At 38.8% G+C, this 835,812-nt stretch overlaps 394 protein-coding genes and 13 non-coding genes across 407 annotated transcripts; 216 read left to right on the top strand and 191 right to left on the bottom strand.

The window, feature by feature from the left end:
• Positions 1 to 8,377: 8,377 nt before the first annotated feature.
• SPAR_B03950 (arsenic resistance protein) lies at positions 8,378 to 9,592 on the bottom strand (the record flags this gene model as incomplete). The annotated part of the gene is made up of 1 exon (XM_033908997.1): positions 8,378 to 9,592. One exon carries the CDS (start codon positions 9,590 to 9,592, stop codon positions 8,378 to 8,380), a length of 1,215 nt encoding a protein of 404 aa, XP_033764888.1.
• A 251-nt stretch (positions 9,593 to 9,843) lies between these two features.
• SPAR_B03940 (Arr2) lies at positions 9,844 to 10,236 on the top strand (the record flags this gene model as incomplete). The annotated part of the gene is made up of 1 exon (XM_033908996.1): positions 9,844 to 10,236. The coding sequence occupies one exon, from the start codon at positions 9,844 to 9,846 to the stop codon at positions 10,234 to 10,236; it is 393 nt and encodes a 130-aa protein (XP_033764887.1).
• A 211-nt stretch (positions 10,237 to 10,447) lies between these two features.
• On the top strand, positions 10,448 to 11,332 carry SPAR_B03930 (Arr1; the record flags this gene model as incomplete). The annotated part of the gene is made up of 1 exon (XM_033908995.1): positions 10,448 to 11,332. The coding sequence occupies one exon, from the start codon at positions 10,448 to 10,450 to the stop codon at positions 11,330 to 11,332; it is 885 nt and encodes a 294-aa protein (XP_033764886.1).
• Positions 11,333 to 14,897: 3,565 nt separating this feature from the next.
• On the bottom strand, positions 14,898 to 15,260 carry SPAR_B03920 (SRP1/TIP1 family protein; the record flags this gene model as incomplete). Its single annotated transcript, XM_033908994.1, has 1 exon — positions 14,898 to 15,260. One exon carries the CDS (start codon positions 15,258 to 15,260, stop codon positions 14,898 to 14,900), a length of 363 nt encoding a protein of 120 aa, XP_033764885.1.
• A 2,289-nt stretch (positions 15,261 to 17,549) lies between these two features.
• On the bottom strand, positions 17,550 to 18,956 carry MAL33 (transcription factor MAL33; the record flags this gene model as incomplete). Its single annotated transcript, XM_033908993.1, has 1 exon — positions 17,550 to 18,956. The coding sequence occupies one exon, from the start codon at positions 18,954 to 18,956 to the stop codon at positions 17,550 to 17,552; it is 1,407 nt and encodes a 468-aa protein (XP_033764884.1).
• Positions 18,957 to 21,080: 2,124 nt separating this feature from the next.
• PHO89 (Pho89p) lies at positions 21,081 to 22,805 on the top strand (the record flags this gene model as incomplete). Its single annotated transcript, XM_033908992.1, has 1 exon — positions 21,081 to 22,805. One exon carries the CDS (start codon positions 21,081 to 21,083, stop codon positions 22,803 to 22,805), a length of 1,725 nt encoding a protein of 574 aa, XP_033764883.1.
• A 495-nt stretch (positions 22,806 to 23,300) lies between these two features.
• On the bottom strand, positions 23,301 to 26,972 carry PCA1 (cation-transporting P-type ATPase PCA1; the record flags this gene model as incomplete). The annotated part of the gene is made up of 1 exon (XM_033908991.1): positions 23,301 to 26,972. One exon carries the CDS (start codon positions 26,970 to 26,972, stop codon positions 23,301 to 23,303), a length of 3,672 nt encoding a protein of 1,223 aa, XP_033764882.1.
• A 1,047-nt stretch (positions 26,973 to 28,019) lies between these two features.
• On the bottom strand, positions 28,020 to 30,614 carry SUL1 (sulfate permease; the record flags this gene model as incomplete). The annotated part of the gene is made up of 1 exon (XM_033908990.1): positions 28,020 to 30,614. The coding sequence occupies one exon, from the start codon at positions 30,612 to 30,614 to the stop codon at positions 28,020 to 28,022; it is 2,595 nt and encodes an 864-aa protein (XP_033764881.1).
• Positions 30,615 to 31,385: 771 nt separating this feature from the next.
• On the bottom strand, positions 31,386 to 33,080 carry VBA2 (Vba2p; the record flags this gene model as incomplete). Its single annotated transcript, XM_033908989.1, has 1 exon — positions 31,386 to 33,080. The coding sequence occupies one exon, from the start codon at positions 33,078 to 33,080 to the stop codon at positions 31,386 to 31,388; it is 1,695 nt and encodes a 564-aa protein (XP_033764880.1).
• Positions 33,081 to 34,909: 1,829 nt separating this feature from the next.
• CTP1 (Ctp1p) lies at positions 34,910 to 35,809 on the top strand (the record flags this gene model as incomplete). The annotated part of the gene is made up of 1 exon (XM_033908988.1): positions 34,910 to 35,809. One exon carries the CDS (start codon positions 34,910 to 34,912, stop codon positions 35,807 to 35,809), a length of 900 nt encoding a protein of 299 aa, XP_033764879.1.
• A 118-nt stretch (positions 35,810 to 35,927) lies between these two features.
• BSD2 (Bsd2p) lies at positions 35,928 to 36,896 on the bottom strand (the record flags this gene model as incomplete). Its single annotated transcript, XM_033908987.1, has 1 exon — positions 35,928 to 36,896. One exon carries the CDS (start codon positions 36,894 to 36,896, stop codon positions 35,928 to 35,930), a length of 969 nt encoding a protein of 322 aa, XP_033764878.1.
• Positions 36,897 to 37,100: 204 nt separating this feature from the next.
• SNF5 (Snf5p) lies at positions 37,101 to 39,755 on the bottom strand (the record flags this gene model as incomplete). Its single annotated transcript, XM_033908986.1, has 1 exon — positions 37,101 to 39,755. The coding sequence occupies one exon, from the start codon at positions 39,753 to 39,755 to the stop codon at positions 37,101 to 37,103; it is 2,655 nt and encodes an 884-aa protein (XP_033764877.1).
• Positions 39,756 to 39,969: 214 nt separating this feature from the next.
• On the top strand, positions 39,970 to 41,421 carry APM3 (Apm3p; the record flags this gene model as incomplete). The annotated part of the gene is made up of 1 exon (XM_033908985.1): positions 39,970 to 41,421. One exon carries the CDS (start codon positions 39,970 to 39,972, stop codon positions 41,419 to 41,421), a length of 1,452 nt encoding a protein of 483 aa, XP_033764876.1.
• A 151-nt stretch (positions 41,422 to 41,572) lies between these two features.
• On the bottom strand, positions 41,573 to 42,856 carry SPAR_B03820 (uncharacterized protein; the record flags this gene model as incomplete). The annotated part of the gene is made up of 1 exon (XM_033908984.1): positions 41,573 to 42,856. One exon carries the CDS (start codon positions 42,854 to 42,856, stop codon positions 41,573 to 41,575), a length of 1,284 nt encoding a protein of 427 aa, XP_033764875.1.
• Positions 42,857 to 43,132: 276 nt separating this feature from the next.
• APE3 (aminopeptidase Y) lies at positions 43,133 to 44,746 on the bottom strand (the record flags this gene model as incomplete). The annotated part of the gene is made up of 1 exon (XM_033908983.1): positions 43,133 to 44,746. One exon carries the CDS (start codon positions 44,744 to 44,746, stop codon positions 43,133 to 43,135), a length of 1,614 nt encoding a protein of 537 aa, XP_033764874.1.
• A 336-nt stretch (positions 44,747 to 45,082) lies between these two features.
• On the bottom strand, positions 45,083 to 45,517 carry HAB1 (Hab1p; the record flags this gene model as incomplete). The annotated part of the gene is made up of 1 exon (XM_033908982.1): positions 45,083 to 45,517. One exon carries the CDS (start codon positions 45,515 to 45,517, stop codon positions 45,083 to 45,085), a length of 435 nt encoding a protein of 144 aa, XP_033764873.1.
• A 286-nt stretch (positions 45,518 to 45,803) lies between these two features.
• SPAR_B03790 (metallo-dependent hydrolase superfamily protein) lies at positions 45,804 to 48,200 on the bottom strand (the record flags this gene model as incomplete). Its single annotated transcript, XM_033908981.1, has 1 exon — positions 45,804 to 48,200. The coding sequence occupies one exon, from the start codon at positions 48,198 to 48,200 to the stop codon at positions 45,804 to 45,806; it is 2,397 nt and encodes a 798-aa protein (XP_033764872.1).
• Positions 48,201 to 49,023: 823 nt separating this feature from the next.
• On the top strand, positions 49,024 to 50,496 carry SSH1 (Ssh1p; the record flags this gene model as incomplete). The annotated part of the gene is made up of 1 exon (XM_033908980.1): positions 49,024 to 50,496. One exon carries the CDS (start codon positions 49,024 to 49,026, stop codon positions 50,494 to 50,496), a length of 1,473 nt encoding a protein of 490 aa, XP_033764871.1.
• A 241-nt stretch (positions 50,497 to 50,737) lies between these two features.
• Positions 50,738 to 51,178, bottom strand: MRPL27 (mitochondrial 54S ribosomal protein mL41; the record flags this gene model as incomplete). The annotated part of the gene is made up of 1 exon (XM_033908979.1): positions 50,738 to 51,178. One exon carries the CDS (start codon positions 51,176 to 51,178, stop codon positions 50,738 to 50,740), a length of 441 nt encoding a protein of 146 aa, XP_033764870.1.
• A 637-nt stretch (positions 51,179 to 51,815) lies between these two features.
• On the top strand, positions 51,816 to 54,452 carry DUG2 (glutamine amidotransferase subunit DUG2; the record flags this gene model as incomplete). Its single annotated transcript, XM_033908978.1, has 1 exon — positions 51,816 to 54,452. The coding sequence occupies one exon, from the start codon at positions 51,816 to 51,818 to the stop codon at positions 54,450 to 54,452; it is 2,637 nt and encodes an 878-aa protein (XP_033764869.1).
• Positions 54,453 to 54,726: 274 nt separating this feature from the next.
• On the top strand, positions 54,727 to 56,646 carry SAF1 (SCF ubiquitin ligase complex subunit SAF1; the record flags this gene model as incomplete). The annotated part of the gene is made up of 1 exon (XM_033908977.1): positions 54,727 to 56,646. The coding sequence occupies one exon, from the start codon at positions 54,727 to 54,729 to the stop codon at positions 56,644 to 56,646; it is 1,920 nt and encodes a 639-aa protein (XP_033764868.1).
• Positions 56,647 to 56,829: 183 nt separating this feature from the next.
• PAF1 (Paf1p) lies at positions 56,830 to 58,164 on the bottom strand (the record flags this gene model as incomplete). The annotated part of the gene is made up of 1 exon (XM_033908976.1): positions 56,830 to 58,164. One exon carries the CDS (start codon positions 58,162 to 58,164, stop codon positions 56,830 to 56,832), a length of 1,335 nt encoding a protein of 444 aa, XP_033764867.1.
• Positions 58,165 to 58,511: 347 nt separating this feature from the next.
• Positions 58,512 to 59,114, bottom strand: DPB3 (DNA polymerase epsilon noncatalytic subunit; the record flags this gene model as incomplete). The annotated part of the gene is made up of 1 exon (XM_033908975.1): positions 58,512 to 59,114. One exon carries the CDS (start codon positions 59,112 to 59,114, stop codon positions 58,512 to 58,514), a length of 603 nt encoding a protein of 200 aa, XP_033764866.1.
• A 249-nt stretch (positions 59,115 to 59,363) lies between these two features.
• On the top strand, positions 59,364 to 61,781 carry PPS1 (tyrosine/serine/threonine protein phosphatase PPS1; the record flags this gene model as incomplete). Its single annotated transcript, XM_033908974.1, has 1 exon — positions 59,364 to 61,781. One exon carries the CDS (start codon positions 59,364 to 59,366, stop codon positions 61,779 to 61,781), a length of 2,418 nt encoding a protein of 805 aa, XP_033764865.1.
• Positions 61,782 to 62,276: 495 nt separating this feature from the next.
• RIF1 (DNA-binding protein RIF1) lies at positions 62,277 to 68,045 on the top strand (the record flags this gene model as incomplete). Its single annotated transcript, XM_033908973.1, has 1 exon — positions 62,277 to 68,045. One exon carries the CDS (start codon positions 62,277 to 62,279, stop codon positions 68,043 to 68,045), a length of 5,769 nt encoding a protein of 1,922 aa, XP_033764864.1.
• A 177-nt stretch (positions 68,046 to 68,222) lies between these two features.
• On the bottom strand, positions 68,223 to 69,806 carry CHK1 (serine/threonine protein kinase CHK1; the record flags this gene model as incomplete). The annotated part of the gene is made up of 1 exon (XM_033908972.1): positions 68,223 to 69,806. The coding sequence occupies one exon, from the start codon at positions 69,804 to 69,806 to the stop codon at positions 68,223 to 68,225; it is 1,584 nt and encodes a 527-aa protein (XP_033764863.1).
• A 230-nt stretch (positions 69,807 to 70,036) lies between these two features.
• Positions 70,037 to 71,347, top strand: UBX7 (Ubx7p; the record flags this gene model as incomplete). The annotated part of the gene is made up of 1 exon (XM_033908971.1): positions 70,037 to 71,347. One exon carries the CDS (start codon positions 70,037 to 70,039, stop codon positions 71,345 to 71,347), a length of 1,311 nt encoding a protein of 436 aa, XP_033764862.1.
• A 253-nt stretch (positions 71,348 to 71,600) lies between these two features.
• On the top strand, positions 71,601 to 73,049 carry HSM3 (Hsm3p; the record flags this gene model as incomplete). The annotated part of the gene is made up of 1 exon (XM_033908970.1): positions 71,601 to 73,049. The coding sequence occupies one exon, from the start codon at positions 71,601 to 71,603 to the stop codon at positions 73,047 to 73,049; it is 1,449 nt and encodes a 482-aa protein (XP_033764861.1).
• Positions 73,050 to 73,282: 233 nt separating this feature from the next.
• EFM2 (S-adenosylmethionine-dependent methyltransferase) lies at positions 73,283 to 74,536 on the bottom strand (the record flags this gene model as incomplete). The annotated part of the gene is made up of 1 exon (XM_033908969.1): positions 73,283 to 74,536. The coding sequence occupies one exon, from the start codon at positions 74,534 to 74,536 to the stop codon at positions 73,283 to 73,285; it is 1,254 nt and encodes a 417-aa protein (XP_033764860.1).
• A 450-nt stretch (positions 74,537 to 74,986) lies between these two features.
• BIT2 (Bit2p) lies at positions 74,987 to 76,624 on the top strand (the record flags this gene model as incomplete). Its single annotated transcript, XM_033908968.1, has 1 exon — positions 74,987 to 76,624. The coding sequence occupies one exon, from the start codon at positions 74,987 to 74,989 to the stop codon at positions 76,622 to 76,624; it is 1,638 nt and encodes a 545-aa protein (XP_033764859.1).
• Positions 76,625 to 76,802: 178 nt separating this feature from the next.
• Positions 76,803 to 77,219, top strand: SDH8 (Sdh8p; the record flags this gene model as incomplete). Its single annotated transcript, XM_033908967.1, has 1 exon — positions 76,803 to 77,219. The coding sequence occupies one exon, from the start codon at positions 76,803 to 76,805 to the stop codon at positions 77,217 to 77,219; it is 417 nt and encodes a 138-aa protein (XP_033764858.1).
• Positions 77,220 to 77,778: 559 nt separating this feature from the next.
• MRPL37 (mitochondrial 54S ribosomal protein mL54) lies at positions 77,779 to 78,096 on the bottom strand (the record flags this gene model as incomplete). The annotated part of the gene is made up of 1 exon (XM_033908966.1): positions 77,779 to 78,096. One exon carries the CDS (start codon positions 78,094 to 78,096, stop codon positions 77,779 to 77,781), a length of 318 nt encoding a protein of 105 aa, XP_033764857.1.
• Positions 78,097 to 78,379: 283 nt separating this feature from the next.
• REI1 (Rei1p) lies at positions 78,380 to 79,561 on the bottom strand (the record flags this gene model as incomplete). Its single annotated transcript, XM_033908965.1, has 1 exon — positions 78,380 to 79,561. One exon carries the CDS (start codon positions 79,559 to 79,561, stop codon positions 78,380 to 78,382), a length of 1,182 nt encoding a protein of 393 aa, XP_033764856.1.
• Positions 79,562 to 79,859: 298 nt separating this feature from the next.
• TSC10 (3-dehydrosphinganine reductase) lies at positions 79,860 to 80,822 on the bottom strand (the record flags this gene model as incomplete). Its single annotated transcript, XM_033908964.1, has 1 exon — positions 79,860 to 80,822. The coding sequence occupies one exon, from the start codon at positions 80,820 to 80,822 to the stop codon at positions 79,860 to 79,862; it is 963 nt and encodes a 320-aa protein (XP_033764855.1).
• A 213-nt stretch (positions 80,823 to 81,035) lies between these two features.
• On the top strand, positions 81,036 to 81,635 carry YPT10 (Rab family GTPase YPT10; the record flags this gene model as incomplete). The annotated part of the gene is made up of 1 exon (XM_033908963.1): positions 81,036 to 81,635. One exon carries the CDS (start codon positions 81,036 to 81,038, stop codon positions 81,633 to 81,635), a length of 600 nt encoding a protein of 199 aa, XP_033764854.1.
• Positions 81,636 to 81,669: 34 nt separating this feature from the next.
• SHM1 (glycine hydroxymethyltransferase SHM1) lies at positions 81,670 to 83,142 on the bottom strand (the record flags this gene model as incomplete). Its single annotated transcript, XM_033908962.1, has 1 exon — positions 81,670 to 83,142. The coding sequence occupies one exon, from the start codon at positions 83,140 to 83,142 to the stop codon at positions 81,670 to 81,672; it is 1,473 nt and encodes a 490-aa protein (XP_033764853.1).
• A 216-nt stretch (positions 83,143 to 83,358) lies between these two features.
• On the top strand, positions 83,359 to 83,676 carry MIC12 (Mic12p; the record flags this gene model as incomplete). The annotated part of the gene is made up of 1 exon (XM_033908961.1): positions 83,359 to 83,676. One exon carries the CDS (start codon positions 83,359 to 83,361, stop codon positions 83,674 to 83,676), a length of 318 nt encoding a protein of 105 aa, XP_033764852.1.
• Positions 83,677 to 83,867: 191 nt separating this feature from the next.
• TAE1 (N-terminal protein methyltransferase) lies at positions 83,868 to 84,566 on the top strand (the record flags this gene model as incomplete). Its single annotated transcript, XM_033908960.1, has 1 exon — positions 83,868 to 84,566. The coding sequence occupies one exon, from the start codon at positions 83,868 to 83,870 to the stop codon at positions 84,564 to 84,566; it is 699 nt and encodes a 232-aa protein (XP_033764851.1).
• A 191-nt stretch (positions 84,567 to 84,757) lies between these two features.
• Positions 84,758 to 86,758, top strand: RGD1 (GTPase-activating protein RGD1; the record flags this gene model as incomplete). Its single annotated transcript, XM_033908959.1, has 1 exon — positions 84,758 to 86,758. The coding sequence occupies one exon, from the start codon at positions 84,758 to 84,760 to the stop codon at positions 86,756 to 86,758; it is 2,001 nt and encodes a 666-aa protein (XP_033764850.1).
• Positions 86,759 to 86,943: 185 nt separating this feature from the next.
• On the bottom strand, positions 86,944 to 89,010 carry SPAR_B03560 (uncharacterized protein; the record flags this gene model as incomplete). Its single annotated transcript, XM_033908958.1, has 1 exon — positions 86,944 to 89,010. The coding sequence occupies one exon, from the start codon at positions 89,008 to 89,010 to the stop codon at positions 86,944 to 86,946; it is 2,067 nt and encodes a 688-aa protein (XP_033764849.1).
• Positions 89,011 to 89,238: 228 nt separating this feature from the next.
• SHG1 (Shg1p) lies at positions 89,239 to 89,667 on the top strand (the record flags this gene model as incomplete). The annotated part of the gene is made up of 1 exon (XM_033908957.1): positions 89,239 to 89,667. The coding sequence occupies one exon, from the start codon at positions 89,239 to 89,241 to the stop codon at positions 89,665 to 89,667; it is 429 nt and encodes a 142-aa protein (XP_033764848.1).
• Positions 89,668 to 89,676: 9 nt separating this feature from the next.
• Positions 89,677 to 90,516, bottom strand: POP4 (RNase P/RNase MRP complex subunit; the record flags this gene model as incomplete). Its single annotated transcript, XM_033908956.1, has 1 exon — positions 89,677 to 90,516. One exon carries the CDS (start codon positions 90,514 to 90,516, stop codon positions 89,677 to 89,679), a length of 840 nt encoding a protein of 279 aa, XP_033764847.1.
• Positions 90,517 to 91,291: 775 nt separating this feature from the next.
• Positions 91,292 to 92,008, top strand: RIB5 (riboflavin synthase; the record flags this gene model as incomplete). The annotated part of the gene is made up of 1 exon (XM_033908955.1): positions 91,292 to 92,008. The coding sequence occupies one exon, from the start codon at positions 91,292 to 91,294 to the stop codon at positions 92,006 to 92,008; it is 717 nt and encodes a 238-aa protein (XP_033764846.1).
• Positions 92,009 to 92,316: 308 nt separating this feature from the next.
• Positions 92,317 to 92,770, top strand: RCF3 (Rcf3p; the record flags this gene model as incomplete). The annotated part of the gene is made up of 2 exons (XM_033908954.1): positions 92,317 to 92,379; positions 92,471 to 92,770. 2 exons carry the CDS (start codon positions 92,317 to 92,319, stop codon positions 92,768 to 92,770), a joined length of 363 nt encoding a protein of 120 aa, XP_033764845.1.
• Positions 92,771 to 92,850: 80 nt separating this feature from the next.
• On the bottom strand, positions 92,851 to 94,932 carry MTC4 (Mtc4p; the record flags this gene model as incomplete). The annotated part of the gene is made up of 1 exon (XM_033908953.1): positions 92,851 to 94,932. The coding sequence occupies one exon, from the start codon at positions 94,930 to 94,932 to the stop codon at positions 92,851 to 92,853; it is 2,082 nt and encodes a 693-aa protein (XP_033764844.1).
• Positions 94,933 to 95,125: 193 nt separating this feature from the next.
• TRS20 (TRAPP subunit TRS20) lies at positions 95,126 to 95,653 on the top strand (the record flags this gene model as incomplete). The annotated part of the gene is made up of 1 exon (XM_033908952.1): positions 95,126 to 95,653. The coding sequence occupies one exon, from the start codon at positions 95,126 to 95,128 to the stop codon at positions 95,651 to 95,653; it is 528 nt and encodes a 175-aa protein (XP_033764843.1).
• Positions 95,654 to 95,760: 107 nt separating this feature from the next.
• Positions 95,761 to 96,126, bottom strand: SRB6 (Srb6p; the record flags this gene model as incomplete). Its single annotated transcript, XM_033908951.1, has 1 exon — positions 95,761 to 96,126. The coding sequence occupies one exon, from the start codon at positions 96,124 to 96,126 to the stop codon at positions 95,761 to 95,763; it is 366 nt and encodes a 121-aa protein (XP_033764842.1).
• A 212-nt stretch (positions 96,127 to 96,338) lies between these two features.
• DUT1 (bifunctional dITP/dUTP diphosphatase) lies at positions 96,339 to 96,782 on the bottom strand (the record flags this gene model as incomplete). The annotated part of the gene is made up of 1 exon (XM_033908950.1): positions 96,339 to 96,782. The coding sequence occupies one exon, from the start codon at positions 96,780 to 96,782 to the stop codon at positions 96,339 to 96,341; it is 444 nt and encodes a 147-aa protein (XP_033764841.1).
• A 289-nt stretch (positions 96,783 to 97,071) lies between these two features.
• On the bottom strand, positions 97,072 to 97,995 carry MRPS5 (mitochondrial 37S ribosomal protein uS5m; the record flags this gene model as incomplete). The annotated part of the gene is made up of 1 exon (XM_033908949.1): positions 97,072 to 97,995. One exon carries the CDS (start codon positions 97,993 to 97,995, stop codon positions 97,072 to 97,074), a length of 924 nt encoding a protein of 307 aa, XP_033764840.1.
• A 762-nt stretch (positions 97,996 to 98,757) lies between these two features.
• On the bottom strand, positions 98,758 to 100,329 carry SPO23 (Spo23p; the record flags this gene model as incomplete). The annotated part of the gene is made up of 1 exon (XM_033908948.1): positions 98,758 to 100,329. The coding sequence occupies one exon, from the start codon at positions 100,327 to 100,329 to the stop codon at positions 98,758 to 98,760; it is 1,572 nt and encodes a 523-aa protein (XP_033764839.1).
• A 1,016-nt stretch (positions 100,330 to 101,345) lies between these two features.
• Positions 101,346 to 102,458, top strand: ARO4 (3-deoxy-7-phosphoheptulonate synthase ARO4; the record flags this gene model as incomplete). The annotated part of the gene is made up of 1 exon (XM_033908947.1): positions 101,346 to 102,458. One exon carries the CDS (start codon positions 101,346 to 101,348, stop codon positions 102,456 to 102,458), a length of 1,113 nt encoding a protein of 370 aa, XP_033764838.1.
• A 415-nt stretch (positions 102,459 to 102,873) lies between these two features.
• On the top strand, positions 102,874 to 104,532 carry HIS7 (imidazoleglycerol-phosphate synthase; the record flags this gene model as incomplete). Its single annotated transcript, XM_033908946.1, has 1 exon — positions 102,874 to 104,532. One exon carries the CDS (start codon positions 102,874 to 102,876, stop codon positions 104,530 to 104,532), a length of 1,659 nt encoding a protein of 552 aa, XP_033764837.1.
• A 352-nt stretch (positions 104,533 to 104,884) lies between these two features.
• Positions 104,885 to 106,330, top strand: ENP1 (snoRNA-binding rRNA-processing protein ENP1; the record flags this gene model as incomplete). Its single annotated transcript, XM_033908945.1, has 1 exon — positions 104,885 to 106,330. The coding sequence occupies one exon, from the start codon at positions 104,885 to 104,887 to the stop codon at positions 106,328 to 106,330; it is 1,446 nt and encodes a 481-aa protein (XP_033764836.1).
• Positions 106,331 to 106,552: 222 nt separating this feature from the next.
• RRT2 (diphthamide synthase) lies at positions 106,553 to 107,716 on the bottom strand (the record flags this gene model as incomplete). The annotated part of the gene is made up of 1 exon (XM_033908944.1): positions 106,553 to 107,716. The coding sequence occupies one exon, from the start codon at positions 107,714 to 107,716 to the stop codon at positions 106,553 to 106,555; it is 1,164 nt and encodes a 387-aa protein (XP_033764835.1).
• Positions 107,717 to 107,953: 237 nt separating this feature from the next.
• On the top strand, positions 107,954 to 111,163 carry ISW1 (chromatin-remodeling ATPase ISW1; the record flags this gene model as incomplete). Its single annotated transcript, XM_033908943.1, has 1 exon — positions 107,954 to 111,163. One exon carries the CDS (start codon positions 107,954 to 107,956, stop codon positions 111,161 to 111,163), a length of 3,210 nt encoding a protein of 1,069 aa, XP_033764834.1.
• A 133-nt stretch (positions 111,164 to 111,296) lies between these two features.
• GPX2 (glutathione peroxidase GPX2) lies at positions 111,297 to 111,785 on the bottom strand (the record flags this gene model as incomplete). Its single annotated transcript, XM_033908942.1, has 1 exon — positions 111,297 to 111,785. The coding sequence occupies one exon, from the start codon at positions 111,783 to 111,785 to the stop codon at positions 111,297 to 111,299; it is 489 nt and encodes a 162-aa protein (XP_033764833.1).
• Positions 111,786 to 112,525: 740 nt separating this feature from the next.
• ALG7 (UDP-N-acetylglucosamine--dolichyl-phosphate N-acetylglucosaminephosphotransferase) lies at positions 112,526 to 113,872 on the top strand (the record flags this gene model as incomplete). Its single annotated transcript, XM_033908941.1, has 1 exon — positions 112,526 to 113,872. One exon carries the CDS (start codon positions 112,526 to 112,528, stop codon positions 113,870 to 113,872), a length of 1,347 nt encoding a protein of 448 aa, XP_033764832.1.
• Positions 113,873 to 113,933: 61 nt separating this feature from the next.
• SPAR_B03380 (5'-deoxynucleotidase) lies at positions 113,934 to 114,650 on the bottom strand (the record flags this gene model as incomplete). The annotated part of the gene is made up of 1 exon (XM_033908940.1): positions 113,934 to 114,650. One exon carries the CDS (start codon positions 114,648 to 114,650, stop codon positions 113,934 to 113,936), a length of 717 nt encoding a protein of 238 aa, XP_033764831.1.
• A 610-nt stretch (positions 114,651 to 115,260) lies between these two features.
• VVS1 (Vvs1p) lies at positions 115,261 to 116,727 on the top strand (the record flags this gene model as incomplete). The annotated part of the gene is made up of 1 exon (XM_033908939.1): positions 115,261 to 116,727. The coding sequence occupies one exon, from the start codon at positions 115,261 to 115,263 to the stop codon at positions 116,725 to 116,727; it is 1,467 nt and encodes a 488-aa protein (XP_033764830.1).
• A 735-nt stretch (positions 116,728 to 117,462) lies between these two features.
• THI2 (Thi2p) lies at positions 117,463 to 118,815 on the top strand (the record flags this gene model as incomplete). The annotated part of the gene is made up of 1 exon (XM_033908938.1): positions 117,463 to 118,815. One exon carries the CDS (start codon positions 117,463 to 117,465, stop codon positions 118,813 to 118,815), a length of 1,353 nt encoding a protein of 450 aa, XP_033764829.1.
• A 537-nt stretch (positions 118,816 to 119,352) lies between these two features.
• ERT1 (Ert1p) lies at positions 119,353 to 120,945 on the top strand (the record flags this gene model as incomplete). Its single annotated transcript, XM_033908937.1, has 1 exon — positions 119,353 to 120,945. One exon carries the CDS (start codon positions 119,353 to 119,355, stop codon positions 120,943 to 120,945), a length of 1,593 nt encoding a protein of 530 aa, XP_033764828.1.
• Positions 120,946 to 121,990: 1,045 nt separating this feature from the next.
• On the top strand, positions 121,991 to 124,186 carry SPAR_B03340 (uncharacterized protein; the record flags this gene model as incomplete). The annotated part of the gene is made up of 1 exon (XM_033908936.1): positions 121,991 to 124,186. The coding sequence occupies one exon, from the start codon at positions 121,991 to 121,993 to the stop codon at positions 124,184 to 124,186; it is 2,196 nt and encodes a 731-aa protein (XP_033764827.1).
• Positions 124,187 to 124,777: 591 nt separating this feature from the next.
• On the bottom strand, positions 124,778 to 127,330 carry PRP5 (DEAD-box RNA helicase PRP5; the record flags this gene model as incomplete). Its single annotated transcript, XM_033908935.1, has 1 exon — positions 124,778 to 127,330. The coding sequence occupies one exon, from the start codon at positions 127,328 to 127,330 to the stop codon at positions 124,778 to 124,780; it is 2,553 nt and encodes an 850-aa protein (XP_033764826.1).
• Positions 127,331 to 127,602: 272 nt separating this feature from the next.
• ABD1 (mRNA (guanine-N7)-methyltransferase) lies at positions 127,603 to 128,913 on the top strand (the record flags this gene model as incomplete). The annotated part of the gene is made up of 1 exon (XM_033908934.1): positions 127,603 to 128,913. One exon carries the CDS (start codon positions 127,603 to 127,605, stop codon positions 128,911 to 128,913), a length of 1,311 nt encoding a protein of 436 aa, XP_033764825.1.
• Positions 128,914 to 129,032: 119 nt separating this feature from the next.
• On the bottom strand, positions 129,033 to 132,383 carry VHC1 (Vhc1p; the record flags this gene model as incomplete). Its single annotated transcript, XM_033908933.1, has 1 exon — positions 129,033 to 132,383. One exon carries the CDS (start codon positions 132,381 to 132,383, stop codon positions 129,033 to 129,035), a length of 3,351 nt encoding a protein of 1,116 aa, XP_033764824.1.
• Positions 132,384 to 132,691: 308 nt separating this feature from the next.
• ARC40 (Arc40p) lies at positions 132,692 to 133,846 on the top strand (the record flags this gene model as incomplete). Its single annotated transcript, XM_033908932.1, has 1 exon — positions 132,692 to 133,846. One exon carries the CDS (start codon positions 132,692 to 132,694, stop codon positions 133,844 to 133,846), a length of 1,155 nt encoding a protein of 384 aa, XP_033764823.1.
• A 170-nt stretch (positions 133,847 to 134,016) lies between these two features.
• On the bottom strand, positions 134,017 to 134,304 carry DAD3 (Dad3p; the record flags this gene model as incomplete). The annotated part of the gene is made up of 1 exon (XM_033908931.1): positions 134,017 to 134,304. The coding sequence occupies one exon, from the start codon at positions 134,302 to 134,304 to the stop codon at positions 134,017 to 134,019; it is 288 nt and encodes a 95-aa protein (XP_033764822.1).
• A 298-nt stretch (positions 134,305 to 134,602) lies between these two features.
• PBP2 (telomere maintenance protein PBP2) lies at positions 134,603 to 135,844 on the bottom strand (the record flags this gene model as incomplete). Its single annotated transcript, XM_033908930.1, has 1 exon — positions 134,603 to 135,844. One exon carries the CDS (start codon positions 135,842 to 135,844, stop codon positions 134,603 to 134,605), a length of 1,242 nt encoding a protein of 413 aa, XP_033764821.1.
• A 347-nt stretch (positions 135,845 to 136,191) lies between these two features.
• Positions 136,192 to 137,109, top strand: SWC5 (Swc5p; the record flags this gene model as incomplete). The annotated part of the gene is made up of 1 exon (XM_033908929.1): positions 136,192 to 137,109. One exon carries the CDS (start codon positions 136,192 to 136,194, stop codon positions 137,107 to 137,109), a length of 918 nt encoding a protein of 305 aa, XP_033764820.1.
• Positions 137,110 to 138,747: 1,638 nt separating this feature from the next.
• COQ21 (Coq21p) lies at positions 138,748 to 138,948 on the bottom strand (the record flags this gene model as incomplete). The annotated part of the gene is made up of 1 exon (XM_033908928.1): positions 138,748 to 138,948. One exon carries the CDS (start codon positions 138,946 to 138,948, stop codon positions 138,748 to 138,750), a length of 201 nt encoding a protein of 66 aa, XP_033764819.1.
• A 392-nt stretch (positions 138,949 to 139,340) lies between these two features.
• On the top strand, positions 139,341 to 139,757 carry OM14 (Om14p; the record flags this gene model as incomplete). Its single annotated transcript, XM_033908927.1, has 1 exon — positions 139,341 to 139,757. The coding sequence occupies one exon, from the start codon at positions 139,341 to 139,343 to the stop codon at positions 139,755 to 139,757; it is 417 nt and encodes a 138-aa protein (XP_033764818.1).
• A 323-nt stretch (positions 139,758 to 140,080) lies between these two features.
• ROT2 (glucan 1,3-alpha-glucosidase ROT2) lies at positions 140,081 to 142,945 on the top strand (the record flags this gene model as incomplete). The annotated part of the gene is made up of 1 exon (XM_033908926.1): positions 140,081 to 142,945. One exon carries the CDS (start codon positions 140,081 to 140,083, stop codon positions 142,943 to 142,945), a length of 2,865 nt encoding a protein of 954 aa, XP_033764817.1.
• A 137-nt stretch (positions 142,946 to 143,082) lies between these two features.
• Positions 143,083 to 143,997, bottom strand: SLX1 (endonuclease; the record flags this gene model as incomplete). Its single annotated transcript, XM_033908925.1, has 1 exon — positions 143,083 to 143,997. One exon carries the CDS (start codon positions 143,995 to 143,997, stop codon positions 143,083 to 143,085), a length of 915 nt encoding a protein of 304 aa, XP_033764816.1.
• A 170-nt stretch (positions 143,998 to 144,167) lies between these two features.
• Positions 144,168 to 145,754, top strand: MCX1 (Mcx1p; the record flags this gene model as incomplete). Its single annotated transcript, XM_033908924.1, has 1 exon — positions 144,168 to 145,754. The coding sequence occupies one exon, from the start codon at positions 144,168 to 144,170 to the stop codon at positions 145,752 to 145,754; it is 1,587 nt and encodes a 528-aa protein (XP_033764815.1).
• A 245-nt stretch (positions 145,755 to 145,999) lies between these two features.
• SPAR_B03210 (uncharacterized protein) lies at positions 146,000 to 148,690 on the bottom strand (the record flags this gene model as incomplete). Its single annotated transcript, XM_033908923.1, has 1 exon — positions 146,000 to 148,690. One exon carries the CDS (start codon positions 148,688 to 148,690, stop codon positions 146,000 to 146,002), a length of 2,691 nt encoding a protein of 896 aa, XP_033764814.1.
• A 328-nt stretch (positions 148,691 to 149,018) lies between these two features.
• Positions 149,019 to 150,653, top strand: TDP1 (tyrosyl-DNA phosphodiesterase 1; the record flags this gene model as incomplete). The annotated part of the gene is made up of 1 exon (XM_033908922.1): positions 149,019 to 150,653. One exon carries the CDS (start codon positions 149,019 to 149,021, stop codon positions 150,651 to 150,653), a length of 1,635 nt encoding a protein of 544 aa, XP_033764813.1.
• Positions 150,654 to 150,957: 304 nt separating this feature from the next.
• Positions 150,958 to 152,589, top strand: PCS60 (Pcs60p; the record flags this gene model as incomplete). The annotated part of the gene is made up of 1 exon (XM_033908921.1): positions 150,958 to 152,589. One exon carries the CDS (start codon positions 150,958 to 150,960, stop codon positions 152,587 to 152,589), a length of 1,632 nt encoding a protein of 543 aa, XP_033764812.1.
• A 463-nt stretch (positions 152,590 to 153,052) lies between these two features.
• Positions 153,053 to 154,150, top strand: PDB1 (pyruvate dehydrogenase (acetyl-transferring) subunit E1 beta; the record flags this gene model as incomplete). Its single annotated transcript, XM_033908920.1, has 1 exon — positions 153,053 to 154,150. One exon carries the CDS (start codon positions 153,053 to 153,055, stop codon positions 154,148 to 154,150), a length of 1,098 nt encoding a protein of 365 aa, XP_033764811.1.
• A 481-nt stretch (positions 154,151 to 154,631) lies between these two features.
• Positions 154,632 to 156,314, top strand: SPAR_B03170 (uncharacterized protein; the record flags this gene model as incomplete). The annotated part of the gene is made up of 1 exon (XM_033908919.1): positions 154,632 to 156,314. One exon carries the CDS (start codon positions 154,632 to 154,634, stop codon positions 156,312 to 156,314), a length of 1,683 nt encoding a protein of 560 aa, XP_033764810.1.
• A 737-nt stretch (positions 156,315 to 157,051) lies between these two features.
• PYC2 (pyruvate carboxylase 2) lies at positions 157,052 to 160,594 on the top strand (the record flags this gene model as incomplete). Its single annotated transcript, XM_033908918.1, has 1 exon — positions 157,052 to 160,594. One exon carries the CDS (start codon positions 157,052 to 157,054, stop codon positions 160,592 to 160,594), a length of 3,543 nt encoding a protein of 1,180 aa, XP_033764809.1.
• A 310-nt stretch (positions 160,595 to 160,904) lies between these two features.
• Positions 160,905 to 161,465, bottom strand: ATG12 (Atg12p; the record flags this gene model as incomplete). The annotated part of the gene is made up of 1 exon (XM_033908917.1): positions 160,905 to 161,465. The coding sequence occupies one exon, from the start codon at positions 161,463 to 161,465 to the stop codon at positions 160,905 to 160,907; it is 561 nt and encodes a 186-aa protein (XP_033764808.1).
• A 232-nt stretch (positions 161,466 to 161,697) lies between these two features.
• YBP1 (Ybp1p) lies at positions 161,698 to 163,710 on the top strand (the record flags this gene model as incomplete). Its single annotated transcript, XM_033908916.1, has 1 exon — positions 161,698 to 163,710. One exon carries the CDS (start codon positions 161,698 to 161,700, stop codon positions 163,708 to 163,710), a length of 2,013 nt encoding a protein of 670 aa, XP_033764807.1.
• A 286-nt stretch (positions 163,711 to 163,996) lies between these two features.
• HPC2 (Hpc2p) lies at positions 163,997 to 165,960 on the bottom strand (the record flags this gene model as incomplete). The annotated part of the gene is made up of 2 exons (XM_033908915.1): positions 163,997 to 165,864; positions 165,948 to 165,960. The coding sequence occupies 2 exons, from the start codon at positions 165,958 to 165,960 to the stop codon at positions 163,997 to 163,999; spliced, it is 1,881 nt and encodes a 626-aa protein (XP_033764806.1).
• Positions 165,961 to 166,314: 354 nt separating this feature from the next.
• Positions 166,315 to 167,901, bottom strand: SDS24 (Sds24p; the record flags this gene model as incomplete). Its single annotated transcript, XM_033908914.1, has 1 exon — positions 166,315 to 167,901. The coding sequence occupies one exon, from the start codon at positions 167,899 to 167,901 to the stop codon at positions 166,315 to 166,317; it is 1,587 nt and encodes a 528-aa protein (XP_033764805.1).
• Positions 167,902 to 168,122: 221 nt separating this feature from the next.
• On the bottom strand, positions 168,123 to 168,947 carry MET8 (bifunctional precorrin-2 dehydrogenase/sirohydrochlorin ferrochelatase MET8; the record flags this gene model as incomplete). Its single annotated transcript, XM_033908913.1, has 1 exon — positions 168,123 to 168,947. The coding sequence occupies one exon, from the start codon at positions 168,945 to 168,947 to the stop codon at positions 168,123 to 168,125; it is 825 nt and encodes a 274-aa protein (XP_033764804.1).
• Positions 168,948 to 169,420: 473 nt separating this feature from the next.
• Positions 169,421 to 171,460, bottom strand: NGR1 (Ngr1p; the record flags this gene model as incomplete). The annotated part of the gene is made up of 1 exon (XM_033908912.1): positions 169,421 to 171,460. The coding sequence occupies one exon, from the start codon at positions 171,458 to 171,460 to the stop codon at positions 169,421 to 169,423; it is 2,040 nt and encodes a 679-aa protein (XP_033764803.1).
• A 757-nt stretch (positions 171,461 to 172,217) lies between these two features.
• On the top strand, positions 172,218 to 173,180 carry AME1 (Ame1p; the record flags this gene model as incomplete). The annotated part of the gene is made up of 1 exon (XM_033908911.1): positions 172,218 to 173,180. One exon carries the CDS (start codon positions 172,218 to 172,220, stop codon positions 173,178 to 173,180), a length of 963 nt encoding a protein of 320 aa, XP_033764802.1.
• Positions 173,181 to 173,308: 128 nt separating this feature from the next.
• ERV15 (Erv15p) lies at positions 173,309 to 173,737 on the bottom strand (the record flags this gene model as incomplete). Its single annotated transcript, XM_033908910.1, has 1 exon — positions 173,309 to 173,737. The coding sequence occupies one exon, from the start codon at positions 173,735 to 173,737 to the stop codon at positions 173,309 to 173,311; it is 429 nt and encodes a 142-aa protein (XP_033764801.1).
• Positions 173,738 to 174,071: 334 nt separating this feature from the next.
• On the bottom strand, positions 174,072 to 174,143 carry SPAR_Btrna13E. The gene has a single exon. It is a non-coding gene; the product is annotated as a tRNA-Glu (tRNA).
• Positions 174,144 to 176,958: 2,815 nt separating this feature from the next.
• Positions 176,959 to 177,030, top strand: SPAR_Btrna12C. The gene has a single exon. It is a non-coding gene; the product is annotated as a tRNA-Cys (tRNA).
• An 820-nt stretch (positions 177,031 to 177,850) lies between these two features.
• Positions 177,851 to 183,355, top strand: DUR12 (bifunctional urea carboxylase/allophanate hydrolase; the record flags this gene model as incomplete). Its single annotated transcript, XM_033908909.1, has 1 exon — positions 177,851 to 183,355. The coding sequence occupies one exon, from the start codon at positions 177,851 to 177,853 to the stop codon at positions 183,353 to 183,355; it is 5,505 nt and encodes a 1,834-aa protein (XP_033764800.1).
• Positions 183,356 to 183,527: 172 nt separating this feature from the next.
• FTH1 (Fth1p) lies at positions 183,528 to 184,925 on the bottom strand (the record flags this gene model as incomplete). Its single annotated transcript, XM_033908908.1, has 1 exon — positions 183,528 to 184,925. One exon carries the CDS (start codon positions 184,923 to 184,925, stop codon positions 183,528 to 183,530), a length of 1,398 nt encoding a protein of 465 aa, XP_033764799.1.
• Positions 184,926 to 185,231: 306 nt separating this feature from the next.
• Positions 185,232 to 186,446, bottom strand: KTR3 (mannosyltransferase KTR3; the record flags this gene model as incomplete). Its single annotated transcript, XM_033908907.1, has 1 exon — positions 185,232 to 186,446. One exon carries the CDS (start codon positions 186,444 to 186,446, stop codon positions 185,232 to 185,234), a length of 1,215 nt encoding a protein of 404 aa, XP_033764798.1.
• Positions 186,447 to 186,685: 239 nt separating this feature from the next.
• Positions 186,686 to 187,813, top strand: LDH1 (triacylglycerol lipase; the record flags this gene model as incomplete). The annotated part of the gene is made up of 1 exon (XM_033908906.1): positions 186,686 to 187,813. The coding sequence occupies one exon, from the start codon at positions 186,686 to 186,688 to the stop codon at positions 187,811 to 187,813; it is 1,128 nt and encodes a 375-aa protein (XP_033764797.1).
• A 313-nt stretch (positions 187,814 to 188,126) lies between these two features.
• On the bottom strand, positions 188,127 to 190,907 carry COS111 (Cos111p; the record flags this gene model as incomplete). The annotated part of the gene is made up of 1 exon (XM_033908905.1): positions 188,127 to 190,907. The coding sequence occupies one exon, from the start codon at positions 190,905 to 190,907 to the stop codon at positions 188,127 to 188,129; it is 2,781 nt and encodes a 926-aa protein (XP_033764796.1).
• Positions 190,908 to 191,774: 867 nt separating this feature from the next.
• On the bottom strand, positions 191,775 to 194,312 carry MCM7 (DNA replication licensing factor MCM7; the record flags this gene model as incomplete). The annotated part of the gene is made up of 1 exon (XM_033908904.1): positions 191,775 to 194,312. One exon carries the CDS (start codon positions 194,310 to 194,312, stop codon positions 191,775 to 191,777), a length of 2,538 nt encoding a protein of 845 aa, XP_033764795.1.
• A 1,100-nt stretch (positions 194,313 to 195,412) lies between these two features.
• MIN7 (Min7p) lies at positions 195,413 to 195,616 on the top strand (the record flags this gene model as incomplete). The annotated part of the gene is made up of 1 exon (XM_033908903.1): positions 195,413 to 195,616. The coding sequence occupies one exon, from the start codon at positions 195,413 to 195,415 to the stop codon at positions 195,614 to 195,616; it is 204 nt and encodes a 67-aa protein (XP_033764794.1).
• Positions 195,617 to 195,893: 277 nt separating this feature from the next.
• Positions 195,894 to 196,529, bottom strand: DER1 (derlin; the record flags this gene model as incomplete). The annotated part of the gene is made up of 1 exon (XM_033908902.1): positions 195,894 to 196,529. The coding sequence occupies one exon, from the start codon at positions 196,527 to 196,529 to the stop codon at positions 195,894 to 195,896; it is 636 nt and encodes a 211-aa protein (XP_033764793.1).
• Positions 196,530 to 197,588: 1,059 nt separating this feature from the next.
• BEM1 (phosphatidylinositol-3-phosphate-binding protein BEM1) lies at positions 197,589 to 199,250 on the bottom strand (the record flags this gene model as incomplete). Its single annotated transcript, XM_033908901.1, has 1 exon — positions 197,589 to 199,250. One exon carries the CDS (start codon positions 199,248 to 199,250, stop codon positions 197,589 to 197,591), a length of 1,662 nt encoding a protein of 553 aa, XP_033764792.1.
• A 559-nt stretch (positions 199,251 to 199,809) lies between these two features.
• KTR4 (putative mannosyltransferase) lies at positions 199,810 to 201,204 on the bottom strand (the record flags this gene model as incomplete). Its single annotated transcript, XM_033908900.1, has 1 exon — positions 199,810 to 201,204. One exon carries the CDS (start codon positions 201,202 to 201,204, stop codon positions 199,810 to 199,812), a length of 1,395 nt encoding a protein of 464 aa, XP_033764791.1.
• A 379-nt stretch (positions 201,205 to 201,583) lies between these two features.
• On the top strand, positions 201,584 to 203,983 carry TAF5 (chromatin modification protein; the record flags this gene model as incomplete). The annotated part of the gene is made up of 1 exon (XM_033908899.1): positions 201,584 to 203,983. One exon carries the CDS (start codon positions 201,584 to 201,586, stop codon positions 203,981 to 203,983), a length of 2,400 nt encoding a protein of 799 aa, XP_033764790.1.
• A 266-nt stretch (positions 203,984 to 204,249) lies between these two features.
• On the top strand, positions 204,250 to 204,903 carry SPAR_B02960 (uncharacterized protein; the record flags this gene model as incomplete). Its single annotated transcript, XM_033908898.1, has 1 exon — positions 204,250 to 204,903. One exon carries the CDS (start codon positions 204,250 to 204,252, stop codon positions 204,901 to 204,903), a length of 654 nt encoding a protein of 217 aa, XP_033764789.1.
• Positions 204,904 to 206,908: 2,005 nt separating this feature from the next.
• Positions 206,909 to 208,573, top strand: PGI1 (glucose-6-phosphate isomerase; the record flags this gene model as incomplete). The annotated part of the gene is made up of 1 exon (XM_033908897.1): positions 206,909 to 208,573. One exon carries the CDS (start codon positions 206,909 to 206,911, stop codon positions 208,571 to 208,573), a length of 1,665 nt encoding a protein of 554 aa, XP_033764788.1.
• Positions 208,574 to 208,959: 386 nt separating this feature from the next.
• On the top strand, positions 208,960 to 210,228 carry MSI1 (Msi1p; the record flags this gene model as incomplete). Its single annotated transcript, XM_033908896.1, has 1 exon — positions 208,960 to 210,228. One exon carries the CDS (start codon positions 208,960 to 208,962, stop codon positions 210,226 to 210,228), a length of 1,269 nt encoding a protein of 422 aa, XP_033764787.1.
• Positions 210,229 to 210,427: 199 nt separating this feature from the next.
• On the bottom strand, positions 210,428 to 210,799 carry AIM4 (Aim4p; the record flags this gene model as incomplete). Its single annotated transcript, XM_033908895.1, has 1 exon — positions 210,428 to 210,799. The coding sequence occupies one exon, from the start codon at positions 210,797 to 210,799 to the stop codon at positions 210,428 to 210,430; it is 372 nt and encodes a 123-aa protein (XP_033764786.1).
• A 288-nt stretch (positions 210,800 to 211,087) lies between these two features.
• MED8 (RNA polymerase II mediator complex subunit MED8) lies at positions 211,088 to 211,759 on the top strand (the record flags this gene model as incomplete). Its single annotated transcript, XM_033908894.1, has 1 exon — positions 211,088 to 211,759. One exon carries the CDS (start codon positions 211,088 to 211,090, stop codon positions 211,757 to 211,759), a length of 672 nt encoding a protein of 223 aa, XP_033764785.1.
• A 298-nt stretch (positions 211,760 to 212,057) lies between these two features.
• On the bottom strand, positions 212,058 to 213,191 carry RIM2 (Rim2p; the record flags this gene model as incomplete). Its single annotated transcript, XM_033908893.1, has 1 exon — positions 212,058 to 213,191. One exon carries the CDS (start codon positions 213,189 to 213,191, stop codon positions 212,058 to 212,060), a length of 1,134 nt encoding a protein of 377 aa, XP_033764784.1.
• Positions 213,192 to 213,691: 500 nt separating this feature from the next.
• Positions 213,692 to 214,574, bottom strand: RPL21A (60S ribosomal protein eL21; the record flags this gene model as incomplete). The annotated part of the gene is made up of 2 exons (XM_033908892.1): positions 213,692 to 214,163; positions 214,564 to 214,574. 2 exons carry the CDS (start codon positions 214,572 to 214,574, stop codon positions 213,692 to 213,694), a joined length of 483 nt encoding a protein of 160 aa, XP_033764783.1.
• A 782-nt stretch (positions 214,575 to 215,356) lies between these two features.
• RPS9B (40S ribosomal protein uS4) lies at positions 215,357 to 216,363 on the bottom strand (the record flags this gene model as incomplete). The annotated part of the gene is made up of 2 exons (XM_033908891.1): positions 215,357 to 215,937; positions 216,357 to 216,363. The coding sequence occupies 2 exons, from the start codon at positions 216,361 to 216,363 to the stop codon at positions 215,357 to 215,359; spliced, it is 588 nt and encodes a 195-aa protein (XP_033764782.1).
• Positions 216,364 to 216,803: 440 nt separating this feature from the next.
• Positions 216,804 to 217,226, top strand: NTC20 (Ntc20p; the record flags this gene model as incomplete). Its single annotated transcript, XM_033908890.1, has 1 exon — positions 216,804 to 217,226. The coding sequence occupies one exon, from the start codon at positions 216,804 to 216,806 to the stop codon at positions 217,224 to 217,226; it is 423 nt and encodes a 140-aa protein (XP_033764781.1).
• A 201-nt stretch (positions 217,227 to 217,427) lies between these two features.
• On the bottom strand, positions 217,428 to 218,279 carry GDT1 (putative ribosome biosynthesis protein GDT1; the record flags this gene model as incomplete). Its single annotated transcript, XM_033908889.1, has 1 exon — positions 217,428 to 218,279. The coding sequence occupies one exon, from the start codon at positions 218,277 to 218,279 to the stop codon at positions 217,428 to 217,430; it is 852 nt and encodes a 283-aa protein (XP_033764780.1).
• Positions 218,280 to 218,560: 281 nt separating this feature from the next.
• PCH2 (Pch2p) lies at positions 218,561 to 220,358 on the bottom strand (the record flags this gene model as incomplete). The annotated part of the gene is made up of 2 exons (XM_033908888.1): positions 218,561 to 218,704; positions 218,808 to 220,358. The coding sequence occupies 2 exons, from the start codon at positions 220,356 to 220,358 to the stop codon at positions 218,561 to 218,563; spliced, it is 1,695 nt and encodes a 564-aa protein (XP_033764779.1).
• Positions 220,359 to 220,937: 579 nt separating this feature from the next.
• Positions 220,938 to 221,774, top strand: MBA1 (Mba1p; the record flags this gene model as incomplete). Its single annotated transcript, XM_033908887.1, has 1 exon — positions 220,938 to 221,774. The coding sequence occupies one exon, from the start codon at positions 220,938 to 220,940 to the stop codon at positions 221,772 to 221,774; it is 837 nt and encodes a 278-aa protein (XP_033764778.1).
• Positions 221,775 to 221,952: 178 nt separating this feature from the next.
• On the bottom strand, positions 221,953 to 223,626 carry SPAR_B02840 (uncharacterized protein; the record flags this gene model as incomplete). The annotated part of the gene is made up of 1 exon (XM_033908886.1): positions 221,953 to 223,626. One exon carries the CDS (start codon positions 223,624 to 223,626, stop codon positions 221,953 to 221,955), a length of 1,674 nt encoding a protein of 557 aa, XP_033764777.1.
• Positions 223,627 to 223,918: 292 nt separating this feature from the next.
• On the bottom strand, positions 223,919 to 224,869 carry YPC1 (phytoceramidase; the record flags this gene model as incomplete). The annotated part of the gene is made up of 1 exon (XM_033908885.1): positions 223,919 to 224,869. One exon carries the CDS (start codon positions 224,867 to 224,869, stop codon positions 223,919 to 223,921), a length of 951 nt encoding a protein of 316 aa, XP_033764776.1.
• A 1,292-nt stretch (positions 224,870 to 226,161) lies between these two features.
• SMP1 (Smp1p) lies at positions 226,162 to 227,520 on the top strand (the record flags this gene model as incomplete). The annotated part of the gene is made up of 1 exon (XM_033908884.1): positions 226,162 to 227,520. One exon carries the CDS (start codon positions 226,162 to 226,164, stop codon positions 227,518 to 227,520), a length of 1,359 nt encoding a protein of 452 aa, XP_033764775.1.
• A 688-nt stretch (positions 227,521 to 228,208) lies between these two features.
• RPS6B (40S ribosomal protein eS6) lies at positions 228,209 to 229,270 on the top strand (the record flags this gene model as incomplete). Its single annotated transcript, XM_033908883.1, has 2 exons — positions 228,209 to 228,214; positions 228,566 to 229,270. 2 exons carry the CDS (start codon positions 228,209 to 228,211, stop codon positions 229,268 to 229,270), a joined length of 711 nt encoding a protein of 236 aa, XP_033764774.1.
• A 989-nt stretch (positions 229,271 to 230,259) lies between these two features.
• SPAR_B02800 (Glr1) lies at positions 230,260 to 230,817 on the bottom strand (the record flags this gene model as incomplete). Its single annotated transcript, XM_033908882.1, has 1 exon — positions 230,260 to 230,817. The coding sequence occupies one exon, from the start codon at positions 230,815 to 230,817 to the stop codon at positions 230,260 to 230,262; it is 558 nt and encodes a 185-aa protein (XP_033764773.1).
• A 565-nt stretch (positions 230,818 to 231,382) lies between these two features.
• On the bottom strand, positions 231,383 to 232,714 carry SPAR_B02790 (TDT family transporter; the record flags this gene model as incomplete). Its single annotated transcript, XM_033908881.1, has 1 exon — positions 231,383 to 232,714. One exon carries the CDS (start codon positions 232,712 to 232,714, stop codon positions 231,383 to 231,385), a length of 1,332 nt encoding a protein of 443 aa, XP_033764772.1.
• Positions 232,715 to 233,935: 1,221 nt separating this feature from the next.
• DTR1 (Dtr1p) lies at positions 233,936 to 235,654 on the bottom strand (the record flags this gene model as incomplete). Its single annotated transcript, XM_033908880.1, has 1 exon — positions 233,936 to 235,654. The coding sequence occupies one exon, from the start codon at positions 235,652 to 235,654 to the stop codon at positions 233,936 to 233,938; it is 1,719 nt and encodes a 572-aa protein (XP_033764771.1).
• Positions 235,655 to 236,279: 625 nt separating this feature from the next.
• FZO1 (mitofusin) lies at positions 236,280 to 238,847 on the top strand (the record flags this gene model as incomplete). The annotated part of the gene is made up of 1 exon (XM_033908879.1): positions 236,280 to 238,847. The coding sequence occupies one exon, from the start codon at positions 236,280 to 236,282 to the stop codon at positions 238,845 to 238,847; it is 2,568 nt and encodes an 855-aa protein (XP_033764770.1).
• A 369-nt stretch (positions 238,848 to 239,216) lies between these two features.
• On the top strand, positions 239,217 to 240,572 carry EHT1 (medium-chain fatty acid ethyl ester synthase/esterase; the record flags this gene model as incomplete). Its single annotated transcript, XM_033908878.1, has 1 exon — positions 239,217 to 240,572. One exon carries the CDS (start codon positions 239,217 to 239,219, stop codon positions 240,570 to 240,572), a length of 1,356 nt encoding a protein of 451 aa, XP_033764769.1.
• Positions 240,573 to 240,725: 153 nt separating this feature from the next.
• On the bottom strand, positions 240,726 to 241,664 carry ECM31 (3-methyl-2-oxobutanoate hydroxymethyltransferase; the record flags this gene model as incomplete). Its single annotated transcript, XM_033908877.1, has 1 exon — positions 240,726 to 241,664. One exon carries the CDS (start codon positions 241,662 to 241,664, stop codon positions 240,726 to 240,728), a length of 939 nt encoding a protein of 312 aa, XP_033764768.1.
• A 362-nt stretch (positions 241,665 to 242,026) lies between these two features.
• Positions 242,027 to 242,980, bottom strand: SWD3 (Swd3p; the record flags this gene model as incomplete). The annotated part of the gene is made up of 1 exon (XM_033908876.1): positions 242,027 to 242,980. The coding sequence occupies one exon, from the start codon at positions 242,978 to 242,980 to the stop codon at positions 242,027 to 242,029; it is 954 nt and encodes a 317-aa protein (XP_033764767.1).
• Positions 242,981 to 243,215: 235 nt separating this feature from the next.
• UMP1 (Ump1p) lies at positions 243,216 to 243,662 on the top strand (the record flags this gene model as incomplete). The annotated part of the gene is made up of 1 exon (XM_033908875.1): positions 243,216 to 243,662. One exon carries the CDS (start codon positions 243,216 to 243,218, stop codon positions 243,660 to 243,662), a length of 447 nt encoding a protein of 148 aa, XP_033764766.1.
• Positions 243,663 to 244,010: 348 nt separating this feature from the next.
• SMY2 (Smy2p) lies at positions 244,011 to 246,221 on the top strand (the record flags this gene model as incomplete). Its single annotated transcript, XM_033908874.1, has 1 exon — positions 244,011 to 246,221. The coding sequence occupies one exon, from the start codon at positions 244,011 to 244,013 to the stop codon at positions 246,219 to 246,221; it is 2,211 nt and encodes a 736-aa protein (XP_033764765.1).
• A 170-nt stretch (positions 246,222 to 246,391) lies between these two features.
• On the bottom strand, positions 246,392 to 247,012 carry SEC66 (Sec63 complex subunit SEC66; the record flags this gene model as incomplete). Its single annotated transcript, XM_033908873.1, has 1 exon — positions 246,392 to 247,012. One exon carries the CDS (start codon positions 247,010 to 247,012, stop codon positions 246,392 to 246,394), a length of 621 nt encoding a protein of 206 aa, XP_033764764.1.
• Positions 247,013 to 247,288: 276 nt separating this feature from the next.
• Positions 247,289 to 249,031, top strand: NPL4 (nuclear protein localization protein 4; the record flags this gene model as incomplete). The annotated part of the gene is made up of 1 exon (XM_033908872.1): positions 247,289 to 249,031. The coding sequence occupies one exon, from the start codon at positions 247,289 to 247,291 to the stop codon at positions 249,029 to 249,031; it is 1,743 nt and encodes a 580-aa protein (XP_033764763.1).
• Positions 249,032 to 249,376: 345 nt separating this feature from the next.
• On the top strand, positions 249,377 to 251,458 carry SSE2 (adenyl-nucleotide exchange factor SSE2; the record flags this gene model as incomplete). Its single annotated transcript, XM_033908871.1, has 1 exon — positions 249,377 to 251,458. The coding sequence occupies one exon, from the start codon at positions 249,377 to 249,379 to the stop codon at positions 251,456 to 251,458; it is 2,082 nt and encodes a 693-aa protein (XP_033764762.1).
• A 301-nt stretch (positions 251,459 to 251,759) lies between these two features.
• On the bottom strand, positions 251,760 to 253,001 carry PEX32 (Pex32p; the record flags this gene model as incomplete). The annotated part of the gene is made up of 1 exon (XM_033908870.1): positions 251,760 to 253,001. One exon carries the CDS (start codon positions 252,999 to 253,001, stop codon positions 251,760 to 251,762), a length of 1,242 nt encoding a protein of 413 aa, XP_033764761.1.
• Positions 253,002 to 253,492: 491 nt separating this feature from the next.
• POP7 (ribonuclease P/MRP protein subunit POP7) lies at positions 253,493 to 253,915 on the top strand (the record flags this gene model as incomplete). The annotated part of the gene is made up of 1 exon (XM_033908869.1): positions 253,493 to 253,915. One exon carries the CDS (start codon positions 253,493 to 253,495, stop codon positions 253,913 to 253,915), a length of 423 nt encoding a protein of 140 aa, XP_033764760.1.
• A 279-nt stretch (positions 253,916 to 254,194) lies between these two features.
• Positions 254,195 to 255,562, top strand: TYR1 (prephenate dehydrogenase (NADP(+)); the record flags this gene model as incomplete). Its single annotated transcript, XM_033908868.1, has 1 exon — positions 254,195 to 255,562. One exon carries the CDS (start codon positions 254,195 to 254,197, stop codon positions 255,560 to 255,562), a length of 1,368 nt encoding a protein of 455 aa, XP_033764759.1.
• A 146-nt stretch (positions 255,563 to 255,708) lies between these two features.
• UBS1 (Ubs1p) lies at positions 255,709 to 256,542 on the bottom strand (the record flags this gene model as incomplete). Its single annotated transcript, XM_033908867.1, has 1 exon — positions 255,709 to 256,542. The coding sequence occupies one exon, from the start codon at positions 256,540 to 256,542 to the stop codon at positions 255,709 to 255,711; it is 834 nt and encodes a 277-aa protein (XP_033764758.1).
• A 425-nt stretch (positions 256,543 to 256,967) lies between these two features.
• Positions 256,968 to 257,519, top strand: ARL1 (Arf family GTPase ARL1; the record flags this gene model as incomplete). The annotated part of the gene is made up of 1 exon (XM_033908866.1): positions 256,968 to 257,519. The coding sequence occupies one exon, from the start codon at positions 256,968 to 256,970 to the stop codon at positions 257,517 to 257,519; it is 552 nt and encodes a 183-aa protein (XP_033764757.1).
• Positions 257,520 to 257,969: 450 nt separating this feature from the next.
• Positions 257,970 to 259,727, bottom strand: EXO5 (Exo5p; the record flags this gene model as incomplete). The annotated part of the gene is made up of 1 exon (XM_033908865.1): positions 257,970 to 259,727. The coding sequence occupies one exon, from the start codon at positions 259,725 to 259,727 to the stop codon at positions 257,970 to 257,972; it is 1,758 nt and encodes a 585-aa protein (XP_033764756.1).
• Positions 259,728 to 260,032: 305 nt separating this feature from the next.
• Positions 260,033 to 260,230, bottom strand: YSY6 (Ysy6p; the record flags this gene model as incomplete). The annotated part of the gene is made up of 1 exon (XM_033908864.1): positions 260,033 to 260,230. One exon carries the CDS (start codon positions 260,228 to 260,230, stop codon positions 260,033 to 260,035), a length of 198 nt encoding a protein of 65 aa, XP_033764755.1.
• Positions 260,231 to 260,905: 675 nt separating this feature from the next.
• TOS1 (Tos1p) lies at positions 260,906 to 262,282 on the top strand (the record flags this gene model as incomplete). Its single annotated transcript, XM_033908863.1, has 1 exon — positions 260,906 to 262,282. One exon carries the CDS (start codon positions 260,906 to 260,908, stop codon positions 262,280 to 262,282), a length of 1,377 nt encoding a protein of 458 aa, XP_033764754.1.
• Positions 262,283 to 262,732: 450 nt separating this feature from the next.
• CSH1 (mannosylinositol phosphorylceramide synthase catalytic subunit CSH1) lies at positions 262,733 to 263,860 on the bottom strand (the record flags this gene model as incomplete). Its single annotated transcript, XM_033908862.1, has 1 exon — positions 262,733 to 263,860. One exon carries the CDS (start codon positions 263,858 to 263,860, stop codon positions 262,733 to 262,735), a length of 1,128 nt encoding a protein of 375 aa, XP_033764753.1.
• A 661-nt stretch (positions 263,861 to 264,521) lies between these two features.
• Positions 264,522 to 265,418, bottom strand: CDC28 (cyclin-dependent serine/threonine-protein kinase CDC28; the record flags this gene model as incomplete). Its single annotated transcript, XM_033908861.1, has 1 exon — positions 264,522 to 265,418. One exon carries the CDS (start codon positions 265,416 to 265,418, stop codon positions 264,522 to 264,524), a length of 897 nt encoding a protein of 298 aa, XP_033764752.1.
• Positions 265,419 to 265,799: 381 nt separating this feature from the next.
• On the bottom strand, positions 265,800 to 266,843 carry IFA38 (ketoreductase; the record flags this gene model as incomplete). Its single annotated transcript, XM_033908860.1, has 1 exon — positions 265,800 to 266,843. One exon carries the CDS (start codon positions 266,841 to 266,843, stop codon positions 265,800 to 265,802), a length of 1,044 nt encoding a protein of 347 aa, XP_033764751.1.
• A 500-nt stretch (positions 266,844 to 267,343) lies between these two features.
• Positions 267,344 to 268,993, bottom strand: AMN1 (Amn1p; the record flags this gene model as incomplete). Its single annotated transcript, XM_033908859.1, has 1 exon — positions 267,344 to 268,993. One exon carries the CDS (start codon positions 268,991 to 268,993, stop codon positions 267,344 to 267,346), a length of 1,650 nt encoding a protein of 549 aa, XP_033764750.1.
• A 2,274-nt stretch (positions 268,994 to 271,267) lies between these two features.
• ICS2 (Ics2p) lies at positions 271,268 to 272,035 on the top strand (the record flags this gene model as incomplete). The annotated part of the gene is made up of 1 exon (XM_033908858.1): positions 271,268 to 272,035. The coding sequence occupies one exon, from the start codon at positions 271,268 to 271,270 to the stop codon at positions 272,033 to 272,035; it is 768 nt and encodes a 255-aa protein (XP_033764749.1).
• Positions 272,036 to 272,386: 351 nt separating this feature from the next.
• SLI15 (Sli15p) lies at positions 272,387 to 274,483 on the top strand (the record flags this gene model as incomplete). Its single annotated transcript, XM_033908857.1, has 1 exon — positions 272,387 to 274,483. One exon carries the CDS (start codon positions 272,387 to 272,389, stop codon positions 274,481 to 274,483), a length of 2,097 nt encoding a protein of 698 aa, XP_033764748.1.
• Positions 274,484 to 274,662: 179 nt separating this feature from the next.
• On the bottom strand, positions 274,663 to 275,820 carry CNS1 (HSP70/90 family co-chaperone CNS1; the record flags this gene model as incomplete). Its single annotated transcript, XM_033908856.1, has 1 exon — positions 274,663 to 275,820. One exon carries the CDS (start codon positions 275,818 to 275,820, stop codon positions 274,663 to 274,665), a length of 1,158 nt encoding a protein of 385 aa, XP_033764747.1.
• Positions 275,821 to 276,582: 762 nt separating this feature from the next.
• RPB5 (DNA-directed RNA polymerase core subunit RPB5) lies at positions 276,583 to 277,230 on the top strand (the record flags this gene model as incomplete). The annotated part of the gene is made up of 1 exon (XM_033908855.1): positions 276,583 to 277,230. The coding sequence occupies one exon, from the start codon at positions 276,583 to 276,585 to the stop codon at positions 277,228 to 277,230; it is 648 nt and encodes a 215-aa protein (XP_033764746.1).
• A 154-nt stretch (positions 277,231 to 277,384) lies between these two features.
• Positions 277,385 to 278,128, bottom strand: RIB7 (2,5-diamino-6-(ribosylamino)-4(3H)-pyrimidinone 5'-phosphate reductase; the record flags this gene model as incomplete). The annotated part of the gene is made up of 1 exon (XM_033908854.1): positions 277,385 to 278,128. One exon carries the CDS (start codon positions 278,126 to 278,128, stop codon positions 277,385 to 277,387), a length of 744 nt encoding a protein of 247 aa, XP_033764745.1.
• A 207-nt stretch (positions 278,129 to 278,335) lies between these two features.
• On the bottom strand, positions 278,336 to 279,193 carry SPP381 (U4/U6-U5 snRNP complex subunit SPP381; the record flags this gene model as incomplete). Its single annotated transcript, XM_033908853.1, has 1 exon — positions 278,336 to 279,193. One exon carries the CDS (start codon positions 279,191 to 279,193, stop codon positions 278,336 to 278,338), a length of 858 nt encoding a protein of 285 aa, XP_033764744.1.
• Positions 279,194 to 279,579: 386 nt separating this feature from the next.
• On the bottom strand, positions 279,580 to 280,530 carry APD1 (Apd1p; the record flags this gene model as incomplete). The annotated part of the gene is made up of 1 exon (XM_033908852.1): positions 279,580 to 280,530. One exon carries the CDS (start codon positions 280,528 to 280,530, stop codon positions 279,580 to 279,582), a length of 951 nt encoding a protein of 316 aa, XP_033764743.1.
• Positions 280,531 to 281,067: 537 nt separating this feature from the next.
• Positions 281,068 to 284,235, top strand: TBS1 (Tbs1p; the record flags this gene model as incomplete). Its single annotated transcript, XM_033908851.1, has 1 exon — positions 281,068 to 284,235. The coding sequence occupies one exon, from the start codon at positions 281,068 to 281,070 to the stop codon at positions 284,233 to 284,235; it is 3,168 nt and encodes a 1,055-aa protein (XP_033764742.1).
• A 185-nt stretch (positions 284,236 to 284,420) lies between these two features.
• On the bottom strand, positions 284,421 to 285,455 carry ARA1 (D-arabinose 1-dehydrogenase (NAD(P)(+)) ARA1; the record flags this gene model as incomplete). Its single annotated transcript, XM_033908850.1, has 1 exon — positions 284,421 to 285,455. One exon carries the CDS (start codon positions 285,453 to 285,455, stop codon positions 284,421 to 284,423), a length of 1,035 nt encoding a protein of 344 aa, XP_033764741.1.
• Positions 285,456 to 285,735: 280 nt separating this feature from the next.
• YSW1 (Ysw1p) lies at positions 285,736 to 287,574 on the bottom strand (the record flags this gene model as incomplete). The annotated part of the gene is made up of 1 exon (XM_033908849.1): positions 285,736 to 287,574. One exon carries the CDS (start codon positions 287,572 to 287,574, stop codon positions 285,736 to 285,738), a length of 1,839 nt encoding a protein of 612 aa, XP_033764740.1.
• Positions 287,575 to 287,978: 404 nt separating this feature from the next.
• RTC2 (cationic amino acid transporter) lies at positions 287,979 to 288,905 on the bottom strand (the record flags this gene model as incomplete). Its single annotated transcript, XM_033908848.1, has 1 exon — positions 287,979 to 288,905. The coding sequence occupies one exon, from the start codon at positions 288,903 to 288,905 to the stop codon at positions 287,979 to 287,981; it is 927 nt and encodes a 308-aa protein (XP_033764739.1).
• Positions 288,906 to 289,391: 486 nt separating this feature from the next.
• On the bottom strand, positions 289,392 to 290,228 carry MRPS9 (mitochondrial 37S ribosomal protein uS9m; the record flags this gene model as incomplete). The annotated part of the gene is made up of 1 exon (XM_033908847.1): positions 289,392 to 290,228. The coding sequence occupies one exon, from the start codon at positions 290,226 to 290,228 to the stop codon at positions 289,392 to 289,394; it is 837 nt and encodes a 278-aa protein (XP_033764738.1).
• Positions 290,229 to 290,652: 424 nt separating this feature from the next.
• Positions 290,653 to 291,708, bottom strand: ADH5 (alcohol dehydrogenase ADH5; the record flags this gene model as incomplete). Its single annotated transcript, XM_033908846.1, has 1 exon — positions 290,653 to 291,708. One exon carries the CDS (start codon positions 291,706 to 291,708, stop codon positions 290,653 to 290,655), a length of 1,056 nt encoding a protein of 351 aa, XP_033764737.1.
• Positions 291,709 to 293,323: 1,615 nt separating this feature from the next.
• On the top strand, positions 293,324 to 294,637 carry SUP45 (translation termination factor eRF1; the record flags this gene model as incomplete). The annotated part of the gene is made up of 1 exon (XM_033908845.1): positions 293,324 to 294,637. One exon carries the CDS (start codon positions 293,324 to 293,326, stop codon positions 294,635 to 294,637), a length of 1,314 nt encoding a protein of 437 aa, XP_033764736.1.
• Positions 294,638 to 294,867: 230 nt separating this feature from the next.
• MAK5 (ATP-dependent RNA helicase) lies at positions 294,868 to 297,177 on the bottom strand (the record flags this gene model as incomplete). The annotated part of the gene is made up of 1 exon (XM_033908844.1): positions 294,868 to 297,177. The coding sequence occupies one exon, from the start codon at positions 297,175 to 297,177 to the stop codon at positions 294,868 to 294,870; it is 2,310 nt and encodes a 769-aa protein (XP_033764735.1).
• A 278-nt stretch (positions 297,178 to 297,455) lies between these two features.
• BMT2 (25S rRNA (adenine2142-N1)-methyltransferase) lies at positions 297,456 to 298,469 on the top strand (the record flags this gene model as incomplete). The annotated part of the gene is made up of 1 exon (XM_033908843.1): positions 297,456 to 298,469. The coding sequence occupies one exon, from the start codon at positions 297,456 to 297,458 to the stop codon at positions 298,467 to 298,469; it is 1,014 nt and encodes a 337-aa protein (XP_033764734.1).
• Positions 298,470 to 298,869: 400 nt separating this feature from the next.
• SPAR_B02400 (Ira1) lies at positions 298,870 to 299,631 on the top strand (the record flags this gene model as incomplete). The annotated part of the gene is made up of 1 exon (XM_033908842.1): positions 298,870 to 299,631. The coding sequence occupies one exon, from the start codon at positions 298,870 to 298,872 to the stop codon at positions 299,629 to 299,631; it is 762 nt and encodes a 253-aa protein (XP_033764733.1).
• Positions 299,632 to 299,696: 65 nt separating this feature from the next.
• Positions 299,697 to 308,144, top strand: IRA1 (GTPase-activating protein IRA1; the record flags this gene model as incomplete). Its single annotated transcript, XM_033908841.1, has 1 exon — positions 299,697 to 308,144. One exon carries the CDS (start codon positions 299,697 to 299,699, stop codon positions 308,142 to 308,144), a length of 8,448 nt encoding a protein of 2,815 aa, XP_033764732.1.
• A 162-nt stretch (positions 308,145 to 308,306) lies between these two features.
• On the bottom strand, positions 308,307 to 309,827 carry ATG42 (carboxypeptidase C; the record flags this gene model as incomplete). Its single annotated transcript, XM_033908840.1, has 1 exon — positions 308,307 to 309,827. The coding sequence occupies one exon, from the start codon at positions 309,825 to 309,827 to the stop codon at positions 308,307 to 308,309; it is 1,521 nt and encodes a 506-aa protein (XP_033764731.1).
• A 327-nt stretch (positions 309,828 to 310,154) lies between these two features.
• On the top strand, positions 310,155 to 311,729 carry SPAR_B02370 (uncharacterized protein; the record flags this gene model as incomplete). Its single annotated transcript, XM_033908839.1, has 1 exon — positions 310,155 to 311,729. One exon carries the CDS (start codon positions 310,155 to 310,157, stop codon positions 311,727 to 311,729), a length of 1,575 nt encoding a protein of 524 aa, XP_033764730.1.
• Positions 311,730 to 311,932: 203 nt separating this feature from the next.
• Positions 311,933 to 312,472, bottom strand: SPAR_B02360 (uncharacterized protein; the record flags this gene model as incomplete). The annotated part of the gene is made up of 1 exon (XM_033908838.1): positions 311,933 to 312,472. One exon carries the CDS (start codon positions 312,470 to 312,472, stop codon positions 311,933 to 311,935), a length of 540 nt encoding a protein of 179 aa, XP_033764729.1.
• A 271-nt stretch (positions 312,473 to 312,743) lies between these two features.
• Positions 312,744 to 319,850, bottom strand: MEC1 (protein kinase MEC1; the record flags this gene model as incomplete). Its single annotated transcript, XM_033908837.1, has 1 exon — positions 312,744 to 319,850. One exon carries the CDS (start codon positions 319,848 to 319,850, stop codon positions 312,744 to 312,746), a length of 7,107 nt encoding a protein of 2,368 aa, XP_033764728.1.
• Positions 319,851 to 320,203: 353 nt separating this feature from the next.
• Positions 320,204 to 320,641, bottom strand: CKS1 (cyclin-dependent protein kinase regulatory subunit CKS1; the record flags this gene model as incomplete). Its single annotated transcript, XM_033908836.1, has 1 exon — positions 320,204 to 320,641. One exon carries the CDS (start codon positions 320,639 to 320,641, stop codon positions 320,204 to 320,206), a length of 438 nt encoding a protein of 145 aa, XP_033764727.1.
• Positions 320,642 to 321,186: 545 nt separating this feature from the next.
• Positions 321,187 to 323,670, top strand: HSL7 (protein arginine N-methyltransferase; the record flags this gene model as incomplete). The annotated part of the gene is made up of 1 exon (XM_033908835.1): positions 321,187 to 323,670. The coding sequence occupies one exon, from the start codon at positions 321,187 to 321,189 to the stop codon at positions 323,668 to 323,670; it is 2,484 nt and encodes an 827-aa protein (XP_033764726.1).
• A 374-nt stretch (positions 323,671 to 324,044) lies between these two features.
• On the top strand, positions 324,045 to 325,835 carry AGP2 (Agp2p; the record flags this gene model as incomplete). The annotated part of the gene is made up of 1 exon (XM_033908834.1): positions 324,045 to 325,835. The coding sequence occupies one exon, from the start codon at positions 324,045 to 324,047 to the stop codon at positions 325,833 to 325,835; it is 1,791 nt and encodes a 596-aa protein (XP_033764725.1).
• Positions 325,836 to 326,196: 361 nt separating this feature from the next.
• Positions 326,197 to 328,314, bottom strand: CCZ1 (Ccz1p; the record flags this gene model as incomplete). The annotated part of the gene is made up of 1 exon (XM_033908833.1): positions 326,197 to 328,314. One exon carries the CDS (start codon positions 328,312 to 328,314, stop codon positions 326,197 to 326,199), a length of 2,118 nt encoding a protein of 705 aa, XP_033764724.1.
• Positions 328,315 to 328,604: 290 nt separating this feature from the next.
• Positions 328,605 to 329,882, top strand: SHE3 (She3p; the record flags this gene model as incomplete). The annotated part of the gene is made up of 1 exon (XM_033908832.1): positions 328,605 to 329,882. The coding sequence occupies one exon, from the start codon at positions 328,605 to 328,607 to the stop codon at positions 329,880 to 329,882; it is 1,278 nt and encodes a 425-aa protein (XP_033764723.1).
• A 255-nt stretch (positions 329,883 to 330,137) lies between these two features.
• Positions 330,138 to 331,118, top strand: OPY1 (Opy1p; the record flags this gene model as incomplete). The annotated part of the gene is made up of 1 exon (XM_033908831.1): positions 330,138 to 331,118. One exon carries the CDS (start codon positions 330,138 to 330,140, stop codon positions 331,116 to 331,118), a length of 981 nt encoding a protein of 326 aa, XP_033764722.1.
• A 249-nt stretch (positions 331,119 to 331,367) lies between these two features.
• On the top strand, positions 331,368 to 332,402 carry ATG14 (Atg14p; the record flags this gene model as incomplete). Its single annotated transcript, XM_033908830.1, has 1 exon — positions 331,368 to 332,402. The coding sequence occupies one exon, from the start codon at positions 331,368 to 331,370 to the stop codon at positions 332,400 to 332,402; it is 1,035 nt and encodes a 344-aa protein (XP_033764721.1).
• A 269-nt stretch (positions 332,403 to 332,671) lies between these two features.
• VMA2 (H(+)-transporting V1 sector ATPase subunit B) lies at positions 332,672 to 334,225 on the top strand (the record flags this gene model as incomplete). The annotated part of the gene is made up of 1 exon (XM_033908829.1): positions 332,672 to 334,225. One exon carries the CDS (start codon positions 332,672 to 332,674, stop codon positions 334,223 to 334,225), a length of 1,554 nt encoding a protein of 517 aa, XP_033764720.1.
• Positions 334,226 to 334,429: 204 nt separating this feature from the next.
• On the bottom strand, positions 334,430 to 334,636 carry MEO1 (Meo1p; the record flags this gene model as incomplete). The annotated part of the gene is made up of 1 exon (XM_033908828.1): positions 334,430 to 334,636. One exon carries the CDS (start codon positions 334,634 to 334,636, stop codon positions 334,430 to 334,432), a length of 207 nt encoding a protein of 68 aa, XP_033764719.1.
• Positions 334,637 to 335,113: 477 nt separating this feature from the next.
• On the top strand, positions 335,114 to 336,601 carry TPS1 (alpha,alpha-trehalose-phosphate synthase (UDP-forming) TPS1; the record flags this gene model as incomplete). Its single annotated transcript, XM_033908827.1, has 1 exon — positions 335,114 to 336,601. One exon carries the CDS (start codon positions 335,114 to 335,116, stop codon positions 336,599 to 336,601), a length of 1,488 nt encoding a protein of 495 aa, XP_033764718.1.
• A 523-nt stretch (positions 336,602 to 337,124) lies between these two features.
• On the top strand, positions 337,125 to 338,306 carry PTC4 (type 2C protein phosphatase PTC4; the record flags this gene model as incomplete). The annotated part of the gene is made up of 1 exon (XM_033908826.1): positions 337,125 to 338,306. The coding sequence occupies one exon, from the start codon at positions 337,125 to 337,127 to the stop codon at positions 338,304 to 338,306; it is 1,182 nt and encodes a 393-aa protein (XP_033764717.1).
• Positions 338,307 to 338,800: 494 nt separating this feature from the next.
• TFC1 (transcription factor TFIIIC subunit TFC1) lies at positions 338,801 to 340,750 on the top strand (the record flags this gene model as incomplete). Its single annotated transcript, XM_033908825.1, has 1 exon — positions 338,801 to 340,750. The coding sequence occupies one exon, from the start codon at positions 338,801 to 338,803 to the stop codon at positions 340,748 to 340,750; it is 1,950 nt and encodes a 649-aa protein (XP_033764716.1).
• Positions 340,751 to 340,981: 231 nt separating this feature from the next.
• Positions 340,982 to 341,515, top strand: MRPL36 (mitochondrial 54S ribosomal protein bL31m; the record flags this gene model as incomplete). Its single annotated transcript, XM_033908824.1, has 1 exon — positions 340,982 to 341,515. One exon carries the CDS (start codon positions 340,982 to 340,984, stop codon positions 341,513 to 341,515), a length of 534 nt encoding a protein of 177 aa, XP_033764715.1.
• A 652-nt stretch (positions 341,516 to 342,167) lies between these two features.
• On the top strand, positions 342,168 to 344,165 carry GRS1 (glycine--tRNA ligase; the record flags this gene model as incomplete). Its single annotated transcript, XM_033908823.1, has 1 exon — positions 342,168 to 344,165. The coding sequence occupies one exon, from the start codon at positions 342,168 to 342,170 to the stop codon at positions 344,163 to 344,165; it is 1,998 nt and encodes a 665-aa protein (XP_033764714.1).
• Positions 344,166 to 344,605: 440 nt separating this feature from the next.
• On the top strand, positions 344,606 to 345,094 carry CBP6 (Cbp6p; the record flags this gene model as incomplete). The annotated part of the gene is made up of 1 exon (XM_033908822.1): positions 344,606 to 345,094. One exon carries the CDS (start codon positions 344,606 to 344,608, stop codon positions 345,092 to 345,094), a length of 489 nt encoding a protein of 162 aa, XP_033764713.1.
• A 110-nt stretch (positions 345,095 to 345,204) lies between these two features.
• Positions 345,205 to 346,197, bottom strand: MUD1 (Mud1p; the record flags this gene model as incomplete). Its single annotated transcript, XM_033908821.1, has 2 exons — positions 345,205 to 346,102; positions 346,190 to 346,197. 2 exons carry the CDS (start codon positions 346,195 to 346,197, stop codon positions 345,205 to 345,207), a joined length of 906 nt encoding a protein of 301 aa, XP_033764712.1.
• A 289-nt stretch (positions 346,198 to 346,486) lies between these two features.
• TEF2 (translation elongation factor EF-1 alpha) lies at positions 346,487 to 347,863 on the bottom strand (the record flags this gene model as incomplete). Its single annotated transcript, XM_033908820.1, has 1 exon — positions 346,487 to 347,863. The coding sequence occupies one exon, from the start codon at positions 347,861 to 347,863 to the stop codon at positions 346,487 to 346,489; it is 1,377 nt and encodes a 458-aa protein (XP_033764711.1).
• Positions 347,864 to 349,113: 1,250 nt separating this feature from the next.
• TKL2 (transketolase TKL2) lies at positions 349,114 to 351,159 on the top strand (the record flags this gene model as incomplete). The annotated part of the gene is made up of 1 exon (XM_033908819.1): positions 349,114 to 351,159. The coding sequence occupies one exon, from the start codon at positions 349,114 to 349,116 to the stop codon at positions 351,157 to 351,159; it is 2,046 nt and encodes a 681-aa protein (XP_033764710.1).
• Positions 351,160 to 351,620: 461 nt separating this feature from the next.
• On the top strand, positions 351,621 to 355,799 carry LYS2 (L-aminoadipate-semialdehyde dehydrogenase; the record flags this gene model as incomplete). The annotated part of the gene is made up of 1 exon (XM_033908818.1): positions 351,621 to 355,799. One exon carries the CDS (start codon positions 351,621 to 351,623, stop codon positions 355,797 to 355,799), a length of 4,179 nt encoding a protein of 1,392 aa, XP_033764709.1.
• A 132-nt stretch (positions 355,800 to 355,931) lies between these two features.
• On the bottom strand, positions 355,932 to 358,301 carry RAD16 (DNA repair protein RAD16; the record flags this gene model as incomplete). Its single annotated transcript, XM_033908817.1, has 1 exon — positions 355,932 to 358,301. The coding sequence occupies one exon, from the start codon at positions 358,299 to 358,301 to the stop codon at positions 355,932 to 355,934; it is 2,370 nt and encodes a 789-aa protein (XP_033764708.1).
• Positions 358,302 to 359,774: 1,473 nt separating this feature from the next.
• CYC8 (transcription regulator CYC8) lies at positions 359,775 to 362,744 on the top strand (the record flags this gene model as incomplete). Its single annotated transcript, XM_033908816.1, has 1 exon — positions 359,775 to 362,744. The coding sequence occupies one exon, from the start codon at positions 359,775 to 359,777 to the stop codon at positions 362,742 to 362,744; it is 2,970 nt and encodes a 989-aa protein (XP_033764707.1).
• A 299-nt stretch (positions 362,745 to 363,043) lies between these two features.
• On the bottom strand, positions 363,044 to 363,398 carry SUS1 (Sus1p; the record flags this gene model as incomplete). The annotated part of the gene is made up of 2 exons (XM_033908815.1): positions 363,044 to 363,123; positions 363,197 to 363,398. The coding sequence occupies 2 exons, from the start codon at positions 363,396 to 363,398 to the stop codon at positions 363,044 to 363,046; spliced, it is 282 nt and encodes a 93-aa protein (XP_033764706.1).
• Positions 363,399 to 363,778: 380 nt separating this feature from the next.
• Positions 363,779 to 364,474, top strand: YSA1 (ADP-ribose diphosphatase; the record flags this gene model as incomplete). The annotated part of the gene is made up of 1 exon (XM_033908814.1): positions 363,779 to 364,474. One exon carries the CDS (start codon positions 363,779 to 363,781, stop codon positions 364,472 to 364,474), a length of 696 nt encoding a protein of 231 aa, XP_033764705.1.
• A 1,050-nt stretch (positions 364,475 to 365,524) lies between these two features.
• Positions 365,525 to 366,874, bottom strand: ALG1 (chitobiosyldiphosphodolichol beta-1,4 mannosyltransferase; the record flags this gene model as incomplete). Its single annotated transcript, XM_033908813.1, has 1 exon — positions 365,525 to 366,874. One exon carries the CDS (start codon positions 366,872 to 366,874, stop codon positions 365,525 to 365,527), a length of 1,350 nt encoding a protein of 449 aa, XP_033764704.1.
• A 509-nt stretch (positions 366,875 to 367,383) lies between these two features.
• Positions 367,384 to 367,827, top strand: CMD1 (calmodulin; the record flags this gene model as incomplete). Its single annotated transcript, XM_033908812.1, has 1 exon — positions 367,384 to 367,827. One exon carries the CDS (start codon positions 367,384 to 367,386, stop codon positions 367,825 to 367,827), a length of 444 nt encoding a protein of 147 aa, XP_033764703.1.
• Positions 367,828 to 368,085: 258 nt separating this feature from the next.
• Positions 368,086 to 370,950, bottom strand: AIM3 (Aim3p; the record flags this gene model as incomplete). Its single annotated transcript, XM_033908811.1, has 1 exon — positions 368,086 to 370,950. One exon carries the CDS (start codon positions 370,948 to 370,950, stop codon positions 368,086 to 368,088), a length of 2,865 nt encoding a protein of 954 aa, XP_033764702.1.
• Positions 370,951 to 371,245: 295 nt separating this feature from the next.
• On the top strand, positions 371,246 to 371,983 carry IML3 (Iml3p; the record flags this gene model as incomplete). Its single annotated transcript, XM_033908810.1, has 1 exon — positions 371,246 to 371,983. The coding sequence occupies one exon, from the start codon at positions 371,246 to 371,248 to the stop codon at positions 371,981 to 371,983; it is 738 nt and encodes a 245-aa protein (XP_033764701.1).
• Positions 371,984 to 372,541: 558 nt separating this feature from the next.
• On the bottom strand, positions 372,542 to 373,108 carry SND3 (Snd3p; the record flags this gene model as incomplete). Its single annotated transcript, XM_033908809.1, has 1 exon — positions 372,542 to 373,108. The coding sequence occupies one exon, from the start codon at positions 373,106 to 373,108 to the stop codon at positions 372,542 to 372,544; it is 567 nt and encodes a 188-aa protein (XP_033764700.1).
• Positions 373,109 to 373,798: 690 nt separating this feature from the next.
• VID24 (glucose-induced degradation complex subunit VID24) lies at positions 373,799 to 374,890 on the top strand (the record flags this gene model as incomplete). The annotated part of the gene is made up of 1 exon (XM_033908808.1): positions 373,799 to 374,890. One exon carries the CDS (start codon positions 373,799 to 373,801, stop codon positions 374,888 to 374,890), a length of 1,092 nt encoding a protein of 363 aa, XP_033764699.1.
• Positions 374,891 to 375,124: 234 nt separating this feature from the next.
• Positions 375,125 to 376,114, bottom strand: YMC2 (organic acid transporter; the record flags this gene model as incomplete). Its single annotated transcript, XM_033908807.1, has 1 exon — positions 375,125 to 376,114. One exon carries the CDS (start codon positions 376,112 to 376,114, stop codon positions 375,125 to 375,127), a length of 990 nt encoding a protein of 329 aa, XP_033764698.1.
• Positions 376,115 to 376,477: 363 nt separating this feature from the next.
• Positions 376,478 to 378,103, bottom strand: SIF2 (Sif2p; the record flags this gene model as incomplete). The annotated part of the gene is made up of 1 exon (XM_033908806.1): positions 376,478 to 378,103. The coding sequence occupies one exon, from the start codon at positions 378,101 to 378,103 to the stop codon at positions 376,478 to 376,480; it is 1,626 nt and encodes a 541-aa protein (XP_033764697.1).
• A 397-nt stretch (positions 378,104 to 378,500) lies between these two features.
• EXO84 (exocyst subunit EXO84) lies at positions 378,501 to 380,762 on the top strand (the record flags this gene model as incomplete). The annotated part of the gene is made up of 1 exon (XM_033908805.1): positions 378,501 to 380,762. One exon carries the CDS (start codon positions 378,501 to 378,503, stop codon positions 380,760 to 380,762), a length of 2,262 nt encoding a protein of 753 aa, XP_033764696.1.
• A 367-nt stretch (positions 380,763 to 381,129) lies between these two features.
• Positions 381,130 to 382,002, top strand: FES1 (Hsp70 nucleotide exchange factor FES1; the record flags this gene model as incomplete). The annotated part of the gene is made up of 1 exon (XM_033908804.1): positions 381,130 to 382,002. One exon carries the CDS (start codon positions 381,130 to 381,132, stop codon positions 382,000 to 382,002), a length of 873 nt encoding a protein of 290 aa, XP_033764695.1.
• A 231-nt stretch (positions 382,003 to 382,233) lies between these two features.
• On the bottom strand, positions 382,234 to 384,312 carry MMS4 (Mms4p; the record flags this gene model as incomplete). Its single annotated transcript, XM_033908803.1, has 1 exon — positions 382,234 to 384,312. One exon carries the CDS (start codon positions 384,310 to 384,312, stop codon positions 382,234 to 382,236), a length of 2,079 nt encoding a protein of 692 aa, XP_033764694.1.
• Positions 384,313 to 384,506: 194 nt separating this feature from the next.
• On the bottom strand, positions 384,507 to 388,871 carry VPS15 (ubiquitin-binding serine/threonine protein kinase VPS15; the record flags this gene model as incomplete). The annotated part of the gene is made up of 1 exon (XM_033908802.1): positions 384,507 to 388,871. One exon carries the CDS (start codon positions 388,869 to 388,871, stop codon positions 384,507 to 384,509), a length of 4,365 nt encoding a protein of 1,454 aa, XP_033764693.1.
• A 230-nt stretch (positions 388,872 to 389,101) lies between these two features.
• SPAR_B01990 (uncharacterized protein) lies at positions 389,102 to 389,794 on the bottom strand (the record flags this gene model as incomplete). Its single annotated transcript, XM_033908801.1, has 1 exon — positions 389,102 to 389,794. One exon carries the CDS (start codon positions 389,792 to 389,794, stop codon positions 389,102 to 389,104), a length of 693 nt encoding a protein of 230 aa, XP_033764692.1.
• Positions 389,795 to 390,122: 328 nt separating this feature from the next.
• RXT2 (Rxt2p) lies at positions 390,123 to 391,418 on the top strand (the record flags this gene model as incomplete). The annotated part of the gene is made up of 1 exon (XM_033908800.1): positions 390,123 to 391,418. One exon carries the CDS (start codon positions 390,123 to 390,125, stop codon positions 391,416 to 391,418), a length of 1,296 nt encoding a protein of 431 aa, XP_033764691.1.
• Positions 391,419 to 391,525: 107 nt separating this feature from the next.
• PBY1 (putative tubulin tyrosine ligase) lies at positions 391,526 to 393,787 on the bottom strand (the record flags this gene model as incomplete). Its single annotated transcript, XM_033908799.1, has 1 exon — positions 391,526 to 393,787. The coding sequence occupies one exon, from the start codon at positions 393,785 to 393,787 to the stop codon at positions 391,526 to 391,528; it is 2,262 nt and encodes a 753-aa protein (XP_033764690.1).
• Positions 393,788 to 394,880: 1,093 nt separating this feature from the next.
• Positions 394,881 to 396,284, top strand: SPAR_B01960 (histidine phosphatase family protein; the record flags this gene model as incomplete). The annotated part of the gene is made up of 1 exon (XM_033908798.1): positions 394,881 to 396,284. The coding sequence occupies one exon, from the start codon at positions 394,881 to 394,883 to the stop codon at positions 396,282 to 396,284; it is 1,404 nt and encodes a 467-aa protein (XP_033764689.1).
• Positions 396,285 to 396,726: 442 nt separating this feature from the next.
• On the top strand, positions 396,727 to 398,130 carry PHO3 (acid phosphatase PHO3; the record flags this gene model as incomplete). Its single annotated transcript, XM_033908797.1, has 1 exon — positions 396,727 to 398,130. The coding sequence occupies one exon, from the start codon at positions 396,727 to 396,729 to the stop codon at positions 398,128 to 398,130; it is 1,404 nt and encodes a 467-aa protein (XP_033764688.1).
• Positions 398,131 to 398,337: 207 nt separating this feature from the next.
• Positions 398,338 to 398,667, top strand: TIM12 (Tim12p; the record flags this gene model as incomplete). Its single annotated transcript, XM_033908796.1, has 1 exon — positions 398,338 to 398,667. One exon carries the CDS (start codon positions 398,338 to 398,340, stop codon positions 398,665 to 398,667), a length of 330 nt encoding a protein of 109 aa, XP_033764687.1.
• A 661-nt stretch (positions 398,668 to 399,328) lies between these two features.
• On the top strand, positions 399,329 to 399,628 carry NHP6B (high-mobility group nucleosome-binding protein; the record flags this gene model as incomplete). The annotated part of the gene is made up of 1 exon (XM_033908795.1): positions 399,329 to 399,628. One exon carries the CDS (start codon positions 399,329 to 399,331, stop codon positions 399,626 to 399,628), a length of 300 nt encoding a protein of 99 aa, XP_033764686.1.
• A 450-nt stretch (positions 399,629 to 400,078) lies between these two features.
• Positions 400,079 to 400,855, top strand: POL30 (proliferating cell nuclear antigen; the record flags this gene model as incomplete). The annotated part of the gene is made up of 1 exon (XM_033908794.1): positions 400,079 to 400,855. One exon carries the CDS (start codon positions 400,079 to 400,081, stop codon positions 400,853 to 400,855), a length of 777 nt encoding a protein of 258 aa, XP_033764685.1.
• A 158-nt stretch (positions 400,856 to 401,013) lies between these two features.
• Positions 401,014 to 402,078, bottom strand: RFC5 (replication factor C subunit 5; the record flags this gene model as incomplete). Its single annotated transcript, XM_033908793.1, has 1 exon — positions 401,014 to 402,078. One exon carries the CDS (start codon positions 402,076 to 402,078, stop codon positions 401,014 to 401,016), a length of 1,065 nt encoding a protein of 354 aa, XP_033764684.1.
• Positions 402,079 to 402,792: 714 nt separating this feature from the next.
• Positions 402,793 to 405,612, top strand: IST2 (Ist2p; the record flags this gene model as incomplete). Its single annotated transcript, XM_033908792.1, has 1 exon — positions 402,793 to 405,612. The coding sequence occupies one exon, from the start codon at positions 402,793 to 402,795 to the stop codon at positions 405,610 to 405,612; it is 2,820 nt and encodes a 939-aa protein (XP_033764683.1).
• A 1,027-nt stretch (positions 405,613 to 406,639) lies between these two features.
• Positions 406,640 to 406,897, top strand: SPAR_B01890 (uncharacterized protein; the record flags this gene model as incomplete). Its single annotated transcript, XM_033908791.1, has 1 exon — positions 406,640 to 406,897. The coding sequence occupies one exon, from the start codon at positions 406,640 to 406,642 to the stop codon at positions 406,895 to 406,897; it is 258 nt and encodes an 85-aa protein (XP_033764682.1).
• A 1,924-nt stretch (positions 406,898 to 408,821) lies between these two features.
• AAC3 (ADP/ATP carrier protein AAC3) lies at positions 408,822 to 409,745 on the bottom strand (the record flags this gene model as incomplete). Its single annotated transcript, XM_033908790.1, has 1 exon — positions 408,822 to 409,745. The coding sequence occupies one exon, from the start codon at positions 409,743 to 409,745 to the stop codon at positions 408,822 to 408,824; it is 924 nt and encodes a 307-aa protein (XP_033764681.1).
• A 1,104-nt stretch (positions 409,746 to 410,849) lies between these two features.
• RPL19A (60S ribosomal protein eL19) lies at positions 410,850 to 411,529 on the top strand (the record flags this gene model as incomplete). The annotated part of the gene is made up of 2 exons (XM_033908789.1): positions 410,850 to 410,854; positions 410,962 to 411,529. The coding sequence occupies 2 exons, from the start codon at positions 410,850 to 410,852 to the stop codon at positions 411,527 to 411,529; spliced, it is 573 nt and encodes a 190-aa protein (XP_033764680.1).
• Positions 411,530 to 411,733: 204 nt separating this feature from the next.
• Positions 411,734 to 414,661, bottom strand: MIS1 (trifunctional formate-tetrahydrofolate ligase/methenyltetrahydrofolate cyclohydrolase/methylenetetrahydrofolate dehydrogenase MIS1; the record flags this gene model as incomplete). Its single annotated transcript, XM_033908788.1, has 1 exon — positions 411,734 to 414,661. The coding sequence occupies one exon, from the start codon at positions 414,659 to 414,661 to the stop codon at positions 411,734 to 411,736; it is 2,928 nt and encodes a 975-aa protein (XP_033764679.1).
• Positions 414,662 to 415,132: 471 nt separating this feature from the next.
• On the bottom strand, positions 415,133 to 416,596 carry TEC1 (Tec1p; the record flags this gene model as incomplete). Its single annotated transcript, XM_033908787.1, has 1 exon — positions 415,133 to 416,596. The coding sequence occupies one exon, from the start codon at positions 416,594 to 416,596 to the stop codon at positions 415,133 to 415,135; it is 1,464 nt and encodes a 487-aa protein (XP_033764678.1).
• Positions 416,597 to 418,577: 1,981 nt separating this feature from the next.
• Positions 418,578 to 419,131, top strand: UBC4 (E2 ubiquitin-conjugating protein UBC4; the record flags this gene model as incomplete). Its single annotated transcript, XM_033908786.1, has 2 exons — positions 418,578 to 418,624; positions 418,732 to 419,131. 2 exons carry the CDS (start codon positions 418,578 to 418,580, stop codon positions 419,129 to 419,131), a joined length of 447 nt encoding a protein of 148 aa, XP_033764677.1.
• Positions 419,132 to 419,717: 586 nt separating this feature from the next.
• On the bottom strand, positions 419,718 to 419,789 carry SPAR_Btrna11D. The gene has a single exon. It is a non-coding gene; the product is annotated as a tRNA-Asp (tRNA).
• Positions 419,790 to 419,798: 9 nt separating this feature from the next.
• On the bottom strand, positions 419,799 to 419,870 carry SPAR_Btrna10R. Its single transcript has one exon. It is a non-coding gene; the product is annotated as a tRNA-Arg (tRNA).
• A 632-nt stretch (positions 419,871 to 420,502) lies between these two features.
• On the top strand, positions 420,503 to 424,495 carry SPT7 (SAGA histone acetyltransferase complex subunit SPT7; the record flags this gene model as incomplete). The annotated part of the gene is made up of 1 exon (XM_033908785.1): positions 420,503 to 424,495. The coding sequence occupies one exon, from the start codon at positions 420,503 to 420,505 to the stop codon at positions 424,493 to 424,495; it is 3,993 nt and encodes a 1,330-aa protein (XP_033764676.1).
• A 381-nt stretch (positions 424,496 to 424,876) lies between these two features.
• Positions 424,877 to 427,153, top strand: SEC18 (AAA family ATPase SEC18; the record flags this gene model as incomplete). The annotated part of the gene is made up of 1 exon (XM_033908784.1): positions 424,877 to 427,153. One exon carries the CDS (start codon positions 424,877 to 424,879, stop codon positions 427,151 to 427,153), a length of 2,277 nt encoding a protein of 758 aa, XP_033764675.1.
• Positions 427,154 to 427,491: 338 nt separating this feature from the next.
• Positions 427,492 to 430,359, top strand: RPG1 (translation initiation factor eIF3 core subunit a; the record flags this gene model as incomplete). The annotated part of the gene is made up of 1 exon (XM_033908783.1): positions 427,492 to 430,359. The coding sequence occupies one exon, from the start codon at positions 427,492 to 427,494 to the stop codon at positions 430,357 to 430,359; it is 2,868 nt and encodes a 955-aa protein (XP_033764674.1).
• A 657-nt stretch (positions 430,360 to 431,016) lies between these two features.
• On the bottom strand, positions 431,017 to 432,629 carry ECM33 (Ecm33p; the record flags this gene model as incomplete). Its single annotated transcript, XM_033908782.1, has 2 exons — positions 431,017 to 432,248; positions 432,575 to 432,629. The coding sequence occupies 2 exons, from the start codon at positions 432,627 to 432,629 to the stop codon at positions 431,017 to 431,019; spliced, it is 1,287 nt and encodes a 428-aa protein (XP_033764673.1).
• Positions 432,630 to 433,453: 824 nt separating this feature from the next.
• On the top strand, positions 433,454 to 433,942 carry SLM4 (Slm4p; the record flags this gene model as incomplete). The annotated part of the gene is made up of 1 exon (XM_033908781.1): positions 433,454 to 433,942. The coding sequence occupies one exon, from the start codon at positions 433,454 to 433,456 to the stop codon at positions 433,940 to 433,942; it is 489 nt and encodes a 162-aa protein (XP_033764672.1).
• Positions 433,943 to 434,409: 467 nt separating this feature from the next.
• On the bottom strand, positions 434,410 to 435,474 carry ECM8 (Ecm8p; the record flags this gene model as incomplete). The annotated part of the gene is made up of 1 exon (XM_033908780.1): positions 434,410 to 435,474. One exon carries the CDS (start codon positions 435,472 to 435,474, stop codon positions 434,410 to 434,412), a length of 1,065 nt encoding a protein of 354 aa, XP_033764671.1.
• Positions 435,475 to 436,428: 954 nt separating this feature from the next.
• Positions 436,429 to 439,359, bottom strand: PFF1 (Pff1p; the record flags this gene model as incomplete). Its single annotated transcript, XM_033908779.1, has 1 exon — positions 436,429 to 439,359. The coding sequence occupies one exon, from the start codon at positions 439,357 to 439,359 to the stop codon at positions 436,429 to 436,431; it is 2,931 nt and encodes a 976-aa protein (XP_033764670.1).
• A 305-nt stretch (positions 439,360 to 439,664) lies between these two features.
• RDH54 (DNA-dependent ATPase RDH54) lies at positions 439,665 to 442,439 on the bottom strand (the record flags this gene model as incomplete). Its single annotated transcript, XM_033908778.1, has 1 exon — positions 439,665 to 442,439. One exon carries the CDS (start codon positions 442,437 to 442,439, stop codon positions 439,665 to 439,667), a length of 2,775 nt encoding a protein of 924 aa, XP_033764669.1.
• A 540-nt stretch (positions 442,440 to 442,979) lies between these two features.
• HSP26 (chaperone protein HSP26) lies at positions 442,980 to 443,624 on the bottom strand (the record flags this gene model as incomplete). Its single annotated transcript, XM_033908777.1, has 1 exon — positions 442,980 to 443,624. One exon carries the CDS (start codon positions 443,622 to 443,624, stop codon positions 442,980 to 442,982), a length of 645 nt encoding a protein of 214 aa, XP_033764668.1.
• Positions 443,625 to 444,596: 972 nt separating this feature from the next.
• Positions 444,597 to 445,229, bottom strand: SPAR_B01740 (uncharacterized protein; the record flags this gene model as incomplete). Its single annotated transcript, XM_033908776.1, has 1 exon — positions 444,597 to 445,229. The coding sequence occupies one exon, from the start codon at positions 445,227 to 445,229 to the stop codon at positions 444,597 to 444,599; it is 633 nt and encodes a 210-aa protein (XP_033764667.1).
• Positions 445,230 to 445,700: 471 nt separating this feature from the next.
• Positions 445,701 to 446,414, top strand: ALG14 (N-acetylglucosaminyldiphosphodolichol N-acetylglucosaminyltransferase anchoring subunit ALG14; the record flags this gene model as incomplete). Its single annotated transcript, XM_033908775.1, has 1 exon — positions 445,701 to 446,414. The coding sequence occupies one exon, from the start codon at positions 445,701 to 445,703 to the stop codon at positions 446,412 to 446,414; it is 714 nt and encodes a 237-aa protein (XP_033764666.1).
• A 748-nt stretch (positions 446,415 to 447,162) lies between these two features.
• Positions 447,163 to 449,031, top strand: TAT1 (amino acid transporter TAT1; the record flags this gene model as incomplete). Its single annotated transcript, XM_033908774.1, has 1 exon — positions 447,163 to 449,031. One exon carries the CDS (start codon positions 447,163 to 447,165, stop codon positions 449,029 to 449,031), a length of 1,869 nt encoding a protein of 622 aa, XP_033764665.1.
• An 858-nt stretch (positions 449,032 to 449,889) lies between these two features.
• Positions 449,890 to 451,719, top strand: BAP2 (branched-chain amino acid permease BAP2; the record flags this gene model as incomplete). Its single annotated transcript, XM_033908773.1, has 1 exon — positions 449,890 to 451,719. One exon carries the CDS (start codon positions 449,890 to 449,892, stop codon positions 451,717 to 451,719), a length of 1,830 nt encoding a protein of 609 aa, XP_033764664.1.
• Positions 451,720 to 452,834: 1,115 nt separating this feature from the next.
• TIP1 (putative lipase) lies at positions 452,835 to 453,455 on the top strand (the record flags this gene model as incomplete). Its single annotated transcript, XM_033908772.1, has 1 exon — positions 452,835 to 453,455. The coding sequence occupies one exon, from the start codon at positions 452,835 to 452,837 to the stop codon at positions 453,453 to 453,455; it is 621 nt and encodes a 206-aa protein (XP_033764663.1).
• A 1,388-nt stretch (positions 453,456 to 454,843) lies between these two features.
• NRG2 (Nrg2p) lies at positions 454,844 to 455,506 on the top strand (the record flags this gene model as incomplete). The annotated part of the gene is made up of 1 exon (XM_033908771.1): positions 454,844 to 455,506. One exon carries the CDS (start codon positions 454,844 to 454,846, stop codon positions 455,504 to 455,506), a length of 663 nt encoding a protein of 220 aa, XP_033764662.1.
• Positions 455,507 to 455,869: 363 nt separating this feature from the next.
• On the top strand, positions 455,870 to 456,967 carry ECM2 (Pre-mRNA-splicing factor ECM2; the record flags this gene model as incomplete). Its single annotated transcript, XM_033908770.1, has 1 exon — positions 455,870 to 456,967. The coding sequence occupies one exon, from the start codon at positions 455,870 to 455,872 to the stop codon at positions 456,965 to 456,967; it is 1,098 nt and encodes a 365-aa protein (XP_033764661.1).
• A 427-nt stretch (positions 456,968 to 457,394) lies between these two features.
• CNM1 (Cnm1p) lies at positions 457,395 to 458,615 on the top strand (the record flags this gene model as incomplete). The annotated part of the gene is made up of 1 exon (XM_033908769.1): positions 457,395 to 458,615. One exon carries the CDS (start codon positions 457,395 to 457,397, stop codon positions 458,613 to 458,615), a length of 1,221 nt encoding a protein of 406 aa, XP_033764660.1.
• A 369-nt stretch (positions 458,616 to 458,984) lies between these two features.
• On the top strand, positions 458,985 to 459,612 carry SPAR_B01660 (uncharacterized protein; the record flags this gene model as incomplete). The annotated part of the gene is made up of 2 exons (XM_033908768.1): positions 458,985 to 459,000; positions 459,083 to 459,612. The coding sequence occupies 2 exons, from the start codon at positions 458,985 to 458,987 to the stop codon at positions 459,610 to 459,612; spliced, it is 546 nt and encodes a 181-aa protein (XP_033764659.1).
• Positions 459,613 to 459,868: 256 nt separating this feature from the next.
• Positions 459,869 to 460,801, top strand: TRM7 (tRNA methyltransferase TRM7; the record flags this gene model as incomplete). The annotated part of the gene is made up of 1 exon (XM_033908767.1): positions 459,869 to 460,801. One exon carries the CDS (start codon positions 459,869 to 459,871, stop codon positions 460,799 to 460,801), a length of 933 nt encoding a protein of 310 aa, XP_033764658.1.
• A 198-nt stretch (positions 460,802 to 460,999) lies between these two features.
• Positions 461,000 to 462,778, bottom strand: SPAR_B01640 (lysine--tRNA ligase; the record flags this gene model as incomplete). The annotated part of the gene is made up of 1 exon (XM_033908766.1): positions 461,000 to 462,778. The coding sequence occupies one exon, from the start codon at positions 462,776 to 462,778 to the stop codon at positions 461,000 to 461,002; it is 1,779 nt and encodes a 592-aa protein (XP_033764657.1).
• Positions 462,779 to 463,130: 352 nt separating this feature from the next.
• Positions 463,131 to 464,993, top strand: ORC2 (origin recognition complex subunit 2; the record flags this gene model as incomplete). The annotated part of the gene is made up of 1 exon (XM_033908765.1): positions 463,131 to 464,993. One exon carries the CDS (start codon positions 463,131 to 463,133, stop codon positions 464,991 to 464,993), a length of 1,863 nt encoding a protein of 620 aa, XP_033764656.1.
• Positions 464,994 to 465,462: 469 nt separating this feature from the next.
• Positions 465,463 to 468,789, top strand: AKL1 (serine/threonine protein kinase AKL1; the record flags this gene model as incomplete). The annotated part of the gene is made up of 1 exon (XM_033908764.1): positions 465,463 to 468,789. One exon carries the CDS (start codon positions 465,463 to 465,465, stop codon positions 468,787 to 468,789), a length of 3,327 nt encoding a protein of 1,108 aa, XP_033764655.1.
• Positions 468,790 to 469,080: 291 nt separating this feature from the next.
• Positions 469,081 to 469,323, top strand: TSC3 (Tsc3p; the record flags this gene model as incomplete). The annotated part of the gene is made up of 1 exon (XM_033908763.1): positions 469,081 to 469,323. The coding sequence occupies one exon, from the start codon at positions 469,081 to 469,083 to the stop codon at positions 469,321 to 469,323; it is 243 nt and encodes an 80-aa protein (XP_033764654.1).
• Positions 469,324 to 469,623: 300 nt separating this feature from the next.
• UBP14 (ubiquitin-specific protease UBP14) lies at positions 469,624 to 471,972 on the top strand (the record flags this gene model as incomplete). Its single annotated transcript, XM_033908762.1, has 1 exon — positions 469,624 to 471,972. One exon carries the CDS (start codon positions 469,624 to 469,626, stop codon positions 471,970 to 471,972), a length of 2,349 nt encoding a protein of 782 aa, XP_033764653.1.
• A 318-nt stretch (positions 471,973 to 472,290) lies between these two features.
• On the top strand, positions 472,291 to 473,391 carry MUM2 (Mum2p; the record flags this gene model as incomplete). Its single annotated transcript, XM_033908761.1, has 1 exon — positions 472,291 to 473,391. One exon carries the CDS (start codon positions 472,291 to 472,293, stop codon positions 473,389 to 473,391), a length of 1,101 nt encoding a protein of 366 aa, XP_033764652.1.
• Positions 473,392 to 474,736: 1,345 nt separating this feature from the next.
• On the bottom strand, positions 474,737 to 474,808 carry SPAR_Btrna9Q. The gene has a single exon. It is a non-coding gene; the product is annotated as a tRNA-Gln (tRNA).
• A 1,860-nt stretch (positions 474,809 to 476,668) lies between these two features.
• Positions 476,669 to 478,174, bottom strand: MRX18 (17-beta-hydroxysteroid dehydrogenase-like protein; the record flags this gene model as incomplete). The annotated part of the gene is made up of 1 exon (XM_033908760.1): positions 476,669 to 478,174. One exon carries the CDS (start codon positions 478,172 to 478,174, stop codon positions 476,669 to 476,671), a length of 1,506 nt encoding a protein of 501 aa, XP_033764651.1.
• A 188-nt stretch (positions 478,175 to 478,362) lies between these two features.
• Positions 478,363 to 478,446, bottom strand: SPAR_Btrna8L. The gene has a single exon. It is a non-coding gene; the product is annotated as a tRNA-Leu (tRNA).
• A 300-nt stretch (positions 478,447 to 478,746) lies between these two features.
• Positions 478,747 to 481,446, top strand: PRP6 (U4/U6-U5 snRNP complex subunit PRP6; the record flags this gene model as incomplete). The annotated part of the gene is made up of 1 exon (XM_033908759.1): positions 478,747 to 481,446. The coding sequence occupies one exon, from the start codon at positions 478,747 to 478,749 to the stop codon at positions 481,444 to 481,446; it is 2,700 nt and encodes an 899-aa protein (XP_033764650.1).
• Positions 481,447 to 481,904: 458 nt separating this feature from the next.
• On the bottom strand, positions 481,905 to 482,939 carry YRO2 (Yro2p; the record flags this gene model as incomplete). The annotated part of the gene is made up of 1 exon (XM_033908758.1): positions 481,905 to 482,939. The coding sequence occupies one exon, from the start codon at positions 482,937 to 482,939 to the stop codon at positions 481,905 to 481,907; it is 1,035 nt and encodes a 344-aa protein (XP_033764649.1).
• Positions 482,940 to 485,266: 2,327 nt separating this feature from the next.
• SPAR_B01550 (regucalcin) lies at positions 485,267 to 486,343 on the top strand (the record flags this gene model as incomplete). The annotated part of the gene is made up of 1 exon (XM_033908757.1): positions 485,267 to 486,343. The coding sequence occupies one exon, from the start codon at positions 485,267 to 485,269 to the stop codon at positions 486,341 to 486,343; it is 1,077 nt and encodes a 358-aa protein (XP_033764648.1).
• A 319-nt stretch (positions 486,344 to 486,662) lies between these two features.
• RFS1 (flavodoxin-like fold family protein) lies at positions 486,663 to 487,295 on the top strand (the record flags this gene model as incomplete). Its single annotated transcript, XM_033908756.1, has 1 exon — positions 486,663 to 487,295. The coding sequence occupies one exon, from the start codon at positions 486,663 to 486,665 to the stop codon at positions 487,293 to 487,295; it is 633 nt and encodes a 210-aa protein (XP_033764647.1).
• A 494-nt stretch (positions 487,296 to 487,789) lies between these two features.
• REG2 (protein phosphatase regulator REG2) lies at positions 487,790 to 488,875 on the top strand (the record flags this gene model as incomplete). Its single annotated transcript, XM_033908755.1, has 1 exon — positions 487,790 to 488,875. The coding sequence occupies one exon, from the start codon at positions 487,790 to 487,792 to the stop codon at positions 488,873 to 488,875; it is 1,086 nt and encodes a 361-aa protein (XP_033764646.1).
• Positions 488,876 to 489,241: 366 nt separating this feature from the next.
• On the top strand, positions 489,242 to 491,668 carry REB1 (DNA-binding protein REB1; the record flags this gene model as incomplete). Its single annotated transcript, XM_033908754.1, has 1 exon — positions 489,242 to 491,668. The coding sequence occupies one exon, from the start codon at positions 489,242 to 489,244 to the stop codon at positions 491,666 to 491,668; it is 2,427 nt and encodes an 808-aa protein (XP_033764645.1).
• A 577-nt stretch (positions 491,669 to 492,245) lies between these two features.
• RPS11B (40S ribosomal protein uS17) lies at positions 492,246 to 493,226 on the bottom strand (the record flags this gene model as incomplete). The annotated part of the gene is made up of 2 exons (XM_033908753.1): positions 492,246 to 492,671; positions 493,182 to 493,226. The coding sequence occupies 2 exons, from the start codon at positions 493,224 to 493,226 to the stop codon at positions 492,246 to 492,248; spliced, it is 471 nt and encodes a 156-aa protein (XP_033764644.1).
• Positions 493,227 to 493,699: 473 nt separating this feature from the next.
• On the bottom strand, positions 493,700 to 494,227 carry FMP23 (Fmp23p; the record flags this gene model as incomplete). The annotated part of the gene is made up of 1 exon (XM_033908752.1): positions 493,700 to 494,227. The coding sequence occupies one exon, from the start codon at positions 494,225 to 494,227 to the stop codon at positions 493,700 to 493,702; it is 528 nt and encodes a 175-aa protein (XP_033764643.1).
• Positions 494,228 to 494,543: 316 nt separating this feature from the next.
• Positions 494,544 to 495,548, top strand: ZTA1 (NADPH:quinone reductase; the record flags this gene model as incomplete). The annotated part of the gene is made up of 1 exon (XM_033908751.1): positions 494,544 to 495,548. One exon carries the CDS (start codon positions 494,544 to 494,546, stop codon positions 495,546 to 495,548), a length of 1,005 nt encoding a protein of 334 aa, XP_033764642.1.
• Positions 495,549 to 495,959: 411 nt separating this feature from the next.
• GIP1 (protein phosphatase regulator GIP1) lies at positions 495,960 to 497,882 on the top strand (the record flags this gene model as incomplete). Its single annotated transcript, XM_033908750.1, has 1 exon — positions 495,960 to 497,882. One exon carries the CDS (start codon positions 495,960 to 495,962, stop codon positions 497,880 to 497,882), a length of 1,923 nt encoding a protein of 640 aa, XP_033764641.1.
• A 1,669-nt stretch (positions 497,883 to 499,551) lies between these two features.
• On the top strand, positions 499,552 to 499,625 carry SPAR_Btrna7V. Its single transcript has one exon. It is a non-coding gene; the product is annotated as a tRNA-Val (tRNA).
• A 709-nt stretch (positions 499,626 to 500,334) lies between these two features.
• Positions 500,335 to 502,050, top strand: TCM62 (Tcm62p; the record flags this gene model as incomplete). The annotated part of the gene is made up of 1 exon (XM_033908749.1): positions 500,335 to 502,050. One exon carries the CDS (start codon positions 500,335 to 500,337, stop codon positions 502,048 to 502,050), a length of 1,716 nt encoding a protein of 571 aa, XP_033764640.1.
• Positions 502,051 to 502,434: 384 nt separating this feature from the next.
• Positions 502,435 to 504,504, top strand: QDR3 (Qdr3p; the record flags this gene model as incomplete). Its single annotated transcript, XM_033908748.1, has 1 exon — positions 502,435 to 504,504. The coding sequence occupies one exon, from the start codon at positions 502,435 to 502,437 to the stop codon at positions 504,502 to 504,504; it is 2,070 nt and encodes a 689-aa protein (XP_033764639.1).
• Positions 504,505 to 504,768: 264 nt separating this feature from the next.
• On the top strand, positions 504,769 to 505,962 carry CST26 (putative acyltransferase; the record flags this gene model as incomplete). Its single annotated transcript, XM_033908747.1, has 1 exon — positions 504,769 to 505,962. One exon carries the CDS (start codon positions 504,769 to 504,771, stop codon positions 505,960 to 505,962), a length of 1,194 nt encoding a protein of 397 aa, XP_033764638.1.
• A 141-nt stretch (positions 505,963 to 506,103) lies between these two features.
• On the bottom strand, positions 506,104 to 508,113 carry FAT1 (long-chain fatty acid transporter FAT1; the record flags this gene model as incomplete). Its single annotated transcript, XM_033908746.1, has 1 exon — positions 506,104 to 508,113. The coding sequence occupies one exon, from the start codon at positions 508,111 to 508,113 to the stop codon at positions 506,104 to 506,106; it is 2,010 nt and encodes a 669-aa protein (XP_033764637.1).
• A 397-nt stretch (positions 508,114 to 508,510) lies between these two features.
• On the bottom strand, positions 508,511 to 509,407 carry FIG1 (Fig1p; the record flags this gene model as incomplete). The annotated part of the gene is made up of 1 exon (XM_033908745.1): positions 508,511 to 509,407. One exon carries the CDS (start codon positions 509,405 to 509,407, stop codon positions 508,511 to 508,513), a length of 897 nt encoding a protein of 298 aa, XP_033764636.1.
• Positions 509,408 to 509,854: 447 nt separating this feature from the next.
• ATP3 (F1F0 ATP synthase subunit gamma) lies at positions 509,855 to 510,790 on the bottom strand (the record flags this gene model as incomplete). The annotated part of the gene is made up of 1 exon (XM_033908744.1): positions 509,855 to 510,790. One exon carries the CDS (start codon positions 510,788 to 510,790, stop codon positions 509,855 to 509,857), a length of 936 nt encoding a protein of 311 aa, XP_033764635.1.
• A 768-nt stretch (positions 510,791 to 511,558) lies between these two features.
• Positions 511,559 to 514,450, bottom strand: CHS2 (chitin synthase CHS2; the record flags this gene model as incomplete). The annotated part of the gene is made up of 1 exon (XM_033908743.1): positions 511,559 to 514,450. The coding sequence occupies one exon, from the start codon at positions 514,448 to 514,450 to the stop codon at positions 511,559 to 511,561; it is 2,892 nt and encodes a 963-aa protein (XP_033764634.1).
• A 445-nt stretch (positions 514,451 to 514,895) lies between these two features.
• Positions 514,896 to 515,801, top strand: SCO1 (Cu-binding protein SCO1; the record flags this gene model as incomplete). The annotated part of the gene is made up of 1 exon (XM_033908742.1): positions 514,896 to 515,801. The coding sequence occupies one exon, from the start codon at positions 514,896 to 514,898 to the stop codon at positions 515,799 to 515,801; it is 906 nt and encodes a 301-aa protein (XP_033764633.1).
• A 243-nt stretch (positions 515,802 to 516,044) lies between these two features.
• Positions 516,045 to 517,277, top strand: CSG2 (mannosylinositol phosphorylceramide synthase regulatory subunit; the record flags this gene model as incomplete). Its single annotated transcript, XM_033908741.1, has 1 exon — positions 516,045 to 517,277. One exon carries the CDS (start codon positions 516,045 to 516,047, stop codon positions 517,275 to 517,277), a length of 1,233 nt encoding a protein of 410 aa, XP_033764632.1.
• Positions 517,278 to 519,398: 2,121 nt separating this feature from the next.
• PDX3 (pyridoxamine-phosphate oxidase PDX3) lies at positions 519,399 to 520,085 on the top strand (the record flags this gene model as incomplete). Its single annotated transcript, XM_033908740.1, has 1 exon — positions 519,399 to 520,085. The coding sequence occupies one exon, from the start codon at positions 519,399 to 519,401 to the stop codon at positions 520,083 to 520,085; it is 687 nt and encodes a 228-aa protein (XP_033764631.1).
• Positions 520,086 to 520,383: 298 nt separating this feature from the next.
• HMT1 (protein-arginine omega-N methyltransferase HMT1) lies at positions 520,384 to 521,430 on the top strand (the record flags this gene model as incomplete). Its single annotated transcript, XM_033908739.1, has 1 exon — positions 520,384 to 521,430. One exon carries the CDS (start codon positions 520,384 to 520,386, stop codon positions 521,428 to 521,430), a length of 1,047 nt encoding a protein of 348 aa, XP_033764630.1.
• A 229-nt stretch (positions 521,431 to 521,659) lies between these two features.
• EDS1 (Eds1p) lies at positions 521,660 to 524,419 on the bottom strand (the record flags this gene model as incomplete). Its single annotated transcript, XM_033908738.1, has 1 exon — positions 521,660 to 524,419. One exon carries the CDS (start codon positions 524,417 to 524,419, stop codon positions 521,660 to 521,662), a length of 2,760 nt encoding a protein of 919 aa, XP_033764629.1.
• Positions 524,420 to 524,541: 122 nt separating this feature from the next.
• On the bottom strand, positions 524,542 to 524,781 carry SPAR_B01350 (uncharacterized protein; the record flags this gene model as incomplete). The annotated part of the gene is made up of 1 exon (XM_033908737.1): positions 524,542 to 524,781. The coding sequence occupies one exon, from the start codon at positions 524,779 to 524,781 to the stop codon at positions 524,542 to 524,544; it is 240 nt and encodes a 79-aa protein (XP_033764628.1).
• Positions 524,782 to 525,099: 318 nt separating this feature from the next.
• On the bottom strand, positions 525,100 to 526,188 carry RPL4A (60S ribosomal protein uL4; the record flags this gene model as incomplete). Its single annotated transcript, XM_033908736.1, has 1 exon — positions 525,100 to 526,188. One exon carries the CDS (start codon positions 526,186 to 526,188, stop codon positions 525,100 to 525,102), a length of 1,089 nt encoding a protein of 362 aa, XP_033764627.1.
• Positions 526,189 to 526,397: 209 nt separating this feature from the next.
• On the bottom strand, positions 526,398 to 528,065 carry RKM3 (protein-lysine N-methyltransferase; the record flags this gene model as incomplete). Its single annotated transcript, XM_033908735.1, has 1 exon — positions 526,398 to 528,065. One exon carries the CDS (start codon positions 528,063 to 528,065, stop codon positions 526,398 to 526,400), a length of 1,668 nt encoding a protein of 555 aa, XP_033764626.1.
• Positions 528,066 to 528,612: 547 nt separating this feature from the next.
• Positions 528,613 to 529,986, top strand: CDS1 (phosphatidate cytidylyltransferase; the record flags this gene model as incomplete). Its single annotated transcript, XM_033908734.1, has 1 exon — positions 528,613 to 529,986. One exon carries the CDS (start codon positions 528,613 to 528,615, stop codon positions 529,984 to 529,986), a length of 1,374 nt encoding a protein of 457 aa, XP_033764625.1.
• Positions 529,987 to 530,352: 366 nt separating this feature from the next.
• Positions 530,353 to 531,930, top strand: YPK3 (putative protein kinase YPK3; the record flags this gene model as incomplete). The annotated part of the gene is made up of 1 exon (XM_033908733.1): positions 530,353 to 531,930. One exon carries the CDS (start codon positions 530,353 to 530,355, stop codon positions 531,928 to 531,930), a length of 1,578 nt encoding a protein of 525 aa, XP_033764624.1.
• Positions 531,931 to 532,323: 393 nt separating this feature from the next.
• Positions 532,324 to 533,466, top strand: ETR1 (enoyl-[acyl-carrier-protein] reductase; the record flags this gene model as incomplete). The annotated part of the gene is made up of 1 exon (XM_033908732.1): positions 532,324 to 533,466. One exon carries the CDS (start codon positions 532,324 to 532,326, stop codon positions 533,464 to 533,466), a length of 1,143 nt encoding a protein of 380 aa, XP_033764623.1.
• Positions 533,467 to 534,442: 976 nt separating this feature from the next.
• On the top strand, positions 534,443 to 535,627 carry OLA1 (Obg-like ATPase; the record flags this gene model as incomplete). The annotated part of the gene is made up of 1 exon (XM_033908731.1): positions 534,443 to 535,627. The coding sequence occupies one exon, from the start codon at positions 534,443 to 534,445 to the stop codon at positions 535,625 to 535,627; it is 1,185 nt and encodes a 394-aa protein (XP_033764622.1).
• A 283-nt stretch (positions 535,628 to 535,910) lies between these two features.
• On the bottom strand, positions 535,911 to 536,816 carry SCO2 (putative thioredoxin peroxidase SCO2; the record flags this gene model as incomplete). Its single annotated transcript, XM_033908730.1, has 1 exon — positions 535,911 to 536,816. The coding sequence occupies one exon, from the start codon at positions 536,814 to 536,816 to the stop codon at positions 535,911 to 535,913; it is 906 nt and encodes a 301-aa protein (XP_033764621.1).
• Positions 536,817 to 538,473: 1,657 nt separating this feature from the next.
• On the top strand, positions 538,474 to 541,980 carry CHS3 (chitin synthase CHS3; the record flags this gene model as incomplete). The annotated part of the gene is made up of 1 exon (XM_033908729.1): positions 538,474 to 541,980. One exon carries the CDS (start codon positions 538,474 to 538,476, stop codon positions 541,978 to 541,980), a length of 3,507 nt encoding a protein of 1,168 aa, XP_033764620.1.
• Positions 541,981 to 542,134: 154 nt separating this feature from the next.
• On the bottom strand, positions 542,135 to 542,668 carry POA1 (ADP-ribose 1''-phosphate phosphatase; the record flags this gene model as incomplete). Its single annotated transcript, XM_033908728.1, has 1 exon — positions 542,135 to 542,668. One exon carries the CDS (start codon positions 542,666 to 542,668, stop codon positions 542,135 to 542,137), a length of 534 nt encoding a protein of 177 aa, XP_033764619.1.
• Positions 542,669 to 543,054: 386 nt separating this feature from the next.
• FUR4 (uracil permease) lies at positions 543,055 to 544,956 on the bottom strand (the record flags this gene model as incomplete). The annotated part of the gene is made up of 1 exon (XM_033908727.1): positions 543,055 to 544,956. One exon carries the CDS (start codon positions 544,954 to 544,956, stop codon positions 543,055 to 543,057), a length of 1,902 nt encoding a protein of 633 aa, XP_033764618.1.
• Positions 544,957 to 545,731: 775 nt separating this feature from the next.
• GAL1 (galactokinase) lies at positions 545,732 to 547,318 on the bottom strand (the record flags this gene model as incomplete). The annotated part of the gene is made up of 1 exon (XM_033908726.1): positions 545,732 to 547,318. One exon carries the CDS (start codon positions 547,316 to 547,318, stop codon positions 545,732 to 545,734), a length of 1,587 nt encoding a protein of 528 aa, XP_033764617.1.
• A 673-nt stretch (positions 547,319 to 547,991) lies between these two features.
• On the top strand, positions 547,992 to 550,091 carry GAL10 (bifunctional UDP-glucose 4-epimerase/aldose 1-epimerase; the record flags this gene model as incomplete). The annotated part of the gene is made up of 1 exon (XM_033908725.1): positions 547,992 to 550,091. The coding sequence occupies one exon, from the start codon at positions 547,992 to 547,994 to the stop codon at positions 550,089 to 550,091; it is 2,100 nt and encodes a 699-aa protein (XP_033764616.1).
• Positions 550,092 to 550,823: 732 nt separating this feature from the next.
• On the top strand, positions 550,824 to 551,924 carry GAL7 (UDP-glucose:hexose-1-phosphate uridylyltransferase; the record flags this gene model as incomplete). Its single annotated transcript, XM_033908724.1, has 1 exon — positions 550,824 to 551,924. The coding sequence occupies one exon, from the start codon at positions 550,824 to 550,826 to the stop codon at positions 551,922 to 551,924; it is 1,101 nt and encodes a 366-aa protein (XP_033764615.1).
• Positions 551,925 to 552,684: 760 nt separating this feature from the next.
• On the top strand, positions 552,685 to 555,435 carry KAP104 (Kap104p; the record flags this gene model as incomplete). The annotated part of the gene is made up of 1 exon (XM_033908723.1): positions 552,685 to 555,435. One exon carries the CDS (start codon positions 552,685 to 552,687, stop codon positions 555,433 to 555,435), a length of 2,751 nt encoding a protein of 916 aa, XP_033764614.1.
• A 302-nt stretch (positions 555,436 to 555,737) lies between these two features.
• CPP1 (cysteine-rich palmitoylated domain-containing protein CPP1) lies at positions 555,738 to 556,109 on the bottom strand (the record flags this gene model as incomplete). Its single annotated transcript, XM_033908722.1, has 1 exon — positions 555,738 to 556,109. One exon carries the CDS (start codon positions 556,107 to 556,109, stop codon positions 555,738 to 555,740), a length of 372 nt encoding a protein of 123 aa, XP_033764613.1.
• A 762-nt stretch (positions 556,110 to 556,871) lies between these two features.
• MNN2 (alpha-1,2-mannosyltransferase MNN2) lies at positions 556,872 to 558,665 on the top strand (the record flags this gene model as incomplete). The annotated part of the gene is made up of 1 exon (XM_033908721.1): positions 556,872 to 558,665. One exon carries the CDS (start codon positions 556,872 to 556,874, stop codon positions 558,663 to 558,665), a length of 1,794 nt encoding a protein of 597 aa, XP_033764612.1.
• Positions 558,666 to 559,011: 346 nt separating this feature from the next.
• GRX7 (glutathione-disulfide reductase GRX7) lies at positions 559,012 to 559,623 on the top strand (the record flags this gene model as incomplete). Its single annotated transcript, XM_033908720.1, has 1 exon — positions 559,012 to 559,623. One exon carries the CDS (start codon positions 559,012 to 559,014, stop codon positions 559,621 to 559,623), a length of 612 nt encoding a protein of 203 aa, XP_033764611.1.
• Positions 559,624 to 559,897: 274 nt separating this feature from the next.
• Positions 559,898 to 559,970, bottom strand: SPAR_Btrna6T. Its single transcript has one exon. It is a non-coding gene; the product is annotated as a tRNA-Thr (tRNA).
• Positions 559,971 to 560,839: 869 nt separating this feature from the next.
• On the top strand, positions 560,840 to 561,148 carry SPAR_B01170 (uncharacterized protein; the record flags this gene model as incomplete). The annotated part of the gene is made up of 1 exon (XM_033908719.1): positions 560,840 to 561,148. The coding sequence occupies one exon, from the start codon at positions 560,840 to 560,842 to the stop codon at positions 561,146 to 561,148; it is 309 nt and encodes a 102-aa protein (XP_033764610.1).
• Positions 561,149 to 561,232: 84 nt separating this feature from the next.
• SPAR_B01160 (uncharacterized protein) lies at positions 561,233 to 561,604 on the top strand (the record flags this gene model as incomplete). The annotated part of the gene is made up of 1 exon (XM_033908718.1): positions 561,233 to 561,604. One exon carries the CDS (start codon positions 561,233 to 561,235, stop codon positions 561,602 to 561,604), a length of 372 nt encoding a protein of 123 aa, XP_033764609.1.
• A 1,234-nt stretch (positions 561,605 to 562,838) lies between these two features.
• IPP1 (inorganic diphosphatase IPP1) lies at positions 562,839 to 563,702 on the top strand (the record flags this gene model as incomplete). The annotated part of the gene is made up of 1 exon (XM_033908717.1): positions 562,839 to 563,702. One exon carries the CDS (start codon positions 562,839 to 562,841, stop codon positions 563,700 to 563,702), a length of 864 nt encoding a protein of 287 aa, XP_033764608.1.
• A 362-nt stretch (positions 563,703 to 564,064) lies between these two features.
• HHT1 (histone H3) lies at positions 564,065 to 564,475 on the bottom strand (the record flags this gene model as incomplete). The annotated part of the gene is made up of 1 exon (XM_033908716.1): positions 564,065 to 564,475. The coding sequence occupies one exon, from the start codon at positions 564,473 to 564,475 to the stop codon at positions 564,065 to 564,067; it is 411 nt and encodes a 136-aa protein (XP_033764607.1).
• A 647-nt stretch (positions 564,476 to 565,122) lies between these two features.
• Positions 565,123 to 565,434, top strand: HHF1 (histone H4; the record flags this gene model as incomplete). The annotated part of the gene is made up of 1 exon (XM_033908715.1): positions 565,123 to 565,434. One exon carries the CDS (start codon positions 565,123 to 565,125, stop codon positions 565,432 to 565,434), a length of 312 nt encoding a protein of 103 aa, XP_033764606.1.
• A 1,240-nt stretch (positions 565,435 to 566,674) lies between these two features.
• On the top strand, positions 566,675 to 568,321 carry FLR1 (Flr1p; the record flags this gene model as incomplete). The annotated part of the gene is made up of 1 exon (XM_033908714.1): positions 566,675 to 568,321. The coding sequence occupies one exon, from the start codon at positions 566,675 to 566,677 to the stop codon at positions 568,319 to 568,321; it is 1,647 nt and encodes a 548-aa protein (XP_033764605.1).
• A 1,617-nt stretch (positions 568,322 to 569,938) lies between these two features.
• On the top strand, positions 569,939 to 572,152 carry DSF2 (Dsf2p; the record flags this gene model as incomplete). The annotated part of the gene is made up of 1 exon (XM_033908713.1): positions 569,939 to 572,152. One exon carries the CDS (start codon positions 569,939 to 569,941, stop codon positions 572,150 to 572,152), a length of 2,214 nt encoding a protein of 737 aa, XP_033764604.1.
• A 298-nt stretch (positions 572,153 to 572,450) lies between these two features.
• On the bottom strand, positions 572,451 to 573,944 carry UGA2 (succinate-semialdehyde dehydrogenase (NAD(P)(+)); the record flags this gene model as incomplete). Its single annotated transcript, XM_033908712.1, has 1 exon — positions 572,451 to 573,944. One exon carries the CDS (start codon positions 573,942 to 573,944, stop codon positions 572,451 to 572,453), a length of 1,494 nt encoding a protein of 497 aa, XP_033764603.1.
• A 447-nt stretch (positions 573,945 to 574,391) lies between these two features.
• RCR1 (Rcr1p) lies at positions 574,392 to 575,033 on the bottom strand (the record flags this gene model as incomplete). Its single annotated transcript, XM_033908711.1, has 1 exon — positions 574,392 to 575,033. One exon carries the CDS (start codon positions 575,031 to 575,033, stop codon positions 574,392 to 574,394), a length of 642 nt encoding a protein of 213 aa, XP_033764602.1.
• A 240-nt stretch (positions 575,034 to 575,273) lies between these two features.
• On the top strand, positions 575,274 to 576,575 carry GPI18 (GPI-anchor transamidase GPI18; the record flags this gene model as incomplete). The annotated part of the gene is made up of 1 exon (XM_033908710.1): positions 575,274 to 576,575. The coding sequence occupies one exon, from the start codon at positions 575,274 to 575,276 to the stop codon at positions 576,573 to 576,575; it is 1,302 nt and encodes a 433-aa protein (XP_033764601.1).
• Positions 576,576 to 576,711: 136 nt separating this feature from the next.
• COQ1 (trans-hexaprenyltranstransferase) lies at positions 576,712 to 578,133 on the bottom strand (the record flags this gene model as incomplete). The annotated part of the gene is made up of 1 exon (XM_033908709.1): positions 576,712 to 578,133. The coding sequence occupies one exon, from the start codon at positions 578,131 to 578,133 to the stop codon at positions 576,712 to 576,714; it is 1,422 nt and encodes a 473-aa protein (XP_033764600.1).
• A 236-nt stretch (positions 578,134 to 578,369) lies between these two features.
• RER2 (ditrans,polycis-polyprenyl diphosphate synthase) lies at positions 578,370 to 579,230 on the top strand (the record flags this gene model as incomplete). Its single annotated transcript, XM_033908708.1, has 1 exon — positions 578,370 to 579,230. The coding sequence occupies one exon, from the start codon at positions 578,370 to 578,372 to the stop codon at positions 579,228 to 579,230; it is 861 nt and encodes a 286-aa protein (XP_033764599.1).
• Positions 579,231 to 579,658: 428 nt separating this feature from the next.
• On the top strand, positions 579,659 to 582,001 carry NTH2 (alpha,alpha-trehalase NTH2; the record flags this gene model as incomplete). The annotated part of the gene is made up of 1 exon (XM_033908707.1): positions 579,659 to 582,001. One exon carries the CDS (start codon positions 579,659 to 579,661, stop codon positions 581,999 to 582,001), a length of 2,343 nt encoding a protein of 780 aa, XP_033764598.1.
• A 1,644-nt stretch (positions 582,002 to 583,645) lies between these two features.
• Positions 583,646 to 583,960, top strand: ECM15 (Ecm15p; the record flags this gene model as incomplete). Its single annotated transcript, XM_033908706.1, has 1 exon — positions 583,646 to 583,960. The coding sequence occupies one exon, from the start codon at positions 583,646 to 583,648 to the stop codon at positions 583,958 to 583,960; it is 315 nt and encodes a 104-aa protein (XP_033764597.1).
• Positions 583,961 to 584,221: 261 nt separating this feature from the next.
• On the bottom strand, positions 584,222 to 584,614 carry HTB2 (histone H2B; the record flags this gene model as incomplete). The annotated part of the gene is made up of 1 exon (XM_033908705.1): positions 584,222 to 584,614. One exon carries the CDS (start codon positions 584,612 to 584,614, stop codon positions 584,222 to 584,224), a length of 393 nt encoding a protein of 130 aa, XP_033764596.1.
• A 694-nt stretch (positions 584,615 to 585,308) lies between these two features.
• HTA2 (histone H2A) lies at positions 585,309 to 585,707 on the top strand (the record flags this gene model as incomplete). Its single annotated transcript, XM_033908704.1, has 1 exon — positions 585,309 to 585,707. The coding sequence occupies one exon, from the start codon at positions 585,309 to 585,311 to the stop codon at positions 585,705 to 585,707; it is 399 nt and encodes a 132-aa protein (XP_033764595.1).
• Positions 585,708 to 585,981: 274 nt separating this feature from the next.
• Positions 585,982 to 593,463, bottom strand: UTP20 (Utp20p; the record flags this gene model as incomplete). The annotated part of the gene is made up of 1 exon (XM_033908703.1): positions 585,982 to 593,463. The coding sequence occupies one exon, from the start codon at positions 593,461 to 593,463 to the stop codon at positions 585,982 to 585,984; it is 7,482 nt and encodes a 2,493-aa protein (XP_033764594.1).
• Positions 593,464 to 593,938: 475 nt separating this feature from the next.
• Positions 593,939 to 594,020, bottom strand: SPAR_Btrna5S. The gene has a single exon. It is a non-coding gene; the product is annotated as a tRNA-Ser (tRNA).
• Positions 594,021 to 594,763: 743 nt separating this feature from the next.
• Positions 594,764 to 597,682, bottom strand: PDR3 (drug-responsive transcription factor PDR3; the record flags this gene model as incomplete). Its single annotated transcript, XM_033908702.1, has 1 exon — positions 594,764 to 597,682. The coding sequence occupies one exon, from the start codon at positions 597,680 to 597,682 to the stop codon at positions 594,764 to 594,766; it is 2,919 nt and encodes a 972-aa protein (XP_033764593.1).
• Positions 597,683 to 598,023: 341 nt separating this feature from the next.
• Positions 598,024 to 598,566, top strand: LDB7 (Ldb7p; the record flags this gene model as incomplete). The annotated part of the gene is made up of 1 exon (XM_033908701.1): positions 598,024 to 598,566. One exon carries the CDS (start codon positions 598,024 to 598,026, stop codon positions 598,564 to 598,566), a length of 543 nt encoding a protein of 180 aa, XP_033764592.1.
• A 221-nt stretch (positions 598,567 to 598,787) lies between these two features.
• On the top strand, positions 598,788 to 602,513 carry SLA1 (cytoskeletal protein-binding protein SLA1; the record flags this gene model as incomplete). Its single annotated transcript, XM_033908700.1, has 1 exon — positions 598,788 to 602,513. One exon carries the CDS (start codon positions 598,788 to 598,790, stop codon positions 602,511 to 602,513), a length of 3,726 nt encoding a protein of 1,241 aa, XP_033764591.1.
• Positions 602,514 to 602,965: 452 nt separating this feature from the next.
• HIR1 (Hir1p) lies at positions 602,966 to 605,488 on the bottom strand (the record flags this gene model as incomplete). Its single annotated transcript, XM_033908699.1, has 1 exon — positions 602,966 to 605,488. The coding sequence occupies one exon, from the start codon at positions 605,486 to 605,488 to the stop codon at positions 602,966 to 602,968; it is 2,523 nt and encodes an 840-aa protein (XP_033764590.1).
• A 425-nt stretch (positions 605,489 to 605,913) lies between these two features.
• ALK2 (protein kinase ALK2) lies at positions 605,914 to 607,941 on the bottom strand (the record flags this gene model as incomplete). The annotated part of the gene is made up of 1 exon (XM_033908698.1): positions 605,914 to 607,941. The coding sequence occupies one exon, from the start codon at positions 607,939 to 607,941 to the stop codon at positions 605,914 to 605,916; it is 2,028 nt and encodes a 675-aa protein (XP_033764589.1).
• Positions 607,942 to 608,185: 244 nt separating this feature from the next.
• On the top strand, positions 608,186 to 609,028 carry LAA2 (Laa2p; the record flags this gene model as incomplete). Its single annotated transcript, XM_033908697.1, has 1 exon — positions 608,186 to 609,028. One exon carries the CDS (start codon positions 608,186 to 608,188, stop codon positions 609,026 to 609,028), a length of 843 nt encoding a protein of 280 aa, XP_033764588.1.
• Positions 609,029 to 609,334: 306 nt separating this feature from the next.
• SCT1 (bifunctional glycerol-3-phosphate/glycerone-phosphate O-acyltransferase SCT1) lies at positions 609,335 to 611,593 on the bottom strand (the record flags this gene model as incomplete). Its single annotated transcript, XM_033908696.1, has 1 exon — positions 609,335 to 611,593. The coding sequence occupies one exon, from the start codon at positions 611,591 to 611,593 to the stop codon at positions 609,335 to 609,337; it is 2,259 nt and encodes a 752-aa protein (XP_033764587.1).
• A 271-nt stretch (positions 611,594 to 611,864) lies between these two features.
• On the bottom strand, positions 611,865 to 613,070 carry FMT1 (methionyl-tRNA formyltransferase; the record flags this gene model as incomplete). Its single annotated transcript, XM_033908695.1, has 1 exon — positions 611,865 to 613,070. One exon carries the CDS (start codon positions 613,068 to 613,070, stop codon positions 611,865 to 611,867), a length of 1,206 nt encoding a protein of 401 aa, XP_033764586.1.
• A 294-nt stretch (positions 613,071 to 613,364) lies between these two features.
• Positions 613,365 to 616,046, top strand: RRN6 (Rrn6p; the record flags this gene model as incomplete). Its single annotated transcript, XM_033908694.1, has 1 exon — positions 613,365 to 616,046. One exon carries the CDS (start codon positions 613,365 to 613,367, stop codon positions 616,044 to 616,046), a length of 2,682 nt encoding a protein of 893 aa, XP_033764585.1.
• A 1,268-nt stretch (positions 616,047 to 617,314) lies between these two features.
• Positions 617,315 to 617,385, top strand: SPAR_Btrna4G. The gene has a single exon. It is a non-coding gene; the product is annotated as a tRNA-Gly (tRNA).
• A 100-nt stretch (positions 617,386 to 617,485) lies between these two features.
• Positions 617,486 to 617,559, bottom strand: SPAR_Btrna3I. The gene has a single exon. It is a non-coding gene; the product is annotated as a tRNA-Ile (tRNA).
• A 2,519-nt stretch (positions 617,560 to 620,078) lies between these two features.
• ACH1 (acetyl-CoA hydrolase) lies at positions 620,079 to 621,659 on the bottom strand (the record flags this gene model as incomplete). Its single annotated transcript, XM_033908693.1, has 1 exon — positions 620,079 to 621,659. One exon carries the CDS (start codon positions 621,657 to 621,659, stop codon positions 620,079 to 620,081), a length of 1,581 nt encoding a protein of 526 aa, XP_033764584.1.
• Positions 621,660 to 622,275: 616 nt separating this feature from the next.
• Positions 622,276 to 623,337, bottom strand: FUS3 (mitogen-activated serine/threonine-protein kinase FUS3; the record flags this gene model as incomplete). Its single annotated transcript, XM_033908692.1, has 1 exon — positions 622,276 to 623,337. The coding sequence occupies one exon, from the start codon at positions 623,335 to 623,337 to the stop codon at positions 622,276 to 622,278; it is 1,062 nt and encodes a 353-aa protein (XP_033764583.1).
• Positions 623,338 to 624,204: 867 nt separating this feature from the next.
• Positions 624,205 to 628,947, top strand: PEP1 (type I sorting receptor; the record flags this gene model as incomplete). Its single annotated transcript, XM_033908691.1, has 1 exon — positions 624,205 to 628,947. The coding sequence occupies one exon, from the start codon at positions 624,205 to 624,207 to the stop codon at positions 628,945 to 628,947; it is 4,743 nt and encodes a 1,580-aa protein (XP_033764582.1).
• Positions 628,948 to 629,315: 368 nt separating this feature from the next.
• Positions 629,316 to 629,793, top strand: POP8 (ribonuclease P; the record flags this gene model as incomplete). The annotated part of the gene is made up of 2 exons (XM_033908690.1): positions 629,316 to 629,362; positions 629,439 to 629,793. 2 exons carry the CDS (start codon positions 629,316 to 629,318, stop codon positions 629,791 to 629,793), a joined length of 402 nt encoding a protein of 133 aa, XP_033764581.1.
• Positions 629,794 to 629,875: 82 nt separating this feature from the next.
• APN2 (DNA-(apurinic or apyrimidinic site) lyase APN2) lies at positions 629,876 to 631,438 on the bottom strand (the record flags this gene model as incomplete). The annotated part of the gene is made up of 1 exon (XM_033908689.1): positions 629,876 to 631,438. One exon carries the CDS (start codon positions 631,436 to 631,438, stop codon positions 629,876 to 629,878), a length of 1,563 nt encoding a protein of 520 aa, XP_033764580.1.
• A 225-nt stretch (positions 631,439 to 631,663) lies between these two features.
• Positions 631,664 to 633,388, bottom strand: RFT1 (glycolipid translocation protein; the record flags this gene model as incomplete). Its single annotated transcript, XM_033908688.1, has 1 exon — positions 631,664 to 633,388. One exon carries the CDS (start codon positions 633,386 to 633,388, stop codon positions 631,664 to 631,666), a length of 1,725 nt encoding a protein of 574 aa, XP_033764579.1.
• A 308-nt stretch (positions 633,389 to 633,696) lies between these two features.
• Positions 633,697 to 634,131, top strand: HAP3 (Hap3p; the record flags this gene model as incomplete). The annotated part of the gene is made up of 1 exon (XM_033908687.1): positions 633,697 to 634,131. The coding sequence occupies one exon, from the start codon at positions 633,697 to 633,699 to the stop codon at positions 634,129 to 634,131; it is 435 nt and encodes a 144-aa protein (XP_033764578.1).
• A 380-nt stretch (positions 634,132 to 634,511) lies between these two features.
• PIM1 (ATP-dependent Lon protease PIM1) lies at positions 634,512 to 637,913 on the top strand (the record flags this gene model as incomplete). The annotated part of the gene is made up of 1 exon (XM_033908686.1): positions 634,512 to 637,913. One exon carries the CDS (start codon positions 634,512 to 634,514, stop codon positions 637,911 to 637,913), a length of 3,402 nt encoding a protein of 1,133 aa, XP_033764577.1.
• Positions 637,914 to 638,245: 332 nt separating this feature from the next.
• MCM2 (MCM DNA helicase complex subunit MCM2) lies at positions 638,246 to 640,852 on the top strand (the record flags this gene model as incomplete). The annotated part of the gene is made up of 1 exon (XM_033908685.1): positions 638,246 to 640,852. One exon carries the CDS (start codon positions 638,246 to 638,248, stop codon positions 640,850 to 640,852), a length of 2,607 nt encoding a protein of 868 aa, XP_033764576.1.
• A 336-nt stretch (positions 640,853 to 641,188) lies between these two features.
• Positions 641,189 to 643,237, bottom strand: NCL1 (tRNA (cytosine-C5-)-methyltransferase; the record flags this gene model as incomplete). Its single annotated transcript, XM_033908684.1, has 1 exon — positions 641,189 to 643,237. The coding sequence occupies one exon, from the start codon at positions 643,235 to 643,237 to the stop codon at positions 641,189 to 641,191; it is 2,049 nt and encodes a 682-aa protein (XP_033764575.1).
• A 592-nt stretch (positions 643,238 to 643,829) lies between these two features.
• Positions 643,830 to 644,267, bottom strand: RRN10 (Rrn10p; the record flags this gene model as incomplete). The annotated part of the gene is made up of 1 exon (XM_033908683.1): positions 643,830 to 644,267. The coding sequence occupies one exon, from the start codon at positions 644,265 to 644,267 to the stop codon at positions 643,830 to 643,832; it is 438 nt and encodes a 145-aa protein (XP_033764574.1).
• A 441-nt stretch (positions 644,268 to 644,708) lies between these two features.
• Positions 644,709 to 645,127, bottom strand: LSM2 (Sm-like protein LSM2; the record flags this gene model as incomplete). Its single annotated transcript, XM_033908682.1, has 2 exons — positions 644,709 to 644,942; positions 645,074 to 645,127. The coding sequence occupies 2 exons, from the start codon at positions 645,125 to 645,127 to the stop codon at positions 644,709 to 644,711; spliced, it is 288 nt and encodes a 95-aa protein (XP_033764573.1).
• A 1,249-nt stretch (positions 645,128 to 646,376) lies between these two features.
• Positions 646,377 to 647,106, bottom strand: RPL19B (60S ribosomal protein eL19; the record flags this gene model as incomplete). The annotated part of the gene is made up of 2 exons (XM_033908681.1): positions 646,377 to 646,944; positions 647,087 to 647,106. The coding sequence occupies 2 exons, from the start codon at positions 647,104 to 647,106 to the stop codon at positions 646,377 to 646,379; spliced, it is 588 nt and encodes a 195-aa protein (XP_033764572.1).
• Positions 647,107 to 647,939: 833 nt separating this feature from the next.
• SPAR_B00780 (uncharacterized protein) lies at positions 647,940 to 648,260 on the top strand (the record flags this gene model as incomplete). Its single annotated transcript, XM_033908680.1, has 1 exon — positions 647,940 to 648,260. The coding sequence occupies one exon, from the start codon at positions 647,940 to 647,942 to the stop codon at positions 648,258 to 648,260; it is 321 nt and encodes a 106-aa protein (XP_033764571.1).
• A 256-nt stretch (positions 648,261 to 648,516) lies between these two features.
• Positions 648,517 to 649,641, bottom strand: SPAR_B00770 (uncharacterized protein; the record flags this gene model as incomplete). Its single annotated transcript, XM_033908679.1, has 1 exon — positions 648,517 to 649,641. One exon carries the CDS (start codon positions 649,639 to 649,641, stop codon positions 648,517 to 648,519), a length of 1,125 nt encoding a protein of 374 aa, XP_033764570.1.
• Positions 649,642 to 651,006: 1,365 nt separating this feature from the next.
• SPAR_B00760 (uncharacterized protein) lies at positions 651,007 to 651,291 on the top strand (the record flags this gene model as incomplete). The annotated part of the gene is made up of 1 exon (XM_033908678.1): positions 651,007 to 651,291. The coding sequence occupies one exon, from the start codon at positions 651,007 to 651,009 to the stop codon at positions 651,289 to 651,291; it is 285 nt and encodes a 94-aa protein (XP_033764569.1).
• A 505-nt stretch (positions 651,292 to 651,796) lies between these two features.
• On the top strand, positions 651,797 to 652,753 carry PET9 (ADP/ATP carrier protein PET9; the record flags this gene model as incomplete). The annotated part of the gene is made up of 1 exon (XM_033908677.1): positions 651,797 to 652,753. One exon carries the CDS (start codon positions 651,797 to 651,799, stop codon positions 652,751 to 652,753), a length of 957 nt encoding a protein of 318 aa, XP_033764568.1.
• Positions 652,754 to 653,093: 340 nt separating this feature from the next.
• On the bottom strand, positions 653,094 to 654,107 carry SHE1 (She1p; the record flags this gene model as incomplete). The annotated part of the gene is made up of 1 exon (XM_033908676.1): positions 653,094 to 654,107. One exon carries the CDS (start codon positions 654,105 to 654,107, stop codon positions 653,094 to 653,096), a length of 1,014 nt encoding a protein of 337 aa, XP_033764567.1.
• A 365-nt stretch (positions 654,108 to 654,472) lies between these two features.
• Positions 654,473 to 655,618, bottom strand: HEK2 (Hek2p; the record flags this gene model as incomplete). Its single annotated transcript, XM_033908675.1, has 1 exon — positions 654,473 to 655,618. One exon carries the CDS (start codon positions 655,616 to 655,618, stop codon positions 654,473 to 654,475), a length of 1,146 nt encoding a protein of 381 aa, XP_033764566.1.
• A 512-nt stretch (positions 655,619 to 656,130) lies between these two features.
• On the top strand, positions 656,131 to 657,168 carry RIB1 (GTP cyclohydrolase II; the record flags this gene model as incomplete). Its single annotated transcript, XM_033908674.1, has 1 exon — positions 656,131 to 657,168. One exon carries the CDS (start codon positions 656,131 to 656,133, stop codon positions 657,166 to 657,168), a length of 1,038 nt encoding a protein of 345 aa, XP_033764565.1.
• Positions 657,169 to 657,434: 266 nt separating this feature from the next.
• On the top strand, positions 657,435 to 661,988 carry STU1 (Stu1p; the record flags this gene model as incomplete). The annotated part of the gene is made up of 1 exon (XM_033908673.1): positions 657,435 to 661,988. One exon carries the CDS (start codon positions 657,435 to 657,437, stop codon positions 661,986 to 661,988), a length of 4,554 nt encoding a protein of 1,517 aa, XP_033764564.1.
• Positions 661,989 to 662,228: 240 nt separating this feature from the next.
• Positions 662,229 to 664,346, top strand: POL12 (DNA-directed DNA polymerase alpha subunit POL12; the record flags this gene model as incomplete). Its single annotated transcript, XM_033908672.1, has 1 exon — positions 662,229 to 664,346. The coding sequence occupies one exon, from the start codon at positions 662,229 to 662,231 to the stop codon at positions 664,344 to 664,346; it is 2,118 nt and encodes a 705-aa protein (XP_033764563.1).
• A 277-nt stretch (positions 664,347 to 664,623) lies between these two features.
• SPAR_B00690 (pyridoxal phosphate homeostasis protein) lies at positions 664,624 to 665,397 on the top strand (the record flags this gene model as incomplete). The annotated part of the gene is made up of 1 exon (XM_033908671.1): positions 664,624 to 665,397. The coding sequence occupies one exon, from the start codon at positions 664,624 to 664,626 to the stop codon at positions 665,395 to 665,397; it is 774 nt and encodes a 257-aa protein (XP_033764562.1).
• Positions 665,398 to 665,555: 158 nt separating this feature from the next.
• On the bottom strand, positions 665,556 to 668,633 carry APL3 (Apl3p; the record flags this gene model as incomplete). Its single annotated transcript, XM_033908670.1, has 1 exon — positions 665,556 to 668,633. The coding sequence occupies one exon, from the start codon at positions 668,631 to 668,633 to the stop codon at positions 665,556 to 665,558; it is 3,078 nt and encodes a 1,025-aa protein (XP_033764561.1).
• A 322-nt stretch (positions 668,634 to 668,955) lies between these two features.
• MRPL16 (mitochondrial 54S ribosomal protein uL16m) lies at positions 668,956 to 669,654 on the bottom strand (the record flags this gene model as incomplete). Its single annotated transcript, XM_033908669.1, has 1 exon — positions 668,956 to 669,654. One exon carries the CDS (start codon positions 669,652 to 669,654, stop codon positions 668,956 to 668,958), a length of 699 nt encoding a protein of 232 aa, XP_033764560.1.
• Positions 669,655 to 670,115: 461 nt separating this feature from the next.
• URA7 (CTP synthase URA7) lies at positions 670,116 to 671,855 on the top strand (the record flags this gene model as incomplete). Its single annotated transcript, XM_033908668.1, has 1 exon — positions 670,116 to 671,855. The coding sequence occupies one exon, from the start codon at positions 670,116 to 670,118 to the stop codon at positions 671,853 to 671,855; it is 1,740 nt and encodes a 579-aa protein (XP_033764559.1).
• Positions 671,856 to 672,270: 415 nt separating this feature from the next.
• MIN6 (Min6p) lies at positions 672,271 to 672,450 on the bottom strand (the record flags this gene model as incomplete). The annotated part of the gene is made up of 1 exon (XM_033908667.1): positions 672,271 to 672,450. The coding sequence occupies one exon, from the start codon at positions 672,448 to 672,450 to the stop codon at positions 672,271 to 672,273; it is 180 nt and encodes a 59-aa protein (XP_033764558.1).
• A 523-nt stretch (positions 672,451 to 672,973) lies between these two features.
• On the top strand, positions 672,974 to 673,729 carry ERD2 (Erd2p; the record flags this gene model as incomplete). Its single annotated transcript, XM_033908666.1, has 2 exons — positions 672,974 to 672,995; positions 673,092 to 673,729. The coding sequence occupies 2 exons, from the start codon at positions 672,974 to 672,976 to the stop codon at positions 673,727 to 673,729; spliced, it is 660 nt and encodes a 219-aa protein (XP_033764557.1).
• A 133-nt stretch (positions 673,730 to 673,862) lies between these two features.
• PRE7 (proteasome core particle subunit beta 6) lies at positions 673,863 to 674,588 on the bottom strand (the record flags this gene model as incomplete). Its single annotated transcript, XM_033908665.1, has 1 exon — positions 673,863 to 674,588. The coding sequence occupies one exon, from the start codon at positions 674,586 to 674,588 to the stop codon at positions 673,863 to 673,865; it is 726 nt and encodes a 241-aa protein (XP_033764556.1).
• A 972-nt stretch (positions 674,589 to 675,560) lies between these two features.
• Positions 675,561 to 677,489, top strand: FUI1 (uridine permease; the record flags this gene model as incomplete). The annotated part of the gene is made up of 1 exon (XM_033908664.1): positions 675,561 to 677,489. One exon carries the CDS (start codon positions 675,561 to 675,563, stop codon positions 677,487 to 677,489), a length of 1,929 nt encoding a protein of 642 aa, XP_033764555.1.
• A 1,047-nt stretch (positions 677,490 to 678,536) lies between these two features.
• Positions 678,537 to 679,331, bottom strand: ECM13 (Ecm13p; the record flags this gene model as incomplete). The annotated part of the gene is made up of 1 exon (XM_033908663.1): positions 678,537 to 679,331. One exon carries the CDS (start codon positions 679,329 to 679,331, stop codon positions 678,537 to 678,539), a length of 795 nt encoding a protein of 264 aa, XP_033764554.1.
• A 1,164-nt stretch (positions 679,332 to 680,495) lies between these two features.
• On the top strand, positions 680,496 to 681,869 carry COR1 (ubiquinol--cytochrome-c reductase subunit COR1; the record flags this gene model as incomplete). The annotated part of the gene is made up of 1 exon (XM_033908662.1): positions 680,496 to 681,869. One exon carries the CDS (start codon positions 680,496 to 680,498, stop codon positions 681,867 to 681,869), a length of 1,374 nt encoding a protein of 457 aa, XP_033764553.1.
• Positions 681,870 to 682,242: 373 nt separating this feature from the next.
• PSY4 (Psy4p) lies at positions 682,243 to 683,601 on the bottom strand (the record flags this gene model as incomplete). The annotated part of the gene is made up of 1 exon (XM_033908661.1): positions 682,243 to 683,601. One exon carries the CDS (start codon positions 683,599 to 683,601, stop codon positions 682,243 to 682,245), a length of 1,359 nt encoding a protein of 452 aa, XP_033764552.1.
• A 393-nt stretch (positions 683,602 to 683,994) lies between these two features.
• On the top strand, positions 683,995 to 688,137 carry EDE1 (Ede1p; the record flags this gene model as incomplete). Its single annotated transcript, XM_033908660.1, has 1 exon — positions 683,995 to 688,137. The coding sequence occupies one exon, from the start codon at positions 683,995 to 683,997 to the stop codon at positions 688,135 to 688,137; it is 4,143 nt and encodes a 1,380-aa protein (XP_033764551.1).
• Positions 688,138 to 688,796: 659 nt separating this feature from the next.
• MOH1 (Moh1p) lies at positions 688,797 to 689,213 on the bottom strand (the record flags this gene model as incomplete). Its single annotated transcript, XM_033908659.1, has 1 exon — positions 688,797 to 689,213. One exon carries the CDS (start codon positions 689,211 to 689,213, stop codon positions 688,797 to 688,799), a length of 417 nt encoding a protein of 138 aa, XP_033764550.1.
• A 702-nt stretch (positions 689,214 to 689,915) lies between these two features.
• On the bottom strand, positions 689,916 to 690,912 carry SEC17 (alpha-soluble NSF attachment protein SEC17; the record flags this gene model as incomplete). The annotated part of the gene is made up of 2 exons (XM_033908658.1): positions 689,916 to 690,764; positions 690,883 to 690,912. 2 exons carry the CDS (start codon positions 690,910 to 690,912, stop codon positions 689,916 to 689,918), a joined length of 879 nt encoding a protein of 292 aa, XP_033764549.1.
• A 364-nt stretch (positions 690,913 to 691,276) lies between these two features.
• On the top strand, positions 691,277 to 693,292 carry PIN4 (Pin4p; the record flags this gene model as incomplete). The annotated part of the gene is made up of 1 exon (XM_033908657.1): positions 691,277 to 693,292. The coding sequence occupies one exon, from the start codon at positions 691,277 to 691,279 to the stop codon at positions 693,290 to 693,292; it is 2,016 nt and encodes a 671-aa protein (XP_033764548.1).
• An 855-nt stretch (positions 693,293 to 694,147) lies between these two features.
• Positions 694,148 to 696,664, top strand: SAS3 (histone acetyltransferase; the record flags this gene model as incomplete). The annotated part of the gene is made up of 1 exon (XM_033908656.1): positions 694,148 to 696,664. The coding sequence occupies one exon, from the start codon at positions 694,148 to 694,150 to the stop codon at positions 696,662 to 696,664; it is 2,517 nt and encodes an 838-aa protein (XP_033764547.1).
• Positions 696,665 to 696,829: 165 nt separating this feature from the next.
• Positions 696,830 to 698,407, bottom strand: TOD6 (Tod6p; the record flags this gene model as incomplete). Its single annotated transcript, XM_033908655.1, has 1 exon — positions 696,830 to 698,407. The coding sequence occupies one exon, from the start codon at positions 698,405 to 698,407 to the stop codon at positions 696,830 to 696,832; it is 1,578 nt and encodes a 525-aa protein (XP_033764546.1).
• A 753-nt stretch (positions 698,408 to 699,160) lies between these two features.
• SPAR_B00520 (3'-5'-exodeoxyribonuclease) lies at positions 699,161 to 700,417 on the top strand (the record flags this gene model as incomplete). The annotated part of the gene is made up of 1 exon (XM_033908654.1): positions 699,161 to 700,417. One exon carries the CDS (start codon positions 699,161 to 699,163, stop codon positions 700,415 to 700,417), a length of 1,257 nt encoding a protein of 418 aa, XP_033764545.1.
• A 453-nt stretch (positions 700,418 to 700,870) lies between these two features.
• PTC3 (type 2C protein phosphatase PTC3) lies at positions 700,871 to 702,277 on the bottom strand (the record flags this gene model as incomplete). The annotated part of the gene is made up of 1 exon (XM_033908653.1): positions 700,871 to 702,277. One exon carries the CDS (start codon positions 702,275 to 702,277, stop codon positions 700,871 to 700,873), a length of 1,407 nt encoding a protein of 468 aa, XP_033764544.1.
• Positions 702,278 to 702,618: 341 nt separating this feature from the next.
• Positions 702,619 to 703,236, top strand: PTH2 (aminoacyl-tRNA hydrolase; the record flags this gene model as incomplete). The annotated part of the gene is made up of 1 exon (XM_033908652.1): positions 702,619 to 703,236. One exon carries the CDS (start codon positions 702,619 to 702,621, stop codon positions 703,234 to 703,236), a length of 618 nt encoding a protein of 205 aa, XP_033764543.1.
• A 90-nt stretch (positions 703,237 to 703,326) lies between these two features.
• Positions 703,327 to 704,607, bottom strand: SHP1 (protein phosphatase regulator SHP1; the record flags this gene model as incomplete). Its single annotated transcript, XM_033908651.1, has 1 exon — positions 703,327 to 704,607. The coding sequence occupies one exon, from the start codon at positions 704,605 to 704,607 to the stop codon at positions 703,327 to 703,329; it is 1,281 nt and encodes a 426-aa protein (XP_033764542.1).
• A 195-nt stretch (positions 704,608 to 704,802) lies between these two features.
• IAI11 (Iai11p) lies at positions 704,803 to 705,335 on the bottom strand (the record flags this gene model as incomplete). Its single annotated transcript, XM_033908650.1, has 2 exons — positions 704,803 to 705,098; positions 705,167 to 705,335. The coding sequence occupies 2 exons, from the start codon at positions 705,333 to 705,335 to the stop codon at positions 704,803 to 704,805; spliced, it is 465 nt and encodes a 154-aa protein (XP_033764541.1).
• A 172-nt stretch (positions 705,336 to 705,507) lies between these two features.
• CMC2 (Cmc2p) lies at positions 705,508 to 705,920 on the top strand (the record flags this gene model as incomplete). Its single annotated transcript, XM_033908649.1, has 2 exons — positions 705,508 to 705,541; positions 705,625 to 705,920. 2 exons carry the CDS (start codon positions 705,508 to 705,510, stop codon positions 705,918 to 705,920), a joined length of 330 nt encoding a protein of 109 aa, XP_033764540.1.
• Positions 705,921 to 706,047: 127 nt separating this feature from the next.
• YEL1 (Arf family guanine nucleotide exchange factor YEL1) lies at positions 706,048 to 708,108 on the bottom strand (the record flags this gene model as incomplete). The annotated part of the gene is made up of 1 exon (XM_033908648.1): positions 706,048 to 708,108. The coding sequence occupies one exon, from the start codon at positions 708,106 to 708,108 to the stop codon at positions 706,048 to 706,050; it is 2,061 nt and encodes a 686-aa protein (XP_033764539.1).
• A 526-nt stretch (positions 708,109 to 708,634) lies between these two features.
• On the top strand, positions 708,635 to 710,725 carry SKT5 (Skt5p; the record flags this gene model as incomplete). The annotated part of the gene is made up of 1 exon (XM_033908647.1): positions 708,635 to 710,725. One exon carries the CDS (start codon positions 708,635 to 708,637, stop codon positions 710,723 to 710,725), a length of 2,091 nt encoding a protein of 696 aa, XP_033764538.1.
• Positions 710,726 to 710,819: 94 nt separating this feature from the next.
• KIP1 (Kip1p) lies at positions 710,820 to 714,155 on the bottom strand (the record flags this gene model as incomplete). Its single annotated transcript, XM_033908646.1, has 1 exon — positions 710,820 to 714,155. One exon carries the CDS (start codon positions 714,153 to 714,155, stop codon positions 710,820 to 710,822), a length of 3,336 nt encoding a protein of 1,111 aa, XP_033764537.1.
• Positions 714,156 to 714,881: 726 nt separating this feature from the next.
• Positions 714,882 to 715,667, top strand: PRX1 (thioredoxin peroxidase PRX1; the record flags this gene model as incomplete). The annotated part of the gene is made up of 1 exon (XM_033908645.1): positions 714,882 to 715,667. The coding sequence occupies one exon, from the start codon at positions 714,882 to 714,884 to the stop codon at positions 715,665 to 715,667; it is 786 nt and encodes a 261-aa protein (XP_033764536.1).
• A 250-nt stretch (positions 715,668 to 715,917) lies between these two features.
• SEF1 (Sef1p) lies at positions 715,918 to 719,358 on the top strand (the record flags this gene model as incomplete). The annotated part of the gene is made up of 1 exon (XM_033908644.1): positions 715,918 to 719,358. One exon carries the CDS (start codon positions 715,918 to 715,920, stop codon positions 719,356 to 719,358), a length of 3,441 nt encoding a protein of 1,146 aa, XP_033764535.1.
• A 785-nt stretch (positions 719,359 to 720,143) lies between these two features.
• Positions 720,144 to 722,387, top strand: UBP13 (ubiquitin-specific protease UBP13; the record flags this gene model as incomplete). The annotated part of the gene is made up of 1 exon (XM_033908643.1): positions 720,144 to 722,387. One exon carries the CDS (start codon positions 720,144 to 720,146, stop codon positions 722,385 to 722,387), a length of 2,244 nt encoding a protein of 747 aa, XP_033764534.1.
• A 241-nt stretch (positions 722,388 to 722,628) lies between these two features.
• PRS4 (ribose phosphate diphosphokinase subunit PRS4) lies at positions 722,629 to 723,609 on the bottom strand (the record flags this gene model as incomplete). The annotated part of the gene is made up of 1 exon (XM_033908642.1): positions 722,629 to 723,609. One exon carries the CDS (start codon positions 723,607 to 723,609, stop codon positions 722,629 to 722,631), a length of 981 nt encoding a protein of 326 aa, XP_033764533.1.
• Positions 723,610 to 723,991: 382 nt separating this feature from the next.
• Positions 723,992 to 725,281, bottom strand: AST1 (Ast1p; the record flags this gene model as incomplete). Its single annotated transcript, XM_033908641.1, has 1 exon — positions 723,992 to 725,281. One exon carries the CDS (start codon positions 725,279 to 725,281, stop codon positions 723,992 to 723,994), a length of 1,290 nt encoding a protein of 429 aa, XP_033764532.1.
• Positions 725,282 to 725,303: 22 nt separating this feature from the next.
• Positions 725,304 to 725,656, top strand: SPAR_B00380 (uncharacterized protein; the record flags this gene model as incomplete). Its single annotated transcript, XM_033908640.1, has 2 exons — positions 725,304 to 725,401; positions 725,518 to 725,656. 2 exons carry the CDS (start codon positions 725,304 to 725,306, stop codon positions 725,654 to 725,656), a joined length of 237 nt encoding a protein of 78 aa, XP_033764531.1.
• Positions 725,657 to 725,809: 153 nt separating this feature from the next.
• On the bottom strand, positions 725,810 to 726,058 carry KTI11 (Kti11p; the record flags this gene model as incomplete). Its single annotated transcript, XM_033908639.1, has 1 exon — positions 725,810 to 726,058. The coding sequence occupies one exon, from the start codon at positions 726,056 to 726,058 to the stop codon at positions 725,810 to 725,812; it is 249 nt and encodes an 82-aa protein (XP_033764530.1).
• An 852-nt stretch (positions 726,059 to 726,910) lies between these two features.
• Positions 726,911 to 727,513, top strand: RPS8A (40S ribosomal protein eS8; the record flags this gene model as incomplete). Its single annotated transcript, XM_033908638.1, has 1 exon — positions 726,911 to 727,513. The coding sequence occupies one exon, from the start codon at positions 726,911 to 726,913 to the stop codon at positions 727,511 to 727,513; it is 603 nt and encodes a 200-aa protein (XP_033764529.1).
• Positions 727,514 to 728,197: 684 nt separating this feature from the next.
• Positions 728,198 to 729,265, top strand: AAR2 (U5 snRNP complex subunit AAR2; the record flags this gene model as incomplete). The annotated part of the gene is made up of 1 exon (XM_033908637.1): positions 728,198 to 729,265. The coding sequence occupies one exon, from the start codon at positions 728,198 to 728,200 to the stop codon at positions 729,263 to 729,265; it is 1,068 nt and encodes a 355-aa protein (XP_033764528.1).
• A 275-nt stretch (positions 729,266 to 729,540) lies between these two features.
• SSA3 (Hsp70 family ATPase SSA3) lies at positions 729,541 to 731,490 on the top strand (the record flags this gene model as incomplete). Its single annotated transcript, XM_033908636.1, has 1 exon — positions 729,541 to 731,490. The coding sequence occupies one exon, from the start codon at positions 729,541 to 729,543 to the stop codon at positions 731,488 to 731,490; it is 1,950 nt and encodes a 649-aa protein (XP_033764527.1).
• Positions 731,491 to 731,724: 234 nt separating this feature from the next.
• On the top strand, positions 731,725 to 734,943 carry ILS1 (isoleucine--tRNA ligase ILS1; the record flags this gene model as incomplete). The annotated part of the gene is made up of 1 exon (XM_033908635.1): positions 731,725 to 734,943. One exon carries the CDS (start codon positions 731,725 to 731,727, stop codon positions 734,941 to 734,943), a length of 3,219 nt encoding a protein of 1,072 aa, XP_033764526.1.
• Positions 734,944 to 735,256: 313 nt separating this feature from the next.
• Positions 735,257 to 735,610, top strand: ATG8 (ubiquitin-like protein ATG8; the record flags this gene model as incomplete). The annotated part of the gene is made up of 1 exon (XM_033908634.1): positions 735,257 to 735,610. The coding sequence occupies one exon, from the start codon at positions 735,257 to 735,259 to the stop codon at positions 735,608 to 735,610; it is 354 nt and encodes a 117-aa protein (XP_033764525.1).
• Positions 735,611 to 736,227: 617 nt separating this feature from the next.
• NUP170 (Nup170p) lies at positions 736,228 to 740,748 on the bottom strand (the record flags this gene model as incomplete). The annotated part of the gene is made up of 1 exon (XM_033908633.1): positions 736,228 to 740,748. One exon carries the CDS (start codon positions 740,746 to 740,748, stop codon positions 736,228 to 736,230), a length of 4,521 nt encoding a protein of 1,506 aa, XP_033764524.1.
• A 571-nt stretch (positions 740,749 to 741,319) lies between these two features.
• Positions 741,320 to 742,945, top strand: PET112 (glutamyl-tRNA(Gln) amidotransferase subunit PET112; the record flags this gene model as incomplete). Its single annotated transcript, XM_033908632.1, has 1 exon — positions 741,320 to 742,945. The coding sequence occupies one exon, from the start codon at positions 741,320 to 741,322 to the stop codon at positions 742,943 to 742,945; it is 1,626 nt and encodes a 541-aa protein (XP_033764523.1).
• A 100-nt stretch (positions 742,946 to 743,045) lies between these two features.
• Positions 743,046 to 744,125, bottom strand: SPAR_B00290 (uncharacterized protein; the record flags this gene model as incomplete). The annotated part of the gene is made up of 1 exon (XM_033908631.1): positions 743,046 to 744,125. One exon carries the CDS (start codon positions 744,123 to 744,125, stop codon positions 743,046 to 743,048), a length of 1,080 nt encoding a protein of 359 aa, XP_033764522.1.
• A 734-nt stretch (positions 744,126 to 744,859) lies between these two features.
• ALG3 (dolichyl-P-Man:Man(5)GlcNAc(2)-PP-dolichol alpha-1,3-mannosyltransferase) lies at positions 744,860 to 746,236 on the top strand (the record flags this gene model as incomplete). The annotated part of the gene is made up of 1 exon (XM_033908630.1): positions 744,860 to 746,236. One exon carries the CDS (start codon positions 744,860 to 744,862, stop codon positions 746,234 to 746,236), a length of 1,377 nt encoding a protein of 458 aa, XP_033764521.1.
• A 300-nt stretch (positions 746,237 to 746,536) lies between these two features.
• On the top strand, positions 746,537 to 748,786 carry CDC27 (anaphase promoting complex subunit CDC27; the record flags this gene model as incomplete). Its single annotated transcript, XM_033908629.1, has 1 exon — positions 746,537 to 748,786. The coding sequence occupies one exon, from the start codon at positions 746,537 to 746,539 to the stop codon at positions 748,784 to 748,786; it is 2,250 nt and encodes a 749-aa protein (XP_033764520.1).
• Positions 748,787 to 749,132: 346 nt separating this feature from the next.
• On the bottom strand, positions 749,133 to 752,072 carry BOI1 (Boi1p; the record flags this gene model as incomplete). The annotated part of the gene is made up of 1 exon (XM_033908628.1): positions 749,133 to 752,072. The coding sequence occupies one exon, from the start codon at positions 752,070 to 752,072 to the stop codon at positions 749,133 to 749,135; it is 2,940 nt and encodes a 979-aa protein (XP_033764519.1).
• Positions 752,073 to 753,345: 1,273 nt separating this feature from the next.
• Positions 753,346 to 754,737, top strand: SPAR_B00250 (uncharacterized protein; the record flags this gene model as incomplete). The annotated part of the gene is made up of 1 exon (XM_033908627.1): positions 753,346 to 754,737. One exon carries the CDS (start codon positions 753,346 to 753,348, stop codon positions 754,735 to 754,737), a length of 1,392 nt encoding a protein of 463 aa, XP_033764518.1.
• A 1,852-nt stretch (positions 754,738 to 756,589) lies between these two features.
• TEL1 (DNA-binding protein kinase TEL1) lies at positions 756,590 to 764,953 on the top strand (the record flags this gene model as incomplete). Its single annotated transcript, XM_033908626.1, has 1 exon — positions 756,590 to 764,953. One exon carries the CDS (start codon positions 756,590 to 756,592, stop codon positions 764,951 to 764,953), a length of 8,364 nt encoding a protein of 2,787 aa, XP_033764517.1.
• Positions 764,954 to 765,009: 56 nt separating this feature from the next.
• AVT5 (amino acid transporter) lies at positions 765,010 to 766,386 on the bottom strand (the record flags this gene model as incomplete). The annotated part of the gene is made up of 1 exon (XM_033908625.1): positions 765,010 to 766,386. The coding sequence occupies one exon, from the start codon at positions 766,384 to 766,386 to the stop codon at positions 765,010 to 765,012; it is 1,377 nt and encodes a 458-aa protein (XP_033764516.1).
• Positions 766,387 to 766,604: 218 nt separating this feature from the next.
• MRP21 (mitochondrial 37S ribosomal protein bS21m) lies at positions 766,605 to 767,138 on the bottom strand (the record flags this gene model as incomplete). The annotated part of the gene is made up of 1 exon (XM_033908624.1): positions 766,605 to 767,138. One exon carries the CDS (start codon positions 767,136 to 767,138, stop codon positions 766,605 to 766,607), a length of 534 nt encoding a protein of 177 aa, XP_033764515.1.
• Positions 767,139 to 767,335: 197 nt separating this feature from the next.
• MAP2 (methionine aminopeptidase) lies at positions 767,336 to 768,601 on the top strand (the record flags this gene model as incomplete). Its single annotated transcript, XM_033908623.1, has 1 exon — positions 767,336 to 768,601. The coding sequence occupies one exon, from the start codon at positions 767,336 to 767,338 to the stop codon at positions 768,599 to 768,601; it is 1,266 nt and encodes a 421-aa protein (XP_033764514.1).
• Positions 768,602 to 768,782: 181 nt separating this feature from the next.
• SCS22 (phospholipid metabolism-regulating protein SCS22) lies at positions 768,783 to 769,401 on the top strand (the record flags this gene model as incomplete). The annotated part of the gene is made up of 2 exons (XM_033908622.1): positions 768,783 to 768,816; positions 768,902 to 769,401. 2 exons carry the CDS (start codon positions 768,783 to 768,785, stop codon positions 769,399 to 769,401), a joined length of 534 nt encoding a protein of 177 aa, XP_033764513.1.
• A 193-nt stretch (positions 769,402 to 769,594) lies between these two features.
• On the bottom strand, positions 769,595 to 769,987 carry RPL32 (60S ribosomal protein eL32; the record flags this gene model as incomplete). The annotated part of the gene is made up of 1 exon (XM_033908621.1): positions 769,595 to 769,987. One exon carries the CDS (start codon positions 769,985 to 769,987, stop codon positions 769,595 to 769,597), a length of 393 nt encoding a protein of 130 aa, XP_033764512.1.
• A 1,056-nt stretch (positions 769,988 to 771,043) lies between these two features.
• Positions 771,044 to 771,712, top strand: ROX3 (Rox3p; the record flags this gene model as incomplete). The annotated part of the gene is made up of 1 exon (XM_033908620.1): positions 771,044 to 771,712. The coding sequence occupies one exon, from the start codon at positions 771,044 to 771,046 to the stop codon at positions 771,710 to 771,712; it is 669 nt and encodes a 222-aa protein (XP_033764511.1).
• Positions 771,713 to 771,878: 166 nt separating this feature from the next.
• MRX3 (Mrx3p) lies at positions 771,879 to 772,727 on the bottom strand (the record flags this gene model as incomplete). The annotated part of the gene is made up of 1 exon (XM_033908619.1): positions 771,879 to 772,727. The coding sequence occupies one exon, from the start codon at positions 772,725 to 772,727 to the stop codon at positions 771,879 to 771,881; it is 849 nt and encodes a 282-aa protein (XP_033764510.1).
• A 142-nt stretch (positions 772,728 to 772,869) lies between these two features.
• Positions 772,870 to 775,134, bottom strand: BRN1 (condensin subunit BRN1; the record flags this gene model as incomplete). The annotated part of the gene is made up of 1 exon (XM_033908618.1): positions 772,870 to 775,134. The coding sequence occupies one exon, from the start codon at positions 775,132 to 775,134 to the stop codon at positions 772,870 to 772,872; it is 2,265 nt and encodes a 754-aa protein (XP_033764509.1).
• A 266-nt stretch (positions 775,135 to 775,400) lies between these two features.
• BNA4 (kynurenine 3-monooxygenase) lies at positions 775,401 to 776,831 on the bottom strand (the record flags this gene model as incomplete). The annotated part of the gene is made up of 1 exon (XM_033908617.1): positions 775,401 to 776,831. One exon carries the CDS (start codon positions 776,829 to 776,831, stop codon positions 775,401 to 775,403), a length of 1,431 nt encoding a protein of 476 aa, XP_033764508.1.
• A 396-nt stretch (positions 776,832 to 777,227) lies between these two features.
• Positions 777,228 to 778,865, bottom strand: ATP1 (F1F0 ATP synthase subunit alpha; the record flags this gene model as incomplete). Its single annotated transcript, XM_033908616.1, has 1 exon — positions 777,228 to 778,865. One exon carries the CDS (start codon positions 778,863 to 778,865, stop codon positions 777,228 to 777,230), a length of 1,638 nt encoding a protein of 545 aa, XP_033764507.1.
• Positions 778,866 to 779,428: 563 nt separating this feature from the next.
• Positions 779,429 to 779,520, bottom strand: SPAR_Btrna2F. The gene has a single exon. It is a non-coding gene; the product is annotated as a tRNA-Phe (tRNA).
• A 1,609-nt stretch (positions 779,521 to 781,129) lies between these two features.
• On the top strand, positions 781,130 to 784,456 carry ECM21 (Ecm21p; the record flags this gene model as incomplete). Its single annotated transcript, XM_033908615.1, has 1 exon — positions 781,130 to 784,456. The coding sequence occupies one exon, from the start codon at positions 781,130 to 781,132 to the stop codon at positions 784,454 to 784,456; it is 3,327 nt and encodes a 1,108-aa protein (XP_033764506.1).
• Positions 784,457 to 784,656: 200 nt separating this feature from the next.
• Positions 784,657 to 785,304, bottom strand: SFT2 (Sft2p; the record flags this gene model as incomplete). The annotated part of the gene is made up of 1 exon (XM_033908614.1): positions 784,657 to 785,304. The coding sequence occupies one exon, from the start codon at positions 785,302 to 785,304 to the stop codon at positions 784,657 to 784,659; it is 648 nt and encodes a 215-aa protein (XP_033764505.1).
• A 574-nt stretch (positions 785,305 to 785,878) lies between these two features.
• On the top strand, positions 785,879 to 787,339 carry RTG3 (Rtg3p; the record flags this gene model as incomplete). The annotated part of the gene is made up of 1 exon (XM_033908613.1): positions 785,879 to 787,339. The coding sequence occupies one exon, from the start codon at positions 785,879 to 785,881 to the stop codon at positions 787,337 to 787,339; it is 1,461 nt and encodes a 486-aa protein (XP_033764504.1).
• A 795-nt stretch (positions 787,340 to 788,134) lies between these two features.
• Positions 788,135 to 791,251, top strand: SEA4 (Sea4p; the record flags this gene model as incomplete). The annotated part of the gene is made up of 1 exon (XM_033908612.1): positions 788,135 to 791,251. The coding sequence occupies one exon, from the start codon at positions 788,135 to 788,137 to the stop codon at positions 791,249 to 791,251; it is 3,117 nt and encodes a 1,038-aa protein (XP_033764503.1).
• Positions 791,252 to 791,721: 470 nt separating this feature from the next.
• On the top strand, positions 791,722 to 795,177 carry PKC1 (protein kinase C; the record flags this gene model as incomplete). Its single annotated transcript, XM_033908611.1, has 1 exon — positions 791,722 to 795,177. One exon carries the CDS (start codon positions 791,722 to 791,724, stop codon positions 795,175 to 795,177), a length of 3,456 nt encoding a protein of 1,151 aa, XP_033764502.1.
• Positions 795,178 to 795,536: 359 nt separating this feature from the next.
• On the top strand, positions 795,537 to 798,569 carry SRO77 (putative Rab GTPase-binding protein SRO77; the record flags this gene model as incomplete). Its single annotated transcript, XM_033908610.1, has 1 exon — positions 795,537 to 798,569. One exon carries the CDS (start codon positions 795,537 to 795,539, stop codon positions 798,567 to 798,569), a length of 3,033 nt encoding a protein of 1,010 aa, XP_033764501.1.
• A 298-nt stretch (positions 798,570 to 798,867) lies between these two features.
• Positions 798,868 to 799,458, top strand: MIX23 (Mix23p; the record flags this gene model as incomplete). Its single annotated transcript, XM_033908609.1, has 1 exon — positions 798,868 to 799,458. The coding sequence occupies one exon, from the start codon at positions 798,868 to 798,870 to the stop codon at positions 799,456 to 799,458; it is 591 nt and encodes a 196-aa protein (XP_033764500.1).
• Positions 799,459 to 799,784: 326 nt separating this feature from the next.
• Positions 799,785 to 799,868, bottom strand: SPAR_Btrna1L. Its single transcript has one exon. It is a non-coding gene; the product is annotated as a tRNA-Leu (tRNA).
• Positions 799,869 to 802,601: 2,733 nt separating this feature from the next.
• Positions 802,602 to 803,687, top strand: ADH7 (NADP-dependent alcohol dehydrogenase; the record flags this gene model as incomplete). The annotated part of the gene is made up of 1 exon (XM_033908608.1): positions 802,602 to 803,687. The coding sequence occupies one exon, from the start codon at positions 802,602 to 802,604 to the stop codon at positions 803,685 to 803,687; it is 1,086 nt and encodes a 361-aa protein (XP_033764499.1).
• Positions 803,688 to 804,636: 949 nt separating this feature from the next.
• On the top strand, positions 804,637 to 807,132 carry RDS1 (Rds1p; the record flags this gene model as incomplete). Its single annotated transcript, XM_033908607.1, has 1 exon — positions 804,637 to 807,132. One exon carries the CDS (start codon positions 804,637 to 804,639, stop codon positions 807,130 to 807,132), a length of 2,496 nt encoding a protein of 831 aa, XP_033764498.1.
• Positions 807,133 to 807,540: 408 nt separating this feature from the next.
• SPAR_B00040 (aldo/keto reductase) lies at positions 807,541 to 808,653 on the top strand (the record flags this gene model as incomplete). The annotated part of the gene is made up of 1 exon (XM_033908606.1): positions 807,541 to 808,653. The coding sequence occupies one exon, from the start codon at positions 807,541 to 807,543 to the stop codon at positions 808,651 to 808,653; it is 1,113 nt and encodes a 370-aa protein (XP_033764497.1).
• Positions 808,654 to 811,129: 2,476 nt separating this feature from the next.
• SPAR_B00030 (zinc-binding alcohol dehydrogenase family protein) lies at positions 811,130 to 812,260 on the bottom strand (the record flags this gene model as incomplete). The annotated part of the gene is made up of 1 exon (XM_033908605.1): positions 811,130 to 812,260. The coding sequence occupies one exon, from the start codon at positions 812,258 to 812,260 to the stop codon at positions 811,130 to 811,132; it is 1,131 nt and encodes a 376-aa protein (XP_033764496.1).
• Positions 812,261 to 819,549: 7,289 nt separating this feature from the next.
• On the top strand, positions 819,550 to 821,121 carry SPAR_B00020 (IMP dehydrogenase; the record flags this gene model as incomplete). Its single annotated transcript, XM_033908604.1, has 1 exon — positions 819,550 to 821,121. The coding sequence occupies one exon, from the start codon at positions 819,550 to 819,552 to the stop codon at positions 821,119 to 821,121; it is 1,572 nt and encodes a 523-aa protein (XP_033764495.1).
• Between the last annotated feature and the right edge of the window lie 14,691 nt (positions 821,122 to 835,812).

Below are 835,812 nucleotides of genomic sequence, written 5' to 3'. Positions count from 1 at the left end.
CAACCCACACACACACCACACCCACACACCCACACACCACACCCCACACCCCACCCACACCCACACCACACCCACACACCCACACACCCACACACCCACACACACTTTTCACATCTATCTTTACTCTCGCTGTCACTCCTTACCCGGCTTTCTGACCGAAATTAAAAAAAATGAAAATGAAATCCTGTTCTTTAGCCCTACAGCACTTATACATAGCCCTAAATAGCCCTAAATAGCCCTCATGTACGTCTCCTCCAAGCCCTATTGACTCTTACCCGGATGTTCGACCAAAGGCTACTTACTACCTTTATTTTATGTTTACTTTTTATAGATTGTCTTTTTATCCTACTCTTTCGCACTTGTCTCTCGCTACTGCCGTGCAACAAACACTAAATCAAAACAGTGAAATACTACATCAAAACGCATATTCCCTACAAAAAAAATTTCTTACAATATACTATACTACACAATACATAATCAGTGACTTTCGTAACAACAATTTCCTTCACTCTCCAACTTCTCTGCTCGAATCTCTACATAATAATATATCAAATCTACCGTCTGGAACATCATCGCTATCCAGCTCTTTGTGAACCGCTACCATCAGCATGTACAGCGGTACCCTCGTGTTATCTGCAGCGAGAACTTCAACGTTTGCTAAATCAACCCAATGTGGTAGCAACCACACCTCCGAAATCTGCTCCAAAAGATACTCCAGTTTCTGCCGAAATATTTTATTGTAGAACAGCCCTATCAGCATCGACAGGAATGCCGTCCAATGCGGCACTTTAGATGGGGTAACTCCCAGCGCAATCTGATCTCGCAAGTGCATTCCTAGACTTAATTCATATCTGCTCCTCAACTGCCGATGATGCCTGCTAAACTGCAGCTTGACGTACTGCGGACCCTGCAGTCCAGCGCTCGTCATGGAACGCAAACGCTGAAAAACTCCAACTTTCTCGAGCGCTTCCACAAAGACCGTATCGTCTTTTGCCTCCCATTCTTCCTGGCACTTTTTCTCGTCCCAGTTCAAAAAGTACTGCAGTACCTCTGTCTTCGATTCACGCAAGTTGCTCCATACTTTATAATACAACTCTTTGATCTGCCTTCCAGACATGCGGAAAACTTGGCTCCCTTGCTTGCCTCTTGTCGAATCCAATACACTAATTGTTTCTCTTCTTCTAGTAATGGCCAGGTACCAAGCATAATTTCTCTGTATCTGAGAGTAGATCTCTCTCCTTTTTACGCTAAAATATTTCAAATATCCTACAGGGTCCCCATGATATGGCTCGATGTCTTCCAAGTATTCTTTGTATTCCTCGTCATTTCGCAGCATTCTCTCCACAGCTAGTGCTTCCCAAGCCATCCTCCGATACGATACTTTCTGGCCAGCCCAACAGACACAGAGCTCGAACATCTTTTGACAGCCCTTGCATAATCCGTATTGTGTGAATACGCCCTCTGGGCAGAAGTATATGTCAATACCATAGAGGAAAAGATGTTTAATTTCGTCAGACCGAAATCCAAGAAACTGTAAGACATTCATATTCTCGGAAGTATTGGGAAATTGTGCTTTCAGTTTCTTTCTCTCTAGCAAAACCATTTGACTCCCTTTCCGCTTATACGGCTCTTTGTTAATGTCGGTGACTGGATGGAATCTATTATCCTCAGCATTGCCATCTTTATTGGCGTCCTCCTTGGCACTAGCGTTGGTACTTTCAGTGGTAGTAGCATTAGTGCTGGAGTTGGTGCTAGCAGTGGTAGTAGCACTAGTGTTGGAGTTGGTACTTTCGGTGGTAGTAGCATTAGTGCTGGAGTTGGTACTTTCAGTGGTAGTAGCATTAGTCCTGACGTTGATGCTGGCAGTGGTAGTCGCATTAGTGCTGGAGTTGGTACTTTCAGTGGTAGTAGCACTAGTCCTGACGTTGATGCTGGCAGTGGTAGTAGCACTAGTCCTGACGTTGGTGCTGGCAGTGGTAGTAGCATTAGTGCTGGAGTTGGTAGTCGCATTGGTACTGGCATTAGTGCTGGAGTTGGTAGTCGCATTGGTACTGGCATTGGTAGTCGCACTAGTACTAGCATTGGTAGTCGCATTAGTCCTGGCGTTGGTACTAGCAGTGGTAGTCGCATTAGTACTGGCGTTAGTACTGGCATTAGTACTACCATGAATGCACGTGTTGCTGTCCTCATCACTGCTGCAATACTTTCTGTACCTGTCACTGCTATTGCTCTCCTGGAAGCTAGACGGTAACGCAACGATCGACATGGAAGCTGTCGCCTGATTTTCAGCCAATCTGTCCATTCTTTCTATCAGTTCCACTGTGTCAGCAGACAGGTCTGTCCTGGAGCCACAGCATCCAACATGCTGGCCCTTTTTTCCTTTCTTTGATTCAAGTCCATAGAACTCGCGTACCTGTTCGGTTATACAGCCTTCCTTAATTGGTGGTAATTCACCCTTACGATTCCTTGCCGCCCAACTGTTTTTTCTAGATAATAGATAACAGAGGCCCCCATCTCTTAGTCTCCCTACGCCTTGAATGAGCTCAATAATATTAAGTCTATTATCAAGCATGATCACCATCATCAATTGCTTAATGTCAATTCCTTCAGTCACTAATTTCGTTCCGATGAGAACTCGCATGCTACCGTCAGTGACAAACTCCTTTGTGCGAGACACCTTTTCTGCAGCACCCAGCTTCCCGTGTATCCATACCACCCTAAAATACTTTCTCCAAGAGCAGGCCAATTCTTCCACTTGGTTGGTTGTGCTTGCAACTACAATGGCCTTCGACTCTGGTTCAATTTCAAACAGGGCTAAAAGAAGCTTCAGTGCTTCTTCGGGCTGTGATTCCACTTTCTTCCAAATTTTATGAACATGCCCTAAAGGCACCTCGGATTTCTCCTTGATTAGATTAAACATCCGTGTTGGATAGCTGGATAGACCTCTGCTGAGATCTTCCGACCGTTTGAGCTCGTTGATGTCCATCGATTTCTTGGCCAGTCCCGTAAGCCCAAGACGCTGCAACGCAGCATCAGCTACAGCCTCAGGGGCTGTGCCGCTCAAAAAGATTGCTTTCTCAAAAGCGTCAAAATCAAGGTTAGTTATGCCCCCAAATTGCGACTGCCGGTAGACCTCCGTTTCAAAGTTGTGAAACTCATCTACAATGAGATAACCCAATTTTACGTTGTTGGTCCTAAAGGTGCACTCAACAATATTCTCCCACGCAGCTATCCTGTCTGTGAAATTAGTGCTAGCAAGATCATCGTAGATCCCCACGTATAAATCAGTAACGCCATCGTAACCTTCTTCAATAAAGTTTCTTACAGGGGCCACATTCAAGCAACCGCATCGGCCCAACCTGATCATGCAATTAGCAAGCAACACTGTGTACGGTACAAACAGAAACGACACATATTTCACGTCGCCCTTAGACGCCAGTGCTATCAAGGGGAGATGAAATAACTCCGTCTTACCATAGCCCGGTGGGGCCTGTACTGCCACAGAGGGTGTGTCTGCCATGTATATTTCATGACATAAGCGCAACTGATGCAAGTCCCTGAATTCAAAGGAGCTGCCAAAGAGTTTCTGGCCTGCGACGAGGATATCGTTTGTACTCTTGGGCTCTCGGGGCCTTTTTCGCGTTACTCTTGAAATTTTTTGATGATGATCTGAACTCGCCGCCTCACCTGCCACTACGTCTTCCGCATTCCGAGTACTAGAGAATGAACAATGGTAGTCGCTTTCAAGGCCTAACCATTGAATCCAGCGCTCGGAAGCTCGTTCCTGCAATAAAGTGGCGGTCGTCCCACTGACACTAGTTAACGAAAAGGAATCCACACCGTAAATATTTCGCCCTGTTTGAACGGAATGATTGGCCATGAGTTCACTCGTCGCCGACTCGTACAAATCTGTTTCAAATCTGCTACCTACGCAGTGCCGTCCTAGGGCAATCAACCCCTGACGCATCTCCCGAAAATTCAGCTTCTGAGGTGCATTCTTCGGAAGTTCCCTCATGTACTGCCGAAAAGTTGCGTATTCAACCAGACAGCCCTTCGCGGTATTCAGAAACATGTAGGAATACAAAACTATCCTCGAAATGTCTCGATTTGTTACTTGATCTGGATCCTCAAATCCCACCACATCCATCCAAGGATCATGATTAAAAGCGTCATAACTGTTACCAAGCGCACATATTTGCATTTGCCTTAGCACAGTGACAAAATAAAACACGTAATCTGAAGTGAGTCCGTCAAGCGTCTTTAGTCGAGGCTCCGATGAACCGTTCTTGTTGTAATCAGTGTACAGTTGGATGCGTCTTGTTGTATCGTCGACGTATACGTTGCGCTGAGGACCGGCAAAAGCGAGTAGCTGAAGCTCTGGATAACGGTAAGGGTATCCTACGGCAAAATGGACCATCCACATAAGTGGCACCGTAAGCTCGTCAATTGCAACAGTGACTTTATTTTTAAGAGCCGCGGTCATTTTGTTAGTATCTCTTCTCAACTTGGGCAGCACAATTTCACGATATTTAACAGGTATCATTTGAAGAAAAGAATCGTTTTCCAGATACTCGTCAATTCCTCGCTTTGGCTCTCTGAACAAAACTTCTCGATTACGCAAAATGAGGCCGGCAATATCAACCACTGTAGGCATATAAAAGCAGTTGTTCAACTCTCCCCAAAGGTTATCGAACTGAGCCTTGCATGCAAAGTAAAAGCCGCGGACATACTCGCGATTAAAAAGTTTTCCACATACTGATATACCATCAGAAGAAGGTACCAAAGTTATTCTATAAGAGTCCTTCAGCGTGGTTTCCCGCGCTACTTCGTGGTACAGAATTTTGATCCATTTCCACATTGCAACGCCGTTGTTGTCATCAAATATATCTAAATCCCTTGCGGTACAAGCACAAGACGACACCAATAAAGCTTTCACGGCATCTAGTGTTTTTCTGAGTCTTCGTGGAGTGTTAGGACTGCGCAACTTACATACTTTCAAGCCATGCTCGTCCACAGAGGGAATAATGGGTTCTTCATTCGTAATAGATCGATCCTCTTCGTCACCAGCGCCACCACGGGGACCTGCCCCAAAATTAAGCGCACATGCTCGCAAGATAATATGCAAAATATCACCCAATCGGTCTTTTTTGTTCATCATATCGTTACATATCTGTGAAAAGTATTTTATCTCAGTGGGTTTACGTGGGCATAGATCACGCTTCAGCCGCTCTGTGTCGACCTTCTTTTCACCAGGTAGACTTGCTTGATATGCGGAAAAAATCGATAGCTCATCTACGTGTAGTAACAAAAACATATAGGGTGCCAAATTGTATCCATATTTCCTTATGGTGCTTTTCTGAAGATTCCTTACAATAGGTGTGCCAGAAACAAAGTTGGTGAAAGTACGCATCGTAGAGCTGTCGTTCGGCCTGGCACTTGCTGTTTCGTAACAACGTTCCAGGACACGGAAACTCAACTCATTATAGTATCCTCTGTTGAGGTAAAAAAGAGAAAGGGTATCGTAATCCTTTCTATTGAATTTCAAAGTATGCACTTGAAACAACGTGTAGACCATCAAGTTGATTTTCTTGGGAATAAGATACTTTGAAGGGATTGGTCCGCCCTGGAAATCTGGTTCGTCTTCAACAAACGTCAGGAACTTTTGTACATTTTTCCCGACCATGACGGAAATGACTATTTTTTCAAAAGACCTTTTCCTATCCATTGCACCAGTTCTGAATTTTACCACTTTGATTAGACCAGACTTTTCGTCTTCGTAGAATGACCGCACTTCCGTGGGGATCGATTCAAATAAAGTTATTGAGGGACAATGTACCAAGTCGTTTTTGTTATTTAGAGCCGACTCAAACTCGTCAAAGTTTGCTTTTTCAAACTTACGCCTATCGGAAACTTTCATTTTATTTTTGTAAGTTTCGAAATTAACAATAGTATGTTGATTGTTATGCTTTTTGACAAGAAATCCATCAATATAAACAAAAGATTGTCCAGTTTCCGTCTTATCATCATCTAAGAATGTAATAATTAAGCTATTGAGAAGATGCAGAATCTCTAGCAGCAGCAAAGAAAATTCAGTTAATAAGAAATCTCACTAAGATAAGGGACTGTCTGTCCCCTTCAAGCACAACATAGAAAACAGAAGGATGTCTCATTCATCCTTGATTTCCGGCCTGCAAAAATAAAGTACTCGGTACGTACTTTCGTTTTCAATTTCCATGGTGCACAGTATCTTAACTATCTGCTTAGTCGAGGAGAACCAGGATTCTGTTCGTTGCTCAGCCGCTTCGTGGATATTCTCTTGGATACTTTAAACATGGACCTACGCTTAGCCTGCGCTTAGCCTACAACTTCTTCCGCTCTCGAAAAGACCAATATAATAAAAAGTTATAAATTACATTTCCTTATTAGGTATACGACCTCGCGCTTCGAAGTAGAGGAGCCCTTTTTGGCGTACCTACATATGGCGCGTCAGACAGACAAACTTCCCCCAAAAATGTATTACCCCGCCGAATAAGAAAACAGACCCATTCACCAACGACGTATCAAATTACTTCCTTGGTGCAATGTCCCACTATAAAAAAATTCCTTGACGCTAGATCGTTGGACTAAAATCTGCGTCACAATCGCCTAAACAGGAAATAATGCCTATTTTCGTACAAGGTTACTTCCTAGATGCTATATGTCCCTACGGCCTTGTCTAACACCATCCAGCATGCAATACAGTGACATATATATACCACACCCACACACCACACCCACACACCACACCCACACCACACCCACACACACACCACACCCACACACACCACACCACACCCACACACCACACCCACACCCACACTACCCTAACACTAACCCTAACCCTAACCCTAACCTTCACTCCATCCCTTCCCTCACTCCATCTTACCCTCCTCTGTCTCTTCTCATTTTTCCCCCCTCTTACCCTACCTCTCCCACATCACAATCCACGGCACTTACCTCATCACCCCATGCCCTGCCCCATTCTCCCACTCCACTACTCCTAACCACCATCCATCATCCGAGTATTCATCACCGCTCCCCAACCACCATCTACCCCCTTCCCAATATCTAATATCCAACTCTCACTACCACTTACCCTACCATCCATCTACATTCCCCCATCTACCGTGTGGTACTTACTATAACGCTACATACCACATGTAAACAGATCAAACGTAAACAAATCTAATGTAAACAATCAAACGTAAACAATACAAGAAGTAACTTACCCTGCCACACTATCAACCTCTCCACTATACCTTTCACATCCCCCAAACAATACCACCTCCAACTATCACTACCACATACCTAAATCTACCATACTCACCTTTTATTTATTTAACGATATCGCATATGCATACGGACGCTATAGAACACATCACCCCCAACTTACCCCGCCATAATACTCTACACACCAAGGCCATCCATCTCTCACTCGATCAGTACCATATACAACACCACATCACCATACACGGCACTTGCCTCAGCGGTTTATACCCTGTGCCATTTACCCATAACACCCACGGTTATCCACATTTTAATATCTATAACTGATCACACAACCTCAATTATCATATAAATACTCTCAACTTCATGCTTTATAACGTTTTCATACAAATATCCACTACCCATTTTTATATGTACTCATATAAATACCACCAAATAATCACCACTAAAATCACCTAAACATAAAAATATGCACACATTAACGCAGATGCTATAATATCTTTACTTCACCTCTTCATCCTAATGACTTCAACTTCGTGCATTATAAAATGGCAGCTACACATACTTATGCAGGTACTATGACATAAGCTTACCCTGTCCTATTTCACCACGTTAATTTTAATTAGACACTAGATTCACGAATTCCATTATAATACGAATGATCTATGAAGCCATTGTCGTACCATCACCATGTGCTATTCCATCGGGCTTGCAATACTTGAGATTAAAGCATTACTCATCTTGCAGGAAAATCTCAAGAATGACATACAATACGCAATAATAATTTTTCAGCGAGTTACTAATTCAAAGACATTGTATTTAGAAGTGATGTACATAACGCTGTTTGCCACTTGAGTTCATTAGACTTTCAAAAATGCAATAAAAAGATTACGCCCCTTCTTACTGAACTTCAATACTGTGCGGAGTTTTTGAATGATGCGGGATGGCTTGAACAAACCCATTTTTTCATCCTAACCATCACTAAGATCAATCAGTTGTCCTTCAAAAAAAATTGTCAATTTTATCTGTTTTTAGGGTGAACTTGCATTAATATAGAGTTATAAGTGGCATCATTCATTGGTGCGCAAGTAATTCTTTGGTGAGTTAACAGTTAATTTCTATTGTTCCATATATAATATGGTTTGAGGATCCTCGCGACTATTGCCAAAATTAATAAAATTGGAACTTCTAGCAACGGCCCAAATGTTGCAGCTATTGCTTGCTTGCTATTGTTACCATATAAGGAAATAGCAATTGCCAGGGATAGTTCAAAATTATTTGAAGCCATAGTGAAGCATTGCGTCATCGTAATAGAAAAGCTAGCTTCACAAGACTTTCTTCCCCAGACCCTCTTTAAAAGTAGTTCTTGGTCACAACTACATTCTCTTTGTGTATCACTCCTAGATATTGATAAGTACCTCATTAATGCGAAGGTCGAAAACCATGCAATAAAGAAGTAAAGCACCAATGGGACAAAACACAATATTGCAGAACCAATTTCGTGGATAAATTGATAACCTCTACTAATAAAAATAACAAATAAAGTGTAATGAAATCCGATCGTTGCCCATGGAGAAATAAATCTCAAAATGTACTTTTCATAATTACTTTTACCAACTATGGTAAGACTTGCCAAGCGTATGGTAATGCCAATTCCCAGTGGTATGCCGAGAAAAACTCCGACGGACTTTGCAACCTCTTCGAATAATACCCTATTTGAAGTATTCAGGTGGTCATGAGAAATAACATAACAGTAAAATATCTGCAATGGTGCATATAATACCATCTGTAAAAGCGAGTTCGTAATAACAAGCACGACGCAGAGATCATTGTCTCCTCCAGCAATCTGATTCCAAATCAGCACCATGGCAATGCATCTAGCTACTCCGATCATAATAATGCCTTGACGGTATTCCTTATAATCGAATAGCGCCATCCACGCCAATGCTGTCATCAACAAAGGACCGACGACCCAATTCAAAAATAACGAGAGGGCTAGTTGCTTCCTTACATAGCTCTTGTAGAAGTACTTGTGAATAGACTCCCAGGAAACTTTACAGATTGGGGGAATCATCATTACAATCATACCAACAGTCAAAGGAATGGACACTCCCATCAGATTGGGATGACCTTCAGCGTCAAAAGTGTGACGGGAAGAAGGCACATAGACGGAAATTATTACTGCAATGATTATGGAGAGAATTATAGTAAATGGCAACATCAAGTCAAGCCATGACAATGACTTGATGGTAATCAGTATATCGGTGCGATTCACCATATTAACCTTAGAAGGTACCGAATTTTCACTTTTTTGATCTTCTGACATTACTCTACTTACGCTGATGATTTGTTGATTGGGTTCTCTTGAATTACAACGAGAGCATTCATTTATGTTCTTTTCCGTTTACATTATAATTACGTAAGGATCGTTGCCGCTAAAGTTGATTATTAATCAAACAAAAAGATAATTAGGAGCTTTCAAAATTTGATTTTAAATCAACACTTTTGAAAAGTTGGTATAAAAACTAATGTATAACAAACTAATATTGAGGAAAATTTGATAACCCAGTAAGCGTAATGGTAAGTTTCATAACCTCTAGGCAACTCGAGGGTCTAATTGAAAATCAGAGGAAGGATTTCCAAGTTGTTGATCTTCGGAGAGAAGATTTTGCACGTGATCATATTACAAACGCTTGGCATGTTCCAGTAACAGCACAGATTACAGAGAAGCAACTGAATCAATTAATTACAGGTCTATCGGATACTTTCTCAAATTCTCAATTCGTCAAAGTGATATTTCATTGTACTGGGTCCAGGAATAGGGGACCAAAAGTTGCTGCTAAATTCGAAACCTACTTACAAGAACAAGATATTACAAGTAAGTTTGAGAGTTGCATCCTCGTTGGAGGTTTCTACGCTTGGGAGACCCATTGTAGAAGGAGTAACCTTAAATTGATTGCTAGTGGTTGAGCTGCTCAACTTTTATTGTTCCAGCATTAAAGTAAAAGTCTTTTCAATATTTTATGTACTGCAAAACTTTTTAATTCCATTTTTTTTTTTTCGTTTCTTTTCTTGTTATCTTTGCAAAATCATATTAGTATATAATTCTAGAATGCGGATGGTCTTTAAGGAGCGGCCGTTGAAAAAACATGTCAAAACGGAAGATAAGTGACCTAAGATAATGGCAAAACCGCGTGGAAGAAAAGGCGGTAGGAAGCCTTCACTTACTCCACCTAAAAATAAGAGAGCTGCGCAACTTAGAGCATCCCAAAACGCATTTAGAAAACGAAAGTTGGAAAGATTAGAAGAACTAGAGAAGAAAGAAGCTCAGCTAACGGTAACAAATGATCAAATTCACATATTAAAGAAGGAAAATGAACTTCTCCATTTTATGCTGAGGAGTCTTTTGACTGAGAGGAACACGCCTTCTGATGAACGGAACATTAGTAAGGCCTGTTGTGAAGAAAAACCGCCCACATGTAACACTCTCGATGGTAGTGTGGTTCTTTCCTCCACATATAATTCCCTTGAAATACAGCAATGCTACGTATTTTTCAAGCAACTGCTCTCAGTGTGTGTTGGAAAGAATTGTACAGTGCCGTCACCGTTGAATTCCTTTGATCGGTCCTTCTATCCCATAGGCTGTAGAAATCTCTCAAATGACATACCAGGCTATTCTTTTCTAAATGATGCAATGAGTGAGATTCATACATTTGGTGACTTCAATGGGGAACTTGATAGTTCCTTTTTGAAGTTTAGTGGGACTGAAATAAAGGAGCCAAATAATTTCATTACTGAAAACACTAATGCAATAGAAACAGCGGCAGCAAGCATGGTGATTAGGCAGGGTTTCCATTCAAGACAGTATTATACAGCGGATGGTTTTGGAGGGGACGTTCTATTAAGTGCGATGGATATTTGGAGTTTTATGAAAGTACATCCAAAGGTTAACACATTTGACCTTGAAATTTTGGGAACAGAACTTAAGAAAAGTGCTACCTGTTCTAATTTTGATATTTTAATTAGCCTCAAGCATTTCATTAAGGTCTTTTCGTCAAGATTATAATATTGTTCCTGTAAGCACAGCACAACGTTGTCTTTTTTATAGTTAATATATAAGTTAAAAGCCGAATTTTTCATTTATTTATATACATGGTGTGAATATTATTACGGTCAGATATTTTCGCTTATTTATGTACTTGCATGCATTTAGATTTTATTGGAAAAAGTATTTATTTATCGTCTATCGACTAGTATTCACGTTACTAGTATATTCTGTATAGTTAATGATAGAGCCTTTATTTAAAATGGAAATCCAATAACTATTTCAAAATCAAATTATATGTCAAAGATGTTCAACAAATTGGGAAGGCAAGACGCGAGCACTAGGTCTGATACCCTTTTAACGCCTTGACATACACGCGTCTATTTCCTTTTTCTTGTCGAGGTATTGAGGTATTGACCAATGCTGAATGCTTGATAATGTAATTAGGGATCGTGTACGACAAGTTTCAGCAATTGTTAGGGTGTTATTTTCATTGTTCCCGATTATGAGCACAATATGGCGGTCTTCTACTAGGATAACTTGGGCGTATGTTCCACTATACTAAAACCATGATTTTATCAATGTAGAACAAATGTTGAAAATTTGGTTCAAATACAAACATTTATTAAAACACTATAATACGATCGATGTGGAGTGTTTAATGAATATTTTTCATGTTCACGTTTATATAATTCCTGTCCAAACGCTTTTCGTCGATTAACTTGGAATTCTTCATAACATTGATTCGAACCCTTAATTATCCATTCACCATGGAAAAGGTTTGAGAAAACTCTTTATAACTTTGTTGTAAACATATTATAGTAAAGTAGAAGAGCCTCTGCTGTGCATGGTTAAGTAAAATTGCAATGTACGCGCAAGTATACATATATTGTAATTGATCGAAAAGAAGTTAAGAAATGTTTAATTACTAATGATTAATGGAAAGGAAAGGTCGTTTCTCATTTCGTTTTGTCATGATGTTCACGAAAAGGGATATCAAGTAATCGAGCAACGCAAGTTAAACAGTTGCCAATTTGGAGCTGATTTTTGATGGAATTTTTTGGAGTATTACAAATTGAGTTATCGTCCTTGGTATGGACGTATCCACCATCTTCCATGGCAGTTTGTTGGTCAGTTTTAGGTTTTTTTACGTAAGGAAGAATGCAATTAGTAGGTCACAGAACATAAGCGATAATGATTTCCAATTTCTGTATGTACTTATAAGCGTTCGTCAAAGCAGCTCTTTTAAGATTGCCCGAGTATAAGTTTAATAAAATATAAAGAATCATACCATTGGATGGATACAAAACAAAAAACAGGGGGACCTACCAATTTTGAATCATTTCAGATTGTTCTGACACTACCAGTCAAAGTCAATGGGTCCAGGGTACAACTCAGGGGGGCAATCCATTAAGAGAACATCAATGAGATTTTTTTGAGAAATTGGTGAACAATCGGATAATTTTGGGATTCCATAGTTGTTGCAGATTATAATATTAAGTATACAGAATATACTAGAAATTCTCCTCGAGGATATATAAATCCACAAAAGGGCGTTGATAATTCTACATAATAGTATCATTATTTCTTCTTCCATTTTATATGTTGTCATTCATTTTTTCCTATTACATTATCAATCCTCGCGTCTCAGCTTCCACTAAATTTGATGGCTGTTTCTCAATCCTTATGTCATCTTCTTACACCGCATGTGATAATATACTACTAACATGAATACTAGTAAATAGGTGATATTGGAAATTCATTCCAACAACATGGATGTTTTATGAGTCCTTCAAATCCTTGGTGTTTCGTACCTGAATATTATTATGGTTACCATTCATGGTTTGGTGGAAAATATCCACCAATTTGATTTACCTATTTATAGTTTCATTTCTTCTTTTTTTTCTAGGGTCAATATTTGTACCCGTTACTGCGGTACTTTCTTATAGACGTTCTTTATCTAAACAACTCACTCAGTTTTCCAAAGAAATTGCTAAAACTACACCAGGCAGGCACATCCATGATTGGGAAGTTATTGCTATAAATCTAAATTCGTACTTTTATGAAATCAAAGCTTGGAATACTAAGTACTTTTTTTTCAATGCTGCGGACTGCCAAGAAGCGTTCAGAAGAGCTCTTCTCGAACCGTTCTTTCTGAAGAAGGACGAAGCTGCCAAGGTTAAGTCATTTAAAGGTTCCGTTCCTTACACCGAAGAGGCCTTGCAAGTTTATTTTACGGAAATAGAGAAACTGTGGAAGATGTTTAATACAGAGAAAGCATGGAGCCCCGTTGACCTCGAAGACGTTCAGTCTCCCAAGTAAGCTCACCGGTTTAAGCTTACCTGGGGTTCCCAAGGGGATATTCAGTCTCGATTGTTTGCCTCTCTTCCTTTCTGTACCGTTCACTATCTACGTGACAAGAAATTGTGGCCTTCTACATCGTATTTTGTTTCCTGGGGGAATATCATTCACCAAGGTAAGTTGTTTCAAAAATCAGAGGGTTTCGACTATGAAAACGGAACACAAGATGCAGTTCTTGTCAACTATTATAAATGAACAAGATAGTAGTGTTAATGGTTGGGATGAGATTGCAAAGAAAATGAATGGGTACTTGTTTGAAATGAAAGTTTGGAGGAACGAAAGGTTCTTTTTCGACGGGGTTGATTGCAGACGGTTTTTTGACCACCACTTTTACAGTCTTTTATCTCCGAAGAGATCTCTCTTTGATAAATTGTTGGACGTGGAACTTTGGCCATATATTAAAGAAGCACACGTATCCCGCAGCGACGAGTCTTTAGTGAAGAAATGAGCATGCCCTTTTCAAACCAAAAATTTGTAGATTCGTACTTCATAAGATCTAACTACCATATTTTATACCCTAAAATCCAGGTTAACGCTTATGTACACAGCGTGGCGCGGTCCAGAATATCATCAATAAACCGGCAAAAATTACGACAGCTCAATCCTCAAATGATAAATAGTTTTACTGTGTATTAGTTACAATCGGACTCTTTCACACAACGCTTTTTTTTTCTACATTTTTGTTAATCAAGAAATGTATTGAAAGCTCTAAGATCAAGTATTGTACCGAATACTAAATTAAAACCCTCCTGCCCCGAAAAGAATCCATGATCTACAACTTTAATCTTAAAAGTGACACATGTGCAACGAACAACTCCGAGGCGACGCCCTAAAAAAAGACGCGATCTATTTTTAGGGGAAAGATGAAAGAAATTAAAGCCATATAATTGTGATTTGAATATAAACTCTTGTATTAATGATGGCATCGACTGGTTTTCTAGAAGGATAACCCAAAATACCAGCATTTTTCTACACATTAATACCCACGCCGCTGAAGCGTACCCACGTCGAAAAGTGCCACAAAAGGAAGAGAGAATTTACGTCTCTAATCTCATCCTGCCCCACCAAATTGTTCATAAATACAGCAATTGATCAGTAGTAATACTATTAATATACGCTTACATATAATCAACTATTTATACTATCAAAAAAAAAAAAAAACTTTTTTTTTAGTTTTTTCGTTACTTTTCAGTCTATAAAGTTTCATTCGTAAAGGCGCTTATCTCTAGTTAGCGATGGTGTAGATGCCGTCCTTGGATAGAGCGCTAGAGATAGCTGGCTTTAATCTGCTGGAGTACCATGGGACACCAGTGATCATTCTGGTGACTTGGTCAGGGGCAATACCAGTCAACATGGTGGTAAAGTCACCGTAGTTGAAAACGGCTTCAGCAATTTCAACTGGGTAGGTTTCAGTTGGGTGAGCGGCTTGGAAGGAGTAGTATTGGGCCAAGTGGGCTCTGATATCAGAGACGTAGACACCCAATTCAACCAAGTTGACTTTTTCGTCAGATTGAGCTAAAGTGGTGGTTGCAGAAGCACCGGCAGCGATGGCGGCGACACCAGCAGCGATTGAAGTTAATTTGACCATTGTATTTGTTTGTTTTTTTAGTACTTATGTAAGCTTTAACTAGAAATAAAGAAATGAAGGCGTATACCTCAGAGATAGATTACTAAAGCAGGCCTATTTATATGAATTTCTTGCCAACTTTCCATGCACAAACGAGTTATCTCCTGGCAGTCATCTTTCATCTGAAATGCCTCAATTCGCTACTGTTATCCCACACTTATTGTTATTATTACTATGGAGAAGCTTCTGTACTTGAACGATGCTTTTTTCATAGGTTCCGTATACGAGCCACGCGCTTCAATTGCCTATACTCTATATTGCATTTCCAAGGCACAAGAATGTTCCCTCACAGCGGAGCCACCTCCAAAGAGGCCCTCTAGGGTGCCTTCAGAAGTGCAGCTGCAGCTTTTGGCCAAGAGTAATAAAAAGCCAATTCCGAACTTGCTTTGAATCCTCGTTCAGAGGTCAGCTAATCTTGACGCTAAACGGTTGCTACGGGGAAACCGTAGATTTCCTTTTTTTCTTAAAATAGTAAAAATGAAAGATTTATCAAGTATCGGAGTCGTATACTGTAGGGGTTTGTAGTCTTATACACTGCCAGCAAAGTTGTTGACGAGACAAATGTACATTCAGGGTGCTACGAAGCGCTAGTCCTGAAACGGCGGCAATTCTACTAGACTAAGCCTATTATGTCGCTAAATTAATTCGAGAACGGCACCAGAGCTTCACATCTTAGGGGACCTTTGCCGCCGTCGGTGCTATGTTTCCTCCTTTTCTTATGAGATAAAGAGAAACAAAAAATGGCCGCAGGCATACAGAAATTCTGTCTTATGGTGGCATGCTGAATATTTTCCGTTGGCATGAAATTGATAGGTAGTTTAATGTTAATAATATAGAAAAGCTTCTTGCTTTCTTATTCACCGATTCAATATGTCTCTCTTTCTAATGACCTAGTTTGCTTCAAAGAACTTGCAGTCACTATGGAGATAAGCAAATATCCATATTTAGATTATAGGCTCATTGGCAAAGAATAACCGCGCTCCTCCGATTCGTGGTTACAGCCGAAGATCCAGTCGCATAGGCGACATAGATTTGTTCGAAGATAAGAACGAAAAGGAAGGATATGGCTAAAGAAACATCTGCAATGCTTTTATTAAAAAAAACCTTCGTTTCTTCAGACTCCTTGCTCAAACAGATACCTATTTTATGTTCTCTGTATCATGAACGCACCCACTGACACCGATTTCCTCCTCGTTGATAACGTAAATCAAGTTATACGTTTTACGTTTCCCTCTATAGGTGCAATTGTGTATGTTCAAGGATCTGCAGTACCGTTAGAAGACTGTAAAAATACAAATGGAAGATTCATATATTCAATGGAAACTAGAGTGACTGAGATAAGAAAGGCTTCGAAGTAAAGGGCTGTAACTGCAACTGCTCGTGAGGATGCACACGAGTTTACAATGATGATTTCTTTCAGAGGGGTGGGCAGCTACTAAACTAACAGGAGTGGACATATCTCTTTGAGGGATTTTCTCCACCAAGCAACAATTCGTATCCCATAATTATCGCCGAATACAAATGCGGATTTGTAAGTTCACCATCCGAACCATGCGTCGCAATTTCTGAAGTCGAACTTGGGGAAGACGGTATTCTAGTAGTCGAACAACTCAGAGGATACTGTAGCCATACTACTCTATTCTTCAGTTTTACTGTCTTTTATGTATTGATCGAGAGACGCCAATACAGTGGAATATGGAATATCGACGCTAACATCTGCACCAGGTCCTTGTCTCTTAGCTTTTTCATTTGGGGAGCTGGAGTTATTTTTGTTTCAATAATAACTTGAAATTCACATTATACACATTAAAATATCATAGATGGCCTTTCTGTAATCTTCATTTTCCCAATTCAAGTCAACTTGGCGACTTGCAAACAAACGCAGGTATAATCATTGCGTCTTTTTGTCAAATGTCCAAGCGAGACCACCAAAGAAGGATTTCTAGTTGTTTGGAGGAATTGGCTTCCCTTCGTCGTCATAGCCCTTGGGAGGTCTCCAGAAGAACCAAATATGCTTTAAATCGGTAGGAAATACTTTACACGTCATCCCACCCATATTTGTTAGAGATTCTGAAAAAATTTGTATGTCTTCTCCTTAGTAAGTCTATCAAGTAACGTTTCTACACGTTATGTGGTCTATCTCTTACCGAAAAGCAACTCAAGTAGCTAGTTCTTCTTCTCAATCTCATAATTTTGCAACAACTGTAAATGTTAGTTTGTAGAATTTTCTTCATCAAAAGATGAACCATTTTAAGAAACTGTATCAGAATTATCTCTCATACTGTCATTTGATCCCAAAAATTTAAACAGCGGAAGGGTGATAAAAGCACTTTGACATTTACTCACAAAACTCTCAATCAAATTACCATCGTAGTGTTTTAGAGAGAAAACAAACTTCGATATTTCACATAAAGCGTCCAAAGCTTCTGATTCCGTATTTTTGTCATGCTGGTTTACAACATCCACTAATGCGTTGGCTATTTCTAGTGCCTTCATTGGTATCACAGGACCATGGACTACATACAAGTTGTTTGGAGTTAAGAATATGTCGTCCAGCATATCCTTTGCAATTTCGACTAATATGTGAGCATTATTAGCATTTGAGAAAAACTTGGTACCATTCATCTGAAACACTAGCTTCCAAGCCAGCGCCCTAATCCAATGTCGAGAAAATGAAATGTCCACGTAGCCATAAGACCATGGTTCTATTTCAAGGGATGCTGTGTGAAGCTCTTTCCATATTTTTTTCAGTGAGTCTTCAGTGCAAGAACTGCTAGTAGATTCCGTAGCCAAAGCATCAAAAAAGCATTTTCCTGGCACAGTAAATACTCTAATCATCTCAAAAAAGCTATCCAAAGAAAGTCGGGGGTCCGTTACGAACTCTGGCTGAGGTGGAGCTATTGTGGTATCCAAACTTGTAACACAATGAACATATACGGAATAGTATCTCTCCGTCAAGAGAAGCAAATAATACACCTTGCGTAGAAGCTGTTGTTCCCGAAATGATAGTAATTCGTAGGCTTTTTCACGATGTAACCCTGCTACTATAACAAGGCCAATAGCTTCACGACAAAGTCTATATGAATTTCTTACATCAGAAGACTGTGAAAAACAACGTAGCAAGCAATAATATGTCATAATTCGAAATATGTCTCTGCCACTAAGGTCATCAAATTGTTGGCGAGATGACATACAGAGAACCGCTAATTGCTTTCCAGTAAACGAATATCCTCCCTCAGATTCTAATTCGCTTTGTAGATCGCTAAGAGTGGCTGCTGAAAGAGCTACGAGGAACCAATAAACGTAATGGTCATTGTATTTTTCGTCCAAAAGCTTGTGAAGGTCATCATAAGGGAGTAAAGGCCAGATAACGTATAGATTGTCGTGATAAAGCCTCAAACACTGATCAATCACCTTTTTCGGAACCTTCATTGATATTTCTGCCGCTGTCGTACAGCTTTTATTATTTATAAATTTTTGGGCCTCTGGTATATAGTTTAAGCTTCTAGTTCCAATAGGCTTCGGGCCTCTTTTTTTTAATGGTTGCTGATATGTGCATTTGAAATTGTGCTCAATACAGCGACTACACGGTTTTTTACCATCACACTTTACTCGACGGACACGACAATAGTCGCATGCATACTTGACTAAAGTCATATTTAGAACATAAATATCTTCAAGATGTTCTCGCTCAATGTTTGATATTCATATTTACACTCCAGTATTTTCCCGAGAAAAGAAATCTTTTGAAATGATTTTTTGTTCTTATTTAATCTACTGAAAAATGGCGGTACGGACAATAAAATCCGGGGGCGGGGTAAATTGCGCATGGCCGTGGAATGGCAACGCAAAGTGAACGAGAAAATTCGAGTACGAAATAAAAGCAGGTCACAGGTTTTCCTTAGTGGTTTTAGATGAATCATCGAAAAAGTGAACTTTTTTTAAGATCTTCTTTAAAAACCATTCAGGGATACAGTCCCGGCTTCATCATCTTGCCGGCCCGATTTGGTTACCTAGTATTAACCTTCATAAAGTAGTCTCGTAGTATCGTATTATTATTATTTGAATTTTGCAAGTATTATTCGTCATAAAATATCTTGAACAAACAAAATAGAAGATATATTATTCAACCAAGTTGTCGTGTCTCTTGTTATTAACTTACTGTTTTATAACCTCACCGTTTGGCACCAGTATATAATCCAATGGAAACAGCAGAATACATATTATTTGCAGCTTAATATGGGAGAACCGTGAACCTGAATAGATATTAGCCTTTTTTTCCAAATTATCTTAAAAACATTATTTTGTCAAGAGGTATATTTAATCTTCACATCTACTTGCCTAACTTCTTCAACATGTCTTTCCCATATACATTTTTTTCCACATATATAGTCAACGTTGCTATGCGAATCTATGTCACTGAGAAGGGATAGGATTATATTAAGCATGACTATTGCGCTAGACTGCGACCTGAAGATCTTCATAAGTCTCTTGCATTTTCGTATCCCCTCTTCCCACCACAGTAACTCCAGTAATGTCGGAACGTCCAATTTCTATGATAGATAATCACGACCCAACATCAGAAGTAACGTGACAGTTTCTCATCCAGGTATTAATATGGTCCTTTACCTTCAACATTTCTCAGCTCGGCCGCTGAAATAATATTCTATGGGGCGCCATAGACCGATGCATGCGGCGCTTGAACTCTCTCTTGGAATAATAGTTCCACTATTGAAGGAGAAAATCATCTGTTGAATAGATTCTGTTAAACCGCGTAGCCCTGCTATCAGCTTTCTGACATGATGGGCTCTTACCTCTTTGAAATTTAACTGTACGTTGACTTCACATTTGTACAATAAGGAAGAAATTTCTGTACAAATGACATGCTAACGTATCGATTGTATCACAAGATCTACGAACATTTCCAGTGCCCGGTATATGCTATATATCTATTTCTATAAGACGGGCCTTATAATTTCTTCTGACAGAGATGCATGGTTTAACAACACCAAACTAACTGCTATAGGTTAAGTTTTGACTATAAATATTTATGCTGCTATACGAGCACTGTGTGCTCATCACCCGAACATTTGGCGAAATATTTACTATCTTATCCCTTACATCAGTTTAATTTTACAATTCCATGCATCTTTCTTTGGCGAAACCGGAAAATCTAGTTTCAGAAATCTCAGTTTCACCCGCAAAAAGTTTAAATTTCACAGATCGCGGCACACCGAGAACAGAACGGCTTCGACCATAAGGGTGTGTGGCTGTGCTATAGACAATTTTTTTCTTTTTTCTGTATTTCGTCATCCCCACGTTGTGCCATTAATTTGTCAGTGGGCCCTTAAATGTTGGAAAATTGCTAAAAATTGACCCGAGTCGTCGAAAGGCTCTAAAAATGTGCCGTACAAATGAGTTTATGTAATCTAAATAAATTGCATATGACAATGCAGCACGTGGGAGACATAGCGTAATAAGTATAATTTATCAATAGTAGATGTCACAGCCACTTCGAACCCTTCCATTATGTAAATCATTAGATTAACTCAATCCGTTGTAAATTTCTTTTACGACGTTTAATAGTTTGATATCTCCAAACAATTCTTGTAACTAAGCCCGGTTTTCAATATGAATAAAATTCTATATAAATCAATTAAAAACGATCTTTGACATTAGGATTCCTTTACATAATATTATCATAAAAATGAGTGACATAGATCAAAGGTAAGAAAACTGGAACATATCTAATCAAAGCAATATAAACAAGGATCAGCAAAAATGGCTTTACATCAGTTTGATTATATTTTTGCCATAGCGATGTTATTTGCATTTTTGGACGCCTTTAACATCGGGGCGAACGACGTTGCGAACTCTTTCGCGTCGTCTATTTCTTCTAGATCTCTAAAATACTGGCAAGCCATGGTTTTAGCGGGCCTCTGTGAGTTCTTGGGTGCTGTTCTGGCAGGTGCTAGAGTTTCTGGTACCATTAAGAATAATATCATAGACTCCTCTATTTTTACCAATGATCCTGCTGTTTTAATGCTTACTATGACTAGTGCTTTGATTGGCTCATCATGTTGGTTAACATTTGCTACTGCAATCGGAATGCCAGTCTCTACCACACATTCTATTGTTGGTGGTACAATTGGTGCTGGTATCGCGGCCGGTGGAGCTAACGGTGTTGTTTGGGGTTGGAGTGGTGTTTCTCAGATTATTGCGTCGTGGTTCATTGCTCCAATCTTAGCGGGCGTGATTGCTGCTATAGTTTTCTCAATTTCTAGATTTTCTGTCCTTGAGGTTAAGTCCTTGGAGAGGTCGATTAAGAATGCTTTACTGCTGGTTGGTGTTTTAGTATTCGCCACTTTCTCTATCTTAACAATGTTAATTGTCTGGAAGGGTTCTCCAAATCTACATTTAGACGATTTATCTGAAACTGAAACTGCAGTGTCTATCGTTCTCACAGGCGCAATCGCTTCGATCGTTTACTTCATTTTTTTCTACCCATTTTACAGAAGAAAGGTTTTAGACCAAGATTGGACTCTAAAGTTGATTGATATTTTCAGAGGTCCATCTTTTTACTTCAAGTCCACTGACGATATTCCTCCAATGCCAGAAGGCCATCAACTAACAATTGATTATTACGAGGGTAGAAGAGATCTTGGAACAACTGTTTCCGTTGAAGACGAAGAAAATAAGGCAGCCAGTAACTCTAATGATTCCGTTAAAAACAAAGAAGATATTCAGGAAGTGGATTTGGTTAGAACAGAAACTGAACCAGAAACAAAGCTGTCAACTAAACAGTACTGGTGGTCATTATTAAAGCAAGGACCTAAGAAGTGGCCTTTGCTATCTTGGTTAGTCATTTCTCATGGTTGGACTCAAGACGTTATTCATGCTCAAGTTAATGATAGGGATATGTTATCCGGTGACCTGAAAGACATGTACAAGAGATCAAAATTCTACGATAATAGGGTAGAATATATCTATTCAGTTCTCCAAGCTATTACAGCAGCTACTATGTCCTTCGCTCATGGAGCTAATGACGTTGCCAATGCTACCGGTCCCTTGTCTGCTGTTTATGTGATTTGGAAAACTAATACTATCGGGGCTAAGTCAGAAGTTCCCGTATGGGTATTAGCTTATGGTGGTATTGCCTTAGTTATTGGTTGCTGGACTTATGGTTACAATATTATCAAAAACTTGGGTAATAAGATGATTTTACAGTCTCCATCAAGAGGTTTCTCAATTGAATTAGCTGCTGCTATTACTACTGTTATGGCTACCCAACTAGGTATCCCTACATCAACTACTCAAATCGCTGTTGGTGGTATCGTCGCCGTTGGTTTGTGTAACAAGGACCTCAAATCAGTTAATTGGAGAATGGTGGCCTGGTGTTATTCTGGTTGGTTTTTAACTTTGCCAATTGCCGGTTTGATTGCCGGTATCATAAATGGTATCATTTTGAATGCTCCTCGCTTTGGCGGAGAATACCAAATGACATAAACATAGCATGTTTTGGTTATGAATTCAGTTTTACAATACTGGAACAATTTTGTTGCTTAATGACTTTAGTGTTATAACATTCTCTACTTAAACCTTAAAGGCGCATTATTTTTTTAATTTATCAGTTGATCTGCTATTACTTGACACGCCTATGTGTATTTTGTTTTTATATAAGTTCCACAATTAAATAAATAATAAAATACCAAAGTGTCAAAAAGGAAGAAAGAAGAAAAGAACACTAATTCCTACATGTATATACCGATTACAAAGCATATTTAGAATTTTTTTTTTTTAGAAATTATTCGAAGGACTTATTATCTGACGTGAAGACGTTGTCAATAAGGAGGCTTCTGGTCTTCTTGTTTCCCTCCTGTTTATCGTCTACTCTACGTGTATTCATTACATCGATACAAAAGAGACAACAAAGCATTTCTTGTCACCCATAAGTATCCGGCTTACTCTAGCAAAATGTGATAGGCTGAGTTAATATTCAGACTAAATACTTGCATAACGCAGAAGAGTGGCCACAAAGATTACAGGGAGAATACTAACTAGTTCCCCCAAACCTGCATACTCTGGTGGAATATGAAAGTCAACAAAGGCACCGGCCGCCAAAAGAATGGCAAATAAGTTGTAAGTAAAACTCCATATGAAATTCAATTTGACCTTGAACATGGCTTTGCGACTCACAGTCATCATGGTCAAGATACTGTTAAGTTTCGGCTTTAACATAACGACGTCAGCAGCTAGCTTGGCAACCTCACTTCCTTCATTGATATGAACTCCAATTGTCGCTTGAGCCAAAGCGATTGCGTCGTTTGTTCCGTCACCGCAGAAAACAACAACCGGTCTTTTTGATTGCGAAGAATTGTCAAAATTTCTTCCTTCGACAATGTCCTTGATATATTCACCCTTTTCTGCAGGAGTTGCGTGAGAACGAATATTGGAGCTTTCAATTTCAAGACGAGCAGCCAGAGAACGAACAGCTCCATCGTCATCCCCTGACAAGATGTGCAGTGAAATCCCTCTTTGGCGTAACGAATTAATAGTGGAAACAGCATCTGCCCGTAAAGAGTCTTCTAATGCATAGACAGCAGTGAGTGAACCGTTTACACTGAAACAGAAAACGGAATATCCTTGATCAAGGGCTTCTCGAACATCAGGGTCATCGCTATGACCAAGCCAACGACAGTTCCCTCCCTGTAGCTTCAAGCCAGAGTGTGAACACCCTTCTACGCCCTTACCAGTTACAGCTTTTGTATCAGAAACATTCTGTGCAGAAACGCTTTGCTCTTTGAGATATGACGCTATTGCGATAGAAACTGGGTGTTTAATTCCTTCAGTCAAACCAAGTAATAAAGACTGAGAATTTAGCCGATCATTCCCGATAATTTCACGTACAACAGTAAGTTTTCCTTCAGTTAAAGTACCTGTTTTATCAAATACAACATGAGAAGTGTTGTGAGCAGCCTCTATACTCTCTGCTGACTTAAAAATTACTCCCCTTTTCGCTGCGACTCCACTTGCAATAACAAATACCATAGGGACGGCAAGTCCAATTGCACAGGGACATGAAACAATGAGTACCGTAATAGCATATATTGTGGCCTGGATTACGGCATCGGAACGTGATTGCTTTTTCACATTGATTCCAACTCCTATCCAGACAAAAAAGGTGACGACGGTGATTCCAATGATAGTTGGCACGAAATAACTTGCAATTCTATCAGCAAAATTTTGGATCTTTGGCTTAGTTAATTTTGCTTCATCAACCATTGTGGCTATGGTGCTAATGGTGTTGTTCCCTGGAAGCTTAATTAGCTTTACGAACAAAGTACTAGTGCCATTTACCGATCCGGCAACGACAATGGATTGGCATTTTTTTGGCACTGGCATGGATTCGCCCGTAATCAATGCTTCGTCGACTTCGGAAGATCCAGAAATGACTGTTCCATCAGTTGGAATTTTTGAATCAGGTAAAACCTTGAAAATATCGCCATATTGGAGAAGCCTGATATCAATTTCTGTCTCGTTACCAGCTTCATCAACGAGGATAGCAGAAGAGGCCTGTAAGGAACGTACTGATATTGACTTCACAGCCTTGTGTCTGGCTAGCTCACTCACAAAGCGACCAACCATGATCAGCGTTACAAGCAAAGAACTAGTTTCAAAAAACTGCTCAGTAGATAATGGGCGTCCCGTAACGAAATATCCAAATGACACAATCGAAAAAATGTAGGCGGCGCTAGTACTCAAAACTATCAAGAGATCCATTTCAATAAGCCTGGAAAATATCAAACTCTTCAAAGCATTCGAGTAAAATGGTCCCGCAATAACAAATTGGATAATAGTTGCAAGCCCCATTGATATGGACATAGTCAAGACTTTTTCACGAAGATGTGGAGTCCAAGCCATCACGAGAATCGGAATCGTCAATATTATGGAGAGAGCAGTCACATAGCCTACACGAACTAAGTGCTTCCTCCCTACTTCAACGGTTGGGTGAGCACTAGGCAGAGCAAGATTAACAGGTACGTTCCATCCTTTATTGACAAGATCTCTGGCACCTATAACCTTGGAGTCAAAGTACACACGAACGATGTTTTTCTCAACAATCTTCAGCTCTGTGACGCCTTGTGGCCATTTCTCATTGACGAAATCTTTTGCTATAGAAGGCGCAACAATATCTATAGTAGAACCATGATTCAAAATTTGTTCGTATTTGAATTCTGTAGTTTTGCCCAAGTGCCTAATAACATCCTTGACAGATCCCTGAGCAAGATCGAGATCAAACTCAGCTTGTGATAATATCAGGCTTGTCTTCAAATTGTGAACACAAGTAAGGGCGTCAAAAGATCTCTTAAGTTTTGTTTCACAGCCAGTACAAGTCATTCCCGAGACACTAAGAACGACGTGTTCGGTACCAGTAGATCCTGCTTCAAGATTAAGATGACCCATTTCTGTAATTGGTTCTACAGATACGATTTTTGGTACTTCAGTGGAGGAGCGTCCAGAGATAGCTGGAGTAATAGCGCAATCCTTGATTGTATTGCAACAACTTTTTGAACAAACAAATTCCCCATGGGCAGTGTTATTGCTTAACTTGTTTCCGTCTCTTTGGGTCCTTTTCCTTGTTAGACGTTCAGAGTTGTTGCGGTAAGAATACTTCGCCTTTATAGAAGCATCGTCCCCATTGCAAAAACGGACCTTTGGGAGACAGCAAGATTCCTTTCCCAAAGTACGCAAATAGTTACAGATGCAACCTAAATTTTTCAAAATTGAGGAATAACGATTGTATATTGTAGAGTAATGCTCGTTTAAGGATTTCTCGCTTAGACTGTCACTAGAGCAACTGCCAGAATTTCCAACATCAGTGTTACGGTTAAACATTTTCTTTTCAGAGCTGCGAGATGCAAGGCGTTCAACACATGAAATGTTGCAGCATTCAGCTTTACTGGAAAGCTCAATCTTCTTTCTGCCTACTCTGCAACCTCTTTTCTTGAGTGTAGAGTTTTTCGATTCAAAGCAAAAGCTACCCTTCCCAGCGTGTTGATTAGAGTTATCAGCTTTGAAGTGAGGTATTTCCCTGGTATCGTGAGTAGACTGTTGATCGTCGCACTTGCTTGAAACAACTTCAAGGCCGGTCAACAATTGTTCTTTACAACATCCAGCTTCGCAGCTGTCTGTAATTTCCTCGACCATTACAGAAGAACTCTCAACACAGCATTTATCAACACAAGACTTCTCTGGATATTTGCCGCCCTTATGAGCATCTCCACGATAGCTTTCTACATCTAATGCAGCCGTAGTTTCGTTCCCCTTGTTAGCACGACATTCATCAGCACAGGACCCATCTGAGTAGTTGTGGCCTGTTTGATTATCTCCACAACAGCTGTCTACATTTAATGCAGCCTCAATCCTATTCTCCCTCCGATCGCACATCCCCTCAGACTCACTCAAACATTCTTGAGGGTCCATTTTGGCCTGATTAGCACAGCGTCCATGGGAAGAGAGTCCTAGATCGTCATTAGCATGCATTTCTACGGGCCCATTACAACATTTGCCTCTGTTACCTTGCATAGTATCTGTTAATATTTTCTCACTATTTACTGCTCTACGCTCGCAATCGCTGGTATCCAAGCCGAAGTAAACTTTTTTTGGTTTCATCATTAACTGCAGTAGCTTTTGAGCTCTTTCATTGTGTGAATTTTGGAAGCATCCCTAGAAGCGTCCTGTCTTTTATATGTCTAGTTGCACCCAATTTATGCCGAATGAAGGCTTTTCGTATGATATAGAGGAAATTCCTTAGTTGCGCCAACATTTTTTGATTAACAAAACCCACACATGTGCTGATCTTTATTCATTTCTTAGAAACGCCTGGTATCTGATCCATTTCCGGAGAACTCTTCAAAATCAATTTCAAAAGAGATGGATCATCGAACACTTTACTGGCTGTTTTTAGAACTTGCTGCTGGGATCATCCGCTGGAAGAGATAAAATAGGGAATAAATTTTCTTCCAAATAGAAATAGTACTTGCTTCATAATATATTGCTCGAAAATTGAAATTGCGCAACGTACAGCATAATAAAGATACACGCTTTGCAAAATTGCTATTGTACTAATACGGAATTTTGAGGTGGTCTTCAATATGTATCACCTGATGAAATGTTTTAAGTTGAATAGTTAAAATTTCAGGGTAACTTTAATAATTCATATCCATAGGTCTAGTAGTTTAGTCTCAAATTCATGACACAGCGTAATTCTTGCCATTATGGTACATGAGTTTGTTTAAGCTCTGTCTACTTAAAACGATAAAGTCATTTCAAAAAATTAAGAGGAATATCGAACCATTCGGAATGGCCTTAAGGGCTTGAATAGATTCGCTGTTTCTGCGCGTTGCTTCCTTGTAGATGCATATTTTTTCGCACTCTCAATGGAGACTTGTAAAAGGTAAGCAGCTTACTTGTGGATAGTTTCCTTTTGTATGTCATAAGCTACAACAAATGTCTCATTCTCGTATATTAAGGCTTCCGGGAAGTAACAATATGCGCAGCAAAATTAGTTTTCGCTTTTCGCCATTTGAATATCCTCTGAATCACGAATATTAGAGTTATTTGAAGGTAAGCTTCATTCATAATACTATTAACTTTTTATGTATAACTGACAGTATTCAAAGGCGAATATTCAAACTACGTACTGCTATTCCTTTAATACTATACATCCCACCTAGAAAAATCGGGTATATCGATATGAAAAAACGGTAAATTTGTCCCAGTCGCAGCACATAATGTTTCATAGTTACTGTAAGAAGTGCTTATACGGCTGTCTTCATCAGTATAATCCACATCATCCTTTAAAACTTTTGCAACGTGAAAACTAGAATGGCCAGCGATAATAGAGTCGTCACTGAACTCCTCATTTGTAGTTCCGAATTTAACACTCAATAGACTTCTTTTAATCCATGGTGATATAATTCCGGCAAAATGAAATTCGACTTGTCTATCTGCATACCTATTTACAGCCTTTCTCAGGTCAACAAGACTTTGAACAGCTGTTGAATCTACTTGGGCAACTTGGGAAAAATCTAGGCAGACAACTTTCAGTAGAGGCTTTTCATATGATTCTCCGTTACTGCTGCCATTTGAAATCGGTAGCTCATTATCTGTCGTTGCTGAATGACGTTTAAACTTAAATAGCGCTTTGAGAGAATGTGGCATTTTCCACTCACCAGGATCATTCCATGGTCGGTCGGACTTTTTCCTTAAGCTTACAAGTTGGCCCCGCCTTGTTTCTTCCTTAATGCGATCAAATATAATGTCATAATGCCTCGAACAGTTTACGTAAGTAAAACTATCACCCAAACGATAAACTATGACACCCGGTGGTGGCGGGCGAACTGTGGTGTTGCGGTTCAATTCTCGTGAGTATCCATGATCAAATGGAACCCACTTTACACTAAATTTATACTCAGGAGCTGGTAAAACCTCAAAGGTAGACTTCCCTTGTTTACTCAGTTCATTAGGTAATTCATTAGATGATATCACAGCGTCAACGCCGTTTTGTACTGTTGGATTTAATACTTCTGCCACCTCAACACGGCCAAGGAATTTGCCGGCAGGGAATGCCTGTTTCAATAGTAACATTGCGCATGACCAACACATTGCGAAATATATACCGTTTTCAATAGATGAAAACACTGTAATGAATACCGTGACGATGAATGAAATGCAATCTAACGGGTTGGTCTTCCAAAAGGTCCAGGTGGTTTTGTATGAGGCTAGTAGGTCAGAAACAGCATGAATAATAACCGCTGATAATGTCGCTTTGGGAATGAAAAAGAAAGCGTCAGTTAAGCAATAAAGTGCTAATAAAACACAACCTCCTGTGAATACCCCAGAAAATGGGGTGCGCACATTACATTTTGCTTTCAAAGCAGATCTGGAAAATGACCCTGTTGCTGGGTATGAGTGGAAAAATGTTCCTATCAAGTTTGTCACACCAATCGCAATAAGTTCTTGGTCAGGGACGACTTTATAGTCGTTAATTCTACCAAAGGACTTTGAAATAGCGATGTGTTCTAACACCAGAACAATAATTGAAGCAGGTATCTCTGAACTCATATTAGATAGCAAACCTTCTGGGATTTTCATAACTCCCACCTCGTTTAAACCCGAGGGAACTGTCCCTAAAATACTGATAGGACGCTCGCTTGAGGACTTGTTCCTTGTTATACTCCACGATATGGCAGTGAAAACAATTATAACGACGGCGTTTCTCATAGCTTGTGCGTAGAAATAGAAGGATTTCAGTCTATTTGCCACCTTTGGTTGATTTCGATAATATCTGTCTGCCAAAGTTATACCAAATGTCCCGCACCACCATTTCCATACATATAGGATCACCAACGGAATCAAACCAAAAACAGCGTCTAACTTTGTGTTTGGTAAGTGTTTTAGGGAGTTAATTACAACCTTATACGTTGCTTCTCTAGTATTCACCAATGAGTTGTATCCCATAAGAGCAGGAACCTGGCCCCAAATAATATTGAATGCGGAACCTGTCATGAAACCAGCAACGGCATTTAGAGAAATCAGTTCCACCAAAAAGCCCAAGCGCAGTATACCCAATCCAGTTGCGACAACCCCACAAAGCAAACAAAGTGTAGTTGCAATGATAGGAGCCGTAACTTCCGTCTGATCCTCGGGATATTTTTTCAAAACCTCAGCAATGACTTTGGCTGTTTGTAGCGACATAACAGCGACTGGGCCAATACAAACGTCTTTCGATGTCGCAAACAAAGAGTATATAAAAGCACCAATAAAAGAGGAGTATAAACCATATTCAGGAGATAAACTTGCTATTTGTGCATATGACATAGATTGGGGTACAAGCACACACCCAACTGTGATTCCTGCAACCAAATCTGCATAGCCCCATGCAAAGTTATAGTGAGGGAACCATTTTATAATGGGAAAAAGAGAGATGAAATAGCTCCCCGCTGATTTCACGGTTAGGTTATTTTTGATGGAATGATCGTAGTATTCCTTTAAAGTAACTGTGCTTTCCTCATACGCTGGAATAGAATCGTACAAGACATCTGGTAGCTCGTTTTTTGTTATCTCAAACTTCTGCTTACTATTATTAACCTTCCAATTTTGCTCATCATCATTCAGAAGTCCCCCTCTGTTTTCTGTCGCCTCGGATTCTCTATATGTACGATATTCTGATTCAAAAACTTCGATATCGGCATCCTCCTGATTATCCAAAACTTCAGTTGAGCTCTTATGTGAAATATTCTTTCCGAGCATTCCAAAGATTTTTTTATTATTAAAACTATTGATTTGATTTGGAGACGTTGTATGTCAGCTAATAGACTTTTATATAATTGGATTGACGATTTTGGATCGAAAATGTTTTCACAATAGGAATACTTAAGTTTAAATAAATACAAGATTCATGTGGAGCAGAACACATTTTAGTTCATCTATTTATATTATTCTTTTTCTCTGTTTCTTTTTTTCAAAATGAAAAATTTCAAATGACAGTGTTCATGAAAATATGAATGGCAGAAGTGCTCGAAGTCTAGTTTGGATCTAATTTGGCAAACCTGATTGTTATCGCCTGCTGCGTGGAAAAAGGTGTGGAGCTTTCCTGGGATCTGTGACTCAAATTCCGATTTGCAAAAATTGCAAAGCCGCACTGTGGTTTCAACAAAACTGCAAAAAAAGTCAGATTTGAATAATTACACGAGATCTTTATAAAAAAGTGCACTCGGGCTGGTGATAACACAGAAAAGTGGGGGAAACTTTACAGTAAGGTTTTCTGATACCTTTTTGATTGGTTTGGGAGCGCTTTAGGTTTTTCACAGCCACATCTTATTCGTGGTTTATTAAAGTAGTATGTATTTACTTGAAGTTTACATAGTAAAATAAGAATATAGAAAAAGTTGTGATCGCTAGCGTTTCAACACTGTTGGCCAATTGGAAGCATTGCAACCCCCTCAAAATACTAGAAATCTTAATGAAAAGTAGAATGCCTAGTCCAATACTGCTAATGTATTGACCAACGGTATATATTGTTTATTTTCTCGTTTTAGGCTTCGCCAAATTGTCTTTAAGTATGCCCAGTGTTAATGCCAATAAAGAAAGCAGTGTAGACAGTAGGTGAGCCCTTTTTGTTGCCGCGTCAAAACTATTTATGACTGTGTCCTTTACTTCGCCATGTAAAGATCCAATGTATGAAGAGTTTGCGCTAAGCTTGACTATTAGTTTCTTTATCTTGCTTTCATCCATTAGACCTTTTAAATTACTACGCAAAAAGCTCGCAAAAGATAATTGAATAACACCAGCTGAAATTGCAACACCCCATACAGATCCAATGCTCCGGAATAGATATAAAGTTGATGTCGCAGTAGCTTGGTCACTCTTAGGGAACATAAATATGAAAGTAAACAAGGTCGTAGGAAAAGTAATTCCCTGTCCCAGATTTACAGGGACCAAAAATAACCCAATTAACCAGTTTGGAGATGTTTTTTCAATAAACATAAACAAAAAGTTACCCAAGAACATCAGAGAGATACCAATGTAGAGTAATAATCGTAGACAGTTGTACTTGCTCATGGAAAACCCTGTTATAAGACTGCCTACTGGAGTGAATAAAGAAGGAATCGTGAGACGTAATCCAGCTTTTGCCGTGGAATCTCCAAGTACAATCTGAAAGAATAATGGTAAAGTAAAAAGATATGCGTAGCTGGCGAAACCGACAAGTATACTTATCAAAAGTACAACGAAACTATAGGAGGAACTGACTAACTCCATAGGAATAATCGCTCTAGCACTTGTTTTCCTTTCATGCAATATAAACAATAAAAGAATGATTACGCTGCCAACTAATAGCAGTAAGACAGATGGACTAGTCCATGATAGTTTTGAAGTGGAGCACCCCAAGCTCAGGTAAAGAAGCTGTAACGTGAGACCAGTTATAATAAGAATTGAGCCCATAACATCTATGTCCGTGAGGATTTTTTTGGGGTTTTGAAAAATGCTAGAATTTTGATGATTATATTCTTTCTGATTAGGTACATAAAAGTTCATTAATATGGAACTAACCACAGATATTGGTACTTGAATGAGAAAACACCATCTCCAACCAATACTTGAAGCGATGGTGCCGCCAAAAGATGCTCCACATATGGCACCAAACCCTAAAAGCAAATTCTGAAATGCCTGAAAAATTCCTCTTTTCGAACTTGGAATGACGTCTGAATTTACAATTGTAGAAAGGGTGATCAAGCCACCACCTCCTATGCCAGTCAATGCTCTCATAAAACTAAGCATGTAGATGTTTCTCGAAAAACTACAGGCCAAACATCCAATAGTAAAAGCCCCATTAGCAAAGAAAAGGCAGTTTCTTCGACCAAGTGCATCAGAAAAGGACCCGTAAAGAGGTTGAAAAGATGTTGATGTAATTAAATACGCAGTGGTGATCCAATTTGAAATGCTCATTTGGTTAAATTCGTTACCAATCGTTTGATACGTCGATGCCGTGACAGTTCCGTCAAATCCTGACAAAAAAACATTAGAAAAAAGAGTGGCCTCAATAATCCATAGATTTGGGATTCTTGAAAGTGCCATATCTTCGTCTTTGTCCAAGTCTTCATCGAGGTCTTCAGCTCCTTCATTGTACTCAACAAAAGGAATTTCGTCCCCTTCGATACTGCCATAGTTTCCATCCCCGTTTTTCGGTAATGATTTGTGTCTGACAGATTTCAACATTGCAAAAAAAATTGATCTTGAAATCAATATTCCATTTACTACATTTTTGGGTCGTTTTGTACCATTGGGAAGCAATTTGGCCAACCTTGTGTTTTTATAGTGGTAACTAATACATATATTCTCGAGATTGTACGTTTGTATGATTTACACCCAATCACCTAATGACAATTTGGAGAGAAGCCACACAAACATTTACATCGAATCACTTCCCGAGCCTTAGTATGTGGCTGCCTCACGTTAAAATATGACACACCCGCACCTAGAAGAGGTATAGGAAGAGGTGTAGTATTAGTTTATGAGCAACGCTTATCTATATGATATCAATACGCTATGGTATGCTATCCCAGTCATCTTTTATATTTTGTTCATTATTTCACGTTTTAGTATTCCATGTATATAATCTTAAAAAAAGGATCTCACACCCTAAGTAAGGCCATTTAGCTCGCTACCTTAAAATATCGGATTGACACGGTAGATATAGTTTTAACCCACATTTTTTGAAGTAAACTATTTTCAGATTACTGTCGAAATAATAATACGAAGAAGGCGCTTTGCTGAACAGTAAGAATCTAGACTTGGCCACGAATTTTGGAAAATTGATTGCTGTGGTACTATTCAAAAATGTGCATTGCTCTATTGGGTGAAATAAATAACCACTAACTAAAGGGAGACTAGCCTTGCAAGAAGACAGCTGCCGGCATATTGATTTGGTGCGAAGTCCTGTTTTGCTGATTGTTGATCCCACTTTCACCTCGAGCCTTGAGAGCTTCAAATCACTGCTGCCACATTCGCTCAGAACACTTACCTTTAATTGCATTTTCCATCATTTCGAACTTTAGCTATTAAGCCATTAAAATCATCACTTGGCTGGGAAAATATTTTATCGGAAAATCTTTTCTATAAGCCTCCCCAACTGATTAGTTTTTGAATTTATCCTATCGGAGTATGAAGAAACTACATATGCAGATAAATTCTCCACTAGTAACTGCAAAAATGCTTTGTTTACTCAAGTACCGTTGACTGAGTTTCCAGTTCTAGGCCCTCTGGTCGTGCAACAAAAGAGATGTTACATAGGAACAACAGAAGTAGTGAGTGAATAATGAAATAAAAAAAAAAAAAAAAGAATATACCAGGGCCAATACTGCTAAAGCTGCTAGGCTTTCAAGTCTTTAGAATTGCATTCCATTACACTTCATCAGATATATCAAACAAAAAACAATCCAAAACTAGAGGATATGAATGTGTTAATTTACATTCAACATGACAGGGTCCCCCACCGATACTAATCTTGCTGAAATGAACCTTCTTGCTAGGAGGTAAATTGGCTCTTGACTTACTAATGGATTAGTCTAGCACGTTATGTTAATGTAAATGTGCCAATGAATTACACTTTGTATATCTTTGCTTCTTGAATTTTCGCGCGTAAGAGTTTGCCCTGATTTACCACATTTATGTTCATCGTTAATAAAGCCGCCTACAAAGATCACAATGCAGAAACCCTTCTGGTTGAAATCCTCAACTAATGCTTCTAAACTATACAGGATCCGTTAATCATTTTTGACACCTCATTTTTTTCAAATCTTTACTATTTTCTCTTATTTTCATTCAGCTAGTCTTTATTGATGAGTCAAGAATATGGAAGAATTCCTGCGGAATTTTAGGTAATTAGAAATGAAAAAAAAAAAAAAGAATAACAATAAAATCTAGTTGCACTTTAGTATGATATATAAAACGCAAAATAACCGAGCCAACATAAGAATTAAAAATACTTCGATGTTACAATGAAAGAACTCCAAAGTAGAACCTAAACTAGAACCTACAACTTAGTGATGTCTAATAAAGCAACAAAAAGTGACGTGGATCCATTGCACTCGTTTTTGGCAGGGTCCCTAGCCGGTGCTGCTGAAGCATGTATAACATACCCCTTTGAGTTTGCCAAAACAAGGCTGCAATTGATTGATAAGGCTTCCAAGGCGTCAAGAAATCCTCTAGTGTTGATATATAAAACTGCGAAAACTCAAGGCATTGGTTCCATTTACGTTGGATGCCCTGCATTTATTGTCGGTAACACCGCTAAGGCGGGTATTAGATTTCTTGGGTTTGATACTATCAAAGACTTACTTAGAGACCGTGAAACTGGAGAGCTAAGCGGTACAAGAGGAGTGATCGCTGGGCTAGGAGCGGGGCTATTAGAAAGTGTTGCTGCAGTGACGCCTTTTGAAGCAATCAAAACTGCCTTGATCGACGATAAACAATCTGCTAAACCAAAATACCACAATAATGGGCGTGGCGTGATACGAAATTATTCATCATTAGTTCGTGATAAAGGGTTTTCTGGCCTTTATCGTGGTGTTTTGCCAGTTTCTATGAGGCAGGCTGCAAACCAAGCCGTTAGGTTGGGTTGTTACAACAAGATTAAGACCTTAATTCAAGATTATACAAATTCGCCAAAAGACAAACCGTTATCATCCGGTTTAACCTTTATAGTGGGTGCATTTAGTGGTATAGTGACAGTCTATTCCACTATGCCTCTTGATACTGTGAAAACAAGAATGCAAAGTTTAGATTCCACCAAGTATTCCTCTACCGTAAATTGTTTTGCAACCATATTCAAAGAAGAAGGGTTAAAGACGTTTTGGAAGGGTGCCACCCCTAGACTAGGGAGATTAGTCCTGAGTGGTGGTATTGTTTTTACAATCTACGAAAAGGTTCTAGTTATGCTAGCCTGAAATGTATTATTGTGTACAGTATATCATCTAATGTTTTTTTACTCGTTATAAGTTTATTTACCTCTTGCGATCATTAAAAAAGTTACATAATACTTTTTATCATAATGAAGAAGACAGCTTATGCTTGATTTTGACTTTGATTGAGATATTTCTTCTCCATTTTTTTCACTTGAATGTAGTCGTATATACTTTTCAAAGTAATAAATGCACCAAGAAATGCCACAAAAATAGCCAGCCATGGTATATTTTGTTTTTCTTCCTCCAAACCATGATTCAAATGTGATTCAAATTTGTCTTGCGTCGTTATTTGTGAATTTAGACGAACATCATCGAATTCATTTGGATCCTCTAATTCCATTCTATTTAAGCTTTTATTTTTGCCAACTTTGGAAGTAACATCGTTGGGAATCATTGAATAACCATATCCAATAAAGGTTAGCCCCAAACCAAATCTTGAGCCTTGCTTTGCTGCGTGCGATGTGTGTAAAATGTAGGTTATTAAAAACCCAATGAACTGGAAACTCGTGCTTACAATAATATTCCATAATAAATTTGCTATATTTCCTACGGGGAGGCCCTCGATGCATATTTCATCGTAATAAATATCTGAATTGTTCAAATCCATTCCATAATACGAGGGGGCCATATCAGCAGCTGCTTCATCGTACGTAGGTGGTATATCTTGTTCGTTATTACGTTCAGTTTCTGTGGTATCTGGTTTTGCGCTTAAGTTGCTAAAGACACCATCAAACATGGCACCCTGTTGTAAATCCGAAGACTGTTGTGTACGTTTCTTAAAAAGTCTATCAAGAATATTAAAATGTCTTCCTATTTTGCCTATATGCCTGGCAGCTTGTTCCCTCAACTGGTGTGGTACTAGCCTTTCCGTTGTACTGTTTCCTCCGCTGCTGCTTCCCTCATCCTCTATGCTATCTTCTTCCTCGTTAGATCCTATCTCTGTTTCTCCTTCTACGCCGGTTTGTGTGTCTCTAGCTCGCTCGGCGTTTCCAAAATTTATGTTATCAGCAGATGAACCTGCATGAAGAGTACTCATTTCCTGCCCTATAAGTGATTCTTGCTCCGGCATAGTACTTCAGTTTCCTAAGCTTCGTGTCCTTGCCCTTCTCATGCCCTTTTTATGTATCCAAATTGGAAGATTTTTATAAAGGTTATATACTATTCTTACAAAAAAGTAGGCGCAAAGGGACTCCGCATCGTATAACACGATGATTATACAAATTATTTCACAATCAAGTTCACCTCCGGTTTATTTTATATGTGAGTATATATTCTATGTGTTCTGTGTATTGCTGTTACTACTACTGTTAATATCATTGGTTGATAATGTTGTTTCACTATCATGAGATGCTACTGGAGGTGGCATGGGCGCACTGGGTGTTGGCACCGATTTACTAGCCGCTCCAACTGGGATCACTGGCTGTAATGTTGGATTGGGGGGATTAATGACAACGCGATTGGCAATCGGGTTTGGAATTGAAGAAATGGTCACCCCAGCGCGAATGTTATTATTCAATTTAGCTTTCAGCGACTCTGGACTTGGAAGCATTGGATTGGTGCTGCTATTTGCGTCGTTTGCCGCTGCAGCGAGCTCTTCCATGGTGTTATCTTTCTTGGGTACTTTGATAGAAAGTAATAGCGAGTGTCCTGGAATATGGTCAATAATATAGCAAGGGAGTGAAACCGGATTGGGCCTATCTGGCCGGCTTTTATACGTAGTTGTGTTTCTTAATTCGTACGACTCCACAGAGGGACCTACGTCAACACCACCGGGCATTAAAGTACTTGGTACTGGAGTCCTAAAGGTTCGTGGAATATCTGCAATATCTGGCAGCAAAATCTCTCCTGGTGGCAACGATGAAACATTCCCTGCTGCTGCTGTGTTGTGGGCGCCATTCATAGACGTACTATTTGCTGATGTACCAGACAGTGCGAGCATACCACGTCTATTAGATCTACCTTGTCTTCTTTTCCTTCTGGTATCTCTATCCTTATCTTTATCCAATCTTTCTAATTCTGCAGCTGAAATCTGTAATAGGTTTGGGGTAAAAATTTTGCTTTCCGCTGCAGGCCTATAAACATCATCAAGGGTGATCGTTGGCAGCATTCTGCTTCTAATGTCATCATCTTCTATTGCTGACCCATCGAAATTGTAACCCAACAGTACCAGCGATTTATGATACATATGAACCTGCTCTCTTATGGAGTGAGCAATGGCAGTCACAAACTCGCCAGGTAATTCTAATTCTTGACACATGGATTCTGCAAATTCTTCTGGACAGTTATCACTATTAGAGATGTCCCACTCAAACTGATCGATCAGCTGGTTTTGTCCCACGACAATATCCAGCTTGATTCTAATCCTCAAGTCGTCACCACCCAGGCGGTCCTGATTCAACTCTATGTATGGATTTCCTTGAAACTCTTGGATTTGTTCCTGTATAGATTGACATATAGTATCAATATGTTGCTCCCTGGTAGCGTCCTCAAATCGGTAATCTCGTAACATATCATCCACAAAGTCTTCAATTTTGATTAACTTGTCATTCTTGTTCCATAACAAAGTGTCTCTTAGAAAGAATCTGTCACGGTCTTGGTCGAACTCCAATCTTATAGGAACTAATTGCTCTGACGTTTCATTCATGGCTTGTTTATAGACTTTCAACTTATCTTCAAGGTAATGCTTTCTATTACCAACTTCTACTTGTGGAATAACTCTTGTGGTTGTATTTGTAATCCCATTACCATATCCTGAATAACCATTTCCCCATATACTCGCTGATGGAATCTTCTGAGATGTGCTTGTGATAGATTTCATTCTAGTGTTCTTCAAATCTTGATAATATTTCAGCGTATGCCACAGTCTACTAATATACTCTTTATTACTAAAACCATAAATACTAAACGGATCGTAACCATTAGTTTCTCTTACTAACGAGAACTTGTTAATTTTGTCACGCTGAATAATTTGTTCGTATAACAAAGTATCAGTGTCTGCTTCTTTGTCTGACCAATAGGTTGGGTATGGTAGTTTGGTTTCTGGCGGATCGTACTGAATGGTTTGGAACTTGGGCAAGTTCAATTTAGGAAGTTGAGGAAGTTGGCCAACAGTTGACTGAACATTGGTTGGGGGTTGATCACTCATGGATCTAACTGGAGGAACCTGCTGGGCTTGGGGTATTCCTTGTTGCTGTTGCTGTTGCTGTTGCTGTTGCTGTTGCTGTTGCTGTTGTTGTTGTTGTTGCTGCTGCTTCTGCTGCTGTTGTTGTATTTGCACTTGATGCCTAAACTGTTGCTGCTGTTGCCGTTGCATTTGGTTTCTAAGTTGCTGCTGCTGTTGCTGTTGAACCAACAGTTGCCTCTGTTGTTCTAGCTGAGTTTGAGCCGTTTGTTGCCCCCTCTGCTGCTCAATTTGGCGTTGCACTTGTTGCTGTGCAACTGTGATTGCATTTACAACCTGCGGATTATTTTTTGCTATGGCCTGTTGTCTCAATTTATTCAAAACTTGTTGTTGTGTGGCCAGAGGCAACTGAGCAATTTGTGGGGGTAAATTGATAGGTGCTGGAGCCAAAGGCATTTGGCTGATTTGGGGATGTATATTATGTGGTGCTGGAGCGGGAGGTGTAGAAGTCGCTGATTGATTAGCCATGGGCTGAGATTGTTGTGGAGCAGGAGGGGGTGGAGGTGGTGATTGATGCGTTTGCGACGGCGGTGAATTTTGTTGTTGTGATTGTTGTTGGTGTTGTTGTAGGCGACTCATCAGTAACTGCTGGTGTCGTTGCTGAATCATCTGCAATTGTTGTGGTGTGAGACTCTGGTACAGCTGTTGTGGAATTTGCGCCATATTAAAAGATGGAGTTCCAATGTTGCTGAATATATTGCCAATACTATTCGGAACGCTGTTGGTACCCTGCGGCTGATTATTCATTGTTGCTTTGTCTAGTTCTTTACCGTTTGTTCCCTTGATGATGCTTTATTTTGGTGTTTATGTTTGAAATTTCAGTTTCTTTCAAAAGCGACGAAAATTGAGATTTTGGTCAAAGAATAAGAAGATATTTATTTTAACGTAGGCGATAACAGAAATTTGGCAGTAACAAAGGCAGTAATAAAGGCAGCGAACTCTTCCAATCCGACCAAAATAGATGTATTTATCATTCTATATTACAGATATAAAGAACAAACTTGTTTTCCAGTATCTTTTAGGCGCAACAGCTCCCTCGTTCAAACACCTGTGGACCCGCGTTCAATCCACATGCCCTCAATTACTCGAAGATAGCAGTAGTGATAATTATTTAGATCATGCAATGGTTGGGAGAGATCTAGAGGTCTATAAATATTTTTCGGTCACAAATAAGCTCAATTATTGGTGCTTAGCCTCCACTTCCAAATCAAAAGGGCCACTTGATTGTTTTACCTTTTTGGAGACTATAGATCGTATCCTGTTAGAGTATTTTGACAAGGATCAATTGAGCATCAAGAAGCTTGTTAATAATTATGATAGAATCAGTTTGATCTTTAATTGTTGCATCGAAGCCGGTGAACCGAACGTCAGTGATATGCTCTACGTTAATAAAATCAAAGAAGCTGTTCCTGAAAGATCGGATTTATCGAAGTTCATAAGTTCTACGGCCCATAATTTACAGCAGGCTGTGCAACTCCCACAACAAAGACAACAGCAGTTACAACAAAATCAGATTTCTCGTGGTAGTATTTCACTAGTCGAAAATGAAGAGATTGTTCCCTGGAGAACCTCAAGGGCTAGCAAACATGAGAATAATGAGCTTTATGTGGATTTGTTAGAGAGGTTCCATGTTGTTTTTGAAAAGAAAAAATCTCATCTAAGGTTGATCACTGGAAATATTCATGGAACAGTGGACGTAAGATCTTATTTGAATGACAATCCCCTAGTTTCAGTAAAGTTAAACACAATGGGGAATGATATAGGTATACCCAGTTTGCATGAGTGTGTTGAAATCAATGATGGTGTGTTTTCTCCCTCCAATATAGCATTTATACCACCAGATGGGAAGTTCAGACTATTAGAGTATTCCGTCGACTTGAATTCTCAAGTAAAGCAATCCGGAGTAAGGATGAATTCTATTGGCTTGATGTCGTTACACTTCCAAAATGGACTGGGCAAAGATTCCGATGAATTTGAGCTCTCATTAAATATTGAAAATTTCAAAAAAGTTCCACAGATTGATGACCTAAAATTGGATTTACAGTTCAATGTTGAGAATGCTGATCCAAGTGAAGTAGCATATAAGATCAAAATTTTGCGCAATACGCATGGCCGTTTTGAAAATAGCATCATTATGGGGCAAGGGCAATGGATTTTTGATAAATCAACTGCTACAGGAACGGTACCTGTACTACGTGGCTGCATTGAATATGAAAGTGCTGGACCAAATGACACAAGAAATATTGATTTACAGACAGTCTCACTAGAATATTCGTATTTGGGACAATCAGCAAGTGGAATCTATGTAGAGGCCATCGATATCATATCTGGATTAACAATTGGCAAAAACACAAAACTGTACAAGGGTGCAAAGTATAAGACCCAAACAGGCGATTTTCAGGTAAGGCTGTAGATATATATGTCTAAAATTTCATGCAAAACTAAGTACACTATAATGAGAAAATAAGTCTTGGGATAAAAAAAGAATATGTAACTATGCTGAAAAAAAATATTAATTTGACTTTCATTCACGAAAACTCTATACAAAGGAATGAAAAGTTGTATTAAGTTGGATTAGCCCACTGTAAAACGTAGATTGCACCTGAGACAACAATAATACTTACGGGCAAACTCAAGACGGCGTACCCCCAAAATAGAATGTCAGCCATTTCTGCTTCGAAGAATTCATTCAGTTGAGTGATTTGAGTTAATTGAATTGCAGGAGGGGAAACAGTCAAAAGAAATCCAACAACAAGGAAGATTGGATCATCCAAAATACTCACGTTTATGTACTTAACAGCAATAGCTATAATGGGCAGAAGGAAGCAAGAAGGTAAAATCATTCTTCCAATGATGGAACCGATCAACAACTTGTTATGGTGAACTGTCTTTGGGAAAACTTCCGCAGAAGGATATAAGTTAGAACCAAGGACAACTAGGATCAACGGAATGGAAACAGAACCCAGTTGCGTAACAGCCTCAGCAAATGTATTATTGATAAACCCATCTTCCATGAACAGCTCCCTCTGTAATGGGCCAATCGCCGCCACAACAACAGCAAAAATCATGGAGTATAATGGAGGATTTAAGTTTGCTCTGACTCTCTCGATTATAGCACATGATTTTTGCCAAATCTTATCACCAATGGAACTAGAACTCAAAAAAGATGGGTTCAAACGGTTATTTTCTTGCTCAAGGAGTTCTTGTTCCTCTTGTTCTTCATTTACAAGTTCTTCGTTATCAATGTTCGGCGTCCTTTCCAATAAAGATTGCACTTGAGAGGGTGGCATATGTTGAGTGTTCTCTCCGGACCACTTCATCAGCTTGTTATAACCCCAACTCCATCTTAGCATTTGACCAATTTGTTGGAAAATCAGTAAGTATAAAATACCCCTTGACGCGACGTTATCTCTGCTATCATTGGGAATTTGGTCCCATGTCAAGTTAGGCAGAGTATAAGCCAAAGATAAGGTCAAGGACACAGGCAGAGAGTTACTGTTCCCAAAGACAGAGTTTGCCACAACAAAATTCGTTTCATCTCTATCCAAGTCCAGGATACGGCTCATTATTTTTCCAGAAATAAATGAGATACCAGTAGTCAAACCAAAAAAAACTGGAATGATGGCTATTTCGAAGATTTTGGCCATGGAAAGGGATTTGGCCAACTTACTGAAAATAAGACATGGTGTAAAAAGGTCCACATTCAACAAAGAGATGATTTTTTGACTTTGTTTGGGTAGCAGCCCAGAACTAGCACTCCAAAACCCGGCGAGTGCAATAATGACAACCTGTAAAACAGACTCGAAGACCAAGTAAGCCAAATGAACAAAACTGAATGTTTCAACCATATAGTAGAAATGCAGAGTAGTCTATAAGTGATATGGTTTGTCAGGTATAATAAGTTAAAAAAGAATTTCACACGTTTCTTTCATGATTAATTTATAATTAATCCTTGTTTTAACTTTTTATATCACAATTTCAGGTTTTTTCCCTACCTTTTTTCACTTTGATAACTTTGATAAGGAGGCTGTGGTCCCCTAATGCACGTGCAGGTAAAAAAAAGAGGGTTTTTATTTTCTTTTAGATAGTTATACAGAAATACTTGATTTGAATAGTAAGTACACTTAAATAATCAAGAAGTCGGCCCTGTACTTGAATTGTGGTTGTTGAGTGTTCAAGACGTCCACCTCTTCGTGCTTGTGGGTTTCTCTCTTTGGGAAACCCTTGAAAGAGTCAGCATAGGTGGCCACAGAGTGAGCAATCAACTTGGTGTTAGTAATAAATGCATCCCAGGATAGGTTGGAGACATCGTCGCATAATTGATGGTAGCATCTGTCTAAGATTTTCCCGTTGTCGATGTTCTTCTTCTCGGCACCAGTGGCAATACCACCTGCTGGAATTCCGTTCTCGATAAACCCGACATAATCTGATCTGCCGTCAAATGGAACCAAAGTGTAGTTCAAATGGTGAGCCTTGTAATAGTCTATGTACAAGTTCTTCAACTCTTCGGACCCCTTAGGGTTCACTTTGTTGTTTGCATCATAAATTTCGTATTCGTAGTTTGGAGAAGCCATCATATCATAGTCCATAAATACTCTGATCTTCGAGTTTTCTTTTTTGGTCAGGTTGTAAGCGTAAAAGTTAGAGCCTAATAGACCTTCTTCTTCAGCAGCCCACCATGCGAAACGGACTTTGTTATTGATTTTGAAATGAGTCAATTGCTTAGCGACGTTCAATAGTGAAATAGTACCGGAGCCATCGTCGTTGATACCTGGACCCTCCTCAACAGAGTCTGAATGAGCACCAAGAGCAACAATGTTATCAGGATCACCGTGTTTTGTGTCAGCAATGATATTTTTAGTCTTAATCAACTCCACGTAAGAGTCCATGGCAAAATACAATGAGTAATTGATGTTCAATGCAATATTAGCAATCAATTCTTTACCAACCTTATATGGAACACCGACAGTAGCGACGGTGTGCTTCGTAGGTTCACCTAATGTACCGTGTAGCCCATCTTTAGATTTAGGTTCGTTGTCGTAAATGACCACGGCAGTGAAACCGAACTTACCAGCCAAATTGCTTTTGTCACCGAATGGGCATTTACCTCTTTCAATGAGGGCAATTTGCTTGTCGTTATGGCCTGGTGGAACTACGGAAGCGTAATCCTTTTCTTCGCACCCTAAGTTAGGAATTTCCACTAGCTTACCAACAAACCCGTCCACAGGTGGAGACAGTGCGAAAGCTGTGGTGTTAGCAAAACTTTTGCCTGTTTCAGCGTCAGAAAGGTTGAAAGAGATGACCTTACCAGATAAAGCCTCGAATTCTTGCAAAGAAACATCGTAGTAGTCTTGCATATCATCGAAGGCATTCAATATGTATTCCATAGTCTTATTATGACCCTTGGACCCGATGACACGGGTGGGGTGGCCGTATTCTGGAGTAGAATAATTGGCTAAATGGTAAAGGTCCCAAGCAGTAGCATTCAAATCGTCCACATTAATCTTATCTTGCAATTTTTCACTTTCTACATGGGGTTTCATGAAGTAAGGAATATGTGGCTTAGGAATGTTGGCACCAACGACAGAATTCTCATCGTCGTTTAGTTGTGGAAGATAATTCTCAATTGGCTCTTCTTGTTGGAAGGCTTCCTGGAAGAATTGAGGGATGACAAAGGCAGAGCCTAGATTAGCAGCATAAAACGCAGCGATAGCCAATTGCTTCAAAGAAAAGTGCATGGTTAGCGTTTTTTTTTCTGGCTTCTTCTGCCAACCGTTGAAGGGCTGAACATGGTTTTGTTCCCATTTATTGTTCCTCGCTTTTATATTAAAAAAAAGGAGAAATTTTCTCTCAAGGGCCCCTTCTTCATGAGGGTTAATTTAAGGGAAATCAAGCTGTATTAATAGCAATTAATAGAACTAATCGATATATTCAATGTGACTTTTATTATTAATAGTATATGATATTGACTTTTAAAACTATATATTAAACGAAGCACGAAATATTGAGAACACTCTTTCTGACGACGAGAACGGTGATTATATCAAAATATATAATGAAGGAGCCCACTTGCATTATTTCTTGTACCCCAAGTAGCTCCTTCTGGTGCTACACTTTAGGATTCTGCTTTGCTTGTCATCGAACCTATTGAATTCCAAGGAGTCCTCTAGTGAATACGCGTCCTGGTGCCACGTTGAGTCGTCATTATCCAATCTGTGTTTATTGGCGGCAAGGCCCGTTTTCAGCTCGTTCAAATTTATGCATTGATTTTTGATGCTTTTCTTATCAATGGCAACCTTACCCAAATTCTTTCTGTTTCTGGTCAGAATTGTAGCCATTTCCCTATCAGAAATGTCTGCTTCCATGCTATCGTCAGTGGAGCTTTCCAAGGATTTGATGTTTATGAAACCATTGTTTTCATTGCAATAGATTATTTCAATGGGGGAAGGCTCTTGCTTTTTAAAGGAGAATAGACTATCAAAATACGAAAACCTGGAAAATATAGTCATTGTCAACTATAGGCGAGCTTACAGATCTTAAATTGTTATGTTATAAATTGAGTGATAACGCTCTTATTTGAGGCTTGTGCTTTTTGATTTATTATCAAATTCAGAAATGAATAAAAAAACGAAGAAAACGTGTTGTTCTATTTACAGTATCTATTTACTTATTTATATATATATTCCTTTAGTTTTACTTATCTTTACCCTTGACCTTTTTTTTTTGTGTGTGTGGGGAAGGGCGGTACATAATATTAGCGTCACAATATGCCCCCTCGAAGAAACATGAGCGAATTCACACAATTATGAGTCGCCACTCCCCTGCGAGAGTATCATTGCGATACCGACGTCTAATGATGGGCACGTTGTGCTGCAAACTTGTATCTGGCTTACAATCATACCAATTGTCTACGAAACCGGTGTTCTCCACGAAATAATCATGGCTGGTAAGGGAAATGCCGAGCCATTTGATCTTGAGGGTACTCGCAAACCCACTAGTTATAACACTGTTTCTTAGCAATTCGCATAAATCAGCTGAATGCAAACGGTATATACTAGCGGCGACACTGTACTCTTCTATAATGGGTTCTCTGGTGTAAGAATTGTTGTAGAGAATAGATTCTGAGCTCAGCGATATCTTGAACCCCATTTCAAAAAACTTCATGAAAGGATTCTTTTTATAAGGTTTTGAAGGCTCTAGGACAAGCCCCGTGGGCGCCTGATCCTGCACCACTGTAGGCTTCGAATCTACTATCGAATTCAAAGGCGCCACGACCATGGGAATCTGACTTAGATAGAAAAGATATACCAGTGATGGCGGCGCATTCCAAAGATTCTCTGCATTTAAAAAACCACCACTGGCTAGCAAAAAATTGTTTAAGATAGTTTCCGTGTGTTCTGTGAAGTTCAGTGTACTACTAAATTGCGAAGTTCGATTCATTGAGGTGGAGGAACATGAACTTCTCAAAGTGAAGGTATTTTGATGAAGCGCCTGACGAATATTGTTTAGCTTTGTTAGATTGACGTAGACGTAATACATATATTGTGATATGGTCGGATTATCACCATCAGATGTCCAATTTTTTGGCAAGCAACTAACGGTTGTGAAATTTTTCCAAATATAGCTGTCTGTATCTTGAATGCATAAATCAATCGAAGATATTTGTGAGAGAAACTTCAAAAGAATAGGCCCTAATGACTTGTGTAGATAATTTTGAGCGTTAAAAAGTGGCTCAAAGATAAGATTTAGATATTCCTGAAAATTCTTAACCTTGCCAGTACGATACAGTTCTGGATATATTCTGGAAATGCGGATATTCCAGCGAATATTGCTGGAAAACAAGTTGTAGTGGCTCAGCCAATTTGCGAAGACCATCCACCAATTATCCACATCTGAATTACCGTAATGCAAATAAAATTGAAAGTCTACGGAAAGTTGACATAATTGATATTTAGACTCCTCTTGCGGTTTTACTAAAAAAATTTGTAGCAGTTCGGCTAGATATTCACCATTAATATAGTTATCAAACTCCAAAAATGTCCTCGCAATCAAATAGTGCTGGAATTGTCTATTGTGTGGGTCTGCATGTATTTCAAATTCGTTATTAATCAAATGATATTTTGTGAGATAAATAACTTTATACCATTCTAAAAAGGAATCGTCAATGATTTTCAATCCATTAGAGAACTGACTACTCTCCTCGAAATCTACCTTGAACAATTGACTTAACGTTATATGATCACCGCTGGAAGTTTGATGGATAATCTTGTCTGGCTCTTTTCTCAACTTCGTCCAAATAAACTCAGTCAATCGCCACTGTGAGAAGCAGCCGCTCAACAAAAGATTCAGATCAATCTTTCTACAGTTGTAAAAATCCTTATGTGGCACCCTCTTACTTTGTCTCGTTTCTTCCTTAGAATGTAGATATTGAAAAATGGGGAACTTATTGGCAAGATACTGTAACCTTTTTTCGCTAAATCTAGATAGGCTTCTATCTTTTATAATTTTCAAGCACCATTCGAAATCTTGCCTAAATTCTTTAAAAGAGGGGACATTTACTTGATCACTGAACAATTCAGTCGTATAATTGTCATCCGAGAGGGGGCTCAGAGTATTGTCTTCTCTAAGGTCAAGAAGGCGCCTCATTCCAGAAAAATTTTCTTTTATAGGTTTAAGACGTTTCTCAGTTACTGTTGAATGAAACCGAGGACATGATAAAGCATCTTGTTTACTTATAGTTAGATAATTTCGCCTTAACTTACACATTTCCAACAGGCATTTGCGCTCAATACGGAAATGCGTTTTCTCAAAGAAATAACTTGGAAGGTGAGCTAACGATGAATATTCTAGATTCTTTGCTTTTAAAGGTTCGACGGGAGGTTGCGTTTCTGGTGGCATTGCCATAGGTGAGCCCATCTCCATCTGCATATCAAACTTCGTATTTAGTGGAACCATATCAAGATCATCCAAATGCAATGCAACATCATTAATGCTATCGCCCAGCTCAAATGCTCGACGATTTCTTTCTCGTGCTTGTGACGTGATTCCTACTTCTCCATCGAAGGCTAAACCCTGATCCGATGTACCGTCATTTCCATCCAAGTCGTCCAGGCGTATCGGTGAAGTGGAGGGGCTTTCCTTGTAAGAGTCGCACACCCCAACGAAAAAAAGCGATCTATTGTTCTGTACCATTATTCGCGCAATATTCTCATACATTCTCCTTTCCCTGTATTATGCACTAAGGATGCCGCTTGTCCTGCTTTATACCGTTTGTATCTCTCAAACACGGGCGCAAATTCTTTGCGACCCCCGTATTTAGCCGCCAAGGCGATTTTGGCGTCCAATGAGAATAACCGTGAATAGTACGAAAACAGTACAAAGAAATCATCATACATCTATACTAAATTATTAACAGACACTGCGGTGACGTTGATGATATTCTTTCATAGCGAAAAGTACAAAGTTGCAAAAAAACCTCTTTTCTTCGTTGGCACTCGTTTCGTTAAATTCCACTACAATTTATATTCAACTCGCATCCATCCCTATGCTTTCCTCTGCTCTCAAATACTTTACAAAGTGCATCGGAACTACCTTCGTCTTAGGTTTGATCATACTTCTGTCTTGCTTAATGCAACCATATAGAGGGGCGCTAACTATATCATTAGGCACGGAGTATATCTATATCACTTTACACGCTATTGTGGGAAAGGAAAGAACTGAAAAATTGAAAAAAAAATGTCGGGTAGAGGGCAAAGCGGAAGCAGGGTTTGTTTTACACCGACAAAATAGTTATCCTTTGTTCGCTGGCCAACATAGTTTTGATACATGTCATTCGGTCCTTCACTGAATTAATATAATTTTATAAAAGCAAGATCGAATAGACTGAAGAATAGCTTGCTCTTTTTTTTTTCTTTGCTTGGGTTGGGTGGTTTTTTTTAGCTTATTAAATTGAATCCATTACTCGTACACATTTTTTAGCACTTCCTTTACCCCCGCCACTTTCAATTGTTTTAGTATGTCTGGTTTTCGTCTAATTGATATCGTTAAGCCTATCCTACCGATTTTACCGGAAGTCGAATTACCCTTTGAAAAATTACCATTCGATGACAAGATTGTTTATACCATTTTTGCTGGTTTAATTTACCTTTTTGCACAATTCCCGCTCGTTGGTTTGTCCAAGACCGCCACACCCAACGTTAATGACCCCATTTATTTCTTAAGAGGTGTATTTGGTTGCGAACCAAGAACATTGTTGGAGTTTGGCCTTTTCCCCAATATTTCCAGTGGGTTAATCCTACAATTATTGGCTGGTTTGAAAGTAATTAAAGTCAATTTCAAGGTCCAAAGTGATAGAGAACTATTTCAGACTTTAACGAAAGTTTTTGCGATTGTTCAGTATGTTATTTTGACCAACATTTTCATATTTGCTGGCTATTTTGGTGAAAATTTATCTGTGGTCCAGATTGGGTTGATCAACTTTCAATTGGTCGGTGCTGGCTTGTTCACCACCCTGTTGGCTGAAGTCATCGATAAAGGATTTGGGTTTTCCTCTGGAGCTATGATAATCAATACCGTAGTTATTGCCACCAACTTGGTAGCTGATACCTTTGGTGTCTCTCAAATTAAAGTTGGCGAAAACGATCAGACCGAAGCCCAAGGTGCCCTAATCAATTTGATTCAAGGTTTAAGATCAAAGCACAAGACTTTTATTGGTGGTATCATTTCTGCGTTCAACAGAGACTATTTGCCAAATTTGACAACTACTATTATTGTTTTGGCTATTGCCATTATTGTGTGTTATTTGCAAAGTGTTCGTGTTGAATTACCAATCAGATCAACAAGGGCTCGTGGTACAAACAATGTTTACCCAATCAAGCTGTTATACACTGGCTGTTTGTCTGTTTTGTTTTCTTACACCATCTTATTCTACATCCATATTTCTGCTTTCGTTTTAATTCAATTAGTGGCCAAGAATGATCCAACTCACATTATCTGCAAAATAATGGGTCACTATGAGAATGCTAATAATCTTTTAGCGGTTCCAACCTTCCCATTATCTCTTTTGACTCCACCAACTTCTTTCTTCAAAGGTATCACCCAACAACCTCTGACGTTCATCACCTATTCGGCTTTTATAATGATTACTGGTATCTGGTTTGCCGATAAATGGCAAGCTATTTCTGGTTCATCTGCTCGTGATGTAGCCTTAGAGTTCAAAGACCAAGGTATCACTTTGATGGGACGTAGAGAGCAAAATGTCGCTAAAGAATTAAACAAAGTTATTCCGATCGCTGCTGTAACGGGTGCATCCGTTTTAAGTTTCATCACTATTATCGGTGAATCTTTGGGTTTGAAAGGCAAAGCTGCAGGTATAGTTGTTGGCATTGCCGGAGGTTTTTCTCTATTAGAAATCATTACCATTGAATATCAACAAAGTGGTGGCCAAAGTGCTTTGAATCAAGTCTTGGGTGTTCCAGGTGCTATGTAAACAAAGAAAAGAAAAAAGAAGACCAAATTCCCTCTGCTACACGCATTTATATACGTACGAACATTTTGTTCTTCTTTTAGATTTATATGTATCTATATTTAACTCTAAGAAATATGCCACATTGTGCAATATCTAGGCCATATTTTGTTGAATTGCTTTGCAATCTTCTGCACTATTTTTATCTACATCTAAAGTCGAAAACTACTATTTACACGCATATTGAAAGAGAATTATAAATAATTTAACCACGCTCCTTATAGCATGAAGTGTCAGTGGCCCCTTGGCTTTGTACCTTCCCGTTTATTATGTATTCCTTTATCTTTAACAATTGTAAATGTGGATCCAATGGTCCGCCACTAAATCCCTTGAATTCGTGTTTCAGAGGTGGCACATTAGCGTTAACATAGGGCTTTAACTCAAAGTTAACTATATCCGGGGTTACATAGGTCCTAACTTTTTTCCAATTTATGACATAGCCACCAAATTTCGTATGTCTACCAATCCCCGAAGCTCTTGTCCCCTTGTACATCGTTTTATTGCCTTGCTTTGTGGTTAATGGCACTCTTTTATTCCCAACTTTTGATAACCCATAAAATAATTCACCATCTCTGTATTTCTTCCAAGGTCTGGTAAGAGCACTAATGGAGGTCTTACTGAATTGTGTAATAGGTGAACCTTTCATTTTAGTGTATTTGCTTTCCTCACCTCCAAGGTACTTTTTTGGGCCCTCGTAGTTTGTCCAAGCAAAGATTATTATGTTCTACGCCAATAGTTCTGTCCTTTGCATGAATTCTAGCTTTTCAAAAATAATCCGTGGAACGTGATGATAATAATGAACTTCGAAAATTATCATCAAATAGCCGCCAACAAGTTGTAGTAGTGCAACGTTGGAACCTTTCCTGCAAATATCAGGCTCTTTTTGGACACCACAAATCTTGCAAATAATTATAACAGTACTTAAATGTTAATATTCCCCTCCTTTTCTATAGTTAAGGGTGTTTTTCCATTATCTAAAATGTCCATCTGATTTTCCACATATTGTTTCATGATAAGGGAGCCCTTAATTTATCGTTATAATTACTGCCAAAATTAGAAGCTCACTAAAAATGGTGCCGAATCCTTTCTTTTTATTCATAGGAAGAAATATCGACTTTGCCATAAAACATGAGTGATAATCGCATTGTGCGCCGCGAAAAGCTGTGGCACCAATATCAATAGAATGTGTGTAACTGAAGTATTTAAATGAAAAACCTATTTCAAGAAAGGGAAGACCCCGATAAGGCAAAGGCCAGGAAGAGCAAGAAAGTAATTGTAAGATCATGTACGATAGCAGAGGTGTCGCATTGCATTCTGAACTAATTCATAGATGGAATCACGCTTTTTCCATATTGTCCATTGTTGCATTTCCAAAAAAAAGATTGCTGTTTGCCGGTAGCCAGGACTCTAAAATTTTGGTGTTTGATCTTCCCACGTATAATCTAATACATACCATTAGATTAGGCGAATCGCAAGAAGAGACGCATACCAGGTCTTCGGTATTGTGCTTGGCAAGATCAGAAGATGAAAACTTTTTATTTTCAGGCGGTGCAGATTCTTTAGTGAGGATTTGGTCCATTGGCGAAAAGACCATTAGAGATGACTTCCTACCTGTTACTGAAATAGCCACTGTTTACTCAGTGACCGATATTGGTGATATTTTTTCATTGGCGTATTTGGATTCGTTGGAAACTATTGTGTTTGGCTGCCAAAATGCAAGCTTACTCTATGTTGAGAACTTGATTCAGAAAATTGAGAAAAAATCTTCTGATAGAGTAGAAAATATCAATAGATTACCACATAGAAGATATGATAAGTTTTTTGATTCGCTGGGCCCCACCGGGTGTAGTTCGAATTCATTATCTCAAACTTCATTGACCTTTCTACAGGAAAACTGTGGCGCTGCCATCATAGAGGTTCCCTCCGAAAACATTATTAAATATGCACATTACGGGTTTGTTTATTCTATTAACAAACTGTGTCCCAGGTTTAACCAACTATTGGAAAAGAGTTCCCAGACTTCTGGTGCAGAACACATAATTTCGTCTGCCGGTGATGGGATAAGCAAGCTCTGGGAGTTTTCTAAAGATAAACAGCACAACACTGTTAAAATCTCTCTGATTAACGATAAAATCGACAATGAAGATAGTGTCATATCTCAAACCATCGAGTTCCCATTTTTATATTGCGGGTTAACTGATGGGATTATAAAAATCTGGGACTTAAATACGCAGCAACTAATCTCTACCCTGAAAACAAAGCATGAATCAGATGTAATTTCAATATCGGTTTATATGGACCATGTATTTGCTATTGATGAATCAGGTATCACACATTTTTACCAGAACCAAGTTAATCATTGGAACCCACAGCAAGGCAAAATATTGAGCTCAGAGATCTTCAGTAAATCGATTGCTGGATCTGTTAGTTTGTTAACGGGAGGTAGTGATGGATCATTGACCCTCTGGGATATAACATCGTTGTTATCTGCAGTACCTCTCTCAAGCAACACACCTATCAATGCATCATCTACACTAGAAACCACCAATTCATGGGCTGCTTATCAGCCTGCCTCTTTAAATAATGAGGAGATGTTAAACACTCTGAGAGAACTCATTTCTTTCCAGACAGTGTCTCAGTGTAAAGATACTGCTAATACCTTGTCATTGAGGCGTTGTGCAATCTACTTGCAGCAATTATTCTTGAAGTTCGGAGCTACGAACTCCCAATTATTCCCACTACCTGACGGCGGCAATCCTGTCGTATTTGCATATTTTCAAGGGAATGGGAAAGTTTCGCAGGTTAAAAGTGCTAAGAAAAAGCGAATTTTATGGTATGGACATTATGACGTTATATCATCCGGAAATACATTCAACTGGAATACCAACCCATTCACTTTAACTTGTGAGAACGGATACCTAAAAGGTCGTGGGGTATCAGATAATAAAGGACCATTGGTGAGCGCTATTCATAGTGTAGCGTATTTGTTTCAACGGGGAGAACTAGTGAACGATGTTGTATTTTTAGTGGAGGGAAGCGAAGAGATTGGATCTGCTAGTTTGAGGCAAGTTTGCGAAAAGTACCATGATATTATTGGGAAAGATATTGACTGGATTTTATTAAGTAATTCTACATGGGTTGATCAAGAACATCCGTGTTTGAATTATGGATTGAGAGGCGTTATTAATGCGCAAGTAAAAGTCTGGAGCGACAGGCCCGATGGACATTCTGGTCTTAATGGTGGTGTTTATGATGAACCTATGGTTAATCTAATGAAAATTGTATCCAAACTACAAAATGACCGAAATGAAATTCTGATTCCAAATTTTTATTCTCCGTTGAAGGATTTGACTGAAGAAGAATATCAAAGATTTCAGAAAATCACTAAGCTTGCCAATATCGACGAAAGTACTACTGTTCAGGATTTAATTACTAACTGGACTAAGCCTTCGTTATCCATGACAACCGTTAAGTTTAGTGGTCCTGGTAACATTACGGTTATACCCAAAAGTGTCACCATGGGCATTTCCATCAGGTTAGTCCCTGAGCAAAGCGTTGAACAGGTCAAGAAAGATCTCAAAGTATATTTAGAAGAAAGCTTCAAGCAATTAAACACTCAAAACCACCTAGAAATCAAGGTTTTGAATGAAGCAGAAGGTTGGTTAGGTGACCCAACAAATCATGCATACCAAATATTAAAGGATGAAATCACCGCTGCTTGGGACGTAGAACCATTGCTAGTGAGAGAAGGAGGTTCTATTTCCTGTTTGAGAATGTTGGAAAGAACATTCGATGCACCAGCGGTTCAAATACCATGTGGTCAATCAACTGACAATGGACATTTAGCTAATGAAAATCTCAGAATCAAAAATTGGTCCAACTTAACTGAGATATTGTCTAAAGTCTTTAATAAGTTATAAGCTACTACAAAAAGATGATGTAAAAGTGCTAAGGATATACTAAATTTGCATATATAAGCCTTTACGTAATGACAATCAATAAATTTGTATCTAATGTCCGTACTGTTTTGAAGGTACTGCTAAATGTGCCTCTCGGGCGCTTCGCCGAGACCCTTTTATTTAGCCCATGACGATGATTAATGGATAAAGGCCGTATAAAAGCCCCAACCCCTTTTTTGAAATACTGTTTTATATCTAAAGGATATACTCTAAATTACGCACCTGAAAGCACATTATGAGTGAAACTGAGAGTAGAGAAAAGGAGTCTGAAGTAGGATTGCCTCCAGACATCGTCCAGGCTACATTACCGTTCTTAAGTAGTGATGACATTAAGAACCTCTCGCAAACAAATAAATATTATAATACATTACTAGATTTTGACCACTCTAAAACCTTGTGGCATGAACTATTTCATAAGGCATTTGGAACGCTAAAAACAAATGACGAGCCTTTCCAGTGTCGAAATTCGGCGGAATTTAAGACCTGCACAGAAACCATTCTGAGAGAAGCATACCCCACTTTGTCGTGGCAAGATTTATACCAATTACGAGCATACGATGCAAAGTTTCACAGTTGGGGTTATTTAAAACATGGAAGATTGGGATATACTGTCAGTTCTAATAATGAACTGCCCGTCACATCCCTTAATGGGCCGAGTCCGCGGTTCAAATATGGTGTCAATACCCCCACGGAAGTTCCTTGGTTTAACAGTAGGACAAGATCTAGAACTTGTAACTTCACTCCTTCGGAGGACCCGTTAAGCGCCATCAAGAAGGATGGAGACGAAATCATAGCTCAAGTATCTAGTGGCGGTTTTTCTTTCCAAATATTGACTGAGTCAGGTAACCTGTATAGCAGCGGATCCACTTTTTCTGGGGGGTTGAAAGGACCAGGTCCCAGTGGTTCACAGCACGACTATAACCCCTTTAGAGAAATGATTCATAATATGGAAAGATCGTATCCGCGGATCACAAGCCGCAGTAACGGAAGTACTGTCAATACCACAGGTACATTTTCTGGAAGAAGACTGGGCGGTAACCACCCATCCACTGCTAATGAACCAGGACATACACAGTCAACTCCAGCTCAAGACATTACCACAGGTAGGGGACAAGCGCTTGCTCCCTCTCCTGGAGGGCGTCATAATGGTGCCCCTAGAACTACCATTCCTTTAATGGGGCCGCATGAGAATATTTACAGTGAGATAGAGATGCTGGAACGAAGTGCTAACAAAGCTGTACCAGGAAACAATCATATCAGGAGAATGTTCGCAAGAAATTCCTTCCCATTGTATAGTGGTAGCGATGAAAATTTGGAATCGTTCAGTGATATTCAGTTTGTCGCGGTAAGCTCTGGAAGAAGTCATTTTCTAGCAATGGATACAGATAATAATATTTATTCTTGGGATTCTACGGAATGTGACCAAGGTGTTAAAATCGAGTTCGCTAACTTACCTAGTCGTGCTACGAATCCTATTTTGAAAATCGCTAGTGGTTGGAATTTTAATTGTTGCTATATATACAAGGTCGGGTTGGTAGCATGGAGGGAAAGAGAAGCTATTAAAAAGGGTGAGAGCTTTGCCTTTGCAAAATACGAAGTTGTACCAAACACCAACGATATTAACGGCGATTCTAGGATCGTCGATTTTGCATGCTTACAAGATAACTGCGTTTTCTTCATTAATAACAACGGCGATAAATTATGGAAGTACCACAATGGATTGAATCACATGGTAGATTTAAACATTGTCGGAAGACTATGTAAAATTAACGTTTGTTTTGCTTCGCTAGTCCTCTTCACCGATTCCCACTGTTATACTTTGAAGATTACGAATGGCGACGTCGATAAAGATAGTTTAACAGAACTAGACATTGATGAAAACGTTATATCTGTTGCGAGCGGTGACTATCACATGGTGGCACTAACCGAATGCGGTCATTTGTATTCTTGGGGTATTGAAAGTCAAGATTGTGGGTGCTTAGGGTTAGGTCCGTCTGAAAAAGTGGTTAACGAGCTACACATTGGCAGTTGGGAGGGGCAAAGAAATATTAGGGTGGTCAAGCCCACGAAAATAGAACTACCTGAAGACTATATTTGCGTCAGTGTAACTGCTGGTGGCTGGCAAACCGGTGCATTAATCATTAGGAAACATTGAACTTCTATGTTAATTCGATTTAGCATTATGAGTTCCTTTTAGGTGTTCGTTGTTCCCTTATTACATTGAGTAATGCATGTTTTATTAATGCATATTTATAATATTTACTTTGGCTTTTTATTTTCTAACAAATATAAAAAGAACTACAAGTTAAAATCAATTCTCCTTTCGCTTCTTAATTATTTATTCTTCTTGCAAAATTTCTTTCTCTTCCTCTGATTTTTGTTCAGCATGAACAGCATCTGAAGCTTCGGGTATATCAACTGGACGGTTTTCATCTTGTTTGTTTGCTTCATCATTACCATTCTCCCCTTCTTGTTGAGGAGCCTCCGTTTTGAATTCACCTTCTGGTTCCTTTTTAACATCTTCTGGTTCCGATTGTTCCGGTTGTACCGGTTGTTCCGGTTGTTCCTCCTCTTCATCGTCTTCCTCGTCTACTGTGGCGAAATTTATAGGGTCAAACTTCATTCTTAACTTATCCCTTATGTTAGCTTCCTTGGTGCTAGGGTTTCTTAAAGTGACGTTTAATTGGTCTATGTCCTGTTCTTTCACCAAAGGTTTGATGATGTCGTTTACTCTCCTACGCCTTAATTCGATCCTTGAACGTAGGGGTTTATAGTAAGCTATGCCGTCTTTATCATTCAAACGTATGGCTAACTCCGTCATTGGCTTTTCAGCCACTTGTTTCATGTCATAGTCTCTTATCCTCTTGAATTTGTATATTTTGCCTTCATGAGAGTCATCATCCATTTCGTCCATACCCTTTTCCAATTCATTTTCCAGAATAGCAGAGTCTTTGTGATCGGTCGCATACATTGAAATCCATTCGTCCTCTTCCAGCTCTACCGGTCTGAAGATTCCTGTGTTCAAAGCCTTCTTTTCTTTAGTATCCAATGATGCGCTGCCCATGAATTTCAAGATAAAATAGACTTGGTCCATTGACGCCGTATCAGGCAGTAGGTCCCATTTTTTAACCATTTTGACACCCTTCTTCACCGGATGTTGCCATGAATCCGTTTTACTGAATGTTCCCTCCACCCTACTAATTATATGATTGGCGTCAAGGTTTTCATCATCCGAATCTTCATCATTCAAACGCCTTTTCCTTTTCAAAGATGTGGTGTCATGGGCTGCAATTGTGTTGGAAACATATTCAGTGCGTCTTAAGAAAGTGACCTTTGATATGTCGGTCTTGGTCAACCTGTCTATTCTAGGGTCTCTCAGCAAAATTCGATCATCTTTGTCTAATTTGACATTATCAAAGCCGTAAAGCAGTTTAGAATCTAATTTGTTCAGTAGGCCTGGGAACTTCATTAAATCAACCGGCATACCTAAATCCTCATCTTGTTGAATAAGATTGCCGACGTTTGTTTTGATGTATAGTGAGTTTATTAATTGCGAGGAGTCTGAATTTGTTTCCGGAGCCTCTGGGTAAACCAGAAGTTTGGGAGGTAATTGTGGTACAGGCAAGCTGTTTTGGTATTTTATTGGTGCAATATATTCCTGTTTTTTGGACATTTTGATCCGCAATAGTATTATAGACACTATTCTATGGGTTGAATACGTTTTTAATCTATAATTAATAACGTATCAAAAACACCAGTATTAGTTCATCCAATGTTACTATCGTTACATTTTTCTTTTTCATTCGGAAGAATGAATTAGGCTCTTCGTGTGGTGTGATTTTATACCGAAAAGCCCTTGTATTTCTTTTATAGTATAGCAACCACGCCCTATAAAATATAAACTACTCCTAAGCTTTTTTGCAAAACTCTTTTTGGAATTGTAAGTTCTACATTAGGGTTCATATTACATATGCATATATATAATATAATGTGTTGTATAGTAGTTTCGTGATTGTAACACTAAGCATCTGTGCTCTTCGCATGATCCGTTTCGAAATCAGATGAGTCGGAGTGCTCTCCTACGTCTAGCGTGGATTTATACTGAAATCTTGACAATAAGCTTGTCACACTGGGCTTGGATTTATCATTTTGGTAGTCTTTACTATCGTCTAGAAGTTCTTCCTCGTTTACGGGCTCTTCTTGTTCAGATTCTTCGCTTTCTTCTTCATCTTCTATACCCCCATCTTCATGCAGCTCTGGCTCCTCTTCAGCAGCCTCCTGGTCGTCCCGACCCGGTTGCCTTTTTAGTTCTCTTTTCTTGTCCAGTGCGCTATTCTTCTTTAGTTGTTTAATAACGTCCTCAAGAAACCTGAAATTTTCTTTTTTTTCGACACATTCTTCTATGGAATTTAGGCTTAGTCGTAGGCTTGTCTTTCCTTTTGAGTTCAGTTGTGCTAAGACCAGCGATTCTTCAACCAGGTTCTGTACAAATAACTCGGCAGCAAACGCAGTAGCTGATACGGCTGCGTTAGATGTAATAACGTATTCGGGATCGCATTTGGCAATCTTCTTTACTTTAGATATAGGAAAGGCAGGTGCTTTTTCTTTAACTAAATCGGACATTTCTTTGCAACACCGTTGACGCTTGCTTATTTTTATTAGTTGGAACAGGCAGATGTTAAAGTCACTAATTTCGCGTAATAAAAATAAATGATTACTTCAAAAGCATATTGAAAACATAACTGCAAGAGATTTTAAGGTTCAAAAAGAGAAGTAGAAGAAAAACGAAGAAAAGTGAAAAGAAGCACCAACCATAAAAAAGATATTGTCGTTGAGGTAGAAGGGGTGGGTATAGAAAACTAGAGAACAACCATGGTTTTGGAAGTGCCCTCAATCACACCTGGTGAGCTGCATGACCTTATGCGACTACATCAGAGTGCGAAATGGCCTGAATGCAAAAAAATGTTCCCCTGGGCACATGATATCTCCTTTGGTCAACCACCAGATTTTCCTCATTCCCTTGCAATAGTCAAATCGCAATCAGATGCTAGCAACTCTGCACTTTTGCGTAGTTCTCTCGAAGTAAATGATATCTTCCAGTCCTGGAAAATCCATACTTCTTTCCATAGAGAAGGCGGCCGCTGTGCAACAGATAATGAATTAGATGGTTACCACTATCCCAATAACACTAGGGAACTCCTGAAATTGCTAAAGTTCCAGACACGACAACTGGAATTGCAAGTGGATGATGTAGATTTGGAAAACGCCGCCACCTACTGTCATGATCATAGCATTTTACCATTTCTAAAAGTAGATCCTCGTGGACTATCATTAGAACTTAAGAGGGATTCTAGAAATAAGGTCGGGTCTAGTACCGTGCTAAAACCGAGTAGGCAAGACGTTTGGGGAAGAAGAGGTCTATTTAGAAGATTCGATCTTCAATGTGCCAAGATGATAGAAATGGTTGATAATATAGTAATTTATTGTACACGAAATGGTGATACCACAAATACGCAAGGAGACTCTGCGGCAATGGGTTCACACGAAGGAGATTGCCCTAATTGTACGACACTTGCACTACTTTTACGGATCTGTTTAATGTTTGTTCAAAAAGGTTATGCGGGCTGTGAAGGATCACTCTACAAGACGAATCTATCTATTTGTACCTATCGAAACTTCAATACAGATATACCTCAAAGTTTGATCGGCACACCTTTATTAGACAAGATTTTTAAGAATACTCCTTTAAATCTAAGTTCGTCACCCAGTGAAATAGAGTGTTTTAATAACATCGATAAAAATATGGTTTTGTGCGAAAAGTTAGAATTGAACAAGTTGACTTCAGCTACACGATTGGAGGAAACGGGTTTGATTTGCGGTAATACCACTGACTGGCATAATTATCAAATTATTAAAAAAAGCAATATACCTCTGCCCGACCGCTCCCAAGAGAATGCAAGCATAGTAACATTAAGACCTTTAACTTATGATCCAGACAATCCCACGGCTTCCATCTCTCGATTATATAACGTGCCAAATACAAAAGAGACGTGGAAATTGATCATAAAATGTACGTCAAATTCATCAATGCCGTTGTTAACAAAAATCAGATCATATCTGGATTTCCTATTAGATGATGATGCATCCAAATCACAAAGCTATTTGCATTTAACTTTCCCTGCCTCAGGTACTATAGGCTTAGGAAACCTGAACATTCAGTCTGTGGAGATTCTTTTAAATGTTTGTTTTCTAATATTTCAAGTATCCCAAGTTCAAGACCAATTCACGTTTATGTATTGCAGCGATGGATATACAGAAACTTCGTTATTACTAACAGCGTATATTATATTCCACTTTGATATTCCGTTACAAGATGCTCTTCTGAGAATCCATCCGAGGCCATTTTTCCTTTTTCCATCAGACTTGCAAATTTTAGGTCATTTGCAACCCATCTTGCGTGAGTTTAGTCCGCAAAGAGGAGGTAATCTAGAATTATATTCCAATGCAGTAAAATTCAGAGATAGAAGTTTCCAACTGCACATTTCCTCAGAACTTTTCAGCAGCATATTTTTTATGAAGATTCCTCCTGAGTCTAATTTTGTTAATTTGAAGGGCCCGCTGCCATCCCGGATTCTGCAGCACTTGTATTTGGGATCCCTCGATCATGCGCAGAATCCTGATTTACTTAAGTCTTTAGGAATTACACATATAGTTTCTGTTGGTGAAGTGGTTTCATGGACACTGAATAGGGAGAAGGTTGTTCACCCTGTAAGACCACATCGCGCAATTACTATGACGAACACTAATGAGGTTATGGGTGGTGCTGCATCTAATAAAATTAGAAACAGAGCAGGCACCACAATCAACGATAGGCAAGAAAATGGCAGTAACATAGTAATAAGTGAAAATTCTGGTTTTCAAATTTGCCAGATCGAAAATCTAGATGACAACGGCAAAGATCCGCTTTTCCATCAGATAGATAAAGTCTTAGATTTTATTAGCAATTCCGAAAAAGCGGGGGGGAAAGTTTTGGTGCATTGCATGGTCGGAGTCTCCAGGTCCGCAACGGTTTGTATTGCTGAATGTATGAGGTATCTCCACTGTGACTTGGCAAGTGCGTATCTATTTGTGAGGGTAAGAAGGCTGAACGTTATTATTCAGCCAAACTTGTTCTTCGTATATGAGCTGTTCAAATGGTGGAAAAAGCATTATAATTACGAAAAAGATAAAACTATGGACTGGCACATCATCTGCAGGGGTATTGCTGAAGTTAACATGAAATACACATGAACTTTTGTTATATATGTATACGTCTAAGTGTATAATTAATACGAAATTACCAATTTTAAAGAAAGTATTTAAAATTAACAACTTAAACTACGTACAAAAGAACCGCTGTTATCCTTTACAAATCATAAAAAAGAGCCTCGACAATTATTTATATAGCAATGGTAACTATTTCGACTTTAAATTGTCAATAGTCTTCATTTCTGATAAGGAATCGCATGTCAGAAGAAAGGAAGTGGATTTCATACCATTTTCAACCTCAGTTCTTTGTATTTTTCTTCTTCTGTCATATTTACTATAATAGAAAGCTACTATAATTGACCGACGCGTTGATTTTTATTTATTGGCGACTCATCGTTAGCAAGAAGGTTGAAAGCAATTACGCATTCTTATAGCAGTTTGAGGCAGCTTGCCAGCACCAATATTTAAGGAGTTAGAAGGGAATATATCCATATTCGTCAACGCTATTGCAGAGTCCCTTTTGTGGCTAATTTTGCAATGTCCAAAGATTTCTCAGATAAAAAGAAACATACGATAGATCGAATTGATCAGCATATCCTCCGTAGGTCCCAACACGATGCACATTCCAATGGAAGTTCTCCGTGGATGAAGGTAAACTTACCACCACCTCCATCTCCACAAGCTCAAATGCATATACGAAGCGATCTATCACCAACACCGAAGAGACGAAAGCTAGCGTCTTCAAGCAATTGTGAGAATAAACAATCTGATTTATCAACAACTAACACGAATTCATATTCAGAAGATGCAGGAAATAGACTAATGCAGAGTCTTCCCGAGTTGTCCGCCTCTAATAGTGATAATGTATCTCCGGTTACAAAAAGTGTAGCTTTTTCTGATAGACTAGAATCATCACCACTTCATCACGTACCGGGCTCCTCACCTAAACCTTCCCCATCAAGCAAACCAGGAAAATCAATTTTGAGAAACAGAATGCCTTCGGTGAGGACAGTAAGTGACTTGAGCTACAATAAACTCCAATACACTCAACACAAATTGCACAATGGTAATATTTTCACATCACCTTATAAGGAAACCATCGGATTAAATCCTCATTCTTTAAATTATTGGGTGAGCGGTGAGATTCATAGTTTAATCGATAATGAAAGTGTTTCAGAGTTCAAAGAGATTATAGAGGGCGGATTAGGCATCCTGCGCCAAGAATCTGAAGAATACGTCGCGAGGAAGTTTGAGGTGTATGCAACATTTAATAATATTATACCCATTTTAACTACTAAAAATGTTAACGAGGTTGATCAGAAATTCAACGTTCTAATTGTGAATATAGAAAGTATTATTGAAGTATGCATACCACATCTACTGACGGCACAAGATACATTACTAAGTAGCAGCGAAAAAAAAAATCCATTTGTGATTAGACTATATGTTCAAATAGTTCGATTCTTCGGTGCTATTATGTCCAATTTCAAGATCGTAAGGTGGCTAACGAAAAGGCCGGATTTGGTTAATAAATTAAAAGCTATTTACAGATGGACCACCGATGCACTAAAAAATGAAAATTCAAATAAGATAATTATAACGGCACAAGTTTCTTTCTTAAGAGATGAGAAATTCGGTACTTTTTTTTTGAGCAACGAAGAAATCAAGCCTATCATCAGTACTTTCACTAAAATAATGGAAATCAATAGCCACAACCTGATATACGAAAAATTGCTGCTTATAAGGGGATTTTTAAGCAAGTATCCAAAATTAATGATTGAGACAGTAACTTCTTGGTTACCAGGTGAGGTCTTACCTAGAATTATCATCGGAGATGAAGTTTACTCCATGAAAATTCTCATAACTTCAATAGTTGTTTTACTAGAACTGCTAAAAAAATGCTTAGATTTCGTTGATGAGCATGAAAGAATTTACCAGTGTGTCGTGCTATCTCCAATAACCGAAACAATCCCGGAAAAATTCTTATCTAAGCTACCGTTGAACTCAAGTGAGACCGCTGATTTGAGTAAAGTGACAATTGGTCATCTTCTGACAAAACAGATAAAAAACTATATTGTGGTTAAAAACGACAATAAGCTAGCAATGGATTTGTGGCTTTCAATGACTGGGTTGCTATATGATAACGGAAAAAGAGTATATGATCTGACATCAGATTCCAACAAGGGTTGGTTTAGTTTGAATAATCTGTGCTTTATCAATAACCAACCCAAGACCCGCTTAATGTCCATTAAAGTTTGGAGAATTATTACCTACTGCATCTGCACAAAAATATCATTGAAAAATCAGGAAGGAAACAAAATGTTACTGTCACTTTTGCAAACCCCTTTTCAAATGACGTTGCCATATGTGAATGATCCAAGTACTAGAGAAGGAATCATCTATCACCTTTTAGGTGTTGTTTATACTGCATTTACAAGTAATAAAAATCTGTCAGCAGATATGTTTGAATTATTTTGGGACCATCTAATAGCACCAATTTATGAAGATTATGTTTTCAAGTATGATTCTATTCACTTACAGAATGTACTCCTCACAGTTCTACATTTACTAATTGGGGGAAAGAATGCAGATGTTGCGTTGGAAAGAAAAAATAAAAAGCATATTCACTCGATGAGTGTAATAGCCTCGGAAGGTGTGAAACTCAAAGACATATCAAGCCTGCCCTCGCAGATCATCAAGTCTGCATACGATAAAATCATGAAAGTTGTGTTTCAAGCCGTTGAAGCAGCTATTTCTAATGTTAATTTGGCCCACGATTTGATTCTTACGTCTTTGAAACACCTTCCAGAGGATAAGAAGGATCAAATCCATTTGGAAGCATTCAGTAGTCTGATATTAAAAGTTGCTCAAAATAATAAAGATAAGCCTATTTTTCGCGACTTTTATGGGGCTGTAATTCCATCCTTTGTTTATGCATTTTTGGACCTGTTTTTAAGGAAACATGATTCATCATTGATAAATTTCAATATTCAATTTTCAAAAGTTGGTATTTTGCAAGGAAACATGACTCTAGACCTCTTGAAAGAAGTTATCCGGAAAGCTCGAAATGAAACGTCTGAATTTTTGATAATAGAAAAGTTTCTAGAGTTGGAAGATAAGAAAACTGAAGTATACGCTCAAAATTGGGTTGGATCAACGCTACTACCACCAAATATATCCTTCAGAGAATTTCAGAGTTTGGCCAATATTGTGGATAAAGTCCCGAATGAAAACTCCATTGAGAATTTTTTGGACCTGTGTTTGAAACTCAGCTTTCCAGTTAATCTGTTTACACTACTTCACGTATCCAAGTGGTCAAACAATAATTTTATTTATTTCATTCAAAGCTATGTTTCAAAAAACGAAAACAGATTGAACGCGGATCTCATTACGCTTCTAAAAACTTCTTTACCAGGGAATCCTGAACTGTTTTTCGGACTACTCCCATTTTTGAGGAATAACAATTTTATTGATATATTGGAGTATTGTATTTGTTCCAACCCAACTTTGTTAAACTCCATCCCCGATCTAGATTCAGATTTCCTAATAAAACTATTGCCACGGAGTAGAGCATCCTATTTTGCAGCAAACATGAAATTATTCAAATCTTCTGAACAGCTTACACTAATTCGTTGGCTGTTGAAGGGCCAACAGCTTGACCAGCTAAATCAAAATTTTTCAGAAATCGAAAGCGTTTTACAAAATGCCCCTGATAGCGAGCTAGAAAAATCAGAAATAATCGGAGAGCTTCTTTGTCTGACAACCAGAAACCCTATTGAACCATTATTTAGTGGCCTATTGTATTTTTGTTTAAAGAATAGCATGACGGACCATTTAGATGAGTTCTGTGGAAAAGTGACTGACGAAGTACTTTTGAAAATAAATCCGGAGCTGCTGTTAAAATTACTGACGTATAATGACAAGCCAAATGGGAAGTTACTGACAGCAGTTACTGAAAAGATTGGGAATGCAGATAACGATTATATATTGGAGCTGCTTGAAAAAATCATTGCGCAGAAAGAGATCCAACTTTTGGAGAAATTAAAGGAGCCGCTATTAGTTTTCTTTCTAAATCCAGTTAGGTCCAATAAGCAAAAACATGAGAAGAGTGCGAATATGCTCCGTGAATTGGTCTTGCTATATCTGACTAAACCGCTTTCTAGAAGTGCGGCCAAAAAATTTTTTTCCATGTTAATTAGTATATTACCGCCAAATCCTAACCGTCAAACTATTGATATGGTTGCTCTATTAATTGACCTCATCAAATCACATAATCGTAAGTTCAAAGATAAAAGAACCTATAATGCGACATTAAAGACGATAGGTAAGTGGATACAGGAATCGGATGTAGTTCATCAAGGAGACTCAAGCAAAGAAATTGACACGACACCTAACGCTAACTCGACATATGTACCACATGGAGAGAGCGAAAAGGAGGTTTCAAACTTACACAGAAAAGCAGATTTTGAAGATATTCAGGTTCCCGCTACGCAGGGGATAAAGGACCCTCCCTCTTCATATCAATTATCTTCCCAACTTGATGCAAAAAATTCCGGGACGATAAAACTTAAAAATATTCCAATAATGAATTTAGCACAGCAAGAAACACTTGCTAAGCGAAGCAGGTCATTTGCTGATGAAACACTAGAAGAAGTGGATAATGAAAGCGCCAGAGAAATACATCAGCAGATGAAGAGTACGCAGTTAGATGAAAACACTGTCAATCGTACCAGCATCCATTTTACTAAAAGCGATGAGACGGAAGTTAGCGAGCTTCATGAAGATGACAACGATACGCACTCCTCTGGAGCGAACGCATACAAACAGACAGAAGTTTTCACTGGTGAACTCAGGGAAGTAACAAATAAGTTCTTTAAACCGAATCCTGATCACAACTCGGTTAATAGTGATAATTTTCTGCAACGTTCTGCCGAAGAAACACCTATATCTGAAGACAAAACTTCGAAAGGTCATGAAGAGGCGGCGAACGTTTTACCTCCTGAGGAGGAAGCGGTGTCACTAAGCACTGAAGTTGTACGTACTAATGTCAAGAGCGTGGCTAACGAAGAATCTTTGTTAACCCTAAGAAATAGCCAAAAAATAGATCCGAAGTGTAGTGAACGTTCATTAACGGCCACTTTAAGTCTTGACAAGCAAACCGTAACAGAAAAGAAGGGAAATGAACAAGAGGAAAAAGATCAAAGCCTGGAGAAGAAGGAAAGTATGAATATCATTGATAATGAAAGTCCTACAGAAGACAATATCACACAAAACAAAACTGTGAAGAAAACCGCCTCTCATAATAATGAGAATGAAGACAAAAACTGGACTTATAATGTTGAGCAAACCTTGCCAGCTATGAACGAGGGGATGGGTGATGGAATTCATACCTCGAGTGAGGCCATATTTCTCAATAATTCAAAACAAACGGAAAAATCAAAAGCGGATGCCTTGCATTATAATGAAGATGAACATGGTATGGCTACGGGAGAGAACCGTCAATCAGATGAAATAAACAGTGTGAACCAAAATGCCAAGAAAATAGACAGCATCCAAATTCAAAGTGTCGAAGAAGAATCTAGGAAAGCTGTTACGATCGAAGAAAGTCTCAGCGAACGCTTAGAAGGTTGCGGAACACTTGAGCCCATTAAAAATCTGGAGGGACAACTTAAAGAAGATAAGAAAGCCAATATTAATGACGATTTTGTTCCAGTTGAAGAGGATGGCAGAGACGAGGGCTTTTTAAAAGCGATGGAGCAAGTAGCATCTAAAGAGACAAGTCTTCTGAAAGAACAACCTGAAGTGGCAGATATTTCAGTGTTACCGGAAATACGTATACCCATTTTCAATTCACTAAAAATACAGGAATCAAAGAGCCAAATAAAAGAGAAATTGAAAAAAAGATTGCAAAGAAATGAGTTAATGCCGCCAGATTCACCTCCCCGCCTCGCAGCAAATACGAATATCATAGGACGCAATGGCTTAGGCACAGCGCCCAAAGCAATAGGTGGAAAAGAAGAAAAACATGGCGAAATTCAATTGGCCCAAGCGCACACAGAAGCTGATGCTGATCCTTCATTGGTGGGAGATGGCAACGAAGACGCTACATCTAGGGAGGCTACACCCTCACTGAAGGCACACTTTTCCTCGAAAAAGTCGAGAAGGTTGGTAGGCAGATTGAGGGGGTTCACACCAGGGGACTTAAACGGGATATCTGTGGAGGAAAGAAGAAACTTGAGGATTGAATTACTAGATTTCATGATGAGGCTCGAATATTACTCAAACAGGGACAATGATATGGGCTGATTGTTTGTAGAATAGATCGAAACGGCAATAAAGTAACTACAATATTAAAACCTCGCAAATAATATATAGTTACAACGACACACAGAAATGAAGTGAAATATATAATACGTAGAAAGAGGGAAATTTTTTTTTCAATTAAAACATATTAACCTTTATTTTAGGTCCAAAATCTTTGTTTTAGTTAGGAATTAGGATAATATCCCTACAAATAATTGAAATTTTTTTGAACAATCTTCTCCATTCTAAAGGGTCACCAGTTTTTCTTTCAAATCCGACATTTTTTAACTCTTCTTCAATCTTGATGATGGAAATGCTACCAGATAATTGATAACCCCCATTACTTTTGGTTTTAATATTTATAATGAGCGGGAAAACGTTATCATAGCTCAATGATTCGCACAACCTTTCAAAATTTGCAAAAAGATCGGGCTTTACTCTAATATGAGATAAAGTCAAAGCTTTCTCCAAAATCGGTAGCAAAATATCCATAGGTTGCATAGTATAAAATTTAGTAAGTTTATTCGGATTGAATTGTAAACGGCGTTTAAGTAATTCAGTACAGTTATTTTCATCAGAATGAAACTGTAAAGCAGCTATATCATGGCTTATGAATTGCGTCCACTTAGCCTCTTGCGTCATAAATGTACCGCTATTATCGTTCATATTTGAATCATATAAAGTGAACGCACGCTGTGTATTCGAAACTGCCTTGAAATGCGCTGAATCGTGTTCGAGTTCAGCCAACTCGTTACCAATTGGTTGAGTGGAAATGTACTTGTTGTTAGAGTTCACATCTTGAGTGAACTTCAAATAATTTTCGTTACTCAGTGAGACTTTTAGATGAGAAAACAGTTTTTTAGCCAAGAGTTCAGGGTCGTTACAGAGGCCATCATCTCCAGAAAACGAAACTCGACGTAATACCCAAGGGTGTAACTTTAAAGCATTCAGTGTCACCCTCTTATTTGGGTCAGGTTGTAGAATTTTTCGGAGTAGGTTTAAGTGAGTAAATTCTATCTTTGACCAGGGTCCCAAGTTTAAATTTCCATCATTTTCAATAAAGAAGACAAAATCTTCGTTTTCTAATGAAGGTATTTCCCAAGGCGTTTGGCCAGTCAACAAAACGAACAAGAGGATACCAATAGACCATACGTCTGTTCGATCTGCGTAATAACCCTCTTCAGAATATAATACTTCAGGGGCCATGTAGGGAGGAGACCCCCTTTGATCCATGGATATACGTAATGTACCATCTTTCCTCTTGAATTTGGAGGCAAGCCCAAAATCAGCTAGCTTCAAATTTCCATTTTTATCGAGTAAAATATTTTCAGGCTTGATGTCTCGATGTGCAACTCCACATTCTATGTGCAGGTAATTAATAGCACTAACAAGCTGTTGAAAGTAAAATTGGGCCACATCAGAATCGACTCCGATGTCAGGTTCAATCTTATCGAATAGGTCACCACCATCTGCCATCTCCAGTATTATCCACATATATTCTTTCGAGACATTACAATCGATGAGTCTCAAAACATTAGGATGCTTAGAACATTTCGATTGCAAAACAACTTCTTTTGTAATGTCCTTGTCACTGAGTCCCATTTTTTTGCAGGTTGGAACATGAACAAATTTGACGGCCAGAATAATGGAGGGATCCATTTGAAGATGGGCATTTTTAACGCAGGCAAATGCGCCCTGGCCCACTGTATCTCCTAAAACAACATCTTTGATATGCGGCAAAGGTGATATCTGCGAGAGACTCATGACAATCCGTGCTGCTCATATACAGCAACTGGTGTTAAGATACCTCTCGTGCTTGAAAAAATTTAGAGTTTTCATTTGCCATACAATTATTAAAATGACTTTTAAAGCCGCTCTTTATTAACTTCGGCGGGCCTCGTAGTAACGTTGAAAATTTAAAAGGGAGCTTGGCTGAGGTTGAAAGAAGTACTTACAAAGAAGCGAGGATATCTAAACCAAACCGCAGGAATCAAATGTTAGAAGCACTGTTTAGAGATTCTGTGGAAGAAGCAATAAACGACTCCATCAAGCAAGGCGTTGTGATGGCCGTTTACAACACTGCCCGGGATGATCAATGGCTAAAAAGTTGGTTCAAGGAAGATGAAGTCGCGTTGGATGTTTTAGCGGAACATAGTATTTGGTTGAAATTGGTCAAAGATAGCGAGCAGTTCCAGTTATTTGAGCAAGTGTTTCCCAATGTGGTTGTACCCAGTATATATTTGATACGTGCCGGAAAGATAGAATTGATCATTCAAGGCGAGAATGACCGACATTGGGAGAAGTTATTAACGTGCATAGGCATCCAAGATAAGGTTTCGCATGAGAATTCGCCCAGGGAAACGAATCCAGGTTTGGCTAAAGAAGAAAAGCCATCCAGAGATGTCCGCAAGAAAAACGCAAGAGAAAGGATTGCTGAGACTACCTTAGAGATCCAACGTCGTGAACAACTGAAACAGAGGAAGCTAGCTGAGGAGGAAAGAGAGAGAATTATAAGACTTGTTAGGGCAGACCGCGCAGAAAGAAAAGCCCTAGATGAAACACATCACAAGACTCTCGATGACGATAAGCCATTGGATGTTCATGATTACATAAAAGACGCACAGAAGCTACATAGCAGCAAATGCGTCTTGCAAATTAGAATGACTGACGGCAAGACTCTGAAACATGAGTTCAACTCGTCAGAAACATTAAATGACGTTAGAAAATGGGTGGATCTCAACAGGACAGATGGAGACTGCCCGTATTCATTCCATAGGGGCATTCCTAGGGTGACATTTAAGGATTCCGATGAATTGAAGACGCTAGAGGCGCTAGAACTAACCCCCAGATCAGCATTATTACTTAAACCTCTGGAAACCCAACATTCTGGGCTGTCTGTTACCGGGATGGAGGGACCAGGCCTTTTGGGCCGTCTCTATAAGGGATTTTCTACATGGTGGCGCAACGATGAAGGTCGTGAAGTAACACCACAACGTGAAGAAATGTCCGAGCCCAATCGTCACGAAACTAGATCTTCGACTTCTTTACCCAGGACCGCTTCATCGAACCCTTTCCAATACGACAATGTTCGGGAACCTGTCCAATCCTCTGCGCATGCATCACCATTGCTGACACCTAGCGGAACGAGGTACCCATCAGAAACTAATCTAACTGCATCACGTTCTGTCTCGCCAAATATTTTCCAATTTGTTAACAACGATCATCAAGAAGACCCTGAAGACCCAACGACCTTTAATGGTAACAACGTCCATTTAGAAAAGAAGAAGGACGAAGATAAAAAATAAACGACTTGGTGACTTCAGCACAGTTTATTACTAGTATTAGACATAAATTTTTTGAGCAGATTATATACAAAAAATATTTAGTAATTTTATTTACATGAATTTTCGTTATAAATAGATTTTTATCTCTTTTTTCTGTTTCAATTGCATATGGAAAAATCTTAGGCTAAGTTGCTATAAGCAGCCTAATTGCGGGATCAAAATCAAGCAAGTTTTTATTATAACCACCGCAAAGGAACTCAGCGAATTAAAAATAATGAGTGAGAAAGAGACAAATTATGTGGAAGATCTTCTTACACAATTAGAAAATGAGCTTAATGAAGATACCTTGTCTGAAGATATCGACGCACTACTAAGGAAATGTTCTTTGAATTTGGTGACTGTTGTCTCCCTTCCAGATATGGATGTTAAACCACTACTGGCTACGATTAAGCGTTTTCTAATGTCTAACACATCGTATGAGTCATTAAATTACGATTATCTTTTGGACATAGTGGACAAGCTGGTTCCTGTGGTTGATTTTGACGACGTGCTAGAAGTTTACAGTGCGGAGGACTTAGTGAAGGCCCTGAAGTCAGAAATAGATCCATTACGGGTGGCAGCATGTAAAGTCATTGAGAATTCTCAGCCAAAGGGTTTATTTGCGACTAGCAATATCATTGATACTCTATTGGATATTCTATTTGATGAGAAAGTGGCGAATGATAAGCTCATTACAGCCATCGAAAAAGCGTTGGAAAGATTGAGTACAGATGAGTTGATTAGGCGTCGATTATTTGATAATAATTTACCGTACCTAATGAGTGTAAAGGGTAGAATGGAAACGGTTTCGTTTGTCAGATTAGTTGACTTCTTGGCTATTGAGTTTCCATTTATCAGCGGCGCTGAGTTCAAGGATATCTTATTTGGCTTTACTAAGGAGGAGGTTTTGAAATCCGTGGAAGATATCCTTGTATTCATCGAATTGGTTAATTATTACACTAAATTCTTGTTTGAAATACGAAATCAGGATAAATATTGGGCTTTAAAACATGTCAATAAAACATTGCCAATATTTGCTCAGCTTTTCGAAGATACAGAGAACTATCCAGATATCAGGGCCTTCTCTATAAATTGTCTTTTACGGCTATTCGCAGAGGTTTCTCGGATTGAAGAAGATGAATATTCTTTATTCAAGGCCATGGACAAGGATTTTTTGAAGATTGGGTCTGAAGCGAAATTGGTAACCGAGTGGTTGGAATTAATTAATCCACATTATCTGATAAAGTATCATAAAGATGTGGTCGAAAGCTATTTTCACGTCAGTGGCTATAGTATGGGATTGTTGAGAAATCTTGCAGCAGATGAAGAATGTTTTAATGTTATAAGGAACAAATTCAATGCTGAGATTATTTTAAAACTACCGTACTTGGAACAAATGCAAGTAGTAGAAACCTTGACGAGATTCGTATACACATCGAAGTTTTTGCTCAATGAAATGCCAAAGGTGATGGGCAGTTTGATAGGTGATGGAAGTGCAGGTGCTATTGTAGATCTTGAGACTCTACATTATAGAAATTCTGCCTTGAGAAATCTACTGGACAAAGGCCAGAAAAACCTGGGGATATGGTATGAACCTTTAGCGCGAGAATACTCTATGGCAATCAACGGAAAGAATTATTCCAAAGGCAGTGAAGCCAAGATTGCAGATGATTATATTGCATAAGCACAACTATGAAACTGACCTATATTAATTAATGTAGTACCAGTATAGATTGGTGTTTGGATGAGGCAATAATTCGGCAAGATGACACACTCGATTTTCTTTTCAGAAGTTCTATAAACCTGGTATGCAAACTTTGGAGAGCACTTATAATTTATATCTCAATATCTATGTAGTATGCATGTTGTTAGCAGAAAGAATGATTATTCCCTGCAAGCGCGTTCATTTTCTTCCTTCTAATTGCGAACGATTTGTCTATATAAATATTTAACGACGCCCCAATCATCCATACCCTCTGAATGCCCTTCTTCAACTACCTTGAAATTATTTTCCAGGAGTAATAATTTCAAAACTTCTCGTTCTCTTGCGTACTTTGCCCTCAATGGTATTTCTAGATGGCAAGTTCCTGATGGCGCCAAGAACTTCGATATCATGTTAACTACCCATTCTGGATGCTGAGGCGAATATATCGGGTCGGCGACCAATATGATGTCGAATTCATTTTCATGCCCAAATTTGTCAATGAAACTTTGTGGATTAGTCCAGTCCAATGTTTCTGCTTGAACAAAATCCTGTAAGTTATTTAGTGACACGTTTTTTTTCAAGTTCGTTACAATCTCAGGTAAGTCTGTCACGAAGATTTCTATGTTATCAGTTCCATGAAGTTCTCTCCATTTTAAGGCCCATGAAAGTCCTACTAAACCTGTACCCGCTCCTAATTCTAATACTTTAATCTGTTTGGTGTCGCTGTTCGCTGCGAAGTTCAGATTCGTGGTGAGTAAGTGATCTACGACTAATTGCGAAAGTATTAGAGATGACCCCCATGTCTTCCAACCAAGGTTATCGGCCGTTAAAGAGGGTTCATAAAGCGGTATAGCATTGGTCAGATTTTTTAATTCAAAATATCTTATTATGGATGGTTGGGCTGTTCTCCCGCAGTTTTCAGATATCCTTGAACTCAATTCCTTAAGAAGCTGTTGTACCGTTTCATCATTAAATCCGCAACAGTTATTGTATTTTTTCAATACACTAGTATAGTAGCTCAATAATAGTTCTTTGGATACCATAAATCTCAGCATCGGAATCTTATTGCATATTTTTTTCAACGAGTTTAACCGCTTGTTAGGCCATTCTTCCGTATACCAGCCTAGAAGTCTTTTCAGCAGATCGGGTTCCAGCCCATGACTCTCGCAAATCTCCAGTACAGATTTATCCTTCCCTGTTTCCTGATTGAAATTTACTTGTCTATTGGGCCTTAGAAGAACTAATATACAAAGGATAACTTCTGGAGGAGCATACCTTACGGAAGGCAGATCTAAATTATCTATAATGGTGTCATCATCGTCGCTCTCTTTTTCATCTACATTTGCTAATGTTCCGTCACGTTGTTGCTGTGAAGAAAGCTCCTCTAGCTCTTTCTCCGCTAGATCGAACTGTAAAGGCTCAACCTGGATTTCATCAGGAGTGTACAAGTCAAGAGGATCGAACATAGTAAGATATCCGCGATTGAACTCGTAATTTGAATAACTCAAATACCTAAAAAATAATTAGTGATGTTTCACTATTATCATTTTGTAGCTCATCGCGAAATTGATGAAAAAATTTATGATTGGAAAAAAAGATACTAATATTAGAGTACAAAAATTTTAGTGTACCTCAATATAGGTGCATACACTACCAGCTCAAATCAATACCGGTGATACCGTTTTCCATACCTATTCAACTATACCACTATATGGCGAATGAAAGCTTAAAAATAAACAAGTAAGAGCACTTTATCCATTTTATACGCTCCCTTTGTTAACAATTTTTCAGCGATCTTTGCGGGCTTTAAATTAAGGTCAAAATTAAAGGGAGAGAGAGATAGAAGATAGTGAATAAAAATACGGGTCATAACAAGCACAAATACCCCGGAGAGTCTTAAACTACAGAATCAAGCAATGGCAACGGACCTGAATCGTAAAAGAAGTGCCACCTCAGGCGCACTGGGCGTCACAAACCCCAACATAAAACCAACTAACCGCAAACCAGCTAGGGTTTATAGCGTTTCTTCTGATATAGTACCGCAAGCGCTGACACATCCCGATGAAGATGTACACTTGAAAATATCTAAATCTCCTCATGATACAGCTCCCAGGTGGTCGCAAGTGGGGTTTCAGTCTATATTTCATGATGGTTCTAATGCAAGGCGCTCGACGGATTCAATTGAAGAGGAGTACAGTCAAGGCACGGAGAATAACGATGGTCATTCTGAAGTAGGCTCATCAAGTAGTAATCGAATGGAGGGAAACACCACATCTAATGATAGCTTATTTTCATCCAACTCAAGGGGCAATAAAAAGCGACTGTCCATGTTTACTAATTCAAAAGAAAATATGAGAAATCGAAGCAGGAGCTGGTCAAAAAACCATAACACCGTTATTAACGGTGCGAGTAGTAGCAGCGTAAGTAGGAGTGCCTCTAAGTTGTTTCACACGAAATCTAATATAAGTGTGAACAGTTTGCAATCTTCGCTGTCAACAGGCCATTCTCATTCAAACAAAGGCAATAATGTCTTTAGTAAGATGGCGAAAAAGCTTTTACCCTACAAGCCGCATAATTCCATAGGCAAGGACGACACCGAACCCGCAGTTCCCAGCCCATTTAGTAAATTTCTGCATTCTTCGTATGGTAAACATAGGTCGCCCGTACAGTTTATCCATACTTCTACTGGAGGTCTGATTGACTCTGGAAAGTCTGTATATTCTTTTAACCCTAGCATTAACAACAACCCTAATGACACAGCTCTGTCGCTAATCCAAGACGATACCTTCGATGCAACTAACGTTTCTTTGTTACATGATTTACTGAAAAACTTGCCCTCCTTGATAGCAAATTATAAGAGCTTCACCGTACAGGAATTATATGTTTTGGAGGGGAATATCTGGGGTATATATTGCAGTATAGTTGTGGAGCTATTTAAAAACAAGAGGGTGTGGCAACTGCCAGCCAAAATTGAAGATATTGACCGGTTACTAGAGTTTTATATCACTTTGAAAACACAAACCAAGGCAGCCGTTACACACTCGAAATTTTTGGCAGAAATCGAGGAGTTTATTACTACTTCATTGTACATTTTAGAGAACCAAATCGTATTCAATTATGCCAACGAAGACACCGTAAATACAGCTCTGAAAAGAGTCGGCATAATTTGGAAGGTGTTTTACCAACAGGTTTACTACGATATGATGGCAGTGTTGCTGCCCTTCGAGAAAAGTTTTCAGAAAGATAATAACTACTGGCTTGACGGATATCTACCGGAGCCTTCAAGGTATGTTCCCTCAATCGATGTCCTATTATTAAAGTGTTTTAGGGACTCCATCATCCTTCCATATTACGAAAGCTTCCTACATACAAATGACGGTGCCAGTAAGAGTTTTCAAAGGTACATTTTCAGTGAGGAAGAACAGAACGGTGTCACAGAGGAAGATAAACTGACATTACTGCAGTGCTTTGGAATCCTGAATACCATAAAAGGTAATAGCAGAAACCAAAAAATTATTGGCGAACTTCTTGAGGGCATACGCATGAGTATATAATGTAATATTTTATTTAATAAATAGTGGCATATAAATTGCATTTCATTTTTCTTGTTCCAAAAGTCCGGAGAAATAGATGCCTTTTCCGCCTTATAAAAGGGGCCAAAAGGGAAAAGTGCAGATCATATCAGCTTGGTAAAAAAAGCAGAAAGAGCCAAGTAAAAAGGAGATAAAACTAATGTTGTGCGCAATTAAAATCATATCTTATCGGTATTCTTGCACAGAAGCTTCAACGTTACTGCGTGGGCGCCCACTTAACATGGCAATCCGAAAAATAACTACTGAAAGGATCCCTGGCCCTCCCAAGTTGCCAAGAGAAGAGCAGGAAGAGTTTGAAAGACTGCAGAAGATCGCCACATCACAAGAAGCAATAGACCAGTATAATGCACGGGCCACGGGCGATCATACAAAGGAAAGTTTGAACTCACCACTTTTGACCAAAAACGATATCGGATCATTCTCGCCTGAGTTTTCCAAGACTATACCTGAATTTGAAGGCGATGTTAACCCCAAGACTGGTGAAATTGGAGGGCCCAAGCAGGACCCGTTGAGGCATGGCGATTATTCGTTTAACGGAAGAGTCACAGATTTCTAGATATTTGGTTTGGACCAATTTTTAATAATACTATTCTTATTTGATGAAACTACGTACGTAACGTTTAATTTTATTTTCAATATGTATGCTATTGTGCTAAGTTTTGAATATATATATATATATATATACATTATGAAACATATACGTTCCGCGTTTGTTTAAAACTTCTTTCTCGTAAGCGTCTTTCGAATTCTTTTCGAATAAGAATTGAACCTACTTCGCATCTTCTTCGTGGAGACAGTCTTTTTGGTGTTTTTAAGTTTTAATTTCGGCGTGTTTTTGATTCTTAGACTGGGTACATTCATACTCATCTTAGCCATGATTGTCCAATATGGCTGACTTTTGTTTCTAACAAGTTTTTGGTAACCTGAAAGACTCAACTTTTTACGTTTTGTTTGTCTCTTCTGGTTTTATTGGGCGAGGATATGTGAGAAATATCATAATTTTTTGTGTGCCAAATAAAGCATTATGCTAAGAAAACACATACATATTTACACACATGTACACATATATTTATTTACAAGGATATCAAGCTTGGTTCTGCTCTATTAACCAGGGCTCAAAGTTGGCTTAGGAAATTGTTTTGCTTGATTCTCTGCCTGTTGGCCTTCCTGATGTTCTTTCTTCTATTTAAGAGAGCCTCTCCCTCTGAGTCCTCAGTTGCATGCTCCACAGCGTGCTCACTATCTAATACGCTCCATAACCAATTTGGATACTCCTTGTCTTCAAGAGCCACTGCGTCTTTGCCGCTTTTCCATATGTTCAAATTCAGCGATGTTCCCGCAGGACACGATGACACCACTGATTTAACCGTCTGTTTATTGTATATAACACGGCTTGTCGATACCAACCTGTAGCCCAAACTGCGCGCCAACATGTCTTCAGTCTTCAGCACTTTTTAATTTTGTTGAAGATGTAGCTGTTTCGAAAGGTATCTTAGTTCTTTCACTTTAGAGATTTTTGCGCTAAACAAGGGCGCACGAATACCCGGCACCATGCATCTATCATATGAAGAGAATTTTTGAACAAGCACTTCAAAGCACGATTCAATGACTATAACATTGCTATGGAGGGGGGGAATAGAGAACTATCTAATGTACAAATGGTGAAGCCGTATATATGTGACAAAATAACCAAAAAAAAAAGTGGTGCAAAACGTATTACTGCAGAAGTTGATCTCTGTAGTGTGGTTGGTTATTGACGAATTTGGCACTTCTCTTGTCGAGCCTTTTCTTGTCGAACCTCTCAGTTTGCCAAACACGCTGTTGTGCCTGTACGCCCTTCTTGTCGAACGCAGGTAAGAAAGACCTCGTCTCCGCAGCGACCAGAGTACCTTGACCTTCGGTCAGTATCACTTCGGGCTTTAAGTCTTGCTTGTAGTATCTTTGCAAAGATCTGTGGCCAACTTTGATGCCTGTCGGTAGGTGCAGTTCTATACCGTCATTGTATAAATACTCTTGTGGCAGGTCTTCGTTGTCGCTTCCAGCTTCGTCGCTATCCACATCTTCCCAGTCATCTTCGTTGTCTGGTGCTGTGTTGTTACCGAAGTTTGCGTACGAGCTTGTGAAATCGTAAAATTCAGATATCTCCAGTCTTTCATCCTCGCTTTCGTAGGGGATCTTGCAGTGTCTCTTTGCCAGCATGTGCTGTCTCACAGCGGTCAATGTTCTACCTTGGTAATTACAAACAATACAAATGTTACCAAGACCAATCTTCTCTGACATGTACTTTACCAACCCGGTCTTGTCAACTAGATATTTTTGTTCTGGGATATAAAACCCGTGGGTCCTAAACATGTGTTCTAGATTTTCCTCAACATCCTTGAAGTGATTGTTATGTTCACAAAATAAACATTGCTCCAGGGGAATATCCACTCTATTGCGTAATTTTTCCTGCATTACTCTTTCCGCCATTTCTTCCTCAGTCAACTGATCAAGCTCCTCCTGCTCTGGTTCTTCCTTTTTCTTGTTCTCCTCATTTTCTTGCAAAGAAAGCTTGCTCATGTCAGGTGTCTCTCCATCTTGGCTCTTTTGTATGTTTTCAAGCATATTAGCCCTGGCGATTTCCAATAGCTTCTTTTTCTTTTCGAGCAATGCTTGCTTCTCCCTTCTTTTCAACTCCTTTTTGGTAACAGGTTTCTCTTTGTCAACAGCCTTGGTACTACTAGCAGCAGCTGCAGACACTTTTGAATCAAATATCTCAAATGATATCGGTGGTAATTGAGCAACACGTCTTTTCAAATTGTAGCGATGCCAGTCGGACTTCATGTGGGCCCGCTGCTCCTCGCTTGCATTAAACGTCAAGACACATGAATTACATGTATAAACACCACTGCTGCTCATCGTAGTCTTAATGATATGCTGTCTTCTTGACTTCTAATGAATGGCATCCTATAATCTTGTACTAAAAGTAGGAAGAGAAAAATTTTTTTTTTCACCTCATCGCATCGGTGCCCATAAGAAAAACTTTCAAATAATAGCAAGGAAAGAGGATAAAATAGGGAAAAGTTGCCGTAGTAATGTTATAATTAATGTTTCTTATATATTTATACATGTACAAATAACTGCTCCACTAGGGGTTGTCTTGAAAGAAATAAAGGAGAATCGTGGAAAATATCAGGAATTGGGGGAGAATGTGCTCTCAATTGGCCTTCTTGCCATCATTTTCACGAAACCATTTCCTGATATACCAGGAACAGCCAACCATGTAGAAGGGCACTACTAGAATGTTTGATAAGACACCAAAAATCCACTGCAACGGAACAAAGCGGCTTTTCTTTGCGGTGAGCCCAAGGTCCATCCCCATCATCATCCATCCGACAAAATCTGTAAAGACATCATCATCGCCTCTAGCCAGTGACTTGGCAATAATATCACATGCTTGTTTACATGGAATAGCGTCTGAAGGACCTTCGATCAATTTTGTAATTTCGGGTTTTGTTACCTGTTCTAGAGTGAAACCCTCACTTTCAAAGTTACCGGGGTACACACAACTGATACGGAAGTTCGTCAACTCTTGTCTTAGAATTGCTACCAGAGATTTGATTGCAGCCTTCGCAGGCGCATACTGCGAATAACCCACAAATGGGTAAAGAGCGGTAGCGCTGGAAAAGATGATGAGGTGGTGTTCCTTGGTTTGCTCTGCAAGAGCAATCTGATGGGCCACGTTCAAAGTTGTTTTATAGTTGATGTCCATACCCAGGTTCAAATCATGTCCGCTCAACCCGCGAAATAACTTAGGAACGGCCCCTCCTGCACAGCATAAAGTTTGTGTAGGGAGCAAATTCAAGTCTCTCAAGACATTAAACAAACATTCCACGGATTCATAGCAGGACAAGTCGCATGGGTAGTAAAACAACCGTTGCTCAAGGTCCAAGGGCGCGGCCAATTTATGTTGCACCTGGCCCTCGTCAGTAGTTTCCCTTCTTAAGTGAGCTTCAATCCTAATCTCGTTACATGTATCCAGTAGTTTAGCCTCTGACCTACTGACGATAATAATTTTTGTGTTTTCAGCCTCATTATAATATTTTTTGGCAAATTCCTTCCCCAGACCTTGTGAACCACCAGTGATCAACACAACTTGGTTCTCTAACGTAAACTTCATCACCTCCAAAGGATTATACTTACAATTTGTCTTTTCGAGGCAATCTTATATAGTCGCTTCTACGAAACACAGAGAAACTTCTCTTCATTTTTCAATTTTTTGTTTTTTTTTTGTCGTTTATTGTTTTTTAGCCTTACGTTTCACGTTAAGGAACAATGATAGTAAAAATACTCCAGAAAATACAAATAACACAAAGCACGGAGGACTACGAGTATGGAAGCAACCATCAAAGTGGTGCTGCTAGGAGATTCGTCAGTGGGGAAGACCAGTATAGTGACTAGGCTCAAATCGGGCAAGTTCCTAGCAAAACATGCGGCTACGATAGGTGCGGCGTTCATCACCAAGACAATCGAAGTTCCTTCTAATGGCGCCTCTGCGGAAAAACGTATTCATATGGAGATATGGGACACAGCAGGCCAGGAACGGTATAAATCACTAGTGCCGATGTATTATCGAGATGCAAATATTGCTTTGCTCGTATTCGAATTGGGTTCTGTATCCAGTCTGCAGTGTGCAAAGACATGGTTTCAAGATTTACAGGACCGTGCGCAAGGAACGCAAGTGATCCTCGTTGGAAATAAGTATGATTTAGTCTGTGAAGAGCATTCAGGCGAACTGGCTATACCGGCGGAGTTACAGGGTCTGCCGTACGTTGCCGTCAGCGCAAAGACAGGATACAATTTCGATGCGCTGAATAAAATAATAATCAGTTTGGTTCCCGAAAATCAGTTCAAGATATTGCCAAAGGACAATGAACAGGGAAATATACTAGAAATAAATAAGGAAAGAAGCGGCGGCGGTTGCATATGTTGATACATAAAGGTATATGTTTTTAATTCAAAATTACTTAGGCATCACCTGGGACAGGATATTGACCCACCCAGTTGGAAATTTCTTTAGACAAGGTAGCGACTTCACTAGATTCATTACACAACTTCTTGAACTCATTGAGCCTTGATCTTGCATCTAGTTTTGTTGTTGGTTCCAAAGTTTTCAAGTTTTCAGCCAACTTAACAGCAGAATCAATGTACTTGGCGACTTGAGAAAACTCTTCACGACCAAACCCTCTGGTGGTCATTGCTGGAGTACCGATTCTCAGACCAGAGGGGAAGAGAGCACTTTTATCACCTGGGATGGTGTTCTTATTAGCAGCGATATTCAAAGCGCTCAAGATAGTTTCCACACGGGCACCATCCACTTGAGTACCAGACAAGTCAATGACAATCAAGTGATTATCGGTACCGCCAGAAACCAACTTATAACCCATCCTGGTTAGTTCCTGAGCAAACCATTTGCTGTTATCGACAATTTTTTGTTGGTATTCTTTGAATTCAGGAGACATGGCTTGCTTCAATGCTACTGCCATCGCACCGATAGTATGGTTATGAGGGCCACCTTGATGTCCTGGGAACACGGAGAAGTTGATTTTCTTTTCCAACTCATATGGGATTTCTTTGCCCTTTTTGGTGACAGATTTGATACCCTTTCTGAAGAAAATCATAGCACCTCTTGGGCCCCTCAAGGACTTATGGGTGGTCGTGGTAACAATATCAGAGTGTTCAAAAGGAGATGGAACAACATTGGCAGCCACCAGACCAGAAATATGTGCCATATCACTCATCAAGTACGCGCCACATTCTTTAGATATTTCCTTAAATCTAGCGTAATCTATTAATCTCGAGTACGCGGAAGTACCGGCAACAATCACTTTTGGTCTGAATGCCTTGGCCAACATTTGCAAGTTATCATAATCGATCAGCCCGGTAGTGTGGTCAACATGGTATGGCATACTTTGGAAGTACTTGGAAATGAAAGAAATTGGCGTTCCTGACTTCAGTTGGTACCCGTGAGACAAGTGACCACCATCTGGCAAATCCAATCCCATTAATCTTTCACCGATGTTCATGATAGCAGAGTAAACGTACAAATTGGCAGGTGCCCCGCTTAATGGTTGAACGTTAACGCCCCATTTGGCAGGATCTAACCCGTAAAGTTCCAGAGCTCTTGCTTGACACAAGGATTCGGACTTATCGATGATTTCATTACCACCGTAGTATCTTTCACCTGGATAACCTTCAGAGTACTTGTTTTGCAACTCAGAACCTAGCAAATCCATGACGGCCTTCGAAGTAAAGTTTTCTGATGGGATAAGGGTGATAGAGTGCTTTTGTCTGTGACGTTCTTGTTGCAAGATGTTAAACATCTCTGGATCTCCTTCTGAGACTGGTTTGGAGACTAGCGATTGTGCACCACTGGTGAGTAACCCACGACGATGAACGGTTGCCATACATTTGGCCAATGCAGAGGCTCTGGATAACATGATTGAAAGACTGTGAGACTGGGTGTGGAAGTGTTGGCTTGATGATTCTTGATAGGTTGCTCTTCTCCCAGAGGGCGATGGCTTTTAATATTTTTTTCTCATCCACCACCAATAAGCGAAATGCCCAAAAAAAAAAAAATGAGTCTCTTTATGTTCTATTTTGGTGAGCAGGGGGGATGAAAGTGGACCAAGAATCAGTGAATAACGGAGAGAATCATGTTAAAACTGGGTCCGTTAGCAAGATCTGTAAAGTGGACTCTCTCTGTGGGGGTAATCGGCTCTGTTTTCTATCTTTACCGATTCAGTAACAATGGCTACTTCTATGATCACGATGCTACATGGTTAAAACAAGATCATCAGGTACAATACCTGATGGATAGAAAAGAAGTGGTACCTGGGGGGGCCAAGCGCAAACAAGTTGTGATGGATAATGGCACTGCATGGACCAGAACCATGGGGGAGAGCATGAAAGACATTTGGAACGAGCAAATAAGAAACTCTGTCGATTGGATCTATTCCTGGGGTAAGACCTAACGAGCTTCCCGTTTTCCCTATTGTAACGAACATACTCATGTATATAAACTATATTAACGACTCTGTGTAGAAACTTTATACTCAGAAAAAATATGAGAAGAAAAATTTAATTCTTATTTAACATTTTTCACTCTGGTAGAATACATGGATGCGAAGACCATCTCCAAGAAAAGAATACATAAACAATAACGATGGATGTGCCTGCAGATGCCCATATCAAATACGAAGATGCCATCGACTATTGGACAGATGTGGATGCTACCGTGGACGGTGTTCTGGGTGGATACGGGGAAGGAACAGTAGTGCCTACAATGGATGTACTAGGGTCCAACAATTTCCTGCGTAAACTAAAGTCTAGGATGCTTCCTGAGGAAAACAATGTGAAGTATGCTGTAGACATTGGTGCAGGTATTGGACGTGTAAGCAAGACCATGCTTCACAAGCACGCCGCAAAAATAGACCTTGTAGAACCGGTAAAGCCATTTGTCGAGCAAATACAAGTTGAACTGGCTGAGCTGAAGGATAAAGGCCAAATTGGACAAATCTACGAAGTGGGGATGCAGGATTGGACGCCTGATGCCGGCAAGTACTGGCTTATCTGGTGTCAATGGTGCGTGGGACACTTACCAGATGCAGAACTCGTGGCATTCCTGAAAAGATGTGTTGTTGGTTTGCAACCTAATGGGACAATCGTAGTAAAGGAGAACAACACACCTACACATACCGACGATTTCGACGAAACGGATTCTTCGGTCACAAGATCAGACGCTAAATTTAAACAAATCTTCGAAGAAGCAGGTCTAAAGCTTATCGCCAGTGAAAGACAACGTGGGTTACCAAGAGAGTTGTACCCCGTGAGGATGTATGCACTCAAGCCCATCTCGAACTAGAATCACAGATACACGGACTTATATAGATACGCCCTTTTCTTGTGCCGGCATTGCATTATTTGTGCCATTATATAGACTTTTTTTCGATATTTATGGAAAAAGAACCTAAAAAATAAAGAATGTGAATAAAATAGTATGTAATGTAAAAACATACGTTCTCGGAAGACTGAAAGAAAAACAATATACATAAGATGGAAGAGACTGCAAAGAAACCAACTAGTACCGCAGTAAGTGCGAGGTCGTCACATAATGGTGGCGGTGAAGATTTGGCGCACCTTTTCAATGCGCCAGAGATCAAGAAGGTGCTAAATTCCGATGTGGCAATTAATGCTTTGTTGAGTCGTTTGAAGCAGTCGTTGTTGACTTGCGAAGAGTTTATGAAATTTATTAGAAAGAAATACGTTTTTGAAGAAGAACACGTCCAGGAGCTTTCCAAGCAATACAAGCATTTTTTTAACGTCGACGGTTCCACATATTCATCCTTAAAAAAGATGATTCACGAAGTGTTGGGGTTCGATGGCAAGATGGCCCAGGTGAAGCAGAGTTATATCACTGCCTTACAGAAAATGTATTCAGAGATTAGTAGTCTTTTATTGACGATGACGAAACTAAGAAAGTCTGTCAAGGAGAACAGCAAAAGACTAGAAAAGGATGTTTCCGATGCTATACATAGCGCAGAAAAGGCGCAGTCTCGCTACAATTCGTTATGTCAAGATTGGGACAAATTAAGAATGACCGATCCAACAAAAACAAGACTGACCTTGAGAGGGTCTAAAACTACGAAAGAACAAGAAGAAGAATTGTTAAGAAAAATCGATAATGCCGATCTTGAATATAAGCAAAAGGTAGATCATTCTAATTCTTTAAGAAACACGTTTATAACGAAGGAGAGGCCTAGAATTGTTCAAGAATTGAAAGATTTGATCCTAGAAGTAGACACAGCGATGACTATCCAATTGCAGAAATACACGATATGGACAGAAAATTTAATCTTAAATACAGGCGTTACAATAAGCCCATTAGACTCCACTAAATCGATGAAGTCATTTGCTGGCTCTGTTTCCAACGAACGTGATCTTTACGGGTTTCTGAACAAATATAATCAAACGGGAAAACATTCCCTATTGATTAACAAAAACTTGATCCCGGTATCATATAAAAAGCATCCATCAATGAACCATGGCCAGAAAAATAAGAGTCCTCCAAAATTTGCCGTGGATCCCTCAAGAAACTCCATCCCGAAAAGAATGATCTCTACCCATAATGAATCTCCATTTTTGAGCAGTAGTAATAACGCCGCGGCTGTTCCGGGTGCCAATTCTAACAGTGCTACACCGTCATTAAATACCAACAAACAACTACCACCCACTATGGGTTCATCTATCTCTTCTACCAACACCGCGGCTGGCGCTATGTCGCCGTCCTCTTCCATTGTAACAAGTGACACCACATCATCTATAACAAAGACTTTGGATCCTGGTAACAACAGTCCGCAAATCCCAGAAGAACTGATTAACTCTTTGGATTCGGACCGCCCGATTTCTCACATTCAAACGAACAACAATATGCCACCCGGTGTTCAGAAAAATTTCAAGACATTTGGTGTACCGCTAGAATCATTGATAGAATTCGAACAAGACATGGTCCCTGCGATAGTGCGCCAGTGCATATACGTCATTGATAAATTTGGTCTTGATCAAGAAGGGATCTATAGAAAGTCGGCAAATGTACTTGATGTCAGCAAGTTGAAGGAGGAGATTGATAAGGATCCTGCAAACATTTCCATGATTGTACCATCAAAGCCACATTCTGACTCGGATATTTATTTAGTAGGATCACTACTGAAAACTTTTTTTGCATCGCTGCCTGATAGCGTATTACCGAAGGCTCTATCTTCGGAGATCAAGGTTTGTCTGCAAATAGAAGATCCGACAACAAGAAAAAATTTTATGCATGGGCTAATTTATAATCTACCCGATGCACAATACTGGACGTTAAGGGCCCTTGTTTTCCATCTGAAAAGGGTGTTGGCACATGAAGCCCAAAATAGAATGAATTTAAGGGCTCTTTGTATAATTTGGGGACCTACTATTGCGCCTGCAAATCCAGATGATGCAAATGATGTAAATTTTCAAATTATGGCAATGGAAGTATTATTGGAGGTCTCGGACCAAGCTTTCGAACCCGAATAAGCATATTGCTTATAATCCTTCTATCCCATCTCTAACTTCCAGTTGTACGTACGTTGACGTTGTTTATCAAATATAAGTAAAAAAAAAGGAAAAATTATATACTGAGAAAAGAAGTATTCTGTTGTACTATTTCATAATAATTTGCTGCAGAACAGGTCAAGTTACAACTCACTGTCTTACTGTTGTTAGATAAGCCTTATAACCGACGATTTCTGACCAGTATTTTTGTACTTAAAATTAAACGTGTAAAACTTTTGCCCTTCTTCGTTCTCTTTCAACAATAACAGCTTCAATTTTGTTAGCCTATTCAAATTGTTCAATAGGATCTCATTTCGTTTACCTGTCGGTAAAACAGCTAATTTTTCTTGTATGGTAATTAATGATAAGGAATCAGCTTCATTATATAAGTACAATATGCTTGTGGTGCACATGTTAGAAACAAGTTTCAGATGCGTACCCTTTGTATTGTTGATAACAATCGGTAGTTCAATTTCAAAAAGGTGGAATGCAAATGCATCTTGCAAAACTTGGCCCGTCTTCAATTGCTTATTCGCGAGATCGGGCCAACTATTCGCAAATGACTGGTTAGGCCAAAATGGTTCATTGAAGCCTTTGTTTACTTCAGAAAGTGAACTAAATTCTTTCTGGGGCAAAAGAATGACGCCTGAAGAGGTTTTATCATCACTTGTTAGTGTTACATTTTTGAGTGATTCTATGCTAGACTTAATCAATTTGTCTACCGCATGAGCCAAAGAGGGTTCTAGAATCTTGAGATATTCTATAACCAGTCGTTCCAAGCAACCTTCCTTGAAATATAGCTGAGCAAACTTCGTACCGTAATATAAAATCCTTTTAAAAATACTTGGCAAGTAATAAATCCGAAAAAACTTTCTTTTCTCAGGTAAGTAGTATCGCAGTAATGATAATATTGCGTATATCTTATGAGAATCAAATATAGCTGATGTATCAAATGTAAGGGTTTGCTCATTCGTGTATATCTTCGGATATAGTTTGTCTTGCCACAAAGGTTCATCATTATCAACAAAATGTGAATATTCATCGATAGGCGAAAGAAGCACATTAGTTTTGCTACCATCCTTTGAAGCAGAACGAACCATATTCAGACTTTGTTTTCTATTTTGAATTTTTAATGATGTCATCAACGAGTTGTAATTATTCTTAAATTGGGAATTCAAGTACTTCATCACTTGAATATGAAATTCTTTAACGCCATTGATCTTTCTCTTGAAGTTTTTCCTCAATAAGCGCAAGAAATATATACCATCTCCCTTCGTTCTTACTTGTTCCCGATTAAAATAAGGAAACATATCATTAAAAATGAGGGCACGAATCAAGCTTTCGACCTTATCATTACTATCCCACTTTAAAGATCGTACGCGCGCAAAGTCTTGAACTAACGTGTCCTTACCGTAATGCTGGAATGCGCTGAATATATTCTGAAGGTCATCTAACCTAAGAACAATAGAGGAAATGGAGGAGAAAACAAGATTTTTGAATGTCCAGAATAATTCGGCACCGTCTATCCTAACTTGCTCTCCAGTGAATGCATCTATATAATTGGCGACATAAACGAGCTTTTCCCAAGGCATAATGAGTTCTTCCAGAGGTTTGCTGGATTTTTGAAGATCAAAATTTTCGTAAAAGTCCACCAAGCATTCTTTGAGTTTGCTGCGAAATTGGCACATGAAGTAGTGTTGTCTTTCAATATCTGAATCCCATTTCCAAGACGAATAATCAACCATTAGCCTGTAAAAAATTTGAAACTCGGATCCATTATCTATCCAATGTTCTTTTCTAATAAATTCATCCAAAGATGTCGCCCAAAATCTTAAGAGTGTCAAGCCGGTAGTTTGTGCTTCGGTTTCTAAGTGATCGATCGCTGCAAACTTTAACTCATAGTATATCTTCATGCCACAATATTTCTTTATTTGTCCACTTAAAGCTTGAAAACGAGTTTGATATACAAAATTTAAATGGAGGAATTGCAGAACATCAGTTTCTGAGGAAAACTCGGGAGATAGAGATGTAACATTGGAAAGTAGAGCTTTCTTGATGGATTTATATATTACTGTTTTACCACTGCGGGCTTTATGATGAAAGCGAACGGTACTTTTTGAGGATGCAATGATCTGGGCCAATTTTTCTGACTTCATGGCAATCTGCCTTAAATTGCCAGTTGCTAGGTGGCTTATAACATCTCTATATCTGGCAACAGCCTCCTCAACCGACATGAGTATAAAGTAAACTACGCCTTAAGCTGAGGTCATGCACCGTTTGCCGCTCCAACATTGAACACTTATCGTTGTATTAACTCAATGACCTTTTTTTTTGCTTTATTTTTCTTACTTACATCTTGCAAACGAGAGGTACTAGAGAAATAATATCTAGGAAAATCTGTTCTTTATTTAGTGAAACCATAACGCAGTCTAAGGGAGTGAAGGCCAATTTAGGATCAGAAAATGGCTTATAATGAAGAAGATAGTAAAAAGTTGTCAGAAAAGTATAAGAAAGAGGGACATTTTGACAAGCTGAAAAGAGAAATATTATCCAATCCATGGGATAGTACAGAAAAGAATAGTGAATCATTTGAGCAAGTGCTTCGGGAAAGAGTTGCCAGTACCGTAAAAGAAATGGTTAACGAAGACGAAGAATTAATATTTAAAAATCGAGGGCTGACCAGTGCTTTGATTGAATCACAGTTGGTCAAAGACAAGTACTCAAAATTGAGTAGTAAAATAGATATGGATAATGGTGATGCTACGAAGAGGTTTGAATTAGACGAGTATGTACACTCCAAGTTACAGGATCCCAAACTATTGGAAATGATAAAGGGACAACTTCAGGAAACGTTGGACTCTTATGAAGAGGAAACAATTGGACATACGTAATAGTTCTTACTAATTCTGTATATAATATAGCATATCATCGCAGCGACGACTTTTGAACTTCCTACCCGCACGATCAACACTTCTGTATTTGAATCTATCGCCAAGAATACTATACCTCAATGCCGAATCATCGTCATCCGATATTGAGATTTCAAATTGAAATACCGTGCCCTTTTTTGGTATGCACTTTATTTGGTCTATCAGATTGCCCTTGATAATCATTATGAAAAATTTTTGAGAGTCCCAGACCACAATGCCTTGAAGGCCTATTAGAGTCTTATTTTTGCTCTTTGTGACACGTAACAGTGCACCATTATAGTCTGCCATAGATAATTTTAATAATGCTGATGACCCATTGAACGTTTTTAAGTTCTTTGTAATATTCAAAAGTTCTCTAATATAGTTAACCCATAGTTCCTTATACATCGGTACGAAACTATCGTATTGTGGTAACGATTCATATATTGTTGGGTGCTTCTCTTCTATGTAGTGTAGAAGATCTTCCTTATTAGCGATCTTATTTTCGTGTGCTAATTTCAGACATTTTTCCGTACTTTTTTTACAAGTGTTGATGTATTCTCTTAATGCGATTTTAGAGTTCTTGTTGATTCTTCGGTAATTTTTTTTTTCCAGCTGCTTGTCTACGCTTTCTGACTGAGAAGCCTTTTGCAAATTGTCAAGGTTTAGCTTCGATTTCCTTTGTTGTCTCTGAAGCTTAGAAGTCAATCCGCCATCGGTTGGTAGCAACAACAACGTATCTTGAAATCTCTTTTCATTAAAGGGTTTTTCAGGATCCTCCAGGCATTTCGTGAAAAGGCATTCTTTAATAAACGTCTGAGTTCTATCCATTGCAGAAAATACAGAGGCCCAAGTAGGGATTATTTCTTCAGTGTTTACAGATCATTGTTCTCCGTCTATACAAAGTCATCGAGTATATTTGCCATAGCATTTTGAATATCATTTTTCATCAATCATGGGACCGGGTAATAAAACGCATGAATTCGATACAAAAGTAACAGCAACAAGACCACCACAACCGCAACCGCAACCGCAACCGCAACCACGGAGAATAAATTTCTTTAACTGCTCCCAACGCTGCCATCAATCCTTAGTTTTGCAAACCTGTGCACAAATTTTTTGTAGAAATCCAAAATTGCGCATTTTTTGTCGTATCCAAAGATTTACTTTGATTCTAAAAGTGATATTGTGCTGGTAAAAACTATTCACCCTGCCATAATATCTCTATTATCAAAAAGCTCAAAAATAACCTATATATTTTTATGATGTTTTGATTATAACCACCAATTTTAATTAGCTTTCGCCGCATATGTATTAACGCCAACCATGGTTCATTTCTGTTGCCTCTTAAGGAGCGATTCTTAGTAATTATTTTAGGCTCCAAGTATGCTGTGAAAATACCATCGTCTTCAAGGTTGATTCATATAAAACTAAAATAGCCGCCCATGTGCTGGCCGGGTACCAATTCTTTTCTTTTCCTTTTTTCTGTAATTTCCACGGAAGTTAGTAAACCATCTGTTAGTCATATTTCATATCCAAACAGTATAAAAGGACGCTCTTTCCGATGTACATGTCAAATAACGGGTGAGATCGTAACTATAGCACAATGTTCACTGGTATCGTAGAATGCATAGGGACCGTTTTGGAAAATAATCCGTACGATGACTCTGAAAGTGGAGGCCAAGGTGTCTCTATTACCATCGGCAGTGCGGGAAGTATTCTTACTGATTGTCACATTGGAGATTCAATAGCCGTGAATGGGGTATGTCTCACTGTAACCGAGTTTGATAATGAGTCCTTCAAGGTTGGGATATCACCAGAAACTATGAAACGAAGCAACGTCGCTTCCTGGATCCAAGGCACCAAAGTTAACTTAGAGAGAGCGGTATCTCAAGACGTGAGGTTCGGTGGCCATTATGTACAGGGCCATGTAGATACTGTTGCTAATATTGTCTCAAGGAGACCTGAAGGCAATTCGATTATTTTTGGGTTTCAATTAAGAGACCAAGAGTATTTTAAGTACATAGTAGAAAAAGGGTTCATCTGTATAGATGGAACCTCCTTGACCGTAACGAAAGTTGACGCACTTTCGGAAGGTGGTGCCTTCTATATTAGTATGATCAAACATACACAAGACAATGTTATCATGCCCCTGAAGAAAATTGGTGACGAAGTTAACATTGAAGTAGATTTGACTGGGAAGATTATTGAGAAGCAAATCCTATTAACTTTGGAAAACCAAATATCAAAGAAAGATAGCACTCTAAATACCATGATCGCAAATATTATTGAAGAGAAAGTTAGAAGCTATCTAAATAAATAAGAAAAAAAATTCATAGATAGATTTTGTAAACGTATTTTGGAAGTTATCTGTTGATTCTCTCCGAAATTCATCTCCCAAATATATAACTATGGCAAGATTATATCACTTGAGACTGTTAATTGAGTACCTATGCAACACTTCTCTCAATTGTGTTTTACCATATTTCTATTGATTCACGTGACCCAAGGTTCCACTTTTTTCATTCACAATATTTTCCCCACCTTTTTTACGCCAGTGTGAAAGCACTTTTAAAGTCACTACCACTGTAACCAGCTGTCCCTAAATACAACAACACAGAAACCGCTATCATGGGTAGTAACGTTCTCCCCATTCATTATGACCCCAAAACTGTTAAACAACTAACTAAAGAAGTATGTAAAAATTTACTTATCCATCCCTCTCTTGTTCACCACGGAATACATTGCTAACAAAAGTTTATTTCACTTTCTTTCTCATCCGTAGATTACAGTTGCATCATGTATAGGAGCTGCTCAAGGTGCCCTCTTCAGTATTGCTACAGCGCTGCTGTTGAGAAGATTTTCATCGGTATATAAAAATGTCAGAACTCAAGTACGTGTTTTTTATCACTGTTCTTGGATTTCGATGGGTGCTGTTTTCAGAGCAGATAAGCAATTGCTTAAATTCCAGACAAATTATTATCGAGAGGAACAGAAAAGAAGAGAAAAGATTTTGGATGAAGCTGCAGAGAGAGGCCTGTTTCTGGAAGATGAGAGTTTGAACTCTTCTCGGTCAACCACATGAAAAGCTATTTTCATGTCTACTTATATATTCATATGTATCATCGCAGATGGATTCTCTCTATAAATATATCAATCCATAACCTACCATAACAATGCCTTGATAATTTTTAGAACTAAACATATTGTGAACCGAATGCTTCTCAAGACGCTGAACAAAAACCAAATTGTCCAAAGGACTACAACAATGCCAAATTCCAACAACCCATATATGGTTTTGGTCATTTTTTGGGCTCTCATTACTTTCACCGTCACATATCTTTCTGTATTTTCTTGGAACATTTTCAACTTCAATGTAAGTGTTGTATTTATATCACTAAGAATTCTGTCGCTCGATGATATCAAAGTTTCTACACGAATTGAATAGTCGTTTAAGAGTTTTGATGTCCAATCATTGCCTAGCTTTAAAACTTTATTCAATTCATTATCATACTGGGTCAACGCGTCCGCAGTCTTCCTAATATTTGTATCTGCATCTTGTGTGATCTCAATTTCGTTTCTACGCGCAATTTCTCTCCTCTTCACTATATCATGTGTCTCTCTCCTATGTTGCATCATAGCCACAGTGCTCATAATATACCTGGTATCATGCCAGTATCTTTGCAACTGTTCGTCAACCTGTAAGGAATCACTTATTATCCTCACAGGTTCGCTACCATGACTGGTAGTCTTTTCCCTAGGCACACCATCGTAAGTACTACTAACACCATTCGGTAATTCTTTGTCACTTTCAAGAACTTGCTCCCCTTCTTTTAACGATTTGTTGCTGTTTTTCCCCCTCAAGGTATGAACGGGCACTTCACTTAGCAAACTTTGCCGTATTATAGCATCTTTGTCATTATCAACCGGCGTCTTGTAAGTTTCAATATTTCCAAAAGTAATTCCCATGCTACTTTTGCTACTGCTGGTATTAATACTCGCTCCATTATTGCTGCTCCTTCTACTGGCGCCTCCATTGCTAATAGCGGGAGTCAAAAGTACCTGTTTTTCAGTAGCAGGGGTATTTTTCTTGGGTGATCTAGACCATCCTTTCGATGTTTTACTAATGATTTTTTCGAGGCCGTTCATTCTCGATTTCTCGTCTTCCGGAGGGCCTGCTGATTTTGAACGATAATGTTTATAATTTCTGTTCCCACCACTCCCACTGGTGTTACTACTTCCACGACGGGCACTTTCAAGGCCACTGCCCTTCACTTCGATGATCAATGATCCTTGATCTGATGAAGTGTTCGTGACTGTATTAGTTATCGGTACTTCTAAATGAGTATGGCTTAAATTTGGATCAGATTTCTTGTTCCTTGATATCTGAGCTTCTGGGGTAGTTGTAACCTTTGTTACCACGTTATTATTGTTATGGTTACTCTTGTCCTCTTCATTAGTAATCATCCTCTTTGAAGTCAGTGATTGAGTATTTGAATGCACAGAATTGGCCGTGCGAACTCTGGAGTGATGTCGTAAGTGTCTTCTAGGATGAATGTGGTGACTGTGCTGCCGGCGGGATGAAGAGGATCCGCTCGATTCCGTGGAAGGACTATAAGACTGGAACCAAAGCTTACCTTGAGGATCCACTAATTCTTCCCAGTGTGAGGTCCTCCATGTCAAGTCCATATACTTCTCGTTTATATCCACGAACCACGGCATTTTCCTGTTGGGCTTTTTAGAAAACTGTTTAACGGCAATAATAGGGTGCTTTGTAGTATAAAACTCTCTAGTAGGTAGTTCATGATGTTTCTTTTTTAATTTGCGATTTCTGATAACTTGTAATGGGTTGTACACTCCTTCAACACCTTCATGGTGATTCTGGGAGCTATCAATTGAAATACAACGTTCCAGTATACTATAATAATAGTCTAAATATATTCTTACTCTGTCTGCTTTTATCCTTGTGCTTCTTGATATTGGAGGTATTGGGCTTACTGAATTCTCTTGCTGATTCTTGAGGTACTCGGTGCCCAATTCAGATGTCTTTGCCGATATTGGTACACCCTCAGAAGAAGCGGTTAGTGGTCTACTAAAATTCAGGTCGTCCATTAATCCAAACTTATTATCAATGAGAAGTTTGGTAACCAATTTCATCTTCTGGGGGTTTACTGTCTCTGTTTTCGTATCGCTTCTTCCATTTTGTTGCTGTTCAGCCTTATGGTGGTGCTCATTTGGATGAGTCATATTTCATTAGTTCAAAGTGCCTCCCCCTCCTCTGTTCAAACGTAACTTTTTTATTTTGATATCTCCTTTGCCTCTTCAAAGTCTTACTCATCAGCTTTTTTCAAATAATAACAATATGTATCAAGAGAAAAAAAGAGAAGATAAACACTAATACCGATGGACAATAAAGAAATACATACAAAGATCATTTGAGATGCCTCAGTATTTTGCTATTATCGGTAAAAAGGATAATCCAGTTTACGAAATCGAGTTTACCAATACAGAAAATCCGCAAGGCTTTCCTCAGGATTTGAAAGAATTAAATCCATTTATACTGCATGCATCACTAGATATTGTTGAAGACCTTCAATGGCAAATTAATCCAACCTCACAATTAAATGGAAACGGCGGAAATGGAGCCAATGGTGGTGGTGGGTTCCTTCGATCTAGAACTGTAAACAATACTGATAACTGTTATTTAGGTAAAGTTGATCATTTTTATGGACTAGCCATAACGGCTTATATTAGCTATGGTGGTATGAAGTTCGTAATGATCCACGGAAACTCTGCCAACAGCAGCGTAGTCATTGACGACAATAACATAAGATCGTTTTATCAAGAGGTACACGAACTATACGTAAAGACACTAATGAACCCGTTTTATAAGATCACTGACCCTATAACGAGCCCGGCATTCGATTCGAGGGTAAGGACGTTGGCGCGTAAGCACCTTTCCAAATGATGGGAAAAGGCAGATGCGGAGACTTTATGGTATATATATATATACATATATATATGTGGTATGTAATTATGTTTTTTTGGCCAAATCTTTGATAAATATCCACCTTTCTATGTTGTTTGCTCTGCCACAAACGTTTCTATACAGTTATCTAGTAATTTCTTTATCTGTTTCTCGTCAAAACGAGTCTCCTCCGAATGTTCTATTACAGGAATTTGGTTCAGTAGCCATTTCTCTTTTATCGATCTGGTTAGGCTCAACAAGTCTTGGACATTTTTGATCAATTGCATAGTCTGGTTATTTACCATCATCACACTGGTCGTGGCTACCGCGAGCTCGGAATTCTCTTGTGCAAATGAATCCTCGTCGTCATCATTTCTATCGGCTATCGTGGTCATATTTATCAGTTCTGCCAGTTTCACGGACAGAATCGTCCTTGTTTGTTCGAGTTTCTCATATAATGCCTGGTTGCTCATCCTGTTGTAACAAATGAGAGTACAAGATGCCTGCCATCACAATCTCATTATGATTGGCTTAGATCAATACGTGCTACCGTTTGACCGGTAAATAGATCAATGGTGGTACAATTTCCTTAACATTGGAAGTTTCAGCGATACAAGCCGGGTCACACTCAGTTTATCGTGATATTATAATACATTATACAAGTGGGCCATAGTATATACATAAACTAGTTACCAGTGCTACCAAAGCCGCCGGCCCCTCTTGCACTTTCCTCTAGGGAGTCCACAACAATGATCTGGGCGTCGTCGACAATTTTTTCGAGAATTAATTGGGCTACGCGATCACCTTTTTTGATGGCGAAATCTCTCTGTGAGTGATTAAATAAGACTACTTTAACTTCACCAGTGTAATCTCTGTCGACAACACCAGCACCGGTTTGAATACCATTTTTCACTGCTAGGCCTGATCTTGGCGCAATGCGACCGTAGGTACCGGCAGGTACAGTGAACGATATGTCGGTGGAAACCATACCTTGGCCCATGGCCGGAATGGTAATATCTTGAGATGCGTAAATATCGTATCCTGCGGCAGTGGCAGAACCCTTGGTGGGCACAGTAGCATTATCTGAACGTAATTGAATTTTTAATACTTTATCGCTAGTGGTAGTCATTTTCTTACCTTTGGCTTGCTATATCAGTACAATTACCTCACTCGAGAAGTTAATTTTTCTATTGATGAATTAAATAATAACGCGTAACATTTTTCTTTTTATAGTTTTCGATAATAAATCAGAAATTATGGAGAAAAAAATAAAACTTAGGTAAAAAAAAAAATACATATATAGAAAGGAAAATTGAATATGCTCCCTGACTCATTAAATTGAATATTTACAGGTATTATTATCGCCGTATTTACTTATGTAAAATAATAAAAAATGGCGTTTGTATGTACGTAGTATTTCAGCTTGAATAGTAAACTTTCCTGACATCGACAAGTTTTTTGCCTCTACCCAGGGCAACCTCATCCAATGTCTTTTGAGCTTTCGTGAAAGCCTCGATGGTACCTTTGGCTATATTCATATCGTTTCTGGATTTGTATACCTTCCCACTTAAATCTTTGATACCTGCACATTCACAAATCTCGAAAATTACATGATTTACACGTAACCCAAACCCCGGTTTTGCACTTCTTAAATGTAGCTTCACACCATGGTACCTAAAATCTATATCACCATAAATGGTTCTGTTTTCGTATCTTGGTATTTCCTTCAAGTTCCTTACTGCATCCCAATGGGCTTTGAAGATAGCTTTGGACATTTCTTCACGAGATTTACCCTCTCCTAGACCTACCATACCGTTTTTGTCACCAACTACAACCAGGGCATAAAAAGACGCTATTTTACCCTTACCGGTCTGATTTGACACTCTTTTCATCACGAGCGGTTTCATAGTTAACTTTCTAGTTATATAATCCGGATCCACGCCTGTTTGCTTGTGTAGCCCGGCAGCTATGTCAGCACTTTTCGATTTCCGACCACCATCGTTGGGTAAACTAACTCCTGGAGGCAGAATGTTGCCTTCGCCCGGTAATGGTTGCTGTACTTGATCCCATCTAAAGGTGGTGAAGTTATTATCCTCTTCTTGAGCGTGGAGATGGGGCATGCCCGGTTTGTAATCCCAGAAGGGATGTATCTTGGTAAAGTCGTCCAAGTATGGTGGTGCAAATTCCACGTTACGAGACACTTTGAACTTAGTATCTTGTGGTATCGTTTGTTGAGCAAGTTTTATGGACTTTAGCAGACTTTCAGGATAGTATCTCGATAATAGCGACTCATCATAGTGTTGTAGATAACGAATGCTTGTCGAGAATTGTCTTTTGAACATCTTCACCGGTCAATCTATGAAATACGCTTCTGGTCTGGCTTTACTGTCTGCTTTGACAATAAATAGTGGTAATTCTTTCAATTGTGCTCGTATCGTCTTGTCAATTCGCCTTTTTTTTTTCATTTTGAGGAACTTTACCTCCGCGATAAAATGAAAGCATACCATGTAGTAAATGTATGGGATGTATATATGGGTATTGTTTGCTTCCTTACTTGAAGATTAATGATTCAGTTGTAAAAAATTTCCGATTGATATGGAGAGAATCCAACACTTTTTATACTTTTAGTAAAAATTAAGCTAACGAAAGCTCACATAATCTAGCGTTTACACTAAGAGAATCCAGTGTAGTGTTTTTGGGCTTCTACTTGCCATACTTTAGTTTCTAAATATAAGATGTTTCAAGTAATTATTCCCTCCTGACATAACAGAGGAAAATATTAGTAATTGTTGCAAAGCCCCCTCTTCTTCAGAGTGGGTGGCGCTTACATATTTGAGCGAATCAAAATATCACACATACACCAGTCGATACAGAACGGACGTGAGAAACTATTACTTAACAGGTTTACTTGGGAGGCTTCTCAAATTGTAAAAATTTTATTATAGATATCAGCGTACTAGATACTTACAAAAGGAGAAACTCGTAAATTTATTGTTACGTGAATACATAGTGGAAAAAGAAACCAAAATGAAAATGGTATATGTATATTATGCAAATGGAAAAAAAAAGATAGATAAGGGCATTGCTCTGAGGTGACCGAATATTCACAAGCCATTCGTACCTGCTACCATAGAATATAGTGGCGGTTCATCTCGTAAATCACTAATACTTTCAAATTTTTCGTATTTGGGTAACAAAGAGCTAGTTGAAATATCACTATCGCCAACCAAAATCGGGAAATTTACTGTAATTCGATAGTTTTTACGCACTTCAAACCCTTCCGCCAATTCGTTCCTGCTATAGTTTATCCTGAACAAGAGTAAATGAGTCACTTTGAGGGCAGCATAATTGGGATAAAACGAACTTGGCTCACAGTAGAATGTTTTAAACCAACTCGGTAGACCATCCGCATAGTCTGGAATAACGACGTCATCAAAGCAAAACCCAAAGATAGTCTTGTCAGAATCGAAACTTTGGCTCTCCACAGTTCTTAATAAGTACTCGGACTTTTTAATGTAAGGCTCCCGCAGTATTTTCTTGGTTTTCGAATCAATACTTGGTATTGCCATTCTCTGTGCAACTGTCAAGGAGGCATCCTGTAACTCAATTGAAGAATCTGTCTTTGCAATTGACAATATCATTTGGAAAGGCATACCAATTTCAATCAACTTGGAATTTCCAATGACAGATACTACCACATCACTTGCAGTATTGTACGACCTTAATTGAAACGTTTCAAATTTGAGCATACTCGTTGAAGGAAGTACTCTTTTAACTTTAATTTCCTCTGTTAAAATGATTTTATCTGTGATATTTTCATTCTTTAAAAACTTGAGTATGTTTTTGGGCTTATTTGGTATTCTCATTATTGATGTGGAGCTTTCTATTCGAAAGTGGGTCTTGCCAAAGAAGGAAGAGAAACTGGCTGGGAAAGTGTTAGCTTGAAGGGTAAAAGTGAATGGGTAATCGTACGTCCCTTTTGTCAATAAAATTTTCTTGTCATTTAATGAGTGATGAATGACTTTCAACTGCTGTTTAGGGTAAGTAGAAGATTCAAAAAACCCTGTGTGATTAAGTTCTCTGATAATTTTGTTATTGCTGGAGTCTTTGCCGGTTTCTGAATCAACAAAACATGCATATTCCTTGGTGAAACATTTCACAGAGATTGAATGGGAAGTAATTAAAAGTGCGTGATCTTCCCTATCAATATTTATCCTAATCTTTCCCTTTATTTGTAAAGGAGTTACACTTTCTCTTTCATTATTTGTCGAGATATTATCCAACGATGAATCGTAATACAACGGATATTCAGCATTCAATTGTAAATCAGAGAACATTAATGTTTTGTACTTATTATCCAAAAACAATTCAATACTGTAACCACATTTTCTATCTACAGAAGATTTTACATAGGGATTTTCGTACAGCCGTAGCGAATCGTAACAATACTCGAGATCTTCCTTAGCCTTTTTGATTGTAGTACCGCCGTTTTTTAATTTCTTCAACTGAATTAATTTTTTCGGCAATTCACTAGTGACGCCTTCACTTCCCAAATGCTGTTTTATTTGGCTTTGTGTAGAATTCTCAGTGAGAGTAGTGGATCTACTTGGTATATTTTCCGAGAACACCTGTGAAACTTCGGAATTAAGTGACGAAGATGAAGTCGAAAACAACATAGTCAAAAAAAAAAAAGGTAAGATTTATTTGTCTGGTTTGTTTGGTTTGTTGCTATATAATAATACAAGCAAATAGGTATTTGAATATTTAAGAAGAAATCTTGAGGTGGCATTATTTTCCTCTTTATTAAACAGTAAGTAGCCGCCCAAAAAAATTGCGACGTCGCCATTTGCAATTTTGTGACACAAAAACAAAAAAAAAGAAAAAAAATAACAGAACAAGATTCTATTGTGCAGATTCAATGTTTATGATTTAGTTACATACACTCTTGAATGTCACAGCTGAGCAGTCCGTATAAGTCGCATAAAACCACACGAATTGGCCCCATATGGATGATAAGCATAGTTCTAACACAATTCTAAAGCCAGTGTATACCTGTACAAAGGTTTTTAACTCTAACTGCTAGTAAAGGGTTAACTCAGAAAGTGAAGGACACATGACCACTGGCACGCAATATAAATATTGAAGCACGTGACCAGTAGCAAATTATGTACTCGTATATGATGTATATCTATTTTATTGACATTCTTTCATTGGCCATGAGGCTGCGTGAAGAAAGCTGTAAAGGTCTCACGGAATACTGCGTAGTTGCAGTACCGTCAGGCAGGGATGTTGCTTAATATAAGGGCGAAGGCATGGCAGAATCACTTTACAACGTGGCCCCACCCGCTGCACCCTGCGCATTTTGTACGTTGCTGCGAAATGACTCAACGATGAAGTGAAAAAAATTTGCTTGAAATTTTGAAAAAAAAAATTTGTGCGGGACGTTTTGTTAGCTCATTGAGCACATCGTGATTGAATCCAATAAATGTTTAATTTCATATTAATACTGAAACTTTTTTCGTACTTCCTCTTCCTTTCATTAGTGTCTTATTCATATACTGTGTTAATTCTCTTTCATCACTTTTAGCATCCGTATAACAGTAATCAAGAATAACTAGAAGAGGCTCTCTTTATATTCGTTTATTTTATATACTTAATCGCTAAAATTAGTAATTACAAGAATCTACTAGAAATGAGTGAATCTCCAATGTTCGCTGCTAATGGCATGCCAAAGGTAAATTCAGGTGCTGAAGAAGATGTCAGAATTTTGGGTTACGATCCTTTAGCTTCTCCAGCTCTCCTTCAAGTGCAAATCCCAGCCACACCAACTTCTTTGGAAACTGCTAAGAGAGGTAGAAGGGAAGCTATAGATATTATTTCCGGTAAAGACGACAGAGTTCTTGTCATTGTCGGTCCTTGCTCCATTCACGATCTAGATGCTGCTCAAGAATATGCTTTGAGATTAAAGAAATTGTCTGATGAATTGAAGGGTGATTTATCCATCATTATGAGAGCATACTTGGAAAAGCCAAGAACAACTGTCGGCTGGAAAGGTCTAATTAATGACCCTGATGTTAACAACACTTTCAACATCAACAAGGGTTTGCAATCCGCTAGACAATTGTTTGTCAACTTGACTAATATCGGTTTGCCAATTGGTTCTGAAATGCTGGATACCATTTCTCCTCAATACTTGGCTGATTTGGTCTCCTTCGGTGCTATTGGTGCCAGAACCACCGAATCTCAGTTGCATAGAGAATTGGCCTCCGGTTTGTCCTTCCCAGTTGGTTTCAAGAACGGTACCGATGGTACTTTAAATGTTGCCGTGGATGCTTGCCAAGCCGCTTCTCATTCTCATCATTTCATGGGTGTTACTAAGCATGGTGTTGCTGCTATCACCACTACTAAGGGTAACGAACACTGTTTCGTCATCTTAAGAGGTGGTAAAAAAGGTACCAACTACGATGCTAAATCCGTTGCCGAAGCTAAGGCTCAATTACCTGCCGGTTCTAACGGTCTAATGGTTGACTACTCCCACGGTAACTCCAATAAGGATTTCAGAAACCAACCAAAGGTTAATGACGTCGTCTGTGAGCAAATAGCTAACGGTGAAAACGCCATCACTGGTGTCATGATTGAATCCAACATCAACGAAGGTAACCAAGGCATTCCAGCTGAAGGTAAGGCCGGCTTGAAATACGGTGTTTCTATCACTGATGCCTGTATAAGTTGGGAAACTACTGAAGACGTCTTGAGAAAGTTGGCTGCTGCTGTCAGACAAAGAAGAGAAGTTAACAAGAAATAGATGTTTTTTAATGATATATGTAACGTACATTCTTCCTACTACTACCAAGTCGGTATTATTTAATTGTGTTTAGCGCTATTTACCCACTAACTAGAAACTCGATTTTTAAAGGCAAAATTCAGTGTCCTTTCACTAGTTTTGCAGATGTCCTGCTATCAGCTACTTCCCTGCAGAAAAGAAAAATATTTGAGTCATATCATCGTCTAGGAAGTGTTTTTCTCTCTCTCCACGGATAGTTAAGTGATCATGAAAAAATGAAAAATTCATGAGAAAAGAGTCAGACATCGAAACATACATAAATTGATATTCCTTTAGCTTTTAAAGACTACTCAATCAAGTTTAATAGAAGAAAGAGGAAGGTTGAGATAGGTATATCCAGTTTAGGTTTCAATTATTTAATAATAAAGGTAAAGAAATGCCAGTCGTTCACGTAATTGATGTTGAAAGTGGTAATCTACAATCATTAACTAATGCAATCGAGCATTTGGGTTACCAAGTGCAACTGGTGAAATCACCAAAGGATTTTAACATAGCAGATACATCAAGATTGATTTTGCCCGGTGTCGGAAATTATGGCCATTTTGTCGACAATTTGTTTAATAGAGGATTTGAAAAGCCAATAAGAGAATATATTGAATCTGGAAAACCAATAATGGGCATTTGCGTCGGGTTACAAGCGCTCTTTGCTGGCTCTGTGGAAAGTCCTAAGAGTACAGGTCTGAACTACATTGATTTTAAGTTGTCCAGATTCGATGACTCAGAAAAACCCGTTCCAGAAATAGGATGGAATTCTTGTATTCCTTCAGAAAATTTATTTTTTGGATTGGATCCATACAAGAGATACTATTTCGTCCATTCCTTTGCTGCTATCCTGGATGCAGAAAAGGAAAAAACATTACAAAATGACGGTTGGAAAATTGCAAAAACCAAGTACGGTTCAGAGGAGTTCATCGCGGCAATTAACAAAGAAAATATATTTGCTACTCAGTTCCACCCAGAGAAATCTGGTAAGGCTGGTTTGAACGTTATTGAGAACTTTTTGAGGCAACAAAGTCCTCCTATTCCAAACTATGGCCCGGAGGAGAAGGAACTTTTAATGAATGACTATTCAAACTACGGCCTGACACGCAGAATTATTGCCTGTCTTGATGTACGTACTAATGATCAGGGTGATTTAGTGGTTACTAAAGGTGATCAATACGATGTGCGTGAAAAGAGTGATGATAAAGGTGTTAGAAATCTTGGTAAGCCTGTCCAATTGGCACAGAAATATTACCAACAAGGTGCGGATGAAGTAACATTTTTGAATATAACTTCTTTTAGAGACTGCCCTTTGAAGGATACTCCGATGCTAGAGGTCCTGAAACAAGCTGCAAAGACAGTGTTTGTTCCATTGACAGTCGGCGGAGGGATCAAGGATATTGTCGATGTTGATGGAACCAAAATACCTGCTTTAGAAGTCGCAAGTCTATACTTCAGATCTGGCGCTGATAAGGTGTCGATCGGTACGGATGCAGTCTATGCTGCCGAAAAATATTACGAGTTAGGTAACAAGGGAGATGGAACATCACCGATAGAGACAATCTCAAAGGCATATGGTGCTCAGGCGGTTGTTATTTCTGTTGATCCTAAGAGAGTATATGTAACTTCACAAGCAGATACCAAGAATAAAGTCTTTGAGACAAAATATTCGGGTCCTCATGGACAGAAATATTGCTGGTACCAATGCACAATCAAAGGTGGGAGAGAATCCAGAGACCTTGGTGTCTGGGAATTAACAAAAGCATGTGAAGCCCTAGGTGCTGGGGAAATTTTACTGAACTGTATAGACAAAGATGGCTCTAATTCTGGTTATGATTTGGAATTGATAGAACATGTTAAAGACGCAGTCAGAATTCCAGTCATTGCTTCAAGTGGTGCCGGTGTACCCGCACATTTCGAAGAAGCTTTCCTAAAGACCCGCGCGGATGCTTGCTTGGGTGCAGGTATGTTTCACAGAGGTGAATTCACTGTTAACGATGTAAAGGAATATTTACTAGAGCACGGATTAAAGGTTAGAATGGATGAAGAGTGATGTAGTTGGTCATGTATACTTCATAATTGGTTTCGTCTATATACACAATAATGATAGATGTTAAAAATCAAATATTCTGCAACATAAGAAGGTGCGCAGTTTCGAAGTATTTTACAGACTTATGTAGTTGTATTATTGGTTTCAGTAGGAGTAGATGTAGAACATATAATTTTCACACTTTTTCTTTTTTTTTTTTTAGCGAGACATCGGGAATGAAAATTTTTAAAAAATCGATGAGCTCCCACTTCTTCAACATTGACAAAAGGAAACTTGCACCAAGTTTGTTGTAATACGACACTTATCTCGCTCTAAAAATAGCAAATCAAACCGTATACTAGAACGATTAAGTATAATGGCCAGAGCATCTTCTACTAAAGCTAGAAAACAGAGGCATGATCCACTTTTAAAGGATTTAGATGCAGCTCAAGGTACCTTGAAAAAAATCAACAAAAAGAAGCTAGCACAGAGTGAAGCTGCAAATAACGAAGCTGCAAATGACGAGGATGGCTACATAGACTCTAAAGCATCAAGAAAGATTTTACAGTTGGCTAAGGAACAACAGGATGAAATTGAAGGTGAAGAACTTGCTGAATCAGAAAGAAAAAAGCAACTTGAAGCCAGGTTTACCACAATGAGCTATGACGATGAAGACGAAGACGAGGATGAAGAAAGTTTTGAAGAAGACATTTCAGATTTTGAACCAGAAGGTGATTTTAAAGAAGAGGAAGAGATAGTTGAGATTGACGAAGAAGACGCTGCGATGTTCGAGCAATATTTCAAGAAATCAAATGATTTTAACTCTCTAAGTGGTAGCTATAATCTTGCAGATAAGATCATGGCCTCTATCCGAGAAAAGGAGAGTCAACTTGAGGATATGCAAGATGATGAACCGCTTGCTAATGAACAGGATACCTCAAGAGGCAATATATCATCCGGTTTGAAAAGTGGAGAGGGTGTTGCACTTCCAGAGAAGGTCATCAAAGCATATACCACGGTGGGCAGTATTCTGAAAACTTGGACCCACGGTAAATTGCCAAAACTATTCAAGGTTATCCCATCCTTACGAAATTGGCAAGATGTCATATATGTCACCAACCCCGAAGAATGGTCACCACACGTTGTTTACGAGGCAACTAAATTGTTTGTATCCAACCTAACCGCTAAAGAATCTCAGAAATTTATTAATTTAATCTTACTTGAACGTTTTCGTGATAATATCGAAACCAGTGAAGATCACTCCTTAAACTATCATATATATCGTGCGGTGAAAAAGTCACTTTATAAGCCAAGTGCTTTTTTCAAAGGTTTCCTATTTCCATTGGTTGAAACAGGCTGTAATGTACGTGAAGCCACAATTGCGGGAAGTGTGCTTGCCAAGGTCTCCGTTCCTGCTTTACATTCTTCAGCTGCCTTGAGTTATCTTTTAAGGCTACCGTTCTCTCCCCCTACAACTGTTTTTATCAAAATTTTGCTTGACAAGAAGTATGCCTTACCATACCAAACGGTTGACGATTGTGTGTATTACTTTATGAGATTTAGAATTTTAGATGATGGCAGTAATGGGGAAGATGCTACAAGAGTACTTCCAGTGATATGGCACAAAGCCTTTTTAACATTTGCACAACGTTACAAGAACGATATTACCCAAGATCAAAGAGATTTCTTGTTGGAAACTGTTCGTCAAAGGGGCCATAAAGATATCGGTCCCGAAATTAGAAGAGAACTATTGGCAGGAGCTAGCAGGGAGTTTGTTGACCCACAGGGAGCCAACGATGATTTAATGATTGATGTCAATTAATGTTGAAATATCAATTATCCATTAATTTATATCGATCCGTTTTCCACTTCCAGCAAACCTTTCTCTGAATCATGTATAATAAGTAGAGAATATAGAATAAAGAATTATTGTTCAGGCAAGTCCACTTCCATTAATTTATAAACATAATCTATCCAAAACAGTTGAGAATAACCTAGATATATATGAGTCCATATATATTGCCGACTGAAAAGTTTTTTTGTTTCAGACTGTCCATGTTTGAAGAGAATTATCATAAAATGAGCATGTTGCGATCAAAGAGTTTGACCAGTCCCCGCCATAACACATTGAATCATGGCCCTTCTTTAAATAATGCTGAATTTGAAAATACTCATCCGAACTATCATTCATAGCCACGACCTTGGCACCGTCATACATGCAGCAAACTAAAAGTCGGTCGGAGCTATCGTGGGAAGAGTGTCTATGATCAATGGGCGACTCAACGAATCTCCAAACACCGCCGCCAAGGTTACACTCTAATTTACTGACTGTTGGAACGTTTTCACCAGGAAACATAGAGTCACCCATCATCCTTAAGTCTAGAGAACGAATAGTATCATCATACGATCCGGTTATTATGGATGTGGGCTTGTTATTTCGAAAGTTGGGTTGACTACATTTGATTCCAACAACACCAGCATCATGAATACGACCATTACTCCAAATGAATTCCTTGGAACGCAAATCGTGAGCCATAATTGTCGAATCATCACCTCCTGTAAATACAACGTCTTGGAAAGGCTGTAGAGAGCCGATTTCCGCAGTCCAACACTCGAGTTCGTGCGGTTTCAGAAATTGTTCCGGTTCAACATGGATGACTTTTTCGGTTGCACCTTGAACTTCGTAGTCTATTTTGCCTAGCTTTGAGTAAGCTTGAGTGACTGCTGAGGCTGTAAATTGTATGGATAATGTCCTTATATCAATAATAGCGGCTTCGCCGACCGTATTTGTTACAACTAATTTCTTACAATCAAGTGGGGAAAAATGGCACGAAGCAATGAGAACATCTTTTTCAAAAAGTTGCAAATTTGCAACTACACGAATATCTAGTTCCTTCGTTTCAAAATCACCATTATCTGTGCAACCGATTTTCCATAGCATGATATTTCCCGTTGAATGGGCAGTGCATATTAATGCATCATCGAAGGGAGATAACTTCAAATCTAAAATGGCACCATACGTATTATACGAGAATAAAAGTTTAAGATCCATTGTGAAGACATCCAACGAACCTGACCTGTATCCAGTCGACTTGTCTAAGTCATACGTCCCAACAAGGATGATCTTGTTCCTGAATATTCTCAAACAGCACGGTGGTAATTTTGTTTTCACTGCATTGAGTACCTCTGATTCTTGAATAGAGACCATATGTACAGCGATGCGAAAATCTGCTAGAAGAGGATGTGAAAGTGCCTCATTATGGCTATACGTTTAGTATGTTTCCCATTGCAAATTTTCACTTTTTCAAATTCTATATTAGAAGAGGAAAAAAACACGAAAACAATTCCTTCAATAAAAAGGACAGAGACAAGAACCTCTTCAAAATTATTCTTCCAATATTGCTACAAGGAAAAAAAATACAGTGATTTATCACCTGGTTGAATTATGACTGCTTCAGAAGAATACCTGGAGAACTTAAAACCGTTCCAAGTCGGTCTCCCTCCACATGATCCTGAATCGAATAAAAAGCGCTACTTACTGAAGGATTCTAATGGTAAAAAATTTGATCTAGAAGGCACAACAAAAAGATTCGAACACCTGCTATCCTTAAGTGGTTTATTCAAACATTTTATTGAAAGTAAAGCCGCTAAAGATCCTAAATTCAGGCAGGTCTTAGATGTATTAGAGGAAAATAAAGCAAATGGTAAAGGCAAAGGCAAACACCACGATGTTCGTAGACGAAAGACTGAACATGAAGAAGATGCGGAATTGCTGAAAGAAGAAGATTCAGATGATGATGAGAGCATTGAATTCCAATTTAGAGATTCCCCTGCTTACGTGAATGGCCAATTGAGACCTTATCAGATCCAAGGTGTCAACTGGTTGGTGTCTTTGCATAAAAACAAAATAGCGGGTATCCTCGCCGATGAAATGGGTCTAGGTAAGACTCTGCAAACTATTTCATTTTTGGGATATCTTAGATACATCGAGAAAATTCCAGGTCCGTTCTTGGTTATTGCGCCTAAATCTACTTTAAATAATTGGCTGAGAGAAATCAATAGATGGACCCCAGACGTAAGCGCTTTTATTTTACAGGGTGACAAAGAAGAAAGAGCTGATCTAATTCAAAAAAAACTTTTAGCTTGTGACTTCGATGTCGTCATTGCTTCTTATGAAATTATTATAAGAGAAAAGTCGCCTCTCAAGAAGATTGACTGGGAGTATATTATTATTGATGAGGCTCACAGAATTAAGAATGAAGAGTCAATGCTTTCGCAAGTTTTAAGGGAATTTACTTCACGTAATAGGCTGTTGATTACTGGTACTCCTTTGCAAAACAATTTGCACGAACTGTGGGCGCTACTAAATTTTTTGCTACCAGATATTTTTTCAGATGCACAAGATTTTGATGATTGGTTCTCTTCCGAAAGCGCAGAGGAAGATCAGGATAAAATTGTTAGACAGCTACACACTGTTTTACAGCCGTTTCTACTGCGTCGTATTAAAAGCGATGTGGAAACATCCTTACTGCCCAAGAAGGAACTGAATTTATATGTCGGTATGTCCAATATGCAGAAAAAGTGGTACAAAAAGATTTTAGAAAAGGATTTGGACGCTGTCAACGGATCCAATGGCAGCAAGGAATCCAAAACAAGACTGTTGAATATTATGATGCAACTTAGAAAATGTTGTAACCATCCATATCTATTTGATGGTGCTGAGCCAGGTCCACCTTATACTACGGATGAGCACTTGGTTTACAACGCTGCCAAACTTCAAGTTTTGGATAAATTACTGAAGAAGTTAAAGGAAGAAGGATCTAGAGTTCTGATCTTCAGTCAAATGTCAAGGTTATTGGATATTCTCGAGGATTACTGCTACTTTAGAAATTATGAATATTGCAGGATTGACGGGTCTACCGCTCACGAAGATAGAATCCAAGCCATTGATGATTATAACGCCCCCGATTCGAAGAAGTTTGTTTTCTTGTTGACGACACGTGCTGGTGGGTTGGGTATTAATTTAACATCAGCAGACGTTGTTGTTTTGTATGATTCTGATTGGAACCCACAGGCAGATCTACAAGCAATGGATAGAGCTCATCGTATTGGTCAGAAGAAGCAGGTCAAGGTGTTCCGTTTGGTCACAGACAACTCCGTGGAAGAGAAAATTTTAGAGAGGGCTACCCAGAAGTTAAGATTAGATCAACTAGTTATCCAACAAAATAGGACCTCTTCAAAAAAGAAGGAGAATAAAGCAGACTCGAAAGATGCTTTATTATCCATGATTCAACATGGTGCCGCTGATGTATTCAAAAGTGGTACATCTACCGGTTCAGCTGGTACACCTGAACCAGGTTCGGGAGAAAAAAGAGATGATATTGATTTGGACGAACTTTTGCTGAAATCTGAAAACAAAACGAAGTCATTGAATGCTAAATATGAAACTTTAGGCCTCGATGATCTACAAAAATTTAACCAAGATTCGGCCTATGAATGGAATGGTCAGGATTTCAAGAAGAAAACACAAAAGGATATTATAAGTCCGCTACTACTCAACCCCACCAAACGTGAACGTAAGGAAAATTATTCTATTGATAATTATTATAAAGATGTTTTGAATACCGGAAGATCGTCGACACCATCACATCCCAGAATGCCTAAGCCCCATGTCTTCCACTCTCATCAATTACAACCTCCCCAGTTGAAAGTTCTATACGAAAAGGAAAGAATGTGGACGGCGAAGAAGACTGGTTATGTACCGACCATGGATGATGTAAAAGCAGCATATGGTGACATTTCTGATGAAGAAGAAAAGAAGCAAAAATTGGAATTGCTAAAGTTATCGGTTAGCAACTCTCAACCATTAACTGAAGAGGAAGAAAAGATGAAGGCTGATTGGGAGGCCGAAGGATTTACGAATTGGAATAAACTTGAATTTAGAAAATTCATCACAGTATCTGGTAAATATGGCAGGAACTCCATTCAAGCCATCGCAAGAGAATTGGCCCCCGGTAAAACATTGGAGGAAGTACGTGCATACGCTAAAGCCTTCTGGTCTAACATTGAAAGAATTGAAGATTATGAGAAATTCCTGAAAATAATTGAGAATGAAGAAGAGAAGATCAAGCGTGTCAAAATGCAACAAGAGGCTTTACGCCGAAAGTTATCTGAATATAAAAATCCATTTTTCGACCTGAAATTGAAACACCCTCCTTCTTCCAACAATAAAAGGACATACTCTGAAGAAGAAGATCGTTTTATTCTTCTCATGTTATTTAAATACGGCTTGGATAGAGATGACGTATACGAATTAGTTCGCGACGAAATCAGGGATTGTCCTCTGTTCGAATTAGACTTTTACTTCAGAAGTAGGACGCCTGTAGAATTAGCCAGAAGAGGAAACACATTACTGCAATGTCTGGAAAAGGAATTCAACACAGGAGTTGTATTGGATGATGCCACTAAGGACAGAATGAAGAAGGAAGATGAAAATGGTAAGAGGATAAGGGAAGAATTTGCAGACGAGACCGCTAATGAAAAGGAAAATGCTAACGGGTTAGAAAGTAAAAAAGCGAAGATCGAAGATACATCGGATATTGGAACTGAGCAGTTGGTAGTAAAGAAAATTCCAGAAAACGAGAACACTATTTAGACTTTTGTTTTTGAAAAACTCAATTTTTCCAATATATCTTACATGTTTCTAAAAAAGATAAATAAATAAACATAATAATCTATAATTTTATTACTTACTCTTTTGAATAATCGTTTGATTAAAACAAAGAAGTTCATTTACTTAGCAGGCTTTGGATTTCTTGATCCAAGGACGATGGTTTTGTTAATGAAGAAAACCTTTGGACAACATTACCATTGAAATCCACTAAAAACTTCTCAAAATTCCATTTAATACCCTTGAAACCTAGCAAACCTGCTTTTTGGCTTTTCAAATAATTATAAACGGGATCAGCATTGTTTCCGTTAACATCAATTTTCTTCATAATGGGGAATGTAACACCATAATTCAATTGGCAGAATTCCGTAATTTGCTCATCAGAACCTGGTTCTTGCTTCCCGAACTGATTGCATGGGAACCCCAAAACAACAAGCCCCTTATCTTGGTATTTTTTGTATAGTTCTTCCAATTCTTTATACTGTGGGGTGAAGCCGCACTTGGAGGCAACGTTGACTATGAGAACTACTTTGCCCCTCAGTTGATCAAACTTGAAAATTTCACCTTTCTTGTCTTGGCATTCTAAATCATAAAAAGAAGTGGACATTTTTATTATTACTCTTCACTGTTAATTGTATCCTTGTCAAGGTCGATTATACAAGGATGTGCAAGTGTGCTGCGTTACATTACATAGTAGCATATAGTAGTTCTTTATATATCAATAAAATAACAGAAGCATTTGCTCATTCTTAGTGCAGGCTGATTTATAAGCCTTATACTATTGCGGGGACATTGGTACTAATGCCGTTCATGATATATGTGGCAGATACTGGTGTCTTTTACTCTTTGTCATCGCAATTACTAATTGTCTAGATATGGCCGGCCGAATAGCCAACAAGAAAAACATTAAACACTCGAAAGAAAAATCGCTTGGAAAACACTAGTAGGTAGTTTACCATTTTAAAGGACTGTGCCTATCAGAAATAGTCAAGATTTGTGTATATACTCGTTGCGTAGTCCATAAGTAACGTCAGTATTTTGCTTTTGTTTTTTAGTAGGTGCTGAGTTAATTTTTTTACATTTATACGTCCCTGGTGCAAAAGAATAGAGGTTGAAACGTAAATTCTTTAGCTACTATGTACTCAATGTCACAATAGTACAGGTTTTCTTCATCTCCTGTCTATGTTTCTTTCTTTCTTTCTGTATTGCCTTCAAACCTCGAAAAATGGCTTCTCACTAAACAGCGCGAAAAATAAATTGTTAACATGTGTATCTAACTGTCAGATGTGTAAATAAAAAATTGATTGAGTAGAGTAAGGCGTAGACCGGTAACGAAGGGCAGACGATATGTTGCGACTTTTTTCACTGGTGGTGACCACATGCTTAATCTACTATTCCAAAAACCAGGGCCCATCTGCTCTTGTTGCGGCTGTGGGATTTGGAATAGCAGGGTATTTAGCTACAGATATGTTGATTCCACGTGTGGGCAAATCCTTCATCAAAATAGGCCTTTTTGGTAAGGATTTGAGTAAACCTGGCCGTCCGGTGCTTCCAGAAACAATTGGTGCCATCCCTGCTGCAGTTTATTTATTTGTAATGTTCATTTACATTCCCTTCATTTTCTATAAGTATATGGTCATTACCACCTCAGGCGGTGGCCATCGTGATGTATCAGTGGTTGAAGATGACGGCATGAACTCTAATATTTTTCCTCATGATAAGTTGTCTGAATATTTGAGCGCTATCCTATGCTTGGAAAGTACGGTACTATTGGGAATTGCGGATGATTTGTTTGATTTACGTTGGAGACATAAGTTTTTCTTGCCTGCCATTGCAGCTATACCACTACTAATGGTTTATTATGTGGATTTTGGTGTTACGCACGTGCTCATTCCAGGATTCATGGAACATTGGTTGAAAAAGACTAGCGTTGATTTGGGGCTATGGTATTATGTTTATATGGCATCAATGGCAATTTTTTGCCCCAACTCTATCAATATCTTGGCCGGTGTTAATGGTTTAGAGGTTGGCCAATGTATAGTGTTAGCCATTTTGGCGCTGTTGAACGATTTGTTGTATTTTTCGATGGGGCCATTAGCCACAAGAGACTCCCATAGATTTTCTGCTGTGTTGATTATCCCATTCCTGGGTGTATCTTTAGCGCTATGGAAATGGAATCGTTGGCCTGCCACAGTTTTTGTGGGAGATACGTATTGTTATTTTGCCGGTATGGTTTTCGCAGTCGTTGGAATATTGGGGCATTTCTCAAAGACGATGCTCTTGTTGTTCATTCCTCAGATTGTCAATTTTATTTATTCATGTCCTCAGTTATTCAAATTGGTTCCTTGTCCGAGACATAGGTTGCCTAAATTCAACGAGAAAGATGGTTTAATGTACCCATCAAGAGCAAACTTGAAAGAAGAACCACCAAAGAGAATTTTCAAACCAGTCCTGAAGTTACTATACTGTCTTCATTTGATTGACCTCGAATTTGACGAAAATAATGAAATCATCAGCACCTCTAATATGACGTTAATAAACTTGACATTAGTATGGTTTGGCCCAATGAGGGAAGACAAATTGTGTAATACGATCTTGAAGTTGCAATTCTGTATTGGAATTCTAGCTTTACTTGGAAGGCACGCTATAGGTGCTATCATCTTTGGACACGACAACCTATGGACTGTACGTTGAAGATTATGTATTGGTAATTACTTTGTACTTTTCGGATTGCAAAAGTTGGTATTTATGATAACTATTTATTTATCGATTGGGTCAAATCAGCAAAGAATTTTCGACGCTGCATGACAAGGTCACTGGTCCAGCTCTTCACTTCGTCGGTTTTTATGCTAGCCACGGCCCCAAAGAAATCATCGAAATTTTTAGTTCCTTTGTACTCCCTCTCGTATTCAAAACATTGTACAAGCATTTCATATTTATCGATATCTTTCACGTACCTAGCTTCCAATGAGGTGACGTTTTCATAAGCCAACCAATCGTCCATAATTTCCTTTGCTGCGATCTCATTGTATGGATTGATCAGGACTTCACATAAATACTTTATGGTTTCCCATTCTCGACGATGTTTTTCTTCCTTCCCAATAGGGTCGACTGGAGTGATATCGCCAACTAAAGATTCGGCAATATCGTGCACTAAGGCGATCCGGACACATTTATCGCGGTTAACCCTCGGATCCTTGATGAGCATGGTGATTATTCCTAGCCTGTACATGTGATCTGATATGCTCTCACATTCTTTAATGCCGAGATCAAGATAACCGGTTCTTTTCTGGATTTTCAATTGCTGTACCACGTTCAAAAAGGCCAGAATATAACTTGGATGGGGTTTAGAGAGCTCATTTTTCACATATTGGGGGACTTGGCTTTCAGGCTTCCATTCAGTGGTTAAACATGTCTTTCCTGCTTCAACTGAAGTAGAGCATGACTTTTTATCTGTGACCGTTGCTGTCATAATTTTTTGATGTAAAACTTTCTTTAACAATTGTTTTTCTATGAGAATATAAGAAGTGCAGAAGGTTTAATAAAAGTAAAAGAGGATTTGTGCGGGGAAAAAACCATTCAGTACGTCTCTTCAGGCTTTATAATCGTCAGTAAACTGTCTAGGATAGTAACAACGATAAACCCATATTTACAGATCGAGACTTTTCCTTTACACTTTTTAGTAATGTTTTTTTTTAAAAATGACAAATAAACGAAACAAATTTTTACCATCAAGACCGAAAAAATGCGATGAGCGTTTAGATTGACGAAAAGTGTAAATGATTTAACTAAATATATATATATAGGAGAAAAAGAGCTTAACTCCTGGGCACGGTGCTCAATGCGCTTGACGGGGCTACTACTAGCAATGATGGCCGTCCTCTAAAGCTAACTTGCTTGTATGGTTTACTTCATAGGCGTAGTGTAAGGCTGTCCGAGAAAAGATGAAGCGTGAGGGATGAATCGATTTTCCCTTAAAGTTACTTCCTAATTAAGGGAATAACAGGAGAACAAGAGTTGCTAAAAATCTTTTCCTCTTGGAAGAACAAGAAAACAAAGAGACTGAGAGACAACAAACGGTCATGGCTGAAACTGAAAGATTAATGCCTAACGGTGGCTCTCGCAGGACAAATCCTTTAATTACGGGCCATTTAATCTTGGGCACGATAGTGGCTTGTCTGGGGTCGATCCAGTACGGATACCACATAGCAGAGCTGAATGCGCCTCAAGAATTCTTATCGTGCTCCAGGTTTAACGCACCAGACGAGAACATCTCATACGATGACACTTGGGTTGGGCAGCACGGACTCAAGCAATGCATTGCCTTAACCGATTCTCAATACGGCGCAGTCACGTCTATATTTAGCATAGGCGGGTTGTTTGGGTCGTACTATGCCGGTAACTGGGCTAACCGATACGGAAGAAAGTACGTGAGTATGGGCGCCTCGGCCATGTGCATGGTTTCTTCCCTGCTACTTTTCTTTTCCAACTCGTACTTGCAGTTACTGTTCGGCAGGTTTCTGGTGGGCATGTCCTGCGGCACTGCCATCGTGATCACGCCTTTGTTTATTAATGAGATTGCGCCTGTGGAGTGGAGAGGTGCCATGGGGTCTATGAACCAAGTTTCTATCAATCTAGGTATCCTGCTGACCCAAACTCTAGCACTCAAGTACGCGGACTCGTACAACTGGAGGTGGCTCCTCTTTGCCGGTTCCGTGATTGCGGTATCAAATCTTTTAGTTTGGCTCAAAGTGGACGAGTCTCCAAGATGGCTACTGAACCACGGATTTGTTTCAGAAGCAGAGATTGCTCTATTCAAGTTGCGTCCAGGAACGTATCAACAAGCAAAACAAGAGATCCAGGATTGGCAGCGTAGCCATGCGCACAACCGCGATCCTGAGTCAAGCGAGGAGACTCATTCAGGACCCACACTATGGAAATACGTGACCGATCCCTCGTACAAGAAGCCGCGCACAGTTATATTCGCCATCCTGTCGTGCCAGCAATTTTGCGGCATCAACTCTATTATCTTTTACGGCGTAAAAGTGATCGGCAAGATCCTGCCAAACTACTCGATTCAAGTCAATTTCGCGATCTCCATCCTCAACGTCGTCGTCACGCTAGCAGCATCTGCGATCATCGACCATGTCGGGCGCCGCCCACTATTGCTTGCCTCGACTACGGTGATGACCGCCATGTCGCTACTTATCAGTGCAGGTCTCACCTTGGGCGTGTCCTTTCTGCTGGTCGCGGCCACTTTTGTCTACATTGCCGCGTTCGCCATTGGCCTCGGGCCCATTCCCTTCTTGATCATTGGTGAACTGTCCTATCCACAAGATGCCGCTACAGCTCAAAGCTTTGGTACCGTGTGCAATTGGCTCGCCACCTTTATAGTCGGATACCTCTTCCCGATAGGCCACGGCCTCATGGGCGGCTACGTATTTATGATCTTCGCCGCCATCGCCGCTCTGTTTGCTACCTATGTATACAAGCGGGTACCTGAGACAAAGGGCAAGACTACGTACAGCGAGGTCTGGACTGGCTACTGAGCTGCTCGCACCATATATATACCTACCTTTCTTTTTTTTTTTACTTTGTTTCTTTTTTTTTTGCTACTCATCTCTTTTCTTCTCCTTCCCTACAACAAAGGCCATATGAATATTTGTATTCATAAACATGGTATGTATATGTATGTACCTAACGAAGCAAACCAAGTAAATTATTGATCCATGAGATCCATGTGGCGGAAACGATGACTACCGCATGTGCCGCCGAGCCAAAATAGGACACGCGCGTCAAGAGTCACTTGCCCGCGAGCGTTTATCTGCATATTTTATTGAGCCCAATATTCGGTTCTGCGTCTTAGCGGCATAAATGCATCCGGCAAGACTGCCGAAAAAAGGAATATACAATGGCAGCCCTCTTGGCGCATTTGATGTATGCGCATTTCCAGCCAATCTGCGAATGCATCCGTGCCAAAATGAGACGGCATTTAACTTGGAAGAGTCGGGCTTCCTGCATCAGATGGGTATCGTTTACCACAGTGTTTTGACTCACGCAGAATGCTCGCACGCAGGTGCTCGCAGAAATAAATAAATATATATATACATATATATACATATATAATTTGTATGACAGGTGGGTGCACATTTCTCGGTCGGAACAATTTTGGGGTACTAATACTACAGATTAGGACTACAACACTTTGTGCACAATTCAGAGCGTTTTCATTTTATTTTACCACGTATATACATAGTCTATATATATATTGGCACTCGAACTAAATGGTCAATAGTAAGAAGCATCAGAGGAGCAAGAAAGTAGCGTCGTCCTCCAAGGCGCCCCCCACCAAGGGTAGGACATTTACTGGATGCTGGGCATGTAGATTTAAAAAGCGCAGATGTGACGAGAACAGGCCCATCTGTTCATTGTGCGCCAAACATGGAGATAATTGCAGTTACGATATCAGACTTATGTGGTTAGAGGAGAACATCTACAAGGTACGCAAGCGTTCACTGATCAGTTTATTGCAGGCTCGCAAATCGAAATCGAAACCGTTATACCAGAAAATATCAAAATCCAAGTTCAAAGAAATGACCCATTTTAGACAACTATCACCCCCAACAAGTGACTGCGAGGACAGCACGCAGGAGCCCCGTAAGGAAGCTACGCTTCCTAACGATAATACGTTCACCATAAGCGTACGGAGATTGAAGATATACAACAATGCTGTGGCCTCTGTCTTTGGCAGCACGACGAATAGAGATTATACCCAAAAACGCATAGACAAGAAATTAGACGAATTGCTGAATATGGTGGAAGAGGACATATCCGTTGTTAACCCCAATTGCTCCAAGCACGGGCCCTATTCAGTTTTCAGGGCCAATCCGACTGCAGCTGCCTCTACTGTTACGGGCCAGCTGCCGTCGCCAGGTCATTCCATGTCATCGGCGGAAGAAACCACTACTACTATGCTGTCTTCGCCGCCAGAGGACAGCACCTCCTTGATCGATATAATCCAAGGCAAAATCTTTGGAATCCTATGGTTTAATTGCTACGGAAATATGATATTGAACCGACAAGAATACACGACGTGGTTCATCAATAAGATGAGGAACTCATTGACCACGGAGTTTATACGCTTCCTGGGGAAAATCATTGACGACCCGGACATCAATATGGCCTCGTGTCTGTTCAAAGAGTGCATCACTCGTTGGAGTTGTGTCGATTGGCAATCCATAGCTATAACAATGCTGGTCATCATTCATGGTTATACCTGCCCCAACTTGACAAAGCTTCTAAGAGTGTGGTTTCTTCAACAAAAATTATTAAGGTTTTCAATGTATCCACTAGTCAACTTCATCATAAACAACACGCAAGATTTAGATGTCCTGTACCATTGCAATGGATTGCTGGGCAATGCCGACTTGTTCGAGGATCCGTACCAGGACGAACTTACATCAGAGTTACATGTCTTGGTCACGGAGCGCCTAGTGAATAGCTGGAAGGATACGATATTGCAACAACTCTGCTCTTGCCAAGATACTACGCTTTCATGTTCCCAACTACGGTACTGGCAACTACAGCTGAAGTGTAATGAACAATTTTACAAGGACGTATATGCTATGCAGGACTAGGCCCATTGAGCCTTTCCTTTTCCTTCTCCCAAGAAAAGAGATAAAAGCTTTGCTTGGATGTTATGCCCATTTATAATGATATTTTTTTTCCCACTTTTTAGATAGAATTCATGGTAGTTTGTTATATACATATGTATAGATATATGCACGAAAAAAATTTTTTTTAAAGTTATCACAATGAGATATAGATTTGCTATCAGCCAGCTTGAAACGTTTACTCTACTGCTATCTTTGTCTTTGGTGACATTTATCGGCTGTTTTTCCTTCTCAACTTATACTTTATGTAAGCCGTGCAGTGGTGGCACCAAAAAAAAAAATGCAGAGGAAAAGAAACGAAAAGCAAATGAGTTGTGATTTACTATACCAAAAGAGAGTTACCACATAGAAAACTAAACAAGAGCCGTTACAACGGCATTCCACTCTTAGATAAAATTGCTAATTATATAAATTCGAGAAACTCTCGGGCTGTTTTTATCTCTCTCAAATACAACAGCACACGAAGGTATAGAAATAAAAATACATTGATGAATCATTGTGATGTGCACTTCAGATGACAACGATTACAAAACATCTTCTGCCCCAGATACTCCTGCAGAGGCAAACTGTACTCTCGAAAAAAGGAGGAGAAAGAAGAGAAAGAACACAAACGTGGCATGCGTGAACTGTTCGAGATTGCATGTTTCATGCGAAGCCAAAAGACCATGCTTACGATGTATCAGCAAGGGCCTCACAGCCACGTGCGTCGATGCTCCAAGAAAGAAAAGCAAGTACTTGGCAGGAATACCAAACAGAGAACTTCCGATGAATATACAGCCGGACCACCCACCTCGCAAGATCATGATACCCATTTATAACAACTCCAACAACAACAGCGTCGTCAATATAAACAACATGGGAGAACAGCAAAAATTTACCAGCCCACAGCATATAGTTCACAAGGCCAAGTTTCTGTCGAACGCTGCGGATTCCGAGTACTCAATTCTCTCGAATATCATTTACCAAGACACGTTGTCCAACAAGATTCCTATTGACATCTTGTACTCCAATACCAATTCCACATCCAACTCCACTATAGGCAATAGTAGTAACAATAGTCCCACGGGCATAAATACCAGTCCTGAAGAAATCGAAATGGAGAAAATTCGCCAGCTGTACAGCGAACAGCGAGCAAACATGGCCCCTCGTCCATATCCATCTTCCAATCAAAACGTTTATTCTATTATACTGGGACCCAATTCAGCCAAGATTGTAGCCTCACAAGTTAATCTGTTTGCAAACCATTTCCCTTTAGTGCCCGTTGATTCAGCAGATAAATCCTTAAACTTTAAAAGGTTACTGCCACGGGATCCATCCGAAAAGAACCCCCAGATTAACTGGGACTCAAGCATCAACCAATATTACTTGAATAGTGAAACAGTAACATTCCCCGAACTGGCTATCCCCTTAAAGCGGAGGAAAAATCACTTGGTCTCTGTATCCCTGGAAAGCTGTTCACCGGACGCTACTAATATCAAAAGCAATGTGGAATGGGAACATTCATTACGATATTCAACTCCAATGGAAATATACACCTCCATAAACGCTCCTTTTTCGCATACACCTGGATTTCACCATCTTTTGGTGTACCTAAAGCATCGATTCAACCAGCAGGATCTGGTGAAGATGTGTCGGTCCATCGCCGAATTCCGGCCCATTTTCATTGCATGTTCTGTGACTTTAACTGAAGAGGACATGATTTTCATGGAGCAGTGCTACCAAAGAACTCTATTAGAGTATGTAAAATTTATCGGACAGATTGGTACACCGACATGTATCTGGCGAAGAAATGGACAAATTTCTTATGTCAATGAGGAATTTGAAATTTTATGCGGATGGACAAGAGAGGAGTTGCTAAACAAGATGACGTTTATTGTGGAGATCATGGACGATGAAAGTGTACGGGATTACTTCAAGACGCTCTCTAAAGTCGCGTATAGGGACTTCAAAGGATCGGAGAAGATGAAAGTTTGCAGACTTTTAAGTCCTATCAAGGGCAAGATAGTTCATTGTTGCTGTATGTGGACATTAAAAAGAGATGTCTCTGGGTTGCCCCTCATGATCTTGGGGAACTTCATGCCCATACTCAATTGACGATCATCTGAACTTTTTTTTTTTTTTTCATTTTTACCATCTTGTGTTATATAATACCTATGCATGGACCAAAAGTAAGTCAAAAATCTTCTTCTGAAAGTATCAACAGGTTGCAGAGTTTTACTTTGGGATATGGCCAGTTTCGTAAGCACCTGCTCATTCTGGTCGATATCCAAATGCTGGAGCACATATTATGATGTATCCCTATTGTGTATGTGGCGGCCTTTAACGAATCTTCCGATATTAGGTAGCTCCGTTTTTTTCCCTTTTTTCTTGATTTTCTTCTTCCTTTTTGCTCTTTTTTTCACTCATCTGTTGTCGAAAAAAACATCTGGCGTATACCATCAAAAAACTCAACCAATTGAGCTAGTTTCACTTTCTGTACGCATGGGTTTACAGCTTTTCACAAAGCATGTCTCACACGACACCGCCTTCCACCTTACATAACCAACTGCGGAAAAAATAGCATGCCACATGGCACCTAAGTGGAAAACTAGCGGTAGTTCTCTTCATATTGTTTGCTTCGCTGTTCATTTTCTCGAAAAAAATTTCTCTTCTTTTCTTGCCTTGAAAATATGCAAAAAAAAGCTTAAACTCACAGGCAAGTTTTCTCATATTGTTTTTCCGTCCGAAGGGACGTGTGCCTGCTGTTAACTACTCGTACAAGAGAGGCAATTTCATAGATCCTTCTATTCTGCGGTAATTTCTAAGCGGGAAACAGCCCGCACGCGCTTTGTGTGGACCAAAAGAAACGGGTTTGTGTTTCGGCGAAAAAAAGAAAAGAAAATTTTTTTCAATCTTGCTCAAGCTATGCCATGACATCTCGAAGAAAGTCAAAATAGGGCAATAAAGAAACTTTGTCGTTCAGTAGTCAACTTACATATGGCATTGATTATATCTATAGAAACCCTTTTCCTTCCATTCTTTTCTCAGTTTTTTTTCCTTGAATACAGTACGTTCTAAAGTTGGATCGAGGTTTTAAAAAGGTGTGGTTAGCTTAATATTTCTTACTCTAATTGCTTTCCTATCTTGCAGATCTCATCCTATGATCCGTTTAGCTCAGCAAACACAAGTACTGAAGGGCAAACCCCCAAATCAGTTTGTTCCACACCAGACAAAGAATTCGCTGACTCATCCGATGAAATTTAACGGTACAATCGCTATGGAACACCATGAACACAACTATGCCATTCCTTACACACCTGCTACTTTTAATAATCCAGCCCTCGCTACGTATCAGGTGAGCCCAGCCAACCATTTTGTTCCTCACTTTGGTGGCAACATTGGAGCCAACAATAACAATCGTGTAGCTCAAAATAACAGCAATAATAGTAACAATCATCATAACAATAATCGTAATCATCACAACAATAACAATCGTAACCATCATCAAAATAACCATCATCATAACAAGTACAGTAACTCCAACCAAGGCAACTCAATTAGTCCAGACTCCCCATGGTTTCATAAGGTTTGCGCCTTCGAAGATTGCGTTTCACAGACACTTTACATGTCGCAGACTCCAAGGCGTCAAAACATGAAACATCATTCGGAACATCCAAATTCCAACGCTAATCCATTATTTTGGGATTCTATAGGTAGAGCGATGGGGTTGTATCATGATCTACTCACTACACCAGAATTGAATTCGGATCGTGTTTCTAAACTTGTGCACCTACTTCACAATGGGTTGAGAGCTAATAGAAACCAATTGACGAGAATGAACAAGAAACCTGATTACGACTCTCAATCTTTCCACAAAGAAATGACGAACTATCTCTGCAAATCTTTGAGAGAGATCTCGGAAGATGTTCTGAACGGCAAGGTGGAGTTGAACGAATACGGTGCTATGCATTTAATAACTGCGTTTAAGGAGCTTCTGTTGTTTGAGGAAGCTGTCGATATATGGAAGGCCGCCATCAATGGCCAAAATACCTACACATCTAATATTTTTCTGAATCCAAGAGTGGTCGGTGTTATATTACCTATCTTATACGACAATGGTGTTTCTTATCCAGAAATTCAAGCTCTATATGAAAAATCCTCTTCGATGATTAATTATTTCCATCCAAATCTTTCTGTTGGGATGATCAGAGCCTCTTTATCTGCTAGCGAAAACGATATGGCTCTCAAACTATTTCAAAAATTATGTCAAGAATCAACTGAAATGAAATACGGCTATTTGATAGAAACACATCTTTCCTTCATTGGTGAATGCAAAGACTTGAATGTCGCGCAAACCTTTTTTGACAAAGCTTTAAATGATGAAATGCCATACAAGATAGATTTGCAAGTTTCTTACGTGAAATCCTTTTTAAGAAACATTTGGAGCCAAACCCGTGATTTTAACCACATTTACCAAATCTGGTATAAGTCTTCTCTTCATTATGGTAGGAATGTCAACCATGGTATTTCTTCATCTTTGAATGACACTTTTTTCGACATTTTTTTTGAAAATTATGCTGTGGACAAGATGCAAGGTTTTCGAACTTTACAGAATGTTATTCAAACTTACAACAACATCAAGCATATAGATGAACCTTTTTTCAACATCATCTTGGCTAAATGCACTGTCTGGCATGACCGCAGTATTTTGGAATACATCGATAAGAGTTACGAGGCTTATCACATCCCCAAGACCATAGTTGCTTATAGAATCCTATTAAAGTCTATGGGATCTGTCGATGATGCTTCAAATACAGAAATTCTTCAAAGATGGATGGATTTAATCCGCAAATCAGATGAAATTGGCCAAAGATTCATTGCCAATGCGGATTGGGCAGCTTTGAGAGATGCTACTGTCACATGGACTCAAAATGACAGAGATTCTAAGAAAAGTAACATGAACAGTGCACAAATAAGCAGAACTGCAACTCCTTCGCCATCTTTAACGCCAATGGATACGCCAACATCTGAGCATTTGTTCAACAATCCTCAAAACCAAATGGACTTCTACTCTCACCCAGCATTACAAGCGGCGACTGCTTCTGGCGCGTTTGATGAATTTGCTGCAGACGCTACTTCTTCATCGATGCCCGTTGACGGCAGAATGGTTTTGTATTTGAAAATTGTTAAACGTTATTCTCCATATTGCCGTGATTCCAGACAGCTGGCCAGATTAACCACAGGCACCGCTGTCAAATATTCCGTGTTGCAAGAGGTTTTGAACCAATTCCAAGCCTTAATCGTTAACGATATTCCTATTCCTGAATTACATAATTTGAAGCCAACGTGTGTTTAAAGTTAATATCCTTTCACTTTCCACCTTCTTTCTCCAGAACAAAAAAGAAAGAAGAGTAAACAATTTCAAATTTATATTCCCTATGAATTGATGTGATAAACTCACCATTATTAATATTATTATTCGATTATCAGATTTTCCCCTCCTTATTTTTATCGTTATTTCATTATTTTTTATTTGTCATATCACATCTCAAACCAAACAAAAAATTATTATTATATTCTTCAAGCCTACCATTTTCTTGATAAATTTTTTTGAAGTTACTTTTATTCCATGTTTTGTTTTATCTGCTTTTCCGCTTTTATTTTCCTCTTTTAATAATTTATCTTTTTCAAAGCATCTACCGTTCATTATATCCTATGAATTCTCATTGACTTTTTTCCAATTTTATAAATTCCATTTTATTCGAATCGATAAAAATTTCAAAATCTTTTTTTACATCATATATTATATATTATTTTGTTTTTTATTTTTCCTAATAATACTCTTTTTTTTTTTATGGTTGAATATGCTTTAAATTACCACCCTGAAAACTTTCCCACATTTCCAGAAGAAAGTATATAGCTCCATAAACTGCGTTAATTTCCAAAATTAGTACTTCGTACTCTTCAGAGACAAGCTTGCAGCCTTTATAACTCCCTCCTTGACTTTTTGCTCCAGCAACTCAATACTTAATTGTATGTCTTTCTCATCTTGGCCTTCGATCAATAAGTAAAGTTTCGGCTCATCGGTTTCATTCTTTGGCTCCTTTCCTTCAGGGTAAAATTTACCCTTGTTGGTTATACTACATCCGGTTTCGTGCTTGATAAATAATAAGGTCGTGTTCTTTGTCGCTTCCCATCTCACAATTTGGGGCAAATCATTAATATGAACCTTGGCGTAAAAGATAAGTGTCCCGTCTGTCGTGGGCTCTTTGAACAATTCATACTTGAGTTTCGGAATTAGTGCAGATGACTCAGGCTCATTGTCATGTTCTGCACGAAGATTGTTATTTTTCTTTTCCAGTTCATCGCTCTTCTTGTCACCTTTTTCTAGTTCCAAATCAGTATTTTGAGCTTCCTCTCTTTTACTTTTAATATTCTCAAGTCCTTTGCCGCCGAACCCTTGCGACAACCTAAACTTACCCTTTTTCATACCGAATTCAAATTTGCCACTCATTTCGTGAAGTTCTTTTACTTGTAGAGGATCTGAAGCTTTCAATTCATCGTCACGCATGGATTTGCTCAATATATAAGCACCTGACAATTCATCATGCAACAGGAGCGTAATGGCAGTGCCTGAGCGACTTCCTCTGGCAGTTCTTCCAGTGGTATGAACATATTGCGCAAAAGTTTTTACGGCATTATAAATAATAACCACTGACACTTCAGGAACATTTAAACCTCTTGAAAGAACCTCCGTACAGAGAAGAATACTGTTCTTTTCTCTTTTGAACTTCTCTAAATTCATAAGCCTTTCTTGATATGGCTTACCTGCATGAATAGTGCAAGTCGCGATTCCAGCATTCAACAGCTTTTTTGAAATAAAGTCACATATCTGCTGACTTGATACGAATATAATGGCTTTAGCATCAACTTCCTCAACATCACTTGACTCTCCGTCAACTTCAGTTTGAACTTCGTCAACAAATTCACTGCGCCCATGGATAAGCTGTAATAGATTATCAAATTTTTCATCTTCTGAATGGCATATCTTAAACTTTTGTTTCACGTTTTCGTTTACCAGTCCCTTTGAATTGATCGTAATAGATATTGGAGATTGTAAAACTCTTACAGCAAAACTGCGTAGTTTGTTCGGAAAAGTTGCACTGAATAGAACGCACTGCTTATCCGGTCGAACAGTTTTCATGATTTGGGTGATTTGAGGTTCAAAACCTAAATCGAACAACCTGTCTGCTTCGTCCATTATTACAAACGTTATTCTTTTAGTACTGAGTAATTTCCCATCATTTAGAGTTAATAGATCAATAAATCGACCAGGTGTGGCAACAACAATCTCAGCACCTCTTTTAAGCTCAGTGATCTGCTTCTTCATTTCAGAACCACCCGTACAGCATACGGATCTAATGGATGCATCTGCTCCTGTAAATTTAGTGACTTCTTCATGTATTTGTAAAGCTAGCTCTCTAGTTGGGGCCAGAACTAAACCCATCGGTCCTGTTTCGTGCTTTGACAATGGTCGTTGAGCCTTAACTTGTCTTAGCAACGGTAAAAGATAGGAGATGGTCTTACCGGAGCCAGTTTTCGATATTCCTATGACATCACGGCCTGACATGATAGCGGGGAGCGCCTGAGATTGAATAGGTGTTAAGGAGCCAAAGCGTAACTTTTCTGTAATTAAAATCATAGTATCCGTTGAGAGTCCCAATTGTGACCACTTTGTAACTGGTTTGGGGCACCCTGTTCCCTTTATTTTGATATTATCCAGACTGAGTCTGAGCTCCTCAACTTCTACCTCTGTCATTGAGGAAATAGTTTCAGATTCTATATAAAAGTTTTTTTGGAATGGTTCAAGCTCTTCTGGGGAGTAATAAATTTGCTTTACACGTTTTTTTGCTTTCAGTTTAGCAATTTTCGCTATGTTAGAACTATCCGTATTATCCTCAACATTCTCGTCATCGGCTCCCTCAAGTGCAACTAGTTGATCCTCTACATCAAGAATGTCACCTCTGTCGTACGTGCTTTTGATAGTACTAACCTCTCCCTCCTTTAATGATGTCATAAACTCATCAAGTGGATCTTTTTCATCATCATGTTCTGCTACTTTCTGAAGGTGCTCCTTCGATCGAAAAGCATGTCCTATTTTAGCATCATCGTCATCACTAAAATCGAAGGATATTTTCTCCCTCACCTTATTTCTCTTTGACTTTTTCTTCGAGGGCTTAACCGACATACGCTCGTCAGGCTTTCCAAATTCATTTTTTCTTTTCCGGAGCTTTTCTTTTACTTGTTCTTGTCTTTCCGTAAACTTGTCAGCAGTCCGCTGAGCCCCTAAACTGTTAGTAACAATGTTATTGCGTGAAGTTTGATTCTCTTTCTGAGCATCAAATTGTGCTTTTTTTTGTTTCCATTTTGCTAATTTTTTTCTCCTTTCCTCCAATAAAGACTCCCTATTAATATTTTGCTTCGAATCAATAGTTTCCATACCTCAAACAAACCCAAGCAACAGAAATATGATTTCCCTTTTTGGATCATTTGACGCTGTATTATATTATGAAAAACTTTGACACCTTTAGTTCAGTTCATCTACTCTATGTGACTTTAATTAATTTATTGAATCCGGGTAATGGTAAATCAAGAGGTCCAACATGAATTTAAAGATTTATTATTGTAGTATTTCACACAGAACTTTCTTCGATTAGTGTGTCAGGTATTGTGGCGACGAGTTAACCGTTATTCGTGTTAGAAAAGCAAAAAATGTCAATCAAACCAGAGAAGCCAATATGGATGTCACAGGAAGATTATGACCGTCAGTACGGCTCAATTACTGGTGGTGAATCATCCACCGTCCTAGAAAGCGACTCCAAAATTACTGCCAATGCGCCTACTGATGGTAATGGATCATCGCCGATTTTGCAAATCAGCTCTGCCCTTACTCCTAAGGCGTCAGCTTCACCCATTGAAACGGAGCCTGGGTTTAAAATTCAAAAGAGAAGGCATGAAAGGTATGATCAAGAGGAAAGATTACGTAAACAGCGTGCTCAAAAGTTAAGAGAAGAGCAATTAAAAAGACATGAGATAGAAATGACCGCAAATAGATCCATAAATGTTGACCAGATTGTCCGAGAGCACTATAATGAACGTACAATAATCGCCAATCGGGCTAGGAGGAATCTATCACCTATTATTAAACTTCGTAATTTCAACAATGCAATCAAGTATATGCTAATCGACAAATACACGAAGCCTGGAGACGTTGTTTTAGAACTCGGATGTGGAAAAGGCGGTGATTTAAGAAAATATGGCGCGGCAGGTATTTCACAGTTTATTGGTATTGATATTTCCAATGCATCTATCCAAGAAGCTCATAAGAGATACCGGTCCATGAGAAATCTAGACTACCAAGTTGTCCTAATTACTGGTGATTGCTTTGGTGAATCATTAGGCGTTGCAGTAGAGCCCTTTCCAGACTGTAGATTTCCGTGTGATATCGTTTCGACGCAATTTTGTTTGCATTATGCCTTTGAGACTGAAGAAAAGGCAAGAAGAGCTTTACTAAATGTGGCCAAATCACTCAAAATTGGTGGCCACTTTTTTGGCACTATCCCTGATTCCGAATTTATCCGTTATAAACTGAATAAATTCCCCAAAGATGTGGAAAAACCATCTTGGGGAAACTCCATTTATAAAGTGACATTTGAGAATAATACATACCAAAAGAATGATTATGAGTTCACATCTCCTTATGGCCAAATGTATACTTATTGGCTAGAAGATGCTATAGATAATGTCCCTGAGTACGTTGTTCCTTTCGAAACCCTAAGAAGTTTGGCTGATGAATACGGTTTGGAATTAGTATCGCAAATGCCTTTCAATAAATTTTTCGTCCAGGAAATTCCCAAATGGATGGAGAGGTTTTCGCCTAAAATGAGGGAAGGATTACAAAGATCTGATGGTAGATATGGTGTTGAAGGAGATGAGAAGGAAGCTGCTTCGTATTTCTACACCATGTTTGCATTCCGCAAAGTAAGACAGTATATCGAACCTGAAAGCGAAAAACCCAACTAAAAGAAAATTGAATAGAAACAATAACCCCATTATGAAGCATCTGTATTTCGGCCGTATTACAAAATTTATATATCTAGTAAATAAGACCTGGGAAAATGCATACCAATATATGTGTTATTCTATAATGCAGTAGTTACAGTCATGGTTTGCGAATTGATTAACATGCATGGCGGTAAACCTTCCAACCAAATATCCAAGTCTTCGACATATTGTAAACTTGCATCATGATCTTCATGTGTTCCAAGGGCTGGAATCGGTAGCGTTGAAAAGATCAAATCCGAACTCCTTGACATTTGTGTCATCATATCGTTCAGGATCAAATGTTGAGCAGTACTTGGAAGATCATTAAAACCTAAATTTTGCATTGCTGTAACTAGACTATCTTTAGAACAACAGGGTGATAATTCGGGAAGAACAGGTTTCTTTGATTTGTTTCCGTTCCCGATACCGTTCCCATTTGAGAGATCCGGTTCGGCAATTGGGATCAGGGTTGGCTGTTCACCGGTACCATCTTCCACGACTCTCGTCCTTGGCAAAGTATTACTCGAGAAAACGGGCCTTAATGATTGTGTTGACACATCACTTTGTAAATTCTTTACGAGCAAGTTTGTTCTGTCGGAACCAGTCTTCGATCTAGTCGTTAAATCCTTACCTACTGGAACGTTAGTCGATGCTGAGAAGGCATCGCGGATTGATGTAAGATCTGTATCCAAATCAGAATCCTCACTCTCACATGGAGTATCAATGCGGTTAGTCGGCATGCTCGCATTCATTGTAAATGAGACACCCAATTTCTGAACTCCAGAAGTATATTTTCTCGATTGTGTAAATTGCCTTGCTATCGTTTGAGATTCAATAGTTGAAAATCTCCGCTTTGGTTTCAATGTATCACGAGCTTCAACCAAATCTTTCCACCATTCATTATCAGCCAATTTCGAGTTGACATAATCGAACACGATTGGGTCTCCCTTCACAATTGTGTTGTATACTCTGAATTGATCCAGAGACACTACCAGAACTTCCGCATCGATTCTTAGAACCTGTAATAATTTTTTCATTCGCTGAACTTCGTTCGTTCTGTGATATTCTTGTTCAACAAATAAAATAACTCGAAGCGAGTGCGTGTGCTTCCATTCAGGAACAGTTATCAAAATGGCAGCCAATTGTAGTATAAGTGTATAAGTATCAAAGTTAGTAGTGATAGACGCAGGTTGATCACCCTTTGCCTCAACTTTTCCGCACATTTGAATGGGATAAAGATCTATAGTTTTTTTTGGAAAACAACGGTCCCTTTTGTTTGGTATCTCTAAATTCTTGAATCCATGCGCTATGGCAATATTGGATTGCATCAGTGATAGATCTTCAACAATTTGAACCCATTGTTGTACGTTAACTTTGGTTTCATTTTTACACTCATCTGTAGGCAATGGAACATTGATTCTAATATCAGAGCATGAGCTACCTGGCACGGTAGCTTTTATTTCTACCGGTTTCTGATTGGTATTGTTGTTGCTATTTTGTGGCCTGTGCTTTCTATAATTTTCGAGGTCAAAGAAACCAACAACGGTAATGTTTGGTTTCATACCTCCCAATCCTGAACCAATAAAAACATTCCTGATTCCCCATATAAGGGAGGGACCAGTCCCAACTTGGACAAAGGCCTTTATTGCTGCCATGTCTCTGATCTTCATCCAAGCCTTTTGTTGGGTTTTTAGTTCATTTAATTGTTTCGGAAAATCCGCAGTTACCGCTACATGGCCTAAGATATACAAACCACCTTTTTTCAAATGATTGCAAAACCTTATCAAGTTCCAGCTCGTCCTTGGGTTATCTACAAATAGCAATATTTGAGGCCTCCAGTATTTAATATTGTCTTGACGCAGGCGAAGTAAATATTTTCTTACTTGATGATAGATTAAACTTTGCGACACATCACCCCAAGATTTCGGTGGTGAAAAGTAATGAATAAATAAGAAAAGCAAAATCATAGCCAAAAACAGAACAGATGCTGAAATGCCATCAACAATTAACATTGCAACAACAGAAAGTAATGCGCCGGCTGCTGTGGTATATCTGTTGAAGTACTTGAAAGAGGGCCTAAAATTTGGAGCTGATGAAATACCTAACAGGAAGCACGCCAAATTCATGACCACGAATGTCATCAAGAATGTCATGGTGATAAAGGTGGCAATCTTATTGACATCTGAAAACAAACATAGCTGCGTCAGAATCCAAGTAAAAATCAATGAATATAACGGTTTATCAGCAAAAATCTCCAAACCTGGAATAATGTTATCCTTTGCAATGGCTTCTAGCACATAAGCAGCTCCAAGCATCCCTACAATGATGGAGAAAAGAGATGTGGCCATTTCACCCATAAATATAACCCACTGGACGGAACTGATCGTCTGTATAATCTGCACTTCACCATATAATGATTTTCTTGGAATGGAACAACCCATGGAGAAGACAACAACAGCATAACAGATAAAGGTGAATAGTAAACCCCATAAAGTGCCCTTAGGAATGGATTTGGAAGGTTTTCTTAATTCGCTTGACATTCCTGCGCCCGCAAATATACCAGCAGTAGCGGGAAAGAAAACCCCAAATAAATCATTGAATGTCTCCTTACCTTTGAGTAGGGAACCTGCTGCACCCTTTGTCAAGTGAGGGAAGAGGTTGTCATGGAAGGTTTGCCATGCAGGGCCGGTATAACTGATACCGCCTTCAACGAACGGTGACCTAATCAGCGCAGACAATGGGATGGAAAATATAGAAGCAGCTAGTACCAAAAAAAGAATGTTCCCTGCTCTTGACACTGTTTGCGAGCCAACAAAAGCCACAGAAAAACATAGGAAAAGTATTATTGTGGCATATGTAAATTCGTACCAATGACCTCTCGGTAGTAACTCCCCCAAAGCCGCAGGAGGCTCGCCTTGGCCAGAATATCCCAAGTTATAAAGCAGAGGTTCGATAATACCCACTGCATTCATACCTGCGTTAAACACCTGCCCCAGAAAAAAAACAAGCCCAATAGATCCACCAAATTCAGGCCCTAAACTTCTTGAAATCATATAGTAGGCACCCCCTCCCCTAACAGTCCCGTTTGTAGATATAGCAGATATACTTAGCGTCGTGAGAAGATTAATGGTGTAACTCAACAACAGAAGACCGATGGTGCATATAATGCCTAACTGACCCAGAATGAAGCCAAAACGAAGAAACATAAGGATAGACAATACATTCAATGCAGTAGGCACAAACACTCCACCGTATGTTCCTAACTTGTCCTTGTTTGGATTATCGGGATCATATCTGGAAGAAACTTTTTGGCATTCAGGGGTCGCCTGATAATTGAAATATGTTTGACTTATTCGTCTAGCAGACAACAGTGAAGACGATTCATTTGAAGAAGATATTGCCGATGGTGGCCGATGTGTACCTGGGATCTGATAAAACCTACTAACCATTAATTCTACAGGGGAAGCCTATTCTAAAAGAGAATTGGCTAACAAAAACACTATCTCTATCACTCCTTCGGTAACAAACACAGTCATTTCTTAGATCTCTATGTTACTCTTTAACAACAATGTTGATAATAAATCCTTCGTTATCAGTTGCACAATTATCGAATCTTCTTGTCACCCGCCCGCGCTTTGCCTATAATGAAAAAGGGTCAAATAAGTGCAATTTTAGTCGAGAAAGCTTCCAGACAAGAAACAAAGAGAAAAAAGGAAAAGTAAACAAAATCAAAAGTATATTAGTCGAGAGTCTCCTAATGTCTTTTTCCAATTCTAAAGACAAGTCTGTTGTTGCCGTCTATAAATTGGTCAAGGCGCCAATTTATTCCCATTGCTTTTCTCAAGATAAATCTGTTTTAGCCGTTACGTGCGAAACAGATTGTCTTGTGTATAGAGTTTCAAACAACTCCTCTCCAGTTTTATTCGCCACCTTGAAAGATCATGATAAAACTATTACCGCTGTGGACATTTCGATACATGGCCGTATTGTTACTTGCTCCCAAGACCGTAATGCTTACGTTTGGGAGCCATTGAGTGATGGGACATACAAGCCCACTTTAGTGCTTCTACGTATTAACAGAGCAGCTACTTCAGTTACATGGGCACCAAACGGTTATAAGTTTGCGGTTGGGTCCAGTGCTAGAATAATTGCCGTTTGTTATTACGAGCACGAGAATAATTGGTGGGTATCCAAGCACATCAAGAAACCCATCAAATCTACTATCAATTGCCTGTCTTGGCACTCCAATGGAGTGCTATTAGCTGCTGGTGGTACTGATGGGTTTATGCGTGTTTTCAGTGGGTTCATCAAGGGTTTGGATTCCAAGGAATCCGTCGCCGGATCACCCTGGGGCCAGAAATTCCCTTTTGGTTGTTTGATCAGGGAATGGTATCAGGGTTCTTATATCCATGATGTTGAATGGAGAAGTCAAATGGAAAGAATTGCTTATGTAGCGCATGATGGTACTTTGAATGTTGTCGATTACCAATCTCCAGTGCAATGTGTCAATGCTCCGGAGGGGTTACCATACAGATCACTAGTGTGGATCAACGACCACGAGATTATTTGCGGGGGGTACTCTTGTCATCCGGTATTATTCAGCGAAGCCTCTGAAGGCTGGAAATTTGCGAAGAACCTAGATAAATCTGACAATGGCAAGTCTTCAACCTTGACCGGATCAGGCAACACTAACGAGCTAAGTGGTAATGATGATGAAGGTTCAACTTTTGGTATTTCCGCATTGAGGAAGTTCAAAGAATTAGACTTAAAGGGTAAAGTTAGCACAGATGTCCAAGAAAGCGCACATGAAAATGCCATTGTGGAACTAAGACCTTTCGCAGTATCCAACGGCCAAATCACTCAAGTTTCCTCTTGTGGACTAGATGGTAAGATTGTCATTTATACAATTTAAGTACATATATATATATATATTGTTATGTGTATTTCTTACTTCGTAATGCACCTTAAGTTTGAATCATGTTTCTTTTTAATTAGCATATATATACTATATTATTACAACTCACAGCGCAATGTAGTGTGCTGTAAAAAAATAAGGCATCAGGAACAATTCCTCGCACCAGATCACTGATTAGAATTGCTACCCAAAGACTCTTGTTCTTGCTTTCTTTGCAAAATGAGCGAGTACACGCTGCCTTTTAGCAATGTCCCAACTAAGCCGATCTTGACCTCTATGTCCCTCATTTCTTGTAGTATCTCATCTGGCGATACAGTTTCTTGCTGTGTGTGCTGTTGTCGGTGTTGCGAGTGGTTTAGTTGCTTTATTGTTTCATCCAGAGCTTTTAGATCTAGAGAAAGCTGTTTATATTTGTTCAATACTTCTTGTTGTAAAGGTGAAAGGGTATGTTCCATACTGTGACTACAACGCTGTGCTCGTTTCACAGCTTCTTTGACTGGCAACTTTAAGCTCTTTTGTTTTATGCTTCCTGAGTTCTTTATTTACTAGTAACTGCTGCAATAGCGCGTAGCGAGCCTAAAAAAATACATACATAATCTTTTGATCAATTTATTACAAAAAGAAATAATTCCGTGTACATATTTCTATTGATATTTATATATCTATACTCATTCGATTTATTGCCTTGTTTCTTTTTGCTTTTTTATTTTTGTTTTTACATTTTTCTATGTGCTTTCTTGACTAGCAGTACTTTTAGAGAGGTGATCTTCTTTTACGTTCAGCATTTGATCTATCAATTTCAATTTTATTACCAATCAACATAATGGCAGCTTGAGAAGCCATGAACGTACCCCTTATTGTAAGCCTTCTCTCCGGAGAGCCTTCTACAGGATCTTGTATAATGATCGAACAACCTGTGGATTCCTTGACCGAATTTATATGTTTTCCATCTTTGCCAATGACATTCCCCACAAATTTCTCATCTATGAATATTTCTTGCTGTACGAAGTTCATTAATAAATGGTTGCTGGGTCCCGGACTGATAAGGGGCCCGTCCAAGACTGTCACATTAGGAATAACGAAATTTGGTTGAAAAGCAGTTGCGTTTGCCACGCTAGCGGTGGTATACTGCGGTGTGGCCATACTCAACAAAGTAGATGATACAGGTAAATTTTTGTTGGGTCTGTAGGTAAGTAGTTTATCGTTTGGATGATATTGGTGGTTTCTTTGATGAAGAATGGCGTTCGCTTGGCTATGGTCTATTAACACTGAGTTGAACTGAGTAGGCTGATAATATATGGACCTCTTCAATTTTTTCTGCGGAAATTCCATCTGAAAGTTTAACAGAGTTTGACTAACGTAGAAAGTGGCGATATGGATAGCATCGGGCACCCCGTTGATGGTTAAAATTCTGTCGTTAGACAGCAACAATTGATTCGGAGATGCAAATAATTTTGCTGCACTCAAATCCTCAATTTCTCTCAATCGAGACCCACGCTTGCCAATTATACAACCCATGAGATGGTGAGGAATCAGCAGGTTGATGGAGACCTCAATGTCTTCTCCGCCGTCTTCGCTTCCATGTTCTTCTAGCAGCGCTCTCACTATCATTCCGTATGCCTTGGCCACATCATCGCAAGTACCCCTCACATAAACAATTCTTTCAGGAACACCCCTGATGTTATTTGATACGTTTATTCTGGCAGAGGTTTCTGACTTTATTCTGGATATGGTGGCGCCTTTGTGTCCTACTATCAGTGAAGCGTGTTTGACAAGGCACAGCATTCGTAAATGCACGTGAGAGGGGACATTATCAGGGGAATCGTGGTCGTTTCCAGAGTGGCCGTCAGCATCCTCCAGGGCCACTCGTTTGATCTCTGCCTCCAGTTGTTCCTCACTGGTGTCATCACCCTTTTTCCGCTTGAGAGTATTGGGGGAAACGAGTACAGTAGCTGGTGTAGTAGAGAGCGATGGTTTTGTAGTCTCCGTCGACATAATTGCGGTAAGAAGTATTGGAGAGAAATTATTTTATGGTGCTTTGGAGATTGCAATTGTTAGAGTAGATGTGGCTATAGATAAGTACGAATATGAAAACGGTTACTGGTGCGGCTAATGATTAGGTGTATATTTATCGTTGACAAGCATGTGCGTGTTTTCTTTTGTATCATAATATTTCGTGTAAGTACCATATCGGGGAAAGACAAAAAAAAGTGAATTTAACAGCGAAGATTAAGAATTAAGAATAAGATTAATTAACAAATAAGACAAAGAGACAATAACTAAGTAGAAACTCTGCAAGAGAAATAAAAACGCCTCAAGAAAAAAATACCACTAGCAAATAAATGCCAGAAGTAGAGACAAAGATTACACCCAACGAAGAAGAGGAGGAAGAGGATGACTACATTGAAGAGGAGGACGAGGACTTCCAGCCTGAAAGAGACAAATTGGGCGATGGTAGTGACGATAGCGACGCCAGCGATGGTGGTGATGGCGATGACGATAATGAGAGCAAAGGCAAGGGCAGAAGCAAAGTGGACTATTCGCGTATAGAAAGCGAGAGTGGCGGACTGATTAAGACTAGAAGAGCTCGGCAAGCCGAAGAAGAATATGCGAAGACACATAAATATGAATCGCTAGCTGTGGAGTCGATCCCCGCAAAAGTAAATAGCATCTGGGAAGAGTTGCAGCAAGCGAGTCGGGATCGTTTTTTGAGCAGTTCTGGAAAAGTTGGTTCTGTTTTAGGCAGTTCCAACGAGTCTGGGTCGACGACGGCCGTGCAACAGGAGGACAAGATCCTCATCGAAAGAAACTATAAGTTCGCCGGAGAAACTATTAATGAGAAAAAGTGGGTTCCTCGTAGCAGTGCGGAGGGTCAAGAATATCTAAATAGTTTAAAATTCAAGCAGCAGGCGCAGCAGGCGCCTGCTGCTCCTACTCAACCAGACAAGACAATTGAGACTAGTCTCAGTGAGAGCCGGAAACACTTGCGGCGGCCACTAAAAAGGCCGCCGCTGTTGGAGCAGATCATCTCTGGTGGGCTACGACCTAAGCTAACGACGCTGGAAAAGTCCCAGCTGGACTGGGCTAGCTATGTAGACCGTGCTGGGCTTAACGATGAGTTAGTTCTGCACAACAAGGATGGATTTTTGGCCCGGCAAGAATTTTTGCAGAGGGTTGGGTCTGCGGAGGATGAGAGGTACAAAGAGTTGCGCCGCCAACAGCTTGCTCAGCAGTTGCAGCAGGATGGCGGAGCTTCTTAGACAAAGGTATTATATGTATTAAATAACATATCTTATATATATATACCTAAACATTTTTAACCGCCGAGGTCTTCGCACTTGCTCTACGTGAATAGTGATATAGATTGTGCGCATGCAAGATAATGTAGTGTATGGGTGTGGGTGGCAAAAAATACAAGCTAGCCTCCATCTTCTTTTTTTTTTTTTTCTTTTTTTTTTCCCGTTTCCGATGGGCCACTCGGTGGAAACATATAAAAAGGACTCTACAATCTTTTTTCACCGATGAGTAGTTTGCTTCTTTTCATATGTTGTCCGGTTCTATTTATTCTTGATTCTTTCTTAAATCCCCACGAATCTCTTTGCCTTTTGGCTTAGATCAAGTGTAGTATCTGTTCTTTTCAGTGTAACAACTGAAATGACCTCAATGAGGCTCATTACCTTTTAATTTGTTACAATACACATTTTTTGGCACCCAAATAATAAAATGGACGGGAAGGGACTTTCCAGGCGGGCTGTTTTCCGCTAATGTCAGGTCTCACTCCTTTTTCCGTTATTTTCTTCGCTTATGGTTTCTTCATAGGGCGTTTTTATGATGGTTTTTCGAAATTGGTTTTTGAGACGGTGGCGGCTTAAGGTTATTGCTTTCGTTTTTCTCCAGTTGTTTTCTATTTGCTTTCTTTTTTTTGCTTTCTGTTTTCTTTAAGCCTGGGTTTTCGCTCCACGATCTTCCCTGTCTTTCCGAGCTGTTTATGTTCAAAGTGGAATTTGGTTTTTCTTTAATGGGGAAAGTTGTACTATAATAGACGAGGAGATGACATTTATAGTAAGGGGCGCTAGTGTGGATGAATCGCTCTGGTTGTGGCTCTCTTCACTTGTCTTTTTCTTCCAGCGGTGCTGCACTGGGAAGTTTTTCGATCTTGTTTCGATTTTTGGTTTGCAAGAGAAAGTGTCTTTTGATTCTTTTTTTGATGTAATAGGATGAGCTTGCTTATCCCCCAAGAATCGGCCAACGTTGTTAATATTCCTTTTGCAATGCCCTGGGTTTTGAGGGAGTGTAGGGTGGAGTGGGTTCGCGGTAAGTGTGTTTCATTGCTAACGTACTGGTGCCTTTCTTATTATATTTTTTCCCAGTTTATTTTGTACTGTTTTCTCATAGGGGAAAAAGCTTTTTCGCGGGATATAAATGTATTGCAGGTTTGCTAAAGGGGAAGAGAGGGATCTGAGAGCACTGCTGAGAGAGTTCTGAAAGAGAGAAAGAAGGAAGCGAAGGAAGGCGCTTGCTGGGAAGAGGCGAGAGCAATAACTGCTTCCATTGTTTCAAGGCCAATTTTACTAACCAGTTTTGTCATAGAAGCGTTCTTTTTTGGAGGGATTGAAGAATGCGGCGGAATGAGGAAAGGACTTGATGGTTGACGGTCTGTTTCTAAAGTTAGAGACGTCGCGATCCTCGCACTTGTGGAGTCGTTCTCGGCTTTTACTTTCGGTTGCTTGATGTTTCTCTTGTCTTCCCGTTCGCCCTTTTATTATTTTTTTTATTTTTTTTCCTTTGACTTTGCATGAATGAGTTCATTCATAAAGCAAAAGGAGATTCTATGTACTGCGCATTCAAAATATGTATGTATATAAATGTATGTATGTATGTGTGTGTGTGTTTGTGTACTAATTTGTAGCATGCTCTTTCCTGGCCCGTTGTGATAGAGCTTTAGCTGCTTCCCATTGTCTGTCACGAGTCCATTGACTCAACACGGTGGACGTACGCACGTACCCACACATGGCCGAATTGGCCCTTGCGAATGAGTTCCTAACTACTCCTCTTGCTGCACTCGCCACACACCATAACTGGTATAATCCGTTTCTCATCCTAATCTTTTTTTCCCCTGTTCTCTATTCCTTTGTTGCTTATCTGCCCTCTCGTTCTCTCCTTCTGTTTTTGCCTCAACTCCTCAAATCTCTACTATCCCACTTACTACGTTTTATTTTTTTACCGTCCCCTTCCCCTGCCTTACTACCCCGGGCCAGCGGCCAATGACGCCGCCGCTACCTCCTCTCCCGTTAATCGTCCCTGCGTATATAAACTGTCGATCAATGTGCCCACTTCAACCGAAACCGCCGACGTGCCTCTTTTCGAATAATTACAAACAAAACATATCCATCCAGCATCGTATAACATGTCTGCAACGTATGTGCACTAATATCGGAAACGTTTCCCCCAACCTTTTCTGCCTGTTTCGTTTGACTAACATATATCGTCTATGACCATCTTTCTTTTCGCCAGTGCTAAACACGACAATAACGCTAGCCCAAATGCCAACTCTGACGACGGTCATCACCACAACAACAAGAAGGAATGCGCCATTGAACATCTGAAGGCACAGTTAAATAGCGCATCTGCAGTCGCTTGGGGTTACCTCCAAGCTTTTGTCAATAAGACGCAAGACGTGGCTAAGGTCTGCCTTCTAGAACTGCAAAATCCCGTTGTCTTGGTCAACTTATTGCTGCACTCTTCAGTGGTATGTTATTTATGTAACGGGTACGCAAACCACAACGTGAGATTCTTGAAGGGAAAACCTAACTCCACAGTCTTAGCGACAACCGCCGGCGCTCTGGGTCTTTTGACGCTGGACGGCATAATTTCAAAGAAGTACTACTCCAGATTCGACAAGAAATAATGACAAACTATTTAATAATAATAACATCCTTCCACACACAATCACATACCACTTTATATACATATGTTTTTATAACTACTACTGCTAACTTATTGCAAGGAAATTGTTTTCCTTTTCACGGTTAAGTGATATGTCTTTGTTATATAACAGTTTTCTGTCTTTCATCCTTTTCTTTTCAAGTACCCTAATTTATTTTTACCCGCACTGCAACATTTTCGTACTACGTAATTAGAAAGTTATAACTCAGAGGATCATATGGCTTGGGGGTGATCTGATTATTTTGCATCTCTCAAAATAATGATCTTTAACCAATCGCATTCAGTATGGTCCTCTTGAAATGGTTCGTGTGCCAATTGGTCCTGTTTACTGCTTTTTCGCATGCGTTTACCGACTATCTATTGAAGAAATGTGCGCAATCTGGATTTTGTCATAGAAACAGAATTTATGCTGAAAATATTGCCAGATCCCATCACTCTTATTACAAATTGGACGCCGAATCTATTGCTCACGATCCTCTGCAGAATGTTCTTCATGCTACCATAATTAAGACTATACCAAGATTGGACGGCGATGATATAGCCGTCGAGTTCCCATTTTCTCTCTCTTTTTTACAGGATCACTCAGTGAGGTTTACTATAGACGAGAAAGAGAGAACGGTTACCAACAGCAGCGGGCTGTTAATCTCTCCACAACGGTACAATAAAACCTGGCAGCACGCATTCGACAAGAAATTTCAGGACGAGGTGAACAAGACCAACTTTCCAGAGTTACACTTCCTTAAGCAAGAACACACTGTGAATTCGTTTTGGTCGAAAATATCATCATTTTTATCACTTTCAAACTCCACTAATAACAAAGTTCATCTTCGAAATGGTGATGTGTCCTTGGAAATTCTCACTGAACCCTTTCAATTGAAAATATACTGGCGAAATGCGCTGAAACTTATTGTAAACGAACAAAATTTCCTCAACATTGAACATCACAGAACTAAAGAGGAAAATTTCGCACACGTGCTGCCAGAGGAAACTACTTTCAACATGTTCAAAGACGATTTTCTGTATTCAAAGCATGATTCTTTGCCTTTGGGGCCTGAATCGGTTGCACTAGATTTCTCTTTCATCGGGTCTACTAATGTCTACGGTATACCAGAACATGCGACGTCACTACGGCTGATGGACACTTCGGGTGGGCGAGAGCCTTACAGACTTTTCAACGTTGATGTTTTTGAGTACAACATCGGCACTACCCAACCAATGTACGGTTCCATCCCATTCATGTTTTCATCTTCGTCCACATCCATCTTTTGGGTCAATGCCGCTGACACTTGGGTGGACATAAAGTACGACACCAAGCAAAATAAAACTGTGACTCATTGGATCTCGGAAAATGGTGTCGTGGATGTAGTTGTGTCCCTGGGGCAAGACATCCCGACTATCATCGACAAATTTACCGATTTGACTGGCAGACCGTTTTTGCCGCCAATGGCCTCCATTGGCTACCACCAGTGTAGATGGAATTATAATGATGAAACGGACGTTCTCTCAGTGGACTCTCAGATGGATGTCCATAGGATTCCTTACGATTTTATTTGGTTGGACTTGGAGTATACTAACGACAAAAAATATTTTACTTGGAAGCCAAACTCTTTCCCCAATCCAAAAAGGCTGCTATCCAAATTAAAAAAGTTGGGAAGAAATCTTGTCGTGCTGATCGACCCTCATTTGAAGAAAAATTATGAAATTAGCGACAGAGTAATCAATGAAAATGTAGCGGTCAAGGATCACAATGGAAATAACTATATAGGCCATTGCTGGCCAGGTAATTCCATATGGATTGATACCATGAGCAAGTATGGCCAGGAAATATGGAAATCCTTTTTTGAAAAGTTCATGGACCTGCCAGCTAATTTGACAAATTTGTTCATTTGGAACGATATGAACGAGCCTTCGATTTTTGATGGCCCAGAAACCACAGCTCCAAAGGATTTGATTCATGACAACTACATTGAGGAAAGATCCGTTCATAACATTTATGGCTTATCAGTGCATGAAGCTACTTACGACGCGATAAAGTCGATTTATTCACAATCCGACAAGCGTCCCTTTCTTCTAACGAGAGCATTTTTTGCTGGCTCTCAACGTACTGCTGCCACATGGACTGGTGATAATGTGGCCAATTGGGATTACTTAAGGATTTCTATTCCTATGGTTCTTTCAAACAACATCGCTGGTATGCCATTTATCGGAGCCGACATAGCTGGCTTTGCTGAGGATCCTTCGCCTGAATTGATTGCACGTTGGTATCAAGCAGGCTTATGGTACCCATTTTTCAGGGCACACGCCCATATAGATACCAAGAGAAGAGAACCATACCTTTTCAACGAACCCTTGAAGTCGATAGTTCGTGATACCATTCAGTTGAGATATTTCCTATTGCCCACCTTATACACTATGTTTCATAAATCAGGCGCAACTGGATTTCCTATAATGAATCCAATGTTCATTGAACACCCTGAATTTAGTGAGCTGTACGATATCGACAACCAATTTTACTGGAGTAATTCTGGCCTTTTAGTTAAACCTGTTACGGAGCCCGATCAATCAGAAACGGAAATGGTTTTCCCACCTGGTATATTCTATGAATTCGCATCTTTGGTCTCTTTTACGAACGATGGTACTGATTTGATAAAAAAGAATGTTTCTGCACCATTAGACAAGATTCCGTTATTTATTGAAGGCGGCCACATTATCACTTTGAGAGATAAGTATAGAAGATCCTCAATGTTAATGAAAAACGATCCCTATACCATAGTGATAGCTCCAGACACAGAAGGTCGTGCTATTGGAGATCTTTATGTTGACGATGGAGAAACTTTTGGCTACCAAAGAGGTGAGTACGTAGAAACTCAGTTTGTCTTGGAAAATAATATCTTAAAGAACGTTCCAAGTCATATTCCTGAAAATTTGATTGATATCCACTACGATACTTTGAGAAATACCAATATTGAAAAAATCATCATCGCGAAGAATGGCTTAAAACATAATATGACATTGACAGACCGCATTACAGTCAAACAAAATGGCAAAGAAAGTTCATTTTCGACTAGATTTTCACATGAGAATGATAATAAGATAACCATTCTGAATGCATCGCTTGATATAACTGAAAATTGGGAACTTGTTTTTTGAGAGAAAAAAGGAAAGGTATACGTTTATGCCTCTAATAAGCTCTTTCTTACAAAGTAAACGTAAAAATATCCGTGAAATATAACATATACAAATAACCATTATCTATAAAAAAAGAGAGTCGCGGATTGTGACGAACTCTACTTCCCGTGAGCTGACCTCATTCTTGTAGAAAACTTCACTAGAGTCGTCCATTCGCAAAATGTATCACAATTCGGACATTTCCCACCTCTAGGTATCAAGTTTCTTCTCCCTTCTATCAACTGTTCATCATCTAGAAAGTATCTGTGAAGACATTTTAAGTGGTTAATACATCCACAGTCGTTATTGTTGCAAAGCGCGACAAATGGCTTCAAATTTTGCTCTTCAGATGTGTAGTCAATCTCCTTCTCACAGATTCCACATCGTACTACCCCTGTAGTTAATTTCTTTTCGAATATTTCGAATATTTTTTTTTCATCTCCAATGACCTTAGTATAAACAGTCTCCACCACTTTTAAATTCTCATCACTATGATCCATGAGAATATCTACGGTTTTTCCCTTTGGTTCTTCAAGAGCATTTTCATTTATTTTCACGTTTATCTGAAATATTTCACTTTCGATCAAAAATTTATCCTGTTTCCAGATTTCCCAAGCTTTCATATTAAAAATTTCCACTATTAAGTTCATCCTTCGAAAAAATTCATGCTTTAAAAGCAACTTCACTAGTGCAACTTTGTGATGTAAGGTTCTCCCACCTGATTTATGCTTTACAATACGATCTTTTTCGGCTATATAATGCGTTTGGTAACCATGTTGCCATGCATGTTCAAACTGTAAAGCTGCTATCTTGCTTGGGAAGCCCCGCACAATCATTAGCATTTCCCAAGGCCTTGAACCGTCACGTTTAGTTCGATACGCCCCTCCAACTGTTAATTTCCCATTATGCTGTCTCAAACGTCGCACTGGGTTAGGAGTTGATCCTACGTAAAATGATTGTCTCTTGTTGATCGATTGCAACAGATAACAGCAATAAAAGTGAGGAAACTGATGCTCCTGTATTTTCTGCGACATGGTATCTTTCTTATCATTTTGATGTTTTTTGAAAAAAGAGCACTAATTGTGACAATCTTTTTTCGATAGTAGAAATAAAATAGTCATCTATGGTATATTTTAAAATTCAAAAGAAAAGCAAACGGCTCATCAGCAAAACCCCATAGGACAAGAAGTTTTAATTATATTTCATGCTCATGTTGAAATCTACAGGCCAAAACTTCTTTAGAGCCTATTCTAGTAAAATTGGGCGATATGCAGCTACTGCATCAGGGAAATTGGCACAGTCTCGTTTATCGAATATACCAACTCCTAAAACACTGAAGAAATTTCTTGATGAGTATATTATTGGTCAAGATATTGGTAAAAAGGTTTTAAGCGTAGCGGTTTATAACCATTATTTGAGAATTAATGATAAACAAAAGAAAGGAGATTTAAAAAGACAGAAAGAATTGATGGAACTAGAAAGACTCACAAATGATAGGGATGAACCAATTTTCAGCGGGAACAGTGAATCAAAAGCTGGTTGGAGGAATCTTCAAAGACAATTTAATACAGCAGGCAGAGAGGTAGCCGAAGACTTAGAGTTAAGCAAAAGTAATGTCCTTGTCGTTGGCCCTTCAGGCTCTGGTAAGACTTTATTGGCAACGACATTGGCAAAAATATTAAATGTTCCCATTGCAATTACTGACTGTACACAATTGACTCAAGCCGGTTATATAGGTGAAGATGTTGAAGTATGCATTGAAAGGTTACTCGTAAATGCTGAATTTGATGTTGCGAGAGCAGAAAAAGGTATCATTGTTCTTGATGAGATTGATAAACTAGCCAAGCCAGCCGCAAGTATTGGCACTAAAGATGTGTCCGGAGAGGGGGTTCAGCAGTCATTATTGAAAATCATTGAAGGCCATAAAGTGGAAATTACCGTTAAAAGGCCTGTTAAGCATGACATTGACGGACAGAAAAATCAAACCACAACAAAGAAAGATGAAGTATTTGTTGTGGACACTTCAAATATTCTTTTCATGATTATGGGCGCTTTTGTTGGTTTGGATAAGCATATCGTTAAGAGGATAGAAGACATGAAAAAGCTACAGAAGACGGGAGACTCTGTTGAATCATCAAATAGCAAAGAACTTGAAAAAGAAAGAATGAAGAAGTTCAGGTTTAGCAATACACTTGAGCAGGTCGAATTAGATAACGGAAAAAAAGTGTGTGCTTTAGACTTGACCACTCCAACAGATTTGGTTAGCTTTGGTTTAATTCCTGAATTGATCGGAAGAGTTCCAATTATAACTGCTCTACAGCCTCTACAAAAAGATGATTTATTTCATATATTGAAAGAACCTAAAAATGCTTTGTTGGATCAATATGAATATATTTTCAAACAATTTGGGGTAAGATTGTGTGTTACGCAGAAGGCGCTAAAGAAAGTTGCGCAGTTTGCTCTCAAAGAAGGAACAGGCGCCAGAGGTTTGAGAGGAATAATGGAAAGGCTGCTGCTGAACGTTAATTATGATTGCCCGGGTTCTGACATTGCATATGTCTTAGTTGATGAAGCTACTGTCGATTCGTTACAAGAAACAGAGCATTCTTTGGCTTCCCAAGTGGATGTAAAGTACTATTCTAGTGACGATAAGGAAAGTTTGATTCGTGACGTTTTTGAAGAAGATAAGAAGCTAGGAGCTATGTTAGACAAAGAGTTGGGCTATGCGGCTAGCATTCATACCCCAACAAGTCCTAGGAGAAGTTTAACCGAAGAAAAAAAAGATGAATGATATAGAATATATAAATATAAATGTAATAAATTCAATAAATTTAGTAAATGAACAAGTAATCTTCTTACGAGATTGTGCCATGGGAGGTAAAAAATTAATAAATATTCGCGAAAATGTTTCAAAATTAGTTTTATGGTACTGAGGGACTGCTCATTTATCATAATACTTTTTGGCGAGTAGTAAAATATAAACTAGAAGTAGTTATTGAACAATTTTATAAAAGAAATGATTGATACGGCGACGGATTATTTGGTATACGGCAGTTTAGGCTTTTGCGCCACCACGTATAAGGTTCTGAAGCAGCCGGCGTTGTCATCAATTTTTCCCATATGTTCCTCCACGTATCTTTTGAAAAGAGTGGTAGGGTCGGTATCCTTTGGAGGACAACTACTATCTGGTAACTGCCTTCTTAACATGTAATCCCACATATCTAAAGAATTAAATTCATTCAAAAAACCCATATCTGTTTTAAAGTCACCAGTTTTCAAACTTAGGACAGAGGACTTAATTCCTGTAAAGCCTACATCCTTAAATGTCCTCGTTAAATGCTTCGTTGGGTGGATATGTAACCCTTTATTTATCGCATCAATAGCCATAGCATCAAACGTCTTATCCCTTTCCTTTGTCGTCAAAAACTCTTCTGATGTATTGTTTGCCTTGTCAGCATCGGCATTACCAAGGATTCCGGTATAGTATGTATTTGAAATCCTTAAATCTGGAACAATTGCGAGCGCGTACCCGCCGGGAATTATTGACCTGTATATTTCCCTAAGCAGAGCTTTCCATTTATAATAACTTAGACTTGTCCAGACCCATGGGCATATTACAGCGGGTATAGTGTCTGATGCGAATGGCAGCCTCAATTTTAAATATTCTTTACCATAAATGGCTGCGCTTTTTGCCCTATCCAGTCCTTCACTTGGAGTAGAGTTTTCTGAATTAGAGGAAACAGGTGATGACAAAGGTGGTTCTTCTTCGGGCTGAGATTGCGTATTTGAGGACCTCTTCACTTCCTTAGGCAAAACAAATTGTGTTGGTAAATCGATTTCTTTGTAGTTGCTCAAAGTCCGGCAGAAAAAGTTCTCCAGCCATTCATTTTGAAGTGCTTGATTAGTTGATTTAACGTGGTGAGCTTTGTCTGTTCGAGGGGGACTAGAGAGGTGTGACTGTGGTTGAATCTTCGGGGAAGAAGAGGAAGATATGCTAGGTGATATTGAAGGACTTGTATTATGCGAAGTCGATGCAAGTTGAGAATGTTTTCTCTTAAAAAAATTGACGAAACCTGATTTTTTATTACCCTTGGTAGGGCTCTTCTTCCTTTTGACAACATCTGCCCCCGATGATGGCAATGATAAAGATCTAGTTGAAGCAAATGGGTCGCTTAAAGGATCTTCATCAACTCCATGATTGAAGTTGTTTCTGGAAATACGTTCTTTTGCGTCATCTGTAAAGAACTTTCTGTTCATACAGTCAAACATATACTCTGAAGCATTGGAAGAATTCAATTCAATAACTTCCTGTTCATCAGAGACTATTTTTGCTCTTGAACCCTTTCTTGGTAGATAATTTTGCAAGTTTGTCAAATATTCAGGAGCAATACCATCGTTGCCAATGTTCTTATTCTGGGTATCATCGTTACTACTGTTAATCATCCAGGGGGATAAATCCAATGGGAAGTCTGCGATGTTCAAGCTTGGTTCATCATACGCTAGCTGCCAGCCACCCAGGGTTTTATGCAACGGTCTTATTAATAAGATGTCAATTTCATCCAATGGATCCGATATTACTGGTCTTGGGGAGTTTGATTCTATATCTAATTGTTGAATATATAATGTAGGGTCACTGATCTTATTGCTGGTGGTGCTGATTGTTGGATTCGAATGTTGCCTTGTAGTTGGTTTTCTTTTTATTAGTTCTTCCACTACTTCAGATGAAAAGAAAAATGAATTTGATTGTAGTAAAAATTTCTGGGACTGAGCCAACCATAATTGAATCAGGGATTCAATTTCAGAATAATCTTTCAACGGGTCAAACGATGGAAAGCATTTAACTTCAGTTTCTATGCTTATGGTGTTTTCGATGTTAAATGGATAACATTCAAATGCATATTTCCTAGATTCCAAGTATTTTGTTAGGAAATCAATGTACGACCGTAATCTTTTCTTGGCAAAAATTAAAGAGTCCTTTGGCGAAGAGTCCATGTTGAAAGATAGGAACAAGTCCATCCTATTGAAGAGCTCATTATGATTCGGATCATACATTATTTGTTTGAATTCGCCGTCTATGCAGATATTGATTAGATTATGATTTCCTGAAGCGGTTTTGATTAATAGAGAAGAATCAGATGCCGGTAAACTGTTCCAGTCCCATTTTTTTCTAGAATGGAGTTTCTTGACGACGTTCGAAGTGGCACCGTGTAGACCACCACCTCCCCGGCCATTACCAACCATACTAGATACAATGAATCGCGGCGTAGAGGAATCAGGTGAGTAGTTAGCTTTCAGTTCAGATGTCGGAGTTCCACTTCTATGACTTGATTTACTATTGTTTGCATGGGGATGATGTAGACCTATTTTGGAAAGCTGGGCAGATTTGAGTTTGGATACGGAGGAAGATGCAGCGGAATCTGATGATCTTCTTGACGAGTTTGAAAACAAGTCATCTGCCAATTTGAAATTTGGCAAATGTAAAGGCGAATCAAAGGAGGAGAGCTTATCTGAATGGTGGCTTACTTGTGGGGAGTGCGATTCTACTGAAGCACTTGATTGTGTGGTTCCCTCTCTATTTTCCTTTTCTTGTTTCCCCTTTTCCTTGTCAGCATTTTTATGTTCAACAGTCGTTGAACCGGCATGGTTAACGACCTTGTTACCGCTTGTGCCAGCCAACCCCCTATCATTCTTATTATCAATATTTTTTGCGTCCTTAGTGGAGCCCATTATATTTACTTTATTAGGTTATAAAAAGTGGCTATATGATGGAAAAGAACAAAAGGAGACTAAACAATCCTTCGATATGCGTCTCTTTATAATTACTACTACTTCTTAGACCTTTCTCCGTAGCTGCTGTTTGTTTCAGGTGATGTGAGCAAGGTGTTTCAGTCTTCTTGGTAAGTATGGGTATGGATCCCTTCTGATGTATTTTCGGCGGCCGCACTAAACTGCGAAAATGGTGACTTAATAAAAGGTTTATACAAAGTGGGAAATAATGCAGAGAAACGGTGGGCCCAGACAAGAGAGATGGTAATGAGTGTTCAAACGATTAGCCATGTCACAGAAAACAATGTTGAGTGGAACCAAGAGAAAAAGATCGGAAGTTGCGGAGAAAGTGGCACAACGATGGAAGAGCGTCAGATATAGTGGTGAGATTGAAAAAAAGACTCCAGGTGGCGATAACAATAACAACGACGACTGCGTCATAGTCAGCGAATCAAACATAATTGATTTGACTGATCCGGAGAAAGATTTAGATGCAACGGTAGGAACAAATGATACAGCAAAAAGTGCAGTTTTCAAGCTAATGAAATCTGATTTCTATGAAAGAGGGGACCTTGTGGGAGAAGTAGACGATATGATTACATTGAATGATATTTTTTGCACTGAAAAGCTCAAAAGAAGCATACTTTTCAGTTTCCAATACGAACTTGATTTCCTGTTGAGACAATTCCACCCTAATGTAGAGAACATAACCATTGTAGGTCAAAAAGGGACTATCATGCCTATCGAAGCCCGTTCTATGGATGGAGCACTCGCAGGGATGTTGCAAAAGGTTAAACTTATTGAAATAACAATGCCTCCATACGCTTCCCATCACACCAAGCTGATTATAAACTTTTACGATAACAACGAATGCAAAATATTCCTGCCGTCTAACAATTTTACGGCAATGGAAACTAATCTGCCTCAACAGGTGTGCTGGTGCAGTCCCGTTTTGAAAATAGGAAAAGAAGAGCTTCCCGTACCGTTCAAAAAAAGCTTGACAGAATACCTCAAGTCATACCACATGAGAGACATTGACGAATTAATTACAAAAAGCGTAGAAGGGGTCAATTTTGCTCCGTTGAGCGAATTAGAATTTGTATATTCTACACCCTCCAAATTTCAGTCGTCGGGTTTGCTATCGTTTTACAATAAACTGGAAGCACTTTCGTCTGGCACAAGTACCAGTGATACTGCAAAGCATTATCTATGCCAAACTTCATCAATAGGGACATCTCTATCAAGAACGCGGGACGAAAACTTATGGACACATCTGATGATTCCTCTGTTTTCGGGAATCATGCCCTCCCCAGTGGAGAGCACCACTGGAAGAAGAAAAGCAGGAATATTGCCAACCGATGTATTGATGAATGAGTATTCTCAGAAAAAGATCAAACCGTACATTATTTTCCCCACCGAACAAGAGTTTGTCACCAGTCCCTTAAGGTTATCCAGCTCTGGGTGGTTTCATTTCCAATATCTTCAGAAAAGGAGTTATTACGAGATGCTGCGAAACAAATTCAAAGCCTTTTACAAGCAGGACCCTGTTACGATTACCAGGAGACGAGGAACCACACCTGCGCACTCTAAGTTTTACATGCATTGTACAACCAAGTCCACGGAGCCCTGTGATGCATCGCAAGTATTCAAAGAACTAGAATGGTGCCTCTATACTTCAGCAAACCTCAGTCAAACAGCATGGGGTACCATCTCAAGGAAACCACGCAACTATGAAGCAGGAGTGCTTTATCATAGTCACAGATTGGCAGGCACCAAGAAGGTCACCTGCCGTAGCTTTACACGTGATCAAAAAGACGATGCGGGTACCACTACCCAGGTGGCCGTGCCATTTACGCTACCAGTCGTACCATACGACTTGGCTGAGGATGATTGTTTTTGCCTTGCTCGTCACGAGCAGGATTAGCTTGTAAAAGTTGTGATCATGCTGTTCATTTTGATATCACTATATGCTGCCCCAATTAGCAATGATTTGATCGTTCTAGACGACTGTATTTCGGACGTAGCATTTTCATCTCGGGCCGAAAGCGTCTTTAACTATTCCGAACTGGAGCTTCCGAGTCCTTTATTCGGGTTTTTCTATTTTTTTCAGGATAAACTGTATATAACAGATAGTATCAGTAAAAGATATTTCAAAATAGGCTTCTGCTTTTAGCTTGCTCCCACTGTGTTGCAAGAGTTTATACACGTCGCTCCACGTTTTTGCTACAATGTCAAGTGCCATTACCGTTACTGCTTCGTTCAACGATACTTTTAGAGTGTCTGATAATGTTGCCGTTATTGTTCCTGAAACAGACACTCAGGTGACCTACAGAGACCTATCCCATATGGTGGGTCATTTCCAAACCATATTCACCAATCCTACTTCTCCACTGTATGGGACGGTCTTCAGACAAGATACAGTGGCAATATCCATGCGTAATGGGCTGGAATTTATCGTCGCCTTCCTCGGTGCCACTATGGACGCCAAAATTGGCGCACCTTTGAATCCTAATTATAAGGAAAAGGAGTTCAATTTCTACTTGAATGACTTGAAATCCAAGGCTATTTGCGTCCCTAAAGGCACTACAAAGTTACAAAGCTCTGAAATTCTAAAATCTGCCTCCACGTTTGGATGTTTCATCGTAGAACTGGGCTTTGATGCTACCAGGTTTAGGGTAGAATATGATATATACTCTCCAGAGGACAACTACAAGAGAGTCATCTACCGGTCTTTGAATAACGCCAAGTTCGTTAATACGAACCCTGTTAAATTCCCCGGGTTCGCTCGTTCTAGCGATGTTGCCCTGATTTTGCATACCAGTGGTACCACATCTACTCCAAAAACGGTGCCTTTGTTACATTTGAACATTGTGAGAAGCACGTTAAACATTGCTAACACTTACAAGCTAACGCCCTTGGACAGATCTTATGTTGTGATGCCTCTTTTCCACGTCCATGGGTTAATTGGTGTTTTACTTTCTACTTTTAGAACGCAAGGTTCTGTTGTAGTTCCCGATGGATTCCATCCGAAGTTATTCTGGGACCAATTTGTTAAATATAACTGTAATTGGTTTAGTTGTGTCCCCACAATAAGCATGATTATGCTGAACATGCCCAAGCCAAATCCTTTCCCACACATTAGGTTCATCAGATCGTGTTCCTCAGCTTTGGCGCCTGCAACCTTCCACAAGCTGGAAAAAGAATTCAATGCACCCGTCTTGGAGGCCTACGCGATGACCGAAGCGTCACATCAAATGACTTCAAACAATCTGCCTCCAGGAAAGAGAAAGCCCGGCACAGTGGGTCAGCCACAAGGCGTCACCGTCGTCATTCTAGATGACAATGACAATGTCTTGCCCCCAGGTAAAGTTGGTGAAGTTTCCATCAGAGGTGAAAACGTCACTTTAGGATATGCTAATAATCCAAAAGCTAACAAGGAGAACTTCACCAAGAGGGAGAACTACTTCAGAACCGGTGACCAGGGTTATTTCGACCCTGAAGGGTTTTTGGTTCTTACTGGCAGAATCAAAGAGCTTATCAATAGGGGTGGTGAAAAGATTTCACCAATCGAACTCGACGGCATTATGCTCTCGCATCCAAAGATTGACGAAGCCGTTGCATTTGGTGTTACCGATGATATGTATGGCCAAGTAGTTCAAGCCGCCGTCGTCTTAAAAAAGGGAGAAAAAATGACCTACGAAGAACTAGTGAACTTCTTAAAGAAGCATCTCGCCGCCTTCAAAATCCCCACCAAGGTGTACTTTGTTGACAAGCTCCCAAAAACTGCCACAGGCAAGATCCAGAGGAGAATTATCGCGGAAACCTTTGCCAAGAGCAGCAAAAATAAGAGTAAGTTGTAGGCAGGATACTGCGCTATTTTATGCTCTTCGAATGCTTTTATCTATCCGTTTATATACACCAATACTTAAGTATTTATCTATCTAATAAGACAACAGTATTTTATCATGCCTAAGCTGATTCTTTTTCGTCGCGGCTGTTTCCGGGGTCTGTTTTCCGAGACTTCGAAGTGGGAGACCATGTAAAAGAGACGAGTCTTCAACTAAGAAGTTCTCCGTCATTGAAAGTCCTGTATTCACACATTTGCAATAAAGAAAGGTGTATTCACATATACAGATTAACCATTGCAACAGCGACTCTTGATATTATCTTTGTCAAGTTCCTACCTTCTGTTAGACTAATTCAGTATCATTTACCACTCGGACGTTAAATTCCGCCTCCCCCATATCAGTTCCTGTATTTGTTCATTGATAATCGATTGCAGTTTAGTAAGTCCTTTTACCTTTGCAAATAATTTTTTTCAACATGTTTTCTAGACTGTCAACATCCTTGACCAGAAATGTCGCACGTCGTGCCCCAACTTCTTTTGTAAGACCCTCTGCAGCAGCAGCATTGAGATTCTCATCAACAAAAACAATGACCGTCAGAGAGGCCCTGAATACCGCTATGGCGGAAGAATTGGACCGTGATGACGACGTTTTCCTTATTGGTGAAGAAGTTGCGCAATATAATGGTGCTTATAAGGTGTCTAAGGGTTTATTGGACAGATTCGGTGAACGTCGTGTGGTCGACACACCTATTACCGAATATGGGTTCACGGGTTTGGCCGTTGGTGCCGCTTTGAAGGGTTTGAAGCCAATTGTAGAGTTCATGTCGTTCAATTTCTCTATGCAAGCCATTGACCACGTCGTCAACTCCGCTGCAAAGACTCACTACATGTCTGGTGGTACTCAAAAATGTCAAATGGTCTTCAGAGGTCCTAATGGTGCTGCCGTGGGTGTTGGTGCTCAACATTCGCAGGACTTTTCTCCTTGGTACGGTTCTATTCCAGGGTTGAAGGTCCTTGTTCCTTATTCTGCAGAAGATGCTAGAGGTTTGCTAAAGGCCGCCATCAGAGATCCAAACCCTGTTGTGTTTTTGGAAAACGAATTGTTGTACGGTGAGTCTTTTGAAATCTCAGAAGAAGCTTTATCGCCTGATTTCACCCTGCCATACAAGGCTAAGATCGAAAGAGAAGGTACCGATATTTCCATCGTTACATACACAAGAAACGTTCAGTTTTCTTTAGAAGCCGCTGAAATCTTACAAAAGAAATATGGTGTCTCTGCGGAAGTTATCAACTTGCGTTCCATTAGACCTTTAGATATTGAAGCTATTATCAAAACTGTCAAGAAGACAAACCACTTGATCACAGTTGAATCAACTTTCCCATCCTTTGGTGTTGGTGCTGAGATCGTCGCCCAAGTCATGGAGTCTGAAGCCTTTGACTACTTGGATGCTCCAATCCAAAGAGTTACGGGTGCAGATGTCCCAACACCTTATGCCAAGGAATTAGAAGATTTTGCTTTCCCAGATACTCCAACCATCGTCAAAGCAGTTAAAGAAGTCTTGTCAGTTGAGTAAGTATACTTCAATTGAGTAGGAAGGAAAGAAAGAAGGAAATTGGATTTTTTCCTCTCTACCCTAAACTTTCTGGCCTCTCAGCAGAAGTAGTAGTACCAATGAGAAAACATAAATAATATTTTGCTAATCAAGACATGTATGGCGTACTGGTTATTAGTAGGTATATAACTGCAAATACACACACACACACATACAATGTATATATTTCGTTTTTACAGAATTGAATGAGATAAGTACTGTGTACATCGAATGAGTTATTGATTCATGGCTATATTACATATATGGCTCATTTTTCTTTTTTTTCCTTTGGACGACAGGCTGAATGAAAGAAAAGAAAATAAAGATACTCTGGCATGCGAAAATGGATAAAAAAATAAATCGGCTATAATGTACAAGCTAATGGAAACAGAAACAAGAGGTTGACGTTTGGTTTGGTGCAAGTATAACACTGTAGCTATAGGAAGATAACACACAAGTAGTCATGGAACCTAAGCGAAAGAGTGGGTCACTTGCCAAGCATGACCTGCCGCAATTCTATCTTTTAATTATGTTATATTTGGCTCAAGGTATACCTGTGGGTTTAGCCTTCGGTACGGTACCGTTTCTACTCAAATCCTTGGCGAAGGAGACCTCGTTTACATCATTGGGAATTTTCTCTATGGCTACCTATCCGTATTCTTTGAAGATTATATGGTCACCGATAGTAGATTCACTGTACAACAAGCGCATCGGTAGAAGAAGATCGTGGATCATTCCAGTACAATTTGTTAGTGGATTTGTGTTATGGGTTTTAGGGTGGTGCATATCTCAGGGCATAATCTTCGACGGTGTTGATGATGCGTTCCATAATCGTGGTAATGGTACTCTACACAGTGTCAGTATAAATAATTTGACGTGGTGGTTTGGCCTGTTGGTTTTTCTGTGTGCCACTCAAGACATTGCAGTTGATGGTTGGGCGTTGACAATTTTGTCCAAAGAATCTCTATCCTATGCCTCCACCGCACAAACCGTAGGTTTGAATATCGGTTATTTTATGTCATTCACCATTTTTCTGTCATTGAATTCGTCTGATTTTGCTAACAAGTATTTCAGAAAAATTCCACTAGATCACGGGTTCATCAGCCTTGGTGGATACATGAAATTCTCGGGCATACTTTACGTTGTAATAACCATATACATCATATTTTGCACCAAGGAGGAACCCTACGTGGAGTATTTGCCCAAAGTGGAGCCAGCAAATTCAAGTAACGGAGAGCCAAAACTCATAAGTATTGAGTATGACGATGGCGATGTGGTGTCAGCTCAGAATACAAGTAGCATAAAGTACATTTACCGCTGCTTTATAAAAGTGTTAAAATTGAAGTCAGTGAGAAGTCTTGCCTTCATTCACATGATTTCCAAATTCGCCTTCCAATGTAACGAAGCAGCTACAAATCTGAAACTATTGGAGCAGGGCTTCAAGAGAGAAGACTTGGCTGTCACAGTTCTTATAGACCTGCCGTTCGAAATCATATTCGGATATTATGTTGTCAAATGGAGCTCTGACAGGGATCCCATGATTCGTGACAGTAGAAGATTAAGAAACAGCATGAGCACTAATAAAGTCGTCAAGTACCTAGTTGGGGATGCTGGCGTTTTAACACCATGGCTGTGGGGCTTTTTGGGCCGTCTTGCAGCTGCAGTCTTGGGGAGTTACGTAGTGAAGCAATTCCCCAAGGAGGGTGAAATATCCACCAGCTATTTTTGCCTTGTGATATTCCAGCACCTGTTGGGCTCGTTCATGAATACTGTCCAGTTCATTGGAATTTCGGCCTTCCATACAAGAGTTGCAGATCCCGTGCTGGGCGGTACATACATGACGTTGTTAAACACCTTGAGCAACTTCGGCGGGACATGGCCGCGGTTGATCATTATGTCTCTGATCAACTACTTCACCGTGTATCAGTGCACTGTCCCCGACACGAACAAAGTATATGTGACTCACGGTGGCAGCATGCAAGCATGCACTGAACTCTTGAATGGCACCGTGACCATCCTGCGTGACGGCTATTACATCACCAATCTTATATGTATTGCCGTCGGACTTTTTTTATATTTCGGGTATTTGAAAAGGAAAATCCTTCATTTACAAAGTCTGCCGATCAGTTCCTGGAGATGTACATAAGGGCCTCTTAGACAAAAGGTTATAACACTTTACGTTCAAGAGAATTTTCACGAGTATTATATTATTTTTTAGACACTTTTTTTATTTATCTTAGGAAACAAAAATCAAAATAATTGCCAACATAGATCAATTAATAAGAATCGTCATTTTCTCCTATATAGAGGGAATGTATATTATACGACCCTCCTTATACATCACCTGATCAGTTAAGACCCTGTTATGGTAAAAGGAATATCGAATATTCATCACTAGCAACGAATGTATTACCCGACTTCGGCATTTGCCGCTGATAGCAAACCGTACAGGCACAGCCAGCTCTTTTGTGATTGGCAGAGAGGGGCCCTTCCTGCGGAAGACGCCGCAAAGGCACATATGACTAACCTTTTTTTTTCGCAATTAATTTTCTAATAGTTTTTCACTTTTTTTTGCACTTTTGGCAGTTACGTCTCGAGCTATTTATTATAAGAGTGAGAACCGGCGCAGGGAGTGTTAGGTTAGAGGTATCCCCATCGGATATTTCCTATTGTGTTTCTGTGATTTTTAGTCTTTTTTCTTTTTTCTTGCTTTCAGCATCTTTACTTGATTACATACATAAACAAGTCCCTCTATTCTTTTAAACTCGTGTAGCTCATTATCTGGGGCCCGTCATTTGAGTTTTTTTTTTTCCAATTGTTATATTGCAAGATAAGAACAGTTACTAAGACAGAAAGTGAGAGAAACAGAGAACAAAATAAAAAATGAGCAGTAGCAAGAAATTGGCCGGTCTTAGGGACAATTTCAGCTTGCTCGGCGAAAAGAATAAAATCTTGGTCGCCAATAGAGGTGAAATTCCGATTAGAATTTTTAGATCCGCTCATGAGCTGTCCATGAGAACCACCGCCATATACTCTCATGAGGACCGTCTTTCAATGCATAGGTTGAAGGCCGATGAAGCGTACGTCATCGGGGAAGAGGGCCAGTATACACCTGTGGGTGCGTACTTGGCCATGGACGAGATCATCGAGATTGCAAAAAAGCATAAAGTGGATTTCATCCATCCAGGTTATGGGTTCTTGTCTGAAAATTCGGAATTCGCCGACAAAGTGGTGAAGGCCGGTATTACTTGGATTGGACCTCCAGCTGAAGTCATTAACTCTGTAGGTGACAAGGTCTCTGCCAGACACTTGGCAGCAAGAGCTAATGTTCCCACTGTTCCCGGTACTCCAGGACCCATCGAAACTGTGCAAGAGGCACTTGACTTCGTTAATGAATATGGCTACCCGGTGATTATTAAAGCCGCTTTTGGTGGTGGTGGTAGAGGTATGAGAGTCGTTAGGGAAGGTGACGACGTTGCTGATGCTTTTCAGCGTGCTACGTCAGAAGCGCGCACTGCTTTCGGTAACGGTACCTGTTTTGTGGAAAGATTCTTGGACAAGCCAAAGCATATTGAAGTTCAATTGCTAGCCGATAACCACGGAAACGTGGTTCATCTTTTTGAAAGAGACTGTTCTGTGCAAAGAAGGCACCAAAAAGTTGTCGAAGTAGCTCCAGCAAAGACTCTGCCTCGCGCAGTCCGCGATGCTATTTTGACAGATGCTGTTAAATTGGCTAAAGTGTGTGGTTACAGAAACGCAGGTACTGCTGAATTTTTGGTTGACAACCAGAACAGACACTATTTCATTGAAATTAACCCAAGAATTCAAGTGGAGCATACCATTACTGAAGAAATTACTGGTATTGACATTGTTTCTGCGCAAATTCAAATTGCTGCGGGTGCAACTTTAACTCAATTAGGTCTTTTACAGGACAAAATCACCACCCGTGGTTTTTCCATCCAGTGCCGTATTACCACTGAAGACCCTTCCAAGAACTTCCAACCGGATACTGGCCGCCTGGAGGTCTATCGTTCTGCCGGTGGTAATGGTGTGAGATTGGACGGTGGTAACGCCTATGCTGGCGCCACTATCTCTCCTCACTACGACTCAATGCTGGTCAAATGTTCATGCTCTGGTTCCACTTATGAAATTGTCCGTAGGAAGATGATTCGTGCCCTGATCGAATTCAGAATCAGAGGTGTCAAGACCAACATTCCTTTCTTATTGACTCTTTTGACCAATCCGGTCTTTATTGAGGGTACATACTGGACGACTTTTATTGATGACACACCACAACTGTTCCAAATGGTTTCGTCACAAAACAGAGCGCAAAAATTGTTACATTATTTGGCGGACTTGGCAGTCAACGGTTCTTCTATCAAGGGTCAAATTGGCTTGCCAAAATTGAAATCAAATCCAAGTGTTCCTCATTTGCACGACACTCAGGGCAATGTCATCAACGTTACAAAGACTGCACCACCATCCGGATGGAGACAAGTGCTCTTAGAAAGGGGACCAGCTGAATTTGCCAAGCAAGTCAGACAGTTCAACGGTACTCTGTTAATGGATACCACCTGGAGAGACGCTCATCAATCTCTACTCGCAACTAGAGTCAGAACCCATGATCTAGCTACAATCGCTCCGACAACCGCACATGCCCTCGCAGGTGCTTTCGCTTTAGAATGTTGGGGTGGTGCTACATTCGATGTCGCAATGAGATTCTTGCATGAAGATCCATGGGAACGTCTAAGAAAATTAAGAGCCTTGGTGCCCAATATTCCATTCCAAATGTTATTGCGTGGTGCCAACGGTGTAGCTTACTCTTCACTGCCTGACAATGCTATTGACCATTTCGTCAAGCAAGCCAAGGATAACGGTGTTGACATATTTAGAGTTTTTGATGCCTTGAATGATTTAGAACAATTGAAAGTTGGTGTGAATGCTGTTAAGAAGGCCGGTGGTGTAGTTGAAGCTACTGTTTGTTACTCTGGTGACATGCTTCAGCCAGGTAAGAAATACAACTTGGATTACTACTTAGAAGTTGTTGAAAAGGTAGTTCAAATGGGTACTCATATCCTAGGTATTAAGGATATGGCAGGTACTATGAAACCGGCTGCCGCCAGATTATTAATCGGCTCCTTAAGAACTAGATATCCAGATTTACCAATTCATGTTCACAGTCATGACTCTGCAGGTACTGCTGTTGCGTCCATGTCTGCATGCGCCCTTGCAGGTGCTGATGTTGTTGATGTAGCTATCAACTCAATGTCAGGGTTGACCTCCCAGCCATCAATTAATGCATTGCTGGCTTCATTGGAAGGTAACATTGATACTGGAATTAACGTTGAGCATGTTCGTGAATTAGACGCATACTGGGCCGAAATGAGACTGTTATATTCTTGTTTCGAAGCAGACTTAAAGGGTCCAGATCCAGAAGTTTATCAACATGAAATTCCAGGTGGCCAATTGACTAACTTGTTATTCCAAGCTCAACAACTGGGCCTCGGTGAACAATGGGCGGAAACCAAGAGAGCCTACAGAGAAGCCAATTACTTGTTGGGTGATATTGTTAAAGTTACTCCAACTTCTAAGGTTGTCGGTGACTTAGCCCAATTCATGGTTTCTAACAAATTGACTTCCGACGATATTAGACGTTTAGCTAATTCTTTGGACTTCCCTGATTCTGTTATGGACTTTTTTGAAGGTTTAATTGGTCAACCATACGGTGGGTTCCCAGAGCCATTAAGATCTGATGTATTAAGAAACAAGAGAAGAAAGTTGACATGTCGTCCAGGTTTAGAATTAGAACCATTTGATCTCGAAAAAATTAGAGAAGACCTGCAAAACAGATTCGGTGATATTGATGAATGTGACGTTGCTTCTTACAATATGTACCCAAGGGTCTATGAAGACTTCCAAAAGATCAGAGAAACATATGGTGACTTATCGGTACTACCAACCAAAAATTTCCTAGCACCAGCAGAACCTGATGAAGAAATTGAAGTCACAATCGAACAAGGTAAGACTTTGATTATCAAGTTACAAGCTGTTGGTGATTTGAATAAGAAGACTGGTCAAAGAGAAGTATATTTTGAATTGAACGGTGAATTAAGAAAGATCAGAGTTGCTGATAAGTCACAAAACATACAATCGGTTGCTAAGCCAAAGGCTGACGTCCACGATACACACCAAATCGGTGCACCAATGGCCGGTGTTATTATAGAAGTTAAAGTACACAAAGGCTCTTTGGTGAAAAAGGGTGAATCGATTGCTGTTTTGAGTGCCATGAAAATGGAAATGGTTGTCTCTTCACCAGCAGATGGTCAAGTTAAAGATGTTTTCATTAAAGATGGTGAAAGTGTTGACGCATCAGATTTGCTTGTTGTCCTAGAAGAAGAAACGCTACCCCCATCTCAAAAAAAGTAATGTTAACTCGTTAATTACATTTTATGACATCCAAAAATACTAGCCGTACTATATATGGCGTATATTTTATCTAGTTATGTTCCCATGTATATTTAAATACCAAACAGAAAAGAATCAAACACTTCCGATGAAATACGTGCTAACTGTATTTCCTTGTTAGTGCTTTCTCTTACTACGTTTTCATTTCTTTATCATTACAATAAAATATGAGTTAATAACGCCCAAATATACTACTTTGTCAAATAGCGTATATAATTTCCGAGCGACTACGGATTTCTTATTTCTTAAATTATTTTAGCACTCAGAATATTCAACCAAACGCTACCGATGCACAATAACTTACAATAAGCTCATCATTGGTTTTAAATTGCATCCAAAGCTCTCCGATATTTTGTTGTGGACTTGGCGCAAACGAATTATTTATATAACAATAAACATGGTCCATCTTCAGTCGTCTTTTGAGAAATAAAATAACCATCGCAAAAGACTGTGACATTGATATTTTGCAGACAGAAGGTTTCAACTGTCCAATGGATCCAATGGGTTGAAATTTTATCTGAATCTTTTGGATATTTATTTCTTCTTTATGGCTCTTATGTTCGCTAGTCTGTGCATTTATCTTAGTCACCTCTCTCTGCTCATAAGTACCATTGGAAGAACTTTCAACTTGTTGGTCAACAGAAATGTCACTTGCCAATCCCAGCTGAGACAACCTTCTGCTAAAAAGTTCCAGTCTATTTTGAACGGTATGAGAAGATGACCTTAGTTCTTGATTATTTCTTGATCTTTCCATGGCCGTCCCATTGTTTGTGGATATGATGGAGCTTTCGTCACTTTCTGTTTCATTTTCGCTCTCCAGGATCCTACTCATACTGTCATTGGTTCTCTCGACTGTAGGTTGTACAGCTAAGGATACACCTTTATTTGTCGAGCTGAAGCATCTTTCTGTCAAGTGTTAAGCGGGCATCCTTCATAAGGACGATTCCTTAAATTTGAGAATGTCAAGGAAAAAAATAAAGACTGACTGCCGGTGAACACTGTTAGCAAGTAAACATTAAAGAGAGAAGGTCACCCCAGATATTCAATACAATACTCAGACACCAATGGAACCAATTGATGACTTGCTTTTTGAGCTAGCTGACGCGTTCAAAACTCAGAAGGAGGATCTTCTTGAGCTGGTAACATTGATTGATATATATGGTGAGCAAGTTGACCAAGAGGGAAGCTATGAAGAAAAGACCAAATTTGTTGAAACTTTGACCACATTGTTAGAGGATAATCCGAGTATTACCGGTGAAATCGGTTGGGATTTGCCAAAAGGATTATTGAAGTTCTTGTCAAAAGATAATGTCGATGTAAATAAAAGATTAGGTACGAATATGATTGTACAAGGTGTAATGAAGTGTTTTTACGCTATCTCCATCCATGGCGAGCCTAAAAAATGTCTAGTTACCGGGCTGGAGTTACTTTCATACATTTCTGTGCAAGATTTTTCCAAGAGTGGTCAACAGAATAAGGAAGACTTTGTTAACGAAAAGACCAATACGTTGGCCTCTGAAGAAGTAATTGAGAATTTTTCTAATCCATACTATGGGGAAAGGAAGGTTTCAAGTGAATTCTTTTTGAAGTTGAAATCCTACATTTTATTTGAATTCATAGGGGCAAGTCTCAAAAGAATTTCTACTTTGTTTCCTTCAAAATATTTGGGAGCTGCCGTGACAACAGTTGAGAAATTCGTGTATAGCCATGCAGACACTTTTGAAGATGCTCTTTTCCTTCTTCGTAGGGTGTACACATTCTGCAGAAACTATATCCCCCCCGACCCACCAAAAGACATACAATTGAACGAAGACTTTACTCAAGAGATGTTTGATAAAGTTGTAGAGGAAGAAAGTGAAATACAAGTCAGGCTGTTGCGTAGGCTCTGTACTTTTGGGATTTCAACGCCTATTAAGACTATTGCTACTAACACCGACGTAAAATACTATTGCGCGCTAAATCATCAAAAGTTTGAATTATCGACATATTATACTGAATATCTTGAGTTATTTTCCAGGTATTACCAAATGGCGTTTTCGCTTGATGTTGATATAGAAGAGGAATTCCAGAGTGTGATAAAAGAATGCAGGATTATTTACAAGTCTGTACCTCAGGAGACTTCTGCTGTTAACGATGAGGCAAAATTGGTTTTGGAAAGAATGGTGTATAAACTGGCTTATACGTTTGAAGTACAAAAAGCCGCAAAAGAAAGAAATGTTGGCTTGGACTTTAATGGCGTTATATTGTTCTCTGGTATCAACTATTTGGAAACCAATCAACATTTAGTAAAAAAAATGAATATAACTGATGCTATTTATCTCTACTTGAGATTCACAACACCATCATTATTTTCCAAAGTTTACTCTAACGTAGCAGTTGAATCAGTTAGTCGTTACTGGCTATGGTATGCTATTACAACCGAGCCCTTGGAGGATGTAAAAACAGAATTGAAGAATCTTTCAGTGTTCGTTACGAAAACATTATTACATGTTCTACTTCAAAAGAATTGTGTTCAAGTCAATCATCAGTTAAGAATGATAACCTTCACTCTTCTAACCAGATTACTATGTTTGGTTCCTGAAAAAATTGCATTTGACTTTATCCTTGATGTGCTTAAGACATGCCCTCTTGCATTGGCTAAGACGTCCGTATTGTGTGTTCTTAAAGACCTTTCAAGGCAGCGCATTTCTACGACAGATGACAATTCTGAGACGAAATTAATTAGTGAAAAATTATCAAAACTGGGGATTAATGATGATAACAAGTCTCAGCAAAGTAACATTAGATACTATATTCAATTAGATTCTTCCAGAATGAAAGCTATTCATGATTGCTGTCTGCAGACTATCCAAGATTCATTTACGGGGGATGCTAAGAAGAGCGATATTTTATTACTGCTGACTTACTTGAATATTTTCATCGTGTTAAGAAAAACATGGGATGAAGATCTACTGAAGATTGTTTATTCAAAAATTGATTCTAATTTGAAATCAGTTGGACCTGATAAGCTTCCGAATTACAAGGAAATTTTGGATAAAAATGAATCTTTAAATGATTATTTGATTGATATAAAATGAAGTTCTTACTTATTTCATTTTTTCTCCTCTAGATACCCAAGATGCCATTCTTGTTTCCGGTTTTATAGCCAAGTTTATAGAGTCTTTAAAGTGAAAATTATCTATTATTTAAGATAATATTAACTGACATAGACATAAATGGATAAAAATAAAACATTCGGCGAGGAAAAATCTTCATATAAGCTGATTATACGTCGTCAAAAGATAGCCTCACCTTTATATATATATATATATATATATATATATAGTTCTTCAGGTATTTTGGTGAAAATCCTAGACAGAATGCTTATTTATTCTTAACACCACCTCTTTTCATGGTACCATTTGCACGCTCCAGACTTGCATAGTGACCTTTCTCGATTAATGGACCAAAGTAAACAAAAAAACCGTCCTTGGTGGCAGCACGTTGTTCCTCCCATAATAACTCTGAATCATCGATGAAAGGATCTTCAACGTCATATTTACCAATCAAATTTTTACCTTTCATAGGATGTGACTTTTTTTTCGGAGAATTTGTGGTAGTTACAGTGTTAGTTTCCGTATCTATTTCTCCTTCGTCTTCCTCCATGTCCTCATCGTCATCAAGTTCTATTACATCACATTCTTCATCTTTTTCCTTTTCTAGTGAGCCATTAGATTGATCGGACAATTGCATTAATAAATTTCTTTTAGAATCTTTCAGTTGCGCTAGTTCTTTGTTTTTCGGATGATATTTCTCTTTTATTAGAGTTGAGAGATTAAAAATAACCTGACCGTTTTCATCTAAGTAGTCGTTTGTATCAGCCTGATACAATGGAATGTCAATCAATATTGAGGGCTCCTTTGCTTTGGTTTCTGTTGCTTGTAGAACTTTTGGTGAGTTGACTGTTGGTGCAGCTATTAGTCTTTTTGGGGATTTTGCAGTTGGGTCCTTTTTAACGCCGTTGGTAGAGTTTTTTGAATCAGTGCCATTTCCACTTTTATCTTTTTCTTTCTCAGAGGCTTTAATAGATGATAAAGAGCTGTTCTCCTTCTTAATAGTACTCGGCTTGGAGCTGGTATTTGATTCTTTCTTTATAGTTGATGTAGTCCTATTCGACGCGGTTTTTTTCCTAGTTGAGTCGTTATTGTTACTAGTACTCTTTTTCGATGCCTTGGTCACTGGCTTTGGTAGTATTGCTGAAACTGAACTTGATTTTTTAGCTTTTTCAGGTGCAGGCTTTTTACTAGAGTTAACATTAGAATCACTGTTTGAAACTGAGCTATTACTACGTTTCAAAGATACTTTTTCCACTGGAGCTTTTGTTAGAGCAGCTTTCAAAGAGTGAATGGACTTGTTAAATTTTCCTAGAGATTGTGCGGTGCTTTCAACATCCAAATTTACGGGAGAACTAGTTTTTGCTATGAGGATCCCTGGCGTATTATCACCTAAATGAGGATCCTTTGCAAGGGATCCATCCATATTTTGCGTAGGCAAAATAACTTTGGGGGTTAGGGATTTATTTCTGGGAGAGTTTGGGGATTTTATTAGCGATTCTACACTGTTTGCGTCTGTATGGAGTTCTGTGTAAGCCGATGGAATATTATTGATAGTAGCATTGTTGCCATTTTTGTTGCTTTTAGAATCGCTTATATGCGAACTTGTGCTATCGTCATTGGATGATATAGTTAACAAGGATGATATTTTTAGCTGATTAGCAGCAAAAGAAGAAGATCCTCTTTCTGGGGCGTTTCTATTATCTATACTTCTATTGTTCTGTCTTCTTTCCTCTGTGTCAGTCTTATCCGTCGATATAGCAGAGGATGGTGAATGCTGATATAATTCTATAGTATTTTTACTAAATCGATTTGTTGGTATTCCCATCGAGTTTGTACTGGAGGAAGGAGGCCCTGATGGAGGAGTTGAAGAGGAAGTAGAAACTATAACGGGAGAGGGAGACGCACCTTTCACGTAGTTTCTATTCTTTGCTAATTCTTCAGCGATGTTTGGTATTTTCCTGTTCGTTTTCTTGTTTGAAAGTTTATTTAAAAGATCTTCAGAGTCACCTTCTGTTTCTTCTTTAATATTGTTGCTATCGGTGTTCAAAACTTGAACTTTAGTATCTGAGTGCGTTTGCGTTTCGCTGCTTGATATTGACGGCTCATTATTACTCTTGGAGTTATTAAAGGCAGTCGCTATTATGAATTTAGTTGTTAGTAAAAATGAACTAAATAAACCTAACGAAGGGCGGATCATAGGAAATGAAGCCTGGACATACTTTTTGGGTCCATCTTTAATTGGTTTGAATATGGTTGTGCGGGTTGGTACTATTCCTTTAAAGTGTTTCCAAAAGTAACGATAATTCTCATCTGTCTGTGCATCAAACGTATACTCGCTTGACATATTTTGCTTTGAATTTCCCTGGCAAGAGAAAAAGACATACATATACGCGAGAGTAACAAAAATTAGAGTTCGAAAAGTTGAATATACAGAATAGAATATATAAATGTTTTCTAACGATTATATACGCTTAAATGTCTTCACAATATTTAAAACCATATAAATGAACAATACTTCTCTTTTAGTCATCGTAAAAGATTTTTTAGAAAAAGCAAGAACAGCGAGAAAAGGCAACGTTACAACCCTCACATGGCAATGCTGCCTCTCTGTCTTCTTGCCGATTGAGGATCCACTTCTTTATTTCCCGTTTGTTTTCTTGCTAATAAGTTGATGATGTCTGTCAATGAGACCACACCGATCAATTTACCTGTTCTATATTCCTTTTCAAATAGATTTGGTGTGTTTGTCGAAGGGGCGGGACCTGGTGGCGGAATCGCGATGGCTGAGGAACGTGGGGATGGCGGATCTTCCATTGCTGTCATCAATGGGGAGTGGGAGCTGAGAGATGTTGAAGAAGATGACTTTGACATTGGGGTGGCACCATTGGCTGACGATTGAGCAGTGGAAGAAGCTGCATTGGCTGCAGTGTTAGCAGCTGTTAAATTCGTGGATGACGCCGAGTTTGACGACTCTGGCGGTTGCACGATCCATAATCTGTGAGACTTTGTAGCAACTAATTTAGCAAGAGTCCTTGCTAGTGAACTGCTGGGGTATACGTGAAAAATAGGGAAAGAATCTTTGCCCGTTTCTAGCCCTCTAGAATTTAGGATGACAGAAATGAAATGGCGACATGTCTTGTGTAGTAAGGGATATTGGGAGGTTCTTGTGACATGTTTTACGTCGGTTACCGATATGTTACCTAACAAATTACCTTGTTTGTCGATTACTGCAATGGAAGAAATTCTTTCCACGTGCATTTTATAAAGACCCATAATCAATGGTTCCTCGCCTTGAATGGAGATGACACGGGATTGCCTCGAAGTTGGTTTGGATTGGATGTTAAGAACACCGATGTGCAAATCTTGTAGCGAGGAGTTTAATAGAGGTTCTAGACTTGTAAAAGACCTAGCGTTATCCCAAAGGTACTTTATCAAACGACGTTGAGATAAGATACCTTTAACTTTGGTCATCTCTTCGTTTGTTATCGCCACACGATGGACACCCGAACCGAGAATCCCCATAACCGTGGACAAGCTCTCATTCTCCGGCAGCTTATAGAATGGGTTTTTAGGGGTTAGTTTTACCATTTCGCCAACTGGTACGGGCTTACCGTTTTGGCAATCCGCAGTGAGCTGTTTGTTGCTGACGGTGATTTTATTCAAAACCAACAAAAGATACGAATTAAGGTCATTGTAGTCAAAAGTAAAACAGTTCATGTCACCGGGGAAGGACTCCACAGGGATAGAGTTTAGGTGATACTTGATCAAAGTGTTGAACGCCTCCTCTACCGATATAGAACCTGGAACGAAAATAAGTTTATTCTGTTCGATCAATTGCGACAACGGTATATGTTGCCATTTTTGGGCATGCACACATGACAGACATTGCGATGGAGTTTGGGTCATAGGAACAGCTGATAGTTTGAATTGAGGCTTTTCATCGCGCAAGGGGGCAGGTGTAGCGGCGGGGCCAGGAGCAGGCGCTGCCGCTGCTACTGCAGTCGGCGGCGTAGATTCTTCTGGCTGTTCTTTGTCGTCTGCATCATTCACTTGAACGTGGGGCAGTAATGGCGGAGTAGACAACATCTCTACAATGGACGCATGTCTAGATGTTGGAAGGTTATTGGAAGAATTGTTCTGGCTTGGGGGGAAGGTGTTCGAAGTAGAAGTCATGTTGTGTGAAGGAAGAAACAGTAATTGCTCTATAAATGTTTATAGCTATTATAGTTAGATTGTGTGCCTGATCTTGCCTAATAGAATAGAAGAAAAGCTGATCTGGGTAGGCATTGCTATTCGTTCCCAACCCCTATACATGCGAATTATATACAAAATCCCAGTAGATTTTCTCTACACAATAGAAAGGACGCGCCCCTTAAAAGAGGAGGCCCTGTCGCTCAAGACGAGCAGTATTCGCTAAGCAACCGCTCTCTGGGAGGGAACTGCAACGAACAGTTCTGTTCTTGGAACATGGTCTTGAAAAGATCTAGCAGACGTTCCACATCAATGTTATGGCAGTACTGAATGCCGAAGAGGTCTGTGCAGCGTTTGGCCCAGTCCATGCGGTACTTGACATCTTTGTCGTCTGGAGCCAAGAGCCTAATGCCTCTTCTCAACTCACCTAGTTTGACGACAGCGTCCTCCAGCGCCAGGTCCCCCATTTGTGTGAATAGATTACGGATCTCGTCTCTTACCAGAGCGCCAAAGCGCGGAGAGAGGCCATTGGTAGAGATCAGAATCTGCAGACGCTCTCCCACCTCCAGGTTGGCACCAAAATAAAAGTCACAGAGTTCTGGTTTGTCTGCTACATTGACCAGCTGCTGCTTACCGAACCTTTCCTTACAAAGGTGGTATATTCTTGCACTCTCAGGGTGATCTGGTATGCAGGTCAGTATTATATACCAGGCGTCGTTCTCATCATCAAGGTCGAGGTATTCGTCTTTGAATTCACCGCTGATGTATTCGTAAATTTCATTCTTTGAGGAGTTCCAGTTCGGATTAACAAAGCGTTTACCGTCTTCTCTATATTCAGGATGATCCTCGTTTTCAATGAATTTTCCAAACTTCGGAATAATAGATTTGTTTAGGTCAGGGGATACCAAAGTCAGCTTGCAACCTGTGGGTATTAGTTTATATAACCTTGTCAAGCCGACCTCTCCGCCGCCGATTAGTAGTATTCTCTTGTCCTTTAATTGGTGGGCTAGCTGCAGCGATTTGACCATTTTTGACTTTTTGTACTATTTTCTTTCTTATTGTGCGCAAACCATGAACAGTATATGTCAGAGATGTCTACCATAGCCTTTTATTGAAATCTATGTACACGTATATACGTATATATATAGGTGTACATGTTCATCTTTTACATGCCATTGCCCGTAATCATCGGACTTTGTAGGATTTTCACATTTTTTCCATCAACCGGCTATTATAACACGTGAAATTATGACGCCAGCTTTTTGCATATAAAGCTAGAAAACACGCTGAAACGGAACTGTTTGAGTAAATAAATGTACTTAGATAGATAGAATAAAAATAGATAGGTAGAAAGAGAAAAAACAAATTGATTAGAATTATAGATCGACAATTAACTAGGTTGTAACTGAAAATGTCATTAATAGAAGAAAAGTAAGAACGTAGAAACGCAAATAAAACTGTGGAAACGAGTAAAAATTTTCTTTTTTTTTTTCTCTTGTGCTCAATGTAGAAGAGAAGGATGAATTGGCGGAATATTGTTCCTATTAGGATGCTTGTTCATGATGTTTGATTTTGAGTTACTGGCATTCGGGGCCATATTTAAGGGAGGAGTCATCATCCTGGACACCTCATACATATTCGCATTGTTCCCCAATCCATATGGTGCTGGACTTACGTTCATGTTCATGTTCAGGTTAGAATTCATGTTCATGTTAGTGGTAGGGTGCATGTTCATGCTTGTGGCCATCTTATTGCTGTTGCCATTGGGCAGTTGCATAGGAATTGGCATTGCATTCCCAAATTGTGGCATGTTATTATTAGCACTGGAGAGTTGGTTGCTCATGGGAGGGAGCGAGTATGAAGGACTTGAATATTGGTGTGGGTACATTGAACCGTCTTCTTGAATATATGAGACATTAGATCTCTGCGGATTAACTAGGTCGCCATGGCTGCCATTCTTGTTACTGTGATAATCGTAATTATTGTAGTTGTAATAATTGTTGTGCGCCATCTGCTCCACAGGAAAGTTACTATCCCGTTGCTGCTGTTGCTGCTGTTGTAAAAAGAGTCGCCTTTTATCTTCTGCATACTGTTCAAGGATTTGTTTGGAGTTATCAATAGAAGAAGTTGCTGATGGCGGTCTCAGGCCATTTGAGGGCAAATACTGGCCTGCCCCCATGACGGTCGGAGCCGCTTTAGCATTTGAACTGGATGGACGTCCCCACGATAGCCTTATTGGACTGCCCCCCACAATGAAGCCTTGTAGGCCTTGTATTGAAGCTTCAGCATCAATTCTCTTCTCGAATTTAACAAAGCCACAATTTTTGCCATTGGGAATCCTGACATTTAAAATAGGCCCAAACGGTTTGAATAACGAGCGTAATTGAAATTCGGTGGTTTTTGGCATTAGCCCTCCCACAAATACAGTAGTATTAGTCGGATCAGTGTTGTAGGTGTTTGAAGGTAACGAATCACTTGCACGTATGTTTGAATTGCCGCCCTCATTCAAATGCATTGGAGGTGCGTTTTGCAGGGCATTGAGAGGAAGCATATTGCTATTATTTTGAATGAGATTATTTGCGGTCTTTATCAAGAGGGGACCATTACTGTCCTCCTGCTCTAGTTGCTGATGCTGTTGATGCAATTGCTGCTGTTGCTGTTGTTGCTGTTGCTGCTGTTGCTGTTGCTGCTGTTGCTGCTCCTGCAACTGCAACATCATATTATTTCTTGGTGTGGCATAAGCAACTCTTAAAGCTCTTCCTTGAAACCATTTCCCGCTCATCTCAATCAGAGCTCTGCGACGTTCATCTTCATTACCGAATCTGACAAATCCAAAGCAACGAGATGATCCTGTCAAAGGGTCCGTCATCACACGAACCGTTTTTACTGATTTGAATCTGGTTTGGAAAAGGGATAATAAATCAGCTTCGGTGGCCGTGGGTGAGAGATCACCAACAAATAAAGAGAATTCTGGAGTGGATGGTATAGAACTTTGTAAAGTGGCACCTGACGCCCAGTTCAATCTAAAAGTTCTTTTGAATGTTGGATTTGTTTGAGAGTTGGTTGTTGGAGAATAAAAATTAGGTAAAGGTGTGGCATTTAGTGATAGAGCAAACTTAGCGTCCTTCTGCGTTTCAAATTCAACAAAACAGTATCCGGCATGATGTAATTGAGTGGTGGAAGGATCAATGAAGGAGATTCCATTAATATTAATCATTTGAGAATTATCTAACTGATCAGTGCTATTCGACGCAGGTTGTTGATTTTCACCATTTTCCTCGCTTGTATTGTTATTACTACTTGAGGTGGAGCTACAAGGAATCAACAAATTTTTTTTGGCTCTAATTAATTTGACGATAACTTTTTTGTTCAGTTTTGACCATATCTCCTCGATGGTCGCTTCGTCGAAGGACGGATCTAAATCGCCCATCCATAACGTTCTTGGGGGTTCAGTAGAAGTCTCCACAGTGGATGAAGGGGGCAATGGAATAATATATGGATTATCCGGTCTTTGGGAGGCGTTAGTGTTATTAGGCATCATTTGAGAATTTTTTTAAGCAGAAGACGATGACGAAGGGTATAAAAAAAGCTGTAATATTTGGAAGATCCAATAATAGTAAAATAGTATAAATCAGAACGAAAGGAAAAGAAAAGAGCCTCCTTTTTTAATATTGAAACAGGAATAGAATATCAAAAAATAAACCGAAAAAAAACTGTAATTACAATGTATGGAATGTATGGCAATATAACAGATTCGATCACGAAAAATCAGAATACTTGGAACTAGGATGTAACACGCAGATGGTTTTCTGTAAAATGACAAAGAATCAAGGAAAAAAAAATAATGAAAAAGAACGGTAATCCCTTTTATTGCTTCTTTGTGGGCTGCGTCTTTGTATATTGTTCTAAAAAGGACGGGTTATGACAAACAAATTAAACTACAATTATGCTTCTTTTCACTTTTGGTAGAGTGTATGAAGGTGAAAAACTGTAAGCTTGATGAAGATTTGGTCTTGAATACAAGTTTGGGGAACATTTTTTGGAACGGCACTATCGCCCCTTCACAGCCGTTTGAAGCCGGTAAAAAAAACTTTTATCGTGTCATACGGATAAATTAAATGGTATCCGAATGTTGTGAAAGGGCCAGTAGGATAGATAATGAGTGACTTCACTAGCTATTCTAACAAAGATCAACGTCGTTCCAGTGGAAAAGCAGCTACTTCCATCTCTTTACGTGATCTGTGCTGTCCTGTATTGTTTTGACTACTTGCAGGTTTGTGTAAAGGAAAACCCCCAAAATGGATAGAGACACTAAACTGGCTTTTAGGCTAAGGGGCAGTCATTCAAGAAAGACAGACGATATAGATGATGATGTTATTGTATTTAGAACCCCGAATGCGCTTTATAAAGAGGAGGACTCGCCCATTCAATCACCTGTTCAACCCCTTTTGTCTTCACCAAAACGTGCAAATTCTTTTGAGTTTCCTATTGATGCTACTAACGTAAATGCGCAGGATCGCTATGAACATGAGTATCAGCCCATGGATGCAGAAGACTACCCCACGGTCGAAAGTCCTACAAATGAATCGCCGCAAAGTGTGAGGGATGATGAAGATCTCACTACTCGGTATAATTTCGATGATATACCTATTAGACAGCTATCATCCTCCATCACTTCTGTAACCACAATTGACGTGCTATCTTCTTTGTTTATAAATTTATTTGAAAATGATTTAATTCCACAAGCCTTAAAGGATTTTAATAAAAGTGACGATGATCAATTTAGGAAGCTATTGTACAAATTAGATCTGCGGCTCTTTCAAACTATATCAGATCAAATGACTAGAGATTTGAAAGACATACTGGACATAAATGTATCGAATAATGAGCTCTGCTATCAATTAAAGCAGGTACTTGCTCGAAAGGAAGATTTGAATCAGCAGATAATATCGGTACGAAATGAAATCCAAGAGTTGAAAGCCGGTAAGGACTGGCATGATTTACAAAATGAACAATCTAAATTGAACGACAAAGTGAAGCTGAATAAAAGGTTAAATGATTTGACATCTACTTTGTTAGGCAGATACGAGGCGGGTCGCAACATCAGGAGCCAGGATAGCGAGGACGATTCAATACGGGATGACTCAAATATTTTGGATATCGCACATTTTGTAGATTTGATGGATCCGTATAATGGACTTTTGAAAAAAATTAATAAAATTAATGAAAATCTTTCTAACGAATTACAACCAAGTCTATAGAGAACTGGTTCAAAATATACATGTATGTTACTTCTTTTGTATTACGGAAGTTGTGTTATAACGCCATTTCTATATGAAGGCGTACTTTATAGATACGTACTAATCCTTTTTTTTTCCTGCTGTCGTTACTAACTTATCAAGTTTGCATCGTTCTCAAGTAACGCTGTGACCATTCTATAGAAATAGAAAAAAAAAATGAGAAGGTAGAAACCCAACTTTAAAAAGCATTCAATTTTGCACCTACCCAGTATTCTGAAAATGTCCGTCGCATCTAGTAGATATGTTTTCTTGTAGACTTTACTAGTGTTATATGCCAGGACGGGGGCATTCAAGAGAAAGACGAACCAGTATCCGTTGAAGAGAAACAATATAGAAATGAAGGCGTGTAAAATTGCCTCCGGTACGCCCAATATATTCACCTTCTTACACAGTTCGATTGAGTTGATGTAATCTGCTTCCAAATCGCCATATAATATAGTAAAGTATATTTGACAAATGCAATTCAAACAATTCAGTATAAGGCCTGTTACGAACAACGATAATCCAGTTCCTGACATTTTAACTCTCTTGTAGCCTTGTGCTTCTTCTTGCTAGCAGTCAGCCTTTTATTTTGGCAAAAAAATTCATATAGGAAATGTGCATAAGAATCAAGATATGGATGGATGTCTTCGGATCTTCAACAATGTAGTTGAAAAATTATTCGTGGTCGACGACAATATTTCTAAATCATTGCAGTAGTCGATAGAAGTGAAATGTTTTTGAATCAGGTTGAGTAGACGTTTGGTGGATGTACTTTGCCCTGGAGGATGAAATAATATAGTGAGGCAATACCACGTTAGAAGACAAGTTTGCTTATATACAAGCAAAAAGGTTCAGAACAAAAAAATTCTACTCCGATACGGGGAGTCGAACCCCGGTCTCCACGGTGAAAGCGTGATGTGATAGCCGTTACACTATATCGGATGGCAATTTACATTAAAGTTCAATTTAAAGAATGCCTAGTATAATGTTAACGTGAAGTGCTCTCTTCCTGCAAAGAATCTTGTTCGAGTAATCTTAGCCGAAGGCCTTTCTCCTGCCTGCAGAATAAGAACTCTGGATTTTTTCAAGGAATTCATCTGATGGCTGACAGGCCACAGCTAACACAATTTCAAAGTATCTGTCACCACAGGAAGAGAACCAGCATGAATCTTCTTCTGATCTTCTCTATACTATTCCACATCATCAGCGTAATGTCAACTCAGTTAGTCGACTGTGATGGCACATTAGCCTTGATACCTGACGATGTCATTTTTAACTCGTGTGTTAGACGGGATCGTATACACACCCAAAGAAGATGGTTTTTACAACGACACGGCCACCACATATTATGTTTCTGCCACCCTGGGTGATCAAAGTTGGTCATCTGTCGGTTATGACAATAAAGCAAGCCTATATGAGCACGAGAGGTATGTTTTCAAACTTCTTGCCCAAGAAGGAATCATCGAATTAGTCGACAGTTGGGAATATTGGGCACTTAAATTCTTGGAAGAAATGGATCCTGAGTGTACACGTGAGTCGGTTTTGGATGGGAATTACCTATTATCTATCGACTAGTATTCAATCACTAGTAGATTATCATATACGGTGTTAGAAGATGACAAAAATGACGAGAAACAGTCATTAATTTTAGTGGAAGCAGAAATTCAAGGATTGATAATGTGATAGGATAATGAATGAAAACATATAAAAGGAGAGAAGATGAAGTAATATTATGATGTAGAACTACCGATTCTCTTTTGTGGATTCCTATATCCTCGAGGAGAACTTCTAATATATTATGTATACCTAATAATGGAGTCTTTATCAACAATGAAATCCCAACAATTATGCAATTATTCACTAAATTCGCAGAGAGTTATTGAAGGTCCTTTGACCAACAAGTAGAAGTGACCATTGTTATAAAAATACCGTAGCAAAAGCATGAGCGGAGACCATCGTGCCGTGGTACCAATCGAATCGAATTCTGTAGTTCTTTACAGAATTCGCACACAAATTAGGTTAAAACAGGAATGGGCATATATCGATATCTATAGCTTGGCAGAGCCAGAATTATTGGCATTTCTTATCAAGGCCAATGAAGACCATTGTACTGTTATTTGAGCGGACCCCTTTATTTGAGAAAAAAGGCGACCCAACTGCAACTGATTTGATTGAACAGGATTTAGTTAGACTGAGAGTGTCCACATATATGGAAAATGCTAAAGAAGAGGATATCTTGAATTTTGTCATGTTAGGATTAGGCCTCACCTGGGAATGATAAAAATTTCTAGTATTGTGTATTCAAATATACTTAAACAGTATTTTTTTTTTTAAATACATAGTCCACCACAACCGCCACCCAAGAAAGGAAACTTCTAGTTTGCCTTCAATGTCCCGAAAAATAGTCAAAATCAATGGAGACTGTGTTTGCTAATAACAAAGCCCTTTGGTCCAAATTAGTTCTTGAGAACTTACCATTTCAGCGGGAAAGGTATCATTAAAGCATCTCTGGGAGTCAAAGCTAACGGCATAAACACCAGCATCGGTAAACGTTTCCCTTCCTAAACCAATCAAATTTCTATTCACACTAGCCATTCTCTTACCCTCAGCATCTGTTACGGGGAAATCAAATGATAAAAACGGTGCATCTATTTTACCAAATTGGTCAAATATAGATCCTTCTGTTCCATCTTTCTGGAATAATTCGTAACGACGCCTCTATAGATGCCAATCCCGAATGGCCTCTCCCACTATTGTTCCTTCTTTACCTTCATGGTAACGAGAGGGTACACTGTCATTGTCAACATACAAAGAGGGAGGCATTATAGTATTGATGTGAGAATTAATAAAGGAAACGGGCCTTTTAATTGTCATTATTAAACTTCCCCAATTATCAAAGACATCCACTAAAAAAGGTCGAAGTAGACGACGAAAGTGACACATTCTGGCCTTTATTGTAAAAAAATCCCTTTCCACCATTGACGCTATTTTGTTTCGGTTCACGTCCATTATAGCATACCGATGAGCATGCTGGAAAACTGAGAAGGCGCTACAACTAACAAGCAATGTCTTTTTGAGGCAATGGAAAGTAATAGTGATGTAAGCTTTTGTCCAGTAAATGAGAACGATGGTAGATTTGATTAAACAAAACTGAAAAAAATCAAGGTTTATTTCTTCTTTGGAAGATATAGGGTTATTTATATAATGAAGGCATTTGATAATTCAAGGTTAAGGGCCGCTGAAGAATCTTTGAAAATGGATGCGTTGAAGAACTCCATTAAGCAAATAATGGCTAACCTGTTCGAGATGACTAGTGACGGATGTTATAGTTCGTGCTTAGAATTTACATGGCATGAGTTGAAGGGGATGTCGTTATTATGGGGGTGGTTACCGAGTTAGCGTATTAAGAGACGTACTACTCATAAGCGAATTTGGATCCCGTTAAAGGCAGGTTTGGAGATGACAAAGGTGGACTTGTTCATCGGGTCCGATGATGAAGATGAACTAAAAACTCAGAAGTAAATTGTTCTTGATGACATTTCGATTCCACCAATTATTCTTAGTATACCTTCCATACGTTAAACAGTAACGACTATTTTGCAGGTGAAATATTAGCAATTACTTAAACTAGTATCCACTAGCTTCATCTGGAACGATCGAAAACACACAGTTCAGAGTAGCGTTTCATCTGCGATATAGTTGTTACTAACAAATTATCTTACCTAGTTTCGACCATTACACTTCCATGTAATTGAAAGCTCGTATGGCGCAGTGGTAGCGCAGCAGATTGCAAATCTGTTGGTCCTTAGTTCGATCCTGAGTGCGAGCTTCTTTTCTTTTTTTCAATCCATATATAGATTAATCTGTCTAGCTGTTCTCTACTCAAAGGCAACATTGTATTCTACTAGGTTTACGTCGCGTTCTTTGCTTTTTTTGCCCCAACAATGTCGAACACGTTAACCCAATAACTTGCTGCAGATAAGGCTACTAAGGGTATTGCCAATACCCTTTTTGAAATCGGTAGATCTCTCATGGTCACCGCAGAACGCCAAGTTGTTAGCTAATTGCAACGGCACGCATCTTTGGCTGTATCTCGCCTCACCTTTCACGCGCTTTTCCGGATTTTTTTTTTCTTATCAGATAAGATAAAAAAACGTACAGTAAATAAGCTTCAGATAAGATAAGCAGGCCAGCGTTCCTAGCCCTGCCGAGAAATGTGCGTTTATAGTTTGGTAGCTCTTCCTTGATTGACGGTCTATAATGGAGCCAATATGCGTTCATTCCCCTATTTCATAGGGCATGTTGCTCACAGTTAGCGCAAGCCATTGAGATAAGAGACAAGATGTTTTTGCCTTTTCCTGCTTCTTAACTCGAATTAGCTTTCGTTAGACGTTGCTAGAAATCGAATGTTTGTATTTAAACAGTAGGGTTGATGGGGCATGAGATGCGTACACTCACTCACTTCTGGATATCAGCCTCTCTCAGCTAAACTTTTTTTTTCTTGGATCATATAGCCTCAAGTTGTCATTAGCTTATACTAATATATTAGGTGAGAAGCTGATATACTCCACATTTTAATTTACATTAATATAAAAGATAAAATAATATCTTTGATATAGTTACAATAAAGTCCTGTTTTAATAAAAAAAATGACAGTTAGCTCTGAAACTGCCGCTGAAATTTCGTTAGGTTGGTCGGTCCAAGACTGGATTGACTTCCACAAGTCATCGAGCCCTCAGGCTTCATTAAGACTTCTTGAATCACTATTAGACTCTCAAAATGTTTCGCCAATCGATAATGCATGGATATCGCTGGCCTCAAAGGAAAATTTATTGCACCAATTCAGAATTTTAAAGAGCAGAAAGAATAAAGAAACTTTACCTCTCTACGGTGTTCCCATTGCAGTTAAAGACAACATCGACGTTAGAGGTCTACCAACGACTGCTGCATGCCCATCTTTTGCATATGAGCCCTCCAGAGACTCTAAAGTAGTAGAATTACTAAGAAATGCAGGTGCGTTAATCCTGGGTAAGACGAACCTGGACCAATTTGCCACAGGATTAGTTGGCACACGGTCTCCATACGGGAAGACACCCTGCGCTTTTAGCAGTGAGCATGTATCTGGTGGTTCCTCTGCTGGGTCAGCATCAGTGGTTGCTAGAGGTATTGTGCCAATTGCATTGGGTACCGATACAGCTGGTTCTGGCAGAGTCCCAGCCGCTTTGAACAACCTGATCGGTCTAAAGCCGACAAAGGGTGTCTTTTCCTGCCAAGGTGTAGTTCCTGCTTGTAAATCTTTAGACTGCGTTTCCATCTTTGCATTGAACCTAAGTGATGCTGAGCGCTGCTTCAGCATTATGTGCCAGCCAGACCCTGAAAATGATGAATATTCTAGACCGTATGTTCCCAACCCTTTGAAAAAATTTCCAAGCAATGTAACGATTGCTATTCCTAAAAACATCCCGTGGTATGGGGAAACCGAGAATCCTGTGTTGTTTTCTAATGCTGTCGAGCACCTATCCAAAACGGGTGCTAACGTCATAGAAATTGATTTCGAACCTCTTTTAGAGTTGGCTCGTTGCTTATACGAAGGTACTTGGGTGGCGGAGCGTTATCAAGCCATTCAATCATTCTTAGACAGTAAACCACCAAAGGAATCTTTAGACCCTACCGTTATTTCGATCATAGAAGGGGCTAAGAAATACAGTGCGGTAGACTGCTTTAGTTTTGAATACAAAAGACAAGGCATCTTGCAAAAAGTGAGACGACTTCTCAAATCCGTCGATGTCTTGTGTGTGCCCACGTGTCCCTTGAATCCTACTATGCAACAAGTCGCGGATGAGCCAGTCTTAGTCAACTCAAGGCAGGGCACATGGACTAATTTTGTCAATTTGGCAGACTTGGCTGCCCTTGCTGTTCCTGCAGGGTTCCGAGACGATGGCTTACCAAATGGTATTACTTTAATCGGTAAGAAATTCACAGATTACGCGCTGTTAGAGTTGGCTAACCGCTATTTCCAAAAGATATTCCCCAACTATTCCAGAACCTACGGCACTTTTACTACTTCCTCAGTAAAACCAGCAAACGATCAATTGGTCGGTCCAAACTACGACCCATCCACTTCCATAAAATTGGCCGTTGTAGGTGCTCACCTTAAGGATCTCCCTTTACATTGGCAATTGGAAAAGGTCAATGCAACATATTTATGTACAACAAAGACGTCAAAAACTTACCAACTTTTTGCTTTGCCTAAAAATGGACCCGTTTTGAAACCCGGGTTGAGAAGAGTTGATGGTAATGGGTCTCAAATAGAATTGGAAGTTTACAGTGTTCCAAAAGAGCAGTTCGGTACTTTTATATCTATGGTCCCTGAGCCACTAGGAATAGGTTCGGTGGAGTTGGAATCTGGTGAATGGATCAAATCTTTTATTTGTGAGGAGTCCGGTTACAAAGCTGAAGGTACAGTTGACATTACAAAGTATGGTGGATTTAGAGCATATTTTGAAGCGTTGAAGGAAAAAGAGTCCCAAAAGAAGAAGTTATTTGATACCGTGTTAATTGCCAATAGAGGTGAAATTGCAGTTCGTATTATCAAGACATTGAAAAAATTGGGTATTAAATCGGTTGCAGTTTATTCTGACCCCGATAAATATTCTCAACATGTTACTGATGCAGATATTGCTGTGCCCCTTCATGGCACAACCGCAGCACAAACATATCTAGACATGGATAAGATTATAAACGCCGCTAAGCAAACTAATGCACAAGCTATTATTCCTGGATATGGTTTCTTATCGGAAAATGCTGATTTTTCTGACGCATGCACCAGTGCTGGTATTACCTTTGTAGGTCCTTCTGGAGATATTATTAGGGGTTTAGGGTTAAAACATTCTGCTAGACAGATTGCGCAGAAAGCTGGCGTTCCTTTAGTGCCAGGCTCTTTGCTTATCACTTCAGTCGAAGAGGCTAAAAAAGTCGCAGCGGAATTGGAATACCCAGTAATGGTGAAGTCAACTGCTGGTGGTGGTGGTATTGGTTTGCAGAAAGTCGATTCTGAAGAAGATATCGAGCATATTTTTGAAACCGTGAAACATCAAGGTGAAACATTTTTCGGCGACGCTGGCGTATTTTTGGAACGATTTATCGAAAATGCCAGACATGTTGAAGTTCAACTTATGGGCGATGGTTTTGGGAAGGCAATCGCTTTGGGCGAACGTGATTGTTCTTTACAGCGCCGTAACCAAAAAGTCATTGAAGAAACTCCTGCTCCAAATCTACCGGAAAAAACAAGACTGGCTTTGAGAAAGGCAGCTGAAAGCCTGGGATCTTTATTGAATTACAAGTGTGCTGGTACAGTTGAATTCATTTACGATGAAAAAAAGGATGAATTTTACTTTTTAGAAGTTAATACAAGATTACAAGTTGAGCATCCAATCACAGAAATGGTTACAGGATTAGACTTAGTCGAGTGGATGGTTAGAATTGCCGCTAATGATGCACCTGATTTTGACTCTACAAAGGTTGAAGTTAATGGCGTTTCAATGGAGGCTCGTTTATATGCTGAAAATCCATTAAAAAATTTCAGGCCTTCTCCAGGTTTACTTGTCGATGTGGAATTTCCTGATTGGGCAAGAGTGGATACTTGGGTTAAGAAAGGTACTAATATATCTCCCGAATATGACCCAACATTGGCCAAAATCATCGTTCATGGAAAAGATCGTAATGACGCAATTTCTAAATTAAACCAAGCGTTAGAAGAGACGAAAGTGTACGGATGTATTACTAACATTGACTACCTGAAATCCATCATTACCAGTGATTTTTTTGCTGAAGCAAGGGTTTCCACGAACATTTTGAATTCTTACCAGTATAACCCAACCGCCATCGAAATTACTTTGCCTGGTGCGCACACTAGTATTCAGGATTACCCCGGCAGAGTTGGGTACTGGAGAATTGGCGTTCCTCCCTCTGGTCCAATGGATGCATATTCGTTTAGATTGGCTAACAGGATTGTTGGTAATGATTATAGGACGCCTGCTATTGAAGTAACCTTGACTGGTCCATCCATCGTGTTTCACTGTGAAACTGTCATTGCTATTACTGGTGGTACCGCTCTATGTACATTAGATGGCCAAGAAATTCCTCAACACGAACCAGTTGATGTTAAGAGAGGATCTACTTTATCCATTGGCAAGTTGACAAGTGGTTGTAGGGCGTACTTAGGTATCAGGGGCGGTATTGACGTGCCCAAATACTTGGGTTCTTATTCCACTTTCACTCTAGGAAATGTCGGGGGGTACAATGGAAGGGTGCTGAAACTTGGAGATGTACTATTTTTGCCAAGCAATGAAGAAAATAAATCAATTGAGTGTCTTCCACATAATATTTCCGAATCATTAATTCCCCAAATTTCCGAAACTAAGGAGTGGGAAATTGGTGTGACATGTGGTCCACACGGGTCCCCAGATTTCTTTAAACCTGAATCCATCGAAGAATTTTTCAGCGAGAAGTGGAAGGTTCATTACAATTCTAATAGGTTTGGCGTCCGTTTGATTGGACCTAAACCTAAATGGGCAAGAAGTAGCGGTGGCGAAGGTGGTATGCATCCTTCAAACACTCACGATTACGTTTATTCGTTGGGTGCGATCAATTTCACGGGTGATGAGCCGGTTATTATTACTTGTGATGGTCCTTCTTTAGGTGGCTTTGTGTGCCAAGCAGTTGTCCCAGAAGCAGAACTGTGGAAGGTTGGACAGGTTAAACCCGGCGATTCTATTCAGTTTGTACCACTCTCTTACGAAAGCTCGAGATTCTTAAAGGAATCCCAGGATGTTGCAATTAGGTCATTGGATGGTACTAAGTTAAGACGATTGGACTCTGTGTCAATTTTACCCACCTTCGAAACGCCTATCCTCGCACAAATAGAAAAAGTAAGTGAGCTTTCACCAAAAGTTGTATACAGACAGGCAGGTGATCGTTATGTTTTGGTGGAATATGGTGATAATGAAATGAACTTTAATATTGCCTACAGGATAGAATGCCTGATCTCTCTTGTTAAGAGAAATGAGACTATTGGTGTTGTTGAAATGTCTCAAGGTGTTAGATCAGTTTTGATAGAATTTGATGGTTACAAAGTCACCCAAAATGATTTGCTTGAAGTATTGGTGGCATATGAAACTGAAATCCAATTTGACGAAAACTGGAAGATAACTTCTAATATAATCAGATTACCGATGGCTTTTGAAGACTCCAAGACTTTAGCATGCGTTCAAAGGTACCAGGAAACAATCCGTTCGTCTGCTCCATGGTTACCAAATAACGTTGATTTCATTGCCAATGTAAACGGTATCTCAAGAAAAGAGGTTTATGATATGTTGTATTCTGCCAGATTCATGGTTTTAGGCTTAGGCGATGTTTTCCTAGGATCGCCTTGCGCTGTTCCATTAGATCCTCGTCACAGATTCTTGGGGAGCAAATACAACCCAAGTAGAACATACACGGAAAGAGGCGCAGTCGGTATTGGTGGTATGTATATGTGTATATATGCTGCTAACAGTCCTGGTGGGTACCAATTAGTAGGTAGAACCATCCCAATTTGGGATAAGTTATGTCTGGCCGCTTCGTCTGAGGTTCCGTGGTTGATGAATCCATTCGATCAAGTTGAATTCTACCCAGTGTCTGAAGAAGATTTGGATAAAATGACTGAAGATTGTGATAATGGTGTTTACAACGTCAACATTGAAAAGAGTGTTTTTGATCATCAAGAATACATGAGGTGGGTCAATGCAAACAAAGATTCTATCACAACATTCCAAGAAGGCCAGCTTGGCGAAAGGGCTGAGGAATTTGCCAAGTTAATTCAAAACGCAAACTCTGAACTGAAAGAAAGTACTGCTGTCAAACCTGATGAAGAAGAAGACTTCCCAGAAGGTGCAGAAATTGTATATTCTGAGTATTCTGGACGTTTTTGGAAGTCTATAGCATCTGTTGGGGATGTTATTGAAGCAGGTCAAGGGCTACTAATTATCGAAGCCATGAAGGCGGAAATGATTATCTCTGCTCCTAAATCGGGTAAGATTATAAAGATTTGCCATGGTAATGGTGATATGGTGGATTCTGGTGACATAGTGGCCGTTATAGAAACGGTCGCATGAATAACTTTCTGTTAATATCTAAAATCAAACAAACAGCTATTTTGTCTTTATAGCATGCCTTTCTTTCTAGCTATTTCTAATGACGAATATATATTTATGTACATAGTATTTACTCAAAAAATTTGTATGAAAAGAAGCCTGAAATTATTATGTAAATGCGTTCGTTATGTTTTTAGTTTGCTGAACCACTGCTATCAATTATTAAGGGCACCGAACTATCTTTCGACCGTCTTTGACTGTCTGGTTCTGATGTACTAGAGTTGAGCTCAGAAGTATGATGTTTGAGATCTAGCGAGGCCTTAGCTATGCTCAATCTTTTCATAATACGTTTCTTTTGCCAGCTGATAGGTATATATGGGATGTATCCGTATTTTTCTTCTATCATTAGCAGTTTCAGGGCACATATTAAAACTAGCCAGTAGACGTTGTAGCTGATTACAGAGCCGACAGTAGCACTATTTGTCCAGCCAAAAATGGCGGTGAAAATCATCCAACCTCCATCTTTTTCACCATTACAACAATTAACATGCCAAACAGAACGAGATATATCGTACGAACCAGGTCCGTTTCCCACCTCACTCATGTCTTGGCCGTTACATTTGTTGACATAGTCTTGCAATTCGAGTTGCCATATACCTTTAGAAAACAAACCAGCCGCAATCAAGTAAAGGAAGCAGGTGGCGACTACAAGACATATCTTGAGTGATAAAGAACTTGAGTACCTGAAGAAAAAAATACCGAATACCGTACTAATTGCAGTAGCGAGAACCATAGACAGAGGAATTGATGATAGTGGCTGGTCAATACCGATACCTCCAATAAATACAACAGCTTCTAACCCTTCTCTCAAAGTTGTTATAAATGGTAATATGAAGAAGGAGTACTTTTCACTGAATTTTACGCCTTTTCTAGCGTTGTTTCCCAACAAGTTATTGTCCTTTGAATAAATGATAGAGGCTAATTTCACTCTGAACTTCTCTCTCAACTTCCCCATTCTCAAGAAAAACAATCCCATCACAGAAATAATAACGGATGCGACAAGACTTAATACACCTTCATAATAATGTTCACTCAGTGTCCATAAGTCGGTACCGATATGATAAAAGATACTGACAAACGCACCTCCGATTAGCATACACAACAGCAAACCAAATGCGCCGCCCGCAAGAATTTGTATCTTTAATTTCTGATATAGTTTAACGTTGTCAGCCGTATGTTCATCGGGTTCGCGGTCCTGATCTCTAAGCTCATTAGAGTACTCGAAGATTTCTTCTTCTTCCTCCACATTAAGTGGTCTCGATTTATTACTATCAGCCGCAGCGGACGTTCCAATAGCATTACCGTCTAAACGCCCTGCTTGTAAGAAGGCCGTGGTCGAATCTGCGTTTGCGTTCGTGTTTGGGCTTGGAAGAGCCGCAGAAGAAGAGTTTCCTTCAACTGGGCTGTCGTCATCAACAGACAGGCCTTGTTTGACAATCGTCAATAAAATCGAAACAATGACAACAATTTCTAAGGATTCCCTTAGGAAAATGAAGAATATTTGGAAAGAAAAGTAATTCTCAAACGTCATGGTGACTAAGAATACAAATACTGTTGTTGTTCTCTATTTCGTAGAGTTTTTACTCTTCAGTAGAGGGAAAAAAATCAGGAAGATGCTTGTTTCTTTATAATGTCAAATTTGTGTTTTTGTAGGCTGATTTAGATGCAATTTTGCTTTCCTCTCGTCATCTCCGGCCGCACCGCACCCATTTTTGAACTTAAAAAGGCACTAGAATAGAAAAAGGTGGCTATTACATTGAGTTATGTGTGTATATAGATACATGTTGACGTTCAGCACCTAATTTGGATGGCGCAGGCGGTACTAATAGTTTACTTCTCAAATTCCAGGTGGGAGCTTGTAGTTTCCCGCCGAAAAGTACTTTCTAGTGCAGAAGTAGCTGGGAGACCAGGTGACGTCCTTGCCAGGCTCGCAGGTACACTTGTTTTGTAGTCTAATATCCTGTTCAATGGGACAAGATGTGAAATCTGGATGGTGAAATCCAAGACCATCAAAGAAATGGATTTCTGACTTGTCCAAAAACAAAGAAGCAGCGATGGAGTGCACTGGCGCATCACCCCATCTTTCGTAGAAGAATCCACCAGACTTGTCTAAGTAATCAAAGTATTCTTTGTATGCATCGGATCTGAAGAAGTCTAAAGATCCGATTTCGAAGTTCGTCCAGAAATGACACATATTGTATGTCTCACCATCGTCATTAGAAATAAACTTCATGAGGTTATTCTTGTTTAAGAATTTAGGATTTTTTTTCACAAACTTCTTTGTCGTTTCCCACAAGGTTGGAATTGTACGTTCATACTCACTTACGGAAAGAATGAATCCGTACTTTTTGTTATTTACTTTTAAAAACTTGAATATGTCATACTGAATATCACAGAATAGAGTGATATCGGTATCCACTCTCCAAAACCATTCGTACTCTTCCAGTAATTGGTGTCTCCATATAAACCCTGACTGGAAACGGCACATGTGACGGTAAGGCACAGAAGCACCATACGGAATATCCAATTTGCCCATTTCAAGTCTTTTCTCATCAAATTTCTTAGTATTGATCCAAGATGGAATGGACCAGTGGTCCTTCGGGATTGTGCCATACTTTGTCTTTCCTGAAACCAATGCACTGGTAACACGTTTAAATTCATCGCTAAAGGGTTCGTCATTCAAAAACACCCAATCGTAATGGTATCTATTATTAAATCTGTCTTCAACGTGTCTAATGGATTTTACTAAGTTCCATAAATCAGAATTTCTGGCCAATGTGACCATAACAGCCTTTTCTTTCTTGCCATCGTCCACAGGATGGATTACGCCCTGTGACTTGTCAGTAAACGGCATCAAGTAATCCTTACGGGCTACATGACTGACACTGGGACTTTGAGCTAGTGTTACTTCTGAGGACTTTGAGCCACTCATGAAAAATAATACGGACAACACTACAATGAGCCCGATGAAAGATGCTCTGATCCCCTTCTGGTATTTTCTAATCAGCAATGCCGATTTGGGCATTAGCTTCTTCTTGTGGTGCACAGGCATAATGGTGCGCTGGATATCAATGGTGTTGATGCCGGCAGACGAGAGCTGACCTGCTTTATGCAAAATTTGACCATCAGTTACATTATTTTCTTCGAAAAGTTTCAAGAGGACGCGTCATTCTTTTAACCCGGCAGTGTTTAAGGGTCTATTAATCATGAACTGACAAGATGCAAAGCAGCATTTGGATTGCAAATCAACGTTTAAATAAGGTTTGAAACGCAAGATTTTGTCTCTTAGTAATGAATATGCAAGAAAGTGCAGAATCAACAGAAAGTTGGTCCTGTGAACCTCTTTCTGGAAGGGCGCTAGGAGAAATTGTTCAAGATGCGGAAAATTCAGCTGATTTGGTGACTTATATTCGCAAACCAGAGATAGATTTGGACTTTAGGCTAAAGTTTATTGCTGAACATGAGGAGTTCTTTAATGTTCAACTATCGGATCGAGAGTCAAGAATAAGAACGTGCCACAACTTGAGTGATGAAGGTATACGGAGTGATAGTCTTTTCGTCTTCGTGCCTGGGCTGGCTGGCAACTTAGAACAATTTGAACCTTTGCTCAAGCTGGTGGACTCTGATCGAAAGGCATTTTTGACATTAGATTTGCCCGGCTTTGGTCATAGTTCGGAATGGAGCGACTATCCCATGTTGGAAGTAGTGGAACTTATTTTCGTTCTTGTATGTGATGTATTAAGGAAAAGGTCTACTGCGGTGCCGAAAAATGATGATGCAAATCCATTTGATGGCCGAAAGGTAGTGCTTGTAGGCCATTCTATGGGTTGTTTTCTGGCATGTCATCTTTATGAACAGTACATGGCTGATACAAAGGTGGTAAAAACGCTAGTTTTGTTGACTCCCCCAAAAGCTCATATCGAGCAGCTTTCTAAGGATAGGCACATTTTCCAGTGGGCCCTTTATGGTATTTTCAAAATGCCATGGTTATTTGACATTTATAGAAACAGATTTGATCAAGTAAAAGGTTTGCAAAGTTCCGGCATCAAGCAGTATTTTTACCAAGAAAGTGATGATGTCAAGCTGAAATACAGGAAGCTTTGGCAATTTAAAAATAACATAAGCAATAAAAGTAGAACCATCATTGGTTATTTACTCGGATGGGTAACCGTCGATTGGGTTAAATTCAATGGTCTATTGACGCAAACGGATATGAAACAGAAAATTATAATATTTGGCGCAGAAAGAGACCCTATAGCCCCCATTAAAAATTTGGAATTTTACAAAGAAACAATAAATAAAGAATGTCTCCGTAAAGTGATTATTCTACCTGATTGTTCCCATAATTTATGCTTCGATCGCCCGGAATTAGTGTGCGAAGATTTTCAACGAGAAGTAATTGATGAAGCAGAATTGTAGAAATTTCCTATTTCTACATCGTCTAGCTGGATTTGCATGTGCTCCGCCATATGAATTGATTAAAACAAAAAGAAAAAAGGAATTAAGACCAAATTGTTCAAGTTTTTCATAATATACTTTATATTGTACAGCTTACAAGCAAAATCAAATGTAGTGTCTATGTATGCAAAAAGAAATAGGGAACGAAAAATAAATATAAATAAATAAAGCCATGGAATGTAAGAAGGCTATGCAAAAAAAGGAAAAAAATAAAAATAAAAAGTATATGGCCAAATAAAAGAGCATAACGTAAGCTGTTGGAAAAGAGCAGCTGTTACAGGATACTTTCATCACAGTAGTTATTTTCGCCAACATTCCTTCTTAGATCAACTCTTCTCAACTCCTTTAACCTACTTAGCAAGTCGTGTGTAATACTGTCTATTCTCAAGGTTGGTTTTCCTACTTTGATTTTGTCCATATCAACGTCATCATTCACACATAATTTAACGACCAAAGAAACATAATTTTTGGAAACTTTTCTGAGCCAAAATGAAGTTGGCTTTCCTGTTTTCAATATGGTTAGCCTGAATTGTAGAGATTCTGCTTCGGGATTGGAATCGGAAGTAGCATCAGCTTCAGATCCGACTCCATATCTGATATCAAATAAGTTTGATATTTCGAGAATATCAGGGTCTCGAGAACAATAGCTTTTTATATATAGCTTCTCGGATTTGATATTGAAAAGCTCTTCTAATCCTAAATCGTCTGATTTTGAGAGCTGATCCATTACCATCAACGCAACAAATTCATGCAACTTGGCACTACAAGCCCAGGAAAAATTTCTGTCCAAGCCAGAGTCTCGGAAACTGAATATGTGCCGTTCGTAAGAGTTATTATCCATAGACTTATAATCCAGATGCTGGCGAAACGTCCTCATCACGAAGTACTTTACCATGTATTGTCTGCACCAGACAATGTCATTCATTTTCACCTTACTTAAAAAGCTGTAGCCACCTTTTTCTTCATTTCTATCGCAGATTATTTCAAAAATTGCAAAAGGGTTCAATTTCTTTAATATGACGTTCTTGTTCTGGCTCAAAGTATTGTTACGTCTGTGTTCCTCTCTTGTTTTAGTTTGTGCATCGATTGGGGGTGGATAATCTACCCAATTTGCCTGACCACCAATCCAATTTGACGGATTGGTACCTAAACTTGAAGAACGTGAGTGTTTCTTGCTTAACCCCTCATAATACTCATAGCCTTTGCCGGAATCAGTCATATAAACAACTTCTAAATCTTGTTCAGGTCCTGCAGAGATACTTGACTCCTGGACAGCGGGCAATAGTGAGGATGTCATTCTTCTTCTTTCGGTTCTTTGGTTGATTAATTTAAAATCGGTACAAATAACCAAATTGGAAAGGTTTAATTCGACAAGGTTAGGACACATGTTCAACATATGTAAAATATAACCCAAGGGCAAATCTTTGTAAGGAGCGTACTTTAAAAGAAATTTGTTGGCATACGGATGGTGAGTACTGAATGGCTGTTCAATACTAAATTTTAATGTTGAAGGACGATAATTGGATGGATGCCCCGAGTCGTGCTTCGTATCCTTAAAGTCATCTTCGGGTTTATCCCTCGAGTTCTTCATGCCGATCGCATTAGCTGTTCTTGCCTTTCTGTTTCTTGAACTCAGCTTCATTCTGAACCAGGAAGACGACGTAATGTCAGAAATTGGCTTTTGTTTCTGAGGAGATGACCTTGTGGACTTCGCAGGAGTTTTTTTCAATGATCCAGCGGTAGAGACTCTTGTCAGATTACTACCAGAAGATATATTACCATTACTGGTATTCGAGGTTGTTGAAGATAATGAGACATGAGAAGTGTTATAGATGGATGACATGATGCTGGTTGTTATGGAAGCGACGGAACTATTAGAACGTTGCCTCCTTGTGGAGTGAACACCGGTAGAATTTCCAGAAGATGTAGAAGTGATAGAAGAAGAACGAGAGACGACTTTTTTCAATTTAAAACTGTTCAACAGAGGAGAACTATAGAGCGGCTCATTTCTATATCTCCAATCTCTCCAACCAGCCAATGCTAAGTCTTCAATCTCTCCGCTATTTGGAGCGTCGTCTCTAATTGATCCGCTATTAACATCATCCTCATTAGAAATGGTAGATGTTGGGGTGGCCGGAGGGAGATTCAAGGTTGTGTTAGTAGATCTACGACGACGGCGTCTGTGACGCCTTGAGTGGCTATCATCGTCTAAACCTTGAGAATCCTTCGAATCTTGACCTATAATTCCCGGCTTCAGACGTGATAGGTCCAATACTTTCACGTATGCCCCGTTATCCGGATGTAATCTTAGTGAAGTGACAAACTGCGCCACTCTGTAAGTGGAAGTGAAATAAGGTAGCCTATAAAGGACGATCTTTGTCGCTTTATAGAATTTTTTTGAGACGTATAGACATCTGACTAGCGTCTTTTGGTCACGGCCTAACTCGAATTCGGAAAGTATTTTGGCAATTATTTCAACCGGCAAATCGTTGATATCGGCAAATTTGCCCCAAGCATGGTATTTTCTTTTTCTCAGCTTTTCGAGTCTAGAATTTTCATGTTTACCAGAATGGGAAGTCTTCAAGGAAAATATGGAAAATGAATCGGATGAAGCACCATGATCGTACAATTTGTTCATAAATTTTTTTGAAGAAGTGGAGATTAAGGATTTATACTTCTTCTTAATCCTTGATTTCCTTGAGTTCATTGTTACAATTGTTTCGTTGTCTAAAGAAGTAACGTCGTCACTGCGTCTTTGCCCTATAGAGGCCGAATCATCTGGAGCGCTAGTTTGATTTTGATTACTGAGCGGAGATTTGAACGTCGATATGGGCGATTGACTCATTGATCTGGAGCAATTTGAGCCATGGCGCTGTTTAGTCCTAGATTTTTGTGAGGTAGATGATAGTTTACCAACTGTAGTAGGGCCTTTTCCGGCATTATTGCCACTACTGCCGCTATTATGGTACAACTTATCGTAAACGGAGGTGCCGTAACGAGAATAATTGTTGGACACAATATTGACGTTTTGAAGTCTTGAAGCAGCACTTGACATCAATATACTCGACTTTGTTTAGCGTTTTTTTTTCTTCTTTCCCCCTCTTGCTTCGAGTATCTATATAGTTCCTCCCCGCAAATATTCTTTAGCTAAAAATACTATCGCCCGGATCTCCTAGAATGAAAAAATCTTCAATTTTAACCTGGTAGCCCTGTATGCAAACCAAATAAAGAGCACTACGGTGCTGAATAAACAAGTTTATAACGTACTTATTACAGCTTGGGTTTGAGACTAGTTATATATATAAATATATATAGATATATTTATATATATTTGACAGTAGGGATGGAGATCGATGAAGGTTGCCTTCACATGTTAATGGATGAAAAAAAATTTTTGCTGCCTGCGAGTCCCCTGAAAGTCCTCTTGGCGCGATAACAGAATGGGTGCCGGCAGGTATCCCATATTCGGATTATTATCAAGCGCCACGGACCATTCTGAGAACAATCCTTTCATTTTCTGGAAGAACTCCGCACGGTGTGCTCTTAGATATTCTCAGGGGCTGACGGCACCCTGTAGCACGGCTTTCCACAGGCACATCTGAGCAACATTAGCTGGCCCTATTCCGCTTGAAGATAATTTCCTTTCTCCGCAAAAAAAAAAACACGAGTTGGGCCGCGGTGCACGGACATGTGCAGTCATAATGTTAAGTCCGAAATGTGTGGGGTCTGTGACTGGCAAAGGCGATGAATAATATTAGTAGAATAATAATAATACAGAATACATATTTTGAAAACTAAGCTTTAGAAGAAAGTTAGAAAAGGTAAATTGGAACGTGAAGGCATATAGAAAGAAAAAAGAAAGAAAGAGGGGTAGAATGAAGATCCCTGTCGCTCTTTTTTTTTTTTTTTTTTTTCAGAACTTTCAAGCGTCCTGTAGATCGATATCAGAATCTTGCGCGCTTGTGTTGGGGGAAGTGGCCGTTTGTGGTGAGAGTTTAGGCGTGCCCATTCGTGAATCTTCGTGATCTGTGTCCATGGTGCCGTCATCCACGAATTTCAAAGTATTACCTTCGTTGATTAAATGCCAGACATTCAAATAAGAATATTCTTGGATACAGTTGCTTAATTGTAGCATTGTGAACCCTCTCAGTCTTATAGTTTTCACAATATTTTCATATGATAGCGTGTTTTTGCCAGTTTCTTGTAGCATTTTCTTAATAATTGTGAAGATTTTTGTTGTGGGGCTTTCATCTTCTTTAGATTTGTTGGTTTCTTGATACAATGATTCTTTAGAGACTCTGACCAATCTTAGGGCTTCTTCTACATCATCTATATCCACCGTGTCAGCCAACCTTAACTTCGCTAGCGCTTGAGATAATCTTATGATACCTAGTAAAGTTCTCGGAGTGGCTTGACCGAAGGAAAATTTAGAATCCATTTCTCTCTTAGAGTCTTGTCTTAATCTGATGTAAGCTTGCACCACATAATCGTTTACAACTTCACTCATCACAGGTCTCTTTGTCTTAGAATAGGCAATGTACTCTCTCATTTTAGAGGGTTCTACTGGAGTGAAGTCCAAATCCGGTTGTTTATTATGCATATGCACATATGTAACGTGCTCAGCTAATTTTTCGTCGTCATCTCTACTTGGTATATCTAACATTAAGAAGAGAATATCAAATCTGGATAGTAAAGCGGCTGGCAGGTTGATATTATCCAAAGGTGATAATCTAGGGTTGTATCTACCATATAAGGGATTTGCTGCCGCTAAGATTGATGTTCTGGCGTTCAAAGTTGTATTGATACCGGCTTTGGATATCGAAATGGTTTGTTGTTCCATAACTTCATGGATTGCAGTCCTGTCACTTTCATCCATTTTATCAAATTCATCGATACAACAAATACCGTTATCAGCAAGCACTAAGGCACCACCCTCTAGAATCATTTCATCTGTGACAGGATCCTTCATGACCGCGGCGGTCAGACCAACCCCAGATGAACCTTTACCGGTGGTATACACTCCACGTGGTGATATTTTACAGATGGCCTTCAGTAGTTGGGATTTAGCAACACCGGGATCACCCATTAAACAAACATTAATATCACCTCTGATTTTCATACCGTCACCTACCCTTTTATCAACACCGCCGACAAGTAGTAACAGCAATGCCTTCTTAACGTCTAAGTTACCGTAAATTTCCGGTGCAATAGATTTTGCTAGCCTGTTGTATACGTCACCAGAAGCGATTAATTCCATAACCCTCTCTTCTACATCAGAAGTCAGGCTGAAAGAGGCAAATTTCTTCTTGTGTTGACGAACATACTGTGCCTCTAAATAAGTTTCTGTCAGCAAGCCAGCTTTTAAAGCTTTGAAACCGGTGTAGGGTGCTGGCAAGAAAATACCAGTGACATCGACAATATCACCAGGCGATAAAGATCTTACCAACGTCCCGTTAACGTGGATATTTAGTGACCTAGGAATGTGGCCCACAGGCACTTGTTGTGATAACTCTTGAATCTTACACTCTTGAAAGGCGCTAAATTTGGAAGCTCTCGTACTCATGAACAATTGGCCCTTTGTTTGATTTTGGGAACATTCTTCGGAAGTACATTCAGACAATGGAGTGAAAGTACGAGAATTGACCTCTTGGAACACTTCGTACCCACATTGGTCGCAAGTATATGCAATAACTTCCACAGCGGGTTTGACATCAGAAACCCTGGTGATAATACCTCTGACGGTAATCAATTGGCCTAAGAAGTCACCTTTAATCTGCCTAACAGATAGTGGTTTGGAGCTGATTGCTTTCTTCCTGTAACGACGAGCATAATTTTGTGATAAAGGTTTAAAATAAAGGAAATAGCGTCTGGTTAAATTAGGAGGGAATAGTTCAGTTTCATCCTCTACAACTTCTCTCAGCGCATCATTCATGGAAGAGGGTGGATCCGCTGTAGTGTCCATAAGGTTTTCGCTTCGAATCTCATTGGTTCTGTCCGAGAGCATTCTCTCATTCCTTAACCTCCTTTGGTTTAGAATAACATCAAGAACGTCGTCCTTGTAATCAATTTCCTTTGTTGGTAGCGGCATGTTGTTATCAATGGCACGGCAAAATAACTCAGTGAAGTGATTAGCGTTTTGCTGAATGGCAGACACAAGATCATCTGCCTGTGTGCCCTGGAGAAACTTTTCGTTCTGATACTGTAAAATATCATCCAAATCAATAATCACAGAATTCAGTTCCCTATTAGCCACTTTTTGCAGCATCGCCATGTACTTAGGGCCCTTTTCCAATAGATCTTGTTCGATGTTTTCAGCATCCACATTTTCATTCTCGTTCTCGTTTCGTTGTGCTTCAGCAGACAAGCTGTCCTGCTTGAAAGTCACCAAGAAATCACCGATTTCATTGAATAGATTGTTATAGTCGACAGGAAGTTGAATTGATGGAAGTGCCGCACTCATAGTCTTGTCTATCTATGTTGAGTTCTTCCTGCAAGATTCAAACTAATTTGATTATCTAAATAGTGATTATATTGGTCTTCCCAGACGTAACTTGTTAATAGAGATAATGTATGCAGCTTGCTACTGTATTACTTCTCGCTCTGGCCCTTTGCTTGTTTCTCACTGTCATGAAAAAAAGAAGGAAAACGATTAAATCATTTGCATTTATTTTCCCTATAAGGAAATTTCCTTTTTTGGTAAATTAGTTCAAGAAAAATTTTTCTCGAGGCCGAAAAAAACGCGAAGCTTACACAATGTATTATCAGTGAATAATAAGAAGTACTCAAGGGTTGGGGAGGCCTCGGCCTGTCTTGAAAAAGTATACAAGAAGCTCTTATGGAACTGCGGTAAGTGGCTATGTTGTTCTAGCAGGTATCCCGTGGTAATAGTTTATTTGTGATCTTAATATTCACACCACTTTAAAATTTATTTACTCTTGCCCCTCAACTTCTCGTAAGGTATGTTTCTTTGTTTCTATTCTGCTCCTCTCTGACAACATTATAAGCTTCACAGTTACCTATCTCGCTCTTTTCCTCTTACTCGTAATCAGTGAGGTGAACCCATATGGTACCTTCCCCTCATCTTTGTACGAAGCATAAACAAAAGCACGGAAAAAGGGGAAGCTAAAGAAAGTGAACACCAGTGCGTCGCATTGTTTTCTGTGATGAAAATGATAATAAAAAAGGTAATAGAAAAGGCAATTTTAAGTTTTTGTGCCGTATCGGCCTATCACAATAGAGAGCCCGCCCTTTTACTAAGGAAGGCAGTTTTTTTGCAACTCTCCGGGAATTTCTTCGCCACTGCAAGGAAGACAATAGCTCGAGAAAGTCTTTATTGCTGGAATTATCCTTAATTACCATAGCAACAGAAAACTTTTCCTAGTGTCCAGATTTACATAAGCAAGGTATATAAGAGGCCATCACTAAACGGACACCAAGTTTGTGCTTCTTCCTTTTTCATTTCATTCTTCTCTTTCGTATTTTACTTTTCCCTGTGGCAATACGAAAACTGAAAATTTTCAATAATACATAGAATATATCAGACAATTTCTAGAACCAACAATGCTAGCCATCAAAGCATTTTCACAAGTTTCCAAATCATACAAGGCTAGTGCTCCTAATAAAAAGCTTACGACGTTGTTCTATGTTGCTTACATCACTCTGGGACTAACAACGCCTTTCCTTTTACCGGCTCGAATGGCCTCTAAAGACACACACTGCTACAAAGAAGGATTTTGTTCTCAACGATCATACACTAGGTTTTAGGGTTTCTTTCAACAATATACGTTATTATTAGGGAGAAAATTGCCGAAGCTTTGTCGGCCACATATTTATTCTGCATTTATACATTTAAGACGGGTTCTTCACTTTTTCTAAGCTTGTGGGGTGCGGTTTTAGCTGCATTGCTTCCACATCTTTCATTCATTCTAATCAACAATTCATTTATCCTTTGCGTATTCTATATACTTAATTATGCTAAAGCATGTGTATTTGTCGAGTGTCACTTTTTTTATTAGTCGTAAGTAAATACAAACTGCGTTTCTTAAGGTGTTTCGATGTCACGGAACCAGTCGTACGGAGATTTGCATAAATCTATGCCATAAATCATCCCTATTATATCATCCATGTAGTAAATTATGTGACCTGGCATGAAATTCATGGCAATTTCTAACCAGCCCCGCTGATATACAAAATACATTACTGCATTCATGTAAATGGGGAATATAGATGGTGAAATATCAATGCCTCCGAAAAGGCGTATGTTCATTTGGTTTCCATTCTTTTTAAGTTCATAGTACACGAGATTCTCATGCAGTAACACCCCGAGCGATGATGCGGGTTGTTCAATACTGGTCATCTTGACCAGTATTACCAAAAGTAAAAATATCACCCAACAGAATTTTCTTCTTAAATTGAATGAGTTTTCCAAAGTTGACAAGTGATTGGCACTGACAAAGATATTTATCATAGATATCCAATTAAATCCGCCGTAATCGAATATCGAATAAATCAGTCTGCCGTATTGTCCTTTTTTGAATACTAAATCGTACTTGTACACCACCTTTGCTGAATCTATGATCCGGAGACTTGTGAGACCTGATAGTACAAGACAACCTATTGTCCATAATCTCGTGATCAAAGGGATGTCCCCTAGAAGATTTAGTATCACAGCATCCATTGTCGTTTAGTCTTAACTTTCTTTTTGTCAGCGATGAAATCTTCGCTGTAATGCTTCTAATCCTTTATATAAACTATGTGCAGTAAAACAATAGGAATGTCGATTCTCTTATTAGGTGTCTGTCTCTTTCGTTATACCTTGTGTTTGTCAACATATATTAAATTAGGGACTCACATCTATCTTTGGCCATTTATGGTTTATATGGATGGATGAAAAAGGACAGCGGGCGCAATTCATGCGTCGGCAAACTACGAAGAAAAAGGAAATTAAGATCATTCTGTACAATAAGCCTTATAAAAATGCAGTACTCCTAATATATTATACGTACAAAACTCGTGTAATAAGCATGAAAAGTTTTGAAAATGGTATATGTTCGAGGTTTACGGTAGAATCGGTTCGTTTCTGCATGATTAGAAGTGATTATCATTTGAATCTTTTCCTGTCGCAAAATAAAATATAGAAAGAAAGCATAAAATCTCTATGCTGTGGTACATAATCTCAGTTAGCATCAGGAACAGTGCTAGGACAAAATATACGCCATTCATTAAGCTGAACCGTAAACACATTAATCTTTGATATTCTTGCAAATATAAAAGCATACTTAAGGATATATATCCTAATACTTTTCTTCTTTTCTCCTTTCCTTTCTTCTGAATTCTACAGGCATGTAGTTTTAATTATTCATAATTCTTACGTTTCTGTTGAGCGGAATAGTTTGGCTTTTTTATGTATCGGTTTAGCTAGTAGTATATTTTCTGCCACTGAATAAATTTGTAGGAATTTAAGCTTAGTTAGAGAACTTAACATTTTGCACAAAAATATCAATAAAGAATATTTCCAAGTGTCTGAGAAGTTTAAGCAACTTTCTATATACATATGTGTCCTTATTTATTTTTATTACAAATCACGCTGTTTTTAAAGAATTGAATAACAATTTAATATTATTACTGTTCAAGAGGAGTTTATTACTCTCGCAAATCATCATGAAGCTGATGATAACGTTTATCCTATGTGCATCCGCCGATTAAAGAAGAAACATGCCTCTTCTTTCTTCCAACACTAGATTGGGATATCATGGACAGAAATTTTCAGTCTCGCTTGGATAATGTTACTGACTTGTGAGTCAGTTTTAATCTCCTCCCCACTACCATCAGATAATTTGGTTTGTAATTTAAAATTATCTGTATCAATCCTTGGAGCGATTTTACTGCGAAGTTCTTTATAGGTTGTGTCACTCTTCAGCATTAAGGCGAAAATATCGTCTTTGTAATAGAATTTAATTTTGGTCGTTTTCAGCCCAGAGTTTGATTGGGCTGATGTCTGCTTGGAGCCAGATAAAGATAAATCTGAGAGTTTCTTATTTAACTTCAAGTCTTCGCCAGTTAAAGTGTTGTCTTGGTTAATTGAAGCAAAATTGGAAGCTTGAGATGCTGTCGCAAAGGTTGCTGTATCGTTTTCTTGCAGTGTTTTGATATTGTTTTGATTTTCATCTCTTTCAAATTCTCTGTCGAAACCGTTGTCCAAAACAACGAATAAGGAATGAACCATTTCTGAGCGAGATATATAATCGGGAAGATTTACTAGGTCTGCCACATATATATTTAAGTCCTCCTTTCTTTTTTTGGTTATACTATTCGTAACGTATGGGACGGGTCCAGGGATATAGGGCATTATACGTTTGGACCATTGTCCACCTGCATCTCTTAACTTACCGGCCTCTGCTGGGAACGCATCTAAAAGTTGAACCTGAAGATCGTAGAAATCCTGATAATATCTTTTCAGTTGCCTCGTCTTACCGTTAGATAATTCACAGCAAACTAGAAACCAGTACTTCTCATCCTCTAGTCCAAAGGATTCAACAGACGCTTTCACTAATAGTTCACCCTCGACCAGCTTTTCGCTCTTGTTCTGAGTTTTTGTAATGGATTGCTGCTGTTGTTGTTCCACAGAGCCAAGGCTAATATTACTAGCTTTGTACCTTGCAATATTGCTTTTCCATTCTTGAACAGTTGGTAGGTTAACTGACTTAATGTCTTCTATTACGTCATTACCTGTTGCGTACCCCGTGGCAATATCTATGATGCTAACAAATCCAACGGGAACGAGGCCGGGCCCCCCAAGTCGACCAATTGGCTTAGCAATGAACCATTCACAGTTATGATGTGCGCAAATAAACAAATTTTCTCCCACGTAAGTAGTCAATTCATCAGCTTTTTCTGCCTTAAAATCATATAAAACAATGGCGTACAACGAACCCATGTTTAATGAATCATTCGTAACTTTCCGAGTCGAACTATTGGATCCATTTACAGAGGAAGGTTTAGTTCTATCAAACACTTCAAAATAGGTTTTAGGGACAACACCTTGTTTTCCAGTAGAAGGATTCGAAGCTTTGTACCAATCCTTCTCATCTCCAGATACGTAAAAAAATTCACCTTCCATGAAGGATAGCTCCTTCGAAGTTTGTGCCTGATAAGTGTATTTGGCTTTTATAACTTTCTCTGGAGAAGTAATATCTTTAGAATTATGTCTGTTCTTTGGTGAAGAGTCCCGCTGGCTCTTCACTGGAGTTGAAGATGAGGAAAGGTACCTCACTGGTACTGTTTTAATATGCTTTATAACCCCCCCATTATCATGAGAAGGTGTGGAAATGTCTGACGATGTAATTCTGCCCTTCGACCCATTACTATCTCTTTTTGAGAGTTTGAAGTTTTTCAGCATTAATATGGCTTTCTTGAAAATTCCCTTTCACACAGTGCTTTACAAAAATGTCCTGTAACGATTTTAATCTTAACGTGCCTTTTGCGAAGTAATATCTCACAGACGAAAAGTAAAAATGGAACAATTTTCAAAACAGTCAACGTGTTTCCATGTGGGATTAGTATGTTAGCGAAAACAAATACTGATTAATATGGCATATTAAATGATGGCTGTATTGTCACTTTCTTTTTTTCCTGTTCGTAAATGAATGGGGCCCTTCGCCATTTGTCCGTTTAGGGTAATATTAGTTAAGAAGCCGTTAAGGCCCGGGAAGAATGTCGAATAACAATAGACAAGAGATGTTCGAAACTTTTTGCATTTCTGTTTAGTGTACTGTATTGAAATAATTACTTCATTTCCCAATGAATGTCTGCCTGTATTTATCTTAATTTGCGGCATTATAAACTTTTCTTAATTCCATACTATATATCTATCTATGTGTGTCCCGGATTGAATCATAAATCTCTCGGTAGGATGGCATTCTCGCAAATAGATACAGGATTTTTAAAAGTAAATTTCTTCAATACATTCCCAACTCTTCGTCATTCATAGAGTGCCTGATCCATGATGCCTGACAATTTTGATCGTCTAGATTACTCCAAGGAGTAAATTTACCTGGTATGCAGTTTCCATTACACCTATCTGAATCTTCTGGACAAGTTGGACAATTTGTATATGGAGTATGGTAATAGCCTATATCCCTGAACCAATGGATGCGCGATTTATCGGCAAATAAAGCAAGTGCCAAACTTCTTACAGGGGCATCACCCCACCTTTCATAGTAAAATCCACCCTTCTCTTCAAGATATTGCATATACTGTTCATAAGGTTCTGACCTCAAAAATTCTAAATCGACTATTTCAAAATTGGTCCAGAAATGGCAAGTCGAGTACCCTTGAGTATAATCATAATTATCTGGATTTTGAGAGTTATCTTTTAGCCATCCGAAAGCTCCATTGGCATTCAAGTAGTTTGGATGCTCCTCAACAAAATCCATAGTCGACGTCCATAGCGTTCTGATAGTTTGGGGACTATCATAAAGGTTCAGAACAAACCCATAAATCTTGTCATTCATGCTCATAAATTGAAAGACATCGTATTTGATTTTGCAATAGAAATTAACCTTTGGTTCCAATCTCCACACATATCTATATTTAGATAATAGGGGGTGATGGTAAAATTCTTTGGAATAGAAACGACACATGTTGTGATAAGATTGCACTTCAGCGTACTGAATTTTTTCTTCACCCAATTTGTCCATTTCTCTGTCGTATCTCTCCCTATCAATGTTATCAGGCATATTCCAGTCATTTGGATCAATGGTGCCAAATTCTATTAAGCGGTCATTAGGGAGAATACTCTTTATTTTATCTTTGAATTCGTCCGTAAATTCCTCATCGTTGAGGAAGGTATAGGGGTATCCAAAATTCTTATTGTATTCTTCTTCTAGTTGTTGAATAGAAGATATTATACCATCTAAATCAACATTCCTCACCAAACTCAAAATTGTTCCTTTTGCCTTGCCCGATAATGGATCCCCGCTGCGTACCAAATTGTCCACTTTTGGCTCAGAAATTTCCTCAGCTAAAAACTCATCGTACAACTGTTTATTCTCAGCAAGAACTTCATTCGGGTCAAAACTGTCCTTATCATAAAGAGGCTCACGTAGCCTGTCGAATATGCCATCTAACACTTCAGCGTCATGATCAGGAAGTTCTGCGGTGCTTTCAGTGCCTCCTGCAATGCTTTTGTAGGTTTCCCGGAGAGAAGCATACTGCGACTTGGCACTGTCCTTGACTGCTTGCAAGTAGTTCTCATTCGAGGTTAAAATGTAAAGAGCGACGGTTATGATAATTGATATTAGGATAATTACTGAAAGTACCGGTTTCAATATCCTCTTTGAAAGAAATCTCATGCCAAAGTATAAAATTATCTTGTTGGGTCTGGACTGAGGTTTATCTTTACTATGGCGACCTGCTATACAATATACAGCCTTTCTACACCGTAAAGTTATTTTCACATCGAATACCTCAAACTATCCCATTGCTTGCAATTAGAGAAAGCCTTATAAAGCTCCCTCAATTGTACGAAATTCTCCCCTTAGCCGGGTAAAACCCAGTGAATATCACCTTATACGAGTTTGATGAAATGTTCAAAGCAAAAAAGTTTCAAGATTTCACATAAAGACTACAAAGTGGCAGAAAGATGAATGAAACAGGCAAAAGGGTGAGAAAAGAGAAGGAGAAAAGATACGAGGATCACCGGGTTCAAGTTGAGACACTTGAAAAATAAGAATGTCACAGAAGCAGAGTACGAATCAGAATCAAAATGGCACACATCAGCCGCAACCCGTAAAGAATCAACGATCCAATAATTCTGGCGGCGCCAATTCCGGGCAGCAGCCACAGCAACAGAGTCAAGGCCAGTCTCAACAGCAGGGGAGATCCAATGGCCCATTTTCGGCCTCAGACTTGAATAGAATCGTTCTAGAGTATTTAAATAAAAAGGGATACCACCGTACAGAGGCCATGCTGAGAGCCGAGAGTGGGCGTACGCTGACACCTCAAAACAAACAATCACCAGCAAACACTAAAACAGGCAAATTTCCCGAACAATCATCAACTCCTCCAAACCCCGGGAAGACCTCTAAGCCCATAAGCAATCCAACTAATTTGTCATCCAAAAGAGACTCAGATGGTGGTATAGTATCCAGCGGACGACTAGAAGGGTTTAACGCACCTGAAAATTATATGCGTGCATATTCAATGTTGAAAAACTGGGTGGATTCGTCTCTAGAAATTTATAAGCCGGAACTAAGCTACATCATGTATCCAATATTCATTTATTTATTCTTAAATTTAGTGGCCAAAAATCCTGTTTACGCTCGTCGTTTTTTTGATAGATTTTCTCCCGACTTTAAGGACTTCCATGGCTCAGAAATCAATAGACTATTCAGTGTCAATTCTATTGACCACATCAAGGAAAACGAGGTCGCAAGCGCTTTCCAGTCTCATAGGTATAGGATCACTATGTCTAAAACTACTTTGAACCTTCTTTTATATTTTCTGAATGAAAATGAGAGTGTTGGAGGTTCATTAATAATTAGTGTAATAAATCAGCACCTAGACCCAAATATCGTAGAATCGGTAACCGCTAGGGAAAAATTGGCTGATGGTATAAAAGTCCTCAGTGATAGTGAAAACGGAAACGGGAAGCAGAACCTAGAAATGAATTCCGTTCCTGTCAAGCTGGGTCCTTTCCCAAAAGATGAAGAATTTGTTAAGGAAATTGAAACGGAACTGAAAATCAAGGACGATCAAGAGAAACAACAAAGCCAACAAACTGCAGGTGAAAACCACAGCGAAGCCAACACTAGAACCTTATTACAAGAATATAAAGCCATGAATAACGAAAAATTTGAGGATAATGCTGGCGAAGATAATAAAGATAAACTGAAAGATAAAACCGCCAAAGATGAAGAAAAGAAAGAGAACGAGTTGAAGGTGGATGGTGAAAAAAAAGATAACAATTTATTCTCACCAGCACGTGATATTTTACCTTTACCACCAAAGACGGCGCTAGACCTGAAGTTAGAGATTCAGAAGGTCAAAGAATCTCGTGATGCCATAAAGCTAGATAATTTGCAGTTGGCCCTACCAAGCGTATGCATGTATACATTCCAAAACACAAATAAGGACATGTCATGTTTAGATTTCAGTGATGATTGTAGAATTGCAGCCGCCGGCTTTCAAGACAGCTATATCAAGATCTGGTCACTTGATGGCTCGTCGCTAAATAACCCTAACATCAAGTTAAATAACAACAATTACAAGGATGATGACCCAACGTGTAAAACTTTAGTGGGGCACAGTGGTACAGTGTATTCAACAAGTTTCAGTCCGGATAATAAATATTTACTTTCTGGTTCTGAAGATAAAACCGTCAGGCTATGGTCAATGGACACTCACACGGCACTAGTAAGTTATAAAGGCCATAATCATCCCGTGTGGGACGTAAGTTTCTCTCCGTTAGGCCATTATTTCGCCACTGCATCGCATGACCAAACCGCAAGGCTGTGGTCTTGCGATCACATATATCCATTAAGAATATTTGCAGGACATTTAAATGATGTTGATTGTGTGTCATTCCATCCGAACGGTTGCTATGTATTTACTGGATCTAGCGATAAGACGTGTCGAATGTGGGACGTTTCTACAGGTGACTCCGTTAGATTATTTCTTGGACATACTGCACCTGTCATTTGTATTGCCGTTTCTCCAGATGGAAGGTGGTTGTCCACTGGTAGCGAAGATGGTATTATTAATATATGGGATATTGGCACGGGCAAAAGATTGAAACAAATGCGCGGTCATGGTAAGAATGCCATTTATTCTTTATCTTATAGCAAAGAGGGAAACGTACTTATTAGTGGAGGTGCCGATCACACAGTTCGTGTATGGGATTTGAAAAAGGCCACTACTGAACCAAGCGCAGAACCAGATGAGCCATTTATCGGATACCTGGGTGACGTAACTGCATCTATAAACCAAGATATAAAGGAATATGGACGCAGAAGAACAGTAATACCTACAAGCGATTTAGTAGCGTCATTCTACACTAAGAAGACACCTGTTTTTAAGGTCAAGTTCAGCAGAAGCAATCTGGCCCTTGCAGGAGGTGCCTTCAGACCATAATTTAACACTGAAGGAAAAACAGGATGAAGTGATATGTAATAAGTATAAACTAGTCCGATATGTAACTATTAGATGCTTTTTTTCGACGTTGTATTTGGCCTTCTCGGCGGTTATATTACAGGTTTTCATCTTTCGCCCACTTTCCGCTCCGTCATCGGCGCAAAGAAAGACAAAAAAAACAGAAAAATGAAGATGCAACAGGTTGAAAGGAACTTCTAAAAGAAGTATGATTAAATGTGTGAAATTGCCGCAAACACAAACCAATAATGGGAGTGAAGCAAACCCCACCATTTCAGGTGAAAGTGAGCGATGCAGATTCCACTGGCAGAAGGAAATCTAATAGCCGGGAAGACAGCCCTAAGCTGGAACAATTAAAAGCAAAGCGAGACAAAGGCAAAGGAAAGGGATCTTCAGATCCCGCTGCTTCTGCAATGGGCGGTTCCAACGTATTACCAAGCAAGAACCTAAGTACACCCCCAGCAATGAACCCGTTGACCACCAGCGTTAGCAGGGGTAATACTGCGTACGAAAGAAGCGTAAATGGCAGCCGTATAACGATGCACTCAAACTTGGCACCCACGGAGACGCAAGATGTGTCATGGTCCGAAATCGATACTCTGGATGATGTGAAGAAGATGGCGAAAGAACCTATCGTCAACGACGGGTTCCCACTGGATTTTGAGAACGATCTCACGCAAATGCGTAGGTCACACGCCCAGTTGCTGCGCTTAATGAGGGAAAGAAATCAGCGACTAAAGTATTCCAAGCTGGGGAGCCCTCCTCGAAACGATCAACATGGTACTACCGCGAATAATGCTCAAGGACCAGAGGAGGTATTGAATGACCCGGAAATCGCACTTGACGGTGAGAAGTACGTAAGCCAGCTGGTCGACAATATTAGGGACCTTCACCGATGCTGATGACGTGTATGGGTTGATAACATTTATAGGATGCTAAAGTCCTGTCAAAAATACAGGAAGCCATGGATCTGATTATTGGCGTTATTGTCATGTTCCATCTGGCTTGATTGAGATGAGGGACATTTGTCAACATTCGCAATCGTTTGAAACCGTACGGGATAGTGCCTAGCTTGAAATATGTATTGTTATCCTAGCGTTGTAATAAGCCTCCTAATCAATACGCCGGGTTGGAAATGACATCCATTTTTGTCGTTTTGCTTTATCTAATGGTCCTCCTTATTTGAGACGTTCTCGCGTCAACAAACTGGTAGTTAACTTTCTAACCGAGATGGAAGAGTTCCTGTAGTGGAAGTGGCATGATACCACTTGTATTGGTTTCTACATTTTTTTTTGCTTATTGATGCTAAATAAGACACTGCCGTGTAATTCAAGGCGCTAGTTCTAAGCATCAACAATAGTAAATATATTTCACTGAAGATCGGGGCATTTGCTGTGCACCCTTTCGTGTATGCCGATGCTATGCAATATTGGGTATTATTGGGATAAAGTGTCGCATTTACCGGCGGATGTTTGCATCGCCATGTAAGTGGGAATATTTGGATGGGCCACAAGCTACATTCCATTATCTACAACTTCAACAGATCCTAAAAAAATTATACTAAAACAAGGCCACTTTATCCTCGACATAAGTTCTATGTGGGGCTGAAGACGAGGAAGATTTCGGCCCAGCTGCGAAAACCCAGGCTGCCATATACAGTACTTCGCTGGTCATTTCTGACTTCTTTTTAAAACGCTATCCCTTCTTTGGTAGTATTATGGGCAGAGTATTTTTCTCTTCGGAAGAAACATAAAACAAGAAGGAAAATTTTACCATTGGCGATCCTACTTCACGCTTATATCACCTATTAAATGTTTTCATCTGCAGTAAGCAAGAGATGTGATAGGACTTCAACTATTGGAGGTTTTGAATGTACCGCTAAATCAACATAAGATGCTAAACCAACAAAAAATAACATTATCTACTTACACTTCGGTCACTTCGAATCATTTAACATAGGTATTGGAATTATTGCGAGTAGTTGGTTCCCAATCATATTCTTACTTCTTTTCATGCACAAGACGTCGTACAAGAGAATACCAATATACATTAGACTCATGCTCGCAGTCAAAAAGGACATAAGAGGAAAATGTAGCGTGCTGGCGTAGCCGCTTTTTGATATCTTCCCACTCCGCCTTGATATCCTTGACTTAAAACATTCAAGTGTTTACTGCAATCACCTGCATGTGCCTTTTTGGCTTACTTAAAAACTAAATACCTAACTACTCCGCTTGGTACCAAATATCCGAGTTGGTTATTCTGTACAAATACCTACTGGTGGAGCCGACTATTATAATGAGGATACCCGGAAGTGCAGTCGACATTTGGTAAAAATACCACGGAAGTACGAGCTTACTTTACCTTATGTCATCTACGATGACACAAAACGATAAGATACTTATGATACTTATGATGCGCCAGCATAATATGAAAAAAGAGCGTGCCGTACCATATTCTGTCACCGCCGGAACAATACGCCAATTAGAGGGTAAGAGCCAAAATCAAAAGAAATAGTGGTCCCTGTGTGTGGGTGTATTGCATTATAGGAAGCCACACGGGCACCCTGAAATTAGAGGAAGCTGATGGTTTTTTAGTTTACAATCATCACCATCTGCACGCTGTTATAATGTCCCATCTCTATATATATTCATTGACGGCATTCTATTTTCTTGGTATTGAAATGAGCGTTTTTTATTATTACAATTGGTTTTGCAGACGGCACTTTCCTTTCCTTTTGTTTTGTTTCTTCTTTCCTTTTTTTTATTGTTCTCATATCTTAAAAAGGTCCTTTCTTCATAATCAATGCTTTCTTTTACTGAATATTTTACTTGCATTCAGTGAATCTTAATATCATATTTTCCCCTTAGTCTTGCAAAATTGATTTAGAATCAAGATACTAGCCTAAAAATGTCCAATAACTCATTCACTAACTTCAAACTGGCCACTGAATTGCCAGCATGGTCTAAGTTGCAAAAAATTTACGAATCTCAAGGTAAGACTTTGTCTGTCAAGCAAGAGTTCCAAAAGGATGCCAAGCGTTTTGAAAAATTGAACAAAACTTTCACCAACTACGATGGTTCCAAGATCTTGTTCGATTACTCGAAGAACTTGGTCAACGATGAAATCATTGCTGCGTTGATCGAATTGGCCAAGGAAGCCAATGTCACTGGTTTGAGAGATGCTATGTTCAAAGGTGAACACATCAACTCCACTGAAGACCGTGCTGTCTACCACGTCGCATTGAGAAACAGAGCTAACAAGCCAATGTACGTCGATGGTGTTAACGTCGCCCCAGAGGTCGACTCCGTCTTGAAGCACATGAAGGAGTTCTCTGAACAAGTTCGTTCTGGTGAATGGAAGGGTTACACCGGTAAGAAGATCACCGATGTTGTTAACATTGGTATCGGTGGTTCCGATTTAGGTCCAGTCATGGTCACTGAAGCTTTGAAGCACTACGCTGGTGTCTTGGACGTCCACTTCGTTTCCAACATTGACGGTACTCACATTGCTGAGACCTTGAAGGTTGTTGACCCAGAAACTACCTTGTTTTTGATTGCTTCTAAGACTTTCACCACAGCTGAAACCATCACTAATGCTAACACTGCTAAGAACTGGTTCTTGTCCAAGACTGGTAACGAACCATCTCACATCGCTAAGCATTTCGCTGCTTTGTCCACCAACGAAACCGAAGTTGCCAAGTTTGGTATTGACACCAAAAACATGTTCGGTTTCGAAAGTTGGGTCGGTGGTCGTTACTCCGTCTGGTCCGCTATTGGTTTGTCTGTTGCCTTGTACATTGGTTACGACAACTTTGAGGCTTTCTTAAAGGGTGCCGAAGCCGTTGACAACCACTTCACCCAAACGCCATTGGAAGACAACATTCCATTGTTGGGTGGTTTGTTGTCCGTCTGGTATAACAACTTTTTCGGTGCTCAAACCCACTTGGTTGCTCCATTCGACCAATACTTGCACAGATTCCCAGCCTACTTGCAACAATTGTCAATGGAATCTAACGGTAAGTCTGTTACCAGAGGTAACGTGTTTACTGACTACTCTACTGGGTCCATTTTGTTTGGTGAACCAGCTACCAACGCCCAACACTCTTTCTTCCAGTTGGTTCACCAAGGTACCAAGTTGATTCCATCCGATTTCATCCTGGCTGCTCAATCCCACAACCCAATTGAGAACAAATTACACCAAAAGATGTTGGCTTCTAACTTTTTCGCTCAAGCTGAAGCTTTGATGGTCGGTAAAGACGAAGAACAAGTCAAGGCCGAAGGTGCCACTGGTGGTTTGGTCCCACACAAGGTCTTCTCTGGTAACAGACCAACCACTTCTATTTTGGCTCAAAAGATTACTCCAGCTACTTTGGGTGCTTTGATTGCCTACTACGAACATGTTACTTTCACTGAAGGTGCCATCTGGAACATCAACTCTTTCGACCAATGGGGTGTTGAATTGGGTAAAGTCTTGGCTAAAGTCATTGGCAAGGAATTGGACAACTCTTCCACTATTTCTACTCACGATGCTTCTACCAACGGTTTGATCAACCAATTCAAGGAATGGATGTGAACCGTTCGCTCTTGATATATACCTAAAGAACATTAAAGCTATATTATAAGCAAAGATACGTAAATTTTGCTTAAACTATTATACACATATCATATTTCTATATTTTCAAGATTTGGTTATATAATGTACGCAATACAAAGGAAATAAATTTTTATACATTACTTTTACAAACAGCGTTCCAGTATCTCAGAACATAATACTACTACTGCATTCATGTAGATTCATTGTTTTTAGCGTCGCGAAGACTTTATTGTGTCGCGAAAAGCAAAAATTTTAAAAATTAGATCAACTTTAACTTATGAGAAGGTGCTTATCAACTGTTCAAAAGGGAGATACAAGATCCGATTATCTGACGAACGATATATTTCAGAACTTTGGCTTCAAAGATGAATAAGTGCGTGGAGGACACAACTAATGAAGCCTCCAATATCCCTATCGATTTGCAAGAAAGATACTCGCATTGGAAGAAAAACACTAAACTACTTTATGATTACCTAAACACAAACTCAACGAAGTGGCCGTCCTTAACGTGCCAGTTCTTTCCTGATTTGGATACCACTTCGGATGAGCACCGCATCTTGTTATCCTCTTTTACATCTTCCCAAAAACCTGAGGATGAGACCATATATATTAGCAGAATATCCACTCTAGGCCATATAAAATGGTCATCTTTGAATAATTTCGATACGGACGAGATGGAGTTCAAACCGGAGAACTCAACGAGGTATCCCTCCAAACATTTAGTGAACGATATCAGTATTTTCTTTCCAAACGGGGAATGCAATAGGGCAAGATATTTGCCTCAAAATCCAGATATTATAGCCGGGGCCTCTTCGGATGGTGCAATCTACATATTCGATAGAACGAAACACGGCTCTACTAGGATAAGACAGTCCAAAATTTCACATCCCTTCGAGACCAAACTATTCGGTTCACACGATGTTATCCAAGATGTGGAGGCGATGGATACTTCTTCGGCAGATATAAATGAGGCCACATCATTGGCCTGGAACTTACAACAGGAGGCGCTTTTACTATCTTCTCACTCCAACGGCCAAGTACAAGTTTGGGACATTAAACAATATTCGCACGAAAACCCCATAATAGATTTACCCTTGGCCTCAATAAACAGCGATGGAAGCGCGGTGAACGATGTGACTTGGATGCCAACACACGATTCCCTATTCGCTGCTTGTACTGAGGGGAATGCCGTTTCACTATTCGATCTAAGAACTAAGAAAGAGAAACTAAAGAGTAACTGTAAAAAACACGATGGCGGTGTGAACTCTTGTAAGTTTAACTATAAGAACTCTTTAATCTTAGCATCTGCCGATTCAAAAGGCAGGATAAATTTATGGGATATTAGAAACATGAATGAAAGCCCAATCACTACCATGGAGCATGGTGCTTCCGTTTCGACTTTGGAATGGAGTCCAAATTTCGATACTGTATTGGCAACAGCTGGTCAAGAGGATGGGTTAGTTAAGCTATGGGACACTTCCTGTGAAGAAACTATGTTTACACATGGTGGTCACATGCTCGGTGTGAACGACATCTCGTGGGACGTCCATGACCCTTGGTTAATGTGCAGTGTGGCAAACGATAACTCAGTTCACATATGGAAACCCGCAGAAAATCTTGTGGGATATTCGTGACCTTAATATCTTTATGAAGCCAGATAGGCTAATGGCCCTTTTTCCTATTTCATATTCAACCATCTGATAGACGAATATATAAACATAAATAGAGTTTATACATATGCTCAAGATTTGCTACTGCAGACACTAGGCTCACGTGTCATGCACTTTTTACTATTGCACTTTCGCAAAAGTGGTAGGTGATTATTTTTGCTTTTCATTTTGGTATTTTTATATTCCCAAGGTTTCCCAGTCTAGGTTGAACTTCGGTTCGTCTTTTGAAAGTTTCAGGATTGTAAGGTATATTTCTGTAATGTGGTGGCGCAATGCCCCTCTGATTCCAATCTTTATCGTAGAATATGCTTCTTATGCCAAGTTCACCATTCTCCTTTTCGGGGCCCAGTGTATGTCCACGAGCAGCTTCTAAGCGATCTTTTGATCTAGCCTGCTGAGGCGGTTCCTCTTGATTTCTATCTCGGTCTATGGATAGCAATTCGACTTGTTTTCGTACTTTTTTTCTGTTTGGGTGTTGAACCTTGGATATTCTTTTCTCCGTTGAGTTACTGTTTGGGTCCTTTCTTCGATCCATTTAGCTCAAGCGTGTATAATATACAATGGTGGAACACGAAGATGAAGATTGTCGGATGACTTTGAAACAATAAATTTCCCTGATATTCGAAGAGAATCATAAACTTGCTAAAGCTCCTTTAGGAAGCATCGTAAAAGTACTTTTGTTTAAAAAAGAAAGCGAAATTTAGGAATACAAAAATCGCCTTGTTGAAGTTTAGAATTTTAAGATCCAAATATCTCATAAATACTGGAGAATCCCAAGAAAGAAGAAGAACAAAAGAAGAAAAGCAAGAAAACGGCGAGGAATATGTCACAATCTTCTACATCACTGGTACCAGAAGGCAACCAGGGCTCCCTTCAAGAAGACGTCAATTTTGATTTCAATGGTGTACCTGGCCAGGCTCTAGATGCCGTGCGTATGCGTTTGGCTCAATTAACCCATTCATTGAGGAGAATCAGAGACGAAATGTCCAAAGCTGAGTTACCACAATGGTATACACTCCAATCACAGCTAAACGTCACATTATCGCAGCTCGTTTCTGTAACTTCTACCCTACAACATTTCCAAGAAACTTTGGATTCGACAGTGGTTTACCCGTTGCCTAAATTCCCAACTACTTCTCATGAAAGTTTAGTCACTACCCTTTTGAGGAAAAAGAATATTCCTGAAGTGGACGAATGGATGAAATATGTTAAAGAAACATCCGGAATAACCACAGCTTTGTTAAAAGATGAAGAAATAGAAAAGCTATTGCAACAGGACAAAGAAATAACAAATTGGGCACGCAGTACGTTTAGAAACGAATATGGAAAACACGATTTCAAAAATGAAGAATCCCTGAGCGAAGAACATGATTCACTTCTTGTACGAGATAGCAAGCCCTCAAAACCTTTCAATGTGGATGATATCCTAAAGTTCACCTTTACAGGGGAAAAGCCAACTATTGCGGGGTCTGCTTCAACATCGCCTACTAGCTGAATTTACTCGACGTTACTGGTATTTTAAAACATTTCATTACTACTAATTAGCTGGTAATAATATTTACAAGTATAAAATGAACTAATTTACGGGACGAATTAAATAAGGATCATCAATATGTTACGATAAATAATGCGAAGTAAAAGAAAAGGAACGAAGGGGACCACATCTAAGCAGGTAGCTTTCTATAACTTTGACAGAATTTATGCCCCCTATAAAATGCACTTTATGCATTGCTTTTTTCTCACGAAGTGTCGCTTGACCCATGAGTGAATCTAAACTTTTTTAGATTACGGGGTTACGATAGTAGCCTTATAACAATTTCCCACGTACCAAACATAATTATACTGTTCGGAACTGTTCTCATCAAGTGCGGGGTCAACCCGCTATACATTGAAAAGAGTCCCTCCTCCTTAATTATAACTTTGAAACTTTGTATTAAACCTGTATACTTTCGTTTACCATTCTCCTTGGGTGTTTGTCTTAATCTTGTCCTAACAACCTCGTGCGGATATGTTGCTATACTAGCTACAAATTTCGCAAGGCCAGCGCTCCCTGATCTTTGGCACCACTCCTTGACTTTCTCTGATTTGCTTTTTGCACCTTCGGCTTGGTATCCAAATTTCTCAATAGATCTTTCCTTTATTAAACGCTTCATTTGTTCATATAATAGCCATTGAAGTATTCCTTCAACAGAACCCAAATAGGAAGCACTTAAACCTTTGTATAGACCGGTGAAACCCTCATTCCTTATAACACTTTTCAAACAATCCCAAGAGTTCTTATACTGCCGAACTGACGTTTTCCCGGCTTTATCAAGCTGCACTCTCGTTTTAATCAACCAAATAGGATTAGTTGCCGTTGCCGTTGCCCAACCTGCAGTTGCAGCAGCCATCAAATGAATCATAGGCGTTTCTTGGCCATTATTGAACGCTTTAGCATACATATCTTTAGTGGTGCCGTAAGTAAAGAAATTGATGCTTCTCGCTGGAATAACCCCGACTAAATTAGGGCCCAAACCCTTAAACAAACTTCTAAAACCCTCCTGTTTATACACATTGCCTATAATTCCCAATGTTTCCTTGAAGTGAGTTCCAGCTTGAATGACATAATTAATACTCTTCGGACGAGTAGACCCTTTACTGATGTTAACGGCTTTCGATTTGTATGCTTTCAAAAATATATCACTTTGTAACCGAGTTTTCACCAAATCAAAGGGACATGTAACAACTGCACCTGCCATACCTCCTATACCACCGGCAACAAAATGCACCCATGGCTTTACTGTTGGATGATTTTCAATTTCGGATTGCTTCGAATCTAATGGAATTTGTGTAGCTTCCTTATAATTAGAGCCCTTTTCATCACTTGCTAAATATGGAACCGATTCAATGGCGTCCTCTTCCCATTCTTCTATAGATTTTTTAGGCATCTTAACCTCTTAAAAAATAATGGGACTTTTAAAATGATCAACTAGCTATGTAAGTAGGTGACTTTGACACAACAGGCGTAGGGTACGTATAGACAAAACTGTCCGATTTCTGTTTCCCAGTTGACCGTACTTGAAGTAGTAGTTTCTATATTGAACAAGGCTATCTCTTTATACAAGGGGAATCTTCTACGTGTAGCTTAGACTTTTACCACCATTCTTTTCGATTTGAATTTTGACCAGAGGTTAATTTTTCACTAAAGACAGCCCGAAGCGAAGAATCCAAAGCGATGCTCAAGCCAAGAAATATCTAATTAGCAAGAAATAAAAGTCTTAAATATTTCCTATAGTTCAAAAGAACAAACAAAAGAAATGATCTAAATGTACAAATTATGGATATTAGACACAATTTATTTTTTTATATATTATATATTTAAAAATAGACAAAAAATAAAACCTAAAACCTGAAAATCTTTTACGATACAAAACCAGCATCGGGTAAATTAGATGAAAGTTTCGTATGGAACTGGAGCCAAAGTTTGAGGAACGTTACCTTCAGTAGAAACGATACGGGATTCTCTTGGTTGAGCTGGTTGTCTCTTCAATTGGACAGCAACACCTTGGGCCTTAGCTTCAGCACGCTTAGCAGCGTTGGCCTTAACTCTTTCCAAAAATTCTTGTCTACACTTGGAGTGCTTGATGTGTTCAACTCTTAAGTTCAATCTCTTCTCTAGATATCTGTTACCGACCATCTTGTTGATGATAACACCAACAGAAGACTTAGTAACGTTGTAGACAACACCAGTCTTACCTTGGTAAAACTTGTGTGGCATACCCTTTTGGATAGAACCATTGGCTTTGATGTCGACAATGTCACCAACCTTGTAGACCTTCAAGTAAGTAGAAAGATGGACGGCACCATGCTTTCTGAAGTCACGTTGGAACATGTAACGAGTACGAGATCTGTAACCGTGTCTATATTATAAGGAAATAAATCAAAATAAAGATTTATAAAAAATCATGTTAGTAATCTATTGTTTTGTTCGATTTTTGACATGGACTCAACACATAACTGAATGTCCGAAGAGTGAACCTTCCGATTATCTACTTCCCTATTACACTCCTGCTGCTAAAATAATTTCAGAACAAAGACCGTCTAATTAAATTGTTCGAAGCCCTGTAAAAGCCATCATATCGCACAGTTTTCTCGAAATCAATGGAGAATCATCACTTCGCTTAATATTTTTGTTCTGATGGTACGTTTGTTCTATTCATGCCAGACACTTCTTCAAATTTCTTTACTTCCATCAGGATATGTTCTGTTTGAGGTACCATGTTTAGTCCATCGGTAGATTCATAGGATTAAATGACATACGATTTACCCATTGTTGCTAGTTATTTTTGTCTTGGTTCTCTTATTCCAAAGTTCAATCGATAATACCTTGAATTGCACCGCACCTTCTATATTACCTTCTACCAGACATAATGCTCCGTTCATGACAAAATTTCACTGAAGCGCAGAGACCGTCTGCCTCTCTAGCTCTCGTATCGTGGTCCCTACTTGCTGTTGGGATCCCAGCAGGGCTACCAACTACACTGGGCCAGCACATCAAAGGAGCTTCGGTGACCATGGCTTCTCTCCGGTGTGGACATGTTCGGACCTCACTTAGAAAGAAATGGCGAATATAAAAGCATTTTTTTCTCCTATCAAAATGGTGTCAGGATGACCGAGATGTACAGGTGTAAAGCTGTCAGACGAACGAATGGAATATAATAATCTCTATCATTGGGATACGTTAAGGTCACAAGGTTTAATAGAGGTTAAAGTTAAACGGCACCTGGTGAAGCAGCCGACCTCCTTGATGATTTCGCTTTAAAACATAAACGGTGCTTTTTTTCTGACAAAAGAGCTTTTCGAGTCAGAACGTAAAATCCCATAGCTCTACAAGGTTGCTCTTGGGATCTCAAACCTCGCCAAAATCTCCTAGCTACTTAGATTAGATACTGAGTAATGATTGTATCATCCAATAGCATTTTGCAGAGAGCGTACCGCTCAGACAGCTCTACTCACTCTCAAATGAAATAAACATGAAAGAGTAAAATGAAAAATGATCCGTGATTTGAAAAGTTATAAAAATTATTATACAGTTATAAAATCAGCGAATTATTTATTCTTCGTCTTCGGCTTCTTCAGCAGCTTCACCGGAAGCTTCAGCCTTTCTAGCAGCATTTCTTCTAGCAACTCTACCTGGTCTAGCACCACCGAATGGAGAGGTTGGAGCGAAGTCAATGTGCTTTTCAGAGTCCAATCTGACCATGAAAGATGGAATGTTGACGATTTGCTTACCAACAGCAATGTGTCTTTGGGTGATCAAGACTCTTGCGTGGTGGACAGACTTGGCCAAACCCAACTTGTAGACTTGAGTTTGCAATCTTCTTTCCAAGAAATCTTCAACCTTCAAAGCCAAAACATAATCCAACTTCTTCTTGTCTTCGGACAAGACACCAACTCTAACCAATCTTCTGATCAAGGCATTACCTTCGAACAATCTCTTTGGGTCCTTTTCGTCTCTAGTCAACAAGTCTCTAGCAGCACGACGAATCTTAGATAATTGGAAAGAAATTCTGTAAATTTCTTTCTTGTTCTTCAAACCGAATTCACCGGCCAACTTCAATTCAGCGTCCAAACGAGAAGATTCGTAAGGTCTCTTTGGAGTAGAGTAAGTCTTAGAGTAAGTTCTTGGAGCTCCTACAAAAAAATAAAAAATAAAATTGGAATGCTTGTTAGTCAAAAGTTTCCCTGTAAAGAAAAATCCGCAAGGGTCCCAAGAAAGTGCTCATAAATATTGTAGAGATATGATTAAGAACGTATAATTAGATGTCTGCATTGGAAAATGAAATGCCTTCATATAATCGTGAGAGATGTTCCGTATTAGATCACCTTGCCTCTCTAATGCATCCCTGTTTAACTGAAGTGTCGGGAGTTCAGTGTAAATAAAGATATACTTATGGCAGGAAGTAATTCAGGCCGTTTGTGGTACTCAATGGAGGTATTTTTTTAATTTGAATTTCATATTCTCACATATTTATGAGGACCCGAACCTCTTTGTAAATCAACGAGTCAGAGTGAACAATTTCCCTCTTCTTCGATGTAGTTTTAATACGTACTTGGCATTGTTGCTTAGTCTTAGTTGTCTTGTTACTTTCTTTCTTTTCTGTGCTAATGAACAATCAAGTTAGATAAACTTGATGAAATTTAAGCATAATGCTTAATGAGATTGAGTGTCAAGCTACATGTGGACAAAGCGCGTCTACTTGAAGCGGCCGTTTTATGATTTTTTTAAGTAACCTATGTTTAGCGGGTTTGGAGAATGTACAGATGTTCAAATGTACGGATTATACCGTCGCAGCGAGGAACCTCCTGTCTTCCTATGAAATAATTAAAACCTGCAGATTTAGAAGGTCAGGATGTTTTCAACTAGACTATTAAGAGTATGGAAAAAATGTTCAAGTGCTTCCGAAAAGCCTATTCCATTGCATCTGCATTCTTTTCCGACTTTTATAATTCGAAAGGAGGTCAAAATCTTTGTACTAGTACTTTCTATTATAATTAATATGCCCTTTCTACGAGATTTATCACTGAAAAGGAATCAAAGATTAAATCAGTTACGATCCCGCGTCAACCAGTCCAGGAAAACAAACGAAGGTGAGACTAGTGATTTTGTAAGTTCGGACGTATTAAATGAACCTGTGAATGACACCGTGGCTCAAACAGCGCAAGCTTCCAAATCATCGAATATTTTCGAGCAAAAAACTATTGAGGAAAGAAAGCAAAAAGAAAGTCATAAGCCAATTATCATTGTCCAGAAAAATGAGCACGAGCTAAGAATCGATAAGGTTTGCGAAACCAGCGATCTCAAAGCTAAATTGGCGCCTAGTATGGAAATGCTCGAGAAGAAAACTAATGAAAAAATTAAGGGAATAATAAGGAAAAAGATACTGCAGGAACCCGACCGTGATAATAATAACAGCAGTTGATCCATTGACAAATTGTATGCTCAAGTCTTCATTTAGTTGGCTGACAAAAAAACGATAGAGTTAGCAAAAAAAGCTGCTTCAAATAAATATCGGCCGTACACAAGTTACGTATGTCTATAAATATTCTTTTCAAGATTCACGCTTAAATAATGAAGAGTAAAAAAGAGAGAATCCAACAAGAATACAAGTACAAATGCGATTTCAATCCTGGGTTGTGAATGCTTGATATATATACATCAAAGCAAAGATGAAGAACAACAACGAACTAGCAAGAGTAATTGTTCTTATGCTGATTCTTGTTGCTAACAATTTCCCACCCACCACTGCTAGGCCAGTGCAAATGGCATGACCAATAACAGCACCCGCAATAACATACCAATAGTCGCTGTCAGTTGCCATGGCAATAATACTAATCTGTGAACGATCACCTAGCTCTCCTAGGAAAACCATTAGGAAAATTTGAACCCAAACTGGGGAAAACATAAACGATGCTAATTCACGAATTCTGTGCACTATTTTTCTACCACTCGGAACGTTCTTCAGCTGTTTATCATAAGCAGTCTCGCCACCTTTCTCAACATCGTCCATGTCCTTGTTGATATCTCTAATGGCAATTTCTTCCTCCACTTCAGCCATTTCTTCTTCGACGCCTGCATCCTTAGACATCTCCAAACCTTCCATAGTCAATTTGTAACCGAACACCAAGAATAAAATACCAGCAAAAAATGCAGTATAGCGTTCAGAAAGAAAGGCAACCACTGAGTGACCCACCACACCAGAAAGAACGGTCATAATAGCAAGGGAGCTAGCTGCTGCTGAAAATACCAAAAGTCTTTTATGACGCATAGCCATCAAGGCCGCAATCAAGAAAGTTTTGTCACCAATTTCAGAAAGCCCAATCATAGTAATAGACATTAAAAAAGATTTTAGATGCGAAGAAGTCTCAGGTTCCATAGACGTATCTGCATCGGCAGCAGCAGTAGCAGCAGTAGCAGCAGCAGCAAGCAGTGGTAGGAGAGCCATTATAGATGCCTTCTTTATCATATTTCCCATTGAATACTCGATGACCTCGTGTTTGTATCTTGCTCTGTAGAACCTAACTTTAACTTTATGTAGATTCCACAAACAAGGTTATAGGACTTTTGATTTTAAAATAAGGGTTTCATAAACGTATGGTTCACAGTATACGTTGATCATAAGAATACATAGTAAAAATTTTTGAGCATGAAAGCGAGCAACAACAAAACTTTGGAATATAGGGTTCGCGTAAGTATGCTGCTGCATGAGGATGAGACAAAAGAAAGAAGCGAAAAAAAGGAAAAATGGCCATTCCATTACTTCCGCGCTGCGCCCAGCTTCCGCACTGACATAGCTAATGCCAGAATAAACTCATCGTCATCTACAGGAAATGTCCGGAAGTATTCGGACAGACACATCAAAGGTAATTTCCTTGTTGTTCTACCACTAATATCGAGAGTCTACATTAATCACATACTCATTGTTGACAAGGGTGGTTAGTGAAAAAGTTTCTAGATGAAGAAAGAAAGAAAAAATGGTAAAGGTAGAATAAAAAGAACATACCGAGCACTTGATTGCAATTTTCCGCAGAACGTCCTGATATTTGTCGAAGAACGAGAATCTGGAAGATCTTGCGTGAAAGAGAATTATACCTAAAGTTATCATCTCCTTTATACAAACCCTTAGAATATGGAGAATGCCCTCAGCTGTTGGATTTCCAATATAAAAAACTCCATCTGCTCGATCAACAAAAGCATCATCCAATGAATCTAGTAAATTAGACGTGGCTAATGCCAGGAAGTTATGATATTTTTTCAGCCTGTCAAGTTGCGTAAGCAAAGTGTTCACAACGCGGATTCCATCTGTTGATTCATTCCTATTTGACAGATTTGTTCTTGAACTTGCTATTGCTTCAACCTCGTCTATCAAAAGACATATAAAGGTCCCATGTTTCTCATTGACCTTTAAAAGCTCCTCAATGTCTTTAAATATTACTGATATATTTTTTGATGATTCTCCAAACCATTTAGAAAAGATGCGTGAACAAGACAATTCTATTATAATTCCCTTATAGCTTGTATCGATGGTATCGTAAGCAGCAGAAAATTCTCGCCTCACAGATAGTTTTTGGCAAAGGGCTTTACATAACGTTGTTTTACCTGTTCCCGGAGGGCCATGAACAAGGAGTAATTTATTATTTGTTATTAACGTTTTAATGTCTTCTTGATTGAAGTCGCCAGTTTGTTTGAATCTCGCTATCTTAAGGGATATAGTTGCGTAGCTATATAGTCTTTCTTTAATATTATTACCAAAATACAACGATTCCCATTGCCCTTCGAAATTTGTCCCCGGAAGATATGATATATTCACGAGGCTTAGTGTTTGCTTACTTAGTGGAGTGTCAAAATTTCCCGCTGAATTAGTACGAGTGTTTAAGGTTTCTCCTTCAAAATCGTCACCTTCATCAACTTCTAAGTCAATTTTGTCGAATTCTGTGGACAGTATGCTCCCATTTTTCACTTCCCCTTGCTCTTCCAGGCAGCAAAAAGGATATATTATGAATTTGTCGACCGGACCCACCTGATAAGTGTTTAATTCGTCGATCCCTTCTGATTCCAAAATAGAATCTATGTGCTGATCCAAATTTATTTTCTCATGAAAGTTCAATTTAATGGGGACGTAAGCGACAGACAGTTGCTCTATAGAAATTTTTTTGACAAACAAAGATAGGAACAAATTATCCTGTCCCTCATTTACTGTCCTAGCAGTACCACTTATACTTGAAAACTGATGTAACAAAACTTTCGCTAAGCTTCTAATCAAATGTTGTTGCGCCTCAGTTGGTGGATCCCTAATTTCGATGCTTCCTTGTCCTTCTCTCATCAACTCTTGACTCGTTATAATAGAAGTCTTCAAACGATTTTTTGGGAAACTTTCCAACTTCCTCTTGACAACTGCTTTTAAAAGATTCAAAAATTCCCCTAACTTTTTGCTGCTATCTTGTTTCGAGTCAAAACCAGATTGTAGGGAAGAACTTTGTTCCTCCTCTCTAAACATACACCTGATAACCCTCAGAGATGATCCTCGCACTTGTAGATCAACGACGTAGTTCATATTATTGTTCTATGTTTTCACTTTGAGATTAAAGTATCGTTATGAAATCATTGTCATTCTCTTTCTACTGCCTCGCATTTCGTAGATTTGCCGCCCATCTCATAGCCAACAGACAAGTTAAGAATATATCCTTTTTGATGAGAAAGAATATAATTTGTCAACCAATAAAATAAGCAAAGTATGGTGCACAGTACTATGTATTCACTAATTCAAGAACACCGATGAGGAGAAAGCCTTGATACTACATATGATATTATAAGTACTATGAAATATACTTCCTACTTAATTAACAGGGTCATACACCAATAAAGTGAAAGAAGGTTCACAAACATTGGTCTGCGCAGAATACTGAGAATGGAAAGCTTTTAGTTACGAGCAACCTTTTGGTGTTCGATACGGATATCGTGATCTTTAGAGTTCATTAATCACTCCCACTTATTTATTTTTCCGTAAATTATTCTACCGGCCTTCTCCCAATATTTCAAAATAAAAAATTGAAAGCTAACAGTACTTGAATAATAGGAATGGCAAGGTAACTCCCTCAACAAGCAGGCTAAACCGTTCAACTATACTTATGAGATGAGTGTACTAAGATCTACATGCTTTCTCTCCCCTGCGAAATTGTTGTTAATATCATTTAACAAACAGCGATTATTTTCAACTTCGAGGTTAATTTTGAACAACGAAAGTGAAACTACGAAGAAGAAAGATAAAAACAAGCAGCAAGATTTTAATCCTCGGCATCTGGGCGTCGCTGCTGACATATTTATTCCCACAGCTTACAAGAACCTTCCAAACGTATTTGCCCATCCTCTCATTGTTGCAAATGCATTAATCAGAAGACTTTACACATTCGGTTTGAACTCTGTTCAAGTCGCATTGTTTCGGTTCCAGTCAGGCATTAAACCATCTTTTTTACTCTGGAAAAACAAAGCCATAGAGACGTATATTAACGTAAACACGTCGTTTGCCCATAAAAATCTGTCGGACATCAAAGGACTAGTTTCATTATGGGTTCAAGAAGCTCTCGAGGCTAGGTCCCGTCAACTACCAGGTAATGCTACTCTGGATTGGCAATTGATAAAATTTAATGCAGTTCCCAAATTAGTTTCAGTACAACCCATCATGATTCCCGGAATGCCGTTGGAACACTTACAGTTGGTTTACAAATTTGATACAAAACAAAGACTAATTAAAGTCAATCAACAAACCAAGAAGAGTGAGATATTAGATCGTGACGTTGTAGACTACATTGCCTTTTTGTGCGATGCGACAACTAATGATGTGATCCTAATGGGATCTTTGTTTGAAAGTAAACCAAATGATAAATTACCGAAAAGCTACGAAGATGATGCTAAAGTTGCCATACACAGAATGAAAGTTAATGGAGATATATATCGTTTACCTCCAAGCTAAGGCGAAATGTATATAACGCGGAAGCTATCGGAAAATCTGTAAATAGTCAATACTTCCTTTGAGTTTCTTACTCCATATACCATTTACATATTCGGTAAAAATCATTCATTTGCTGTCACTCTAAAGTGTATATTAAATGTGTTAAACATTTCCGTAAAACTGTCGAGACGTCTCCCTCTCATTGATGTACTAACTCTCCCATTTTTACCCATTTTTCCGTTGAATTGTCATAGAATAATGTTTCCGATAAATCGGTTTTCCCAGAGCAACTTTTGAAGTAAAATCTGTGGAAAAAATCCCCTAAACAGGCAAGAATACTCCTGTTATGGGTAACACTACCTTGAACATAATTGATATCGCTTAACTCTCTCTTATTTTCTGGAGACTGGGATCTCGCAAAGCTTTCTACGCTATCCAAACCATGAGCGCTGATTTCTTTTAATACCAAGGAGCTATTAGAATACATTCTATATTTGAGAACGTTCTTCTGAGACCTTTTTTTACTGTATTCTGTATCAGAAGGACAGTCCTCTTTAACCGTTGTTATGTTGTGAGGAATAAGATGATAAAGTATTTTTTTTGAACCTGTACCAAAAATAGAGTGCAATAATCTCAATTTTTTTGAACTGTAACGGAGTTCAACGACAAGATTATTAGGATCAAATTGATATTTCGAAACTACAATTATGGAATCACCATGTATATCCTGTGGCAGAGTAAAATGGTGCATATTGTTTGTTGTATCTACTGCCTCAGGCTTCAGAAGTTGAAAAGCGCATTTTCTGGAACCCCAGATATTATCACCAACGTTTGGGTTGAGAATAAATGATGTATACACAGTCATTTCGTGATATACTGAATAATTGAGTGTAGCAATCACTTCATTAAAATAGTTGTTTGTAGCACAATTCGAATTAACTGTGACTTTGTCATCAAACTTTCTCAAAACAAGTTCTCCCTCATGATTTTTACAAGTGGTTCCTAACTCATTTTTCTTCATCTGTAAAAATGACACCAACTGTATTTTTTCCTTATGGTGAGGAAGACATATCGCTTTTGGTATCTTACCTTTTGAACCGAAATTGTACCCTAGAACGTCCTCATTTTCCCTTACTGCTGTAAATAGTGGCGAGTCTGTAATTTCTCCCTTGTCTATTCTATTTTCAGCAGAATCAATACCTCCCAACATTTCTTGGATTTGAGAACATGAACGATTTATCCGTTTAGGGTTTTTGTTGCGTCTACTAGAAATCTTCTCTATAAGTGCGCATATGTCTTCATTAGGAATTTGGGACCAATTCTGATTCTTTTTATCGGTTTTTTGATTACCAATTTTTTGAGGATATTTAACTTTCTGCAATGGTGCAAGTTGACCCCTAGTTTTATGTTTTTTACCTGATATGTCTTCCAGAATTTTACAAATTTTGCTCGTACTAAGTTGTGACCAGTCGTGCCCTCCCTCAAAGTGACAGTCCTCCTGTTTAAGGCATGGGGTAGCTTTCATTGATAGTTCTACTTTGTTTCCGGGATTCAGTATCCCACTATTGTGTTCAGACACATATTTTTTGTCTTCACCTATGCTCGTATTGGCCCGTTGATTCATAACAGATTGAGGGGCATCCATCAGAATTCCTCCTTTTCGGTAATAAGGACACATATTTGTTGCAATCGAATCCGTCGTTTCCTCATAGTTTGTATACTTTTCATGTTCAGATATTGCATACTCTGCGTTAGAATTGAATGTTATTATTGGCCTCTTCTGGTTTTTTAATCGTCTTTTACCATTCTGCTCGTATTGAAAGTTCGACTTTCCAGAAACTGAAATATTATTCAGCACATTATTTCGATCCATGTCATCTGACAGTTTTGCTCAGTATCTGTGTGACGATGATTGAACACTTTGTTTTGTTTATTTACTTTCATCAATCCGAGTCGTTTTGCCGCCGACGGCTTTGAGACCCGCACAAAGTTTTTTCACCAGATTAGTAAGCTTAGTCATTCAAACGTCGCTGTTCGCAAAACAAGGGCCCAAAAGATCTTTCTAAATGTATCTTGTTCGTAGTTCGTCATTAGATTGGACATTATATAAAAAAATCAAAAATAAACATGTCTATACATTTCAATTATAAATTATGCTAGGATTATTACCTTTTCTTTTTAGCCTCAAGTGATTGATCTTCTACGTATGGCCCAAATAGTTCAAGTGAATATCTTGTCGAGGGGTTGCGTCCTTTCCATATCAATTCAGGGAAAACCTTCCATCTCCAGATGAATAGGTAATTGCAGCTGACATTCAGCGTGATGACCCTTAAATGTTCTAAAGAAACAATGTAGAAATAAATTCCCATGCCAGTCAGTATATGCCACCATCCGTGCGGCTCAAGCAGTACACCAAGTGGTAAAGCCAGGATGCTTCTTCTAATGTGCACCCAGAATGAACAAAAGTGGATATCAAGTAGCCACGATACGTAGCCAGATAGGAACAATATTGCACCGAGTGCCATTGAAGCCTTGAGATTTCTTTTAGCAAGCGGATCATGGACGTATCTGTACGTTAGGCTTCCTGCAGTAGCAGCAACAACTACAATCTGTACGCCAAACAAAATTTGATGGATATCGACATTCTTATAAATAACGTAGAGTATGCTTGCTGTTGTAACGGCCAGGGCAATAATGATACCAATAAATATCTGTTCAAATAAAGGAACCTTCTTATGATTATCTCCATTGAGCAACGCCTCTTTGGCTTCGCATACCAAACTCCATGTTGGAATGCACATGGCATATATCATGGGTAATTCATCCAGTAACTGGAATCTATACTTCAAGGTCATATGAAATAACCATGATCCCACCCCGACCAAACCGTATCCGAATCCAATAAGTAAAAATCTTTTCTCTAGTTTATTCTTGTATGCAGAGTAAGTTGTGTAAATCGCCGACAGTATGAATACGCTGTTGGTCAAAGTGTTTGACCACTCGGCAATATAAGGAGAAACGACGTAGTTCTCTTCACACCAGTCAATAGTCGAGGTTGTTTCTCCCCAAAAACCGGGTACAGAATTCTCTGGATAGTTCCAACGAAATATTCCCATTAACTTTTCTTTTCTTAAATAAAATTTCTGCTCCTATTTGCAAATTGCTCTCTGTAAGTATCGGGCCTTATAAAAACCCCTTTTACAATATCTATATATATATATATATAATAATCCGTAAAGTCCAAATATGTAAGTAGCTTTCCCTATGAGCGATAAAAACTAAGTGCTACCCGAATTCTATTTAAGAATATATAACCGGAGACAGGGATTTTTTATGTCATGGGGTCATAGTATAGCGATGAGACAGTAAGAGTTTTTAGCAAACAAAAAAGTTACAGGGGCCGGATCTCCTTTAATCGGCATAAATATTTTCCGATGTCTCGCGTTGAAAAAAACTTGCGTGATAATCCGTCCTAGTGAGATTGGAAGAAGGGGCGTGGGGCGGGGCGGGGCTAACTTTGTGTGGAACCCACGCCTTTATAACTTTGCTATTATGCTACCTCGGCCGAAACTTCCATCGAAAAAAGGTATACGATCAAGTTGCCAAGTATTTTTTTTCGTTTTCGTTTAAAGTCAACATTGCCGAGAAGGCTGATGGTTGGTGACACGACAAAAAAGAATTTGTAGAAATACCATAAATATTTATACACTGTATGTCATGAGTGTAGCAATTTCTTTTTTTTACGATGGTGGTGTTTGTAAAAAATACAGAGAATTATCATTTTACTGTTCTGAAAAAGAAAAAGAAATAAAAATCCTTGCTACATTTGGTTGCGGAGCCAAGACCTTGCCCTAGAGTTGTCAGAAAAAAGTCCTGACGCTCACAATTACATATGCCAAGCTTTTGCACCGCATGGTTATTGCTTTTCTATTAGTGCTTACGTAAATGCAGCCTATCGTTGTATCTGTACCATCTACGATGATAGTGGCTTGCAAAACGGCTTGATATACAGTTGGTACGAATTTTTTTTGCACTGCTATTGCCTTCTTTTTTTAGTAACAAGCGGCGTCTTTGTTCCTTTTGCAAAAATAATCTCGCTCGAGTAATTGGAGGCTTGGCAAAACTTAAATCTCCACGCATACCCGGCTTCCTATGTTCGTGAAGGACTCAAAAACATGAACTATCCTTATCCATCTTTCTTGCCCAAAAAAGCTTTTAACCAAGCTATAAAATACTGCATCATTTATTTGCACCTTTCTTTATCATTCTCTCGAAGGTAGAAAAATAAACGAACCAAAATTGAAAGACAGACTATTTTTTCGAGCAAGCCTATCTCATCAAAAAAAAAAAATAGAATAAAAAAGCTATCGATAAGTAAAAGCAATTATTTTTAAAGACTTTTTGCTAAATGGGTAGAAGAAAAATCGAAATTGAACCTATCAAGGATGATAGAAATCGTACAGTGACTTTTATAAAGCGAAAAGCAGGGCTATTTAAAAAGGCTCATGAATTGTCTGTGCTTTGCCAAGTAGATATTGCTGTCATTATTTTAGGATCTAATAATACATTCTACGAATACTCTTCTGTTGATATGAGCAACTTGCTTACTGTTCATCAGAATAACATCGATCTTCCTCATAATATCATAGAACCTTCCGATTATGGTGACTATGTGAAAAAACCACGTGTTGTTCTGAATGAAAGAAAACGTAGGCGAAGAAGAGCAGCCGTGTTGCAACCAGCTTCCCGTTCTGGGAGTAGTACTGCTTCCAGTCAGGATTCTTCCAGTATACAAAACAATCGGAATCTAAGCGCTCCGTCAGCGCCAAATGACGCCGGAAATACCTGTGTAAGTACACCATTGGTACATTACGAGGGAGGAATATCCCGAAGTGGATCCAGTAATTCTAACTGTACAAGGAATAATGCAGAATATCCAGTGTTCCAAGACTGTTTACACCCTGGTGGAAATTTTCATGCTAATAATTATAAAGAGAGTGTCGATCAACAACTTCTTGCTAACGAGACTCTTCATAGAGACTTTATGAACAAGAGGATTAGGTTGGATACACGACCACTTCTTCCTGGATCTAACCAGTCTAGTTATCATAACTTTTACCCGTCGCCCTATGAAAATTTGCCAAAGCCTTCGTTACCTACCAGTTTAGTGGGCAATATTCCACCCTTTCAATCTCAATTTGTACAAGTCATTCCGGCAAATACTAACCTGACTGGGAGAACATTTAATGGCACGGGTGATAATGAGACCATTGAAACAAGGCAAAAGATACCTCCAGCAGTTACTATTTCAAATGCTTCAGATGGTCCCGCTCCAGTGCAGACGATGGTCCACCACCTGAACCAACTAAACAGCAATAGAGGAAAACTCTCAGGGAAACCTTATTTAAAGTTAAGCATCCCTGGGGCCACAAGTGATCCCTGCCAGAAGTCACCAGTGGTGTATTCAGCAACCGCATCACCGAAGACGGATTTACAACCCACTCCTGAACATGTGCTTAGCAGCAACATGTCCTCGCCCCTTTCTCGTTCGAAAATTTTGGCGTTAAAGAACAATGATGTAGACGGCTCATATCATAATGGCCGGTGTGCCAGCACACATGTAAATAACAAAGCATTCTTTCTGAAGCCGCCAATTGGTAGACCGCCTAAATTTCCGAAAAGTCCGTCTTCTTCTATTGTGGTTTTCCCTTCCTCAGTAGCTAGTTCAAGTGTGAAATCGACAAATTCGACGAACTCTCCCGATTAATGAATCGCTTGCCAACGGTTTTCTATTACCGGAAGTATTCACCTGATTATATATGTTTGCATATTCAAGGAAACATCTTTCAAGTTGGGAATGTAGACACTAATGCCGCTCACACATACTTCAGATGCAGTGACACATATTCCTAGCAATCTACTGCAGTATTCTACGGCCCCATCCCAATACTGCTGCTGTCAACTTCTCACTCTAATTATGTAAAAAAACATTTCAATAAGCTAGGTAGCAAATATAGCAAATATTGCTTTGATTTGAGAAAATTTAGAGGTATCCTTACAGTTAGTTTTAACAAGAATAAATCATTTCCTTACTTTTCTAGAGCCTGCCCTTTATTTATTTTTCTTCTTGCATCCATACATCTTAGAAATCCGTACCTCTTACATTTTCTTTTCTTTTCAGCGCCTCCTACAATCAGCTTTTAATTCTCCCACCATCCCGTCGTCTCGAGTAATTCGTTCGGCGTGGTTAGGCCTAGGGTAGGCGGAAATCCTAAGTGCTTCGAGAGCCGGCACGATGTGGGCTGACTTGGTTTGGAGGGCACAGGAGCTGAATGCCTGATGGGAGAAAAATTCGTCTTTATGAAAAAGTAGTCTTAATTTGGATATATTGCCCTTTAAAACATTCGGAAGTCACTAATTTAAACCATCCAGTGCGAACAGACGACTGAGCCATCATGAAGGTATGTGATATTACCTAATTCTTTGAATTCTAATGGATCAGCAGGTGCTGAGCAGGCTGTCCTTGGCTGTTTAATAAGCCTATACCAACAAATTAGTAAACCGTACCAAAAATTGTCAACTTCAAACGAAATAATTCATTCTAACGCAAATACCAAAGCTTTCCAAAGGAAAATAGGCCGCTAAGTTCAAATTAAAGAATGGAAATGACATTTACAAAAAGCACTTAGTAATATCAATCAAACTAAAAAAAAGAACTTACAACAGAAGGACAGAGCAGGAATTCGTTGGAATCTACTATGAACTATATCGGCTTCAGAGATTTTTACTAACAAAAGGAATATTTATAACAGTTGAACATTTCTTACCCAGTCAACGGGTCTCAAAAGACCTTCGAAATTGATGATGAACACCGTATCCGTGTTTTCTTCGACAAGAGAATCGGTCAAGAAGTCGATGGTGAAGCCGTTGGTGATGAATTCAAGGGTTACGTCTTCAAGATCTCCGGTGGTAACGACAAACAAGGTTTCCCAATGAAACAAGGTGTTTTGTTGCCAACCAGAATCAAGTTGTTGTTGACCAAGAACGTTTCTTGTTACAGACCAAGACGTAATGGTGAAAGAAAGAGAAAGTCTGTCAGAGGTGCCATTGTTGGCCCTGATTTGGCTGTCTTAGCTTTGGTCATTATCAAGAAGGGTGAACAAGAATTGGAAGGTCTAACTGACACCACTGTTCCAAAGAGATTGGGTCCAAAGAGAGCTAACAACATCAGAAAGTTCTTCGGTTTGTCCAAGGAAGATGACGTTCGTGATTTCGTCATCAGGAGAGAAGTCACCAAGGGTGAAAAGACTTACACCAAGGCTCCAAAGATCCAAAGATTGGTTACTCCTCAAAGATTGCAAAGAAAGAGACACCAAAGAGCTTTGAAGGTCAGAAACGCTCAAGCTCAAAGAGAAGCTGCTGCCGAATACGCTCAATTGTTGGCTAAGAGATTATCTGAAAGAAAGGCTGAAAAGGCTGAAATCAGAAAGAGAAGAGCTTCTTCTTTGAAGGCTTAAATTTAGAAAGCAGTGAAAATAAATTCTTTTGTTCAAAAACTCCTTTCTTATTCTGTATTTTGTGTGTTTCTAAGCTTAAAATCAAATAACTTTATTTTTTATATAATTAACAAAAAGAAAAATAATCATATGTACTGTAAACGAGAATTGATATGAATTCTCAATTGAGTATCCCAACCGGTCACCTTTGGCTAAAAGTTATGTAAAAAAGAAATAACAAAATTGCTACGTGTTTCAAGATGCTATATAAAATGGTTTACAAAAGTTCAGTATAGCAGCAACAGATCGGGTATCCAGTTTCATCGCTTCATCTCACAGTAACCAATTCTTCTGCGCTAGTTGGATGAATAGCAACACAATTATCAAAATCAGCCTTGGTGGCACCCATCTTTATAGCAACACCAAACCCTTGCAAGATTTCTGCAGAGGAAGTACCAACAATGTACAGACCGACAACCTTCTCATTTGGCCCCACACAGACAATTTTATATCTTGTAGGCGATTTTTCACTCAACATAGCATAGTACATAGCGGTGAATTTAGAATTGTAGACTTTAATATTCTCCTTACCGTATTTTTCAATGGCTTCCTTCTCAGAAATACCAATGGAACCGGCTTCTGGGTGTGAAAATATTACACTGGGGACGTTTTCATAATCAAGTTTGTCATTGCGAAATTTCTCAGGACCAAACAATCTATTAGATAGCTTTCTACCTGCTGCAATGGCGACGGGAATCAATTCAACTTTTCCAACAACGTCGCTAGAGAATAAATGTTAGGGAAACATTGGTATTTTGATATTCATCAGCGGTGATTTGGTCATGAGAGTTCAGCTTTATACCTATGTTTTCTGAACTCATACCGAAATGTGATTTACGTCCAATTGTCCAAATTAATTCGTCAACGTCATCGATGGACTTTGAGTCATTCATATGTATTTTCAATTTGTTGGTTTCTTCATTCTTCTCCACCTTAACAATTTTGGGTAGTTAATGAACATTGATGCCCTCGTTTATGTAATGGTCGGTAATGGTGCTCTGGATGCATTCATCAAATTTTCTCAAGACAGTTTCACCCCTAATGACCAAGTGCGTTTCGGAGCCTAGCCCACGGAAAACACCTGCTAACTCAATACCAATATAACCAGCACCAACGTCAACAACTTTCTTGGGTTGCTCTTCTAACCTGAAGAACCCGTCAGAATCAGTACCTAGTTCGAAACCTGGTATGCTTTCAGGGAAAATAGCCTTTCCGCCGGTTGCGATTAAAATATGATTAGCTGAGTAAACTTCAGTGGTATTATCTCTTTTCTGCACTTCAACGTTACCGTCCTTATTAAACCTGGCCCACCCAAATACAACATCCACTTTTTCTTTATCCAAATTTTTCTGGTATATACCGTTCAATCTATGGACATAAGCGTCCCTTTTCTGCTTGATTTCTGGCCAATTAAATGACAAATGCTCTTTATCTAATGGAAGATTCTGATATAATCCATACTCCTTTGCATGGGATACTCTAGTAGCCAGGTCAGAAGCATACCACATGACTTTCTTAGGGACACAATCCACGCTAACACAGGTGCCACCAAGTGTCTTAGCTCCTACTAGTAAGGTTTTTGCACCATAAGATGCAGCCCTTCTTGCGGAAGCAACACCTCCTGAGCCACCCCCGATAACGGGATATTCATAGACATTGTTCTTTCTGTAAAATTCTAAATGATTGTTTAGTTGCAGAATGCATGAAGTTCTGTAAATGAATGTATAAATATATATGAAAGAAAACCGTAAAATAAGATTGAAGAATGAGAACCGCCTGAGAAAAATCAGAAATGCTTCTTATACTTTTTTAGCCTCACTTCAACATTAAATTCCAAATGAAAAACTCCGAAATCCTCGAAAAATTGACGAGGGTCGTGCTTACTAAGAGACGTCAAGAAATATCACGCACCTTGACAACGACAGGAAGAGGGAAAAACAGCGAATGCTGTGCAAACGAATTAAATTATTTACTGAGACAGCTACGTGAAATGCTTGACAATTATGTATACATAACACAACAACTTATGCTAAACGCGTGGAATCTAGAGCCGAGTTTGATTCTTCCACGCTTTCAATGCTGTTTGTTATACGGAGAAATGATCGTTTTCTCCGTATCTGACACTGAAAATAGTGAAGATTTACTGGCGGCATGAAGGACCTTTTTTGAATACCCATGCAATGTGCATAAAAGGCATAGAATTGACCAACAAACGCAAACACCGCCGTATATGGTTCCTAGGACTCTGAATGCATATAGTGGAACGTACTGATCATATTGCACGTATAGCTCTTCGTTTCCTCGAGACATAGTACCCATCGTGAAAGTCATTCCCCAAAAACCTTTTTGAAAGGTATAAACTCTCTTCACTTTCCCTGTCTCACTTTCAATCTCTTTTTTATTGTAATACGACAGAATTGAAAGGACGGAAATCACAGTAAAAAAGTAGCCCATGGAAAGCAACCCTATAGCAGAGATAATGCCTAGAACTTTGAAACACCATGGAACCGCAATAGCCAGTATTTCTTGTTCTCTAGTAACGTTATCCGTTTGGTAATATTTGTCCACATACTTTTTTATATTGTCTGTAAGCAACAAAACCCCAAAACTGCCTTGGCCCATCGGCCCCAAAAGCAGGAACAGCGTGGAAACCTGCGTCATCGGCGGTATCTTATTGATATAAAGACTCCAGAAGTATATCGCCATCAATATGAAAATGAAGATAATGGCATGTAGCCAGGTCAAGGCACATATTACCAACGTTATTAGTTGAATATTTCTATTGAACGCATGACCAAATATTTCTGACATTGTGAATGTTCCACAACTTGAAGCGACGACGATTAGCGGAACGATATCTAGCAGCAATACAATTTTCATGTTCTCGGATGCCATTCTGATATTATATGAAGGATAATTCCCAATCCCTTCCAAAGAGTAATAATCATGCCAAATGAGGAATGTGATACCCCAAGCTATTACTAAACAGACTGCCAGATCATACCACCACAGGAAATAAACAAATACCATCAAGTTCTTGGAATTAGTAGGGCTTTTCGTAGTGTACTCTTTTGACAGTGCTCCTAAGAAATTTATAATTGTAACTAATCCCATGGGATAAGTACCCCAAAATAAATTGTGCTTCATATTTCTGAAAAAGTCATTGAAATATTCTCTGAAGCTTTTCTCCATGATATAAATAATCAAATGTAACAGTTGCAGGGCCTGTACAGCAATGAAAATAAGGCACGTGATAGCGAACATGATATATGAGCATATTCTTAACCATCTTGCAGGATATGGGAAGTTATATAGAACATTCGATGAAATACCGACACCCATGACCATAACAAACATGAAGGGATCGAACAGCCTCATGACAGCAAGTATCCAATTGGCAGCCATTTATATTCCACTTTTTTTCTTCTATACTATAAACCGTCTTCAAAATACGCGTATTGTCTGAGCTCAACCAACAATTGTTATTGAGGGAAGAAGTTTGGTTTATATTATTTATACCTGAGGAGTCCATGCAGTAAAGATCATAGGTTATAAATGTAACAAGACAAGGATATATATGCTGGTTGACTATTCTATTAGAACCTTTGTTTAAATATATCAAGTACCCATCTTGAGCAAAAAATAAGCGCAAGAATTCCAAGACAACCCCAATATGCCAAACACGGCGATGAGTCTTCTGCTTTTTAGATTCATGCACTTGCAGCTTTTCCGCTACAGGCGCGGTACAAGGATAATAAAAACTTGATAGTTTGCAAAAAAATTATCAGTCGATGGAAGGGAGACATCGCTATTGTTGCCTTATACGATACGCTGCGAAAACGATAATAATTTCTTATTTTGTCATCCTTGTGGGAGACTCAATAGGTTGAATGATGTAGCACGGCAAAGTAGAAGTGCCACTTTGACGCCATACCCCTTCTCTTTTGTCATATTTGATTATTTGTATACAGCCAGTAACACACAAAGAAAATGACAGAACGAGTAAAAATCGACTTGTTGGATAACTTAAATTGGCTATTTGTTATTATACAGAATTAAATAGGATTTAGAGAGGGTGAGAAAGAAAGAAAAAAAGAAACCACTAATAGTGAGAAAGAAAATCAAATGTAAATGATAATCCTATCAGCCCAAAAAGATTAGAATGCCGTGTACGCACATCCATATTTTATATTCATATGTTTTTTAGAGTACATGCAAAAGAAAGAATAAGAAGTAGAGAAATCAACGGAAATCAGTCTTACCGGCACCACGCTTACCGCTGAATAGATGCTTTGATAAGGAAACAGCATTGTGTCTATCAGATTCACCTTGCTTGGCATGTCTGTTTCTTTCTCTTCTTTCCATCTTGGCCATTCTTTCAGCCTTGGATCTCATGGAACCATCAGCAACACCATCCAAAAATCTATCGGTTTGTCTTAACTTGACACCATTGTTGGCTTAATTTAATATAATTAACCATAACTTCGATTTTTTTCTTTGATAAACCACTTGAGGCATTGTGTTTTTTTGAGTTTTTGGTTGTTATGTATGATAAATACCCTAATTTCCATAAACAGGAGGAAATTTTTACAAAACTAAGTTCAATAGCTAAATATAAACTATTTCTTAAAATTCTTTTGCAGTATATTTTCTTTGGAAAATGAGTAGATATAATATACCAATCAATGAAACTAAACTGCAGATACCCAACCCTGTAAAACACCATCCAATTCCCATTGCGTTACAAAGTTGTAAAATAATGGCAGAACTAATGGCAGCGCCGACATTTCGAAAGAAGCTGCTAACAGCGACAGTCCCAGCGGCTCTTTTAGGGAATAACTCAGTTAAATATGTCATTGAGGTATTGCTGCACCAGGTCATACCAAAAGCGGTGAGGGCGGAAAAAACCAAAAGAACCACAAAATGGTAATGAAAGAAGATCGCCCATCCATATCCAACTGTACCGCATATTGTTAGTAAAATTCCAATCAGATTCAGTAGTAGACGAAACTCTGCAGGAAATTTCTTTTCAGGGTGATTTTTAATCCAGCGCAAACGAAGATAATCTGAAAGATGACCACCAGATTGAGATCCCAGTAACATGGCTACGCCAGGGCAGACATAAGCAGCGCCAATCTCCAACATAGTAAAGTTGTAGTCATTTTCAAGATAATAAGAAAACGTGACACTGAAGGCGTAGTAACTAGAAAACAGGAGTGCAGTACTGACGGATGTAATTATTATTGGAGGACATTTAATCATTTTCCAATATAGTGTCAAACCTGCTTTAGGTGGTTTCGGAAATTTCTGTTGGAAAAAAGCGTCATCAGTGACTGGTTTACGAATACCCATGTCCGGGAACAGACGCCAATACGATGTTTCATTACTTTTGAAAGATGAAAGTCCATTATTTTCAGATTCATCCTTTTTTTCACCCCATTTAGGATCTCCATTGCCAACTATACAACGCAATGTTTCTGGAAGTAAGGCAGTGACCAATATCAATGCTATTCCCGCCATAATAGAAGTGAAACCAAAAAGCCATCTCCAGTAATTCCCTTTCATTAAAATTAGCCCAGCAACAATGGGTGCTATAATAGGGCCCATGTTTGGACCCATCATGAAATATGCTATTGCCTTTCCCCTGTGTTTTGGAGGAACAACGTCTGTTACAGTGCCAGCCCCCAAAGAAATCACAGAGCTGGAAGCGAAAGCTTGGAAAATTCTTAAAACAAAAAGCGCCGCAATATTCACCGGCACTGCAGCCAGCAGTATATTAACAATTAACATTAGTGACAACGACACCATATATAGAAATTTTCTCCCACCAAAATCGGCAAGTGCGCCCCAAAAGAGTGGACCAACGGAAAAAACGGCCATAAATACAGAAACTGTAGCGTTTATGGTTGTTGCGCTTACATTATATTCCCTTTGTAGCAGCGGTAATGCTGGTATATATATATTTCCTGACATTGGGCCCAAGAATCCTATAAAAATGATAATTCCAAATATAACTAGTCTTCGATCCTTGGTAAAATACGTGTATGGAATGTTTGCTTGAGAACCTGGAGAAGGGTCTCTTGACTGGGAGTTTGATGACTTTATAGCTACTTCCTCCTCTTTTGTATTTGCTTTTTGGGCCGATAATGACGGGGAAGAATCAGGATGTTCATGAAACACACGATTATCTATATCAATCTTCTTTTGATTTACACGATCCCAGCTTTCATTGATTACATCATCTCCTAAATCTTGTAGCGAATGAAATGTCGAGCGGCTAGTTCCGCTATCTTGTGAATTTATTTGCAGGTCCAAATTTCTCTTTTGAAACGATTTGCTTTCCATTACTCTCTAATTCTTCTTCCAGTTCTTGAAATTCTTTTTTAGGAAATTACCAAGAATAGCTTTTCTAGTGACATCTTCCTAGCCTTATCAATATTCTCTCATATATTTTCAAAATTACAATTGTTGTGACAAAGGAGTTTGTGTCGTTTTTCACCAAATGACAGATTGTCTGGGTTGAAAGTATCCAAAAGAAAAATTAACATGAAAAGATATCAGAATATGTCTTACAAGCAGCGATAGACTCGACAGCAATTGAAAATTCACAATACTCTTTCCCTACACTTGGAAAATGGTACAAATAACAGCGTTTTATAATATATTTCAGGTTAATCCCTTATACGATAAGATAGCTTGGTATTACTAATACGTGGCGCTAGTAAAATAATTCGCGCTAACACCGAACGGAGGTTAATATACAAAAGTTAATGAGCAGTCCGGGTAAATATAACTATTCATGGCAAGAATACGGCCGGGCTAATATTAGGTGAGGCGAACGATGCCATCATTGAAACAAGATAAACCAAGACTACAGATTCTATTAGCAAATAAAGAAAAATAAACCCAAACACAGCAACATCGTATAGCAACTTGGAATAGAGGCGGAACGATAGGCTTTTCTAACAACATGTCGGAGGGAAAACAACAATTCAAAGGCAGCAATAAACAGCACAAGAGCTCCACAGATCAGGACGATGATGCAGCCACAATGGTACCACAAACTCTTACATACTCACGCAACGAAGGTCAGTTCTTAAATAATAATCTTTGTGGGCCAACTGATGACCATACCACATTGTTTGATGGTGAAGAAGGTCATAGGGAAGATGATTTGCTGCCCTCATTACGTACTTCCAGCTCCAAGGCTCATTTAATTTCTTCACAACTTAGCCAGTGGAATTATAACAACAATAGGGTACTTTTGAAAAGGTCAATATTAAAGACACAAGCTTTTATGGATCAGCTTCAAGAAGAAAATAATATTCGCCCGATCTTTATTGCTGCAAATGATGAGCGGGAAAAATTACATGTCCTACAATTGAATATCAAGCTAGATGGACATTATAGTACCAAAGAAAAGAATAGTTTCAATATTGAGAAGAAAGCTCTATCAAAATTATTTCAATCTCAAATCGAATCAGTCACAAATCATTTAAATGCGTTGAAAAAAAGAGTAGATGATGTTTCTTCTAAAGTATTCATCACAGGTGACGTCAATACTGGTAAATCAGCTCTTTGCAACTCTCTATTGAAGCAGCGTTTACTACCCGAGGATCAACTACCATGTACCAATGTATTTTCTGAGATATTAGAGGCCCGGGAAAATGACGGCATTGAGGAAGTGCATGCTATACCATTAAATATTGCTCCCACTCTTAAGGAAGCCATTGATATGTACTCAATACAAAATCCAAAAACTTACGAAATCCACACCTTGAAAGAACTCCCCAATTTGGTTCCCCAAAACGAAAAATATGCGTTATTGAAGATTTACATAAAGGACGATAAAAGGCCTGCTTCCACTAGTTTACTGAGAAATGGGACTGTTGATATCTCATTGATTGACTCGCCTGGGTTGAACATGGATTCGTTACAAACCGCCGAAGTAATGTCCCGGCAAGAAGAAATCGACTTGGTTATTTTTGTTGTAAACGCAGAAAACCAGCTCACGCTATCCGCAAAAGAGTTTATTTCTCTGGCTTCTCGTGAGAAGAAATTGATGTTTTTTGTTGTTAAAAAATTTGACAAAATCAGAGACAAGCAACGTTGTAAGGAGTTAATTTTAAAGCAAATCCGTGACCTATCCCCAGAAACACATAAACGTGCAGCTGATTTTGTCCATTTTGTTTCTAAAAATGGAGATGAAATGCCACATTATAATAATGGAAATGACAATGAAGATCATGGTGACGGAAAACCTGACGACGATCCATATTCTAACAGCGATCCAGATCCGGACTTTGACAGTCTAGAAGATTCATTACGCAATTTTGTTTTGAAGAAAAGATCACTTTCCAAATTGTTACCTGCTAAGACTTATTTATCGAAATTATTAAGCGATATAACAATGATTTCCAAGTCCAACATGAAAATGTATAGTGAAGAAGAAATAAAAATCGACGAACAACTGGAAACATTAAGACCTGAAATACTAACCGCCAGAACAAAGTGTAATGATTTAACAACTTCTGTTGATCAAATGGCCGAGGGAACAATTACAATGACCTATAACAATACTAAAGAAGCGCTTCTCAATGCGTTAGATGTCCCACTGCACGAATATCCGAAATACCAGGGTCTCGCACAAATTTATGACTTCATATTTTCAACAGAGGCGTTCATAGCAAACCAGATTGATGAATCAATAAGTTTAAGTGAATCGTTTGCCAAGCAAAAGACAGATGCACTAGTAAAAAAGATTTATGAAATCGGAAAAAATGAACTTGGTGATGATTTCATGTGTGAACGTGTTTTCAAAAGTGAATTAATGTTTAGAAAAAGAAAGCATTTAATAGGAAAAAGGCTAAGAGTATCTTTGTCAATAACTGATTTGTTTGCTCCAAGTTGGAAGGGATTTTTGTCCTATTTAAGCTGGCAAAAACCTGTCACAGCACAGCTACCAGATATAGAAGGACAAACGAACGAGGATCGGAATAGCATAATGAAGTCTTTGGGCTTGAAAAATTATCCTTTGACACAATACTGGTCAAGGCCATCATTACTCTTCACGTCAAAAATTCCTACCCTAACACTATACTTCCTTGGGAGTACAAAAGTCGTAGGTAACATTATATTAAACGGTATAAAATTGTCATCGTGGAGCTCACTCAAGAAGTTGTCAGTTCCGGTTGCAGTAGTAGGCTCCTTATTGGGACTTACCTATTTAATTCATGACCTTCCTCGTGCCTTACCAATGAATCTTTCCAGTAAATACAAAAGAAAGCTGCAGGAACTAGACTACATTCATCTTAACGCTCAGAGAACCTCAAATGAAGTACGTGATGTTTTACGTGTACCCACGCGTGAAATTCTAAGGTCGTGTGAAATAATTATGGATAAGAAACAGGTCACTAAGAAAGAATTGGAAAGCAAAAAAGAAAATAACTCGCTATCGATCAAATTCTTCGAATCATTATACGAAGGAACCATGGCTCAAAAATTAATGGTGGAGGAAATAAATCTAGATATCGATTAGATATTCTTGTAAATACAAAGTCTTTTCATATCAATATACATAAAGTTAGTATTCTAAACAGATCCATATTTATCACGTTACACGAATGCACATAAACGTTAAAAGGACCCTTCTGTATCTGTTTAATGATTTGCAAAACCCTGCGGAAACGGAACAAAAAATGAGCAACCTCGTTCCGGTTCCGAGATCCTTTTTTTCAAATCTTGCGCATGTGCAGATTTAAAAAAGGCGTCAGATATCGGATGTCCCTAGAAGTATAGCTCCTCGAGTATTTCCTTCGTTGATTATTAATACGAGCTGTTTTCTAAAATTCGAATATTATTTCTATTACTGTTGCGTAAAAAAAAAAAACTAAGAAAAGTTTCAGATATGTCAGAAGTTTCGAAATGGCCAGCTATCAACCCGTTCCATTGGGGATACAATGGTACTGTTTCACATGTCGTCGGTGAAAATGGTTCCATCAAACTAAATTTAAAAGACAACAAGGAACAGGTTGAATTTGACGAGTTCGTTAACAAATATGTCCCAACGTTGAAGAATGGTGCTCAATTTAAATTGAGTCCTTACTTGTTCACAGGTATTTTGCAAACCCTGTACTTAAATGCTGCTGATTTCTCTAAGAAATTTCCTGTATTCTACGGCAGAGAAATTGTCAAATTCTCGGATAATGGAGTTTGTACCGCTGACTGGCTCATGGATTCCTGGAAGAAGGATTACAAACTCGATCAAAGTACTATGGGTTTCGATAAGAAAAAATTTGGTGAAGACGAGAAGGAGACGCATCCAGAAGGGTGGCCTCGTTTACAACCACGTACAAGGTATCTGAAGGATAATGAATTGGAAAATGTAAGGGAGGTTGATCTGCCCTTAGTAGTTATCCTACATGGTCTTGCTGGTGGTAGTCATGAGCCTATCATAAGATCTCTTGCTGAAAACCTCTCTCGGAGTGGGAGATTTCAAGTGGTGGTACTAAATACTAGAGGCTGTGCACGTTCTAAAATTACAACCAGAAATTTATTTACGGCTTACCACACAATGGATATTCGTGAATTTTTGCAAAGAGAAAAGGAGAGATATCCAAATAGAAAATTATACGCTGTGGGATGCTCCTTCGGTGCTACGATGTTGGGAAACTATCTGGGAGAAGAAGGCGATAAATCTCCTTTATCTGCAGCTGCTACCCTGTGCAACCCTTGGGATCTTCTCCTTTCGGCACTTAGAATGACCGAGGATTGGTGGTCAAAGACTTTATTTTCCAAAAATATTGCCCAATTCTTAACAAGAACTGTTCAAGTTAATATGGGTGAACTAGGAGTTCCAAATGGCTCCCGTCCTGACCATCCTCCCACAGTCAAGAATCCATCTTACTATATGTTCACACCTGAAAATCTAATAAAGGCAAAAAGCTTTAAATCGAGTCTGGAATTTGATGAATTGTACACTGCGCCTGCTTTAGGCTTCCCAAATGCTATGGAATATTATAAAGCGGCCAGCTCAATAAGCAGAGTTGATACAATTCGGGTTCCTACTCTAGTTATCAATTCAAGGGATGATCCTGTTGTCGGCCCGGATCAACCTTACTCAATCGTGGAAAAAAATCCTCGTGTTTTGTATTGTAGAACCGACTTAGGAGGTCATTTAGCTTACCTAGATAAAGACAATAATTCGTGGGCTACCAAGGCGATTGCAGAATTCTTTACTAAGTTTGATGAATTAGTTGTATGATGTCCCACAATTTTTTCCAAACCACTTTCCTATGTACTTATACAATAGATGATCTATGGTCCTTTATTGTATGTTATATATTGTTTGTGTCTTCAATATACTTGAAATTCAAAATTTTTTCTTTCTCCATGCGATAATTTTTATTTAATTCTTTTATTTTTCATTAATTGAAGAGAGAAATTCATTCCAAAGTTCCTCTTTAACTTTGAAAGTATGAGTACCTCTTTCGGGAAATGTTCCATCCTCTACATTTGCTATGTACTCCTTTAGGCCCTGAGTCGCAATATCTGACATATTTACAGTTTGCTTGACAAATTTTGGGACAGAATCACCTTGCATCCCAAGAAGGTCAGATATAACCAAAACTTGTCCGCTAGTACCATTACCTGCGCCGATACCTATTGTTGGTACGGAAAGTTTGGATGTTATGAATTGAGCCATTTTATGAGGGACACATTCAATGAGAATAGACCAGCAGCCAATTTTTTGTAGATGCATGGCTGTTTCGTACAACTCCTGCATTTGTGACAGACTTTTGTTACCTTGCACTTTATAGCCTCCAAGCGAATGAACTTTTTGCGGCGTTAATCCTATATGAGCCATAACAGGGATACCCCTGGAGCACAACTCTTCAATAAATTTCATCGTATATTTGTCTTTGGTGTACGAACCAACTTCTACTTTGACAGAGGTGACTTTGCTGTGCAATTTCATGATATCTATGGCATTTTTTAAGCCATCAGATATGCCTGACTCAAACGTACCGAATGGCATGTCTACCACCACCATGGAAGAACCTTCGGCTCTGCACACAGAGGCGACATGGTATTTGAATTCATTCAATGAAAGCGTAATTGTGCTATCATACCCCAATGAAGTCATCGCCAAAGAATCTCCGATTAAGAGTAAATCACAATTGGCCCTGTTAACCCACGTAGCAGTAATGAAGTCATATGCAGTGCACATGGACAAAGGCGTACCAGTAATGTATTTGTTCCTGATATCCTGAATCGTGTTGTATTTGATGACGTTCTTTGCTGTGGAAAAAAATCGGTTGGGGAAAGAACATAACTGTCTTTTCATTATATTCATACTGGGTGTGAAAAACTTCCCTGACTTTATACCAAGCTAATTTAGTAACAAGATTATGGTTAGCTATTGATGCAGCGTGTATTCTATACAAAGCTTTTGTAGAAGCTGGCCTAAGGTGCGAGTTCTTCGAGGTGTGAACACTTAATGTTAGAAGTTGCCCGAGCTTTCCTTGGTAATTTTTAAGACAACTTACTCATCACGTAAAGCAACAGTGAGTGAAAAATAAAAAAAAAATAGTTGGAATAAAATAAAAAAATCTCACTGATAGCCCGATCCCTTGAAACTTTTAGACGTCTATTATATATCTATATATACTCTTGTGTTACATCCTTACGGAGTATTTGTTGTCGTGTACATAATGCTCATTCTTCAACCCATCTCCATAAACAGCAATCTCCATTCAATGCAAGGGAGCACATTGTATTACCGAAGCAGTGTATGCTCATCACAGGGCTGCTGTGATGATACGAAGAACCGTCAAGCAATTGTAAGAGGCTTTTAGTATCCGAATTCCAACAATATATATCGCCGTTTTCATAACCGCTGATCACCAGAGGAGCGGATCCATCTTCGGGATTTAAGAAATCCATACCGCAGGAATGATGCAGCACACCCTTTTCGAGGGGCTGGACCTGGAAAGTACGAACTACGCAACCCCCGATGCAATCCCATATTTTCACCACGCCATCCAGTGATTTCACCAAGAGATACCTTGCGTTTTCTGAAAATTTAACTTGAGAGATAGGCACTACACCGTTCTCTCTTTTCCAATCCTTGTCATAAGTCAACGTTTTCAAACAGTGGCCTGTCTCAGCGTCAAAGATCCGTATGAGCCCGTCATACGAACCTGAACTCAAAATGGAAGAATCATTCATGGGTACATCCACCGACACAACTGCTTCTGAGTGTGCAGATATTGTTTTCATCAAAGACCCGTTCAGTGTGTCCCATATCTTGATACTTTCGTCCATTGAGGACGTAAATAGCAAGTTTCCCTTTCTATTGAATGTAAGAGATATCACAGGCGCCGTATGCCCGACAAAAGTGTGCAGCAGCCCATAAGATAGATGGATTATCTCCACAGAAAAATCATCCGATGCAGTAGCCAAGCATTGTCCATCAGGAGACCAGCATAACTCTGAGAACGGCCTGGCATGTGATGTGACTAGTGTTTGTGATACGGCTTGTTTGTTGGCGTCGTATATCAGGATGTTAAGTCCCTGCGTTATGGCAAGAAACTGCCCATCAGGGGAAATTTTTGCACAGGTAGCTTTCAATCCATCCTGCGTTGCCACAGAAGCAACAAACTGGAACATGACAGCATATAATTGACCACTTGCATGAATGAGCTTGGGCTTAAACTATCGAGTAACTACCGCCAGTAGTGCGCAAGCTCTTCTTAATGGCCTTGCTTTTTTGCCCTCTCTCCGGGTGACTACCCGGTGGCAATTTTATCTACTTGAGGTTATTAAAGCATACTGTGTAGTTTTCTGATCACTAGAGGGAGTGTGCATTGATAAGACAAGATTAGAAATAGCCTGCATACTAACTATGAATATCGTACCACAAGGTAACTTTAAATCTCAAGTCTCCACGGATCAAGACGGAAGTGTTCTTTCTTCTGCGGTGCCCTCCTTGCCAGACGCATTACGCCAGCAAGAAGGCGGTGCAGTACCTCTTTCCACACAATTGAATGACAGACACCCATTAGAGTTGACATTGAAGCACTGGGAAACCACACAGCGCCAAAGACAAATGGAACAGTATCGACAAATATTTGGCATTGCCGAACCCATGAAAAGGACAATGGAAATGGAAATTGTTAATCGTACCGACTTCAACCCTCTTTCAACAAGCGGTAGCATACACCGTGATATACTACTGAACAAAGAGTGCAGCATGGATTGGGAGGACGTCTACCCTGGCACCGGCCTACAAGCCAGCACTATGGTGGGCGATGACGTTCACAGCAAAATCGAAAAGCAATTGGGCATTTAAACTAATGTCAAGTCCTTTATACACCTGTTACGTAAATCGTCGAAAAGATTAGATTAGTGTCATATTACTTATACTACATAGTTCTGCCTCTATATTTTTAGTGCCCCAGATAGTCCGCAATTACCCTATGCCTTTTTTTCCAGTCGCACTGAAAAATTTTTTTCTCATATTTTCATTTATAGGTTGATTTGATTTGATGGGCCTTTTAGAAATTCTCACAGTACTACAAATACCCACACACGCAGTTTAGCGGCTTCTCCGAGTTCATCACTTCCATTTGTACTCTTTGAACTTTTTTCTTCCTTTCCTCCTTCCCCCATATAATCAACCTCTTAGCCCATATCAGTAATGATAGCACCAGACTCACAAAGATTATTTGGTTCCTTTAATGAACAGTTTAAGGACCTAAAACTCGATTCTATGGATACAGAAAAGAACAGCACTAACAGAACTTCCACCGGCGTGGACTCCTCCCAACCCGGTGTTAATAACAATACAAATGGTGCTGTTGCTGCGGGCATGAATACTGCTCCTGGATCTACGTTTAGGTCGAATACACCTCTTTTAGGAGGTCGACATCCACTTAGTAGGACTTCTTCCTTGATTGATTCTATTGGTATACAGCGTGCGGCGTCACCCTTCACTTCCGTCAAAGAACCCTTCATTCCTCAAAGCTCAGGAGTAATGGGTTCCTCATTCTGGCACGGCGACCATCCTGAATCGCGGGTTAGTACACCTGTTCAGCAGCATCCACTATTGCAGAGAAACGACTCTTCCTCGTCCTTTAGTTATGCTGCTAATCTTGGAATGAATCTGAGTACACATTCATTGGCTGTTGATATTACTCCATTGGGAACACCAACTGCTGCTCAATCTCATGTCAACTTATTCCCGTCATCTGATATTCCTCCAACCGCGAGCATTAGTGGAATCACACAGCTGTCCACACCAGTTTCAGTTGAATCCAGCTGGAGATACATAGACACTCAGGGACAGATACATGGTCCGTTCACCACCCAGTTGATGTCGCAATGGTACATAGGTGGTTATTTTGCTTCAACTCTTCAAATTTCAAGATTGGGCAACACTCCGGAAACGCTAGGAATAAACGATATTTTCATCACCCTTGGCGAATTAATGACAAAGCTCCAAAAGTATGACACGGATCCATTCACTACTTTCGACAAAATGCACGTTCAACCAAGCAATACTGACTCTATCAACCTAGCCTTAGCCCCATACACAAGCGATACTGCCACAATTACCACTGACGCTATTAAAGCTGCCGAAAACGATATTTTCAAGCCATTGACACATGAGAATATCTGGGATATGGATGGAGGTACTATCCCCAAGGGAGTTGACATTAAATTAGGCTCAGTTACCGCCATTGGTCAAAAAAATGAAACGTTCAAACCAGACAAGTCTACTTCTATTCCGGAGAAAGGTAAAAAGGAAAAATCTGAGTCCGTAGCAAAAGCATTGGAAGAACAAGAAAAACGGAGCGAAGAACTTAAAAGGAAGGAAGAAACTCGCTTATTAAAAAAACAGAAGCAAAAAGAAGATGAGTTATTGAAAAGACAAAAGGAACAAAAGGAATTATTGAAAAAACAGAAAGAAAAAGAAGCATTGGAAGCAAAAAAGCAAAAAAAATCTGAAAAGACCGAAAGAGACACGCAAACACATACAGAAGACTTCAAGACATCAAAGGATTTGTCTTCATTGAATTCCTCGAGCGCAAAGTCAATACCATGGTCTTCCAAGGTCATAGTTAATACTGCCGTCGACACCTCAATCAAAAATGACGTAACTAGCACTGAAAAGAATAAGGGAGAAATCTTAGGTCTACAGCAGAGGAATAGCAAAGAAGAAAAGCAAAAGCAGGAACTGAAGTCCGTGCTTAACTGGGCTAACAAGTCCAACCCACTACCAGATCAAACTATTGATATCAAATCTCAGTTTCAAAAAAACCCAAAGGATGTGAAAGAGTCACCTTCATTGAAGGAGTTGAAGGACCCCAATTTTATAGAAGAGCAGAAGAAATTATGGGAAAAGGTTCAGAGCTCTTCCAGACAAATAAAGTCCACAACTTGGACTACGGTGACTTCTAAAGCGAAAACGCCTATTGGCACCGTTGTGTCTCCATATTCAAAAGCCAATACTGGTTCAAACTCTTCAACAACGATGACAACTACTATAACTTCTACTACCACTACATTTGCCAGTATGAATAATGTTTCTCCCCGTCAGGAGTTTATCAAATGGTGTAAATCACAAATGAAATTAAATTCTGGAATAACAAATAATAATGTCTTAGAACTATTATTGAGTTTACCTACGGGACCAGAATCCAAAGAGTTGATTCAAGAAACAATTTACGCAAATAGTGACGTTATGGATGGTAGGAGATTTGCTACTGAATTTATCAAGAGACGTGCTGAATGCGAAAAACAAGGTGGTGATCCGTTAAGTTGGAATGAAGCGTTAGCTCTTTCAGGCAACGATGATGACGACTGGGAATTTCAAGTAGTTAGCAAGAAGAAGGGTAGGAAACACTGAAAAGAAAAGTTACCATGATCTTTTCTTCTCACTGTTTGCACACTACTTTATCAATATTGTTATTGTACATACTTTATAACTATTTTTTAACGCAGATAATGACAAATTCTATACAAATATTTAAAAAAATACCGAATCAGTAAATGGAAATCGCTGTACACATGCAGGTACTAATTGGTTAATCTTCCTTCATTATTTATCTTCAGCTCCCACTCTTTAATACAGACTTCTTTACGTTTCAAGATTGATTGATAACGTCTGGAAAGAGCTTGATTAAAGCAAATTTCTTTACAAACCATAACGAACAATTGCACCCAACCTGGTTGTAGTTTTTCGGCTTCTTGTAAAGTATCTTTAAATTCCAGTTCAATTAATTTAACTTCAGTTTCAAATCTCTTCCAATAATCTTCCCCGATTGACCCATTTTTATATAAAAGATTGATTTGGGGAGCCAATTCTTTCAATTTTAATGATCGTCTAACAGATTCTGCACCTCTGTTCAATAAGGCGGCCTTCAAGACCTTTTCATGGATTTTTTCATTTTCACTCATTTCCTTTATCTGAAAATACAGATCATGAGCATCATTTTCATCAAATATCGATGGTTGTTCGCTAATTTTTTTGGCCTGGTTCTTCCTGTAGTTTGAAGCGAACATCACAAGGGACACTACCAGAATAAAGACATATATGAGTGGGGTGTAAACAGAGACTGATTTCGTCTCCACAATTGGTTCCTCCGTTTCAAAAAACGTACCATTGTTAGAGAATTTCGTTTCATTAAATTCTGACATATTAGCAACCCCAACTAGTTTGTGCGTGCCTCTTTCCTGTACTTGGGTTCCTCAAAATAGCCATTTCATTAATATTCCGTCAATTTTTTCACGTATAAGTTCAACTTTTAGACGTGTCCCTAAAACTTTTGACGTATCTCGGCGGGTAATGAGATTGCGTTTACCCATTTAAGGAACGCCCTCATTAAACAGGATGGAAGAGTGGCAAATAGGATAGCAGTGTGAAGAAAATTTTTCTAAACTGCTGAAATACACCGATTCTCACCTAAAGAAAGTATGCTTATCAGATTTAGAACAAAAAATGGTACACACAGAGTTTCTTGCCAAGAAAACGACCTTTTCGGAACAGTAATTGAAAAGTTGTTGGGTAATCTGGATCCCGATGCCGATGTCGATACATTCACTGTTTGTGAGAAGCCCGGTCAAGGTACTCATGCCGTTTCCGAACTGGTTAATCGAACAGTGGCGGATTTAGGGTTAAAGCACGGTGACATGCTGCTCCTCAACTATTCGAACAAGTCCGCTAATGAGAAAGATGATGTCGATGTTGGAATCGGATCCGTAGACATTGGCAACAAGAACAAGCGTCAACACGAATGTGGTCCGCTAAAGATCAGAGAACTTGGTGTAGATGAGGAACTAGAGAAAGAAGACGGCTTAATTCCTCGCCAAAAATCGAAATTGTGCAAGCATGGTGATAGGGGTATGTGCGAATACTGCTCGCCTTTACCCCCTTGGGACAAAGAGTATCATGAGAAAAACAAGATCAAACATATATCGTTTCATTCATATCTGAAGAAATTAAATGAAAATGCTAATAAGAAAGAGAACGGCAGCTCTTACATTGCCCCCCTCACTGAACCAGATTTCAGAATCAATAAGCGTTGTCATAATGGCCACGAACCATGGCCTCGGGGAATTTGTTCTAAATGTCAACCGTCAGCAATTACGTTACAACAGCAAGAATTTAGAATGGTTGATCACGTCGAATTTCAGAAAAGTGAAATAATCAATGAATTTATTCAGGCATGGAGGTACACAGGTATGCAAAGATATGGCTATATGTACGGGTCCTACTCCAAATATGATAACACACCTCTAGGTATAAAGGCCGTTGTCGAGGCAATATACGAACCCCCTCAACATGATGAGCAAGACGGTTTGACCATGGACGTCGAACAGGTTAAGAGTGAAATGCTACAAATTGATAAACAGGCTCAGGAAATGGGGCTTTCACGTATTGGCCTAATATTCACAGACTTATCTGATGCAGGAGCTGGCGATGGGTCTGTTTTTTGTAAAAGACATAAGGATTCATTTTTTCTTTCATCATTAGAAGTTATCATGGCCGCTAGGCATCAATCAAGACATCCTAATATAAGTAGGTATAGCGAACAAGGATTTTTTTCTTCCAAGTTTGTCACTTGCGTCATATCTGGTAATTTGGAAGGTGAAATTGATATTTCGAGCTACCAAGTGTCCACAGAAGCTGAAGCATTGGTAACTGCAGATATGATCTGCGGGTCCACCTTTCCTTCAATGGCATACATTAACGATACTACCGATGAAAGATATGTACCCGAAATATTTTACATGAAGTCAAATGAATATGGCATAACAGTAAAGGAAAATGCCAAGCCTGCATTTCCAGTAGACTACCTTTTAGTGACGCTGACCCATGGGTTCCCTAATAGCGATGCGGAAACAAATTCGAAATTCATTACATCCATCGGATTTCCATGGAGCAATCGACAAGCTATGGGGCAATCTCAAGATTATCAAGAATTAAAAAAGTATTTATTTCATGTGGCTTCAAGTGGGGATTTCAATCTTTTACATGAAAAAATTTCGAACTTTCACTTGCTACTATATCTAAATTCCCTACAGATACTCTCTCCAGACGAATGGAAATTATTAATAGAGTCTGCTGTGAAAACTGGATGGGAAGAATCACTACTGAAGCTTGTCTCCTCGGCTGGTTGGCAAACATTAGTAATGATCCTTCAGGAAAGCGGCTAAGACAGTGTCCGCAAGATCTGAGGTTTTAGATAGAAAAAATAAGAATGCACGGAAGGTAAAATTGAGTCTTTTTATTTTAAAACTATGTAAATCATCTTTTAAAATTGTAGACGTTTCCAGAACGTCCCTTTTAAAAGTCACTTCATACGATAAACTTTAAGGAACAATAACTGGGAGTCACTTTCGTAATTTGGTATATATTAGGGTACTTTTCATTCAAACCAAAGATCTCAACCATTTGAGGATTTCGATTTTATGGAACCTTAGATTGGTTTTGGAAATATCCTTAAAAACTTTTTTTTTTTTTTCTTAGCCTGTAACAGACGTAACCAAAGAGTTAATAAGATGAGCACTCCATTCGGCTTAGATTTAGGCAACAATAACTCAGTACTGGCAGTTGCCAGGAATAGAGGTATTGACGTCGTTGTCAATGAAGTTTCTAACAGATCTACGCCATCCCTGGTCGGCTTTGGCCCTAGAAATAGGTATTTAGGTGAATCTGGTAAAACTAAGCAAACGTCCAATGTTAAAAATACTGTGGAAAACTTGAAAAGGATCATTGGTCTGAAGTTCAAAGACCCTGAGTTCGATATCGAGAACAAATTCTTTACTTCAAAATTAGTACAACTGAAAAATGGTAAAGTTGGTGCTGAAGTCAAGTTCGGCGGTAAAACACACATATTTTCAGCTACTCAACTAACTGCTATGTTCATCGATAAAGTTAAGCACACTGTTCAACAGGAAACGAAGTCATCAATCACTGATGTCTGTCTTGCGGTGCCCGTATGGTATTCCGAAGAACAACGTTATAACATAGCTGATGCCGCTAGAATTGCAGGATTGAATCCTGTAAGGATTGTCAATGATGTCACTGCGGCAGCTGTTTCGTATGGTGTCTTCAAAGATGATCTGCCTGGTCCTGAAGAAAAGCCGAGAATAATTGGCTTGGTGGACATTGGGCATTCTACTTATACCTGTTCTATTATGGCTTTCCGCAAAGGCGAAATGAAAGTATTAGGTACTGCTTATGACAAGCACTTTGGTGGTAGAAATTTCGATCGTGCAATCACTGAACATTTCGCTGATCAATTTAAGGATAAGTACAAGATTGACATTAGGAAAAATCCGAAAGCTTACAACAGGATTTTAATCGCTGCTGAAAAGTTGAAAAAGGTACTCTCCGCGAACTCTACTGCTCCTTTCTCCGTTGAATCTGTTATGGACGACATTGATGTTTCTTCTCAGTTGAGTCGCGAAGAACTAGAAGAATTAGTAAAACCTCTGTTGAAACGTGTGACGTATCCGATTTCTAATGCCTTGACTCAAGCTAAATTAAGCGTCAATGATATTGACTTTGTAGAAATAATTGGCGGTACAACACGTATCCCAGTTTTAAAGAAGTCAGTATCTGATGCTTTCGGTAAACCTTTATCATCTACTCTAAACCAAGATGAAGCTGTTGCTAAGGGAGCTGCTTTCATATGCGCCATTCACTCGCCAACTTTAAGGGTCAGACCATTTAAATTTGAAGATATTGATCCATATTCAGTGTCCTACACTTGGGATAAGCAGGTTGACGACGAGGATCACTTGGAAGTTTTCCCTGCTAATTCCTCATATCCATCAACGAAACTAATCACTTTACATCGTACAGGCGACTTTCACATGAAAGCGATATACACTGATCCTTCAAAACTACCAAAAGGTTCTTCCGCAACTATTGCTAAATGGAGATTCACTGGTGTCAGTGTTCCTAAAGGTAAAGATTTTGTTCCTGTAAAAGTTAAGCTAAGATGTGATCCTTCTGGCTTGCACATTATCGAGAACGCTTACACAATGGAAGATATTACAGTTCAAGAACCAGTACCTTTACCTGAAGACGCACCAGAGGACGCTGAGCCTCAATTCAAGGAAGTTACTAAAACGGTTAAGAAGGACATGCTAGGTATGACTGCGGAAACATTTGCGCTGAACCCAGTTGAATTGAATGATCTAATTGAAAAAGAAAATGAATTAACAAACCAGGATAAGCTGGTTGCTGAAACCGAGGATCGCAAAAATGCTCTTGAAGAGTACATTTATACTCTTCGTGCCAAGCTCGATAATGAGTACTCTGATTTTGCATCTGATGCAGAAAAACAGAAATTGAAAAACATGTTGGCCAGCACCGAAAATTGGTTATACGGGGATGGCGACGATTCTACCAAGGCGAAATACATTGCTAAATATGAGGAATTGGCATCATTAGGGAACGTTATTAGAGCTAGGTATGTAGCGAAGGAGGAAGAAAAAAGACAGGCACTGAGAGCGAATCAAGAAACTTCCAAAACGAATGATATCGCTGAAAAATTGGCCGGACAAAGAAGAGCACAAGCTGCAAGTGATGATAACGATGATGACAATGATGAAAACATGGACCTTGATTAATCGAAAAAATCTTTGTATTGAATTGTTTATTCCTTTATTTGTTTCTTGAATGAATTACCAGTACTTCATTATATGCCTTTATACATTGCTCCTATATTCTATCTTTTATTATAAAAATGATAAATCTTTCTACGTAAACCGTTATAAGAATTTCATGAAATTTATGACAACATACACAATTACACACCACCTTATCAAGTTTTTTATTTTCATATGCTTCAACATATGGGAAAATTCCCGATATAATGATAATGTCAAGCAGTCGATTATTTTTGCAGTTTAGAGACTTATAGCTATATTATTACAGGTGAAAGAGGCGTCGTTTCCATTTCCTTGACCTGGTAAAACTTTCTGAGGAACTGTATTGTCCAATTTCTCTCCATGCTGAATCAGAATATACCCAATCAGTTCCGTCCCAGACGTCATTAATCCAATGCCAATTATCGGGTAATTCTTCTTCACCAAGCTTATGGGTTGGCAAACAACTTTTCATGGTTAATGTTCCTTCAGTATTCTTAACTTCTATGGAGTAATTTTGCCTTTCATAGGGCAGCAAGTTTGTACTCCAATTTTTACTTTGATACCACCTTCTCTGATTTTCGTGTATTTCAATTTCTAATATTTTTAGGTCTTGATTGTCAAAGTTATCTTTTTTCTCATTAAGCAAAAGCTGTAGAATGTGGATGTGGTCTTCACCCTCCTTGCCTTGGAGTAATCTAGGTAACACCTCTACCAGTGGCACCGTGATCGCTCCCTCTTGAGATAAAATAATGATATGTTTCATGTTTAAATGATTTGGTAACAAATTCGAAATTTTGAAACTTTTGATCCCCAAATAATAGAAATTTCTAACAGGAGTAAATCTCCAAAGTAATCTTAAGGTAGCCTGAAAACTAGTCGTGTGGTACACCAAGCCAGCGATAATAAAAAATCTAGTATAAGCTCCTGGTGATATGTATCTCATGATAATAATTTGAAAAATTGTACCCAATAGGAATAATCTGCAAAATAACCTCTTGTTGGAACACTTCTCATTGACGCCATTAAATGAAAACTTCAGTTTTTTCCAAATGTTTAGCTCGTTTCTTAGTACCTCTAGTTTGCCCAACACGGACTCTAATAGCACCACAATCTCATCCAACGTAGGAGGCTCGGTGTCTCTTAATGAAGTTATTAATGAAACAACGTAATACATGAACGATAAAAAAAGGAATGCCCCGCTTATAATGCCTAACCAGAGTCTAAAAATCTCAGTAAATGGCTGAACATAACTCACCTCTATTTCAATGGGGATAAAAAAACTTATGGTCAGCCATATGCTAGTTAAATAAATGAACGTCAAACATTTATCGTCGGATAGCCACATTATATTCGCTAGCGCATTGTCGAATAGTAGCAATAATGGATATGCGTGGAACAGAGTGCTAGATATCATTGGGGGTGTGATTTGGATAAGAGAGGGCTTTTGCCCATGATTATGTATAAACTTCGCCTTGACCTTTTTATTTTCACTCTGCACTTTGGCTTTAGAATTTGTGTCCATTTCTTTCCCTAAAGTTAGCAAAACGATGTCAACTAGACGAAACCAAAAATCAATAGAAGAAAAAGAGAAAATAAGAAGCAACTTCAAGTGATTGTACTTGCTTCATCAATTCTGTTTGGCCTTGAAGTTGATGTTCCAGTAACTCTTGAAAAGAAGCATAAAAGGGTACTGTTTCGGAGATAATTTCTTTACTTCCATACCAGGCTGTTGAATTGAATATGAAAAATGGCAACAATAATGTCCAAAATTTTCAGATTAAATTAGTGAAGATCTCAAACAACTTAATATAATGGGGTTGGATCACCATGGGTCATACTTAAATGGTCTTTTTCATGTCATTTCCAAAAAATGCCTTTTTTTCATTTTTTTTCTTGCAATTGATCGTTCGACTAATTGTTTAATTTTACTCTTTGTAGAGAGCTACTTCATTATTCATAAATAAACAACAAGATTGAAGGATAGAGAAGGGGAAAGTGAAGTCTGCATCTAAGATGGCACTCAAGGAGAATACCAAAATCTATCCTACTAAACGAGTAAGGAAGCATTCATCGTTGAAGACCCTAACACATAAGCAGATACATACAACAATCTTCGTTAAGTCGACAACACCATATGTTAGTGCGCTGAAAAGAATTAATAAGTTTCTCGAAAGTGTCCGTAGGCACGGATCATCCTATGTTACCGTTTTGGGTATGGGCAAAGCTGTAGAAAAGACACTGGCATTAGGTTGCCATTTCCAAGATCAAAAGAACAAGAAAATAGAGGTTTTCACCAAAACTATAGAAGTTATTGATGAAGTAATAACTGAAGAACAAGCAGATATCGAGATCAAAAGCGATGTTGAAGATGATGATAAAGAAACCCGACTTAAAAAAAGGACTCTAAGCGGTGTAGAGGTCCGTATTTATGTATAGCATGTCTTTCTTTTTTCGCTTTCCTTTTGTTGTATACTATCTATGGCTAATATTTTATCAAAAATATTAATTACTGTTAGTTTTACTTAAATAGCGTTATCAGTGTATGAAGTTTAGAACTTCAGCTATGTGTCATTTTTTATTTTTTTTTGAGGCCTTTAATGAAAATAAGCTTCGAAGAAGGTGATACTAGAATATTTCAAATCGAGAAAAGTTTTCTAAGTAACAAGAACATCAAAGCCCTCGAAGGAAGGACGACTCCATATCCATTTGAAAAATATGGTACCGGAGGATAAGATCGAGCAATGGAAAGCCACAAAAGTCATTGGTATAATTGGTCTAGGTGATATGGGCCTATTATACGCCAATAAATTTACAGATGCTGGATGGAAAGTAATATGTTGTGATAGAGAAGAATATTATGACGAACTGAAAGAAAAATATGCTTCTTCCAAATTCGAACTAGTGAAAAATGGACATTTAGTGTCCAGAAAAAGTGACTATATTATCTATAGTGTTGAGGCATCCAATATTAGTAAAATTGTCGCAATGTATGGACCATCTTCTAAAGTTGGAACAATTGTGGGGGGTCAAACGAGTTGTAAGCTGCCTGAAATCGAGGCTTTCGAACAATATTTACCCAAGGATTGTGATATTATTACCGTTCATTCTCTTCATGGACCCAAGGTTAATACTGAAGGACAACCGTTAGTTATTATCAATTATAGATCACAGTATCCTGAGTCTTTTGAGTTCGTTAATTCTGTGATGTCATGTTTAAAGAGTAAGCAAGTTTATTTGACATATGAAGAGCATGACAAGATTACTGCTGATACACAAGCCGTGACGCATGCTGCCTTCTTGAGTATGGGTTCTGCGTGGGCAAAAATAAAGATTTATCCTTGGACTCTGGGTGTAAACAAATGGTACGGCGGGCTAGAAAATGTGAAAGTTAATATATCATTAAGAATATATTCCAACAAGTGGCATGTTTACGCAGGATTAGCCATAACAAACCCAAGTGCACACCAGCAAATCCTTCAATATGCCACAAGTGCAACGGAACTATTTAGTTTAATGATAGATAACAAAGAACAAGAACTTACTGATAGGTTATTAAGAGCTAAGCAGTTTGTATTTGGAAAACATACCGGTCTCTTACTGCTAGATGATACAATCCTGGAGAAGTATTCGCTATCCAAAAACAGCGTTGGTGACAGCACCAATTCCAAGCCAGTGCCGAATTCGCATTTATCATTGTTAGCGATTGTTGATTCGTGGTTTCAACTTGGTATTGATCCATATGACCACATGATTTGTTCGACGCCTTTATTCAGAATCTTTTTGGGTGTGTCCGAATATCTGTTTTTAAAACCTGGTCTATTGGAGCAGACAATCGATGCAGCTCTTCATGACAAGTCATTCATAAAAGATGATCTAGAATTTGTTATTTCGGCTAGAGAATGGAGTTCGGTTGTATCTTTTGCTAATTTTGATATATACAAAAAGCAATTTCAGAGTGTTCAAAAGTTTTTTGAACCAATGCTTCCAGAGGCTAATCTCATTGGTAACGAGATGATAAAGACCATTCTGAGTCATTCTAAGGAGCGTTCGGCTGTTAAAAAAATAAATACAGAAAGTTTTTGATGCCGTTTTCCTATAATATTAGGCCTTCTTTTGTGAGAAGGAATGGATTTATATACCTGAATAAAAATATATACTGTGACAAATGTCCATGCAAAAAATCTCGATAAAAGAAGAAAAATTCTACTCTCCTGTAGATATTATACCCCTTAGATTCTTTTCCTCTTTGTGTAATGCTCATTACTGCGATTCTCGTTTATTTCGTCTGGACATGTCGATGTTCTCGACCTTTTAGAGCTTACTACCGGATGAATACTGTCATCATCACATGCAAGTAGATTTCTGGTCATGAAGTCGATAGTATTGTAGTCATGTGTCTTTTTGTTATTGTTGTTATTATTAAGAGTAGACGATATACCAGTCTTTCCTATGCTGTTGTTAATATAAGGATTTTTGTTGTTGTCTTGTACATGAAAGTTGTGACTTTGAGAGTTGTAAAACGACATAAATTCATTAACACTGTTACTATTACTATTGCTGATATTAAGGTTCTTGGAATAACTCTTTACTATAGAATAGTCACCTGGTTGCAGAGTACCTATCAGTTCTGGGAAGTAAGATTTAAAGTCCTTGTAAATAATTCTATTCCACGCCTTGTTGAATTTTACCATTGAGGGTGAATACTGTAAGTCTTCTGTTGCTTGAATATGAAAAAGTGGTTGCCATATATGGGAAAGTAAATCCTGCAATCCCAAGTCTTTCGATAGAAGATAGTTTAAGTGTGTCATCGAAACTGTCCTGTTGATTGGAAAGCAAGAATTCGGAGACAGACATTTCATGATAATATATGGGTCCTGGTCATTTCCACCAATATAAAGCAGTAAATAAACTTCCAAAGAAGTCCTGGGCTCGTACATTACTACATGCCAAAGATGTAAGTCTGAATCATGGGGCCTTACATGAAAAAGGCCCTGGGTCTTTTCAGGATGGCGCATAAAATACTTCCAGTCCTTTAGCAATTTCCTGGTTAATGGGTGAGCCATAATTGGTGGCCTTCTATTTTAAATACAAAACGGGTTGTTTAGCTCTTATACCGCCTTCTAGCACTACACCACGATAAAGGCAAACTTCTTTTGATGCACTCTAATAATATTAAAAATGCCATCTATGGGATATTTGAGAAGAGCAGGTTAAATACTTTCTATGACAATAACAAAACCAACTGCGCTAATCAGGACGGGTAACAAAGTCCTTTCAATTTGAAATTTTGAATAAAACTGTTTTGCCTATGAAAGTTAGATTTACGACGATTAATATTAGCCAGAATGTTCCTGAAACATTTGAGTAGGACAGGATTGTGTCGTTCGTTTGTATTTACGAAACGGTGAATAATAAGGTCTTAAAATCCAGAGGAAAAATAAAAAGAGATTAAAGAAGAAATTTCTAGTAAAGTGAGTTTTAGATCAAGATGGGTAACATTTTCAGTTCGATGTTTGACAAACTATGGGGTTCAAACAAAGAATTGCGTATATTGATTTTGGGGTTAGATGGTGCAGGTAAAACCACTATCTTATACCGTTTACAAATTGGTGAAGTCGTCACTACAAAGCCAACCATCGGTTTCAATGTAGAGACGCTAAGTTATAAAAACTTGAAATTGAACGTTTGGGATCTCGGTGGTCAAACGAGTATCAGGCCCTACTGGAGATGTTATTACGCAGATACTGCCGCAGTCATTTTTGTGGTTGATTCGACTGATAAAGATCGTATGTCCACAGCCTCTAAGGAACTTCATTTAATGTTACAGGAAGAAGAATTGCAAGATGCGGCACTGCTGGTTTTCGCAAATAAACAAGATCAACCGGGTGCATTAAGTGCAAGCGAAGTCTCCAAAGAACTGAACCTTGTAGAATTGAAGGACAGAAGTTGGTCTATTGTAGCCTCAAGTGCAATTAAAGGTGAAGGTATTACTGAAGGTTTAGATTGGTTGATTGATGTTATAAAAGAGGAACAATTATAGCGATAAGGATTTTCAAGAAAAAGTGAAGATGCACACTCTTTAAATGGCATTGAATATACATATAATTTGTTTTGTAACTGATTATCAAGGAGCTCTATCCAAAAACAATGAAATTATTAAGTGTATATATGTTTCTCTTTGGATTTAATTTAACATGCAGTTATACGGCTCCAATGAAGGAGAAGGCCGCATCGAATATCTAATGCTCTTGATAAAAGTTGAATATATATATTTTAATCAAAATTGTCATATGAATTCTGACTCACTTACAAACAGGCAAAAAAAAGGGATTTTCCAAAACATGCGGATGCAGCTATGAGGTTTAAATACACAAAGGATTCATGTGCTTTATGCTTTAAATAAACTGATGAAGGTACTTCGGATTCGTCAGTTTATTCACAAAATAACGAAGTTTTACTGACTAGAATGAATATTGTTACAGCAGCTATATTACTCCATACTTGATTCAAGAATGATTTTTTTTAATTCTTTTCCCAGATCAACAAGTTTCAATTTACTTTTATTTTTCCAGGAACAAACGTGCCTGTAATCACAAAATTTACAATAAGTGTTGAAGTTTTTTTGGGTAGGTTCAATTGGATGCATATCTCTATGACCAAACCAAACCATTGCAGAATCACGAGCATGGGTTTCCAGTTTTACTGGATCGTATGGGAAGATGATATTGTGGAAGTTATCGTTATGGTAATAATATTCAATCATTAAATCATTCGAAACGAGGTTGCCCACGATATAATAGATCTGTGATAATCTTGCCGCGAAATATTTCAAAGTTAGAGGAGTCTTCCACTTTGTATAGAAATATTCATAATCTCGCAAAGATATGCATTTTGTCGGCTCCGAGCTATCTTCTTCTTGTTCGATTGGCACGTTGAAAGATGTGGGACCTCGGTCTAGTAAATCATTGAATGCCGTCATATCGAATGTATTAGAGCCTTTGGTGTCACTATCGAAAGCAACGTGATTTATCGGTTGCCCATACAGGAGGTTCTTCACATCATTAGCAAAGAGCGGGTTTGTTAGTATTAAAGTCAAAATCTTTGTAGGATTTATGGGCGCATCAACATCGAGCCCTCTTCTCTGGGCGTTAATTAAAAAGCTATGGTAGGTTTGTGTCATGTCTTGACTAAGGTGGAAAAAGAAGAACTTGTAATACATTGTCTGTAATTTAGATGATTCTATAACGGATTCAATTGATGGGGTTTTTGGTACTGACCTTGTCTTAATATCAGAGATAAGAACCTCGTTATTTGATTTCAGGTGTTTTAAGTTTAGTAGCAATTCAGCGAGAACATTACCCCAGCTTTGATGTTCCGTATCAAGATGAACCATGCCTTTCTCTACTTGATGACTGTGCTTGTTTCTAAGAGTTAAATGATCAATAATACCTGATATTATAACATTTTCTTTTGTCTTACTATCATTGTTCAGCAACTGCTGTATTAGTTTACCGTCTTGTAAGTTGATGAAACCATGACAAACTATTTCTCTTGCATGACCATCGCCTCTGGTGAATAAGGAGATTAACCTATTGATAGAGTTAAACCAGTTGTCTAACAAGGCATCCATTTCGCCATCAATGTCCATAGATAACTTTGTCAGCGCAAGGAAATCGTGGGTAAAACTATTATACTGATTTAATTCAGGATGCGTCTCGTCCTCCAGTGATTTATGGATCTTCTTACCTTTTTGCACTTGAAATTTTAAATTCAGTAGTTGGTTAGACAAATTCTGTGAATAAAAATCATAAAAGTTTCTTAATTCGCACCAATTCTGCGTGGTACATAATTGTGTGACGGACAATCTTTTTTTCTTTAGCTGATTTAATTGAATATCAATATATGGATTTCCTAGATCTCTAGGAAATCTGTAATTGATAAATGAAGGATTTTCGGGATCTCCTCCAAATAATTCTTTAACATTGGCCAATTTTTCACTCAACAATACCCCTTCCTTAGTATTTGCCTCTTTTGTCTCACCGATGTTATCGAAAAATGGCAAATTATTAATTCTATCAATGTCCGAGGCATTGAGAATACCGCTTGGATCATCAGTTGGAACATCGTACGTATGGTTCTTTTTTGAAGACAATACAGATGCTCCATCTAGGGATTTATCTTTTAAATGCACAAACCTCCTAGGGTGAATTAAAAATCCATACCTATTATTTAGTGCGCGGTTTAGCATACGATAAGTACGAAAGAAAAGCAGAGAACCTACTCGAGAAAGTTAAGAGAAACAAATGGTGTCTACGAAGCTTTTCTGTGCACAATAGCAAGGCTCTACTTCACATTCATCTATATGCTCACACTATTAGTACGGCAAACCACAACAGCACTTGAATTACATTCTCTTATTTTCGCATCCATAAATGACGATGCGGGTAATACTGACTTATGCTCGCTATTACTATTATTATTACTATTCAAAAATCGCTTATTTATTTACGTAATTGCTTCCATGTATACTTATATATGCAATTTGCTTCCGCTTCATAGGATATAGCTGATTAGTTCCAAAACACCGCCACCTACGAGGAGAAACAGAAGAATGCCCAACCAAGTTTTAGATATCATAGGTGGGGTTTTGTCAGTTTTGCTCTCCTTCTTCTTACCATACTTTCTGTACTTTTCGTTATTCTTGTTAAACTTGGCATTAGCCAATCTTTGTTTTGGTGTCTGTACGGCCATTGCAGATGTTGTCCTCTATCTGCTTGGATCTCGGCACCCTGCCACTCTCACTTATACTGCTGTGCTGTAATTATACTTGATATAACGCAAGTAAGTGCAGATGGCGACAAGAAAAAGCAACGTCAAATCATAATACACGAGATCACGTACCACGGTCTGCGCCTCACTTTCTCTTTTCTTTTCGCGTTGGCGACTTTCCTTTTTCGTTGGCGATTTACTGCTGGTTTTGTTTATTTTTCCGCGCTTTCTCGTCGTACAGCGAACGTGGAAAATTCGAAACTTGGGATTTTCATTTAAATATACCACGAATGCAGATGTGATTCATCACAAACGTTCCTGTCTTGGCAATAAAGAAATTTTTCTTGCTTAGCCTTGTTTCACTTCCATTATTTTTCAGATTTATTTCAGTTTTGTTTTCGCATCTGCTTTCTTTTATATCTTTCGAACTTTACTAGTTAATCCTTCTTATCTCCAATATTTTTCTGTTCTATATTAATATTACTTTTTCTTTTAAGTTGCAAAAAGAACCCAGAATCAAAAACTCAAACCAACTTAACCTATCCAACTTCTAGTCACTCCTTCAATAGAACATCTTTTTTTTCTCCTTTTTCCCTTTCAAATTTATCCTTCATAAAAATATCAGAAAGCTTAACAGGAAAATTGAAACGAAAAAATATGTTACAAAAACTTTCCATCACCGCGTTGGTCGGTTTGTTTTCTTCAGTTGCGTCACTCGTCAACGCTGATTGTACTTACTCTGGCGGTAATTACTATTGTGCTCAAACAGATGCCATCATTTACTCTAACGTTGGTTTATCCGCTACCTATCAAGATGTCACCAATATGGATGAATCTTCTTGTGCTTGTACCCAAGCCGACTTCACCTCGTCTGGTAGTTTAGCTCCCTTCAATGAGGAGCTATCCATTCATTTCAGAGGTCCAATCGAATTACTACAATTCGGTGTTTACTACCCAAATGGTGAGTCCAATGCTTTGAAGAAGAGATCAGAAAAACAGTTGATCGAGTCCTGTAATGAACAAGGAGAAACTGTCGTCTCCAGACACAAGCATCAACATAAGAGAGAGGTTGCCGTTGAATATGTTCAAGTTACTTCTACTGTTTACGTCGACGGTAATGGTCAAACAGTCACAGCCGATTCTACCAATACCGTTGTCGGCCCTGCTGTTCCTTCCGCTTACACCAAAGTTTCTACTGTTCTGTCCAGCAGTGCTCAAGCAGTTGAAACGAGCGAAAGCCAATCTTCTACCTCTTCCTCCAGGACCACCTCTTCTGCTGCTGCTGCTTCTCCATCTTCATCCTCATCCTCATCTTCCAACACTAACGGTGACTGGTCAAGAGGTTCCTATTTTGTCCCAGGCTCTACCAGCAACTGTACATTTATGAACAACCAAGGTGGGACTGCTGGTTCTGGTGTCTGGTCCAGTTGTTTCGGTAACTCTATCTCCTTTGCCGCTTCAGACGGTGTTTCTGGTGCTGCCTCTGCTCAAGCTCTTGGTGATGTGACCATTAAATCTGGTAATGAGTTCATGATTTTCTCTGGTGAAGAATGTTCCGGTAACAACGGTGATTGTGGTTACTACAGAGAAGGTATTCCAGCTTATCATGGGTTTGGTGGAGCCGATAAAATTTTCGTCTTCGAATTTTCCATGCCAAGTGACACTAGCGGTTCTGCTTACAACCAAGATATGCCAGCTATTTGGTTATTGAATGCGAAAATCCCAAGAACTTTGCAATATGGTGATGCATCTTGTTCTTGCTGGAAAACGGGCTGTGGTGAGATGGACCTTTTCGAAATTTTGACTGCTGGTTCTGATAAATTGATTTCCCACATCCATGACGGCCAAGACGGCGGTACTCAAGATTACTTCGACAGACCAACTGATGGTACTTTAAAGGCTGCCGTCATCTTTAACTCAAGTGATAAAACTATTCACATTATTGAAGTTGACGAAAGCTTTGATGCTACTTTAAGCGATGATGTTGTTGACCAATGGTTGAGCAAGTCTGGTTCTTCCGCGGCCTTGCCATAGTTCAATTATTTCTTATCAATCAATAAACCTTTTCTTTCTTTCATTTATGTTTCACTTACTATCTGTTTCCTTCCCCTCTATTATAGTTATTTTTATTTAGGGGTTCTGTCCACTTCTTTGTAGTGAACAGATTGTGTTATTTTCCAAGAACAATACATTATTGTAAAAAAAAAAATCAAAAAAAAAAAAAAAAAAAATTTTTATTCTTGAAAGTTTAGAGCGTTGCACTCTTTCTATCTTTATCTTTATATATACTATTAAAAACCAAGCTTCTGGACAATGTACTATTTTTGAACCGAATTTTTTCCTCTTTGGTTTTTATAGGGATGCATGTTACTTGTAATTCTTAAATACTAAAATTTTAATAACCTGTTACATATCTATATGCCATTGTCTTTTGAAAATATATCCAAGCTAATAAATTTGTACGGGAGAATCGTGCTAATTCAATCAGGTCAAGTCGGTAAATTTAGCGTGATTCTTTTCTATATCAAGGAAAACGCTGTCGTAGGGGATGTTAGAGTCTTTTCTTAGTCTTTTACCCTTCGAGGTATATTCGTGACGTGCGAGCGTCCGACTCTTTTCTCTGTCCTTGAATGATGTTAGTTTCCACTTGCGCAACTTGAACTTGTCACTCAACCACTGAATGTAATAACGTTTGTTGTTGAATGGTCCAGAGCACAGCCAAGTATAAAAGGTATATTCACCGTATAATATGAAAAAGCCAAAAATGAATCCAGTAACCACGCAAGATAAGATATGATTCTCCAGAGTTTTCATAAAATTTGCGTCGCCCGTATGCCAGGAGGAACCTTTAGATATTGAAAAGAAAGAATTATGATGCATTTTATAGTCAGCAGGTTGTAAGATCCTTACCGCACCATTTTCGGCCGTATTAGACCATCTCTTATATTGCTTCCAAACCACACTAATGAATAAGGGGCCAGTAGAGCCCATGATGGTCATATATGGAATATACCAGTTTTTCTTGTAGTGCTTCAATGATTTGATGACTTTCAAGAAGAATGGGTGTCTTGGAACAGAGCCCATCACATCATTGGACACCCCTGTAGGCGAAGTTTTCCTTAAAAATGCTGGCACTGTCAACAAAGGGTCTAGCCTTCTTTCGCAACCATCATCCAAGTCAATGTAAATACCACCATAATGTGAAAGAATGAAATACCGTATTGCATCTGCCCTCTCAATCGGATACTCATAACTTCTAAAGGTGTCCAGAAACCATGGGTACTCCTGTTTAATAAAACTATCAGACATATCATCCGTCCATAAAATGTAGGTATAGTCGGGGTGTAAATCAATACACTTCTGCCTGCCTTTTACCCACTGTTCTGGGATATCGTTCGTTTTGTAGGTTTGATGAATGATTTTCGGTATAAGTTGAGGGGGAGACTCATAGAGCGTTGAATTGAAACCCTTGGGCGGGTTCAGCTCTTCATCTGTTAGCGCATCTTTGAAGGTATCATCTATACACAACGTCAACAAGTCAAATGTGTAATGTATTATCGAGAAAAGTAATGCAATGTTCGCTATTATAAGAATTTTCAACTCCTTCCTCATCTCGTATTGATTGGTTAACTATAATTCCTCTGGTACTGTTTTAAGTTTGTACCGCTTCGCACTATTTTGCTCGCCTGTCGAAATTATATAATATACCGTTCACCGCTCCCTGAAGAAGCTGATAAAAATCGTGTTGCGATGTAAATAATGAAGGAAATAAAAACAATATCCGTCTCTGTTATTCAATGGTAACAATGAGACTCTTCAAATTGCAGAAAGCAATAAACCTGCGGAGGTCAAAAGTAAGAACAGAAAAAAAAGAAACAAGGGCGAGTCAGAAGCGAAACGGCTTTTAACAAGTGAACTCCTTATAGTCAAACAAGTTCAGTCGAAGCCCCGACATTCAATGCGTTATTTCGTTTTATTTTCGTTTGTCTTTCCTTCTTCGCCTTTTTTTTTTTTTTTTTTTTTTTTTTCACTTTCCTTGGTAGTACGACCACGGCAGTACGTCATGGAACGCGCCCAGCTTTCAACCCCTGAAAACCTCTGACCTTTCTTTCGCGTGTCTAAGTACTTCCGTATTTGGTGATGTAAACAGTGCCTCGGTGCTGTAACCCGTCATAATTTCAAAATTAAGTATTGTATTCTGCTATATACTATACTAGACTATACTGTGGATGCAGTAGCATTTGTAATATAATAGCGAAGTAAGTTTTAATGCTTATGATTCTTGGAAGTAGGGGTGGATGGCTGCTCTTCTGGCGCTGATCCGGTTAATAGGGTCATATGCAAGCAACTTATCCAACAGATCGATACCGCGTGGATCCAGACTTGGTACAACTTGTGATAGGTCTTTCCTGCGCCATTGAGGAAAGCTTGACTTGAAATCGGGCAAGTAGACAATATCTGGCCATATAGCTTCGTTCGGCGTTCCCAATACTCTGAATATCTTGAAGATCTGATCGATCTCACTATCACCACTAAAGATTGGTTTCCTATTACACATTTCGGCAAATATACACCCGATGGACCATGTATCGACACCTGTACTGTACTGCTTCCCACCTAGCAAGACCTCTGGTGCTCTATACCATAGAGTAACAATTTCATGAGTGTAAGCTCTCAGTGGAACACCGAAAGCACGCGCTAAGCCAAAATCGCCTAGTTTTAAATTTCCATCTTTATTAATCAATAAGTTCTGCGGTTTTAAATCACGATGTAGGATACGATGCGAGTGGCAGTATGCAATACCCTTACAAAGTTGCATCATAAATTTCTTGACAATATCAGCTCCTAACGGTTGATCCTTTGGAATGCCCTCCATGTATCTTTTCAGGTCCAAATCGAGAAACTCAAAAACAAGATATAGCTTATGTGCATCAGAGTGAACAATATCGTATAATCTTACAATATTATCGTCTTTCAATTCCTTCAATAATGAGATTTCTCTGATGGCGGTACTAGGAACTCCCTCGTCTTCACTCTCTAATCTGATTTTCTTTAATGCGACCACTCTTTGGCCTTGCCCTGGCCTTAAATCCAATGCTTTATAGACAACACCGTAGGTACCTTCACCAACTTTTTCAAGTCTTTTGTAATTTGCTAGTTCACCGCTCATGCTCGAGGTTGAATGATTTTATTTGATCTGTGCTAATTTTCCACCGTAGCTTCTGTGTTTGCTTGAATCTATTCCTTGCAATATGATATCCTGGAAAAGTAGTATTGAATTTTTTTTGGACAGTTAGTGCTTCCACTAAATTTTTTTTGAAATTACTTGTTTTTTTTCTCTTTGAATCCTTCTTGTTTTCCAAATTTTTCTCTTTTTTCTCCCATTTAGGTTCGTTTTTATATTTGGCGTTTGTTGCCCCAATAAGGATATACATGTATATATTCGAGCATAAACAAGAAAAAGCACAAGCAACTTTTGTTCATCAATATAAGTATACAGATATATATATATTCTTTATGTTTGTATGAGAATTATCTCTGGAAAATAAATCTATTCCTTTTTAACCTGTCTTGCGGCTTTTTTCAAGGCCCTAATTCTGATGGATTTATGGAAGGTATAATTAATGGAATTAACAATCTTCGAATAAACGCCAAATGTCTCTGTAATTACAAATTGATACACTGCGTGGGCCCAGTATGGGGTCATAGTAGCATATCTGTCTTGAGAGCCGCAGCGTCTTCCAACACTTTTCAAAGTGGATTTGACAAACTGTTGTGGATTCGGAATCATTAAAGAGGATCTTCTAATTTTAGACATGGAGCTAGTGACCAAATATGAAATGATCAATTCAACATCGATAGCATCTTTAGATAATTCTCCAGCTAAAGAGTTAGACCAGCTTTGCAAAAACGACTTGGAACCACTGTACGTAGCCAAAAGCGGAGTAGGAATTAGACCACCAAATGAACCCATGGTTAAGACTAACCCGCGAGTACCCGCATTCTTCTTTTCAGCTTTCACGGTTTCTACAATTCTTGGTACGATGATTTGTGTGATTAATAGCGTAGCAGTGTTATTGATCGTGATAATGTCTCTAAGCTCCTTTTCTTCTGTTTCCAAAAACGGAACAGGAATGGAGTGTGATTGGCCAACATTATTGACCAAAACAGTAATTGGCAAGTGCGCACACAATTCCTTGATAGATTCATAATTGGTTTCAGTGTCTTCTGCAATATCAATGGCTAGAATCTTAACAACAACGTGATGTTCATCTTCCAATTCTTTCTGTAAAGCCTCCAATTTAGATTGCGTTCTTGAGATCAATATTAAATTGAAACCACGTTTGGCCATTTGCCTGGCAAATTCTTTGCCAATACCATCACTAGCACCGGTGACAACACAGTATTTACCAGTTTTGGCACCATACTTGTCGAAACTGACTGCCGGTAGTAAAAACAGATCAAAAATAAGAGCTAAAAATCTTAGTGATAAGGTTGTACATTTCAAGACACCCAGTCCGAAAATAACCCATAAAAGCCCATTGATACATTTAAATCTTTCCCCAGCCTCTTGAAGCTGTTGCACAAAAGTCATTTCTTAAACTGTATATCGACACAAAATGATTGCTTTGGAGCCTGTTCTTCTACGTCTATTTCTTTTCAGTCTCTTATGAAAGCTGCATTTTCGTAACGCTTTTATTCATGAAGTCTCTAAAGAAAGCGAAAAACAAAAAAAGGGCTCCCGCGCATTTAAGATGGAATATCCGAAAACATTAAAAAAGGTCATTGAGCAACCATGCCCATAGATGACTTCCAAATCTGAGACGTTAATCCGTATTAATGTTAACGCGTAAGGTTTTCCGAGATTTCCATACGTCAATGGTTTTATGAAGGTATTCTGGTTTCTTTGGTACTTTTGGAATTTGGAGGAAAAAGAACAGAACAGTAAAAATGCTAGTTAAATCTATGTATTCATTAAAGTTGGTGTTGCAAAAAAAGTTACAATTATAATAATATTATCAGTTAAAAAGTGCGTAGAACTAATAGTGGCTTATTGTATATTATTTACAAGCCAAATTACAAAAAATCATCTAGTCACGCATGATTCTGTATTTCGTCATCTGCATTAACCCAAGCTGTCATATCTTTTAAGGCAATCAAGGAGTTAATCCTCTTAACCCTGTTTTCTTCTTCATTGATCAGTTTCGTAATACGCTCACACGCTTCAATTAGAATGGGGGCATCTAGTGATTTTTTCCACAAGTTATACTTGACGAAATGCCTCACATCGGTTATTTTATCCAGGTTTCTGATCTCTAAAACAGCCAAGTTTGGAAATGAGTTCAAAGCAAAAAGAATGGGCAAGGAGTAATCAGTTAAAAGACGACAGGAATTTAAAGACAATCTTTCAACATTTTTGCCATTCAATCGAGCAAATTCCCAAATACCGGCATCATCAATATCACAACCAGCAAACCCCACAGTTTCGACTTGTGTATATTTGCCTAGTGCGACCAGTGAGACACTGGTAATTAAATTTCCGTGCCTATGTCTGCCAATGTTGAATGTTTTCAATTTCGGACAGTTCAAAGCAATACAGACAACCCCTGAATCACTGACGTTGTCACATGCTCTTAAATCTAAGTGCTTTAGGTTTGGTATGCTTTGTGATAGCCTTAGTAAAAAGTTATCATCTATGTTTTTATTACCTGGAATTGTGAGCTTTTCAAGCTTTTGAAGATTATTGAACCAGCTTAATGGGGGAGTTATCCTAGGGCAGACGTAAAATTCTAACCACTTCAAATTTTCACATTCCATTTTTCTGGAAAGTTTTTCTATATCTGGTTGTGTTACTTGATGTAATTTGTGCAATATAAAATGAGACGGTTTCATGATCTGTGTCGTCTCTTGGGAAGCTCTTAAAAAATCCTTAAAATTATGAGCACTTTTAAAATGTAAGCTCTCAAAAAGAAAAGGCCTAGTTATCTTAAGCCATAATCTGTTAACCATCATACAGCTAAACAAGGCACCTTGCTTCTTCTCTTTGTGTCTGACTAACGGTGGATCCCGTAGCTGTTGGGTCTGTGACCATGCTTTTTTGGCTCTTTCTTCGTCTTTATACATAAGCAGAGAGTGCTCATAAGATTGCGGATTTCTTCTCAGGCATGGTCTTTCCTTCGGTATGTTTGCAGATTCCAGAGAAACCGTCATCTTTATAATATTTTCCACGATCTCAGGAATTTCGAAGACCGCATGACTTTGCTGATTCTGAGTTGTTAAGGGTTGCACTAACTTCAATTCGGAGAATTCATCAACAAGAACATTTTTAATTTCCGTTGGTGTCACTATGGAAAGGCTGGTTGCAGAAACAACTCGAGAGGTTGCCCATGCATTTTCCGTAGCTGTATTCTTTAATGGTGTAGCCTCTGGAGTTGAGATGTACTCACTACAGGTTTTATTGTTAGGTGTAGTCTGTACACTACTTTGAAGAAAACTTTGATCAGTTATTAAAGACAAATCTGGTCTTGCTAGTTCCAATTTGTTTGAGCCGGGTCTACAGTTACTTTGATGAAGGTGGCCTCTATACTTCCTTACAATATCTTTGAAAGGCTTCTTCATTTTAAGAGATGTGAAAGATGAACTTGGTGACATTTTTTTTAAAGGCCTTGTACATGGAGATTCAAGGGACTGGATGTCTCTACCCCTTTTGAAGGAGCCATTGCTGCTCACACGTTCTAATTTCATTTAACGGGTGCTTCACCAAAAGAAGAGAAAATGAATAAATTATCAAACGAAGGGAATTACTAGTTCTGAGGGAAAGGAATGGATGGATATTAAACCAAAAAGGGATATTAAACAAAATTCAAAGAATAAAAGGAAAAAACCGGTACGAGTTCCAGAAGAGGTTGACAGAGAAAAAAAATAGTATGGTAAATAAGTTATTTTTGTATAGTTAACACATATAGGTTTTAAAACTTTTTAACGTTTTCACTAGTTCCCTTGGGCCTTAATCTCGTACTTCGAAGTCTGAAGAATATAGTCTACAGGACCCTTATAAAGAAGGGTTGCTATATATATATCCATAACTATACTCCCTCTCTTTCGTACGCCTGAAGATATTCAATTACTTGAAACAAACTTGAAGAATGGTTACTGAACAAAGGACAAGCATAAACACCCCAAGACAAGGCGATACAAAAAACACCAGCAACAACAAGATGATTGATGAGACATCTTAGGCTCAATAGAAGAAACAAGCGAGAAAAGCGGAACCTCAAAACTGAAGATAAAGGAAATTCTTTTCTTTCAATTAAGCTTTTTGTTACCATTTAGGAAACTTCCACGGTGTCATAATCCTGTTTGTTTGTTTACTTCTGCAAGTCAATGAAAATCCTGCGGACGACAGCAGATGATGACCAAACATTGCCCTATTTTGCCCAGCAGAAAAATTTTGCGAAGTGAAACGGAAAGTGCGAGGCCGTACTTGCACTGTGAAAAGCTTCGGGCAGTGCGCAGCAAAAAATAAAAAAAAATGCGTGAAAATGAGAAACACATTTTAACATGGTCCCCGTGCCTTTGACGTGCCCTGACAATTACGGTTAACATTCCACCACGTCAAACGAGGATAATATGTTCGATGCTTGGAAATAGCGAATGTCACATCCTATGTATAATAGTACTGTGAGTAGTAATATCCCTCCACATCAAAGTTGTGTGGCCTGTGGGTGCATATGCGGCTAGTTTCTCCAATAAAACTTAAGCAATGTTAACTTCATAATTATAGCCAACCCAACCCAACCCCCTCCAAATTTTCACCTAAAACCGTCACAAAATGAGGCGACCCCGCCACCTATCACTGATGTATTTATTAACACGTTCGCATCCGTTTATTCCTTTCTCCGGCCGTTCAGTGCCGGCTTGACAAGCCTCCGCGAAAGAACAAAAAAAACACAGCAAAAAAAAAAATGGGAGAATTGAGCTCCCGTAATTTCCATACGCCAAAAAAGGACTACGTACCGTCTCGTCTCTCTTCCCCTCGCATAAATAAGATTGTGGACCAAGAACGAACAGCCATATAGTGAACCTATATAATCATTCTTATTCTGTTATGTTCGAGAATAGCTGATGAAATCGGAAATAACTCCGGAAAATATCATGAAAAAGAGGGTTATTTCCATTTGCGTGGCACTGCTATAGAGTTCTTCAATAGCACAACTCGTGACTGTTGATATGCAGTAGACTTGTAGAGAGGGTTGACCAGTCCAACCTAGAATTTTTTTCTTTTTGAGAGCAAATAATATACCTCTGCGGAGATTATTGCTGGATCATAGCGCTCTCCTCACTTATCTCCTCTCGCGCATCTAGACCCTGCTAGTCGTCGTTTCTTATTTGAAGCGTTAATTGCCCTCTCTTTTCGTCCGTAGCACGCAAAAAGAAAATAGGGTACAGTTTACATGTCGTTAATATGCATGTGATTAACAATCCAGCCCGGTACTTTATTTGCTATGACACTGCATATGCGTAGGGAATTCACGATTTGGTCATCAATGATTGCGACGGTATCGGGGTTCATATGATCAACATGTTCTTTCAACTGTTCTTCGTTTCTTCTTTTTTTTTTTTGTACGACTGTTTATGTGTTAAAGAACGCATCCACTCCTACGTTAGGCCGCTATACTTTTATGTTCGCTAATCTCATGCCAACCTTGAGTTTATACCTAATTATATGCCACGTTAATGCACAAAACCCCTCGTAATAAACTTTTCTAGGAAGACTTTCTTTTTCCATTCGATGCATTTGGTTACATATCTGTCGGGAGAGAGCCCTAATACTGCAAGTCCGGAGGCATGAAAACTTGATATTCAAATGAACATTTGAGTATAAATATTTGAGACCCATTTTATCGTCTTGAATTAATCCTTTCACAAATATGTAAACGTCAAAACGCACACTTTGTAAATTCATACTTGACACCTCTTTCGTTATTACTTCACCGAAGTTTCCCTTTCCAGCAAGATATGGGCAAATTTGAGCAAAGAGAAAAAGAAAGAATAAGCACTTTTAGTTTCCCTAACACGGGCAGTCAATCTAGCACATCCATTAAATCACTTGGTAGCCCACTCTATGGACGTTTTAGCTCCCTCTCTTCAACAGAATCTCAGTTTGACCGTAGCAAACAACCACATGAGTATGAAAAGAACTTTTATTTTGAAGAATCTCAAGGTGAAGCTCTGTTCAATAAGCTAAAGACCTACTCTTTCCCGGAAGACAAGGATGGGGTGAAAACAAGGAGAAATTCCTCCATATGTCCAAAAAAGCCTAACGCAGTATCACCTTTGAGGGTAGAAAGCAATGAATTCTCACTACACTCGCATTCACGTTCATTATCACATGAATTTGCAAAGTCGTCAGGACGAAGGAAAAGTTACCACAGAAAAAGTCATGCAATCTCATTCAGCAGGTCTTGTAAACCAGATTTCATTGACGAATATGATTCCAACTCAAGCACAAGCTTCAATTCAAGAAAAACTTCATTGACAAGTTCTTTTTTGGACAAAGATTATAATTCTTCACCGGATACTTCATATACCCACCAGGTATCTCCCAAAAACACAATAATAAATACTAATGAACAATTAAGAAGAAACGCCAGCGGCAGGTTCGGAAGTTTAAAAGAATTTGCTGAAAAAAATCAAATAAACATTGAGGGCAAGATTTTTGCTCATAAAGCGGAAACTGGAGACATATTGCAACCACTAATTGACTTGGATATTGACAATGAATGACTGGATCATTCGTCTCGCATTTTTTTTTTTTTTTTTCATATGTTTTGATAAATAAAGGACTTAAGTTTAGTTTTGATAATATAAAATAAAAATATAAAAATAAATCATGTAAAGAAAGTTTTGTTTCGTTGTTTCATTATACCACCATGTTAAGGCTATTACTTTCTATGCGCGGAACACTCTACTTCATCGTGTTCTGAAACCGATCTTCAAGTTTTGAATCTAGCTTTCGCGAATTAAAAAATAGAAAACAAACAAAAACTCGTTTCAAATATAGCCAATGATACAAACAAAACCTCTTAAAAATACATCTTCGACTAGCCAAATTTAAAAGGTTCGGAGCTTCAAACAATGGATTGGGCAATCAAAGCAGCTAGGAAGAAAACTCAAAGAAAACCAGGCTCTACCCGTTCAATCATAGAAACTCTCGATGATCTAAATAATATAACAACTGACGCACATGCAGAAATAAATCATCGGTTACAGGAAAGTAGCGAGTGGCTAAGAAATAATATTTATATGAATAAGGTCAAGCATGAAGACAAAAATATAGAAGAATCTTTAATTAGCCCTGAAAATACGCATAACAAAATGGACGTCGAATTTACAAAAGTGAAAGAGGAGTATGAACTTTCTAATTCGCAAAAAGATGCCGCAAAAGATGTTACTAAGACACCTAGAAATGTTTTACATAATGATAAAAGCATAACACCTAAATCGCTCCGCAGAAGGGAAGTCACGGAAGGAATGAATAAATTCAGTATCCATGATACCCATAAAAGCCCAATCGAACCTATGAATAGCATTAAGGCCAACGCCAACGACAGCGAAAAATCCTCACCATGGTCACCTTATAAAGTGGAAAAGATTCTAAAGGAATCCTCCAAGACTTCTGAATCACCGCTCAACATCAAACGCCTCGATAATCAAACATGGGCGGCTAAGGAGGAGGTGGGGGATGGACCTGTACTGCACACCTCAAAGAAAGTTGAACCCGTAAAGGTGAGACCTCCACCAACTTCTGAGACAGCAAGATCACAAAGAAGGTCGAATATGTTTGTTCCACTGCCGAATAAAGATCCTCTTATTGTTCAACACATTCCTCCAATAAAATCTTCAGGGTCAATACCAAAATTGCGAATAGCAAAGGAATCACCAGTTGCATTGAAAAAGAAATCTACGATAAACAGCCCTGCCTTAAGAGCTACGGAAAACAATGACACTGCGGGATCTACAAAAGCATCCAGTGTATTCGATAGGTTATCATCTATTCCAACAAAATCGTTTGAAAACAAAATTTCTCGTGGAAACGTTGGCCACAAGTACTCCTCTTCATCAATCGATCTAACAGGCTCCCCCATGAGAAAAGTTTCTCAAAGCTTTAAGCCAGTCAACTCCACAGATACTGATATGCAAGAAGCGTTAAGAGACATATTTTCAGTAAAGAATAAAATAACTAAAAATAATTCACCCAAAGGAAAGAATTCTCGAAAATCTTCTATTCCGAGGCTTGATAAGACCTCTTTAAAGTTGACTACACACAAAAAACTAGCTATCATCGCAGAACAGAAAAAGCAGTATAAGCACTCTAGTGAGGCTCATAAAATTGATTCCAGGCCGCGTAGTACATCCCCAACAAAAATAAATATCGATTCGAACTCGCCATCCAAGGACATTACAAATCGTTACCAAAGCCCTATAAGAGGCTACTTGAGGCCGACAAAAGCATCTATTTCGCCCAATAAAAATAAAAATTTAGCGACTTCACAAACGCCACATCGTTTGAAAATCAAAGAGAAAACATTAAGAAAACTATCACCGAATATTGCAGATATTTCCAAACCGGAGTCCCGTAAATCCAAGAATTACCGACTTACAAACCTTCAACTGCTTCCACCAGCAGAAGCAGAACGAGATGATTTGAAAAAAAAGTTTGATAAAAGGCTATCAGGGATTATGAGGTCTCAACAGGAACATCATCGGCGTAAACAAGAAAAACAAAAAAGAATGTCACATTTGGAACAGGATCTAAAAAAGCAAACAAGCTTTAGCAATGATTACAAGGACACACGTCTAAAAGAATCTTTGCCACCTTTCGATAACCATGTGCGGGATATCACTAACAAAAATACTACATTTAATACCGAAAATATACTAGCGACAATAAATACAGTTGACCATCGAGAAATAATCGGAAATGTTACTCCGAAGGTAGCCTCCGCCAATGATTCTTTACCCGAGATAAATACAGATTCTGAAGATGAGGCTAGCGTGACTTTGGCGGCATGGGCTAAATCCCCGTATTTACAAGAGCAATTATTAAGACAGCAAGATATAAATCCCCAGACTATTTTTGGACCGATCCCGCCTTTACACACTGATGAAATTTTCCCTAATCCTAGGTTAAACAGGTTGAAACCACGCCCAATTGTGCCAAAAAGACCTTGAATTCAATCAATAAAGAAAAGAAAAAATTCAGACCGGTGAACATAGAATCGAATACACTTTAATACTCTATTATTCGGACCTGCATTGTTAGAATATCGTCCACTTTTTTTTCTTTTTTCTTCTTGCTTTTCTATTTATATCTTGAATTTTGCGTTACATATTTTTAACTATTTGACACTTCACATAGATCTTCTTTCTAAGGCTTTTTGTTTATCCCACTTGGAAATCCACTCTTCACTTTCCGCCTTTGGTACAATATAAATTTTCAAAGCGTTATCGAACAATGGTACATCTGGCGATTCCTTCTTCAAGATATCGTGAAAGGTCACTTTCTTACCAGCTTTAATCAAACCGCCTGTCTTTGTTTCCATAAACACCAACACTTTCTTTGAAGTAAAGTTTTGCTTACCTTCTTTTTTGAACCTCTCTTGTGGCCCATCCATAACTAGGTCAATAAGTTCTTGCACTGTAGTTAACTCACTTACTTCACCTACAAAATCAAATTCATCTTGTGTGGGGTACATTATTAAAGCGGGATAAATTAATTGAGATTCAAAGTCCATTGGATCCTCCAACCTTATCTTACCCTCATTCAGTAACTCCACTGGAGAGCGAGTTTTGATATTAGTTATGTTTCTTAACGTCATTGCGCTCTCTAACATGATTTTCTTGTTTTCACGATCCTGAACTTCTTGTTGTTTTTTTTCCTCTTTTACTTTCAGTTCTTGTTCTTTTTTCTCAATCACTGATAACATATTCAAAATCGACTTGTTTTCTGGGTCAATTCTTTCATTGGCAAATATTGCAGCAGATTTGGCCTCCTCCAATTTATTCAATTGAAAAAAGGCTTTGCTTGTACGATAGTAGCATTTAACGTTCTTAGGGTTAATACTTAAGGCCTTACTGCAGTCTTCGATGCACCTCCTGTAATTTTTCAGCTCTAACTCACATGCTGCTCTATTGGCATACAATGATTCATTTATAGCTTTATCTTCACATTCCACCGCTATGCCCTTTGTGTATAGCTCCCTTGCGTCCTTGAATCTTTTTGATTTGTACAATTCGTTACCTTGCTTCTTGAAATTTTCAGCAATTTCGTGTGGCTCACCTTCATAAGCTAATGCCTTTAAAGCTTCTAACTCCACATTTTCACCACCCACACCGTCTGTTTCATCCAACTTGGTCATAAAAAAAGGCATTCTGTTCATTTCTTTCAAGATCTCATCTGAGGTTTTATCTTTAAATTCGGACAGCTGGGGTGGAAGTTCAGGATCACCTGGTCCTGGCACATACTTTTGAGGTTTGGTATATCCTGCATTTGGATTAGTGGGGCTCATCTTCCATGCAAAATCAGCCGACTCTCTCTTTCACTTTGCTGGAATCTAATGCTCGAGACCTCACTTTTATTGGAAACTACTCTTGTATGCAAGCTCATCGCTTCTTCAATGTGGCGAAGATTACCTACGTTATTTTTCCTTCTTTTTTTTTTTCGTTTTTCTCACTGCGTTAAGAAAAAGATGAGGTGAAACTATTTTGTTCTGTGAACTATTAATACACACCGCAGAGTTAGCAGTGAAACCACTTCAGATACTTGAACAGAGATACAAATGCATATGTTTCAGGATTTGAGTCTCTGATCTCACTATTCGCGCAAGTAAATTTGAAAACACGGATTCTCAGCACATATGATGAGAAATATCTTGATATCGCTCTGTAAACGAGTTAGCGTACTCTTATGACGACTTGAGACTAGAATCGCTATCAAATATTTGATTATATACAAAGTAGAGCCTTTGACCTCTACTCAATACGCAGACGCTTAAACCTGAAGTGACAAACTTACTTGTCGTTGCCCTCCATTCGACTCCTACTGGAGGTCTTTTTCGAGCAATTGCTGATCGCGGAAAGGGAAAAATTTTTCTTTTCTCTTGAAAAATTTTCAATCATATATATTATACAAAACGACGCAATTCGGTAAAGAAGATTACAAATATTGCTAACGAGGGTCAATAGATTGCGAGCCAATTTAAATTCAAATCGAATCAGTAGAGTAACTACGGAATTTGTGCCCAGGTGTATATTACTATTAAACTAAGAAAATGGACCAAGAAAATGAAAGAAATATCTCAAGATTATGGAGAGCATTCAGAACTGTAAAAGAAATGGTTAAAGACAGAGGTTATTTTATTACTCAAGAAGAAGTTGAATTGCCTTTGGAAGATTTCAAGGCCAAGTACTGTGATTCGATGGGCAGACCACAACGTAAAATGATGTCTTTCCAAGCAAATCCAACCGAAGAATCTATATCAAAGTTCCCAGAAATGGGCTCTTTATGGGTAGAATTTTGTGATGAACCTTCCGTTGGTGTAAAGACAATGAAGACTTTCGTTATACATATTCAAGAAAAAAATTTTCAAACAGGTATCTTTGTTTACCAGAATAATATTACACCAAGTGCAATGAAATTGGTACCTTCTATACCACCAGCCACCATTGAAACATTTAATGAAGCTGCCTTAGTGGTTAATATTACTCACCACGAATTGGTTCCAAAGCATATCAGATTGAGTACTGATGAGAAGAGGGAGCTTTTAAAAAGGTACAGATTGAAGGAATCCCAACTACCAAGAATTCAAAGAGCTGATCCTGTGGCCTTATATTTGGGGTTGAAAAGAGGGGAAGTAGTTAAAATTATAAGAAAGAGTGAAACCTCTGGTCGTTATGCCAGTTACAGAATCTGTATGTAGAGCGGCGTTTGGCTTCACTCCTTCCATAATAAAAAAAAATAACAAGAATATGTACAATTAGAAATAAATAATCTGCAATAAACCAATCACAAATACGAAGATTCATAAAGCACCATTTTTTATTAAATCGGGAAAACGCTATGCGGAAGAAGCTTCAACAATGTCGGTCATCAGCCGGTCTTGCACAAAGTATTACATCGGTAGTGCCTTTCCACCATGATATATCCTTTAAATTGACTGTTTGGGGCGGGCTAACTTCAGTGCCCGAATTACCCAAAAATGTTGACCCAATAGTTATTATGAGACTGTTGATGATGTCGCTCCTAAGCAACAATTGATTTATCACATTGGCGCCTCCTTCAACCATTATTGACCTTATATTAAACTCTTTTTTCAGTATCTCAAACAATTTTTTCCAATCGATCCGTTTAGTAGCTTCATTTATTGAGCATATTGCGTATTCGACATGCTCTTCTTTTATAATGGGGTCACTTGTGACAACAACAATTGGCGGTTTACCTTGCTGTTTATTGAAAAGTTCTTGCATTTTTGAACCATCAAATCGCCACTTTTGCTTTGTGTCTAAAATTATTGGTCTAGGGGAATTTTCAGCTGAATTAGGACCCCATTTACAATTCAATCCAGGATCATCAACTAACACTGTTCCACTTCCTATAAGTATTCCATCGTGATGATATCTCAAATAATGCGTCATCGTTTTCGTCTCAGGATGTGAAATTACGGTTCTTACTCCGGGGCCTCTAGATATTCTTGCGTCGAGCGATTGAGCATAAGTTAATGTGACAAAGGGTTGAATGGTATTTTCTGTTTGGACAGCATTCGGGAGATAATTTTGCAAAAATTGTGGTAAATCTCCACACAATGGTGTCAAAGACATATTCTCTAAAAAAGATGATATCGAGGAATAAAAGTTATTATTAAGTTAGTACTGTAACTCAGTCTGATTGTTTTCATCGCATTCAAAGCCAGCATTAATGGTTCTGCGAAAAATTTGATATCTCCATCTCTGCCTTTTTTTTCTGTTTCGGGATTTTCCCGACATCAGCCAATTGAAGGACATGCGACTTGACTGTGTGATGCGGCGTTATATAATAGAATATTCACTTTCTTGATGATCCCTGCCATCCTTTCTTAGATCGCCAAATTCAATATTTTTAGCCTTTTTGATCTTGTAACGGTTGTTGCCATGTGACTTTTTGGCTTTCTCAGTCAACCTCTGTTTTTTATAATCAAATTGCTCCTTTTCCCTGTCAGGGTTGACATCGTATTTGGTATGCCTATCTTTGTCTTTTTGCATCGCTGCAAATCGTTTTGCTTCGTATTCTTCTGATTCTCTCTGCTTGGCAACCTCTTCTCTTCTATGCTTTTGCTTACGTTCGTTCTGCCTGTCAAGCCATTTCTGCCTCTCCTTTTCTGAATCAACCTCATCGTCATCATTTAAGAGCATACATTGCTTGATCAATTCCTCGTTGGTGCTATAATTGGTGTCAATCCGCAGCTTCATCGTCTCGTAGTTCTTTGCTACTTGATTAGCTTTGTCAATGTTTTTCATCACATTTTCTTTCTTTGTTTGCACAACGTGTGCCTCACTTTGAATACTCGGCGATTGATCGATCGTAGTAGCTTGTTGCCAGTTATTGGCCTTTTTCTTCATAAACAAAGGTCTCGGTAAAGGTTTCATATCGTCATCATCGCTTGAATCACTGCCGTCGTTACTTTCTTCACTTTCGAGACTGGCATCACTTTCATTCGACTCTTGCTCATTATCGGGAAGGTGGTTCTTTCCTGGATCTTCCAGACTTTTGGATGCTAAACCACTGTCCTTTAGTGAGGCTGGTTTCTTTGATAAAGATGCGTTTTCGTCTAAATCTTCCTCATCCACTGAAGAGCTTTCATCTCCTGAGCTTGTTTCAAGTCTCCTCTTGAAATGCCTAAAACTCATTGTACTTTATTTGGATCAGTAACACATAGAAATCACTTAGTCTAGCGGTGGCACTTTAATTTGTTCTTTCCTTCGCTAGAAAAACAGTGAAGGCTTACTTTTCTTAATACAAGGCGAAATAGCGTATTACAAAAATGATGAAACGAAATGATGAACAACAATGGAAAACAAAAAAAAAGTTCAGACACGAAAATAAAATCGGTTAGAACATGCTCAAAAGGCCTTCGAAGCATGAAAAGTAAAAAAAAATCACTTTTGCAAATAAGACTTCTCGTTATCATATTATCATTCCCAGTATATAAAAGTGCTTTGAACTATGTACATTTGAGAGCTACTTTATTAGCAAATTATATGGCGTCAAAAGATTTTATTTTGTTGAACAAGCCTTACCAGCTTTGATATTTCTTAATACAACGAACTTTCTCAGGAAATGGCAGCGTTGGTTCTTCCGGAACGATGAGGTGTTCGACAACTGAAGGAACTATAGTTGGCGTTACTCTCCCCAACCAAATTAAGGTATTTGGATTTCGTAAATAAATTTGAACATTTGCAGCAAACTTATGGCCACCAACATGATTAACAAATGCGATCTTGACCCCGTCTGGCCTGTAATCCGAATTGTCCCTGTATAGGCCATGCTCCTGCAATTTACTATCGAAAACTTTCTTTAAATAAGGAGCTGTAATCCCACATCGTTTATCCCTTGTAGTATGCGAACATAGGAATACAAATGCACGTTCACGTGCAACGGAAACGTTTGGTCGTGTTTCTAGCAACTTCTCTCTTGAAATATTCTTGTTTAATAGGTCAGGAACTAAACCATCCAGCGTTGCTTCGACGTCATCTGATCTAAGGTCATTAAGCCAAACGAAGTAAGGCAAAATAAGTACATTGTTCTTGGTTCCCCGCATAACTTCAATATCCATAATATCTTTAGGTAGAGATGAAACTGCACAGTTTAGCGTCTTTCCTGTACCCACCTCGGAAAATTTACCTGAATTCTTATCACACCATTTAGAAATTCTGTACTGCACTGATTTTGGGTCCTCCAGGCAGGCATCATGCTGCCAATCGATTTGAGACGTAGGAACAACAAAGTGAATCTTCGGCGTTTTAGAGGAATTCAACAGGGGGGTTTCGTGCTCGATCTTCAGTTTCGCAAAAGTCCGCTCTCCTTCTTCAATTTCCGTTCGACAATCACCAGAGCAATCATGTTGGTCAGCAGCGTCATCACGTTTGCATATCTTAATCGATTGAGAAATTTGGTCCCTTCCCTTCGTCGTCAATTGTGAAGATTCATCACCACTTTTTTGCTTGAAAATATTCAAAAAAGCCATAATCTACAAGATAGAGATATCTTTCTCTTGGCCGCCTCCTTGCCTCGTCCGAATATGGTCAAGAACTTTCTCTTCTTATACTTCGAGAAGAAAAAAAGCTACCGCTCTCTATTACTATTTAGTCAAAATTTGACTTCACGTTATCGTATAATCCCAACAACCTGGATTAAAAGGCACTATTAGTGCAAAGAATGGAACTTTCCCTCTTCTGTTCACTTATTTATAAGGAAACTTTAAGCCCTTATTTCCATCTTTTATTTCCGTTTTTATTTCCGCTGCCGTTAGTGAAAACCTTCTTTTTATATCTGTAGGATGTTCTCTATATCCCAAAATTCTAATTTGCCCTTTGAAAATATGTAGAATCCCCTAAAGGGTCCACATTTTCATTCCTGACCCTACTCCGCCAGAAAGTGTTGATTTATCATAGCTATTTTCAGCCACTGCTAAACTCTACTTAAAATAGAGTAAACTTTATATTACAGCTATTTTTTTAAGTTAAAAGTATTCACAGATACAAGAGGAGTTTTGTAAATAAATATGGATTCTGGTTTTACAAGTGGTCATGAAAGTATGGATGATGCGAAAAAACAAAGTTCTGACTGGGCTAATAGCCAGCAGCAAGATCACAGAGTCGAGAATACAGGAATCTTAATGGGCTCCACTGTTCCTGCCATTCCTCCGGTACTATCAAACTTTCCGCCTGCTTCAAATGGTCCTCTTATGTCGCCTCAGATGAGCCCTTTTCCAGGTCATCGTTTGAGGCATCACCCATTAGCTCATATGATACCTGCCGATAAGAATTTTCTGGCTTACAGCATGGAGTCTTTCAAAAGTAGAGTAACTAAAGCATGTGATTATTGTCGGAAGAGGAAAATTAGATGTACGGAAATTGAGCCAATTTCTGGTAAATGTGGAAACTGTATCAAGTATAATAAAGATTGTACGTTTCGTTTCCATGAAGAGTTGAAAAGAAGGCGAGAAGAAGCTTTGAATAATAAAGAAAATGGGAAGTCAGTTAAGAAACTGAAGTTGGATAAGGAAAACAAGTTGAAAGATGAAAGTTTTGATGCCGCCGCGCGATCGAGCAATACTTCTTCTACAGGTAGTCCGCCCAAATTACAGCCCACCTTATCACAGGAAGAGATTGGAGCTTCTGCCGCCAAAAGCGCAAGCGATAAAGAAGATAATTGGTCGGATTTTGTTCCCATTGACAAGACGGTTCTTGAGAAACTTGAACTCAACCATACGAAGGTTTCTGGGAAGGTTTTTGTTTTAGAAGAAATCTGTAAGAATATGAAGGGAATAATAGAGAAACTAGTTAAAGAAAGGAAAGTCGACACCATTGATAAAGAGTATATGAAAAGGCCTAAAAGAAAGCAATATTCAAAGGCCTTAATAACAAAACAAAAAATGTTTCATTTCCGGCAAAATGTTTTATCACATTTAACTGACGAAGAATTTCTTTCGACCATCAATGAAATGTTCACAACCACTTTCAAATACTCTATTTTACAAACCAAGCTGGTGCTTGATTTTTCTTTCCGATCTGCATCATCCCCATCTAGCGACAATATATTGTATCCTTTGCCCCGTTTAGCGATTGCAAAGCGTTTGCTTAAAAACATAAAATGTCCATCCTTAGCTTCTCTCCTGCATATAGTTGATGTTGATCAATGCTTGGAATTTGCCGACATGCACTATTATCCTGCCAAAGGAAGATTGACCCCATCACAGGCATTTTTGCTAAATATTTGCCTGTGCCTTGGAGCGACTGTGACAAATTTCGAAGAGAAGCAGGAGCTAGTTGATGAAGGTACTCATGAAACGTACTGTTTTGAGAAATTTGAATTGTGGAGGCTCAGATCTTTCACATTTCTCAATTCTGTCTATTATTATCATAAGCTATCTGTGGCACGCGCAGATATGACGGCATTAAAGGCGTTGCTGTTACTGGCAAAGTTCACCCAACAAAAAATCAGTGCATCTTCAGCCGTTAAAGTACTTTCCGTTGCGATCAAAGTGGCTTTGGATTTACGACTCAATTTACATTCCACCTATGAGGATCTAGAACTTGATGAAATTATTAAAAGAAGACGCTTGTGGTGTTATTGTTTTTCAACAGACAAATTCTTCTCTGTAGTATTGTCAAGACCGCCATTCCTCAAGGAGGAAAATACAGATGTGTTAACAGATGAAAGTTATGTTGAACTATTCAGGGATAAAATTTTACCGAATCTTTCTATAAAATACGATAATGCAAAAGTAGAAGGAGTGAAAGATATTATCTCCGTTGTGAACCTACTCGCAGATCACCTTGAATATACACCATACATTCAATCATATTTTTTATCGAGGTTATCTCTTATAGAGTCTCAAATATATTACTCATGTTTTTCTATCAGAACAACTCTAGACGATACACTAGATGAAATCATTGATAATGTGCTGGAAAACCAAAAGTCGTTAGATAGAATGCGAGATGATTTGCCCATTATATTATCACTAGAAAATTACAAACAAAACATGAGGATTTTGTCTTTGGAGTCCCCTAAGTTAGATTTTGAATTAAATTGTTGTACTACTATTCTGTTACATCTCAGATGGTATCATCAAAAGATAACCTTGAGTTTGTTTGTTATATCCATCATTAGAGACAATTTAGACCAGCGAGAAAGTTCCCGCCATGATATAGCTGAGATTATTAGAAGATCAAGATTGAATTTCAAACAAAACTGCATCGAGGTATTGAATATTTTGAAAGATTTTGAATACTATCCTAATGTTCAAAATGAATTTTTGTATTTCTCTCTTACAACAGTTTTTTCCATGTTTCTGTATTTGTCAGAAACTATGGTAAACGACGAGAACGCCATGGAAACTGGTTATATAATTGGATTATTGAGGGATACTCATACCCGTATGCTAGGATCTGAAGAGCGTTATCTTTCCATACACAATCTGAAATGGCAGACATCTCTTTTTTTTTATACTTTTTTTCTAAGAAGTACCATGGAAAAGTTTAACCTCACAAGTAAATACGCAAAATTTTATGCCTTTGACTCAAACTACTATGCGGCTATTCTCGACAAGTTGGTTAAGCATACGAGAGACTCAAAAGATGATATGGTCGAGCTCTTGAAAACTTCATTTATTAATAAAGAGAAGATGGCTGCATTTGGGAGTTTTGTTACAGAAGACCAGGAGAAAATGGAGGTGTCATTCAACCTTTTCAATGAAATAACAATTCAGGATTTGAACTTTTTGCAGTATTCAAGCATTCCGAAATTGTGGGAAAATAAAACTCTCAATTCTGGTGAAGAATTTAATCGTATTAATGGTATCAATACTGGCAATAATGATAATAGTGACGATGATAAAGGCAACAATAATAACAACAATAGCAACAACAGTAAAATTAACAATAAAAATAACAATAAAAATAATAATAATGATGATGACAATGATGATGACAATAACAATAATAATAATGATGATGAAGAAGACGATGATTATGACAGATCCTTATTCCCAACAGGTTTAACTTCACTGCTTGATGAGACATTTCCCGAGCGTGCGGTGAATGAGTATAGTGATGAGAACGAAAGGTCGAACAAATTATTCGGAAAGATTGAAGGTCATTTAGAGCACGGTGTGTTCTTTTACGATCGAGATTTCTTCTTCAAGAATGTGTGTGTAAAAATGTAACAATATAAAGGACATTAGAGTAGTTTAATAAACACATACATATGCGTGTGTATGTATTTTCAGATATTTAAATATTCTAAACCACATCTGAAAGGCAAATTGTCTGGTTGAGGTGGTTACACAATAAATTTCTTTTTGACAAACATTGAGAAACAAACTAGATAAGTGAAAAGAATTTCATGGGCTTAGTACTTTAAATTTTCCAAGTTTGGTCCGTTACCAGTAAACTCTGGAAGGATGGCTGCAAATGGCTCATCGATGAACCTGACGGGGTATTTCTCACCGAAGACGTTCAACTCTTGTAATTCATCCTTTGTCAAGGAAGCAAATTCAATGCTCGAGGAAATCCTAACTGGATTCAGGGATCTTGGAATTACGATAGTGCCTTGTCTGATATGGTAAGAAATTAACAAGTCATTTCCTGTGACATTGTACTTTTCAGCAAGCTTCTTCACCAGTGGGATTTTAAGGTTTGGTGCGCCGTGGGAACCTAATGGTGAGTAAGCTGTTAGCAGAATATCGTGCATAAAGCAGAACTTTCTCAATTCCATTTGTGGTAAATGAGGGTGGGTTTCCACTTGATTGACAGTCGGCTTAATTCTGCACTCCTTAATGAGACGCTCCAAGTACTCAATGGAAAAATTTGAGACACCAATGGCTCTAACACGATGATCGTTAGGATCAAGGTAAATTTTTTCCAATTGCTTGTAAGTCTCCAAATAGTCACCCTTGGAAGCGTACATTGTTTTTCCAGAATCATCAACTGGAGTCTTCACTAGTCCGCTAATCCCTTTAGGGTCCTTGATCTTTTCAAAACATAGCGGCCAATGTTGCAAGAGCAAGTCGACGTAATCTAGGCCTAAGGCTTTTAAAGATTCATTCAAAGATCTGTCCACTTCGTCCCATAGGACAGGCCACACTTTTGTAGTTATAAAAAGATCTTCCCTTTTAATAGATCCATCTTCTAATAACTCTTTGATAGCTTCACCTACGAATGGTTCTGTCTCGTAGGCCCAGGCAGTATCAATGTGTCTGTATCCGGCTTTTATTGCAGCCTTTACGGCTTGTTTTGTTTCAGCTAGCTTTTCATGAGGATTTGCTGTCCCTAAACCCAATGCTGGGATACGAACACCATTGTTAAGTGAAAAGTATATTTCTGTAGTCTTTGGATGCAACATTTTTTCAACAATGCTTTCGGTTGATGTTACGGCAGAAGACATGACAGCAGTTGATTAGATTCAAGATGCTTTTATCAATTGAAGACGGAGTTAGTGCAAATAAGTCCTGGTGCTTGATATCCCCCTCTTTCCTTTTCCCCCCCTGTATTATAGGGCGCATCTTATATACCATATTTTTTCTAGGCGGTGATAAGAGTAAAGCGGATTTGGGTGGATTTAAAATCGGCGATAAACGAGTATTAAGCGATCTATAATTTTTTATTAAGAGATAATTAGTTACTTAATGGCTATATACTAGTTGCATTTTTAGTAATCAAGATCGTTACGATTTTAAGGTGGGGTCGTCATTCTTTCTGTCTTTTATCAACTTTGTGCCCTCCTTTTTCTTCAAATGTTGCATCAGTGTTTTGATATAGTTATCCTTGTCTTCCAGCATCATTCTTAATCCGCCTATTGTTTCCTTCTGAAAATTGGCAGATCTTTCATAGAACCTGAAGTTCATTGTCAATTGGTCTACTAACGAGAAGTTGAAATTTGCGAACAGTGGGCCCAGTTGTCTCTTGAAGCTATTTTCTTGCAAGCGCAATGAGGAGTCTTCGAAACAAGTTTTTATGTTGAGCGCACTACAGTAGGTGTCAATCTTAATGATATTATCCTCATTTTCCTTTAAATTATTGCCATAAACATTGTGGAATTGCAAAACCTCGTTAAGGCTTTTCAGTAGTGTCAAAAAGCGGTCGATAGTATACCTATTCAAATCTATTCTAAGGCTGTTAGTCCTTATCTGTTTTTTTTTTTTTTCAAGAGATCTCTCTAGACCAAATATTTTCTTTTCTAAATGTTTTAATCTAGTTTCATTATTTCTCGTTTCTCTTGGGAGATATTTCGAAGGTTTGAAGGCGGATTGCTGTGATTTTTTTGAAGTCTCGTTGACATTCAATTCCAAAATGCCAAGACCTGTATTAGATTTCGTAATATCCTCATTTTCGTTTTCATCCATAGATGCATACTCCCTTGTCTTATTATTCGCACTTTTGTTTTTCAACTTTTTCATCTCTATAGTAAGGTCATTCTTTTTCTTATTGATGGATTCAAGCTTAGTTTTCAAGAGGTTAATTTCCTGCTTTTGTTCAAGATTTTCGTGCTTTAACTTTGAAATTTTCAAATTTTCCAATTTCAGCTTTTCCAATTCGTCTTGCTTCTCTTGTGTGCACATTTTATACTTTGAGATTTCATTTGCAATACTTTCTATAATGTTTTCGCTCGATTGATAGAGCTCTTCCTCCGAAGAAACACCTGGTTTCCTCCCTGAAGCAAAATCAATCTCAATGTTCATAGTAGCCAACTTTTTGCTCAGATAGTCAATCACATATCTCCCGCCATTATGGAAATCATTCTCTTCTGTTATATTGGGCTGGGATGTAAATGTATTTGGCGTCTGGAACACAAATTTGTACGGACCTTCAAGAACGTTCTCCGGAGGAGTGGCGGGAGAAAATTCATCCTCATTTTCATCGCTATATTCTTCAAAACTTTTTTCATATTCCATTTTTAGGCCTTTATTATTAGCGCTTTTAGTTGAACGTTGATATTTCGAAGAAATTTTCTCAGGACTTTTCGATTGTACAACGTGTGAGTTAGCGTCAGTAAAACGAGATTCATTCTCATCATCCGAAGAGAATTCAACCGGCAATAGTAAGCTCTTCTCATTACTGTATTCTTTCCCATCATTTGGACCCTTGAAAATACTGTTCCTGATTTTTTTCGTGAAGCTTCCTTTTTGGATGTCACCAGTATTATGGGAATTTTCTCTCTTTGTACATATATTGCTTGCTTTTCTCCAAAATGACGCATCGTCTTCATCTTCCGACATGGATCCATCCTTATTTGAGTTTGTTTGTTTGAAAAAAGATCTGACTCTTCTTCCTAGTTTCCTTTCTTCAAAAGTTTTTTGTGAGCTTTTGTCACTTGAATAGACATCTTTGATGCTACTTTCGACTCTATCACTACAACCTCCTTTTTGGTCGGCTGTCGGTTTTAAAAACCAGTTTCTTAGTGTGCTATTTTTCTGTAAGATACCAGAATCTGACGTTAAAGCAATATTGGAAAATCTGCCGCATTTGGCTTCGCTACCTTCCACAGTATCGGCTAAGTTTGACATGATGTTATTTTTGTATGTATCCTTATATACGTTGATACACTACTGCAATAAGGACCCTTTCTTGTAATACTTCAAACTGATTTCAACTTTTTTGTTTTCGTTAGTGTGCTTAAGTTGGAAAATTATTGAATTGCTGCAGTGGATTGATGAATTTGTCCTCTTCCTGTCACTTTTTTTCTCTATGGACAGAGACACCCCAGAAATTGCATAACTCGTTTTTGTGTTAGTTTTGTGTTTCTTTTCAGACGCGCGTCAGCAAAGGGCATCGCCAAAAAACGACTGATGTGATGGAGCTAGCGATTTTGTTTCTCCATGATATGAAGATACTAGTTCTTTGGGCCATAGCCAATGTGCATATTCATAAGCTCAAGTTTTAAGCTGAAAGCTTAATAGAAGCCTAGCAGTTAATTATCTATTAGTATTTTCTCGTACTTAGGTTTGGCATAAAGGAAAAATTGAATAAAAACCGTGAAGTCCATCAACAACGTACCAGCGCTACCGATAAGCCAAGATGCGTTTAAGACTAAATATTCAGGATCCATTGACACTGAAAGCACTGATATTATGAAAGAAGTATTCCCTAAGCATGCAAATAAAAAGAATAGAAATGAGACGCCTTCGCATGATTTTCTTTTGAAGTTAAGAATAATCTGAGGAATCCTAGAGCCCAAGTATAGTATCGCACTTAAATATCCTAAAATTTGGGCAGGTAAATTGATCTTTTCAAAAGCAGGCTTTCTGTTGGGAGTATCGTTATCCAGGCCAGAACAATAAGATATATACCATGAAAAAACTCCGGCAATGATTACACCTGAAACAATTAGCAAGTCATTGAAAAAATTCTCTCTCTCCTTTACGGCGACTACCTCTCTGCCGAGCTCAAGCGAGCTGTATGATTGGCTGTCTTCTTCCTCTGTCCTTGGTAAAAGTGGTTCATATTCATTAAAAACGTCTTGTAAGACAGTCTCGTTTATCGGGTTTGCTGGAGACAAATGTACAGGATCAACATTTTTTTTAACTTCTTGTAAAATGCCCTTCTTCTCTTTATCATACCACATGCACTGTATTAACAAAATTAAATCTGCCAATGTATAGTACGCGGCTAAGATTATCATGGTTGGGAGTAAGTTTTGCATCATAGCTCCCATGACGTTAAATATGTCACCTAATAACCATAACACAATAAAAAGCAGTGACAATCCCTCTGCGGACTGTCTTCGAAAGTTTTCATATATCTGTGGTACGAACACAACAATCCAGCAGGATATTGATATAGAACCAGATATCCCACTGATGTTTTTACCATTCAAAATGACCGGGATCAGCTTCATGGCAGGAAGTAGGGATGCTATTTTGGGGCTACTACTTCTGCGTTACAAAGAAAGTGTTGTGAGATATGTGAAGGAAAATAGTTTTATTTATATGCTTGAACCCGTGATATTTGTGTTGTGAATGGTTTATGATATGACTCTTTTTATGGTTGACGGTCATACCGAAATCTATTGTGATTTGCATCTTATAATCTTCTTCTTTTTTCCTATGGAATTTGGGTCATTGCTCCTTAGCCCCTTCAGTTCGCGGGTGGAAGGACAATGAAAAAACCGATACAGTATTATGTGCAGCAAGTTGAAGAAAATACCAAATGAACAATATTTGAATACATATAAGTTTATTTACAGGAATAACAAACGAGAGTTGCGTTTCCAAATGCCGGGCGGTGTTGTATGCAAAATATATATGTCTCTTTATGCATGAGCTAAGAAAACTCCGAGTACACACACTTCCGCTCGAAACTGAAGCAAAAAGACGCACTAAAACTATCTCTTGACCCATGTTGGCATCTTTCTTGCCTTCTTTTTTCCTGGCTTCTTTCTTTCGACGTGCCTATAATCTCTTGTTAAAACGCCAGCTTTATGTAATCTTGACTTTAATAATGGATTGAATACAACCAAAGCCTTCGCAATGGCATGCATGATTGATTCAGCTTGACCCGTAGGTCCACCTCCAGATGTTGTCGCAAAGATGTTATACTTTCCAACTGATTCAATAACTTGAAGTGGATACATGATTGATTCTCTATCTTTCATTTTAAGGAAGTAATCATTAAATTGTCGACCATTAACTAATATCTCACCTGTGCCTCTGACAACGAAGACTTTTGAAGTGGAACTCTTCCTCTTTCCAATGGCCATACTTCTCCCAAACTCATCTAAAGTCTTGACCTTGATATTATCTGAAAAAATAGAACTCTTCTTATAATATTGGGATAGTTCGGATGTGATTTCATCATTGGTAAGCTGAGGATCAATGTTGTGTAGTTTATTCAGCATATATAAAAGCTGAGTATATTGTGTGGGCTTTAATCTCGTACCACCACCTATTAAGGCGTATTCATCAAAAGAAATCCAAGGAGCCTTCGTTTGTTGTACTTCATTGTTGTTCTGAGATGGAAGTTTTATGTATTTCCTTAAAAGTCTTTCTAGTCGATTGATACGATCTTCATGGTTAGGATTCGCCGAATAAAATGTGGGTAGCTTCGGGACAATCCTTTTAGGCAAGTCATCCTCGGTATTTTGATAAATAGTCCTAAAAGACATTCTCAAAGGGGCAGGAGCCAGAGCTGCCCTTCGAAATAAAGAAAGCCTTGAAAACATTGCGCTTGCTTCAAACTCTGTCCACAATGGGTAAACTAGCTAACCAATTTTTATTTCTCTTTGTTTCAAATTGCAAACTTTGAATTCCTTTTCGTTAATGGGTTATTTCAGATATGTACTGCACACAGTACCGCCTAACAATGATCATTTTATACGGAAGGTTCCTTTAAAAGACATTATGTATCTTACAAAGCAAAGGAATCGCGAGGATTAAGTTATTAAAGCGTTTGCATCGGGTCTTGTTTGCACAGCATAACAATAAACTTCTGCCGATTCCCGTAAGATATAGAATCACCTCACTAATTCTTGATATTCAAATGTGGAATAACCACACTATTATAAGTAAATCGTAAAAAGTCAATATTTACAAAATGCATCATTCATATAAAAGTAATAATATATTCATCAAAATCGTTACAAAAGATCATTTAGAAGTTTCAACAACATACCTACCAGCAATTTCACCCTTTTCCATCTTTGCAAAAATTTCAGGAACATCTGATAGGCCAGCTAGGTGGATTGGAGATTTGATCAAACCCCTAGCGAAGAAATCCAAAGCCTCTCTTGTATCAGCTCTGTTTCCGACACAAGATCCGACGATAGAAATGGATTTTACGACTTGATTGAAAACATCAGACTTACAATAAGCATGAGCTGGCATACCAACCAATACGACCGTACCATTGGGTCTACAATACCTCGTAGAAGCCTCAATAGCTGCTTCAGAAACAGACACATTGATGACCCCGTGAGAGCCGCCGTTTGTGGCTTTAATTACAGCATCAGCAATGTCCTTTTCCTTCGTGAAGTCGATAAATATTTCTCCGCCTAATTCTTCAAATAACTTTCTTTTAGCCTCACCACCATCGATACCAATGACTCTGTAACCCATAGCCAGGGCGTATTGGATTGCCAGAGAGCCTAAACCACCACAAGCACCGGATATAGTGACCCACTGACCTGGTATCACATTGGCTCTTTTCAACGCCTTATAAACCGTGATACCTGCACACAAGATGGGTGCAACTTCTGCAAGATTGACGTTTGATGGAATATGGGCAGCTTGAACGGCATCAGCAGTTGCATACTCTTGGAAAGTACCATCATGTGTGAAGCCAGTACCATCTAAATGAGGACATTGAGATTCGTTACCCACTTCACAATATTCACAGGACATGCAAGTCCCATTCAACCATTTTATACCTGCAAGATCCCCTACCTTCCAGCCCTTGACATTAGATCCCAACTTAACGACAACACCTGCACCTTCGTGACCGCCAATCAATGGAAACTTCAATTGAAATGGCCAATCACCATGCCATGCATGTAAATCACTATGGCAAACACCGGAATATTTAACGTGAACCAGAATTTCGTTAGGTTTAGGCTCTGGGACTGCGACGTCGCTATATTCCAATTTGCCGTCTGTCTCATAAAAGACAATGGCTTTCTGTTTTTTAGGAATGGCTTGAGAAGACATGGTGTTTAGATTGTGTTAATATATGGTAGAATAACCTTTTCAGGTAATTTCCGACAAAAAGCACTTATGGAAGACAATAAAACGATAGTTTCCGCCAGAAGTATTCTGAGTCCCTCTTTTATATTCGTGGTATGCTATGTAAAACTTGACCTAATCAAGACAAAGGAACGATCCCCGCGTCACCAGATGTCACAATTGATACATTTCATTGTCACATGCTTTTTGACTCATTCTCCGCGGAAGAACTTTTCACAATGCCGCTGGCTCTGTTGTCGTACCCGCTAAAAAAAGATACCAGAGCAAACACATAGTATTCAGTAAGTGCAATATCAGCAAACCATATATTGGACCCCAGTCTTGTAGATATCAGTCATCGTTGCAATACTTGAATGGTATACCATTACCCCATGCAGAAATTTTAGATCTACTGAACAATCGAGCAAAAGCTCGGATATAGATCTTTACGGCTGCCTTGAGGCTGTCATAAGGCTGTTACTTGTAGAATATATTATATGCTGCTTCTTCGTGCGCTAGTGAGAATTAGTAACTGGTTGGAGCCATTTTCATAACAACATCCAGAAAACTTTTCTTTTATTAGTTGCAGCTCTGCTCCATTTTCTCAACCCTCTTCCTTTATCTGGAATTTAAGAAAAAAATCATATTATATTAGAGAAAGATATACCTTCTGGTATGTATGGGACGGTGTGCCTATTGACTGGTGTTCCGCATTAATGCTGTTTTCCATTATAGTAAATATAAGTCCCATTTGCATAAGTAGTTAAATCTGTCTTTGATAAATTGAAGAGCACGTATTTAAAGCCAGTAGAAAGTTGGATGCAAGATATTTTGATGCACCAAAACAAAAATTAAACAAATATAGGGACTTAATATTTTTTTCAATTCATCATCGTTTATTTTTGGTGGCACTACCTTTTAGTAAAGGTCATTAATGAAAGCACACAAATTGCCGAAATCAAGAAAGCAAATAATTACCAAACTTTAGTTAATGTAGTCATTAAATTTTCTCATCTAATAATGAATTTATCTGTTCAGCAGATATAATGGCAGTCTTGAGACATGACAGAGTTGAAAAGCTAAAATACTGAGCGATACGGGTTAAACCTTGTCTGCATTACCTCCAAACGTTGTTCCGAATACCTAGCTGGATTTTGTAATTGTATTAAGGGAATAGTGAACTGGTTGGAGAGGCATCCCGTCAAAGGTCTACTATTTAAACGGCAGTAATCGTATCATAATATATTTTAACATAGATCCTTATAAGTTTACACTTGGTCTTTTGGCCTAGTTCTTGACTATAATTTGTTGCAACCACATATTCGGAAAATACTTTGGAATCACTTGCTCCTCTATCGTTATACGTTTCCAGTATCACCGTTTGATAGCGCCGCTTTGTTACCCGAATTATGCTGTGACCCTGAATGAAAAATTTTTTCAGAAGTTCCAGTGCTAAGCGTCAATCAATGAAATACATCATTGCATTTTTAACTTGGATACTGTTAGTGTGACCTTTAAGGACGCCTTTTTCCTCTTATTCACTTCGGTTTGTCTCCTTATTAGCACTAAAGAAGTAGATAAGAAAACACTTTAAAAAATAATGGATAACGAGGTTGAGAAAAATATTGAGATCTGGAAGGTCAAGAAGCTGGTTCAATCTTTAGAAAAGGCCAGAGGTAATGGTACTTCTATGATTTCTTTGGTTATCCCCCCTAAGGGTCAAATTCCACTTTACCAAAAAATGTTGACAGATGAATACGGTACTGCGTCGAATATTAAATCTAGAGTTAATCGTCTTTCAGTTTTATCCGCTATCACTTCCACTCAACAAAAGTTGAAGCTATATAATACCTTGCCTAAGAACGGTTTAGTTTTGTATTGTGGCGACATCATCACCGAAGATGGTAAGGAAAAAAAGGTCACTTTTGACATTGAGCCCTACAAGCCTATCAATACATCCTTATATTTGTGTGATAACAAATTTCATACAGAAGTCCTTTCAGAATTGCTACAAGCTGACGATAAGTTCGGTTTTATAGTCATGGATGGTCAAGGTACTTTGTTCGGTTCCGTTTCTGGTAATACAAGAACAGTTTTACATAAATTTACCGTTGATTTGCCAAAAAAGCATGGTAGAGGTGGTCAATCTGCTCTTCGTTTTGCTCGTTTAAGAGAAGAGAAAAGACATAATTATGTGAGAAAGGTCGCCGAAGTTGCTGTTCAAAATTTCATTACTAATGACAAAGTTAACGTTAAAGGTTTAATTTTAGCTGGTTCGGCTGATTTCAAGACTGATTTGGCCAAATCCGAATTATTCGATCCAAGGCTTGCATGTAAGGTTATTTCCATTGTGGATGTTTCTTATGGTGGTGAAAATGGTTTCAACCAGGCTATCGAGCTTTCTGCCGAAGCGTTGGCCAATGTCAAATATGTCCAAGAAAAGAAATTACTGGAAGCATATTTTGATGAAATTTCTCAGGACACTGGTAAATTTTGTTATGGTATAGATGACACTTTAAAGGCTTTAGACTTAGGTGCAGTTGAAAAACTAATTGTTTTCGAAAATTTGGAAACTATTAGATACACATTTAAAGACGCTGAGGATAATGAGGTTATAAAATTTGCTGAACCAGATGCCAAGGACAAATCCTTTGCTATTGACAAGGCTACCGGCCAAGAAATGGATGTTATCTCCGAGGAACCTTTGATTGAGTGGCTAGCAGCTAACTACAAAAATTTCGGTGCCACTTTGGAATTTATCACAGATAAATCTTCTGAAGGTGCTCAATTTGTCACCGGTTTTGGTGGTATTGGTGCAATGTTGCGTTACAAAGTTAACTTTGAACAATTAGTTGATGAATCCGAGGATGAGTATTATGACGAAGATGAAGGATCTGACTATGATTTCATTTAAATAACATAAAAAGGGGGAGAAAAATCAAATCAAAAAGAATTTAATCACTTAATGCCAGATTTAAATTGAATTCGCTTTTAATTTTTTGTACAATATAATATATACTTGGTAAACCTTTTGCTCTATAATGAGCTAATTCCTTTGTCGAAAGTACATAGTGAGTTTAGAGGACCGTGTATCTTATGTAGAAGTTACAGTGAAAGGAGGCTTTCTCTTCAAAAGCTTCAAGATTAATTATTTTTCTTTTTCTTTTTCTTCAATGTTTCTAAAGCGTCCATCTTTTCATGACCAATGATAGAATTATGACCTCTTTTTTTGACCAGGTTATCAGCCAAGTTCACCAGCCCACCTGTTAAGTATTTTTGTCTTCTATCTTTACGTATAGGCTCTGATAATAATTCGTTCAACTCAGCTCTCATTGCTTTTACTTTGTCCTTATTTATAGTCTTTTGCATTTTCTTATTTTTATTTTTTAGTAGGAAAGTGTCTGAATTACTCTTCGATATATCGTCTTCATCGGAATCGACATCAATGCCTAACTCATCGGCAGCTTTCTTTAACCAGTTGTCATCTTTTCTTAGGGAATTGGAAGCGATTTCGTGATCAGCCAGCTCGCCTGATAATCTACTTCTTTCTCTAAGTTGTGAAAGTATGTCGGTCTCGATTGGTAACAAGGGTACAGTGTTTTGCCACTTAATAGTTTTTCTGTTAATTGGCTTAGACTTTAAATCTGTCGAAACACTATTTTTTGTAGCCAGAGTTTTTCTCAACTTTCTTAATGGACCCATAGATTCTTGAGGTGAACATATCATGGCAGAGACACCTTCAGAACCTGCTCTTGCAGTTCTTCCCGATCTATGAATATAAATGTCAGTAGACCGTGGCAAGTGGTAATGAATAACGTGCTGTACACCCGGAATATCCAAACCTCTAGCAGCAACATCACTTGCAATCAGAACTGTTGAAAGTTGAATAAAATTTGGGTTCGAGTGATTAATTGTTTTTTGTTTGGCGCTTTGTTGCTTGAATCTTTCTAAGCTTTTCAAACGATTCTTTTGTGTCATAGAAGAATGAATTTGGAAGGCTGGGATGCCTAGGTTATTCAAATATACGGTCAGTTTCTTCACAGAGTCAATGGCGTTGCAAAAGATTAAGGTTGTGCCCGGGAACATCGTTAAAAAGTAATAGCAATATAGGTCACGCTCTAATGGAGGACATTCCATTAATGATTCTCTGATTTGAGAGCTTACTTTTGACTCAGGATTTGTATCTATTATAACTGGTTTTGAGTTGAACTGAATTTTATTCATTAAATGGTGTATTACAGCATTTAACTCATCTTCGTTGTTTTTGAACTTTCTATCCTTAACTTGACGGGAGGAAGACAGCTTATCAAATAAGTCAATGGAGAAAGTTGCAGAGAAGATCAAAGTTTGCCAAATTTTGTTAGTACCTTCGGAGTTCTCTTTGTTTTTCCTCCTTTCTACTGATAAATGTTTAATAATTTTTTCGAATTCGTCAAAATGGCCGTCTTGTAATAGTCTATCGGCCTCATCAAGAATTAAAGTATCGACTTTCGAGAATCTTTTGATCAAAGCGTTGTCTTTTTCCAACAATTCCAAAAATCTACCTGGTGTTGCAATGACAATTTGACCACTATTATCGTACTTCAATAGACGTTGTTGTTTTTGGATGGAGAGCCCGCCTGTTAATGATAATATTGAGTACTGGGATTTTGCTAGAACAGGCTCACAAATTTTTCTCAAGTGATCAGTGACTTGGTGCGCCAATTCTCTGGTGGGAGTGAAGATTAACGATATCGGTTTCTTGTTTTTCTGAGAGAAATTACTAATCAGTTTCTCTACAATCGGAATACCATAGGCTAAAGTTTTACCTGAACCTGTAGAGGCTTTTCCCATGACGTCTTTACCTTGCAGAATAACGGGAATAGATTTTTTCTGAATTTCTGTTGGTCTGAGAAAATTTAAATTCTGCAGACTTTGTAAAATAGTCATTGAGAGTGGTGCAAGATTTGTCCATTCAGGTAAATTTACAGGAGAAATGTCATCGATATTAATATCTTTGTTGAAAACATTTTCTTTCAAAACATCTTCATCCACATCCTCGTTGCGGTCTGTTAACTTTGAATTCTCAATATCATTTTGCTCATCTTCATCGGAGGATGAATAAGATGCTGCACTCAGTTCTCCTTCTTTGATATCATCCAAGTTCTTGAATTCAAGAAGTTCGGATTCTGAATTCGATCCGGATTCATTTTCTACAAATTCCTGCTTATCCTCAACTTCTTCCCTATTGTTATCTTTTACCACACCTGAATCATTTTTAGCGACAAAATTTACCTTACCATTTACGACTTTAACATCCACTCCATCAATTTCTTCCAAGCCATAAAATCCACCGAAGTCATCTAAAGTGTCCGGAATGTCTACGGGTTTCCAATTCAGTTTGGATTCATCTACAATTATTTCCTGTGGCTTTGTGACGGATTTTTTTCTTTGAGGAGCCCTTTTCTTACCCATGGCAGAAAACTTGATTATGCAATTATTTGACCAAAGAAGTTTTGGGTGAGGTTATGACAATAATGATAGGCAGGTTTGTGAATACAAATTTTTAAATAGATGTTCTCATAAGCTCATCGCTGGAAAAGTTTTTCAAAGAAAAAGAAAAATTCGGACTGTACTAACCTTGCGGCGGGTTTGTGAGGTGAAAAAATAAGAACAAATTATAGTATCGATGAGCTAAATGTGGCCTCGATGACAATGTTACGTCAGCTTTGTGGTACTAGCAGCAAAGTAGAATGCATTCAAGAAAGGCTAAGAGTATTACGGGCAAGAGGAATCAAGTAGGAAGTAATGTGACGAGAGTGATCAAGCCACAGAAGACAAGAAGGATAATAAGAAGATTCCACCATTTGATCAATAAGCGTGAATCAATATGCCAGTTTTTACGCCTCAATAAAAATTTAGACGAGTCCAACGACGAAAAGAATGATAAAATTATTAGATTAAGTATTAAAGGTGATGCAAGACTGAGCAAGCACTATGAAGACGGTAAATCGCAATCATTCAATGATGCGATGGAATCGCAACTGCTAAGGCTGCATTCATTAATTAAAAATGAGGCCAAGTCAAAGAACGCTTGTGACCTAACTGTGATGTACACATTGCTTGGTTACATAATGAATCAAATTGATAAGTTAGGAGGACTGGAAACCTACCAAATTGCTAGTCAAAATGGACAATTAAAGGAACGGGGAGGAGACACGTCCAAGTTACTCGAGAAATGGATCAGGCCGTCATTTGAAAATCACTCTGGAGCCATGGCACTAGAAATTGGTTCATTAAGCCCTGAAAATCGTATATCACGCTGTGCCCTTTTTCAAGAAGTAGTTCGTATAGATTTAGAGGAGCACGAAGGCGTTATTAAGCAAGATTTTATGGAAAGACCTCTACCAAAAAATGAAAACGACAAATTCGACCTGATATCATGTTCCTTGGTGCTGAATTTTGTCAAAAATCACAGGGACCGTGGTGCAATGTGCCATCGCATGGTCAAATTTCTGAAGCCACAAGGCTATGTCTTTATTGTTCTGCCGCAAGCATGCGTGACGCACTCAAGATACTGCGACAAAACACTGTTACAAAACCTTCTCGGATCTATTGGACTCACAATGCTCCACAGCCATCAAAGTAATAAGTTGTATTATTGCTTGTATCAGTTGCAGACGCTTTTACCACAGCCGAGTAGCTTTTCCAAGAGGATCAAGGTGAACGACGGCCCTGGGCTGAACAATTTTGGCATTACCCTCTAGACAAGCCGACACCGCCTGGAAGTTTTTCATAAAGGGATACAATATAGAAAGATGTGTAAAAACTTAAGTAAAAGATGGGCAAATGAACACTGTTCGAAGGAAGACTACAGAAGTTACTGCTCATACAAAACTGATATACTAAAGGTTTTTTGCTTTGCACTACAATTGAGACGATTAACTGGATTTTCTTCTTCCGCTTATTACACAGTATCGGCATCAGTTTACTTACGCCTTTGATCATTTTATTGGTGTTGGGCTCAAAGTACTTTTCAACGCGAGATTAAGTTATTTAACGAAAGCTTATAGAGCCAGATAATCATCTTTTGCTCTGCAAATAGTACCTCAAAATAAACATTTTCCTATAGCATAATATATTTAGAAGAATAAAGTTCTTCGTAAAATGAATCAAAGCGATCCACAAGATAGAAAAAATCCACCTATGGAATACTCTTTAACCAAACATCTCTTTTTTGATAGGCTTCTACTTATCCTTCCCATAGAATCTAATTTGAAGACGTATGCTGACGTGGAAGCAGATCCAGTTTTCAATTCATGTAGGTCCATCATTTTGAATATAGCCATCACTAAAGACTTGAACCCTATCATTGAAAACACATTAGGTTTAGTTGATTTGATTGTGCAAGATGAAGAGATCACTTCTGATAACATCACCGATGATATCGCCCATTCTATATTGGTTCTTTTGAGATTACTAAGTGATGTTTTTGAGTATTACTGGGACCAAAACAACGACTTCAAGAAAATTAGAAACGATAATTATAAACCGGGGTTTTCAAGTCACAGACCAAACTTCCATACGTCTAGGCCAAAGAACACGAGGATCAATCCAGCTTTAGCCACGGTTTTGCTATGTAGAATTTCTAAGCTGAAGTTCAATACAAGAACTTTAAAGGTTTTACAGAACATGTCTCACCATCTTTCTGGCAGCACCACTATTTCAAAATCTAGTATTTTGCCCGATTCACAGGAGTTTTTGCAAAAGAGGAACTATCCGGCATATACTGACAAAATAGATTTAACAATAGATTATATTCAGAGATTCATATCTGCCTCCAATCATACAGAGTTCACGAAGTGTGTCAAGACAAAAGTTGTTGCGCCTCTATTCATATATCGCACACCTCAACCGAGTTGGGCGTAGTAAACCACCTGGATCTATTTGGTTGCGCATATTTGACCGATAAGAATTTATTAGCATATCTAGATATGTTACAGCACTTGTCAAGTTACATGAAGAGAACTATATTTCATTCACTTTTGTTATATTATGCTTCGAAAGCTTTTTTATTTTGGATAATGGCAAGGCCAAAAGAATACGTCAAAATTTATACCAATCTAATATCATCAGATTATAATAGCCCGTCTTCTTCATCTGATAATGGTGGTTCAAATAATTCTGATAAGAAATCTATATCCCAACTAGTCTCACTCTTATTCGATGACGTCTATTCCACCTTTAATGTATCATCTTTATTAACCAATGTCAACAATGACCATCACTACCATATTCATCATTCTTCTTCGTCATCAAAGACGACCAACACTAACAGTCCAAACTCTGTATCGAAAACATCTATAAAGCAGTCGAGTGTAAATACTTCTGGTAATATTTCTCCGTCCCAGTTTTCTACAGGAAATGACACATCTCCTACTTCCCCTATGGCATCATTGAGTACACCTTTAAATTCAAACATCATAGGGTTTCCGTTATCCCCAATCGCTTCAACATTAGCACAGGCGAATACTTCAACCACAGCTGCAACAACGAAAACAGATACAAGTACGCCCTCTACTACGAATACAAATGTCAATAATAACAGTAATAATAGCACTAATCTTAATAATATTCCACAACACATATTTTCCTTAGATGACATTTCATCGTTTAACTCAAGTAGAAAATCCCTCAATCTGGACGATAGTAACTCCTCATTTCTTTGGGATACTTCTCAGCATTCCAATGCATCGATGGCAAATACGAATATACATCCAGGAGTGAATAATGCTCAGTCTCAAAACGCACATTCCTCTTTAAACTATATGGAAAATATTATGGAGCTATATTCCAACTATACAGGATCAGAACTGTCTTCGCATACAGCCATATTAAGGTTTTTGGTGGTCCTGACCCTATTAGACAGTGAAGTATACGATGAGATGAACTCGAATTCTTATAGAAAAATTTCGGAACCGATAATGAATATTAATTCAAAGGACTCTAATACTTCGAGCTGGGGCTCAGCATCCAAGAATCCAAGTATTAGGCATCTCACCCATGGCTTAAAGAAACTTACTTTGCAACAAGGCAGGAAACGTAATGTTAAATTTTTGACATACTTAATTAAAAATCTTAATGGTGGACAATTCGTTTCGGATGTTTCCTTAATTGATTCTATTAGGTCCATTCTATTCTTAATGGCAATGACGTCTTCTATATCTCAAATTGATTCAAATATTGCCTCAGTCATTTTTACGAAGAGATTCTATAACTTGTTGGGTCAAAATTTAGAGGTCGGTACCAACTGGAATTCTGCCACCGCAAATACCTTTATTTCTCATTGTGTTGAAAGGAATCCCCTCACTCACAGACGCTTGCAATTAGAGTTTTTTGCAAGTGGTTTACAGCTAGATCCTGATTTATTTTTAAGGCATTTACAATTAGAAAAGGAGCTCAACCACATAAACCTTCCCAAAATATCGTTGTACACTGAAGGATTTAGAGTATTTTTTCATCTTGTAAGCACCAAAAAACTTCATGAGGAAATTGCGGAAAAAACGTCCTCTTCGTTAAAAAGATTGTTCTGTATAATTGCTGATATTTTGTTGAAAGCAACCCCTTATTTTGACGATAACGTAACCAAGATTATTGCTTCTATATTGGATGGGCATATTTTAGATCAATTTGATGCTGCCAGGACACTTTCTAATGATGATCATGCCAATTTTGATGCCGCTACTAGCGTATATACTGAGCCAACAGATATTATTCATAATTCTTCGGATGTCTCGTTAGTCTCTTCGCTTTCCCAGTCACCTTTATCAATCAACTCAGGAAGTAACATTGCCAATACACGCACATGGGAGATTCAATCAATTTTACCAACCTTGTCAAACAGGTCCAGTGCTTCTGATTTGAGCTTGTCTAATGTTTTGACTAATCCATTGGAGACGCAACAAAGTAATAGTGGAAACCTGTTAGCCCATAGACTATCCGGGGTTCCTACTACTAAGAGATACGCTTCACCGAACGATTCTGAAAGATCACGACAAAGTCCATATTCTTCTCCCCCGCAATTACAACAAAATGATTTGCCTTCTCCGCTTTCGGTCCTCTCCTCAAGTGCTGGATTTCCCTCTAGCCATTCGATTACAGCAACACCCACCATTTTGAAAAACATCAAATCTCCCAAGCCAAACAAAACAAAGAAAATTGCTGATGATAAACAATTGAAACAGCCTTCTCATTCCAGGGTAGTACTGAGTGACAATGATGAAGCAAGGAAAATCATGATGAATATTTTTAGCATTTTCAAAAGGATGACAAACTGGTTTATACGCCCAGACGCTAATACTGAATTCCCGAAAACTTTTACAGATATTATAAAACCACTTTTTGTCTCTATACTGGATTCTAATCAAAGACTACAAGTGACGGCGCGGGCGTTTATTGAAATTCCATTAAGTTATATAGCTACTTTTGAAGATATTGATAATGATCTTGACCCAAGAGTGCTTAACGACCATTATTTGTTATGTACATATGCCGTGACTTTGTTTGCTTCCTCACTGTTTGATCTGAAGTTAGAAAATGCTAAGAGAGAGATGCTACTAGATATTATTGTTAAGTTTCAACATGTCCGTTCTTATTTGTCAAATTTGGCGGAAAAACACAATTTGGTCCAGGCAGTCATTACGACGGAAAGGTTAACGCTGCCATTATTAGTAGGTGCCATTGGAAGTGGAATTTTCATTTCGTTATATTGCAGTCGTGGAAATACCCCACGCTTATTAAAGATTTCTTGCTGTGAATTTCTACAATCTTTGAGGTTTTACCAAAAATACGTCGGAGCCTTGGATCAATACTCCATTTACAACATAGATTTTATAGATGCTATGGCTCAAGACAATTTTACTGCGTCAGGATCAGTTGCTTTCCAACGTCGTCTCAGAAATAATATTCTAACTTATATCAAAGGATCCGACTCAATACTTTTGGACTCAATGGACGTAATTTACAAGAAATGGTTTTACTTCAGCTGTTCGAAATCAGTGACACAAGAGGAATTAGTAGATTTTAGGAGCCTGGCCGGTATTCTAGCATCGATGTCAGGTATCCTTTCTGATATGCAAGAATTAGAAAAAAGTAAGAACCTTTCGGCTAATGGCGAAGACAGTTCATCTTTTGATTCGCGAAATCCTGCGTATGAAGTTCACAACAGACTCAAATTTGAATTAACGAAAAAAATGAATTACTTTGTTTCAAAACAATGTCAATGGTTGAATAATCCCAATTTATTAACAAGAGAAAATTCGAGAGATATATTAAGCATCGAATTGCATCCGTTATCTTTTAACTTATTGTTTGACAACTTAGGACTAAAAATAGATGAACTGATGTCGATCGATCTTTCAACGCCGCATGAGGATTCATCATTCGTTTTACTGGAGCAGATTATAATCATAATAAGAACTATATTGAGGAGGGATGATGACGAAAAGATAATGTTACTCTTTTTAACAGACTTACTTGATGCGGTTAATAAGTTGACCGAAATAGTGGAAAAAATTTCTGTTAAGTCATCCAAATATTATAAGGGAGTTATTCAAATGTCGAAGATGTTCAGAGCATTTGAACATTCTGAAATGAACCTAGGTATCTCAAACCATTTTCATTTGAAGAATAAATGGTTAAAATTAGTTATTGGCTGGTTCAAACTGTCCATTAATAAAGATTATGATTTTGAAAACCTGTCAAAACCATTAAGGGAGATGGATTTGCAGAAGAGGGACGAAGATTTTTTATATATCGACACTTCTATTGAATCCGCAAAAGCATTGGCTTATCTGACACGCAATGTTCCGCTAGAAATACCGCCTTCGAGCTCAAAAGAAGACTGGAACAGATCGTCGACAGTATCATTTGGTAATCACTTTACTATCTTGTTAAAAGGTCTGGAAAAAAGTGCAGATCTGAATCAGTTTCCAGTTTCATTGAGGCATAAGATTAGTATACTTAATGAGAATGTAATCGTAGCACTAACAAACCTATCCAATGCCAATGTCAGCGTTTCTCTCAAATTCACTTTACCAATGGGTTATTCTACAAACAAGGATATCAGAATCGCCTTTTTAAGAGTTTTCATCGATATCGTGTCCAACTATCCAATTAACCCTGAGAAGCATGAAATGGATAAAACGTTGGCTATAGATGACCTCCTGAAATATCTAATAAAGAACCCAATACTGGCATTTTTCGGGAGTTTGGCGTGTTCGCCTGCTGATGTTGATCTATATGCTGGTGGATTTTTAAATGCTTTTGATACACGAAATGCGTCTCATATCCTTGTTACTGAGCTTCTGAAACAAGAAATTAAACGGGCCGCAAGGTCTGACGATATCCTGAGAAGAAATAGCTGTGCAACGAGGGCTTTGTCGCTTTACACTAGATCTAGAGGTAACAGGTACTTGACGAAAACTTTGAGACCTGTCTTACAAGAGATAGTTGACAATAAGGAGTCTTTTGAAATTGACAAAATGAAACCAGGATCCGAGAACTCTGAGGAGATGCTAGATTTGTTTGAAAAATACATGACAAGACTGATCGATGCAATTACTAATTCTATTAATGATTTTCCAATCGAATTAGTTGATATATGTAAAACAATTTACAACGCTGCGAGTGTCAATTTTCCCGAATACGCATATATCGCGGTGGGTTCATTCGTTTTCTTGAGGTTTATTGGGCCCGCTTTGGTCAGCCCTGATTCGGAAAATATCATTATGGTGACGCACGCTCATGATAGAAAGCCTTTTATTACGTTGGCTAGAGTTATCCAAAGTTTGGCAAATGGCAGGGAGAATATTTTTAAGAGAGATATCTTAGCTTCAAAAGAAGAATTTTTGAAGACCTGCAGTGACAAAATATTCAATTTCTTGTCAGAATTATGCAGGATACCGACTGACAATTTTATTGTCAATGTAAGAGAAGATCCAACGCCAATAAGTTTTGATTATTCATTTTTGCATAAATTCATATATCTTAATGAGTTTAACATACGAAAAGAAATTATCAAAGAATCCAATTTACCAGGGGATTTTAGCTTTTTGAAGAATACGGTTATGTTTAACGACAAAATTCTTGGCATATTAGGACAACCTAGCATGGAAATAAAAAATGAAATTCCCCCCTTCGTAGTCGAGAACCGGGAAAAATATCCTTTACTATATGAGTTCATGAGCCGTTATGCCTTCAAAAAAGTGGATGTAAAAGAAGAAGAAGAGGATAATGCACCGTTTGTACATGAGGCAATGACATTGGACGGTATACAAATCATAGTTGTAACCTTTACCAACTGCAAGTACAATAATTTTGTGATGGATTCGCTGGTCTATAAAGCTCTACAGATATATGCAAGAATGTGGTGCTCTAAACACTACGTGGTTCTTGATTGCACGACGTTTTATGGGGGCAGAGCTAATTTTCAAAAATTAAATACTCTGTTTTTCAGTTTGATGCCGGAGCAAGCTTCAAGAAACTGTATGGGATGTTATTATTTCAACGTCAACAAATCATTTATGGACCAGTGGGCCACATCATACACGGTAGAAAATCCATATTTAGTCTCAGCGATCCCGCATTGTTTCATTAACAGCAACACAGATCAAAGTTTGATTAAGTCCTTAGGGTTGAGTGGTAGGAGTTTAGAAGTTTTGAAAGATGTAAGAGTTACTTTGCATGATATTACCCTTTATGACAAGGAAAAGAAGAAGTTCTGTCCCGTGTCTTTGAAGATAGGAAACAAATACTTCCAAGTCTTACATGAGATTCCGCAGTTGTACAAGGTTGACTTAATAAAAAAGACATTTAGCATCAAATTCAACAATGTCTATAAGATATCAAATTTAATTTCGGTTGATGTCTCTAGCACCACAGGTGTCTCTTCAGAATTTACGTTAAGCCTTGACGATGAAGAAAAGTTGGTCTTCTGCAGCCCCAAGTACCTAGAGATTGTGAAAATGTTTTATTATGCTCAATTAAAGATGGAAGAAGAATTTGGTACGGATTTTTCGAACGATATTTCATTTTCAACATCCTCTTCCGCAGTGAACGCTTCCGATTGTAATGTAAAAGAAGTTGGCGAAATCATATCACATTTGTCGCTGGTGATCCTTGTGGGCTTATTCAACGAGGATGATCTCGTCAAGAACATATCGTATAATCTTCTCGTGGCAACACAAGAGGCATTCAATTTAGATTTTGGAACAAGGCTTCACAAATCCCCAGAAACATATGTACCAGATGATACCACTACGTTTTTGGCCTTAATTTTCAAGGCATTTTCGGAATCTTCAACTGAACTAACTCCGTATATATGGAAGTATATGTTGGATGGCCTTGAGAATGATGTCATTCCTCAAGAACATATTCCTACGGTTGTCTGTTCATTGTCATACTGGGTGCCAAACTTATACGAGCATGTATATTTGGCAAATGACGAAGAGGGGCCGGAGGCGATTTCACGTATAATCTATAGCTTAATCAGGTTGACAGTGAAAGAGCCAAATTTCACGACAGCTTATCTCCAACAAATATGGTTTTTACTGGCATTAGATGGTCGTCTCACGAACATCATAGTTGAAGAAATAGTAAGCCATGCACTGGACAGAGATTCAGAAAACAGGGATTGGATGAAAGCTGTCTCGATATTAACCAGTTTTCCAACAACAGAGATTGCTTGCCAGGTAATAGAGAAGTTAATCAATATGATTAGATCATTCCTACCTTCTCTAGTAGTAGAGGCTTCCGCACACAGTTGGTCTGAGCTTACTATCTTATCAAAAATTAGTGTGTCGATCTTTTTTGAGTCTCCTTTACTTTCCCAGATGTATTTACCTGAAATTCTTTTTGCTGTGTCTCTATTAATTGATGTCGGTCCTTCAGAAATAAGGGTTTCATTGTACGAGTTGTTGATGAATGTTTGTCATTCTTTAACTAACAATGAATCTTTACCTGAAAGGAATAGGAAGAATTTGGATATAGTATGTGCAACTTTTGCACGTCAAAAGTTAAACTTTATTTCCGGTTTTAGCCAAGAAAAAGGTAGAGTTTTACCAAATTTCGCCGCTTCCTCCTTCTCCAGTAAGTTCGGAACATTAGATCTTTTCACCAAGAATATTATGCTATTGATGGAATATGGTTCCGTCTCAGAAGGCGCTCAATGGGAGACGAAATACAAGAAGTATTTGATGGATGCGATTTTTGGTCACCGGTCGTTCTTCTCCGCGAGAGCTATGATGATTTTGGGTATAATGAGTAAGTCGCACACATCCCTTTTCCTCTGTAAAGAACTTTTAGTTGAGACCATGAAGGTCTTCGCAGAGCCGGTTGTGGATGATGAGCAAATGTTCATTATTATAGCTCATGTCTTTACTTATAGCAAGATTGTTGAAGGATTAGATCCCTCTTCAGAATTAATGAAGGAGCTATTTTGGCTTGCTACAATATGTGTTGAATCCCCCCATCCCTTACTCTTTGAGGGAGGTCTACTATTCATGGTAAATTGTCTGAAGCGGCTGTACACAGTCCATTTGCGACTTGGTTTCAATGGCAAATCCTTAGCCAAGAAATTAATGGAATCTAGAAATTTTGCCGCTTCGCTTTTAACAAAGTTAGAGTCATACAATGGATGTATATGGAACGAGGATAACTTCCCGCATATTATTTTGGGATTCATTACAAACGGTTTATCCATCCCTGTCGTTAAAGGAGCCGCATTAGATTGCCTGCAGGCCCTTTTCAAGAACACATATTATGAAAGAAAGTCCAACCCAAAATCCTCAGATTATCTTTGTTATCTTTTCTTATTGCATTTGATTTTAAGTCCTGAACAACTTTCTACCTTATTGCTTGAAGTCGGCTTCGAAGATGAGCTGGTACCTTTAAACAATACGATGAAAGTTCCACTAACTTTGATCACCTGGCTAAGTTCAGACTCAGAGAAGTCTAATATAGTCTTATACCAAGGGGCGCTATTGTTTAGTTGTGTTATGTCGGACGAACCTTGTAAGTTCCGCTTTGCTCTATTAATGAGATATTTGCTTAAAGTCAACCCTATTTGTGTCTTCAGGTTCTATACGTTGACTAGAAAGGAACTCAGGAGGTTATCAACTTTAGAACAATCATCTGAAGCAGTTACTCTCTCCTTTGAATTGATTGGGATGCTTGTTACGCACAGTGAGTTTAATTATCTGGAAGAATTTAATGACGAAATGGTCGAGCTCTTAAAAACGAGAGGCTTATCGGTTGTGAAGCCGTTGGATATCTTTGATCAGGAACATTTGGAGAAGTTAAAAGGAGAGGGTGAACATCAAGTTGCAATTTATGAGAGAAAAAGATTAGCAACAATGATACTAGCAAGAATGTCGTGCTCCTAATTTAAAACTAGAGTAATACGGCGATTATATATGTTCATTTTTTTTTTAATTATATTTTGTTGTATAATTGCTGGATTGAAATTTAAGACTGAGTTAAACTTATGTACGATAAGATATGATGATAGGAAGGTTAAAAACGAGACATACTCAGAGCACTAACTATCAATTCTCAAGGCGAAAAAGACTCGAAAATCCACGGTTACCAGAAATCCAGCTGTTTACCATTTGCAAACTTGCCTCCGGTTGGTCATAGGGCACCATATGACCTGCATCATATATTCTTAGAAAGGTGAAAGGGCCATAGTTCTTGACTTGCCCTAACTCTTCGCCTGTTTCTTTACTGACCCATGGCCTTAACATTCTTCTCTGGTACCTAGGTTTATTAATCCACTCTAACTCGTTGGTCCAAGCATGGTTTCCCAACCAATTGCAAATATAGTCCTTATCACCCGCATAAATTAGTACTGGAATGTTGTGATTTAATAATTCAGCAACGTATTGTTGAAATGGTTTGCTTCCATCACCAGTAAACAAAAATCCAGTGAAAACATCATTGTCACAACCAGAATAATTATGCACGTCGGACCCTAGTGTTTCTTGAACTTCAGGGAAATTCATATACTGATCAACATAACGAAGGCCGGTATAACACATACCATCAGTACTATCATCTTCACAAGGCCCTCTAATATCATAGACATTGAGTCCTGTCTTAGCGTATGGTTCCAAAAGTGCAGAGTCACAGTAAGTAGTGGCAAGTATGCATGGTAAACTTGATTTAGAAGCATAGCATAGCTTGTTCAATCTACGACAACGGCCTGCAGCATTATTCATCTTCTCACATTCTTCTGATGAAAGAACAGGGCGATAACCACCTTTTCCGCATGCCATTGGTTCATAATAGTCTGCTTGAACTAAAGGATCCGTGATGCCATTACCAATCATAATAGAAGTTAAATTAAACGTTCTTTCAGGGTTCTTGACAACAATCTCATGTGCGATCTGTGGAATATAATGACCTGCATAAGATTCGCCTGCGATGTGGAAATCGTTGGAACGCAAATGAGGAAACGCTTCAAAAAAAAGTTCCAAGAAAATGTACGCATCTTTGCCTGCTAACTTTGTAGAGGAGACTTTTTCGTCACCATAGGAAAACCCGACTCCCAGTGGCTGTTCTAGGAAGATCATCGAAGCATTATTATTCCAAGAATAAGGATTGTGGATTGGTTTCATGTCAGAGCCAATTGATGAGGGTCCTAGTTCAAATAGCAGCCCAGTAAACGAGGAGCAACCCGGTCCACCATTCAACCAAAGAATAATTGGATCATTGGCAGGATCATTCCTACTTTCGAAAAACCAGTAAAAAAAATGCTTGGAATCTTTGTAGTCCATGTATCCCGACCATTGTTTGACAGTGTCAATTCCTAGTTTAGATGGGTCTACAGTTCTAAGTCTCAGACTGTAATCAGCATCCATAGGCGAAATAAAGGTTGTAATCAGTGGATCATCAGAATCGAAGCGGTTCACTTTGAGTGTTTGTTGTGTATTCTGTGGGAGCTTTAACTGCTTACCAAAATTGGCAAATGTGATACCATCCTCAAAAAGAGAAAATGCCTCGCAGAGTGAGGCAGACTTGATGCCTATAAGAAGTTGAAGCACGTAGACCAAGTTTAGATACTTCATTGTGTGCCAGTGTCACTTTTTGTATAGCTGTCTTAATTAACAATGCAGGATGATATCCCTCCTCCTTATATAACCTTTTTCCCCTGATAATTTGAGATAACGAAGCGTTATCTCGCCCTTCGCAGAATGCTAGCGCCGCCCCAGCCATTTGTAGGAAATTTCCTAAATCGCTCACATTGTAAACAAGAACATCTTAGAGAACTTCAAGTAATTTTAGAAAAAACGATTGTACTAAACGATTTTAAAACCAATTATCTAGTAATCCACGGATTGGAGATAGCCTTAGGCACCAAACCAACCCATTAAGCAAGAGGTTAAAGTTAAAGGATGGAGAAAGATCAGATGCACCCTAGGGTGCTAGAGTCAATAGACACAAACTCATTATCTTTGCTTTCATCCAATACCAGTTCAAATATGAATAGCAACACCAACAACAAACTCAGCATTATTACTAGTGATATTTCCACAGGGTCAGTACTTTCCAGGCCCGTGACTCCTCCAGTGGTTCAAGATATAGACAATAACTCCATGTTGCAATGGCAATTTGAAAAGAAAGAATTTATCTTCGACAGCAATAGCACTCCCTCTAAGCAAGTAAAATCGTTGCAGAGAACATCCCCATATCAAAGCCATAGTCAAAATCAAAATCAAAACCAGCAGTTGATAAATGTAAGAAAGCGTCGCTCACAATTGATAGGTGCCAAGCCTAAGGTTCCATCCAAATTGTACCAATCCGTTTCCAAATTAGATCTAATTGATGACAAAAATTTCACGTCATTGCCAATTGCGCCACCATGCAATATCGAAACTAATGAAGAAGACAGCGAAAACAACGAATACAATAGCAACAAGAAACGGCCCAGGTTGAATCCTATAAATGAACTGCGAGTACATAGCAACAAACGTAATAGGTATGTGAGTTATGGGCCGAGTTTAGACACAAAAAACTACGAGTTAACAGAAAGTATTTCTCAGGATACACCACCACTCGTCCTGGTTGAAGATTACATACCGTATACCCAAAATAAATTAACAAAAAAAATGGTGTCTATTTCAGATTTGAAATCAAAACTGAATAAAAGAAGAGATAATCATATTCCACTTAGAGTGAAAAATTCCTATTCCGAAATCAACAAGGAAACCAATAGAAATAGTCTTGAACCGAATTCATTAACACTGATACCCCATATATTAAAGAATGCTGAAGAGGACAAGGATGAAAATAATAACCCTTTGGAGTTTATTAAAGAGGAAGCTGAAACAAGTGATATTTCCATACCAAATTCAATTGAAAATATGGTGGTTAACTTGGTTAATATCCCATCTTCAAATAAAAGTTACGATGATCTTTATTTGTCGGAATTAAATGTTCACTCCCAGCTGAGGAAATGTGTCATCTGCGAAAAAGCCCTATATGAAATTAGTTCGAGGCTCTTAAACTCAGGCCACTACAAAGAAATTGTATGTGAGCAATGCACAGTTAGATATGAAGAAGCCGCTAAAATTTTTGAAAACTGCGAGTTTGAATCATCTATGGATGAATCAAATGTAAGCAGCGGTACTTTTAGTGATCTAGAGAACTCAGCAGAATCATTCCATTTATCGACAGATGCTCCAATAAAAATAAGTAAACACAAAGATGATTACAAGATGAACCTCAGAAAGGAAATATCGAGAAAAAAGGATAGTTTCTCTAAAGAACTTATAGAACGATTACAGTTGCAGTTGCTAGAAAATGATAAACCAAGTAACAATAATTATAACAAAGATGCAATGGGTTCGAAATCAATGAATTGGTTTTTGGAAGCACGAAGAAAATTGAAGTGGAAGTGGAGAATAAATGGCTTACTACCGCATTTCTTACGTAGTCAAAACAGTGATCGTTTGAATTTTCAATCCTGAAGGCACCTTCGTGGGAGATCACTGAAAAAAAAAGATTGCACTGGTTCTGTGTATCTTTTGAAGGGCAAAACAATTACTATATATACGAAGAGCTTATGACTAAATAACAGTTATACTAATAACGGGTAAAAAATATTCTACGGTGTTAAAACATAAAAAATCAAGTAACATTTTATAAATCTATTTTTCTTTATCTACATTTCTTAATCCAAATTCAAATCGTCCTCTAGACTTTCATTAGCAAACGCAATTAAAGAAGTAACTGCCATTAAATGATCTTCTTCCTGTTTCAATCCACTTATAGTTAAGCAAGCATAGGGGTAATCACTTTTCTCAGATTGTATTAGGACAGCTCCTCCATGGAAAGCGTATTCTTTTGAGTCCACAAAAAACTTTTCTTCCGGTGTTTTGTCCCCTTTTTTACAACCCATGTAGAAACTTGAATGACCGAATCTAATTGCTGTTTTCTTCTTTCTTTGAATCCAAAAATCATTGTCCAATGCACTTCCGCCGTAGGTTACTGTGCGAAATAAGCAATGCCCATTTGGTAATGAGATATCAATTGCAACTGGTTTTTCTGGAAAATTCTCCTTAACTGCATTTCTTACGTAAGTCCCTAAATCAAAGGCATCTTGATATGTGAAAGTAGACAAAAAGCACCGTTTTTCCATATCTTCGAGCTCTTCTAACGGAACCTCACGAGAAATCAATCTTTCCAATAATTTCTTGTCTAAAATCACCATAATAATTTGCTCCGCAGATTTTCTTTTTTGTTTGGCTCCTATAAATAAGGTTTTGAGTTAGCTTGCTCTCCTTTTGTTATGTGAGATAGTCCTTTGTATTAATATATACATATATATTATGCTAACTTATATGGTGTCAACATCCCTGTTCGAAAGGATAGTGTGCCAAAAAGCGGGGATAAGGATTTCTTAACTCCGCCGGAGAAAATGATCTGCATTGATGGCTAGATCAAGGGAAAGTTGGTTTGTTACCGAAAATGATACGAATTACCTACCAAAATGGAAGCCAACCAATATACATCTTGCTTAAATTTTCTTCTGATGTTGCTTCTTGGATCAATGTTTCTGTTTGGCCAGCAACACTTAAAACCAGGCCATCCTGCGGATCTATACCGCGGATTTTGTTTCTTAAAACTTTTAGTGCTTTTTGTATTGAGTGGTCCATGTTTCTATCGTACATGATTGTTTCTATCACGTTCATTAACGCTACTTCATTTTTTCTCATTAAAGCCAATGTGACTTCGCTAGATTTCTTGAATGTTCCTTCTGTCCCAATTATGCCTAATGCATCTAGTAAATTTGGCGTTAGCCTAAAGGGAACAATTTCTGGAACAGGTAACCTCTTGCCTTTTTCAAATAAACAGTCAAAGTCTACATGAAGAACTTTACCGGTCTGTATATCGAGTAATATATTTTCACAATGCCTATCACCTAGACCTAATATATGTCCAACCATCGCCATGACGGCGTAAGATCTGGCATACGTATTCCTGGCATTGAACCAATTAATTGGGTCAGGAAAATTTTCTAGAAACCATTGATATAGAATTGGAGAAAATTTTTCTACCTGCTCCATATAAAACTCTAGTTTCCCATCTGGCGCGGTGTGCTGCCACCTATCGTGCAGGCTTTTCAGGCTATACTTAATTTTTAGACTTTCATACTTCGTAGAAAGGATAGATCTTAAAGTAACAACATTTGGTACCATTTCTAATATCCCACAGTCTTCTCGAAGGGATAGTACTGAGTAAATATTTATGCCTAGGTTTCTTTTTCTTGAAGCTATGTCTTTACTTAGAAGAAAATCCATTGTTGTTGCGAACTGCATATATTGATTATCTTGTCGGACATCTTCCTTCTTACACATGATTCCATAAATGTTGCCATCTGATCCTATTATATTCAATTGTTTGGGTTTCTTTAGTGAGGAAAAAACCTTGTAAGATGATCCAAATCTAATTATAGTAACAACCGGCCTAAATGGTTGGTAGCCCCTCATTGAGTTAGACTCTAGTGGTGATATGATATCTAAATTTTTTCTTACCGGAACAACCATTGCAGACGGAGCCATATTCATGTCAAATTTGAAGTCTTTTTCTAAAGATTTACCTGATCTATTTGTGACGCTTTTGACATCTTGCAAACAAACGCGAGTTAACGCTTTCGTTAAATCAAAAGCACTAGAAACCAAATCCTGAGGATTTTGTGAATGCTGTCTATACTTTTCTAAAATATGCTTACCACGAAGAACTCTTTTTGAAGAATTAGAATTCACAAGGGCTGAGATATACCATAAAATATGAGATGGGTATTCAACAGCCAAACTCAAAAGTATGTGCATTATTATCTGGGCCGATGATTGATGAGAATGTAGTAACCTAGACAACAACTGAGTCAAAACAAAGTACCAAATGTATGTGGGGCAATGCTGCAACGCTTCCTCAACATGACTACATATATCCTCTGTAGCCTTACTCAACATTTCCTTCCTGTTTCCTGGAGCTTCAGAAATTGATGCGGCAGCAATATCAAGCCAAAATGTGATAACTTTCGGTAAATTTTCTCTTACTTTAGCCGTGTTCTTTTCAAACGCCAATAAAAAGTAAGATATTGCCCTATACTCAAAACGACCATTAGTAATATAACCTTCTGCTTTTTTGCGCTCAAGTAGTCTGCTATAGTATAAGCCAATAGAGTAATAGGGTTTATCCCATTTAGAATCAATCTGAAATATATCCTGATATTGTTTAATAATTTGTTCAGACGCCGAATTGTTCGAAAGGTCTAACCACTCGGTAAACTTCAATAGTACGGCAGCACGATCACGAGCGTGGACTGATGAATTTTCTTGATACTTCTCATGTATTTCTTGTACTATTTTTAATGCTCTATCATTCTCACCTTGCTTCCATAGTATTTCAGCAAATTCCAGTTCTGCCTGAGGCAATCGCCTCTCCAAACAATGCATCAATGATTCGGAAGCTATATCTAACCTAGCGTTGTTTCTCGCTAATTGGGCTAAAGTGAAGAATGTTTTTCCTAAGTCAACGTCTGCCTGGTCATTCAGCTTTAATTGGTCAAATGACTTTCTCATTGACAATATGTAATGATTGGGCACGAAGTCAGCCCCAATACGTTCCATTCGATAATCAAGTATGGTAGTGTTACTTTTGTACTCAAATTTATCTTTGGCGGAAGATAACAAACTGAGGTCGTATAAACTGTGTAATTTCATCAATAAGTTTTGCTTCTTTAACAGAGTCGTCTCTTTAGACGACGTTATGAAGTTTGTTCCGACAAGCCTAAAGGAATTGTGGATGTATTTTTGAGTCCTCAATGGATCACCATTTGAGATAGCAAGCAAGGCTTTAGCAATGTTGTATTGCAAAAGCACTTCTCTATCATCAATGTCTCTCAAGCTCTCTATTTTTTCCACCCAATCCTTTAAAGTTTGAACGTTACCTTCTAGATTTGCAGCTTCTAGGCCTATACTATACCATTCTTTTACCTCCGGAGACAAAGAAATTTTTCCATCTGAAGAATGGAAAGAAGAGCTCGATATTATTTGAGAATAGAGTTGATGGTCATACATAGACTTTAGCATTCTGGTGGTAGTTTTAGGATCATCTGAAAATTTGCCAAGAACATTGAAGCAGTCTTGCGCAAGTTTCCAGTTTTCAGAAAATTGTAATTCTTCAATTTTAGATACTAAGTTTCCCGTAGCAAAGGTTCTTAGTACACCATCGAGTGAGTCAATGTCTCCGATTTCTTCGTAAGTGATCTGTAGATTTTTCAGTAGTTGTCCATTTTGATTTTTATCATGAGGATTCTGTCGGTAGCACTGTTCAAGGTATAGAGCAGATCTTTCAAAAGAATCTGTCTCCAAAGAGCGTTGAGCCAATAAATCCGAAGGAGTTGTTTGCAAAAATTCTTCTATTCTCAAAAGCATGTAAGTCGTTTTTGTATCCTTAATAATGAAAGTGCCATGTAGTTTACTGTAATTTTGTTTAAACTGAGTTGCCCATTTTTTGCAATATTCAAACACTCTGAAAATTGATTCATAGCACATTCTTAACGAATCGACTTGCAAGTTATTCATCCCTTCCAGATTGCACGTAAAAATGCTGTCAAATTCAATGATAATTCCATTTAAAATATCCGCGTATGGAGTTCCCTTCTCTGCTTTGATAATAATATCCAGAGAAATATAAGGTAGCAAAAAATTTGATAGTGAGCCATCGTCCTCTCTAATCAAAGAAGAAAACACATGTAATGGATGGTTTTCAGTTGTACCTGTTTTTAATAAATCTAATGTAAATCTTTTCACCCAGATTTTGTACCCTTCCTTAAAGTTATTAGAGGGATATTTAAGCGGGACATATTCTTTCCAGGATTGCGCAAGGTATAAGGAAGATAAAAGCGGATAGATAGTTGTCTTGGAGACGGAATTAAACTTTTCCCATAGTTTAGCTTCATTTGGATATAATTCCTTCTGATTCATATCCCATGACTCTGAACTTAGACCACAGTATTTTAATGATTCCTGTATGACAAGGGCAACAAATAATTGCTTGCTAGGATTCTCACTTTGCCAAAATGCAGGAACGAGAATATCGTTAATAACCCATATTAAGAACTTGATAGTTTGAATGCTGTCGTTCAGGTCATAAACTTCGTTTTCTGAATATGTAGTTCTTTTAAACTCATGTTTTGTAACGTCTAAGACACCAATCATACTGATGCATTTGGCGCATTTCTCGCATAATTCTTTGTCCAAATTTCTAAACTTGTGAGAAGTGTCTAGTAAAGCGCCTAGAACCAAAGTTATATCAGAAGTTTGTCCAACCTTCTTCGGTGAAAAATCAATCGATCTTTCTGTTTGCTTTCTCCTAAGATAGACCTCTATGTCGTCTAAATTTTGGTTTATGACGTACTTATTACTGCTTTTCAAGTTATTGGCAAATATGGGTATAAGGTCCGTGGTGCTTCTTATTTTATTCACCATTCTTGCGAATTGGCCATCACGAGCTAAAATACCTAATTCAGGCTTTCCCACTAAAGCTAAAGTAGTGTACGGTTTTAACTTCAAAATCAGATCTGACTTCTCTTTGATTAAGGTATCCAGTATACTGTATACTATATTTCGAAGCTTCCCATTGAATTCAGACCATTTTTGAAGTATGAATGCAATTAAGCTATCTATAACGGTAGAGAGCTCTTCATCATTGAGATGGCGAACCAACAAATGCCAACATCTAAAGGCCTCGTATCGGACTTCCTTAAGTCCAAGTCCTGTTTGTAAACAAATACTAATCTGAGCTAATGCGGAAATTATGGATTTTTTTGGTGCATATATAATAAGAAAGGAAATACCGTTGATTACCCTTAACTTTTCGTAGTAAGTGGTGCGACCTTCAACATCGTGTATGTCACTCGAAAAAACTTGGAAAATACCTAAAATATTGTCCTGTAGTTTCTTTTGGAACGCTTTTTCCTGATCGTCTGTCCAGTTGTTCATATTTTTGTACTTTGAACCATGTCTTTTGTCCTTTTCAAAGTTTGTGATTAAAAATCGTAAAGAGCATAAGATCATATTAGCATTTTCGCTGTCACTTGCGTCTTTGGTAGCACTGTTTTTGTAAAGCTTTGTTATTTCAGCTAAAGTTTTATAATCAGGAAGGTATGCAGTAATATATCCCTTGTCAAAAGTTGGGGCTCTGTTCAGAAAAAGAGTTTCCAAGATATCCAAAGAAAAAAGACCATGTTTCACCAACGCTACGGCAAATATCTGCCTACTGTTTTTTTTCAATAAATTAACCTTCACCTGATTAGTTAAACTTGTATCACCATCACACATAATCTTGGCAATTTCACTCAATACATCACTTTTATATTGAATAATTGCATAAGGAATGATGTATCTCTGAAAAATATCAAGAATCGTTTTAGAGGAATAGCCCAATAATTCGATTAGATTTTGAAAGCCAACCTTCCTTTCCACAAGATTTTTCCCCAATTGTCTTAGTAATACAGGTAAAATAGGTGATAATAATTGATATGGTGTTTTCTTCAAGACTTTCGCCATATTTTTAATTTGCAAGGTCATCATTATTCGTAGACTATAATCATCGGAATTGAAGATGTCAATCAGTTTCAAAAGTAGTGTATCAAATACATCATTAGAAGTCGTCAATGTTAATTGCGTCCAAGCAATGACTAAATTTTCTTTCATCACTGGCAATTTTTGAGATTGCAGGAACCTTATTAGCGTCGCAGTATGTTCATCTTCGGAATTATGAGAGTCTGATATGTTGAATAAAGGTATAATCCTAGTACTTAATAGACGTAGGTATCTTTTAGAATTCATAAAACACTTTTGAACCAGTCCAAAAGCATTATTAATTTGGCCGTTTCCATCTGTAAGTTTTGGCGGTTGAAAGTGTGAGAATATTCTATGTAGAGAAAATAAGATGCCGCTTAACAAAGATTCACTAAATTCGTCTATTTTCGGGTGGGATAGAAAGTTTGATTGAAGTATCTTGAAAATTTCTGATTTACTTCCTGCCTCTGGTCTATTTGAATTTATTCGCTCAAACGGGTTGCCAGTTTTCTCAATATCGCATAAATGACAAACGTACCAGTTGTCCATATTCTTTGTAGAGTTTGTTAGACTGGCAGAAAACTTCTCTGATTCTAGACATGCTAAGCGTCCGAGGACTATAGTCCATGATGTTAGCCTTGTTATATTGTTTGTCTTGAAACAAGTTTGAATGGACACAGACGCTTCGTTTAAAATTAACTTGAGGTCGTTGCCGGTTCTTTGGAAGAATCCAGGACTTAGTTGGTTCACACGGTATTTGAGCAAAGTCTCTCTTTGTGTCTTATTAGACTTCTTTAGTATTAATAATCTTAGTTTCTCCAGCTGTTTATATCGATCATCAAAGGGAGAAGTGACATTTTTCAAACTCGAGTCCGGCTCCGATTGGTAAACCCAGATGTTATATTTATTATCATACTTTAAAGCCCCAGCAGGTAGAGATCTTCTTTTCAAATCGAAATATACAATGGATAGGGCTTTATTGGTTAATTGAGTGAACGGAAAAGGTTCAGTTTGTGAAAAATCTGCCCACTGCTCAATGGGGAAGTGGTCTACAAAGCATTTTGAGAAATCGTTAGAAATGCAAAGAGAATATAGCCGAAGAATTCCTTTTGCCATTGTGGGATCATTATCCAAGAGCCCATACTTGTTGTCCAAAAAATGATGCATAGTAGTCAATGCAAATTTTAACTGTTCACAATTAACTAAAGCTGGTGTATCCAGGGCTATGGCAATCGTTCTATTGCAAACATAGTCCACAACCAGAGAAACATATTTGAGTTGGATTTCAGCATATTCTAATGGTGGCAGTTGGCAGGAATCAAATACATAAAGAACGATCCTTACCAGTCGTTGGAAGTTTAAGTCAAATTTTGTGAACCCCAAAGAAGAATCTAAGAACGCTATGGAGTTCCCAAAAGTACTATGCTCAGAAGTGAACCAGTATAATAGAATGTATAGACTTTTCAGTGTTTCATAAAACTTGAGAAGCTCCGTGTCACCCAACAGGACTTCTGTTAAGGCCTGTTCGTAAAGATTCATGATATTCTCAAAATGGGCAGTAAGCTGAAACTTAGTGGGTTCTCCATAAAATTTGACACAAGCTTTGCACCAGCTGCCTAATTTTCTCCTCATAAACCATATTCTATGGTGATTGTCATAGTTCAGAACGGATATACTGAGGAAATCGTCTACCAGCCGTTGTATCTCAAAGTTTCCGTTAGAATCTTTCATAACAAGTAGGAAGGGGTTGTACTCTAACAACAGGGCAAGGGCAGAAACAGTTTTCGAAAAAATAGTATCATTTTTCATAATGTTGTTTCTTCTTTGATCTTTTAGGTTTCTTATAAGGGTGTTCAGAATTTTCAAACTCTTGGCGTACTCCTGGGAAGAAGATGGATCCGTGGGCACTTTTTTGATCTGTACCTTCGAACCCACCCCCGAGTTCAGGTCTTTTATTGCCAATATCAGTTCGTCAAGGTATTTGACGTGTGATTCCATACAGTCTTGCGCACCTTAATATGGTATGTGTCGTTGTTGTTGTCCAGCCTTGCTTTGCCTTCTTTAATCATCTCTCTCTTCAAAATTGTCCGTCGGCGGGTATTTTTTTTCTAATTCACTAGTTTTGAGCGTGCGCTCCACTTATCTATCTGACTTATATAAAGGAAAAGAAAGAAGTATACTTGAGGGATATTCAGTATATAAATTTATTTATATTAAAATAATGCTTGTTAGTGGAAACTATTATCCACGCTTTTTTTTTTTTCTGTTTGCTTGCTTGCTTTTTCTATTATGATAAGTACATATTAGGCTCTTTGAAATGAAATAATTTTCAAAATCAAAGTATATCAGAGCTAGGAGATTTGGGGTGGGACTTGCATATCGTTCGAAATCGATTGTGTTTGCTGTTGCTGTTGCTGTTGCTGTTGCTGTTGCTGTTGAGCGGCAGCAGTCGCTGCCCTCAGTTCAGCCTCGTAGTTCAGCGGCCTTTTGAATAGTAAAATGTGCGGTTCTGGCGCATGACATTCATAATGCTCCCACCCCAAGGACTGTGTGATTCCAAGACCTCTCCATTCGTCTTCCGTCAATATGCGCAGGGTCCCCACTTCCGAATTGAAGTAATCCGATGGAATGACTTTTAGCATGGCCTTAGGTAACATCACGTGCCTGTATTCATAGTTATCGTCTGAGTACCGCGGAGAATAGTGAATGGAATCCTGAAACTCCAGCACTCGTGCTCTCTCCTGGTCGGTAAGTTTTCTGCCCTGGAAGGCGTGATAGTGATGATACATAGCACTGTAAGATGAGAGTAAGTGCGTGCAAATCTAGTTGTATCCAACGCGGCCAGCAGTTCCAAGAACTTACGAAAAAGTTGCAATGTATACTACAGATGTTCACTTTACTACCACCCGCTGTCCTTTCATGCATTAAAGCTCCATTCTTTATTTATCTCACACCACGAGACAAGAAAAATCACTCTTCATTACCCGCCTTTTGCGCCCTAGAACAAACTTTCGGGCTTGAGAATTGTTTTATCTGAAAACTGTTCGAACCCTCACTTTGTACAGGGTCCGCCCAAAAAAAAATAAACAATCAAAAATGGAACCCGAAATAGCACGCAATACAGCGTTTTTATATTTTTTGAAACAAATGGCTTTATACACTGTGCATGTATGACTTAGAAAAATCACAATTTCGAGTAGCTTGTGATCCTGTTTCCAAGCCCTATAGGAACTATTGCAAATTGCGTGTGTGAAAGTGTGTGCGTGGAATTGTGCGGGCGTTCCTCTTCTTTTATACATATAATTTTTATATATACAAAGGGTTCAGTTTGCATATGCATAGTAACGTATTTGTTGGTGTCAAACCAGGGTTTAATCATAAAAAACACAGCAAAAAGTCACGTTTCCTAGATAATGTATCTAGTCATGCGCCGGAACTGCCTAGTAACTACGATTATGTTTTGCTCCCTATAACAACGCCAAGATATAAGGAGATAGTTGGGCAAGTTTTCAAAGAATTCCAAAGACAATCCATACAGAACTGGAAACCGCTTCGAGTTCCCGAGCCGCAGTTGCAGGATATCTGCATACCTCCGTTCAATGTCAACAAGCTAGACAATGACGACACGCCGTCTTATATAGGGCTGTTATCCTCTTGGCTAGAGTTGGAGAGTCGTGATCCTACTGTAAGAGATCTTGGCTTAAAGGTCCTTCTAAACGAATGTAAGTACGCAAGGTTTGTTGGAATCAATAAGCTAATATTGGCGCCTCCACGCGACCTGTCCAATCTGCAATTGTATGGGCAGATGATTTATAGGCTTCTGCAAAATCCGGTCGTCTTCACTACACCTGCATTAACCATATCCATCTCTCTGCCACTTTACGAAGACAGCGATCCATTGGCAACTTGGGAACTGTGGAATACCGTGCGAAAACTATGCGAATACCATCCATCATTGACTATCTCTTTGGCTTTGCCAAGAACCAGGACGCCTTCTTATGTGCTGAACAGATGGTTAGCCGAACCCGTCTCGTGTCTTTTGGTCTCTTCATCCATATTTGCCAGTAATCAGTACGATTATCCCGTCTTACACAAGTTCAATCAGAATTTGATTTTAAAGTTCCAGAAAATTAATGGAGATTCACAAATTTTGGGTAATGAATTATGCGTGATATTGCATGGGATGGAGAAATACGCTAACGATGTTAAGGGCGGGGAATCTGCCTATTTGGAATATATAAATTATTTATTGAAAAGGGGTGACAAAGTATTAAACTCCAATGGTAATCGTCAACTTTTGCTTCAAGAGGAGTCTAGGATAATGCCGCCTTTGAAGCCCCATTCAGATAATTTATTAAATTCCACATATTTGACCTTTGAAAAAGATTTGGTGAAATACGACCTTTACGAATCCGCCATATTGGAAGCGCTTCAAGATCTTGCTCCACGAGCGAGTACCAAGAGGCCATTAGTGGTTCTGGTTGCCGGTGCAGGGAGAGGACCCCTAGTGGATCGAACTTTCAAGATAATATCAATGTTGTTTATGGACAGTAAGGTTTCTATAGTTGCCATTGAAAAAAATCCACAGGCATACTTGTATTTGCAAAAAAGAAACTTTGACCACTGGGATAACAGGGTGAAATTGATCAAGGAGGATATGACTAAATGGCAAATCAATGAGCCGTCAGAAAAGCGTATGCAGGTAGATTTGTGCATAAGTGAACTCCTGGGTTCATTTGGTTGTAATGAACTATCACCCGAATGTCTTTGGTCTGTTGAAAAGTATCATTCGCACAATGACACGATCTTTATACCGAGATCATACTCTTCCTACATCGCACCAATTTCATCGCCATTATTTTACCAAAAACTTTTACAAACAAATCGCTCTTTGGAGGCGCCTTGGATAGTCCACAGAGTGCCATACTGCATATTATCCTCGAGGGTAAACGAAGTTTGGCGGTTCGAGCATCCCATGGCGCAAAATGATGTTGGCCAAGAAGATGATGATTTCACAGTCAAGTTTTCTCAAAGTTCATTGAATGAATTTAAGATAAAGCACCGTGGTGAAATCCATGGCTTTATTGGGTTCTTCTCGGCAAACTTATATAACAATATATTCTTGTCGACTTTGCCCAATGATAGCACAGTCCGCTTGAAATTCAGTGAAGAAACGCTAATGAATACCAGACAAGAAGAAAATCTAATCAAAAAGTGTGATCATACCCCAAATATGACCTCATGGTCTCCAATAATTTTCCCTTTGAAACAACCAATACCCTTTATAGATGATTCCGAACTTTCTGTGTTGATGTCACGGATACATTCGGATACAGAACAAAAAATTTGGTATGAATGGTCTTTGGAGAGTTTCATATATCTTATGTTGTCAAATTACAATTCAGTGGTTGCTGCAACAAGCATCACTATTCCCAGATCTATGGTTACTGATGACATTAAAACGTCAGGCCATAATCGCCATTATTCAGCGACAACCAATCAAAAGTTAGATAATCAAATTGATCTTGATCAAGACATTGAAAACGAAGAAGAGCAGGGGTTCTTATCCAATCTGGAAACCGGTTGGCAAAGTGTACAAGATATTCATGGACTCAGCGAAACTGCTAGACCGGGCCACCTAAGTTCTATCAACAAGCCTATGTTTGACCTCAAATCGACTAAGGCACCCGATTCTTCTAACGAATCACCAAGACACGAAGACCTCGAGGAAGATGCTCCAGAAATTCATGTCAGAGTCAAGACTGGTGCTTCGACGTTACATAATGTCTGCGGCAGAGCCTTTTCCCTGCCTTTGTGATTTCTGCATTCTATACTATATACTGCGACAACAAATAACTATATCCATACGTCCCGAAAACCATAAGTCAGCGTCATTGATTAAGCGGGGTGTCGGCGCCGCACCGTAAAGCTACATGTATAAAAAAAGAACCCTTTTTAGAACTGTTCAATGGCAAACGGATCTCGACATGTTGCCTGCTTTAATTTATGTAATTCAGGAGTAAAGGTATCGTTAGTTCACTATACATCGTATCACCATACATCGTATTGAGATTATCTCGTGTTAGCTCCCTTGCTTTACGATACTAATAGGGATAATTTAAAACAATAGTCTTTCTTCAGCCCTGCCCCCTAAGATACGCCTACATTTTGCTTCCAGAACTTTTGCCATACATGACAAAGGAACGTATGACCATCGATTACGAAAACGACGATGATTTTGAGTATGATAAAAACAAATACAGGGCAACAACCACTCGAATAAAGAGTATCGAACCTAGTGAAGGATGGTTGGACCCTTCTGAGTCAGTAGCTCGCATAAGCACTATACCCGAAGCGGGAGAAGTGCACGTTGATGAACATGAGGATAGAGGATCATCTATTGATGAGGATTCAAGGACTTATCTTTTATTTTCCACGGAAACTCGACGTAAGCTAGAAAATAGACACGTTCAGTTGATTGCTATTTCCGGTGTCATTGGTACGGCGCTATTCGTGGCCATCGGAAAAGCTTTATACCGTGGAGGGCCCGCCTCTTTATTATTGGCATTTGCTCTTTGGTGTGTTCCAATACTTTGCATTACGGTGTCTACAGCAGAAATGGTCTGCTTTTTCCCTGTAAGTTCCCCCTTTTTGAGACTAGCTACGAAATGTGTTGATGATTCATTGGCTGTCATGGCTAGTTGGAATTTCTGGTTTCTAGAATGCGTACAAATTCCTTTTGAAATCGTTTCTGTTAATACAATTATACATTACTGGAGAGATGATTATTCTGCTGGTATTCCTCTCGCTGTTCAAGTCGTTTTATACCTGCTTATTTCGATTTGTGCGGTCAAATATTACGGTGAAATGGAATTTTGGTTGGCTTCTTTCAAAATCATTCTTGCACTTGGCTTATTTATATTCACATTCATCACCATGTTGGGTGGAAACCCTAAGCATGATCGCTACGGGTTTCGCAATTATGGCGAGAGCCCATTCAAGAAATATTTTCCCGATGGCAATGATGTCGGAAAATCTTCAGGTTACTTCCAGGGGTTTTTAGCTTGCTTGATTCAGGCATCGTTTACCATAGCTGGTGGTGAGTATATTTCCATGTTAGCGGGGGAAGTCAAGCGGCCAAGAAAAGTATTGCCCAAGGCATTCAAACAAGTGTTCGTGAGATTAACATTTTTGTTTTTAGGGAGTTGTCTTTGTGTTGGGATTGTGTGTTCCCCAAATGATCCTGACTTAACAGCAGCAATTAATGAAGCAAGGCCTGGTGCCGGTTCTTCACCTTATGTCATCGCAATGAATAATCTGAAAATTAGAATATTACCTGACATTGTTAATATAGCCTTGATAACAGCTGCCTTTTCTGCCGGTAACGCTTACACTTATTGCTCGTCTAGAACATTTTATGGTATGGCATTAGATGGTTACGCGCCAAAAATCTTCACTAGATGCAATAGGCATGGTGTGCCCATTTACTCTGTGGGCATATCTTTAGTATGGGCGTTGGTCAGCCTTTTGCAACTGAATTCTAATAGTGCGGTTGTGTTGAATTGGTTAATTAACTTGATTACTGCCTCCCAACTGATTAATTTCGTCGTCCTTTGTATCATCTATTTATTTTTCAGAAGGGCCTACCGTGTCCAACAAGATTCCTTACCCAAGTTGCCATTCCGTTCGTGGGGCCAACCATATACTGCCATCATCGGCCTGGTTTCGTGCTCCGCAATGATTTTTATACAGGGCTACACCGTTTTCTTTCCTAAATTATGGAACACACAAGATTTTTTGTTCTCGTATTTAATGGTGTTCATCAACATTGGTATATATGTGGGTTACAAATTTATTTGGAAACGTGGTAGGGATAACTTCAAAAATCCGCATGAAATTGACTTTTCCAAAGAGCTAACCGAAATTGAAAACCATGAAATTGAAAGCTCCTTCGAAAAATTTCAATATTACAGCAAAGCATAATGCAGTCATGCTATTATATTAATAAACTGTCTGCATCAAATTTATTGCCGGATTAATATTGTGATCCGTCGGATATGTTTGCTTGCACTTTTTTGATCTTTTCCTTCGATAAGGTTGGTCTTTCTTATATTCATATTACTTGAAGGGCGTTTTTTATGATCTTTTCACTGTCTTTCCAATAATTATTTGATTTTTTTTTTTGTTTACTATTGATATTTATTCGTCTTTCATTGTTACCTCGTCATTTTTTGGATCTGTATGTAAATAATTATGCTATGATCCCCATTTTGCCCATTTTTCTCATTTTTTTTAAAATCGCCTATTTACTTCTATATTTATCGAATGCTGAACCTTACATTTTTCAAATCTCTCTAGATTCCCACCAATCCGTCACGTCACGCCCTAGACTTTGGAACAATGAACTTCCTTTGGAGGCACCTGAACTAAAACGGTTTCTTTGTTTTATAGCCTTCGTCGCGCCATCATTGTGGAACCAGTTTTTGATGATGATAATTAATTTCGAGTTGGTTTCTTTGATGTAACATAAAACGCCATTGTTTAATTTTAATAACCTTTCTTCCTGAAAGTATTCTGGGTCTCTCTTCGAGTTCTGTAAGCTGACCAAGAACTGTAAGACGTCAATCTGTAAGTCCCATAACTTTTCCGCGCTCATTAAATTTAAAAAGTTTAGATATTTTCTTTTGAATGTTTGATTATTATCGTTTACTCCGTTTTCACATCCTTGTGTAATATTTTTTTTGCTGCTAGCATTGAAACCGCCCATGATAGTTATTGGATTCCAATTAGCAAGCGATAGTGAGTTTGAATTATCGTTTATGAACTGATCTATACCATTGATTGCTAGTTGCAAAGTTGAAATATTCTCATCCGAAGTCATTTTTGGAGACCCAAATGGAACAGATGAGTCAATTTCACCAGTGGCACTGTCTCTGATCACATAAGCGAAGGATTCCACGTTACTAAAATTTTGAGAGTTTAAAATTTCATTGTTCAGGGATTTCATACTCTGACACAATTGGAAACTCAGATCCTTTAGATAGTCCCTTTCACAGATCTTGTTGAAGTGCGGTTCACAGACAATAACAATTAAAAAATCGTCAAAATACCAAAATAGACAATTATAAAAACCCTCACTGTTTTTCGAGTTTTCGAAATTCAAATTCAGCTTTAGGGCTTGGTATGATGATGGTAACAGGTCGGAATTCAACGGGGATATTAAGAAACCAAATCTCGAGTTATCTATCGTTCCCCCAACAGTTTCTGATTCTGTCATCAATGTGGCATTCGAATTTGTGTTATCATCAATACTTGAGTATTTATTGTTGTCGGCATTTTTGTTGGATGATGGCATAAACGGCCAATGGGGCTTCGGTACATATTCCATTATCATGGATAAGCTACTCGAAACACCAGTTGTGGCACTCACTTCGTGTATGGCGTCGTATGCAAACGAAATGGGGAGTGTTACATTATGTAGCACTCTTTCCGATAGGGAAAGTTCGTTTGTATTGTTTTGCGAAGCGTCTTGGTGCACCTGCCGCTGCTCCTCTTGTGGTTCTTCTTCTCCTTCTCTTTCACCTGTAGTTTGACTTCGCTCTTGTTCTTCTTCTACTTGTAGCTCCTCTTTGAAATGGACATTTCCTGTTAATATATGGCTTGATATTTCGCCATAGGTGCAGTGCAAATGGTACAACCAATTAGAAATATCCGGTAATGTGTTCAGATCACTGGTAAAGTTCCTTACTAGTCCATACGTTTTACTTCCTATAGATTCCTTATTATCTGCCTTGGTGCGCTTCGGCAAGTGATAAACCAAAATGTCTTTTAGTCCCAAGTAACTCCTTTTATCTAACAGTATTTTTTGCAAGATTATAGCATCCCATGATTCTTTGATAGTTTTTTTGTCTACTGGGTTATAAGAGGCATGCTGGAAATTCGCCTTCTTATAGAAACCGGGCCACACTACAGTAAATGACCTGTTTGTTATGGTTTCTAAATTTAAATAAATATCATTCCAGAACGGGATAACAAATTCGTTCAACAAATCCGTCAGTTTATTGAAGTCCTTGTTAAATCTGCTAAATGGCCCATTGAGTAGTTTGAAAAATTTGTAACTAAGCCATAAGTAAGCATTGAAATATTGAAAAGGTATCGTACTCTGAGTATCATTGATATCTGAAATTGCTAGACTGATGAAAAATCTTGATTCCACTTTAATGCAAAAAATAATATCATTGTTCAGCTCTATAATTTTTTCCAAATTCTTGCCGTCATTATTTGAGCTTGAACTTGTAAGTGACCAAATGCCCTGAATTACTCCTATGATGGACAGCTTTTCGTTTAAAGAGGGTACCGATTCAGTACTGCCAAAATAATGGAACAGCAACAACTGCTTAAAAGTGTCATCTTCGTTGGTAGATCTTGATGGATCAAAAACCGTAATATATCGTAGCCTCATATCCTCCTTCCATGCATCAATCAAATAGTTGTGCGATTTACCACTTATGTTTGGTTCCACTTCAAATGAAACAACTTCCTATTGTTGTTATTGCATGTTATTGTCATCGCCATAAGTAGTCTGAATAGTTACCCGCGTGTTTCGCCTTTTGTTCGGGCGAAAGCTTTATTACTATTATTGCTTTTTGTTTATTGATTTGTTGCTATGTGTATCTGTATTTCGAAAGGGTTTCCAAACAGTAGCTTGTCTATCAAGCACATCAAGACTCATCGACACTACTTCTGCGTAAGATGTCCGACCAAGACAATACTCAGGCTTCCCCAAGTAAGTTGGCACCTCACCATAATATTTTCATGGCGAACTTGGAAAGTTCCCCCACAAAAGATAGAAATACTACTAGCCAAAATGCTTCATCCTCCAGAGTCATTGAATCACTTCACGACCAGATTGATATGTTGACAAAAACAAATTTACAATTGACTACGCAATCTCAAAATTTATTGAGCAAGTTGGAATTAGCACAATCCAAAGAATCAAAACTATTAGAGAATTTAAATCTTCTGAAGAACGAAAACGAAAATCTCAACTCGATATTCGAAAGAAAGAACAAGAAGCTAAAGGAACTAGAGAAAGATTATAGCGAATTGAGTAACCGTTACAATGAACAAAAGGAGAACATGGATGAATTGGGTAAATTGGCGAAAAATTCTAGTGCCGTCGAAAAATCATGTTCTGAAAAATTACAAAATATGGAAATCAACTACAATTCACTACTGGAATCACAAAATCTCTACAGAGATCACTATTCTGATGAAATTTCCAAATTAAATGAAAAAATCAGTTTGTTAGAGTTAGAATTAAGTAATCAAAATTTAAACTATGGCTCAGACACCAGTTCAAATTCAGATATAGAATTGAATTTAAATAAATTCAATGACTCTGTTAAAGATTTGAAATTTCTGGAAACAGAAAAGGATTCAAAATTAAGCAAGATAATCTCTCACTCTTTGGATGAGTTAAACCTACAAAGTTGGCTAAATCTCTACCAGACAAACGAAAATCTGATATCAACTTTTGCCGAAAAGATGGATTTGAATGACGTTTTGAAAAAAAATGATGAGAGGATGAGTAATAAAGGTGCGGTAGTTCAAAACCTGAAGAAGAATGTGCAAGCTCAGCTCGAAAGTAACAACGCTGACACTTCGAATAATAGCAACGCAGTGGACATGCTTCCTATTAAGATGGTCAAATTAAGAAAGACACCGAACCCAAACGATTCATCCTCCAATGGTAATAGCAGTAACAATAAAAGAAGAAGTTTCTATACTGCGTCACCTTTGCTGTCATCGGGCTCTATTCCCAAATCTGCATCCCCGGTTCTACCTGGTGTCAAAAGGACAGCCTCCATCAGAAAACCGAGCTCAAGCAGTGGTAAAACAAACGTAACGCATAATAACGATCCTAGTACATCTCCCACAATCTCAGTGCCTTCCGGTGTTACAAGAACTGTTTCCTCCACCCATAAGAAAAAGAGAAATAGTATGGTTGTCCACGGGAATCAAACATAAAATATGTCGACACAAAGGGGTATCCATATAGGATTCACTTAGATAACAGAACAAAAGTAAATAAATAGATGCCTCTCAGGTTTTATAGACACGAATCCGTATTTTTTACTTTCGGTCACTCGCAACGATTTTTCCCTACTATTATGTGGCTGAAATTAAACGAACAGGCCAAATATAGTATGCAATACCAAGCTGGTAGATGAATTAACCATAAATAATTACGCTGACTTTGCCTTGGTGAATTTCATAAGACCAATGATAGCAGGCGCGACTGCACCGTCAAGCCAGCATGAAATTTTGATCGCATCGAATCTCGTCAAAAAGCCATCAACATCTCAAAATAAAACGCCGACAGCACAATCTGGTTCAGGTAACAATGGAGCTGCTGATGGTATGCCGCAGGGTTACCATCAGCATCAGCATCACCACCATCGTCATTTGTGGTGGCCTCGCACAACAGATCATCAATATTGGTGCGTCTTGAGGAAAAATCAGTTTGCTTATTACAAAACCCAAGATGAAAGAGAGGCGATAAGTGTCATACCGAGATTTGACATACTTAATTTCAAGATAAGCGAGCTCGATGGAATATTAACAGTTTACACTCCATCCAAGGACCTAATATTCAAATTTCCGCGGGGGCAAAATGAGAAGGTCGGCATGGAACTAATGCACAATTGGAAAATTGCCCTTGAGAAATTCCTTTCTAGTCCCAGTGGCAATGAAAGTGTCATTACAGGTAGCGATTATGATGAAGAAGAGGATGAAGATGACTTAATTGTAGTCGACGAAAAGGCGGGTCCTTCTAGCAGTAAACATTCTTGTAATTTGACGATGGATGAGCAACTGTCTCGTGAAGACAAAGAGTTTTATAGGATGTTCGATCCTAGGAACGCGGAGCACCAGGTTTGTTCAGGGATTCTTTACACTAAAGTTAAAAAGAAAAAATTGTTCAATAGGGCCAAATGGCAAAAGTTCAATGTGGAATTGACCAATACTTCGTTCAATTTATACTCTTTCAAGACCGGCAAGTTAAAGAAAAGCATTAAACTCGATAAAATCATCGATTGTATTGAACTTGATAATAATGCGAAGATGACGAATGATGACACAAATTTTGCGCTAATTACATTTGACGAAAGGTTATCCTTTAAAGCCGCTAACGATCAAGATATGGTGGATTGGATAATAAATTTCAAGAGCGGCATCCTAATAAGAAAAAAAATTAAAAGTTGAAAATATATAGGCAATTTCGATGCTGAATATGTATTGATTTTTTTTCTCTTGTACTATTAAATAATGTCTGTAATCGTTTATCTTATTTCTAGTTAGAAACTACTTATTTATTTGTAATTTATTGATAATAAGCATTTTTTTCTTCGTTGAAAATCAAGGGAAAGGACTAAATTCAAGAGTGCTTAAGAGAGAATAACGAATAGAAAAAGGGAAGAAAAAAAAACCTGGTAACTAGAATCTTAGTATGACATGCATTGCCCAATATGTCACCATAGAGCACATGTAGTATACTGTGCGCATTGTATTAATACGAGCCCAAGCCTGCTACTGAAATTGAAACTGGATTTAATTTTCTTAAAGGATGAGAATAAGGTACTTAATGGGAAGGTCGAACGAATACTAAACGAGGCCATGAACTATGATCAGTTGGATGTCAAAGCATTGGAGAAAAGGAAAGACCCCTTGACGAATAGTCTCATGAAGTTAGATGTTTTACGAATGAAAAAGAATAACAACCTTATTAAGCACAGGATAGAGCAGCTAAATGAGCGGATTTATAGTAAAAGAGATGATATTAGCAAATTAAAGGTTGAAATAGACAATTATAAACGCTATAAGGTGGAGGCTGGTACGGACAAATTAAGAGAGCAAGTGGAGATTAATGATGCAAAGAACAAGCTAACACAAGTATCCAAGATTTGTGAATCGGCTAGAGATTACAAGCTCAATCTGTTAAATAACTGGTTTGTGATCCAGAAACTGCAAGATAATTTCCAAATACCGTTCTCTATTGCCTTTCAACCGCTAATATCGTTGAAAAACTTCCGTGTTTTACCTCTTGCTATAACAAATGATTCCATTAATATCATGTGGAAGTATGTTACCTTCTTCTCCGATATTCTTATGATTAAACTGCCCTATACCAACAACAGCAATGGACAACCCATGTTTGAATTTTCCGATGGCATACAGTCAGTAGTACAAAGATTGATCAAGCTTATCATAAATATTTTACAAATATGTAGACATTTGAAACTCGTACCCTCGACACCCATGGACATTCCGTGGCTACTGGACCAGTACGATGTGGATGGGCTGTTCTATAATATGGTGAAACGGAACAAGATGAAGTGCCGGTCCGTCTCGCTGTACTGGACTTTTGGGATGTTGTACTCTATGGTTTTGGATAACATGAATAACCCGAGAAGAGGTCATCCTGCGAGACGGACCGCACCACCTCCGGCACTCACAGGACCTCATGACCGATGGTACGTGGTAGGCTAGAGAATATTAGTGCGCACTTTTTTTCCTGCCGTGTGTATAAAGTTGCATGTAGTCAGTCATAAACAATAGCAGCCAGAGTAATAAGCATTCGGGTAAGAACCAACTCAGTTTTTTAGTTGTTTTTTTTTTTTTTTTTTTTTCACCCCGTTGAAAGAAAAGGATAAGAGATAAAGGACTAAATGATTTTAGTATAGATAGACAACCATTGTTGACAAGGTTGCGATTGTAAAAGTAGACAGTGCACCAAGAGAGAAGTAAATATTGCAGGAATGGTTTTGTCTGATAAGGAGTTATTTGCCATAAATAAGAAAGCCGTCGAGCAAGGTTTCAAAGTGAAGCCTAGATTGAACTATAATACGGTCAGTGGTGTGAACGGTCCATTGGTCATTTTGGAAAAAGTCAAGTTCCCACGTTACAATGAAATTGTTAATTTGACATTGCCAGATGGAACCGTGAGACAAGGTCAAGTTTTGGAAATTAGAGGAGATAGAGCCATTGTGCAAGTGTTTGAAGGTACATCTGGTATTGATGTCAAGAAGACTACCGTGGAATTCACCGGTGAAAGTTTGAGAATTCCTGTGTCTGAAGACATGTTGGGTAGAATCTTTGACGGTTCTGGTAGACCCATTGACAACGGTCCTAAAGTTTTTGCAGAGGACTATTTGGACATTAACGGTTCTCCTATCAACCCATATGCTCGTATTTATCCAGAAGAAATGATTTCTACTGGTGTTTCTGCTATTGACACAATGAACTCAATTGCCAGAGGCCAAAAGATTCCAATTTTTTCCGCATCCGGTTTACCACATAACGAAATTGCAGCACAAATCTGTAGACAGGCTGGTTTGGTGAGACCCACCAAAGATGTTCACGATGGTCATGAAGAAAATTTCTCCATCGTGTTTGCTGCCATGGGTGTTAACTTGGAAACTGCTAGATTTTTCAAACAAGATTTCGAAGAAAATGGGTCTTTGGAAAGAACTTCATTATTTTTAAACTTGGCTAACGACCCTACCATTGAAAGAATTATTACTCCAAGATTGGCCTTGACCACGGCTGAATACTTGGCTTACCAAACCGAACGTCATGTTTTGACCATCTTGACCGATATGTCATCGTATGCAGATGCGCTAAGAGAAGTTTCCGCTGCTAGAGAAGAAGTTCCAGGTAGAAGAGGTTATCCTGGTTACATGTACACAGATTTGTCCACGATTTACGAAAGAGCTGGTAGAGTAGAGGGCCGTAACGGATCCATCACTCAGATACCTATCTTGACAATGCCTAACGATGATATCACGCATCCAATTCCGGATTTGACAGGGTACATTACCGAGGGTCAAATCTTTGTTGACCGTCAATTACATAATAAGGGTATCTACCCACCAATCAACGTCTTGCCTTCGTTGAGTAGATTGATGAAATCTGCCATCGGTGAAGGTATGACCAGAAAGGATCACGGTGACGTTTCTAACCAATTGTATGCCAAGTACGCCATCGGTAAGGACGCTGCCGCCATGAAGGCCGTCGTCGGTGAAGAAGCGCTATCCATTGAAGATAAATTATCTTTGGAGTTTTTGGAAAAGTTCGAAAAGACCTTTATCACACAAGGCGCCTACGAAGACAGAACCGTTTTTGAAAGTTTGGACCAGGCATGGAGTTTGCTAAGAATCTACCCTAAGGAGATGTTGAATAGAATCTCCCCAAAGATTCTTGACGAATTTTACGATAGAGCCAGAGACGATGCCGACGAAGATGAAGACGATGCCGACACAAGAAGCTCCGGTAAGAAGAAGGACGCCAGCCAAGAAGAATCTCTAATTTAAGAGGACGGTTGCTGAAGAAAAAAGCTTTTTTTTATTTTGTCCGTTTTTTTTCTGTAAAACCCAAAGATTTGAATCTATAGCTTTTAAACGTATATAGATGCCTATATGTGTGTTTTTGTTTTTTTACGTACGTATACCCACCTATATATGCATAATCCGTAATTTGAAAGAAAAAAAAAAAAAAGGAAAAGACCAAAGAACACATCAAGCGTGAGGAATGCTGTCCAACTGGTGGAGTCGCTTGATTTGCTCTTTCTGTTCTGGGTCCAACCCGGTCTCGAAGAACATCAGCACCACGCCCGCAACGACAAAGAACATAGCAATACACTTGCATACGTGAGCATAGTCGAGCGGTTGCTCCTGCGATTGATGTTGTTGTTCTTGTTTCTGCTTGTCAGGGGTGATAGCCATATCTTGGTGCTCTTTGTTACGATTGTCCTGTTCCACCTGCATCAGAATAAAGAACAAAAGAACAAGGAACAAAGTCCAAGAACGTCAGCGCTGCTTATAAGGGGACTGACAGGGGATCGGGCCTAGAGCTTGAGCGCGCCAGGGAGAGGGAGCCCCCTGGCCCGTGCCGTGGACGGAAGGCCCCTCATCCGCAGGCTGATAAGGGTCACCCCGCTGGGCAGGTCAGGGCAGGGGCTCTCAGGGGGCGCCAGGGACAAACTGCACTGAGGTTCTAAGACACATGTATTATTGTGAGTATGTATATATAGAGAGAGGTTAAGGCGTACAGCCGGGTGGTGGAGATTGATTAAACTTGGTGTCGTAACTTGTCAATTGAGTTTCTGTTAGTTTGTTCTTGGATAAGCACGCAACTAAGTAGGCAATAAAACAAGCTAACGAACTAGGTACTCACTTACACACTTATTAAGACACAGAACTATGACTACGGATAACGCTAAGGCGCAACTGACCTCGTCTTCAGGGGGTAACATTATTGTGGTGTCCAACAGACTTCCCGTGACAATTACTAAGAACAGCAGTACGGGTCAGTACGAGTATGCAATGTCGTCCGGGGGGCTGGTTACAGCGTTGGAAGGGTTGAAGAAGACTTACACATTTAAGTGGTTCGGATGGCCCGGGCTGGAGATTCCTGACGATGAGAAGGATCAGGTGAGGAAGGACTTGCTGGAGAAGTTTAATGCGGTACCCATCTTCTTGAGCGACGAAATCGCGGACTTACACTACAACGGGTTCAGTAACTCTATCCTATGGCCGCTATTCCACTACCATCCTGGTGAGATCAATTTTGACGAGAATGCATGGTTGGCGTACAACGAGGCTAACCAGACGTTCACCAACGAGATTGCTAAGACTATGAACCATAATGATTTGATTTGGGTGCATGACTACCATTTGATGTTGGTCCCAGAAATGTTGAGAATCAAGATTCATGAGAGGCAACTGCAAAACGTTAAGGTCGGGTGGTTCCTGCATACGCCATTCCCTTCAAGTGAAATTTACAGAATCTTACCTGTCAGACAAGAGATTTTGAAAGGTGTCTTGAGTTGTGATTTGGTCGGGTTCCATACATACGATTACGCAAGACATTTCCTGTCCTCTGTACAAAGAGTGCTTAATGTGAATACATTACCCAATGGGGTGGAATACCAGGGCAGGTTTGTTAATGTGGGGGCCTTCCCTATCGGTATCGACGTGGACAAGTTCACCGATGGGTTGAAAAAGGAATCCGTGCAGAAGAGAATCCAGCAACTAAAAGAAACTTTTAAAGGCTGTAAGATCATAGTTGGTGTCGACAGACTGGATTATATCAAAGGTGTGCCTCAGAAGTTGCACGCCATGGAAGTGTTCCTGAACGAACATCCAGAATGGAGAGGCAAGGTTGTTCTTGTACAGGTCGCAGTGCCAAGTCGTGGAGACGTGGAAGAGTACCAATATTTAAGGTCTGTGGTCAATGAGTTAGTCGGCAGAATAAACGGTCAGTTTGGTACCGTGGAATTTGTCCCCATCCATTTCATGCACAAGTCCATACCATTTGAAGAGCTGATTTCCCTATACGCTGTGAGCGATGTCTGTTTGGTTTCGTCCACTCGTGATGGTATGAACTTGGTTTCCTACGAATACATTGCTTGCCAAGAAGAAAAGAAGGGTTCTTTGATCCTGAGTGAATTCACAGGTGCCGCACAATCTTTGAACGGTGCTATCATTGTAAATCCCTGGAACACTGACGATCTGTCCGATGCCATCAACGAAGCTTTGACTTTGCCCGATGTAAAGAAAGAAGTTAACTGGGAAAAACTTTACAAATACATTTCTAAATATACTTCTGCTTTCTGGGGTGAAAATTTTGTCCACGAATTATACAGCACATCATCAAGTTCAACAAGCTCTTCTGCTATTAAAAACTGATGACCTCGATGCAAATCAGACAACCTCTTTTCTTGGCTTGGTTTTCTCTGACTTCTCTTCTTTCCACTGGTTTTTTTTTATACTTCCTATATAAAATTATATAAATAATATAACTGAAACGCCACACGTCCTCTTTTATACGCTCACGCCTGTCTCTGAGGCTATTATTGAAACCTACACATTTAGCTTTCCACCGTATAGGCCTCTTTTCCTCTCTCTTTCTTTCCCGCGCTGATCTCTTTCTCGAAAGAGCATGAATAAAAAGAAAAATGAAATCAAGAAAAAAAAGCCATAAATTATCCCAGATTTTTCCCATTGTCGTTGCCCAAACCGCATAACGAAGATATTGACCACATAAACAATTGAAATTGAATTTCTAGTTCTACGTCGCTTTCAACTGCATCTCTCTTTTCCTTCCCAGCACGGAGCCCTTACTTCTTCTTTTCTTCCCCATCGCCTTTTTGCCTCTATTCTCCCCTATATAGCCATTCTAGAAAGTAACTTCAATTGGAAGAAGACAAAAATGGGTCAATTGCTTTCTCATCCCTTGACGGAGAAGACCATAGAATATAATGAGTATAAAAACAACCAGGCGTCAACTGGCATTGTTCCACGATTTTACAACTGTGTGGGGTCCATGCAAGGCTATCGTTTGACTCAAGAAGATGCACATCTAATCAGAAATGAAAACTCCATTGTGTACGTACGATTTTTCAACCCATTCATAGATAAGTACGAAACGCTGTCGTTGAACGTCTTCGCAGTATTCGATGGCCACGGTGGAGATGATTGTTCCAAATTTCTGAGCGGGGGCCGTCACCATCGCGATGGTAATGGCAGTAGCAACGGTAATGGCGACACCAATGCTGGTTTGATTAAATGGATTGCCTATAGTTTTGAAAACCATCATTACACTTCTTCAACGAACAATGACTCATCAAAATTTAAAAGATCCTTCAATACGTTGGAAGGACTCGTTTCTCAAGTTCTCAAGGACGCTTTCATATTGCAAGATGAAGAGTTATACCGACATTTTTCCAACAGTTCGTGTGGATCTACAGCAGTAGTAGCATGTATCATAAACGAGGAATCACTGTATGTGGCTAACTGTGGTGATTCTCGATGTATTCTTTCCTCTAAATCCAATGGCATAAAGACGATGTCTTTCGATCATAAGCCGCAACACATAGGTGAATTAATACGTATAAACGATAATGGTGGTACTGTCTCTCTTGGGAGAGTGGGTGGAGTACTGGCTCTCAGTAGAGCATTTAGTGATTTTCAATTCAAAAGAGGTGTCACTTACCCACATAGAAGGACGAAACTAACAAATATTACTCAGAATTCAACTCACGGAACCCCACCACAAGAAGCACAGGTTACTGTTGAACCAGATGTGCTGATGCACAAGATTGACTATTCCAAGGATGAGTTTTTAGTACTGGCTTGTGACGGTATATGGGATATTTATAACAACAAACAGTTAATTCACTTCATAAAGTATCATCTGGTATCAGGAACGAAGTTGGATGCTATAATAACAAAATTGTTGGACCATGGGATAGCGCAGGCGAATAGCAATACTGGTGTCGGCTTTGATAATATGACTGCCATCATTGTGGTGCTAAATAGGAAAGGTGAAACGTTGCAAGACTGGTTTAATAAAATGAAGACCCGTTTGGAAAGAGAAAGGGGTTTGGCGTAAGTACAAGCTTTTATCTTTCTTATTCTTTCTTCGTACATATCTGAACGTTTGCTTAAGGTGCCTGTGTATTAGTGTATACGATCAACTCTTGGGAGGTGAAATAACAAAAATACCTAAATACGATCTCATTATCACTCTTTTTTACGCTATTATTTTACTACGCTTTTTAGTTTTTTAGAAAACTGATGCAACTCTTTTAAATGAGATGATTATATACATATGTGTATATGAATATGAATATGATTATTGACCTTTGGTTTATTTTCAAGAAATTCTCATGTTCATGTTTAGTTTTTCAATTGCTATAATTCGTTGTTTTTTCAGAAAAAATCCTCCTTCACTTCTAAGGTTCTGAATCAACCTTAATAAAAAAGTTCGATAAATAACATCCTAAAGAAAGGAGCTGAAAGACAAAACAGGAAAGTATACAAAAGGAAAAACATATTTTAACCTTTATAGTTTGGAAGAGTGGAAATAACTTGCAAGCTGTAAAAATGTCGGCGGAAGAGCCTCTTGCCACACTTTCATCAATTCCAGATTCTAGCGCTGACCAAGCACCACCGCTAATAGCAGATGAATTTACATTGGACCTGCCCAGAATTCCAAGTTTAGAATTACCACTTAATGTCTCCACAAAACACTCTAGTATACAAAAGGCTATAAAAATGTGTGGGGGCATCGAAAAAGTGAAAGAAGCTTTTAAAGAACATGGCCCCATCGAGTCTCAGAATGGGTTAGAACTGTACTTGAACGATGGTAATGATAGAGACGGGTCCAAGAGCTACTTTAATGAGCACCCTATAATTGGTAAAAGGGTTCCTTTCAGAGACGAGTCTGTAATCCTAAAATTAACAATGCCTAAGGGAACGTTAGCTAAAAATAATAATAGCGTCAAAGATTCTATTAACTCCCTAAAAGATTCGAACAAGTTGAGAGTCACTCCCGTTTCCATAGTAGATAATACTATAAAATTTAGAGAAATGTCAGATTTCCAAATCAAACTGGATCATGTTCCTTCTGCAAAAGAATTTAAAAGTAGTTTTGGTTCTTTGGAATGGAATAATTTAAAAAGTTTTGTCAATTCTGTTCCAGATAATGACTCTCAACCCCAGGAAAACATCGGGAATTTGATTTTGGATCGTAGCGTTAAAATTTCGAGTACAGATTTTCAGTTGCCGCCTCCTCCTAAGTTATCAATGGTTGGTTTCCCTTTACTTTATAAATATAAAGCTAATCCATTTGCAAAAAAAAAAAAAAACGGTGTCACAGAAGTGAAGGGAACATATATCAAAAACTATCAGTTGTTTGTTCATGATCTCAGCGATAAGACAGTTATCCCATCCCAAGCTCATGAACAGGTATTGAACGATTTTGAGGCGGCTAAGAAAACAAAAGTCTATCCAGGCACTAAAAGTGACTCCAAGTTTTATGAATCACTGGAGGAATGCTTGAAAATTCTGAGAGAACTGTTCGCCAGGCGTCCAATTTGGGTTAAAAGACATCTTGATGGAATTGTGCCGAAGAAGGTACACCATACTATGAAGATAGCACTAGCGCTCATATCTTATCGTTTTACAATGGGGCCTTGGAGAAATACATATATCAAATTTGGCATAGACCCTAGAAGTTCTGTAAAATATGCTCAATATCAAACGGAATATTTCAAGATTGAAAGAAAATTATTATCTTCTCCCATAGTGAAAAAAAATGTTCCCAAGCCGCCACCCTCGGTGTTTGAATCAGACACTCCAGGTGATATTGACAGCAGGTTCCAGTTTGACGGAAAAAGAGTACCGTGGTACTTGATGTTACAGATTGATTTATTAATTGGTGAACCAAATATTGCAGAAGTTTTTAACAATGTCGAATATTTAGATAAGGTAAATGAATTAACTGGATGGTTTAAAGAATTAGATTTGGTCAAGATAAGAAGAATAGTAAAGTACGAACTTGGCTGCATGGTTCAAGGAAACTATGAATACAATAAGTACAAGTTGAAGTACTTCAAGACAATGCTATTTGTTAAGGAATCCATGGTACCCGAAAACAAGAACGCAAAAGATGGAATGGGTGTTAACACCAATAAAGATGCAGATGGGGATATAAATATGGATGCAGATAGTCAAATGTCCTCAAATGCTGTAAAGGAGGATAAGGGTATTGCTGATGGCGATGGTTATGATGATAACGACGCCATAACTGAGGAGCCAGATGACGCTGCTTTAGAGAATGAAGAAATAGACACTGATCAGAACTTGAAAGTGCCTGGTAATATAGACGATGAGGTGGATGATGTTGATGCAGATGAAGAAGAACAAGAAGATTTTGATGTTAAAACAGCGAGCTTTCAAGATATCATTAATAGAATAGCTAAACTCGATACGAAAGTCGCTGAAACAATGAAAAGCGAGCTCAAGGGGTTTGTTGATGAAGTCGATTTGTAATAGATAGGGCTTTTTTATTTGAGTATCAAATACACAATAAAATCATAATAACTGTAGCATTTATAATCTTAATAGTTTTGTTTCAGAATCGTAGAGAGCGATGTCTCGCACAATATGGAACAAAACTACATAACCAGAACGAAAGGGTATTCTATTATATCTAGAAGTGAAGAATAGCGCTAGAAGAGCCAGAGAGTCAACCTAAACGAACGCAAGTTTTTTTCAGTCCCAATGCTGAAGTTTATATTCGCGAAGCGATTTGCTTCTACAGGGTCATATCCTGGTTCCACAAGAATCACTTTGCCAAGAAGGCCTGCAAAAAAAATTCGGTTGGGGAAGTCACGACCGGCTATTTATCACCAATTCGATGTCAAAATGGAGTTGAGTGATGGCAGTGTAATTATCCGGAAATCACAATACCCAAAGGGTGAAATCAGATTGATTCAAGACCAAAGAAATAATCCGCTGTGGAATCCTAGCAGGGATGACCTAGTCGTCGTGGATGCTAACTCCGGTGGCAGCCTCGACAGATTCAAGAAGAGGTATAGTTCTTTGTTTTCTGTCGATTCCGCACCCATAAGTTCTGGCCCTGAAGAACCTGAAATATCTAAAGAGAGTAAAAAGGAAGCACAGGTTGAAAAGGAAGAGAAGAAAGAAGTTTCAGAAAAAACATTTGGTATGGATGACTATCTATCGCTGTTAGACGATAGTGAACAACAAATCAAATCAGGTAAGTTGGCCAGTAAGAAGAGAGACAAGAAATAAATGGTGTTTGCTCCTTTTGGTTTTCTATTATCCACCAATTTATATTCCTTTTGAGCCTAAAGATCAACCACGTCTATTGAAGACCATGTAAACAACCCTTGTATATACCGCAACATATATAAATACGTATACATATGTATATATTGACAACAAAGATTCTGCGAACGCTTGGTTTGGCGCTATCGCAATAGATGGATTACAATGGCCAGCATGCGACGATGAATTCCTAATTTTGGAATAAATACATACACCAGTCAAACAAAATAAACAAATCAGATGAGGATCGTAAATTGGCCACGCAAATGAACTAATGATAAAACTCAAATAGGCTGCAGTAATACGCAGCAGCAGCAGCAGCAGCACTATAGTGATCATTTTCTACGCCTCGCAATGTTACAGCGCAGTGGAAAAAAATTGAAAATTTTTACTCTTCTCGAGTGTTGAATCACTGCTGCGATACTTATCAGGTACTTTGTATACATAATTTTACTTGCAATTAGGACTCGAAAACCTGTTCAATTACTTTTGAGGATTTCTTTTGTTTTGGTTCCTTTTTTGCACTCGTGTTGATTTTCAAGAAAAATTGTCGTTCTTTAATATCAGTAGACGATTTTACTCTCAGATTGTTAAAAAATCGGTTAAGATTAAAAGAATGAGTGTGGAAGATATCAAGAAGGCTAGAGCCGCTGTTCCATTTAACAGAGAACAGTTAGAAAGTGTTTTGAGAGGAAGATTTTTTTATGCCCCAGCTTTTGACTTGTACGGTGGGGTTTCTGGTTTATATGACTATGGTCCACCAGGTTGTGCATTCCAAAATAACATCGTTGATGCCTGGAGAAAGCATTTTATTTTAGAAGAGGATATGTTGGAAGTCGACTGTACTATGTTAACTCCATATGAAGTTTTGAAGACATCAGGTCATGTCGACAAATTTTCTGACTGGATGTGTAGAGATTTGAAGACTGGTGAGATTTTTAGAGCTGACCATTTAGTCGAAGAAGTCTTAGAAGCTCGCTTAAAAGGTGATCAAGAAGCTAGAGGTTTAGTCGAGGATGCTAATGCAGCTGCTAAGGACGATGCCGAAAAGAAGAAGAGAAAGAAGAAGGTTAAACAAATTAAGGCAGTAAAATTGGATGACGATGTTGTCAAAGAATATGAAGAAATTTTGGCCAAAATTGACGGTTATTCTGGCCCAGAATTAGGTGACTTAATGGAAAAATACGATATCGGTAATCCAGTCACTGGAGAAACTTTAGAATCTCCAAAAGCTTTCAATCTGATGTTTGAAACTGCTATTGGTCCATCTGGTCAATTGAAGGGTTACTTAAGACCAGAAACTGCCCAAGGTCAATTCTTGAACTTTAACAAATTATTAGAATTTAACAACAGTAAGACTCCCTTTGCTTCTGCCTCTATTGGTAAATCATTTAGAAATGAGATTTCCCCAAGGGCTGGTTTATTAAGAGTTCGTGAATTTTTAATGGCAGAAATTGAGCATTTCGTTGACCCATTAGATAAATCTCATCCAAAATTCAATGAGATCAAAGACATCAAGCTTTCCTTTTTACCTCGTGACGTCCAAGAAGCTGGTTCTACTGAACCAATTGTCAAGACTGTTGGTGAAGCAGTTGCTTCGAGGATGGTTGATAATGAAACTTTGGGTTACTTTATTGCTAGAATTTACCAATTTCTGATGAAAATTGGTGTTGACGAATCCAAGTTGAGATTCCGTCAACATATGGCCAATGAAATGGCGCACTATGCCGCTGACTGTTGGGATGGTGAATTGAAAACCTCATATGGGTGGATTGAATGTGTCGGATGTGCTGATAGATCTGCTTACGATTTAACTGTTCATTCCAAAAAGACCAAAGAAAAATTGGTTGTTAGACAAAAATTAGAGAATCCAATTGAAGTCACAAAATGGGAAATTGATTTGACGAAGAAATTGTTCGGTCCAAAATTCAGAAAAGATGCACCAAAGGTTGAATCCCACTTATTGAATATGTCTCAAGATGATTTGGCTTCTAAAGCTGAGTTATTGAAGGCAGACGGCAAGTTTACTATAAAGGTTGATGGTATTGATGGTGAAGTCGAGTTGGACGATAAATTGGTTAAAATCGAACAAAGAACAAAGGTTGAACACGTTAGAGAATACGTTCCTAGTGTTATTGAACCATCTTTTGGTATTGGTCGTATCATCTACTCGGTTTTTGAGCACTCTTTCTGGAACAGACCAGAAGACAATGCTAGAAGTGTCCTCTCCTTCCCACCTTTGGTTGCTCCAACAAAGGTTCTGTTGGTTCCCTTATCTAACCACAAAGATTTAGTTCCTGTTACTACTGAAGTCTCCAAGATCTTAAGAAAGTCTCAAATCCCATTCAAGATTGATGACTCTGGTGTTTCCATTGGTAAAAGGTATGCTCGTAATGATGAACTAGGTACTCCATTTGGTGTTACCATTGACTTTGAATCTGCTAAAGACCATTCCGTCACTTTGAGAGAAAGAGATTCTACCAAGCAAGTTAGAGGTTCTGTCGAAAATGTCATCAAGGCCATCCGCGATATTACTTACAATGGTGCTTCTTGGGAAGAAGGTACTAAGGGCTTGACTCCTTTTGTCGCCCAAGCTGAAGCTGAAACTGACTAAATAAATGACTTAATTTTAACTATATATCGCCAAACATGTAAATTAAAAAACGAAGCGAGAAATGTATACATGTATGTATGTATATATAATTTGTTAACTACTATTACGTATGACAAGATGTGGTTATGTACTTTCTATTAACACACTTATCTTGGGAGTTCATAAACGAAATGCAACAATTACGGCAGCTGTATATTTAGCCATACCTTACAGCTATTTGTAATTCTCATAGTAACTCTGCGCATGGTCGGAGAAGTAAAAAAAAAAAATGATGTCAAGAAAAAGCGAAAGATTTCCGGCCTTGTAGGGGCCAAAACATTAACGTACATCAACTTTTCCTGTAATTGCATCATTACAAGAAGAAAAAAAAGGAATCCTTCTGAACAACTCTCTATACAGGATCACCAAATAAACTGCGTGTCCTATAAGTAACTGCCAAAATGTCTTCTCCTCAGGCCGTCAAGGATTCAGCTAAAAAATTAGTTAATTTACTGGAGAAATATCCAAAGGATCGTATACCCCACTTGGTCTCATTCAAGGATGTACAAATAGCAAGATATAGACGTGTAGCGGGCTTACCCAATGTAGATGACAAAGGAAAATCTATAAAAGAGAAAAAACCCTCTTTAGATGAAATAAAGAGTATTATTAATAGAACTTCAGGCCCATTAGGGCTAAATAAGGAGATGTTAGCTAAAATTCAAAATAAAATGGTCGATGAAAAGTTCACGGAAGAAAGTATCAACGAGCAAATTCGTGCCTTGGGCACTATAATGAGTAATAAATTCAGAAACTATTACGATATTGGCGATAAGCTTTATAAACCTGCGGGAAATCCCCATTATTATCAACGACTAATAGATGCCGTTGACGGTAAGAAAAAGGAAAGTCTACTCACAGCAATGAGAACTGTAATATTTGGTAAGTAAAGAGCATATCATTTCTTAAGCTTGTAAATACATATTTATTCATAATGAAAACCATTATTCAATCTATCTTTGGGATTCTTTATTTAAGGTGTACCTCCCCTCAAAGGATTCTACTTAGCAAATCCTATGGTAACATCGCTGTTTTGTAGCTTATAAATAGAGCCCAACTGATTCTTCATTTTCGTAGCATCAGTAACGGTTCGGTATTCGACGAAAGCTAGGTTTCGAACGCTAACTAATCTGATTTCAACTAGGGCTTCATTGCCAAATATTTGTGATAATAACTGCTCTGTAGTGCCGCTTGGTAAATTTTGCACAAGAAGAACTTTGTTCGGTGGGTTTTCCATTGTATCTGAAACTTTGGCCCGCTTAAGAGGTTCCTGTGATTGTTTTGGCTTCTCTTGTTGAGACTGTATATTTTCCAATCTATGAGTTTTGAATTCTTTAACAATTTTATTGATCTCAGCCTCTTCTATTTTTTTCAATCTCAGCTTATGCTTCAGACGTCTAACTTGCCTCTTAAGCTTGAACTTCTTCGCGTACATATCATCACTGCGTAACTTGCGTTTAAGTTTTCTTGTTTTAAGTACCTTCTTCAAGCCAAGGTAGTGGTCTTTTCCATTCTTTTTTTTTTTTTGCATTTCTATTGAAAGACCCAACAACGAGTTTGTTCGAGCCTTTTCTATTCTAATTTTACGACCCTGGAACTTTAATTCTGTTGTCGTATATTTGTTTAGAAACCCATTTGCTTCATCTTGAGTGGCAAAAGTTAAAAATGCCTGGTTCGACATCTTTGATGACCTTGAAATGGAAACTTCGAGAAGGCCTATTTGATCATCTAGTAACATGAGCGGTTGTGAATCCGTTTGAGCCGTTAGCAATTTGTTGCGAGGAAGGGGCAATGATGAATTTATAGCATACTTGTTGTTGGGATTGATGTACTTCAAAAGCAATCTGGTATAATTTTCTTTATTTACTGGCCTATTGGGTAAATTTTGAAAGTACAGTCTGTTTTTATTGGTCATACAGTTTAGATAAAGAGAATGTTAGTAGAACGAAGATTTTAGAAACGTGAATTACAAGGTATGCACATACGCTGACATAGCTTCTTTAGGTTTGGGTGACTGCGTTTTATTGGTACTACCTTTTTCGTTTTTTCTTAGTTTTTGAGTAAAGTGGAGTTTACTTCAAAATCTTCCCTCTTTCATCTTATAAAAAAGCCTCTTACTTAACTAACAACGAGATGAAGGACAAATTGTCAGATGAGGAAGAAAACACAGACCCCACTATGTGAAAAGAAATGATAAGCACATAGATAAAAATACTTAATTAACTAATACATAAAAATAAGAGGTATATAAAAATATTATATGGAAGCAATAATTATTACTCTTATTTCTTAGCAGCCTTTTGAGCAGCCTTGGTAACCTTAGCGGCCTTTTCAGTCTTGTCGACAGACTTGATAACACCGACAGCGACAGTTTGTCTCATGTCTCTGACAGCGAATCTACCTAATGGTGGGTATTCACTGAAAGCTTCAACACACATTGGCTTAGATGGAACGAACTTGACCAAAGCAGCGTCACCGGACTTCAAGAACTTTGGATGGTCTTCCAATTTCTTACCGGATCTTCTGTCGTTCTTTTCCAACAATTCGTCGAATCTACAAGCAATGTGAGCAGTGTGACAATCCAAAACTGGAGAGTAACCAGCAGAGATTTGACCTGGATGGTTCAAAACAATGACGGTAGCGTTGAAAGAAGCACAACCCTTTGGTGGATCGTTCTTGGAGTCACCACAGACGTTACCTCTTCTGATTTCCTTGACGGAAACATTCTTGACGTTGAAACCAACGTTGTCACCTGGAACACCTTGTTCCAATTGTTCGTGATGCATTTCAACGGACTTGACTTCAGTGGTAACACCGGCTGGGGCGAAAGTAACAACCATACCTGGCTTGATAACACCGGTTTCAACTCTACCGACTGGCACAGTACCGATACCACCAATCTTGTAAACATCTTGCAATGGCAATCTCAATGGCTTGTCAGTTGGTCTAGATGGTTGTTCAATGGCGTCAATGGCTTCCAACAAGGTCTTACCCTTGACGACACCGGCCTTGGTTTCCTTTTCCCAACCCTTGTACCATGGAGCGTTGGTGGTAGCTTCAATCATGTTGTCACCGTTCCAACCAGAGATTGGGACGAATGGAACAGTCTTTGGGTTGTAACCAACCTTCTTGATAAAGTTGGCAGTTTCCTTGACAATTTCTTGGAATCTGGATTCGTCCCATTTGACGGAGTCCATCTTGTTGACAGCAACAATCAATTGTCTAACACCCAAGGTGAAAGCCAACAAAGCGTGTTCTCTGGTTTGACCATCCTTAGAGATACCGGCTTCGAATTCACCGACACCACCAGCAATAATCAAGATAGCACAGTCAGCTTGAGAAGTACCAGTAATCATGTTCTTGATGAAATCTCTGTGACCTGGAGCATCAATAACGGTAACTTGGTACTTTGGAGTTTCGAACTTCCACAAAGCAATATCGATAGTGATACCTCTTTCTCTTTCAGCCTTTAACTTGTCCAAAACCCAAGCGTACTTGAAAGAACCCTTACCTAATTCAGCGGCTTCCTTTTCGAACTTTTCGATGGTTCTCTTGTCAATACCACCACACTTGTAAATCAAATGACCGGTAGTGGTAGACTTACCAGAATCGACATGACCGATAACGACAACGTTAATGTGAGACTTCTCTTTACCCATGTTTAGTTAATTATAGTTCGTTGACTCTATTCCTAAACACAAATAATCCTTAAAAGAAACCTAGAAGGGAATAAACGAATAGAACAAATAGAGAGGAAAAATGCAAACGCAAGAGAATTTATATATTAGAAAGGGAGAAAGAAAAAATGAAAAAAAAAAAAAATTAGAAAAAGCCAGAAATAGCACTAGAAGGAGCGGCACCAGAAAAGAAGGTGATGGAACTAATTAAGCTATATATAGTTAACTACCGGCTCGATCATTTCTACCTCCAGCATAGTCGAAGAAGAAAATTTTTTTCTTGAGGTTTCTGTCAGCAACTCGTATTTCTTTTCTTTTTTGGTGGGATCATAGAGTTCCCACGTTCTCTTGTACGACAGCGTCACAAACAACCCTGCAGGTAGCTGACGGCGGTGTGGGTTTTATAAATGTGTGGGTGATATATAATGTACGGGGCATAATCCGTACCTAGGCGGTCTCGACAAATCCCGTTTTGATGTGGTCACAAGCGGCAAAAGGAAGCGCCTGCGTTTGACATCTATGACGTACAAGAACACACACACACACACACACACACACATATATATATATATAGTATAAAGACACCAGTAGTGAACTCACCACACACCAGCTTCAACACGATTGATAAAACAATGGAAAATCGGGCGATTAAAAAAGCTACGACATAATAAAATGATCACCTTCCCTGATTAACTACGAAGCGTCGCCCTCTTTTTATAATTATAAGACAGTAATATATATATATATATTCGTATGGTTATTCTCACTTGCTTTAAACTCAATTCTTAGCAGTACCCCTCTCTCTCCTATGCTGGAAATAATTTACTTTTGATTCATATGTGCCATGTTTCGAATAGGGAACGGAATATATAACGTCATTTCTCGGAATGTGTGGGTGGACCTTATTCTGCATGTTTTACTTTTCTCGTCATATTGGCGATGACAAGAAGGGCAAGCTCGTCTCCCCAGGTTTAAAGGGTAGCATTAAGGAACACCTTCTACTTCTCCTTGTTGAGAGGAGTGCCAAATAAGGAGTGTCGAATATAGGGAGCTTTACTCAATGTCAAGAAAGTAAATCAGGTCATGTTCGGGTATATAAACGAGTGTAAGAATACTGAATTTTTCCTTTGATTTCAATCGTCCATTCTATCAGGTTCTCCCCCAATATATTCCTTGATTTGTAATCTCTGCGTAGACGGTTATATCTAGTTAAACAAAAAAAAAGAAAAGTAATGGCACAGTTCTCCGATATTGATAAACTTGCCGTTTCCACTTTGAGGTTGCTTTCGGTTGACCAAGTGGAAAGCGCGCAATCTGGCCATCCAGGTGCACCACTAGGATTGGCTCCTGTGGCCCATGTAATTTTTAAGCAATTGCGTTGTAACCCCAACAATGAACATTGGATCAACAGAGACAGGTTTGTCCTATCGAATGGACATTCATGCGCTCTTCTGTACTCTATGCTTCATCTGTTAGGATACGATTACTCTATTGAAGACTTAAGGCAGTTTAGGCAAGTAAACTCAAGGACACCGGGCCATCCAGAATTCCACTCAGCAGGGGTGGAAATTACTTCTGGTCCATTAGGCCAAGGTATCTCAAATGCTGTTGGTATGGCAATCGCGCAGGCCAACTTTGCCGCTACTTATAACGAAGAAGGTTTCCCCATTTCTGATTCATATACGTTTGCTATTGTGGGGGATGGTTGCTTACAAGAGGGTGTTGCTTCAGAGACCTCTTCTCTAGCAGGACATCTGCAGTTGGGTAACTTGATTACATTTTATGACAGTAATAGTATTTCTATTGACGGTAAAACCTCGTACTCGTTTGACGAAGATGTTTTGAAGAGATACGAGGCATATGGTTGGGAGGTCATGGAAGTTGACAAGGGCGATGACGATATGGGATCTATTTCTAGCGCCTTGGAGAAGGCAAAACTATCAAAGGACAAGCCTACTATAATCAAGGTGACCACCACGATTGGCTTTGGGTCCTTACAACAGGGCACTGCTGGTGTCCATGGTTCTGCCTTAAAAGCAGATGATGTGAAACAGCTGAAAAATAGGTGGGGGTTCGACCCGAATAAATCATTTGTAGTACCTCAAGAGGTGTATGATTACTACAAGAAGACTGTTGTGGAACCTGGTCAAAAACTTAATGAACAATGGGATCGGATGTTTGAAGAATACAAAACCAAATTCCCAGAGAAAGGTAAAGAATTGCAAAGAAGATTGAACGGTGAACTACCAGAAGGTTGGGAAAAGCACTTACCGAGGTTTACTTCGGATGACGATGCTCTGGCAACAAGAAAGACATCTCAGCAGGTGCTGACAAACATGGTCCAAGTCTTGCCCGAATTAATCGGTGGATCTGCCGATTTGACGCCTTCGAATCTGACAAGATGGGAAGGCGCGGTAGACTTCCAACCTCCCATTACTCAACTAGGTAATTATGCAGGAAGATACATTAGATACGGTGTGAGGGAGCACGGAATGGGAGCCATTATGAACGGTATCTCCGCATTTGGCGCAAATTACAAGCCTTACGGTGGTACGTTCTTAAACTTCGTCTCTTATGCTGCAGGAGCCGTTAGGTTAGCCGCCCTGTCTGGTAATCCGGTCATCTGGGTTGCAACACATGACTCTATAGGGCTGGGTGAGGACGGCCCAACCCACCAACCTATTGAAACCCTAGCTCACTTGAGGGCTATCCCAAACATGCACGTATGGAGACCCGCCGATGGTAACGAAACTTCCGCTGCGTACTATTCTGCTATAAAATCTGGTCGTACGCCATCTGTTGTGGCTTTATCAAGACAGAATCTTCCTCAGTTGGAACATTCCTCCTTTGAAAAAGCCTTGAAGGGTGGCTATGTGATCCATGACGTGGAAAATCCTGATATCATCCTTGTATCAACAGGTTCGGAGGTTTCCATTTCTATAGATGCAGCCAAGAAATTATACGATACTAAAAGGATCAAGGCAAGAGTTGTTTCGCTGCCAGACTTTTATACTTTCGACAGACAAAGTGAGGAATACAGATTCTCAGTTTTGCCAGATGGTGTTCCAATCATGTCCTTTGAAGTATTGGCTACGTCAAGTTGGGGTAAATATGCTCACCAATCCTTCGGGCTAGATGAATTTGGTCGTTCAGGTAAGGGGCCTGAAATTTATAAATTGTTCGATTTCACAGCAGACGGCGTCGCGTCAAGGGCTGAAAAGACAATCAATTACTACAAGGGAAAGCAGTTGCTTTCTCCTATGGGAAGAGCTTTCTAAACGTGAAAAGTGAGCAATGTCTTGCCCACCTCACACTCCCTGGGTGGCAGTTACTTACTGTCTGCAATATATAAACATATTTACTTGTTTCCCTTTTTTTCTTCCTTCATTACATCTATATATTCTTTGAAGACTGATTATTCGATTTCCTTCGTACTGACCTGACCGCCTCTAGAAATCACACAGTTTTACTGAGGAAAACTGTTCATTATTTTTGCCGGCGGAATTCCGTTGTCAGTTTACCCAAAAAAATTCCGGCGGTTTTTCGCGTGTGACTCAATATTGGATATCTGCCTAATATGAACATGAATATCGTCCAAATGCATTTGAAGACTTGCTAGAGCAGCTCAAGATATATAAGCGACAAGCTGCCAATGATAAAAAATATCTTTGCATAATACCTTTCTTGGAATTTCCGTAAAATCACTAATTATAAAGGAACATCCTAAAGTCACTTACTAATGACTAACGAAAACGTCTGGATAGAGAAGTTGGACAATCCAACCCTTTCAGTGTTACCACATGACTTCTTACGCCCACAACAAGAACCTTATACGAGACAGGTTACATATTCGTTACAGCTGCCTCAGCTGGATGTACCTCATGACACGTTCTCCAACAAATACGCTGTCGCTTTGAGTGTATGGGCAGCATTGATATTTAGAGTAACCGGCGACGACGACATTGTTCTTTATATTGCAAATAACAAAATCTTAAGATTTAACATTCTACCAACATGGTCGTTTAATGAGCTATATTCTACCATCAACAAGGAGTTGATTCAGCTCGAGTCTATTGAAGCCAATTTCTCCTTTGATGGCTTGGCTGAAAAAATTCAAAGTAGCCAAGGTCTGGAAAGGACACCTCAGCTGTTCCGTTTGGCCTTTTTGGAAAACCAAGATTTCAAGTTAGACGAATTCAAGCATCATCTGGTGGACTTTGCTTTGAATTTGGAAACTAGCAACAATACGCATGTTTTAAACTTAATTTATAACAGCTTGCTGTATTCAAGTGAAAGAGTAACCACTGTTACAGACCAATTTACTCAATACCTGACTGCTGCGCTAAGTGACCCATCTAATTGCATAACTAAAATCTCTTTGATTACTGTATCATCCAAGGACAGTCTACCTGATCCAACGAAGGACTTGGGCTGGTGCGATTTTGTTGGTTGTATTCACGACATTTTCCAAGATAACGCTGAAGCTTTCCCAGAGAGAACCTGTGTTGTGGAGACTCCAGCACTAAATTCCCACAAGTCCCGCTCTTTTACTTATCAGGATATCAATCGCACTTCTAATATAGTTGCCCATTATTTAATTAAAACGGGAATCAAAAGAGGTGATGTAGTAATGATCTACTCTTCTAGAGGTGTGGATTTGATGGTATGTGTGATGGGTGTCTTGAAAGCAGGCGCAACCTTTTCGGTTATCGACCCTGCATATCCTCCAGCTAGGCAAACAATTTACCTAGGTGTCGCTAAACCACGTGGTTTGATTGTTATTAGAGCTGCTGGTCATTTGGATCAACTGGTGGAAGATTATATCAACGATGAATTGGAGATTGTTTCAAGAATCAATTCTATTGCTATTCAAGAAAACGGCACCATTGAAGGTGGTAAGTTGGGTGAAAGCGGTGACATTTTGGCCCCATATGAACAGTTCAAAGACACCAGAACAGGTGTCGTGGTGGGGCCAGATTCTAACCCAACCCTATCTTTCACATCTGGTTCCGAAGGTATTCCTAAGGGTGTTCTTGGCAGACATTTTTCTCTGGCTTATTATTTCAATTGGATGTCCAAAAAGTTCAACTTAACGGAGAGCGATAAATTTACAATGCTGAGCGGTATTGCACATGACCCAATCCAAAGAGATATGTTTACACCTTTATTCTTAGGCGCCCAATTATATGTTCCTACTCAAGATGATATTGGTACACCGGGTCGTTTAGCGGAATGGATGAGTAAATATGGTTGCACAGTTACCCATTTAACGCCTGCCATGGGTCAATTACTTACTGCTCAGGCTACAACGCCATTCCCTAAGTTACATCATGCTTTTTTTGTAGGTGACATTTTAACAAAACGTGATTGTCTAAGGTTACAGACCTTGGCAGAGAATTGCCGTATAGTTAATATGTACGGTACCACTGAAACACAGCGTGCAGTTTCTTATTTTGAAGTCAAATCAAAGAATGACGATCCAAACTTTTTGAAAAAATTGAAAGATGTCATGCCTGCTGGCAAAGGTATGTTGAACGTTCAGTTATTAGTTGTTAACAGGAACGATCGTACTCAGATATGTGGTATTGGCGAAATAGGTGAGATTTACGTTCGTGCAGGTGGTTTGGCTGAAGGCTATAGGGGATTACCAGAATTGAATAAAGAAAAATTTGTGAACAACTGGTTTGTTGGAAAAGATCACTGGAATTACTTGGATAGGGATAATGGTGAACCTTGGAGACAATTTTGGTTAGGTCCAAGAGATAGATTGTACAGAACTGGTGATCTGGGTCGCTACCTACCAAACGGTGACTGTGAATGTTGCGGTAGAGCTGATGATCAAGTTAAAATTCGTGGGTTCAGAATCGAGTTAGGAGAAATAGATACGCACATTTCCCAACATCCATTGGTAAGAGAAAACATTACTTTAGTTCGCAAAAATGCGGACAATGAACCAACCTTGATCACATTTATGGTCCCAAGATTTGATAAGCCTGAAGACTTGTCTAAATTTCAAAGTGATGTTCCAAAGGAGGTCGCAGTAGATCCTATAGTTAAGGGCCTGATTGGTTACCATCTTTTATCTAAGGATATTAAAACTTTCTTGAAGAAAAGGTTGGCTAGTTACGCTATGCCTTCCCTGATCGTAGTCATGGATAAACTACCACTGAATCCAAATGGTAAAGTTGACAAGCCTAAGCTACAATTTCCAACTCCCAAACAACTAAATTTGGTAGCCGAAAATACAGTTTCTGAAACTGATGACTCCCAATTTACCAATGTTGAACGCGAGGTTAGGGACTTGTGGTTAAGTATATTACCTACCAAGCCAGCATCTGTATCACCAGAGGATTCATTTTTCGATTTGGGTGGACATTCTATCTTAGCTACCAAGATGATTTTTACCTTGAAGAAAAAGCTGCAGGTTGATTTACCATTGGGAACAATTTTCAAATATCCAACCATAAAAGCCTTCGCTGCGGAAATCGACAGGATTAAATCATCAGATGGATCATCTCAAGGAGACGCCACCAAAACTGTTACCGCAGACTATGCGGACGATGCCAAGAAATTAGTTGAGACCCTACCAAGTTCGTATCCCTCTCGCGAATATTTTGTTGAACCTAATAGCGCTGAAGGCAAGACAACAGTTAATGTGTTTGTCACTGGTGTCACGGGATTTTTGGGCTCCTATATCCTTGCAAATTTGTTGGAACGTCCTTCAAAGCATTACAGTTTTAGAGTTTTTGCCCACGTAAGGGCTAAGGATGAAAAAGCTGCATTTGAAAGGTTACAGAGGGCAGGGATCACGTATGGAACTTGGAATGAAAAGTTTTTTTCAAATATTGAAATTGTATTGGGTGATTTATCTAAAAGTCAATTTGGTCTCTCAGATGAGAAATGGACAAATTTGGCAAACACGGTGGACATTATTATTCATAATGGTGCGTTGGTTCACTGGGTTTATCCATATGCCAAATTGAGGGATGCGAATGTTATTTCAACCATCAATGTTATGAACTTAGCAGCCGTTGGTAAGCCAAAGTTCTTCGACTTTGTTTCCTCCACTTCTACTCTTGATACCAAATACTACTTCAATTTGTCAGATAAACTTGTTAGCGAAGGGAAACCAGGCATTTTAGAATCAGACGATTTATTGAACTCTGCAAGCGGGCTTACTGGTGGATATGGTCAATCCAAATGGGCTGCAGAGTATATCATTAGACGTGCAGGTGAAAGGGGCCTACGTGGATGTATTGTCAGGCCAGGTTATGTAACAGGTGCATCTGCTAATGGTTCTTCAAACACAGATGATTTCTTACTAAGATTTTTGAAAGGTTCAGTCCAACTGGGTAAGATTCCAGATATTGAAAATTCCGTGAATATGGTTCCAGTGGATCATGTTGCTCGTGTTGTTGTTGCTACATCTTTGAATCCTCCCAAGGAAAATGAACTGGCCGTTGCTCAAGTAACGGGTCATCCAAGGATATTATTCAAAGACTACTTGTATACTTTACACGATTATGGTTATGATGTCGAAGTCGAAAGCTATTCTGAGTGGAAGATGTCGTTGGAGGCATCTGTTATTGACAGGAATGAAGAAAATGCATTGTATCCTTTGCTACACATGGTCCTAGACAACTTACCTGAAGGTACCAAAGCTCCGGAGCTGGACGATAGGAACGCTGTAGTATCCCTAAAAAAAGATATCGCATGGACAGGTGTCGATTGGTCCAATGGAATGGGAGTTACTCCAGAAGAGGTTGGTATTTATATTGCATTTTTAAACAAGGTTGGATTTCTACCTCCACCAACTCATAATGATAAACTTCCACTGCCAAGTATAGAACTAACTCAAGCCCAAATAAGTCTAGTCGCTTCAGGCGCTGGTGCCCGTGGAAGTTCCGCAGCCGCTTAAGATTGAGCATTGCGTATGATATGTCCATGTACAATAAATAAATATGAAGCAAGAAAAAGAGTAAGCTTTTTTTTTTGGAAGGCACGTAAAAAACTTAGAAGATAATATATAATGAAGAAAGTAAAAAACTTATTAGTTATTGAATAAGAATTGTAAATCCGCTGGCGTTAGTCTGCTGATAGCAGCTTCATCTTGGTTTATGGTAGCATGAATCATATTTGCCTTTTTCTCCTGTAATTCAATAATTCTTGCTTCTATGCTATCCTCAATGCAAAACCTTGTGATCTTAACAGGCCGATACTGACCAATTCTATGAACTCTATCACCACTTTGCCATTCAACACTAGGGTTCCACCATGGGTCTAAAATAAATACTTGAGAAGCTTCACAAAGATTCAAAGCAACACCACCGGCCTTCAAACTCACCAGGAAAACCTCGCATTGAATGTTGTTCATGAAATACTTAATGGTTTCATCTCTTTGCGTCGGAGACATACTACCCTGAAGCTTCACTGTTTGGAAACCAGCCCTTTTCAATCTCCACTCTACCAGGTCCAGCATACTTGTAAACTGGGAAAACACAATAGATTTAATCGTTCTCTTGTTGCTCCTCAGTTTGTACAGTTCTTCCACGAGGGCTTCAATTTTCGTTGATGATTGCCACTTACCACTCATGTTTAGGCGACTAACTATACTTTGCTTTTTGAAGGATTCAAGGTCCACTTCCAAAGCAGGTTGAGATAAATCGATACTTAGTCCGATATGACAAACAGGACAAGTAAGTTTATTGTCGTTCTCCATGAAAGATTCCACGTATTCTTTGATGCATAAACGACAGAACTTGTGGTGACATTTGGATTCAATAGGCTCTTCAGCTTCATCATTACACAATTGGCAGATTACCACACCAAGATCATCGCCGGACAAATTTTTTAGTCTCTTCAAAACTAAATCCGGATGATCTGCCAGTTGTCTCATTCTTGTAATCAAGGTAAAAATGTTTGCATAATTGTTAAGAACAACACCTTCCTCAACAAAGGAATTATATTTCCTTTTGGAATCAGTGTATAAACTTCTGTAAAGATCTTTCTCCTCTTCATTAAAGAAGTCTCTCCTCACGGTGACGATTCTGGGCGGTAGACCCAGATCATCTGCTCTTTCCACTTTGGTTCTTCTTAACATGATGTTTTTCAATAATGTTTGAATGTTATTAAAAGATTCTAAACCAGGACCTTCTACACCAAATTTCTGAATGTTTTTCAACATGAAATGGTTGAAGAAATTCGTGTGTTGCATAATGACGTGACTGCAGTGATCACAATGCATGCGATCCGTGAATTTCCAGTCCTTCGATGCGCAATCACATTTGGTACAAAAGTACTTTGTGAAAGGGTTGATATTTAAGAACCTGATTAAAGAATACATCTCACCAATTCTATTTTGCAACGGGGTACCTGACAGACACCATCGTTTTTGTGTTTTTAAGTTGTTCACAGCCCTGGCGGTATTACTTTGTCTGTCTTTGATATTGTGTGCCTCATCCAGAATGACTCTATAGAAGTCGATGTTGTGCAGTACAGAGGGCTGCTTGAAAAGTCCATTTTTCCTTCTAAACCCGTAGTTTTGCTTTCTGAATACTGATTCCAACACCGCGTAAGTGGTCAGTACAACATCGTAGCCTTGTAAATCCTTGATATCCGTGGTTTTGGAAGCTCCGTGATATATGTATATTTTCAATTGTCCCTTCGTGTGTTGTTCTATTTCGTTTTTCCACTGCATCAGCGCCACGGTGGGGGCGACTACTAGAGACGGAGACTTGGTCAAATCGTTCATTAACAGGGCGATAGTCTGAATAGTCTTACCCATACCCATTTCGTCTGCCAGAACACCGCCCGCATAAATGCTTTCCTCTTGAGATATAAGCCAATGAAGACCTTCCAACTGGAAAGGTAGCAATTTGATGGTCATACCGTCTGGCTGCTCGGATCTTTGAGCGACATATGGAGGTGCATTTCTCAAATCAGAAAAAACATTCCTCAGTTCAGGATGATATTCATATAATCGTAAAGTGTTCCTTTCATACGGAGTTATCTTCGGTGGCTTTTTCTTGGTAACCTTTTTTTTTTTCTTCCTGGCAGTTGTTTTCCTCTTCTTCGTTAATGGTTCATCGTCATCCGAAACATCAGGCTCGTCCTTGATTTCTGTTATCTTATCATTTTCATCTTTGATCGCATGGATATTCTCATCAGTGGCGGTCCGTTCTTTATCAGAAGCTGTTAGGTCTATGATGAAGTCTTTGTCGTCATCGTCGGGTGATTTCACTAGCGTAGCATCGTCACGGTATTCTTCATCTTGGCTGTCCTTTTCGTTTTCGCTTTCTCCTTTCAGATGCAAAGTTTTTGATTTTTTCATTGCTGCCTCGTCATCGCTTAGCTCATTATAGTTAACACTTTTCTTCGTACTTCTTGTACGCCTTCTACGAATAAAACCTCCTTCTTGCATGACTTTTTAGTTGGTACACAAGCTACACGGTTAAGTCTATCCAAAATCACCAAGATTTGAAAGCACCACACAGCATTACAGCGTTACACTGTGGTTTTTTTTTCAGTCCTTAAGGCCCTATCCTATCTATGCACTCATTTTTTATGATATTAATCCGAAGTTTTGGAAAAAAAAGAAAAAGGGTAAAAAAGAAACGGAGGCGCAGGGGGGAGGAGGAAACAACAGCAAGGCAGAAGCCGTTGCTGTTTCCCTAGCAACCATGGTGAAAAGAAGGGTAACAAAACCATTCGAGGAGTGTGCCATTAAGTGCTGTATGGGTTGATGACGTTGGCGGCTAAAATCAAACGGGGACGGGGATGGGGATGGACTACTTTCACAATTTTCCTTTTTGTTGATTTAACGTAGTAACAATTATGGATTGGCCATTTTGACAAACTCTTTAACAGTCTGAACGTTTTGACAACTGACCAAACTTTAAAACCAAAAAACCCAAAATCGGTTAGCATGGAGCCATTTCAGTCGCCCATGCTTTTAAGTTAAGGAAACAATTCATATAGCGAGGATAAAAAGTAAAGCACACCTGACCAGAGTTTTTAGCTGGGCGGCAAAACAAAGCTATCATGGCTGGCCGCCGCTGTGTACGTGAAACGTCACTGAGGACGAATGGTGCAGCTCACCCGGCTTGGCTGAGTCACCCTCATCCGTCGACGTCACTCCTCGTTTTTACTCTTTCTTTTTTTCCCCTTTTTCTTCTTTCGTGCACCGCTCAGGGCACGAAAAAAGCTTATTTTTTTTCGTGCACACTCCGTCCGTGATTGTTGTTCCGCATCTTTTTTGTGTTTGTGCGTTTGCCAATGCTAAAATGGCAATTGCCTTATAACGTGGCCATGTCATGCCGTGTCCTCTCGTTTCGTAAAACTTACCACACGTACCGGACGTTCCGTCCTGTCTCGTATCGCACGGGTGCCGTATCGGCTCTAGCCATTTTCTCTCTCTCTCTCTCTCTCTTTCTTTCTCTTCTCTGCGCTACTCCTTCCCGGTCGTTGCTACTCCCGTCGCTAGCCATTGGTCTCCCGCGTACTGTACTCCATCTTTTTTTGGCGTTTTTCCCCTATCCTACTCGAACAAGCTTTCTTTAAATTTATTTATTTTTTCTTTTCTTCGGTCGGTCGTTCTTTTCTCTTCCGATTATCAAAGCAAAAGCGCATTTTTTTCTTTGTCTTTTTGTTTTTTGTTTCCTGTTCTCTGTTCTTTTGCAAACCACGTCAGGAGTTCAATTGAAAGAACAAGAATCAACAAAGCCAAATACGACAACGTCACTCACCTTTGAACCAGAGGCGTATTCCCGTTACCTCTTTCCCCCATATTTCTGTTTTTATTTTTCACTGCTAGAAGCGTTTAGATTAGTATTACAACTACAACTACAACAACAACAACAAACAAATCACGACCGGAAAAAAAATTTTAGGAAAAATGAATCCGGGCGGTGAACAAACAATAATGGAACAACCCGCTCAACAGCAACAGCAACAGCAACAGCAACAGCAGGCAGCAGTTCCCCAGCAGCCACTAGACCCACTAACACAATCAACCGCGGAAACTTGGCTCTCCATTGCTTCTTTGGCGGAAACGCTTGGTGATGGCGACAGGGCTGCAATGGCGTATGACGCCACTTTACAATTCAATCCCTCCTCTGCGAAGGCTTTAACATCTTTGGCTCATTTGTACCGTTCCAGAGACATGTTCCAAAGAGCTGCCGAATTATATGAAAGGGCACTTTTGGTAAATCCCGAACTATCAGATGTGTGGGCTACTTTGGGTCACTGTTATCTGATGCTGGATGATTTGCAAAGAGCTTACAATGCCTACCAACAAGCTCTCTACCACCTCAGTAACCCAAACGTACCGAAATTATGGCATGGTATCGGCATTCTTTATGACAGATATGGTTCGCTAGACTATGCCGAAGAAGCTTTTGCCAAAGTCTTGGAATTAGACCCTCATTTTGAAAAGGCAAACGAAATTTACTTCAGACTAGGTATCATCTACAAACATCAGGGTAAATGGTCTCAAGCTTTAGAATGCTTCAGATACATTCTCCCTCAACCTCCTGCTCCCTTACAGGAGTGGGACATATGGTTTCAGTTGGGTAGTGTTTTGGAAAGTATGGGAGAATGGCAAGGTGCGAAAGAGGCCTACGAGCATGTTTTGGCTCAGAATCAACATCACGCTAAAGTATTACAACAACTGGGTTGTCTTTACGGCATGAGCAACGTACAATTTTATGATCCTCAAAAGGCATTAGATTACCTCTTAAAATCGTTAGAAGCGGATCCCTCCGATGCCACTACATGGTACCATCTCGGTAGAGTGCATATGATTAGGACAGATTACACTGCCGCATACGATGCTTTCCAACAAGCCGTCAATAGAGATTCGAGAAATCCTATCTTTTGGTGCTCAATCGGTGTTTTATACTACCAAATCTCTCAATACAGAGACGCTTTAGACGCTTACACAAGGGCTATAAGGTTAAATCCTTATATTAGTGAGGTTTGGTATGATCTAGGTACCCTTTACGAAACTTGTAACAATCAATTATCTGACGCCCTTGACGCGTATAAACAAGCTGCAAGATTGGATGTAAATAATGTTCACATAAGAGAAAGATTAGAAGCTTTAACGAAACAATTAGAAAACCCGGGCAACATAAACAAATCGAATGGTGCTCCGACAAATGCCTCTCCTGCGCCACCTCCTGTGATCTTACAACCTACCTTACAACCTAACGATCAAGGTAATCCTTTAAATGCTAGAATTCCAGCCCAATCTGCCAACCCTACTGCTTCAATGGTACAACAACAACAGCAGCAGCATCCTGCTCAACAGACCCCAATTAACTCTTCTGCAACAATGTACAGTAATGGAACTTCCCCTCAATTACAAGCGCAGGCTCAAGCTCAGGCGCAAGCGCAAGCGCAGGCTCAAGCACAGGCACAGGCACAAGCCCAAGCACAAGCACAAGCACAAGCACAAGCCCAAGCCCAAGCCCAAGCCCAAGCGCAAGCCCAAGCGCAAGCACACGCACAAGCACAGGCCCAAGCGCAAGCGCAAGCACAAGCGCAAGCACAGGCACAACAACATCACCAACAGCAACAACAACAACAACAACAACAACAACAACATCACCAACAACAACAACAACAACAACAACAACAACAACAGCAACAGCAACAACAGCAACAACAACAACAACAGCAGCAGCAGCAACAACAACAACAGCAACAACAACAACAACAACAATTGCAAGCACTACCAAGGCAACAGCAACAGCAAAAAGGAGTTTCTGTGCAAATGTTAAATCCTCAACAAGGACAGCCGTATGTCACCCAACCAAGTGTCATACAAGCTCACCAACTGCAACCATTTTCTGCACAAACCATGGAACATCCGCAAGGCTCTCAGCTACCACCTCAACAGCAACAACTACAATCTATTCAACATCCACAACAACTTCAAGGCCAGCCTCAAACCCAAGCTCCTCAGCCTTTAATCCAGCATAACCTGGAGCAGAACGCTCTTCCTCAGAAGAGATATATGGAAGGTGCAATTCACACTTTAGTGGATGCCGCCGTATCCAGTAGCGCTCATCCAGAAAATAACACAAAGTCTCCTCACCAATCAGCTCCTCCAGTTCCAAATCAAGCTCCTGCGGAAATAACAACGAACACTGAACCGCAGCTGAAGAAGCAAAAACTGAGCTCTCCGAATTCGAACATCAACAAATTAGTGAATACTGTTACTGCCATCGAGGAGAATTCAACATCTGAGATAAACAATCCACCAGCAGCAGTAGTGGAGCCTAATACGAGTAATACTTTACAAGAGGAAAAACCTGCAAAAGCAAATTCTATACCTCCAATAATTCACGCGCAACAATCTCCACAGGAAGCTATTACCACTGAAGAAGCTACCAAACCAGCTTCTGTGCCTCCTTCCACAAAAACACTCAATGCGGAATCAGAGCAATCTGGCATACAATCGACTTTATCACCGGAAAATTCAATAACAAAGGCAAATGATCAAAGTACTGCTGAGACCATAGAACTCCCTACTACTACTGTCCCTGCAGAAGTAAGCCCGGTAGAAAACGACGTAAGGCAGTATTCTAAAGAGGAGAACGGCACAACTGAAGCATCAGCGTCTTCTACTGAAGAGAAGGAAACAGTGCCTACCGGAGAAGCTGAAAAACAACAAGATGAACCTCCTGCTACAACGGTGACAGTAATAAAACCTACTTTGGAAACAATGGAAACAGTAAAAGAGGAAGCCAAAATGCGCGAAGAAGAGCAAACTACTCAAGAAAAGTCCCCCCAGGAGAATTCACTTCCAAGAGAGAATGTGGTAAGGCAAGTGGAAGAAGATGAGAATTATGACGACTAACAAAAAAGTTTGCATCGATGAATTAATCTACTAATTTTATGAGATCAACGGGTAATGTTGTGTAGCTCTGAAAAATTCATTCATTATGTTGTGGATACATATATAAATAAAGGAAAGACTAAAAAAAGTTGGGTAACATGAATTAGGTTATTTTTCATATATGCACATGTAAATATATGCGTATATAGGTATATTATTATTTTGTATCATTACATACTTAAAATCTATTATTGCTTAAAAGGTTTTCCTGATGAGCATATGTAACAATATTGGGAACTAAGATTGATTTTGTGTATCTTTCATTGTGTATCTACAATCTCTTCAAGAAATTCCCTTATTTGTTTCAAAACGGTTTCCTTTGTTGAATCCGATACCATTTCTAGAATAAAACAAAAAGATTTGCTGTTAGTAATGTTCTCTCTTCAATAAAATTCGGTGAGAAATTTTCATACCTAATGCTTTTGGTTCTACGGTGGATAAAATCTGCGTGAAATTCGTAGATTCATTTATGTTCATCTCTGATTTAGTCAAATCTTTGACTTTATCCACCCAACCTTCTTGGAGTAGTCTGGCGTTTAATTCGTTTGAAATTCTATAAACGTGACAGTGATCTGAATAGTCAGTAAAGTAGATTTTAAAAAAAAACAACTTCATTATGATGTATCATACAATTCATAGTTTCCTGATTCTACAAGGTATTGTTGTATTTGACTTTTTAGTTGCGCAGTATCCATAGTCATTGGAATGAAGCCAGGATTGAATTGGATATACTCAACTACGTCTAGTGTCACTTATGAGCTTTGCCGCATATGAGGTTAAGCCATGCCTATGGCAATTTTAATTTTCTATTTTTCAAATTTCTTCATTTTGGTCTTCGTGAAGGAAGAGGGCCGGCAAGCGAACACACTTCCGTAAGGGATGGCAAATGCGGCCGTTAGCGGTTTATCATAACACTAAACAGGCATCACACGGACCATGTAAATATGCTTTTAATGATTATTCTTTCGGCATTTCCTTTTTCTTCCCATACTTAGATGTTCTCGAGAAGCATAAGACTTATTTCCCTAAATTCAAGGAGGCTACTTAGAACTATGAGCATAGCCAAGGGTAAACCAGAAGAAGCCAAAATAATTGAAGCCCGTCACGTTAAAGAAACGTCTGAGTGCAAATGGATTGGTTTACAAAAAATTATTTACAAAGATCCCAATGGCAAGGAAAGGGAATGGGATAGCGCAGTTAGGACTACTAGAAGTTCCGGTGGTGTGGACGGCATTGGTATCTTAACCATTCTAAAATACAAGGATGGCAAACCTGATGAAATTTTACTACAAAAGCAGTTTCGTCCTCCCGTTGAGGGTGTATGCATTGAGATGCCAGCCGGTTTGATAGATGCAGGTGAAGATATTGACACCGCTGCCTTGAGAGAACTAAAGGAAGAGACAGGTTACAGTGGTAAAATAATTTCTAAAAGTCCAACTGTTTTTAATGACCCTGGATTTACCAATACCAATCTCTGCCTTGTCACTGTCGAAGTTGACATGAGTTTGCCTGAAAACCAAAAGCCAGTGACTCAATTGGAAGATAACGAATTTATCGAATGCTTTAGCGTCGAGTTGCACAAATTTCCGGATGAAATGGTTAAGTTAGATCAACAAGGCTACAAATTGGATGCACGTGTTCAAAACGTGGCTCAAGGTATTCTCATGGCTAAGCAATACCATATCCAATAGATAGCGAATAAATAGCATTTTGTATGAATTATAGGCAAAATGATAACATCAAAACACCCGCAACTTTTATAACGAACTACTTACCAATTTATGAATGGTGTATATTTGAAAAAGAAAAAAAATAAGATAAATAATATTATGGAGGAAATTTGACAGGGACAAGAGCATTTGAACTGGCGTGGACACAGCTCAACTTGTTTCAAGTTTGCCGTCTTAAGTCAGCAATAAGGCATATTTTTCAAAGCGCGACGTCTTGAGCTATCAAAATATTAAAGTGGCCCTTGATCCAAACTAATTCTTTTTTCTTCTATTTCCACTAATCTACAGTATGGTTCTGCAAGACACAACCATTAATATACGATAAAACCAATGGTAGTGCAACTTGTTTTATGTCCTATCTAGTTGGCGATCTTTCAATCAAGTAGTTGCTTTAAACTCCCGGCTACAACTCCGACATTGCTGAAAGACAGCATAATTGTCTGATAATTCTGGGGTTCCAAATTCATGATAAAGGCAAAAAATCACATACAGAAAATACAAAAGAGGTAATCCTTGAGGGTATAATTATCGACAAAAAAGGCGATGATTTTATATAGTACCACGATGATAGCTACTTCGTTTTGTACGTTGTCATTCATTACTCACACAACATTTGTAATCCTCGCACTACAGCTTTTACTAAGCTCGATAACTGTCCTTAACTCATTCCCCAAATACCATAATATATGCCACCTTTACTACCGTATATGATAACATTTTAATAACATGGTAGTCGATGGAATAGCTAATTCTTGTTACACAATCGCTCCCCCAGAGGGTCATCTGGTTCCAACCAGGACAGAAGTTATTCTGACAGCTCACTTTAACTTGGCCAATAAAGAGGCGATAATGCGACCTCTCCAAAAGGCCGTTATCATCACGTCAACTTGTTTGAAAAATTGTTAAGTATGGTTGTATATTAGATGTAGTATTATATAGCTGATCAAAAGAGATTCAAAAATGTAGAACCATCGTAGTAAAATGAAAAGAAAAGGTTGGGTTTTTATCGACTCAATGAATTAGCTTCAAATCTCTCATTGTTCTTTCCCAATTCGACTGCCATCTGTTCTCGGCTTCTTGTGTTACATTTTTCTTCAAATTTTTGTACAAATGAGCATCCTTCATAGCAAAGATCAGAGATTCATGGAGCTCCCTTCTATCAACAAATTTTAGCCCATTCACATTGTGTTGTACTAATTCATCAAGTACCGGATAGTTCATTGCAATCACAGGAAGACCTGAACCGAACATATCTAGGATTTTCATCGGTAGATCTAATCCTGAACTTGAAGTATGCAAGGAAACTCCATAATCGCATAATTGTAACAATTTGGGGTAGTCTTCCGCAGATAACCACACAAATTCGATTTGGCAGCGCTTCCAGTCATACTCTTTCACTTGCTTCATATATTTCTCTTTTAGCGGTCCCTTACCTGTTATAAAACACAAGATCCTAGGCAAACTTGAATCAAATTTGACATATGAGTTCTCGTAAATTTTTAGGGCACCTAATAAAATGCCAATATCTTCATCAGGGGTAAATGATGTCGAAGTCACAATAATTTTATCACCTTTTTCTGTATCAAAATCATCGCGAATATAATATTTTATAAAGGCTTTAGTAGTTAAGGCTTTTTGACGAGAAATGTCATTTCCCAAAGGTTGAAATTGGGAAGCCGGACGGTCATACAGAACAGCACACTTCGTTGAATTTAAGCGAAAGCTTTGGATCAGGTACTTTCTCATCGCTTCAGTAACAGTTAAGTTATAATCGGCAAATTTGCTGAATATCATCTCTATAATGTAGGATATCAGCACTAAAGGATGGTAAAAATTTCCTTTAAGCTTTAATTGCAATATTGAATATGCTAAATTGTGCCAATCAATAATCAGTTTACAGCCGGTGAACTTGTATAGTACAGCGATAGGAAGGATGGGTATGCTCGGAGGATTCTGAACTAGTATGTAATCACTTCCTCTCAATTCCCAAAGTAATTTGAAAATACATAGAACTTGGAAGAGCACCTTCTTAACCATAAATATAACTGATGTCCCACCCCCCTTTCTTTCCAAGGTTGACATATGATGCACAGTAATATTCAGATCACTGGAAATATTTTTAGGAAGAGTGTCCTCCACATAACCACATAACTCGACTTGCCAACCTAACCTACTGAAACTTATCGCGTGATAGCATATTCTTGGAGAATGACCTATATCACCAAGTACAAATATGATGATTCTCTTTTTGGTGGACTTGTTACCATAAAACAAGTAAGGTATAACATAATAAACAACTAACGGTATGGAAAGATATAATATAATTAAAGCAAATAACCATCGAGGAATCTCCAAAAACATCTTTATTAGCTAACGATAGTTCCTAAGAAGCCGCAACAATCGTCCTTAAATGACTTTGACAATTGCTGTCGTTAACCAAGATACTTGAGCCAATTAACTTGATAATTGCTTATACGCTTTCTATAACGCAACGTACAAGACGATCACTGTCTGAATTGACCTTATTTCAGCTCCACGCCATACCAGGATGCCAGTTAGGAAATTCATAGCTAATCATGCAAAAATAGACAAACAGAACATAAGTAGAACTTGAAAAGATCAATCATTTGTCAGGACACGTCGAAGCACCCTCTTTTTCACCCAGTTTGAGACATTTTATGATGTATTTACATTTCCGTGTACTGTGACATATCTTTATTCTTAGAATTTTTTATGCTCCGCGTAGGAAGGTGTTTAACAAGAGATCTTGTCAACTCACAAGGGTACTTTGACCAGATACGAACCTTGTTCTGAACTGGAAGCTATCAAACAACGAAAAGAGAGCTTAGTTAATACCAATAAAAAGTAAAATGTCCTCCAATCTTACCGAAGAACAAATTGCCGAATTCAAAGAAGCCTTTGCTCTTTTCGATAAAGATAACAATGGTTCTATCTCATCCAGCGAATTAGCCACTGTGATGAGGTCATTGGGTCTTTCGCCCAGTGAAGCAGAAGTCAATGACTTGATGAACGAAATAGATGTTGATGGCAACCATCAAATCGAATTCAGTGAATTTTTGGCTCTGATGTCCCGTCAACTCAAATCAAATGACTCTGAACAAGAACTATTAGAAGCTTTCAAAGTATTCGATAAGAACGGTGACGGTTTAATCTCTGCTGCTGAGTTGAAGCACGTTTTAACATCTATTGGTGAAAAATTGACTGATGCCGAAGTAGATGATATGCTAAGAGAGGTTAGTGATGGATCAGGTGAGATCAACATTCAACAATTCGCTGCTTTGTTATCTAAATAGATATATCCTTACGACTTTTTGCTCCCGCTATCTTATCCTTACCATTTGGTTTTGTGGCATTCGTTGAGTATCGTTTCATCTAAAGTTTGACAACCACACACAAGTATATACCGTACGCAGATAGGCCTAATGTTATTTATATAGATAAGTAATGTGCCCGAGAAGGCAGTTTAAATAAAGAATACGAATTGTTTACCAAGGCCGATAAGGTAATTCTCTCCAATATTAGGTTCAATGTTATATAACTTTTCATTACCTTTATTTATGCAGTCTGTCTTCTTCTTGAGGAACAACATTTCGTTTGTACCTTTCAAAAGGATTCAAGTTATCGTCACCATCATAATTATCTCTCGAATAACCACTTTCCATTTCAATGGGTCTTGGTTCAAGCGATTTTAGTAATGGTTTTTTCTTAGGGACTACTGGTGGCTTTTTCTTCAAGTTATCATTCTTTCTTGGGACAACAGGTGGAACTTTCTTTGCACTTGACCTGGAAGGTGGTGGCCTTGGAGGAGTAATAGACCCTGATGCAGATACATATTTCTCATCTAGATCTGAGGGAATAGGACTGGAGTCCTTCAATGTTTTCGAACCACCTAATTCTTCTAAATTGACGTTTGTTTTTCTTAATTTGAAGTGAGACAACTCATTTGTAATGGAGTCTAGTGCTTCGCCTTGTCCACTTCTTTGCAGTGAGTCTGTGGTTGTTTTTCTAGTAAGTTCTCTTGGAGGCTCATTGGCCTTCAAAGAGAAGTTTTTAGGTTTTGGCTTCACAACAGGTGGAGGCACTTTCTTGGTAGACTGTGGCGCCTGCATAGGTGAACTTGGCGGAGGCGACGACTTTCTATAGTTATTGGCGCCTTTCAAACTTTCAACTTCCGATGTTATAGCAGCCCCACGTAACTTCTCAGATCTGGGTGGGGCCGGAGGCGTTGGTGCTCTTTTTCCTATAAAACTATTAGGGGCATTTACATCATGATCCAAACGATCATTTTCTGTAGAATTCCCACTTTTGGAGTCATATTGATCACCATCACCATGCTTAGCTATACGGCCGCGGCCACGTCCATGATTCGCCTCAGTTCCATCGATATTGTGAGAATCATCATTAAAATTGGACGATGGTGAACGCCTAAATGGCTTTGGAGGTGGCTGAAAGTTTTCAATAGGCTGTGTCTCCATATGCGCTCTTCTTGGTTGAGTTTGCGATTGGGATTTCGGTTGAGGTAGCGACGATGGTTCAATGTTTTTACCTTCTTTGGAGGGGGACCCTGGCAAAACGTCATTTTTCTTTTCTACAAGTGATGGTGCAGCATCTTGATTTTGTTTGGTTTCAGTATGTCTAAATGGCTTCGGTGGAGGCAAAAAATTAGAAATGGGATCTTCCTGTGCTTTAGCTGAGTTCGTTGACAGCATCGACTCTGTCGTTTCGGGCTTGCCTCGTGATGGTGGAGGAGGAGGCTCAACATTGTTCCGAGGAGGAAGAGATGGTACTTTCTGTTCTGGTGCGGCTTTCCTAGTATGCCCAGAAGATGCAGAATCGGGCCCACGTCTGAAAGGTTTTGGAGGAGGCACCAGGTTCACATCTACATCATAATGTCCTAGAATAGAAGATTTGGCAGTATCCTCATCGGTTTCCCTGTTTTCAGAGTTCAATTCACTATCCGTAGTAATAGGTCTTGAATGCTTTAGTGGCAAAGAAGCCGGCGAAGAAGATACCGCGTTAGATGGTGTTTTCCCACTAGCGGCTGGCAAATTTCCGGAGCTTGGCGCAGGTTCCTGCTTTATGACTGCCCCTCTATCTCTATGAGTGGGCGGTGGGGGAAGGCTATTAACATCTACTATAGGAATATCAATTTTGGGCTTCGGGACAGGTGCATCTGGGTCAAATGGAGTGACTTCAAAATGTGGGGTTGACCCAGTAGAATCGAAAGAAGGCTCAGTTTGATAAATGTTTCCTGCCTGCATTGGTTGCGGCGGCTGCGGCTGCATCCTTGCAGGTACAGGTGGTTGTCCACCAACTAGAGGTTGACCTTGTATGGGCGAGGCTCCATAGCCAGCGTTTGAATCTTGTACGTTCGTTGCGTTTGGTAGAGGTTGACCGTATAGAGGCTGACCCGTAGCCATTCCTTGAACTCCTCCTACGTTCAATTGCGGCAATGGAGCGCAGTTTTGGTTTAGAGGTTGCTGCTGTTGCTGTTGCTGTTGATCAGAGCCATTTGACAGGAACTGTCCGGGCGTTGGTAAAATTGGTTGTCCGCGCGGGGGTGGAAATGGTTGCCCTTGTTGTTGCTGTTGCGGTTGTGCAGGTGCTGGTAAAACTTGTTGGCCAAACTGTGTTGCAGGCTGCTGTTGGGGGCCCGATGGAAATTGGGATTGCCCGAGATTGGGCGGGCCATGTGATTCGTATTGGGGCTGCTGGGGCTGTTGTTGGGATTGAAGGTTGTTCTGGGAAGGCAGTGGAGATGCCGTATAACCTAGTTGGGCACCATATTGTAGGTTTTGCGAGGGGAACCCTGTGCTCTGCTGAGAGGCTGAATTCAGAGATACTTGACTTGGCATCGCATTTTGGGGCTGATTTTGTTGCGGCAGAGACTGGTAACTAGTCGTATTAGAATTTGACCCATATGGTGGCACTTGCTCTCCATATATCGGCGTCTGCTGTGGCATTAAACCTTGTTGCTGTTGCTGTTGTGGATACTGCATATATTGCTGCTGTGCATATTGCTGCTGTCCGATCGATTCGGCACCAGGCTGACCTTGGTACGCTCCTTGAAAAGCATAGCCAGCCTGTCCATTTGGCATTTGCTGTTGGGAGTGCTGTCCTGAATATGTTTTTTGTTCTGGTTTTAAAGGTGGAGGAGGAAAAGAGTTTGGGTCTTTCAAAGTTCTTATATTGGTCGGTTTTCTTTCGTACTCCTCCTCATCTTCGCTTTCATACTCTTCGTCGCTTGTATTTTTCTTACCATTCTTCTTTTCTCTACGCGATTTGCTGTTGTTATAGTGCTTCTTACTTGCCTTATACCCAGTCTTGGCAACATACTTTGTTCCTTGATAGCCGTATTTACCGGCGCTTTTCAGCCCTGAGGTGATCGAATCTTTGTTATTCTCCCAAAATCCCATGCTGTTGGATTGCTTGACTTTTTCTAAAAGACCTTTCTCGAACTTACGATTATATAAACTCAAATAACTTTATCCATGTATGTATGTATACACCTAATTTAAGATGTAATAAAAAAAAAAATAGGGTGGTCCCTGGTTTTCCTGAAGCGCGATTTAGGCAGATCCTGTGAATTGCTACGGGAAAAGAAAATGCCGACACCGATATGAAACAGACAAACAACCGTGACAGGATGGACAGCTAATTGAATGATTGATTTGACTGTCTATAGGTATTAACGTATTTCCTTTAGATGGGATGCCTTATACTTGGAAGTTTTTGGGGATCAGCAAGCAACTTTCACTGGAAAATGGTATGGCACAATTGAACCAATTGCTAAACCTAGAAGTGGATTTAGACGTTCAAACAATTCAAGTCCCCAGCGACCCTGATGGTGCTTCCACCACGGACGAGTATATTCGTTACGAAATGAGGTTGGACACCTCTAATTTGGATGAGGACACTTACTCTAAGTTCATTTTCTTGGGGAGCTCAAAAATGGAAGTACCGATGTTTCTGTGCTATTGCGGGACAGACAACCGTAATGAAGTGGTATTACAGTGGCTGAAGGCGGAGTACGGCATCATAATGTGGCCAATCAGTTTTGATCAGGCAACCATGATAAGGTTAGCAGACGCTAGCATAGTGCACGTGACGAAGGAGAACCTCGAACAAATTACCTGGTTTAGCTCAAAATTATATTTCGAGCCAGCAACACAAGACAAAAACTTGCGGCAATTCAACATAGAAATACCTAGAGAGAGCTGTCAGGGCTTGGCTCTTGGCCATGGCAACACTATGCACCCGTATAACGATGCAATTGTTCCCTACATTTATAGTGAGACGGGGATGGCTGTGGGAAGACTACCCTTGACTTCCATCATATTGGCGGGCCACACGAAAATAATGAGAGAATTCATTGTCACTTCAACACGAACTCTTAGAAATAGAGTTCTGGCAGTTGTACTTCAGTCGATCCAATTTGCCAGCGAATAATACTGTCAAGAATTTTCATCAAGATGCAACAAAATCCACAGTCCTAACTTTGTTGTACATATGAAACTAAAAGTTTTCATGAATCATCGTCATTATCTGTGATGTTCGGCTCGCTATATGTGCAATGACATCCACGGACCTTCTAGAGGCGGTAGAATTTAGCATAGCAAGTCCGGCATAACGAACCTATAGCCGCTATGGACGAACGCTCACATTATTTAATCTGTTTAATCTACAGTATATATCTGCGTAAAATCATATAAGGCGAGCGCACTTAGCGGAAAGAGCAGCAGTCATACAAGCACGAGGGAAAAAAGAGGACACGACTCATTTTTCTCAAAAAATGATAAGCCCAACAAAATGAAAACAATTGGAGTTTCTTGTTTTCATTTCATTTAATCAAAAAAAAAAATTCTCTGGCTATGTAGTAAAATAGACACAATTTGCCTAGCTTTATCTTATTTTATTCTATTTTTATATAACACTGCAGCTACTGCCTAGAGAAAAAAATTGAATATATTCATATAAAAACTAGAAAAAAAATCGCTTTCGACCGAATCATTCAGCCTTAACACCAGCGTTACCAGCTCTTTCAGCTTCTTCAATAGATTTCTTGTCGGTCTTTGGACCACTTTGACCCATACCACCAAACAAAGATGGAGCTTTGAATGGTCTCTTCAAATCGCCAGTGGCAGGCTTACCGAAAAGATGGATTTTCACTTCGTTGTGTTCCAGAGCGCTTTTCACCGGAGAAATGGATTGCATAAACAATGGGTTGGTGTATTTCAAGTACAAATGCATGAAACCCATCATAGCCATACCAGTGTAGATAGACTTGATAGCACCGTCTATTTCCTTCAAATCGTAGTCTCTGACGGTAGTAACTTGCAGTTTCTCACCTTCGCCGGACATGGCATTACCGGGTTCGACGTACTTCATGGTGGTCATGTCGTTTTTAGCGACAATTCTCTTTCTGGCCATTTGGTAGATGATCCAGGAGATACCAATGGAAGAACAGTATAGGATTCTAATGTACATGATGATGGTTGGGTCCTCCATGTCTATACGACGGGAGAGTTGCATCATGACCAACATGATGATGATGTTACTGACTTGAGGGTTCATGGTGGGCAGGTCGGTTCTCTTGCACTGTGTGATGCTGTTCTAGCTTCGAGCTTCTGGCAAAAGGTAACGGTGAGCGTTCTTATATATATATCGAATGAAGAGCAAGGCAACTACATTTTATAAACGTTTCGGTTTTGGCGCGTTTGGCCACCGGCCGCCAAAAAAGAAAGAAAAAGAGAAGGCAGTGGCAGTGGCAAACGTCGAAGATATGAAAAAAAAAGATTAATGGGCGTGCGATCCGTACAAAGTGCTGTTCTTTATTCTTCTTTCGCATTTTCAGCCGTGCAGAGCGATATCTGAGTCAGACGAGGGATTATCCGATTTGTTCCGGCGACCCCTCCCCTACCCCGCGGGGCAGGCGGGTTTTAATTTTCGTCTTTTTTTCTTTTCCGGAAAAACTCGCAGAGCAAAAGAAACGGAGAGCGGTGTGCGGCTTTCTCCAGTGTAATTGCCTGTTATAATGACAAAATCGCGAGGATAATAGCGGTTTATTTCTTTTTCTGCATACTATATCATTTTCTTTTTTTGCATCTTCTACAGGGCTTGAAATTTATATATACAGTGTTTTTGACTTCCAACTCATCCCGGATTTTGATTTTCTGTTTCTTGAAAGGCTTGTACACCTCCTTTTTTGTTTTATCATTTGTGGCGTCTTGTGTATGGCACCAACACATATCACAAGTTTGAGTCATGATTAATGATCCTAAGGTAGACAGTGTAGCGGAGAAATCCAAAACTGTGACTTCTAAGCATGCGGAGCAAGCGGCTTCGCCAGAGCAAACACCAGTTCCCCCTGCTTTTAAGCAGCAGTATCCGATCACGTTCAACTTGACTTCGACTGCACCCTTTCATCTTCATGACCGTCATCGTTACTTGCAAGAGCAAGATCTTTACAAGTGCGCCTCTAGGGATTCGTTGTCTTCCCTACAGCAACTCGCCCATACACCTAATGGGTCGACCAGGAAGAAATACATTGTTGAGGATCAGTCTCCGTATTGTCCGGAAGATCCAAGCATCCTGACTTCTTCTTATAACCACACGATTTGCACAAACTACCTAAGACCAAGAATGCAGTTTACAGGGTATCAGATATCGGGATATAAACGCTATCAGGTCACAGTTAACTTGAAAACGGTAGATTTGCCAACGAAAGAATGCACGTCACTGTCTCCTCATTTGTCTGGATTTTTGTCGATAAGAGGGCTTACCAACCAACACCCGGAAATCAGTACATATTTTGAAGCCTACGCGGTAAATCACAAAGAACTGGGTTTTCTGTCCTCCAGTTGGGAAGACGAACCTGTATTAAACGAATATAAAGCTACAGATCAAACTGACTTGGAACACTGGATAAATTTCCCCTCCTTTAGACAACTTTTTCTAATGAGCCAACAAAATAATCTCAACTCAGTTGATGATAATGCTGTTACGAGTGCGGTTAGGAAGTCACAACCACCGCAACAACTTCCCAGTACACCAAGCACAGATGCTGGTAACATATCAAGAATTTTCAGCCAGGAGAAGCTATTTGACAATTACTTGAACGAGAGATTTATATTCATGAAATGGAAGGAAAAATTTTTGGTACCAGATGCCTTGCTGATGGAGGGCGTAGACGGCGCATCTTACGACGGATTTTATTACATTGTCCATGACCAAGTTAGTGGTAACATTCAAGGGTTTTACTATCATCAGGATGCTGAAAAGTTTCAACAACTCGAATTGGTACCATCGCTGAAAAACAAAGTCGAGACCAGTGATTGTTCTTTTGAGTTTGCTTGATGCGTGACATAGTCGTTTCTACCTGCATACCCTTTACCCTCCACTAACTTTAGATTTTATGCATATTCTCTTCTCATATATTCTGTAACAGTTGATATATATATATATATATATATATTTTTTACCTTGGTACCAGATAGATATTTTAATTATTAAAAGACTGTATTTTTTATTTGGTATGATACAACATGTCTATGTCTATGTCTATAAAATGATGTTTTCATATCTACTTTCCTACTCTTCCCCCAGAAATCTCATGACTAATTCAAACGTCAGGAATGTAGCACCATTAACGGGTGCGGATCTAACCATTGTTGGTCCAAACCCTTTGAAAAAAGCTCTGATACCTTCTTTTGCATAAATCGTCTTTGCTACGTAGGAAATGGAGTTCTTATATTTAGGTTTTCGTAGGTCATCGTTTTGTATAATGGATTTCACCACGTCCAACGGATATACTGTCAACCACAACATTGTCCCGGAAAATGCACCGAATAAACATAATTTCCAAGGCGGGATTTCGTTTCGTGTTAAGCCGGTACCGATTTCTCTGGCAACCAATGCTTCGTACACAAGGAAATATGTACCAAGGCCATGTCCGGCTCTTATCATTGTCGGAAATAAACCTCTCATTAGTCCACCTTGAGCCTTCAGTTTCTTAATACAGTCCCAGGGACCTTTGAATTCTCTGTCTCCACCATTTGATGTTTGTGTCTGTAAACGAATTCTTATTTGTTCAATGGGCGATGCCAAGAACGAATTGACCACACCACCTGTCAACCCACAAATGTAGTACTGGGATAGTGGCAAAGTATTTGAACGTGAAAGATCTACGTCTTGTGGGCTCATATTCGGGTTCTTAGAAGCGTTGTAATTTTGGAAAAATCTTTTCATGGCCTCATTCACACCAAATTGTACCGAGACACATATACCAACACCCAACAATGGTGTTAATGCACCTTTGTAGAACGCAAATACACCCTCATTCTTTACTAGGTTACGCAGTACCTCCAACGTTGTTGTCCTCGTAGTGGCCGTTTGAAGTCTAACTTTTGTTGTATCAAATGGTTGCCCTACAAGAACTTGTGCAATACCGCCGACAGTACCGGCAAAAATATCCTTCAATACACGATTAGAACTTAACTCTTTCTTCTCGTTCGATGTAGTACTTTTCTGCGGATCTTCCAACTCGTCCAGGAGTTGCGGCGTAGGGAATTCTTCACTCATGACTAGCTGTAAATGTAGTATACAAAATTATTGCTCTGTTCTTTTTTTGTTTTTTATCGCAAATTATATTTATCAATAGCAGTTGTATCATCTAAGAGGTGAAAATAAGCTAAAGAAACTCACTCCAATCCAAGCCATGAAAAATACAAAAAAAGCAATGCTCATTGTCTTTTCTCATCGTGAGCGGCCGTTATCTTCAAAGTGATGACTCTTCGAGATTCCTGTAGAACGTCACACACGGGCGGCCCGCGGCGTTTTCCATTGCGAAATTTTTCACTCTTTGCCTTTAGTAAACAAAGAAATAGTAATAATAGTAATAATAATAATAATGAATTAATCTATTTATGTACTGTACGTAAGAATTTATATGGCTACAACTGAACCCTCTTGAAGCGAGTATGCTACAGAAATCTTGTCTCCTGCACGGTTCCATGACAGGTCAAATATGTAATCGTTGTCTTCGCTACTTTGGTAGCTAGCGTAGAGAGGAATGGGTATTGGAATCGAAATACCATTACTGTTACCATTGTACGATGGTTGCTGCATAAAGTTTTGTGACTTGCTGTTCAGCTTTTTCAAATCGTAGACGTTTACTTGTCCGTCCATGAAGGCAACTGCATATTTTTCTCCATCTTGTGATATTCTTCCAACAAAAATGGGGACACCATCCACGATCGATAGAGCCAATAGCATATTTTCCTTCAACGACCATAAGCGAACGGAGCCATCCATCGAACATGATATTACCCTGTCATCACCAACCCATGATGCGGATACTATGCTCTGTGAATGTCCATAGAAGCAATTCTGGGAATTGCCATTACCACCATGCCATATTCTTAGAGTACCATCGTCCGAGGCACTAAGTAAGAGCTTATTGCTGTCATTGAACTCCAAAACGCTGATAGGCCCCTGATGTCCAATAAGCTTACCAATAGGTGTCTTTTCTGTAATTTGATATACGAATATAGTACCTTTGGGACCAGGAATGACAAATTTGTCATCATCTACCCATTCAACATCGACACCAAGTGAATCTTCACCACTATTGTTGTCTGCGTTAGTAGAAGAACTGCCGTTTTCTCTCAATTCAAAGTGCTGCATAACGGTCCCGCTTAAAACATTCCAGAGTATTGTGACGTTTTCTACGTCCATGGAAATGAAATGTGTTCCATCTTTGTTCCATTTGACGGATACTATGGGTGCTCTATGAAAATTCAAAACGTTCTGAAGTGCACCTGCCTTGTTCCATAATCTTAACTCACCATTTTCTACGCCTGTTACGATTGAATTACCGTCGTATGACCAAGCAAGACATGTAACTTGATTTGTTGTTTTACCACTGCTTGCACTTAGGGCAAAAGGATGTCTCAATTCTGCTATTACTATGAGTTCCCAGTGTTTTTCTTCTTCTCGATGAGTTTCTTTTATCTTGGCTAATTTTGCAACGGAATCCTTTTCACCGTATGCAAGTATAGATTCATCCAGTGGATTCCAAGTGGAGGAAACGATATTATCTAATTTTACTATCTCCCTCAGTGTTTTGACAAATCCGTCTAAGTTATCATTAGTGCCGATAGAAGCAGTATCGTCCTCATTGCTTGTTCTTTCAGCAGCACTAGTGCCATCCTCGGCCGGTTTATTATTCTCGGAGTTGGTTTCCAAGGCAAACCTTCCTTCAGAAGAGATTTCAGGGAATTTTTCTTTATCTACTTGCAACGCCTGAACCAAATTGAAGTCTTCAGAAAGGTGATGTTCATCTAAAGAGCTGATATCACCTTTACTATCAACCATTAACTCGCTCTCTGTATACAGGATCCCTCTTTGTACTAGATTTACCAGTGTACCTAAAGGAATGTGCTCTTTATACCTCTCATCAAACTCCAATACTCTTGTTTCGTCCTGCAATGCCAATGCACTCACCTCATGCCCCATCTCTTGACAATATCTCCAAATCAAATAGTTGAGTTCCTCACTTGTTATACTCATTTTCTGAGTGATGACCTTCCCTACCTTTTTTTATTTCTATTATTTTAATCTGAGTGAGAGCAGTTATTATCGTGAACTGTCACTTCTCTGAGAAAAAAAAGCTTAGTCCTCACACCAAACTTATTAAAATTGACCTCACTAATCTCAATCCAGAACGGATAGTCTTGCACATTCGTAACCTTTTTAACGTCAATGCATATTCTTAATCATTTTGTTTATTTCTCGTTTGCTAAGTCCCGCTCCATGAAAATAGATGACTGGAAAAAAACAGTGCAGAGATTACAGTTAATATTATGTTTGCAAAACCTTGGGCAAAAGCCGGATGAAACAAAAGGCCTGGCTATTACATAAAGTGAGAGGCTAATAATTGGAATAATCAATATTTGAAACTGTGACAATGGTTGAGTTTTCTTTGAAAAAGGCCAGAAACAATTGGAAGCATGTAAAGAAATCTGCGAGCTCTCCTGCTAAGCAAAAGGCTCCTCCATCGCCTGCCAAGTCTAAGCAAAGGACAAAAAAAAACCCTTATAGTGATCTCAAGGACCCTGCTACCAGTTACACATTACCAACAATCAATGCGAGGGAGAGAAATAGGGTGGCTACTTCAATGCAGAGAAGGCTATCAATTCATAACACGAACTATGCTCCACCAACACTTGATTACTCAATGCCCCTTCCTGATATACCAAATATGACAGTTCCCAATGATAACATGGATAGCAGTCATAACAATAGCAGTTTCACCACGGAGAATGAATCGGTAAGTTCTAGAGGCCCTTCCAATAGCCTAAATCCTTCCACTGCCGATCTCTCCCTGAATGAAAGCTCATATAATAAGGTGCCTGCTAGATCAGCAATGAGAAATACTATAATGCCTTCCAGTAGTAATGATCTTTTCAATAATAGCACGTCGCTTAGGAAAATGTTGGCAAACCCGCGTTTTAATGCTAAAGATTTCGTCCATGATAAGCTAGGAAATGCGAGTGCCATTACTATTGATAAATTTACTTCAAATCTGACTGATTTATCGATACAAGTTCAAGAAGAAGTAAAGTTAAACATCAATAAATCATATAACGAAATTATGACGGTAAACAACGACTTAAATGTTGCTATGTTGGAGCTCAAAAGGGTCAGAGCAAATATAAATGACCTAAACGAGATTTTGGATCAGTGCACCAAAATAGCTGAAAAAAGGTTACAATTGCAAAATGAAATAGATAAAGAAAGGCAAGGTAATTTTAATAATGTCGAAAGTCATACTAGTAGCCCAGCGTTGCTTCCGCCCCTAAAAGCAGGACAAAATGGAAATCTCATGAGAAGGGACAGATCTAGCGTCTTTATACTAGAGAAATTCTGGGATACTGAACTGGATCAGTTATTTAAGAACGTCGAAGGTGCTCAGAAGTTTATAAATTCTACGAAAGGAAGACATATTTTAATGAACAGTGCTAATTGGATGGAGTTGAACACTACCACTGGTAAACCCTTACAGATGGTACAAATTTTTATTTTGAATGATTTAGTCCTTATCGCCGATAAATCAAGAGATAAACAGAATGACTTTATAGTGAGCCAATGCTATCCTTTAAAGGATGTCACCGTCACTCAAGAGGAGTTTTCCAGTAAGAGGCTACTTTTCAAATTTAGCAATTCGAATTCAAGTTTGTACGAATGTAGGGAAGCAGATGAATGCTCTAGGTTGTTGGACGTTATAAGAAAGGCTAAGGATGATTTATGTGACATTTTCCATGTAGAAGAAGAGAACTCTAAACGTATTAGAGAATCCTTTAGATATTTACAATCTACGCAACAAACTCCAGGTAGAGAAAACAACAGAAGTCCCAACAAAAACAAAAGACGTAGTATGGGGGGCTCAATAACGCCTGGCCGGAATATGACAGGTGCAGTGGATCAATATCTTTTACAGAACCTGACTTTATCAATGCATTCGAGACCAAGGTCTAGAGACATGAGTTCAATCGCCCAGAGGCTTAGATTTCTTGATGAAGGCGTGGAAGAGATAGATATTGAATTAGCTAGACTTAGATTTGAGAGCGCTGTCGAAACATTATTGGATATTGAATCACAACTTGAGGATCTCTCCGAAAGAATTTCCGATGAAGAGCTGATGTTACGTAATCTGATATCCTTGAAAATCGAACAAAGACGAGACGCCATTTCTAGCAAACTCTCTCAGAGCATCTTGTCATCCAATGAAATAGTGCATTTGAAAAATGGTACTGAAAATATGATTAAGCTGGGACTGCCGGAGCAAGCTCTTGATCTATTCCTACAAAATAGATCTAATTTCATTCAAGATCTAATTTTACAGATCGGATCAGTGGACAATCCTACAAATTATTTGACTCAGTTAGCTGTTATTAGATTTCAAACCATCAAAAAAACGGTGGAAGACTTCCAGGGTATTTTCAAGGAGCTTGGAGCTAAGATCTCTTCTATCTTGGTGGATTGGTGTAGCGATGAAGTGGATAACCATTTCAAATTGATAGATAAGCAACTACTGAACGACGAAATGCTATCACCAAGCTCCATTAAGTCATCGAGAAGGCAGATAGATGGATTAAAAGCGGTAGGTTTGGATTTTGTCTACAAATTGGACGAGTTTATCAAAAAGAACAGTGATAAAATTCGTTAAAGAAGACAACAGAAAATGGAATCGGTGCAATATATATGATGCGTAGGTAAGTTATATACTAATACTACAGCTGTTGAAAGCGTCGTAGTCTATTGCATATTCGGTAGTCAAGATTTCCGCCTTATGGTTAGTTAAGTTGGGCCCCATTGCAATCCGCTTGTTCGTTTGAAGTGATTTAAGTTTTTAAACTGGAATCTTCTGGAAGTTTTTTAGAAGTGAAAAAAGATGAGGGCATCTCAGGGATTGTTGGCGGAAATTTGCTTATAAACCAGCGATCAGCTATATCAAAGAGCGCTCATCATCGATTAGAAGGCCATCACCTTTTTAACGGAAGAGTAAAGAAAGTCAGATAAACATATAAATAATTATGGAAAAACTATTACAGTGGTCTATTGCGAACTCCCAAGGCGACAAAGAAGCTATGGCCAGGGCCGGTCAACCAGATCCTAAATTGCTACAGCAGTTATTTGGTGGTGGCGGTCCTGATGACCCAACTTTAATGAAAGAATCCATGGCTGTTATAATGAACCCAGAGGTTGACATAGAAACAAAACTCGTTGCGTTTGACAATTTCGAAATGCTAATCGAGAACTTAGATAATGCTAATAATATCGAAAATTTAAAATTGTGGAAGCCATTATTGGATGTTCTCATTCAGACTAAGGAAGAAGAACTACGTGCTGCTGCTTTATCCATCATAGGTACGGCCGTGCAAAATAACGTGGACTCGCAAAATAATTTCATGAAGTATGACAACGGTCTGCGAAGCCTTATTGAAATAGCCAGCGACAAGACAAAGCCACTTGACGTGAGAACAAAAGCGTTTTACGCCCTATCCAATCTAATAAGAAACCACAAAGATATTTCAGATAAGTTTTTTAAGTTAAATGGGCTTGACTGCATAGCGCCTGTATTAAGTGACGCCACCGCAAAACCAAAACTGAAAATGAGAGCCATTGCACTATTAACTGCATATTTGTCATCTGTTAAGATTGATGAAAATGTAATCAGTGTGCTAAGAAAGGATGGAGTAGTTGAAAGTACGATTGAGTGCTTGTCTGACGAGAGTAACTTGAACATCATAGATAGAGTTCTGTCTTTTCTTTCTCACCTGATATCTTCCGGAATAAAATTTAATGAACAAGAATTGCACAAATTGAGTGAGGGATATAAACATATCGAGCCTCTAAAAGACAGACTTAATGAAGACGATTATTTAGCCGTAAAGTATGTATTATGATTACGTTCATAGAAAAAAAACGATACTACATTCATCATTTCATCCTTGATCAGAATGTCGAACATATATTATTAACACTATTTTATTTCATTATAAATATTTATCAGCAGCACTTTTTGTAAAATGGAATTCATTAAAAGGATGAGGAGAGGACAATAAAACTATAGTGATTTTCGTAAACCGACTGACTGCCTTGCAATATGGTCTTATATAACTAGCTTCGTTTGATCATCATTCAATAGCATCATTAGGATCAGTACTAGTAAATAGTTTGTACAGTCTTTTTTCTACTGTTTCAGTCATCAAGTACTTACCTTCATTGTCAGACTGTAGTCTTCCCTTTTGAATATCTTCAAACAGTGATTGAAAACTGGGGTATATACTCACGACATTATTCGCTTTCATTTCAGGCATTCTCCCTATCTGATGAAAGGTTTTCTTCAACGTTTCTGTACTATCCTGAGCTGATTTTACATTCAAATGAGCATATTTCATATATCTGATTGCAGGATCCATGCGCTGCTTTCCAATTAATGACACTAAATTTGGGAGAGAATTAATAAACTCCATATGCGAATTTACAGTGTGTACTTTGACATGCCATTCTCTATCAATAAAGCGTAGTCGTTGCTCTAAATCAAATTTTTTTATCCCTAATTTTCCAACCTGGCTGGATTTTTTACTTCTGGGTCTTAAGGCTTCTTCCGTTCCTGACAATCGTTGTTCTACCCTAGCTTTGTACTTCTCATTTTCTAACTGGAAAATAGCTCTTTTGAGTTTATTCAAATCGCTTAGTATAAGAATCACATGTTTTCCGTTCTTCGAAAAAAATCGTATCTTCCTATATAATTTCTTCTTTTGTGAAGTATATTCCTCGAAAAACTCTTGTGCATCATAATATAGAATCGAAATGTTTTCTTCAACAATTTTTGGATCACAGGGGTAATAGAAATCGTTATTGAAATCGTAAATACTGTCACATTTTCGAAGAAATCTTAAAAGCGGCATAGAGTCGTTATAGCTTGATTGCACAACTGCTGGTGCCAACTGTTGTTGTAAATCACTCATTCCCTTTTGAAATAACTGGAGAAGACTCGGTGAAAACTCTACAATTATTTGGGAGCGCGCTTTTATATTATCTCGATATATTTGGTTAACTCGCTTGAAAGCATTTTTGTTCTCTTTTAATAAATGTCGTATTTTGTTTCTTGACTCTTCTCTTGTATAATACTGCCCATAAGCAATATAACTTTCTAGTTGTGATACCTCTCTGGCAGTATTTTTAGTACATTGGCTATCCTCAGCTGTGAACGTCTTCGAGCGTCTTGCTTCCTGACAACGATTAGGGTGTCCAAAAATTGGCTGACTACCTGTCCTTACTATGTTAGCATCCTTGGAAGGGGTTGAAAGAACATCAGTAGTAATACTATCTGAGGAGTCAAGAAATCTAGAAAGATTTAGTTCTACCGTATCAGGTGGTTTAATGCTGTTAATTAGCGTTCTTGATAACGCTATGGTTCTCTTCTTTTTATTCGGAAGATGCCCTTGCTCGTCCTCAGCTTCCTCGTGTGTTCCTTTTGTCACGACTTTCAGAACTTCATCATAACTTCGTTTTGCTACGGGTGCCAGGCTATCATCTAGTGAAGAATTGTGGTTAGCGACCGAAGTGTGCTTTTTTTCAGTTGGATCCTCATATTTTACTGGAGACAGCGGAAAATCGAACAGTATATCTGCTGCCCCTACCTGTGATTTCGGACTACCATTAATGTCATTATTAGTTTCTTCGATTTTTTTTGCTTTATATTCGCGGTCGGTGGCAATAGGCTCTGGATTTTTAAAAGACTGTACTCCCCATTTCTCTGCAATGTTCTTCAAATTATATTGGTGTTCGTTTTGCTTCTTTCCACTTGACTCAATATCAGCTGACCATTCGTCACTTATAAGATCATCTAAAAGCTTCTTTGCGTTCCCTATTGCATCATTTCCATTTCTCAGAGTCGAAGCTGTGCTGGAATTTACTGTTGTGGAATAATCATCTAGTTTTCCTGTACTGATATCTTGGAAGAACGGTGCCGAAAGTTCAATAGATTTGTTTAGGTCAATAATTTCAACATTGTTCGAAACACGGGATCTTCCTTGCGGTGATGATGGAATCATGTCCGCAGAGCTTTCATACAGTTTTTCACACTCATCTTGATCTATTGATTCCGACAGGGCGATAATCTCAACATTTGAAGGACCATCGAGAATCTGAATGCTGGCATCGTTTTTTGAATCTTTGTCTTCAATAAAATCAACCAGCCGGCTCATTTTATTCGCTGCAATATGTGATTACTACTATTCTGTTCTATATCCATACATTGTCTTTTATTTACGTTCCAACCTTTTTTCATAAAATGAGTATATTTCAAAACGCGTTGCAAGCTACTTACTAAATAAACGAAAATGTTTAAAGTGAATTCAAGTATATATTCGTTTAAAATAAAGGAGCTGAAGATGAAAAATTACTGGAAAACGCCAATAAGCCCTGAGTTATCACAGGCAACCAGCAAAGGTGTCTGATCAACTTGACAAGTAGATATAGCATTTATAATATCATGATGATACAGCGAATCGTCTACTGAATGAGTGCTAGAACGTTTCATTTTTCTCAATAATATAGTGAGATTGGCCGTAACCTGCGTACGAATAAAATTGTCGCTGAATCTTGAAGGACTAATCACTGCTTTAGAGGAAGAGAGTTCCTTTAGGCTAAACATGACAATGGAGCTCGTTGCTTCATCAGTAACAAGAATTTTATCATTTGATACTGAGATTGTGCTTAATGCGTTTAAAGATCCGATTCCACAAAAATCTAATTCGTCCAAGCCTTTCTCAATTGGCAGAAAGTGTTCCATAGATGGTTGCTCATCAGAATTTATGAACGCATTCTGGCAGGACCCCTTAACAAAGTTCCATATTGTTAGGAACGTTTTTGAACTACCCCCTACAATAATTACAGAATTCTGTCCATAAAACTGGCATGCCTCCACATGCGTGATCGGTGTATGGTCCCCAAAAGACCAGCTTCTTATCAGCACATTGAAACGAATATCCCATATATCAATAATACCTCTAGTTGTCCCCAAAATTAAGGCACAGCTCCCTTCATCAATACAGAGGCTGGAAACAGCACCATGCTTTGGAGAATTTCCTATGATTTGTAACCTCTCCAAGGTTCTAATGTCAAATATAATAATCCTTGACAAATTCGTTAATACTATTAGTAGAGATTTCTCATCATTCACAAATGCTCTCATTCTCACTGCATATTCGTTTTTATCAGAATTCTTCAAATTAAGTTTTCTGATACATTCGCAATTTAAAAATTTGACTTCATTTTCTTGTTGGCAATGATTAACTTTTAGCACAATGATTTGCCCATCTTTACTAGAAACCGCAAATGCATCAAAATTAGGAATCATGGTTATCTGAGTTATGGTTGAAGAGCAGTCATAAGTTAATGAAGAAGAATAGACCTCGCCCATGATAATTTCTTTCAAGCTCCAAATCTTGATTACGCCCTGATCTGAACCGGTTATTAAATAGGGTGTTTCTCCTGGCGAAACAACAGCAGATGTAATAGAATTGGGTTCGTTTTCCATCAAAGTAGCTACTAACTTGCCCTTCAAACTACCCACGTTTGGATTCCGCAATATCTCTTGCATAGGCCCAAACTCTTTATAGTCTCGCAGGGGAGGTAAAATTCTGAATGTCGATAGAAATTTCTCTATGCTTTCAACGTCTCCTTCATAACTGTTGCTGACAATTACCTTCCTTTCTGGTCTAACATTTACATTTTCTTTCAACCCATGGTTTGGAGAATGCTTGTGATAAGACGTTGGTTCTAATTGAACAAAAACATTCTTTAGATTTGAAGTAGTAGTGGCAATGGACTTATTTTTGAATATTAGTGATCCGTTTATGTCCATGACAGTAGATAGCTGCTTGCTACTGCTGATACTTAGCTTATTGCTGTTTTGCTCACTCTCATCACTTTTATATATCTGTTGATTCTCTAAATTGGAATCTTGCGCTTCACTTGTCGACTCTTCAGCAAACTCTACATCAAAGAAAATATTCCTTGGCATAATATTCGTAAGATTTAAGTTGGGTAGTGAATTCTGTACTAATGGGCGGTGATTACTGTTCTTATAGGAAAAATCAGGGTTTGCTGCCATGACTCTCGCTGTTCTTATTACATAACTCCTCAAAGCCACAATTTTCCAGATATCTTTTTCAGTTAGCCCAATAATACGGAACTTGTCAATCCAATTCCTGTCTTCAGCAGTTAGGGGAATCTCCTTGTTATCATGGGAATAAACGGTGGATGATGTTTTGACGCCTTTCAGGGAAGAATCCAAATTCATACCTTTTTTATTAAATCCATAGTTTTTACTTGAGTAATTTTTTGTTATGAATTCGATTCTATTATTTCCAAATGAATCTACATGATTTGTGGAGATTTTTTTCCAAAACAAAGATTTTGACGCTCTAACAGACCAACTACACAACAGATTGTAAACGGATCTTGATACCGGTTGCTTGCAACAGCTTATCATTGACTTAAAATTGAACTCAACGTCAAACTCAAAGAAAGGCCTTATTATTGGATAGAGAATGCAGTACACTTCAGCTTTTGATAACTTGTTAATGATTTCTATGATTATCATTAAAGTAAATTGTCTTATCCAATTATTAGGATGCAATAACAGGGGAGATATTGTTTTTGATATATCAATATAGTATTTTTTTCTTATCAATCCAGTCTTGAACAGAGATTTCAAGCTTTGTAAAACACTAATCACTACTAATTCTTCCGAGTCTGTAATTGTTTGGATCAATAATGGTAAAATATACTGCTCTAGTGCAACGGTGCCTAAAAGAATTGATATTCCGGATATTGTTTGAATTAAGGAAACCCGCAGAGCCGGGTCTTTATCATTGAGGTAGGTTATTAAATGACTTAATATAATATCATTTGTTCTTTCCCTGCCAAAGAATTTACAAAGTGGAAGGATGTTTTGCAAAAGTGCCATCTTTACATATGTGTCACTATCTGTTAAGAAAAGAACAGTCAGGTCTTCGACACTTTGAATCAATTTTGTTGAATACTTGGTACTGCTTTCCATGATTTCCATGTTATTATCCGATGAGCTATCATTACAATGCTGAGCAAATGTAAATTCTTGGAATCTGTTAATGACAATTGCTAAGTCGCTCAAACAATTAGCAAACACGATTCTCAAATAATTGCTATTCTGCCTATTGGAAATAATCAATCTTTTCAGTCTTGGAAGTAAGTAGTCCACGAATATATTCTCATTTAATGGATTCAATGTCCTCACAGAAGTGAGTACTTGGATTAATGTTAGTAAAGATAGGGCCTGGACATCCTGGTCACTATCTTCAAAACAACATACGAAATACGGCACCACTCGATCAATTTTATTCTCATCAGATACAAATTGTGCAAATACTGCTAATAGTTCTAGATTTTTAAGTTTCGTGGCTGTTGAAACAATACTTCTTAAACTATGAGATAAATAAGAGATAAACAGTAGAGCACATTCTTCTTTAACTGATTTTACCTTTTCGGATACTTGGGTAAACTTCTGTAAGATTAATTGATGATTTTGGGGGAAATATAGGTTAGTGTTCAAAAACCGACTATTTTTCACCTCTAATTTATAAGGTGCCAAAATTGAAGAGGCTGAATCTGTTTCGCCTCCTTGTTTAATTAAAGGAAAGTCTAAACAATGACAGATTTGGGGGAAATCTCTGTATATTTTTTCCGTAGTTTCATCTAGAAGTTTTAAATTATCTTCTAGGGTACTATTAGTGCAAGTGTTATCTGATATTGGTGTGCTTGTCGTCATAGTAACCAAATTTCTAAAATAATCATAAGTGAAAGTGTAGAAATAATCGGGGAAAAAAATGCCACGATATTTGTTCAGCAGTTCGTCGCATGAAAGCCTTTTGGATGGATCTAGTTGAATCATGTCTAGAACCATGTTTCTTAGATCAGTAGAATTCATTTCCTCCATGAGAAATTCCCTGTCGACATCATATGAATTACTTTTATATTTGAATAACTGTGATAAGTTGAAAGTGGGCCTACCTTCAGCAAATATTTCTGCAATAACGCATCCAAGACTAAATATGTCCATTTCTTTAGTTAGCTTACCATTATTAGAGTTTCCATCTTGGTAAAGTTTAGAGTTAAACCTCTCCGGGGCTAGGTAACAGGATCTTCTCTTCGAAGTGTCGAAATAGAATAAGAATTCGCCTGGATTGTCTTCAGGTAAATATACAGGTTTGATAAACGCAGCAAAATCTGTCAATATACACCAATTCCAACTTGTTACTAGAATATTTTCCGTCTTTATATCACCATGGACAATATTCAAGTTATGGATATCCTTTAGTGCATTTAATAACTGAAAAGCAATGAACTTTAGCTCAATGTCTTGCAAGTAAGGTCTTAAACTCAATCTATCATATAAATTATTCTTCAAATGCTGCCGTATCATGTAGCCGGCTCTATTTGTCTCGATCAATTTACTGTAGTTCAAAACGTGCGGTAGTTGCCCCAACTTAAACGATTGAGCTTTTATACGCTGGAGGAAAGGTCGTAAACTATATTGGTCTTTTGGTTTGATAAAAACTTTGATAACAATTTCGCCGTTAGGATCCAGCGCTTTGCATGTTTTTAAGAATCTTGATGAGTTCAACTGAGAAACATAGTGAACTTCTTCTAAAACATCGATATATGAAAAAATAGCTATGGAAGGTGATGCTTGGACCACTAATGAGAGTTGCGCCCCCATTACACAGTATTCTTTCCTTTTTGGTAGCTTACAGCTTTTGTTCCCCCATTTAACTTCTATACTTATACATCTTAAGATATATCTGTTTTCTTTTTTATGATGTTGAAAAATAAGGGAAATTTACATTGTTCTCTACCGAAGATAAAGCTTAACGCAGGCTGCGCAAAGAAAATCTTTTGAAAACAATAGGTTTTATATATTCTATAATACTTTCTATATGTGTATAGAAATTAGATTTCGGAACAGTAGTCCTGACTCAAGTTTTCCAACGGTACGGTTTCGTGGAAACCACAACGCTCGGTTAAAAGCTTTAGATTGTCCTCAGAAATTTTGGCGACGTTTTCATTATATAAACCACAATATTCGAGAGCCTCCTTTGGCTTGATGGTCTTCCTACCATCCTTAAGGACGTATTTGGTCAACGATAATGAGCATAAGACGGTGCCCTTTTTGATTGTGAATCTACTCATAACGTAAATCCATTTCTCATCCCAACAGATGATCCTCGATGAAACCGAGTACTTTTGAAAGGGCTTGATTTCCTTCAAGAAATTAGTGAAGACGTTTGCAACTGGAATATATGGATAATGTTTAGAATTTAGCATCAATTTTTGAAAAATCTTGCTCATAAGATCACTTCTTGAGATATCCAATTCCACAAAATAGGTGCTATTGTTCTTATGAAAGTAAAAATCACATTCGAACGGAGAGGCATAGGTATCTAGCTTGGTGTACGAGAAACAGCCATATTCGTTTTTCTGGAGTTTCTTAATATTTTCGGTTTTCAATCCTGTTAACATAGGCAAGAACAAGGTCTGAGCCACACAATAATAAAACCTAACAAAATATGCCCCAGGAAGGGATTTATATGAAGAGAGCAAGTAAGCAGCGAAGAGCCATTTGACGATAGTGCAAAATCCCATTTTTCTCTCACGTTATTTTGTTTCAGATAATAGAAAAGCACTAGTTGCTCGAGAAACCTTTTCGTGTTTTTGAAAATGAAGTCAATTGCTTTGCAAAATCACTAAAAGGCTTTCACACGGATGAATAACAATGTTCACCTTATAACGGCTTTATTTAAGAATAATATTGTCTCCTATATCCAAGAAGTCCGACGCCGGGTAGCGAGTCTTATTCTGGTAAAACAATCGCTTTCAAATAAAAGGAAGAAACGTTGCTTGATGACAGCATCTCTTGCAAAGAAAGAGGCGAAAGAAGTAATATCTCAGTTGTTGCTTTTTGTTCATCGAGATGACTGTTAGGAGCAGTGTGAAGGACAGGGCGGAATTAGAAGGCAAGAGTGTGTTAGCCAATGAATCGAATATAATTAGCACATTTACGAGAAGAATAATAAAGGAAAAAAGCGGTAACTACCAGGTACTGAAAAGATCCATTGATGGGAAACTGATCTACCCTGAGGCTACCGGTATATCATCCAATAGAGGTAACAAACTTTTGCAGAAAAGTGAAGTAGTAACAAGAAGAGACTTGAATAATTCTAAGCCAATTATTGAGCAAACTGTATTCTATAACGGCTCAGAGCACCGCCTTTTGCAAACAAATGTTGTGACTGATAGTAGACGCAAAAGAATAAAATTCACGCCTGACATCAATGTCGAGCCTGTTTTAGTCGGCAATGAAAAGTACATCGATGGAAATGAGGGGGAAGACGAAAATATCACTGACGAATACTATGGCGAAGAAGACGAAGACAACCTATCAGAACTAGTGAATGTTAAGGAGATTTTAACTCCAATCCTTTCCCTTGGGGATGTAATAAATCACAAAACTATCTCAAGGACATTTTCAAGCCCAATCTTGAAAAATTTAGCCTTGCAAATAATTCTAATGATTGAAAGGGAACAAATGTCGGTTGTTAGGTATTCCCAGTTTTTGGAGGTATTTTTAGGAGATCATCCGGAACCAATTTATGAATCTAACTTGAATCTACCACCGTACAATCACAATCTGACCCTTCCAGAAGATAGAGGAGCAAGCGACGAGGATGACGTTAACAACAAGAATAATATTAACGAGGTTAATTTGAATAGTACTATGGCTACGGAGGCCGATTACACTAACAACGACATGGAGGAAATTGGGGAAGAGGATCCCTTTTTTGCATTGCCAAGATTGGAACAATCTAATGCGCTGTTATCGTTGCTACCATCCTCTTCCGGTTCTATTTCTATGTCAACATTGGCAGCAGCAGAACAACAACAATTAAATGACGAAATCGAATCTGCTCGACAGTTGTCGCAAATTGCTCTGCAAAGGAATAAAGAGTTCATAAGAAACTTGCAAAAAATCAGGAAGTCTGTAATAAAAGCCAACAGAATAAGAGGTAGAATATTAAATTGGAGTCGGGAATTCCTGGGTATATCTGACGATGATATTACTATCCCAGTGGCTCTACGTGTCGTGAAAAGAGGCCTAATCAGTGCTACAACAAACAAGACAACGAATTTCGAGGAAGAAATTGAAAATACCATGGAAGAGGGTGTTGTAGATGATAATGAACCTGATGAAGAAGCTAATAGAGCCTGAATTGACAAAACAAAACATTTCGGAAATGAAATGGTGGCATATGTATTATTTAGCACTATTTAGAATTAGTAACAATATTTTAGGAGGACTTCGTTTTTTTTTTAGCTTCACCAACCATTTGAAGTGTAATCAATGACTTTCACGAAGTTCGGATCTGTTTCATCATCTACCTTGCTTTTATTCTCGTTAAAAATGGGGGTAACACAATATTTGACAGTATCATCAAATAATTCATCAATGAGGTTCTTCAAATCTTTCCCAGTTTGTTTGAAGTCTGGGAAAGCATTGATCTCTAGTAATTTAACTTCATAGTTCGAGTCAATTAAAAAGTCCACCCCGTATGTTTCAAATGCGTTTGGTAACGGTTGAAAGTTTAATCTATTTACATTGACAGCAGCTAAGAAAACGTCGTTTGTTATGCTATGGATTTGCTCCTTAATATTGGACTTTCTCTCATCTGGAATTTCCTCTATGGAATCAAACTCCAAAACAGAAGAATCTTTATCCTTCTTTTTGCTTTGTAGACATGTGTTGGTTAAGTGGCACTCTAAATCTTTTAAATCTGTTACGGAATACGCATGTGGATCTAGAGGAACAAAGGGCTTGGCAGCGAAGAGCGCTAGCATTCTATCATAAACAAAAACTTGCAAATCTCCCCTACAGACAACGTAACACCTTATATGGAACTTCCTATTATCCATAGATGGTAGCAGTAACGGATTGGTTAAATATTCTTGTATAATGAAGTGGCGCAATTGGGAAATATTGACTTTGTTATTATCCATGAATTCGCCATTTACATCATCAGCATCGTCGTCATTTCCACTCTCTTCTGCCTCGCTGTCTTCATCGTCAAAAGAATCGAAAATCGCCTGTAAATCTTTGATGGTCTTAAACACCCTGATACCTTGACCTTTATCGCTCATACTCGGTTTCACGATCCACCATTTATCTTGACTTTCATTCTCCAATTCTTGGCGTAATTCCCAATTTTCATCTAATGCATCATCTAAAAATTCAGCATAATCTAAATCAATAGTGAACGATTCTAAATATGCCTTCCTCAAAATGGACTCTGGGTTCTTCGCAGTATAAGTCTGTATAGTGTGCGAAAGAAAGTGTTTTCTTATCAATGCCTTTCTATATATATAAGAGTTCGTGAAGTAATTATTTGGCAGTTCCATTAGCTTGTCCATATCTAGCTGTTCATAATCACCGTAATGAAAAACCTTCATTTTTTTTTCATATCTTCCATTGTCAAATTCTGGCAAATTTGATACAATTTCCACTTGTGGTAGATATTTTTTCAGTGCACGGGTTAGAGGTTTGTATATATATTCCATTGGATCTATGCTTACCACGACAAGATTATTTGTCTTTGATGAATTATTTTCTTTCTGAGTCAATTTCAACTCTCCAAGTAGGTGGTTGACACCCTTAAATGTGGCTTTCAGGGGCGTGACACTGATCATCTCAGATTCGATGACTTCGGCATCTGTTAGAATGGTCCTGTCCTTGTATTCGTCCATATAGTGAATAGAATCCTTATGGGCGCCAAATTTTGGAGCCCAATTGAAGGAAATTGATGATGATTCGTTACCGTCTTCGATCTCAGCAAAGTTGTTCTCTAGGTTAATATGAGGGCCGTTGAATATCGGAATCCATCTATTTTCCCAAATTGGTGCATAGTAGACTTTTGTATCATCATTTAGAGTCTCCACTAAAGGAATATTAATACTATATAAGTCTGTCTTCGGGTCCCAGTTCTCAATAAGATGTTCTATAACATCCAAAGATTTTTTAGAGGCCTTCTCCATTAACAGTGGGGAGACGTTTTTCAATCCATTGAAATACGCCCAGGATATAGCAATAGCTTTCGTATTTCCTGTAATAACAGATTCCATTGCACCTCCCACGGTACCAGAAGAGGTAATATAAGCAGCAGATGTATTTCTACCAACATTTGGACCTGACAGTACTATATCGAACGGTTCATTAGACAATAGATGTAACCCGATGTTTGCGCACGATGCTGGAGTTCCATCAATCAGCACCCACTCAATTGTATCTTTTGGAATTTCCGCATTCAGAACATAAGGTAGTTTAGAGTTTTCTGACTTAATTTGTGGCTGGATAAATGGGCCCCAAAAAGTATTGTCATCAGCGTCAACTTTGGAATATATGAATTGAGCAGTCAAATTTTTACCGGCAAGATGAGCTTTACCGACCCATGATTTCTGGACATGAGGTACACAAACCGTGATTTTCCATTCAGGATAATTTCTCTTGATGTGCTGAATAAAAGGTCTAATGTATGGTGAGAATTGATCACTCAAGGGGCCATCATCATTAGTTATTAAAACCCGCATCTTCGAAGAATTAACTGTTGTTTCTAAATCTTAAGCGTCAGAGATTAAATCAGAGCGGCAGCGTTTAACCAAATTTTCAACTTCGAAATCCAATGTTCTTTAGTTATCCCATCGCATATAGTTTTTATTTTACTACTGTTGATGAAGCGAAAGAAAAAAAAAAAGGGAAAATCAAAACACTCCTTGTGCGCCAACAGAAGAAAACAAGAGGCTCTTTCCCTCTTTAATGAGAAAATCTACCCGAAATAATCTTTTGCCCATCTCTTCACAAAAATTAGTTCTATTTCCCACATATCTGACCGATGAGTTACTACTACACATTGGTATTAGTTAAGTACCGCAGGCCAAGTAATAATTACGAGGAACGTGACCCAATTCTGCTGTAGGTCCACTCTTTCTAATTGCTGCTTTATTCGCATTTTTACGTATTTCCTATTTACCGACCGAAAGTAGCATGCTACAGTAATAATGTTGACCCGATGTCGGTCCCCATGCTAATAGTGGCCTGTCGCACGCTCTTTTACAGGACGCCGGAAGCCGGCATTACAAGGATCCGAGAGTTGTATTCAACAAGAATGCGCAAAATATGTCAATGTATTGGAAGTCATCCTATTTGCGCTGCTTTAATGTTTTCTCATGTAATCGGACGTCGTCTATAAACTTCAAACGAAGGTAAAAAGCTTGGTAGCGCATTTTCTTTGTCTGCACACAGAAATATATATTAAATTAGCACGTTTTCGCATAGAATGCTACTGCACGTATTCCAAAAAAAGTAAGAGTGACTAAAAGAGTTAATTGAATAGGCAATCTTTAAACGAATCGGCACGACCTTGGCGCTAACACGTGGGACTAGAGCAGAGCAAATATATGATTCTAGTCCCTGTTTTTGAAGAGATCCCACATGTCATATTATCAAATTGGTCACCTTACTTGGCAAGATATATACCCATTTGGGATAAGGTAAACAACTCTTAATTGTTCGAATAAAACGTATATAAGCCCATGTTTTGCTAAACCAAGTTTAATTAGGCTTTATTTCTTATAGGAATAAGAACAACAACAAATAGAGCAAACACAAATTCGAGATTACCAAATGTTTAAGTCTGTTGTTTATTCAATTTTAGCCGCTTCCTTGGCTAATGCAGGTACCATTCCCTTAGGGAAATTAGCCGATGTGGAGAAGATTGGTACCCAAAAGGATATTTTCCCATATTTGGGTGGTGCCGGGCCATACTACTCCTTCCCCGGCGACTATGGTATTTCTCGTGACTTGCCTGAGGGTTGTGAAATGAAACAAGTGCAAATGGTTGGTAGACATGGTGAAAGATACCCTACTGTTAGTTTGGCTAAGACTATCAGAAGCACCTGGTATAAGTTGAGCAACTACACCCGTCAATTCAACGGCTCATTGTCATTTTTGAACGATGATTACGAGTTTTTCATCCGTAATGATGATGATTTGGAAATGGAAACCACGTTCGCCAACTCGGACGATGTTTTGAACCCATACACTGGTGAGATGAACGCCAAGAGACATGCTCGTGATTTCTTGGCTCAATACGGTTACATGGTCGAAAATCAAACCAGTTTCGCCGTTTTCACTTCGAATTCTAAGAGATGTCATGACACCGCCCAGTATTTCATTGACGGTTTAGGTGACCAATTCAACATCTCCTTGCAGACTATCAGTGAAGCTGAGTCCTCCGGTGCCAACACTTTAAGTGCTTGTAACTCATGTCCAGCCTGGGACTACGATGTCAACGATGACATCGTGGACGAATACGACACTACCTATTTGGATGACATTGCTAAAAGATTAAACAAGGAAAACAAGGGTTTGAACTTAACCTCAACGGACGCCAGCACTTTGTTCTCGTGGTGTGCATTTGAATTGAACGCTAAAGGTTACAGTGATGTCTGTGATATCTTCACCAAAGACGAATTAGTCCATTACTCCTACTACCAGGACTTGAACACCTTTTACCATGAGGGTCCAGGTTATGATATTATAAAATCCGTCGGTTCCAACTTGTTTAACGCCTCAGTCAAGTTGTTAAAGCAAAGTGAAATCCAAGACCAAAAGGTTTGGTTGAGTTTCACCCACGATACCGATATTTTGAACTACTTGACCACCGCTGGTATAATTGACGACAAGAACAACTTGACAGCCGAATATGTTCCATTTATGGGCAACACTTTCCACAGATCCTGGTACGTTCCTCAAGGTGCTCGTGTTTACACTGAAAAATTCCAGTGCTCTAACGAAACCTATGTTAGATACGCCATCAACGATGCTGTCGTTCCAATTGAAACCTGTTCCACTGGTCCAGGGTTCTCTTGTGAAATCAACGATTTCTACGACTATGCTGAAAAGAGAGTAGCCGGTACTGATTTCCTAAAGGTCTGTAACGTTAGCAGCGTCAGTAACTCCACTGAGTTGACCTTTTTCTGGGACTGGAACACCACTCATTACAACGCCAGTCTATTAAGACAATAGTTTTGTATAACTAAATAATATTGAAAACTAAATACGAATACCCAAATTTTTTATCTAAATGTTGCCCGATGATTGAAATCTGCACGAGCATCCGAAACAGGTAAATGGATGATTTCAGTCCCTGTAGTCGGGCAGGGACCACATATTATATCATGATATTGGTCGCCGCTTAGGGACGCCTTTAATTAGCAGAACAAAACCTTAAGTGCATATGCCGTGTAAGGGAAACCCAAAGAACTGGCATCGCAAAAATGAAAAAAGGAAGAGTAAAAAAAAAAATGAAAAGAAATTTAATTGAGAATACCAGTTTAGGAAATAGTAAACAGCTTCGAGTGGTTCGATGAAACATATATAAGCGCTTATTTTTGCTGAATGGAAGTCAATTATGCCTTGGTTTTTATAAAAGATATTCAAGTAGATCAAGAGCCATTCGTAATTACCTATGTTTAAGTCTGTTGTTTATTCGGTTTTAGCCGCTGCTCTGGTTAATGCAGGAACCATTCCTCTCGGAGAATTAGCCGATGTTGCCAAGATTGGCACTCAGGAGGATATATTCCCATTCTTGGGTGGTGCCGGTCCATACTTCTCTTTCCCTGGAGACTATGGTATTTCTCGTGATTTGCCTCAGGGTTGTGAAATGAAACAACTGCAAATGCTTGCCAGACATGGTGAAAGATACCCCACTTACAGTAAAGGGGCTACCATCATGAAAACATGGTATAAGTTGAGCAACTACACCCGTCAATTCAACGGCTCATTGTCATTTTTGAACGACGATTACGAGTTTTTCATCCGTGATGATGATGATTTGGAAATGGAAACCACATTTGCGAACTCGGACAATGTTTTGAATCCATACACTGGTGAAATGGATGCTAAGAGACATGCTCGTGAGTTCCTAGCACAATACGGGTACATGTTCAAAAATCAAACCAGCTTCCCCATTTTTGCCGCCAGTTCTGAAAGAGTTCATGATACTGCTCAATATTTCATTGACGGTTTGGGTGACCAATTCAACATCTCATTGCAGACTGTAAGTGAAGCTATGTCCGCAGGTGCCAACACCTTGAGTGCCGGTAATGCGTGCCCAGGGTGGGATGAAGACGCCAATGATGGCATTTTGGACGAATACGATACCACCTATTTGGATAATATTGCCAAGAGATTAAACAAGGAAAACAAGGGTTTGAACTTAACCTCAACGGATGCTAACACTTTATTTGCTTGGTGCGCATACGAATTGAACGCTAGAGGATACAGTGATGTCTGTGATATCTTCACTAAAGACGAATTGGTCCGTTACTCATACGGTCAGGATCTCGTTTCGTTCTACCAGGATGGACCAGGTTATGATATGATCAGATCCGTCGGTGCTAATTTATTTAATGCTACTTTAAAGTTGTTAAAGCAAAGTGAAACCCAAGACCTTAAGGTCTGGTTGAGTTTCACCCACGATACCGACATCTTAAACTATTTGACAACCATCGGAATAATTGACGACAAGAACAACTTGACTGCTGAATATGTTCCATTCATGGGCAACACTTACCATAAGTCCTGGTACGTTCCTCAAGGTGCTCGTGTTTACACTGAAAAATTCCAGTGCTCTAACGACACCTATGTTAGATATGTCATCAACGATGCCGTCGTTCCAATTGAAACCTGTTCCACTGGTCCAGGGTTCTCTTGTGAAATCAACGATTTCTACGACTACGCTGAAAAGAGGGTAGCCGGTACTGATTTCCTAAAGGTCTGTAACGTTAGCAGCGTCAGTAATGTCACCGAATTGACCTTCTACTGGGACTGGAACACCACTCATTACAACGATACCTTATTAAAACAATAGATTGTATAATAAATAACACTGCAAATATAAAATACCCATTGATTCTGAACTTTTTTATCCAAGTAGGGTAATGAGATTTTAGATTAGCGCCAAAATAGAAAAAGAAAAACTTAGCTAAAAACCAGGAACATCAAAGTTGATCGCCGCCTAAATTGCTGAAATAGGTCCCAGAGCTCCGGCATACTATCAAAATACACCAAGAAGACGATGTCATTCTTTTTAAATAGTCTAAGGGGCAACCAGGAGGTGTCACAAGAGAAGCTGGATGTGGCAGGAGTGCAATTCGATGCGATGTGCTCCACTTTCAACAATATTCTCAGTACATGTCTTGAGAAGTGTATTCCACACGAGGGCTTTGGTGAGCCTGACTTGACGAAAGGGGAACAATGCTGCATAGACAGATGTGTGGCAAAGATGCACTACAGCAATCGTCTCATTGGAGGATTTGTACAGACACGAGGTTTCGGACCAGAGAATCAACTACGACATTATTCACGATTTGTGGCCAAGGAAAAGGTCGACGATCCCAAAAACTAGCTGTAAATATGAGGAGTGTCTGTGTGGTGTTTGTATATAATAGTAGCCTGCATATATAGCATTATAAGCTGTATAGACAATTGCAAAGATTCAGTTACATGTTACCCGCACCTAAGTCACGTGCATTCCTCTCACCCTTTTTTTAGGTGGTGTTTTTTTTGTTTTTTTTTAGGTGGCGCGGCAACTATAAAGTACAGCAAGTGAGGTTGAGGCAGTAATGGGAGTTTACACTATGGGAGACAGCTCCTAACACCAAGCAGAAAAACGACTTTTTCGCAAAGTATGTAAGGCGCTGGTGAGCCCAGCGGACGACGATGGACTTGATAAGAACACACAGTTTAACACAACTAGAACAGGATACAGCTAAGGGCAACTCTGCTTTTCATGAGAGGTTAAAGAGGGGTAATAATGATAGTTATTTCTACAAACTGGCTATGATAAAGGTTATAGCAGCAAGGGAAATGGTATTTCATTACAATTCAGTGGTAACGATATAGCCGCCCATAGTGGCATACTCGAATTGTAAGTTAGGACTTTAGCTTTACATTGTAACATCCTCTAACCGGCTAGTTGTTCTGCACGCCCCTTCTTCTGTTTATCGTAACGCACGACAAGAGTACTAACTAATTAGCTTAGAGCTTAAACATACATAACGAGCGCTATGGCCGCAACTAAGGAAGCAAAGCAACAAAAGGAACCAAAGAAGAGGACCACCAGGAGAAAGAAGGACCCTAACGCTCCTAAGAGGGGTTTGTCAGCATATATGTTCTTCGCTAATGAAAATAGAGATATCGTCCGTTCCGAGAATCCTGACGTAACCTTCGGCCAAGTAGGCAGAATATTGGGTGAGAAATGGAAGGCTCTGACTGCTGAAGAAAAGCAACCATACGAATCCAAGGCTCAAGCCGACAAGAAGAGATACGAGTCTGAGAAGGAATTGTATAACGCTACACGTGCCTGATCTAATAACTCGGTGTTTTTCTATGTTTCCAACGTGCTCTTGAAACTTCAGGAAGAAGTTCGTTAAGTTGCATTATGTGTTATTATTATTATTATTATTATTATTATTATTATTATTACTATTATCATTTTTTACTTATATATCCTTCTTTTCCTTTATGTATTCCCTACTCTTTCGCACAATGTATGCTGATTTTCAATATCTCATTAATTTGCATTTTTTTTTTTCTCAATCCAACACACCGGAACGCGAAACGCGTAACGCTTTTTTTTTATGGATTTCAACCCATAGTTTTCATACTTTCTTTCCTCTGCTACTTAAAATTTTATATAAGAAACATTTTTGCTTAGTCTTCCTTTCTTTTAACTTATTCTTCTCACTTCCCCCCATCCATTTTCACTAACAGCAATAATTAGCAAGCACATAATAACGTAGTCAAAAGAGAAAAAAATGTTAGAAGCCAAATTTGAAGAAGCATCCCTTTTCAAGAGAATCATTGATGGTTTTAAAGATTGTGTTCAATTGGTCAATTTCCAATGTAAAGAAGACGGTATCATCGCACAGGCTGTCGACGACTCAAGAGTTTTGTTGGTCTCTTTGGAAATAGGTGTCGAAGCCTTCCAAGAATATAGATGTGACCATCCTGTTACGCTAGGTATGGATTTAACCTCGCTAAGTAAGATCCTGCGCTGTGGTAACAACACCGATACATTAACTCTGATTGCTGACAACACACCGGATTCTATCATCCTATTATTTGAGGATACTAAGAAAGACCGTATAGCCGAATACTCTTTGAAATTGATGGATATCGATGCTGATTTTTTAAAGATTGAAGAATTACAATACGACTCTACCCTGTCCTTACCATCATCTGAGTTCTCTAAAATCGTTCGCGATTTGTCCCAATTGAGTGATTCTATTAATATCATGATCACTAAAGAAACGATAAAGTTTGTAGCTGACGGTGATATCGGATCAGGTTCGGTCATAATAAAACCATTCGTGGACATGGAGCATCCTGAAACAAGCATTAAACTTGAAATGGACCAACCTGTTGATTTGACGTTCGGTGCTAAATACTTATTGGATATCATTAAGGGCTCTTCCCTTTCTGATAGGGTAGGTATCAGACTTTCCAGTGAAGCTCCTGCTCTATTCCAATTCGATTTGAAGAGCGGTTTCCTACAATTTTTCTTAGCTCCTAAATTTAATGACGAGGAATAAATGTAAAAATATCAATATAGTTGTATACTAAAAATAATAAACTAAAAAAAAATAAAGTTAGTTCTAAACGAAAATAAATAACATGGTAAATAAAGATTGAGATGCGTTAATTATCAGCTTTTTGTGTGGTTTATACAGTACTTATGAAATATCTTACATTAATCTAAGGAGCACATAACTTTTGCTATGAACCCTTCCAAATGAAATATTGCCTTGTTTCCAAGTGATAATCTTTCGTCGAAAACGCTGGAATATTCAATGATGGACGATTTATTCATGGTACTCAGGGTTTCCACATCCAATAATGAGAACGTTAGTTCCTTCAAAATAATATTAGCAGGTATGCAATGAGCTAATAAATCGTATAGGACAGCTCTACATTCGACTAAAGAATTAACAGATCTCTCTTTAACGATTTTCCTCGTTAGTTTTTGGATCACTATAATCCAATCCGGTTTTATTATGGGGCTACTGCTTTTCAATGTTAGTTCGTTGTTTAATGCCATGGATTCAAGCATTAGTAGCGAGACCCGCAAATTGCCATTTGATTCATGGGCAATTCTTTGTAGAATATCCTTTGTTTCTAGCTGTATCCTTTCATTCGTTACCACATCAGACAAAATCGTTGAAATTTCGTTATTACATGGTGCAGGACAACGGACCAACAGACAACGTGACTTGATGGGAGCGATTATAGGAGACATGGAATCGCAGATCATTATCAACCTAATGTTCTTGGAATACTTTTCCATAGTACGTCTTAAGGCAGCTTGAGCATCCTTTGTTAACGAGTTCGCCTCGTTGATAATAACACATTTATATCTATGGGCCAATCCGTCTCTAGAATCTTGAAAGTCTACTTGTTCCATTTGAGCTACTTCTTTCAATAGTTCTTGAATGACAATTCTATCATTGTTACCCATATCACTTGGCGTGATCTCTAAGTGGTACGGTGAACTAACCACATTCAGTTCTAGTTTTCTGTTCGAGGCAGTGACGAACTGTCTGACATCAATTTTTAACCTGTAGACTCCGGATCCGAATATGGACTCTAATAATGCCATACAACGTGTTTTCTTACCTGTACCATTTGGTCCATACAGTAAAAGGTGAGGTAAATCACGAGGTTGATCAGATAACGATTTCAGGAAATTTGTCAACCCTTCATTATGTGAAAGTGCGTTCAAAGACTTAGGCCTATATTTATCTACCCACAGTGACATGTTCGTGCTGCGCTAATCTTTGGTTTTCATGAACTAAAGTACAAATGAAAAAGTCTATTTTATGTTTAGAGGAACAAAAAATCGCGTTAAAATACTCAAGAGGCGACACCGCAATGCTTCTGGAAAAGATTACTCAACACGAGATACATGTGCATACGCTCGTTACTCAAATTTACTACAGTATTTTATATATAATTAGTAAACTACCCGATTTTTAGCTTTCATGGTCCTGAGCAGCACAAAACACTTTCTTGCGCATCATTTATTCTTTTAGGATCTTTCTTTGACATTTTTCACTCTGCGAGGAACTTTTCATTTTTTTCCCTCTAAGGACGAAACAAACAAGGACACTTTTTTACCTGTTTTTTTTTTCTGTTGTTTTCAAAACAGAAAGATTCCAATATCATACCTGTGTGGAAGACTGTAAAAGCTTTCTAATAAAAAACCAGTTTTCATATTTTTCAACTGAAGAAAATAGTTTTCTTTTGCAGCTACTATTGATTTTATAAAAAATATCCCTTATTCCCCATTGCTGTTATTTCAATAAGGGAAGCTGGAAATAGGGGGCTCGAAAAGATTTTTGGATAGTCGCTTCAATTACTGCTCTTAGCATCATTAACATTTTTGAAGGTTAATACTGTTTTGGTCGGTATATGGCTCGTTTGTCAAATACATTAAAAAAAATAAAAACAAGCATTGCAGATTGAGCATACTATGTCGCAGACAATTACATCTCTAGATCCAAACTGTGTTATTGTATTCAATAAGACTTCAGGTGCAAACGAGAAAAGTTTGCATGTCGAATTTAAACGCTTGAATATTCATTCTGTTATCGAACCCGGCCATGATTTGAAGACGAGTTATGCGTTTATCAGAATCCATCAGGATAATGCGAAGCCGCTCTTTTCATTTTTGCAGAATTTGGATTTTATTGAATCCATCATACCATATCATGATACTGAACTGTCCGACGATTTGCATAAATTGATATCTATAAGCAAATCAAAAATACTGGAGACCCCAAAACAGTATGAGTTGTACAACTTATCGAATTTGACCAATAATCCCAAACAGTCCTTATATTTTGCATTCTTACAAAACTATATAAAATGGTTGATTCCGTTCTCCTTTTTTGGATTATCGATTAGATTTTTATCTAATTTTACATATGAGTTCAATTCCACGTACTCGTTGTTCGCCATCTTATGGACTCTGTCATTTGCAGCCTTCTGGCTTTATAAATATGAACCATTTTGGTCTGATAGACTGAGCAAATTCTCTTCATTTTCTACCATTGAGTTTCTCCAAGATAAAGAGAAAACTCAAAGAAATGCCGGTTCAGTTATCACGTTAAAAAAATGTTGTTTTATTCCTGTGGCTTTGCTCTTTGGTCTAGTACTACTATCATTCCAGTTATATTGCTTTGCACTAGAGATTTTCATCAAGCAGATTTACAACGGTCCAATGATTTCTATTTTATCATTTTTGCCTACTGTACTGATTTGTACGTTCACTCCAGTTTTAACGGTTATTTACAACAAATATTTTGTAGATCCAATGACAAAATGGGAAAATCATAACAGTGTTGTGAGTGCAAAGAAATCTAAGGAAGCTAAGAACTTTGTTATTATTTTTCTATCCAGCTATGTTCCCTTATTAATTACATTATTCCTTTACCTGCCAATGGGGCATTTGCTAACGGCTGAAATTAGAGCCAAGCTTTTCAATGCCTTTTCGATTCTGGCCCGTTTACCTACCCATGATTCCGATTTTGTTATTGATACAAAGCGCTATGAGGGTCAATTTTTCTACTTTATTGTTATCAATCAATTGATTCAATTTAGCATGGAAAATTTTGTTCCGAGCCTTATTAGTATTGCTCAACAGAGAATTAATGGACCAAATCCTAGCTTTGTTAAAGCCGAGAATGAAATCGGTAAGGCCCAACTCAGTCCATCCGACAAGAAAATTTGGTCGAAGGTTAAATCATACGAAACAGACCCATGGGGAGCAACATTCGATATGGATGCCAACATCAAAAAGCTCCTTCTACAATTTGGGTACCTTGTTATGTTTTCAACGATTTGGCCACTAGCTCCATTCATCTGTTTGATCGTCAACTTAGTGGTTTATCAGGTCGACCTAAGAAAAGCTGTTCTTTACAGCAAACCTGAGTATTTTTCATTTCCAATCTACGAGAAGCCATCCTCCGTGTCCAATACAGAAAAACTGACGGTTGGTTTATGGAACTCTGTCTTAGTTATTTTCTCCATCTTAGGTTGTGTTACTACTGCCACTTTGACCTATATGTACCAAAACTGCAATTTACCAGGTGTCGGTGCCTATACATCTCTCCACATGAATAAACTTTGGTACCTCGCAAATCCAATAAATCACTCGTGGATAAATATTGTACTATATGCTGTTTTTATTGAGCATGTCAGTGTTGCTGTTTTCTTCCTTTTCTCTAGTATTTTGAAGTCTTCTCATGATGATGTTCCAAATGGCATTGTGCCAATGCATGTAGTAAACATGCAAAACCCATCAAAACAAGAAGTCTTTGAAAACATTCCTTCTTCTGATTTCAATTCAAATAACGAGAAAGAATTGGTTCAAAGAAAAAGGTCTGCCAATGAGAATTTGCCCCATGAAGCCAATGAGAAACAGCCTGCCTTTTCTTCTAATGGCTATGAACCACAAGGTGCCGCGCAATCCAAGAATGATCAATCCTCTTCATCCTCAGCCTCAGCTTCATTATCCTCTTCTTCTTCTGGTGGCAGAGCTGACGTAGTCAACTCTGTCGATAACAATACAGCCGAATCTGCTGGTGAAAAGCCATTGGCCGCAGAGAGTAATGAAAAAAGAAACCCTTTGGTGAAGGTGTCCACCGTTGGCTCATATGGTGTTGCAGGCGCCACTTTACCGGAAACAATTCCAACATCTAAAAATTACTACTTAAGATTTGATGAGGACGGTAAATCCATCAGGGATGCGAAATCCAGTGCAGAATCTTCCAACGCCACTAATACCAACACCTTGGGCACGGAAAGTAAGCTTTTGCCAAATGGTGACGCGTCCGATGCATTTAGTAGAAAAATTGATCAAATACCCAAAATTGCTGTCACAGGTGGTGAAGATAATGACAACACTAAGGCCAAAGATGATGCTACGACCAAGAATCCAGTAATTAAAGATGTGAACATTAAGCCTGTCGTCGGCGCAGTTGCCAATGATGTTCAATCGAAAGCTTCAATGGCTACCGAGCTTACAAAGAGGACTGAAGTAAGCACTAAAAATGGCCCATCAAGATCGATTTCCACGAAGGAAACTAAAGAATCTACAAGACCATCGAATAAAAATATTACTACCGATGCTACTCAGCCCCACCATCATCACCACCACCATCGTGATGCCGGAGTGAAGAATGCCACGAACAATTCTAAGGCAACGGAATCTTCTTCCTCTTCATCAGCGACAAAGGGAAAACCAAAACACAAGAAGGGGCTATTGCATAAGCTGAAAAAGAAGCTTTAAAAAAGGGCTAAGACACTAACTTAAAACTTTATTTTTATAATATGGTGACATTAACTTTTAATATGTATTCTTTCTTCAAGTGTCTATTTTTATGTATCTATAATTTTACAACAACCTTACCTTATTTTGTGCAGTACTTTCAACAAAAAGATATGTCAAGTTGTGTTCTGTACAAGTTTCTACACCTGCATTGCCTTCCTGTTTCTCATCGGAGGCACTGTCAGGATTCGTTATTTATGATAGTCACATGATCATCTCCAGGGGGGAAGAACATACAGACCACAATTTTTTGCCGTTTTTCTGTTAATCGCGGATTGTATCAGGAGGCCCTTTTTCAGCAAATTAAAAGAGAGAGAGGCTGAAACTTTCTGGTGGCAGTAAAAGATTCTAGGCCGGATCCAATTTCTAGGGGTAAAATAGAACGCAAAAGATCTCGGTGTAGATCTAAAACGGAAGAAAAGAAAGTGCGATCCGGTTTTCTATGGAAGCAAATAGAAAAAGAGGACGAAACACTGTCAGTGTGCAGGAGATATAATTAAGTAAACGGGGGCTTTATTAGCATGTGAAATGCATTGTAGAAGGGCAACCTTGTACCCTTTTCGGGTCTTGTAATACATGTGCAAGATCGACCGATTATTGACAGAACTACAACTAGGGTTACAGTGAGAAGTGTGATCGATAGGGGTAAGTGCAAATGTGATGTGATTACAGCTATAGTATCTTGCTTGCTTTTGTTGAATAGGTTTCTCCTGTAGTACGTGCAGTTACGTCAGTGCGTACAGGGTATCCATATTCCTTTTTCCTCTTTTGACCCGCACTTCATTTCGCGGTTTTTTTTTCTTGGTGGCCCCCATTAATAATCTGATCTGGGCTTTTCCTGGCAATAAGTAGCTATCACCGGATCATCTCATTATTATAAAAGGGACAAAGCACTCGCGGGTCGGTTCTTATAAGGGAAAGCGGCGTACTCTTTATTTGATAGGGGTTCACAACAGCAAGTACAATAAATTACACAAAACTGTAAAACATGTCATCTGCTCTATACAAACAAAACACAAATTTTACTCATTCCACCGGTTCCTTCTTGCAAAGCGCACCTGTTGAATTGACGACAGTTGGCGGATACCAGGAATTTTTGAAAAAGCAAGAGAAGAAAAACTACGAAATTCAAACAGTCTTAAGCGAGGATAAATCACATGGTTATGTGCTAAAGGACGGTGAAGTTATTGCTAATATTATTGGTGAGGCTAAAGATTATCTTTTGGATTTGGCCGGCCAGGCTTGAATGAATGGAGAATGGGGTAAACATTCGTTCCATACGTCTTACTTTTTACGCGGTTTGAATTGCATTCTTTTTGCTGGGTTATAATTTTCCTTTTCCTTTTCATTATTGCTTATAAATCTAATATATCCTATTAGGGGAATGAAAGGCGCGAATTGCAGAGTTTGTAAGGCCTTTTTAGTACTTAATTCCACGAACAGAAAAAGAAAGGAATAAAAAAAGATAAAGTTACTATTCTTTGCCATGACTTTCTCCTCTTCATTTATGAGTTTTGTCATTGGTTTAAAATGTCTGTCTGCTTTTGATGTTTTTATAAAAAAATTTTAAATATAAATATTCTAAATATGTGAATTAGAGGCTGGTAGATAGTTCGTACACGTATAAGTTCTCTTTTTAAATTTCGTTCGTCTTTGTACCTGCGCAGGTTTGCAATCGCTCTTTCCTTGAAAATTCAAGGTCTCAGAACAATATACTGGGGGACATCGCAAATCTGAGGATTTTAATCGAAAACTGCAAAAATATTTTGAAGGACAACTGCTGAAAGTCTCTTTTGCTACTATTCATTGTGCAGTCGGATCCTATGCGGGGGACGATAGAGGAAACAATTATACATGTGAGGAAACCATGATTCTTGATCTATTATGTTCAGGGCAGGGGTGGCGCGTTGTGATACGTTTGTTCTATCTAAGGGCGCCATTTTCCTGCGCGGCCGACTGCGGGCCCTTTCAATAACGTATATTTACTTTCTACAAACTCTTAACATCTACATATAGAATTGGAATGCAAGGAACCACCTGAATAGAAGAGCTTGTTTTATTTTCTCAATTTTAATTCTTCTCAGTTGGGAAACGTTCCTAAAAAGGCTTTGAAATTGGTTCAAATCAATTTCGAAAAACTGATCAACTTTTTCATATTATGACTTCTTTATCTCCAGTGTCCACAGGTTCTGTAGAAATTTCTGGTGAAAAGTTTTAGAATTAATGATATAATTATAATAAAATTCCTCGTTGTTTTCATCACAGTTTTACTGTACATATTTTTATTTATTACTAAAAAGTAATCAATAAATGTAAAATTTACCTAAATATTTCTTTTGGATAGGTGCGGAAATTCTTGGTCGGTTTGGAGGAAGATAAGATAGTAATAAAATCAGTACAAGATAGGTGTAAGTTTCCATTTTCTAAAAGTCCTCTTACCTCCCCGCTGTAATCTAATTTGAGCAACGTCACAGAAGAAATTAATTTATTAAACCTGGAAACCGAAAAGGTACTAAAAAAAAATCAATACGATTCATTTTAAAAAAAGAAATAATGAAGTATAAAATGGTGATTTTACCCTTAGTATTTCTTTGAAAGTTTGGCAGCAGATTTCTTAATTACAAGTAGAATCAAAACCTGAAAACTCGTCTAAGATATGCGTTCAAAAAGGAAATATTTTTGAGGTCTTGTCAAACCCTTAAGAGGTTCTACTGGGTAGATCCGGTTAGATTAAAACTACTGTCATGGTTACTAAAAAACCTGTTGGTGTTCTTGTAGGTAGGGGTAGTAATCGGATCGCTAATTTAATCAAGTATACAAAGATTTGGATATTAATTGATAGCTAAGGTAATTTAAAAAGAGAATTGACCCAAAAAAGAGGTTTTATTATTGCGGAAAACTTGGAGAGAAATCTCAAATCTCTCAGAAAATGCTATTCAACGATCTGGAAACTGGAAGGTAAAGACTTCAAGTTAATCTCCCCAAAAAAGCAACCAAAAAAACAGTAGCTGATTTATAAATTTATTTAGCTATATTCTATAATGAAAAATAAAGGAAAAGTGATACGTATTCTTCCTGCTATTTTTTTTTCTATAAACAAGTCCGCGGTTAAAATCAAATCGATGGAAAAGAGAGGAAGTCAAGAAAAGAAATTTTTTTCACCATGAAGATCATTTGAATTTTTTACCGAACAATATCATTTGCAATTGATCATACATGGAAATAACACCTGCCCCGGCAACACTTCTCAAGATATTTGCCCCACAGCCTTTGAATAATGACCCCACACCTTCAGCTGCCACAATCTTCTTAAGACAATCTGTGGCACCATTATATTTCACAGCTTGACCCGAAGTCATCATCATCCTTCTTCTCACCGTGTCCAATGGGTAAGAACATGTTGAGGCACCTGTAGTAACTGCCCAGCCCAATAAAAATGAAGCCAAGAATGAACCATCTAATGAACCAGTTAGCACCAGTGGCTTGAGAGAATCAAACATACCGAAATACAACCCTCTATAAACCACGATACCCACTACTGATGGCATGAATCCTCTGTATAGCCCTGCAATACCATCAGATTTTAAGGTCTTTTTATAAACATCAATCAACCCATTAAATTGACGGGCGCTGCCCTTTTTGGAGGATTTGGCATCGGCAGCCAATCTTGTTCTGGCAAAATCTAAAGAATAAACAAATAGTAGCGAAAGAGCACCAGCAGCACCACCAGAGGCCAGATTACCTGCAAACCATTTGCCATAACCTTCCTCCTTTTTGAAACCAAACATTAACTTGATTTTATCTTTAAAGGCAAAGTTCAAAGCTTGAGTAGGAAAGTAACGAATAACATTGGCAGTATTTCCCCTCCAAAAGGATATTAGCCCCTCTTGCTTTGCAGTTCTCTTGAAGCAATCCACAATACCGGAATACTTCTTTTCTAAAGTTCCTTGCTTGATCATTTCGTCTTGATTTTGAATCAAGATTTTGACTCTCTCGATGGGTGAGGCGGCGGTCTTAGCGATTGCCGCACTCACACCACCCATTAAGAAATTAATAGCAAAGTTTGTTTCTTGCTGCTTATCGTTGCTGCTCATTGTTGTTCAGGGCCCAATATATTACTGTAAGCTAACCGGTTTCAATTGAGTTAGTTATACTCACACTACTTTCTACTTCGTATCTGAAATCATGTAAGTGCATTTTAGATGCACCTTAACGCCTGGTGAAAGAACAATGGAAAACCCATCTCGAGAAATCTTACATTTTATTTAAAGGCAACCGGACAATGAAAAAGAAAAAAAAAAGGAAAAACTTTATTTCAAAATTAGTCAACTTTATGAGGGTAATACTGAGTCTCTAACATTTCCGTCTGCACACCCATGCATTTTTTCATCCAGACATTCACATTTTTTGTGTAGCTATTTTTTTTTTCTGTTTCGTCTGATACCCGTTCTCGGTACAAGGAAAATTGAGTTATGTCTTCTGCTTGGAACGTAGGCCCGAGAGAGCTTGGTGCTCAGTGTAATTCTGGTTTCCTCTTCGAATTGCCCCTTGCGGTGAACCGTACGCTGACTGGGGCCATGACATTCCTTCAGTAGTAATTCCTACAGGCTCCTTTCACTGTTGCCTCCAGGCTAGGGTGGTCTCAGTTTGAGCCACCTTCTCTGCAAACTGCGATAGGCATCGACCCAACTTCTCTGGTGGGGAGTCAAAAAAAGGAATAGGTTTGGACGGTGATCAACATAAAATGCAAAGGATTACTTTCACATTTCACATAGAAAGCTGATTAAGAACTCCAAAGCAAAAATGTATGTGATGCAGTGAATAATGAATTAATGAAAGTATATCAGGAATAAGATAGAATTGTTATAATAACTCTTTCTCGAGACAAGTCAGTTCGTTGAGTTACCACCTGAAACGTTAGCGTTATTGAGAAGTGATATGGGTACTATATGCCATGGATGATGCTGTGTCCATTTTTATTACTAAAATGCCAGTTAAACCAGATCTTTGTATAATCGGAGTTTTTTGATTAAAAGGAAAAAAAGGAAGCTTCTGGAAGACTTTTTCTCTGCAGTCTATAAAGAAGATTGTGTATGAAAGGTAAATGAAGCCCCGAAAATATATCTATTAATGTTGGGACCAGTCATGTGGTGAAAATCGGATTCAAGCGGCTGCAGTATTCAGCGTACAAAATAACCATGTCGTTTTTCCATAGCGAGTTTTAAAGTGGCTACCACTAATTTCTATCTTTTTACTTGAATAGACTTTTTCTTTCTTACAGAACAATAATAACTAACATGACTTTAACAGGGCTAACTTACGTACTCAAAAGAGACTTGCCGCTTCTGTCGTCGGTGTCGGTAAGAGAAAGGTTTGGTTAGATCCAAACGAAACCTCTGAAATTGCTCAAGCCAACTCCAGAAACGCCATTAGAAAATTGGTTAAGAACGGTACCATCGTAAAGAAGGCCGTTACCGTCCACTCTAAATCCAGAACCAGAGCCCATGCTCAATCTAAAAGAGAAGGTCGTCACAGTGGTTATGGTAAGAGAAAGGGTACCAGAGAAGCCCGTTTACCATCCCAAGTCGTCTGGATCAGAAGATTACGTGTCTTGAGAAGATTATTGGCTAAGTACCGTGACGCTGGTAAGATTGACAAGCACTTGTACCATGTTTTGTACAAGGAATCTAAGGGTAATGCTTTCAAGCACAAGAGAGCTTTGGTTGAACATATCATTCAAGCTAAGGCTGATGCTCAACGTGAAAAGGCTTTGAACGAAGAAGCTGAAGCTAGAAGATTGAAGAACAGAGCTGCTCGTGACAGAAGAGCTCAAAGAGTTGCTGAAAAGAGAGATGCTTTATTGAAGGAAGACGCTTAAATCTTCTTTAATTAATTTATCTTAATATACATACTCAGTTAATAAACAGGTAGCAAAAACTTCGGTAATACATATGTAATCACATATACCTACATAACTAAAACCCATTTTTCTAATATTCTCACCTCGCATGCTTAGATAATGGGCTCTTGCACAGACGACAATCGGGACCAAATCAACGTCATCGGGATTTTGCTAAACTATTTAAAATAGACCCTCAATCTCACCGTCATCGTCAACTTCTACTGCCATGTAACCAGCATATGTTGATAGACCCGGTATAGTTTGTATTTCTGCTGCTAAAGCATATAAATAACCTGCCCCGATTGAAGCTCTCACATCCCTAATGGGAAACGTAAAACCACTGGGGACGCCCTTTAATGATGGATCATGGGATAAAGAATATTGTGTCTTAGCAATACAGATAGGAAGATTGCCGAAGCCTTGTTTCCTGTAAGTGTCTATCTTTTTTTGAGCTTCTGGTGATACTTCGATTTTTGCCCCACCATACATTTTTTGGACGATGCTAGTAAGTTTGTCTTCGATGGAGTTATTAACGTCGTACAAAAAGTTGAAACTCTTTGGTTCTTTCGTTGCATCGACCACAGCATGTGCTAACCCTAAGGCACCTTTACCACCTTCCATCCAGTGATTAGAAGTAACGGCGTGGGATGCACCTGCATTCAAGGCAGCCTTCTTGATTACCTCAATTTCCGCCTGTGAATCTGTTTCAAATCTGTTGATTGCTACAACGACTGGAATTCCAAAGGTTTTGATGTTCTCGATCTGTTTAACTAAATTATTAACACCCTTGGCAACAAAGTCAATGTTTTCTTCTGTGTATTCTTTTGGTAGTGGTTGTCCTGGCTTAACATTTGGGGCACCTCCGTGAGATTTTAAGGCTCTTACAGTGGCGACTAAGACAACTGCATCTGGTATCAATCCAGAGGAACGACATTTGATATCAAAGAATCTTTCACCACCCATGGCAAAATCAAAACCCGCTTCGGTAACGACATAGCCAGGTTCATGGACGTCCTTGCCATTTAATGGATTCTTCACTGGACCTACAAGTTTTAACGCCATCAAGTCTGCAATTACTGATGATGCACCAATGGAAATATTGGCGAAAGGACCAGCATGAACCATGACGGGAGTCCCTTCCAAAGTCTGCATCAAGTTAGGCTTTATAGCATCACGTAATAATGCAGCCAGAGCACCGGTACAACCAATGTCTTCTACAGTTACTGGTTTGTTATCATAATCAGAGCCAATAACCATGCGTCCAATACGGCCCTTCATCTCGTGCAAGCTTTTGGATAAGGCTAGAATAGCCATTAATTCAGAGGCAACAGTGATGTCGAATCCAGTAGTTCTTGTGAACCCTTTCTCCGTAGCGGCTTCTCCGATGGTAATTTGTCTTAACATCCTGTCATTGATGTCGACTACTCTTCTGATAGTTATGGTATCAGGATTTATGTTCAACCTAGCGAATTTTTTAATTTCTTCCGGTGTCAAAGTATCAGGGTCTTCTTTGTCAATACCCAATCTTCTAAGCCTCCTCTGCATGGATGGGGTAAACTTTCTGAGGCCATTTTTTCTTGGGACTAGTCTCTTATAAAATGTACTATCATTCTTCTGAGTGGCTTCATGAAACATTCTAGTGTCAATAGCAGCCGCAAGAAGATTGTTCGCAGCGCCTATAGCATGGATATCACCGGTCAGATGTAGATTGAATTCGTCCATGGGAATAACTTGGGCGTAACCACCACCAGCAGCGCCACCTTTGACACCCAAGGTTGGGCCCAGAGATGGTTGTCTAACGTTCGCAATGGATGGTTTTCCTAAATGAGCGGATAAAGCCTGCACTAACCCCATCGTCGTAGTGGATTTACCTTCACCCAATGGGGTTGGAGTAATACCTGCAACAAGGACGTATTTACCGTTTTCTCGAGATTCTAATCTTGTGAGAATCTTTGGAGAAATCTTTGCCTTATAGTGGCCGTATAATTCTAATTCGTGGGAGTGGATTCCCAATTCCTCAGCGACTTGCTTGATATGCTTAGGGCTCTGAGCTCGTGATATATCAATGTCTGAAGGAACTGGTGTTTTTAAGTGTAGTGGAAGAGGTTTGATAACTGGAAGCTTTTCGGATTCCATAAATTGCCTCTTGGCAGCTAATAATACATTGGAAACAAGCATAGCGACAGTCATTGGACCCACTCCACCAGGAACAGGGGTGATATAAGATGTCTTTTCCTTTACAGAATCAAATTCGACATCACCAACTAATCTTTGCCCACTTTTCTTACTACTATCGGGAATATAGTTGATCCCAACATCAATAACTACGGCTCCTTCTTTGATCCAGTCTGCTTTAACATATTGAGGAATACCGCAAGCTGCGATAACTATATCAGCTTGGGAGACCACTTCTGCAATATTCTTTGTATGACTGTGACAGATAGTAACAGTCGCATTCGCATTTTTCAACAACGAAGCAATTGGATTTCCGACGATACTAGATCTGCCTAACACGACAGCGTTCTTGCCATCTAACTTGACATGAGCTTCGTCAAGTAATTTCATACAACCATAAGGGGTACATGGTACGAAGTATGGTTTGCCGCCTTTTTTAGCCAATTCACCAGCATTATATCTGTGGAACCCATCAACGTCCTTTTTATAGTCCACGGCGTTTGTAATCGTGGTTTCATCCAAGTGACGCGGTAGAGGTAGTTGAATTAGCAACCCATGGATAGAGTCATCATCGTTTATGTCACTAATTTTCTTTAAAAGCTCAACTTCGGTGATTTCTGCTGGTAACTTTTCTATGATGCAGTCTACACTACTGTCCTTCGAAGCTTTCAATTTCATCCTCACGTATGTGGAGGAATCAGGTCTGGCCCCGACCTGAATAATTTTCAACGTGGGTTTGAAATTGGGATGCTTGAGTTTAATGGCTTGTATCTCATCATTAGCCTTTTCGCGAATAGATTGGGCAAGTTTCTTACCAGAAAGAATATGGTACTGTGAAGTATACACGGTTGGCGAAAATTTTAAGCGGTAAATACGCCATTTGGCTTGTTGGAATGCCCTCGAGTAACTCAATAAAGATAGTCTCGATAACATTTTCCCCTTAGCCGTAGATATCTGAGGAATGAACAGACAAAGACGATGTATGAAGCTGTGGAAGAGAAAATCACAGCAGCAAAATTTGTTTTTCGGTGTGTATTGGTTGGTTTAACTTCTGCGAATCTTGCGGCATCGAGAAGTCACTGCAATATTATTTCGGTGGAAAAAGAAAAAAAAATCGCTGTCCATTGAAATGAAAAAATTTCAGCATGGCGCTAGAGAACTTTCTTACTCTTTTTGGCGCGTCAGTAAAAAAGAATCTCAAAACAATAAGGAATTACATTTGTGGGCTGCTGGAAAAGTGTGGGATAGAAAAGGGCTGCAGAAAATAGACTTTTCTTTACTCGAGAACTGGTAATGTTTGATTAATAGGTGAATTATAGTGTGTTTGATCATCTCTATGACGGTTCTCATTGCGAAGATACGCATGTGTATTTATTTACGAGATGTATGTATGTATGTAGTTATTTAATAAAAGTTCCCATGCGATTGATTGGATGGCGTAAAGTTCCTCTGATGTGGGGAATGTTCGTAATGCTGGGGTGAGGATAGTAACAGCTGTGAAAAATAAGATGTTTGATACTGGGGCAGACTTTGAACATAACTGGGATTGTAAGCATCTTCAGCAGGTCTCGGATACATAGGCCTTCCTCGTACTTTGGAGAGTGGGTAGGGCATTCCATTATTCTTATAGTATGGCACTGGTCTGGTTTGGAGTTGCGCGACTGTGGTTGATCTAGGGACTACTTCTTCCTCTGATTCGTATTCTGAACCAGAATTGGAATTGGAACTGAACTCAGGATTGCTTTCATGTTCTTGTATGCGGGAAATTCTCTGGTACTTGTTGATTATTTTCCTCTGTTCTATTTCAATTCTTTTGGCACTCTCCAAGATTGCTTCCTTGTTAGAAAAACTATCCTTATTGGCGCGACCTCCCTGGTGGGGTTCTGTAGGTGAAAGTTGTTCAAGATGCCTCTTTGACGGAACGCACCTGTAGCCGTCTATGTTTTCATAAATGTGTTTAGCGTAAATGAGGGGGGTCTTGGCCTGAGATGCAGCATTAGTTTTTATGAAATTCTCAATTTTTTTCTCGTTCGAAGCAGTGATTGGAGTAAGTAGTTTTGAATGTACTGACAATGCATTATTATTGTTATTACTTGCATAGAGATTTTTAGGGGTTAAGCTTCCAGAATCACTAATTGAAGGTAAAGAGTCGATGATTTCTTCGAATATGTCATAAAACAAGTTTGAGTTTTCAGTAGTCTGTTCAGCGCCATGTTCAATAAGGTGTAGGAGCTCCTCCTCCTTTGATGATAGGGTCGATGAGTCCTTAATTTTGTTCTGTATGGTCTTTTTCCAGACTTGAATATGGGAAGAGATTTGCTTTTTGGTTCTGAACTCGTTGGTTTTGTGCTTAATATACAATGAAATCAGTTCGTTTCTCCCAAAATTGGCGTTTCTTATCTTTATCTTTGTAGTGCCGTTTTTCATTATTAGTCTAAGAGCCTCGAAAAATGCCTCTTCTACTTTTTCTGACCATTTATCACAACCGATGGTCCAAGATTCCGTTGTAGAGGAGGCCTCGCTACTTTGTCCGGGGAAGTAGTTGCTTACCGATATACTTGGTATTTCATTCTTCCTCTGTTTATCAGTGAACGTAGCTTTTACTGATGGAGATTTCAAATCTTCCGATTTAGCACCCAGCCCAGTATTTACCAGTTCAAATTGAGGATGTTCGTCTATGAGACTGATATCATCCTCCGCTTCATTTTTCACACAAGCAGTGTTTGAAACAACTGTTTCCGGAAACATATCATCTAAAGTCGACTGTGAATACGAATTTTTCTGTATATATACATCAAAAATTCTACCAGTATATGATTCGATATTCCTAGAATTATCCTTGCCGAAGTCGTCTCCTTTAAGACTCATGGTTAAACAGAAATCAGAACTGTTAGAATAGGTTAATTTTTCTTCTCTTGCTGATATGGGAAGAATCTGACACCAGTCAAAGAATCTCCCAACGTTTCATAAACATTTATAAAAGCAAGAAAAGGGTTATGATACGTAAAAAATTAAGCAAGCCTTTTGTTTCAAACTTAATATATACCTCTGCGGAGGAATTACTTTTTTGGCAATAAGCTATTTTCTCCAGCTATGGGCCGTACCATCGAGAGAAACTCCAGCACCATGGATTGCTGATGTTGACTACTGGCGCTTCTCAACTATGCATGAGCCAAGAGCCTTGCGAGGGACCATTCGTGGAGTCCAGCTCAGCTTGTTTCCGGAGAATTTCCCAGAATAGTAAGAATACTCAATCTGAAACACGCACATTCTCGAATTCAATGAAAAATTCTTCGAGTCCTACGCGGAATGCGAGCGGTGCCGGGGAATCCCAATGAGGCTGATTAAACCGGACTACGGCCAAAATGGCTCACTCTGAAACACCTTGCGGCGATAAACGACCCTCACCGGTGTCACTAAATGGAAAGAGTTGGCGTAAATATCTCTCTGAAAAAGAATCTTACCACTTTGATGCAACATAATCGTGGCTGTTTTCGTGGGAAAAAAAGACCGCTCATACATAAAACAGTGGGGACGTGCCGCCTAGTATTTCTTAGCTGGTTTTACTAAAATATGTTAGAATACTTTCCGTCTGTATAAAACGTTTCTCCTTTGTTACCTTTTTTTTTGGTGTCAAAAGTTGGAGGAGGCTAATTTAATTGCGTGTAGTTCCTGGCAACAATCGCTTCATCAGGTAGACCACTTGAAAGAGCAAATTGTGTATATTTTGCTAAAGCTCCTAGTTTTTCAACCTAAAAGACATATGATTACCGTGGCTTTTATTACAGGCAATCATACTGTGTTTGCTTAGGCGTGATATTTGTCTGTATCCACTTTTCTGTTTATTATGCTCTTGATTTAATCTTGCCGGCAATCGTGTAGGCTCGTACGCGTTCTGAATACTGTGAATGTATACAATAAGCTGCTGTACTTTTTGGTTCTGTGGGAAACTAGTGAAGCACTTTCTGTTTGCCTGAAATGCTTTTTTTATTTATATTTTGTTCTGGAAGCTCTTTATGCAATAGAAGCAGTGAAGACATAAAAAAAACCCCAAACATAACAACAATAAATAAGCAAGAAAAGGAACTTGAGCTCACACATTTCAAACAACAGAAGCAAGGTCTCTTTATTTTCACAGTAGGATTCAACCCTTTAAATATGGTCTACTTAGTAAATTCTTGCCAATTTCCATGAAAAATCGGAACCCATTCCTTAAAATAACGGGTCCTGATACATTCCATAGGAAGAAAGTTTTCTTGAACGTTACGAATAAAAGACAAAAAACAAGTTACATAACTACTATTTTTGTCAACATTCCTCCTTCACTGGAATGCGCAAGGTGTCATTCTTGAATATGGTGACTAGATTACTCACTTCTCCTCGATTTCAAAAAAAAAACAACAATTAATCTTACGTGACAAGAAATAGTTTAGCGCAATGCTAGCGTCCTTGATAGATCGATCTCATTTATACAACAAACAAAAGATGATCATACCGCGCCTACCCTCTCTTCCACACTGATCAATCGCTTATAGTTTTTCAAAACGAGGATCAAATAGGGCCGAGCGGCAAGAAAAGGAGTATTGGCGGTCACATGATCTGCGAGATTTTTCCGCTGCGGAAAAACCTGACAACAGCTCACCTTGAGAGGCCTTCGCCTGTATTTTTCTTTTTTCTTCATCCTTCTTTCTTTTTCTTTTATTCCTATTTTCCATCTTAATAAATAATTCAGAGAATAAATCTAACCTGAAAAAAAAACTAAAGTAAAGAAGCCAGGAAACAACTTACGCCACAAGTGAACAAATTTGATTGGCTATAGAATACACACATAAATAAGGAACCAAAAATCATGTCTTCTTCTAAACGTATTGCTAAAGAATTAAGTGATCTAGAAAGGTATGTCTAAGGTTATTGCCACGTTTCAAATGCGTGCTTTTTTCTCTTTTTTTTTTTTTAAACTTACGTTCTTATTAACTAACGAAATTAAAATGCTATTGAATCAGAGATCCACCTACTTCATGTTCAGCCGGTCCAGTCGGCGATGATCTATATCACTGGCAAGCATCCATCATGGGACCTGCCGATTCCCCATATGCCGGCGGTGTTTTCTTCTTGTCTATCCATTTCCCAACCGACTACCCATTCAAGCCACCAAAGATCTCCTTCACAACTAAGATATATCATCCAAATATTAATGCCAACGGTAATATCTGTCTTGACATCCTGAAGGATCAGTGGTCTCCCGCTCTAACTCTATCGAAGGTCCTATTATCCATCTGCTCTTTGTTAACAGACGCCAACCCTGATGATCCTTTAGTGCCAGAAATCGCTCATATTTACAAGACTGACAGACCCAAGTACGAAGCTACAGCCAGAGAATGGACCAAAAAGTATGCTGTATAAACGGCAGTCCTCACTTAACCGGAAAAGAGAAACAAAATACATATGAGATTGGACGATAAAGAGAATATTAGATACAATGTATTTAAGAAAGAATACAATGAAATATATGTATATTCTATCTTTAATAACATAGATTTACTGATATAAGATATAAGACTATTGTTATTAACCATCCAGGAGAACCTTTTTTTTTTCCAAGCAATTCGAATCGTAAACCTTAATTTACTTTATTCAGGGGAGATCCGTAAACATTTTTATTTCCTCGAGCAGTATGGGGGGATTTTTGCTTATGTACACGCACACGAGCGCGGTATATCCCGCATATATTTGAGTCATAATCAATGCCTGGCCTACCTTCTCGTCAGACCAACAATGTTAACATATTTCTTTGATTTCTAATGTGCGTGTAGGATAATTGTTGTCATCAAGAAGTGAAATTTCAAGATAAAGTCTATCTGACTTTTCAGAATTCGACGCCTGGATGGTATAAGGCATCAGGGATCGCTGGCAAGTTTTGCTTGGTAACAACAATGCGCGAGCATCACATTGAACCAAGGTGGTGGCTCGCAACAGTGTCAAAAAAAATCTCCGCGACGGGGAATTGAACCCCGATCTGGCACGCGACAAGCGCCCATTCTGACCATTAAACTATCACGGAAGAACAAAGCACTCACGATGGGGGTCGAACCCATAATCTTCTGATTAGAAGTCAGACGCGTTGCCATTACGCCACGCGAGCTACTATTTGTTGATATATAAGTGATATAACAAAACTATGTTCCATCTAAGAAGTATATCCCACAATTCTATTTCGATCATAAGATAACACCTTTGTCTAAAGCGATGGTCTTATAACAAAATTTATTATAACTGCAATACATCCATATGTAAACTAATCCTACAAAAAATATGAAATCGTAGCTAGCATTTTCCAACCAACTTTAATGAAATAAGTTTAAATTTTTTTGCAGGTAAACTACCCCCACTTAAATCCTGTGTCTTGTTGCAGTACATTTATAGAAATTGGTCAAATACTAGCCCACTTTAACTGAATATAATGACTATGTAAACGTTATTGAAGCTGACTCCGGTGAATGATTAGTGGGACAGCGATGATATTCCTGATAATACGGGTAACTTACTGAAATTTCAGATCCAAGTAATAAAAAGTGAATGTATGCTTGTAAGACTTTAACTTATCATTGGATGTGCCAAGGAAAAAACATTGAATAAGTCCGCAAGATACATCTTTTATTTAATTGGCAAGTCAAAACAATAAGATCCTTCCCTTTTTGTAGTTGAAACTTGGAGTAGTGAAAATTGTGGGTTACTCTTCAAACTGTAACGTTACAAATAAATTAAGTCTGAACAATGACTGAAAAAATACCAATAAAGAATTATCAAAGAACACATGCCAAAGCTTTACTTAAATTGACCGAAAAACTTTTCAATAAGGACTTTTTTGATCTCTATTTAACCTCCCAGCAATTGGTTGTTCTTGGATATCTACTGTCAATTCCAAGCGAAGAAGACAAACTCAAAGCATGGGATTATTTCTTAAAGGGAAACATAACATTAAATGTTGAAAAATTATTCTCATCGATTCAAGAAGAAGAACACAGTGGAACCGTCTTCCCTGCTGTTGATCCGCCATCAGATTATATATCATCACAAACAATTAAGGACAATAACAATACCAATATCAACAGCAATACCAGCAATGAAAATCGCGTTGAAAATCAAATTGAAGACAAAGGTGATAACGCAATAGCAAATGAAGACGATTTTGCGAATAATGACGAAGGTGATAATGTTGAAGAAGACTTATTCAAATTAGACTTGGAGGATTTGAAGCAGCAAATAAGTGGGACAAGGTTCATTGGAAACCTATCCTTAAAAATCAGATACGTCTTATGGCAGTGCGCCATAGATTATATGTACTGTGATCATAATGAGTTTGATGATGAAAATGATACAGAATACACTCTATTAGATGTTGAAGAGAAGGAGGACAAAGAGGAAATTGGTAAAAATGACAAACCCCAAAACCAAGAAAGTGTTTCGAAGTTAACTGAGGATGAAGATTATGACGATGAAGATGAAAATTATGATGAAGACAGTACAGAGGTAAAAAAAGCAGATAATGTTACAAAACATCCTAATTCTATTTTTTCTTCTAATATTGAAATCGACGATGAACGACGCTTAATGCTAAACATTTCAATATCAAAAGAAACACTATCAAAGTTAAAAACGAATAACGTAGAAGAAATCATGGGAAATTGGAACAAAATTTACCATAGTTTTGAATACGACAAAGAAACTATGATAAAGCGCTTAAAACTTGAAGAAAGCGATAAAATGATAGAGAAAGGAAAGAGGAAACGAAGTCGAAGTAATTTAGAAGCAGCTACCGATGAGCAAGATCATGAAAAGATAAATGATGAGCCAGATACAAACCAGGAATTACTAACTCCTGAAGGTTCAACATTCAGCGATACCGGAAACAAGCGCCCCAAACAAAATAATATAGATTTAACAGTCAATCTAGGCATCGAAAATTTATCACTAAAACACCTTCTATCATCTATTCAGCCAAAAAAATCCCAATTGGGTATATCAGATTACGAATTGAAACATTTGATTATGGATGTCAGAAAAAATCGGTCAAAATGGACATCAGATGAGAGAATTGGCCAAGAGGAGTTATACGAAGCCTGCGAAAAGGTTGTATTGGAATTGAGGAACTACACTGAGCATTCTACACCATTTCTGAATAAAGTGAGCAAAAGAGAAGCCCCAAATTATCATCAAATCATCAAAAAGTCTATGGACCTGAATACTGTTTTGAAGAAATTGAAAAGCTTTCAATATGACTCCAAGCAAGAATTCGTAGACGATATTATGCTAATATGGAAGAATTGCTTGACCTATAATTCAGATCCTTCACATTTTTTGAGAGGGCATGCTATTGCTATGCAAAAGAAATCTCTTCAGTTGATTCCCATGATTCCAAATATCACAATCCGAAACAGGGCTGATTTAGAAAAAGAAATTGAAGATATGGAAAAAGATAAAGACTTTGAGTTAGAAGAGGAGGAAGAAGTTGCTGGTTCTGGGAGGAAGGGACTAAATATGGGAGCTCATATGCTAGCAAAGAAGAATGACAAAACGTCTGAAAAGGGCAACTCTAAAACTGTCAAGGACGAAACACCAATCAATAATGACAAACTAGCTTCCGCCATATCTGAAGGAGAAAAAGAAAAGGATAAAACTGCCTTATCTACTGAAACTTTCGATGAAAACGGTAATAAGAAAGAAAATGGGGAAAATGAGGAGCATGATAGGATTGAGAAAGCCGGTAAAACGGAAGATTCGACAAAAGATGCAGACGTCAAAAAGGATACAAAAGACGGTCCACAGGGTATAACGGCACAAAGTAAGGACGCAGAAGGAAACAATGAGGAAGAAGAAGAAGAGGATGATGATGAAGACGAAGACGAAGACATGGCTGACTCCCAATCTTACTTACTTGAAAAGGACGATGATAGAGACGATTTGGAAATATCTGTATGGAAGACTGTAACCGCTAAAGTTCGTGCCGAAATCTGCTTAAAAAGGGCTGACTATTTTAAAAACGGAAAATTGAATAGCGATTCAGAAGCATTTTTGAAAAACCCACAAAGAATGAAAAATTTTAACCAACTTTTCCTTGAATATAAAGAGCAGAAAGCTTTGGAATCATATCGTCAGAAAATAGAGCAAGACTCCATTATGAAAAATGGTTTTGGAACAGTACTAAAACAGGAGGACGATGACCAATTGCAATTTCATAACGATCACTCTCTAAATGGAAATGAGGCTTTTGAAAAGCAACCTAACGATATTGAGTTAGATGACACCAGATTCTTACAAGAATATGACATCAGTAACGCCATTCCTGACATATTATACGAAGGAGTAAACACTAAAACATTGGACAAGATGGAGGATGCCTCTGTGGACCGCATGCTTCAAAATGGTATTAATAAACAAAGCAGGTTTCTAGCTAACAAGGATTTGGGACTAACACCTAAAATGAACGAAAACATCACGCTAATTCAGCAAATTAGGCATATCTGCCATAAAATATCCTTGATTAGAATGTTACAGAGCCCTTTGTCGGCTCAAAACTCCAGAAATAATCCCAACGCTTTTCTCAATAGCCACATTTATAACTACACTATTATTGATGACTCGCTTGATATTGACCCTGTGTCCCAACTTCCGACCCATGATTACAAAAACAATAGGGAACTGATATGGAAATTCATGCATAAGAACGTATCCAAGGTTGCTATGGCTAATGGGTTTGAAACCGCTCATCCATCAGCGATAAACATGCTTACCGAAATCGCCGGGGATTACCTATCCAATCTGATCAAGACTTTGAAACTCCATCATGAAACTAACTCCTTAAATAGAGGAACAAATGCGGAAATGCTGCAAACAACATTGCTGGAAAACGGTATCAACAGGCCGGATGACCTATATTCCTATGTTGAATCTGAATTTGGCAAAAAAACTAAGAAACTTCAGGACATCAAGCAGAAGTTAGAGAACTTTTTAAGAGCCCTATTAAGGCCAACTTTGCAGGAGTTATCTGAGAGAAATTTTGAAGACGAGAGCCAAAGCTTTTTTACCGGTGACTTTGCCAGTGAATTGACCGGTGAAGACTTCTTTGGTTTTAGAGAGCTTGGATTGGAAAAGGAGTTTGGAGTTTTGAGTTCTTCTGTTCCACTACAGTTATTAACCACTCAATTTCAAACTGTTGACGGAGAAACCAAAGTGCAGGCCAAGAAAATCCAACCGGAAGAATCAGACAGCATCGTGTACAAGAAGATTACGAAAGGTATGCTCGATGTTGGTTCGTACTTGAATACTCTACTTCCGCTATTAAGAAAAGACTATGAACGTTCTAAAGCCTATATAGCGAAGCAAAACAAGTCATCTGCGAATGATAGAACCTCGACCACCTCGACAGAAGACAGTTTCTTCGTCTTATTAGAAGAAGATCAATTTGTTTCAAAAAAGACTGCCACCAAGGCAAGATTGCCCCCTACTGGTAAAATAAGTACCGCATACAAAAAGAAACCGATTGCAAGCGCGTTCATACTTCCAGAAGAGGACCTGGGAAACGACGAGAAAGCGGATCCAGCAACAACTGTAAATTCCAGAGTGCATACAGAAAATGATGTGGGTTCTTCCCTATTTTCAGGAACACCCCAACCACTGGATTCTTTGGATATGGAAGATCCTTTTGATGATACCAATATGGGCAGCAATAGTTCATTTAGCTTGAGCCTTCCTCGCCTTAATCAATAAATGAGCGTGTTAAATAGTCGGACATTTTATCTTTAATTAAATACATTATGCTTATAAAGGTTGTATTATTTACTTCTAGTTGGCGTAGGATGTTCAGCTTGATGTACTTTAATATTTAAAGTACTCCGAATACTTCTGTACTATCCTCTCTTTAGGATATCACCTAGTATTTTTTTTCTTAACCGCATGCGTTAGCGTCACTAAAAAGACACTAAAAAGGTATTTCTTATGTGGTCAATTCGGTATCACACTATACGTCAGACATATTAAATTTCGAGAATTATGGAATTGGCTTATTCGTAGCCTCTAACTACTACCGTTATAGTTTCTCCCAAAGATAAGAGCAAATCATACCAAATATTCAACGTTTATAAATTGAATATGTTTAAGATACCTGGTTTTGGAAAGGCTGCTGCAAATCATACTCCACCAGATATGACAAACGTGGATACCCGTACACACCATTTAAAGGTGTCAAACTGCCCAAATAACTCCTATGCACTGGCAAACGTAGCTGCTGTCTCACCAAATGACTTCCCCAATAACATTTATATTATTATCGACAATTTGTTTGTTTTCACAACCAGACACTCCAACGACATTCCGCCGGGAACCATTGGGTTCAACGGTAACCAGCGTACCTGGGGTGGTTGGTCCCTAAATCAGGACGTTCAAGCAAAGGCATTTGATTTGTTCAAGTACTCCAGTAAGCAGTCGTATCTCGGTTCAATAGATATAGATATCTCATTTAGAGCCAGAGGTAAGGCGGTCAGCACAGTATTCGATCAGGATGAGTTAGCCAAACAATTCGTTCGCTGTTACGAATCCCAAATATTTTCTCCAACTCAATACCTTATCATGGAATTTCAAGGTCATTTCTTTGACTTGAAGGTTAGAAATGTCCAAGCAATCGATTTGGGTGATATTGAACCAACATCCGCTGTTGCAACCGGGATAGAAACGAAGGGAATTTTGACGAAACAAACACAAATCAACTTTTTTAAAGGAAGAGATGGTTTAGTTAATTTGAAATCATCGAACTCATTAAGACCAAGGTCAAATGCTGTTATTAGGCCGGATTTCAAGTTTGAAGATTTGGGTGTCGGTGGTTTGGATAAAGAATTTACTAAAATTTTTAGAAGAGCTTTTGCAAGTCGAATTTTTCCGCCTTCAGTTATAGAAAAGCTGGGTATCTCTCATGTTAAAGGTTTGTTATTATACGGTCCTCCGGGTACTGGTAAGACCTTAATTGCAAGAAAGATTGGTACAATGCTGAATGCCAAAGAGCCCAAAATCGTGAACGGTCCTGAAATTTTGAGTAAGTACGTTGGTTCTTCAGAGGAAAATATTCGTAATTTGTTCAAGGATGCTGAAGCAGAATATCGGGCCAAGGGTGAGGAATCCTCCTTACATATCATTATTTTCGATGAACTGGATTCTGTTTTCAAGCAGAGAGGTTCAAGAGGTGATGGTACCGGTGTAGGTGACAATGTAGTTAATCAATTATTAGCCAAAATGGATGGTGTTGATCAATTGAATAATATTTTGGTTATTGGTATGACCAACCGTAAGGATTTAATAGATAGTGCTCTTTTACGTCCAGGTAGATTTGAAGTCCAAGTTGAAATTCATTTACCGGATGAAAAAGGAAGACTCCAAATTTTCGACATCCAGACGAAGAAAATGAGGGAAAATAATATGATGAGCGATGATGTTAACCTAGCTGAGTTAGCTGCGTTAACAAAAAACTTCTCTGGTGCTGAGATTGAAGGTTTAGTAAAAAGTGCAAGTTCTTTTGCGATCAACAAAACCGTCAACATCGGAAAAGGTGCCACAAAGCTCAACACAAAAGATATAGCAAAACTTAAAGTAACAAGGGAAGACTTCTTAAATGCCCTCAATGATGTTACTCCCGCTTTTGGTATTAGCGAAGAAGATTTGAAAACATGTGTAGAAGGTGGAATGATGCTTTATTCCGAACGTGTCAACTCAATATTGAAAAACGGGGCCCGTTACGTCCGCCAGGTTCGCGAGAGTGATAAATCCAGATTAGTATCTCTATTAATTCACGGCCCTGCAGGGTCCGGTAAAACGGCTTTGGCCGCTGAAATTGCTCTGAAGTCTGGATTTCCATTTATCAGATTAATTTCACCCAATGAGTTATCAGGTATGTCAGAAAGCGCAAAAATTGCTTATATCGATAACACTTTTAGAGATGCATATAAATCTCCACTAAACATTCTTGTTATTGATTCATTAGAGACTCTGGTTGATTGGGTACCAATTGGTCCAAGATTTTCGAATAACATTTTACAAATGCTAAAGGTAGCGTTGAAACGTAAACCCCCCCAAGACCGTCGTTTGTTGATCATGACTACTACATCAGCTTATTCGGTACTTCAGCAAATGGATATTTTGAGTTGTTTTGACAATGAGATAGCAGTCCCCAATATGACCAATTTAGATGAACTGAACAACGTCATGATAGAATCAAAATTTCTTGATGATGCTGGTAGAGTTAGAGTGATTAATGAGTTGTCACGGAGCTGCCCTAACTTCAATGTCGGTATTAAAAAGACTTTGACGAACATTGAAACTGCAAGGCACGATGAAGACCCTGTGAACGAGCTTGTTGAACTGATGACCCAATCCGCATAATTATTTCAATTTTGCATGTACTTGTTTTTTATTCTTTGTCTCTTTCGTTCAAGAAGTTTTTGATGGACAAGATTTCTTCTCTATGTTATATATTTTAGTGATAAATTCTATAAAATTATCAAAGCCAAGGCATCTCTTCCTTTAATTCTGGTATCGGATTTTGTTCATCATAATTATCACCCACCGGGTAAAGATGATAATTTTTCAGTCGCTCTGCCGGAGCTGTTTTGTCAAAAGTGAAAAAATTTTCCTGTGGACTAAAAAGAAAGTAGATGTACATATAGCAATAAGGAAAAGGTTCTTGAATAAACTACACAAGCGCTCCAAAAAATATCAAGATGGCTCCCCCACCATTCCGTCCTGAAAATGCCATTAAGAGGGCAGATGAACTTATTTCTGTTGGCGAAAAACAAGCTGCTTTACAATCTTTGCACGATTTCATAACTGCCAGAAGAATCCGTTGGGCTACACCTTCCACTGTTGAACCAGTTGTGTTCAAATTTTTGGAGATCGGTGTTGAACTTAAGAAAGGCAAGCTACTTAAAGATGGTTTGCACCAATACAAAAAATTAATTCAAGGTTCTACTGAAGGTTTGGTTTCTGTCGGTGCTGTTGCACGTAAATTCATTGACTTAGTCGAATCTAAAATCGCTTCTGAGCAAACTAGAGCTGACGAACTTCAAAAGCAAGAAATCGATGATGATTTGGAAGGTGGTGTCACCCCAGAAAATCTGCTGATTTCTGTTTACGAATCAGATCAATCTGTAGCTGGTTTCAACGATGAAGCTATTACTTCATGGTTGAGATTTACTTGGGAATCATATCGTGCTGTCTTAGATTTATTAAGAAACAACGCTTTGTTGGAAATTACCTATTCTGGTGTTGTTAAAAAAACCATGCATTTTTGTTTGAAGTATCAGCGTAAAAACGAATTCAAGAGATTGGCTGAGATGTTACGCCAACATTTAGACGCTGCTAACTACCAACAAAGTAAATCAGGCAATAATTTAGTTGACTTGAGCGATGCTGACACCTTACAACGTTATTTGGACCAACGTTTCCAACAAGTGGACGTTTCTGTCAAGTTGGAATTGTGGCACGAGGCTTATAGATCCATTGAAGATGTTTTCCACTTAATGAAGACATCAAAACGTGCACCTAAACCATCTACTTTGGCTAACTACTACGAAAATCTCGTCAAGGTCTTCTTTGTTTCCGGTGATCCATTGTTGCACACCACTGCCTGGAAGAAGTTTTATAAATTATACTCCACCAATCCAAGAGCAACAGAAGAAGAGTTCAAGACATATTCTTCTACAATTTTCTTATCCGCTATTTCTACTCAACTAGACGAGATTCCATCTATTGGCTACGATCCTCATTTACGTATGTACCGTTTATTAAACTTGGACGCCAAACCAACTAGAAAGGAAATGTTGCAATCCATTATTGAAGATGAGTCTATTTATGCTAAAGTTGACGAGGAATTGAAAGAATTGTACGATATCATCGAAGTTAACTTCAATGTCGATACAGCCAAACAGCAGTTGGAAAAGTTGTTGATCAAATTATCTTCTAAATCTTACTTTAATCAATACATTACACCATTAAGAGATGTCATTATGAGAAGAGTTTTTGTTGCAGCCTCCCAAAAGTTCACTACCGTCTCCCAGTCCGAATTATATGAACTCGCTACCCTACCTGCTCCGCTAGATTTATCTGCCTGGGAAATTGAAAAATCTCTATTACAAGCCGCTGTCGAGGATTATGTCTCAATTTCCATTGATCATGAATCTGCTAAGGTTACTTTCGCCAAAGACCCATTTGACATTTTCGCATCAGCCGCTTCTAAAGAAATTCCTGAAGAAGATAACACAGAATCGGAAATGCAAGAAGAGAAGGAGGAAACTGATGAAGCCCTTGAGCCACAAGAAAATGAAGATGGCGAAGAAAAAGAAGAAGAATCTGATCCTGTTATTATCCGCAATTCTTACATCCACAACAAGTTACTTGAATTGTCTAATGTCCTGCACGATGTCGACAGTTTCAACAACGCTTCCTATATGGAAAAGGTTAAAATTGCTCGTGAAACTTTAATTAAAAAGAACAAGGATGATCTTGAAAAGATTTCCAAGATTGTTGATGAACGTGTCAAGAGATCTCAAGAACAAAAGCAAAAACATATGGAACATGCCGCCTTACATGCCGAACAGGATGCTGAAGTCAGACAACAACGTATTTTGGAAGAGAAGGCCGCTATTGAAGCCAAATTGGAAGAAGAAGCTCACCGTCGTTTAATTGAAAAGAAGAAACGTGAATTCGAAGCCATCAAGGAAAGAGAAATCACGAAGATGATCACTGAGGTGAACGCTAAGGGTCATGTTTACATCGATCCTAATGAAGCTAAAAGCCTAGATCTTGATACCATCAAACAGGTTATTATAGCCGAAGTGTCAAAGAACAAGAGTGAACTTGAAAGTCGTATGGAATATTCTATGAAGAAGTTAGACCATACGGAAAGAGCTTTGAGGAAGGTTGAATTGCCATTATTGCAAAAAGAAGTTGACAAGCTACAAGAGACAGACACTGCAAAATATGAAGCTATGAAGAAAAAAATTGTCGACGCCGCTAAGGCTGAATACGAAGCTAGAATGGCTGACCATAAGAACTTGGTCATGGTTTATGGTGATTACTTGAAGTTCAAAGAGAACGTGTCAGGTACTAAGGAAAGTGAATTAGCCGCCATCCGTAACCAAAAGAAGGCTGAATTGGAAGCTGCTAAAAAAGCCAGGATCGAAGAAGTTCGTAAACATCGTTATGAGGAAGCTGTTGCAAGACGTAAAGAAGAAATTGCTAATGCTGAAAGACAAAAGCGTGCTCAAGAACTTGCTGAGGCTACCCGTAAACAAAGAGAGATCGAAGAAGCTGCTGCCAAGAAACCAACTCCATATTCTTTCCGCGCAGGAAACAGGGAACCTCCAAGTACACCAAGCACTCTACCAAAGGCTACCGTTTCACCAGATAAAGCTAAGTTAGATATGATCGCTCAAAAACAAAGAGAAATGGAAGAAGCCATTGAACAAAAATTGGCTGGTAAAACCGCTGGTGAGTCCACCCCAGCTACCCCAACTCCATCCTCTGGTCCAAAGAAAATGACTATGGCTGAAAAGTTGAGAGCCAAGAGATTAGCCAAGGGGGGTAGGTGATAGATAACGCAAGATGATCTATTTGATTTATACCTTTTTTTATACCTTTTTTATACGTATAAGAGATATGTACATAATTAACAATTTTTTAGACTATTTCTTTTCGAATTGTTTTTTTTCTCCCTGTTGATAAGAAAGGAGAAGAGCAGTGTAAATAACTGTAGTTTTCGAAATGAATTTTGAGAACTAATTGATATAAATAAGTATAAATAATATTGTACTATTTCAAGAAAACAATCCGTTAAAAAACTCTAACGATTCCGTAGAGGCTTGAAACGTTAACAAAAAAGCTCCTTTTTTAAACCGTAGTAAGAATTTTTTTACATTTTATTTTGTTTACTTATTTTTTTTTCTTTACTTCCTTTCTTTTTTTAATTACTTAGACAGATTTCATTATATTAGGTAAAGCTAAGGGATTGTAAAAAAGTCTGAGCGGTTCTTTTAATTTGGCTAGCAAAAGTTGATGAAATTGGAACTTCAAAACAGTAATAATATAGTAACAATTAGAAATAAAAAAGATATTAACGACGCCAAAAGTTTATCTACATATAAAATTCAGTGATGAACCAACCGTCTCATAAAAAAAAGAATGGTAAAGAAATCATTAGAGGAGAAGAAATTAAAGTAATAATAGAAACACAAATTGTTGCTTTAATTTTATAGTAAGGCAACGGCAACAGCAGCAACGACACCCATGAATGAAGTGGCTGGAACAAGTTCTGGAGCAGCACCCTTAGACTTCTTAGAAGAAGAGGAAGAAGAGCTAGCGGAAGCTGAAACGTTAGCTTGTGCATTGGAAGCATCACCGCTGGAAGAAGCAGAAGATGTGGCAGAGCTCTTGGAAGATTCAGTAGAAGTGGAAGACAACTTAACGGAGGTAGATGTAGCACCGTTCTTACAAACGAAAGAGTCACCTTGAATAGCACCGTTACTTTGCAACTTCTTCAAAGCATTACAAGAGAAGTTACTAGAAGAAGAGTCGAAGTTAGCACCACCTCTAACAGACTTCAAAGAAGACAAGTCTAAAGTCGAGAAGTTACCAGTAACTTCAATGGCACCACCAACAGTTTGGACCTTGTTGAAACCGTCAATGACCTTCAATTGGGTGTTGTTAGCAATGATGAAACCACCACCAATGGCAGTCAAATTACTGAAAGCAGCCTTGGATAATTCATCGTTGGATACGATAGACAAAGATTGACCGACTTTACTCAATTGGGTCAAGTTCAAACTTGGCAAAGTGTTATTAATAAAACCCAAGGAAGCGTTAACAGTTTGTAAACTACCGAAAGAAATAGAGTTAACATCTCTCAAAGTGATGTTGTTGGCCCAGACCAAATCATCGAAAGTCAAAGTGGTGTTGTCACCGTTGGAAGAGAATTGTAAAGAATCGGAGACGCTTTGCAAGGAAGATTGGAAAGAGTTTAGATATCTATTGTTGTTGATGTTGAAAACGTTGACCTTCTTCAAAGTGGAGAAACCTTCAACACTTTCCAAAGTAGTGTCGGAAACAATAATGTTGTTAGCATTTTGTAAATCGGTGGAGAAGGTAGAAATGGCAGGCAAAGTGACCATGTTGATGGAGTCAACTTCTTGCAAAGAGCCGAAAGAAGCACTGGTCAAAATAGTCAATTCCTTCAAGTTCAAATCACCGGTGATTTTCTTGATGGAGTCAGCGGAGAAGGAAGATAGTGAAGTGGCATTGAAGATGGTCAAAGAACCATCGATCTCTTGGATACTAGCCAAAGCAGCAGAACCTAAGTCACCGGTAATGGTTAAGTTACCAACAATGGTGTTACAGCCAGAGATTTTGTCCAAATCAGCTTGAGCAGTAGCGGTGGCTTCAGTGCCAATACTACATGAAGATGGAATGGAAGTAGATGAGTTAGCTGAAAGAAATTAGTTAGTATTCCCGATAGATTTATAGATATACGTTATTCTGTCTTATTATTTGCCCTAACTGTACATTACTGCCAAAATAGTGAAGAATACTCTGAATTTGTTCTCAGGAGATCTCGAAACATGTTTCCTATTGTGGAAATTTTCACACATCGTCCGTCCGCGTTCGTCGAGACCGTGAAAAAAAAAGGCCTTCAATCAAAAGAAAAAAAAAAGAACCACGAAAACAGCTGGAATTTGTGAGGAGGAAGAAGCAGGCTTAAAGTAAAAGTGGCAAATAAAGAAAAAAGAAGAAAACAGGAGAATGTCTACATACCAGCTAGAGCGGAGGCACTTAGAAGAGCAACAGTCAAAGCGTTCTTGAATTGCATTATGGAATAATAGTAAAAAATAAAACTAGATCTTTAAAAGTCAAATAAAGGTATTCTTAATAGCTCGAAGGGATCTGTAGAAATAAAAATGGAAAAGATTAAACTGTGTAGAAGCGAGTGAACGATTAACTCTTTTATTTAATTTCTTTTTTAAAAGTGGCCTAAGTACTCAAAGATGGTGTTCTAAGAAAGAGGAAGGGTAAAAAGCCAAGAAAGATAAAGAAAGGAATGAAAATGCAGAAGAAAGATCTTCACACATTAAATACAAAAATGCAAGAAAGATCCGTTGATTGCGAAAAGGCATAAGTGTTTGACAGTGAATATTTATACCGGCTCACGCACGCTACCGAAAATTTTTCAGTTCGATCTGAGGTTTGTACTTTTGATTTCGATCCCAGGAGGGATGGTTGTTTACTGCACGTTGCCTTTGTTTGTTGTGGTAACGCGGTCCCAGTGCAGTCTACAGTGCCTGGCCACTAAGAATCAGCGCATGGGCCAAAAATGGTGGCGCGTCTTTCCCGTTTTGCACTCCATTCCATTTCTTTTTCGCGAGGGCGCAGCAGCCACCTGAGTCGTGAAGAATGATAATACTTCCCGCCATCTTTTTTTTTGCGGTTTACGGTAATCTACCGATGAACGTTGATGATGATATGAATAGTGCTCTTCGGGTGATACGTGAATAGGAAGAATGAGACGAAGAAAAAGAAAGATGATTGCTTCATTTGGCATATAAGCAAAAAGATTGTAAAAAATTAATTAAGGGAAGATAAGAAGAAAAAAAAGCAGTTATCAGCAGGAAACGCTACCCACAAAATTGAACCAATATGGTGATGCTCCATTCTAAAAACGTTAAAGCGTTTCTGGAAAATACTCTGAAACCGTATGATCTTCATTCCGTAGACTTTAAGACATCATCTTTGCAATCATCTATGATTATAACCGCCACTAATGGAGGTATACTGTCCTATGCGACGTCAAACAATGATGTGCCGAAAAATTCCATAAACGAAATAAACTCAGTCAATAATTTGAAAATGATGAGTTTACTGATTAAGGATAAGTGGTCAGAAGACGAAAATGATAGTGTAGAGCAGTCCTCCGATAGCTGTTACCCTGTGGAGATCGATTCTTTTAAAACAAAGATATATACTTATGAAATGGAGGATTTGCATGCCTGTGTCGCACAGATACCCAACAGCGACCTTCTGTTACTATTCATTGCGGAGGGTACATTCCCTTACGGGTTACTGGTAATTAAAATTGAAAGGGCCATGAGAGAGTTAACCGATTTGTTTGGTTATAGGCTAGGTTAGCGGATTTAGCAAAATGTATTGAGATTACACTGCTCCATCCGTACATGCATGAAAAACACCCAGGTCGGCTGGAGAAACAATGAAGCCAGTCTATAAACAGACGCCACGTCGCTGGGACAGAGTTTACGCGGAAATGTTATCTATATAACCTTGATTACGCGGGCGGTTGCGGCACACTTATGTGTACACGCACATATATATGTACATATGGGCCTTATCTTCCTTTTTTTTTTATCATGCTTTAGAGAGGGTTTTAGTATCTTTCTTTTTCTCGTGAGCGGCTACGGTGCCGATCCTCTTTATTTTCATTGTTTTGGATGGTGACCATTGGAATTTCGAGGATTTGTTCGCTAGGACAATAAATGGTGATGTTTATACCTGTGTTGTTATCGTTTAGTGGACCACTAGAAGCGGATTTGTTTGATTTGTTATATGATCATTTATTTCTTAATATCTTGCGTACACAATCAATTATTTTTTGTTATGACTTGGACATATAAACATTTTGTTCGGAACTTGGCTAAGTCACATTGGATGTAGTGTGTAAAATAATTCTCATATATACCTTCAATATCTTCTCTATTACGTGCTTGAATATACGACATCCCATTATAATCAGCATTGAGGTTTCTTAGGGATTCGAAATCCTGAAAGGAATCCCTGATAATTTCATCATATTCACACCAACCCAAACGGATCCAATTTTCACAGCGGGGACACTTCACATGAATTCTCCTAAACCCTCCGTTCAATGTTTGAGTATAGTAGGTCAAAGGAGAGGGAATAATGGATACAGTGAGAGAACTCAAAACCTTTTTGCTAAATTCTGGCTCTTTTAATACTTGAACTTTGAAATTAAGGTTTTCCTGAATTTTTAACAGTTTAGACTCAAAATGGTATAAAGTGTGAGGCTTGAATTCAGACAAAATGCCGTGTGCAAAAAATAAATGTTTTAGGTAGTTCTCAGCTACGATCCAATTACTTCCCTGGCAAAATCTGCACATCAATTCTTTTTTCTTCTCAGAGTATCGCATAAATTTATAAATTATTAGAGAATCCAAATCACTGGCATTTGGTTCTTTATTATTGGATCTGCTAGTACTGTATAGTGCCTGTACACATGCTGAAGGGGGGCAATTTTGGTTTCTCTTTATTTTATAGCCAAATTCCGAGTATCTGTCTTTCATCCAGCCTCGGATACTGTGATGTTGAAAACACCTTGGAAGGAAAATTAGTTGCTTAGAAATACTTTTAAACACATGCTTGCAATCGGTATTTGCTTTTCCAAAGTCAAAATACTCACTATTATTTAGTATCTTCCGTTGTGGGAGTTTTTTGTTCTTGATCGGTTTCCTTTTTAGCGATCCACTATTATTTGAAACGTTCGTGGTGTCCGTTAAGACCCTTGTAAGAGTAGACGTTGAAGAGTCGGGTCTTTTAGATTGTGTAAATTCGGCATTACTATCTATCCAAAAATCCACACCATTCGTGTCTTCAATATGTTGTGCGGGAAAAAAGTAGCCATAGTCCATCTTAAGGCTTTTAAATAGCTAATATTAAATACTGTTAGGATAGCAAGAGTAGTTAATTTATTCGTTGGAAATATACGAGTCAATAAAGTCTAGTCGCGAATTAATCCAGTAACAAATAAATTCTTGTGGCTTCTTATGAAATTACCACTATTTCGATGTATTAAGGTGTATTTCCGAATCATTATTGGCAGCGCCAGTAAGACGTACAACCCTTTTTTTAGTGTCAGTAACGATAAAAATATGACGTCCGAGAATAGTATAAAAACTGAAAAGGGTAACAATGGTCTCTATCAACACACAAAAAGGAAGGGGGAGGCACCTTCCTTTGCTAATATAGATATTTTGCAGTTTTTCGCTTCCAAATTTTGATTCATACTGAAGGTGTAATTCGTTGTCACACGTTCAGCACTTGCTTTCGAACAAAACGAAATACGAAAAAAGAAAATACGCAATTAATATTAATTATCAACCTCTTGGTCTATATAGTGAGCTGTTGAAATTAAATCAAACTGTGGCCGATTATTTCCAATACTATTATCTTTATATCTATTATCTTTATATCTTATTTAGTATATTGAATTATAGTTTCTTTACATTATTACTATTAATGATTATTATTTTTTAAAAACAACTGGGAGTTTATACATGAACTTTTTCTTACTTCGTTGGCTGAGAATATCATCAGGGAATTTCGATAATTGTTCGAAATGTCCATTGTATTCTCTTTGGTACTAGCAGAAGTATCATGAAAAAATTTCAGACGGATTACTGGGTAGGTGAACACATTTATAGAATAAACTCAACAATTTCTCTGAAAAATGCTGAAAGATTAAATTATTTTATTTTGCTCTTCATTCGTGAGAATTTGTATCTTAAAAACACATACTTGGAGGATAACCCACCTAGGGGGATGTTTGAGTTTATAGGTATAATAACAGCTAAAATTAAAAAGAATCATAAAATTATAGAATCCTTAACAATAACTAAACCTTTCTGTTCGTTGGTAAAGGAAAAACTTGGAGGTGCGTAATTTATCAATTCATCAAATGCTGGAATTTTCCTAACAGCGGTACCATTTACAACCGATTCTGAATCGTATTCTCCCCAATAACAGCTAATAGCAACAGATAGTTCGTCTTTTGTACTCATATTGTCATCTTCTAAATTGCCATCCGTCAAAAGTTTTGGAAACCACTGGACTCCAATATGATAAGTTTCCTGATCGAAATCAAGTTTATGCAATTGCAGTTCATTTATGCCAGAACCAGATTTGATTGTCTTCGTGATATTTGCGTGCTGCGAGCCAGTATTTTTCTCTTGATACACTGTAATTTCTCTCACAGGTGACTTCGCCTGGTGCCTGCTTTCAAAAGATAAAGTACAAGCCCTGTTCTCCTTCGCCTCCAGAAGTAACTCTGCAACTATTGGTTCGTAAGGAGATCTCTCCATCGAGTTCCGATTGTCATGTAAAATGTGAATCTTGACCATACTGCTGATATTCGCATTTCCGTTTGTGCTCAATAAATTTGGTTGCATTCCATCATATGTGCAAAGTTCCATTCCATTGGTCATGGACGTGCAATTGATATGTGTAGAGCTATATTTTATACTAGGTAAATCTTCCAGCATAGGTTTTAACAAATTTCCTTCCCTTCCAAGGAGATGTACACTAGCGGCATTACCTTGAGACAAATCAATATTTTGGGAAAATCTTACTTTTAATGGGTTGTTATCTGTGAAGGGAGATTCTAAAAGCGTTTTCGATGCCGAGATCAGGAAAAGTAGCACAGTTAAAGAAACAGTGATGTAGTTGACTTTATAGAAAAAAGGTAAAATCGGTAGTGCAATCAAAATACCGCCCACCATCCCAAACCTGATTACATCAAATGTTGCTTTACTTCCTTCTTGAACAGTATGGTTTAGTGCGTCCATGATAGCATCCACACTGTTGAACAAGACAAATGATGATATCGGTACAATTAGTAAATATTGAATAATCCAGGCATAATCAGTATACTCAAGCTTTGGAGAATCTTCCGTGGAATTCAATGCTTGTTCTATGTGACTAGACCCCTTCAGTAGAGGTACCCTTTCATCACGTTGTTGTGATGATGAATCCATCTCATGATCATCATTAACACTATGTGACGAGCCAGCCAAAGTAGTTGATATATTATCATCTTGGGTGCTTGTTTGTTCGTCCTGTGACGATGGAAATTGATTCTGGGGTTGTTCCACGTTTTCCTGACTATCTTGTTCAATATCTATTTGAGAATGGGAGCTGTAGTTGAAGCGATGATCCATAAACTCTCTACCAGCCTCCTTTCTTGTTTTTGCCTCCAACGCTAGTCCAAGCAGTTTCAATATAGCAGCTATTGCGGTTAGCAGAAAGAAGATCGAGAGAGGATAGAGCCCAGTATACCTGTAGTCAGAACTATACAATAGCTTCGAGGTAAATAGTAAAACGGCCCATAAAATAATGAACAATTCAATAATTGATAAGCTTTTCATATCATCACAAGGGAAAAAAAAATTGGAACAATTGATCAAAATGTAACTGGTTAAAAGAATTTCAGTGAGAAACGCCGAGACGGGCCAAAAGTAGTTCCTTGAAAACGTCAAAGGATTGGAACGAATTATATCATTCGAGAAAAGCTTCTGAACAACAATACCTGCCGCTAATGAAAGAGGAAAGCGTATCCACGATAGCCAAGAGTAAGATTTCCAAGTAATTCTATCACGAGCAATTAGATACAGACCAATGGCCACAATGGGAGAAACTAACAGAAATATACAATTCCAGTAAAAGAGCGTTCTAGCACTCATAACGAAAAATTTCAAACCGATAAAATCAAAATAACAAGCTGGTGATTTGTCCGCTGTATCTAATGGGTTTGAAACCACATATGCACTCAATTGTAAGGATGTATGTAGCATATGCCATAGAGATGCCTTGGAGGTATATTGTATTGAATCTTTCATAGTATGATAAAGATTTCTCGGCTTGTAGAATGCGATATCCCAGCCCCTCATGCCATTTTGCTCGTAAATCTTGTAATCCGTTTCACTTCTGACATATCTACTATAAAAACCTTGCTGATAAATAGAGTTACCAAATGGATTCTCTTCAACAGATTGCTGGTATATTCTTGCTGTTGAAGTGTCTGACGTTCTAAACAGTACTGCTTTGCCACCAGCACCAGTTCCTTCTAAGTTTATCACATATTTGGTTAATGCAGACCATGGATGATCAAAATAAGTTGACGCTCCCAATAGGCCAAACTCTTCATTATTATTGAAGTTGAAGATTAAGGTTCTGCTTGGTCTGTGCTTTATATGATACTCAAGATTGGCCAATAATGAGACTACACCCATGCCATCATCGGTAGCCCCATAGCCTGTGGGTACAGAGTCAAAATGAGCTGAAAGAAGCAACCCTTCTTCCTTGGGATTTTTACCCTCAAGTTTAACTAATATGTTAGAAGATTCAAAATAGGTTATTCTCGAAAAGCCAGAGGACTCATTGAAAGGATCTTGCTGTTGAAACAGTATGGATCTTTTGCTTTCTTTGTCATCAGAAACGCTTGCAAACGAAGAATTGCCTGTAATTTCAAGAACTCTTCTGAGCAAGTAGTCATGGACTTTGTCATTCTCTTTGGACGTATATGGATGAAAAGAGGCCGTGATAATTTGTAAATCCCCCCATGCTGTTTCTAATAATCCTTTGAATTCAGGATGTTCACCCTCTTTTGGCAAGCTGAGTTTATAACGTTCATGGTCAAAAATATAGAGTAACGCAATAATCGAATAGGTGATTAAAAGAAGCAAACTTAAATTCGTTTTTCGGTACTTGAGAACTGATCTGAATAGACTTTTTAATTTCATGCCGCGATTCTTTAACTTCCCTATCAAGTCATCTCTTTTTAGACCATCTTCCACTTTTTTTTTTTTTTTTTTTTCTGATTGAAGGTTATTCTTTCAAATATTTTGGTTTCCGCCCGTACCATATCGTTATCAAATAGCGGGAAGGTAGATACCAATTTGAATCATCACTAGACGACTATGCAATACACATTATGCTGTAACACGTATGGGACCAGAATAAGGTCGTAAGAGGATAAACCTATTAAATACAATCAGTAATTAGATCATAGCTATTTTATCTAGTATATGAGTGTCCATATTTGGTATCATTGTTCTTTAAGACATATCTCGCTGGGCTTCACAAATGCAAAAGTGATATTATCTTTCAACGCGGAGAAGGATTCCGTGATAACTTCATCAAATAATTCATCTTGTCTTGCTGGATCGATATGCTTATAATGAACAAGGCATTGCCTGATGGACTGTGACTTTTTAGCATCTTCGTTGGTGGCCGCTTCATTCATTTCCTTTTGTAACTCCAGAGCACTAGTCCATGTCGCAATTCCAGACTTTTTCAGTTCTACAGCGTTCTGATGTTGATTTGTTTCAGGGTACTCAATTTCCTCCCCTAAACCCTCGCACGAACAAATCAAGTCATGAGTGTTACTCTTGGTGTCTGTATGGACAGAAAACAAATCCTTCAAGTCCTCTTTGTTGAAAAGATCATCATTTGAAGACCCTTTATTTTTCATTTCTGAGTCACCTAAGAATTTTTGACTCAAACTATTCTTCATTAATTGCCTCTGTAATATTTTTTCATCGATACACCCAGTTGTTACGAGTCTATATATAAAGCATGGCTTTTTTTGGCCATCTCTATGAATCCTTGACATCGCTTGCAAATCTACCGAAGGGTTCCAGTCATTATCAAATAAAATAAGCCGCGAAGCGCCGACTAAGTTTAACCCCACACCTCCCGATTTTGCACTCAACAAGAATCCAAATATAGCCGGATTCCTGTTGAAAGATGTGACAATAGAGTCTCTTTGTTTAGCAGGTATAGATCCATCAAGTCTGCAGTGTGACATTCCAGCCATATTCATCAAATTTTCAATTATATCCAATGTCTGGGTATAGTTAGACACCACAACAACCTTTTCTTCGGTATTCTTTCTAATCCCTTCAAGTAATGTCATTAATACCTTTAATTTACCAGAGTTCAAGGAACGACTGTAGCTGCCCTGAGATTGGGCATCCTTTATATGTGATTTGTAATATGGATCTGAACCTACCAATCCAGGAGAATTACAAACCTTTTTCAGTAAAGTTATTAGTCCTAGTGAAGAACTAAACGTCAGTTGTCCAAAATCCAAACGCGCACCCTGCAAAATATCTTTGAAGGCCAATATCTGTTGGCTGTACGGTTTACAGAATAAAATTATATCTGTCTTTGGAGGAAGGTACTTCTCTAAAATTGCATTCGTTCGTCTCAAAATAAACCTTTTCGTAATTTCTATCATCTCTTTTGACTTTTCCTCCCCCTTCTCCAACAATTCTTCGTTGTATCTGTTTGCAGTGTCTCTGGCTCTAGTTATAGGAATAATAAATCTTCTTTTGAAAGAGCCGAAACTTCCAAGGATCCCTGGGTTTATGAAATCTATAATAGTAAAAAACTCATTAAGATCATTCTGTATTGGAGTCCCCGTAAGCAGAAGTTTTTTTCTTATGTCTAAATTCTTCAACGTATTTAAAATTTTAGAAGTCCCATTTTTTAGTCGATGCCCTTCGTCACAGACCAGGAGGTCAATCAGCTGTTTATTTTTCTCTAATTCTTCGGAAACACTTAGCAGTTTTTCATAGCCAATAATCAAGACTTGGTAAGTTCGTTGCACTTTTAAAAAATTCCTGACAGCCATTTTATCCATATCAGGAGAATTTCTTGAACTCAATGTCAAAATACCTATTCTTGACAAATTTAACCATTTTCCAAACTCTCTTTTCCAATTTCCTATTAAAGTGACAGGACAAACAATTAAAATTTTTTTACAAAGACCGCTTAATGGTATCCCTGATTGTGAACATGGAACTTTTGATGCAAAAGGGGTTTGCCTGATCAATGTCCAAATCAAGGTTATACTCATTAGTGTTTTACCTAAGCCCATGTCATCAGCCAACAGGCATCCGCTAATATCTGAGTCGTTCTCAAGCACTAAACTTTTAGTAGTACAATCAATGTTCTGGTTTTCAATACGTGGTCTTGCTAAACCCATTACGCAATCATACATAAACTTCACTCCTTCCCTCTGATGGGGGCGCAAAAATTTACCCAGTAATGGATCAACAATTACGTCAACTTCAGCGGCTGCATTTTTGTTCATTATTAAAGGATTATCGATTTTGCTGACATCAAACACTGGATAATATTTTCTGGCTTGAGAATTTTGGTTGTTTTTAGTTAGTGTGGTCATATGTTCACTTGGTTGCTTTGTTACTGATTTAAACTTTTTCACAGTGTTTAGCGTGAATAGTTGAGACAGAGGCATTTGATATTTGCCACCGTCGTTCTTTGTAGAGGGCACTGTTACTGTTGCGCTGGTGGTAATTGAGCTGGTATTTCCTACCGCCTGTGATAAGGCTTTTTTGGCACTATTTATCTCTGTGCTTTCCTTCAATTCGTAATCTAACTGTACTTCATTGGAGCCCGCTTTGAAAAGAGTTTCAAAAAGAGAAGCTGAATCACTCGGTAGCGTACTTGACCCAAGAAGCTTCCCTGCTTCATTATAAAAACCCAGTTTACTACTATTAACTTTCAAGGTGGCGTAGCCATCACCACTCCAAGTCTTGTGCTTTTTAGTGGTAGGCTTCCTGTACATGATAGTAAAATACCTAATGGCTTCGTTTGAGGCTAGATTATTCGGCTTTTTAGCAACATTGAGAGGAGTGCCTGCAGAGATATTTCTTTTCAGGTTGGTAGTAACTTCTGCCTTAGGTATAGGAGCAGTTGTGACTGTGCTGGTGGTTGATTTGAGTTCTGCGTTCTTACTTGATCCGATCCTTCTGGGAGGTCTGAATGGCTTATTCTCATACTTCGGTATCTGCATTTGAGTAGCACCGGGATCAAATACCGTTCAATATATTAGCAGCTATTTCTTACCTATTGTAGTGTGTTCTTTCTTCGCCGAAGCCTAACGCATATTACCGCCATTTTAATATGAAAACTCGATTCTAATCGTTTATTTATAGTAGTTTTTTAACTTCGCGTTTTCTTTTTTCTTTTTCTTTGATGCATATATCAACGCGATCTTCGAGTAAAAACGCCATTCCCAGAAGCAGAACTAGGTAAACCACCCATATACAAGCCACCGCTCCCATAGAAATATCTCTCGTGAGCGCGTAGAAAAAGAGTCTAACAGTGGTAAGCACGGGATTAAATTCCTCAGTCAAGAGAGGGCCGAGCTAAAAATAACAATCACATGTCGAAAGCTAAAGCAAGCTTTTATAACTATTTATTCATCAACTCATATATATCTTAACTAACTTCCAAAGGTAAACCTGTTCACCTATCATGATCACATGTTGCAAGTTTACAGGCAAGCCACGAGGGCCTGAAAAGAGGAATAGTATTGTAGAGCCAGGTCACTTCAATTACCCCATGATTCTTGAGAAGAAACTTCAATCTTCTTAACGTGGTTCTTACCATCCTTCTGAGGCTTCAACTTTGGCACTGTTAAAGTCAAAACACCGCTTGCGTAGTCCGCTTTGATGTTGTCTGCATCCACACCTGGATAGTCTGGTAAAGTGATAACTCTCTTGAACTTACCGGAGCTGCTCTCCTTAACCTTAACTTTATCTTTACTCTCTTCGTTCAAGGTAGATGGGATTTCACCGGAAACCAAAATTTGGTTCTTGTTTTGATGGTATTCAATATCAATATCCTTCTTGCTTTTGACACCAGGAACCACCACCTTCAACTCGTAGTTCTTGTCATGGTCCAAAATATCAACTGGAACTGCGACATTTCTAGAGAAACCAAATCCGGATGGGAACAAGGACAAGTCGTTGTCAAACCAATCATCTAAGGCTTCATCTCTAGGATCGTAAAGAGCGCCAGCATAATTATTTGGTCTAGCAACTTCCTTACCAGTAGAATCCTTGGCAGGGGCGTTTGCTACTTGACGTCTTGGTGCGTAACCTCTCAAGCCGCCCTCACCTAGCAATCTGTTAAAAGCATCAACTTCGCTGTTGATGTTGTCAAAGAAATCAAAAAATGGACTGTTAAATGACATGTTTGGTTGTTCTGTTAGTTTGTTTGCTTTTTTTTATACCTGTTATTAAGATTTGGAATATCTTTATCGGTGGTATTATTAGCACGAGAGGAAAGTAGGAAAGGAAAATGATTTGAATCGGATCTCTGTCTGATAAATGGCCTATTTATATGTTTAGAATAAGGGAGGAAGAGTAGTTCTTGTTCTGAAATGCCACTTAAGAACGTGCATAGATCCGCAAGGACATCTAAAACTCGCACATTTCCTATTTTGTGTTGCGAGCACGCTAAATGTGAATACCTTACTGTTAGGAGCACCCTATACTTTTGAACACACAAGGGGGAGGGAATAATTCATCGATCCTTCTAGAAAACAAGCAATTGTAGTTCTTGAGAAAGCGCATTCGTTGGCTGTGAATACTTATGCAAAGACGGTTACTACTCCGATCCAACAATGCACCTTGACAGGCAAGGTCCTTTAGGGGTACATACGGATTTGCTCCTGCCCCAGTAACATTCCAGTGATTACCAAATGAAGACACATACACCAGATTATTTTGTGCCACATTGCCAAGAATAAGGTAAGGGAATTGTGGCTTACTGTAATCAACAGGTTCAGTGGTTATACAAGGTGGCCGCGTTATTTTTTTGGGGTCCCCCTGATGCTCATGAGAGTCCCATACAGTCTTGTTTTCAAGGAGTTAAACTGCCAAATGAAAAAGAAGAAAAGAAAAAGTTAAAAATTCAATTAAATTAAACTAGGAATAATGTTAGTGTATGTAGTAAGAAAATGATCGATGTGCGCAGAATATTGAAACGGAGACTGAAAACATTCTGTTGACGGATCCCGAACGAGAATCACGTAAAGAAGGTTCTAGAAAAAATTTAAAAAAATGAAAAACAAGGTGAGATTGGGACTAGTAGAGCCGTTTCAGCGACTCCTGATTAATGAGTTGCCCAACATTAATAATAAAGTGTCTTGTTGTTAGTTATATCAAAAAAAGTCCAACGATGTCCTTCTACTGGAACCCATATCTAGAGTGTCCAAATTTAGTTCGTGCAGTGTTTCAATAGACGCCGCCTTTGAAGGGGACTCGTTTGAACAGAATACAAAGAGAGCTTTAGAATCATCGATTGCTATTGTGTTATTTACTTTGAAAGCATCTGTTGTTTTGTCCATCTCTTCAATATCTTCGTACAACAAATCGTGAATCGAGTAGTCCTTATCCTGAGAGAAGATAGAAGAGATCGAGCTCTTACTAGAGGAAAGACTGGCGTCTGATTCGCTCCTCGTTGACTGTGTTGGAGATGAAGCCATCCGCAGCTTTTCTTCCTTCGCAGCATTTGTCTGCATGTGTCTCATGGCTGAGTGGTAGTCTTTGAGCAGTGTTTCATCAAGTAACAAACTGCTCCTTTTTAGCTTTGACTGAGTAGATGTCTTTTTTTTATGCGTAACGGATAGGAATGAAGAAGGAGGTATGCTCTCCTCCTTTTTCTGCTTCGTCTTGGAGTGACCATGACTAAATTCGCTTGACAGCGAGATCAACGAACTTTTGGATCCTAAGTGCATGGACTGTCTTTTTTTGGTATCTGCGTTCGTGCTGGAATTCTTAGAGCGTCTTAGCATTTTCAATTTTTTTGTATTATTGTGTCGTTGCAATATATAGTGGTAGTATTCTTTATCGTCGTATATTTCTCGTGCCGTGCTTGCGCCCTCTTTAACAATAAACTAAGCGAATATTGAGGCTTCTTTATAACAATCTGACAAATACTCAAAGAACAGAATAAGCAGCCAAGCGCGAAATTATGAATTCTATTAATATCCGCACTAGTGAATCCGAATACTTCCTTTACAGGTTATTTTCTCCTATTGCTCCAAATTACTTTGCTGTGCTTTTTTTTTTAATTACGCGCATGAAGTAATTCTATCCCTACGCGAAAGTTTGTCGTAATTTCGTGTTTCTTTTTTTACGTGTTCTATTCAGAAGCAAACATGTTCTTAACGAAGCCATCTCAATATTTCACCTACGAGGACCCGCAATAACTGTACTCGGTGGTTTAGTATACTGTGAAAGGCGAAAGTAGGGACTTGTACATTATGAACACGGCCTACTTGGCGTCATTGGTGCTCATTGTAATGACTGCGTATGTCATTAGGTTGGTAACGATTCTGCCTTTTTTCCACACCCAAACAAGTTTAAAGAAGGATACGAAAGATGAGGCTAGCATACTGAGGATACAGAAACCGTCAAAGAAACCACTCAGGATCTTTGTATTTTTAGGATCGGGGGGCCATACTGGTGAAATGATTCGTCTTCTAGAAAATTATAAGGATCTTTTGTTAAATGAGTCGATCGTATACTTGGGTTACTCTGATGAGGCTTCCAGGCAAAGATTCGCCAGCTTTATAAAAAAATTCAGTCGTTGCAAAGTGCAGTACTCTGGATTCATGAAAGCTAGGGAAGTTAAAGCAACTTTTCTACAAAGTGTAAAGACCATCGTAGGAACGTTGGTGCAATCTTTTGTGCACGTGGTTAGAATCAGATTTGCCATGTGTGGTTCCCCTCACCTCTTCTTGTTAAATGGGCCCGGAACATGCTGTATAATATCCTTTTGGTTAAAGATCATAGAACTGGTTGTGCCCCTCTTGGGTTCCTCCCATATAGTCTACGTGGAATCGTTAGCAAGGATCAATACTCCTAGTCTGACGGGGAAAATATTATATTGGGTAGTGGATGAATTCATTGTCCAGTGGCAAGAATTAAGAGATAATTGTTTACCGAGATCCAAATGGTTCGGTATCCTTGTTTAAGTACACTTTTACGTAAGATGGTAATATTTTTACAATTTTTGAAGCCTTATGAAGATAACTTTTTAGATACTTGAAGTTCTCAGAATTGGTTCACAAAACGTAAACAATTCAACTCACCGACTAAATAACTACTGGTGACACGGGAAGTAAATCGCTTACAATTACTACCCATATAAACAAACATTCACATTTCATGGCCTCATAATTGCATAACGTATGCACAATCCATTACGGCATTAAACCTGGCGTGAACGATAATGTGACACATGTCTCAGAGACATTTGCACGAGGCTTATTGCCGCACGGCTATTTGGTGTCGTCTCGCTCCCCGCGCCGGGACGGCCAAAAAATGCAAAAAGGTCAGTCAGAACCGGCAATCCGATGAGGTTAGGGCCCTTCCAGTAAACCGCACACTAACTTGACAAGGCATTTTTTCAAAAAACTGCATTCTGATAGAAAAAAAGAAAAGGAAACCTCCAGGTTATTATTCGATTTGGCAGTGTCAGAACATTTAAATTTTTCGGATGGTTTACCTCATTTCACTTGTTTTGGCAATCCATATTGGAGTAAAAAGTATATAAGATGTAGTATTGTAACATCTTCCTGTTTTGTGGCATCTCTTCTGCCTTATCTCTGCCCGTAAAAAAAAGGGCAAACAATAAAATAGTTTGAAATTAATACATACAGCCAAGTGTATCATATAGTGCTCTTTGTTACTGTAACTATTTAATAAAAAATTTTCGATAAAATGGTGTCAAGGAACGATGGTGACAGTTTTCTTGTTGACGAGGCTAGTCTAGCACCATGTTCACATAGTTTGCATGAAAGAAGACTCAGTGAAAAACAAAAGAGAGACTTTACAATAACAGAAAAGCAAGATGAGGCATCTGAACAACCAGTCAAGGCTCGAAGGACAGATAGTAAATCCAAACTACAGAGCAAATGCAAAAAAATCTTTGACTCTTTCAAAAGACAGCTGCCACCAAACCCGAATTCCGAACTAGAGTCCCAAGAAAAAAACAACTTAACTAAGTCAATCAAATCACGTCACTTGGTCATGATCAGCCTCGGTACCGGTATAGGTACTGGGTTACTGGTCGGCAATGGTCAGGTTCTGGGTACAGCTGGCCCTGCCGGATTGGTCCTTGGTTACGGTATAGCGTCGATCATGCTTTATTGTATCATCCAAGCGGCCGGTGAGTTAGGTCTCTGTTATGCAGGATTAACCGGTAATTATACTAGATATCCTTCTATTTTGGTCGACCCTTCGTTAGGGTTTGCAGTTTCTGTGGTTTACACCATTCAATGGCTAACTGTTCTGCCCTTACAATTGGTCACAGCGGCGATGACAGTCAAATACTGGACGAGCGTAAATGCAGACATCTTTGTTGCTGTTGTTTTTGTTTTTGTAATTATCATCAACCTCTTTGGGTCCAGAGGCTACGCTGAAGCCGAATTCATTTTCAATACCTGTAAAATATTGATGGTAATCGGATTTGTAATTCTGGCCATTATCATCAATTGTGGTGGTGCGGGTGATAGAAGGTACATTGGTACTGAATACTGGCATAATCCTGGTCCATTTGCCCATGGTTTTAAAGGCGTATGTACCGTTTTCTGTTATGCTGCGTTCAGCTATGGTGGTATTGAAGTTCTACTTCTATCTGCCGCCGAGCAAGAAAATCCAACGAAATCTATTCCAAATGCCTGTAAAAAAGTTGTATACCGTATTGTACTGATTTACATGCTAACCACCATTTTAGTTTGCTTTCTTGTTCCATACAACAGTGACGAATTATTAGGCTCTAGTGACTCCTCTGGATCCCATGCATCCCCATTTGTCATTGCTGTTGCATCACATGGTGTTAAAGTCGTGCCTCACTTTATAAATGCTGTTATTTTGATTTCTGTCATTTCTGTTGCTAACTCTTCGTTATATTCTGGACCAAGATTGTTATTGTCATTAGCAGAACAAGGCGTCTTACCTAAATGTTTAGCATATGTTGATAGAAGCGGACGGCCGTTGCTTTGTTTTTTTGTTTCAGTTGCCTTCGGGTGCATTGGGTTTGTGGCTACTAGCGACGCTGAAGAACAGGTTTTCACTTGGCTATTGGCCATTTCTAGTCTTTCCCAATTGTTTATCTGGATGTCAATGTCTCTGTCACATATTAGATTTAGAGATGCCATGGCAAAGCAAGGCCGTTCCATGAAGGAAGTTGGATACAAGGCACAAACTGGCTATTGGGGTTCATGGCTTGCAGTTCTAATTGCAGTATTCTTCCTAGTTTGCCAATTCTGGGTAGCCATCGCACCAGTTAATGAACACGGAAAATTGAATGCCAAAGTATTTTTTCAAAATTATTTGGCGATGCCCATCGTTTTGTTTGCCTATTTTGGCCACAAGATATACTCCAAATCGTGGAGCTTTTGGATTCCAGCCGAAAAAATCGATTTAAACTCACATAGAAACATATTTGTCCCATCAAGGCTCACAGAGATTAATAAAGTCGACGACGATGACGAGCTTAAAGAGTATGAAAATTCAGAATCGTCGGTAAATCCAAACAGCTCGCGTTCAAGAATGTTTTTCAAGAAAATGGTAAACTTCTGGTGTTAACTACATTCTCATTCATTTCCCACTTGGCTTCATCGGGCTTTCGCTGCTGCCCTTCAAGATAACAAAATACATAATATTTTTTATAACATTAATTCAAGTCGAGAAAAGGACAAATCTGCATAATTAAACTAATTTTAAACCTGTTAAGAGTATTTTCTTTTCCACTAAAAACACTTACAACTAAATAGGTTGTCCGCACAGGATTTCCACCCTACCTCTACTACTATTCCAGACGGAAGGTTGGGTTTGATTACTCATCATATGGGTAACAAAAATCCTTATAACACATAAACGCGCAGAAAAAGAAACGGACCAAATGTGCCAAGAAAAGAAACGGCAACACGGCGCATAATTGACAGAAAAGAAATACTGTCTTTGGAATGCCGCAAAAGAAACAGGCCCTTTTCCGATCTAAGAGCATGTAGAGGGCTTCTGATACTGCCGCACGCTGCTTGATATGCCGCCTCCTACGACTCACTTCATGGTCCGGAACCGGCATCCACATTTCTACTCCCCGCAGAAGCACTGCCTCATGATGGCTTCGATGGCAAATATGTCGGCAGTCCTAAAGGCTGATCCTTGGTTTTCTGCGCCGCTTGTGGTTAAAAATGTGACGGGATATACTGAAAGGTAGCATGCTTACTAGAAAATGACTCTTCAACGAGAAAAAGAAAAAAATTTCAGGGTGAAATGTTTCTTCTTTGATTAGCACATCTTCTCATATATATATTAGGTACGCAGATTCTACTAGTTTGCCGTTAAATAATAGCCATCTCTTGCTAGTGTTGAAAAAACATTTTCCTTTCGACACCTCCAATTTAACTGACTAGTCACACTACAAAATTCAAGTAGCTACAAATGCCATCTTCAGAAGATTTTGGATCTCCTGGTAAGAAGGAACCTTCTCCTGATTCCATATCGATACGTTCCTTTAGCGCTGGGAATAACTTCCAATCATCATCAAGTGAAAAAACTTACTCTGACCAAAAGTCCAGCCGTGACAAACTTATACATAGGTTTGCGGACTCATTCAAAAGAGCAGAACGTTGCACTACAAAAACTAAGCAAATAAATGAAAATACGTCTGATTTAGAGGATGGCGTTGAATCAATCACGTCGGACTCCAAGTTGAAAAAGTCCATGAAATCGCGTCATGTGGTTATGATGTCTCTAGGGACAGGTATTGGTACGGGTCTGTTGGTGGCTAATGCAAAAGGTCTTCATTACGGTGGTCCCGCTGCGCTAGTAATTGGTTACATCTTGGTTTCTTTTGTGACTTACTTCATGATCCAAGCCGCTGGTGAAATGGCTGTCACCTATCCCACCTTACCAGCAAATTTCAACGCATACTCCTCTATATTCATTTCCAAACCATTTGGATTCGCCACCGTATGGCTTTACTGTTTCCAATGGCTAACCGTTTTGCCTTTAGAGTTAATAACTGCGTCCATGACTATTCAATTCTGGAATGATAAAATAAACCCTGATATTTATATTCTTATTTTCTACGTTTTCTTAGTATTCATTCATTTCTTTGGTGTAAAAGCCTACGGTGAAACGGAATTCATATTCAATTGCTGTAAAATTTTAATGATAGCAGGTTTCATCATTCTTTCTGTTGTTATCAACTGTGGTGGCGCAGGAGATGATGGTTATATTGGGGCCGCTTATTGGCATAATCCAGGTGCATTTGCAGGTGACACATCGACCGGCAGGTTTAAAAACGTGTGCTATATTTTAGTTACTGCTTACTTCTCTTTTGGTGGTATGGAATTATTTGCATTGAGTGTTCAAGAACAGTCAAACCCTAGAAAATCTACTCCCGTGGCAGCTAAGAGAAGCATATATCGTATCGTTGTCATCTATCTTTTGACTATGATTCTGATTGGGTTTAACGTTCCATACAATGATGACCAATTAATGGGTGCAGGTGGATCTGCTACACATGCATCTCCCTACGTCTTGGCCGCATCCATTCACGGTGTGAAAATTGTTCCACACATTATCAACGCTGTTATTTTAATTTCTGTCATTTCAGTGGCAAATTCTTCTTTATATGCCGCTCCAAGATTGATCTGCTCTTTGTCACAACAAGGCTACGCACCCAAATTTTTAGATTACGTTGACAGAGAGGGTAGGCCCTTGAGAGCGCTTATTATATGTTGCGTTTTCGGTGTCATTGCATTTGTTGCTGCTTCATCAAAGGAGGAGATCATATTTACATGGTTAGCAGCTATTGCAGGCTTAAGTGAATTATTCACATGGACTTCCATCATGCTGTCTCATTTGCGTTTCAGACAAGCAATGAAGGTACAGGGAAGGTCTCTAGACGAGTTGGGATACAAAGCCACAACGGGCATCTGGGGTTCCGTATACGGTTTCTTTTTTAATATTTTAGTTTTTGTTGCCCAATTCTGGGTGGCATTGGCCCCCTTGGGTAATGGGGGCAAATGTGATGCGGAGTCCTTCTTCCAAAGTTACCTAGCTTTCCCAATATGGCTGGCTTTCTACTTAGGATATATGGTTTACAATCGTGATTTTACCCTATTAAATCCCCTCGACAAGATCGATCTGGACTTTCACAGGCGTGTTTATGATCCAGAGCTAATGAGACAAGAAGACGAAGAAAACAAAGAAAAACTGAGGAATATGTCTTTGAGGAGGAAAGCTTATCATTTCTGGTGTTAAACTTAACTATACCATTCAAGTCCGGACACTTTCCACTTGAGTCCGTTTGATGAGATCATGGCACGTCCCTTTGCGCGCTGAGCTGATAATACTTTGCACCGCGCATTTGTTACCGCCCTCCCCTAATGAACTAATTCGTTTTTGTAATTTTATATTTACATACATTCATTAATGACCCGTAGCATACACACCCGCACAATACCGTTATTGTTTTAAATTTCGCTTTACCCTCATGCCTGCAACAGAAAGGTGAGGGAGTAAATTCTATGGCTTTGGAAACCGTTCCTATCCTTGCCTATCCCTCTCAGCGCCTGTCAAACCCGCGCCTAAACAGTATTACCTCTTTGGGTAATGAAAAGGAATTTCACCTTGGAATGGCCAGGTAAAGAAAAAAGAAAAAGCCCTTTCTTCTTGGTATTTTGACTAGGACCATATGAAATAGTCATGAATATAGCGAATTTATTGTCTTGGCTTGGAATCCATTTCAATAATTACTTTCTCGGCACTTGCGGCGCACACACACAGCCGGACAGCAGCAAGATTTTCAAAACCCAAGCAACCGATACTCAACACAATGGAACCCAACAAATTGGAGTAATGACCTTATTGGGTAATTCTTATTCCCAAAAAGAGCATCAGACGATCTGATTATGGTCTTTTTTAGACTATAACTTTAATTATGAGGACCAATGTCTTCGGATGGTCCCTTTTCCGATTTTCCGACTCTCTTCCGTTGAAGAATGTACCTATGGTTTTGAGTCCTACCGTAGTTTATTGCAGGAATTTGACCCTTTTCTTCCAAGAAATTGTGGTGGAAATAATTGATTGTTCCGACAAATGTGTCTTATTTTTCTAAAAACATCTTTTTCTCTCCAATTTTTCGAGCTGTTTCCAATGAAAAAAAAAGTCTTCTGTAAGGGTGAATATGTCTCCAACCTTTTCAAGGTACTGCGTTGCTACATTCACCATTTGGTATAAATAGTGGATTGACCGCCCTCTTTTAGATGTCAATTGTTCTCGCTTGTTTAACTTTGGTCAGACTGGCGTTATAAGGGTAATCAGTAACAATAATTTGCTATTGCATAACTATATCCCCTCCGCTAAATAAAAATAAAATGTCTGTTTCCAAGATTGCCTTCGTTTTAAGCGCTATTGCTTCTTTGGCTGCCGCTGACACCACCGCCGCCCAAACTGCTGAATTGCAAGCTATTATCGGTGACATTAACTCTCATCTTTCTGACTACTTGGGTCTAGAAACCGGTAACAGTGGATTTCAAATCCCATCTGATGTCTTGAGTGTCTACCAACAAGTCATGACTTACACCGATGACGCTTACACTACCTTATTCAGTGAATTAGACTTCGATGCCATTACCAAGACCATTGTTAAATTGCCATGGTACACCACAAGATTGAGTTCTGAAATCGCTGCTGCTCTTGCCTCTGTTTCTCCAGCTTCTTCCGCTGCTCCATCTTCTTCCGCTACTCCATCTTCCTCTGCTGCTCCATCCTCTTCCGCTGCTCCATCTTCCTCTGCTGCTCCATCCTCTTCCGCTGCTCCATCTTCCTCTGCTGCTCCATCCTCTTCTAAGGCCGTTTCTTCTTCTGCCGCTCCAACCACTTCTTCTGTCAGCACTTCTACAGTTGAAACTGCTTCCAATGCTGGTCAAAGAGTCAATGCAGGCGCTGCCTCTTTCGGTGCTGTTGTTGCAGGTGCAGCTGCTTTATTGTTATAAAAGCTTTCCTTTTGAGACAAATACTTCAAAAATTACCTTCATTATTCCTTTCTTTATGTATTTCTTAGTTCGAATTTTTCTTCAATAATATAATCAATTTATCAAATTTTTAAAACGCTTTCTTTATCGAGAGTAGTACTTCTTCGCAATCCATAGGAGACGTTTCCTCTTTTGACAATTGCACCAACTGCTCGTTGCTCAAAACCAATCTTTTTTTATTTTGAATTTACGAAGAGTTATGTTTCGAAGGAACGACCAAACGAGCCAAATATGGGCATCGCCAGCGCTAAAAAAATGGACCCTACCAAACATGTTATTATGCCAAGGCGTAGCGAAGAGCCTCCTTGAAAAAGAATATGCATGAAATAAAATAGACGGGACCAGACCCTCTTTTGAAAAAAAAAAAAAATTGAAGATTTAACACGTGGCTACACCGGCTGGCCTACAACCAGCATAAGATCAAGTAACCCTTGAGCTTGAAAAGATGCCTAATCACAACGTCTAAAATCGTAGGCCTTCTTAATTTTCACGAGCTGAAAAAATTTCCACTATGATGTCATACAAGTCCTTTCAACAAAAGATGCTTCAAGAAAAATGGTACTCAAGATGATAAATCCCTGCAGAGCCGCCAGCTCTGCATACAAAACAACAAAACGATCTTATTCCCAAAGCCAAGAAAAAAAGGAGAGTATAACCTTTCAAGCCAGACGTAAAACTATCTGCCCAAGGACAGCTGGCATGGACTGCTCCAACGTTGGTCTGCCTTTTTTTTTCTCTTTTACCGGGATTTGGCATTTCTTGTCGGTACTTTATAAACGAATGTTAAACGACTGTGAAAAAGCCATCCCTGGATTATGCGAAAGTACTCTCAGGGCACCCGTCCGTTTAAAGACCCCAGGCCAAAAGAGAAATTTCTTGTAGGAAAAAAGTACACAGGGCCTTAAACTGACTACAAAGCCATCTTTTCTCGTTTGTCAGCACGTCCCAGAAAAACGCGCAGCCGTGGCAATTGATAAGTGGCTTCTTGCGTTTGGCAGCACTTTTCTGATCTCATGTTTTCTTATGTTGCGAGACATCATCGTCGTTGAGAAAAGTTTCAATGTCAAACGAACGGCCTATCGTTGCATTCTCCTTGGAGAAGGGCCTGAATTTAGGGGAATCACATCTGGCTATTACATGCTACACCGTGCAGTAGCCCCTATGTCGCTAACAGGCAAATCTTACACCCTCTCTAAATCGTTTACCTCTTGTATATTACCTGGCCTAAATTTTTGCATATAAATAATTATCACATCATGATAGCTCAGATGCATTTTCAGTGTCAAGTCACATGAATCCTCGATATTGCTCGAAAAACAAAAAAATAAAGCTTTCAAATAACCACCCAGATGTCTATAGGTTACAAAGACAACTTGATGACAACTATTCTAGCCAAAAATGGGAAATGTGAATTTCCTATGACTTTCGAATGTTCGCCTTCTCAGATAACTCTAATGCCAGAAATGTTCTCTTTTAGTAATGAACGGAAATATCAAACTCTGATACCTTTGATGAAAACATCACATCTAATTGATGACGACTTGAAAGACAAACTGAATAAGTGCGCTTTCGATTTTTTCTCTGGAAAACAAGCCAGTAAAACAAGTGACACGACTATTTCAAGCCTCACAGAGAGCGGCAAGACATCACCGATATCGCCATTGCACAATATTAATATAGTAAAAGCGGAGAATACCGGTAACAGTAAATCAGATATATATGGCACAACTAAAATAAACAAACCGACAAAGACCGTGATGAAATTGAAATCTACGAAAACCAGTGCGACAGGACAGAGGACTCGTCATTTCTGTAAGATCTGCTCTACTGGGTTCACCACTTCTGGTCATCTTTCAAGACATAACAGAATCCATACAGGAGAAAAAAATCACATCTGTCCGCACGAGGGTTGTGGACAGAGATTTAGTAGACATGATAACTGTAATCAGCATTACCGAACTCATGCGAATAAGAAGAAAAGAAACTGGAAGAGAAGGGAAACTAGCAGTTGATGTGAGTCAGCTGCGTGAGCTCAGGCAGAAACATTTAAATATTCAATAACATACAAATAAAAGACTGATAAATAGTAATATAACTAAGGGGTTATGAACACTCACTTACCAAGAACAGTAGCGGGAACGTGGGTCGGCTCTCTTATGCAGAAATTTTTTTGTTAAGACTCGAAGGAACATGGAGTTTTAAACCTTATGCATGTAGGGATTACCCTCTATTTTGATGACGTTTAACCATCAAGGGCTAACGAAAAAAATGCTACAGCAAATTTTATCGATAATATGATGACTATGATGGTAATAATTTTGGGAGAAGTCGAATAAAAAATAGCTAAGGAAAAATACTGTTTATCTTTTAACACAATGAATGATGAAATCAATGAGCCGTCACCCAATATATGTGAGCAATGCTTAGGCGATGAGAGTAATATACGGATGACTAAGATTCCCCAAGGCTCTGAATGTAAGATTTGTACCCTACCGTTCACCTTATACCATTTTAAAACATCAAAACGAAGCAATAATATCATTAAAACATTAATATGTGTAAGATGCGCCACTCAAAGAAACATTTGTCAATGCTGTATGCTTGATTCAAGGTGGCACATCCCTATACAACTGCGGGATCATTTAATATCCATCGTGAACGAGGAAAACGTCATGACCGAGGAGGCAAGAAACGACATGATGAAAAGGTTCTTGTCGCTAAAAAATGTGAAATTGGGAGGAGCTCAAATCACGAGCGATGCCTCAGAAGCAGACAATATCGTTGATAAGCTGAAAAATATACTTCTGCGAGCAGCATCAGATGACTCGAGTCCTCCATTGGAAATAAAGGACACAACTGCATTGCATAAAAACGAAAAAGATATGACTGACGTCAAAAACTTGGGAAAATTCGTGTCCGTGGACATATCTCACGTTCTGAAGAAAATACCCTTGAATGAATCGTTCTCAAAGGACGCATCCACTAGATCGTTTTTCCTTTATAATATTGATGCTTCAATCCCTGAATGGAAAATAGCTGATACTATCTCACAATTATTAGGTATAAAGAAATGGAGCGATGGGAATTCATTAACATTGGTAGTTAACCATAAGGCGAAGTGTGGAGGCGTAAGATTTCAATCTATCGAATTGGGAGAGCGGTTCGTCAATAAAATAAGTGATACACTTACCACACCGAAGGGCCTGAAGAGAGGAGTTTTGCCTATCGATCGTTTCAGAATATTTATTATTCCTTGGTCATCTGGGTTTTCAGCTGCGTCATTCGGAGCCAACACCGCAGAAAATATAAAACTTAGTTTGAGTTTAAATAAGCTTATTCAATTGGAACTAGGGCTTCCCTTCCCTACAAAGGATGCAGATAACCCGAAGAAAGAAAAGAAAAAGACATCAAAGAAGGTCCATAAGGCTAAATCAAAGAAATCGAAACCTCGGGCTAACAAGTTAACAATATAGACGAAACACCAAAAAATCACAGGTTAGAGGGATGAACGGTTTGATCCGTGTAGGCCATCCAACTCCTTTGCAAGTAATAAACAAAAGCAAGTTGAGTTAGCAACTTCATCTAAGTTGCTTCACTATATCTGACAAAACTATAAAGAATGCTGTACTCTACGTTAGCCCGAGCATTTTATCTGTTCGCTTTATCGCTTTTAGCTGTTTGTTATACTTGCGCTCTACTCCTGTCCAGGTTCTTTCTATCGAAGCCCGAAGTGATAATTCGGCCGAATTTTATAGTGTACAAATAGAATGGGAGTGACACAATTTTAAAAGAAGTTGCCATAAAAATATTATTTTTAGAGAGAGAAGATTTCAAAGGTACATGATATATTGACTAATTTATTTAATAGCTCTTCTTTTGCCAACACAGAAAATTTAAAATATGGAGGAACTCAGTTTAAAAAGCACTTTTCCATATGAATATGGTTCAGACTTCAGAATGACAAGACTAGAAATTCTAAATTCTACGAAGAAGGAAACGACACTTTTATTTTTCAATATAGGGAGAATTTTGGCCAGTATTTGGAAATACTCATGTACATTTTTAAGATCTTTTTCCGACTCCATCAAGGTTATTATCCATGATGTTGTCACGATTGGCTCTCGTGATCTTGCGACCAGATTACAAATTGAGGCACAAAAAAACAACGACCAAGAAGATATCTGGGCGTCAACAGTATTCCTAGGTGTAATTATTGGGTATTTAATCTTTTCTTTTAGGGGGAAAAATGCTTTTCTGAAAATACATAAAAACTCAACTGAAGTAGATGAATGTAGTTTGAAAACCAGCGAACACATATCCATTGTAATAAACTTTAGTGAAAACAATCTCAGTAATAGGGGCAACATTGCTGATCAGAAAAATTCTGAGGAATTCATGGTTCCGCATTTGAAGGAGTCTGTTATCGACATCCTTATCCCAAATATGGTAACCGTGATCCAAAGCGATGAAAATCTCATCTATGACGTCTTTGATGAATACGACTTATTAAGTCACGATAACACGACAGAGGCCTTAGTACGGCCATATCAATCAAATCCCGACTATGAAGCAATGGGAAGCGGCATATCAATTGATAGCGCGAATGAAACGCGGCTGAGAAATATTGAAAGAAGTATTGGCAAAGGGGAAAAAATGGTCAAGAAGTCAATAGGATGCAATGTATCTCTGCTTCATCACAGCGAACAATCTGCGCCTAAAAACAATGCAATTACGAGAAGCTCCTCTGCTCAAGATAATGCTGGCCCCGTGACTGGAGAAGTTAATGATATGTGTAAGTCGTTTCTGATTATGGGGACCCGGCTAGGAAATGAACTTTTCTTGACTATGTTCATGAAAGAACCAGTCTTTCTAGGCAATAGTGTCTCAATTACAGAAATTGGAGTATTCCGAGAAAAACGAGAGCGATTGGATGCAGTAACTTGTAAGAGCCTTACCCCCTATGATGAACTTAGAAGTATGACTAGAAATTACAACTTACGTAAGATCGAGAGTCAAAGGAATCGTTCCACGAAGAATAATAATTCAGTTCCCCCAAAAAAATTGTTAATGAATGAAAAAGACGCAATTTCGATTCTATTGTGGTACTCTACCCGTATATAGACAAAGTTTCTTTGATACATAATCCGAACAATGTAAGATATGCCAAGTGTAACAAACTAGAAAGCATCTGTAGTCTGTATATGAGAAACAAAACTATTTGGTGGCAGCCTTGATGAATAGGCTCAATATTTCCGTATTCCATATGATATCCCATCTTGGTGGCGGATTATCTTCTTGAACTGGTATATGTGGTGATGTATGCTCTTCTTTTCTCTAGTCATGACGTCGTTTTGCCTAAGTTGGCCAAAATTGATATGGGCGGCTTTTGTTGCACCGAGAAGCGCTGATTTTGTTATAATACTAGTTTTGCCACTGTTAAAGAAGTAGTATAGAGAGAACTCTTCATCAAACGTAACCACAATTAACAAAATGTCTACATATGAAGGTATGTAAAGATTGATTATAAAGCAAGTTCCCGAATACCAATTAACTAACTGAACTTTATTCTCCATTCACTATCAGATTAGAGGAACATGGAATACAACAAAATTCAAGGGATAACAATCAAGAAGTAGGAGAAACTTCACAAGAAGAGCAGAGAAGGCAGGTCAGATCTCAATTACAAGGTTTGTTTCAAAATTTTGGTAACTCGGATGGTGACGGTGATGGATATTCTGATTCAACATTACTTTTACAACTATTATCCCAATTGCTTCCAGAATCATTACAAGAAGAATGGCTGCAAGAAATGGATAAAGGTAAGAACGCAGGCTGTCCTGATACTTTTGCAGCCTCTTTACCACGAATCAACAAAAAAAAGCTCAAAATAACTGACAACTGCTCTATTTGTTACACTAATTATTTAGAAGATGAATACCCCTTAGTAGTTGAATTACCTCACTGCCATCACAAATTCGATTTAGAGTGCCTGTCTGTCTGGCTTTCTCGAAGTACAACCTGTCCACTATGCAGAGATAATGTTTTGGGCCACCGAGTCATTAATGAGATTGATACAACCGAAGCAGAACTAGAAGAAGACTGGGGCATGTACGGTTAATATCTTCCCCTTATGTTATATAAAAGACATTTTTCAGATTTAACTAGAATAGATAGCCACGTCCTCTCCTCATAGAGGGCAGACCTACGGATGTGTTAAATATCCTGGTAAAATAAAGTATTGATAAATTTTAGCGGGCATTATTATTTTGCGCTAACAATAACCATCGCGAGTTGAAAATTTTCAAGCGATGCTCCAACTTCACTGTAAAACAACAGATGAGTACAAGACAGGCTAAAAAACAAAAGCATCTAAGATGGGTAAGAGCAGCAAAGACAAAAGGGATTTGTATTATAGAAAGGCAAAAGAACAGGGCTACAGAGCTAGATCTGCTTTTAAACTACTTCAACTCAATGAACAATTTCATTTCTTGGATGATCCAAACTTAAAGAGAGTTGTAGATTTGTGTGCCGCACCAGGCTCATGGTCACAGGTACTCTCGAGAAAACTATTTGACGAAAGTACTAATTCAGATAAAGAGGACAGGAAAATTGTCTCAGTCGATTTACAACCGATGTCCCCCATACCTCATGTAACAACTTTACAAGCCGATATTACTCATCCTAAAACATTGGCTAGGATTCTGAACCTATTTGGTAACGAGAAGGCCGATTTTGTTTGTAGTGACGGTGCGCCTGATGTCACTGGTTTACACGACCTTGACGAATACGTTCAACAACAGCTAATCATGAGTGCGCTACAACTTACTGCGTGCATTCTGAAAAAAGGTGGAACTTTTGTTGCAAAGATCTTCAGAGGTCGTGATATAGATATGCTATACTCCCAATTGGGCTATTTATTTGATAAAATTGTTTGCGCAAAGCCGAGATCATCAAGAGGTACATCTCTGGAAGCTTTTATTGTTTGTTTAGGCTATAACCCACCATCCAATTGGACACCAAAATTGGACGTTAATACATCTGTTGATGAATTTTTTCAAGGCTGTTTTTTGAATAAGTTATGTATATCAGACAAATTGTCTCCTTGGAATGAAGAGGAAAGAAACATAGCCGAGTTTATGGCTTGCGGCAGTCTTGAGAGTTTTGACTCAGATGCGACCTATCATGACCTGCCTTCTTCGATTGCGGGTAGTTCATCGTCCTTAGATCCTGTTCAAAGTCCGACAAACCCTCCCTACAAAAAAGCTTTGGAATTGAAAAGGAGTGGGAAACTTACAAGATCTGTTTGATTGCAATTACGCTACCGTCAATCAAATGCTTAATAGAGTCACTACATTTTAAGATTAGCTACAAAATTGACTTTTTCCTGGGGACATATTAAGGTACATAGGTTATGGCTACGTAGACAAATCTATTGTATAATATAAAAAGAAAACGAAAGCAGTAGTTATATTATATCACATGCGAATAATGAGGGACAATGACACTCATTTTTCTTCCCCTTCTTTCTTAACTTCGTCCCTCAGAACATCTGGTTTCAAAGTCGGGAACAATAGAACTTCTCGAATTGTGTTGGAATCCGTTAAGAACATGGCCAATCTATCAATACCACAACCCCAACCACCGGTTGGTGGTAAACCGTATTCTAGAGCATTACAGAAGGTTTCATCGACTAACTGAGCTTCATCATCACCTTGATCTTTTTGTCTTGCTTGTTCTTCAAAACGAGCCCTTTGGTCAAACGGATCATTCAATTCCGTGTAGGCATTACAAATTTCCTTTGTAGCTACAAAGACCTCGAAACGCTCACATAGACCCGGTTGATCTCTTGAGTACTTGGCTAATGGAGACATCATTTGAGGGTGGCCAAATATGAAAGTTGGGTTGATACATGTATCTTCTAATTCACCGACAAGCTTATCTAACATACGAGCATTAGTTAGTGGAGGTGGACATTCTAATTTGTTGTCGACAAGAACCTTTTTCAAAAATTCACCAGTCTCAGCTGTATGTAATAGATCGCCAGATGGGAACTTAACGTTGAATACTTTTTCCAATTCTTCAATCATATTGATTCTCTTCCATGGTCTAGAAAAGTTCAATTCCAGTTCTTTCGCTGAATCAGCAGGGTCCGGATGGTATTTGATAATATAAGAACCAGTGATCTCCTTGATCATTTCTGAAAACATCAATTCAGTCATATCCATCAAATCATAAACATCAGCGTAGGCTTGATAAAACTCACAAGTGGTGAATTCTGGATTATGTGTCATATCGATACCTTCATTTCTGAATTGTCTACCAATTTCGTAAACACGATCCAAACCACCGACAACCAGTTGTTTCAAGAACAATTCTGGAGCAATTCTCATGTACATGTCCATATCAAGGTCATTATGGTGGGTAATAAATGGCTTAGCGGTAGCACCACCAGCAATAACGTTCATCATTGGAGTTTCTACTTCAATAAACTTTCTTTGGTCCAAGAATCTTCTAATGTAACGGATAATTTCAGAACGAGTAATAAAACGGTTTCTGGCGTCTTTGTTCATGACCAAATCCAAATAACGCTTTCTGTACCTGGTTTCTTGGTCTTTGAAACCAAAATGATCGGCAGGCAACATGTGCAAACATGGTGTTAGTAATTGCACTCGGCTAACGAAAACTGATATCTCACCTTCACCACCCTTCTTTGGTTGAGTTCTTCCAACATAACCCTCTACACCAACGATATCGCCTCTTTTCAAAAGGTCGTGGTCCCTTTCATAAGATTCTTGGTCGTGATAATCCTGCAATTGTGACATCACTTGAACCTCAACACCGTCACCATGAAGGACGTAGAATTTCAGTTTGGAACCTGATTCTCTTTTTGCATGAACTCTACCAGCAATGGAAACCTTCTCTTCAGGTAAAGTTTCGCCTTTTTTCAAATGGGCATACTTAGCCAAGAATTCAGGATTGGATACAGAAACGTGAAACTTGTGTGGATAAGGATTTGGTACATGTGTCTTTCTTAGCTCTTGGATTTGACGTGATCTAGCCTCGAAGTATTGCGATGGATCCAAATCGGCCAGCAGATCAGTTTTTTTTTTGGAAGCTGGTTTCGGTTGGGCAGAAGCCTTTTTGGCAGCCTTTTTGGCCTCGATTTGCCTTTGCTTAATACGCTTCTTCAACTCTGATTTAGAGACCATTTCTCCAGTGGTCTCATCGAGGTGCAAGTTAGCAACACTATCGCTAGCGGCCGTAGCACTATCTTGCTGTGACATCTTTGTATATAATATGAACCGTCTTCTAACAGATTAAAAGAATAAGTTTAAATAAAAGGGAAGATATCTGCGCGTAAATGATCAGAGTTATTCGTGTAAATATGATCCAGCTAGCATCAATCCCTAGTCGAGGCAAGATCAGGAAAATTTTTCAGAACACCCATTCACCGCATGATTAAGCAGAACTGTTATTCTTTGCACATGTGCAAATAGTGTAAAGAAATAGGAACCAACTTTAGATTAGTTAAGACAAAGTAAAGGATATTAGCTGAAGCTGTATTTATCATTCGATCATTGATCTTATTTCTTATATCTTTGGAAAGTTGATTGTAGTACTGCGAATTGCAATAATATGCTTAATGGAGAAGACTTTGTAGAGCATAATGATATCTTATCATCACCAACAAAAAGCAGGAACGCGACTCCAAAAAGAGTCGATACCCATGGGGAAAGACAGCTGAGAAGGATTCATTCTTCAAAGAAGAATTTATTGGAAAGAATCTCGCTTGCAGACAACGAAAGTAGAAATACATCTCCGGATCCGGCATTCAAATCCAATACACCAAGTAAAGCTCCTCGTAAACGTGGAAGACCAAGAAAGATACAGGAGGAATCAACTGATAGGATTGAGGGAAGTGAAGAGGAGACCAGTTCCTCCAAGAAGAAAAGGAAATTGCGCGAGGATAGGTCAGATAATGTTAATGAAGAAAGTCAAACTCCTAACAGCAGGCAGGCGATGGAAGAAACGAAGAGAGAAGGCAAAAAACAAAGCGAAAAAATTCAGGTAGTTACCACGACATATGAAAATAATGCAACTTCACCAACTGATAATAATTTTGCATCAAATTCGCCCGAGCCACCAGAGCCAGCAACACCATCAAAGAAGTCTCTCACCACTAATCATGATTTTACCTCACCTCTAAAGCAAATCATAATGAATAACTTGAAAGAATATAAAGATACAACATCTCCAGGTAAATTGACGTTGAGCAGAAATTTTGCTCCAACTCCTGTACCGAAAAATAAAAAGCTTTACCAAACTTCGGAAACCAAATCAGCAAGCTCATTTTTGGATACCTTTGAAGGTTACTTTGATCAAAGAAAAATTGTCAGAACTAATGCAAAGTCAAGGCACACTATGTCAATGGCACCTGACGTCACTAGGGAAGAGTTTTCCCTGGTATCAAACTTTTTCAATGAAAATTTTCAAATACGTCCAAGACAAAAGTTATTTGAAATTCAGAAAAAAATGTTTCCCCAGTATTGGTTTGAATTGACTCAAGGATTCTCTTTATTATTTTATGGTGTAGGTTCTAAACGCAATTTCTTGGAAGAGTTTGCCATTGACTATTTGTCTCCGAAAATTACGTACTCACAACTGGCTTACAACAATGTATCACAACAAAGGGAGTCTGTAAATGCCATTCCATGCCTTATATTAAATGGCTACAACCCTAGCTGTAACTACCGTGACGTCTTCAAAGAAATTTCCGATCTTCTAGTCCCAGCTGAACTGACAAGAAGCGAAACCAAATATTGGGGCAATCATGTGATTCTACAGATCCAAAAAATGATTGATTTCTACAAGAATCAACCTTTAGATATCAGATTGATACTTGTAGTACATAATCTGGACGGTCCTAGCATAAGAAAGAACACTTTTCAGACGATGCTAAGCTTCCTCTCCGTCATCAGACAGATTGCAATAGTCGCGTCTACAGACCATATATACGCTCCACTACTCTGGGATAACATGAAGGCCCAAAACTACAACTTTGTCTTCCATGATATTTCGAATTTTGAACCATCAACTGTCGAGTCAACGTTCCAAGATGTAATGAAGATGGGTAAGAGCGATACCAGCAGCGGCGCTGAAGGTGCCAAGTATGTCTTACAGTCACTTACCGTCAATTCCAAGAAAATGTATAAGTTGCTTATCGAGACACAGATGCAAAATATGGGGAATCTATCCGCCAGTACGGGTCCAAAACGTGGTACTCAAAGGACTGGAGTGGAGCTCAAACTTTTCAATCATCTCTGCGCTGCTGATTTTATAGCTTCCAATGAAATAGCCCTAAGGTCAATGCTTAGAGAATTCATCGAACATAAAATGGCCAACATAACCAAGAACAATTCGGGAATGGAGATTATTTGGGTACCATACACTTATACAGAACTAGAAAAACTGCTGAAAACCGTCTTAAATACTCTATAAGAAAGTATACATATCATGAACAATTGTAACAATACTAGGCTTTGTTACCTTTGGTCTCTCATCGCCAACAATACTGACTGGTGTATCTTGAAAAGACCAAAAAAGCTTCTCATAAAACCCTACTAAAAAAGGGCTGATGAAGTATTCAAGTGTTTAGACGAGTAATGACCTATGTTTATTTTTCATTTTTTTTCAGAAGAACCCCGCTATTCTGAAATACCCTACTTAGAGCTCAATAACCGAAAAAACTTGAAAATACTGAATAAAAGCCATAATCCCATGAACCCCCCTTTCTTGAATGAGTAAGTTCAATATCATTGTTGAATCAGATTGGTGCCTCGGGAGCAAAAGCAACACAGGACATCATAGAGATAATTTTCGTTGCCATTCATTTTTTGCTATCACGTTTTCCCAAGCTCTTGTTTTCGTCCCTGTCGCCTGTTTATTTTCTTTCTAATTAGCACTGATCATGTCGATCACGAATGGTACTTCTAGAAGCGTTTCGGCAATGGGCCATCCGGCAGTAGAGAGGTATACACCAGGCCATATTGTCTGCGTAGGCACACATAAAGTCGAGGTGGTAAATTATTTAGCGGAAGGTGGCTTTGCTCAAATTTACGTGGTGAAGTTCTTAGAGTATCTTAATGAGTTTGATAATACGGCGAGTGTTCCCTTAAAAATTGGTGATGTTGCATGTCTGAAAAGAGTATTAGTTCAAGATGAGAATGGATTGAACGAGATGAGAAACGAAGTAGAGGTAATGAAGAAGTTAAAAGGCGCCCCAAATGTGGTACAGTACTTTGATTCCAATGCCTCTCGCCGTCGTGATGGCGTTCAAGGGTTCGAGGTCCTTTTGCTAATGGAATTGTGTCCAAACAAATCTTTGCTAGATTATATGAACCAACGATTGTCAACCAAATTGACAGAATCTGAAATTGTTAAAATTATGTATGACGTTGCTCTTTCTATCTCTCAAATGCATTATCTTCCTATACCGTTGATCCATCGTGATATCAAGATTGAAAATGTCCTGGTAGATGCTAAAAACAATTTTAAACTAGCTGATTTTGGGTCTACGTCAACATGTTTCCCAATTGTTACCACTCATCAAGATATTGCTCTTTTGACTCAAAACATTTATGTCCATACAACTCCCCAGTATAGATCTCCTGAAATGATTGACCTCTACAGATGTTTGCCCATAAACGAAAAATCAGACATATGGGCCTTGGGAATTTTCCTTTACAAATTATTATTTTTTACCACTCCTTTTGAGATGACAGGTCAATTTGCTATACTACATTCCAAATATGAATTTCCTGTCAACAAATATTCATCAAAACTAATCAACTTAATCATTATAATGTTGGCGGAAAATCCAAATTTGAGACCGAATATTTATCAAGTATTGTACCATTTATGTGAAATTTTAAATGTGGAAGTGCCAATCGAGGATAAATATACAGAAGGCGCCTACAATTTTTCCAAGTATACGCAGTTTCAGAATAAACTACAAAATGTTCAATTGCAAATGTATCAGCTACAACAAAAGAAAATCATGCAGAACAATAAATTGAGTGACTCAGAAGAGAACTTACTGAATGACATGTTTCTTTCTTCTTTTGAAATCTCATCTAAACTTCCCATGAATGTAAGTGATGGCCCTGCCGCAGTTTCTAGAATATCATCTCAAAAAGTCGGCAAAGAAGTTGAAGAAGAGAAAGAAAGTCATTCTGATCAGAGAAAGTCTACCTTGCCTGAAGATAAATCGTCAAGGTTAACTTCTAACGTTAACAGTTCCGGTACACCCAATAATCCTCAGGAAATTAATACGATCCAGTCTCCAGGTATAGAAGATAAGTCAATTTTTGAGAATAAAACTCCTGGAGAGTTATATTATCCAAGCGTAAGCGAATTAGATACTTATTTGGACAAAGAATTGGTCAAACAATCAAGTGATCCGACCGTCTCTGAACAAAGTCCTCGTTTGAACACCCAATCTCTACCCCAGAGGCAAAAAAGCACAAGCTCTTATTCTTCAGGTGGGAGATCAATGAAGAGCACATCGTATGGTGCCGCAACGATCGGGTCAGACGAAGCCTTGACGAACGAGAAAACTCCAGGTATCAATAAGATGAAACAACATAAATCAAATAATCCCTTTCCAAAAATGAATGTTGCATATCATTCTACGAATGAGTTGAGCAATGACGCAAGTAACTTCTTCCTTGAGGAACAACAACAGGGCCAGAGATATCAGCAGGCCCAAAATCAAACAGGGACGCAAGGAAATACCTATCCCGATGAATCTCAATATCAATCTAGAGTTGAACAACATCAGCAACAACAGGATCAGCCCAAAGCACCTGCCAATTATAACCAGAGAAATTTTTACACTGGCAGGGATCGGACCAATAAGCCTATGCAGTTAGGTGGAACTGTTGCTGCGGATAGTGGTAATAGAAGGGTCAACTTTCAGAATATTTCTCAAAATTACGCTACCAACTCTCAATCAGGATATCTTTCAGGTCAAAATAATTCCCCAGCAATTCCAATGGTAAGACCTGTTATTCCCATGAATCCGCAGCAAGCCCAGCAGATACAAGCTCAGCAATTACAAGCTCAACAGATGCAGGCCAAACAACAAATGCAAGCCAAGCAGCAAATGCAAGCCCAGCAACAATTGCAAGCGCAACAGCAAATGCAGATCCCAAATGCAAATAATAATGGTACTTACGTCTCCGATAGAACAAACCAGGCCACAGAAGATGTTAGAAATGCCCAGGTGGGTGAACCTCCTATCTTAGCAGGCAATTCTGCAAATGAGCCAATGCATTTATCTTCTAAAAATGAAGGTCTTTTAATTGAACTGTCGCCGTTAAAGGAAGATGCAGGAAAGCAATCTTTCCAAGATGAAAATGGGCCTCAAGCCGGGACTATGGAAGATGGGGGGGCTTCAGGAACTAAAGGTTTGAACAATCATCGAAATGGTATTTTGAATCTAAGTTTGAATGAAATGGACTTATCAAGAGACGATACTGGCGCTGCAGTCTCCTCTTTTTCATCGTCTTCATCATCCACATCAATTCAACAAGCTAAGCTTTCCGGACGCAAAGGCTCGAGTAAGAGAAATAACTACTCAACAGATGAATTAGAAGATAGTATGGTTTCCAGTGAAAGCATTGATATTGATTTGGATGATGCAAGGAGAGGGAAAACCTCCGAAAGAAGGCCGCTCCACAATGAAAGAGGTCATAAGGATCAGTCAAGATCAAGTGATGGAAATAAGTCTAATCAATTCAAAAACAAGGACTTTAGCAGCGTGACTACAAGGCAACCGCGACAGTCGTTGGACCTGAATTTTCAGGAGGTAAATTTGTCTTCTCCAACATTAACGCAAGAGCATAGAAATAAAAACGACTCGTCAGCACCGCAACCACATCACTCGTATAGAGTTCCACCTCATGCTTCCACTGCAATAAGTGAGAATAAGCGCCATAGTACTGGTCACGAACTATCAACCCGGTCAAGTGGCAAGCATGAGACACATAGGACTGGTTCCAAGCAAAGACACGATTTGGAAAGGTACAGGCAATCTAAGGATAAGGATAGCAATAGCAGCATTACTATTAGCACCTCAACTCCATCAGAGATGAGAAAGTCCTTCGCTAGGGCCCGTCAATCACTCGATTTGGAAAGGGTCCGTCGTGAAGCGATGGCAAGTAATGGATCCAATAGTGGTGGCAGTAATGGGAAAAGAAGATCTTTTTTCTCAGTTTTCAGAAGCGAGAAATGATTCAATAAATAAAGCACATATAAAATTATATACATACATTGTTACATATAGAGGCGCAGACAATCCGTATATCTTCCTCGAAAACTAAATTGATAGAACAATATTAACTCAAATCCTGCATTAAACATACCGTGCCACATGACGTTTGCTCCCGACGCGCTTAACGAAAAGCGTCTAAGTGAAGAATAGTAGTCCACGTAATTAAATAGAGATGCTATCATTTTAAGAATACTAAAGGTAGAGGGCGTAGAAACCGGAAGGGCAAAGGCGGAAGATATCATAAGGGAAGGCATGACACAACATAAAAGTTCAATGGTGTACATACCCACCACAAAGGAAGCTAAAAGACGTAACGGGAAATCTGAAGGCATACTAAATACCATCGAAGAGTTGGTCGAAAAACTTTATTGGACTTACTACATTCATTTACCCTTTTATTTGATGGCCTCTTTTGACTCATTTTTCCTCCACGTTTTTTTTCTCACAATTTTCAGTTTGAGTTTCTTCGGGATACTAAAATATTGCTTCCTTTAAATGATCATTTTTATCCTTGTTCGATTAATGATAATATAAGCTAGGGACCAGGAAAGTCTAGCAGGATATTATGGGGAATAGAGTTACATAATTATATACACAATACATAAACTAACAAATTTCTGCGGCTGTAGGACATAATTTATAACAGTTGGTGTGCCTTTGAAAAATGATATCGTTTGGAATGAGATCGAATTTATCACTTGATGAAATCACAATGAAAAGCGTGCTACAATGGTACTAGGAAGGAAAGTTAAATGCAACTAAGAAGAGAGCCCCAAGTGTTCCTCGCGTTCAGACATGGCAGAAGAAATACTAGAAAACATTACCATTCCCGCCGTTGTTTCAAAAGATGAATGCATTTATTGCTTTGAGTCCCCTTATAATGAACCATTAGCTCTCAACGCATCGCCTAAACATTCATTGAATATATGTTTGAACTGTTTCCAAGCTACGTGCAACAGACACCTCCCGCTACATACCCGAGTTACAGAATATGTTTGCGATTCTCTCCACTCCAATTATTTAACTATTGCCAAAGTGGAAAAACCTAAGCAAGAAACTGCAGACGAAAACAATAACAACAAAAAAATAAAACTACAAGTAATTGAGAGGTCAGAAGACGAGACTCACAATACTATTTGGAGTTTGCAAAGATTCAATAATGAGAATATTCCTAGAACCGTACTTTTGAAATCTACAGACTCTGACATCTCTTCTATGTCCTTGGAGAAGGTTGAGAAAATATTAAGGGCGAAGTCACAAGATTTCGAAGATAAGAAGAATTCCTGGGAGCTAGAAATCAGCACCTGTCCGCATACAGAAAATTTCCAAATTCCCACTAAGCCTGAGAATGCTATAAATCTAAACCAATGCTCATCATGTGACCTTACCCAGAATCTTTGGTTATGCCTACATTGTGGCAACATCGGGTGTGGCAGAGAACAAATCGGAATTGATGGTCACTCACATGCTTTGGATCACTATAGGAGTAATAACAATCATCCTTTAGCTATCAAACTAGGTTCATTAAGCTCTTCAACCTGTGATTTGTATTGCTACGCCTGTGATGATGAGACAAGATTTCCAGATAACGTTAATTTAGGGAGCGCACTACAAATATACGGAATTAATATACAAGAAAAGATTGCGGATGAAAAGACTCTTATTCAGTTACAAGTGGAACAGAACGAAAATTGGCAATTTAGAATGGTCGATTCTAGTGGTAAAGAATTTGAAAAATTATTCCCTAGTAAGGATTATGGTTGTGGTCTGATCAATTTGGGTAATTCATGTTACTTAAATTCAGTTATACAAAGCCTGTTGAATGGTGGCGTCCCAAATTGGTCGTTAGATTTCCTAGGAAGTAAATTTCCTCTGGATGTTGTATATCCTGGAAATAATTTAAAGTGTCAATTGATTAAGTTGCTCAATGCCATGAAATGTGAACCAGAACTATATCCTAATGGTATCAAACCTACTACTTTCAAAAAATGCATTGGGCAAAATCATGAGGAATTTAGTTCCAACAGACAACAGGATGCAATGGAATTTTTGACTTTCCTTTTAGATTTGTTAGATAGGAAATTTTTTTCGAGTAATTCGTCAGGTTCTCCAAATCCCAACGACTTGGTTAGGTTTATGATGGAGGATAGATTACAATGCAATAGCTGTGGGAAGGTTAAGTATTCTTATGAACCTGCAGAGGCTATACAAATTCCCCTAGAAGAGAATGACGAACCTCAGGATTTGTTGGAGAGAATCAAAGCGTATTTTGAAGGCCAGACGATTGAATTCAAATGTGCCAATTGTAAGGAAAAAGTTACAGCGAATAAGAGGCCTGGTTTCAAATCTCTTCCTCAAACGCTTGTTTTGAACCCGATAAGGATTAGGTTACAGAACTGGATCCCTGTCAAAACAAGTAATGAGCTTTCGTTACCAGGATTAATGGACAGGGATGATGTGCTTGATGTCTCATCTTATTTATCACAGGGATTTAACCCACAATCTGAGGACCTATTACCAGATGAGGATGAAAACCAGACCAGTTTTACACCAAACCAGTGTAGTGTCTCTCAATTAATTGAAATGGGGTTTACCCAAAATGCTAGTGTGCGCGCTTTATTCAACACAGGAAACCAAGACGCTGAGAGCGCTATGAATTGGTTATTTCAGCATATGGATGACCCTGATTTAAATGATACATTCGTCCCGCCCCCTACTGGCCCTAAGAAAGGGAAGGGAGAAGTTGATGAAGTTTCATTAACTTCAATGCTATCCATGGGACTGAATCCCAACTTATGTCGTAAAGCTTTGGTACTCAACAACGGCGATGTTAATCGCAGTGTTGAATGGGTCTTTAACAATTTGGATGATGACGGAACATTGTCCGAACCTGAAGTGCCAACTGAACAACAGCAGCAACAACAAAGGGATCTTGGATATTCGACTGCTAAGCCGTATGTTTTAACTGCAGTTGTTTGTCATAAGGGAAATTCCGTCCATTCTGGTCATTATGTTGTCTTTATCCGTAAGTTAGTAGCAAATAAATGGAAGTGGGTTCTTTATAACGATGAGAAAATGGTCGCTGCCGAAAGCATTGAAGATATGAAAAAAAATGGTTATATTTATTTCTATACTAGATGCTAAAAAGTGTACATATATATATCTACATTATATGTGTATAATCAAACCCATCGAGTTTAGGATTTCTACATACTTCAGTGTCAAACCAATTTCCATTAGCTAATTATGCAATCTTTTTTCTTTTTTTTTGCTGTTGTTACCTTCGCCGCTAAAAAAATCATTCAAAACTAGAAAAGAATACATTGTTTGATGAAACAACAAGCAAGGAAATAAACGATAGTCAAACTTAATAAGGAGAGAATCAGCTGGCTTGGTACTTGATCTTTTGATTTGACCTCATTCTTTTTGTATACACGGCCCTTTTCGATTACCACCGGGAAAATGAATTATATGGCTTATGATTATGATCCCCAACATTCGTTGGAAACGTCCTTTAACAATTTGGCGTTTCATCCGCACCAACAGCCACAGCAACAGGCCTTATACGAATCTGGTGAAAGGAACGATGCCAGGCCGGGATTAATGAACACCTTAGGACAGACGAATAAAATGAATAATTCCATGCTTCCTCAGGGTTCATCGGCTAGTCCCTTAACGGGTCAACATAGCTTGAACGGTACAGCAAACTTCAATATGCCCGCGTCAATGAATACCTATAATTATCAGAATGTACCACAAGCACCTATGAGAAATACTATTAATCATAATAATATTATGAATGGGGCAACTGCTAATGATTATTGGCTGGATCCAATGAATAATATGACAAACAACAAAGATACTAATGGGAATCCTAATGACTCAATGTCGTCAATGTCTAATATGACTGCTAAGACCTCAATCAATAGTACGGCATTCAAGAATTCATTTGTTCCTTTTAATCATGTGACAGCACTCTCAATGAATGATATTAATAGCAATGAGATAAATTCAAATAAAGATGACAGAATGGAAACTTTGAGTGTAGAACTGCAAATAAAGGAAAGTCAAATTGAATCACTCGAGAATGAAATTCAAAGGCTGAAGAAAATTTTCAATGAGGGGCTAAACTATAAGCAGAATGAATATAAGTATGAGAAAGAGAACTGCCATATACCTCAAACTTTTGAACTTCCAGCTTCATTGGAAGTGATATTTAGAAAACTATCATCTTCACTGCGTGCAAAGGAGAAAGAGTTGGCAGAGACGAAAGAAAATTTGGAAAGTATATTAACTGCACTAGCACTAAATCCAACAAACTCAGTGACTAAGTATGGCAGGTATGATGCAGAGTCGATTGCTCATAAAATGGTGGTAAGATTAGAGAATTTAACGAACGAAAACAAAGAAATGGCCAAGATGTTGGCATATGGCAGATCAAAAGAGACTCAAATTGAACTGCAGTTGGCCAAAAAAGAGAATCTAGAATTAAGAGAGAAGATCGCATCTTTAGAAGCCCATTTGGCTTCAGAAGAATCTTCAAAAGAAAACGTTGCTAATTGAAAGAGGGTTTCTCGTTATCGAAAGAGGGTTTCTCGTTATCGAAAGAGGGTTTCTCGTTATCGAAAGAGAAGATATGGCTAATGCTAAAGGAGAGAAAGAACAATATGCACATATATAGATATATGTATATAGTAAAAGCTTTTTTCATAAAAAAGAGACCGGAGAGTATTGTTTTTGTGCTGCACTAAAAATTTATCAAAGGCCATCGCCTTTTGCAGTAGGTTTCATCAAATATTTGAACTTGAATCGTTCATACAAAGGAGCTACGTAGGTGCTTATTTATTTATTTATTTATTTTCATATGACATGTTCAATCTCTTATTTCTATATATAAGAAGTAATCATTGAATTATTACTGAAAATCGGAATATTTCTTACAAATATACAGATTTTCTTATAAGCATCAATGCATGATCAAAGCGATGAGGTTTGTTCCTGATGTTCTCTATTTTTCCTAACTTCATTAGCAACGATGTGTTTTAATACTGGGGATCTGAAAAAGTGAGCTATTAGTAGAAGTTGTTTTGCATACTATATAATACATTCAACGGCGGTCTATCTAATGATATAATCTAATTGTAGCCCAGCTGTGATTCATTGAAATGGCAGGATGCCCATTTTTCGTTGTGCGTCTCACAAATGTGCAATGGAAGATCCTGCGTATATAACTTTATCTTAATAGCAACTACCAGAAAGAATATAGGAAGATTATTCCTTGAGTAAAAGCATTAATGTAAAAAAACAGCTTACATGCCACCGGCGCAGCTACAACATAGATCGATTAAACAGAGACAACACAAAACGTTCGCAATAGCTGAACAGCAGTCGCCACAGTTACAACAACAACAACAGCAATCATTCCTTGGTGGTGGTGGCCCTTGTTGTATGTAAATGGGTTGCGGTTGTGGTTGATAATACATCGGTTGTGCTTGGTAGTATTGGTGTCTCATTGTAATGTCGCGCTTTCTTTTATTACTGAGGACGATAGTTCTCTTTTCAATTTTTTCAAGATATAAGAACCCTAAAAGAGATCAATAGTTCATCTAACTACAAGTGTTGTTTCGTTAGTATATTTATACATAATTGCTTGAAAAGCGTTATTCGAGGCTGAAAAGGCACTTAACTAAAAATAAGCACTATCCGGCATTGCGGCACTATAACGGATCATGTCACTTACAGAAACGCCAAGAAAAATTCCCGTAGATTATCTGCCACACCATCGAGGTGGCTTATTTCTTCTTTCACTAGCGGCAGCACGGCTAAGCCCCAAATGTGCGAGATCTCCTTCCTTCGAGCGTCCGATAATATATGGCTTGGTTAAAAAAATTTAAAACAAATCAAAAAGAGGTCTTACCCGGATTCGAACCGGGGTTGTTCGGATCAAAACCGAAAGTGATAACCACTACACTATAAAACCTATTTAATAATGTGCTTTTTCGTAACTTGCAGAGCTTAAACTAGTTAAGAGAAATATATTAATTAAGAGGAGAAGTTTCAAATAAAGGATAGTTATTAAATTTGTCGGAACGAGTGATAGTTAATAGTAACACGAGTGGCTACAGTAACAATCTAAATGCTTACATACTAATGTACACCTTGAGAAATGTGTGAATAATTAAACAATTGTTGGGATTCCATTGTTGCTAAAGGCTACAATATTAAGTATACAGGAAGTTCTCCTCGAGAATATAGGAATCCACAAAAGGGATTCGATAGTTCTACATAATAATAGTCTCATTTCTTCTTTCGTTTTATGTGCTGTAGTTCATTATCCATTACATTATCAATCCTTGCATTTCAGCCTCCACTAAATTTGATGACTGTTTCTCAATATATATGTCATCTTCTTACACCGCATGTGATATTGTACCACTAAATAGATGATATTAGAATTCTATTCCAACAAGTATAATACAGTTTCCAATTGTAACGACGATTCCATGCCTTTTAACAAGGCACGGTTGCCATTTCAGTTTGGATCGAATTTTTTGTCGCTCTTCTTCTCTAACCAACGTATTAAAAAGTGCATCTTACACCGATGCTCCTTTCATTTACAAGCTGCAAGTGGCATGTTGTGTAGTGGCTTTCCCAACTATTTAACGGTGGATCAATTTTTTTTGTCACGTTTGTTACTAGTACCAGATCAAACCTTGCCAATATTATCATCAAGCAAATTACGGATCTTCTCGCACTTTGGTGCACGAGTATTAAAGAGGCTATGCTACTTGCTTTGTAATTGTTACCTACGATGTACGATTAGTGAGAGATGACTTCATTCTCTGTCACAGCAATCGCCTTTTGCGTCGTCATTAGATACAGGTTACCCGTACTTGACTTGTTAAACCTCGCAACTTCTGGTGAGTTCCGTCGCCACAATAAAATGACGGAGAAACAACTGGATCTAAAACAGTCTTTCCGCCCTACAGTGAACGTCACCTTGGCCCTGATTTTACTCGTGTTGTTTTGTGTGGGATGCTTGTCAACGGCACAGCGTACTATAACATTAACGGTGGTCAACACCTGATGGCCATTATAATTGCGACAAAAATCTAAAGTACGACAAACAACTGGGCTTATAGAACAATGCGAATTGATTTTCTGGTTATCAAATCACAGGTTTTATGGATACAAAACGACAATTTTTGGGCGGCTGCTCGTTTTGAAGTATGACCTTTTTTTTTTTTTTAATAGCCGTACCAATTTCCATCTTCAAGACAGCTTCGAATACAACTTTTGAGAGGTTGATTCAAAAATTTACATTCTACTAGGATTTCTTCAGTGAGCAGACGGCTTATCAATCCTTTCTCTTTCTTGGCTGAATAAAAAATTGGCCTTGGCAGCACTGTGTAATAGTCTTTATCTTGCTTCAAAAGTTTCTCGCTTAGTTTCGTCCATTATTACTTTATTCGGAATCCTTCATAACTTTCAAACTCTTAGAGATTGCACATACCATTTGATTTCTTCAATTTGAATAATTCGCCTTACTTGAATACTCTATCGGATAAAATACAGTGCTTTCGAAGATGGCAAAGCACTTAGTAAATACTATTGCGGTTCATCTTGATTGCCGTCATGGTAATACTTTTATAATAGTGCATACGAATGGCATATGGAAGCCTCATCTCCGCGTAGAGGAAAAATCATTAAGAACTCTACTAGAAGCCAATAAATAATCGAAGACTAACAGAAAGCCAGTACCGCAATTTTTTCTTTTTTCAGACGGCAAATAAAAAGAATAAAAAAGCCAGGAGTTGGTATACATTCGTTTATATATTTATTAATATTTATTAAACTCGTCTAACCCACGCTGGTACCCTTGGTCCCATTCCCACATAAATTCACTGTCTTTTTTGGCAGAAATGTATTCAGCTCTTCTTTGCGATTTCCAAGAATGCCATCTACCAATCAACGAATTGTCAAATTTTCTAAAGGCAATCATATCATCAACAGCTGTCTTTATACCATCCTCAAATCTCCAATGTTCAAAATTTTTACCTTTACCGTTCCAATAAGTCTCGTGCTCTTGTATTATCGAATCTATTTTCTTCTTGTCGATTCGCAAATCATTGCCTTGAGGACGTTTTGGTAAATTTCCTTTCTGCATCATGGGAGCTAAACCCCATTCGCCTCCATCACCGTACTCAAACTGTAAAGTCCAAAAAAACCAACCCCAACTAGCAACATGAGAAAATACATCTGCCTGAGCTTGTACGTATTTTTGAACAGTAGCGTCCCTATCGCTAGAGGTTTTATCCCAAGTCTGTCCATCAAGAACACCAGAAAATTCGCCAACAGTATAATCAGCATCTTCACGAGGAAAATTCACAGTATTCACTAAATCTTTAATAATAGTATTGGCATCTTTCGACTTATCAGAATCAGAAAAACAGCGGTATACATGAGAATCAATGACCACTATTTCACCAAAATCCTTTTCTTTAACCCAGTCTGCCCATTGTTGAGGCCACCAGCCATCGGATATTACAACAGGTAAACCTGGTTGGAGCTCTTCAATCGTATTAATGGCCTCCGAATAGTAGAATTTCTGGCCCTTGGGGTTATTATCAAAACATGCCTCATTAACCACTTGAATGCCAATGACATTTTCGTTCTCCAGAGTCATCGTCTTAATAATCGCTGGCAAAATATCTTTGTAGACTTTAGTCATATACTTTTCCTTGTGGAAAAACTTAGCTTCACCACTCTTTGAGCCACTGTGCGAGTCACAATTGGCGCCTCCTGGTAGGCCATGCAAATCTATCAATACACCAATGCTCATTTTCTTGGCCGTATTGATTAATTCGGCAAGTTTTTCCCAGGGTTTGGCTAACTCATAAACCTTTCTTAATGGGGCAAAGGGTAGCGAATCTAAATGTTTCCCATCTTCCACATGCCAATATCCAATTGGAATACGTAACGCTGTAATATGGGCATCTTTAGATAGCCATTCCCAGTCAATTCGATTAATATATTTCGTATAATGATCGCTCAACATTTTTGCAACCTCTTCAGAAGAATGCTTTTTCAATTGTTGAGAAATAGCATCAAATTCACTATCATATTCTTTTCCACCTACCGTGCATACTGTTTCTTTAGAAAAAATCCATGGTTCAAGAACAAACAATGCTCCCAAGTTCACACCATAATTGTAACGGTATTTGTAGATAGTTGACCTATCGAGGTCCTTTGCAGGTAGTAGTTTCGGTAATGTTGCAGATAATTGTCGGCCTCCCTTTTCAGAAACCTTGAAATGTTCAAATTTGTTTCTAAGTGAGCCAATCATCCTGTGTAAAGCCTAGAAGTCTCACCTAAAATCTACAAATAGATAAGGTCTTCTTTAAATTAATGCTTTCTAAAAGCACCCAAAAAAAAAAAATTGTTATACTTCTTAATCCATCCATCTCCCTAATTCCCTAATTTTAAGCCTTCTTCAAGCCGTGATTGAAAATAAGGTATATAGTATAAAAATAATGAAGGATGCGAGGTTCGAACTCGCGCGGACAACCGTCCAACAGATCTTAAGTCTGCCGCCTTAGACCACTCGGCCAACCCTCCATACAAATTAACAATAACTATTAATGGAGATGTGTTAGTTACCAGAAGGAATAAATGATCGTCATTTTAAATTTATCCATAAACCTCTGTGGAAAAGTGAGGTTTCTTCTCCTCATTCGTAAACTAATAAAATTTTACTCAGAATTTTTCTCTACCTTTGATAGAACATTTGCCTAATTTAGCCTGTACATTTATAGATAGTTAGACTGTCCAAACAGGCAAAAAAAAGAACGAAAAATTTCTGAAAATATACCAGGTGAGTCAACATAAAGAGTTTAACGCAAGAAAACACTACATTCTATGGAGAGACCGTCTTTTCTGGATCAAAAACCGCCGGCAGGTTACATACCAGGTATTGGTCGTGGTGCTACTGGATTTTCAACAAAAGAAAAGCAAGCGCTCAATAATGATGATAAAGGAAGAAGAATACCGAAAAGATACCGTGAAAGTTTGAACCTCGATTCTCAAAGTCAGCCCAAAGATGATGAAGATGACGAAGCTGAAAACGTATTCAAAACACTTGAATTGAAATTGGCACAAAGAAAAACGAAAAGAGCTAATGAGAATAATGATGACAATCCAGCAGATGCCTCCAATGTAAAAAAGCAGTTTGCCGATTTGAAGAAATCATTGGCTGCTGTAACAGAAAGTGAGTGGATGAATATTCCAGACGCCACAGATTTTACGAGACGAAACAAGAGAAGCAGAATTCAAGAGCAACTAAACAGAAAAACTTATGCTGCACCTGATTCATTGATACCTGGAAATGTTGATTTAAATAAATTAACGGAAGAACGAGAAAAGCTATTACAATCTCAAATAGATGAAAACATTGCACAATTGACGAAGAATGCAAGTAGTCATATCCAGGTTGATAAACCGGATGCCACTACCGATGTCCTAAGTTACCTAAAGGATTTAGAAAACGATAGGGTAAATTCTCTGTCGGACGCAACATTGGAAGATTTGCAGAAAATGCGCACAATTTTAAAATCATACAGGAAGGCAGATCCAACAAATCCACAGGGTTGGATAGCTTCTGCCAGGTTAGAGGAAAAGGCTAGAAAATTCTCAATAGCAAAAAAAATTATACAAAATGGTTGCCAAGAGTGCCCAAGAAGCTCCGACATTTGGCTAGAAAATATTAGACTACACGACTCCGATATTCACTACTGTAAAACATTAGTAGCAACAGCGATAAATTTTAATCCAGCGTCCCCGCTTCTCTGGTTTAAAGCCATTGATTTGGAAAGTACAACGATTAACAAGTATAGAGTGGTGAGAAAAGCACTGCAAGAACTTCCTCGAGATGAAGGTCTATGGAAGTTAGCTGTCAGTTTTGAAACTGACAAAACGCAAGTAGTGAAAATGTTAGAGAAAGCCACACAATTCATTCCACAAAGTATGGATCTTCTAAGCATATATACTAACCTCCAAAGCTATCATAACGCTAAAATGACTTTGAATTCCCTCAGAAAAATTCTTCCGCAAGAACCAAAAATTTGGATTATGGCTGCACTCTTGGAAGAACGCAATAATCCAGATATAGCTGTAGATCGACTAGTTAGTTTGCTCAAGAACGGTTTATTGGAACTCTCTAAGAATGGGTACAAAGCAACTTTGTCGACATGGTTGAAACGTGCAGAAGCTTTAGGCGATACACCCAATTCAAATCTAACCTGCCAAGCCATCGTTTACGCTGTATTAGAATCGGTAAAAGAAAGTGGCGGGCATGGTTCTGAATTGGATAATATTGATCAGATATTGGAAAAGCTGCCACACTCAATGGTACAAATTGTTATATTAAAAAAGCTTATTCAGTGGGATCCTTCTAATATACCTCTTTGGTCTAGTCTTAAAATGGCCACCGAGAGCTATCATGGAATTGAAGAGCTATTAGCGTTTTTCCAGGAGCTGCTATTTCATAGCAAGAATAGCAACAATATACGAGCAAGCATGAGAGAGAAAAGCCCTAGCTTGTTTATGATGTATGTACGTGAATATTGGAAGGCACATAAATGGGATGCTAGGCAAACACTAAATTTGATTGACCAGATTATTGATTTCGCACCACATAACTTGGACTTACGCTTTTTCAAGATAAAGCTATTAGGTCATTCATTACAACATAATGAATTACGAGTTTTTTTCCATCAAACTTTTACATCTTTAAAGGATTCCAACATAAATGGCATAGAAAGCTTATATTATAAGTATGTAAATTTTCTTCGGTACCAAGATCTGAACCAAGAAGCCATAAAATTTTTGAACGAGAGATGTTTGAAATTATTCCCCAATTGCCGCAAATTTTTTTTACAATTGGGTCAGATTTATCATTCCATTGGCAATATCGAAATGAGTAGGCAAACTTATTTATCAGGCACAAGGATAGTGCCCAATTGCCCTTTAATATGGGTTTCGCTGGCAAAGGTTGATGAGATTGACCTAAAAAATCCAGTAAGGGCAAGATCCATTTTAGATAGAGGATTATTGAAAAACCCAGACGATGCATTATTTTACATTGCGAAGATTCAAATGGAAATAAGACTTGGTAACTTGGATCAAGCGGAATTACTCGTCACGCAGGCGTTACAAAAGTTCCCAAATAACGCTTTACTTCTGGTGGAACAAATCAAGCTGTTGAAGCATGGGAACAGAAACTCATCAAAAAAAACTGTTTTTCAAGATGCTTTAAAAAGGACGCAAAATGATCACAGGGTTCTCTTGGAGATCGGTATATCCTTTTATGCAGAAGCGCAATATCAAACATCATTGAAGTGGTTAGAAAGAGCACTCAAGAAGTCCTCAGATTACGGGGATACATGGGTTTGGTTATTTAGGACGTATGCAAGGTTAGGCAAAGATACCGTTGATCTTTACAACATGTTTGATCAATGTGAACCTACTTACGGACCCGAATGGATAGCTGCTGTCAAAAATGTAAAATTGCAATACTGCACACCTAGAGAGATTTTGTTGCATTTAATAAACGACAAATGAAATAATCCTGCCCCGCGTTGTTTTCTATTAGAGTGCGCGATATATACGTATTTTTAATAGAGTGATGATAGAAGCGATGCCCAAAAAAAAAGGAAAAGAAAGGATTAAATTTAATTAAGATTATAAGTAGTGCTTCATAGGTATTAAAACAATAAAGGGGTTTTTACAAACGTAAAAATATGAAGCAAAGTGATGTATATGTTTAAGGAATTTATTCGTATTTTTTTGATGAAAAAAAAATTTAAAAACAGTGCATATTTATTTGTGGCCTTTGGTCGCTACAATCCTATCCTATCTTCTTTCATACACTAAGTTTCCATCGTTGCACTTTATGATACAGAGGGTAGGAAAAGGGTCGAAGCATTTCGCATTTTTTTTAGCAAAGCTGCCGGTCTCAAATAATACAACGTCAGAAGAAAGAAAAAAAACATTGCTACGAGATTAGCGGATCAAAGCATTTATTCAGAGTCGGTAGCTGCATTCTCCTCCTCTTCTTGAGCCTTCTTAGCCTTCTTAGCCTTCTTGGCCTTCTTAGCTTTCTTTTTGTCCTTCTTGTGCTTCTTCTTTAGCTTTAATTTCTCCTTAATGCTGGAGTCAGAATCAGATGACTTAAAAGAAGCTGGAGATGGCATCTTCTTTTCTGCTACTGGGCCAACGTGTTCAGCGGGTTCTTCGTCGAAGATTAAACCTAATCTTTCAATCCCTAAGTAGTTAGCTAATGGCATGAAAAGAACTGGCAAGATGGATAAGATCAACAAATCGATAATACCGTAGAAAATGGTGGCAGAATCTGGTTGCAAAACGTTACCACCATCTGTAATACCAAAACAAGTTGGGTAGGCAATCAACCATAGAAACATGATGACACTCATGAAAGTAATAAAAACGTTAGAGACATCCTTACCTCTAGCCTTCACTAGGTTGAACGTAGTAGTCATCAAACTGATACAAACAACAATGGCAGCGCCAATACCGATGGTGTAGTAACCCCATTTATAGGTAGAGTGGACGCAGGCAGCAATCAACCAACAGACAGTGAATATTTCGGTCATACCAACATTGAAAGCAATTTGCCATAATGGAGTACCACCAAGCAGAGACATTTGAATAATCGGCCATGGGAAAGCTAAAAACCAGCCAACATATCTAGCGTAAAAAATTTGCCTGTAACCTGGGTGTTCCTTTTGAGTAGAAGTTTGCACGTGGTTGTACTTTGCTCTAACTGGGATCCAACCCAAGTTGGAAGCCATGGTGAAATAAGCAATTGACATAAACAAATTTGGAGCAATGGCCGTATAGTATACGAATCTATCCTTAACTGGTTTTCTAAACATTAGTGGGACTAGAATGACACCGAATAGTAGGTTAACACAAAAGACGGTGAAAAGCCAGTCTGAGCCACGAGATGTAATGTGGAAATCAGCACCGGTTGGAGGATTAATTTTGATGGCTTCGTTACCACCTCTTTTCAATAGTTCGACATAATCAGACATTTTGATGCTTCTTTTTAAAAAATAGTGTCACTTTAGGTTATCAGGAAAATTAGAAGATTTTTAAAATTAAATATTAATAATTAAAGAATTAGTGGTTAAACGTTATTAGATTGTTTTGGAATTAAAAGAAAAAAAATCTAGATTGATTAAAAATAACCAGAATAAGCTATTAGTTTTGAGTAAAAAAGGGTTTTAGAAAAAAAATTATGGTAAGTTCTTAGGACTTCTTGTTTATATTAAGTATCCAAAGATAAATAGATAGTTTTTTTCGGGATGGAATGTTACTGTTTTTTTGCTGACACAATCTTGACACTTGATTAGATAATCTGTAAGAGAAAGGTTAATATTGCGGAAAACAAGAGAAGAAAAAAGCAGAAAGCCATAATTAACATACAATCCTACATGTAAACCAAACAAGTTTGGTTCTTTATATATCTTTTGGGTAAGCATCCAGTAATTGAAAGGATCATGAATAAGCAACAACCAGATGAGGAATCATTCCGATCTAACATTGAATTTTTCTAGGGGTTTTACTAACTCATCTGATTGGAAACCTCAGATATTCAGTGAACTACTAAGATGACGAAATTATTCGTTTACACAGAAATAGTGAAAGGCATTTTTGCTTTTACAAGAGGCTATTTTTTTTTTTTTTTTCTTCATGCTTCTTAAAGGGATTCATGCATTGGATCGCAGAAAAGTCCGTAGGCCGACAACTCGAGGGCAAGAAAAAACAGCTCAGATTTCCTATTTGAGGCAAATTATGCGGAAATTGAAGAATTGAAAATCACGGAAGTGGTACCAAAATCGGTAGGATGTTTTCAATTTACCCTTTTTTTCATTCCCTCATTTAGAACCCATAGTGAGGTTGAAATATCCCTTACGCATTGGTGTGATGCCTATAGTTATTTCCCTCAGTGAACCCGATGCAAGATTTACATTGTGTTAACGTGTGCCGTGACATGAATGAAGACACTACTCTACATAGCTAAGCTAATCAAAGAAGTTGTAATAAACTAGGTTACATAATTGAATGTTAGCAAGCTGTCTTGCCATCTTAACAACGAAGGTTTTGCAGTCCTAATCTTTTTTGTCCATTCCCCTTCTAATAGCATATAGACTTGAAGACAACAAGTAAAAGCAACTTCCTCGTTTTCCGTCTAAAAAAAGCGAAGGTTTTTCCGGTGATTTTCGGAAACATGCAGAAGAGTCCAAAGAAATCTTAGGTAAATTCACTCGGCATGTCTCACAGGTTGCTAAAGGACGGTCTAGGCCACGCGTGTAAAACGGGAAAGGGTTCGCTCAATAACAGATGCTGCCATACGAGACCTCGACCCAAGACTAGGCACTTTAAAGCGGTATTCCCAGTTGAGAAAGAAGGGCCTTGGAGGCAACCGGGTAGGTTGTATTTTTTGGGAAGTTTGTCGAATGGGGGATGGTTGCCACCCGGGGTGGAAAACTGCTCAGGGCGGACTACAGGAAAATAACATGCTGCACTTGTTTCCGTTGAAAGGAGATAAAAGTAAAGAAAAACATCTCAAAAATTGAGAAAAGGTATGGTCCAAGAACCAAGGATGGTATACTATTTTTCTATAGTTTATTCGTGCCTTCTTGTTTAATTATTACCCAAATGGTATATGTAATTGAGTAAATATACAAATATACGTTTGTGTTTTTGTTTTTTTACTTACGACATCGGTATGTATTTTTCGACATGTCTTCGCCATTTCTGTGAGAGTTTCCGAACATCGCTTGATATGATCGGTATTTTGTACAATCGTCATCGAAGTTCAGAAGTCAATTGCTTTTCCTAATACAGTTAAAAGTGAGTATGTGAAAATAAAACATATACCTATTTTGAAGTAATCTTTGTATACACTTCTCTAGCGCGGTGGTAATATCGGAAATGGGAAAATGTATCACATAACAACAAGAAGTTCTAAAAGAGAAATTGTGAACGCCAAAGGGGAAAGCCACAAGCAATGTCTGCCTCTTTTTGGCGCTTTTTTCGTTAGGCGACTGCTTCATGACAAAATAAGAAATTGAGTGGGTAAGGAACAAAATTGTAAAAAAAAAAAAAAAAATTCTTTAATCTCACTCAACTAACAGATTCTGAATTGGGAAGCTACTGCTCGCACTTGAGTTTGTACCTCGAAGTGGGTTCATAATTATTCGATGGATGCCAAGCACCTTTAAAGAAAGGATTACCCGCCGGTGATTTAAGGGGAAGCAAGTGCTTATTCAAAGCTTCGGACATACATGAAGATGTTCTGTAAGATCCTTAGACTAAGTTTTATACACATTAAGCAGCTAGACACTTCCTCAAAATGGGTAACGTTGGTGATTTTGAAGAGGTTATTCTGCACGATTTGAAACCTTATTATCACTTTCCCGGTGCCATACACAGTGAAGGAATAACCTTCGTCAAGGAAACCAATACATTGTTATGGGTTGATATTTTTAAAGGGCAAGTTCATAAGGTTGAAGATATAAAACATCCCGAGTCCAGTCATTCCTTTTTTCGTATTACTAGGGCCAATTATGGCAAGAACTCGCCAATTGAGTATCCTCCTAACCCAGATGAATTAAAGGAATCCGTGGGCTGCATATTTCCAATACTCGATGAAACTTCCCACAATGAAGTCAAACAAGTATTATTTGGCAGTAAATTTGGTATAGGTAGGTTGGATTTTAGCACTAGCGAATGGGAATACGTCATCTTGTATTCCGAATGTCCTGACTTAAGCACAGACAGAGCATATAAATTGAGATCCAATGATGGGAACGTTTCACCAGATGGGAAATATATTTATGTGGGGCTAATGAGCGATTTTCCATTTGAATTAGAACCTATTGGGTGCTTGCTTCGTGTTGATCTACTAGCTCGCGAGATAAAGATCGTTTGGAATTGTTTGTTAATTCCTAATGCCATCCACTGGGATGAAAGCGATCAAAAGACGATGTACGTGACGGATTCTTTAAACTTCACTATTTGGAAGTGTCCTGGTGGCGATTTGCTCAAACGCGACGAGTTGATTGATGTGAAAAACTCTAACAATCAATCTTTTGAGTCACCTGAGCCGGATGGAAGCGCGGTTTGGTTTAGCAAAGACGGAAAACATTCTGGTTTTCTGTTTATCACTGTCTGGTCCACCAGCAAAGTTCAAATGTTCGACCTAGCCAACGGAAAGTTGCTGAAGGAGTTTCTTTTGCCGGAGCAGACTCCAAGAGTTTCATGTTGTTGTTTTGTTGGTAAAGATCTTTTTGTGACTACTGCAAATGCAGAAATTAACGACACTGTAAGAACCAATGCTGACAAGAATGGTGGCTGCATCTATAGAATCCCAAACGTGCTGGACGGAAATGTCCCTCTGGAATCTACGAAGCGACAACCTCTCCACTAGGGGCACATACATGTGTTTATATATATGCAACTTATGTACCTAGCCTATGTACCTAGCGCCATTATGATACCGCTTATGAGCGAATCGAAGGGAAGATTTCAAACTCTTTCTTGTATATCGCACAGCCGCTCCAGTTCGGTTGCCTAGTGGTAAGGAGAAAAACCTAAGGGGCGGACAATCAAAAATACATAAAAGAGGGAAAAGGAAAAAGAAATAAAAAGAAAATATATTGAATGTTACACTTTTCTCGAGAAATATCTAAGGACAAGATCTCCGACATACTACTACTATTAAAAACACATACGACGCCATATAAAAAATGCCGAAAGTTGCTATTTTGATTTACTCAGTGGACGATACAATTGCCAAGTTGGCAGAGAATGAGAAAAAAGGTATCGAGATAGCTGGTGGTGAGGCTGAAATTTTCCAAGTACCAGACGTTAGCTACAAAACTGAAAACCTGGGAGAAGAAGGAGAAGCGGGAGGCAAAGTTGCTAAAACTAATGCGGATTTTTCGTACAAAATTCTAACAAGAGAGACGTTGGTCGAGTACGATTACTACTTATTCGGAATACCTACTAAGTTTGGTAACTTCCCCGCGGAATGGAAAAGCTTCTGGGACTCTAACACTGGTGGCCTTTGGGCCAAGGGATCTCTTCATGGCAAAATTGCCGGTTTGTTCGTCTCAGGCGCAATAAGCGGAAAGGGGGATACAGAAATGTGTATCATGAACGCAATGAGTACTCTAGTTCACCATGGAGTCATCTACGTCCCATTGGGGTATAAGAACGCATACAAGGAATTAACCGACACTGATGATGTCAATGGATCCTCCGCATGGGGCGCAGGATCCATCTCTGGACTCGACGGTAACAGACCTCCCAGTGTTTCCGAGCTAAAAGTTCACCAACTTCAAGGGAAGGCGTTTTACGACCGCATCAAAGATTTGTAAAACCATGTATATATTATCTTTATACATAAGTATGATATAACATAACTGTAACATTGAAGAAATATGACTAAGGGCCAATGGGGAGGGCCCTTCCACGCCATTTGCCCGATAGTTTATCCTTCTCTTGCTTTTCCGACGGCCCGGCTGCATGTGGCGGGGCAGCGCTGAATAAAAAAACGTGGGGGAGTGATTAAAATCATGCGCTTATTGTGTCAATACAGGAAACCTCACAGTTATCATCACTACATCGCAACGAGCTGCCTTCACTTGTTATTAGCCACGCATACCCCTTTTCGCTAACTAATAGTGCATAAAATAATCGTTGCTTCCTGAGTTACGGCTTCTTTCTTGATAAATACTATTATATATGGTTGTGTCTTCGTACGCACGTCAAGTTTAGCGTTGTCTCGAAACTTTTTATTGTCGTTCTCGCTCTTTGTCTCTCAATAAAGTATTAGATTGAGAAAGAAAAAAGGAGAGGAATAAGTAATTGCATGAGAATGACCTTGAGTAATTGTGAGTCTTTGGATAACTTATTTTACGACCCTCTAGAGGAAGAGGAAAGTAGTAAATTCATTGAAGCGGTCAGAATTTTAATGAGTAGAAACGACATGAGATATTCTTCCGCTGCTGCAAATGGTACGTACTGCTTAAGAAAGGTCAAGTCTTTAAACGCCAAACAATGGAAAATAAATAAGAAAAGAACGTACATATTGCCAACGGTCAAGAAGAAGAATTTTGATTTTCACGAGCAAAGAAGCTTAATCTTGAATTTGAATTTATGGAAATTCATCAAATTCATTAATTGTGGCAGTAAAAACAATTACAAGAAAAATGACAAGCATGAGAGACACTTGAACAAGACTGTAAAGAATGGCAATGTTTTACTGTTACAAAAACACAAGAAAGTGGACAATGATCAAAGGTTGGAGAACCTTTTTTGGAGAAGTTGGTTTAAGGCACGCAAAAGAAAAGACATAGTGGACGGCCCACGAGAAAGGCACATCAAATTTAACGATAACGTCGAACAGTGCATTATAACTGATGATCACTTTATACAAAGGCTCCCCTCGACACGATTGAATTCGGCTGATGAACCGCGCCCTTGTTCACAGTCTGAACTTGATTCCTGTATTGGCTACGCAGCAAGCAAGCGAATTTTTTATGACTATAGCAGCGTTTACGTCGCCAGTGACACTATTACTGCCACTGCTGTCAGGGACACTGCCACTGCCACTGCAACCGCCATTATCAGTAGTAATAGTGGGGACCATCGGCATAAGCACGACGTTCGCGACGTTCCAAGGAATGTTCTGCTAGGGGGAAGAAAACCAGATTTCAGTAGTGTGCTTCGGGTTGACTCTGATCTCAAGCTATCCAACATAAGTCATCATTCCGCCGTAAAATCCTCGTCGACTTCAAGCCATTCTACATTTATTTTCGAGTCAGAAACTGACACTGACACTGACACTGACACTGATACTGATACTGACACTGACACTGAAGCAGAAACTGGAACTGAAACGGGAAATGACATTGATACTTACATAGACGCTAGTATACCCAACGTGCTCTTATAAACTGTTACGTAAACTTTCAATACATTGAGCCTGTGTTCACGTCGTCTTCTAAAAACTCCTCATAAAGTATGATCACGTGATATATAGCAACAATTTTGTTACCCGCATTTAAATTGTCTCTATTCCGGGTGGCAAACCAAAGGCGGCCAAGGGACCTACCCTCACAAAGGACAACGACAAACAAATGGCAGCTTTCTGGACCACACAAGACAAAACAACAAACTCAGGCTTTTATTACCCTGCTGTGGACCCAACCTAAAGTAAATAAATAAACATCATCACAAGCAAGGTTATCTACACTGTATTTGTTATTAGTTTGAACTCAAGGTGTTGCTGCTGAATTAGAATATTTATAGCTCAATCAATATGCCTTCAGGTCATAATGATAAAAACGCAAATCAAGAGTCCGTGGAAGAGGCTGTCTTGAAATATGTCGGTGTAGGTCTAGATCACCAAAACCATGACCCTCAATTGCATACGAAGGATCTGGAAAACAAACACTCTAAAAAGCAGAATAATGTCGAAAGTAGTAGTGATGTTGATGTTAATAATAATGATGACAGTAATAGGAATGAGGATAATAACGATGATTCCGAGAATATTAGCGCACTGAACGCGAATGAATCATCTCCGAACGTAGATAATGCCAACTCCAATGAACAACATAATGCAGTCATGGACTGGTATTTAAGGCAAACGGCGCATCACCAACAAGACGATGAAGATGAGGAAAACAATAATAACAATGACAATGGCAATGACAGTAATCACTTTTCTCAATCTGACATAGTCGTGGATGACGACGACGACAAGAATAAGAAAGATGCGAGTGTTGGCGTGGACGATGATCACCAATCTATGGCTATGGCTGCCGTTGCTGCTGCTTACACTCTATCGAAAAATAACAACAACAATAACGATAGCACCAACCCGCACAAAAGACAGCATGATAATGAAAATGGTCATGATAATTCACAGAAAAAGCAGAAAAACAATAACGATGATGATGATAGGCAAATTGGAAACGTGGATCCGGAATTAACCACTTTGGGTGATGCGGATGACAACGATACCAATAATGACGTGATTGATCGTGACCAACTGGTCCACAAGGCTATAATCGATGCAGATTCGATTACTCAACATCCTGATTTCCAGCAATATTTGAATACTGCGGCTGATACTGACGATAACGAAAAATTGAAACATATTAAAGACCACTTAATGCGTACCCATGGTTTGAATCAGCAGAACAAGAATGACAACGACGATACTGATGATTTATCAAATAGTACCAAGCAATACTCTGAGCTACAAAAAGACTCCATGCTAGATAATTCCCTCAACAAATCCAGAAATTATATGGAGGTCTTGCCTAAAGTTATCTCTCAAGATACTCAACAGCATCAACAAAAATCTCCTTCTCATGATAATGAAGCTGGTAATGTAGATAATTCAGAAATATCGCAGCTACTTCAATCAGCCGCCACAAAGGCATCGTCTTTAGTATCTTTATCCTCATCTTCAGCAACGCCATCGACTTCAAGGTCTAACAATAGCAAAGCCTTTGATAAAGCCGAAGATGCCGCTTTAGAAAGGTTTATCAATGAGTATGAGGCCATTGAACGTTTGACTAGACAACAAGTTTGTGAAAGGATATGGAGTTCTGACAGGCCAAAGGACAACTTTTGGAATAATATTTACAAAGTATTACCTTATAGATCTAGCTCCTCCATCTATAAACATATGAGAAGAAAATATCACATTTTCGAACAGCGTGGTAAATGGACCGCGGAGGAGGAGCAAGAGCTAGCTAAATTATGTGCGGAAAAAGAAGGCCAGTGGGCGGAAATAGGTAAAACTTTGGGAAGAATGCCCGAAGATTGTAGAGATCGTTGGAGAAACTACGTAAAATGTGGTACCAATAGAGCATCAAATAGGTGGTCTGTTGAAGAAGAAGAACTTTTGAAAAAGGTCATCGGCGATATGTTGGAAGAAGCCCAGCAACAACAGTCTCAATTGCATCCAAACTTATTGGAAGAAGAACAGCACTTACTACAAGATGACCAGAATGATCATCGTAATGACGATGAAGACGACGATGATACAGCTTCTGCTGCTGCTGCTGCTGCCGCTGCTATTCAAGAACAACAACAACTTCTTCAACAAAAGCAACAAGACGATGACGATGCTATTGCCGCCGCTGCTGCCGCCGCTGCTTCTTCATCTCTTGGAGACAATAACAAAGACGAAGACAAGCCACACGATTCATTAGGTATTCAGCTGGATGACAATTCTCAAAATTCGATAGTACCTGCCCCATCAGCAACAAGCACACATTCTAAAAGTTTGTCAAATACAATAAGACGTCACAATAATAAATTAAGGAAATCTCTGATGGGTAATGGTAAACTAGATTTCAAAGACATCATCAATTGGACCATTGTTAGTGAGCGCATGGGTGGTACAAGATCACGTATTCAATGTCGTTATAAATGGAACAAATTAGTTAAAAGGGAAGCTATTGCCAAAATTCAAACTGTAAAAGACGATGACATGTTATGGATTTTTGAAAAATTAAGAGATTTAGGTATAACGGAGGATTCTCAAGTGGATTGGGATGAACTAGCAGCTTTGAAGCCTGGCATGAAATTAAATGGGTTGGAACTGAAATTGTGCTATGAGAGAATGAAGAAAAAGGTTAAAGGCTACAAACAAAAATCAATCAATGAAATTAGTAAAGAGCTAGTTGATTATTTTAGCTCCAATATTTCAATGAAAACAGAAAATTAGTTCCAGGAAGTATATTTGGCAAAAGCGAAACAAAATACAATAATGATTGATAGTATGTATGTGTTGTTTTTCCTTCATTTCTCTTTTTTCAGTCCTATAATAATTTGGCTAATCTGCCTTCACTTACCGCCAGAGATATTGACTTTTCTTTTTCCTTCCTTGACACCAATTTTTTTGTTTTCGACTTACACATGGAGCCGTTGTATTTATATTATTTTTACTTATATGTATAATGAATTTATTTTTTGTCCCAGAATAAACTGGTCTTCTCTGCATAAATTCTTGCAAAGACTGGCGCGACGCGACGCCCATGCCAGGGAATGAAGAAGCAGTTGGACTCACCAGCGCCTTGCCAAAGTGTCATTATTAAAAATGTCATTCATATATTCATGTTAAAAATATATAAAATAGATAAGCCGTATATAGAAACAATTACTAAAGAGAAGGAAGAAAACTAAGGCTGGTAAAAGAAAAAGAATAAGGGCCTAATATTTGGCGCTTCAATTTAAATAATTCACCAAAGATTCTACGTTTTATTCTCCACTTATTATTATATCATCTTGTTAATTTTATTTCTTTAAAATTTAGCAAATTGCTTGTTGGCCTTACCGGTAGCAGCAGAGACCTTGACGACGTTAAATCTAACAGTCTTGGAGATTGGTCTACATTGACCAACGGTAACAATGTCACCAACTTGGACACGGAAAGCTGGGGAAACGTGGACTGGAACGTTCTTGTGTCTCTTTTCGTATCTGTTGTACTTAGGGATGTAATGCAAGTAAGCTCTTCTGATGACGATGGTACGGTGCATCTTGGTGGAGACGACGGTACCAGTCAAGATCTTACCACGGATGGAAACTAAACCAGTGAATGGACATTTCTTGTCAATGTAAGAACCTTCAATAGCGGTCTTTGGGGTCTTGAATCCCAAACCGGCGTTCTTATACCATCTCTTGGTTCTCTTGGAAGTCTTGACCTTTGGATTGTTGAAGATGTGAGGTTGCTGTTTAAAATAGCATGTTAGTAAACCAGTTGATTTGTAATATAATCATGAATTTCGTTCCTATTATTTTAGGCAAAAAGGAAATCGTTGAGCGTGTCATAGTCATTGAAGAAAAACGTTACGTAAGATGGAACCTTCCTTACTTTGGTATTGGCCGATAAAAGTAGTCATTCAGCATAGAAAACGTTGTAGTAATGATTATGGGTTTTGGCTCTATCGTAATTTAGGTAATTGCAACATTCTTTCACGGTTATATTTCATCTTTAGGTTGAAAGTTCCCTTTTTTGCTAGAATTGATTTATAATTCGCTCTTATTGTGGCGAACTCTCGATTATTCGAGATCCTGCTCTCAACTAGTGGCCTTTTTCTTGAGATACAGCGCTTGCCACTCTTTCTTTCCATTAATCTGGAAATCGGTTGTAAAACTATAGCAACATTATCTCGACTAATTTTCCTTTTCGTATTGAATACTTCATTGATTATCTCACTCGGGTTGTAATTCACTCATACCTTTTGGAAAGCTCTTTCAGATTGAACAGTTAATTCAGTGGACATCTTTTTCCCTGGCTTGATACGTTTCCTCTAAGTCTTCAGTAAACGCTACTATATAAATTGCACTAGCTATATTAGTATCACTATTACCTATTGGTTATAGATTTTCAACAGAGGACAGCAGAGAAAGGGAAACCCAAAGCTACTGGACTTGCCCGCTGAAAGGATGGTGTGGAACCTGGCTGACCCCAGCGAGAGTACTTCTTTCATTTCACAAAGACGCATCGCATCTTTTCTATGATAAGGTCAATACGGTCAGCGTGGAAAAGAGACAGTGCTCTGAAATGTTTGGGTTTAATAATGTATGGGTGCGGGAAGGAAATGTTTTTTCAGAGAATCTTGTCCAACGGTAATAAGGTACTCCCAGATATTGACGAGAGCGTAAAACTATACATATTTACTATACGCTAATTACTTGTACATCGCTGTCAAAGGACCAACTGAATGAATATATATCAAATTTATAATTTTTTTTCCTATTCTTTTTGCATTTTGTCAAAGACTTCTTTGGCTTGTAGCATGACATCAAATATGAAGGAATGTCCTCCATTTAGGAGCAGTGTTAGTCTGACATCTTTTACAAAATCTAAATAGCGATCAACGACTATCCTATCTCCGATGGATTTGAACCTCCCCTCACAACCGTCAGGTGCAGAATGGTCTGTGTATTTCGGAGTAACCTCTAGTTCAATAAATTTTTCTAACTGAAACACCAGCTCATCTGGATCTCCTTCGAAGTCTGCATAAGTCTTATTTAATTTCTTGATTAAAAACTCATTTAAAAATATTTGTAATTCCTTATAATGCTTTTCAATGTAGTTAGAATCCTCCGGCAGTTGCTTGTATTCATGGATGGGGATGTTACTTTTCGCATTTGGATTGGAGGTCTTGAAGTGTGATGCAGGTGCAACAATCACTCGTCGTGAAACTTCCTTGGATAAAATGGGTTTAATAGTAGAAAAATGCTTTACAGGTCGAATTTTACTCAAGCGGTTGATTAGCATCGGTGACTTGATTTTCTTCAGTTACATTCACATAATAGAGGTTTACTTTCCCATTATGATTTTATCCAGGTTATCTCTGTCTGGATTTTTCACTTTTTGCGTGTCATCTGAAGTTGCACCCTTCATTTCTAGTTGACTTATCAGTTCGGATAATACAATGCGTGCCGTTCTCGGATCCGGATGATTTAGCCGAACGTTAACTTCCCCTATTACAAGCATGGTATCATGGGCGTGAGATCTTCTGGCGGTTTGCATTAGTGGATGATATGATGCCGCTAGTGGATTGAGAGACGAAATCGCTATCAACAAGACGAAAATGAAATGTACTATACCAGAAACGCAGAAGGTCGTATTGATTGATGAAATCGGTGGATACGACGTTATCAAGTATGAGGATTATCCTGTACCATCGATTTCGGAGGAAGAGTTACTAATAAAAAACAAGTACACAGGTGTTAACTACATCGAAAGTTACTTCCGGAAGGGTCTTTATCCCTGTGAAAAACCGTACGTATTGGGCAGGGAAGCGTCGGGTACCGTCGTAGCAAAGGGTAAAGGTGTAACCAATTTTGAAATTGGAGACCAAGTTGCTTATATATCTAGTTCAACTTTTGCGCAGTATACAGGAATTTCGTCCCAAGGTACAGTAATGAAGCTGCCAAAAGAAACAAGTGATGAAAAGTTGAAAATTTATGCGGCTGGTTTATTACAAGTTCTCACTGCTTTGTCCTTTACAAACGAAGCGTACCACGTTAAAAAGGGCGACTATGTACTGCTTTTTGCTGCAGCTGGTGGTGTTGGATTAATTTTAAATCAGTTGCTCAGGATGAAAGGTGCGCATGCGATTGCAGTTGCCTCGACTGATGAAAAGCTTAAGATAGCGAAGGAATACGGCGCCGAATATTTGATCAACTCTTCTAAAGAAGATATTTTAAAGCAAGTTTTAAAAATTACCAATGGTAAAGGCGTTGATGCTAGTTTTGATTCAGTCGGAAAGGATACCTTCGAAATTACCTTAGCCGCGCTAAAAAGAAAAGGTGTATTTGTTTCCTTTGGAAATGCATCAGGCCTTATCCCGCCATTCTCTATTACCAGACTTTCCCCAAAGAATATTACTTTGGTGAGACCTCAACTTTACGGCTATATCGCCGATGCAGAGGAATGGAAATATTACTCCGCCGAATTTTTTGGCCTAGTCAATTCGAAGAAATTGAACATTAAAATATACAAAACATACCCATTAAAGGATTATAAAGTTGCTGCAGCTGATATAGAAAGTAGAAAAACTATTGGTAAACTAGTTCTCGAAATACCACAATAGAATCATATTGATGTATTTTAATAATTTAGCTGCTTTTTTGCCCTTTTCTTTTTGTGTTCACGAATTTTACTCTTCTTGGGTTAAGTAGGGATTATAATAAGTGTTTCACCTTCTATTTTTCTAAAAGGCTATATAAACTGGTCCGACGCAAAATTTATTAAATGTGACGCTGCAGAAATCGGGGACTTTTTCGACAAAAAAAGTGTAACAAAAATAGAATAGGTATATATTAACAGAACCATTTGAATAAAAATTTACTTATATTTTCCTTTTTTCCTGATTTTATTTAAAGAAGAGATATTCAAGTATAGCTATTTTCTTCCTCTTTGCCTATTTGTTTGGTGGCTTTCTTTATAATTCGAATCTGTTCGCAAAATTATTGATAAAGAGCTATTCAATTATTAGCTAATTATGGAAACTGTTTTGCAGCCAAAAGCTAGACCATTTGAGTCTTTGAAAAGGAGGCGTTTTAGAGAATGGTTAAGGCCGTCGACTGCACATGGATCCTTGTTGCATTCTGATGCATTAGATTTGCGCGACTTTGCAAAACCTAATCCTACTGAGACATTTTCTAATTTAAATCCTGCTCATGGACCTTTGGTCACAACTCCAATAAAATACAAGTGCCAGGATGGAAAGAGTTCTTTCTTCCGTGGAGACACTAAATTCGAAACTCTGTTCAGTAATAGAAAATTCTACGAGTTCAAAGATAATTTAAAAAGAGGATTGAAGAAAATACGTCATGGGAGAAATGGACATCAAAACGAAAAGAGTTGTCCAGCAGCCGAAGAAACAAAAAAGTCAGAGCCAGGTAATATGTACAAGGCAGACGATGATACACCCTGTTTTAATAGATTTCATACGAATTCGAAGGAATTTGAAACGCAATTTGATTATTCAAATAAAAGCCAAGATTCCGACAAGGCTTATCTAGACAGTGAATCGTGCTGGAACCTGAGTGAGAGATTTATTCCTTTTAACAATTTAAAATATGAAGACTTGAAACACTTTGAAGAGAATTTGCAAAGCTTGGCGCCCGCAACTTTTACTCCAATTGAATCAAATGAATCGCTTGACAGGTCAGATTCGATGCGTGGCACAAAACGAAGCATTCGCAATGATTCTAGTGATACTACTTCTGAAAAAAGGCTATGCTTAAAACAGTACTCAAATGAATCTGGATCGGATCATTCAATGGAAAGTACGCCTTCAATATACATTACCAAAGAACTTCAACAAAAAATTGAAGTATTAAGTTCCACAGATTCGTTTTTAATTGAAAAAGTAGATTTTCCCTCTACCAATATAATTGGTTCCAGTACCTCCGATAATGAAAGCGATAACGAATGCATAAATATGGATCAAGAATCAATAAATAATGTTGCCACTGAGAATGACGAAAACATGATCGTAACTGATTCTAATATTAGTACAGTAGGTGCAATGGAAAAGCCAATTGAAGTGAGCTCGGCTTTAAAAGATGATACATTGGATAAGGATATAGATGACGCGAGCAGTAGCTATTCAGATGATGTAGAGACCACGTTTGAGCCAATTGAATCTCAAGAACTTTCCGGTTTATCTGAGACAAGTTCAAGTGAAAGTAGCAAAATTTATACTATCCCAACATTTCGAGGTATTACCAATCAGATCAATATATCACAAATTCTTTCAAAGGTTCACAAAGGTGACTTAAGCCAAGATAACTTAACGCATTTGATCAAAAGTCATAAAAACAAGAAGAGATGCGTAAACTTCAGAAATAAAAGATTTTATGATGCTTTCAATCCATATGTTGATAACGAAGAAGAGGTAGAGCTATCTGACAGCGAAAACTCTTCAGAAATGGATACAGACCTTGGTATAAACGATCGGAGTACCTCTAGTGTTCGGTTTGATGAAAATTCACGACTTTTAATTTATAAGAAATTTAAAAAGTTAAACAAAGACGGGAGTCAGAGTGGTTATTCAACTACGGAAACAAGGTCGATTTTAAAGGCAAAGATGAATTTGCAGCAGGATGAAGAGTCTCAGAGAGCTTCAAAGTGCGACACAGTGGGTGTCGCCCAATTTTTACACTATTTTCAGTATACAGAGTACAAAAGGCAAAGGAATGAAGCAGAAAATTATAGACTGAGGGGAGAACAACTAAGTAAGTACTATTCTGAGGAGTATCCTCTGGATATTGCGGCTGTTGGATGCGAGGGTTCCGTTAATGATAAATCTGGGATCATATCAAGTATGAGAGCTACGGAAAGAAACATCGGTAGGCAATTAAAAGGTATAAGTAGTCAAGGGGCACAAATTATATCGCTTGATGAGGATGTCTTTTGAACAGAAAACAAAACGCTTAACATTTACTACTCCATAAAATTGTTTTCACTTTACTTCACACATTACATACGTGGTTATACATATATTTATGCATTTGTAGCTAAAAGGGAATCAACTATTGATAGTTACCATTTAGTGAATAACATAAAAAATCATCGTTAGACAAAGATAATGCGTATATACGATTCTCCGCTTTGTTAACATGCCTTTATTTGGACACAATATTTGGTTGAATATAGGTCAGGTATCTTCTATTTACTCCTAGTATGGCAATTCAAAACTACAGTTAGACAGGATTCAAACCTGACATCCAATTTAATAAAGGCAGACACCTGACGATTGACAATGTAGCAGGAAAATGACAACAACGTATAAAATGAAGGAGATTTTTTTTTCAATATTATATAGAATATTGCTTTTATTTTGTAGATTTCTTAATACTCCCTTGGTGACCCATATTGTTGATAATTAGTAATTAGTATTAATGAAGATGTTGGAATGAAATTCTAATATCATCTATTTAGTATTATATTATCACATGCGGTGCAAGAGGATGGCATAAAGATTGAGAAACAGTCATCCAATCTAATGGAAGCTGAAATGCAAGGATTGATAATGTAATAGGATAATGAATGGCAACGTATAAAAGGAAAAGAAAATAAATTAATATTTATTACGTAGAATTATCGATTCCCTTTTGTGGATTCCTATATCCTCGAGGAGAACTTCTAGTATATTCTGTATACCTAATATTATAGTCTTTAGCAACAATGGAATCCCAACAATTATCTAATTACTCACCCAATTCTCAGAAGAATGGGTGTTGATCCTCTTATATCATATAAGAGAGGTACATAAAATACACGCCGATTGGTTCATCGTAGTATGACCAATATAATAATAGGTCAGGTAGTTAAAATATGTTCAATCCGACGACTCATATTACTCATGTATATAACTACCGCCCCAATGTTCAATTAATAGATCGTTAACTCGATTGTAGTACTATCTGCATTGCTCGTATAATATTTCATATTCTACAATTAGGTACAATTATATTTGGACGTATCTGAGATGTACATTAGTATACGATGTAACCATTCAGATTGTTACTAGAGCAACTTAAACTAACATTAATGCCCCACCCGTTCCAACAGATATACTGAGAATTTGGTGAATAATTAGATAATTGTTAGGATCCCATTGTTACTAAAGGCTATAATATTAGGTATACAGAATATACTAGAAGTTCTCCTCGAGGATATAGGAATCCACAAAAGGGAATCGATAATTCTACGTAATAAATATTAATTTATTTTCTTTTCCTTTTATACGTTGCCATTCATTATCCTATTACATTATCAATCCTTGCGTCTCAGCTTCCCCTAAACTTGATGACTGTTTCTCAATATATATGTCATCTTCTTACACCGTATGTGCTATTATACTAGTAACATGAATACTAGTCGGTAGATGATATTAGAATTTCATTCCAATATGTACATAGTATGAGAATACTCTGTAAAGATGTTTGAAGGCCTATACTCTTACCAAAAAATTCATTGAATCTACGTGTTTTTAGTGGCTGCCATAATAATGGATATGAATTGGGCAGATTTCAAATTCATACTATTAACATATATCTAATTACAACGTAACATCGAGTTCCGGTCCAATGGTCCAGTGGTTCAAGACGTCGCCTTTACACGGCGAAGATCCCGAGTTCGAACCTCGGTTGGATCAAGCTCTTTCCTTTTTGTTGATCTGTTAGCACCTTCAGTAAAGGCTTCCAGGAAAGATATTTTATCTTCTCTATTCAGAAGAAAACCGTTTCTCACTCCAAGTACTTTACTTCCTTCACCGTTTGTGGAGGTTAAGACTTTACTAGTATCAGATCTCAGGGATACCTAATAAAACAAGAAGGAAACCTAAAAAATGTGCCCCTAAAAGTACTACCAAGGTATCCGAATAGATTCCTGACGCAGACCTCCCTTACCAGAAAATTGAGGTGAGGAGGCAGCCAACCTAGTCCTAAAAACGTTTAAGGGCAATACAACCGAGTCTTCATTTATTCATTTATGAATTACTCTGTTGTCTTTTTAATCTCGGTTCCAGCAGTTTACTTCAATGAAACCCCCTAAACATTACGGAGGTTTCATTATAAATCGATGGCACCGTTGTATGGACGTATTGCTTTTGTGGAGCAATACATCTATGCCAATTCGTGTTTAGATGAGTCCGCTTTCAATAATTTATATAGTTTTTTTGAATTTGAAATCTCCGCAATTTAAATCCGTTATGGCTTTAAAAAATGTAAAAAATAAAGGCTGCTTCTACCATGCCTTGAGAAAGAAAAGCTTCAATAGTGAAGCAGTGTATCATTTACAAGCTTTAACCCCAATAATTTTTCCACACTATTGTAAACATAAAAGTCTCCTATGCTTTAACGAGTATGCTGAAAAATTGTTTGAGGAAATTGGGAGATTATCAAACGAGATGTTCAATAAAAACGTTACATACCCCAGTCTATAGGACAAAAAACCTTCAGGTTCTCAGAGATATGCTCTCCGGTATCAAACTGCTGGAAAAAATAATAACATCATCCTCCTACAATAAAACGTTGATATATGAACCTAAGTATAAATCTAGGCCACAGGTCGTTAGTTCGCATGACACTTTGAGACTACAGAACGTAATGCGTGAGTTAGTAGATTCCCTACAGGTGGATGAAGCTATCAACACAAGGCTTCAATCAAATAGATCACGAAAGCTGGGTAGGGTTGGCCTTCAGCTGTTCATGGATTGCATCCGGGAAAACTTAACGTCAACTTCAACATCTTTGACATGTTCCTTACTGGAGTACTATTTCAAATATCCCGAGAAGGAAGTGATCAATGGGATTAAAACCGGATTGCGATATATCAGAGATTTTCTCGAGAAAAACAAGATTATGGTGAAAAGTCAAAACAATATTGTTGCCCTGGTTGAACAATTCGCTCTCTCCTCTTCGGATAGCCAAAGCGTCAAAAGGGTTCTAAAAGCCATTGACTATGAATTGTTTTCGGATGATATCGTGCGAGTCATAAACGGCAAAAAGACTTACGATGAGGTTGATATATTCAAAGGTTGGAAATATCCAGCTGGTATTTTAGATAGTAACGAGTCCTATTTAAGATCCTTGGAGTTACCTACTAAGAAACTAGTTTCTATTGAGAAAGATATGCTAGTTCTTATGTATGATGGAACATTACGAGACGCTAATAAGATTCTACCCACAATAACGTACGCAAGAAAGTTGAAAAAATCTGTCCTTTTAATCGTCAACGGAGATTGCACAGGTGATGCTTTGACATCCATTACAATTAATAATAACAGAAACAAGAGAGAAAATAATGAAAGCCGAATTGTGGTTGTGAAGTATTCGGAAAAGGCGAACAATAACTTAGCGCTACAAGAAAACCATGATTTTATAAAATTTTTAAGGTTACCTTGCGGATATGATAGCATCTACTCACCAGAATATAGCCCGTTAGTGCCAAGTAAAATGTGTGCAGACAAATATTATGGCAATGTTGAATCCATAAAGGCAACCACAGGGGAGGCATTCCTATATAACTCCATTGGTACTGAAGCACTTTCAAATAAAGTTCCAAAATCCTTCCTCCAAAAAACGGTCACTTTAAGCATTGGTGGACATAATGAAATCGAAATCGACCAAAGAAGAAATGCTCTAGATAATTTCTTGAATAACACCTTATGTCACGGGCTGGCCAAAGGGTTCATTCCTGCCTACGGTGTCTCCCTATTGAAAACAGTTCCTGGTCTAAACAGACTGAAAGCCAATGAATCGAATTTCATGACTAAGGTGGGCATAGATGCTGTTTTATCAGCAGTTGTTCTTCCATCTGAGGTGGCTTTTAAGAATGTATATGGGTATAACTATTATGAAATCAGTAGCCTGATAGCAGATACTATAAACGAAAAGTCCTTTCAACTGGCTAAGTGTTCTCCCAATTCAGAACCGATGAATACGGTAAAAGGTGGAAGTTTAGAACCGTGGAACAAGATGGATTCATGTTTAGCCGGCGTAGAAACGTTCATTGAATTACTTACAAGCTGTAATACAATTATCACATGTGTATACAAAAAGCCTGAACGGCACAGATAAAGCTTTACATACTTTTAAGTAGTCAGAATGAGTCATTGTAAATAGACATTGCTACGGCGCTGCCTTTTATCACTTTTACCTTCTCATATTATTCCTGCTCAATTTCTTTTACGCGGCGTCGGAAAAACTCGGGGTTTTTCCACACCTCAGTAGTTACACCATCTACTTTGGGGATTTGAACCATCTCATTCCAAATCTGGATAATTGCGATTAGATTAAAATACTGAAAGATTATGGATTAGATAAGATAGAAACCAACACGAAATTTGCTGTAATAGCTGTGTCTTTGTGTCCTTAAAAGAAAGCAGGGTTAAAGGCATATGGAGACACATTTCTCTAACTTTTTAACGTCTATGCTAGAACCAGGGCCAGGAAGTGATAAACATGCAAGCTTCAAGTTCACAGTCGAATATAGGGTCTCTGAGGAGTAATTACTCAGACAATTCACTACCCAACAATCAGGTTATAATACACGGTGAGGAAAGCAGCAGCAGCCTGCACAGCGAACGCAACGATTATGATTATGAAAAGAACAAACTGGAAACTGCGGCATCGGATAGCCATGAACGCAAGGACAACCAACTAAGTAGGCTGAAGGATGAAGAATATGTTGTTCCTAAGAGTGAACGCAGAGGGCTGTTACCTCAACTTGCGATTATACCAGAGTTCAAAGATGCCAGAGATTATCCACCGATGATGAAGAAGATGATTGTCTTTTTAATTGCATTTTCTTCCATGATGGGCCCCATGGGTACATCAATCATCTTCCCAGCAATCAACTCAATCACAACGGAATTTAAAACTTCAGTGATTATGGTGAACGTTTCAATTGGTGTATACCTTTTAAGTCTCGGCGTTTTCCCATTATGGTGGTCTTCTCTATCCGAGTTAGAGGGCAGAAGAACTACTTACATCACCTCTTTTGCATTACTGTTCGCATTTAATATCGGGTCTGCTCTAGCCCCTGATATCAACTCTTTTATTGTCCTGAGAATGCTCTGTGGGGCTGCTTCTGCCAGTGTCCAAAGTGTAGGTGCTGGTACGGTCGCCGATCTATATATTAGTGAAGATAGAGGTAAAAATTTGAGTTATTATTATTTGGGTCCACTATTGGCTCCGCTTTTATCTCCAATTTTTGGGTCTCTGTTGGTGAATCGCTGGCCTTGGAGATCCACTCAATGGTTTATGGTCATTCTATCTGGATGTAATGTTATTCTTTTGACAGTGTTATTACCTGAAACATTAAGAAAGCAAGATTCCAAAGGCGCTATTGCTCAAATTTTGGCTGAAAGACGTATTCAAGTAGACAATAGCGAACAACAAGAGATACAGGATGATTATCAGAGGGGAGAAGATGGGGCAGATCAAATAGAAAACCAAGCCGCTACACTCTCTACTGAAAAACATAACTATGTTGGAGAGGTAAGGGACCGAGATTCGCTAGATTTAGAAAGTCACTCTAGCCCCGATACTTTTGATGGTCGAGCTAGGGAAACCCAATTGCAACGGATTTATACAGAGGCAAGTAGAAGCTTGTATGAATATCAGTTAGATGATAGTGGTATCGATGCAACTACGGCACAAGTTACAAGGATAAGATCAACAGATCCAAAATTAGCAAGATCTATCCGAGAAAATAGTCTGAGAAAATTACAAACCAACCTGGAAGAACAAGTCAAAAAGGTGCTATCCAGTAGTGGGGGTGAAATTGCTCCTAAAGAGGTATCAGCAGCGAGGAAGGTCTGGGACACCTTTTTTATTTATTTTATCAAACCTTTAAAATCACTACACTTCCTAGAATACCCGCCTGTGGCGCTTGCAATAACATTTTCCGCAATTTCCTTTTCCACAGTATACTTTGTTAATATGACGGTGGAATATAAATATTCGAGGCCTCCCTACAATTTTAAACCATTATACATTGGTCTGCTGTATATTCCAAACTCTGTAACATACTTCTTCGCTTCTATTTACGGCGGGCGTTGGGTAGACATGCTTTTAAAAAGGTACAAAGAGAAATATGGCATTCTTGCACCTGAAGCCCGTATATCATGGAATGTTGTTACATCTGTGATATCTTTCCCCATCGCGCTACTGATATTTGGCTGGTGCCTAGATAAAAAATGTCACTGGGTAACGCCACTAATTGGAACAGCGCTTTTTGGATATGCCGCTATGATGACAATTGGTGCTACCCTTTCCTACTTGGTCGATTCCCTGCCGGGAAAGGGTGCCACAGGTGTCGCATTGAATAATTTAATAAGACAAATCTTGGCCGCAACCGCAGTCTTTGTCACCACGCCCATGTTAAACGGCATGGGGACTGGATGGGCCTTCACAATGCTAGCCTTTATCGTTCTGGGTGCCAGTAGTGTACTTATAATTTTGAAGAAGCATGGTGATTACTGGAGAGAGAACTACGACTTGCAAAAATTGTACGACAAAATTGATTGATCATAATGGCAAAAAAAAAAAAGGAAGTACAAAGCTTCCCATTCTTGACTTTCATCGGGCGATGCATATATAGTTTACTTTAGTTTATAGTATATTGTTGTTGTACTAAAAGTAATATCAATAATGCTCAACTTCTCAAGAGGCGAAAAACTCATCAGAAAAAGAAATATAAACGCGAAAGTTCTAATGAACGGTGGCCAACAAAAGGAAAGGATTTATTAAGGTCCACTGGTATTAAAATTACTAGCGAGGGCACAAAAGCTGATGCTGCATCAAAAAATAACCCATAAAGTTAGAGAAGTTGTCGTCCCAGGTATTTCTCTATTGATTTTCTTCCAGGGATGTCTTATTCTTTTGTTTCTCCAACTTACCTATAAGACTATTTACTGTAGAAATAATGTAAGGAAACAAATCGGTCTTAATAAAACCAAAAGACTATTTATTGTCTTAGTATCATCCATTCTGCATGTGGTCGCACCATCTGCTGTGAGAATCACTACTGAAAATTCCAGTGTTCCCAAAGGTACTTTTTATAAAGACTTAAAGAAGAATAGAATTTTATCTCATTTGAAATCCAATTCTGTGACTATTTGTAATCACCAAATCTACACGGATTGGATATTTTTATGGTGGTTAGCATATACATCGAACTTAGGGGCTAACGTGTTCATCATCCTAAAAAAATCGTTGGCATCTATTCCTATTCTGGGTTTCGGTATGAGAAATTATAATTTCATTTTTATGAGTAGAAAGTGGGCTCAAGATAAAATAACCCTAAGCAATAGCCTTGCTGGCCTTGATTCGAATGCAAGGGGTGTCGGCTCACTTGCTGGGAAGTCGCCTGAGCGCATAAGTGAGGAAGGCGAGAGCATATGGAACCCAGAGGTTATTGATCCAGAACAAATCCATTGGCCGTATAATCTCATCCTCTTCCCTGAAGGTACAAATCTCAGCGCTGACACCCGGCAAAAGAGTGCTAAATACGCTGCCAAAATAGAGAAAAAGCCGTTTAAAAATGTACTATTACCTCATTCTACAGGGTTGAGATACTCGCTACAAAAGTTGAAGCCAAGTATTGAAAATCTTTATGATATTACGATTGGCTACTCCGGTGTGAAGCAAGAAGAATATGGGGAGCTGATATACGGGTTGAAGAGCATATTTTTAGAAGGAAGATACCCGAAGTTAGTCGACATTCATATCAGAGCATTTGATGTCAAAGATATCCCCTTAGAAGACGAACATGAATTTTCGGAATGGCTGTACAAAATTTGGAGTGAGAAGGATGCTTTAATGGAAAGATATTATTCCACAGGATCATTTGTAAGTGATCTAGAAACAAACCATTCGGTTACCGATAGCTTCAAAATCAATCGTATCGAATTAACCGAGGTGCTAATACTACCAGCTTTAACAATAATTTGGTTGGTTTATAAACTCTATTGTTTTTTTTTTTAAAATTTAAATACTCTTTTCCGTATATTTTTACGTACATATATAGATAGATATAAAACTTTTGTTCCTTTCTTTATCAATATTGCGCTTGCATACGTACTTTCTTGTGAAGAAAAATACCGTATCCAATCCAAGAACATCAAATCATAATTTAATTGTTTGAGAATCGATAGCTTCCCAATCAGCAGCGGTTAAAACTTCGTAACGCTTATAATTCTTGAGCCAGAAAATGGTGTCATTACCATCCAAACCCTTCGGTAATTTTTGCTCTCTATAAACCTTCTTCAAAATCTTATGGTTATCAGTCATTTTGATTTCATCGACAAATTTAACAAATAAAGGCATAGCATAAGACGGTAGATTTAACCGGGCCAAGGAATCATTTAATAATTTAGTCTTGGCAGGGATGTCAAGAGAGTTGTCACTTAATTTAATAACCGCAAAACCAGCTCTACCCTCATATTTAGGTACCTTAATACCAACAACAAGAACTTGTGCATATTGTTCTTTGTTACTAGCCGTCAACTGATCTTCTACTTCAGTAGTGGAAACGTTTTCAGATTTCCATCTGAACGTATCACCCATTCTATCAAGAAAATACCACAATCCATATTCGTCCGCTTTTAATAAATCCCCACATCTATACCAAGCATCGCCACGCCTGAAAACATCCCTCACAACCTTGGACTTTGTTTCCTTCGCATTACCAAGATAACCTTGGAAAGAAGTTTCTGGTTTTTTAGGGAAAAAGATTCTCATTAACATTTCACCTGGTTCGCCAACGGGGGCCACTTCACAGAAACCCTTAGAATTTCTATATATAACAGAATCGTCATTTGGATCCATCCTCACCAATGTTTGTTGGAATGACAGAAACCATTGAATGACAGAACCATAGTTCCTACATGCACCAACTCCAAAGTCGCCTTTCTGGAAAGTGGTTGTAGCAAAAGGAGCTTCGGTTGCGGCATAGAATTCACCAATAACTTCTATATTGAACCTTCTTCTAAAATCCTGCCAAATGTCAGGTCTCAGCCCGTTACCATAAGCAACCTTCACCTTATGCATCTTTTCATACTTGGAAATCGGAGTGTGTAAGAGGTACCTACAGACTTCTCCGACATATTGAATGTGCGTAGCTCCTGTTAAATAAACTTGCTTCCAAAATGTACTGGCAGAAAACTTATGCGATAACGCAAGGCAACCACCGTGGGACAGAATGGCGCATGCACCTAATAAGGCGGCAGTGGAATGGAACAGAGGCATTGCTGTGAAAACAGTGCTTTCATTAGTCATATGTAAAACATGACCGAAAACTTGGCAACCTACCGAAGATTTTCTCCAAGACATAATAGCTGATTTAGGTAAGCCCGTGGTTCCAGACGTATAAATTAACATGGAGGGTTTGAAATCGGTCAAACCTAATGGTGTTCTAATTTTGTCTTGTTGCAAGAATTCCGGTGATCGCGAATTTAAAAGTTCATGCATTAAATCTTGTTCCTCAAGATAGTTTAATTTAACATTGGGAAGTGCATTTTTGATTTCTTCTTCAGATTCTCTGATCGGATCACTGGCGTCAGGGTCAATGAATACCTGCGTAATATTGGAGATCTTTAAAGAGTGAACCAACGGAGTGCCCTTAGTATTATAGTTTAAGAAAGCTGGAATAGCGCCAATGTTCCACAAAGAAAGCCATAAAAATACGAAAAGAGGCTTATTGGTACAATCGATTGCCACGTAGTCACCGGCCTGGACATTATAATCGACATGCAAGATATGAGACAATCTCAGCACTATGTCATAAGTTTCAGTATACGTAAACGTTTCGAGTTGAAATTCTCCTTTTTCAGCCATGGGACGGGTGTAACTAATAGCTAAATGGTCACCATTTTGCTGGACCTGTTTAATAAATAAATACCAGTTTTGAAATCTATGCCTTCTCACATCAATGATATAACAAAACACGCTTTTCAAAAAGTAAGGGATAATATACCAGTCCTCCTTGAATCCATATCTACGATCTAATTCTTTAAAATAATCACCAAATAGGTAACCTAGCGGCTTCTGGATAGGGGTTATAATTATCTTAATTAGCCTAAAGAATAGCAGGAAAATCCTTGATAAGACAAAGACAACAACCTGTATGGGGGACATGGTCACTCTTTGCAGCCTATTAATAGTTGAGCAGTATTATATTTGAATAACTTGGATTCCTCGATTCTGTTTAAGACTTTAAGGTACTTTATTTTTTTGCTCTAATATTAGTATTTATGAAAAATTCCTGCAGCTTTGTTCCATTTTGCGAAAAACCCGCTCTCTATCTCTTTAGTCGTTCATCAAGGTGACAGTAAATAAAATATACAGTAACAGTTCGAGCTTAAGTTGGCACTTTTTTTTATCTTATTGCTTGATTACCGAACACTAAATAGTTTTACATGCTATCACATTTTGTTATTTCTGTGTCTAACTATATGAATCCTTTCTCCTTTTCTTAAGTCTTAACATACAGAAATATCTAGTTAAAAGTTATATGCGCCTTTGTGGGAAAAAACTACACTTTGGAGTGCAATGTGGATGAATCTGAAGAGTAGTTGTTGTATCTACCCTGCGCACATGGGACATTATCAATTTCCTCTTTCAAGCTTTTCCTATCTCTCAAAAATATTAACCATAAAATCACGCTATCTAAAAGTAGGAATGCAAAGCTAAACCATGCCATTGTTGCTGCCTTTTTACCTTTCTTGACAGTGATTATATTCATGCTTGACGACGGGACTAATCTATAACTGGCATTTATACCAACATGAGTCCACATGGCACCAATCCCCCATGTCAAAACTATCGTTGGACTTAGCAACAACAGAAATCTATTGACAGCTAGTTTGAATGGTAGCTTAGGGACAGTTACGTATAGAATAAATAAAAACATTAGAATTGTCAAAATTACTGTCGTCATTAAAACGTATGGATGTATAACATTAACCGAAGTTAGTTGGGCCAACTTCAAAATGTTCAGGACAACGCTTGACTGGGTTTTGGAACTGGAAGATGCAATATTTGAGAGCTGAATCTCCAAATCTCTATACAAGGGAACCGAGCTTAAATTCTTTCTTGCATAACAAATTGAATTGGAGAATGTAGTCATATTATTGTATGAGCTATACTGAGAGGGAATATTATCAATACAAACACCCATGTAACCAGATCTTATAATGACTTCCTCTAGGCCTATGGTCGTGTTGGATTTTTCATACGATTTTTCTATGATCGAATAAAACGGTGAGTTATCATCAAATTTGTACTTGACTAAAAAGGTTGATTGATTTGACGGATTGTAGCAGCCGATTAGGAGAAAAATCAAAAGAAATATTGAAATTAAATTAAAGGCTAATGCAAATATCCTAGGCATACGTTTGGTGAAAAACCAAATCATTGAGATAGCGACCATTTTTTTCTTCTGTTTTGCTTGTTTGTTTTTTGTTGTTTCTTTTAGAAAATGACAATCAAGAAACTAAGATACAAAAAACAGTTGATAGGCATTCTACAAATATATACTACTGCCTTTTTCCTTTCAACAAGGCTATATATCGTTTCCATTTTCTCAACCCGTTTCATTTGTACATTAGCCATATTTTCAACTGACACATACATGAAACCATTATAACCTAAAATGGGAAAAACACCAAAGCGAGAAGAACTTTCAAGAAAAACGTTTTAAAAATGTTATAATTTTTGTATTTTACCTGAATATATAGTAGTGTTTAGTATTTATTATCTTTTCTTTTTTATTTAAGGTTTTTCTTAGGATATGTACTTTGTCTCATCAAGTCAAAATTCGTTTCATGTTCTACAAAAACAACGTCAAATAAAGAGGCAATGCAGGGAGATTTTTCTATCATCCCAAAGAGGAAGCACCAGTAATAATATCAACCAATTCATTAGTGATAACGGCTTGTCTTGTTCTGTTATACAAGATAGAGTAACGGTTGATCATGTCACCAGCGTTCTTGGAGGCGTTGTCCATAGCGTTTCTTCTGGCAGAGATTTCAGCAGCATAACCTTGAGCCATTGCTGTCAACATTTGGTTAGCCAAAGTGTATTCAAACAAATCTCTTGGAACGTTTGCGTCCGTGTCGATTTCGAATTTACCGAACGATGGGGACTGTTCAATGGTCTTGGCGTTAAAGATCGGTTTTTCAGAAGGTTCAAAAGATATGGAAGACACTGGGTCATTGTAGAAAATGGAAATCTTTGGATAGGTGCCGGCTTTCATGACATTCAATAACTTATCAGCAATCAAAGCAGATTCTAGAAAAGTTGGGGCATCTTTACCAATACCATTGATAGACAATTTGATGTTGTCAGGATGGGTTCTCAATAGTTGCATCTTAATCTTATCACCAATGGTGACTATATCGGCGTTTGGTTGATTGTTCAAATGTCTTCTCACAGCTTTAGCCAATTGGGAGTGGATGGAACCACACAATCCCTTATCCGAGGTAATAGCAACGATCAATTCTCTAGGAGCACCTGCTTCTGTAGCCTCGACATCCAAATTTTTGGTTTCGGCGTTCTTGTAAAACAACTGCTCAGCTTCGTCCATCTTCTTTGCGGAGATTTTAGCCTTTTCAGCTTTACTCAATCTTGTAGATGCAACAATCTTCATAGTCTTCGTGATCTTCTCAATATTCTTGATGGATTTCAAACGCATTTCCACTTCTTTCAAAGTAGCGTAAGTTCTCACTGGGTTAGTCTTGTAAAGAATGCCCACTTGGGCTTGGTGGCACATCACGGAGCGTGTTGCATTGCTAGATACAATTCTTGACAACATGATTACTGAATAAAATACTGGTTACAGCTCGTCCTCAATTGTTCCACTTAAAATCACCACGGCGGTTCAGTATCTATAACTTCTTCTTTGTCTTTTTTAACTGAATGATAATCAACTAAGCATCTCCCTTCGGGACCTGTCCTTAATCTTTATTGCGGGCCGGGTGCCTCGCGCAGTCGCTCGCCGCTCATTGGTTCTCTATCACGTGATAAAGAACTACTGTATACTCGTCAAATATTGAATTGGCCACTATAGTCTACACTTGTCATATGTTTTCTAATTAACGCCACTACTCTTGATCATGTATCTTTTTTTGTCTTGTCGAGAACTACTCTGTGTTTTGATATCTGCGAGGTGTAATAAAATGGTGACGCTCTCCACATAAGGACTTACGTAAAATAGGAGTTTATTCTCCTTAACAAACTTTTGATAGCACCCTCGGAAAGATGTCTTATTACTCGAAAAACTTCTGTACTTTTAAAGTTTTAGTTTAGACTAAAAAAAATGCTAGAAAACATTAGCGTCACTAATTACTGTGGCACAACTTTCTAAAAAAGGAAAGCAAGGCCTCGAAGTGAAAAGAAAGAAGATTATGTTATGCTACATTACACTTGGTATTGAAATATGTATATTATATATAAAAAAGTCTAGAAGAGAAATGTCGAAAGTATCCTGGAGTAGAATGGTTTATCGTAAACGGTACATTTTCTAAAAAGGACGAGAAAAAGGTAGGAATTAGAATAATGAGCTGGCAAATAATGGCTTGCGCTAGCCCTTTTTGTGGAAAACGTTTGATAAGTCTAATTTGGAAACTTCCCAAGAGCCGCTGCCTTCCACTTTATTTCTGTAGCTTACTATTATGCGCAAATATTTCATGAACAAGAAGGCCATAGAACCAACCACTCTAAAGGCAGCTAAAGCAGCCACAGACCATAAAATAAAGATCAAATAACCATTGTCAGTATCTTGTGGAGTGAAGACTTGAATAATAGACATAATCAGTATGAGATTTGACAGCATCCAAATCATCACAATTCTGGTTCTTATATCTCTATAATAGTCATTCTTGGATTGCTTTTCATTTCCGCTTGATTCTTCAAATTCCGGTTCCTTCAAGCGGCTTTTTATTTCTAAAAACTTCTTATCGACTTCCTGAGGCCAGTCTGTTTCCACAATCTGTTTCCCATCTGGTCCTTGAACAACAATGGCCTTGGATAATTGCTTTGATTCCTGTGTGGATCCTTTAGTACCCCAAGAAACGTCGTGCGTGTTACAAAAGGCAAAAATCTGTAGGGTACATGTAAAGGCGGGAAGTGTCAAAAAATACTGTATAGATGATGTAAACATGTGCCAAGGATCTAGGTACATTAGTGATGAGAAAAAGTAGAGGCCATAGGTGGAGAGTAATGAAATAACGATGTCGACAAATATCTTGTGTGATTCTGTTCCAGAAGCCAATGACTTGAAAGCAAAAACAAACCCGCAAATCAGAGAATATGTGGCGCATATAGATAGTATAACCATGGAAGTAATGAATAAATGTTTCGCGCCCTGAGGTCTATTACCCATGGAAATAATGAATAAACTTGCCAAGTCACAAAAGATCAAATATTTGAAAAAAATGAATAAGGCCTCACCATGTTTAATAACCAAATTCATTGATCCTGCCAAATAGTAAAAGGTAAGGACAAAATTTGCGATAGAAAACCAGGAAAAAAGCATTTGAACAAATTGGTAAAGAAACTCAACATGCAGGAAGAACTTGCGCACGACAGAATGTTTAGTTTTCCAAATTTGATAGAAATGTAATTGGGCATAAATTGCAGCAAACATTGCACCATTCAACCAACGTCTTCTTTGGGAAATAAATTCGGAAACGTCTTCAGGGACATCCGTTTCACCAGTGGCTTCCTTAACATATTTTAGAACCCATTTTGCATCTCGTTTGGCGACCAATTCCCAACAAAGAATTCTGTCTTCAGCCAAGTACATGTTTGCAGTGAAGACGTCATGGTCTCTGCCCTCTTGAGTTTCACCAAGAAAATACGATCTAAGAGGACCAGTTCCATCTTCATGGTTTTTCAAGGCTCTATATCTATATGCGGATAGGGCACCAGGAAGAACAGAGATATAACCGAAAACACTTTCTAATGGTTTATCTAAAATATTCGAAATCTTATATTCGAAATTTTGCGATGCAACTAATGGATTGAAAAGCTTCAATCCCCACTTTCCCTTCATAGTCTTAATCTGACCTGCAGCGCCGGCCACGTTTGAATCCATATCAAAAACCTTCCATAATCTGTAAATTGCTGTATTGTTCAAACGTGTACCAACATCAACCAAAGTAACGACAGTAGGTTGCAAGACAGGACAAAATGCATTGAACAGCCAACGATGGGAATTAATCTTTTTCTTGTTTTCTTCCTTTAGACAAAAGACTAATTGCACGGGGACAATGTCCTTTGAGACGTAATCCAGGTCGGCATTGATAGAAACCTGAGTCGTCAATTCAAAAATGTGCGCCTTGACCGGATCACCATTGACAGAAGCCTTGGCCATATCTTCTTGGTAAACACCCAGAGCAGCTAAGTAGTCAAGAGATCCCTGGTTGACTTTTGCTCTACCGTCACTAATCAAAATAACAGAGACCTTTTTCCAGCCGTTGGGGCCCCAGACATGGGATTTTTCACGCTTGCAAAGATGAGCAACATTTTTCATGATGGAATGGATAGTTCTTGCCAGCGAATATTTATCTTCATTGTACATAGTAATACAAATGGCGATTTGACATTCTCTGTTCATCTCGGCAAATCTTAAAGTGTAGCCTTCTCTCAGAAAATCGTCAGGTTCCACAGTGCAAGCTGTGTATCTCATTTCCGTAAACTCAGGAGAATTTCTCCGAGGCAAAGTATCTAACAAACCTCTTGGTATAGGGTTGTCTAGTTTCAGTAGTGCCTTTTTCTTGCTTGGGGGAGGCAAGTCTGAGACCATTCTTCTTTTGCTCTCAGAATTGGCACGTCTTACATACTGCTGTCTCGTCGGATGGTTCAGTTCGAACTTAGTTTCATTGAAAGTGTCTGCAGAGAAGATTGTAGACTGATCATCATAAGAAGTGGTCGAAGTGAGGTATTTTTCCTTTTCATCGTCTGCTTCTGCGAGAGAGGGTGCCGTTGTGGAAGTAGTAGACATCGTGTATTTCGAGCTTTGAGAATATAACCTGCCACTCCCAAACAGATTGTTACTAGGTTGCTGCTGAGGTGATAGGTGGTAGGGATCTACCGGTATATCGGCATTACCGTGAGCGTAAAGGTTACTGCCCTCACTCAGATGTATAACAGCTTCGCCTGCTCTTTTGGGAGACTCTTGTAGATTAGCAGCATACCTGTTAGGAGCAACAGGGGAGTTGTGTGCACTATCGCGATAAAATTGAGTTCTATGACGACGATCTGGGGAGTATCTTAACGCAGCTCTAGAAGGAGATGCCGGAAGGCCTTGGAAAACGTTCGATTGGTCATAACCATCCTCCAAACTCTCCTCACTCGGGTTGGCCCACCGAGAGTTACTGTTAGCGCTCGCATAAAACTTTGAGAGGTTTGAAGCACCACGTCTGTTAGGCGACCCATTCGAGGGTTCCACCATGAATGGATTTCTCGTCATTTGTTTTTATATGGCTATAGTTTTATTTAGGTCTGTGTATATCTTGTAATCTCTTCTCTTCTGGGTCAAAAAATCAACAACAATAACCTGGAAGATAATTAAATAGACTGGCGCCATCCCAAGGGAGAGTCCTCGAATTCTCAATTGAAACTAAATGAAGTTGTTTGAATTTCAATATAGATGCTATTATACCCAAAGGGGAAATATGTAAACAATCTATTTAGGGCATCCACTAGGGTTCGAGTCCCCTGAAAGTATTCAGCCCTACCCGGTGTTTTAAAGCCCTAATAGAAGGAAATAAACGGAAATAATAATTAATGGCAATATCCCCAGAAAAAAAGTGAGAAAATAGTGTAATGGTGTCTATTGTGTTTATAATTTGCATTTATTAGGAATATACTCGTATATGGTAAAAGAAACAGAAAAGATAGCGAACGTGAAAAAGATGCTGAAGTTATCGAGAAGTGCCAATCTGAGATTGCTCCATGACAGTTCCAGGTTTCAATTGCGAACCGCAAGAATGAGTGGCAATGGCGCTAAATTGCTCACTCAAAGGGGATTCTTCACTGGAACGCGCCTGTGGCAACCAAATGGCAAGAAACCATTAAGCAGAGTACCTGTAGGAGGTACGCCCATCAAGGATAACGGGAAAGTGCGGGAAGGCTCGATCGAGTTTTCCACGGGGAAGGCCATTGCTCTATTCCTAGCAGTCGGTGGAGCGCTTTCTTATTTCTTCAACAAGGAGAAACACAGATTGGAGACGCAGAAGGAGGCTGAAGCAAACAGAGGGTACGGGAAACCTTCGCTAGGAGGACCCTTTCATCTGGAGGACATGTATGGCAATGAGTTTACGGAGAAAGACCTTCTGGGTAAGTTTTCTATAATATACTTTGGGTTTAGTAATTGCCCCGACATCTGTCCTGATGAACTGGACAAGCTCGGTGTATGGCTCAACACTCTTTCTTCAAAGTATGGCATTACTCTGCAGCCGTTGTTTATAACCTGCGACCCAGCGAGAGACTCCCCTGCTGTATTGAAAGAGTACTTGAGCGACTTTCATCCCTCCATCTTGGGATTGACGGGGACGTTCGATGAGGTAAAGAACGCATGCAAGAAGTACAGAGTATACTTTTCTACGCCTCCAAACGTCAAACCGGGCCAAGATTATTTGGTAGACCACTCCATTTTCTTCTATCTCATGGACCCTGAGGGACAGTTCGTGGACGCCTTGGGTAGAAATTATGACGAGAAGACAGGCGTGGATAAGATCGTGGAACACGTCAAGAGCTATGTGCCTGCAGAGCAGCGCGCTAAGCAGAAGGAGGCTTGGTACTCCTTCTTATTTAAATAGGATTGTAGATTCATCACTTTCTTCCCTGTACATAACGCTATAATGCTATAACCCGTTTTAATCATAACGGCTATCACCCGGCCAAGGGACTATCGCAAGAAAAAAAAAACGCTCCCACTCTAAAGGAGGCTATGTGAACGTGGGAAGATCAAATTGAAGAAGTGTTTGCAGGCCGTTTTCTCCAAGGACAGGTCTGCTCTTGAGCTGGTGAGTTAGCACGATAACAAACAAAGATACAGCGCCATGTCCACTACACTACTTTGGTTTTCGAGTGTAATAGGCTACGTGATTCAAACAAAATGTTTGTCTAATATACAATCCAGGAAAGAAATCCCTGTGGGACCCAATGGCACAATCGCAACACCCGAAACTAACGGCGACAATGGAAACTCAAGCTCATTAACCTTCTATCTGACCTTTATGTATTTTGCATCGTGGCTGCTCTTGGTACCTGCATCTCGACTTTGGAAGAAAATGAGACCGATGTTTGTCTCTGACCCTGACTCGAACAGAAATTCCCAGTTCGACAGCAACAATAGCGGGTCTGTGACAAACGAAGATGTTGACACATTCTCGCACGTGTTGGACGATCCTCAACCACGGATCCCAGCCCAACAGCAGAAGCAAAAAATCATATCTGTGGCTACTTTCAAATATGTGGCTAAGCTAACAGTACTGGCTCTCATAATGATTGTCGCTGATTTGACCTACAACATGGCTTTGTCATTATCACCAGCATTTGATGTTGCTTTGATGCAGAACACTGCCATTTTCGAAATTGTTACCTTACTATATGGTGTTTGTGGGATCTCCAGAAAGAACTACGTTTTCCGTAATTTCCTCATCATGATGAACGCAGTCATTGGCATTTTGATTATCTCATACACGAAGGCTACCTGTGATATGCTTGCTGGGAAGCTGTCCGTCAACCCTAACACGGGAGAACTTTCAGACCCTTTCTTGTTTGACAGGTTGAAGGGTGCTCTGATTTGCGGTCTCGGTGCCTTGATCATGGGACCGTTTGCCGTGTTATGGAACCGTTGGTTTTGCAGTAACATTTCCAAAAACGAAAACTCTGCTGTGGTCTTGGTTAAGCAAAGTACCCATATGGCCCTAATCGGTATTATTGGTATGATAATACTTTTGCCATTCATTCCAAAATTCCCCTCCCGTGGATCCATGGAATCCATCTCCTTGTTCTATAATGACAAGAGCTTTTGGTTTTCTCTACTAGGTTCGATTATCTTTGGATCCTTACCGAGCTTGATTTCGATACTAGAGCTGAATCGCAAGGCTCCTGCTGAATATTTGACAACATGCAACCTGGGGGCTATTATTTTTATGGGGTTGGCTGAATGGGTTTGCGAACCTACGCAAACCACCATCGTTAGATGGGAAGTCATAGGATACATAATGTTAACTGTAAGTTTGTTGGTCCTATCGGTAACGCTCGGGGAAGGTAAATACCACCATTAGTGGCGACAACGGACTTTATACGATTGATGATGTAGCAAGCATATGCAATTATTCGCTTTTCCTAAATAAAAACCCCCCCACTCAAACATTCGATCATTTTAAGACAATTACTGGGATGTTCTTATATCGTTTTATTTTTACTTATATATTGTATATTCTAAAAAAAAGAAGCCATTTGGTAGGCCTTACCATATGCATTAAGAAGGGTACCGCACACCTAGGCCACGTACAATCGACTAAAAAACGCTTATAAAACTAGGTACAGAGTAAGTACGTGCAATTTCTACAGTTTATAAAAATATATATCGAGAAAAAAATGTTTCCAAAAATTATCTAAATGCATCGGAAGTATTGTGGGCACGTAGTTGCTAACGCAACTGAAAAAAATCGTACAACACGAAAATCCATAAAATGAACACACAGTTTCTTCCGCTTGGAAACTAATGTCTGCACTACCGTAATAGTAATGCGACAAAAATACTGTATTGATCATCAGAATAGTTTTGATAGATACCTAAAAAAATCCATCCTGAAAAATCTCGAATTATGTTTTTTCTGTCCTGTATCATTTTTCGCTTACTGGTAGCCCATAATCCTAACAATGCTTGAGAAAGGGCATCCTTGCCTTTTGGCTTGTTTGCCTTATCGAGTTTTTCCTCTATCTTCTCCTTGATGCACTTGACACATTTGCAAATTCTATCAGCAAGTTCAGTGAATAGATTTTTCTTTTTCCTTTTTTTAATGGAATTTATTCTTTTAAAGGCGAAAATCTACTGAAAAACAAAAAAAAATAGAATAAACCATTTCTATATATACTCCTATTCACTGATTTTCTTTTTCTTGTTTTCTTTTTGCAGAGTTAACGATAAGTTAGACGTAAAAGTGACGGTATTTAGTACCGTCCGTTTGCAAATCTAATTTAAACTCCTTTTTTCTGTCACTTCAAAAAGCGCCAGAAAACATACTAGGTATAAGAAAACGAGGAAAAGAATAAAGAGTGAGCTCATGGAAACTTAACTAATAAACATTAGCCGTGGTATCTGTGTGTGGGTGTGGTAATGGTAGACTTGCGCTGTAGTAATGAAGAGCTTGAGACGAAAACAGAATTGGTACGAAGGGGGGCTAAATGCGATACCACTTTTAAGAATTTATGGTGGCCATCTTTCAAACTCAGATTTTAGCCATCTATAAGTAGAAAAATAACAAAAACCACAAATATACGTACACACAAGTATCTATGCTGACCCCAGTGCACTCGAAGTCCTTCGTAAAAGAGAAAAGTGCACCTGCCTGCTAACTTGAGAGAACAATCCAAAATTCAACGCAACCTTTACATCATTAAGCATCTACCAAATCTCTGAGGCTTGCATGATAGAAAATTCAAACGGAAAACGTACAAAAAAAAAATACTAAAAAAAAAAACAACTAAGCAAACGCAACAGCCGCTGACATTTTAATAGGTTACCTATCTTCCTTTGTAGTGTATTCTCGAACCGGATAAGTCGTATTGAAAGCTATAAAGAAAGCCTTTAAACCGAGAAGCTCGAGATCTGTATGCCGCCATTACTGAAGTAGACGTTTTTTCGCGACTTCGCGCGCTGAAAACTTTTCTCCTATTTCCTTTTTAATTTTTTTTTGGCATTTAGATATAAAAAGCTTTGGCAGAATTGCTCTTCTTTCTTCACCATATATTTTGTTATATATAAAATCCTTTTCCTACTAACCCAAGTAAAAATACAACACCCAGTATTTTTGGCTGCCCGCGTATTTCTCACCCACGGGTAGTCTCTCTAAGCTGGCAGATAGATGTTTAATGAACCACTTAAGTTCCGTTGTGAAGTTTTTCGTCTTTCAGGCTGTATTTCATAACACTACTGTAGTTCACACATACACACGCGTACACACCTAATCTTGGTAAGCAGTATATGCAAATATGAGCGGGTCTACTCACCAACCCAATAGTGCTCTTATAGATGCCACCGGAAGCTAGGCCCGGGTAAATTGTAAGTACTAGAGGGGGCCGCAACTTGGAAGAAAGAAGAAATGACTAATCTGCATGATTAAGGCTTTGAAAGATACTGTACATAAACTAGTAGCACACTTCACAGATCTGCACCGACAATGACTAAACAAGCTGAGGAGACTCAAAAACCAATCATCTTTGCCCCCGAGACGTATCAATACGATAAGTTCACTTTGAATGAAAAGCAACTCACAGACGATCCTATTGATCTTTTCACCAAATGGTTCAACGAAGCCAAGGAAGACCCAAGGGAAACGTTGCCAGAAGCAATTACTTTTTCATCCGCGGAATTACCTAGTGGGAGGGTGTCGTCCAGGATTCTTCTTTTTAAGGAACTCGACCATAGAGGGTTTACCATTTATTCCAACTGGGGAACCTCTAGAAAAGCCCATGATATCGCTACCAATCCGAACGCGGCAATAGTATTCTTCTGGAAGGATCTGCAAAGGCAAGTGAGGGTTGAAGGTATCACGGAGCATGTTAACAGGGAAACTTCTGAAAGGTACTTTAAGACAAGACCTCGTGGGTCCAAGATCGGTGCATGGGCCTCACGCCAGTCGGATGTTATCAAAAACAGAGAAGAACTGGACGAGTTGACCCAGAAAAACACCGAGCGTTTCAAGGACGATGAAGACATTCCATGCCCAGATTATTGGGGCGGCTTGAGAATCGTCCCATTGGAGATTGAGTTCTGGCAAGGTAGACCTTCCAGATTGCATGATAGATTTGTTTACAGAAGAAAAACAGAAAATGACCCATGGAAAGTCGTTAGACTGGCTCCATGAGGGACTAGAAATAAAGGTTTCGATGCCTGGCCTGGCCTCTTAACACCGTATAATTCTTTCTCATTGTCCTCTTTTATACTGTATAGTGAACTTTCTATACCGCCTACAGGGTAATATGTCAGAATATACCGAAAAAAAAAAAGAAAAAGGAATTTTCGAAATTGGAAGATTGCGGGAAAAATTTTTCACAAAGGGAAACTGTATGCTATAAAAATAGTTGAGGAGATGAGCTGTTTGCGCTCACCTTGTCGTTTCCAAGAAAGGAGCAGAACTGACAACCTCACCCAAGGAAAACACAATGAGTAAGACAGCCGTGAAGGATTCTGCTACAGAAAAGACCAAGCTTGCCGAAAGCGAACAACACTACTTCAACTCATACGATCATTATGGTATTCACGAAGAGATGCTTCAAGATACCGTTCGTACCCTATCCTACAGAAACGCAATTATCCAAAATAAGGATTTGTTCAAGGACAAGATTGTGTTAGATGTTGGTTGCGGTACAGGTATTCTATCCATGTTTGCCGCTAAGCACGGTGCGAAGCATGTCATCGGTGTTGATATGTCAAGCATTATCGAGATGGCAAAAGAATTAGTAGAGTTGAATGGGTTCAGCGACAAGATCACTTTGTTAAGGGGCAAATTGGAGGACGTTCATTTACCCTTCCCTAAAGTTGATATCATAATTTCTGAATGGATGGGTTACTTTCTACTATACGAGTCCATGATGGACACCGTTCTTTACGCCAGAGACCACTACTTGGTGGAAGGCGGTTTGATCTTTCCTGACAAGTGTTCTATCCATTTGGCTGGTTTAGAAGACTCCCAGTATAAAGACGAGAAGTTGAATTATTGGCAGGACGTGTATGGGTTTGATTATTCCCCATTCGTTCCGTTAGTCTTACACGAGCCCATTGTCGATACTGTGGAAAGAAACAATGTCAACACCACCTCAGATAAGTTGATCGAGTTTGATTTAAATACAGTAAAAATATCAGATCTAGCGTTTAAGAGTAATTTTAAATTGACTGCCAAGAGACAAGATATGATTAATGGTGTAGTTACCTGGTTCGACATTGTTTTCCCTGCTCCAAAGGGGAAGAGACCTATTGAATTCTCTACTGGCCCTCATGCCCCATACACTCACTGGAAACAAACGATATTCTATTTCCCTGATGATTTAGATGCTGAAACTGGTGACACCATTGAAGGTGAATTGGTTTGCTCTCCAAATGAGAAAAATAACAGAGACCTAAATATCAAAATTTCTTACAAGTTCGAATCCAATGGCATTGACGGTAATTCAAGAAGCAGGAAAAACGAAGGTTCTTATTTAATGCATTAAGACTTTTGTCCGCCAGAGAAAGAAAAAATTTTGAAAAACAAATAAACAAACTCATTCATATCATTGACGCGAATATGTGTATACGTTGTTACCCTTTTATTGTTGGTCGTGTACCAGAACTAGTTTAGATATATGACTTTGCATGTCCTTGTACTATAGTTTTTAAAAGAAAAAATCTACTTATCTATCCTTCATTAGGATTCTATTTTTCACCCTCTTAGCACGACTGTTAGTCAGAAAAACAACAGCAACAACCCAATTCTGAATCATCCATCAATTTCCAACCTATGTCAGCAAACTTTTCCAATATTTTTTTGTTTTCTTCCTCTAATGGCGCAACGTTTGAGGCGTTACTAGCCACACATTTTCCCGAATAAATGTTTTTCATCACCGATTTGTAGCATCCGTTACCACTCATGGCGTCGGCATTGTAGCGTTTAGCAAGGTCATGTACATTTTGCCTAAAAGGTTCCAGTACATTAAATAGTGCGGTTATTTGCACCAATTCGTTCAGCGCAGTGGACAACATCATAATTCTGTTATTCATTCCCTTAGCCATATTTCCATTACGGATGTACAAACTTATTAATGTGGTGGGTATTGGTCCTATCAATCTAATGATGTTAGAACATTCTTCCACCATCGGCAGTATGAAAACAGACACAGTTCCGGTCAAGTACTTGGTTGTGTAGCGCTTATTTTCTTCATTGGCAAGGTTGGGGGTAATGCGTTGTGTTGGTGACATTGATTCTTCTTCGCTGTCCGTTTCAGAATATGTGTTCGGAAGTGGCTTCGAATCCAAATCAACTGAGTTCTCCGCATTCACATTTGCAATCGAATCTAATATACCTGATGTCAGAGTAATCATTGAGCAGACCAGCTCTCCAATTTTGTTCATTTCAGCATCCGAATTCCAGGAAGTTTTCAGAATATGGCCATTTTTTTGTTCAATATTTAGCAATTCTCTGATTAAACTTTCCTTTTTCTTCAAAAGAAATTGAAATTTGTCAGCTATATCATTGTGTTCACCTTTATCAACAGCGAAATCTTCGTAATCCGTTTGATTCGTGAATAACAGATGTTGGGATATATCTACTTGCAAAGATTTTCTGTTAAGGACAAAGTATGTTATAAATTCACCAAGTTTAAGATTTCGTAGAATGTTGTCCAAAATTATGGGATTTTTTTCAACAATTTGGTTATGACCTATTTCGTCGCTAAAATACGTGCCAATGGGGCTACCAAAATTTAAATTGATTAATTTCGGTTGACCTAGCCGGAAGCTCTGTAGCGTATCCAAAATATTTAAAAGGATATACGACCTTTTGAACAATACAGCATAGTCCAGTTGTTCGTCATCAATCTTTTCGTTTGAATTTAATAGTGGCATCGAGGCAGTATTCTCAAAAGGTAGGAATAATTTATGAGCTTTAAATTCGTTAAAAACCCCAACGGAGGGGCCTAACAAAAGCGAGCTCTCATCACCGGTCAATATCAAGATGAAATTCAACATGATCATTGTCGAAAAGTAAATGAACTTTATCCTTGAAGGTATAACACTGGAATTTTGTCTTAATATCGATTTAACAGTAATTAAACTTCGAAAGCAGTCATCTATACATTTGTTGAAATTCTGAATGTAATACAACCCTTTTTGAAAATCGCATAAATTGTCACGGGACCACGATTTTGTTGATTTTGATGATCTCCTTTGTTTTATTTTACAAAATACCAAAATCTCTAAGGCGGTTTTAAACCGTTCAATAATTTCATTGCTAATTTTCTGGGTTTCATCAAACACTTGTGGTTTCTTAGGAATAAGCATGCCAGTAAATTTATTTTTGTTGATCGGTATTATGGGAAAATTAATATGGAAAAAATCATAGTAGATGTCTAAAACCTTACAAAAGGAGATTTCATCATACTGTCTGTTAGCGCTAAGAATTGGCGGTTTAACACTGGCTTCTTGTTTCAAGGGAACGGTTTTTCCGGAGTTAGAACGAGAAGGATCCGCTGACCGGTATACTGGCTTCCAAGTTGAATTCTTCTCCCACTTGTCACTTTTATCATCTATGCTTGATTTTTTGTTCGAACATCCAGCAGTCAACGAGTTTAACCGTTCTTTTTCAACGGAGCGTACGCTATTGGGAGTAAGCATATATTGGTCTTTACTCTGTGTGTTACCTTCTGATGTTGTAGCTTCACTTGTGTAAGAAATACTGCTTAGCCTGGATCTTCCAAAGATAAAAGGATTAATGTAGGGATTAGCGCGCTGTTCTTGAAGTGGAAAGGACTGCGAACCCTGACGACGAACATTAGATGAGCACGCGCTCGTTTCCTCCACCGGCGTTATCGTGCCTTTCATTGCAATATCCTTCCCCTCTTGCCCAATACCTAAATTTTGGTCTAAGCGATAATTACCCCCAAATTCTGTAGATATCGATGAATCACTGTGTAATGTAGCTAGAGAACGTCTACGCTTAATGTCATCATACGGTACCTTCACAAATTGTTGCGATTGAGTAGTTATTGGGGGAATGAATAAACTGCTAATCGAAGGGAAAGAAGAATTCCGAGCAAGCGATGGTAAATGGTTGTCTCCCAAGTTCATTGGGTATGAATGTGTTCTTGGTCTGTAATGAAGAGGATCATTATCCAAACTGAAATTTTCACTAGATATTCCAGTGGACCTCTTTTTCGCAGGACCACGTTTCAATGGGACTCTAACAAATAGACACTTTTCGCCAACTTCTAAGCACCCTTGACAAACCCCAGAATGTTTATCGAATCTGCACTTAATTCTTTTCTTTCTACATTGGTCACAAGCGCGAGAGGCCTTCTTCCTTTGCTTCGTGCTCCCCTCACTGCCTCTTTTACAATTCCTCGAAGAATCCGACCGATTTACTTCCCCCGTCGACGCTGAAGTATTTGTGCGTTCATAAGAATTGGGAATTGTTGTGCCATATAAGTTAGGAACATGCTGTGGCATTTTTGATAGAATATTCTATTGTTATGTATTTTTACGTAGCAAACTACAGCTACGAACGGTTCCAAAGCTGCAAAGCAAAATGTTAATCTTGCAAGGATAAAATTTACCAACGTGACTCTTTATCATTCCGGTTGTGCTTGTTGCAAGAACACATTCAGATACTGACAGGAGTGCTGTTTTAACCAATGATTTTCAGTGTAGTTTAAGTTAACGGACTGCTCGAAGCCGAGTTTCGTAGCCGCGTCAAATAGAGCGGAACCGGGGTAATCAGTAGCGTGGGGGAGCAGCACCTGCATACCACCAATTAGTTGTGAAGCATCAAAGGGGTGTATTCCTTGTCTACACCAAGTAATTCTGGGCATAAATCTTCTTTCTCCGTCCTTGAGTTACTCCATGTGATGCGTATGGCTATTGTTGCCTTCCCATTGTTGCCTTCCCGCAACAACAAACGCTGGGGAAAGCTTGTTTGTACCCTTAGACGTAGGCTCAATGTGGGGAAAACTGTAAAAGTTCCTATTAACCCATCGCACATCACTACATACCAATTGAAAGTAATGGACAGGCATTCAAAGAGTAAATAATTCAAAGTTGAAGAGGCATTAATTACCATTTTGAAGGTATTAAAGGCTTATATATGTACATAGAAGAAAATATAAAATATTTTGAATATACTAATAAGTTTAATCATGCTTCAAGGTTTCGGTGAAAACAGCAGCTGGCTTAGCACCAGTCTTTTCGGCCTTCTTGGAACCTAGCTTTTCAGCAGCAAAGACCTTGGCGTAAGGGTTCAATCTCAACAAAACTTGTTTGTTCTTCAATGGGTTCTTCTTCAAAACGTGAGTACGCTTTTGAGTAGCTTGGCCAGCTGGTCTGATAGCAGATTGGATTTCAGAAGAGTTGATGATTCTGGTGACATCAGAAGTGGAGATGATGTGGGATGGCAAAGTGTAACCGACCTTGGAAGAGGCAACGGTTTCGGAACCCCAGACTTGGTCCAACTTGGTGAAGGCAGCTTCAGTCCAGATAACGAATCTACCTAAGTGAGCACCTGGAGCCAATTGCAACAAGTTCAAAGAGGTAACGTTAGCAGTTTCGACACCTGGAACGTTTCTCAAAGCCTTGACAATACCGTTGTCTTCAGCGTAGACAACTAATGGACCTCTTCTTTGAGTCCATCTTCTGTTTCTGTACTTACCCTTACCGGCTCTCAATTTCTTGGACTTCAAGACCTTCAACAAGTCGGAGTGAGCACCAACAGCCTTCAAAGCAGCAACAGCTTCCTTGGTCTTTTGAATAGATTCCAAGTCAGTGGAGACAACCAATGGAATTTCTGGAATCTTTTCAACCCTGTGACCTCTGGCCAAGACCAAAGATGCAACAGCAGTAGCAGCGATGGCAGAAGCAGTGGCGTAACGCTTTTCGTTGTGGTTGACCTTAACGTTCCACTTTCTCCAGGTCTTAGTTGGAGCAAACATACGACCACCACGACACATGTTACCGAAGGCACCTTGACCGGATCTACCGGTACCACCACCACCAACTCTTGGAATACGAGCGACGGCACGACCGGTACCCCAGGATTCAGCAGATGTTTGGTGACCAGCCTTTTCAGAGACAGCGTAAGCTTGTCTCTTGTTCTTGTTCACGGAGGTGAAAACAGTGTGAACAATGTCTGGACGGATAGGAGCGGAGAAGACAGCTGGCAATGGCAAAGCATTGGCAGTAGCTTCACCAGTCAAAGAGTGAACAGTAACTTGTGGGCGGGACATTTCGATGATTGTTCTTGAGAGATTGCGAAAATTACAAGAAAAATAGTGAAACTATAAGTAGCTAGACCAAAGACCAAAAGAAATGTTTTGGAAATGCCGTTCGTTTATATAAATTTTTTATTCTCTTTCAGATTGAAAAAAAATTTTTTCGCTTCACTCTGTTTCGTGTGGCGTGATAATATAGAATCAATATACGCATTCAATATTATTTAGGATAGTCTCTTGAGACATCTTTCTAGGATATTATGCTCGGATTGTACCAGGGTTTGGGCATTATGGTACATGCTTCTGGTGGCATTTGTTACGTGCGACGAGTTATCGCCCTTTATACGAGGTAGTTGTTTGTCCTTAAGTAATTTGGAAAGCAGCTTTTTGGAGTGAGGATTGTCCTTTTTGGCCAAGAAGGGCAGTTTTTGTTCGTCGATTATAGAGTCACTGATGTGAGGAGTGGCTTTTTTGGAGAATAATAATTCCCATTGAACAGCCGTTAAAGTTAAAAGATTGGCTAAGGCCCAGGTAGAGGGGGAAGGCTCGCCACGGGAATCTATGTAAAGCTGGGAAAGCCACGATTCCAAGCCATCATTGCCCTCTTCCTCATCCTCTTCGCTTTCTTCCTCTATTTCGTCCCCTGCATCATCAGGTAAATCATCTGATTTTGCTTCACCTTCGTCTTCTTCATCCTCTTGACGCATTTGAACATACCATGCTGAAAACAAGCCATGACCAACTTGACTCCACCACTTAACTTTTTCTTGATATTTTTCTTCCTTCTTCACAACTTTCATAAATTCAGGCCCTAAATGAACAATATCATATTGATTCCCAGGTACGGTGAAACCATACCTGGCCAATAAAAAGACGTTCGACAGCTCACCATAGGAATTAAAGATCTCTTGATCTTGCGCCACATCATTCTTTAATATCAAATCGACGCATTCGTCAGGATTTTCAATACCGTCATCTTCATCTTCGGTATCCGCAGTGACCTTAGAACACTCTTTTTGTAAATCATTTTCTAAACTATTGATTAAGTCTTCATCAATAACACAAATTTCTGTACCTCCTGCTTTGGGTATATTTTTGTCTTGATCTTCTGCTTCCAAATATTCTTCCGCTATTAGATGTTTGCACATACCTGGCTCACCACATTTATCGCACACATCATATAAAGATACAAATTTTAAATCCGGATTGGAAACATGGTGATTGAACAGGTCTGCAATGGGCACCAAAGCTGTCTCATGATATGCGTCAATTTCAAATCCTCTTGATGATAAAGTATATGCCACAGAAATAAACTTTTCTAATTTCAAATTATAATCTTTTTCATGATTCTCTTCGCTAATGTCTAGGAACCCTTTGGGCATTTCCAACCCGAATTCATCATTCCATTTACGTGCCAAATCCACAGCAATTTCAAATCCTTCTATGATTTCTTCTTCTGGTGTCAATGCATCAAATAAGGTATCGAAACTTGTGCCTTTCAAGAGTTGCTTAGCATTCGCATTCCAAAAGCTGGGCGGCAGATTCAAGTGCCCTTGGTCATCGCGAATCCGGATGGTTCGCAGAAATTGGTACCAATGACTGGTGTTTTTGAAAACCGTAGTTTCGTAAATGAATGCGATGTTTAGGGCTAACATTCCATCAATACCATTATCGCATAACAAATTAGCAATAGAGCTGTTAGATGCAGAAAAAATCGAGGACTTGTTCAACGTCAATATTGATTCTCCTTTTGCGATTTTGGTCTTGGCAAAGACACCCAATCCACCGAGAGGCGATTCTCTTATATCGCATTTGGAATCTTTAAACCTGCCATTGCAACTAGCAACAAACTTTAAAATCTGATGAATATCATCCTTAAAAGTTACGGACATTTCTCTTCTTCAAATTTTTCCTATTACTAATATATATGGCAAACAGATCTCCGGTTATATTATTCCTCCATCTCATCCCAGCTGCTTTCATTAATATATTTTATTTGATTTTTTTTATGCTCACTGCTCGTTTTTCGCTATTTTGATGTAGTTCATCTTAGGCATTCAACGGAAAAGTGGATATATGATGCACAGACATGACAAACAAAAGCACGGGTAAAGAACTGTTAATACATCACTTTGTAAGCCATCACTTGGAGCGCCACGTTAATCCTCTCTGGCTTACTTCAAGCGTTTTCAGGCACTGCGTATTGGTACGATATTGCATTATGTTTGACAATCATTATCGACGGATACCCTTCTTGAAAATTTTTCAGATGGGATGACATGTGAAAAGTGTAGCAATCGAGAACTGTAAACAGCATGGGGACTATTCATCAATATTTTTGTATAGTGTAAGATAGATTGTGAAGACGCACTTCCTGCCAAGTATCTTCCCAAACAGTGAATCTCTCATATTCTACAGTTCCACTTCCATATACCCAAAATGTCTGACAACCCTGAGATGAAAAAACATGGTACGAGCAAGGAGATTGTGGAGTCGGTTACTGACGCCACCTCAAAGGCCATTGATAAACTGCAAGAAGAACTCCACAAGGACGCCAGTGAATCTGCTACACCGGTAACCAATGAAAACACTGCTGCCACAAAGGAGAGCAGGAAATACAACTTTTTCATTAGAACTGTCTGGACGTTTGTTATGATCAGTGGTTTTTTCATCACCTTAGCATCAGGCCATGCATGGTGTATAGTGCTGATTTTGGGCTGCCAAATTGCTACTTTTAAAGAGTGCATTGCTGTAACTAGTGCATCTGGTCGCGAAAAGAATTTGCCACTAACAAAGACGTTAAACTGGTATCTTCTCTTTACGACAATTTATTATCTAGATGGGAAGTCACTATTCAAGTTCTTTCAAACTACTTTTTACGAGTATCCCGTATTGAATTTCATCGTAACAAACCACAAGTTCATCTGCTATTGTCTCTATCTAATGGGATTTGTTTTGTTCGTTTGTAGTTTAAGGAAGGGATTTTTGAAATTCCAGTTCGGATCATTATGCGTTACTCATATGGTCCTTCTTCTGGTGGTATTTCAAGCACATTTGATCATTAAAAACGTGCTCAACGGGCTATTCTGGTTCTTATTACCATGTGGATTGGTCATTGTTAATGATATCTTCGCCTATCTGTGCGGCATTACATTCGGTAAGACTAAACTAATAGAAATCTCTCCTAAGAAAACTTTAGAAGGTTTCCTTGGTGCCTGGTTTTTTACTGCTTTGGCAAGTATTATATTAACAAGGATTCTGAGCCCTTATACTTACTTGACATGCCCTGTGGAAGACCTCCATACAAATTTTTTTTCCAACTTGACGTGTGAACTAAATCCAGTTTTCCTTCCACAAGTTTACAGGCTTCCACCTATCTTTTTCGATAAAGTTGAAATCAATTCTATCACAGTAAAACCAATTTATTTCCATGCTTTAAACCTAGCTACCTTTGCATCATTATTTGCGCCATTTGGAGGCTTTTTCGCATCTGGTTTAAAGAGGACTTTTAAAGTTAAAGATTTTGGCCACTCCATTCCAGGTCACGGTGGTATCACAGACAGGGTTGATTGCCAATTTATAATGGGTTCTTTTGCCAATTTGTACTATGAAACATTCATCAGCGAACACAGAATAACAGTAGATACAGTTCTGTCCACCATTTTAATGAACCTGAACGACAAGCAGATTATAGAATTAATTGATATCTTGATTAGATTTCTATCTAAAAAAGGTATAATATCAGCAAAGAATTTTGAAAAGTTGGCTGATATCTTTAACGTCACTAAGAAATCATTGACCAATCACTCTTGAATATAAAAAAAAGACCATATAAAAGTATATATACGGGTGTGAAAAGTTTCCTCTTTTCAAACTTATGTATGCTATACCATTTTTTCTCTATTTCGGTTATGTAAATTACAAAATATGATATCAATTCTTTAACAGAATGTCTCGCTTGTTTTTATACTTACGACTATGTGTAGGAAAATAAACGTGTTCCATCTATCACGTTGCTTGAAATAATGAAAAAAAAAAAAAAAAAAAAAAAAAAAATAATAAACAAATAAAAAAGGAATTACTGACTAATAGTAACTAGATCTCTTTAGCTTGAAGGTGTCCTATGCATAAGACTATCATCAACCAATTTAACTGGACGTACTGTTAGCAGTAATTAGGATGATTTTCTCGCTGGATGAAGAAATTCATCGTATGTCATTAGACGACAAAAAGAATGACATTAAAGTAGATTATTCCTCAGCAGTATACGATGACATTAATCATGAACAAGGCAGTGCCATCACATATGAGGATAATATGAACTATCTCTCCGTTCATTCAAATGCCATTCCACTCAATGGAACGAGTCCTGCACATAGGATGAGAAGGAGGTCTTCAGCTTATTCCAAATTTCCTATTCTCACTCCACCTAATACGAGAAGATTCTCTATCACAGGTTCGGACGCTATGTCAGCTAGCATGAATAGACTATCCATAACACCTCAGGATATCGTTTCCTCTAATATCGGAGAAAATGAATTGTCAAGAAACCTGCATGATTTTAAGCCCGTGAGAGTGTTAGGTCAAGGCGCTTACGGTAAAGTTCTTCTCGTTAAGGACATTAATACATCCAAACTGTATGCTATGAAGCAATTACGGAAAGCAGAAATCTTAATTTCTTCAACAGCAACAGATTCTAAGAAAGAAGATGAAGAAAACGATAGTGGTAATAAAAACGATAACGATAATGGATTATCAAAGAGGCTAGAAAGAACATTTGCTGAAAGGTCCATTTTATCCGAAATAGAACATCCAAACATTGTCAAGTTATTTTATTCTTTCCATGATAACTCAAAATTATATTTACTGCTACAATATATCCCTGGTGGTGAATTATTTTACCATTTGAAAGAACACGGAACCCTAGACGAGACGACAGTTTCGTTTTACGCAGCCGAAATCAGTTGTGCCTTAAGATTTTTGCACACAAAAGGTGTTGTATACAGAGATTTGAAACCTGAAAACTGTCTATTGAATCAACGTGGTCATTTGGTATTAACAGATTTTGGTCTGAGTAAGAAAAGTGCTAATGACTCTGTGGTTGATGAGGAGGATCCAGAAAATGTCAATGCCCTGTACTCGATCATTGGTACACCAGAATACTGTGCGCCTGAAATATTATTAGGTAAAGCGTACAGTCAGAATTGTGACTGGTATTCTCTAGGATGCCTACTTTATGATATGTTAGTAGGTAAGCCTCCATATACTGGTAGCAACCATAAGGTGATTATTAATAAGATCCAACAGAATAAACAAGGCCCTAAAATTCCGTTCTATTTGAGTGAGGGAATGAAAGATATATTGAACGCACTGTTGAAAAAGGAAACTGCAAAAAGGTGGAATGTTGACAAATACTGGGCCAAAACAGGGGCAACTAATAAAACCACCAAGTCTAAGAAGAAGAAATCAGGGGCCGCAAGAACTAGTCTTTTTACAGAGCATTTTATCTTCAGGAAAATAGACTGGAAGTTATTAGAAGCTGGACAACTGCAAAAAACCACCCTAGGCCCCATTGTTCCAGTCATTACAGATTTAGAGCTAGCAGAAAATTTTGACACAGAATTTACTTCCATGTCATATGAGGAAAACTATACAGATAGCAAGCCAATTAATATCAGTTCGATGAGCAAATCTCCGGATATGTTCAAGGGGTTTAGTTATAAAGCAAGTGGTAGTTATTTGGAGAAGTACTTTTAAATCAATCTTTAGATAGAAAAGTTAGGATCTGCACTGACTTTACTTTTTTTTTCGTTTTTTTCGATGTTTAAAGAATATGTGTCATTGTATATATATTTTATTTGCTTTTAGGGTTATGAGAACACATTTTTTAATATATAATGTATGTAATAATATTAAAAACAACCGTATGGAGAGCTTCTACTTCTGGACCAATTGGCGATACCACCTGCTTTGTTTGTACTATTATCATTGGACCCCGCCGGAACTTTTTTACCTTAAAATAGTGGTTTCTCGTCCAAGGGACGCAAGAGTGCTCAGGGGCGGCTTCAACAATAAAGCTATTTAAGATTACAAACGTACATCGTTATCCAATAAGGTCCTGAATTTGGCAATTAGCTTTGGTCCAACAAGATGCTTCCCACACTCAAACGTTTCATGTCGTCCTCAGCTCATCAGATTCCCAAGCAGTTCAAATCGGTCATCTACTCAACTCATGAAGTTGAGGATTGTGCCAAAGTTTTGTCAGTGAAGAACTATACGCCTAAACAAGACTTATCTCAATCAATTGTGTTGAAAACTTTGGCTTTTCCCATAAATCCTTCGGATATCAATCAGTTGCAAGGTGTATACCCGTCTCGTCCGGAAAAGACATATGATTATTCTACAGACGAGCCAGCTGCTATCGCCGGCAATGAGGGTGTCTTTGAGGTTGTTTCTTTACCTTCAGGCAGTTCCAAGGGCAATCTGAAATTGGGTGACCGAGTTATCCCATTACAGGCAAACCAAGGGACCTGGTCCAATTACAGAGTTTTCTCTAACAGTTCTGAATTGATCAAAGTGAATGACTTAGATCTGTTCTCTGCAGCAACTGTATCTGTTAATGGTTGCACCGGTTTCCAATTAGTTTCGGACTATATTAGCTGGAATAATGGCGGTAATGAATGGATTATCCAAAATGCAGGTACATCTAGCGTTTCAAAAATAGTCTCGCAAGTAGCTAAAGCTAAAGGGATTAAGACATTAAGTGTTATTCGTGACCGTAATAACTTTGATGAGGTAGCTAAAGTTTTGGAGGATAAGTACGGTGCTACGAAGGTCATTTCTGAATCACAAAACAATGACAAGACGTTTGCCAAAGAAGTATTGGCCAAGGTTTTGGGTGAAAATGCAAGGGTGAGGCTTGCCTTGAATTCTGTTGGAGGTAAATCCAGTGCTTCAATAGCTCGTAAGTTGGAGAATAACGCTTTGATGCTCACTTATGGAGGAATGTCAAAACAACCTGTAACTTTACCAACATCTTTACATATTTTCAAAGGTTTGACATCCAAAGGTTACTGGGTAACTGAAAAAAACAAAAAAAATCCTCAAAGTAAAATTGACACCATCAGCGATTTCATTAAAATGTATAATGATGGACATATTATTTCACCAAGGGATGAAATTGAAACTCTAATTTGGAATACCAATACCACTACTGACGAACAGTTACTAGAACTAGTCAAAAAGGGTATAACTGAGAAGGGAAAGAAAAAAATGGTTGTTTTGGAATGGTAAGTGTCTTAGCATCGTTCAAAATTAGAAACAACCACCAAAGATAATATTCCTCTTTAAGACATTGAGTATATTTGCTATATAATAAATACTAAGACATTAAAAAATTCATGCCAGTGCTATCTTTGCGAGAGTGAGGAAAGGAAATGTTGTCCCACCAATGTATGTATATGTGTATATGTATATATCAATCCTTTCACATTTAGCCAAGACGAGGTACTAAGTCATAAAAATCTTCTTTTCCCACCAACCGGAAAACTTACTGTGGTTAGTACCCATTGTATAGATGCACCAAGTACATTTGCCCTCAAAAAATTTTCGCGGCCCTCTCCGAAAGCCATGATTCGGTTTGTTGGCTCTTAAGCATACTATTAGGTATAGATAGCCATTATATCAATTAGAACAAAAGATTACGTAAATACAACCTTTTTTCCTGGGAATGGCGTTCGAAGAAGGGCGCGTAACTCGTAGAAACCTAAGAAATCTCGCAGAGTGATGCCTTTGGTAAAGAAAAAGTAAGAGATTTACAAAAGATACCCCTTCAATACGCCTGTATATGCTAAACAAAACAAACTTGAGCAATTGCCCTTTCCGGTGCAAGCTTTCCAAACAACACATACTGTTTATACCAATTTTTGTTGGCACAACTACGACAAAAAGCTGTTGTTGCGTATCATTTAATACTCCGTATTAAATGACCACGCACAATTTTCTTTTTTTTTTTTTTTCTCGAAAGTTCTTTTTTTTTTACTGAAAAAATTTTTTTCAAGGGCCATCCCAGCGATACTATTGCCCAAAAGGAAGGAAGCAGTGAAAGTTAACTTACGTCTTCTTTCTCATACTTTTTGTTGCAAGAAATCGTATTTAGTAGTCCATTTAGTTGATAATTAGCACTAATTTTTAATACTTTTACTTTTTTTAGCCTTTTGTGTTACTTCTAGTATCCGTAAAAACAATAAAATAAATAACACTGTAAAACATGCCTCCAAAGAAGCAAGTTGAAGAAAAGAAGGTCTTATTGGGTCGTCCAGGTAACAACTTGAAAGCCGGTATTGTCGGTCTGGCCAATGTTGGTAAGTCTACGTTTTTCCAAGCCATCACTAGATGTCCATTGGGTAACCCAGCCAATTATCCATTCGCTACCATTGATCCAGAAGAAGCCCGTGTTACTGTTCCATCTCCAAGATTCGACAAGTTGTGTGAAATTTACAAAAAAACAGCTTCTGAAGTTCCAGCTCACTTGACCGTTTACGATATTGCTGGTTTGACTAAGGGTGCTTCTGCCGGTGAAGGTTTGGGTAATGCTTTCTTGTCTCACATCAGATCAGTCGATTCTATCTACCAAGTCGTTCGTTGTTTCGATGATGCTGAAATTATTCACGTTGAAGGTGACGTTGATCCAGTTCGTGATTTAGAGATTATTAACCAAGAACTAAGATTGAAAGATATTGAATTCGCACAAAAGGCTTTGGAGGGTGCTGAAAAAATTGCCAAAAGAGGTGGTCAATCTTTGGAAGTCAAGCAAAAGAAGGAAGAAATGGATTTGATTATCAAAATCATTGACTTGCTAAAGAGTGGTCAAAGAGTTGCTAACCACTCTTGGACTTCAAAAGAAGTTGAAATTATCAACTCTATGTTTTTATTGACTGCTAAACCATGTATCTACTTGATTAATTTGTCTGAAAGAGATTACATCAGGAAGAAGAACAAGCACCTGCTAAGAATTAAGGAATGGGTAGACAAGTACTCTCCAGGTGATTTGATTATTCCATTCAGTGTTTCTTTAGAAGAAAGACTATCTCACATGTCTCCAGAAGATGCAGAAGAGGAATTGAAGAAACTGCAGACAATATCCGCCTTGCCAAAGATTATTACCACCATGAGACAAAAATTAGATTTGATTTCCTTTTTCACTTGCGGTCCAGACGAAGTTCGTGAATGGACTATTAGAAGAGGTACTAAGGCTCCACAGGCTGCTGGTGTCATTCATAACGATTTAATGAACACCTTTATTTTGGCTCAAGTTATGAAATGTGAAGATGTCTTTGAATACAAGGACGATTCTGCCATCAAGGCCGCTGGTAAGTTGTTGCAAAAGGGTAAAGACTATGTTGTTGAAGACGGTGATATCATCTACTTCAGAGCTGGTGCTGGTAAAAATTGATTTCGTACACTGAAGTCAAGTTTTCATCTTTATTTGGTGAAGTTTCCCACTATATATCATCATAAAAAAGCAATCCTGAGAGTGAATGGCATCGGATTTTATGTATGTGTGTATGTATGTTTATTATTCCCGTATGTTTACGCCTTTAAGCCCAACTAATAATTTGAACTAACAAGCATGATCATTCGATTTTGCTTATTTTTTCTATTTACAGTGCAATTGTTAAATGAACAACCTATGTGTTTGGTATCCTAGTTTGTGTCCCCTTTTGCCCTTTTTTTGCTCAATTAAAGATAAAAGAGTACCATTTTTTCAACCTCCGTTCTCGTTCTTCCTTTGGCACATACGCCTGGATTTGTTCACGAATCTTTTCGAGACCAGATTGCTCATCGTAGTTTCTTCCCAAGGCATCGATGAACTGTCCCTCAGGGTCGATTAAATAGAAAAATATTGAATGGTCAACTAAGTAGTCTTGGTTGGGCTTGACATCGCGTGGAGTTGAAAAATATACCTTGTATTTTTTGCATACGCTTTTCACTTCATCGTACGTACCGGTTAAACCAATAATAGCGGGATGGAAATCGCTTAAGTACTCTTTTAAGACATCTGGAGTGTCTCTTGCCGGGTCACATGAGATAAACAATGGCTGTATCTTTATGTGGTCTTTGTCATCCAATTCAGAAATCCAATACGTCAATCTGTCAAGCTCTTCTGGACAAATGTCGGGACAATGACTAAATCCAAAGTATAGAATGGAAAACTTACCCTTCAAATTCTCTTCGGTAAACGGCTTACCATTAAAATCTGTTAAATTGAAAGGACCGCCAAGCGCTACTGAACCGTAAGCTCTGTTAGCATCTGCTTCCTTTTCAGTTTCTAACAAGCGTCTCTTTCTTGATAAATAGGCATATGTCCCACCACTTAACAACAACAGAGCGATGGTAGCCTTCCATCTGGAAAATTGAAAAAACCTGGTTCTGATAGGCTCTGGTTCATTGATTTCATCGCCCAGTTGTAGCCTATCTAGTGGTTTTCTTGCACTTGAACTTTCCTTATTATCACTTCTCAAACCGCATCCTGTTGAAAACCCTCTTTGACATGCGCCTCTATTGTAAAAGAATCTTTTTATTGTAACGTTTGCCTGTCCGTAGAGGAAACGACAGGTATATTTTCTTGAGCTATTCAACATTTTACCTTCACTCCTTAAAATCCCCTTTCTCTATTGTATAACGTACAAGGTGGTGTAAGCTGTGGTACTGGGAGAGTCTTAGTGATCTTTAACTACTATCCATGGGATTGCTCGAAATTCATACCTTACCAATCTTTCTTTTTTTATCCCTAAAAAGAGCGAGAGGATCAAGCAAAAAAAAATCAAACAATAGGTTACATCATCGCATTTTCAAAGACTAGGACGTTTATCGATTTTGGAAGCATGTTTCAAAATTATTCTACCTGAGTTGCAACAATTGAAGGATTTTATGATAGCTACTTAGGATGAAGAACTAGGAAAGTATTAGCAACAACTTTCAATTATCTTGGCCCGCGATGAATACATCCAACACATAGTGTGACTATTCTCCATCAGGACCGTCACCTATACCGTGAGGTAGCAAGTTACCTCTCATTATAGTTAATAAAATACATGTTAGTTATTTAGATTTCTTGTCCCCTTTCCCTATAATCAATAGGGCATCCTAAGAAAAGGTTTGAGGAAAATAGTCGCATGATTTCAGGGTGAGAAAACGTTACCAAACAAGTACAAAGCACTTTCTCCAAAATCGAGGGAAAGCGGGAAGATGTGTCAATATTATTTGGAAAAAGGACGATAACTTGGATATCCCAATAGTTAAATTCAGGAACCGACTTATGTAATCAATGTATCCAAGTAGGTCGACGGAGTTGCGCCTCTTGTCTAAATCATACATGCCACGAACGTAGATTTACCGCAACGCCATAAAAGAGCGGGATTTCTACCCCTACAAATAACTATATTCAATATCTTATTTCATTTTCTTCTTCATAATAGAAATGAAAACAGCGGTAAAGAAAAGTTGGAGAAAATAAGGAGATGAGTGCAGAAGCCTTAAACATAAAGGCGAGGCACTACTGCTCTATCTATATCCCTTCCATGCGCTGTGTCACAAAGCTCTTGTATTGTGTCTTCGCCTTTCTTTTTCCAGATCTATGGAATTGTTGCTATAGCGCAGAAACGACGGCTATACCGTAATTAAGAGAATATACGGGAAAAAAGACTGTAAATTACTTGAACAGGCCTATGAAACAGCGCTTGTGAATTTGTGTTCTAGGAACTGAAAAGTAAGCATTGCGTTTCCCCTTTACATTCTTGAACGGACTATCTTCATATTTGCGTACACACTGCGTACCTGCATATACACACGTAATTCTGTGTATGCATGTATGTATGTATGTATGTATATGCACATATAGTATGTACATCAGCTGGGTATTTCTTGAAGCATACATAATAGTATTGATGGACAATTAGCTCGCAGGGTCTGTGTTGTATTGTATCCAGCACTTGCATAGGTGACCCTCTTTGATTCCCCGTTTGGGTAAAACGCGTTATTGACGCTTGCGCAGACCTCGAAAAAAAAAATCAAAAATGAAAATAAGAGCATAAAAATAGAAAACAAAAATATTCTTTCCTGTGTTTCAGATTTACGTTCAAATATCAGCATTTCGACTTGTAATAAAGCTTGCCAGAAAAATCACATCGGTAGACGGTTATAAACGAATACTGATTTGCAAAGTTCTCAAGTTTTTTTGGTGCCTTTTCCATTTCTTCATTGGTCCCGTTTAAACTTTCTGTAGAAAAGAAGATTAGAATGACCGGTTTGAATGGAGATGATCCTGATGACTACTATCTAAACCTTAATCAAGATGAAGAATCTCTGCTTAGATCAAGACACAGTGTCGGCTCAGGGGCACCTCACAGACAAGGCTCTTTAGTGCGGCCTGAAAGAAGCCGACTAAACAATCCTGATAATCCACATTTTTATTATGCGCAGAAAACGCAGGAGCAGATAAATCATTTGGACGTTTTACCATCAAGCACGGGTATAAATCCAAATACAACTCGTCGCAGTGGCTCGTTGCGTTCCAAAGGATCATTGAGAAGTAAAGTTAGTGGCCGCGAAAGTGATAGTTATCTTTTACAAGACATGAATACTACTGACAAGAAGGCCTCCGTTAAAGTAAGCGATGAAGGTGTTGCCGAAGACGAATTTGATAAAGACGGTGCTGAGTTTGATGTGGACAATTTCGAGGAAGGCTCTATGCAGCCTATAAATAAGTCTATCAAGCCATTAAGAAAAGAAACGGATGACACACTGTCATTTTGGCAGATGTATTGTTATTTCATTACATTTTGGGCTCCTGCTCCAATCCTTGCATTTTGCGGGATGGCTAAGAAGGAAAGGCAAATGGCGTGGAGGGAAAAGGTTGCCTTACTTTCTGTCATCTTGTATATTGGTGCGATTGTGGCTTTCCTGACATTTGGTTTCACCAAAACTGTTTGTAGTAGTTCTAAACTACGTTTGAAAAGCAACGAAGTATCAACGGAATTTGTTGTGATTAATGGTAAGGCCTATGAATTGAATACTTCCTCACGTTCCGGTATACAAGATGTTGAAGTAGATTCGGACACTCTTTATGGGCCCTGGTCGGATGCCGGTAAAGATGCTTCGTTCTTGTTTCAAAATGTTAATGGTAACTGTCATAACCTTATAACCCCAAAGAGTAATTCATCCATTCCCCATGATGATGATAATAATTTAGCATGGTATTTTCCATGTAAGTTAAAGAATCAAGATGGCTCTTCGAAGCCGAACTTCACAGTTGAAAATTACGCAGGATGGAACTGTCATACCTCCAAAGACGATAGGGACGCCTTTTATGGTTTAAAGGCAAAGGCAGATGTGTACTTCACTTGGGATGGTATAAAGAATTCCTCCAGAAACTTGATTGTTTACAATGGTGATGTTTTGGATTTGGATCTCCTTGATTGGTTAGAAAAAGATGAGGTTGACTATCCTGTTGTATTTGATGACTTGAAAACTTCAAATTTACAAGGCTATGATCTCTCATTAGTTTTGTCCAACGGACATGAAAGGAAAATTGCGAGGTGTCTGAGCGAAATTATTAAAGTCGGTGAAGTAGACTCGAAAACCGTCGGTTGCATTGCGTCTGATGTTGTTTTGTATGTCTCTCTGGTATTTATTCTTTCAGTGGTAATAATTAAATTCATAATCGCCTGCTACTTCCGTTGGACGATAGCTAGGAAACAAGGTGCATATATCGTGGACAATAAAACAATGGACAAGCACACAAACGATATTGAAGATTGGTCTAATAATATTCAAACAAAAGCTCCTCTAAAGGAAGTGGATCCTCATTTGAGGCCAAAGAAATACTCTAAGAAGTCATTGGGACATAAGCGTACTTCGACCTTTGACTTACTGAAAAAACACAGCTCCAAAATGTTTCAGTTCAATGAATCTGTGATAGATTTAGACACCTCTTTGAGCAGTTCATTACAATCTTCTGGTTCATATAGAGGAATGACAACAATGACCACTCAAAATGCTTGGAAACTCTCCAATGAAAATAAAGCTGCACATTCCCGTAATCCTTCTACTTTGTTGCCCACGTCCTCGATGTTTTGGAACAAAGCCACTTCTTCTCCTGTACCAGGATCGTCGCTAATTCAAAGTCTTGACTCTACAATTATACATCCTGATATCGTTCAACAGCCACCATTGGATTTCATGCCGTATGGGTTCCCATTAATTCATACTATCTGTTTTGTTACCTGTTATTCCGAGGATGAGGAGGGTTTAAGAACAACTCTAGATTCTCTGTCTACTACAGATTATCCAAATTCCCATAAACTATTGATGGTTGTTTGTGATGGTTTAATCAAGGGCTCTGGTAACGATAAGACTACTCCAGAGATAGCGTTAGGAATGATGGACGACTTTGTCACCCCACCAGATGAAGTTAAACCTTACTCCTATGTGGCAGTTGCTTCCGGTTCCAAGAGACACAATATGGCCAAAATATATGCGGGTTTTTACAAATATGACGATTCTACTGTTCCACCAGAAAATCAACAACGTGTTCCGATAATCACAATTGTGAAGTGTGGTACTCCTGCAGAGCAGGGAGGCGCCAAACCTGGTAATAGAGGTAAGCGTGATTCTCAGATCATTTTGATGTCCTTTTTAGAAAAAATAACATTTGATGAAAGAATGACCCAACTGGAATTTCAGCTTTTAAAAAATATCTGGCAGATTACAGGGTTAATGGCGGACTTCTACGAAACGGTACTTATGGTTGATGCTGATACTAAAGTTTTCCCCGATGCTTTGACTCATATGGTCGCTGAAATGGTTAAAGATCCTTTAATTATGGGTCTTTGTGGTGAGACCAAGATCGCCAATAAGGCACAGTCTTGGGTAACTGCTATTCAAGTTTTCGAGTACTATATTTCGCATCATCAAGCTAAAGCTTTTGAATCTGTCTTCGGTTCTGTAACTTGTTTGCCTGGATGTTTCTCAATGTATCGTATAAAATCTCCCAAAGGCTCAGATGGCTATTGGGTACCTGTATTGGCAAATCCAGATATTGTTGAAAGATATTCAGATAATGTTACTAACACTTTGCATAAGAAGAACTTATTATTACTTGGTGAAGATAGATTTTTATCGTCCTTAATGTTGAAGACTTTTCCTAAGAGAAAACAGGTTTTTGTTCCAAAAGCTGCTTGTAAAACCATTGCCCCTGATAAATTCAAAGTATTACTTTCTCAACGTCGAAGATGGATTAATTCTACGGTACATAACCTTTTTGAATTGGTTTTAATTAGGGATTTATGTGGCACTTTCTGTTTCTCCATGCAATTCGTGATTGGTATCGAATTGATTGGTACTATGGTGTTGCCCTTGGCCATTTGCTTCACTGTTTATGTCATCATTTTTGCCATTGTGTCAAAACCTACCCCCATAATCACTTTAGTTTTGTTGGCAATTATTCTTGGTTTGCCAGGCTTAATCGTTGTTATAACTGCCACAAGATGGTCGTACCTATGGTGGATGTGCGTATACATTTGTGCTTTACCGATTTGGAATTTTGTGCTACCTTCATATGCGTACTGGAAGTTTGATGACTTCTCATGGGGTGATACAAGAACTATTGCGGGTGGTAATAAAAAGGCACAAGATGAGAATGAAGGTGAATTTGATCACTCTAAGATCAAAATGAGGACGTGGAGGGAATTTGAAAGGGAAGATATTCTCAATCGAAAGGAGGAAAACGGCTCCTTGGTTGCATAAACAGTATGAGCATTTTTACTGTGATACTTACAAGTTGATATTTGGTTGCGTATAGCATATTTATTTGAGAGATATATTAACACACTTTAGAACTAAAACTTAATAATTAAATATTTTCGTGTTATTAAAGGTACGCATTTCATGGTCAAAGAGACTACAGTTGATACACAGTAAAATTCATATCGCCATTGAATTCTTCTAACACGCGCTCTGTCTCCTTCCAAGGAACTCCAAATATGCCACTATTAATCTGTGGCATTTCCAGTTTATATTCTCCCACTGGGTATTTGATGTGGCCGTCTAGATAATCATTGATTATATCTTCATTTGTTCCAGCTTTGCCTCCTGCAGCCCTGAAGGCTTTTAATTTATCTAAGGACAATTTTGTATAGTTCAAAATACTTTGCTTTCCTCCATGACTTGAGCCACCAAACGATGATGTAAATAAACAACAAATCAGCAGATCTGAGTTCTCGTAACTGGGAAGTAATATGCATTTGCCTAATAAAGCAGAGCCATGTTTTTCGCATATTTCAACGTAATCTTTTTCTGCCTTTGGATAGCGCAAAGCAAGTTGATAAGCAATCCCACCGCCCCAGGAGCCATTACAATTACAAGAATGAATGAGGATTCTAGGATATGACGTTGCTTTTAAGATGTTACCTTTGACATAAGCGATGTTCGACATTCTTGCAAGGGGAGTTTATATTTATCTTGGAGAAGAATGAATGGACCTAAACTTTTCGTGCGAAGATCTGTGCTTTAAGTTTGGTCATAGCATCATGCGAATGAATGAAATCAAATATTTGATATCATATTACAATTGTCCTTTTTCGCGTGTAGTTAAAAGGGAAAAGAAATGCTAAACCAAAAGGCAAACAGAAAACCAAACGAAAATGAGTGAATATATTATAACCAATAAAATTAATGCTCAATGAAGGCTGAATGCACTAATGTAAATGCTAAAGAGAACGTAAATAAAAGTAAGTAGTATAGATAAGAAGTAATATCGTTACACATGAAATTTCGAAAGAATGTTTCAAATTAATGCAGGATGTGATGTAGTGTGGAAATTTAAATAAACGTCTTTTCGTGTTCGTGTTCGTAGACACTAATACTGTCATCTACCAGGTCATCTCTCTCTATTGTATCCTTCCACTCTTCTTCAAAATCATCGACATTGGCCCATCTTTGGAACCAGCCCTTGTCCTTAATAATGTTGTTAACTGGGCATCCAGGTACAGGAAAGAAGTAACACAAAGCAGTATAGGATGAAAAGCTCAAGCCGTATCCTACCCAGTAACTTAAGTAATAGAGTTTCATAGCTCCATCAGAAACCTTTATAGCAGGAGCACCAACTTCTGCGATGAAACCAGGCAAGCAGGGGGCCACCCCACATAGGTAAGCAGCCAAAGCTCTCCAGTTGATACCAAATCTATTCCCATACATATAGAAAGAGCCCTTCTGATGGGAGTATATGTGCGTTAACTTAATATAGCCTCTTCTAACAACAAAGTAGTCTGAGCAGACAACACCGGCAATACTGGATAAAAAGATAGCATATGCGGACAAGGCCATTGTAAATTTACTCGATGTTGCCATTAAATTCCATGGACAAATACATAGTGCCATGGCTGCACAGAATAACGAACCGCGCTTGATGTTGATATATTTGGGGAAAATAGCGGACATATCAGTCCCACATGACAATGAGTTTGCAGAAATATTAGTACCCAGCTGAGCTACAGCAAAGACAAAGGAGATTAAAAAGACACCAGCTCTTGTACCTTTGTTATAAGTAGTCTGTAAAAACTTTTCTAGCACATCGAGTGGTGACCAATAGTTAACACCATATATTTCATAACCAGCTGCGGTGACTAAGATGCCAATTAAACAAGTGATAGAAAACAAAAATGGAATGCACACTAATTGGGACCATAAAGCGGAGTTAGGGTTTTTTGAAAATCTAGAGAAATCTGGAGCGTTGATGACCATTGTGGAAAAATTGGCCATACAACCCATTAGTGATCTCAGAAAAGCCCACGAAAATGCAGAGCCATGAGGTTGCACATCAGTTAAAGATCCTAAGGCAATGCGCCCGTGGGCTTTTCTGATAGCCCAAATTAAGAAACCAAAAGAAGCAAACGGAACCAAGACTGCTTTAACAGTAAACAGGTGTCTAATCTTGTGAGGCGGTACTAGTAAAAATGGAAGACTGGCAGCCCAAAAGATGAAAAAACACATGAACTCATAAGTAGTAGCATTTGGTGATCCAAAATGATCCGGGATTCTGTCTTGTAAGTCTTTCCCGAAGATAGATTTTAGCATTAACGATACCGGAGTTGCCGCAATATAAGCTTGAACACTATACCAAACAATGGCCATGACGACTCTGTTAATAACGGGCCATAAAGAGAAGAAAATTCCGAATGATGCTCTAGATGATATAGGGAATGACAAATGGTAGGCAGAGCCAACTCTAGAAGCCAAAACAACAAAAGCACCAACGAAACCGTACCCAATCCAAATTGTTATCCAACACTGCCACCAATTTAGACCTAACTGTAGGCCTGTAGCTGCAATTTGCCAAGTGTTAATATTGAAACACTCAGCGAGCCAGAAGTAACAATAATTGTACCAAGACCAAACTCGCCTTTCTTTTTCGACGGGTTTTAAGTCCTGGTTATACATAAACGAATCCAGAACGGAAACTCCCAAGATTGACCTGTCAACGACAACATGCTCATAATAGACTTTCTTCCAAAATGAACTGTATTGTGGTTTTTCTGAGTTAGCTTTTTCTTCAAAGCTCGATGCCTCATAAACTTCGGTAGTTACATTACTCTGAGATGACTTATACTCTTTCTCCAAATCCACATTATTTGGCGCAAAGGTCTCATTGGAGGATTCCACAAATTGACGGGAATTTAATCTTTTCGAAGAGCCGCTTAAATGTAATGATAGGTTGTCAGGCATTTTTCTCCCTACTATTCTAGCTATACGTGGGAACGTCTTCGAACCAAAAGATCTTCTCTATGAAATATGCTATAGAGCGAAATCAAAGGAGGATTTTCAACAAATGGTATTTAATTATCATGAAAGTAAGAGAGTACAAAGTTTTAATAGGAAATGGAAGAAGACAAACTGATGCTGAATCAAATAGTTTATCATATCTTAACAATTTGTCTTGATTTTGTCCTTGTCTAACTTGAAAAATTTTCAGTCTGATGTCATACGACTTTTTTCCTATCTTCTCGCCCACCGGGATTTTCTGTCTTTTCTTTTCCTCTTACGCCTGTCTGCCAAAACTGAATTGTCCAAATTCTGTACAAAATTAATCAGTAGGACAAAGGGTTCTCGCGTAGTCCCCGGAAAAAAAATGGACAAAAAGTTTCAAGACAGCAATCTTTTTTATAACTGCATCTCATCAGTTGAGTATTCGCAAATGACTTTGCCATATGATAAGGCAACAATTGTCATTGATATAATAATAAAATGGTACTCATACGATGGTCAACGATAGATATCTATAAGACAACAGATGATAATACGTAGAGTATTGTGTTCTCGTCTTCTAAAGTATGCAGATAATTGAAGTCTGTTATATTGAAAGCACTACCATTTGTTATATAGTAAAGAACATATATGAACTACACGAGTTTTATTACTTGCCATTATTATGTATTTTGTTATGCTAAAGTCATGAGAAGAAAAGAATGAGAGTCGTCCTGAAAATACTAAAAAAAAATACTTATAATTCAAATAAGCAGCTGCCCAAAGCTGGTTTAGAGACGATGATAGCATCTTCTAGTTCTGCATCAGTGATCTTGGGGTACTTGGCCTTGTAGTACTCATTTACAAGGGCTTTTTTCACTTTTTCTAAATTACCATATGGCCCACCTGGAACCAAGTGAACAGTACAACCACCCCAGCCAGCTCCAGTCAAACGGGAACCATATGATCCATTTGACAAAGCAATGGAACAGATTCTGTCAATCTCTGGACAAGAACATTCGTAAAGTTTGTCGCAAGAAGCTTGAGACTCATTCATCAAGGCACCGAATTGCTTGAAAAAGTCTTCATCAGTGGCAAACGTCGCAGTAGTCATTAATTTCACAGCTTTCAAAACTCTTAAAGACTCAGAATACACATGCTTGGCCCTCTGATATAGCTTCAAAACCTGAAATCTCACTGGAGAAGTTGTTAAGTAGTCTCTTGTGAATTCTTCGCGAGAACAATTCAAAGCTTGTGCGACATCATCAACACTGAAACCCTGTTTTTTACTGGCCAAAGACTCTTCGACTAATATCAGCATCTTTGTTAACCGTTCGATGCCGGTTTCAATATCACCGTTCCAGGGCGTCGAAATATTGTGATATCTAGCATAATAAACGTTCATGAAATCTCTTAAATTACCTTTATTCGTGCTCGATCCTTCCTTTCCAGAAGGTAAAACAACACCATACGTGGCAGCTAAGACATTTGCAGCCGTAGTGACTTCTACCACTCTCAAATTATAATTAGTTGGGGCCGTTTCAAATTTGTTGGATACGACAAGGGTGTTCGCAATAACAAAACTAATCTCACGGTTTTTTAATTGTGGAAATTTGAATGGAGTAGCCTTCAATTGTGGTTTGAATTCAACGTATAGAGCATGATCTTCTTCACCGCAGACAGAGGCAGCTTGATCCATACCGCCATTGTTAACACCAACATAATGTTCCGCAACGACCGTAATACGCATTAAATTTTGCTTAGACATATGGTAACCAGGGCCCATGTTCGCTTTAACAACAGCCAAAGCAACGGCACAAATAAATGCAGCAGAAGAGGACAATCCACTGCCAGTTGGTACATCACCCTCGCAGAAGACCTGTAGCCCAGCCAGAGGAGCACTGGAAAACCTTTCCGGTGCAAGTCCCTTTAAAAAAGAGTGAGCCACATGCAGACCACATTTAAAGTAATTAGACCAGTCCGACACGGAAGGATCGATCGTGACATAAGAACCGTCTAACGGCAAATCGAACTTCCTTTGAGCAAACTTTGGATCAGCATTTATTAATGATATAGATGGATTCTTCTGGTCTAAAACCTTGACAGCACAAAGCATATCGACATCAATAGCTAAAGGTAAAACGGAGAAGTCACAGTAATCAATATGTTCACCAATCAAATTGACCCTACCAGGAGATCTAGCAATGAAATCCGGTTTAGCACCATAAGCGTTAATAAATTTCTTGATAATAGCTGGGCACTTTTCAGCTAATGGTTTTGGTAATTCCTTGGCGCTAGAATTGAATTCGGGTATAGCTACTTCTTCTGAATGAGCTTTAGTCATTATAGTTTGTTCTTTCCTTGACGATAAAGTATAGATGTATACTAACTACTTGTTGTTAATATTTCCATGACAATAAAACAAAACGAAATTAAAAATCTTGGAGGAGCAAATGTATTTAAAGTGGCTATGCAACTTTTGCATTTATATGTTTGCTAATAGACCAAAAACCATTATTTTTTGCGGATGAATTGTCTCAGGAATAAGGAAAACCCTAACTGTACTATTACCATATGCTGGCCAATTTGATTCAATAGTTTGAAAGGTATATGGGGTCAGTGGGCTGCTTATTTTGTTCCTGTCATAACCATAAAAAAACAAGTATTTCTTGTAGAATCCTTATTGTTCGGAGCAGGGCGGCGCGAGGTACATCGATGTTAAGGGACACAACCGACGAAGACGGCGACGCACGGAGGGGAATATTCCGTCGGAGGGCTGTCGTCCGCTCGGCGGCTTCTGATCCGTACTTCAATATTGCAATGAGCAGTTTAGCGTACAGTTCAAGTTTCATAGAAAGGCTTTCTTGGGTTAAGATACTGGGGTTATCAACACTCTCACAACATATAAGTAAGACTAGATATGGATATGTGTATGATAGGAAAGCGATGTAATATAATAATCACACTTCTTTGCACCCATCTTAATATAGTGAAAAATTCTGAAAAGATCAACATAGATGACAGCTCAATTACAAAGTGAAAGTACTCCTAAAATAGTTTTGGTTACAGGTGGTGCTGGTTACATTGGCTCCCATACTGTGGTGGAGCTGATTGAGAATGGATATGAATGTGTTGTTGCTGATAACCTGTCAAATTCAACTTACGACTCTATTGCCAGGTTAGAAATTTTAACCAAGCACCATATTCCCTTCTATGAGATTGATCTGCGTGACCGGAAAGGTCTGGAAAAGGTTTTCAAAGAACACAAAATTGATTCGGTAATCCACTTTGCTGGTTTGAAAGCTGTAGGTGAATCTACACAGATTCCGCTGAGGTATTATCATAATAACATCCTGGGCACTGTGGTTTTATTAGAGTTGATGCAACAGTACAAAGTGTCTAAATTCGTTTTTTCGTCTTCTGCTACTGTTTATGGTGATGCTACTAGATTTCCAAATATGATTCCTATTCCAGAAGAATGTCCCTTGGGGCCTACTAATCCATATGGTCACACGAAGTACGCTATTGAGAATATTTTGAATGATCTTTACAGCAGCGACAAAAAACGTTGGAAGTTTGCCATCTTGCGCTATTTCAACCCAATTGGCGCACATCCTTCTGGGCTAATTGGTGAAGATCCACTAGGTATACCAAACAATTTGTTGCCATATATGGCTCAGGTAGCCGTTGGTAGACGTGAGAAGCTTTATATCTTCGGTGACGATTACGATTCCAGAGATGGCACCCCAATTAGGGATTATATTCATGTAGTTGATCTCGCCAAGGGCCATATCGCAGCTCTGAAGTACCTAGAGGCTTATAATGGAAATGAAGGCTTATGCCGTGAGTGGAATTTGGGCTCTGGTAAAGGTTCTACAGTTTTTGAAGTCTACCATGCATTCTGTAAAGCATCTGGTATCAATCTTCCATATGAGGTTACAGGTAGAAGAGCAGGTGATGTACTGAACTTGACAGCTAAGCCAGATAGGGCCAAGCGCGAACTGAAATGGCAAACCGAGTTGCAGGTTGAAGACTCCTGCAAGGATTTATGGAAATGGGCTACTGAGAACCCTTTTGGTTACCAGTTAAGGGGTGTTGAAGCCAGATTTTCCACTGAAGATATGCGTTATGACGCAAGATTTGTGACTATTGGCGCCGGCACCAGATTTCAAGCGACGTTTGCCAATTTGGGCGCCAGCATCGTTGATCTGAAAGTGGATGGACAATCAGTCGTTCTTGGCTACGAAAATGAGAAAGGATATTTGGATCCCGATAGTGCTTATATTGGTGCCACGATCGGTAGGTACGCGAATCGTATTGCGAAGGGTAAGTTTAGTTTACGCAACAAAAACTATCAGTTAACCGTCAACAACGGCGTTAATGCGAATCATAGTAGCATCAGTTCTTTTCACAGGAAAAGATTTTTAGGGCCCATTGTTCAAAATCCTTCGAAAGATGTTTTTACCGCCGAATACATGCTAATAGATAATGAGAGGGACACCGAATTTCCAGGTGATTTAATGGTAACCGTACAGTACACTGTGAACGTCGCTAAAAAAAGTTTGGAAATCGTATATAAAGGTAAAGTGACTGGCGGTGAAGAGACGCCAATAAATTTAACAAACCATACTTATTTCAATTTGAATAAACCTTATGGAGACAGTATAGAAGGTACGGAGATTATGGTGCGTTCAAAAAAATCTGTTGATGTCGACAAAAACATGATTCCCACGGGTAATACAGTTAATAGAGAAATTGCCACCTTTGACTCTGCAAAGCCAACTGTCTTAGGTCCCAAAAATCCTCAATTTGATTATTGTTTTGTGGTAGATGAAAATCCTAAACCTAACCAAATCAACACCTTGAACAATGAATTGATACTTATTCTTAAGGCTTTCAATCCTGACTCCAACATTACATTGGAAGTTTTGAGCACAGAACCAACTTATCAATTTTATACTGGTGATTTCTTATCTGCTGGCTACACAGCAAGACAAGGTTTTGCTATTGAGCCTGGTAGATACATTGATGCTATCAACCAAGAAAACTGGAAAGATTGTGTTATTTTGAAGAGGGGTGAAACTTACGGTTCTAAGATTATCTACAGATTTTCTTAATTTGCCAGCTTAGTATCCTACAAAAACTATACAATCTATATCTTGATCAGTTTTTGATCGCAACACATATATTAGCTGTATAACTTATTTCATATTATGTTATTTTTGCTTTTTAGTGATAATAGTGTCATAAGGAATTTCCTCACATTTCGGTGCGTGATTACACTCGAAAGATTGTTTGCAGGTTTTTTGTACCACGAAAGAGATATTAAAAATTCAAAGGCTATAGAAGGATGCGAACGGTAGTAACAACAATAGCGCGAACAGCGGGGGTCCCTTCGTTACCTTTGATATTGATTGCAAGGTGCTCCGGTGAAAACATCATAAAGGAAAATTGTAAAAGTTATCCACAGTATTCTTTTGGTGAAGGAGATGGAACTAATTTTTCTTCCCCTTGATTAGGTACATACATCCCTCAGTTTACTTTACCTCTCCTCTTGGAAAGCTACACTTCGGAGCACTGTTGAGCGAAAGCTCATCAGGTATTTTTCCTGTCATTTCCCATTTGTCCCACAAATAAAGGAAAGGGTCCAAGAGCCGCTCGGACAACAGTCGACCGTGATCCGACAGACTGGCTGTGCAGTGTCAATAAAAAGAATCCGAATTGACAATAGAGTGTACCTATTTGTTGATTAATAAATATATAAAAGCAGGTCGGTAGATAATTATGGAAATTACTATGTAGGGCATCGACTTAATGAAAAAAATAGTCTGCTGAACTTTCTTTCAATAATGACTGCTGAACAATTTGATTTTTCTAGCCATTCTCATAGACGTTACAACCCGCTTACCGACTCGTGGATTTTAGTTTCTCCACACAGGGCTAAGAGACCTTGGTTGGGTCAACAGGAGGCTGCTTACAAGCCCACAGCTCCGCTATATGATCCGAAATGTTACCTGTGTCCTGGTAACAAAAGAGCTACTGGTAACCAAAACCCAAAATATGAATCAACGTATATTTTCCCCAACGATTACGCTGCTGTTAAGCTCGACCAGCCTTCCTTACCGCAGGCTAATTCAGATGAAGATAATCTGAAAAATAGGTTACTCAAAGTACAATCTGTGAGAGGCAATTGCTTCGTTATATGTTTTAGTCCTAAACATAATCTAACCATTCCACAAATGAAACAATCTGACCTGGTTCATATTATTAATGCCTGGCAAGGCTTGTATAACGATCTCACTAGAGAAGCTAGAGAAAATCATAAGCCTTTCAAATATGTGCAAATATTTGAAAACAAAGGCACAGCCATGGGTTGTTCCAACTTACATCCACATGGACAAGCTTGGTGCTTAGAATCGATTCCTAGTGAAGTTTCGCAAGAATTGAAATCTTTTGACAAATATAAACGTGAACACAATGCTGATTTGTTTGCTGATTATGTTGAATTGGAATCCGAAGAAAAGTCAAGAGTCGTAGTGGAGAATGAATCTTTTATAGTTGTTGTTCCATACTGGGCTATTTGGCCATTTGAGACCATGGTAGTTTCAAAGAAGAAGATTGCCTCAATTGGCCAATTTGATCAAACAGTGAAGGAGGACCTTGCTTCAATTCTGAAGCAATTAACTATCAAGTATGATAACTTATTTGAAACAAGCTTCCCATACTCTATGGGTATTCATCAGGCTCCTTTGAATGCGACTGGTGATGAACTAAACAACAGTTGGTTTCACATGCATTTCTACCCACCGTTGTTGAGATCAGCCACTGTTAGAAAATTTTTGGTCGGTTTTGAGTTGTTAGGTGAGCCCCAAAGAGACTTAACTCCAGAACAGGCTGCTGAAAAATTAAGAAAGTTGGATGGTACGATTCATTATTTAGAAAAGTTGTGAAAATAAGTGTATTTATCAATATGGTGTTTACTTACGAGCCGAGAGATAAATACTGTACTTTTTTTTTTGTTTAAACCTCTTCTTTTCTTATCCTTTAAGTTTTTGTTATCTACTTCAATGGGGTGGCTAAATATATAATAACGTTATGTTTATTTGTAAATCTACTTCTTGATGCTATGTATGCTAGCTATGTAAAGTAGTCCTTTCAACGAAGAAAGGAAAAGCGGAAAAGGAAAAAAAAAAAAAGAACTTCAAAGAGATAAGGCGGCTTGTAGGTAAAAATCTGGAACATCCCCATTGCCGCAGCTGCTTGTTGTTGCAACATTAATTTCTGGATTTATATCGAAAATATGTGTCACAAATAAAGATACTCTGACGTTTGACGACTTCCATTTATCCGCAAGCAACAGAATTTTCCCGAGCTTCTCTTCAAAATTCCTTATTCTCAAATTTTAAGCTCTGTAGAAACACATTGCATAGAAATGCCTAGGATTTCTTAGTGTCACTTGGATGTAAAAGCAAGGCTCGTTGTGGCCGTCGTTATCGGCGGAAATCCTTTACTGGCGTTATTACCCTCTCTCTTAGTTTCTTGATCCGGGTTATAGAGTTATTTTTAAAAAAGGTTATGCCTAAAAGTATGAAAAGAAAAAACTTTTCAGTATTAAGTATGCAGAAAGAGCAGCGAATAGCAATAGCATATATCTGAATATTAGCAGCCTTTGGTTTTTCAGAATTGTTAACAACAATTAAGTGAACAAAAATGGCATCTACATGGAAACCCGCCGAAGACTCTGTGTTGCAACTAGCAACTCTTTTACAGAACTGTATGTCACCAAATCAAGATATTCGTAATAATGCAATGGAAGCTATGGAAAACTTCCAGCTGCAACCTGAATTTCTCAACTATTTGTGTTATATTTTAATTGAAGGTGAATCCGATGACGTGTTAAAACAACATTACTCCTTACAAGATCTTCAGAACAATAGAGCTACTGCTGGTATGCTGTTGAAAAATTCATTGCTAGGGGGGAACAATTTAATCAAGAACAATAGTCACGATTTAGGATATGTCAAATCGAACATTATACATGGCTTATATAATTCGAATAATAATCTAGTTTCTAATGTGACAGGTATTGTCATTACTACTCTATTTTCCACTTACTATAGACAGCATAGGGATGATCCAACCGGTCTTCAAATGCTCTACCAGTTGTTGGAGCTAACCTCAAGTGGAAATGAAGCGAGTATTAAGGCTTTATCTAAGATCATGGAAGACAGCGCTCAATTTTTCCAATTAGAATGGTCAGGAAATACCAAGCCTATGGAAACTCTATTGGATAGTTTTTTTAGGTTTATTTCAGATCCAAATTTTTCACCAGTGATTCGCTCAGAATCTGTGAAGTGTATAAATACAGTGATTCCGTTACAAACACAAAGTTTTATTGTGAGATTAGATAAATTCTTAGAGATCATTTTTCAGCTGGCACAAAATGACGAAAACGACCTAGTTAGGGCACAAATTTGCATTAGTTTTAGTTTCTTATTGGAATTTAGACCAGATAAGCTGGTCTCCCATTTGGATGGTATTGTACACTTCATGTTGCATTTGATCGCCAGTGTAAATGAGGAAAAGGTGGCTATTGAAGCCTGCGAGTTTTTGCATGCCTTTGCGACAAGCCCAAATATTCCTGAACATATCTTACAACCATATGTGAAGGATATCGTGCCAATACTATTATCGAAGATGGTTTATAACGAAGAATCCATTATTCTCCTGGAAGCTTCTAATAATGATGATGCATTCTTGGAGGATAAAGATGAGGACATTAAGCCCATTGCCCCTCGGATTGTGAAAAAGAAAGAGGTAGGAAATGGAGAAGATGTAGGTGATAACGAAGAAGATGAAGATGAAGATGAAGATGGCGATGTTGATACGCAATGGAATTTGAGAAAATGTTCCGCAGCAACACTAGATGTAATGACAAACATTTTACCTCATCAAGTGATGGATATTGCATTCCCATTTTTAAGAGAACATTTGGGTTCCGATAGATGGTTCATCAGAGAGGCCACCATATTAGCACTGGGGGCCATGGCAGAAGGTGGCATGAAATACTTTAACGATGGATTGCCAGCACTAATACCTTTTTTGGTGGAACAGTTGAACGATAAATGGGCACCAGTGAGGAAAATGACATGTTGGACATTAAGTCGGTTTTCACCATGGATATTACACGATCACACTGAGTTTCTAATGCCGGTCTTAGAGCCTATAATAAGCACTTTAATGGACAAGAAAAAGGACGTTCAAGAGGCGGCTATTAGTAGTGTAGCGGTATTTATCGAAAACGCTGATTCAGAATTGGTTGAAACTTTGTTCTATAGTCAATTATTGACGAATTTTGATAAGTGTTTGAAATATTACAAGAAAAAGAATTTAATTATATTATACGATGCCATTGGCAGGTTTGCTGAAAAATGTACATTGGACGAAACAGCGATGCAAATAATTTTACCGCCCTTAATTGGAAAATGGGCTTTATTGTCGGACAGTGACAAGGAGTTGTGGCCACTTCTAGAATGTCTTTCCTGTGTAGCGTCGTCATTGGGGGAAAGATTCATGCCCATGGCACCGGAAGTGTACAACAGAGCCTTTAGAATTTTATGTCACTGTGTGGAATTGGAGGCCAAATCACATCAAGACCCGACAATAGTAGTACCCGAGAAGGACTTCGTCATCACATCATTAGATTTGATTGATGGATTGGTGCAAGGCCTTGGCGCTCACTCGCAAGATTTATTATTCCCTCAAGGGACCAAGGATTTAACGATATTGAAAATCATGTTGGAATGTTTACAGGACTCTGTTCATGAAGTAAGACAAAGCTGCTTTGCCTTGTTGGGAGATATTGCATATTTCTTCAATTCGGAATTGATAATTAGCAACCTGGAGGATTTCTTGAAGTTGATTGGTACAGAAATAATGCATAACGATGATAGTGATGGTGCTCCTGCTGTGATAAATGCGATTTGGGCACTTGGGTTGATAAGCGAACGTATCGATTTGAACACTTATATCATTGATATGTCTAGAATCATTCTAGATTTATTTACCACCAACACACAGATCGTAGACAGTTCAGTGATGGAGAATTTGTCCGTGACCATCGGAAAAATGGGGCTAACACACCCTGAAGTTTTCAGTTCTGGCGCGTTTGCCAACGATTCCAACTGGAATAAATGGTGTCTAGCGGTGAACGCATTGGCCGATGTAGAGGAAAAGAGCAGCGCGTACATGGGTTTCCTAAAGATTATCAATTTGACCAGCACAGAGGTCACGATGAGTAACGATACCATTCATAAAATTGTTTCAGGCTTGTCAAACAATGTGGAGGCGAATGTTTTTGCGCAAGAGATCTACACCTTTTTGATGAACCACTCCGCTCAGATTTCCACTATAAATTTCTCGCCCGATGAAATTTCCTTTCTACAGCAGTTCACCAACTAAAAGTTTTGTACTGCATCTGTGTGTTTGTATAGTTTAACACATTATTACTAGTGATATATACGTAGTGCAAGTCGGAAAAAAAGAATAAGATACAGAATTGCAAATGGATCAGATACAAAGGAAAATAATTATAAAAGTTACATATGATAGACGTGTTACATACATGCTTAGAGTTTCATGTTAATGTTTTTTTGGCCTCCTTGTAGAAAAAAGACAATATTGAGGAGAAGAACTGCAACCGCGAAGAACAGAAGGAGAGATTATTCTTTTTTTTCCATTTTTAAATACTTTTACGCTTTCTCTTAGAACAGCATATCCATGGTGCAGCATATACATAATGCAGCCAGACATGCAGCCAAACAACCTTCATTTCCTCTTTGAGGTGGTTGTTGCTGGACGTAGACGGGTTGTTGATGGCCTTGTTGGTTATACCCCTGTTGGTTGTAACCCTGTTGATTGTAACCCTGTTGATTGTACCCTTGCTGGTTGTACCCTTGTTGGTTGTAGTATCCAGGATGCTGCTGCTGCTGGTAATACTGCTGCTGCTGCTGTTGAGGTGGGTATCCACGCTCCTGAGTTTTGTTCTGATGACCTGACGAAGGAGGGGGGTTGGAGGGACGGGAGTACTGGCTCTTTTCGCCGGCGGTTCCGCCATAGTAATCGGTAGCAGACATGATGGTTGTGAGTATGACAATCTAACGCGTACGAGCGAGCCTTTTCGATGCTTGCTTTTGAGAAGAGGAAGAGCCAGAGGGGGTTTTGAAAAAAGCCAATTTGACATACTTTTATAGCTTCGGCCGCAACGGAAGGGCTGAAGAGTAAGAAGGCGCAGAACGGCTGAGCGAACCCGTCGGGCGCGACCAGCCGATAGTAGCACAGTAGAGCTTTGGAAGCATCCGTTATTGTGCCAATGCGTACATTTTTAGTGAGCTAGTAGAATCGAAACTCAACTTTCTCGCAGTCTCACAGTCTCAATGTTGTTGGATGAGCAGGTGTGAGGCGGAAAAAGCGGCGACGCCATGTCTGGCAAGGTAGCTTAGCCTACAGGTTAAGGTGGCGCACTCAGAAGATGGTACGGGTTCACTAAATAGATTATGGTTCACTAAATAGATTATACAAGCATGCAAGCCAGGCGAGTAGCCGTTTAGCTCGATTAGTGGTTAGGTGACTCTGACACAACGTCCAGGACCTGCATTATTACTGTTCACGTGCTAAAAAAGGATCGCGTCCTTTCGCGGAGGGATGAAAAAGATAGTGAAAAATAACAATGAAAAAAAAAATATAGAAAAATCATTAAGATAAAATACGTGTATTTTGTGCTGCTTATACGTTAGAAGCAGAATTGCCGTACTCCTAATATCCTCGTGCTGTTCAAGGTACCATATCTACTTTGAGATAAGTCAGTGCGGATAGATCAATAGAAGTGTATTTTCAGTATGCTACTCACCAAAAGATTTTCGAAGCTGTTCAAGCTGACGTTCATAGTGTTGATACTGTGCGGACTGTTCGTCATTACAAACAAATACATGGATGAGAACACGTCTGTCAAAAATTACAAGACGTATCTAGACAATTATGTTCAAAGTTACTCCAATAAATACTCATCTTCTTCAGACGCCGCTGGCGCTGACGATTCGGCTCCATTGAAGGGCAATGATGAGGCGGGCAATGTAAAGTTGAAGAGCTTCTACAACAACGTTTTCAACTTCTTAATGGTCGATTCACCCAAGGGGAAGACTGCAAAGAAATACAACGAGGCATGCCTGTTGAACGGTGATATCGGAGACCGTCCCGACCACTATAAAGATCTTTACAAGTTGTCTGCCAAGGAGCTATCTAAGTGTTTGGAACTCTCTCCAGATGAAATAGCAAGACTGACCAAAAGCCATAAGGACTACGTAGATCATATAGGGACTCTTGTCTCGCCAAAGGGCACGTACAAAGGTTCCGGCATAGCCACAGTGGGTGGTGGTAGGTTCTCCCTAATGGCATTTCTGATCATCAAGACTCTAAGAAATATGGGGACCACATTACCTGTAGAAGTTCTGATTCCTCCTGGTGATGAAGGTGAAACTGAGTTTTGTAACAAGATTTTGCCTAAGTATAACTCCAAGTGTATTTACGTCTCAGATATTCTACCATCGGAGACGATTGAAAAATTTGTTTTTAAAGGATATCAGTTCAAATCATTGGCCCTTGTCGCTTCTAGTTTTGAAAACCTACTTCTATTGGATGCCGACAATTTCCCCATCAAACCCCTAGACAACATATTCAACGAAGAACCATATGTATCAACAGGCTTGGTCATGTGGCCCGATTTCTGGAGGCGCACTACTCACCCACTGTACTACGATATTGCAGGTATTTCTGTCGACAAGAAAAAAAGAGTTCGTAACTCTCAAGACGATATCACCCCCCCTGCTGTTTACACAAAGAATTTGAATGACCTGGATGACATCCCGCTAAGTGACCTAGACGGCACAATGCCTGACGTGTCCACGGAATCCGGCCAGCTGATGATAAACAAAAGCAAGCATTTAGCTACGGCTCTGTTATCCTTATTCTACAACGTTAATGGACCAGCCTGGTACTACCCAATATTTTCTCAAAAGGCAGCTGGTGAAGGTGATAAGGAAACTTTTATTGCAGCTGCGAACTTTTATGGTCTACCGTTTTATCAAGTTAGGACGAGGACAGGCGTTGAAGGTTATCATGACAAGGACGAATTCCATGGTGTAGCAATGTTACAACACGACTTTGTCCAGGATTATAGCCATTACCTAACTGCTATTAAGAGCATTAACAACAAATACAGTGGCATTAAATCACCTGATGCAACCAAGTTTGACAAGAATTATTCTCTCGAAAAATACACCAAAGAATTTTTCGATAACGAGGACTTAAATGCCAAGGATCATGTAGATGTTATGTTCATCCATTCAAACTTCCCAAAGTTCGACCCATACGATTTATCTGAAACCAACTTCTTGACTATAGATGATAAACCTGCTCGTTCATACACTGCCTTACACAAAATACAAAATTATGATATCGAACTGGAGAATTTCAAGATTTTAAACGAATATGTTTGCGTTAACAAGAATCCTTTCAAATACCTAGATGACAAGTTGGGACAGGATAAAAAAGAATGGAAAAGAGTGTGTGATTACGTCTCCAATAAATTAACATTCTTAGAATCTACTCATGATAAGGCGATTGCCGGTAAATAATACGGATCGGATCATAGTTTGAACAACTTCCATTGGCGTTTTCTACATTCTTATTATTATTTCTTACATAGTTGTATTTATTTTATCTTCCAGTTATGTAAAATTTTTCTCTCGCAATCCATATAAAATGACCATACTACAGATATATAAAATGAACAATCCTGGGTGCCTTTGAGGATTGTGGTTACGTCACTTGCAAGTGGGACTGCGCTGTAAAAAAAAAAAGCAAGAAAGGCCCTCGGCAGGATGTTTGCCAATGTGAACATATCGTTTTCAGAAAAAGCTCATATAGTGGAAACAGGCAATATTTTTACGATAAAAAGCAGAACAATCAAAAAAATTAGAGATGGCTATCGTTATAAATAAAAGAAACGTGAGAGTTTTGGTCATAACTAATTTATTAGTGATCGTTGTGTTTTTGGTGTTAAGGAATTCGAATGCTAACGTCAACGAAAGTATTACTACTCACCATCCTGATTCATTGGTGACGTTTGACAATTCAGGAAATGCACCTGGTACTCACCAACCTGTCCATGATACAGTAAATACACAAGATAAGGAGGCCGAAGAAGTTGATAAAAATAGTGAGGACGCTGAATTTGATGCCGCTGCAGAATACAACAAAATAATGGAACAGTCACCCATGATTGTATTTAGCAAGACTGGCTGCCCATATAGCAAAAAACTGAAAGCTTTGTTGACTAATTCGTACACGTTTTCTCCATCTTACCACGTTGTAGAATTGGATAGGCACGAACACACAAAAGAACTACAAGACCACATTGAAAAAGTCACTGGTAGGAGAACAGTCCCAAACGTTATCATCGGTGGTACTTCCAGAGGTGGTTATACTGAGATAGCAGAGTTACATAAAAATGATGAACTTCTAGATTCTTTCAAAAAATGGAGCGATGGGGCGTTTACTGTAAAAGCTAATTCGCAATCTGAGAGTGCCTAGATCAGATTATAAGCTGAGAGTTATTCTTCTTCTTCTCCCACAGTAGCGAAAGAGGATATTTAGGTAGTATACAGATTTAAATGTAGTAAGGAAAAAAATTAAATATTGGCCATCTGTTTTAGGCATTTCATATGGACACCATAAGCCTTTTGGACTGTCCAAAGTAGGTTAACCTGGAGCAGAAAAATATGAGAAGAAGCCTGTAATTTGTATAGTCAAGCATATATATAACATGAATTCGGTGATTAGCTTAATTTTTCAGTACTCAAAAAAATGCTTCCAATCGGATTTGAACCGATGATCTCCACATTACTAGTGTGGCGCCTTACCAACTTGGCCATAGAAGCATTTTTGATGTGAGAGTGTTGTATCTCAAGATGAGATACCTCAGCATTACTAGATTTACCAACCTAGACATAAAACATGTATGAAACACGTACGAAACAATAGACAAGATTAAGTATACTAGGCAACCTACTTGCCTAAGATGAACCAAACCAACCAAACGTATAAATACCTGAACAATTAGTTTAGATCCGAGATTCCGCGATTCCACCCTTTAGTTAGATTCAGATCTTATATAGATTATATAGGATAAGTAACATTCTGTGAATCACGATAATAATAAGTCTGACAACAAGTTACTCTCCTAAACGACTTTAGGATTGTCAAGACATCCGGTATTACTCGAGCCCGTAATACAACAGAGAGTCACATAGCGAATTTGCTTATTCAAATGTTAAGGTAACTTCAGATCTAAACTAAAATTTGTATTTTCCTCTATATTTATCTCATCTTGGATTGTGGTTTCCTAGTGTTGGAATAAAAATTGTTGGAATAAAAATCCACTATCGTCTATCAACTAATAGTTATATTATCAATATATTATCATATACGGTGTTTGAGAAATGGGTGAATTTTGAGATAGTTGTTGGGATTTCATTGTTGATCATGGCCAATTGTTACTTGATTTGTTGATGAGAATAAATCTTTAGCTCGCAAAATTTCGTATTTAAGGAGAGACAAAATGAGGCCGCCACTTACAGAGTATCACAAATCTGAGATAATCTATAACAACCACAGCTACACCATGACAACATACACATATACATCAACACTAATCTACATAGCCTCGCTTCTTAAGTTAATTTTCAGAGATAGACTTAATAGTACAAGGATCCGTATTAACTGCGTTATTAGGCCACTTAACCTCATAATGATACATCCCTTATTCAGGATATGTATCCTAGGTGCATTTCCATTGGGCAGCTATGCATGTCTTGAAAATAGTACGCAAAAGGGTATTGAAGGGGTAACTCTCTCTCATAATAGTGTTCAAATTAATAGCACTTTAGCAAAATCTGCGCTATTTTGTGGGTCAGATGCTCTTTCAATGAATTATTCAACTGGAAATATGTTAAGTAATAATGCATGCGATTATACGAAGAATTCTTCGTGTCCATATATTATTACCAATGTTACTAGGGCCTTTGATAATACCCTTGAAAATTCATTTAATTTATAAGTAAACAAGAACCTTTATCACAGAATGGAGACGCTTATACAGAATGTTTTTTATCAATTGTTTTTAACCGTGAATTACTTTAACATGAATAAGATCAAAGTAAGCCAGAAGAATTACCTACAAAGAAGTAATTTCTATAAATTCGAAAGAAACGGCACTGAATGGGAATATATATTTGCATCAAATTCAGCTTGTTTTGATTATAATAATAGCACAGCTGTTAATAATGATGTGATTTCGTCACTTAATTATTGCATCAGTGATGAAAGATATGATAAAACTGCAGCGATGTGTGTGGTTTTGAAATTATCTCAAGATTGCTCTTTTGATGTGAGGCTTCAACGAAGTAGAAATGGGCCATATAAGAATATCTGGGATATGCCTTGCGGAGAATTACAACAACACATTGGTTACAAAAATGGTATATGCTATAATAGTGAAAATATGGTGTTATAGGCAGTAGGTGTGGAACATCGATATCATAAAAGTGTTTCTCGTCTATAAGATAAATTTGTTGGCGGTTATAGTTCGAAAAAGTGTATTCGACATGTTATAGATCAGAAAAACTTGGATAAAAATTGATAAAAGAAAAATGAACCACAATACCTTTACATAGTATTTTAACTCATTATCCTCGTGAAATATATATATATATGGATATATATGGAACTTTGTTGGAATGAAATTCTAATATCATCTATTTCGCAGCACTCATGTTACTATTATATGACATGCGGTGTAAGAGGATGGCATAAAGATTGAGAAACAGTCATCCAATCTAATGGAAGCTGAAATGCAAGGATTGATAAATGTAATAGGATAATGAATGACAACATATAAAAAGAAAGAAGATAAATTAATAACAATATGTAGAACTATCGATTTCCTTTTGTGGATTCCTATATCCTCGAGAAGAACTTCTAATATATTCTGTGTACCTAATATTACAGCCTTTGAAAACAATGGAATCCCAACAATTATCTTATTCCTATAATTCTCATATACAAGATACAAGGAAGAAGTAAACAATAGATACAAGGAGAAATATGGCACTAAAGGCTGATTTAATTGGATTGCTCAATTCGAAGTCGCTCAATAGAATTTGATGGCTCCCTCAGAGTGCGGGTTCAAATCATTCGGATACTTTGAAGAAAGGGCAATATATTGTACCTTTGAACATGAGTTCATGAGTTGAAAAACGTGAAAATAATCTGCTAAAATGATTACTCTTCTCTAAGAACGTGGTCCTCCCCACCCACGTTATAGTAATACATAGGAACCGTTTTACTGAACGCTACATTACCCATCAATCTAATATCATGATTTGGCCGCCGAATTTTGTGTAACTAAAAGGTTGGGGGGCTTTGAAGCCCAGGTAAAAGAGTTTCGTTCATGAAGGAGATGCCAATGTGCTATTATTATCCCTGTGTGGCGCACTATTCAAACGGATTTGACTGCCCTGCAAAATATCGTCATCGCAGACGCTAAGGTTGATGGGAGAAGCCACAGTCATTAGGTACGATAATCTCATGATGACTTTTTCTCGTTTTTTTTCGACATTTTAAGGTCGCGTCGAAGTTAGGAAAGTTAGTTCATTTACAACTTATTTTTGAATACTTTCTTAATCATCAATTTTGATTTGTTGTCCCTTAGATCTATAGAACAGGATATCCCGCCACGCAATTTACTAATGACCTACACTACCAGACAAATTGGTGCCAAGAACACCTTGGAATACAAAGTTTATATCGAAAAGGATGGTAAGCCAGTTTCTGCCTTCCACGACATTCCCTTGTACGCTGACAAGGAAAACAACATTTTCAACATGGTTGTTGAGATTCCACGTTGGACCAACGCCAAGTTAGAAATCACCAAGGAAGAAACTTTGAACCCAATCATTCAAGACACCAAGAAAGGCAAGTTGAGATTCGTTAGAAACTGTTTCCCTCACCATGGTTACATTCACAACTACGGTGCTTTCCCACAAACTTGGGAAGACCCAAACGTAAGCCACCCAGAAACTAAGGCAGTTGGTGACAACGATCCAATTGATGTTTTGGAAATTGGTGAAACTATTGCTTACACTGGTCAAGTCAAGCAAGTTAAGGCTTTAGGTGTCATGGCATTATTGGATGAAGGTGAGACCGATTGGAAAGTTATTGCCATTGATATTAACGACCCATTAGCTCCAAAATTGAATGACATTGAGGATGTTGAGAAATACTTCCCAGGTCTATTGAGAGCTACCAACGAATGGTTCAGAATTTACAAAATTCCAGATGGTAAGCCAGAAAACCAATTTGCCTTCTCTGGTGAAGCTAAGAACAAGAAGTACGCTTTGGATATTATCAAGGAAACTCACGAATCCTGGAAACAATTGATTGCCGGTAAGTCTTCTGACAACAAGGGTATTGATTTGACCAATGTTACTTTGCCTGACACCCCAACCTACTCTAAATCTGCCTCTGATGCTGTCCCACCAGCTTCTCCAAAGGCTGATGCTCCAATTGACAGGTCTATTGACAAATGGTTCTTCATCTCTGGTTCTGTTTAAAATACTAAAATATTTTAAATCGAAAATGAGACGCACGCCATGTATGCGGCTCCAATTCTTTAATACGTAACTAAATATCGATTATATAACTGGTTCATGAATGAATTTCTTTCTGCCGCACTATGCTCTTACTACATGGGAATCCATGAGTCTCCCCCTTCTTTCACGGTCCAGCTCTTTGAGAGCAAAGACCAAGAATAAAATAAATTAAATAGAACCCTTTTTTTTATTAAAACCTATATTCTTATAATAAAAAATAACTATTATACAACTGTTAAAGAACCCAGTAAACCTAAATATATTGATTTATATTTTATTGTGTTTTTGTTCGTTTTTACTAAAACTGACGACGATCAACAAAATTATGATCTTTCACCTCTTAATCTTCTAGCCAACTTGATATCCTTCTTTTGGATGGTAACACGCTTAGCGTGAATGGCAGCCAAGTTGGTGTCTTCAAACAAAGAGACCAAGTAGGCTTCAACGGATTCTTGTAAAGCACCAATGGCAGAAGATTGAAATCTCAAGTCGGTCTTGAAATCTTGAGCAATTTCTCTAACCAATCTTTGGAAAGGCAACTTTCTGATCAATAGTTCAGTAGATTTTTGGAATCTTCTGATTTCTCTCAAGGCAACAGTACCTGGCTTATATCTGTGAGGCTTCTTAACACCACCGGTAGATGGAGCAGATTTTCTGGCAGCCTTAGAAGCTAATTGTTTTCTTGGGGCCTTACCACCAGTTGACTTTCTTGCTGTTTGCTTTGTTCTAGCCATTGTTTGTGTTTAAATGTCTATGTTCGATGCCTTTTTTACTAACTAAAGGAAAGTATATGAGAAGAGGGAAGAAAGTGTTTCATCCCGAGGAATATACGGTCTTTTATATATGTATTTCAGCAAGGAGCCGTGGAGTGTATCAAAAAGAAAAAACGCCCGGGCATTTTCGTTATCTCCCACGCTAAAAGTCAAGGAGAGATATTACGGTCGGGTTCCCAAAGGTGCTGAGCAAGGAAATGTGAGAAATTGTGGGAACGATAATGTATGGGACAATGCGAAATTGTGAGAATGAGAAAAAACCTCTTTTGTATCCCCCCGCCGAATTCGGTAACCGCGTTCTGAAAAATTCGCATCTTCACATAGTAAAACTGTTCCGAGCGCTTCTCCCCACAATGGTTAGTGGTAAAAACCGAAGTTGTTTACTTTGGCTAATGCCCGCGAATACGGTGGTAAATTGTCACCCCCTTCTCCATTCATTGGGTAAAAAACTTGTTTGATGGGTAAATTGGCTGTGGTAATGGCACAATCCCTTTTCTTATAAATACAGACGTCTTTTTTCTATGGGATGATTTTCGTCGCCTTCTTTCATATTTCTATTCTATAAAACAAAAGCAACAAGCAAAAACAAGCAATAAATATAATATAATATGTCCGGTAGAGGTAAAGGTGGTAAAGGTCTAGGAAAAGGTGGTGCTAAGCGTCACAGAAAGATTCTAAGAGATAACATTCAAGGTATCACTAAGCCAGCTATTAGAAGATTAGCCAGAAGAGGTGGTGTCAAGCGTATCTCTGGTTTGATCTACGAAGAAGTCAGAGCTGTCTTGAAATCGTTCTTGGAATCTGTCATCAGAGACTCTGTTACTTACACTGAACACGCCAAGAGAAAGACTGTTACTTCTTTGGATGTTGTTTACGCTTTGAAGAGACAAGGTAGAACCTTATATGGTTTCGGTGGTTAATTTAGCTAATTCTAAAAAAAGCGGTAACAAACATATTTTTTGGGATTCATATTCAACTGCCCGGTTTTCTTCTATAAATATGAGTGTATTATAGCGGGTTTAGGAGAAATATGTATAATTATAAACATATAAAGGGTATTTAATTTTAATTGGGTTTAAACAGTTTGATTGTTTTTTGCTGCTCCTGACTAAACTTGCATTCAAAATAAAAGCTGTCTGCGTATACTTTGGTCACCTTCACGCACCTCCTTTCTTTCAATTATAGAATAATTTTGAGAATTCACTGTGTGTTTGTTTATATTTATGTTTCGTATTTGGATTTTTAAAAATAAGTTGAGGTAGAGAGAGAATTGGGAACACAAGGAAAAAAAATAAACAATGGTGAAAGAATTTCGATCAGCAAAAAGCGCACTCTACATACATAAATTAGAAAATATGGGTAGATAAAATAAACTATACCTTCAATTACTGATACGGTAAAATCAATGATACAGGATTTTTAGTTTAGGCTTTCCACACAGACAATATGGAATCATTTCCCATTAAGATCTGAGAGCAGAGAGAGCAGGTCGAATGAAAGTACTTATTAACGATCAAAGGAACAGCGATGCTTGTAACTAAAAAAAGTTGGTACAATTACGGGTGGCGCTATCCAATTTAGAGCAGAAGACAAAGGTGAATGCAAAGGTGAACAGGCAATCACAATTCTAACAAGAACGAAGAAAACACTATTTATTGGTATAATTTCTGCAACATATTATGCTAGACATCTGATGCTCACACACGTCACCGCGTATATGCGCGGAAAGAACCCTTCGGTATAAAAGTTTCTTTAAAGTTCATTTCTTCATTTGAAGTACTTTGTGATGGTGATTACTAAGTCAAGAACCGCTCTGCGGCGCTTTTCTCTAAAAATATTTCGCATAAACGTTTTTCCGGGAAAACTGTGAAGAAATTGAAATGGAATAGAAGGGAAATGCAAAGAAAAAAAAAGGATATCTGCTTAGGTAAGGAGCGATAACAGTGTTAAAGAGGGACACGATGTCATACATTTGAGTACGATTGGCATCACAAATCTGACTAATGGACGAGATAATTAGTCAGATAAAAGCAGGACAAGAAAGAAGCGAGAATTGCATTTAAACAGTTCTTTATGAGGTTGAATTTACATCGTCATACCGTCTTGACCATTCTGGTGAGAATATTATAAAAAAGAAATTATAGAACAACAACCTCCGCTATGGTATACACTTCAACATACAGACATACTATTGTCGTTGACCTTTTAGAATATTTTGGTATAGTGTCTAACATAGAAACTTTACAGATTTCCCGTGAAGATGAAAGTAGAAAACCCGAAGATACTGACAAAAAAGAGTCTAAACCCAATTATGATATAGAATGCGGTCCTGATACATCGAGCTCTGAAACCTCTGCTAGTTCAGACTCTAGTAGCTCACGGATCGAAAAAAATGATCCTTTCAGAGTAGATTGGAATGGCCCCACTGACCCTGAGAACCCACAAAATTGGCCCCTACTGAAAAAATCATTGGTCGTATTCCAAATCATGTTACTTACTTGCGTCACGTACATGGGATCCTCCATTTATACACCTGGGCAGGAAAATATTCAAGAAGAGTTCCACGTTGGTCATGTGGTGGCAACTTTAAATCTTTCTTTATATGTCCTTGGCTATGGTCTGGGTCCCATCATATTTTCACCGCTATCAGAAATTGCACGCTATGGTCGTCTGAATCTATATATGGTAACTTTGTTTTTTTTTATGATCTTTCAAGTTGGTTGTGCTACTGTGCACAATATTGGCGGTTTAATCGTTATGCGTTTCATCAGTGGTATACTGTGCAGCCCGTCGTTGGCCACTGGTGGTGGTACAGTAGCAGATATCATTTCACCAGAGATGGTTCCTCTTGTTTTGGGCATGTGGTCAGCCGGCGCTGTTGCTGCACCAGTCTTGGCTCCCCTACTAGGCGCTGCAATGGTCGATGCTAAGAATTGGCGATTTATATTTTGGCTACTAATGTGGTTAAGTGCTGCTACTTTTACGTTGTTGGCATTTTTCTTCCCTGAAACACAACACCATAATATTTTGTACCGCCGTGCTTTAAAATTGAGAAAAGAAACAGGTGATGAGAGGTACTATACTGAACAGGATAAACTGGATAGGGAAGTTGATGCAAGGACTTTTTTGATCAATACTTTGTATAGGCCTTTCAAAATGATTGTCAAGGAGCCCGCAATATTGGCTTTTGATCTCTATATCGCTATTGCTTACGGTTGTTTCTACTTATTCTTTGAAGCTTTCCCTATTGTATTTACCGGTATCTACCACTTCACCTTGGTTGAAGTAGGTTTGGCCTATATGGGGTTCTGCGTTGGCTGCGTGTTTGCGTATGGCCTATTTGGTATTTTAAACATGAAGATTATTGTACCACGTTTTAAAAATGGCACGTTCACCCCGGAAGCTTTTTTAATCGTGGCAATGTGCGTCTGCTGGTGTCTGCCGCTGTCTTTATTCTTGTTCGGTTGGACTGCTCGAGTTCATTGGATTTTGCCAGTTATCTCGGAAGTTTTTTTTGTTTTGGCTGTCTTTAATATTTTCCAAGCTACTTTTGCATATTTAGCTACATGCTATCCAAAGTACGTTGCATCCGTTTTTGCAGGCAATAGTTTCTGTCGAGCCTCCTTTGCCTGTGCATTTCCGTTATTTGGTAAAGCAATGTATGACAATTTAGCTACTAAGAACTATCCGGTGGCATGGGGTTCTTCCTTGGTGGGATTTTTCACTTTAGGTTTAGCTATTATACCATTCGTACTTTATAAATATGGGCCGTCACTACGTGCAAAATCTTCGTATACAGACGAGTAGGAAAATTAGTGTTCTTGCTGCGAAAATACGAAATATGACTATAAAGTTTTACTATATTGTACATGTCCGCATAAAAACTTTACGTAAGTACTTCTAGTTTAGGGTTGAGATGAATACTGTTTTATGATTTTGTTCTCATTAAAAGTTTTTGTTGGAGCTATTATTGAGGTTTATTTATAGCAAGTTAAAATTATAAAATCCTTGAAAGAAGGAAAAACAAGCGCCATCCTACGATGATCAGGTTTCTGAGCTGCTATTAATTACATGCGATTATACTACGAGGGCAAGTAAACAGCGTCAACCACGTCTTGAAAATATTCAAGAACTAAGATCTACACATTAAGCGAAGAGGAATTACCTGGCGCAGCATTTTTTATTAAAGATATGTACAGCCATTTGCGCAGGTAAAAAAATTCAATTATTACATAGGAATAGAGTAACACACTCAATTGAATACAGAACAAAAGAACTAGCTTTACGCATTCTGGCACATTCGTGGGCCTAAGACATTGTTTCCAATCAACCGATGATATTCCACAGAAAGTGTTACTACCTCAAGACTTAACGGCTCAACTGTTTAAAGCAGCTCAAGAAGAACCGTTTGGACATAGGGGTGTTTATATTTGTACAACGCAACAAAAAAAACAGTACACTTTTGGTATCAAGTCGTGCCGGAGTAATAAATATCCATATTTAACTAATCATGAAACATATCTTTTTGTGAATAAAAAATTTGTGATTTTCTGACGTTCTGGGATTCCTTCTTCCATAAAATTATACTTGTACAAGCAAAACGATTAAAGACATGTAAAGCTTTTATTTATCTAAGAGAGGCATAGAACTTCGGGTTTGCTTCCCTATGCGCTTGCTAAATTTGCAACTATCGTTATTGTACTTGCTGCTATAGCATTTTGCTTACTATTGCGTAAAAGATGCTATAAAATATCTGATAGTGTAAATAATGTATACAATACAGGAAATGATGAAGAGAAGCTGCAAAAGACTGCAAAAGACTGCAAACATACCTCACTTCGAATAAAAAGATAGAAATGAGAGGAAGCAAGCCGCTTTAACACAGCTATTATCGCTAAAACAAGTCATAGTTCGAAAAGGCAGTACAAGCTAGCGTGCAACTACATCTACATTACAACGTAGTGTATCGTGAACGTATAGGTAACTAGGAAAAAATGGACGCGTCTCATATTGTGTGTGATCGCAACACCAGATCCCTGCCCTTAGAACACTCCGTGGAAACCTACTGTCACTTCTTCGAGCCCCACCATGCCTTTACGCAGCTGCGCAGGTTTCTGGGCGTTAAAACAATTCTCACAGAAAACTGCGGACGAAAAGCGACAGCAAGAACAACGGTGCAACCGTCACTGGATTTGATTATCAAATCACCTTATCTGCCATCGTGTTCAAAGAGGCTTCTATTGTATTAATACAGACGTTGAAAAACAGTTCTCCTTTAGCGACCCTTTTTTTCTGTTGCCATTGATATCTGCAATAGCACATTCTGTTGCTCAATGCTAAATATAGGTGGAAGTTGTAGGAGCCTCGAGAAAAAACAGAAAAATGAAGAAAAACAAACGGACTTTTACGTCACACGAAAAAGCAATGAATCAGAATATAAAGAACACGTCTTGGGCGGATCGAATAAGAAGTGACGATCAAGAAAGAAAAGCTAAATCTACAGAGGTTTTACAAAGCCCACCACCCAATAATAGCTTCGGGTCATCGATGGATTCACAATTTAGCTATGCTCATTCAAACAAAAGTAGCATTTCATTTGAATCTATTCAAACTACAGAGAGACTTCTTGACAAATTGGATCTCAGCTTAGAAGATGAACTCATTCTGCAAGAAGCTTTATTAGAAGAGGAAAATGCCTCGAGAAATTCGCAACTATCACAAACAAGCGGTCCAACATTATGTATGCCTGCGTCCGAATTCCCGTCACTAAGGAATAGAACTAATCCCCCACCAACGTATATACAAGCCAGAGATCGTTCTCTTATCATAGACAGTTTAAAAGAAAAGGATTCCACTTTGAGAGGCAAATACTCTTCCTGTAAAGTGGAAAGACATTTGCCCGTGAAGTCAAGATACTCTTATATCGTCGAAGAAGATTATGACTCTGAAACTTTTACTGCCATGAAACCCCAAATGAATAGACATCAAAAAGATTATAAATACCCAAACATTGAAAATAACAATAGAAGCACGAATAATCCTAATACTTTCAACTTCGAGAATTATAGGATTGAAAATACTAGACTACATCATTTTTACCCTATGCTAATATCAAGCAATAATAATAGCAGTGATAATAGTGCCAATAAGAAGAGTAACAAAGTCAATACTAGTAATAATATCAATACATCTATAAGAAACGACAGGATATTCGAAAAGCAAAGCTGCCCTAATGAGTTCACACCCACGCAAAAGAGTAATTGTCTTTATCGGAACGGAAGTTCGACAAGTACCAATACCTCCTTTTCTGAAGTTGGACAGTTATCAAAGCCGAATACTCAATCTTCCTTTGAAAGTGAATCTTCGTCATTCTCCAAGCTTAAATTAACAAAGAGTGATACAACACCTGTTAAACCATCTCCTAAACGGTCTAATTCCTCTACCTCCACGATAACGAAACCAAATACCCTGACGAATGACATTTCATTGCCCCCAACACCACCATATAAAACTCATAAAAAAAAAACTTCACTAAATTCCCTAAAAAAACTTTTCAAATCTCCTAGGACGAGAGCAAAAAACAAGAAAGATCTTGAGTCTGAAGGATCAAGCCCGATCCGTTCTGCCACTAATTCATTGGACTTTTCCGGTGAGAATATTCAGTTTCCACCAACCTCTAATACTGTTAATAATTCCAGCCCCCATTTGGCCAGATATATTTTTCCTCCAAACCCAGTTTTCCATTTCAAAACGATATCATCACCTCAGTCATCCGCTGATAAAAAAAAGAACAATAAAGCACGTCCAAATAGGACTCACTTGAGAACCTTCTCGGATTTCCATACAATCGAAAAAGATACCAAAAAAGACGAGCTAAGTCCCCTCTCAGAACAATCAAACAAACCCGATCATCCGAAAGTTAGGAGAAGAACACTTTCCTTAGATGGTATGTTACCAAATAATTCGACTCAATGCACAGTTAATCTCAGCCATAAGAAAGAAGAGTCGAACGCAGCAAGCAGGTGCGGAAAACTTAAATTTCACCTAGAACCTTATGATAATGATGAATCTTCACACATCGGACAGGCAATTACTATGCGTCATCAAGGTAAACTTGAAGAATCTGCACAACGACTGAAAAAAGCCTGCGCATGTGGTAACAAAACTGCATTCCTATTATATGGATTAGCTCTGCGACATGGCTGCGGAGTGGACAAGAACTTGAAACTATCATTAGGATTTTTGATGGCTGCCACGGACATCAAATCTTTTGCCGCAGAAGTTCTTGATTTGGATATCAATCCGTTGAATTTTGTTTCTATAGATGATATCCCTGATATGGCGCCTGAACCAATGGCGCCTGCTTTATATGAATGCGGTATGGCATATTTGAAGGGTCTTGGGATAGATCATCCGGACGAGATAAAAGGTCTAAAATTTTTAGAAAAAGCTGCCCTATTAGGCCACGTAGACTCTATGTGCTTAAGCGGGACAATTTGGTCCAAAACTTCTAACGTAAAAAAAAAGGATCTCTCGAGAGCTGCTGCATGGTTTAGAATAGCTGATAAAAAAGGTGCAAATCTATTAGGTTCAGATTGGATTTACAAGGAAAAGTATATGAAAAAAGGTCGGAAATAAAGGTAAAGAAACGCGTTGTACCCACAGAAGCTTACAAAACGATTAAAAAGGAAAGGCATTTTTTTTTCTATCATATAACCCAAGGATAAATAGATACATATATTTTTTTACAAAATTATATCGCTTATTCTCTGTTAAAATTCAGAAATCCGTGGGTTTATGAATTGCTTTTCTTTCACAAGCTTTACTCAACTTTTATATATGAGGAGTATGTATACATGCTATATATATATATATAATATAATCGTTTCTGAGAACTACTTTTCAACTCTAAGTGTCATCCATTATTGCTATTACTTTAAATGCTACTTGGCAAATTCCCGATTGTGATGGTCTTCAAAACAGTGTAATCCTCAATACCATATAGCGAACCTTCCCTTCCAAATCCTGACTCCTTAACACCACCAAATGGTATGGAACAATCCGAGAAAACACCCGTATTGCACGAAACCATACCAGTCTCCAACGCTTCAGACACAGTGTATAAAGTGTTAACATTTTTGGAGAAAACGTATGCAGCTAAACCAAACTCAGTGTCATTAGCATATCCGACAACTTCCTCCATAGTATCAAATGAAAAAATGGGACATAATGGACCGAAAGTCTCCTCCTTGGAAACCATAGCTGTTGAGGGAACGTGTGACAGTATAACTGGAGCATAAAAGTTGGGTCCCAACTCAGGTAAACGGCCACCTTCAAGTACGACCCTTGCTCCCTTCTCAATGGCGTCTTGTTTATGTCTTTCAACTTTTTCAATAGCACTGGAGTTAATGACGCAACCATGAGTGGTCTTTGGGTCCAAACCATGTCCAATTACAAATTTGTTGACCCTCTCTGCCAGTAATTTGGCAAATTTATCAATTATAGATGAATGAACGTAAAGTCTATTTGCGCACACACAGGTTTGACCCAAACCCCTAAATTTACAAGCCATGGCTTGTTCTAAGGCTTGATCCAAATCGGCATCCTCAAAGACAATAAAAGGGGCGTTACCACCCAGTTCAAAAGATAGCTTCTTCAAGGTAGAAGAAGATTGTTTCATCAAGATTTTCCCAACATTTGTAGAACCAGTGAAAGTAACTTTCTTGACTTTTGGCGATTCACATAATGTTTTACCAAGCTTTGGCGTGTTGGCATGAGAAAGAATAACATTAAACGAACCCTTGGGGAAGCCAGCCTTTTCAGCCAAATAGGCCATCGCTAAAGCAGACAATGGTGTTTGAGAGTCAGGCTTGATGACTACTGTACAGCCCACAGCTAATGCAGCAGCAGCTTTTCTTGTAATCATAGCGCTCGGAAAATTCCAAGGACAAATTATACCGCATACACCGACGGGTTGTCTAATTGTGAATACTCTGTTGCTAGGGTTCAAGGGTTGGATAGTAGCACCATATAAACGAGGTGCTTCCTCGGCATACCACTCAAAATACGAAGCCGCATATTTGATTTCTCCTTTAGCTTCCCCTAGAGCTTTACCATTTTCTAAAGTGATAATAGTTGCCAAATCATCCAAATTTTCAAGCATTAAGTTGTACATGTTTCTGAGCCACTTAGCCCTCTCTCTTGGCGTCGTATTCTTGTATGTCTTGAAAGTCTCATAAGCAACGTCAATCGCTTCTTCAACCACAGAGACTGGTTGTTCGGGAACTCTTGCTATGATTTCACCAGAAGCAGGGTCTACCACCTCAAAAATCTCGTCAGTGCCCTTAACCCATTTTCCATCGATATAACCAGATTCTCTAAATAAATTAGGATCGTTCAAAACTGGTTTAGAAAACTTACTCAAACTCATGTTGTAATAGTGGAGTGGAAAAATTGCTCTTAATCTAGCTGCCTTTCTAACTTAATTGGTGAAATAGAAAAGAACAATGGGGATGTTGCGAAAGAGTATCCACTGATTTCTCTGACCAGTATTTATATCCTGTTTCCTCTATACCACTGATGGTGATGTGATGTGATGCTATCTTGTCTCCCTTAATCCATTGGCCGCCTTTGCCAATCCCGCGCGCATTTTCCCTTTATCACTACGCCGTGCGATGGATTAGAAGTATTTACCATTCATAGAATAATATTAAGAGATTAGACAATGTACTGAATATATAGGACTTCAACGACCGTAGGCCTGAAGCGGATTAGGAATTAAAATAATTATTATAGAGATTAAGTAAAAAAAAAAGAATATTCTTGGTAAATTCTGTGACTCAATTATAAGTGAAACAGGCGGAAGAAAAGATTCGGTTCATGACCTTGCGTTTACCTTTGCCCTCTCCGGCGGATTAATTTCCTGCGTTCCACTTGCGCCCGGAAACCTTTCCAGTTGCTCTGCCGTGTCACCAACAGCTGCAACTCGCTCATTGTTCGGTCTTGTTAAATCGTAATCCATATCTGAAGAGTTAGTTCGATGAACCACAGCGGCGGGTGGTCTTTCCAAAGAATTAACAGATTCTGATGAACATTCTTGTACCAATGGCGGGGGGGCCACGTATGCGGCCTTGTCGTTGGGGTGAAATTCGCCCCGCTCATCATAGTAACCCAAATCATGTTCGTTTGCTGTTTCTGTATATTCAGGAACATAATCGTCTGTCCGCTGCTGAACAGTGCCAGTATATTGTTGCTGGGACTGCCTGTATGAGGGCGGCGTCAACCATGCTGTACCTCTAATAGGAGCACGTCCCATCCTTTGTCTTCTTCTATTAGCTAAAAAAGTGGACAGTAATATAAGGACTATAGCGGCAACGAACAGTACAAACAAAATCCATCTTCCCGACTGCCATGACGATGATGAAGATCCATAGTAACTAGTCACAAATTTGCTGACGTGGTGGCCATCTGCCTTTTTCACCTTGTTTATCGTCTCATTTTCATATGAAATAAGCCCCATTCCTCGTTCTTAATTCAAGTTATGCTTATTTATCTATTAGAATAATTAATGAATTATTACAGGTGCCTCTTCTGCATGAACTTCCTGCCGGTCGCTTAAATACTTAAAATAGAAAATCCCTTTTAAATCAAGCTTTTTTTTTTCAAGGCTTAGTTGAAAGAAAAAGTAAGCCTCATCATCGAAAAAAAGCATAAAACAGAGGCTTCAAGCAGAGGAGGCGGAAAAAGACTGATTTAAGAGATGCTTGTGGGGTTAACATTTTATTTTGTACTATTCCGCTTAATACAGTATTTGCTGGTGTTTTTGACTCCGATTAGGCAGTTCGATACATCAACTTCACTTTTATTAGATGAACTATGTTCTCCTCCCTCTGAAATCAACAGTTATTGGAACAAATATTTTTGGAATAAGCTACTATCATGGGATACTGTTTTCTTTATCAAGAATATCACTTCTAAAAACGGAAAACCTCAATTTGAGCACGAATACGCGTTTTCTCAATTGTGGACTTTCTTCGTCAGATTGTTTATCAGGACTAATAACGAAAGCATCTATCATGCCTTAAAGGTTGCAGTTGCAATAGAGAATATTCTGTTCTACTTATCTGGTATTGTTTTATATTTTTTAACCAAAAAAATTTTTAGCCAAAATATAAAGCAATCACAGTTTGCTAGATCTATCGCTAGAAAGACATCTCTATTATTTTTCTTAACTAGTGCTGCTGGATTCTTAACAAGCATATATTCTGAACCATTATCATTTTTCTTTGCATTTGTTGGTATTTGGAGTCGTGAATGCTCCATTTCCATGCCTGTATTAGGTCAATTCGATATTCCATGGAGATATTGGTTTTCTTACTCCTTCATCAGCATGATTTGCTTTACCTTAGCATCCCTGAATCGTTCAAACTGTGTTTTGCTTGGAATTTATTTTGTTTTTGACCTTTTTGAATTAACAAAGAACAGAAAAGTAGTAAAAGCAATATGTTTCCCGGTATTATCAGGATCCTTAATGTTTTCTGCTCTAGTATATCAGCAATATTACCTGCCATATAAGACATTTTGTCCCCAAAGAGGTGAGTGGTGTGAATCTGAATTTTACCCAAGCTTTTTTATCACTAAAACCTCTCTATATTCTTATATTCAGGGTCATTACTGGGGAGTTGGATTTTTGAAATACTGGACCCCAAACAATATCCCAAACTTTTTGTTTGCTGTACCAAATATTATCATTTTGATTTATTCCTCTATATATTTCAGCAAAATTTACCCCTCCTATAATTTGAAAGCCCTCGTATGGATCACCAGAGCATTGGTCGTCATAGTATGCTTTTTTGCCCATGTCCAAATACTGAACCGTATAGCGTCCTTTTTACCATTGCATCTTTGGTATTTGGCTGATAGATTGGTCAAAACCTCAGATTCTAAAAAAATGGAAAATCCGAAAGGTGACGATAAAATAGTCAAATTTTACATATATTGGTTGGCATTTTGGATACCTTTACAAACTATTCTGTTTGCAGCTTTTTTGCCACCGGCCTGATTCTTAATCCTTAGTATATTTCTTCTTTCCTAAAGACATATAAAAACTATTTACATATAGAATTATAGAATAATGTGACATTATGAACTTTTTCATTTTTTTCATTCTTACTCTGCCATTTAAACATTTTGAAGTTTTACTTTCTTCTCGTTAGTATACTATTAGTTAAGAACTCTAGGGCAGAACGGGCATCGGAATCAGGGAGAGATTCCCGTAGATTCTGTAGTGCTTTGTCCCTATACTCCTCCGCTAGTACTTTCGTCTTCGCTATACCATTATGTAGTCTTACGGAAGCAATGGTTTTCTCAACATCTCCTCTTTCTGAAAAATTGCGAGAAATAAGCGGACCCAAAGATGGATCTTCTTTCCATGCAAATAAAACTGGGGCTGTTGCAATACCTAATTTTAGATCTGCGCCTGATGGCTTTCCTAAATCCTTTTCGGATATAGTAAAATCAAGCATATCATCTACAAGTTGGAAACATATGCCGAGATTTCTACCGAAGTCATAGCATTCGTCAATAACGGCTGGTGATGCCCCGGATAATATAGCAGCACACCTGCAAGATTTCGATATCAAAGCAGCTGTCTTTAGGTACGTCTTGTGTATGTAATATTCAAATGCCGTTTCTATAATCTGGTCATGAGATAATTGCAGTCCTTGTTGGCGACTTGGAACACGATACTCATGCTCTTTAACTTCCAGCTTTTTAGAAGGTATCGGAAGTAGTTTGTGGCCATTTTCAATAGTATCGATGTCCGCATCAGTGGAAGTGTTTTTCAATTGCATGAACTCACCTTCGACAAGATTCGCAATACTATTAGACATTAGTTCCACTACTTCAGGGTTGTGTAGTCTTGAAATTGATACCGTTGCTCTTCCTAAGAGAAAGTCGCCGGCCAAAACAGCCATCTTATTAGTGAAGGCAGCATTTCCGCTTGGCCTTCCTCTTCTTGTATCAGAATGATCAATAACATCATCATGAAGTAAAGATGCAGTGTGTATCATTTCAACAATCTCTGCTAATCTTCTCTGCTTGGGTAGAATACCCCTTTTTTTGTCAAAGGTTTCCTCTGGCAAAGGCTCCGGACCCTTTGTCAAAGGATTTAGTGGTTTAATACCGTGAAGAATATGTAGCGGGGAAATGCTATTTGCAGGGCGCTGAAATAGTTGATTTTGACTAGGCTTAGAGTAAATTGGGTCCTCAGGAACATCTGAGTTATCAATCTTCAAATGATTTCTTTCTGTCAAAGGAATTTCAGAAAGTGCTCTTGACAACAACAACACCAACAAAGGACGTACTTTTTTGCCCTCTGTTTCAAAATAGTAACTAGTAACTTTGTTGAGCAGCGGATGACCAGAACCAATCAGAGCGACTATGTTCTTCGCCAATGTATTCATTTCCTTCGAGACTAATGATATGGGGTTATTCCAAAGAATCTTAGGAGTTACCAGCTTACTGGCAGCATTTAAAGCAACTGCAAAGGAGGATTTAAAGCGGCATCTTCGAGGTGAAATCAATTTGATATGATGAGCAGCTCTAGACCTTTGAAACATCGTCCTACTGTACTCAATTCGGACTGGATGGTGCACTTCCTGTGTGGTAGAAGATCCCTACAGATTATTATGTGTCTTACTTTAATCTTCTAATCCCCTAACCCTGTTACCCTCGCTCGGGCTTTTTTCCGAAGATGCCAACAAATACTTAGAATGAAAAAAAAATTTTCGTAATGATGACAGGTTTCAATAGAACTTGAACAGCAAAAATAGGGTAAACACAGATAGAAGACGGTATGGAAACGGATAGTGGTATACCTGGTCATTCATTTGTATTAAAGTGGACAAAAAACATCTTTTCGCGCACATTGCGTGCATCTAACTGCGTACCTAGACATGTTGGGTTCATCATGGATGGGAACAGGAGGTTTGCCAGAAAGAAAGAGATGGAGGTAAAAGAGGGCCACGAGGCAGGATTTGTTAGTATGAGTAGAATCTTGGAACTATGTTACGAAGCAGGGGTTGATACAGCTACCGTGTTTGCGTTTTCAATTGAAAATTTCAAGAGGAGTTCACGTGAAGTTGAATCATTGATGACTTTAGCGCGCGAAAGGATACGACAACTCACAGAACGTGGAGAGTTGGCTTGTAAGTATGGGGTACGCATTAAAATTATCGGCGATCTCTCTTTATTAGATAAGTCTTTATTGGAAGAAGTTCGAGTTGCTGTGGAAACCACGAAGAACAACAAAAGAGCAACGTTAAACATTTGCTTCCCATATACAGGCAGGGAAGAAATTTTGCATGCAATGAAAGAAACAATCGCTGAACATAAGAAGGGTGCCGCTATAGACGAAAGCACATTAGAATCACATCTCTACACGGCAGGGGTTCCCCCTTTAGATTTATTAATCAGGACAAGTGGCGTTTCCAGATTAAGTGATTTCTTGATATGGCAGGTATCGAGTAAGGGCGTACGCATCGAATTGCTGGACTACCTATGGCCAGAGTTTGGACCTATACGGATGGCATGGATTTTATTAAAATTTTCGTTTCACAAATCCTTTTTAAATAAAGAATATAGATTAGAGGAAGGTGATTATGACGAGGAAACCAATGGGGACCCCATCGATTTGAAAGAAAAGAAGTTGAATTAAGAAAGGTCTGCATTTTTTTTTCTATCACATGGCATAGGTATTTATAGAATAATGAGCAAGATAAATGAGTCCACAAAAGAACAATTAAAAAATTAGTAATAAGTAAATGAATGGAAATTCACGCATCTTTATAGAATTTAATGCAAATCTCCGCGCGGGGTAATTTGAAGTCCAATTTTTCCGAGCGGCGTGCCAGTTCCACTAAAGTATATAAAGCGGATAGAAATTATAATTACCTCTCAGGGAGTTAAATTTTGATTGATATATATTCTCTACATTATCATGCTTGTGGGAACTGTCTTCCATTGAAATTAATATTCTATACTTCTCATTTTTATTTATTTATTTATACTTTTCCTTCTCAAATACAATTTGACGCAGCTGCAGATCATACAATTGATATTAAGGGGACCTGCATAATACTCAAAATGGTAGATTTTTTAGCAAAAGTAACGGAAATAAATCCTCCATCCGATGGTAATGATGGCGAAGATAACATAAAGCCACTTTCAAGTGGTTCAGAACAGCGACCATTGAAAGAGGAGGGGCAACAAGGTCGCAGAAGGCACCACCGGCGGTTGTCCTCTATGCATGAGTATTTTGACCCGTTTTCCAACGCAGAGGTATATTATGGGCCAATAACAGACCCAAGAAAACAGTCAAAAATTCATAGGCTTAATAGAACCAGAACTATGAGTGTTTTCAATAAAGTTTCTGACTTCAAAAACGGAATGAAGGATTATACTTTGAAAAGAAGGGGTTCCGAGGACGACAGCTTTCTTAGCAGCCAAGGTAATCGTAGATTCTACATCGATAATGTAGATCTCGCCTTAGATGAGCTACTGGCTAGTGAAGATACAGACAAGAACCACCAAATCACGATAGAAGATACTGGACCCAAAGTTATTAAAGTCGGGACGGCAAATTCCAACGGTTTTAAGCATGTTAATGTTAGAGGAACATATATGCTTTCCAACCTGCTGCAGGAACTGACCATTGCGAAAAGTTTCGGAAGACATCAAATATTTTTGGATGAGGCACGTATAAACGAAAACCCCGTTGATAGATTATCAAGATTGATAACGACTCAATTTTGGACGAGCTTGACAAGAAGAGTTGATCTGTATAATATTGCAGAAATTGCCAGAGATTCAAAAATAGACACGCCAGGTGCTAGAAATCCAAGAATTTATGTTCCACATAACTGTCCAGAGCAGTACGAATTTTATATTCAGGCATCCCAGATGAACCCATCCTTGAAACTTGAAGTGGAATACCTACCAAAAGACATTACCGCGGAGTATGTTAAATCATTGAATGACACCCCGGGATTGTTAGCACTGGCCATGGAAGAACACGTCAATCCATCTACTGGTGAAAGGTCCCTAGTTGGTTACCCTTATGCGGTACCTGGCGGTAGATTCAATGAATTGTATGGCTGGGATTCATATTTAATGGCACTGGGGCTCATGGAAAGTAATAAGGTTGATGTTGCGAAAGGTATGGTGGAGCACTTCATATTCGAAATTGATCACTATAGTAAAATTTTGAATGCTAATAGAAGTTATTACCTTTGCAGATCTCAACCTCCTTTCCTAACTGATATGGCTATGCTTGTGTTTGAAAAGATAGGAGGTAAAAACAACCCGAACGCTATACAATTCTTAAAACGGGCATTCAGAGCTGCTATTAAAGAATACAAAGGAGTGTGGATGTCGAGTCCTAGGTTAGATTCTGCCACGGGGCTTTCCTGTTACCATCCCGACGGTATTGGTATCCCTCCGGAAACTGAACCCGATCATTTCGATACTATATTATTACCATATGCTGAGAAGTACAATGTTTCTTTGGAAAAGCTAAGGTACCTTTATAACGAAAGCATAATTAAAGAACCAAAACTTGATGCATTTTTTTTACATGATCGTGCCGTGAGAGAGTCGGGACATGACACAACTTACAGGTTTGAAGGCGTATGTGCATATTTGGCGACAGTTGATTTAAATTCCCTACTCTACAAGTATGAGAGGGATATTGCTTACGTTATTAGGGAATATTTTAGCAATGAATATAAAGACGAGAATGATGGAACGGTGACTAATTCTGAGCACTGGGAGCAGTTAGCTGAAATAAGAAAGACTAGGATTAACAAGTATATGTGGGACGAAGAATCAGGGTTTTTCTTCGATTATAATACTAAACTGAAATGTAGAACGTCTTATGAGTCTGCAACGACATTTTGGAGTTTATGGGCTGGCCTTGCAACTGAAGAGCAAGCAAAAATCACAGTAGAAAAAGCCCTTCCTCAGTTGGAAATGCTTGGTGGGTTAGTTGCATGCACAGAGAAATCAAGAGGCCCCATATCCATTGATAGGCCGATCAGGCAATGGGACTATCCTTTTGGTTGGGCACCGCATCAAATATTAGCTTGGAAAGGCTTATCTGCATATAATTATCAACAAGTAGCTACAAGATTAGCCTATAGGTGGCTCTACATGATTACAAAATCATTCGTTGATTATAATGGAATGGTGGTAGAAAAATATGATGTGACAAGAGGAACTGACCCGCATCGCGTTGATGCAGAATACGGAAACCAAGGTGCTGATTTTAAGGGCGTCGCTACAGAAGGCTTTGGTTGGGTGAATACAAGTTATTTGCTTGGATTGAAATACATGAACAACCATGCAAGAAGGGCTCTCGCTGCTTGTAGTCCGCCACTGCCGTTTTTCAATAGTTTGAAACCCTCCGAGAGAAAATTGTACTACCTTTAATATAGCGAACATATGTAGTGGCATATCTGTTATATCCCTTTCTTTATCAGTAATCATAAGGATGGATTGATAATATTCAAGACAAGATACAGTTAAGATAAAAAAATTAATCTGGTAAAGTTGTGTAAAACCTATTAGTAGAAGTTAGAACAGTAATCGGTGATTGTTGGGTAAAAGTTTTCGAGGTGACATGCGTTGAAATTTGCTTTTGTCTTCCAATAATCTCGAAATTTCAAATTAGTTTGGTATTGGTATCCTTCGAAGTTTTTTGTTGGTTTTTATCTTTATTTTCACCAGTATATTTTAAAGGTAGCCCCGTAACATTTTCGAACCAGAAGTTTTGGATTAATAAAGTTCATTTTGGTAAGAGCATAAAAGTCTGCTTTGCCGCTCATTCTAAAATTCGCTGTGGGCTTATCAGATCTTCTTGTATATTAGTAAGATTAGAGTATGCATTAATTGTATAAGGCGGTTTAATACTGGAAACGCCATCTGGCAGAATCCTTACATCAAGTTGGTTCAACTTTGTAAAGTACTGTTGCGTGATTCAGAGTGACATCAATAGACACTTTCCATCTCTGCAAGAGGTACGAAATTGTTACCTACGTCCAAAAATATATCGGTATGCGTATTATTTGTGCCTGTTATATATTGTTCTGCATCAAATCCCCGTGGTGATTTTTCTGAAAAGAAATTTTTAATACTTGCGGTAAAAATTATTTTTATATTCGGAAACCAAAACCATCTTTAAATTTATTTACAAATTTTATATTTTTTAAATTAATACTTTGTAATCTATTTCTACTTAATATTTTAATGTTAAATTTATCATGTGACACTTCTATATTATAACATTTTTCAAGGTTAATCCCTGTCTGAATCAAGAAACCACTTTCTTAATATTAGTACTTGTTAGCCTACAAGTTGAGTTTTTGAGCGCTCTTCGTATTGGTTTTTTTGTTGAAGGCAGGTACTTGTGCTTTTCCTACTTAACTTACTACCGAAGGCGTGCAAAGATACTTGCACGCTACAGTATCAATGTGGAGAATATTGAGTGATTCATTTTGGGGAATGAGATTGTAGGTTGTGATAATATTCTTGTATATTCTTAAAAGTAAAAGTAAAGCAATTGTAAGCTGTTAATTTAATAGCTAATGGTCCGGTGTTACTCAACAGTTAAACCATAATTGATAACGCTTTTACAACAAAATCCGTCTTTTGGATGTTTGATTTTTACTTTTAGTTAAACTATTGATGAATAATATTCTCCAAAAGACACGGCGGTCCAAGTATTACCAAAAAGAAATTTCTGCAAGAATTACCGGCTTTTTTTGTTATTTAAAATAAAAAGGGCTTCTATAAAACTCCTACATATGTGTGTTGTCCACTTTCAGTCCGAAAACAAACTTCACTCTTTAATCAAAGCTCTTTGTTCTTTTATTAATCGTTTGAATTATATGGCTCTTTTACATTCCTTTTTTAATATTTTTCAAGCACGCCCATCTTCAACCCCGTGAAAAACAAAGAATATCATTAACGATGATTCATTGACATATGTCGGAAGGAAAGATTAAGAGATTGAGTTTTTTTGTCACTGCCGTTGTGATCATAATCTAGAGAACACGTAGACTATAATTTTAAAAAATGCCTAAAATTTTTTGTTTAGCTGATGTGTGTATGGTCCCTATTGGCACCGACTCTGCTAGTATTTCTGATTTTGTTGCACTCATTGAAAAAAAAATCAGAGAAAGCCCATTAAAGAGTACTTTACACAGCGCTGGTACAACAATTGAAGGACCTTGGGATGAAGTAATGGGTTTGATTGGCGAAATCCATGAACATGGTCATGAGAAAGGGTATGTTAGAGTGCATACTGATATTCGTGTTGGGACCAGAACTGATAAGCACCAAACTGCTCAAGATAAGATCGATATCGTTCTGAAGAAAATCTCTCAATGAATGTTTGTGTAGTAAACCTAAATAGGATATATCATTTAGAAGAGTTTAAGGAACAACTTAATAAAACTGTTTACAAATTTTTTTCCCAATTTTTTTGTTTATAAAGTTATATATACATTTATACAACTCCCTTCAGGAGGTTGATAGACTAGACCCTTCCAATCATATCTGGACAAGTAACAGAACCCTAATGTTACAATATATCAAAAATGCCACTAATAAAAAAAAATATGACTAAAGCACAATACGTAAGAAAATGGCTTAGGCTTGAGTAGAGGAGGAGTACTTGGTAACAGCTCTAGTACCTTCAGAGACAGCATGTTTAGCCAATTCACCAGGTAGGATAAGTCTAACGGCAGTTTGGATCTCTCTAGCAGAAATAGTGGACTTCTTGTTATAAGCTGCCAATTTAGAAGCTTCAGTAGCGATTCTTTCAAAGATATCATTAACGAAGGAATTTAAAATAGACATAGACTTTTGAGAAATACCAGTGTCTGGGTGAGTTTGCTTCAAAACTTTGTAAATATAAGAGGAGTAGGTTTCCTTTCTAACCTTGGATCTCTTCTTACCATCGACAGAAGTCGATGTTTTCTTGGCAGCTGGTTTCTTTTCAGCTGGAGCTTTGGAAGCAGGTTTCTTTTCAGCAGAAGACATTATTTGTATAGTAAGTTGTTGGTTTGTGTATAAACGAATCAGTAAAAATCAAACAAGAATAAGGGAAACTCTAAGATACGAAAAAGATATAAACAGAAAAATTACGCTAACGCAAAATTATACACCTATAATATAATATATATAAATTCAAGTATACGGGTTATCCTCAAGGAACGGCCACTGATTCTATAACCTTATATATGGCAACAGGTCTTCTACTATTGCATTACGCGTTGTTTCTTTTTCGTTATTCTCATAAGCGCGATTTACCAGAACCAAATGGCGGTCGTGATCCTGACAATGGGGTGAAATTTTGAGAACACCGCTTCATCAGGCGAAGCGGTGGGCACAGCTCACGCGTAAGGTGTTCCCATTATTTCTCGAAGTGATGCGAATTTTAGAGAACACATGGAGCTGGAGCCATAAACGCGACACGCTACTCATTTTTATTGCTTATACCTTCGGCCACAACTTCCAACACGACTACTGATAGTAAACATAACTCTATATAAGGGATGAAGATGTATGCTTTTTTCTAGGGTCTCAAGTATCTTCCGAACAGAGTTTCGTTTCCGCTCTTGGTTTCGACTGTATGATGCTTTCCCTGTATGATCTTTTGATACTATCATAACATTCTTGTCTTTTTACATAAGAAAGTTAAACAAGTACAGAACAAGAACAAATTTAATATATAATGTCCGGTGGTAAAGGTGGCAAAGCTGGTTCAGCTGCTAAAGCTTCTCAATCTAGATCTGCTAAGGCTGGTTTAACATTCCCAGTCGGTAGAGTGCATAGATTGCTTAGAAGAGGTAACTACGCCCAAAGAATCGGTTCTGGTGCTCCAGTCTACTTGACTGCTGTCTTAGAATATTTGGCCGCTGAAATTTTAGAATTGGCCGGTAATGCTGCTAGAGATAACAAAAAGACCAGAATCATCCCAAGACATTTACAATTGGCCATCAGAAATGATGATGAATTGAACAAACTATTGGGTAACGTTACCATCGCCCAAGGTGGTGTTTTGCCAAACATTCACCAAAACTTGTTGCCAAAGAAGTCTGCTAAGACTACCAAAGCTTCTCAAGAACTGTAAGAATTGAGTTGAAAGAAAACAAAGCAAATCAAACATTCTTGTCATTTGGGGTTTTAAAGTAGTCATATGAGGAAGACTGGTGTCTTCTATCTAACAGTTTTATAAATAGCGTCGTTTATTAGAGACAGTGTATAGTATTACTATTAATAAAAAAAGATAAAATTGTATTAAGCAATCTGGGGCTTTTACTTATAGGAAAGGCGACGTACTACCAGCTTTGGTATTAACTTAAATTTTTAATTTATTAATGTACACGTTATAAAAATTATTCTAGCTAGACCCTCTTCCTCTTGTTACGCCTTTGATAGTAGCCATTTTCATCCTTTTCATGCTTTCTCTTTTCTCTGGATCTCGCATGCTTTCTCAACTTTTTATCAGCGGAAATTTGTGGAGCGTTAATGGCCAAAATTGCTCTTTTAGATCTTCTTTCCTTTCTTCTTTCTAATACCGTCTGTTTGACAGCAGTGTATATTTTTGTAAACTCGGATACTGGCAATTTGTTTTCAAGTATTTTTAAACATTCGTTTGAAAGAGTGCGTAGTTCTTCTTGTTCTTCATCTACTGCCCTTGAATAATATGTTTCTAGGTAACCATATAACGGTAATAATATCCTTTCCCCCTCCGCAATTACTTCATCTTCGTCCAGAACTTGAACTAGTAGGGCCAATAGTTGAATACACGCCTTCTTCGACATAAAAGAATCCATACGGTGTTCATCTGACCTGATGATTCCACCAATCCGAGTTACCATATAATCAATGGCAGTAGCATATCTCGGATCTTCTCCAGTTTGCTTCGATACATCCATGATGAACGGTGTGTGTTGCTCCTTCCATAGGATACCGATATTAACTAATGTTTTTATTGAAACATTCGCAAGATTCTCCGGAATAGAAGGCGCACCCAATTGATGAAGAACTCTTGTTACAATGTTTTGAATTTCTTCATTGGTTAATGACACCTCAAGCTTATCCTTATTGCCTATTAGTCGATGAACAAGGTTTGCCGCAGATTGACGCACCCATGAGTGCGGATATAAAAGGCATGTAATAATACCATCCCATATATCTTTAAAACCATGCTTGTAAACACTCTCTGTCGCTTCCATATAAGACGAGAATGTGTTCAAAGCTGAGTATACCAGATCCCACTCATGTTCTGATCCTACGGATGTATCGGTCAAAATGTATCTTATACGCTTGATTGCGAGCTCGTCTAGCTCAATAGTATGTCCAAATCCAACACTTTTCAAATAAACCTTATAAGTTCTCAACCCGAGATTCAAAAATGATGCATTGTCAACTTGTTTCAGCCAAGCCGCTATATATTTTTCAACAATTTGAAGGTCTTTATCTTCAAGCTTTGGAAGCATTGTTGAAATCAAAACTGAAGCCATTTCACGGCATCTTGGCGCATCATCATTAAAAGAAACATTAACTAGTGCCAGAAAGAAGGATGATGATAATTTCGATAGTAAAGCAGGATTTGCTTTCGTGATAATCAAGTTGATCAATTCCATTACTGATTGACGGCCGGATTCGGTAGGATACTGTAAATTGTCCACCATAAACTTGAACTGTTTCTCTAAACGACCTTTACTTTGGTCATATTCCATTAAAAATTGATAGTAGACGCTCCTGGACACATCCCTAATTTCTTTCGAATGATTTGTGACCATAATTTCCCTGGTAGTATCCGCAATGTCATAGAGTTCTGGGAGCATGATATGCCTGGAAACAAGTGCTTTTAGGAAATTAAAGGCAAGGCCTTGTCTGCTTGGTTCATTCAAGTCTGGCAAGATCCTTCCTAGAACATAACTCAAGGCAGTATCCTTCAACGTTGAATCCGTGTGACGTATAAAAGCAGAAAGGAACTTTAAACCCATTTGGCATAGTTCACTCGAAGTTGAGGGAGAAACCTTGATAATATTTAGTACCTTTCTCGCACAGTTTTTGAAGACTTCACTAGATTCATCAGAAAAATCAAGCCTAATTAATGTGATCAAAATACGTAGGGTACTGATTACCACGCCTTCATTTTCAGAAAGTAACGAATCTCTCAAAAATGGAATAAAGCCCTCTAGGTGCGACACGGTCAAAAAGGAGCGATGTCTGGTTATTACGTTCCTGAGTAAATCTAAAGCGAATTTTTGTAAAGTGCTGCTCAAAAGCAAACTGTACGAGTTTATGGTATAAGATTTCGACTCCAAATTTACCAAGAAAAAGTCTTCTTTTTCGTCCACTTGGGCTCTCACATTTTTCTTCGCCTTTGGAGGACAATTATTCATTTCCGATTCTTGGAAAAGCTGATGGCAGAACTTAAGGATACCTTCTGACTCAGAGTCACTATTATGATTCAGACCTAATAAATATCGTCTCAGTAACTCACTCAGTTTGTTTTGATTTCTCAGATTAATTCTAACCATCAACAAAGCTTTCACAGGAGAAAGCATCGTCCCGAACTCTGTCAAGCTGATGTTTGAAGCGAGAAGTTCACCAGCATCATAGCTTTTATTACTCTTGATTTCTTTCACCTTCGTATGATAGTTCTCAGAGTCTTTTTCTTCACCAGCGGACCCAAAAATATTCTCCATTATGATCTTAACAATCATACTGGAAGAAGTATCCAAGTCGGAGTGTTTTAAAACTCCTTGCATACTCTTTAATATGTAGTGAACAGTGTAACTTAATACATGAATCTGAGAACCACGTTTTAATGTGGCCATTAATTCCTTTATCATAAAGACAAGATACTCAGCGCCTAGGATAATACTGATTTTCCCCAAAGTTGCTCTTACAGCATCTCTCAATTCTTCGGATTTACTTCTCAAAACTTGACAAATATTTGTTAGAATACTAGGAAGAAAATTGGCAATATCATCATTTGTGAGCCCCAAAATAATATTGACTAATGCCTCCGCAATAGGCATTCTTTCAATGATAGTTTCGTCGTCTCTTGTGCCCAGAATTTTGGAAAGTGTCGGATACAATTCTTTCTTAATAAAATTACTGGGCTCCTCCAAGTTGGAGGGAAATTTGCTCAAAGTAAATTTTGACTCAACCCCATCTCTTACGGTGCGAAGAGTTTCTCTAAGGGGAACAGAAAGTTGAACAATTAATAGTACAGCTTGCTTCATCTGGTTGGGTTTGGTTTTCAACATAGAAATGTACCTTCTAAAAAGAGCTTTGTACTGATTCCAACTCATATGCTGCGCCAAATCTCCGATGGCTATTTGCGTTTCATTTCCAATATTTCTGTACCTTTCATCATCCGAAAATACATAATGTTCGATCATTGGAATTAAATAATGGGATATACTGTTATCTTTGAGTTGGTGAGCATGTTCGCCTAACCTTTTGATGGCTCTCTGACGACGATGAAGTTGGATATGATTAACATTTGTAAAGAAATCCGCTTCTTCATCACCATTGTACAGTAAAATGGTCATATCTTCTAAGTCTGTGAAATACTTTGCGTTTTTTACCATATATGACAGCACTGATATATATTCGCTTTGGATTTCTTCTAGAGGCTCCCTGAGACCAGCCCTTATACTGGGCAGTAGGATATCCTTTAGCATAGAAATTGATTTCGTGGCTTCAACAGGATTAGGCTTTTCGTTAATGAAGTCAATAAACTTCATTATAGTGTGTGATGCGTTTGTTCTTAACGCAAGTTCCTCCTTATCGTTGATAAAGTGTAAACAGGTAAACAATAGAGGTAGCCACTCCATCTCACTATAAGACTTATAGCCACCTTCAATCAGCCCTTTGAAAGAAGATAAAATTCTGGGAAAATCATACTCATGTAAACGCGATGAAGAGTATGAATTTAAGTCCGTAACCAATTTCGAAATATTTCCTAATTCAGGCACTTTTCTGCCAAGTTCCATAAAGAGCTCCGTCAATGAAACTCTAAGATTTCGCTCGTCAAATGTTTTCAACAAAGAGGATATGGTGGCATATAGGTCTTTAACATCACTCCAAGAACAATCATAGTTGAAAATTATAAGTTTTAATACTTTCAAAATTTTTTGGGTATCATTCTCCTGCAGTTTCTTTAGCTTTCCTTTCAATATTGATGCTAGTGAAATAATCAAATGACTTCTAACACCATCATCTTGAATAAATCCCAACTCAGCTATGCTAACTAACAAATTCAAAAATGCAGAGATTGAGTTTGAGTCAGAAAGTTTGACGTATAGCGAAGGAAGTATTTTCAGACATGATGAGCAAATGAGAGTGATCAAATCTACGTAACGATCATCATTTGTAGGCGTTCTAATAATTGAATCCGCCGCTTCAATAACCGGACTAATAACAGTCTCCTTAACATGTTGGTTTGATATGGTGTCCATCAATGCATTAGCAGCTGCGAAATCATCGTAGTATAAAAATGGGTACAGAGAGGGATTATGTGCCCAATAAAGAAAAACTCGTAGTAAGGAAGAAGGTTGTTGTAAATTTTCATCCGAGAAGTGTGGGATACGTGGCTTAACTACAACAGTGTAAATATCATCCATAGAGGTGGACCAATTAAACGCATTTCCGACAAATTCAAAGATACTACTTAAACATTTTAGGCCTTGTTGCCTCAAATTACCGGCCATCTTCCTTAAATGCACCTCTTCCGTGCTCTCAGTATCCAGGATATAGTATGCCATAGCAATCGAGTAGATTAATGGTTGCAGTACTGAAGAAGTATGCAATGGAAAATTTGTTCTTAATACAGCCAGAGTAGAATTTACAATATTAATGAAACCAGTCATCCGTCTAATAGTTTTTAAGGTGGCCTTTGAGCTGTTTATTTGATGATTGTTGCTGAAAAAATAATTATAGTCCAGTCTTCCACTAGCCAAAGTCAAAAAATCATTAATATATGCCTCCTTAAAATTTGGCAAGACAGAAATTACAGCTATTTTGCGGCTTCTTTTTTGTCCACTAGTTGGAGGGACTTGTGCTCGACCAAAGAAAATTCTAAGGACATAAGGCATGACCACCTTTTCGTCTTCGCCCTTGATAGTCTGCGACCCATTTTCTGTTAAAAAAGTTGTAATTTCGTCCTTGAACAAGGTGTCATCTAATAGATTTCTCAGGTTGTCTCTATACTTATTCAACGTTGGATTTTTGTAAGCAAGAAGTGCGTCCAACGCAAGCTTCTGAACATCTGTATTACGACTACCCAACAAGACCATCAGATGATCGTGCAATTCCATTGCATTGTAAACGTTTTTTATATTCTTAAATTTGCTTAAGGTCTTCAAAAATACGTTTCTATCAACTTCCGTCCATGAACCAGTAATAACACGTTCACTTTCCATATCCTCTTCATCTTTGTAAGTCTTGAAATCGTTAAAAACAAAAGGTGCAATATCGGCAAAGTGTCCTTCAGCAACTTGAGGAATCGATAGCATGACTTTTAAAGCCTGATTTCTGATCAAAACTGGGTAAATGATGTTCCCCCTTCTTTCAATAGTAGTATATATGATGCTCGTATTTTGAGTAGAATACTTTGACCAAACATGCGAGAACGCATCAATATTGTCTCTCAACCTCACCACACTAGAATCCCACAGAATTGTGTCCGTACCATCTTCAAGTAGAGGCTCGTAGTAATCTAACTTCTGATTTTCATCAGGACATTTAATGAATGATAACACAAGGTCCCACACGAGGGCTTCATCTTTTGTGTAAACATTAGGAAGAGTATCAAAAACACCGGTCCAAACCGGAGAAAATCTAACAGTCAGAAGGCCAAACAGGTATTTAAGAAAAAAGGAGGATGTTAATTTGTCTGTCTTAGTTTTTCCAAATTCAGCACCAACATTTTTAATTCTGATAGTTAAGTCTCTGGCATTTTGTAGTGTAAGGGGTATTTGCTCGATAATCATGCATGAAGAAAGAAGCTCAGGTATTTGTATACCCTGCAGAATCATTAATGTCTTCATTAATTCGAAAGTTTCGTAACGAATTTTTCCATCAGGTAACACAAGATTATCTGTCAAGTTAAGAAGCAGTCTTGGATAGTGTGATATTAGTTCCTTTACGCTTTCTGAAGGATGAAGGTTACTCACTAACTTGTTCCATCCACTTACAAAGCTTAAACTTTCTTTGTAGTTTTCGTGATTATCCAAAATAGTCTTCAAAAGATTATTCCCTGAAGCATCGTCCCCTTTATAATATACTTTTAGGAGTGTACCAACCGTATCTTTCGTAAAATTATCTGGGGATGTAAAAGTTGAAAAAATACGTTCAAGCAAAGAGGTAATAGTTTCCATATAATGTAATTTTGAATATTTGAAAATTATAGCTCGCCAATATATTTCGAAAAGGTCATTCGAATCTTTAATTTCTGCTGCGACAAAATAATCTCTGATAGATAAAATAAATTCTTCTGGGAAAGTTACTTCCGACACCTTCTGCAGTTCAGGTCTATCATCTATTTCTAGAAAAAAAAGTGCAATTTTCTTTCCTTGTGATTGCCAATTTTCCTTTAAAAATAGTTGCAGGAATTTTAACCCGTTGAATGAAATTACTCTTTCATAGCTTAGTCTTAATGCAAATTGAAAAAATTCAAGGAAATGGTCGGTAATATTTGTTAAAACGTAGTTAAAAAGTTTTTGGTGAAATTGAGTTAGAGTTTTCACATCACTGTTACGAATAAACAAAGCAAATAAGAATGCCACGTTATCCGGTGAAAGAAAAGCACGATTTTCATTTTGGCTCATTATTCTTTCAATTAGGATAATGATGTTGTTCCAATCAGGAATTTTTCTACCACTTTCCGAAAAGACAATTGTCGTCAATACTTTTAGTATTCTATCGAGATTGGTGGCATCAAGCGAATTGTTAAAATCCTGATACATAACTTCATAGACCGGAAGTAAACTTTCGATGGAGGCATACTTACTAATGTTCATCCAAATATCTGATAGCAATGAAACAGATCTTTCTGGAGATGTTTTTGTCAAAGCCTCTTGCAAAAGAACACTCATGATAACCCTAGCTTTTGAGTGCAGTGTTTCTTGCGTTGATGTCATAGATTCTGTGAACAATATCAGAAGCCCTTCGTAAAGATTAGTTTGCTCATCATCCCCTTCTAATTTTCCAAAGACTGACCTGACAAATTCGCTCAAGTTAGAAACAGGAGCCTTTCTAACTAAAAAAGATAGCGCTTCTGCCGAAAATCTTGAAAGGTATTCCTTAGAATGAGATAATAACGGAATTAAAAGATCACATGTCAGCACCAGTTTTTTAACCAAAAATTTCGAAAGGTACTTGAAGATGTAAGCCAAACAGTTGAAACCCCACTCAAAAACATTAGATGACTCGAATTCTATAGCAGCATCTAACAGGTTTATTAAAGTCTCGATAGCTTTTTCATAAAATTTCAGAAAATCTGGACCTAAATCATGACAAAATTGAGCTAAGAGATCCAACAGCGGTTGCAAAGAAAACACATCATGAACGTTAATAAATGAAACCAAAGAATTGAAAATTTTTTCATCGTGGTATAGTATTTGGGGTAATGTTTGAACATCATGCTCGATTTCCGCTGCAAAGTCCGTGAATTTGGCACTTAAATTAATTTCTTTCCACTGATCAAAGGAAGCAAGAAAATGCGATGATTCAACATAATCATGTACTCTTTTTTCCAAATTCCTAGCCGGTTCAATTTTCAAATCATCAATCCTGGCCTTGAAGGAAGAATATCTATATCGCTTAGACGATTTAGTAGTTTGCCTTTGTTTGGCCATATTTTCAATGAAATATGTGTAGCCGATACTAGAGATATACCAATACACCCAAAAACGTAAAGGGGAATGTAAATAGAAGAAGGAATACGCTCTTTATACTAAAATCCTATATTCCGTATAATCAATGCTACCTACGCTACCAAATTTAATAATGTAACTTTTCAATGCTCATCGGTAAAAATTTTCGGTAAGACATAAACTCAAAATTTTTCATTACAAGCGTCCGGGTGGCACTAGATCCATGCGCCATCGAAGCAAGCCCATAGAAAACGAAGCGAGAGGTATATTTCATGGGTGAATGAGTTAGGAGAGAAATTACTGCTAAGCGATATAACTCATATAACGCACCTTTAACACATAATATAGTGATTAAAAAATAGGTTAAATTTTTACGCAAACTTTTTAATTAAAAGCAAATGTGATGCTTTTACCGCGTATTCGGATTGACTTTGCACACTCTTATCATGTAAAAAAACGACAACTGCAGGACTCGAACCTGCGCGGGCAGAGCCCAAAAGATTTCTAATCTTTCGCCTTAACCACTCGGCCAAGTTGCCTCTGTTTATGTGATATTGTTGTATTACGGGCTCGTGTTATACCAGATATATTGGCAATATTGAGCCGTTCAAGAGAGTAAGTTGTTGTCAGACTTATTATCAGCTTGCTTCACAGAATGTTACTTATCCTATATAATCTATGTAAGACCTAAATCTAACTAAAGGGTGGAAGCACGGAATCTCGGATCTAAACTAATTGTTCAGGTCTTTATACGTTTGGTTGGTTCATCTTAGGCAAGTAGGGTTTTGCCTGATATACTCATGTTGGAATGAAATTCTAATATCATCTATTTAGTATTATATCATAATATGCGGTGCAAGAGGATGGCATAAAGATTGAAACAGCCATCCAATCTAATGGAAGCTGAAATGCAAGGATTGATAATGTAATAGGATAATGAATGACAACGTATAAAAGGAAAAGAAGATAAAATAATAACACTATGTAGAACTATCGATTCCCTTTTGTGGATTCCTATATCCTCGAGGAGAACTTCTAGTATATTCTGTATACCTAATATTATAGCCTTTAGTAACAATGGAATCCCAACAATCATCCAATTATTCAAACCATTCCCACTTATAATATAACAGAGAAGTATATAAAACGCACGCCGATTGGTCATATCAAACATGACCAGTATAATAATGGGAGTAGAGGGGGAATTCAATGCCTGAATTCTACTTGCCCACCTCCTATGATCCTTCTTAGCGGTTATGCTCTTCTTCCTTTCTTTGCGTTTTCATAAGAAGGGATTTGAAATATTATCACTCCAAAGAGTATGGTACAAGTCAGTTAAATCACCACTGCTAACAAACTCCTCTAAAGTGCCCAAATTGTATATATTATTTTCATTACCACTTATTTGACTAGGCGCAGCTTGCTGTCTTTTTATTTGCTGTGATGATCGATCCTGACGTGGAACATTTTCAGATGCGTCTTGAGTGTACGATTCCTCTCCTGAGTTCAACAAAGACGATAACTTCAACGGTGAATTTGCTGGTGAAGTAGAAGAATTGCTGTATGCAGGAACAGCAGCGTCATACAACTGAAGAATTTGGTTTGAATTTCCTTGATCAGGAATATTTCCAGTGGCCAATTTGTCCCTATACAAAAATTTATAGTCGCTTTCTAACATTTTTCTAATTGTTAGATGAAAGCCTGATTTTTCGACGGATTTCAACATGTATTTGTAAATAAAAGAACGAGTGTCAAAGAACTCCCGCAAAAGGTCACTTAAACTCGGTTCAACTTCTTTCAAACGCTGGATAAATTCGGCTCTATCAATTTGTTCAGCATAGCAGTATTTCAAAAACATGATTCTTATCGATATGGCAACTAAGCTCGAACTTCTCGAAAACTCCCTGAAAGTTTGGCAGTCGTAATCCTTTTCGTCCAAATTATTATTAAAAAAAGAAATAATATTGGTTATCCTCTTGAAGACTTTCAAAGTGTTAATAACATCCTCTAAAGTGATGTGCGGGTCTCCTACATAAAACTTCGAAGCCACCACGAAAAATATTAGTTCATAGAAGTCTAAACAAGCCCAAACAATAAAATCAGTATCGACCTGCATTAAGAATTGGTTAATTTCTCTCCATTCTTGACACATCTCATCCGCATATTTCGAGGATTGCTCAGTGATTGCCTCCGGATCTTCAGATAGTCTAGCTATTAAATTATTAACAGCACCCAAGACAGAAAACCATGTATTTTTATGATAGCTTACAAATTTAGCTGCCTCAAATAGATCGTTTTTGGAATATTCTGGATATCTAGAGTGGGCTATTTGGAAAACCCTTGAGGTGTGAAATTTTATTTTGGCCAATCTTAACCTAAAAGATTCAATATCCTCAAAAACGTTTTCTAATAACTTTTGTCTGATTACCGTGGGCTTCACCGATGTTTCCAAAGATGTGAATTTCTCATTATAGAGAGTTTCTGAAAAGAAATCTCCAACTATTTGGGCGATCGCTAACTCACCATATTCAATGAGTTTGGACAATGACAAATTCTTTAACTCGGGCGATGATGGTGATAAAGAGGATGTGCCGATTTTCGTTAAGAATTCTTTATGATTGATGAATCCCATGTCCCTGAAGTCCTTCGGCAAGAGACAATTTATTTGATGCTCATTGATTAAAGATAAATCTCCAAGATCAGTTAAAAAACGCTTCTCCAGGCTATAAATCTTCCACCATATTTTTCTTCTCCTTTCAGCAGTATTTTCGTCTATTCCAACATAATACTCCCAACGAGACAACCCCATCTTAGTGGAGCATGTAACCGCAACTTCTAGCATTTTTTCAAATCCAAAACGCTCATCAATTTCATTTTGGATTTCTAGTAATGACACTAAAATCTCTAGGTAATCCAAAGTGTTTATATCTAACATGTGATATAAGGTGACATTATAGTATGCGTAGCAAAGAGTGGATAAAAGATATTCTGAAGAGCAGAATGATGAAAATAAAGCACACTTTTTTTGATGGGGCAAAGAGAAGGCATGATTTAAAAGTTCCGCAAAGCGCTTCCTATGTTGAGCATACATTTGGGTAACTATTCGAAACATCGAAAATGAGTCATACAAATTTTCTATCAGTTGAGCAGTAGTAAAGCCAGTAATCGATTGTATAAACGGTTGAGGTAGTTGATGAATAACGGAAATGACTAAATCGTTGGATAGAGGTGCCGGAGAAGTGGGCAAACTAGCAGGTGCCGTCGTACTACGAGTTTGCTTATTTTTTTGGAGATAGTTCTCTAAAGGATTAGAAATAGAAATGCAACCTTGAATCAAATGCTCATAACACAAGTCAAACAATCTTAATATCAAGTAAATAGTTTCTTTTGTGTCTATTAGCATCAGTGAGCCCGTATTTTCGAGATTTTTCTTTATTAAATAACCTATACCTCTTAATGAAAACGCCTGTATTGGAGAGAAAAGACCAAATACTTCATCTACTAGTGGGGTAGTGGCCAGAAATGAATCTGAACCTTGCGATTTGACCATTTGGTCTGTCCAAAAGGAGAACCTCGTCATGTGTATTTTATTTCTATATTTATTGGTTAAAAGATATGTTTCTATGGACCTTTGTGGGTGGGGAGAGAAGTTGGAAAGCTTGGGGTAATTTATTCCGGGATTCCAGTTATGAATCAGATTATTCAGCTGCGACTTAATATTGTTAATTAAAAGCTGAGTATCATCACAAGGCGGTAGAGCATACAAATTTGTTAGGATATTTTGATACGCAAGCAGCTGGTTTTGATATTTAGAATCATCTTTAAAGAGAATATTATTGTCATTATTAGGATCATTGGAAGCATCAGAAGGATGTGTCGTATTCGGAGAGACCGGAGTTTGTATCAGATCGTTCATCAATTTGAAGTAATATTGATTATCTAGTTTAATCGCAGTATCAAGATGCTGTACATCTGCCGATGCCTCTACATTGGGATGTGAAGAAGGCGGAGGAACAGCTGTACTAGGTAAAAGCCGGGAACTATTCTCCTTCTGAGGCAGATGCTTTTTCAAAAAAACACACGTGCAATCATAAGAAATGCAGTTTGTACATGGATGTTTACCTGTGCATTTGATTTTTCTCTTTCTGCAATTGACACATGCTGTAGAAACTTTTGATCGAGTCGATTTCTTCACCTTCATTGCGGTCACGCAGTAAGAAAAAATAATAAAACTGCTGATGCAGTTATCACCTAAGGCCTATGGTTGCTTTGAAAGACTACCAGAGCCACAAATGCAAGGAATACATACATATATATTTATAACTTTCTATAAGTGTATCTACATATTCTCATTCTAAGACTCATAATGATAGTGTAGTTATTATTCCGCGGAAAGTCCGAACGGCAGAGGAGGCGGATCCGCGGAAAGTAGGGCAGCGCTTGCTATTCTGGAAGAAAATGAAAATTGAAATATACTTGTAGTGGAAATAATGGCTTTACATAAAAACGGCAGAACGTAGTATATACAAAGAACAGCAGAGAATGAGTGGAACCAATATGGGATACTATGAAGTGCTCGCAGGGCTTTCTGCACTAGAAAAATCATCGCAAGTAGTGTTCAGTGCAGCGGAGCTGCAACAACTTACGCAGCAATCTGATGTTACCAACAAAGGCATCAAGGGCAATGAGAATAGTAAAGCCAAGGTATCCAAGCCCAAAAGAGTAGCTGTACACGGTTACCTAGGTGGTAAGGTTTCGCTTGCTGACGCGACACAGGTAGAGTATGAGGTTGGTCATTCGCTGCTGGGCAGCTATGTGCCCCGCCAGCAGTTGGAGGCTCTCTCAAGTGTCGACTTTTCGCACCATTTCCACCGTACGTTAGAATGTAAAGCTGCCCTAGAGACGCACGACGTTTTTCTTGCTGGCGCAGGCCAGTTGTCCCTACCCTTCCAATCGCACATAGAGAGCCCCAGGAGCAATGAACTTAAAAGGAAAAGAAAAGTGATAATATGTAAACGGTGTCAATCACGATTTATGGGCCCCCATAGAAGGTCTCAACTGAGAGAACATGCTTGCGTAGACTAAACCGGCTAGTTAATGAAGTTAAGAGGCACATTCGTAGAAAGTGACTGAGATGATTCCTAAAAGGGGCTTTCTTCCACTCATACCGAAATCGAGATACATGAGACGAAAAAGAACGAATATTTAACGCATATATACTATCTATATCTATTGCAGTTCTAATAGACGGGACAGTATAACGTAGTCAAGGCGACAGAGTGTGTTATATAGAAAAGAGCTAGAGTATGACCGTGTTTCTGGGCATCTATAGGGCCATCTATGCCTATGAGCCGCAGACACCAGAAGAACTGGCCATCCAAGAAGACGATCTGTTGTACCTACTACAGAAGTCAGATATTGATGATTGGTGGACAGTAAAGAAAAGAGTCATTGGTTCCGATAGCGAAGAACCTGTAGGCCTAGTGCCTTCCACTTACATTGAAGAAGCTCCCGTTTTGAAAAAGGTAAGAGCCATTTATGATTACGAACAGGTGCAAAATGGTGATGAAGAATTAACCTTTCACGAAAATGACGTTTTTGAAGTATTCGATGACAAAGATGCTGACTGGCTGTTGGTTAAATCTACCGTTTCTAACGAATTCGGCTTCATTCCAGGTAACTACGTTGAACCAGATAATGGGTCCACTCCTAAGCAGGAACAGGCCCCGGCTGCCGCCGAAATTCCTGCAGCTACTACTGCAGCCGTTCCTACTTCTGGTGCTGTACTACCTACCAGCTTTTTGCCACCTCCTCAACATAATGATAGAGCGCGCATGGTGCAAAGTAAGGAGGACCAAGTTCCAGATGAAGATGAAGAGGGACCTCCTCCTGCTATGCCTGCAAGACCAACGGCTACCACCGAAACTACTGATGCTACCGCTATGGGTTCTCGATCTCGTACAAGACTATCATACGGCGATAACGATAATGACGAAGAAGAGGATGATTACTATTACAACAGCAACAGCATTGGAAACCACGAATACAACACAGAGTATCACTCTTGGAACGTCACCGAAATCGAAGGTAGGAAAAAGAAAAAGGCCAAGCTATCAATCGGTAACAACAAAATAAACTTCATACCCCAAAAGGGAGCTCCTCATGAATGGTCAATTGATAAACTGGTCTCTTACGATAACGAAAAGAAACACATGTTCTTAGAATTTGTTGACCCATATAGAAGTCTTGAATTGCACACCGGTAACACCACTACGTGTGAAGAGATCATGAATATTATTGGTGAATATAAAGGTGCTTCCCGCGATCCCGGGTTGAAAGAAGTTGAAATGGCTTCCAAATCCAAAAAGAGAGGTATTGTGCAATATGACTTCATGGCTGAATCACAGGACGAATTGACCATAAAGTCAGGCGACAAAGTTTACATCCTAGATGATAAAAAATCTAAGGACTGGTGGATGTGTCAACTGGTTGATTCAGGGAAAAGCGGTCTCGTTCCCGCACAGTTTATTGAGCCTGTTCGTGACAAAAAACATACTGAATCGACGGCAAGCGGTATCATCAAGTCCATCAAGAAAAATTTCACGAAATCTCCATCTAGGTCGAGATCTAGATCGAGGTCTAAATCCAACGCCAATGCCAGTTGGAAAGATGATGAATTGCAAGACGATGTTGCTACTACTGCTGCCGGTAAGAGGTCAAGAAAAAGTTCATTGTCCTCTCACAGGAAAAACTCTTCGGCGGCCAAAGACTTCCCCAATCCAAAGAAATCGCGTTTATGGGTTGATAGAAGTGGTACTTTCAAAGTGGATGCAGAATTCATTGGATGTGCTAAGGGTAAAATTCATTTACACAAGGCTAATGGTGTCAAGATTGCTGTCGCCGCTGATAAACTATCTAATGAAGATTTGGCGTATGTGGAGAAAATTACAGGCTTTTCCTTAGAGAAATTTAAGGCTAATGATGGGACTTCTTCCCGTGGCACTGATTCAAGAGACTCTGAAAGAGAAAGAAGAAGGAGATTGAAGGAGCAAGAGGAAAAAGAACGTGATAGAAGACTGAAAGAACGTGAATTATATGAATTGAAGAAAGCTAGAGAGCTCTTAGATGAAGAAAGATCAAAGTTGCAAGAAAAGGAATTGCCTCCTATAAAACCACCAAGACCAACTTCTACCGCTTCCGTTTCAAATACGATGTCCGCACCACCAGCAGAAAACAGTAGCAACAACCCCGGTAACAAATATGACTGGTTCGAATTCTTCTTGAATTGCGGCGTGGATGTTAGTAATTGTCAAAGATACACAATAAATTTTGATAGAGAGCAGCTCACTGAAGATATGATGCCTGACATCAATAATTCAATGTTAAGGACTTTGGGTCTGCGCGAAGGTGATATTGTTAGAGTAATGAAACACCTTGATAAGAAATTTGGAAGGGAAAATAATGCAACAATTCCTACAAATGCCACTGGGAACATGTTTTCACAACCTGATGGTTCATTGAAAGCTGCTGCAAGTCCAGAAACCTCATTACCTCAGCAATTGTTGCCACAAACAACAAGTCCTGCTCAGACAGCTCCTTCCACATCAGCTGAGACTGATGATGCTTGGACTGTTAAACCGGCTTCTAAGTCCGAATCTAACTTACTTTCTAAGAAATCAGAATTTACTGGTTCCATGCAGGATTTGTTAGACTTACAGCCCCTAGAACCTAAAAAAACCGCTACCACGACACCTGAACCAAACTTAAAAGATTTGGAACCTGTGAAAACTGGTGGCGCCACTGTTTCTGCCGCTCCAGCTTCGTCCGCTCCCGCTCCGTTGGATCCATTCAAGACTGGTGGTAACAACATCTTACCTTTATCTACTGGTTTTGTGATGATGCCAATGATTACTGGGGGTGCTATGCTACCTATGCAGAGAACCGGCGGCTTTGTCGTACCACAAACAACTTTTGGTATGCAATCACAGGCTACTGGTGGCATCCTGCCTGTTCAAAAGACAGGTAATGGGTTAATTCCCATTTCTAACACCGGCGGCGCTATGATGCCACAGACTACATTTGGCGCAGCACCTACCGTCTTACCTCTGCAGAAAACGGGGGGTGGCTTAATACCAATTGCTACCACGGGAGGTGCGCAATTCCCGCAAACTTCATTCAATATTCAGGCACAACAACAGCTTCCAACAGGTTCAATACTACCTGTGCAAAAAACTGCTAATGGATTAATCTCAGCTAATACTGGCATCTCAATGCCAGCTTTACAAAGAACAGGTGGCGCTATGATTCCACAAACATCGTTTGGAGTTTCACAACAAGTTTCACAACAAGTTTCACAACAACTAACAGGTAGCGGAATGATGGCCCAACCTCAAAATACAGGCAGCGTAATGATGCCTCAAACATCTTTCAATGATCTGCCACAAATTACCGGGGGAGCAATGATGCCCTTACAAAGGACTGGTGGTGCTTTGAATACATTCAATACTGGCAGTGCCACGATTTCACAGACTTCGTTCAACGCTCAACCCCAAAACACTGGAGGATTCCGGCCACAATCCCAATTCGGTTTAACTCTACAAAAAACCGGAGGTATTGCACCATTAAACCAGAACCAGTTCACTGGTGGAGCCATGAATGCTTTCAATACAGGTGGTGTTTTTCAACAACCACAACCACAAACAACGACTTCTTTCAATACTGGTGGTGCCATGCAACAACCACAAATGATGACTACTTTCAATACTGGTAGTGCTATGCAACAACCACAAATGATGACTACTTTCAATACTGGTGGTGCTATGCAACAACCACAAATGACGAACACTTTCAACGCCGGCGGCATGCAACAACCTCAAATGATGAGCACTTTTAACACCGGGGGCGCTATGCAACAACCACAACAACAAGCATTACAGAACCAACCTACTGGATTTGGGTTTGGTAATGGGCCTCAACAATCGAGGCAAGCCAACATATTCAATGCTACTGCATCAAATCCCTTTGGATTCTAGATTACCGTACTGTAAGAATCTCAAAGGTTAATAATAAAAGTAAGCTACAAGAGATAGTTTCGTACAAATCTGTGCTTATAAACGCGAGAATGGAAATTCCCCCCTTTTTATAAAGTAGTTATATATGTATTTTACTAATTTTAATATAATCGTCCCCAATCTCGATGATCTTTTATTATTGTACCAATGTTGAAATGGTGAAGATGAGCCTAACGATTTACTATTACTGGACGAGAGAAGGCACGTACTCACTTTGATTCCGCTAATGGTCAACTGAAGCTAGAATGCTTCTGATTCGTGACTTGAGAAAGCTTCGCAGGTGCCCATTTGTTTGAACAAGATCGTTTCAGATAGTAACGGCATAAATAATGCGAAGATTACAATGATATTAATAAAGTTAGATGTAATTTTGGAAGGAAAACCAGTCCAAAAGGGTAAAATATAGAAGTTCACTATTTATATAAAGACCAACAACCGAGGTTTTTAGTCCATTTATACACACTTTTAGGATCGCCAACCTCTAAAAACAAATCACAATTGGAACCGTCCAAACGAAAGCACTTAATGACTTTGTTAATTCGTACCTTGTTTCCATGAGTTGGTTGACCATTCAAGATTGGTAAGATAGGTACATTCCGCAGTACTAATTTTAAATCTAGCAAGTCCCATGCAAAAAATAAACCTCTTTCAGTAAGAACAACGAGATATTTACTTGATGTTACCATCTTGATAACCTTGTGTCCTAGGCTAATTTTTGGCATTTTCTGCTGTCCATTGTACGACAATATATAAATACAGCCATTAGCTGAAGCTAGACACCAACATTTACAATCTTTTGATCCTATGGCACAAATGATAACTTCTGGAATAAAGGTCTCGATGGTTCTTTTACCTCCTTGGTAGCCTAATATTCTAGTAGGATTATCTAGAAGTGCTTCAGAATCAAATTGTATTGACCTCTCAACACCATTTCTTATTTCTAAAACGGCTATGTCGTCTAAACTACCCCCCTCAAGAACAACAACATCTGTGTCTGGAATGACATCAGACTGTAAAAGGTACCGTGTTGTCGGCTCTTCGCTCCAAATTTTCTCCTGGGTTAACTTGGCGTTCAAAGTCATCCTGTGAAAGTCGTTTTCTTCTTCTGAGAGAACTGCAATCTCGTCAATACTGTCGTTCGCACCATCTGTACTCTTGCCAATCGCATTATCTGGGCCATCATTCTCTACCTCTGAGTTCGAGAGTTTCCATTGACTCCTTTCTTTTGTACCCATAATCAAAGAATGTATACCTAGTCTTGGTAATGGGAACGATGAGACACTGATTTTCTTTTCGATGCCCGCTGGCACATTTAACAATGGATTTTTACTGTTTATAGTTTTGGTGGACGCTTTTACATTATTTTCAATCTTCCTACTATCCAATGTAGCCTTTTTGATTGCATTAGGAAAAGGAGAAGATGATGAAGTCGATATTAATGTCGGGGCCACACGTTTCTTACCGCTTTTAAGAGTTACGGCTTTATTCAGTTTAGCGTCCTTTTTCCTTTTTGGAATCAAGATATTTATATGTTCACCTCTAGAAGCAGAAGCATCATTGTTATTTTTTTGATTTAAAGTTGAACTTGTTGCGAGTATTGGGGGGTTCTCACTTGGTTTCGACGTTGAAAGTTTTGTATGCTTGAATGATTTCGTCTGATCTTCGAGTAATAGTTGATTGACACTTTCAGGGAAATCCAATGAATCCTTATCGACACCGTATCTATACAACTGCTCCATATTTTTTTCCAAAGGAATTGGCCTACCTAGTTCATTAGTTCCGAATTTGAATAGGGTGATTGAAGAGTCTAATGAGGCAACAAATAATAAAGAGCCATCCGGATTCCAAGACATATCAGTAATCGATTTATTTGCGATATCGAAAGCAACTAATATCGGCCTTGGCCTGCTGGTACTCCAAACTGCCAAAGATTTATCTTGCCCAGCCGTTGCCACAACAGAGTCGATGTTCTTATCAAATTGGCGAACAGTATCATCGTTTTGCTCTACTAGCGAATCCTCTTGGCCTTTACCTTTTCTCTGCTTGGTACCGTCATTCCTTTCAAACAATCTGGGATTAAACCTTGCAACTTCTGTAGGCGCATCGTGACCAATTAAACTAACATTTGTATCCCAAGTTCCTCTATTTACAATCGCCACGGAACTTACGGGCCCATTAGTAGCGTTAGGAACTGCAATATGTTGCCCATCGGGAGACCATGATGGCCTTCTAAAATATGTGGTCAAGGGTGATTCTTTAAATGGCTCGGTAATTATTTGCTCTATTGTAAAAGAAACATCTCCAGTCTTATGATATCTAAATATCTTCATGGTTCTATCATCAGATGTTGTTGCAAAGTACTTATTGGCAGGATCAAAAACAACGCCTTTAACAAGCGATTGATGTACGTCAAATCTCTTCAATTTTTCAAAAGTAGAACCGTTCCAGACTATGACAGATCTATCCAAACCAACTGTCACCAATATGCTTGAGTCTGGTGCCCAACAAATATCTTGTATGTCATTATCATGTGCAACCAATCTTTTACGAACTGTCCAATGTTCCTTCTCATGCTCAGAACCAAAGGCGGGTTGTGAGCCTTGCTCTTCGTCAAGAGCCCATATCAGCAAGATCCGATCATCAGATCCACTTGCGAGGTATTTTCCATCCGGTGAGAACTTGACACATGTTATTGAGCCGGTATGCCTACTCATACTGCATAACGGCATTTGCAAATCTTGTGGGACGGGTATCTCAGGAGTTACAGCTTCCAGTTCCATGCAACGCAAAATGGAATCTATAGACCATATCCTAATCTTGCCATCTAAGCCGCCAGTGGCTAGCCTCTTCCCATCAGGGCTAACATCAACTGTATATATTTCATACTTTCGCGATTCTTCACGGTGAGCCAACCATGGAAACTTTGCCACTTTCATGTTATCAGAGACCTTCCTTACTGGCGATTTTACTATGCTTTGCTGATAAGGCGTATTAATTTTATGGGCTTTTGCCAATATTATATGTTTGTGCCACCTATAACCAGTGACTTCATTTTATTTTTGTTGCGATGCGAGATGATTGATTTTGAATACTCTTACGATTACAATAACAATCGACCTGAAAACAGCAGAAGGAAAATAATGACCTGCAGAAGATAACGGTACAAGACCTTGTTTTTCATTTCTAATATATTCCAGGTATGAATTTGTGGTTTAATGGCAAGATAAAGATAGCTGTTTCCAGGAAGACTGTTCATATTATACTATTTATTTTCTTTCTGTTACAAATCTGTGTACGTATTTTTTTGCTTACGAATCATTAAGAAGGATACAAAAGTTTAGGTCTTAATACTACGGCGTCCTTACTGCATTATTTCTTGTTTTAAAGATAGCAAATCACCGCAAGTTCTTATGGACAGTTCCTTTTTGAAAATTGTCTTGAATTGTTTACGAGCAGGATCGAGTAAGTGCGTCAACTTGATCAAGATACTTTCTTCCTGATTAAGAGTGCCCGTACGCACGGTCTTTTTGGTCATTGTTAGCAAGCTGGTGCTTAGGTAATATAACCATAATAAATTTGTTCTTGGTTCAAATGTACCCCAGGATACCGGTTGAGGCAGCAAACTCCTCATCAGTTCATATATCTCGAACTGTAAGGTTCCTCTCCCTTGAAAGAAATAATGGTGGTCTAATCTTGTATAGAAAGATTTATTGATGTCCATACTTAAGAAACGACAGCACTTCAGATCAATCAAAGTAACATTCCCCTTGGAATCTATCAAAATATGGTCTAAAGTCAGATTCCTATGTTCGAACTGGAATTTCGATTCAGCAACATATAGAATACTGCTGCACTGCCAGAAAATAGACAATGCTTGACGGTGATCAATATTAGAGCATCTAGACAGAGGAGTTCCATGGTCTTTGAAAAATAAGTATAATATCAAGTCTTGGTCATCTCTACTTTTATTTGAGGGCATAACATAAGCTTGCAGTAAATTGGCGACACCACTAGTCCCTTGTAAAAAACGTAGTGATTTTAACTCATGTAGGGATATTAAGTTTGAAGTAGTCAAATCACTTAGGGCACCTAGGCATATTTTCTTGCAAATGACTGAAGTCTGCATATCGCTATGATAAGTTTGCCAAAAATTACAAGACAACTGAATTGACCTAGCATCCAACGCAAACAAGCCTAATGATTGGGCTTCGCATAAATCATGTAAAATATATTCTACATCACAAAGTTGCAATATTTGTTGCAAAATCGAATCATTGTAGTCTAAAGTGTTTATAGGAGTAACTTCTGAAGATAGGGATGCCAATGATGTTGAATTTTTCAATTTCAACTGAATCTTGTCCTTTGACACTTGGTCTGGAATAGGCAATGATATCTGACAGGTTTGTTTAACTTGACGATCCAGTTCTTGTGTATTTCCTTTACGCCTTATCTTGAGCTTATTTAGTGAAGAATGTGACGTTTTATGCTTCAAGCTTCTAAAGGAAAGGTTTGACGATGTATGTTTATGGTTTAATTCCTTCGTGCTCTGATGGTCAGGCATAATAAATCCAGAATCCCTCTTCTTGCCTGTGTGTTTGCTACCACCAAAAATAGAATTGTGAAAACTTGAAATTGAAGATTTCTTTTGTAACTGATTGATTGGTTTTGGCTCCACAAAGTTCGGGGCTTGGTCTACAGATCTGGAAGATAATGATCTTGACAATAGGTTATCGTTTTTCCAGAACTTCCACTTCGAAGAAGAGGTGGTAGAAGTGAAGGAATTAACCGAGTTCACGCTGGATGAATGAACATGGGAACTTGTCCTCTTGTCACTCAAGCGTTTAGAGTCACCACCACTCCGAAACTTAAGTGAACCAAAATCTTTAACCGCTCCATCTCTTGACAAAGTTGATTGGTTTGAAATGGGCCTCAAAGGTGTACGAAACTTGGAATTTGTTAACTTTGTATAACCTTGCTTCGACAACCTTTTAGAAGGAGAGAGTAGTCTACTTTCCGATAGCGGCGACTGAGATACATTTTCTTTATTTGAAGAGTGGGTAGTATCATTGATATCAATTTTGTTGAAGAGTTGCTTGAGTGATGAACCTGTAGAAGATCTTTTACCATAGTTATCATCGTTTTCGATGGTTTTAACTGCAGGCCTTGTTTTTGATGTTGGAGAATCCGAAGAAGTGAACAAAGATTGACTCTCATCTTCTACCGAATTCTTATACGAAGCAATTTTGTAAACCTTTCTTCCTGCATCCACTGCGGGGCTTCCCATGGATGAAGAGTTCAATGAGCTATCGGCATCATCACTCTCTGCTACTTCGAGAGCAAAATACCTTCTGTCAGCCATCTGCTGATCTGCAACAGCATCAAAATTCATTTTCTAAATACAAACAGCGTATATATGTGTGCTTATTGAAATGTTCTTAGTACTACCGAATAAATTGAGATCAATAGGCTTTAAGTTATTGTTTACTATTTCCGCTTTTCAAGAAGAGAAGAGATTACAAAAAAGTTTCGCGAATTGCTATCAGAACTCAAAAAAAAAACGGTTAGGCGTATCATACCAACGAGAATTTAAGGTGTAGCAAGAAAGAAGAAGGCACCTCTTTCAAAGCAAGCAAATGAGTGATATAGATCAGATAGAACCTACTGTAAATGCGCCAGATGCTGCAAATGACTCTAGTGATGATTTCGGAAATTTTTCAGATGCCTCAGTGGAAAATGACCTCTATAACCAGGATTCTACTTTAGCGATGTCTTCCGAATCTGTAGTAGAGAATTGTTTAAATAAGATACTACCAAACGGAGAATTTATTTTGGAGGGGGGAACGATAGAAAATGACTGTTTCAAGCTGAGTAAACTGATTGAAGATGAACGACCCCATGTCATTTATGAACAACTCGTACAATTAGATCCTGTGTTACAGCCATTCATATGGAATAAATCTCATATACGGAGAAACTTGCTACATATTTTGAGATTATCAGATGATGATGATTCTGCGGGTGCTGGTGGAAAGAGGGAGGAAGAGCCACTGAATGACGAATTGTTCAAAAGGATATGCTATACGGTAGAGAAAAATGAGCAAACAGCTACTGGCCTCTTCCTGAGGGATAATTTCAAAATTGACTATACGCCACCAATGACTTTAAAATCCCTTCAAAGGGAAGAGGAGCTTGAACAAGAGCAGCATATACCGCAATTGCTTACGGCCGATTTTACTGATATGGATGAAGAATCTTTACGCCAATACCATGATACGGTGTGTCAATCCATTGACTTTCTTGTAAGTAAATCAAGAACACTGAAGAAAAAACAGCGAGATCTCCTAAAGGATAAGACAACTTTCGAAAATGTAGTGACAAATTTGACAGGACATACCCAAAGACTGCAGAGAGACGAAATTGCACTTTATAACAAAAAGCGAAGCAAAAAGAAAAGGTTCAGCTGGGTAGGGTACTGATTGTTGTTTCGGCAAAACAGGTGAAACGTTTAGTTGAAGAAAATTATCTGTTTTTGGTAGCATGAAAGGAACAAGTGCAGAAGTTCGTAAAAGAGCAAAATACTTTTTTATAAAGTATACAATTATACAACTAGTTCTCCCTCTTAAAAAAAAGGCCCTGTGTGAGCAATATACATAAACATTGAGTATTAATATTTACAGCTCCCAATGAGCGATAATGGGTTTGTTACATAAATAAAATGGTGAAAAGATTAATGGTGAAAAGATTTTAGTGGTCATTCTTTTCACCGTCAGTCTATATGCCGTCTACGCATCTCCTTCTTCCCCTTCTTGTTGCTGTTGTTGATTTTCTTCTTCTTCCCTAGCAGCATTTTCACCGATTCTCTTGTTCAAAACAGCCTGTGCGATTTTACTTGCCAACCCGTTCTTTTCTTCCAAAATCTCGTTATCTATTTCGAATTCGGAAGAAGAAGAAGGCGCAACGGATGTTGATGCTAGGGAGGACTCTGATTTACGATGGAACGTGGAGGAAAATAATGGGATGTTAGAGAGAGAATTATCACTATTGACCAATGAGACGCCATCTGAATCTTGGTTATGGTGTTCGTAAGTTTCCTGATTGTCATGTTGATTGATAGTAGATGATAACGGATCTCTTTCTTGTCTTCTTATTTTTTGTTTTCTTAGCAATTTTCTGCGATTCAATTCTGAAGTTTTTCTGTCTTCTTCCTCTTCATCGATAACGTCGAATTCTTCACGTAATGCGGCGCTGTCGAAATCGGGGAACAATTCGCTTCCAAAGTTATTGACAACTTCGATTATTCTTTCAGCCAGATTTCTACGATCCTTCTGCAGTTTTTGCAAACCCTTTGGGGACGTGAGAGACAAGACTAATGGTCTTAAAGATTTGAAACCATCCATACCGATGTCACCTACGATCAAAGCAGAATACGTGACTATAACACACGAGATATAAGACCCGGAAAAAATATATATATTATTCCACGGTTTATGTCTGAGGTAATAAGTGATTAAAACGGACCAAAATATGTAAAGTAAGGGTGCAAACCCCATCCCAATCAAGATTTTCCACGTGGCAATGACATCGTTAGCCTTTATCTTAACTGTAGACTTGGATAAAGCGGTACGAGCCTTTTCTTGGGAAATTCTCTTGGCCAGGATAAAGACTGGTGAGAACATAATGATACCGGGCATGGCTAAGGAAAAGAGGATGCAGAGCCCAATGGATCTAAAGAAAACAAGTCCGAGATTCTTGGCGAAATTTACCTTTGCCTCCTCCACCAGGTGATCGGGAAGATTATAGTGCCTCAAGGCGGCATTATATGCCATTATATCTTTTGTCAAGTCCGCTATTTTAGGATCGTTTCTATAAAACTCGTAACCTTTGACCATTCTTCTATTCATTTCCACAATCAAGGGCAACGGTAATTTGGTGCTGAATTGGGTCATGTATAGTCTTCTTATCGTTTGAACCACCATCAAAGTTTCATAGTCGGAACATGTAACAGTGACGGATTGTAAACCCTTAGATATGGTATCCAACAACTCTTTCACTGCCTCTCTGTTCGTTTCCGGGTTGTGATACTTGGCGACTAGTTCCTTCGGTATTTCAATGGGGTCTCCAAATTCGACAACCGCCCTCGACCTAAACTTGTGTGGATGGAAATAATTCATACCGCAAGGAACAATCTTAACATTGACGTCAGGATGCTGATCCATGCAGCCAAGAGCCATAATCGCCACACCTGCTTTCAAGGGCAACAAGTCTGTCCTATCGTGGGACCCACCTTCAGGAAAGATCCCAATGCAGTTGTTGTGGGCCAAATGCTCAAAAACTCTGTGGTAAACGCAAGATTGGTCAACTTTAGCGGCATATTTATAGCTAGTGCCGTTGAGTAGAGCGGTCTTAACCTCCGGCTTGACCATTTTGAACTCTTTTCTCAAAGTCAAACTCGTGTCACTCTCTATGGACTGGATTTCTCCAAATCCCATGGATTTTGGTAACCCGATGAGACCTTTTGGCATACAATCAGTCAAGAAATGTGTATCGTGGCCAATGACCCTCTTGTAGTCTGTTGGATCTACACGGATAGTGCCTTTTGCCGGTTTCAAATTGTCCTGCGGCCTAACCACGCCTATGGCCATAAAGAAACTGGCCAAAAAACCAATGGCGGGTTGCTTTAATGAGTTCTCCGCAATCAAGAATGACACACGTCTGTTGACAGATTTCTTCACCTCGCCCATGAGGATAACGGGGTCGACGAACTGGTTAGCATGCGGAGCTGCAACAAAGATCACGGGCCCCTGTTGCGGTACTTTGAAACTACCACGACCTCTGATTTCTCTAAAGAAGCAGTGGAAGATGTTGTACAACAGCCATGTGGCGATGGAGTACAGTATCTTCTTGGTAGCGCTAGGCTCTCTGTAAACGTACGCCTGTTCAGCCGACGTCTTGGCGCCTTTGGCCTTGATGGAATTGGAATTTGTAGTTTCCTGTGTGCTCCTGGAAGAGGCTGATTTCTCCGTGAGTTTTGGTGCAGGCATTTTTTCTACCCCGATGTAAAAGCCCCTGTGCTCTTTCTACTCTGACAAATTAATTCCGGGTTTCCTACACTTAATTCACTTCTGCTAAGAACTACGACCACTATTAACATCAATCTCTCTGAATCATAAATAAACTGGGAAAGAAAGCGGGCCACTTTTCTTTTTCTTCATGGCGCGTAGGGCTTGGCAGCCATAGTTGTTGAGAGACCGATGGATGAGGGATCGTAAAAGAAGGGAGAAGAAGGATACTGGAAAGGAACATAGAGCCGGGTTACAAGAAAATCAACTTTTCGCTCAGGGCGCCGCATCTTTTCCGCAGGCGCCGCATAAACTGGCCAGCACGTTCCACGGCGAAACCTTCGAATTGGAGGCGGTTCACACATAGCAGTAAGTCGCCGCGACAGGCGACCAAGAGACAATCACTCTTTTCATCATATTCGAACATGCCCGGTTTGCTGCCATTATGTAGCAGGGTGTCTCCCATCACTCTGCATTCGTGGAACAGTATTCGTTTTAAAACAGAATTTTGAGCATTCTTTTTTGCCGCCGCCGCCTCCTTGAACGCGTGGAGGGGACCCAGCGTTTCGAGTTTGTTAAATAGTTCGGCGGCAGAATCACGCGCCCAGTGAATGCGTTTGTCTTCCGTTGTAATGCGGTGCGCATAACTGGGCTTGTAAGTTGCTGGCGCCTGCACACGGTTCTGTGGCAGATATAGTCTCTCGCGCAGCGTTTGGCTCAAGAGTTGGGCGCCTTTGGCGCCCAACTGGTCCATCAGTATAGCAGTTCTTCGAGGTACGCGGTCAGAATTAAAATCCGCGGTCAGGTCATCGACCCTTCCTGCCGACAACATTGTTGCAATGGGGAGCGGCTGCGTCTGTGCCACAATGGCTCCATGATCGAACCGATCTGGGTGTAGCGTCTGTATAGTTACGCCGGTGTAGGAGTCACCGTCCAACAGAGCTCGTTGGATAGGTGCACTACCTTTATGTCTGGGAAGTAGTGAAGGATGGACGTTTAGCGCCAATGGCACCGCGCGGATCAAGTCGCCCGGGATTAACTTCCCAAAAGAAACCGCAATGATCGCGTTGAACGGAGTGCTGAGGCCGCTGGCCTCAGGATTCCCTGGGCGGCTGGGTGTCAGTTCGCTTAGCGCTAACATTTCCTGCTTGGTGTCGCATGTAATTGGGCGTGGCAATTGTAGTTTGTCTGCCATGTCGAAGATCGGCGGGTATTTCAACACAGACTTTTGTCTGCCGCACCATTTTGGCGACCTGGTTACAACCTGAATCTTGTCAACTATACTACCGGTGCCATCATTTTTACGCAATTCATTGAGTGCTTGCAATGATAGATTACTGAAGGTATCGCTACCAAAGAAAAGAACATTCAAGGGCTGCACTGGTGGAGAAGTGTTGCTTGAAATACGTCTGCATGTGAATAGGATGTGTGATGGTGCTATTCTTCTCATGTTAACCATTTATTTGGTATCTCGTTTCCAATTTTCCCACTGTGTGAGATATCAAGTCAACTTTCCTTTTTTTTACCTTAATAAAGAAAAGCGCTTACACCCACTATAGCAGTAAGAACAGCTTTTTTTGCTTTTTTTCTTAATGGGTGCTTCTCCCGTTTGGTACAGGGAGAGGTTACCCCGAGGGCACACGATAATTTTCACTCTCGATCAAGAAACTGAGATGAGCTTTTATATTGGTTTGATGATGGCAATGATGTGGAAAGTTAGGAGTGAAGAAAGAAGGAGTTCTATGGGCTGAGCATGAGTGAGGGACAAATTCCAAGCTCAGATGTGTTAGGCTCGCAATTAGGTGTTGGTGTAAAAGGTGCTAGTCTTTATTGTCCGCAGGAAAATTATACTCCTAAGAAAGCAGGGAAGCCACAATGGCTAAGACCAATAGATGATACATTACCCGAGGGAGCACTGGACCTTCATATAGTGGTCAAGACTCTGCTTTGTGATACTGCTATACGATATACTTCCGACGACAAAATTTTGCAAGAATCGGATAATGACGATGATCTCATTACTAGTGATACTGATGAAGATACGGACAATCAGCGGAACACATCTATAGTAGTCGATCCAGTGATACCCGTGGTACCGAAACATGTGCATTTTTTCAAGAAAGTTGATGTTGGTAATGACCCTATGTTTAGTGTTAACTACGACACGCCAGTTTCGCTCCACGATTACATTCCTTCCGATTTACTACGCAACTTGAATGACACATTACAGGAAAGTACCCATTCCTCGAAGCCGAGGCAAGACACCCTCTTTTGGGACCCGACTGTGGCGAATCGACTGGACTGTGAATATATTCAAACAGCATCAGATTTAAGAAATTATAGAGACGGAACCGAAATTATAGCATATGCGTCGGGCAAAACAGACTCCGTACTCAATATAGCAATCTTGGCACGACAAGATACATTGCATCTGAACCGACATAACAACGTAACGAGTATCGAACTGCATTCACCTATCAAGAGTATTAAGATACCAGGGTCTTCTGAATCCATCGGGCGGAGATCAAACCTGGTGGGCGTAATCACGGAAAATTCTTTCCAAATTTTTAGAATCGAAAGTATTCATTCAAGAACATGCGATGTCATTGTTACCAGTTCGGAACCACTGTATTTTGTTGATATAGACGACATTCAAGTGGTAGATTTTTCATTCAATCCTTGGGACTTACAACAATTCGCAATCGTTGATATAAAAGGAAACTGGAATATCGGAAGGATACCAAAGAACTTCAATAACAATAAAAGGAAGCTACAGTTGATAGATAACCTGCGCGGTACGATTTTTGACCCAGAAGAATTATCGTCTTGGAAAAGAATTGAATGGTTTTCACAGTTCCAGAAAATACTGGTCTTTGATAGGTCAAAAATGATTGAGATCGACTTTCTAAACAATTGGCAAACAGAAGTAGTACAAGCGAAGACGTGGTCAAATATACGCGATTATAAGAGGATAGACGATAAAAATGGCATTTTACTCACTTCAAGAGAAATAATCATTATAGGAGCGTCAGAAGCAAATGATGCAGTGAGAAGAATATCTTGGAAGCACGATCTGGATCCAGATGACACTACGCTTAGAATCACTATTCAAAAAGTTAAAAAGTCTAACCATCTTCTCCTGGTCGCCTTTGTATATTCGATGCGGCATAAACACATCTATATACATGCATTCTCTCATGGGAAAACAAACTTATTTCAATCCTTAGGATATTCAACAGTCCTTGAAATCCCGGGTGGGAACCCTACTGGAATAGAGACAATCTCGACACTGGACAAAGTTGAGGATGAATCTTTGGGGGAGGAGGATGCAGATGACAATGTTAAGTTTGTTGTAGATTTTTTAATTAAACTAAAGAACTCGTCTGAGATTTATTACTGTGTTGTGTCAAATACTCAAACCTTTGAATCCAGTGAACAAGAAAACCCCGTCATTGCTGACAATTCCGAGTGGACAATGCTTTTCAATAACGCTGGTAACCATGAAAAGGAGAGTATTAGTGCACTAGTTTCTCAAATCAAGTTGAAAGAAAGAGAACTCATATCTCGGATCCAAAATTTAACTGAGTATGAAAACAGCCACGATGAGGATAAGTACCTCCAAGATTTAGGATATCACTTATCCATAGCTACAAATCAATTGCTCGAATCTTGGCAGAAAACTAGAGATGAACGTATCCGTGGAGGGTCTTTGAGCTATTCAAAATTGAAGAACCTTGTTGAGAATTCTGATTCCTTCGCAAGTATCTCCGAATTCTCTTCATTATTAGATCAGTTTTTCCAGTACTATGACGATCAGGATGTAACATTTATTCATTTTGAGAAACTGCTACACTTGTTTCTACATGAAGACGTTTCGGGCTTGGATGTTTTTTACAACAAATTACTGCAATGTTGGGTTCTGGTATCCCCACAAGCAGAACTACTTGCAAAGGAGATAGTCAAAGACATTATCTGGAGTTTAGCAAGACTTGAAAAACCATCACTTTTTGAACCGATTCAAAAGGAAATTTCACAATCACTAAGTGGACATTACCAGGATATCATCTCCTCATGGGATATGGATGATATCAATGAAGATGAGTCGAGCGAATTCAATTTTGATAGTCAATTTTCAGCAACAACCTTTAATGGCAGGCCTCCATTCAATCTAAACTCGCAATCCCAAATTCCAACGATTAAATCTTCTCAAAGTAATGGACGGACAAGGAGGAAAAAAATATTGAGGACACAATCACAAAAAGCTGCTCCACTATCACAATCCACCCAAAACTTAAGTGTCTTACCAGATTCAATGACACCAGCATTTACTCTAATGCAACCCCCTTCTTCCCAGATATCATTTGTGAATGATTCACAAACTCGTAATTCTCAAAGAACCAAAAAGAAGAAGAAAAGGATCCGGGGGTTTGGATAAGGTGTAATGTGTACACAGTCATTCAAAACAGTGTAATAAGTAATAACAAAACATGATTTTCTTTCTCAGTACATACCCGCCCGGTCATTTTATAGATATTTTAATTTGCATAGTTTGCTCAATACACAAAGTGTTGAGTGCTCAATCGACTATAACCCATCTATCCTTACTGTGTAGCAGGCTAAAACAATGGTTCACGTTACTAAAGTATGGTTGCTACGGTATTAAAATATGAAGGAAATAATATGACCAGTAAGACAGGATTCAATCCTCATTGAATGTAATGGAAGATGGAGTACAAGAACTGATAATGTAGGTTGATCGATAAATGGTAATGTAAAAAAGAAGAGAGGGGTCATTAAAGTGTTCGTAGAGCTCTTTCTTCCTTTCGTTCTTTCAGTATCCTAGAGGAGAGCATCTGGTAAACTTTGTATGTTCTAAACCAAGGTTGTCCTCTACAGATCTAATAAAAGTGAACGTCAAATCCTAGTTAAAATAGACTCACTGACTAGACTTATTTCTTTGCTTACTTAATTTAATTTCGGCTCAGTTTTCCTGACGCGATCGATTTAATGAATATGGGTAAAATGTTATGAACCAAGAAAAAACATTAAAGTTTAAGGAAAAAAGAAGCCATAATAAATCTTCAAAAAAAAATTTACAAATCAATGACAGGGATATTGAATGAAGATTAAAATGTCGCGATATCTTCTGGATTCCAGCAGAATATACTAGAAGTTTGTTCAAATGAAATTTTAATATCATCTATTGACTAGTATTCATGCTATTACTATATTATCACATGCGGTGTAAGAGGATGACACAAAGATCGAGAAACAGTCATCCAATGTAATGGAAGCTGAAATGCAAGGATTGATAATGTAATAGGATAATGAATGACAACATATAAAAGGAAAGAAGATAAAGTAATAACACTATGTAGAAATATCGATTCCCTTTTGTGGATTCCTACATCCTCGAGGAGAACTTCTAGTATATTCTGTATACCTAATATTATAGCTTTTAGTAACAATGGAATCCCAACAATTATTTAGTTGTTCACCCAATTCTCAAGATGATATTAGAATTTCATTCCAACACCTTTAGCAACAATGGAATCCCAAAAATTATCCAATTATCCACCTATTTCTCAAATTTCATTCCACCACTCATGATTCTTATTCAAATAAAATCTATGGTCCTGGCTTCTTTAACAATATCACTAGTTGGCTAGACCTCATGGAGGGGATAACAGAAACAATAAGAAAGCGCAAGTGGTTTAGTGGTAAAATCCAACGTTGCCATCGTTGGGCCCCCGGTTCGATTCCGGGCTTGCGCATCGTTTTTGATTATCGAACATAATTTTTTGTTGACCTTCATAATAATGAAGGTATAAATAACCGAAACTCCATAAAAATGGTGCAGAAAAAATTTAAAAATGGTCTCTAGCGGGATCGAACCGCTGATCCCCGCGTTATTAGCACGGTGCCTTAACCAACTGGGCCAAGAGACCTTGACAACTGGAAGAGTGGACTGAGAGCGGAAAATATCAAGCAAATACAAAACCTTGAGGTAACAGCTCAATAACATAGATTGTTAATACTTCTTTTTCTTTTGTTGACATTGTTAAACAAGAATGAACTATCTGGCATTGAATAGTACTCACGTTACTGATATTCTGGAATAGAAACCTGTTGGAACAGGCGGTCATTAATATTAACTTGAGTTGCCCTAGTAACAATCTGAATGTTTATATCGTATACTGAGAATTATGTGGGTAATTAGATAATTGTTGGGATTCCATTGTTACTAAAGGCTATAATATTAGGTATACAGAATATACTAGAAGTTCTCCTCGAGGATATAGGAATCCACAAAAGGGAATCGATAGTTCTACATAGTGTTATTATTTTATCTTCTTTCTTTTTATATGTTGTCATTCATTATCCTATTACATTATCAATCCTTGCATTTCAGCTTCCATTAGATTGGATGACTGTTTCTCAATCTTTATGTCATCCTCTTGCACCGCATATTATAATATACTATTAAATAGATGATATTAGAATTTCATTCCAACATATACTAATGTACATCTCGTATAAATTTACCTGTTATTATAGCTAAGTTTCGAACACGAAATATTATACAGGTAATCAGACAATGCCAAAGTTGAGTTAAAAATGTATTAAATGAACATCGGGGTGGTAGTTATATATATGAGTAATATGAGCCGTCAAACTAAACATGTAACTACCTGACCTATTATTATGTTGATCATTCCTAAGATGAACCAATCGGCGTGTGTTTGATTTACCTCTCTTATATAGTATAAGGGGATCAACACCCATTCTTCATTAATACTAACTATTAAATATCAACAAAATCAACTGTCGTATTTTGACCAGTATCCATGTTACTAGTATATTATCGTGCGCGTTTGAGAAGATGACATACAGTCATTGATATTAGTGGAAGCTGAAACGTAAAGACCGATATTGTGCTAGGACCAACGGGTAAACCATATAGAACGAAAGAAAAATAGCATTACTATGTAAAAGTGTCGGTTCTCCTTTGTGAAATTCTGCATCCTCGAGGAGAACGTTAAGCATATTCTACACACCTATATTATTGCCTTTTGCAGAAACAGAATCGAGACAATCATCTCAAAATTCGTCTATTTCCCAGATATTAATGAAGTATATAGTATAATATATGTGAGTCTAGAAAGAAAGAGAAACTACCCACACATTATGGAAAAATAGGGTGTTGTTCAATAATCGTGACAAAAAAGTTTTCACGATGAACCAACTTGTCAATAACGGTTATTGGAATTTTCAGAACGAGCAAACACGAGCGATGTGAGGATAAATGGTAAAAATGGATACATAGCGTAGCTAGGAATGGCGATGATAAAAAATAAAACCACTAAAAGATGTAAAGCAAAGACGAAGTTTATATTACCCATGACTATATTTAATTTTGTTTGCTGGTGAAAGTGTTGCTGTTTCTTCCATGCTATCTATTTTCCTATAGTCTTAACACTATATACTCTGCTATATATAGGTTACGTATGTTAGCGGCATAATCTGTTGAACATTTCTGGCGGTCTGTTGAACCTTTAGTGGGCGAGCCGTTGAACTTTCTAGCCAAGTTACACCCAGGGCCATTACATACACAACGCTTCGCAGTGTCGACTCATCTGTTTGCTCTCTTGCTCTGTCCTTATGTGTTGAGGCTCATGTGTCAGTTTCCTTTTTCCTACTTCTATTTCTTTCCAAAATCTGTATACTAACCACTCAATTGAATTTATTCTCTTTAGTGAGCTGTTTTTTTCAATTGGACCCGCAAAGATCAACCAACGAGCCAAGGATTCTGCTAACGCTGATAGTACATATCCGGCTGTGTGTGTTAACTAGTATATTATTGCTAATCGGCGTCCCTTAAATTCAATGGTGAGAGAAAAAAGGCGATGATCCTTGCCTTCAAACGCGCGCAAACAATAACCACTTGTTAGTTTAAAGCTGGCGAAAATGGAAAAATGTAGAGGAAGCTTACACCAATTTTATCTTTTCTCGTGAAGGTGATGACTGTCAATAAGTATTAATTTCACGATAAGGGGATAAAATCAATGTAGAGTATATGTGGGTTGTTGTAGGTAAGTTATGTACTTCGGCGGTTCCAAGCCTGGTTTTATATTACCCTAGTGTCTTTACATTGACCAGAGCAAGAAAATATGCCCTGACTTTAGCATACTCGGCGAAGTTAAGATAAGGATTGATAGTTTCCAACCTCTTAGTTTTTTACTAATCGCTACTTAATACATAATCATTGTGTAAACATATAAATATACAATACTATCTTTGAATAAACTAGAAGTTTATGCGTATTGATTGGCTTCTTCCACGAGTGCAAAAAAAGTACAAATATGCAAAAAAACAACGCATTGGATAAAAGCTTTATAAACATAAAATCATATCATTTCATTTTTTTTTTGGGTTAAATACTCAGCTCTTCGTTTGCACACAGAAACTAGTCAACTGGTTCCCAGCTGTCGACTTTCATAGTACCCTTTTCAGCCAAGTTGGTGTGGAACTTGAAAGCATTCTTCAGCATGTGTGGTTCATGCAAACAGTTGTGCTTCTTGGCATAATGTTCTGATCTGTCCAAGTAATCAGTTAGCAAAGCCTGATAATCGGGATGAGCACACTTGTCGATAATTTCACGGGCTCTCTCCTTAGGCGATAGACCTCTTAGATCCGCCAAACCTTGGTCGGTGACCAATATGTCCAGATCATGTTCAGTTTGGTCTACATGAGAGGCCATGGGCACAATGGTAGAAATACCAGTGGGGTCAACTTTAGTTGGTCTTGCAGAAGGAGCATGCATGATCGACAACTTAGCATTTCTCAAGAAGTCAGCAGATCCACCCAAGCCGTTCAACATACGAGAACCGTTAACGTTTGTAGAGTTGGCATGCGCGTAAATGTCAACTTCCACTGGGGTATTCATGGCGATGACACCCAATCTACGGATCATTTCTGGATTATTTGAGACGACTTGAGACCTCAAACACAATCTGTGTTTGAAATTTTCCCAGTTTGCAAAGGCCCTATCGAAACCCTTTTCAGTCAATCTCACGGAGGTGGCAGTGGCGTAGTCCAAAGATCCGTTCTCGAAAAGATCCAAAAACGAGTCCTGTAACACTTCGGTCCATACAGTCAAATGCTTGAATTGGGCGCCAGCAAGCCCTTCAATGACAGCATTAGCAATGTTACCAATACCACTTTGTAAAGGTAACAGGTTTTCAGGTAATCTACCATGCTTAACCTCGTTTCTGAAAAATTCGACCAAATGACCTGCAATAGCTCTAGACATTTCATCAGAGGGGGTATTTGGTGGGACCTGGTCCCTCATGGTAGACTCCACAATGGCAACAACTTTTTCGGGGTCAACGGGAATGGAGTCGACACCACACTTGTCGTCTACTTTCAAATATGGGTAGGGTTTTCTGAAAGGTGGGTTTACGGGCATGTCTATATCGTGAATACCCTCGAACGAAGGTGTGGCCGTGTTAACTTCAATGATCACTTTATCACTCACTGTAATGAATTCCGGAGAACCACCGACAGAGGGGCCCGGGACAATGGACCCGTCCTCTTTAATGGCTGTCGCCTCGATTATAGTGTAGTCGAGGATTTTGTTATCTTTTCTTTCCCTGGTGTAGAATCCGTATGTCAAATCCTGAGGGAACATGGACAGATGTTTATCAAAGAACTCAATTCTACCCTGGTTAATTGCCTTCGCAATGGGTTTCCCTACTTGATGAGGGGCTCTCTTAATGATCATGTCGTGTTCAGCCCAACGGTTTTCCTCTGGACCAGCAGAAGCTCCAACGAAAAGATTGAACCTCAACTTCCCTTGTAAATTGTTCTTCTCCACGTGATCTATCAGCGCCTCTGGCACTGCCTTCGGAGTACCAACCCCTGTAAAACCGGACCAGCCAAGGTATTGACCATTCTTGAACAATGGGATAAGCTCGTGGGCTTCTTTAACTTTTTTTAGGTAGGGAGCATACCTAACTCTCTGCTTTAACAAATTAGAAATCGTCATCTTAGTGTATTGTGAGAAAAAGAAAAAAAAGAAATGTGCTGTTTGTCTTGCCGCTATTTTCTAGTAAGACGGTCTTGTTGTTTTGTGTGCTAACGTAAGCCCGGTGGGCACAAAACAAAAGAACGTGTAGAACGCATCTAACGTCTATATATACACAGCAACTTGATTATGTATTTGTTCAGCAAGCGCTTACCGTCCACAATACACTGGTCATCCATAGAATCACAATCCTGGTAGTTTGACGCTCCGATGGGATTGGCTGTTGCGGTTGTGGTTGAGAACGTTGTGCTCGAGGCCAATCAGCAGCGCGCATTGCCCGCCTTTGGCCCGGCGGGCCGCGCGTGGCAGGGGATGATGCCAGTCAGCTCTATGGATCACCCCTTGTAGTTCTTTTTTTTTTTTCCTTCAATTAGCAGCCGCCGACGGCCCCGTGGCGCGCGATCGCGGAGTTGCGTGACTGCTCCCCTTCGCTCTATTGAAGTATTGTCCTTTTATACGTCCGCATCTTCAGCGGCTAATACATATGTGTATGAATATGTATATGTATATGTATAAGTATATGTATATGTATATGCATACCTTATTCTACAGTTTGTTAGTTTGATGACAATCATAACTAACTAAATATTTCGTTCCAAATAAGTTTTTTAAGGTCCTTCGTCGTTAACGCCTCCTTGTAGTGATCAAACTCGAAGAAACTGGGAGGAATGGGTTCGCCTTCCGGTTCGTCATTCGGATCGTGGTAAGTTTGCAAATACGGATGCTCTAGTGCCTCCTTGGCGGTAATTCTCTTCGCAGGGTCAAAGACAAGCATCTGCTGTAAAAGATCTATTCCCTTCGGGTTGACGCGAGAGAACATCTTTTCCAGTGGCGCGGCAGGGTACATAGGAAGCGATTTTATGTATTCTCTAGCTCTGGGCGACTCTATGCACTGCAAATCATCATCTGATTGGGGTGTACCGATGATGCCGAATATCAGCAGTAATTGATGACGATAGTCTCTGCCGGGGAAGATGGGCCGTCTTAAAAAAAGTTCTGCGAGAATGCAGCCGCAGGACCAAATATCCATGGCCCTGGAGTATTTGGCAGAGGTTAACATCACCTCGGGAGCCCTATACCAACGTGTGGCTACATACTCGGTCATCCCGTTCTGTTGGCCTGTGGCCTCTGAATTGTCCGCACTTGCTTCGTCAATGATTCTTGCTAAACCGAAATCACACACTTTCAAGTCACAATTGGAGTTTATCAGAAGGTTGGAGGGCTTCAAATCGCGATGGATCACGTTCGAACCATGCAGCACCTTCACCGCTCTTAAAGTTTGGTATATAAAATATTGTATATGATCATCGCTCAGCACCTGAGTGGAAATTACACGATGCAAATCCGTCTGCATCAGCTCTTGGATGATGTAAACCTCGTTGAAGTTTTCGAACGAGTCAGGGCGTTGAATGTTGAAAATCGTTATGATATTTTCGTGCTTAAAGTGCTTTAGGATCTTTATTTCACGCAGCGTACGTAATGCGAAGAGCGGCTTGTCAAATGGCTCGATCTTCTTAATTGCCACGATTTCTCCCGTGGGCTTATGCGTTGCGGAACATACCACACCGTACGCACCTTCTCCGAGCAGAGACTTCAACTGGAAGTCACTGGATATATTGTATACAATTCTCTTTGGCATCTTTTTTTGTTCCTTCTTTTTCTCTGCCTCTTTTCCTTATAGTTCAAATGAACTAGCTATTAGAAGAAAGAAAACGAGTACGACGTATATATAGTTTCTCGGAGACAAGAGTGAGAAGTTATGATGGATTAGCATGTTGCTTTTCTACAATTGTTTCAATGCCGTGTAAAAAACCGCATCATCTGAAAGTTAGGAGAATGCAGAAGAAAAAAAAAAAAAAAGTTAAAATTTCGAGAAGGAGAATATGAGTTTCAGTGTGAAACAGATGCGAAACTCAAGAGCTTACACTTGTTTGCAGGTACATCACATTTTACTTTAAACAGATAAAAGGTTGCATGAAAGGAAGTTGCTCTTCGAGACAACCCTTCCAGAACTAAGAACGACCCGGCTGTGCAGACAATATAAGTTGTATCACCCCTTAAATGAAGACCAAATAGGTGTGTAAATTGAAAAGGCCCGAGTGTATTCTCTTTATATATGTTCTTTTGCACGTCAACTAGGAAATCTCTCAAACTACTCGGGTCTTTATATAGATCGCGTGATGTTTTTAAGTCTTCGTTCCTCCATTTGGTGCTGTTGCTGCTTTTTTTCGGGCTGAGCACGGTGAAAGAAAGGAAAAACCAAGTTCAAAAATAGCCCTTAAGCAACAGCATGCGGTAAAAGCTCAAAGAACCTTCCAAAAAGCACAAAGGAAAGGGGACGAGTGGGTAGCACTATTGCATTATACTAATATTTTTAAAGCAATTACTTTCCGGTCTTTTCTCAACTACCATACTCTTTTTTCTTTCTTATTTTGGCCATTAGACTGTATTATAAAGCTTTGTCTATTGGAAAAGCCCCCGAAGTGTCCAGTAGTCACCTCACACTATGATATTACTTCATTTAGTCTATTCCCTTTGGGCCCTTCTTCTCATTCCTTTAATCAATGCGGAAGAATTCACTCCCAAAGTAACTAAGACCATCGCGCAAGATTCATTTGAAATATTATGCTTTGATGATTCCAACACTATAGTTAGAACGCAAGGTCATTCCATGACGATAAGTTTTAACGATGGAGAAACATGGGAAGAAATTGAAGACATCAAAGACGATATCGCTTGGATGTCTATTGACCCGTTCAACAGACACGACAGAGCCATTGCAACGGCAGTTGAAGGATCGCACTTTTATATAACCGATGATCAAGGTAAAACATGGAGGCCTATAGCTCTAACCGATCCTGAAGAAGATGTTTCGCCCCGTGGATGTAATATACAAACCCACCCTACGAAGAAAGACTATCTTCTTGCAAGTTGCAACTACTGTGAGAGAACCGAAATCGACAGCGGCAGTGAAGTAATTTCCGGGGACGAAGAGGGCTCAGCTGAAGTTTTGATTTTTAATATTACACGTTGTACAGAGAAGGTTTTTGCAAGTAATGATGGCGGAAAATCCTTTTCTGAAATTAAGTCTTCTCTGGAAAAGAACGAAGATAGTCCTATCGGCATCTCGGATTGTCGTTTTGCCAAGACCAGCAAAGATTCTGACCTCGGCGGTAATGACGCCTCAGTGGTTTGCCTTTTCCAAAATATGCAGTTTATTAGAGGGGAGTTTAGTTCTCCTTACACCGAAAGTAAATTGGTTCTAACTACGGACTGGGGTAAATCATTAACCGAAATTGACCAATTTAAAGATAAAGTCGTCAATAATTACAGAATATTGAAGTCTCATATGGTTGTCTTGACCCAGGGCGACAGATATAATGATATGTCTTCCATAGATGTGTGGATATCAAATGATCTGTCGAGCTTTCAAATGGCTTACATGCCTACTCAGTTAAGACATTTCGTCCAAGGACAAATACATGAGGACGCCACGGGAAGAATCATTTTGCCTGTAAGCAGAGAAAGAAATGATCAAGAAGAGGATAAGGGCATCGTATCTGAAATTTTAGTTTCCGATTCACAAGGGCTAAAATTCTCTCCCATTCCATGGACGACAGATGAGGTTTTTGGTTATATTTATCTCGATCAATCTACTTTCTTAAAAGGAACAATGATTGCCTCTCTTTTCCCTCTATCTAGGCGTCATAACCGTAAAGGAAAAGGCAAGAAAGTAAAAAGTAAGGGAATAACCAAAATATCTGTTGATAATGGTCTCACATGGTCAAATTTGAAAGTCATTGATCCAGATTATATAGACTCATTCGACTGCGATGTTACAGATTTTGAAAATTGCTCGCTTCAAACTACGTTTTACCCACTGGAGGGTTCGACTCCGGCCGCCGGAATTGTAATGACAACAGGTAATGTTGGCGATGGCAGTTCCTTTGACTGGGGAGACCAAAAAACCTTTATTTCTAGGGATGGTGGTTTAACATGGAAAGTCGCTTTTGATTTTCCTTGTTTATACGCTATTGGTGATTACGGAAATGTTATTGTGGCCGTACCATACAATTCGGACGAAGACGATGATCCTCAATCCGAATTTTACTACTCCTTAGACCAAGGTAAAACTTGGACCGAATATCAGTTAAAAACTACTATCTACCCAGCAGAATTAATCAACACAACGCCAGATGGATCCGGAACCAAATTTATTCTAAATGGGTTTACTATGGCGCATATGGATGGTTCAACAAATTTCATCTATGCAATTGATTTTTCAGCGGCCTTTAATCACGAAACATGCAAAGAAAAAGATTTTGAGGATTGGAATTTAGCTGAAGGGAAATGTGTCAATGGTGTCAAGTACAAGTTTAGAAGAAGAAAACAGGACGCTCAGTGTTTGGTGAACAAAGTGTTCGAGGATTTACAATTATATGAGACCGATTGTGACAAATGTACTGAGACTGATTACGAATGTGCATTTGAATTCGTTAGGGACGCAACCGGAAAATGTGTACCAGACTACAACTCAATCGTTCTCTCTGATGTATGTGATAAGACAAGGAAAAAAACTGTGTCTGTAAAACCATTGCAGTTGATTAAAGGTGATAAATGTAAAAAGCCAATGACAGTCAAACCGGTAGATATTTCATGTGAGGGAGTTCCAAAGAAGGGCTCGAATGGCAAGGAAATAGTGACTACTGAAAACAAATTTGACTTTGAAATTCAATTTTATCAATACTTCGATACAGTTGCGGACGAATCTTTGGTCATGATTAATTCAAGAGGAGAGGCCTATATATCCCACGATGGTGGACAAACAATAAAAAGGTTTGACAGTAACGGTGAAACAATTGTCGAAGTTGTGTTTAATCCATATTTCAATTCTTCTGCTTATCTGTTTGGTTCTAAAGGTAGCATTTTCTCTACCCACGATAGAGGATACTCTTTTATGACTGCTAAATTGCCTGAAGCCAGACAATTAGGTATGCCATTAGACTTCAATGCTAAAGCACAGGATACATTTATTTATTATGGTGGTAAGGATTGTGAATCAATCTTAAGTCCAGAATGTCATGCCGTGGCATATCTCACTAAAGATGGTGGCGAAACATTTACAGAAATGCTTGATGATGCAATTCATTGCGAATTTGCAGGTTCACTTTTCAAATACCCATCGAATGAGGACATGGTTATGTGCCAGGTAAAGGAAAAATCTTCAAAAACAAGAAGCTTAGTTTCTTCCACAGATTTTTTTCACGATGATAAAAATACCGTCTTTGAAAACATTATCGGCTATTTGTCCACCGGTGGCTATATCATCGTTGCTGCACCTCATGAAAACAATGAGTTGAGGGCGTATGTAACTATCGATGGTGCTGAGTTTGCGGAGGCAAAATTCCCATATGATGAAGACGTTAGAAAGCAAGAGGCATTCACTATTTTAGAGTCTGAGAAAGGATCGATATTCTTACATTTGGCAACAAACTTAGTACCAGGAGGCGATTTTGGTAATCTCTTGAAATCTAACTCAAATGGTACTTCTTTTGTCACTTTAGAGCATGCCGTTAATAGAAACACGTTCGGCTATGTAGACTTTGAAAAAATTCAAGGTCTCGAAGGCATTATTCTTACCAACATCGTTTCAAATAGTGAGAAGGTTGCCGAGAATAAGGAAAACAAACAATTGAAGACAAAGATCACGTTTAATGAAGGTTCGGATTGGAACTTTTTGAAACCTCCGAAGAAGGACTCAGAAGGAAAAAAGTTTTCTTGCAGCTCCAAGTCATTAGATAAGTGTTCGCTGCACTTGCATGGCTACACTGAACGTAAGGATATCAGAGATACATATTCTTCAGGTTCCGCATTAGGGATGATGTTTGGTGTTGGAAACGTTGGAGCTAACCTTTTACCATATGAAGAATGTTCTACTTTTTTCACCACCGATGGAGGTGAGACGTGGGCTGAAGTTAAGAAAACTCCCCACCAATGGGAATACGGCGACCACGGTGGGATCTTAGTTTTAGTTCCCGAGAACGCAGAAACTGATTCTATTTCCTATTCTACTGATTTTGGTAAAACATGGAAAGACTATAAATTCTGTGATGATAAAGTTTCGGTAAAGGATATAACCACCGTCCCCAGAGATTCTGCTTTGAGATTTTTGCTATTTGGAGAAGCAACAAATGTTGAAGGCAGCTCATTCAGAACGTACACGATTGATTTTAAAAACATCTTCGAAAGACAATGTGACTTCGATATTACCGGTAAGGAGAGCGCTGATTATAAGTACTCTCCTCTAGGTTCCAAAACCAGTTGCCTATTTGGTCATCAAACGGAATTTTTACGTAAAACGGATGAAAAGTGTTTCATTGGGAATATTCCACTTTCTGAGTTTTCAAGAAACATTAAAAATTGTTCCTGTACAAGACAGGATTTCGAGTGTGACTATAACTTTTATAAAGCTAACGATGGTACTTGTAAATTAGTCAAAGGCTTGAGCCCAGCAAATGCTGCAGACATTTGTAAAAAGGAGCCAGATTTAATCGAATATTTTGAATCTTCAGGCTACAGAAAGATCCCTCTATCAACATGTGAGGGTGGCCTGAAATTGGATGCCCCTTCGTCACCACACGCTTGCCCAGGAAAAGAAAAAGAATTTAAAGAAAAACATTCAGTAAGTGCCGGTCCCTTCGCATTTATTTTCATTTCAATTCTTCTCGTCATTTTCTTTGCCGCATGGTTCGTATATGATAGGGGTATCAGAAGGAATGGGGGATTTGCAAGGTTTGGAGAGATTAGACTAGGAGACGATGGACTGATAGAAAACAATAATACCGATAGAGTTGTCAATAACATTGTGAAATCAGGATTTTACGTCTTTTCGAATATCGGGTCTCTTTTACAGCACACAAAAGCTAATATAGCGCATGTTATTTCTAAAATTAGAGGAAGGTTTGGTAACAGAACAGGCCCAAGTTACTCATCGCTGATTCATGATCAATTTTTGGATGAAGCAGATGACCTGCTTGCTGGTCATGATGAAGACGCCAACGACTTATCTAGTTTTATAGATCAGGGCAGTAATTTTGAAATTGAGGAAGAGGATGTTCCAACATTTGAACAGGAGCATACATCATATACGGATCAACCTACGACCAGCGACGTTCCGGATGCATTACCAGCGCGTAATGAGGAAGACGCTGACAAGTCTGATTCAGCACCCCCACCCAGCGAAAATTAGTAGGGAGATTATTTTACATAGACTAGATAATTTCACATACTTTTCGTAACTGGGCAGATTCTTTAGCCAAATATTGAACTTTTTTCAGAACCAAAGAAATTTGAAATCGTCTATGCTGGCGTAATTCAGGTAGTGGCAAGTAATAATTCTTGCACTTTCAAAGTTGAGCCATACTAATGCATGCAAAGAGGCTGGCAGTATACATCATGTGTTACGGAAAAGTGATTTTTAGACTTGAGAAATCACCTGGAGCGTTGTAATTTTAATACATAGGTCATCGAATATTCTTATGAGCTCAACTACCCAACTTTCTAGAATAATCAAACTAAAAAAAGGCAAATAAATACTTCAATAAATGACCAGTTGTGATGGGGAAAAAAACTTTCAGAGAATGGCAGTATTTCAAGTTATCGATGTACGTATATTTTTGGTTTTTCGAGGCCCAGCCACCCAAGGTAAAATAAGCTACTAACTTACCTTGATATTTACAGTACTTCGTTCGATCAAGATGTGGATGCTGCTCATGTTATTGATCAGATGACATGGAGGCAATGGTTAAATAACGCATTGAAACGTAGTTATGGTATTTTCGGTGAAGGTGTTGAATATTCATTCCTGCATGTTGACGATAAGCTGGCCTACATCAGAGTGAATTATGCGGATAAAGACACATTTTCTTCGTCCATCAGTACATATATATCTACTGATGAACTTGTCGGTTCACCCTTAACAGTGACCATTCTACAAGAATCTTCCAGTTTGAGACTTTTAGAGGTCACTGACGATGACCGTCTATGGCTGAAGAAAGCAATGGAAGAAGAGGAACAAGACTGTAAATGTACATAGATTATTAATTTATTATTTTAAAGGAACCTTGGTATAGAAGAATGTGTATTATCTTCCCCAAATGTTCCTAACACCCGCATATTTAGACCCACTGGAAAAACCCACAAGATGATTCTGTATTTTTCGAATCGCCTCGAGATCTTTTGCAAATCCAAAACTTTTTACCTGGATTGGCCGCAGTCTTCGACGTTTTCAGCATAGATTCTTCCCCATGCTTGCACAGGGGAGGCTTTCCAAAGACATCTTTGAAATCAAACTTTGGCATTGAGATTTCTTTTTGAGTTGCCTGGGGAATTTCCAAGGATTTTTTGGTTGTGGCATCTTGTATTCCATCTTTCTTTTGAAAAAATGAATCGAGCGATTTCTTTTTGATGCTACTGCATTTTTTCTTATTAATAACCTTCGCTATACGATATTGTTGGTTATTAGATTTTTTATTGTTTTCCTTTTTGGCAAACATTTCTAAAACATTATGGTTTCTTAAATTGTACTTATATCTTGCTTCGAATTTTGGTATGGTAACTTGTGCCGTACTAGGTTCAATTCCTTGATCCCGTACATCTAAGTCAGAAAACACAGGACAATGATCAGAGCCTAATACGTCCGGAAGAATGTCACCTGCTTTTATGCACTGTTCAAGTTTCGAGGATACTAATATAAAATCTATTCGTGAGCCATAATTCGAAGGTCTTAAATTTTTCAAAATATTCCAGACCGTGTACATTCTAAGTCGATTTCTAGTTTGAATTAGCCTCGTAGTGTCTATCAACACCCCCCTTTTACTTGCATCTGGTAAAAGTGAATCAGCCAATATTTGATTAAATATTCTCCGGTGGGGCGTGTCCGGATTGATGATAAATTGAATTGCTTTATCCCTATATTGTGTTTCTAACTTCGTCCCACCCATGGGATCTGTTATTGGAATTGAGAATTGTTCTAATGCATCGGCGCTGTCTATAAGATCCCGGCAAACATTTACGTCGCCCATTAGCACCACCTTCTTCCCAATTTTTTCCAAATTCCTAACTCTTCTTAATAAAACCTTTAAGAACCTTATTCTAAACAATTCACCCTCCTCCGATGAGTTCGAATTTGCGGGGCAATATACACTGATAATAACTATTCCACACGCTAGTTCAACCATAACACATCTGCCTTCTGAATCTAGTTCCAGTGCACTTTTCTCATCTAAATCGGGATCTAAAGAATCATAACCACCAATCCCTTGATTTACGTCGTCTCTATAGGAGATTGCTGCTTGCTTACCATTTTTTATTGTCAAGTAACCAGTTATACCTTCTTCTGCCTTAACGACTTGCAATGCATGATACATTGGTTGATTCTTGTCCGGAATTCTAACCCAACAGCCAACGCCAGAATATCCCTTTCTTGCTTGAGGGATGGAAACAAAAGAATAAAAACCGTCAACTTTCCCCCACTTGGAGATGGACAGTTTCTCCGTTTTGAGCTCTTGGAATGTTATTATATCTGCTTGAAAAAAGTCGAAAACAGATCTAAGCGATTGATTCATTTGAGAGAATGGTTGATAATGAAAAAAAGTTCTTATACCGTTGACATTGAAAGTTAAAAATCGTATCGTACCTTCAGACTTTTCATCCTGTAATATTTTTTCACTTGACGACATAGCGTCCTGGCATAGAAGGATAATCTCTGTACGGCGAAATAGCTTTTATCTTGTTTGTCTACCTTTCATTGCGTAATTTTTCAACATTTTTACATCATATAGTGTATACAGGTTAAGTCGCTGAAGGGTTAATGAAGGAAAAAAAAAATGCTTTTTGATGATTTACTCACTATACGTTATTTAAGCGCATATTACGCATTGCTTAAGTTATTTAAGACTTTTTGCTTATACATCTTTGGAATTGGAGAGTGCCCTTTTATTCATAAATGATTGTATGGTTTGGCGCTCCTTGACCAAGATTAACGCCAATAATCCCATTGCGAATAACACGTTGACAAAAAACTGTTGTAAATTTTTAACGTATCCTATAAACCACCAATCAACTAGACAAATCGTTGAGCCAGCGATGATAACCGTTTTGAAATCCTTAAAATTGAAGAAAAAAGAGGAATCTGTAAACAATTCCCTATGGAATTTGTTCAAGAAAACACCACAATACAATATTCTTAGCACCATGTTGATAATATTACTCAATATCAAGCCTTCGATTGATAATTTGAGTTTTTCAATAAGGACCCAGGAATTGAGTAAGAAAATACCAGAAAAGACCATCATGAAGTATGAGTGCTTCAAAATTTGGTCACCAGTGGCCACACTTTGGAAAAATGCTTCAAAAATACCATTAAGCGATAAAAATGGGATGTAAAAGCAGTAAACTCTTATGGTGTCCAAAACGGAAGTAGTGGACCATTTTGAGCCGATCAAGAACTGCAGTAAAAAAGATGAATTGGCGGGCCCAAATACGATGATCATTAACGATAAGTATATGTAAAACCTTGTTAAATTGACCAGGACTCCGATAGATAGCTTTAAATTCTTTGGATTATGCGAAGACAACAAACGGGCCAAAAATAACCGCAGAGATTCTTCAATCGGCGCAAATAACAACCTTGTCAGAAGCGAGCCATAGTTCGACAGTAAAGCATAAATTCCTTGCTCTTCTACGGTACATAGGGAGTTAATAATCAACTTATCACCCTCTGTCAACAAATGCTTGAAACATAGTTGAAAATAGACTTTTTTGAAATGCTGTAAAATGTCGTTTTGGAAAAAATAAGATGTATTCTTTGAATAGCCTTTCTTCAATTCATTATTTTCATGTACTTTTATCTTCGTTAGCCTAGTACTGAATAGTTTCTTTGGTTTGAAATTCCTGAGATAGTCCCAATAGTAACATACTAGTAAGGTGATCGAATGAGCTAACTTGCCCAAGGCAAACGCTAATATGGCGATGCCTTCTTTGTCAATGTCCGAAGTGACAATCTCCATCGGGTATCGAGATTGCTGGACAGCATAAACAACTATAAAATTGACAATACATCCTGTAGTCACCGCAATACTTTCGAATCTCGACCTTGCGGCATAGTTCAGCATGAACTGGTTGACGATAAAGAATGGTTCGCTCAACAGTTCGACGATGATACTGAGCCAAATAAGAAAGATCGACCACGTGAAGAATGGCAGAGTGATGAAATACGCGTTGATGTTCCTGTATTGCCACGCGATAAGACCAATGGACAGTGGGAACCCGATCCAAAACGGGATGTGCGCAAAATTAACCGCGGTCTGCAGCACTCTAGATTTGTAATGAGTCTCCTGGTACTCCTCCTCATCATCGTCATCGAGTATTCCATTACCGGAGTCTGAGATTCTCAACGTCGACAAACGAATTGCATCTCTACTAAAAAATAACACGGTGCCCTGTATAAATTCTAAAAAGGCTGTGATACCGAAAATTCTGGGTGAAAGAAACCTGATCAACAAATTATTTAATATGAACGTTACCACCTTGGTAAAAAGTTGGCCCATCATGAGGAACGTGGCTCCTTTCGTGGACCTTTCCAGGATCTGTTCGCTGGTAGAGGGCAATTGTGAACTTTTCTTCACCATTTTTTCCTTACCTTCACTAACAAAAGCAGTCTCAAATTCAAATCACCCTATCCGTGGCCCTTTACCGCTACTAATATGCATTGCCTTCTCCAAGCTACGATCATTGCAAATCCCCAGCCAAAATATAGCACCATGGAAATATTCATATTACGTTCGATGCCACGACAATATCGCGCTACGTGCTTTTTTTGGTCCGCTTTCTCAAACTAAGTAAAAAAAAGAGCTACAAGTAGCAGCTTTCCGCCAATCAAACACAAGAGCAAGAATAAGCTAGATAGTACCACAAGTGGCACGAACCTCTCGAGAATATGAACACCAACGAGTCTGAACATGTTAGCACAAGCCCAGAGGATACTCAGGAGAACGGTGGGAACGCTAGCTCCAGCGGCAGCCTGCAACAGATTTCCACATTAAGAGAGCAGGATAGATGGCTGCCTATCAACAACGTAGCGCGACTCATGAAAAATACGCTCCCACCGAGTGCTAAGGTATCGAAAGATGCCAAAGAATGCATGCAGGAGTGCGTCAGTGAGCTCATTTCCTTTGTGACCAGCGAGGCAAGCGATCGATGCGCTGCAGACAAAAGAAAGACGATAAACGGGGAAGACATCCTGATATCATTGCACGCCTTAGGATTCGAGAACTATGCAGAGGTATTGAAGATCTACTTGGCCAAATACAGGCAACAACAGGCGCTGAAGAACCAACTGATGTACGAGCAGGAAGACGAAGAGGTGCCTTAAGGCGACCAAACCGGTGGTATATCACAAAACTTGCTAGTCATCAGGATGAAACGGCACGGGGGCTATTCCCTGCTGGTGGCTGGTCTCATGTAATTAATGAATGTAACGATATAGATAATATTTTATTGTTAGTGTGGAATGTAGTCAATGTAATGTATGGGTGCTTTGTAAAGGGTGTATAATGTTTGCCACCGGAAGGAAATAAGTCAGACCAAGACTTTTAGCCATACTTTGGCACCGCTACTGCAGCCACCGTAAGCTCATACAGTCACTAGGAGCTCTAATACCAGATAATACAGTGTGCATTTGCTGCTGCTTCGAAGTTTGGCAGTTTTTTTTGGTTTTTGAGGTGCTTGAAGGAAAGGATTAGCAAATAAAACATGCTAAGAACAAGAACCGCAAAGACCCTTGGCACAGTGGCAAGAACCACGAGAGCCATCCAGTATTACCGCTCTATTGCTAAGACCGCTGCACTCCCTCAAAAAAGGTTGGCATCGACCTTGAACGTGCATGACGTAGAGAATATCAAACCTAATTACATTACTAAGACCCCAACATGGCAAGAGTTCCAACATCAATTGAAAAATCCAAGATACATGGAACAACTTACACAACTTGATGAACAGTTTGCTTGGCATTTCCAGGCTACGAATCATAACAAAAGCATTCTGGCAAAGGATGACAGTACGTCTCAGAAAAAGGACGAAGATGTCAAGATAGTACCAGAAGAGAAAGATAACGATAAGGATATTGAGCCCACGCGTGATGATGAAACGATCAATAAGAATCAGGAAAGTGAAGTTTCTAAAAACTCCAAAAGCTCCGCTTCTGGAGGTGGACAGTCATCATCCAGTCGATCGGATTCTGGAGATGGAAGTTCGAAACAGAAACCACCAAAGGATGTACCAGAAGTATACCCGCAGATGCTAGCATTGCCAATAGCCAGACGGCCCTTATTTCCAGGATTCTACAAGGCGGTTGTGATATCGGACGAGAGAGTTATGAAGGCAATCAAGGAAATGTTAGACCGTCAGCAACCCTACATTGGTGCCTTCATGTTGAAGAACTCAGAAGAAGATACTGACGTGATCACAGATAAAAATGATGTGTACGATGTTGGTGTTTTAGCTCAAATAACTAGCGCTTTTCCGAGCAAAGACGAAAAGACAGGCACTGAAACAATGACTGCTCTTTTATATCCTCACAGAAGGATAAAAATTGATGAATTATTTCCACCAAACGAGGAAAAGGAAAAGTCGAAAGATCAAGTAAAGGAAACGGATATTGAAACAACCGTCGTTGAAAACGCTGAGATCACAGAGGATCAGGAAAGCGCTAGCTCTACCACACCCAAGTTGGAAGATATTGTGGTGGAGAGGATACCAAATTCCGAATTGCAACAACATAAGAGAGTAGAACCCACTGAAGAAGAGCCTGACGAATTAGATGACGTTCAAGAAGGTGAAGATGTTAACCCCACAGAATTTTTAAAAAATTACAATGTTTCTCTTGTCAATGTATTGAATTTGGAAGATGAACCGTTCGATAGAAAGTCACCCGTCATTAATGCGCTAACATCTGAAATCCTGAAGGTATTCAAAGAAATTTCTCAATTGAACACCATGTTCAGAGAACAAATTGCGACTTTTTCAGCTTCGATTCAATCAGCCACCACGAACATTTTCGAGGAACCAGCTAGATTGGCAGATTTTGCTGCCGCTGTTTCTGCCGGCGAAGAAGACGAATTACAAGATATATTGTCGTCCTTAAACATTGAACACAGGTTGGAAAAATCGCTACTGGTCCTTAAGAAAGAACTGATGAATGCAGAATTACAGAATAAAATCTCCAAAGATGTAGAGACAAAGATTCAAAAGAGACAAAGAGAATACTATTTGATGGAGCAGTTAAAGGGTATCAAAAGAGAATTAGGTATTGACGATGGCCGTGACAAATTAATCGATACTTATAAAGAAAGAGTGAAGTTATTAAAATTACCTGACAGCGTTCAGAAAATCTTCGATGATGAAATAACTAAACTAAGTACTTTGGAGACTTCTATGTCTGAGTTTGGTGTCATCAGAAACTATTTGGATTGGTTAACATCGATCCCATGGGGGAAACATTCCAAAGAACAGTATTCTATCCCGAGAGCAAAAAAAATTTTAGATGAGGACCATTATGGTATGGTAGATGTTAAAGATCGTATTTTGGAGTTTATTGCCGTCGGAAAACTATTAGGTAAAGTCGATGGTAAAATTATATGTTTCGTGGGACCACCAGGTGTTGGTAAAACTTCCATAGGTAAGTCGATCGCCAGAGCCCTTAATAGGAAATTCTTCCGGTTTTCTGTAGGTGGTATGACGGATGTGGCTGAAATCAAAGGCCATAGGAGAACATATATTGGTGCCTTACCTGGTAGAGTAGTTCAAGCATTAAAGAAGTGTCAAACCCAAAATCCTCTGATTTTGATAGATGAAATCGATAAGATTGGGCACGGCGGTATTCATGGTGATCCATCCGCAGCATTATTAGAAGTACTGGACCCTGAACAAAACAACAGCTTCTTGGATAACTACTTGGATATTCCAATAGATTTATCGAAAGTGCTCTTTGTCTGCACCGCCAACTCCTTAGAAACTATTCCAAGACCTTTGCTGGATCGTATGGAAGTTATTGAGTTGACAGGGTATGTTGCTGAAGATAAGGTTAAGATTGCCGAGCAGTATTTGGTCCCGAGTGCTAAGAAAAGTGCTGGTTTAGAGAACTCTCATGTCGATATGACAGAAGATGCAATTACAGCGTTAATGAAGTACTACTGTAGAGAAAGTGGTGTAAGAAATCTGAAAAAACACATAGAAAAAATTTACCGTAAAGCTGCCCTGAAAGTGGTAAAAGAATTGAGTATTGAAGATTCCCCAACGTCATCAGCCGATAGCAAGTCTAAGGAAAGTGTCTCTTCCGAAGAAAAGGTAGACAGCAACGCCAAAAGCTCATCAGAGAAGAGTAAGAACAATGATTTGGAAAAGACAAGTGATGACATTGAAGCTTTGAAGACTTCTGAAAAGATCAATGTTTCCATATCCCAGAAAAATTTAAAGGATTACGTTGGGCCTCCAGTCTACACCACAGATCGGTTATATGAAACAACTCCACCGGGGGTAGTTATGGGGTTGGCATGGACTAATATGGGAGGCTGCTCACTTTATGTCGAATCCGTCCTTGAACAGCCTTTGCACAACTGTAAGCACCCAACGTTTGAAAGGACCGGGCAACTGGGAGATGTTATGAAGGAATCATCAAGACTTGCTTATTCATTTGCTAAGATGTATCTAGCACAAAAATTCCCTGAAAACAGATTTTTTGAAAAAGCGTCTATCCACCTGCATTGTCCTGAAGGTGCCACCCCTAAAGATGGTCCATCTGCAGGTGTCACTATGGCCACCTCCTTCCTATCCCTAGCATTGAATAAGTCGATTGATCCTACGGTTGCGATGACCGGTGAATTGACACTTACCGGTAAAGTTCTACGTATTGGTGGTTTGAGAGAAAAAGCTGTGGCCGCTAAAAGATCTGGTGCCAAAACTATCATTTTCCCTAAGGATAATTTAAATGATTGGGAGGAACTTCCAGACAACGTAAAGGAAGGGTTGGAGCCTTTGGCTGCTGATTGGTATAATGACATATTCCAAAAATTATTCAAGGATGTGAATACGAAACAAGGTAATTCAGTATGGAAGGCTGAGTTTGAAATCTTGGATGCTAAAAAGGAAAAAGACTAACTTTTTATCTAAAAGAAGTAAATACCTGTTCAAACATTCTGTAAATATTTAAACATAAACATCATTTCAATTACATAAATATTAAATCCTTTCGTGAATTATCTGGAGACCCAAATGCGGAATCGCGCGTAATATTTATCATATGCCTTTTTTAGGAAATCTAATTGCATACCGAGGAAAATAGGACAACGAAAAATTTCGAGCAACGGAATCAGAAAGTAACAAGTAGATATCCTGTAATATATACATTTTTGGTACTTTCTACTTAGCAACACTCGATACACTTTTTCTGCCTCTTTTGTAAGAAGTCCAACGTAACTACGATATAAGTGATGTCTGATAATAGGAGACGTAGACGTGAGGAAGATGATTCCGATTCAGAAAATGAGCTACCGCCATCCTCACCCCAGCAACAGTTTAGAAGGGGAATGAATCCAGTTTCATCGCCAATTGGTTCTCCAGATATGATTAACCCTGAAGGTGACGATAACGAAGTTGACGATGTGCCAGATATTGATGAAGTGGAAGAACAAATGAACGAAGTGGATTTGATGGGCGATAATATGTATGAGGATTATGCGGCTGATCAGAATAGAGATAGGTATGATCCAAATCAAGTAGATGATAGGGAACAGCAAGAATTATCTTTAAGCGAACGTCGCCGTATTGATGCTCAGCTAAATGAAAGAGATAGACTATTGAGAAATGTTGCCTACATAGATGACGAGGATGAAGAACAAGCAGGTGCCGCGCAATTAGATGAAATGGGTCTTCCTGTGCAAAGACGAAGGAGGAGGAGGCAATATGAGGACTTTGAAAATAGCGATGACGATCTCTTAAGTGATATGGACATTGACCCATTGAGAGAGGAACTAACTTTAGAATCCTTAAGTAACGTTAAGGCTAACAGTTACTCGGAATGGATTACACAACCTAATGTTTCAAGAACTATTGCCAGAGAGTTGAAGTCATTTCTGCTAGAATATACAGACGAAACAGGTCGTTCTGTATACGGTGCACGTATTAGAACATTAGGTGAGATGAATTCTGAATCTTTGGAAGTTAATTATAGACACCTGGCGGAGTCCAAAGCCATCCTGGCACTGTTTTTAGCTAAATGCCCGGAAGAAATGTTAAAAATATTCGATCTAGTGGCCATGGAGGCAACTGAATTACATTATCCAGATTATGCCCGTATCCACTCCGAGATTCACGTAAGAATCTCAGATTTTCCGACAATATACAGTTTACGTGAATTGCGTGAATCTAATCTGACCTCTCTAGTACGTGTCACTGGGGTGGTGACAAGAAGAACAGGTGTCTTCCCTCAGTTGAAATACGTTAAATTCAATTGCTTGAAATGTGGCTCCATATTGGGTCCATTTTTTCAAGATTCTAACGAAGAAATTAGAATCTCATTTTGCACAAATTGTAAATCAAAAGGCCCCTTTAGAGTTAATGGAGAAAAAACGGTGTACCGAAATTATCAAAGAGTTACGCTCCAGGAAGCTCCCGGAACCGTTCCCCCAGGTCGTTTGCCAAGGCACAGAGAAGTTATCTTATTGGCGGATTTGGTAGATGTATCCAAGCCAGGTGAAGAGGTAGAAGTTACCGGCATCTATAAAAACAACTACGATGGTAATTTGAATGCAAAGAACGGTTTTCCCGTTTTTGCCACAATTATTGAGGCTAATTCTATAAAGAGAAGGGAAGGTAATGCAGCTAACGAAGGTGAAGAAGGATTAGATGTTTTCGGTTGGACTGAAGAAGAGGAACGTGAATTTAGAAAGATTTCTAGAGATCGTGGAATAATTGATAAAATTATATCATCAATGGCACCATCTATCTATGGCCATAGGGATATCAAAACTGCTGTCGCATGTTCATTATTTGGAGGTGTTCCAAAAAACGTTAATGGAAAACATTCCATTCGTGGTGATATCAATGTGTTATTATTAGGTGATCCAGGTACTGCCAAATCTCAAATCTTGAAATACGTCGAGAAAACAGCCCACAGAGCGGTCTTTGCGACCGGTCAAGGTGCTTCGGCTGTCGGTTTGACTGCGTCCGTTAGGAAAGATCCTATTACTAAAGAATGGACCTTAGAAGGTGGTGCGCTAGTGCTAGCTGATAAGGGTGTTTGTTTAATTGATGAATTCGATAAGATGAACGATCAAGATCGTACATCCATTCATGAAGCTATGGAACAGCAAAGTATTTCTATTTCTAAAGCTGGTATTGTTACCACACTACAAGCACGGTGTTCAATTATAGCTGCGGCAAATCCAAATGGTGGTAGATACAATTCAACGTTGCCTTTAGCTCAAAATGTTAGTTTAACTGAACCTATTCTTTCTAGATTTGATATTTTATGTGTTGTGAGAGATCTTGTTGATGAAGAGGCCGACGAGAGATTAGCTACGTTTGTTGTCGATTCTCACGTCAGATCTCATCCAGAAAACGATGAGGATCGAGAAGGTGAAGAGCTCAAAAATAATGACGAGTCGGCGATAGAACAAGGGGAACATGAAATAAATGAGCAAATTACTGCAAGGCAAAGAAGACTCCAAAGGCAAAGGAAGAAGGAGGAAGAAATTTCTCCAATTCCACAGGAACTATTGATGAAGTATATTCACTATGCTAGGACAAAAATCTACCCTAAATTGCACCAGATGGATATGGATAAAGTCAGTAGGGTATATGCGGACTTGAGAAGGGAAAGTATTTCTACAGGTTCATTTCCAATCACTGTTCGTCACTTAGAATCTATTCTAAGAATTGCAGAATCGTTTGCTAAAATGAGATTATCTGAATTCGTATCTTCCTATGATTTGGATAGAGCTATCAAAGTCGTAGTTGATTCCTTTGTTGATGCGCAAAAAGTCAGTGTTCGTCGCCAACTCCGCAGATCTTTTGCAATTTATACCTTGGGTCACTAACACTTTCTTATTCTTTCAGATTTCTGGATATAAAGATAACAAAAATTTTTCTTTTCAATCCATGTATTGGCAATTCTATTTCCAGTATACAAGTTTCTCTTATTTTTCGTATATTTTTTATACATTGTATCTTTAATTTCAATTCAACTAAATACGCAAAGTCTTGCCAAAGTGCATTATTTACTATTCAGAACTAAAATATGAAGTAAAAGAGAAGTAAAAAAGAAGTAACAAAGGCCGAGTTAAAAAAGATCTATTACTGAAATATTATAATTTTATTTTGCCTTCCAATAATATACATTTACTTTACAGTGGAGATAAGAGAGATAATAGGCGTTAATTAGCAGCGCTAGGAGCTTCATTAGAGATTTCGGTAGAAGTTTCGGTGGGAGATTTCGTCGTTTCTCCTTCCTTTTCTTCAGGAATTGGAGTAGCCTTGGCATTCGCATCGATACCAAAAATCCTGTATAATAGTTCATGTGTATCTTCCTTACAGACCATTAAATTAATGCACTTGTTGCCTTTCCAAACAGGCAAGAATAAGTTTTCTTTGGCAGGATCGTTTCTTGATACATCAATAAATGCACAACCAGAGCTTAATTTTGTCATCTTTTCGACAAAATCATTATCGATATTCCTTGAACGAATGTCATCAAAATTAGGGAATGATTCAATCAGCAAGTGTTTTAACATTTCCAAGTTAGCTTCAACAATTCTATTGGATTTCATATGGTGTTTCATTATTGGCAATGATTCACTTTGAATTCTCCATGAACATTCGATATCACTTCTTTGAGAGACAAACAATTTTACACCAGAATAAATAATCTTCAACCTGTCGTCGTTCGCTTGAATAACGTCCTTCAATGCTGGGCACACAGTGTAAACCACTCTCGTTGGTTCACCAGTGGCGTTACGTACTAAACAAGTATTTCTGTCGAAAATATTATCGATGCCATAAAAATCCCAACAAACTTTTAAAGCTTCGTGCTGTGGGTCAACGAAAACAAAAGGTTCTTCGTTCGCATCACGTGGTAACCTTTCCTTCTTTTGGAATTCTTCCACCTTTATTTTCTTTGCTTGAGGTTCTTCAGATTCCACGGCTGGTGTTTCTGAAGATAGTTTCTCTGTGACCGCGTCAGTGTTATCTTCAACTTTTTCGAAAACAGTGATAAAAAATCCGCCTGTATTTTGTTGGTGAGGATAAACCCTCATACAATTTTGTAAATTGAATTTAGATGCCTCTTCTTCGGACGGTGGAAAGAAACTTTCTAGTGTGCCTTCGTCTCCTTTGGTCTTCTCAGCCAAGTTTCTATCATAAACGGGCCATTTGGATACACCCTTGGATCTTATTAGGCCAGGAAGCTTATCATCACAATTAACTAATCTAATTTTGTCACCCCACTTTCTTAACGCCTCAGCAACGACAGCCTCATTTTCAATAGGATTTAAAGAACAGGTTGAGTAAACCAATCTACCGTTGTTCTTTAGAAGATGCAAACCTCTGTTTAATATATTCAACTGAACAGTATGCAAACCAAGACCTGCTTGCGTGTTCCAGTCCTTCCAAACATTAACGTTTTTCCTCATGGTACCATCACCAGAACATGGAACGTCACACAGGATTCTGTCAAATTTCAAAACGTCATTCTTATTATTTGAATTACCATGTAATCTAATACGTGGGAAAAATTGAGCGTCATGATTGACAACCATCAAGTTAGCACTATTCAATCTCTTCAATTGGTGAACCAACATATGGGATCTTCTAGCGTCTGCATCGTTAGCCACAACGAAACCAGATGGTTCGTCTGTGTCCTTGTGCAAGGCTTCGATTAGCTGAGCAGTTTTGGAACCAGGCGCAGCACACATATCCAAAACAGTGTGATGAGGTTTTACCTCTAGAACGATTGGAGGAATCATCGAGACGGCTTCTTGTCTTGAGATATTACCAACTGCATTTTCAACAACTAAGAATCTCTGAGTTTTTGCGAATTGTTCATTCTTTCTAATAACCGTCTTAGGGACATCCAACTGCCAAGCGAGATGGTCTGGATACCAAGGTAATTCTACAGGAGCCTTAATTTTTTCACCTTCAAATTCAACATTAGTCAAGTTTGGTAGATGTCTTTCTTTGAATAAATCTAAGACCTCACCGGCATGCTTTCTGGAGCCTGTAATTCTAAAAGTTAGAGGTAGCGGAGCCTGACATATTTTTTTAAATTCGTCCCACTGATCTCCTGGAAAAAGGGCTAGAGTCTTATAGTATTTTTCCCATTTTTCATTTTCCTTTACTAGCTCAGACCAGTTTTTTTGAGCTCTTGAGTCATCACGAGCCCCAAAAGTCTTTTTGTTCCCTTTTTTGAAATTCTTTCTCCTCGCCATCCTTGTAGTGTATATTTCAGGTTAGATGCAATCAAAAAGAAATTTTAGAACTAGTATGAGTAATATGTATTTAACTATAGTAGGTAGTTTGATGTCTTTGGAAGAACTCAGCGCTAAATTTTTCAGTAAAAAAAAAAGCTACTGAAAAGAAAAAAGGTACGTCATTTAATACGTAAAATGAATACACTAGGTAGGCGTAAATAATACTACTCTGCGATAAGTACTGGTTCCAGCATATCGAATGGATGCATTCCTACTCGCCAATTATGTTTAAAAATTCATCACATAGTTAATCTCTCAAAAAATATGTACGTGATTTCACCACTTCACCGCAGCGATGGATCAGCCGGATCTAGAGTCTTGCTGTATGCACTTCATTATTTCCTCACCGCTCACTCATGTAGCTTATGGACCGCGAATTCAGAATCATGTGCATGCAGAAAATGCCTCATGTTATGCTTTAGTACCCGTATTAACTCAGAATCACCTCATGTTGGAAAACTGGTAATAGTTTAATGTTTCTTCCTTGAGTAGACAGTAGTCTGCAAAAGCCTTCCACTCCCCAGTCGTAATGACCAGCTTTTAAGTGTATTCAGATATTACCTGGCGCATGCCTATAATCAATATGTTTTGATATGAATTCGCAGGGCCCCTTCCCGATTACTTTATTTTGCTTGTCATTTTCTGTCTCCATGCTGGTTAAATAATCTTTTACCCATTTCTCGATGAGCAAACCTAGTGTTATGAGGCTTGTTTCATCAAAGGCGTTAATCAAATGGGGATACTTATTTAGGCACAATTGCGTAGCGTAGTAGTGCACCACTCGTAAGTCGATATCGGGAATGATATTACCTTCGAACACGCCTTCGTTTCTATCCTTTTCTACATCGGCATCTACATCCTCCCTTGTTTTGAACGGTATAGGAACAGCATTATCTATTTTTTCTGCGAGTACTTCATCGGCGCTCACTACATGTGTTCCAAATTCCTTTATTATATTGCTGCAAGCTTCATAAACATTTCTATCCATTCTGTTCGTGGAAGGGATTTGGGCTACCGTTCGAAAATATAGACGCTTCCGGGTTTTTGTAGCGATATACTTCGTTGAAAACACTTTTACTTTTCGATCGTTGTGTTGATCTGCATTTCATGGCATTCGCTTTTCCATCAAGCGCATTTAGTAAAATAGAACAAACCCTGATAAACGAATTCCTTGAGAGAAAATGGGCAAAAAAGCCAGAATCTCTAACCAGATCACGTAGCTTATACTCTGGTAAAAAAATTGTATGAACACTGGGCAGGAACGACAGTGTGTTATTCCTCTCAACGCTCGGAACTGGAAATTAGTACAAACCGTTGAATCATCTCTTGACCTACATATATACATATACATATAATCTCAATATCCTAAAACGATACTCGTGTAAAAAACTAGTGAGAAAGAATGCCATGAGGATAGACTGCATAATCCTTATTTTCTTTCAGTCATTACCTCCCTTCTGGTAGCGTCTTGCAGTAAATTCGTATCTACCATATTCTTATTCAAATAGACGTACCTGACTGTGGAACCTCTTATAAAGATATTCCTTACGGAACCTAAGTGCGGATATTTTTTTTCATCTGTGCATGATATGTTGTCTAGTTTTAGGTTCAAAAATTGGTCGACAGATTGTAGGGTACCTTTTATTTCGATGTCATTTTTTAACTGAGTGGAGACACCATTAATAGGAGTAAGCAAACGTTAGTATTTAAAATTTTTTTTAAAAATTGATGTACGATAACCGTTAGTTTTTCTTGTATCAAAGGGAATCCCGGTGTAAATCATTGTAAACATACCTCTACGACCACTTCTTGGTCAACTAAAGTCTTGAAAAAAGAGAAGAAAAGCATACTTGCTGGGTGTTATCAGTGTGAGATATATGTTTTTAAGTATTGTATTCTTTGTTGAATCCTAGGTTTGTTTTCCTTTTATGCCGTACTATAATTAAAGTTGCTCTGTTTTCGGTTTTATTTTTTTTGGTTCAAAACTTCTTCATTGCCAGGATTTGAAAAAGGAACAGCGACAATGGTATAATTACGACAGCGGAAAAAATGTTCTTGGAGAAAGGATCCCTGAACAGTCTTTTTTCAATTGGCTAGTCCTCAGCGTCTATTCAAAGTGGTCATTCTTATCATTGTAGAGAGTTGGTATTTAAAATTTATTCACCAGTAGTTTCCTACCAAGATGCGAATGGAGGAAAGAATAACCATTTTTATATTTAGTAAACATAAGGACATTTTTCAGTCAAAACTTAAAGGCTGGAAAAAAGATGCGTAAATTCAGAGATATAATGACAAGATAATTCAAAATAATCAGAGTTCGAAAGAAAGGTGGCAGAAAAACATTTTAATGTCGTTTTTGGTGTCTTCTTCAAATCTTTTTTCTGCCACACAGTATTGTTCACGCTTATCTTTCTTGAAGGTATGATAAAAAAGACACCTTTCGCTTTGATAATGAAGCCGAACTTTTACATATTAAGATAATTTTGCAGTAGTATGGATGTAGATAAGCTATGTTAAAGTAGTGGTGCATCCGCGAAAGTTCTTGCCCCTTAGTATTCCCTGAAACAAAGCAATACCAGTAATCTCATACAATGCAGAGGGTGAGGGTCGGTCAATGGATATACGACATGGAGGCGATACACAGGACTGATAGTAATCATGAGTGCCCTAAACGTATATGTGGCAGTAAAACTCTCAATCCTGGTAGTATCATCAAAGAAATCCAGTACAAAACATACCGCCACGTCTTATTCCCCCCTATAGTAGCAAATCAATTCATTCCTGGGTGCCCTGAATATATACCAATATTACACGATTCCATAAAGGATTAGACAATTAGACAAACTGCCCTCTAGATAGGTAACTCGCTTCCCTCTAAAATCCATTTATGGTGCACAAGCGATGACTACGACTTCACTACCCATTTTTTAGAGGAATTTAATCAATGTTCGTGAACTCTATGAACGGTCTGCTTCAAGCTAGCTCCCTTCCTTTTTCTTTTGAAACTATTATTGTATTTGGTACATTTTAGAGAAAATAAAACATATATAGAACAATGAGAACGTACATAATTTCTTTACTAATTATTTATAATCAATTAAGCGTCTTCCTTTAGCAAAGCATCTCTCTTTTCAGCAACTCTTTGAGCTCTTCTGTCACGAGCAGCTCTGTTCTTCAATCTTCTAGCTTCAGCTTCTTCATTCAAAGCCTTTTCACGTTGAGCATCAGCCTTAGCTTGAATAATGTGTTCAACCAAAGCTCTCTTGTGCTTGAAGGCGTTACCCTTGGATTCCTTGTACAAAACATGGTACAAATGCTTGTCAATCTTACCAGCGTCACGGTACTTGGCCAATAATCTTCTCAAGACACGTAATCTTCTAATCCAGACGACTTGGGATGGCAAACGAGCTTCTCTGGTACCCTTTCTCTTACCGTAACCACTGTGACGACCTTCTCTCTTGGATTGAGCATGGGCTCTAGTTCTGGATTTAGAGTGGACAGTAACGGCCTTCTTGACGATGGTTCCGTTCTTGACCAATTTTCTAATGGCATTTCTAGAGTTGGCTTGGGCAATTTCAGAAGTTTCGTTTGGGTCTAACCAAACCTTTCTCTTACCAACACCGACAACAGAAGCGGCAAGTCTCTTTTGAGTACGCAAGTTAGCCCTGTGAAAAAAAAATTTGCAGATTTATTTGCAAATTGATGTTAGTAAAATTGCTTCTTTTTGACATCACAAAACCTGTCTAAGAGTAAAGAATGTATTCGCGAAGGTTGGTGTGAACTGCCTTACCGATTAATCAAATTAACGCTTGCAGTACAACAAACATGTATCCATCGCTGCCATAACCTTATAATTTGTAATAAACGTAGCGATTCATTTGAACGGTGAAGTTTATCTCAGACTCTTCTATGGATGTTGCTACCCATTGTTTGGACGCTGTGAGTCGTCACCTCTTTTTTTTTTCTTATCTGATCGTCTTCAATGAATGGCATTCATAGCATATTTTATGATACACTCTTGTGGAAGGTTTGAAAGTTTAGTATCAATGTTAAACATACATTTTCCTCTAATTTATTGGTGACTTTTTTATTCGATTTGATGAAAAGATCTACAAGTACTAGTAATGTATAAACGTACTATTAGTATCCCAATGTAGATACAGTAGTCTCCAGAGGAGTATAATAAGCTACCGATGTGGAATGTGTAGAAAGAGGGGCCAATCCAGGCAGGCCCGCACAATTCCCACAGCGATAAGAACAGAGGCGAGAGGCCAGGCAGTAAGTGCTGCCTCCTTCCAGAGGGACGGACGTTCTCTAGGCTCATTACTAAGCTCAGCTCTCGGGTTTCTCCCACACGAAGATGCAGCCTCCACAACTCAGAAGGATTGAAAATGCTTGCGGAAATCCTTTTTATTTTCAGGAGGTACAGGTGTAAATATGTCTGGGTTAAAAACTGTCTCACATAAGGCGCATTTATGTAGTTCTATTTTTCTCTTTTTTTTTTTTTTTTTTTTTTTTGGATTGCGAGAGACAGAGCGATGAGGTTCCATGAAAAATTTTCGTACTAAAAATTAGTAAAAACAACTCCATTTATTAATATTGACGACATTCGAAGAATTAAGCTTATAAATTAGGGTAAAAGTCACTGAAACGAAAAATCATGGCCAAATCATTACGTGCTAGCAGTCATCTAAACGCTAAATCTATCAAAAGACGTGGAGTTTTCCAAAAAGCAGTAGATGCACGCGAACAAAGAATATCTGATAAACTAAAGGAAGACTTACTAAAGCAGAAATTAGAAGATCTAAAGAAGAAGGAAGAGCAAGGAATTGACATGGATGTCGACGAGAAAAAATCCAATGAAGAGGCTCCCAGGAAAAAGATCAATACCTCAGGTTGGAGAGACGGTAGACATCACACCTATAAAAAGGCTAAGCTGATAAAGCAATCTAAGAAAAAAACCTCTTTTACTAGATTCTAATAAAAAGAAGGTGATAAGGGCTTGATAGGAGCTGGGTTGTAAAATTTTTAATTATATGTACCATACTAAAATTCCGATGTTATTTTATTTTTTTTACAATACTTTATCTCTCCATAGACAATTCAAAATTGAAAGAAAGGAGAACAGATGATGATGATATGAAAACCGGTTCATTTTTACATTTTTGTCTTTTATGTGAGTGAGTGTGTTCTATATATGGATGAGATATATAATGCATTTTTTTTTGGGTTATAGATTAGGTTGTTCTTTTACGTTCTTTGAGTTTCATTCTTCTCTCTCTTCTTAACCTACTCTGCATCATGTAGTAGGTACCTCGCCTAATTATAGTTTCGAGTATGGACTGGTTGTATTCGGGGTACTTTACCCTTACTCGTTCGTGCAGTTGGTTAATTAAGTTTGTCCTATACTCTTTTGTAGTATCCCTAATCCACGTCTTGTAACCTAGCGGGTAATTTAGTTCGTTTTGGAAAATACCCAATATAAAGCGCTCTCTTTTTAAAGCTTCTTCGGGAGATTCTAAATTCAGTACTTTAGCCAAACCTTCGGCGGATAATCTTGAATCAGAAATTTTCTTGGACTCAGAAGAAGAGGGCGATGAATGCGTAAATGAATCATGACAGGACTTCCTCTTCCTGCTGGAAGAGGTGGTTGATTCCGAAGACGAAGACGAAGACGACGACGAAAAAGAAGAAGGGGTTGGATCTTGTTCGATGGTGTTTATCGTAAAATCTGGGTAGTTTAATTGATTATTTAGGTTTTCTATCGTCAGTTCTTGTGTGAGGGGCAAAGTATCCTTTTCGAATGTATTAGGATCGGCAAATATGTCGCTGTTCGCGCTGGTATTAGAAATTATTGCTTCTTCCTGTTTTAAAGAGGAAGATGATGGTGGTGGAGGAGAAGGCGAATTTGATAGGGATAAAGAGAATTTAGCAGATGGCAGGCTCGAAACTAATGACGAAGGCGTCGATATGTCCTTTTTGTAAATGTCTTTACAATTTACGGAAAATTGCGGTTCGTTGAGAGTAGAGGGGTAATCGAGCAAAAAAGCCATCTGGCTGATATCATTACCGAGTAGATTATTATTATTATTATTATTTTTATTATTACTATTATTATTAATATTACTATTATTAATGCTATTGCTTTTATCAGTTGTAGCAGCCAGCTTATCGCTATAAGACAATAAAAAGTTGGAGTACGTTAAATTTTCGTCACCATAAGCATTAACGTTGATGTCACTGTTATTGATAGGAAAAAAGGGCGAGTTAACATCACAATTTAAAGGTGCGAGTGATTCCAAGTTGTAATTTAAATTTTCATTTTCGTAAAAAGAGTCGAATTCGGGGATATTGGCGCACATTAGTTATATTGGTATTATAATCTCTATATATTACGACTAAGCTTTCGCCTAATACAAGATGAATACGCAAGTAGAAAAGAAGGGAAAAGAGCAAATTAGAAAAAATAAGAGCAGGAAATAGAACTGGAAACTAACAGTCGCATATATATAATTTGCTTAATTCCTTTTAAACAATTGATTTTTTTTTTTCAAAAACACAACAGAGAAAAAAAAAAAAAAAAAAGAAAAACATGATAAAAATTGGATATATGTGGGTAGAAACCTTAAAAGTTATAATAAAGGGAATCCCACGCAGGAAGTGCCATAGGAAAATAATATAATGAAACGAGCAAAAAATGGAGTCAACGTATGGCGTATTAAGATTGTGTTTATTTTTATGCAGGAAGGGGAACCACGCAGATAGTCAATAAGCGACTGGCCGACTAACTGCATGAGAAATCGTTGGTTTTTTTTTTCAAGGCTCAGTCAGATAAAGAAATCACTGCGCCTATTTGTGTGCGAAGTCACCGATATGAGAAATGAGAACGAAAAACAAAACTACCTGTGGAATTGAGTCCCTACATTTCGCCATTTGAGCTACTTAGTTACCTAATATCGTAATACGAAATAACAAGTTAAGGGGAGGAATGAAAAAGTTATCAAAGCGGCAGGAGACAGGAGGAATAACGCAGGACGGAACCAAAAAATAATATCTCTGTACCAAAGTCGTTCGAACCCACCAGATTTCTGCTCTGATTACATACACAAGCTTTCTTACTTTCTACAGGTGATTGTACGTGGGCTTATGGTATGCCTGCAGGACGCGTATGCATCTACGACGGCACAGCTCGGAGTAAAACGGCAAGTGCCCTAACGCGATGTATGGGCTGTATTCTCGATAGGGCTCTGGGTTCGCTGCAAGGGGTATTTATCAGCGATGGAATGACTCCGTTACCGCCCGACATTATGTACGCCTTTTCTGCGTGCGCCGGTCTTTACCGGCAGGGGAGAATGTGGTGACGGCGGAGCCGGCATGTGGTGCCTCTACGAAAATACGAAGTCTAGTTTTAGTCACACTGATTTTCACAAGAAAAAAGAAAAAAGAAAAAGGAAGGAAAGTGGAAAAGAGGAAGAGAAAAAAAAGAAAAAATAGCATTGTCGGGTAACAAAGTATGTAGTGAAGATCAAAGGATATACACACATACGAAGATGCGCATTAGCCACGTCCATCCTTATCCCTTTTTCCTTTCCTCTCCGTTTTTCAATAATTCCTGTGTATAAAACAAGCGGCTGAAGAACAAGTTGAAAATAAACGTTAGCAATAGAAATTAGTGTACTGCAGTGCCCCATAAGTAACGTAATAGAAAACGCCAAAAAAAAATTACCATGTCATTCATCCCTATTGTATGTGGTATGAAGAGTTTCGACTCTTCATACGATTCTGTGCCCGGGCATCAGAACCTGTACTGCCCGAATTGTCACAATTATAGTGTCGGCCCCATAAAAAGAAAGGAATTTTTTACTGTTTGGTTCATACCGTTGGTTCCTGTTTTCTGGGGCAAACAGCTACACTGTCCCATCTGCAATTGGCGACAAGATTTTAAAAATGACGAACAGCTAAATAAAGTCATTCAAGAACAACAAAACTTACGACAAAAGCAGCCCAACTGATTAATTGTCTACTGAACAATATTCTTCCCGTGAACTTCATATAATATATATATATATATATATATATATATGCACCATAACCATACATATATTTTGTACAGATATATAGACATAATTTTTCATAGTAATGCATAAAATCACGATGTACGAGGACAGCTTCTATGGAAAGGAAAGGCGGTAAATGCACTGCCCTGATTGGTGTAGAGCGCGGGCCAATGAGAGGGCCCCACTCTCAGAGGGTGAGGTGCGATTATCGGGGACATGTCTCCGTCGATCGGGCCCACGTCGTCGCACAATATAAATACCATTTGAGTTTTTAATATTTAATTTTTCACGACATCCCACTCAAAAACAGTATATTCTCACTGTTAGTTAAACGGTACGTTGCAATACATCCACAAATCAAAGGAGCCCCTCTATATTATTTATATTTGTCGTTGTTCTTTTTTTGTGCGCTCTTTTATACCTCAGAATCATACATTAACATACATATAAGCAAATAGCCATGTCTTCTAACGCCCAAGTTAAAACCCCATTACCACCAGCCCCAGCTCCAAAGAAGGAATCTAACTTTTTGATTGATTTCTTAATGGGTGGTGTTAGTGCTGCTATCGCCAAGACTGCCGCCTCTCCCATTGAAAGAGTTAAACTTTTGATTCAAAACCAAGATGAAATGTTAAAACAAGGTACTTTGGACAGAAAATACGCTGGTATTACGGACTGTTTCAAGAGAACCGCTACACAGGAAGGTATCATTTCATTCTGGAGAGGTAACACTGCTAACGTTATCCGTTATTTCCCTACTCAAGCTTTGAATTTCGCTTTCAAGGACAAGATCAAGGCCATGTTTGGTTTCAAGAAGGAAGAAGGTTACACCAAATGGTTTGCCGGTAACTTGGCCTCTGGTGGTGCTGCTGGTGCCTTGTCATTGCTGTTTGTTTACTCTTTGGATTATGCAAGAACCAGATTGGCTGCTGACTCCAAATCCTCTAAGAAGGGTGGTGCTCGTCAATTCAACGGTTTGATCGACGTCTACAAGAAAACCTTGAAATCTGATGGTGTTGCTGGTCTTTACAGAGGTTTCTTACCTTCTGTCGTTGGTATTGTTGTCTACAGAGGTCTATACTTCGGTATGTACGATTCCTTGAAGCCTCTATTGTTGACCGGTTCTTTGGAAGGTTCGTTCTTGGCCTCATTCTTGTTAGGTTGGGTTGTTACTACTGGTGCTTCTACATGTTCTTACCCATTGGATACCGTTAGAAGAAGAATGATGATGACCTCTGGTCAAGCTATTAAGTACGACGGTGCCTTTGACTGTATGAGAAAGATTGTTGCTGCTGAAGGTGTTGGATCTCTATTCAAGGGTTGTGGTGCTAACATTTTAAGAGGTGTCGCAGGTGCTGGTGTTATCTCAATGTATGATCAACTACAAATGATCTTGTTTGGTAAGAAGTTCAAATAAGTCTAATCTGACTTTTGATTTCTAATCTAAATTCTTTCTCACAATTTCCTTTTCTTTCTTTTTTTCTTGGATTTTTGGTGTTTAATGAGTGACACGATTTGTTTTTGATAATATTATTATCCTCCTATATTTTTTAGAAATTCTTTTCAACAAGAATCGAAGATTCCAAAAAAAAAAAAAAAAAGAGAACGATGAAATTTTTTAAACAACTTTTACATATAAAGAAGAAAAAAAAAATTCTAAGTATCCAGTAAATAGTTTTATATTAGTAGTATTCTTTCCCGCTTTTCAAATGTCATCACATGATGTTCCTTATAAAATGCAATTCTTTGTAACTTAATCATCGCCAAATGGGCCTTTCACCCTTTGTGCTGGTAGCCGTATTTTGCTTAAGATTGGTGGACAATGAACCACTTGTCTTACTTTTCACCAACCGGGTCTTCGCATTGGTTTGTTCCTTGGACTTTGCAGAGGATCCTGATGATAGGTTATTCATAGACGTCGACCTAGAGAACGTTGTTTGCTTGTAAAGTCTATCAAAAACGGAAACTGAATTCTTCAATTGCGAATTCGTTCCTTGTGCAAATGGCGTGCGTTCTGTCGGTTTGGTTTTGGCGTGTAAGTCTCTTATTGGTGTCGATCTGTGTACCTTAGATCTTGGGATCGATGAGGCTGACGAAGAGGAAGAGGCATTGCGATGAGCGGAGTTGATCTTGTTCAGGGAATTGGTAGTGGGCATTAAAAAGTTTGGTTTGTGCATAAAGGGCTTGGGTTTTGACAGTGGTGTGTTCTTTATCGAATTAACATTAGAATTCGCTTGCATAGATCTCGCTCTAGCCACAATGTCATTGCCATTGACCAATGAGTTCCGCAACTTCAATCTTCGTATTCTTCTTGTGATATCGTTGACCACTGGTGTAGTGTATGGAATTGAGCGGGACGGTCTTGACCTTTTCATCGAATCTGACCGATCCTGTGGAATTGCATGTTGAGATTTTCTCTTGGGTGTGTGTAAGAGAGTATAATGAGTGTCTAGCGACTCCATCTGGCCGAATTGAGAATCATGCTTTGCTTGGAAGAACTCGTTGATATCATACGAGTCCGATTTCGGTTCGCCATTCTTGTCACCGTTGTATTGTTGCTCGGATTGATCTTTTAAGAATTCGAATTTTGAGGTAGCTCTGGAATCCAGTTCACTTAGTACAGAATTTCCTAGCCTTTTGGAAACACCAATAGTTTCGATGATATTGCTATTGTTATTCGAATGGAAGTCTATACTCATATGCGACGTGAAATCATTAATTTGTGAAATGGTGTCGTTTTCTTTATGCTCTTTTTGGAGTTTATCATTCATCCATGAAGATAGTGTATGTTCTAAAGCTGTAGTCGCATTTTTATTGTTTATTTGTTTATACTATTGCCTAAATCTTACGATTTTTTCATGTTATTTTCCCCTTCCCTCTGTGTGCCTCCATCCAGCGATGCGCGAAATGTTTAGAATGAAGAATTTGGATAATAATAAAAGAAAATACAACAGCTTTATTAAGTATTTATAAAACGTTTTTTTTTTTCACAAAATATATATACATACATACATACATATTGAATCATTTTTTTCCCTTTAATAAAATACAGTTTAAACTAGTAATGATGCAACATTATTCGTTAAGATGACAGTTTGTTTTGTCTTTGTGGGACGTGCGCATGCACACGTATATACTACGACTGTTCCTCTTTATTGTCACGTTCTTCTTGTGCTTCTTCTTTTTCTTCCAAGGAAGAAGCAGAATCAGAGCGTTCATTAACAGCAGTGGCATTTCCTTCTGAGGCTTCCAATTTTCTCTTGTAGTTTTCACGTTTCTCAATTTCGGTATTCAAGTTTTTTAAAAGCATGGATTCGGCGAGTTTGACATTCTTAGGAAATTTACTTGTGATTATAAATTTTCTGAAATTCTCGTCCTTATCATCGTCATCCTTCCTTTCCACGACAATATTGGTTTTTGTGAAAGTCTTCAAGTTCTTGATTCTGTTCATTCCACGGCCAATAATGGCACCCACGTATAGTTCTGGGATCTTCAATTCGATTCTAGTGTTGGAGGAGGTAGAAGGAGAAGCAGGTTCACCGGATGACTTTTTTAAATGAGGGAAATAAGACCTTTCTGTGCTGAATCTGACATCAACGTCGCTCAAAATAATCTCGCTGATTTCGATGAGTACATTGGTGATGGAGCCCGGGAAACCCTGGATCTCGATAATTCTTTCATCGCTGGCAGGTAAAAAGTCCTTGGAAGCCACAATCTTGACGCCGTGTTTATTGATCAGAGACTTGATGGTGGCACCCGCTTTACCGATGATGGACGAAATGTGAGAATTGGCCACAATGAGCCTCACGTAACCAATGTTTTCCAGCTGCTGCAGGTCTCTAATCTCATCCTTCGAGGGGGCTGGCAAAATATGGTTCAAAAAGTGGAAGTAATAATGCTCCTCGGCCTCGCCCTCAGCAGCGTCCTCATTCTCGGGATTCCGCTTGTTAAGCACGTCAACAATATCACCAATTGCATTGGCCACATTAATTACGTTGCCCGCACAGGACAGGATCCTGTCAGAGCAACCGGGCACCTTTTCAGAAATACCGATCTTGACAGAGTTAGCAGCTCTTATGCGAGAGATCGTAGAGCCCTTAGTGCCAATGATCTTGGCAGCCTCTTTCAATGACAGCAAAAGCCTGTGATTGATGGTGGGTTGAGCGGTGGCGCCAACGACAGGGGCGCCGCCAGTGGCGGCGCTGCCGGCATCACTGGTGCCGCCGTTGGTACTGTTTGTAGGAATTGCAACGGGAGTAGCAGCTTCGAAGAACTGTGACATGGCGGGTATATATACTGATGCTGTGTCTCTAAGTTACCCGATGAGTTGATGCTTTGTTGTAAAGGGGGCGCGCGATGGGAATGGGGAGCAAGATGCCTTTACTTCTTGTACCCTGTAGTTATATATGCTCGGGTACTTTTGATCCAGATTATAGTCTTGTTTGTTGTTTAGCTGAGCGGGCGGGCACACAGAAAAAACAATAGGGTTTTCGTGAACAATGACAGGGTTTTTATCAGGAGGGGCAAAGGGTGTTGAGTAAAAAGGTAGGGTGTTAAGAGCTTTTAAGACAAATAATATAGGGCGGAAGCATTTCTTTTTCCTTTGAGTTTTTCTTTTTCTTTTACGATTTGTCAGAAATTAGTCGGACGCCTCTTGTGGGGTGAGCGCCAGCGCAGGTAACGTTATATATAAGGAAGTTGCTGTGCTGGCGTGGACAATAATTGAGTCATTACAAAGAAAGATATACATAAAACTACAACAGACGTACAGCAGACATACAACAAACCTATAGGATGACCATAGATAACTATAACAGCAGTAATCAAAATAACAGCGAGCGTGAGATTGGTGGCACAGGTGACGGTAGGGACGACGACGGCGGCTTGCCATTAGTACAATGTGTCGCAAGAGCTCGTATCCCCACCACACAGGGCCCGGATATCTTTTTACATCTGTACAGCAACAACCGGGATAACAAGGAGCATTTGGCCATAGTGTTTGGTGAAGATATACGGTCGCGCTCGCTATTCCGCAGAAGACAGCACGAGACGCAACAAGATAGAATGATCAGGGGCGCTTATATTGGCAAGTTGTACCCCGGCAGGACTGTAGCAGACGAGGACGATAGACTCGGATTGGCGCTGGAGTTTGATGATATTACAGGCGAGTTGTTAGCTTCCAAGGCTACGACATGGGACGCCCACAACAGCACGTTGGTGCGGATCCATTCTGAATGTTACACTGGTGAAAACGCATGGAGCGCCCGTTGCGATTGTGGTGAACAATTTGATAGGGCAGGCAGGCTTATTGCGTGCGACCACGAACCTACAAGCAACATAAAGGGTGGCAACGGCCACGGAGTTATCGTGTATTTGAGACAAGAGGGTCGTGGCATCGGATTGGGTGAAAAGCTCAAGGCCTACAACCTGCAAGATCTAGGTGCTGACACAGTCCAGGCCAACCTAATGCTGAAACATCCTGTGGATGCCAGGGACTTCTCACTGGGTAAGGCTATTTTGCTGGATCTGGGCATTGGTAACGTCAGACTGCTGACAAACAATCCGGAAAAGATAAAACAGGTAGATCATGCGCCCTACCTGAAGTGCGTTGAACGGGTGCCCATGGTACCCATCCACTGGACAAACTCCAGTGAAGGCATAGACTCCAAAGAGATAGAGGGTTACCTCAGGACCAAGATAGAAAGAATGGGCCATTTGCTCACGGAGCCTTTGAAACTTCACACAAATCCTCAATCTGCTGAGACAAATGAGACCCAAATACAAAACCGAATGAACTCTGCGTTGTCATCAACATCCACGCTGACAATATAAAAACAACTGTAGCATAATTTTTAGTACAATATAGTGCCTTTTTTGTAATGAAACGATAATACCACACTATTTTGGTACGTTACCCCGTCGGCGCGTATTGGCGCATTTAACACCTTTATAGAAAAATCAAATTATTTATTTATTCTAGAGCGTTAAAAACATCTATTATTTACCTTTGCAGTTGAAACTTTCCTTCATCCGATTGACAGGCATATTTAGCGTTAATTACTAGGGTTTTTGGAGAGACCTCGAATTCTTTAGAAGTAATGTCATCCTTCAATAATGAGACCAATGATGGCAGCAGTACTAATGCGCATCCAAACGATTCCTTCCCTCTGTATACTGTATTCAAGGACGAGTCTATACCCATCGAGGAAAAAATGGCACTGCTCACCCGGTTCAAAGGCCATGTGAAGAAGGAACTAGTTAATGAATCCTCAATCCAGGCCTATTTTGCTGCGTTGCTGTTCATCTCCGGCCATTACGCTTACCATTCGTACCCGCGGTTAATCTTTCTATCACACTCATCGCTTTGTTACCTTATAAAGCGTGTAGCCATGCAGTCTCCGGTACAATTCAATGACACTCTAGTTGAGCGGTTACTGAACCACTTGATCTTTCAACTGCCCAATGAAAAGAAATTTTGGCTAGCTTCCATTAAGGCCATTGAAGCCATCTATTTGGTGAATCCATCGAAGATCCAAACTATTCTAGCAAATTTCTTACGAAGACCAAATGAAAACCAAAACGAAGATTACCTCAATAGAATAAAGTCCACGTTATTGACCATCGATGAATTGATCCAGATTAATGAGAGAAATAATTCAAATCATTTGCAACTACTGCGATTTTTCATGTTGTCGTTCACCAATCTTTTAAACACTAACCTAAATGAACACGCAAATGACGATAGCAATAATTTAATAATAGAGCTCATTTTCGATATAATGTACAAGTATTTGAAAATGGATGACGAAAATTCACAAGATCTGATAAACGGATTTATTAATGATTTGGAAGTGGAGAAGTTTAAACAAAAATTTGTTAGCTTAGCAAAATCACAAGAGCAACACGGCTTACAAGAGGATAGGTCGTCAATGTTTGATGAAGAGTACGAATATCAGCTACTATTGGCTGAGGCGAAATTGCCGCAGTTATCAAACAACCTGAGCAGTAAAGATTCAGCCATGAGAAAAAATTATGAGTCTTTGAACCAACTACAGCAGGACTTGGAAAATTTGTTGGTTCCATTCCAAAGTGTAAAGGAGACGGAACAAAATTGGAAACTAAGGCAGTCAAATATAGTTGAATTAGATAACATCATATCCGGCAACATCCCCAAGGACAATCCAGAAGAATTTGTCACCGTAATAAAGGAGGTGCAATTGATCGAGTTAATTTCAAGAGCTACTTCATCACTGAGGACTACGTTATCATTAACGGCATTGCTTTTCCTCAAAAGACTAATTCATATTTTAAACGACCATTTGCCCCTATCAATACTGGACCAAATCTTTGTCATTTTCAAAAATTTATTGTCTTCCACTAAGAAAATCTCTTCACAAACTGCATTTCATTGTTTAATTACTTTGATCATTGATATAAATCATTTCCACAATAAACTATTCCAATTATCGTTCTTACTAATAAATGAGAAAACCGTAACACCGAGATTTTGTTCTGCGATACTGCTGCGTAGCTTCCTAATTAAGTTCAACGACTCCAATCTGTCACTCAACAATTCAAATACAACTTCACCAACCTCAAAATTGGAAAATAATATCATATACATCGAAGAATGGTTGAAGAAGGGCATTTCAGATTCACAAACTACCGTGAGAGAAGCGATGAGATTAACTTTTTGGTATTTCTATAAATGTTATCCCACGAATGCCAAAAAACTATTAAGTTCTTCCTTTTCTCCACAGTTGAAAAAGGCAACGGAATTGGCAATCCCCTCTCACTTGAATATAAACTACCAAGTTTCTAGGGTGTCTTCTACTTCTTCTGTCTCTTCTGCGACGTCTCGCTTGTACTCTCAATCTTCGAATAATTCTTCAAGAAGAATCAGTTTACTGGAACAGAAAAGGAACTATCCAAGCTATGCTCAACCAACTCAATCTTCCTCTACTTCCCTACTCAACCCTCCTGTGGTCACAACTGGTGGAAACGTTATAGCCAGTAAATTCTCGAATAAGTTGAAAACAAATTTAAGATCAACTAGTGAGTATTCAAGTAAAGAAAATGAAAAAAGAGCAAGGAATCATGATAGTTTAAACGCTATTACAAACAGTAACACGAAAGATAATAACGGTGTTATTAAAAGAAAAGTAAGCGCCCCTCCTTCTTCTACTGTTGCGACAAAAGCACCTGAAAATTACACTAATTTCGATGACTTCCCGTTAAACCAAATCGATTTGACTGATGAATTATCAAGCAGTTACTCTAACCCTTTGATAAAGAAATATATGGATAAGAATGATGTTCCGATGTCATCCTCTCCAATCTCATTAAAAGGCAGTAATAAACCTGGCGAATACGAAATCCTTTACAAAATATTTAATGATGCTTCGTTTTCGGCTCAGTTCAAAGATGCCTTACAGTATTTACAAAAGGAATTATTGTCGACATCACAGCAGTCATCATCGTTACCATCTGTCCCAAAATTCGAATTTTCTAAGATTCTGAAAAAGCTGCGGCAAATTATGATGAAGTCACCACATGACTTTAAACCATTCTTAAACATACCAAAATTTATAAATGAAGTTCCCCTCAACTATCTCCTTGAGCTATATTCTATTAATGGTTTTGATTACGCAGAAATCTTAAAGAATAAAATGAATCCCGAAAAGCCTTATGAGCTTACCAACTTAGTTACAACTATCGTGGATTTGTTCAATTTCTTAAATTCCAACAATTGTGCGACCGATTCCAAACTATACTACATGAAATACAAAACTACTTTTTTCAATTATTATTTCAAGTTACTTTTAGAGATTTTCCGTAACTTGAACATAAAACATGATAACACTTTGAGGTCTGAAATAAACGATTTTATGCCTAAAGTATCAATGATTCTCTTCCAAATATACGGTAAAGAATTCGACTATACATGTTATTTCAGTTTAATTTTTGAAATTTATAAATTCGATAATAAACGCTTTAATAAGTTGTTAACTGATTTTGACATCGTATCCACTAAGATGAAAATTTGTCATGAACTTGAGAAGAGGGATGTCAACTTTAAGGTAGAAAACATCATTTCGAGAGAAAGCTCTGTAAGTTTCACCCCCATTGATGATAAGAAACTTGAAAGAGGCGATGAATTAGATGAAGCAGTGGACGAAAATGATGTTAAAAAATACATGGAAATGACAATGATTAATCCTTTCAAAAACCTGGGAACTGATAAAACACTAGAGCTGAAAAATAATGTTGATCAAAAAAGATCATCAAGTACAAATAGTGTAGTTATTCACGATGATAATGACAAAGATAAAAAGCTTTCAGAAATGACAAAAATAGTAAGTGTTTATCAACTGGATCAGCCGAATCCAGTAAAAGAGGAGGACGATAAAGATGTCGAAAATTCTCCAAAATCTGATTTGAATTTAAGTGAAATTTTCCAAAACGGTGGTGACAATACCGAAAGGAAATTGAAAGACGATAACGAACTAACTGTCAAATTCAGTACGGATCCTCCAAAAATAATAAATGAACAGGGGAAACTTATTGAAAACGGGGATGAAAATGAAAAGCCTGATTTGGAAACCATGTCGCCAATAAAAATAAACGAGGATAAGAATATGGATCAAAAGCAGAGGATCACAGTAAAAAGAGAAAGAGAGCTAACGCTAACTGAACAAGATATAAACTCCAAGAAAATAAAAGTGGTAAATATCAAAAAATCAGAAAAGATGCATTTTCCGATCATGGATAATTTCCCAAAGGATTCCTTAACCGTATATGAAATTAGTCATCTTTTAATGGTCGATTCCACTGGTAATACTTTGATGGATTCTGATGTTTATTTTAATCACATGTCAAAGGCTATAAATAGGATCAAAAGTGGTTCGTTCACCATGAAACATATAAATTACCTGATCGAACCCTTGATTATTTGTTTTCAAAATCAGAAAATGATCGATTGGTTAACAAATGAAAATGGTTTTGATGAACTATTGGCTGTTGGTATCATGCTTTTGAAATCCACTGATGACACGCCTTCGATACCATCGAAAATATCCAGTAAATCCATTATTCTCGTTCATAGTCTTCTAGTTTGGAAGAACTTTCTGAACACGTTAGGTGAGAATGCCGACGATGATGGTGTTTCATTAAGAATGTCGTTCGAAGAAGTATGGGAACAAATCCTTTTAATGCTCAATAAGTTTTCTGACTATGGAAATGAAATCTATAAATTAGCACAAGAGTTCAGGGACGATCTAATGCTGTCGCACTTTTTTAAAAAACATTCGGCAACAAGAATTCTAAGCATGTTGGTTACAGAGATCCAGCCTGATACTGCAGGTGTGAAAGAAACATTCTTAATTGAGACCTTATGGAAGATGCTGCTATCTCCTACCATTTGCCAACAGTTCAAGAAGTCTAATTTATCAGAGATTATCCAAACGATGAGCTATTTCATTACGGGGAGTGATAACACTTCATGGAACTTCACCAGTGCCGTAGTCTTAGCTCGTTGTTTGAGGGTTCTCCAATCGGCTCCAGATTATACTGAACAAGAAACCGAACGATTATTCGATTGTTTGCCTAAGAATGTCTTTAAAATGATTATGTTCATCGCCTCAAACGAATAGTGAATAGCGTGGTCGACGCGTGTTTTTTTTTTGGACGTGACGCGTCTCATCAGCGTTCCTTCCTTCTTGCTCTTTTTAGAATTGTAATAATATGAGCTCTTGTAGTCACATATAACATTTTTTTCCATATACATAATATATTTGCATACAAAATTTACCAAGATAGTTGGTTGTCGAACTGTTAAATAGAGCCGGAAGATAAATATAAACAAGAGCAACTAATTCAAAAAAAAAAAAATTATGAGCGGATCTATAGACGTCATCACTCATTTTGGGCCAGAAGCAGATAAGCCAGAAATTGTCACTGCATTAGAGAACTTAACCAAACTTCATGCATTGACCGTCGAAGATCTTTACATTAAATGGGAGCAATTTTCCAATCAAAGGCGTCAAACTCACACAGATTTAACTTCCAAAAATATAGATGAGTTTAAACAATTTCTGCAATTACAAATGGAAAAACGTGCCAATTTGACTTCATCCACTTCCAAGATAAATGCATCCACCAAAAAACCGGTGATTAAGAAAAGCTTAAATTCAAGTCCCTTGTTTGGTCTTAATATTCCAAAAACACCGACTTTGAAAAAGAGAAAATTACACGGTCCTTCTTCACTCAGTGATTCTAAGAAAACGTACAATGTAGGCTCTGAAGTAGAAACAAATGGAAGGGGAAACAGTTCTTTAAAATTACAGTTTACGCCAGGCGTTTCAGAAGATGCCGGGGTTGACAATGGTCCATTGTCACATGCTAAAGGCTCTGACGCTAAGACTCCCGGCTCATCGACGTTCCAAACTCCAACAACAAACACACCAACTGCATTGAGGCAGAATGATACTGCTGGTAAGATTCTGGATTCCCTTAACCCTGAAAATATTGAAATATCATCTGGTAATCCCAACGTAGGTCTTGTTTCAACTAAAGAACTATCATCCAATCAGGTCAAAGTTGAACCATTCTATGATGCTAAAAAGTATAAATTCAGGACAATGAGACAAAACTTACAGGAGGCCTCCGATGTCCTCGATGACCAAATTGATTCATTTACTAAGATTATTCAAAATCACTATAAATTATCTCCAAATGACTTCGCTGATCCAACCATTCAATCCCAGTCTGAAATTTATACTGTTGGAAGGATTGTTCCGGATTCGCCGACCTACGACAAGTTTTTAAACCCAGAATCGCTTTCGTTAGAAACCTCAAGAATGGGCGGTGTTGGAAGAAGAGTGAGGTTAGACCTATCACAGGTCAACGAGCTTTCATTTTTCTTAGGCCAAATTGTGGCTCTCAAAGGTAAAAATGCTAATGGGGATTACTTCACCGTTAACTCTACATTAACACTACCTTATCCAAACTCACCAGTGTCTACATCACAAGAAATGCAGGAGTATCAAGCAAATTTGGAAGGTTCTTCTTTAAAGGTTATCGTCACATGTGGTCCATACTTTGCCGATGGTAACCTCTCCCTGGAATTATTGCAAGATTTTATTGATCGTATAAACAATGAGGTGAAACCTCATGTCTTGATAATGTTTGGCCCATTCATAGATATCACCCATCCTCTGATAGCCAGTGGTAAATTGCCAAATTTTCCCCAGTTTAAGACGCAGCCTAAAACATTGGACGAACTTTTTCTGAAGTTATTTACGCCTATCCTAAAATCGATATCACCACATATTCAAATCGTACTGATACCATCCACAAGAGATGCAATTTCCAATCACGCTGCGTATCCACAAGCCTCTTTAATTAGGAAAGCTTTACAGCTACCTAAAAAGAACTTTAAATGCATGACTAATCCTTCCTCTTTTCAAATAAATGAGATATACTTTGGTTGCTCGAATGTTGATACATTCAAAGATCTAAAGGAAGTCATTAAAGGTGGTACTACCTCATCAAGATATAGGTTAGATCGTGTTTCCGAGCATATTTTACAACAACGCAGATATTATCCCATATTTCCAGGCAGTATTCGTACAAGGATAAAACCAAAAAAAGTGTCCGCCAAGAAGGAAACCAGTGGTGTAGAAAGTAAAGAAGAAAGAGTTTATGAACATATATCGGGCGCAGATTTAGACGTGAGTTACTTAGGACTAACAGAATTTGTTGGTGGGTTCTCGCCTGACATAATGATTATACCTAGTGAACTACAACACTTTGCAAGAGTTGTCCAGAACGTGGTTGTTATAAATCCTGGAAAATTTATTAGAGCAACAGGCAACAGGGGATCCTATGCACAAATTACCGTAGAATGCCCGGATATTGAAGACGGGAAGTTGACGCTCGTAGAAGGTGAAGAGCCAGTCTATCTGCATAATGTATGGAAGCGCGCTAGAGTCGACTTGATTACTAGCTGATATATTTTTAATTCAAATCTAACTAATAGAACAGCTCAAAGAAGACACCAAAATATCGTTATATACCTAGTTATCAGCCTTGAAACTGGCTCTATGACTTACTTACAGATTCATGATCACGATACGAATAATATCCGGGTAATAGTTTATCGTGTTCGAAGACTAAAGAAATGTTCATAACTAGAGACCACTCTTAAATGCATAAAAAAATAAAAAAACTTGATAGTCATCACCTTTTTCTTCTATAAAAGTAAGTCTGTCAACATCACATTGCAATATGTCTGCTAGCATTACTTATGATGAAGATAGAAAGACACAATTAATTGCCCAATACGAATCTGTAAAGGAAGTGGTGGATATAGAGGCAAAAAAAGTTTATGTTAATGGAGATGCCTCCAAAGTTTTAGTATTGGTCGTTTCGAAATTGAAACCAGCTAGCGATATAAAGATTCTTTATGACCATGGTGTGAGGGAGTTCGGAGAAAACTATGTTCAAGAGTTGATTGAAAAAGCAAAACTGTTACCTGATGATATCAAATGGCACTTTATTGGCGGTTTGCAAACGAATAAATGTAAAGATTTGGCTAAGGTGCCAAATTTATACTCCGTTGAAACGGTTGACTCCTTGAAAAAAGCGAAAAAATTAAACGAATCCAGGGCTAAATTTCAACCAGATTGTAACCCAATATTGTGTAATGTTCAGATTAATACATCACTTGAGGATCAAAAATCTGGCCTGAATAACGAGGAAGAAATATTTGAAGTCATCGAATTTTTTTTATCTAATGAATGCAAGTATATTAAGTTAAATGGGTTAATGACCATTGGTTCGTGGAATGTCTCACATGAAGACAGTGAAGAAAACAGAGACTTTGCAACATTGGTTGAGTGGAAGAAAAAGATCGATGCTAAATTTGGAACATCATTGAAGTTATCTATGGGGATGAGTGCTGACTTTAAGGAAGCTATAAGGCAAGGAACAACCGAAGTCAGAATTGGTACCGACATTCTTGGTGATCGGCCTCCAAAAAATGAAGCAAGAATCATTTAAAAGTTGAGTGGGTGACATTTTATACAAAGCTCTTTCGTTCTTTCAGCATTACAACACAAACTGAAAATAAATAGAATCTGCAAATATGTATATATATATATATATGTTTTTATATGTACAATGTGGATAATTTTCAATTACGTGAGTTTGAAAGAATTCTACTTTGTAAGCACATTTCTTATACATTCGACAATATACCTGGCGAGGGGCCCGGCCGTCGTTGTTTTACAGGTAACATTAATCAAACCGTTTTCTTGGTATTGTATCTTCATTAAACAACCAAAGTTTCCCTCACTTTTCGTATGAATGATACCAGAAACAAATAATGTACTGCGAACACTGGTCTGATCGACAATATCAAAACCTAATCTTTTGACTATTTGCGTTAGTAGTAGAAGCCCATCTTCAAAACTGATGGTTTCAACTTTTCTAAAATCCTTATTGAGCTTTATGCCAGGTTTTTGGTATTCCCCTTCCTTTCCCAAAGCATCGCTCAAGGTCTTCCAACGGCTGATGAACTGCGCTAAATTCAAATGCATGCTAGGATTGACTTCACTACTAACTAGTGTTGTGGTCATACCTATAGCAGTTTTCAGATTGATGGTATTTGCACTACCTCCACATTTGAAATGAATCGCCAAAATTGGACTATCTTCAACGTCGAACGGTTTTCTTATGGAAACTTCATAACTTTGTTCTGCCCTTTTATGGGGCCCAACCGTAGCAGTAGAAGGTGTGTTAATATTCATAATCAGATATTCAGGGTTACCTTGCGTCTTTGAAGCAATGACCTCTGTGGATAATCCTGTGATTTCCCACTCAGTCAAGTTAATGAACGCAAGAGATATATGAAACACATATGGCTGTTGTGGATCAGGAGTGGTTATCCGATAGAACACCTTAATCAAAGAAGATGTAAAAAGTACACCTTGCTTATGTGAAATCATTCTTGTAAAACCTTCCCTCCAATTTGGAGCCAGGATCTGCCTTGAATAATAAGAGTCCTTTCCTGAAAAGTCTTCAAACGAACTAACCTTGGAATTTACATCATCGGTGGTATTTCTACGAGATGGTGGAGGCATTGGAACCATGATCGATCTAGAAGAGTTTGCTCTCTTTGGTAGTAAGTCAGGCGTAGAGGAGGACGCTGGGGAAGGTATATTTATTAAAGTCGCGCTTCCTGCTGATGCGGGAAGTGACCCTAATCTCTTCAATAATGGATTAGATTTGCTGTTAAATGGCGGCATCGGTTCAAACAAGATTTGCAAAATATCAGTATTTCCATTCACTTTAGCCAGTTGTATAATATTAAGATATTCGAAAGATCTTGTTTGCAGCTCAATATCAAGAGAGTTCAATTCCAATTGGAAGAATTTAATGACGTTGGAGCCGATTTCGGGTGAGGTCTTGTACAACTTGATCATTGAAGTTAATATCATCGCTTTGGCTACATTTGGTACACTGAAATATTTTTCGGCAAATAAACTGAATAAATTTGCACTTGAAATTTTGTCTGTTATGAGGCTCGAGTATTCACCTAATAGAAAGGCCGCAGCTTTAACAATAGCCTCAGATGCTTGCTTTTTGCATAAATAGTCGACCAACTGTTCACACGTCAATTTGTGTAAAGACGGATTGTTTACTACAATTTGACATAACCGTTGCCATATTTCATCGTCGTTAATAGTAGTATTTGAAGTCAATGATAATAACTGTAGAGAAATAATGACAAACCAATTGATGTCCGTAGCGTATTTTTCGGTCAAAATAGCTATTTTAACAGCAATATCAGATTTTATTTGCGGTTCAGCAAGATTTTTTGGAGATAAAATATACTGCAGTAACCCATCGACAATAACCTTGACGTTTTCAACATCAGTAAAAGTATATAACAAGTCCACAACTTTCCTAACAATAGACGAATCCCTTTCTGTATTCAAAAGATGAAAAATCATATCTAAATTCTTGTAACGAACAGCATCAATTGCAGGCTTACCGCTTGATGAGCACAGTTTAACCAATGAATCTAGCGTCAAGTACCGAATATTAATTTCCTTCGATGCCAGCAGGGAACATAAAGCTGACACGGAGTTGCTGATGGCTTCATCCGACGGGTCTAGCTTAGAGGCGAAGTTGATCAACGAAAACAACACTGTGTTTTGTACAATACGTTCCATGGGATCCTGAGCTTGTCTGGTTCCTAGTTCGATGGCAACGGACACACACTTTCGAAGTTTATTTAATATTTCATTATCTATATTATTGGTTTGTAATAATGAGCCAAAATCTCTCTCAGTTGGTGAGGCAATCAATATGCTCAATAAAGAGACAACTTTTGTAATAAGCCAAGGGTTTGGCATATTGGCGAACGTATATTCTAACGGAAACTGATTGTCACTAGATGTTGAAGTACCAACAACAACACAATTGTACAAAATCTCTGTTAGCTGTGGCAATAGTCTCGTGCAATAACTAGGGTCAATGTATTTTGCAATGAACTCTATTAACGGGATCGTAGCCAAAGTTAATCTATAGTTTTCTGTATCATCCAGTAAACTCAATATTCTTTGTATCCATAGCTGCTTACGTTGTAAATCTTCGGTCAATATAGAATGATTACTTTTCAGTAATGCTAGAAATGACAATGCAGATTTTTTCTTGAGGTAAATAGAGGAAGTCGGTGATCTCAATATTTTGAATACACCTGTTGTGATGTCATCGTTGTACGCCAGACGATTCGTAAGTTCTCCCACCACGCCGACAAAGTTAAGCGCCAACATAACAAAGTTATCATCGGAAGAAGAGAGATCTTTCATCAATTGATAATTTACTTCGTCGTTAATTTTGGCGATAACCTCATTACGTTCATAAAGCAATTCAAGGGTCATATAGCCAATAAATTTTTCGGAAAACATGTTAGACTTCAGCAGTTCTACTGTTTGCTCTAACCCAAACAAAATTTCATTGAGTTTTGTCGTATTGGAAGTAATATATATGTAGGCTAACTTGGCAACATACTTCTTTCTCTGATAGCCACCTAATCTGTCGTGATTACCTTGTTTTTTCTTTGCAGCATCGAAATGCTGCTTAATTTTAACAATCTCAGATTGTATCCTTTTTTCCTGCTCTTGTGCCTGTTGTGCAGATCGAAGATCTGCAATGAATAACTGTAGACCCTTAATGGTACTATTATTATTAGAAACACTTGAATTTATAAGTGTTTTTTTGCGATCCATGGTTTATGAAAAATAATACTATAATAAAGGCTGCGAAGTTGGAACTCGATTGGCTAGCAAATTCCAAAGGTGACGTACGTTGCTCTTCTTGGGTGCTCAAATATTTCTCACTGTTTATACTCTGGATAGATCAAACAGGTGTTTTTTCACGTCTTAATGTGTTTCTTCAGCGCTCACTCCGGAGAAAAACTCCTATTCTTCCGCAGAGAGCATACTGTGTATCTAGGATTAATAGTCGCATAGCGATGGCTGATTACTTGATTGTGAATATCAATATTTTCTTAATAATTATATACATGTATACATGGTATGCTCGATCCGCTCAACGACCCCTGAAAAGTTTATACTGTGGTTCTTGAGACTTTAAAACATTCAAATACTTCTTAGACGGTTTCTTTGCGCTTTCATCGTAGAAATTCTTCACAGGGTCGTCTTTAGGATTTTTGAAACTATGCAACCCAACTCTGACCAGAGAATCCAAGGATACAAATTCATATACCCCAGGCAATTTGGTGCCAGCTTTTCTAAAGGCTTCACGTGCGACTTTTTCATGCAAATCATCACCATTTATTTCAAAAAGGATCTTCCCTGTGGGTACTCTCACCATCCAGTGGTCAAACCCACCTTTACCCTTACCCATTCTTGTTTCGTTACCCTTGATACATACAGCAACGTTTGTACACAAACGTCTCCATAAATGACCATTGGTTAAAGGCCTGACATATCTCATAATAGCGTTATCTGCTTCTTTTAGCTGTTGCGCAGATATCCTAATACCCTCGCTTTTCAGTCGTAACCCATACTTCCCAAATTGCAAAGTGGATCCCTTGATTGAACCACCTGTACGAACGGGCACTCTACCTTTTTGCTTCTTTTGTACGATCTTAAACCGTGGTGCATATTCATGTTTAAATCTCTTAGCGATAGGGTTAATGTTCCTTGAAAAAGTGTTGGGAGAACTCTCAAGAATCAATCCTCCCATCCTTATAGATGAATTCATTCTTGTTAAAAAGGGGAACATATTGTGAAATTTTTTATTCCTTTATAAGAAGCCACCGTTGCAAGGCAATTAGATTTCTTGACGACGGTTTGTACACTCTACCAGATAGAATTTTTAATAGCTAGTAATCTCTTACAAAGAATCTTCTTGTTACTTGAATATCAATCTGAGATTACTATTTCTACCAAAATATTTTCGTAATTAGTGATTTATATATATTTAAAGCCTAGGGTTTCTTTTATTGACCCTATGTATCAAATATTAGGTTTTTCGTTAAAGGTGATGACAAATTTTTCAATTTTTTTTTTTTCAAAATTTTTCATAGCTCATCTCATCGAGAGGAAAAGGATAAATTTGAGATTCAGTTAAATATTAAATATTGTAAAATATTTGCCATTTTTCCGCCATTCTAAGGTCCAAAAGGTTTCAAACAGTTTCCCAGCGAATTGGTCGATAAAATAAAATTGACTCATAGACAGAAAATGAAGTACGTTGTTGTTTCAGGTGGTGTCATTTCAGGTATTGGTAAAGGTGTTCTTGCATCTTCAACTGGTATGCTAATGAAAACCCTTGGTTTAAAGGTTACCTCAATTAAAATTGACCCTTATATGAACATTGACGCGGGTACTATGTCACCTCTGGAACATGGTGAATGTTTCGTGCTTGACGATGGTGGTGAGACAGATTTAGATTTGGGTAATTACGAGAGATACCTTGGTGTTACCTTGACTAAAGACCATAACATTACTACTGGTAAGATATACTCACATGTTATTGCTAAGGAAAGAAAAGGTGACTATTTAGGCAAGACCGTGCAAATTGTCCCTCATTTGACTAACGCTATTCAAGATTGGATTGAGCGCGTTGCCAAAATTCCTGTAGATGACACTGGAATGGAACCAGACGTTTGTATCATTGAACTGGGTGGTACTGTCGGTGATATCGAAAGTGCTCCTTTTGTGGAAGCGCTAAGACAATTCCAATTTAAAGTTGGGAAGGAAAATTTTGCCCTGATTCACGTTTCTCTAGTGCCTGTCATTCATGGTGAACAAAAAACTAAGCCAACTCAAGCTGCCATCAAAGGTTTGAGGTCTCTTGGTTTAATTCCAGATATGATCGCCTGTAGATGTAGTGAAACTTTGGACAAACCAACAATAGATAAGATTGCCATGTTTTGTCATGTTGGACCTGAACAAGTGGTCAACGTCCATGATGTTAACTCTACTTATCACGTCCCATTGTTGCTGCTAGAACAAAAAATGATTGACTACTTACACGCTAGATTAAAGTTAGATGAAATATCGCTCACTGAAGAGGAAAAACAAAGGGGTTTGGAATTATTGTCTAAATGGAAGGCTACAACAGGTAACTTTGATGAATCCATGGAAACAGTTAAGATTGCTTTGGTTGGGAAATACACCAACTTAAAAGATTCTTACCTGTCGGTGATAAAAGCATTGGAACATTCATCCATGAAGTGTCGTCGTAAATTGGATATTAAATGGGTGGAAGCTACCGATTTGGAACCTGAAACACAAGAAAGCAACAAAACTAAATTTCATGAAGCATGGAACATGGTCAGTACCGCGGACGGTATTTTGATTCCCGGTGGCTTTGGTGTTAGAGGTACGGAAGGTATGATTTTAGCTGCTAGATGGGCTCGTGAAAATCACATCCCATTCTTAGGAGTTTGTTTGGGTCTGCAAATTGCCACCATCGAATTTACACGGAGTGTGCTTGGAAGAAAAGACAGTCACTCAGCAGAATTTTATCCAGACATTGATGAAAAGAATCACGTCGTCGTCTTCATGCCTGAAATCGACAAGGAAACTATGGGTGGTTCGATGAGACTAGGTTTGCGACCAACATATTTTCAAAGCGAGACTGAATGGAGTCAAATTAAAAAATTATACGGTGATGCTTCCGAAGTCCACGAAAGACATCGTCATCGTTACGAAATTAACCCAAAAATAGTAAACGAATTGGAAGACAATGGGTTGATCTTCGTGGGTAAGGATGACACTGGCAAGCGTTGTGAGATTTTGGAATTGAAGAATCATCCATATTATATTGCTACTCAGTATCACCCAGAGTACACATCGAAGGTTTTGGATCCATCCAAACCATTTTTGGGTTTAGTTGCTGCTTCCGCTGGTATTCTTCAAGATGTCATTGACGGTAAATACGATCTCGAGGCCGGCGAAAATAAATTCAACTTTTAAATCAAAATTTTAGAATTAAAAGTCTACTGCATTAACAAGGATAAATTTCTAATTTCTTTTATGTATATTATATTTTTTGGAAGAGAAAATATTTGTAGTGCCCTCTATACTAGTTTTTTTTTTTTCATTCATATGCTGTCTTTCCTCTCCTAAATATATTTAATTTAATAAACCTATCTTATCCGACGAATAAGTACTGATCCTTTGTGGAGTAGATTCGCCCATAGTTATTTACTTCATAAAAATTCATAATTTTTCCCCCAATCTTCGCTTTTAAAATGAGAAATGGGAGGTTTGAAACCCAGGGAATACATCTATATATGCATATCAAATATGTTTAAATAGTTAGTTTTGTATAAGCCGGCTCTGAACGTCTTTCCACAGTGTATTTTTATCGAGGCATTGAATGGGTCAATTATTTATCATCTTTTCTCTTACTCTTTGAGTTGAAGTCAATTGTGGGTGATGACATGAACATTAAATAAAATGTACTTGAGCAAATCAGGCCAGCAAACACCCACATCGCAATGGTACTGGGTTTTCTCGTTATTCTGTGAAAGAATTCAATCACCGGATTATCGTTGAAAAATCCCATTATAAATTTTTAACTATTAATTTAAGAAGACTGCTATTCAAACTATTATTACAGCCACCCGACAGAACTTTATTGTATGTAGTCTTTACCGACAGAATCCTTCTATATATATATATATATGTGCATTCATCAGGTCAAAATATCCTCCCCTCCTCAATTTCTGACTTTTTTTCTTCCCTTATTTTTTTCTCTCTTGCTTCATCGCCCTGAAAGCTAAAAGCTAATACAGTAAATAAAGGTATTATTGAAAATTCAATTGAGCGGCAAGGGAAGAACAGTTCCCTCTTGCTTGAGTATCATTTTCGCCTATTGAATTCAGAATCCAATCTGCGTCACTAGGTTCATTGTTTTCTTCTAAAGATTTCTGAGATGGCTTATTGGCGGTACCCGGACTGAAAACGACATTTTAGTCAAATATTGAACACGTTAAAAACAAGTTCACAGTTCGAGGCAGATAAATTTGCTGAAAGTGTTTATTCAAGAGTGAGATATACGCGCAAGTCGAAGGCATAATCAGTTAAAAATGAACCCCTTCAGAGTCTTAGGTATGTTATCATAGAACAATCATGAGGCTTTTTCCTCCTGCATCGATTTCGATCTTACTAACAGAAAAAAGGCTTTTTTTCCGACCATTAAGACAGGTGATTTGTCACATCTAACCAGTATATTGATCCTGATTCGTACTATCAAGACTACAAAGTACATCGAGGGTATATCTTTCAAGACCCAAACATTGTATGCTTTGGTTTTCATAACACGGTACTTGGACCTCTTGACTTTTCACTGGGTATCCCTATACAATGCTCTAATGAAAATATTTTTCATTGTGTCTACCGCTTACATCGTAGTACTGTTACAAGGGTCTAAAAGAACCAATACCATTGCGTATAATGAAATGCTTATGGGTGACACCTTCAAGATCCAGCATTTACTTAGTGGGAGTGCTCTAATGAGTCTTTTTTTCCATCACAAGTTCACGTTTCTTGAATTAGCATGGAGTTTTTCTGTATGGTTGGAGAGTGTGGCCATCCTACCTCAATTGTACATGCTATCTAAGGGCGGAAAGACAAGAAGTCTAACTGTTCACTACATTTTTGCCATGGGATTATACAGAGCATTGTATATTCCTAACTGGATTTGGAGATACAGTACCGAAGATAAAAAGTTGGACAAGATTGCTTTTTTCGCTGGACTTTTACAAACTTTGTTGTACTCTGACTTCTTTTACATTTACTACACTAAAGTCATCAGAGGGAAGGGTTTCAAGTTACCAAAATAAAGAAAAACTCATCTAAAATAGTGATCGCAGCAATATATACAAATTTCAATATATCAATGCTATACAAAAAAAAAAGATACATAAATTGATGTTGATATTGGTCTATTCTTTTTTATACTATGATATGTATGCATTAATCTCTTTTTAGCTCATAAAATTCTTTCCTTACACCATCCTTGGTGACAATAAGGATTTCCAGTCCATCACCCACTTGTATATGTCTTTCTGTAGCTGAAGTGAACGAATCTCTCACCAGTTTGATGACTTCTTCCACAGACAAGTATTTCAAAGGCTTTTTGACTTTACCGTTTGTACCTGGCTCATATTGGTTCTTGAAATTAACTTGATTGTCCAAGAAAGGCATGATTAATGATGCCGCAGCACCACCTGCTCTACACTGTTCTCTTTCATAGGAACCAACTGGGTCGAACGAATAGACGGCGCCCTTACCATTTTCGTCAAGACCCGCAATGATGGTATGAACGTAGTAGGGGAAGAACCTCTTCCCGTACAGAAGATGTTGAATGTTCCTGGCTGCAGAATTTATCGATAATTTTTTATCGTTGTGATCGAAATGATACCATTTTACACTATTTTTAAATCTTTTCACTAGGGCGTCACCATCCGCAGCAAATCCGTTCGCTGACATGACTATATTGTCACCACAATCAAAGACTTTCGGTTCGTAACGAGAATTAATTGAGTAATCGGTGATATTTCTTGTATCGCCCGCCAACACTGCGAAATCTTCACCCGCAATACCTAAGATTGTACCACCATTATCACCGTAAGGGTTGAATTGATGTTCAATGGGTGTATTTGACGCCTCCGAAGAGTATTCTGACGCAATAGTGGTCATATTTTGTATAACTTTATAGTTCAATACTCTTGATTACTTTATTTCCACTTAGTTTGTCTTTGTATTATACCATATGTTTTTGCCACCCTTTGACTTTCCTCGATCCTTTAAGTTGAAAAAGGTAGAGAAACATTATCGCTCTGTACGAACACCAAACTTTATTACGAAGGGAGAGCAATAGAATGCAGCAAAAAAGAAAATTCATTGCTAATAAAGGCCCTACGAAATACCACCATCGCCTCACTGTCTTTACACCACTTAAACAAGAAACTCAATATGCCACGGTGATTGCTATGCAACAGTTTCCTGAATTTTGTCTTAATAGGCGATAGCTCGTGGAACACCTCTGCCAAACTTCGAAATCAAGAATCAATCAAGTCCCCGCACTTACCTTTAGAGACTCAATGCCCTAACTCTTTTGACTCGATGGCTTAGAAGTCTCATGTCCTAGCTAGTTTGTCCTTGAAACGGGAAACAAACGGCGCAGCCTCTACTGCAGGCGATCCCAAAAAGAAAAAGAAATGTGATTGTGTCATACCACAAAGCAGTATGTGCCGCCCATTTCTTTTTTTCATTTTTTCTCGTTTTCGCCTTTTATTTTTGTCCCACGGCGTTAGCTGCGGTTGACGCTCGGGATTTTCCGCTTTCGTCCTTATCGCGCCATTCTTCGCCATTAAAGTGCTGCTATAAGACTTGGCGGTTCTCGCTACTGAAACTATAGTGTCAGCTGGGACAACGCAGAGACATGTCGCACTTCTGAAAATTTTTGACAATTCTCCAACGGAAAAGTTTTTTTTTCATTTTCTCTCTTGCTCAATTACTCGATGACATGCTATCTTTTATATAATAGTATATAGCTTTGGCCTTTTTTGTATGACATCTGGAGCACAACATTGGACAGCTTTGCTTCACTTTACAATATATTGCGGAAATAAAAGGCGGTAACGACTTCCCTCATTCACAAATTTTCTAATGGAGGCAACGCCACTGTCTGATTCTGAATTCGATACCTGGTCGAGGACAGTGAGGGACGACACTATACTGACAGAGGATAACAAGAAAACCACAAAGGAGTTCGAATTGGACGATGCAGCTAAAATATCTTCTAAGACTGATGCTAACGTCATTGAAAAAAAAGAGACCGATTCAGAAAACAATGTAACCATTGCTCAGGATGATGGAATGGTGTCCTGGTTTCAAAGAACTATCGAGTTTTTTGAAGTCAAGCATGACTCTACCGACTCGGTCGATCACAAGCCCGAAAGTCCAATTAGGACATTTAAAGATTTGCGGGAGTCACTACGTGCCACATACTTATACAACGCAGAACTGCGGCCTGTGGAAGCTAAGAGAAGAACGTGGACTTGGAAGCAGTACATTTTTTTTTGGATTTCTGGGTCCTTTAACGTTAATACATGGCAAATCTCAGCCACTGGGTTACAGTTAGGGCTTAACTGGTGGCAGACTTGGATCTGTATTTGGGTTGGGTACACTTTCGTCGCATTTTTCTTGATACTGGGCTCTAAAGTGGGGAATAATTACCATATCTCTTTCCCCATTTCGTCAAGAGTGTCATTTGGCATCTACTTCTCCATATGGATTGTCATCAACCGTGTTGTCATGGCATGTGTCTGGAATTCGACATTGGCTTATATCGGTAGTCAGTGTGTCCAATTAATGCTAAAGGCTATCTTCGGTGTTGATTTAAATACTAGGATCAAAGACACCATAAAGAACCCCAATTTGACGAACTTCGAATTCATGTGCTTCATGGTCTTCTGGGTCGCGTGTTTACCCTTTCTATGGTTCCCACCTGACAAATTACGTCATGTCTTTGCACTGAAATCCGCCATCACACCATTTGCGGCATTCGGTTTTTTGATTTGGACTCTTTGTAAAGCCAAAGGTCATTTGGCGTTGGGTTCTTTGAACGACAACGGTGGCGCCATCAGCAAGACTGTTTTGGCATGGTCTGTCATCAGAGCCATCATGAGCGCCCTGGATAACTTTTCCACTTTGATCCTAAACGCTCCCGATTTCACTAGATTCGGTAAGACCTACAAGTCATCTGTTTATTCGCAATTAGTTGCCCTACCCGTCTGTTATGGCATTATTTCCTTAATCGGTATATTGTCTGTCTCCGCAGCCTATACGCTATACGGCATTAACTATTGGAGTCCCCTAGACATCTTGAACAGATACTTGGATAACTATACTTCGGGGAACAGAGCCGGTGTATTCTTAATCTCTTTCATTTTTGCATTTGACCAGTTGGGTGCTAATTTGTCTGGTAACTCTATCCCTGCAGGTACCGATCTGACTGCACTATTGCCTAAATTTATCAATATCAGACGCGGTTCTTATATTTGTGCTCTGATATCGTTGGCAATTTGCCCCTGGGATTTATTATCATCATCATCAAAGTTCACTACAGCATTAGCAGCGTATGCGGTTTTCTTAAGTGCTATCGCAGGTGTCATTTCAGCTGACTACTTTATTGTCAGAAAGGGTTACGTTAATATTTTCCATTGCTACACCGACAAACCTGGATCTTACTACATGTACAATAAATACGGTACGAACTGGAGAGCGGTGGTGGCTTATATATTTGGTATCGCTCCCAATTTTGCAGGATTTTTGGGCTCAGTGGGAGTTTCCGTGCCTGTTGGTGCTATGAAAGTTTACTATTTGAACTATTTCGTCGGTTATCTCATCTCAGCATTGAGCTACTGCATTCTAGTATATTTCTACCCAATTAAGGGTATTCCAGGAGATGCCAAGATAACTGACCGTAAATGGCTTGAAGAGTGGGTTGAAGTGGAAGAATTCGGGACCGAAAGAGAAGCGTTTGAAGAATATGGTGGTGTTTCCACTGGCTACGAAAAAATACGATATGTTTAAATAAAAATAGTGTCAGCGCGAATAGCCACTATAATGATAATGTTAAGACCAAAAAAATAGTTAATTTAATTATAGTCTGCATAGGCCTGAACATATTTGTTGCCTGTAAGTGGGCATATGCTTCACCATCATCTCAAACTGTAAATTTTATTTTATAAAACTAACATTAAGCACACTTTGTTAGTTAAGAGAAAGTCTTGTAGATCTCCAGTTCCCCACACCCAATTCACGCGATTATGAACCACTTGACTCACTTTCGCCTGCAAAAAACTCCTCCTCACTGGAAGTTGCACAAAAATACGCTGCAAGAAAATGAAGATAAAAAGGTTCAATCCTGACGAGATGTCATGCAAAATTATCACTTACGTTCCTGCAGAATGGACACTTGGACAAAACCGCTTATTTGAACAGAATAGGTCTTTCCAGGTTTAATAGCTACCTTGTTGATATCGGTAAAAATGCTTCTAATCAGTAACATCGAGGGTGTCCTTATTGTCACTGACCGCTTGCCGCGAGCTCTAACTAGTGAATCCATTGAGGCATTCACAGTATACGGGCGTTCTTATGCTACTCTTCAATCGTGATTTCATCGTGTGCATTGTCACAGGGACGGAGAACATATCATAACTTTATCTCTTCGCACTAGCAGCAATCTTGTACAAAATGAAGTACTTCAGTAAAATACAAAACGCTTGAGCACCATGTGAAGTGAAAAAGTCGCCTGTGGAAGAGAAATGACTTGTGGCGAAAGCCCGTTTTAGATGATGGTAAAAATAAAACATTTGAGCCGTAAGTGACTAACAAAAGAAAGACATCCATTCAGTCATATCACTGGAAAGAAACAAGAATTATTTTTTAACTAGAACTTTATTCTTTGAATATGATATGAAGTAAGAATATATATTTTGTGTTTGGTATTTAGACAAGTGATCATGCACTCGTTAATGGTAATGATACAACAACAACAACAAAAAAAAAAAGAATACGATGCAGATGTGAAAATGATAATGCGAAATGAAGTTGTGTTTTCTTCTTCTTTATTTTGTTTTATGCTGTGATAGGGCAAGAATGAAATCTCGTTAATGGTACGGAACCATCCTCGACATCGCTAGTACTCTCGGTTTCGCTAGCACTACTGTCATCCTCTTGTCCATTTACTCGCCGTGAAAGCACACGGAAGATTGGAACTGAACTATGCAAACTTACAGGACCAAGCGTTTCAGTGTCGTTATAATCTTGTTCTTCCTCCGTCGTCGAAGCAGTAGCGGGAAGAGCATTGTAGCGCGGCGTCGATTCGGTAATTTCATTCGTCTGTTCAGAATGAGAGTTTGTGTGAGTCAAATATTGATAATTAGGGGCGGTGTGAAAACTAAAATACATATCGATTTTTTTGTTATAATTACCGCCAGAATAATCATATTCAAAGTCATAGTCTTCATAATCTTCATCGTCTTCACTATCAGTAGAAGATAGAGTATCTGCATCTGGATCTTCGTCACTGGAGTAAAAATCACAGTAATCTTCGCGTTCTGCTGTCTTTTCTGCATCTTCTTTGTTACTGACGCTACTTTTGGTAGCATTGGCATTGGACAGTTCAATATGTTCGATGGACAAGTTCTCAGGGCCTTTAATGAAAGGGTCTCCGGCAAGGGCGTTGACCGTAGCATTATGAGCTTCCACGTTTTCAGTAATTTTATCCAGCAAATTTGCATGTCCAACTAAAACTCTCAGGTTGTAATCTTTATTTCTAGTAGTGACACTAACGCATTTTGCCAACTTAGAGCGGACCTTGCTGGCCAAAAAATATTGATCTTCAATTGATGGTGTTGTAGAGTTCATCATAATCGCAGTATGCAGAATTTTCTTTTTGAGCGAAACAATAAATAATCGTGAAAAAAACTTAGCTGTCTAGCTTAATACTACAAAATTTTTTTGCTGAAGTATAGCTGTCTTTTTTATTTTTTCTTTGGTCATAGGGGACTGCAAGCAAGGAAAAATTGAACAAATATGCAACACCAAAGAAAAAACTTGAATACTCTTACTAAAGAATATATATTTATACATCTACCATTCACTAGAGGATATATCGCCGCGGAGCGCAGCGAACTACATCCGAAAACACATTACAAATAATGCATGGGCAACCGGATACATTGTATTTAGCTTGCCTTTTTTTCTTCCAGCATCACAGCTTCCTCGAAGCTTCTGACCCGGTAAAAAAAACGTGCGAAATGCCTCTTCCAATGCCGAAACAAGGGAAAACCCTTAGTGCTTCCGTGCAAGCCGGTCTGCCGGTCCGCGTTTCGGGTCTCGTCCGTCGCCCATGATCCAATAGGATACGATTACAGATCTGGGGTAAAATCCGACTTTCGGCCCGCCGTGCGTTACTGCATGCTACATCACACGGCATCACTATGGTATGGGAACGGAAAAATGCAGATGAGTCAGCCCGGTGATTTCCCGTCCCGGCGATATTTGCACTATTTCTTCTTCGGTTTTACTTGGCATCCTTTTTTTGCCTATCCGCCGTTTCACCCATACCCGTTGCGAGAAAAAAAAGAAAAAAAATTAAAGAATAAACATGCTTTTGTACGACATATGTGACCCGGACAAGGGTGGGTAACACGAACAAGGACCATGAGTGTGACCCGGCTGGTTTGTTTTCTGCACCAATGAAATGCCAATAAATTAACAGTGTTTTGTTCTCCAGAAGTTCAAGGGCCCGCTGTCAGCTGCACCAAATAAAAATCAAATAAGAAAATTAAAGGTCTACCGCGCTCCCTAACCGATATTCCCCTACTCTCTCTCCCCATCTTATTCGAGGAAGACAAGCATATAATAAAGCAATAGCTTTTCGCAAAATAGATTATCTCATCCCTATTCGTATAAGTTACGCATCCTTATATTAAATTGCTACCATTGCTGATTAAGACAATTGTGGAGTAATAATAACAAGAAAATCGTTGCCATATCGTTGAGAAAGAAACCATAATATACATAAAAAAAATGCTAAGATCAGTAACTTTAAAGACTGTTTCTAACCAATTCAAGAGGACTTTGGCCACAGCCGCAGCAGCCCCCAAGGCTGAAGTAACTCAATTATCTAACGGTATAGTTGTAGCCACTGAGCATAACCCTTCAGCTCACACTGCCTCTGTCGGTGTTGTCTTCGGTTCCGGTGCTGCCAACGAAAACCCCTACAATAATGGGGTTTCCAATTTATGGAAGAACATTTTTCTGTCCAAAGAGAACTCTGCTGCGGCCGCCAAGGAAGGTTTGGCTTTATCTTCCAATGTCTCCAGAGACTTCCAATCTTACATCGTATCTTCCCTGCCAGATTCTACCGCTAAATCATTAGACTTTTTGAATCAGTCTTTTGTTCAACAAAAGGCCAATTTATTATCTTCCTCTAATTTTGAGGCTACTAAGAAATCTGTCTTAAAGCAAGTTCAAGATTTCGAAGAAAACGACCATCCCAACAGAGTATTAGAACATTTGCACTCCACCGCGTTCCAAAACACTCCATTATCTTTGCCTACTAGAGGTACTTCGGAATCCTTAGAAAATTTAGTTGTTGCTGATCTGGAATCGTTCGCTAACAACCATTTCTTGAATTCAAATGCTGTAGTTGTCGGTACTGGTAATATCAAACACGAGGATTTAGTAAATTCCATCGAATCCAAAAATCTAAGTTTAAAAACTGGTACCAAGCCAATACTTAAGAAAAAGGCCGCCTTCTTGGGTTCTGAAGTTAGGTTAAGAGACGACACCTTACCAAAGGCATGGATTTCCTTGGCTGTGGAAGGTGAACCTGTCAACTCACCAAACTATTTCGTTGCTAAGTTAGCCGCCCAAATTTTCGGCTCCTACAACGCTTTTGAACCCGCTTCCAGATTACAGGGTGTAAAATTGTTAGATAACATACAAGAGTACCAATTATGCGACTCTTTCGATCATTTTTCTCTCTCTTACAAGGACTCTGGTTTGTGGGGGTTCTCTACGGCCACCAGAAACATTACCATGATTGACGATCTCATTCACTTCACTTTGAAACAATGGAACAGATTGACCATTTCTGTCACTGATACCGAAGTTGAACGTGCCAAATCACTATTGAAATTGCAATTAGGACAGTTATACGAATCTGGTAACCCCGTCAATGATGCTAACTTGCTAGGGGCAGAAGTTCTAACCAAGGGCTCCAAATTGCCTCTGGGTGAAGCTTTCAAGAAAATCGATGCCGTTACCGTTAAAGATGTCAAGGCTTGGGCTAGTAAGAGATTATGGGACCAAGATATTGCTATTGCTGGTACAGGCCAAATTGAAGGGTTATTAGACTACATGAGAATCAGAAGTGACATGTCCATGATGAGATGGTAAGATGTGTGATAATATATTTTCCATGCACATAAAAATAGAAACAGGCAAGCAGCCAGATGTATACATGCACGCTCGTACACTCACACCATAAATGAATTTTTTTACATGTATTTTATATTCTAGTAACCCAAACAGCTCTTCATTATTTATTGGCGAGGACATTCTGCCTTGCAAAAGTAGAAATTACAAAAAAAAAAAAGAAACGCGTAAAAAACCAAGATTAAATAAACGTCTTATTTTATATATATATAAGTAACCAAGATCCTGAAGAACTATCAACTTTTAAAATAAGAAAGATGAACTTTTTTCTGGTAAATTATATTTAATGATACTATGCAAATGAAAAATTTGTTGGAAAGAAGTCACCTCTCAATCATCTGGACTTCTTGCCTAACGGACTGCTGATATTCTCATGGTAAGTAATACCAGCAATCGCAACCATCTTATCCTCTTGTGAGGAACTCATCGACGGGCTCACCAATTCGTCACCTTGTAACAATCCTTCACTCCGATCCTCGTCATTTCCATGACGATCCTCTTTCTCCTCCTCTTGGCTCGATGAAATCTCATGACTTCCATCCATGGCATCGACGAGCGAAGATGATGGTGATTCTATTATGGAGAATCTGCCTGCTGTGGTATGTTTATATTTCTTTGGTGTCGTTAGATCCATGTTTGTGAACGATGGTGATTCATCATATTCAAAGTTATCTAAATCTGTGGGCTTCCTCTTCCTTGGAGTTTCATTTTTTTCGTCAAATTTTTGCATCTTGTTATTCCCGCCCATTCGCCTATCTTCATCATCGTCTTCGTCGTCATCTGTGCTTCCCATATGATCGTCTTCTTCGTCTTCTTCATCTGCGTCATCTTCGTGATAATCCTCATCGTTGTCATCGTCGTCTTCATCTTCGTAATCACTGTTATCCTTGGTAGCAGCGCTCTTTCTATTTTGCCTCTCCTTATCGTTATTATCATCGTTTATGTCGCAGTCATCCTCATAGTATTCTTCCACCATGAAATTCTCATCTTTCAACAAAACATTACGCTTGCCCTTATTCTCCATTTCCCCATTTTCATCACCATCAAAAAATCCTTCTTCTCCGTCGCCATTGTCTTCATCCTCTTCATCCTCATCATCGTAGCCTAGGTTGACACTCATTATAGAATCGATTTCTTTTATAAAGGGTACTAACTCGCTGATACTGTCCTCAGTCATCCACGGTATCTTTAGTAGCGAAACATCTTCTTGATTCTTGATGAAGCTGATATCCTTCTCCTTATCATCCTCTTCCTTCTCGCCGTCTGGGTTTTTCTCAAGATCCTGCCAACTGCTAGTTACCATGCAACATTTTTCCAGCGCATTTACAAACTTCTCCAATTCATTGATTTTATAATATTTGAAAGGATCATAACATAATTCGCATATCCGAAGTATTGTGAATGGGAATGCATGGTTTTGTAAAAAATTATCATTCAGAAACTTACCGAGACAATTTAATCTGGTAACGAGACTTCTGGCATTGCTCATTCCATTCTTGAGGTTTATAAATAGGTCAAACGGTATAGTTTCAGTGATATGCCGAATTAGGTCAGGCAGAACTTGCTGGGGACCCGCCATCATCAATCGCGTTTTATCGCCCTGTTTCACCACATCGCTAAGTAGTTCATATAGATTGATAGACTTGATACCCATCATATTATTGTCCACATCATCCAACATCTTCGAGCTCATCGCTTCCTGCTGTGCTTTGACAATTGATGAAAACACCTTCAGAAAAGATAACACATATTGTTAGCTATGTCAAAATGCATACTTTTCGGTCGCGAAATGAAAAACTACACGGTTATTACCCGTCGATGCTTCGGAGGAGGAGGACGGACTAGATTTCTCCTATAATCAAAATCTTCAACTATTGCAAAACCCCTTTTCAAAAGCAACTTGGAAACAATATACAACAGAGCACTTTGAAAACAACACACAACAGAGTGTTTTAAGATAGAGATTTACTAGTTCTCGCGAAACAACATAGCGTGTCGCACCTTTTAAATAGATTCGCGAATTTCTAGATCTATCTTTTTTCCTATTTTTATTCGTGTTTTCAATAGGATTTAAACGAAATAGGACATGACATCTATTACTTTTAGGGCTCCGTTATCCTCTCAGGAACAAGCCTTTTATAATCAGAAATTTCATCAGTTGGATGCGGAAGATCTCGGGGTGGTCACTGGCGAGGCAGTGAGACCACTCTTTGCGTCTTCTGGGCTTCCAGGGCAAATACTATCTCAAGTTTGGGCTATGGTTGATATAGATAATAAGGGGTTTTTGAATTTTAACGAGTTTTCAGCTGCTTTGAGAATGATTGCTCAATTGCAACAAGCCCCTAACCAACCAATTTCCACTGCACTGTATGAGAACGCACCCACTCAACTGGCTGCTCTTTCTATAAGCCAGAACCCAACTCCTATGCAAAGCACTAGTGGAACAGCCAATGCAAATAACACTGAAATTCCTCCCTTATCCGCGAATGATATTGCTAAATTTTCACAATTGTTTGACAGGACAGCAAAGGGTGCTCAAACGGTTCCTGGAGATAAAGCGAAGGACATATTTTTAAAGGCAAGATTACCAAATCAGACTTTGGGCGAAATTTGGGCTCTTTGTGATAGAGACACTTCCGGTGTTTTAGACAAATCTGAGTTTATAATGGCCATGTACTTGATTCAACTTTCTATGTGTCATCATCCTAGCATGAACCCACCACCTGCTGCGTTACCTACCCAGTTGTGGGATTCTATTCGTTTAGAACCTTCTATTGTTAACCAACAAAACAGGACTACTCCCTTGAGTGCAAACTCTACGGGCGTATCTTCACTAACAAGGCATTCCACCATATCACGCCTATCTACCGGTGCATTCAGTAATGCCGCTTCAGACTGGTCTTTAAGTTTTGAAAAAAAACAACAATTTGATACAATCTTTGATTCGTTAGATAAGCAACATGCCGGCTCGCTAAGTTCTGCTGTGTTGGTTCCCTTCTTCTTATCGTCTAAATTAAACCAAGAGACGTTGGCCACCATCTGGGACTTAGCTGACATTCATAACAATGCTGAATTCACCAAATTAGAATTTGCCATTGCCATGTTTTTAATTCAAAAAAAGAATGCTGGTGTCGAGTTACCGGATGTTATTCCCAATGAATTATTGCAATCCCCCGCTCTGGGGCTATATCCACCAAACCCACTTCCTCAACAACAAAGCGCACCTCAAATTGCCATCCCTTCAAGAGCAAGTAAGCCATCCTTACAGGATATGCCACACCAAGTATCAGCACCAGCTGTTAGTACTCAACCAGCGGTTCCACAAGTTCTTCCCCAAAACTCAAACAACGGTTCTTTGAGTGATTTACTGGCTTTGAATCCATCATTCAGCTCCCCTTCTCCCACTAAAACACAAGCTGTGATTCAGAACAACACAAATAATAGTTTCTCATATGATAACAGCGGCCAAGCAACATTACAACAACAACCACAGCAACCCCCAACTTTAACCCATTCCTCTTCTGGGTTAAAAAAATTTACGCCAACGTCGAACTTTGGGCAGAGTATAATTAAGGAAGAACCAGAGGAACAAGATCAACTAAAGGAGACTCGTGATGCCTTTAGCGCCCAACCTCCACCAGTTCCAAAGCATGCTTCAAGTCCAATCAAACGTGCAGCTTCTACAACACTGCCACAAGTTCCAAACTTTTCTGCGTTTAGCATGCCAGCAGGCGCTGCCACTAGTGCTGCCACTGGTGCCGCTATGGGTGTGGCAGTGGGTGCCGCCGCTCTAGGCGCATCTGCTCTTTCAAGATCTTCCAATAATGCGTTTAAGAACCAGGACTTATTTGCAGATGGTGAAGCTTCAGCTCAGTTATCTAACGCTACCACTGAAATGGCCAATTTATCGAACCAGGTAAACTCCCTGTCCAAGCAAGCAAGCATAACCAATGATAAAAAATCAAGAGCCACTCAGGAGTTAAAGCGTGTTACCGAGATGAAGAATTCTATTCAAATCAAATTGAACAATTTACGTTCTACCCATGACCAAAACGTTAAACAAACCGAACAGCTTGAAGCACAACTAATTCAAGTAAATAAAGAAAATGAAACATTAGCACAACAGTTGGCTGTCTCCGAAGCAAACTACCATGCCGCTGAGTCCAAACTCAATGAACTAACTACTGATTTGCAAGAATCTCAAACCAAGAATGCTGAACTGAAAGAACAAATTACGAATTTGAATTCGATGACAGCCTCTTTACAGTCACAGTTAAATGAAAAACAACAACACGTCAAGCAAGAAAGGTCAATGGTAGATGTTAATTCTAAACAGCTAGAGTTGAATCAAATTACAGTAACAAACTTGCAGAAAGAAATCAATGGTCTTGGCGAAAAGATAAGCGTTTATTTAACTAAGCAAAAGGAATTGAATGATTATCAAAAGACGGTGGAAGAGCAGCACGCGCAATTACAGGCTAAATATCAAGATTTGTCTGACAAGGATACTGATTTAACAGACCGTGAAAAACAATTAGAAGAACGTAACAAACAGATTGAAGAACAAGAAAATCTTTACCATCAGCACGTTTCTAAGTTGCAAGCAATGTTCGACGATCTATCCCAGAGGAAGGCTTCTTTTGAAAAAGCTGATCAAGAATTAAAGGAAAGAAACATCGAATATGCCAATAATGTGAGAGAGTTATCCGAAAGACAAATGAATTTAGCTATGGGGCAATTACCTGAAGATTCTAAGGACATTATTGCGAAAAGCGCCTCTAATACAGATACAACGACTAAAGAAGTCACACCGAGAGAAAATGTTCACGAAGATACAGTATCCAAATTTGTTGAGACTACTGTTGAGAATTCAAATTTGAATGTTAACAGGGTTAAGGACGATGAAGAAAAGACAGAAAGAACCGAAAGTGACGTATTTGATAGAGACGTTCCAACTTTAGGATCTCAAAGCGATAGTGAAAACGCCAATACAAACAACGGTACTGAGCCTGGAAATGAGACAGCAAACGCAAACTTAACTGAAACATTAAGCGATAGATTCGATGGTGATTTGAATGAATATGGTATTCCAAGAAGCCAATCGTTAACTTCGTCAGTTGCAAACAATGCTCCTCAATCCGTCAGAGATGATGTTGAGTTGCCAGAAACACTAGAAGAACGCGACACCATCAATAATGCTGCGAATAGGGATAAGACCGGAAACTTGTCGCATATTCCCGGCGAATGGGAAGCTGCCCCTGCTACTGCTTCTACCGATGTTTTGAGCAACGAAACCACAGAAGTTATTGAAAACGGTAGTACCACGAAAAGGACTAATTCGAATGAAGACGGTGAGTCGGTCAATTCTATCCAAGAATCCCCAAAACTCTCTGCTCAACCAAAAGCAAAGACAATAAATGAGGAGTTTCCACCAATCCAGGAATTACATATCGATGAAAGCGATTCATCCTCTTCAGATGATGATGAGTTCGAAGATACCAGAGAAATTCCATCAGCAACAATGAAATCCTCTCAAACTCCGTACAATCCTCAATCTAAACCAAGTTTGGGCATTGACGCTGAACAAAATTTAAAATATCAAGCTCAGAATACTTCTCTTTCACATAATGAGGGTGGTTCTCAAGAACCAAACGCTGGTTTCATTCTGCCTGCTAAGGACGAATTTGATGACGAGTTCGCAGGATTAGAGCAGGCCGCAGTAGAGGAAGATAATGGTGCTGATACAGAATCAGAATTTGAGAATGTTGCCAATGCTGGGTCGATGGAGCAATTTGAAACCATAGACCATAAGGATCTCGATGATGAATTGCAATCAAATACTTTTACAGGGACGTTAACTAGCTCATCAAAACCACAAGTTCAACAACAATCAGCCAGTGATCCTGCTCAAGTAAGCAACGATGAGTGGGACGAGATTTTTGCTGGATTTGGTAATTCCAAAGCTGAGCCAACCAAGATAGATGCGCCAACGAATATAGCTGCGCCAAGTATTCCACAACAGCCGGTCCCATTGAAGAATGATCCGATTATTGATGCTAGTTTGCAAAAAGGTTCAATAGTTAACCGCGGAGTTGCAACTACTCCAAAGTCCCTAGCCGTTGAAGAGTTAAGTGGCATGGGGTTCACGGAAGAAGAAGCACATAACGCCTTGGAAAAGTGCAACTGGGATTTGGAAGCCGCCACCAACTTTTTGTTGGATAGTGCTTAGTCTATCTATATCACATGGACCATTTTCTCTTCCTTTTGCACTTTTGCCTAGGATCCGAATCGTTTCTGTCCGTTCCAAAGCTGTCCTTGTATATTGTGATTTATTCTAAAAGTAGAATATGTTGTACTTTAAAAATGTTATAGTTATCATTATATATTTTCCATTTTATAAGAATGTTTATGTTAAACAGTTATGTATTGAAAACTGCTTCATAAAAGTTTTCAAAATCACTCCAGTTTTAGGAAACACGCTAAACAAAATGTAGACGCTGCTACATATCCTTGAGTATACAAAACAGAGAAAACATGACTTTCTTATAAGTAAAAGAAAGTAACGTAAGAATCACCAAGGATGTACTTTCGATGGCCTTGTAAGATAAACATAGAGTAGTTAGCCTAATAAGAGATTATCTGTTCAGTTTTCTTCTGAATAAAAAAAAAAAATATAAATCAGTAAGATAAAAACCACCATGAGAAAATAAAAATTACTTGAAAAAAAAAAACCTGACCAAACCCAAACCCAATTAACCCAGATCAGTAACTGAAACACGAATAAAAATATACCTTATCAATATAGAAGGAAGGAAGACCAGATTCTTGAAAATGAACCATACGCTACAACGTACTGAAAAGGTGCTAGTTAGCAAACAAAGGAACACATTAAGTACATTTACAAATGTTCTTCAGCTCTAAGATGAACTTACCTTCCTTATACTGTTGATCATCATTGCTGCTCTGCAAGTATTTCCATCCAACATTCCTCTTGCACCAATGGCAAAGAATATCACAAACCAAGTAGTCACCAGTCAACATTCTTCGTTGCTCGACCTTTCCTTCAACAACGTTAACAACTTTGTTCATTAAATAAGCGGTTCCAGTCCTACCCCTATAATCTCTAGAAATAATCTGGAAAGAACTAGAAAGATGTGTCTTGCAATGTCTACAACCGTAGGTGATGAAGCTTACGTTTTTTTGCGATCGGTGCTGAGAGTGGAATAAAGGGTCGTTTATTGATTTGTACGATGATGATGGGGAAGATAACGGATTTTCAATGTATATGGAGTAACGCAGTCCCATTTTGTTTTCCTACAGTAAGATAAGCTTCTCCCTTTTCGTTTATTAATACTACTCTCTGCTCTTCACTCAGGTGTTACAGTTAGTTTGCAGTTCGTAAAACCTTCGCTTATTATTGTAAGGAAGAAAAAGTGTTGTTGTAATGTTAGGCTATAATGTGTTGTGTTTAGTAATAGATAAATAAGGCAGAGTTCTGACTTTGCTTATCTATGGCCCTCTTATTTAGAGTGATAAGGGGCAGGATAGGGAAGTAAAAAAAAAAAAAGGTTACGTTATATAACGAAGGAAAAGAAACGAGAAAAGTGCCATCTATTGCTTAGTATCAAGAATGCAAGTCAACAAACTACAGCCATCGTATGAAGATACGCGATGCGTAATATCCCTCAAGGGTTCCGGATCAGAAAAGCTAAGGGAAGATCCTTACATTACACAGCGTACGACAGATTCGAACCGCAACCAACTTCTTGTGAAATGATGGCCTTAGCTTCGCTCTTGCAATAACTGTCGAAACACATAAACAAAGGTTTATTATGCTTGATCAACGCTGGAAGTATATAGCTCCAATACTCCTTCGTCCACTAAGTCATCGCTACATATTTATCTCGAAGAAAAGGTGCACGGCTGGCAGACAATCACTTGGCCGTTTTGGGTAAAACAAGTGTTACATTTATAATATATATGTATGTGCGCGTAAGTATATGCTGATCATAACAAATCATCTTCTTGTTGCTGGATGGATTCCTTGATTTTATTCAAAATGGTAATTTTCCATTTATCTAGTCTCATGAAATTATCAAATTCCTTACAATTCTCGCTGAGCTGTTCACTATCACCTTCATTAACAGCATCGATTAAACTTTTCAAAAAGTTCGATTCCCTTGAATCTACAAAATTTGGGTCTTCACTTTGCCCCTCTTGTAAAGTTCTTGCAGCAGCAACTGCATCAGTAGCGGCTAGCTGACAGAGACCCCTTTTTAAGAAGTAATCCTTCAAACTCCATTGACTCAATCTATTCCCCATGCTGCTCTTAATCAACTTGGAATAGATATCACTTGCTTCAATATACTGACCATCGAGAGCCTTTAGATCTGCGCATTTGATAAAACACTTGTTCGATAATGCCACAGACTGGTCTTGAGCATACCACTCGCCGGCAAGCTCATAACAATCTATAGCTTTCGAATAGTCATGCAAATCATTTTCTAAAATTTCTCCTAGTTCGAACTTGAAATTAGCACCTCTCCGGAATTGCCCCCTATTAGTAAAAATTTGGATAGCGTTTTCCAATGAATCCACAGCGTTGATAGAGTTTCCACCGCTTTTGAAGCATTTATAAGCCTCTACGTAGGTATTACCTGCTTCGTCTTCATTACCAGCTTTTTTCTGATAGTCAGCAGCTTTCAAAAACGAGTCTCCTGCCAAGTTCAACTCTTTTCTTAGACGGTAAATGGTTGCTGCCTGAACACAAAGATCAGCAGCCTCTTCAAACTTGTATGAATCAGAACCGCTAAACAGTTTCATGAAACCCGATGAAGGAACACCCTTCTTTTCAGCCTTAACATAACAGGGAATGTCCATTCCCGTATTCGAATGTTAGTAATTTGCCTCTGCAATTTCTGGAATGATCTAGGTTTCTTTTTGTCCCTTCGGTTATATTATTTTTTCTACATACTCTTTTTAATAGCTCTACAGGGTCTGACATTTTTCAATTTTTTGTTAGTAATAGCGTTCTTATGTATTCTCGTTGTGCAGAAGTTAGTTCAAGTAAAACCGCTTCAACGCTCACCACTTCTTATCGCTACCTGAATTCCACCTTCCCTATACCAGTATATCCTTATTAATTCAAGTTAGTCTGATGCATTCAATAAGGGTAACAAACAAACATGTCACGAAGTACGGATGCTGCAATTTTGCGATTTTTTCCTGGAAAAGAATAACAATTAAAGGCAGCGTTCAGGTGAGATTAGCAGCATATTCTTGGATGTTAGCATAAAAAGAAGTGTGATATAGTATTTCATAGAGGCAGGTGACAGACTAGGGAAAGCGTGTTTAATAACAGATAAGAAATGGAGACCCCCTCTTTTGAGAATTCTCCTCCTGCAGCAATCCATGATGCTCTAGGTAATAATATAAATACGGAGGCCAGTGACCAGGAAACAAATCAGCCATCTATCGAAACTAGAGATACACTTGGCAGAGAGAATGGTGCACAAACGGAAATTGGTGAAAACTCTGCAAAAAATACTGAACACGGCGTTTCTGCTGCAAATTTGAGTAATGCCTCCACTAATACTGCTTTGGATGATGATGTTATTCCGAATGCCATTGTTATTAAAAACATTCCGTTTGCCATTAAAAAGGAGCAACTGTTAGACATTATTGAAGATATGGATCTTCCCCTTCCTTATGCCTTCAATTATCACTTTGATAACGGTATTTTCCGAGGTCTAGCCTTTGCGAATTTCACCACTCCTGAAGAAACTACTCAAGTGATAACTTCTTTGAATGGCAAGGAAATCAGTGGCAGGAAACTGAAAGTGGAATATAAAAAAATGCTTCCTCAGGCTGAAAGAGAAAGAATTGAGAGAGAGAAGAGAGAGAAAAGAGGACAATTAGAAGAACAACACAGGTCGTCATCTAATCTTTCTCTTCACTCATTGTCCAAAATGGGTGCAAGCGGAAATAATAATACTTCCAATAATCAATTATTTTCGACCTTAATGAACGGGATTAATGCCAATAGCATGATTAACAGTCCAATGAACAATACTATTAACAACAGTAGTTCTAATAGTAACACTGGTGGTAACATCAACCTGAACCAACCTTCACTTTCTGCCCAACACACCTCATCATCGCTGTATCAAGCAATAAATGCTAACAATCAAAACCAGATGTCCACTGAGAGATTTTATGCCCCTTTACCATCAACTTCAACTTTACCCCTCCCACCCCAACAACTGGACTTCAATGACCCTGACACTTTGGAGATTTATTCTCAATTGTTGTTATTTAAGGATAGAGAAAAGTATTATTATGAGTTGGCTTACCCCATAGGTATATCCGCTTCTCACAAGAGAATTATTAATGTCTTGTGCTCATACTTAGGTCTAGTGGAAGTATATGATCCAAGGTTTATTATAATCAGAAGAAAAATTCTGGATCATGCTAACCTGCAATCTCATTTGCAACAACAAGGTCAAATGACATCAGCTCATCCTTTGCAGCCAAACTCCACTGGTGGCTCCATGAACAGGTCTCAATCTTATACAAGTTTATTACAGGCCCACGCGGCTGCTGCGGCGAATAGTATTAGCAACCAGGCCGTTAACAATTCTTCCAACAGCAATAGTATTGGTAACGGTAATGGTAACGGTAACAACAATGTCATCGTTAATAATAATAGTGCCAGCTCAACACCAAAGATTTCTTCACAAGGACAATTCTCCATGCAACCAACACTAACCTCACCTAAAATGAACATACATCACAACTCTCAATACAATTCTGCTGACCAACCGCAACAACCTCAACCACAATCACAGCAAAATGTTCAATCAGCCGCACAACAACAGCAATCGTTTTTAAGACAGCAAGCCACTTTAACACCATCCTCAAGAATTCCATCTGGCTATTCTGCCAACCATTATCAAATCAATTCCGTTAATCCATTACTAAGAAATTCCCAAATTTCACCCCCAAATTCACAAATCCCTATCAACAGTCAATCCCTATCCCAAGCGCAACCACCATCGCAGTCTCAAACCCAACAACGCGTACCAGTGGCATACCAGAATGCTTCATTGTCTTCCCAGCAGTTATATAATCTTAACGGCCCATCTTCTACAGCAAACTCACAATCCCAACTGCTTCCACAGCACACCAATGGTTCAGTGCATTCTAATTTCTCTTACCAGTCTTACCACGATGAGTCCATGTTGTCCGTACACAATTTGAATAGTGCCGACCTGATCTACAAATCATTGAGTCATTCTGGGCTAGATGATGGCTTGGAACAGGGTTTGAATCGCTCTTTAAGCGGATTAGATTTACAAAACCAAAACAAGAAGAATCTATGGTAATCTAAACCACCATTGTTCTATGATTATAGAGTTTGTTTGGTATTTGTATATCGCACGATACAAGTAATGAAGGTGCTTATACAAGATAAAAGATGAAAAAAATATATAATAAAAACCATCAAAAACACCACAGAAAATACCTAAAAAAACGCAAAATATGAATATGAAATTAATGACCATGATGTAGTTATTCTTTTCTGAGAAACGTCACCTAATGTCGATGCAACGATGATAATGAATGAATGATGAGGCTACTTTAAGTAACGCAATGTAATCAAGCCAATATTATCCCTCTTTTTTTACCTCTTTTGAGATTTTATTTTTAACCTACTACTTACTATTTTTTTTCTAAACGTTCTTTTTCCACAAACTTTTATATATGGTATTTATATGTACGATGTTTAATCAAAGAGATGTTTCTACCTTATTTAATATTCTTACGTATCAATAACTTCATCGCTGCATCATGTATGGTATTGATATTGTAGTGTATTATCAGTCGGGTAACAATAATTTATTGACGTTAGTTTGTTTACAATGAGCAGAGAAGAGCAGACCCCTCCATACAGTCAAACGTCGAGGTCAATTGTACAAGATATTACTAATATTCTGTCATTGATCATTCAACTGACATGCTATTATAGTGGTTGTTAATTAATTGGGGACTTCATTGTTGGAAATAAAGAGCTGGGAAAATACCACAGAATTGGAGCATATTAGAAGAAGTAAAAGAGAAAGGATTAAATTAAAAGAGAAAAAAGAAAAAGTATCGGTTGACTTTTTTTCATAGCTGATATCTGTATCCCCTTTTCTTCTTCCTTTTCATCAATTACTTCTCCGTATAATTTGCATATAATGTCACTAACAGTAAATGACGAATCGCCAAAACCCAAGAAAAATGCATTATTGAAAAACTTAGAAATCGATGATTTGATACATTCTCAATTTGTTACAACTAATACAAATGGACATAGGACCACAAGGAATCTATCCAACTCCGTTACCGATGTAGCACATCGAATAAGAGGAAGTGTTCGGTCTGACAAAGACTTTAATAAAATAAAAAAAGGGTCAGAGGTCTCTCAGCAGACCAACGTTACATCAGAAATTTCCCCTAGAAACATAGTTAATTGGGATAGTAAGATGGGAACGATAAGTTTCCCTATTATCGAACCTAATATTGAGGTCAGCGAAAAGTTGGAGGTTAGGATTAAATATAATTCAATCAACTTTTTTAATTTCGAAAGACTAATATCAAAATCTTCAGCTATAGCACCATTAGTTAACAAAAATATAACCCCACCGGATGCTTCAACAGGGTTTCAAGGAAGAATAAACAGGTTAAAGAAAGCATGGGGTATACAAGCCGAAAACATAGCATACCCATACTCTTCCGATAATACGCCATTGAAGGATAACGATTCATGGCAATGGTATATACCATACGGCGGAACAATAAAAAAAATGAAAGATTTTAGTACAAAAAGGACTCTACCCACTTGGGAAGATAAAATAAAGTTTCTTACCCTTTTAGAGAATTCTAAATCTGCGACGTACATTAATGGTAACGTACCACTTTGCAACCATAATGAAACCGATCGAGAAAATGAAAATAGAAAAAGAAGGAAAAGGAAAGTGCTAAGAATACGAAATAAAGTGGGGTCCTCACAAATAGAATACATTGTTCTTCGAAATTATGAAATTAGACCTTGGTATACATCTCCTTTTCCTGAATACATCAACCAAAACAAAATAGTTTTCATATGTGAGTTCTGCTTAAAGTATATGACTTCTCGATATACTTTTTATAGACATCAACTAAAGTGTCAAGCTTTCAAGCCTCCCGGAAATGAAATTTATCGCGAAGGCAAGCTATCCGTTTGGGAAATTGATGGACGGGAGGATGTCTTGTATTGTCAAAATCTTTGCCTGCTGGCAAAATGTTTCATTAATTCCAAAACTTTGTATTATGATGTCGAGCCGTTTATATTCTATATCCTTACGGAAAGAGAAGATGAAGAGAATCTCACTCATCAGAATTCAGCGAAATTCCATTTCGTGGGCTATTTCTCCAAGGAGAAATTCAACTCCAATGACTATAACTTAAGCTGTATTTTAACTTTACCCATATACCAAAGGAAAGGATACGGTCAGTTTCTGATGGAATTTTCATATCTATTATCCAGAAAGGAATCAAAATTTGGAACTCCCGAGAAACCATTGTCGGATTTAGGACTGCTGACTTACAGAACGTTTTGGAAGATGAAATGTGCTGAAGTGCTGTTAAAATTAAGAGACAGCGCTGAACGCCAATCAAATGATAAGGATGAAGATTCTTTTCAACAAGTTACGCTGCATGATATCGCTAAATTAACGGGAATGATACCAACAGATGTGGTGTTTGGATTGGAACAGCTTCAAGTTTTATATCGCCATAAAAAGCGCTCATTATCCTCTTTGAATGATTTTGATTATATTATTAAGATTGATTCTTGGAGAAGGATTGAAAAAATCTATAAAATTTGGAGTTCAAAAAACTATCCTCGCGTTAAATATGACAAATTACTGTGGGAACCCATTATACTAGGACCGTCATTTGGTATAAATGGAATGATGAACTTGGAACCCACCGCATTAGCAGATGAAGCTCTTACAAATGAAACTATGGCTCCTGTAATTTCAAATAACACACATATAGAAAACTATAACAACAGCAGAGCACAAAATAAAAGAAGGCGAAGAAAAAGAAGCAGTGAGTACAAAACATCCAAGCTCCATGTAAACAATATCCTAGAGCCCGAAGTTCCCGTTACTGACTTTTTTCAAAACACTATTTCCTCCTTAACAGATTATATGTGTGATTATAACAACATGAAATACGACAGATTAATCTATCAAGCGGAAAAAAGTGCGTTGGAAAGGATCTATAACCGTGAAAGGATGCCCAGATCAAAATTCGATACTGAAAATCATTGGGAACTCTGCTTCACCATTAAAAACTCCGAAGTACCGTTTGAAAATCATACATCGAGGAACAACGATACCGGAATATCAAGTTTAGAGCAAGATGAAGTAGAAAATGATATAGATGCTGAGCTACGTGTAGGTGGAAATGTCGAAGAAGATGAAGACAAAGATTTCACGCTTGATGATGATATTGAGGAGGACCAAACATCAGAAGAGAATGATGAGGATGATTTAGTTCTTGAAGGAGACGAGGAGGAAAGCATATATGAAGAGGACAATGATGATGATGAGGAAGGGGAGGAAAAAGAACAAGAAGAGGATGAAAACGATATAGGTAACCACAGAAAGGAAGGAAGAGTAAGAAAAAGGAGGAAAGTCACACTGATAGAGGATGATGAAGAATGAGCAGCAATGCATATATTTTGATTATAAGCATATAAATGTAACAATAATAAATAGTATTACAAAATTTTCCTATGAACGGATTTTATATGTATATGTATATATGTGTGTGAGCAATTATTTTGCTCATTAACGAATAGTCAAAACAAACTAAATCCGTCTTTTAGCTCAGAAAATATTCTTAAAAATAGAATTTATACCTGGAAGTTCATCTTGCTCATTATGTATGTCATTTGCACTGGTCATAGAAGAAAGCTCACTAGCTTTTGGGTTATCATGTCTGGCCTCTGACCTACTGCAATTTTGTGATTGCAGGGATGGTTTGTTAATATCGTTTTCCTTGTGCAGTGGGTCAATGTCATCCTCCTCCTCCTCAGTTTTACATCCTTTACTTGTAAGAAAGCCACTTGCGCGTCCTTTTCTCTTTAAGTAGTCCATTCTTTGTTGGATTTCCAGCTCAGATCTATTGTTAGGTAGAACAATAGAAATTTCTAGCGTTGACAAATGGTTCTGTTTGTCTTTGGTGTTGTTAAGCAAAACTTCATCATCTTCTCTAGACCATGGGTGTTTATTAGCGAATTTTTGCATATCTAAGAAAGTCCTCGTGTGCGTGACTTTATCGTTAGCGTGATCTATCTTGCAGTTGGGAGAAGCTATGGGGTTAAGATAATATTGCTGTTGCGGATGATGGTGAACAGACTGTGATGAAGATAATCTTCTGGGTGACATATACGGGCTAACCACCAGGGAAGCTCTTCTAGAAATAGGTTCCGTAGGAGCATGAGAGTTGAAGGATGATCTTCTTGAATGCATCATGTTGAAAGATGATCTTCTAGAAGAAATCACAGAGTGGGAGTTCTTCCTAGACTTTGTGGTTGAATGAGAAATCTGGGTTGAAGGAACAAACGAGTTCCTTCTAGACCTTATAATAATTTTAGGCACGAGCCCAATATTCTCATAATCGCTTGAATTAACAGCTTTATTTGTCTTTGCTGAAGTAGTGCTATAGAGGCTGAGGTTTGTCTGCTGAGCAGACTTTATATTGGGCGTATTCGTGGTTATAGAATGGGAGAAGGACCTTGGTTTAACAAACAGTTTCCTTGGTTTAGTGTGTTGTGGCTCATGATCCGAGAACGTTGACGTAGATCTTTGGGTCATGAGTTTCCTATCCATGTATTTAGGCTTGATTAGTGGTTTGAAATCCGGTGGAGAATCGTCGATAGCACTAGAACCTGCAGTAATATCTTCGTCCTCAACAGCTTCCTCTTTTACCGTTTCTTCTGCAGACGGAGTACCTGCAGTCGTGGTAGCATCACCGGCGGCATACATACCGAACAATTTATTGATATCAATAACTGCAGTTTTATTTGATTTCAAGTTCCCTGATTTCAGTCTTCTCCATCTGAATTGACAGGCATTAGGTGTTCTGTTTGGAAAATGATGAGCTATCTCTTTCCAACCCAAGTTCTTGATCTCTTTCAGATGGCGGAGCTTGATATCGTCACTAGGATCCCAAGAAGAAGGGTTGTTTTTTTTGAGTGATTCCACCTCCTCCTTGCTCGTACCGCTTTCTTTGGTGTTGCTGTTACTGATGGGCAGGTGACTCTTTGCATTTGTGTGAGAAAGTGAGTGAGAATGAACAAGATTGTTCGGGTGAGGATGCTTGCTAAGTATTGAGAAACCATGTGAGTTGGCGCTAACGTGGCCAGATGAAACAGAAACGCTGCTGAGTTTCGGCAATGTCATCGCGAGGAAACTTCACTAAGAACTGTGATATTTTTTCTTTTCTACCCACAACCGTGTATATACCTTCTTGGGTAAGTAGCTTTAGTGGCTCAAGCAGTGAAGATTCGTCAGCTTTGTTTGCCTAACAAATAATATGGAAAAGCCTCTATGAATATTAACGTACAAAATATACATGACTTCTGTACAAGGAAGTAGAAAAGTGTCTCATCGCATTGGCCTCGCATCTCATCGCATCGCATCTCATCTCAATTTTCAAATTTCAGCTTTCAGAAGAGAAAATTTTTTTTTTCACCGGACCAAAAATAGCCTCTCTCACCCACAGATAACGTCGCATACAACAAAAGAATGGGACAAGATAGGCCAAAACCGCGTAAAGACGAACTCAAAAACGAACGCAAATGGAGTTAAGCTTTGGAGCCTAACCGCTATGAGGTGGTGATACGATAGGCAAGAGCCCTGCAAAATGCCGCTGCAAAATACTTGCGAAGAGGTTGCTAAACAGCGTCCAGGAGGTCTGCGCTAGTTTTGTTCCTGAAAAGTTCTGCACTGCGGGCGTTTCTGGGCCTTTTCTGGCCTTCTAGAAGGCTTAGCCCCTCGCTGGCACCGCGTTACCCGTGAAGGGACTCTTGTAAGAACAATCTTCCTAAGATGTGGAAGGGCCTAGTGGTGTCGTGGCAGGAAATGGGCACATAAGCGTGGTCAAATTCGTTACCAAGGGCTTTTTTTCCAGGGTAGCAGTGTTGTCCTAGTTACATGTGGGGCTCCTTATTGAAAACCTCGAACAAAAGTGGTGCTAGGTTCTGGAAACCAATTTGGACACAATATTGTAGCATGACGTCAGCTTCCACGGATTCTCCGCTGAAATACTATGATATTGGGTTGAATCTGACAGATCCTATGTTTCACGGTATTTACAATGGGAAACAGTATCATCCAGCAGATTATATAAAAATCTTGGAGCGTGCTACTCAGAGGGATGTGAAAGTTGCGCTTGTTACGGGATCATCCATAATGGAGTCTCAAAGCGCCATTGAGTTGATCAACAGCGTCAAGGATTGTAGCCCATTAAAGCTGTACCACACAATAGGTGTTCACCCATGTTGTGTGAACGAGTTTGCGGACGCTGGCAAAGAAGACAAGCCTAGTGCTTCTATTGATAATCCTTCCATGGATGAAACATATAATGAGTCGCTGTATGGTAAAGTTATTAGTAATCCATCCTTTGCTGCTGGCAAACTGAAAGAGCTTTATAGTTTGATGGATCAGCAATTAAAAGCTGAAAATACAAGTTTCAGGTCAATTGGCGAGATCGGGCTCGACTACGACAGATTTCACTATAGCTCCAAAGAAATGCAAAAGCTTTTTTTTGAAGAGCAACTGAAAATAAGCTGTTTGAATGACAAACTCAACGGCTATCCATTGTTTCTACATATGAGGAATGCATGTGATGATTTTGTCCAAATCTTGCAAAAATTTATCTCCGGGTTTACTGATGAGAAGGATACTTTTCAGTTACAAAAGTTAGATGCATCGTCATCCGGCGGCTTCTACAAATTTCATTCAGATAAAAAACTAGTAGTCCACTCATTCACTGGTTCTCCGGCAGATCTGCAGAAGCTATTGAACTTGTCACCCAACATCTTTATAGGAATTAATGGTTGTTCGTTGAGAAGCGAGGAAAATCTAGCCGTTGTGAAGCAAATACCAACACAAAGGTTGCTACTAGAGACAGATGCTCCATGGTGTGAGATTAAAAGAACACATGAATCCTTCCAGTACTTGGCCAAATACCAGGAGGCTATGGCTTTCGAATATCCTGCCTTTAAGTCTGTCAAGAAAAATAAGCTCGCTGACAAGCTAGATGCTGGAGAACTTTACATGGTGAAGGGCCGTAATGAACCTTGTAATATGGAACAAGTAGCAATTATTGTATCGGAAGTGAAGGGCATAGATCTGGCTACGTTAATAAATACTACGTGGAAGACAACCTGTAAGATATTTGGAGAGTAATATTAAATAAGTAGTGTGGTCCCCCCTTTTCCTTTTTCTTCACAGAATAACTTTTATCGGTACAAAGAGCAAAGTTACATTATTTTAGTAAGTATATTAATTATGCTTAAACTATTAATAGGAAAATTATGGTGCGGATATACAATCAATATTGCTGTTTTTTTTTTGTTTTTGTTTTTTGTTTTTTTTCATCAAAAAGGATTCAAAGGTTACCAACGAAAGAAAAACAAAAAGAGTAAGGAAAAACAGATGTATCTATATGAATAGGATTTATAAATTCTGTTACAATTTATCATTCTTTCGTAATGATTTTTTTATGAATTTTACCATCTCCTCAATATAGGCCAGAAAAGAAGATTTAGTGAAAAAAAACCCTATTGGCAAAAGAGGAACAATTAATAAAGATAAAAACGTTTGACCACTCTTTTGTAAAGTGCGATTTGGCAAATTTTATTATTCAATTTCTTCAATCTTGGAACCCTTTTTCTCTTTTCCATTCTTGTCGTCTTCTTCGCTGTCATTATCATTGTTATCATCAGCATCATCAGGTTCGGTTTCTCCCGCAGCCGCATTGCTTAAAGATGCCAACATATCTGATAAAGAAGCACCATGGAAATAAGAAGTATTGCCGTCGCTATCGGAGCTTGGTCTTTGCCTTATTTGAATTCCGGCTTCTAATAGAGCCTCCAACGAAAATAAGTCAATAGGGCCAGTTCTACCCTCACCTGTTAACTTTGAGGGAGTAGCACTGCTGCCCAATTCGGTATCAAGGTCATCAATTTCCATGTCGTCATTATCTTTGTTACGATTTAAGCGGTCTTGTAATTTCTTAGTAGTTATTGCGAACACTTCGTTGTCATCATCCGAGAAGTCATGGAAATCAAAAATACTTTTCCTTCTTTGGACAAAAGAAGTTTGAATATTGTAATTTTTGGATTTCATGCGCTCGAACCATTGTGATTCAGACTCATTTTCCCTTAGCAAAGCAACAATGGAAATACTCATATTATCACAACCAATTCCTGAGCCTTCGGTGGTGGGTGAACAACAAACATCTACGATTCTAGATGATATGTCGCTCAACGTCATATTACCTTGACTTATACCGTAGTGGACTAAGTCAACACACTCTTGAGAAGTTAAGCAATCCCAAATACCATCACATGCTAAAATAACGAATTCATCCTCATCATAATTCAAATTGTGCCTAATGATATCAGGAACGCATGTAACGACTTGCTCATGAGGTCCCAATTTTGTGTTAGATTTGAATTCAAAATCACCTATGGCTCTAGATAAAGCTAAATTTCCATTGACACGGTCCATCTCAACAAAACCATCAGCAGCTACGATACGAGATTTTTCACTCAACAATGTGGGCTTATGATCAAACGACATTGCTTTGCTGTTACCACCAGTAGACAGAACTGTCCTACTATCACCAGAATTGGCACAAATCAGTAGCTTTTTCGATTGAGATATCAATATCACAGTTGCCGTACAACCACTATGATCGTCTTTTAATTTTTCATCTTTCAACAACTCAACATCTGTAGCCAAAAAGGTATCTATCAAACACTGTTCTAACATGCCGCTCTTGAAGCTCTCCTGTTGTTTCAGTATAGATATCATTTTAGAACCACAAAACTCTGCCACAGAAGAACCACCATGACCATCAAATATACCATAAAATGCCAGATGTTCTTCATTAGACTCGGCGAAAAGGTTAGGCTCAACAATATGGGCATCTTCCATAGACATACGCCAACCTTGCATGGCACATAGTCCGAACGCTGTCAAACAATCTGTACCAGAATGATGCTCTTTGTCGATAATTGGATTGGACAATATTTGACCCATTTTGTCTCTTTTTCTCCTATTTGTCTTCTTGGCCTGCTTTCACCTACTTATAATAGGAACTCCAAAAATTAAACTGAATATAGCCCAAAAACAGAAAGGGGCCTTTCGGTGGCAACAATGGAGCCAACAAGCTCTAAAATATCTTTTACTCCTTTGAGTTTATTCTCTTGAGGGACAACCCATGTTGTTTTTTCTTCAGCACGCATTATCACGTATGACGAAAACAGTGTCAAAAGGTCATTTACTATTCTTCTAGAAGATATTGAGCATATTGTCCAGTCATCTCCTACTATTTTGCTAGGCCTTAGAGATAATATCGTAACGACTTTCTAATAGGGAAAATGATGTCCTCTACAAATTCCAACATAGCTTTATGGGCGACTTTCACGGCAATCTCCTTTGCCGTGGGTTACCGGTTAGGTTTATCGAACGCATCATCAACCAAGAATTCCTCTGCTACTATATTGAATTCGAAGAAAACGGAGGGGAGGAAGTTAGAGAATGACACTGATGAAGAGGAAAGCGAAAGCGAAGATGAGAGTGATGAGGATGAAGACATTGAGTCTACTTCATTGAACGACATACCCGGAGAAGTTAGGATGGCATTGGTAATTCGCCAAGATCTTGCCATGACAAAGGGCAAGATAGCAGCACAATGCTGTCATGCAGCATTGTCTTGTTTCAGACACATCGCGACAAACCCCGCGCGTGCTTCATACAACCCAATCATGACTCAAAGATGGCTAAATGCTGGGCAAGCCAAGATAACGTTGAAATGTCCAGACAAGTTTACAATGGACGAGCTGTATGCAAAGGCTATTTCACTTGGAGTGAATGCAGCAGTTATTCATGATGCCGGTAGAACACAGATCGCTGCGGGAAGTGCCACCGTATTAGGTTTAGGGCCTGCTCCAAAAGCGGTATTAGATCAAATAACTGGTGATTTGAAATTGTATTAAGATACAAATGATATATACTACTAATATAGATATACATGCATTTATATATCAAAATTTGAGGTCCCCGATTCTGTTTTTATACAATAATGCTCATGCCCATCTTTGCACGACTACTGAGTTTAACAAATCAGCATCCTTTAACGTTGTCTCATCGTTGCTTATTGGTTTGATAGGAAATGCATGATTCAAGGTGAAATTCCTTGATGTGTCAGTATTCGGATTCGATGTTACGTGGTCATATAAAAATTTCACTGTATCTGTAGAACTGCAACGCAAAACTTCTCTTTTACCGTTTGCGTACCTAATTTGAATGGAGGTGTCACCTTTTTTTGGCTCATTGTCTGGCTTGGATTGTTCCTGAGCGACAGGTGTCTCATCCCTTGGAATCTCTGCCGGTGATAAGGATTCACCTGGAATAGGTGATCCCAGTCTCTGACCTTGGCCTGAAAAGCCGCCCAGTTTTCTCTTGGGAGCTCTATAGGGTTCGTCTAATTTTTTATATACATTGACCTCAACTTCTTGTCCAAATTCCACATCCAAAAGCTTTAATGGAGCTCTCCCCTGGTTTAACTCGCTCAAATAGAAACTGTTCGCCGGGTCGTCATAGCGATAGAGTGGACCATTGGCCACTTGAAAACCTTCCTTCCAAAATGTGATTTCCCTTGTGACTTTTTCGGGTTTTCTACGTTGTGGTTGAGAAGTGTTGTCCTCTACAACTTGATCGGTTGCGTCGATAGTTGAGCCCAATCTAAAACCTCTTCCAGCAAACCGGTTGGCACCAACTTCATGTTCTTCATCATCACGGGATTCGTCTTCAGCGCCCATTTGTCCACCTCTTCTCGCTTTTTCCAGCAAGTCCTTCAGTAATGAATTTGGGTCTGAAGGATCTGTAACTTCTAAGCCAGATGTTTCACCACCAGCAAAAGTATTTCTTGGTTGATCTTCATCATCATCATCAGCTTGACCCCTTACCATGTCCGAAAAGCTCATAAACCTGGAGCTATTACCACTTCCAGAGCGGCTGTTACCCTTGGCTGGTTCAGGAGAGGTAGAGCTTTTTCTTTTCAAGTACTCGTTGCTACCTTGTGAAAGCACTGGCTTAGAACCTAACCCACCAACATTCTCCTCATCTATAGCCTTCTTTAAAGAGTTTATGGAGGATAAGGCCTCCTGCTTGGGGACCTTCTCTTGCTGTCTGTTCCAATGTGCTTCCTCTCTTCTATCTTTTTCGTCATCTGCTTGAGAAGCATAATAAGAATTCAGCGCCTCATTCAAATCTCCAAATTCTGAGAGGTATTGCACGGCTATGTTATGCGACACATTGGTCAATGCCATAAACTGCTGGATGGTTTCATCTGATACCTCTGCCATACCTAAATGATGAGTTAATTGCTATGTTACTGACGTTCTTTCACGTTTATACTAGAGAATGGTAGGCATACAACAATCAGACCCCTTCCGCTCTTTATTACCATCGATTTTTGCCACCAATAAGAGATCTAGAGCGGGTAAGACGTAGAAGTTGTCAGATATACTCTATTGAAACTACTACTATGCTATAACACACTAATTACAAAGAGATGGGTTTTGTGCCTTGACTAAGGCGTCCACCACTTGCTGGCTTCTTTTATCGAGAGGCATATTCGTCACCACAAATTCGTTATTGGCACGCCTTTCCAGACGCTGCTTCAAATCCTGGAATGATGAAACATCCCAGCTCCAACATGTTCCTGTGATGCCCATACCAAATATACCTAGGGTCATGCCAGTAGTCACTAAGAGAGAACTTGCAAGGCTCTTTTGTGTGCCCGTTACTGTCTGCATCCGGATGGCGTAATTTGTTTGAAAAGTGTTCAATGGAACTATGTAATAAGTTAAGTTAGTAAATAGGTTCTTAGACCGGGAAGTTGAAATAATTTCCTATGCATACCTTTCGTCGTTATCATTTTCTTCATGGCCATTCTACATGTTATAAGTGTAAAAATGGTGATTCCGAAGAATCGTGTCATCTGAGCCTTCCTTCTCTTCTTATAGTCGTCTATGAAGTGTATGACATCCTCATTGCTGACATTAGGTTTGTCGTTTTTACTTGATGACATTATTTGTCTGCCGGTCCTTTATTTTCAATTTCTCTTCTTGTGTTTACATTATGTTTCATATCGCATATTAATTTAATAGAGAAGGAACTATTAAAAAACCGCTGCGCGTCCAATAACATTCACTGATTTACAAGTGCAATGAATAAAAGCAATATAAGAAAAGTATCATATCATGCATCCACAGTTAGAAGCAGAACGTTTTCATTGTAAGTAGTGAGTTTTTATTTTATATTTGCCTTTCTCCATGATTCGTCTTACTAACATTATTTCTTTCCCTTTCACATTCTAGCCTGCTTGGACTTCATTAATGCCCTTGATAAATGCCATCAAAAAGAATATTACAAGAGAATATTTGGCCTTTGTAACAACGAAAAGGACGCTCTGAACAAATGCCTCAAGGAGGCAAGTTTAAATAACAAAAAACGTGCTGTCATAGAAAGTAGAGTAAAGAGAGCTGATGTAGAAAAGAAATGGAAGAAAATTGAGGAAGAGGAATATGGCGAGGACGCTATACTGAAGACTATCTTAGATAGGCAGTACGCCAAGAAAAAGCAAGCAAGTGACAATGATGCGAATTCGAAATAGACGCTTTTTTTTTGCGTATATCCTTCACACAAACTATCTAAATATTCCCTGTAAATAGGAAACAGAACACAATGTTTAAGTTCATAATTCCATACCGCCATCTTTCTATTTATATATTTAAATAAACTTAGAACTGAACTGAACCCATGGCTTTTTGTAAGGCTTTCAAATAACTCAGTCGTTTTTTATATTGATTATTCATATACAAATATTTCGAATTCCAATTATTCATTACTGCTTCAAAACAACTATCGTCAAAGCTCCAGATTTCAACCAGCTCATCCTTTATTTCATTATGTTTATCTATCCATACTCCTAGCTGTCTGGTAAAGTTCATCAATTCCTTTAGTCTTTCTTTTAATTTGATCATTTCTACATCTTTTGCATCTTCGTATAGTAATTCTAGGCCTAATAGTGGCTTCCATTCACTTATAATGATATTTCTTAGATTGAGAAAAGCGTGATCAGTCAAGACCTTGTCACTCCACCCATATTCTGCATTAGATACAACTTCGAATTGTGTTAAGGGAACTGGAGAAATTCTACCAGCCCAGAAGTTAATACAATCCATAAACTTGTGGGCTTCTTCAACATTTCTCGTCTGGAACTCTAAAACAAGCTTAGGTCCGTCAATATTCTCAGGGAAGTTAATGATAAAGTTGCCTTTCCTTTTGGTGTTTTTGTAGGACATATTTGATTTCATTGCCCCACTACCTATAATTATATTATCTTGCACCACTTGTGCTTCGGCTTCAAGCAACGAGTAAGCAAAATAAGAACTGCTGATATCTTTGAAATAGTCCATAGTGGCAGTGTCTGTTTCACTTGATTGAATAACGTCCTTGACATCTGGTTTGATTTTGAAAATAAACATTCTACCCTCCTTGATTTGTATCTTCACTCTCTCCCATTCAGAATCCTTATTCAAGTACGATAAAGAGGTCTTCCTAGACGTGTGCTCAACAAGTGTAGTGGTTTTGGATGGCTTCAGCCACCCGAAGAGCGATTTGTTTCTCTTAGAGGCTATTTTTGGTGCTGTCACTTGATCTTTGTCTCTTTTAGAATATTTGCGTGGCAATGATTTCTTGCTTATGAGAATTAAGTCATCCATGAACCAACTGGAGCCTTTCTCGGTAATTAAATCATCATCAAAGGACTCTTTGAGATAGAGTGCTTCCATGGGGTGATTATTGTGAAAGTTTTTATTCGATTTTGCGCTCATTTCTCGTACAGATACTTGTCCATTTCTTGAATATAGTGTAGTAGAATTAGAGTTAACACTACGTAAATTTGATGTGCTAAATTCCCGTGATCCCAAAGTAGAGAACCTTTTCAAGGAAGATTGGTTATCAGATGTAGAGATTGATGTTCTAGATTCCGCGCATAGCGGTAAGGGGGTTTCATTTAATGTTTTATAGTATTCTGAGAGTTCTTCGATGATCAAATGTTCGCCTGAGTATATTTCCAATTTTTCATATTCACTTTCTTCTCTTAATGCCCTCAAAGTGTTGTTGATAAATGCGACCATGGAAAATCTAATCTTTTTATGGTCGACTTGAAAATCGTTGTGCAAATCTGAATTAAGGATCAACAGGGAAAATAATACAATATGGCATGACTTGTAGCCTGATTTCCAATGAGTGTTCGGGTGGCAAGCTATCCATTCTTTACTCAAGCATTCTAGTATTCTGTCAATATTTTGCGCTTCCGCAATGAAATATATACTTTTCGATAAGTTGAAAAGCGTTTCCAATAATGATGATGGCAGAGGACTTAATGATTTTATAAACTTAGTCAGGATTTGATGGTTGCTGTCATTTCCCAAGAAATTTGCATATTCCTTGTAAGGTATATCTTTGAAAGTACCTTCCAAGATCTCTAAGGCAACAAGATGACTCCTTTGATCACTTTCCTGGGGTTGACTGGAGTTGACATCTTCAGCATCAGTCGCCGCCGAAATAGTATACGTGTTAGCTACCTTGGATTTTTCGTCGTCAGCAACACCCTTGTTTTGCAAAACATCACACATGTTAACCATTGTAGGAGACGGTAGCATATTTTTCATACTAACAGGCATCGATTTACTGCCATGAAGCATGCCCTCACTTTCACTGCAAGCGTCATTGTAACCTCTTTGTGAGACCCCATAGGCATCGTTCTTTCTAACCTCGTTTAAACTGGCGCACATACTTCATTCAAGTTCCTTAATAGTGCGATGACTCCACAAAACTGCAGCGGTCGGTCAGCCTTACTGATTCCAAGTTGGTCCGTAAGATCAATGATCTGTCTCTTACAACATATATACATATCTTGCACCCAAACATCGCACTGCGAGTTCATTTCATTTGCTGTAATCCATTCCACACACGTCCATAGTACTTAGTTGACATGTATAGACGACAAGTAATCACTGACAGTTGATTGCAACCATCCACCAATCTATGTGGCAGATATAAATAACTTTCATGAGCCTTTCTTACATGTTTTAAGAAAGGTCATCGTTATATTTTCCCACGTTTCAGTTCGCGTTTTGACTTGCTAAAAAAAGAACGAAAAATTCTTTCTGCAGACCCTCTCGAGGATGATGTAAGATTTAAGAGTAGAAGCAAACGAGGTGTTGGCACTTGATTTTAGACTTGCTGCTAATAAGCCTTCCATTGTACACCACTACGTTTTCGTTTCTTAAGTGATAAGGTTAAAATATAAGCATAAAAATGGCAAGTTCACCGCAGATACATCCATATAAGAAGCATTTAATGCAATCACAGCATATAAATTTTGATAACAGGGGCCGACAGTTCCAAAACGGTTCTCTGAAGGCAGGTCAAGATTTTTCAGACAATAAAGAAAATAGGGGAAACAAGGATAACGAAGAGTTCAGTACTGCAGCTCTTCCAAAGCGGTCGGCAAACCAACTTCTCCTCAATGAGCATTTTAGAGCTGCGTCTGTACCCTTACTGCCAAATGGTAAAGACAGTAGTCAAGAAGGAGCTGATTTCGATCCAGTTCCACCCCCACAGCTTCGTCTTCATAATTCGAATAGTAATTCTTTAAGTTCCCTGGGAAGTACTCCGACTAATTCTCCGTCACTAGGAGCATTAAGACAGACAAATTCGAGTACATCTCTAACGAAGGAGCAGATAAAGAAAAGAACTCGTTCTGTAGATTTGTCGCACATGTACCTGTTGAATGGTAGCAGTGATACCCAACTAACCGCTACCAATGAATCTGTAGCGGATTTGTCTCATCAAATGATCAGTCGATATTTAGGTGGTAAAAAAAATACCTCCCTAGTTCCAAGGCTAAAAACAATAGAAATGTATAGACAAAACGTCAAAAAATCTAAAGATCCGGAGGTGTTGTTCCAGTACGCGCAATATATGTTACAAACGGCATTGACTATTGAATCTTCAAATGCTCTTGTTCAAGATAGCGATAAAGAAGGAAATGTCAGTCAATCTGACTTAAAACTCCAGTTTTTGAAAGAAGCGCAGGGCTATTTGAAAAAACTGAGCATAAAGGGTTATTCAGATGCTCAGTACTTACTAGCGGATGGTTATTCATCCGGAGCATTTGGAAAGATTGAAAATAAAGAAGCGTTTGTATTATTTCAAGCAGCTGCAAAGCATGGTCATATAGAAAGTGCGTATAGAGCATCACACTGCTTAGAAGAAGGACTAGGAACAACAAGAGATTCTCGTAAGTCAGTAAATTTTTTGAAGTTTGCGGCTAGCAGAAATCATCCCTCAGCAATGTATAAATTGGGGCTTTATTCTTTCTACGGTAGAATGGGTCTTCCAACTGACGTTAATACTAAGTTGAACGGCGTAAAATGGTTATCAAGGGCTGCAGCAAGAGCTAATGAATTGACGGCCGCCGCACCATATGAGTTAGCTAAAATTTATCACGAGGGGTTCTTGGATGTTGTCATTCCCGATGAGAAGTATGCAATGGAACTATACATTCAAGCAGCAAGTTTAGGGCATGTTCCTTCAGCAACCTTATTGGCACAAATCTATGAAACAGGTAATGATACAGTGGGGCAAGATACATCACTTTCTGTACATTATTACACTCAAGCAGCGTTAAAGGGTGATCCAGTGGCAATGTTGGGCTTATGTGCATGGTATTTACTGGGAGCAGAACCTGCCTTTGAGAAAGATGAAAATGAGGCTTTTCAATGGGCCTTGCGTGCAGCTAATGCTGGTTTTCCAAAGGCCCAATTTACTCTCGGCTACTTCTATGAGCATGGCAAAGGCTGTGATCGTAATATGGAATACGCCTGGAAGTGGTATGAGAAAGCTGCAGGGAACGAGGATAAGAGAGCGATTAATAAGCTAAGCTCCAGGGACGGTGGATTGACCAGCACTAGCAAAATGCAGCATAAAAAAAATAAAAGTATCAGTACGTTGAATTTATTCTCTACTGTGGATAGTCAAATAAGCAACGGAGGATCGAATTCAAGAGTTTCTTCAAAATCTGAAACATTTTTTACTGGAAATCCAAAACGTGAGCGTGAGCCGCAAGGTTTGCAAATTACTATGAATTCAAACACGAATAGAGATAATATTAAAACGGGTTCTAATGCAAGCATCAGGAAAAGCTCTTCTGCGAATGGAATGTCACAGGAAGTTGCTGAGCAGTCGATGGCGGCGAAGCAAGCCGTTAATACATTAAATATTGACAGCTCAAATGCGAGCCGTAAAAATTTTTCTGCAGTGAAAACTGAGCCAAAAAAACCTACGAGCTTAAAGAACAAGAAGGATAAACAAAGTAAAAACAAAAAAGACTGTGTAATTATGTAGGTACTTATACTAAATCGGTTTCATTCCTTAGAGGCGCAACAACATACACTCAATGCATATAGTGATACAAATATTTTAAAATCGCGATATTTCATTACTGATGAAGTTTTTTATTTTGCAGTATGTCATTATTTTCAGTTTCTTCTGCCTTCAGTATTGGCTCAGTAGTGAATCTTCTCTTTAAATTATTCTGCGACTCTCGTCCAGTACCCTCAGTATTTGGTAAGGTCTTTGATCTATTGGATTTCGTAGAGTTTATGCTCTTTGGTATAAGTACTCTTGGTAAAGGTTGATCAGGAACTGGCACTGGGGTCTTCGGACTAAATTGTGTGAGAGGGAAGTTTTCTCCAGTAGACGGGTCTGATATACAAGGACGAGAATTTGATGTGTCGTCCTTGCTCTTATCTTCAGAATCTCTATAAATTTGGAATTGTTTTGGATAATCCAATAAGGGCAAAGCTTTGATAACTGAAGATTCAGGTCTTGTATGTTCGCGAAGAGGTTTTTCTATACTGTGGGCAGTGATAATGTCCATACCCTGTTCGTTTAGTGATTGAAGCTGCCCGCAATGTTCGGAAAGTACCTCATCTTGGGTCTTTGAGATCTGCATAATATTCTCCTCGTAATCAGTTAGAATAAAACTGCATAAAGAGTGAAAATTTTCATTTATTACAGTTAAATCGATATTATTCTTTTTAGATATGGTTTCGATCTGTGATTTTATTTCATCTATTGATGACATAATCTTCTCATTTGTTAGGACAATATCTGAACATATCGTATTTTGAAATTTTTTAATAGAGTTCAATACTGGATTTGATGCCGTTGTATTATCATTACCACAGTTTTTACGAATGGTTTGTGACATTTTGTTTAAAAATTCATCAATTGGCAAACTCCTCAGCTTGGAGGATATGTCCAAATCCATTTCACGTGATAGACTGATCAAATCCTTAGTAAAGCTTGTATTATTATTAGAAACCGTTCTTAAAGTGCTTTCAGTACTATGGGCCAAGGATGCTATTGAGTTGGAATGAATTTTATTCACTATCGTATCCGTTTCATTGAGAATAGTGGCCGTCTTCTGCCAGATGTCTTGATCTAACTTAGATTGTTTTTCTTTTAGATTGCTGATAAACTCGCTAAGTTCATCGTGAAATTCGCCACGGGTCCTGAATACATGATCCTGAAAATATTCCTTCAGTTCATTCAATTGTTGTTTGAACTGGTTAGAGATCCTACGCTCATTTATCAGATCGTTTTTCAATTTTTTTATTTCCATATCTTTCTCTTCGATTAACTTCGATGATCCTGATTGATGGTTTTCAATTAAAACGTTCATACTACTCAAGTTTTTGGTGCAACTTTGCGATATTTCGTTTATGGAAGTTAAAATTGAACTGCCTATCGAATCGAGACAACTTTTGATATCGTTTTGCAGATCTTTCAAAAACTGCTGATGTGATTGATAGATTTTATTCAAATCTTTATGATAGTAAGAAGTAGACTCACTCCGAAAATTTTCCAATGAATTCGATATATTACGAACCAGTTCGTTCATTTTATTCATCAATAAGTTTGTAGTGGTATTTAATAATGATTTGAGAGTAGAATCATGTTTCGCTTTATGGGTGTTTACGCTACGGGTTAATTCTTCGGTGACACCGTTGATAACTTGGAAACATTTTGAGTTATAGTTACTTAAAGAACTCTGTAAAGTGTTTAAAGTTTGTAAGACTTGTTGAGAAATTTTTAATTGCATATTGTGGTTGGTGGTGTATTGTTTCTGAGAAATTTCTTGTGAAAAATCTCTTTGTTGAGTGACTTCATTCACAAGCTCGAGGTTAGTATGGTGGATTTTTTGAATTTCTGAATAAAATTTGGAAAAATCGATATTGAAGTTTCGTATTATAGTAATTAGTTTTTCTTTTTCAGACTGTAAAAAATTATTAACATCTAATTGATTAAGGTAGTTTTCTTTGAATTTTTTAATCTGTTCTCGTAGGTTATGAATTTTTAGATTTTGCTCATCAATTAATATGGAATTACTTTCGTAAAGATCCAACTGATCTTGAGAAATAAATATACCTTGTTTGTTTCTTGAATTTTTCAAATCATTTCTTAGTTTTTCAATCTCTTGAATGTAATCTTTGAGGCATGTGTCCTTCGATAAAGATTGGTTTACTTGTGGGGTATTCTTAATAGATTTGGCTCTCGTTGCATATTCTAGCGTACTTGCAGTCTCTTCCATGGATATTTTCGCAGGCGATACTGTGGCAATAATGCACGTTTTTGTCATACCCCCTAAAGAGTCTTGTAGCAGTCTTGTCAATTTGGATTCTCTGTAAGGTATATGGTTAGAATGATCAACTAGTGCGTTGATCACACGTCCTAATGTCAGCAGTGATTTATTGATTAGGCCAGCTTCTTGAGCTCTTTTATTCTCTGCACCCGATCTGTTAATGTTTTCACTGCCAGCCAAATCCACCAAATTCAATTTACCGATTTTTACAAAATTTTTGTTTTGCCCATGGTCTTTACTGTCTTGTTCAACTATGTTTGTCGTGATTGTGAAGACAGTGTGGGACCTTGATGAAAGATCGTTGCACTTAGTAGCGGCCACCTTCCTTTTTAAAGAACCTTGCATTAACAGATTCAAGCCTTCGTGAGCAGAGTTGATGAAGATTTCTTGCATTCCTTTGACCATGATGGACGAATTATTGTTGTTATTGTCAAAAATACGAATTTGCCTCTTGGGATCGTTTACTGCAGGATCATCATTCTCACTATCAGAGAGTAGATCTTTCAAGTTTTCATTGTATAACTCTAAGAAGGATATTTTTACGGAATACTCTTTATTTAAGGAGCTCAATTCTTTGAACAAATCGACCAGAACCCGTGGTATGATACCTGCATGCTCTCCCAGTAACAGATTATCAGTAGATTGTACATCACCGAGAATGTTTATATCGCCAGACATAGTGTAGGTTTTTCCTGTTCCCGTTTGACCGTATGCGAATATTGTACAATTGTAACCGTGTAACATTTCTTTAATGTAGTTTTTTGCAGTTGCATTGAACACCATTTCTTGATCAGATTCTGCACCGAATACCTGATCAAATTGGTAAGTTTTCTTCGAGGAGGAATATGATTGGTGAGAACCGTTGGACAGAATGATTTCTTTTCCTTGTGGGCCTAGCGTAGATATAACCACACTACTCTTTTCGTCTATTTCTCTTTTATTACGCGATCTGCACCTTACGTACACATGAATATTGGAGTCTGAAGTGGTAGCGCTATTATTACATATGGCCGGCGTTACAGCGTGCATCCCATTTGAAGGACCAGGAGATGGGGCATGCGCAATGGTCTTCCTCTTGTTCGCTTCGAACTGGGCGATACGGCGGTTGGGCAAGGAAGAACGAGCCATAATTGTTTACCTCTCTCGTCATATTTAGTGAGAGAGGCGCGAACTGCTGTTGATTTGTTTATGTGTTTATTATACGTTTATTGCTCTTAGAGGGTGGCGCGCGCAAGCGCGCGGGCGTACACGGAAGTAGAAAAAGGGCCACGAAGAGGTAAAATGGACTCCACAATGGCGCAAATAGTAAGAATTGCTATTTACCTTTCTCAGGTACAATAGATGTTCCCCAACCCCAAAGACAAAGAACCGGTGAGCATATAAACCCTCCTTCTCACCTTCCCATAACCCTTTGCCGCAAGTTTCGCATCACTTAAGAGCATTTGACCTATAACAAGCGCTCCACTATGTTCATCGGAAATATTTCCTTACTTTCCTAATATTCTTTCAGCTTCAAATATCCAAAATGTGTGTATATTGAACGATATCTTTGTTCATGTTATATATACTTCAATACAATATACAAAGGTCACCCAGGACGACGAGGGCGGCTATTTTTTCTTCCTTCCGTTAATAGCGATCAAGACTCGGCGGCTATTTTTTTTTTTGTGTACGAATTTCCCGGATGGGTTTCCCGGCAAAGGGCCACCCCGGAGATTTTTAATTACGTAAAGAAACAAGGGGCCGGATTTTGCTGCTATTGGTATATAAGAACAGAAAGAGAAATAAATAAAAGTTGTGTTTGCAGATTACCAAAGTAAGATGAGACAAATTTCAAGGAAAAGGAAGTAAAGGATGTTCAGTAGAATTTGTAGCGCTCAATTAAAGAGGACGGCATGGACTCTTCCCAGACAGGCTCACTTGCAATCGCAGGCAATGAAAACGTTTGCCACAGCACCTATCCTGTGCAAACAGTTTAAACAGAGTGATCAACCAAGACTGAGAATAAACTCTGATGCTCCTAACTTCGATGCTGACACCACAGTTGGTAAAATCAACTTTTACGACTACTTGGGTGACTCTTGGGGGGTCTTGTTCTCTCACCCAGCGGATTTCACCCCCGTCTGTACCACTGAAGTCAGCGCATTTGCCAAGTTGAAACCAGAATTCGACAAGAGAAACGTCAAATTGATCGGTCTTTCAGTAGAAGACGTGGAATCCCACGAAAAATGGATTCAAGACATCAAGGAAATAGCAAAGGTGAAAAATGTTGGCTTTCCAATTATCGGCGATACTTTTAGGAACGTGGCGTTCTTATATGATATGGTAGATGCCGAAGGGTTCAAAAATATTAACGATGGTTCGTTAAAGACCGTTAGATCTGTTTTCGTCATCGATCCCAAGAAGAAGATTAGACTAATTTTTACCTACCCTTCCACTGTTGGGAGAAACACTTCTGAAGTGTTAAGGGTAATTGACGCCTTGCAATTGACAGACAAGGAGGGCGTGGTCACTCCAATCAACTGGCAACCCGCTGACGATGTCATTATCCCCCCTTCCGTCTCCAATGATGAGGCCAAGGCTAAATTTGGTGAGTTCAATGAAATTAAACCTTATTTGAGATTCACCAAGTCGAAATAAGACTGTTAATAAACAATACTACTATATACAGGTATAGGATATCTCTAACTAAAACATATTTTTTTCTTTTATTCTGATTATATCTCACTTCGTACGAAGGGCCGCTCATTGGATCATTTTTCTTATATACCGTAAAAGAATGGCGTTAAAAATATACATATATATATATATATATAATACTCTGCAGAAACCTTAATGCCAAAGGACCCGTATAAAGACAATATCGGCTCTGCATATCCGCATTCTCGTCATGGTGAAGGATAATCGAGATTCTGACCAAGACCAAGATTTTAGTTCTGCTCACATGAAAAGACAACCGGAGCAGCAGCAGTTACAACAGCACCAATTTCCAAATAAAAAACAACGAATATCTCACCATGATGACAGTCATCAAATCAACCACAGACCAGTTACTTCATGTACACATTGTAGACAGCATAAAATCAAATGCGATGCCAGTCAAAACTTCCCTCATCCTTGCTCCAGATGTGAAAAAATTGGTCTCCACTGTGAAATCAATCCTCAATTTAGGCCTAAAAAGGGCTCACAGTTACAGTTACTGAGACAAGATGTAGATGAAATTAAATCTAAACTCGATACTCTTCTGGCTAATGACAGTGTTTTCGTTCATCTTCTACAGCATATCCCTATGGGCAATAATCTTTTGAATAAACTTAATCTGCATCCAACTTCAACTCCGGGCACTATCATTCCTAACCCAGATTCTTCTCCTTCGTCAGGTTCTCCAGCTTCTTCCGCAGCTCAACGAGATTCTAAATTTTCAGTTCAGACGTATTTGTCTAGGGAACCTCAACTCCTTCAAGCCAGCCAGGGCAGCAATACGAATAAATTCAAAGCAAATAATGAAGCATCTTCCCACATGACATTACGCGCATCTTCTTTGGCGCAAAGTTCGAAGAGCTTGGTGGCAACAGAGCCGAATAAGTTGCCGCCTTTGTTGAATGACTCAGCATTGCCTAATAATTCCAAAGAATCTTTACCTCCCGCTTTGCAGATGGCCTATTATAAGAATAATTCTACAGGTAACACCCCCAACGGCCCTTTCTCTCCAATTCACAAAACATATTCACCTCATACTACGTCGACCACCGTTACAACCGCAACAAACCAAGCACCCTTTGCAGCAACAAGCCATGTCGATACAAATAACAGTACTAACAGGACGAAGACTCCTGTCGTAGCCACTACTACAACTATGCCATTATTACCCTCGCCGCATGCCAATGTGGATGAGTTTGTACTGGGTGATATAAGTATTTCCATTGAAAAAGCGAATAAATTACACCATATTTTCGTGACTAGATATCTGCCGTATTTTCCTATCATGTACTCAAATAATGCTACCGAACTGTACTCTCAATCTCAATTACTCTTCTGGACCGTCATGTTGACAGCATGTCTGTCTGACCCTGAACCAACCATGTATTGCAAATTAAGCTCCTTAATTAAGCAATTGGCCATAGAAACTTGTTGGATACGAACTCCTAGATCCACACATATCTCGCAAGCTTTACTAATATTGTGCATTTGGCCTTTGCCTAACCAAAAAGTTTTAGATGATTGTTCTTACCGTTTTGTAGGTTTGGCTAAGTCACTGTCCTTTCAGCTAGGTTTGCACAGAGGCGAATTCATCTCTGAATTCACAAGAACTCAAACGTCAATGCCGAATGCAGAAAAGTGGAGAACTAGAACTTGGCTCGGAATATTTTTTGCTGAACTTTGTTGGGCGAGTATTCTTGGTTTGCCACCAACCTCGCAAACAGACTATTTATTAGAGAAAGCCTTATCTTGTGGCGATGAAGAATCAGAAGAAGACGATAATAACGGTAGTAACGATAATAGTGATAAAAGCAACGAAAAATATGAATCGCACGTTGAAGTTAAATACAAACTACCAGGCAGTTTTAGAAGATTACTGAGCTTGGCCAATTTCCAAGCAAAATTGTCCCATATAATTGGATCTTCTACTTCCAGTCCCGATGGTTTATTGGAACCAAAATATCGTGCAGAGACGTTGTCTATCTTGGGGAAAGAGTTGGATTCACTAGCAAAAACTTTAAATTTCCAGAGTGATGATACTGTTAACATCTATTTTCTTTATGTTAAATTGACTGTTTGTTGTTTTGCGTTCTTACCTGAAACACCACCTACTGATCAAATTCCGTATGTCACAGAGGCCTATCTAACAGCTACCAAAATCGTCACCTTGTTAAATAACCTTTTAGAAACGCAACAACTAATTGAACTTCCCATTTATATTAGACAAGCTGCTACGTTTTCCGCATTGATACTGTTCAAGTTGCAACTGACACCTCTACTTCCTGACAAATATTTTGATTCAGCAAGGCAATCAGTGGTCACTATTCATAGACTTTATAGAAATCAGTTAACTGCGTGGGCCACGAGTGTAGAGAATGATATTTCGAGAACTGCAAGTATGTTAGAGAAATTGAATTTCGTATTAATCATGCATCCGGAAGTCTTTGTGGAGGAAGACGGTATAATTTCTAGAATGAGATCACATTTAACAGGATCCCTATTCTATGATTTGGTTTGGTGTGTTCACGAGGCGAGAAGAAGGGAAATGGATCCCGAATATAATAAGCAAGCGCTGGAAAAAGCCGCTAGGAAAAGAAAACTTTCTTCAAATGATATTTACAGTAATCTTTCATCCACGGGTGGTATAATGGACAGAAAACTATATCCATTGCCATTATATAATCATATTTCCAGAGATGACTTTGAAACTGTGACAAAAACAACACCAAGTGGAACCACTGTTACTACTTTAGTTCCCACCAAAAATGCCTTGAAGCAGGCAGAACAGCTGGCCAAGACAAATAACGGAGATTCTGACGGTTCTATAATGGAGATTAATGGAATACCCCTTTCCATGCTTGGGGAAACAGGTAGCGTGAAATTTCAGAGTTTATTCGTTAATACTGCAAACAGTAACGATTATAATAGTGGCAGAACCCTATTAGATGCGTCTAATGACATATCAATTCCTTCCAATTCAAGTTATCCAGTAACTTCTGGCCCTACTCTGAATAATAATCCACAAAGTACTAAAGGAGATTATTATCATAATGGGCCTAATGTAATTCCTGATCTCTCAATGAAAAGATCAGTAAGTACACCTGTTAATCACTTTCCTGTATCCGTTCCAGGGTTGAGAAACCCTGTTGGTAGTTTACCAAATAATGTTACATTGGGAATTGACCACCCTGTTCCAAGGGAGCACAGCAATTTACAAAACGTCACGATTAACTATAATAATCAATTTAACAACGCCAATGCAATTGGAAGATCACAAAGTAGTATGTCTCATTCACGAACACCGGTTGCCTCGAAGTCAAATAACATGACAGATTTGCATTCCGTCGTTTCCGACCCCGGTTCTTCCAAGAGCACTGCATATCCACCTCTGAGCTTATTTGCCAAAAACAACAATATTAATAACAATAAGACAAATCAACAATTTTCTACGGGCACTAACACTGTAATTTCTTCTAACCACCAAAGTATCGATAATGAAAACAACGTGAAAACTCCTGGAAACAAACTAACTGATTTTTTTCAACAACAAAGTGCAGGTTGGATTGAAGGTAATTCCAGCAATGATGACTTCTTTGGATGGTTTGACATGAACATGGAGCAAGGATTTTAATGATTTTAATGACCTTAATGTTCCAATATTTCACAGAAAATTATTACCCTTGTTTTCTACTTAATCTATTGAAAAAAATTTGCGAAGACAACTACATAGGACTTCGTCTCCTTCTATTTATACATATTCTTTTTCGGATTATTACCAATGTAACAATATTCAAGAATGGATCAACATAAAAACTTTCTATCAGTTTGCTATCACGACATCCATTGTAAAATGACGAGCACACTAAAGTATAATATTTATTCACTACCTATTTATTACACTCTTATTAATTTTTTATATATCATGCATCCATCCCTGTGCATTTACCAAAACTCATGAGTAACGATAACGCTTTTACGGCTAATCTATGCGCATTCCGGCAATTTTTTTTTCTCCAACGCTTTATCCTGCTTCTTTATCCCTATTCGTTTGGAGATGGTCGTCGATTTTAGCGGAAGGCTGAAAAATACATCGATCCGAAAATGTTGAACATAGAGATGAGGCAGTCAAACTATAAAGATAAAGAACTCAAAGAACGTAATTGAACTACTTGTGAAAAGAAAGGGGCATCAGCAAAGGAATCAATAGAGCTTTTCTTTGGTTTTGGAAATTGTTTTTTTTTTTTTGCCTTTTCATTTTTTTTTTCCCATTTGGATAATACTATTGTTGCCTATATCAGATCTTACCTTTGACTGCTTAACTCATCGAGCTATATTTGTTGACAGGGCCATATCCGGCTTTAGTAGGAATCCAGTACTTTCATTAACATATTAGAGCCAAGCAAGAAGGGCGCAATCATGATTAGAAGATGGTTAACAATAAGCAAGTCGGGGAAGAAGAAAAAGACTGCTAATGATACTATTACAGAAGAAGTAGAGAAGATTGACTTTAAGCCTGTGAGCCACAATATAAATGACGAATTTTGTAACAGCGAATCATCTGACAATCCTTCCAGTTCATTATTTGTCTCTAATTTGGATACCAAAGAAACTCTCTTGAATGAAGACAATACCTTGCAAATTTCTTCCGGACTAGACTATTATTCTGAAACGTGCAATCAAGGCAGTAATTACAGTCAGGATGAGATATTCAATATGGCGAACGCAAAGCCTATATACACATATGGAGGTATTATCACGCAAGGGCCCGAAGTACCTATATTAGCTACAAAGGTGTCCGACTTAATGCCCTATGGAGACGGCTCCAACAAAGTATTCGGGTACGAAAATTTTGGCAATACGTGCTACTGTAACTCTGTTCTCCAGTGCCTCTATAATCTGTCCTCATTACGTGAGAATATTTTACAATTTCCAAAAAAGTCAAGGGAGTCTGGTCAATCAAGAAAGAATGAAATGAGAGGTAATAAACCAAGAATATTTACCGAAGCAAGCTTTGAAAGAAGCAGTACTAGTACCAATGGACATCTACCTAATTCTAAATCACAATCTATTGATGAAGGAAAATCTACTCCTGTAAATTCTGTAAATTCAAATGCAACTGGACTTCCAGAGAAAAAGAGCAAATTTTTTAAAAGTTTTAGCGCGAAGCATGCACAAGATAACAATAAAAAGGAGGGAAGTCCTGCTTTATTAACCACTCCAAAACCGTCTTCTGGTTCACAAGATCCTCCTCCATTGGTAGTGGAAACACCTAATGAGCCTGGAGCTCCGAGCAGATTGAGCTCCGAGAACGTCACAGAGAGACCGCCGGATGTTCCTCGTAAAATTATTGTTGGTAGAGTTCTTAGTTATGAAAATCCTTCAAGAGGTAGCAGTAATAGTAACAACCTGGACCTGAAAGGAGAAAGTAATAGCAGCTTATTCACCCCGCTTGATAAAAAAGATACTAGAAGATCTAGTTCATCTTCTCAAATATCTCCAGAACATAGAAAGAAATCCGCTCTTATTCGTGGACCGGTGCTTAATATTGACCATAGCTTAAACGGCTTAGATAAGGCTACTCTCTATTCCAGTTTGAGAGACATCTTTGAATGCATAACGGAGAATACGTATTTGACTGGTGTTGTATCACCTAGTTCGTTTGTTGATGTTCTCAAAAGAGAAAACGTATTATTTAATACTACTATGCATCAAGATGCCCATGAGTTTTTCAATTTCTTGCTAAACGAGTTGAGTGAATATATAGAACGTGAGAATAAGAAAATAGCTGCCAATGACATTAACAACGATAGCATTCTGGGCAAGAATACAAATTTCATCAGTAACTTGTTTCAAGGTACCTTGACAAACCAAATAAAATGTTTGACGTGTGATAATGTTACATCTAGGGATGAACCGTTTTTGGATTTCCCCATAGAAGTTCAGGGAGATGAGGAAACAGATATACAAGCCATTTTGAAAAGCTATCACCAGCGAGAAATGCTAAACGGCTCAAACAAGTTCTATTGTGACGAATGTTGCGGCTTACAGGAGGCAGAGAGACTAGTTGGTTTGAAGCAATTGCCTGATACTTTGACATTACACTTGAAAAGATTCAAGTACTCTGAGAAACAAAACTGTAATATTAAACTTTTTAATAACATTCACTATCCCCTGACGCTAAATGTTTGCTCTTCAATAAATTCAGAAGTTTGCCAAAAGTATGAATTGGCGGGGATTGTCGTTCACATGGGCGGTGGGCCACAACACGGTCATTATGTTTCCTTATGTAAACATGAAAAGTTTGGCTGGTTGTTGTTTGATGATGAAACGGTAGAGGCAGTCAAGGAGGAAACAGTGCTAGAATTTACTGGTGAATCTCCAAACATGGCGACAGCATATGTTTTGTTTTATAAAGCGGTGTATTCAAATGCTGTTAATGAGAATGATCGTGAAAACATGGCAAAAGAACAAGAGGGAAATATAGACAGTCTAATCAAGTATGACGATTGGCTAAGAACTTGCAATAATGCTCAAAAGAAAAAAGAGGAGCAGTCTACAGCAGAAGATTTGGATACTGCTATAGACGACAGTTTTGTTTCTAATACACCCATTAAGTCTTCAAAAAAAAAATCAAGAATGTTTAGTTTCAGGAAAAGCTGAAAACTATTTGCATATTAAGAGAGGTTAATTTTACCGTCTCCATTGAAACTAATTTCCCTCTGCAGTATTAATTTAATTTTTACATATTTATAATGTCTTTAATCTTTTTTTTTGGTACCCGCTTCTTGACCTATTTCCCCAAAATTAAAGTTTTGTTTCAGTAAAAGGGTTTTTCTTGAACTAATGTAAGTATGAAGTATTTAGGCATGCAAGCAATCAAGACTTTGAAAAAAAGATTGTTCTATACTGGAGCATGAGTGAACAAATACGACACAGATTCACCATTGTGTAATCTTCTTATAGCTTCAGCAAAGGTAGGACTGATATCAATTTGATCAGCGATTGGTAAATCCAAATCCACCGGAACGGTATTTGTGCAGACAATTCTAGACAATCTACTATTTCTCAGCTTTTCTCTTGCTGAACCGGAGAATATACCGTGTGTAACAATAGCTATAACTTCTTTGGCACCATGCTCCATCAACGTATCACATGCTTTTACCAACGTACCACAAGTATCAGCCATATCATCAACCAATAAACATGATTTATTGGTAACATCACCAACAAGCACCATTTTAGAAACTTCGTTTGCTTTCTGTCTTTCTTTGTGAATCAAAGCGAAATTTAAATCTAGCTTGTCAGCCAAAGCAGCCACTCTCTTAGCGCCACCGGCATCAGGTGACACCAAAATAGCATTGTCGAAGTCCGTTTTCGTTCTAATATAATTCAAAACACTTGGTTCTGCATATAGGTTGTCGACCGGAATGTGGAAGAACCCTTGAATCTGGGAGGCATGGAGGTCCATGGTGATGACATGATCGGCACCAGCAGTTTGTAATAAGTTGGCAACCAATTTTGCTGTGATGGGAGCACGGGATTTGTCTTTTTTGTCTTGTCTTGCATATGGGAAATTGGGTATTACAGTAGTGATCTTTCTTGCGGATGCAATTTTGCAAGCATGAATTAAAATCAATAATTCCATCAAGAAATCATTAATTTCTTGCTCACCTATTCCAGTTTGGATAATATAAACATCTTCGTCACGAAGGCTTTCACCTATGGTGACGGAAGTTTCTTTATTGGAATACTGGTACACACCAACTTTGGAAAGTGGAATACCTAACTTTTTTGATATTAGTTCTGCCAAATCAGGATGGGAGTTTCCCGCTAGCAATTTGATACTATTTATAGCCATATCCTCTCGTGACTCTGAATTCATTTTTGCCGGAGAACCTTAATGGAAATTAAAGATAATAATCTGTGTACATTATATAGTTTTGCTACATACTCGAAAGTCGATGACCATATAGGGCCTTGAAATATTTTCGTCAGGATTTTTCAATGACCGAGAAGTAAAAAAAAAAAAGCGAAGAATCGAGCAGCAAGGCTGATTTGCTAACAAATCCAATTGATACCATCGGCACGTGCTTGACTAAAGAGCGAGACCCATCCTCTTAAATCAGTTACAATACTTGATTAAATATTAAAATAAGTGATTATTTACGTACAGAAAATCTCAGAAGAGGGGGAAATATTAAGCATTAAATCATGAAGTTTATTGAATTTAAAATTAAAACATATTTTCAATGTACTGAGGGTATCTAGAATTTTTCGACGTTCATGATTATCTTTCCTTGTGCACGTTGAGTAGCCATATAAGAAAATGCTTCTTTATGGTCTTTCCAGTTAAAAACTTTATCGATAACACATTTTACAGTACCATTCTTCAAAAAGTCGCCGCATTGTTCAATCCAATCATTGTTGGCGGAAGACGTTTTTGCATTCGGATCAAAATAGTAATGTGTATAGTTATATGACCAGATAATAGACCCGAACATTTTTCTTGCATTGGCACTTGGGTTATCCCATGAATCGAAAATGTCTTCTTTATAATTGGCAACATAATCGCCTACAGTGGTTACGTACGCACCACCACCATGAATCAATGAACTAGAGTGACTTAAAATGTCGTAGCCACCGACAAAATCAAGTACAACATCGAATTTCCCTTCATTATAGCTAAGTATGGTTTCCTTATCCTCTACTGGATCAAACTGGGAAATCCTCTTTTCTTCAAGCATTTTCCTTAAAGGTTTACTAGATTTACCCCTACACGTCAAGTAATCGATGAAAATCATTTCGTCAGCCAGGTCAGGGAATTTCTTCTGTAAAACTTGGGGTCCATTTGCAGACGTTACAATAACTAGCTTTTTCTGTAATTTGTAATGACGCTTCAATAACTGTATGACAAACATTCCCACCGATGAAGTCCCACCATTGATCAAAACATTCGAATCTTGCTTCAAATACTTGTTCCTGAACAGTTTATTCAGAATGTTATAACCGGTGGCCAGGCAGAATAATGAACCTGCCGCTTCTTCGGCACAAACAGATTCTGGTCTTAAGAGGATTGGGTCCACCTTCGGATCTACTAAGATTGAACTTTGCAAACAGCCGACGGCTAAATGAGGATGATAGTATATACCATATACTTCATCGCCCACGTGCCAGGCATAGTTTAGATTGTCACCTACCTCAGTGACGACACCACTATATTCTCTTCCCAAACCGATTTCGCCGTAAATTGAAGATGTGTAACCGTTCCTGATTTTCATATCTACAGGGTTCAAGCCCACATTGCTTACTCGAACTACAATTTTGTTTTTAGGAATAGGCGTCTTGATCTTCTTTTCATATGAGAACTCCATAGGCCCTGTCTTAGTATGGAATACCAACGATTTGATTGGAATAAACTTGACATGCCTTAAAGGCCTAGCGACTCTTTTTAGAACAGGCTCGTCTATAGGTATCTCCTTGGGAGCAGGCGCTGAGTGCTCGACGATCATCGCTTGCAGTTTAGGGTCCTGATTCTTCAAAATATCTTTAGCCATTTTTCGACCTTTGCCTCTTGGTATGCAATTTCGTATCTGTAGCTTCCGTGACACTCAACAAGGTGAAAATTGCCTCAGCCCACCTCTGATTATAAACTCTACTTTTATATACTTCCTTAAGTTTTTCATTATTTGACAAAAAGCTAATTTGATAATGTCAACAGAAAAATCCCTCGCCTTTCCGGTGAAATTTGTCACAGCCATTTGAGATGAGATTTTATTAAACATAAGCATAGAAGAAAAAGAAAAGAGATGCAACAACATGATGTGATGTGTATAAGTCATTTTAACCTATACGTCATGTACAAAAAACTAATTACACACACTTACCTAGTATCCTTATATGCAGCAAAAGAACCCAGTCTGCAGACCTAAGCAAAAATTGTTCCATTATTCCTCTTGGTTTTCTGATTAGTAGTTTCTACCGGAGCGCTGCGGAGAAGCAAACCTTCATCTCTGCTTGCGTTACTAAAGTCATATACCTCTGTCATTTATTTCCATTTGTCTTGTCGACCTAACCTATCATCTTTAGGCAGCAACAGCGATGGGCTCAGGAGGCTGTATGCCCGCTTCCTCGTAGTACTCAGTCAAATCCTCTTTCTCAAAAACAACATCAATCATCAGCGAGCAGCTGGGACAAACTGCAACTTTTTCGCCCTCAAACATATCATCCAGGTATATTTGGAACCTATCACCACAGGGACAAGGATATGTGAACATTTGGTTTTCAGGCTCAAACGTCATATCTTCGATTTCGATTTCGTCATACGTTGACATTTCAGTTAATAATGTACAATATGGTGATGTGCTTACAGTCCTGTTAAGTGTCTCTTTGCCAAATAGCGATGAGAACCTACTTATAGTGATGATATATGTCCCTTTTCGGATTTGTCTCCGTCCATTTCTTTTTCTATCTGCTGGAAATTTCTGGTGACTTTTACATCCACACACCCTCTGCGAACACCCTAGCACTTTTGCAAATTTTTCATTTCGTAATCTTCTGAAATACCGCTTGGAGAGTCCTGTTTCATTAATTTTCTCGCCGGAAGTGCTCGAAAGGTCACTGAGCTGTAAGCAGGCCGGCCTCACCAATGCCATACCCAGCCCAGTTTCTCTCCTCCCCACTCAGTCTGATACACTGGACATTGCTGGGAAAGCTTGAGCGCTTTCTCTTACGCAGTGTTCATGGTGTTACGGGATGGAACTGCTTCATATACGTTATTTGCAGGCGTATCTTTAAGTTATATGAAATTCCACTTACGGTTTGCTTTCTAGTACTCACAAGAAGACGTTATAAACACACCAGGACAAAAAGTATGTGCTATAGTCATATGTGCAATGGAACTACTTATCATTTTGAATGCTGCAGGTTCTTTCTTTGAATGGAACCGATAATAGAGAAAAGTGAACTCGACTAGAAAGGACGATGTATATTGACACAGAAACAGAACGCTAAACTGAAGCCGTATATACTCAAACTAAGAATCTTTTGAAAACGCATGGAAATTTTCACAAAACCAGATGAAGATAATGCAAAGCATATTTCAAGATAAGAAAAAAAATTCCACCACTTTTAAATGTTCTTTATTTACTAACTAGCGTCATTGATATTTTTGTTACAGTTACAAAATGGGTATTTCTCGTGATTCTCGTCACAAAAGATCCGCTACCGGTGCCAAGCGTGCTCAATTCAGAAAGAAGAGAAAGTTCGAATTAGGCCGTCAACCAGCCAACACCAAGATCGGTGCTAAGAGAATCCACTCTGTCAGAACTAGAGGTGGTAACAAGAAATACAGAGCTCTAAGAATTGAGACCGGTAACTTTTCTTGGGCTTCTGAAGGTATTTCCAAGAAGACCAGAATTGCTGGTGTTGTTTACCATCCATCCAACAATGAATTGGTTAGAACTAACACTTTGACCAAGGCTGCCATTGTCCAAATTGATGCTACTCCATTCAGACAATGGTTCGAAGCTCATTACGGTCAAACCTTGGGTAAGAAGAAGAACGCCAAGGAAGAAGAAACTATTGCCAAGAGCAAGAACGCTGAAAGAAAGTGGGCTGCTAGAGCTGCTTCTGCCAAGATCGAGTCTTCTGTTGAATCTCAATTCAGCGCCGGTAGATTATACGCTTGTATCTCTTCCAGACCAGGTCAATCCGGTAGATGTGATGGTTACATCTTGGAAGGTGAAGAATTAGCTTTCTACCTAAGAAGATTGACTGCTAAGAAATAGATGAAATGAAAATACTATGAATGTTTTTCTCTTCTCATCTCTTCATATAGTCTTATATATCATATATGCTATTATTATGTGTGTTTAATTATCATATCATTTACCACCTTTTTCACAAGCGATACTGGAAGACACGTACCCTACACTCTAGAATTTTTATTTGATATGGGGTAGGAATTTTAAACTAAAAGATTTGTAAAAACAAGAATTAGGTAAGTAGTCAGAGAAAAAAAGCAATATTGTTATCTGCAAAACTTCGAAAAGTTCAGTACAGGTCTGTGTTAATATATTTTTTCATCATATTAAATTGAAACAAGAGTTTTTCTACGAGTAAAAGCACCGTTTAGCTACTTTGAAAAAAAAATAGTTAGATGACCACACCTATCTATGTTTTTCACGAGTGCATTTGTGCTTGCATGTTTTCTTTAGAGTTTACAATGGCAAACTTGTAATAGACCAAAACAATGAAGGGTAAAAAAGGAAAAAGGAAGTACTAGGAGGTGTTTGCGGTGCCCTTTTATAAGAACCAAGAAATGAAGAAACGACACATATTGAAAGCGGAAAAAAATCGCGACACACGAACACAAATATTTCGAAGGTTTAGGGCTTAATGAGGGATCGTCACCTGAGATCCACCTTATCGTTGGGAAATGCGAGTGTAAAACAAAATATCGGAGGCTTGCAATGAACAGTATACCATTTACATCTGTTCCGATTGAGGTAACTATAGGAATTGATCAGTATTCATTTAATGTTAAGGAGAATCAGCCCTTTCACGGGATCAAGGATATCCCCATCGGACACGTCCATGTAGTCCATTTTCAGCATGCAGATAATTCTAGTTTGAGGTATGGCTACTGGTTTGACTCTACAATGGGAAACTATTACATCCAATACAATCACGAAGGTGGTCTTTACGAAATGATGGAAGAACCGAATGATGCAAAATTCGAGAATATCGTTCATGACTTAATGGGACGGCAGATGATGATTTCGTATCCTAAAATTGACGAAGATGATATGTGGCACAATCTTGTTGAGTTTGTTCAAATGGATAAAATCCGAAAGGTAGTAAGGCAAGATGAAAACGGGTTCTCTTACGTGGATTCTTCGATGACCACAGTACAAGAAAATGAACTACTAAAATACAGCTTGCAAAAAGCCGGTTCCAAAATGGAAAGCGGGAATGAAGATGATCCTGCGCATTGCTTAAACTATACCATAATAAACTTCAAATCAAGAGAAGCTATAAGATCTGGTCATGAAATGGAGGACTTTTTAGACAAGTCCTACTACTTGAACACTGTAATACTAGAAAGAATTTTTCAACATTCAAGTAATAACTATTTTGGAGAACTACAGTTTGCGTTCTTAAATGCCATGTTCTTCGGTAACTACGGGTCGAGTTTGCAATGGCACGCGATGATTGAACTCATATGTTCAAGCGCTTCGGTGCCTAAACATATGCTCGGTAAATTAGACGAAATCTTATATTTTCAGATAAAAATCTTACCTGAGCAGTATTCAGACATCTTGTTGAATGAACAAGTTTGGAGTACTTGTCTGTATTCTTCATTTCAGAAAAACTCCGTGCCCAACACAAAAACGATAATGGAGGACAAATATCCAGAATTACTTGGTGAAGACAATGAAGATGACTCTATTGTTCATGATCTCAGTGACGATGAAGAGGATGAGGAAGAAGATGAGTATAAACCTACTATTGCTGGCGGTATCTATTACCAAAGGTGATAGCAATCATCGTGCGGCGCTATCATTGAATGTATATGGCTTGATGCCTGTGGAGGTTAAGGGAGCCCTTAATTAGGGATCGCTGTGGAAAGTTATAGAATATTATAGAAGCAGCCACAAGGGTGACCAGAAGATGGTTAAGGGATGTGTTGTATTGTACAATTAGAAGCAAACGGCAGGGTATTTAAGGCACTGCAATTGGTGGGTTGAATGTTTTTGTTCGCCGATGGTTGTCATTGATCGAGTAATATAGGCACCCAACGGTATAAAGAAAAATGTCTAGAGCTGTCGGTATTGACTTGGGAACAACTTATTCGTGTGTTGCTCATTTTGCTAATGACAGGGTAGAGATCATTGCAAATGACCAAGGTAATAGGACCACACCATCATACGTGGCATTCACAGACACTGAGAGATTAATTGGTGACGCCGCTAAAAATCAAGCTGCTATCAATCCTCATAATACGGTTTTTGACGCAAAGCGGTTGATTGGTCGTAAGTTTAATGATCCTGAAGTAACAACTGATGCCAAGCACTTCCCTTTTAAAGTTATATCCAGGGATGGTAAACCTGTAGTGCAAGTAGAATATAAGGGTGAAACGAAGACATTTACGCCTGAAGAAATTTCTTCTATGGTCTTGATCAAGATGAAGGAAACTGCTGAAAACTACTTGGGAACTACAGTCAATGATGCTGTCGTAACTGTTCCTGCATATTTCAACGATTCTCAAAGACAAGCCACTAAGGACGCTGGAACCATTGCGGGTATGAACGTTTTGCGTATTATTAATGAGCCCACTGCAGCAGCAATTGCTTACGGCCTGGATAAGAAAGGGAGGGCTGAGCATAACGTTCTGATTTTTGATTTAGGTGGTGGTACTTTTGATGTCTCTTTACTATCAATCGATGAGGGCGTCTTTGAGGTTAAAGCCACTGCAGGCGATACTCATTTAGGTGGTGAAGATTTTGATAATAGGTTGGTGAATCATTTAGCCACTGAATTTAAAAGGAAAACGAAAAAGGACATTTCCAATAATCAAAGGTCATTAAGAAGATTGAGAACTGCGGCAGAAAGAGCCAAGAGAGCACTTTCTTCCTCGTCTCAAACCTCTATCGAGATTGATTCATTGTTTGAAGGTATGGATTTCTATACTTCATTAACAAGGGCAAGATTTGAAGAACTATGTGCTGATTTGTTCAGATCTACATTGGACCCAGTCGAAAAAGTGCTTAAGGATTCGAAGCTGGACAAATCCCAAATTGATGAAATTGTTTTAGTCGGTGGATCTACCAGAATTCCAAAGATTCAAAAATTAGTTTCTGACTTCTTCAATGGCAAAGAACCTAACCGTTCTATCAACCCAGATGAGGCTGTCGCCTATGGCGCGGCAGTTCAGGCGGCTATTTTAACTGGTGATCAATCAACAAAGACACAGGATTTGTTGTTATTAGATGTTGCACCATTGTCCCTAGGAATTGAAACTGCAGGCGGTATAATGACCAAGTTAATTCCTAGAAACTCAACGATTCCAACAAAGAAATCGGAAACTTTTTCAACCTATGCTGACAATCAACCTGGTGTTTTGATTCAAGTCTTCGAAGGTGAAAGAACAAGGACAAAGGATAATAACTTGTTGGGTAAATTTGAATTAAGCGGCATCCCACCTGCCCCCAGAGGTGTGCCCCAAATTGACGTCACCTTCGACATCGATGCTAATGGTATTCTTAATGTGTCGGCTTTGGAAAAGGGTACTGGTAAGAGTAACAAGATCACGATCACCAACGATAAGGGTAGACTATCGAAGGATGACATTGATAGGATGGTTTCTGAAGCTGAAAAATACAGGGCTGATGACGAAAGGGAGGCAGAAAGAGTTCAGGCCAAGAATCAGCTTGAATCATATGCATTCACCTTAAAAAATGCCATAAATGAGGCAAGTTTCAGAGAAAAGGTGGGTGAGGATGATGCAAAGAAGTTAGAAACAGTTTCTCAAGAAACAATTGACTGGCTAGATGCCTCGCAAGCAGCCTCTACGGACGAATATAAGGATAGACAAAAGGAGTTGGAAGGCATTGCCAATCCAATAATGACCAAGTTTTACGGTGCTGGTGCCGACGCGGGTCCTGGAGCGGCCGGTCCCGGTGGTTTCCCCGGATCCATGCCCAACTCAGGTGCTGCAGGGGGTGGACAAGATTCTGGTCCAACAGTGGAAGAGGTTGATTGATTATCTTCCATAATTCTATTTAGCTACTATTTATTTGTGTTTAACCTTTTATACGATGGCGGGTAATCCATCTATGATGACGAAAATTTTTTTTTTGTATTCGCAGCACGCAAGAAATCTCGAAACGATGATGACTCTTAGACATGAAAAATATCATTTTGCGCTTTATACTAAAGTGATATAACTCGACTTCCTACTACCTTTAGCTAAGAGCTTCAAAAGAACCAAGGAAATATGTCCGAGAATAACACACACTTCTCATTTCCAAAGGAAGAAGAAAAAGTTCTAGCCCTTTGGGATGAAATAGATGCTTTTCATACTTCATTAGAATTAACAGAAGACAAGCCGGAGTTTTCCTTCTTTGATGGGCCTCCATTTGCCACTGGTACTCCTCATTATGGTCATATCCTTGCTTCCACTATTAAGGATATTGTTCCAAGATACGCTACCATGACAGGCCATCATGTGGAAAGAAGATTCGGTTGGGATACACACGGTGTTCCAATTGAACATATCATTGACAAGAAATTAGGTATCACTGGCAAAGATGATGTCTTCAAATATGGTCTTGAAAACTACAACAATGAGTGTAGATCCATTGTTATGACTTATGCCAGCGACTGGAGAAAAACTATTGGTCGTTTGGGTCGTTGGATTGATTTCGACAATGATTACAAGACTATGTACCCATCCTTTATGGAGTCCACATGGTGGGCTTTCAAGCAACTTCACGAAAAAGGTCAAGTTTACCGTGGATTCAAAGTCATGCCTTACTCTACTGGTCTAACCACTCCTTTGAGTAACTTTGAGGCTCAGCAAAACTATAAAGATGTCAACGACCCAGCTGTTACCATTGGTTTCAACGTTATTGGTCAGGAAAAAACTCAATTGGTCGCATGGACCACGACTCCATGGACTTTGCCTTCCAATTTGTCGTTATGTGTTAACGCTGATTTCGAATATGTAAAGATTTATGACGAAACCAGAGATCGTTATTTCATCCTATTAGAATCTTTGATCAAAACCTTATACAAGAAGCCTAAGAACGAAAAATACAAGGTTGTGGAGAAGATTAAAGGTTCTGATTTGGTTGGTTTGAAGTATGAACCATTGTTCCCATATTTCGCCGAACAGTTCCGTGAAACTGCTTTTAGAGTTATTTCAGATGATTATGTTACTAGTGATTCCGGTACTGGTATTGTTCATAACGCTCCGGCTTTTGGTGAAGAAGATAACGCTGCTTGTTTGAAGAGAGGCGTCATATCAGAAGATTCCGTCTTACCTAATGCTATTGATGACCTTGGTAGATTCACCAAAGATGTTCCTGATTTCGAGGGTGTTTATGTCAAGGACGCTGATAAGTTGATTATTAAGTATTTAACTAATACTGGAAATTTGTTATTGGCATCCCAAATTCGCCATTCTTACCCATTCTGCTGGAGATCCGATACCCCATTGTTATACCGTTCTGTCCCAGCTTGGTTCGTTCGTGTTAAAAACATTGTCCCTCAAATGTTGGATTCTGTCATGAAATCTCACTGGGTTCCAAACACCATCAAGGAAAAAAGATTTGCCAACTGGATCGCTAACGCCCGTGACTGGAACGTTTCCAGAAACAGATATTGGGGTACTCCAATTCCATTATGGGTTTCGGACGATTTCGAGGAGATCGTTTGTGTTGGTTCTATCAAAGAACTGGAAGAATTAACTGGTGTGCACAACATCACCGACTTGCATCGTGATGTCATTGACAAGTTGACAATTCCATCCAAGCAAGGTAAGGGTGACTTAAAGAGAATTGAAGAAGTTTTTGACTGTTGGTTTGAATCTGGTTCTATGCCTTATGCTTCTCAGCATTATCCATTTGAGAACACTGAAAAATTCGACGAAAGAGTTCCAGCTAACTTCATCTCTGAAGGTTTAGATCAAACGAGAGGTTGGTTCTACACGCTATCTGTCTTAGGTACCCATCTATTTGGCTCTGTTCCATACAAGAACGTCATCGTCTCTGGTATTGTCTTAGCTGCTGATGGTAGGAAGATGTCCAAATCCTTGAAAAATTACCCTGATCCATCTATTGTTCTGAACAAATATGGTGCGGATGCTCTAAGATTGTACTTGATAAATTCACCTGTTTTAAAGGCTGAAAGTTTGAAGTTCAAAGAAGAAGGCGTTAAAGAAGTTGTTTCAAAGGTTTTGCTACCATGGTGGAACTCTTTTAAATTTTTGGATGGTCAAATTGCCTTGTTGAAAAAGACGTCCGATATCGACTTCAAATTTGATGATTCTGTGAAAAGTGATAATGTCATGGACAGATGGATTTTAGCCTCTATGCAATCTCTAGTACAATTTATTCATGAAGAAATGGGTCAATACAAATTATACACCGTCGTTCCAAAGTTGTTGAATTTCATTGACGAGTTGACTAACTGGTACATTAGATTTAATCGTCGTCGTTTGAAGGGTGAAAACGGTGCTGAGGACTGTTTGAAGGCATTAAATTCTTTATTCGATGCCTTGTTCACATTTGTTCGTGCCATGGCTCCATTCACCCCATTTTTATCAGAAAACATTTATTTGAGACTGAAGGAGTACATCCCAGAATCTGTCTTAGCACAATATGGTAAGGACGGAAGATCAGTGCATTTCTTGTCTTACCCAGTAGTTAAAAAGGAATACTTCGACGAAGCCATTGAAACTGCAGTTTCGAGAATGCAATCTGTTATCGATTTGGGTAGAAATATTCGTGAAAAGAAAACTATTTCTTTGAAGACCCCATTAAAGACCTTGGTCATCTTGCATAGTGATGAATCATACCTAAAGGATGTTGAAGCCTTGAAGAACTACATTATCGAAGAATTAAATGTTCGTGACATTGTTATCACCTCTGATGAGGCCAAATATGGTGTTGAGTATAAAGCAGTTGCTGATTGGCCAGTGTTGGGTAAGAAGCTGAAAAAAGACGCAAAGAAGGTGAAAGATGCCCTTCCATCAGTCACTTCTGAGGAAGTACGGAAATATTTGGAAACTGGAAAGCTAGAGGTCGCCGGTATTGAGTTGGTTAAAGGTGATTTGAACGCTATTAGAGGTTTACCAGAATCAGCGGTTCAATCTGGGCAAGAAGCTAGAACCGACCAAGACGTCTTAATCATCATGGATACAAATATTTACTCCGAATTAAAGAGTGAAGGTCTCGCAAGAGAACTGGTCAACAGAATCCAAAAGTTGAGAAAGAAGTGTGGTTTGGAAGCCACCGACGACGTTTTAGTGGAGTACGAACTAGTTAAAGATACTATCGACTTTGAGGCCATTGTCAAAGAACATTTTGATATGTTAAGCAAGACTTGTAGATCCGATATCGCCAAATATGACGGCTCAAAGACGGACCCAATTGGTGACGAAGAACAATCTATTAATGACACCATTTTCAAATTAAAGGTGTTCAAATTATGAAAACAACTCATATAAATACGTAAAAATTTTTTCTACTCGAAGTGATATAGATGTATATGTATAAATTTACGTTTAAGTTAGAGTCATGTAATGCTAGCTACCTCCACTGTCACTGCTATACAATGCTCGTGGTATATATCATAGCACATGATATATCATCACCCGGAGACTCGTTATTTTTGGCGGCGGCAAAATACATGATATAAATATGGAAATACAAAAAGGGGAACCGTTAAAGGTTGAGGAGGGGATTGATAAGAGAATCCAGTAACTGGAAAGTTGAGAAAAATATAATAAAATAACTACCAGAAACATGAAATCTACGTTTAAGTCTGAATATCCATTTGAAAAGAGGAAGGCCGAATCAGAAAGGATTGCTGAGAGGTTTAAGAACAGGATACCTGTGATTTGCGAAAAAGCTGAAAAGTCTGATATTCCGGAGATTGATAAGCGTAAATATCTAGTTCCTGCAGATCTTACTGTAGGGCAATTTGTTTACGTTATAAGAAAGAGAATTATGCTCCCCCCTGAGAAAGCCATTTTCATTTTTGTCAATGACACTTTGCCACCCACTGCGGCGTTGATGTCTGCTATATATCAAGAACACAAGGATAAGGACGGATTTTTGTATGTCACTTACTCAGGAGAGAATACGTTTGGCAGGTAGTTCTTTTTTTAAAAAAGAAAATGAAGCGTTAACATCTGAAGTCGAAACTCTACGGATTTATTCGCCAGCTATTGTCCCGGTATAAGAATGTTTACATAAAAAATCCGAAAAAAAAATTAAAACAAGGGAAAAAAAAATATATATATATATTCATTAAGAAGTTTGTACACAATGGAGTCAAGATTTCGCAAGTATTTCGAAACACATATGGGTTTATTGTGATATTTACTAAGAGATCACGATTTGCTCAATGCATCAGAAAGAAGGAAAAAATTTAAAATAAAACATAAAAAACCAGAAAGGAGTGAAAAAAAACAAATAAAACGAACGGTACAGTTCGGCGGAGTTGAAATCTTTCTTCATAAAATGTTTTCTTGCCCGCCAAAATCCGATTCTCTCCAGCCTGCTCGTTTGTCTTTCTTATATAAGATCGATTTCTTTCAGAAATTTTAAATACTGTATAGTGGAAAAGAATACTAAGTAAATATTCAACTAATTATATTTGACATAAGAAAAGCTTAAACCGACACCCTTAACTTTACCGTCTTACAAGGCCTCTTTGATACATTAAAATATATACGTACATTAGCCCACTATCTATATGATGAAGAAAACTTTTATTCTTTGTAGAAATAAATGCCCAAATTGTTGCCAGTGTTCCTAACGTATTTTTCAATTGGATCATTATCAATATTGTATTCCTTCAAGTGAATGATATCATTGTAGGTGATAATATCTCTAAATTTCCTTTCCGACTTATACCATTCGTGTATTAACCAAGTCATTTCTTTATTGAATACGGAATTATCGGAGTCTGATGTCTCGATTAGTTCTTTTAAAATATAGTACATTTTGTTGAAAGAAACACCCGCTGTTATGAAGATGGAAACTATCGATCCTGATACGATATGCTCCTTAGGTAGTGTTTCATAGAAAAAATTACAAACTATGGGAAATAGTTCGAAAATGGGGAAAATAAACTCAGAATCTTGGACATTTTTACCAATTTTAATTAATACATTAGACAGTAAGTTGATGAAATTCATTGAATCTTCTTTCTTACCGGTATTATTAAATTCCATCCTCAAAGATTGGAATAGTTCATCCCACTTGGCCATAATCATTTCATGATCCCTAAAATCTGCTATCTTGAAAATGAATAGAGCAATTTCATGGTAACTTAAGGGTACAGCAAAATCATTGAACAGCTCACTTGTGCTTAATATTTTACCATCTAAAGTCCTAATCAACTCATCTTTAATAGTGGGATCTATTCTTACGTCTGTATACACAAGTGATAATATATCACCTTGAATACCAGCAACTTCACATGCATCTTGGATTCTGCTAGCTAGTTGTACAATTCTCTGTTTCTGGCTTAGTGGGGACACACTGTTGCAAAATCCATTAGCGCGTGAAAGAAACTCAATTCTTTCAAAGAGTGTGATGTCAAAATTCGATGTGGCTAAACGGTAAAGAATTTCAGCAGATTCGAAAAATTTAGATCTTCTTGAATAATAAACCCATAGAATATTAGATATTTTTAATGAGCTACCTGCCTTTTCCATTAAATAAGGGAGTATGAATGGAGTTTCCATATCTAGTAGTTTCTCTTCTCTGTTTTGAGAAACGAGCCAATCATACATATGATAGTGAAATAATTTATCATTATACTTTAGAGCGACTTCGTAACTTTTCTCTCTCAGTTTTGCTTCATCGTCATTAGATATTGAAACTTGGTTTTGAGTGTTGGACGATGGTTTTTTTTCTGCAAGTTCGTCGACTTTTATTAAAGTCTCAAAAACCAAGTCATAAACTGAAATACGTTTATCATAATACTGCTTTCTTTCATCATTTTCTAAAAATCCATTTGCCACATATTGACAAGCTAATTTTCCTTTGTCCATAGAGTTGGCAATATTCAATAAAAATTCAATAGATTTTGGGTAATAATTTACACTCAGCATCATCGATACAGCTTCTTTCAATTTTTCAATAGAAAGATCATCCACAATTTGTTCAAGCAGGGCAGTAGCATTTTTCAGGTGATAGTTTAATGAATCGTAATTGCGCAAGCCAATTTCTTTAGCCCTTCTGAGATGTTCAATAGCCCTAAATCCTAATATATCGCTTGCAGAACAGAAAGACCCGCAGCGTTCTTGTAAAGCTGTTGCAGTATACTCTATGGATGCACCTTTGGTGATATTTCTGTTAATGATGGATAACAAAATCTCTCTAATTAATGATTTTGTTTTGTCATTTGGAGCAAATAGATCTTTAAAGTCTAGTTTGACCAAATCTTTTTGGACATCTAAGCTTACAAAACTGATTATATCCTTAAAACCAAGGTATTGGTTGTCGAATCCTTCAACTTCGCTTTCTTCATATAACACATTTAAGAATGACAGACCTTCTTTTATGGATTGCACCAATTTGATCAAAGCATTAATGGCTATACTTTCTGCTTGGTTTGCAACTTCTTCCGTTTTATCAATAACCCTACCATTAGAATTGTTCGCTAATACGTAGGGAGCTGATATTTGAGAAATAGAATCACCATAAGTAATGAAAAATTCATTTAAAATGTTAACTGAAGATAAATAGTACTCGATACAATCCTTGGAAATAGAAACTTTCGATATTATGTTACTATTCTGTGAAATGTCATCTCCTTTTTGGTTATTTATAGATGAGGTGAGTGAAATAAAAGGTGAATTGAAAGTATGGGGTGTCGTCCCATTTTCTGTGAAAGTCATGAAGACGTGCCTCCCCCAAATATCCCGGAGAAGTCTTGTAATTAATAATGCGATACCGTAAAATCTGGGGGATAATATTACATCATCCAAATCGAAATCTTCCTTATTTGCGGGGGAGGGTTTGCTATAACCGGCCAATGATTGTTGAAGATTCGTTGTTGTAGTAGATAAACTGGGCTTTGATAATAAAGAGGATACTGTAGATACGGAATAACGGTTGTAGACAGGTTTAATGTCGACGACGCCGGGAATACCCATCGTTAAAAAAGTTAGGGCATTAGATCTTAATTTTTCAGATTTGTTTGATTTGCAAGTAACAAACAACGCGGTCGAACAAGCTTCTGCGGTACCATAATTTAACACGAATGGCAGTGGATTATCGATTAAATCTTCAAATATTTCGTCAGGAGTACGGTATTTATAGATTTCGACAGAAGCGTTCGTCAAAACTGCTACTCTTAAGGTCTCTGATGTGTATTGTGTTGCAAATTCATTAGCAAATCCTTGTGGCTTTGTCGTTGCATTGAAAAGCCCTGATAATGGGATAATTTGTTGGACTGGGCCGGTAGTTTCCAAGAACGTAGCATTTTCAACATACTTACCGTGTGTTTTCAAGATACCATAATCTGGAACACTAACGAAAAGCTTGTGTTGTAAAGTAACTGGTGGCTGGTTGGCAGTTTTAGAACCAGTGGTAGCCGTTGTTCCAGCGGTGGACGAGCTTTCTTTTTTATCTGCCTGATGCGTTTGTTGGGATGATTTGATCACGGCGGAAAAAAATATGCCCGGGGAAATAATTGTACTTGCTTTTGTAGTCTCTAGTAATACAGATGATTTCTTTTGGAATTTCAAGAGGACTGGTTCGGAAGACATTATATTCGAAAAAAAAGGAAAGCTTCTCTTCGCTTGCTCTTGTTGTTGATGTAGTAATTCTTGTTGGATGACTTCAGGAGTTACAGAACTTGGGGGAAACTTGATTGATTCTAGCCTCAAAGCTTCGATGTTGAACCTGCCCATAGAACCATTAAAGTACAAGCGCACACCACCTACTGTTAGAGCAACCAAAAACAGGTTGTTGTTTTCTTCGGGTGCGACAGAGCTTATCTTAACAATTTTCAGGTATTTGTGGCCCAAAATTGGCGCGGCCCTTGCTGTCGTGGTACCTATTATTCTACTGATGTAGGCAGGCTCGATGGACATGGGTCCTTCCAGCGATTTTTCTGTTATTACGTATGCTTTGATGGTGGACTTGGAAGATAATGAATAAATTATGCCTCTTTGTTGGTCGATAGTTAGTTGTGTGATAGTCTCTTGCGAATATCCACCGCTACCGTTAGAATTATCTTCGAACAACGCCTGAACAAAATCAACACCTGGAATCTGGGAAAGCATGTTAGTAGGAAGAAGACTTAATAGAGCGGACTTTGTCAGGCAAACTTTGCTACATTTGCTATTGAACCAGTCGTCGGAGCCTGAATACTGCAATTCCCAGATATTCAGACCACTGCCTTGGCCAGCGAAGAAAATTCTACCCGATCTTTCATGAGACACAATGTCTATTATATCAATGCCTTGCACGGGGACAGACAAATGCGTATTGAATACATTGAGTTCGTTTGTGGCTTTGTCTAAGGAAATAGCAAACATGAAAATCTCCATTGTCGTGCATATCAAAAGGAGATGTTTCACGGCAGGCACGAACGTGTTTGGCTTAGGTCTTACCAAGGCGACTTTCCGAATGGTATGCTTCATATCATCTATCACCTGGTACTCGTTATCATTGTTAATATTCCAGAGTATCAGTTTATTATCGATAGTTATCCAACATCGATTTAACTCTGGGAAAATACCCATATCAGCCCTTGTCTGTGAAGTCGAAAATTCATGCAAAATCTCGTCCGGAATATCGAACACGTCTTGCTTTTCAAAGGGAGTAAACGCTCCTAAACCATTTTTCTCTCTGCTAAAGTTATAATCTACCCCGCTATTATAATAAGATCTTTCATCAAGTACCGGAGTGTTACTATCTTTATGTTGTAGATGATCAATGTACTTCCCTGCCAAATCCAGGGGCTTGGAAGTTCCCATCCCGGAAACACGAATATGCTCATTCATGTTGGACATATTAGGATTGATGCTGCCCGAAGTCGCCCCCATGGCGCCCGCCCTCATAAGCGGATTGGAACCGGCAATTGGATATGAGCTTAATATTTGTGTAGGTTGCTGTTGCTGTAGTTTGGCTGCAGAAGAAGCAGACTCATTTAATCCATTCAATCCATTCCGAGGCACTTCATGATGATTCGTTAAAGGGTACGATCTGCTATCTGAAAACGTTTCACCGGCAGCAGCGGGCCCATTGTTGTGGAAAAAACTTTGAAACATGAACAACCGCCTAGAAGAAGAAGTAATCAACGCTCTCTGGTCTTTTTTGTCCGTTTTTAGATCCTGATTTCCGGTAATCCTCCGGAAGAGTTGTGCTCTAATACGTTCAGAATTCTACTATATTATTGTCCCATCTCGAAAAATTATTTTTTTTATAAATTTAGTTGTAACAAGCACCCGTGTAAAACGATATAAAATACATAGAAAGGGTGTCACAAAGTAAATATCCATAATTATGGCTCATTCTAAACGTTTTCAGGTACGATAGAGAATATCTGAACTTTAGAGTCGAGTTGGAACAATCTCCATCGAAAACTGACACTTCTTGAACATTTTAGAAGCCCTAAGAAGTTAACTTTCGGATTTTAGGTTTACTACTTTTATTATCATATACCCTTATCTAATATTTATATAACCCTTGTTCAGATAGGGCTTTATTTTCCCTCTTTTGGTAGGATTTTAGCAGTACTTACAATAGTAGTAAGGATGACATGATATACTTGATCGTAACACCTAGTAATAGTATTATAGTTGGCATTGCTGCCAAAGAGACCAGAATTCGGAATTGAATATGCTGCGGCTGGCACGATTCTATTCTTTGGCCAGGACCAAAGTCACATGTAATCAGAGTATGCCCTTTAGGCAGGAATATGCATTGAAATGTGGATTGGAGATTCATACGCAATTGAACACCAAAACCAAGCTTTTTTCACAGTCTACGAATAGCGCCACGTCTCTAGTGGATGCACCAAACCATCATACTAGTTTTTATGACATAGCTCTGCCAGGAACGCAGCCGGTTTTGAATTTGGAAGCAATTTTGTTCGCCATGAAGCTATCCTTGGCATTGGATTCTCGGGTAAATAGCGTGTCTCAGTTTGATAGGAAGCATTATTTTTACGGAGACCAACCTCAAGGCTATCAAGTGACGCAGCATTACAGGCCGTTTGCTCGAGGTGGGAAAATCAATCTGTCCAAGGGACTGGATGGCATCGATGAATTATCCAAGGACATTGGTATCTTGCAGTTGCAGATAGAGCAGGACACGGGGAAATCACACTATACAGATACAGAAAAAGACGTTGTCACTTTGGTCGATTTAAATAGGTCGAACGTCCCGCTTATTGAGTTGGTAACCAAACCAGATTTCAGCGATATTAAACAAGTTAAGGCATTTATTAAAAAATACCAGAATTTGGTGCGTCATTTGCACATTTCCTCTGGGGACTTAGAGACGGGCGCCATGCGAGTGGATGTCAACCTGTCAATTAATGAATATGCGCGAGTTGAATTAAAAAATCTACCCAATACTAGTTCCATCATCAATGCCATCAAGTACGAATATCAACGACAGGTTGGGCTGATTTCGGGGGGCGACACTAGCTCATTGATGGAGCCAGAAACAAGGGGCTGGACAGGTTCGTCCACGGTGAAGTTGAGAAGCAAAGAAACGACGATTGATTACAGGTACATGCCTGATCCAGAATTGCCGTATATCAGCCTTGCACCAGACGTTACCAGTGGTGTGAAAGAGCTGATGCCTCAACTACCTGATGATATAATGAGAATGCTCATGAAGAAACCTTATCAATTGTCATTGAAGGACGCCAAGATTTTGACGTATAATAGTAACCAAAACGACATGTACAATCATGAGGCGTTGAGATTGTACTACTTAGACACCTTCCGTGAATTTTCTAAGCTTGTTGATGAACATAACAGCACGAAATTACCTACAAATTGGATAATTCATGAGTTCCTGGGTGATTTGAACAAGCTACAAGTCCCATTGACGAAAGCACAACAAATCTTGCCTCCTGCAGTTTTCGCCCAGTTTTTAAAGCTATTACATGAAGAGGTAATATCCGCGACTAGTGGTAAGATGTTACTATTTCACATATTGGAAACTTTTAAACAGAGTAACTGCCAGAATTTGTCTATTCCAGATTTTTCAAAACTGATCAAGGAATATGAATTACATGCGATTAATCAAGTCGACCCTCAAGAATTGATGAATCTCTGTAACGATGTCATTGTACAGCATACAGATGACACTTTTATACGGAACCTGGTCTCTGGTAAAAAAAAATCTTCTTTAAAATTCTTAATTGGACAAGGAATGAGACGAAGCCAGGGACGTATAAAGGCAAATGAATTCGAAAAAAAATTCAAAGAGATCTTAAATATTCAATGGTAAAATATAAAAAACGCCGCGTGTAAATAGGAACCGTGCATAAATAATAGCAGTAATAATAATAGTAATGATAATAATATACATAAAAAAATACATAACCAACTTAACTCCAAACGCTCATGTCAGTATTCCAAATGCCAAAGGGTCTTGACGATGCTGGTTGAGAAGATGAAGATACATTCATGTGGTTAGACCCCCATCCCAAAGAAGAATCATTCATCAAGAGCGACGCGGACGACGACATGTTCACTGGTACCGTCGCAAAATCTTCCCTCTGCGATGGAGATGGTGAAGGTTGCGTTTGGTTTATGTTGGTGCCAATGGAGGAAGATGTGGCGGAGGACATGAGCAGGGTTTGGCTGGCTGGTAGGAAAGGCACAGCAGGCGGAGATTGCAAATCAGAGATGAGCGAACTGGACGTAGGGCCCTTGGGTAAATCATTGATTAAGTCGGCGGACGTGGATGTTGCAGTGGTCGGGTTGGTGTGCGTAGAGTTGTTTGATGATGACGACGATAGATTTGTCGTTGATGGCAGGATGTAATCAAAGCTGCTTTGGTTGTACGGAGAGGATGAGTTCGAGGTGGAAGAGGCCAACGAGGGGGAGGAGTTTGAGTTGAAGTACCTTGTAGAGAATTGTGTCTGGTTGTAAAGAATATTGTTGGCGTTGCTGTTATTGTTGCTGTTGTTGCTGTTGTGAGCATTGACGTTGCTATTGTAATACAATTGAGGGTATGTTTGCTTCAGATGCGCAGTAACCGCGGGATTAGAGGAATACTGAGGGTATTGCTTATACTTCTGTTGATTCAAGTTATTGTTGGCGTTGAATCTGTGATGTTTCTTTTGGTTGTTCATATATGGTACGTCATTAGGTCTATTGTGATTGTAAGCCCCGTATGGAGATGATGGTATAGATCTGTTAATAGACTGTAGACCAGCCTGGATATGAGGGTTCGCACTGCTGCTGTTGTTGTTGTTGTTGTTGTAGTAGTAGTAGCTACCAGTGTTGTTGTATTTGATGTGATTGTAATGCGAATGGTAGCTTGACTGGTGAGAGGGGGCATTGTGAGACTGGAAGGAATTACTGGGCTGGTGAAGTAGCTTCAAACTGCGATACTCCAGCAGGTATTTATCCATGTCTTCGTTCTGCGACAAAAACGGAATGCTGATTATCTGGCCTGGCATATGTACGATGTCTTACTGAATTAGAGCAAAAAAAGATAATGATTACAAAAAAACTGAAACCCCAAATGATAAATAATAATAGTACCAAATAATAATAATAGAAACCAAAAAAGTCGTATCAAGTATTAAGCGAAGGATGGAAGGTACCTCTTGTTCTAGGTGCCACAATGCAGAAAAAAAAGGACAGGAAACGAATGGAAAAAAAAAGAGAAAAAGCTAGAAATGGAGTACTCTTTCTTCTATGCTGCTTTTGCTTTGCACTATCGGATAGTGTCTGTAGTATTTAAACTGGTTACCTATCTCCTCTGTGCTAGCATGATATCTAACATATATAGTTCTTAGTATCAAGTGAAAAAATTTTGGCAAATTTCTCGAGGCCTGAATCTTCGAGACGCAAGAAAAAATTGAAAAATTAACGTGGACCCTGGGAACCGATGAGCTAGGGACAACAAACACAGGGTTATACATTGCAGAAGCGTCCCACAACTGTTGCAGCAGATGTAGGATGTCTCATTAGGTATTTCTAAACCTTACATCACTCTTTATTCCTGTTTTATGGACAGCCTTGCAGGTAAAATGCTTGTACCCTTCCGTTGTGTGCGCGGTTGCTGGGTGCTGTAAACAACCTGAAGAAATTTCGCTATCGAAGTTAAGAGCAACACAGTATGCTGATTGGGATTGGAAATAGTATCATAGAGAGTGTGTGGAGAGAGAGAAAGATAAATACCAATATTATGGAGGGTGAAGAGTCTCCGCAAAGTGAAAAGTCTCTGAAAAAGGAGCAATTTATCAGACCTCCGCTGGACCTGTGGCAGGATTTCAAGGACGGTGTGCGCTACCTGATTTTTGATCGTAGGGCCAACCTTATCATCATGCCCCTGCTGGTCTTGTTCGAAAGTATGCTGTGCAAGATCATCATCAAGAACGTAGCTTACACAGAGATCGATTATAAGGCGTACATGGAGCAGATCGAGATGATTCAGCTCGATGGCATACGGGACTACTCTCAGGTGAGTGGTGGAACGGGCCCGCTGGTGTATCCAGCGGGCCATGTCCTGATCTATAAGATCATGTACTGGCTAACAGAGGGCATGGACCACGTTGAACGCGGGCAGACGCTTTTCAGATACTTGTATCTCTTAACACTGGCGTTGCAAATGGTGTGTTACTACTTCTTACATTTACCACCGTGGTGTGTGGTATTGGCGTGCCTTTCTAAGAGATTACACTCTATTTACGTGCTACGGTTGTTCAATGACTGCTTCACGACTTTGTTCATGGTCACTACGGTTTTGGGGGCTATCGTAAGCAGCAGGTGTCGTCAGCGTCCCAAGTTAAAGAAGTCTCTCGCGCTAGTGATCTCTGCAACATACAGCATGGCCGTGAGCATCAAGATGAATGCGCTGTTGTATTTCCCTGCAATGATGATATCGCTATTTATCCTTAATGACGCGAGCCTAGTCCTGACCATGTTGAATCTCGTCACCATGATCGCTTGGCAAATCACAGTTGCAGCGCCCTTCCTGCGCAGTTTCCCACAACAGTACATGCACTGTGCTTTTAATTTCGGCAGAAAGTTTTTGTACAAGTGGAGTATCAATTGGCAAATGATGGACGAAGAGGCTTTCAATGATAAAAGATTTCACTTGGCCCTTTTGATCAGCCACCTAATAGCGCTCACCACGCTATTTGTTACAAGATACCCTCGCATCCTTCCGGATTTATGGTCTTCCCTGCGCCATCCACTGAGACTAAATGCTGTCGTCAACACCAGTCCCGCCAAGACAATTCCATTCATTTTGATCTCGTCCAACTTCATCGGCGTGCTCTTTTCAAGATCGCTCCACTACCAGTTCCTATCCTGGTATCACTGGACTCTGCCTATACTGATCTTCTGGTCGGGAATGCCCTTCTTCGTTGGGCCCATCTGGTACGCCCTCCACGAGTGGTGCTGGAATTCTTATCCACCAAACTCACAGGCAAGCACGCTATTGTTGGGATTGAACGCTGTCCTATTGCTTCTGTTGGCCTTGACGCAACTATCTGGTTCGAACACCCCCGCAGAAAGCCATCTCCGTACCACCAGTGCTATGGAAAAGAAGCTTAACTAAACAAATCTATCAATACCACATCATCATATTGTTTTAAACCATTTCTATACTGCCTATATAGTACTGTTACTATTTATTGTAATGTTATTACCCGCGCTCAGTTTTTTTTTTTTGGGCATCAAAAGGATACAGTAGGCTAAAGTGAACCAAAAGGATCAAAGTGTAAGCAAAGGTGCCACAGAAAAGTTTATCAAAAACCATACCTAGCCGGTGAAAGTTTTCAGACTCTGTTTTGGTGACTGCATATCTATCTATAAAACGACACGAACGTTTCGTGCAGGATACATAATAAAAATAGGCATGGCGGTAAATCCTGAGTTAGCACCGTTTACCCTCTCGAGAGGAATCCCCAGCTTGGATGATCAAGCCTTGAACACGATCATACAGCTTCAGGACTGCATCCAGCAGGCCATTCAGCAATTGAACTACAGTACTGCAGAGTTTTTGGCCGAACTGCTCTATGCCGAGTGCTCCATTCTCGATAAATCGAGTGTTTACTGGTCTGATGCGGTTTACCTATATGTGCTTTCGCTGTTTCTCAATAAAAGCTACCACACTGCGTTCCAGATCTCCAAGGAATTCAAGGAGTATCATCTTGGTATCGCTTACATATTCGGCCGTTGTGCTTTACAGCTTTCGCAGGGAGTGAACGAAGCAATACTCACTCTCCTCTCAATAACAAATGTATTTTCTTCGAACGGCAGTAGTACGCATATAAATGCAGTGCTGAATTCTAACCTCGTCCATATTCCTGATCTGGCCACTTTGAACTGTCTATTAGGTAATCTTTATATGAAACTGGACCATTCCAAGGAGGGAGCGTTTTATCATTCTGAAGCACTAGCTATTAATCCTTACCTCTGGGAATCATACGAAGCCATTTGTAAAATGAGAGCTACCGTGGATCTCAAAAGGGTTTTTTTCGACATCACAAGACAAAAAAGCAATAGTCACAATAACAATGCAGCTTCGTCCTTTCAGTCTGCATCATTATCTCATTTCGAACCTCGTTCACAACCTAGCTTATATTCAAAAACAAACAAAACCAGCGGCAATAATATTAATAATAATGTGAATACGCCGTTTCAGTCGTCTAATTCTCCCCCCTCTACATCAGCATCTTCTTTTTCATCCATTCAGCATTTCTCAAGGTCACAGCAACAGCAACAGGCAAACCCATCGATAAGGGCGTATCAGAACAAAAATATTCAAACTCCTAAAAACTCTGCAACCAACAACAAGACATCTTCTGCGCTCCCGAATAACATTTCCATGAACTTAGCATCTCCGTCCTCCAAACAACCTACAATAAGCTCATTGGCTAAAGTTTATAACCGAAATAAACTTCTAACAACACCACCATCGAAACTGTTAAACAACGACAGGAACCACCAAAATAATAATAATAATAATAATAATAATAATAATAATAATAATATCATGAATAAAACAACTTTCAAAACACCGAGAAATCTATATTCCTCAACAGGCAGGTTAACCACTTCTAAGAAAAATCCAAGGTCTTTAATAATCAGTAACTCGATACTGACGAGCGATTATTCAATTACGCTGCCTGAAATTATGTATAATTTTGCTTTAATATTAAGGTCATCATCACAATACAATTCGTTCAAAGCAATAAGACTATTCGAATCTCAAATTCCATCTCACATCAAAGATACAATGCCATGGTGTTTGGTGCAGTTAGGAAAATTGCATTTCGAGATCATTAATTATGATATGTCATTAAAGTATTTCAATAGGTTGAAAGACCTACAACCTGCAAGGGTAAAAGATATGGAAATATTTTCGACTCTGTTATGGCACTTACATGACAAGGTTAAATCTTCTAATTTAGCAAATGGTCTAATGGATACAATGCCTAACAAACCCGAAACTTGGTGCTGCATAGGTAATTTGCTATCATTGCAAAAAGATCATGATGCTGCAATAAAAGCCTTTGAAAAAGCCACTCAACTAGACCCAAATTTTGCATACGCATATACCTTGCAAGGTCATGAGCATTCCTCCAACGATTCTTCGGATTCTGCTAAGACATGCTATAGAAAGGCGCTAGCTTGTGATCCTCAACATTACAATGCATATTACGGATTGGGTACAAGCGCTATGAAATTAGGCCAATATGAAGAAGCATTGTTATATTTTGAAAAGGCAAGATCAATTAATCCCGTCAATGTGGTGTTGATCTGTTGTTGTGGTGGTTCTTTAGAAAAGCTGGGCTATAAGGAAAAGGCTCTACAATATTATGAACTAGCGTGTCATTTGCAACCGACTTCTTCGCTATCCAAGTATAAGATGGGTCAGTTACTCTATTCTATGACAAGGTATAATGTTGCTTTGCAAACTTTTGAAGAATTGGTGAAGCTTGTTCCTGACGACGCGACAGCCCATTATTTGTTAGGTCAAACATATAGAATAGTTGGGAGGAAAAAAGATGCAATAAAAGAACTAACTGTTGCTATGAATTTGGATCCAAAAGGTAACCAAGTTATCATCGATGAATTACAAAAGTGTCATATGCAGGAATAAACACAGATTGGCCAAAATATAACAAATCGAATCATATTAAACGTTTTCACATATTTTGTTCCTCGTTGTCTCATATTTATTTTTAAGTAAATGTAATAGTAATAGTTAATAATAATAACGTTAATGGTAATAATAATGATAACATTTCTAATGATATGGAAGATGAAAACATCTATGTCTGCAGTCGCTATGGTGAATTTCTCGATATTATCAGTCTTGATTTGATTTTATTAATTAGTAAACTTTTTGCTTAAAAACATTATATCTCTACTCTATACTGTGTTCTATTAAATATTAATTATTAAGGTGTTTAAATTGATCAAGAAGCAATTAAGGATTGCAGCTCTCAAAGTCTGCCACCAGGATATTCAAATCCTGAACTTTCTAAGTAATCATTGGTTTTTCCAAATTGTTCTTGTTCGATTGGATAATTAGAATTTCTTTTATTTTGAGTGTCATCCCATCCAAATTGATCTCTTCCTTCTTCCTCTTCAGCATCTCTTAACTGGGTTTGCAACCTAGCCTCTTCCAATAAAATCTGCGCCTTGCTTAAAGGTATTGTTGGTGTGGCATATGAACTAATAACGGGGACGCTTGTATCAATATCGATGGTAGCCTTTATTATGGCTGATAACCATGCCTTCATTTCGGATTTATTCTCGACTGCAAAGTAGTGGACACGAGGCTCCGTAAAGGTTAGTCCTTTCTTGGACCCCGGTTGCGGAGGAACCAATTTGAAACAGTATTTTCCTTTTCCTAGGCTCGCAGCGTACAAGGAAATTAGCCTATCATCATCACTGGCAGGTAAGACTCTATGTGCGGTTATGTCTATCAAGCCACGCTCCTTTTCATCATTAGTGTTCGTAAAATAAGAAAGTCTTGTTCCATGAAGTGTGAAAAACCTTTGTTTCCAAGTGCCCATAGCGCCAGTGCCTTTTTTACTCATCCAGCCTGAACAGTCCGCATTTTGCATAGATTCCTTTGCTGTGATGGAGCGTATACCTTCAGTAAAAGCAGATGTTTGTTGTTTTTTAGCGTTCGATCTGGGAAGTATCGATTTGGTAGTTTTTTGGGTAAGTTCACTGGGAGATCTTTTGGATTCCTTGCTTCCGACGGATGACTCCTTGGTGCTAGAGAATAGTTTCTTTTTGCTTTTTTCCTCAGAGGGGCTATCTTTGGAGCCACTGTTATGCTTGTGCTTGCTCCTATGTTTATGCTTGTGCTTGTGCTTACCTTCACGCGGTTGAGATAATTCCTCTTTATCATTACTATTAGATGTGTCGTTATGCGCTAAGGCAATATTGGATTTGGAATTTATGGGGCTTAAAGAAGTTTTCAAGGGGCTAGTAACTAAGGAGTGCTTTCTACTGTGGGAGTAAGATTGTGATCTTGCATGCGAATAGGAGTTCGACTGGGAGCGGGAATGGGAAGTCATCTTAGAAGGATCGATAGTGAAAGTTTGTTTTGTTGGCGACGTTGGATTAGATTGACTCTTCGAAGAAAAAAAGGATAATATAGAGGAGTTTCTCCTATGCTTTTTCATTCCAGAAAGTGAGGTATCTCTTGAATGTCCGTAAGACGACTTCCTGCGTGTTGAATCGAAAACTGCTCTACTAGCTTTTGAAGGTTGCTTCGTTTCTTCTTCGTCAAAACTTGACTTGACTGGCGATAACATTGAAATCCTATTGAATAAATCAACGAACGAACTTCCAGATTCAGTCCTCTTATGGCTATTGTAGACAACGGAATTTCTGTTCGGATGATGAGATGTAGCATTCGAAGATATGTTTGAAATTGCGGGTAGAGATTCGTCTGTATTAACCGTATTAATGGAAGGAATAGTAGCAGATGTCAATGTTGTTTTCCTAGAGTTCGAGTCATGACCATTCATAGCAGGAAATTTGAATTTTCCTGTTGAATTATCGGAAGATGTCGAAGATTTTGGAATTAGTCCATTTGAATAAACGGCTGAGTTCTTGTTTTTGGATGAATTTGTTGATTGAGGGAGAAACCTGGCGTTGTTACTTGCATATCTGTTATTAAAAGATGGCGATTGTGGTGGTTGAACGGGGCTTGGATATGATGGCGGTTTTGGAGCTCTTCCCGGTGATTCAAAAATGTCTTTATCAGCAAACAAATTAGGAACTTCTGCCATATCTAAAATTTGCTCAGCTGGGTCGTGAAGTTTGAAGTTGGGATTAACAACAACCGAGCTCGGTCTTTGCAATTCTGTAGTGCCCGAAGATGATTTTCTATCAGAGCTCACGCCTGGTGGCTTGTTGCACTTGGAGGAAATTGGTTGTTGAATTTCGTCTCTATTTACAGTGGCTGCAGGCATTAGTCGGGCTGTTTGGTTTTCAAAAGCAAAGGTGGTGTAGTCGCTATGCAGTGTATTTGACGACGAATCTATTGTGGATTTGATGTTCCCTATTTCTTTAAATATCTCAAATCTTATCCCAAAAGAATTTATTTCCAATTCTTTCAGGTGTTCTAACTCTAATTCTAATAGTATTTTCCCGGAGACTTGATGCTCTTTGAATTTATTGGAAGTGATTTGATCAAATCCAACCAAACTAAAGTAATCAGTAACCTCTTCTGGGCTCCAATTTTTAGCCATTTTTGGGTCTAATAAATTGACAGGTTCTGAACTCGGTTCTAGGGATTTTGTTGATATATTTGACCTACTTATGTTCTTTAAAGAATCGGAACTTAAGTTCAAATCCGCTGTACTTGAAAATATCGAGTCGTGCGTCGCGTTTCCCTCGTTTTGGGTTTTATCTTGAATCAGGGTCTCTTCATCTTGCACCTCCAGAGCGCTCACTTTGGGTACTTTTGTGGGGGATCTTGATACCTCTTGTTCAACTGAACCATTTCTTAGTTCTTCTAAAGCTTTGTCTATATCGCTCATTGTACTTTTCAATGACGTGTACCTGTTCTCCTGTTTCTGCGAGGAAATATTTCCTATCTTACTCGCAGAACCATTTAAAGTTCCATACTTGACGCCAGAATTGCCACTCTCTTGGGTTCGTGTTTCACGCAGACCTTCTGCATTGTCTATTGCTATTTTTTTGGTAAATACCGCTGGGTATAAACCTTCCTCCTTGGTTCTCAAATTGCGCCCATAATACCAGCCGTCATTGTACTCCCCATCATCGGTAATGACTTTAATTTTGTCACCTGGTTTCATATTGAGCTCGTCCTCCATTCGTTTAGAGTACTGATTCACTGCAATATACAGAGGAAAAGATTTGGCCCCTTTGCCTAGGGTATTTCCTTCGAAACTCATCCTCTACTCTTTTTTATTGCAATGTCTTCGAGTCACTTCGGATTAGAACTTTGTTGGAATTGCCAGTAAAACTATTGCTTCTATAGACTGGTGCAGTAAAACTGCTTGATGAAACGGAAGATTGCTCTTAATTACGCACCCAATTCTTCGGATGTAAATCAGAGGATATCCCAAGGGAACCGTAAAGTTTTAGCTTCTTTTTCCTTTTTCTTTTTCTTCTTCTGCCAAATTATTAGTGCCATGTTATTCATTTAGCTTTCACGTCCTTTCGTTTGTTTTGGTACGGGGGAATGTCGTTTCCGACTACGCGGTTTCGAAAGTAGTTCAATGTGGCTGAGTTCTTCTCCCCATATGTGATAGCCTTTCTTACGCGACAATAGAATAGAAACACACCGATCCCTGAATATTTGGTGGCCTTTTTTGAAGAGTTGATTCGTGCAATTATATAAAATCCTCATTACTGATCCTTAAAGATTTTTAGCTACATCATGTTTCCCGTTTTTAATTTTTGTCACGAAATCCTAGTATTTATTTTTGGGATATAGGATTTCTTCGTCATTCTTAACGCTGACACCCCAAACATTCTTGGGAGTGCCAAAGAAGAAAACAAATTTGTATCTGTGAGAACCCTGTAAAGGCTTTAACTCTTAAAATAGTGGTTGCGTTTGCTAAGCCGTACTGTAGTGAATATTGCGCGACATAACCTTTGATGTAAACTAAGTTTCATCTGGATCCACAACCATTCCTGTACTATAAATTTTAGTAAAATAGCCCCACATTATAAAAGAGAATGTAGCTGCTGAGAGAAGGAAGTGTGCCACTAATTCGATAGACGCTTTGCACTATATATTACCTGCATTGACATGCGTCTTCCTTGTATTTACCGCTCGTAACAGAGAGGAGGTTCGGTAACACAATTTTCCATCATTTATTGGTTCAAAATTTGCCGACTACAAAAGCAACTGATGAAATAAAACCAATGGGATACCTTGATTTGCCACAATCCAGAGACCTTCGATACATATATATATAACAATCTCGGCGGCTAAATCAGGATAATTATTTCCGGGTAAAGGACGCGTGGGCATACTTTTTTTTTCGGTGGAAGTTTTCTCAGGGTCCCCCCCTTTGTATTTCTAAGATGACCAAGTTCAGTGACAGTGATAAAAGGCACTTGTATAAGAAGGAAAGAACATCTTCTGATTTCATTCAGGTTGCTAAAATAACATTAAGTACCTATAGAAAGGGCTAATTTAGTGCGGTGAATATCAAGATGCCGTTTAATCATAATAGCAAGGCAAAAAGACCAAAATTCTTATTGGACCTGCAAATCAAAGAATTGGTAAATATTCCTCAATCTTCTGGTTACTGCTACACAAAATGGCGTCTGAAGGATGGAACCGGGACGTCCGGACATAAGATCGCTCTGGATGGTGAGCATCAATCTACTTCGACCCAGAGTAGAGGTACAACAAAACATGTACATGTGCAACATCATAGAGCACAATGGAATTATTCACTGGACAAACCAATCCTGGTGAAGCTTCACTTAGATAAAAATGGCTGCTTCCTGAAGAAAATATTAGTGTTGGATGTTTTTTTTGAGTTTGCCGATGCAAATTCCGCGTTGACTTCTAGTTCTAGTGCCAATGGTAAAGTGAAGAAAACCACTTATGCAAACGCCACTGCACTAACTGCCACAGGAAGCAATTCATATTCTCAAAAGATAACGGGTAAGCTCCTATTAGGAACAGTAGACATAGATATAACGGAATATGTTAAAGAAGACGAAAATCCCACAACAAACAGATTTCTCCTGAAACACTCAAAGGTCAATTCTATTATCAACGTCTCATTACAATTAAAATTAGTTAGAGGCTCTTACGAAGACTTTAACATTTCCAAATCGTTTACTAATGGCCAGCTTGCTAATTTTAGGCCAGGAATAAATACTATACTAGACAACACATCCGAACTTTCTAGCCCTACTTCGACAACAAACCAGATATCACCAAAGAATACATTCTCTAATATAAATGGTATTGGCACAACTGTAGCGAAACCTAGCACGAATGGGACAGGAAATAGCACAAGCCTCAAATCACCGACATCTACCAACAACAAGAGTAGCGAAGCGACATCAAAGCCAGGACTTTCCACAACAATATCGTCCTCCATGAGCCCACTAATTGAGAACTTGTACCAGAAGACGTTCAAACTACCTTGGGATCCAAGACCAGGTGAATTTACACCGAGAGAATGTGTGGAAGATATTTTACAAGGTGGAAACGGTTGGGCTAAGAACGAGAAGGGCATAAACCTAATCGATTTACAGGCATTGAGGTTGAATGAAATGGAAGAAGAGTACTATAATCCAAATTATGGCAATAACCCCGGGAACAAAGCAAGTAGTTGGCCTCCAAATCCAAGTGATGATGGTTACAGTACAATGGGCAAAAGAGAGTATTTGGAGAAAAAACAAAACTGGAGTCATATGTCGCGCGCACAACGTGCAAAACTGAGGACTCATAATGACGAGGATCACGAAAATACAGCTAATAATGAAGGGAGCAACGAGGATAATGACGTTGTCGAAGACAACAACCCCACAGACTTTTTAACGGATAGAATAAGAGAAAACAAGAATTGGTCTATAATAACCTAAACGGGCTAAATATTTGTATTGTTTTATATAAATGTAATCCTAAGCTTGCAATCGCAATTACTATTACCATATCATGATATACCTCAGATAAAAAATAAGATAATAGAGCATAGAACAGACGACTTTAACACCGGTACACCATATGAAAAATGCCCTTAAAAACCCATGCAGTTTATTTTAATAAAGACCAAATTTGTGGTGGCTTATCCCGCTTTTATAGAAATTGCCGTACAACCATTAGCAGTCTTGCATAGAAATGTTGAAAAAGAGATAAAAAAAGAAAATATCAAACCCAAACACGCTCGGGCTGAAAAATTAATTTGGCCGGATACGAACTGTAGCCATAATGTACCTGTTTCCCGCTAATAGCAACTATCATATTGCTAAGGTTGTAATTGATTTAGTAGCTGGAAATCTCTTACTTTCGTTGTTTTCATTCTTGGGGCTTACAAGTAATACAAATCCAACACACCCATATATAACTAATAATGTCCGGTAACGGTGCTCAAGGTACTAAGTTTAGAATCTCAGTATGTTAAAATTTTCATTTTCCACAATGCAATTTGGTTAAATTGATTATGAAGCGAAGTTTCAAGATTTTATTTTACTGGGTCCAACAAGATAAAACAAGCTTTTAATGACCTTAAAAGCTAAGTGCAGAGTCAGGTCATATTCCTTTTGAGATTCTCCATAACAATGATGCGTCATCGCTAATTATGCCCCGCCGAATATGCAACTGTATGCCTAAATGGCAGTATTTGAATGACTAAGTGGGCTATATTTGAAAATGAGGTGATCCGTGTCAAAATTTATGGACTCAAACCTTTCAGGTTTAGGATTATATACGGCAAGCGTATTCTGCTTCCCTCTGTTCGCCTACACTAATGAGTAACCGTTGAAACAGGTCTAAATTCTGCAAACGTCTCGTTTAACTCTATATTTCAGGATTAATCACATAACGCCAACTTCTCCCGACTCTTTTACTAACAACTATTCTCATTCCCTAATGTTGAGAACTCTTTCTAACTAGTTAGGTCTACCAGTCGGTGCCATCATGAACTGTGCTGACAACAGTGGTGCTAGAAACTTGTACATTATTGCCGTCAAAGGTTCTGGTTCCAGATTGAACAGATTGCCAGCCGCCTCCCTAGGTGATATGGTTATGGCTACTGTTAAGAAGGGTAAGCCAGAATTAAGAAAGAAGGTTATGCCAGCAATCGTTGTTCGTCAAGCCAAGTCTTGGAGAAGAAGAGACGGTGTCTTCTTGTATTTCGAAGACAATGCTGGTGTCATCGCCAATCCAAAGGGTGAAATGAAGGGTTCAGCTATCACTGGTCCAGTCGGTAAAGAATGTGCCGATTTATGGCCAAGAGTTGCATCTAACTCCGGTGTTGTTGTGTAAAAAGGAAATTATTTTGACTCATACTCTTAGATTTCACAAATATACATATTTTCTTTATAAATACAATCTCTTGAACAGATTAAAGAAACTCAATTATTCATTGCATTTTTAGAGGAAAGTATTAATATTATCGCTCATTCAGAGAATCATCTGGAAAAATTACGAGCATGGTGGGATACTCTACATTTTTTTTCTTGGGGTACGCCAAAAAGCACTTACACACGTCAATAAGATAAGAATTCATATGATAGAGTGATTTGCAAGCCAGAAACAAATAACGACACCAGCCGTACAATATGCGTATTTTGACATTTTTCAAGATAAACTAGATCCAAGTTAATAGAATTATTAAAGCTAATTGACATCTCACACACTCGAAAAGAAAAGCAAACAATTCGAGAAAACTCCGCCAAAGAAAAGGGTAAGCTAAGCTAGTAGGTAGCGTAAACAATGGAGGACCATGGAATCGTAGAAACTTTGAATTTGTTATCGTCAACAAAAATCAAAGAGAGAAACAGTGCTTTAGATGAGTTAACAACAGTTCTAAAAGAAAATCCGGAGAGAATACCAACCAAGGCCCTACCTACAACAGCAGATGCTTTGGTAGAGTTACTTGCATCTGAACACACAAAATATTGTGAACTTCTCCGAAACTTGACAAGGTTAACAACAAATAAGTTGTCACTTAGTGAGAACAGACTCTCTACGATATCATACGTTTTAAGATTATTTGTAGAAAAGTCGTGTGGAAGATTTAAAGTGAAAACGTTAAAGTTACTTTTAGCAGTAATACCTGAACTTATGGTCAAAGAGGGGTCCAAAAGTTTATTGGATGCAGTTTCAGTACATTTGTCGTTCGCCCTAGATGCCTTAATTAAAAGTGACCCTTTCAAACTTAAGTTCATGGTGCACCAGTGGACATCCTTAGTCGACAAAATTTGTGAGTACTTTCAAAACCAAATGAGAATATCCATGGTAAACAAAACATTGACCAATTTTGTATCAATCCTCCTGAACTTATTGGCATTAGACACAGTTGGTATATATCAAGTTGCAAGGATAATTACTTGGACCGTGATAGATTTTCTGAAGCTCAGTAAAAAAGAAAATGGAAATACGAGATTAATAATGTCATTAATCAATCAATTGATTTTGAAGTGCCATTGTTTGAGCGTTATTGATACACTAATGCTTATAAAGGAAGCATGGAGTTACAACCTCACGATTGGCTGCACTTCCAATGAACTAGTACAGGATCAATTATCACTGTTTGACGTTATATCAAGTGAACTAATGAACCATAAGCTTCCATATATGATAGGTCAAGAAAAATATGCTGAAGAGTTTTGCTCGGAATCTCTCGTGTCACTGTACCGTGAATACATTCTACTACGTTTAAGTAATTACAAGCCTCAATTGTTCACATTAGATTGTATCGAATTCTCATATACTCAAAGTTCAAGAGATGAAAATACATGGTTTGTATTACATGATTTTAGGCTTAGGGATAGAGAAGGCGCATCAGTATGGCTAAACGTATTCGGGATTACGAAATCATTATTAACATATTTTGCATTGTACAACAAAAGTGAAAATAACTCATTACTATTCAAAAAAAGAAAATGCGATTCGGATATACCTTCTATCCTGCGAATTTCTGATGATATGGACACTTTTCTTATCCATCTTTTAGAGGAAAGTAGGTTACACGAGTTTGAATTGCTGGGATTACAATTATGCTCATTTTATGGAACGCTAAAAGACGTTACTAAAAATTTCACAAGCCAATTAAAAGAACTTCTGTTTTCAAAATTCGAAAAAATACAATGTTTTAATTGGGTTTGCTTTTCATTCATTCCTTTGTTATCTCAAGAAAAATGCGAATTAAGCAATGACGACATGACGCGCCTATTTAAAGTTTGCTTACCATTAGTGAAATCAAAAGAATCTTGCCAAATAAGTTGTGTTTTATTAGCCAACTCCATAAAGTTTTCGAAGCAGCTTTTATTCGATGAGAAAACTATCAATCAAATACACGATTTTTACGAGTTATCTGATATTTTGGGTCCCATATCGATTACTAATGAATCATTCATGTTATGGGGGTACCTTCAGCATTTTGGTAAAGATTTTCAATCTATGAATGGTATGTCATCCGCGGATAGAATTTTTGAGTGGCTGAAATCAAAGTGGAACCAATTGCACGGAACTGATGATAAGCAGGACCAATTCTGCAATTTTATATCTTGGTTAGGTAACAAATATGATCCAGAGAATCCATTTAATGACAAAAAACGCAGGAGAACGAATCCTGTTCCACCATGTTGGAATGAAAGCTATATGATCTGGCACCATTTCCAAGAGCAGCGGAAGTTTCTTCTATGTGTAAAACCGGAAGGAAAGTCGAAATGTTTCAGCACTCCCTTTTTCAATTTACCAAAAGTTCCCTTAAACCTTACACGATACAACGAAACTCTTTACAGGTTATTGGAAAATATTGAAAGTGACACATTGTCATCACCTTTACAAAAATTCACTTGGGCAGCAAAACTAATACAAATCATTGATAATCTTTGTGGAGATTCCACTTTTTTTGAGTTTATTACGGCATATAAGAGAACAGTCTCACTAACTATTCCGCAACTTAGTCTCGATAACCAAAACTCCTACGAATCATTCTTTGAGGACGTTTTATCAATACATACCACAAATGTAGACCATGTGGTGCTTGACAAGATTAACATGAAAAAAATCGTCAATGATTTTATCAAGATACAGAAAAAGAAATCTCAAGGAGGAACTTCTGCCGTCAATTACTTTGAAGCCTCTTCAGAAGAGATTGCTCAGAATAATAGTCCGTACACAATTGGAGGTAGGTTCCAGGAGCTTCAGCACTCGGCGATGGATAAGGCAGTGCAAGCCTACCTATGGGCTTCAAAAAATAAAAGCATCTCAGAGCGTTTGATAGCTATATTGGAGTTTTCCGATTGTATTACTACAGATGTATTTATATCTTATCTTGGTACTGTTTGCCAGTGGTTAAAACAAACAATCGCTGACACATCCTCCTACAACAAAATTCTGGAAGAATTTACAGAAGTTTTGGGCGAAAAGTTGCTTTGCAATCACTACAGCTCTTCCAATCAGGCTATGCTTTTACTCACATCTTATATAGAAGCAATAAGACCGCAATGGTTATGTTATCCTGGCCAGCCCCTGAATTCTGACTGTAATGATATCCTCGACTGGATAATATCAAGATTTGAAGACAATTCTTTCACTGGTGTGGCTCCTACGGTTAACCTTTCTAAGCTGCTGCTTAGTCTACTTCAACATCATGATCTTTCCCAAGGAACAGTCAGAGGCGGGAAGCAGAGGGTTTTTGCGACGTTCATCAAGTGCCTACAAAAGCTGGACTCGTCCAGTATTATTAGCATACTTAACATTATTTCAAATTATATGGCTCAAGTGAGCTACAAGAACCAAAGTATCATATTTTCTGAAATCAAGGGCTTATTTGGCCCGCCTCAGCAGAGTCTTGAAAAATCTGCTTCTTACTCACTTACAATGTCCATGTTGTCTCTGGTGTCCTACCCAAGTCTAGTTTTTTCTTTGGAAGATATGATGACATACTCGAGCTTTAATCATACCCGTGCGTTTATCAGACAAGCTCTAAACAAAATTATAGTCGCTTTACGCCATAAAAACCTTATGGAACTCTTCGAATACTGTAAATTTGATTTGATCATGTACTGGTTTAACAGAACAAAGGTCCCTAGTGCTAAATTAGAAAAAGAATGGGATATATCTCTTTTTGGATTTACTAACATTCATGAATTTCTAGGAAGATATTTTGTGGAAATTTCTGCTATTTATTTTTCCCAAGGTTTCAACCAAAAATGGATTTTAGACATATTACACACAATTACTGGAAATGATGACGCTTACCTGGTGGACAATAGCTATTACTTATGTATTCCACTTGCCTTTATCAGCGGCGGTGTGAATGAACTAATATTTGACATATTGCCCCAAATATCAGGTAAACCAACGGTAAAATACCACCGAAAATATCGCTTACTGATGTTAAAGTGGATCATAAGATTTATTGATTTGGGCTCTCTTACGGAACTTAGGTCGATTGTTGAAAAGCTATTCCCAACTTCATACCTTTCCCAATATTTATTTGAAAATTCTAGTGTTTCTATGAGGTACCAATACCCACTCCATATACCCTTAGCTTTGGGGGCAAGCTTACTTCAGACACAGTTTGCTCGCGAGAAAAATAGCACCCAAGAATTCAAGCTTTTATTTCTGTCAGTTATTACAGACCTTGAAAAGACATCCACTTACATGGGAAAACTGCGATGTGCAAGGGAGTTGAAATTCCTTTTTGTGTTATATGAGAATGTACTTGTAAAGTCATCAACCCTAAACTTTATCATAATTCGGCTTTCAAAATTCTTGATAGATACACATATTCATGATGAAATAATAACCATTTTTAGCTCGTTGTTAAATCTGGCTAACAAAAAGATGTTTAAAATAGAAGCATCTTTACCCAACTTATTTTGCAAAATATTTATTTATTTGAGGGAATATAAACAGCTCAGTCCGTCTTTTCAGCAGGCTATTAAGCTATTAGAGCGTTGGGATCTCGTCAAAATAAAAACTTGGAAATATTGCCTTGACGCGATATTCGGACATGTAATCCAAAATGATATTTATGAAAATACGGAACTTTTGGACGCTAGTAATTGTAATATAGACAATGTTGTATTGGTTTCTTTACTCTTTTCATACGCTAAGAAACCAGTAGCTTCAAAAATTGATTGTTTCCTCTCTAATGCAGCTGCAATTAACATTTTGAAACATCATGTTCCAAAGGAATATCTAAGCAAAAACTTCAAGTTATGGTTTGCTACTCTTTCAAGAAGCATTTCACGGGAAGAAATTGAAATAGAGAGTACCTCAAACTTTAACAATGAACTTCATTTGAAAAACTTTGAAATGGTGTTTCACCACCCTGGGCTACCGCATATGATATACCGACGTATTTCAATCTTCAACAAGCAAGCTGAGTTAGATAATTCTACCGAAGTGTTTTTTCTTTCTGAGTGCATTCTAACATACTTAGTGGGGTACTCAATGGAAAATAGCGAGACTGAATTTGGCTTTACGGAGAAGTTATTGGATGAGAACAAAGATAAAGTTGTTCCATTGGATAAGGATGTGCTAAATGCCATACGCCCGTTGGCAAACAATTTTGGAATGGAGTCATTCATATGTGATAGTTATTTGTCAGTAAACGAGCCGTACGACTGCTGGATAGGCAAATTCGCCCGTGGCTTGATCCATCAAATATCATTTAATATACCGCCTATTATTTGCTTGTATCCTTTATGCAAAGCATCGATAACGTTTTGTGAATTAGTACTTAATGACTTATTTTTCCTTTCAATGACTTACGATCCAAAGAGTTGTTTGAGGTGGAGCAGTCAAATCTTTACCCAAATAGCAACGTTGCTAAATGTTAGAGATTCTGAGATAAAGCTGAAACTGCTTTTCGGTGTAATCAAAATGATTAGGATGGGTTCAAGATACAAGGAACGAAACTGTTTGCGCACGTATTCTAGCTTAAATTTAGAAGAAATTTGCCAGATCTCTATTAAAATAGAAGAGTTCAAGTTTAGCTATTTATTGTTCGAGGAAATGAACATGCCAAAAACTAGAGAAATGAATATAAATACGCTTCAAAAAATTTACGAATCCATAAATGATGGCGATTTTATAGCAGGTTTACCTGTTCCACACTCAATAGAGGGCGTTTTGAACTCTATCAATAGAATTGAATCAGATACATGGAAGCGTTTTCTTTTCAACAATGCCAATTTTGATGCTAATTACACCACTTCACTTGAAGAAGAAAAAGAACCATTAATCAAGGCCACTGAAGATAGCGGTTTTTACGGCTTGACCAGCTTATTGGAAAGTAGACTTTCAGGATCCAGTGATGTTTACAAGTGGAATTTAGAACTGGGAAACTGGAAATTACTGACCCCAAAAATTATTGACTCCAAGGCGAAAGGATTATACTATGCTATAAAGAATTTACCGCAAGACGTTAGTTATGCTGAAAAATGTTTAGAGAAATCTTTACTAACAATTTTTGATTCTAGACAACATTTTACTAGCCAAAATGAATGGATGGATACTTTGAATGCAATTATTGAATTTATAAAAATAGCATCAAGCTCTCAGAATATTTGTTCTTTCCCGCAAACATTAATGTCTATTATAAAGGCTGATAAGGAGAGACTGAATACTATAGACTTCTATGATCACAAAGCAACGTTAAAAGGTAGGCACACTTTAATGAATGTGCTCTCGAAGAATTCACTAGAGGAAAACGCGGAATGCTCAAAATGTTTACACCTCGGATCTATTATTCAGCTTGCTAATTACATCCAGTTAGCAATTGCCAATGGTGCGTCTCAAGACGCGCTACGAAACGCGACTCTAATGAGCAATATGGTTAAGAATACCGCAAAGTTATATGAAGATCCCTCTGTATTATCCCAAATTGAGAAATTAGCAAGTTACATGTCTGCCAATGCCCTTTGGGAGTCTCAAGAGTACAAGGCACCTGTAATGATAATGAGAGATCTAGTAGCTCGAAATGAGAAGAATACTAGCGAAGGTACACTCTACGGCGATTTTGAGTTACTTCTTGATGTGCCCATGGACCAAATCAAAGCTCGGTTGGTTAAATGGAGCTCGGAATCAAGGCTTGAATCAGCTGCAGCTATATATGAGGAAAACATTGTTAATTGGGATATAAATGTCGATGACCATGAATCATGTTCTGATGTTTTTTACACACTCGGAAGTTTTCTTGATGAACAGGCGCAAAAGTTACGATCGAATGGAGAAATCGAAGATAGAGAACACAGGTCACATACTGGAAAAGCTACCTTGAAAGCTTTGGAGCTAATATATAAAAACACAAAATTACCAGAAAATGAAAGAAAAGACGCAAAAAGGCACTACAATCGTGTTATGCTACAATATAATAGAGATTCAGAAATACTAAAAGCACTGCTTCTTCAAAAAGAAAAGTTCCTATGGCATGCGCTTCACTTCTATCTCAACACCTTAGTTTTCAGCAATAGATATGATAATGACATTATTGATAAATTTTGTGGGTTGTGGTTCGAGAATGATGACAATAGTAAGATCAATCAATTGCTATATAAAGAAATTGGGACAATACCGAGCTGGAAGTTTTTACCCTGGGTCAATCAGATTGCGTCAAAAATATCTATGGAGGAGAACGAATTTCAGAAGCCATTGCAACTAACTATGAAACGGCTCCTTTACAAACTACCATATGATTCTCTTTATTCAGTGATGAGCATACTGCTATATGAAAAGCAATCCAATAAGGATACGAGCATATCGCAAAAAATTCAAGCTGTCAAAAAGATTCTTCTAGAATTACAAGGATATGACAAAGGCGCTTTTGCGAAAAAGTATGTACTTCCTGTGCAAGAGTTCTGTGAGATGTCTGTAGAGTTAGCTAATCTTAAGTTTGTACAAAACACCAAGAAGTTGCATTTAGCTAATTTGAAGATTGGTCAATATTGGCTGAATCAGCTAAGCATGGAGAAGCTTCCCCTGCCGATGAGTGATTTTACAGTCAAAAGTTCCGCTGATGGAAGAAAAGCCCGCCCTTATATTGTATCCGTTAATGAAACAGTAAGCATCACAACTACGGGATTGTCTCTTCCAAAAATAATCACCTTCAACATCTCAGATGGTACCACGCAGAGGGTGTTGATGAAAGGTAGCAATGATGATTTAAGACAAGATGCAATTATGGAGCAAGTGTTTAGACAAGTTAATAAAGTCCTACAAAATGATAAAGTATTGAGAAATTTAGATTTGGGTATTAGAACATATAAAGTAGTTCCATTAGGACCGAAGGCGGGAATTATTGAATTCGTCGCAAATTCTACGTCACTACATCAAATTTTGAGTAACCTACATAAAAACGATAAGATAACCTTCGATCAGGCAAGAAAAGCCATGAAAGCGGTGCAAACGAAATCAAATAAAGAGAGGCTGAAAACTTATTTAAAAATCACAGATGAAATAAAACCTCAATTAAGAAACTTTTTTTTCGATTCTTTTCCTGATCCACTCGATTGGTTTGAAGCTAAGAAGAAATACACAAAAGGTGTCGCAGCTAGCTCCATTGTTGGATACATATTAGGCCTCGGTGATAGGCACCTGAACAATATCTTACTTGATTGCTCAACAGGGGAACCCATTCATATAGATTTGGGAATTGCGTTTGATCAGGGGAAATTACTTCCCATTCCAGAGTTGGTCCCTTTCAGATTAACTAGGGATATTGTTGATGGATTTGGAGTCACAGGCGTTGATGGTTTATTCAGGCGAAGTTGTGAAAGAGTTTACGCAGTATTAAGAAAAGATTACGTCAAGGTGATGTGTGTTTTGAATATCTTAAAATGGGATCCGCTTTATTCATGGGTAATGTCGCCAGTTAAAAAATACGAACACTTATTTGAAGGAGAACATGAAACTACAAATTTTGATAACGTCAGTAAATTCATAGGTCACAACGACAGGAATGAAAACCAAGAGTCCTATAGAGCTCTTAAAGGTGTTGAAGAAAAGCTTATGGGTAATGGTTTAAGTGTAGAATCTAGCGTACAAGACTTAATTCAGCAAGCGACAGATCCATCAAATTTGAGCGTTATATATATGGGATGGTCACCTTTTTATTAATTGCTATGCAAGCGCTTTATACTTCTTATTTTTTCGATGTACAGAGATACAAAAAGTTAATGTGACGATGTGCCTAAAAATACAGTCGCCGATAGTGAAGCTACCATTACCGCTATACCCCAAATGAATAGAAATAGACCTAAGTATTTGAATATTTTTATGCTAAACGGCACTCTTTCATTCCTGTCGGTAAATTCTGAACCAATTAACTTGTAGCCAAAAAGACCTGGTAAAATGAAAGAAATCGATGTAGATCCCGTGGCACCAACAATTGCTAGGACTTTAGCTAAAGACGTAATTGAGATGGCCAATATATACGAGAATAACAAGATGCAAAGAGTGATAATATTGGTGTACCGTAAAGATTCAATACGCAAATTTGGCTCTTCGTTGTTTTGTTGGGTTAATCCCTCCTGTGGATCTTCATTACTTAAATCGTCCAATGGGATAAAGCCGGTCCTGTTATCATATAGCTTTCCTTTTCTAAAATTTTCAATGAATATAATTATGTTTTTTACCGATGATCTACAAGGGTGACATTGCAATGGAAATGCTAACATAACTAAGAGCAGCATTGCTAATCTTCCGATGGTCGTGGAGATGGAGTTCGGGTATAAAGTGAGAATATTTCCTACGATATTTTCACCGAAAGTCATATAACCTGTGCCACCAATAATGATGTATAGAAAGTAGGCCAACGCGATGGCAAGAATCGGAATCCTTCTAAGCACCTTGAAACTCTTATCCGCTTGCTCATTAATGACACTGAACATATTATGATGACATGTGTAAGCAAACACAAAAATTGGCAAGGTAGTCAGGGGAGAATGAGTCTGAGAATCTCTGTGGGGCACCATAAAATATACCTGGCCTCTTTCTAGCTGATGCCGATTTACAAAATGGTAAATAATCAAACCAGATAAATATGCAACACTAATAATGGCAATCATGGAAGCATATCGTAGAGAATTCAGGCTTCTTTTAAAGCATAAAGGAGAAATAACCGATACCATGACCAGAGATATATATAAACGCCTGTCCAAGAAGATATGACGCTCTTGAGAATCAATGTTATCATCATTGCGATAAAAGATTGATTGCGCTATCTGTGGTACTAGGTCACCAACAATAATTAAGTAGGATACGCCAACGCCAAAACATTTAACAGCGATGGCAAAGTCGAACACTATACTTAGCGATGGGTTGATTAGTTGAGTGAGCTTAGCAAACGAAGCGTTCTCCGATTTAGGTACATACTTTGCTATTCGTGTCTGTAATAGCAGCCCACATAAGGAACATATTCCGCAGAATGTTAGCGTTATCAAACCTGGCATTAACCCAAATGGCTTGAATGCAAAAGGCATTGCTAGCACACCTGCACCGCATGCTGTATGGAGCAAAGTCAAGACCCCTGAACGTACGTTTGACGGCATATTGCGGTAGCAGCTGACTTACTTTTCGTGTCTACTTTGTCTTGCTGTTTGTTCGAACAACGGTATTTCCTTCCTTTTTTAGCAATGGAAATAATGGATAAGAGAAATGAAAGAATAAAAAATATACAAAAATATAACTAAATAGTTACGCTTTACTTATTTACAAAGACGGAAATCAACGCGGTGAATTTCACGGTATTTTAGAGTTGAAGCTAAAGTCAGTATCCTTTCCTCTTGGCATCCTTAACAATTTCGATCAATCTCTTGAAGCCCATCATAAACTCCTTTCTATGCCTTTGAGACCTCTTCAACTCGGCTACTTTTCCCGGCTTCATGTAAAATCGTTGACTTCTTTTATCTCCAGGAATATTGTTTTCAAACATTATCCTGTTCAATCTTTTAAATGACTCAGCAGGGTTGTTCTTGTTCACAATTATAGATTTGCCTGAATTGAATCTCATTTGAGCATTCTCCACACTACTTCTTGCAATCTCCGCCTCGGACAGAAGCTCCCTCTTGTTTATTCTCCCAGCAGATTGCATCATATCTACTGGAATTTCCATCGATAAAATATCTGCGTTATCCCTTTTAATTCTAGAGGCTTGGTCATGGTCACTCCTGGTCCCCTGAGCTAGTTTGATTGGATTTAGTATAATTTTATCGATATCCGAATTTTGTTGGCGTAAGCAGTCGATCGTTGCGAAATTTCTTCTGAAGGAGGTCCTTGAAAGCCTGAGCGTGCTCTTTAACATTCTGATTATTCTCTTATGGGTGATGATTGACGAATTTTTTAATCTCCAAGGGACCCTTTCATGGCCAGGTCTTATTTATTTTTCATTTTCAATATTGAAAAGAAGCGAACTTAAAAAGAAAAGCAGCCATTGTAATAAGTTAATATGTGGGCCTTTACAGCAAAAAGTACTGGAGAAAATCTAACTATAATTGAAGAATGTCTGGTGCTGAATTAGAAAAAGCCGCTGCTCCTGATTTAAAAGAAGTAAATTTGGAGAATGAAGCCGTTGAACAGCAAGACCAAGCTGCAGCTGACGAATCAGGCCCAGTAGAAAGCAAGAAGAAGAAGAACAAGAAAAAGAAGAAGAAGAAAAGCAATGTGAAGAAGATTGAATTAATTTTTCCGGACGGAAAATACCCAGAAGGTGAATGGATGGATTATCATCAAGATTTCAATTTGCAGAGGACCACCGATGAAGAATCACGTTACTTGAAAAGGGATTTGGAAAGGGCCGAACATTGGAATGATGTCAGGAAGGGTGCTGAGATCCATCGTCGTGTGAGAAGAGCCATCAAAGATAGAATAGTTCCTGGGATGAAGTTAATGGACATCGCTGATATGATTGAAAATACTACAAGAAAATATACCGGAGCAGAAGATCTATTAACGATGGAGAACCCGAAATCTCAAGGTATTGGGTTTCCAACAGGCCTTTCTCTCAACCATTGTGCTGCACACTTCACGCCCAATGCAGGCGACAAGACTGTCTTGAAATATGAAGATGTGATGAAGGTAGATTATGGTGTGCAAGTGAACGGTAACATCATCGATTCTGCCTTTACTGTTTCATTCGATCCACAATACGATAACCTGTTAGCCGCTGTCAAGGATGCTACCTACACAGGTATCAAAGAAGCGGGTATCGATGTGAGATTGACAGACATTGGTGAAGCCATCCAAGAAGTCATGGAATCTTACGAAGTGGAAATCAATGGTGAAACCTACCAGGTAAAACCTTGTCGTAATCTATGTGGCCACAGTATCGGACCATACCGTATCCACGGCGGTAAATCCGTTCCTATCGTCAAAAATGGGGACACTACAAAGATGGAGGAAGGCGAGCACTTTGCCATTGAAACTTTTGGTTCTACCGGTAGAGGTTACGTTACCGCCGGTGGAGAAGTTTCTCATTATGCCAGATCTGCCGAAGACCATCAGGTAATGCCCACTTTGGACAGCGCCAAGAACTTATTGAAAACAATAGACCGCAATTTTGGGACTTTGCCATTCTGTCGCCGATACCTAGACAGACTGGGCCAAGATAAATACTTATTTGCGTTGAATAATTTGGTCAGACACGGTTTGGTACAGGATTATCCACCATTGAACGATATCCCCGGATCCTACACTGCACAATTCGAACACACCATCCTATTGCATGCGCACAAAAAGGAAGTCGTTTCCAAAGGTGATGACTACTGAAGCAAAACACGCTCTTTAATGGCTTCCTCCCCATACGTATATGAAGACTGTTGTAGTTATATAGATATTTTAATATGGCATGCCCCGTTTAGAATGATGCATTAACTTTTATAAGACCAAAGGGAGTCTCAAACAGTGGCATGACCATTGACCATATAGTACTAATTCAGGCCAATAAACAATGAGGATAGTGCCAGAAAAACTGGTGTTCAAAGGTATGTTTGACGGTAATTGCTATTGTGCGGAGAACTTCGCTGCCCTTGGTACGATGTAACAGGTTACTAATATGTAATACTTCAGCTCCCCTTAATGAACAATCAACGGAGTATATAAAGCTCGAGAACGATGATGACAAGAGAGTGATATTTAAGGTGAGGACCAGTGCCCCCACAAAGTATTGCGTGAGGCCCAATGTCGCCATCATAGGTGCTCATGAAAGTGTGAATGTCCAAATCGTTTTCCTTGGATTACCTAAATCGACCACTGAGTATGAAATGAACCAAAAGCAGGATAAATTCTTGATCGTTACACTTCCTATCCCAGCAACTCATGAAGACATGGAGGATGACAAGCTATTGTCAAACTGGCCTAATTTGGAAGAGCAATACAAGGATGACATAATCTTCAAGAAGATCAAAGTATTTCACTCCGCGTTACCGAGACAAAAGCCGTCTAGAAAGTACGCTTCAAAATCATCGAGAAGAGTGCCAGAATCACCAGATAATGGGCAAGGTTTGAGTTCCAGAGCACTGCTTATCATTGCCGTTATTGCTTTGCTCGTCGGCTGGATATATTACTGAGTGCACAAGAAGTTATTACTGCAAGTGAGAAAAGATGCCCTAGTTTGATAGATAATGAAAACAAAATTAAAAATCAATAAATCACTTTATACAGTTATCTAATGGTAGATTTAAAAGTTATGTTTGATTTGATATTTTTTTATTGAAATTTGAAATTAAATGAAGATTATTATTTTGTAAAACTTTATTTAATTTAAGCTTCCAAAGCCAAACGACCCTTTGGGTTGGTGACCTTAACACCTAAAGCCTTAGCTCTGGCCAAAATGACAACTCTGTTCTTAGCAGAGATGTTGTGAGCAATTTCAGCAGCGTAAGTCTTGGTGTGCATGGTCAAGGTTTCCAAATCCTTAACGTTAGCGACTAAGAAAGTCTTGTGACCAGATGGTGACAAAAACTTGGTCTTCTTGTTAGAACCGTAACCAATCTTTGGTTGAGAAATGTTACCTCTGAATCTTCTTCTAACAACAGAGTCAATACCCTTTTGCTTTCTCCAGTTTTCAGAAACTCTGTGGTAACGGTCAGAGTGGTGACGCTTGAACTTCTTGGTGTGCTTCTTGACAATCTTTGGGTGAGGTAAGGAGGCCATCTAATCAAAAAAAAAATATAATAAAATAACTTGTTAGTATAACAGCTCCAAGAATTGTATTCTGAGGAATGACCGGTTATGAGATTCTCGTATATTATCTTTTGGAGAAATTTTTTCATACATATTTTCCACTATCACTTTGATGTGCAGACTTCAGATGTACCAGCAAATAAATGTGCGTGTGTGCGTATGTTGTTTAGCCCAAATTAGGCATCTCATTTCATTTCCATATGTACCATGTTTGTTCTCATCGCCACAAATATCAAATGTTGTTCTCATAACATTGTAGTCTAGGCCATTCATTCTAGCATCCTATCATATATCACATACTTTTATCGTTCAGTGTATTGTCCCTGTTTGGTGGTTTTCTTTAGAGTGGAAAATGAACTAAATATCAAAATCTTAACTCTTTAAAAGTATTTTAATAAAACGATTCTGCAAATAGATGAGAAAGAAGCGTACTACTTACTGCTGGATTCAAACATCTCTTCTCGCAGTAAAAAGATTCCCTTCTCTCTGCTTAGAGAAAGAATGCTAGGCCGGCTAGGTCCGGTCTCCAGACGGAAGCCAAACAAAGTTTCCTCTGGATGCACCCTTGCGCCCCGTCCAACAACCGTCTATTGAGAACTGCTTGCTGGGCTCAACAAACAATTAGTCCACCATTCCACCCCCCTCGCCTTTTTCCTCCGATGTGCTGTGGCAGCGAATTTCGGCCGCCTGTTTCCATTCCAATTCTTGGTTTGAAAAAAAACAAACATGAATTGAGTACATGCACCCAAACATTAAGGAATGTACAGATGCATGACTGTCTTAGCCTCGTTTGGCTCATCGTTCTACATTTCTTTTTCTTAATTTTGATGGAGACAATAGATAGACGTGGAAGGAAAAAAAAAGAAAAGCCCAGCCAACAATATTGAGAAACGAAGAGGTATCTTCGGTTTAAATAGAGCCTCTTCGTTCCATTCCTGATCTGACAACAGTGTGGAACATAAATATAGACCTATATAATAAGTTGGAATAGCAACAGTAAGTGAACGAATAGAAAATACGATAATAATGGCTTCCAGTGTAGACGAAACTACGGTCCCCTCATACTACTATTACGTGGATCCAGAGACTACATATACGTATCAGCAACCAAATCCCCTACAGGACTTGATATCGGTGTATGGCCTGGACGACATCTCCAGACAAGTGGCAAGAACAAATTTGGACGGCACTAAAGCTGTGAAGCTTAGAAAATCTTACAAGAATCAGATAGCCGATCTTTCAGGTAAATTCTCGACCATACCGACTAGGGAAAATGGTAAAGGTGGTCAAATAGCACATATTCTTTTCCAAAATAACCCGGACATGATGATACAACCACCTCAGCAGGGTCCGGGCCAAAACGTGTCAGAACAGCAATGGTGCGAACAGCTGCGTAATAGAGACATCGCATTATTCCAGCCTCCAAATTTCGATTGGGACTTTTGCTCGTCGGTGCTATCGCAGTTTGAAAGATCATATCCAAGCGAGTTTGCGAACCAGAACCAAGGAGGCGCTCAAGCGCCGTTCGATATAGATGACTTGGCGTTTGATCTAGACGGTACGGGAAAAAGTCAATCAGGCTCAACTTCAGGTGCCAATAGTAAGAAAAGGAAGAACAAATCTAGTGGAAGTTCGATGGCTACACCAACACATAGTGACAGTCACGAAGATATGAAAAGAAGGAGGCTGGAGTAGCTTTACGCCATCGCATATTAGCCCCACTATAAATAGAAAGCAAGTGTTCATAGGAGTGGCACGTTTGTGCTTCGGCGGTAAGTACATGCAGTATTTATGTATAACTCTTTTGAATATAGAATATTAATTAACATGGAATAGGCTATTTTGAGGCGGGCTTGCTTCTTCAAAACATATCAAGCCATTTGAAATACTTGAACCAAGTAGGCTCAACAAGGACGCAGTTGGCATTGGCAAATTTCTTTGCCACCTCCCGTTTATCATTGGAACCCCAAATGCGGAGTAAGTTCCAATTTTTGATTCCATTTTTTGAAGGACTTTCCGATGGAAACTGTTCCAAGTGCCCCTCAATGATACATTTTCTACCTTTGATCTCCTTGACACTTGCCTTTAACATAATCGTAGTATCCACAGGAATATCCTCAAGAAACTCTAGGGACAGTCTTGCAGTTACACCTCTTTTGCTAGGCAACAGAGGAAAGCCACAATAACATAATGCTTCATCTAGCAACAATGACAGTAAACCTTTATGAACATTACCGTCTCGGTTTCCTAACTCAGCGCCTAAATGATAAATCACGGTCAATTCACCATGATTCAAGTCATGGAAAACCAAAGGATCAATTTCAAGCTTTCCTTTACCGAACAAGAGGCCTTGTCCTACATGGTATTCCCTATGTCCGCTAGGTATTTTCTCACTAAATAAGACATGGTGCATCTTATCATCCTGGGCTAGTTTGTTGTAGACTTCGCTTTTCTCGATTTGAGTGAGAATATCAATTCTCTGTAGCTCCATAGGTTGCCGGCTCTTAGTTGCACTAATCAACTCTGCCGGCGTTTGCGGATCGTTCAATGATAGGACGCCAGCATCATCCGGCCATGCCTTTACAAATGCGCCAACTCCCAGCGTAAAACCTGCCGTAGGTAAAATTACTGCCCTGTTAACTAATTTGAAAAGAAATGGAATGGTTCTAGACATATTGGAATTCACTCTCGATCTACTCTCTCGTTTCATTATTGTCTATAAAAATAAAGTACCTTGTTTTATACTCAATTTTTCGAAGCGGTCCCCTTTCGGTGATAAAGGATTTCGTAAGCCCGAAGGCTTTAAGAAACTTCGCAGCACAAAAAAAAAAAAAAAATACAAAGATCATCAATTATGATGCTGCTTGTGCTGTTGCTAGATCCTCATAATTCACGACCAGGTCATCGTAGCTTTCGGTATTAGTTATCTGCAACCCATGCTCATTGGCTAAATGCAGAAGGCATATGAAACAAAAGCTTGTTGAAATGTCCTTTAATGTATCATCCGAATACATTTTACTTATACCCTGAATAATATCAGAAAATTTCAATTCCTTGATTGTTTCGTCTTCTTTATAGATTTCATTGTCATTGGAATTTGCCTTCTCATTTTTTTTCGTGTCTTGTTCTTGTATCAAGTTGTTGATCGATTTCCACACGTTTTTCTTTAGTCTTCTTACGTCAACCTTTTTTGAAACTCTTGAATAAGTGACTTTGTTTTCGCGGATGGGGTACTTATGATCTTCGTCGTCCTGTAAATCGAGTTTCACACTGGCCTCCTCGTTATCGTCTGTCCCTTCAAAAGCTTGGTTAAAGTCAACACCGTCAAGGTCATCTTCAAAGGGATTATCCAGCGCTCCACCCACTACATCACCAACCTCTTTAGACTGCTCCATTTCTTTTTCCTCTTGTTCTTTCTTTTCGTAATTATCTGCCCAAAAGTGTTCATCTGCAATAGCAGGAGCGTCATTATTCGAATTGTTGACAGAAGCTGTACTCTTTTCATAAAGCCCTGAATTAACGTCGCCTCTGGTATGCTTCCTATGACTGAATAAGCTCATTTTCTGTCCCGGTTTAATGAACAATCTTGTTATCCTATCGGTGGAAAAGTGGAAGTCATCCGGTAGTAGATAATGAGAGTCATTCTTTCTATTCTTAATCGGCATATCAATCTTTGTCCTCCCTTTTGGCGCGAAGATTTTGTCTTCAAAACCATCATCTATTTTGAAGAAGTCAATTTCCAGAGCCTTTTTCTGCTTATTCTTCTTCTTAGTATCTGCTGGCTTGTCGTCTGTTGTGTTCTTATCAGTAGTATCCCCTATAACAGCTCGCGTTTCTTCTAACAGATTGGACTCTTTATTCGCTAGATTCATTTTCTTGAAATTTCGTACTTTCCAATGTTCTCTTCCTCTCCAGTTTCTATTTAGATTTTCATCAAAATATGCCATCAAGTCTTTTTCGAATATACTTCCTGTAGTAGTGTTGATATTTTCATCATCTTGTTCATCATGTGACGTATTATCATTATTTTCATCAGGATATTCTAGCTCCTGTTGCATGCTCATATCAAATCCATCGATATCGTCTTCGGCATTATCTGGGACAGCTTCTTGCAGTTCCTCCTCAGTTAAAAAGTTATCGAATTTATTATTCACGTTTTCTATAAAACCTTTCGCTTGATTAATATCTTCGACAACGTTCCTTAGTTGTTCAATTGATCCTGAAATTTCACAAACAGCAATTTGATCAAACTTTATGAAATCCATACCAAGAGATAAAATCTCATCTTCCACCGAGGGTGCGCTGACAGCCGAACCATTTACTATTGAATCGTTACGACTGCATATCAATGACTGACTGGGTTCTTTCTCGTCATCCACTAGACTATCGCCTTCAATTAGCTCTCCTTCTTTACTTTGAATTTCACCTTGCTTAACGTGTTGTGTGTCCTTAATGGATGCGTCGAAAATAACTCTAGAAGTGTTGTCTATGTTTAATGTGTTCAACAGTAAACTCTTGGCGCCACCTTCATCAAAATCAACTAGAGCTTTTTTAAATAATGGGTCAATTATTAGTTCCTGGTCTAGCTCTTTCATCTTAATCGTTTCAAACTCCACCAATGTGGTCTCTAAAACCCTGTTGTAAACTCTCCGTCTAGTATTATTCACGTCAGGATCGCTCGATATAGGCATACCAGTCAAGGGATCAATCTGTACACTTGCTTCGTTGGCTTCACCTTCCAGCCCGTCACCATTTCCGCCGTTACTATCAACCCCGTTAGGTGTCCCATTCGTCTTTCTTTGAGCCAACCCACTCAATAACTTACCTGTTTCCGTTGTCACTGAATCAACTCTAGAAGAGTAAATCTTAATACACCCATCCAACGTGGCAGATGCCTTCTGGAAATTAATGTTATTCTCGCCATCTTTCAGAACGTCCAAGTCATAAAAATAGTCAATTAATGCGAAATTCCAACTATTTCGGGAATTGATTTTATTATCTGTAGCCATTTTGATCCATTCTTCAAAATTCGCCATCATGGTGGATCTATTGGTAAAGAGATTATGTTCTACTCTTTCATCGTCATCGTTATTTTCATACCTTAGTTGGGTAGTCATCTTATGTAACCACCTGCTGAATTCACTACCTTGAAAAACCTATGAAATGATTTATATGTGTGATCTGATAGCATATTTGGCCAACAAATAAACGCTTCGACTTATATGGATATTTTCTTCATAAATATTCTACTAAAATGTAAACAAAGAAAGCGCGAACAGCACCGTTTCGGGTGATCATGATCATACATTTATATATATATAGATATATACTACTTATTCTAATGATCCTCTGCTAGCCGACATGGGCTGGAATTATGTTGGATTTAGGAACGTTCTTTTGTCAAAAACTTAAAAAGCTTGTAACCACCAACAGATAACATACCGAGTGTCAAAGATTCTAAGAATTTCAAGATACGTGTTTGCCTTCCAGTCCTTTCTAAAGCTCTAGAATACGGGATATCGGATCTGAAAGATATCATAGTATACAAAGGTATCCACCTGTCCTTCATTATAATACTAAAGAGGGCATCCAGCTTTCTTCTTAATAAAAAACGTTTAGACGTAACGTCATGAGACATCTCTTTGTAATTTCTTTTTGCCAGTTGAGTGATAGACACTAGATCCTTGTGTCTTGTTTGAGTGTACTCAGCAAAGGCTCTTGAACGATCTCCCGAGTGCATTTTCAATAGCGCCATAAGAACTCTTACATCTTCGAATCCGCAATTCATACCCTGGCCGTAAAATGGGACCATTGCATGAGCAGCGTCACCGAGCAGGATCGCCTTTCCGCCAGGCACATCGTATGGCTTACAGTTTACACAAACAAGACTTTCCTTTGGATAGGTGATAAACCTTTTGACAGCGTCGTCCAAGTCCATAATATTAACAATATCAGGAAAGTTTTCGATTAAGAATTTCTTCACACGTGACTTGGAAGTTATCAGATCTGATATTTGATCTTTAGAGCCGAAAAAGGTTGAAGTGAACGAGCCATCACTGTTGGCGAGCGCAATTAACATGAATTTATGACGAGGCCAAATGTGCAAATGGTCAGGAGCTATAGCAAAATTTCCGCCAAACTTTGGCTTGAATGCCTCGGTGGCCGGGATGTAAAGTTCAATGTAACGTAAATCCATATATTCTTGTGAAAAATCCATTTCAACTTTACGTTGCATTTGGGATCTTGTCGCAGAGTATGCACCATCACAACCTATGACAAAATCAAAATATTCAGTATGTGGTACCCTCAAATCGCCGCCAACAGCAAAATGACAGATTTGTTTATCGTCTGTCCATTCGATTTTAACTAACTTGTGACCGAACTTCAATTCTGTTGTAGATTTTTCTAATTCATCCAAAAGGCTATTATTTAATACAGATCTATTGATAGAATTGATAGCTTCTCCATGTAAGCCATACAATTGAGATTCCTGTTCGCCTTTCAAATCATGAATCATTCTGCCTTTCATGGGAATCATATCTTGTAAGATATGTTCACAGGCATCATGATCTACTGACTTCAAAGCATCAATTCCACGAGCGGAAATAGCCAAATTAATGGATTTCAAATTTTTATTTTCGGTGGTGTCTAACCGAGGATCTTGTCTAAAATCATAAAGTGTGACATGGTAGCCCTCTTTGGAGAATGCCAATGCTGCAAGACAGCCTACCAATCCTGCGCCTATAATGGCCACTGATTCAGGCATATTCAAATTAAACGAATTGGCTGACGACCTGAATTTTTTAACTGTCATTCAGTATTTTATTATTAAAAGCAACGTCCGTGTCAGAAATTCGGGCCTTTTATAAGAAATAGTGGCGGAAAAAAAGAGTCAGTGCTTAAAATGGAATAAACTAGAGGCTCTTGTAAAAAAAAAAAACTCTTGAATAAAAACCGCTTGCAGGCGATATTTCCTTATTTCTGTAGTTACTTATTTTCCTTAGAAGAAAAGTAGGGGCATTATTTACCATAAGAATAATAATAATATATAATAATCAAAATAAAAAAATTCTAAGATATTTAGATTTTCTGGGTTATTGTTAGGCTGCACTTTAAATTTAGTTATGTTTTTTCATTTTTTTTTTAAAATTTCTATATTTACATTTCTTTTTGAGACGTACCTTATATTCATTTTTATTTTTAGTTCACATTAAAAAGTGGCAACAAAGGATTCGGTAGCACTCTTTAGAGATGCCAACAATTCTTTAGACAATTCACCCTTTTCTCTAATTTCAGTCAAAAGCTCATTGTGGTTGGATTTTAGATAAGACAAGAAAGAAGATTCAAATTCACCAATTCTTGATAGTTCAATACCATCCAAATGACCATTAACACCGGCATAAATCAATGGAACTTGTTCCTCTGTAGCCAAAGGAGAATATTGATTTTGCTTCAACAATTGGGTCAATCTTTCACCTCTGACCAAAGTTTGCTTGGTGGAGGCATCCAAATCGGAACCGAATTGAGCAAAAGCAGCGACTTCTCTGTATTGAGCTAAAAACAATTTCAAGGAACCAGCAACTTGCTTCAAAGCCTTAACTTGGGCAGCAGAACCGACACGAGAGACGGACAAACCGACATTAATAGCAGGTCTGATACCCTTGTAGAATAATTCAGCTTCCAAGAAAATTTGCCCATCAGTAATGGAAATGACATTGGTTGGAATATAAGCGGAGACATCACCACCTTGGGTTTCAATAACGGGCAAGGCAGTTAAAGAACCAGAACCTTCCTTTTCGGACAGCTTAGCGGCTCTTTCCAGCAATCTTGAATGCAAGTAAAAGACATCACCAGGGTAGGCTTCACGACCAGGAGGACGTCTCAACAACAAAGATAATTGACGGTATGCCACGGCTTGCTTCGACAAATCGTCGTAGACGATCAAAGCGTGCTTTCCATTATCTCTGAACCATTCACCAATGGATGCGGCGGTAAAAGGAGCCAAGTATTGTAGGGGAGCGGCTTCAGATGCAGTAGCTGCAACAATAATAGAGTACTTCATGGCATCATGTTGTTCTAAAGTTTGGACCAATTGAGCAACGGTGGATCTTTTTTGTCCAACGGCAACATAAACACAGTACAGCTTCTTAGATTCGTCACTACCGTTATTCCATCTCTTTTGATTTAGGATGGTGTCCAAGGCGACAGCGGTCTTACCTGTTTGACGATCCCCAATGATCAATTCTCTTTGACCTCTACCGATAGGAACCAAGGCGTCAACGGCTTTCAAACCGGTTTGGACTGGCTCATGGACAGATCTTCTTGGCAAGATACCTGGAGCTTTGACTTGAGCTCTCGAACGACCGGCAGCGTCAATAGGACCTTTACCATCGATAGGGTTACCTAGAGCGTCGACGACTCTACCCAAAAGACCTGGGCCGACTGGAACATCAACAATGTTACCGGTTCTCTTGACCAATTCACCTTCTTTGACCAGTCTATCGGAACCGAAAAGAACAATACCGACTTGACCTGGTTCCAAGTTCAAAGCCATACCTTTAACACCGGAGGAGAACTCAACCAATTCTTCAGCTTGAATGTTGTTCAAACCAAAGACACGGGCAATACCATCACCGACTGCAAGAACTCTACCTGTTTCATTCAAATTGGCCTCGTCGGAGACGCCCTTAATTCTTTCCTCCAAGATGGAGGAAACTTCTGTTGGCTGAGCCTTGGTAGAAGCTAGTCTTCTGGTGGAGGCCAAAGCAGCAGCAGCAGGTCTTGCAGCTCTGGTAGAGTTAATTAAGGTTCTCGATAGAGAACGAATAGCAGCAGTACGAGCCAACATTATTGTATGTGCGTGTATTTTTATTTTGTTACTGTTCTTGCGATTGTTATAAGAGCTGAACGATCAATCTGTTATACTAATGGTTCGCGATGAGGAAAAATAAAACTTTCTCGATTATAATTTTATGAGGGTTTTCTTTTCTTTTCTTTCTTGACGTCGAGTATATATGCCTGTTTTGGGAATATATGAGAAATCAGTTAAAAACGAAAAAAGAGAGGGAGTAATAACGTCAATGGGAAGGATGGGGACAATCTAATAAGATCAATTGAAAGAGCTATGACAGTATAATATCTCTACTTGTATGGAGGAAAGGGCTCTAATTCAGAAAGTAAATTGAAAAATTGAAGTCTGATGTGAATTTAGATATGTCCAATGTATAATAATTACAATAAATACAAGATTCGAAAAAGGCGTAAAAGGCGTGAAGGGGTAGAAGCGCACCGGGCCCATTTTTAAAGGGATCTGATTGGCCAGGGCCGGCCGCAACTGCATCACCCGGGCGACCAATCAGCGCGGAGAAACGGCCCTAGGAACAAAAAAAAGACGTGTAGAAAAAAGTAACGTGCGAATTCTGTGGATCGAACACAGGACCTCCAGATAACTTGACCGAAGTTTTTTCTTCAGTCTGGCGCTCTCCCAACTGAGCTAAATCCGCTTGTAATTGATGGATGCTGTTGTATCTCAAGATGAGATACCTCAGCATTACTAGATTTACCAACCTAGACATAAAACATGTATGAAACACGTACGAAACAATAGTTCTGTTGGAATGAAATTCTGATATCATCTATTTAATAGTATATTATAATATGCGGTGCAAGAGGATGGCATAAAGATTGAGAAACAGTCATTCAATCTAATGGAAGCTGAAATGCAAGGATCGATAATGTAATAGGATAATGAATGACAACATATAAAAGGAAAGAAGATAAATTTATAACACTATGTAGAACTATCGATTCCCTTTTGTGGATTCCTATATCCTCGAGGAGAACTTCTAGTATATTCTGTATACCTAATATTATAGCCTTTATTAACAATGGAATCCCAACAATTATCTAATTATTCACCCAAATCTCACGAACGATGGCTAATTCTCTGCATTCATCGCTTAACTCTCGAAGAATAGGACATAGTGCACAGGAATCACTAACCTTAACAGTTTCCAAGAAGATAATACTTCTTCGAACGACCCTCCCTTATCCGCTGTATTGGCATTTCAGTTAGCGCCATTCGGAGGGCGCAGGAACTGCCTTAATGATATTCGGCCGCAGCGAAAGTTTGGCTACTAAGTGGCTTTGTAAAGTGGTTTTAACAATGAAGCCCAAAAGAAAGTTCAGAAATTTCTTTATTAACGTTCGTTCTCACAAAAGCACTTCTTAGCCGCCCAGCCACAAGCAGCCACTCAGCAGTGACTTTAACTGAGTGATGAGTAAACTTCGACCAGTGGCAAGCCACAACCCTAAAACCTATATAGTCCAATCACAATCCCTGTCATCGTAAGATTATTAACTTTTTTTGGTATTTTTACTGTTTGTCTCTTTTTCTTCTATTTAGTTTAGATATCAGGTTGTCAGACCAAATTATAAAAAAAATCAAGAGAGCGTATCTTTTTTCATTTTCTAGAACAAAGCGATTTCATAGTAAAGATACTAACAACCCATCCATACGGATTTCTCAACTGCGTGCGTCAGTGATATCCGACTTTTTATTCCCGTATCTGTAATATTCCCTTGGAATTTTACAACATCCAGATCACCAACTATTTTCATTGTAGGTTTATTTTACTTCGACAGTCTATGCGTCAATAACATTGTCGCAAGCACAGACTGCACGGAACCTTATTTACGTACACCATATTGCCGCAAAAAAAAGAACATCATAATTACATTACCGAGTATCTGTTGCTACATCGCTACATGGCTCACATCACCCTTGCTGCTTTATATATAGTTTTATACTGATCTTGCGGTATATTCCTGAAATTAGATTCGCGGCATCCGTAGATATCCATTACTCTTATTTTCCCAATTTCTGATCTGACTCTTCCAAGGGTTCTCCACTTTTCTCACCTACAATTCTAATTTTGTTAGGAGGGGACAAAAAAAGGGACGAGAAAAAAAAGAAAACGACTTGCTATTATTACTCGGAAGGTCCCGTCTTAACTCTGAGATAAGCCACGTTTATATTTTCTAAAGGCCCATCGAAAAGGTGACTCTTTTAAATAGAAAAGAGCAAGCAAAATTCTCCCTAACCTATCGGACATGCCGTTCATAACATCAAGACCAGTGGCGAAGAATTCCTCTCACTCTTTATCAGAAACAGATTTAAACCAGTCCAAGGGACAGCCGTTTCAACCATCTCCCACCAAGAAATTAGGGTCCATGCAACAACGAAGAAGATCCTCCACCATCAGGCATGCGCTTTCATCGTTACTAGGTAGCGCTAATGTTCACTCACCTGCTGTCTTGAATAATACAACGAAAAGCGGCACTAATAACGGCAACATCAGAAGCAGTAATACAGACGCCCAGCTCCTCGGCAGAAAGCAAAACAAACAGCCGCCGCCAGAGACGAGGCGACACAGTACCACTGCAATCCCGGGCTCTATCAGCGATAGCACTACTACAACTCCAAGATCCTCGACTTCCGACACTAACCGCCGTGCTTCTGGAAGATTGTCGGTAGACCAAGAGCCCAGAATATCAGGGGGACGCTATTCACAAATTGAGGAGGATAGCACGGTGCTAGATTTTGATGATGACCATAATTCATCGGCCGTAGCGTCAAGCGATTTATCGTCAACTTCTATCTCAAGGTTGGCGAACTCGAAAAAGCTTAACGAGCAGTTTCTCTCAGAATACTTAACCGCCAGGGGTCTCCTGGGTCCCAAAACAGTTTTATCCAATGAATACTTGAAAATTTCCATATCTACTAGTGGTGAAAGCGTTTTCCTACCAACAATATCCTCGAATGACGATGAGTATCTGGCTAGACTAAACGGGCTCAATGATGGTACGGACGATGCTGAGGCTGATTTTTTCATGGATGGTATAGACCAGCAAGAAGGTAACACTCCTTTTCCCGCTACGACGGCGGCTACCGAAAGTGGTGAGAGCATAAATGAAAATAGAGATGCACTCTTAAGGGAAAATATTTCAGGAGACCACGCAGGCTCCGGTTCGGAACCCAATGCACGGTCTGTTGAAATCGACAGTTCCATGGTCTCCTACAGCATAGCAGTTATAGTGTCCGTTAAGAAACCAGTTCGATTTGCGGACATGCAATTAGAATTATGTTCAAGGGTTAAAGTGTTTTGGAATACAGGTGTTCCTCCAACAAAGACATTTAATGAGGAGTTTTATAATGCTGCGTCAATGAAATGGAATTTGAATAATGAAAACTTCGATTTGTTTGTACCATTAAGCATATCTCCAGATGATCAGATGATTGAAAACAACGCGAACGATCGTCAAATGAGATTATTCAAGAATATTCCTACGGAGGAAAGACTGTATTTAGACAAAACTAAAACAAAATACAACCTTTTCAATGCCATAGACTTAAACAAGAGTCATCTTTACCAACCTGGAGACTACGTATTCTTAGTACCGGTGGTTTTCTCTAATCATATTCCAGAAACTATCTATTTACCCTCTGCGCGCGTTAGTTATAGACTAAAGCTTGCCACAAAGGCAATCAATAGAAAAGGTTTCTATCGTCAAGATTCAAACTCTCCACAACCTATTGTGTCGCCAGACTCTTCCTCATCACTAAGCTCTACCACATCTTCATTAAAACTTACCGAGACAGAATCTGCTCAGGCCCATAGGAGGATAAGCAACACTTTGTTCAGTAAGGTTAAAAATCATCTACACATGAGTTCCCATCAACTTAAAAATGAAGAATCGGGCGAAGAGGACATTTTTGCAGAGTATCCAATTAAAGTTATCAGGACTCCACCACCCGTTGCAGTATCCACCGCAAATAAACCCATCTACATTAATAGGGTTTGGACAGATTCTTTGTCTTACGAAATCTCTTTTGCTCAGAAATACGTGTCACTAAATAGTGAAGTGCCAATCAAGATTAAACTGGCACCAATCTGCAAAAACGTTTGCGTCAAACGTATTCATGTCAGTATCACTGAAAGAGTCACATTTGTTAGTAAAGGTTACGAATATGAATACGATCAAACAGATCCTGTGGCTAAAGATCCTTACAATCCCTATTATTTAGATTTTGCCTCCAAGAGAAGAAAAGAAAGAAGTGTATCATTATTTGAAATTAGAACTAAGGAAAAGGGCACAAGAGCTCTGAGGGAAGAGATTGTTGAAAATTCATTTAATGACAATCTCTTATCTTATAGCCCTTTTGACGACGACAGCAATTTAAAAGGGAATCAGAAAGAAAGGCTCGGTATAACGGAACCAATAATCATTGAAACAAAGTTGAAGTTTCCCAAGTACGAAGACTTGGATAAAAGAACCGCCAAGATAATACCACCTTATGGGATCGATGCATACACAAGTATCCCCAATCCTGAAAATGTGGCAGTTAACGGACCGTCGCACCGTCGCCCGAGTGTAATAGGTTTTTTATCCGGCCATAAAAGCTCGAAAAATCATGAAGAAAATGAGAAACCAGTTTATGATCCAAAATTCCATCAAACAATAATCAAATCCAACTCTGGGCTGCCCGTGAAAACGCATACCAGATTAAACACACCAAAAAGAGGCCTGTACTTGGATAGTTTACACTTCAGTAATGTTTACTGTAGACATAAGCTGGAAATTATGCTAAGAATCAGTAAGCCTGATCCTGAGTGTCCATCCAAATTAAGACATTATGAGGTCCTAATTGATACGCCTATATTCCTGGTATCTGAAGAGTGCAACAGTGGTAATATGGAGTTGCCCACTTATGATATGGCCACAATGGAAGGCCAAAGCAACCAAACTCCCTTGAGTATGAAAAGCGACTTCTTTGGAACCACATGCCCGCCGCCTCCCACTTTCGAAGAAGCCATATCCGTTCCAGCTTCTCCTATCGTCTCACCGATGGGATCACCTAACATTATGGCTTCGTATGACCCTGATTTGCTATCTATACAGCAATTGAACTTATCAAGAACTACATCAGTTAGTGGGCCATCCGGATACAGCGATGATACTGGCCTGTCGAATGCTAACGTCATGAACAGCGGTATTTCGAATCCCGCATTTGTTTCAGGCAATAGTGGCCAAGGAGTTGCTAGAGCAAGAGCTACGTCAGTAAATGATAGATCGAGATTCAATAATCTTGATAAATTATTGAGCACTCCATCGCCCATCAATAGGTCTCATAATTCCTCACCAACAAATGGCTCGTCACAAGTAAATGGCACTGTTAAGATTCCAAACGCTCCCAAAGAAACCTCTACCGATAGTTCGGACGTATTTTTCAAAAAAGGTTACACTTTAGCAAGTGTCAAAGACGATGAAGAAGAGGAAGGAATAGCAAGTTCAAGTTCAGCAAATTCGCTACCTTCTCATGGCAATGAGCCTCCCCGTTATGATGAAATAGTGCCTTTAATGAGTGATGAAGAGTGAATTTTTTTTGTTTTATTTATTTGAATTATTTTACGGTGATTATATATATAGAGCAACTGCATGTTTTACTTCCTTCTTGTTGATTACATGCTACTTCATTAGGTTGGGTTATAAATTTCTTTATTATTGTTTCTTATAGTATAAATATTACTTCCTTTTCGATTAATCAATTCAATTCAATATGCACAATGAATGGTAAGTCAAATGCGTAAAACGCCTCTTGCAGAATTAACACCAGCAGAGCTCAGCATCCTTAAACCTGTTGCACCGAATGGGAAATATGAAATAGCATAATAAATGACAGCAATTAACTCAAAAAGTGCACACGTAATAGTCAGCACCGTGTTCTTGGAAAAGGCTGCGAAGTAAATCGTCATGAAGCATGTGGCAAAAAAAAACATCGAAAAAGGCAGCCTTTCCCTTGCAGTCAAATGTTTTAAGTACGCAACTGGTCCCATAAGCACCCCAAACGCAAGCACAAATAATAAGGACCCCATTGTCCATAATAAACCAAACTTTCTTGGTTTAGCGGCTAGAACGGGGAAAAGGAAGATACAAAGAGTAAAACAAGCCGTTGCACCCAGCAGAAAACACACAAAAAGTACCATTCTTTCCGTTCTTGATAGTTGGAACCACGACGGCTCCTCGTCTTGCACCAAGTCCTGTCTAGATACAGGCAGTGTCTGATATATATCCTGGGCTCTAGTATTAAGGGAATCCGCCCAGCTTGAAAATAGCGTCTTAGCAGATTCGTTAAAACCCTGCGAATTCTGCTGTCTTGTTTGATTCCATCGATTCAATGAATCACGGAGACTGTTGACCTGGTCGGAAGGTTGTTCCTCGCTCATATTCTCCACACTTGTTCTTTCTTTTCACCAGCGAAAAAAAAATACGCAACTGCCGAAAATAAAGGTGATCTCAGCCTGAATCTAAATTACTGATTGCAATTGGAATGTTCACCTTTTCACCCTCATTCCTTATTTTCAGTACTATATAGGCCTTGACCAATACTCCCTCTTCATTACAATCGCCTTTTGCCGGGTCACTATTCCGGGCCGTTCCGCGGGATGTGACTCTTTGCCAGTCACTTTTGAAATAATAAAGCCATGGTGATTAGAAAAGCCTTCTTGTAAGTAACAAAAGGTAACAATTGTGCTATTCGAGCCAGACAACAGTACCTTTGATATTACTGCAAGTTAGTACATTAGTTTTTACTCACAGTTGCTATTTTCTGCTAGAGGAAAGAACAAAAACTGCACGGAATCGTTGGAGAATTTTTCACAATCCGATTTTTTGTCTTACGTGAGCATATATAAGATAGCAAAACGACACCACTGCATTCACATTACTTGGTTGACAAGTACCCTTTAATAGAATACTTTTTTTTTGGTCAGACGAACTTGTTTTTTGAAGAAGTGAAGGATGACGAACAATAACGAAAGTGAGGCTGAGAACCAACGTCTACTGGACGAACTGATGAACCAAACAAAAATTCTCCAGGAAACTCTAGATTTTTCGTTAGTGGCACCCGCTCCACACCACAATGATGATTATAAAATACATGGAAGTGCTTACCCAGGTGGTGAGACCCCGGCTCAACAGCATGAAAAACTCTCATACATCAATATGCACAACTCTAACGATCACAATAACTTAATGGGTAGTCAAGCGAGGTCCAATTCGCGAACACCAACAGCTTCGACCATATATGAAGAAGGAGAGTCGCAATCGTCTTACTTGGACGATATGTTTAGAACAAGCCAAGGCGGTAGACCTGTCACCCAAAATTCCATATCTTCCATAGGGCAGGCTCCCTTGAGGTCATCCTTTTCTACGTCTTACGACTCACCTGTGGATAGAGCAATGAATACACCATTACAGCAACAAGAAGGCTTAAAAGCTGAGTTACCACAAGACTTTTTATTCCAGCATGGCACGGATGATACAACATATAACTTAACTGATGATTTGAGCTCCTCTTTATCTTCTAGCATCAATTCTGATATGATGACACCAAACACATATTCATCATCATTTTCTTATAATCCGCAAACTTTGGGTCCAGCATCCGTATCTTCCACATATTCCCCAAAAGTAAGATCACCATCATCGTCATTTCGCGCAGGAAGTTTCCTTTCATCCTCTTTTAGGCATGGTAGCATAAACACTCCCAGAACAAGACACACTTCAATAAGTAGTAATATGACTGAAAATCTAGGACCCGGAAGTGTTCCAAAGATTCTAGGTGGATTAACTTCAGATGAGAAACTGAGGCGCAAAAGAGAGTTTCATAATGCTGTCGAAAGAAGAAGAAGAGAACTAATAAAACAAAAGATAAAAGAACTTGGCCAGTTGGTTCCACCATCTTTATTAAACTACGATGACCTAGGTAAACAAATAAAACCAAATAAAGGTATTATTTTGGATAGAACAGTCGAATATTTACAATACCTGGCCGAAATTTTGGAAATACAATCACGAAAGAAGAATGCTTTATTGGCGAAGATAAAGGAATTGGAAAACAAGAAAAGCTCTGTCGCAGCGTTATCTCCTTTTACCAATAACCATCATGCAAGTTCGAAGCAAAATAACAACGACAATAATGAGGAAAGAATTATAGACATTAGGTCCGTTCCAAATACTTCATTGAATGAACAAAATATTAAGGCTGAATTGCATAATTGGGAGCCACCATTATATGATTCGGCCAGTAACCACAATCATGCTGGCGCAATGGAAACTCATCCACATACAAATATTCATGATGAACTAAAGGAGTTTTTATCTGGAGATTTAATTGAAGCCGAAGATAATGCAAAACTAATGTTTGGGGATGACAACTCTAATCCAGCTGATTATCTTCTAGAATTTGGTTCAAGATGACCTATGATCTTATTAGCAGGGAAAAGTCAAAAGAAAAAAGGGTCAGGTAGGCAAAAGCAGCAAAGACTTTAATATCTGTATTTGTTCTTATCGGTATAATCTTAATCGCTTCCGTACTTATAGGAGAGTAATGTAATGAGAAAATTTAGAAATTGCAATGAAACTAAGGCAGTCTTTCCGCAATGCTTACATCCGACGTCCCGTAATAGGTGGGAGAGATAGGCAAAGAGAATTATATGTAACAAAATTTAAACGTATTCACTATTATTCTTGGTTGTGTCCAATACATCGAATTTATTAATTCTTTAGTATTTTATGTATTCGAAACGCAATTATGTCACTAGAACCATATACTTTTCTTTCAGGGTATAATTGAAATGCATTAGTGTTATGAGGCATATCATTATACATAAGTATTGCCAGTGGTAAGTAGTGTATAATGTATACATGTGCCCCCGCAATTGGGTTTAATGTGATTTCAAGTGCTCTATTGTTTAGCGTCGCAAGAACGTGCTCGACTGTGCCCCCAGACAGCTTCTTCTGGTCGTTCAAATCTGTTGAAAGAATTAATGTACATCAGATACATCAGATATATTTAAGGCAGAGTCAATACTTTCTGCTTAGGGAACATATAGTAGACGCTACCACTAATAATATAAGTGCAAAGACTGATGCACTACACATCATACTTTACGGCGATGATATGTTTCAAGATAGTATAAGCTTTATGGTTATATTATATTAATGCTAAAATTTAGCCGTAAATCCAGTATCATGAACAAATAGGAAATAAAAATGGGTCTCATCAAGAAGGTGACCCATTGGTCATATGACAATCTGATTGATTATCTTTCAGTGAACCCTACTAGAGATGAAGTAACCCATTACAAAGTCGATCCGGAAAATGAATCTGATGAATCAATTATTAAATTACGTACTGTAAAAGATTTTGGCAGTATCACCTGCTTGGACTATTCAGAATCAGAAATTGGTATGATTGGTGTTGGTGAAAAGAATGGATATTTAAGAATTTTTAATATCTCTGGATCAAATTTCTCATCCCCAGCAAACCAAGCGTTGGCGGGCTCAAACGCCAATAACGACACTTCTATGGCGAATTCTAGTGTTAGTAAAGCAGCTCAGGCAGAAAATATAATTGGTGCCATCTCAAATGCAAAGGACACTCAGGGGTACCTTGAATCAGAAACCGATTATGATATACGCGTACGAGCTAAAAAACAGCGGTGTATAAATTCTCTGGGAATAAATACAAATGGACTTATAGCAATGGGGCTTGATCGAAATAAGCATGATTCATCTTTACAGATTTGGGACATGAACTATCATGACGATTCGAATGAAACTATCAACCCAATGTTTAGTTATTGCACAAATGAAAGCATAGTATCCCTAAAGTTTCTCAACGATACAAGTATATTAGCTGCAAGTACAAAATTTTTGAAGGAAATTGATGTGAGGTCCCCCAACCCGATTTATCAACACCCGACAAGATTGACGTATGATATCAAACTGAACCCCTTTAATGATTGGCAATTTAGTACTTACGGGGATGATGGCACCTTAGCTATTTGGGATAGAAGAAAATTGTCCGATCAAGCTTCACTCGGTGATTTAAATGTAGCCTCCCCCTTATTAACTTTTGAAAAATTGGTTGGATCCGGTGCGGCTTCAAGGAAATACATGAACTCTTGCTTTAGATGGTCATGTGTAAGAAATAACGAATTTGCCACTTTACATAGAGGTGATACCATCAAAAGGTGGAGGTTAGGCTATTACACTGATGGCAATTACGGTAGTGAGGAAGATGACAATAACGAGATAAATATTGAAAATTTGTTCGTTTCTTCCGTGCATGATACGAATACGATGTACGATAGAGTGGCCACATTTGATTATATTCCAAGAAGTAATCATGGGACGAGTCTCATCTGTATGAGACAATCAGGAACAATATACAGGATGCCAATTGCAGAAATATGCTCCAAGGCTATACTCAATAATAGAAACTCTCTCTTACTGTCAAATTTTGAAAATACTGAGGTAGATGAAATTAGAGTCAACAGTGAGCACGAAAAATCCAATCTGGAAAATGTGAAAACGGTCCTCAAAAATTTATCCTTTGAAGACTTAGATGTTAGCGAAGATTACTTTCCGTCGGAACACGATGAACCTAATAACGAAATTGAATATTCTGAGTTAAGCGAAGAGGAAAATGAAGAGAGTAATGATGTTCTTGACAGTAAGCGCGGGTTTGAATTGTTCTGGAAGCCTGAAAAACTTCTGGAAAAGGATATCAGTGTAATAATGAGGACAAGAGCTTCACTGGGATACGGGTTGGACCCAATGAATACGGTAGAGATGATCGATTCTTCCAAAAACTTACAAAATAATGCTTATATAAGGAACACATGGAGATGGATTGCAATTGCAAAGGCTTCTGTTGACGATGGTACAATGGTTTCTGGTGATCTTGACCTAGGTTACGAAGGTGTAATTGGTATTTGGAACGGTATAAACGGGATATCCAATCAAGACAGATATAGACAAGAGACAATTCTTTCCGACAAACAACTAAATAAAGAAATGGAAAAGATTATTAAACTAAGAAAGAAAAATAGAGATCGGAATACTCCTATTGCCAATGTTGCTGGTTCACCAAAATACGTGCAAAGAAGACTTTGCTTGATCATCTCAGGATGGGACCTTTCCAGATCTGATTATGAAGACAAGTACAACATAATTATGAAAAATGGTCATTATGAAAAAGCTGCCGCTTGGGCGGTATTTTTTGGTGATATTCCAAAGGCTGTAGAAATATTAGGGTCTGCAAAAAAGGAAAGATTAAGGTTAATTGCAACTGCTATTGCAGGTTATTTGGCGTATAAAGATCAGCCAGGTAATAATGCGTGGAGGCAGCAATGCAGAAAAATGTCCTCCGAATTAGACGATCCTTACTTGAGAGTAATTTTCGCCTTTATTGCGGACAATGATTGGTGGGATATTCTTTATGAGCCCGCCATATCTTTGAGAGAACGGTTAGGCGTGGCTCTAAGATTTTTGAATGATACTGATCTGACCACTTTCTTAGATAGAACTTCGTCTACCGTTATCGAAAACGGCGAATTAGAAGGTTTAATTCTCACCGGAATAACACCTAATGGTATCGATTTACTGCAATCATACGTTAATAAAACCAGCGATGTTCAAAGTGCCGCATTAATATCAATTTTTGGCTCACCAAGATATTTTCGCGACCAGCGAGTAGATGAATGGATACAAACTTATAGAGATATGCTTAAATCCTGGGAATTATTTTCCATGCGAGCCAGGTTCGATGTTTTGAGATCAAAATTATCGAGAACTAAAACTGGTGTATTGACTGCAGATATAAAGCCCCGCCAAATATATATCCAATGTCAAAACTGTAAACAAAACATCAACACTCCGCGCACATCCCCACCTTCTAGCGCCGTATCAACTAGTGGTGGAAATTACAAAAATGGTGAAGCATATAGAAGAACTAACACTGATTACAAAAAATTTAATACTGGAAACTCTGAAACACAAACAGCTGATGAAAAGCCAAGGCATAAGTATTGCTGCCCGCACTGTGGGTCTTCTTTCCCGAGATGTGCCATATGTCTCATGCCTCTAGGAACATCAAACCTACCCTTCGTGATAAACGGGATTCAACCACGCGATCCAATGCAGACAGAGGACTCTCAAGATGGTGCAGACCGCGAACTCGTAAGTAGAAAACTGAAGTTGAACGAATGGTTCAGCTTCTGTTTAAGTTGCAACCATGGTATGCATGCAGGTCACGCTGAAGAATGGTTTGACAGGCACAATGTCTGTCCCACTCCAGGTTGTACCTGCCAGTGCAACAAGTAGTGTTGTACAATAAGTCAAATCTCTTGCAACTTCTCTTTATTCTCTCATAATATGTAATCAAACAAAGTAATCAATAAAACATTGTATTAATGGGGCATGGCTATTTCATTACCCAGCCCGCCTTGTTTTAAAGGCGAAAAAAACCGACGAAAAGAGTTCGCAAGCGTGGATAATAAAGTTGATCTACTTTATCTAAAGTGAAACGGCAGGTTCAGGGGGCGGTACAAAAGCTACAATTTCACTGCTATTGAATTTGGCTGAGCGGAGGCCGATTACTAACCATTATAAAGTCCCTGATACTACTCATTCGCATTCACGTTAGAGGTCTTCATCGTCGATCCCCTTTTCGTATATTTTTCAAGACTATATTGGATCATCAGTCGAAATAAAATCTACAAAATCAGTTACAGAGAGACTCTCGAGCGAGAGTAAATTAAAATTGAACCACACATATAGAAAACAGTGCAAACATGAGTTTTTCGCAATTGGAGCAGAACATCAAGAAAAAGATAGCAGTCGAAGAGAATATTATCCGGGGAGCTTCTGCCCTTAAGAAAAAGACTGGCAATGTTATGGTCATTCAGAAATGTAACACGAACATAAGGGAAGCACGTCAAAATCTTGAGTATTTAGAGGATAACTTAAAAAAACTACGGTTAAAAACTGCTCAACAAGGTCAGGGCGATAGTGGCAACGAAAATAGTGATCGAAGTAATTCGAAAGAGTACGGGTTTCTTTCCACCATATCACCAAATGAACACATATTTTCTCGTTTGGATTTAGTAAAATATGATTGCCCTTCTTTGGCGCAAAGAATACAATACTTGTTACAACAACTAGAATTTAAATTACAGGTGGAGAAGCAATACCAAGAAGCCAATACCAAACTAACCAAATTGTACCAAATTGATGGTGACCAACGCAGCAGTTCTGCAGCAGAAGGGGGTGCTATGGAATCCAAATACAGGATCCAAATGCTTAACAAAGCTTTGAAAAAATACCAGGCTATTAATGTTGACGTTGATCAATTTAAACACCAACCCAATGACATAATGGACAACCAGCAACCGAAATTCCGAAGAAAGCAACTAACTGGCGTCTTAACCATTGGAATAACTGCTACTAGAGATGTCGATCATATACAATCGCCGATGTTCGCCAGAACGCCAGAAAGCTACGTTACTGTAAAAATCGACGATACGATCAAAGCGAAAACGAAACCCTCTAGAAATGACAGGTGGAGTGAAGATTTTCAAATTTCAGTTGAAAAGGGGAATGAAATCGAGATTACCGTTTATGATAAGGTGAACGACTCGTTAATTCCGGTAGCTATAATGTGGTTACTACTCTCCGATATTGCAGAAGAGATTCGTAAGAAAAAAGCTGGGCAAACAAATGGGCAACAGGGATGGGTCAATGCTTCAAATATCAATAGTGGCTCTTCTCTCGCTAACGAAGAGGGAAGCACATTAACCTCTACGAACTCAAACTCAGCCATTCATTCTACTTTGGTAAAGAATGGACAAGGCGAAAATACATTAACCAGTCAAATCAGTACGAATTCATGGTTCATTTTAGAACCATCTGGGCAGATTTTGTTAACTTTAGGATTCCACAAGTCATCTCAAATAGAAAAGAAGCAGTTGATGGGCGGACTGCATCGTCACGGTGCTATTATCAATAGAAAAGAAGAGATCTTCGAACAACACGGCCACCACTTTGTACAAAAGTCATTTTACAACATTATGTGCTGTGCATATTGCGGTGACTTCCTTCGGTATACTGGGTTCCAATGTCAAGATTGTAAATTTCTATGTCATAAAAAATGTTACACCAACGTTGTTACTAAATGTATCGCTAAAACTTCTACTGATACAGATCCGGATGAGGCAAAGTTGAATCACCGGATTCCTCATAGGTTTCTGCCCACTTCAAACCGTGGTACTAAATGGTGCTGCCACTGTGGTTATATTTTACCGTGGGGTAGACATAAAGTACGCAAATGTTCTGAATGTGGTATAATGTGTCATGCTCAGTGTGCTCATTTGGTTCCTGATTTCTGTGGCATGTCAATGGAGATGGCCAATAAAATTCTGAAAACAATTCAAGACACCAAACGTAATCAAGAGAAAAAGAAGAGGACAGTTCCATCAGCACAATCAGGGTCATCCATCGGTACTGCCATCGGTTACGATCGTTCTCCATCCAAATTCGCAGAAAGGACAAACGCTCCTTTGCCTCCTCAACCAAGGAAACATGATAAAACTCCTTCACCCCAAAAAGAAGCAAGAGGTTCTCCTACTAAGCAGCATGGTCCTGTTATCGATGAAGAAATTCCACTACAAACGCACGGGCGTGAGAAACTAAATAAGTTTATCGACGAGAATGAAGCCTATTTGAACTTTACAGAAGGTGCACAACAATCCGCTGAATTTTCATCACCAGAGAAGACGCTAGATCCGACTTCAAATAAACGTTCCATGGGACTCGCTGGTTTATCTATTGAACAGAGCCAAACTTGGGAATCCAAAGATGATTTAATGAGAGATGAACTTGAACAGTGGAAGGCACAACGTGATGAAATGGAACTTGAAATAAAACGAGATAATAGGGACATACAAGAAGACCTAGAAGTTGATCACATTGACCTAGAGACCAAACAGAAACCTGACTGGGAGGACAATAATGATTTCCGTGAAGCTGATTTGACAATCGATTCCGGGCACACAAATCCGTTCCGCGATATGAATAGCGAAACTTTCCAAATTGAACAAGATCATGCTTCAAAGGAAGTGCTACAGGAAACAGTGTCTTTGGCTCCTACGAGTACTCATGCTTCCAGAGCCACTGATCAACCATCTCCGCAGAAATCACAAATCAGCGCCAGTGGCAAGCACAAAAGGAAAGCGGCTAAACGTCGTAAGGTTTCGTTAGATAATTTTGTTCTACTCAAAGTTTTAGGTAAGGGTAATTTTGGTAAAGTTATTCTATCCAAATCAAAGAATACTGACAGGCTTTGTGCCATAAAAGTCCTGAAAAAAGATAACATCATTCAAAACCATGATATCGAGAGCGCCAGAGCAGAAAAGAAAGTATTTTTGCTAGCCACAAAAACAAAACACCCATTCTTAACCAATCTATACTGTTCCTTCCAAACTGAAAACCGTATATATTTTGCTATGGAATTCATTGGGGGTGGTGATTTGATGTGGCATGTTCAAAACCAGAGACTATCTGTAAGAAGGGCAAAATTTTACGCTGCCGAAGTCTTGCTGGCTCTGAAATATTTTCATGACAATGGTGTGATATACCGTGATTTGAAGTTAGAAAATATTCTATTGACCCCAGAAGGCCATATAAAAATTGCCGATTATGGTTTGTGTAAAGATGAAATGTGGTATGGTAATAGAACTTCTACATTTTGCGGCACACCCGAATTCATGGCTCCAGAAATTTTAAAGGAGCAAGAATATACCAAAGCCGTCGACTGGTGGGCATTTGGGGTACTACTATATCAAATGCTATTGTGCCAATCACCATTCTCGGGCGACGACGAAGATGAAGTTTTTAATGCCATCCTTACTGATGAACCTCTGTACCCAATAGATATGGCGGGTGAGATCGTACAAATATTCCAGGGCCTATTAACAAAAGATCCCGAAAAGAGGTTAGGTGCTGGACCCAGGGATGCAGATGAAGTCATGGAAGAGCCCTTCTTCCGTAACATTAATTTTGAAGATATCTTAAACCTCCGCGTCAAGCCGCCCTATATCCCAGAAATCAAATCTCCGGAAGATACATCATATTTCGAGCAAGAATTCACGTCAGCGCCACCAACACTTACACCTTTGCCCTCTGTTTTGACAACAAGCCAGCAAGAAGAGTTCAGAGGTTTTTCCTTTATGCCAGACGATTTGGATTTATGAAAAAATCACAACATGGTTTATTTAATTTTTATATAGTACATTTAAGTGGAAAAGTTGAACTCTTTCGCTTCACATGAAGAGAGGATTTTTAATAAAACTTTGTTACATAAAATGGGACTGCCCATTTTTAATGCAATGCCTCTTTTTGTTCGTACCAGTTTTGGAGCATGCATATGAAAAACCTCGTTTAGGCGATGCGATGCAAAGCCGTGTGTTCAACAATGCGCATTCTGTTTACATTACTAAGGAAGCATTTAAGAAAGCAGTTCTGTATTATTGCTATTGATATATTTCTACAGTTGCCAGACTATAAAACGTGACAAAATTGTAAATTGAACAATAACAAAGATTCTATAAAAATGTTTAAAAAAAGCAGGCATTTGAAGAATGTATCGAATGCTATCAAATCTGCAAGAGTTCATGACGTCTCAAATGGTATTAACTCCAAACTTTTTGATACGAAGAAAATATGCACATACGGTATTAATGGACGAATAACTGTTACCACATTTGACTATACTCAAAGCCTTTTGGCAGTTGCAACTACTGCTGGAGAGATACACATTTATGGACAGAAGCAAATCGAAGTCGTATTTACGTTGAAGAACAGAACCCAAATTAAACACATGAACTTTGTTAAGGGGATATATCTGATAGCTGTAGATGAAAAGAGCAACATAATAGTTCTTTCATTACACTCGAAACAGATTTTAACCACTGTTTTTTGCCCAAGCAGTATTACTTGTATAGAGACCGATCCATCTTTGGACTGGATGCTGATCGGTCTTGAGAGTGGATCCATATTGATATATGACGTAGATAGAAATCAAATGTCCAAATTGAGAATTGAAAACTTCCAGAAAAGCATGTTTCTGCCAAAAGAGAGACTATCGCCGGTTATTTCTATCCAGTGGAATCCTAGAGATATAGGAACGATACTTATATCATATGAGCATATTACAGTCATATATTCTTTCGTAGAATCTAAAGTCAAACAACATTTTTTTTATCAATTAGAGCCGTATGCTCCTGGCGGTGATCTATCCACTAGTATAGAAAAGAAAAGGACTCCAAAGGTTATTCAATCACTTTATCACCCAAATTCCTTACATATATTAACTGTCCATGAGGACAATTCCTTGGTATTTTGGGATGTCAATAGCGGTAAACTGATTCAAGCTAGAAGCATATTTGAAACACACGTAAACTTTCCAAATCCTGCCTTGAAAGATTGTTCCTTGACAGAAACGCCTGCTATCTTCAAAGTGGCTTGGATTTGCCAACGTAATCCTGAGTATACATCACTGTTGATTGCAACAAAGGCCACAGATAAGCCCGGGTTACCACAGGAGCTAACAATGATTGACCTAGGTGGTACGCCCATGTATTCTGTCACATCATTTGACGCAATGAGCAAGTATTACGCCAAGCCGATACAACAAAAACTATTCTCGTTGGTCGGGAAGGCTCCACTTATAAATTTTTTGCCCTTGCCGAAGGCTTCTCCATATTTTGGTGGATGCCATGACACAAACCTCATTTTGTTACTTTTAGACGATGGCGAACTTGAAACATTGGTTTATCCAGCAGGCTCTTTTAGTTCCAGGGCGTCAATTTTCCCTCGAAGCTTGGCATGGGTCAGACCAACAGTTACTACTTGTATAGCGCAATCAGTTCAAAAAAAACTTTGGCTGGGGATGATGACAATCGCCCAAAGCGATTCATTTCTCAAAGGTGGTATTCCCGCTAGCAGAAATATTAGAAGCCATGACACTAGATCTGCTTTACTAACTGGCCATAGCAATGGTTCGGTTAGAATATGGGATGCTTCACATAGTGAAGTAACTGATAATGCTGTATTTGAAGTGAATACTGCTAAAGTGCTCAACAGAGCTACTAATTTGGCTATAAAAAATATCTCTTTTGCATCGGAAACATTGGAATTAGCAGTATCGTCTGAAGTTGGGGATGTAATTCTTTTCAAGTTCGAGACAAACAAGTTTTGCGGACAACCACCTAGAAGCGATACACTACAACTGAAGTTTAGCAGATTCTCACTGGATGATTCAAATACTATTTTAGTTGATGTTACCGATAGAGGTCCTACCAACGTTAAACAAGGCTTTATGCCAAGCACAGTAATCCATGCTAAAAAAGGTACGGTGTCCACAATCATGAATAGTAACGTTGGGTTTGTTGTCGTTGGTTACAATGAAGGAACCTTAATAATACTAGACAGAAGAGGTCCAGCGATAATCTTCAATGAAAACATTAGAGTTATTTCTAAAGCTGGCAGTTCTTACGTTTCAACTGTTCACTTTTGCGTCATGGAATATGGAAATGATGGATTCTCTAGTATTTTAATGCTATGTGGGACCGATATCGGGGAACTGCTGACTTTTAAAATACTACCAGGAACTGGTGGAAGATTTGAGGTTGAATACACAGATGCAACAAAATCCAATAATCAAGGAAAAATTTTAGAAATAAATTCTTTTGCCAGAGATACTGGCTACAGTTGTTCTGCTACTATTGCAAAAATGCAAGATTTAAGTAAGGGGATCGCAACACCTGGATTTGTTACAGTCAGTGGCTCAAATGACATTCGTTTAGTATCACCAGGCAGATCTAAGGACACTCATGCGCTTTTCAAGTGTCCAATTGCCGCTAGTGGGTTGTCATTTATTCCCATCATGAGCAGTAAAGGGGAAAGAAAGCTTTCAACCATTATGATCGCTTTGCTAATTAATGGGGATATTAGAATTATGACGGTGCCTGAGCTTAAGGAAATCAAAAATTTACGTTGCCCAATTCCTATAAACACGCAATACGTTGAAAATTCATCTGTATTAGAAAATGGTGACATTGTAATTCGCAGTGGAAAATTTCAAGCGTCCTTGATTTCAGTAATTAATGAAGTTGTCACCGGAACGAATCACAATGCTGGCATATCACAGCCAGCCCCTATTGATACCTTGTACAATTCTGATTTAAAAATTGGTTACAGGCCTCAAGTGAACTCTTTACAGTGGGCTAGAGGCACTATTTATTGCACACCATATCAACTCGATGAGCTACTTGGCGGTATAGAAAGGCCCGAGTCGAAGTATGAAGAAAGTGCCATTGCTCGTGGAAACACATCTTCCTGTAGAAATAATACAGACGGAAAGTTATCTCCCGGTATAGGGGAACACAGGTACACCAGACCTGTAAGAAGCTCTGGAAGAAGTGGTGGCTATGGTATCCTTAAAAGTGTCTCTAGGGCGGTTGAAACTCGCTTAGATACGGTAGAAACTACTATTAATGACTATGCAACCACGATGGGACAAACTATGAATGATGCCATGGAAGAAACAGGAAGAGACATGATGAAGAGCGCTGTAGGTTTTTAGTCTATAAATAGTTTTTATAAATTTCGATGGAGTTGCCCTTTTGTTCGCATAACTACTTTATCATGTTCTAGGACCTAAGTACGAGGGTCTAAGCTTTTTTGTCGCTGATAAATCAAGTGTTAAACTATTGCCATGTGTGATTGACCTTTGCTTGTTACCCAGAAGTCACTTAAATATCCACTTTTCAACGTGACGGTAATTTTGCCCGCATTTGTTAAATATTCTTTGAGGGTAGTTTGAAAAATTTGGAGATGGTCTGAAAAGAACTTCTCATTATGCACACCGACAAAAGAACGGTATGGTTAATAATAAGCGTACGTTTACGGCACCCCAAAGCTTACTTGAATCAAATCTTACCTTTCCGAATGATGAACCTTCACTTACTACAGTTACTGTCACACGAGAAAGATGTATTGATCCAAGCTTGATAGATTCATTTTTGAGGTTTTTAAGACATGGAAGTGATGATATAATCAGACAAAAATTAAACAACTATAGGAAAGGCTCTGAAAATGGAAAAGAAAAGTGTAAAGAATTTTTGAAACAGGAATTATATCCGAATTGGCAAATACGGAGCAATATAATTTCATTTTGCGAAAAAGAGGCAGCTAAAATGAAAAATGAGACCGATCAACAATGTAATAATAATGAAAAGAGCGCAGTGGCACCAATCATAGACGCAAGGATTGATCCTTACGCTGCAAGGGAAAGAGTAGAAGAACAAGAAGCTCGATATAAGGATTGGACGAAAGTGGTCGATTGGGTGGCGAATAATAGAAAAATAGAACAAATTTTAACTTCTACAACAGAAGGGATTTTAAGGCAAAACTGTGAGCAGAATGATGACTACTTGAAACAGTTTGCGCAATTCTGCAAGGATAACAGCTAAACTTCCCATCTTTCTAGCCCACTGAATGGTTATGTATCATTTTAAGCTCTTGTACATACGAAGGAGAGTCATTATGCTCCTTCATTTATCTGTATTTGTTAAAACTGTATCTAAATATACTTAAAAAAAGATTCTTTGTTGGTACTATTGTTGCCGGATAAGATAGGATGCTGTTCAATATTTACATTATTCTTGGGACCAGAAGGTTCCATCAAGATGTCTTACTCTTGCATACTGCTTCCTCATCCATTGAGAATATTTCTTTGAAACTGCTTCTCATTTTACTGTTGTTGTGATCAATGTTAAGTCATCAACCAAAAAAGAACTGAAGGATGCGAGGTTCGAACTCGCGCGGACAACCGTCCAACAGATCTTAAGTCTGCCGCCTTAGACCACTCGGCCAACCCTCCATGGTTTTCTGGACCTGTTTGATATCAGAATGGGATACAACAGTAGGGCGATATATCATCCTAAACGATTTAAATCAAAACGTTTATGAAACGCATATGTCAGATGTGGGTGAATATTGAGATAATTGCTGGGATAATTGTCGATGAAGGCTATAATATTAGGTATACATGTTGGGATGAAATTCTAATTGTTGGAATGAAATTCTAATATCATCTATTTAAGATTATATTATAATATGCGGTGCAAGAGGATGGCATAAAGATTGAGAAACAGTCATCCAATCTAATGGAAGCTGAAATGCAAGGATTGATAATGTAATAGGATAATGAAAGACAAAATATGAAAAGAAAGAAGATAAAGTAATATCATAATGAAGGATTATTGACGTCCTTTTGTGGATTTTATATCCTCGAGGAGAACTTCCAGTATATTCTGTATTCTTAATAATGGAGCTTTATCAAAAAATGGAATTCGAACACATCTCGGTACTTACACCTTTTTTTAAAAAAGCGCATATATCTCACTTGCTATCAATTCTTTCATAACATTTCCTTCTTGATGAAATATTGGTACAGATACAGAACTGATGTTATATTGATCGATACTGTGAAGAATTGTGCTCAGACAACAACCGTGTTTGATTATATCATAATATTTGTTACCTATCGTTGTGAAGAAACAAAAGTGATTTGGAATACATGCCTAGAAAATAAGCTTTGAATATTGGCCGTTGTTCCTTTTCTAACCTAAAAAGGATGTTTCTTGTTGCTGAAGACTTTAGCTACGCCATAAACTGGCCTTGACATCTTCTATAGGGATAACGTTTCAGACGTTAGGATTTTTCAACACTATCCACTTTTTAGCGCCTTGCACATATTTAATTTCATCAACAAGTTTAATGATGGTGTGCATATTTCTAGACTCCAACAATATACGACTCCCAACACATTTTTATTATTCTTTACAGTCTCAAGAAAGAGACAGTACAGTACTATCTTCTCTCGGAGATCGTTTAAGGCATATATACTGAATAAAGGCTTAGACAATAAGTTTCTGAACGAGGGTCCAAATCCTTCAAATCCGGATATTCATTTTTTTGACCAAAATGGAAGCTTTACAGGCACGCGAAAAGGGTTTTTTCAAGGCACATCTAGGCACCCCTACAATTGGCATTCTCACTTCCCCCACATACGAATACACATAGGCACCATAGAACAATACCTTCGCATAAGAAATTCATGATAGATACATGCCTCGTTCAGGATCAGTGTGAATTCATGGTTACAATGAATATTTTGGGAGAGAGACGAGGTATGAAGGATGTACGAGGGGAAATAAACATCAGTCAGTAATTCGTTCAAATAGTAATGGCCAGTGAAGAAATGGGTATAAATAGAGTTGCTTTGGTCACCTATCTTTGAGATTATGCCTTCATTCTTCTCTTTCCACTTAAGCTTATATCACCACTAACAAACAAAACAAATACAATGGTCAAATTAACTTCAATTGCTGCTGGTTTCGCCGCCATCGCCGCCGGCGTTGCCGCTGCCCCAGCCACTACTACTCTATCTCCATCTGACGAAAGAGTCAACTTGGTTGAATTGGGTGTCTACGTCTCCGATATCAGAGCTCATTTGGCTCAATACTACATGTTCCAAGCTGCTCACCCAACTGAAACCTACCCAGTTGAAGTCGCCGAAGCCGTTTTCAACTACGGTGATTTCACCACCATGTTGACCGGTATTGCTCCGGACCAAGTCACCAGAATGATCACCGGTGTCCCATGGTACTCTACCAGATTGAGACCAGCCATTTCCAGCGCTTTATCCAAGGACGGTATCTACACTGCCATTCCAAAATAGGAACACGGACCTTTACGAATGAAATTTTATAGACATTGATGAGAACGAAAAAAAAGCTCTTTTTTTGATTTAAATACAGCTGAATATAAATGTATATTAATATTATAAACATATTTGATCAATGACGGTATTCATGAACTGTTCGGTTGAGCACGATAAACTCAAAAGGAATTCTCTCTTATGGGTTAGGCTTCTACAAAAAATAGCTGACAGTATAAAAGTATATATATATATATATTATTCTTTATAGGAGATAATCAAATCGGAACGTATGGCTTCGTACCCTTTTTACTCTTCCCATATAATAGCTCGCCTTTTTTTTTCTCGGGGCGTCAACCCGCAGTCGTCGCCCATGTGTCACTTTTAAGATTAAAGGTTGTAGATCAGGGACTATGTGAGCCACAACTCATAGTAAACATATAGACTTTTCGTCTCCTGCTACATGAATATTTGTACTTTGTGCCTGCTTATACGGGCATATTTTTTTATTTGTCAGAAACGGAGTAAGTGTAAATAAGGATAGCATTGGAGAGTTAGTAGAATAATGCGGTATTATTTTTTTACGGTTATCTCTCACAAGGGACGTAGGAGTTATTTGACCCTATCAACATTTAAGCAAGATGAGTTGAAGGGGAACACTGGAATTATGCAGGTACCATAGTGCAAGTCGGCCGAGGGGCTCCAATGTTCGGCCGAATAATATCCTTCGGCCGCATAATAGAAATGGAAGATGAAGGAGATGTCACTGATCGAGCACCAGATAACCAGAGCAGGAATTATAAAAAGGAAGGCAAAAATGTCCTACTTTAGATGTTTCTCCATGCTATTGAAATAATGGAAGTATAGACTACCAAGAAACACGAAAAAATAATGCCTTATCCAGAAAAGTTTCAAGGTATCGGTATTTCCAACGCAAGGGATTGGAAGCATCCTACATTGGTGAGTTTCGAACCAAAACTCTTCGGTGATCATGACGTTGATATTGAAATCGAGGTCTGTGGTATCTGCGGATCTGATTTTCATATAGCAGCTGGTAACTGGGGCCCAGTCCCAGAAAACCAGGTCCTTGGACATGAAATAATTGGCCGCGTGGTAAAAGTAGGACCCAAGTGCCACACTGGGATAAAAATCGGGGACCGTGTTGGTGTTGGTGCGCAAGCTTTGGCATGTCTTCAATGTGAACGTTGCAAAAGTGATAATGAGCAATACTGCACTAATGACCACGTTTTGACTATGTGGACTCCATACAAGGACGGCTACATTGCACAAGGGGGATTTGCTTCTCACGTAAGGCTACACGAACATTTTGCTATTCAGATACCGGAAAATATTCCAAGTCCGCTAGCGGCTCCGTTATTATGTGGTGGTATTACAGTGTTTTCTCCGCTGTTAAGAAACGGCTGTGGTCCAGGTAAGAAGGTGGGTATTGTTGGCATTGGTGGTATTGGACATATGGGCATTCTGTTAGCTAAGGCTATGGGCGCCGAAGTTTATGCATTCTCACGTGGCCACTCCAAGAGGAAAGACTGTACGAAGCTTGGAGCTAATCGTTATATTGCTACGTTGGAGGATAAAAGTTGGACAGAACAATACTCTAACACTTTGGATCTTCTTGTCATTTGCTCATCATCTCTGTCAGAGGTTAATTTTGACAATTTCGTTAAGGTCATGAAGATTGGAAGTTCCATTGTTTCAATCGCTGCTCCAGAAGCCAATGAGAAGCTTGTCTTGCAACCATTGGGCCTGATGGGAATCTCAATTTCAAGCAGTGCTATTGGATCTAGAAAAGAAATCGAACAACTATTGAAACTGGTTTCCGAAAAAAACGTCAAGATATGGGTGGAAGAACTTCCAATTAGTGAAGAAGGTGTCCATCAAGCTTTTACAAGAATGGAAAGAGGAGATGTCAAGTACAGAATTGCTTTAGTCGATTACGATAAGGAGTTCCATAAATAATCTATGTAGCCAATATTTTCTGGAAGTTTCTTAAAAAGAGCTTTCCGATGCGAACATTCGATCTTGAGCCCTTATGAAACAAGGATCAAAGCTGCTTGGATTGACGTCCTAATGCAGTTTTCTCGAGTGTGAAGTGGCCGCTATATAGGAACATTCATATCTTCAATAAAATATTTCTTGAACATAAGGGAGATTTTCAGTGAGTGTTTAGGACCTCTGGTTCAGCAATGGTACGAATAGTAAATATCATCTAATAGGCAATGTATTCAGAGTTTCATCCATTTGTGCCGAGTATGTCTGTATCGGCCGACATTTGCCACGCTTAGCCTGCAGATATGCATTGGAACCGGATATCGCCTAGGATTAATTAGCGCCTACGGTTGATTGAGGTGGTTAAATTTTGTTTCAAATTATAGAAGTCATAATACATAATATATGCATTATCTGGAAAAGTCTTTATTTGGACAATCAATAATAACTGAGAGAATGATGCGGCTGTCAAGTAATATAACTGGAAGAGAATGCCTATCAAGTAGCAGTTTCAGGGATCAATTTTCATCCAAAAATTAACGTGTGATCGTGTGCTTAATAATGCTTTCGGTTCGAAAACTCGAGTGCGAACATACCTGACGAACTCCTAAGACACCCAAATCCTGTAAGGGAAGAGTGGAACTTCTACAAGAAGTTCTATATCAATTCATTACCATTGAAAAAGATGTTTAAGTGTTCGAAATGAACTGAAAAAGGAAGGTTAACTCGATAACATGTATATTCTTCACATTTTTGCATTCGGCAGATTTTTTACTTAAGGCCCGAGCAGATCACCATTACACTCATTTTACAAGTCATTAAGAACGAGCTTTTGGCACTATTATTACTATTCACTAATTCTATTTAAAGCAGTAAATAAACACATGAACATGAACTTGGTCGCTAAAATACTGAAAAAATGGATTTGGCTACAGCGAAAAAACCTAGGTTAAGATTAGTTTGCTTGCAATGCAAAAAGGTCAAGCGGAAATGTGATAAACTGCGACCTACTTGCTCTCGATGCCAGCAAAATTCATTAGAGTGTGAATATGAAGAGAGAATAGATTTATCTGCCAATGTTGCGGCAAATAGTTTTGACAGCTTCAAGACCTCTCATGAGCGAAATTTTGAACAGCAACATGTACTTGAAAGGACTGGACTTAAATACTCCTTACAAGTGCCCAAAGGTGTTGTTAATGCTACGCTGTCGATATGGAATGCCGAAGATATGCTAGTTATAGTAGGATTAGTGACATTTATGGATTACCCGTTTGCTGCGCATAGTTTGGCGCAATATGACCCGTATATTAGAGCACTTTGTTCCTCTTTGTACGGCATGACACTTGTTGACTTTAGTAACTATGCTAATGGTATTCCTTTTGAAGACTCATCGAGAAATATACTGGGCCCATTGTCTTTCATAGAAAAGGCCATTTTTAGACGTATAGAACATAGTAAGCTATTTCGAGTCCAGCCTGCTGCCCTAGGTTTATTATACAATGGGTGTTCTATGGAAGAAGATACTTCCCCGGTTTTTCTACCATCACTCGTTGCTGAAATTGAAGACGTGTTGATGCAGAAGAAAGACTGTGAAATTCTTTTGAAGTGTTTCTACCATAATATTTACCCCCTCTACCCTTTTATGGACATTTCACTCTTCGAGAGTGATCTGACTACATTGCTTTTGCCAGATGACAATAATCGTTGGAAAATTAGCACTGAAGGCAAGAATGTGCGGAAAAAAATAGAAACTCTGTCGTTACTTACAATAGTCATCGTTATGGCTTTGAAGCATTCAACGTTGGATGTTGATCTTCTTTCCATGGTAAGAGCAAGTGCCTCTGAAAGTGCCAGAAAACTTTCTCTTTTATGTCACAAACTACTATGCCTACTTGATGTATTTCGCTATCCAAATGAGAATACATTTACTTGCCTCTTATATTTCTATGTTTCAGAACACTTGGATCCTGAAAGTCCTGATTGTGTACTGAATCGCACCAACTTGCTTACTCTGAGCCATCTCTCAAACTTGTCCATGACATTGGGTCTTCAATATGAGCCTTCAAAGTACAAACGTTTCAAAGATCCGCAAGTGATGAGGCAGAGACGGATATTATGGTTAGGAGTTCAGTCTTTAAAGTTCCAAATTTCTCTTGCTGAGGGTGATAGTGATAAATCAAATAGTGAGTATATGGAAGCATTTTTGGCAGACTTCGAGGAGATTGACGCTTCCTCAGAGTATGAAAAAAGTTCCTTGGGAGACTTGGACATGCAACTGTACGATATTGTTTGGAGCAAGTACAAATTTCACATCATTCTAAGCAAGCTAGTTTCTGATTGCACTTCGATTATACGGCATCCGCAGCTTTTCAGTATTTTGGAGAATGTTAAAAGATCGGAAGATTTTATGGCTGAAAACTTTCCCACAGGTTTGATTTACCAACCTCTTCATGAAAAGAAACTAAGTGCTATAAAACTTGGCAGAGATACCGTACTCGATGCTAAGGATGTTGAAAGAACTGAAATATTCTTGACAAATATTGTGGGGCGTACATGTATTCTAAACATCTTTGACGTCCTATCGTTACATTTTGAAAAGAAATGTATTATGCATTGGGAAGAATACGAAAAGAACTATCATTTCCTTACTTTGAAAAGTATTACTGTGTACTTAGAGCTCGCAAGTTTGATATCTGATTATCTTGAGAATAATTTTCAAGGAAACATTTCACAGGGGCGTGGTTACATTGTCGATAAACAGATATGTTTTATGCTTGTGAGGATCTGGATGTTCCAATGTCGTATTTTGTTGAGGTTTTCTTACAAGCAAGAAAGTCAGAAGAAGTTGTCATCCTCTGGCATATCTACTGACGGTGATAAGAAAGAAGATGAGATGAACGTCATTTTAGCAAGACTTATCAAACACGTTCGTAACCAAATGGCGTATTTAGTAGACCTGGCAAAAGAAAAGCTTCAGGATAGTTACTTTGCTGCCTATCAAACTGTTCCCATGTTTAGGTACATCGTGTATTTGGTAGACGTTGGTAGCTTAGTATCTGCAACGAATTGCTTTTGGGAAAAGATTGCCGGTGAAGGTGAAATACCGCCAAAAGTACAACAAGCCGTGAGATTGAAATGGGGGCTGGACTTTAAAAATTCGAGAAGAATCAAGCAAAAGTTAATGAGCAGCCAAAGTTTGCAAAGTTTCAATCAAATTCTGCTATGTCAGATGGAGGATGCAGTTCTTTCCAGCTCTTTTGGAAAAAAAGCCAATGCCGTTATGTCCGAAAAGCTAGCTGAAGGATTTTTCAATATCAGCGAGGAAGAGGCTTTGAATCAATTATTGGAAAACAGCAATTTTGATGCCTTTTGGGATTTATTAGGTGAAAATCTGAGCGATATGCCTTCCTTGTAAGAGTACGGATGTTTGGAAAAGCTAGGAAAGACAAGAACAAAAAACACTGTCACACTCCATATTTTTTTTTTCAGTTTTAAATCTTGTCAAGAGTAAGAGGCTTTCCCGCATTTCTCAGTTTTTCTTCCTAATTGCACGTCAAATTTGTGAAATTAGCATGGCTATGTGGGAAAAAGGTGGCGAATACGCATAAGTAAGTATTTCGGCCGCTCCTTTATTGCGCTCGGCGGAGATTTCCTGCATGCATAAAATTGACTAAAGTGGCCCACGATATTCCAACATGTATGTAATAACAACAACACATTTTACGATAAGTGAAAAGATCACATTTTCACCTTCTACTTGCTGAGAGACGATGTGAAAAAATTCATTTAATTTTTCGATCATTTAAAATAGGCACCATTCATCATGCCTAAAATGTTGGGGCCAAAACCTGGGGCACCTAGCGAGATAGGAAGTCCGAGGGCTCTTTCTAAGACTGCTGGTATTAGAGTATCTCCGTTAATCATGGGAAGAATGTCGATTGGTGACGCATCGTCGGCACTCATGGACTCAATGAACAAGAAGCGCGCCTTTGAGTTGCTTGATGCTTTTTACGGGGCAGGTGGAAATTTCATTGACACTGCAAACAATTATCAAAATGAGCAGTCGGAAGAATGGATCGGTGAATGGATCGGTGAATGGATGACTTCAAGAAAATTGCGTAACCAAATTGTAATTGCCACCAAGTTTACCACAGACTATAAGAAGTACGAAGCAGCTGATGGTAAAAGCGCCAACTACAGTGGTAATCACAAGCGTCGTTTACATGTGAGTGTGAAAGATTCCCTTCGCAAGTTGCAAACTGATTGGATTGATATCCTTTATGTTCACTGGTGGGATTACATGAGTTCTATCGAAGAAGTTATGGATAGTTTACATATTCTTGTCCAGCAGGGCAAGGTCCTCTATTTGGGTGTGTCTGATACACCTGCCTGGGTTGTTTCTGCAGCGAATTATTACGCTACATCTCATGGGAAAACTCCTTTTAGTATCTACCAAGGTAAGTGGAATGTGTTGAACAGAGACTTCGAGCGTGATATCATTCCAATGGCCAGGCATTTTGGTATGGCCCTTGCTCCATGGGATGTTATGGGAGGCGGAAGATTTCAGAGTAAAAAGACAGTGGAAGAGCGGAAGAAGAATGGAGAGGGCCTGCGTACTTTCGTTGGTGGCCCTGAGCAAACGGATGTGGAGGTTAGAATTAGTGAAGCATTGGCTAAGGTTGCTGAGGAACATGGCACTGAATCTGTCGCTGCTATTGCCATCGCCTATGTCCGTTCCAAAGCAAAAAATGTTTTTCCATTGGTTGGAGAAAGAAAAATTGAACACCTCAAACAGAACATTGAGGCTTTAAGTATTAAACTGACACCAGAACAGATAGAATACCTTGAAAGTATTGTTCCTTTTGACACTGGATTTCCTAACACTTTTATCGTGTTAAATACATTAACTCAAAAATATTGTACGAGTAATGTTTAAATAACATTTCAGTAATGGACTACGCGGGAAGGCACTAAATTTCAAACCCACTAGTGTAAGAAACTGTGATATCCGTATACCGAAATAGTGATAATATGTGTCCTGCTCATACATAGCTTACAAAAAGGTTCAATAGCATTGCTACATGGTGTTGTAAAATATAGACACCAGTTCCATCCGTTAACATATTGTGCTTAAAATATGTGCAGGTGTATGCAAGTACATGCAAGTACATGAGGTTTACACTTATCTTGATACAATACCAAAACACACTCCTCTATACTGCTATATAGCCACGTTTGGCCAGTCTTTAAAAATATATATTTGTGTACAATGTCCGCACACATTCTTTCTTGGAGGATAGCATATTAATAGCCCACAGAAATGTGTTAGGATTTTCTATAATTCTAACAATGGTAATATTATTGCGCACTTGCTGGTGTAGTGTCCTAATGGTATTCCTGCAGAAGCGATGGTGACCTAGTAGCTCTTTAGGAAGTGCTATAAAAGTGTTTTTTTATTTATAATATTAGGTATATAGAATATACTAGAAGTTCTCCTCGAGGATATAGGAATCCACAAAAGGGAATCGATAGTTCTACATAGTGTTATTATTTTATCTTCTTTCTTTTTATATGTTGTCATTCATTATCCCATTACATTATCAGTCCTTGCATTTCAGCTTCCATTAGATTGGATGACTGTTTCTCAATCTTTATGCCATCCTCTCGCACTGCATATTATAATATAATCTTAAATAGATGATATTAGAATTTCATTCCAACAATTGTAGTACAGGCATTATTTTGATATGTCGAGGCATTGAAGTATCAATATACAGCTTATCGGCGTGCAGCTACCTAACTGTCTCTCTCACACCGTGGTCTTTTCGAATGCAACAACTTTCAAGTTAAGTAAAAATGATTTATTCTATAAAGTATGTATTTAGTGGGAAAGAATCGACAGACCTGCTTGCCAAGTTCTCTTTCTAAGCAATTGAGCTTGCCAGTTCCCCTGAAAATGCTAAGGCCCGTGTGCGACTCTTCCCATTATCTAGATATGTGGCTGAATCAAAAGTTAAATCAGAGAAAAATGCACAAGAATCCACTATATTGAACAGTGCTTGACCATCAATACTAATATTTGCACTTCAATATCATATATTCAAGCCCACCCGCAAAGAATAATCGGTTGAGGTTATATCATCTGGCCCGATCATGTAACATAGCCAAGTAGCTCCATTCAAAAGGGTAATGCGATATTTGATGAGACCTTGAACTAAGTTGCTTGATGATTCAGAAACAATGGTTTTGAACCAATTTTGGCATTTAAAGAGCCATAATTTTCCCTCATATACGCTTTAGTTGATAAGTTAATTGCATATCAGCTGACAGAGGTGACAAAAGCTTTCAAGAACTTGAATCTGAAAAGCCGGCTATCGGGACTCCTTTATGCTGAATCCTTTGGCTCTTTTATCGTGCATTAGTCGCTCATCTATCATATTCACAAAATTTGCCATTTTCTGGTCATTGTATTGCATATTAGCCGAAGGAAATGTTATTTTATCCTCTGTTATGATCTCCGTACCAGGGTATTTGTTGCTACACCTAATTCTTCTCTTGATAGCGTGGCATAAATATTTTGTTTTGATGCCTTGTTGGGCTAGGCATTTTGATAATTACGTATATATATAGTAACGTAAAAAGAGCTTTATCATAAACAGGCGAGGAAAGAAGGTATGCCACGTATCCTTAAACCTATCAATAATAATTTTCACAGTTATGGGAGACAGAAGATGGACTCAATTACGTAGTGATGAATGCCCATACATTCCAGCCAGTTTAAATTTGTAATCGCAATATTACATAATGGCTCAGTTTAAATGGTAAGCTATCACATTATCATAATTAATAATTACTCTGAAACAGGTTCTCGACACTGGAATCTGCTGTGAGAATGACCTAAAGGGTAAAAACTTTCTTTTAATAATATAAGTCAAGCGCAAGACTATTGAAGAGAAATTCATGAAATTTTGTATGTGTTCTAATGCATTTCTTTAGTCCGTTTTTCGCATTGGAAAAAGTGTGTCAGAAATGTAGTAAAGTGCGGCGCAGGCGTTTAGACAGCGAGCCGTTACTATAGGAGGGGAAGTTCTTCGAAGAATTTCGCTAGTTATTATTACAGTGTATTAAATTTCGCCAAGGCTTTGCCAATGAAAGCGAGTGCATAATTTTATGTGCTTGGTACATATGAAATCAATCGATATGTAGTAATTGGATTGCGGATGGGAAAAACACATTTACCATGGAAGCGTGATTCACAACAAATTGCACAATGGACTATGGTCTTTCCAAAAGTCTCCTCTGTTGCCCCTACAAGGGGTGATCAATAATAAGCAATCCTATTAAAAAACCTAAGTCACTATAACTAAACGTAATAACTATGTATATGAAAGAAAATTCTATCGGTTTGTCATCTAGTTTAATACGGCAACTAGTTTTTCACCAGAGTTCTTACCATGTTTAATGTCTTCCAGCATATGAGGGACGTCAGAAAGCCCGTTCTTATAGATCTTTACTGGAATATGGTGAATTTGCCCATCATTAATCTTCGGATTGATGAATTTGACGAATTTGGTGGCAGCTCTCCTGGCTTCTGGGTCAGCCGGGAAAGTAACGCCTCCAAATGGTACTTCATGGCCACCTGTTGAATACAGTCTGGTCCTGTCAATAGTGACATTTTGCCTCCTGTTTTCCTTTTTGACGTTTTCTTCTGTCAAATTAGTTAATTCGACAACAGTAGCATCCAGTTTATCGGCCGCACATTTGTACACTTGTTGAAGCGTATCTTGATTGGCGACACAATCGACCAAATACGGGATGTTGTTGTACTTCTGTTTGATTTGTTCCACCACATCAATATCATGGTAATCAAATATTTCATCGGCACCATATTCTTTCAATAGTTTTTCGTGTTTCCGAGAAGCGACAACAATGATCTTGGTGAAGCCATTCAATTTATTCGCTAATTGAATGAGTAACTGGCCTACTGATGTTGCTCCACCCCATAATAAGATGGGAGCGTTTCTTTGTGGGCTGGATGGCTCCCATTCTAAGTTCAAACCTAAATTATAAGTCAACACCAAACCGGCTGTGGTCAGTGATACTGGGATAGTGGCTGCGCCTTCCAAAGACCTGACAGGGCCGGCAGGTAGAATATCCTCACCCAAAAATTTGAGTTCATTGGGTGATTTGTAGGCAACCGCAGTTGAAATAGCGGAATATTCAGCAAAGGCACCATTGGAAGGAAATCTTACGGAGGATCCGTGGATAAACCCATAAATATAATCACCAACAGAAAAATCTTTAGGATCAACGGCTGGGCCCAATTTAACAATTTGGCCAGCAGCGTCACATCCCAAAATAGAACCTTGGGGGCCAAGCTTGTAGTCAATGTGCGCCCAATCAGTTGGATTACCAGCAACAGCAAGAGTCTTAATCAAAACAAATCCTTCTTCCAATTCAGGAATGGGAATGCCCTCTTTGACAACCGCTTTACTATTTTCAATGACGACGGCCTTCATGGTTTCTGGAATTGTGATTGACATGTCTGTAGGTTATATGTAGTTGATATTCTATACCCAGCTTGCCATTTCATAGAATGTAAATTAGAAAGATCTTAAGCTAGATAAAACAGAAAAAGACTTGCCTGCTTTATAAGAACTTTTCTCAATATTTGTTGAGACACCGCTTAGTAATAACATCTCGCATGTTTGCTTTACTCTTACGAATACTACTCTCTGGGATACGGTGCGACTCTCATCATCTGTAGGGTTTTCTATGTGCTGAAAGCCTATCCCAACTGGCGGAGCCGCGCGACAACCGTAGCGGATCCGAGCCATCTTAGTCAGCTGGGACAGGAACGGCTGTCATATGAAAACCTAAAAATGCTGTCCTGGAATTTCATGACTGCGGAAAGTTTAATACGTTCATTGTTCTCCTTTACTACCGCACTTTCTATCGTGAGAAATATTCCAACAGAATGAACAACTATTAATTGTATAGCGTGTGGCATCGCTATTTGAGCGAATTTAAAGTAAAGTGAGCTCCGGAAAACCATATTATAGCAGGGAAATGAGCCACTGAATGACGAAATTCCTTAGTCATAATGCGACTCCTTGAACAGAAACAGAATTTAATTGAGAGTATGTGTTCCATTGCGTTAATTCAGATCCAGATATTTGAGCTCTCCCCGAGACGAAGAATTAGCTAAGGCTCAAACGAACATACTGAAAGGCATTATTAGCACACGGTTTTTGAATAAAAACATGAAGATCGGCAGATCTCTGTTATACAGTAATACTTTATCTTTTACTAGTTGCAACCACAGTTATATTATGGTGTATCAATATGCAAGAGGGGTTATTTCATAAAGTTTGTATGAAAAATTAATATCTTTGTCTTGTCATGAACTTTGTTCTTCAAATTATGATCGGTTTACCAATAACAATGAATACAGGCGGTAGCTATTTATTATTTGTTTCCAGAGATCTTTGTTGATTCAGTATTGCGGTGTGTATTAAGTAGTATTTTATCTCAAAAAATAGCATGGCTACAACTATATATTGTTATTTTCATTTAAGGATGCGACGCCGTTCTCATAGATTATTGGGAAAAAGGGCTAAAGTAAGGAAGAAATCACCCAAAAGAATCGGCTAAACTGGAAAAGCGCATCAAATAATTTGACTTTAACCTCAACAAGTTGTTAAAAGATTTTACCCCTCTCATTGAAGAAGCACCACAAGCATATTCTGTAGAAGTTGAGAAACAGCGGAAGTTAAGTCATTCTGAAAAAGCACGGAGAAATGTTAACTTGGAGAACACTCTGCTTCCTAAAAAAAGTTCACCAATTCAGGCTCACTTGGTTCTCAAGAGGGTTTTCAGTCTTTTGAATCTGCCACATCTTCTTAATTTAAATTGTATCGTTGCGTAATTTTAATCTTCTATTTCATCTTCTATTTATTGGAGGCAGTTCTCTCGAAACGTTATATGATTTCCAAAATTCAAGAATTAAAAATGATGAACACGAAACACAAATTGCACTTCTTATCAAGTGTTATAAAATTTTGAGGAAGCGATTCTGAGAGGTGGTATGAAATTGCAAAGAAAGTTTGGAAGAACGAAGAGTATTTCTTTGATGGAGCTGATTGCCAAGCATTCTTTGCGCGGAACTTTCGAAACCTTTTATATTCAAAGAAATTTATGTTGTCTAGATTATCAAACGTTGGACTATGGCCATACATTCGGGAAGCGGAATTAGCCACTACCAATGAGCCCTCAATATAGCTAAAAGTATTTAGTGGCTGCAAATTTCAAATGGAGATATGCGCCCTCAATTAAAGCATTAAAAAGTGAAATAAAAAAAAATTAGCGTCGTCATCTGTTAGTTTTTATCTTCCTTTTCTTATTTCAAACAAAAGAACATGGTGCCTAGGTATCAAAGATTTCTCACTACACACAGCCTTGGTTTCTGTTACAGCTCCCCTCACCATTACTTTCATCCAGACCACAACTGTAATCCAATATACTTGTTCTCCTTTCCTTTCTTAAGTCCCTCTTAAGCTGCACGTATCTAATTTCAATAAATTTGGCTGTAGTGTACAGGGTCGTAAAACCTCTATGGCTGCACAAGACTCCCAGCACATGATCTCTTCTTCATTTTTTGGTATCGAAAAGAAACTGTATTATTTTTTCATGGAAACCGTTTGGAGCATATTAAACAAAGGCTTAGACAATAAGCTTCTGAACGAGGGTCCAAATCTCAAATCCGGATATTCTTTTTCTTGACCAAAATGGAAGCTTTACAGGCACGCGAAAAGGGTTTTTTCAAGGCACATCTAGGCACCCCTACAATTGGCATTCTCACTTCCCCCACATACGAATACACATAGGCACCATAGAACAATACCTTCGCATAAGAAATTCATGATATATGCATGCCTCGTTCAGGAACAGGCGCATCTCCATAGCCATGATGAAGATGGTGCGAAACATAAAATATGAAGGGTGTTAGGTGATGAATGAGCATCTGTTAACGAATCGTTTAAGTAGTGATGATCGATGAAGGAATGGGTATAAATAGAGCTACTTCATCCATATGCCTTTGAGAATATACCTCTATTCCTTTCTTTCCTGTTAAGCTTATATCAGCACTAAAAACAAAACAAATATAATGGTCAAATTAACTTCAATCGCTGCTGGTGTCGCCGCCATCGCTGCTGGCGCCTCCGCAACCACCACTCTAGCTCAATCTGACGAAAGAGTCAACCTGGTTGAATTGGGTGTCTACGTCTCTGATATCAGAGCTCACTTGGCCCAATACTACATGTTCCAAGCCGCCCACCCAACTGAAACCTACCCAGTTGAAGTTGCTGAAGCCGTTTTCAACTACGGTGACTTCACCACCATGTTGACTGGTATTTCCCCAGACCAAGTCACCAGAATGATCACCGGTGTCCCATGGTACTCCACCAGATTAAAGCCAGCTATCTCCAAGGCTCTATCCAAAGATGGTATCTACACTATCGCAAACTAGGGACGAGTGCCTTTACGAATGAAAATCCATAGACAGTGAAAGGTAATGAAAAATAAAAAAACAACTTTTTTTGATGATATAAATACAGTTGATTATATAAATGTATATTAATATTATAAACCTATTTGATCAATGACAATATTCATGAACCATTTGATTGAGCACAATAAACCAGAAAAGAAACACCCTCTTTTGGGCCAATCATTCCAAAAATGGTTAACAGTATGAAGGTAACGTATATTATGTTTAATGAAGAATACTAGGGTCCGAAACATATTGCTTCGTACTTCTTTACCTTTCCCATAGAACATGGCATTTTTTTTTACGGCCTCGGCTCGGAGTGGGCTGCACATGTGTCACTTTTAAGATTAAGATTGTGGATCAGGGGAAATGCGAGCAACAAGTCATAGTAAGAGAACCCTCGTTCTTTGTTGCGTAAATATTATTATTGCTGTGTTAGGCTGGTATTTGCATGTAAATGTAGATCGGAATAGTGTCGACAAGTAGTGTTGAAGACCTAGCACGTAAAAATCCGTAGAATAATGCAGTATTATTTGGTATGGAGCGGGTATTAAGGTATTCCTATAGGCCGATTTAATTAATTGTTGGACCAAAGTAACTTAAGTAGTGAACCATTCTGATATACAAGAAAAGAGGCAACAGTTAATGGTAAAATGAAGATATTAAATGAACAGGAAGAAAAATGGGGGACCAGAAGTTTAGATGATCGGCATTTCACCATAGTCTAATGAGAGTATAACAACTACAGCAACCATGTGGGTTTTACAATTATATTTTAGGATATGTGATAACGGCAAACGTGCCACAATGCTCCCAAATGAATTCTACAGTAATACCCTACCGCTACTCTTGCACCTTTGATGACCGTCTATAAATTATTACCTATATGATAACATGGCCCCAAAAATTGATCAAATCAATGGAATTTACCCTGAACACAACGAAAATTGAGTACCTAATATATTCAGGTATAGCTGGATATACTAACTGCTAAATTTGGAAAGAACATTATCATCCTGCCCTCGCAAAAAGAAAAGAATAAAAATTTGTGCTACAAATTGCAATGAAACTCGGCCACAATCCAGTTGATGCTGCGATTATCCTCCAATGCACTGGTGACGGCCTCAAAAGAAGACAAAATATGGCTTCTTCTGAACATCACTCATAGTTAAAATTACGATGCGCTTGCGGAACTCCTTCACTGTACCATGGTTAACATAAAAAGACGCTTCTATGGTATATGCATAGTAAACGCAAGAGATATCCAGAAAATGTTTCTTTTATTTCTGCGCCTTATTATAACCACTATCAACTGTAGGTAACTCGATAAAGACAAACTAATCAAAGTACGTTCGTTAAATATTGCATTGTTTATTACCATTTAAATTAGCGTTATTAAAAATGTAGTCTGGTTTTTTAAAATAATAAGTCGACTTGATCCTACATATCAATATCTGTGACAATTGTTCTTTATCGCAATCTTGCAGCACTTCCTTAATATACAGCAATAGTTCAAAATCTAAGAAATTAGTGCACACAGATGCTTGCGAAGATACAGAAGTGCTGAAACGTCGTTTAACACCAGCATCGTCCTTCCAGTGAATAATATCTTCCGAAAACTTCTCTCTTCTAATTGTAACAAGAATTTCCACTTGTTAATACCACAGAATACCACATTAAATAAGAAAGGAAAAGCAGTTGTATGGCAATCCCCCTAAGTAATGAAAACAACTCAATGCACATTTAGAAGAAGCCGGACAGAAGGGAGGACATTGCCTACAATAAGCAAGAAAGCTAAATCGTGATGGTGGTATTATATATGTTACAACAATAATTAAGTAGCATTATACAAATTTAAATATCACGATTAATAAATAACTAAAAAATATCATATAAAGTTTGTAGTCTTTACATGGTTCTATTGAGGCAGTACAAGTCAATTGTAAAGTTTAAAGTATCATATATGTTATTTTTCACCGAAAGCTTAAATAGTTTTGTTTATGAATCCAACTGTTGTCACATACGCTCAGATATGAAAGAACTCCTCCTATGAATACCTGAGGGCAAAAACGAAGGCTTAATGTCAGGTCATAGCTGGGTAAGTGATAATGAGAACCTATAAGTCAAAAAAATGGCGCACTAGAGATCCGTATACTCAATTGGCTTTGTAAATGTCAAAGTGTTTTTCTTATAGTAGACGCAATTACAAAAAACCTAACACGGGACCTAGAAGTAATGCTATACTCAAATCGCAACCTCTGGGTGCTTATCTGCCCAGTACTTGTCAACCGATTCTCTATAAACGGCCAGCGCCTTTGCGATGTAAGATTGAAATTCGAAGTTCCTATTAGAGTAACTTTTGTTAGCATTTGAAGCATTTGAAGTATTCGCACAACTTTTCTTTTTCTGATCGTTATTGACATTACTTTTGTTGTTGCTTTTGCTGCCGCAGGGGACGACCGCTAATTCTGTAAAAACTTGATAACAAGAGTTGCCATCGTAAAAAAGAGTCTTATCTGGACATATACCGTGTTCGTATGCATACTGGTTCATATTGTATGCAAATAAGATTCCATGTGTCTATGCTGATATTAGGTTTATGATTTATAACTTCCACTAATAGTTTCATTTTGCAACCCTTACTAAGACCATCCAAGAGGTATTTTGGCCCACTAATCACTATAAATAAAGGCACATAGGCGAATAAAAGGAAGAATCCTAGTACCATGATAAAACAAGCAAGTACAAGCAATAAAGGATTTTCAATATGGAATATTGCATGGGCTAAAATGACCACTATGGTAATGTGAAATAAAAGGAAAGCGAAGATTCTAATATGCTGTTTGAAGAAACAGACGTATCTGGAAGTTTTATCTCTTGGAAGGACAATGTTTTCAGCGGGGGTGAGTTCTTTAGACCGTTGAGGTCTTGTTTTAGAATCGGTCATCAGTGGTGTTGAGCTCATATCAAAAATAAGGCTTAGACTTTTTACCGTACTTCTCCATATTGCATAATAGATGAATGCTAATGCTCACTACTTGCAACTGCCATATATACCTTTATAGTTCAGGGCTCAAGTTACAGGAGTAAAAATATAGGAACGGAAAAAGTATTGGAACGCCCGCGCATAGGCCCAGTCGAATTTTGAGATTTGGCCTAGAGACGAGTAGCGCAGTGTTCCAAAAAGGGATCTCATAAAGAATAACACATGATGTAGCACGGGACCGCCTGCATGATCTTTCACATTGCATATACTGCAGACAAAAGCTCCTAAAAATTTTCTAATGGGATTTGTTAAGTATCACTGTGTTTTTACTTGAGCATGAGATGAGGGCATCGTATGAATACTTACCGAAATATAGAGAAAACGTCAAATAATGTTAAAAGGAAGATACAATGGTTAGTAGACGATTAAAGTGGCCGAGTTTTTAAAGACATTAGCTGAAGAGTAAGCTACATGCGGTATCCCTGTTACATATCAGTAATTTATTAATAATGCATTATTCAAGTAAGAATTTGGTGCCAGGTTGAAATCCGGAAGTACATCAGAGATTCAACGGAAAACAGTAATATTTTCTTATCTTGCTTTTGCGTAATTTTCAAGAAGGCCTGATATTATTTGTTAAATATGCTAACGTATATACACAGTACGAGTAGCGTTTTAATAACGTTTCCATAATGTTTTGTTAACGTATTACACGAGAAGAGCATATTTAAGAAAACATCAATTATCATTTACTTCTAATATTATTAAATAGACTATTAGTAGCAAACCGCTAATATGGTAATATTTAAGAAGCTCTAGCTTCTCTTTTCAAGATAGTAATCACACATATCTTACATTTACATAACGTATAGGAAAGGTCCAATAAACTTACTACATTATGACATATAAGCTAGGTTGTTATTCATTACGTCAGCATTTTTCCTAACCGCCGCGCAGGCACGCCGCGCATTTCTTTTCCTCGAAGAAAGCGGAAAAAAAAAAATAAAAAAAAAAAACAAAAAAAAAGTATAAATAGTGGAGTCTTTTCCCATTTAACATTTAGAAAAAAATTCGACTGGAAATTTTTTGCTGAACATTTAACCGGAGAACCTTGGTGGCTTTTTCTCAGTTTCGTGGGCTTGTACATTTTACCTAGTATGCTGGGAACTTTTTTTCCTGTATTCTATTCTATTCCTTGCCTTACTTTTCTTATTATTTTTTTATTCGTTTATAACAAACTAAAAGAAGTAAATATTTTCAGTTTCAATTGATAACAACCCAAATACGTAAAAGCAATGGCCGCTATTAAAGACTACAAGACCGCACTGCAATTTGCCAAGAGCCTTCCAAGACTGGATGGTTTGTCTGTGCAGGAATTGATGGACTCCAAGATCAGAGGTGGGTTGACTTATAACGATTTTTTGATCTTACCAGGTTTAGTCGATTTTGCGTCCTCTGAAGTTAGCCTACAGACTAAGCTGACCAGGAATATCACTTTAAACATTCCATTGGTTTCCTCTCCAATGGACACTGTGACAGAATCGGAAATGGCCATCTTTATGGCTCTGTCGGGTGGTATCGGTTTCATTCACCATAACTGTACGCCCGAGGACCAAGCTGACATGGTCAGAAGGGTCAAGAACTATGAAAATGGGTTTATTAACAACCCTATTGTGATTTCTCCAACAACCACCGTTGGTGAAGCTAAGAGCATGAAGAAAAAGTATGGATTTGCAGGCTTCCCTGTCACGGAAGATGGCAAGAGAAATGCAAAGTTGGTGGGAGTCATCACTTCTCGTGATATACAGTTCGTTGAGGACGACTCCTTACTCGTTCAGGATGTCATGACCAAGAACCCTGTTACCGGTGCACAAGGTATCACGTTATCGGAAGGCAACGAGATTCTAAAGAAAATCAAAAAGGGTAGGCTATTGATTGTTGATGAAAAGGGTAAGTTAGTTTCTATGCTTTCCAGAACTGATTTAATGAAGAATCAAAACTACCCATTAGCGTCCAAATCTGCCAACACCAAGCAATTGCTATGTGGTGCTTCCATTGGTACTATGGACGCTGATAAAGAAAGACTAAGATTATTGGTCAAAGCCGGCTTGGATGTCGTCATATTGGATTCATCCCAAGGCAACTCTATTTTCCAATTGAACATGCTCAAGTGGGTCAAAGAGAGTTTCGCAGGTCTGGAAGTCATCGCTGGTAACGTTGTGACCAGGGAACAAGCTGCCAATTTGATTGCTGCCGGTGCGGATGGTTTGAGAATCGGTATGGGAACTGGCTCTATTTGTATCACTCAAGAAGTTATGGCTTGTGGTAGGCCACAAGGTACAGCGGTCTACAACGTGTGTGAATTTGCTAACCAGTTCGGTGTTCCATGTATGGCTGATGGTGGTGTTCAAAACATCGGTCACATTACCAAGGCGTTGGCTCTTGGATCTTCTACTGTTATGATGGGTGGTATGTTGGCTGGTACTACGGAATCACCAGGTGAGTATTTCTATCAAGATGGTAAAAGATTGAAGGCGTACCGTGGTATGGGTTCCATTGACGCCATGCAAAAGACTGGTACTAAAGGGAATGCATCTACGTCTCGTTACTTTTCAGAATTTGACAGCGTTTTGGTTGCACAGGGTGTCTCCGGCGCTGTCGTTGACAAAGGATCCATTAAGAAATTTATTCCGTACTTGTACAATGGATTACAACATTCTTGCCAAGACATTGGCTGTAGGTCGTTAACTGTATTAAAGAAGAATGTCCAGAGCGGTAAAGTTAGATTTGAATTCAGAACGGCTTCTGCTCAACTAGAAGGTGGTGTTAATAACTTACATTCTTACGAAAAGCGTTTACATAACTGAATGTTCGAATGGGGTGATATGTTATGTTAGTATATAGTGTGTTTATACCTTCTTATTGATAAATAGTATATTTTTATGTTTAGGTGATTTTAGTTGTGATTATTTGGTGGTATTTATATTAGTACATATAAAATGGGTAGTGGATATTTGTATAAAAACGTTATAAAGCATGAAGTTAAGAGTATTTATATGATAATTGAGGTTGTGTGATCAGTTATAGATATTAAAATGTGGATAATCGTGGGTGTTATGGGTAAATGGCACAGGGTATAAACCGCTGAGGCAAGTGCCGTGTATGGTGATGTGGTGATGTATATGGTACTAATCGAGTGAGAGATGGCCTTGGTGCAGAGTATTATGGCGGGGTAAGTTGAGAGTGAGATGTGTTCTATAGCGTCCGTGTGCATATGCGATATCGTTAAATAGATGAAGGTGAGTATGGTAGATTTGGGTATGTGGTTGTGATAGTTGGAGGTGGTATTATTTGGGGATGTGGAAGGTATAGTGGAGAGGTTGATAGTGTGGCAGGGTAAGTTACTTCTTGTATTGTTTACGTTTGGTTTGTTTACATTAGATTTGTTTACGTTTGATCTGTTTACATGTGGTATGTAGTGTTATAGTAAGGACGACATGGTAGATGGGGAAAGGTAGATGGATAGTAGGGTAAGTGGTAGTGGGAGTTGAATATTAGATATTGGAAATGGATAGATGGTGGTTGGGGAGTGGTGATGAATAATCGGAGGATGGATGGTGGCGGTTAGGAGTGGTGGAGTGGGAGAATGGGGCAGGGCATGGGGTGATGAGGTAAGTGCCGTGGATTGTGATGTGGGAGAGGTAGGGTAAGAGGGGGGGAAGATGAGAAGAGATAGAGGAGGGTAAGATGAGATGGGGATAGGAGAGATGGAGTTAGGGTTAGGGTTAGGGTTAGTGTTAGTGTGTGGGTGTGGGTGTGGTGTGTGTGGGTGTGGTGTGTGGTGTGTGGGTGTGGGTGTGGGTGTGGGTGTGGTGTGGGTGTGGGTGTGGTGTGGGTGTGGGTGTGGTGTGTGTGTGTGGGTGTGGTGTGGGTGTGGGTGTGGGTGTGGTGTGTGGTGTGTGTGTGGGTGTGGTGTGGGTATATATATGTCACTGTATTGCATGCTGGATGGTGTTAGACAAGGCCGTAGGGACATATAGCATCTAGGAAGTAACCTTGTACGAAAATAGGCATTATTTCCTGTTTAGGCGATTGTGACGCAGATTTTAGTCCAACGATCTAGCGTCAAGGAATTTTTTTATAGTGGGACATTGCACCAAGGAAGTAATTTGATACGTCGTTGGTGAATGGGTCTGTTTTCTTATTCGGCGGGGTAATACATTTTTGGGGGAAGTTTGTCTGTCTGACGCGCCATATGTAGGTACGCCAAAAAGGGCTCCTCTACTTCGAAGCGCGAGGTCGTATACCTAATAAGGAAATGTAATTTATAACTTTTTATTATATTGGTCTTTTCGAGAGCGGAAGAAGTTGTAGGCTAAGCGCAGGCTAAGCGTAGGTCCATGTTTAAAGTATCCAAGAGAATATCCACGAAGCGGCTGAGCAACGAACAGAATCCTGGTTCTCCTCGACTAAGCAGATAGTTAAGATACTGTGCACCATGGAAATTGAAAACGAAAGTACGTACCGAGTACTTTATTTTTGCAGGCCGGAAATCAAGGATGAATGAGACATCCTTCTGTTTTCTATGTTGTGCTTGAAGGGGACAGACAGTCCCTTATCTTAGTGAGATTTCTTATTAACTGAATTTTCTTTGCTGCTGCTAGAGATTCTGCATCTTCTCAATAGCTTAATTATTACATTCTTAGATGATGATAAGACGGAAACTGGACAATCTTTTGTTTATATTGATGGATTTCTTGTCAAAAAGCATAACAATCAACATACTATTGTTAATTTCGAAACTTACAAAAATAAAATGAAAGTTTCCGATAGGCGTAAGTTTGAAAAAGCAAACTTTGACGAGTTTGAGTCGGCTCTAAATAACAAAAACGACTTGGTACATTGTCCCTCAATAACTTTATTTGAATCGATCCCCACGGAAGTGCGGTCATTCTACGAAGACGAAAAGTCTGGTCTAATCAAAGTGGTAAAATTCAGAACTGGTGCAATGGATAGGAAAAGGTCTTTTGAAAAAATAGTCATTTCCGTCATGGTCGGGAAAAATGTACAAAAGTTCCTGACGTTTGTTGAAGACGAACCAGATTTCCAGGGCGGACCAATCCCTTCAAAGTATCTTATTCCCAAGAAAATCAACTTGATGGTCTACACGTTGTTTCAAGTGCATACTTTGAAATTCAATAGAAAGGATTACGATACCCTTTCTCTTTTTTACCTCAACAGAGGATACTATAATGAGTTGAGTTTCCGTGTCCTGGAACGTTGTTACGAAACAGCAAGTGCCAGGCCGAACGACAGCTCTACGATGCGTACTTTCACCAACTTTGTTTCTGGCACACCTATTGTAAGGAATCTTCAGAAAAGCACCATAAGGAAATATGGATACAATTTGGCACCCTATATGTTTTTGTTACTACACGTAGATGAGCTATCGATTTTTTCCGCATATCAAGCAAGTCTACCTGGTGAAAAGAAGGTCGACACAGAGCGGCTGAAGCGTGATCTATGCCCACGTAAACCCACTGAGATAAAATACTTTTCACAGATATGTAACGATATGATGAACAAAAAAGACCGATTGGGTGATATTTTGCATATTATCTTGCGAGCATGTGCGCTTAATTTTGGGGCAGGTCCCCGTGGTGGCGCTGGTGACGAAGAGGATCGATCTATTACGAATGAAGAACCCATTATTCCCTCTGTGGACGAGCATGGCTTGAAAGTATGTAAGTTGCGCAGTCCTAACACTCCACGAAGACTCAGAAAAACACTAGATGCCGTGAAAGCTTTATTGGTGTCGTCTTGTGCTTGTACCGCAAGGGATTTAGATATATTTGATGACAACAACGGCGTTGCAATGTGGAAATGGATCAAAATTCTGTACCACGAAGTAGCGCGGGAAACCACGCTGAAGGACTCTTATAGAATAACTTTGGTACCTTCTTCTGATGGTATATCAGTATGTGGAAAACTTTTTAATCGCGAGTATGTCCGCGGCTTTTACTTTGCATGCAAGGCTCAGTTCGATAACCTTTGGGGAGAGTTGAACAACTGCTTTTATATGCCTACAGTGGTTGATATTGCCGGCCTCATTTTGCGTAATCGAGAAGTTTTGTTCAGAGAGCCAAAGCGAGGAATTGACGAGTATCTGGAAAACGATTCTTTTCTTCAAATGATACCTGTTAAATATCGTGAAATTGTGCTGCCCAAGTTGAGAAGAGATACTAACAAAATGACCGCGGCTCTTAAAAATAAAGTCACTGTTGCAATTGACGAGCTTACGGTGCCACTTATGTGGATGGTCCATTTTGCCGTAGGATACCCTTACCGTTATCCAGAGCTTCAGCTACTCGCTTTTGCCGGTCCTCAGCGCAACGTATACGTCGACGATACAACAAGACGCATCCAACTGTACACTGATTACAACAAGAACGGTTCATCGGAGCCTCGACTAAAGACGCTTGACGGACTCACTTCAGATTACGTGTTTTATTTTGTCACTGTGCTAAGGCAAATGCAAATATGTGCGCTTGGTAACAGTTATGACGCTTTTAATCATGATCCTTGGATGGATGTGGTGGGATTTGAGGATCCAGATCAAGTAACAAATCGAGACATTTCGAGGATAGTTTTGTATTCCTACATGTTTCTGAATACCGCGAAGGGCTGTCTGGTTGAATACGCAACTTTTCGGCAGTACATGAGGGAACTTCCGAAGAATGCACCTCAGAAGCTGAATTTTCGGGAGATGCGTCAGGGGTTGATTGCCCTAGGACGGCACTGCGTAGGTAGCAGATTTGAAACAGATTTGTACGAGTCGGCGACGAGTGAACTCATGGCCAATCATTCCGTTCAAACAGGGCGAAATATTTACGGTGTGGATTCCTTTTCGTTAACTAGTGTCAGTGGGACGACCGCCACTTTATTGCAGGAACGAGCTTCCGAGCGCTGGATTCAATGGTTAGGCCTTGAAAGCGACTACCATTGTTCATTCTCTAGTACTCGGAATGCGGAAGACGTAGTGGCAGGTGAGGCGGCGAGTTCAGATCATCATCAAAAAATTTCAAGAGTAACGCGAAAAAGGCCCCGAGAGCCCAAGAGTACAAACGATATCCTCGTCGCAGGCCAGAAACTCTTTGGCAGCTCCTTTGAATTCAGGGACTTGCATCAGTTGCGCTTATGTCATGAAATATACATGGCAGACACACCCTCTGTGGCAGTACAGGCCCCACCGGGCTATGGTAAGACGGAGTTATTTCATCTCCCCTTGATAGCACTGGCGTCTAAGGGCGACGTGAAATATGTGTCGTTTCTGTTTGTACCGTACACAGTGTTGCTTGCTAATTGCATGATCAGGTTGGGCCGATGCGGTTGCTTGAATGTGGCCCCTGTAAGAAACTTTATTGAAGAAGGTTACGATGGCGTTACTGATTTATACGTGGGGATCTACGATGATCTTGCTAGCACTAATTTCACAGACAGGATAGCTGCGTGGGAGAATATTGTTGAGTGCACCTTTAGGACCAACAACGTAAAATTGGGTTACCTCATTGTAGATGAGTTTCACAACTTTGAAACGGAGGTCTACCGGCAGTCGCAATTTGGGGGCATAACTAACCTTGATTTTGACGCTTTTGAGAAAGCAATCTTTTTGAGCGGCACAGCCCCTGAGGCTGTAGCTGATGCTGCGTTGCAGCGTGTTGGGCTTACGGGACTGGCCAAGAAATCGATGGACATCAACGAGCTCAAACGGTCGGAAGATCTCAGCAGAGGTCTATCCAGCTATCCAACACGGATGTTTAATCTAATCAAGGAGAAATCCGAGGTGCCTTTAGGGCATGTTCATAAAATTTGGAAGAAAGTGGAATCACAGCCCGAAGAAGCACTGAAGCTTCTTTTAGCCCTCTTTGAAAGTGAACCAGAGTCGAAGGCCATTGTAGTTGCAAGCACAACCAACCAAGTGGAAGAATTGGCCTGCTCTTGGAGAAAGTATTTTAGGGTGGTATGGATACACGGGAAGCTGGGTGCTGCAGAAAAGGTGTCTCGCACAAAGGAGTTTGTCACTGACGGTAGCATGCGAGTTCTCATCGGAACGAAATTAGTGACTGAAGGAATTGACATTAAGCAATTGATGATGGTGATCATGCTTGATAATAGACTTAATATTATTGAGCTCATTCAAGGCGTAGGGAGACTAAGAGATGGGGGCCTCTGTTATCTATTATCTAGAAAAAACAGTTGGGCGGCAAGGAATCGTAAGGGTGAATTACCACCAATTAAGGAAGGCTGTATAACCGAACAGGTACGCGAGTTCTATGGACTTGAATCAAAGAAAGGAAAAAAGGGCCAGCATGTTGGATGCTGTGGCTCCAGGACAGACCTGTCTGCTGACACAGTGGAACTGATAGAAAGAATGGACAGATTGGCTGAAAATCAGGCGACAGCTTCCATGTCGATCGTTGCGTTACCGTCTAGCTTCCAGGAGAGCAATAGCAGTGACAGGTACAGAAAGTATTGCAGCAGTGATGAGGACAGCAACACGTGCATTCATGGTAGTACTAATGCCAGTACTAACGCCAGTACTAATGCGACTACCACTGCTAGTACCAACGCCAGGACTAATGCGACTACCAATGCTAGTACTAATGCGACTACCAATGCCAGTACCAATGCGACTACCAACTCCAGCACTAATGCCAGTACCAATGCGACTACCAACTCCAGCACTAATGCTACTACCACTGCCAGCACCAACGTCAGGACTAGTGCTACTACCACTGCCAGCATCAACGTCAGGACTAGTGCTACTACCACTGAAAGTACCAACTCCAGCACTAATGCGACTACCACTGCCAGCATCAACGTCAGGACTAATGCTACTACCACTGAAAGTACCAACTCCAGCACTAATGCTACTACCACCGAAAGTACCAACTCCAACACTAGTGCTACTACCACTGCTAGCACCAACTCCAGCACTAATGCTACTACCACTGAAAGTACCAACGCTAGTGCCAAGGAGGACGCCAATAAAGATGGCAATGCTGAGGATAATAGATTCCATCCAGTCACCGACATTAACAAAGAGCCGTATAAGCGGAAAGGGAGTCAAATGGTTTTGCTAGAGAGAAAGAAACTGAAAGCACAATTTCCCAATACTTCCGAGAATATGAATGTCTTACAGTTTCTTGGATTTCGGTCTGACGAAATTAAACATCTTTTCCTCTATGGTATTGACATATACTTCTGCCCAGAGGGCGTATTCACACAATACGGATTATGCAAGGGCTGTCAAAAGATGTTCGAGCTCTGTGTCTGTTGGGCTGGCCAGAAAGTATCGTATCGGAGGATGGCTTGGGAAGCACTAGCTGTGGAGAGAATGCTGCGAAATGACGAGGAATACAAAGAATACTTGGAAGACATCGAGCCATATCATGGGGACCCTGTAGGATATTTGAAATATTTTAGCGTAAAAAGGAGAGAGATCTACTCTCAGATACAGAGAAATTATGCTTGGTACCTGGCCATTACTAGAAGAAGAGAAACAATTAGTGTATTGGATTCGACAAGAGGCAAGCAAGGGAGCCAAGTTTTCCGCATGTCTGGAAGGCAGATCAAAGAGTTGTATTATAAAGTATGGAGCAACTTGCGTGAATCGAAGACAGAGGTACTGCAGTACTTTTTGAACTGGGACGAGAAAAAGTGCCAGGAAGAATGGGAGGCAAAAGACGATACGGTCTTTGTGGAAGCGCTCGAGAAAGTTGGAGTTTTTCAGCGTTTGCGTTCCATGACGAGCGCTGGACTGCAGGGTCCGCAGTACGTCAAGCTGCAGTTTAGCAGGCATCATCGGCAGTTGAGGAGCAGATATGAATTAAGTCTAGGAATGCACTTGCGAGATCAGATTGCGCTGGGAGTTACCCCATCTAAAGTGCCGCATTGGACGGCATTCCTGTCGATGCTGATAGGGCTGTTCTACAATAAAATATTTCGGCAGAAACTGGAGTATCTTTTGGAGCAGATTTCGGAGGTGTGGTTGCTACCACATTGGGTTGATTTAGCAAACGTTGAAGTTCTCGCTGCAGATAACACGAGGGTACCGCTGTACATGCTGATGGTAGCGGTTCACAAAGAGCTGGATAGCGATGATGTTCCAGACGGTAGATTTGATATATTATTATGTAGAGATTCGAGCAGAGAAGTTGGAGAGTGAAGGAAATTGTTGTTACGAAAGTCACTGATTATGTATTGTGTAGTATAGTATATTGTAAGAAATTTTTTTTGTAGGGAATATGCGTTTTGATGTAGTATTTCACTGTTTTGATTTAGTGTTTGTTGCACGGCAGTAGCGAGAGACAAGTGCGAAAGAGTAGGATAAAAAGACAATCTATAAAAAGTAAACATAAAATAAAGGTAGTAAGTAGCTTTTGGTTGAACATCCGGGTAAGAGTCAATAGGGCTTGGAGGAGACGTACATGAGGGCTATTTAGGGCTATTTAGGGCTATGTAGAGGTGCTGTAGGGCTAAAGAACAGGATTTCATTTTCATTTTTTTTAATTTCGGTCAGAAAGCCGGGTAAGGAGTGACAGCGAGAGTAAAGATAGATGTGAAAAGTGTGGGTGTGGGTGTGTGGGTGTGGTGTGGTGTGGGTGTGGTGTGTGGGGTGTGTGGGTGTGGTGTGGGGTGTGTGGGTGTGGTGTGGTGTGGGTGTGGGTGTGGGTGTGGGTGTGGTGTGGGTGTGGGTGTGGGTGTGGGTGTGGTGTGGGTGTGGGTGTGGGTGTGGTGTGGGTGTGGTGTGGGTGTGGTGTGGGTGTGGTGTGTGGGTGTGGGTGTGGTGTGGGTGTGGTGTGGGTGTGGTGTGGGTGTGTGTGGGTATATATATGTCACTGTATTGCATGCTGGATGGTGTTAGACAAGGCCGTAGGGACATATAGCATCTAGGAAGTAACCTTGTACGAAAATAGGCATTATTTCCTGTTTAGGCGATTGTGACGCAGATTTTAGTCCAACGATCTAGCGTCAAGGAATTTTTTTATAGTGGGACATTGCACCAAGGAAGTAATTTGATACGTCGTTGGTGAATGGGGTCTGTTTTCTTATTCGGCGGGGTAATACATTTTTGGGGGAAGTTTTGTCTGTCTGACGCGCCATATGTAGGTACGCCAAAAAGGGCTCCTCTACTTCGAAGCGCGAGGTCGTATACCTAATAAGGAAATGTAATTTATAACTTTTTATTATATTGGTCTTTTCGAGAGCGGAAGAAGTTGTAGGCTAAGCGCAGGCTAAGCGTAGGTCCATGTTTAAAGTATCCAAGAGAATATCCACGAAGCGGCTGAGCAACGAACAGAATCCTGGTTCTCCTCGACTAAGCAGATAGTTTAAGATACTGTGCACCATGGAAATTGAAAACGAAAGTACGTACCGAGTACTTTATTTTTTGCAGGCCGGAAATCAAGGATGAAATGAGACATCCTTCTGTTTTCTATGTTGTGCTTGAAGGGGACAGACAGTCCCTTATCTTAGTGAGATTTCTTATTAACTGAATTTTCTTTGCTGCTGCTAGAGATTCTGCATCTTCTCAATAGCTTAATTATTACATTCTTAGATGATGATAAGACGGAAACTGGACAATCTTTTGTTTATATTGATGGATTTCTTGTCAAAAAGCATAACAATCAACATACTATTGTTAATTTCGAAACTTACAAAAATAAAATGAAAGTTTCCGATAGGCGTAAGTTTTGAAAAAGCAAACTTTGACGAGTTTGAGTCGGCTCTAAATAACAAAAACGACTTGGTACATTGTCCCTCAATAACTTTATTTGAATCGATCCCCACGGAAGTGCGGTCATTCTACGAAGACGAAAAGTCTGGTCTAATCAAAGTGGTAAAATTCAGAACTGGTGCAATGGATAGGAAAAGGTCTTTTGAAAAAATAGTCATTTCCGTCATGGTCGGGAAAAAATGTACAAAAGTTCCTGACGTTTGTTGAAGACGAACCAGATTTTCCAGGGCGGACCAATCCCTTCAAAGTATCTTATTCCCAAGAAAATCAACTTGATGGTCTACACGTTGTTTCAAGTGCATACTTTGAAATTCAATAGAAAGGATTACGATACCCTTTCTCTTTTTTACCTCAACAGAGGATACTATAATGAGTTGAGTTTCCGTGTCCTGGAACGTTGTTACGAAACAGCAAGTGCCAGGCCGAACGACAGCTCTACGATGCGTACTTTCACCAACTTTGTTTCTGGCACACCTATTGTAAGGAATCTTCAGAAAAGCACCATAAGGAAATATGGATACAATTTGGCACCCTATATGTTTTTGTTACTACACGTAGATGAGCTATCGATTTTTTCCGCATATCAAGCAAGTCTACCTGGTGAAAAGAAGGTCGACACAGAGCGGCTGAAGCGTGATCTATGCCCACGTAAACCCACTGAGATAAAATACTTTTCACAGATATGTAACGATATGATGAACAAAAAAGACCGATTGGGTGATATTTTGCATATTATCTTGCGAGCATGTGCGCTTAATTTTGGGGCAGGTCCCCGTGGTGGCGCTGGTGACGAAGAGGATCGATCTATTACGAATGAAGAACCCATTATTCCCTCTGTGGACGAGCATGGCTTGAAAGTATGTAAGTTGCGCAGTCCTAACACTCCACGAAGACTCAGAAAAACACTAGATGCCGTGAAAGCTTTATTGGTGTCGTCTTGTGCTTGTACCGCAAGGGATTTAGATATATTTGATGACAACAACGGCGTTGCAATGTGGAAATGGATCAAAATTCTGTACCACGAAGTAGCGCGGGAAACCACGCTGAAGACTCTTATAGAATAACTTTGGTACCTTCTTCTGATGGTATATCAGTATGTGGAAAACTTTTTAATCGCGAGTATGTCCGCGGCTTTTACTTTGCATGCAAGCCTCAGTTCGATAACCTTGGGGAGAGTTGAACAACTGCTTTTATATGCCTACAGTGGTTGATATTGCCGGCCTCATTTTGCGTAATCGAGAAGTTTTGTTCAGAGAGCCAAAGCGAGGAATGACGAGTATCTGGAAAACGATTCTTTTCTTCAAATGATACCTGTTAAATATCGTGAAATTGTGCTGCCCAAGTTGAGAAGAGATACTAACAAAATGACCGCGGCTCTTAAAAATAAAGTCACTGTTGCAATTGACGAGCTTACGGTGCCACTTATGTGGATGGTCCATTTTGCCGTAGGATACCCTTACCGTTATCCAGAGCTTCAGCTACTCGCTTTGCCGGTCCTCAGCGCAACGTATACGTCGACGATACAACAAGACGCATCCAACTGTACACTGATTACAACAAGAACGGTTCATCGGAGCCTCGACTAAAGACGCTTGACGGACTCACTTCAGATTACGTGTTTTATTTTGTCACTGTGCTAAGGCAAATGCAAATATGTGCGCTTGGTAACAGTTATGACGCTTTTAATCATGATCCTTGGATGGATGTGGTGGGATTTGAGGATCCAGATCAAGTAACAAATCGAGACATTTCGAGGATAGTTTTGTATTCCTACATGTTTCTGAATACCGCGAAGGGCTGTCTGGTTGAATACGCAACTTTTCGGCAGTACATGAGGGAACTTCCGAAGAATGCACCTCAGAAGCTGAATTTTCGGGAGATGCGTCAGGGGTTGATTGCCCTAGGACGGCACTGCGTAGGTAGCAGATTTGAAACAGATTTGTACGAGTCGGCGACGAGTGAACTCATGGCCAATCATTCCGTTCAAACAGGGCGAAATATTTACGGTGTGGATTCCTTTTCGTTAACTAGTGTCAGTGGGACGACCGCCACTTTATTGCAGGAACGAGCTTCCGAGCGCTGGATTCAATGGTTAGGCTTGAAAGCGACTACCATTGTTCATTCTCTAGTACTCGGAATGCGGAAGACGTAGTGGCAGGTGAGGCGGCGAGTTCAGATCATCATCAAAAAATTTCAAGAGTAACGCGAAAAAGGCCCCGAGAGCCCAAGAGTACAAACGATATCCTTCGTCGCAGGCCAGAAAACTCTTTGGCAGCTCCTTTGAATTCAGGGACTTGCATCAGTTGCGCTTATGTCATGAAATATACATGGCAGACACACCCTCTGTGGCAGTACAGGCCCCACCGGGCTATGGTAAGACGGAGTTATTTCATCTCCCCTTGATAGCACTGGCGTCTAAGGGCGACGTGAAATATGTGTCGTTTCTGTTTGTACCGTACACAGTGTTGCGCTTGCTAATTGCATGATCAGGTTGGGCCGATGCGGTTGCTTGAATGTGGCCCCTGTAAGAAACTTTATTGAAGAAGGTTACGATGGCGTTACTGATTTATACGTGGGGATCTACGATGATCTTGCTAGCACTAATTTCACAGACAGGATAGCTGCGTGGAGAATATTGTTGAGTGCACCTTTAGGACCAACAACGTAAAATTGGGTTACCTCATTGTAGATGAGTTTCACAACTTTGAAACGGAGGTCTACCGGCCAGTCGCAATTTGGGGGCATAACTAACCGTTGATTTTGACGCTTTGAGAAAGCAATCTTTTTGAGCGGCACAGCCCCTGAGGCTGTAGCTGATGCTGCGTTGCAGCGTGTTGGGCTACGGGACTGGCCAAGAAATCGATGGACATCAACGAGCTCAAACGGTCGGAAGATCTCAGCAGAGGTCTATCCAGCTATCCAACACGGATGTTTAATCTAATCAAGAGAAATCCGAGGTGCCTTTAGGGCATGTTCATAAAATTTGGAAGAAAGTGGAATCACAGCCCGAAGAAGCACTGAAGCTTCTTTTAGCCCTCTTTGAAAGTGAACCAGAGTCGAAGCCATTGTAGTTGCAAGCACAACCAACCAAGTGGAAGAATTGGCCTGCTCTTGGAGAAAGTATTTTTAGGGTGGTATGGATACACGGGAAGCTGGTGCTGCAGAAAAGTGTCTCGCACAAAGGAGTTTTCACTGACGGTAGCATGCGAGTTCTCATTCGGAACGAAATTAGTGACTGAAGAATTGACATTAAGCAATTGATGATGGTGATCATGCTTGATAATAGACTTAATATTATTGAGCTCATTCAAGGCGTAGGGGAGACTAAGAGATGGGGCCTCTGTTATCTATTATCTAGAAAAAAACAGTTGGGCGGCAAGGAATCGTAAGGGTGAATTACCACCAATTAAGGAAGGCTGTATAACCGAACAGGTACGCGAGTTCTATGGACTTGAATCAAAGAAAGGAAAAAAGGGCCAGCATGTTGGATGCTGTGGCTCCAGGACAGACCTGTCTGCTGACACAGTGGAACTGATAGAAAGAATGGACAGATTGGCTGAAAATTCAGGCGACAGCTTCCATGTCGATCGTTGCGTTACCGCTCTAGCTTCCAGGAGAGCAATAGCAGTGACAGGTACAGAAAGTATTGCAGCAGTGATGAGGACAGCAAACACGTGCATTCATGTAGTACTAATGCCAGTACTAACGCCAGTACTAATGCGACTACCACTGCTAGTACCAACGCCCAGGACAATGCGAACTACCAATGCTAGTACTAATGCGGACTTACCAATGCCAGTACCAATGCGACTACCAACTCCAGCACTAATGCCAGTACCAATGCGACTACCAACTCCAGCACTAATGCTACTACCACTGCCAGCACCAACGTCAGGACTAGTGCTACTACCACTGCCAGCATTCAACGTCAGGACTAGTGCTACTACCACTGAAGAGTACCAACTCCAGCACTAATGCGACTACCACTGCCGAGCATCAACGTTCAGGACTAATGCTACTACCACTGAAAGTACCAACTCCAGCACTAATGCTACTACCACCGAAAGTACCAACTCCAACACTAGTGCTACTACCACTGCTAGCACCAACTCCAGCACTAATGCTACTACCACTGAAAGTACTAACGCTAGTGCCAAGGAGGACGCCAATAAAGATGGCAATGCTGAGGATAATAGATTCCATCCAGTCACCGACATTAACAAAGAGCCGTATAAGCGGAAAGGGAGTCAAATGGTTTTTGCTAGAGAGAAAGAAACTGAAAGCACAATTTCCCAATACTTCCGAGAATATGAATGTCTTACAGTTTCTTGGATTTCGGTCTGACGAAATTAAACATCTTTTCCTCTATGGTATTGACATATACTTCTGCCCAGAGGGCGTATTCACACAATACGGATTATGCAAGGGCTGTCAAAAGATGTTCGAGCTCTGTGTCTGTTGGGCTGGCCAGAAAGTATCGTATCGGAGGATGGCTTGGGAAGCACTAGCTGTGGAGAGAATGCTGCGAAATGACGAGGAATACAAAGAATACTTGGAAGACATCGAGCCATATCATGGGGACCCTGTAGGATATTTGAAATATTTTAGCGTAAAAAGGAGAGAGATCTACTCTCAGATACAGAGAAATTATGCTTGGTACCTGGCCATTACTAGAAGAAGAGAAACAATTAGTGTATTGGATTCGACAAGAGGCAAGCAAGGGAGCCAAGTTTTCCGCATGTCTGGAAGGCAGATCAAAGAGTTGTATTATAAAGTATGGAGCAACTTGCGTGAATCGAAGACAGAGGTACTGCAGTACTTTTTGAACTGGGACGAGAAAAAGTGCCAGGAAGAATGGGAGGCAAAAGACGATACGGTCTTTGTGGAAGCGCTCGAGAAAGTTGGAGTTTTTCAGCGTTTGCGTTCCATGACGAGCGCTGGACTGCAGGGTCCGCAGTACGTCAAGCTGCAGTTTAGCAGGCATCATCGGCAGTTGAGGAGCAGATATGAATTAAGTCTAGGAATGCACTTGCGAGATCAGATTGCGCTGGGAGTTACCCCATCTAAAGTGCCGCATTGGACGGCATTCCTGTCGATGCTGATAGGGCTGTTCTACAATAAAATATTTCGGCAGAAACTGGAGTATCTTTTGGAGCAGATTTCGGAGGTGTGGTTGCTACCACATTGGGTTGATTTAGCAAACGTTGAAGTTCTCGCTGCAGATAACACGAGGGTACCGCTGTACATGCTGATGGTAGCGGTTCACAAAGAGCTGGATAGCGATGATGTTCCAGACGGTAGATTTGATATATTATTATGTAGAGATTCGAGCAGAGAAGTTGGAGAGTGAAGGAAATTGTTGTTACGAAAGTCACTGATTATGTATTGTGTAGTATAGTAATTGTAAGAAATTTTTTTTGTAGGGAATATGCGTTTTGATGTAGTATTTCACTGTTTTGATTTAGTGTTTGTTGCACGGCAGTAGCGAGAGACAAGTGCGAAAGAGTAGGATAAAAAGACAATCTATAAAAAGTAAACATAAAATAAAGGTAGTAAGTAGCTTTTGGTTGAACATCCGGGTAAGAGTCAATAGGGCTTGGAGGAGACGTACATGAGGGCTATTTAGGGCTATTTAGGGCTATGTAGAGGTGCTGTAGGGCTAAAGAACAGGATTTCATTTTCATTTTTTTTAATTTCGGTCAGAAAGCCGGGTAAGGAGTGACAGCGAGAGTAAAGATAGATGTGAAAAGTGTGGGTG

Source organism: Saccharomyces paradoxus, chromosome II (genome assembly GCF_002079055.1).
Source record: "Saccharomyces paradoxus chromosome II, complete sequence".
NCBI lineage: Eukaryota > Fungi > Ascomycota > Saccharomycetes > Saccharomycetales > Saccharomycetaceae > Saccharomyces > Saccharomyces paradoxus.
Note: the sequence above shows the minus strand (reverse complement) of the source record. Positions and strands in the feature narration are given on the sequence as shown.